Source organism: Pseudorca crassidens, chromosome 5 (genome assembly GCF_039906515.1).
Source record: "Pseudorca crassidens isolate mPseCra1 chromosome 5, mPseCra1.hap1, whole genome shotgun sequence".
Classification (NCBI taxonomy): Eukaryota; Metazoa; Chordata; class Mammalia; order Artiodactyla; family Delphinidae; genus Pseudorca; species Pseudorca crassidens.
This window is the reverse complement of record NC_090300.1, coordinates 125,978,627-127,132,059: the sequence shown is the minus strand read 5'-3', so window position 1 is coordinate 127,132,059 and position 1,153,433 is coordinate 125,978,627. Positions and strand designations below refer to the sequence as shown.

Here is a 1,153,433-nt window from a genome sequence, read left to right as displayed (position 1 = left end):
AGCTTCTCTTACAGTTTTTAAATCCCCATTATGTTCAATTGGAACAAAGAACAATTATGCCAGGAGGGATAAGGTACTCTCACCACGCTTACCAGAAAAAAAGGCCCCCACACTGCATGACACTTACCACTGGATTTACTGTCTGTCAGCAGATGCTCAGGGAAATGAAAATGTTCCCTGAATTCATGCAGTGCCTGTTTTCTCTACTCCCCAGTGCCTTTCCTCCTTGGGGGATTATAGGGATAGGAATCTATCTCCCTTATAACTAATGTTTCAGAGGTCACAGAACAATATGTCTTTTGCCCCTCTCCGGGGAGCCATTTATCTCCTCTGAAGCATACTTCTATTATTTTGTTTTAAAGAGCAAGGTTTGGGTACATGTGACCCATTCAGTTATCAGGGTCAGATGCAATTGTTTCTGTCTGCCAGGGTGCCTGTTTTCCCACATGGTGAACGGTTTATAAATGCTGCACTCTGTGATTTCTGGCTTTGCTACTATCTACTCACAGATAACCATTATTCATTCAAATGCATGGTGCATGCATTATAAAAATCCAGTGAAAATTATTCTTACTGACAATATCCCAATTAGATGAGCTAGAAAGAAAGAAACTACCTGAAGAAACAGGGTGTCACAGGAAAATTTTGTAAACCCTCCAGGCTCTTGCTGCTGAATTTTGTTCAGAACTTGGGTATTCAGTCTTTTGAATCTGTTATTCTGTTTCTCTCTGTCTCTCTCACCATTTTGTCTATTCCCTTTTCATTGACATATCTGTGGATTAAGGTGGATTGCAGAGTGGATTAAAAACTTGGAATTGTTTAAATACACCATTCCCACAGTAATATTAATAATACTTCTACTATTGTTATAATATAATATTATAATACTACTATTATAATAGTACTAATACTATTAGTAATAGTAGCACTACTACTGCTATCAACAACACAAAAATGCTTTATATATACACAAGCCTGTGAGGAAGACAGAAAGTATAGGTATTCTTATCTCCATTTCACAGAGGAGAAAAGCAAGGTTAAACTACTTAACCCAAGGTCACAGGGTGGGAAAGAAGCAGAGATCAGATTTGACTCATTTATTTGTAACTCAGGAAGATTTAAAGAAGTTTCCTCCTTAAAGCCACTTATACTGACCTGCATTCTAGAGTGGTCAGGAATGTATTCTTTGCCTTACATACTGAGGTTTGTCATGGCTCTTTTTTTGTACTCCTACTTCTATCACTAGGCTGAGATTCAGAGGAAAGGGTCATGTGCATATAACTCATGAAGCACAGTACCTAGGAGAAAGCATGATTCACGATGGGTTTTAAATGCATGCTTGCTGAATGAATTCATCAAAGGCATCAAGTTGCCAAATTCCTCTTGAACATATTCATAGAACACATAGAGACAGGAGACTTTCACACAACAGATTGTTGATTGAGGATGGTTGGCTAATTCAATGTTGGTAATCTCCAAAATATACACAGGTTGTGTTCAAAAAGAGAAGAAAATGAAAGAAAAGAAAACATCATGTATTAGGTTGTTTTTGTATTTCTCATAAATTTTTCCATAAATGTGTTCTAAATTGTAGTGAATTTACCGGGCTAGAAAAAAAATAACTTTAAATGTAAAGCACATATTGTGATATACACACTACTCTTACAACTCAGATGTGTGTCTAATTAGTGTACATTTACTGTGAGGATTTTGTGCATGTGTGTTTATCAGGTTATTTTACATTTTCTTTAAGGTAAGTCTCTATTCTAAAATGATTATTACCACATACGTTTCAAAGTTTGGTGTCTAGTTCAACTGTATAAAGGGGATGGGAGAGAGGTCCTTACTATATTTGGATTTACTGTGAATATCTGTTAGGGTTTAGAATACTCCTTCTACCTAGGATTATTCATAGATTGGGACAGTGAGCATTATTTCAGTACAAATGTCACCAGGATGTCCTGTTTCCTGGAGAATGAATAATATAATGATCTCTTTTGTTTATGTATCAGAGCATTTGGATTTTTTATTTTTCAAGAGAATTGCCACATTTTCATTCAGTAATGCTGACTTGATAACAATCAACTACCTCTTCAACCAAATACATACTTACTATTACAACATATGGTGCACCATGGTTAACAGCATTTTGCCACGGCCTTCATTACAATTCTTAAGGCAGAAAAAGATAATTATAACCACACTGAAGAGCTTATTCAGCACTTATGAAGGCATGAACATGTGTAGTACAGTTACAATTCTGACAGTTTTGATCGAACAAGGCTCTTCTCCATGCCTTGTGTTAGTTAGAATGGGAGACCTTTCTCAGCAAAGCCACCAATTTCTATTGATGTCCCTGTCACATTCACGTGTCTCTGTCGAATCAGTCATAATATGATTTTGTTTTAAATAGTCTTTGTTCTCAAAGCAATTTAAATTGTCAGAAAATCATACAGAGCCTAGGTAAAATTTGAGAAGAGCCACAAATGAGAATATGAAGGGCCATAAATAAATTTGGCTTTCAGTTGACTAAAACTATTAAAGAAAAAAATATATACTGAAACAATCTGCCATTTCTTCTTCTGTTCTAGAAATAATTCTTTAACCACCACACCCCCAGCCTGAGAGAAATTATTCTAGTATTGTGATGAACAAGGATTTAAAAACTGTCACCAGACTGTTACCAATGTGTAAAAAAACACCACTCCCATAATTGCTGTATCTTCCTTTGTCAGGGAATGCTTGGGGCAGAGGAATTAATAGACAGCTAGCTACACCAACAGAACTTAGGATCTGAAAAGAAAGTTAAAGATCACAGATGTGATCTCTTTGTTCTTTCTTTTTCTTGCCATGTCTCAGAAATCATTGCCAAAATGATAGAATTTTGTCAAACATGAAGCAGTTCTTCAAGACTACCTAAATGACGTGTAAATCTGTATGGATGTCTGTCACTAGCAGTTATGTTTGCAAATGCTTGTATTTTCAAACTCTTTAATATTCTAGCAATTTACCCTCTAAAAATGTAAAAGTATCTAGAATCAGAATCAGTCTTGTTCTTTACCTTAGCCTCATACTCTTTCACCTGCACTCTGTCTTAAATATCAATGTATTTTAAGTTTTAGTTTTTTAACCTATCTAAAATCTTTCTACCTCAATTTTGCTATAGATTTTAGTCGTATGTGTTCAGGTAAGAAATGACCCCCCCCACAAAGTCACTTCACACCATTTAGATAAGTAAATCTGTGCACGTGTGTGTGTATGTGTGCTGTAGGATAAATAAAAAATTAGTCTTAAACTTTGTAGACACAACCGAAGGCTTCAGTTTTCTCAGTGAATCTAAGTAAATTACTGATATCCAATGACGTTGGAAAGCAAAGCAGGAGGGAACCTTCTGCAAAGAATGAAAGGAAAAAAAAAAGAGTGTAATTAGGTGAATTATTTGAGATACTCAGAAAAGCTATGCAGCACTTTCTTGAATTAATGTTTTTTAAAAATACCTGCTGCTTCAGTTTTTGTTTTTTGTTTTTATCTGGCTTAATTTTAAAGAGGGAAGTATCAAAAAACTAAAGCATGCTATAAATACAATTTTATCCACTTTGTCTCTATTACAAAGTAAGAATTTTTAAAGTCATAAGTAAATTAAAAATAAATTATAAAATTTATTTACTTCCAAACTATCAATTGATGACTTAATTTATATTTGCATTAACTCCTTTTTTTCTATAAAAATATTTTAAAATTTGACTAAAACTTAACTTAGGTCCAAAGCTAGGACAAAGTTTCATTTTATTTTGTTTTGTTTTGTATTGTTTTGTTTCGTTTAATGACTTCAAGTGTTTAAGGTTGAATTCTTGCAGTGTCTTTGTAAGGGGCCTATGACCTTTACTATTTCATTTCATGGTTGCTCAATATTAATTCTTTATTGGTAGGTAACAGCCTGTTTATTGCCTGGAAATTATTAATTTTAGCCTTCAGAGGAAACTATTTTTTTTCTACAAAATCAACTTAATGCCCTTCTGTTCTACCTTAGAAAATGCATGAGAAAATTCTGGTAATTTTAAAATTTATTTCTTTCTTCTTTTCACTGATAACTTACATTGACTACTCTAAAAATCTGAAAGTTTACTGCATAGTTTTGCATAAGGAATGATGATTATTGTTGTGGAATATTGCTCTCTTATAATTTGGAATATTTAGAAAAGATTTAAATGTCTATTGTTCACATTGGTTATATTTGGAAATATTTAGGTTAAATTTTATAATAGGGGCTTCCCTGGTGGCGCAGTGGTTGGGAGTCCACCTACCGATGCCCTGGTCTGGGAAGATCCCATATGCCACAGAGCAGCTGGGCCCGTGAGCTATGGCCTCTGAGCCTGCGCGTCTGGAGCCTGTGCTCCACAACGGGAGAGACCACAACAGTGAGAGGTCAGCATACCGCAAAATAAATAAATAAATAAATAAAAATAATAGGTGTGTTGATGTATATATTTTTTACAGACTGCCCTAACTGGAAACATATTAGAAAGGGAATTCTTGGGAATGTCATTTAGCCTAACAAGCTAATACAGCACAAAGTCATCCCAACATGATACCAGCTCCCTTTTTTTTTTTTTTTTCTCCTGTAGCACTGTAGTTTTTTTAGTGTGTTCTCTCGCCTACCCTCATCCCACAGCAATTAGAATAAGCTTGTTTCCTTGTCTTCAAACCATTTTCTTTCTCCTTGGGAAGTTAGTCTGAAGACAAAAATAAAACACATTTTAAAAAATTATTTATACAGCAACCAAAATGTCCTTCAGTAGGTGAATGGATAAACTGTGCTACATCCAGGCAATGGAATATTAGTTGGTGCTAAAAAGAAATGAGCTATGAAGCCATGAAAAGACATGGAGAAACTTTAAATGCATATTACTAAGTGAAATAAAGCAATCTAAAAAGGTTCCATCCTGTATGATTCCAACTACTGTATATGACATTCTGGAAAAGATAAAAGTATGAAGACAATAAAAAGGTCAGTTTTTGCCAGGGGCTGGAGGACAGGTACAAATAAATAGTAGGCACACAGAGAATTTTTATGGCAATGAAACTACTTTGTATGATACCATAGTGATGGATATGTGCTCCAATACATTTTTCCAAACCCACAGAATGAACAACACCAGGAGTGAATCCTAATGTAACCTATGGACTTTGGGTGATAATGATGTGTCAATGTAGGTTCATCAATTACAACAAATGTACCACTCAGGTGGGAGATGTTGACAGTGGGGGAGGATATGCATGTGTGGAGGCAGAGGGCTGTATGGGAAAAGTCTGTACCTTCCTCTCAATTTTTCTGTAAACCTAAAACTGCTTTAAAAAATTAAGTCTTTTGAACAATACCACCAACAACCACAATAACCAAGTCATTTATACCAGAGATTCTCAAAGTATAGTACCAGACCATCAGCTTCAGTATCACCTAGGAACTTTTTAGAGAAGCAAATTCTCAGGCACCACTCCAGCCTTACTGGAGTAATTGCTGGAAATTCTGAGATTGCAGACCAGTAATCGCTGTTGAAGAAGGCTTCCTGAGCATTCTGCTGCATGCTAAAATCTGAAAAACACTGCTTTTCATGATGGAATTCTGTCTGCAGGACCTACTTTCAAGTCTGATTTCCAAATAATTCACCCCGTATGCTCTTGATATTCTATCCAGGGCTGGAGCTGTTACTTTTTCAGGAAAAGAAATATTGCTGTGTTTTTAAAAAAATAATCTTATATATAGTCTTCTAATTGCACTTTCTTCCCTTGCCAGAAGATTGAGTATTAGCTCCTGGTATCTTCTCTCAGCTTCATAAAAATTTCATTGTATCAGGTTGATATTTCAGAATGTGTGGGATGATGATGGGAACTTGTCTAGTTTTACTGTAGATGAAGTTTTCCTCTCTATTTTATTGTGATTTATATCACTTTTAATGTCTGTCAAACAATTTTGGAAATATGTACCAACTCTCCATCTCTCTTGGAAGTATTTCAGTATACTGCATATTTATTACATACTAACACCTAATGGAATGTAACTTCTTTGCTTTGAAATATAAACTTCCTGTCAATGTCGCAGTTTCAGGTACAACAGAGAGCTATTTCAGTGCATCATTATCTCCACTGAAATGGAAAAGGGATCTAGGGGTTATTTCTCTCTAACATGCTGGAAAGTAAAGTAGGTTGTCCCCAAGTACTGACCAAAAGGAAACTGGCATTTCAAAACAGCATAGTCCCACTGCATATTGGAAGCTCTGAAGAACCACATATGTTTTTACCATCTTGCTAAGAATTCGGGTCACATATTAGTTTTTCACTGGAGCTCTTAATAAGGCAAGATGTGCTAAGGAGAAACTGGAGAAAGAATCTACTTAGGTTAGATAAAAACAAATGCACATAAAACTACTAGCAGGAAAAACCTAAAGGGATAGCTACCTTGAATGCTGCACTTTAAGAAAAACATGAGCCATAGTGGTCAGCAGCCACCCACCCTCTTTCCTTTTCTCCCATTTTTGTTCTTTCCTAACAAGCTCTGCTTTTTCTCTTATGAGATGTGGCCCACTCTCATTGTCTTCTTTTTTTCTTTTTTGATTTTGTTGAAGTATAGTTGATTTACAATGTTGTGTTAGTTTCAGGTGTACAGCAAAATGATTCAGATAAATTGAGTTGTCCAAAAAGTTCCTTCAGTTTTTAAGTAAAAATAAAAGACACATTTTTCATTTTCACGAAGAACTTTACAGAATAACGTATTCACTGTTTTGTTCCACTACCTTCTGCCTTTTCTTCAGGCAACTTCTTAATTCCATCTTCCCAAAACTTTTTATCTTTTTGAGCAAAAAACTGTTCCAGGTGCCTTTTACAGTCTTCCAGGGAATTGAAGATTTTTCCATTAAGAGAATTTTGTAAAGACCGAAATAAATGGAAATTCGATGGTACAGTGATGTTTGGTGAATATGGCAGATGAATCAGAACTTCCCAGCCAAGCTGTAACAGTTTTTGCCTGGTCATCAAAGAAACATGCAGTCTTGCAGTATCCTGATGGAAGATTATATGTTTTCTGTTGACTAATTCTGGACGATTTTCTTCAAGTGCTGCTCTCAGTTGGTCTAGTTGGAAGCAGTACTTGTTGGAATTAATTATTTGGTTTTCTGGAAGGAGCTCATAATAGAGGACTCCCTTCCAATCCCACCATATACACATCATCACCTTCTTTGGATGAAGACTGGCCTTTGGTATGGTTGGTGGTGGTTCATTTCACTTGCCCCATGATCTCTTCTGTTCCACATTATTGTACAATATCAACTTTTCATTGCCCATCACAGTTTGTTTTAAAAATGGAACATTTCCGTTACGTTTCAGTAGAGAATTGCATACAGAAATATAGTCTAGAAGGTTTTTTTTCACTTAACTATTGTGGAACCCAAAAATCAAAGTGATTCACATAACCAAGCTGGTGCAAATGATTTTCAACTCTTGATTTGGATATTTTGACTATGTTGGCTATCTCCTGCATGATATAACGTTGATTGCTCTCAGTTAATGTCTCGATTTGATCATTATCAACTTCAACTGGTCTACCCGACCATGGAGCATCGTCCAGTGAGGAATCTCCAGCACGAAACTTTGCAAACCACTTTTGACATGTTCTATCAGTCACAACACCTCCTCCATACACTGCATCTTTTTATGCATTTCAGTTGTGTTTTTACCTTTCTTGAAATAGTAAAGCATAATATGCCAAAAATGTTGCCTTTTACTTCCATCTTCAATATTAAAATGGCTACACAAAAATTCACCAATTTTGATAAGTTTATTTTTTAATTGCATGTTGATATGACAGCTGTCACAATACAATCTAACAAAATTGTTTCAAATGAAGTTAGAGACAACTAAGCACTACTAGAGCCATCTTATGAAAAAAACAAATGAACTCTGGCCAACCCAATACATATACATATACTCATTCTTTTTTACATTGTTTTCTTTTATAGGTTATTACAGAATATTGAGTAGAGTTCCCTGTGCTATACAGTAGGTCCTTGTTGGTTATCTATCTTACATATAGTTGTGTGTGTATGTTCATCCCAAGCTCCTGATTTATCCCTCCCCACCATGTTGCCCCTTTGGTAATCAGAAGTTTGTTTTCAGTATCTTTAAATCTGTTTCTGTTTTGTGAATAAGTTCATTTGTATCATTGTTTAAATTAGACTCCACATATGAGTGATATCATATGATATTTGTCTTTCTCTGTCTGACTTACTTCACTTTGTATGATAATCTCTAGGTCCACCCATGTTGCTGCAAATGGCATCATTTCATCCTTTTTATGGCTGAGTAATATTTCATTGTATATATTACTCTCACTGTTCTTTATTCATCTCTATATTAAGTCCTTTATAGACCTTGTCAGGAAGTTCAATCAAATTCTTACTTTTCTCATCATAGTATATTGATGCTTTTACTAGAATATCAAATATGAAAAACTTCCCAACAATATTTGGTCTTTCTGCATTCACTAATGCCACTGACTATATAATCCAGCAGTGACCATGAGTAATATTTTTGATCCTTTGCTCCAAATCTGCATATACACTAGCCACCACCTTTATCCAAGAAACATTGCCCTTTATTTGAAAATAAGGAATGTCCGTTCAGAAAACACCATGTTGCTTGTGGAAAAAATACATTTCAGTGGCCAAGTTCACTTTAAAATTTGAGAGACAGAACACTAAAGGGTGAGGTGAAGCACCAGGATAAGAAAAGGTAGACCAAAAAATGAGTTTAATTTAAATGTGTTTGAGGAAATGAACTTATATATAAGTAACAATAATAATATTGAACATTTAGCCAATTGTATATATTATTTTACTATTTAAACAATTAATTAATATTACATAAATACATTAATATATTACGCTCTTTCTTGTTCCTGCCATTTGTTTTACATACACAAACGACCTCTAATATTGTTGATAATTCTTTTTTTTTTTTTTTTTTGTGGTACACGGGCCTCTCACTGCTGTGGCCTCTCCCATTGCGGAGCACAGGTTCCGGACACGCAGGCTCAGTGGCCATGGCTCACGGGCCCAGCCGCTCCACGGCATGTGGGATTTTCCTGGACAGGGGCACGAACCCGTGTGCCCTGCATCGGCAGGCGGACTCTCAACCACTGTGCACCAGGGAAGCCCCTGTTGATAATTCTTTACAAACTAAAAAAACATTTGATTACTCATAGAGAATACCACAATCTCATCTTTTATCATAGATCCATTTTTGATAATTCAGGATTTCAAATAATTTTAAATATAATAATAAATTTTTAAGAAATAATTTTAAAGACAAGATATTCCGATTACAAATGAAAACATTCTTTGTGTAAGTTAATTCCTAACACACAATGATCCAACTTCTCTCTTACAGTGAGCCAAACTGTTAACCAACACAGTATAAATAAAATTTACATACCTAGAAATTAATTAAATATAAAGGATAACATGAAAAATTTGAACATGAAAGCTTAATATAGCATCATTTAAATCTTGTGCTAATACCTAAAGATTGAAGAGGTGTTAAGAAAAACTTTTATAATTATTTTTATACATCATCAAATATATTTCATTTTGAGAGCTCCTTGCATTAAAATTTGATATACCATAATCCAGTGTAAAATTTTCATTTTAATAAGATGATATGGTAAGATGAATATGTCCTTGTAATCTGGCAGAAATGGTCATAAAGTTCAGCAGTGCAGTTTAGTTATGTGACTTCATGCAGTTATATTTCTGAGCTTCAGTATACTCATACAGATGTCAAATTCCAAGTGTATATGCATGCATGTGTGGGGGGGGTGTGTGTGTGTGTGTGAGAGAGAGAGAGAGAGAGAGAGAGAGAGAGAGAGAGAAGATTAAATTACATTTCTGAAAGCACATATAACAGTATTTTTCAGTGGGCTACATGTCTTTATTTATAAGTTCAAAGACTAAAATAATAAGTTGTATGATAACAAGAGTCTGTTTTCTTACCTTTTATTTACCCTCATTTCAAGTGAAATGGCACTGTTGTCCTGTACTATCCACATGAATCTCTCCAATTTCCATTATGATTTAGGTACATAGACATGGCTAATATAGAAATGCACTGTGGCCCTTATTTGTCATTTTTATATTGAAAACAAAGCAGCAAACTCATGAAATAATTGGTGTCATAAATAACAGATGCACTTTCCATACTTTTTCACTTGAATAGGTACATTTATTTTTCATCTGGTGTTAGATAGTGCTCTGCTTATATACCTTTGGGAAACAACAGAATTATCTCTTTATACCTAGAGAACAGCTAGAGTTTGATAAATGGAATGGGGCAGAGCTCATGTACCGTAGATTTCATATATCACTTTTTGCAAGAGGTTTTTCATTTTGGTTTTTTGTTTTTTGTTTTTTGGGTATATTTTGCATGTGATATCAACAAAATGTTTTGGTTTTTTTTTTACTTTTTATTATTTAGTGTCTTATTAAAGGTATGAGCTACTGAGTGCAAGTTTAGGAACAGGTTAATAATTTTTCAATAGAAAAAATTTTAGTTGCAGGAATTTTCTCAATTAAACAAAAAAATGATTTTACATGTTACAAACATGTGATGACCAAAATATACTAAACCAAAAAAATAAAAATCTTCATAATCCATGTATTATTATTGCAACCTTGTTTTCCACAAATGAGTTACAAGTGTGCACAAAAAGGTAAAAAGTCTGCAGAAATATTTATCCCCCCCAGGCACCTACTTAGTTAAACAAGACTTGAAATATTAGGCCAGCTGCTTCCAACATCAATGACTTATTCATTTTTTTTCAATATGTCATATAATTTTAGCATTTTCTATGCATGCCATGATATGAAATATTTGAGAAACACTTTCATGAAAGCAACTTTTTTTAAAAAAATAACTAAACTGTCAGAGAAAATAGTTTAAAATAATCTTTGAAATAAACTTTTTTTTTTTTTTAATGTAAGGTATTCTCTGAGGCTAATAATAAATTAAAAGGAGGATTCATGGAGGGTAAGGAAACCCCAAAGAGAATATTCTCCCTGGGGCTTTTGGCAAACCCTGGTGAAATTTAGCCTATGTAAAGCAAAAAAGAAAAGAGAACATTCAAGAATGACCGGGAAAAGCCCAAGTTAAGAATTCTAAAAAACAACCCATAAACATTAGGGCACCAAAGGAAAATACCTTCAGTTTATGTGAATATATCTATGAAACAGAAGAGAGCAGCAAAAAAATTTTTGACCATAATACTCAGCTGCAAGAAAGCAAAAATCTTCTCAGAAACTATGACAAGTTGACCCTAAACAGATTTTGGATTGAATTCATTTGACTTGCAGATCTGCAAATATTAAGTGAAAAACTAAAATGTTAATGGTTGATAATACCTCTGGCAACAGGCAGAAACACACATTCTATTTTAAGGGACACTATTTTAATTCAGACCTCAAGTAACTGCCAAGAGTAGGGTTTCAAGAAAAAAAAATAGTCAACATGAGTTTAAAAATTACCAAAGAAGAAGAATACCTTAATTATCAGAAGATGCAATAGACATCAGAATTAAACACATGATGTGTTTAGAATTCAGGCTTATTAGAAATAAAATGTAAAATAAACATTTAATCCATTATAAAGGATAATTATGAGGCCTGAACATATGAAGAAAGAACTATAATCTATAAGAAGTAATGGAACAATTTAAAAATAAATAACACAATAGAATTTTTGAAGGAATAACTAAGAAAATTAAAAAGCCAAGATGTAGTAGATTGATTAATCAGCATATTAAATATTACTGAAGAGGAAATTATTGACATGAAAGATAGATCTACAAATGCAAAAGTCCTCCAAAAAGATATGATCTATTTTGCTTATGGAAAAAAGATAAAATTAATTAAAAGGAAATTTGGGGACTAAATAAGTTTTAAAAACATGGATTGGGTCTTCCCTGGTGGCGCAGTGGTTGAGAGTCTGCCTGCCGATGCAGGGGACACAGGTTCGTGCCCCCGTCTGGGAAGATCCCACATGCCGCGGAGCAGCTGGGACCGTGAGCTATGGCCACTGGGAGGACAGTGACAGGAGAGGCCACAACAGTGAGAGTCCCGTGTACTGCAAAAAAAAAAAAAAAAAAAGGATTATTTGTTAAGGGGTTAATGAAACTGAAGAATAAATTTAGACTGTGTTAAGATAACTAGATATATTAAAATATAAGACAAATAAAACAGATGCAGAAGAGAAATACAATGTTAGAAATAAGCCCCAATAAATCAGTAATCCCGGTAAAAGTTAACATACTAAACTTTAAAAGTAAAAAATCAGAAATTACAATAAATAAACACAGTAGTCAAAGAAAAGATTTTCAGAATGTAAACAAAAAGAAAATTCAGCTAAGCTTGTGAGGGAAACATTCCAGAATCAAAGAATTTTAAACCAAGTTTTCAAGAATACAGCCACCTTCACTTCCAGAGACTGGGGAACATCAAACTTCATATTCTTGACATAAAAATTTCTGTTTCTTATTTATACATGAGAACAACTTAATACCCACCCCCAAAATTGTCCTTTAGGCAACAGTTGAGGAAGGATCTTATGATATTTAGGCAGGAAAAGTGAAAACTCTGGGAGCTCACAGTATTATCAGATCCTGTCTTTATTTAAAGTTTTGGTATTTCTTTCATCATGAATTTTTGTATTTTTTTTTATTTTTTAAAAAATATGACATTAAAATATTATTTTTCTAGTTAAATACTTTATCTAAATTTTTAGCATCTTAAAGTTTGCACCCAAGTTCGTGCCTCACTTGCTTCACACCACACTCTTCCCTGCAAGTTAGCCCACTCTTTCCTCTAGGCCAAAGCTACCACAGATGGTGGTGACATATGTGTGCTGTGCAAAGCTTCCACCGTCTCAGGTAGTATCAATTACGTGCTGAAGAGTCAAGCATGTTTTTTGGTGTTGGTGAATCTGATATGTCTGTGGTGAATGGTCCTTCCAACTCAAGCTCAGAGTGTAGGACAGACTGATAATAAAAGATGAGTATCCACGGTATTCCATTGCAACATACAGTCATGGGGATGCGTGAGACAATGTCAAAGGGCCTAGCCCACTTTTTGGCAAGGAACTTACTATATTTTGCTGGAATTCCTTTATATAGATTCAGTCCTCCAGCTGTATTAATTAACGTTAATGTGGAATCCAGTGTTAGCCTATCAAAGAGGCAATATACCAAAAGGATTTTGATACTTTGTGATTCCTTGACAATAAGATAGAAGGTGAAGTTGAAGTGGGTAAGGGGTGTCCAACTTCCGTTTAACTCTGTATGTTATTTGCACAGATTTCTTTATCTTACAAGTATTGTAACCGAAATTGAGGGTCTGGCTGCTCACTGCTCAAAAGCCAATAGAGAGGCAAGTTTGCTTTCTTTTGGATGCCAGCAACTGGCGGTGCGGGGGGAGAGGGCAGACTCCTGTCCCAAGGCTAAGCTCCCCCACCACGACTGACAATCAGTGGGTAAGGGCTCTTATAGACAGAGCAAGGGGGCTACATGCAGAAACAGCACAGTCAACTCTGACAGTCATCTTGAAATTAATCATGCAGTGGTCTGATCAGCATCATCTTGACTGTTTTAAGTATAGTTAATCTTCAGTCCCAGGGTCAGTTTGTTCCCATTTTTTTCAGGCCAGTTCTCAGAATGGTGGCAGCTTATGTCATGGCTAGAGTCTGGTCATTATGTAGTTAACTTCTTCCACCTGGTAGAGTTTTCAGTATCTTTAAGACAGCTCACAGGATATGGCTCAGAATATTATCTATAGCCCTTGAGAAGGAAGTAAAGGTCCTTGAATCTGCTTAATGACTAAACTACTATTGTTTTGTCCTGTTTGACTGTTTTCCTTTGTTTCTACATTTTCTCACTTCTCTGATTAAATTTATTCTTTGGCTAAAGTTTTGCCACAGGCAAAAGGCAAGCAGAGGACATGGGGTTTGGGTGGGGGAGGGGAAAGGACCATAGGGTCCTGCTCCATTTCAGTAGCACAAGCAAGGCAACATAAGCCATACGAATTTCTATTGACTATGAGAGCCACTATCTTCTCTACTGTATATTATATAAAAGAGCCTCATGAAACATGAAAATGAAGAAAAGTTAGACAAAAAAGATTAAAGATTTTAGCAAGCAACTACCAATGTAAAAGAAAAAAAAAGTCAAACATACTACCTTTCTCAAAGAGAGTCTTTAAATAATAATAAAATGTTATCAATCCCCAATAAAATAATAGAATGTATGTTTGTACCTTTTAAAGCTTAAAATGCTGTATTATTCCTCTTAAAAATATCTTTACATGACAAACAACACCCACACACACAACATCAAAGGCATTCAAAAATACACATATATTTAGGTCGTGCGTCTATAGGTCAGCTGTTTAAGCCTGGCTTGATTGTATAGTTTTTTCTAGTTCTCAAATAGGTTTGCTTGTATAACTCATCATCGACTAAATGCCAGTTGGTCTGGAGAGTCTTGCCAGAAATTCTCCAAAAGACTAGCCAGGGCATGATCTCAGCAGATGGCAAAAAAAAAGCACAATTGATGAAGTACTGTTCAAGTTCACGTCATGTTTCCTAAAACTCCATTGACCAAAAAAGACAAAGGCTAGAGTCAAGTGGGAGGACACTCTCAGGCACAATAAGGCATACAACAAAGAGTATGGACTCAGGGAGAGGTGAAGATTCAAGGTTACTAATGCATCCAATCTACTATAATTATATAAAGCAACTACAAGGGAAAATCAATAAGTTCTCCATTATGTGCAGATATTTTAAAATATTCCTCTAAGTACTTACTAGAGCCAACAGAAAAAAAAAAAAGAAAAGTGAAATATTTGAATACCACAGTTGTTTGGACATTTGTAGAACATAGAAGCTCTCACATTCTTGCTTAGCAAGCGTGAAACTTTTACCCAAATTCACACACGTGAGGCCCTGAAGCAAGCCTAGCCAGAGTTCAAGTAATTGTGTCTATGATAAATTTACAATAAAATTTTAAAATGTACAAAAATGTAATTAACTATACCAAATAGTTGAGTTTTTTTCTTTTTAACTGCCCTTCAACTCATTTATGGTTTAAAGAAAAAATTCACAAGGAAACTAGACATTGCTTAAAACTAGTATTTAAAAAGTACATCATGTCATAACATAGGAGATGGAGCCAATATGTACTTAGCAGAAAATTTTACTAAAAGATTTAATTTAGAGAGGAATGAATCAAAATTAATGAATCAAATAACTAAATTTAAAAGGTTAGAAAAGGATCAAAGTAAACACTCAAAAGAAGAAAGAAGAAAAGGAACAACAAACTAAAAACCTAAAAAAATGGGAAGGGAATATTAAGAGGGGAAACAAATGAGTTAAAAGAAAGAAAGGAAAAGTGTAAAACACTAAAATTTGATTATTTGAAAAACTGACAAAAAGACTAATCTCTAGATAAATTACTAAATAAGATGAAAATGGTACATATAAATAACTTAAAAGTAATATATGCAGCAGAGATTTAAAATATAATGGACATGATATAAATTTTTACAAATACATTTGACAACATAGGTGAAATACACAGATTCTTAGAAAATTAAAACTCACCAAAATCAGACTCGGTATGAAACAAGTAATGTAAACATTTCTGATAATTCAAAAGTACTAAATCTGTAATTTCAAATATTCCATTGAGGGGAAAAAAACCTACCACATTCAGATGTGTTTGCAATGAATTTTACTTAATATTCATAGAATTGATCATTCCAATCTTACACAAACACTAATTTAATCCAGAAATTAGATTAGAGGTTATCCCTAAAAACCTGGCATGAGCCTGGCATAAACTTAAGACTGAAGGGAAATTTGTATGTTTTCCTCAAAACACTAATTCAAAGAACATTATTCTCTAGGTTAATTGCACTCCCAGCTGGGTGATTTTACCTGCCTAGATCCTTCTTTTTTTCTAGTTCTTCAGGCAAGGACAGCCTGGCAAGGAGTCTGTCTGGGTTTGCTTTTTCTGAGTTTTCACCCTATTGTTGATTATTTTCTCACAGCCTAAGGGGAAAAAGCATGGGCATTAAGCTACAATACTTATACTTATTGACCCCTACATTTATTCTAGCAAGTTTTATATTGTACTATCAAAACATAATATTAAGACATGGGCATGTTATCTATGTTATAGTAAGCATTTTTGTATGTTTTAGTTTTTAAAGTATAATGACAAATTTGTTATTTTAAAATACTGTATTCGACTTACATATTTTAAACTTTATCTTATTTAAATGTGAACACATATTTATTTACAGTATTTTAAGTCTTTACAAATAATTCAGGTTGAGCAGTAATTTAATTTTATTCATTTCTACAGAAATGTCCCAGTATGAGTAGACCATGACATAGTAAATATTGCTATTTTAGACATTTTGTTGATTGCATAATTTTGATAATTTATGGTATAATTCTATTTAGATAATCAAAGAGATAATCTGAATTTTTAAACTGGCTATACTTTGCCTATTTGCAGATTATGACATACATCTTTTATCCATTTTAAATAAGTCAAGGTTGCCACTAAGATAACATTTACTCAATAGATAGAAAAGCAGAGATTCATAATTATTTGGTTAGTTGACAATCAATAGGAGATTACAAACACTATAGTGAACTGAGGGTTAAGGTGATGCTCAATTGTCTGTTTGGTTATGGGCATTGATCAAGTTAATAACATAACTGATGAATATCTAGTTCCTTCTCTAATATACGTTCAATTTTAAATGCTTTAGTTCATTTTCTTCTTCAAGAAACATACAAAGGCTTATGATGATCATTTTCTTTTCAAAAATGTCTGTTTATCTCTATTTGTTAAGAGAGGCAGCATAAGATTTTATTTGTGCACTTCCATTTTATATTTAGTTCATTAATTACTCATTGTCCAAGACTGCTCCATTTTCCCACTTTTTGATTTAGTAATTCCTTCCCTGTTTGGATTCCTTACCTTGTTTATCTTGATTTCTGTAGTCTTGTCCTCACCATTTTCCTATACCTGAGGTCTTCATTCCCAGGTAATTCCAGTTTGGTGGAATTTCATCACAAAGAAAGTGAAGGGGCATGGATATTTTGGCTACCACTAAGACGTGCCATATGATTTGAGTGTCAGTTAAAGGCAGAGCTAGCTATTTCTTTGAAAATGCTGGTCTCTTCACTTTTGCTATGTTCTTCTTCATTTGTAACATGAACAGTCAGAAATTCCCCAATACCTGATTAAAATGAAACTTAGTTTCCTAGTTAAAATAAAACTTCTATGTGACTCATGATTGAGTAACTTACTTAATACGAGTCCTGCTATATTATACTCTACATCTGCTCCATGACTGCAATTTTCAACTCTTTTATGACATTTGGTTATTTTGTTTTGTTTTGTTTTGTTTTTTAATTTTCCTTTCCTGCTTCCCAAACACCCAAGAACAGAGAAGCTTCAGATTTCCTCTGCTTTCTTCAGGTTTTATTAGAATGTTGATGAATATAAGGTTGGGGAAATAAAAGTACAGTAAATGGAAATGTCCCTTTGCATGTTTTGACTTCAAAGTTTTAACATTTAAATCAATCTTTCCTTTATTTCTATACCACCAGGTTGAATTCCAAATGTCTCATTTTCACCCACATGGAATTAGAGTTAAAGTGTTTTAAGAACCTTATAATCTATTTACAGATATTATGTCAAAACAAGGAAAGCGTGTTCTTTCACTTGGTTCATAAATAGGTTTATTCTTTTAAAACAAATTTTAAACATGTATGTTACAATAAAAATGACATGTCAGTTACAAAATTAAGAGAATGTGGTGAAAAAGTTTAGTTTCATAGAATAACATTCTCAATCATCTAATCTAACAGTGGTATATAGCTCTCTAACTCTGGGTGGTAGAGTATTCTATTCAAAATGACATATTAAAATAAACTTTGAGTCTTTAGATATTTTTTTTTGTCTTAAGGACTTAAAAAGATCTTTACACTATGGTAGAAAAAGCAATATATTGGAGCTTATCTGAACAAACCTTACAACTTAACAAGATATTATATTTTCCTTGAGAGAGAAAGCATTCAGTGTGCAGAACTGGAGCTTCTTAAGTTCATTTTTTTCCTTTATATCTCAGAAGATGTTATCTTTCTTGTGGATTCCATTATAATTCATACAAAATGTATGAGGTTCCCTAAATCCTTATCCACACCTCTGTTATGTACAATACAGATTCGCACTGCATAAAAATCAGAATTAAAAACTGTGTCTCTTGGTCTAATGAAAATCTTGATCATAGGCTATTAATACTTTGGCTAATATTGGCTTCCCCACTGCCATCTAACCTTAAAAGTGAATGTTTTTGTTACCTGCTCCTCAAATTTGTAGTTTCTGGTGACCAATGCTACTCCACCTCTCCAGTCGAATCAACTAACAACTGCTATGACTTCTTTCTACATATCTTTACCCATCTTTCCTCTTACATCACTACTAAGTAGAGTACAGACTAAGTAGAGTACATGAGTTCAAATCCCAGTTTTTACACTTCTTAGCTATGGTACCCTGAGAAGTTGACATTTCCTTGACTTCTCTCAGTTTTACAAGTTGGAATATTCCATAGGAAAAGAAGAAAACAACATGATGAAAAAGATTGAAATGTCCTAAATTTATTCTCCCATTTCTGCAAAGGTTTTACACATGGCCCCCAAAACTTACTTATCTGAAAGAATAGTCATGTTCATAGACAGCACCTTTTTAAAAATTTTTATTTTATATTGAGGTATATAGTTGATTAACAATGTTGTGTTAGTTTCAGATATACAGCAAAGTGACTCAGTTATACATATGCATGTATCTATTCCTTTTTCAAATTCTTTTCCCATTTAGGTTATTACAGGATATTGAGCAGAGTTCCCTGTGCTATACAGTCAGTCCTTGCTGCTTATCTATTTTAAATATAGCAGAGTGTATATTTCAATCCCAAACCCTTTTTTCTAATAAAACAAATACAACATCAGTGATCTCACATTTGGATTCCAATATTTTTCTTAAGAATTTTGGGACAAATGTCATACCACAATGAGTCACTATTCTTTGATCTAAGTACATTTTTACTGTACTATTGAATCTAGCCCTGGAAGCCTTCATTGATGAAGAAGATATTATAAACAGTAACAACTACCACAAAGTACAATGTTTTCCTGGCTTTCTGAAACTGTGACATTATGCAAGTTATTCCTTCTCTCTTAGCCTCAGATTCCACGTAAGTAAAAAAGATATAAAAATATTACCTATTGCAATAAGATCTTGTGAAGTTTAAATGTGATAACACCTGAAAAGTACTTGCTGGTGACTAGCAAAAATAAGGGTTTAAGAAAGGTTAGCTATTATTATTATATGAACTCTATTTTTATTATTTAAAAAATGTGGAATGATTAAATTTACAAAACCCCAGTGTTCTTCCTCTTGAAGAACTTTTGCTTGCCTGTCATAATTTTAAATTATACACTACAGAGAAGAGACTAGCTTCTTCCAAAAGTACTCCATGGATAACCAGCATCTTTGATTTTGAGGACTCATTGCTTCCAAGATAACTTTTGTCTTATCTAGATTTGTTTGTTAATGTGCAGTAAGATCACCTTAATATGTTATTATTGCCATCACACCATGAAAAAATGTACATATACATAATTTTTTCATCTCAGTGCAGTACTTTAAAATTCCTTGGGGGAAGGGAATAAACAAATCTCTAAAAAATATAAATCCCTGACCACCAGATATAAAGATATGCACCCAAGTTGATTTTCAGCTGATTGCTTGTAAAGAAATTTCCATCGTTTATTCTATTAGCAAGAGAAACTGAGTCATCCCTTCTCACCTTTCACTGTAACATAGAAGAATGTGTCAGATTCCCCTTTTCAAACTATCAGTGTTAGCAGATTCAGCAGCCCAATCATCTTCCAAATGGGAAAATCGACACTTGGAAATATGGCAATCTTTTTGAAATTTGAAAAAAAAAAATTCTAAACTTTATCTTCTGAAAACATAAGCTGAGCACTTTTAATCAGAGAGAACATATAATTTTGTATTTTGCTTTATTCTGCTTGAAGTTGTATTTAAACATTTTTCATATGATATAGTACTCAGTTATAATATTAAATGCTGCATAATATTCTATCAATTTACAAATAGTCATTTAACTAAAGCTATTTTTTCAATATTTTTGATACTGTAGTAATTAGCATCTTTGTCCACGTAATTTTTACTTTCTTAAAATTTCCTTAGGATAACATCTCAGGCCTATAATTATTAAGATAGTATCATTTTTACTACTCTTATTAAAAACCATTTTCCAAAGTTGATGGAAACTTACATCACATATTTTATTGTTTGACAACTTATTTTTAAAATGTTGCCAAGTCCTGAAATATACATACGTCTAGCATTTTATTTTATTCGACCCCTGAGAGATCCTTATGTTAGTCAATGTTATTTTAAATCATCATGTTTAATAGAATTTAGTTGTGACAAAGAGTATTTGGGAGGATCACACATAACCTATAGGAAGATTTCTTTATCTGACTTACAGGATAAAAAATTAAATTGAATTGAATTCCCATTGCACATTGAGTACTGTGCTAAGACTATGATACCGTTTCACCACTTATGCTACTATGACTATAGAAGACTCTCAACTTAGTTTAATTTAAATATTGTGTCAATTAACCAGCTTGTTTGATTTATAAGGGCATATTCTCCAGTGTGCAGTATGTACATTATTCCCTCTATACAGTATTGATTGACAGTACAGGACTAGGGGAGGGTAAGCTTTAGTTGCCTAGTAGCTCTAAAATAAAAGTTTTTAATTAAAGTAATAGTTTATTTATTTACCTGATATATATTTATTGAGTACCTATTATGTGCCCAATGATATTCTGCACACTAGATTTATTAACAAAAATGAAGTAAAAGACAGCTGGTAATGGTATTAAGAACCAATTAATAGTACAGTAGAGTAGATTGTAATGGGAGATATGTATATATATATATCTCAAATGGACTTGCTTAAATAGTGAATTTGACTTGAATCTTAAACATGGCATGCTATAATATCATTGAGAGTGTTGAAAGGGAAAAGGATAGAGGTGAAAGCAAGAACAAAGTCTCAGAAGTGGGGTTCAGGTTTATGGGTGGACAGTTCAACACAAAAATAAGTATGTTTGGGATTAAATTTTTATACATCCAGATGTACATATGCACAAGCTGGTAAATAATAATAATAGTAGACAACCTTTATGTATTAAGTGCATATTCTGAAACAAGTGCTACATTAAATATTTTACATGAATCATCTCATTTATTTTCACAAAAACCTTACACGTGTGATATTTTCAAGCCCATTTTACAGATGAAAACACCAAAGCTCAGATAGATGAACTAATTGTGCCTGAGATTATATTGTTGGCAAATGGCAGGGCTGTGCTTTGAACGCACTCCTAATACTAGAGCCCACAGTCTTAAGGCCATGACCTGGACATGACAAGCCTTCTCAAATCTGCTCCTGCTGGTGAGATTGACTTATCTGTGAATGTTGGAAGGAAGTCCATTCTGTTCAAGAGAGGAAACACTGAAGGCTAAGGATATGGAGACTCCCTTTATATCTTGGATGAAGTTTTTTGAATACATGTTTGTAGTATAATTGAAATTATTGTTGCTTTAAATATATAATAATATTACTAAATTGCTAAATTTCCAGCCTCTCCAAAAAATGTATCATTTTGTGTACCAGAAAGATTTGGAATCCTCATTGTGTTTGTTTATTTGCCATAATTTTGTGCAAAATAGAGTTAAATAAAAAAATCTAAGCAGGCTATGATAGTTTAGGCATGACCAAATTATAATTAAACACATTTATTTTGCTTTATGTTTCCCCTGAGGAGATAAGTCCTTTAGGGAAATTATTTAGTTCATAACTTTCTCCTTCCATTTAGAAGTAAGAAAATTAAGCCAATGCCACGTGCAATGGCAGAACTGTTATTCTTAGAAAGATTGAACAGTTGCCCAAAAAACCTGACCAAAGGTGACCCTCTGCTACTACTACAATGTAGAATCCTGTCATTTAATCCTCCACTGAGATAGGAAAGTCACAGTAATGCTTCTGTTATGTTCAACAAGGAAGGTTTTTATGGATCAAATAAGTCACAGAAATTAATAGGTACACTTGAACTTGTCTGGTAATTGACTAGCACTTTTTGATTTGGCTTTCAAAATTAATATTTAAAAAGTATTTTTAGGTTGTATAAGTGAAATATTTTATTATATAGCAAATACTGTGTGATTAAACTTGTGAAATGTAATTTTTTCTCTTAATACAAAATTGAAATATAAGATCATAAATTCCCTTAGTAGGGAATTCATGATGAATACCCTCAGACCACAGATTAAAACTATTTTCAGTGATCTCATCTCCTTGGTTGCAGATACATGAGACAAAACTTACCTTAAGTTTGGGAACTGTGCTTGAAATTGATGCAAAATTGTGTCAATTAATATTAATATTGCATCAATTAATATTAATATTACATCTATAATAGCCTATTAAAAAGCCTGGTTATTTCAATTGAAAGCAATCTTGAGAAAAGAAAATGGAGCTGGAAGAATCAGACTTACTGACTTCAGACTATACTACAAAGCTACAGTAATCAAGGTAGTATGGTACTGGCCCAAAAACAGAAATATAGATCAAAGGAACAGGATAGAAAGCCCAGAGATAAACTCACACACCAATGGTCAACTAATCTATGACAAAGGAGGCAAGGATATACAATGGAGAAAAGACAGTCTCTTCAGTAAGTGGTGCTGGGAAAACTGGACAGCTACATGTAAAAGAATGAAATTAGAACAATTCCTAACAACATACCCAAAAATAAACTCAATGGATTAAAGACCTAAATGTAAGACCAGACACTATAAAACTCTTAGAGGAAAACATAGGAAGAACACACTTTGACATAAATCACAGCAAGATTTTTTTTGCCCCACCTCCTAGAGTAATGGAAATAAAAACAAAAATAAACAAATGGGTCCTAATGAAACTTAGAAGGCTTTGCACAGCAAAGGAAACCATAAACAAGAAGAAAAGACAACCCTCAGAATGCGAGAAAATATTTGCAAATGAATCAATGGACAAAGGATTAATCTCCAAAATATATAAACAGCACATGCAGCTCAATAATAAAAAAACAAATAACCCAATCAAAAAATGGGCAGAAGACCTAAATAGACATTTCTCCAAAGAGGACATACAGATGGCCAAGAGGCACATGAATATATGCTCAACATCACTAATCATTAGAGAAATGCAAATCAATACTACAATGAGGTATCACCTCACACTGGTCAGAATGGCCATCATCAGAAAATCTACAAACAATAAATGATAGAGAGGGTGTGGAGGAAAGGGGACCCTCTTGCACTGTTGGTGGGAATGTAAATTGATACAGTCACTATAGAGAACAGTATGGAGGTTCCTTAAAAAACTAAAACTAGAATTACCATATGACCCAGCAATTCCACTACTGGGCATATACCCAGAGAAAACCATAATTCAAAAAGACACATGCACCCCCAATGTTCATTGCAGCACTATTTACAATAGCCAGGTCATGGAAGCAATCTAAATGCCCATCGACAGATCAATGGATAAAGAAGATGTGGTACATATATACAATTGATTATTACTCAGCCATAAAAAGGCACAAAGTTGGGTCATTTGTAGAGACATGGATGGGCCTGGACACTGTCATACAAAGTGAAGTTAGTTAGAAAGAGAAAAACAAATGTCATATATGAACGCATATATGTAGAATCTAGAAAAATAGTACAGATGAACCAGTTTGCAAGGCAGAAATAGAGACACAGATGTAGGAAACAAACATATGGACACCAAGAGGGGAAAGCGGGGCTGGGAGGGTGTTGTTGTGATGAAATGGGAGATTGGAATTGATATATATACACTAATATGTATAAAATAGATAACAAATAAGAATCTGCTGTGTAAAAATAAATTAATTAATTAAATTAAATTTAAAAAATAAAAGAAAGCCTGGTTATTTCATCAAGTGTATTTGCTATTGATACTTAAAATTTTTATATTAAAAAAAATCGGTAACTTGGAAAGTGTTATTCAGTGAGGTTATAAAAACCTAAAAGTGTGGAAGGTTCTATACCACAGGGAAAACTAGAGTGCTCCATATTATATAATTCAGTATAAAAGATTTTAATAGAATAATAAAGCTATAGTTTTACAAACCAACACTAATAGTTGTGGTAAAAAAGACATCTACATGACTCAGAAATACTGTAACTTTTACTTTATATTAAGCTACTGAATATCAATGAGGAAATGTAATCTCTTACCATTTACTAAAATATATTACATTTATAATTTGAAATAAATGATACATTTATTCTCTACTAGCATTAAACAAGATGTTTAGCCAAAAAAAAAAAAAATGGAAATTGGAGGAAATATGTGAATGACATACCACCAGTATTTTTGCACTGTATTATTTTTGATTTATAACATATTAGAAGAGCTATGAAATTTTTTTTATTATGTACTTTCACAGCTATCTTGACTTTATCAGGGGATATGACAACATCTAATGATTTTGATTTCTTCTACCTTAGAGTAGAAATATACAAGAAACAGTTTCATAATAGCCATTTTAAACTACTGTACTTATAAAAGAAACAGTTATTTTATAACCTAGTGCTAATAAATTTTCACTACAATTTCTTTAATTTCTATTGTATTTACTGAAAATTTAACTCTTAAAGAAAAAATAATGAACTAAACGATTTATTTAAACTTGCAGTCTACTTGTTTATTTGAGGTCGGTATGCTTTTTACTCATTTTTACATGCATAAGAAAACTCTCTTTTCTTTCCCTTAATAAAATTATTTTAGAATTTTCTTTTTTGTTATTTATTTATTTGTTTTTCTCCTGATGAGAGGTGATGCTATGTACAGGAAAGGGCATGGGACTTGGGAACAGGAAACTTGAATTAATAACCTCAAAGTTTATCACTAAGTAGCTGCATGGCTTTATGTAACTCTTGTAAACAAATAGGAAAACCCAGGATCTTTCTAAATATTAAATGAGACAATAGAGTAGTAGTTTATAAAATTCAAAGACGTTACAAATTTTTTTATTATTAAATTCAGGAAGAAATATGATTACTTGTTTTAGGGTTATGAAAAAAGCTAATTAAAATACCTTAATATTAACAATTAACTTAAATTCCCAACCATCTACACTAAGTACTGTCAGTACTTTGACATATTAGCCAATTAGGTTTTGGTCTTTTAGCACTACTCAACTAAGAACTCTGCCATATTTATGAAGGATGATTTTTGGTGTATATTTCTTATACTTGTAAAATTATTGCCATCCAGTGTCAGTGCTGAGACCAATAGACACAAATCTTTATATTAATTTGCAATCTAGTTGCAGAGGTTGGCAAACTTTCTGCTAAGGACCAGAGTAAATATCTTAGGCTGCAAAGAATGCTCATAATATATGCAAAGGTAGTAAATATCTTCACTCTCATATAGTTTCTGTCACATAGTCTTCTTAATATTTATGTGTTTACTTGCTTAGTTATTTTTTACAACTGTTTAAAATGTAATGAAACAAAACAACTTTAGTGCAAGGGCAGTCGAAAAGCATGTGAGCTGGGTTTGGTCCAGGGGTCATAGTTTGCCAATCCCTGGTCTGGTAGAGTGAATGCCATCTGAAGCTTCAGTACCTTAAATTCACAGGAGAGAAATTGCATTATACTTAAGCAAGGTTGACCTGCTTATCCAAGGGCAAACTATCATTTAAATGACCAGTCTAATCGATTTCTCTGGATGTACACTTATTTTAAAAAATTGTTCCTTACTTTTTTAACTTGAAAATTATGTTTGATATAAAACATTTCAAGAGCTAGTGAAGATGAAGTCAAATTAATGTTTATTGTTGAAGGCATATAATGATAGGTTTCATAAGGCAATGAGCTAAGATTTGTATAAGAATCAATTACCACCTCGGATATATACAAAAATGTTTTCTTATTTCAATTTCAAGTACTTTTATCAATATTGTCCTGACAGAAGGCAGGTATCCTATTTCTGCATGCACATGGAAAAGAACTAGAATGATACCATGCAGTTTCACCAAATAGAAAAATAGCAGAAGTTGGAGGAGAACACATTGTGAAATCCAGATTATATTTGAATTTAACTGGCCATAGATGCTAATTTTCAACTATATCCCAGATGGTGGTAAAATTAATAAAATCTTTCATGTGTATTTTAGAGCATCAGAGAAGCCATCTGGCTATCGACTGTCACCTTAATTTTTAGTGTCTCTATTGTGAATTTTACAGTCCAGTGTACCATTTTAATGCCAGGGAATGTTTTATCATCCATATTTAATTATTAAGTACTTAGAAGCATTGGCATTTTGAAACCAGATATGATAAGACTGATTAAGATTATGCCCATACATGCCAAATAGTGTGTTGGAAAATTATTTGCAATTCAAGCCAAAAGACTATTGACCTGAAATAGGCAGGTATCTTAGTTGGACATATTATGTATTTGCATATTTGCATTATATCTGAGTGTGACAATTCCCCAATTCACTGTGTGCATATAGACTCAGTTATAATATACTGTTATGTTGCTTTCATAAAAATTCATGAGCAATAATTGTTGTGTGGAAAGTATAATAGATATACTCAGGGCCAACAACTGAGAAAATTTCCTGACTTGAATACATGTTTGTTATTGGAGGGTAAATTAGAGATAATGAAGAATTCATCTGATGCTATTACTATGCTCAAAAAGTTAAGAATGCTATATGTTTTGGATACTTATGAAAATGTAAAGTGTGTCTTCCGCTGTAGCTTAGGATTCCTATTTTTATTCTAGAAGTGAAAATATTTAAAAAGAGCATCTGCCCCACATAAACACAAGGTAAAATGTATAATTCTTTAATCAATATCTAGAAAGAGAATCAGCAGTTTGGAATTTTATGGACCCATTTTTAATTTCCATTTTGTTTATATAAAAACAGTTCTTCTTGTGGTTTTTAGTGTTCGCAAAAAAACTGATGAATTTATTGATTTTTTATGTGAAGAAAGCATGTCAAAAAGATACTTGTTTAAAGTGGTAGATGCAAAAGAGCAATGTCTTTTTTACCATTTAGAGCCTAATAAAATCTACTTTTAGTCAGAGAAGGGCATGCTGTCAATGCTTTGTAGGATTTACAAGAGGGAAGCAGTACAGGATGAGATACTGATGATGAGTTGGAGCACAAAGCCAGGTCCTATTTTTGCTAATGTATACAAAATTCCTATAGTCTCTGTAAGGTCAACAATTGGTCTCTGTAGATTACCCAGTAGTAAAGGTGAGTGCTGGAGCAAGCTGGAATAGAAACAGTAGTGAAACCGTCAGTACTATTAAGTAGCACTTAAAATGATTTGCAATTTCCTTTCTTCAGCCCAGCCAAGTGAATAGTCCCTTAAGGTCTGGGGTGTTGTCTTATCTGTCCCTGTTTTCCCCACACTTAACACCATGCTGGGTACTGTTCTAAAAGCTTAATAATATTTGGTGAACTGAACCTACCTAAGAAGCTATAACCCACATGCAGCAGGAGTTGTGTACTATCAGAGAATCGAGGCCTTATCAAGAGATAGAACAAATGCAGAGGAAATAATCAGACCAGAGCTCCACCACAATTTATAGCAGAGTAAGGGAACAAAGACTCATAGTTGTGGTGTCAGATCTGGGGACAAAAGCAGCACTGTTGACATTAGGTGACCCAGAGATGTGGTAACAGCAAAGGGTGTGGAACTAGAACAAGATCCAGTAGAAGTGGTGGCATTTACAGCTGCCCCAGAAAAAAATAAGAAAATAAAATGACTACCAGAAGTGTCCACATCACAGTGGAGAATTAGACTGCGGTAGATAATAGGAAGGTTGACTCTAAAAATCCATTACTCAAGATGGGGTTGGAAGCTTCCCTAAAAGTTATAAACAGGAGGAAATGGAGCAGAACTGGAATAAAACTGCATCAGGATAAAAAATGGTTAGAACACTGTACAAAGACCCAAGATTACCTCACTTTAGCCCAATTAAATCAGTAGGCAAGGCAAAGAGAGAATAGCACAGAACATTTTCCCTCCCAAGAGAGAAAGCTGAATCCCAGAAAAGAATAGACATCCCCCGTTATTAAGGCCAGGAACTGGGAAAATTTTCTGACTCAAACTCATTTTATTACTTTGATGCTGAAATATAAATGTCAACATGAGACCTGGAAATCCAGAAATATAGTCAGAGATTAAACCAGAATATATAAAATTATTTTCTAGAAATATATATACACCCAGAATATGAGAATAAATGCAGAAATGTCATTGTATTTCTTCCTACATATTACAGATATTCAGTTTTCTCAGCTACATGATGCCAATTAGGCTTTCATAAAAAATACAGGTAATTACAAATTCAGTATTTTACTTTTCCTATGAATGATATTCAAATACTTTGTTTGTTCACATGTGACTTGACTGTGGTAAAAGTTAAATCAGAGACTATCCTTTCCCAGTCTCTCAATCCATGCCTCAGCCACTTACCTCTGCTACAAAGGTGGAGATTCAGGTAGTACAAGGTAACTTAATAATATCCCAAGAAAAATATAATTAGGACCATATAGCTGCTGTAGAAAAACAAATTTGCACTATGTTTTTCAAATTCAAATAAAAATTATTTTAAAAAATACTCATAAAACATCTAAAAGAACATTTATGTGACAGCACTGATTTAATTAAGTGATGGAAGATAACTTGAGTCTATTTCTCTATATTTATGACTTTGCCCACATTATTTTTGTTTCCTTAACATTTTTAAGAGCTAAAAACTGTATGTAACAATAATGTCAAAGTCAGTATTAACTTAAAGTTTTAATCAGTAAGCCGTAGTTTGTGTTGTGCATTTGTGTGCATACACACCATCTAAAAATCTAGCTGAAAAAGAGAATGATGCAAATGATTAGGAAGCAATGTTGTGAAGGAGTCATGTCAATCAGTTAATAATAGAGATTCAATAGGCATAGTATTTTGAGGCTAGAGTATGAATAAAATAAAAGTAAGTTTTCCTGTTTTCAAAGATGAAGTCTATTGTCTTCATCATTGGGAGTCTTGGTCCCCTCCTCCTCCCACGATTACTGCTACAACAGCTGCAGTTCATTAATGTCAGTTGCATTGGGTGCTTCCTATCAATATCATCCTGATTCTGTTCCCACCATGTTACAGAGCAAATTCTATACACCAGAGAATGTTTGCTAAAGCAGTTTGTGATTTTCTGTCTCAACCTTTTTTTATAATCGCTGGATCCCTTCGATACACCTTTTGTTGCTGGAGGAAGGAACTTTTTAAACTATCTGTACACAAATATACAACTAACGAATATTTTGAAAGCTGAAACTAACATTTCCATGTTGTGGTGGTAGCTGTTACATACCAAAATGAAGCATTTAAGAATGTGACAGAGTAGACAGCTGGCAGACCATTAAAGTTCTTAAGAGGTTAGTGCATATTACATGGGGCTTCACAGAGATGGTATAGATATTTATTTATAAGGAGATACTTACTGTGAATTGACTTTTAAGTGGGGGAATAAACTGATTAACTTGTATAAAGAGATCAACAAGTATTTCCATAGATAAAAGTTAATTTTCCCAATGCCTTCTCAGTTTGAGAACATCTCAAGTCCAGGAGTATAGTTTTTCCTCCTTTCATAGAGTTCTATTTTATATATAAACTATAACTTAAGACATATACAACTCAGTAAATAATTAAATTATATCTGTTTACAACCTCTTTCTTATATCCTGCTCCCCTAAAAAAAGTGTTCTGTGTTGATGAAGCAAAATGTTTGGATGGTTATTTTTTTCTTCTCCAGTGTAGACATACCTTAAGTCCCCAACATATTAAGATCCTTTGCCTAGACCATTAGATGAAGCATTAGGAGGTAAGCTGTAAGTCTAATATGGTCTGATAAATGTAATCAAAGGAAGAAAGATGTGGAAATGTGGTCTTAGAGGTTGAATATGTGTCACATTTCATCACAAGGAAGAATTTGCTGAGAGGTCAAAACTGTAATGAGTCAATGGTCTCATTCAGAGTATCCTTCAATATAACTGGAATGTCTATGTAATCTACATTTGTCCTTTTTGCTATTTTTATTTTTGCATATTAAAAGTATAGATCATATTGAAGATATTATTTACCAAATTCTCTGAAATTAAATATTTTTTAATTAAATAAAATTAAATATTGAGTGAGGAATCAGAAGTCTTAAATACAATGCCTTCAGTCATTTAACCCATACAAAATTTTATTGAATTACATTTCTGAAATTCACACACACACATTATCTTCATTTCTATATACCCTTACTAAACCTTGAACATTCCCATTTTTCTCTGGAGAGAGGAAAGATCTACTAAGTACAGTAGTAGAAGAATTGCTATAGGGACAAGATGAGAGAGAGACAAAGAATTGGCGTTCTTCATTTTCAATGTAGTATTAAGCTTAGGATAGAGGAAAGTGTTCAGCCTTTTAAAATACTTCCATACTTATATTGTTTGTGACCACTTCCTCCTCATAATCATCTCCTCTTATCTCAAGCCACTCTTCCAGTCCCCAACTCCAGTAACTGCCACACCATCATACATGCAGCAGTTTAGTAAATTCTTTACATAATTTCAAGACCTTTCATTGTGATTCTCATTGTCTCAACCTCAAGGTATTTTTCTAACAAAGGAAACAGTCTTTAGGGCCAGCAGATACAGTAACTATATCTGTACCCAGCTATATAAACATGAACAATTCTGAACCATTAACAAACATTTGGAGTTTTCTCTTCCAAGTAAATATGTCAAAAGGTCCCATGTTCATCAACCCATGCTGGGTTCAGTAATGTGCTGGTAGAATGGTGTTTGAAAAAAAGAATCAAAAACTCCCATTTGTAATATTTGCCAATTTCCCTCATGTCAGTAATCCCACCATGGCTAATTTATCAATGGACATCAAAGGGCTTGCAAAATTCTTAAAAATTGAATAATTAACTCTGGTGATCCAGTGCAAGCTAGAACCAGGACACCCATGGCTGGGTTAAGTTCAGAGAATACTGAGGGTTTGCTTATGAGGCAATTTCAGGAGGAAAAACAAATAGATTCCAATATCTTTTGTTCAAAGAATTTACAAATGATCCTAATTTATGCATAAAATTAAAGCAAGGACCTGAATTATTACTCTTTCACATCTTTGATAGAAAAATTCTAAGTATCAAGACCATAAAATGGCAGAAAGAGGGATATCAAGATGATAAACATTTTTGTCATGCCATGAAGCTTAGGCAAACAGTGACAAGCAATAGCTGCTGATCATTTAGAATGCACCAAATAAAAATCAACATTCCTACAATGTCTCCTTGTTCAATCCATTGTGGGGCCCCAGAAAAAATTACAAATATGAGAAAAAATGTGCCCTAGAATAGCTTATTCCACCCTCATTCTCTCTGGGTTGTTTTGTTTTGTTTGTTAACAAAGAAATCTACCATCCTGTGAAGCTCTCTGTTAGAATTTTTTTTTCCTTGTGATGAGTATACATTTGGGGAGGGAACCTAAGTAAACTTATTTTATTTACTACCTAAGAATAAATGCTCATTTCTTCTGTTATTTTTAAGAACAAAGTTGAAGGTGTCATGCTCCCTGATTTTAAACTATATTATAAATCTATAGTATTTAAAGCAATATGACATTGGCATAAAAACAAACATATAGATCAATGGAACATAATAGAGAGCCCAGAAATAAACCCATGCATATATATTCAATTAATTTATGGCAAACATGCCAAGAATATACAATGGGGAAAGGACAGTCTCTGCAATAAATGATGTTGGGAAAACTGAAGAGCCATATGCAAAAGAATGAAGCTCGACCACTATCTTACACTATACACAAAAATAAACTCAAAATGTATTAAAGACTTGAATGTAGACCTGAAACAATAAAACTCCTGGAAGAAAACACAGGCAGTAACCTCCTTGACATAGGTTTCAGTAACGATTTTTTGAATCTGACACCAAAAGCAAAAGGAACAAAAGCAAAAATAAGTAAGTGGGACTACATCATACTAAAAAGCTTTTTCATAGCAAAGGAAGTCATCAACAAACAAAACGGCAACCTAATGAATGGGAGAAAATATTTGCACATCATGTATCTGGTAAGGAGCTAATATCCAAAATATACAAAGAACTCAACAGCAAAATAATCCAATTAAAAAATGGGCAGAGATCAGAACAATCATTTTTCCAAAGAAGACATATAAATGGCCAACAGATACATGAAAAGATGCTCAACTTCATTAATCATCAGGGAAATGCAAATCAAAACCACAAGATAACACCTTACACCTGTGAGAATAACTATTATCAAAAAGATAAGAAATACACAAGTTATGGTGAGCATGCGGGGAAACCTTGTACACTGTTGGTGGGAATCTAAATTTGTGCAACTACTATAGAAAACAATATGGAGTTTCCAAAAAAATTTAAAATAGAACTACCATATGATCCAGCAATTCTACATTTGGGTATTTATTTAAAAAAAAAAAAAACAATAACTTGAAAAGATGTATGCAGTCCCATGTTCACTACAGCATTATTTACAATAGCCATGATATCAAAACAACCTAAGTATCCATTGAAGGATGAATAGATAAAGAAATTGTGTGTATATATATATATATTATATATATATATATAAAATATATATATATGCAATGGAATATTATTCAGCCATAAAAGAAGAATAAAATCTTGCCATTTGTGACAAGGATGGACCTCTAGGGCACTGTACTAAGAGAAATAAGTCAGACAGAGTAAGACAAATACCATACGATCTCTTTTATATGTGGAATCTAAAAAAAAAAAAATCTGAGTTCATAGATACGGAGAACAGATTGCTGATTACTGGGGCAGCAGGGGGAGAAATAAGTGAAAGCATATAAATTTATATTTTAAAAACAGGAAGGTGTGCAAGATGGCATATGTTGTATGTTACATCTTGTAAGAAAGAAGCAAAAATCAGACAATAAACGTATGTTACGCTATTGTGATATATAATAAGAAACATTTATATTTGGTTTTTGTCCCCTGTCCCCTACACAAGGCTCTTAAAACCCTTGTAAATTCTTAAACGATAGAGCACTAGGGGCATCTTCTGTTTCAATGAGGTGACTCTGGGTGGGCTCCTGGAAGACTTCTAGATGTGGGCTGGTCATAAGAAAGACCAAGCCATAATTAGAAGTATGGAATTTTCAACTCCCCTCCAACTTCTCTAGAGAGAAAAGAGGGGCTAGAAATGGAGTTAATAACTGGTCATAAAAAAAAAATAAATATATATGAGTGAATACATCTATGACTAACTGACTCATAAAATCATGCATGTGGATGAGGGACAGGTTCAGGGGAATCAGGAAAGAATCTTACATGTCTGAGCCCAGGGATCCTCAAAGAAATAATGGTTGGATCCCCATTTATTACAGTTCTTTCTTTGCACTCTCAAAAATAACACTTAGGTTTCATTCACTAGAGATTATTTGATAATCTTCTCCATTAAAAATCATACCAATTTCTAGATACTATTGCCCAGAGGTGAAAGAGACTGGCACATGCCTCTGAAGTGCATCCTCTTAGGGTATTTGGTAGAATTTTGAACTAAAAATAATTTCCAGTGGTAGCTTATTAAGTCAGGAATCATTTGAAGACCAGCATGTTTTCTAAGTCCTGGAATGTTAGAGGTAAAGAAGCTGTCATTCTTCCTTTTTTGCATCACTGAAAATCAGGGGTTATTTATTTATTTATTGCAATTAAAAAAATAAAGAATGAATTCTCTTTGTTTTTAAAACTTAGAGTGAAAAAAAGTTGCTTTCTTTGATAGCCCTATGTAGTATATGGGGAAATCTAAACATCAGTATGACATGAATTGCTGTAAGTTTTTGTCAGATATAACTTAAATAATATTTTATATATGTCATATGTCAAGTTATATATTCCAAAGTGATATTGAGGCTCTATAATAATCTCATGTGTAATTTAGTTTGGCCTTGTATGATTATTTACAATCATTGCTATGTTATTTCTAAAATAATTTGCAATATTTTAGATAAGAATAAGAATATCTTAACAGAGACTTCCAGGAAGTTGTTATTTGCGAAATGGAAAAGGAGTAAGTAAACATGATTTTCAAGTCTATAATTGTTTTCATTTGTTATGCATTTCTAAGGTAAACTGAATTATCACTGATTTGTCAGATGTATTATGTAATTTAGGAAGACAAAATACATATCATCAGTGAAATGTATTTATCACAATTAAATTAGACTGTCTCTCATTGTCTTAATAAAGCATTAACTAGAATCAACGATTGAAAATATCTATGGAAAATATCTATGGAAAATATGGAAAACAATGTACACAGAATTGTCTTTCAGTCAAATTACTATATTATGTTGTATTACTTTTTTTTTTAGCCAGTTTTGTGGTTTTCTTATTGTTATAGCTTTCTAGACAGGGAAATCGCATATTGTTAAGATTTATAAACACAGGGCAGAATTTCTGTGTTGTACAGTACAAGTATCATTTGTCATACCTTTTGGTGGTCCAAAAGGTTTAGACATGCTTCCTAGGTTAGTGAAACTAACCTTATTGAGAGTCTATCCATCTGCAAGGTAGAAACTCATCTAACAAGGCTTTCTATCAGGATGTATTTTACTATGTGACATGAGTCCCAACAATCAGAAATCTAGCTTGAGCCTTATATTCATTAAATTAGAGACACCAAGAAATGGCAGCTCCCACCCGTTCCTCTTCAGGATCAGTGGAAGCAGAGCTTCCAAAGACAACATGCTACATCTAGTGTCTCTGACAAAAACCAAGCTCCTCTGCCCAGCAGCAGCAAAAGTGATGCATTCGAAAAACAGCTCTGCCATATGGTTTGAGCATAAACTCTGGTTGTATAAACTCCAAAAATTATTCTACAGCTCTTTCTGAGATATCAGATATTATTCAATACATTTCTGTCCTCTCTAAACCAGGTTTTGGTTGTTGTTTATTTTTTTTAATTTACTGTAAGTGAAATAAAAGTGTTTAAATAGATTTACAACAGTGTTTTTCAAACTGATGGCTCATGATATCAGTTTATTAGGTCATGGCTAAGATTTATTTTTAATGAACTTGAACAGAAATACCAGAGTCAAACATATGTAATAATATTACAGCTTCATGAAACATTTGTTTCATGTATGCCTGTATATGTATAATATACATACATGTATGTATATGGATGCATGGGAATACATACATATATTAATATATGCATTTATGTGTGTATATATATACACACACAGATCCACTTTATATGTCCTGGATCTCAAGTAAAACATTTTTTACTGAACTTGAAGGGGAAAAATGGCCACAGGTTAAATGTATTTTGGATGAGTACTTTGAATTGTATGGAAACTTTTTAAAGAAATTTTGAAATGAAGTAGTATATAATTGGTATATACTAATTAATCACCAGATGAAGCCTTCATACATCCACTCCCCCACTCCCCAACCAATATCTTGCTATACCTAAATTATAGAACAAAACAAAGCATTCTCAGCAAATTCTTTAAAAGAAAATAAAACACCAACCCCCATATCCAAATAATTCAGTTCTGCCTGTTGTTCTAATGACTTTTCTCTTTCCCAGTAGTACCTAAAAATATGTAATTTTGCTCATTCTAGAAACACGGTTTCATACTCTGGCATGATCTTGGCTTTTACTTTATCTCAGAGATAGAAAGCTTTTAGAATTCTCTCTCACAATGATAAGAAACTATTGTGCACCATTATATAAAAATATCAAGAGATTCCTTCAGTGAAAAGGTCATATCCAGCTTGTTTGAATTATTTCACTTTATGAAATTCAATAGTTTATTTCCTTTGTTGGGTTTGTGATTTTTTTTCTGTTTGTTAAAAATCTCTTGACAACCATGAATACAAGACAATATTTCTGGGCAGACAAAGTGCCAGGGATTTTCATATCTAGAAAAGATGTCAGGTGGGATGTGAACACAAGTTAAGAGCATCAAAATAACAACAGCAACCACTGAAGAAAAAAAAAATACAGATTAAACCTCCAACTCATTCAGTCTGAACGGAACTTGTATGGTTGAAAATAATTACTTCTTACATGTTAATTTGGGTTTTAGACCAAGAGGTAATTATGAGATGGAACTGCATTTGCAATGAGGGAAATCAATATTGTCGATTTTGACTTCTTGGGGTGATTTTATTTACTGAAGGGAAGAAACAACTAGCTTAGAAAAATAAAATATTTGAAAATGAAATGTGTTTTATTTATTTCCTCCCCATTCCTGACATGCTTCACTGGGGGAGTATTTTCTCTGCCCTGTTGACTTTGGATTTGGTCAAATAACTTGATTTGCTCAATGGAATGTGGGCATACATGACGTAAGTCACATTCTAATTAGAGCTGTAAATGCACTTGAGTGGTTCAGGTCTGTTCCCCCTCCCCCGCCCCTTTCCCTTCAGGCTTCTGCCATCAATCAGAATAGTGTGCTCAGTGTAGAAGTGCTCCTTCATCCTGGGTCCTAGAAAGAGAAGACACAAAAATTTTGGCCCAGCCCTACACAGTCCAGCTGCAGATTAAGCATTTCTCCCACTAAATATGAGTAAGAATATAATGAAATCTACTGAGTGCCCAAGGTTGTTTATTGTTTGATCAAAAGCTTATTAATATAGAATGTAGAGCAGTGCAGGTGTTCTTAGATGTTTGTCTTGTCTGTAAAAGAAAATTTTAAAAATGCAGTTCACAAGAAAGAAATCAAAGAAAAAACACAAAAAAATTAAAACATCTTAGACAATTGGGAACAGCTGCTGAACTGGTGTTGTGGTGCATGTAAAATAAAATGTCTCTACATTTCTAGAAATGTAGAGGCACTTGTGATCCAGATAAAGAAAAATAGTAAAGAGAGAATCTGGAATGTGAATTTTGCTTTTAAGGGCTTTTTTTTTTCACCCACAAAAATGGCATGATTGCCCTAACTAGCACCTTGATTTTAACCATATATGCTGTCAATAAAGGACATAGGGTAAGCAGTTTAATCTGTTACCTGAAACAACTAAATAACTGTAAAAACTTAGAGTCTCCTCTTCCTAAACTGTTAAATTGGGGAAATACTATCGGTCTTTTAGAATTTCTTTTAGTCTAGGATCAAATAAGAAAACATACATGGAATAAGGTTGTATTAGAACATTTATGATCATGTTCTCTGATCTGGTTATAGTCCAGAGAAGTAATATTTGGTGGAGAGCATTTGAGGTGCTGAATATTCCCAGACTTGTAGACGCATATATCTAACACCTTACTTGACACCTGTAGATATACACACAATCAGAATCTCAAACAGCACATGTTCTCCACAGCTCCTACCCAGCTAGCCCACTACTGCAGTCTATAACATTTCAACTACTGTGAACTCCATTATTCCATTTGCTGAAGCCACAGACCTTGGTGTCATCCTTGACCCCCCTCTTTCTCACACGTGTCTAGTTTTCAGTGAATCAGGTTGACTTTACCTTCAAAATATTTCCCAGAATTAACAACTGCTCATCAATTCCATCATCACCATCCTGGTACAAGTCACATTACCTCTCACCAGGATTATGACAAGGGTCTGATAACTGGTCTCCCTATTCCAGCCCTTGCCCTCTTTAGAGTAGTCTCAACACAGCAATCATAGTCACCATATTAAAGCATAAACAGGATCATTTCCATCCTTTGCTCAAAACACTCCAGGAGCCTCCTGTCTCATTCAGGGTTAAAATCCCAAAGTCTTTCTTAGAGCCTACAAAGCCTACTACTGACATAGGTATGTCTCTGCCCTCACCACTTTACTTCTCTCTACCTTCTTAATCTACCACATTCCATTCCATTGACACTGGCTTCTATAAGATTCCTTGAACATCCAAGGATGTTCTCACTTCAGGGCACTTTGAATATGCTAATCATTCTGTCTGAAAGATCTTTTCCCATGCCACCCAGACTCATCCTCTCTCCTCGTTAGGTCAAAAGTGGTCACAAATACTCAAAACTAATGCTCTCAGGGTGGAGGCCTGCCCTGGACACCCTTATATAAAATTTCAACTCCACCCACCCATGCAAATATACTTCATATCATCTTTCCTGCTTATTTCCCTTCCTCAGCACTTATCATCATGTAGCACACACACACACTATATATATATATATATATATATATATATATATATTTTTTTTTTTTTTTTTTTTCTGCGGTACACGGGCCTCTCACTGTTGCAACCTCTCCCATTGCAGAGCACAGGCTCCGGACGCACAGGCTCAGCAGCCATGGCTCACGGGCCTAGCCGCTCCGCGACATGTGGGATCTTCCCGGACCAGACCACAAACCCGTGCCCCCTGCATCAGCAGGTGGACTCTCAACCACTGTGCCACCAGGGAAGCCCCACACTATATATTTAACTTTTAGTTTTGTCCTTTCTAGGCTCAAAGAGGGCAGAATTTGATTTCTCTTTTGTTTCCTGATATATTCCCAGTGCCCATAGTTATCAGGCACACAATAAAATGTGCCCATAGTTATCAGGCACACAATAAAACCTATGTAGCACTTGACAAAAAATGAGAAAAACTAGTGTTGTCACCCTTACACTATCATGACAGTAAAAATAAATAAGGAACAAAAGGCTTAAAGAGAGTGAAGGTGGCTTTGGGGGAGAGGCTCTATCAGTGGGTTGTATCAGAAAGAAACTTGGTAGAAAGGACATTGTAAACATCCAGCCTTTGGAAAAAAAATAGTTCCTTATCCAGAGGTTATTAGTTGGAATTTTGGGGGATGAGAGATCTAAGAAAGCCACAAAATGATCTACTAGAGAAAGAACCAGCGGTAATTACCCACCAAGCCAACCCCAGCTCCTATATAGCTTGCCATGTAAAAATGTATAATTTCTTCTTATGTTCATGAACTCAACACTCAGAGACCTGGGAACACTGATAAATGTGTGTGTGTGTGTGTGTGTGTTGTTTTTTTGGGGGGTGGTGGGGGAGGTCTAATATATCTAAGATGAAGGTCATTTACCTATCCCTAAGCCAAAGCAATAGCTAGAGGTGGGAAATGATCTAAAATCTCTGACTCACAGCAGGTGCTTAGTTCTATTTCTGGGAGAGTTGTTAATACCAGCAAGAGCATAGATTCTCTGCCAAAAGGAGAGGCACAAAAAAATATGTAATATAGTTGAGAAAAAACATATCAGCATTAGCTACCTAGAGTATGAGAGAGGTTTAATGGAGAAAGAGAGAATATTGTCACTATCGAGATAAACTAGACAGGAAGAGAGGAGTCTGGGTTTCAGGGGAGAGGAATGTGGATTAAGAGGACTGGATTGGTTTTGTAAAGAGTACAGGCACAGAAGGAAGAAAAATGTGTTTATGGTGGACTGAGAACTCTGATGCATTTGCTCTGAATTTCTGGCGACTATGTTCAAATGCCTCATAAATTGGAAACCTAAGTGCCTGTAGTTGTCATATGTGAAATTAAAAAAAAAAAGTAAATCAATGTTAAATTCTCAACTCCAACAATGTTAGTGGTGCTGGTAAAAATAGTCTAAGTAGATTTATAAGGTGATCTGTGTGCTGAGGCTGGCTAGCTGCTATATGCAACTCATGTCAGAATTTTGATATGTAAAAATTATGTTTAATCTCAATTTCATTATCAATAGCACTAAAATGTTTTTTTCTTAAATGACAGGGTTTATCTTAAATTTTTTTGCTTATAAAACTAGCCTCTGAATTGAAGCAATAAAAGGAGTCTCTGAATATCATTAGTCCATACTTAGAAACCAAAGTTAATGGTCATTTGTGATCATTCACAAAGTAATGTCACTGATCAAGAATGTTTTCTTTTTATGCTATTATGTAGCAATATATGCCAAAGTGTAACTAATCTCTGTAAGTTTACCCAGGAAACATGTACCGGTTTTCTATAAAGAGAAAGAATAATCTCTAGCTCAGTATATGAGAAAAATAAGTATGCTAATTAGAAATAAATTAAATCTCTTTGTTTCATATTTCCATTAAAAATCCTACAATACTATCCCATTTTAAAATGTTAATAATTGGAAAACCCATCTTGCAGAACAACAGAAATAAGAACTAGTTTCCTAACTTTATGAAGGTTGCCTTAAATAAATTATTAATGTACCTTGAAATAGGTTGGACACCTTTACAAGTTTATAGTAAAAAGCCCTTTTCTATTCTTACTTATCACTATGGGTTGTTAAGCACATATTGTACACAAATAATCTTGATAAAAATTTTAAGATAAACTTATATTGTGTGCTAGTCATTGAACAGAAAGGTGGCTACTTTAGTCATGTCCCATAATAATGATTTTATCTACATCAGGGAAGAAGCCTTGAAAGCCTAAGTTATTTTACCTGCAGAAAATTGCACTCATATCTATATATTAATAAAAAGTAGAAATTAAAATTTGAACGTGCAAATATAACTCCCAGAATTATAATAGAATTAAACACGAAGACATTATGTTCATGCATATTTAACATTAAGCTCTAGGTATGTCCTGTATCCTCAATTCTGCGGGCATATTTGCATACTAAATTCTTCTTAGAACTTGTTTACAAAGACATCACAGGATGTGATACAGGAGTTGCTGTATCACAACAAATCATATTACCATAGAACACCTTGACAGAGAGTATTACTGACATTCTAAATTTCTTTTGATTTGTATCTTTGGTTAGGACCTTGGTGGGTCTTATTCTTCAGCAACTAAGCCAGTTTGGTCCTCAATACAGACCATAGCATGCCATGATGGCAATTGTTCAGATCCTCTCTGCAGTTGTATCTTCAAGGAATACACATAAATTCTCATGATTACACTGAGGGCAGTGAGTTATTTTCTTTGCCCAACTCTTGTTGGTTTACATGACAGCAGGTAGGTGACGAAGCTCAGTTGTGAGTCCTGACTCCCAAGCAGAAAGCATATTTCTTTGGTGATTGCTGAATCTGACAAGTATTTTCATTAAAAAAACAAACAACAAAAAAAACCCAACACAATGGATTTCCTTCTACAGCTAGTTTTGGGAGCCAGTAGAGGCAATAACACAATCGCAATCTTTCTACATCCTCCGTAACACAACCATGCTTAAGTTGATCCATTCATGCTTATATAATGGAATTGTACATCCTTTGGGAATTGCATTATTGAACTCATTTCTAACAATCTAAATACTATCTTAAAATATTGAATGCCATTTATCTATTATAAAGATAGTGCACATTCAGGAATTTTTGAAGAGAATATGCTGACTTGATTAAGTTGGTTAAAAGTAAGTTTAACAAGTTTTCAGAAACTGCTGCTGCTGATACTAGTTATGTTTGAGTTTTAACGTATGAGACATATCTTTGGGACTGAAGAGAACTAAGTTTTTCAGAATTGCTTAGTTTTAAAATAAGATTTTGACGTTTTTGAAATAGTCTTCATGACAATATTAAGCCATAGAATTTTATTGAATGAAGAAGATGCAAACGTGCCCAGATTTTGATATACTAAAAAGTTTATTATGTATCTATCATGGCTTCTCAAAAAACTAATGACAGTTGGAAGCGATAGTCTTTCAATTTAAAAATCTTGGTAATCACCTTTAAATATGCTGATACAACATGTCTAGTGTACTGTCCAGGATTCTGAATTGATCACAGTTTAGAAACTCCAATGGGGATTATACTCCAGAACGTTCTGTATCACCCTTAATTTAATAGAAAATAGAAAACACATTTATTTTACATTAAAAATTTAAAAAAAAAACAGGAAATTATAATCCTACTAGGCATGCCCAGAATAGGCTTCAATTGGTATCTATTTGCTCACATGTTTTTAAAGAATATTTTTGGCTGCAAGTAACAGAAAACCCTACTTCTCTGGTTTAAAACATAAGAAATAAATTATCCTGCTGTAATAAAAGAGGCTGGAGACAGAAGGCTCCAGGTTTATAAATTTAGCTGCTAAGTTATTTCATTAAGGACCAACAGACCTTTAAAAATCTGTGCTTGGCTTCCCTGGTGGCGCAGTGGTTGAGGGTCTGCCTGCCGATGCAGGGGACACGGGTTTGTGCCCCAGTCCGGGAGGATCCCACATGCCGCAGAGCGGCTGGGCCCGTGAGCCACGGCCGCTGAGCCTGCGCGTCCGGAGACTCTGCTCCGCAACGGGAGAGGCCGCAACAGTGAGAGGCCCGCGTACCGCAAAAAAAAAAAAAAAAAATCTGTGCTGCCACCCTTACCATGTTGGCTTGTTTACAGTCTAGTTCTTTACCAGACAAAAGGAAACCTACAGCGGTTCCAATCAATACACCCAGAAACGAAAAAGGCCTGCAAATGTGAAGGGAAATTTTTTTTCTTTAAAGATGATAGAAACCTACCCTAGAGGTTTCTGGAAAACAGGCTTTTTAGAATCTAATTGGCTAGAATTGCTTCACAAGCCAATGCCTAAACCCATCGTTGGAAATAAGAATGGGGTCTGAATGTCTGGTTCAAACTGATCAAGTATGAAATCTGGAGCTGGAGAGGGGTGACTATTTTTGAGTTGGTAAGGGATGAACACAAAAATTTGATTCAGCCAGAAAAGAAGTAAATATCTATTGGTCAGGCAGCCACAAGTTTCCGCTACTGGTTATTAAACTTTTCTTCAAATATTTAAAAAAAATTATATCTTTTTTCACCTGGATCCTATGAAACATCAATAAATCAGCGGTCCATTTTGTTTTGCTTAGGGTTTTGAATGTCTAAGGCAAATATGCTTGCAGTGTGAGTAGAATTCTTGTATTCAATTGGAATATTTTTGTAATAGCATCATTTGCAAAGTCTAATTTGAGGGATTTTAGCACCCAGTCCTATAGAACACATGCTCAAAATTTCTTTAAATAACCCTTTTATCTGTCTTTTCTCCATCAACCTCATTCATATCCTTCATTTTTCAAGGGCAAACTCATTTCCTAGCTTTTTGTCTTTCTTTTCTTCAACCTTTTCTACAACAAATGGACAGACCTTTCAAAATTCTGGTACATTAGTCAGGATTCTCCAGAAAAAAACAGCTAATATTTTATTTGTATATAATATCATGCCATCTGCAAGCTGGAGACCCAGGAAAGCAAGTAGTGTGATTCCCCCAGAGTCTGAAGGCCTGAGAACCAGGGGAACAGATGGTATAAATTCCAGTCCAAGGGCAGGAGAAGATCAATGTTGCAGCCCAAGCAGGCAGACATGAAGCAAAAGGGGCAAGTTCCCTTCTCCTCTGCCTTTTGTTCCATTCGGGACCTCAACAGATTGTACAATGTCCACCCACACTGGAGAGGGCGATCTACATTACTGAGTCCACCAGTTCAAATGCTAATCTCATCCTCCAGAAACACCTTTACAGACATACCCCAAAATTTTTTAATCTGGGCACCTTAGCCCAGTCAAGATGATACATAAAATTAAACGTGACACCTTGTTACAATCACACTGGTTCCTTAAAGAGTCATTCAAGAATCACAGTACCAAATAAAGTAAAAACACCTCGAGATAGGTTTCTAACCTCTTAATAATATCATCCCAATTCACTTTGCCTGTCTTAATTTTTAACCTCGTATCATATAATATATTTCAAGTAACAGAAACTGACTACTTATTCACCAAAAAATCCCTTTCTCCTATAGCTGGACTAATACACTCTAATCTTCTCTCTTGGAAACAAGTTTCTAGCTATATCTGCTGACATTTTATTCTTCTTCTATTCAAATGAAACTTTCACCAAAATAATTTTTATTTTTCAGGTGGTTGGAATTATTTTTTAACTTTTTGGACCCTATTAGTAGTTAATATTTTACCCCTTTTGTGGCATTTAACTTAGTATCCCTATTATTCAAGTGATTAGATTTAGTTTTATACTCTCTTCTGAATTGTGTAGCTCAGAATACATAATTATTAATAATATTAATTAATAATAGGTCTCCTTATATATTAATTGCAGTATAGAAATAGGACTTATTTATTTGCCTACAAAAAGTATAGCCATTTCTGGATTGTGAATCAGGTCTCTGGCATGGTTCATAGGAGCCAGCTTCAATATCAGAGACCAATATTTATCTCAGACCATAAAAAGATTACCTCTGCTACAACGTGACGGTAGTCTACATCAGTACTATTCCAACCTTAGTGTCCATAAGAGTCATTTGGGAATTTAATTTAAAACCCAGATAGATTTTAATTCAGTGAGACTTTGATAGAGCCCAAGATTCTGCATTTTTTACAAGCTTCCCATCAATGATGATCCTGTGAACTCTCTAACCACCACTTTGAATAGCAAGGGCAATGAATAAAGAAACAGTTCAGAAGAAGGACATTTGAAAGATTGTGTGTGTGTGTGTGTGTGTGTGTGTGTGTGTGCGTGCGCATGCATGTGTAGGTGACTAAGTCTACGCGGATGAAAATGGTACATTAATAAAAATAGTATCTACTTTGTGCTGTTGGCACAGGTATTGAGTTAGATTATGATTAAGAAAGTGTTTTAGAAACATCATTGTGTTATTCCTTTAACAAATATCAATGGGAAAGTAAGTATATATTTTTCTTTAGAGAATTGAAATTACATATGTTTAAAATGTATACTTGGAAGTTGTTGATAAACCAAATACATCTTTAACTGTAATCATTTAAGAACAATATTCCACTGTTACTTTTTTTTTTTTTAACATCTCTATTGGAGTATAATTGCTTTACAATGTTGTGTTAGTTTCTGCTATATAACAAAGTGAATCAACTATATGTATACATATATCCCATGTCTCCTCCCTCTTGCATCTCCCTCCCACCCTCCCTATCCCACCCCTCTAGGTTGTCACAAAGCACTGAGCTGATCTCCTTGTGCCATGTGGCTGCTTCCCACTAGCTACCTATTTTACATTTGGTAGTGTATATATGTCCACTGTTACTTTTAAGACCTAAAGATCTTTCCACTTTGACATTTTGATTCCTTTTTTTTGCATCTGAAGTCCCTACAAAGGTATGATTGAATCAGTTTAGAACTGTAGACTCTAGACACTAAGTTCCTAAAACTATTATAAATTATTCTGCAAGTTTCTATTTTGATGAAGCTTTGGAAAAACTTGGAAAACTCACTCTCAATACAGAGTAAGATATTTGTAGCTAAAAGGAGGATTTCCATGTACATGGGAGCATTGTCAGTGTGTCAAACCAGCCAAGCCATTTAACAATTAGCTCCCATAGTTACAAAATGCCAACTAAATCCAGAAGCAGGCTCCTATCATCAAACAGTCCAATTGTTTCTACTGATTCATGGCTTAGTCATAGACCAGGTGTTCTGAGCTTTAAGTGTGAATTCATTTTCTGAAATTAAATCTGAAAACCTAATGAAAAAGCTGACTGTATTGCAAATGACACGTTACATCATGACAATTGCCAGTGCTAAATGTTTCGAACAGAAACTGAGTATTCCTCTAACTTGTTTGACATAGATAGTGAGAAGAATTTCCTTTAACTCAATTTATTTTTAGTACTTTACAGATGCATTTCACAGAAATATAGAGACCATTTCCATAACTAAAAGGCCAATAGCTTTTCTCTGTATAACACTCCATTGCACTGCTTAACCCCAGCATGGATAAGCATTTATCCTATTTAAAAATAAAAATTTCAAAAAACCTCTCCAACATGACAATGAAAACTGCAGCAATTGTTGGTAAAGATGATTTCTGTTTTGCTCTTTCATTTCACTAAATTAAATGTTTATTTGTAGCCCAGCATGGTGGCTTTTGTAAACTTTTCAAGGTAAAATGAGCAGTGTACTGTTTATTAGAGTGTTTCTTTTTTAAGATAAATGAATTTAATTGATTGAATTGTGGTAAGCAATTAATTCATCCAAATAAGTAAGAAGTTAATTTGTCCTGTTTTGCATCTCAAAGGATTTTATGCTTTAAAAATTATTCCTCTAAAATGTTTTATTTACATTTGTTTTAAATAAATGAAGTAATAATACAACATTGGCTTATTTAACTATGAAATGACATACTTATTGGTAACTTGATGAATGAGAAAAAATTATAACCTAGCTGTAAGTTTAAGTTGGTATGTTAATGTTTAGAAGAAGTCCAAAGTAAGGGTTTACAAAATGATTATCTATCTCTTCAATAAATGGTGCTGGGAAAACTGGACAGCTACATGTAGAAGAACGAAATTAGAACACTCACTAACAACATACACAAAAATAAACTCAATGGATTAAAGACCTAAATGTAAGACCAGACACTATAAAACTCTAAGAGGAAAACATAGGAAGAATGCTCTTTGGCATAAATCATAGCAAGATTTTTTTTTGATCCACCTCCTAGAGTAATGGAAATAAAAACAAAAATTAAAAAATGGGACCTAATGAAACTTCAAAGCTTTTGGACAGCAAAGGAAACCATAAACAAGACAAAAAGACAACCCTCAGAATGGGAGAAAGTATTTGCAAATGAATCAACGGACAAAGGATTAATCTCCAAAATATATAAACAGCTCATGCAGCTCAATATTAAAAAAAACAAACAACCCAATACAAAAATGGACAGAAGACCTAAATAGACATTTCTCCATAGAAAACATACAGATGGCCAAGAGGCACATGAAAAGAGGCTCAACATGACTGATTATTAGAGAAATGCAAATCAAAACTACAATGAGGTATCACCTCACACCGGTTAGAATGGGCATCATCAGAAAATCTACAAACAACGAATGCTGGAGAGGGTGCGGAGAAAAGGGAATCCTCTTGCACTGTTGGTGGGAATATAAATTGATGCAACCACTATGGAGAACAGTATGGAAGTTCCTTAAAAAACTAAAAATAGAATTACCATATGACCCAGCAATCCCATTACTGGGCATATACCCAGAGAAAACCATAATTCAAAAAGACACATGCACCCCAATGTTCATTGCAACACTATTACAATAGCTAGGTCATGGAAGCAATCTAAATGCCCATCGACAGATGAATGGGTAAAGAAGATGTGGTACATATATACAGTGGAGCATTACTCAGCCAGCCCTAGAAAGAAACAAAATTGAGTCATTTGTAGAGATGTGGATGGAGCTAGAGTCTGTCATATAGAGTGAAGTAAGTCAGAAAGAGAAAAGCAAATATTGTATATTAATGTATATATGTGGAATCTAGAAAAATGGTACAGATGAACCAGTTTGCAAGGCAGAAATAGAGACACAGATGTAGAGAACAAACATATGGACACCAAGGGGGGAAAGTTGGTGGGGCATGGTGGTGGTGGGATGAATTGGGAGATTAAGATTTACATATATGCAATAATATGTATAAAATAGATGATAAGAACCTGCTGTATAAAAAATAAATTAATTTTTAAAAATAAATAAAAACAGAAAAAAAAAGATTACATATTGTTCTTTTATCGTACTGTTGGCATTCTTAAGAATAATTCACTTATCTGAATTTTTCACACATAGACACATAGATATATATACATACTTGTTCAGTCATTCTTTTCTGAATTTACTAGATGGTTCAAGTAAAACTGCCAATTTACTTCTCCATGTAAATCCCAAAATGTATTAGTAAAAAAACAAGTGATTGATAAAATAAAATATTTTTGACCCTGAAAATTAAAAGTATATATTTTAAAGCAACCACATTGATTATAATTTAGCACTCTACAATCAGCAGATATGGTCCTAAAATATTTAACACTACATCTATAAGATCATTATTTAATCCCAAATTCTGTTATTACACAAGCCAAAGGATAGTCTGACAGCTAGGATAAAATACTTTTGTTACCTAATTTTATCATCAATATTCTGTAAGCTATGCTGAAAAAATGATTAACTCTGATTTGTTGTGATTATAAGATCTTAAAATCAAAGATTACACATTTTGTGTGTATTTGTTGTCATCTGAAACAGTAGGAGGGGTGCTTAAACCTTTCAGGAACTTGCCATTAATCTCATTGGCTCTATAGTCTGAGGGCAACAGTGGCTGCTAGTTCAGTGAAGCAATGAATTTAGAAAGTACAATTCAACTCTCTAAACGAGCCTTATTATTTTTAAATTTTTTTATTAGATCTTAGTTTTGGGATCTCAGCACCAGTTCACAGTCAAGAACAGTATATTATGAACATACATGTGAAAAAATAGGAAGATTGGTAATCATACAAAATATTATTATAAAAAGTAGCATTCATCATTCTACTTGTCTTTATTCCAATTACTATAAAATTAGTTTAATAAAGAGTAGGTAATTTTTTGAACTCTGAAAAATAATACTTAGCATATGTACACTTTGAGGTCAACTTACTCCAGGAATAACTGAAATTTTCTTAGGGAACCTGCAGGAAATGAGAATGATAATGGTGCAACAGTGACCCATGAGGACAGTAATTATATCAGCCTGCCTTGAGTAGAGCATTCAACTCCCACACTATCAATTTGAAAGTTTCCTGACATTGAAATTCACACTAATAAGAGAATGAGTTTCTATTAAAATTGTAATTCCCAGCAATGAAAATATTAGCATAGAGAATGACAGGAAAATTTATTCAATTGGAGATAGAATATTTTGAGAATGAAATAATGAAAACATTTCCAAGTTGCCAGATAAAGAATCATATAAGCAAATAACAAAATTTACAAAACACCTATTATGTGCTAGGAATCTTTATGTGATAGAAATAAGGACAAATGAGAGGTTACTGTGCTGTGAGAAGACCTAGGGCAAGAGATTCATTGAAAACATAATAACAATGAAGGAATTTTGAAGGATAAAGAAGATGAAATCTAATAGATCAAAAATTTTAATCAATTCCTGTCTAAGCTTGACCTCTTACAGCAGAATACCATATACTGGGTGGCTTAAGTATCATGTATTTATTTCTCACAGTTCCAGAGGCTGGAAAGTCCAAGATCAAGGTGCCAGAAGATTTGGTTCCTGGTGAGAGCCCTATTCCTGTCTTTCAAATGGCCACCTTCTTACTGTGTCCTCACAGAAAAAAACTGTAGTATCTTCCTGTTCCTATAAGGACACAAATCCCATCATGGGGGGAACACCCCTATGACTTCATCAAACCTAATTACCTCCCAAAGGGCCTACTCCACATACCATCATATTGGGGGTTAGTGCTTCAACATATGAATTTTGGCAGGGGGGCAGGGGGCATAAATATTCAGTCTATAACTGTTCCCTTCATTGTGAAGAGAAAAAAGTTTGTTGATTTCACACATATCCTAAATTATTGAACTTTGTTGTCTCTCTTAATCTCAATCACCTTTTGAGTAAGTGGAACTTCTTCTGTCCTGAACCTCAGAAGCTCAATCAGACTACATCTAAGGATAAAGAGCATGTGTTTTCAAGTCAGAAAAACCCAGTTTAGAATCCTGGTTCTACCTCCAACTAGTTGTATATATTTGGTAAGTTATTAACGGCTTTGAGACCAACTTTCTTCACTGGTAAAATGCATACAATAATACTTACTTAGGAGAGGTTTTTTGAGGATTAAACTGGAAGGTTCTTGGCCCAAGTTAAAGGCTCAAAAAATGTTGGTCAACAAACAAACAGAAAACAAAATTGACAAATATTTTTTTTTTAATTTAATGATAAGATGGAGAAGGACAGGTGTTTCTATGGAATGAAATGCTGGTCCTACTAGGATCAAACAGTATATATATATATATATATATATATATATATATATATATATATATATATATATATATATATATATATATATAAGCAGAAAACGAGTAATCCACTCCAGACCCCATTTCAGAATGCTGGACCTTGAAGAATCTAGTGAAATTTGTTGAACGTCTTTGAAGAGTATCCATATTCAAGAATGAGTTATTGAATGATTACTTTGTGGCAGACATAATTCTAAGTGATTTATATGGAGTTTAATTCCACTGTCTTCTTTCACCCTCAAAAAATCCCTATATTTTTCTTTTTTTGTCTTCATTTTAAAGATGAGGAGATTAAGTCACAGAAGGGTTAATTTACTTGACCAAATTCAAATATCCAGTAGCTAACAAAGTTAAACCTAAACCTTGACAATTTGACACTGGAGTTTGCATGCTAATACAGTTTTCAATACTTCTCAAAATTGAGTGAATATTAACAGTGTCATCTCCTATTTTGTTAGTTTGTGAATATTTCTAGAATATTTGGTTATCTTATACTATAAAGTTAAAATATTTCCATAAATTCAGTTTTATTTTTAAAGTTAATCATTTACTTCCTGTGTAGAGAAATAGGCATATTTTCAATTTTAAGCTTTAAAAATCACAATAACTCTCTAGAGCCATATACAATTTAAAGTTGAAAAAATAATAAGTTCATTTGTCTTTCTCTGTCTGACTTACTTCACTCAGTATGACAATCTCTTGGTCCATACATGTTGACACAAATGCCATTATTTTGTTCTTTTTTATGGCTGAGTAATACTCCATTGTATATATATACCATATCTTCTGTATCCATTCATCTGTCGATGGGCATTTAGGTTGTTTCCATGTCCTGACTATTGTAAATAGTGCTGCAATGAACACTGGGGCACATGTATATTTTTGAATTAGGTTTTCTCTAGGTATATACCCAAGAGTGGGATTGTTGGGTCATATTGTTTTCTATTTTTAGTTTTTTATGGAACCTCCATACTGTTCTCCATAGTGGTTGTATCAATTTATATTTCCACCAACAATGTAGGAGGGCTCACTTTTCTCCACACCCTCGCCAGCATTTATTTTTTGTACACTTTTTGACAATGACCATTCTGACTGATGGGAGGTGACAGATACTTCATTATAGTTTAGATTTGCATTTCTCTATAATTAGTGATGTTGAGCATCTTTTCATGTGCTTTATGACCATCTGTATGTCTTCTTTGGAGAGATGTCTATTTAGGTCTTTTGCCCATTTTTTGATTGGCTTTTATTGATATTGAGCTGCACAAGCTGTTTGTATATTTTGGAGATTAATCCCTTGTGGGTTGCTTCATTTGCAAATATTTTCTCTCATTCTGAGGGGTGTCTTTTTGTTTTATTTATGGTTTCCTTTGCTGTGCAAAATCTTTTACGTTTAATTAGATCCCATTTGTTTATTTTTGTTTTTATTTTCATTACTCTAGGAAGTGGATCAAAAATGATCTTGCTGTGATTTATGTCAAAGAGTGTTCTGGTTATGTTTTACTCTAAGAGTTTTATAGTGTCTGGCCTTACATTTAGGTCTTTAATCCATTTTGAGTTTATTTTTCTGTATGGTGTTAGGGAGTGTTCTAATTTCCTTCTTTTACATGTAGCTGTCCAGTTTATTTATAACTCATTCACTTTGCTGTACAACTGAAACTAGCACAACATTGTAAATCAACTATACTCCAACAAGAATTAAAAATAAAATGAAAAAATAGCATCTCCTTCTATAACAAAACATGCCTAACGTTTATTGTTAAATTTTCAAATACTTGTAATAAAAATGTAACTTAAAAGTGAATTTTCTTCTTTTCTGATTTGGATTCCTTTTATTTCCTTTTCTTCTCTGATTGCTGTGGCTAAACTTCCAAAACTCTGTTGAATAAAAGTGGTGAGAGTGGGCCACCTTGTCTTGTTCCTGATCTTAGTGGAAATGCTTTCAGTTTTTCACCATTGAGGATGAAGTTGGCTGTGAGTTTGTCATATATGTCCTTTATGATGTTGAGGAAAGTTCCCTCTATGCCTACTTTCTGTAGGGTTTTTATCATAAATGGGTGTTGAATTTTGTCGAAAGCTTTCTCTGCATCTATTGAGATGATCATATTTTTTTCTCCTTCAATTTGTTAATATGGTTTATCACATTGATTGATTTACATATATTGAAGAATCCTTGCATTCCTGGAATAAACACCATTTAATCATGCTGTATGATCCTTTTAATGTGCTGTTGGATTCTGTTTGCTAGTATTTTCTTGAGGATTTTTGCATCTATGTTCATCAGTGATATTGGCCTGTAGTTTTCTTTCTTTGTGACATCCTTGTCTGATTTTGGTATCAAGGTGATGGTGGCCTCGTAGAATGAGTCTGGGAGTGTTCCTCACTCTGCTATATTTTGGAAGAGTTTGAGCAGAATAGGTGTTAGCTCTTCTCTAAATGTTTGATAGAATTCACCTGTGAAGTCATCTGGTCCTGGGCTTTTATTTGTTGGAAGATTTTTAATCACAGTTTCAATTTCAGTGCTTGTGATTGGTCTGCTCATATTTTCTATTTCTTCCTGATTCAGTCTTGGCAGGTTGTGCATTTCTAAGAATTTGTCCATTTCTTCCAGGTTGTCCATTTTATTGGCATAGAGTTGCTTGTAGTAATCTCTCATGATCTTTTGTATTTCTGCACTGTCAGTTGTTACTTCTCCTTTTTCATTTCTAACTCTATTGATTTGAGTCTTCTCATTTTTTTTCTTGATGAGTCTGGCTAATGGTTTATCAATTTTGTTTATCTTCTCAAAGAACCAGCTTTTAGTTTTATTGATCTTTGCTATTGTTTCCTTCATTTCTTTTTCATTTATTTCTGATCTGATTTTTATGATTTATTTCCTTCTGCTAACTTTGGGTTTTTTTTGTTCTTCTTTCTCTAATTGCTTTAGGTGCAAGGTTAGGTTGTTTATTCGAGATGTTTCCTGTTTCTTAAGGTAGGATTGTATTGCTATAAACTTCCCTCTTAGAACTGCTTTTGCTGCATCCCATAGGTTTTGGGTCGTTGTGTTTTCATTGTCATTTGTTTCTAGGTATTTTTTTATTTCCTCTTTGATTTCTTCAGTGATCACTTCGTTATTAAGTAGTGTATTGTTTAGCCTCCACATGTTTGTATTTTTTACAGATATTTTCCTGTAATTGATATCTAGTCTCATAGTGTTGTGGTCAGAAAAGATACACTCTTGCACTGCTGGTGGGAATGTGAATTGGTACAGCCACTATAGAGAAGAGTATGGCAGTTCCTTATAAAACTACAAATAGAACTACCATATGACCCAGCAATCCCACTACTGGGCATATACCCTGAGAAAACCATAATTCAAAAAGAGCCATGTATCAAAATGTTTATTGCAGCTCTATTTACAATAGCCAGGACGTGGAAACAACCTAAGTGACCATCATCGGATGAATTGATAAAGATGTGGCACATATATACAATGGAATATTACTCTGCCATAAAAAGAAATGAAATTGAGCTATTTGTAATGACGTGGATAGACCTAGAGTCTGTCATACAGAGTGAAGTAAGTCAGAAAGAAAAAGACAAATACCATATGCTAACACATATATATGGAATTTAAGGGAAAAAAATGTCATGAAAAACCTAGGGGTAAGACAGGAATAAAGACACAGACCTACTTGAGAACGGACTTGAGGATATGGGGAGGGGGAAGGGTGAGCTGTGACAGGGCGAGAGAGAGTCATGGACATATACACACTAACAAACGTAAGGTAGATAGCTAGTGGGAAGCAGCCGCATAGCACAGAGAGATCAGCTCGGTCCTTTATGACCGGCTGGAGGGGTGGGATTGGGAAGGTGGGAGGCAGGGAGACGCAAGAGGGAAGAGATATGGGAACATATGTATATGTATAACTGATTCACTTTGTTATAAAGCAGAAACTAACACACCATTTTAAAGCAATTATACTCTAATAAAGATGTAAAAAAAAAAAGTGAATTTTATGATGATGATATACTAATTAAATAATGTGATATAAATTCTATTTTCTGCAATAGTTATAATCCCAAGTAGGTATTCTATGCATATTCCATTTTATATTCAGTATTAGAAAATAAATTCAGAAAATTTTTTTTTTGAAACATTCACCTCACCCTCATGTTGAAGATATCCCAAGATCTATAATACCACTAAAAATAGAAAAGTAAGAATAATGTCTGGGACACCATCAGATTTTCTTTAATCAAAAAACTTTCAGTTCTGTATAGCTTCAAGATCTCTTTCTGCATTGCAATAAATTGTAAATATGGGGTATTTAAGACTGACATACTAGTTTTATCAGGATTCGTCACTCCATGTATATGTTCCCTACCATGTCAGCATCCACTACAAAGTAAGTGTTAATATCTATATCAAGATAATATATAACAAGACCTTCATCATAATCTTAATTAGAATTTAGGGCTAGTGTTTATATTGGCAATGTGGAAACTAAAATAATATAACTATTTTAAGTCTTTTGTTTGTTAAAGTAATTTTATAAACATAATAGGCCCTGGAAATGTGATAGTAACACAATATATATTGCTATTTTTTATTTTTATAAATTAAAAATTTGTATTAAAAATACAAGTGTTATAAATTAAATATATAGTAATAATTTTGTTTCCTATTTGCATAACATTTTACTACTACCATGAACCTTAACAGCCAAATTACTAATTTTTTCTTCATTAACATAGTTAATGCAATTGCTCTTTAAGAAAGATTTTTCTGAGACATGCTTTTTTTCTTTATGTTTAAGAACAGATTTAATAAACTATCAATCACTTCCACAATCATGTAATGAATGCGATTTAAAATAATTTTTTTAAAATAATGGAATAATGGAAAAAGCACAGGGTTTTGAGAGATACATTATTTTCCTGTGTGTGTTCATCAACAGACTTTGTAACTTCTTTTAGTCTCAGTTCCATCATTTGTAAGACGAGAATTAAGACATACATAAAAATTTCAAATGGCTCTTTATCAAATAACTACTTGAGGTAAAGTACTTAGTATAGGTTTTAACACTAGTAGGCATCCAATTTATAACTTAATGGATTTGTTCATTCATTCAAAATACATTTATTAAGCACTTACCATGTGCCAGGCACTTTTCTGGGTGGAAGTAACATGCAATAAGAACAAAACAGACAATGCCTGTATTTCACAGTTGTATTTCACACATTACACATAATTGTATTTCACACATATACATATATGCACTGTAGATAGGAATATCATAAAAATAGAATATCATCTTAGAGGTTTATTTGGAGTATATCTCAATTTCCATTAGAATTTTGTGATGCAATAAATTAAAGTCATCCAAAAATACATGTCATGATATCCTTATATTTGTTTGAATTGAATGGAGATGGTTTATCCACAGCCATCACAAGAATGGAACATTCTTTATTACTTAATTCACAGTATTTGTAAAATGAAAACACACCAATTCTGAGGAGGAAATGTGAAGGACTAAGTTAAAATTTCCAAAGTGTGCATATTAATTTTATAAGCAATGCTTTTTAATTATTCCAGCAATAAACACAACAATGAATTTCACATGTGAATTCTTATGCTGTCCCTGAATATAAAGTGCATTTGAGTAAACATTATTCTAAAAAGATATTAGAATGATGAGTGCACAGTGCTCTGTGGCTAAAAATTGAAGACCTGTGGATCACAGTCCTCTTCAAACATGGTTTGACTTATTTAAAAAGTTTACAATTAACTTCCAAAGCTTGAATCTCTAGGGACACTAACTCAATATCTAGATGTCAAACTTAAAAACAAACAAACAAACAAACAAAAAACTGGAAGATATGATAGCACCTAACATTCATTTCTACCTAGCAACTAGATACTCCTTCCTGGAGTATCTGCTCTCTCTTTAAATGTCATAAATTCTCCAGTTTGCATTGCATACCATAGCCTTACATTCTGCCTGCTTTCCTGTTAGTATCTTGTAAAAACTGACAGTAAAGTTACTTTACTTTACCTATGGCAAAACTTTAGAACTGTAAGAGATAAGTTTGGCTTTATAGTTTTCAAAATTGCTCTTGTAAAGTTTTTTTTTTTAACTTTTCGGTAACATGAGGAAGCACAAATTTGGAGCTTATTCATTCAGTCAAAAAACTTATCCATATTATCAAATAATTCAGATGGATTAATAATCAGATGATCTCCATTTTGGGTTGTTATTCTTTGAAATTGGAAGACAGGTGGCTTAAGACAGACTGATTCATCTCATAAGGAAATATAATTGTGCTATGATCTGAATGTTTGTGTTACCCCAAAATTTATATATTAAAATAATAAAATCCAAAGATGATGGTAGTAGGAAGTGACGCTTTTGGGAGGTGCTTCAGTCATGAGGGTGGAGCCCTCATAAATGGCATTAGTGCCTTATAGAAGAGGCTCCAGAGATATTTCCAGCCAATTCCACCATATGAGGACACAGAAAGAAAAGAAAAGGTGCCAGCCATGCACTAAGAAGAGTGCTCTCACCAGAACATGACCTGTCTGGCATCTTGATCTTGGACTTCCCAGCCTCCAGACTGTGTGAAATTAATGTTTGTTGTTTATAAGTTACCTGGTCTTTGGTATTTTGTTGTAGCAGCCTGAACTGATAAAGAAACACCACATCAGGACATTAGTGTAGATATAAAAGATCAAAGAGTTTATGTCTTCATGTAGTTTACATTTTGGTGGTAAGACCAAAAATAAATCAGTAAAAAAGATTTACTTCTAATTTAAGATACCAAATATTATTTTAAAAATTAAAGGTAAGAACAGAAAACGATGGGACATGGGGGATATGTATTGTAAAAGGACAAATATAGAAAGTGTGCTCCGATGAACGGTGACATAGAGGAAGGCGAGGGATAAAGCTTGTTGCAGAAGGAAGGGTATCCCAGGCAGAGTTTTCAGGGCAACTTACGACTATGCAGGTAAACTCCCAATCATGCTACAAAAAATGTGTTATTACCTTCAGAACCTTCTACACAATGTGACAGAGCATATAACAAAAATCAATGCTGGAAATAGCATGTCTAAATCCTGCCTACTTCTCATGCAGAATATGTAGAGTTATTGTAATTATTCAAGGAAAGAACTGGCATAATATTTTAGTTGGACTATTCAGTACCTTAATACATAAGTTCATGATTTGGAAAATGTCACCCTTTAAAACTGGTTACATCACACTCTGGAATGGACAATAATTGATATTAACCAAACAGGATGGTGGATGGAAAACAGCAAACACTAAAGAGGATAATCCCAAATTATTTCACAATGATCAGATGATCTCCATTTTGAGTTGTTATTCTTTGAAATGGGAAGACAGGTGGCTTAAGACAGACTGATTCATCTCATAAGGAAATATGATGGTGCTATGATCTGAATGTTTGTGTTACACCAAAATGTATATATTAAAATCCTAAAATCCAAAGTCACAAATGGAAAGTCTAGATAGCAGGATCATATAGTATGAAATCAAGTCTCTATGTATTCATTGTTTCAATGGATATTAATTGAGTGAATTTCATGTGTAATGGCCCCAAATCTTGGAGGGGATGGAGAAAGAAATGATAGGGATAATGTCCAAGTTTCTGTCTTTGGTAACTTGGAAGTTCCAGCCAGGAAATTCAGGAGAAGGAACAGCTTTGGCAAGGTAGGAGGAAACACGGGGAAGGATATGTAAACATTACCAGGCTTTGCTGGATACACTTTTCTTGCTATTAACCTGGTGGAGGACAGAGACAGCATTCCATTAAGAGTTTACATGGACTTGAAGATATTTCAATTGGTGTTTTCTTAATGGTGGATTAAGGGAAGAGTATGTGAACTTCCAAAATATTTCGGACAGCTATTTGATTTAATATATCAATCAGGCAAACAGGATTCATCCTAGGAGAGGTAGGCCAGATGTGGAGGATGCAACATAATGGTCAGATAACATCTACAGTCCCTGATGTTGAAGCCTTCAAGTATTTCTTTAATCACCCAAGAGATTATGAGAATTAAAAATTGTATACATTTTTTTCACATTATTTCAAGTCCATTTCAAAGCTCAAAGAAAGTAACATTAAATTATAATAATTTCTTTGATGCATTCAGGATTCATGGCCTGAAACACAAATGTGCTATTAATAAATTATTATTTAATAATTTGTTGTGTATTTGTTATGTGATAAGAAGATGGAATACAAAACTACAAAACATGTAGTTTGCCTCCTTATTTTAAAATCAGCCCTGAGGAAATCTGCAGTCATTTATGGAGCATAATATTTCCATTTGCATCAGTAAAGTAATATAGGATTAGCTGTAGAATCTTTGTGTAAAACTGCGTAGTGGAGTGCCAAATGCAAAATTTGTTAATGTGTTAAAATAAAATAGCAGCTTATCTAATTATTCAATTTTTTTTTTTTCCAAATACAATGTTGAAACAGAGACAGAGAGAGAGAGAAAGAGAAAGAAACCAAAATATGATGTTTGGTCAACTGTAGTGTTATATACTTGTGGAAGATGTACACTTTTCTTCATGAAATTGTGCTGTACCTTTTATAAATAATGTGACATAGATTTAATCCTTGATTCAATACTAAGAGGAGAGACAAGAGTTAGCTGGGCATAACTTCTTAATATTTAATAACTCCACAATCATGAATTTTCAGTCACTGTCAACTTCAGCAAACTAAAAACTCAATTTTATAAAATTTTTATCATAGTTCTGTCATTTTTTAGATTTAAAAGAATTTGTAATTTTATTTTGTTTCTATGCTCCATTATAATCAAAGATGTTATTTGTTGAATTTTATTTCAATATTGTGACTTCAAATTAAGTCCACTATTTATCTGAGAAAATAGTCTAGCATATAATTATCTGTTTTTCATATATTTTCTGAGAGAACTATATGGCATAAAATTGAAAGCTGACTGTTTACATATATCAATCAATAACCTGTAATTACCTGATTTACCAACTTGTTTATTTCTTCCAATTACTTCTGTAGAAACTTAAAAATAATTGGTATTCTATAGTAATAAATAAAAAGCCCTATGTTAGTTCTAAATAGATTTAAATTATCCTGAATATTATAACTTATTATATAACCTTTTTTTATGAGTGTTTTATAGGGCTTCAATACTTTCTATGTATAGTATAATAATTTTTTTCAAAATTGATTTTTCTCTCTGACACATTCTAAACAGGCTATTATTTTTGCAAAGACTGTTAAATTACAGTACTCTGCCTTATTCAGCTTTTCTGAATCTCCTATCTGGGATAAAACCTAAGGTTAATGAATCTGTAACAACATAAAATAAACTAGAAAAAATATGCATCTACATGAGTCTCGATATGATATAGTTTCAAATAACACTTGATTGCTAATTGGTAACAGTTCTCAGAACTTCCCCTTTTGAATAATATCTATCCTCATCTTCTAAAAGTATGGTATACAAGTCTCGTAAATAAAGAAAGAAACGGATATAAATTTATCTGATTTCAAAATGATCTATCTAATCTTAGAAAGGTACCCGAGCTTAGAAGAATGTTATATTGCTATTGCAAATCTCTTTCCTAGGTTGTCTTCCTATTATTTTTCTTTTTTAAAACATTAACTGGTACCAAGTGAGATATGTCCTCCTTTATATAAATGAAAATATACTACATCTACATTTTTTTAACTATGCATGAAATGTTTATGTATTTTCTAAGTTAATTTTTATTGGAGTATAGTTGATTTAGTTTCTGTTAGTTAGTACAGCAAAGTGAATCAGTTATATGTATACATATATCCACTCTTTTTTAGATTGTTTACCCATACAGGCAATTACAGAGTACCGAGTAGAGTTCCCTGTGCTCTACAGCCAGTCCTTATTACGTATCTATTTTATATAAAGCAGTGTGTGTATGTCAGTCCCAATCTTCTAATTTATCCCTCCCACCTTACTCTCTGATAACCGTAAGTTTGTTTTCTACATCTGTAACTCTATTTCTGTTTTGTAGATAAGTTCATTTCTACCCTTTTTTTCATCCTATACAAATAATACTTTTTCAATTCTTAGTAATGTTTCATTTTAGAATAGTATTATATTTACAGAAAAGTTTCAAAGAGAGTATAGAGTTCCCCTATATCCTGCACCCCATTTATCTCATTGTTAACATCTAATAAGGTACATTAGTCACAACTGATAAACCAATATGAATACATTTTATTAACTAATTTTTATACTTTATTCTATTGTCTTATTTTTAATCTCATGTCCTTTTTCTGATCCAGGATCCTATACAGGATACCATGTTATTTTTAGTTGTCATATGTCTTTAGAGTCCTCTTGACTATTTCTCTTCCTTGTTTTTGATGACCTTGGCAGTTTTGAGGTGTCCTATGTGGTATTTTGTGGACTGTCCATTGATTTTGTTTTGTCTGATATTTTTCCTACATTATACTCGAGTTACATATTTGGGGGAGGAAGACCATAAAGGTAAACTGCCATTTTCATCACATAATTTCAAGTATTTATGGTACTAACATGACTTACCACTGATAATGTTAACAGAATTTATTTTCATAATAATTTATAGTTACACATTATAATAATTTGAAATGTATTTTTACCTGGCACATAGTGATTTAAAGGGTAATCTCAGCACACTAAGAAGAGATGCACATCTCAAGGAAAACTAATTTTTTCAAGTATGTAAGACTATAATAAAGCAACAGAGTCATTTTACTTACTTAAAATGAAGAGGAAAAGATTTGTAAGTACAAGTATATATGTATATGTGTCATTAACTGGTTCATTCCCTTTATACAGACTATGTGGGTAATCAGATTGCATTCAGTAGATTGTTGGTGACCATAAAAGGAAGAGTAAACAAATTAAATATTAAAGGAGAATGACGCTGGAGAGTTGGAGGTACCCTTCTCTGCATTAAGCAGACCCTTTCTAATGAAGCTGGAATAACTGAAGTCTCTTATTTCAAGTCTTCTGGGCAATGTTTGGATAGTTTTAATCCAATTGTGCTGTATTAATGCAACATTACAATCCAAGTTTCAGTAGCTTACAATTGCCATCATTTATTTCTCAATCACATACCTGTAGGTTGGCTGTGGTGGTTCAGACGTGAGTTGAATTTGGCTCTGATCCTCTTGTTTTTTCATTTCAAAACTCAGGATGTTGCAACAGTGACACTTGAACTATATTCTTCTTATGGTAGAGGGAAGAGGTTCAAGAGACCATGTCAAAGTATGCAAACGTTTTAAATAATTTACTTAGTTGTGGGGTGTGTTGTTCTCGTTTACATACCATTGGTCAAAGCAACTTACATTGCCAAGCTCAACATCTATGAGGTGAAAAGTACACTCTTTCCCCACAGGGCATGGGGGTAGTGAATATTTGGTGAAAAGTTATACAATCTACCAGAAATGAATATTCACATTCTTCTATGTTTCTTTTGTCTCTATCTTCAAAGGCTGCATAATCAAGCATATTATTTATTTAGTTTTACTTTCTTTTACTCCATGTTAGTGTATCCAACCAGGTCATATCTAATGTTATGCAGGTTTGGGAACTATTTTATTTCTTTAAAAGCATATTATATTCATTATGCATCATATAAGTTTATTTTCCTCAATTCAGGTTTTGGGGTTGAATGCCTAATTTTATCTCCCAAGAAATAAAAACCTATGGTCATGCCATTACACTTTTAAGATATATATTTACTTCCTCTGTCATATGAAAAGCAATTTCAAAGAGTCATATTCAAAAATTATTATGTGAATAAATAAAATATGAAATTTAAGGACCAAAATTCACATTGCATCACACATCTTAAATTATCTGTAAGAAAAATAGCTGATCTCATTAGCCAGCCTAACTTGTACAACAAAATATCCTAAATTTATGATTATTATAAAGTTGTGCCTATTTTATTGAAATAAGCAGAGAGAGCAATTTAAGAATAATATATAATTCATTGTGAAAAAATTAAGTCAGCTTAAAACTAGAATTTCTATAAAATAGAAAATATATGTACATATATTTATGTATATGTATATACATATATTTATATATTCTATATTAAAAATTCAGTGGGTTGGTTAAAATGCTCATTAAATGAAGCTGAACTGAAAATTAATGACTTGGAAGACCGAGCTACAATTACACAAAATGCTGCATAGATACCTAAAGACATGGGGAAAAAATAAAAATTAAGAAATGTATAATATTAAATGGGAATGTCTAAGATACATAAAGTTGGAGTTCCAGACGTATAACAGATTCAACCTGGTTGGATATGTGGCTGTATCTCCTTCTTTCAACCTCATTAAATGTCAGTTATATCCAACTCATAACAGCAACCAAAATATCCATTGCTACTTTTTTCCCAACCTCTGTTCAGAGTAAGGAACCCATCTCAGACCTTGATTTCAAGGAGTCAGTAAGGTCTCACATCACAGGTTCCCCTTTTCATTCCTATTATCCTGAAGAGTCTTCATTTTCTCTTTTCTCTGATTTTTCCCTGATTCTAAAGCTAGCAGTCCTGCACACTTAAACCCATAAGTCACTTTGTGTTTATAATCTGTTTTCAGAAAATATTTTAGAATAAATTGGGTGACAGATTTATTCCAAAATAAAATAATTTGTTTTAAAAAATAAGAAAAATAAAGTCTTTTTCTACTGCAGAAAAGCTGAAAAAAGTTATTATCAGTACATAGGCTATAAGAAATGTTAAAGAAAATTTGTCAGGCAGAAGGAAGTTGATACCAGATGGAAATATGGATTTACATCCAGGGAATGTAGAACACTGATATGGTAACTACAAGGATAAATATATGAGATTCATTTATTTTTGTTTAAGTCTCTTTAAAAGATAATTGGCTGCTTAAAATAATAATGTATTGTGAGATATGTAACATTCACACATACATACACACATATAAATACATAAACACATATAAAATAAAAATACACATCTAAAAATGCATGACAACATTTTTATAAAAACTAGGAAGGAAAAAATAAAGTATTCTATTATTTTGTGGTTCTTATATACTACGTCGAGTGGTATAATGTCCCTTGAAACTAGACTGTGATAACTTAAAGCAATTGCTAAAATAACAAAAAAAAGAGATAAAACTAAATAAGCTATTGAGGGGATAAAATGCATATATAACAATACTCAATCAAGAAAAATGCAGAGAAAGAGGAAAAAAGTGAATAAAGAAGCAAACAGAACATAAATAGTGTGATATAAGATATAAATCTTAATGTTTCAATAGCATATTATATTTAATTGTCTAAATATTTCAATTAAAAGGCAGAGATTTTCAGATTGGTTTAAAAACAAACTCTAATATATGCTGCTACTGAGAAAAAATACAACTATAAAATTATATTACAAGCAATAGGATTGAAAATGATAAACCACACAAACACTACTCAAAAGGAAAGTGGAGTTACTATATTAATATCAAACAACATTGAATTCAGATCAAAGAATATTACTAGGTATGAGGAAGGCCATCTCAAAATAATAAAAGGGTCAATTCTTCAAAAAGAGATAATAATCCTAAATATATATGCACCTAATAACAGACCTTTAAAGCTCATGTAGGTAAGCCAATGTAGTTCAAGGAGAAATAGAAGAATCCACAAATATAGTTAGAAATTTTAATTCCTCTCATCCAACAACTGAGAACAAATGAACAAAATCAATGAGGATATAAAAGACTTGAACAACATTACCAATGAACTTGACCTAACTTACAATTATAAAAGATTCCAACCAACAACAGGAGCCCACACATTGTTTTTAAGTATGCATGAAACATTTATCAAGTTGCACCATAAATCATCTCAATAAATTGAACAGAATTGTAATCACATGATGTATTATTTCTGACAAGAGTGGAATTAAGTTAAAAGCAAATAATATAAAGATTTATGGAAAATACCCAAAATATATGGGAGAAAAAGAACTCTAAATAACCCATGTGTCAAAGAAATCAGAAGTGTTATTGAAAAGTACTTTTGACAGGACGAAATAAAAGCATGTGTATCTGAATTAGTATGATGCGGTTAACACAATTCTAAACAGAAAATTCATGGCAATGAAGAAAAATAATCTTTAATCAGCACTTTCAGCTTTTGACTTCAAGATACTAGAATAAGAAGAATAAATGAAATCCCAAAAGAAAGCAATAAGAAGGAAATAATAACGATTATAAAATCAATCAATAAAATAGAAAACACAAACAATGAAGAAATATATATAAGACAAAACTGGTTCTATGAGAAAATAAATACAATCGATAAATCTCTAGTCAGACTGCTCAGGAAAAAAGAGAGAAGTCACAAATCATCATTATAAGGAATCAGAAAGGTAACAAAACTCTAGATACTAACAGATGATTAGGGAATATTATGAATAACTTTTCTAATACATTAAAATTCAGTTCAATATTTTAAATTCCTTGAATGACAAACAGAACCAAATTTCACTGAAGGAGAAATAGTTTTAAAAATAAAATAGACCTGAATAAAGTTGGTTTCATATATCCTGAATATTCTATATCATTTTATTTCCCAGAATATTGCAAAAGCAATACTGATCTAAACTAATTTTGAGTAAGAAAGATGAATTGTCTGGCTAAATCAAATGAAAAGTTATTGCATTATAACCTGAAATTAGTGATATCTGAGGAAAAACATTTTTGAATGATTTGGATGTGTATCCCAAACTTTAACCAGAGGAAATACAGATATTAAATCAATATCTTAATTTTTAAAAATCATAAATGTATTTTAAATACCTATGAAAATTATACTACAAAAACCGTAATTTTGAATGGGCCAAATGAGAATGAAAATGGAATGATTTCATGATATTAACATATTTAACACAAAATTTCAAGATTAACATATCTAAAGGGTGAGAAAAACAGAAGGACAGTTCATAAACAAGAAAAAAATACAAATGTCAGGAGTCCATAAATATAGCTGTGGAGGACCTAAAGTTTAAAATATAACTACTACTTGCAAAAAAGCAGAAGACAGGAACAGAATGTCTTGGCTATATTTGGAGGGAAAAAACAAGGAGAGAAGCCATAGGTCTGATGCTTAGAAAAAATGGTCCAGAAACAACTGAAACATAACAAGATAAAGTCCTCAAATGTTATTTTGAGTCCATTTTCTCTGTGATTTGGGTATGAAATTAAAACCGAATTGGTAAGAAAAACATCGATTAAGAAAATAAGTCAAAATATTGAGAAAAAATGTAATAGAGACCCTAGGTAACTAAATGAGTTTAAGATTCCTGGCTCAAATTACATCTTCATGCACTGAAGGAATGAGTTTAATGAGTTCATTAAATGAAAGCCAAATACATGTGAGAATGATAGGATGACAAGGAGTTGGTGAAGACGTAAAAATGTAGACTGAATGTTTCAGAGAGGAAGCAGATTAAGTCTAGACTTCAGACTAGATAGCAGAACTCAGCATCAGCTGTTTAATTTGGGGGCACTTAGAAAAAGAAATGACAAAAATCTTGAACGCGATAAAATAAGAAATGTTTGGAAAGGTCATGGATTCAGTTTAATAAATTACAGTGTATAGAGCAAGGGAGATAATACGTGTACTATTTTCAGTTTTGTTTATACTTCTTTGGAATATTGTGTTAAATTCTTCATGAAACATATTTAAGAAAAATGCTGACACATTAGAGCAGTTCATCTTGAGAAGTATAAGAATGATGTAGACTATTAAAACCATGAAATTTATGAAGTTGTGGGGTAATGAAAATGTTTCATAAGAAGAGACACTTAAGAGTGACAATTACAGGTACATATTTGAAGGGATGGCATTAGGTCAAGGACTTGGAGGTGTTCTACATAGTTTCATGGAAAACAAAACAAAACTCAGAACCAGAGCAAGAAAACACTTTCTAATAATCATCCCACAGTTCCTGATCACTGTGGTATAATTTGATTAGAAAATGTGGGCACTGAAGTTGGATGACAATTTATTGGACACCTTTTATGAAGGATGCTAGAAATATGGAAGCAGTAGAACTGCCGACCTTAAGACTTTCTTCCAAATCTGAAGTTATAAGTGCTGGATTGTATGCTGATAGCCACAACTATTGTGCTAATCTGTGCAACTTTGAGAGAGGAAAGTAAAATCTGCATATTTTTACGATTACTTGACATACCATTATAAATATTTTTAATGTTTTATTCTAGCTATGGAGCCATTTATGAACAACTATAGATTATGTCATTTAAAACTGGAAAAAATCCTTAAAAAATATATTGTAGAGAATACCCTGCATGTCAAGGTGTTGATCCATATGATCCAACAGGTTTTATCTACCTATGATTTCTTCAGCACTGTAGAAAAATACTTGGCACAAATAAAATATGTAGTGCATCACCCTTAATATCTATTATAGTCATTACATTGCCAAATGCAATACATATTCTCCCATTTAATATGTAAATCTCCATAATTAACATCTTATTCATTACAGAAGCTATGTCTCACATATCATCCTATCCACAGGATTAAGTAGCAAAGTCCCCAAGGGTAATTGCTTCATCTACCTATAAAAGAAAACAGAGCATTGCACATTTTCACTTGTAAAGCATTTTCTCTTAATAAGTAGAATAACATTTAATTTCATTATACATATGTATACATGAAGATGTATAAAATAATAATATTTTCACTTAGAAAATATTAGCCAAGAAATAATTAAATCAAGGATTACAGTTTGATTTCTACAGCCCTTCTGGCCTACTTTAAAGCACATAATGATATTAGAAAAACTATTAAAAAAAAAGAGAATATTTAAAGGCACAGTCTAAATTCAAAACAAATGTCTTTTAGAACCAAACATAAAGCAATGAGCGGGTTTAAATATGCAGGCCTGCTAATTTCAGAGCCAGGAAACAAACAGAGGAAGAAGGAAGCAAGGTCTCTTAGGGGGTAATAGGAATTAAAAGGGTTCCCTGCAATGCAAGACCTGGTAACACTTTGAAATAAAAATATTAGATTGGTTTCCTACTCTGAATGGAGATGGAAAAAATGTTATGACAAATCTTCTGTCTGGGATTATGACAGATAAAGTCAGCACTTAAGGAGGTAGAATTAATGAAGCAGGTACAGCCATGAAGTCAACCATATTTGATAACTTATATACAGCTATCACCATGGGTCAGGAACTCTGGAGCAACTATATAAGACTGTTCTGGTTCTTATTGGGAGAAATATAATTATGATACACAAAATTACATTATAAGAAAGGGTGAGTACACACACACAAAAAGAGAAAAACAAAACCAAAAATAAATGTAACCCCCACTCAATATGAACTTGCAAACAAAAATTTGGAAATTCAAATTGATGTTAAGAAAGATAGTGAACTGAATCAATTGGAAGATGTTTACACTAGATAAAATGAAAATAACAGAGGAAACTGAAAATGACTTTAACATACATATTTTAGATACCTTTAGGGATGAAAAATGGAAGAGCATCAATAAAAAGAAAATTATTAAAAACGTAGAAACTAAATAAAAATATGTGTTTGACAAATTAAGTTATTAGATATCCTGAAAATGAGAAAATAGGGTATTTAAATTAAAAAATGAGTGAATAGAATAAACTATTATCCACATATAATTAAAAATAATTAATGTATCAAAAAACAGTCTGAAACCAGCACAACACTGTAACTCACCCATAGTTCAATTAAAGAAAAAAAAAAAAAAAAAAAAAAGACAGTTCTGAAGAATCTGCCCAGAGAGCAAAACAATGAAAGAAACTGACCAAAAAATAAATAAATAAAAATAGGTAAGATGTAGAAACAACAACACATGTCAAATAGGCTTTCCAGATGGTAAAATTAGAAGAAATATCAAAGCAACAGTATGCAAAGACAAAAACAACCTAGAATTTCCTCTGATTTTAAATGTTGTGAAATCTCGGATTGAGAGTATATATTGAATACTGTGAATGATAAATACAAATAAAAACATACCAAGACACTTTGCAGTAAAATTGAAGACCATCAACAATAAAAAGAAAAGTCCTAAGAACTGATGGCAAAAAAAAGAAAAAAAAATCTCATGAAAGAAGTGATAATTAGATTGACAGTAAGCTTTTCAATATCAATATATGCCAGAAGTCAGTGGAGAAAAATCTTTAAATTTATGACAAATAAATAACTGCCAACAAAACATTCTCCATCCAGGGGCACTATCATCCATAACTGAGGGCAAAATAAAGACATTTTTCAAATGTATAACTATGAAGAATGCTCACATACACATAATATCACCTTAAAGTATACTAAAGGATATATTGTGTCAGATGTGAACCTATATGAAAGGAGTGAGATGCCAAAAGAGGTGAACACACACACGAAAGAAACCCAAAACATATTAATAATTTAACTATTATGTGCAAAAACAATAATCTTGAGCAATACTCATCATTAAAATATCAGAAATTAATTTCTAGACAGAAAGAGTAAGGGCAGTGTGAAAAAAATGCATGTTTTTCTCTTTAAAATTTGCTAAGGTCTTCCCCTTTTATAGCCAAAGGCTAGAGGCACTGATGATAAAAATATTTACTTAAATATGTACGCTACAGGTAACCTCTAAGAGAGTGCAAATGCAACATTTAAATTCCAAACCATAAGAGGAAAAAATGTTCTGAGTTTGGCATAATATGGTATGGTGGTAGAGGAACATACAACAGGATAAGAAGATAATGAAGAATTGAAAAATTTAATTAAAAATTTTAAAAATCAGCAAGATCGATCCCACCAAATCGGCACAATTAATGTGGGCCATAATCAAGCCTTGCTATGCAATTTGTTCATATTTATATTTATAATTTCAAACACTTAGCAATCTTCTCAACTCAGCCAGTGCATATATGTATTTTTATAATATATGTGGAATTCTGCGCTCTTGATCTAGGCTCATTTTCATCTTGGAAAAGTCAACTTTTACCATTTTAAAACAAGATTCTGTATGTAGTTTATTGTCTTAGTATTTACATGTAAGAATACAAAACACTGCTGAGAGTGGCTACCTCTAGAGCAGTGAACTAGAACAGCAGGCATGGGACAGAACATAGACATCTTCCATTTGAATTTCTTACCATGTGGATGTTTCACCTGCTATGTAGTGTATCTTACCTTTGTTACTTTCTATTCACAGGCGAGCCTTTTCTGCCTTGTCACCTGCCCCATAGGGCTGACCTCAGTTATGGACATCAGTGGGCTCCCTTGTGCTCTGGGGTTCTAATTGGTCTCAGTGAATGCAGTGCTCTGACAGGAAGTAGAGAGAGGTCAGGATATTCATGCCCCTGCTTCCATCGTCTGAAGTTGCTTTGAACTGGCTATGTATCTTAATTGAATGTCACTGCTTTTCTCAAAGGAGCCTCTATTGTACAATTCTCTTCTATCCAGTTATTTTCAGGGCTTTTTCTCTTTCTCTGCTTTAGGTTGTGAGTTGGTGATTGTTCAATTGCTACCAAGCCCAGGTCACTGTACACTCACTTATGCTTCATCTATATCTGGGTAAATAAACACAGCTCTCCTGATTTGACTGGTTCTTACAGAAACCCTGATAGGTACACTGTTCAATAAATGATCATAGTCTTCATATACTAAATGGAAATACTTTACCCTTTACTTTTAGGAAGATGGAAGCTTAAGGAAATTGTAGAAGTTAAGAAGTCATTGTTCTCATTTAAAACCTCTCTCTCTGTAGCTCTTTCAACATCTTAACTATAAAGGACTACTTACAACATAGTATAGTGACATACAGTGGCAGATACCTGTCTTCCTAGCAGCAATTTTTCTCCCCATTCTTTCCTCTTACCAAAAAAAAAACAAAAACAAATCTTCCATGAGAGGCTGAAGGTTGTCAAACTTTGTCTTCCCAAACTTTCTGCAGATAGTAGTGGTCAAGCAGCCCACTTCTCACCAATGAGCTGTGAGAAATGACTATTTAGGGAGAGAAGGATTTGGAGAAAGATTTTCACTTCAATAAATGTGGGTGTTAAAACAAGAAAAATTTGTCCTCCATTCCTCTCCTTCCTGCTTAGAATGCTGCCATGTTTTGATTTGATCCTTAGAGACACAACACTTGACGTTCAAGTATGAGGGAAGATACATGGGAGGCTGGAATACAAAAACTGAGTTCTAAATCAGGTGAAGAATAAGGTAAGAATGTTATAGTCAGTAAGCAAAGAACTTGAGGTAAGGGACACCTTGCTACTGCTTTGTAACACATAATAATCTTTAGAAAAGTGGTAGAAAATTAAAAAGAGCACCGACAACAAAAGCCCTCATAGATTTCTTAGGGAGCTGCTGTCAGGTATTTGCTTTGGGTTTCTCATTTGAAAAATGGAGATCATAACTGTATCGAATGTGTTAGTATGTGTAAAGCACTTTTGGCAATGCTTGCAAGTGAGCCTTCTATAAGTATTTATTAAATATATAAAAATGATGGGGCTTTCCTGGTGGCGCAGTGACTGAGAGTCCGCCTGCCGATGCAGGGGACATGGGTTTGTGCCCCGGTCCGGGAAGATCCCACATGCCGCGGAGCAGCTGGGCCCGTGAGCCATGGCCGCTGAGCCTGCGCGTCCAGAGCCTGTGCTCCGCAACGGGAGAGGCAACAACAGTGAGAGGCCCGCGTACCGCAAAAAAAAAAAAAAAAAAAAAAAATGATGGATGGGAGGTAGAAGAAAGAAGAAGGAAAGAGAGGAAAAGGGGGACAAATGGAAGGAGGGAGGAAGGGGGAGGAAAGATAGAGAAAAATAACCTTCTTATGCATTTGTTCAAGAGTTTCCAGTCTATGATAAATATCTAGAAACAGAATTAATGGGTCCTAGAATATGCATGTTTAACTCTGCAGATTATTGCCAAACTGCTTTCCAAAGGTTTTCTTTCATTATCTTCTTTATTTTTCTCAACTTATACTTAAATAAGTAGTTATGAGAGTTTTCATTGCACTATATTCTTGACAACATTTGTTATTATACTGCTTTTTATTTTGTTAGATATAAAATAATTTCTCATTGTGGTTTATATCTACATTTTTCTGCTAAGTATATTTTCATTGTTTTTATTCTGTGAAAGATCTTTTGATGTCTATCTGTTTGAGGGGGTTATCTGTGTGTGGGTCCCTCATAAATTTTATATTCTAGGATTTTTTTTCAATTTTTAACAAATTTATAACAGTTTGTGACCTTATTTTCAACCTTTTAATGTTGTCATGTAATTAACAGACATTTTAATTTTATTATATATTCTAAATTGTCAATTTTCTCAATTCTGTTTGTGATTTTTCTTGGCCTTCTTTTTTTTTTTTTTTTTTTTTTTGTGGTACGCGGGCCTCTCACTGTTGTGGTCTCTCCCATTGTGGAGCACAGGCTCCGGACGCACAGGCTCAGCGGCCACGGCTCACAGTCTTGGCCTTCTTCTAAAGTTACTTTCCTACGGGGAGGTCATGTCATTAATCACCTGTATGTTACTTATAGGTTTTGAGATATTGTCTTTCATGTTTATGTTACTTTCATCTGGAATGGATGTACATGAGACCCAATAAATTCTTTTTCATATTTATAATCAGTTCCATTGCCATTGACAGAAGTGTTTATTCCTTTCCCACTGAAATGACTCTCTCGTGTATGGTTTCAAATATACATGAGTCAGTTTCTGAGCTCTTTACTAATTTATTTATATTTCTGAAAAAAACCTATTCCATTACTTTAATTACTTAGGTATTATTTATTAATATCTAAATAAATTTTAGGCTAAATAAATCCATCATGTACCCCTCAACCTCAAAAATAAAATAGCCATTTGTCCTATGAGTACACCTACCTGCTTGGGATTATAAGAAATGTCATCTTTTTTAAATGGATGATAATATACACAAAATAAAAAAAAAAATCAAGTTTTGTTTTTCACTGTGAAAGAACAGAAAAGGGCAGTGGCTTTTTTTTTTTTTTTTGCTAATTTATTTCTGTGGTTATCCAAATAGCCATGCACTCACTTCTTATTCATAATTCAAACTCTTCCTCTCTCCATCAAGAAAGTCCTAAATTAAAATATTAACTAAGTATACATGAAAAATTGATAATGTTCAGCAAGTTCCATTTGTAAAATAGATAATTTATCCATATTTACATTCATTGTAACTTTTGATATATTAGAGTTCATATTCATCATCTTATTTGGGCCTTTTAATTTGCCCCATATTTATAATTTTCTTTATCATTTGAGGTACACACAGAGACAAGATACTTTATTTTGGAACTTACTTTTGTCTTTATTTAATTTCACCTGAGGGAAAGGAAAATCCAGAATAAGCTTGAAGTTAATTTCAGTAGAAAAATATATTTTTTAACACAAAGAGGAAAAAGAAATCTATATATGTGAAACTAGAGCAAGCATTAAAAAAAAAATCTAATTCTAGAGTATAATTTCAAATTACCTGACCAAAAGGCATGGAAGTAATTGTAAATTGCTGAGAAATAGTTTATGCTTGGGCATATGCCTTAATCATTTTTAAAAAGACAAACAGTTAATGTATCAAAATATTATTTACTTTTCAATTTGAAGGCAGGAATAAATTATAAAAATTGAATAAGTGGAACCTAGCAAAACCCTGCTGCCCACCCCCCTACCCCCCCACCCCCACCCCCACCAAGTACAAAATCAAGCAGTTAATGATTAGGACAATAGAGTCACAGACACAATGTCTGATGTGCATTCCTGAGTTGTTTTATAGATACTATAGCTGCCACCAGAAGGAAAAAGCTAACTGCATGATGACCAGGCTGTAGCCGTGACATAAGCTACTCCAACTTGAGCAGTACTGAATCTATGTCTAGCACAATTCCAAGAACTGGCCTCAAGAGAATGGGATTAACATTATTGCTCATAATAATCTATATCTTGGGGAGCATCAAAATAATTGTATCTTGCTTCACTCATATATGTAAACAGGCAACAAAAATTGTCAGCAAAGAGATACTACAGATCCATGTTGACATCTTCCACTCAGAATACGGCACCCTATGTCAACATGAAGAAGTTATAGAAGATAGATCTTCACCCCTAATCCCATAGAAATAGAATGATGTTTTGACAAGTGGGGATTTGTAAACCGCTCCTTGCAGGAAACTGCCCTCAACAGGAAGCCCCTTTCCTTGTCGCTTTAGCAAAGCTATATTGTAACTTTTAAACGAGGCACCCCCCCATGCTCTACTCATTTCCCGCCCAAGCACACCTTTCAAATCTTTTAATCACACAATACCTTGCCTAACTTGTCAGTTCTTTCCATAGATGGAAGAAGTAGAAATGAAGTTATTAACAGATGAACAGATCTCTTCCCTAGCTTCCCCTTCAGTAATCTCCCGAACAAACGGTGTGACCAAACTGTGTAAACAAGAAAACAACTAGAGGAAGATCATGAGGAATCAAAAAACCTGCACACAGTGTGGGGTGGTGATGACTCTGACCCCCTATCTCAGTGATTAACTGACATTACTCCTCTATTTTCCTTTAAAACTTTCATGTCCAAACAGTATCTTTGCAAGTGTTTTTTGGGCAATGCTGAGTCCCCTATCTCCCCAGATTGCCACCATTCTAGTGAAAGGCAACCTTTCTTTCTGTGGACAACTGTGAGTATTGACTGTGTAAACTGTGAGAAGAAAACCTGATTCATTTGGTAACATAAGTATTACTATAAGAGCAACTTCCATTTATGAAGTCCTTACTAGAGCAAAAACATATGTCAGAACATTACGTCCATCCCCTTCTTTACTCTTCCTCATAATCCTGGGGATATACACTGTTATCTCTATTTTATAGACAAGGACACTGAAGTCTCCATACATTCAATAAGTTGACAGCATCACAGAACGTACCCAAGTTATTCTGAAGCATATGGTTTAAATAGCAGAAAAATTGAAGCATATTGGAAGAGGATGAAGCTGAAACTATGTTCCTGGGGCAAAAATATAAAATGTTTTCAAGTATTGAATACTAATCTGCAGCATAATGCTCTATATCATATAGTACTGAAATAAAGATACAATAATTTTAAAAAGCATCTCAACTTTTAAAATTATCTGTAAAATTTCAGAAGATATTAGCTTTGTCGACTCATAAATACCCCACTCAATCTAGATTCTAGTTGTATTTTTCATATCTACTTATCTACCTATTTGCCAAAATTTACTCTGCTTCATCATGGAATCTTCATGTGTTATAATACAATAAATCGTATAATTGCATTGGAATGGGATACAAGTTTCTAACACCCTAGTATGGTTTATTTGAACACCACTGCCTCTACCTAACTTGAAGTCAAAGTGCTATAATATGATATTTTATTTGTAAAATATAAACAAATACTGACAAAAAAATGAAATAGGCATAATGTTTCAGAGCAAAGAGTAATGCATTTACTCAGAACTCTTTTGAGTTTTCCATTTATTTAGGACCCCTAAGCTTTTGATCTAGACTTTTAACATCTCAAGGCCTCATTTTTTTTTCCTACTATGAGCATGACACTGTCTCCACTTTCTTCACAGAATTTTTGCAAAGGTCAAATGAAATCAGGGTAAAATGCTGTAGAAATTGTCAAGTGCTTTACAAAAAAATAAAGTATTATTGTTAATAAAGTTACCATTTACAGGAATTTCCCATTTATATTCCCCTCTAATGTCTCTCTGATGGAATGTTTTGTCTTAGCCACTTAAATTATGTACACCATAGCCTCTATCATCTTGACATTTTCTGATGCCGAAACGATAAAACATCCCAGTTCACCTGTTAAAACGCGAGGAAAAATAACCCAATCCACTGATCCTGACTTTATTTCTCAGCTGGTTTCTGTATGAAGATATAGCACCTGCCACACTGTCTCCCCAACAGAATTCTTGCTAAAAAGTTTTGGGAATTTCAGCATTAATATTAAATATCCTTTCAGTTCTTTGAACCCCAGATGTTCTTTAATTGCTTCACCTCCGATGATTTCACCCTTCAGCCACTGTTCTGTGTTAATGTCCTTGTCTTATTATATCCAGCAGCTACACCCCTTCCTTAATATCCACTTCAACCATTCCATTCTCCAATCACTACTTCTTACCTTTTCAATCCCACTCTTTATTACTACAGTTCCCGCAATATTTTTTTCCCACCTGAACCTCCTTCACTCCACTGACCTACTACTGTTTTTCACCCTCATCTTTATTTCCCTCACTACTTGCATGGGTTGCTATGACCTAACATCACAGTCACTCCTTTGCATGAATTTACAATTCACTTCTCCCTCTCACTTTTCTTTCTACACTTTACTAATTTGGCAAATGTCCCAAACTTACTTAAGTCTAACTCTCTACCTGTTCTATGCTTGCATCTGAGCAACTCAAAGTGGCTGGAGGAAAGCACACCCCCGTAATGACTGATGTCACTATTTTTTTTTAATACAGCAGGTTCTTATTAATCATCAATTTTATATGCATCAGTGTATTCATGTCAATCCCAATATCTCAATTCATCACACCACCACCCCACCCCCTGCCGCTTCCCCCACTTGGTGTCCATACATTTGTTCTCTACATCTGCTGTGTCAATTTCTGCCCTGCAAACAGGTTCATCTGTACCATTTTTCTAGGTTCCATATATATGCATTAATATACGATATTTGTTTTTCTCTTTCTGACTTACTTCACTCTGTAAAACAGTCTCTAGATCCATCCACATCTCAACAAATGACCCAATTTCGTTCATTTTTATGGCTGAGTAATATTCCATTGTATATATGTACTATATCTTCTTTATCCATTCATCTGTTGATGGGCATTTAGGTTGTTTCCGTGACCTAGCTATTATAAATAGCGCTTCAATGAACATTGTGGTGCATGTGTCCTTTTGAATTATGGTTTTCTCTGGGTATATGCCCAGTAGTGGGATTGCTGGGTCATATGGTAATTCTAGTTTTAGCTTTTTTTAAGGAACCTCCATACTGTTCTCTATAGTGGCTGTATCAATTTACATTCCCACCAACAGTGCAAGAGGGTTCCCTTTTCTTCACACCCTCTCCAGCACTTTATTGTTTGTACATTTTCTGATGATGGCCATTCTGACTGGTGTGAGGTGATACTTTATTGGAGTTTTGATTTGCATTTCTCTAATAATTAGTGATGTTAAGCAGCTTTTTATGTGCTTCTTGGCCATCTGTATGTCTTCTTTGGAGAAATGTCTATTTAGGTCTTCTGCCCATTTTTGTATTGGGTTGTTTGTTGTTTTAATATTGAGCTGCATGAGCTGTTTATATATTTTGGAGATTAATCCTTTGTCCATTGATTTGTTTGCAAATATTTTCTCCCATTCTGAGAGTTGTCTTTTTGCTTTCTTTATGGTTACCTTTGCTGTGCAAAAGCTTTCAATTTTCATTAGGTCTCATTTGTTTATTTTTGTTTTTATTTCCATTACTCTAGGAGATAGATCAAAAAAGATCTTGATGTGATTTATGTCAAAGAGTGTTTTTCCTATGTTTTCCTCTAAGAGTTTTATAGTGTCCAGTCTTACATTTAGGTCTCTAATCCATTTTGAGTTTATTTTTGGGTATGGTGTGAGGAAGTGTTCTAATTTCATTCTTTTACATGTAGCTGTCCAGTTTTCCCAGCACCAGTTATTGAAGAGACAGTCTTTTCTCCATTGTATATCCTTGCCTCCCTTGTCATAGATTAGTTGACCATAGGTATGTCGGTTTATCTCTGGGCTTTCTATCTTGTTCCATTGATCTATGTTTCTGTTTTTGTGCCACTACAATGTTGTCTTGATTACTGTAGCTTTGTAGTATAGTCTGAAGTCATGGAGTCTGATTCCTCCAGCTCCGCTTTTTTTCCCTCAAGACTGCTTTGGCTATTGGGGGTCTTTTGTGTCTCCATACAGATGTTAAAATGTTTTGTTCTGGTTCCATAAAAAATGCCATTGGTAATTTGATAGGGATTGCATTGAATCTGTACATTGCTTTGGGTAGTATAGTCATTTTCACAATATTGATTCTTCCAATCCTAGAACATGGTATATTTCTTCATCTGTTGGTATCACCTTTAATTTCTTTGATCAGTGTCTTATAGTTTTCTGCATTCAGGTCTTTTGCCTCCCTAAGTAGGTTTATTCCTAGGTATTTTATTCTTTTTGTTGCAGTGGTAAATGGGAGTGTTTCCTTAATATCTCTTTCAGATTTTTCATCATTAGTGTATAAGAATGCAAGAGATTTCTGTGCATTAATTTTGTATCCTGAAACTTTACCAAATTCATTGATTAGCTGTAGCAGTTTTCTGGTGGCAGCTTTAGGATTCTCTCTGTATAGTATCATGTCATCTGCAAACAATGACAGTTTTACTTCTTTTCCAATTTGGATTCCTTTTATTTCTTTTCCTTCCCTGATTGCCGTGGCTAAGACTTCCAATACTATGTTGAATAACAGTGGTGAGAGTGGAAATCCTCGTCTTGTTCCTGATCTTAAAGGAAATGCTTTCAGTTTTTCACCATTGAGAATGATGTTTGCTATGGGTTTGTCATATATGGCCTTTATTAGGTTGAGGTAGGTTCCCTCTATGCCCACTTTCTGGAGAGTTTTCATCATAAATGGGTGTTGAATTTTGTCAAATGATTTTTCTGCATCTATTGAAATGAACATATGGTTTTTATTCTTCAATTTCTTAATATGGTGTATCACATTGATTGATTTGTGTATATTGAAGAATCCTTGCATCCCTGGGATAAATCCCACTTAGTCATGGTGTATGATCCTTTTAATGTGTTGTTGGATTCTGTTTGCTAGTATTATGTTGAAGAGTTTTGCATCTATATTCATCAGTGATATTGGTCTGTAATTTTCTTTTTTATAGTATCTTTGTGTGGTTTTGGTGTCAGGGTGATGGTGGCCTCATAGAATGAGTTTGGGAATGTTCCTTCCTCTACAATTTTTTGGAAGTGTTTGAGAAGGACGGGGTTAGCATTTCTCTAAAGGTTTGATAGAATTCACCTGTGAAGCCATCTGGTCCTGGACTTTTGTTTGTTGGAAGATTTTTAATCACAGTTTCAATTTCATTACTTGTGATTGGTCTGTTCATATTTTCTATTTCTTCCTGGTTCAGTCTTGGAAAGTTATACCTTTCCAAAAATTTGCATTTTTCTTCCAGGTAGTCCATTTTATTGGCATAGAGTTGCTTGTAGTAGTCTCTTAGGATGCTTTGTATTTCTGTGGTGTCTGTTGTAACTTCTCCTTTTTCATTTCTAATTTTATTGATTTGAGTCCTCTGCCTCTTTTTCTTGATGAATCTGGCTAATGGTTTATCAATTTTGTTTATCTTCTCAAAGAATCAGCTTTTAGTTTTATTGATCTTTGCTATTGTTTTCTTTGTTTCTATTTCATTTATTTCTGCACTGATCTTTATGATTTCTTTCCTTCTGCTAACTTTGGGTTTTGTTTGTTCTTCTTTCTCTAGCTCCTTTAGGAGTAAGGTTAGATTGCTTATTTGAGATTTTTCTTGTTTCTTGAGGGAGGCTTGTATAGCTATAAACTTCCCTCTTAGAACTGCTTTTTGCTACATCCTATAGGTTTTGGATCATCATATTTTCATTGTCATTTGTCTCTAGATATTTTTTGATTTCCTCTTTGATTTCTTCAGTGATTTCTTAATTAATTAGTAACATATTGTTTAGCCTCCATGTGTTTGTGTTTTTTGCATTTTTTCCCCTGTAATTCATTTCTAATTTCATAATGTTGTGGTCAGAAAAGATGCTTGATATGATTTCAATTTTCTTAAATTTACTGAGGCTTGATTTGTGACCCAAGATGTGATCTATCCTGGAGAATTTTCCATGCACATTTGAGAAGAACGTGTAATCTGCTGTTTTTGGATGGTATGTCCTATAAATATTAGCTAAATCTATCTGGTCTCTTGTGTCATTTAAAGCTTCTGTTTCCTTCTTTATTTTAATTTTGGATGATCTGTCCATTAGTGTAAGTGAGGTGTTAAAGTCCCCCACTATTTCTGTGTTACTGCTGATTTCCTCTTTTATAGCTGTTAGCAGTTGCCTCACGTATTGAGGTGCTCCTATGTTGGGTGCATATATATTTACATTTTTTATATCTTCTTCTTGGATTGATCCCTTGATCATTATGTAGTATCTTTCCTTGTCTCTTATGGCATTCTCTATTTTAAAGTCTATTTTATCTGATATGAGTATAGCTACTCCAGCTTTCTTTTGATTTCCATTTGCATGGAATATCTTTTTCCATCCCCTCACTTTCAGTCTGTATGTGTCCCTGGGTCTGAAGTGGGTCTCTTGTAGATAGCATATATATGGATCTTTTTTTTTTTTTGTATCCATTCAGCAAGCCTGTGTCTTTTGGTTGGAGCATTTAATCCATTCACGTTTAAGATAATTATCGATATGTATGTTCCTATGACCATTTTCTTAATTGTTTTAGGTTTGTTTTTTTTTTTTTTTTTTTGCAGTACGCAGGCCTTTCACTGTTGTGGCCTCTCCCGTTGTGAAGCACAGGCTCCGGACGCACAAGGCTCAGCGGCCATGGCTCACGGGCCTAGCCGCTCCGCGGTATGTGGGATCTTCCTGGACCGGGGCACGAACCCGTGTCCCCTGCATCGGCAGGCGGACTCTCAACCACTGCACCACCAGGGAAGCCCTTAGGTTTGTTTTTGTAGGGTCTTTTCTTCTCTTGTGTTTCCCACTTCGAGAAGTTCCTTTAGCATTTGTTTTAGAGCTGGTTTGGTGGTGCTGAATTCTCTTAGCTTTGGCTTGTCTGTAAAGCTTTTGATTTCTCCATCGAATCTGAATGAGATCCTTTCCGGGTAGAGTAATCTTGGTTGTAGGTTCTTCCCTTTCATCACCCACTCCCTTCTGGCTTGTAGAGTTTCTGCTGAGAAATCAGCTGTTAACCTTATGAGAGTTCCCTTGTATGTTATTTGTCATTTTTCCTTTGCTACTTTCAATAATTTTTCTTTGTCTTTAATTTTTGCCAATTTGATTACTACGTGTCTTGGAGTGTTTCTCCTTGGTTTTATCCTGTATGGGACTCTCTGCACTTCCTGTACTTGGTTGGCTATTTCCTTTCCCATGTTAGGGAAGTTTTCAACTATAATCTCTTCAAATATTTTCTTTGGCCCTTTCTCTCTCTCTTCTCCTTCTGGGACCCCTTTAGTGTGAATGTTGTAGCATTTAATGTTGTCCCAGAGGTCTCCTAAGCTGTCTTCACATTTTTTCATTCTTTTTTCTTTATTCTGTTCCACAGCAATGAATTCCACTATTCTGTCTTCCAGGTCACTTAACCGTTCTTTTGCCTCAGTTATTCTGCTATTGATTCCTTCTAGTGTATTTTTCATTCAGTTATTTATTTATTTTTTTAATTAATTAATTTATTTATTTTTGCTGTGTTGGGTCTTCATTTCTGTGCAAGGGCTTTCTCTAATTGTGGCCTGTGGGGGCCACTCTTCATCGCAGTGTGTGGGCCTTTCACTATTGAGGCCTCTCTTGTTGTGGAGCACAGGCTCCAGATGCGCAGGCTCAGTAGTTGTGGCTCACAGGCCTAGTTGCTCTGCGGCATGTGGGATCCTCCCAGACCAGGGCTTGAACCCATGTCCCCTGCATTAGCAGGCAGATTCTCAACCACTGCACCACCAGGGAAGCCCATTCAGTTATTTTATTGTTCATCTCTGTTTGTTTGTTCTTTAATTCTTTGTTAAACATTTGTTGCATGTTCTCGATCTTTACGTCCATTCTTTTTCTGAGGTCCTGGATCATCTTCACTATCATTATTCTGAATTCTTTTTCTGGAAGATTGCCTATCTCCACTTCATTTAGTTGTCTTTCTGGGGCTTTATCTTGTTCCTTCATCTGGTACATAGCCCTCTGCCTTTTCACCTTGTCTATCTTTCTTTGAATGTGGTTTTTGTTCCACAGGCTGCAGGATTGTAGCTCTTCTTGCTTCTGCTGTCTGCCCTCTGGTCACCACACTATACATCTTAAACACACGCAATGTTCATGTTGATTATATCTCAATAAACCTACTAGTGTTGGAGGGTCTCTGGCAGAGATGGGGGTGGCTGTGGCTCACTGTGAGGACAAGGACACTGGCAACAGAATTTCTGGCAAGTACTCCTTGGCTTGAGCCTGACGTCACTTTTAACTCATGGCCAGTAGCCTCAACTTCCTTCTTGTTCAGCAGTCCTACTCAATGTTCCTTGTCTGTTTACTCTCCAGCTCTAATCTCAAGGATTATATCACACTCTCTTCTTTCTTCTCAAACATCATTTTTTTTTTAAACAGGGAACGTATAATGTATCAAAGGTAAAGTATAACACATTTTTATGATCTATCTACCCATATACCTGCACTCATATTTACATTCTGATTTTCCTCCTGGTTTAAAGTTCTTATCTAATCAGTGCCAAAGGCCAAATCCTACATTTTTGCAATGAAATTATCCCCTTTCAAACTATTTTGTTGCATACTTTCTTTGTAAATTTTGTATTGTGTAAATTTATTACTAGTTAAAAAAAATTAAAGGCAGAATATATTTAGAAATGATTTGGCCACAACTTCCCTGTACTATCAACAACCACTTTGTTCTCCCCTCTTTACAGAACTCTTCCAGGACTTTTCTATAGTTTGTGTATCCAATTTATCTCCTCCTATTCTCTTTTAAACTCTGTCATGTCAGATAATTCAAGAATTACAGCTAAAGTCCCCAGTGAAATTTAGTTGTTAAAGTAACTGGACAATTATTTGCCTTCATCTTAATTATCAGAAGCAAATGGCACTGCTGATCATCCCTTTATAGATACAGATTCTTTACTTACTATCCAAGAACCAAGCCCTCCTAATTCTCCTCCCACCTCATCTTTCAGTCACTTTTGCTGATTCATTTTCTACATTTAGTAATGCACAGATCATTCTTCTTTTCCCCAGTTATATCACTCTTTCAGTGATTGCATCCAGTTTCATAGCTTTAACACTCATATAAGTGTTGAAAATTTATTTTTTTTTCCTTTGCCTGGATCTCTCATCTCAAATATACCTACTCAAAACATTAACTTTTGTGCTTCTGAGTCTTCACAACCATAGCATATCCAAATCTGAATTTTTATTTTCACTTTTCCCTGAACTTACTTCTCCTTTAGTTATTCCCATTTTAGTAAATCAAAATTCCATTTTTCCTGATGCTTATACCAAAACCTTGGACTCATCATGAACTCATTTTTTTTTCTCTTTTTAGTAATAAAAACTAATAATAATTACTATATGGTTATTCTCTCCTATCTGGTAAACACATATACACACACATATTAATGATGAACATTTACAATAACTAAGGTAGGTAATACATTCATTTATTTTTGTACAGATAAAGTTTCACAGTAAGTTTAAGTAGTACCTGGCTGTATAACATAAAACTAGCAGTTCTGATTTAAACCAAAGTAGTCTGACTCCAGTGTACATGCTCTTGTCTGATATGATTTCCAAATATAGCCTGACTCCAATTCAATCAGTTTTCAGGGCCTTCACAGTCACTGACTTGCTCTAAAACACTGCTGTCTCTTAACTCTAGTATTGCAGCCTCCTGTTAACTAATTTCCAGACTTTTACTCTTACCCTTTATAGTTCAAATTCAAAATGCTTTGTTTTTTAACATCCACATACTGTCATATGTCTCTTCTTAAATCCTTTCATTTCTTTCTTACATTTCTCTCTTTCTCAAAACAAACAAACAAAAATCCACAATCCTTAACCTACAGGCATTGCTAGGTTTGTCTGCCAGGACGCATTCTTTCCTGTGTGACTTCACACTCTCTCCAGCCTCCAGGCCTCCTTGCCAAGTTCACTCCTGCCTTGGTGTATTTGCATTTGCTGTTCTTGCAGATTGGAATACCCTTCCCCTAGATACCTGCTTGTCTTGCTCCCTCTCCTCTATCAGATCTGTTCAGATGTCACCTTAATTGAGATGCTGTCCCTGATCATCTTGTGAAAAATAACAGCAATCTCTCTTCTCATTGTTTGACCTTGTTTTCTTCATAGCTAAGTTCTCCCTTATGCCAGGGTGGATTTTAATCTGGGTTGTGTTTTCTCTTTTTTCCATGAGGAAAAAAAAATAATAATAATGTTTTATTCCTAGAAGAGTACCAGATATAAGTAGACACTCAACAAATATTTATTGAATAAATTAATAGTCCATGCATGTAGTGAAAATTTTCTAATTAGTCCAGATACCTTTGTAGTTAAGCTAAAGATTAAGCAAAATTCATGTTGTCCATATTCTTCTTTTAAATGAAAATTGACAACATTAACTGCTTATCTGAGTGATAAAATATTGTCATTCTTTACTGCATACTTTGATATGAAGTCTTCCAAAACTTGTTTGCCATATGCTATCCAAAGAGAAAGGCAGAACAGAATAACCAGTCCACATCCAAGTGTGGAATTAGACAACTTCCTAATTTTCAAAAGCTGATTTACTAGATTTACTGCTCAGACAGTTTGGAAGTCTCTGGACACCATTCCAAAAGCTTGAACTATACTCCTCCTTGGCTATGGTAAATTTGTTCTCTGCATTCCCCAAATTAGTTGTCTCCAAATCAAGGTATATGTATTACTACAGGAAGTGAGCCAGATAATCCTTTGGGATGCAAGACAAAAATATTATAATAAATAACATTTAAACATAAATAAATAAATTAATTCTACTAATATTTAAGATGTAGATGAATACTGATCTTCTCACTCTATCCCAACACCAGTTGGAGGATTGCCACATGTCATCTAAGATGTTCCTTCAGGAAAGGATGGAAGTTCAACTAGGAGAATGGATTTACAGTGACAAACTTTGTTTTCTCCCCTAACAGGATGTCATGGGTTTTAACGTACCTGTTTCAGGGTCAGTAAATTTCTGGATAGCATTATCTAGTTTTAACAAAACTAAGTCATAAAATGGACAAGGAGCTGAAAAATATCTCTGTAAGAAACTATGGATTGAAGATATTGATATAGTAGTTGATATTGATAGTAGTACAAGCACAAGCAAACTAAACATAGCAGAGTGTACATTTTCTTACTTAGCAAAGTACATACATAAGCTCTTCATCAACAACTGATAGAATAAAAACAATGCCAGTATAATAAAATTTAAAGGTAACATGACAAAAATTAAAAGTCAGAAAACAATTGGAAAAGTGCATTTAATTCTCATCTAAGTATGTGTTACCCCTGGAGATTATGGTTGATGACAGTATTAAGCCATCATCATTAGCTAAGCTGTTAAGAACTAAGTGCTGAGAAAAGTGTTGATTTTTACTGAGCCATAAATATCAATAATTATTTTGTTGAGAGTTTTCTATGTCAATAATAAATGATATCAAATATCAAATCATGCAGAATTATTGCATATTTATCATTATTCTGTCTTCTAAATATTTTTCTACTTTTTATTTTATACTTTGTGGAAATTTTATAACACACATATGAACATATCAGTATGGCAGTATAATTATATAAACTGTAAACAAATAATATTCATATATTGGGAGTAAATTCAAAAATTTTAATGACAGGTGCATGATTAAAATGGTTTGGTAATAACTGTCTTAGGATATGAATGGTCCATTGTCTACATATTGTATTCATACAAATCTAAAACCACTAATGGAATTTTTTTATTCAAGCAATTGGTTAATTTGATAAATATTTAAAATCCATTAAACAGACTGGCACCATGCAGAAAAAGAAAATGTTGCATTAATGCTAAAAGGCCTGTATTCAAAAATGAGAATTTTGATAAAATTTTAGCTATTTTTTCTTACAACATATAGTTAAATTAGGCTAATTCATCACATTACATGGACATGAGCATAGCGTTCTAAATACAATTTGAAGAAGAGTCTTCCAAAAAATAAGAAAATAAAAACAAACAATAAGAATAAAAGAGTGTAGTAGCAGTTAAACAAATTTAAAAGAAAATAACAATTCTGCATGTATAAATGAACTTATATGGACTTGCAACTCAAAAAGCTTGTTTTCTGTGTAATAAATTGATATATTTAACATAAACAGACTATATAGATGATACTATAATTATTAAATATTTTAAATAAAACTGCTTGCATCAATGTGAGTTACAATTGTTCCTGATTAATATAAAATACAAACATTTTTTATAGGAATGCAATTGTGTATCTAAATTATTAACAATATTGCTATTTGAATGTACAATATATATTAAACTTGTAATAAAAAAGTAATGTATATTTTAAAATTTCTGCTCATGCTAATGATTCATATTTAAGGCTTTCAAATATAAAATTAGTTTATAAACTCAAGAAAATCAGCTCAGTTTTGCATTATACTTGAAGTTAAATATTTAAAAGTAATTTAAAATGGGTTTTTGAGAAATAATTTATTCTTATATGTTTATTATTTAAAAATCAATGATATCTTTTAAAGAACCAAAGAAATAGCCTAAGGATTCTAAATCATACAGTCACATATTGTAAATTGTATTTACCCAAAAGACTCTTTAAATTCTCAATTAGAATTAATGTATTTTTTGTTATTTTTGATATATTTTTAAATGAAAAGAATAAAGTGGAGCTATTGTACTTTAGAAATATCAAACTTTTTAAAATGTCTTGGAAAAATTCTTATACCATGTTAAATATATAACATTTAAATTATGATTTTAATTCTTTATTTGGAAAACAGTGATTTATACTTTATTTGCAAACAGTGATTTTTTATTTTGATGTTTGGGGGATGTTGGGAAACTTTAGGGAAAGAAGAATCTTCTGAGCACTTGTGAAATTTTATTAAATCCAGTCTAATTTTCTCCTTTAATACAGAAACTAAAAGTAGACCAAAAAAAAAAAAAAAAGAAAAAAGAAAAGAAAAGAAAGAAGGTAACTGCCAATCTCAAAGAAAAATGTTTCAAACAGAGAGACATACACAATAGTTCTATTTCCAACTCCCCAGCTCAATTGGTATTTCAATTAAATATGAGGCAGTCAAGTAGGGTAGTCAAATAAATGTAAGATAATGAAAAGATGAAGTGCTCTTAATATAATCATCTTCAATTTAGTGTGCAGATAATAAAGTGAGCTAACTGATGACAAACCCGAATGCAAAGCAGTCCAGGCATTAATATTTATCATGTTCAAGGGAAGTTCAACAATTGAAATAACATATATGTAGGGTGAAATTTTTTAATACTTTAGAGACACAACTTACATTTCTGTAAAAATGTTTGCAGTATCTAATAATCAGGAGCAACTATAATTCACATGGTTGTAAACATTTGACTCTCAGAAGAAACTTGGCAATAAGGAGATGCTGTGCTTTGGGTATTAAGACATAATACTTCCCACATCCAATGTGCCATCTAAATGTGTCAATTTTACTTCCAAAGCATCTGTCTCCATATCCACCTTTCTTTCCCATCTACAGTATACTGTAGTTCCATTTAGGTGAGATGATAATATATTTCAACTTCTCTATTAAAATATATCCCTTATGCTTAATCTTGGGTTCACACCAGTCACCACTGACACAAACTAAATTTTATTCCTTAAAAACAAAGATGCTACTGACATTCTCTATTTAAAATAAGAAAAATCACCAAAAGCAAGCAAATCAGCATGCCCAAACAAACTTGTGTTAGCTACCTGTTGCCTACTAGATAGACTTATAATTCTGGCTACTTAACGTCTTTCAAAATGTACTACCCAATTTCCCCTGAACTAGCTGTTTAAAATTCATGACACTCGAAGCTCAATCTCCTCCCAGAGCATCCTATGATCCTGCTACTCTAAACTCTTTAATTGTCACTCCTGGTCATGTTTGACTTGGTCAATGCACTGAACCTTTACAGATTTAAAGGCTAAAGAAGCCTCTAAGAAACGTGTTATATATATATATACATATATATGTATACAATCTAAATGCATCTTCATCAAAATATATATTTCTCTTGCTATGGTGGATTTAACTGTGTCCTCACATTTGTTGATACTCCTCCTTCTAGGAGGTGGAGCTTAATTCTCTTCCCAATGACCTTTGATTATGTCTCCAGTTCGTGCACAGACAACTTTAGAAGCTTATAGACATTTACAGGAAGTTTAGGTATATTTGTAAAAAGACAAATTTAATCAGATCTTGAACTTCCTATAGTGTTCTAAAAATGTCTACCTTGATTTGAGTAAATTCAGCTTTTTCTATGTAATTTATAAAAGGCAAAATCATAAAGAGCTGTAAAATTACTAGAACATTTACTGAAAACTCTCTTAGTTAATAATATATTTTTAAGGACTGAATTTTGAATTTTTATTTGTAACAAGATAAAAAAGTAAAGCAATTAACATTTTTTTCTCCCAAATTTAAATCATACTTTGTAGAGAGGCTACTGACTTTAAAAAAGCATAGCGGAAGAAAGTTACATTATTTTACATTAATTTTCAGAGCAAAACAATGAAATTAAGTTAAGAAACTCTTGCAAATTTGTTTAAATCACAGACCCATGAGCACATCTAGTTTCCCTCCCTAACCTCATAAATAACCAGTCAGCACAGACAGATGCTCATCAATTCAAAAGACAGTCCTGTGGAAACTCTCGCAAACTAGTATGCAATATAGTAAGCTATATAATAGCTTATTTGTAGTAGATTTTAGAGTGTTTTTTTCCCATTTATATATGAAAATAAAATTACAACTGTATTAAAGTCCATTTCCTATTGTTCAGTCATCTGGGGACATGGAAAACTGCATCTCCCTCCTAATTACTCTACGTATGACTCATTTCTATAATCAGATCAACTTTGTCCTTTTCTCTAAGCTAAACAAATCTAATTCATTTAATGTCTGTTTGCCAAAGGTTAATTATCTTTGCTTCTCTTTTCTGACCATCTCCTGTTCTTCTACTCTTTTTTTTTTTACATTTTAAAGTTCAGTATCCAAAACTAGATACAATTATAGAAACCTGATTGATGTAGAACAGTGAAAGATTACATCTACTTCTTCCATGATTATTTTATTTAATATTTCTTAGTATTTATTTGATTATTTTTATCATGATATTTCACTGTAGATTTCACCAATGCCATAGATGCCATCTTCAGTAACACTTTTTTTCCCCTAAATCTTATAACATTTCCCCCAGAGGTTCTCTTCTTAATTCATTCATATATCAATAATTTTAAGGCTCTGACAGTGCCATCTACTTCTGTATGTATCCTCTCCAATCCATCTATCTTAAACCATTAGATTGGCCATCCTAAAGTAGTGTTGCTTCACTACATCTTATGGGAAACCACTTCCTGTTAGCTGTCCCATTAACCCTTCTGTCTACTTTGAAGATGTTCCTTATTACATCCCTGGACATGAAGTGAGCTGGATATTCCTGATAATTTCTCTTATAATACTCTCTTCCTCCTCTGTCATAGTACTTATAATACTCTTTTGTAATTTTCTATTTAAATCTTTGTCTTCCCTGTCCTAATCCAAATTCTTTGAGAACATTGACTATGTGATGCACTATTTATCTTGACAGCATAGCACTAAGACTGTCCATACATACTTGTTATCAGAATATGTAAATGAATTAACATGCAAATAATGTAAAAATATGAAATCAATGTATTTAAATACTTTCATAAAAAAAATTTCTCTGCAGCTCATTAGACAGGTCTGAATCTAAACTTTTTGTGTACCCTAGAAAAAGGACAAGGGTGCATGTTATCTTGGAGGGAGGAGAATAAGACAAAGCAGTAGCTCCTGGGTAAAGAAACTCTAGGTCTAGCAAGGGAGAAAGAGGGAGATGAAAAAAGTCAGACCTGAGGTTCCTGAATACTCATCTGGGTTATAACTTCATAGATAAGGGACCATGGAACTACAAAATGCCCCTGAATAAAGGAAACATTTAAGTCCAGTGGGGCTTTTGTTTATCTTCTCATTAGGGAATCTGGACCAGACCCCTATTACTTATACAATTTTAGGAGAAGAGAAATAGTGCTTGATTTATTTAGAGCCAGAGAGGTGTTTAAGAATATTCCTCCTACACCCAAGTCAATTCTTGGGTACTATGGAGGGCTAGTCGAGAGCTAGTAGGTCAATAGCTAGTATTGAGAGAGGATGATGATCCCATGGCAAAGGCTACAGTTAAAGAGCCTAGGACAAGTAGTCAGACATGTTGGAGGCCCCAGTGTTCAACAGTACCAGCAAAAGCAGTGGTGGGGATGGGTCCACAAGGAGGGTCCAGCAGGCTCTGACTGTGGCCAAGACACCGATGAGCTTTCGCAGCCATAGTTTGCACCATAAATGGCAGAAAGACACCCAATGCTAAAGAGTATCAATGTACAATCCAGTAAGGACCCAGAAGACAGGAGAAGGATCTCATACAAAGCTTAGGCTTAAGACCTTGTCATCATGTGGACACATAAGCAGTCTTCCACACATCAGGCATACTGAGGAGCAGAAGAATCCCTGGAAGACAGGGCATTTCCCTAAAGGAGACTGTTTCAAAAGTTTTTTTTTTTTTTTTTTTTTTTTAAAAGGCTTCTTTACTTTTAACTGTAATTTTCCAAAACTCCCTTGTCCTCAGCAGAAATGGAAACTTTGGAGCCTAATGAAAAGGCTCATAGGAAATAATCCTAATGCATTTTCTAGAATACCTAAGGGATGTTATGAAAAAATTCTACCCAGCAACAGATAAATTTCATTTTTATTTATAAACAGACCATTTGCCCCATCATCAGTGGGTTGGATTCATGGGAATTTCTTGCTCCTTCACAAACTCTGAGTAAACATTCTGAAGCTGCATACAGGGTCAGAGTGCAAAACCTGCCCACAAATTTAAGCTCTAATGTATTGGTACAAACCTATTATCCAGTTGGCCTTAATACCTATGCTTCCCATTATGGATTGAATTGTATCCTCCCAAAATTTATATATTGAGACCACACTCCCAATGTGACTGTATTTGGAGATTGGCTTTTAAGGAGGTAATTAAGGTTAAATAAGATCATAAGGGTGAGTCCTTAATCTGATAGTACTGATACCCTTATAAAAAGAGTAAGAGACACCAAAACTCTCTTTCCCCTTCTGTACAGAGAAAACATCATGTGAGGACACAGGGAGAAGGTGGTGATCTATAAATCAGGAAGAGAAGTCTCACCAGGAGCCAAATGTTCCAGCACCTTAATCTTGAACTTCTTGCCTCTAGAATGGTGAGAAAATTAGTTTCTGTTGTTTAAGCCACCCGGCCTGTGGTATTTTGTTACGGCAACCTGAACAGACTAATATACTACTCTAAATAAATTTTCTGTAGTCATATCTATTTCTTCACTGTGTTGCATAGTTTCCCATTTTCGTGTATTTATTCATGAATCACCTCACTTTTTATTTTTTTCTTCTATTCCCGCTACTACTGATCTTTAATAACTAAGTCAGCTTCTGCCTTCTAGGTCCTAGTACTCATTTTTCTCTCTCTATGCTAGGATCTCAGAGCTACACAATTTAGCGCTTAATTGAATCTATATTGCTCATGTTTATTTATTAGACTTTATTCAGCAATTTGACTTTGAATTTCTTGGGAAAGTTGGCAACATTTATACTTCTTGAATAAATCCTACTGGAGAACTTTATTCTAAATGAGAAAATTCCAGGAATAAAAAAAAAAAAATCCCATAACAAGAACATCTTATTTTCCCTCATTTCTCAATTATCTCTTTTACCCTTTTCTCTAGAAATTAAAGATGTTTAAAATTCAAAAAAAAAAAAATCCTACTACATCATACAGTATGTTTGACTATTGAGTACATTCTTTCAAGCTTATGGTCAACGTGGACCTTCCAGGTCTATTTTATTTCATTTGTAGTTTCATGAGGTTATTTTATTACCATACATTTTAATCCCATACTAATAATTAATTTCCTTTTAATGAATGTAATTTTCTTATTGATTTTGTACTACGTATAGTTGTTTAGACTAATCTATGTTTTGAGTTTAATTTTTTGCTTTTTCTTTTGTTTTTTAGCTTTAATTTTTATTCTGTGACCACTTATTCAAAATAGTCATATCTCTTATATCTGAATATTGTCATAACATGTCTAGAATATTGTAGAAAAATCGAAAGTCATGGAGTCAGAAGACCATTAAATAATGATCTCTTTTTTTCCTCTGAGCTTCTTAGCATTCTCTTAAAAATATGGAAAATCCAGTCTCTATTTAATTATAAAGAAGAACTAAAAAAAAAAAAAGGTACAATGTATAAAATAGATAACTAATGAGAACCTACTGTACAGCACAAGGAACTCTACTCAGTGCTCTGTGGTGACCTAAGTGGGAAGCAAATCCAAAAAAGAGGGCATATATGTATACATATAGCAGATTCACTTTGCTGTACAGTAGAAACTAATACAACATTGGAATGCAACTATACTCCAGTTAAAAATTAATTTTAAAAATATGAAAGTGTTTTTAAACCATGAATAATAATAAAAATATGCTATTCTTTGGAAAGATCAGAAATTTTAAAATTATTTAAGTTCCAACTAATTGAGAATACTTTATAAATAATTTAAAACAAAATGCTACATCATATTTTGCATACTATTGCAAATGTCAAATGTCAACAAATTCATTTATCATGTTATTATTTGGTTAAAATATAATTAAACTTTTAAATGCCTAAATTAACATGGCAATGATATTGATAGTTTTGATACAATTATTCTCAAGTAAATTTGCTATATGGGCCATAACCAGCTTATGGTACTTACATAGGTCTAAATATTCATCATGGTCATCTCTTTACTGTCACTAAATCTGTGAATTTAATTTTGCTGCTTGTCTGTCTTCTTTTGAAATAAAAAGACTGCACTAGGTTTAGAAAAAAGTAAAAGATTTAGACATTGGATAATGGCATTGAGACCAAAATCAAGGGGAAAGGGTAAGCTGGGACGAAACGAGAGAGTAGCATTGGCATATATACACTACCAAATGTAAAATAGATAGCTAGTGGGAAGCAGCTGCATCACACAGGGAGATCAGCTCAGTGCTTTGTGACCACCTAGAGGGGTAGGATAGGGAGAGTGGGAGGGAGACACAAGAGGGAGGGGATATGGGGATATATGTATACATATAACTGATTCACTTTGTTATACAGCAGAAACTAACACATTGTAAAGCAAGTATACTTCAATAAAGATGTTAAAAAATAATTTACATAACAATGTTGCTGTGTTCCAAGGGAAGTTACAGTGAATGGTACAAAAAGAAGTAGTGAGGATCCAAGAAAACTACCACTGACTCTGGTTGGGGCATGAAAGAATGTGTATACACAGATATACAAAAACATGAACAAGTACACACACATGTACATATTTAATAGTTTCTTTTTTTCCCTATGAATGGTATGTATTCTACTGTCCTCAAAGTGAGGGCTCTGGGAGATCATTTATTCTGCCACCACCTTATCCCAGCTTATAATTGGTACCAAAAAATTCTTACCCTAAAATATCTGGTATCTCAAGCTTGATTTACATATTTCCATTTCATAAGTATCCTCAGATAATCATATCTAAACAAGAGAAACTTTTATTATATAAGATTTATTATATTATGTTGCCTTTTCCTTTTTGTATTTTATCATCTCTAGAAAGTCTACTTTTCATAACATATTTTTAAGCAAAATAAGATATTGCTATGTTGTTCATAGAATACCCCCCCAAAAAAAACCCTCATTATTAAAGGCAATTACAAAGTGTAAGTATCATTTCTATCTGGCTATTAAGTCTCTGATCAATATGAAAGTAGCCAGGAAACATAGGAGGTAATCTATTCACTAATAAACTGTACATGAAACTTTGTGATTTATTATATTTTTAGAATTTAATGTGCACATAAATATTTCAATTTGCTCATTTCAAATATATTCAGAAACATACTAATAGATATTTGGATAACACCAAAGTCATGAAGTCTGAGGTTTTAAAATTGAATTATTATATTAAATAGAAATCACCAGTGATGAAAGGCTATTTTTCTTATAAAGTATCATACTCTCTAGTTTTAATCATCTTTTACTCATATAGATTTTCCCAACACTTTCCACTGTCCCAAATCCTACAAACAAGAATAAAGCATTATTTTGTAACTTTAATTTCTCATTGTACATTTTAATCTCTTTTCTGGCACACCACTGTCTGTCTGAATTATACTCATGTGCCCATATACCTATGTTCTGTATTAAAGTCTATAAAAAAGGTATTTGAGGATATAATATGTTTATTACAATTTATTTTTTATAGAATCTGGTACAGTTTCTTACACAAAAGACATATTCAATAATATCTCCTGACTCAGTAAATCTGTAACAGGTTGTTAAAGGAAAGTTTCCTAACTTACTTTTTTTATTTTTATTGGAATATAGTTGCTTTACAATGTGTTAGTTTCTACTGTACAGCAAAGTGAATCAGCTATACGTATACATATATCCCCTCTCGATGTTACATTCCAAAGTAGCTTGTAAGATATAACTCTAAGCAGACATTTTATGGTAGATGATTGAGAACTAGTTAGAAGATTCACCCATATCTAATATATAAAAGGGTCAGATTTGTCTGTAGAATTTTGTGAAGAAAGTATAATCGAAAAGACCTGCACTAAAATTTCAATCTCCAGCAAGGAGTAGAATGCAGGCCACTATCCCAAGTCCTCAGGATGCAGTACCACTTGAAAGCTTACTATGTGTCTCCTGCCATTGAGATCGAGGGAGCTGATGTCTGACAAAGATGAGGGTGAGGGTCTGGCTGGAGCAGGACTCTGTCTGGGAATGAACTGTACTTTTCTCTCAAGCCAGTCAAAGGGGTGTGAATTCCAGTGACCTCTTTAAAAGTTTTCCAGTTTCTGATGAATTCTGCCAGAGAGTGAGATGTCCTAGGAGTCTATCTTCAGATGCCAAAGTAGAAAGGGGTTCGGGAGCGTGCAGATGAAAGCTGGGCCTGGTCTACATTGAGAGAGTTGAAGCTGAAGGGGCCCTATATGGGACATGTGATCACAGACCACAAAAGCCCCAAAACACTTTAAGATGATACCTATTTGGTAAAGTCTTTTGATTTTTCTTTCCCTTCCTCTCTTCTCTCAGACCAGCTCTGAGAAGGATGAAAATCTTTTATTGAAAGTAAAATATCAGATAGAAGAGAGCAGACAGACCCCTAATCTACTTCTAAAACTGTAGGTTCTCACCTGCAACAAGCCTCAGCAGGAGGTGATGGAGACAATCTAATTGTCTTGTTTTTAAGAACTTTCTTGAGATATAATTGAGATAAAATAAACTACACAAATTGAAAGTGTAAAATTTAATAAGCTTGACAGATGCATGCTTCTGTAAGACCATAGCATAATCAAGATAGTCAACATATCATCACCTCCCAAAATGTCCTCATGCTACTTTGTAATCCTTTCCTCCTTCTTATCTTCACCCCACCTTGCCATCCCTAAATAACCACTAACCTATTATACTAGAGATTAGTTTGCATTTTCTTGAATTTTATATGAATGAAATCATATAGCATCTATTCTTTTGTGGGGAGGAGAGGTCCGGTATCTTTTATTCCACAGAATTATTTGGAGGTTCATCCATGGTATTCTTGTATCAATGGTTCGTATCAATGGTTCACTCATTTTTATTGCTAATATTTCATTTTTTAGGTATACCACAATTTATTCACCTGGTAGTAGACATTTAGATTAATTTTGTCTAGTACAAATATTTCTGCCATGAATAAATGTACATTTTTTTGTAGGGATATATATTTCCTTTTTTTCTCTTGGGTAAATGCCTAGGAGCAGAATGGATGTGTCATACGGTTGGTATATGCTTGACTTTTAAAAAAGAACAACCCAGCAAACATTTCCCAAAGTGGTTGTATAATTTTCTATTCAACCAGCAGTGATTGAAAGAGTTCAAATAGCTCTGCATCCTCTTCAGTGCTTGACATGAACAGCCTTTTTTAATATTAGCCATTTGAATGGGCATGTCATGGTATCGCATTGTGATTTTAATTTTCCTTTCATTAAAAATTAATGATGTTGAGCATATTTTAATGTGTATATTTGCAATTTACCTAAAACTGAACATTTCAAATTATAGAAATTAGACAGATTTTATGACTTTAAGTGACTCCAGGTCTGTCTGTTCCTTGATTAAACAACATTCCAGTCATAATTAAATGAACTTTTGTTCAGCTTATTATTTCAATAAACATCTCCTGGTTTAGTAACTCAGTAAACCTATAATATCTTGTTTAATTAGTTAAAAGTTGTATAGGTGTTAATGTGGCAGACTGTTAATCAAAGAAAGCTGCTTTTAGGAAATAATAGGGTAATTTTTGATTGTTATAGTACTAAGCAAGGCATTTGTGAGAAATTAAGCATATTACCAAAAATAAATGGTGAAACTGCAGGATGATGTGAGGTTCACTGGATGTCTTTTAAATGTCCCAAAACAGGTTTCAGACAACTGCTTCAGACTGGAGGCACCACACTGAACATCACCCAACTAAGAAATGAAAATTAAACATTAAAATCAATAAAATATGACTGCAAAGTTGATTTCAAATTCTTCAGTGTGTATTGAACACCAATGTTATATCTAGTAAGCTATGATAGAGTAGAGGCTTCAAATCCATCACATATGTGTTTTAAACAATCTTATATATGTTCGATTTTTAAATATGGGACAAGAAGGAACTTGTGTTACATAATCTTATATTTATTATATTTCATTCTATTAACCAATTATCCATACATTTTTTTTTCCCAAACTACTTGCTAACTTGACTCATAAAATCTCCTATAGTTACTCACTGATTCAATCCAAATTTTTTTCAGTAGTATTTTTAAAAAATGGGTTGGGGAGTTGATCCTGACAAGCAGCCACAAGATATTTCCAGTTTTATAAATGCAATTCCTTTGACATTACATTAGGTCTTTTGCATTATTGAACTAATGAGGAAGAGAAATATAAGAATGGTGATTTAATATTAACCCTCAAATTTAAGGTTTCAGCAGCATCCTTGCTGTCAGTCTATAAGGATGGTTGTAATAAATTGGAAAGAAACATCACTCTAAGAGCTCTCTTCATAAAAAAAGACAAAATAGTCACAAACTTGAAGTTTCTTTTTCCAATGTCCACATACTCTGAGAAAGCTTAATTCATTTTTTATATAATTTTTAATCAATTTTTATTTTGAGAAATGGAAATGCTAGAAAAGAAAAATGAATCCCAGTAGTTAGAACATTCTTAGAATGTTTTTTTTTCTGACCTAACATTGTTCCATAAATTTTATTAGCAAAATATTCAAAATTGAGTATGAGTTACTCTTTTCGTGTGGAAATCTGAGAATCATTGTCCTGTAATTAGCTATAACAAGCTGATACTTCCCCTTTCAATTCCACACTGGAAGATCTATTCTACTATCCCCCACCCCTTTCCATTACTGTTACTCCCTTTTTCAACAGTGAAATACCTTGCTGTAATTGTCCACAATGCATAATCTCATTTGTCAATCCCAGAATATGTAGAAAGCGGTTTCAAATTTACTAATCCATACCAATACAGAAATCTTGCTAACTAGATTTCAGAACCTTTTAAAAAATATTTTTGTCTTTATACTGAAGGCATTATAGGCAAAATACAATGGTAATATGTTTACAAGTTACTTGGGTTGTTTCTTTGTCCCACTCATCACTCTGGTTGTGCTATTCATTTGAAATACAGTTAGGTTAATTTGTTTTCCATTTTAACGTTTTTTTTCCCAGCATCATTTATTTTATTTTATTGACTATATAAAACCTTAATTTGTATCCAAATGTCAGAGCTATACCAAAAGAAGGGAGATCTGAGATGTTTTAGAACCATCATTCTTAGGTTTTGATTTTTAAAAGTAAAAACATATAAATTTCCTATTTCCCCTTCTTTCTTATGCAAATGGTAACATACAATATACAATCTGTTGCTGTTTTTTTTCTGACCTAATATTATTAAGTGAAATTATTTCACATTAGTTAATATAGAGCTTCTTCAGTTTTTCTAATAACTGTATAGACTCCAGTGTGCAATTGTACCATAGATTTTTCAGCCAATATCCTATGTTTGTGATTACATTTTCCTCCAGTATCTTGCACTTATAAATAATGCAGCAATAAATAATTTGGTGCATGTGTATTTTCATATAGTTTGAGATATTTTTTCATTATAAAAATTGAAATTCCTAAATCCATATATTGTTTTAACGTATATTAAAACATTATCTTTCTTAAGAGTTATAAAAGCTTATATTCCCAGCAGCAATGTTTGAATGCTTGTATTTCTGTGAGAGAAAGACAGAGACAGAGAGATTTGTTTCAGAGATTTGACCTTTGCAGTAATTTCAGTGGTTTGACCTTATCCAGAACTGGTTAAGCAGTATTTATAAATCTGTTTTCTTGTGTCTGATGCTGGATCTTGAGGTACACAGCGACAGGCAGCAAGGAGGGGAGGATAGATGTCATGTCAGGGTGAGAGCAAGAACCCAAAGCACGAGCTATATAGCCCATGAGGAGAAGCTGAAACCTGTGTCACTTGTCGTTGCCTCTGTCCTCAGTGGCTTAGGTGTTCTACAGAAGCTGGGCTTTGTCACAGAGCTAACACATACCCAACTTAGGAGTTAGTGAAGCCAAAAAAGGAACAAAGGAAAGGTGAAGCAACTGCAGGCCCAGCTACAGCCTTTTATAAAAAAGAGGAGTCAGGCCATCAGCAACAAGGTGTGAGGGCTACAAAATGGCTGTTGCTTCACAGTCATCCTCGAATCTCTCACAGAAGTCTCTCCTATAACCCACCCTAAACAGAAACATAGAGGAAAGGAAATCATAGTGAATGTATTTCAGCATAGCCATGTTGACACGTCACAAGACAACATAAGGATTCTATACCAGTGTTTTCTATTTTCAAACTGAGTTCTCAAGTTCTGTGCTATGCAGTTATGATCAGAAGATGATTAGAGACTTCTTTCCATGACTTTTGAGTGTAAGTATAGTAGAAGCTGCCATGTCCAGGCAATTGAGGAAAATGCATTTGCAAAGAAATGATGTCTAACCAGAATTAGTAATATCTAGCATGGTACTTAGCACAGTGGCAAAAAGTAAGCACTCAGTTAGTACAAATTAAATGAATGACTAGATTGGGGAAAGTGGAGAAAGGAGAAGAAACAGTCATAATGGATATGAAAGCAAGACAAATGGTGCCAGAAACTTGATGGTCCTGGGGAACCAGAAGAATAGCTGAAAACCAAATATCCTGAAGTCATAGCTAAAAGCCTAGTGAATCAAACCCTGGATTTTCACATGGTACTTGTATTCTGATAAATAGATGGTCTTTTTGTTTGTTCATTTTAAACTTCCTTTTATATCTTTATGTTAACAGGAATGTTTACAAAATATTTTGTGGATTTAGTGTTTTCTGAAATATGCACTGAAAAATTCTTGTCTGTTTTCTACATCACTCATTTGCACAGATTTATAAAATACTTGCATTAGTCAAGAAATTAACTTTCTTCTATTCAGTAAACATTATGATGCAAACAACTGTCCTTTAGATCTATTGCTTGAGTAGCAAAGAACAAATATTTTCTGGAGAATTTTGAGTAAATTCTTAAATTTATAATTTTCTTGGCTTATATTTTTTAGAAAGATTTTTTTAGAAATGACCCAAATACCATAGTTTGTCTAGGGAGACTTTGAGTACACATGAAAGCTGGTAATACTTAAAATTTTATTGTTAATATTAGATTACCACAATAGGATAGGAGATATGATCAGAGACCATGAATTGCTCTAACAGAAAATACTATGAGATATCATTTTGACCCGGATTCCTATTTTGATGAAGTGTGCAAACACCCTGTGTCAGAGCAAATTTATTTTAAAAGTCAATAGTGATAAGTGATGGATGAAAAGTGCAAATCTATCTTTGTGAGCAATAGAGTTTTAATAGAACTAATCTATATGGTCAAGAGAATAGCACGTGTCCCAGTAATGGTTCATGCAAGGTGAAAGATGGGAATTAGTTTTTCAAAAAGCATAAAGAAAAAAATGAAAAATTAGTCATATTTTATCTTAAATACCATAAAGTATTCTATGCATTAGCCTTTGAAGTTTCCTGTTTCTTCATTGATTATTCAGTGTAATTATAACCATGCATTAAATAAGGTCACTTAGGATATAACTGAATATAGTAAACTTGAAGTTAGCTTTGGAGCTTCACTCCAAAATGGAAATGAGTGTGGTTACTTAGAAAAAAAATTCTCAAACCAATTAACATATTCCCATTGTTTCCTTTATGACATCAATTGCCATTAAAGCACTGTGCAAAATTTTACTGCACACCACATAATGGAATAGAAAAGTTCTTGCCATCTAACTTTAAGATGTAGAAGGATTATCATTATAAGTATTTCCAGCATTCTGAATCGTACCTTAAACATTTCTCACCAAATGAAACACATAAGCCAGTTATAACTGCCAAGGCACCCTTTTATATCTTATATGTTGATTCCACGAGGTGAAATAGTAGCATGATTACTCAAAAACACCCAGAGAACACTTTTGATCAGCTTTTTGATCCTATATCTTCATTCGGTGAGAACTAAGATGCTTACTTACTTTCTCACTTCAATTGTCCTTATTCTGGAATACCAAACTCCATGTGGGCTGCCTGTCCAATATTGGGACTTTAATTGTATGTCAGTGATGAAAAGCCATTTCACTCCTTAACTCTTATTATCATGTGGAACGTTTCAGCCTTAAACATTTCAGTCCTGTGGGACTCATGGATGCGAAACTCATTGGCTTTCAGAGCTGGATGGTTTGGGCACCCATACCTCAGGTGAGAGCCTTAAAAGTTTGGGCTCTATGTGTGTTGCCCAAACTGTTTATTCTTCAGGGAGAAACTGGGAGTTTGGGGTTCTCTCCTAACTGTAAGACTCTGTGCCAGGAGTGGGATTTATGGCCAAACTATCTCAGCCTTTCCTACCTGCTTCCATGTGGGTGTTTTCTAGTCATCTGACATGTAGGAGTCTTTCAGTTATTTTCTGGATTTCTCTCAGAGAAGATTGATCAATGTGTAGTTGTATATTCAGCAGGTCTGTAGGAAGAGGGAAAATTAAGAGCCTCCTATCCTGCTACCTTGATACATGCCCAAAACAAAACAAAACAGCACAAAGCTTCCCCTCTCTTTTTTACATTTTCTTTGGTAGTGCCTTCCCACTCTGATGCTAGATTTGGCTGTGGGACTTGCTAATGCAATAATAACAAATGTGATACAAGTAGAGCTTTCCAATTAATTGCACTTGGCAACTCTGTCTTGTGACAATTGAAATCATTTTGACTAGTCTATCACATTCATCTAAACAAAATCAGACTAGCTTATTGGATGATGTGAAGCATGTGACCAGTATCCCCTGTTACCTTGGGCAATAGCCCACAAATCTCCAAACATGTGAGAAAGACCATTCAAGATAAGCCATCCCCCAGCCAACTCTCCAGCTGACTGCAAACACATGGGAAATTGCAGACCAAAAAAACAGCAGACAGACATATCATAGATTTGAGGGAAAAAAATATGGTTGTGGTTTTAATCCACTAAATTTGGGGGTGGTTTATGAAGCAAAAGCTAACAATTATAGCAGAGAGGCTTTCCCTTACCATCCTAGAATAGTATATCTGATACTCTCTAAAATGTCATCTTGTTTTAAATTATCTTCATAGCTTTTGTAACCATCTGATTTTTTGTTTGTTTCTTTTTTCTCTGCATTTTCTCCACTATATTGTAAGCTCTCAGAGAGCATGATTTGACTTGGCTTTTTCATTCATATCTCCCAGAACCTATAGCAGTTTTTGACAAATACTAAGAAGTCAATGAATATTTTTTGAAATAATAAAGAAATGAAAAGTGTATTTGTAATCATAACACACTGTCAATACCATTCTTTAATACATTTGCTCATTCTATATGAGTTTTCCCAGAAAAAATTTTGAATCTTTTCCAGATATAATTAAGGTGTTTAATAAGTATTATTACCTTATTCTTCTATAGATGAATTAATTTTTGTTTTGAAACCCAACTTTACCAAGTAGTGAACACTACAAATTTTTAAATTTGTGGCTCTTGAGCCTCTGCATTTTGAATAAGACTAAAGAAGACTAAATGAATTGGGGCAGTACAAAGTATTAAAAAGATATATTTACTACCTCTCTTTATCTTTCATTGTCCAAGCATCATCTGAGAAGTTCCTTTTTATATCTGATCTTCGGATACAAATCAGTGTCAGTCTCAGAAGCACCCTCAACTTCTACCATTAAATTCCCTCTCTTTCTCTCTTTTTCTCCCTTTCTACTTTCTCTCCTAGTTGTGAGGCACTCTAGAACTGCAGAAAATTCGAAAATTCAGCAGGGTTGTGTTGGTCTTTTTACCCTCCCCAGTTTTTTGGGATTTTTAAAAAATAATTTATTTATTTATTTATTATTTATTTATTTTGGGCTGTGTTGGGTCTTCGTTGCTGCTCATGGGCTTTCTCTAGTTGTGGTGAGTGGGGGTTACTCTTCGTTGCAGTGCGTGGGCTTCTCATTGCAGTGACTTGTTGCAGAGCATGGGCTCCAGGTGCACGGGTTTCAGTAGTTGTGGCACACGGTCTCAGTAGTTGTGGCTAAGGGGCTCTAGAGCACAAGCTCAGTAGTTGTGGCACACGGGCTTAGTTGCTCTGTGGCATGAGGGGTCTTCCCGGCCCGGTGCTCGAACCTGTGTCCCCTGCATTGGCAGGCAGACTCTCAACCACTACACCACCAGGGAAGCCCATACCCTCCCCAGTTTTACTTTGCTTTACATAGAAAATTATTTTATACCCTATGTAGTCATGCTGCTAGGATGTGCAGAAAATCTGTGAAGTTATCTAAGAACCCACTTTATGGAAACCCAGTAACAATGTCTATCCTCTTCCCTTGAGCCATGTTTATGTAAGTAAAATCTCTAGGACCATACCATTATTTGGGGCATAAGTCTGTCTTGAGATTCAGTTTCCTCTGAGTTTCCCAGTTTCAGTTATTCCCTTGCAGGCTTAGCCTAATGGATAAAGTTCTGCTTAGGGACAAGCTTCTTTGCCAACTCTTCCATTTTTCTTATAACTTTCCCCTTACTCACTTAGTCCAGAGGTAAGGCAGATTCTCTCCTTTTATCATTCCAATCTTTGTGAATACACATTAATTAGACCCAAATCACCAAATATTCTTATTTTTAATATATATGTATGTATCACAGATAAAAATCAAGATCAAGCTAAATAACTTTCCTCAACAGACTACTAAGTCTTCAATCAATTCAGCCACTCCAAATATCATGATAGGCTTATCTTAACAAATTATCCAATCTAACTAAGTCATTCTCAATACCAATGCATCCCAGAAACTTATATTTACCTTTATGTGTGTTGGAAATCACAGATACTATCAATGTTTCTCAGAGTACAATACCTGATTCACCTGTAATCATCTGGATGCTATTTCAGAATGCAAACTCCTGATTCACACCCCAGAAATACTTAGTGAGAATCACAAGGATGGAGGAAGAGGGATCTGATTCTTATACACTTTGAAAATGAATGCATTAAAAAATGTACAATGTACATAAAAGTAAGTCTTTTAAAAATGTTTAGATGATGCAATTAGCCCACTTACAATTACACATGTACTTGAAGTTGTTTACATGTGGTATAAAGAATTCAATTCTATTCTCTCCTTCAAGGTAGAGCAATGGCTTGCCCTAACAAAAATGTTATCCAAGTATTAAGAATGCAATAACCACAGAGTGCAGAGATGCAGTGGAGCCTTCCAGCCACTTGAACATAATATCATATTGCTACTGCTCTATGGAATTTGTAATTTCAGACACTACTAATTACATCTGAATAATTCAGTTTAGCTAGTATGGGAGTTCTTATTATTAGTGTACTTGACTTGATTAGTTTCAAGATCCTGACCTTGGCTTACTTCCCTGGACTTCATATTTTAGAAACAGATTTAATTTATAAACTTGTTCTAAACAAATCTGTGTTTGAAGTAACTCCTAAAATAGCTAAACAACTAATTCTTAAAGTAATTTGGTTAATTGATCTGTTGAGATTACCAAATGTTCAATATTTTCCAATGGATTTTTACATAAATTTTGGACAAGAATGGACTTTTTAAAGCATATTACACACTAAAGTTTTTTTTTTCAATTTGGTTAATTCATCTGTAATATTTTATGCTTGACTAGTAAAAAAATGTGTTAGAGTACACTACTAATACAATTATTTATGCTTTTTGTAATACTTAAAAACAATTACGTGCATGCAATAATTCAACTCCCTGAATGATTGACATTAAGCATCATTTTATTTCTGGAATTGTCATAAACACGTGAAATTCAGACAAAAGTCTTTGAATAAAGTAGACAGAGTAATTATGGAAATACTTGTTGAGCTTGCAATATTATTTATTTAGTCTCTATTTCAGTTTATAGTCTAAAGCCAGTCAACACAAGCCGTTAGGAAATGGGTTTTGGATTCACACTTCCTTGTTGCAGATTTCAGCCATGTCACAGTGTTAAACTTCTCTAATTGTCAATTCCTAATACAGATGGTGTGAGGACAGAGTGAGTTATTAGTGAAACGCATAGTTGATGCTCACTCAACGATAGCTATTACTAGGCCCTGGAGGTGTTTTCCTATAGTTATATTCTTTATATATTCCAAAGTAGCTAATATAAATATATTTTTTTAATATGGACACTTCTAGCTCTCCCATTGTGTGTCACACACATATCTGAGCTTTCATTGACTATGTTCTCCTCATTTGATGTAATAAGAAACAAAAATGATGAAGCTGTAAAGATTTTTCAAAGGACAGAAGAGAATCTTACATAAGCCCATGACATCGAGTTTTTTAAGGACACAATGACTATTATTGGAAGTATAAGTATCATTTATATTTATTCAGGTACTTTAAAACATCTCAAAAAAAAAACCACCTCTGTTTGCTTCAGTTTCCATTTTACAAACGAATGCCTTAACAAATAATCAGTATCTTTTATAAGCAGAGACTCTGATCATCACAGCTGTGGCCACAGAGCCAACAGACACAGTGGGCTACTCTATTACCATGTGATGTGCATATTCAGGTGTAAAAAATCCAAAAGGTGAAATTCATCTAGCTTCCACTCTGAAGTGATGGTGTGTTATAATAAAGAAGAACATGATAAAGAACTACAGAACCTCAACCATCTTATTAACTGCATTAAAGGGAGAGAATTGTAATATCAGGTAACAAGAGGAAAAATATGATATTCGTCAGTGAATTTGTATAAAATGTAGTAGTATGTATTATCATGTGAATGAGATAGGATTTTTTTTTTTAAACAAAGAACAGGGCTTCCCTGGTGGTGCAATGGTTAAAAATCCACCTGGCAATGCAGGGGACACGGGTTCGAACCCTGGTCTGGGAAGATCCCACATGCCAGAGCAACTAAGCCCGTGTGCCACAACTACTGAGCCTGTGTGCCACAACTACTGAAGACTGCATGCCTATAGCCCATGCTCCACAACAAGAGAAGCCAGCGCAGTGAGAAGCCTGTGCACCACAACAAAGAGCAGGTCCCACTCACCGCAACTAGAAGAAAGCCCGTGCAGCAGCAAAGACCCAACATAGCCAAAAATAAATAAATAAATAAATTTCTAAAAAAAAACTAAACAAAATAAAACAAAGAACAATGTAGACTTCTAATTTTGTAACCTGTGACTTAGAGTAAAAGAAATCACATTTTTCATTTTCCTCAGGCTATTCCAACTAACTTCTTCTAATTTACCGGCCAAATTGGTTTCCCAAATTCGAATGTCTGCCTATGCTAACAGAATGTATAGAGTAATGTAATTACTTAATCCATTCATTATATGGGATAAAGATAGTACAGTTAAAATGTCAAATAGAATCAAGGCTATCTGAATGAGAAATACTTTCAATTGTAATTTTTCCTTTCCCAAAAGAGACATGAAGGTATAATTTCCTGCATGCATGAAATGTTTTATATTAGCTTCTGAAAATAAAAGTATCAGGAACCATTTCAAAGTACAAAGTACTTCATATTCGTGACTTTGGACAAGTTCTGTAATCTTTCAGGGCCTCAGTTTCCTCATCTCCAAAGTGAGAATAATAAGCCACTGTCCTCTCACCATATTATTAATCAAAAGTTTTATGAGTCCAGAAAACAATCAGTTTTTTAAGTAAGAAAAGATGCAGTGAGATTTTTCAATTTAATGAGATTGAAGCAATTACAATATTAAATTGATTGACCTTGAAAGCTGCAATTTAATTAAAAAGTGTTTTATAGAAAAATGGTAAAAACCACAACTCAGTAAACATATTTTGCCCACATATGCTTGGAGCAACTCTGCTTTTGTCTCCTGCAGAAACTATGCATCTCTTGGAAAGCACGTGACCCAGCAGCAAGGAGGTGTCAAAAGGAAGACAACCTGTCCAGAGCCCATTATAATTATTCTGTGAAAGTTTTCAATAGCAATATATCCAGCCAGGATGGAGACTGGGAATGAGAAAGAAAAGTGAATCAACATTTTATCTGCAAAACACATACAAATATACACATACACACACAGAGTAGATGTGATTTTAGTAATCTCAGTAGGTCAAAAATAAAACAGTTTTCTGTAAAACCCATATAATATGGATAATTTGAAGACGAGAACCTAAATTTTAAGTGACACATAGTATTGATTCTTTCAACAGATACCTTTGAGTGTTTAATATATTAGACACTTGACATATATCTGTGAACAAAACACCAAAGATCCCAGCTCTTGTAAGGATGTACATTCTAGGAAAGGAGGTAGCTAAGAAATAAATAGTAATCACAGTATACAAATTATATATAATGTTGAAAGCAAATAAGTACTTGGAAAATAGTGGGAGAGAGGAGAGAGAGGAATGAGAGACAGGGAGAGAATGGGTAGATGAAGGGGATTGAAAATATACTTTCTGACCACAATCAGCTGCATGCAATATAGGCATGGAATAGTCAGGGAGGTAAATTTAATTAGGTTTTTCAAAATGTGTATGTGAAACCAGAAAGGGAAAGTGCTCTGGGGATGTAGGCAAAGGATGATTATCAAGACTGATCATAGGATTAAACTTAGTTAGCAAGACAGAGAAATCATCAAAGCAGCAAAGAACAGTTGAAAAAAAGTGTTGTGTAGAATCCATGAAATATATGTTTTGTAGATCAAGGAATATCGTAAATGAGGAAATAATAGGGAATATACTGCTTTAAACCTGAATCCTTACATAAAATGAAGTTTGCATATATTGGTAATGTATAACATAATAAAGATTCTTGTCTAAAAAGTAAAATTGTTTGTATTAATATAAAAATAATAAAACAATAATAAAATAAGATAGTACATTACTGAGTATTTTCATTAGGAAAAATAAAATTATTAAAATCATGCCAAATTGAACCCAATACATAAAATAAACATTTTAGTATTTTATTTGTAATTTGACATTGGTCACTGAGATGACATTGGAAGTTTGCATTTGTTTTTCTTACTTATATTGGCTGGCATTTTGCAGATATGGAAACAAAGGCATGGATAAAGAAATGGCTTGCTGATAGAGATTCCAGGACTTAGACTCAGAGATTGACCCTTGCTAGTGCTTTCGAGAAAAAAAAAACACAAGTCCTCCCTGATAGATATTTTCAACCTCATCTCTTTGTGTCACTGTGTGAGAAGAGCAACAGACATAAGAAAACTTAATTGTAGTGCCTAATGATAGGAGTTCTCCTATGCAGATGACTTAAACTATTATTCATGTTATTGTTTTATGTAACATTATAATTGTATGTAATATTTAAAGACATACCAAAAATAAATAATAGTTAAAAAAATTAACACCTTGAGGGAATAAAATTCTGAATATGCTATTGTTATTTTAGATGAGCAAAGAGGAACTCTCAAATACCTTGAAATTGACTTTTGATTAATTGCATTTTTGCCAATCTCCATAACAAAAAGTGCGATTTTTCTTATAGCAAAGATGTCAATGATTGTTTTCCTAACAGATGCAGTGGTCCAGCTTCATGCCATCCTGACACCCTCTCTGAATACAACACAATATATCATTTTTCAATTTTACTATAACAAGAATCCTTCAATGTAAGTTTTTCTTTTTGGAATGTGCTAAATAGAGGTGAAACTATTTTGTTTCCTAATCCACAGTGAGTTTGCATTTAAAAGAATAAAGATTAATATTAGACCTTCTGATTGAAATGCAGTTTAACCTTTGTGTCATATTTTGAAACATACTAAAATCTTCAGATAAAATTGATATAACTACATATTTTTATTCAGCCAAATAATTTTAAAAAGAAAAAAAGTAGTCTTTTTTAGTGCATTTCGAAAAAACTCTAAAATCATCAATGACAAGGTTAACATTTCAGGGCAGTCAATCTGTCTTCTGAATATGCATTGTCAGGCAAGCCCTAGATACCACCAAAATATGTTTCCCTAATAGTAAATCATCATCATGATTGCCATTATTGATCTGTAGAACCAGTAACTGAATCTATCCATGGGATTCAGCACCATCTATCTTGATATTATATAGTCCCATCCTCCTGCCTAAACCCATTAAACTGTCATCTGTGGGTTTACATCATTTTTATTTGAGGGGCCTAGTGAAACTTTACACTTTTCTTGTTTTCTAAAACACTTCTAAGACCAAACTGTCTCATCAGGAAAATTTCATTGTTTCCTGTTATTATCTGTTACCAAGATTGGAGGTCATAATAACTTTTAATGTAAGTATAACCATTAACACAACATAGCATGGTATATATAGTGTGCATGTTTATTTTCATGTCTATACATATACATATATGAGTGTATAATGTGATGCTAATTTAACCTATTGGAACATGGGAAATATTACGTATATATCGAATCAATTAAGAATTGGAGAATACTATTTAAACACTGTAAACTATCTCTCCAAAACCATTAAATAGTAATAAAGGAAAGATATTACAGATAAGTTATGTAGTTAATACATTTTTCTGGAGTTAAAATAAGATATCATGGAGTATGAAATCAGGATTTTTCCCTTCCTTCATTTCCAAAGACTTTCAGGGATTCATTAATGGATTTCAATGTGTGCATGGATATATCGACAATGCATGCGAAAGATATTATCTATGTGTATCTCTGCTAATTGGTGAGGAAAAAATCAATAGTTTTCAATATCTCAGGAGAGATCATGATCTATAAATTATTAAGAGATACAGGATAACTAAAACCATTTTTAATTTAAAGGATAATTATAAAAATCAATTTGCTGAAAATTAAAATGTAGCATATTTTACTTAGTTTACACTAAAAATATTGAAAGCAATGACTATTGGTTTAATATCAAAATGAAACATAAAACACTGCACAGCTGTAGCCTAAAGCTCACTGCGTGAAATGTGTTAGAAGTGTTCAGAGTAAAACAAATAGATATTGTAAGTAAAGAAAAAGAAATGTATCTATATCTCTATATCATCTATCTTTCCATCTATCTATCTACGCATCTATGTAAAAGTTAGTATAATATATAACCTTTGGCTTATGAGTAACTTTTTATGGTTTTGCCTATATTTTCTCCATTCCATGATTATAAATTACTTTTTATCCTTATAAAAGTATAAATATTGCCGCTACAATACAGTGCATTTGTCAATTATATTTCATAGGTGATGAAACTTTGAATTTTTATTTTATTTATTTATTATTTAATTCTTTAACATCTTTATTGGAGTATAATTGCTTTACAATGGTGTGTTAGTTTCTGCTTTATAGCAAAGTGAATCAGCTGTACATATACATATGTCCCCATATCTCTTCCCTCTTGCGTCTCCCTCCCACACTCTGTACCCGGCCACTCTACGTGGTAACAAAGCACCAAGCTGATCTCCCTGTGCTATGCAGCTGCTTCCCACTAGCTATCTATCTTACACTTGGTAGTATATATAAGTACATGCCACTCTCTCACATCATCCCAGCTTACCCTTCCCCCTCCCTGTGTCCTCAAGTCCATTCTCTATCTCTGCATCTTTATTCCTGTCCTGCCCCTAGGTTCTTCAGAATCATTTTTTTTTTTTTTAGATTCCAAATATATGTGTTAGCATATGGTATTTATTTTTCTCTTTCTGACTTACTTCACTCTGTATGACAGACTCTAGGTCCATCCACCTCCTTACAAATTACTCCATTTCGTTTCAATTTATGGTTGAATTAATATTCCATTGTGTATATGTGCCACATCTTCTTTATCCATTAATCTGTCGATGGACACTTAGGTTGCTTCCATGTCCTGGCTAATGTAAATAGCGCTGCAATGAAGATTGTGGTACATGTCTCTTTTTGAATTATGGTTTTCTCAGGGTATATTCCCAGTAGTGGGATGGCTGGGTCATATGATAGTTCTATTTTTAGTTTTTAAGGCACCTCCATACTGTTCTCCATAGTGGCTGTATCAATTTATATTCCCACCAACATTGCAAGAGGTTTCCCTTTTCTCCATACCCTTTCCAGCACTTATTCTTTGTAGATTTTTTGATGATGGCCATTCTGCCCCGTATGAGGTGATACCTCATTGAAGTTTTGATTTGCATTTCTCTAATGATTAGTGATATTGAGCATCCTTTCATGTGTTTGTTGGCAATCTGTATATCTTCTTAGGAGAAATGTCTATTTAGGTCTTCTGCCCATTTTTGGACTGGGCTGTTTGTTTTTTGATATTGAGCTGCATGAGCTGCTTGTAAATTTTGGAGATTAATCCTTTGTCAGTTGCTTTGTTTGCAAATCTTTTCTCCCATTCTGAGGGTTGCCTTTTGTCTTGTTTATGGATTCCTTTGTTGTGCAAAAGCTTTGAAGTTTCATTAGGTCCCATTTGTTTATTTTTGGTTTTATTCCCTTTTCTCTAGGAGGGGATTCAAAAAGGATCTTGCTCTGATTTATGTCATAGAGAGTTCTGCCTATGTTTTCCTCTAAGAGTTTTATAGTGTCTGGCCTTACATTTAGGTCTTTAATCCATTTTGAGTTTATTTTTGTGTATGGTGTTAGGGAGTGTTCTAATTTCATTCTTTTACATGTAGCTGTCCAGTTTTCCCAGGACAACTTATTGAAGAGGCTGTCTTTTCTCCACTGTATATTCTTGCCTCCTTTATCAAAAACAAGGTGACCGTATGTGGGTGGGTTTATCTCTGGGCTTTCTACCCTGTTCCATTGATCTATATTTCTGTTTTTGTGCCTGTACCATACTGTCTTGATTACTGTAACTTTGTAGTATACTCTGAAGTCAGGGAGCCTGAACCCTCCAGCTCCGTTTTTCTCAAGATTGCTTTGGTTATTGGAGGTCTTATGTGTTTCCATACAAATTGTGAATTTTTTTGTTCTAGTTCTGTGAAAAAATGTCATTGGTACTTTGATAGAGATTGCATTGAATCTGTAGATTGCTTTGGTTAGTATAGTCATTTTCAAAATGTTGATTCTTCCAATCCAAGAACATGGTATATCTCTCCATTTGTTTGTATCACCTTTAATTTCTTTCCTCAGTGTCTTATAGTTTTCTGCATACAAGTCTTTTGTCTCCTTAGGTAGTTTTATTCCTAGGTTTTTTTATTCTTTTTGTTGCAATGCTAAATGGGAATGTTTCCTTAATTTATCTTTCAGATTTTTCATCATCAGTGTAGAGGTATGCAAGAGATTTCTGTGCATTAATTTTGTATCTTGCTACTTTACCAAATTCACTGATTAGCTCTAGTAGTTTTCTGGTAGCACTTTTAGTATTCTCTATGTATAGTATCATGTCATTGGCAAACAGTGACAGCTTTACTTCTTTTTCTATTTGGATTCCTTTTATTTCTTTTTCTTGTCTGATTGCTGTGGCTAAAACTTCCAAAACTATGCTGAAAATACTGGTGAGAGTGGACAAACTTGTCTTGTTCCTGATCTTAGAGGAAATGTTTTAAATTTTTCACCATTGAGAATGATGTTGGCTGTGGGTTTGTCATATATGTTCTTTATTATGTTGAGGTATGTTCCCTCTATGCCTTCTTTCTGGAGCTTTTTATTGTAAATGGGTGTTGAATTTTGTCAAAAGCTTTTTCTACATCAGTTTAGATGATCATATGGTTTTTCAACTTCAATTTGTTAATATGGTGTATTACATTGATTGATTTGCATATATTGAAGAATCCTTGCATTCCTGAGATAAACCCCATTTGATCATGGTGTATGATCCTTTTAATGTGCTGTTGGATTCTGTTTGCTAGTATTTTGTTGAGGATTTTTGTGTCAATTTTCATCAGTGATATTGGTCTATAGTTTTCTTTCTTTGTGACATCTTTGCCTGGATTAGGTATCACAGTGATTGTGGCCTTGTAGAATGAGCTTGGGAGTGTTCCACCCTCTGCTATATTTTGGAAAAGTTTGAGAAGGATAGGTGTTATCTCTTCTCTAAATGTGTGATAGAATTCGCCTGTGAAGCCATCTGGTCCTGGGCTTTTGTTTGCTGGAAGATTTTAATCACAGTTTCAATTTCAGTGCTTGTGATAGGTCAGTTTATATTTTCTATTTCTTCCTGGCTCAGTCTTAGAAGGTTGTGCATTTCTAAGAATTTGTCCATTTCCTCCAGGTTGTCCATGTTATTGTCATATAGTTGCTTGTAGTACTCTCTCATGATCCTTTGTATTTCTGCAGTGTCAGTTGTTATTTCTCCTTTTTTATTTCTAATTCTACTGATTTGAGTCTTCTCCCTTTTTTTCTTGATGAGTCTGGCTCATGGTTTATCAATTTTGTTTATCTTCTCAAAGAACCAGCTTTTAGTTTTATTGATCTTTGTTATTGTTCCCTTCTTTTCTTCTTCATTTTTTTTCTGATCTGATATTTATAATTTCTTTCATTCTGTTCACTTTGAGGTTTTTTGTTCTTCTTTCTCTAATTGCTTTAGGTGTAAGGTTAGGTTGTTTATTTGAGATGTTTCATGTTTCTTGAAGTAGGATTGTGTTGCTGTAAACTTCCCTCTTAGAAATGCTTTTGCTGCATCCCATAGGTTTTGGGTCGTTGTGTTTTCATTGTCATTTGTTTCTAGGTATTTTTTGATTTCCTCTTTCATTTCTTCAGTGATCTCTTGTTTTTCAAGTAGTGTATTGTTTAGCCTCCATGTGCTTTTATTTTTTACAGTTTTTTTTTTTCCTGTTATTGATACGTAGTCTCATAGTGTTGTGGTTGGAAAAGATACTTGACATCAGTTCGATTTTCTTAAATTTACCAAGGATGGATTTGTGACCCAAGATATGATCTATGCTGGAGAATGTTCCATGAGCACTTGAGAAGAAAGTGTATTCTGTTGTTTTGGGATGGAATGTCCTATAAATATCAATTAAGTCCATATTGTTTAATGTATCATTTAAAGCTTGTGTTTCCTTATTTATTTTCATTTTGGATCATCTCTCCATTGGTAAAAGTGGGGTGTTAAAGTCCCCTACTATGATTGTATTACTGTTGATTTCCCCTTTTAAGGCTGTCAGTATTTGCGTTATGTATTGAGGTGCTCCTATGTTGGGTGCCTAAATATTTACAATTGTTATATCTTCTTCTTAGTTTGATCCCTTGATCATTATGTAGTGTCCTTCTCTGTCTCTTGTAATAGTCTTTATATTAAAGTCTATTTTGTCTGATATGAGAATTGCTACTCCAGCTTTCTTTTCTTTTCCTTTTCCATCCCCTCATTTTCAGTCTGTATGTGTCCCTAGGTCTGAAGTGGGTCTCTTGTAGACAACATATATATGGGTCTTGTGTTTGTATCCATTCTGCCAGTTTATGACTTTTGGTTGGAGAATTTAATACATTTTTATTTAAGGTAATTATCATTATGTATGTTTCTAATACCATTTTCTTAATTGTTTTGTGTTTGTTTTTGTACGTCTTTTCCTTCTCTTGTGTTTCCTGCCTAGAGAAATTCCTTTAGCATTTGTTGTAAAGCTGATTTGGTAGTGTTGAATTCACTTAGCTTTTGCTTGTCTGTAAAGGTTTTAATTTCTCCATCAAATCTGAATGAGATCCTTGCTGGGTAAAGTAATCTTGGTTGCAGATTTTTCTCCTCCATCACTTTAAATATGTCCTGCCACTCCCTTCTGGCTTGCAGAGTTTCTGTTGAAAGATCAGCTGTTAACCTTATGGGCCTTCCCTTGTATGTTATTTGTTGTTTTTCCCTGTTCCTTTTTTTTTTTTTTTTTGCGGTATGCGGGCCTCTCACTGTTGTGGCCTCTCCTGTTGCTGAGCACAGGCTCCAGATGCGCAGGCTCAGCGGCCATGGCTCATGGGCCCAGCCACTCCATGGCATGTGGGATATTCCCAGACCAAGGCACGAACCCGTGTCTCCTGCATCGACAGGTGGACTCTCAACCACTGCACCACCAGGGAAGCCTTCCCTTGTTGCTTTTAATATATTTTCTTTGTATTTAATTTTTGATAGTTTGATTAATATGTGTCTTGGTGTGTTTCTCCTTGGGTTTATCCTATATGGGTCTCTCTGCACTTTCTAGAGTTGATTAAATATTTCCTTTCCTGTATTATAGAAGTTTCCAACTATAATCTCTTCCAATATTTTATCAGTTCATTTTTTTTTCTTCGTCTCCTGGGACCCCTATAATTTTAATGTTGGTGTGTTTAATATTGTCCCAGAAGTCTCTGAGACTGTCCTCAATTCCTTTCATTCTTTTTTCTTTATTCTGCTTTGTGGTAGTTATTTCCACTATTTTATCTTCCATGTCACTTATCCATTCTTCTGCTTCAGTTATTCTGCTGTTGATTCCTTCTAGAGAATTTTTATTTTCATTTATTGTGTTGTTCATCATTGTTTGTTTGTTCTTTAGTTCTTCTAGATCTTTGTTAAACATCTCTTGCATTTTCTCCATTCTATTTCCAAGATTTTGGATCATCTTTACTATCATTACTCTGAATTCTTTTTCAGGTAGACTGCCTATTTCTGGTTCATTTGTTTGTTCGGTGGGTTTTTACCTTGCTCCTTCATCTACTGTGTATTTCTCCTTTTGCTTAACTTTCTGTGTTTGGGGTTTCCTTTTTGCAAGCTACAGGTTTGTAGTTCCCATTGTTTTTGGTGTCTATCCCCAGTGGCTATAGTCGGTTCAGTGGGTCATGTAGGCTTCCTGCTGGAGGGGACTACTGCCTGTGTTCTGGTGGATGAGCCTGGACCTTGTCTTTCTGGTGGGCAGGACCGCATCTGGTGGTGTGTTTTGGGGTGTCTGTGACCTTATTATGATTTTAGGCAGCCTCTCTGCTGATGGGTAGAGTTGTGTTTCTGTCTTTCTTGTTGCTTGGCACAGGATGTCCAGACTTCCTGGTCATTGAGTGGAGCTGGGTGTTTGTGTTGAGATGGAGATCTCTGGGAGAACTTTCTCCATTTGATATTATGTGGAGCTGGGAGGTCCCAGGTGAACAAATGTCCTGAACTCAGCTGTCCCACCTCAGAGGCACAGGCCTGACACACGGCCAGAGCACCAAGACCCTGTCAGCCACACGGCTCAGAAGAAAAGGGAGAAAAAAAGTAGGAAAGAAAGAAAAAATTAAATAAAATAGTTATTAAAATAAAAAGTAATTATTAAAAATAAAAAAGTTAAAGTAATTAAAACAAAAAGAAAGAAGAAAACAACCAATCCAAAATACAAATACACCAATGAAAACAAGCACTAAAATCTATACTAAAATAAATAAATAAATAAAAATAACAAAAAAAATGGACAGAAAGAACCCTAGGACAAATGGTAAAAGCAAAGCTATGCATACAATATCACACAAAGAAGCATAAACATACACACTTACAAAAAGAGAAAAAGGAAATATATATATATATATATATCTTTGTATATAAAAAAAGGAGGAAGAGAACAACCAAATCAATAAGCAAACCTACCAATCATAATAAACTCTAAATACTAAACTAAGATAAACATAAAACCAGAAACAAATTAGATGTAGAAAGCAAACCCCAAAGTTTACAGTTGCTCCCAATGTCCACTGCCTCAATTTTTGGATGATTTGTTGTCTATTCAGGTATTCCACAGATGCAGGGTACATCAAATTGATTGTGGAGATTTAGTCCACTGTTCCTGAAGCTGTTGGGAGAAATTTCCCTTTCTCTTCTTTGTTCGCACAGCTCCTGGGGTTCAGCTTTGGATTTGGCCCCGCCTCTGTGTGTAGGTTGCCTGAGAATGGGGTTAATGTAGCTGCTGATTGGGGGCTCTGGTTCGCTCAGGCCAGGGGGAAGGAGGCGTACAGAATGCAGGGCTACCCGGCAGTGACAGAGGCCAGCTTGACATTGCAACAGCCTGAGGCTTGCTGTGTCTTCTCCAGGGAAATTGTCCCTGGATCATGGGACCCTGGCATTGATGGGCTGCACAGCCTTCCGGGAGGGAAGGTGTGGATAGTGACCTGTGCTTGCACCCAGACTTCTTAGTGTCTACAGCAGCAGTCTTAATGTTTCATGCCCATCTCTGGTGTCCGTGCTGATAGCCATGGCTCACGCCCATCTCTAGAGCTCGTTTAGGTGGTGCTCTGAATCCCCTCTCCTTGCACACCCTGATACAATGGTCTCTTGCCTCTTAGGCAGTTCCAGACTTTTTCCCGGAGTCCCTCCAGCTAGCTGTGGTGCACTAGCTCCCTTCAGGCTGTGTTCACGCAGCCAACCTCAGTCTTCTCCCTGGGATCTGACCTCTGAAGCCCGAGCCTCAGCTCCCAGCCCTCACCCACCCCGGCGGGTGAGCAGACAAGCCTCTCAATCTGGTGAGTGCTGGTTGGAACCGATTCTCTGTATGGGAATCTCTCCGCTTTGCCCTCTGCACCCCTGTTGCTGTGCTTTCCTCTGTGGCTCCAAAGCTTCCCGACCCCCACCACCCTCTACCCCCATCTCTGCCAGTGAAGGGGCTTCCTAGTGTGTGGAAACTTTTCCACGTTCACAGCTCCCTCCCAGGGATGCAGGTCCCATCCCTATTATTTTGTTTCTGTTTTTTCTTTTATCTTTTGCCCTACCCAGGTATGTGGGGAGTTTCTTGCCTTTTGGGAGTCTGAGGTCTTCTGCCAGCATTCAGTAGGTGTTCTGTAGGAGTTGCTCCACATATAGATGTATTTCTGACGTATTTGTGGGGAGGAAGTTGATCTCCATGTCTTACTCCTCTGCCATCTTGAAGGTCTCCCCGAAACTTTGAATTTTTAAATTATAGAAGCTGTGTGCAATTGAACATACTCTTTATAACAACTATTATAATTGTAAGGTAAGAAAATAAACTACAGCTAACTGAAAATAATTATTCCCATTTTTGTTCCATGTTTTTTTCCCACATCAATGCCTCTGGAGAAACAGATAAACAATTTATTTTAACTTAATAGAAATGGCAATGTTTGGTCAGAAGGAAAACAAAACCTTTTCTGCTCATGGTCATCTTCATTGCTGTTTCTCAAATCCCTGAGAACCAAAGAGTAAAGTTTTAACTAATCTTTTTTTTTCAGTCTTTCTTTTGGCAAACACAATCCTTTACACTATGGTAAATTTTCCAGAATTTGTGAAAACGCTAAAAATAACAGTGATTAAAGAAATTTAAATATACACACACTGCACCTTCTCGAAGAAAATGCATGTGAAATAGTATATATATATATATAGTTATAAATGCATTCAACAATCATATAAGGAATATACAATGCACTGGATTCTAGGCATCAGAGAGGGAAGATGATAAGGCTATCTTTTATGTCTATCTTCAAGGAACTCACACTCTGGTGAGTTATATAATGATACTATAACACAATGAGTTCACTGCAGTGATGGAGAGGTTCCCTAGGCAGTATGAGAGCACATCAAGTGATACTTTTCCATACAAGACTAGCAGGATACTAGAAAAATTTTCCAGGAAAACTGATAGCAACACTACAATGTCAACAGTTGCATACTGACCTTCAGCACCACTGTCCTGTGAGCTCCTTGGTCACAGTTACATTGTCTTCCATAACTGAATTTAACACGTGATAAATATATAACATGGTGTATATCATATGGCATATAGTACTTGGCAATGTACATTGTATGCACTGGGTTCTGTATGAATACTTGACAGTGAATGTAGCTAAGGAATATACTAACCCACATTTTATCATTTTTCACTGTAATTAGGCCTAATTTGTTTTTTTAAAAAACTGGGTTACACATAAGCATGTTTTGAAGACAGAAATATAACATTAATGAAAACGTACACATCTCAATATTTTCAAGATTTCTAAGATATTGGTCATTGAATCAGTTCCAGCCATGATGAATTCTGCAGTCACAGGCACAATTTTGTGCACAATAGACACTTGCTCTCTTTCTCTCTCTCCCCACCCCAATCTCTCTCATTATTCATTTATATAATTATAAATATAGACATATAGAAAGTGATGAGGAAACCAGTAAAAAATATGTATAAATAATACAGTAAGATATAGAAAGTTGAAAGGGATCTCAAGTTAGTTGCTATAATCAGAATATAGCAAATAAACTTTTCACAATAGGTGAGTTTTATGGATTTAAAACATCTCTGAAGATGTAATTAAACATAGTTACTTGTTTTCATGTTTAAACTATCTATTTGAAAATTTTGTAACAAACATAAATGTGTTTTGCTCCAACAGAATCCCAGTTCATACTTTTTTTTTAACCAAAAGCATTTACTGAACATATGGTGTTCATATTCTTCACACCAGAGATTTGAAGAGGAATAAGACTGGCCCTAAAGCTGTAGACCCAGAAAAGTGCATTCTGTGTGATAGATGTCAGGAATATTCTCAGATGAATGGGTATTTTTTTCTGGGCCTTAAATTTTAAATATTTTATCCTAACTTCCTCACACAAAATTATTTTTCTAATTAAAAAAAAAAAAAGAGCAACGTGTGCAAGGGCTCATAGGTGTAACAGAACCTGGGACACATGGCTGACAGAGGGAGAGATTGTGAGGGTGGGGGAATGGGGATTTGGGTGGGGGGAGAGGGAACAGACAGGAAAGATTTTGCACCAGGAATTTAAGGCATTATTCTACAGGCAGGAGGAAACGATTGGAGGATTTGTGCACAGATTTGTTTTACAAATCTGGGTTCAGTGTCAGTGGTTGACTCAGCACACAAGAGACTGGAAACAACAGGAAATTTTGCAAGGGCTAATGAGAGAGATGCTGGCTGTCCTGATTCAACCTTTCAATTTCCCACAGTAAAAATGAGAGAAGGCTTGTGTGTCACCATTCAGTTGTATGCCAAGAGTGGGGTAATGAGAACAGTCTACTTTGGGTAAAGGCAATGTGGGTGTGTGTATATTGTAGAGAAAATGAAAACATAAAAACACCAACTGAAAGTCTGTCAGCTTTGTTTTCTCACCGTGATTTAACAATGCTAGACAATATCAGAAACTATCTTTTGTTAGCCTAAGTTCTAAACAATTACTGAGGTTAACATTTAGTTTCAGTAATATATCTGTAAGCTTCATCTTATTACATTTTTATTATTTGTCCTTTAATAAACATTAATACAAAGAATTTCTATGTGGAAGTTAATATGGAGAATTTCTAGTTACTCAGACATCCCCCAATGTTCCGAGACTTCGCTACACAAGCTCATCTTGAGAGTAAGTTTGTAAGAATTCACAATTATTTTACCTTCTTTCAGTGCATTTTGTCTCCAACCTCAAAAGTGTTATGCAATTCTTTTTGCAAGAACTGTATGCAATTTTTCTTTTATCAGTTACCTTTCCCCCCTAAGTGAAGCTTTAAATGAGGTTAATCAGAAGCAAAATATATTCACAAACAGCCAGAATCAGCCTTGAAAAATGTACAGTGAAACACTAAGCTTTGAAATCATTCTTTGAAAATCTGGGCATGGAAATGGCAGAGTTGGCCATTAATTATGTAACCACAAAAGTAAGGAAATGGAACCTTCCAAACAAAAGTAGATTCAAATTTCAAAGAAGAATGCCTGGAGAACTGACAAAAGATGCTCATCTTATACTGCCAAAGACTTCAAAAGAGAAATATTTTATTTCCTTGATTACTTTCATCAAACACTGGATGCTCATTATGAATTCATGAATCAACAATGTTAACGTTTAGCCATTTTTATTAATTTTTGTAGAGAAAAATAACTTTAGAATTTTTTAATAAATATAATTGAAATTTATGATGTATTTTTGTATTTTAAGATATTTTAATGGAAAATTTGTTACAGCAGGAAAAGAAAACACTATAATAGATTCCCAAGTAGGGGTTTTATGAATCTTTACACAACTTATATTTAAGACTTTTCTTAACGATTTGTATATGTTACATCATGTGAAAGAATAATTTGAAAATTAAAATGTTTTTTCAAAATTAAAATTAATAAGAAACACACTGACCAATAAAGAGAGAAAATAGATAGAGAAATCTACCTATAATAGCTATTGGACATGAAGAAGATTAATTTTAAAGAAGTCACTGACAAATTTGTATAAGTTAAATGTCAAAAACAAAAAAAAAATTGTAATGTTATTTATTAATGCAACAGAGTAATAGAAAGACATATGTTTTTCCTTCTTTACAAAAATTATACATAGTGCAATTGAAAGGTAAAAATCCATTATTTTTCTCTTTATTTTATATACGTTTTTATTTTTCTGCAATAATTTCATACATATGAAGTTTGATAAAATAAAACTATCCTTTTTCTGGCCATTATTGACACTTGTTTCATCTTATTATTATTCCTAAAAATAATTGTGTCATATAGATAAGGTGGACGTTAAAAAATGATTCACTCTGGCTGTCAAATAAGTCAGGCATGCCAATGCCTTCATTAGACCTCCAAAAATCTCATTTTAAGTCTAACCTTGTGCCAACCTCTGGGAAAATTTAAATAAAATCTATGAAGAATTCATTGTATAAATCAGATACTAATGATACTTAGGAATTTTGTTAGATATGATAATGGCATTGAGATTAAGAAAATGGTCTACTTTTTATAGTCACATGATGAGTGAAAAGCTATGAAGGACTGAGATTTGCTTAGAAATACTTCATCATAGAAAAAGAGAGAAAAAAAAGGAAGGAAGAAGGGAGAAATTGAAAAGAGATGAAACAAGTTTAGAAAAATGTTAATCATTTTTAACCTGAATGATATATATTTAGAGGTTTATTATTCTATTCTCTCTACCTGTCAAATTAACAGAATTCTTCATAATAAGAGAAAGTCAAAGAAAGAGCTCATTTTGATATATGGACTTGGATTGACACATTGTGTCACTATATTTTCTAAGAAAAGCTGACCTCCAGAATGACTGAGTAAAAATAAAAATGTTTTACCTTCTTGTACTTGCTTCAAAGACCCGAGGTCTACACCAAAACTGTGTAGCTACCCTTCCAGAAAAGAGATACAGAGATATTTATTTTGTCAGGAGATACAATATTTTGTTCAGTCTCTCTCTCTCTCTTTCTCTCTCATCAGTGTACCTTATTCTCCCTCTATTCAGAAATTTCACCTTGAATAATAAGCAGATCTGAAAGTTGAAAAAGTACTGTAAGGGTGGTCACAAAAAGTAAAAGATAGAGAGAGCTCTTGTTGTAATGCATAAAGAAAATTATGAATTAGTTTATTCACCAGGTCAGAGATTCAGTGAAATATTCAATGGAAGTAAGCATAGAATCCAACTCAATGTAGTAATATCCCACCAATGATATAACTAGCCTCAACTGATTACTTTTTATAGATCAAGATCTCTTCCAGCTAATTTGTGCCTTCCATTTCTATTTCTAGTTCATTAAGAAAATCCTCACTAATGTGAAGAGTGTAGACCAAAAAGAAAAAAAGTTAGGAAAATGTTTGCAACAAATAGGAAAACATTTGCAAAAATGAGGCTATGGATTTGGGAAAAGAAAGTGAAGCACTTCATCCATTACCATGGAAGCATCGTTCACCACAACAAACACAAAATAGATAATATGTGGAATTAAGGTTGATGAAGTAACTAGTTGTGTCACAAGGACAAGGGCCATATGAAAGCATGAAAACAAGGTGGTGATACCGAGCAGGGCCCTGTGGGGCTTCTGGGCATAGAGGTTTTTTTGTCCCCCATTTCTTGTAGGCAAGACTCCAACCTCCAAGAAATTCCCTGAGTTCCAAAAGGCAGGTTTGAACTGTTCCTAATCAAGGGAGGAGCAGCCACAAAACCACCTGAGGCAAAATTAAAGGGACCAGAAAAGCTCTTCAAGATTAGGAGACCATCTGAGACCCTTCACACACCCTAATCTTGTCAGCAACCCCATCCTTTTGAAACTTTGCAGAAGAAAGAAGAATGTAAAACTGTTACTGCCTTGATCCTTATCACATACCTCTGACCACTACCCGACTATGTAACCTCTCCCTATTCCTCAGTAAGAGGGGCACAGTTCTTGAGGCACTAGCTTACTGTGTTCCCTCTTTGCCTGGCAAAGAAATAAAGCCACTCTTTCTTTCTCCTCCATAACTCTGTATCCATATTTCTGTTCGGCATCGGTGCACAGAGAGCCAAGATTTTGGCAACAGTGGGAAAACTTATGTATATATGGTAATTCAGGAACTGATCTGTGACTGGAAATGTAGAAGGAATAAGAATAGACTAGTTCAGCAGAGGAGCAGGAAGTCTGGATTCATGAAGAGGCAGATTTCATGGCTGGCTCAGTTATGACCTGGCATGAGATAGATAGGAATTTAGACAATACAAGACTGTTTGCAACAATGCCAGCTTGGTCATACAAGATAGCCTTGTTGCACCACGAAGGTAGATTCAGCAAGGTTAGTGGATATAATCAGCTTTATTAGAATTGATCAAAAGTGAAGAATAAGATTATATGAATAATTAAAACTAGCAAAAGCCTGAGAGCAAATAACTAAGGGTAGAACCAAGATTTGAGGCAAAAACTAGGTAAGTTCCCAGGCAGTGTCAAGCAAAAATTGAAACTATAAAAGTTAAACGGATAATGAAGACTATTAAATACTATTGCAATAGGGAAGAGAAAACAAAGCAGTCTGAACTTACCTCCGTTCGGAAAAACTAAAAAAAGATTGATGAGTTTTTAAGATGTGGGGTGAAGGATAGTAGACTGTTCTGTTTTTTAATTGATGCTACCTATGGAAAAGTCAACTTTCTCCTATCTTCAAGGCAGGAAGGAATTTTACAACTTGGAATTAGACTGGAAGGCAGTAGCTCTTTCTTCCTTGATGATTACATTTCAAAAAGATGCCTCCCAGGTCCTTAAGAAAGGCAGTCCTTGGTTGCAAAACTGGAAAGATGATTCTTAAAAGATTTACATTTTCCTTTCAAAAGGAAAGAGAAAGAATTTTCAATTACAGGTTTTCTAAAGTAAATGTTCTAAGCAAAAGGAGGTCAAGGGCCTAAAGTCAGGAAGAAGCCTTCTAAGGTTTAGTCAAGCTAAGGGAAATGGGAAGGGTATTTTGGTCTGGAGGCTGTTGTTACAATGGCGAACTGAGGAATGAAATTATCTCAAGTTATTTCTAGATACTTTGGAATATTTTGGAAGTAGACCCTTCTGTACTTTAAAAGAGTCTCAGCTGTTGAGCTCTAATTACCAGAAAAGTAAGGCTTCCTTCATTTGATACGTTGTTTTTTTTTTTTAATCAAGGCACATTTCTCTTTTAAGATTTTGGCAGAGGTATCAAATGATCCTTTACCAAGGCCTTCAATAAATCTAGAAACCCAAGCGTAACTGAAAAGCATTAGAGTCCAGCTGTATCTTTTTTCAAACAAGGCATATGAAATTCAGACCAATGAAATGTCTTAAACAAAGTCACAGAGTTAATTAGTTATAAAATTAAAACCAGAACGTTTCCTCATCTATAGCCCTTTATTCTTTCCCATATATTACCTTTAGTATTTTTACTATTCTCTGAAGATTTCTAGAAACTGTAAAAAATTTCAACTCTAATGATTGAGTTATAGTTATAGGGAGAGGCAGGGGATGCTGCATCCTGTTCTGTAAGTTCTTTAAGCTGTTATTTTCTGTTGCTTCCACTGTAAAGATGCTTGGAAACCATGCTAATAAGCATACCTTTTATATGTTTGAGTATAGTTATTAAATCTGTCTAGGCCTTTCAGGCAAGATATTCCCAATTCTTCTACTCTTTACATATCATATTTTCCATCATTCTTGTATTTGCTCTCTTATGAAAACTCTCCAAGTCTTTTCCATGCATTTTTATGTTGGATAATCACAAATAGAAGATATGGTAAAAACTCTAGTAAAATATTCAATTCATGAAGCATTTTCTATTATTTATTCTCTACCTCTGTAGATATTTCACTTATGCAATTTCTTCGATCTCTCTAAGTTTGAAAAATCATACAAGTATTCATATAACTGAATGCAATACTCCAAAATGTTTTAACACAAGTTTTTGAGATTTTTATGAAATTTCATAGCAGTGCAGTGTAGTTTAAGAGAATAGGCTATGTAGTGTTTTTTAAACTGCTTTGAAAGCCTCTTTCCAACAATTAATTAAATGTGTAACATCGAGTATGTTTTTTTTAGTTTTATGAGTCAACAAATTATTCTTAAAATTATTCTTACTCTTAAAATGAAGATATTAATACAGAGACTAAAGATTTTTAAAAAACTAAATGTATTAATGAATTAGATATACTGGATTTAAATTTCCTGAAACTCTCTTGAAAACTGTACTTCCTCATTAAAACTTAGTGTATCATTTGAAATATATATTAGCATCTTTACTCAAGGTTATTCATTTATACTAAATGAAGGCAAAGCACTGGTGTTTAGATTCATTTTATCATTTGTATATATCCTACATTTTCTTTTCCCCTGAGTTTTTACAATGTTACTGTTGAACTGCACAAATAACCTACTTCAGTGTTTATCAGTCTTATTTAGCTGTGAAACTCCTGGTTCACAGGGAATCCTTGATGACCAAAAGGTAAAAAAAATAAAGTCAAACCTGCTATCATTTAATCATAGGTTGATAGTTCAGCGTTTCATCCTCTCATTTTACCTTCTCACCCAACTTCTATAACCTTCTAGAGAATTTATTTTAAAAAAGAGTTGTTGGGGATATACCTATTTATAGGAGGACTATATTTGAACTCTCTATATTTTCCTAAGTATAGATTTTATTTTCTACAATATTGTAATATTTTAAAGATATAAAGTGTGTTTGTTCTTGTGTGTTTGTGTGTGTGTGTGTGTGGTCAGAGGTGGTGGTGCTGTGTCCATCTTCAGCCCTAGCATACAGGAATGATAACATAGGTTCCTTCTAAAAAATTATTTTTAGTTCCCACAACTCCTTATTATCCCATTTACTTTGCCTAATAATTTACCTCTAAGGGATAAGTTTTTTAAAAGTTTGGAAAAGAGAAAGCAAAATGGTTTTCCACACCTGTACTATTGTAAATCCCTTCTCCCACTAGCCTGAGGAACACAGATGAAAGAGAACTAGGACAGTATTGTACAGTCAGTGCTTTATTAAAATAATATGTTCACATGTTCCAGGATCTCATTAGCTTGAAGCTCTTTGCTTATTCTATTTATGTATTTGCTTATTTTCACAAGTTAATTTAAAATATGTTTACTAGTATATTATGAAGAATCCCAATAAATAATTGAAACTACTACTATGGAAATAGATATATTTTGTAGTCTGAAATATGCATATTACATCTTTTTGCAGGAAATGAGAATACTATCTTTTTCTGGATAAAGAATAGTAGTCACATAAGTTAGTGCCTGAATTACAGTATAATATAGCACAAGGTATCATAATATGTCACAATAACAACACTGGGTACAATGTACCACTGTGCTATAAACTTTTAGTTGTTTTATTGATAGCCTGGCACTGTAAGCATGAGTATCTTATTATAATTTAACATGAACAATATTTCTGCAGGCATTTTAACAGTGGACAATTTTATTGTTAGTCAAATCTGGGCTTATCCAAGGCAGGTAAATATAAAACAAAAAAGACATGTTACTTCACAGTTTAGTGACCAATATATAAAAAACTTTTTTTTTTCCCAAATACAAATAGCTTCTGTATTTGTTATGCCCAAAGAGATATAAATATTTGTCAATATTGAATTTAATGAATGCTATGTGCTTTACATGTAGTTTTTTCACTATTCTGTAAGTACATTGATTTTAACAGATTTAACTCTTCATGCTTAAATATATATATATATATATATATATGCTATATATGTAGAAAGAGAGAGGAAAAAATATATATGTATTTTATTGAAATAATTCTGAATTAATAAAGAAAACATATCATGGCTCTTGGAGGCATAATGAGTTTAAGCATATTAGTACCTAGCAAGTGCCTGGTACTCAATAGAAACTTATTCAAAGAAGAAAAAACTTTCCTTTTTTATTAATTTTAAATTTATAATTTACTTTCTACAATCTTCAAAAATAATACTTTTATTTACTGTCAACCCACAAATTACCAGTGCAGGTCAAAATTCTCCCCCTTATCTTCAAAGTTAAAGCAATCCCTTATTCTTGGACAGTCTCTTTCACTTGTCATCTCTAAGAAAATAACTCACAAATTTTAAAGTATATCTTATTTTTCTTTCACTTCCCAATCTAGTCACAAACATATATTGTATACACATATCACTCTAAGTACTATGATGGATATGGAAAACACAGTGTCAACAAGAAAAATACATTTCCTGTCTTCATGGGCCTGATACTCTAATGGCAGAATACAGAATATAAACAAGTATATAAATAATATAATTTCAGAGATTACTATGTGTTTTGAAAAACCACAGCAGAATTATTAATAAGTGAACAACAAGAGGAAAAGCTACTTGGGTAGGATGATGAAGCAAGGACTCAGAGGGGTGGCAGTCCCGAAATCTTATCGATAAGCCACATGAAAATCTGGGGCTAAGACCATCCAGGCAAAGAAACAGCAAGCATAATGCCTTGAGACTAGAAACAAGTTTGATTCAGTAAAGGAAAAGAAATTCAGCCATCTTTGTTTACATTAGAGGAATAATTTCCTATTTCTATCCTTGCCATCCTATATTCAATTCTCCAAACGTCAGTGTTTGTTTAAAAATTTCATCACATACTCGACTTGTCTCGTTAAAGAACTCCAGTAACTTCTGTTCAAATGAAAAATAAATTCCATTCCAAATGTCTTACCTAACCTGCATAGCCATGTCAGTCTGAATTCTGATTGTCTGCCTGACATCTTTCATCAGTCTTCTCACTCAGCAATAAGCTCCAAGAATATTGACTTGATGGCAAAGGGTAGAACATTAACACATGCATCAAGGTACTGATTTGCAAGCAGATATTTTTAATCACTAAGATGTATTGATAAAGGTGACAAGAAATGGGTAGATTTGGGATCATTTTATCTGCTACTCTGTAGAGTTGTTGTAATAGAGAAAGAAAAATCAAGGATGTGCCCAAGATAAGAAACTAGATAAGAGGCTGAATGTAACAAAATGTAACCTGGCAAAACTGAATCTATTATTGGCTCCCAATCTGAAACTTTTTGTCCATTACCAGGAAAGTAATTCATTTGGAGTCTTTGCAGACTCTATTACCTACATACTTCATATTGGATCAATAATCATATTCAGTTGATTATAAGGTCTTAATATTTTTTGTGTCTGTTTTCCCTACCAGAGTCAGGCATTATCCAAGTTAATATTGCTAGCTATATGTACATTGAACTTCCAGCGTTTAGTCTTCCTCTCCTTGAAATTATATTTCTAAAACATTCTAAAACGCAAGTGCAGGCATGCCATGTCCTGCATTAAGTCTTTCATAACTTTTTTCTCACCTTCAATATCAAATCTAAACTTCATAGTGGGATATATATGTACCTCCATCTTAAGATTTCCGATCTTACCTCTGACCTATCTTTTACTATGTCCTTTCTAAGACTCCTGCTTCAGCTATTCTAAACTAGTTATAGACCTTTAAATCTGAATGTTTCATATTCTTTTCTATGCTATTTTTTTTCCTTTAATATCCTCATCCATCATTGGACACTTATTCACCTTTGAAGATTCATTTTGAGAGCATTATCATAATGAGATTCACCCACCCCTCATTTATAGATCACAGTCTCCTTTGTGAACCCATTCGCCATAGGATACTCTTGTTTCTCTTTAGCTTTTTTGATTGCAAGAAATTGTGGTTAATGGTGACAGAAATGAGTATTACAAGAATACAGATGGTGCAGTAAGGAAGAGGTAGTTTTCATGGGGATTTAAATACATGATTCACAGAGAGCCAGCCTTCATGGAGGTTAGCTCTATAGCAAGTTCTGGCTTCAAGGTACTGTGGTAAACTTAAGAATATGAATTGTTTTGGGGCTTCCCTGGTGGTGCAGTGGTTGAGAGTCCGCCTGCCGATGCAGGACACACAGGTTCGTGCCCCGGTTCGGGAAGATCCCACATGCCGCGGAGCGGCTAGGCCTGTGAGCCATGGCCGCTGAGCCTGTGCGTCCGGAGCCTGTGCTCCGCAATGGGAGAGGCCACAACAGTGAGAGGCCCGCGTACTGCAAAAAAAAAAAAAAAAAAAAAAATGAATTGTTTCTATTTATTCTCCCTGCTCTGTATGATGCATTCACATTCTAAAACTCTCTTACTGTCTTTCAATTTGCTCAAAATTTCTCTTTCTCTTCTTGGTAAATCCCCCATAAATTTAATATGCATAAAACTCAATATGTCCTGCTCCAGTTCCAATTGCTTTTTTGTGCAACCAGAAAATCATATTTTTAGTTCAAATCTGGAAAGCTAATCTGAATAATCCAGCTAATTTTGGTATGAACCATGTCACAAAATCTATATTATGGGTCCCAAAGAAGCTTCTGGATTTCTTTCTCTTCATTATTTCTTCTGGGTCTATAAGTACATGGAATAAACCAAGCCTGCCTAGATAAAATGAATCAAAAAATTTCCATGATAAGGAAGTATGGATGAAATGAGCTCCAATCCAAAATGTGTCATTCTCTAATTATTATTCATGTTTCTATTTACTTGACACTCATCAGTTATAAAGATGTTTGCTGAATGTGATCTAACCATCTTACATAACCACTGTAATCATCCTTATAACCACCTCACAAAAAGTCTGATCAGAAACATAACCTGTTACTAAATCGAGAGGTGAGGAAAAAAACTTATTTAAAGGCACTTTCCAGTTTTAGAATCCAGGATTTCCAAGCTGTGTTCATTAATTTCCTAGTTCAGTCATAACCCCATCCTAATGTTATTTCCTGTGAATCAAATGGAATAAATAGTAAATACAACCACAACTGACAAAACTTAAGTACAGTAATGGGATAATGGCAGAAAAACTGCAATAGCAATTCACATTTATAACAGGAATAAAAAAAGATCAAGGATAACACAATGTATTAGTTGCTAGTTATATCCATTGCTGCATAAAAACATCACAAAACTTTGTGGACTAAGAGAACAAAAATCATTTATTTTGTACATGTATCTGTAGTTTGGGCAGGGTTTGGGAAAGATTCAGAGGGAAGCTTGTCTTTATTTTAAGAGGTTCAGCTGAAGCAATTCAACTAGAGCTGGAGGATCTACTTTCAAAAGGTAAATTCACATAGATGTCGATTTAGCACTAGCTATCAGCTGGGACCTCATCTATACTGTCAGCAAATACCCATACACAGACCCTTTCCGTGGAGTCTCTGCTTTTTCAAGAGCGAGCATTGCAAATGACCATGGTAGATGGGCATGGCATGATTATGCAATATACTAAGACAGTCATAAAGAGCCATTCAGTTTCAAGGGGAGAAAATAAATTCTAAGTCACTATAGAAAGAACCTATGGAATGGAGATATTGTTGTGTTCATCATTAGAAAACTCAATCCCCAACAATGGTTTTGACTACATACCTCACACACCAAAATACATCACTGAAATTTCTGGCTCCCATTCTAAAGCAACCAAAAATTTGTGAGTGATAGTGGATTTATAAACTACTTAATCACATGGTAAATAATATTTTCCCTCATTTGGTTCCCCATTTATAGATAGTGTGTTTTATACTCATGCCTAGAAATGGCATGGTGGGAAGAGTCTCAGTTTACTCCTCGTATGAACCACACACAGAATAATGATCACCAAGCTTGGATTATTTTGGTATTCAACTTCATCCCAAAGTAAGTCACCAAGATTATAGGGTATTCCCCAGTGGTCCTGTGGTTAGGACTCAGCACTGTCACTGCCATGGCCTGGGTTCAATCCCTGGCCGTGGAACTAAGATCCTGCAAGCCGTGTGGCACGGTCAAAAAAAAATTAAATTAAATTAACAAATTAAAAAAACAAAGATGTTAAAGTCTTCCCAACCTTGTTTACTTGAATAATGGCACCACTGAGGATCCTCTTCCTTAACAGATTCCCAGGGCAACTAACCCCAGATCACCTGTCACAGTCCTCAAAATATCCAACATACCTCAGGTACTAATAGGAAGTATTGTTCTCTTCCAATGCAGGGAAACATGGCCCATAATACCTTGTCTAGCCTAATTCAATCTTACTACCTTTCAGAAACTTCACCACTCAAAGTCTTTACATGGTCTTAGTTCAAATTTCTTTGCAAGAAATTGTCCTAAGGTAGTATCATCTTTATAAGCCAATTTTGCATAGACTGTAGGTGATGTAAATTGAATGCTTTGGTGATGCATCAACATCCTGATGGAATCACTATGACCCTAAAGTGGAAGGTCTGGGTCATTTAGCATGAAGCTTGACCAATGAGGCATATGGAACTGAAAGGATGCAAGGTGGGGATGAGGCAGGAGTAGGCAGCTTCCATTGCAAAAGCATATGGAGAGCAGGCATAAAGATTAACATATCCAAAATGACATAATGGAACTTGCAATTGCAATATCAAGTTTCTTATTATATTGCATCTTTTTTGCATTCAGGGTACATGTCTGATTCATACTCTGTGCACTATGGCTGACACACAGTAATAATCTACTAATGTTATATACATTAATAAATGACAGAATGAAGGAACCAAGGGGTTATATTCTTTATTATGGCCACTATGACACTGGGATATTGTAAATAGAGTTTATGCCAACTCTTATTGAAAATAATATGAAACCATACTGCATATGGTGAAAAGTCAGACAATTTTCAAGCACTGAGTCAGGCACTTTTCTATACAGTGGAAAAGAAATGATCTATGAAGCAACTTGCTCATTTGTTTAGTTAATCATTTATTTAAGTCTATCCTATTATATATGTTATCAGGAGATATGTGTGCTCTAACCTGTCTACTAAAGAAAATATTTCAAGCTTAATACCTAATCATGAGCCAGACACAATACTTTTAAGTGCTTACTTATGAATGGATAACATGAATTCTCCTGTGTAAAACACTGAAAGACTAAGGTAGGAACTCAAAAAACTGGTGACAAATTTTAGAAATATTCTGTTCAACTCAGACACTCTAAACATTTTAATGCGTATTACCTGGCTATCTTAGTTATATATGAAGATGGGGGCACAGAAGAGTGAGAAAGCCATGGTGGGAAAAGATGATGGAGATAAAATGATATGGATAAGTTGGGAGCATTTGTTTTGTGTTGTTAGGACCTGAAAGAGGAAATAAAGAAGATCAGAATACAAAGAAACAATTTTTTTTTCTGACAACATGATGCACAAAATAGCACTGTTATTTTTCATTAAATAGGGTTCTCTTAGTGGAACAAAAAAAGGACCACTAAATACAAATTATAACAGAGAAATAATTTGCATCAATGTTTCATATAAAGATTGGAATTCTGTCCCAAATTAGGATTTACAGAACTGGATAGTGGACATGAGATGGAAATCCTGACCCACAGCATTATAACTGTAGAAACAACATAGAAGCTGTGCCTCTAGGAGAAGGTATGAACAGTTTCAGATTTTCGGTTATAGTTTTGCAGATATTGACGGTCCAATGAAAGTTCACTTTAGCAACACAATATTTCCTCTGAGGCAAAACGCTCATAAGTCTCAGAATCATCTAATTCTGGTCTTAACTACTCTCCATCCCGAAGTCTTGAAAGGGTGTTTATCATCTTCTGCAGTGCTTTTCTCGTTGTGCAGTGATACATTGTGTTGTAGGGACCACAGCACATGAACTGTTTGCTGCCAGGTGTGCCTGTGAATGTGAACATTCTACCGAATTTAAGTCATCCCTGGAAAGACTTGGAGAGATGGAAACGCCCTCCTACAGAGAATTTGAGAATGATCAAATTTACTGTAGCAAAAATGCAATGTGTGGGATCATTATATACCTTGTTTTGAATTTTCACATGTTTAATGCAAATCTGTGATAGTCAACAATTCAACATAGAAATATCTATTTACATACAAATAAGGTTTCCATCTCAGTGCTTTCAAGCATTGAAAATATATATATAAATATGCACACACATATATATATGTGTGTGTATATATTTTTGATACAGAAAATCCAGTTTCTCTGTAGCAGGATTTCCGATTTACAGAAACTGTGAGATACTAAATGTTGTTTTAAGACACTAAATTTGTGGTAATTTCTTACGCAGTGTAAGTAATTTCTTACGCACATGCATTCATGTGCCTGCAGCTTCAGTAGAATGCAGTAGTCTGCATCATATGAAACCAGCCATGATTTATTTTTTAAAACTTCCATATTTAGTAATTATTTAACATTTTAAGGAGAAATATTTAACAAGGAAATGATTTCATTTCTATTTTGTGCCCTGCATCCATTAAAATGAGCATAAAAGTAGACAGGAGAAAAAAAGCAATTCTCCCCCGACTTACAGTCCTTAAATGCTTTGGTTCTAAAGTAGTGTTGTAACTCAGAATCATCTGTGAAATTTATTAAAAGGCTACAAGAATAATTAAAACCAATTCTCAGCTCCTTAATATTTGGGCCGACTGAATAAGTATCTTCATGTTTTCTATCTTTAGAAAGAAGACACACACTGGCGAGGGATCAAGTAAGAGTTAGTATCTTTCTTCAAAGGGAAGTGGCCTTTTTTAAGGACTGTTAAGTTAAATCTGTTGTACACCCTTAAACAACAGCCACTACTTTAATGGGCTTTTGGTTCCTCCAAGACAGATATGGTCTGACAATCAAGGCTGTTCACAGTAGGAATCCAATTACCTTCCTAACAACATCCTGCCCTGAATTCCAGATACACTAAAATGTTCAGTTCTCCAAACAGGTGGTGAAATCTAATGTTATTTGGTCTATGATCTACCTGCAATGCCCTTTCTACTTTGTCCCTTAGCCAGTTTTTTCCACTCCTTCAAGCATGGCTACCTGGGCCTATGTCAGTGGACACTCCTTTCATGCTGCAATCGTGCTGCAGAATTCATACTTCTTTTAGCACCAAGAATGTTACACTGTGATGCTTTGCACATATATTTACCTTTTTCATTAGACAACAACTTTTTGAGCTCAGGGTCAGTGTGTCATTCATGTTTACATGGCCAATGCTATAAATATATATGCATAAAAACATATATGTGCATATATGTGTATATATATATTTTTATATATATATATAATGTTACATAGTAAATATCTATGTGGTAAGCACTCTATAATTATTGAATCAACAGATTTAATTTTAAAATGTCCTTAAAAAAATAATGAGTCCTTCAGATGAAGCTTTTATTCCATAATAATTTCCATAAATGGGATGGTTATCTTTATCTGTCAATTTGGGTGAGCCATAGTAACCAGTTTTTTAATCATACTCTAGTTTAGATTTTCTTTTCTTATAAAAGTAGTTGCAGATGCTATTAACATTTACACTCAGCTGACTTAAAGTAAAACAGATTACCCTCCATAATAGAGGAAGCAATTCTTCCTCAGTACTGCAACATACAAACCTTGTCTGAGTTTACAGACCACTGGTGTACCCACAGATTTTGTATTTAAGACTGAAACATCAACTGTTACCTGAATTTCTAAGCTGCTAGCTAATACTGCAAATTTCAGATATACCAGCCGCCACAATTGCTTGAGCCAATTGCTTAAAATGAATCTTTCTTTAGATAGGTATATAGATGAGAGATAAATAGATAGATATAGAGATAGAGATATATCTCTTAATGGTTCTGTTTCTCTGGAGAACTCTAACAGTAAATAAATTTTTATTGATGATGGCTTAATATTTACCCTGTCTTAAAAATGGTAAACTCAGCAGGAAGTGTACAGGAGTCTTCCTAATCACTTTATTTTGAATCTTAAATAAGATTTTGAATCATAAATAGGATTTGTCTTTTGAAATATTTTTAAAAAATTTCTCTTGTCGGTGAAAGTAAAGTAAAAATGTCAGATCTATAAAATTTGCCATGGTTAAAAGAGGAAAAGTATAAAGCCCAAGGTAAGTCTTACTTCTTAACTTTCCTTATGTGTCCATGTTAATGTGTAAATCTAAGCTTTGATTTAGATAGAGGGTTAAATGACTTAAAGATGTCATAATGAGATAAACTGCTTTTAAAAAGGTTTTTGATTGATAGATGAGCAGGAATTTTTTAATGCCTTTACAATGTGTTCTTCGGCAGAATATCTTTATGAAATGAAAAGACGAGAATTATTCCCTTTAGTAGACATATGTCCTGTGGAAATGCTCAGAACGATAGAGGTTGTGGCATGCAGAGTACTGCACCCCTACCCCCACCACTCCAAAAAATATTGTTTACATTCTAATCATGAGAATTTGTTTGTTACTCTCTATGGGAAAACAGATGTTGCAAATGTGATTAAGGTCCTCAAGATGCTTACATTAGCCTGGACCCAATTTAGTCACATGAATTCTTAAAAATGGAGAACTTTTCCCATCTGTGATCAAAGGGAGACATGACTAGGGGAGAAATGGTCAGAAAAATAAAGGCACTGGCTTTGAGGGTGAAGGAAGTTGGCTAGGAGCCAGGGAATGTAGGTGGCCTCTAGAAGCTGGAAAAGATGCGGAAACAGATTCTGTCCAGAGCCTCCAGAACAAAATGAAGTAGGCACTGACACCTTAATTCTAGGACAATGAGGCCCATGTCAGACTTCTACAGAAATGCAGGATAATAAATATGTGTTGTTTTAAGCCACCAAGTTTGTGGTAATTTATCACAGCACCATTAGAAAACTATACAGAGACTTTCAAAATAATTATGATATCGAGACATATCCATAAAGTTTAAACACGAAAGAAAGAAACACAAGGTTAATTTTGAAAGTATTTTTTTCCATATTCTGCAACATTGATAGCCCAAAGTGGGCAACTATTTGTTACACTGATAGTCTGTCTAGAACTTCCCTTTCTCTCCACAGTTCAAATAAGGCCATATGGCACTTAAGAAAGTGTTTGGTCACACTACTGATGGTTTACCACCAGCAGGCCATTGTGAGCGCACCTCAGATGGTTTAGTTGGTGACTGTGCACAGCTGCAACTTCCATATTATTTCCATGAAATAGACCTCAGTTCAGCTGTAGCCAATTTATTTGCGCTATGGGGAATTATTTGAGGAAAGATAGAAAATTTGGACTTCATAATACTGCCTTCCTTCCTAGCCTACCACGGGCTGAAATTCTTGTCTTTCATGTTTCTAAGAAGTAGCTTTGCAATGGCATTGTCTCCAAAGGGCCACAGATGTAATATCCAAGGTGAAATGCTAGCTTAAGGAGGCACAGTGAGTTCATCTAGATGGATAAGTAGCCTGTGGAACTCCAAGAATGATACTGGAGACAGCCAATTTTTCAAGTGTATTGGTTTTGTGAAAATAAGATAAAAAAGATTTCTTAACTGTAAGTGTTGAATTAATAAACTATGAGTTATTCACTGATGAACCGTTGTTCTAAGCTGCCCTGTTCCCTAAATAGAGGCAAATGAGTCAAGGAAAGGTAAAGATAAAATGGAGATAATGTCTGTTATCTCACAGGGTTATAACAAGGATAAAATTAGATAAAGGTAAATTTTTTAAAATATATATATGGAAAAATATGACTTTATTAAAAACAGCAAAGCTACTGAAGAGAAGCAGAGATGAAAGAAAAATCTTATGTTTTTCGTAATGCTAATTTATACAAATTTTAAAAGGATTCAATAATAAAAATAGGTTTAATGCATTTTCTTCTTTAAAAAACTTCTGGGGCTTCCCTGGTGGCACAGTGGTTGAGAGTCCGCCTGCCAATGCAGGGGACACGGGTTCGTGCCCCGGTCCAGGAAGACCCCACATGCCACGGAGCAGCTGGGCCCGTGAGCCATGGCCGCTGAGCCTGCATGTCTGGAGCCTATGCTTCGCAACGGGAGAGGCCACAACAGTGAGAGGCCCGCGTACCGCAAAAAAACAAAACAACAACAACAACAAAAAAAACAACAGAGAAAAAAACACTTCTGGTTCAATCTCAAAAAATTGAGAGTTCAAAAATAATTCATTGCCACCATGCTCTATGCATTGTTATTCTCTGATGTTCTCTAATGCCCAAGTGTTTTGAACCTAGTACTGTCCATTAAAACAAAATGGGAGACACATATTCAATTTTTAATTTCTAGTATCTGCATTAGAAACATTAAAAAAGGAAAAATTAATATAAATAATATATATAAGTTAATGCTGATATCATTTCAACATGGAATCAATACTAAAATTATTATCAATGTATTTTACCTTTTCTTTTTACTATGTCTATAAAATATGGTGTGCAGATCGTATTTTGAATGAGCCACATTTCAAGTACCTAATAACCACATGTGGTTAGTGGTTACTATATTAGAAAGAATAGTTATAAATGCAATGCTTTAACCATCCTCATATTAAAAAAAAAAAAAAAAAAAAAAAAAGCTGGCCGTCCAGTGCAAAGGTTTATCCATTTGATTTCTAAGAAAACAACTTGATATACTCTCATCTAGGGACCATCAATATGTGATGGAGGTATGGGCAGTTGTGGGCACTGACCTTCCTTCACAGCTGCACAGCTTCAACTAGAGTCATTCCAGTTTATTATAATTTGTTATTTTATGTTTCTATATCATTCTTTTTGAACAAACTTTCCTTGATTAAAAGAAAAAAAAACTCAAATAACAGTGCTTTTAGGCAGTGATCATAAAACAGAACCCATACTCAGAAAGAAACACATGGATATCATATACTTTGGGCCTGTACAATATTTTTATGATTATTTTTCACATCAACAGCTACATTTGTAGCTTTTTTTAAAAAAATGACACATTTTTTGCATGCCCGCTCCTCAGTCATCCATACACTCCTCTGCATTAATACCTTATATTAGCCCTCAAAACTTATTTGTGTCACCTATCAAGTTCCTGCAGAAAATGAAATTTTTAATTTGTGCTCTAATTAATTTAATTAGAGGTAGCTTCCAAGACCAGACAACCAGAATATCTGTTCATCTAAATAGAAAGTCTGCAATTAGTTTTTATCCAGGTACTTGAGCAACAGTAAACAGTACATCTGTTCAGGAAATCTCAAATTTTATCACAACCAAATACAAATCCCCTTCTTAAATAATTCTGATAGCTGTACCAAAGACAGTAATCCAGCTATATGTATCAGATTTTAAATGAACACTAAATAAAACAATGTTATTTACTATCTAGTATTGCTCGATAAACTGAATTGCTAAGATCCAAGAAAAATAATTGTTATACCAACGTCATTTCAAGGTAAAAAGGCCGCTATGTAACTGAAACATGGATTAGTAAGGGGAACTTTCACTTTTGACCAAGGGAGAGTAACAAAGAAAGGATTTCCTTTCATCTGAAAAAACTAAAAATCAGAATAAAATAAAAGAAAATGTGTTTTTAAAACCACTGGCCAGGGCTTCCCTGGTGGTGCAGTGGTTGAGAGTTCGCCTGCCGATGCAGGGAACACAGGTTCGTGCCCCGGTCCGGGAAAATCCCACATGCCGTGGAGCAGCTGGACCCGTGAGCCATGGTCGCTGAGCCTGTGCGTCCGGAGCCTGTGCTCCGCAACGGGAGAGGCCACAGCAGTGAGAGGCCCGCGTACCGCAAAAAAAAAAAATCACTGGTCATTGGACAATGAAGGATAACAAACCATGACATATGGAAACAACTAGAAGAGCACTGGTGTTGTCCTAAATCACTTCCTTGAGCAGGGCTGGCTTCACAGCCATGAAACAGGTGCTGCTGCACAGTCTGATACTTGGTGTAGCGCCTGCTGTCACTGTCTTGAAATTCTTCATAATATTTGAACAAGGGTTCTTGCACCTTCCTTTTGCAATGGACCTGCAAATTATGTAACGGGTTCAAGACTTAAGACTTTCTGTATCACAGCACAGAATGGGGGATCCCAGGTGGGAGTTTAATGGATTTCCCATTTTGAGAAGATGGAGCTGAGAGTGCAGGGAAGCAGGGGCACTAGAAGTGACAAAACAGGACACCAGAGAGGAGAGGTACGCACAGATAGAGAACTCCAGAAAATTGCAGATCACCTCATTTGACTATTCAGCAGACATATGAAAAAACTGCAAGAGGCTCAGGAAGAAAAACCTGAAAGAATCAGAGGAAATAGTGATTTGATCTCACACCTGTCTGAGAATATTGACAATTCCCACCCGTTGGAGTTGAAACCAACATAATTCATGAGCATTGAGTTGAAACCTCAGATAAATTCTGCTCTGGTCCAAGCTAACAATGTTGAAAAGCAAACCCAAAAACATCAGACTGTTTTCAAGTAACTTTAATGCATCTTAGAACAAAGCACAATATTATTTAAAGGAGTATGAAATAAAAATTCAGCTTCCAGGAAAGTAAACTTCACAGTGTCTGGTATTCAATTTAAAATGACCAGGCATACAAAGAGGTAGGAAAATTCTCTCCACAATGAAAAGAATGATCTATCAATCAAAACCTACACAGAATTGACACATATGCTATATTAGTAGACACGGACATTAGCAACAGTTATTATAATTTATTTCAGATATTCAAGAAACTAGAGGAAAGAATGAAAATTTTTAGAGAGACATGGAAGGTATTAGAAAAGGTGCCAATAAAGCTTTAAGCATGGAAAACCACAATGTTCAAGATGAAAAATATAGTGGATGGGGTTATCATCAGGTTAGACACTGCAAAAGAAAATATTAATGAATTTAAAGACATAGCAAAAGAAACATTCTAAAATAAAGCTCTGAGACACAATATAAATAGTAATATATGAAAAAGTGATGTTTTACAACTGCAAAGAATCAGATATGTATGTAGGTAGAGTTACCAAAGGAAAGGAGAAATAGGAAAAAAAAAAGTTCAATTGTGTTTCACAATGCAAATTAAAGTTCTTACAGGGAAGTGATATAAGTCAATTCTGCTGATAACTGTTGGCCAGAACTGATCACTTAGTCCTACAAGGGGATAATTTAGAGTGTTATGTTTCCTAAAGACTGTTAATATTTAGCAAACAAAACAATGACTACCACACTGGAAATTCTTTGTCATGATGTAGTTAAGTCCAAATTGTCTTAGTGCATCATTTAGGCAGATAGAGAAACACTAGTCACTATAATAAATAAATTCTACAATTTCAGTAACTTAACACGATCAGGGCTATTTTTCTATCCTGTAAATATCTGTAGCAGCTGTAACTTTCACTTAACTGTTTTCTTCCACTTGAAAGTTCAGGGATTTAGGCTATTTTCTTTTTGTATTTCTGCATTTTCAAAGGGCTTCAGAGTATTCTTCATCTAAGTTTAAAGAAAAAGAGAGGGTAGAAAAGGCATCCATGCTTCCTGGTTCATTTGGCCTGGAAAAAACCCACATCATTTCCAGTTATATTCTAGTGGACGTGGCCTCAAGTTACTGCAGGGGATTGGGAAGTGTAGTTTCCACATTACAGTTTTATAAGGTTTACACATTTTTGATAGCTATCTTTTTGAAAATACAAAATGAAAGGAATTATTTCTTGACATACACCAGGATACAACAGTATACTTCCAATTTAAGATTAGATAACCACAAAACAGGAAGTTCAGGAATGGAGCTGGAACATCTTAATAACTTTCCTCCCGATCTTGTCTTCTTTTTAGTGCTTTTCTTTTTTTGGCATTTCTTCAGCTTTGACTTCAGACCATCCATCCCACACGGTGAAGAAAGCAGTCTCACAGAATCCAAGTCTCACATTTGCTAGAACCTCAAACCAGAGAAAAAAATGACTCCTGGTTATTCTTATTTCAAATTACAAAAGCCTTGGGGAAGGGCTGTAACTAGTTTCAGTGGGGTCAGGTACTTAATTCTGGACATACAACTTGACCAAAAGAACAAGGCATATGAGAACATGAGCACACTATATTTTTTAATGTAATGCTTAAAAAAACAGAGGGGTTTCCAGAAGTAAGAAAAGAATTCATGGTTAAAGCAAATAACAGCAAATAGGCACTTTCCATTGGTGATCTTCTCTCCTTTTTAAATGATTTCTCTCACTTAGAAATTCCTAATTTCTACCAGCACCCCACTACCAATTATGCCCAGTTATACAGTTCAATAGCTGAGAATGTTTTCCTCAAGTTCTTTACTCCAATTTTCTCTTTCTCCTCTGTCATTGCAGGCAGCACAGCCACTCCTTAGCAGAGGGAATTGAGGCAATTGTGCATGAACATTCCAGCTCCCTGCTATTTCAGTGAGATTGTATTTATATCTAAATTGTTCATTACCTCCTTTCCTTTAGTTTCAAGAATTATATCTTTTTTAAATTTGAACTTTAGTGTCTCCACCTGCATTCTTCATCCTAAAATCTCCAGGTCATTCATTCCACTGTTATTTATTTTCTTATATTTTCAATTTATTTTTCTCTCTACATTCTTTTTTGGCACAGTCTTATCCACATTACATATCTGTTTCCTACCTAGGAAATGGCACAATTATCTATAATAATGGTGAATACCTAACTGGGCTGGACCTTGGGCTCATGTGGGAATTACAGCTGCTACCAAAGATTCTGGATTAATTGCAAGGGGTATGAACTGTGTACTGAAAGTCTTAATAGTTGTTCCCAGAAGATTCTAGTAAACAAAAGTTTGAGAACCACTGATTTGTATAATTTCTTAGCCAAAATCTGATTCATCCTTTATTTAGTCTCTAGCTACACTAGTCACATAGAATTAAAAAAAATAAAAACAAAAAAGTCCTGTTACTCTCTCTTGTTGACTACCTGTCAAATTTATTCCCTCTGTATATGCATATTGCCACCTCTTTACTTGAGGAACTCCTCATTTCTCAGGATTAGTTTATTAATAAAATTAATATTACTAACCTTGATCTGCTTCCTGGTCAGTAAACCCTGCAAACTATCAGACTATTCCTTGTAAATCACAAAGCAGATATTTCACACCTGATCAAAAAACATTTGGAAATTCACTATTGTGATCAGCATGAAGTCCAAATGTTTTGGTTGGATACATAAAACTATACTTAATCTTGGGCTTCCCTGGTGGCGCAGTGGTTGGGAGTCCGCCTGCCGATGCAGGGGACGCGGGTTCGTGCCCCGGTCCGGGAGGATCCCACATGCCGCGGAGCGGCTGGGCCCGTGAGCCATGGCCACTGAGCCTGCGCGTCCGGAGCCTGTGCTCCGCAACGGGAGAGACCACAGAAGTGAGAGGCCCGCGTACCGCAAAAATAAATAAATAAAAAACTATACTTAATCTGGTACCTGCCTAGCTATTCAGTCATCTACTATAACATGCGCCCTCCATCCCATGCTTTACCAACCTGATTCCTATGCTCTATCTGATTAGTATAAATTCTTGGATTTCAACATTTAGCTGAAACATCAGCTCCTCTATCCAATTATTCTACTTTTCAATGTTTCAACTTTCCACTGCATACTCCAACTCAGGTAGAATTATTATCCTCTGCTTTGATGCCATATATACTTGTTGTCTTTTTGCATAAGGTCTATAAGCTTTGTTGCATTATTTGCTTATAGATTTAGTTTCATTCTCTAGATTTTAAGACTCTTAAAGCCAAGGGTCATATATTATTCATCTTTGTATTACACTTTTGTCCACTGAAGTGATCATAACTGGATGAATAGATACTATATATCTTCCAAAATATTAATTCCACTTGAGAAAATATAATAGTGGAAAGTAATGATTTTCTAATGATGAAATTTCAGACAACAGAAAATATTTTGTCAATGATATCCTCAAATTAGGTGACAGTCTGTACTTATCTATGTATAAGTAGCACCTACATTTCATTCAGCAAGGCCACATTATAACTTCATGGGTTCCTTCACATATCTGATCTAGAACAGCTATTCTCAAAAGTGTGATCGCGGCACCAGCAGCATCATTGGCATCATATAGTCCTTCAGATATTTCTGATGTCCCAAAGTTTGAGAACTACTGTAGAGGTCAGGGAAAGAGCTCATGTTTGTTGCCTGACCTACTTTTTTCCCTTTATATCATGTATGGTGATTGGGAAAGCAAGCTCTAAATGTGAATTATAGCCAACATGCATCATCTGGGTAGTATAAGGAAGTGGCTTAATCTTTTGAAGCTAAATTCTCTAATTTATATGATGGGGTAAAACACTGCCTACCTCTAGAGTTGCTGTGAATATTAAATGAGTTAAACCCTAGAAAATGTCTACCGTGGTTCATGGAGAAAATGCTTAGCACAATGCTTGCTCAGAAATTTTAACTGTTTTCTTTTTTCCCCTTTTGATACTATTGCTACTATTTCCACTATTACTATTATTTCTACAGTACTATTTTTAATACCATTACTACTATTATGATTAGTTTTACAGTTCTTAAAAAACAGTTGTGGAGAGGGAAGCGTGGGGGCTGGTGGTGTGATGAATTGGGAGATTGGGATTGACATATATACACTGATGTGTATAAAATAGATAACTAATAAGAACCTGCTGTATAAAAAAATAAATTAAATTAAATTAAAAAAAATAGCTGTGAAGTGTTATATTTAGTCTCATATCAGAGAGGTGGAAACAGACTAGAAGAGGTAGATTAATAAGATCACACAACAATTACGAATTGAAACCAGGATTAAACAATGAGTCAGTATGATGAAACCAGAGAACATAATTTTCATAGTAAATGTTACTACTTAAATAATTTGCATTTCAAGTGACAATGAAATATTTTAAGAAATGTTTAGTACATAAGTGAGAAGGAAGTTTGGTCATTTGATAAAAACTTAAATAATGCCAGGTTAGTGTCTTTTCAAAGAATAGTAACTCAGCATGTCAAAGTGGAAGCACAGTTAAAATATGGCAAGAAATATACAAGCCTTAAAGGCCTATTGCTTGTTTTCTCTTTTGACATTTGTAGGTATGAATGTCAACACAAATTCAACTGTATAAAAGAAATAACATATTTTTTCCTGATGATTCAACTTGATTTCTATTTTGAATGCCCATAGCACTGAGGTTGAAAATTTTAACTCACTCAATCTAGGGTTTTTACCCAGTGCTGAGATTTTGCTGGGTTCACTTAATCCTTGATGTAATATCTCAATAGGGGAATTTTGAGATTTTCTTCATCCCATCTAGTCTTCAGTCATTCATTCATTACGTTATCATTGAAATATTCCTCTTTCTTATCTGCTGACTTTATTCAGATTCTATTGTTCTTGCTGCTATTTTCATACCAATCCTAAAGCCACAGGTACATTCTGTGGCTTCTTTGCCACCCTGGGGATGGAAATCCTGGGAAGGTTATTTGTGGCCCTTAATGCTGAAAACTTCCATTCCCAGTTATGGTGGACACAGAATAGCCTAAATGCTTTGAAATGACAGAGAGTGAACTACAGAGAGAACAAGGACAACAACAAAATCAACATTTATCACATGCAAAAGAAATTCAGCCACATTTTTACACACTGCTTATTTTCTGTACTATTGCAAGGTTTAAATCATGTCCTTAAATTCACCTTCAGTCTGCGAGCACCTAAGCTTTTTAGCTCTACTTCACAAAACAAGTGAATAGGTAACCATTCAGCTGATAAGCTAATTCAATTCACTGGAACATGAACTACACACAATTTTAATATCTGTAATGTGTTTGGCAACAATGGGAAAAATCTGTATGCCCTAGAACAGACGTTAGAATTTTACCCCAGAGAAAGACAAGGAGAAACATATGGTATTCACAAGGTTAGTGATTAGATTTCAAGAAGCAAAGAAAAGAAACATTAAACATTCCTGCAAAATGGAAATAAATAATATCAATAATGGTTCATACAGTCATGAAGAATTACATGGAAGAAACAGGTTTAAAAAGAAAATGTGAGTTAACATTGGCAAACATATCCCAAATGGCAGAAATAAGTTCAAAATGTCATTAAGTCCAAGTCTCAGCTGTTAGTTCTGAAGAATTGGCTGATAATACAATAATTGGCTTTGGTACCCTACACACACACCAAACATATCCACACATACACACAACCATGCACACATGCTTTATTTTTTGACAGATGATTGTAATAATCTTTAGGTCATAGTTTTAATTATGTAGGCTTATTTATTGCACCAAATAATTCATTCATTCATTTCAAATTTGTCTTAATAATAAAGTTGATATTTTCATCATTTATGTAAATGAAGTGGTAGTTTATCAGATTGAACAAGCTGACTTCATGATCTGAAACTCAAATAGCTAATTCCAGTGTTAAGCTAACTCATAAGACTGTTACTGACCCAGAAAGAAAACAGAAACTTTCACAGTATAGATGCTTAATGAATATTTATGTTTTAATGAATAAATTTTAAAATAATGAGGAAGGATAAAGGGAGAAAACAAGGAACAACAAAAATGAAGGTAGGGAGAGGAGGGAGGGGAAGGCAGGAAGGAAAGCTGGAAAGGAGGGAGGAAAGGAAATAGAGAAAGAAGCAATGAAAAAAAAGAATTTTTAGAATCTTCAGTGATAAATACATAAAACTACTCCTTGATACTGTTCTCACTATTACCATTAGTAAATTCTTCCTTCAACATAAACATAACTCTGTACTGCGGTATCAGTCAATTTTTCACAGTAGAAATGGAGAATCCTGTTTCTTTCCATATTACCATATTCTTCCATGTAGTTTAATCCCAGAAACTATTTTTAGAAATTCACTTTCCTTTGACACAAATATCAATAGCTCCATATGAACTATTAATATATTTTTCTAAAGCATCTATGATACTTTTAAATTTCTGCTTCTACCACCCTATTTAGATTTTTATCTCACCACATTTTTTTTGCGGTACGCGGGCCTCTCACTGCCGTGGCCTCTCCCGTTGCAGAGCACAGGCTCCGGATGTGCAGGCTCAGCGGCCACGGCTCACGGGCCCAGCCGCTCCGCGGCATGTGGGGTCTTCCCGGACCGGGGCACGAACCCGTGTCCCCTGCATCGGCAGGCGGACTCTCAACCACTGCGCCACCAGGCAAGCCCTATCTCACCACTTTAATAATTTCCAGGCATTAGACTCCCTCTGTAGACCAACCGAAAAGGCATTTAAAAGCTATCCCTGGTGGCTCAGTTTTATTTTTGTAAGAACATAAATCCTACTAATAAAATTATTAGAATTATGACTGATGAAATTAACGGAGAAAAGGTATTATAATAACAATAAACTCATATATAATTCTTACTGTGTGCTATCCACTTTCCTAAGTATTATGTATTTTAATACATTTAATCTACAGAACAGCCACATGAGATGTTACTATTCACACTTTTGAGATGAAGAAACTAAGGTACAAAAAGAATAAATACACTTCTCAAGGTCACAAAACTGATAACTAGCAAAGCCAGGATTCAAACTCATGAAGTTTGGATCCAGAGTTCTTGTTTTTAAGTCCAAAAAAATGTCCACATTTCAATTTTGTGTCTGGGAGGATTTCTATTAGTAGAAATGAGGAAGGCAGAAAAAGCAAATGCTGTTTCATATTTTTCCCTCAAGAAATGGGGGAGATGAGTAAAAGTTTTACATATGCTATGTTTGAGTTGTCGAAAGGTGTGCTATACAAGTGGAAATACATCTGAAATAAAAAGTAATATGTGGGACTAAATCCTAGCCCAGAAATCAGAATAGAAATTTGTAATTCAGCTACTGGAGGGTTATTTAAACCAAGAAAGTAGAAATAATAACATTATTATTAATAATAATTGTTATTACAATTATAATATGTACTATAATAATTCATTTTTATATTTAGGTTGTAGCTGGAGTTCTTGTCACATATATTATCTTATTTTTTTTTAACATCGTTATTCGAGTATAATTGCTTTACATTGTTGTGTTAGTTTCTGCTGTATAATAAAGTGAATCAGCTAATACGTATACATATATCCCCATACCCCCTCCCTCTTGCGTCTCCCTCCCACCCTCCCTATCCCACCCTCCCTATCCCACCCCATATTATCTTATTTAAACTCATATATTATTTAATTTAATGTCAGAGATTAAGCTCTATATAGCACAGAGAAGAATATCAAGACAACTCAGGAAGAAGAGTCAGTCAAGGAATAAGAAGTATCTGTAGAGATGAGAACTGATCCAAATATAAACCAAATTTCAAGAGTTTCAGTAGTGAGTGAATGATGAGCTAGCAAAAGCGACAAGATATTCTGTACTTTCAAGAGGTTTTCAGAGAAAGAAAAGAAAGAGTTTAAAGAGTTGGTCAGGATTAAATGAAAAAATAACTTTTAGCATAGGACAAGCTAGAACATATTTAGAGATGGGGGAAGAGAACAGATGGAGAAAAAGAATTAAAGCACAGAATTGGGGAAGGGATGGTGAATGAATTGTGTTCTCTGTGACATGAGCAAATGAGATCAGAAACCCCATCTTTTCATTAGAGATCACAGACAATCTAGTAGATGAGGAAGTTTCAGTAGGAATTATGGGATAAGGAGCTAAAACATTTTGAGCTGGATGGCTGCAGAAAGATAGTCAATAAATTAATATGCTGAGAATAAGGACTGGGAGCAGAGTATTGAGAAGAAAAAAATGGCATAGACATGTAAGGAAGTGTATTAAGGGGTCAGGAAGAGAAACATTTTCAATGAAGTCTATGGCATCTACTGGTCAGCTTTATGTCTCAAGCACTTTTAGGATGAATATAGTTCTTACCCACTTCAATCTTTTAAAGTTAAAATATAAGACTCATATTTCACTATCATAATACAATTATTTGACATTCATTTCATTGTGCTAAGTAGGCAGACAATGGTAAAATCTAAGACTGAATGAATTCTCAAATGGGCCAATAAAGGATTTTTGTCATCATAAAATGTTAAATGGAAAAGGATTTTTAATCGTAATTACCATAATCTACATTGGAGCTCAGAGAAGGCAGTAAAGTCTATCGTTAAATGATTTATCAGCAATGAATGTTTTAGTGTCCATAGGATTCTTATGATTTTTAAAAGTTAACTTTTAAAAATCTCATTTAATTTCTCTAACTATTTAAGTTCTATTTATTTTAATCTTTAATTTGTGAAGCCATTTTTTACGTGCTTGAGTGTCCAAAATATGCTACACAGCTCTTGAGGGAAAACAAAATAAGAAAATCATGAAAAAATGAATAAACAACAACTCTGCTCCTTGTAATATATAATTTCTTTATGAATTATGGATTCCATGAAAAGTACTAGAAAAATGTATGCTTGTGATTTTTAAAGTTTCTATGGAATGTAGACTTATTGTGGTGCTTTAGAAAAACACATGTTTCTGGAATCCCCCATGGAGTTCTAGAAACATCTAGACACAAATCTTGCACAAGAATCAAAGAGATGAGATGAAGAGGAATATCACCTAAATTCTTTGCATCAGAGTCACAGATGCATTGTCTGTGTGCAATAGCATTTATTTTGGTTATTTCTTCAATGTAGGATTATTCTATATACAGGATAGTTATCTTGAGTATGTATGAGAATTCTTTATCAAAATTCTACCTGAGTATTGTCTGAAAAATTATGGTAACAAACAAGAAAAACCCTTTAAAACCAAAATAAAAATTAATTCTTTAAATATAATATGGCCCTCAAGGACAAAGTTCACTGTGGTCAACTATTATACAGCATGCAGTTTTTATACAATTTCTTATGTCATGGTATAACAAATTACCACGAACTTCATGGCTTAATGCAATACAAATTTATTATCTTACAGTTCTAGAGGCCAGAAGTTTAAAGTCAGTTTCACTGGACTGAAACCAAGATGTCCACCTGGCCAAGCTCCCTTTGGAGGAACTAAGGGAGAATTTGTTTCCTCTCCTTTTCCAGCTTCTAGAGTTATATTTCTTGACTCATGGACTCTTCCTCCATCATCAAAGTCAGTGGCATAGCTCCTTTTCTCTCTGACTCTGCTTCCCTCTATTTCCTTCACATGGCTTTCTTCTTCTGTAGTCTGTGTCAAATATCTCTTATATAAGGGTACATGTGATAGCATTTAGATCTTGACTTTATAATACCTGCAAAGTTTTTTGCCATATGGTAACATTCACAGGTTCCATGGATTAGGGTATGGATATCTTCTGAGGATCCATTATTCAGCCTACCACAGCATATAAGGCATAAAATAATCTGTAACACAGTATCTAATGTGTTTTCCCTTTAATGTATGAAAAGGAAACTGTCAGGAAAACCATTAATAATTAAGAACTTACATACTTAAAGGAGCATATGGTGTCAAAAAATCATGCTTCTACAAATCCTTGGTAAACAAGGCTGAACTCAAACTCTAAAAGCAGTCACTTTCTTCACCCACAAATCTCCAAGAATGGATAACTGTGAGGACATATCCCAGCCACAGCACTTTTCTGTCAAAAACGCTACCTAGCAAGTGTTTGCCCATGGATGAAAGAGTAGGAATATAAGCAGGATATCATGAGATCAAATGAAAATCAAGAACCAGGTATATCCAAAATGAAGTGAGAATAATGTATATTTCTCTCTACAAATTGTCTAGGATTCTTTATATTTTTGTATATATGTATATGTATATATACATAAATATATATGTATATGTATGTGTATATATATATATATACAACTATATATATAAACTATAGATAGACAGATAAATAATTGATCATTTTATAAGTATGTGTGACATGACTGATTGGATCCACTCTACAATTGGTAGAAAACAATGGCAGAAAACATAAATACTGTTTAAAATATTTTGTTAAAATCACAGATTAGTAAGAGCAGGTGGCATATACTTAGCTTTAATTTCAAATGAGAAAGGAAAATTGTGCCTTAGCAAACAGAGACCTAGCCATATTTTGACATGGCTTATTGTAGCAAGACAACTGTGCCAATTCAGATCTTCACAAGTTCTTAATCAAGACATGAGTCTCAGTGTCTATGTGCCACTAATTGGGCTATTATGTGCTGTCATCTTTGTTAGTTAACTCTTTGTATGTTTATATAATATCTCTTCAACTAGAATTTTCACCCTTGATGGGATATAGCATATTTAGGCGTTAGACACAATCATGCATAGCAATACATATTCTAAGAAAAATATTGTCTCCTTTTTGACAATGGTAAACCCAGGAGTTCAAAATTCATTGTCATCTAAAGTCACTCAAGCAAAACTTTTTCACCTATTCTAATGGTTAGTATAGCACCTCAGACATAGCATGTAATCAGTAATAGTATATAGAATAGAACTCATTAATGTAATTTGTAAAAAAAAAAATCTGTACCCAGATAAATAATTTATTTTCGAGATGAGTACACACACACAAAAAAATGGTGCTTCAACATCAGGAAATGCTTAGTCAAATAAGGTGTTGTCACATTTTTCTGTGGAAAAATAATAAGACTCAGCTGTGATTTGAAGAATGTACCCTCCTTATTTTTCATCTATCCTTTATACTCAAGACTTGAATTCACAGACATTGCTGAGATGATTTGCCAAGGCTTAAGACAGCTTCTTATAATGAAGGAGGTAAGGTGGATGTTATAGAGACTGTTCTACCTGGGGACTGTTCTATCTTGGCACATGGCCAACCAAAATAAAAGTTATATTTGTAAGTCTAGTTTTCAGAGAGGTATAGTTTTGAAACTAAGTTCAGGACACTAAGATATAAGCATGCATAACCTTGGCAACTACTGAAATGAATAAGGAATGAGTCTAACCCATATCCTTTTTTTCCCTTCCTTTTTGCTGGTTGGAATGAGTACATAATGGTTATAGCTGGAGATGCCATGCTGGACCATGAGAAATCCTTGTGAATGGAGACTCTCACAAGTTGAGTCCCTAAAGCAGACACTGAAATAAAGTGTAACATGCAAGATATTTATTAATAGTGCCATTTGGGTCATCCACACTAGAAGTTAGGAGAAGGAAACAGGATTAGACAGAGGGAAAAGTTGAACTGAGATGGAGGTCCCACAATAACCTCCAGAAATCTTATGAGATCTTTGGAGCTAGACTTGCCCTTCAAAATAGTCCTATGGAGGGATAAAGTGGCCAGAGCTTTACATTCATGTATTGATCAATCACTGGCTGTGGGTAACGCTGGGAAAGCATAAGACCTTGAGTGAGGAACTTCTTTGCAGCTGAAGTAACCCCTCAGAGGTTGACAACTGTGTGTTCACAGCTCACCAACAACTGGGAAAACAGATCCTTCAGTGGTGGGCACCTGAAAGTACATCACGTTGTTCAACACAGTGGCCAAGTCCAGTGAGTAATAAGTAGGGAAGTATTGTGAGTTCTGGAACCCTGAGAGAACTTTCCAGACTTGTACTGCCAACCTCTGGACTTTGACATGAGAGAAAACATTCAAACACACTCACTGAACCATCTCCACTAGCATGGCTTTTATTACCATCTTTATGATCTTGTGTCCCAAAATTTACCTCTAATCTAGATCAAGTACCAGTATTATACAGTATATGAACTACTTGGCATTTCCATTTGAAACAATGACTGCATCTTTATTTCAACTTGAGCAAACTAAAATAAATCATCTCTTCACCAGACAAATTTTCTTTTTGTACTACCAATCTCAGTATATGACACAAAAATCCATGTAGATATTTTTATTTCAAGCCCAAATTTTTAGCTCAGGAAGCATTTTATAAGCTGAACTTTTTTATAGCATCTCATGATACCCCCGTCATTCATTCAAAAGTCCCTTTACAAAAAAATTCCCTTCTACAAAGGGGCTATTTTCTCTTAATTCTCTAATCCTTTGTCCACACCATTTTCTCTTTCTATACTTTTATACTCATCTCCCCTCCAATTAACTTTTGGTAATTCAATTGCATTTGTAATTATTTATCTCCAAACAAAGCATGATAATCTCTTTATATTACTGTGTCTCCAGCACCTACAAAATGCCTGGCTCACAGTAGGTCTGTCTTCATACTGAGCAGATGAATGAATGCAAGCGTGAATAAAAGAAACCCCTTGGTTCCATCTATCCCAGTTTTCTCCCCTTTCCATAGAAGCATGCCACAGTCCAATCTTCGCAAGTTATAACTGTAGTGAAATATAAACCTGAAAAATATATTGGGATCAAATAACAAACAATGACAAATATTAGAAAAAGTAAATTGGACTTAATTTGTTAAACAGTGTGGAGTCACAGAAAATTTTTAAGAAGAATTCAGGCAAGAACATGAGTGTTTAAATTCCAGGCTCTAGTTAATTAAAGATAACCAGAATGATCATTTCATTAACTGAATTCTTACTAGAAGTGTATGATCACTGTTAAACTGTGAATCACTTAATAGAAGGACCACTGAAATCAAGATGATAGAATATGGACTGTGCTCATTAACTCTTCAGATAACATTAAAGCGCAAGAGGGGGAAAGGAAGTGGCTTAAAACTAAAAGGCTATGATAACGATTTAACGTGACCTCCAAGAGTGTAAAGACACAGAACAAAATGCATTAAAGATGAGATGAGGGAAATAAAACTGGAGAGGAAAATAATTTTTAAAATGCAAAAATATAAGATGTGCAAGTGTGGCAGATACATAGCTAAGTGTCATAGTAGATAACAAACTAGCCATGATCAGTGAATCAGCTCCAGGGAAAGCAAATGTAGTGTTAAATTCTAAGTAGCAACAGTATACCCGGAGATAATGCAAATTCTCAAATTATATTCTCAGTGTTTTGTCTGTTTTCTTTCTTTTTTTACACTTCAATCAAGGAGCTTTGTGGAAAATGGGGCAGATACGCAGAAAGGAAATATAAATTGTTAATTAATAACTTCAATAAAGGAAGAGTAAATAAGAACCGACCATACTGAAAGATGACTAAGAGTTATGTTCTGCAAAGGGTAGTGTCCAAGCCACTTCCACCAAGCTTTATAGTTTGGAAGGGATTAAGAGCTAAGAGTAACATGACAGACTACATATGAGGGATGATTTCCAAATACTTGAAAAAATACCAACATAAGTTGCTATAAAGACAAAAATAAAAATTGATTACAACTTTCTTTGAATGATTTAAGTAAAATTCTACTGAACAGGAAATGATGCATTAAATCTTTTTGAGTTACCCTTATTCATTATAAACATTTTGATATTATCATTCTTAATATTGGTCGGACAAACTGATTAAAAAATATATTGCTCAGTGTATACATTTATAAATAGAGAAAATGACAGTGCTGTGGAGAAAGAGAGGAGCTAACACTGAGGCAAACATGACACAGTGGAATGAATGCCAGCCTCACAAGTGATCTTGCAAATGGTGATGATGGGTATTACCCGTGATTCACGGGTTCTCTGCTGGGAGCCATGCTGATCACATTCTGTGCTTAGTCACACTGAATTCTCTTAATGATTCTATGGATAGACACAATCATCAATCTCAGTTTTAAAAAGGATGAACAGGCTTAACAAAATTAAGCACACTCATGTGCTGGAATATGTACTCTATCTCATGTTCGCTGGACACTAAAATACATGTTCCTAACCATAAATAATATTGGAGTATCAGTCTCAAGTAAACAGGAGAGTCAAGCTGTTTTTGTTTTTTGTTTTCCTGCATCCCCAATCACATGGTATTTACTTAAATATTTGTTGAACTAATGTTAAAAATGGAAAATTTTGGAAAATAAATTGAGATAAAATGAAGATGCTAAAGAATCTACTGAGTATAACACACTCCTTCATTGTAAATGGATGGTATATGGACTGAATTGTGCTTCCCTAAAATCCATATGTTGAATCCCTAACCCTCAATGTGATTGCATTTGGTGACAGGCCCTTTAAGAGACAGCTAAGGTTAAATGAGGTCATAATGTTGAGGCCTGAATCCAATAGAACTAGTGTCCTTTAAAAGAGGCAGAGAGATCAGAGATCTTTCTCCACAAGCACACAGGAGGACTCAGCAGAGTCCTTTGTCACCTTTGTGAGCCAAGAAGAGAGTTTTCTGCAGAACCTGAACCTTGCCAGAACAGTGATCTTGGACTTCCCAGCGTCTACAACTGTGAGAAAATTAATTTCTATTAGTTAAATCACACGGTGGTATTTTGTTATGGCAATATGAACAGACTAAGACAATAGCTTTACTTTAAAAGGACTGCGCTAAGGGCTTCCCTTCCCTGGTGGCGCAGTGGTTGAGAGTCCGCCTGCCGATGCAGGGGACACGGGTTCATGCCCCAGTCTGGGAAGATCCCACATGCCGCGGAGCGGCTAGGCCCGTGAGCCATGGCCGCTGAGCCTGCGCATCCGGAGCCTGTGCTCCGCAACGGGAGAGGTCACAACAGTGAGAGGCCTGCATACCACAAAAAAAAAAGACTGCACTAAAAATCATATAGTTTATAATGTCAGGTTAATAGGCTAAGAGCTGAAGTACAGACCTTAGCACCATAAAGGATAAAGTCAGAGAACAAAGTGATGAGAATGCCAGCTGTTCCTAAGAAAGTATGACTTTAAAGACATTCATCACTTTGTTATGCACTAGTTAAGAGCCAGACAGGGAGAGTTGTTGTTGTTTCCACTATTTTTGAAGATGTTTGCTTGCTTAAATCTGGGATAGGCACACTTCTGAATTATCTCTTTGTGTTTTTATTTTTGATACATTGGCTTCTGCTGATATTAAACAGATCAGATTTTTCAATATTCATGTAATATTTACAATAATTACACATTGGCAGGGAAAAAAGTAGCATAGAATTAGGACCATGGAATACCTGTTGGGGTGGAAACACTAAGAAAATCTCCTTATAAAAGTGTTTTCAGTGTCATACTTTTAATATTCTCTTTCTTTTTTCATTTCTAATATCACTCAGTCAATGGCCTTAGTTGAGAACTAAGCTCAGAGTTTTAAGAGACTAACATGACATATTATTTCTCTTTAATTCAATGCGCAGAAAAGAAGTTGATTAATACAGAAATTTTTAAAAAGATGAATTGGTTTGTGTTTACTTAAAATTATACAATGACCTAAAAATGGGTAAATACAAATGCACCATAATGTCACTTCCTTGATTAGCCTTTTGAGTTGCTCACTTTCAGTTGCAAAAGGTTTAAATAAGAAAACTAAATAAACAAATCGTGTTGAATTTATTTTTAAAAAAGGCACTGAAAGGTTAGGAGTAATTACAGATTAAAAAAATGTGGTAGAGGGTTACATAGAGAAAGATTTCTCCAAAATATAAATTTGTTGATATTTAGTTTTCTATTCTAAACTATGATTTGATCTTCTATGTCCCTCATGTATGATTTATTTTCTGAGGAGAAAGATTTTTTATTAGGATGTGATATCTGATCCAATATATTTTTTTAAATGTTCTTCACCATTTCCTGTAAAAATAAGGTGAGAAAAGGCTGTTAAATCATCAAATTATCATTGGGAATATAGGCCTTAGAATTATATCTACAGCAAAAAGTATCTGATTGACTTTTAAAAATATAACTCTAGCTCCTCACAATATATCATTCTAGTTTAATTCTTAATTATTTAGCCATATTGGGAAATTTCACAGTTTTCTGCCTTTAAGTTTTAAGCTTCCCTGAACCTAATTTCCTTATCTATATTTTAAAAAGAAAATTTACAGTAATATGGCTGACAGAACTGACATGTGAAGTTCCCCTTCTGTTCAAACACATAAAAATCTTTATAACAAGAACATTTTAATTCATAACAAAGTTTTCAACACAAAGCAACACTCTATTTATAATTTTACTCCAGAGTAATAAAACATGTGCTGTTTAGTCTTCTATATAACATTAATTATTGTTTCAACTTATTTGGTTTAAAATATTTGTGTGTATTCAAAAAGTGAGTACTGGACATGTAAAGACTGAAACATAAATAAAAGTATATTCATTGAAAAACAAAATTCATATTATATTTTCAAAAATGGAGATAAAATGTAACAATTTCATTTTAGCAGGTATTATACAGAGATTCCATAGCTCATCACAAACATGTTAGGCACGTATAAAACCTGAAATATCATTTTTATAGCCCAAGTAAAGTATCTTAGTGTAAATAATTTTAAATAGCATGCTATGCTACACTCATGGGCTAAGCAAGACCGTCTTAATTTTTATTAGCTACGTAGCCTATGCATATTAAGGGCTATTTTGAAAATGTCATTTTCAAAGTGAAAATCTTTTTCACTTGTTTAAAACCACAACAGCCAAATTGTTACTTAGAAACATATTTGTAGCAAATTCCATTTTTGAAATGTGCATCTGCTAGAACCCCTGCAGTTGAGTTTCACTGAAGTTTTTAAACTCTTATGTTGCATTATTCGGGTCTCTGAATCTCAATAAGCTTTTACAGACACATTTTTTCTGTTTGAGTAGCACTCTCCGTCAATCTTAATGAATATTTTTACAACGACAACTTGTAAAGAACCATTCTGTCCATTAAATTACATGGGACTTTTAGCATCATCTTGAAAAAAAGATGCATCAGCTGTTTCCAACCACTTTAAAATACCAGATATATAACTTCTAGACTGCAAAATGAAGTTGGCAGAACTTATATAAAAATGCTCTTGATATTCTCATGCAGGCTTTTCTAAGACTGGTATCAACGGAGAGGTCCCAGGTTAAATAAAAAAGGAAATGTTTAAACATTTGAGGAAAAATAAGAAGTAACACTTAGTAAATATGTTTACAGCCAGAATGTGTGGAAAGCACTATTGAGCACATCTGTTTAAAGGCTAAAGAAAGTTTTAGCATATAAACAATGACATTGAGCAAAAATAGATTTAAAATATGTGCTAATACATAGCTTTGGTAAAGTTTTGTACTGCCTTTTCTTTCCAGGAACTTGAGGAATATGAAGAAGAGTTTTAAACATCACTAAATTTGAGAATTTTTCTTGCTGAATGGAGAGGGCTCTGGGAAAAACTTTATGTAACTGGAAGAAAAAAAATCTGTTAATAGTTCCTGTTGTGTAAGAAAATGCCACTTCTATGTATTTTTTATAAAAAAGAGAAAATTTTATTGGACGTTTTCACTGCTATAATATTAATAAAAATACTGTATTTGAAAAATAAAAATTGAAATGATTCAACATTTACCAAATTAAACTGATGGAAAAAATTAATAGAATAAATATTTTATCACGCTATGTTTTACAAGTCTACCTTCCAAATATTTAAATGTAATAGCAATATAGCCCAGAAAGTAAAAAATTGAACACATGTAATAGTCAGCTTCTTTCCCTCGATAAATCTAATGGCAAGTGAATTATGTTTTTGTGAAAGCAACTGAAGTTTCTCTGTTTCAGAAGCTTTCCATCAGAAGAGCGACGGCAAACAAGTGTCTCCCATACCATAAAATTATGGCAACATAAAATACATTGTGAATTCATCCTCTGGACATCAATAAAAAATATATCAAAATGTCTGTGTGTGTTTTATGTTCCTAATTCTGCCAGAAACACATTCTACTATAAACCAGCAAAATGTGAACAAGTTTCAATTAAGCATGTCTTATATTTTATGTACATTTCATTATTCAACTGGTGCTCAGATGCAAACTAGACATAGTCAATATATACTTCCCAACTCTGTCAATATTAAAAGTTAGATCAGACAAAAAGCTGAGAACTTAAGCTTTTGTATATGGTTAGTCCATTTTAGACTTGACAATTAAATCTCCAGTATTCTCAAAGTATTTTTATTCTAAAAACTAAATTGCTTTCTAATTCATCATAGCAGCCTGGTTTCACCAAATATCAAGACAGCTCATAATATTGGGCATTAATTTAAGGCCTTACTCCACAAAGCACATTTTAATTATTTTATTAGCTATTTTTAGATTAAGTGACTATGTATTTGCAGTAACTGAAATAAATAGATGATAAAATATTCATAATCTTTTACCTGTGATTATAAAATCCAAAAACCTCTGAAAGCTGAAAATATTTCCATAACTCAATGGGCAATAATATTTGACCTTCTTTGTATTCACTTAGTAAATTAATAGATTTGAGATTATTTATAGTTATCCCACTGGGCAGAGTATTGATATGTTTCTGTGAACATAACATTATGCTTGATTACAGACCCTGCCAGGAGTGTTATATACACAGTATATGTGCATAATAGCTCTCCAAAATATCTCCAAAATTTAAATTCTAAACATATCTGGTTTCATGATTTTCAGAAAGGAGGTTATAGACATGTATAAATATTTAAGGACACTGATTGATTTCCATATGTTGAAATAGCCTTGCATCCCAGGGATAAATCTCACTTGGTCATGGTGTATGATTCTTTTAATGTGCTGTTGAATTCAGTGTGCAAGTATCTTATTGAGGATTTTTACACCTGTGTTCATCAAGGATATTGGTAGTCTTATTTAAATGTAGTGTCTTCAACTGATGTTGGTATCAGGGTGATTCCAACCTCATAAAATGAGTTTGAAGGTTTCCCACTTCTATTTTTGGAATAGTTGAAGAAAAATTGGTATTAATTCTTCCTTGAATGTTGGGTAGAATTCACCAATGAAGCCATAAGCTCATGGACTTTTCTTTGTTGTGGTGTTAATTACTGACTTAACCTCTTTATTTGTTATTGGTGTCTTCAAGCATTCCATTTCTTCTTAATTCAGAAAAATAATACACACACACACACACACACACACACACCCCACCACCACCACACTGGAATATTATTAGCCTTACAAAAGAAGGAAATCCTACCTTTTGTAACAACATGAATCAACCTGGAATACATTATGCTAACTGAAATAAACCAGAGGCAGAAAGACAAATACTGCATGTCCTCACTTATATGTGGAATCTAAAATAGTCAAAGGTATAGAAGCAAAGAGTAGAATGGTAGTTTCTAGGAAACGGGGAGGGGAAAATGGGGAAATATTGGTCAAGGGATACAAAATTTCAGTTATGCAAATGAATAATTTCTAGAGATCAACACTGTGAGTATAGCTAACAATACTGTGTTACATACTTGAAATTTGTTAAGAGAGTAGATCCTAAGTTTTATTTCTACAAAAAAAAAAGAATAAATATAATATAATATGTGATGTGATATTATATTAATTAGCTTGATTGTGATGATTATTTCACAATGTGTATGCTTACCAAATCATCAAGGTGTACACTTTAAATATATACAGTTTTTAATTTTCAATTATACCTCAAAAAGAAGCAAAAGTATAAGGATACTTTTCTATAGTAAGTGAGTAAACGAGCCTAAAATTTTCTTCACAGTCCTCCATTCTGAGCTCTTTGTACTAAGATCAGAGCTAAGAAGGACCTTTCTGACCTTGGACCTACAACCCCTACTCTCCTTCCAGGAAGTCACATCTATTTGGATCTCATTGTACCCAGTACTTCACATGTTTGGCAGTCTCATTATCCATATTTGGACCCTGGGATTCCACCAGTGCCCTCTCATATGTAGTGGTAGAAATGTGCTTTTGTACTGTAATTTGTTGGAAGAATGTGTTGCTTTGCATCCATAGCCAGAACTCTCCATAAAATACAGCACCTAATCTGACCACCCTCTCCTGAGCTTGGGTGACTGCAGGAGACACCAGACTGGTCAGACTTTGTCAACTGTTGTGCCCATATGTTCTCTTTTTAATAGAGCAATTGATAAACGTCATACCATTCTTTTGCTTAGAATCTTGCAGTGGTTCTCATTTCCACCCAGAGTAAAAAACAAATTCCTTCTGATGACCCAAAGGTGCTTCCTGTCCTGACTCTCTCATTGCTTCTCAGACCTCTTGCCCTCAGACTCACTCTCTCATCCTGTCAGCTCCAGCAACATTGCCCTCTGAAGTGCTGTTCTTCTCACACAGCTTAAGGATTTTGTTGTGATTACTTCTTCTGCCTGAAGTATTGTTCTCTAGAATGTCCACTTGTGAACTTCCTCACCTCCTTCAATTATTTGCTAAAATGTCACCTTTTAAAATTTTATTTATTTTTTTTAAATTTATTTATTTTTGGCTGTGTTGGGTCTTTGTTGCTGCACGTGAGCTTTCTCTAGTTGCAGAACGCGGGGGCTACCCTTCATTGCAGTGTGCAGGCTTCTTATTGTGGTGACTTCTCTTGATGTGGAGCAGGGCTCTAGGCACTTGGGCTTCCGTAGTTGTAGCACGCAGGCTCAGTAGTTGTGCCTCACGGGCTCTAGAGCACAGGCTCAGTAGTTGTGGTGCACGGGTTTAGTAGCTTCCCGGCATGTGGGATCTTCCCGGACTAGGGTTCGAACCCGTGTCCCCTGCGTTGGCAGGCAGATTCTTATCCACTGCACCACCAGAGAAGCCCAAATGTCACCTTTTATATTAAAGCTGTTGACTACCCTTCCCAAATTTCAGCAGTCCCCAAACTCATTCTCTGTACTCTAGATCCCCCTTAATCTTTTCCATTTCTTTTTTCCATGGTATGTATAATAATTTGACACATAATATAATTTATTTATTTAATAGTCACATTGATAATAGAAAATTTTACCTGTATGCCAAGTTCATATAATAGTTTTTGTTATAAAATAGACATCAACTAAATATTTGTTTTATGAATAAATGAATGAATGATTAAAATATGGTATGGACATTATCTTAATTCAGCTCTAAGTTTAGTAAGTGTTGGATTATTGGAAAAAACATTGGATGAAGAATAAGAGATCTAGGGTTCTGTTTATTGTTCAGTTTGTAATTGACTAGCTTTGGACAAGTTACTTAACTTGGGCTTCAGTGATATAATCTATTACAACAACAGCATAAAAGAGGAGATAAGACTACTAAATTTCTTGTTTCCCTTCTCATTTTCCATCCTCTCGCTCTATGAGTGTTCCATAATTTGTCATAAAAAACCTAGAGAAAGGTACACAACAATCAGTTGTACACAACAGATACTTGCAATTCACGGCATATAGCAGGGACAGAATAAATAGCTGTTGAATAAATGAATGTATGTGTGGATGAAGATTGTTATGTGTATCATTTTAAATATTCAAATGTTAAGCTTATGAGTATGGAAAGTAATTCTGGGACTACATGGTGATTGGAGAGGCACTGCCAACTCTCCCACTGTATGAGCATAGAAAAGAGAGCAACAATATAAAAGTCATTGATGGCTCACATTCTACTAAGTGCAGTGAGCAATGATCCTTGTGGGACTGTAGAAAGGACACTTACAAAAGTGTGCCATGCCTGAGAAATTCTTTTTTAGTCTTGTTAGTCTTAAAAATGCATCTATAGTTGGAAATGGATAATGACCTTCAAGAAATAAAAGATGACCTAATCTTTCACAATCTTGCTCTGATGAGAGTAAGATACTAGTCCAAGTAGATATATTGCCAGCAATTAGCCCAAGTGCTATATTTCTGAAAATTTTGCAATTTCTATCTTTAAAATAGAATATGACATAGTGGTACATTCATTTGTACTTTCACTACCAAGCTAAAAAAATAATTGAATTCCGCATGCCAACAATTCATAACACCCTTGAAAAGTTAGGCAAATGTTACTTTAATCATATTGATAAATACTTTAAAAATTAATTGGCCTTGTCTAAGTATTATCATCAGAAATATCTCAATTCAGAATTAGTGGTTTTCTGCTAATATTAATAGCGTTGCTATAGGTAAAAACAATCACTAAAGGTAAATTCACTTAAATGTATTAAATCCATTCACACAGGTACAATATATTGCATTGAGAAAAATCAGAAAGAACTTTGAAAACTTCTTTTGTCCAAATGAGTAATGGATTATATCTGAGTATTGTCCAAAAGTTCACAGTAAACCAGAAAGGACCATAATCCACAACACACAGCATGGACATAACCAGATTAAGATGGTTCTGTGAACTTTGTCAAAGCAGGAAGAAGGGGAAAAAATCCAAAGTAGCTTGAGGCAACAAAAATGCAGTGGAAATTTGAAACAAAATTTGAGGAAAGCCAAGTCCATAATTTATGATTCAAAGTGCTTATTATATCAATGGGCTAGAGAATGGTAGGGGATAGAACAATGAAGTCAAAATATCTGAGTTCTAGAGACTCAGAAAGGGCAGCAAGGCAAGCGATTCAGAAATAGACATGGACGACCTAAGGATAAAATATAAGTGAAGTAGGCAACTCTTTAATAATTCTGTCATGTGCTATCATACACGGCAACCTACAAGACCCATGTAGGTTCACATCCTCCCACCACACAATGGGACAGAAAACCAGTCTAAGTAAAACATCTATCTTCCTTAAAATAATAATGAAAATGTATTCAAAGTTAGGAAACCTGTATTCTAGACTTAAATATGTCTCACATAAAAATACACCACCAAACAAGTAATTTAATAATTCAATCTCTTTTTCTAAAATTAAAAAAACCCTGAAATTAGCCTCTTAGATTAAATGTTATTGTAGCCATCAACAGTGCTTTTTATGCGTAAACAGTGATAGATCTGGCTGCCATGTGTTCCAAAACACAATAGACACAAACAGAAATATTTGAATCTCCTCTGTTGAAATAAGTGGTCAGTTAATGATAATTAACTTGCAATGTTATTTTCTCAGCCCTCCATACTTTCCAGCATCTCTGCTAAAAACCTTTTCTGTCCTGTGGTCCTTCTCAGGCTTTTGAAAAGCAGATTGATTCTTGCCTTTGTTCCTTCCACACCTAGAACAGTGCCAGACACCTAGTAGAAACTCAATAAATATGTGTGGGACTAAACTAAACTTTGACTACGACCCTCAGAATGTCCAACAATGTCAAAGTCAAAACTGCTTCTGCAAAATATCCTGCCACTCCCTTTATAAACACATCTACATGAGTATTTTTAACTGTGTTTCTTACTTTGGGTTCCCAAGAATAATGCTTTAAATAATGACTTGAGTGTAAGCAGGTGCTGGAGTAACAGTAGAGTAGCTGCGGAGGGCAGGCAGATAGAGATGGGAAAGGAGGAAAATGACAACAAAGGATGAATGATTAATATTGTTATTGCCATGAGCATCTGCGACTAGAATCCTCTAGAGACCCTCTGAAGAACTGTGTAGAATAGACTTTAGAATTGTCCTGCAGAATATAGGAAGTTGGGACATTTACCCATTGATTCCCATCCTTAATGGACAAAGTTGTTCCCAGTAGTCTTAAAGTCTTTGAACTTCTGTGAGGCATATTCAGAAGGGCTGAGTGGTCCAGTTCAGCTTTAGAAAGAGGCATCGGGCAGAAAGACAAAGGTCACACAGCACTTTTCAGGTGGATCAGTCAGCCTACAAGATGTTTCCACCAAGGCTGTGATGAAAATGGAGGTGTGCAGAGGTGACATGATATGGGGCATAAAAAGCGTATGCTGGGCTTCCCAGGTGGCGCAGTGGTTGGGAATCCACCTACCAATGCAGGGGACACGGGTTCGTGCCTCGGTCCGGGAAGATCCCACATGCTCCAGAACGGCTAGGCCCGTGAGCCATGGCCGCTGAGCCTGTGCGTCCGGAACCTGTGTTCCGCAACGACAGAGTCCACAACAGTGAGAGGCCCGCATACTACAAAAAAAAAAAAGCATATGCTGCCATAGGATAGCTCATAATATTATATTTTACAAATATTATAAATCATGTTAATGAAAACATAATCTTAGTAAATTAAATGCTCAATAATATATTATAAAAGGCAAATGGACCATTTCTTTAAATTATGGATTTTCAAGTGTGCTTCCTATGTTCTTTTACACAAAGTGTGTTTCATCAGGTATGTAGTACATTTGTTCATTAATGTATTCACTCATTCAACCTATATGTATTGAGGGATAACTATAGTCAGGCACTGTTCCAGGCAAAGAGGAAATATTTAGAAACAAGACAGATAAGGAACTGTCTTCCTTATCTAGGCTTTTATTTGATGGGAAAGGGCATCCCAGGTCTTATATTGTGCAAGAGCTAAGGAAAGTTGTGTTCTAACCATTAATATAATCTAGTGAATATTTGCAGACTGGCAAGGCTATGTGAAATCCTGGTTTCCTAAATAAAAGCTGATATATCTCATGTTAAATTCTTTTTATATTCACATAAATAAATCACAATTGACCAGATCACGAAATTATATTTCATAGGTTGCAACTCCATTTTATTTTTAACTCTCCTATACAGTATATCAAATTAAATGCTTACATGTAACACATCTTATGCCAATGGTTTGAAGGCATTTGAATGAGGGCCCCTTGAATTGCATTTGAATATTAATTGTCCTGGCAATAATAGCATCACCAACTGACTGACACTTGTTCAACAGACAGCTAGGATTAGAGAATTTGTACATTGAGAACTTTGAAAGAGGTTAGATGAAATGAGAGCAGAAAAAGTTCAAGTAATAATGAGATTTGAAATATGATCTGTGAAGCATAACTCCTTACTTGGATTGACATGTTATATCGCTCCCTATGTAGAGCTAAGTATGCTGTTGCCAGGAAATAATTTCATGTGCAAGGGACTTGGTACGGGAATTAGACATCATGGAATCTAGGGTGCAGAGGGTCTCTGTCCCTCCAGGTGGTGTAATTATGGGTGAGTCATTTGATATGCTCCAGTTGCTTCATTAAGCAAGCAAAATTTATGCACTCAAAACAATCTCAAAAGTTTCACAATTAAAACGTTCTCCTGAAATTCCCTCTTTCTATGAATAATTCTTGAAAAAAAAGACTGGTCAAATCGTGGTTTATACTGGTGGGTTTTTGTTGGAGTGTGCACAAGCTACAAAATCAGTTTTAGTTAGCAACAGATGATATACATTTCAACGCTAAAAATATCACTTTATCCTTTGCACAATGCTTATGGATCAAGATTTATATAGAGCTGATATTAGAAATCCTCCTGATATGCACGTCAGAACTGGTCAATCAATGTGGCTTCTAGTAAAATATGTACATTTTTTTTTCAGGATGAGCAACCATATATCATAACTTAAAAGAACTGGCAAATACAAAAATGATAAAAGCACACTTTTTAAATATTTCTAATGTCTTTTCTTTATAGTTGTGAAGGGAGAAAAAAACATATCTAAGTGCATGCATAGTTTATCTGACAAATAAAACATGTTTTGAAAAATGTAATGAACAGTTTCGTATCTTTTGAGGCTTTGATAATTCTTCTTCTTGGAAGAAATATTTTTACCTTTAATCTCAATAATGGAGTTTTGTGGTTCAATGTTTGAGTCACCAAAAGATGGTGCCATTCTTTCACCCACTGTCTTTTAACTCCAAATGTGGAACATTCTTCTATCCTTTGTTTTGTGATGTTGGAACTGCCTTTCAGCAAGTCCTTTCCTTTCTTTCTGACTTTCTAATAATTCTCTTAACAGAGGGAACCAGATGGAGATGGGAAGACAGGAAGGTCAAAAAAGAACATAATCTGTTTTATTTGCGGCTGTTTCGAACAGCTTCTCCCCACAAATTAATATTCTGCCTGGCAAGAGCAGAGCAGCTGTTGGTCCCAGTTCCAGCTTCTTTCAGTCTTCCCAGGGCTAACCTCATGTGCTCTCTCTCTCAGAGGTGCTAACAACAGCCAGACAACACCCTCTCTGGGGAGGTCTCAGCCCCATGGTCAAGGGGTCCCTCTCCACTTGTCTAGGTTTCCCTAACCTCAGGTTCCTCTAACCTGATATCTATGTTACCTGAGTCTTCCTGTTTTGCTTTTCCAACCATCTAGCAACCATATAACAAATTACCCTACATTAACTTAGCTCTGCTGAAATACCTACTGTGATATTTTTGTTTTCCTGACTGAGTCTTTACTGATACAAAATATTTTCAATAAAGTAATTTCCTGGAATATTTTGTCTACATCAGTGAGTTTGACAAACCTAAAGAATTTTCAAAAATTAAGATAAGAAGTCATGTATATTGTTGTGTTGATCCTAAATATTTCTTTAGTTTTACACAACTTAATATAAAAAATAACAGACTAAAAATATTATAAGAAATTATAACCAAAAATTTCCAAATATTTTGGTTGTTTTGATGTATGTCATCTCTGTGGTTGTTGATTGTCAGGTTATTTAAGAAGTTTATTGGTTAGCAGATTACTTATGAACAAGTATACACACACATACCTACATAGAGACATGCTTAAATATACTTATAAGAAGGTAATTTTTCTATTAGTTCAAAAAATGATTTGGTTATAATAATCAAAAGTATGAGTTTATAAGGCTGTTTAATAAAAATAATTCATCCAGTGGCAAGCATTTTATCAGTTAAATTTTAGTACTTTAATAGAAGAAAAATATTACTTAGTTTTCAGAAGGGTATAAATTTCAAGCTTCAAAAATAACACAGAAAGTGCTATTATAAAACAGGAGTTATTTTTCTTTAATGCACACTTAAGTATTTTTTAAGTAAGGCTAAGTAATTTTGAATTCCCAGGTGAAATCTGCAGAATAGTTCATGTTTTTCAACAACCATTAAAAGATATTCTATGGAGAAAATGAGGAATGTATGAATCTAGATTGTGCTTTTTACTTTCTAAAATAGGAGAAACTGTTAGCACTTCTGCTGATGGGTAGGGAAGGCAAAGAACTAAAAACAGAGGCCATGTCATATATTAATACTGAAATAGGATAGAAAAATGAGCTATTTTAATTTTTTTTGTGAAAACAAAACCAAACCAAATAAACTAGTACAATTTAATGCCATTGGACAACCTTTTATCAACCACTTCAGGCAAAAAATTGCAATAGAGATAATATGAATATTTTATAAGTAATTCCTACAGGAACTTCCCTTATGATATATGGAAATTGTGCTGTAATTATAACACATATTTGCAACCAAACAACTAGAAATAAATGTTATGGGAACAGGTACACATGACTGAATAATCTTAATACACTAACTTTTTCAAGTGTAATGTAAGGTATACACTGCATGGAAGAACTCTCTCCAACATTTCTTAAGAAGGCTTTAGTTGAGCAGAGTCTCTTTTTTTTTTTTTTCACATCTTTATTGGAGTATAATTGTTTTACAATGGTGTGTTAGTTTCTGCTTTATAACAAAGTGAATCAGTTATACATATACGTATGTTCCCATATCTCGTTCCACTTGTGTCTCCCTCCCTCCCACCTTCCCTCTCCCACCCCTTTAGGTGGTCACAAAGCACCGAGCTGATCTCCCTATGCTATACGGCTGCTTCTCACTAGCTATCTATTTTACGTTTGGTAGTGTATATATGTCCATGCCACTCTCTCGCTTTGTCACAGCTTACCCTTCCTCCTCCCCATATCCGGAAGTCCATTCTTTAGTAGGTCTGTGTCTTTATTCCTGTCTTACCCCTAGGTTCTTCATGATATTTTTTTTTCTTAAATTCCATATATATGTGTTAGCATACAGTATTTCTCTTTCTCTTTCTGACTTACTTCACTCTGTATGACACACTCTAGGCCCATCCACCTCATTACAAATAGCTCAATTTTGTTTCTTTTTATGGCTCAGTAATATTCCATTGTATATATGTGCCACGTCTTCTTTATCCATTCATCCGATGATGGACACTTAGGTTGTTTCCATCTCCGGGCTATTGTAAATAGAGCTGCAATGAACATTTTGGTACATGACTCTTTTTGAATTATGGTTTTCTCAGGGTATATGCCCAGTAGTGGGATGGCTGGGTCATATGGTAGTTCTATTTGTAGTTTTTTAAGGAATCTCCATACTGTTCTCCATTGTGGCTGAACCAATTCACATTCCCACCAGCAGTGCAAGAGTGTTTCCTTCTCTCTACACCCTCTCCAGCATTTATTTTTTCTAGATTTTTTGATGATGACCATTCTGACTGGTGTGAGATGATATCTCATAGTTTTGATTTGCATTTCTCTAATGATTAATGATGTTGAGCATTCTTTCATGTGTTTGTTGGCAGTCTGTATATCTTCTTTGGAGAAATGTCTATTTAGGTCTTCTACCCATTTTTGGATTGGGTTGTTTGTTTTTATGTTATTGAGCTGCATGAGCTGCTTATAAATTTTGGAGATTAATCCTTTGTCAGTTGCTTCATTTGCAAATATTTTCTCCCATTCTGACTGTTGTCTTTTGGTCTTGTTTATGGTTTCCTTTGCTGTGCAAAAGCTTTGAAGTTTCATTAGGTCCCATTTCTTTACTTTTGTTTTTATTTCCATTTCTCTACGAGGTGGGTCAGAAAGGATCTTGCTGTGATTTATGTCATAGAGTGTTCTGTCTATGTTTTCCTCTAAGTGTTTGATAGTTTCTGGCCTTACATTTAGGTCTTTAATCCATTTTAAGCTTATTTTTGTGTATGGTGTTAGGGAGTGATCTAATCTCATACTTTTACATGTACCTGCCCAGTTTTCCCAGCACCACTTATTGAAGAGGTTGTCCTTTCTCCACTGTACATTCCTGCCTCCTTTATCAAAGATAAGATGACCATATGTGCGTGGGATTATCTCTGGGCTTTCTATCCTGTTCCATTGGCCTATCTTTCTGTTTCTGTGCCAGTACCATACTGTCTTGATTACTGTAGCTTTGTAGTATAGTCTGAAGTCAGGGAGCCTGATTCCTCCAGCTCCGTTTTTCATTCTCAAGATTGCTTTGGCTATTCGGGGTCTCTTGTGTTTCCATACAAATTGTGAAATTTTTTGTTCTAGTTCTGTGAAAAACGCCAGTGGTAGTTTGATAGGCATTGCATTGAATCTGTAGATTGCTTTGGGTAGTAGACTCATTTTTACAATGTTGATTCTTCCAATCCAAGAACATGGTATATCTCTCCATCTATTTGTATCATCTTTAATTTATTTAATCAGTGTGTTATAATTTTCTGCATACAAGTCCTTTGTCTCATTACATAGGTTTATTCCTAGATATTTTATTATTTTTGTTGCAATGGTAAATGGGAGCATTTTCTTAATTTCACTTTCAGATTTTTCATCATTAGGGTATAGGAATGCCAGAGATTTCTGTGCATTGATTTTGTATCCTGCTACTTTACCAAATTAATTGATTAGCTCTAGTAGTTTTCTGGTAACATCTTTAGGATTCTCTATGTATAGTACCATGTCATCTGCAAACAGTGACAGTTTTACGTCTTCTTTTCCGATTTGGCTTCCTTTTATTTCCTTTTCTTCTCTGATTGCTGTGGCTAAAACTTCCAAAATTATGTTGAATAAGAGAGGTGAGAGTGGGTAACCTTGTCTTATTACTGATTTGTGGAAAAGCTTTCAGTTTTTCACCATGGAGGATGATGTTGGCTGTGGGTTTGTCATATATGGCCTTTATTTTATTGAGGAAAGTTCCCTCTATGCCTAATTTCTGCAGGTTATTTTTATCATAAATGGGTGTTGAATTTTGTTGAAAGCTTTCTCTGCATCTATTGAGATGATCATATGTTTTTTGCCCTTCAATTTGTTAATATGGTGTATCACGTTGATTGATTTGCGTATATTGAAAAATCACTGAATTCCTGGAATAAACCCCACTTGATCATGGTGTATGATCCCTTTAATGTGCTGTTGGATTCTGTGTGCTAGTATATTCTTGAGGATTTTTGCATCTGTGTTCACCAGTGATATTGGCCTGTAGTTTTCTTTCTTTGTGACATCCTTGTCTGGTTTTGGTAACAAGGTGATGGTGGCCTCATAGCATGTGTTTGGAAGTGTTCTTCCCTCTGCTATATTTTGGAAGAGTTTGAGAAGGATTGGTGTTAGCTCTTCTCTAAAAGTTTGATAGAATTCGCCTGTGAAGCCATCTGGTCCTGGGATTTTGTTTGTTGAAAGATTCTTAATCACAGTTTCAATTTCAGAGCTTGTGATTTGTCTGTTCATATTTTCTATTTCTTCCTGATTCAGTCTTCGCAGGTTGTGCATTTCTAAGAATTTGTCCATTTCTTCCAGGTTGTCCATTTTATTGGCATAGAGTTGCTTGTAGTAATCTCTCATGATCTTTTGTATTTCTGCACTGTCAGTTGTTACTTCTCCTTTTTCATTTCTAATTCTATTTATTTGAATCTTCTCCATTTTTTTTCTTGATGGGCCTGGTTAATGGTTTATCAATTTTTTTTTTTTTATCTTCTCAAAGAACCAGTTTTTAGTTTTATTGATCTTTGCTATCATTTCCTTCATTTCTTTTTCATTTATTTCTGATCTGATTTTTATGATTTCGTTCCTTCTGCTAACTTTGTGTTCTTTTATTCTTCTTTATCTAATTGCTTTAGGTGAAGGTTAGGTTGTTTATTTGAGATGTATCCTGTTTCTTAAGGTAAGATTGTATTGCTATAAACTTCCCTCTTAAAACTGCTTTTGCTGCATCCCATAGGTTTTGGGTCATCATGTCTCCATTGTCAGTTGTTTCTAGATTTTTTTTTATTTCCTCTTTGATTTCTTCAGTGATCACTTCGTTATTAAGTAGAGTATTATTTAGTCTCCATGTGTTTGTATTTTTTACAGATCTTTTCCTGTAATTGATATCTAGTCTCATAGCATTGTGGTCGGAAAAGATACTTGATACAATTTCAATTTTCTTAAATTTACCAAGGCTTGATTTGTGTCCCAAGATATGATCTATCCTGAAGAATATTCCATGAGCACTTGAGAAAAATGTGTATTCTTTTGTTTTTGGATGGAATGTCTTATAAATATCAGTTAAGTCCATCTTGTTTAATGTATCATTTAAAGCTTGTGTTTCCTTATTTATTTTCATTTTGGATGATCTCTCCATTGGTGAAAGTGGGGTGTTAAAGTCCCCTAATATGATTTTGTTACTGTTGATTTCCTCTTTTATTGCTGTCAGTATTTGCCTTATGTATTGAGGTGCTCCTATGTTAGGTGCATAAATATTTACAATTGTTACATCTTCTTGTTGGATCGATCACTTGATCATTATGTAGTGTCTTTCTTTGTCTCTTCTAATAGTCTTTATTTTAAAGTCTATTTTGTCTGGTATGAGGATTGCTATTCCAGCTTTATTTTGGTTTCTATTTGCATGGAATATCTTTTTCCATCCCCTTACTTTCAGTCTGTATATGTCTCTAGGTCTAAAGTGGGTCTCTTGTAGACAGCATATATGTGGGTCTTCTTTTTGTATCCATTCAGCCAATCTGTGTCTTTTGGTGGGAGCATTTAGTCCATTTACATTTAAGATAATTATCGATATGTATGTTCCTATTCCCATTTTCTTAATTATTTTGGGTTCATTATTGTGGGTCTTTTCCTTCTCTTGTGTTTCTTGCCTAGAGAAGTTCCTTTAGCATTTGTTGTAAAGCTGGTTTGGTGGTGCTGAACTCTCTCAGCTTTTGCTTGTCTGTAAAGATTTTAATTTCTCCATCAAATCTGAATGAGATCCTTGCTGGGTAGAGTAATCTTGGTTGTAGGTTTTTCTCCTTCATCACTTTAAATATGTTCTGCCAGTCCCTTCTGGCTTGCAGAGTTTCTGCTGAAAGATAGCTGTTAACCTTATGGGGATTCCCTTGTGTGTTGTTTGTTGTTTTTCCCTTGCTGCTTTTAATATGGTTTCTTTGTATTTAATTTTTGGCAGTTTGATTAATATGTGTCTTGCTGTATTTCTCCTTGGATTTATCCTGTATGGGACTCTCTGTGCTTCCTGTACTTGATTAACTATTTCCTTTCCCATATTAGGGAAGTTTTCCAACTATAATCTCTTCAAATATTTTCTCAGTCCCTTTCTTTTTCTCTTCTTCTTCTGGAACCCCTATAATTCGAATGTTGGTGTGTTTAATGTTGTCCCAGAGGTTTCTGAGACTGTCCTCAGTTTTTTTCATTCTTTTTTCTTTATTCTGCTCTGCAGTAGTTATTTCCACTATTTTATCTTCCAGGTCACTTACCCGTTCTTCTGCCGCAGTTATTCTGCTATTCATCCCTTCTAGAGTATTTTTAATTTCATTTGTTGTGTTGTTCATCATTGCTTATTTCATCTTTAGTTCTTCTAGGTCTTTGTTAAATGTTTCTTGCATTTTGTCTATTCTATTTCCAAGAGTTTGGAACATCTTTACTATCATTATTCTGAATTCTTTTTCAGGTAGACTGCCTATTTTCTCCTCCTTTGTTAGGTCTGATGGGTTTTTATCTTGCTCCTTCTTCTGCTGTGTGTTTTTCTGTCTTCTCATTTTGCTTATCTTACTGTGTTTGGGGTCTCCTTTTTGCAGGCTGCAGGCTCATAGTTCCTGTTGTGTAGGCTTCCTGGTGGAGGGGACTAGTGCCTGTGTTCTGGTGGATGAGGCTGGATCTTTTCTTTCTGGTGGGCAGGTCCACGTCTGGTGGTGTGTTTTCAGGTGTCTGTGGACTTATAATGATTTTAGGTAGCCTCTCTGCTGATTGGTGGGGTAGTGTTCCTGTCTTGCTAGTTGTTTGGCATAGGGTGTCCAGCACTGTAGCTTGCTGGTCTTTCAGTGAAGCTGGGTGCTGGTGTTGAGATGGAGATCTCTGGGAGATTTTTGCCATTTGATATTATGTGGAGCTGGCGGGGTCTCTTGTTGACCAGTGTCCTGAAGTTGGCTCTCCCTCCTCAGAGGCACAGGACTAACTCCTGGCTGCAGCACCAAGAGCCTTTCATCCACCCAGCTCAGAATAAAAGGGAGAAAAAAGGAAAGAAAGAAAGAAAGAAAGAAAGAAAGAAAGAAAGAAAGAAAGAAAGAAAGAAAGAAAGAAAGAAAGAAAGAAAGAAAGAAAGAAAGAAAGAAAGAAAGAAAGAAGAAAGAAAGAAAGAAAAAAAGAAAGAAAGGAAAGAATGAAGGGAGGGAGGGAGTGAGTAAGGAAGGAAGGAGGGAAGGAAAGAAAGAAAGAAAGAAAGAAAGAAAGAAAGAAAGAAAGAAAGAAAGAAAGAAAGAAAGAAAAGATAAAATAAAATAAGATAAAATAAAGTTATTAAAATAAAAAAATAATTATTAAGAAAAAATTTTAAGAAAAACAAAAAAAACCGACGGAGAGAACCCTAGGACAAATGGTGGAAGCAAAGCTATAGAGAGAAAATCTCACACAGAAGCATACACATACACACTCACAAAAAGAGAAAAAGGGAAAAAATCATAAATCTTGCTCTCAAAGTCCACCTCCTCAGTTTGGGATGATTTGTTGTCTACTCATGTATTCCACAGATGCAGGGTACATCAAGTTGATTGTGGAGCTTTAATCCACTGCTTCTGAGGCTGCTGGGAGGGATTTCCCTTTCTCTTCTTTGTTCTCACAGCTCCCTGGGCTCAGCTTTGGATTTGGCCCCGCCTCTGCGTGTAGGTCGCTGGAGGGCGTCTGTTCTTCGCTCAGCTCAGACAGGATGCGGCTAAAGGAGCAGCTGCGTTGGGGGCTCTAGCTCACTCAGGCCGGGGGAAGGGAGGGGTACGGAGTGTGGGGAGTGCCTGCGGCGGCAGACACCAGCATGACATTGCACCAGCCTGAGGCGCGCCATGTGTTCTCCCGGGGAAGTTGTCCCTTGATCATGGGACCCTGGCAGTGGCGGGCTGCACAGGCTCCTGGAAGTGGGGTGTGGATAGTGACCTGTGCTCACACACAGACTTCTTGGTGATGGTAGAAGCAGCCTTAGCGTCTCATGCCCATCTCTGCGGTCTGCGCTTTTAGCCGAGGCTCGCGCCCGTCTCTGGAGCTCCTTTCAGCAGCGCTCTTAATCCCCTCTCCTAGCGCATCAGGAAACAGGGAAGAAAAAGTTTCTTGCCTCTTAGGCAGGTCCAGACTTTTCCCCGGGACTCCCTCCCGGCTAGCCGTGGCGCACTAATCCCCTGCAGGCTGTGCTCACGCCACCAACCCCAGTCCTGTCCCTGCTCTCCGACCGAAGCCCAAGCCTCAGCTCCCAGCCCCGCCCGCCCCAGTGGGTGAGCAGACAAGCCTCTCAGGCTGGTGAGTGCCGGTCAGCACCGATCCTCTGTACAGGAATCTCCCCTCTTTGCCCTCCGCACCCCTGTGGCCGCGCTCTCCTCCATGGCACTGAAGCTTCCCGCCTCCGCCACCCGCAGTCTCCACCCGCAAAGGGGCTTCCTAGTTGTGGAAACCTTTCCTCCTTCACAGCTCCCTCCCACTGGTGTAGGTCCTGTCCCTATCCTTTTGTCTCTGTTTATTCTTTTTTCTTTTACCCTACCCAGGTACGTGGGGATTTTCTTGCCTTTTGGGAGGTGTGAGGTCTTCTGCCTGTGTTCAGTAGGTGTTCTGTAGGAGTTGTTCCACGTGTAGATGTATCTCTGGTATATCTGTGGGGAGGAAGGTGATCTCCGCATCTTACCCTTCCACCATCTTCCCCTATCTCCGGAGCAGAATGTTACTGCAAATACATGTGTGTATGTACTGTAGGATGGGCAGTGTATACAGAATACTGTAGTTTATGATCAGGGAACTCAGAATATGTGTATGAATAGAATGCAGTTGATACTATAAAAGTATATTAAGAGAGAATAAGATATTCAATTTAGCTTCCTCTTAAGTTTTCTGACCTCTGGTTTCAAAATGGAATTTGTCCCATAATGTTTTTTTCCATACATATTTAACTTGTTTTTGGTTTTGGAGAAGAATCCATATGCACTAATAACCTAATTCAAAGAACTACAAATATGTTTTAAAAGCAACACATTGATAACTAATGTTTGATTTAGATCAACCATGCCTTTTCCTTAAAAAAAATATATAAGTAAGATACTAACTGAGCACATTTCCTACCGTATGTCTACAAAATAGCTGGACATTTGGATTTTAAGAAGTGTAATTCACGAAAAAGTATCAATGACAACTTTTCACCGTATCTTGTTGATAACATTTTCAGTTCAATAATTAGGTAAATTTATTGTGTGTCATATTACAGGTGCTCAAAAATAAAAGATGTAAACTAAAAATCTGCCAGTGAATGCTGTTACGTTGTAAGAAAATGAGATAAATTAGAGATGTTGCCATTATTTTTCATCAAATATCAGAGGAGTTTTTTCCCCTAATCATAGAAAATAAGGAATGCTGGGAGATAGAGGAGGCACCACATGACAAAAAGGAGGAAAACAAGAGGAGGAGGGGGATGGGAGGAGAGGGAAGGGAAGGGAGGGAGGAAGTGGCGGAGGAAGGGGAGGAAGAAAAAGAGAAATCTGAATATCATTGCAACCTTTTGCTAACCAACTTTGCAAAGTGTCTCTTCCTTTCTACACTTTATGTTTTAAAAGGTGCAATATCACTTTATTTAACTTAATATTTGCATACTCTTTAAAAATGTTACGCCAGATAGTACGAAAAGCATTTCAATTTTATTATAACACTTTGGTCATAAATCTGGACCTTTAGACTTTTACCCTTTGAGACAGTCAGGTTGAAAGCAATGACTATTCCCAGTGTGAATCAAAGATGGAATTTGCATGTGCATTAGGAAAATTATAAACATGAAAATGTTCATGATTTCAATATTCATAGCACATTTCTAAGGCAATTTATGAAGCAAAGATTGAGAATGTTGGGTTTGTTTTAATTCCACATCAATGTTCATGGGTAAATCAGATCCACAGAATCTTCAGTAAAATTTATTCTTCTCAATGGAACTCATTCCACCAAATTTTCTCAACAGAATTACTTACATAGGGAATGAGGGCAACATTTAATTTTAAAATAATATTATATGCAATGTAAGAAAAATTTTGATTGCTTGAGGTATTATTTGAACACTGGATTTATATATTCTTTAAATAAATACTTATTAAATACCTATAATATGCAAGGCATTTTAACAGGTGCTATGAGGGAAAAACTTTTGAAAATGTATATATAATCCAATGCAAAAGTATTTTGCATAAATAAAGCCTGTTTATATTTACTGTTTTCCTTTTTCCATAAAGCTTTCTCTCCCTCCCTCCCTTCTTTCCTTCCTTCCTTCCTTCCTTCCTTTTCTTTCTTTCTTCATGTCTGTGCTTCAATATAATCCACATCAGCACCTGGAAAGTAAATGATTAGAGTAGCAGATCTAGTATCTAGTCTCAATTCTGAAAAGGCATTAGCATCCTTAGGGAAGAGAAAGTCAGGTGAACTGATCTATGCCTCCTAGTAAACATGGTAACTGTAGGCTTCCTGCAAAGCACATTACTGTAATGGCATTTACCAAGCATGGCTTTCTGGGAAATGTCATGTAAGCTTGTGACCATCTGAGGACAATGGAGATGGTTTATGACTGAGATTTTTTTTGTGGTATTATTTATGTGGCCACAGTCATTGCTTGGTAACTTCATATTTTAATTTGTGCCACAACATACTCAATGTCATAAAAAAAGCACTTGGTGATCTGTTTTTCTGTCCCTGATATCTCCGTGCATTGTTTGTACCTTGTGTTTGCTTGTATCCTTGTAATTATTAGAAAAAAAATAAATTTGAGTAAAATGTCTAATTTGTGTGAACCTGATTTCAAATCCAATGCTTTGGGTTATTGCATAAACTTTGTGTTAGGCAGGGTTCTCCAGAGAAACAGAACAAATGGGAGATATGTATTATTATAGGGAATTGGCTAATGCAGTTATGTATGGAAGCTGACAAGTTCCAAGATCTGCAGTCAGCAAGTTGGAGACCCAGGAGATCCAATGGTACTGTTCCAGTCAGAATGCCAGTGAGGCTCAAGACCCAGTATGAGTTATTGGTTCAGGAAAGAACCAATGTCCCAACTCAATGCAGTCAGGCAGGAGGAGTTCCCTCTTGCTTGTTGGAAGGTCAGACTTTTTGTTCTATTAAGCCCTTCAACATATTGGATAAGGCCCACACTCATTGGGGAGGGCTACTTTATTCCGTCTACCAATACAAGTGTTAATCTCATCCAGAAACATTCTCACGGACACATCATAGTAATGTTTGACCAAATATCTGGGCATATCAGGCCTCAGTCAAGTGGACATATAAAATTAACCATCACACTGAATATTCATTTTTCCTTTTGCTTTTAATCTTGAAAAAATATACAACTTTTTCTGCACTCTGCTTTTTTATCCAAAAATGACTTAAAGAACTCTCTCACTAAACTGAAAAAATGCAGATTTCTTTTTTTTTAATGGCTGTATAATTTTCCATGGCATGTATTTATTTCCATAGTATACATATGCTATATTTTATCTATTTTCTTATTGATGACAAAAACTCTATTTAGTTTTATTTTGATTTATATCTTTCTAGCTGATTTCTGTGTTGTTTATATTTTTTGTTCTGTGTTATAAGAAAAGTTACCAGAGCATTCAAACAGCTCAGCATATGACTGATTTTTAAAATCTTATCTCACATATATTTGACTTGAGGACTAGCCAGATAAGACATTCTTCTAACCAAATAGGAATATATATATATATATATATATATATATATATATATATATATAAAATATCTACATTTATACCATAAGGAATTTATATTAGGAAGAAATCTTTAAGATCGTCACACTTTTTAAAAACCTTGAAATTTTGGAAAACCTGAGGCATGTACTCATAGTATTTTAGGATATATTCTTAGTAAATGACATTAACGCTATAAATATTATTATTATATTCCTAAAAGAGGTAGCTTTAAGCAAAGTAAAACACCGTACATAAATTAGTATTTCTCTTTTTTTGCATCATTTTCTTCTTTGGTTTTCAAATTTCCTTTTCATGAAAACAATTCACAATGAAACAATTCACAATGAAACAATTCACAATTCTGTTTTCATTTATGAGGTTTTATACTGTTCAAGTTTTTATTTTCTTTATACTCAACACATGGACTCTGAAAATATATGGGAACATTACATTTTAAACAGAATAGAAGATATGGCATGGCCCACACAAATAATGATCTAAAATTGAATAAATTTTACCGTAAACATTTTGTATTCATTACCTGATAAAAATTCATATGTGCAGCATCTTAGATATTTGGTGTTATAAGAAAGCACATATTTTAGAAGGATTATATATATGTTATAATATTACCACTGATCCTTGAATATAAGCAAAAATGAACCAAGTGTTAGCATTCTGTGCAGTTGGGACCCTATATTATCCAGGGTTCTGAAGAGGAACAGAACCAAAGGATATATGTATGTGTATATATCCTTAGAGAGAGAGAGAGAGATCTATTATAAAAAATTGGCCCATATGATTATAGAGGCTGAGAAACCTGATAGTCTGCCTTCTGCAAGCTGGAGACCCAGGAATTCTGGTGGTCTAATTTTGAAAGCCTGAGATCCAGAGAGCTGATTGTACAGATTCCAGTCAAGGTCTGAAGGCCTGAGAGCCAAGAGCAGGGAGGGCAAGAGACTAATATCCAAGCTCACTCAGGAAGAGAGCAAATTCAACCTTCCTCCACCTTTTTATTTTATCCGGGCCCTCAGTGGATGGGATGATGCCTACCCACACTGGGGAGGGCAATCTGCTTTTTCAAATGCTAAACACTTGCACAGACACACCCAGAAATAATGTTTAACCAGATATGTGGGCATCTTGTGGCCCAGTCAACTTGACACACAAAATTGGCAGGATGAAAAATTAGAATTCTGTTAAGACAATGAGGAATATCCTGGACAAAATCATCTCAAGGGATAAAAAACTAGATAGAATGAAACAGCCCTAACTAAGCCATTGGAAGAAACAGTCATAGCTTCTGTCCTCGGATTCTTCTCTAAGCCCTGGAGCAAATTTAACTAAATTCAGAAAGAACTGTTTCTCTAAAACTATTCTAAGATATTGAGGCTGAAACAGCAATACATCAGTATATTTTAAGCCAGAATAAATTGTCTAGTCTGTCAAAGGCAGCTGAGATTTCTAGTATGATAAAGACTAAAAAGTACTTTTTGGATTTAGAGACAAGAGTTTATTTTTGACCCTAGCACAAGCCCCTTTAGAATAGAGTGAGTATATAGTGGAAGTGAATGGTGACAACACGTTCCTAAAATTTTGTGGAAAATACAGGAGACATAAGTAGGATTGTATTCTCATGGATGTTGAATGGGTACATTGAATACAGAGAAAGCTCTGCTTTGTTTTGTTGTATGTGTGCCTGCTTGTTTTAACAATGGGTGGAAAATGAGCCATGTTAAAGAACAGAGAATTAAATAATAGAAAGAAGGAGGTCGAAGATTTTGGAGAGAAGCAGTTAAGTGGCATGGGGAAGTGCCAAGAAGGAATGTAGGGAAAAAATCCATATCAGGTGTGGAAGGTTTAACCTTTGTCAAGAACAGATCCTTCTCCATGGGACAGGAGAGAAAAAGAAATGGATGAGCGCAGATGCAGAATATTTTATAGAATGGGTGGTCGAAATTTGAGGTTGCATCTACATTATGACTTCAATATTCTCTGTGAAGTAAGACATGAGAGAATTTAGAAGAGTTACAGTGTACGGATGAGGAAGGAAGCATCGGTAAGGCTTATAAATTTGAAAAAAATAGGGACTAGATTGCGGATAGTACTTTAAACAAAGACACAACAGGATCTCCTGTGTCACGTGCTCTTCAACACTGTGGCCTTATCACTCATCAAGAATTGAAGTCCTTGTCTCAACCTTCCTGAATCTAGTGACTGCTTTCACCAATAAAATGCAACCCAAATGATTCTGTACCAGTTCCAGATGTAGCCTTTAACTGGGCTTCAGCTTCTGATTCTTCTTGGAAGCCAGCTCCATAAAAGAATTGCAGCTCTCCTGAATCCATTATGTTAGCAGAAGGTAAAGTCATGAGGAGGGGCCATAGGAGATACCATGGAGAGACATAGGGAAAGAAACACCAGAATACAAAATCTGAGTAAGGCACCCACTTTGAATGCCCAGCACACTTAAGAATTCAGACGGCTCCTTCCTCAGACATTATCTGTCTACAACCAAAAGAGGCAACTACTTAGCTGAGAAGAGGCAATCCACAGAACTATGAGACTTATTAATGATAAATTATTGATTTAAACCACTAAGTTTTGGGGTGTTTTTTTACATAGGAATAGACAATTGGAAAATAATGTAGACTATGTTGTTTCAGCAGGTGCTAAAGTGAACTAACCAGAGAAAAATGATCGGATATATGAAGCAGTGTTGAATGCCTAAATAAGGCATAATAATAATATAATATAAAATAATATAATAATAATACAGAGAAATAGTAATTTATTTTGGTAAACTCGATGTGCAATTGAGTAACTCCAACCAGCAATAGTCAGGAACTAAGTATGAGCACTGAACATGAAGAAAAATACTTGTGATTGATCTTAAGGTTAACGCTTAGCCAGGACAGATACAAGAAAATGAAAATCAGTCAAGAGAGTAGAAGATCATGGAAAAGAATGATGTAAATTATTATTTCAACCTAAAATAAATATTTTGTCGTCTTTGATTGTTCGTACCATTTTTCCTCAAACTGTTCTGGTGTGCTCAGAGTCTCATCATCATCGTCATAATCATCGTCCTCCTCACCATCACCATCATCCCATCACACCCAAAGATGCTCATCCATTGAATCTGATCACCGTTTCTCTACGTAAAAATAGTGGGTGGAAAACACTAGGTTTTTCCTTTGGGCTGTTGTGTATAGTTTCTAATCTTTCTCAAATGATTGACATTAATTATAGATCATTATTCTTGGGAGGATATGTCCTTTTCAACAGTCGGATTTGGCACTGGAGTTTCTCTTTATTCCTCCTCAAATTGATGCTTATAATTTAAAATCTAGAAAATTATACTGAATCCTGAAATATCAGGCAGGTCCTCCTAAGCAACATTTTTCCCCTAAGTAAATTTCTCTTTTTATGTGTTTTTTTTTTTTTTAAAGAAACACATCTTGTATTATGTTACTTAGAATTATACCTGAAGACTTTATCAAAGATTAGAGAAACAATCAGAACAAGAAATGAAGTTCCTCTAAGCTTGCTTTTATTTTTGCGCAGTCTTGGGTACATGAAATTATTGACGGTCTTAAGCAAGCAACTTTACAATGATATGTCACACATATGTCACACCTACATTTTCACCACACTCCTGAACTGTAAATCACAGTTACAACTGCCAAGAAAAAAGAGCACTTTAAATTTTAATAACTGATTTTCCCTGTTTTCTGTTTTGCTGGCTGCCAGAGTCCTTTTTTATGCCAATGGAAACCAAAATAGAATGAGATTCCTTTACAGTGATTGTGCCAGAGGGGAATCATTGTGCCAGTGAGAAGTTGATATAAATGAAGTTGAAATGTTATTTCTAATTTTATTTACTCTTAGGAAAGAAATTTTCCTAAGAAAATACAAGAATCACACAACAGTAATCATTCTGCATTAACTTTTTTAAATGAATTAAAAATTAATTGTCCATATATTCATTCCCTGTGTTCTTCAGCAAAGCACAGGATAATTACTTGATGAAAAAAATTTAATACAATCATTAAAAGAAGTATGTAGAACCATAGGCTACTACCCATTGGACAAAATATTTGTGACCCCGCTTTTTCTATTTGGTCATGCAGCCTCTGCATAATTTTGCAGTTCAGCCATTCTATTAAGTAGTGCAGTTGTGTCCAAGAAAGAATAAAATGTAAGGGAAGCAATTTGTCTTCTGAGGTAGCTTAGTCACTAGACTTTATCCCCCCTCCATTTTATAACCCAGTGCCAACAGATATTCAGCTTTACTTTTATTTACATAAATCAGGATTAGGCAAGTCCACATTTATATTCCCTTTCCATTTACAAATACCCTATTAGGTCATCTGTTATTGTGTAACATTTTTCCATAAAACAAGGACCCCACACATCATTGCTTTGTGATTTCAGTACTACTGTCCATCCTATAAAGACTTTCATTCATAGATGGAAAACAAGAGGTCCACACTATCTGTGTTATAGTAAAACCAGAGATGCCTGATATTTCATTCTTTTCTGTCTTAGTAAACTAGCTTTGAAAAATTTTAGACAAAGAGATAGGCATACACACTGTATTGTTTACCTTCTTTTTTTCTATTTTTTTTTTTTTACTATTTTTTTAATAGATCTTTATTGGAGTATAATTTCTTCACACTACCATGTTAGTTTCTGTTGCACAACAAAGCAAATCAGCCATATGCATACACATGTCCACATATCCCCTCTCTCTTGAGCCTCCCTCCCATCCTCCCTATCACACCCCTCTAGGTCATCGCAAAGCTCAGAGCCCATCTCCCTGTGCTATGCTGCTGCTTCCCACTAGCCAACTATTTTACATTCGGTAGTATCATTTTAAAGGTTAACATCTCCTTGGCCAGAGTTTATTCATTAAGACTCTGGTTGTTGTCCATTGAGTGTTATTGATCTTCTATTTTAATAATAAACTCTGTCTCCTAGGTTTGGGGCATTGCTCAACTAGAGGTTCTCAGCCTCTAACAGTTGAGTACCGGTCTCACCTGCCACCAGTTCTCCATTCCATAATCCAGGCACAGGGCAAGGCTGATGGAGGCTGTCACTGTGATTCCTAAAGAGTTTTCCTCTTGCTGCTTAAATGATTTCACCATCACCTAATACAAAACAGCTATTTGAGGATTCTGTTCCCTTCCATTCTTCACAGGAAAGCATCTCCACTTTGTTGAGTAAGCACAGTTCACAAACAGGCAGAATTTTGTTACATGTCAGACTTTTTGTCGGTGATCTGTGCCTCCCACTGAAGTGCCAGATCCAGAGGTAACACTCCTGACACTTTGGGAAAAGTCAAGGTCTTAAAGTCTGAAAGTTGGTTCCAGGGTAGTACTGACAAAGATCTCAATTTTGTGTGGAATTTGATGTCACATTGGTAAAATAGTCTTTCAAATTCATATATTCCCACCAAACCACAACAGATATATGAGCCCAGTGTTTTATAGCTATCCCGAACCTGAGCCCAGAGGATCAGGGGACTTGCACAGAAGAGATAAATACTAGAATTGGGTGGGATTCAGGCTCAGTCAAGACATTTCCATGCACCTATGTGCACAGAGAAGTAGCAAGGGAGAAAAAGAGTATCAAAATGTAAGAGAAAGGAGTTAAAATTAATTTTTTAATGTAGATAGACACATAATAAATGATACAGGATTAAATATAAAGTGCTCAGTTTTAATAAATTCAAGGATTTGCTTTCATGTACGTTATTTGTGGTAACAGCTTTTAAAAATTCCTTTCTTTGAATAATAAAAGAAATTGATATGACCAAGGCATTTTTCTTTCTAAAATATTAAATATTTAAGCATAATCTTGTAGAATTAGGATATTATAATTGTCACAGTGATTCTCTAAAATATAAGAAAACTTTCCCAGTAAAAGTTTTAATTATGCATAATAACCATCAATCATTCAACATTTACAAAACTATTTTTATTGTTCTGAACCTAACCAATTAAATGACAACATTCAGGAAATTATGCTCAGAGAGTATTCTACTTTGAACTTTTGAATTTGTTTATTTTTTTCATTTCTCTGTAGTACATACTGCTAGCTGAATAAGTAATTTGTTGCTTGTTATTGTTTACTTTCTTGATAGCTTAGATACCTTAACCAGTTATAATCACCTGCATGTTTAAAATCAACCATATTTTTACATCAAAGCTAATTTTTAAAGGGCCCCTGGTAGTATCACTTAGTTTGTCTTCCTATATTATCTTGAACAGCACCATACAGTAGAAACATAATGTAGATGATGTATGTAATTTTTAATTTTCTAGTTGCTATATTAGAAAAAAATAAAAGAACAGGGAAAAATTATTCAGTTAGTTATTTTACATAAACCAGTATATTCAAAATATTATCATCTCAACATGTAATCAATATAAAATTACAAATGAGATATTTTATATTTTATACTGTATATGAAATTCATTGTATATTTACATCTCAATTTGAATTATCCACTTTTCAAGTGCTCAGTATTCACATATGACTAGTGGATTCCATACTGGACAGGAAACTCTAGAAAGCAAAGCAGTATCTTTAAATTGCTTCAAACAAATGCATAAAAAGGTCACTTAACAATAAAACTAAGTGCTCAAGCATTCTCACTTTCTCTAAATGTTAACACTGTTTTTAATTTTTATAGTGGAAAATCTTCCAACCAACTGAAAAGTAGATTTAATAGTATTATAGATCTTTGTGTTCATCACTCAGCTTCCAGAGTTATCATCTTATGTTTGTATTTCATCTCAATTCATGTTTCATCTTTATCTCCACCCACTCTCACCCTCTATTTTTATTATAAAATGAATTAGAGACATCAAAACATTTCATTCATATCGTTACGTATGTATCTCTAAAAAGTAAGCGTTTTAAAAACATAACCATAGTATAATCAATGCACCTAAACTATGTGTTGATATATTAATACTATTCAATATTGAGTGTCAGTGTTCAAATTCCAAACATAAGGGTCAAATTTTTAACAATGCTTTAAAATATTTAAATTGTTTTTATTTTTTTAAGTTTCTTTTCCTCTATGAGACTGTCATTCATTCTGTCTCTCCCCCTTTTCCCCTTTCTCTCCTTTTCATTCATTTGTGGAATAAACATTTTTCATATTTTGTGTTATTTCCATTTTATTTTATTTTTACAATTTTTCTTCCTGTAGCGTTTCTTCCTGTAGCGTTTCCCACATTCTGGAATTTACTTATAGTACTGCTGTGGAGTAATGAAACAGCTTTCTCTGTTCACTGTTTTCCCTGTATATTGGTAGATAAATCTAGATTCAGGTTTGATTTTTTCTTTTTTTTGACAAGATTATTTTATAGCATATCTGTATGCTGTCTGGTCTTTTCAACCGGAGATGCATATTTTCCATCAGGCAATGCATATCATCTGCTTGCCTTCTTTTTATGATATCAGCAGCTATTTTTGATTAATGCATAGCTCCGTTGCATCATTGAGGACAGCAAAAAAAATTCTAATCCAGATGTTCATTCTTCATGTATTACCTGGAAAATTTCTATAAAAAGAAATTGCCCATCATTTCCTGCTTGATTACCCAGTAGTACATACAATCCCTAAGGGAAAGACTTAAATACTTCTTTCTTCTGACTTTATCAGCTTTCAGCATAATTTTTCCTCAAACTTAAAAAATGAATGTTTAAAAAATTTAACTCATGGGTATAAATTGATGGATTTACTTTTTGTTATTCAAAAATATGCCATCTTTGGCTAGTGAAAGCTCTTTCTAAGAGGTTCCTGTGTCTTTTTACATGATCCTCGCACTGTTCAGAGCTTCCTTGCCATCTGATATTAGGATATTGCAGACTCATCTTGTGTATTATCTTGTCTATAGCTAGAATGAGACATTTTTCCTCTGTATCCAGGATCATTTTTGTGTAAGGCCTATATGGACTAGAGATGCTATTGCTAAGGGATAGCCCTTTGTTTTGAGGTCTTTTTAGTAGAAAGTGCTAGAAAAATTTTGTTGTCTGCTTGCTGGTTTTCAAAGTAAAGCACATAATGAGCTCACAGAAATATTTTTAATTTAAAATGCAGATTATGGGATGTTTACTTAACCTGCTTTACCTTATGTTTGCATCTCCTTTACCCCTGCTGAGAGACTCTTTTATCTAGAACATTGAGAATGAGAAAATTAAAACATTATACGATTACTCAGTTTTTATACCTTACAACAAATACAGCCATCTCCAAAATTAAAATATCACACCACTTCAAATGATATGACTTTTTAAAAAAATTGATATTTTGTAATATTTTTGTTCCACTATAAATTTATAGTCAAATTACTGTGTTTTAAATCCATTTGGCATAATTTTACCTGTGTGGATATAAACAACTGTGTGCATATTTATATTCACTCATTACATTTTACTTTTGATTGTATTATTTTGGATATTTTAGTGTAATTTTGTTTAATAATTATATGAACTATTTGCATGGCTCTAAAGTAAAATTTACAAGTAAAATCTAAACTAAAATTGATAAAACAAGGACGATTTAAAGGAACCTAGTTTTTAAGGTAAGATTATCCTCTATATCTTATTTCTTCCATTATAAGTAACCTTTATTTTTATTTCATTGAATATTCTTTCATGATTTGTTTATTATAAACAGATAATTTTGTGTTCTTTATCCTTCTTAGATAAACTGAACCACACTGTAGATCACTTTATAATAATATATAGACATGAAATGTATGATTTTTTAAATTCAGAAATATTTTAAGAAAAAAACAAAGTCTTTGTGTAAAATGAAGGAATCAGAGACTATCTTTCATATTTTGCTTTGCCTATTATAAACTTTCTGAAATAAGGACCTCACAGATATCCAAAAAGATAAAAACTTTACTGTCTCCTTATGAAGGGTAGCCTACACAGTTTTTAAAATAAATTGTAGGCTTTTAATTGGGATATGCATTTGAACTCAGAGTAGTCTTTCAGAGAAGGCGACAAAGATAAGTTACAGTTGGTTGTCACTTAGACGTGGGGAAAATGGCCATTGGGTCTGCTTCATTTTGGAAATTTGAGAATGGTTTCTCAAAACGTCTTATTTCCTCTGAGTTTAAGAATATACCTTTCCCAGTAGGTGGTAAGTACTATCTTCAGCAAGATGAAGCTATTTTCTCTAAGTATCTTGTATTCAATTAAGCTCTGCTTTTTAAAATAGTATTTATTAATATGTCTCATTGTATGGATGATAGATCCAAGTGAGAACATTTTGCTTTAAGTAATGTAAACCAGTTCAGAATCACTATTAAGTTGTGATTTTGAATTGCTCCAGTCATGGCTAATTACCAAAGAACTAGTTTTAAATTCCTTCCATTTGTTTTCTCTCTTAAATTTAGAAAAGAGAAAAGATTTGATCGCTGGGGTTGTGTGTGATTTGCTCCAATCAGAGAATTCTGTCAGGTGTTTATAACCCTCTGCAATGAAAGTTTACATGTCCAAAATGCCTGGAAACAATTTTTATATTGCCTTAAATACATATCTGGGCATTTTAAGTGTCTTTGCTTTAACCAAAATTAATACTAAAAAACCCCCAAAAACAAACACTGTTAGAATTCATGTAATAACTCATTTGACGTCAGATAGATTGATCTTTTGCATATATGCAATATATATGTTTCAAAATCAAACACCCTGCCAACTAGACCACACATTTTTAAAGTAAACACCTAGAAAATCAATTCTCTCTCAATTTTCTACTCTTTTATTTACATGTTAGTACTCAAAAATGTGAACAAGGACTTATCTTTTAAAGGAAAACTCTCATCAACAGCCTGGAGTGTTGCATGCTTGCGATAAGCAAAGGGCACTATAATGTGGGAGTGGAAAATCTTCTGAGAGAGAAATTCGGGACATACAAAGTGTAAATTTTCTTTAAATACAGATAATATTGATCTCTAGTGAGTCTTATATCTTCCAACTACAGAGATACACATTTCATTCAGTAAGCCACCTTCACAAAACATTAGCATGTTCAGACAGGGACCAAAAGATGGCACAGATGATGATGTTGATGATGAATCATGTTTCAGAAAATCCCATGAGCTTATAAGCTGCTTTTCCAACTACTTGATTTTTGGGGATCCAGTTAAAGGAGTGAGGTTAAAGGCAACTGAGAGTCAGGTACAAAACTTAAAGCAATGATTAGCTGAAAGTGCATGCACAGTATGGGCAATTGAACATTGGACAGAGTCTTTGTATTGGACTTTATTGCAAAAAAAAATATTTACTGATTCTCTCCATATTATAATTTTTAAACTATGTGTGACTATTTGCTACCATTTCTATAGATAATTCAGAGCTGAATCTAACTATTTTTTATATGCACCAGCAAATGATTAATTGAAGAGTTTATGATACTCAAGAAAAACATACCTCAGGGCTTAAAGATAATCATAACAAAGGAGATCCAGTGAAATTGAGGGAAAATGTATGCATCAAATAACTTATTCTTCCCCATTCCTTCTTGTACATTGCCCTTCTAGCAATTAAGTTCCTTTCCATTCAGTTCTTGCAGATATTGAATTCTAAATATTGAAGAAACCACATTTCATTGAAAAATGCAACACTTTCATTTTGGCATAAAAGATTTAGTTTATCAGAGATGAAACTTTAATCTGAATTTCCCTTTTAAGGGTATTGCATTTCATTATCTGGAAGCCCTACATATAAATGGGAAAAATAGATTATTTTTTCCAAACTCATGGTGTTTAGAGATCGCTTCAAAAATGTTAATTTACTTTTTAGATATGGAGATTTAGTTTTTGAATTGATGGACTGTTATTTTAGGGCTAAAAATTGTGTATCAGTCAACCTAATATTCCATTTACACATCTTCAAATGAGTCATCTCCTTTTTTCTCAACCATTATTTCCAGATGTGTGGTAAGTGGCCAAATTTCTTTTTATCAGAATTTTACGATGCTTCAACCAAGGAGCACAGGAACATTGACAATTGTCTTCACTGTTTCCGCTCCTAACCTTGTCTATTAAAGTAACTAAGAAATGCATGTAGTTCATTAGTGACCCAACCTGCCTTACCTACACTGTGTTAAAAGTTCCAAGATAAGTAGAAAATCTTATTTAATTTTAGTTAAATCACTCCATAAAACCTGTATCTGTATATCTCTGAATTAAGTGCTTACCTAAAATACAACCCTAATTTTTAATTTGCTATTAGTAGAGAAAGACAGATATTATTATTTTCACTTTACAAATAAGGAAACTCAAGTCCAAGAAGAGTCATTAAATAATGCTCAAAAAGAAATAATGCTTATCAGATAGAAAAAAGAATATAACTTACAATCTTCGGCTCCGTATCCTAGGTACTTTGAACCACAGTCTCCTTGTACAGCGTGTGAGAATCAGGCTTTGTAAAATGTGAATGCCTTGAAGGATACATGGACACTTAATTTCTCTTTCCATTTTTACCTCCTAGTATTGAGCACCCTGGGATTAACCCTTAGCTCATTTTTCATGCCTATATATATTCATTCCCTCAGGCACCCACCCCCATACCAGTGACATCAACAATGGACTTTAAACTTATGATAAACAAATCTACCATTTTGCCTACCCTCAGTCCTGCCTTCTTGTAAGTCTTTTTTTTAATCTCATGTGTCCCACTCTATCAGGTGTCTCCTTATAGATCTGCTAATGTCTGAAAAGTGTTTTAAATTTTCTTCCCAATTTCCCTACAATGCCCAGTAGTTCTGCTGTTGCCATTAAACCTTTATGATTGTCCTTTTCCCTGAACATCCCAGACATGCTAGTTTCTAGGGCTACAGGCATTGTTAATATCTTCCCACCATTGCCCTCCTATGCTAGCACTTGGGAAAGCATATGAAATAGAGACATTTACCACAGTGATAAAATACACATTAAACGTAACTTTGGAGTGAGCAAGCAGGGGAAACTGTTGTTTGTTCTCACTCCCCCCTGTTGCAGAAGGGGCCCCAATAAAGCCTTGACTGAATTTCTTGTCTGGCCTCTAGTCAATTTCTATTGATTGGGGAAGGTCAAGAACCCTGGTCAGTAACGTATTTTGTGGCGCCCAACGTGGGGAACTTGTCCTCATCTGGAGAGAGGATCTGGGCCCCTCCAGGACCACCGACTGCAGCTTCACTGTGGGTGACACGTGGCCACCTGAACCTCTTGTTTCAGCATCACCGAGTTTGCTAAGTCTGCCTTCCTGGCCCCTGGGGGCCTCAGTACGCTCATTCAGGCAACACTTTCCCCCTCGCCTTTGTCCTTTTTCCCTCACCAGTTTCCCTTTCTCCTTTGTCCCTTTCCCTCTCCTGAAATCTCTCTACTTCTCTCTCTGTCCTCTCCTCTCTCTGTCCTCTCTTATTTCTGTCCTATTCTTACAAGAGATAGACGTCGGGCAGCCTCAGCCTCACTCCTCTAAGCTTGTGAGACCATATGCTCCCTCTGGCTGGTAATGGCTCACCTTGATGGGTGACAAGCAGAGGTGGAAGAGGCTCACCTCACACCATGCAGACCGTGGTCCAGCAGGCTCTCCTGAGTGGACATTTATGAGAGTGATAGAGGTTCAAACCTCATATCGTGTAGTGGCTGGACGTCTGATCGTCCCAATATTCTCACCTATATTTTCCTGCTGCCAAGAGAAGTCTCACTGGGAATAGGCTGAAGCAGATTTCATTTTTTTTTTTTGCGGCAGATTTCTATACACTGGTGTATGCATGGGTGAGAGCCCCACCAGTGTGTTGCAGTCCCACAGGTGACGTACAACTGGCTGTTTTCTGGGCTTGATCACCCTGGTGGGCAGTGGATAGGGTGCTCCCCCCTTCATTGGCCCTTTCTGGAACCCCGCAGGTTGGTGCCTGAATAGACACCTGCAGGGGGCGGGTTGAAAAAGGCAATCTCTCTCTCTTTCTCTTTTTCAGTCTTTTCTGTCCGTCCTCCCTTTACCTGTCCCTTGTTCCTCACCCCTACACTCCCATTCCCTACATCCTTCTTGAAAATTTCTTGTGTGTCTTTAAGTTTTTCGACTGGTAACTGTTTGTGTTGTAGTTTTGTCTGTCCAACTACTTCTGCAAGTCTCTGCCGACATTGTGGGCACCGTGGAGCACTGACACCTTGAAGTACTCATAGCCCACATTGCCTGAGACTCCAGCCATAGGTTACTTAAGGGGATTTTAAAGAACAAAAAGAAAAGATGGGAGCTTGCATTTTTCCCTCCTCTGCTTTTACAATGTAACTCTTCTGCCTTGGCTCTCAGGAACTACCTGATTCATCTGTAGTCCCCCAGATTGAGGAAAAATAGGGGGGCCATTTTAAATTCAAGTGGGGAAACTATGAGGTCTCTTGTTTTGTCTTTTTTTTTTTTTTTTTTTTTTTTGCGGTACGCCGGCCTTTCACTGTTGTGGCCTCTCTCGTTGCAGAGCACAGGCTCCGGACGCGCAGGCTCAGCGGCCATGGCTCACGGGCCTCGCCGCTCCACGGCATATGGGATCTTCCCGGATCGGGGCACGAACCCTGCATCGGCAGGCAGACTCTCAACCACTGCGCCACCAGGAAAGCCCTCTGGTTCTGTCTTTATGTAGAAATTAACTTGTAAATGAACTGTATTTAATTGGCTTAAGGGAAATTGAGCACTTATACACTTATACACTTATACACTTATACATTTTCAGAAATATAAAGGAGGCTCAGCAGAATACATTTTGGGTTCATGTGATCTGGGAAATATTCAATAATTAATTAATATCTGGTATTAGAGCTAGCTTAAGCTTGTGGGTTTAATTAATACAGACCTGTCTGTATTAATGTATTAACATTGTATTAACATTGTATTAACATTACAATGTTACCAACATTAAGTATAATACTTTCATTGTACCTAGGGTTACTGGAAGTCAATAAGTACATATTGTTTCCGTTATAAATCTGTCAATAGGGAAGACAACCTGATATGATTAAATTTTTAAGTAAATGTAACTAGGATAAGAACCTTTTGGTAAACTCTAAAGGAATAATTATGTTTAGGAAACATCCATCTAAAACAGCCTCTCCAAATTTTGGTAAATTTGAAATAAAATTAAGTTCAATGATAGGAATTCACTGAATATCCAGGCCATTTCAAATAAGATAAAATATTGAGAATATTAATTGCTAAACATGTCTAAGTTTGCCTATTTTTGTCTTCTTGTGAGAGAGAAACTAAAGATATTTGGTGCCACCTTGAGATGTTCTTTACCAATCTATAGAATGCTAATGTAAAAGACAGTTCATGGTTGCTTAAGGAAAGTAGGATGAGTGTGTTCAGAAAAGAAGGTATGAGGAATGGAAATATATTTTGTTGCAAGGAAAAAAGTTGATTTTGTCCTAGAGCTGGTTATTTCTGAATGGAAAGGATAAGGGACAAAGTATGGTTACAGAAAGTTATGGAATGTTTGCAGAAGGGGAGCATTGAGAAAAGAATTTTGTATGTGGTCAGGGTCTTCTAAGGTTGGATTAAATTTAATTAAGTAAAAGGATTTTATTAAGAGTAGGCTGATGCAAGACTGGATTTGGTTTCTCTCTCTCACAAGAGAACAAAGTTTTCCTGAAATGCTGCTTTTGATAACAGATCGTGGGAGTTTCTGTGCCTTTAAGTGATCTGTATTTACTTTTGAAATCTTTTTTTCACCTTAGCTCAAGGAGTAATTGCTTCATAGCGACCTATGATTCTATCTGTCCAGGTGTTCTAAACTTTTTTGAAATTTTTGACAGACTTCCCAAATACATCATGGTTTTTCTGGCCCACTGTTGCACGCCACATAAAAAGGGACGTATACTGAGAAAGGCCAGGAAACATGCAGATGGCCTACTGGCCACCAATCACACCACCAAATTTATCAGGTGGGTGAGGATGCAATTCCAGAACATGACCCACACTGAAGATCGTGTAGGCCAGGCTAGGATGAGACATTATAATACTTGTCTATCAGAAGGAATGAAAAGGTGTATGGTGAAGCCTGTAAATTATGATAAAGTCTGAGAGGTTACACAGGAAAAAGGTGAAAAACAGCAGTCTTCCCGAGCCGGGTGACAGAGGCATTCAGCAGGTACACCAATACAGACCCCGAGTCCGCAAAAGGGAGCACACTATTGGCCATGAATTTTATCACCCAGGCTACTCCTGATATCCAGAGAAAATTATAAAATCTTGAGGCCAGGCCCCAACCCCATTGTCAACCTTGGTAGAGGAGGCCTTCAAGGTCTATAACAACCAAGACTTAACAGAGGAGGCCAATAGGATAAGAGGCTCATAAAGAAAACGCAGCTTTGGTCTGCTCTGATTCACCCACCACCTCGAGCGGACCCTGGAGAGCTGAGAAAGCTGGACAGACCACTGAGAAGCTTCCTGGGCTCGAACCAGTGTGCCTTTTGTCATAAAGGGGGGTGCTGGAAGGGGGAATGTCCTGAGCACCCTCCTGTGGGACGCCCGAGGGGCAACCCGAACTGGCCCCTGTTCCTTGTGAATCTCTCGGATGAGAGATTGCTGCACACTGACTGATTGGTCCGAGCGCCTGCCCGGTTCCAGATCCCACTCGATGCATCCTCATGACTCCAGCAGAGTCTCGGGTCACCCTCGATGTGGCAGGTAGGAGAACTGAATTTCTTGTAGACACTGGAGCCGCTTGCTCTCTTCTGACTTGGCCAACTGGCCCCCTCTCCAACCGTGATGGGAGTTGAAGGATGGCCAAAGGTAAGGCGACTTCCCTCTCCCCTTGCCTGTGGAATCGGGTCCATTATTATTACTCACTTCTTTTTGTATATGCCAGAATGCCCTGTCCCCCCTCCTCAGGAGAGATTTGCTAAATAACTTAGGAGCTACTATATTCTTAGGACAGGGTGAAGTCCAAGGAGGTAAAGAATCCGAACAGAGAATGCATCTATTAATAGCCTCAGATGACCCACCTGTTGGGCATCAAAATTTTCCCCAAGACATCCCCCAAGAAATTGCAGAACAGGTAGATCCTGCAGTTTCAGATACCTTGGTGCCAGGAAGGGCAAAATGTGTTCCCCCAATAAAAATAAGGTTAAGGCCTGGGGAGAAATACCCATGGAAGAGACAATATCTTTTAAAGCCTGAGGCCCTGGGGGCAATCCAACCGCTGCTCAGCAGATTCCTAAAACACGGACTCATTAGGCCCGGCCAATTCCCTTGCAATACCCAATTCTCCATGTTCAGAAGCCTAACAGGGAGTATCGGTTATTGCAAGACTTACAAGCAGTGAATAAGGCAGTCATCCCTGTTCACACATTGGTGCCAAACTCATACATCCTCCTTATCCAAGTGCCAGGGAATGCTCAGTATTTCTTTGTTTTGGACCTCAAAGATGCATTTTTCTGTATTCCACTACATCCAGACCCTCAATACCTCTTTGCCTTTGAATGGAGGGATGCTGACACCCTGGAGGCTACCCAATACACATGGACAATGCTTCCACAGGGATTCGGGACAGCCTCCATCTTTCTCGAAATGCTTTATCAAGGAAGTGAGGGAACTAAGCCTGGAGAAGGGAACTCTGCTACAATATGTTGATGATTTATTGATAAGTAGTGAGACCAAACAAGATTCAGATCAAAATAGTGTTAGAGTCCTAAATTTTCTGGCAAAAAGGGGATATAAAGTCTCTTCAAACAAGGCTCAGATCTCACAGCAATGGGTTCAGTATTTAGGGTTTGTTTTGACCCCAGAGGCATGAGCCCTGGCCATAGATCGAAAAACAGCAGTTAGTGCATTACCATCGCCAACCACAAAGAGACAACTCCTAGGCTTTCTCAGGATGGCTGAGTTCTGTCATATCTGGATTCCAAGTTATGGCTTTATAGCAAAACCCCTATATGAGGCTCTAAAGGGAGAAGAAAGGGAGCCCCTTCAATGGAATAGGGACCATCAGCAGGCCTTTGAGACTGTAAAGCCTGAATTGAGTAGGGTGTCAGTACTGGTTCTTCCAAATTTGGACAAGCCCTTTACCCTATACATTTACAAGAGTTCACGGATAGCACTAGGAGTCCTGACCCAAAAGCTGGGACCAGATCAGAGACCAGTGGCTTACATCTCAAAACAACTGGACTCAGTGGCCCTGGGATGACCAAGCTGCATGCAGGCAGTAGCAGCCACAGCCTTGTTGGTTAATGAGGCTTCCAAGCTCACAATGGGACAACACTTAGGTGTGTTAACCCCTCATCAAGTATAATCTGTGCTGGAAGTCAAAGAACAGCATTGATTGATGAGAGGGATTAACAAGATATCAGGCCCTTCTAATGGACACCCCTAACATAACCGTAATGGTGTGCCAAAACCTGAACCCAGAGACTCTGCTTCCAGCGGTCGAGAGTGGAGACTTAGCACATCAGTGTAGAGACCATATAACGAACTTGCTCCAACAGGCCTGATCTTCTAGATAAGCCTCTTAACAGCCCTGAGGTCGAATGGTTTACTGATGAGAGCAATTTTGTAGAAAAGGGAAACCTAAAGGCGGGTATGCCATAGTTGGTCTAGAGGGAGTCACAGAAGCCATTGCTCTGTCACCATAGACATCAGCCCAGAAGGCTAAACTAATTACATTAATGAGAGCTTTGCAATTAGGGAAGGATAAGAAATTAAATAGTTTTACTGACTCTAGATATGGGTTCCATGTACTGTATGCTCATGCTGCCATTTGGAAAGAAAGAGGAATGTTAACCGCTACAAATTTCCCCATAAAACATAGAGATTTGATTCTGGCTCTTTTAGAAGCAGTGCAGCTTCCAATCCATGTAGCAGTGATCCACTGTAGGGGCCATCAGAGGGATGGATCTTTTGTGAGCCAAGGGAACAGCAAAGCTGATCAAATTGCAAACTAGGCAGCTCGACTGCAAGAACCTGAACAAGTTATGGCTCTGGTAAGATGGCCTCCCTGAACTCCTTAGCCTTCTCCAGTATTCCCCACAGGAACAAGAAAATGCTGAGAAATGGGGCTATGAGAAGGGAAGCACAGGCTGGTATAAAAAGGAGGATAAGTTTCTAATCCCTGAGGCCCAACAATGGAAACTCACTAAGAGCTTACATGATGTCACCCACTATGCACTATGGGATGCACTATGGGACTTGATGCAAAAGGCTTTTTCAGGGAACAGGCTTAAAAGAACCATAAAACAAGTAACGCTTGCCTGTGATTTATGTGCCCATAATAACCCACAGACCCATCCAATCCCCCCCTTGTTACTCAGGCCAATTCAATACCAAAGTACATATCAGGGGAAGACTGGCAGTTAGATTTCACCCAAATGCCCCCATGGTCAGGATGTAAAAATCTTCTGGTATTTGTTGATACTTTCACAGGATGGGTTGAAGCCTTCCCCACCCAATCTGAAAAGTCTATGGATGTCTGTAAGTCCCTTTTAAAAGAAGTAGTTCCTTGGTTTGGACTCCCAAAATCCTTCCAGAGTGATAATGGGCCCTCTTTTATAGCCAAAGTCACACAGGGGCTCACAACAGCCCTAGGGATGGACTACAAGCTACACACCTCTTGGCACCCCCAGGCTTCAGGGACAGTAGAGAAAATGAACCATCTAAAGAAAACCTTAGTAAAGCTCTTCCAAGAAATGCGTGAACCCTGGACCAGCCTGCTCCCTATTTGTACTCCTCAGGATCTGGGTAGCCCCCAGGGGTGGTCTGAGACTTAGGCCATTTGAAATGACCTATGGGAGGCCTTTTCTCACTACTGATGTTCTACTGGATGAAAAAGTGAACCAGGCCCAGAGATATACTATTAATCTAGCACAAGTTCAGAAGGTAATCCAGGGCTATGCCCACAAGGCTCCCACTAAAACTACAGAGGAAAGAACTATTCCTTCACAAATAAACCCCAGGGACCAAGTTCTTCCTAAAATCTGAAAAAGGGATCCCCGCAAGACCAACAATTGCCAAGATGGAAGGACCCCTATAAAGCAATTTTAACCACACGCCCCGCTGTCAAACTACAAGGGATATGTAGTTGGGTACAATTGTCCAAACTAAAGCTTTTACCTCCAGAAACCCCTCAGGTCACAACAGAAAACAACACTTTTGCCCACAGAAAACTGTGTAGTATCCACAATTTTTAGCTTCAAGTTTTGACACCCAATGTGGATGTAAGGGGGAATGGGACTTATTCTGTGCCCTAAAGAAATTTGTACTCAAATAGTATTCTGGAAAAGTAAACAGGAAATTATAATTTGCTAAGTGTTACAATTAAAACTGATACTAGAAACTAGAAGAGCAACACCTATCCAAGCCTTGGAGATGCAGGGTAGAATCCTCCTAAAAATTTCTAGAAAACTAGGTATGGCATGACCATATTGTGTCATATGGGATTTTATGTGGTCGACAACTGCAATGTTTTCTGGCTTCTCAGTAATGAGGGAAAGGCCTCTCATCCACAATCAACAGAACCTTATGATATCTGTAACTAAATCATCAAAATATATCTTCAATATTTTTACTTCTTCATTGGCATATTTTGTTTTTTCTTCTTAAAAGTTACTGTGACTCACTTTGTTTTCAAACATGTATTTAAATCTCCCAGCTATATACTTTACCTTTATTGAACTTCTCCTTTTAAAAAAAAATATGAAAGTATTTTTTTCAGTAATTTTTCAGTAGATTTACTTTGTTGCTTCCTTTCTCCTTTCTTTCCAAAATGTATAGTTAAATCACTTTCCAAGTATACGCTATTATGCATTGGAATTTCCTTTACTTTTGTGTGCAAGGACTTTTCCTACAACTTCAAACCTCAAAATAATAATAGGAAATCTGGGACAATTTTGAATTGTCCTCATAACTTCGATGTGTTGTAACTGGTATCATAATCTTCTGCCTGGTGGTCAATACCCCTTAATTCTTCCCTCAGTAGATTTTCATTAAACAACACACTACATGCTTCATAACGTGTGCCCTCATTTCTTTAAGGTTTTATTTCTTTAAGCCCTGGCTATAATAGGGGAATTTTCAGCTTCCTAAATTCCATCAATTCAACATTGATCTCAAAAAAACTAAAGATATCAGCCTCTGTCAAGATTTAGATGTACAGCATTGGTTTGCCAATCAGATGAACCTACAAGAGACTTCAATTTGGAAAAAAGAATCACATGTTTAACTTTGAGAAGTGGTAGTGATTGTAAGATTGAGTCCTTTCCTGTATAAGCTTCTGTGACCATGGAAGCTTCCTCTAGAGCTTAAGGAGGCAGCAGAAGCTGGAGTGGCTTTTTAGCAGCCTGTTCTATATTTAAGGAGGCTTTGTTTCATGCCTGGCTCTCCAGTCCTATCAGCAGCTCCACAGACTATCAAAAGCAAAAACAAAAACCTCTCTTTCTGTTTAATCAGGAAGAGCTATATCTGTTACCAACAAATGTGATTATTATGGCCTCTGAATGGTTAAACCATAAAACCTCTATGACATAGCAAGCTTATCTCTTAAACCATCCTTGCCCTCAGAGGAGTGTAAGTTGAGAAGCACCAAGAAGTAACCACACAGAAAGAAGTTCTACCTGATATATTATCGGAACATGTGTATTAGTTACCACTGGCTGAATAACACATTGCCCCAACATTCTGCAGTTAACACAACACATGCTTATCATATTACAGTTTCTGTGGGTCAACAATCCAGGTATGGCACAGCTGGGCCCTCTGTTTCACAGTCTCCCAGGAGACTGTAATCATGGTGCAAGTCCAGGTTGTATGGTCTCACCAAAATTCTCAATTCAGGAAGAAACAATTTACAAGCTCACTCAGTGAACATTCAGTTCCTTTCTCGATGTTGGACTGAGGGCCTCAATTCTTTGTTGGCTCTTGGCCTGAGGCTGCTTGAAGTCCTTTCCCCGTAGGTCTCTCTCTCATGGCAGCTTGCTTTATCAATGCATGCAAGGTTAGAATGTAATTTGGAGACTGTACTAGCCATACCGAAGTCACAGTCTTTTGTAAATTAATTTGAAAAGGGACATCTCCTCAAATTTGCTGTGCTCTGTAGGTTAGATGCAATTGTCTCAAAAGGAGGATATTACTCAAGGCCCTGGGTATTAGGAACAGGGATCACTGGGACCCTCTTGGAATCTGCCTAACACAATTAGACTTTAATCAAATTACAGGTAATCTTTCTTATGCTCAGCCAAAAAATAGCTGAAAAAGAAAGTCCTTATGTTGACAGCCATGAAAGGTATTGACAGAAAGGTAAAGCAATTCCATTTGTTAAGGCAGTAACACAGCATTCATTTGGAAGAAAATTTAAATTTGTGTGGATTGTACAATTAGAAATTAAAACCTAAGATGCATAACATGAAATTGTAAAAAATTGAATCTATGTCATAGGAGAAGGGAAAAGATAGTTTATGAAGTGAAATTTGGAAACTTCAAAAGATATCCACAAACTCTCTTTAATGACTAAGATAAAAAGAAATTACTATTTAATTGTGAGATACCGTGAATAACATTTGGCTAAAAATAGTTGAGTTGTAAACATGAGACCAAAAGAAGAAATCTTAGAAAATAAAAGGGAAACCACTATAAACTGGTGAAGGATTTGATCATTACCAAGGAAAAATTTAAGACTGTATGTTATTTAACTTGCAAAGTTTTTTGTAACATTTATAGTAAGCCTGTAACATAGAAAGTATAAATTTTTGACTTCCCAAAATACCATCAAAATAGCCTGTTGATCAACCAAAGCTGAGTTTATTACCTGCTGTAATAAGGGAAATTGTCCTTCTGACAGAGTTATAGTACTGCTTGGGAAAAGGGAAAATAGGAACAAATACTAGTGTCATCAGTAACAGGACATATTTCTACCAAGGAAAAAAATGTGCAACTCTTACTAAATAATCAAAGGATTGCTAGCTAAAGTTTCTCATTCCTAGGAGAAAAAATAAACTCAGAATTTGAGAAATGGATGAGAGGAAATTAGAACTCAATTTAGTGAAAGTCTTAAATCACTGTTACATTTAGAGAGACTTCTGAGTGAAGTGTTAAGGGACCTCAGATGAGTAAGATATTTTTGAAATGGGAATATTGAACAGAAATAGAAAGGGATCTCAGTTCTGTCTTACTAGGATTTCTAGGACTGCTGGCTAGAGATCTTCAAAAGATCACTGGAGTTGATCATGCAAAATTAAGTTTATCATCCACTACTGCAAGGCATCCATTTGATAAAGTCTTAGTGGTGTTATTTGCTTTGGGGCAAATAACAATAGATTCTCAGTGTCTTGGGTGGGAGTTTAAGGTAGGCCCTTCAATGTGGGGATCTGATTGGAATGAGCAAATTTTATGAAACAGTATTTTAAGGATTAGGAAACATGAGAGTCTGGAAAAAAATGAATAAATAAAATGTTTCAAAATTGAATTTTTTTTAAATTTAATTTTACTTTTTTTTATACAGCAGGTTCTTATTGGTCATCAATTTTATACACATCAGTGTATATATGTCAATCCTAATAGCCCAATTCATCACATCACACCCCTCAGCCCCCCACAACTTTCCCCCCTTGGTGCCCATACGTTTGTTCTCTACATCTGTGTCTCAATTTCTGCCCTGCAAACTGGTTCATCTGTACCATTACTCTAAGTTCCACATATATGCATTAATATACGATTTTTGTTTTTCCCTTTCTGACTTACTTCACTCTCTATGACAGTCTCTAGATCTCTCTAGATCCATACACGTCTCTACAAATGACCTAATTTTGTTCCTTTTTATGGCTGAGTAATATTCCATTGTATATATGTACCACATCTTCTTTATCCATTTGTCTGTCTATGGGCATTTAGGTTGCTTCCATGACCTGACTATTGTAAATGGTGCTGCAGTGAACATTGTGGTACATGTGCTGTTTTGAATTATGGTTTTCTCAGGGTATATGCCCAGTAGTGGGATTGCTGGGTCAAATGGTAATTCTACTTTTAGTTTTTTAAGGAACCTCCATACTGTTCTCCATAGTGGCTGTATCGATTAACATTCCCACCAAGAGTGAAAGACGGTTTCCTTTTCTCCACACCCTCTCCAGCATTTGTTGTTTGTAGATTTTCTGATGATGCCCATTCTGACTGCTGTGAGGTGATACCTCACTGTAGTTTTTATTTGCATTTCTCTAATAATTACTGATGTTGAGCAGCTTTTCATGTGCCTCTTGACCATCTGTATGTCTTCTTTGGAGAAATGTCTATTTAGGTCTTCTGCCCATTTTTGGATTGGGTTGTTTGTTTTTTGGATATTGAGCTGCATGAGTTGCTTGTATATTTTTGGAGATTAATCCTTTGTCAGTTGCTTCGTTTGCAAATATTTTCTCCCATTCTGAGGGTTGTCTTTTTGTCTTGTTTATGGTTTCCTTTGCTGTGCAAAAGCTTTGAAGTTTCATTAGGTCCCATTTGTTTATTTCTGGTTTTATTTCCATTAACCTAGGAGGTGGATCAAAAAGGATCTTGCTGGGATTTATGTCAAAAAGTGTTCTTCCTATGTTTCCCTCTAAGAGTTTTATAGTGTCCAGTCTTACATTTAGTTCTCTAATCCATTTTGAGTTTATTTTTGTGTATGTGTTAGGGTTAGGGAGTGCTCTAATTTCATTCTTTTACATGTAGCTGTCCAGTTTTCCCAGCACAAATTATTGAAGATACTGTCTTTTCTCCATTGTATATCCTTGCTTTCTTTGTCATAGATTAGTTGACCATAGGTGCATTTGTTTATCTCTGGGCTTTCTATCTTGTTCCATTGATCTATGTTTCTGTTTTTGTACCAGTACCATATTGTCTTGATTACTGTAGCTTTGTAGTATAGTCTGAAGTCAGGGAGTCTCATTCCTCCAGCTCCATTTATTTCCCTCAAGACTGCTTTGGCTATTCGGGGTCTTTTGTGTCTCCATACAAATTTTAAGATTGTTTGCTCTAGTTCCTTAAAGAATGTCTTTGGTAATTTGATAGGGATTGCATTGAATTTGTAGATTGCTTTGGGTAGAATAGTCATTTTCACAATATTGATTCTTCCAATTTAAGAACATGGCATATCTCTCCATCTGTTGGTATCATCTTTAATTTCATCAGTGTCTTATAGTTTTCTGCATACAGGTCTTTTGTCTCCCTAGGTAGGTTTATTCCTAGGTATTTTATTATTTTTGTTGCAATAGTAAATGGGAGTGTTTCTTTAATTTCTCTTTCAGATTTTTCATCATTAGTGTATAGGAATGCAAGACATTTCTGTGCATTAATTTTGTCACCTGCAACTTTACCACATTCATTGATTAGCTGTAGTAGTTTTCTGGTGGCATCTTTAGGATTCTCTATGTATAGTATTATGTCATGTGCAAACCAAGACAGTTTTACTTCTTTTCCAATTTGTATTCCTTTTATTTCTTATTATTTTCTGTTTGCCATGGCTAGGACTTCCAAAACTATGTATGAATAATAATGGCGAGATTGGACATCCTTGTCTTGTTCCAGATCTTAGAGGAAAAACTATCAGTTTTTTACCATTGAAAATGATGTTTGCTGTGGGTTTGTCATATATTGCCTTTATTATGTTGAGGTAGGTTCCCTCTATGCCCACTTTCTGTAGAGTTTTTATCATAAATCAGTGTTGAATTTTGTCAAAAGCTTTTTCTGCATCTATTGAGAAAATCATATGGTATTTATTCTTCAGTTTTTTAATATGGTGTATCACATTGATTGATTTTCACATTTTGAAGAATCCTTGTATCCCTGGGATAAATCCCACTTGATCTTGGTGTATGATCCTTTTAATGTGCTGTTCGATTCTGTTTGCTAGTATTTTGTTGAGGATTTTTGCATCTATAATCATGTGATAATTGTCTGTAATTTTCTTTTTTTATAGTATCTTTGTCTGGTTTTGTATCAGGGTGATGGGGGCCTCATAGAATGAGTTTGGGAGTGTTCCTTCCTCCACAATTTTTTGGAAGAGTTTGAGAAGGATAGTTGTTAGCTCTTCTCTAAATATTTGATAGGATTAACCTGTGAAGCCATTTGGCCCTGGACTTTTGGTTGCTGGAAGATTTTTTTTTTTTGCAGTATGCAGGCCTCTCACTGTTGTGGCCTCTCCTGTTGCGGAGCACAGGCTCCGAATGCACAGGCTCAGTGGCCATGGGTCATGGGCCTAGCTACTCCACAGCATGTGGGATCTTCCTGGGCCGGGGCACGAACCCGTGTCCCCTGCATTGGCAGGTGGACTCTCAACCACTGCACCACCAGTGAAGTCCCTGTTGGTTTCAATTTCATTACTTGTCATTGGTGAGTTCATATTTTCTATTCTTTCCTAGTTCAGTCTTGGAAGGTTATACCTTTCTAAAAATTTGTCCATTTCTTCCAGGTTGTCCATTTTATTCGCATAGAGTTGCTTGCAGTAGTCTCATAGGGTGCTTTGTATTTCTGCCGTGTCTGTTGTAACATCCCTTTTTTCATTTCTAATTTTCTTTATTTGAGTCCTCTCCCTCTTTTTCTTGATGAGTCTGGCTAATGGTTTATCATTTTGTTTATCTTCTCAAAGAGGCAGCTTTTAGTTTTATTGTTCTTTGCTATTGTTTTCTTCGTTTCTATTTCATTTATTTCTGCTCTGATCTTTATGATTTCTTTCCTTCTGCTAACTTTGGGTTATGTTTGTTCTTCTTTCTCTAGTTCCTTTAGGTGTAAGGTTAGTTTGTTTATTTGAGATTTTTCTTATTTCTTGAGGGAGGCTTGTATAGCTATAAACTTCCCTCTTAGAACTGCTTTTGCTGCATCCCATAGGTTTTGGATCATCGTGTTTTCATTGTCATTTGTCTCTAGGCATTTTTTAATTTCCTCTTTGATTTCTTCAGTGATCTCTTAATTAATTAGTAATGTAATGTTTAGCCTCCATGTGTTTGTGTTTTTAAGGTTTTTTTTTCCTGTAATTCATTTCTAATCTCATAGCATTGTGGTCAGAAAAGATGCTTAATATGATTTCAATTTTCCTAAGTTTACTGATGCTTGATTTGTGACCAAAAGTGTGACCTATCCTGAAGAATGTTCTGTGTGCACTGGAGAAGAAAGTGTAATCTGCTGTATTTGGATGGAATGTCCTATAAATATCAATTAAAGGTATCTACTCTATTGTGTCATTTAAATCTTGTGTTTTCTTATTAATTTTCTGTCTGGATGATCTGTCCATTGGTGTAAATGAGGTGTTAAAGTCCCCCACTATTATTGTGTTACTGTCGATTTCCACTTTTATACCTGTTAGCAGTTGCCTTTTGTATTGAGGTGCTCCTATGTTGGGTGTATATATATTTATAATTGTTATAGCTTCTTCTTGGATTGATCCCTTGATCGTTACATAGTGTCTTCCTTGTCTCTTTAACATTCTTTATTTGAAAGTCTATTTTATCTGATATGAGTATTGTTACTCCAGCTTTCTTTTGATTTCCATTTTCATGGAATATCTTTTTCCATGCCCTCACTTTCAGTCTGTATGTGTCCATAGGTCTAAAGTGGGTCTCTTTTAAACAGAATATATATCAGTCTTGTTTTTGTATACATTCAGCAAGCTTGTGTCTTTTGGTTGGAGCATTTAATCCATTCACTTTTAAGGTAATTATCAATATGTATGTTCCTATGACCATTTTCTTAATTGTCTTGGGTTTGTTTTTGTAGGTCTTTTTCTTCTCTTGTGTTTCCCACTTAGAGAAGTTCCTTTAGCATTTGTTGTAGAGCTGGTTTGGTGGTGCTGAATTCTCTTAGATTTTGCTTGTGTGTAAAGCTTTTGATTTCTCCAACAAATCTGAATGAGATCCTTTCCAGAGAGAGTAATCTTGGCTGTACGTTCTTCCCTTTCATCAGTTTAAGTATATCATGCCACTCCCTTCTGGCTTGTAGAGTTTCTGCTGAGAAATCAGCTGTTAACCTTATGGGAGTTCCCTTGTATGTTATTTGTCATTTTTCCCTTGCTGCTTTCAATAATTTTTCTTTGTTTTTAATTTTTGCCAATTTGATAACTATGTGTCTTGGCATGTTTCTCCTTGTGTTTATCCTGTATGGGACTCGCTGCACTTCCTGTACTTGGTTGGCTATTTCCTTTCCCATGTTAGGGAAGTTTTCCACTATAATCTCTTCAAGTATTTTCTTAGGTCCTTTCTCTTTCTCTTCTCCTTCTGGGGCCCCTATAATGTGAATGTTGGTGCATTTAATGTTCCAGAGTTCTCTTATGCTGTCTTCATTTCTTTTAATTATATTTTTCTTAATTCTGTTCCACGACATTGAATTTCACCATTCTATCTTCCAGGTCACTTATCTGTTCTTCTTCCTCAGTTTTTCTGCTGTTGATTCCTTCTAGTGTATTTTTCATTTCAGTTATTGTACTGTTCATCTCTGTTTGTTCTTTATTTCTTCAAGGTGTTTGTTCTTTAATTCTTCTAGCTCTTTGTCAAACATTTCTTTCATCTTCCCAATCTTTGCCTCCATTCTTTTTCTGAGGTCCTAGATCATCTTCACTATCATTATTCTGAAATACTTTTCCGGAATGTTGTCTATCTCCCTTTCATTTAGTTGTTTATCTGTGGTTTTATCTTGTACCTTCATCTGGTACATAGCCCTCTGTCTCTTCATCTTGTCTATCTTTCTGTGAATGTGGCTTTTGTTTCACAGGCTGCAGGATTGTAATTCTTCCTGCTTCTGCTCGAGCTTTCATAGCATGTAAGACTCAGGTACTGTGGGGATCACCACTGCAGACTTCTGTATTTTACATGAAAACGGGTAGTCACTTGCCAGGAAAGGAGGCAGAAAGAATGAAAGTTTTATGTTTTGCCAATTTAAATTAGGGGACTTTTTGTCCTGAAATAGGGGCTTTTGGCTCAGATGGGTTTACTACTGTCCTGAGAAAGGCTTTACTTGAACAGTTTAGTCTTCAGATAAGTTAATATCTGGGAAGTTTCAGAAGTAAACAAAGAAATTATTTACTGATTTTACAGACTTGTCTTCCAGGGAAAGAATTTCCTGGAACAAATAATAAAAATGTAGGTAGCTTTAATTCTTAGCTCTAATAGTCATGCTCTATGTATGCAGGAAGTATTAGTTCTAATAGTCATGTTCTATGCCTGCAGGCAGTATTAGTTCTGAGTATTGTTATTCCCCACACTTTCAAACAAGAGAAACTTTTAAGAGGTTTAGTAAGTTTTTACCACTTATTCTAGAATAAGACCAAAGGAAAACAGGTAAGAAAAAAAGAAAGCTTTAATTATTGCTAGCAGACAGATTATTCTGAATGTAAGACAGAATTTGTTTTCTGGTCATGAGTAGACATTTTGTATATGACACACATCTACATTGGTCATGGGACAGAAAACTGAGAACTTGAGTTGGTGGGGGTTAATGGTACATAAGGCAAAATGAATGAACAATGCTCAGTTCTCAGAATCACATGCCCTAGGAGTAAATAAATCAGGAATAATTACAATCTGAGAATTGGGTTTATCAGCAAAATGGGTGGTTTTGTCCCTGTGCTTGCAACTTTTGCACCATAAGCTTTTCAGAAAATATCTTAATTATTTATATCACCCAAAGCTACACAATTAAAAAGTGACAGAATCTATATTAGAATCCAACACTATTTTATTTTAAAATCTATGTTTTTAAGCAGGGATCATGTTGTCTTATAAATTGTTATATCAAATACACATGCATAATAGATGCTTGATATATATATATTTAAAAGATAATTGGTGACTAAATAAATATGCTATGATGTATCCAGCTTCATACATTGATGACCCTTCACTATTTTTGTTGTTATCTATTATGTATATGTGCATACATGTGTGAAGGAGGTTACTATATGACAGCTTATTTTACGTGTTGTGATATTTAGAAGACAGTGTGATCATGGACACATATTCTGATGATATGGAATTATTTCCAATTCTTTTTTCTTAATAAGGAGAAATGAGAGAATTTATTTTCCTTAAAAAGTGTGTGTACTGAACATCTGTTCTAATTCCTCATTCAACTTTCTTTAAATGCTACTACTTATACATATCAATTGAAAAATTTTATAGCCATAAACAAGAATGAAGTACTATAGGGCAGTAGGAACTTACAGATATAATACGTTCATCTACTAATTTATTTTTTCAATGTATATTTATTAATGATTTCCATGTGCCAGATGTTGCTGAAAACAACATAATTTTGATTTCAAGAACCTTACATTGACTTAATACCAATGATATATAGTTAGATAAAATAAGTTGCATGACAATGATACATGCTATGATTTCAAATATATATGTATATATATAGATATTTACATTACATATGTAATGTATATGTACATACATATATAACCTGTTTTCCATTAATAAGTCTGGAAAATCCCCTTTACCTTTGATCACTAGCATTTAGAAAATGGGGAACTTATTTACCTTTTTATTTTTTCTTCATTGAGAATATTTGAATTATTTAAAATATTTTAAATTGTTTAAAATAATAAGTTGTCACAAATAACACTAAAATAATGTCAGTAGACCTAACTTTTTAAAAAATTTAATTTTATTTATTTTTTATACAGCAGGTTTTTATTAGTTATCTATTTTGTACATATTAGTGTATATATGTCAATCCCAATCTCCCAATTCATCCTATCACCACTCTCCGCAAGTCCCCGCTACCCCCACCCCACTTTCCATACGTTTATTCTCTACATCTGTGTCTCTATTTCTGCCTTGCAAACTGGTTACACTGTACCATTTTTCTAGATTCCACATATATGCGTTAATATAGGATACTTGTTTTTCTCTTTCTGACTTACTTCAGTCTCTATGACAGTGTCTAGGTCCATTCACGTCCCCAAAATGACCCAATCTCGTCCCTTTTTATGGCTGAGTAATATTCCTATATATATATATAGAGAGAGAGGAATATATATATATATATATATATATATAGGAATATATATATACCTCATGTCCTTTATCCATTCATTGGTCGATGAGCATTTAGGTTGTCTTCATGAACTGGATATAGTAAATAATACTGCAATGAACACTGAGGTGCATGTGTCTTTTTGAATTACAGTTTTCTCTGGGTATATGCCCAGTAGTGGGATTGCTGGGTCGTACGGTAGTTCTATATTTAGATTTTAAGTAACCTCCATACTGTTCTCCATAGTGGCTGTATCAATTTACATTCCCACCAAAAGTGCAAGAGGGTTCCCTTTTCTCCACACCCTCTCCAGCATTTAATGTTTGTAGATTTTATGATGATGGTCATTCTGACCAGTGTGAGGTGATACCTCATTGTAGTTTTGATTTGCATTTCTCTAATGATGAGTGATGCTGAGCATCCTTTCATGTGTTTGTTGGCAATCTATATATATTCTTTGGAGAAATGTCTATTTAGGTCTTCTGCCCATTTTTGGATTCGATTTTTTTTTCTTTTTGATTATTGAGATGCTTGTAAATTTTGGAGATTAATCCTTTGTCAGTTGCTTCGTTTGCAAATATTTTCTCCCATTCTGAGTGTTGTCTTTTCATCTTGTTTATGGTTTCCTTTGCTGTGCAAAAGCTTTTAAGTTTCATTAGGTCCCATTTGTTTATTTTTGGGTTTATTTCCATTACCCTAGGAGGTGAGCCAAAAAGGATCTTGCTGTGATTTATGTCATAGAGTGTTTTGCCTATGTTTTTCTCTAAGAGTTTTATAGTGTCTGGCCTTACATTTTGGTCTTTAATCGATTTTGAGTTTATTTTTGTGTAAAGTGTTTGAGAGTGTTCTAATTTCATTCTTTTACATGTACTGTCCAGTTTTTACAGCACCACATAATGAACAGGCTCTCTTTTCTCCATTGGATATCCTTGCCTCCTTTATCATAGATTAGTTGACCATAGGTGTGTGGGTTTATCTCTGGGCTTTCTATCCTGTTCCATTGATCTATATTTCTGTTTTTGTACCAGTACCATATTGTCTTGATTACTGTAGCTTCATAGTATAGTCTGAAGTCAGGGAGTCTGATTCCTCCAGCTCCATTTTTTTTCCCTCAAGACTGCTTTGGCTATTTGGGATCTTTTGTGTCTCCATACAAATTTTAAGAGTTTTTGTTCTAGTTCTGTAAAAAATACCATTGGTAATTTGATAGTGATTTCATTGAATCTGTAGATTGCTTTGGGTAGAATAGTTATTTTTGCAATATTGGTTATTCCAATTCAAGAGCATGGTATATCTCTCCATCTGTTTGTGTCATTTTTGATTTCTTTCATCAGTGTCTTATAGTTTTCTGAGTAAAGCTGTTTTACCTCCTTAGGTAGGTTTATTCTTGGTATTTTATTATTTTTGTTGCAATGATGAATGGTGTTGTTTCATTAATTTCTCTTTCTGATCTTTCATTGTTAGTGTATAGGAATGCATTAATTTTGTATCCTGAAACGTTACCAAATTCATTTGTTAGCTCTAGAAGTTTTCTGGTGACATCCTTAGGATTATCTACGTGGAGTATCATGTCATCTGCAAACAGTGACAGTTTTACTTCTTTTCCAATTTGTATTTCTTTTTCTTCTCTGATTGCCATGAGTAGGACTTCCAAAACTATGTTGAATAATAGTGGCGAGAGTGGACATCCTTGTCTGATCTTAGAGAAAATGTTTTCAGTTTTTCACCATTGAGAATGATGTTTGCTTTGGGTTTTTCATACATAGCCTTTATATGTTGAGGTAGGGTCCTTCTATGCCCCCTTTCTGGAGAGTTTTTACCATAAATGGGTGTTGATTTTTCTCAAAAGCTTTTTCTGCATCTATTGTGATGATCATATGGTTTTTATTCTTCAGTTTGTTAACAAGGTGTATCACATTGATTGATTTGCATATATTGAAGACTCCTTGTATCTCTGGGATAAATCCCACTTGATCACAGTGTATGATCCTTTTAATGTGTTGTTGGATTCTGTTTGCTAGTATTTTGTTGAGGATATTTGCATCTATATTCATCAGTGATACTGGTCTGTAATTTTCTTTTTTTGTAGTATCTTTGTCTGGTTTTGGTATCAGGTGATGGTGGCCTTGTAGAATAAGTTTGGGAGTGTTCCTTCCTTTGCAAATTTTTGGAAGAGTTGGAGAAGGATGGGTATTAGTTCTTCTCTAAATGTTTCATGGAATTCACCTGTGAAGCCAGCTGGTCCTGGACTTTTGTTTGTTGGAAGATTTTAAATCACAGTTTCAATTTCAGTGCTTGTGATTGGTCTGTTCATATTTTCTATTCCTTCTTGGTTCACTCTTGGAAGATTATACCTTTCTAAGAATTAGTCCATTTCTTCCAGGTTGTCCATCTTATTGGCATAGAGTTGCTTGTAGTAGTCTCTTAGGATGCTTTGTATTTCTGTGATGCCCATTGTAACTTCTTTTTCATTTCTATTTTTATTGATTTGAGTCCTCTCCCTCTTTTTCTTGATGAGTCTAAAGGTTTATCAATTTTGTTTATGTTCTCAAAGAAGCAGCTTTTAGTTTTATTGATCTTTGCTATTGTTTTCTTTGTTTTTATTTCATTTATTTCTGCTCTGATATTAGTGATTTCTTACCTTATACTAATTTTGGATTTTGTTTCTTCTTCTTTCTCTAGTTCCTTTTGGTGTAAGATTAGATTGTTTATTTGAGATTTTTCTTGTTTCTTGAGGTAGGATTGTATTGCTATAAACTTCCCTCTTAGAACTGCTTTTGCTGCATCCCATAGGTTTTGGATCATTTTGTTTTCACTGTCATTTGTCTATATGTATTTTTTGATTTCTTGTTTGATTTTATCAGTGATCTCTTGGTTATTTAGTAACATATTGTTTAGCCTCCATGTGTTTGTGTTTTGTTTTCTTTTTTTTTTTACTTTTTTTTCCCCGTAACTGATTTCCTATATCATAGCATTGTGATTAGAAAAGATGCTTGATGCAATTTGAATTTTCTTAAATTTTCCAAAGCTTGATTTGTGACCCAAATGTGATCTATCCTGGAGAATGTTCTGTGTGCACTTGAGAATAAAGTGTGTTCTGCTACTTTCTGGTGGAATGTTCTATATATATCAATTAAATCTATCTGGTCTATTGTGTCACTTAAAGCTTGTGTTTCCTTATTTATTTTCTGTTTGGATAATCTGTCCATTGGTGTAAGTAGGGTATTAAAGTTCCCCTACTATTATTATGTTACTGTTGATTTCCTCTGTCATCATGGTTTTTAGCATTTGCCTTATGTATTGAGGTGCTCCTATGTTGGGTGCATATATATTTATAATTGTTATATCTTCTTCTTGGTTTGATCCCTTGATCATTATGTAGTGCCCTTCCTTATCTCTTGTAACAGTCTTCATTTTAAACTCTATTTTGTCTGATATGAGAATTGCTACTGCACCTTCCTTTTGATTTCCATTTGCATGGAATATCTTTTTCCATCCCCTAACTTTCAGTCTGAATGTGTCCATAGGTCTGAAGTGGTTTCTTGTAGACAGAATATATATGGGTCTTGTTTTTGTATCCATTCAGCAAGCCTGTGTCTTTTGGTTGGAGCATTTAATACATTCACGTTTAAGGTATTTATCCATATGTACGTCCCTATTACCATTTTCTTAATAGTTGTGGGTTTGTTTTTTTAAGTCCTTTTCTTCTCTTGTGTTTTACACTTGGAGAAGTTCCTTTAGCATTTATTGTAGAGCTGTTTTGCTGGTGCTGGATTCTCTTAGATTTTGCTTGTCTGTAAAGCTTTTGATTTCTCCATCAAATCTGAATGAGATCCTTGACAGGTAGAGTAATCTTGGTTGTAGTTTCTTCCCTTTCATCACTTTAAATATATCATGCCCATCCTTTCTAGCTTGTAGAGTTTCTGCTGAGAAATCAGCTGTTAACCTTGTGGGAGTTTCCTTGTATGTTATTTGTCATTTTTCCCTTGTTGCTTTTAATAATTTTTCTTTGTCTTTAAATTTTTTCAGTTTGATTACTATGCATCTCAGCATGTTTCTCCTTGGGTTTATTCTGCCTGGAACTCTGTGCTTCCTGTACTTGGTTGGCTATTTTCTTTCCCATGTTTGGGAAATTTTCCACTATAATCTCTTTAAGTATTTTCTCAGGTCCTTTCTCTTTCTCTTCTTCTTCTGGGGCCCCTATAATGTGAATGTTGGTGCGTTTAATATCCCAGAGGTCTCTTAGGCTGTTTTCATTTCTTTTCATTATTTTTGTCTTTATTCTGTTCCACGATATTGAATTCCACCATTCTGTCTTCCAGGTCACTTATCTGTTCTTCTCCCTCAGTTTTTCTGCTGTTGATTCCTTCTAGTGTATTTTTCATTTCAGTTATTGTACTGTTCATCTCTGTTTGTTCTTTATTTCTTCAAGGTGTTTGTTCTTTAATTCTTCTAGGTCTTTGTCAAACATTTCTTTCATCTTCTCGATCTTTGCCTCCATTCTTTTTCTGAGGTCCTTGATCATCCTCACTATCATTATTCTAAATTATTTTTCTGGAAGATTGCTTATCTCTACTTCATTTAGTTGTTTATCTGGTGTTTTAGCTTGTTCCTTCATGTGGTACATAGTCCTCTGCCTTTTCATTTTGTCTCCCTTTCTATGAATGTGGTTTTTGTTCCACAGGTTGCAGAATTGTAGTTCTGGCTTCTACTGTCTGCCCTCTGGTGGATGAGGCTATCTAAGAGGCTTGTGCAAGTTTCCTGTTTAGAGGGACTGGTGGTGGGGAGAGATGGGTGTTGCTCTGTTGGGCAGAGCTCAGTTAAATTTTAATCCCTTTTCTGCTGATGGGTCATGCTGAGTTCCCTTCTGTTGGTTGTTTGGCCTGAGGTGACCCAGTACTGGAGCCTAGAGACCCTTTGGTCTGGCTAATTGTAGACTCTTGGAGGGTTCACACTAAGGAGTACTTCCCAGAACTTCTGCTGCCAGTGTCCTTGCCCCACAGTGAGGCACAGCTGCCCCCTGCCTCTACAGGAGATCTTCCAACACTAGCAGGTAGGTCTGGTTCAGTCTCCTTGGGGTCACTGCTCCTTATGCTTGGGTCCTGATGCACACACTACTTTGTGTGTGCCCTCCAAGAGTGGAGTCTTTGTTTCCCCCAGACTTGTCGAAGTCCTGCCATCAAACCCCACTAGCTTTCAAAATCTGATTATCTGGGAATTCTTCCTCCTGTTGCTGGATCCCCAGGTTGGGAAGTCTGACGTGGGGCTCAGAACCTTCACACCAGTGGGTAGCTTCTGTGGTATAATTGTTCTCCATTTGTGAGTCACCAACCCAGAAGTTATGGGATTTGATTTTATTGTGATTGTGCCCCTCCTACCATCTCATTGTAGCTTCTCCTCTGTCTTTGGATGTGGGATATCTTTTTTGGTGAGTTCCAGTGTCTTCCTGTCAATGATTGTTCAGCAGTTAGTTGTGATTCTTGTGCTCTCACAAGAGAGAGTAAGCACACATTCTTCTACTTTACCATCTTGAACCAATCTCCAGACCTAGGTTTAATACTAGAACAAGTAATATATATAACTCATTTTTTAATTAAATAGTCTTAAATAGGGCTTCCCTGGTGGCGCAGTGATTGAGAGTCTGCCTGCCGGTGCAGGGGACACGAGTTCATGCCCCAGTCTGGGAAGATCCCACATGCCGCAGAGCGGCTAGGCCCATGAGCCATGGCCGCTGAGCCTGTGTGTCCGGAGCCTGTGCTCTGCAACGGGAGAGGCCACAACAGTAATAGGCCTGTGTACCACAATAATAATAATCATCATCATCATCATCATCATCATCATCATCTTAAATAAGTCATTTCTTTTGAAGTAAAAAGCATGTCTTTTCCAGACAGGTTCTTCATGTGTAAAATGATGCAATTATCTCCTTCATTATAAATGTTCCTTCCAGTTCTAATGTCCTCTGATTCTAAACAATAACCAATCAGAGACCCATGAGAGAAAAATACAAAGAGTAGGGAAGATACAAAATAAATTGATAGCATTATGGTCACTAAGTAAAGTTTACATGCAAAAGCAAGGATCCTCAGATTTAAATGTATGCCTTCATTTTTCTCTATAATTATACAAGATGTATTGGCTATGTCTGCTGATTGCAAATCACATGATGGATAGGAAAAAGAGACAATCTTTCAGGTGAGGGATCCAACTTAAATTCTCACACATTTTTTCTTAAACTGAGATCTTTGGAAAACTAGAAGCAGAATAATTAGGGGTAGTTTATTAAGCATGCATATCCCTGGGCTGCACCCAAGATCTATTGAGTTAGAAACTTGTGGCAGATCCCAATAATTGTCACTTTTTGAAGTTGTCAGTTGCTCCAGTTATCCTTATAACTGATAACATCTGAGAACCACCTAGAATTAGAATTAGGGAAAATGGTAGCCCGTAATAAGTATGAAATTGAAGTAATGGGTTAATTGAAGAGTTCATTACATCACTATTAATTTGTTTTTTCATGAACCTGTCATGAGTCCTCTATTCTGCATCTGGATGACCACTGGTTCCAAGTAATAGGAATCTGAATTGATAACCTTAGAAAGAATGCAGCAGTAATATGATTGGAGTGAAGTTAATAAGAGATTTCCACAGTAATAGAGAATTAGATTTTAGGCAATGTTAGCACATCAATGGCAGAGCAGTGTTTCAAGTAGTTCAAAGGAACCACAAGTAAACTTCACAAGTTACAATAGTGAATGATTCAAAGCTCTCAAAGACAGTACAATTGTACTGATTTTCTGCCTACTGACTCTGAGGGAAACCATGGCTGCTCCACCACATTTTGAGAGAAAGTGTTAGAGGAAAGGAGGTATTTCCAACTGCTCTACAGTGCCCGATGAAGGTACGACTTACTATCCCCTTAAGCAGAAATGACACAAGTATAAATGCAAAACATAAAACTTATAACAGTTTTTGCTCAGCCACCATTCACCATTAAAGCAAACTGTTCCAAAGGATTTCATGTCAATAAAAACAGTCAACAATCTGAAGAGATACAGGTGAATTAGATAATGGTATTGGGGGTGGGGTGGGATTGAGAAGAACATTCCTATTACGCTATTTCATTGGAGCCATTTACAATTTGTTTTTGGTAAGGTCACTTATTTTTTTGCAAATGCTTCAAATGTCATTCGAAATAGTGACTGTAACCTTAACAAAATCAAAAACTTGAAAATATGATGAAAATGTTGGACTTCTCACAAGCAAAGTGCATATATACAGAAAATTTCCATGACTTCCAGAATCTCTTGGAATCTCATTCATGGATACTGAATTTTTACTTTAGAGGATGTTTCTGAAAAATTGGGTAATAAAATAACAAATATAAATTGATCTTATTAAAGATTTAGCTTTCCAAATTTGGAAAATTAAAAGGTGCTTTATGATTTTTTTAAGTTGTCAATCACAGCACAGCATTGGGTAGATTGTACTATATATTAGTCTTTTAATTTTATCTGTCAAAATGGAAAATATGTGGGTAGTCACTTGAAAGTTCAAGTAAATTTAAATGAATTAAAGGTTCAAATAAGTAATTACTGTCATTGGATAAAAGGTTACTTAGGACTAAACCTAACCACTCCGTCTATTTTATTGTCTCCAGTCAAAGTTCGCTGGCTATATATCATTGCCATTCTTTTAAAAAAGCTGGCACAGGCATTGGTATGCTGACATTGAAAATAATATTACAAGATATTTTGAATGAAACTAAGCATGAGACCTGAGGTCTAAAGATATCCTATTCCTCTTTAATTCTAAGGACAAATCTCTGACAGGTTAATGTTGTAAATCTCTTATAGATACTGTCATGAGTGCCTTCAAATGCCACTCAGTGTCCCCAAAATGCTGTCAAGAGAGAAAGATCAATTATGGGTAAACATAAAGGGAAAGTAGCAAGAAAATCAAAGTTTTCAAAGAATATGTAATAGTGATTTGAATTTTGTAAAATATTAGTCAAAATCCCTAAATACAGAATTACTGATAGTTGAGAAGGTCAATTATAAGCTCTAAACCTTTGACAGCAAAATATTAAAAATTAAAATAATAATATAAATTTAAGGAAAATAAAAAATAATTTATATTAAGCCTACATAATAACATTTAATTAATAAAAATAATAGTTTGTTGAGCATCTACTGTGTACTAAGTATATTTTATTCATCAAGTTTAATCATTCCCAAAATTGGACGAAGATGTGTTCCCATTTTTTCTCATGGTCAAACTAAGGTGCAGCAAAGTTGTCAGACTGAGGGTCACATAAGCAGAAGGTGTCATGGTCTAGATTCAAAGCCAGGTTTTGCCGGTTTCAAAACTTGTCTTTTCTAATTAAATGGAGTTTTAATAATTGTTCAGATTATGTTATCAATGTTGATAGTAAATTAACCTGTATGGCATTTATGTCAGTTAAGCTTTGCTACGTCACAGTGCTCACCCTCTCAAAAAATTAGTAACTCAAAACACTTTTTCCCCCTTGATTTTGTTGTTTGTCCAGGTGGTTTTCTTGGTCCAGGCTGATGGTCTAGGATAGCTTAACTCTCATGTCTGAGGAATCAACTGGGACTGGGTCACTCAGGCTCTGTCTTCATGTGGCCTCTATTCTCTAAAATACTAGCCTGGGCTTGTTCACACAGTGATCAAAGGGTTCGCAGGGAGAAGAGTGGGCAAGTCCCAATGGGCAAACACCTGGCAAGCCTTGGGTTAATTTACCTTTGCTTCCACTAGCCAAAGCAAGTCACATAGCCAAGCCCAGATACAAATGGTGAAGAAAAAGACTTCATCTCTTGATGAGAAGTGATGCAGATTATTATAGCCTTAAAAAAAATAATCCATATAAGAATTATCTAGTAACTTTTTTTACCTGCTTTTATAACCAGTAATATGGGAAGATAATCAACAAATCTTCAGCTCTCCCTTGGTCTAGATTCAAAATTTGTTTGTTTGAAATAGAGGAAATCACATATTTAACATAATGAATATCATATTTGGCATATGTTTGGGTTTCATGGTCTCTAACTAGCATTTAAATATTATTTGATACCATAATAATCATGTGGAAAGCAGGAATGATAGAACATTGAACAAAAGACCCATTAAACAAAAGAAAATCTAAGAAATATTGAGTTTTAATTAACTACTTAAAGTCACAGCAATTTTGTAGCCAGTGAGGGATTGTAATCAATGGTTGATTTTCCTTCCGGTCTGTGCCCAATACAATATTCTGAAAGAAACTGAATTAATCTTATGTCTATATTAAAAAATTCCTTTAAAAAGATCTGCTCAAAAGCAAAGCAAAACAAAACCAAAACAATTGTGCGTAACTACATATATAATTATTCCTCATCAACACTAAAGCTGTCTTATAATCAAAATGTTAAAAAAGAGTGTTACATTAAAACTCATTACATGCTCAAATTCAAATTTGTTATTAGAAAGGCTTTTTCATTTACCTGTGTTCTGTGACGGTTAATGTGAAAGAGTAACTAGAATTATGGCAATATTTCTGTAAAAATGAGTCAGCAATGAAGTTAACAGTTATTTACAAAATAAAAGTATGTAAAATCCAGAGAACTTTGTTCTTGTCATGCTTTTTGTTACCCACAAACATTCCAATTATTTTATTTCATTTACATTTTCAGTGAGTACATATTTTCCCTCCTGCGCTTGTTAAAAGTTGTACCAGTAGTTAGGCTGGGTTGAAAGATCACTTAAGTAATATTCCTCAGTGTTGCACTCAAAATCCACCATCAGCCTTTATAAGCAGCATCTACTCCAATTCACCCTGATGCTTTCTTCTGTGCTGGGAAGTGGGAGGAAGAGGGGGGAAATTCCTTCCAAATTCAATACACTGCTCAGGGTATTAAGAGAAAGTTCTTGTTGTCCTTGTCTTCCTGGGATTCTAGGCTTTAAGTGTTCAATGTCAGTCTCAACATGTGGAGTCATGTGTTTCCTATGAGTTTCATCAGCCTCTCAAACTAATTGATAATTTTAATTGACAAGACCTCTGTAGAAATGGCTGAAATCACAGAAGTTCTGCAAATTGGGCTTCTTCTGGAGCTCTCACCATGTAAGTTATCCATAGAAAATGTACTTTGGTCTATTTACTTAAATATTTTATTTAAAGACATATGTAATGTACATTTATTTATATAGTACACGTTATAAGAACAACTTAAAATACCTTTTAAAGACATGTGCTTCTGCTGAAGGCCAAAGGTGGGTGAGATGGCACTTGAATTGTGATATGCATCCAGATTTTGAATAACATTAGCAGAATAGCTAGTTAATTAAGTAAGTGACACCTTGGCACTACTGCACCTAAGTTCATAAGTCCAATTCTCACGTGGGTCAGTTAGCATCATTCTGTTCTGTCCTGTGATGGCAACACTAATGTCCACCAGAACTTTTATGAATATGTGTCCATTGCTCCTCAGAGGCTGGGCCAGATAATACAAATTATTTCATACCCACCACCCATCCTGCAGGGGAAAAAATTTCAAAACCTGTGATCCACCAGCAGAGGGTATTCTACCATATTTTTACATGTGACATTCATGCTAGAGATATTAGCTTAAATATACTGTAGATACAAAGAAGCATAATTGGTGTTCCACCAGTTAATGGAAGTTGAAAGAAGGGAAATATTATTATGACAAAAAGATTTTATCAAAATGTATCTTTTAATCTAAAATTTATATTAAATATTATATTGAGCTTGGGTGAACACACACTGACACACAAAAATGAGGAGTTTATTAAACCTAATTGGGAGGAATTCAGTATTCTGTGAGTTAGATGGATGGCCAAAATTGATCTCTAGTTTAGCAGTGGAATTAAGTCACAGTCTAGATTACCTGATTTAGTCCTTATTTAATATGAGAATAGGAAGGAAAATAAGTTATCTTGAAAGGTAAATGTCCTACAATTTGAAGAAACTGCCAACATAAATTAAACGAGATGAATGTATTAAAATCTGTATGTATGTCAATAATATTACAATCTCACCTCACCTTGGAAAATATGCTCACTATTCACATCACTGAGGAATGAACATCAGGCATTCACTGGGAAAATTAAAATGAATCTCACTCTGCTACATTTCCAAGGATAAAGTAGTTTTCTCTAACTATAGAAATGCCAAAAGTTAATCAAATTTGCAAAGCTGAAAATGGCAACACTATGGTAATATTATAGAGACGTTTTTTCCACAGCTAACAGTGGAAGCTTAATTTTCAAACTTATATAGTATGTATGAGTGTAAATCCTCACATTAGATTTGCAAGGAAACTAAAAACTCTGTTGAATGAACAAGGATTGGGGAGAAGGAAACAATAAATGTGTGAAACACAATACTGGTTAATACCTCAAAATACTGTCTTATAACACATGGTGTCTTTTGAGAAGTGATATACACTATGAATCATACTTTAAAATAGATTAACACATTCCACTAGTGATATAAACCAAAAGATAATATTTCACATTTAAAATGGTTGAAAATTCATACCTAGAATATACATTAAATACAGTTTAAAATTTTTTAAGTCACATGTTTCTGTACAAGGGAGAAAAGAAGGGGAGAGAATGAACATCACATCAGCACAGGTACTTGAATGATTGTGATTTAGGGTTTTTTACAGTGTGCTCACAAACATTCACATCCTTGAGCTAAAAGAATATGTGCCCCAGGATTGCGGACTATTTAAATGAACCATGTGACTTGGTAAAAACAGGCCAGTCATACTTAAAAGTCAGGTAAATAAATGAGATTCATGAGATTAAGATGAATTTATAATATTCTGGATGTACATGTGTGTTTGTGTATTTGCACATGATTCTGACACGAAAAGTCACGCAGTAACAAATCTGAGGTCATCAGTGAAAAAAAATAGAGAGCCTCATCCAACAATAAACATTCACTTCTTTTACTACTCATAAACCATTATTAGTCAACTTTTTAACTCAAGAAAAATTGGTCATATTTGGTGGTCTGTTGAGAGGCAGCACAGATTTATATTAAGGAGAAAACAGAGATTCCAAAAAGAGAGATGAAATACATAGCTTTGAAAGAGTCTTCATTTATTCAACATATATGTATCAAGGTTCCTTTCTACGGCCAGCACTGATTCTGTTGCCAAACCCAGGTCCAGCTGCTCGCCACTTGAAAGCCAGTTCCCTAGAGACAAGTGTTGGTAGGAAGGAAAGGTTGCTTTACATCGGAGGCGGGCAACCAGGGGAGAGGGCAGACTCCTGTCTGAGAACCAACTCCCGGTGGCTGCTCAGGGGACAGGGGCTTTGTGTGTGTGTGTGTGTGTGGTATGCGGGCCTCTCACTGTTGTGGCCTCTCCCGTTGCGGAGCACAGGCTCCGGACGCGCAGGCTCAGCGGCCATGGCTCATGGGCCCAGCCGATCCGCGGCATGCGGGATCCTCCCGGACTGGGGCACGAACCCGTGTCGCCTGCATCTGCAGGTGGACTCTCAACCACTGCGCCACCAGGGAAGCCCGGAACAGGGGCTTTTAAAGGGGAGTTTCAGGGTTGTAGGCTGAGGGAGGGAGCAGAACAGCATATTCAGCTTTGACAGTCATCTTGAAATCAGTAATGTGGTGGTCTGATCTGTGTCATCTTGGTTATTTTAAGTACAGTTAATCTTTAGTTCCAGGGTTTGTTCCCATTTCTTTGAGGCCAGTTCTTGGAATTCTGACAGCTTATGTCATAGCTTCAATCGGTCATCATGTAGTCATCCTCCTTCACCTGGTGGGGCCTTCAGTATCTGCAAAACAGCTCACAGGATATGGCTCAGAATATTATCAATAGCCCTTAAGGAGGAACTAAAGGTCCTTGACTCTGCTTAATGATTAAACTATTATTATTTGTTCTCCTTTGACTGTTTTCACTCATTTCTGCATTTTCTCACTTCTCTGATTAAACTTACTCTTTGGCTAAATTTTTCCACAGACAAAAGGCAGGCTGAGGACATGGCGGCGGGATGGGGTCAAGGACCATAGGGTTCTGCTCTGTTTCAATTCCAAATGATGAATATTATCAGATAATCTCTGCTGTCCTAAAGCTGACTTTCAAGTGGGATGGGGCAGACAATAAACACAAGCTAAATCAATAAAATGTTCGCTGGTGAGAGTTTTGTAGAGAATAAAAATAAAATAGCATAGGAGGAAAGGGAATAAAGGAATGGAGAAAGAATGTGCAGTAACTATTTGATATGGGTGTGAGAGAAAGCCTTTTTAATAAGGTAAAACTTGATCATGGAAAAGGCGTCAATATAGTGTGTGTGCAAGTTCATTCAAGGCAGAGTGGAAAGCGAGTGTAAAGATCCTGAGGTAGGAAAAAGTTTGGTCTGTTCGCAAAAAAGCAGAGGCCAGCAAGACAGATCAGAGTGCGTAATGGAAAGAGTCAGGGGAGATGGGGCAGGCTTGCATCTGATCTCACAGGACCAAAACAAAAATACAAATGCGGCTCAGGATTTCAGGTCTAAATATGTATATGTATAAATCAGTCTATCTAATTCCTAAATAAAATAGATGCTAACTTTCCATATTGACAAATATACTTTTCCAACAACCAAGAAGGCCATATGAATTTGGAATTCTTGGACTCCTTTGTGTTATCACAGAAATGCAGTGACACAGAGAGAGCCTGCTAGGGAGACTAGTTAGGGTCTACTACAATAATCCACTTGAGATAATGGAGTTATGGGCCTGGGTTTTACTGAAGAATAGTAAGATATGATAAGATTCTGGATGTGTTTCAAAGGTAGATTAGATAGGATTAGATAGGATTTGCTGGTGGACAAGATAACGTGACATGAGATAAAAGAGGGGCCTTAAATGGATGCAAGATTTATAACACAAGGAATTGGAAGAGTAAAGCCCCACCTTTTTTTTTTTTTTTTTTTTTTCCCCAGCAAGGCTGATAGAAGGCTTTTTTGGACACACTAATTTTTACATGCCTCTTAGACATCCAAGTAGATATTGTAAGTAGGTTTCCCGGTAAATTAGTCTGCAGTTCAGGGCTAGGATTAAGCACTTGGGAGTTAACAAGTGGTATTTAAAGCCGGTGTTCTTACCCTATGGGCAGGGGGGTGACCTTGGTAGTCAGAGCATGTGGAAGTTCTCTTCCGATCACTTAATTCTCTCAGTGAAATAGGAAGCAAGATCATTTTCTGTGAGTAAGGATGATGAAGAAGTTTGGGGAAGTTTAAGAAGAGGGTACAAAATATGAAATCATCCAGCAGCATAGAACAGAGAATGGAACAGGGAAATGTAGAATTCCCACATAGCATTAGGGGCTCATTTCTACAAATGCCTGTATCTCCCTGAGAACATAGGCTACCTGTTAACTCCCTTTGTGTACCCACAACATCGGTAGAGTGTCTGGCATATAACATTTACTAAGATTTTATTGAGTAAAATCAAATGAAAATGATTGCTGCACCATTATGACTTATACCTGACCTAATACATAAGATCTCAATCTCATGTATGCATTTATCACAGGTAAAAAATCTTTACATTTGATTCCTTGATTCATCACTAATTTTGGGACTTAAATTAAGAGCCCTAGTGTTTGAGGGACTTCCCTGGTGGTCCAGTGGTTAAGACTGTGCACTTCCAATGCAAGGGGCGTGAGTTCAATCCCTGGTCAGGGAACTAAACATGCTGTGTGGCGCAGCCAAACAAACAAAAAAGAGCTCTGGTGTTTGACAATGTTGCACCCCCTTGTACATGATTTTTGTTGTATTTGTTGCTACCCATTCTCAGAGAGGGATTTGCAAGCTTAGAGTAATGGAGGACTATCTTTGCTTTGGATCATCTCCATGGGAGTCAACTGAGGTGATTCTAGAAAAAGCTCAGCAATGTGTCAAGTGTTTTCTTTCAAAGGCTTCTTCCTGTGATTGCACGGCTGGTTTTAATCCCTCCAGCCCTTTCTATCACTCTACTTTCTCTTCGCTCTTTAAGATGTGCTTTCTTTCCAAATCTCCTTAATTGAAATGCCCCTCTTCTGCAGACTATTTCAGTTGAGAGACAGCAAAAAGAATAAAGAGAGGCTCCAAACTTTTTGTCTCCTTTTTTTCAGCTCTTCCCTCATTTCACCTCAAGTACTCATTTTATGGTACCAAGAACCTAACAGTAGCTTGCCTGGGGGGCAGGGTACAATAATTATCCTTTATTTGTACTCCTGTTATTTTGTTCTTTTTTTTCTGAGCACCCCTGGTGATGTTAGCCATGACCATTGAATCAAATTAAATGGTAATTTTAAATGTCGCACTGAACCTTATTTAATGTAGTAATTAAAATGACTTATAGCTCAATCATTTTTCACTGTTCAATTTAGACACCCTCCCTCAGTCTCCCTTTTACTGAATGATTCACACATGGTGGTGTGCTTAGCAGAGAGGAGGACAATATTGAGAAGTATCATATGAGGTTCTTTTCCTCAGGACATTTACAATGTTAATAGGGAGACAAGAAATGTAGGCTTAAGATTTTTTAAACCACTGTCAAATTTCTGTATAATAATAAAGTCCAGACAATTACATTTTTGGTGTAGATGAGTTTAGTTGAAACGGTGTCAGTTAAATGATGTCAAATGATGGAAATGCATTCAAATGGGAAAGTCCTGCAAACAGTTGAAAATGCAGGACTGATGCTCAGAGAATGGTGAAAATGAGAGATATAGATGAATTATTCTACTGCGTAGAAGTGGGTGGATTTTAAAGAAGCTCACCTATATAGAGGGAAAAAAACTAGTAGAGGATTGAGATGACTGAACATATTTGAGAACTTTGAGTCAAACCATGAGTTAGAACCTGGCTCTACATTATTTACCTGTGTGCTATGGTACAATTCACTTGCCTTCTCTGAGACTCCATTTCTTCATTAAGTGGTAAAATGAAACATATATACATTTGCAGTGTATAAAATAGGTGAATGTTGTCAAGCTATAATACAAGTATTGACTGCTGACACCATCAAAAGAGTGACAGAATATTCTGTTAATCAGGTAAAGATAAGTTTACTGTTCCTGTTACTATAAGAGAGTTTTAACAGAGTCTTTGCAGTGTCTCAGAAGGATATTCATAGGATTTTGGGATCTGCGATAAAGCGGATTATGTCAGGTCTTTCAAACAGGGAAATTAATTCAGTTTGGGCAAAGATTATGACATAATAATTTAAGACTAATAGACACAGTGAGATGAGGGTCCTGATAAGTAAAATGTTGTTTAATAAGCAAGGTGTTTGGCCTGGTTAGCAATCTATTGCCTGACTGGTGACTTGTTTGTCCAAAGGAGGTAACTGTTTGCTTGGGAAAAATAGCTTGTAAGAATTTCCCAAATAAAAGTAAAATTGTTTATTGCTTATTTTCATGGATAAAACATTTCTGGACCAAACAGATGCCATGCACCTTGTCTTTAGCTCAGTGAGACTGTTTGGACTTCTGACTTCCAGAAATGCAAGATAATATATTTGTTGTTGGAAGCCACTACGTTCCTGGAAACTTGTTAGAGTAGCCATAGGAATGTAAACAATTTCCAAGCTCTTCCTGAGTCAGAGCTGAAGCCAGAAGTCCCAGAGAGAGTTTTATTTCTCTCCATGTTGGGTACACTTGGCTCTTGTAGAGGAAGGAAAGTGTTTGGGACCAGGTAGGAGGATAGGAGGGATGCATTTCTACAAGTGTTTTTCAACTCTGACTGCACATTAGAATTACTCGGAGAACCTAAAACAAATGCAGTAGGCAGACAGAATTCTCAAATTATCCACACAAAATTCTAATCCCTTCGTCATTCAATCAAATACTAATCTAGGCACTGCTGTAAAAGGAGGTTAATAGATGAAAGTGAGGTTACTAATTAGCTCACCTTAAAGTAAGGAGATGGTCTTGGATTACCCAAGTGGGTCTTATATAATCACATGGGCCTTCTGATTCGAAGCGGGAAGAGGGAAGTCAGATGTATGTGGAGGTAGAGGCAAGAGAGATGAGGCAGAGGGCAAGTCAGAGAATTTGAGTATGAGAAGGATTTAATTCAGTGTTGTGAACTTTGACGATGAAGTAAATGGGTCACGACCAGGGTATGTGGATGGACTCTAGGATCTGGGAATAGTCCATAGTTTACAGCCTGCAAAGACACAAGGACCTCAGTCCTACATCTGCGAGGAATTGAATTCTGCCACAACCTGAATTAGCAAGGAATTTGCCCCCAAAACCTCCAGATAGGAACACTAACCTGCTGCCACCTTGCTTTTGGCCTTGTGAGATCTAACCAGAGGGACCAGTCAAGTAACACTGTATCCGCACTTCCAATGTATAGAACCCTGAGATAAGAGATTTTTTTTTATTGTTTTAAACAACTAAGTTTGTGGATTGGTCTTACATGATCTGAAAGAAAATCAACATTCAGTCTTAATACATATGTATGGAATATTTGCACAGTATAATATGAATGTATCTATCTTTTCTATTTTTGGCAAATGAACACGTTATAGTTTATGTTAAATATGAGTAGTGGGCTTCCCTGGTGGCGCAGTGGTTGAGAGTCCGCCTGCCGATGCAGGGGACGCAAATTCGTGCCCCGGTCCGGGAAGATCCCACATGCCGCGGAGCGGCTGGGCCCGTGAGCCATGGCCGCTGAGCCTGCGCGTCCGGAGCCTGTGCTCCGCATCGGGAGAGGCCACAACAGTGAGAGGCCCGCGTACCTCAAAATATATATATATATATGAGTAGTTATTCATTTGTACTCAATATGTCCTCTTTTCTATTGAACAACAACATATCATGAAAGCAACTATTTCCAGCTATCCATATCATGTGTTCCCCTCAATAATATCATTCTTTACATTTTCTATTAAAATTTTCTTGGTAGCCTATATTCAAAGAGGCAAAGAATTCCCTTAGCTTCATTGCAGATTTCTCAGGGGAAAAAAATACACACACACACACACACACACACAGATTGTAATGCAGAATTACCTAATATTGCTAAATGTATCCTTAGAATGAAAATGACAAATATATTGATTTAAAAGTTTACATGTTTATGTACTGAAATAAAATTCAGAGAAAAAAATCACAAATTGGAATAATTAATATGTGAAATTGCTAATGTTGACTGTATAATCTAAATAAAATAAATATTAAAAAGTAAGCATCATAAGAATGCACTGTTAGAATAATTCTTCCATTTAAAAGTGATAACAACTAAGAAAACATTAGAAAGTCAAGTTGTGTTGCTAAAGCCACCACATAAAACTTTGATCAGAGGAATTACAGTCACCAAAGTTAATACACCAAAGCTTCCTTTTTCTTTGAGCATACATTAACCAATCCTTGCTTTGTCATGTTTCAGCTAGATGTCAACAGTCAATAGTATTTTACATTAAAGTCCTTAAGACAGAATATACACACCCAAAATTGTTATACTTCTTATTAAATAGTAACTTTTTCAAATTTATGTTCTATTGGTATATTTTGTGCTTACTCTTTGAAAAAGTGAAACATGAGGTTAGGACTTATATTTGTCTTTGTGTCATATCCTTCTTCATGTATAAATAAATGATCATTTTGGCTAAATTGATTTTTAGCTCAGGGAAATATAAATATAGAATGGATATGAATATCCAGTATTATTTTTACCAAAATCTCCCTCTAGCCTCAATTTAGATTGATTAAATCTTGTCTTTTTAAAAACTACTTCCAAAAATACCTCAAATTTTCTTTTTCTTGAAAGACATTTTTATTATACACAAGTACTTTCTGAACAATTCAAGCATTTTTTTTTTTCCACCTTAGGGAGAATGATGTAAAGTTAATATCATCTGATCAAGGTGGTTCACACATCTAACCACTCTCTAAATTTAGTATTTTATATTAAGTTGGATTTCCCATGTGTGTTTCTACAATGACATGTTCAAATGACCTGAAAATATTTGATGTGTTCATTGTGATCAGCTTGGTCAAATTGCAAGACTGAATCTAATATGAATAAATTGGACTTTGTTAACTCTATCCACCAATTTGGTTATTTTAAAAACAGCGTTTGTGAGATTTGGAAACAAAGAATTATAGAGTCACTCACTGTGGTGTACATATACATAGGGACCCCTAGGTGTTATGCCCTTGAAAAATCCCCTCACCTTGAGTGTGGTGGAACCTCTGACTTGATTCTGCAAATATAATGCCAGTAGAAGGAAGAGATAGTCACTCCTTGACTGTGTAATGTTATATAAGACTCACCCCCTTAGCAGAGTAGAGCCAGACATCCCTAGTCTTGAAGAAGTAAACTGTCATGATGTCTGAGGTCTGTGAGAGGGCCACATGACAGGAAATGATATAGGTGGTCTCTGGGCATGAAAAGCAGCTCCCAGCTGACAGCCAGTGAGAAAATCAGGATCGTACTGGTATATAGTGAGGAGGTGAACTCGACCAATAATTACATAAGCTTAGAAGAGGATCCCAAGCTCCACATGGAAGACGGATCCCTACCTCCAGAAAGGAATTTAGCCTTATTGAAACCTTGATTTTGGGAGGTATCCTCAGCAGAGGATTCAGCTATGTCATGCTTACTGACACGCAGACACTGAAATAATACACCCACACCAACTGTTTGTTATTTTTCACATCTGTTATGTATATGTATAATATGGTGTCTCTATTTTAGTTTGCATTTCTCTATAAATAAGATTGGACATCTTTTGTGTACTTATAAGGCATTTTAATTGAACTTTGTACTGAGATAACTGTAGATTCAAATGCAATTATTGGACATTTGATGTCCAATATTTATTGTTTCAAGCTAAACATAATAAATATATGTTGCTATTTTTTGTTTTACATTTTATTAGTTAATATTAACAAAAGATATGCTTGTTTATTTGGAGAGCAAACACACTTGAAAAAAAAATAAAAACTGTAATCATATGATACTGAATATGTTATGTTGAGGTTTCTTTTCATAATCACCAGTATTTGGTGACTGTATTTCCTTGGTAAGTGTATATATATATATATATATATATATATATATATATATATATATATATATATATATATATATATATATGATTATATCAAGTTCTCTGGTGGTAAGCAACAGAAACCAAAGTAGGGTACATTAAGCAAACAAAGAGTCTGAAGTATATGGACTGGCTCTTAGAAGTCACAGAGAAACTAAAGAACCATGTCATGTTTAGAACAGAAACTGGGACTGTTCAGTTTTAGAACAGTCCAAGGACAAAGACCTAATGGAGACCAAAGGACAGTCAATTTTAGGTGCCCCTATTGGGATTAATCAGCTCTAACTTAAAAGTGTCCATGTTGGACTTCCCTGGTGGCGCAGTGGTTAAGAATCCGCCTGCCAATGCAGGGGACACGGGTTCGAGCCCTGGTCCTGGAAAATCCCACATGCCACGGAGCAACTAAGCCTGTGTGCCACAACTACTGAGCCTGCACTCCAGAGCCCGTATGCCACAACTACTGAAGCTCATGCGCCTAGAGCCCATGCTCCGCAACAAGAGAAGCCACAGCCTGCATACTGCAGTGAAGAGTAGCCCCCGCTCCCTGCAACTAGAGAAAGCCCAGCACAGCAACAAAGACCCAACACAGCCAAAAATAAAATAAAATAAATTAATTAATTAATTTAAAAAAAATGTGTCCATGTTGCTCCACTCAAGATCTAGAAGAGTGTAGGGTGCCTTGACACTTCCCTTGAGGACCCTGTTCATTTTGTGTTTGGTGACGAAGGGGGTGGTAGTTCACAAAAGCTAATTAGTATGACTATCCAGAAGGAAAAAGGTCAAATTGATGCGGTTCCAGCAGGTGCAACAGATGTCCACTACATCTGTAATATTATTTTAATGGCTTGTTAGTATTCCACTCAATAGATTACTTATCATTCACTTTCTTCTGGACATTAACTGCTTTCTATTAATTTCTGTTATTGTATAAACATTGTGATTATTATATTAGTAGCTAAGGTTTTCTAAGGCATCTCCAATGTGCTGGTCCAATAGAACGTAAATTTTGTTCAGCTAACTGTTTATCAGAAGGTTGATATCAATTTAAACTTCAACCACTAGTTCAAAGGACTATCTATTTTCTAAACATTTGAGACATTTGTTTTGTTGTTTTACTTCATCTCTATTATCTTTGAAGTTCTTGGATCACCAATTAGATTAAAAATTTGGATGTGATAATCATAATGAGTTTTTCTATTATGCATTATCTGGCCTAATCATAGCTCAATTTTTTCACTAGAAAGTTATCTTTTATTTATTGACTTATAAGAGGTCTTTAAATGTTTTGGTTGTTAACTCTTTGTATCTTATATACATTGCAATTATTTTTAAGAATTTGTTGTTTCCTGTTTACCATTTCTTATAGTATATTTCATTATACAGAGGTTTTACATTTATACATGGTCAAACTATTAAGCTTTGCTTTTGTAATTTCTGCCTTTTGTTGTTGTTGCTTAGTATGGTTTTGGATGAAATAAAGTTGGTCTCTGTTTTGTTTTTAATGATTAATTGGTGTACCTGTGTGATTAATTCACTCTAACATTATTTAGTTGAGATATTATATTCATCATGTTTCATTTTAATATATATACTTGGTGTTGGTAGTGAAAATTATCAGATAGCTGAAGAAATATAAGATCCAGAATATTCACCTTGGAATTCTCTCTTCTTCCTGAATTGTCAAAAAAAAGGCTTTCCCTTGGTATGTCTTTGTGTTCAGTTGCCCTCCCCTGCCATGTTTGCCACTCCTTTCTACCACCAGGTTGAGATGCAGGGGAAACCTGACCCTTTATCTCCTCCTTAGCTTCTTGCCTGAAATACACAGACATTGTCACGTGGTGATGTAATAGGTATTTCAAACTCAAATGTCCCAAATAGAACTCTTGGTTCGTTAACAACCTCTCTCTACAAAATCACTCCATTCATTCAAAAAATATTTATCAACGAACAATTTCCATACTTCTCTGGCCAGTTCTCAGAGCCAAAAGCTAAACCTGAAATGCTATTTCGAATCACCTCAAAGGCATTGTGATTTTCCTACAGTGATATTTTCATTTTCCAGACTTCCTATTCAAATGGGAGCTCAACATTATATAACATGTAATAATAATAAATTAATAGTGTCCACTGCAAATTCAGTCTAACTTATGTAACACCAAACTCTCTGTGTAACATTATTCTAGTATAAAATCTACTTCTCTTAATATTTAAAAGTATACATAAAATTGAATTTTTGTAGGCTAAACACTAAGTGACCAAAATTTTCTTTTTTTCTCTTGTTTTTTATCATATATTTAAAGGCAAAGTAAATCATAAATTTTAAATGACCATAACAGATATTATTTTGTAATGGTTTAGTATGATAGAACTGACTGTATTTTGGCACTTTATTCCCCTAAACTCTTATCTGAATATAGATGTGCTACAAGGAAGTTCTGCAAAATAACATATCTGTTACCTGCAGTTAAGATACTGTGTTCTTTTAGCAAGGCAAACTGCATTCTGGAACTGATTTACAAAGACTTAAAAGTACTTGAAGCACAACAGTCACGTCAAACCAACTTATGAACTCCTTTGAATGGTATTTACTTTAAAAAATATGGATGTAATAATTTTCATTTTTAAAATATAACAGATATTCTGACATTAAAATGTTAATGGAGAGTTCGAATGCAAAGTTTAGTCACAACAGGCAAGCCCTGGTATCACAAAATAAATATTTCAATTTTTATTTTTTTTCTTGATATTATAATGTAATAATAGGCAGTATTTTAAAAAAAATTACTCCTGAAAGATAAAATAGTAAAATTGGGAATTATTAACAAAATAATTTCAATATATTTTCACAAATAAGAAAAAGTGTTAGGTTACCAAAATTAATACAAACTATAATTTTCATACATGTTTTGTGTGAACACAAAGTTATAATGTTTAACTCATAAATCCACATTAATACCACATAACATTTTTTAAAGGTAAATACTGTCTTATTTCTTTCTCTGAACGAATCTGTTATCTACTTTGTCCTAAAGCTTGGGAAATTCATTATGTAGGTCAGGCTTTTCCTGTAGTTAATGGTTGGCTTTGCCTTTGTGATTTCCTATAGCTGTAACAGCAGTGATACTTTTTCCGGCTACACTCCAGAGTCTTGATAACAAGAATGGACTTTTTTTTTCAGTCCTTGAGCATTCTTTTCTTCTTTTACTCTCACATAACACAACAGCACTTGATTCAGAGTGAGAACTGTGACGCAGCAAGTGAATCAGTTTTGGAATCAGAAGGTCTTGATTTATGCCCCGGAACTTTTTACTAAAGAAGTGACCTCTGGTGAAAGGAGTATGGTACAGTGAATTGAGCACAGGCTTTAGAGGCAGCAAGAATGCATTCAAACCTCTGTCATCTCTTTATAGCTGCATAAACTTGGCAGGTTACTTAATCTCTTTGAAACTTGGTTATTTTTCTGCAAAACAATGATTGATGTTTTATGCACATCATTGCTCTACATCTTAACAAGGAAAATTTTCTAAAAGATGGAGACTCCCAAAAAAAGTTCTCAAAAAATATTAGGTGTTTGTCACTTCCCTCACTCCTGCACTTCAACTGCTCATTTATACATAACTTTCTCTATGTTTATGTCACTATGCCCAATTGCCCCACTGGCATCCCCTCAAGATTATAACTCATCTTGTTCCCTCTAGCGCAGGTGGTGCTTCTTGAATTCTCATTTCCTAAAAAGGAGACATTTGCAGTTCTGTCTGCTGTACCCCCTATCACCTTCCCCCAATTAGAGCTCTCATCCTCAGCTGGCTGTGCTCTCATTTCTGTCCCACCAAGCGTCATAAGGTTTATATTCCATACTAAAACCATAGTTATGTTTACTAGACTGTGTCCATGACATGAGTCTGAAAAACACATGCCAACAGAAAGTACTCGTTTTTCCTATGACTATGAATATTCCTCAGAGTTGATCAGATACTGAACAGCAATTTTGCTTGTTACATTTTATATCCAATGTCATAGCTCCTGTGTCACTCACGGAGAATGTTTATGACACCAAGTTTAATTTATAGTTCAGCTTTTTATACCCCACACATTTCTTTAACCAGTCCTCAAGATCTGCAGAGTACTCAGCCATGTATCACCTACATCAATGCCGCATTTTTACCAAGAAACCTCAGTTTACACAAATTGAGACATCCAAGGACTTTTCTGCTCTACTTTCCTGGATGTTTCCCTTTTTCTTGTATTAATTATTTCTATTTTCTTTATAAACTATTCAGTCCTCTCTTATGAACTTTTTCTGTCCTCATACTGAATCAATTATTTGGTGGGATATAGAAATGTAGGTAAAGTTATTTTTCCAGGGATCTTAAGAGGCTTTGTTCTGCTCTCTTCAAGCCTCTGGTGTTACTGATAAAGTACCTGACACCAGTATGATTATTGTCACGATATACAGGTCTTTGGTTTACTCTCTGGCTTCTGTAAGTTGTTTATCGGTCATTAGGTAGTTGGAAATTTCACACTGTTATGTATTGACTAGGTGCTTTTGTTGTTGTTTCAGTAATTATTTTGAACAATCAATAGGCCGTTTCCATCAGAGACATATATTCTTATTCAGCCGTGGGAAAAAAAATCTTCTAATAATGCTTGATATTTTTCTCTCCTCTACTAATTCTCTGTTTTGGGAAATCTCTTAAGTCTGACATTTAATCTCATTTGATCCCTTATGTCTCTGCTCTTTCATTGTCTATTTCTCATCACTCTCCCCCGTTTTTTTCTTTTCTGAATCTAGGAGTTTTTCCTTGGCTTTCTTTTCCAACCCGTTTGTTTATTGTTACTATTAATTTTAGTGAACTGAAAATGTTTTTTTCTGCTATTGTTCTTTACTTCATGTTGAACAGTGATGTTTTTGTTTCATGTATGCAATATCTTCTTCAGTCTTTCTAAGGATAGAATTAAGCTTTTTTTCCCCCTAGTTACACTTTGTTCCTCATTTTTTTCTGATAACACTGAGGTGAAATTTCCCTTCTTTATTCTTTCTATTTTTTCTTTTTCATGTTCTAAAATATTTATGCCTTTTGTTTACCACCTTATATGTTAAATAAGATTATAGAAGGTCTGTTGTTTGTGGCAGGTCATGTAGGTGGATAGAGAGCTTACTTAACGTGAGCGGCCACGTTAACACTTTAGAAACACTAGAGATTGCTTACACACTTGGAAACAACCAAAGCAGTGATTCTGAAAACCTGGACGGATGTTAAGCTGAAATGCTAAAACTGCATGAGAAGGAAATGGTGCTTCACACGTACCAGGCCATCAGCTGGGTCCCTGCTCCTTTGGCCAAGCCTGCAACGGACTTGGGTGCTGTTAACCCACCCACTGCAGCCCCCTCCCCTGTCAAAAAATAAAAATAAAAAAGAGGGAGAGGAGAGATCAGATGTATGGACAAGACAAGTATTTGACAAGTTTATCCTGAACTCTGAAACTTTGTTTTGATGCTTTCTTTGCTCACCTCGATCATAAGCCCTTTAAAAAAACCCTACTTTTTAAGGCCCATTTAATTCTCTTTTTTCTGTAGAGCCTCCCTCAATGATCTCAATATGCAAATATCTGTCCTCTGAACTCCTATAATTCTTATTAAGCTCTGAGTGTAACTTATGTATTTTTGTGTATGTGTCATATTTTTAGAATCATATATACTTACTCTTCCAAATGGAATGATAGAATTACTAAGGAGAGGACTTTTTCAATGTGTTTTTTGTAGTTAATATGTGTAATATGGAATGCTAAATACTGAAGACTCATGGATTCATCAAATCCAAGGCCTGCTTCTCTTCATATCCACAATAATAGTAGTTGCTTGATAGGCTGTAGTTATTATAAACATTGAGAATTCAACCTTAAAGCTTTTCTATTTGTTCTTCTGTAATTTTTTTCAATGTTCTGGTTATGTTTATATTCAATACTTTACTTCACAGAATGTCAAAAGCCCTGACTATATGGCCAGTTGAGATCAATTCAATGAAAAGTGAAAAAGAATGTGGGCTTTGGAAACTTGCACCAAGTAAGGGAATGCATGGTGACGCCCAAGTTAAGGTTCATCCTTGGCCTTCTGTTCATTTCTCTCCATGCCCAGTGCAGGCGAGAATGCAGACTTTTCCAGTCTTCAACTCCTTCACCATTTACACCCAATTCCATATTTGCATCACTGTTTCCTCCAAAACAATTCTATTTTCCCAGCTATTTCAAGTTTTTGTATAATTATTTCAGCATCATATAAATGTAAAATAAAATTCACTATCTCACACATTAATTCCCTAGCTTTTGTCTTTTTTTGTTTATTTATTTGAAACAGGGCCATAAAATTAAAACCAGAGACATAAAACTTGAATAATATTTTTTAATCCTTTAGTTTGTTTTTTTTTCAAAGAAGATTCTCCACATACTCTTTTGTGAAATATTTAAGCATACACCTAAATGGAAAGAACAACCGTAATTAATAGTACAATAAGCTCCCATTTTTGTCAATTTTTGTTTTTCACTTCTTCTCTCCTCCTGGTCTGTGGACTGTGTATAGTTTATGATTCTTAAATTCCAGCTCGGGCTATCACTAATCCCAGGGTGAGCTGCCACATCCATCAACATTCATAATTTATGCTTGCCTAATTTTCCTACTAATAAAAGCCTAGAGAGATTATCATAGCAGGCTCAGCTTTCCACTTTCCATATCCCATGCTGACAAAAGGGTTTGGTAATTTGCATATTACCAATCAAAACAAGAGAGTAGACAGACATACCATAAAGTAAACCAAGGAAAACTGAGCATGAAAGTAGAGCATATATTACTTGCCTTATACAGGCTGCTAATTTCCATCACTAGTCTTCCTGAACACTACTTTGATGATTATCCACTCTTGTCCATTCCACGTATTCACTGCCAACATGTTTCTACCAGAATATAAATGTTTTGGGATTCCAATCCCCACTTTATTATATTAACATTTTTGCTACCATCCAGTAAGCTTTAGTCAGGCTAGAACTTTTCCCAGACACATAAACACAGGAAATAGCAAGTAGATAGAGTGCTGGCTTTAAATATATCCTAGGTTCCTTAAGAAGGAACATTTCAATCCAGCTGTGCTGGCTATATCAGTAGCTACATCAATTGGACAAAAAATGGTAATTTTATAAATATGGTGATACTACCAAAAACCTTATACTTTAATACATCATCACTAAATAGACACTTAAACTTCTTAGACAGTTAGTAAGTGATTAATAATTCACATATGTTTACATTTTTTTCAGGGAAAAAATCACACCATCATTAATCTTAATTATATAAAGATTTAAGCACATCAATTTTAAAAAGTTCAAGTTAAGTCTTTTCAAATACAATTATAAACTCACAGCATTTCTCTCTTGCTGGAATGATCTGTAATTTCATAGCAGCCATGACTTTTCTCCTTTGAATCTCTCAAAGCAAAGTTGGTACAGCAGAAAGGATTTTGTTTACCTTTATGACCTTCTTCTCTCCTGCTTTGGGTCATGTTTAATTTCTTCACACCACTGTTTGAAAAATCAGCTTCTGACTTCAAGGGCAGAAGAACAACCCTGAAGGATTCTGTCTGTTTTACAGCTATGTAAGACATGTTTAATATTCAGATTCCTACAAGTTCAAGATGACAATAGGGTATAAAACCCAAGGATTTTTGGTCTTAATAAGAGTGTTGATTTCACAAAATCTTTGTTTTCCTTAATAACATGAAATAGTTGTTAAAATCAGATTTTAATTTTGGTATTAGCATTGTGTTTCAACAAGATAGAGTTTCCAGACCAAGTTTATCTTTTCATTTATTCTCTTTTCCCAGAGGCAGCTCCTGAAAACCTGCTCTGCACTTAGAAGTCAGCCGCATAATTGGAGACAAGTGGTGTAAGTAATTTGCCCTGCAAAAGTAAAACTAAAAGAGAGCATGTTAAATCTTTTTAGTTCCAATTACTAGCTAACACTGCTATTAAATTACAGAGCTCAAGATTTCTGAAATAAATTTAGAATTATACTTGGTATGCAATATCATTTTTGAAATGTGAAATCTAAATCATTATTCTGTCAAGATGTAGGTTTAGTGATTGAACACGTATATGATCAATTTCCTGCTCTGGGCGAACTTCAACTTTATGAGAACTATGGTATTGGCTCAGATTTCTCCTAGAAATATAGTGTATTTAGGCCAAAATTAATAATCACCCTAATTTTTCACTTATCCACAGAGGCATCCGTCTCATCTATGCATGAAACACCTTTTAACTTCAATGGATATCCAAAGATCAGAAAAGATATATGGGTGCACAAAAAAGGATTACAGGGGACTAATGGCATGCTGTGTTAATGCAGTGTTCTGCATTAAAATAACTTTTCTTTTTTCCTTTTCAATAGTACCTTGACAGCAGAAAAGAATGGGTTCTGAAGTCAAAGGATTGTGATTACTTGATTCATCAACATTAGCCTTTTATATAACTTCCTAAGCATCTTTTTTTTTTTAACATCTTTATTGGAGTATAATTGCTTTACAGTGCTGTGTTAGTTTCTGCTTTAAAACAAAGTGAATCAGCTATACATATACATATATCCCCATATCTCCTCCCTCTTGCGTCTCCCTCCTACCCTCCCTGTCCCACCCCTCTAGGTGGTCACAAAGCTCCGAGCTGAGGTGGATGGACCTAGAGTCTGTCATACAGAGTGAAGTAAGTCAGAAAGAGAAAAACAAACACCACATGCTACCACATATGTATGAAATCTGAAAAAGAAAAATAATGGTTCTGAAGAACCTAGGGGCAGGACAGGAATAAAGACGCAGACGTAGAGAATGGACCTAAGCATCTTTGATCTAAATTGTCAAGGGTAGAGTTAAAACGTAACTCACGTACATCCTGGACAACAGGGTAAGTTTTCAGTATAATTTATGTCTCATTCCTGCTAAACCCTCATTTGATGAATAACAATTGTCAGTTACCAATAAAGCAGTTAATGATTCATTCAAAAATCAGTTGCAGAGTCCTACTGAGTATATGCTTTTGAAGGACATATAAGTACACTCTGATCCTGGACACCAGCAGTCCCTACTGTGTGCCTGGTCTTAAATTAAATATGAACATGACTTGATCTTTGGCACAGAAGCTCACAGGAAAACAATTGTAACTATTTTGTGATCTAACCATCTCTGGAACAGCATAACAAGTGAACAGCAAGGTGTTCAAGGAAAAACAAACAAAACAACACACTGGCTATCTTTTCACTAGAAACCCTTATCTCACTACTTGTATTAAATATTGTTATGCAGAAAATTTTGTCTTAAAGACTTTGAAGGACTATAAAGTAGCAGTGTATAAAAAGATGTCTTCGTTAGTAAAGTAAGTAGATTATATGCGTCAGAGGGCAGAGGATTTGCTTATATATTCCCTGGCATGATACTCAGCAAATGTATGATTGACCATGCTGGTGCAAGAACCAAAATGGAGATGGATGCTTTTGATGAGAAAGGGGTTCTGTCATTGTTCTTTTCTGACTGTGTTTTTAATGTTAGTGAATTTCCACAGTGTCTGTCTCTGGTAGTCTTTTTCACTATCAGACACAATACCTGTATTAAAGGCTTGTAAACTCCTCTTTCCTGAGAAAGCAGAGCTTCTCACGCATGCACATAAAGTCCTGAACTTGCAGCCATCATGATTCTACTGACCCCCCAACTTTATGCCAACTTGGTAAGATTATGGCTTTTTGGGTATAAGAGAAGTACCCTGATCCTACCTCAACCAAGTAGATACATTTGACTAACTTTCAAGAAAAATATCTAAACCAATTGTCATTGCTTCAAATAAACAGAGCATTGGGGAACGGGAGGGCGGTTCTCAAGGAATAGATATGGTCATCAATTAGTCTCTATTGTTAGTTTTCTTTTCAAAGAAAATGCATTTTCATCATGGCTAATTTAAATCTTCAAAACTCTTAACATCCTATTGAATCACCACAACATTAAATTTGTGATGAAGGAACTGCTCCCCAGACCTCTTATCTTCTGCTACCAAAACCCCTCTGTCAAATGCCAAGAAAAAGCACATGCTTCATGGAGTTTGTGATGATTAAATAGTATAAATCAGGTAAAGTTCTTAGCCCAGAGCCCAGCATATACTAAATGCTAGGTAACTCCTACTTATTGTTAATTATTAGTTCACAGTATACTTGAAAACTTAAATTATTCAGATTGCCACTGACTTATGTGTTTTCTTTAACATGTGATATCATGGCCTGCATTTTTCATGATAAATATATCGCAATTTTAAGATAAATATATGATCGCTAAAGTTTCTCCTTTTCTTTCCAATAACAATAATAAAAATCACAATCCCTTAGATATTTAAAGCACAATGTATATGCAAAGCATCAGAATCTAGTCCCCCAAATCAGTAAGGAAGGCTTCTCTTAACTTTAATTTTAAGAGAAGGTCTTGGACAATGATAATTCACTTATTACCTGCCTCTTTTGAAAGATACCCATTTAAATGGAGACCTAATCTGCCTACAGGTGCAGTACAGGTCATGGGACACGGAATGTACCTCTTTATGTTAGAAATGGACCTTGGATCTCTACTTTCATCAGCTCTTTGAAACTATCACTTGGTGCTAAAAAACACAGCTGATGTTTAAAAATTACTCTAGATGGAAGACGTTAGGGTGGGCAAGGTGAAAATCATGAGCTTGTGAATACATTATAGGCTGAAAGAATTTTTGGAAAGTATCTCCAAGTATGTATAATGCACAATTTCTAAAATGAGTAAAAGTTTATAATAAGCTTTAGATGAGATGTTGAGAAGATGTAAGAAGTGTAGCTACTTTAATCTTAATCAATGCAACTTGTGATGAGGTAATGAAGAGCAGGCAATCAGTCAGAACCCAATCTACCCAAACAAAATCTCAAACAACAACAGAGGATATTTTTTTACTTTAGTTTGTGTTAAGAGAAATGGGCAATATAAGTGCTATGCAGATTTAATGTGCTAATGAAATCAATTCATCAAGTTTTAAATTATGTAGGCAATTAAAATAAGAAACTGTTCTGTACACAAAAGAGACTGTGTCCCCAAGAGAATAACCAGCCTTGGTAAAGAACAGCCCTAGCAAATTTTAGATAAGCTTTTTAAAAAATGTTATATATCAGCTGCATTTAAAGACTTTTTTTTTTTTTTAAGTTCCCCAGTGAATCTCCAGAATTTCTACTTAAAAAGGAGCCTAGGAATGGAAATCTGGAAGAAGCAGCCAAGAGATCCATTGAGACGCTGTTTACTAGCTTACTGTTCCTCAGATCAGTCACCTGGCACCTGGCTTTTGGGTGCTACTGAGTTACCTGGAGACATTCAAGTGTCTATGAGTACAGATAGTTTAAGGGAATTAATCTCCAAAGGAAAGAGTTACATCTTTTATATTGAATCTTTCAAGAGAGGCTTTTTTTTTTTTTTTTTTTTTTTTTTTTTTTTTTTTTTTTTGCAGTACACGGGCCTCTCACTGTTGTGGCCTCTCCCGTTGCAGAGCACAGGCCCCGGACGCGCAGGCTCAGCGGCCATGGCTCACGGGCCCAGCCGCTCCGCGGCATGTGGGATCCTCCCGGACCGGGGCACGAACCCGCGTCCCCTGCACTGGCAGGCAGACTCCCAACCACTGTGCCACCAGGGAAGCCCCTCAAGAGAGGCTTTGATGGAGCTTTGGGTCCTAATTTTCTACCACATATAATAAACTCCAACTTGTAAAAATAAAAAAATCTCTCACCCAGTGCTAAACTTACAGTGCTGATTGTTCCAGAATATCACAAATCTACAAGGCGTCATTAGAGGGATCAATCAAAATATATTATTGGTTTTGAGAAAATAAAAAATTCTAATGACAAGGTGAAAATAAATTTGAAAGACTAGTGGCTTTCAAATATCTGTTTTAAGCAAAATTGGACTACTTACTTGAATTTGCAAGCTGACAGGTCATTTAAAAAGGATACTTGTTGAAGGATTAGAACAAGACTTTTGCATACATCCTAACAAGAGTTCAAATAATTCAATGACATTGCTAGAATAACTTCTTATTCCCATCTACTTACTTGTGTGAGCAAGGTATTTCAATATCTATATGTATAAAGATGAACTAAAAAAAAATAAGAATAGAATTTATGATAAACTTTGTCTCATTATAACAGTAAATTATTTATAGATATTACATTCAATATTGTAAATTTTGTACATTTTAGTATGTTTCATAAAGAGATTTTTCTGTAATCACTTGAAGTTGTTTATGAAAATATGTACTAAATTTATATTATCTATATCAATAAGGTACTAATACTTACTATAATAATTTGTAGGTACTAATAATAACTATAATAATATCTTACTCCTGAAAGAATTTTTCAATGTTTAGAGAGACTTATGGCCACAAAATAAATTAAATCAATAAAAATATTAGCATAAAATATATCACATTATGAAAAAAGTTAAATTTAAGGAGTTGAATGGAGTTGGTTTGAGGAGAAAAAAGAAAAACATAAAATTTCTAACTCAAATATAAACAATGTTTATATGTATTTTTTAATGGATACTAATGGATGTCAAATTATTATAGTATTTTGATCCCACTGAAAATGTTTAGGGAGTGATGTAACAGCTTTATCTTAAAAGGCCAATATTTACTTTATGCTGAAAATTAAACTCTTCATAAATATTAAAACTTATGACAGATAATATAGCTGTCCATCTAGAAGTGTATATGGTGTATATCATTTATATAAATTCTTATGTAAATTATAGTTAGATTAAATATTGATTAGGGGTGGCTTAAGCATGCCTATGGAAATTTGAGGGCTAGGAAGGGATTCAACACTGGAAATGCCCATCTCACCTTTATGAAACAGATTTTCATTGGTTCAATATCCTTATTTACACTCTATCTTTCAGCAAGTATTTAAAGAAGTCAAAAATTTTATTCAGTTTTATAATATGCTACCTTTTAAAAAATTAATGAGTACCAGGTATTTTTAATGGATTATCACATTAAACTCTCAGTAGTTCAATGGCAACATTATACTCATTTCCGGTTTAGAGATCGAGAAACTAACATTTAGAATGGGGAAGGGATTTTTCCATGATCAAGTGGAGGAGTTGACATTCAAATCAAAGGACTGACTCTGTCACCATGAATTATGCTCTTATCCTTTAGTCTTTTATGTCTTGTAATTTCTCAATTTCTCAGACAGAGAAATAGAAAAAAATCTACCCTTCTTAATTGAAGTGATTTTCTTCTACTTACTAATAATAAATAATAAAATGATCATATAATTAAAAGGCAGAGTTGACAACACTTTCATTATGCTACAATAATTTTCCTATAGGTTTGAGAAAAACTATGATCTAGTTGAAAGTTATACTCAATTATTTTGTACCTTGGTATATTGGAAAATACTTATTTTCTAAATACAAATAACATAAATATGTTCTTTTATGATGAGTGCAGATTACATATATCTCTAGCAAGTAGAAACAATATAGAAAAAAGATGTAGGGTTAAAAAAAACAGTGAAACTATACATGTTGAATAACAACAAAAATCTATTCTCTTTTTCCACTTAAATTTCTCTTAACAAGAATATTTAAAATAATTATTGGAATTTAGAAATTTTATTAAATTCCTGTGAAATATTTATTACATTGCAAAGATCTTATTTTACAGAAAATTGTTTTCTGAAGACAAATGCCAATACCATGTGATATGTAACTTCAGTTGCTTAATTTTATCACTTACCCTGTCGATGAATGATGAAAATTTGAATAGAGTTCACATAGACAAGTTTGGAATATTACGAATTGTAACTGCAAAATACTGATATGTCCTCCCAAAATTCATCTTTTGAAATCCTGACCTCCACTGTGATTGTATTAGGAGTCAGGGTCTGGCAGAGGTAACTAGGTACAAATGGGATTAATACCCTTATAAAAGGGACTCCAGAGAGCTCTCTCTCACCCTCTTTCCATCATTTGAGGATACAACTGGAAGGTAATAGTCTGCAACTTGCAAGAAGGAGGGATCTCACCAGAACTTGACCATGCTGGCACTCTGATCTTGGGCCTCCAGAAATATAGGAAGTAAATGTCTGTTATTTATAAATCCACTCAGTCTACAGTGCTATGTTATAACAATCAGCCAGAACTAACAAGACAGTAACAATATAAAAAGAAAGATTACAAAAGGTTTGTGATTTTCAGTCTTTAGCTTAACAATTACGTTGTCATAGAACTACAGTTTGTTCTCACTTTGTTTTATTAATATGAGATATTCAAAAAATATTTTTTTTAAAATGTGTATGTTCAGAGTGCTAATTTGGACCAAATAACTTATTAAAAATGACTTGGCAATTTTTGAATCTAGAAATCAACTCGCAGTTTCTGACTTACCATTTGTAACTTCAGCTATCATCAGACACACACAAAAAAAGAGAAATTGATAAATTTTGGTTAGGTTTAACAGTTCCTGGTCTGTTAAAGAGAATTATTTCTAGATAATGATATGTTCAGAAATTGTTTCCAATTTGCCTAAAATCTGGGCTATGAAAACCTGTAAATGAGGCTTCTTAGGTCAATTTTATGAGAGGTTAATTCAAGGTGGCTTTGGAAAAAAACACAGGCATTTGAACATGTGAGTATGGATATTCAAAGAGAAGTCAGTGTTGGAAGTCAGGTGTAGAGGAAGAGGAGACAGTCAATATGGGAAAATTGCTTTGAAATAGTATTTAATTACTAAATTAAGCCAAGCTTTAATAAGAACATAAATAGTTGATGTCCACATAGAGATGAATGAGACTGGATAAGGGAAGGTGGAGAAGTGGCAGGGAAACCAGAAGAAATATGTTGTCATAAAAGCCAAGGGAAAAGAGCATTTCAAGGATTTCAGCAAGGATCAAAATGGGATCCTATCTCCAATGATTGCTAACAATGGTGCTGTAAGTATATATATATATATATATATATATATATACACACACACACACACTCTCTCAAGTGTGTTTGACTTTTAAAAAGTGAGAAGATAAAGAGGATGAGAAGGACCAGGGCATATATGAATATCAATTGTCAAGAGCTGGTTAGGATGAATAAGCTGCTGGAGACCTCATGATCACAACTGAAATAAAATAAGTAATTAACAAGCTTTTGGAAGCGTGTCAAATTTCACTTTCTCTATACTTTATTTCTTTCCAGTTCACCTTTTTATTTTAGTTGAAGTTTATAGAATACATCTGCATATCCTTAAAGTACGTAGAGCACCCTCAGCCTCCTGTTGTAAGAAGAAAAGGCAATTTAAAGAGTATTGGTGTGTAAATGCAGATACCCCAAAGCAAATATAATTCAGCAGAAACACAACGATTGGAAACATATTTGCTTCATTTTTGTGGAATTGTTGTCAAAGGAGGACTGCTCCAAACTTAACTATAATTCAATTTACTTTTTTTTTTTTAATTTTATGATGGTGCAAAAGGAATATGCATTCAGTAGGCACTATACTTCAAATTTTGGATTTTGATCTTTTCCCAGATTAGGATGCTGGACAGCTGCAGGGCCCACAGCGCACACTCAGCCTCGTGATCACGAGGGTACACAACCGATAGACTTATAACCATTCTGTACCCAGACAACCATTCTGTTTTTCACTTTCAGTCTAGTATTCAATAAATTATCAGACACTCAACACTTTATTACAAAATAGGCTTTGCGTTAGATAATGTTGCCCAATGTAGGCTAATGTAAGTGTTCTGAGCATGTTTAAGGTAAGCTAGGCTAAGCTATGATGTGGAGTACGTTAGGTGTATTAAGTGCATTTTCAACTAACTGATAATTTTAAATTAGGATGGGTTTATTGGGACTTACAGATCTTGAGGAAGATCTGTAGTGTTAACACAGGTAAATAACTGAGGTAATTTAAATAAATTCAGTTATCTATGTTAACCACCAGTTTTTATCCTTGGTCATTAATCACACACACACACACACACACACACACACACATACACACACACACACACGCCTGCCTGCTTTCCCAGCAATAAAATAGTAGAACAATGAAAGTGATACATAAGCACATTATGAACAGGTTTCAGTAATGTCTGACATTTATATTCAAACTTTCATTCTAAATGATTAGTATGTTCTTTACATAATGTATTCATAGCAGGTGTTTCAACCTCTAAAAAGGAAGCTCCACTGAGGTGGAAGTAAGTAATTTTTCTGCTTCAACTTCTAGGAATATTTTTATTTAAGGGGAGAAGAGTAAGTTTTGCCACCAAAATAGAAATGGGGAAGCAAGATATGGTCAGTCTTATCTTAATTATTGACAATGGACCTGAGAGGTTAGCTTTCCAAGATCTGGGTAGTTTGCAAGAGTCATTTAATCAATATTTGTCTGTAAAGTTGTTTTTTGCTTTTTTCTTTTTTTTTTTTTATAAAAAGAGACCCTGACTTGAATATGTTGAGGTACATAAATATTTAAAGTTAAATATAAAACATTCCCAATGGTTATCTGAATCACTGGCTTATGATCTACATATTAGCCTGCAGTTCTTTATGCTGCAGCTGTAATTCTTAGAAAAAAATCAGAGGTTGGCAAAACATTGTGAAACTTTAAGTTATAACCTTTTATTTTAACTGAAATGTTCATTTGGATATTGTAGATGACTTATGATAGATGCATTCAGGTTGGTGAAGGATTAGAATCAATTAATAATGTATTTTGCATTCAATATGGTATTCTATACACTTAAAACTAAGATTTTTGAATCTTTCAAGAAAAAGACAGAAATGTTACAAGGGTTCAATTGGTTTTACCAGGAAGGTAACTCAGAATCTTTCATTGAAGTAGATAAACAACATGGTATTTGGGGTTTAGGAATTTAAATATTGCTATATTTACAAGGACCATGGAAACAAGAGAGAGTTTTAAAGCTAATTAATAAAGATGATTTTAAGATTATATATACATTAATGCCATGAATAAGAATAAAATACAGCTTTACTTTAACAAAAAATCTTGAGTCATTCCTTGTTTTTTTACGGTCCATAAATGTGAACAAATATAAACGAAAATAAAACAATTAAGTTAGTTATTTTGAATCTTAGGATAATAAAAAATATTAGATGAAGGCAACCTATTTGTCCATCCTTGACTTGAAATGGTAAATCTGTACAATAGCTTTTACCCCAAGATTTTCAAATTAGAGTAAGCGTCCATGGGGTAATATGTAAATACAGACTATTCTCTTTATCCGTGGCAGTTAAGTTTTATGAGTTTACTATGAACACCAGTTTGGCAAATACTACACCTTTTTCCTAGGGAAAATATAGACTTTGGTTGCTGTGACACTCTGGTCACAACATTTTCATCAACCTTGTACACAACCTTATTTTATGCACGTTTCTGTTTAAAGACACTTTAACATATATATTCATGATATATATATTATATATAGAATATATATATAGAATATATTATTTAATATATATATGCATGATATATATATTATATATATATATAATGAATATATTTTATATATTCATTAACATTGGACTCAGGGCCAACAGCCATATATCTCATGCCTGAATAAAGCCTATCTAACACATGTATTTTCTCAAGAAGACACATCACAGTTTTCTTGCACTTAGGAAAATTAGCACTTTATCACTATGCTTGGAGCTGATTTGAAACAGAGAACTCAATGACACAAAAAACAAAAGATGCAGAAAATGTGGTACTAACTAGACCTCAAAATGGACACTTGTTCACAGCATGAGAAGTCAGCATGTGCCCTTGTTCCACATCAGCTGGGAAGGTGCATGCTGGACAACTCAGATTTTTCTTTTTACTGCCCTGGTCATGTCTGTGAATGACTCTGAAAGTGCTGGGAATATGGATTTGGAGGCTACATATGAATTTTAGCAAACATGAAAATTTTCAAATACAAAATTTATGGATAATGAGGATTGACTGTATCTCTCCCTCTATGCTGCCAGTCCCTGATAATAGAGTTCTAAATGTCACCAAACTTGAGTCTGGTCTCCCACTCAGCAGTAAAGCCAACCTACTGACATGAGGTTGTGGTGAAGAAAAGTGCAGTGTTTATTGCAAGGCCAAGCAAGGAGAATGGGCAGCTAGTGCTCAGAAGACCCAGAGCCCTAGATAGATTTCAGGGAAGGGTTTTTAAAGGCAAGGTAAAGGAGAAGGTCACAGGGTGTGTGATCAGCTTGAGCATGACTCTCTTCCTGGTTGATGGTGAGGTAACAGGATGATGTCATAGGGGTTAACAACACCAATCCTCAGGCTCCAGCTGGTCTGGGGGTTATGTGTACGTGGTCAGCATTTAGTTGCTTCTCCCATCTGATGGGGGTTTTAGTATCTGTAAAACAACTCTGGAATGTATTTCATACACATGCCTGTTATCTATGTCCTTCAGAAAGGATAAAAGAGTCTGTGATTCTACTATATGGCTGATCTATTGTTTAAATTTTTACCAGTTCTTCTGGCCCAAATGCTATCTTTTGTTACTACCTGTTCACATTCTTCCAATCATTTGTGACTCAGGGGAGGCCTGGGAGAGTAAAGCTTTTCTACAAACAAGAGGCAAGTGTAGGACATGACAGAGGATGAGGGTGGTGGTCTTTTCTGGGAAGGCCCCATGGGGTCCTGCTCAGTTACACAATGAACTTGGCCAGCTAGAATTTGTGTAAAAGCATTTGAATGACTTCAAAATTTTAGAAAGTGAAAAACATACATGTTAAGAGGAAATTATTGTGAGCTATATTATTAATAAAGAATAAAAAGCATTAGCAACTAAAACTAAGCTACACATCTATAAACTTTTCTCCTATTTAAATTAGATATGAGGGTTTTGTTGTTGTTTCTTTCTTTTGTTTTTGTTTTTGCTTTTATTAGGGGGAAGCAAATGGAAGGATTATGGAAAGATTGAGCTAAAACTTGCATTTCTGGCCCACAGCAGGTCTGTAGATGAAATCAATTATTATTGTATCAAATTGGGGCTGCCATCTCCACCTGACTGATAGTAAACCTATTTGGTAGAGACCATCAGGGAGACTGCAAAAATGTTTTCGAAGCCATTATTGCTGAAGTTTTCCTATTTCAAACTAGCAACAGCTAAAGTTATAATATGCTGCAGTCCTCTGGTGTGAATGTTTCCTAAGAGCAAGTGTCAATTAACTTATTAAGATACCTGTGTATATTTGTAGGCCACTGATTTTAAAGAGATTCTTAAAGTATAGGCATCATTCTATAATCAGTTTTCAAAGTGATTGATATACCCTTATTTGTGACTATAAAACAAATCAGGGGCATTACTAAAATCTGTTAGTAGAATCTTGGGGACTTGAAAATCATTTCTGAGTTATTTATAATCCTTAATAAAAATTTAGGAAATGCAGGACTCTGGGGATTGTAAGTGGTGAATTTAAGGGGCAAAAATGAGTCTATTTGGGGATAGTACTAAATACTAAGAAATGACTGTGTAAGAAAAAAGAAACTTTTTAAAAAATGTTTCAAAGAGTCTTTGGAAAAAAAAAATCTTTTCATATTACAAAGGGAATATGGAATATAAAATTCAGAGATACAGTGGCAGGAACAAAGGAGATGAAAGTGAAGGGGGGAATTTCCAGATAATCAAGGTAGCTTGACCACATGTCGTGATCTCCTCTCCTATTCAGTACTGAAATACAGAAAAGAAGTTTTCAAAAAGTGAAAGTCAATATATACAAATCCTAATGGGATTTCAACATGTTTTTTGGAAGTCAGCTGACTTAAAGAAACGGAAAGGACAACTTAAGCGTGAACTGATCCTATCAAAGCCCAAAAAGGTTCAACACTTGTGGGCATCAGGTAGCTTGAAAACAGGATGGAAGACAGGGAGCTTGAAGTTGAGATTGAAAAGAAAAGATGGAGGGCTCTAGAAGGATCAAGAAAGAAAATTGAAAAGTTATCTGATATATTTGAGCATTTGGAAAATAATATTCCTAAAAAGTGTTTGACAGATTCGATGGAACAGATAAGTGAAACCTATATGATTAGAAAAAATGAATCATAACTATAGGCCTATGTGACTCATTGGAGAATAACATTGACATAGTCTTAACAATTTACATAGTCCGAGGAAATACTGGCTCATAATTTGATACAAAATTGAAATTCTATCTGAATTTTGGATGAAGGTAAGTGGTAAGGAGCTATCCTCAAATAACTTGACAGGAGGACAACAGATATCAGAAACTGATAATTTAAGATGAGACACCAGAAACACATTATTCAGAAATGTGGACCTAATATCTGAAAAAAGAGCTGAAATATTTGAAAGTATCTTTTTTTTACTACTACTAGAAGCCTGGGGTAGAGAGAAGCAAAAACAGAACATACAGAAAAAAAAAAACATTTTTACTATAAGCCTAGTAACATTTATTTTTTTTTTAATGCATGTGAATGTGTTACTTTGCTAAAATAAGTATGAAACAAAAACAATAATGTCAGGAGGGGGATTTGGGCAATTGCCTATAAGTGGTTAATGATATCACTGGTACAATTTTATAGGTCCAGTGTCAGGACAAAAACCCCGTCTTCATATATATAATATGTATATATATATATATATATATATATATATATATATATATATATATCCTCCATTTTAGGCTTCTTTCATTAATTTCAGTTCTGTATTCCATTGTTTGACTGTGAGTCCCCCTAAAGCCATTTACCAACTGCCACCTCTGCTAAATCAAGTCCTTTCCTTTTGTAAAACTACATCTATTTTTCCTATATGAGGCCTCATATACACCAACTTGGACTTCAAACTTCCCACTATGGATTTTTGCCTTTGCATTTGCCATCTTGAATGTCCTTTTTAATCTTTTTCTCTCAATTACATCTTAAACAGCACTTGGGATTCTGTTCAAATCATTCCAAGAAACCCTCTTGGACTATTTCATTCCTCAAGTGACTATTCCTCCTGTGTGCATCAGTGCTCTTTGAGTGGCTTGTGTCATACATCCAATTCAAACAGCTTTAAGGGTAAAAGGGATTTATCAGCGGACATCCCTGGAGAAGTCCAGTAGTGAAAGAGACTCTAGGCATAGCTGGATGCAGGAATACCTCTCTCAACATTTCAACCCTGCTTTCTTTAGTCTTAACTTTATTCTCAGAAGGCTTTTCTTAACTGAGTAGAAACAGTGGGCACAAAGACCTCCCTAATTTCATCCTACCAGCCTATAACCCACACAAAAATAGTTCCATCTACATTGTTCCAGTAAATCAGGAAACAGATATTCATTGGTGCCTCTTGAGGTAGTGTGACTAAGGAGAAGGATATGGTACTTAACCAGGCAGGAGCCACATGTGCACCCTGGACTTGGGAGCTCTTTGTGCTCTTATTTAATCACTGGGTCTAAGGGAGAAAGAGGTACATTCCCAAAGGAAAACCGAGCTGAGAAAAACAGATTTCAACCATAGGTCCCTCCTCTAGCCTCCTGTATTTCTGGTCTATAACATCTGACATTTAGCATTTACCTTATATCACTATAACTACTCTGTATCCACCCACATATGTTTATGAATGCATATGTGTTTTCTCATCTAGAACAGTAGGCTATATTTTATAGTTATTTTTTATACCTAACAACAAGTCCAGTGATCTGTGCATAATTAGAGTTCAATAAACATTTGTGGGTAATGCAGAATTATAGGGAAGGATGTCTAGTAATTAATCAGCACATGTTATGCCAACTTGTGTGTGAAAGCATATGATGGGAAGATATTTAATACATATCACATCCCTCAGTATAAAGATCTGTTATGAAGAAATGTTAGATACAGAAAGTCTAACCTATTAGGCTGTGGTTCTATTCTCCTAAAGACCAAAAATTGATTTAGTTTGTCAAACTGCATATAAACAGGCAGAAAATAATTCTGACCTTATGCAACCACAGCGCATGGTATTTGTGAAACCAAAAGTTTTAAAGAAACACATCATCTAATAAACTGGAAATGGTGATGACATTTTATAGCTTAAATGTGAAATGAAAGGGCATTTCATCGACATTCATGATGTTCTAAAAACAAAGGAAATTACATTGTATAAACTACATTAAGTAGCCAACCCGTGTTTCTCCACATTGTTGATTATTCATGAAGCCCCTGGCTGGGTCTCAGCTGGCTCATACACTGCCCTGCCCTGCTCATCTCTACACCCTGCTCGGTGGTCTCCTCTCACTTGGTCACATGAAAGCAGCCAACCTCATCCTCCAGCTTGGCCTGAGCCACCTCTGTGGCTTCTGAAGCCTGCTCACAGCTCAGGGTTCTCCGACTCTGTCTTTAGCTGAGACCCGAGTGGCTCCTCATTTCAGGCTTTGCTGTAATTCAATTGAACTGGGAGTTTGGTGTGGGCTGAAAACTTTTAAATTCTATGGCCTGGTTTCTCCCATTTAAATCCAAGGGAGGATAGGCCTGCAGGAAACGTATCAAAGGACCTGGAGGAGACAGAGACGCAGAAGCTGTCTAGTGTGAGATTGATGATCAAGCTGAGAGATGACTGGGAGAAAGTGGGAAAGGGACAGCTAAAGAACAGGGAGACTGTGAGGCAGCAGAGTAGGACTGGGGCAACCATGCATGAAGTGACCTCATGGCACATGGTGCACTACAGATGTTCTCAAAGTGTGGTCTGGGGACCCCAATTGTTCCAAGACCCTTGCGTTTGCATCTAAGAGGTCAAGCCTATGTATTTTCATAATAATACTAAGATATTATTTGCCTTTTCCATTCTCAATCTCTCAGGAACATGCAATGTATTTTTCTTGAGACTCATGGCATGATGATGTCATCCATTTGAAGGCTAATGGATTGTGAGCTTACATGCCTTAGGTTTTAAAATTTTCTCCATTCAAACATCCAATACAGCAAACATCCAGAGATATAAGCTATATAAACAAAAGCTCTTTGGGTTCCTCAGTATGGGCATTTCTAGCTTGTACGGTTCTGATATTCATGAGTTTTCTATGCACACTGTACTGTTCAAACTGAGAGTTGCTTGTAATTTTTTAAAAAAAATTTATTGGAGTATAGTTGATTTATAATGATGTGTTAGTTTCAGGTGTACAGCAAAGTGGATCAGTTATACATATACATATATCCAGTCTTTTTAGATTCTTTTCCCACATAGGCCATTACGAGTATTGAGTAGAGTTCCCTGTGCTATACAGTAAGTCCTTATTAGACTTCTATTTTATATACTATAGTAGTGTGTATATGTCAATACCAAGTCTTCTATTTTATATACTATAGTAGTGTGTATATGTCAATCCCAATCTCCCAGTTTATCCCTCCCTCCCCTTTAACCCCTGGTAACCATAAGTTTGTTTTCTACATCTGTAACTCTACTTCTGTTTTGTAGATAAGTTCATTTGTAAACTTTTTTAGATTCCACATATAAGTGATATCATATGATTATTTGTTTGTAATTTTGAAAGTGTAAAGGTGTCCTTAGACAAAGTCTGTACAGAAAAATGGATTTTTGTTCTAGGAGACAGTTCTGACCCTATGATCCTACAGAATTTATTTACTGTCCCTTGTTTCCTGATGTAAAGAGGCCATAAGGATCTCTGTTCAGTCAACCTCATAGACTAATTGTGGATGTTTCTAATCATTAAGATCATAGAAATGAAAAAAAACAACTTAGTAACAGTAAATCTTAATGTTACAGTACTTCTAATAACAGCTAACGTATGGGTAATCCTTATATGACACGTATGGTTCTTAGCAAACGGTGCCTACTAACTTATTTAGCCTTACTTTATGAAATAAATATGATTATTACCCACATTTCCCACTTAATGAAAAGTTAAGTAACTTTTTAAAAATTAATAATTATTTTAGAGCAATTTTAGATTCACAGAAAAATTTGGCAGGAAATATAGACAGTTCCTATATACCCACAGTCGACCCCCAACACAACCTCCTTAACTATCAGCGTTTTCCATCCGAGTGGTATATTTTGTATAAAAAAAAAAAAACTTACATTGGCACATCATCACCCAGTGCCCATAGTTTACATTTGGGTTTACCTTTGGTGTTGTACATTCTAAGGTTTTTGACAGATGTATCAGGACATGTACACACCATTGAAGTATCATATAGAATAGTTTCACTACACTAAAAATCCTCTGTTCTGCCTATCCATCACCCCCTCTCCTCTAATCCCTATCAAACATTCATCTTTTTGCCTCCTCCATAGTTTTGCCTTTTTAGAGTGTCATATAATTGGAATCATATAGTATGTGGCCTTTTCAGACTGGTTCTTTCAGTTAGTAAAATTTATTTAAGTCTCCTCCAAGTCTTTTCATGGCTTGATAGCTCATTTCTTTTCATCACTGCATAAAATTCTGTTGTCTGAATGTACTACAGAGTATTGGTCCACCCACCTACTGAAGGACATCTTGGTTGCTTCCAAGTTTTGACAATTATGAATAAAGCTGCTATAAATATCCATGTTTAGGTTTTTATGTGGACATAAGTTTTCAATCCATTTGGGTAGGTAAATACCAAGGAGTCTGACTGCTGGATAATATGGTAAGAGTATACTTGGCCTTGTCAGAAATTGCCAAACCATCTTCCAAAGTAGCCTTACCATTTTGCATTCCCACTAACACTGAATGAAAGTTCTTGTTGTTAAATAACATTTTAAATTGTTCAATGGCAAAAGCTAATAAGTGGCTGATGCAGGATTTGAATCTAGTTTGTAGGTTGACTGACCTCAGAGTTTAAAGAAAAAAAAACAAACCAAGCAATTTGCTATATACACTTTTAGCTCCCACTCCGACCCCCACCCCCAATACACACACACACAGGCAAAACTGACTCAAACTCCAAGCTCACTGATAATTTCAGAAACTACTGCTTTGTCCAGTTGGAATAGATCAGAAAACTCTGTAACTGTATTCCAAGAACAAGATAAAAGATATTGCCTACAAAATGCCACTGAACCAATCCCTGCAGTTTCACATGCAATATATTCACAAATACCTAGGAAATAATATTACAGCTCCAAAACTTCTGCTAATTACATAGAATAGGATTCTTTTTTATGATTTTATTAGTAATTAAGGGGGAACTTGACATAAAGTAACTTAAAAAAAGAGCTTCAACAACCTAAAAGTCCTTTGACAGATGGACGGATTAAGAAGATGTGGTATGTATATACAATGGGATATTTACTCAGCCATAAAAAGGAAAGAAAAAGTAATGTCATTTTTAGTAACACGGATAGACCTAGAGATTATCATACTAAGTGAAGTAAGTCTGACAGAGAAAGGCAAATATCATATAATATCACTTATATGTGGAATCTAAAAAAAAATTATAGAAATGAACTTATTTTCGAAAGAGAAATAGACTCACAGACATAGAAAACAAACTTATGGTTACAAAAGGGGAAAGGGAAGGAGGGATAAATTAGGAATTTGGGATTAACAGATACACACTACTACATATAAGGTATATAAACAACAAGGACCTACTGTATAGCACAGGGAATTATATTCAATATATTGTAATAACCTATAATGGAAAAGAATCTGGAAAAGAATATATATATACATGTATATATATTCACATGTATAATCAAATCACTTTGCTGTATACCTGAAACATTGTAAATCAACTCTATTTCAATAAAGAAAAAATAAATAAATAGCTTCAAATGCCTAACAGTGATTCATAACTGAATGGAAACAGATTGGAAAGAATGAGAGTGAGTAGAAACACTCAGACTTCCTTTCTTTGGTCTATGAAGTAAGAATTATGCATTTTATGAAGATGTCACAAAGTATTTTTGAAGACATATACAATAAATAAGTGTTTTATAAAGCCTTTTCACTCACTTTCATTTTTTTCATTTTGTATTTTTATGCTTTTGACCTGTCAGTAATATATTTCATGATGGGAAAGAACTAAAAAAATGGTTCCTGTTTTCTCTCCTTTCTTCTCTTTCCCAGCATGGAAATATAGATAAATCTTCAAGAGAAAAAAAAAAAAGTGCATGTCTGTTATGAGGTTTGAGGAAATAGTAAATTGCAAAGGTAGCCTCATTGGTACCCACTCATCAATCACCCTCCACTCCAACACAGAAAAAACACTAGAATTTGAAGAACTCTTTGAAAGCTGACTTAATACAATATGGTTGTTGATGCCTAATGGCCTTTTCTAGCTTGTGCTGGATGATTGAGCTCTACGCCAGTTGCTCACTCTCTGCAAGAATTGGGAAGTAAAAGACAATGCCTCATTCCCAAGATTTCTTTCTCACCCTAGGAAGTTTGCCTGGGTCACATCTAGTTCACACCATTCCCCTCAGCATTTATCCTGAACTTTTCATCTTTTAATAAAGCAGTTTTATTAGTGGTTGCAAGGAGGTGTTGGTAGAACTTCACTTGTATTCCAATTCCTGCCAAAGTCTCCTTTAGTGATATGTGAGGTGCATGTACAGTGAATGGACAAAGCTAACTAGTGGTTGAATCTCATCATGACCAGCAATAACTTGTCATTCTTTTCCCAGAAGTTGGCAGTGGCAGGATACCTAAGACTTCCTTTTTAAGGTGGGGAGTTACAAAATTGCTTACAAACTGTCAAGAATAATTGCAGCAGACATATTTAAACAAGGAAGGAAGACTTTATTCAAGACTATTGCAGTAGGGGAGAGAGGCTGAACTCAACTCCACTGAAACAAAAGGCAGGAACGTTTCTAAGCACTGGCAAAATTAGTGGAAAAGTATTGGAGGGAATTAGGGAACAGGTGGCATCTGTGTTTGCTAACTGTCTCTTATTGGAAGTTAGGCTCCTACTCTCCCACAGAGACTGAGAGTTAGGGCAACCAATTAGTGAGGTCAGTAAGAAACATGACAAATTATAGCTTAGCTAAATGGGAAATAAGTGTGGGAAATAGAGGCTGGACAGTCCTGCCATAGAGCATATACAGAGTAATTCATATACTCTTGATACAAATGTTAATGTTTGATGAAAGTTTGATTTCTGAATTTCCATGTCTCAAGTTCAAGGTGAATTTGTAACTTGCACCAAATATCTGTTAACATTTTCCATTCACCATAGGCAAGTAATGAAATCATGGGCCATGAAACAACACCAACAAAACAAAAACAAAGACACAGGGGCTTCCCTGGTGGCACAGTGGTTGAGAGTCCGCCTGCCGATGCAGAGGACACGGATTCGTGCCCCGAATCCGTGGTCCGGGAAGATCCCACGTGCCGCAGAGCGGCTAGGCCCGTGAGCCATGGCTGCTGAGCTTGCGCGTCTGGAGCCTGTGCTCTGCAACTGGAGGGGCCACAACAGTGAGAGGCCTGCGTACCGCAAAAAAAAAAAATCTTAGTTCCTTAACTGCAATAAATATCCATGTTTCCCATCTCTAGAACTGTAAAAGAGAGTTGTAGCCCACTGGAGGTGATTTCTTTGTTAAAAGTAAGGTGAATTATAGACAGTCCTATCAGGAATAAAACCCCAGCTACTAAAATGAGTAGGATGGCCATTGCTTGTTCCAGAAGGATTACTCTATGTTTTGGAAGCAACTGTGTCAATAGGGACTTTAATTAAACTAAAGTCATTTCTACCCTAGATGTCCAACTAGAAAGATCATTGCCACAGGAAGATTCTGAATGTGCTTAATAACAGGGAAGGGTGTAAAAAAGCTTTACTTGTGTTTCTGGATAGGTGGTATTAAACACTTATTTTCTTTGTTTTCTTGTAACTAATATAGTAGTTGTAATAAACAAGAAATTATATATATGTACATATATATGGTCTTATACAATAAGTATAGTAGTGTTTCTTAACTGTTTTTTTTGTTGTTGTTGTTTTGTTTTTTGTTTTTTGTTTGCAGTACGTGGGCCTCTCACTGCTGTGGCCTCTCCCGTTGCGGAGCACAGGCTCCGGACGCACAGGCTCAGCAGCCATGGCTCACGGGCCCAGCCACTCTGCGGCATGTGGGATCCTCCCGGACTGGGGCACGAACCCATGTCCCTTGCATTGGCAGGCGGACTCTCAACCACTGCACCACCAAGAAAGCCCTCTTAACTGTTATTTTAAAACTAAATCAATGAATACCTGTATGGACTAATATCAAAGTATAGTTATAACTAAGCAGGGACTTTCCTGGCAGTCCAGTGGTTAAGACTCCATGCTTCCACTGCAGGGAGCATGGGTTCGATCCTTGGTCAGGGAACTAAGATCCTGCACATGGTACAGCCAAAAAATAATAATAATAATAACTAAGCAGAGTTCAAATCATGAAAAATTTTGACTCCCAGACCAGTTTCTATGAGCAGTAAATTAATATTGTGGAACATTGTATTCAATTAACTCACCAATTTTATGCAATTATTATGTTTAAGGCATTTTGATATTTCCAAGGAGATACAAAACTGCTAAAGTTATGATCTCTGAACTCGAGGAGCTAACACTTTATTGGGTGAGGAAGGGAATATTAGTGAATAAATGAGGTTTATATCAATGTATATAACTGTTATAATGCACTTTAATATTGGTACACGTAATAGCAACTATAGATACCATGTTATGGCAGAGAACATATGGAAGTGATAAAGAATTCATCATGAATAGAAGAATCCAGGTAAGTTTCACGATGAATTAGGTGTTGAAAAATAAGGAGAGTTTAGACATAGAAAAAGGAAAGCAAATTCTAAACAGAGAATAGCTGAGTAAAGGCACAGTTACAAAAGTGTTTGACACATATAGAAATTATACACACAGCTTCAAGGACCAAGGCAGTTTTGCTATAAGAATGTATGGGTTATCACTAGTTGTCTCCTGTTAATCCTTTCTTAATTTCTAACAACCATTGTATGATTCATTCTGTATTGAAAAGACATAAAGAAATCTATGGAGAAGGGAAAAACAATAATCAGTTCATAAAATGGCTGGCTCTGGGATGAGCATGTGAATTTCTAATGGAACTTATATAGTTTAAAGTTGAATCTTTCTTTATCAGGTGCCCAAGGGGTAAAGGTCATTTAACGTGGAGTAGTTAGCTACAATGACATTTTAAATTATTCATTAATCAAACCATTTAAGATGCTTTAAGATATGTTCTTTGGCCGTTATATGGTTTCATAAATGCTTTCACTCTTGTAAAGTCTTATTGTTTCCATATATTCATTCTCCAATGCCATTTTAAAACAATGTAATGGGACTCAGAAAGAATTACTTAAGAATTGGTTCCGGAATTTCAATGCCTCTGGGTAGATAGGGTTTTGTTTAATTTGTTTGTTTGTACTTAGTGATCCTAACATGTTGTATAAGAACTTATGGATAAAGGCTCTAAGATTTAAGATATTTGAAATGCCTAATAAAACTTTTGGACACTAACCAACTTCTAAGTATTCAAGTGTGAATTTTGGCTCAAATTTTACACATCCTTAGTAATATCTTCATGATTCAGCTTGTTTGTGCCTTAGAGAGTCAAAATAATTTTAATGCTTATATATGGTAAGTAAATCTTTTCTGTAAAGGGAATTATTACTTCTTTTTTTTTTTTGACTAGTAAAGCCAGTTATGAACAAAGTTCCCTGAGATGGAGGTTTGAGTTATAACAACACTGATTCAATGAGGGTGGGAAGAAAAGAGAAATTTAGGATTTTAGGTTGAGCAACTCATGAGGATATCTTTTTAAAAGAGATAAGGGAAACTGAAAGGAAAGCAAATTGAAAGTACAGAGAATGAGGTCACAATGTGACACATTGAATTTAAGCTTCTTGGGGACATCAAATTGGAAATACTAAAGAGATACAGTTGAAAAAGATGGTTGATGAACAGTTTTTAAATAAGTATGTGAAATGAACAAATGAGTAAATGAATAACTACAGTTTTAGATCTCAGGACAGATTTTACAAACTGCAGTATGAAGATCGTGGTTAAGACTGTGAGATTAGGTCATCAGGCAGATCATGAAAAGAGAGATGAGAAGACTAACAAAATTGAACCTGAAGAATATCAGCAAATTCTGGTGTGTAAGAGGAATAAAATTCAGCAACTGATCCTGAGAATGAATAGGCAGAAAGGAAGAAGGAGAATCAAAGTAAAAGATGGTTCAGAAACCAAGAGGCATCAAATAATACAAAATTACAAAAGCCACTGAGTTTAGCCCTTATAAGATGTATGATTGACCTCAGCCTTAAAATACTGGAAATTAAAAAAAAATTATTTTGAGGGATTTTTATTCATATTCATGTTGTGAAGTTAAAAAAGGATATATATGCTATGTCATATTGTTTAATTTAAGTTTTTTTATGTATTAGGTTTGTTTTAATCATCTCGTGCTCTATCCACATCTATCTTTTCCCAGCCAAACCTAACCCACTATTCCAGCTGCCTGTGGTCCAAGTCCTGGTCCAAATTTGAGAGCTGACTTATAGCTAAATATGAGCAGAGACTTGGGGAAGTGCTTAAATTTGAACACCTGTAGGCAACTAGAACTTAATTTTAAACTATCCACCACCAATATTTATGTTTCCATACTTATTAGAGGCCCAGGAAGACTAAGACAATTGTGTAATTAATGGTTATGGTCCTTAAATATATGCTATGGCTGCTGTCACGATATCTGCCAGGAAAGTTTTGACTAAACATTGAGTCTGTAAATTCAAACAGACAAATCCAATTAGAGGAGGCTCTGGAAAATGTGCTGACAAGGAGATATCTGTACACGTTATGGGTTCGAGTTTTCAGTACACCACTTAGGAGTGATGTAGGTCAATTTTGTTGCCAAGCCTAAATTCCCTTATATATGATAGCAAGGAAAATAGTACCTTACCCATCAACTTACAGAGTTGCTGAAAAGCAAAATGTATGATATTGGTTCAGTATACTGGGAACTTCTCTGGTGTGAAAACAGTCTGTTAAATTTTTATCTGTGTACCATGATTATCATAAAAATTTAATATGTTTTTCAAGTGCAAGGTAAATTATTTTCTGTATCACAATGTATCAAGTTTGCCATTTCTAAGCAAAAAAAAAAAAAAAGTTGAGACAACCCTGGTTAAAAGTTTCTCTTGCAGAGAAAAATGATGGAATATGAGGATTCCACAGAAACATAAAAAAAACAACTATAAACTAGTTATACTAACCTTACATGATCTCTGGAAAACAGTTAAAGGTCTACAGCAATTAAGCAAATGCTTAATCAAGAAAATATCTCCTTCAGAACAGTAAGAAATTTTATATCATTTTTACTCACCTGGCCTCGCAGATATTTGCACACCAATGTTCACAGGAGCATTATTCGCAATAGACAAAAAGTGGAAACAGCCTTAATGCCCACGAACAGATGAATAGACAAACCAATGTGGTGTGTACATACAATCAAATATTTAGCCTTAAAAACCAATACAATTCTGATCTATGCTACAACATGGATATACCTTGAAAATATTATACTAAGTGAATTAAGCCAGACACAAAATGACAAATATTGTATGATTCTACATATATGAGATACCAAGAATAGCAAATTCATAGACAACAAAAGTACAGTGAGGTTACCAGGGCCGGAGGCAGGACGGAATGAGGAGTTATTGTGCAATGGGAACAGAGTTTCAGTCTCGGATGATGAAAAATTTCTGGAAGAGGATAGCGGTGAGGTAAATGCCAAATGTAAACGCACTTAATGAGACTGAATTGTATACTTAAATTGTATAAATGGTAAGATTTATGTTATGTATATTTTATCACACAAAAGTCTTTCTAGTCTGCTTTTTCTTTTAAAGTGTTAGTGCTCTCTCATAAAATAATAGGGGTTAATCTTGTACACCTATTAATAACCAGAGAGAAAGAAGCCATCAATCATTTTTAATCCACTGAGTAAGTATTAGTTATTTCTCCTGAAAGGAAGTTCAACATTTCTCAATCTATTCTGTTAGAGAAAATAAAAGTGTGGAAGTGTATCAATGTTTTATTTTGTTTTTAACAAAAACGGCCCATGCGTATAGCTTTGGACATAGAAAATATTATTTAGATATTATCCTTTAGCTTTATAAATTAATATTCATGAAATATCCAAACACAAAAACTTAGTTTATTCTAAATATTTTTAAGTTCAACTTAGAAATAATACTCTATTTAGAAATTTGTCATGTTTTAACCTTTAGTGTATTTCCAAATCCTGTATACATTTTCTTAACAATGGAAATTCAATTCTTATTATGACTGCAAATAATAATTGTTTCAAACCAAAGCAAATTATGCTAATTGAAAACTGTTCAAATATTTTGATGTAATTTTTCAAGAGTACAACCATGGTCAAATAGGAACCATGGACCTCGTATGATTACATAAAATTAAATATACATAATTAAGTAGTAACCTGGGAAGTTATTAATGTTTTAAATTTTTTTATTACCCGGGTTGCTCAAAATTTATTTAAACATATTTTGATGATTAGAACATTCATTTTAACAAACTCGCTTTTGAAAAACTACTTAGAGTGGAAAGTATTATTTAAAATATCGTGAAAATATTGCCATAAAAGAGAGTAGACAAAATTGACTGAAAATACATTTAGTTTTTAAATGTTAAATTTGTATATATTAGAAAATGGCTTAAACTTATGACAAATTAAAGTACACCAATTTCCTCTGTCAATTAAAAAGTACCATTAAATAAAAGCCCACACACTGTGAGTATTCTATTTTGACCAATTCATCATTTCAATCCATTTGTTTTCAACCAAATTGTTTTCTACAAACTTAGTTTCCACCAATTCTCCTGGAGCTGGTAGGTGCAGAAGTGTCTAGATATTTTATCAACTAGTGGTGGTGGGATGGTTGGAGCTGAGCTATTTCATATCTCAGAGTTTTTCTTCTTAGTGAGGTAGTCTGTAAGATTATCTGCTGTGAGGGGCTAGCAGTGAGGAAAGCGGTTTTAAGGACTTAAAGATTGGAACCCACCTTCATGAAGTTAGGACAGAGCTAAAGGAAAGAAAAAAGATAGGATTTTTTCAGCTGGGGTTTGAAACCTTACACTTATGAGCAGCAGTACACTTAGGTAATATTGTGAATATTTTCACAATTCTTCTAACCTAAATCCATGACCCAAAGTAGTTGGGTTAATTCCTCCTTTCCTCCCTCTTTAGCTGATCTTAGGTATAAACAGGTACCTATTTTGTACCATATCGAAAGAACTGCATGGCTTTTCTGTTATTGAAATCCAGGTTTTGTTTCAAACTCAAGTTGGCTCTCTTCCCTCCCCTGCACTCCCCTCTCCTGTCCCTTCTTCTTCTTCTTCCTCCTTCTCCTTCTCCCTCCCCTCCTCCTTCTTCTTTTTCCTCTTCTTCTCCTTCTCCTCCTCCTCCTCCTCCTCCTCTTTCTTCTTCTTCTTCTCTTTCTTCTTCTCCTTCTTCTTCTTCTTCTTCTTCTTCTTCTTCTTCTTCTTCTTCTTCTTCTTCTTCTTCTTCTTCTTCTTCTTCTTCTTCTTCTTCTTCTTCTTCTTCTTCTCCTTCTTCTCCTTCTTCTCCTTCTTCTCCTTCTCCTCCTTCTCCTCCTTCTCCTCCTCCTCCTCCTCCTCCTCCTCCTCCTCCTCCTCCTCCTCCTCCTCCTCCTCCTCCTCCTCCTCCTCCTCCTCCTCCTCCTCCTCCTCCTCCTCCTCCTTCTTCTTCTTCTTCTTCTTCTTCTTCTTCTTCTTCTTCTTCTTCTTCTTCTTCTTCTTCCCCTTCTCCTTCCCCTCCCTTTCCTCCTCCTCCTTCTCTCTCTCTCACACACACATATGTATACATTCCTCTACCTGACCCTCCACCAAGTTTCCTGTCCAACCCAAGGATAAGCGAAGAGAGGGACACAAACTATTGATCTCTCTATTTCACTCTAGAAGTAAAGGATTTTATTTCCAATCACTATAGCTAAGTAGACTATGGGTAAGACACAAACTTGGGAAAGTTAGAGTCCAGAATTCTCAGAAGTTATATAGGTTAGGGAAGGGCTCAAGCATAGGCTGGTATAAATTACAGACTTTGTTCTGAGGTGGCAACTCATCTGTTGATTCTGGGCCATTCCCTTGAGAGTGATGTTTACTGTATATATATATATATATATATATTTTGCTTTTGCTTCTGTCCCCTCTATATTTAAACTGTCCCTTCTCTCTTCTGTCCATTCTCTATTTATACAGTTGAAATATTTGCCCCTCACATAAACTCCATTCATTCATCTTTCCATTTTTGATGGAACAACCGATATCTCTTTTTTTTTTTTTTTTTAATGGTACGTTTAGGCTTCCAATTCATGAGACTTAGGGCTGAAATAACCTCCTACTATTTCCAAAATACCTGTGAATAATGAGTGTCTGAGGAATTAAGGATATTCGCTTCTACATCTTGTACCCTCCCAGAACACTCAAATCTTTACTTCCCCAAATATTCAAGATGCAACTTGTGTCAAGAAACATATGCAGTCAATAAATGCTTAGTTTTTAAATGCATGCTTTTATTTTCTATTAATTCTAGCTACTGTTTCCTGTTATGATGTGTCTGCTGTCCTTTTGAGTTATTCATCAATTCTGGTTCTACTTAAATGTTGAAAGTGCAGATTGCTAAAATTTGCATTTTTAATTCCATTCTATTTGAGAATGTTTGCCTCCATTTAGGAATATTCCTAAAATCCTTTTAACTTTTTTGGAAGTATGTCTTTCTTAAAATTAAATTATCATTTAAATTTAAGGTATACAGAGTATCTTGAGGTAAAAGCAAAGTTGTGAACCAATATTTTGATTTTGTGCATTAAAATCTCTGTAGAGGGAAATTCTAGAATAATATCACAATTAGTTGGTTACTGAGTTTGGGGAATTAAGAAGCAAGAAGGTAGCCACACTGGAGTTATCAGATCAAGAAAACCTCAGACACAACCAGAGTCTCTTGGGAAAATCTTTCCAGGACACATAAATGGAAAAACTAAGATTACAAGATATCCTTTTACTGCAATTCTACACATTGTCTAATAGACCTTTAAGGGTTATCTGATTTTATGTGTGTTTTCACTTTTGATTTCCTTTCTATTCATTAGGTTATTTCACAACTCTGTACGGACAGAAGTTAAATTGTGGAAAATGGATAGAAATGAAAATACTTCTTATCCATAGGAAGGTGAATTATTTTTTTTTTCTTTTTAGTGGAGATACAATTGACTTTTTCTCAATTATTACATTTGTGTTTCATTTCCTTATAAGATATGAACCTATTTTACCTCTGTTAGCAAATTTGTTTTGGAGATATATATATATACATATATATATATATAATATATATATATATATAAATTTATATTTGTATTATATATGTATATATTCTTCCTGCTTTGTTCTTTTGTCCAGCTACAAACTTAACTTATTTTTTCCTTTTATTATAATCATTATCCTTTATTATTTTCTATTGAAAGATTAATCTTTGAATTTTAAAATTAAAATTGTCATTATTCAGTATTTGATATATTGAATAATTCATTTTCCCATACAGTTGGTTTCCTACAAACATCAAATCTTTTGTTACCCTTTTACAATAGAGTAAAAAGTATCTTTTGTCAAGTTCCATGTTCTTTTGAACTAGATTAGTTTTTAACAGATTCCTAGAATATATCCATCTCTTGGATATAATGACTTTCATAAAACAGTATTAGGATGGCTAACTGATTAAAGGTCTTCATATTGTGAAGGAAATTATCAGACATATTCTCAAATATTTTACTAAAAATAAACATTAGGGAAACTTTTTATTTATTAATAACTTTGGGGGAAATAGTAATATAGAAGATTAGCTAGTCTTATGAGAATCAACATGTAATGTTCACATTTTAATATAAAATGTATTTTGAGTGTTTTAATAATGAACATTGTACTTGATATCACATTTAGTTTGAATTCTAATATAGGCAAAACTCTGAATAGACATGACATTAAAAATAATGTACATAGATGAATAACTCCTAGAAATCCACTGTAAAGCATAATACCTATAGTTAGCAATATTATATTTTATATCTATAAATTTGCTAAAAGTGTAGATCTTTTTTTTTAATTTATTTTTATTTTCATTTTTTTGTCTTTTGGCAGTACTACACGGCTTGTGGGATCCTAATTCCCTGACCAGGGATCAAACCTAGGCCCAGGCAGTGAAAGCACTGAGTCCTAACCACTGAACTGCCAGAGAATTCCCTAAGAGGGTAGATCTTATGTTAAGTGTTTTTTAATAACAAAAAAATTACATAATAAAATAACATAAAGAGGGCAGGAGGAAACTTTTGTAAGAATATGTTTACAGCATTGACTGTGGTGATAGTTTCACAAGTGTATACTTATCCCCAAACTCATCAAGTTGTATACATTAAATATATATACGCTTTTGTTTGTCAATCATACCCCAATCAAGTATTTTTTAAAGAAAACTGTTGTACATATAAGTGAATTGTCAGAAAACATTATATTTAAGCCAAGCAAATATAGAAATGTACCAGAGTTTTAAATGTTCATACTAGTTTGCTGAAAATGAATGTAATAATAAACATGAACTAGGAACTGAAAAATTTTCTACTGGTTTCCATGGATATTTTAGTAATCCATAAACATTTTTCCAGTTTTATTGAGAAATAATCAACACACATCTCTGTATAAATTTAAGGCATAAAGCATTGATGGTTTGATTTACAAATCTTGTGAAATGATTACCACAATAGTTTCTGCTAACATCCATCTTCTCATATAGATGCAATAAAAAAAAAAATCCTCCTTGTGATGAAAACTCTTAGTACAATCTTTACTCTCTTAACAAATTCCCTATATATCATACAGTACTGTTTACTATGGCCATCAACCTGTATATTACTACTTTCTTAGTATTTATTAACCTTATAAGTGGAAATTTGTACTTTTTGACCACCTTTTTCCAAGTCCCCTTCCCCAATCCTCCATCCTTGCTAAGCGCAAGTCTGATATTTTTCCTATGAGTTTGTCTGTTTGTTTTAACTTTCACATATAAATGATATCATACACTGTGTGTCTTTTTCTCTCTGGCTTATTTCACATAGCATAATGCCTTCAAGGTCTATCTATGTTGTTGCAAATGATAGGATTTCCTCATTTCCTCATTTTTCTGTGGCTAAATAATATTCCATTGTATATATACCACAACTTCTTTACTCATTGATCCATCAGTGGACACTTAGGTTGTTTCCATGCCTTGGCTATTGCATATATTGCTGCTCTGAACATAGGGGTGCAGAAATCTTTTTGAGTTATTGTTATTGAGGGTTTTTTTCCTTTTAATAAATTCCTAGAAGTGTAATTGCTGGATAATATGGTAGTTCTATTTTTAATTTTTTGAGGAACCGTCATACTATTTTCATAGTGGCTGCACCAATTTACAATCCCATCAGTGGTGCACAAGGGTTCCCTTTTCTCCACATCCATGCCAGTATTTATCATCTTTTGTCTTTTTGCTGATGGCCATTCTAACAGGCATGAGGTGACATTTTGTTGTGGTTTTAATTTGCCTTTCACTAGTGATATTGAACATCTTCTCATACACCTGTTGGCTTTACCTCTATTTTCTTTGGGGAAATGTCTATTCAGGTTCTTTGCTCACTTTCTAATTGGGTTATTTTGTTTTTTTGATATTGAGTTGAATGAGTTCTTCATATATTTGGCTATTAACCCTGTGTCAGATATATTAATCACAAATATGTTTTCCCATTCTGTAGGTTGTATTTTCACTTTGTTGATGGTTTCTTTGCTGTGCAGAAGCTTTTTAGTTTGATTTGGTCTCACTTGTTTACTTTTGGTTTTGTTGCTTGTGCTTTAGGGTTCATATCCAAAAAATCATTGCTAAGGCCCATGTCAAGGAGCTTTATATCTATGTTTTCTTCTAGGAGTTTCATGAGGTCTTACATGTAAATCTTTAATTCATTTTGAGTTAATTTTCTTGAGTGGTGTAAGGTGTGGGTCCAGTTTCATTCTTTTACATGTGAATAGCCAATTATCTCAGCATAATTTTTTGAAGAGACTGTCTTTTCTTCATTGAGTATTCTTGGCTCCTTTGTCAAATATTAGTTGAACATATATGCTTGGCTTTATTTCTTAGCTCTCAATTCAGTTCCATTGGTCTATTTGTCTGTTTTTATGCTAGGGCCATACAGTTTTTATGACTATAGCTTTATAGTATAGCCTGAAAACAGGAAGTGTGTTGCCTCCTGTTTCATTCTTTCTTAGGATTTCCTTGTCTATTAGGGATATTTTGCAGTTCCATATATATTTTATGTTCTTTTTCTACTTCTGTAAAAAATGTAATTGGAATCTTGATAGAGATTGCATTGAATCTATAGATGACTTTTAGTAATATGGATATTTTGTCAACATTAATTCTTTTATTCCATGAACACTGATACCTTTCCATTTATCTGTGTCTCCAATTTCTTTCATCAATTTCTAATAGTTCTTAGAGTAGACATCTTTCATCTCCTTAGTTAATTTTATTACTGTTTTACTCTTTTTGATGTTATTTATAAATGGGATCAGTTTTTTTTTTTTTTACTTCTTTTCAGAAAATTCATTGTTAATGTATAAAAACACAATAGACTTTTGTGTGTTAATTTTGTATCCTGTAACTTTACTGAATTCATTGATTAGATCTAACAGTTTTTTTGGTTGGTATAAAACATGTCCTCTACAAATAGAGACAAGTTTATATTTCCCCTTCTAATTCAGATAACTTTTATTTCTTTTTCTTACCTAATGGCTCCAGCTAAGGCTCCTAATACTTTGTTGAATAGGAGTGGTGAAAGTGGGCACCCTTGTCTTTTTCCTCAATTTTTTCACCACTGAGTTTGATGTTAGCTGTGGGCTTCTTATTTATGGCCTTTATTTTGTTGAGAAAAAATCCTTCTATGCCTAATTTTTTATGAGTTTTTGTTGTGAAAGGATTTTAAATTTTGTGAAATGTTTTTTCTACATCTATTGATATAATCATATGATTCTTTTCTCTCATTCTATTAATATAATGTATCACATTGATTGATTTGCAGACATGGAACCATCTTTGCACCCCAGGGATAAATCCCACTTGATTATGATGAATGATTCTTTTAATGTACTGCTGAATTTAGTTTGCTTGTATTTTATTGACAATTTTTTTGAATTTATATTCATCAGGGATATTGGCCTGTAGTTTTCTTTTTAGTAGTTTCCTTTTCTGGTTTTAGTTTTAGGATGATGCTAGCCTCATAAAATGCATTTGAGAATATTCCGTTCCCTTTGACTTTTTAATCAGTTATTAGAGTTTTATTAGTTTCCTTTGGTGTTGTCACATTTATCTGATTTTTTGTGATCCTTGAATTCTTATATTGGTATCTGTATTTAAGTCTGCTCCACTTTCAGACTTTACAGGTTTGCTTTGGCAGCGATAGTTCTTCACCAGTAATCTCAGTTTGGATTTCCGGGTGTGTCTGCAGGTAATGCCCTTGGGCAGGTGAGGCCTACTATTATGTTCTATTTTAGGATGAGGCAAATATTTGAGCTCCGAATTTGAGGGTGAGGTTGTACCACTGGCTGAGAACAGTTGGACAGGACTGCTGGCTTTGTTCCTTACCCAGGTAAACCGCAAAGTTGGGTTCTGTGGTTGCCTGGATTCTCTGGTCAAGGTTATAGTCAGGACTGGGTACTCTATTGAGTAGTAGATAGAGCTATGAATTAACTTCCCTGCCCTGGTAGAGTAGCAGGATGGGACCCAGGGTATACCTCATTATTTGGGGACCCAGGTCAGGCAGAGTGTGCACTGAATTGCCTAGTCAGGTGAGATCAAAACTTTTGTCTACAGATGGGGAAAGCCACAGGTTATGCTCTCTGTTCAAGTGCCCACTGTTCATGGGTGTTGATTGAGATATGTAGCTTTCTGTGTGCTCTAGTAGGTTTCCTGGTTGGACAGGCCAAAGGCTGTATTCAGAGCTGGGCTATGAACTAGATTTCCTACCTGGGCACAGAAGGAGGAGCAGCTCTAAAGCTGGTAAAGCTCTTTGTTCATTGTCTTAACTTAAGCTGACCTGTACTTCAAGTTCCTGGACTGAACAGGGTCACTGACTTTGCTCTGAAAATTATCAGTTCTGCCTGCCCACCTCACAGCTTGAGCGTTGGGAGTTGCAGAGCTTCCAGGACTTGTCCCCAGCCCTTCTGATCAGATAGGGCTGAAAGACACCATAGCAGGGACCATATCTCAGCTCCCTTGACTGGGTGGGAAGAGGAAAGATTTCTCTGGGATCTTTTTATTTTCCCAAATAGGCTTTTCAGGTGGGAGAGGCCAGCTGATATCCTCAGTTCTTAATTAATCCTCCTCTCTGTGTGTAGTACAGGAACACTCCACGTCTGCACTGGCTTTGCGCCAGGGGGGATCAGCCCCTCATGCCTACCTCTTGGTTTGAGTGGTATTGGGTTACACAGCTTGTAACACAGATGAGGTTAGAAGACACTCTCTACAGCAAGTGAAGCTGTGAAACAGCTCCTTGCCTGGGCATTAGGACCAGCAAAACTTGTTTGACTATCTGAATCAGGCATATCTGCACTCCACAAAATCCTTTGGTCAGAATGTGCCCTTGACTTGGTTCTGAGGATGAACAAAGCCACTGGATGGGATTTGGGCACTGCAGGTATGAACTTTGTCTGCCAAGATCCCTGTGCTGGGTTTATGTTTTTTTTTTTTAACATCTTTATTGGACTATAATTGCTTCACAATGGTATGTTAATTTCTGCTTTATAACAAAGTGAATCAGTTATACATATACATATGTTCCCATATCTCGTCCCTCTTTTGTCTCCTTTCCTCCCAAACTTCCCTATCCCACCCTTTGAAGTGATCACAAAGCACCGAGCTGATCTCCCTATGCTATGCGGTTGCTTCCCACTAGCTATCTGTTTTACGTTTGGTAGTGTATATATGTCCATGCCACTCTCTCACTTTGTCCCAGCTTACCCTTCCATATCCCTGTATCCTAAAGTCCATTTTCTAATAGGTCTGTGCTTTTATTCCCATCTTGTCCCTAGTTCTTCATGACCTTTTTAATTTTATTTTTTTGGATTCCATATATATGTGTTAGCATGTGGTATTTGTTTTTCTCTTTCTGACTTACTTCACTCTGTATGACAGACTCTATGTCCATCCAACTCACTACAAATAACTCAGTTTCACTTCTTTTTATGGCTGAGTAATATCCATTGTATATATGGGCCACATCTTCTTTATCCATTCATCTGTTGATGGACACTTAGGTTGCTTCCATGTCCTGAGTATTGTAAATAGAGCTGCAATGAACACTTTGGTACATGACTCTATTTGAATTATGGTTTTCTTAGGGTATATGCCCAGGAATGGGATTGCTGGGTCGTATGGTAGCTCTATTTTTAGATTTTAAGTAACCTCCATACTGTTCTCCATAGTGGCTGTATCAATTTACATTCCCACTAACAATGCAAGAGGATTCCCTATTCTCGACACCCTCTCCAGCATTTATTGTTTGTAGATTCTTTGATGATGGTCATTCAGACTGGTGTGAGGTGACACCTCATTGTAGTTTTGACTTGAATTTCTCCAATGATTAGTGATGTTGAGCATCCTTTCATGTGTTTGCTGGCAACATGTACATCTTCTTTGGAGAAATGTCTATTTAGATCTTCCATCCATTTTTGGGTTGGATTGTCTGTTTTTGATGTTGAGCTGCATGAGCTGCCTGCATATTTTGAAGATAAATTCTTTGCCAGTTGCTTTGTTTACAAATATTTTCTCCCTTTCTGAGGGTTGTCTTTTCACGGTGTTTATCATTTCCTTTGCTGTGCAAAAGCTTTTAAGTTTCATTAGGTCCCATTTGTTTTTTGTTGTTGTTGTTGTTTTATTTCCATTTCTCTAGGAGGTGGGTCAAAAACAATATTGCTGTGATTTATGTCATTGCTATTATTCAACATAGTTTTGGAAGTTTTAGGTACATTAATCAAAGAAGAAAAAGAAATAAAAGGATTTCAAATCAGAAAAGAAGAAGTGAATCTGTCATTTTTTGCAGATCACATGATACTATGCATAGAGAATTCTAGAGGTTCTACCAGAAAACTACTAGATCTAATCAATGAATTTGGTAAAGTAGCAAGATACAAAATTAATGCACAGAAATCTCTTGCATTTCTACACACTAATGATGAAAAATCTGGAAGTGAAATTAAGAAAACACTCCCATTTACCACTGCAACAAAAAGAAAAAAATACGTAGGAATAAACCTACGTAAGGAGACAAAAGACCTGTATGCAGAAAACTACAAGACACTGATGAAAGAAATTAAAGATGATACAAACAGATGGAGAGGTATACCACTGTATGGTACTGGCACAAAAACAGAAATATAGATCAATGGAACATGATAGAAAGCGCAGAGATAAACCCACACACATATGATCACCTTATCTTTGATAAAGGAGGGAAGAATATATAATGGAGAATAGACGCCCTCTTCAATAAGTGGTGCTGGGAAAACTGGACAGCTACATATAAAAGAATGAAATTAGAACACTCCCTAACACCATACACAAAAATAAACTCAAAACGGATTAAAGACCTAAATGTAAGGCCAGACACTATCAAACTCTTAGAGGAAAACATTGCTGCATCCCATAGGTTCTGTGTCTTCGTGTTTTCATTGTCATTTGTATGTAGGTATTTTTTGATTTCCTCTTTGATTTCTTCAGTGATCTCTTAATTATGAAGTAGTGTTTGTTTAGCCTCCATGTGTTTGTATTTTTTACAGATTTTTTTCCTGTAATTGATATCTAGTCTCATAGCGTTTTGGTCGCTAAAGATATTTAATACCATTTCAATTTTCTTAAATTTACCAAGGTTTGATTTGTGACCCAAGATATGATCTATGCTGGAGAATGTTCCATGAGCACTTGAGAAGAATGTGTATTCTGTTGTTTTTGGATGGAATGTCCTATAAATATCAATTAAGTTCATCTTGTTTATTGTAACATTTAAAGCTTGTGTTTCCTTATTTATTTTCATTTTGGATGATCTGTCCATTTGTGAAAGTGGGGTGTTAAAGTCCTCTACTACGATTGTGTTACTGTCAATTTCCCCTTTTATGGCTGTTAGTATATACGTTATGTATTGAGTTGCTCCTATGTTGGGTGCATAAATATTTCAAATTGTTATATCTTCTTCTTGCATTTATCCCTTGATCATTATGCAATGTCTTTCTTTATCTCTTGTAATAGTCTTTGTTTTAGAGTCTATTTTGTCTGATATGAGAATGGTTACTCCAGCTGTCTTTTGACTTCCATTTTCATGGAATATCTTTTTCCATCCCGTCACTTTCAGTCTGTATGTGTCCCTAGGTCTGAAGTTGGTCTCTTGTAGACAGCATATATACGGGTCTTGTTTTTTATCCATTCAGGCAGTCTATGTATTTTGGTTGGAGCATTTAATCCATTTACATTTAAGGTAATTGTTGATATGTATGTTCCTATGACCATTTTCTTAATTGTTTTGGGTTTATTATTGTAGATCTATTACTTCTCTTGTGTTTTCTGCCTAGAGAAGTTCCTTTAGCATTTGTTTTGAAGCTGGTTTGGTCATGCAGAATTCTCTTAGCTTTTGCTTGTTTATTTTAATCTTATTTTTTAAGGTTTTAATTTCTCCATCAAATCTGAATGAGATCCTTGCTGGGTAGAGTAATCTTGGTTGCAGATTTTTCTCCATCATCACTTTAAATATATCCTGCCGCTCCTTACTGGCTTGCCGAGTTTCTGCTGAAAGATCAGCTGTTAACCTTATGGTGATTCCCTTGTGTGTTATTTGTTGCTTTTCCCTTGCTGCTTTTAATATTTTTTCTTTGTACTTAATTTTTGATAGATTGATTAATAAGTGTCTTGGCGTGTTTCTCCTTGGATTTATCCTGTATGGGACTCTGTGCTTCCTGGACTCGATTAACTATTTCCTTTCCCATATTAGGGAAGTTTTCAATGATAATGTCTTCAAATATTTTCTCAGTCCCTTTCTTTTTCTCTTCTTCTGGGACCCCTATAATTTGAATGTCGGTGTGTTTAATGTTGTCCCAGAGGTCTCTGAGACTGTCCTCAATTCTTGTCATTCTTTTTTCTTTATTCTGCTCTGTAGTAGTTACTTCCACTCTTTTATCTTCCAGGTCACTTATCCGTTCTTCTGCCTCAGTTATTCTGCTATTGATGCCTTCTAGAGAATTTTTAATTACATTTATTGTGTTGTTCATCACTGTTTGCTTACTGTTTAGTTCTTCTAGGTCCTTGTTAAATGTTTCTTGTATTTTCTCCATTCTATTTCCAAGATTTTGGATCACCTTTACTATCATTATTCTGAATTCTTTTTCAAGTAGACTGCCTATTTCCTCTTCATTTGTTAGGTCTGGTGGGTTTTGCCTTGCTCCTTCCTCTGCTGTGTGTTTCTCTGTCTTCTCAATTTGCTTAACTTACTGTGTTGGGGTCTCCTTTATGCTGGTTGAAGGTTTGTAGATCCTGTTTTTCTAGGGGTCTGTCCACAGTGGCTAAGGTTGGTTCAGTGGGTTGTGTGGGCTTCCTGGTGGAGGGAACTAGTACCTGTGTTCTGGTGGATGAGTCTGGATCTTGTTTTTCTGGTGGGCAGATCCATGTCTGGTGATGTGTTTTGAGATGTCTGTGGCTTTATTATGATTTTAGGCACCCTCTCTGCTAATAGATGGGGTTGTGTTCCTCTCTTGCTAGTTGTTTGGCATAGAGTGTCCATCATTGTAGCTTGCTGGTCATTGAATGGAGCTGGGTCTTGATGTTGTGATGGACATCTCTGGGAGCTTTTTGCTCTTTGATATTCCATAGAGCTGGGATGTCTCTTCTGGACCAGTGTCCGGAATTTGTCCCTCCACCTCAGAGGCACAGCTCTGACGCCTGGTGGGAGCACCAAGAGCCTCTCATCCACACGGCTCAGAATGATAGAGAGAAAAGAAAGAAAGAAAGGAAGAAGAATATAAAATAAAATAAAAAAGGGCTTCCCTGGTGGCGCAGTGGTTGAGAGTCCACCTGCCATTGTAGGGGACATGGGTTTGTGCCCCAGTCTGGGAAGATCCCACATGCCATGGAGTGGCTGGGCCCATGAGCCATGGCTGCTGAGCCTGTGTGCCTGGAGCCTGTGCTCTGCAACAAGAGAGGCCACAATAGTGAGAGGCCCACATACCACAAAAATAAATAAATAAAAAATAAATAAAATAAATAAATTTATTAAAATAAAGAGTAAAACATAATTATTAAAAAAATTTTTTACAGTAATAAAAAAAAAGGAAGAAGAGAGCAACCAAATCAAAAAAACAAATTCACCAATGATAACAAGTGCTAAAAATCATAGTTAAAAAAAAAAAAAAAGACAGAAAGAACCTTAGGACAAATGGTAAAAGCAAAGCTATACAGACAAAGTCACACACAGAAGCATACACGTACACACTCACAGAAAGAGAAAAAGGGGGAAAAAAGAAAAAATATATATATATAGTTGCTCCCAAAGTCCACCTCCTCAATTTGGGATGATTAATTGTCTATTCAGTATTCCATAGATGAAGCGTTCATCGATTTGATTATGGAGATTTAATCTGCTGCTCCTGAGGCTGCTGGGAAAAATTTCCCTCTCTCTTCTTTGTTCACACAGCTCCTTGGGTTCAGCTTTGGATTTGGACCCACCTCTGTGTGTAGGTAGCCTGAGGGTGTCTTTTCTTCACTCAGATAGGGTGGAGCAGCTGCTTCAGGGGCTCTGGCTCACTCAGGCCAGGGTGAGGGAGGGGTAAGAAGTGTGGGGCGAGCCTGTGGCTTCGGAAGTCGGCATGACGTTGCACCAGCTTGTGGCGTGCTGTGTGTTCTCCCGGGGAAGTTTCTCTGGAGCTCCTTTAAGCGGCACTCTTAATCCCCTCTCCTTGCACCAAGAAACAAAGAGGCAAGAAAAAGTCTCTTGCCTCTTTGGCAGCTCCAGACTTTTTCCTGGGCTCCCTGCCAGCTAGCTGTGATGCACTACCCCCTTCAGGCTGTGTTCATGTAGCCAACCCCAGTCCTCTCCCTGTGATTCAACCAAAGTCTAAGCCTCAGCTCCCAGCCCCCACCTGCCCCAGCAGGTGAGCAGACAAGCCTCTCAAGCTGGTGAGTGCTGGTCGGCACCTATCCTCTGTGGGAATCTCTCCGCTTTGCCCTCCGCACCCCTTTTGCTGTGCTCTCCTCCATGGCTCTGAAGCTTACCCGCTTCTGCCACCCACAGTCTCTGCCCGTGAAGGGCCTTCCTAGTGTGTGGAAACCTTTCCTCCTTCACATCTCCCTCCCACTGGTGCAGGTCCCGTCCCTATTCTTTCGTCTCTGTTTTTTCTTTTTTTTCTTTTTTTTTTTTTTGCCTCACCCAGGTACGTGGATAGTTTCTTGCCTTTAGGGAGGTCTGAGGTCTTCTGCCAGCATTCAGTAGGTGTTCTGTAGGAATTGTTCCACATGTAGATGTATTTCTGATGTATTTGTGAGGAGGAAGGTGATCTCCATGTCTTACTCTTCCGCCATCTTGAAGCTCCTCCAGCCCTGTGCTGGTTTTTGCAAGCCCCTTCCTCTTTCTCCATCACAGTCAGATTCCTAATGTTTGAGCCCCAAAGATTTCTCTGCAATTTCAGTGGTGTGAGATCAGAGTATGGACTCCGGTAAAGTGATCCACAATGCTGGGGAAGCTGGTTGTCACCCCTGGGTTCTATTTTCCCACTGGAGTTCAAGAGGTTTGGGGTGACCTCTCAATGTTTTCTGTTCTAGTCTGGGGGAAGGGTGATGTTATCAATATGTAGTCACTCCTCTTACCTTCTAATGCAGTCTGTCTTGGTCCCTGAGGTGTAGGGAGTACTTCAGCCTCACCCCGTGTCTTAGGATTCTCTCAGTGGTGTCTTGTTTTTGAAGAGTTTTTAATTGTTCTTCTTGTGAGGGGGAACAAAGTCAGGAACAACTTATGTCATCATCTTGGTTATGTCACTAATCTATAAAAATTTGACAGCCTAACCATATCAACAAAAATATTGAAGAGCAAAATATTAAGAACAGAAAAACCTGGGCTTTTATGTACATGCAGCTTCTTTAAATAATAAAGAAAGATTTTCAATTGCCCAATATAAGTAGGCGGTTAAAAAATATTGTTTATTCATTTATCTAGTCAACAAATGTTGTTATTAAACCAATAAATGAATAACAGTAAGGTAAGACATAATTTTCATGTCTGTTTATTTACTGAAAATTAGTTACCATTTATAACACCAAAACATTACTAAGATTATATGTTATCCCATTGAACGCCATTTCAAAATAATCCTATAGAATTTGTAAGTTCCTAATGACATTAATAATATTTTATTAATAATAGAAATGATAATGTATTTTATAAGAAGATGGGAATTAAATGTATTTTAAATATAATTTTAGAGACCATGAAATATGGACCCTGTAACTGGTTTTGAACCACTGTTTTTGACATACAAATCACCAGTGAAGATGTGAATTAAGCCTGTAACATGCTGTTAAATTATCAGACCTATTTGAAGTGGGCTGGAATAAGAGTTTTTAGTTAGAGCCCCTGTTTTCTGCCAGTTCTAGTTACATTTCTCTGGAGATAATGACAATTTTGTGTCTTTCATGAGCCAGAGACCACTTTAAAATGTGTTTTGAAAAGAGAGTCAGGGACTATAGCCATACAATTGAGTTTGGATTGGAATTACTCAAGCTGGCCTTTCACACTACCCTTCGTATTCCAATTTACACTCTGCTTAGGCTCTATGGACCTACTGTGTTATGTGCAGAGAAAAGGTGGTAAATTATCTTTTTCACATTTTTTTTTTAAATAATAATACTGGGCTTCCCTGGTGGTGCATTGGTTGAGAGTCTGCCTGCCGATGCAGGGGACACGGGTTCGTGCCCTGGTCTGGGAGGATCCCACATGCCGCAGAGCGGCTGGGCCTATGAGCCATGGCCGCTGAGCCTGCGCGTCCGGAGCCTGTGCTCCATAACGGGAGAGGCCACAATGGTTAGAGGGCCGTGTACTGTAAAGAAAATAATAATAATAATAATAATAATAATAAATAATAACAGATGTATAAATTAGGGTGGAGGGTAAGTTCCTAGGACAATTACTTATAGGAGAGGGATGGTATTCTTTCTTAACTATTTCTTGAAAAGCTTGATATTCTCCATAAACATAACTATTTCTGAGTTTTATTGTCTTAACCTTTGCTAGTCCAACAAGATTTCAGCCTTAACATCCAATTCAATGATTCTTCTAATATTTTATACTCTTGTGATTCTGCAGTGTTAACATTATAGAGCCTTAACCTGTATTTCTGAAATTCAGAAAATTTTAAAAATAAAATATTTTTAAGAACTCATTAAGAAGTCAAATGACCCAAACTGACATGAATTTTATAGTCTTAATATATTGTGCTTAATGTGAATATTTATTTGTTTTGTTTCAAAATAATATATTATCCTAGAACTTACTAGATCTATAAAATATTCCACTTATACATTCTAACAACTTCCTAAAGTCTGAAAAATTCTATATTTGACACATATCTGCTACTAAGAGTTTGGATAAAAGTTTATGGAATTCTAATGGTTATTCCCTTTTTACCTCCGTAATTGCTTAAGCTAAAAATTTATCTCTTTCTTCCTTTGTATCTTTTGTTTCCTTTCTTATTACACTTTCTCTGTGTTTCTAAGTGAAATCTTCTCTTGCATTAACTCTGCTTGTGATGTCTGCACCCCTTCCACTATATATGTTAGCTATTGCTGCCTAACTAACACAGAACTCAGGGGGGTAAAGCAGCAATCATTTATCACCATTCACATATCTGCAAGTTGGTTGGGGGCTCAGTAGATTTTACCTGGTCTCTGCTTCTTACTGAGTAGAATGAGAAGGCCCAGATTCTGCCTGCAGTGGATGAGACACCTCAGTTCCCAGGTCCTTTATCTTCCTCTGGGAACCAGCAGGTTAGTTTCCTCTGTTCTTTTTATGGTGATATAGAGGCGTAAAAGAGCAAAAAATTACGGATAAGCTAGGTGGATAGAGGAAATGGGTGTAGGAAGGAAACAAGAGTAGAAATGACAGGAGAAAATGACTGGGTCTGATAGAACTTTAAATACTAAATTTCTGCTTCTGTGTTCCTGCACATGTATCCTTGTATCTCTGAGTGTAGAGGAGCGCTTAATGGCTTAGATGGCTACCTGTTATGGAAATAAGAGTACTGAAAATTAGCACATAAATAAAAACTGAAGAATAAACTACCTTATTTCATTATAACCAATCCCCACTGTTGGAAATAAGGACATAATGAGATTTTCACCACTTAAATATAGTCTTCCTAACATGACCATTGTAAGGATTACTCAACTGAGCTCTGCCCACCAGAGCAACAGCCAGATCTACCCACCTCCAGCCCTTCCTATCAGGAAAATTCCACAAGTCTCTTAGATAGCCTCACCCCCCAGAGGGCAGACAGCAGAGGCAAGAACTACAATCCTGTAACTTGTGGAACAAAAATCACATTCACAGAAAGATAGACAAGATGAAAATGCAGAGGGCTATATACCAGATGAATGTACAAGATAAAACCCCAGAGAAACAACTAAATGAAGTGGAGATAGGCAACCTTCCAGAAAGAGAATTCAGAAAAATGATAGTGAAGATGATCCAGGCCCTTGGAAAAAGAATGGAGGCAAAGATCGAGAAGATGCAAGAAATGTTTAACAAAGACCTAGAAGTATTAAAGAACAAAGAAACAGAGATGAACAATACAATAAATGAAATGAGAAATACAGTAGAAGGAATCAATAACAGAATAACTGAGGCAGAAGAACAGATAAGTGACCTGGAAGACAGAATGGTAGAATTCACTGCTGTGGAACAGAATAAAGAAAAAAAGAATGAAAAGAAATGAAGACAGCCTAAGAGATTGCTGGAACAATGATAAACACAACAACATTCACATTATAGGGGTCCCAGAAGGAGAAGCGAGAGAGAAAGGACCCAAGAAAATATTTGAAGAGATTATAGTCAAAACCTCCTTGACAAGGGGAAAGAAATAGCCACCTAAGTCCAGGAACTGCAGAGAGTCACATACAGGACAAACCCAAGTAGAAACATGCCAAGACACATAGTAATTAAATTGGCAAAAATTAAAGACAAGGATAAATTATTGAAAACAGCGAGGGAAAAATGACATACAAGGGAACTCCCAATAGGTTAACAGTTGATTTCTCAGCAGAAACCCTACAAGAAAGAAGGGAGTGGCATGATATACTAAAAGAGATGAAACGAAAGAAACTACAACCAAGATTACTCTACCCGCCAAGAATCTCACTCAGATTCGATGGAGAAATCAAAATCTTTACAGACAAGCAAAAGCTAAGAGAATTCAGCACCACCAAACCAGCTCTACAACAAATGCTAAAGGAACTTCTCTAAGTGGGAAACACAAGAGAAGAAAAAGACCTACAAAAACAAACACAAAACAACTAAGAAAATGGTCATAGGAACATACATATTGATAATTACCTTAAACGTGAATGGATTAAATGCTCCAACCAAAAGACACAGGCTTGTTGAATGGATACAAAAACAAGACTGATATATATTCTGTCTAACAGAGACCCACATATATCTAAGGACACATACAGACTGAAAGTGAGAGGATGGAAAAAGATGCTCCATGCAAATGGAAATCAAAAGAAAGCTGGAGTAACAATACTCATATCAGATAAAATAGACTTTCAAATAAAGAATGTTACAAGAGACAAGGAAGGACACTATGTAATGATCAAGGGATCAATCCAAGAAGAAGATATAACAATTATAAATATATATGCACCCAACATAGGAGCACCTCAATACATAAGGCAACTGCTAACAGTTATAAAAGAGGAAATTGACAGTAACACAATAACAGTGGTGGACTTTAACACCTCACTTACACCAATGGATGGATCATCCAGACAGAAAATTAATAAGGAAAACAAGATTTAAATGACACAATAGAGAAGATATATTTAATTGATATTTACAGGACACTCCATCCAAAAACAGCAGATACACTTTCTTCTTAAGTGTGCATGGAACATTCTCTGGGCTAGATCACATCCTGGGTCACAAATCAAGCCTTAGTAAATTTAAGAAAATTGAAATCATATCAACCATCTTTTCTGAACACAACACTATGAGATTAGAAATTAATTACAGGGAAAGAAACGTAAAAAACACAAACATGGAGGCTAAAAATATGTTACTAAATAACCAAGAGATCACTGAAGAAATCAAAGAGGAAATAAAAAAATACCTAGAGACAAATGACAATGAAAACAAGACAATCCAAAACCTATGGGATGCAGCAAAAGCAGTTCTAAGAGGGAAGGTTATAGCTATACAAGCCTACCTCAAGAAAAAGAAAAATCTCGAATAAACAATCTAACCTTACACCTAAAGGAACTAGAGAAAGAAGAACAAACAAAACCCACAGTTAGCAGAAGGAAAGAAATCGTAAAGATCAGAGCAGAAATAAATGAAATAGAAAAAAGAAAACAATCGCAAGGATCAATAAAACTAAAAGCTGGTTCTTTGAGAAGATAAAGAAAATTGATAAACCATTAGCCAGAGTCATCAAGAAAAAGAGGGAGAGGACTCAAATCAATAAAATTAGAATGAAAAAGGAGAAGTTATAACAGAAAACAAAGAAATACAAAACATACTAGGAAACTACTACAAGCAACTCTATGCCAATAAAATGGACAACCTGGAAGAAATGGACAAATTCTCAGAAAGGTATAACCTTTCAATACTGAACAAGGAAGAAAGAGAAAATATGAACAGACCAATCACAAGTAATGAAATTAAAACTGTGATTAAAAATCTTCCAAGAAACAAAAGTCCAGGACCAAATGGCTTCACAGGTGAATTATCAAACATTTAGAGAAGAGCTAACAGCCATCCTTCTCAAACTCTTCCAAAAAATTGCAGAAGAAGGAACACTCCCAAACTCATTCTATGAGGTCACCATCACTCTGATACCAAAACCAGACAAAGGTACTACAAACAAAGAAAATTACAGACTGATATCACTGATGAATATAGATGCAAAAATCCACAACAAAATACTAGCAAACAGAATCCAACAACACATTAAAAGGATCATACACCATGATCAAGTGGGTTTTATTCCCTGGATGCAAGGATTATTCAATATACATAAATCAATCAGTGTGAAAAACCATATTAACAAATTGAAGAATAAAAGCCATATGATCATCTCAATAGATGCAGAAAAAGCTTTTGACAAAATTCAACAACATTTATAATGAAAACTCTCCAGAAAGTGGGCATGGAGAGAACCTACTTCAACATAATAAAGGCCATATATGACAAACCCACAGCCAACATCATTCTCAATAGTGAAAAACTGAAAGCATTTCCTTTAAGATCAGGAGCAAGACAAGGATTTCCACTCTCACCAGTATTATTCAACATAGTTTTGGAAGTCCTAGCCATGGCAATCAAAGAAGAAGAAGAAATAAAAGGAATACAAATTTGAAAAGAAGAAATAAAACTGTCACTGTTTGCAGATGACATGATACTATACATAGAGAATCCTAAAGATGCCACCAGAAAACTACTAGAGCTAATCAATGAATTTGGTAAAATTGCAGGTGACAAAACTAATGCACAGAAATTTCTTGCATTCCTATATACTAATGATGAAAAATCTGAAAGAGAAATTAAGGAAACACTCTCATTTACTATTGCAACAAAAAGAATAAAATACCTAGGAATAAACCTACCTAGGGAGACAAAAGACCTGTATATAGAAAACTGTAAGACACGGATGAAAGAAATTAAAGATGATACAAATAGATGGAGAGATATACCATGTTCTTGGATTGGAATAATCAATGTAGTGAAATAGACTATACCACCCAAAGCAATCTACACAATGCAATTCCTATCAAATTACCAATGGCATTTTTTTTACAGAACTAGAACAAGAAATCTTAAAATTTGTATGGAGACAAAAAAGTCCCCGAATAGCCAATGAAGTCTTGAGGGAAAAAAACGGAGGTGGAGGAATCAGACTCCCTGTCTTCAGACTATACTACAAAGCTACAGTAATCAAAACAATATGGTACTGGCACAACAACAGAAGTATAGAATCAATGGAACAGCATAGAAAGACCAGAGATAAACCCACACTCATATGGTCACCTTATTTTTGATAAAGGAGACAAGAATTTACAATGGAGAAAAGAAAACCTCTTTAATAAGTGGTGCTGGGAAACCTGGACAGCTATATGTAAAAGAATGAAATTAGAACACTCCCTAACACCATACACAAAAATAAACTTAAAATGGATTAAAGACCTAAATGTAAAGCCAGACACTATAAACGTCTTAGAGAAAAACATAGGCAGAACCCTCTATGACATAAATCACAGCCAGATCCTTTTTGACCTGCCTCCTAGAGAAATGGAAATAAAACCAGAAATAAACAAATGAGACCTAATGAAACTTGAAAGCTTTTGCACAGCAAAGGAAACCATAAACAAGACAATAAGACAACCCTCAGAATATGAGAAAATATTTTCAAACGAAGCAACTGACAAAGGATTAATCTCTAAAAATATACAAGTAGCTCATGCAGCTCAATATCAAAAAAACAAACAACCTAATCCAAAAATGGGCAGAAGACCTAAATAGACATGTCTCCAAAGAAGACATACATATGGTCAAGAGGCACATGAAAAGCTGCTCAACATCACTAATTATTAGAGAAATGCAAATCAAAACTACAATGAGGTATCACCTCACAGCAGTTAGTATAGGCATCATCAGAAAATCTACAAACAACAAATGCTGCAGAGGGTGTGGAGAAAAGGGAACCCTCTTTCACTGTTGGTGGGAATGTAAATTGATACAGCCACTATGGAGAACAGTATGGAGGTTCCTTAAAAAACTAAAACTAGAATTACCATATGACCCAGCAATCCCACTACTGCGCATAAACCCTGAGAAAACCATAATTCAAAAAGACACATGCACCGCAATGTTCATTGCAGCACTATTTACAATAGCCAGGTCACTGAAGCAACCTAAATGCCCATTGACAGATGAATGGATAAAGAAGAAGTGGTACTTATACAATGGAATATTACTCATCCATAAAAAGGAACGAATTTGGGTCATTTCTAGAGACATGGATGGACCTAGAGTCTGTCATACAGAATAAAGTAAGTCAGAAAGAGAAAAACAAATATCATATATTAATGCATTTACGTAGAACCTAGAAAATGGTACAGATGAACTGGTTTGCAGTTGAGGCACAGAAGTAGATAAAAAACGTATGGACACCAAGGGGGGAAAGCGGTAGGGGGGTTGGTGGTGATGTGATGAATTGGGAGATTGGGATTGACATATATACACTGATGTGTATAAAATGGATGACTAATAAGAACCTGCTGTATAAAAAAAATTAAAAAAAAAAGAAAGAGACTAATAGAGAACAGACTAGTGATTGCCAAGAGAGTGGGGGGTGGGAGAAGGAAGGGTTGGGAACTTGGGATTAGCAGATGAAAGTTAGTATATATAGGATGGATAAACAATAAGGTCCTACTGTATAGCACAGGGAACTATATTCAATATCCTGTGATAAACCAGATGGAAAAGAATATGTAAAAGAATATATATATATATATATATATATATATATATATATATATATAACTTAGTCACTTTGTTGTACAGCAGAAATTAACACAATATTGTAAATTGACTATATTTCAATAAATTTTTTTTTAAAAAAAGGATTACTCACAGTTTTACACACTGGAGGTTTGATTTTCATTAAAATACTTGCACATGGGAAACAAGTATTGATTGCATTCTAAGAGTCAACTTTATATATTATACACAATTTTGATGTAAGAACACAGTCATTGAACATATAGAAAAGATTCCTTTATTTTAAATGTACCATTGTTTCCCTCTATTTTAAATGTATTTCAAAACTTTATTTACTTAAATGCCACTCAAAAATTTGCAATTTTTTCACTGTCTATGAAATTCAATCTTTGTATTTGGAAGTGCAAAGTAATAAACACTTTTAATTAGAATTATTCAAAAACTGTAGGTAACAAAGTTATTTAGCATGGAAAAATCTCCCGTTGGTTTCAAGTGATTGAAGAATTACTTTTTAGGTATTGAAAAATAAAGTCTCATTTCAATTCACTGGGTTTCAAAATCTGTATTTCTTTAAACAAAATTCCAAAAACTATCAACTTGGAGCATTTGTTAAAAGTGGAGATAACCCAGTTTTTTCTCCACCCTACTGTAGAGGAAATTCTAATGATGGCAACTGGGATTCTTCACTTTCATGAGTACTAGTGACTCAACTGAATTAATGCTAGAGGGCTCTGGAAGCTCTATAATGCAGTGTTTTTGCTTAGTGCTACATATTTGCTGGCTGAAATAAATGCATCGTTGGTGCTTCAAATAAAACAAAGCCTGATTAAATCAAGGAAAGACTGAATAATGATTTTATCTTTATGAAAATTACCTTTCTCCAAATATATTTATAATTGTAGTAGGAATAAATGAGAATTAAGTATTCAGTTCTACCATCATAATACACTACAGCTGTGTCTATAAAAGTTGTCAGTCATTCAGAGGATTCAGAGGAGTTTTGCTTATTTGAGAGCAACTAGTCCAAGTTGGATTCAAAACATAAAGATGTTAAGAACTATGTAAGAAAAAAATACTCTTTTTATCTGAATGTTTTTTACTTTTTATAGATAAAACATCTCTACAGCAAAAAAAAAAAAAAAAAAAGGGAAAAATAAAACACTGATTTTCAGTACTTAAATTGGCACCTCTCATAATGTTCTGTGTAAAATTATAGTATTAATTTGGAAAAGGCATCAGATGTTCAACTCTCTGATTCAGAACAGTAGGTAAGATTTAAAATGTTAGTTAAGTAATTGTGCTTATACATTTTCCATTTAGGACACATGGAATAGTCATTTCTGCCATAATGGCAAAATGATTAAAAGCAATTGTATAAAGAAACTCTTAAGAAAATGGGTTTAACCTACAGTATAGCCTTAGGGACAACTATTTATAATGGTATCTGCTGTTCTGTTAATGACAGTGAAGCATGACCATCAATTTCTGTTTTCACCATCTTTTCCAAGGAAAATCAAAAGTAATCCTTCTCCATTGCCCTCCTCATTTTCTTTTCCACTTGAAACAGCAAAAACAAACAAGCAAAAAAAAAAAAAAACAAAAAAATTGTTTTCAGAAAATCTTTAATAATTGTCACATATGATATTAAAGTTTTATTATGAATTTTTTTTAGGTTTGCCAATGTTATTGCACTGTGCATCTTATGTGTTTGAATCATTTTCTATTAGAAACACCAACTACAATACATCTAAGTTAAAGAAAAAGAATATCCATATTAATCATTGTCAAATAATTTATATAAAATTAAAGGGGCTACTTTCTGGTATGAATTGTAACAGACCAATGGATATGTGATTGAGTATTTACTTATTTCTCTCCTCAGTAACTTCCTTTTTTCTTAACTGAAGTGCATCTCCCAAGCCCAAGTCTCCTGAAATTCTGGAACAAAATATGATTGCCAGGGAAATGTGGAAACAAAGGCAAAGGATGTCAAGGAATGTATTTAAGGTTACAGCTCTGATCCTTCAGAAAGGACGCAGTGACCTGGAAATTTTGTTTTACTTCTATTTTTGCTTGCTTTACAGAGGCTACAAGTGAGAGATAGTAAGTAAAGAGAATTTGAAATGTAACTAAAGAAGTTGATTAACTTCTCAAATATCTCTTTTCTTTTTTTCTATAATTTATTTTTTGAAAAGACACATTAGTCTTCATTGTAGTGGTTTCATATGGCTTGTAAGCTGTAAAACTGAACAAGGCACTGAAATTGAGCATTCTAGAGATTTTGCTACTATCTTGTATGTCAATGGGTATGTGTTAGGATGTGACAGAAGTGACTAATTTGAGATAAATGACACCTAAAATACACATCTTCACAAATGCACAGTGATGAGAGAGAAGGAGATACACATTGTGAAGCATGTGATGACTTCTGGTCTTGCTGGAGAAATTGGGCTGTGGTGGTGGCTGTGAGTGTCTTCATTGTAAAGAACAGTTTGGCACAGCATCTTCAAGAGATTCCAACTTATTTCTTTAGGAAATTAGCAAGCCCAGACCAGAAAGATGGCTTTAATAACTCTGCAAAATTTCATCATATTATTTATTTCATACTTTTACATAATGATTAACAGAAATATTCTCAACAAAATTAATCTGGAGACTTCCTTCCTTTAACAGCAAGCGGAAGTCTTGAGTCTAAAAGAAAACTAAAAATTAGGTAGCAGTCAAGGGGAAATGATAAACAACTGAGACTTGGGGGCCAGTGGCAAAGACAAAGCAAATGTACAAGCAGCAGGTTGAGCCCAAGACTGGCTCTAGCTGTGAGGAGAAGAAAATGTCCTATGAACATTCTCTGCCTCTCATGGCAGATGCATTTCACATCCTAGGACTCAAACCTTTCCTTTCTCTACCAAATAAGCAAATGATTGAAAGAGTTTTATAGTATAGAAAACTCTGGAAAGAAGGAAGGAAAGAAGGAAGAAGGAAGGAAGAAAGGAAGGGTAGAAGGAAAAACGGGAGGGAGCGAAGGGGGAAGGAAGGAAGGAAGGAAGGAAGGGAGGGAGGGAGGGAGGAAGAAAGGAAGGAAGGAAGGGAGGGAGGGAGGGAGAGAGGGAGGGAGGGAAGAAGGAAGGAAGGAAAGGAAGAAGGAAGGAAGGAAGGGAGGAAGAAAGGAAGGGAGGGAGGGAGGGAGGAAGGGAGGAAGGAAGGAAAGGAGGGAGGGGGGAAGGAAGGAAGGAAGGAAGGGAGGGAGGGAGAAAGGAAGGAAGGAAGGAAGGGAGGGAGGGAAGGAGGGAGGAAGGGAGGTAGGAGGGAGAAAGGAAGGAAGGAAGGAAAGCAAGAAGGAAGGAAGGAAGGAATGAAGGAAGAAAGGAAGGGAGGAAGAAAGGAAGGGAGGGAGGAAGGAAGGAAAGAAAGAAGGAAGGAAGGAAGGAGGAAAGGAAGGGAGGAAGGGAGGGAGGGAGGGAGGAAGAAAGGAAGGGAGGGAGGGAGGAAGGAAGGAAGGAAGGAAGGAGGAAAGGAAGGGAGGGAGGGAGGGAGGGAGGAAGAAAGGAAGGGAGGAAGAAAGGAAGGGAGGAAGGAAGGAAGGAAGGAAGGGAGGGAGGAAGGAAGGAAGGAAGGAAGGAAGGAGGAAAGGAAGGGAGGGAGGGAGGGAGGGAGGAAGAAAGGAAGGGAGGGAGGGAGAAAGGAAGGAAGGAAGGAAGAAAGGGAGGGAGGGAGGAAGGGAGGGAGGGAGGAAGGTAATAAGGAAGGAAGGAAGGAAGGAAGAAAGGGAGGGAGGGAGGGAGGAAGGAAGGAAGGAAGGGAGGGAGGGAGGGAGGAAGGAAGGAAGGAAGGAAAGGAAGAAGGAAGGAAGGAAGGAAGGAAGAAAGGAAGGGAGGGAGGGAGGGAGGAAGGGAGGAAGGAAGGAAGGAAGGAAGGAAGGAAGGGAGGGATGGAGGGAGGAAGGAAGGAAGGAAGGGAGGGAGGGAGGGAGGGAGGGAGGGAGGAAGGGAGGAAGGAAGGAAGGAAGGAAGGGAGGGAGGGAGGGAGGGAGGAGGGAGAAAGGAAGGAAGGGAGGAAGGAAGGGAGGAAGAAAGGAAGGGAGGGAGGGAGGAAGGAAGGAAGGAAGGAAAGAAAGAAGGAAGGAAGGGAGGAAGAAAGGAAGGGAGGGAGGGAGGGAGGGAGGAAGGGAGGGAGGGAGGGAGGGAGGAAGGAAGGAAGGAAGGAAAACCTGAAGGATTGACCTTAAACAAATAGACTACCAATTATTTCTCCAGTAAAAAAAACCGGGTTTACTTGGGATCAGCAAAGAATTGCAATTCAGAGTCTGCAACAATGTCACGCCACGTGCAATTCCCCAGTAAGATAAAGAGGAGTATGCATTTTTTTTTTTTTTTTTTTCGGTACGCGGGCCTCTCACCGCTGTGGCCTTTCCCGCTGCGGAGCACAGGCTCCGGACGTGCAGGCTGAGCGGCCATGACTCACGGGGCCCAGCCGCTCCGCAGCACGTGGGATCCTCCCGGACTGGGGCACAAACCGGCGTCCACTGCATCGGCAGGCAGGGGGAGTATGCTTTTAAAGAGGGGAAAAGGAAGTTGGGAGGGTATAATAAACAAAGAGTGCATCACACGAAATCGAGAGTTCGAGGTATAGTGGCTCTTCATTGGCTGAGTTGGGATAGTCTCATCAGCTGAGCTCTTGCCAGGAAAGAAGAGTCCTTCCTGTTGGGCTCTACTGTTGTCTTACGACATGAGAGCTCCCTCTTCTGGCCTCTCAACTCTATTTTAATTGACATTCTGTTTATTAATTTTTTACAAAAGGAAGGGAGAAAACACAAAAGAAGGGAAGGAAACACCGATGTCATAATTAGTCATAAATGTCCGGTGGCATAGTGTTGAGTTGGCACTCTGGAGTTGCAAACTCTTTGTCCTAAGGGTAAGCCACTTCATTTTTTGTAACTCAATTTTCTCTTTTTTAAATGAGGCGGACTAATTATCTCTACATTTTAAACATTTGAATATTCTCTATCATCCTTCAGTTCTAGTGCCAACACTGCCCCTACCTAGCTATATGGCCTCAGAGACAAGAGACTAACCCTCTTTAGTTGTTGGTTTCTTCTTCTATAGTAACGGGTTGAGTTACCAGTTATCAAGCTGGTTAGATCATCTGAATCACTTGAGGTACTGGTTAGAAATACTGATTCCTTGACCCAAGGCTACATTTGAAATAGTCTTTTGGAAGTGAGGAAAGCATGAGACTCAACTTTTTCTTTGGATACAAATTGTAGTCTCCCGTGGCAACATCAGAATCCTATCAGAAGAGATGCCCATTTTAACCATGTATGTGTGATATTCATCTCAGATCTATTCAATCCTGATCTCCTAAAGTGATATCAAAGGTTTATCTTTAACAAGTACTACAAGTAATTCCAAGGGGAATTAAGGAATAGAAATCACTGGGCTTGATGTCTTCCTAGTTATAATCATGGCAAAAAGATAGTTTCCAGAGTACTCAGTGCTGTGATATTCTGAAGTGGCATTTGTCTTTAGCAAGTAAGGGTGAAGCTCTCAGAGATTTTAAATGGCTGAACTGAGCCAATACCAGATGCTCATAACTTGATCTTTTTTCCCTTCTCCACAGTTTATAGAAGAGACAGTTAAGGTGGGGGAGAGGGAAAAAAAAAGAATGCTCAGAGTTACATGAGGCCAATTAGGTGGTCATTATTATGGTTTCAGATATTTCTGAGTATTCTTCTGGAACATAATAGGATCGCCTTTTTCTACATGACATTAGGTAAGGCCACATGATTTTCTTTAGATAATGTAATTAGAAATTGTGTGTGTGTGTTTTCTGTGCAGAGATTTGAGGAGTCAGTATTCTTCAGTATTCTTTTTCTTTTTGTTTTTTTTTTTTTTTGACCGCATCATGTGGCTTGCATGATCTTATTTTCTTATTTCCCCGACCAGGGATCGAACATGGGCTCCATGAGTTAAAGCATGGAGTCCTAATCACTGGACCACGAGGGAATTCCCAAGTATTCTTTTCAATTCTAATTGGAAACAAGGTGACAAGCCAAGGGTAATACTTCCTATTGTCATTACAGCATATTGTAACTGTGGGTTTCTCTAGAGAAAACACTTTTCTTATGCAAGTTCAAAATTCTTGGACCTCAGATATCTGGTACCACATCTGGCAATACCTTAGTGGATCTGAATCTCAAAAACATATTGACGTTTGGCAAAATTCACTGTATGAAGTCAGAAAAATACACAAACATACTCACAGAGAAAGTATTTACATAGAACCACCAAATATGCCTGCTTTTGTCCTCCATGAGAAATTTCCCTGAGTGAGCATGAGATAGAAATATAGGGATTTCTTCTTTTCTCAGTTATTTATTTATTCGTTGGTTCCAAAATTTTTAAGAAGTGCTGCATATTCCAGCTTCTTGAAATTATTGCTGAACCATATAAAGATTGTCTGTCTCTGGGAGCTTATGTTCTAGAGAAGGAGACAAATAATAAATGGTAACTCTAATAAATAAGTAAATTTTGAAGCATGTTGAAATTGACAAATGTTATTGAAAAGGGGAAAAGTGGAGCAGAATGATGGGGAAAGAGTAACATTGTCCTGTAGTTGGGGAGCAAGTTGCAGCACTAAAGTAGTGGTTTAGGTAGACTCCTTCGAGAAAGTGTGATCTGAGAAAAGACTGAAGGAGGTGATGGAATTAGGCAAGCACATGTCTTTGGAAATAGCGTTCCAAGCAGAAATGCCCTAAGGTATTCTCCTGTTTTTCTGGTCAGTAGATTAGTAAGAGATAAGATCAGAGAATTAACAGGGGGTCTTATGTCCCTTGTATGAAGTGTATTTGCTGCTCTGATTGAAATGGCAATTGACCGCAAACTTTTGAACAGAAAAATGATATATCTGACAAATATTTGAAGAGCCAATGGCAATTTTCAAAATAAAATAGACTATATTAGGGAAGGGTAGGAACAGGGAGATCATTTGTCATGCAACTGCAGTAACACAGACAAGAGATTATGGGGGCTCAGGCTAGCAGCTCAGACTAGCAAGGTAACAATGGAATGGAGTTAAGCATGGCTCACTTTCTTCTATGCCTTGGAAGAAAAAATGAAAGATCAGAAAATAAAATAGCAATCACCGATATGCAATCCATATTTTATTCGATCATAAAAATGTTTTTGATCTGGAAAGCTTTAGAGAAAAATAAAACACCTGCAAGTCCACCTGTGAGATAAACTATTCCAGAATTAAATGAAGTCTTGTGTACCCCTACCCAATGACTCCTCCCAGAATTTACCATTTTTGCTGTTTATGAATGCATCCATAAAACATACATGGGCTTGATACACCTATTTTTAGATTTTATATAAGTGATATACTTCTATATGGCAAGTAGGATATATAAATATAGATACCTTTTTTACAAACATTTTAATTTTTAAGAATTGTCCATGTTGATAACGTAGCTCTAGTTCCTTTGTTTTAATTACACTGTTTTATTCCATTGTAAGAATTATCTATTCTTATGATCATGGAATTTTAGGAAATGTCACTGGAATTCAGGGAAATGAACATTAAAACCCAAAACCCAAAATGAGTCCTCGGTATCACATTTTGTGAAATGTTTTCAAAATTAAAATGTCTAAACATTTAGCAATAATTAAAATCTAGCAACACTAAACAGAGTATTAAGCTATGGTAGTTATCATTCCCATTGGGTGGAAATATAAATTGGTACAACTACTTAAGACCAAATTTGGTGTAATTTGTAAAATTGAAGACTTAACATACTATAATTCTCTCTCTCTATATATACATATGTTTGGTTTTACGTGGTACCAACATTTTTAAACTCAAATTATCCCACTGTCCTCAAACTGTGACAAATTATACAACCAAAACAATTAGTGACAGTGCAGGTCAAAGGGTACTGACCTGAGGCACATTCTCTAAAACCAGCTTCTGGACAGGGCTCACAATGCTGTGGTGTTAGGATGTCCAGCGATCTTCTCTTAAAACCTAATGAGCTGGGGAAAAAGACTCTTGCTTGTGCAGGGGGTCCCCCCCAACCTTTCAATCCTGGCAAAAGTTCAACTCTAGAGCAAGAGACCTTGGCCAGGCCCAGTGCCAGCTCCTGTCCCCAAGGAGGTTGTTCACATGGGTTTCCCTGAAAGAAGAGAGAGATTTGCAGGAGTTGCTGTCCCAGTTCTTGCTGTCTCTCACCAGGACAAAACTCAGCTGGCAGTTCCCTGACAGAGGAGCACATGCAGAGAGTGTAAATGTGTCTGTGGTAGATGGCATACTCCCACCCGTGCCAGGCGGTTCCGATAAGCACAAGCAGACAGCAGAGGGGTAAAGGGGACAACCACCTCCACCAACGGGTGCAGGAAGACCTGCTGGGGGCCATCACATCTTCCACCAAGGCCTCCAGGAAGCCAGACAGGGCTAGGCAGTGGCAGAGCAATATAGTATGCATATATACATATATATATATATATATACATATATATATACATGTCTATTATATATATATATTCCCAATTAAACTCTTGCACGTATGTGCATGAAGACATATAAAAGATTATACACTGTAGTTTGTTTGTTACAGCAAACTGTTAGAACACTTCTCACCATCCATTGACAAGAGGATTCAATTTACAATGGCTTTAAAGATGGAACATTAAGATGGAAATACAGGCAAAACGTGTATATCACAGGGAGAAGAAACAGTGTCAGCAAACACATAAAACTAGGAAAATAAAGGAATGTGTTGGAAACAATCTACATCAGCTAGAATGTGAGATTTGTAAAGGGTATAATGTGTGCTATATCTGTAAAAGGCTGATTAACATCAAACCATGGAAGGCTTTGCATAGCATGGCAAGAAATACTTGCTTTTGTCTATGGAGAGTGGATAATAAAAACAGTGAGTCCAAAAACAATCACAGACAAGAAGACATATCTATTCATGTCTTAAAGCAAGAAGAGCCATAACAAATACTAGTGAACAAGTATTGACACATTTACAATGTAGTGTCACGTTAAGAACACTACTATAAAACCAAGAGGGAATTAGTATTAAGCAACAACTAAAATGATATACAAGTTTTATGCAGTGATCTACAAGGTAAAAGAAATGAAAACATTTTTAAAGGAGCACATGGCCAGCGCAGTAGATGAGCAGATGAGATCTCAGAAATAAATGGCTAAAATCCTGGGGCTTCTGACCTTGTGATGAGCACATTGTTCCTGGTGTGATGGACTTGTGTCTGTAGCTTGATCATCCCCCACTTAGAAAGAAGTAAAGAAGACATCTGCTGAAATCATGACTACCTTGTTTAACAAACTCAGTAACAGGAAAATCCTATTGTAGCTCAGCTGCTATTCTGCTGCCATAATTAGAAAATAATATCTGATTTCATGAGAAATCAAGAAAACAAGGGCAGCATGAAATACCAAAATGGAAAGCCTCAATAAAGAGAGATTTCAAGCACAATTGTTCTAGTCCTCTCTCTTATTCAAGTAAGTGACAAAAGGGTCATATTCAGAGAGGTTGATACAGTTTTTATTTTCTTAGGAACAAAGTAATTTAGATCTGAATGGAGATATTATGCCAACACTAAAGCTTCATCAAAAATAGTATTATACATTGGAAGACATCTGCTAACATATTTCCAATATGTTTTAAAACATTTTCTTTGACATTTAGCCAAATATGTCTTTCCCTGATTTGCTATTTTTTGCAAGCTAGATCAGAGCCAATATTCATATAATCAACAAATATGTTCCCATATGCTTTTCAAAGTGCTCTGTTTCTTTGGATGAATGTAATGTAAATTTAATAATATTAAAAATGACTTAAGAAAGTATAAATCACTATCATGACTACTGTTAAAAGACGTTTATTATGCTTCCATCCACATAGCCGCTCTCCTGTGCACTACATGAATTGGCAGTATACTCCTTTACCTTTAATAATTGAAGACTAATAACCGTAAAAAAAAAAACCAAAAAAGTGACAACTCTTTTTGGCAAAAAAGTGTATAAATGTGATGATACTAAAGGTTAATAAATCAATAAAAGTTAATTGAAAGTCTGTGACTTTATACAACAATTAAATTTAATTTTCACCAACTTCTAATGTGTTTGGTATCACTCTCCTTTTGTCAAGGTAGACACACTAGCTAATGCAGTAGAGGATTCAAATCTAGATAACTTTGACTTAAAACTTTGGCATTTCACATCAGTGTCAAAATATATCAATCTAGAGATGTTTGAAGCTGTCTGCACCTTTGAGTCTTTTTGTCTTGGAGACTAATCATGCAACTGTTCCCTCTTACATTTGAGAATTTGAACAAGCACCTTCCCAAATCTATTCCCTTTATTTACCCAACTTATATTCTTGGAATGTTGGTTCCACATGCAGATTGCTAAATAGAAAGACAATTTTTTTTATACAGTAGCTATAGAGTAGGATAAGTAATTTAACATGTTCAAGCACCAGCAGGTGACTCTAATGCAGAGTGGCCTATGAATCAAATTTGGAAAACTGTTGTTTTCTCAGAAGACTTCTTTGATCTCTCAAGCCTAGCAAAGTCATCCCTTTTGTGTTTTCACATACCACTCTCTCTGAGTATTTGTTATTATCCCCATCACACGATTACTGTGACTATCCATTGACTCATCAGTCCCCTTGACTAGGTTTCAATATTCTTGAGGCAAAGATTTATGTTATTAGTCTTTGCTCACCCGGTTGCCAATTCAGTTCTTGGGATATAGTAGATGATAGTGATGATATAGATGATATAGATGATATAGATAGATGATATAGTAGATGATGAATAAGTGTTTGGCAAATGAGTGAATGAATGAATGATAAATGCCATTTAAAAATGCCAATGATAAATGGTTTTCTGACTGACAGAATGAATGTTTCTAGCAATTCCACCAGTCAGGTTCTTTGTTGTAAACTATGGAATCAACTCACTGGTTGAAGGAGAAATATAATTAATCAAAAGTATGTTAGATGGCATACAGAATCATTATGAGGCCTGGCCAAACAGGATTGAGGCTCTGCATCTAGGAAAAATATGTGAAAGAAAAAGTTCTGTGAAAACATTGTTGACGTTGCTACTGTCACAACCTGTCACAGTCAAGGCAAGGAACTTGACTACTCTGCGTCCACAACTGCCCCACAAGAATGCTACTTCTGGGTCGAGAACTTGACCTTTAATACTGCCATCCCCCGAACCTCTACACTGCTTGCTCTAGCCAAAGGATGGCTTGATACAGATCTGTATTCTGTTTCTCACACAGGTACATCTGATTGGGGAAACTTAGGCTGCATGCCCACATCCTGGCTGTAAGGAAGGCTGGAACTTTGAATTATTTCTTTTCTATGTTGAATAACATAAGAGGTTAACCAAACATAAGAAGGCTAATCAAAAGATGATAAGCAGGTGGCATACATCAGCTGTATCAGTTAAGTATTTTTTCACACCTATTACGTATAAGACATTGCACCAGACTGGGAGTGGGTAAGAGGAATCATCTTTACATTCAGAAGCTCAGGGATCTACTCAGTTCAGTAATTGCAATGGCTTTAATGCAGTGTTTGTGGTGCTGAATTTTAGAAACCTATATATTAATGAACTGACACATTTAGATAATCATAAGATGAAATAAATCCTCCAAAACTTTTTGATGAACTTTAGGAAATAAATTTGAGTGGCAAGTTGGTATATAAAGGTAAAGCTCTTTCTTGTCTCCTGATAATATTCATAAAAAGATGAAAATAAAAACTTGGAAAGACTGACAATAAAATTTTATTGTTAGAATGAACTTATTGGTATGGAAATGAAAGTCACCCAAAAGTTATTTAAATTGAAGAAAAGTGGAATACCAGCTCTTCACAAGGATAAGAAAATGCCTAAAACATAACACACAGAGCGTGTGTAACATTCTCAGAGCATTTCTGAATAAAATTCAAAATGCAGCCACAGCAATGATGCACAATTCCTTACATTATATTTTAGTTGACATACATCAATATGTTATGCATTAAATTGATATGTAATACATTCCTAAATATCTATGCCAATATTCATGAAGGTAAGAAGACTCACTGTCTGTTGCTGAGTTCAATGTTTTTTTCTAACTTTTTACTGTAGTAAAATACATATAACATAACATTTACCATTTTAATCATTTTTAAATACAAAGTTTAATGGCAAAGTTTAAGTACATTCACATTGTCATGCAACTATCACACTATCCATCTCCAGAACTTTTTTATCCTACACAATTAAAACTCGTTAAACACTAACTCCCATTCCCTCCTCCCCCCAGTCACTGGCCACCACCATTCTACTTTCCTGTATATGAATTTGACTACTCTAGAGAAACTCATATAAATCAAATTATACAATAGTTGTCATTTTGTGACTGGCTTATTTCACTTTGTGTAATGTCTTCAAGATTAATCCCTGTTGTAGCATGTCTCCAGAGTTGAATTCTCCCTGAGAAAATCCATGCCAGTTTTCCTAGGAGCCATGGAAATATTCAAAATAAAAGGCAAGCTTCATTCTCAACAAAGCTGCAAGTCATGCTTGACATATATATGTTTTCTGTACTCCCACAGGCAATCAACAATCTTGCATCATTCTACCCCTCAGATAATTACAAACTATGTATAATAATAATAAGGGCATGCATTAAATTATTTCATTAAAAGAGTTAAAATTCTATGTAATAATTTTAAACTACATGTAATTAATAATAATAATTTAAAACAATCTCATCTTCATTGGTCCCACATTAGTACTAATCAACAAAATCTCTTGCTTCTGCTAGTATTATTACATTTTTACCTCATTTCTCCATTTCCAGTCTCCTCAACCATCTCCATATAGCAGCCATAGTAACCTTTTAAAAATAAATTGGATCATATCACAGCCACTATGGAAAACAGTATAGAGAGTGCTCAAAAAATTAAAAATAGAACTACCATATGATACAGCAATTTCACTTCTGGGTATTTATCCCAAGAAAATAAAAACATGAATTCAAAAAGTTATGTGCACACCAGTGTTCACTGTAGCACTATGTCCAATAGCCATGATATGGAAGCAAGCTGTGTCCACTGATAGATGAATGAGTAAAGAAGATATGATATGTATATGGATACATATGTCCATAAAAATTAATGAATTCTTGCTATTTGCAGCAACATGGATGGACCTAGAGGGTATTATGCTAAGTGAAATAAGTCAGAGAAAAGACAAATACCCTATGATCTCACCTATATGTGGAATTTAAAAAACTAAACAAACAAAACAAAACAATAACAGACTCATAGATATAGAGAAGAAACCGGTGGTTGCCAGAGGGGAGGATATGGGTGCTGGGGGAAATAGGTGAAGGGGATATAGAGGTACAAACTTCCAGTATAAAATAAAGAAGCTACAGAGATGTAAGGTACACCATAAGGAACATAGTCTATAATATTGTAATAACTTTGTATGGAGACAGATTGTTACTAGACTTACAGTGGTGATCATTTTATAATGTATGCAAATGTATGTAGCACACCTGAAACTAACATAATATTGTATGTCAGCTATATTTCAATTAAAAAGAAATACTGGATAATTTTACTCCTCAACTTAAAATGTGAGTGCTTCTCTATCCTCTTGGGATAAAACTGAGCTTCTTACTTTGGTCTTCAAGGCTACATATGCCCTATTTTCTTCTGCCCTCCCCAGAGTTATGTCTTGGCACTCTTTGGTTCACTCACTTCCCTCCAGCAGCCCCTCAGGGCTGCAAGCCATCACCCATCTCTCAGACTTTGCAATTCTATTTCCCTGGCATGCTCATCCTTAGATTCTACCTAAATCCATATCTCTCTTTGTTTCCTTACAGAGCACCTGGTTGTTCTTTTCCGCTAGAACATTTATTGCAATTTCACATTTCATACTTGTCTGTTTATTTGTTAAAAATATGTGCCAGGCACCATGTCGGTTTTGTTTACTACCATATAGCCAGGACTTAGCATGGCACCTGGAAGATAGCAGGCACTCTGTGAATATTGATTAAATGGATGAATGAGTGATGTCATTCTATGAAGTTGAATAATAATTTTTCTTTAACATATGTATTTGACAATGAGTAAGTAAAATCTCATGTAGTTATTGAAAATTCTGGTGTCATCTCAGGCTGCAAACCCCTTTAGCTTACTTATTTGAGAAGACAAGAGGTGTGTTTTCCTCATTATCCTTGCCTTAAAGTTGTTTACTGTCATGGGTAATGATATCCTTACTGTGCACAAAGTTGCTACCATTGGAAATCAGGTTAGGAATTTTCCATGACTCTCTTTTATGCCCTAAAGCAAAACTGTAATCGAAAGTGGGGTCTGGCTGCTCGCCACTCAAAAGTCAATACAGGGCTTCCCTGGTGGCGCAGTGGTTGAGAGTCCGCCTGCTGATGCAGGAGACACGGGTTCGTGCCCCGTTCCGCGAAGATCCCACATGCCGCAGAGCGGCTGGGCCCGTGAGCCATGGCCGCTGAGCCTGCGCGTCCGGAGCCTGTGCTCTGCAACGGGAGAGGCCACAACAGTGAGAGGCCCGCGTACCGCCAAAAAAAAAAAAAAAAAAGTCAATACAGAGGCAAGATTGGTGGAAAGGAAGGTTTGCTTTATTTTGGATGCTGGCAGCTCTGGGGAGGGTGGATTCCTGTCCAAAGGCCAACTCCCCCCACCACCTCCAGCAATCAGGGGGCAAGAGTTTTTATAGATGGAGGGAGGGGGCTCCATGCAGAAACAGCACAGGCAGCTCTGACAGTCATCTTGAAGTTGGTCATGTGGTGGTCTGACCAGCGTCATCTTGATTGTTTTAGGTACACTTAATCTTCAGTTCCAGGGTTAGTTTGTTCCCATTTCCTTGAAGCCAATTCTCAGAACTGTGGCAGGTTATGTCATGGCTACAGTCTGGTCATCATGTAGTTAACTTCCTCCACCTGGTGGAGGTTTCAGTATCTATAAGACAGCTCAAAGGATATGGCTCAGAATGCTATCTATAGCCCTTGAGAAGGAACTAAATGTCCTTGAATTTCCTTACTGACTAAACTATTATTGTTTCATCTGTTTGACAGTTTTTCTTTGCTTCTTCATTTTTCCACTTCTCTGATTAAACTTATTCTTTGGCTAAAGCTTTTCCACAGACAAAAGGCAGGTGGAGGACATGGCAGGGAAGGACCATAGGATCTGGCTCCGTTTCAAAACCATGAGACAAATAAGTAACCTGGTATTCAGTAGTAGAAGGAAGAAGAAAGGAGGAGATGATAAAAAAAATATTTATATTAAAAAAAATCATATAAAGTTGAATGTGTTTTGGTCAAGAAACAACATTGATTTTGAAGTAAGAATTTGGTTCCAATTCTGATTCTTAACTGCTTTGTAAAAGTTAGCACATTCATTCTTTGTGATTTTGCTGCCTCTATTATTAAATGAAATTGTAATTCTTGTTGGAGCTACCTCCCTGGATTGTTGATCATTAGAACAAAAACAGCACTTTACACACTTTACAGTGCTTTACAACTATATTATGATAATATATCTGAGTGAATGTGTTTAAGTGCTGAGTTCCTATGGGATGGTAACAATGGAATACACAGTATACTTAAATCATAATTGCTTAATGGCTAACATCTAGGAAATTTAAAGAAAAAGTGCATACATTTGGATTTTTAAAAGAGTAACACTGTCAAATAATATAATCCTTACAGGTTTGTTAAAGAGGTAAATAGGTCAATACATTGATTTTGCTATTGAATTATTTCAGAGATAGTAGCTGAAAGCAATGGCCACAGTGTTTTACATGCTCTATTTCACAATATAATTCCCAGTTTTCCACTTCGACTGAGAGTTATGAAGACTGTTTTTCATTAAAATCATGACATATTTTGATTTTCCACTTCAGTTTTCCAAGGAGAGCACAGCTCTGAGACCAGCCATTTGTGCTGCACTCCCCTTGAGAAGCACTACTATTAATTGGAACAAAAATGTTTGAATAGCAAATGTCACTGAATCTCTCAGGATGCTTTAAGCTTCTGCAGCTATGAGAAAACACAAAGCAAGTCATGGCTGCATTATCTGGAAGACCTAAAGAAATAAGAGGAATTTTAAATTTTGCCAATATGTTACAAATAGCCTGAGCACTTTGGTTACTTTTTTTTTTTTTTTTTTGCGGTACGCGGGCCTCTCACTGTTGTGGCCTCTTCCGTTGCGGAGCACAGGCTCCAGACGCACAGGCTTAGCGGCCATGGCTCACGGGCCCAGCCGCTCAGTGGCATGTGGGATCTTCCCGGACCGGGGCACGAACCCGTGTCCCCTGCATCGGCAGGCGGACTCTCAACCACTGTGCCACCAGGGAAGCCCTAGCCTGAGCACTTTGAATTCACCAGTTAATAGCATTTACTACATATCTTTTATGTGTCAGGCATTTAACCTAGTCAGAAGGTTACAAAGATGAACAAGAAATCCCTGTCCCTGTGGGAAATATGGTCCACAGAGAAGAAAGACAATATCAAGTTAAAGAATAATGGGATAAGTGGCAAACGAGGGAGTACAATGTGCTGTTCACCCACCAGAGGGAATAAATCTGCATTAAGGAATTAGGACATGTGGACTAGTTAGCTATTGCTGTAAAACGAATCACTTCAAAATTTATTGGCTTAAATCAACAAAGATTTATTTAACTCTCAAGTTTGCAAAACAGCTAGCAAGTGGCCTTGCTCACGTGTCTGTGGTGGGATATTACTATCTTGGCTAGGCTACTATCACATACTTGAGGCCTCAGCTGAGAAAATGAGCTAACTCAATTCTGTCTGGTCCATGTGGTGACTCACCCTTCAGATTGTTAGCCCAGCCTTGTTTACATGGCAGTCACACAGGGAGACAAAGAGAATGAGAAATATGAAGGGACTCTTGAAACCTAGACATGGAACTGGCATTGCGTCATGTCCACAACATCCTACTGGTCCAAGCACCTTTCAGGTCCAGCTCAGACCTGAAGGGGTAGGAAAATGGACTCTATCTCTTGATGGGAAGAGCCGCAGAGATCTGTTGCAAAGGAGCATGGATACAGGGAAGGCAATAATTGTTGCCATTTTTGCAAACAATCTGCTATAACAGATAATAAATAACAAGTGATTTTGACTTGTGTCTTGAATTTAGTCTATAAATTAGAGGAGGGAAAGATGTTCCTTGATATTATTAAGGAGAGGGATCATTCTAAGTTTAATATATTTTATAGATTCTTTCATTTCTTCATCACACCAACACTATTAAGACTGTACAGATAAAGAAACTGAAACTCAGAGAAAGTATAAGTTACTTAAGAGAAACAGTACAGGTAGGAAATGGTGAATAGTAAAATGACCCAAATTTTTTGACTCCAAAAGTGACACCATGTCGGTTTTACTGCAAGTTCTGTTTACAAACAATACAGGAAATCTCCCCCAATGTAATATGGTCCATATTGTTTGTTCTGAAACTTCTGAGCTTCTTTATTAATTACCTTCTTATTATGTATTTTTAGTTATTTATCCATTTGTTCATCATGTATTATTAGTTCATTTTACATATTTGTTTATTATTTATACATGGCATATATATTTGTTGTACAAGAAAATGTTGATAGCCAACCTAGACATTTTTTTTTTCCTTCCTGAAGGAAACTAATTGTTCATTTACTGATCTTATGCTCCATATGACTCAGGGCCTCCCTCTTTAGCTGCAGAGTTGTATCTTGTTTATTCTACGCCAATTAATGTATGATATTCTGCTAATGACTGTAGTCCAAGGGTGGTCACATGACCTAAATTGAACAAATCTGGCTGAAGGCATGAACTTTGGAACCTTATCTGTTGAGTAGAGCCAATACAACAGGTAGTTATGATTACAACAGCATTCATTTTGGACAAGAAAGGAAACCAGATATAGATTACTGCTCCCTTGTAGGATGGATAGAAGAATGAAAGTAATATGATCTTTTATGATCAGATTTCACAATTCCTTATGACTAAGCAATTGCTCTCACTTCCACTATACCTCTGAATTTCCAAAAATAAAATATAATTCTTTTATAAAATTTGTTTAGTCCAGTTTTGTTGCTTTTGTTGTTACTATCTGTTTGTTATTACTTACAGCCAAAGTAAAGATCTGCTGACCTGGGTCTTGCAGTGACTCTTGTATCATCTCCTATTTCCCACCCTACCACCACAAAACTCTTCTAAGTTCAAGTTCTTAAGGTATTCCTGTGCAAAAAACTTGACTTCTCCTGTTTATTCAATTACTGACCCAAATTCATTCAGTGTCATTGCTTTTTATTTATATTATTCAAGGCTTTGATAACCCACTCAATATCTTCCTAGAAATTCAACTTCTTACATAGGCTAGAGTTGATTTCTCAAGACACAATACAGAACTCAGTACTGCTAGTAATAGCATTAGAGGGATGGTAAGAAAGTTAGGATGGAGCACTGAAAGAGATTAGTAAAGTAAATTCAAGATAACTTGTAAAGGGCCTTGTTTAACATTTTAAGAAATTTTTACTTCTTTCTGAAAGAGAGTTTAACATCATTACCATTAATGTGAATACAAAGAGAAATGTGATCTGACAATGGAATAAAATTTACAATCTCTGGAAAATCAGAAGGGAAAAAAAAGGCAATATTATAGCATCAGAGAGCTGTCAGTTTGTTTTAAAAATATAACTAGAGATGTTGATGATATCCAATTCTGAGATAAGATGATCAGAAAGTAAAATATACCAGTGAAAATGAAAACAAGGGACGAGATTGGATAAGCGTTTGTTATTAGTTTCTTATAACATGAAGGAACTTCGTAAAACTGAAATAACACATATGTATGCCTTAGCTTAATTTACATATATCAAAAGCTGATATATCAAATCAAAACTTTCCAAATTATATTCCATTGGATATTTTTGGTCAAGTGTAAGCTGACAACAAAGCTTATATTCATGATTTACATCCTATACAAATTATTTATCATTACATAAATTGTCATTCAAATAAAATTTCTACCTGTTATGGCAAAATGGCCTCATTTACTTCCTATGACTTTGTATTTCACATATTTGTCTTCTACAATTGAGGATCAAACTAAACATCTAATTTCATTATAATGTATTAACAGAGATACAATTTAACATTATGAACTCTAAAAAAATTCTGATTAATCTGCCTACCAGATGTTACAATGTTACAATTAGTCAATTTAAATTTGATGAATGAATAAGAATAATTCTTATACTTTGAAACACAGCAGTCAATAAATGTTTTTATATACAAAACTTCAGAGATTGTATATAGCTTATAAATCAGGAGAATTTTTATACTAAAACAAATATGCATAAAATTTATTTTAATAGCACAAAAACAATATTTTTATAATAATTTATATTCATTAAATAGGTATAATATTATTATAATTATAATGGATAATATGATAATCACAAATTTTAAATTATATGTTTAAGATATCCTGGAGATCTATGATTGTTTTACTTTAATATTACTTCAAACTGGGTTTCAACGATAAATAAACTGACTAAAAAAAAAAAAAAGAATCCTTGGAACCAAGTATACCTGTGCAAAAATTTGTTTTTCAGTGGATTCAACTGTCATTGTGTTTTACAAATTTGTTTTGGAAAAAAAATTATCAGGAATTCTCTGCTTTAATTAAACTTGCATACATTGGTAGAGCATATTCAAGCATAATACATCATTTTCAGAAATAAGACTTTCACTTTGGGGCAAAGAAAGTAATTAAAAACTAGAATAATTGATTACAAATAGCTTTAAGAAAGTGAAATATATTTCAGTGGGAAGGGGACAAATTAAACAAGAAGTATGATTAGCATACATCAGTATTTGAATGTGTGAATATATGGAAAGAAGGTTAGTTAGGCTCAGTTAGAGAATGGAAAACTACCATCAGAAGGCACAGTCAACCAAGACAATGATTTGTTAAATAAATGTTTCTTGAACATCTATTATGTTGCAGCTCGTGACATATTTTCTAGTTGGAGAGGCAGATAGACTTTACTCTTCTAGATAATAAATGCTCTGAATAATAATTTTTTAAATGATGGAAAAGTATTGATAGTATTGAATAGGATCATGTCAAGGTAGCTCATATGTATATGAAGTATTTAAACATAAATTAGGAGTTAACCATAACTGAAACAAATGAAAACAATACAATAGCTTTGTTTTGCCAACATAAATAGTAATAGAATCAACTTATTGATTGAGAAAATTAATATGATTCCCTTTCAAGGACTTCTCTAGCTCAGCTAATACATAAATCCAGAAACTGTTTTTTCTATATAAATTTGGCATAATCTTTACACATATTTGTATTTGTTGAAAATATAACATTTAAAGAAGGAATTTTGGGATTTGATTTAAAAGCACATTTTAATAGCTTAATTGGACCATCTTTAAGGTTAAACTAATTAGTTACTGGAATTACTCTCAATGCCCATTGCACTCATAGAAAGCTCAAGCTTAAATGTTGGCCCATCTGTCTTCTCTACTGGGTATCACTTCAAGAAGAAGCTTCCTTAACTGTAAGTTGGCAGAAGGATTGTCATTCACCAATTGCCAGTAAATGCTTTTGAATATATTCACGAATGAATGAATACATAAATTATGACATCTGTCCTATATGGCCAGGAGAAGGAAAGCATCTAACTTCTTCAAACGGCACAGCATCAATATACCTATGCTTCACTGCAATGACATTCCCCTAGCTTTTAAAAAGTAAATTACATAAACCACCCCCGGAAGACAAATGCTCAGAGTGCCATATACATATATATATACATACAGTATACACACTTATATATGCTATACATATAGGCTTTTGCCAAAACGACAAAAATACCCTGCATGCAGGAAGAAGCAAGATAGCCATTAAATAACAGAAGGTCAGAAGGCAGGAGGTTACTTCACACCTTTTCTTAACACACCACTGTTACAGATCTTCATTTTACACATAGATAAAAACCAAGCTACCTTCAATCACTTCCTACTTTGTTGGGTAATTTTGAGATCCACAGAGAAGGAAGGCACTTTTACTCACAAATACACTAACTTAAAAGGGTTGGCTAATAATATACATTTAAAAAGTGATTGAAGTATATACAGTTTGATGACATGAGAAGCACCAGGAAATGAAGTCAAATACATATAGATTTTTCAAAGAAATTTAATATATATATTTTGAAAACAAGGAAGGTAGAATAAACAAGGTCAACTATGCATTTGAAAATGTATTGAAGGACATTCTTTGAAAACAAGTCAGTTAAATATTGTAAAACTTATATTTGTGAAAGAAAGAGATTCATATATATGTGAAAAAAGAGATCCACAGTATTTGTTCAAAGGAATAAACAAAAGTTTAACATTAAAGGAGAAAAACAGAGTATTTGTTAGTGGAAATTTATACTTTTAGAATCTGCAACATAAAATTCTACTGACTGTGGAAGGATGCAAATATTACTCATCATTCTTTCTTTTGTGCACATATAAATTCCACACATTTTATAGCACATTTTGATTAGGCTATAATAACATTGGATTTGAACTGAATTACATTGTCTTCCAACACTGCCTTTCAGGAACTCCAGCTTCAATTTTTTGGCCATTGTGAATAATGCTACTATAAACATTCATGTGCAAGTTTTTGTGTGGACATATTTTCATGTCTCTTGGGTTTACCTAGGAGTGGAATTGCTGGGTCAAATGGTAACTCTATGTTTAAGCATTTGGAGAACTATCAAAATGTTTTCTAAAACACTTTGCTTTCCAAAGCTTTTTTATTTATTTTTTATTTTTTATTTTTTTGTGGTACGCGGGCCTCTCACTGTTGTGGCCTCTCCTGTTTGTGGAGCACAGGCTCCGGACACGCAGGCTCAGCGGCCATGGCTCACGGGCCCAGCCGCTCCGCGGCATGTGGGATCTTCCCGGACCGGGGCACGAACTCATGTCCCCTGAATCGGCAGGCGGACTCTCAACCACTGTGCCACCGGGGAAGCCCTCCAAAGCTTTTTTTTTTTTACATTCTCACAGGACTGAAGGAAGATAACAATTTCTCCACATATTCACCAACATTTATTATCTGTATTTGATCATAAACATCTTAGAAAACATAAAATGCCATCTCAAAGAGGTTTTGATTTACATGTCATTGTTTACTAATAATGTGGAGTGAGTGTTGTGAGCTTATTGGCTATTTGTATTCCTTCTTTGGAGAAATTTCTATTCAGATCTTTTGTCCGGTTTTAATCGGATGATTTCTACTTCTATTATTGAGCTATAAGTGTTCTTTATATTCTGGATGCAAATCCCTTATCAAATATATGAATTTAAAATATTTACTCCTGTTTTGTGGGTTGCCTTGATAGTATCATCTGTAGCACAAAACTTTATAACTATGATGAAGTTCAATATTACCTTTTTTTCTTCTTTTGTCACTTTGTGTTTTGGTGTCACATCTAAGAAACCATTGCTTAACCCAAGGCCATGAACATTCACTCCTAAGATTTTTCTAAGATCTGTAATTTTAAGTTCTTACATTTAAGTCTAAAATACATTTTAGTTAATTTTGGAGACTGGTATTAAAAAAGACTTCAATATTATTATTTGCCGTGTGTATATCTGGTTGTCTCAACACCATTTCCTTATTAAAATATAAGTTTTGATACCTTTGTCAAGAATCAATTGACCATAAATATTAGGGCTTATTTCTGTACTCTCAATTCTATTTCATTGATCTACATGTGTATTCTTTGCTAATATCACACTATCTTGATTACTGTAGCTTTGTAGTAAGTTCTGAAATCTGGAAGAGTGAGTCCTCCAAATTTTTTCTTAAGGTAGTTTTGATTGTTCTATGTCCTTTTCTGTGTTAGTTTGCTAGGGTTGCTATAACAAAGTACCATGGATTGGGATAACTTAAACAACATAAATTTATTTTCTCACTATCCTGGATCCTAGAATCTGAGATCAAGATGTTAGCAGATTTAGTTTCTTCTGAGATCTTTCTCATTCACTTGTAGATGGCCATCTTCACCCTGTGTCTTCACATGGTCTTGTCTCGATGTCTGTTTGTATCCAAATTTTCTCGAATCAAAAATTGCCATTCATATTGCTTTAGGGTCCACCTTAATGACTTCATTTTAACTTAATTACCTCTTTAAAGACCCTACCTCTAAATATAGTCACATTCTTAGGTACTGAGGCTAAGACTTCAACAAATAAATTTAAGGGAAATACAATTTATTCCATGACACTTACATAAACATGTGAATTTTAGAATCAATTTGTCATAAAACAAAAAACACCTGGGATTTTGATGTGGATTGTGTTGCATCTGTACATAAATTTGGGGAATATTACCATCTCAATATTGTTTTCTGATCCAAAGCACAGGATGTGTTTCCATTTATTTAGATGATCCTATAATTTCTTTTAATAATGATTTGTTGTTTTCAGCATACAAGTCTTGAGCTTGTCTTGTTAAATATTTTTCTAAGTAATTTATTCCTCTTCATGCTATTGTAAATGATGCTGTTGTCTTAATTTTATTTTTAAATTTCTTATAGCAGTCTATAGGAATACAACTGATTTTGTATATTGATCTTGTATTCTGTAACTATACTGAGATTATTTATTAGTTCTAATTTGTGTGCATGTATGTATATATGTGCATGTGTGTATACAATATCATGTCACATAGAAGTAGAAATAGTTTTAATTCTTTCTTTCCAATTTGAATGCCTTTTATTTCATTATTGTCTAATTTCCTTGAAGAGAAGTAACAGTACAATGTTGAATAAAGTGCTGAGAGCAGACATCTTTGTTTTTTTTAATCTTAGGAGGAAACTAGTCTGTCTTGAAACCTTCATCTTAAGTGTGAGCTGTGTCAGGGTGATTAAAGTCCAACATCGTTGTCCTGCCCTATTGTTGTGGGCATTGTCGGGGGTGTGAGGCCTGGCTTTCTTAATTGCATTTGATAGAATAGAGCTTCTGCAACAGAGGTAGGTAGCATAAGAGTTTCTGGTTTACTGTCCCTCCCATGGTGACACTGCGGCTCTAAGACTAAGAGCTATGTGGAGAAGGAACACCATCTTCCCAGCTATACAAGCATGGTGTAGAGCTTCCATCGCACTAAGCTTTGGGTAGAGGGGACAGGTTGTGATCAAATGCTACAGACACTGTCTGTTTTTACTATGACATAGTAGATTTTCTTGAATAATTGTTTCTCCATTTGATGTATGCCTTTAGTGTCATTTCCAGAGACTTCAAATTGTTGTTTATGATTTTCACCTATTAAATGATTGTTTAGCTAAGAGTGTTGACTGAGCTCCTGACAAGGCCATTCTGCCAGATGACAAGGCCATCTGGAAGTTCTGACCCCTAAAAAAATACAAATTTAAATGCCTTTGATAAAATTTCACTATTCTAAAATCTTAGGATCATAACATTCTTAAAGATACTTAAAATTATATCCATTTGATTTCAGGATACCTTGTAGGTCTTTTTAATCGTCCAAGATGATAGTCAATAGGGTAATTTCAAATCAGTAGAGTTAGACAATGTTTTCTATTATATTTACTTTTACTAATTTTGTGTTCTTTCTTGGTACAATAAATTAGTCAGTGATAACAAAATAATTGATTAGCAAAACTCAGCAGAATGCATTCTATTATCTTCATTTTCATGAACATGTTAGCTATTAGTTTTGTAAGTGTGTTTCCTCATGGACTTATAAATTTTTCATAGTTACTGTAAGTTAGACAACTTCAAACAATATTCTTTTTATCTAAAATACTCTCCACTTGGCCAATATGATCATCTGTTAATCTCTGGGTCTTCAATATGAACAAGTTAAACTTGAGAGCTGTCTTGCTTTCTGACATAGAAATGCATTTTAAGCTTACTTTGTACCTTTAAACTCCAAACATGATGAATTCATTTCTCCAAAGGATCATGATTCCATTTAGTGGAAAGATAGTATTGAAGAACAAGAATCTGGATGTTGGGATAAATCATGGGGCTAAAATTGCTCCTGGAACTTTTCAATGGACATAATTAGTAAAAGATATTATTTTTAATTTTATTTTATTTTGTGATACAAAATTGACATTTACAATACAAATAAAATGCCATGATTCTACTTAAATTCTTGATTATTTAATTGTACTTCGCCTCAAAGTCAATTTTAAAATAGGTGAACTAAAGCAAGAGGAAGCTTTTGGTCTGGATCTACTTATTAAGCAAAATTATTTTTTCATGTTATAGAGGTTCACTATCCAATATTATTCCAGTGAAAATCACAGAAATAAAAGGCTGAAAAAATGAAAAAGGAGCTTAACCAGTTGCAGATTTACAAACGTGCCTAGCATGTATTTTTAAATAAATCCAATATAGTCCTTAAAGAATTTTTCCTAACAATGAGAATTATTAGACCACAGTATTTTTCTTCATGATGAATGTACAGTCTTTGTCCAATCTTTGTCTGAATTTTTGAAATCTTTCCTGAGAAAATATGACTAAAGACATTTACAAATATTAAAAAAGAAAAACTTGTTCAAAAGCAAAAGCATAGATAAAGTATTTGATAATGTTTATCGATTGTAAATATCTATTACTAGTATTTCACAGTTTAAATCAAGATAATTTATTTGGGAAAAGAACACTTTAAAAATCAAATAAAATTGTGGCTATTTACCCTGAATATTCATATAAAACATATATCACTAAAATGATGATTTGTAGTAGCACAGGAAATGATTATTAAGGTGATTTCTCTTTCTTCTACTTGTATTTTGTAATAAAAATTTGCTTCAGTTGTTGTCTGATGGTGGCTGCACCAGATGTGCTCCTGAAGGTTCTTAAAACATATGAGGTTCCTGGGGGTTAATTTCTGCTACCATGGGAACTACCCTGGTGTGACCCAATTTTAAATGACTTCCTGCAGGCTGACACCTGGAGGCACCTGCTCAAAGAAACATCTTTCTTAAGGCTGGAGCAACACACACAATGAGAAAAAAGTTTCATGTTTACCTTCCTCTGAATTAAATATACCAGTTAACGTTTTCAATTTTTAGGAAATGATTTATTTGGAATATACTTAGTTATGATTTTTTAAAGTTCATTTAGGTGTTTAATAGACTTGGTAGTTTATGAACATCTCTTCTAACATATAAGAAGTATATATGCCCACTGATAACATAATCACCAATGAGTCATTTGTTCACTAATTAATTTGTTTGGCAAGTGTTGATTTGATGTGCTTACAAGATAAGAAGTAATTAAGACATAAATGCTGACCCCAAGAATCTAGCAATCTACTTGGAAAACAGACCTACAGAAAAGAACCTTCTAAGACAATCTGGAAAGTTCTAAGTACTAAGTATACAGGGTAATTTGTGGATATGCGTCTTTAGAAAGTATACCTTTGTAAGCATAGAGAAAAACCAGTCATGGAGACCTCTTTAGAGCGTGTTAGGAGCCAAAGGAACAGTGAGAGAGCAAACAAGGGACAGGAAAGAGAAACATTCTGGTATCTGGATATATGTAGGATATGGCAAGTTATCTGAGATGGAAGAAATGGAAACTATAATGGAGGGGATTTAAATGGTGCCTGAAGATACGGATAAAGTGGGTGGTCACCTAGTCTTTATATAATGTCTTTTAGCCCATATTTTCTAGGTGAAGAGGACCCACTGAAAGCTTTACAGCAGAAAAGAAACATAAATTTGATTTTTAGATAGGCCTCTCTGGTGGCCTTGTCGCAAATGGCTCTGAGACAGGGAAGTCTAAGCATAGGGGATAGAGAGGGGGGTCTACTGTAGGGTTCTAGACCCGTAAACATGAAAGCCTAAAGTAACACAATGAATAGAGGAACATAGAGGAGAAAAGACTAAATATCTACCTGAAAAAAAAAAAATCAAAAGGACTTGGTAAAGGATCTATAGTATGGAGGAAGTATCACCTAACACCATGTGTTCTACTAGGTTACTGGTGATTCCAACGACTGAGAGACCAGTACTGTACTGGATATGATGAGTTTGAGATGCCTGTGGGTTACCCAGGTAGAGATGACCAGTAGGAAGTTCTGTATCTGAGTCTGACATGTAGAGATGCTACAGAGCTAGACAAACAGACTTGGGGCTTTCCCACCGATAGGCAGTTACTAAATTAAAGCAATGAGTACAGTCACCCAACATAAATGAGTAGACAAAAACAACAATGAGTAAGTATAGGATCCAGAGAATGTTGAAATAGCCATTCTGCTCCTCCTTATAGATGAAATCAGTACAAACAGGAGAGCCAGGTCTTAAACTTTTGGTGAAAAATATGGAATAATTGAGAGTTCAGTGGCAACAAGAGGGTTTGGGATTATCATAGTTTATAAATAATATATAGCATATAAATGAAAATTGTCTTTCTTCCTCCATTCTATCTTTAATCTCAATTCACAGAAGTAATTTATGTTAATGATATTGGTTTTTATTAACTCTGGTGGATAGTTTTATGACTATTCTTCCATTTCTTAAAGGTTAATATATAACCTTTAGTCAGGATGCACTAATATCCCCCAATAAAAGATGATTAAATTAGCACCTGAGTCTCTTTTTCTGTTTTTATATTTCCAATTTTTATACTTTATGCTCTCAGAGTATTTATATCTTGTTCTAAAACTATAATTAAATTTGTTCTTATCAATAGATTGTTTCTAACAGTAAACTTATCACTGGTATTACAAAACTGAGATTATGTAAATATTTATTACTTTAAAATCAAACTATTAAGATTAGATCCATAGGAATGGAAATGTAAACTTGGAACCTGTATCTATGTCACTTAGAGGAGAATACTCCAGATGTATTTAAACTAGATTTAGCTTCATTTTATGAGTTAGGGAAGGGTGACACAAATCAGAAGTGTCAATTCAATTTTTAATTCATTGCTTTTATTATTTTTCCACATCACACTCCTGCTTTTTAATATTTACTCTGAATTGACATGTTTTTTTAGTTTTGACTAGAAAAGAATTACTCTTTCTTTCAGTGTTCTATGCAACAGTTGATCTAACAATCTGGTCTCTTTTAATTCCCATTTTACTCAAAATTTCCAAATATCTGGGCCAGCATCCTGTGACAGACATGTAAGACTGGCTCACTGAAGCAGAGAAGACTACACTCTTCTACTGTGTCTTACTGGGCTGCAGAGGCTGGAAAGTTAAAAACAGAACAAAACCAACAAAAACCTAAATTTCCTAAATTCCTTTGAAATTTGGGTTCTACAAATCATATTTATATGTGAGTTGATTGGGCAAGATAGGCTGGGTTCTCAAGCCTTCATTTTGCTGTTGAGAGTTATAGTTATACTTGCTCTGAAGCCCTCGGTTCTGGGGGTGGTCTCGGAATCCTTGGATCATAGCAAGGGAGTGTATGCCTGAAGTCAATAGGCAACAGTTATTATGCTGAATTCCTTTGTAGTCTTGGAGTCCACTAGAGGCCCAACCTAAAGCCTGCTTTTCTAGACCTTCCAGAATTTTTCTGGTTACCAAATTACCTGTATTCAATACTTTCTGCTTAAGGTACATAATATAATTTTTGTCACCTGTAAATAACATTTGCCTGGAACACGTTCTGTATTTTTTCAGTAAAGTAAAAATACATAAATATATTTTATTTATATAAATATATTTAAAATGTATTTAGTATAAAATTTTTTTTGTCATCTCCATGAAACTTTAGAAATTTTGACATTTAATGAGATCTTGAGAAGGAAAGTAGAAGATATTTGTACTCAGTCGGATATCTCATCTATAAATATTCATGTTTTTTATGAATAATTATAAAACATGTAGAGTTAAAATTATACATATTACTATGGACAGTTATTCCTTACTTTTATGCATCATTTGTATAATATGAATTTCATATTTCTTTTTAAAAATATATGTCACATATATTTCTCACTATGAAATAAATGTTGAAGCTGTGATAGAATTTGACAGGGAAATAGTAACCTTATATACACACAGTCTAACACTAATGGTTTATACTCCACTCTAAATTTGACACTTCAGACTATGAAGAACCTATGTTCCCATTGTCACTTTATTCATCATTTAAATACAATATCTTGACCAATGTGGGAGGCACATGCAAGGTCCAGGACTGTCTTGGTTAAATGCTAGTGAGTAATTTGGTCTAGAAACTTATGTCAGAATAGACTGGTTTGAAAGGGACAACCTGCTAAAATATTTCATTGGATACTATCAATACCATTCTTACAAAATCATCATCTACTCTATGGTATATTTGTTTGTTTTTTCCTTGCTTTCATCAACATGAAATTTGGGTTTAGAGAGTATAGTTGAATAAGAAAATCTTATCACCTTGAAAATAAATACATGAAAAATTCCTTAAGTTGTACATAATTTCACACTTAGTATTAATTTTTAGGTAGACACAAAAACATATCCTAATAAGTTTCAGAAATCGTAGCAAGAGAATTAGAGACAAAAGATTTTATAAGAACTTGGAACAGAAGCTAATTCTTGTTAATGATTGTCTCTGGTGTGCAGTGTTTCAGTTTTAAGGTTTAGCATAACAAGGTGTTTAAATAGGGCAGATATGTTAATAAAACACATGTACACACACTCAAATACACAAAATAAAGAGGCATCTAGGAGGTTCAATTTTCTACCAAATAAAAATTAAGTCCTTTATGTTAATATTGTATTTACTAAGTTTAATGAATTCCCATTTTTAATTATATGCTGGGAAAATATTGCTTCAAAAAAGAATACTTATACTCAAAGGGATGTAAAACTTAGTAGATGAAGACATTGTAAAATCTGTGTCAAATAAGCACAGTCACATTTGACATTGTTAATGTTTATTTCTTTCTCCAGTTTGGATGTGGTAAAAGCTATTAAATGTGGAGTAGGAGACCTGGAGGTAGATAGCAGTTTATCGGGAAGGGGATTATTAAAGATGGAGTACTTCAATTAAAATCTGTCTGCATTAGACTTGCTTATTCTTTGCACTGTTTCAGCCTTAAACTGTTCATGGACAAAAGAACGGTGGCTGAAATCATGTGATAATAATGTAGGCCCTTTTGGAACACATCCATGTCCAAATCAGGATTGCAACTGCCGAGGTATCACATCAGAAAAATACATTAAATATATACATACAAAAAGGAGTAGAAGCAGGGGTGTGTGTGTGCGTGTGTGTGTGGGGGGGTAGGTGTGTGTAGACAGTGGGTGTGAAGCGAATTGGGAGAGCAGGCGGAAAGAGAGGAATATCCGGGTGACTCCACAATATGCTACAATATGCTACTGCACTCAAATATTCATCAGAATATTTCATTCCTCACCAAAATGGACTAAAAAACTCTTCTCAGCTCTCAGGATGCCTTAATGACACATAAGATTGGTGAAGGAGTCGTGGTCTTAAGAACTAAGGTGAGCTTCTCTTTCTAATGTAACCAGCTTGCAGTTGAACCATCATTAAAATGAAAGGCACTAATCAAGCAGCCTTATTGTATTGAATACTAGTTTCAACCTGATTATACACAATTAAATAAAACCACACATAGCATTTTCCTACCAAAATCATGAAAAGAATCCACTTCCAGAATAATGCACATTTAAAGGTCACATATCCTCTGAAAGAAGAATACATAATTTAAATCTGCCTGGGAGCAGCTGGAACTTGCCCTCTAGCCATATAAACATATTTTCTTTTTAATATTTACACAAGTATTCATTATACATAGTTAATCCCTCATTTAATCTTCCCTCCCTAAAATTACCCACACCATTTCTGAGTGATTCTATTTTGAAGAGCATTGGAGATTTATGAAAATTTTACTATTGAAAGAGAGTAGAGAGAAAAATTTATTTTACTAGGTGATTGAACTTTTGTAGTTTTCAATTTTCATATGTGTGTCTATATTAATTCAGTTAGCAAGTATGTACCATAAGTAAGTAATAAATGCTTTTAGTCAAAAGATATTCTAAGAGACTTATTATATTTCACTTTCTAAATTTTTTTTCAGTGAATAATCTTCCCATCCTTGTAGAAAAATTTGCAAACACAGCACCAAGTGAAACTGAAAGCGGATAATATTATTGTGCAGTCATTTAAACTGACAGTCAAAGGAGAAGGAGAAAAACTCAGCACCAAAAGTTAACAATGATCTAAAAAAGCTATGGAACTAACCTTTATTGAGCATTTACTATGAAGCAGATCCTATGCTATGCAGTTTCCATAAGATTATCCTATTTAATCCTGGCAGTACTTTTATCAGACCAGCTCTAATACCCCTGTTTTAAGGGGCTAAAGAAACTGGAACTTGGAGGGTCTAACTGATGTATCTGTGATCATGTTATTGAAAGTAGTGGGGGTAACATTTTGGATGCCGGCAGCAGGGTGGGGGGACTCCTCTCCAAAGGCCGACCTCCACCCCCCACTAACAATCAGTAGGCAAGAGCTTTCATAGACAGAGGGAAGAGGATACATGTAGAAACTGCACAGTCAGCTCTGACAGTCATCTTGAAATTAGTCATGCAGTGGTCTGATCAACTTCATCTTGATTGTTTTAAATACAGTTTATCTTCAATTCCAGGGTCAGTTTGTTCCCATTTCATTGAGGTTAATTCTCGGAATTGTGGCAGCTTATGTAATGGCTACAGTCTGGTCATCATGCAGTTAACTTCTTCCACCTGGTGAAGGTTTCAGTATCTGTAAGACAGCTCAAAGGATATGGCTCAGAATATTATTGATAGCCCTTGAGAAACAACTAAAGGTCCTTGACTTTGCTTAATGACTAAACTATCATTATTTGGTCTTGTTTGACTGTTTTCCTTTGTTTCTGCATTTTTTTCCACTTCTCTGATTAAATTTACTCATTGGCTAAAGTTTTTCTACAGACAAAAGGCAGGCTGAGGACATGGTAGGCAAGGACCATAGGGTCCTACCCTGTTTCAATCACACAGCTAAAGTACAGAGCAATAAGGACTACTTCTGCTCACCAAATCTGCTCTGTCTTCCTTCGGGTCCTGGGAAGAATCCCAAACTTTTCCAGAAATTCTTGGTACCATGTTACTATTTTGACTAATGGGAGGTGAGCCAAAGCAGCATGTGTCACTTCTAGTGGCAGTTATGAAACCTTGTGAATCATCCACATTTTCTCTCACCAGTACTGTAGCCATTGAGGCCATAAGATGACACGCCAGGGCTGTAAGACCGATGTGGCTCCAACCCTGAGGCATAACAGTCTGCTGTGAACATCTACCCAGCAGCACCAGACTTAGAATGAGAGACTGAACACTTGCTTTGTTAAGCCACTGGAGCTTCAGAGTATACTGGTTAATCAAACATCCTAGTCTGTCTGTCTTGATTAAAATATCTTGGTATTATTAAATAACAAAGAGAAAGGTCACCTTACAGAGCAAGTATATTTTAAATGCAATATCACATGCTGCACTGAATAATAGAGTAGCAACTAGCTTTCTGTAGCAATTTAAGCTTGAATTAATTAAAATTACAAAATTTAAATTTTACTTAGCCCTATGAGTCACATTACAAGTGTTCAACTAGTCATGCATGGCTACTGGTTCCTGTATTGGACAGAAGCAGAACATTCCCAATATCACTGACAATATAAAATAGTATGAGAGGCTGATTCCCTATTTACTCTATCATTGTAGATATAGGCAGTGAGCCCAATAATAAGTGGACATTGAAACAGATGGCTTCTGAAATTCTTTTGAGCCATGAATCCTTTGAAAAAGGACTATGTACAGTCACTAAAAATAAAGTGGTTTGGGGAGAAAATTAAAAAGAGAGCCATGGGTTCTCTTTCCAAACATTTCCTTCCCTTTTCAAAAATATAAATATAGGGGCTTCCCTGGTGGCACAGTGGTTGAGAGTCTGCCTGCCGATGCAGGGGACGTGGGTTCGTGCCCCGGTCTGGGAAGATCCCATATGCCGCGGAGCGGCTAGGCCCGTGAGCCATGGCTGCTGAGCCTGTGTGTCCGGAGCCTGTGCTCTGCAACGGGAGAGACCACAACAGTAAGAGGCCCGGGTACCGCATAAATAAATAAATAAAAATACTTAAAAACCTGAATATCCCTATATGATATCTAATAGATATCATATAGGAAATATTAGAATTTATAGATTCTCCCAAGAAATACAAAACTACTAAATAACTAGTTGTTGGTACACCTGCACTCAGATACACTAATTCTACTTCTCTGTCCACTGGCAACTCTGGTAATAGACTTTCATTGCAGGTAGAAAGAAAAGATGGCAAGCAGACATAGTTGTTTTTAATTAAAGTGAAATCTCAAAAGATTTGTTTCTTATTACTGTTCCTAAATCTAAGTGTGTGACTTTTTTTTCTCATGTGAAAGAAAAGGGGAAAACATTTGAACATGAGAAGGAATTAACAAAAATGGAGAACGAGAAACTTTTGAGCCAAAGCAAAACCAACTAAGGCACAAATACTTCTGTAACTTTGAGGCACTTTGAGAAGCTATCTCACCAACTATTCAAGCAGTTTTTTTGTCCTTTTCTTTTTTTCTCAACTCTCCATCTCACTAAGAAACTAAGAAATAAACTCTAGGAAATTACCATATTAAGAAACCACCTGGAAAAAATTTCTCAGTATTCCAGCTTCAAGTTTTACAAGTATCCAACTTTATCAAGAAAAATTGGACTATCATGAAATCCATTTAAGTAATACCTAGGGAAATACCAGCAGCTCTTTCCTCCTCAACCTATGAGAGTGTAAAGGAGAAAAAAATGAGCACCGGGCCCACTAGATCCCACTTTTATTCTATGATCAAATGCACTCCTGTACCACACGTGAGACGCTCCATTCTTGAACCCTGATCTGATATGACAAGGTAGAGAGACCATCCGAGCAATATCTATCCTGTCTCCAGAATATTTTATCACTGACAGTGTTTGGAATTGTCAGTATATAATGATGATAAAAAGTAGAACACATTTTAGTTTGCTTTCTTATTTTTTTTTTATTCTCCATGGAAAACTTTTCCCCTAATTGCCTGCACAATGGGCATATCACTCTCACTGACCCACCTACATCTTGGTAGCTTCTCCACCTTGTCACATGGACATACCAGTGACATACGTATGGAACTATATCTGTGGAGGATGCCAAATATTTACTTTTCCTGTAGCAAATTCACGATCCTATGAAAACAAAGCAGGATTCTTCTATTATAATGACTCCTTTTTTTCAACTTATAATTTGTGAAATAACTTCTTTCCATTTTTAAATTAACTTTCAATTTAATATCAAATATCCTATGAAATATTTTCATTTTTTTGTCTAATCAATACTTAATTATTCATTTTTTCCCTTTGGATTATCCTAATATTCTTTCCAGTATAGTTGGTATAAACTATGCCAGCCAAAGTAAGGACACATTATTTTACGAGTCAGTGCCAATACATTTTAAGGAATGAATTTTCTAAATTAAAAAAAAAATGGCTCACAGCAGACTGAGGGTGAAATAAAAATAAAACTAAACCAAAACCTTTGAAACCCTAACATTTACCCCGAGGCTATTTAAAAACACCATGTTGGATAATATAGGTAAAAAATAGTAATACTCCAAAAGGATATATACTGAAATTCAGAAAAGATGGAATTTTATTCAAGTCAATTATTTATTTTTAATGAGAAAAATAGATTAGAGTAAAATCTAATAATGGAAAATATATAACAGTAATTCAGTTTAAACTGAAAAGGTCAGAAGTAGGAATGTTCAATTACTTTCCATTAAATACAAGATATCAAATTGACTGCCATTGAGATCATGTACTATCTCATCATTTTTTTCCTGCTTTACTACAGTTTTCTCATTGCATCCACACCATTTCAGATTCACCATTATAGTTCTCATTCTAATAGTGCTAAGCACAGAGCAAAGTGCAATCAAAATAAAGGCATAGATGGAAGTACAGATTGACTGACTGACAAACTCATTGGATGAAAGAAAATAACTCATAGAATATCATGTTGTATTCTTTGAAAAGGGAAAAAAGGTGTGCAATGATTAGCCACAGGGTGCAATGATTATTTGACAGGTGAGTAATCAAAAGTTTGTGATAAGCAATCACCTTCTTCCCAATTTCATGCTTTCCTTCCCCTCTCTTTCTACTCTGCGGGAATTCATAGTCCTATTAATCATAGCACATCTATAAAGCATAGAGATTTCAATGAATTTTATTATTTATCTCAAGCCTTTCTTTGGGGTTCCACACAAAAAACATTGTAAACTAGAGCACTGTAGGCCAAAAAGAGAAGCAAATGACTGAGGTATATAGAATTGCTGAGTTAATATTTTTTGTTTTTTGAGATGTTACTGCAGATATAATCAGTGGCAGCTGGAAAGATTTAGATCATTTTTTATCTTAGGAATTTAATATAATATTTGCAAATGTTTGATAGTTGGTGCATAATGTGGAGCTGCATTTATTAAGTACTGAAATAAGCATTCCTGAGTATATATCAAAGTAGATAATTGGAGAAACTGATCAACAAACATAGTGATCCAGAGAAAAAAGGCCATGGTATCAGAAAGAACTGACTTCGAATCCTAGTTTTGCAGATTATTACTGTGTGATGCTGTAATATATTTAATTCTTCCAAATCTTTTTTCAGAATCTGTAATGTGAAGATATCATCATGTCTCATAGGATTTTACTGAGCATTTAACTTATTAGTGTACAAAAGGTGCTCCTTACATGTTTCTAAAAAGTTTTAGGAAGCTATACATTTCTAGCATATGTCAGTTATGATTTTTGAATTGTGTAGTAATATTAAAAAAAAAGTGTCAAAATATTCTTCATCAGAGAGATATAAACTTCATAAGAAAACATGACCTTGTGATTTTTGTATTTATTTGCTGCTGTGTAGCAGGTAAAAGCAAAATAACACTGTTTCACAGTTTAAGTAGATTTCACTGTGGTTTAAGTTCAGAAAAAAAAAGTGGAAAAGTTAAGAGATTTAAATCATCTGAAAGTGCAAACAAGTATAGGCATAATAACCGAAAACAAAACAAAACAAAAAATCTGAACAAATGAAAGCAATCTGCAAAACATTTACATTTCAAGTAGACTGTTACCTGACTGTTGTTCTTTTACTCACTAACTTGTAACTGTTCTTTAGAAGTAGTAAATAATGGACTTATCTGGCTGTCCAGTTGTTAAGACTCTACGCTTCCACTGCAGGAGGTGTGGGTTCGATCCCTGATCAGGGAACGAAGTACAGCCAAAAAAAAAAAAAAAAAATTGAAGTAGTAAATAATGTATAATCATTGCATTTGGTGAATGTATTGTCAAATTTATTGTTCCCTTAAAATATTGGGAATTGATTAAAAATAATCTAGTTAGTTGTTTTAAAGGATATATAATCATAACAATAATAGAGGTATCTCAAGTGGAAATATGTACTGAATAGCAAGGAAGAAAGTGAAATGCAAAAACTGCACTTCACTGCCAAACTCGTAACAATACAATTTCAATATATCAGTAGCATCCATTATATTAATATAATGTTACTGAGTCAAATTTTATTGAGGTTGCAATTTTGTTTGCAATTAGTGCATTTGTTTGGTCGTGTATGTGACTAAGAAACTTAAACCTTCAAGTTTTTATTCATTGTATTTTGTGGCTATGTAAATAACATTGTATAAAAATATTAACAATAATCTTCAAGATGTTTGGTATACAGACAAATCATTTTCTAATAATTGAAGCAACTACACAATATCATATTTTGTTTTTAGCACCTTGGAAAACTATGTAATGCAAGAATTTTAGGTGTTTATATTTGTTAGTTTTTGTTTAAGTTGGCAAGATTCATCTCTCTGTCAGTAATGTTTTTCTCACCCTGCATTTCTGGCATAAATTTCATTTCTGTGTCAAGTATTTCCAAACCCACAGGATAAAAAAACCTAGAGTCAAGTAAAATAAAAAAGGAAAAGGAACGATGTGTTCCCCTTTTAGGAATAAAAAATAATATTTATAACATTTATCTCACCTTTTGAATAATTTGGTAGTGGGACAAAGTGATATTGTATAACAATAAGATGTTTATTGCATATTCTGGTTGTAAAAAAAGAGGAAGGACAATGGCCTCCTTTACAATTGTAGTGTGAAATATACATACAATTTAGGAAAAGTGCACATTGACAAGAAGAAAAGAAGATTCTGAGGGAGATAAAAAAAAGATGTTGGAAACAGAAAGGACAGAGAGCAGAGGACCGATCAAGACTTGTTGGGTAAGAAGAAATTAGAGGAGAGAGAGAGGAATATGGGAAGAAGGAAGCAAGGAGGGAACAAAGGGAGGGAAAAGAATCCTCCATTTGTTTATTTTTTTACTGATTCACTCAGTCATGTAACATATGATACACTAGTTTACCAAGAACATATCGAGCTCTGTTTATGTGCCAGCCCTGAGGTAGACACTGGGTATGTACTAGGGAAAAAATTGAACACTTTGCTTAGTCTAGTAGAAGAGATAAACAAATGAACAAGCAAATTTTAATATATCATTAATTTTAATCTCTATCAAAGAAAACAAGGGCACATACTCTTGTACCTGCTGCTCACTAAACGTGTTTGAACCACCAGGTAAGAAAAGAAGGTATAGAAAACTAAGCCTTAGAATTTGTCTAACTTTACTCTGTAATCACACAAGTAGAGCAGTTTATTATTTTCTACACTTACGTCCTGAGTTTTTTGGTTTTGTTTTTTTAGTTCGTTTTCAGTTTGGGTCAGAAACAGATGGATTAATGATTTAACTGGAGATAAAATGTATTTCACATGCTGATATTCCTTTGCATTTTCCTCTGAATCATTCAGATTTCAGTACTGAGCATTATACAAAAGACATAGGATGGCTGCTTTTATTTTAAATGTTAAAGTTTATAGTTGAACTACAATTTTAGTTTTTTCTTTGAGAGTGCTAATTCATGCTAACATTTCTGAAAATCATATATGGGATTAGTAATATAATTTTATGGTCATTTTATTATCAAATTAAAGTATTACAATATAGTTTGATCTTTGTGGAAATGTTATCCAGTAAAAAACTTGAGACACACAACAATGTGAGTGTATTTAATGCCACAGAACCATTCATTTCAATGGTTAAAATGGTAAATTTAACCTTATGTATATTCTACCACAATATAAAAAAGAAAAAAAAGACATCCTAAGAAATATATGAAAATATAACAGAGAGGATTGCCCTACAGTTCCTTGATCTTCAGCTTTCCTTCCAAATCTCTTAGTGCTATGGTCCTCAGACTCTATTATTTTTTAAGACACGTTTAAGAATCTTTCTGATCAAACAATGTTTTCTTTGTGTACATGAGCAAACATGCACAATATTTTGAATAATTTCATAGGTTTCATAGACATCCTTTAGTGTATCTTTGAGCCTCAGGAAGGACTTTCCCCTTAGAATAATCTTGGAACCATTTTCAATTCATTGAATCATTAAAGAAACATATCTAATGGAAAACAAAACAGAACATATCATCAAACAAACAAAAAACTATGCCATTCAAAATGAACAACCCATCTTCTTACCCAGTTCAATTTTTTTGAGGAATCAGAACCAAATAAATAAAAGGCATGGATGGATTACTGTGGAAGTAGTGAGGAGGAATTGAGTCAAGACAGGAAGAGACAGAATCTAAAATACGAGCCAGACCATTGAGAATGGAAAGGAGCTTTACAGATAGAAAAGAGATGAAGAAGATTTTGACCACAGGCAAGGTTGTGAGAGGGTCTATGGGGTAGGCGATGAGAACAGGTATTCCCTCTTGAATGGAACATATAGAGATTTAGAGGTTAGGAGAATGGACACAGAAGAGACTGGGAGGGGATTAAACAGCTTTGTATGTATCAGCCTGTGGCATGTGGAACCAGTCATGGAGGCCACCACAAAAAGGGATGGAAATGGACAGGCTGAAAAATGAAGGTTATTGTTCTCAGCATGGAGTTGAATCTCTTACAAATGAGCTCACTGCTGGCAATAGAAATAATGTACTTGGTTTGCTACTGAGCACATCTGCAGGATCACCACTATGGGAAATGTGAATGTGATCCTTCAGTTCCTCTATGGAGTAAAAACTTGTCACTGAGCTTGTTGCTCTGGCTGTATGACATTATGAAGACATAAAATGTGAGAACACATCAGGTATTTGGTTTTATTGGTGACTTATCTAATAATCTACAAGCAATATCCATTTGAAAGCATGTAACTATAGAGCCAGAAATCAGCTATATGATAGTTTTTAAAACATCTTTTAGTTATTTTAGAATTGCAAATTTGGAAAGGCTAAGAATTTAACCAGCATAACTATCTTTTAAATGCTCAAATTTTGATATAATGTATGTTGAGGAATAAAATTTTATGGTTCATAATACAAGCATATTCTCCCTCAACCTCAATTGTATCTTAGGATGTCCTTTATTTAGAGTAAAAATTTTAATAGCAAAACCTTAATGACTCATTCCCATTCATGATCATTTATGGCCATTACAGCATAGGTCACTCACAGCTTCTGTTATTATCAGAACGTTAAAGACCGTTGGGGCTTCTCATTGTTATTTGCTTAACATCCGTTTATTATTTACCACTGAGAACACCACAGATGGCCTAATATCCTTCTGATCCCCTTAAAGAAGAATGATCATTATTTTTATAGGTCCTCCAGGGGTGCCCAATCTGTAAGTAAAGAGCTAGTGGAAAGAGAAATTATATTTGGAGAGAGATTAGCAATTGACCACACCTCACAAAGAAACCGGTGCAGTTAAACAGACTGTAACCATATTCTTTAAACTTTAATCTACCAGGGAAGATGTGGATAAAGATAATGAGTTAAATAAATGTGAAAGCACTCGCAATTGTTCATTATTTGGGAATTTTAGGATACAGATGACAAAAAAGACCTTACTCAAACTTGGTTTATGCCAAAGAATGTGTTGACTTCTATAATTGAAAATTCCAGAGAAAGTGATGGCTTCAAATAATGTAATTAAATTTGTTTTTTCTCCATCACTTGACTCTGTTTCACTGGGTTACTTCCCTTTCAGACAGAAAACTCCATGTGGTTGCAAGATTGCTGCCCAACTCTTGGGATTACATCCACATTTAATAGGAAAGAACACTTACCCTAACATTCCCTGACAAAGTCCAAGTACATCTCTTTGAGTAGGATAGTATCTCAGGCCCAGCCCTGAAGATAGAGCAGTTTTCTCAGTAGTGTGAAAACTGATTGTTCTACTTCTGGCTCAAATATTGCATATGTGCTAAAAGAAGAGAAAAAGGAAAAGAAGCTAGAGTTAGCTAAAGCAACAAATTACCACAACCATAATAAAATACAGTTAAAAAATAACCCTGATGTGATTGACATCAGTAGTGGATAAGGTCGTCAAAGTCAATTAAAGCTAATGCCTTTACAAATCATAAAAACCTATATTTTTTGAAAAAGTAAACCTTACACACAAATCAAAACTACAATGGGGTATCACCTCACACCAGTCAGAATGCCCATGATTAAAAAGTCTACAAATAATAAATACTGGAGAGGGTGTGGAGAAAAAGGAAACCTTCTACACTGTTGTTGGGAATGTAACTTGGTGCAGCCAATATGGAGAATAGTATGGAGGTTCCTTAAAAAAATAAAAATAGAGTTACCATATGATCCTGTTATCCCACTCTGGGCATATATTCAGAGAAAGTCTAATCCTAAAAGATACATACACTACAATGTTCACTGCAGCACTATTTATAATAGCCAAGACATTGAAGGAACTAAATGTCCATCAACAGATGAATAGACAAAAAATGGACTATTAGCCATAAAAAAGAATGAAATAATGCCTTTTGCAGCAACATGGATGGACCTAGAAATGATCATATTAAGTGAAGTAAGTCAGAGAAAGACAAATATCATATGATATCACTTATATGTGGAATCTAAGAAAAATGATACAAATGAACTTATTTACAAAACAAAAATAAACTCACATAGAAAACACAAACTTATGGTTACCAAAGGGGACAGTGGGGTAGGGGAAGGTAAATTAGGAGTTTGGGATTAACAAATATACACTACTATATATAAAATAGATAATCAACAAGGACCTATTGTATAACAAAGAGAATTATATGCAATATCTTATAATAACTTATAATGGAAAAGAATCTGAAAAAGTATATATGTGTGTATATACATACATACATATGTATAACTGAGTCACTTTGTTATACACCTGAAACTAACACAACATTTTAAATTAAGTATACTTCAATAAAAAAGATTAAATTAAAAAAATAAAACTTATAAAGGTATATATTTTTCACTATTATTTTGATCTAGTCCCAAGAGTGCTCTTAATTCATGGTGTTCTCAAGAGTATCTTTCTTTCCTAAAGCACACACACAATACATATTCTAATTTCAATTTCTGCTTTTTTAAAGTAAAGTAAATTTTTAAAGAAACTTGCAAAATAATCTGAAGGCACAATTATTGTTTTTAGCCAATATTTCCTTTAATTTTACAGTTGTCTCCCATACTTGTGTCAATACTGATTTATTTTTAGACACTCATAGAGCATGGTCGTCTTCTTTTTCTAAAGCACACCCAAAGTACATATTCTTAGGTTTCCATGTTTGCTTTCTTTAAAGTGCAGTGAAGGACTTCCAGCCCAGACAAGATGGTGTACTCCTGTTTCTCTCTGTTCTTTCCAGTTCCTCTCCACTAAGTACAACTGTAAACTCTGGAAACAACCCAAGACTCAACCCAAAAAGAGCTTGGACAGGTTTTCAATAGGTAAATGGGTTAGAGACCTGAGAAATATCCCAGAGACAGATAGCAGCATCCCCCACCCCCCACACAAGAAAGGCCACCAAGACTCATTATCTTCCAACCACCAGCTTAGCAACCGAAGGTGACCTGGGTGTGTTCATTCTCCCCCAGATCAAAAGAGAAGCTCTCTGACAACATCATGAGTAGGGGTGATCAATCAGTATCTCCACAGACAATAAGGGCCAGCAGGGGAATCATTCCTCTTTTCCATAAAATTTGAGACAACCCTCCTGGGAGTCTCTTTGTCTACATGGACCTGATTCCTCCTTTTTCCAGAGACTTTGGCCATCTTGTGGTAGGAGGGAATGGGAGTTACCACTGAGATCCTGTCATGCCTCTCCCCTACCCCTCCCAATCTGAGGAGCCCCCTTCTGCCCCTTTAGGCAGTATTACTGGGGAAAAGGAGAAGACCAGTTGCAACAGATAAACAAAATAGACAAAAACAGAACTTCAAAAACTCTGAAAGTCTACTAAAGTTGGCCAAGACCAGTGAGCTAAACCTAAAGAAGGTGACTGCTAAAATAATAAATAAAAATAATTTTAAAAGCCCAGAACCTTTTAACTGTGAGGAAACAAAACTTCCCTGGATTTTTCAGTATTCCTATAAATAGATCTTAGTTCCTAAGATTTTATACACCTTGAAAATTAGACCTGGAGCCATTTGTCTACTTGATTGTTCTGATCTGAAAGATAGTAAAAGTTCTCCTCTCTCTCTGGGGTCCGAATAGTTACACTCTTGCTATATTCCTAGATTAAGCCACCAAGGAGCCTGGAAGACTGAGGGTATCTTCTGCCATATTTACATTTTAAGAAAGAATGAGGACATGGACATTGGAAAGACCTCTTGTCTGTAGTATCTGAGACATTGTGCTATCTGGTGCCCATCAAACATTTTATTTATGTACAAAACTTTTAGGAAGGTGCAAGTGTCAGCCTCTTTCCCCTTTTTATAAGTAGAGAAAAAAATTTTCCTTTCTCACCTATAGCATATCTAGGTCTCATGTAGGAAAAATTCCCAACACTCTCATCTTGTCACCCTAGAAGTAAAATAAAGTTCCTTAGGGGGTCTGATCCTTTATTATGTATTATGATGTGTTTAATGAAAAAATCTGTCACTGACTCAGAACACCTTATGTATGAATTATTAGAATTATTTAAATGGATATTAAAGACACTCTACTAATATAATATTTAAAATGTTCAGGATTCAATTGAAAATCCCCCCACCACATAATAAATAAGAAAATTATAGCTTAAATAATAAAAGACAATTAACTGATCCTAATACTTAACTGAATCAGATGTTGGAGTAATCTTATGAGGATCTTAAAGCAGCTATCATAAAAATGCTTCAATGATCAATTGCAGATTCTCTTGAAATAATTTTTTTTAAAAGAAAATCTCAGAAAATAACTAAAAGTTATAAAAAGAATCAAATGGATACTATAGAACTAAAAATTAGAGTCAAATTGATATTATACAACTAAAAAATAGAGTAAAACAAATTTTTATAAACTTACTAGATGTACTCAATAGTAGAGATCATAGGGAACTGTAGAACAAGAATAAAAGATGCCACATGTGTTTCTTCAGAGTCCCAGAAGGAGATGAGAAAGAGAATGGAGCTAAAAGAGTGTGTGAATAAATAATGGCTGAACATTTTCCCAAACTGGAAAAATATACAAACCAACAGATCCAAGAAGCTGAGTGTATCTCTATAAGAATAAACCCCCTAAAAATCTAGAACACAGATATCATAATTAAATTTTGGAAAACTAAAGGTAAAGGAACCTAAATGAAAATGAGGTTTCCATACTTCACACCAAGTGGAAAAATGTTGATACCAGTAGATTGTTATACATCACTTATGCATTTTGTAATACCCAGAGCAACCACTAGAAAACTAGATGAAGAAATATATCCAAAAACACTGTAAATAAAGTGAGAACTTAAAGGTACTTTCAAAGCAATCTGATTAAAGTAATTTTTCTTAATTTTGGTACTCCCTCCTCCCATTTTTACCCTTGTCTCTTCCACACATGTATTGACATCAATTTTTTAAATCCCAAGTTCCCATTAAGGGAGCCTTAGAATCAGTGCTGAAAACCTACCTATCTCAGGGATAAGGTATTTGAGGCTCTAACAGTTTCTTTTCCTTTTCCTACCACACACTGCAGCTCCCAGTCAATGGTCTCCAAATCTTATTGTTTATCAGCATGACTTAAAGAGCTTTTAATTGGACGAACTAAGCCAGAATTTCCGGGGGTGATATTCGGGTGAGACTCAGACATTACTACAGTTAAATTTTTCCAAGAGATTCTAATGTGTAGCCAAGTTTGAGAACCAGTGATCTAAGTGGTTACTTACAACATTCAGTAACCTTTTGTTGAAGAAATTCTATGTGTTTATTTAGCATATGGACACTTGTAACTGGAGGAAGATATCTACATAAACATGTAAGAAAAAAATGACAGAAATGATCAATAAGGCAAGTCATCACTTATTTTAAGAATAGGCATTTCTAAAGTTTGGAGATTTAACCTTTGTTGTAATCATTTCCCAAACAACAGTTACCTCTCAGCCATCAGTGGTTTAATCTTGAATGTTAAGAGTCAAGTTAATCTGTAGCATTAAAATAAACCTTAAAAATAAAATTACCTAAAAAATCATAATAAATCAGAAACATATGTAATACTTTTGGACAATGACTGCCTGCTTTCCTTCAGTTTCTGCTTTGTGCTGTCATTTCTACTTATGTTTAAAAATAATTGAACATTTGATGAGAATCTGTTAAATTCTGCTTTTGATAAAACTTTTATTTGGTTAAGATCTTTCATTCTTTTATTTTCATTCAAAATTCTATATATATATATTTTTTTCCCTTTTATTGGGGTAAAATTTTTATACAGAGCAAGAAATACATAGCTTGTCGCTGTTAAACTGGGTGAGTATTGACAGGGGTAATATTATCCAAATAAAACATTTTGCATCATATAGAAAGTTTCCTTACTCGCCGTTTAGTCAATTCAATAAGCAACCTCTGTCTTCATTTCTACCAGCATGTATTTGTTTTGCCTGTTCTTGAACTTCACATACATAAAATCATACATTATGGACTCATTTGTGTCTATCTTTTTGGCTCAGCATAATATTATAGCTATGAGATTCATCCATTTTGCTGTGTATCTTAGAAGTTCATTCTTACGTATTGCTGAGTAGTAATCCATTATTTGAATGTAACCTAAATATTTTGTCCATTTTCATGCTCACATACATGTTACTTTTAGGTTTTGGCTCTTATCAGTAAAGCTGCTCTAAAGACTCTTGTACATGTGTTTGTAAGGACATATGTTTTCATTTTTCTCGGATGAGTTTTCTCCCAGGAGGGCAACTGTTATGTCACACTTTAAACGTTTAACTTTAAAAATGACTTTTTTAGAGTTAACTATACTGTTTTTAAATTCCAAGAAGTAATGCATGAGGATTCTAGTAGCTCTACTTCCTATCAACATTTGGTTTGGTCAGTTTTTCATTGAAACATTCTCATGGATGTGAAGTAGAAAGGTTTACTATTTTGCAGAATTTTTTTTCAAGTATGATGAAATTGTTTATCTTTGAGACAAGTAATTTAATTTTGAGCTTTATATTTAATATTTTTTAGGAAGAAATTTAGTTTTCTCAATTACAGGTATCTAATGGTAAAGAAAAGTCTGTTTTCTGAGTTTTTGAAAGGTAATAAACCCAATATAATCATGTTTTTCTTTCTCTGTAACTTATCTTTGCCTAGTTGAGATTTTACTTTTAAATTTTATTATTATTATTAACATCTTTATTGCAGTATAATGGCTTTACAATTGTGTGTTAGTTTCTGCTTTACAACACAGTGAATCAGTTATACATATACATATGTTCCCATATCTCTTCCCTCTTGTGTCTCCCTCCCTCCCACCCTCCCTATCCCACCCCTCTAGGTGGTCACAAACCACCTAGCTGATTTCCCTGTGCCATGCGGTTGCTTCCCACTAGCTATCCACCCTACGTTTGGTAGTGTATATATGTCTATGCCACTCTCTCACTTTGTCACAGCTTACCCTTCCCCCTCCCCATAGCCTCAAGTCCATTCTCTAGTAGGTCTGTGTCTTTATTCCCGTCCTACCCCTAGGCTTTTCATGACTTTTTTTTTTTCTCTTAGATTTCATATATATGTGTTAGCATACGGATTTTGTTTTTCTCCTTCTGACTTACTTCACTCTGTATGACAGACTCCAGGTCCATCCACTTCACTACAAATAACTAAATTTTGTTTCTTTTTATGGCTGAGTAATATTCCAATGTATACATGTGCCACATCTTCTTTATCCATTCATATGTTGATGCACACTTAGGTTGCTTCCATGTCCTGACTATTGTAAACAGAGCTGCAATGAACATTTTGGTACATGACTCTTTTTGAATTGTGGTTTTCTCAGGGTATATGCCCAGTAGTGGGATTCCTGGGTCGTATGGTAGTTCTATTTTTAGTTTGTTAAGGAACCTCCATACTGTTCTCCGTAGTAGCTGTATCAATTTACATTCCCACCAACAGTGCAAGAGTGTTCCCTTTTCACCACACCCTCTCCAGTGTTTATTGTTTCTAGATTTTATGAGGATGGCCATTCTGACCGGTGTAAGATGATATCTCATTGTAGTTTTGATTTCCATTTCTCTAATGATTAATGATGTTGAGTATTATTTCATGAGTTTGTTGGCAATCTGTATATCTTCTTTGGAGAAATGTCTGTTTAGGTCTTCTGCCCATTTTTGGATTGGGTTGTTTGATTTTTTGTTATTGAGCTGCATGAGCTGCTTGTGAATTTTAGAGATTAATCCTTTGTCAGTTGCTTCATTTGCAAATATTTTCTCCCATTCTGAGGGTCTTTTCGTCTTATTTATGGTTTCCTTTGCTGTGCAAAAGATTTTAAGTTTTATTAGGTCCTATTTGTTTATTTTTGGTTTTACTTCCATTTCTCTATGAGGTGGGTCAAAAAGGATCTTGCTGTGATTTATGTCATAGAGTGTTCTGCCTATGTTTTCCTCTAAGAGTTTGATAGTGTCTGGCCTTACATTTAGGTCTTTAATCCATTTTGAGTTTATTTTTTGTGTATGGTGTTAGGGAGTGTTATAATTTCATACTTTTACATGTACCTGTCCAATTTTCCCAGCACCACTTATTGAAGAGGCTGTCTTTTCTCCACTGTATATTCTTGTCTCCTTTATCAAAGATAAGGTGACCATATGTGTGTGAGTTTATCTGTGGGTTTTCTATCATGTTCCATTGATCTATATTTTTGTTTTTGTGCCAGTACCATACTATCTTGATTACTGTAGATTTGTAGTATAGTCTGAAGTCAGGGAGCTTGATTCCTCCATTTTTCTTTCTCAAAATTACTTTGATTATTCTGTGTCTTTTGTGTTTCTGTACAAATTTTGCAGTTTTTTGTTCTAGTTTTGAGAAAAATGCTATTGGTAGTTTGATAGGCATTGCATTGATTCTGTAGATTGCTTTGGGTAGGATAGTCATTTTCACAATGTTGATTCTTCCAATCCAAGAACATGGTATATCTCTCCATCTGTTTGTATCACCTTTAATTTCTTTCATCAGTGTCTTATAATTCTCTGCATACAGGTCTTTTTTCTCCTTAGGTAGCTTTACTCCTACATATTTTAGTCTTTTTGTTGCAATGCTAAATGGGAGTGTTTTCTTAATTTCACTTCCAGATTTTTCATCATTAGTGTACAGGAATGCAAGACATTTCTGTGCATTAATTTTGTATCCTGCTACTTTACCAAATTCATTGGTTAGCACTAGTAGTTTTCTGGTAACATCTTTAGGATACTCTAGGTATAGTATCATGTCATCTGCAAACAGTGACAGCTTTACTTCTTCTTTTCCAATTTGGATTCCTTTTATTTCTTTTTCTTCTCTTATTGCTGTGTCTAAAGCTTCCAAAACTATGTTGTATAAGAGTGGTGAGAGTGGGCAACCTTTCTTGATCCTGATCTTACTTGAAATGGTTTCAGTTTTTCACCATTGAGGACGATGTTGCCTGTGAGTTTGTCATATATGGCCTTTATTATGTTGAGGAAAGTTCCCTCTATGCCTACTTTCTGCAGGGTTTTTATCATAAATAGGTGTTGAATTTTGTTGAAAGATTTCTCTGCATCTATTGAGATGATCATATGGTTTTTCTCCTTCAAATTGTTAATATGGTGTATCAAGTTGATTGATTTGTGTATATTGAAGAATCCTTGCATTCCTGGAATAAACCCCACTTGATCATGGTGTGTGATCCTTTTAATGTGCTGTTGGATTCTGTTTGCTAGTATTTTGTTGAGGATTTTTGCATCTATGTTCATCAGTGATATTGTCCTGTAGTTATCTTTCTTTGTGGAATCTTTGTCTGGTTTTGGTATCAGAGTGATGGTGGCCTCATAGAATGAGTTTGGGAGTACTCCTCTCTCTGCTATATTTTGAAAGAGTTTGAGAAGGATAGGTGTTAGCTGTTCTCTAAATGTTTGATGGAATTCGCCTGTGAAACCATCTGATACTGGGCTTTTGTTTGTTGGAAGATGTTTAATCACAGTTTCAATTTCAGTGCTTGTGATTAGTCTGTTCATATTTTCTATTTCTTCCTGGTTCAGTCTCCGCAGTTTGTACATTTCTAAGAATTTGTCCATTTCTTCCAGGTTGTCCATTTTATTGGCAGAGTTTCTTGTAGTAATCTCTTATGATCTTTTGTATTTCTGCAGTGTCAGTTGTTACACCTCCTTTTTCATTTCTAATTCTGTTGACTTGAGTCTTCTCCCTTTCTTTCTTGATGAGTCTGGCTCATGGTTTATCAATTTTGTTTATCTTCTCAAAGAACCAGCTTCTAGTTTTATTGATCTTTGCTATCATTTCCTTCATTTCTTTTTCATTTATTTCTGATCTGATTTTTATGATATATTTCCTTCTGCTAACTTTGGGGTTTTTTTGTTCTTCTTTCTCTAATTGCTTTAGGTGCATGGTTAAGGTGTTTATTCGAGATGCTTCCTGTTTCTTAAGGTAGGATTGAATTGCTGTAAACTTCCCTCTTAGAACTACTTTTGCTGCATCCCATAGGTTTTGGGTCATCATGTCTCCATTGTCATTTGTTTTTAGGTATTTTTTTTACTTCTTCTTTGATTTCTTCAGTGATCACTTCGTTATTAAATAGTGTATTGTTTAGCCTCCATGTGTTTGTATTTTTTACAGATCTTTTCCTGTAATTGATATCTAGTGTCATAGCGTTGTGGTCGGAAAAGATACTTGATATGATTTCAATTTTCTTAAATTACCCAAGGCTAGATTTGTGACCCAAGATATGATCTGTCCTCGAGAATGTTCCATGAGCACTTGAGAAAAATGTGTATTCTGTTGTTTTCAGATGGAATGACCTATAAATATCAATTAAGTCCATCTTGTTTAATGTAAAATTTGAAGCTTGTGTTTCCTTATTTATTTTCATTTTGGGTGATCTGTCCATTAGTGAAAGTCGGGTGTTAAAGTCCCCTACTATGATTGTGTTACTGTTGATTTCCCATTTTATGGCTGTTAGTATTTGCCTTATATTGAGGTGCTCCTATGTTGGGTGCATAAATATTTACAATTGTTATATCTTCATCTTGGAATGAACCCTTGATCATTATGTAGTGTCCTTCATTGTCTCTTGTAATAGTCTTTGTTTTAAAGTCTATTTTGTCTGATATGACAATTGCTATTGCAGCTTTCTTCTGATTTCCATTTGCCTGGAATATATTTTTCCATCCCCTCACTTTCAGTCAGTATGTGTCCCTAGGTCTGATGTGGGTCTCTTGTAGACAGCATATATATGGGTCTTGTTTTTGTATCCATTCAGCCAGTCTGTGTCTTTTGGTGGGGGCATTTAGTCCATTTACATTTAAGGTAATTATCAATATGTATGTTCCTATTCCCATTTACTTAATTGTTTTGGGTTTGTTATTGTAGGTCTTTTCCTTCTCTTGTGTTTCTTGCCTAGAGAAGTTCCTTTAGCATTTGTTGTAAAGCTGGTTTGGTGGTGTTGAACTCTCTTACCTTTTGCTTGTCTGTAAAGGTTTAAATTTCTCCCATCAAATCTGAATGAGATCTTTGCTGGGTAGAGTAATCTTGGTTATAGACTTTTCTCTTTCATCACTTTAAATATGTCCTGCCACTCCTTTCTGGCTTGCAGAGTTTCTGCTGAAAGATCAACTGTTAACCTTATGGGGATTCCCTTGTGTGTTATTTGTTGTTTTTCCCTTGCTGCTTTTAATATGTTTTCTTTGTATTTAATTTTTGATAGTTTGATTAATATGTGTTTTGGCGTGTTTTTCCTTAGATTTATCCTGTATGGGACTCTCTGTGCTTCCTGGACTTGATTAACTATTTCCTTTCCCATATTAGGGAAGTTTTCAACTATAATTTCTTCAAATATCTTCTCAGTCACTTTCTTTTTCTCTTCTTCTTCTGGAACCCCTATAATTCGAATGTTGGTGTGTTTAATGTTGTCCCTGAGGGCTCTGAGACTGTCCTCAGTTCTTTTCATTCTTTTTTCCTTATTCTGCTCTGCAGTAGTTATTTCCACTATTTTATCTTCCAGGTCACTTATCCGTTCTTCTGCCTCAGTTATTCTGCTATTGATCCCATCTAGAGTATTTTTCATTTCATTTATTGTGTTGTTCATCGTTGCTTGTTTCATCTTTAGTTCTTCTAGGTCCTTGTTAAATGTTTCTTGCATATTGTCTATTCTATTTCCAAGATTTTGGATCATCTTTACTATCATTATTCTGAAGTATTTTTCAGGTAGACTGCCTATTTCCTTTTCATTTGTTAGGTCTGGTGGGTGTTTACCTCGCTCCTTCATCTGCTGTGTGTTTTTCTGTCTTTTCATTTTGCTTATCTTACTGTGTTTGGGGTCTCCTTTCCTCAGGCCGCTGGTGCATAGTTCCTGTTGTTTTTAGTGTCTGTCCCCAGTGGCTAAGGTTGGTTCAGTGAGTTGTTTATGTTTCCTGGTGGAGGGATCTAGTGCCTGTGTTCTGGTGGATGAGGCTAGATCTGTCTTTCTGGTGGGCAGGTCCACGTCTGGTGGTGTGTTTTGGGGTGTCTGTGGACTTATTATGATTTTAGGCAGCCTCTCTGCTAATGGATGGGGCTGTGTTCCTGTCTTGCTAGTTGTTTGGCATAGGGTGTCCAGCACTGTAACTTGCTGGTCGTTGAGTGAAGCTGGGTGTTGGTGTTGAGATGGAGATCTCTGGGAGATTTTCACCGTTTGATATTACAGGGAGCTGGGCGGTCTCTTGTGGACCAGTGTCCTGAAGTTGGCTCTCCCACCTCAGAGGCACAGCACTGACTCCTGGCTGGAGTACCAACAGCCTTTCATCCACATCGCTCAGAATAAAAGGGAGAAAAAATAGAAGGAAAGAAAGAAGATAAATAAAGTAGGATAAAATAAAATAAATTTATTAAAATAAAAAATAATTATTAAGAAAAAAATTATGAAGTAAAAGTAAATAAATAAAAGAAAAGCAGACTGTCAGAACCCTAGGACAAATGGTGAAAGCAAAGCTATAGAGACAAAATCTCACACAGAAGAATACACATACACTCACAAAAAGAGGAAAAGGGGGAAAAAATCATAAATCTTGCTCTCAAAGTCCACCTCCTCAATTTGGGATCGTTTGTTGTCTATTCCTGTATTCCACAGATGCCGGGTACATCAAGTTGATTGTGGAGCTTTAATCCGCTGCTTCTGAGGCTGCTGGGAGGGATTTCACTTTCTCTTCTTTGTTCTCATAGCTCCGGGGCTCAGCTTTGCATTTGGCCCCGCCTGTGCGTGTAGGTCGCTGGAGGGTGTCTGTTCTTCGCTCAGACAGGAGGCAGTTAAAGGAGCAGCTGCTTCGGGGGCTCTGGCTCACTCAGGCGGTGGGGGAGGGAGGGGTACGGAGTGCATAGCGAGCCTGGGGCGGCAGAGGCCGGCGTGACGTTGCACCAGCCTGTGGCGCACCGTGCGTTCTCCCGGGGAAGTTGTTCCTGGATCCCGGGAACATGGCAGTGGCGGGCTGCACAGGCTCCCGGGAGAGGAGGTGTGGAGAGTGACCTGTGCTCTCACACAGGCTTCTTGGTGGTGGCAGCAGCAGCCTTAGCGTCTCATGCCCGTCTCTGGGGTCCACGCTTTTAGTGGTGGCTCCCGCCCATCTCTGGAGCTCCTTTAAGCAGCGCTCTTAATCTCCTCTCCTGGCGCACCAGGAAACAAAGAGGGAAGAAAAAGTCTCTTGCCTCTTCAACAGGTCCAGACTTTTCCCCAGACTCCCTCCCAGCTAGCCGTGGTGCACTAACCCCCTGCAGGCTGTGTTCACGCCGCCAACCCCAGTCCTCTCCCTGTGATCAGACCAAAGCCCGAGCCTCAGCTCCCAGCCCCACGCACCCCGGCGGGTGAGCAGACAAGCCTCTCAGGCTGGTGAGTGCCGGACAGCCCTGATCCTCTGTACGGAAATCTGTCCACTTTGCCCTCCGCACCCCTGTTGCTGTGCTCTCCTCCGGGGTTCCGAAGCTTCCCGCTTCCGCCACCGCAGTCTCCACACGCGAAGGGGCTTCCTAGTGTGTGGAAACCTTTCCTCCTTCACAGCTCCCTCCCACTGGTGCAGGTCCCGTCCCTATTCATTTGTCTCTGTTTATTCTTTTTTCTTTTGCCCTACCCAGGTACGTGGGGAGTTTCTTTCCTTTTGGGAGGTCTGAGGTCTTCTGCCAGCATTCAGTAGGTGTTCTGTAGGAGTTGTTCCACGTGTAGATGTATTTCTGATGTTTCTGTGGGGAGGAAGGTGATCTCCGCGTCTTACTCCTCCACCATCTTCTCTCGAAAAATATTATTATTTTTTAATAAATGATGTCACAGAGCTTGGTCTTTTGTTTTTTGTTTTTTTTACTTAGTGAAATAATTTTGAGAATCATCTATATTGTTTGTGTCAAAAGTTCACTCTTCTTTTAAATTCAGATATAATTGATATATAATATCATGTAAGTATAAAGTGTACAGAGTGTTTATTTGACACATTTGTATATTGCAATATGATTACCACTATAGCATTAGCTAACACCTCCTTCAGGTTATATAATTATTATTTTATTTTGTGGTGAGAATATGTAAGATCTATTTTCTTAACAACTTTGTGGTGTATAATGTAATACTGTTGACCATAACCACAATGCTCTTCATTAGATCTCCAGAACTTATTTATCTTCTGATTGCAAGTTTGTATGCTTTGACGAACATATTCCCACTTTCCCCACTCCACAGCCCTTGATAACATCATTCTACTCTCTTGTTTCTAAACGTTCAGCTTTTGTAGATTCTATATATGTGATGTCATACAGTATTTGTCTTTCTCTGTCTGACTGATTTCATTTAGCATAATGCCCTTAAGTTTTATCCATGTTGTTGCAAATGGCAGAAAATACTTCTTTCTTATAGCTGAATAATATTTCATTATGTGTGTACACATCTGTGTGTACCCACATCTTTGTTATCCAATCATCCATTGACAGACACTTATGTTATTTCCAAATCTTGTTTATACAACTCAATGACAAAAGACAAAAATCTGATTAAAACACTGCACTAGAACTGAACAGACATTTCTCCAATGAAGACATACAAATGGCCAACAGGTACATGAAAAGATGCTCAACATCACTAACAATCAGGGAAATGCAAATCAAAACCAAAATGAGATATCATCTCTAACCTGTTAGAATGGCTATCATCAAGAAGAGGAGAGATAACAAGTATTGGCAAGAATGTGGATAACAAGGAAGCCTTGTGCACTTGCTATTAGTGGGAATGTAAATTGGTACAACCACTGTGGAAAATAGTGTACAGGTTCTTCAGAAAACTAAAAATAAAACTACCTTATGATCCAAAAATTTCACTTCTGGTTATATATCCAAAGGAAATGAGAATGGTATTGAAAAGATATCTGCACTCCCATGTTTATTGCAGCGCTATTCACAATTGTTCATTTCTTTTACCAGTAGCTAAACTAATGGTTGTCTTAAGACCAGACAAAGCAGATTTCAGAGCAGAGTTTTGTCAGGGTTTATCAGAGTTTCAACACTCCACAAAACTGCAGCAGCAAACACATTCTTTTAAAATTTAAAAGGAACATTTGCCAAATAGATCATATTCTGGGTCGTAAAGCAAGTTTCAATAAATTGAAAATTATTCAAGTTATACAAAATGCATTTTTAAAACATAATTTGTTCTTTCATTCACCTGTTCATATACAATTTAAAAATCACAAATATTTCTCAATTTATAAGGTATAGTATATTTAAAAATCTGGATAATTGATAAAAAAGCTAATGTGAAATCCCCAAGAAACATGGATTATTAAAAATGTGTCTTTAGATCAGTGACTTATGAATAACCTCTTTTAAATAGGAGGAGATAGAATAGAGATAATAAAAAAGTAGGCAATTCTCTCCTTTTAAAAGTTACTGATTTTCTATTTAAAAGTAACCAGGTTTTCATAGAATGAAGAATTAGACTTTGGTCCTTACCACTTCGGAGTGAAAGCAAGGTAGGTGATTATCCAAATCAATTTTACTTAAGGCTGATAAATTTTTGTCCAATTTTTAAATAACAGTGTTTTAATGTATGTTCTATAATGTTGTTCCTTATATTTATTATATATACATATTTTATTTCTTATACTTAAATATATCATAATCAAGTATATTTTTAAACCATGTAGTGATTCTAATAATGTTGTTTTATCACCAAGTCCAGTGTCTATATGGAGAGTATATTAAACCAGTTATATTCTGAGATTAATTTTAAACTTTATTAATCTATATTGTTTGTTTATAGGTGATGCTTAATGAAAAATAAATGAATAAGAGTTGACTGATCTAAATTAGAATCTGGTGTCTGCCACTTTCCAGATTTACAAACTGAGAAAATTCATTCATCCTTCTGCTTATCAGAATTTTAGTTCTAAATGTAATGGGAATGAATGATAAATTATATAGTATATATGTATATTACTATTATTATTTATTTTTTCTATTACATGATTTCCTAATTGTAGAACCTCTATCTATTGCAGTTTTAATATTTTGAGGCATTTCACCGCTCGGGTAGAATCTCTTCTATTTGTTGCTGCTAATAAATAATATCGTTTGGTGAAATTCTCTCTCACAGTGACAGGTGGTTACAAAATTTGGAAGCTGTTGTCATATTAACAAAAGTTATGTGAGCAAAGGCTTGATAAATAATTGCACATTGGAACCTGTGCTCCTGAAAAACTTCCTTTTGAAAGCCATTCACCATACTCTAAAGACCTTTGTATTTTACTACAGAATGACTTGAGGTCAAGTGATGAAAAACCCAGAGGATAAGAGGCCATTCACTGTCTGCATTCCAGTTTCTCCCAAGCTTCCAGCTGACTGCAACTGTCTAACTGATCTCCAGACATCAACAAGGCAAAGCAAAACAAAACAAAAAACGTCAAATTGAGCAAAGTCAACACACAAAATCATGATAAAATAAAGTGTGGCATTATATTTTGCAATAGTTTGTTACATAGACTGGTGGGCAGAATAATGGTCCCTAAAGTATGCCCAGGTTCTAATCTCTAACACCTACAAATATATTGACTTACATTAACAAAAAGACTTTGCAGACTTAATTAAGAAACATGAGAAAGGGAGATTATGTTGGTTTATTCACATGGACCCAATGAGGCAGAGAGTGTGAATCAGAGGAGGAAGTATGTTGACAGAAGCAAAGGTCCGAGTGATGCAATTACTGGCTTTGCAGATGGAAAGGGACAATAAGTCAAGGAATGTGGGCAGCCTTTGTGCTATGGACTGAACTTTTGTATCCCCCCAAAATTCATGTGTTAAAACCTAATCCCCAATGGTATCTGGAGGTGAGGTCTTTGGGAGATAATTAGAGTTAGATTAGATCATGAGGGTGGGACCATCATAATGAGATTAATGTCCTTTTAAAAAGAGGATGAGAAATAAGAACTAAATCTCTCCCTCTCTCTCTCTGATTCTTCACCAAGGAAAGATCATGTGAGGACATTACTAGGAAGAAGGTCCTTTCCAACCATGCTGACACCTTGTTCTCAGACTTCTGTTAGGGAACTGTTGACCAAAACCAGCCACCTTGGCCAGGACCATTTGCCTGAGTTGTCTCACAACAGGAGGTGCCAATAAGGAACATGGTGCTGACCCAAAAGCTAACCAGGAGAATTCAGGAGGGGCCAAAAGAAGGAGGAGATGGCCAACCTCCCAGAGTCCTTCTCGCTGGAATCCATCTTGGCAGAGAGATGTGCATGCCACTAGGAAGGACACTGAGTCATACTGGGTCAAGCAAGGTGATTGGCCAGAGAAAAGCCAGACACTAACCCCATTACCATAAAATCTGAGACTGCGAGCCATGTGGCAGAGAAGTTCTCTTGGGTTCCCTAACCCTGCTGCTCTCCGCCCGGGCACGCCTTTAGTGAGGTGGATGGACCTAGAGACTGTCATGCAGAGTGAAGTAAGTCAGAAAGAGAAAAATAAATACCGGATACTAACACATATATATGGAATCTAAAAAACTAAAAATATAGAAAATGGTTCTTAAGAACCTAGGGGCAGGACAGGGAAAAAGATGCAGATGTAGATAATGGACTTGAGGTCATGGGCTTTGGTAAGGGTAAGCTGGGATGAAGTGAGAGAGTGGCATGGACATATATACACTACCAAATGTAAAATAGCTAGTGGGAAGCAGCCACATAGTACAGGGAGATCAGCTCAAGGCTTTGTGTCCACCTAGAGGGGTGGGATAGGGAGGGTGGGAGGGAGATGTAAGAGGGAGGGGATATGGGGATATATGTATACGTATAGCTGATTCACTTTGTTATACAGCAGTAAGTAAGAACATTGTAAAGCAATTATACTCCAATAAAGATGTTAAAAACTAATACATAACATAAAGACAAACATCAAAGTCAGGGTATTACTAGTAAAACATAGTCTTGAGATGCAAAATCAAATCAAATGTGTCCTTTGTTCAGGCATCAGTAATTTAATGAAGTGCCTTGTAAAGTTTCTTAACTGGACAAATGAGCTTTAAAGAATCTTAAGGGAATTTACAATTCATCCCATTTTGTATCCCTATATAGAGAGGGAACTGTCTCAAAGAGATTTGAAAGTGTGAATTTTGTCTAATGTGGTGGATTACAATTTAACACATACAATTTAACACATACATTTGAAAGTGTGAATTTTGTCTAATGTGGTGGATTACAATTTAACACATACAATTTAACACATACAAACACATACAAAACTCACACTGTTTTTAAAGGACTTGTATCAGCTTGAACTCAATGGGCTTAGTTTAAATGAAAATAGATTTCTACGTACTAAATACATCTGGTCAGGAGGCAGGCCAAAAAATTTACTCATAACCACACATCATTTTCTACATAAAAGCAAAGATATCAAAAGTCACCCTAAGAGTTACTGAGAAGAATAATTTTAGTAACCACTTCCAGGGAGTAGAACCAGATCTAACTTGTGGAAAATCCCCTATAGTGAAGGAAGGGGGAACTACATTTCTTCCTGGACTTACCAAGTGGTTAGGTCCTAATAAACCCATTGTTAAGTATCATAAATTGAAAATGCATTTAATACACCTAACCTACAAAACATCATAGTTTAGCCTAGCCTACCTTAAATACACTCAGAATATTTACATGAGCCTACACTTGGGCAAAGTCATGTAACACAAACCCTATTTGATAATAAAGTGTTGAGTATTTTATGTAATTTATTGAATACTGTACTGAAAGTGAAAAACAGAACAGTTGTATGGGTACAGAATGATTGTAAGTGTATTCGTGTGTACCCTCATGATCCTGTGGCTGAGTGTGAGCTGTGGCTCCTGCAGCTGTCCAGCATCACCTGAGAGGATTGTATTGCATATTGCTAGCCGGGGCAAAGATAAAATTCAGAATTGGAAGTACAGTAGATACTGAATGCTTATCGCTTTTGAACCACCATACGGTCAAAAAATCCTAAGTCAAACGGTAGTAAGTTGGAGACTGTCAGTAGTAAGTCTTGATTGGCTGGACTTCAGATTTTCTACAGAGAAGAAATTGTCAAATGCCCTCATTTCCTCCCTCCTTAATTTTTGGATGGCAGCGTCTATTGGTCTATTGTTATTTCCCTGCCCCTGTCTCACAACTCTCTGTAGGGTTTTCTGGGAGCAGTTGTCTTTTTCTTGTCCAGGCTTCAGTATTAAAAAGGTGCTCTTTAGGTATATAGCTTGAGGAACCTTATCAGAAGCTGGAATTCATTTAGTTGAATAAATTCTGAAATTTAAACCTGACCCTGATAACATGATGAGATAAGGTTTTGGAATCTTGGGAAGGGGTGAGTGAATTTTGTATGTGGAAAAGACGTGAAGCATTAGGAAACAAAAGGAGGATAATTCCATACTATATAACAGCTGGTATTCAACAAATCATACTCTTGTTTACAACTCCTATGCTCACACTTTGATGATGTGTTTATTCACATGACTTTATTTAACCAGTTGGACATTGCAAGTGTGATGAAAAAAGTCTTGGTAAGTATGTACACATCGGAGCTTCCATTTATAAGATTCCCTCTTAGAAGCCAGTAGTCACATAAATGAGCTCCACTATGCCACATGGAACAAAATAATTGTCAAGCTAAGTCAAGGTAGCACACATAGTCATGACAAATATTACACTGTTGATGTTTTATGCCACTACATTTGGGTTTGATTTGTTATTCAGCAATAGATAACTGAAACAAAAATAGAAGTAATAAAATGGATAGCCATTCTTTCTACTTTTTCAGGCTCAAATTTAGCCTATTAAATAATTTATGAAGTTATATATTATGAAACCATTGACTTTACTTATGGTTTGTCTCTAAAGGATATGAAATAGCTGCCTAACACAGTGCTGAAATATGGCAGGTATAGAGATAATCATAGCTGCCATTCTTTTGGCATTTTGTGTGGTAGACACTGCCTAAAGAACTTCATAAACATTATCTCAATAAATCCTTACATAGGGGCTTCCCTGGTGGCGCAGTGGTTGAGAGTCTGCCTGCCGATGCAGGGGACACGGGTTCGTGCCCCGATCCGGGAAGATCCCACATGCCGCGGAGTGGCTGGACCCATGAGCCATGGCCGCTGAGCCTGCATGTCCGGAGCCTGTGCTCCGTGGCAGGAGAGGCCACAACAGTGAGAGGCCTGCATACCGCAAAAATAAATAAATAAATAAATAAAAATAAATCCTTACATCAACACTTGGAGATAAATATTACTCACTTTAGAATCATTATTTTATTGATGAGAAAGTCAAATTCTAAATTTGTTTATAAATTGCTCAAGTTCAGAGCTAGCAATAGGTAGTAGGAATTTGTATGTGAGACTGGGTGTATTCTAATTCGAATATCTAGGTTCTTACCTATTTCCTAGTATTACTTCAATGATCCCAGTTCTATTCCCACTGCAATTTTGTGGGCAATTCTTCCTTCATCTTTTTCTTTCTTTTTTTTTTTTTTTCTTTCCTGGTGAGTAAAAATGTGAATTTCTTGATTTCTGAGTTAGTGAAAGTTACATTTATGCTTTTAAGAGAGTGTTTTCATTTGAATTGGAAGGGGAGCTTCACATAATCAAACTTGATGATAACACTTCTGCAAACACCCTTGAGTGATCTTGAGTATATATTTTACGAAGTTTGGGTCCTTGCTTACAAATAAGATGATTGTTTTCTTCTCCCAGTCAATGCCTCCAAGTATAAAGAAAATTACAACTTCCATCTAAAACTCTCCATTTATAAACGACCCTTCCATGAGAATTTGTAATGACTTGATCTCCAGATGTGATAGTATACAAATGTTTTGGATTGATTTTGGTAATCATTTTTTCTTCTATATATTCTTTCTTCAATCTTGCCAGTCAGTTTCAGACATCGATCATGCTTGTGATAGGTGAAAGGAAAATTAAACTGATCCAGTAGGGAATGTGAAAATTGGAGATGGAAGAGGAGACGTTGATATGAACTGAATCATCAAGTTAATCTTTTTCCAAACACTAACATGCCTTAATACTAGCAACATCTGCCTTGATAGCCTGCTGGATTAATAAAAAGTCACAGTAAATTAAATTTTGATTAAATTTTATATTATTCTAGTACAGTTGTCTCTCCCAACTTAAGTTATCCAGGTAAGTTGTAATACTCAAATGTATATATTTTGTTTTGGAGAGCAAAGTTATGCCAAGGATAAGTACGTATACAAGACAGTGCACATAGAGAATATTATTTTTATTTTGAGAACATTCTAAGTTGTGTATTGAAAAATATCTTTCAAAAAAAAAGAAATTTAAAAACAAATTTAAAGTGCTGACTCCATGTATGACATGAATCTTAGGAGACATACATTCATTACTTGCACCACAAGTAAAGAGGATTTATGGAGGCAGTGGCTTGGGTTAGAAAGAAATAGAAGAAACTCTAAAATATTGATATTAACAGGATTAACTAGTCAATTCTCTTCATATATCAGCGATTTTGTTTTGGTCTAATTCTCATGACATATTTTGCATTTTATTACAGCTATTCTTTCATTAAATATAAGATACTAAGAGAAAAAACACAAAATATATCTGTCCCCATTTTTCACCGTTCAAAGCTTATTTAATGTTATTTTTATTCTATATGTATATGTACTTTGGGCAATTTGTAAACCTTATATTGAAAATCGCCCCCTTGTGAAAATTCAGCTTTTTTTTTTTCATTTTAAGAATGAGTTAAATTTACACTGGTTATAAAAATAAAAAGAAAGAAAACACTTTGTAAAAACTTGTGAGATGTTATTAGCTTCTCCTCTCTTTTAACTCACAAAATCCTAAAAGAAGATAATCTATATGAGAAATAAAATTCCAACATGAACTAGAAGTGAATACTGGTTTATCATTAAAAGTGTGTCTTAAAAAAAAATAATAAATACACATTAAGAAAAAAAGTGTGTCTTTTAGGGCTTCCCTGGTGGCGCAGTGGTTGAGAGTCCTCCTGCCGATGCAGGGGACACGGGTTTGTGTCCCGGTCTGGGAAGATCTCACATGCCTCGGAGCGGCTGGGCCCATGAGCCATGGCCGCTGAGCCTGCGCGTCCGGAGCCTGTGCTCCGTGGGGGGAGAGGCCGCAGCAGTGAGAGGCCCGCGTACCGCAAAAAAGCAAAAACAAAAAAAGTGTGTCTTTTAACCCAGTGCGTATCAAATTTTTGTGTACGTCAGAATTACCAGAAAGGTTTATTAAAAGACAGACCCTGGGCCCTTCTCCCAGATTATTTGGATTTACTAGGTCCATGGTTGGGTCCAGAAGCTGACATTTCTAACAAGTTCCCAGGTGGTGCTGACGCTGCTCATCTGGGGACCACGTTCTGAGAACCACTGCTCTTACCAACTGTTTATTCATTAAATTCTCTGACTGGGCACAATGTAGTGTAGAAGCCAAAAGACTGTGACTCAGGGTGAGGCAAGATGACATAAAGCATTCTCTTCTTTTGACTATATAGAGATAGGTTTGACTTTTTTTTTTAATAAAAAATATTTGCCAAGTCACAAGCTCTCACACTGCAGAGATATTATTCAAAATAAATATAAATGCAACACTTTATTAAAGTAAAAGTATTTTTACTATTAATATACAAATGGCAAAGAGTGACAATTTTGATATACTGTAAGCCATACTTTCAATGTCTCTCATAAATACAAAACTTCAACATTTGCAGTATAATTTTTACAGTTTAGACATATATATACAGCATTTCATAGGAACATACTCTATTGAAACAATAAGAAAACTTTGTGGTAGCTAACTTAAGAATATAGAATTTGAATGGCATATATAAGTTAAAGAAAATAAAAGCCAGCATGTTTTAATGCATACTGAACACAGCATAGAATTCACATACCAAAAAATAAGATTTTTTTTTAATCTTTATTTCTAAGTTCACAGATACCTAACAGAGTTTAGAGGCAAATGCTAAACCATGAACATTCCTTTAAGAATTGGAACAGATATGTTTCCTCTTAACAGTACCATTTATTTTACACAATGCTTGTTGTTCTGTAAAAAAAAAATAAAAATCCTACTTGCAAAACTGAATCATAGGTTCTATCTATGTTAACCCTCTCCTCTGGATTTCTCCTTTGGGTCAGTATAATTGGCCTTAATTTTTATCTACACAATCTTCCTTGTCCCTGCTCCAACACTTCTCATACTAAGATCCTTCTTACCTACTCCAAATGGTCTGCTTGCCTTTCTGGATTCTTTCAGTTATTTGCTCCTCTATTCTCCTATGCCTGGTTGTGATTTGAAATGCTCCAACAGTCATTGCTTTGCTTATTCTTTTCCAAGGAAGGCTAAAACCAGATGCTAAAAGATATACATTTTAATTTTGGAAAACAATTAAAATAAGTGGTAATATTAAATTTGTATGGGCAATCTTTATATTAATTATGAACATCATGTGATCAAAATCCTGAAAATATTATTAAAAAATTAAAGTGGTGGTACCAGTTAACGTAGTTAAGGTATTGATAAAATCCTATAGTGAATAATAAACTATTTTTCTAAGAATATTAAATATGTTATCAAACAAATATTAAGCATTGCATATAATATGAATCTATGAGGAGAAATTATTAGCACTCTGTATAATGTTGTTAAATAGCTGCATCGACATGGGAAAATGCAATTTTTAACAACGGAGAAGAGGGACTTGGAAGGAAATTATATTTGTTCAGCAACTACTACATCTAGGCTCAGTTACACGTGTAGTCATTGCATCTCAGAACATTATTAAGCCTGTGAGTAGATTTTTTGAGAGATTTTCATTTCAGGATTGAAGCACTTCATTTCTGTGACCTTCCACAGTTGAATTTTGGCATATGCTAACACATACATATGTGATTTCAGTGTGAAAGACAATGCAATAATGCTTCAAAGGTTAATAAGAAGATGCAAATCTTTTCTCTCTGAAGATAAGTAATGCAAACCATCTCATTTAAAAAATGTATTTTCATCTACTCATAAAGTCTGTTGAATAAGCACCTGGAGGGATTGAAGTTGAGCATTTACATTATTCTCTGTGAAAAAGAATATTGCAAATTTAATAAGTAATTGTAATATGCTATTCCACTATTTCCTAAAATTAAGAAATGGAGATTATTCTTCCTATTGTTTCAGTTGTAGATATTTTCATCAGTGTATCTTATCATCAACAATGAAGGATGATTTATGATCCCCAATCAAATACAGAACAGGAATAATGTAGACTCAAGTGACACCACAATAATTTACCCTATTTTAAAAAGTGTCTGTTGTCTTTTTCTTACAACTAGTAAAACTCAATTTCAACAATATCTAGAATGTATTTATTGTCTAGAACAAGAACAAATTAAGTATATTTTGTGTGTGCATTAAAAGAATTGCTTTGCCATAAGTGGAAATAAGTTACACAGTATAATTTGTTTCATTGAGATTTTGTATTGAAGGTGAAGTAGTCTGAACTGAGCTTATTCACTAACTGTAAATAAGAGAGTATCATACAAGTGTCATAGATATAAGCAAAATATATCAAGAAAGATTGCAGTATTTTTTTCTTTTAATAAAGCAGAATGTCATGCTAATCCAAAGGCACAAATACATCTTAAATATTTAAAATAAGAAGCATAAACTTAAGGTGTGAGTATAAAGTTCCAATTAATTGTTGGTACTCAAATAATTTGATTAATAAAAACTTTCTGTTTATATAAATGTTTCATTCAAAGATCAAGGGTCATGTAAACTTTGCTGGATCAAATAGTCTTTGAAAAAATGTTTTTATAGGTATTAATAGTAAAAACTGAAGTAAAACTCGAGAAACATTACATTAATGTTAGACATTAGTATCAATAGAATGGCCATAAATCAACCCATGAAAATAATAAATCAAAATTCTTACATTTCTTTGCAGATCATTGTAAAATATGTTGATACATTAATTTGTGCCAGTTTTAGAAACAAAATACTGCTAAAATGCTGATATTATTGTTCCCTCTTATATTTTATTGAATATAGATTGTCATTGCCTAATTGCACATAACCTATCAAGAAATACAAATATTTTCAGTGATATCTTTGCTTCTTTGTTTAAAGTAGCATAGTGTTCTGATTATTTAACATTACTTATATTCAGTTCAATATTTTGACATTTTATACTAATGTTTAAGTGTACTCTTAGACTGTAAAAATAGCATTTATACAGTTGTATGGATATGTTTAGTCTAGAATAACAATGAAAAATAAGAAACAGATCATTTTAGTTCTACTCATATTTTACAATTTACTACACGCCAGCTCTTATTTGGAAACTTTTATAAGTAGAGTCATTTGGAGCATTCCATTGAAATGTAAAAAGAAAAAAAAGATGTTTATCACAGTATTGCCTTGCTCCTGTGAGGCCTAGAGTTCAAGGACAAGAGATAAGGACCACTCAGACAATTGAAACAGTGCATTTGAAACAGTCTGTTTACAGTTAGTTCCAGATTATCTGTTAACTTCAGATCATTACTCCACATTAGTGGCAAGAAATTTAACAGCATACATATGTATATATATATGTGTGTGTGTGTGTGTATATATATATATATATATATATATATGAAATATTTAATTAAACTGCTTTACATAGAAAGTCCAAAGAAATGCGAGAAACAGAACTTTCACATTGAGGGAAAAACAATCTTTGCTTTTTATTATGATTTCTCTGTTTTGAAGTATAGTGTGGATATAACAATAGTAAACATGCTAAATTGCTTTCTCAGTTTTCCTAATTCTTTTACCATAATTACTTTAAAACCTCGTAGCCCTATCCAGGAAAAATTAGTGTCCATGCCTATTGCTTCATGGACACTTTGCTAAGCTTGGTTACTCTGCACAAACCAATTCAAGTATTTTGATTAGTTTTAACACATTCATACAAAAGAGAAAAAAACAGTAAAATAAAGCAAACAGATGATCGGACAAACATAACTTAAATGGCAACAGTCAAATCCATCAAAAGACCAGTTGGATAATTCCTATGCAAATTCCTAGGTAGGCACAGGACTTTTTTTTCTTCAGAATATTCCTGAAAATATAGCAAGGAGAGATTCCTTCATCATATAACCCTGTAAATTATGGCAAGGACACTGTAGAGATTTAGTGTCTGAACATGCAGATGGGCAGGTTCTGTCCTCTGATAACCATAGTTTTGGAGAATGAGTTAGTTGTCTCTCCTTGGTTGACAGTTTCAAGTACTTTGTAAATAAAAGTGTTCATGAGTGACATTAATATTACCTTTAATATTTGTCAAATAATCTCCATAGAGAGATACCCTAAATCAGGTCACTCTGCACTGTTAAGACTTTCCTCCAATGTTCTATTGGTCTGCATTCCATAACCAGTGCATGTTTGAGCTATGATAACACCTGAAACGAGAAGTTATGAATGTGATGGGGCCTAAAGAAACCTTTGGCTCTCTAGGGTAAGAAATAATCTAAAACCTGCTCCCAATTGGTATGTATATTTATAACCATAAATACATTTTTTTTTACCTTACATATAATTGAAAATCATGTTTCAGCCTTTTACCTCTGGGAGCTTGCATAGCTTGGAAGTTAATAAATATTTTATTCTGGTATATATTACTAATAAATGACATTAGAAAGTTTGTGTTGAATAGTTCAGGAATTTCTTCAACCCAAGTTGTTTATAAAAGTCTTAAAATGACTTCTAGCTACAACATCCAGAATAAAAACAGATAGTGGCAATTCAATTGTTTATCATTGACACTTTTATGGCAATGTCTAAATGTCAATTTCTCCATAATTTAAGCACTAAGGATTTTAATTCCCATTAGCCAGTTACATATAAGGATTGACCTATAACACTGGGAAAATGATTTTTTAAACAAAGATTATCTAAAACAATGGGCAAAAATGTATCTGAGGATATGATTCAAAGTATTTGAACATTAAAGACTCATTTATTGATAAAATTATTTTAAAGAGTAAAAGGTAATCACATATTTATAAGTATATCAAGACAACATTGATATTGTTCCCATTTCAATTTACTTTATTTGAAGCTGAGGGCAGAAATCAATATTATTTTCACTTGCAATACATTTTCTTTGTGTGTAATCCATTGTGAGTGAATATGGCATATATAAGAGATAGAGATTTATGGAATCTTTCTGATCTAATTTTACACACAACTAATATTCATTTAAATGGGTAATAATTTTGATCTGGCACTTCAGTCTATTAAAAATTCAACTTTGAAGTAGCATTGTAATTATAACTTAAAAAGAGTTTTCCAAAGTTTCTCTCAATATTTAACATCTGCTAAAGATAACTGGCTCCTTCAAGCCTAAGTTCCCTGAAATTCTCTGGATGAAAAGTGTAACTTTTATTAAGTATTTTCATTTTAACTGAAATCCCCTTTAATAATCTATTTGCCCAAGATTGGATTAAAAAACATGCAGGGCTTTCTTATATATTTAGCTCACAAAGATTTTGTTTTCTTTGTTTTTTCTTAAACCCCTACTTGTGGAGAGGTTGTGTTACGAAATATAGTTCTTAAGAAATAGAGCACTTTATCCATATAATAAATTGCAGTACTTCAATCATAGAGTCAAATTGATACCCAAGAGTTGGTGCCGGTCAGGTCTCTATATTGAAATTCATAACAAAAGAAACAACAACAGCAACAACACAACAACAAAAGGAAATGGACCATGGGCAGGAGTATTTGATCATATGTATATGTGTACAAGCTATTCCAAGCTAGAAGTTTCCCAAGAAATTAAGGTCAATGGAATAGTTTTGGTCATAGGGTCACTGCAATCTAAATGCTCTTTGTAGCATTCGTTGTTAAAGACTCTGTGATCTTGGTGTTATGCTTTGCTGTCATCTTCTTTTGATTGAATGATGTCATTAGAAACCTTAATTTCTATAGTTTCTGGATTTAGGACTTCTTTCCCATTTTCTTCTTTTAAAGGCAATTTTCTGAAAGAGAATAGAAAAATAATAAACAATTGGCTGAGGCACTTTAAGTGGTATCTCTTAACATTTAAGTTATTGTTTTGTAGAAGAAAATAGAGTACCATTATTAGAATGAAAAACATCAGATTTGTTAAATATCAAATTGACAGAAATATAATCTAAAAGATAATAATACAATATTGTCTACTGTGAAAATGTGATGTAATGAATAATAATGAATGAAACAATATATTTTTAGATTTGAATGCACCAAATTGTTCATTATAGGGTGGCTTTGGTTTAATAACCCTCTGATGTATTAAAAATATAATGAAGTGTTTTGGAATATGAAAAAGCCAAAATAATTTTATATGTTAACTAGCTGATTTACTAGTACTCCGTTTTTTTAAGTAAAAACAATCAACAGATGCTGCCATATCTGTTACATAAAATTCAAAAGCTGGGTGAATTAGCAATATTCTTTGGAACTTAATGCAAATAGATATATTTCAGGACTTTTCCACTTTTTTATATTTATTATATATGTTTCTTTAATTGGTCTCTTTTCACTATTATTTTTTCTTGATACTTTTGTAATATTTATAGCAATTTGTTGAGAGTTTCCAATTGTAACCTATGAAGCAATAACAACCTTTGTTTCTTAATATTAAGACAGCTTTACAAATCATACTATGATGACAATAAATCAAGATTTCGAGTTTTTTCTACCAGCCTAAACTCAATGCTTTATTATTACATCTTGTGCATATGGCTTTGAAGGCAGTATTTCCTCCTTTGACAAAATAATTTTTTCACATCAAAAAAATTAAGTTACAAATAGAATTCTAACTCACCTCTGTGAGTGCAGCCTCACCATTTTACGGAGTAGTGAATGCTACTATGCTAGGTCCTCTGGGGTTTATTTGTAATTTCTTTTATGTTTCTGAATGAGAAGAGAAAGCCATGTCTTCTGAAAGTCAAAGCTATTATGTGAAAACTAACCAATCGAAAGTAAGTTATTTCATTGCTGGAGTGAAGTAACATCTACTTTGTACCTACCAGGGCAGGCTTTCTTTTATGTTTATTATAAGTAGTGCATTCAGAGTTCTTTTCTCCCATTCCCAAATACTGAAAACATTGATAATAAAGGATTATAAAAACAATGGGTTATTTCTAGCAGCAAAGTATACAGAAATTTAGAGCTTGAATGGGAGGTTAGCATAATGCTTAATATATCTCTTACTCACAAAACTATGTATTAAATTTGTAATTAACCAGTGTTTTCAACTAATTCTTGGATGGTGTATTTTTGCATATATATTTATTCACTATATTTATGTTAAATTGTATTTTTAAAGATTACTGTTAATGCTATTATTTTTATGTTGAGTATTCTTTTCTTTAATTGAGAACCAGAGTAGTTATTCAATCATCTTGTTTTGGTTTGGTTTGGTTTCAAAATACGGCCCATTCTATGTAAGGGCATTTTCTTAACTAGTCTTCATACACACCATTATATCATAGTCAGTGTTAATTAATAGATGGGAATTTGTTTTGCTGTGTAATATTTGGCTTCATTGAAAAGACTTCTGATTTCCAAAGGGAAGTGTATAGATGTGTTTATTTCACACTATTTCTATTTTAGACTGTCATATTCATATTCAAATCAATAACTAATTTTCTGACACATTTTTATTTCTGTAAAAATCAATCACATTTTGCAAGTATCACTTTCTTAAACAATAAGATTAGTGTAGGAAAATCCAACTTTTTGACATGCTTGCATCATTTTGATATTTTTACATAAACTTATGAGTATATGTGTGAACAGGAGATTTTTCTCTGACGATACAAAATCTTCATGTGAAATATCGCAATAGAAAATGGATTTTAGATATTCACATGTACTTTCATTGAAGAAGAAACAACACTGTTTTTAAAATGATGTTATTTGTCAATATGTGCTACAAATAATGACAATGTGTTCATCATTTTACAAATACTTATCCAAGAATAATTAAGCATTTCAAGCTACATACTCAGGTTCTGTTAGTGGTGTGGTTTCATTTGGCTCATTTACTGGGCTCCCATCTTCATGATTAGTAATTCTTTCATCCTCTGTTCTCATCTCCACTATTGGTTCTTTTGATCCATCTTTCCTAGAAAAATAAAGAAAAAAAAAACACTTACCTATGAAATGTAAAAAAAGATGCATTATGGAACATGGTTAAAATCTCTACAAAATCTTGCTACCCATGGATTCTGATCCAGCTTGGTCAGAATAAGAATACCACTAAGAATATTTTTTCCATTTAAATTCATCTAGCCATATATTGTTCAGAAAAAATAGAAAGAAGAAATTCCATTTTGTCTAGAATTCTTTTCCTCATCAAAATTTTGTTAAATATTTCACAAAAGTAGTTCAAATTTTCAATTTGTTTATGCAGTTTCTTTTGGAAAATAAATGAAAATTATTTCATTAAATAAAAGTTATGATATGAAGTAGCTTCTTCCCCCTAATTAGCCATACACATACACATTTAAATATATATTTTTATTTTAAAAATAAAATGATGCTATTTTAAAAATAACATCAAATAAAAACATGTTTTATTTGAAAAATAACATTGCTTCTATATCAAAATTTGGAAGATAAAATTTATATAAGATACTTTATATATCTTTATATAAGATACTTTTAGTTTCAAATGTCTCTGAATTTATATGATTTTAACTATAATGTAACCATTGACATATTTAATATATTTATGTTTTTAAGAAAATAGTTTAAAAAGAATAATATTGTAACATGTATGCATTATTATTTTCACTTATAATTTCTTATCCATGTCATTTTGTTAGATGTCTAAAATCTAAAATTAAGTGTAATTTATAATTGTGAGTAGAAATTTTACTACAAGGTTTTGTAGCACAAAAAATAAACAAAAGAAAGAAAAACAAGGAAGCCATTTGCTGATGATAAAGAATGAAGTGAGATATAAGGGTTGAGAATGATGTACTCATCATACAGATTTCAAATATGGCACACGAAAAAAAATTAGGAAGGAATGGGTGTTCTCAACTACCCAGGAATATAGTCTTACCATACAATCCCACAGTTGTGCCCTATGTATTTACCCAAATGAGCTGAAAATTTATATCCACAAAAAAATCTGTGCATGAATCTGTACAGAAGTCCTATTCATAATTGCCAAAAATTGGAACAAACTGAGATGTCTTTCAACAGGTAAATGGATAAACAAACTGTGGTACATCCATATAGTTGAATATTACTCAGCAATAAAGAGAAGTGAACTATTAAGCCAAAGAAAGACATAGAAGAACTTTAAATGCATATTGCTAAGGTAAATAAGCCAGTCTGAAAAGGTTACATACTGTGTAATTCCAACTAAATGACATTCTGGAAAAAAACAAAACAAAACTATAGAGACAGTAGAAAGATCAGTGGTTGTCAGGAGTTCAGGATGAGGGAGTGAGGGCAGGACATAATGGTGAAGCACTGGTCATATTAGGGCAGTGAGCGTATCCTATTTGATACTGTAGTGGTTTCATCATCATATGATGATGGAATTAGTTCTTTAAAGTCAAGTAAACTAGGATTACATTTAAAATAATGCAAACAAAAAAAAAAAACCAACAATGACTCAAATATTTAACAGACCTCACAAATGCTGAAACCTGAAAAGAAAAATGTTAAGGCTAATAAAACACTTTGATCAGGTGGCAGGTTGTTGCTTTTGTTTGAGTATGTAGGTACCTCACATAAACACATAAAATTTTGAAGAAAATCTAGAAGTCAACGGTGAAGAACTCTTTTTACACCTTTAAAATTCAAATGTCTGTTGGAGTTGGTGGTTCAAACATATTTAACAACATCCTCTGTTTTGGGGCTCCAAGGAAGCAAGATCTGTATAATAGTAGAGATGATGAAGAAGCACTTCACCATTAGATTTTAGTTTTTTTTTTTTTTTTCTTGGTTGTTTGCTGTTGTTGTTATTCTTCAATTGATTCTTTTAAAACATTCTTCATGATACCAATGCTCTTGATGACAGAGTAGATGATACTGTTTGAAAAGCATGGCTACTGATGATTCAAAACATCATCAAGATGAGCAGAAAAGTGATTCAAAAAACAGATTATACTTTTAATTATTTTAATAACAGGTACAGATCTGTGATGAAATGAAACAGAATGCAAAGAAAAGATAGAAAAGATAGTGAATTTGGATTTTAATTGTATACTTTCTTACCAAAAATAAACGGATAAGCAAAGAACTTTAAACTAGAAAGGATAAAATAAACATTATCGAAAAGAAATGAAGGAGTAATATGAGAAAATTGTGAGTTGTCCTAAAATCTTTATTTTTGGTTTTAATGATCTTTTTTGATTTTTAGCTTGTTAGCATACAGTACAGAATAATACAAAAGGGTGGAGAGGGAAAAGTGACTCTCCCTTCCACTGTCTGTAGGATATTTAGTTATCTATCAGAGAGACAATTACTGTTGCAAATTTTTGCCTTGTTTCCAAGAGATACTGTAGGCATATGCCAGCATGTATGTGTGAAAGTGAATTATTTTAAAGAAAAGATAGCATACTAACTGTGTGTAATTTTGCCTTTTCAGTGTACACTAGGTATTAGCTGGAAGACATAAAAGAGCATTTAGAGCTGCCTCAATCTTTTTCATGGTGCATACTTTCCCCTTGTATATATTCACCATGATGTATTTGAAGTCTTTAACTGACAAACATTTAGGTTGTTTCCAACCTTTCCTATTACAATAAATACTATCTGAAGCACACATATAACCTACATGAGTCTAAATTCCTATTCTGTATAAATTACACTTAATTATTCTTCTAGTGATATCAGAATAATTACCAATATGGAATTATAGAGTGACAAAACAATATTTTGTTTAAATTGGCATAAAATATATGCTAAAATTTATAGAAAATTTTACAATTTATAAACTGGTAAACATAGAAATTCTGGCCAGATTTCTAGAACTGATTATTAAGCAGAAAATGATGACAAGTGTAGCAGAGCAGTTGAGAGGATGTGTCCTAGAACCAACCTGGCTGGCTCTCCCAACTCCCTGCATAAACATTTCTGGCTTGGTTAGTAAAACAGAGAAGATAAAGATACCAAACTAATTTCTGCTTTGTCCTTAGAATAGTGCCTTACATACATGCAGTACTCAATCATTGTTAACTGTCATCACCATCCTAGGAGGGCAAGGAGGATTTATGTTAGGAAATATACTACTAAAACTTGCAACTTGAACAAATTAAATAAGAGCAAAGTGAAAATATCTTGATGCAAACTGAGAAAGAATATTTTATACAGTTGATCAATTCTTAAATGAAAATGTAAAGTTCATATAAATAATGGCATCACTAGCATAATCCAAACTTTGGGATAGATTGGGGAAAATACTTGCAACAAATGCAACATCAAATGATTAAGGGTCACATTATATAATCAACAAGTGAAAGAAAAGTCAAACGACTCTATGAAAATATGTAAAAAATATGAACAGGAAATTCCAAGAAGAATAAAGTGACCAAAAGAAAATCATAAAACAAATAAGCTCAGACTCAACCCCGATTAGAAAAATGCAAATTTTAAATGATATTTTTCACTTATTGTATTGAAAAATAAACTGATAATAGTCAGTGTTTGAGAAGCACTGTAGGAAATATATGTTCTGTGATTATTTGGGATGAGAATTGGGAAATACATATTCATACATTTACAACAGAATTGATGTAAAAACGAAGTTCAAAACAGCATAATATACTTTAATATTATAAAGATATTGAAAGTCTTATCTAAACTTTAATAATAGAGAAGTGGAAAAATACACTATGATATATAATATTATGGAATACTGCTTATTTATTTTAAAAAAGAGTCAGAAATTCATGTACTGAAATGGGACATTTTGAAGCTGCATTGTTATATGAGAAAAATTGCACACACACACATACATATATACACATGTACATATAAAAAGCAGTGTGTGTATGTGTGAGGGGAGGTGTATGTTTGTGTGGTGTGTGAAGTCAGATGTAATTCTTACCTTTGCTTCTCTAGCATTTTTCATGATTTTTTCTTTATTTTTGAATTTCTGTAGTTTGAAAATTATATGCTTAAGTGTAGTTTTTTTTGCTTAATTTTGATTTTTATCCTTCTTGGTATCTTCTGAATTTCCTGGATCTGTGGTTTCATGTCTGATATTAATTTGGGGATGTTCTCTGTTATTATTGTTTCAAATATTTCTCCTGTTCCTTTCTTTCTTTCTTTCTTCTTCTGGTATTCCTATTGTGCATATGTTTAGCCTTTTGTAGTTGTCCTACAGAATTAGGTATTCTGTTTTCTTTTTTTTTTTCAGTCTTTTTTTTTGTTTGCTTTTTAGTTTTGACTTTTCTGTTAAGATCTTCTCAAGATTCTTTCCACAGCCATGTCTAGTCTTGCTAATAAGCTGATCAAAGGGATTTTTCATTTCTGTTATGGTGTTTTTGATCTCTAGCATTTATTTCAGATTCTTTCTTAGAATTTTCACCTCTGCTTACATTTCCCATCCCTTATTCCATGCTGTCTACTTTATCCATCAGAGTTCTTACCATAAAAAAAAAATATATTGGTCTGATGATTCCAACATCCCTGCCTTATCGAATCTGGTTCTGATGATTGCTCCATCTCTTCAAACTGATTTTTGCCTTCAGTATGCCTTGTAAGTTTTTTCTTGATAGTGGGACATGATGTACTGGCTAGAAGGAACTGCTAAATATAGGTCTTTAGTAATGAGGTGGTAAATTATGGTGTAAAGAGGATGCATTCCATAGTCCCATGATTCGGTCTCTGTCTTTTAGTGAGTCTGTGGCCCCAAACTGTGAACTTCATAATTTTTTCTCATTTTTTTCCCCTTTAAGTGGAACAGAATGGTTAGAGTGGACTTGAGTTGGGTATTTCCCTTCTCCCATGTGGCAGTAAAGGAGGCCAGAGCTATGTATCCCTCTTTCTGCATGCTGAAAAGCCATTTACAGACACACACACACACACACACACACACACTTGACTAGTTACTTCCTATTCTTTTTTATATTTTAGTTCTTTCACAACTTGCTCAGCTAAGTCTGATTAAGTAAATTCATTCTTTTTTGAAAAGTAGTATTTACAACAGAAATTTCTTATTAATTTATCTATTTGATTGTTTTTTAATCGAAATGTGTTTCCCATCACAGTAACTAGTTGATGGCAGGGACTAGTTTGCTTCCTCACAGTTGTATCTCTGGAGCTTAGATAGTGCCTGGTTATTGAGGTGTTCAATAAATATTTGCTATTGCAAATTAATGCTTGGGTAAATAAGAGTATACATAAAGTTTGGTAAAATAGTAATCTTTAACCATTTTATAACATAAACTATGAGAATTCAAGATAAATGCTAATTTACATTGAAAGCCAAATAATGGAATATTCTAGAACTTTACACAATGCCATCCTGTATGCCATTGACTTTAATTTCTCTTTTTTTCTGCAATATAACGTTCTTTAAATAAGAATGCTCTAAGTGTTTAGTTAATGTGTTGTGTAAGAAATCTACATAGTCTTATAACTTGTGATAACATGAAAGGACTAGTCTTAGAATGCTTGGGGTCATATTTAGAAGCTAGTATATATCCAATTAATCAAATCAATTATGCCCTATTTCTCATTGAGGTTTTATTTTATTTTTTCCAATTTGAATAATGAATTTTTGAAAAAGAGTTGAAAACTGTTTTCCTAAGGCAGAGGAAATTGTGATTTAAAAACCTATGATGAGCAACAAGCATGGAATGAACCATGTGTTTTCATCTTTCCAAGTCTTTAAGGTTAATTAAACTTGGCAGGAATTACAAACAAAAGTGTTGGTGGATAAATTACCAATTAATAAAGTCAAATAAAAACAAACAGCAGAACTTAGATGTACCTCATTATTTTGCACATGGTCATCAACATCCCTGTAATTAATTAAGACAAAAAAGTGAAGGTCCTTTTTGATTTCTCTCTTTCTTTCACCCCAAAGTTGAATCAGTCAGCAGTACTTGACTCTACCTCATCTATATTTGGGTGCTATACACTTTTATATGCCTATAGTACTACAGGCTTGGTACAGAAGACCATCATTTTCTACCTGGAATATTTCAAGATTTTCCTACCCAGTCTCCCTCATTCTAAATCTTTCCTTTTCACCTACCAACCCTCCAGTTATCCTTCTTCACAAGTAGCTAAATAAACCATTAAAAAAACTTTTAGTTGCTTTCTATTTTAAAAATATTTCCTTACTTTGACCAAGAAGATTTAACACTTTTGTACTCAGATAATTCTCCCACCTGATTGGTACCACTCTCTTTCCCTGTCTCATTCCACTCAGATCCATTTTGCCTTTAAGTAACAAGCTCATTCCTGACTTAATGGCTTTTGTATTTATTGTTACATTGCTTAGAACATTCCTCCCCTTGATCATTATATTTCTGACTCTTTATCACTCACTCTTCAGCCTAAGTTTCATCTCCCTGGAGAAGTCTTTAAGGACCCAACCTCTAGTAACAATTGTCATTCTGTTTTTCATTTTTCTTAGTGCTTATCACTACCAGACATTTTCAATTTTAGTGTTGATTATCTGTCTTCCTACATTGAAACACGAACTCCATGTGAACAAAATTCTTGTTTGTTTTATTCACCACTTTATCCCTAGATTGTATAGAAGTGCTTGTTACCTAGTATTTATTCCATTTAGTTAATAGCAAAGCAAAAATGAAGATATATAAAATTCAGTTTTGAGTCAATGTGTGCATATATATATCATATGTATATATGTATAATTATGTTATATAGTACATTGTTTTCTTGATATGTGAAAAAGTAACTAAAACTAAATTTGGTGATATGTTTATTTAGTTAACAAGACAATTTAAAAATACAGCAAGTTATTAGGAAGTACAATATGTTTCTATGAGGAAAGCAAGAGATATTGAATAGTGAATTGTTTCCACTATATTTACTATGTCATACATTAATATCTCTTTCAAGTATGAAGTAGAGCCTAATTTCTGTTTGTTCTTTGCTATGTGCTGTGTCCAACAAGTAAGCAGATGACATTTTGATTGTAATATTTAACGTAATTTTTTAATTGAAAATGTATACTATTTAAGTTATTATCCCATGAAGTGAAAATATTCCTTACAGAATATCCATGAAAAATGGCCATAGACAAATTGCCTAGAAAGACTGAAATGGGCTTTGGAGAAACAAAACAAAACAAAAAACAATATAAAAACAAAACAAAACAATGTGGCCATGCAAAATGGATTCTCCTATATCCCTAAGCCTAGAAAATAATGTATGAGACCATACATGCCTAAATGTATGTATCAAAAATGAATAGAAATGACTCAACAATAAAATGAAATGAATTGCTGACACATAGAATATCATGAATGAATTCTAAAACATTATGCTGAGTGAAAGAAGGCAGACACAAAAAATACACATTGTAGGAAACTATATCAAGCTTTATAAGAGCTAAAAATTATCTATGATAAAAGAAATCAGATTATTAGTTGCCTGGGGCAGGGGGAGTTGCCTGGAGTAGTGTGGGTTGTCTGCGTAGGAACATGAGAGAACTTTTGAAGATGATGTTAATATGGAAAGCTTTTTGCATTTCACTCTAAGTTTTGCATGAAGAAAACATAAATTTTGAGCTCTTTGTAGTGATATACAAAGAGTCTAACATTACTTTGATGCAGATGTCTGATACTCACAGATATGCAGCTTTTCCTTCTTCAAGTTCTTTACTTTTACCACTGGAGCCACTTTTCTTCCCGCACATTCTCCTGGTGATGCACATCAATAACCCACATTGTCGAATAAAGAAGCAGCTGACGTCTGTTACCACAAGAATTAACAAGAGTGCAGCGACTCCCAGACCAATGACCGCTCCAAGCCCAAGACCATTAAAAAGTGTGTCTTAAAAATAAAAGAAAATAATTTTATTAAACCCCAAATTAGAAAAGTTTATACAGTTATTTAAAAAAAGAAATCATCTTATCCAAGAAATATTCAACTTAAGAGACAGGAAAAAATATCTTCATTAGCATACTTCAATTTCATGATTGCTGGGAGCTATTTTCTGGTTTTCAAACAATGTTTTAAGCAACTGACATGTTAAGGATTTGAAATATTTCTTACAAACTTTCTTTAGAAAAAACACCCTAAGTAACTCTTCTTTCCAATATACTCCTTGATTATCTTTGGGGAAGATGATGAATATTTAATCATAACCCTAACTATACTCTACCAGAAAGTCAGAGCCATTAAATAGATCATCACTTTGTTAAAAGAAAAAATATAGTTAAAACTCCTGTAAGAGAAGTGTTAAATAAATGCTCTATATGGAATCATTTTAGTTTTAAGATTTGGGCTTGCAAATGATGCTGGAGCACTTTGCTTTGACAAAGAATGCTCTTTAAAATATCTGGCTAGAAATATTTTAGAAATCATCATTTCAGAATAAATGGTTTACTTGTATTTTTCCAGTTAATATTTTAACAAATTATATTAGACTAGAAGCAAACTTTTACAGAGTTGTGGTAATTATGACCTTTCTGAAGTCATATCGTGAAAAGGTAGGGGAAGATGGGAGCCACTTTTCTGTGACATATGGTTGCAGGAAATTCCAAGAGCCATGGAATTCATGAAACAGGTGATGGAGAATAGGGTGGAATAGGCTGACTGACAGAGTAAAAATGGCAAGAGTGGCTAGTACAGCAAAAATGAATCAAACTTTATATGCCTGTAGTTGAATATGAGGGTAGATTACACAGCTATAACAATGTAGATAGGAAAGTGAGCACAATGGAAAGACACAGGATTAAACTGGTGACTGGTGATACTGTGTTATCTAGAGGGAAAAAAGAGAATTATATGACAATTTTATAGAATTGTTCAAAATGATCAACATGATCATGTTAAAATTTGCTTATGTAACATTATAAAATTATAATTATCATTTTTAATCATAAAATATAATTTTCACTCAGCATCATAATCACATGCTCAGTCTGTGAGTGGTGTGCAATGCAAGTGACAGATACAGGGAGAGATGCAAATTTGAGTTTTGAGAAAACCACTTCTGAAAAAAATGTATATGTAAACCAAAGATTTTGTAAGTTGTATTTTTAAAGTTAGGTCCAATATATTTTAATCATGACTGAAGAAATTGTGATCCAAAGGAACTGATATAACTGTCCTTATGTTGAATCTTCCACTAACAAGCCAGTCTTGAATATGTCACAGCTGTCTGAATCCTAGTTTATTTTTCTGAGTCTAATGTCTAAACTTATTTTATTTTTTCCAGGAAATACATGTTATTTATATTTCTTAACACTCTCAGAGCTTGCAGATAGATTAATAAAAATCATTCTATTTGTTACATGGTGCCTGGTACTTACACAAGCGCTTTGTTCTTCACGTGTGCTAGAACACACATATTCTACAGTGTCCCCATGATGTTGCACATAAGAACTCTTTAAGCACTGAATCAAAAAACTTGGAACTCACATGCCCAAGAAAACTGTGATTTTGATTATAATTATTTTATTTCTGATAATGAGAAAACAGGTGATAAACACATGACAGTGGTGGAGGAAAAAAAATTTTCATGCCATTTTCAGAATCTCCTTCCCCTATCAAATTTTAACATGCTATTTAGATGCTTTCAGTGTAGAAAAATTGCCTAGCTCATATCCAGAGAAATTGTTAGCTTCCACACAACTGTTATCACATGAACCCATATTAAGGAAAAACTAGAGAAACAAAAATATTTTTCAACCATGGAATTTTAGTATCTTTTTTTATGCAAAGTTCCAATATACAAATGGACAATGAGATTCTAAATATTATTTAATAATTTTCAAAGTTGTATCTATATACATAATTTTTAAAAATCTAGTGCCTCATGCTATAAAAATAATATATCAAGCACACCAGGATTTCTTTTAGTGATTTAAGAAATCATTTTATGCATTTTCTTCCATTATCCTTTTTCAAATATAAATGATTCTCATTTGAATATACTATTATAATATAATGAAGACAACTCAGCTATGAAATATCTTTGCTTATATGTAAAGCAAAAATATGTTTTACAGTGTTCATAAGTAATTATTTTGGATGTACTTCACATGATTCAACAACCAAAGCTCAGACAAGAATAGTAGAAAAATACATCTCCATTTGAGCTTTAGTCCATCTGGATATATTGACTCAAACAACATTTGAACGTTAATCACTTCTTTCTTACTTCATTTAGGTTCCTCTCACATGCAGACATAGTTCTAGACAATAAATCCCACAACTCAGTTATGATATATCTGGCCCAATATATAAATCCCCATTTACCCTTTTAAAATGTGAAGACTCTTGCTTTGTATTTAAATGTACTGGATCTAGTGTCAGAAAATCCTGGCTCCATCACTTACTCCTATATGTCCTTGGTTGAGTCATTTAACTTTTCTCTAAGGCTGAGATGCCTCTTTATTGAAATGGGTACATTTAGGAAAACAACCACCACAAACTAAGTCATGAGGTTGTTGGAAAGATTTTTGTGAATATAATAACACCTCAAACACTTTTGCCCAACACTAAGTAAAAATTTAAAGAGTATTATTACTATATTATTATTATTATTATTATTATTACAAAATTCTAGTAAAATGAGATTTTGGTGAAAAAAATAGACCATCTAAAGTTAAATTAGTCCAGTAAATATGTTTCTTCATCAGCAACTTTCAGAATCTCTTGTTAAGCATTGACTATTCTCCTGAGAAAAAGATCATTTTTAAAAAAAATGACTTAGTTTTAGCTAGTTAGCTTTTAAATGATAAATATTTTATTCGTGACTTTTTAAGCATTAAACCAGTATATTGATCTTCTCCATTCCCAAGTTAGAAAAAGCTCTTAGAAACATTATATTTGTAAAGCACCTTATAGTAAGGGAATATTGATGCTAAAATAGCTATTACTTTTTTTCTAGAGAAACAATATTATACCTTCTTAACAATCTTAACAAGATTACAATCTTGGAAGATTACTAGAAGTTATTTTTTATGAAAAACCAAATATATTTTTGTCATTGCATAGAATAGGCACGGACGTCAAATAGATTTATGTTATAAATATTTAATTACATTTTCTTTTGAAAGATTTAAAAAAAATATTTCAGCTTAAGAATGTATTTAAATGCTCACACATTCTCATATCCCATGAAAGTAGGCTATAATATAAAAGCTAAATTTTCTGTTCTTTTTCTCTTTTGACACCAATTTAATCTATTGTGAAAGTTCACTTATTTGTCTTTGGACTTTTCACAAAGTCATAATCATCATGTGTAACATTACATCACTAGGATTTGGGGACTAGCAATAATTTATTTCCTCAATAACATACAAAAAATCTTTCTTTAAATTATGGTTTTAATAACTTAACAAATTGAAACTGAGCATAGCAATCATTTAAAGGATTTTATTTATTTAATTTATTTATTTTTAAAGGATTTTAAATTAATCTTTTCAGTTTCCCAGAATACTTACATGTGTGTTTTATGATATAATTTTTATTAAACTCCATTACCTAAACAAAAATATTTTTAGGTCTATCTTCTAGATAAGAAAAATGATATCCAGAGAGTACAGTGACCTAAGTCACAAGATAACCCTTAATACCCTTAATATTAGATCTGTACAAATGAAGAATATTTAGCTTCCGGTTTTATATAAATATACTGGCCTCACCACATGGCTTCTGGGATCTTAGTTCCCTAACCAGGAGTTGAACATGGACCGCAGGAGTGAAAGCACCAAGTCCTAACCACTAGACCACCAGGGAATTCCCCGGTTTTATACCTGTGTTCAAGTCAATATTTTGTACTGGATACTAAGCTTCAAATAATCAAAAGATAGAAATAAAATTAAGTGACTAAATTAAAATGTATAATTTGCTTGCATAAAAATGTCAATATCCATTTTTTCCCATACAACTAGTGGAAAAACAACTATTTAAATGAGGTATAATTATGCAACTAATTATTTCTTGCTTTTATGTACTTTTCTTGAATTCTTATTTTCAGCTTCTATTTTAGTGATCTTTTGCATTGCTCTTTTGAAAAGGGATTTCATATTAGAATTGAATAAGAATAAATAATTTAGGAATCAAAAATTTAAACATCTATTTTTAGGTACAGATGTTATTATAGAAAGCAAATATGAAAATCAGACTAAATGTGTTTTTACAATCTCCCTCCAAGCTGTACCTCCCACACCGTGAAATTTAAAAATTGGCTAACTAAACCAGTATGTATCCCCAGAGCTTTATGTACTTGCAATTTAACAGTCATCAAAATATAAAATCAAAGCAAGAAAATAAGAAAAAAAAAACTTCATTTCAAATCCGTCGTATGCATGTGTTTTCATGTTTCTGTTGTAGAAATTAACTCATTGCTAAAACACTACATTAATTTCCCATTAAATATACTATGCTTATATTAGTTTTTCAAAAACCACTACAATTTAAAAAGTAGCATTGCTTTCTGACTCCATAAGTAGTTCAGTTTTTTAGTTAACTCTTTTTCTATAGTTTGAGAATTACTTTTAGATGTGGAAAGTTGTGATAAAGATATGGAGAAAAAACTTTTTTCTTAATTTAAAGTGTCCTAAAATGGAGATTTGTTTGTTACTTCCAAAATAGTGGTAGTTATTTTCATAAGGGATATCGCTAAATACAGTGAGTTTAAGTGTATAAAAGATAAAAAGAAAAGCCCTTTTTGGTGTTCATCATGACATTAACTAGATACTATACCTTTCCACAATAGAGGTAGGTCTATTTGTCTCCTGTTTATATATTCTTCCTTCATTCTGCCTAGTGTAACATATTTTCAAATATCAAATGATTTCTGGAAAATCTAGGTATAAATCTATACACACGTATGGTTCATCCTATGTGGAAAGATGAAGCAGACGACTTGCTGCATTTGAGCTCCATCTAAGCAGTGATGGTCAGCCATTCAACTACTTTAAAATCAAACATTTGGGTTATCTAAAGACTTTTGTGTCTACACAGTTTCATTATTTTTTTTAAAGGACTATTTATTCACTTAGGCTTCACAAACATTTATTGAGTGCTACAAAATTAGTGCAGTATTAGAGGGGTTTCCTGATACGTACTAAAATAAGTTAAAAATTAACATACATCTTTGGGCTTATCATACAGCTATTTAAGTCCCATTTTACTTATGAAGCATAAATTCCCCAAATTAAATTTCATTCATTGGATTTCCCAAAACACAACAAAGGAATAAAAGGGTAAGATTTTTAGATTAAGAAGGGCCTAGATTTAATAGTAAGAGCTTCTAAAATTATGGTAATCTCCATGCACTATAAAAGATATGCTCTAGAGTAATACATACTTTTAAAAGAAAATGCATTGCACTAATTTAAAAACCAACTAAAGATTTCACAGTTTCTTGTTGTGTTATGTTAGACAGCTGTTTTCCAAAATCACTTGCCACTTACATACTTGGAAATTATCTTAAATTGATAAGTTAATGTTCTGTGATATTTTTCCTAGGAACCCCCAAATCAACAAAGAATAAGAAAATATAATAAAAAGAGCCAAAGTGTAAAAATGAGACTAGGGTCTAGACTATGTCAACATAAAAAAAAATTTTTTAAAGCTTTAAAATTTTGATAAACTTTAACAGCTTTAAAAACAGTGGGGATAGTGAAAATGAAATATAATCACAATATTCCCCCAACATAGATGAAGCTGCAGGCTTTACAATCCTTGACATAATCCACTTGTCAAGAAAGAAAATAATATTTTCCAACCCTGAGGAGCTGTGTAGAGAAAAGTCACATTTATAAGACTTTCTATTTCCTACGGGGAATACTTGACCTGCTAAACATTACCTAAATTAGGTATGATTTGCCTTTAGGATTGATAGACTTCTCTCAGTTATACTAAATGAGGAATCAGCTATATTCATAGAAGTGCCATATTTATGTATTTTAGGTTTTTAGAAAGATGATTCCAGGTATCTACTTTTATATATTTGAAACAACATGACTTTCAAATCACTTCTGCAGGTGTAATCACAAGTAGAAAAAACAAAGAAAACTTTGATTCAAGCATGTTATAAAATTCACTATTAAAGAGGGAAATGTTGAAAACTGCTGTTATAACAAACTGAGCACAATGTCCCACTCTTTCCATTTCTCCACGTACCACATTTTTCTTCTATGTCATGACCATGGATCTCCAGCATTTATAGTGACTGCTGTTAATCCCTGAATTGATGGATCCATTCCATTTTTTTAACATCTTTATTAGAGTATAATTGCTTTACATTGTTGTGTTATTTTCTGCCGTATAAAAAAGTGAATCAGCTATACGTATACTTATATCCCCATATCCCCTCCCTCTTGTGTCTCCCTCCCACCCTCCCTATCCTATCCCTCTAGGTGGTCAAAAAGCACCGAGCTGATCTCCCTGTGCTAAGATCCATTCAATTTTCATTCATATTTAACATGTTTGTTTGAAACAAATGTTTGAACTTCTGAGGTTTCCAATGTCTGATCAATACCCCTTTAATTGTATTAAATGGAAAGAAGGAGAAAATCATGGCAAACTGCATCAGCAAGGATGATTATATCATTTTCCATTAATCCAAAATGTTTAAAAAATTCAAACAACAAACTCAAGAGCAACTATGATTGGAGTTTATATTCTTCCTCCAATCCGAACTCCTTTTTTTTATTGCTTCCCCATGTACATCCAGAGAAAAATTGAGTCTCTCCTCCTATGATATGTGTTTTTCTTTTAAAAGTATTTTACAATGTATCAATCCTTTGAAAAAGATGCAATGTACAATTACAAAACATAAAAAAAATTAAAATGATATAAAATAAATATTGATTGAAATTCTAATATTTTTTATCTCTACCATGGTATTGCTCACTCATTTTGTGGCCTACACACTATAATCGGTTATATCGAAATCATAATTATAATTTTATTCCATTTCATTACTGATGAAATGTGGATAACAGTTCCCATGTATCCTAGCTAAAATATTCTTTGAGAATCATATATGAAGGGTACTTTGGGAATTCCAAGACACTGTACATATATTACTTTACGCTCACTTTGTTTATAGCTACCTCTCATTACTCATCATTTGTTTATAGTATTTTCTTTTAAAAAATTAGAACTTCTTTTACCCAAAACCTTCTTAGATTTTAGCAAGTATAAATATTTGAATATTGCTAGCATACATGAACTAGGATGCATAAAATAACTGTAAATACATGTTTATATTTTACAAGTATTTTTTCTTGTTTTTGATAAACACACTTCATTAAGGCCTAAGGTTTAAGTATATTTTCATTCTTCTAGTTTTAGATGTGCATTCCACTGTGACCAGAACTCAAGAAGATTTTAGTTTAATATCATTCTTTTTTTTTTTTTTTTTTTTTTTGCGGTACGCGGGCCTCTCACTGTTGTGGCCTCTCCCGTTGCGGAGCACAGGCTCCGGACGCGCAGGCCCAGCAGCCATGGCTCATGGGCCCAGCTGCTCCGTGGCATGTGGGATCTTCCCGGACCGGGGCACAAATCTGTGTCCCCTGCATCGGCAGGCGGACTCTCAACCACTGCGCCACCAGCGAAGCCCCATTCTTTTTTAATTTATTAATTATTCATATCGTAAATTATTTTTTGGTCCCTCCCTTACTTCTACATGTCAAATTAAAATCATTTTTTTTGAACTTTGAAAGACTGATGTTAAAATGAATGACAGAAAGATAATTATTCATAATGCTCTTATTGTCTCTGACAGGTGACATTGACTTTTGCTCAGTTCGGGGACAAGAATATCTATACATATATTTTGGTATTCTTTTCTTCTGTAATTCATTTTTTCCTCTTTAGCTCACCATTAATTTTTAGTTTTTTGGTTATCTTTATTGTTACTTTTATTGTGGTGGCTATTTTGCACAATATTTTAGGCACATTCAAGTTCATTTTAGTAAAAATTAAGATTAAAACTCTCAAAAGATTATTACAGAGTGAATCAGAGTCTCCTTCCTAAATTAAGACTGTACTTTCTTTGTGTTCAAGTCTTTTACTCTGAAATATCGGTTTCCTTTTGGACAATTCATAGTATTTATGAGATAAAGCATTTACATCATTCAGTTTTCTGACAAAATGCACTTATTAGCAAATTTTTAAGTGCATTTATGTTCATTTTATTCAGATATTTAATTGCTTACTGAACTAACTGTATGAAAACTGTGGGTACAATGTGTAATCTCACGTTTTTCAGTGAACAATTTAAAGAAAAAAGTACATAATGTGAGTAAATCTGTGATGGCTGTGAAGAGTATTGTCATCAGTGAAGAGAAAACTGCAGCATCTTTTATAAAGGATTGAATTTTGGGAAAAGAATATTGGAATTTTAAAATGAAAAAATATTTTATTTTATTTTTATTTATTTATTTTTTGGCTGTGTTGTGTCTTCATTGCTGTGAGCGGGCTTCTCATTGCGGTGGCTTCTCTTGTTGTGGAGCACGGGCTCTAGGCACGCGGGCTTCAGTAGTTGTGGCGCACGGGCTTAGTTGCTCCGCGGCATGTGGGATCTTCCCAGACACAGGCTCGAACCTGTGTCTTCTACATTGGCAGGCGGATTCTTAACCACTGTGCCACCAGGGAAGCCCTAAAATGAAAAATCTTAAAAAATATATTAAAAATCAAGACTGTTAGAACCTTGAGAAAAGTACATACTTATATGTAATTATACCAATTTATAAGTGCTTTGTGACCTGTCTGAGGGATTTTTAGTTTTTAGTATCACACAGAGGTAATTAGCTGTGTTTTAAATGAACATGTATTGCGTTCATTGGAGCTCTTTATATATCTCGAAACAAATTATAAAAGTCATGCTGGAGATTAATACTTATGTGGAAGTTCATTGTGATTTTCTAGCTTTCTTGTTCTTTGATAAAACTTTTTGTAGTATCCACACATTCACTTAGGAATTTAAAATTTTCAGATTTCAAAAGATATAAGTAAAATTCACCAATAATTTTTCAACATTACTCAAATATATCAATAAACCTTGTGCTATCGTTTAGATATGTTTAAAATCTTCAGGCTATTTTTGGTACATCTTCAAAAGGTGGTCATGTCTTTTCTGTGTGTACTCAGTTAAACAATATTGATGTAGACAGTTTATTGCTTACTTCCAATTTTCTTTTCATACAACCCTATTATTTGGGGATGGGGTGAAGATTGCATTTTACTTCACCTATTCCTTACTACTGTGTCTCTATTCTCTAGTCATTTTGATTTTTTTGTCAAAATGATTTTACATGTATAACTAATTTTTTAATATAAAAACAATGTGAATCCAAAATTTCCCTTCAAGTCACTTCTCCCTACTAAGAGGTATTCTTTAGAAGAAGATGGGGTCAGGAGGTAGCACTGATAAACCAGACTTTTTTTTAAACTAAATATCTGATTTGGGGGAAGAAAAAGTAGCTAAGTGTGGAAAATTGGTTTAGTAATGGAAAGGGAATCATAAACATGTTTATAATACAACTGACATTAATAATTGTAAAGCCGTATACTTTTTTCCTAAAAGTGTCTTTTTCTATAGATGTTTGTTTACAAAGGTGGAATTATAAGTTAAGTATCTTTTCAAAATATCATCTAGTCCTTTATATTACAAAAGTGATCTTTTTGACCAGGGATAAATTGGTCAAAGACATATAATCACCCTTCAATTTATCACAATGTAATTAAACAACTTTGTCAAGCAGTTGTGAGAATAAAATAAGAAAAAGGAAAAGGACTCTCTTCTCTGGGAGTTCTTAATGTATTGAGAAGGGTGAGTAAGACATGTACAGTCGAATGCTTTCCTAGTGGTGAAAAATAATATGACCTGAGCAAATAGGTGGAAGAAGCATATGAGTTGATAGTTAGTGGTCAAGGAAGGCATGATAGAGAAGATAAATTCTATGATGATGTTGAAGAATAAGAAGCTTTCTGTCTGATGATGAGTCCCTTTCAGCCAGAACATGATGTGAGCAAAGATGGAGATGTATGAGATAATACAGTATATTTTGAAATTAACAGATATTTATGGATATTAGAGATGATATTGGGGGTAACTGGTGGAGGATGTTGATTAAGTGATAAATTATTAGGTTAAAAAAATGGACTCTGTAATTGAATAAACAAATAAATAAATCAACAAAAACAAAATAAATAAACACCACTAAAAAAAAACCTAACTGTGATCTTTTCCTAAAAGACGGTATAGGGAGTTGCTAGAGATACATAGGGAAATAGAGCCTGTTTAAATGGTTAGGAGGGAGCTGGTAGAGGCCTGGGCTATGGCTGTAAAATATCTGTCCAGGGCTTCTCTGGTGGTGCAGTGGTTGAGAGTCGGCCTGCCGATGCAGGGGACTCGGGTTTGCGCCCCGGTCTGGGAAGATCCCACATGCTGTGGAGTGGCTGGGCCCGTGAGCCATGGCCGCTGAGCCTGCGTGTCCAGAGCCTGTGCTCCGCAACGGGAGAGGCCACAACAGTGAGAGGCCCGCGTACCGCAAAAAAAAAATAATAAAAAATAAATAAAAAAAAAAATATATATATATATCTGTCCAGCCTTCCCTGTCTCTGATTCCATACCCATTTCCATAATACATGTAGACATGTCAATCCCTGCTTGATGTTTAGATTTAAGAAACTAGGAAATAGACTCAGTCTCTTATATGTGATTTGTGACTGAATTAACATTAGATAATTTATGTCTATATATTTCAAAAATAGACACTGTATAATACTATAAATTTATATAAAATATATTCATAATTAGTATAATGATTCTATATACTTCTAAATGGAATAACATTTCAAGTGGTTCATAATTTTCACCGTTAGTTGTTTTTTTTTTAATATCCACCCAATCCCCCTTAAGGTTTTAGTATCTATCTTTTTAAAACAATTCCTTGTAAAAAGTGAATAATCTAGAATATGAAATTATTATTCTTCTATGGGAATATTGATGGGACCTTGTCAAATGTCAGTATGAGGTAAAGTAACATAGTTTAATGTAAGAAAGGAAATTAAAATAAACTGTGTTATTTAAAAAAAAAGTTGGCTAAAAAGAAATAGTATTGTCGATAACAGCACTTTTTTGATAAATGTTTCGAATAACTGAAAACTTAGAAATGAACGTTTTTAATAATTGTTACAAATCTGGTGCAACTATAAATTGTGGGAAATTGTGAAATATCTATAGTCCTTGTGCAGCAGAATATCTAGGCTTTTATCTACATTGACATTTCAAATTGCTAAGTATGTTGGAATGCAGAACACTTGTCACAAAACCCTGTCAAAAAAATGGGATAAAGAGATATAAAATACTTTTATATGTGATACTTATTCAAACTGATACATTTGAAGTTTATTCTCACCTCACTAACTGTATACTTTCTCCATATGCAGTTTAAATCTTATGGTATATGTTCAGTTTGCTATGGTGGAATTGATTCAGTTATTTCCCATAAGATAATGAAATTTTTACTGGTTAGTAGGAAAGGGAGCATCTTAGATTGAAGTGAATATGATCAAAACAGATATTGGCCAGTGTTAAAAAATTGAGTAGTTTAAATTTTATGTCCTTGTTTCAACCATTAACTGGCCAATTTCATTTTTTTCTGTTAATGTTAAAAGGCTATTCCATATAGTTAAAAAAAAGGAAATTAAACTTTCTCTGCACAAACAGAAAATACTTTTTTTCTTAAAGACTATATTACAAAATTGAATTACACCCATATAAGATTAAACTACAACTGATATTTTACAAATTACTTGTTGAAATTCCAAACTGTTAACCTATTTATAAAATTCTTAAATATATATACCTTTGAATTTTATAAATGTATAAGACAGTAAATGGAAAATGTGAACAAATATATGGATGGTATTATTTTCTAAGGAATTTATAACATATTAGGTTTACAAAATTTCTGTTTTTACACACTCACTTTATTGTGTCTTAGAAACTTCAATTTCTGCATTGGGATTTAATACAAAATTAAGTTACATTATTAAAACTAAACATTCTAAACATGTAGGGCCACTTATATATTATTACCCACTGCAACTGAATGAATATATTGTATACCATCAACCATAAAATAGAAATGTAGATTTTCACTTAAGAAAAATAGAGGCAAGATATTATTCATTTGGTGAATGGATAAAACATGAGACATCCGGGCAATGGAATATCATTCAATGCTAAAAAGAAATGAGCCATAACATCATGAGAAGACATGGAGGAACTTTAAAGGCATATTACTAAGTGAAACAAGCCAATCTGAAAAGACTACTTACTGTATGATTCCAACTATATGACACTGTGGAAAAAGCAAAATTATGAAGACAGTTATAAAGATCAGAGATTGCCAGAGATTAGGAGAGAGGGAGAGATAAAGAGGCAGGCAGAGCACAGAGGATTTTTAGGGCATTGGAACTATTTTGTATTACTCTATAATGGTGGATGAATGTCATTATACATTCATCAAAACCCACAGAATGTGCAACACCAAGAGTGAACCTTAATACAAATTATGAACTCTGGGTAAAAATTGTGTGTCAATGTAGATTCATTGATGGTAACAAATGTACCATTCTGCATGTTAATAATGGGGGAGGCTATGCATACATCAGGATTGGAAGTATATAAGAACTCTGTATATTCCTCTCAATTTTGGTGCACACTTGGAACTGCTCAAAAAAATAGAGCATATTTAAGAGCAGAAAAAAAAAACACACAAAGTTAGTATCTTTAAAATCTTCATGGGACTGGCTAACGTGCCTGAATCAACTGAGAGTGTCCATAAGTACAATATTCATAAGTACTAAAAAAAGATGACATATTAAGTTATGAATAACATACAGGCAAGTCAATTATTTTCAGCTACCTGTTTTTGTGTGAAGAAATCCACCAATGAACCATACTGGACCCTGCTGTAGAGAAATATTTCTATTTCCTTAAGTAAACCTTCCTTCATGTCTGAGCCATTTGATGGAACAGTAAGTCTCAGGATAGCATATGAAAATCCAATAAATTGTTTTCTGTTTTCCACCAATAAGCACCAAGAAGTAGAATATTTTTCCTGTCATTTTTCAAGAGCATCAGTGAGTTTTGCATTTAATCTTCCATGTAACATACATATCCAGTTTAGCTGTGGTGAAATTATATAGAAACAACAGCAAATTGAAGTTTGTCATTCAGAGATTCTTCAAAACAGAAATGCTAATTTGAAGAGATAATTTTTCGTTTTGTTTTAATCACATTTAAACAGAAGAAAAGGGTACATTTTAATATGACTTTTAAAATAATTTAATATTTCTCTTTGTAATAATAAATGAGAAATCAGTAGAGAAGCAAGCATATAGCCACTATGCAAATTATGTATTGAAGTTGTTTATTATGATTTCTTAAAATGAAATAGATGCTGAAATGGAAATATTTATTTTGTTTTTTATTAGATAGTAACTAAAAATATTATTTTATATTAATTAAATATCATTTATTTCTATAAAAATATAAATAAAGTCATTTTATAAAGTGTTTTCAGGCAATGTGTAAAAATAAGAAAATAGTAAAATTTAACTTGATATTCTTTTAAGGCTATAAACTCACTGTGAGTTTATTACACTGATCTTGGGAATGCAGCTATATGTACAAGTTGACCTGAGAACCATAATAGCTGCTTAAGAGAAGTATCATGACTACTCAAAGGAATGGTAGTTGGTGAATACACAGCCTTTCCTTTGCCACAAAGTTTTTTTTCTATTGTTCAATCAAGAAGAAATCAAAGAAACTAGGTTAAAGATATAAGACCATATAAGTGATAGACAAGAGATTTAGGTATGCCTTCTTTGATTTGGTGTAATTTGATAAAACAAACATATGAGGAAAACTGAGGGTGTAAGTTCCTTGACTGTGTCAATGACTAGTCATTTTTCTTCTCTAATCCTCAGATTGTTGATATAATAAAATAATGGTGTTTGATTAGAATATTAGAATACATTTTCTCAAATCTCTTTAGTTTCCTCACAGTGGCCCCAAACAACAAAGTAATATAAAGCTAACAAAGTAATATAATACTGTGACAGTCACCATAAAAATTTCCAACAATCCCCAGATAGTTCCCATTTGATACCATATCATTGTTAAGGAGCTTCAGGAAAAATAAATACAAGAACAACAGAAAAAATCAGCTTACCTTTCTCTCTCCCCCAATATATAAAACTTCTGTAACTAATGTATCAATTGAAAGAAGTTCAATATTATAACAACATATAGATATTATATGAAAATTTTCACTTTGAAATGTATGCAAACATTTTTAATGAGTGCTATACATATTAAGACATGCATTTGGGAGAGGGCTGTTCTGGAGTAAAAAAGATTAAGTGTGCCTTAAAATAATGCAAATCTTGAAAACGAATATTTTCCCTTTTGTAATTTCTACACTATTTAATTTTTAACTGGCAATGCAACACTTGACTGTGTTTGTAAAAGAGAAATATATATTCATGTCTAAACCACCAGTTTTATTTCACTTTATAAAAAATAACTGAATAATCTACTTATTAAAGAATTATCATTGGAGGGACGTCCCTGGCAGTCCAGTGGTTAAGACTTTACCTTCCACTGCAGGGGGTCCAGGTTCGATCCCTGGTCAGGGAGCTAAGATCCCATATGCCTCAGGGCGAAAAAAAACAAAACATAAAACAGAAGCAATATTGTAACAAATTAAATAAAGACTCTAAAAATGGTCCACATCAAAAAAATCTTAAGATAAAAAAGAATTATCATTTGAACCCAGGTTCAGCGCTAAAACAAACAAACACAAAGTAATATGATGTTTTATAGAGGGCACTGGAACTCCGTTCTGTGACTTCACTATGTAAATCCCTCAACCTCTTTAGGCCTCAGTTTTCTCATCTAAAATATGGGAGAAATGTTACTTCATAGTAAATGAAATATTGCACTTAAGGCATCCCATACAGTGTGTATCACAGTACATGTTAAGAAATAGAAGCTGCTCTGTTTTCATATTATTGTTATTATAAACTTCCAAAGCCATTTTTGTTTCATACTTTGGCTGTGGATGAACTGAGAACTTTAATGATCTTCTACAACTTTATTCTCATGGTGCTCAAACTGAATTATAGCAATATGTTAACCAAAGGAATTGGAGAAAATCACTTTAAGGATTTATGTCTGCTTTCATAAATTTTTGCTGGCAAACGAGACTACTCTCCAATTATTACATTATTTAAATGATTACACTAATGTGTTTTATTAAGATATCATCTGATTATTATGGTCTCCACTAGTAATAAAAGTTTCTAAGAAGACCTTAGAACTAGTTTACTACAAAAGTAACAGTATTTGGTATTGTTCCTAAATTATTTTTCCAGTATGAGCCGGCTGATGATTTATTATTTAAACCAAAAAAGAAATCACTCAATGATCATATGTTTATTACATTGAGATATTGAATCTGATCAAGTTAGAAATGAAAACACACAAGACAGAAAACGTTTATACCAGTAATAAAGAAAACACATATAACAAAGGTTTTCCTCAGTTTTCTTTATTACAACAATGAAGACACAGAAATACAGAAAATAAAATGACATTTAATATACTATGAAACTCATGCATAGGATTACACATAGTGCTGGATATTATGTCAGGGATTTTAAATAAGAGATGATACTGAGGACAATACATATATAACATACATTTTATTTCAAGAAAATAAGCTATGATGAAAACAAATGCAATTAAAATGATCAGCAATAGTCACTTTAAAACAGAAGTGTTACACATAAAATCAATGTAAGATGTGAGATAAAAATATTCTTGAAAAAAATTCATGAATTATGGATGTTCTTTAAAACAGTAATTTTTAATTGCTTGCTTTTAGGGGAAAAAAAGGATTTGCTGGAGATTTATTTTGTAGTCCCATTTAGTACATAGATAAAATAAAATAAATATGGTATAATTTAGAATTATACTACCTCTGAATATTATGCAATATTTGCAATGTAACTATATTTCTATTACTTAAAATGGAGTGATAAAGAATAACTGAATTTAATTTGAACATACACAAATTAAGAAACTTTGCAATATATCTAGGCTTAATACAACCAACATTAGATTCATTCACACAAAATTTAATTACACTTGAATGAGCATATCTTTAAAAAGTAGGTCAAATAATAGTCTACTAACAAAGACATGAGGACATCTTTTGCAGTTCAAATCACCTCAGATATACTAAAAGAGCTTCTGAACATATGTGCTTTCCTTGGATATTCTGTTTTTCAATTTTGCTAAATAGTAGCTAAAAATTGATGTTATAGAATAATCCACTCTTTCTGTAATATTTAGGGACAAGTATTTTAGGCTTCCAATTAGTTAATAGCCATGAAGGAAGGGAGGATGACTATAAGAGATGTTTATCTGGTTCATAATCTTAGGTAAGATAAAGAAACTAAAGGTATTTGGAAAACAAAGAATTGATATTATGCTCCCGTCTCTGCTTTATTTCAGAACAATTAAATTAGATTTCTACTTACTGAATCCATTCCCTTACATAAATATTGAGATGCTGCTTACTTTTATAATCTTTATGTATTATAACAAGTTTTTAAGCACCATGTAGTAAAGAGAGATACTACCACTTTTAAACATTAAAAATGTTAACTCTAGAAAAATACTCTAGTTTAGATGGTGATTTGGAAAATAATATGTTAATTAGATATTAGATTTTTTTCTTTAGTTAAGACCTAAAATTTACTCTGTTAATATTTTCTGAATTCTAAGATTAGCTATCGAGTGTTGATAGTGATTAAATAATACTCCTTTATAAAAATGACATAATCAGCCAATTTAGATATAGTTTTTACCAATTTCAATTTATATTGAAATTATTTCAGCGCTATTTGTAGGATATTCATATCACTAATCATTTGAAATATATAAATTTAAGCTACCCATTCAACGCATTAGCCTTGTGGAAGGATTTGTGACATATATACATATCACAAATTCTGAAATTTAACAATTTAACAGAGATTAACAGAAAAAGAAGAAATGCGTTGTATTTATTCATGACCAGAAATTGAGAGGGAGGAAGAGAGAGAGGAAGGATAGGGGGAATGAGAGTGGGAGGGAGAGAATATTAGGAAGAAACAATTGGAAGGAAGAATGAAAGGGTATAAAACCAAGTAAGAGAAAGCCTACTTAATTTGTACTTATTCAAAAGCGGTTTAAAGGATATTACATTGTGCCCCACAGATTTGAACCATAATAAAATACATAAAATGACACATTTAAGTATGAACTTCGTGATCCTGTATCTTTATTCATTGAGCGAAATCCTAATGCATAAGGGCTAAAAAATATATAAATGACAATATTTAATTTAGGTAGTGTCATAACAGCTTATTTATTTAAAGCTCTTAATGCTGCTAATATCATAAGCAAAAACAAATGGGTGGAGATTTTCAGATAATTTTACATGACTAGAGATATTTCTTAGTTAACTACTACTACTATAAACTGAAAATATTATATATAATATTAGCTATTTTTGAAAGCTAGGTCCAAACACACTTAACTATTGTATTGGTGATGTAAATATCCATCTTGAATTACTAAAATGATTTGTAATCTAAAATGATTTGTAATCTAAAAATTTTATTCCTTCATTCTTAGTGTAGGTATACCATATGAATAAATAAAATACTTTTCATGTATCTGAAAGTACTCATCCAGATCCAAAAGTACCTTGCCTAATTCTCCCTTGCATATTCTATTTTGTTCAATATAAATGAATAACCATAAATCCAACTGTCCAGACTTGAAAACATTGTGGAGTTTTCCTTATTTAAGTTTTAAGTTAAATATAATTAATGGGAATTCTTAAATAGAAAATGTTTGAGTTGTATAATGATTTCCAAATTAACCCAAATTGTATAACCTATGAACTACTATGCATAGTTTTAATTTTAATTATTAATTTTAAAAGAAATGCTGAATACTTAAAAAGTCAAAATTATCTGCAATAAAATTATTTGTGCAATTATGTTTTATGTAATTGACATATATAATGTTAATCAGATGTCTAAGATTTATTTATTTATTTAAAATTGTTAAACACTTGAGATATTTTAGGCTAAGGGAAAAAAAAGAAAAAAAATTTTAAGAAAAATGAAGCAAGTCTTTAAGTGTTTCAACCTTGTTCTTGTCTACCAGTAATTGATGCACATATGTACACTTGCATAATGGTTTGGGAAAGAGTATGGGTATAGAGTTTATAAAATCTACTTATTCCCAATGAATAATAGTATTAGGACAGAAAAATAAAAATGACAATTTAAAGTTCTTCCATGTAAGAAAAAATTTCATAGGAAAAAGATTTTACTACTACCTCCTAGTCTTAATCTGTAAGCATATCTAAAATGTGGTGTGATGGGCCTTATAGCTATATGATAAATAATTAGAGTTTGAATTGGGGTAGAGAGACATGTAAGGCTGAAGGATAAATGGAGAAAAGAAGATAGACTTCAAAAAACTGGGAGAAGAAAAAAGGAGATTTCAGGTTTACATAAAAAAATTAATCATGATACTTCACATGCAGATAATGGTGATTATGCATAAGCAAATCAACCTAACTTTACAACTGGTATAATATGGTCAAAACAAACTTTTAAAATGATTTTAACATTGGCTGATAAGATATACACATCAATAAACATAGGTACATATTTATGATTATACACAATGAATAACAAAACTCACCTTACACACAAGGTCATATTTATACATTTCAGACACAGAATTTTATTTAAAAATCCACTGAATGAAAATGAATTATTGGGTGATACTAGGGAGAATTTTTATGTCTTGCTTATCAGTCACATTTACTTAGACCTACAGCAGACATTAATTAGACAAAAATGTGCTGTCAGTTAGACTTTATGGTTGCATATAACAAGAGTAAAGCTCAAGTAATAAAAAAGATAATTCAGCAACACTTACATATTATTAAGATATAAAAAAAATCCAAGAAGGTAATTTACAATCTCTAAGGTTTCATTTTATGAAATGCAATAGCTGAATTGTTTATAGTTTTGTGCTTTCCTATTTCTTATAGACGTAAGACAAAGCACAGAGTCGATTATTTTATGTCTGAGAATTTTTTAAACTTTATGCATATCTTAGAACTGTAAAATAACTGTTAATCTAAGAATAAATGTTTAGCCAAAGGATAAATAGCTCATTAATTTTAGAATTAATATCTTGATCTGTACTTAGATGTTTAAAAAATCTAAATGAACCACTCATTAAGTGTAAATCATTCTGCTAAGATATGAGAATTTCAATTTTAGGTTCTTTTCTGAACTGTCCAAATGTCAGTCTAGGTATCATGCAAACCAGACTGAGTGTTCTTCTTATCACTGGTGACTTTGAGTTACAGAATATAAAATTTCAAATAAAAATCAACTTTGTTATCTTACTAAAGACATATTACATGTTCTTCACAAAAGCATTTTGTAATCATGAACTAAATCAAAATAATTTCTATGACTTTCTCACGGAAATATTTACAATTTATTGGAGAGATCCAGTCAGGTTATAATGAATGGGAAAAATTGTTCATGGAAGTGTTATTGGAACTCCTTTCTTTCCCAGCACTTGTTACATGTTAGTAATCAACATATCTACAAGTCTTATCCAAACTCATGGAATATGATATGCACTCATGGATGTAGTATGCAATTATAATTAGTTCTTCAATAAACAGAACATTGGCTCTTTTAATTTTAAAAATCAAACATTCCCAATAAATAGGTTAAGTCCCCACACTGCAAAAATTGGAATTGGGAAATCCTTTTGTCTCAGCAGGGGAGAAAGAAGTGTGTTTAATCTGTGGACGGGTCACTTCTGCATTCTACAGGTCTGTTGCTAGCTCAGAAGAAAAAAGTACAGCAGTGGACAGCAAAGAGTATGGAAAAGATAAATTACAGAAAACAGACTACCGAAGGCAGGTCTATCTTTAGACGTTACGTGATAGGCTCCTGTAGGTATTTTTTAAAGACAGAACATACTTTCATGCAACCAAACAAATTGATTTTGATGAATGAATCTCAAAGCCCAGAAACCAATAATTTGATTTACCATGTAAGCTACAGTCACTCTTGTTAATATATATAAATCTGATTGCCTGCTAATTGTCCTGAGTGAGTAGTAAGAATCACTTGCTAGCATGTGGCTGGGAGTAAAAAGCACAAAACACTCTTTTCTCATTTTGTGATGAATGAAAATGTGAAAACAAAAATCATTATTCATGTTACTCCCTCAAATCCAGAGGAATCTCCTCTGAGAGCTGGAATCTAGTAACACCTCCTTCTCATCTCAATTTCCTCTTCTTGAAAGTAGTAGCTAAAATATTTACTTCTCTCTCTGATCCTTGCAAAGAAATTGACTCAGGTGTCCAGGAAAAAGTAATAAATAAGTATACATATTGTTAGAACATGAATACTTGATGCCACTTCAAAACACAATTCCAATCTAGTGCACGGGGTGCAACTTTTTAAACATATTCAAACTTAATTTTTATTTATTTTGGGGCAACTTCAGAAGATATTTTCACTTAATGAAAAAAAAAGTTTGGATTTTTAAAAATTGGTTTTCAAATTGAAGAAAAAAAACTCCGTTTCACTTTTATTCCTTATGACATTTTAAGTCAATAAAAAGAAAATAAGGCAGCACAATAGGATACACATCTAATATAATAAAAGTTATCAGGTTTATATTTTATATAAATGGTAAACACAATGAAATATTATAAATGTTTATAAAGTTGGAAACTTACATTTAAAAGAATAACAATCCAAACCAATATAAAAGGTCCATAATTCTACATAACAAAATTTATACTTATACAATGTATGGCCATGGATATTGAGTTATATTTGTAAAATAATCAAATGAAAGATTATATATAGCAAACGCTTGAGTTCCAAATAAAAGTGACATGATATTTAATAAGCTCAACTTTAGAAATTAAAGAAAAAATTAGAATGAAACAAGTTACGCTGTGAGCTAATATTTGGAAGAAACAATCCTGGTTCAGTTTCCTTCTGTGATTTTCTGACAAATACTTTAAAGGTCAACAATTTGGGGAAGGGAGAAAAGGCTAACTATTCATGGGTAAGGATAGGTGCATAATTAGTTGGACCTTAGAAAATATTTTATTATAATTTTAGATTAGCCTTGTAAATTTGCAGGGAATAAAAGGAAATAGATGATATAGCAACATTAAAACATGCAAGACAAACTTATGGCTATAATGAAAGATAACCCAGCAGCATTCCACTGCCATGACTGGCTTCCATTTTCACCTTTATTCGCTTCACAGCATTTATCTGCATGATGAAAATTATTTTTGAAAGTAGAATAAGAATAAAATAATTAAGGAATAAAGAATAGAGTTACAAACATGAAAATAAAGGAAAAGAAAAAAGTGACAGTAAGAAAGAAAAAAAGAGAAAATAATTAATACAAGATGTACACAAAGCCATTACTAATTACTTACAAAAAATTATTTTGATACAAGACAAAGAATTTTAAAAATCTAGTATAAGACGCTTCTAAATAGTTGTCACATATTAAAAACATAACTCAGTTCTATCATTGATTACTTAAATGTGAACATCTTAAATATTTTTTAATGAAGATACAACTTATTAGAGAAAGGTCACCAGTCATTCCACTGTGCTACTGATAAATTCACACTGTTACTTAAATATGAGCTCATCATATTCTGCAATGTTTGCTGCTAGTTTTTTTCTGCTATCGTATTTTCCTGTAAAACATATTTAATAAAAGTAGTTATATTTTTAATAATGAATGAAGTACCAAGAAATATAATTGAAAATGATAAGTTCACACAGTGAAAATTTTCAAAAGAATAAAAGCAAGGAACATTAACTCAACTGGCCATAGGTATACTCTAGACATACGTTATCGTTGCTCATTTAAAATAATTTTGAGAAACAAAGATCATGAAAATAATTTACAGAAATTTACTTTCGCATTATGTACTAAACCAAATAAATATTGTTTTGCATGTATCATTAGTATTTAGATTTGACTGACATTTTCAGATAGTTAAAATGAAGTTTTTCCCAATTAACTGAACTTCAATTTCACCATTGTTTTAGAATTTCTTTAATTTAAATTCTAAAACAATCATAACCTTAAGAAAGCATTTTAGTATTTGCCATGCACTTGAATGTTTTGTTTTCCATTCATGTTGAGTTATTTGGAGATGAAAGGGTATACTAGTCTTGCCGGAACTAGACTTGAATGCTATCAAAATAATTTTACTCTACTGTTCATTATAAGTATAATCAAAAAAGTCCATTAAAATAAAAATTAACTGAAAAATCTTAGCAATATATTTATTGGTGGTGATCTATGTCACTTCTTGGTATGGATGAAATTATTTTCCATCAAATTATATTGAGAGTCTATGTTAAAATTAGGCATGTTTTCAATTCATAGTAACAAGAGAAGAAAAAGGAAGCAATTTATGAAGGGTTTTGTTTTGTTTTATTTTGTTTTGTTTTTGGTTAAAACAAACAATATTAAACATGTCCTAAAGCCAAAAGAAATGGTGAAATTATTTTTCAGAGTCATTTTATCTCCAAGAATTTTTTAAAGCATTAGATTATACTCATTCTACCAAGTTAGGAATATTTTTAGTCATTAAAATTACAGAACAAATCAATAAATATCATTTTGACAGCCTCTAGTTCCATAGATGGTTTTGTGATCAGTTTTACAAGAATTAATTTGTCATCACTACCCAATATTTTCATTGTTTATAAAATAAAATGAGATGGAATTATGCTGTATGAATATTCCAAAAGAGAATATAATTGTGATTTTGCACACTCTGTTTCTATGTGAATCAAGGAACACCACTTTCAAAATAAACACATTTAATAAGTGAAGAAAGGAAAATATTACTAATCATAAAATAGTTTTCACATCAGAATCATGAACTATGGAGAAATGCGGTATCCACTAAGATACGTACATAGAAAAGCCATTATTATTAATAGAATATATGACATATAAATGTAAGGTAAGCCTATTGTTAAAAAATAGTCCCTCAGTCCAACAAATAAGTGTACCCTAGATTTAGCTAGCTGCTTTACTCAAAGAGTTAAATATATCTGAATGCACATAAGTAATGGGTTTTTAAATTCAAAGTCCATAAACTTTATTTGGACAGTTTACAATGCATGCTATTTAAAACATAAATTAAAATGAAATTAACTTGTAAACTCCATATATTCTCCAAATTAAATAAGGCTTAAGAGTTGCTAGTTTATTACACATAACTAATTTAAAATATGTTTGAATTTATAATGTGTATTTTAAAATGGAATAAGAAATTATATAACTATAAGAGTAATTATAATGAAGGCATATGAAGATTATTTTGCCGATACATAATTTTAACTCTATAGTATTTTGTGGGTTTAAAGGCTCCCAAATTCACTGTCAACTATCACAGCTTCTAAAATTGTCCCAAGAATCTTCCCAGAGCTAAATCAAACAATTCTTGAACTAAAAGGGCACGTCTTTGATCTGGCTTTCCATGAGACCTTAGCAGTCTCTGGATTCAGTCACAGTAAATTAGACATTATTCTGTGACATTTTTATAGATAAAATAAATATTTTATCTTTCCTTTTTCCAGTAAGATGCTCTGGCTTTGTGTCATCTGTACAGTTTAGAGGGGATGAATTCTGTCTCCTACCTTCTCAGATAGCTTTGTCTGTACATCTGTATGTCTGACTTTTCCTTGACTGCTTGATCTGTTTCATCAGCTGTGAAACACGTGCTAGCCTTTTTCATCATAAAAGTCCTTCTAACACTGACTATTTTTCCCCCTCTGCTCACTTTCATACAGAGCTTCTTGAAAGCATAAATTAACATGGACTCTAAACCTGCTAACCTCCCATACAATCCTCAGCTCATTCCTACCTAATTTCTCTCCCAAGCACTTCAGCAGAGCTGTATGTAATAAGCACATTTCACATCTCTTTCAGTTGAGTTGTTGACCACTCAGCAGCGTCTGAAGGGGCAAATGTGATTGATACATTTCTTCTGGAAATATGACTGTCTTTTAACTTACAAGATACTACAGTCTTGTGTTTTTCCAGGAACTCTAGTCTCATTGGGGGAGGGAGGGGTTTCCTTGTCCTGTATAACATGGTTATACAGGACATGGTTCTTAACACTCTATTCTTCAGTAACTAAAGAAGCACCCCTTGAACATTAATGCTGTGCCAGTCACCCTTCTAAGTACTGGTATTGGGTACTGGGAAACATCTATGAGTATCACAGACATCAACTATTTCTCATAGAGCTTAGACATTACTCACTGTGTGGTTTTATCCCCATCCAGGCTTTAAATATCAATTATCTGTTAAGGCTGAAAATGTCATAATGTATATTTCCAAGCCCTGGCTGTCTTCTCATCTCCATACACACATATTTAACATCTATTTGACATTTCAAACCTAACAAATACCAAATCAATTTATGTTTGACCCTTACTCTCCAAATCCTGCTCTGTTTATAAGATTCTTTACCGTGAGAAAGTCATCAATATCTACTGAATCCATTCTGTTACACAGGCAGGTTAATCTACATCTACAATGTGTCTGGAATTTATTCATTGCTTTCTTTTTCTACTGTTATCACATTTTTCAAGCATTCTTGTTCATCCATCTCTTGCTTCTATCCCGATGAGCAAGATTAATCTGTCTGTAATGTCTATCGATTCATATAATTTCCCTGCTTCAAATGATTTCTTATGACTTTCAGGATCTGTTTTAAAATTATTTACATGGTTTTTAGAAGACCCTGGATTGGTTGGGTCACAGATCTCTCGGTATCCTTAGTTTTGTTCACACACCTCCAGGTTCTCTCCCAGCCATCTTTTTCCTGGTTCTTAAAGCAAATCAAATTCCTTCTTCTTTCAGAGACTTCTTCCATATAAGACACTTTCCCTGGAAGTCTTCTTCCTTACAAGTTTCTTTCAGAAGGTCACTTTCCAAGCCTCACCTACCCCTATAAGTTAGGTATACTTGCCAAAGGCTCTCATGGCAGCACACTGCACCAGCATATCTCTTAGTTGTAATTACTTTGTGGATATTCTAACTCTTGATTAATGTCTATCTTCCCTACTAGATTGTATAGTCTTTCAGTGCAAGAACCAGTTCTGTACTTTTCACAGATAATTCCTTTGCACTCATCACAGTACTTTCCACAAAGCAAGACCCCAGTGAATAACTGAAATGAATGAATGAATGAATCTTAATATTGCAGAACCAGAAGAAACTAGCTTAGGGATTAGGAAATCCAAGAGAAGTTAAATGACAAGAGCAAAGTTGAAACTATAAACCATTTTCCTTCTAAGCACTGTCCACAAACTAACTTTCCAAAACTGAAACAAAATATTTTTATAGTAAATGCATCATAGCATACTTTAGTTATTTTTGTGCATATATATATATATATATATATTCTTCATATATAGTCTATCTTTATTTATTTATCTTTCAGTTTATACTTACTATTGGTTTTATTAACAACAGTTTCTTATAAAAACAGCATAACAGGGACTCTGGGAGTATAATGTAAAGTAACATGCCTGAAATCTATTTTTTTTACAGTTTGCATTTTATCTATAAAATATAACTAAAATATTGCTTTCCATTTCAAAAAATATTCATTTTTATCTTGATAAAAATAATTATTCCCTCCAAGTGTATGAACTAAATTAAAGATGTAGGAGGATGTTGTAAATAGTGCTGCAATGAACATTGTGGTACATGTCTCTTCAGCAGCATAGCACGGGGAGATCAGCACGGTGCTCTGCGACGACCTAGAGGGGTGGGATAGGGAGGGTGGGAGGGAGGCTCAAGAGAGAGGGGATATGGGGATATATGTATGCATATGGTTGATTCACTCTGGTGTACAACAGAAACTAACATAACATTGTGAAGCAATTATACTCCAATAAAGATCTATTTTTAAAAAAAAAAAGATGTACGAGGATGAAGTTTGCTCTTGCAATCCTCCTTTGAAGATTCTGACTCAGATTAAAAATCATATTTATACCATGTTCCTGATATATGCAGAGAGGATATTAACTACAAACATAATGCGTTATAATTGTAGAAGCATTTATTGATGTTTAAAACTCACAGAAACAATGAACTTAATAGTTCATTCAACCGTTCTTTTTATTAGGTGTATCATCTTGTAAGGACATGGGATTTGTCATACGATTTAAAATAGCTCTGACCTTGAACAAATACTTTAGCCTCTCAAAACTGTATCTGTGAAATGAGGATAACTCTTTGTTGCTCAACTCAGATTCAAGAATAAAATGAGACAATAAGTGCAGAAGTACTTTGTAAATTATAAAAAGTGCCAGTACAATATGATACCCAGCTATCCATATTATTTCTAGATACTTCCAACTTCCTAATTTCAAATTATAATTGGAAGCACTTACTAATTAATACTAGCAATACAAAGCCATGATATAAATTACTTTTAAACCATAAAACCAATAGTAATTACTTTTTTATAGAAAGATTAATTGTATAAAGCTGCTTTCAATTAAAAGATGATGTATAACAAAGTCTTACTAATGAAATTAATATTAATTTGAAATTACAAGAGGATTAAATAGCATGACTGAACTGACAAATTTTTTTCCAGTCTCAAAAATATTACGTAATACTGATACTCTATTATAATATGACTTACATAAATCATGTTTATGAATATGCAGCTCTGATGTCTCTATCTATATAGAGAGAATATGTGTATATATACATGTATGTATAAATTTTAAATTTAAAAATTTTAAATATGTAAAGGAATGATGAATGTTAAAATATGACCAATATGACAACTCATTAACAGAGTTAATTGACTATGAATCAGGACAAATTCTTGCATCTTCACCTCTATAGCCTGTATCTGAAAAAATTTTAATATCCCTCCTGTAGACTTTGACAATATCACTAACATAAAATAAGGTAAGCACTATTCCCTAATAAAGGTAGCCACCAGTGCGCTGTGACCACCAATAATGAGTGTCCTGCAACTTTTTGAGCTTCTTTGAAACTCTATTCATAGTTCTTTCTGCAGGTGTATCTGTGGTTGTTACTGCCTCATTGTGTGAGAGATTTTATCTTTCCAAACTCAACTTGCTTAGTCAGGCATGAAGGGGCTCATTTTCCCAGAAGCGGAGGACCAGGCCCCATGTGTTTGGCAGAGAAGTTTTCTCCTTTGCAAAAGTTTTTTCTGGGCTCAACGAATATTTTTCATGTTGATTTTCAACAGTTTCTCTTATCCTCCATCCTCCCCCTCTGCTCATTCTCTCTCTACCACTTCAACCACTAAAGTTGTCAAAGTGCATTTACAAATGAACCAATCTTTTATGGCAAGAGCAACTGAGAAATCTTTATTAAGACATGTAAATAATCATGATTAGAACCTAGAATTTATACTTCCTTTATAAAATTATGTTTTCAATATTAAGAAAAAATCCAGAGGGGTTATAAAAGATACTGTCATATTTATTTTCAGCCTAAGAAAGCATATAGTTTTCTTACCTTTAATAATGTTGGGTTTTGGTGGCATGCTGAACTCATAGACTGTTGGTTCTGAATATCCCAATCTATTGGCAGCTGTAATTTGAACTTCATACCCCATTGTCCACTGTAGATGCTCTAAAATAATGTGGTCTTTATTTCCCTGCACTTTTTTCTCTAGCCACTGGTCTTCTTTATCTTTCTGTAAAGGCAATACAAATATATTTTGTAAATACCCATACACTAAAGTTGTGATCTTTAAAAAAAATAATTTATCTTGAAATGGAGCAAGTGGGTTTATTAAATCGAAAAAAGGCTATTTTCTCATCCACTGGGATAAATGAAGTTGTAGATAGATGAAGTTATTTATAAGATGTTTCCATAAAAAATGTAATTGTTTTTAAATTAGCTGAAGAGTGATAATTCATAATGAATCCTTGATGATTCAAATGATAATTCACCTCCATAAAGATTTTTTAAAATTTCACATATATCAGTTTGCTGTTTAGCCACTTTGTTGATTATTAATAATCATGTGAACAGGGAAAACAAAATATTATATATAGAAAAAGCTTAACATACCCATTAAAATAATTTCCAGAGACTATTGTTTAATGTTTGGGGCAGGGCAGGCAGTGGGTAGTAAAGTGTCTTACAAACAAAGTCTGGATTTTTAAAATAGATTTAAATTTCCATTATCATTTTTTATTACTATGATGTTTTGGACTTATAATGAAGCAACATACAAGAAAAAATATTACCTGTTAAACAAGTTATTAACATAAGAAAATAAAATATGTTACCCTATCCTGAACATTCTACACTTAAATCCAGATTCTTTTTCTAAAATAAATGTTTTGGACAACATGCTATTTGAATAACCCCTTTAAAAAAAATACTATGACTACAGTTACAAATAATTGAAATAATTTTATGGATTAAACTATCCTAAGCAATGTGAACATTCAGCTGAGCCATATTTTAACCATTTAAAGTTTAAATGGTAACCTCTGCCTGTGTCCCTCATCTCTATTACAGAAATGAGGATAGCAGCTGCCTCTGTTAGCTTTCATCAGGAAGCAAAGAGGAAAACTGAGTAAATTGTATATTCCAAGGCATTAAGAATCATAACCACTTAACAAATGACAGCTATTATTAAAAAGAAACTATTTCCATAATAACTATACAGAAATGAAATGATATTTTCTCTGAAATCACATATCTAATAATCCAATAATCCATCACTGCCATTGAAAACCTCAATTTCCCAGAGGTGTAATTATAAATAAATTGTAACCTGGAAATAGTGATAGACATATAGATATATAGATAGATCAATAGATCGATTAGTCAATCTTTTTTTAACCTCAGAGGTCAGCCTAATATTACGTTATGTTGAGCCAATATTTTACAATGTTTATTTGACTAGAAAGAATAATAATGTTTTCCACATTTATAGTGAAAAATGAGGATTTGTTATCTAAAATCAAATTGTGGAAGTTAAATTCATGATTGCATTAAATTGATGGTACTACAAATATTAAGTATCCTTCAAAAGGATATAAGACCACATTACAGTTCTGGTACCATACTGTGATTCTCTTTTCCGACTTAATTGGTTCCATAGAACTTTTATTACAGAGGAATTCGGCTGGCCTCTTTTGTTGCTTCATCTAAAACTGGAGATACTACCCCCCTCCAAGTGTTTCGGACAAGCACTTAAAATTATCATATAAACAAGAGGTAAATTCCCTTGCTTTCTGAAACTTATAAACTGACTAATTTATTAGACTGGGCTGGTGTCCAGTGTTATGAAGTGTACTGAAAAGCCTTGGAAAACAACAGTTTGGACCAGAAACCTTGTAATTTGTCTAAGTCATTAAATGACTAGTAAAGTTAAGAAAGGAATCTAGGTGTGTTTTTGAATTGCTTAGAATAGCTGTGTCATTAGCCAGGATTGTCCCAACATCCGCTTTCTTCATCAGTTCATTCATCAATTATTCAGTCTTTAGTGGATAGTGAGACTGTTCTAGAACTATGAACACAACAGTGAATAAAACATGTACAAATCCTTATTTTGGAGTTTACAAACCAACACAGAAGGAAGACATGAGTTCTTTGAAAAACAAGAGGGTGTTTTGGGAGCATATAATAGGGAGAACTAATAGAGTCCAGGAATCAGGAAGGTTTTCTCTGGGGAAGTAATGCCAACTTTGCTGAAAATAAGAAACTCCAGTACCATTTTTCTTTTCATTCATCCTCACCTAGTGAATGAAGATGTGATTCCTTCACAGAAGTTTCGATCCAAAAAAATAGGCAAAATGACTGAAAACCTCAGAAAGATGCACAATTACTGGGAGATGTAAAATCAGACACTGTATGTGTATTGTTTTAAGTACATATAAAAGCACTTCATAGGCATTGACCAAAAGAAATAAAAAGCTTACAAAAATCTCCACTGAAGGGCTTCCCTGGTGGCGCAGTGGTTGAAAGTCTGCCTGCTGATGTAGGGGACACGGGTTCGTACCCCGGTCCAGGAAGATCCCACATGCCGCGGAGTGGCTGGGCCCGTGAGCCATGGCCGCTGAGCCTGGGCGTCCGGAGCCTGTGCTCCGCAACGGGAGAGGCCACAACAGTGACAGGCCCGCGTACCACAAAAAAAAAAAAAAAAAAAAAATCTCCACTGAAAAGTAATTTTAGATCATATATGATATATGACATATATACACAAACATACATATAAACAGTAAAATACATATATAAATCGTTGATATATTGTAAATTGTATATAGACACATATACAGAAAGGAGGAGATAAGGAGTAGGAAGACTGAATGATCAGATAAGGACAAAGTTGCACAAAGAAGTAGAGAGTTGCCCCTGTGGATGTCCCCTTACCTCAATAATTAAGTATAAGTTCTAATTTATTATCAAATGCTTGGTGAAAGTGAATATTTGCGTGGAAATCCAGAGTTGAGTTTTGCTTTGGATCTGAGTGGAGATGTAGATGAAAGAGCCAGAAATAAGCCAACAGCTGATATCTGGGTTACCCTAGGATAGAGGGACGAAGAGACTTCACGTCCTTTAGGTTATTCTCCAAAAATACTATTTCTGAGAATTGAGCATTTGAAGTGAAACTTCCTGACAAGCCCAAGGCATGCAGATAGTCTCTTGTGAATATCCAGTCACTTAACTTTCAATTGTTGAAGCTCTTAGCCTGATAAATTAAAAGTCCCTCCATCATTTTAGATAGTTGGACTGATGGCATAAGGAACCAAAAGGAGTTCTAATAATTTCCCCAATTTGAATCAATTTCATTTTCCATTCACCATTAGACAAGGAGGCTTTTTAATCCCTTAATTGCTATTCCTAGGGAATAGGGGAAAAAAAAAGTGGGTGTTACCAAATACTTTCCTAGGCATCAAAATCTCATTTATGCATTTGTAGAGTGCCTAATTTACAGAACTTAAGTGCTGAGGGAACAATTTAAGATAATCAAGTTGCAAAAAGTTCCCTTAGGTAATTTAATGAGATGATTTGCTGAATATGGCTATTATTAATAAGCCAGTTAAATGTTGAAGGGCAGCTACTGCAAAAAATATGGTCATTTTGCTTTGATGTAGTTTCTTTTAAGCAATCCTTTTTGTCAAAACATAGATAGCAGGGCCATATGACCATTAAGGGGACTCCTTAAAAGTTATTCTAAAATCATAATATCAGCATATAGGGAAATATTTGCTATCAGCTGTATAGAGAGAAGAGTGGAGGAGAGGTGGAGAGGGTTTTGGTTTGCTTATATGTAGATGACTCCTTGACTGCTTTTATTCATAATAAGAAAATATCTACTAACTTTCTTTTCAAAGTCTCAGGATATATATGGTCAACATCATCTTAAGTAAAAACTGAATAATTATAAAAAGAGAGGACAATAGAGGAGGTGAGCTTGTATTAACCTGATTAATTTTAAAGTTCCTGTGATTGCACTGTGTTACGATTTAAGATTGTGTGTTCCCATGCAAGCTGCCTGGACTTCCAGTAGCCTGGTTCAGCTATTCACTACTTGTATGACCTTACAGAAGCCCCCAGAATTCTCTAAAGCTCTGTTTGCTACTCTGAATATGAGAGGTGATTTAGCAATCTGGATAATTTACACACACACACACACACACACACACACACACACACTCTGCTGTGATTGGGAAAAATGCAAGGTTTGGAGTTTTTAGGAGAGTTTCAAATTCTAATCTCTTTTTTAACGTTATTATAGTTGATTCAAACTGCCTTTGTTCCAGGTCCTGAAGCTTGGTAAAATTTTGTAAACTGGACCCTACTTTATCGATTCCTACTCTCCATCACTGAGGTACTTCTTTAGGGAAAAATAAGATCTAATTTTTCCTATTCATCACCTTCTGTGTTCTCACATCCCATGAAAATTCACACAGTGCAAGTGTTTTCCCTTGCATTTATTAATTCTTGTATTTATTAATCTAGATACAGGATCATTTATAATTGTACAATGTAGACTAACTCATTTATTGTCATCGATGCATTTATTCATTCAGATAACAATTAGTATATTTGATGCTAACAATACAAGGATGAATAAAAATCATCATTTTCACTAACAGCAAAGAAAAAAATACCAAAATGTTTAATACCCTTTAATGTCCATAGCTACTCAATGTTGGAAAATATTTCAAAACTTAAACTGATGGCTTTAAAGAAATGTCAATATACACACCTAGACATAATTAAATGAGAAAAAAGTTATTAATAAACTATTAATAATTTATTAGAAAATAAGTTCCCTCAACAACAAAACCTCAATTCTACTTATTATTTTAATACCCTTTTCAAAATATACTTTTCTTTTTCTATGGCCATTGAGATACAACTTTCCAGACTTTGAGTCAGGCTTAAGAAGGTCAATTATGACCTAGAAACACATGCTAGAGCAGTGTTTCTAGTCCCTATAGTATATTCCTCAAAATTGATGTTAGGTCACTAATTTTATTTAACCCTACTTAGCTGAGGAAATTTATTTAATGTACCAACACTAAGTGATAGTTATGATCCGATACCTATCATCAAATTTGAGAGAAAACAGTGAAAAACTAATGGAAGCATGTACAAAACTATTTATTAAATTATACAGAGTTCTTTTGACATTACAATATGAAGTAAGTAAAAATATTCTGTACATAGAATAACTCCTTTAATTTTTTCTATACATGTTATGAGATTAATGTTTATCTTTATTCTCCAAATACATTGTTTAATCTTGACTTATTAGAGATGTTAATTTTCACAATGGGTCCATGGAGGCATCTAATTCTGCTTTTATTACTCTGGTTCTGTTCTAATAGATTCTGTCTTCTTAATAGGCCACTGAACAAAGTTGTGTGCTCTATCTACTACAAGATAACAGAATAATGTGTTTCCTGATTCATAATCTATAGGAAGTTAAACATTCTCTATATTACAATATGATTAGTCTTCCTTTTCCAGTGGAATGCAGGTTTAAATATTCAGATTCAATGTCTGCTATAAATCAACACTCACATAAGGAATATATTATCTCAATTTTGTTTCCTAGCTTATAAAATGTACAGTCCTGTGCACAGGGGAGTTGAAAGGTAGGGTCAAAGAAGCAATCAACTAAAACTCATAAGAGTGTTCCTTACTTTCCAAATGTACCTATTTTATTTCCATAGAGGTTATCCAACTAAAAAATGCATTGCATATAGCTAAATAAAATTTTAAGTTGTTCAGCTGCACTTTACTCCACTGTGGAATTCATGCAGTTTGAGGAACTAATAGATGAAGTAGCTCGGAATCATACAAAGAACAGTAATAAGTTATTTTTGAAATAGTTATTATTTCAATTACAAATATCAAGGTAAATGCAGCTATAAACATTTAGCAACTGAATCTTGAACATGAAAGTTTTTAATGTGAAGAAGTAACCTGTTTAGAAAGAAAATGTGGAGAAAATTATTCCTCCCCAAGATGGGCTGTTGTTTGACCACATAAATATAACTTTATACTGAATCTTGGAATTTGCAAATTGGGCCTGCAGAGCATGATATTTGCAGGATGGAGGAGGTGATAAAGGGAGAGAAAGAAAAACATAGGAATATGGAGATGATTTTAGTGTATTGGAGTACAAGGCATACCACTAAATGATATGGTAAAAATGAACTGGATCAGAATGGTTGTATTTGGAGGCACAGGTCCTAGACGATTAAGACGGGACAGTGAATGAGGAGTCAATACAATCTCCACAGGCAAATTTCAATTCAGTCCTTACTGCTGCAAAAGCGTTTCTGCTATAAAGTCTCATGTTTTGTTCCCCATCCCCACAGGTGACCAAGTCACCCCAATTCTGTAAGGTTCAGTTTGTCCATTAAAAAATGGGAAAAAAATCACTTTATGTATGATTATATATTTTTTTCTTTTTTTTTCTTCCAAGAGTTAGCAATACCTTCCTTGAAATACAAAGGATATGAGGAATTACTTTTACAAATCTTACCGTAGAAGCCCAAAGTTCTACTAATAAAACAGTGTTCCCTGCTAAAATGCTAATAAGCTTTAGAGCAGTAACCCAGTAATTGATTATCCATCAATTATAGCTATGTTTGAATTATGCAACCCATCATTTTCATTACGATATTTAAAATGAGATTCACTAGTAATTTTTGTAGTTAGATAAAGCTGGCTCTTGGAAATTAAGAGGAGAGGGTTGGTAAGACAGAAATAAGATGGAATTGGGGAGAAACTAAAACTTTCTTTTATTGGTAGAGTAAACACAGATATTGAGTAAATAGGCAAAAGCAGGGCATTGCTAACATTAGGCTGGTTGGGGGCAGGGTGGGGGGAAGAAAGGCAAAATAATGGAAGCTAGAGATTTACTGAAAACAAAACTTTTTCTTTTTCAAGTTTTAATCTGAGGCGGAGTCACATTAGCTACATGTAAAGGTAAAATATATTGATGACCTATCTAAATTTGAATCACTCAAAATTTTCTAATCTTATAGTTAACACTTTACTTATCTGTAACACTTTACTATCTGTGTCCTTGTATGTTTCACACATAACTTCTCATAGAAGACTAATTCTAATACACATTAAGGAAACCAAAGTAAACTTGGTCAGCATTTTAAACAGCAATTTATGTTTTCAAATATATACATATATTTCCCCTTGAATGTCTATTTCCATTTCATGAATCTAATTGGCTCTAAACAGATGTAGTGATACTCCAGTGAACATTTTCGTTTCAACAATGACTGGGACCACTATTTGCAATGGAGTGAGTGCTGGTGGGAGAAGCTAAACATACTGTAATGGGTGGTTCTGGATGGACCACTGTTATGCCACCCAAAGTGCCAATAATGTGCCTTTTTAGATACATAGGATTCATGACAGGTGCACTGTTATGGACTAAATTGTGTACACCCTCACAAATTCATATGTTAAAGTTCTAATCTCCAATGTGATTCTATTAGGAGATGTAGCCTTTAAAGAGGTAATTATGGTTACATGAGGTCATTAGGATGGAGCCCTAATCCAACAGGACTTGTATTTTCATAAGACGAGGAAGAAATACCAGAGATGTGTGTGCACAGACAAAAGGCCATGTGAGGACACAGCAAGAAGGTAGCCATCCACAAGCCAAGGAGAGAGGCCTTGGGAAAAACTAAACCTGATGAAACTTTGATCTTGGTCTTCCAGACTCCAGAACTGTGAGAAAACACATTTGTGTTGTTAAAGCCACTTGGTCTGTGGCATTTTGTTATGGCAGCCCTAGCAGACTAAGACAGCCTTTATAATGATAAAGGTAATTACTTTAACGGTATGTTGAAGACTCCATTGTTTAGCTGACCCAACTCCCAACTATAACACCTTTATTTTAGTGGTGGTCATGAGACATATTCTATCTAATGAGACATAATTCTCATTCTGCTTGGTGGAGTTTTTGAAAAATGTGTATGGTATTGCTGGAAAAACAGACAAATTAAGCTTAAACAGCCTATTGCTCCTTTTGTTCTTTTTGCTCTCTTCACGTTCTAAAGGTAGATGTGAGGGCAACATCTTAGGAACACAAGATAATCTGTATGAAGACAAAAGCCAACATGCTAAGGATGAAAGAACATCAGGAAAAACAATTTGGACACCTGACTGTATAGCTGAACAAAGTCACAGCATTCCTACGTATGCAGGCTGTATTAATAAAACTCACTAATAGATGAAGAAAAGATACAATTTGAAAGAATAAATATTTGCCATCATCAATTGAAATGAGTGATTCTGGTTAAACTCAATATAACATTTGTGTTATTTCCAATATCAACTCTTCAAAAGGCCAAGACAAGCACAGCTTTTAGTTTTAGGTAGAAATTATACATATAGAGAGTATATTAAGCATATTTTTACAACTGGTCATTGAATCTCAGGGTTCACCATGGGATTTTATTGAGGTTACCTACAAATTCTTACCATTCATCTGGATTTAGTACCATACATTTTTCTGGGTGCAACTATAGGCCACAATCTGCATTCAAGTTGTTTTCTCCCAGTTTAATTCACACTAATTTGATTTAAGTGTGTGACCCTTGCAGAGAGACTCTTTCCCTTCCAAAGAGTTTCCAGATGGTCAAATAAGAATGGCCAAGAAACCTGGCTTGACTACTGAAACACCATCAGATTCATAGAGAGACGAGTGATCCTTTCAGAGTTGTTTTGGAAGGGAGGCATGAAGCCTCCATAGCAGATTAGCCATAAAACACACACAGCTGTTCATCATCCCCAGATTGAAACCTGCAACAAAGAGGGGTCCTGGGAAGGGGATATCAGTTGGAAATGTAAAAGACTGAACTGGTGTCTAAAATTAATTGTTGACGTGTGCTACTCAAAATTAGACTCCTTTTTACTATCCCTCAGAATTGAGATGTTTGGATACTACGTATAAAATAGACAACTGATGGAAACATACTGTACAGCACAGGGAACTCTACCTAATGCACTGTGGTAACCTAAATGGAAGAGAAGTCCAAAAGGGAGGGGATATCTGTATGTGTATGGCTGATTCATTTTATTGTGCAGTAAAGGCTAACACAACATTGTAAAGCAACCATACTCCAATAAAAATTATTTAAAAAAATGAAAATATTTAGATGTTTGAATTTAAAAGCAACAACATTATAATTTAGAAAATTGTGGATTTGTGGGAAAATAGTTAAAATTCATCTATGTACTATTAAGGAGCAATTACACTATTTTCTAAAATATAATAAACTTGGAAAGTATTAATAAGTGTTCAGTAAATATAAACATGAAATTGAGACATTATGCACCTAATCATAAACATTAGTAAAACAGAAGGTAAAAAAAATAAATTAAAAATAAAATGATCCCTAAATTTCCAAGGTTTGCCTGATGTGGAGAAAAAAAAATAAGGAATATTTTTCAATCTGTTTTGTGAGGCCACCATTACATTGACACTATAAAACAAACAAACACAAAAAAGTAATCATGCAAACTGGAAGCCAGAAAAATTTTAAAATTCGGTGTTACATTTCAAAAATTGCAAGAAATGAGTAGGTGTTGGAATACAAAAAGATGTATGTGAATTAAAAATGATAGCTGCACATAATTTTGTCATGGAAACAAATTTAAGGGAATTTATTAAATGTATTAAAGTGAATTTTGAAAGGATGGAAAAGGAAAAAAAATTAAAATAAATAGAATTGACACAGTATTATGGAGATAATCATAATCATTAGTAAATAAACTTTACAAAGTTTAATTAAAATTGTCTTTCACTTTTAACATATTCCATAGTAGACACAAATACTCAATGGTTCTTATGGCAAAGTTGTTAACAGAAATCACTTCTAGTGGACTTTGAAGTCATTTTCAGATGAAGGCAAAATCTATCAGGTGACTTTCTTCATCACTAGGCAACTAGAGGACATCCTTCATCCCCTGCATAGAAGACAAGTCCCAAGGCAGCTTTGAGCTGTCCAAAATCCCATATTAGTGCTAATTAAACTTGAAGAAATCTATTCCCTCTTTCTCAAGTTAAATGTGGCCATTCTTTTTAAAATGTTGATTAAGGTGATTTATTTTGTAAAATCCATATTAAATAATAAATGTATTTTGATTTAATAATAATTTAATAATTCATGAAAATGAATAATAAAGTAAATTTGAGATGTGATTTGTTCATCCTACCTACAGTAACTAAAGTTGAGAAGATAGCTTAGCTTGAAGTTACCAAAATCAAGCATAGTGGAAGGTGAAATATCCTGCTAACCTTGTCAGAAAACAGGGAAAGTGATATCTCATTGCTGAAATGTTGCTAAGTTTAGAAATCACAAGATGAAAACCATAGCATTATTTTGATTATCTATGCTTAGATTTTACAAAAAACAAACAAACAAGCAAACATTCTACAACATATAATGATGAATTTCAGCAATGGAAAATTAGCATTTGAATTCCTATGAAAACACTTTGTCATTGTTGTTACCTAATATGCATTCACTTCTGATATATCTATGAATTCAATGCAAATTTAATGCAACTTGAAAACACTATGCAAAGTGATAATAAACAGGGTACTTACACTTCTATATTTCACGATGTATTCCAAAATAGGGGCCCCTCCATCATCTTGTTTGGTGATACTGAGTTTAAAGCTCTTCCCACTGCTTGGCTGTCCATGTATCGACGGAGGACTTGGTTCACCTACATATGTAATACAATATTCTTGATATTTGCACAGACCTCATATATGTAGAGCAACTGAATTTTAATTAAAAAAACACTGTCATGTAATCAAAATGTATGATGTTATCCTGGGTTTATCACTTTCTATTTGCCCTTTATTGTGATATAAACTCTATCCTCTTTTTACCCATCCAAGAAATAGAAACATTCATAAATCTGGAAGTATCATGCCAAAATTGTGAAAACTCAGAACTAAACATAATGTTTATATTGCAAATGCTCTGAGAATAGAACTCATTACATTACACAAGTGTACAATTTTATTTCTTATATTAATAGTCTACTATCTTTTTTCTAATGTAAGTAGTTTGTAAACATTTTGTAAATATTTATGAATATAAACATATTGTCATCAAACTATATAAAATATATACCTACCAGGAACTACAATAGCTTAGCAATTAGTTACCTGCTTTAAAAAACAGATTTTAGCTAGATGCAGATTTTAATAAAGAAATTTTGTAGTATCCAATCCATAGGCGGGTTTCAAATCTGTCTTTTTTCTTTTTTTTTTAATTCTAGTTTCATGAAAATACTTCCTTTTAGTGTTATTATTCATATGGAGATGGTCTTATAATAAAGATATTTGTAATATTCTTAATATGAACAGGGATCTACTGAAGTGGAAGAATTTTCTATATGAAGGGTGTCATCACTGCTTGGCAACTTGGAATGGGAATTCTCTGTCCTGTGTCACGTATGTGATGTCCTTGGGCACGCACTGGCATCCTTTGCCTCTGTTTCCTCCAATTCCCTATGGATATGGATATGGATATGATAAGGTAACACTAAGAAACTTTTAGTGGACATGATCTAATTTGCAAGGTTCCAGAAAACTGTAGTACCTGGCCTACTCAGAGGAATGCCAAGACAGACAAACTAAACAGAATATAGTGAAGAGGACGGCATGCCTCCCAAACTAGAGAATCTGGGGTTTTTCTCAGCAGATTACCTTTATTTCCAATACAGTGTTGATAAACTTAAGCAAGTGAGTATTTTATTTGAGAAAAGGCAAATCATTAAAGAAATATGACAATTGAGAGTGCTGGCATGCAAGTAAATAGTAAAATAGCCTTGTATATATAGTACAACCATATAGAAGTAAGGTAAATGGAGAAATTATACAGTGATTGTTCATTAAAGTTAATTAAATTAGTGTGAAGGTATTATGACATGATTTACATGCAACATAATATATTTTCCATAAATGAATTAAAACTACTCCACAAAACAGTACAATAATGCCTTAAAATAATTCAATAAGAGAATATGAGAAAAACTATGAAGGGTGGTGCTGCTGAGGACTACAAGCAGAGAAGGGATAGGTCTCTATTTAAATAAGGCAAAGTTGTTCTAGAATCATTTTAGTCTGAAAGTAGGATTATAAGTCAAGATGTACTTGCAGTTGTCCTGGTGATAATAATAAAGAGGAACTGAAAAAGACACTGGCATCAGGAACGGAGACAAGAGAACACATCTGACATTTTACGATAACCAACAGAAAAGTACTGGTCACAAATTAGGATAAGATAATTATTGCTGTCAATTTGCCTGCCTTAATATAAGTATATGATAGACAGGGTTATGTATAGATTATATAATGGTGTTTGTTTAGTCACACTCAAGTTTTCTCACATTTTTAAACAATTTATTCAACATAAAGGAAATCTATACTGTTTTAAGTCTAACTTCATGTAAATGCAGTTGACTTCACTCCAAAAGAGGATAGTAACAAGGAGGCTGCAATAGTTATTCTTCTGCAGTCACCACTGCAATGGATTAATTTACTAGTACCTTTTTCTCACACTTAGGGTCTATGTAATTCATGAAATAAAGGCAATGGTCATGCTTCAGCAAAAGACTAGAACATTACACATGTTACATAGATACTTTTCTACTCTCTCACAGAATATAGTCTGAGCACTACAATTTAATTAATCAGACTGAATAAGTAGGACACCTTCCTGACTGGACAATTTCCTGAGAGCAATTTTACTGTATATATTGCAGTGCACTTTTCTTTTTCCTTTGCTCCAGCACAATGTTACTTTTTATAAATCTGAGATGCCACCATCTGCAGAAACCACTTCAACAAGGACATAATTCACTTCCTCAAAGTGTTGAAATGTCTCCCTGCATTTTAAAATTCCACTTAAATTTGCAAGTGAAGAGCATAGCAACAAAGAGCAAAACAGAGAAGATTACTTACGAACTGGTAATGTTTGGAAAATTTCTATTTTACTGTAGTCTCCTTGTCCTTTTCCATTTACAGCTGCAACTCTGATTTCGTAAGTTGTATTTGGTTCCAGGTTGCTCAAAACAACAATTGCTAAAAGAAAAAAAAATAGGCCTATGATTAATGCATTTTAATAAGTAAAACAAATCAAACTATTACAAAGCTGAGTGAACAATATCACTGTAAATCTTTCCATGAAATACCTGAAAAAAATAAGAAATACACAGAAGAAGAGAATGATTTGTGAACAATCCTCTTCTTCATCTCTATTTCAGCTTTCTACCCACATGCAGTAACTTTCAAAGATGAAAATTAGTAGCTCCTTTTGTGATACTTACAACTCACAAAGTAGAAAGTAAAATATTTTCTTTCATCTTTTTAATATTCAATTTTTGAAAAAGGATTTAAATAAAGCATCTTTACAGAATGCATTCTCAAATACTTTGCCTACTCAAAACAGATGATTTCTACAGAAGTTAATGGAGATATAGAATTCAATATCTAGAAGTCTGGCCTCCAGTATAAGGTGTTTGAGTCACATCAAAGATGTGTCACTAAGTTGACTACTATAATAGTGGATCATTTGTTCAATAATCTCAAATCAAATCAAATTATTTTTAACACTAGCTTGGAGCTTGTCATCTCTTGTATTTTCTTTCTGAATTTCTTCTCAATTATATACCATACCAAGCCTGGATTCAACATGACACAAAGGAGAAGAAAGAATCTGAAAAAGTACAGGGATATAAAAGTTTATTATAAACATCTCTTGGGAGTGTCAGCCCCTTTAATTTGCGAGAAAGTTTTAAATACAATTGCAGATTTCAAAATTTTGCATCTTTACAAATTCCTATGGTGGAGCTAAAAAAATTCCATAGTTGCTTCTATCCTTACTGTTTTTGCTAAAAAGGGCAAAAATTAACTAGTGGAAATGACAATGCCTTGATGAACAATCAAAAGGAAGTTATGTCTGGCTTACAAAATAACTTAAAGTCAGATGATCAATTCATAATAGAAGACATAATCAATCATAAAATAAAAGATTAAACCATAAGTAACCAGGATCACATTTGTAGGACTATTGATTAACATGAACAATGACTGAAGATGATACACAGTCAATAAAATTCCAATAGAATTTATTAACATGTTTCTGATAATTAATATATATTCACTAAATAACATTTTTCATTTTATGTTGAATGAATATACTTAATGAATTTGTTTTGATACTTCCTTGTGCTCCCTTCTTTTCCCTAATATTATCATGTATACCAGATAAATATTAATGGCCAAAATACGGTTCAGATATCAACCAGACCTTATTTAATCCAGTACAGATGTTTCAAAATCATTAGAAAGGATACATTTCCAATTAGTGAAATTTATGTTTGCATTTCTCAGTTTCTCTACCTTGTAAGAAAACTGAACTTGCTTTTGAGAGTGCATGGCCTTGTCAAGCCTCAGATGAAAACACATGGTGTCAAAGCTAAGGAGGCCAACTGGGGAAAACTGGATTGGCAGGGAAATACAACTGATTAGAAGCTGCAAGGTAAATCAGAAAATTAAGACTTGAATTCAATTAGTTCTGACAAGCTAACAACCTGGGAGCTTTTTCAGGAAATCCAAACCCAGTTGTCCTGGAGTCAGTGAAATACATAATATCAGCCCAAGAAAAAGAAGACGACTACAATGGAGAGACCGTTAGTGGACAGATGACACTGGTCATGAAGATTATGGAAAGGGAGAGGGAATCAAACTAAGAGTTAGGCAGCTAAAATGCTAAGAAGTTGGAATCCTATTGACCTTATGAGAGAAAGTTTCCACTCAAGGTCAGCATACAAAGGAATTCAAGAGTTAAAAATTCATCATATTTTATCATTTAATCAGTTAATAAATATAGCAAATTTAAAGCCAAAGTGAGCTAGAGCTGCAGAAATTAATGCCTTATAAAAGTGTGTTTATTCTTCAGGGCTTGTAACAAAAATGCTTGGACCATTGGACAATCAATACTGTCATGGAGTAGTTTGTATCTGATTATCCTCTTCTTTACCCTAATGAAGAATGACTTGATGTAGCATGGACATATGAGAGACTCCAGCAGGAAGTAACCAGACTGCAATAACCTTTGTAATAAGACATTTAGTGATGCAGACTTTAGACTCATGAAAGAAGTCGTGTGGCTCTGGGCCAGATTCCACCACTGACTGAGATTCAACCAGGTCTTAGGACTGAGGTGGTCTCTCAACTTCTAAAAAGACACTTTTATTAAATGTAATAGAAACAAAGTATAAAAATAAGTTTAAAGAAGGTATAGATAAAAAATTGTGATTCATGAAATAATCACCCCTGTATATCAATTATTTATGCAAGTGGGGATATTATCTACAGACTGTGAAATAATACAGAATAATGGATCATCTAAAATTTATTCATCTTTAACTTTCTGTTTAATGGAAAAATATTTTATGTTTACAGGCAAAATAGTCTTAGTGATATTTATAAATCTTAACATTTACACAGATAATCTATACAGAGAGTCTCTACAAGAATATATGAGAGTTTGCCATAGATGCTTTTACTGCTACAGATAACTTTGGTATGTGACATGCCTCTCCATATTCTATGATGTAAAGATGCAGCTGTTACCATCATTTTAATATTATGAGATAGACTGTAACTCAGCTGTGTGGAACTAGTAATGCTTAGATTCAATTGTTTGTCTTTATGTAATCAAACAAGAAAAGCAACAGAATTTAAAGCACACAATTTTAATTGTAAATAAAATTCTTCATTTCATCAGAAGTGTAGAGATCAGACTGTTCATTTTTTTAGGTTAAAATGCATAACAATAGAGCTATCAAAGTATCAGAGCAGATCAAATCAGGGAAAATTGAGGAAATTACTTGGATTAAACAATTAAAACAACACATACACACACAACACAAAGCAAAGCAACTCCATATTTTACTTGAATTATCTGAGTGATTCTAGACAAACCTCTTTCTGGCTTGGGTTGCCAGCATTCCTCTTTCTCTAACATTTCATAGGGATTGTGAGTTTTGGGTGTCCCTCTACCTCTGCCAAGGGGAAATCTATTTCTTTAATTGCGTTCTGATCAAGTCAGAGCTGATTTTCCCCATGTTTCCTCTTATTTTTCTGTTCTGTGTCAAGACTCTCCTCTTTACTGACTGAGTTTCACAGCAGGGCAGTTTGCCGAGGAGAGGAGAAAAGAGGGCAAAATGATGATGGAGCTGTTATTACAACATTGGGCTAAAACACTTAAGTGTAAAGTGGATGAGGGAGGCCTTATAGAGGACCTTCCAAATTATAGGGGAGAGGTTTGGAAATAAGCCTATTAATGCCAGTTTTACAAAATGATATACAAGAAATCAGTCTGTTTTTGAGTTCTGACTCTAAAGGTTTTGGTACAATAACCCTTGTTATGAGGCTTATTAACATTGTGTGAACATAAAGATTACTGTGTGAAATAGAAACAACTCCATAAATTGGGACTAATTTAAAGAGAGGGAAAAGAAAAGATTCAGGGGAGGCAAAGCCTACATCTGTAATTTGGCTTGTCTTTCTTTAATGAGAGGATGTATACTTGAAATCATCCATAATTTACTGGCATATTACCAAACATAGGGTTTCTGAATACACAAGGTAGGGCTTGAAAGCAAACCACCACTTGAAATTCAAATGCTGTGTACTCTATAATAGAGCACCTCAAATTATGAAGTTAGTTAATGAAAGATGTTCTTTCCCCAAGTGTGTCCATACAATAGAACAACAGAACCACAAACTAAGGTGTGGGAATGGGTTCTTTCTCTACAATTTATTAGAAATTCAAACTCAAAAATTAGGTGAAAGTAGTTCTAGATTACAAACCATTAAAAGTTCTTTAAGGACAAACGGCATACATTAAGGTCTTTCATAGTTATATTCAGTCAGCATGATTTGGAAACCATACTGCAATTCTGAAAATTATAAACAATCATGAATTTTTCTTTGACATGGCAACAGGGACAGGTTCTATAAAAAAGCTAATTTCCCTCACTAATATAATGTTTCTGCTTGACTTAAATATAATTGAGTTTCATAAATGGCCATTTTGTCACCTGGCTATAAATGTAAAAAGTACAGCAAAATACTGAAATGCATAAAAACAATGACATTTTAACTGGCAAATGAAAGGGAAATAGGAACTTTTTAAATATTATTTTTACAGGTATGGAAATGATATTACTAGAGAGAAAAATCTGAAGTTGTATTCTCTCTTTAAGAAGGGAATCAAACTTTATTAAAAGAAGTTGAACAAAATAAGTTTAGTTTGTTCAGATAATGAATTATAAATTCCTCCCTTTGGCTGTCAAGAGAAGCAGAGGCTACAGAATATTTACAACGCTTGGAGCAAAATAAATTACATATTTACAAACTAATTATGCTGAGCAAAGGTCTAAAGTGAGATTAAATTTAGCCATGTTTTCTTAACTCTCCTAAACCCCAGATGTCTCCATGCATTTTTCCTGTCAATCAATGTAGGGAGATAAGGACTCCCTTGATGTAGAACTGTTGTATCATCCACCCAAAATGGAACTGTTCAGGTTGTCAAGAACTGTGAAACATGTCAGATAGCTATGGGAAAACACAAAGCTTGGCTAGGATAGAACTGATCATTCGAAATTACACTTCTTGTTAATCTCCTTAGATAAATCTGAAAACATAATGAAATCCCTGAAGTTTCTCACCTGAGATTCAGCTTTTGTTCTCTAAACAATTAAAACAAGACAAAAAAAGCTTTCTTTTTGAGGGAGAGAATTCTGACTCCTTTCTGCAGAAGTTTGCAATAGGCTTGAAAAAAAATAAAAGTAATTTTTTACCTTTTTATCCCTAATGTAGAATTTTTTAGTACTTTGACTCCAGTTATTCTTTACATACATAAGAATGAATTCAGGGATAGTTTCATTATTAATGAAGTGTCTTTAAGTTTTCTTAAGCGGTTTATGTAAATAATCATCTCAGTTCAATTGTATTTTCATTTATTTTTGAAAATATAAATTTTTATTTTTGTACAAATTACACTATGTTTCAAGATTCCATTAGTTGCAAAAGAATATGATCTCACCTTTTTAAAAGTACCTTGGAGACTTTTATGGATCATAATATAGAACTTGTATAAATATATATTATAATATAAATAACATTTGTGGATATATTTTTATAATAAAAAATTCATATGAATATATACATTGATGAACAGGAGAAAGAAAAATTAACCACATGATTATGTGCTATTTGCGTGGGGCTTTTATTCAATGTATTGATGACACTATTTTAAAATCACAGCTCATCATTTCTGAATCTTCATAATTATTTCTTTACTATATTTCTCTTTATGTTCTTTTTCAACATGAGTATAAACTATGTATAAAAACAATATGGTCATTTAATAATTGAGTTTTAACTGATGCAAGATTTTACACAGAAGTACTTGTTGTTCCTTGAAATTAAATGGCTTCTTCTTGAAATATACTCTCTTTGTAAAAACCTTGATTTGAAAACAGAAAAGTTCCATCAAAATTATTTTCATAAACTAATCATACTTTTTAAATTTAAAATATAATATTTATTATCACATAGAAATTATTCATCTAAGGGGAGTTCAATTGATTTTTTTTAAGATCCACTTAGTATGGAAAATATGAGAGCTATATAATTACCAAAAATTTTCTTCTATAGTCTAAAACAATAGGTTTTTATAAAATACCCATGAAATCTCTTGATGATTAAAAGTAATCAGAATATTATTTTTCACTCACAAATATGCTAATTTCTCCAAATGTCTATACGAACAACATTCTTTTTTATGTTATAAGCTTTTTTGTTTTTTTTTGGCAGGGAGCATAAGTTAAGTTTTTGTGATTAAATACTCCTCTCTGTACCATGGCTATAAAAACTCTAAGCCTCATTTTAGTTATTTAACCTCTTAATAATATTTATAAATATTTTTTTCTGTTATTGATATGTCCCCTATTTTTGTATTTGAATGCTTCACTGTGAGAAGATTTTATTGTAAGAATCTTATGAGCAGAACATACATCATACATATCATACATATTATCTCCAATCCTCACAAAGCCTAGATATTTCAAATGCAGAATGAGAAGTCAATGAAGAGTTTTTGAATTGACATTTTTAAAAAATATGCTAAACAAAAGATCATTTAAAAAACTGATCGGGGGGGACCTTCAGTATGGCAGAGGAGTAAGACGTGGAGATCACCTTCCTCCCCAGAAATACATCTACATGTGGAACAACTCCTACAGAACACCTACTGAATGCTGGCAGAAGACCTGCAACTTCCCAAAAGGCAAGAAACTCCCCCAAGTACCTGGGTAGGGCAAAAGAAAAAAGAAAAAACAGAGACAAAAGAATAGGGACAGGACCTGCACCTCTGAGACGGAGCTGTGAAGGAGGAAACGTTTCCACACACTAGGAAGCCCCTTAACTGGTGGAGACGGGGGGTGGTGGTGGGGAAGCTTTGGAGCCACGGAGGAGAATGTAGCAACAGGGGTGCAGAGGGCAAAGCAGAGAGATTCCTAGACAGAGGATCAGAGCTGACCAGCACTCACCAGCCTGAGAGGCTTGTCAGCTCAGCCGCTGAGGTGGGTGGGTGCTGGGAGCTGAGGCTCAGGCTTCAGAGGTCAGATCCCAGGGAGAGGACAGGGGTTGCCTACGTGAAGACAGCCTGAGGGGGTGAGTGTGCCACATATAGCCTGCAGGCAGTCCAGGAAAAAGTCTGGACCTGCCTGAGAGTCAAGAGACCATGGTTTTGGGGTGCATGAGGAGAGGGAGTTCCTTCCCTGTCTGCCCACAGAAGGCAGAGCACCATCTGAAGGAGCTTCAGAGATGGACATAAGCTGCGGCTATCAGCCCAGACCACAGAGATGGGCATGTAACGCTAAGGCTGCTGCCACTGCCACCAAGAATCCTGTGTGCAAGCACTGGTCACTATCCATACACCCCCACCCCTGGGAGCCTGTGCAGCTCACCCCTGCCAGGGTCCTGTGATCCAGGGACAACTTCCCCAGGAGAACACACAGCATGCCTCAGGCTGTTGCAATGCCACACTGGCCTCTACCACATTGGCTCATGCCGCATTCAGTACCCCTCCCTACCCCTGGCCTGAGTGAGCCAGAGCCCCCTAATCAGCCACTGCTTTACGCCCTCCTGTCTGGGTGGACAACAGATGCATGAGGGCAGCCTACATGCAGAGGCAGGACCAAAGCCAAAGCTGAACACCAGTAGCTGTGCAAAGAAGAGAAATGGAAATTTCTCCTTGCAGCCTCAGGAGCAGTAGATTAAATCCCACAATCAACTTGCTGTACCCTGAATCTGTGGAATACCTGAATAGACAATGAATAGTCCCAAAATTGAGGCGGTGGACTTTGGGAGCAATGGTAGACTTGGAGTTTGCTGTCTGTGACTGATTTGTTTCTGATTTTTATGTATATCTTAGTTTAGTTTTTAGAGCTTGTTATTACTGGTGGATTTGTTTATTGGTTTGGTTGCTCTCTTCTTTTTTATTTTATTTTAATAGGAACATACATATTGATAATTACCTTAAATGTAAATGGATTAAACACTCCAACCAAAAGAAAGAGAGGGGCAGAATGGATACAAAAACAAGACCTGTACATATGCTGTCTACAAGAGACTCACTTCAGACCTAGGGACACATACAGACTGAAAATGAGAGGACGGAAAAAGATATTCCATGCAAATGGAAATCAAAAGAAAGCTGGAGTAGCAATTCTCATATCAGACAAAATAGACTTTAAAATAAAGACTGTTACAAGAGACAAAGAAGAACACTACATAATGATCAAGGGATCAATCCAAGAAGAAGATATAACAATTGTAAATATTTATGCACCCAACATAGGAGCACCTCAATACATAAGGCAAATGCTAACAGCCATAAAAGGGGAAATCAACAGTAACACAATCATACTAGGGGACTTTAACACCACACTTTCACCAATGGACAGATCATCCAAAATGAAAATAAACAAGAAAACACAAGCTTTAAATGACACATTAGACAAATGGACTTAATTGATATTTACAGAACATTCCATCCAAAAACAACAATACACTTTCTTCTCAAGTGCTCATGGAACATTCTCCAGGATAGATTATAGCTTGGGTGACAAATCAATCTGTGGTAAATTTAAGAAAATTGAAATCGTATCAAGTATCCTTTCCAACCACAATGCTGTAAGACTAGATATCAATTACAGGAAAAAAACTGTAAAAAATACAAACACATAGAGGCTAAACAATACAATACTGAAAAACCAAGAGCTCACTGATGAAATCAAAGAGGAAATCAAAAAATATTTAGAAACAAATGACAACAAAAACACGGCAACCCAAAACCTATGGGATGCAGCAAAAGCAGTTCTAAGAGGGAAGTTTAGAGCAATACAATCCTACCTCAAGAAACAGGAAACATCTGAAATAAACAATCTAATCTTACACCAAAAGCAATTAGAAAAAGAAGAACAAAAAAATCCCAAAGTTAGCAGAAGGAAAGAAAACATAAAGTTCACATCAGAAATAAATAAAAAAGAAATGAAGGAAACGATAGCAAAGATCAATAAAACTGAAAGTGGTTCTTGGAGAAGATAAACAAAATTGATAAACCATTAGCCAGACTCATCAAGAAAAAAAGGGAGAAGACTCAAATCAACAGAATTAGAAATGAAAAAGGAGAAGGAAAAACTGACACTGCAGAAATACAAAAGATCATGATAGATTACTACAAGCAACTATATGCCAATAAAATGGACAACCTAGAAAAAATGGACAAACTCTTAGAAAAGCACAACCTTCCGAAACTGGACCAGGAAGAAACAGAAAATATAAACAGACCAAACACAAGCACTGAAATTCAAACTGTGATGAAAAATCTTCCAACAACAAGAAGTCCAGGAACAGATGGCTTCAAAAGCGAATTCTATCAAACTTCTAGAGGAGAGCTAACACCTATACTTCTCAAACTCTTCCAAAATACAGAAGAGTTTTGAAGAGTTTGGTATCACCCTGATACCAAAACCATATAAAGATGTCACAAAAAAAGAAAACAATAGGCCAATATCACTGATGAACATAGATGTAAAAATCCTCAACAAAATACTAGCAGACAGAATCCAACAGCACATTAAAAGGATCATACACCATGATCAAGTGGGGTTTATCCTAGGAGCACAGGGATTCTTCAGTATATAAAAATCAATCAATGTGAAACACTATATTAAGAAAATGAAGGATAAAAAATAATATGATAATCTCAATAGATGCAGAAAAAGCTTTCAACAAAATTCAACACCCATTTATGATAAAATCTCTCCAGAAAGTAGGCATAGAGGGAACCTACCTCAACATAATTAAGGCCATGTATGACAAATCCACAGACAACATCATTCTCAGTGGGAAAAACTGAAACCATTTCCTCTAAGATCAGGAACAAGACAAGGTTGCCCACTCTCACCACTATTATTAAAATAGTTTTGGAAGTTTTAGCCACAGCAACCAGAGAAGAAAAAGAAATCAAAGGAATTCAAATTGGAAAAGAAGTATAACTGTCACTCTTTGCAGATAACATGGTACTATACACAGAGAATCCTAAGGATGCTACCAGAAAACCACTAGAGCTAATCAGTGAATTTGGTAAAGTAGCAAGATACAAAATTAATGCACAGAAATCTCTTGCATTCCTGTACATTAATGGCAAAAAATCTGAAAGAGAAATTAAGGAAACACTCCCATTTGCCATTGCAACAAAAACAATAAAATTCCTAGGAATAAACCTACCTAAGGAGACAAAAGACTTGTATGCAGAAAACTATATGACACTGATAAAAGAAATTAAAGACAATACAAACAGATGGAGAGATATACCATGTTCCTGGATTGGAAGAATCAACATTTTGAAAATGACTATACTACCCAAAGCAATCTATAGATTGAATGAAATCCCTATCAAACTACTAATGTCATTTTTCACAGAACTAAAACAAAGAATTTCACAATTTGTATGGAAACACAAAAGACCCCAAATAGCCAAAGCAATCTTGAGAAAGAAAAGTGGAGCTTGAGGAATCAGGCTCCCTGACTTCAGACTATACTACAAAGGTATAGTAATCAAGATTGTAGGCTACTGGCCAAAAAACAGAAATATAGATCAATGGAACAGGATAGAAAGCCCAGAGATAAACCCACACACATATGGTCACCTTATCTTTGATAAAGGAGGCAAGAATATACAGTGGAGAAAAGACAACCTCTTCAATAAATGGTGCTGGGAAAACTGGACAGGTACATGTAAAAAAATGAAATTAGAACACTTCCTAACACCATACAGAAAAAATAAACTCAAAATGGATTAAAGACCTAAATGTAAGGCCAGACACTATAAATCTCTTAGAGGAAAACATAGGCAGCACACTTTATGATGTAAATCACAGCAAGATCCTTTTTGACCCACCTCCTAGAGAAATGGAAATAAAAACAAAAATAAACAAATGGGACCTAATGACACTTAAAAGCCTTTGCATAGCAAAGGAAACCATAAATAAGACAAAAGACAACCCTCAGAGTGGGAGAAAATATTTGCAAATGAAGCAACTGACAAACGATTAATCTCCAAAAATATACAAGCAGCTCATGCAGCTAAATATCAAAAAAACAAACAACCCAATCCAAAAACGGGCAGAAGACCTAAATAGACATTTCTCCAAAGAAGATATACAGATTGCCAACAAACATGAAACGATGCTCAACATCACTAATCATTAGAGATATGCAAATCAATACTACAATGAGGTATCAACTCACACTGGTCAGAATGGCCATCATAAGAAAAATCTACCAATAATGAATGCTGAAGAGGGTGTGGAGAAAAAGGAACCCTCCTGCACTGTTGGTGGAAATGTAAATTGATACAGCCACTATGGAGAACAGTCTGGACGTTCCTTAAAAAATTAAAAATAGGACTACCCTATGACCCAGTAATACCAGTACTGGGCATATACCCTGAGAAAACCACAATTCAAAAAGTCATGTACCACATTGTTCATTGCAGCACTATTTACAATAGCCAGGACATGGAATCAACCTAAGTTTCCATCAACAGATGAATGGATAAAGAAGATGTGACACATATATACAGTGGAATATTACTCAGCCAAAAAATGAATGAAATTGGGTCATTTGTTGAGACGTGGATGGACCTAGAGTGTGTCATACAGAGTGAAGTAAGTCAGAAAGAGAAAAACAAATACCGTATGCTAACACATATATATGGAATCTAAAAAAATATATATGGTCCTGAAGAACCTAGTGGCAGGGCAGGAATAAAGATGCTGACGTAGAGTATGGACTTGAGGACACAGGGAGGGAAAGGGTAAGCTGGGACGAAGTAAGAGAGTAGCATTGACATTTATACACTACCAAATGTAAAATAGATAGCTAGTTGGACGCAGCTGCATAGCACAAGGAGATCAGCTCAGTTCTTTGTGCCCGCCTAGAGGGGTGGGATAGGGAGGGTGGGAGGGAGACACAAGAAGGAAGGGATATGGGGATATATGTATACACATAGCTGATTCACTTTGTTATACAGCAGAAACTAACTCAACATTGTAAAGCAATTATACTCCAATAAAAATGTTAAAAAGAAAGAAAAAAGTGATCCAATAAAGGACACTTGCTAAATCTACAGTTGTTATTCTTTATCATTAATTTATTGACTCTATTCTTGTGTTGCTGAATAATTAAAGCACATTTTACTTCTCCAAGTAAAACTTTTTGCCTGTGCAAAAAAATCCACCATTCAATTCCCATTTGATGGTGTGTCACTGAATACTTAGACTTGACCAGTTTGGGTGTACTCTACATATAGATAAATAAATGGAGGCTCAGAAGATCAACCAGCCAATAAATGCAAAGCTTGGATTCTATCTTAAAGTTAAAGCTTTGTATTGTCCCACATTTGTATCCCAGCCTGTAGAACCAGAGTACAGAAAATCACTTGTAAGCAAGCAATCTAAAAAGTCCTCATAAACCTGAACATGAGAAAAATGTATTCTCTCTTCTCAAAGACATTAATTACATATAAAAATAAAAACTATAATAAAAATGATAATTCTGTATATACTTTTCAAGATTTAACCTAAGCTTTTAGAGGGCACAACCTCTTTCTTAGAATATTTTACTTATTCCTGTATTCCTGGATTCTCATCAGAATGAACAATGTAAATCCATGTTGATGATCTTCATAAATTCTCGTCACTATAAGCTGGATACAACTCAGTGATTTTTTTCTTTATAATTCACAGGAGCACATTATATTTACAGCAAGATGCAATAATGAGAATTCAGAGCAAATCAGATTAAACAATCTGATTACTAAGAGTTCTGATTCTGGGCTTCCCTGGTGGCACAGTGGTTGAGAGTCCATCTGCCGATGTAGGGGACGCGGGTTCGTGCCCCGGTCCGGGAAGATCCCACATGCCGTGGAGCGGCTGGGCCCGTGAGCCATGGCTGCTGAGTCTGCATGTCCGGAGCCTGTGCTCCGCAACGGGAGAGGCCACAGCAGTGAGAGGCCCGCGTACTGCAAAAAAACCAAAACCAAAAACAAAAACAAAAAAACAACAACAAAAAAGAGTTCTGATTCTTAAGCCTTTCACTTTAGAAAAGAGACATTTACCAGTCACTTCTGCCTATTGTGCATTTTGGCCAATTTATGAAAAGACCTTAGGTTTACATCTTGGCACAGACCCAACCTACAACAATAATTTTTAAAAAATCAAAATAACCAATAACAATAAGAGTTAACCAGGGGGAAGAAGGAGGATCTGATTTCCAGAGTTACCACATTATTACATTCAAATGTCCGGTTTTCAACATAAAATCACAAGGCTTGCAAAGAAACAGGGAAACATGGTCCATTTAAAGGAAATCAGCAGAAATTGTCCCTGAAAAAGACCTCATGGCAGATATACTAGACAAAGACATTGAAACAACTGTGTTAGACATGCTTAAATAACTACAGGAAGATGTGGACAAAGTCAAGAAAACAATGTATGACCAAAGTGGAAATACCAATAAAGAGAGAAAACCTAAAAAGAAACCAAAACATAATTCTGAAGCTTAAAACTGCAGTAACTGAAATGAAAGATTCATCAGATGGATTCACACGCAGATATGAAAGAGCAGAAGAAAGAATCAATGAATTTAAAGATAAGACAATGGAAATCCTTGAATTAGAGGGAGAGAAATGAAAGATTGAAGACAAGTAAACAGAGCCCACTGTCCCAGGGACCAGTGGACATGGACACAACCAAGTGGACAAATAGCACACTGTAAGAGTTCCAGAAAGAAAATTGAGAGAAAGAGACAGAGAATACTGGAGAAATAACTCCTGAAAATTTCAGTCATGAATATTAACATTCAAGAAGCTCAATGAATTTCATGGCAGAGGAACTCAAAGAAGGCCACACCAAGACACATTATAATCAAATTTTCAAAACACAAAGAAAAAGAGAGAATCTTCAAAGCAGCAAAAAAGAAATGACTCATCACATATAGGGGATCCTCAATAACATCATCAGCATATTTCTCATCAGAAACTTTAGAGAACAAAAGGCAGTGGAATAAATTATTTAAAGCACTGAAAGGAAAAAAACTGTCCTGTATCTGGCAAACCTGTCTATCAAAAATGAGGGAGAAATTAAGACATTCCAGATAAACAAAAGTTGAGGAAGTTTGTTACCACTAGACTTGCCCTGAAAAAAATACTCAAGGGAGTCCTGCAAGATGAAATGAAAGGACACTAGACAGTAACTAAAGCCATATGAACAAATACAGTTCTCAATGAAGATAAATACATGGACAATTATAAAATAGTACTACTGTAGCAATAGTTTGTAACTGCACTGATTGTTTTTGACATTAAGAGACTATTACATTCAGAAATATTTTTCTAATAGCTAGTATTATTGTGACTTTTTTCTGTAACTCCAAATTTTGTTTTCTACACAATTTAACAGACTAATGTGTTTAAAATAATTATCCCAGTTCATGTTTGGGCACACAATGTATAAAGATGTAAAGTTGTGATATCAACAATCAAAAGAATGGGGATGGAGCTGTAAAGGAACTGTTTGTGCATTATTGAAGTTAAGCTGGTATGAATTCAAATTAGGCTGTTACAATTTTAGAATAAGTGAAATCCCATGGTAACCAAAAACTAAAATAGCTATAGGATAAACATAAAAGGAAATGCAAAAGGAATTTAAATATCTCGGTACAAAAAGAAATTGACTAAACACAAAAGAAGACAACAATGCAGAAAATGAGGACCAAAAAAAGCTATAAGGCATATAGAAAACAAATAGAAAAATGATAGAAGTAACTCCTTATTGGTAATTACTTTAAATGTAAATGGATCAAACTCTCCAATGAAATGACAGAGTAGGCAGAATGACTAAAATCATATTATCCAACTTTAAGCTGTCTCTAGGGAATCACTTTAGATTCAAAGACTAAACAGAGACTAGGATGACAGTGAGGGATGGAAAAAGATTATCAATGCAAATAATAACCAAAAGAGAGCAGGGATGGCTATATTAATATCAGACAAAATAGACTTTAAGTTCAAAAATGTTACAAGAGAAAAAGAATGACATTATGCACTAATAAAATTTACAATACAGCAAGAAGATGTAACTATTATAAACATTTACATACTACTGAAATATCATCATATGTGAAACAAAAACTGACAGAAATGAAGGGAAGAATAGTTTTAAAATAAGAGTTGGAGACTTCAATACACTACTCAATAATGGAATAATCAAACAGATGATAAGTAAGGAAATAGAGGACTTAAACAACAAAATAAACCAACTAGATCTAACAGACATATACAGAACACTACCTCAAAACAACAGCAAAACATTTTCAAGTGCAATGGGGCATGTTTCAAGATAGACCATATGTCAGGCCACAAATTAAGACTTAAGAAATTTAAAAAGACAAACAGCATGCAAAGTACCTTCTATGACCATAACAAGATGATGTTAGAAATTGGTAACAGAGAAAACCTCAAAAATTCACAAAATAGTGGAAATTAAACATCACATTCTGAAAACCAAGGAGTTAAAAAAGAAATCATAAGGGCAGCTAGAAAATACTTAGAGATGAATGTAAATGAAAACAACATATACCAAAAACATAGGGAAAGCAGAGCTAAGGGGGAAATTTATAGCTCTAAATGCTTACATTAAAAAAAAAAAAACAGGGAAGATGTCAAATCAACAACCTAGCTTTACAACAAAAGGAATAAGAAAAAGAACTGACTAAACTCAAAGCTAGCAGAATTAAGGAAATAAGATTAGAAGAGAGATAAATGAAACAGCGAATAGAAAAACAACAGAGAAAATTAATGATATCAAAATTGGTTCTTCAAAAAGATCAACAGGGCTTCCCTGGTGGTGCAGTGGTTGAGAGTCCGCCTGCCAATGCAGGGGACACGGGTTTGTGCCCCAGTCCAGGAGGGTCCCACATGCCGTGGAGCGGCTCGGCCCGTGGGCCATGGCCACTGAGCCTGCGCGTCCGGAGCCTGTGCTCCGCCATAGGAGGGGCCACAGCAGTGAGAGGCCCGCGTACCACAAAAAAAAAAAAAAGATCAACAAAGTTGAAAAACCTTTAGCTACATAGACTATGGCTAAAAATAGTTGAAAAATAAGATTAAAAATGAAAGTGGAGACATTACTACTGATTCTACAGAAATAAAACAGATTATAAGAGAGTACTATGAACAACTGTATGTCAACCAATTGGATAACCTAGATGAAATGGACAAATTCCTAGAAACACAAAATCTACCAAGGCTAAATCATGAAGTAATAGAATGAAAATACTTATAGCTAGTAAGAAAATTGAGTCCGAAATACAAAATATTTCATGGCAAAGGAAAAGCTGTGAACTCAATGGCTTCACTGATAAATTTATATTTAAAGAAGGGCTAATACCAATTTTTTGGTAAATTTTCTTTAAAAAGAGCAAGAAACACTTCATAACTAATTCTATGAGGCCAGCGTTAATCTAATATCAAAACCAGAGAGATATTGGGACTTCCCTGGTGGTCCAGTGGTTAAGACTCCATGTTTCCACTGCACGGGGCAAGGGTTCAATCCCTGGTTTGGGGAACAGATCCCACATGCAGCATGGCATGGCCAAAAAAAAAAAAAAAAACACCACAAACAGAAAATCAGACAGATACTATCAAAATAAAACTACAAATCACTATTCTTTATGAACATTGATGCAAAAATCCTCAACAAAATACTAACAAATCAAATTCAGCAGCATATTAAAAGGAATATATAAAATGACCCAGCAGAATTCATTCCTGGAATGCAAGCATGTTTCAACACACAAAAATTAATCAATGTAGTACACCATAATTATAGGATGAAGGAAAAGAAAACCCACCATGATCATCTCAATTGATGTAGAAAAATCATTTGACAAAATTCAACACTCTCTCATGATAAAAATACTCAAAAACTAGGAATGGAAAGAAACTACCTCAACATAATAAAAGCCATATGTTAAAAACCTACAGTGAATCATCCTCAATGATAAAAGATTGAAATATTTCCTCTAAGATCAGGAGGCATAAGGCAAGGATGCCTGCTTTCACCATGTCTGTTTAACACAGTTCTGGGAGTTCTATCTAGAGCAATTAGGCAAGAAAAGTTCTTTCTATGTGTTCCTGTGTCACAACAGGAACCAGCTGTGGAAATTAAGATCTCTGGCAAAATACTCCAGATTGAGGCAGCTTTATGGAATACATTCATTTTTCTGTCTTGTGAAAAATACGTTGTCCATTGACATGTCCAATTGCACAAGCATGATCTTTTACCTAAGGAGATCTCCTTTCTTCTTTAATGTTAGGTGAGCCAGTTGCAGCAGCACATGTCATAAGTGTTTGGATACTGCCTTTTGGTATGAAGAGTGGGCAGAAAATTAGGAATAATTATGACTGCTTTTTAGAGGAAGATAATTATCTCTATTTTCTCAATAGTCTACTTAAGTCTAAACTTAAAAATGCTACAATATGTATTTTAAAAATTTTAGTAGATGGTATGAAGGTTTATTAATATAAACAGAATTAGGTTTTATAAGACAGATAATTAGGTTATAATTACATAACATTAATTCCCAGAAAAGCTTGTGGAATCTCTGGAGACTCCAAAGAAAGAAGAAAACAACCAACTTGCTTAGGTGGTATTATTTAATTTAGCTTGGTTATGGTGATAATTCACAGATGTTTGGAAACAGTTAATAACATAATTTTATTTTAGTATAAGCAAAGTTCGTAATTAAGTGGTACATTAATTCATCTTAGATGATACAGAATATTCAAAGGTCTATACAATATGGTACACAGGTTCTCAGATGTGCAGTCAAGATGGAGAGATACGACTCATATCTTAATACTTATATTATGAGGTGATCACTGGAAAAGACTGATATAAGCAATATTTACTAAAGAGTTGCAAAATAATGTAAAATATTTCTACTAAAAGATAATCAAATAAATTGTTACAAAGAAGCTCAAATTTATATTGGGCCTTGAAGGATGGATAAAAAAGAGTAGAGGGAGTAACAGAAACTCAAGCATGGCCATAAGAAAGTAGAATGCACATTTGGCACAATGAGTGGACTGGTTTTGATGTGCCAAGTGTTTTTTTAAGGGAACATTTTGAGATAAAGAAGCAAAGACACATGAAGCACACACATACACACGAACACATAATACATATTTGCATATACATATATGTATACTTAGTATTGCCACTCATTTATTAAATGTGATTATTTGAATCATAATTTATACCATTCAATTGGAGAAAGAGAATTATTTTTCAGCTTACCTTTGTGCATATTAATGGCTGATCTTTTATATTTCTTGGAATATGAGAATCCTATTTTAAATATCACTGCTGTATACAATAGTGATTTTTAAAAAAGGACAGGAGCAAAAATCAAAGCACTACATTAGTAGTTTAAAATGTTTACCAGACCTTAATATGTAGAAAAAGGAGCACATGAGGTGGCAACAGTAGGAAAAAGTAAGAGCATTATCTCCATGGTACACACATGATAGTAAAGAGCTGAGAACCAGAGTGGTACCAGTCTCTGAAACCACTTCTGATCATGCCAGTCCACAGTGTTCATCCTCCCCTTGGAAGATGGTACTACTGAAGAAGGCATTAGAACATTTCCAATGAAAGAATCTTGAGCCATTTAGTCTATAAAGGAAAAGTTCTATACTCTCTTTAAACTCTGAGTATATTTATATACAATAATAGAGAAAACAGTGTTCATAATAAAAATTTTAATAATATAAAATAAAATAATTTTTAATATAGTTAAATATTGTTGGACATGATTTCAAAAATTTTAGGGGAACAAAATTTAAATATGTCTTCTAAAGATCCCTATCATTTAAATTCACTATACAAATAATCATGATGGTTAGCCCATAGGGATTTCTCACTGAAATTAAGAAGAATTTGTAAGCTATATTCTAGCAAAGATCTTATTTACACTAAACACTAAAGTGTCCAGAAGAGTATATTTTTCAGCAGTGAAATGGGTTCTAATGTTTTAAAGTGTCTAGGATCTATGAATACTTTCATCCACCTGTGGATTAAATTCCTATAAGGCACTCATGAAATATTCATGTTTCTTTTCTCACTCCTCACAAACATCTTCCCTATATAAATTAAGTTCATTTCTTCATAACCTTTATATCTGTGATTCATAAAATTATAACCACACAGAAAAGCTCATTTATTTTACTAAAAATGTTTTTTAAATTATTTGTATAAAAGCTCTGTCATTACAGCAGAGACAAGGCTGAGTACAGAATTTTGTATGAATTTGTGTCTTCATCTTGACATATGCGAGGAAGTTTCCAGCAGACAAGTAATTTTACTTAATACTGCTATTTCACACAATTTTCCCCTTAGTTTAGTTCCCTCTATACTTTTTTCTACATAATTTAAATTCATTAAGATTTCAATTATATATGTTTGTAATTTAGTTCGGGTTCTTTTTATGGGCACACTGGAAACAGTCCAAGACATTCTTGTTTTGAATTTTAACATATAGACCTCTTTCCCCTACATGCAAATTCTAACAGATTTCCTTTAACTTAAAATGTGAAATGACTGTGGATTACATTTTTCTTCCTTTTTTTGCAATTCATAAGAGTTTATTGCACTTGTATTTATCATAGATGATTTTTGCAGTCAATTTTTCTTTTGCCTTTCACCATGTGAAATATAGCCATTTAGAAATGATAGCCAATTTTATTTAGGCATATTTATGTTGGAAATAGTATAATCATAAAAAATATTTATTGTAAAGAATCTTAAAAAAGCATTGGAGCTTATTAAGTTTTAAAAATCTGTAGCAGCTTAGAGCTGACACTAAATAATGATTATTTTAAATTATTTCTAAAATTGTGAAACTGAATAGTATGACGTGTGGAGGGAAATCCAGTTTCACTCAGGCAACTATAAGTAACATGGATTCAAAGAAACATTGGAATAAAAATCTTAAAGTGTAATTTGAAATGATGTTAAAATATCTTTTAGCTATTGGGAAACTATAAGATTATTTTTAAAAACCCACAAAAAACAGAAAACAAGCAAGCAAACCAGAACACCCTTTTAGACCCATTTCATCACAAGTGGTAGGCAAAGAAGTTTGTTGAGAAATGATATATTACATGAAGTAGCTATCACAGATTCATGTCATTGGATCACATGAATTCTTTAATCATTGTTTATGAAAGACATCTGCTAATAAATAACAAAAGAAAATGTATAGCAATATATGTTTTGAGAACACACATAAAAGAAAAAACACAAAGATAAGAGAAAAAGAAAAAAAGAAAATTCATTTTTTATAGTTAAACCACTCTGTGTGTGTGGTTTGAAAGGAGGGGAGACAGAAAAGACCTAAAAGTATCATCATGTTATATGCAGTGATATCTTCTGAGGTGCATTTCCAAAAAAAATTAAAAAGGAAGTTTTTAAGTAACATAAAGACATATCGATTATTTCTTTATTTTTAGTGGCACCATAACACAACATAGAAAACTCCCCATAAATTTAGGAAAGTCACAACTTAGATAACATCATAATATGGCAAAATGCATGTGAAGAAATATTTGTGTGGGCTTACTCTAGTTAAAGTTTGATACTCATTCTCATTATTTTTACTCTATATTTTATTTTTATTTATTTATTTATTTTTTTGCGGTACACGGGCCTCTCTCTGTTGTGGCCTCTCCTGTTGCGGAGCACAGGCTCCGGACACGCAGGCTCAGCGGCCATGGCTCACGGGCCCAGCCGCTCCGCGGCATGTGGGATCTTCCCGGACCGGGTCACGAACCCGCGTCCCCTGCATCGGCAGGCGGACTCTCAACCACTGCGCCACCAGGGAAGCCCTACTCTATATTTTAAATAATCACTGGCTTTCTTTTTAAATACTAACAAAAGCAAAATGTTTCATACTCAACAATGATCAAGGAAGAAATTTTATAGGCAATAACTTTCACAAAATGTTTCCATTAACAATTACTTTCTTTTTGAGTTTTGTAATTCAGATTAAAAGAAGCCCAATCCTGTATATTTTCATTAAAAAATTAATTGACAATTAATAAAAATATGACCTCTTACATTATTATGTACTCCATTTAGAGATGTAGCACTGTACATATACAACATGTTCCTCAATTACCAATGAAGAATCCAGGAGCTATTGAATAACCTGAAATCTACTGCATAACTAGTGGGGTCTTAAACAATAAAATTTTAGGTGGATATCAAATAGCATGCTTCCCATTATAGAACTGGTTGGATCAAATTACTTTATGGTTTCTAATAGGTTCTTTTATGCATGCAGAAATATCTACCAATAAGCAGAGCTGCCATATTGAATAATATTGACCTCATAATAAATGTAAATAGCTCTTCTTGTAGTTGTATATGATACAATATATGCAACCTTACACTGTGTCCATAGCGAATGGCCTTTGTTATTCTGGTTCTTGTTGAGAAAAACTGTCAAGTTTTGAAGTTTAAGCTTATATTCAAAATTTCCTCTGAGTATGCATATGACACTAGCCAGTTTCCAAGATAACTGTGATATTTTTTCCTCACTAGCCACGCAATAAAGCAGGGAATTTAGCTTATTATAGGTACTAATCATTACTCAGTAAGAAACATTGATATGCTCATTTTTCTAAAGGGGAATTGTCAATATTATAACCATCAATATATTAATGAATTAATTTTAATATAATATTGTCTGTGCTTTAAAACTTGAAAAAGCCCAAATGTAAAAATTATTACACAAAAACAATAAATATCTGTATATAAAGATGAGATGGCAAGTGGAGGTAAACTGATTAGACCTACAGAACTCAGGAAAGTCTCAGAAATTTTAAGTCCAAAACATGGGAACAAAGAAATGGATGATCACCAAACATTTGAACAACTGTACTTTCACGTTCTTGTCTCAGATTTAAGGGAAGATGAATTCCTCTCTCTCAACAGAAGATGAAAGGTTTATTAACTAGATAAAATGAACCAAGGAAGCTTAGACTATGGGGTTATAAATATGAGGGAGTTTGGAGCTGATGAGCTGGCAAAAATTTGTGGGATACCATCTAACATAAACTGCTTTTCCACAAAGCTCCAGTAGTCAAATATGTAGATAATAACTAAAAATCCTCAAAAAAGATATCTACAAACAGCTGACATTTCACAGACCTTTGTTGATGGGGAATCATAAACCCATCTGATCACAAAGCTTGAGAAGCCCTGCCCTTGCAAACAGAGCCTAGTGGTGTTTTTTTCTCTTTGAGGTATACACATCCAGACAAGGATCACCAAATATTTGAGAAAAGTTTCCAATATGAATGACAGAGAATAAAATCAATAACAATAATAACAACAAAATAAGTCTAGGAAAAAAATTAGGGAACAGAAACAACTTTGAAAACAGACTATAATTACAATTAACAGAGAGAGAATATATAGTACTCATGAAATACGAAATGATCAGAGAATGAAAGATTTAGAAATTTTAAAATTGACAGAAAAATTGAAAAATATAAATGTTAAAATGAAAAAAATTATAGTAGAGTAGCACTAATCTTCAGCCTATTTCAATTTAAACTTCTATTTAAAACCAGTTTGCTGATCTATCAGACACAGGCATGTATTGTATAAATCCAAACACACACTTCGAAACAATCTTGGAAAAGATGCTTATTGAATACTACTTTTCAAAAAAAATGAAAATGGCTTTCTCTACCATATAAATTGATTTTTTTTCTTTCAAATTTTAATTAAACAGATCCTTTGCTAAAATTAAAGCCTGGATAAAAAGTTTGGAATTATATGTAATAATGAAGCATGCTCATAATTTTTTTTGTGTGTGTGTGGTACGCGGGCCTCTCACTGTTGTGGCCTCTCCCGTTGTGGAGCACAGGCTCCGGAGGCTCAGCGTCCATGGCTCAGCGTCCATGGCACGCAGGCTCAGCGTCCATGGCTCACGGGCCCAAGCCTCTCCGCGGCATGTGGGATCTTCCCAGACCGGGGCACGAACCCGTGTCCCCTGCATTGGCAGGCGGACTCCCAACCACTGCGCCACCAGGGAAGCCCGCATGCTCATAATTTTAACTATAGTGTTTACAAACTAAATACTATAATGTTAAAATTACATCTAAAATTTAAATATACACACTGAAATTGCATCCTGCAAAGCCACATTGAAGGTTCAGTGGAACTACACAATGACAGGACTAAAAAATCCAACTGTGTATTTATTTCCAAATTGTAATCAATAACTACATCCCTTTATTAGTGAAAATGGCAAGAATTTGGAAAAATAAAAGTTTCAATGGAATTTTATTTAGATAATGCTCTTATTTTCAAATAAAGGTTATCTCCCTTATTTTTAGGAACAAAGGGAAATTCTACTATAAGCTTAGACCCAAATAAAGCAGAGCATGTAATAATTTTGGTAGACATGGAAGGACTTCTATGTGTGATTCTAGCTGGCTAACCATTTCACAAATCAAAAGAAAGAGATTATGCTATTTGAGAGGACTGTTTTATGTTGTTAAAAAGAACTTGATATTTTAAAATATTAATTTTTCATTTTGAGTTTGAAGACGGAAAAATGAGTAGCTGTTTTGCAAGATTATGATTTTCTCTTCATTTGTGCCCAATGAGGTGTATAGAACACACTTACAAAATGTTAAATGATATGGTAATGAATGTCATGTAGCCCTCCCAGCCAAACAGTGCTACACCTGTAAAACATGATTTTCACTCAAAATTAAATGTCAGAATGACTCACATTCTATATTTGAATAGATTAAGTTTTTGATTTATTCACAATTATCTATGCTTTGAAAATTAGTTTTGTGTCACATTAGTGATTGGGATGGTCAGTAAGGCTTCAGCTAAATCTTAGAGAATATAGTAATAGGTCTAGGCTTCAACTGACCCCTAAGCCTAGGACCAGGTACAGAGTGAGCAAGTGTAATTCATAGTAAATTAATTAGTGAGTCATTTAGAATCAGAATCTACTAACAGGAAAATTATGATGCTAAAATTTTCCTGCTGAATGACATTACAATCAAGTGAGAACTGATATTTATTTCTATGTCACGATATCAGCAATTAGAAGCAGATACATGAACAGTATATAATGAATTACAGATATTTATGAACAAGGAAAAGTAACTAAACATCCACTAAACTAACGTAAATTAGAAAAACATAAAGCCACTCTGAGGGCAAAAAAAAAGTAGTAGCTGAAACGTTCATGACCATATGCACGTGTCTTTTCATAGATAAACCTAAATCTATCTTTTAACAAATGCCAAAAAGGCAATGAGTATAATTATGTTTTAAAAAGCTCTTAAAGTTTAAGATGAATGATTAGCACAAACTATAAAATGAATACACAAAATTAGCATTTTTTTTCACTATTTAAAAATATATGAGTGCCTTAAAATATATCTTCAGAGTTTCAGCATAGGGTTACTTACACAGCCAGAGAAACAAGTTTTCTAAATACAATTACAGATTATACATATCATTTTCAAAAGTCTGTGTAAATGTACATATTATCTCACAGAAAAGAAAGGCAAACTCTAAACTATCAAAATTGAAGTGGACGGGGAGATATGAAACTAGAGGAGTAGCCACGGAACTGCATTTCTATCAATTCTGCAGTCCTGTTGAAAACATCACTGGTATTCAGATAACTGAGAGCTTTCACACAGACTGATTTTGAATATCATCACTGGGGAAAGAAGATATGAGAGAGATTTGAGGATGGGACTCCTGCATGGAGCCAGGAACGTCTGAGTTCTTGGATGAAACTCAAAGTGTGAGCTAGAAAACACACACACACACACACAGAAGACTACTGGCAACTACAATTTGTCTGGCTTGGCCTTGAACCAAATCCTAGTTTGATTGGGCAGGGTGAGGTGGGTAGATAAATATTTGTTTGACAATCAGTAACTATAAACCTGCTCTCATAGTACTCTCATAGAATACCTCAAATCAAGAAATTAATTTAGGGTGCTCTGGTGCTTCCAGCTTTGTAATGCTCCAGGGTAATTTCCAGAGGCAAACAGATATCTTCTGTGGAAGAATACACCCAAACCTAAGGTCTTGCAGGATTCCCAGTAAAGAAGATAAGCAAAATAAGAGCCATAAAATATACTAGTAAATAAGCCACACTGAGTGAGAGTCTGCTGAAACAAGTCAATGAACTAATAGAAATTATGTAAATTAAAATGTGATCATTGAATTAAAAACTTAATAAGAGGTTGAATGGCAGATTAAACATAAGTGAACAAAGAATGAGTGAGCTAGTAGACAGAGCTGAATAGCATAATAAAAGAATGAAACATAATAAAATATATGTAAGGAGATATGGTATTCTAAGCTTTCAAATAACAAGTTTAGCATGTTACTTAGATTTTCAGAATAAAGGAATAGAGAGAATGGGAGAAGAGAATATTCAAGAAGGTAATGATATAATATTTTCCACAGCTGATGAAAGATAGGGATTTTCAGATTCAGAAATCAAACTGAACCCCAAGCAGAACAAATACAGAAATCCACATTAAGACATGTACTATTTATTAAAAAAATGACAACTAACAGCAGACTTCAAAACAGTAACAACGGAAGCCGGAAGAGAATAAAATATTCTCCTTAGATTACAAAAGGAAAGTAACTATCAAGTTTGATTGTATACTCAGCTGAACTGTAATTTGAAAACAAAGTTGAAATAAGAACATTTTTAATATACATCTTTTGAGAATGAATGAAAACTATGGATCTCCCCTCCAGAATATGTATATATGGACAATTACAAAGTTGAATACAATTTTTGAGATTCTCACTATCTCTGAAGCCTGTTCTCTGCTTCAGTTCATATAACTTTCACCCTTAAATCAAGCTACACCAGAGAGGGTGTACTTGGGCCACATTCTCTAGCTCTCTTATAATAATGTTTTTAGTAAATTACCCTGATTCTTATGTCTGTAATGCATTGAAGCACAAAGGAAATAAGCTACTATGTAATTATTTTTGTCTCAATTGATATCCTTTTGAAATCATCAATTACTACATCATATAGTCTCACAACTCACGCACACACAATATTTATCATATATTTTCTGGACTCTACTGTCATGCTGTAGTCTAGTCAACCATCCATATATGGGGTGGAATGAACAAACATGCTTAAAATGTCTGCCTTGTTTTTCCTCCCTTCCCTTCCCTTCAGCTTTATTCTTTTCTAATAATAAACTTTCAAATAACAGTGATATTTCACCTTTCTAATTCATATTTAACTCTGTCAGGCAAATTACCCCTTAAATTATCTATAAAACTACCTCCCATTAGCTATCGAAAACACATCGCAACAATCACACACACACACACACACACACACACACACACACACACACACATATATAACTCATATTCTACAAGGCAGTAATTTGTGTTCCACTTTCTCAACTCTTAACTGAATGAAAGATACAAAGTCCATAATAGTTAATAGTGTAGGCTTTGGAACCAGATTTCCTATCTGGGTTTGAATTTTAGTTTCAATATTATTCATCCATATGACGTTAGGGATAAGACACTACACGTTATAGTCTCAGTTTTCTCCTTTATATGGATTGCCCTCAGCTTTATTCTCTGTAAAACAGAATATATTGATACTACCAAATTCTTCAGTTTGTTGACTATTGACTTTATTTTCAGTTTTCACCACAATGATTGCAAAAGAGTGAATATTTGGGACTGAATTGTATTCCTTCCCCCCCAAATTTATATGTTGAAGCCCTAATGTGATCCTTTTGGAGGTGGGGCCTTTGGGAGGTAATTAGGTTTAGATGAGGTTATGAGGGTGGAGAAATTAGTGTTCTTATAACAAGAGGACTAGAAACCTGAGCATGCTGCACACTTTCTCTCTCTTTCTCTGTCTCCCTCTCTCTTCTCTGTCTGTACATGGTGAGAAGGCGGCCACCTGCAGGCCAGAGAGAGAGTCCTCCTAGGAATCAAACCATATGGCACCTTGATCTTGGACTTCCCAGTCTCCAGAACTGTGGGAAATAAGTATCTGTTGTTTAATCCACCTGATCTAAGACATTTTGTTACAGCAGCCTAAACTAAGACAGAAATGTTAGCTATCTTTAATGTTACATTAATTGCCTGATCACTGATATTTTGTCTCAGCAAGGAGGAACAACATGATCATTTTAGAAGACTATCTATATACAGTGTGAGGTGGAATTAATATATTTTCAGAGTAATTTCACTCAAAACATCATTGACAAATCTTCGTGTACTAAATGAGAATTTGCTCGCTTATTAACATAAACCAATTTTGTTTCTCAAGTCAGCTAATAGATGACTTGGAAATATCCTAGAAAACATTTTGAGGGCAAAGGAACCATATTTAAATGTTCTGATGATTTATTTGACAGAAATATTTTTCAATAGAAAAAAATTAGAAATAGTGCTAAATAAATGAAGATCATAAATTCTTAGTTTTATGTATACACATATTCATAACTATACATAGATACATGCATTGCAGAATTTATTATACCTCACAATTGAAACTTCAACAAGATTTTGATCTATGAAATTAGATCAGCTTTTGGGATTTTATTTAAAATAGATACATAATAAAGAGGATATTATAGGAAATATGGAGATGTCAGCTAAGATTCCCATTTGCTGCCTAGCTGGGGATAATTCAGGCTGCAGACGGTTAGGGTCTGTCTCAGGTGCAAAAAGCTGTCTCTAACACAGTTGTACTGTTCGCGGAGAAGCTTGCATCTGAGTAAAGAAAGAAGCAAGGGTATAAAGGACTGGCCATTTTAGCCTAAGGTGGACATTATACAGAATGTAATACTCCTCATTCCAGACTTCCTTGATGGGTGGGCTGAGGCATTATCATGCCTCCAGTACAGTCCAACTTCCCTCCTGCCTGATCAAAGCCCTAATTCCTTTTACAAGATACCCTGCAGTCCAAACTAGATCTCTGTGTCTGCTACTGGATAATAAAATATGGAACAGTTGATACCAAAAGTAGAGGTCTCTGATGAGGCAGGAGATTTGATAGGGTATTCATCAGTGAGTTTGATGCATTAGGCTTTTGAGATATACAGAGGAAAATGGAGCTTAGGCACTAAATGGTGCACAAGGCTGCCATGCCAGCATTGAACTGGGACTGCAGCAGAAAAGGGCACTGCAACAGGTCCAAGCAGTGGTTCAAGTTGCCCTGCCACTTGGGCCATATGACTGATGCAGTGAACCTAATGTTGTTTGATGTATTAGGGATGGGAAGAAATATTCTGTGGCATTTGTGGTCATTCCCAGGGGAGAATCACAATGAAGTCTCCAGGTTTCATGAGCAAGGTAATACCATATTCTGTGCAGAATTATATACCTTTTTAAAAAATTCCTGGCATGTAATTGAGCAAGAAGAAATGACCGGCTAAGGGATCACAATCAGACCACATGGCCATGTAACTGGAGCTGCCCATCAAGACCTGCCTACTGACCCACTACATCTTAAGGTCACGTTGCTCAATAACCATTTATTATAAGTGAAGTGGTCCATCCAAGATGGACAATGTTGCCTTGAGAGATCCTCATCCAGTTGATTGAGGTTTTGTGGAGCCTGCGTTGCAGTTCAATGACTCCATTTTCCCAGCTTTGTTTCTCCCCTCTTCTTTCAAAGATGTCTATCTCTAATAAACACCTTGCTGCTTCTGTAGACACAAATGTATTGAAAGGGGGATATATAACAGATTCACCTTACAGAGACTCAATAATAAGGTGCTATAAAATAACCCTTTCCCTTCTCCCACCTCTACCAAATTTCATCATTCCCTCTACCCTCTACTCTTGTATATTTTGGCACTTGAAATACTGAAATGAATGGGCATACTAGTTCCACTCATGGAATTTATAAGCTAGGAGACAAGATAAATCAGAGATTTGTAGTATAAGAAGTAGAATATGATATAATGTAATATATTAAAATATAAATATAATATAATGTAAGAAATATATTGTTGCTTGCTGGAGACTCATTCTGGGGGAAGAGAGAATTTTAGTGTGAAAGCACTTCCAAGAAGGACTGATTGTGAGAGCACATTGTAGGTTGGCCAGGGTAAAAGGGTAATTCTAGGCATTGTTAAAAGGACGTAAGCCTGTCTGGTTGGAAAAATGTGAGCAAGGTTGAAGTATCACTTTTAAAGGAAACCGTAGTGACTCAATGAAAATATGTGTGCTTAAGGTAGAAAGTTTAAATCTAAACTATGTTATATATTCTAACATTCAAATTATTGATGTAAATTTTACAGAAAACATGACTATGATTATGCATTCCATATTTCATATTTCTATCAGCATAAAGCATTTGCTATTCTGATCTTTACTATATCTCTTTATGTTATTCTATATCTTTACTATATCTTTACAAAAATGGTACATCTCTTAGCTAAAGGAAGAGCAAATGCCAGACACACATTTTCTAGATTGTTAGGATTGGTTCCAGTGGGATTGTCCAGCTTGTCCCTGGCTAACCTTTGCAGTTATGTTTTTCTCTTAGTTATATATTTACATTCCTGCCTGTTAACCAAATACTAGGGCTACAAGATGAAACACTTAAAGATTTGAGTTTTTATACATGAAATGAGATCACCTTCTCATTTGAGATATACAGTGTAAATTCAACATTAAATAAATCAGATTACTAAAGTGCACTTAATCTCAAGAAGAAAAAATGACACCAGTCCAGCAACAGGAAGTTGTGTGGAAATGCATGGGCCTGCTTCTGCTGTCTTGGAATTTTCAACTGCAATAATTCATAAAGAGAAGAAAGAGATGGAAAATACTAAGCAATTGAGAAAATGTTAGGCATCCCCTGCAGAGTTGAATAAGAGGCTGAACTGGCTCTGGAACCTCAGTCCCAACATTCCAACCCCCAAGCTCACTGCATCACACTCTGTATATCACTGCATCACACTCTGTATAAGCAGAAGGCGACACGGAGAAGAATTCCATTGGAATAGTGCACCTTCCTCCTAGGAGAGATCTCTCTTCCCTTCTGGCAGGTGAGGATAACGCAAATGGATGAACAGATCCATTGAATTTGTCAGCAAAAAGTGGAGGTGGAGGGACTTTGGCATTTCCATCCTCATTTGGAATTCTTGTTTTTACAGAACATTAATCTGTCTTCTGGAAGAGGAAACCTGTGAGGCAGTCTAGGTTCTTATATTTCAGCTTAATAAGGATGTGGAACTTTTCCCCAGGTCAAATGGATACTCCATAAAGTTGATGGACTACAGTTACACTCAGAGCAAAACCTACTGAGACAAGGGCGAGGAGGTCAAGCTGAGCAGTGTTCCATCTGAGGACACTCTCTCTCCAAAAAGTCTTCTGGTGTGCTTGCACCCCACACATGCATCCCCAGGAGACAGGTACTTAGATGTGGTCTCACAGAGAGCACAGGTGGCAGGCACAGCCCGAGGAGAATTACAGCACCAGAAAAATAAGAGGTATTTGACTCCTTTTTTCTCTCCGAGAGAAGATGTAGTTCATGCCACCTTCCCACTCTCAGCTCCCCAGGATAAGATCCAGCTGTATGGGGGCCAGAGAAAATATGAGTGCTAAACTGGACTTTATAAGTTTTAAGTTGTGCAGGATTTAACTGAATGTATTTGTACTTGAAGAGGACCATAAATCTATAGTGTCTGCTAAAGATGTTAAATAACAGAAAAGGAGATTTCCCCAAAAATGATGAAATGAGTAATTGGATTAAAAAATCGTGTTTGTACTACACTGAGTTGAGATCATGCAGTAGTTTGGTTACATGATTGTAACCTGGTTCAAGGAACTTATTAACATATCTTTGAAAGAAGAGTAAGCCGCAAAAAAGAAAAAAAAATGTATCAGTGCAGATATTTCCCTTATGTAAAGGGGAGAAAGCTCCAGCCATGGGACTTAAAGTATTTTGGTCTTATTGGCAAGCTTTAGGCTGTCTTAGTCTGAAACCATTAAATGCCATATTCATGTAACTTCGCTTCTGACATTAGAGACTCACCAAACACGCTTCGGACACATTTTCTTTCCTATGTAATATACACACGTACCCATTGTATAGACTCTGAATGCCTCATTTCTGGGATAGTGATTTCTCACAGTAAATCACCAAATGTTCTTTGCTATCATATACCACTGTTATAAGCATGGAAATTTGCTTCTGAGCGATGTATACATGGGGTACAAAATCAGGTTTTTGAACTTGAAAAACTTGGCCAGTCCAAAGCCATGATAAATTCTCCATGGTGTTGCAACTTTGTAAGAAGTCTTGGGAAAATCTATTCACCTCCTCCCTCTAACCCAGGGTCGAGGGGCAGGGTGTGGCAGTACTATTCTGCCGAGTGTAATTTCTATCGTGTTCAGACCTCACTTTCCGTTTCTTCATGTCTGTGATGGAGTGCTCACTATCAATATTCTCTACTGTCAGAAATATCTTCTCTTTCTGTCTCTCGCCTTTCACCCTCTCTTGTTTTCTCTTTCTTAAAAAAAATATGACTCCTACATCTAGGATAATCATTTCTTTTACTAGCATCCTTGAACTCACTCATGCATTCTTTTTGTGCATGATCTTTATGCATCTTCTCTCCTGAACCACATAGCATGTACACAAAGAACATTAACTATCCAGAATTTCTCATCATTAAAAGCAGTGGTAAGAGCTGACCTGTTTGGGGGCATTATTTGAAGAATGTGTAAATGATTCATGATTGATTGACAAAATTCCCAACACTTCTATCAAAAACCTATAGTTACTCTTAGTCAAAACTGAACAAGCAGGTGCCAACACAGGTGAGCCTCAAATGATTTTATCTGTTCTGTCTCCATTGTCCACTAGGACAATTCTTCCCAGGAGGGCTCATGCCTTTTATAGAACCTTCACACTACATGTTAGGGTCAAGGCAGAGCCAGCAAAGGAGGAACACTCTGCAGCAGTACTTTTCTCACTATTTTATACTGTCGTTTTGGACCACGTATTGCCTTTACTGTACAATATAAGCATTTTATTTCCATTCAAGGAAACAAGCTCATAAGTGTGTGTGCAATTAACAGAGTCTAACTCTGGTAATTTGGTATTATTCCCTAATTTAGTTTCTTCTAATAATGGAGAAAAAAATCACATATTCACATGACGAAATTCTACGTAAGTGAAAATAACTGTTGCAAAGTGTTGTAACTTCTCATAGCTAGCTAATTCTATTATTCAAAATCTTATGACACACAGTAAAAATCTGAGTTTTCAAAACATAATTTTGAAGGAGATTTTCTTACGCAAGGTCAATTTTTATAGATGGCTTCATGAGTATATATACAAGACATACATTTTACAGTATGACTTTCACACCTACTTATGAAAGAAATATTATTAATAAATAGAAAACACACACTTGATAATATTCAGCCATCAAATGTAACATGTCAGCAATTTGTTTTCAAACACCCAAATTTTAAATACTAACTTTTCCCCTGGAATTAAACTTTGGTGATTTTGCTAAACTTTTTTTTTTTTTTTAATTTTATTTTTGGCCGAGCCGAAAGGCTTATAGGATCTCAGTTCCCTGACCAGGGAGTGAACCCAGGCCCATGGCAGTGAAAGTGCCAAGTCCAAACCACTGGACTGCCAGGGAATTCCCAAAACTCTTTAATCTTTACTAAAGATGGAAACTTTTCTACTCTTTATTAAAGTATTCTTAAGAAGAATAAGACAGTGGGAACGTCTTTCCAATCCTATCTCATGAAAAGAAAGAAAAATAGCATGTTGAAGGAAACTAAAAAGCTAATCACACAGGTATGTTGGAGATCAGCTTGAATTAACCAACACACTTTGAAATCATTGACTCACTTTGAACTCCATGGGAGCGTACTATTTTCCAGGTTTCTGATGCCACTTCTTTAACATCCACTTGATAGTGATTAATAGGCACACCTCCATGGGAGTCCGGCTTGCTGAAAGAAACCTTGGCTGTGGTCTGTGACAGCTCTATAATCTTCACTCCATAGGGATTGGATGGCACATCTACAAAGGAATAAAAACAAAGGAAATATAACCCAGGTAATGTGGATGGCCATTATTAAGACTTATGGTGCTCTGAGCACTAGGAATAAAAGAAAATTGCTGCCTATATCACTTAATATATTTGAATCACAAAGCTTGCATAAACCGCTGAATGATCTCTTCAAATTGCAAGAAGGTATACATTAGTCAATCTTTATTACTATAGAAAATAAAGAGTAAAATATTCAATATCAAATTTCATTTATTGAGAGAATAATTTTACTTCTGCCTTTACTATACAATATAAGCATTTTATTTCCATTCAAGGAAACAATCTCATGAGTGTGCATGTGTGAGTGTGTGTGTGTGTTTGTGTGTGTGAGAGAGAAAATGCAGGCACAATTAAAACATAAGAATAGATTTTACTGAATCATTAGCATAAAGAATTATCTTTTGTGAAAATGTGAGATTTATTTCCATTTTGTTTATTAAAATTATATTAATAACTTGGTGGCAAGTGTTAAGTTTAGATAAATTGTCATTATGAACTAAATAAAACTGTAAACTATCTTTTAAAATTTTATTTAAGTATCAGTTAATTAAAATAAAGTTAGATATTTAAGTTTAATCCCTGTATTTAAAGGAGACAGCTACAAAATTCTTCTTCTATGTGTTTTTGTATTAATCCATTACTCACATTATTTCAAACTCAAGAAGATATCCTGGGTGAAATTTCATTTTATTTTCTAGTGCACAAAGCTTTATAAAGAATTATCTGAAAGGTCAAACAGGCAACAGGAGAAAATAAGAGGGAAAAAAGTCTTGATGAAGAAATCGATGAAACCTTTGCTCTGGAAACATGAGTAATTAGAGGCGTGTTAAACATTAAAGGAATTTCTCTCAGTCCTTTCTGTCTCTCAATCTCTCTCTCTTTTTTCAATATCACATTTAAAGAAAATCATAAAGATTGGAAATTTACACTTAGTTTATGTAAATTATATGCATGTGTTATATAAATATGTAAATAAAATATATAGTTCCATCTCTGGAATTAGCTCTACAAAAAGAAAAAAAAACACTTGATTGAAAATAATGCAGTAAACGTAAATTTTTGTTCTGATATAACCAAACATTCATATAAAAATCTCTAATGGCTGTCAAAAGTTAAATGTGCTTTATTTGCTAAAGTTAAAAGAGAGCACTGTAGGTCAAATAAAAATATATGCCTTATAAATGGTACTGGGCAAGAGCCAAGAAGGCAGGTTTATGGCCTTTTAGATATTAATATTGTAAAGAAATGCAACAGTGTACAGTTCATCTCTAATTAGTAACTGTAAATTATTTGGAGATCCTATGAAGTGCATTATGCTGTAACTCTAAGGTTCAGAAATAAATGTGCAGAATACTGATGCATCCCAAAGTCATATTGCTATTAAAATCTTATCTGGAAGTAAACATTTTAAATTATCTTAATAATTTATTAAAGTTGTCATAAACATGATCATAGTTTTAAAAGTTTCTTTAATCCCTGGGTTATAACTATAGGTTCTTTTCATCTGTAGGTTTGATCTAAAGTTTGAAGAGGAGGAAAAAACACACACACATTGATTGTTCTGAATAACACTACCAATTCCTCACCTCATGCTGAGTGACTCTCTAATGTCAACTAGGTCTAGGTTGGTCATCACAGCAATGATAACCTTTAGTTTGAGGATACACTTCAAAAGGAAAGGTTTTAAGTACTAGGGAAGGAGAAAGAAATGTGATTCTTCTGGGCTTTTACTTTTGACCATATGGCATGTACACGGTTCTGGGTTCTTACCCTCAGGGCAGAAGTATACACCATTTGCTAAGCTGTACACCCTGACATTGTACACCAACCAGGTTTTTATTCATAGCACAAAAGTACCATCACCAAAATATAAGCCAGTGGGCATCTTTTTCTAGCCATATAGTCTATTTTCAGACCTGTTGACTCTTACCTTGGTTTTTCATTTACATTTATTTTTTATTGGCCTCTTCTTTCTGTTACCTGACTAAAAAGCAAAGTGTGCTTATGATTTGCAACTCTAAAATCTTCCTAAATATTTGTTTCCATTCTGATTTTACATGTCCAACCACCCACTGACTACTAAATTATGAATTTCTTGTAGAAAAGGACAAAATATTTGATATACACAATTTATAAATGCATGCATACATATATACATACATGTATCATTGAAAATACTGATAGACTATACTCAGTCCTCAGGAAATACATGATGTATTAAATATTTCAGTAATTAAAAACAGTACACAAAGGTACAGAGTATGTCCAAGTGAATAGTGCCTGATGTAGAACCAACATCTCTAATTCTTCTCTCCACTTTCTCAATTGTTTTGTAATCACATTCATCCTTGATTCTACCTCTGATATACATCAAAATTAGTCACAAAGTTATTTTCATCTTTCCTGCATTATAATTCTTATATCCATCTTTTCCTTCCTGTTTCTACTGTTAACTCCCAAGCCCAGGCCCTATCTGCTTCTACCTGCAATGCCGTTATTGGCTCTCAGCTTCCTTTTCTATGGACAGCCCACCAAATTTCAACCCATATGGCAGGTAATGCAAAATCAATTTTTCTAAAGTACCATTCTGATCACGTCACTTCCCTGAGGAAGATATTCAGGAGCTTCCTCCTCTTTACAACAGCAAACTTAGACTTTTCAGTCTGGCTTTCAAGATCCTGAAATATCTAACCTCACTGGGTGTATGCAAGCATATTGTAAAAGATAATCAAACGCAGTCCAGTGTTTCAAATAGGGCTTGTTGATGTGAATTCCATATGCAGTGCTCCCATCATTGTTAGCATATTTTTCTAAATTACTTCGTAGCACCTTCCATCTTAATAATTAATGAATGCCACCTATCCCTGAATGAATAAATAGGACAATGATGCAAACACGTATTTATTTACTCTTCCTTTTCACCTTGACTGGTACCAATATAGGGTTCAATGAAGAGCCTGGATATATATAATCAGAATCTATGGATCCAAAGTCTGGTCTTGCTACTTTTGTCAACTTCAGCCTTGGACAAGTCTCTTAATCTTTTCAATCATCAGTATTTTTCTCCCTAAAATGGAAATTAGAATAATATCCACTGCTAGGATGCTATGAGTATTAAATAATGAAGAACACATAAAACAGAACTTGAAATATATTAAGCACTTAGTAAATATTAGTCATCATATCATTCTCTGGTAACTCTGGTAACTATCCTTCTCTGGTAACCATCCTCTTACTATCACTTTATTTTGTATTAATTGGCATCTATCAATATTTTAGTCAAATGGTGGGCAAAAGATACAATACTGAGGTTCAGCTTAGAAATATTTGCTGTGTATAATAGCAAAGACTGGGTGTCACGGTCTAAGAGTCAGATAGGAACAGTCTCTGGACTTGCTGTATGATTCTAAGCAAATTAAACTTATTGGGTACCAGTTTTCTTATAAGCAAAATGTTAATAATAATAACATTAAAGCTGCTGTTGTAAGGGTGAGTTGATGGATATACATCACAGGACATTTACAAATATTATTCTCAGTTACCCTTTCTTTAAAATGACTCTCAGGGTCTAAATAACATTGATAAGTATTTTGATATTTAAACATATGCCTAAGTCATAGTTTGATCAAAGTATAAATGAGAAAACTTATAAAAAGTCTGCCTTGGTAATTACTTTATCTTGTAACAGGTAAAGGAACAATAAGAGGAGTTGCTCCTCTGACTTTAATTCTGATAAAATAAACGAATACAATTAAATAAAAAAGAACTAATAAGTAAAGTAAAAGTACAAGAAACTTTATGAAAAAGGAAGGGGGCAATAAGCAGATATATGCATAGATGTTTGGAAATAAAGTGAAAATAATACATCAAATATTATGTTCCCCTGTCTAACAAAAAAAAGCATCCCAAAGTGAAGATGCCCCTATAAGGCAAAATTCTGAAAGCATATGCCCAAAGATATTCATGTAGAAGAAAAGAAAGAGAGTTGAAGAATATAATGCACCTGCAAAGGATATCATGGATGAGTAAATATTTTAAGTTGAAAAATTTCAAATTGAAGATGAATCATCGGATTACAAAACAGTATTTCCTCAGGATTCAGGATAAGGTGAGAGTCAAAAATGTTGAATACAACAGCAATATAAAAGATGATTTGTGGATGTGTATGCATGTGTGTGTATTTTAGATCTTTAAACTCTCTTCCTCAACTGTGTCCTCAATTATCAGAGAATAAATAGACCCTGATATCAAAAGTGAAAAACAGAAATCATCAAGTAAGTTCACTCAAATTGTATTCTATCACTTTTGGATTAATGGACGTATACTCTCCTCTTTCCCAAGGCCAAATCCTCCATCTCTGAATGGTGTTACTTTTACTTTTTTTCTTCTGCAGAACACTGCATCACCAGGTAGTTCTTCTCATCCCTTTTTCTTCTCTTTTGGAGTTTCAGTCTCTCTTTCTTCTCTGCCTTATTACCATGAACTATAAAAATCTCCCAAATGACAAACTTTCTTCTGTTCTACTCCATTCTCAGGCAACAAACTCGTCTTTTGTTTCCCTGTCACACTGCTTGAATAGATTGTTCCTAATTTCTGTCCCAACATCTTTACTTCTGGAACTTTGGTTTCCTAGAATGCTGGGAAGCTGGCAACTAAGGTAGGGTTCAGAGTCACTGATTCAACTCTTTCCCCACAGGTGAGGATGTGGTCTTGCTAAACTTAGATCAATAGGAACAGTTTGATATTTGTCAGCCTTTGTAAGTGAAAGTACTGAAGTGAATATTTTTCTAGAATGGTGTTTGAAACCTTATCTTAAATATTTTCTAATGATACTCCACATCCATTTCTATCATCTATGCTACTCCCCTTTATCATAAGAAATGGAAGGCTAAAATCTTTATTTCCCAGGTTCACTTGTTGCTAAGGTTGTTAGAACCATGGAGGCACTTAGGATGAGCTGCACATCTTAGTGGTTTAACATGCTGAAAGAGCGTGTGTGACATCCCTACTCTTCTGAGGAGGTGCCCGTGGACAAGGAGACCTACAGATGTGGATGATGGAAGCAGCTTGACTCCCTATTCCACAGTCTAATCACACAGTTCCTGGTGCTGGTGGCTGTGATATCAGAAGCAGGACAGCTTGGCTGCAGGGCTTTCTGACCTCTGATTAGCAGTTGCAGACTTGACCTTGCACCTCACTTGAGGTATATTATGACCTTGAAGCCAGAAGATTGGTGGCTATCTCGTGCCTTCCCTTTTCCCTGCTTCTCAAATGACTTTATAACCACACAATTCTCTATATTAAATTCTTTTCTCCTAGGTTTGTTCATCAGTCTCCACCCGATAAAAAGTCTCAAATATTAAGGGAATTATCATATAAAGAATTGAACTTCCTAGATTTAGCAAGACCCTAACATGCAGAGTGTAGCTATCAACTGCATGCACCTCAGGGATGATGCTGAGATGGGTTCCATCTGCTTCTGCTCGGAGCAGCCACCTTATTTCCAATAAATTTTATATATTTTTTCCTATTTCAATTGTGAGGTTAATCTAATGTTATAGCCAATCTGTAGCACATCTGAGACCCTGCAAATTCCTCACTTCATTACCCAAATGCCAAATCAAATCATTATCCTATTGATCTTTTAACAGAATTTGATCACATATGTTTAAAATTTTCTCCTCGCAGGTAGTTACACTAACTCTCTAAATAATTGTTTTCAATTTTATTTGTTCATATACTTAAAAATCCATCAATTAAACTGAGGTACTCCAGGGATCTGTCCTTGATTACATCATTTACCTCTTATATTCTCCATTTAATCCGAGGTATTAATTATTAATGATTTCCTCAATTATACTCAAGTCTTGACCGTTGTCAAAATTCATGGAGTCCCATGTCCCATTATTAATTGTGCATTTCAACTATGATTCATAGGCAAATCAAATGAAACACACTGAATCCTTTATACATTCAATAATTCATGTAAATCTACTGTAAGCCAGGCAATTTTCTATGTTCTGGGATAAAAATTGAGACAGCCATCACTTCTCTTATAGAGATTACATGCTAACTACATAAAAATAATTGTAATGTATAAATTATTTTGTACAAACACTGTGGTCAAAATTAAGCAGACAAGTGAGATAGTTTAGGTGGGGATGGGAGCAGAGTTGGAGTGTTGTAATTTTGAATTTTGTGGACAGAAATCTCTTTGTTTAAAAAGTAATATTTGATCAAGGACTTAAAGGATAAGAAAACAACTCATATGAAACTGCTACGAAGAGAAAATTGTAAGTACAAAGATGAAATGTGCCTTGAGGGTTTAAAGAAGGGGGGCAGTCTGTGGAGAGCAAGATGACCAAGGTGTGGGGAAAGGAGATGGAGTTCAGAGAAGGCCACTGGAGGTGGAGTGAAGAGAAACCTTGTGAAGCATGATAGGTCCTTATAATCACTATGGCTTCATCTCTGAACAAAATAGGAAGCCACTGGAATGCTTTCAGCAGAAGAGAATTATGCCTTAATTACTTAACTATTTGTTTAATAATAAGAAGCCCTTGAGATCTTTTATTTAGGCTGTACTCCGGGGGGGGGGGGGGCATAAGCCAAATGGGAAAGCCAGTTTAGGACTTTATGCAAAAATATACATTAAAAGCAAAACCAAACCAAACCAACAAAAACAACTAGAGTATAGAATATAGAAATTTCATGAGAATAGTAAGACCCTGTAAACACCTTGTTGGTAAAAGAGTCAATAAGACTTGCTAAAGTGTTGGGTGTATGGTCTGAGTAAACAAGTTGATCAACGATGACTGTGAGTCTCTTGACCTGAACAGCTGGAGACAGTTGCCACTTACTGAGATAGGAAAGAATGCCAAAGGAAGATATGTAGAGGTGAATACAGATTAGCTTTTGATATCTGGACATTTGGAGATCTGCATTGGCTCTAGAACATCTTTGTGGAGAGGTAATTAAGCTTGATATAAAAGTATAAAATTCCAGGAAAATATCCAAGCTGATGACATATTTTGGAGTTTTAGAGTATAGGTGGTATTTAAATCATAAAAATTAGAATAACAAAGGTGTGAGTGTAGATAAAATAAAAGAGACCCCCAAACTGAAGTACAGTGATTTTTAAAGTTCAGAGAAATATGGAACTACTAGGAATGAAGACCAAAAAGAGCCCGATGAGGAGAAGAAAAACCAGGAAAGCATGACTGCTATGTTGTGGGTTAGGGAGATGACTCAAGGAGAAAGACACACTCAACTGTGTAATTTGCTGCTAGATGAAGAAGTATGAGGATTGAGAATTGACCACTGGATAGAGCATAAGAAGGTCAGTGGATACCTTGATAATAGTAGGTTTTACAGAGCAGTGGAGGTAAAAACAAGACTGAAAGTGTTTGTGACAGAATGAGAGGAAAGTAATTAGGTGCAGCAAATATAGTCACTTATTTTGTGAACTTTATTAACAGAAATGATGCAGAAGTGGAGAAATGATGCAGTAGCCAGAAGGATTCATAAGGTCACAATAATTTTATTTAAGACAGAAGGAATTATTTTCCACTCTAGAATAAGAAAGAAAGAAAGGAAGGAAGGAAGGAAGGAAGGAAGGAAGGAAGGAAGAAAGGAAGGAAGGAAGGAAGAAAAGGACTTCCCTGGTGGTTCAGTGGTTAAGAATCTGCCTGCAAATGCAGGGGACATGGGTTTGAGTCCTGATCCGGGAAAATCCCACATGCTGCAGAGCAACTAAGCCTGTGTGCCACAACTACTGAGCCCATGCATCACAACTACTGAGTCCATGTACCTAGAGCCCATGCTCTATAACAAGAGAAAACACTGCAGTGGGAAGCCTTCGCACTGCAACAAAGAGTAGGCCCCGCTCGCTGTAACTAGAGAAATCCCACGAGCAGCTACGAAGACCCAACACAGTCAAAGATAGATAGGTAGATAGATAGATAGATAAGTAAATAAATAAATAAATAAATTTATTTAAAAAAAAGAAAGAAAGAAAGGGAGGGAGGGAGAAAAAAAGAAATAGGAAAACAAAAGAAAAGAAAGAAAAAAAGGCTTATTTTTTTATATTGACATTCACCAGAGCAAAAGAAAAGCAATCCAATTCCCTAATTATATATATATATATATATATATATATATATATATATACTCTCTCTCTCTCTCTATATATATATATATATATACACACATATACATTTATATATTAGGCTATTTAGAGAAAGATAGAAATAGAAACATAGAAATCAAGATAGTTGTTTCATGATAAGTGGATCGTGTTGCTTTATCACTAAAAACTCCAAACTTCCCTTGCTGTATATATGATGTAACAGAATGTAAACATGATGAATGTTTTTAAGGAGATCCATAATTTGTTTTCTTACTGACTTTCTATTCATATCACCACCACTGACCCACCCACAGGATATGCCATCCAGTACTCCATTAAATGCTCATGCCTTTTCCCATCTTGATTCTTTCCATCTTTCTACTACTTCTTCACTGGATCTGTTTCTACTCCTTCAGATTCAGTTCAAAAGTTGATACCTGTTTGAAGCTTTCCCCAAGAATTACAATCATTTTGTGTTCCTAAGCATTTGATTCACACTTCTATTGCAACTCATATCTTTTATACTATAGCTTACTTGTGAAAATCAGTTGCTAAGTATTATTCATCTTTGTATTCCCAAGATCTAAACCAGTGCTTAGCACCTACCAGAATCACACTTTATGTATGCTGAGTGAGTAGATTAACAAGTGATTCAGAATTGATACAAGCATGGATTCCTAAAAATAATATCTAGTTATATTAGTTTAATTTTTTTCGGAGGAGTATGGGAATGAGGAAATTAAAAGGATGTCATAAATAGTTTTTGAAGACAAATAAAAGCTTGCCTTACAATATAGGAAAAAAAGAGAAAGATGTAGATTTTCCAGGCTAGATCATAAAACTGATCATGTAGGAGAAATCTAGTTTTGTATTCAGTTGAAGAAAGTGTGTTTTCAAGTGAACTACTTTTAACCTGCTTTCAAGTTTTACAGAACAAGGGTCTGGATAAAACGCTGTCCAGGTACAAGGGCAAGTAGATTGACTATAATTCCATATCTACAGAATTCTGTTCAATTGATCCAGTTTAACCTATAAGATGGTCTCTATTCACAAAAATGACTTGTATAGGCTTACCTATGACCTAGGTGAAAATAAAGATGACTGCTTCATGATATTTTTGAATTAAATCAATCTGAGAAAGAGAACAAAAATATTGGATTTGACAGGGTCTCAGTAGGTTAAAATGATGAGCTCAAATAGGCACGATGAAATTTAATAGGGGTAAGTACAGAGTCCTGAACTGAGGTTAAAAAAAGAAATCAATTGTGAAACATAGCAGAGGAGACCTCATTTAATAGCAGTTTGTGTGAAAAAGATGTAGGAAAAAACACTGGAAGAAAAAATGTGGCAAAATCAAATTAAATTTTATATTACTTAATAAAATACAGTGTTCAGAATAAACAAGGTCATTATCCCATTATCAGATTTTACTGTGCATTCATCTGTGATGTCCAGATCTGGGTATTATATCTAAAGAGACCTCAACAATATGGATTATTGTTTATAGTTTATTTCTTATATCCATAAGAAAAGTGACAAATATAAACTATAATTTGGCTATAATAGTAAGTCACTAACACTTGTCGAACACACACTGTGTGCTAGTGCTTTGGCTGCATTTCCTCACTTAGTCCTCGCAATGGTCTTCTCAGGTAGATCTTGGAGAGGCTTCTGTGGCATGCTGAAACCCCCTTCAGATCCAAGGCTCCCTTTCCCCAGTGCTGGAAGTGTTAACTGCTGACAGCTTACAGCAGAGTCCCTCCCCTGAAACTGCCCAGGAGAAGGTAACTTGATCAGAAAAGGGTGTCAATTAATGAAGCAAAGGTGAGATCTCCATATTAAAGTTTACTATGAAAAGTTTACAGTTAAAAACTAAGTATAGCAATGATGAAATGAATTAAGAAAGTTAAGAAAATTATGCATAAAATCATTTGATGAGGTTGAAAAGATAAAGTCTTTCAGGAAAAGCTCTTTAAAATACACATGTACATATCCAGAATGGCTTGTCAGATTATGATCTCTTGGAAGTAGAAAACTATAAAGAAGAAATGATAATTGTTAACTATATGGTTGCAATTTCATTTATCCTTATGTGTTCTACATTTTTAATTTGCTCCAAGATAGGCATTTAAATTAAAAAAAAAAAAACAAAGTATGCTTCCTAGCTAGAAAGTCACCAGGAGGTACATTTTTTAAAATTTTATGATGAAATCCTTAAAAAAAATCTCTTTCTGTCTCAGTCTCTATCTAATTTTATTTTTATTTGGCATGTTGATAAAACATTAATCTAACAAAATTAGTTATCAGTCACATGTAAAAAAATGTTGTGTTTCCCATAAAATTATAGAAAAAAAGTATTTATTTCAGTTTTCTGAAGATGAGAACTAGACCAGAGAGGACTGGACCAATCTTTGCCCATGAATATGAAGTCAGAGTTTAATAGAAGGGTTTTTGTGATTTAATCAAAGCACAGTGAAATATCTCTTATTTAAAAAAAAAATCATTCTAGAAATGAACAATCATAGGTTCCTTGGTATTACTTTTGTGAAAATGTAAAAACAAAGATGGGGTTAAATAATAGGACTTGACCCATTAAGGTCATACGTAGGAAATGGTACCATAAAAAGGAATGCTGCCCTCTGGAGCACTTTGATCTAGCCAATATTTTAGTCTACTCATTATTTAAATTGTTATAATGATAGATATAAGAACAAATGTGTTTTTACATATTTTTTCCTAATTTGTGAATGCAACTTTCTTCTATAAAATAGGTATAAATATCACACGTAATTCATTGAACTACTATGACAGTTATGAAGATGAGTACTCATGATTCAATTTAGCTAATCATTTCTATCTCTTCTTACTATAACTTTATATAGCTGTTCTTTCCCAACAGAGATAATGGCAAAATAAGTAGGAGGCATGGAGGTGAAATATCCAGCTCATGAGTATGAGTGGCATCCATATGCCTATTTCTATACCCTGTTATATTTTCACTGTTACTGAAGACTGTATCTCCATTGTTAAGAACAATGCTATCATCACACTTATTAAGAGATTTAAAAGAAATGTCTAAATAAATTGCTATATTTTAGAGTGAAAATTATACCTGCATATTTTAAAACATTAGTAGTGTGTGAATAAATGATTATTTAATGTGAAAAATGCTCTTCTTAATATTTTGAAGCAACTTACAGGATCATATATCAAAGTATGTATGCACACATGCAAAAGATGTGGCTATTTATTAAGATAGTCACCTGTGTTCACAAGTTATGTTGCTTTTCTAAAGCGGCTCTATTTTATGCATATTTGTTTATTGGCCTTAGTTTCTTTCCTTTTTATTCTTTTTCCTTTTAAAATAAATGTATATTTATAAAAAAAATTGCAAGAATAGTACATGGAACTTTTCCTTTTAATCTGAACTATTTAAAGTTGACATGATGCTAGCTTTAGCATTTACTTTCTGCAACACATCCTCCTACATAAGATCTATGAAATAATTAAATTGCCATCTAATCCAAAGACCACAACCAAATTTTACCCTTATTCCAATAATGCCCTTTATAACAAAAGGATGTATGCATGGAATTTATTTGTTATGTGTCTTTTCCTTAATCATTCCTTGCTTTTCATGGCTTTGACACTTTGAAGGCTAGTTATTTTGTAGATGGTACCTCAATTTGGATTTGTCTTATATTTCCTTACACTATATTCTGATTATGCATTTTTGGCAAGAATATCACAGCTGTTATTCTGTGTTCTTCCCATTGCCTCTTTTTGATAGTATGAAAGTTTAATTTTCTCATTGCTAATGACATTAACTTTGATCACTTAATCAAAATGGGATCTGCTAGTTTTATCAACTGTAAAGTTACTATTTTTCCCTTTGTAATTAACTAATAATTTGGGAGTAGGTATTTTAAGACTATATTGATTTTTTTCTCATCTAACTCTCACAACCTCTTTACCAACCATTGATGTTCCTTAGCTGAATTAATGTATATTCTGATGTTTGTGAAAGTTGGATAATGGATGTTTTTAACATACAGCCATCCTTTTTAAAAAAAAAAAAATCCTTTCTTTATGGCTCAACACATTATTCCAGGCTTATCTTGTACTTCTCTGTCCCACTCCTAGAATCAGCCAATTTTACAAACAGCCCTGTTACTCCCAGTGAAGAAGGGTACTTAGAAACCAAGATCTATCTGCCAAGTGTGCTCTTTTGTTATTGGGATGTTGTAGCTCCCAAATCATCTCAGTGTGTAGAATTTGCTCAGGAATTGTTTTCTAAATCACATTCCTGGCAAAGGAAGCTCCTTGTAGAAGTGGCTGAACACACGCACACACACACACACACACACACACACACACACACACACACACACACCACCTTCACTTCTTTTCTCTATTCATCTATGTACATAAGACCAGAGTACCCCCAATAACCAATCATCAGCCCAGGGTCATTCTAATTTTTGCCTTTTCCTTATCTCTTCTCCAAAGGTGAAATAGCTATATTAGCCATGCTAACCCTACCAACTTTGCAGGAATGAATCATCCATCACTGCCCCCACTCCTTTATTTAAAACTGTCCTTACTCTGATCAGGTTCTAATACTCCTCTCTGGGTTGCTGTTTCTGTTTTAAAACAGGCACATCCTTTTCACACAGCCAGGGCTCCAACACTGAACCACTGAAGACCCCTTAACTCCATTTCACTCCCTTCAGGATCTAGCACCCTATGCCAGGCTGCTGTGCCCTACCCCATTCACATACAAATGCCTACCTTGCTCAGAGGTAGGACTTAATTATTCAGGAGGGAAAAAAGGAAGGAAAGAAGGAAGAAAGGAGGGAAGAAAAAAATATTTTTGATGCAAAATAATTTAAAATGTAGCTTTTCCTTTTTTCACTGAATATGTAGTACAAAATTTCATGCTAAATTTGGCCTGTTTTAATTTATTGCTCTTTGGGAACAAAGTAATATGTTACAGTGTAAAATAAAATAAGTCAAATAAGATTGACCTTTTACTAGGTCAAATAGGCCAATGACATATTGAATGGTGGTATTAACATATATTTTGAAATATTTAAATTTCTATATAATGTTTCTCATAATATTTCATTTAAAATCACATTATACTTTTAGTGTTTCAATTCTGTAGGAAAGATTTAATTTTATAAGCATTAAATAAAGTAGTCTGCTCAAAGGAATCATATTCATAAATAGTGATATTTAAAGGTATGTTTCCCACCTAAGATACAGTGTCTAATTCATTTTTATATCTTCATAACAATTTCAGTTGAATATATATTTTCTGAAACAAAATTTTAGCCTGTATTAGTCACAAAATTTTGGAATATGAGGATAATTGCAGTATTTGAGAAATATTTCCAATAACATAATAACTCTTATCTTGAATGAACATTTTCTGTTTTTTATTATGGTGGGAAAGAGGGAAACTCACTAACTTCATATCTTCATTAGAAAGATATGTATAAAATATATTTTTTAATGAAAAATACTACTGTAAGTAATGTGAGATATGAAGGTACACAGACATTAGTATTTCCTTGAATTTAATAAGATTGTTTAAATATCAACAGTATAATGCTCTATTTTTCATATTTTCTTAGAATTATGAACTCTCAAAAACTGAAAAAAAATATTTGGTCATTTATCAAGTTTTACCTTATAGAAAACTGGGTCATATACATTGCCTCATAAAAAAAAGGCAATATATAACAGTACATCAGTATTAATATAATTATACATAATATATATAGTAATATAATAATCATATGTTTAGTTATTATTTATAAAAAGTTCATACTAATTACAAGAACATTGCCTAATTTACTAAGGCTTGGAATTAATATGAGTAATGGATTCTTCTCACCATTACAGTTGATACTTCAATTTACTGTCAATGAATTTGATGTGATTTAACATGTTTCATTTTCCTAGAATTTAATTTGCTTGTATTATGGTTTATTCAGATGCCTAAATGTGTAGCATCTACTTCCAATGACTTTCACTGAGATTAGTTTTCTAATGACTTCCTGGCAGACAGTGCACAGTGGTTTATTTCCTTCCTTATTTCATCCCTCCGGCCTCCTTTCCCTTCTATCTTTACCTCTCATCTTAACTTTTTCCTTCTTGTTTCCTTCCCTAAAACCCTTTCACACAATCTTTCTCTCCCTTTTCCCCCAGTGTAGTAAAATAAAACTTGAATTGGAGTATAGCAGGTTTTCCAGTTACGTAATAATTTGATTATTATTAGCTTTGTAAACTTTTAAAGTTCCCTGTTGAACTTTACAACTAATGATTTATTTTGAGATATATTTACAAATCAAAAGAAATAAATATCATTCATAACAATATAAAAGAATAGCTACATATTTGAACTCTGAAAAAGTTTTAAAATATTTTCATGGAAGTTATTTATTCTATCAAAACATAAGATTACAGTAATTTTCTGATATTTCTTGACCTGGACTTAGAAGACAATAGATCACATTTTTGCATCATCTGAACTTTGCAAAGCATAAAAATGGATATTTCCAGATTCCTAATCAGTCTTGTAAAACATAATGGCAAATTCTATAACTATATGTGCTTGTATATATTCACATAAATATAAATAAAAACATATCAGGGTTTCTAGTTAAAGTAAATTTTAATCTACATGATATTATTTTTATATCTTTAAGTTTTAAGGGAAGAACTGGAATGCTTTTATATATACAAAATGAAATATTTCAGTAAGTTACATAACTCTAAATTTTCTATTTAGCTTAAAAATAAGGTTACTATTTGTTCTTTCAAATTTAGAATTTTAAAATAGATTAAGTTCATTTTCTCTAAAGATACCTTTTGTTTTTATTTTTTGACAAGATTCTTACTTTACATGAAATGTAATTTGATGTCTTAAGACATACGTTTCCTACTTCTTTCATAGATGTGTCATATATAAAGTTAGGGGAATTAGAATCAGGGTTAAAATTAATCTTGAAGTCCTCACTATATATCAGATACAACTGTTCTAAATTTTTAAGCAGCAGTTCTTTGTTTCTAATAATAACCTGTATCAGGATTATCAAAATGTAAACTCTATTTGCTTCCAGAAATATTTTATGAATTCTCAGAAATTACTGTGCTATACTTACCAGCCAAAGCAAGAATATATTCTTGAAATCTTGTTCCTATACGGTTAGTGGCTGTGCAATTATATCGTCCAAAGTCATTGTCAGATGTAGGTGCAATCTAAAATAATTATAATAATAAAAATTCACAATTTTAAAACAATATCACAGAAATTTTAAAATAGCCTCTAGCATGCCTTACCATCTTTACACGTATTCAATTATTCACAACTCCCTGCCGTAACTGTTTTTTCTGTCCTTTCAAGATGTAATCCATGGATCTGTACTACCCATAGGCCCAGGTAAATTATAGTCTACCAATTTATTAAGTAAATGCCAGTATTTTGTTACATATATTGAATAGAAAAATCATTAGATATATTTACCTATGAAAGTTCAGAAAGTAGTACACAGTTTGGAAAATATGTATTCTATACTTGCTACAGACCTGACTTTGAAAACAGGAATCTTGTACTAAAAGTATTGTTAACTCTTTGTTTTCTAGGTTGTAGCCTAAGATCAGGCAGATTTAAAGTTAAGAAAGGCTCGAAATATGTCAGCTTTCTCTTCCTTTTATGACTTTATTGAACATAAAATACTAACAAAAGACGAGGACCCATTGAAAAGAAAAATCTTTCCAGGAAGGCATTTTGCAAGGAAATACTGCCCTTGTGTAGCAATTCCTGTAGATAGGCACATTATCTTGATATCTAATAACAGTATCTTGCCTCCATTTCTGTTCAATTCCTATAATTCTCTTTCAGTTTAGGTGGAAAATAGCTGACCTCAGTCCTTACACATTTGAAATCCATAATTAAGTTAACATTCTGGGATTCTATTGCTGAATGGTGGGACCAACCCTGTAATTATAATGTACCGAAATTCTGAAGTATCAATTCAGAAAAGAGATTTGATGATAGTAAAGATATAATTTTCAATCCCAGTTACTATTATTAAGAGAGAATATGCTTACAACAAGAGTTGCTGTTAATTTCAAGTCTGTCCCCAAAGGGGGAAATGGTTTTGTGATAATGGGAGGCTATTAACTAAAAGTGCAATTTTGAGGTCCATTGAAGATGATAATTCTGAAAGAGTACAAAAAAGCTGTGTCATTCATCTTCTAGTCAGCTGTCCATCTAGGAATAGATCATACGTTTAAGGACTAGAGGCTTAAACAGCTCTTATATAAGTACTTCTAAGTGACTAAAATATTCATTTTTCATACATTCAGGTTTTAATAAATTAGGTTAATTTAACTCTAAAATAATTTTACTACTGAGAAATGAATTTGACCAAAAAAATGTCTTTATTCTACAGGCATAGGAGAAAGTCATTTGTATACCCCATAGGGAAGAATGTGTACTGAATCAATGCAACGCAAAGACAGGATGGCCGTGACAAAGAATCCTGACTATTGCACAGCTCCTCAAGATTAATGAAGTAACGTAAATATACCTATTTTAACTGGAATAAAACTTTAAAAAGCTCAATTCAGTTGTTTTTTCTGTTCCTGGGAGTTTGCCTATCAAAAGATAAAAGCTTTATAATTCTATCTGAAATAATTTCTTTATCGCGTTTTATGATTAACAAACACAGAAAATACCCCTAGTAGCACAGACTATTAAAAACACACAGATCTAGACACCTGGGCCAAATCATGTGCCCGGCAGTATATCTGGTGTATTCTAGGAAAGCAGTAAAGTCCAATAGTGGTTGTACACCCAATTCCAGCACAGTGAAATAATAGATCATTTTATCAAAATAATATACAACAAAGATACATAATATATATTTATTTTAAATATTTAAATGTTTAAAATATGCAAATTATTGTTGATATTTATCTAATAAGTGCTATAAACATCTACTTATGATACCACTTATTCATATTTTAATATGCAGTCAAAATAATTCAAGTTTACTTCAGATGTTGGGCTTTGATAGAATATAACAGAATAACAAATGTGGTTTTGAACACCAAAATATAAACTGAGAGTACAATGTTAATAAAGGAGTTTGCAAGTCTTTTTCCTAAACCTTCAAAAACTTGATTTCCTCTTTCTGTATATTCCATGGTGAGAAAATCATTTATTTAACAGTTAGCATCCTAACTCAGGGCAAGGAACAATATAGATGATCCAGAGCAGAATATTATTCCAATCAACCTATTAGAAACCTCCTGCATCAAATTTTGTTCATATATTGAAAGTTGTCCTCTTACCTCAGGGGAGTGCCTAGGCAAAACAAATGAACAAATTTGGATGTCCTTTAGAAATGCATTTATTGGCAATAACCCAAAGGATTTATAGACTGTTTTGTTACTTTCAAAAAATCGTAAATTAAAAAATGAGTATATGTATTTAATCAAAGAACCTCAGTTTTCTGCTATGGTTAAATACCTAAAATTTCAATTGAATCTGGCCAAAGTCTTTGTGAAATTGAGCTCCCTGTCAATTTGCCAATAGTTCTTCTAATACAGATACAAAAAAACAAACAAACCAAAAAAAAAAAAAAAACAATTTAAATTGAAATAGCTTTAGACAAAGTGGCTTAATTACCAAACAGTCAGCTATCCAAACATTTGGGGGAAGTGATAGCTAAATCATTCTATCAACTAAATGTTTCACTAAGTCCATTTATCGGGTGGAAGTGTTAATATGGCACCAATGTGAATACCTTTAAGTTAATGTGGTATGGATCTCAAATGTTATTTGAAAACATGCATCTTTAAAATTTATATATATTGAATTAGTAGAGAAAATGTAGCATCTTTTTAGCTAAAAAGGTTGTTTGAGGAAGATTCCTAATTGTTATGAAAGCATCATCAATTGGGAGGCTTGATGATCATTGTCATAGACTTATATAAACTTTGGAAATTGATATACACACACATAATCTGCAATTATTAAATTAAAGGTATTGTATTCAAACAGAATTTAAAGGCCAGGCACTTGGCAGTATAAAAACAATTATCTACAATCTTAATGTAAAATAATAAAATAAAATGAGGCAATGAACAAGTAAATCTGGTTTATTTAGGAACGTGTAAATATGTAGCCAGTAGATAGCATTTATATATACCAGTCTAAGGAGCAGGAAGGTGTAACCACAGACTCAGTGTCCAGTAGCAACACTGAAATTAAACATTTGCCACTCAATAACTGACAAATTACTCATTCTTTCTCCCTATATTTTTCCTGATATAATTGTGTTTTTTTTCCAAAAATAAATTCATGAAAAATAATGGCTTTTGCTATATACCCATATTACTATATAAGTAGTGAGACATTAACCATTAACGAACCATAATCCAAATGCATAAAATTTCCCTCGAGTAAGTAAACATGAAATATATACAATAGGGTATATGTATATTATAGGATAGAAATATATATTATATATTTAGATACTAAGATATTTAAACATGTTCTAAAATAGTAGATAACTGCTAAAGTAATACAATTTGTTGATATGTACATGAAGACTTACCTCTAATATTATTTTTCTCCCTGCACTATATGTCTTTAAATTAGTGGTGTTTTTAGCTGGCAAGACTAATTTCTCTCTTCTCCAATGGACTGATGCTGGTGGATTAGATTTCACATCACAGCTTATATTGATTGGATTTCCTTCCCAAGAGTAATAAATTGTTTGGTTTGATATGAACTTGGGAGCATCTGTAAAGCAATATAATATAACATTACAGACCTTTTATTTAAGAGAGTCATTTAATTAGTATAAACAATAGTAATCATTACTGACTACAAAAAGAAGCCACAGCAATTCTAATTTCATATATTTAATATGTGATATCAGAAATAATGAAAATATATCATTTGACTGTTTCATCAAATCATTTTAATATTAATATAAAAATATTCAGTCAGCCAATTATTAAAATATGAAATATTGACACTCAAAGTTGTTTGCTTTTAATAATCTGACAAAAATTTCCATGAAGTAAATTAATGGCTCTCTACATATGTGAAATATATTTCTGAAACAACTCATAAAGTGAGAGTTTAGGATAAAACAAAATTTGTGTTCTTGTGTCATTTTTTTAACTTTGTCCTAGTCATATAATTTCTTCTATAAAATATTTTAAGGCAGATATAAAATCTAAATTGAAATGGCAATATCACAACTAAACAACAAATATTTTCCTGAAATGTCATTTCCAGTTTTTAATAACCAGGTATGTTTAATTTAATTTGAATATTAATCAGTTTCTATAATGCTGTGTCAACTGTCAGGCCCCTACACCAGACCTCTGTAATGATAGGTAAGAGAAAATAGAAAATACATTATAAATGCATTATATCATTTTATTGAAGAAACCTAATTTTGAAGACACAGACACGGTTTTTAGTCGTGTTCCATTCAAGAACTATGACATACCCCAAATGCCAAGCAACCATAACTTCTCTGAGTCTCAATATCTTGACTGTATAATTGAGAGGATTCATTTTACAAATTTCTACATAACATACTCTTAAGTGGTAGCTAAAACATTGCTGGTATTTATACTGATTATTGTTGCTACTAATATTAACTATTTAAAACTTAATATCCCTCATAAGTTATCAATTTCAAACTGCCTAAATTAAACCTTTTGTTTTACTACTCAAATTACTTAAAGATGATCTTCTACCAATTTTGTTATATCAACAGATTATATATCAGATATGTAATATAAGAATTATAATCTCCAGTACAAATGCACAAATAATTATTTAAATATTATTGTCCTATACATGTTTTACTGTATGTTTTAAATGCCAATCTCACATAGAAGCATGAAATGTTTATTGAATGCTTTCTATATGACAATAAGCTTATACATTTTATTTCATTTCATCTTTTTCATGACTTTGTGAGGAAGGTGTTACTTTGTCATAAGCATGAGGGATCCGGAGTAAGAGCTATCAAGCTTATTCTAGTACAAAGTTGTAGGCGTGGTATGTGAATCTGGGGCAATTTTAACTAGGGTCCACTGAATTTCTATTCAACCCAGGAATATTATAATATTCACTGCTAGCAATGTGTTGGTGATGCGGACTTTATCATACATTATTGAGGAGAATATATTTGGGACAATTCCTCAGGAACACAAAAGCCTTAAAAAAACTTTGTAATCTTGATTCTGCAAACTAGTCTTAGATATCTCTCCAGAGAAATAAGTAGAAATATTATCAAATGTTAATATAAAGGACTTTTAGCACATTGTTATTTTAATAACAAAATCTCAAAACAACTTAATGTCCCACAAAAGAGGATCAGATAAATAGTGACACATACTGGCACTTAAGTGTGCTAATATTACACAGATGTATCTGCTTATGGTTTTCCCTTAGCTGCAATGTGTCTGTCCTTCCCTTTACCTGGCTGCGTTCAAAACTAAGCTCCACGCTAACTTAACACAGCCTTTCCACAACCTTCAATTGTGGGTTAGTTCCCTTACTTTGTGTTCCCACAGATCCTATGTTCTCCCTCAGCATGATCATAGAAATTTGAATGATCTATTGATATATGATTGTTTCTCCACCAAATATTCTGAATCTTACGGGTTTAACAGATAAAGAAGATATGGTATATTGGGGTGGGGTCCCTGTCAGTTCCAACGCCACCCTTGCCTCAAGTCGTTTAACCCAGCTGTTAGCAATCCCACTACTGGGCATATACCCTGAGAAAACCATAATTCAAAAAGAGTCATGTACCAAAATGTTCATTGCAGTTCTATTTACAATAGCCCGGAGATGGAAACAACCTAAGTGTCCATCATCAGATGAATGGATAAAGAAGATGTGGCACATATATACAATGGAATATTACTCAGCCATAAAAAGAAACAAAATTGAACTATTTGTAATGAGGTGGATAGACCTAGAGTCTGTCATACAGAGTGAATTAAGTCAGAAAGAGAAAGACAAATACCATATGCTAACACATATATATGGAATTTAAGAAAAAAAAAATGTCATGAAGAACCTAGGGGTAAGACAGGAATAAAGACACAGACCTACTAGAGAATGGACTTGAGGATATGGGGAGGGGGAAGGGTAAGCTGTGACAAAGCGAGAGAGAGGCATGGACATATATACACTACCAAACGTAAAATAGATAGCTAGTGGGAAGCAGCCACATAGCACAGGGAGATCAGCTGGGTGCTTTGTGACCGCCTGGAGGGGTGGGATAGGGAGGGTGGGAGGGAGGGAGACGCAAGAGGGAAGAGATATGGGAACATATGTATATGTATAACTGATTCACTTTGTTATAAAGCAGAAACTAACACACCATTGTAAAGCAATTATACTCCAAACAAAAATGTAAAAAATAGAGGTCCCTTCAGGAGTTCTGGCCGCTGACTAACGGCCCGACCCCAGCCGGGACCTCCTGGTAAGACTATAACTAGTGATGTTTGTACAACCAAAGACTCTATTTTGTGCTTTAAGGAGAATAAAATTGACTACGTTTAAAAAAAAAAAAAAAGAAGATATGGTATTGAGATATATATATATATATATATATATACATACACAAAATGAAATATAACTCAGCCATAAAAAAATGAAATCTTGCCATTTGTGACAACATGTATGAACCTAGAGGGTAGTATGCTAAGTGATGTAAGTCAGACAGTAAAAGACAATTACCATATGACTTCACTTACATGTGAAATCTGAGAAACAAAACAAATAAACAAACATAGCAAAACAGAAACAGACTCATAGATACAGAGAAAAAATTTTCAGTTGCCATGGGGAAGGAGATTAAGAGGAACAAACTTCAAGTTATAAAATGAATAAGTCTCAAGAATGTAATGTGTGTATGGATGGCCTGAGGAATATAGACAGTAGTAATAATCTAGTAGTAATTTTTATGGTGATAATTAGACTTATCCTGGTGATCTTCTCCTGATGTGTAAAAATATCAAATCACTGTGTTGTACAGCTGAAACTAATGAAATATTGTAAGTCAATTATACTTTAATAAAATAAGATTTGTCTTGGTCACAATTATATACCTGATGGCTTACACAATGTGAGATGCTTACTTGGTTCTCTAAAACTGTACATTAAATTTACTGGATATTAAACTGTCAGTTAATTTTTAATTCAGTGGTTCAGCTAAATTGAACAGAAGGTATTTTCAAGGAGAAAAGGAAAGAAAAAAACTTTTTCAAGACCTGGGAAGCTTAAGTGCAAAACCTAAGAATGTATAACTAATTAGGGTGCAACCGTAAGAGAAGCCAAACTTCCCGATATTCAAAGTCAAAAGTTAAGCTATATCTATATCCATTTCTAGCTGTAGCTCTATCTATAAGATATTTTATTATTGCTTAATCTATATGAACTATAACCTCTTTAGCATTATAATATGCTAGAGAGAGGTTTATAAATAATGTATTTGCATATAATATATATACCTCAATATGAAAATCACACACATTAATGTAACTATTAATACCTGACTCACAGTCTACTCTGTCCGCAATATAGCATCTGTGTGTATGATATTATTATAACTTAACCATAAACTTAGGGCATAATTTGGCTTTTCCGTAAAAACAAGCAATTGCCACTAATTGCTTGCCTGATGATCTCAGTGGGAATTTAATTTGGAATTACTGATGCTGCATGCAAACGTGCTACAGGCAAACATGCTATACTGAAAGCTACATTTAAAAATGTATTTGAGGTGTGAGGCAGGAAAGTACTGATAACTCCTCTCTACAATAAAACAGAAACTAAATTCCTGTACATTGTATGCTTTGTAAATATCAAACCAGTAGCAAGGCAGCCGTAGTCACTGCCACAAGGTTGGCATGTTAATGAAATCGAACAATTGATATTGGGTCACTTCTTGGAAAAGGATGTGCCTCTGGCAGAGGCAACACGTGAAGACTTCAGGCTAAACAAATGTAGCCGGATCTCGGGTTGGTAAAGCCAAAATTGTAATTTTCAGAAAATTAGGCCTTTTCAGAAGAGTAAGGCTTTCACATCATGAGAGGCTTGAAATGTTGTATGGAGGAAATACATTTTGGCAGTTAAAAAGAAAAACAAAAAGCCTAGAGGAAGGAAGAGGAATATGCCATGAGTAGAACTGTGCAAAGATCAGAATTGATGAGATATATATATATGCAGATAGGAAGATAGGCATAAACAAAGTTTCACCTTGAAGTTGCATTCTTTGCATTCTTTGTCTGGGTTTTGTGCCCTGTATTCTATGCATTGGGAAAATTAATTCCTGACTACATGAACTATAAAGTTATGGAAACATCTCTTAAGGTACTGTATGTCCCCTCAATCATATTAACTTCCAAATTAAAATATTTTACAAATTATAATGAATATAAATAACTTTATTGGAAGAACAAATTTTTTATCTGAGAAGAGTTGAGAAGAAAAATAAGAGAAACTTGAAAAGTAACAAATTCCAAATATGCCATTCAAGCTCCTTACTGTCTATGTCCATGGCCTGCAAGAATCCTATTAGGCCAGTTTAATAAGAATAACATTATCCTTGAAATTTAATCAAGTTCCTGTTAGTAATTTTCCATCCATTGACTCTTGTCATTCTGTTCATTGGCTATAAATCCCTACTTGTCCTTGTACTCAGAGTTGTGTTTAATCTTTCTGCTCCATTGCAGCAGTCTTGACCCCTACTGCAAGAGTTTTGAATAAAGTTTTGCTTGCCATTTTTAACAAGTGTCAGAATAATTTCTCTTTGACAAAAGAAAGGGTACTCCCAAGAAAGGTAATTAAAAACAAACAAAAATACTTGCTTCCCTCTCTTTAAGAGGAAATGACAAAGACAGATCTGAAGCAAATGTGACCCTGATAAGAACCATTGAGTTGTTTTCTGTAATTTTGTACACATGAAGTGTTTGTTAGAGTTAGAATTATTTTTTAAATGTATCACACACACAATAAAAAGTATACCCCAACCAGACTTTCAGACAGGAAAGATGGGAGATTTATACCCAACTGAGTGAATTCACCAAGTTCTCATTGCAAGAAGAAGAGATCTTTGTATTTATAGTATCTAAATGTGAACCAAGCTAAACTTGCAACACTTGTGCACACGGTCATTATAAGTTCTGCAGAACTGGACAGATCTCGTAAGATCTAATATCTGGAAAGGAACATGGGAATCTTTATTTTACATACGAGAAACTTTGTTCTGGGATACTTGGGAAGGCTGTGGCAGAACCAAGATCACAGTCTGGCTCTTTATATTCATTTCATGAAATCATACTGCTATGCCAGTTATTATATTACTAAGTATAAATATATTCTCAGGGACTAGTTTCTATAGATCATTAACAATGTTACTCAACATTGTAATTAATGTTTGAAGTGATTATAACAAGTAACCAAGGAAGCATTTTATTATGTTCTGTATACTATATTTAAGCAATAAAGTAAACATTTAATGCAGATTAGAATGATTTTAGTGAAAACACTGCACATTAGTACACCCACTTATGTCCAGGTGATGCCAAGAATGTGAGATAATTAAAATCATCAGTTTTCCAATTTCCATGCTGATGTACAAGAAGCTAAGATATAAAAAGAAATATATTCTGGGGAATGCCAGTCATTTTCCCCACCCTGGATTTTATGGCTAGAACCATGTTTTGGCAAAATATTCTTGAATAAACAGTGCTTAGATAAAAACTCAGGAAAATTAATCTTACATATGAAAAAATATAATCTAAAACTAGAGTAGGAGAAAGAGAAAGAGGGAGAGGGAGGGAGGATGGGAAGAAAGGAGGAGGAAAAGAAGAACCAGGACAAGAAGACAATAAAATATATTTTCACCTAGTTGTATAATTTACATTTTACAAATATTTCCTGATTTCATTCTATGTTCTCTTCTGGGTATTGGGAATCAAACATTGAACATGAAAGAGAAGTTTCCCTCACCATCTTGGAGTTTTACTCTATTATATATGTTCTCTCAAGATTATTTATTTTATAACTGAAGGTAACTTGAGATAATTCACAGGTATGTTTACATCAATCTCAGCAACAAGACACAAAAAACTGAAATAATAAACTATAAGTTTAAGATTGTGAGCAGAGAGATAACACATTGTTTCCATATCAGAAAGTCAAAGACAATCCCCTAGATTCCAGTTTGGTAACTTTAATATACCATCTATTTTGAATTAATAATAAATATAATCTAGTGTATAAAGTTAATTTGGTTACTGCTTATATACAATATTTGTATTTCAAAGGTAATTTTAAAATAGTGCTGTCTAGCTTTCTTGTGATTAAGAAATTATGAATACGCTAACTCATAGTACTTTTGCTCTTGATCATGACAAGTAAATTCTTGCACTAAAAAAAAACCAACAAAAAAAAACAATTGCCTAAAGTAAATGGAAGCTATCATCTGACAGCTCAATAAAAAATAAATTTCATCCCCAAGTGGGCATATTTACTAATATCTTAAAATATAATTGCCTTTTAAAACACTTAATTATATTTTTTATTTAAAAATGAATTTACTATATAATTTTTACATCAAGAAAATTCACAGGAATTTCCCAAGTAGAGCTCAATATTCAACTTATTAGGATATTGATTAATAAATTAGGTTATTATCTGTTTCCAAATCACTGTTGAAACATTAAGATGTGAAAATATATTACATTGTTTCCATCATTGTTAATTCCAACATGTGCTGGGCAATCGCCAATTTGAGTATGGTGTCTTCATATCTGAACCTGATAGTTACAGTTTATAGATATTTTGTTAAATTATATTTCACATGTATTTTACTTGAGTATATACTGCCCCTATTAAAAGAATGCTCTAGACTATAATGAAGACTAAGGGGATTTTGTTAATAAAAATACCATACATAGGATATAGCAAAAAATGCTAGATATAGCTGCAAAAATATCTTCCATATTCTAAAAATGTCAAACATAAATACTAGCATGTTTCTCATTCTGCACCTTTCTCAGCAGTGAAATTCTGATTCTTTCATATGTAAATGAATATATATGTATATTCGTATATTCATATATATATATGAATTCATTCTACAGTGAACACAAATATGCATTATTTCAGGGGAATTTTGAGTTACCTGTTTTATTTTTGGGGAGACATTAATTATTCAGAATTAAATTGTAAATGCTTTAATTTTCATGTTTTAAAAATTTAAGTCACTGCACATGAAGTAATATGCTTGAGAGAAAAAAAAACAGTATTATATTTTTTCTTATGTTTTCAAGAAAGCTAAATTCATCTTTAGTTCTGACAGTATAGTGGTATCATATATTGTACTCGATCCCTTAAACAATGGCCTTATTTTTATTTGAATTTCTAAATTAGATCCATGTTACCATGAAAAGGGTGATGCAATTCTGTTTTTTCTACATACCTTACTCTTACAATAACTGGTTTAAAATTTAAGTATTTTCTATAGGATATTGAGAGTAATTTGCATTTTGTTTATGTTTTGGTTGTATTTGGTTTGATATTTTAACTGTTTATTTTTCCATTTATTCCATCATCCATTTCAAACACTGCTATCGTAAGGTGTCTTGCAAAACAAAATAGTAAAAATTTTCTAAATATTAATGATTGAACTGATTACACATTTTTAATCAAAATAATATCAAAGTTTGTGTCTACTGACACTAAGCCCTTAGCAAATGCTGGATATAATTGTTTAGCTATAAAGGTTTTGTCACCCTGGCTTTTCCTCAACAGCGTACTTTGAGTTTATAGGGGAAAGAATCAGATGCCTAAGGCTTCCTCTTAAAGATTCTGAATGTGAACCTCTGGGAAGGGCAGCCACTGCACTAATTATCCAAAATTATTATTGTGTGTCTATTTTATACTAAGCACTGTTTAAGTGTGGGGAATTCATGCCAACAGGGAATCCTTTCTAGTGGATCAGGCAGATGCAAAAATAAATAATTATACCGCAAGGCAATGCATAGCACAATTGAAGTGGAATGCATAAGGTTCCTGTCTCAAAAGGCATTAGCATTGGCCCTAATTAGGATGTGCAGAGGAGGCACAGGGAAATCTTCCCGAAAGAGTATGAATTTTAACCTCTAACATTTGTGAGCACATGAAATGTGTTGAACATAGTGCTAAGTGCTTCCCATGGATTGTCACAAGTCTTACAATCAGAATCTGGACACACACACACACAATAGTGGATGAACTACACTGGAAAAGAGAATTTCGCAGTTGCTGCTTATAAGTAAAATACTGTATTAGAAATAGCTTCAGGCCTGCCATTGAATTTAAGTTCCACCTCTGCCAGATAACAATGAAGTTACCTTTGTTTTCTGTTTATTAATTTGGACTTTAGGTTTTCTTTTCTTTCTTTCTTTTTTATTATACAATTATTGAGTTGAACTGGTTTCCTTAATCTCTAAGAATCTACTAACATAGAAAACGTGAGTCTGGCACAAATTTTAAAAATGTAGAGAGAGTTATAATATTTACCAATATTATATTTACCACATATTGGTAATTATTATCTTTGGCAGTGAACCATATAAAAGGTGACATTTGCTTTTGGCTAGAATTATATAAATCTCTTGGGTAATGCTAATTGTTTCATGTTTTTTAGTCTCTGGTACATGTACTCATATGAATATATATATAGGTATTGAATATATTGAATATATATATGTATTCATGAATATATAATGAAAATGAAGAATAATCCCACTTTACTAAATATCATTTTAATAAGTTAATATCTTTAAAACCAGATAATTCACAAGAGAAAATAATACAAGAGGTCCTAGGTGGTGAAAATATTGGAAAGTAGATTATTTTTAGGCTTCCATATCTTCTACTTAATGGTTATATGATTAATAAAAATGTACATATTACTGCATAGATTGTAGAAGGAGATTTTGTAAAATTGGATGTAAAGTGAACACAGACTTTAAAAATCAAGGAACTGTGTTCTCTTTGCTATTAACACAATGGAAAGATCTAAGGAGACATTATTTAGATTTAATTAAATGGTAGCTGTATAGACTAGAGCATTTCAACATACTTCTATCCATGACCTTGACTAAATCTCTATTTAAAGTTGCCAGCCTAAGAAGAAACAGCAAAGCTTGTCAGGATCTGAATCTGTCACTTCCTCAAAGTTGGAACCAGGAAACTCATATTCCAGGCACATCAGGAGACGTTAAAGAAACTTTTAAGACTGCCTTCAGACTTGATGCTGAGTTACTCCTGCTTTGATAAATGCCCTATCTTATTTTATTCCTTTCCTTTCCTTTCCTTTCCTTTCCTTTCCTTTCCTTTCCTCTCTCTCTCTCTGTTTCTCTTTCTCTCCTTATTACTGAGACTTAGAGCTGACAGCAGTCATCACTGCATTCCTGTCACTATACAGGATTTGCTGACTTGATTACTTGCTTAATACAATCTTTTCACCTTCTCTTGTCATTTCCTCTGAGGCTCTGAAGTCTTTTTTTCTTTTTTCTTTTTTCCTGAAAACACAGGGTGGTTGGTACCTGTGACCTGTTTTAGCTCTTGCTGAGTGCTAGCTGGATTCCTGAATTCTGCTGGTGCGTGAGAAGGCTGGAGCAGATCACAAAACACAACACAAGCTGTGGGAACTGAAATATAAATATCTTTTACTTGAATTTTTACAGGTTCATAATTAATTAAATCAGGCAGCTCACTTTACAACCTCACTATCTACAGTACTATCCATTTTGTGAATAAAATTGAAAAGCATTATTAGGGTAAGCTTTACAATCAATGAAAAATAAATTTAAGTCTTTTAAAATCATATTGTTAACATAAATATGTATGGTCCTTGTAAAACAGTATTGGGATTACAGCAAATCTGTCTTGCATGCTCTCCAGAAAATTTACAGACTTCAGTGGAAACACTGTCCTCTCTTGTAGTCATCATACTTCATGGTATAAAATTTTCAAATTTTTCTTTAATATTAAAGTTTAAGAACTACAAATACTAGCAACAATACTTTTATTTTGTAATAGAATCTTCGATTTTAAAAGTTTTGACATTCATTCCTCACCATAAATCACAGTATATAAAGATACCATTTGCTTCTCTCCATGCTATTATATATCTGGTCAAAGCCATATTCATTACCTGGTCAATTTTAGAAACCCCATCCTTACTGGCTTACTGGCCTACTAGTTTCTATTTTAAGATAATGCTTAAACCTTTCCGAAAGATTCTTTTCACACCTCTTAAATCAAAAACATTTATGATCGTTTATAAAGTTCGACACTAGCTGGCCTATGCCTACTTCTGTGACCTTGTCTCCATCCAGATCCAAATTAACTTTGTTCCTTAAACCCTAACCATCCCTGACTCTTTCCTGCTTTCAGTCCTTTGTACCCCGTCTAATCACTTTTTTGTATATTTCATCTTAATGTGGTTGTGTGTGTTCCATCCCCCTAATTAAAACATAAGTTCCATGAGAATAAGGATGATGTTGCTTTTCTCACAGTCTGTACAGCACCTGAATTTATATTTGACACTCAGTAGATACTCAGTAAATTATAGTTAACTCAATGAATGAAAACCCAGGACAAGTATGTATTCTAGATACTATCACTCCATTTAACAGAGGAAGAAAAGTGTGCCAATGTTTGCTTGACTCTCCTAACATCACAGAACTTAGTACTTCAATCCTGTGTTAATCTACAGTAATACCTTGCTTTTCACAGACTCTTATTGCCTATTTTGTGAAGAAGCCAGCCCTTTAAATTAGCTAAGAATTAACTGCACATGTTTTTTCTTTCAAATGTCTAAAATACCTTGACACTTTTTTTTTACACTTTTTTCAGTCATTGAATTTTCTCATTTAATTTATGCAGAAGGAAACTACCAAGGGAATGAAAACTAATATATCCTTTGGCACATTTAGAGGATAATTCAATTAATAATTTAATAGATTCAGTTCTACTGTATGTTCACTCATATGCAGAATCAGCTATGGCAATTAACTGGGTTCAGTCCATGTGTCATGGGAATTCTAATGGTTACACGGAATACTAAATTAGATGTGTGCTTACTGCCAATTAACCATAGCACTGGGTGTGCATTTTCTGTACTAAATTTGAACAGCCAAGTTATGCATAAATCTCAGCATATTTTATAACTCTGGAGTCATAAGTGTCATTTATATTAAGATATACCTATATGTGACTTCTTAGCATATGCTGGGTTTCTCTTTAATTTGTTGTTAGTGATTTAAGTATTAAATCACTGTTTAACTTTTCTACTGATCATAAGAAAAGTTTGATCATAAGTAAGGTGAATTATTCCTCCTTCTACTATTACTGTTCTTTTCTCTTGTCCTAATCTCTTTCCTCCATAAAGCATACATGCAAATACTAATAAAAGTATTGTACTACTTATGGCTATTCTGTTCCCTATTGTTGCTTTATATAATTGAAATCTCCAGAAAAGGCTACAGTATTTTAAAGATTATATTATTATTATTATTATGCACAATTTCATGTGTAAATTTAGGATACAAAGCTTAAGTGAATCTCTTTCATAAAAAATTCTGAATTATCAAAAGAAGGATGATTGGTCATACAGATATACAGTGTTAAAGTCATTTTACAAATAACAATAATATTAGTTTCTTCAGAATCTGATTTAGCAGTAGCACATTCTGTAACTTATGTAATTTGTGCTTATTAATGTCAAACAAATTTAAAGTTGGTCACTATCATTAAAATTGAAAAGAAAACTATAAGTAAAATGTAAATTGTTTATCTAGTGATTTAATTTCATGTCTAGGTTGTTAATTTTATATGAGGTAAAAATAGTTCCACAGGGCTTCCCTGGTGGCGCAGTGGTTGAGAGTCCGACTGCCGATGCAGGGGACATGGGTTCGTGCCCCGGACCGGGAGGATCCCACATGCCGCGGAGCGGCTGGGCCCGTGAGCCATGACCGCTGAGCCTGCGCGTCCGGAGCCTGTGCTCCGCAACGGGAGAGGCCACAACAGTGAGAGGCCCGCGTACCGCAAAAAAATAAAATAAAATAAAATAAAATAGCTCCACAAATTTAATTCATTTCTTAAACTCCCCAAGTCTATCAAACCCTGATGACTTAAAAAAAAAAAATCAAAAGCAAATAAAAACACTTCCACTATTGTATCTTAAAGTCCTTGATTGTGCATTCTAGAATGTTGCTTATTTTATGCATAATGCAATGACTAGGTCACAACAGTAGAAAACAAGCAAGAAAAACTCAGTATTATTGTCTTCATCATCATCACATCATCAACATCAACATCATCATCATCATCATCATCATCATCCTAATAAAAACAAGACTGGAAATAATGATGATGATAATAGCTAACATGGTGCTTATGACTTAGTTATTATTTTAAGCATGTTATATAATTAGCAAATTTAATCACAATGAGATCACATTATTATTATTATTATCACCATTTAACCTTTAAATTTATCCCCTTTTAACTGAAAGACTGAAAAGTAAGGAATTATATAAACCTTTTCTACATCCCTTTAGGTCTCTTAATTGAAAATTGGTAACAAATTGGCACATATTTTTAACTTTCGAACAACCACAGTATTATTTAATAGGACTTAGATCACAACTTCTTTCTGCTTAACTATTGTTTATGTTGACAAATATTTTATATCTTTAATGCATACTTAATTAGAACACTATTTTACTTAAAGGGGTGATAAACTATCACCAAAATTTATTTTTTTACATAATCGAGCAAAATAATTTGTGCAGATGGAATAAATAAAGCAATTCAAGTTATGATTAGAAATGAATCATATGTGATACCTTTTCAGAGCACTGAATTATAGTAAACGAAACCAAAAAATGTACAGCCTCTCCTAAAATAGCAGTTTATTGATATGAGTTTCCTCTTTTAACAGCATTTTTTTTTTTAGCTAAAAAATGTGTACTCTTCTTTTTTTTTGGTTTCCCCACGATGAATATACTGCCAATAAATATAAAGCAGCTGGTCCTATACTATTATGTACAACATTTATATTACAAATAATTGATAGTTTTAAAAATCAGTTAAATTAAATTAGATTTAGAAGTCAGTTAAATTAAATTAAAAGTATATAGAAGCAAGAACCCATTGTAAACCATAGTGTGAATGAAAAACACCATAGATAACAAAAATTAATCAAGGAAGCATTTTCTTAACCTTTTTTATTTTAAAAAGTTTATTGACCGTTTAATTAAATAGGTAACCACATAGTCTCTCAGTCACCTACAATTTTAATTCACCAAGTGAACAAATCTGTGAAAGTGACTTTGATTTTGCTTTCCCAAAGTAGAACTCTAAACTTAGAAAAAAAAAACAAAGTAAACATTTTAGAATGTCTATTACATGCAAAAACATCTTTGGGATTTCCCCAAGAGCTTCCGAAAAATCACAAATATGTGTTTCTTTTTTCTTCAGAATAAAGAGAGATGTTAGAAAAAATTAGGTTTGTCTCTGTGGACATTACATTATAGTGGAAAAGTTTTTACTCGTTCTGGGAAAGAACATGTAGTTGTGTGAAATCAAAACATCTTTTAAATAAAATTTCAAAATAAATGTGCATATATTCAAATGAAATTTTTATCTTGGTTTATTAGCATACGAGCTGGAATTTTTACACATCTAATTCTTATTTTTGAGTAAAGACCTAATATAAAGATCTTTTTTAAATGAATAAAATAAGCAATCATATTGAGGAATATTGCTCAGGGCAAGAAAAATGTTTAAATCAATTGTTTTAGCACTGATGACTCAAGAGTACTGGAAACAAAAATTAGTCACATTATGAAGTCTGAGAAAATCACAGAAAAATATAAAAGTATCAAAAATAGGCTACCTTTTATGGTATTGAACTGACTGCATTGGTAATTGCTCTTATTACCTTAAAAGACTTTTTTAGGAGGTCCAAGAAAAATCAAAATTTCCTAAACAAACAGGATTGTCATGGAATTATTTGTATCTAACAAGAACTATTTGAAATTCTACTGCTTATGAAGCATTATGAGATACTAATAGTGATAAAAATAATTGTTTAAAGAGGTTAATTGCTCTTATCAAGGCTTCATCTTCATCACTGGGACAGAAACAGTTTATCTTGTCATCAATACTAAAGGAGAGAGGACATTTTACTCCAGATGACCATATAAATATGAAATAAAGGGATATATCTGAATAAACAGAGTATGTCAAATGAGCCATACAGGTTTTAAAATTGCATAGATACTGAATCAATATTATGGGATTTTCAGGTTCCACTTCTTTAAGATACTGTGGAAAATTTTACATTTCTAAGAGGATTTTTTTTCTTTATTGTATAAAAGAACTGCTTTTATATAACTGCTCAGTTGTATAATCTCTATGACACATATTTAATTATAGGTGCATTAAATTATATGTTGTCTTATACTTTCTAAGCTGTTCCATATAAGTAGATTCCAGCTTCCTAGATATATTGCATTATTTTATATCTTTCAAATATTTTGAATCTTTGTAAAGCACTATTAATACACTATTTCTAGTGTTATACAATAAATATTATGAAATCAAGTAATTATTATGAAGCTTCTTAGATGAAGATACAAAAGTGTCATTTACATCTTTAATGTCTTTAAAACAACTTCTTGAAAAGTATGTTGTTTTTTCTTATTCCATATGCGATGACTATACAAGCAAGTCTAAAGCAATTTAGAGAAACGTGCAAATATACGTATTTTTACAACCAAAATATTATTTTAAAATTAACTATCTGAAATTTCACTCATAGGCATGAACTTCAGATACGGCTTATTTTATTCAGTGAATATTCTCTCCAAAAGCCCTCCCAGTAGGACAGGAGTGCATTTCCCTGCTGGATTGATGTTAGGCTTAACCATGTGACTTTTTGAATGTGACACGAGCAAACGCTTGAAATGTCCTTTCATTATTCAGTTGTCCTCTTGTACTTCTGCCATCACCATGGTGTAGCCTTCTTCCATACAGTTGCTGCCTCTTCGGTCTGGTTTCAAGTGTTACTGGACCCATAACATGGAGTTAAGCACTGCTGCTTGAAGCAGAGCTCCCTATTCAAGGACCACCTGGGTCAGCCAGTTCCAGTTGAGTATGAGATTACTACTGTATGTCACTGAGTTTGGGAATGTTTATTATGTATATTTATTGTGACATTAGCTGATGATGTATCTCACTGCACTGCTTTATTTTCTTCTCCTTAGCCATTTTCACTGATTCTTATGTATGTTGCTATTTTGTCTGTTTTTCTTAATATAAATTTATTTATTTTATTTATTTTTGGCTGCGTTGGGTCTTTGTTGCTGCATGCGGGCTTTTTCTAGTTGCAGACTTTTCGTTAAGGTGCCCGTGCTTCTCATTGCAGTGGCTTCTCTTGTTGCGGAGCACGGACTGTAGGCACGTGGGCTTCAGTAGTTGTGGAGCCTGGGCTTCAGTAGTTGTGGCTCGTGGGCTCTAGAGTGCAGGCTCAGTAGTTGTGGCGCACAGGCTTAGTTGCTCCGTGGCATGTGGGATCTTCCCGGACCAGGGCTCGAACCCGTGTCCCCTGCATTGGCAGGTGGATTCTTAACCATTGCACCACCAGGGAAGTCCCTATTTTGTCTTTTTTATCATTGATTTTCCTTGCTAGAATGTGAGGTTCATAAAGTCAAGTGTTTTTGTTTGCTTTATTATAATTCTACATGCTCAACACCTGAAAAAGTGCTTGGTGTGTAATACATGCCTGATAAATACTGTTGAATGAAAAAAATATAATTAAGATCCTAACTTTAGTATGCTTAAATTCATAAAATAATAAGTTTAGATCCATCTTTTCCTCTTTACACATCAGGACACTAAAGTTTGGGTAATTTAAATGAGTTGACCAATGTCCTAGGATTAGACCCAGCAGATTCATTAAAATCTAAGAATAGCTCGTAATACTATGACATTTAACATTATTTTAGTAAAGCCCAATATATAAAAAACTAGTTTACATCATCACAAACTGTGAGCTGGCTTAAGTCCATGGATAGGTATCAACAACCCATGGACAGTATGAAGAAAAGCTGTCCTTGCCTTTGCTCCACTGAAGTTAGATAATGAAATTTAGAGGATTTAAGGATTTATGGCCACAGAGTTCTGGCTGATTGGATTCAAGTTATTGGACTGGTCTTTTTCAAGAATTAAGTACCTTAACTTTGGATGGTCATGCTATTCTGGACTATGGTGTCAGGTAATAAGTCCAGCAAGGTAAACCTACTGGCACCACATCCTAAGGAGGGGGAGGAAGGTGGGAGAGCCCTGTTATGGACTGAATGTTTGTGCCTCCACAAAATTCATATGTTGCAGTGTGATGGTATTAGGACTTGTGGTTTTGGAGAGGGGATCAGGATTAGATGAGGTCATAGGGAGGAGCTACCATGAATGGGATCAGTGCCCTTAGGACTCAGGAGAGAGCTTTTTCCTCTGCTCTACTCTCCATCATATGAGGATAGAAGTAGAAGACAGCAGTCTGTAACTGGAAAAGGTCCTCACCAGAACCCAAACATGCTGGTCCCCTGATCTCAGACTTCCAGTCTCCAGAACTGTGAGAAATTAATTTCTGTTTTTTTATAAGTCACCAGTCTATGGTATTTTATTATAGCAGCCCAAGCAGACTAAGACAGACTGTAAGCAGTCTGTCACAAGGTCTTAGCACAGTTTTCAGGATCTTCAAGAAGACACAACTGGGCTTCCCTGGTGGTGCCTTGGTTGAGAGTCCGCCTGCCGATGCAGGGGACATGGGTTCGTGCCCCAGTCCGGGAAGATCCCACATGTCGCGGAGCGACTAGGCCCATGAGCCATGGCCGCTAAGCCTGCGCGTCCGGAGCCTGTGCTCTGCAATGGGAGAAGCCACAACAGTGAGAGGCCCGCGTACCGCAAAAAAAAAAAAAAAAAAAAAAAAAAAAGACACAACTCAGTGATGTCAGTAAAGGCTTGATATGATGTGATCGCAATGTGCAGCCTCACCCTGTGAAGTTCTGCATTAGTTCCATCTGTGAGGTGGTCTTCTCTGTCCAATACAGAAAGCTCATTCCTATGAATGAATTTTTGTATCTCCTCCAAATTGATATGTTGATCCCTAATTCTCAATGTGATGGTATTTGGAGGTGGGGCCTTTGGAAGTAATTAATTTTAGATGAAGTCATGAGAGTAAAATCCCCATCATGGGATTAATGTCCTTAGTGAAAGAGGAAGAGAGAGGAGGTGTATCTCCTGCGAGCATGCACCAAGGAAAGGCCATGTGAAGACATACCAGCAAAAGAGCACTCACCAGGGACCTGACAATTCTGGCATCCTGATCTCAGCCTTCCAGCCTCCAGAACCATGAGAAATAAATGGTTCTGTGAAAGCCTCCCAGTCTAAGATATTTAGTTACAGCTGCCCAAGCTAGGACATTCACTGTACTAGTGGGAAGTGAGATCACTGCGAAAGGTCTTCATTCCAGAGGAAGGGCAGAAAGCTGTGGCAAATTGGATGTAGAGACTGATATTTCGGGACAATTAGGTTAAGCAGGTGCCAAGAGGTAGTGATAAATCCAGTAGTTAAACACAATGACTATTTCGTTTGTTTGTCTGATATTGGTTCATTTCTAAGATTTATCCTCTCAAGGGTTAGATATTTCCTAAAATTCCTTAACAACTTTCCATCATCATAATCTCTGAAGTACATTTTCACAAAATTTAATCTGAATCAGATTATATCTGTCAGAGACAGACAAAATGTGATAAAACTAGAGTAAGTTGGGCTTCCCTGGTGGCGCAGTGGTTTAGAGTCCGCCTGCTGATGCAGGGGACATGGGTTCCTGCCCGGGTCCAGGAAGACCCCACATGCCGCAGAGCGGTTGGGCCTGTGAGCCATGGCTGCTGAGCCTGCGCGTCCGGAGCCTGTGCTCTGCAACGGGAAAAGCCACAGCAGTGAGAGGCCCGTGTAATGCAAAAGAAAAAAAAAAAAAAAACTAGAGTAAGTTATAGTATCTGTACACATGAAGAATGTGATATTTCAAATTTCCCCAGGAGGTCCATGTAAAGTCTGGGTTAAAATAATACAGGTGAGCGGTAAAAGATTTTTTCACCTTTCTCTTTTAATGATCTATTCTTATCTTCTGGATGTAGACATAGACTTTATATTTCTTTCAGATGTTCCTTGAAATTATCATGAAGGGTATAAAATCTAAATAATTGCTGACATTAGAACCAATTTACTTCTGCAAATAAGCCATCTTCTTTAAAGTCTGAACAATTTAAATGTATTATGGTGAGTGTATAGGGTATGTTCATAAGACAAGATTTTAATCACAGATATAAAATGTTTGTCTGCTATGAACAAGGAGTTTTCCTAAGTGTTATTGAGATACTCTCTTTAAATGTTAAAACTATGGTCACATCTTACCTACCTCATCCTGTACATGTAGCAGAGCATGCTACTGGAATTAGTTATTTTGAAAGACTGCAAAACTTGAGGAAATAATTGTGCAATAAAACAAAGTTTTATTAATTATATGGAATACATGTTAAGTCTAGAAGTAACATGAATATGTGTTATAAGGTTAACTAATATCTCTATATCCTTAAGAGGTTTCTGATATTGCTAACAACTTTTACACAGGAGAAAATTCATTTGAATATTGCTATTATCTCTAACAAGAAATAAAAGCAGGTGCAGAGAGCTCAATGAGAAAAAAATGCAAATTAAAAATTCAATATTTCTTAGCAGGCATTTTTACCATGTAACTCTTAAATTAATCACATAAAATAATTAAGTCTAATTAATAGGTAATAAGTAATGAGTACCTACTCACAAAACTTGATTCTAATTGCCATCAAATGTACTATGTAATCGGTGCTTATTGCATTCAACTACATATCACATGCTTGTTATCTCCTTTGTTTTATAAATTGGAACTTTAGTTCAACTCATGCTTCTTAGAAAGGGTAATGCCTTTGGAATGTTGAAAATGAACTGGCAGGATGCCAAGGAGTCTGTTTAAACTGAAATACAAAAGAGGTTTTGAACAAAAAAAAAGAGATAATCTCCTAAGCACCTTAAGTTTAGTGGTACTATAATAAATGTGGTTGGTATCAAATTATAAATGGCTCAGTTCTTTTTCACTCATTCTTAACAATATTACACTGTAGTTTCTTGAATCACATAGTAAAGAATGGTAAATGTTTTGTGACATTGTATAATTTCTTTGTAATGCTCATAATTTCTGTACTGTTTTGAATCAAAGATGGAAAATAAAAACATTCTTACTATTTCTAACATACAAATATTTATTTACATCAATAACTTTTCAAGGTATTACATGCCATTGCATTAAATTATTACTACTATAAATTTGTCACTAAATAAAATATCCTATTTTATAACAACACAGGCTTTAATTATCAAGAAATAAGCTTATTTGATAAGCTAAGTATTTATCATGGTTGTTATGCTGCCCTATCCAACCAAAATTTCTACTAGTCTTCATATGAGAAGATAATAAGATATTTTACAAATAGTAGCACTGCAGGCATAAAAAAGTGTTCCAACCTTCATAATACAATGACACTAACAAGGAAGTTACTTGCAAGTGAAAGAGAAGAACAGGCTAAATTTTAAATTACAACCATGGTCACATGTTCCAAACGATTATTTAATTCCATACTCAAAAATAATAATAACTATAGACAAAAGATAACATAATGGCATTTACTCTGCTCCTACCACATGAATAAAATCTGAATCTTAGCTATTAATGATATTAAGATGAATAATTATTTTATTTTCTACTTAAGTATAAATTTATCTTTTACTAGAATATTTATATAACATAAATAAATTTGCATCATAATATTCATCCACTTTAAGCAGTTTTTACATGATTCAGTTTTAATAAATTATCGTTAAGTACCTAGAAGGTAATAATCTCATTACCTACAATAGAGTAGAGGTTGGGCACATATATGGGCAAACTTGTATCTTGCTAAATGTAGCATAAAGTTTGAAAAGTGAGCTGGGCTCCCAGCATTCTGGAATTCATCAGTAAATTTGATTGTGAAAAATGGAGCATTTTGAGTAAGGCATATGAAGCAATACTGTAAGAGTCTGGGTTAATCAAAGAGGAAGCTAGACTGTCAGAGATTTTCAAGTAATTTGTAACAGATATTTAAAAGAGATTCATCATGGGGAGAAAACAAGAGGCCATAGCTTAAATACAGGATTCATGTATAGGTTAAATCCACAAGAGAAACTCCTTTCATTTGAAGATTGAAAAAACAAAAAAGGAAGCATGTCAATAGAATGCACGAATAAAGTTTGATAGTGTGTTTATTAATCTTAAAATATAAAACATTTTCCTTTGCTTCACATGAAATTCAGCCTATATCAGGAGAATTATTCCCTTTATAGGTAAAGGATACTATTAAAATTCTGAACCTCTAAACTCTAAAACTCAGCTAAAGCCATCCTATCTCTCTATTTATTTATTTTAATTTATTATTATTAATTTTTTTTTGCCACGTTGCAGGGCTTGCAGGATCTCAGTTCCCTGACCAGGACTGAACCCAGGCAACGGGGAATCCTAACCACTAGACCTCTAGGGAAATCCCCTATCTCTCAATTTAAAATTTGAAATGATTCACATATGTAGAACTTACTATACTTTCTAGGTAGATTAAGTGTGGGTATAGATAAAAATGTCAAATTAAATAAAATTGACTACACAGAAGATTGATATACAGCAGGAGAAAAAAGAAGCTCAACAACTTACTTTTCAGGACTTTGCAATTGAACAATCTTTTGATCAGGGTAATGGTTTCTTTAAGGATGTATGGTTATGAAAAATAAATATAAAATTTGAAAAGAAAATGAAGGGAGGAAATAAATTAAAAATTGCTGAAAACTGAAACTAAGACATTCATACTCTTGTTTCCAGGAACTAGTGAAACCAAAAATTCTTATGACAAAGTTTTCTTAAAAGCAGAATATATATACCTTTCTGTTTCCATAATGGCAGGACAAGCCTGTGATAGCCCAACTCCCCTACTGGTAATAATTAAAAGGACTAGAAATAGCACGAATCAAGCAAAACAACAACAACAACACTCCCCTAAGGCTTCTGGAAAGTAAACAAAATCAGGGATTGTGGAGGGGAATGAAAACTAGTTTCTTTGTTTTGTTTTGTTTTTTTTCACCCTCATTGCTTTGTCTAGAGGGCAGGTACTAGACAAGGAGCGTCGAAGTGATTCTGGACCTAAAACACATCCAGAAATATAGAGGGTATGCTGGAAAGAAGCCAATACAGGTTGAATACTGTGGGGGTAATCCCAGACAGGAGTCAGAGAAGGAGACACCATAATTCTGTAAATAAAACCACAGAAATCTCAGCCTAAAGTCTGACCTTGGCATGCATAGAGCAGATACAAAAATGTATAGCAAAGGCATTAAGAAATCAACTGTGAGATGTGAATCCCTGATTACAGGGGGCAACACAGAACTTAGAGGTGATTATCTACTTAAAAATACATTTTTCCCATATGTTTTTCAAGACCCAGAGTCTGCACAACATAATATTTACAGTGTCCAGGACACGATGCAATATTTCTCAACATTCAACAAACCAGGAGAATATGACCAATTCTAAAGGGAAAAGACAATTAACATATGCACATCCCAAGATGATTCAGATGTTGAATCTACCAGATAGAGATTTTAGAGCAGCTAATTTAACTATGTTATATGAGGTAAAGAAAAAACACATATAGAATTAATGAATATATAAGAAATCTCAGCAGAGAAACAAAAAATATAAAACAGAACAAAATTAGAAATTTAGAGCTAAAAAAATAATATCTTAAATAAAACAGAAACCTCACTGGATGGACTCAGTAGCAGAAAAGAGATGATGCAGTAAAGAATCTGTCAACTTGAAAAGCAAACAACAGAAATCATCTAATCTGAAGAACAATGAGAAATAAGATACATAAAACTGAACAGTGTCTCAGAGATCTTTGAGCCAAAACGTCTAATGTGTGTAAGTAAAGTCCTAGAGATGAAAAAGAGATTAGGACAGGACAGATGTTTGAAGACATATGATAAAAAACTGCCAAATATATTGACAAATACAAAATTTACAGATTCAAGAAATTCAGTATACCTCAAACAGGATAAACCCAAAGAAAACCATACCTGGGCATATCCTAGTCAAAGCTATGAATAACAAAGATGAATAAAATAACTTGAAAGCAGCTTTAGAAAAATGACACATGGGCTTCCCTGGAAGCGCAGTGGTTAGGAATCCACCTGCCAGTGCAGGGGACATGGGTTCGAACCCTGGTCCTGGAAGATCCCACATGCCACGGAGCAGCTAAGCCCATGGACCACAACTGCTGAGCCTGTGCTCTAGAGCCTGCGAGCCACAACTACGGAGCCCGCGGGACACAACTACTGAAGCCCGTGTGCCTAGAGCCCACTCTCCGCAACAAGAGAAGCCACAACGAGAAGCCTGCGCACTGCAACGAAGAGTGGCCCCCGCTCGCCGCAGCTAGAGAAAGCCCGCACGCAGCAACGAAAACCCAACACAGCCAAAAATACATAAATTTAAAAAGAAAAATTAAAAAAAAGACACATGGCATACAAGGGATAAACAATTCAAATTACCACAGATTTATCATCAGAAACCAAGGGGGCTAGAAGACAGTGGAGCCATATCTTTAAAGAAATGACAACCCAGAATTCTTCCCAGGGGAAAAAAAAATCATCAAGAATAACAGAGAGGCCATTTTCAGATGAAAATTAAAAAAAAAAAAATAGACTCTATCCCTAACAAATATGACCTACAATAAATGGGGAAGAAATTTCTTCAGACTGGAGGACAATAATATCAGAGGAAAATCTGAATCTTTAAGGATGGAGGAAGAGTAAAAGGAAATGGTAAAGAGATGAGTAAATAACATTTTTTTTCCTCTTCAGTTCCTTAATATATCTATAACTCTTAAAACAAAAATCATCATAATTTCTGGTGAGATTCTCAATTAATATGAATGCAGATATAATACATATGATATTAATAATAAAAAAAGATCAGTGTGGAGCACTTGTAAAGGCACCTATATGGTTGTCAGGGTTCTACATTTAATGTAAAGTGTCAGATAATTAACTCTGAGAGAACATGAACAGCTATTAAACGTTAAAGTACATCGAGTCAGAGATTAGTGCAGAAAATGAATAATTCATGAGGAAGACATATGGAGAGAGAGAATGGGAGAGAGAATAATGATCCCCCAGTGATATTCATATCATAATCTCCAGACCTTTTGAGCATGTTACTTCACATGGGAAAAAAGAACTTTGCAACTGTGATGTAAAGGATGTTGAGTTGAGAGAATTATCCTGGATTACCCAATGTGGGTCCAATGTAATTGCAGGGAAGTCAAATATAGAGAAGATGTGAGGAAGGAAGCAGAGTCAAAGTGATACGATGCGAGAAAGACTCAATCTGCCAAAGCTGGCTTTGAAGTTGGAAGGAGACTGCAAGCCAAGGAAGGTGGGCAGATTCTAGAAATGGAAAAGACAAGAAAAGGGAATCTCCTGTAGGGCTTCCATAAAGAAACACAACCCTACAGACACTTGATTTTATCCCAGTGAGAATCATTTCCAACCTCTGACCTCAAGAGCTTAAAATAATATATTGTGTTGTTTACAGCAATAAAATTCTTGGTCATTAGTTATAGCGACAATAGGAAACTAAGAGAAGATAACTATAAATGTGTACTGTGTCACTGAGCCTCAAAATATATGATGCAAAAATCAACAGGATTACAGAGAGAGAAAAAATTCACAATCATGGTGGAGGATTTTAACAACCATCACTCTAATAGAACAAAACAAATTCAGTAAAGACACAGAAGATTAAAGAACACTAACACCCACCTTGATCTAATGTATATGTATAGAGCACAATATCTGCAGAATATATATGTTTTTCAAGTACACATTATGTATTCACTAGGTAGATCATAACGCTGGGACATAAAATAAACCTCAATAAATATGAAAACATCAAAATCATATAGAATGTATTTTCTAAGCACAACTGTATTAAATTAGAAATAAGTAACAGCAAAATATCTATGAAAACAATAAATATCTGGAAGCTAAACATATCTTCACAAATAACTATTGACCAGTGATGAAATCACCAAGAAATGTAGAAAATATTTTCAACTGAAAGTCAAGAGAAAGACAACATATCACTATTTGTGGCATGCAGTTAAAATGCTACTTAGAGAGAAATTCCAGAAAAAGCTGAATAAACCAATATGCAAGACTTTAACATCAACGGAGGAGTGCATCTGTGATCAAAAAACAACTTATAGTTTGTTAGCAATCAGCCCTTGAAAAATAGAGTATCCTAAGTACTGTATTTTAAATACTATACAATAACTTATGAGGATGTAAAATAATTCAACAAAACAACTTGAAATGAGAAATGAAATTCTCACTACATATGTGAAACACAGGACCATTAATATTAGGAATAAACAGATAAAAATCTAAGGTGATGTTGATCAATTACTTATAACTAATATAATTCAGTTTACATTGTGTTTTGGGTTAAACGCTGTGTAATAAAAGGACACAATTTTCAGGATAAGCAACATTAAGACCATTAAACATACAGCACTGTGAAATCTCCCATAACCGCCACTAGATGTCTCTAATAACTGACTTTGGCTGCATTCCTTCTAAAGTTATGCGTTACATACTACAAAATGAACTACTGTATTTTGATTTTCCCATGAAAATACATGTTTTTCAAAGCATAAAAGTTGTTTTAATAAACATACAAAATGAAAATAACTTACATTCAATATCAAGGTACATGCTTTTCTGGTGCCCTCCGATTCTACTTGCAGCTTCACAGTCATATCTCCCTGAATCTGACAACTTCACATCTTTAATATGCAGTGATGAGCTTCTGTGCTGCCCTCTGACTTCGATACGTCCATCTGGGCTCTGTTTACATTGATTCAGGAAAAATATAGATTTTATGCGTATTTTGTGTAAAATGATGATGAAACATATTGCATTTATCATAGACACAATAAATGAAAATAAACTCTTACCTGTATTCATTTTTTATTTCAAAAAAGCAGTGTTTATTTATACTTTACTATTTTTAGCTAATCCATTTTACCAGCCCACTTGCTTACAGGAACACTGACTTGTAAGTAGTAAAAACTTAAACATAAGTTTTATCAACCTCTTTTATTTATTATGCTTTTTGCTTTTTATAAAGCTAGTATGTTCTTCTCGGAAGGATTTTGTTGTCTTTCAATTGTGTTCTTTACAAACATAGCAAAATGACAATAATGCCTATTCAATTCTGGCTAAAGCCTACCAGTGAAAATGATATTCCTGCTGTATTTTAGTTTTCTATTTCACTAAATAAGGAGAATGTATCAAGATGTATGACAATTAAAGACTTTAAGAGGAATTTATAGTTTTCATTTTTGAATGAATGCAACAGCATTGCTCATAAGCATAATTGGTACCATATGCATCATAGATACACTATTAAAAACACAGCATTCTTAGGAAGTCATTGGAAACAATATGGAAATTATTAATCACTTAACTCCACAAATATGACTCAAATCAAGGAATTGCTTATAATCCAATAACATATAGATTATATTTCAAATAAGAATTATTGTGTGCAACATAATTATAGAATTTTCTTAAATCAAATACCTTTATAGCACACATATTTAAAACAAGAATAGTTTATTCATTGAATTTTACTCTGTACTATCAAGAAATATAGTGAACTTCTAGCACTTTATAACTCATTGGAAACATCTGCTCTACCATTATTGAATTGATTCTTTTTAATAGTTGAGGTTTTAGTGTTCAACAAAATATTGTATATCATACATTCAATTGAAATATGTATGTTATTATAAACAGTATAATGGTTGTTTAATTTTCTATATGACAGATTTGAACAAATTTCAATACATGTGTGTACTTTGCATTATTAAAATTATGTTTAACTATTTTCCTTTATTAATATTAAAAGACTATCTTAAAGCTCTTTTTCAAACATGTTGATTGGGGCACAATATGGTTACTTTTTTTTTGCTTTTTAATTTTATATAGGAATGCAATCATTATACAATCCTATCACTCACTCATAATTCACTATCTGGAAAATGGTCTTCAAAAACAAAGAAATAAACAAAAGCATATTAGGGATGTATTATGCAACTTAGATCAAGATTTCTATGTCAAAAATATGTTCCCCACCTCCCAAGTATTGCTAAAGAAATAGTAAAGTGAAGTTTTCAAGCAGAGGGCATTCTCTTCTGCCAATTTTGAAGAAGTTCAGTTGCCAAACCCATTTACTTAATTGAAAGAAAGCAAAATGTAAGAATCCACAGAAGTTAAAAATCAGAATGAATAAACCCAAAAGCAAAATGGACAATTGTTATACAAGGTAACTAACTGCTGTTCCATAACTAAATAGGTATTCTTTGGTCCTTATCTCACTGCAACTCTGTTCATCATTAAATCCTATTGAACTATATCCTTCCTTTCTTGTGTGCCGACTTCCCTTGGCTTTCAAGACACTCACATGATCCTGATTTTTCTCCCAGTTTTGGTTGTAGTTTCCTTGGGTTTGGTTTTGGTTACAGCCTCCTTTCTTCCTCGGGGCCTCTGTATTCTGTCCTGGACTCTAGTGTCTTTTCAGTCAATACAATCCACTTAGGCACTCTTATCCCTGCCCACATATACACTGATGATCTCTAGTCACTCTTTCTCCACCCAGGATCCTTCTTTCCCTGGAGCTACATAACTAGATATATCATATGCAGGGCAAGTCCATTTGATGTATATCTCAAACTAGCATGTGCAGATGAATACATCACGCCTTACCCAGCATCACCTGCCCTCTCCCAGTTGTCTTTCTATGAATGATACTAATTCTTTCCCATGTCCTATGCTATACCATGTCCTCAGTCTTGGATCAGTTACTGAACATTTATTCATCTATTTATATTCTGAATAATGATAAATCTCAGTTTATCATCTTGCTCGACATTATGATTTCCAATTTTCAGCAACTGTGTTTCCATAGACCTATCTGCTCTCTGCCTCTCCATTTACAGTTTTAGCTGTGCTGCTAAGTTGGAAGGATATTGACAGGCGTCTCTGGATTTCAGAGAGAACAATCACATTCAGGCTGAATGTGACCAAAAAAGACTCCCTGACTCTGCAAAAGCCTTCAACATTATGTTATTTCCTATGTTTCTCTTAGCAAAAAATCATTCCAGCTGCAGAAATTATTTCTTGTGTAACTAAGAATAAGTCTTTTTTTTTAAAGCAAACTTTTATTTCTCATAACAACTTTATGAAGGTTTCACATCCCTGGACCTCACACTCTATAATTACAAATAACATTGTATTGCCTCCCAAGTAAAACCCCAATCCATTAGCCTGATGTTTACGGACTTCCATATGGTATTACCTTTCTGTTTAAGCACAGTTTACAATTTGGATACTGTTAATTTGGATTCCATTTAATGTGAATTATTTGTATTGTCATGAATGTCCTGTGCTTTCTAAGCAGGCTTCACACACCTTTCTCAAATCTTTCCCCCTTATCTCTTCCATATTTACGTGGCAGTATTCTACCATCATTCTTTCAATTTCTTGGCCAGATATCAATTTATACTCAAAATAATCCCTGGTTGACTACTATACATACAGATATAATGTCCCTGTGCTTTTCTTGGGACACATTGCTTTTTCTAGTCTTACTGGAACTTCAGATTTTATCCTGCAGTTTGATATTATAGTTGTACAAATGCGAGAATATTTTTATGGTACTTTGTGTGAAAGTCACCCGGATTAGTACCTAGGACAGAATCATTACATTCTAAAATTTTTATAAAGCAAATTAAGATATAGTGAAATGTACATATAATTGAATAAAGGAAATGTAATCCTTCAGCTATACTTTACTATGGATTAAAAACGTGACATTTAATACATTAATTAGAATGTGGCAAGATACATTAATAATGATGCGAAGCAAATTGTTCCTTCTTTCATTAGGGAAAATATTGTTCTTTTGCACATTAAAAAGTAAATTTACCCACCTTAAAAATCAACAGGTACTTTTGTTATTATGATACGGTTTTTGACTTGTGGAAAACTATCCGTGTGTGTAAAGTTAGCATGCTATTAGTAAAAATGGTTTTATTTAAAAGTTTTTAATAATATATCTAAAATTAATAGAAATTCCGGAAGAATAGAATTTCTTCTGGAATGTGTGTGATTCATTGAGAAATTGTAAGTCATTTTCAGAGTTGGCATTGGCTTTGTAATAATGCACAATATGCATTGACTAGAAAACCAAAGTCATTTCTCCTCATTTCTGACATTCCAAAGCACATCTTTCTCTTTGTGCTACAAAAAGGCATTACACATATCTGAAAGAAAATTCATTATATCTTGGCTTTGATTCATTACTTACTGAAGATTCATTTAAGACATCTGATATTTGATTGAGACAGGTTAATGGGCATATTAGTTCTCCATCTAGTATTTTCAGTTTCTATCACTGCACTAACATGATTAGAAAGTGTCTGACTGTACATTATTATTCCAGTCCTTTACAGAAGGACTCTCTGAAATTTAACTTGATATTATATCTTTTGCCTTTCTGGAAGGTCAGCTTAAGAACTGCTTGAATAGTATTTCAATATTTTGATAAAATAATTATTTATAGAGTTTACTGTCCTTTCAATAATCCCTTAATCAAATATCTATGTGATAACTACCATCTTCAGTTTAGTTCAAACATAAATATTTTGTTGTAAATTTTAACTGTTGGACATTTGAATTTATATAATGTGTCCTGTTTATTTTTGTGGCTTTACCTGACTAGACATTTACTGTCAAATTTGGGATCCAATTGTAGTGCACAACACATCTGAGTTGGACAGTATTCCTTTCTTTCTTCTTCCTCACACTCTTGTCTTTGAACCTTTTTAGAGTCATTGACCCTTTGGCCTTTTGAGAAAATTGTGGATCATGTCACTTAGTTACTCAACACTTTTTTCTGTATATGTGCACTTGTTTCACAATAAGCACCCAGGCGCTGGGGATATAAACTGAGCAAAATACAATAATTTCCGCTCTTCATGGAATTTAAGTTTAACCAAGAAGACAGATATTACTTCTAAGATATAATACAAATAAACTCAAAAATACAATGTAGGATGGAACAGGATGGAAAGCCCAGAGATAAACCCACACACATATGGACACCTTATCTTTGATAAAGGTGGCAGGAATGTACAGTGGAGAAAGGACAGCCTCTTCAATAAGTGGTGCTGGGAAAACTGGACAGATACATGTAAAATTATGAGATTAGATCACTCCCTAACACCATACACAAAAATAAGCTCAAAATGGATTAAAGACCTAAATGTAAGGCCAGAAACTATCAAACACTTAGAGGAAAACATAGGCAGAACACTCTATGACATAAATCACAGCAAGATCCTTTCTGATCCACCTCCTAGAGAAATGGAAATAAAAACAAAAATAAACAGATGGGACCTAATGAAACTTCAAAGCTTTTACACAGCAAAGGAAAACATAAACAAGACGAAAAGACAACCCTCAGAATGGGAGAAAATATTTGCAAATGAAGCAACTGACAAAGGATTAATCTCCAAAATATACAAGCAGCTCATGCAGCTCAATAACAAAAAAACAAACAACCCAATCCAAAAATGGGCAGAAGACCTAAATAGACATTTCTCCAAAGAAGATATACAGATTGCCAACAAACACATGAAAGAATGCTCAACATCATTAATCATTAGAGAAATGCAAATCAAAACTACAATGAGATATCATCTCACACCAGTCAGAATGGTCATCATCAAAAAATCTAGAAACAATAAATGCTGGAGAGGGTGTGCAGAGAAGGGAACACTCTTGCACTGCTGGTGGGAATGTGAATTGGTTCAGCCACTATGAAGAACAGTATGGAGGTTCCTTAAAAAACTACAAATAGACCTACATATGACCCAGCAATCCCACTACTGGGCATATACCCTGAGAAAACCAAAATTCAAAAAGAGTCATGTACCAAAATGTTCATTGCAGCTCTATTTACAATAGCCCAGAGATGGAAACAACCTAAGTGTCCATCATCGGATGAATGGATAAAGAAGATGTGGCACATGTATACAATGGAATATTACTCAGCCATAAAAAGAAATGAAATTGAGCTATTTGTAATAAGGTGGATAGACCTAGAGTCTGTCATACAGAGTGAAGTAAGTCAGAAAGAAAAAGACAAACACTGTATGCTAACACATATATATGCAATAAAAAAAAATGTCATGAAGAACCTAGGGGTAAGACAGGAGTAAAGACACAGACCTACTGGAGAACGGACTTGAGGATATGGGGAGGGGGAAGGGTGAGCTGTGACAGGGCGAGAGAGAGTCATGAACATATATACACTAACAAACGTAAGGTAGATAGCTAGTGAGAAGCAGCCGCATGGCACAGGGAGATCAGCTCGGTGCTTTGTGACCGCCTGGAGGGGTGGGATAGGGAGGGTGGGAGGGAGGGAGACGCAAGAGGGAAGAGATATGGGAACATATGTATATGTATAACTGATTCACTTTGTTATAAAGCAGAAACTAACACACCATTGTAAAGCAATTATACCCCAATAAAAATGTTAAAAAAAATACAATGTAGGAACACCACAGTTTCATTTTGGGGGTGTTAATGGAGGGGTGGGTTAGAGTCAGAGGTATGTTCCTTGTTAAACCAAAGTGTGGATTGGGATCTGGAAATGGTGAAAGAGGGGTAGTGTTGTAGAGAGTATTCTGGGCATATGCCACCAGAAGGCTTATGAGAGAACTGAGAGACCCCAGTAGGTGCAGAGAAGAGACTGTGAGAACGTGGGCTCTCCTGACATTGGGCAGGCTGATAGAGAACACATGCAGGACCCAAGACACATGCAGACACACAACAAATTTTACCCTTTGACTAAATGTTATTTTTTTCTCATTGTATGATATGCAGTTTTGGGGGAGCGATTCTTTTTATTATATATTATGTTTGAATTATTTTCAATGGCATTAAATCTCTATTGAATGCAAATTAAACAGCTTCAAATACATAGCGGTAGCAGCAAGGCATAACTGCTAAATGTATAAAAAAAGAAAACAGACTCTTTCCAAACATTATTGGCATTAATTTACCCAAACTGACTTCTCAAAATCATGATAAAGTTTCATTACATTCACTAATTTCTGCAAAGAAATTTAAGCAGAAAGATTGTCTTGCTCTTATAAGATTTCTATATTTACTCTTAGTTTTAATGTCTTTTTCCTCTGGGCTTGATCCCACCTTCCTAAGTGTACTCCTATTTTGATGTCATGAAATAAACTTTTGTACAATTACCATTCCTCCTAGCAATGTAAATTGATGAAACAAAAAGTAATATGTCCAATAAAATTTCTTAACTTTTGTAGTTTCTTCACTGGCTCTAGGGCCCTTTTCTTCTCTTTGCACATACAGTCAGTAATTTATTCAACAAATAGGAATTGAATATAGGAATGAATAACTGCTAACACATACAATAGGTGATAGTTAGATACATACTAAATATTTTACATTTATTAGTTCATAATACTGCTATGATCCTCTTAATAGTGCTATGAGATTGGGACTAATATCATCCCCATTTTAAAGATGAGCAAAATGAGGCACAGAAACATTAGATAACTTGCCCAGGTCCCACACAGCTTATAAGTGATAACAGTGGGATGCCCAGGCTGTCTGGCCCTGGAGTTCATATTCTGAATTACTTTTGCCATATGGCTCACTACCTGGGCCATAACTATGTGGCTGAGTTACATACTGTACCATAGCTATGTGACCAGCACTATGCTGGGTTCTGAGGACAGAAAGATGGATAAGAAAGGCAAAGCCTTTAGCCTCAAAGGTTAAAAGGCTTAGAGGAAAATCATAAATTTCATCTGACATAGATGAAATTAAGGAAGAACACCTAGTACAGTCTACAGAGGTGAGGAACAATTACTTGCAGATATTTCTGCCTGAACAGGGTCCTGAAGGATAAGTAAGGCAGCAGATTGGCTGTGTAATTTGCAGGGCCCACTGAAAACTGAAATGTGAGGTCTTTTGTTCAAAAGTTACTATGAATTTTAAGACAACCACAGCAGCACTTTCAACCCAATGCAGGGCCCTGCTGAGTGTTGGGCTCTGTGCAACTGTACATGTCACATATCCATGAAGTCAGCCCTGGCCAAGCAAATAGGAGGAAAGTTAGGAAGGAAATGGGAACTACATAGGCCTGGACTAGAGGGGAAAATGACATGTTCAAAGAGTTGAAAGAAGCTCCCTAGAGCTGGCATATCCAATATAAGGTGGAGAGAGGTAAGATGTGAAGTGGCTGGAGAGACAGACAAGAATGCCCAAAACAGCCTCAAAAGTCAAAGGAACATTGACAAAAACATGAAAGGATGCTCAACATCCTTAGTCATCATGAAAATGCATACCAAAACTCCATACTACTTCATGCCCCCAGGGATGGCTATAAACAAAAAGACAGGTAATAACAAGCATTGGATAGGATCTGGAGAAAATGGAACTTTAGTGCACATGTGATGGGAATGTAGAACGGTGCAGGTGCTTTTGATAAAATGTCTGACAGGTACTCAAAATGTTAAACACAGAGTTACCGTATGAGTCAGCCATTACACTCCCAAGAGAATTAAAGATCTATGTCCACACAAAAGCATGTACTACATAAATGTCCATAAGAGCATTATTAATAAATCCAAAAAGTGAAAGCAACACAAATATCCATCTACTAATGCATGGATAAATAAAATGTACTATTTCTATATAATGAAATATTATTTGTCAATAAAAAATATGAAGAACTTACACAAGCCACAACATAGATGAACCTTGAAATCACTATGCTAAGTGAATAGAAGTTAGTAACGAAGTCCGCATTTTGAATGCTTCCATTTATACAGAATTTCCAGAACAGACAAATCTATAGATACAAAAGTGATTGCCTAAGGCTGGCAGGTGGTGGTAAGGTGACAGGGGAGTGACAGTCAAGTGGAGCGGGACTTGTTTTTTGAGGTGATGAAAATGTCCCCAAATTTATTGCGTTGATGATTGCACAACTCTGTAAATATACTAAAAGGCAATTTATTTAATTTGACCCTTTGATGGGTAAATTGCATGCTATGTGAATTATATGTTAGAAAATATTAAAAATTAAAGCCAAAAGAAAGAATGAGTGTTCTATAAAGAACTGGAAAGGACAGGCAAGGTTTCGGGCAAAGGAGTAGGGAGAATGCATTTGTTATTTGAGAGCATCATTCATGCCTCAGGGTAGAGAATAACTTTGAAAGGGGAAGAGAAAACACCAAGAAACATACTGCAATGATAGTGTTCTGGGAAAAGGTAGAGGTAGATGAGATGGAGAGAAGTGAGTGCATTCTAGAAACATACTGAGGAAGAATCCACAGCATTCAGTGAATGTTTAGATGGGAGCTGGTGATGAAAGAAAGGAGGAAAAGGATATTTTCAAGTTTCTGTCACAGATCCCTGGATGGGAAATCTGATTTATTATTAGTAGATTGTTGTAGGTATATAAAATTATACATATATATGCATATATTCACATTTGACCATAACAAATCATATTTTAATAACCAGCATACATTATATTCCATATTATATACCCAGTACTTTACTATTGGAAATTGAAATGCTATGATAATCAGGCCAAAAGCAGAATAAACTTTTCAGATATTTTAACTCAAAAAAATTAGAAAAGGTGAATTCCAACTGATAATTGTCAAAATGCTGGTTTTCAGAATATGACCTGAATCTTTTGTATTGGTGTCTGTGTGTGCTGCCTTCTTTACCTTAATAGTAGGTAAGACCAGAGACTACAGAACCAAATGGGAAACTCTACATCCTGTTTGCGCCATCTATAAGCTTTGTAACTTGGAGTCAACTACTTAATTTAGCTGTACCTCAGTTTCTCTCTCTGTATAATGGGTTTAAAAGTACAGCCTTTATAGTATTATGAGGGAGATTAATGATTTGAATATTTGAAAAGAGCTCAGCACCTGGCAAATAAATTGGCACAAAACATCTGGTATCCAGATCTAAAAGATAAATATGTGAGTTTACACAATATCCATTTCATTGTGAGGTCCAAAGGCATTCTGTCTCAAAGGGAAATGACACCTCTCCTATCTTCTTACTTAACAGTGCATTACTGTTGCTAGACTTTTCTCATGATTTCTTGAACCACATGCCAGTTATTTATTTATAATATTATAAAATATTTATAATATTTTATCAATGAAAATATATAAGATAGTAAAAAAAAAACAAAATTAAAATTAGGATGAAAAGCTACTATAGGACAGCCAAATTACTAAATAAATGATAAAACATTTCACATATAAATGATTAAATTGCCAAATAATGAGATTTATATTTTATTTCATCCATAATACTAATAACAAATCCCTAGATATTGAATTTATCTGTAATTGCCACTATGTTTGTGGATGGTTTGACTGTATCCTTGACCCTGCCCTTCATCAGAAGTACCTTCTCTGCTCAAATGCCATGACTTTGGTGTCAAAAGCCTTGTCTTGTAGGCTTTATACAGACATAGGCTCTGTGTCACTATTCAATGGTTTTAAATTTGTGGATTCTAATGACTATGTATTATTTCCAAAATGTATATATTAGTTAAAGCTGTATTAAGTATCCTGACCCCATGTCTATATCACTATTACTTATGGTCATTCACTGTGACTGGAGTTCTAAGCAAATAAATTAGGAGAGGAATGTGCTTGTAGTATGGCTGATCATTTTAATTTTGGCAACACCGTTGTTGACTCTGAATGACAAGATACTTATTTTTTTGTTGTTTCTTGACTGTATGTGCAATTTTAATCAAATATGAAGATAATAGAACAAAATATGAAGATAATAGAACAAAATATTTGAGTGTTGTTCAGAAAATTCAGGACATAGGAATTCAAGCCATAAGTATGGGGCTAGTGTAGAAAGCCAGTAGGCTTTCAATCCATTTAAAATGTCATTGCTTCCCCCAAGGTTAAGAAACCATGAAAAAGAGGTTGATCACTATTGTTTCTGAATTTCCAATTTTTCTGTATATCCTTCATAATGGAAAATAAGCAAAGAAAGAAAGCTCCTTATTAAAAAATCAATAAGGGATAAAGAAGCCAAGAAGAAACTTAAATCTAAAAGTTACCTCCTATTTTGAGTTAAAATTTAGTTTCATGGCACACAAAAATGAGAAGATAGAAAGGAAGTCTGAAAGAATGAGGCACATTATACACTGAAATTCTTCCTATTCAACATTTATTATAAGATGGTCAGGTGTATTGTGGTGATTTATGCACATAATTGAACTTACCTTGTGAATATTGATATCACATTATTACACCATACTGCTCTGGAACTAACATAATGACTAAAATATAGACTCCATTGTTTCAAAGCTTTGAAGAAGCCATAGGTTTGGTTCAATGTTTTTTTAATTCAGATTTTAAAATGTTTTTCTTTATAACAAACATAACCAATTGGAAAACAGATGAAGTGCAATACTAAAAATATTAGAATTGGAATGGCATAACATTGATAATGACTGAGGCTGTGATAGAACGTGGGGTTTCATTATACAATTCTCCAGCCTTTCTTTTAAATATACATCACACATTTTATCATGGGAATTTTTAAACAGCATAACCAAGATGGGATGTGTTCCTTCATCCGATTTTCTCAATTGTTAGAACATACAGAGCAGAGCAGAACCCAAATTAAAGTCTAGAGCATGCTGCTACAGCCTACTTACAAACCCATAGATTTTTGTATTGAAAGCCCTGAGGTTTTGCTGTCATTTTGCAGAGTTATCACAGTACAAGTTGCCTAATACACAGTACATAACTTTTGTTACTTTTCCCTAAGTCTGGTTAGAATTACTGAGGCTACTTGTGTAGCCTCAGTGCTAGATACATGATAAATGTTATTATAATCAGTGATGTAGTTAGTAACAAGTGTCTCAGCGGTATGGCAATCTTGTCCAAATTAGAGACAAATGAAAGATTTTTGCAAAGCAAAAAGCACAATATGCAACAGCAATTAGTACAATAATGTTAAATGAAATGTTTAAAAAATGCCTGACACATAGTATATATTCAATGTTAACAATAGTTATTATCCTTTTCCTATAGTATATCTTTATACAAATTCCTACAACATGTTCTGTAAGGGAAAAACTACAGTGTGAAGAAATACAAAATATTTTGGGAACATTCTTTCTTTGCTCTATCTAGTGGGACAAATAAGAGCCCTGTTCTGAGCCTTCTTTGGCCAACACTCACTCAAAGCATGAAGAAGACACAGGACTGCTCTAAGTATATGTATGTTTTCTTCCTGTCTATGTTTCATTTGGATAAATTGTATTTTTCTGTCTTTGATTTTACTAGAGTTTTCTTCTGCAGTATCTAATCTTCTGTTAATCCAATCCAATGTCTTTTTTACTTGACATTTTTTTGATCTCTAGAATTTTGATTTAGTCTTTTACTTTGTCATGTTTCTCTGTATTATGTTCATGCTTTCCTTTTACCTTGTAGTACATATGCAGTATATATATATAAAAAAAAGATGTTCCTATCTACTGTTATTTGTGTCAATGGATCTGTTTCTATTGATTGATTTGGTTTTTTCCCTATTATGGGGTATATTTTCATGTACCTTGGATACCTCATAATTCTTTATTGGATGCCAAACATTGTGAATTATATACTTTGAGTTACATGAAAACAGTTTTATTCTTTTGAGGCTTTTAAATTTTGTTAGGCGAGCTGGGAGCAATCTTTAGTTTAGGACTAATTCGACCACACTACTGAAGCAACATACTTCAGTATTCCAGTGGTTCTTTCTGTGGCCTTGCATAGTTTCCTCACACACACATACACTTATCCATACTCAGCTAAAGACTCTTGGGGAAAGTGCTGAAGATCTCTGGAGCTCTATCTGTGTGAATTTCTTCTCTACAGGGCTCTCCCTCTCTGGTACCCCATCCTGTGATTTCTAGCACCCTAAGTCATTCAAACTCAGAACACTGGCTCCTCAAATAAAAGAGTCAGACTCTTCATCCCTGTGCTACAGCCTGGAAACTCTCTACAAAGTACACTCTACCAATCATAGGGGTCACATCATTTGTTTCTCTCTTCTCATGGATCAATATGCTATCCATCATGACATAAATTTTGTCTGTTGTCATTATTTAAAGTCAGAGTATAAATCAAGCCCTTTTTTATCTAATATGCCTGGAAATATACGTTCTAACAAGTATTTTAAATTGTCACTAGTCCCACACTTAACATCAGAAAATGCAATGCATTTACCATCTAGTGATCAACTTTTGTCACATATATGAGAATTCTTATGGTATACAACACATCGCTATTAACAGCATCGCTTTTATCAGACTAATACCACAAAGTAGAATAGTACCTGGAAATGTATATGTATATTTTTCCTTCTTTTAAAAAATCACATCATTTCAAATACATATTAAAGTATATACAACGTAGGATATATAAGAAATGTTATGAAAATAATGTGTATAATTACTGTCATATGTACTGGCAGTGTTATAGCAAATATATGCTCCTTTTTTAACACAGAGCTATGCTGAGTGACTCATATACTTTACTTCAGTGCCTCATTTTAGGTGGGAGCCTCAAGAAGATAAAAAATATTTCTTATCTCTGCGTTTTGAACTCTTCTCAGGCTGTCTTACAGTCTGACAATTATGCAATTAACCTAATTATTTTAAATAAAAAGCACTTTATTTATTGGAAACGTTTTATATTATACATGCACATAAACACCAAAAACTAACAATACACAAAAACACAGTTTAATCAAATCATTTTGCTACATAGACAAAGAAACAAGCTACCTCTAAAAGATGGCTAAAAATTAAAACTGTGTATAATATACACGAACTCCAGTGAGCTGCTTTAGTTTGGTTTTGGTTTTGGATTTTGTTTGCTTTGTGGGAAAGTATCTATTCATAAAGAAAAGACAAATTAAAACAAATACTGCATATACAAACTAAACTTTTTATAGTTTAGAAGTCTTCAATTAAATGAGAAGTTACTCTCCAGAAAGGATCTAAGTTATCAAGATAATAAAATAATGCATAGGAGAAAGAAAGGTGGAAATGTTAACAAAATTTATTTTTTACCAAACTCCAAATGGTGTATTAAGACACTTTCAAAGTGTGGAATAAATGAATCAGTGATACAACTCTAAACCATAGAAAGGAAAAGATACAGTGTGGTCTTTGTCAAAACATTAAAAGAGAAGGTAAAGCCTATATTTCTATATTATATTCTTTTATAATAAAACAAAATTACGGCTCAGACAGGTCTGTGATGAATCTTTACATTGATATGTATCAATCATCAGGAGATAAAAATTTATAGACATTATCATTAAAGGGGGGCATGGTGTAAACAGAGAGCCAAGAAGCAGAGACGGTCTGGGAAGTTATATTACCTTTGCTACAACAATCAAAAATGATAAGAAACAGCCCTCAACAAGTTTCTAATTGTGTGTTGGGATATGCAGGTATGGGATGTGTAGTAAATAATTATACTACAGGGCAGCTTGTTGTAAATTATATGAGAAGGTGTTAGAATAGTATACTTCTTAGCACAATGTGCTATCTCAAGATGCTGATCAAAACAGCCAGCCAGGGTCTTCCCTGGTAGCACAGTGGTTGGGAGTCCACCTGCCGATGCAGGGGACGCGGGTTCGTGCCCCGGTCTGGGAGGATCCCACATGCCGCGGAGCGGCTGGGCCCGTGAGCCATGGCCGCTGAGCCTGCGCATCCGGAGCCTGTGCTCCGCAATGGGAGAGGCCACAACAGTGAGAGGCCGGCGTACCACAAAAAAATAAACAAAAAAAACAAAGAGCCAGCCAGGCATGTTTCTGTAATATAGGAAAAGGAGATCCAACATCTCTCTATGGTACACACAGGAAATGTGTGCAGTTCTATTGCTTGCTAACCTCCTGCTTCTATAAAATTTGTCTATGGAAACTCTTTAATTATCACCATTTCTCTCATTTGGTCTCAGAGGATATTTAATTTATGAATAAGCAAACTATTAATTTACTAAGCAATCAGAGGATATATAAATTTATTCAAATTATCACTGAGTATGCTACTATTTCTTTAGCATTATGTTTTTTTTCTTTTAAATTTTTGTCCCAGTAGCTTCACACCTCCTATGACTCAGATAGATGCAGTGTACTTCAAAACTGAATGCAAATATCCATATAGTAAGTCAACTCTAGTGTTCTGTACACAGTTTAAGTTCTTATCTGGTTTCATATTTTGTAATTAAAAGAATAGTGGTCTGCAATTTATACTTAGTTTACCTAAAGAATTCAACAATTAACCTAAACACACACATAGTTAAAAATCAATAGTCTTACTACATAGACTTCAGGTTGGCAATCAAGGACTCTCTCAGCAAACTCAAAAGTGCTGGAAACTGCAATTAGTACATCAAAGATTTGTGGTAGTTTTCACTACACTTATGACTCACAATGTACATTCAAAGTTGTAGATGGATAAAGTACATACACTATTGAAAATCTTCCAGCACCAAGGATTGATGGAGGAAATGTGAAATCTTATTTGATTGAAATTAATTGATCTTAATAGTAGGATTTGAGGAAAAAGTGAAGGTAATAGAGATTTGAAGAATGGCCTATCATATAGAGCAGTGTAGGTAATAAAAGGGATTTCCAAATGATATGAGAAGCTATTGGAGGCTTCTGAAAAAAAGAGTGATATTATCTGACTTATTTCAAATGGACCAATTTAGATATTTTAATGAGAATAACAGGGAGCAAAGGTGAATGCATTAAAACCTCTTAAAAGTTATTGCAATAGTCTAGGCAAGTCACTATGCTGGCTTGGACTAGAGCAGTAACAGCTGTGTTTTGAGAAATTATCAATTTTTTTAATGTATTTAAAATAAGGCTAACAGGATTTACAAAATTTGAATGTGTGTATAACAATCAATAAGTCAAAGATTACATAAAGAATTTTAGACTATATTACTGGAGGGAAGGAATCACCATTTAATGAAATTTGGATGACTGACGGAGAAGCAGAAGTAGAGATAATGTATAGAGTTGGACTGGATACTTTCAGTTTAAGATACTTATTTAATATCCAAATGGAGCTACCTGGTAGACCACTGGATACAGACAACTAGGATTTAGTGGAGAGGTTCATGTTTAAAATTTGGATTTTACTGAATCCAGCTGGTAATTAAAGCCATGATGAGACTAGATGAATAAGTCAAGGGAATAAACATAGTTAGAGAAAGGAATCCAAGAATAGACCCCAAACTAGGGCCCTTGATAATTTAGAGATCAATTAGAAGACAAAGACTGATAAGAGAAAAAACAGGAAAGTATACCATAAGCCAAAGACCATGCAACAAGCAGAAAAGATCATTTAATTGGATCAATGCTTCTCTTAAGCAGAAAAGTAAAATCAGGACTGCTAATTTGTGATAAAATTTAGAAAAGTGAATGTTATTAGTAACAAGCTTTCCAAAGAGTTTTAGTGGAGTCATGTGGTCAAAGCCTGACTGGAGTATATTCAAGAGATAATTCTAGGAAGAATTTAGAGAGAACAAGATTAAACAACATTTTCAAGGGATTTTGCTATGAATAGAGGATAGAAATCAGATGGGATTTGGAAGCCAAATGTAGTAGCTATCTACCTTTCTGATATTTGCACAGACAAAAATATATACTCATATATGAAGGATATGTGGGTATAACTATAATTAACCACAGTGTGCATTTCATATCCATGACTCATTTATTTTGGACTGGAAGCTTGTACCTCTTAATCTCCCTCACCTATTTATTTCCTCCCCCACCCAATTCCCCTCTGGCAACCACCTGTTTGTTCTCTGCATCTGTAAGTCTGTTTCTGCTTTGATATGTTTGTTCATTTGTTTTGATTTTTAGATTCCACATACAAGTGAAATAGTATTTTTGTCTTTCTCTGTCTGAATTATTTCTCTTAGCATAATACCCTCTAGGGCCATCCATGTTGGCAAGAGTTCATTCTTTCTTTATGACTAAGAAATATTGATATGTCATGTCTCCTTTATCCATTTATATATGGATGGGCACTTAGGTTGCTTCCATATCTTAGCTCTTGTAAATAAAGGTGCAATGAACATAGGGATGCATATATCTTTTCAAATTAGTGTTTACATTTTCTGTGGATAAATACCCAGGAGTGGAATTGCTGTATCATACAGTAGTTCTACTTTTAGTTCTTTGAGGACCCTCCATACTGCTTTTCATAGTGGCTGCACCAATTTACATTCCCACCAACAGTGCACAAGTGCTCCCTTTTCTACACATTTTCTCCAACACTTGGTATTTTCTGCCTTTTTTTTTTTTTTTTTTTTTTTTGCGGTACGCAGGCCTCTCACTGTTGTGGCCTCTCCCGTTGCAGAGCACAGGCTCCGGACGCACAGGCTCAGAGGCCATGGCTCATGGGCCCAGCCGCTCCGCGGCATGTGGGATTTTCCCAGACCGGGGCATGAACCCGTGTCCCCTGCATCCGCAGGCCGACTCTCAACCACTGAGCCACCAGGGAAGCTCTGCTGCCTTTTTGATAACAGCCATTCCAACCGGTGTGAGGTGATATCTCATTGTCGTTTTGATTTGCATTTCCCTGATGATTAGTGATGTTGAGAATGTTTTCATGTGCCTGTTGGTCATCTGTATGTCTTCTTTGGAAAAATGTCTATTCTGGTACTCTGTCCATTTTTAAAATTGGGTTGTTTGGGTTTTTTTGATGTTGAGATGTATGAGTTATTTGTATTAGATATTAACTTCTTATCGGATATATGGTTTGCAAATATCTTCTCCCATTAAGTAGGTGACCTTTTTGGGTTTTGATAGTTTCCATCTCTGTGCAAAAGTTTTTGAGTTTGATATAGTCCCATTTGTTTAGGTTTGCTTTTGTTTCCCTTGCCTGAAGAGACATATCCAAAGAAATATTACTAAGGTCAATGTCAAAGAGTTTACTGCCTACATTTTCTTCTAGAAGTTTTATGACTTCAGGTCTTACATTTAGTCTTTAATCCATTTTAAATTTATTTTTGGGCATGGCGTGAGAGAGTAGTCCAGTTTGATTCTTTTGCATGTACCTGTTCAGTTTTCCCAACACCATTTAGGCTATCTTTTCTGTATTGTATATTCTTGCCTACTGTGTCATTGATTAATTGACCATATAAGTGTGTGTTCCTGTTTAGGCTCTCTATTCTGTTCCATTGATCTATGTATCTGTTTTTGTGCTAATACCATATGGTTTTGATTACTGAAGCTTTGTAGGATTGAAATCAGGGAGCATTAAAACTCCAGCATTGTTATTCCTTCTCAAGATCATTTTGGCTACTTTAGGCCTTTTGTGTTTTCATACAAATTTTAGAATTATTTGTTCTAGTTCTGTGAAAAATGCCATTGATATTTTGATAGGAATAGAATTGAATCTGTAAATTGCCTTGGATAGAATGGTCATTTTAACAATATTAATTCTTCCAATCCAAAGATATACTGAACCCAGTATATCTTTCCATCCGTTTGCATCATCTTCAATTTATTTCATCAGTGTTTTATAGTTTTCTGAGTACAGATCTTTTATCTCCTTAGTTACATTATTCCTATGTATTTTATTATTTTTGATGCAATAGTGAATGAGATTGTTTTCTTAATTTCACTTCTTGATAGTTCATCGTTAGTGTACAGAAATGCAACAGATTTCTGTATTTAATCATGTGTCCTGTAATTTTACTGAATTCACTGATGAGTTCTAGTAGTTTTTAAGAGGCATCTTTAGGATTTTCTATGCATTGTATCATGTCATCTGCAAACAGTGACAGCTTAACTTCTTCCTTTCCAATTAGGGTTGATCTTATTTTTCTTTTCTGATTACTGTGTCTAGGACTTCCAATACTTTGGTTAATAAAAGTGATGAGAAGAAGCATCCTTGTTTTGTTTCTAATCTTAGAGAAAATGCTTTCAGCTTTTCTACTAGCTGTGGGCTTGCCATATATGGCCTTTGTTATGTTGAGGTATGTTCCCATGAAACCCACTATATTAAGAGTTTTTATCAAAAATGGATGTTGAGTTTTTTTCAAAACCTTTTCCAAATCTATTGAGAGAATATGATTTTTATTTTTCAGTTTGTTAATGTGGTGTATCACATTGATTTGCAGATATAGAACCATCCTTGCTCCCCTGGGATAAATACCACTTGATCATGGTGTATGATCCTTTTAATGTATTGTTAAATTCAGTTTGCTAATAGCTTGTTGAGTATTTTTTCATTTATGTTCATCAGTGATATTGGCCTGTAATTTTCTTTTTTGTGGTATCTTTGTCTGGTGTTTGTATCAGGCTGATTCTGCCCTTGTAGAATGAGTTCAAAAGCAATCCTTTCTCTGCAAATTTTTGGAATAGTTTGAGAAGGATAAAAGTTACCTCTTCTCTAAATGTTTAGTAGAATTCACCTGTAAAACCATCTGGTCCTGGACTTCTGTTTGTTGGGAGCTATTTTATTACTCACTTAATCTCATTGCTGATAACTGGTCTGTTCCTATTTTCTATTTCTTCTTGGTTCAGTCTTGGAAGATTATACATTTATATGAACTTGTCCAATTCATGTTGTATATTTTATTGGCATATTTAATTGTTCTTTATAATTTATTATTGTCCCTTGTATTTTGATGGTATTGGTTGTAAATTCTTTTTCATTTCCAATTTTATTTATTTGGGCCCTCGCTCTGTTTTTCTCGATGAGTCTGACTAAAGGTTTATCAACTTTATTTATCTTTTCAAAAATCCAGCTCTTAACTTCATTGATCTTTCCATTTTTTTATTCTCTATTTATTCATTTCTATTCTGATATTTTGACTTCTTTTCTTCTGCTAACTTTGGTTGTGCTTGCTCTTATTTTTCTACTTTCATTATAAGTAAGGTTAGGTTGTTTATTTGAGACTTTTCTTGTTTCCTGAGGTAGGCTTCTATTGCTATAAACTTCCCTCTTACACTACTTTTGCTCCATCCCATGGATTTTGGATTGTTATGTTTTTGTTTTCATTTTTCTCCAGGTATCTTTTGATTTCTTCTTTGATTTCTTCAGTGATCCATTAGTTATGTTATGTTATGTTATGTTATGTTTGGATTCCTGTTGCTTTTTGTGTATCTATTATAGATATTTTTGGTTTGTGGTTACCATGAGTTTTATATATAGCAATATATAAATATACAATATTTTAAGTTGATGATCTCTTAAGTTCAAATGCATTTTAACAACCTTGCATTTTTACACCCCACCCCACATGCTTACTGTTTTTAACATCATATTTTACATCTTTTTGTTTTGTGTATCTCTTAACTACTTATTGTGGATTTAGATGGTTTTATTACTTTTGTCTTTTAACCTTCTTAGTAGCTTTATACATGGTTGGTTTACTTACTTTACTGTATATATGTCTTTACCAATGAGATTTTTTTCCTTTTAGAATTATCATATTTCTAGTTGTGGACTTTTCTTTTTTGCTTAGAGAAGTCCCTTTAACATTTATTTTAAAACTGGTTTGATGGTGCTGAATCTTTTTAGCTTTTGCTTGTCTGAAAAACTTTTGATCTCTCCATCAAATCTGAAAGAAAGCCTTGCTAGGTAGAGCATTCCTGGTTGTAGGTGTTTCCTTTTCATCACTTTAAATATTATGCCACTCTTTTATGGGCTATGGAATTTCTGCTGAAACTCATGTCAGCTGATAGACTACATGAGTTCCCTTGCGTGTAACTTCTTACTTTTCCCTTGCTGCTTTTAATATTCTCTCTTCATCTTTAATTCGTGCCACTTTTATTGCAGTGTGTCTTGATGTGATCCTTTTTGGGTTTATCCTGTTTGAGACTCTTTGTGCTTCCTGGACCTAGATGTTTGTTTCCTTTCCCAAGACAGGGAAATTTTCAGCTATTATATCTTCAAATATATTCTATGCCCATTTCCCTCTCTCTTCTCCTTCTGGAATCCCTATGATGCAAATGTTAGTACACTTGATGCTATCCCAGAGGTCTCTTAAACTGTCCTCATTTCTTTTTATTCTTTATTCTTTTTTCTGTTTGCTTCAGTGATTTCCACTATTCTGTCTTCCAGCTCGCTTTTCTGTTCCTCTGTATCATCTAATCTACTGTTGATTCCTCTATTGTACTTTTCATTTCAATTATTATATTCTTCATCACTGTTTGGTTCTTCTTTATATTTTTTAACTCTTTGTTAAAAACTTCTAACTTCTCATTCTGTTCATCCAATCTTCTCCCAAGTTCTTTGAACACCTTTATAATCATTAATTTGAACTCTTTATAGGGTAGATTGCCTATCTCCACTTCATTTAATTCTTCTTCTGGGGTGTTATCTTGTTCATCTGTTTGGAACATATTACTCTGTCACCTCATTTTGTCTAATTTTCTATTTTTATTTCTATGTATGTGGTAGGTTGGTTACATTTCCTGACCTTGGAGAAGTGGCCTTTTGCAGGAGGCATATTATGTGTCCCAGCAGCACACTCCCCTCTATTCACCAGACCTATATGCTCTAGGGGTGCCCCCATGTGAGATGACTGGGTCCTTCTCTTATGGTAGGATGACTACTGTGAATGGTCTGGTAGGTGTGTCTGGCTTGGGTCTGGTTGGTTGCCAGGCTCTGCCTTGTGCAGAGAATGCTGGCCTCTGGGGCAGGATGGGTCACAAAGTGGCTGGCTACAGAGACCCAGTGGTTCCTGAGGGTAGTTCTGACCTACTGATTGGCAGACCTGGGTTCTAGGGTGAGTGGTTGTTGAGCCAGGGTCCTGGATCTCTATGTCAACTTGCTGATGTGTGGGGCCAGGGCCCAGGGTGTCCTGGGGCTAGTGCTTACCCATGAGTGGGTGGAGCCATGTCCTGGGATCTCTGGCTACAGGACCCTGGGGGCCCTAGTGCTGGTTTCAGTCCCCTGGTGCACTGGGTTGGTTCCTGCCATGGCTGGCTGCAGGGCCCAGGGTGTCCTAAAGTTGGTGTTGGCACACTGGTGGGTGGGGTCAGATCCATGGGTGCCTGTATAACTATGTAATATCTAAGTATGGGTGCAGACCATAACTAGACTTATTGTGGAGATAATTGTGAAATGTGTAGAACTGCTGAGTCACTATATTGTTTAACAGAACCTAACATAGTATTGAAAGTCAATTATATTTCAAAGACAAACAAATTCATAGAAAAAGAGTTCATATTTAGATTTGTGGTTACCAGAGGCAGGGGTGGATGAAGGCAGTCAAACGGCACAAACGTCCAGTTATAAGGTAAGTACTAAGGATGTAAGATACAACATGATAAATATAATTAACACTGCTGTATGTTATATATGAACATTAAGAGAGCAAATCCTGTGAGTTCTCATCACAAGGAAAATATTTTTTTCTATTTCTTTAATTTTGTATCTATATGAGAAGTTGGGTGTTCACTAAATTTATTGTAACAATCACTTCATGATGTATATAGGTCAAATAATTATGCTGTATACCTTAAACTTATACAGTGCTGTATGGGAATTATATCTCAATAAAACTGGAAGAAAAAATAAAATTAGAAATACAGGAAAAGGGACTTCTCTGGTGGCTCAGTGGTTAAGAATACATCTGCCAATGCAGGGGACACGGGTTCAAGCCCTGGTCCGGGAAGATCACACATGCTGTGGAGCAACTAAGCCCACGTGCCGCAACAACTGAGCCTGCACTCTAGAGCCCGCAAGCCACAACTACTGAGCCTGTGTGCCACGACTACTGAAGCCCACATGCCTAGAGCCCGTGCTCCGCAACAAGAGAGGCCACTGCAACGAGAAGCCTGTGCATGGCCAAGAAGAGTAGCCCCCCTCACTGCAACCAGAGAAAAGCCCTCATGCAGCAACGAAGACCCAATGCAGCCAAAACTAAAATAAATAAACTAAAATAAATAAATTTAAAAAATACATAAATGTACGTTGTGTATAAGTTACATATTATGTTAATTATATATTATATGCTATAATATATATAAAAGAAATAAAATATTTTTGAATGTTGATGGGAATAATAAATAAGGTGGAGAGTAAAAAAATGTTGGAAATAGAGAGAGAAATTATTGGATTAATGTCTATAATATGTTAGAGAGGATTGGAACTAGCATCCACATAAAAACTTGAATATTATCTTCATGGTAATATATAGGTTCAGCTATGTTTGATGTAGATGTAGTAATAGGAATTTGTTACAGTTTTCTTTTGATTGTTTTTATTTTCTTAGTAAAGAGGAACCAGTTCACCAGCTGAGCTTTTTTAGAACAGAGGAGGTTTATGAACTTGAGGATAGAGGAAATGTATCTAAAACTGGTGAAGAAAATGAGCCAGGAAAATGCGGCATGAGTACTGCAAAACACAAAGAGCATGCATTAAGCTATGGGTCACAATTTTAAAGGAAGATCATTCAGAATGATTGTAGTTTTCCTCCAGCTAACTTCAGCTGTCTTGCAACATGTGTGGAATAGGTATTGAGGTTAATTAAACCATGACTGACATTTTGCTAGAAACAGTTCACAAAGCAAAAAAAGATCCAGGAGTATATATGTGATAGTGATTATAATAGACAATGAAATTTAAGCTGGGGAATAAAAGAAGTGAACAAGGTGGGTGATTTGGGCAAGGGAAAAGATGGTAGGATCCACAGATATTAAAATTACATCATTTTTATATATTTGATAGAGTATAAATGTTTTTCTTATAAGTAGATACACTATTAAATATGCATCCAAAATAATCTGGCTTCCAAGAATGAAGAACTTAGAAAGTTGAATAAGAAATTTTGTGGATTACAAAACAACAGCAATGATGCTGCTCCAAGATATAGATCATGACAATACATAGTAGCCAAGGAAGAGCCTCACTAAGAAGGTTTTATCCCCTCAGTAAACACAACTACTCAATAGATGGCTGAACAGAGTTATTACTGAAGATATCTTTGTTTAATATATTTTATTTAAATGTATTATCTGTTAATCCATGAGTCAAAGCAATGAGGGCATTATAATAACTGTGTTAAAGTACCTTTCATGAAAATGTATCCAATTTTACAAATTAATTATTGTGTAACTAACATTTTTTTATGCACTTGTTTTTGCTTCATGCTTAAACTTGACAATGGAAGTCATCAAATGTATTATTTTTTTTGCAAGTTGTTTATTAGAATGTTTATTGAAATATTTTCAGATATACTGTGTCTACTTGTATAGCACTTCATTCAAATTTATTTCATTTTGTTTTTTGAATTTAGTTCCTGTTTTCCACTAAAATTTCACAAAAATAAATCAAAATTACATTTAGCAGAAAATTTGTTATTTTTGTTAAGTCGATTAATATTCATTGAAATCTACATTTTTTTTGTAGCTACATTACTTTATATTTTCTTCAGTGGTAAATTTCTTCATAAGATAAAGTAAGTACCACATGAAGTCTGTAACAGAATATGGCATTTACAAGAAAAAATAATATATTTCCTGCTACAAAGCCAAAGAAAAATCACTTTCAGTATGTAAATAATGTTTTTTTTCCCAGAACAATTATGGTAAAATTGTGAACTAATATCATATCATCCTACAAACAAGATGATGGTTTCTTTCAAGTGGATATACTTATATACATTTTAAAATAATGGTTCATTAATAACTGATGTTTTTTTAAAAGAACAATGAAATTTTTAGTTTTTAACTATTTCCCAGAATTTTGTCAAAAATGTTTTTTTTAAATTACATGTTGAACTTATGACTAGACTTCTTTGATAATTTTTATTTGAGGTGTGGGCTGGAAAAGAAATTTCTAAGAGTTGTAAATGATTGAAAACCCACCTCTGAGCAAGCTCAGAAGCATCCAGGAAGATTTCCAACATGCCTAATTATAATCTACGCCCTACGTATGTCAGATGAGGAATAGAAGTATCCATTTTGCCTATTGCCCAGCAGGGATCTATAATACTGCTCTCAGAACACTAGTAGGAAAAACTGCATTAGAAAGACCTTAAAAATGTCATTCAAATACAAAATCCTTCAGAAAAGCCCATTACCTCTGAAAAGAAAAGAAAAAAAAATACAGGCATTAAATTCTACAGGTGCCAGGAGTATGCTCTTTAGCATTCCTCTCTACAACCAGAAACTGACATTGTTTTTCCAATGTAAAGACATTGCCAAAGTAATCTTAGCTTTTCTTATAATTGTTATATGGAAAAGCTATATAGAAGAAGGAAATTGCAAACACACTGCCTCACTATATTAAGTTATTAGAAAATTATGAATTGAAAAATTAGTAAATACATGAATTTAAAAAGGGCTTAGCATGGAAATAAAAACTGTATCTTAAAATATGTGATTATCTACTGAATCAATAGAAAGATTTATAGAATAGGGAAATAGAGTTTGAAGGGGATTTATTTTATCAATGATGGAACTGAAAAATACAACTTCCCTGAAGTCACAGAGAAGGTAAATGGCAAATCCAGAAATTGAAACAAAGAATCAATGTTGCAACTACCACATAATTTCAATTCATTAAGCTCTGTTTTATACCAACTGGGAATACCAATGCTAACATGACTAGAAATCCATGAGTTAGACAAACTAATTCCTTTTATATATCTTATATATGTATTGGATATCAAGATCACATTAAGTTGACTGTGTGTATTTTTATGTGTGTGTGTCTGTGTGTGTGTGGGTTTGTGATGCAAGACACATAGTAATTTTAAAGGTAGTGGTTCTCTACAGGGTACAAACACAGGAGCAATTTCTGGGGCTTTTCAAAATATAACTCACTAATCCCTGCCAAAGATACTGGATAAGAATATCTAGGAGCCAGGTGCACTTAGAACTCTGGGAGAGAGGCTCAGACATTTCCCAGGGAGTAAGGCTCAGTCAGGTATATGTGTAATACAGCTCCTTATGTGATTCTGATGTACAACCTTGGTTCAGTACCACTCACCCCCTTCTCCGAATATTAACTCAAAGATTTAATTTCACACCAAGGCAGAATATCAGGGTAACAAAGATTATTTAAGATCTTCTAATACAATGTCACATCAAATGAAAGGATTTTTTTTTTTAGACATTGATGATCTTACAAATTGTGATAGAGAAGTTCATGGGACTGGACATTCTGTCATTTGGAATTTAATACATTCTATTATCTATAACCCCTGAGTCTTCGAAAGTTTCTGCATTTTTGTAACTTCCATCTACTATTTTATCATACTACTACCCACAGCAAGCAATCTGTCTAGTTCAACTGTACATGACTGTCTTTAAAATATTTGAACTGGAACTTTTATAATAATGTACAGATACCTGAAACACTACAGTCTCTCTTTCTTAACTCAGTAACTGTGGATTTGTTAGTCTCATTTTGTAATTTCTATTTAAAGAGAAAAAAGAAGTTGAAAATTTTAAGTTGTCTCCTGTAATACAAAGGTGTTGCCAATTACACCATTAAATATTTTTTAAAGTTTCTTTTTAAATCAGAGCCGAAGCAATTTTCAGCCTAGAGCAAATCGAAATGAGATATTCTAATGAGAGTAGATAGATATACTTTCCAAAATGCACCAATACAGAGGACTTTCAGATGAACAAGTTGAACTGGGTCTGTGATAGCACAGAAAACTATGCCACAGCTATATGTGTAGCCTTGTAGAAGTCTACTTATATACTTAAAATTGATATTTTGCATATGAGTTTTCATATATCAAAATTGCATATTCATAAATAAAATATTGCTAATTTTAAATATGCTTTGATTCATCTCCTCTCCTAAATTGTATGCACTATGATTCAGAAAACTTTTTTTACATTGCTATATTCTTTGTGCATAGTATAGCACATGTAAACACAAAAGCCCTCAATAAAATTTGTTGATGGTTGTTAAAAGAACTTGGGCAAGTGATAAAGGAAACATTAGTGACATAAATTCCTGTCACTGTAAAGATAATTTTACTGTTACATTTTATTAAATTTAATTTTCAGGAACTTGTATTTCCTTTAGAATGAAAAAGGGGGAAATACAGAAAGGCTAATGTAATTTTCACAGTTTATATATAAAAATATCTAAGAATTTTTAGTAGAGATTTTCATATAATGTGAAAAGTTTACTCCATTATCCTCTGCCCTCCATTAAAAGTGGTTTAAATAAATCATTTAAAAACATGAACTTTCCTTAGGTCCAAAGCTGTACCTATGCAATAAAAATAATATCCTAGAGCATAAAACAATATAATAATGAATGCAGTAATGTAATTATAAATATTTTTACACTAGGAATTTAATTTGTTATAAAATTTAAAACATATTTTATTCAGGTGCTTGTATCAAAGAACTGCCCATCTTTATTATTACTAGAAATTCCTTTTGTCTTGGTAGTTTATTCTGCAAGAACATTTGAAGTAAGTATTGTCCAGATAATAGTGCCTCAATTCATGGAGAAAAATGTTTACTACTTATATACAATTAAAATAGAAACACTCTGGTACAACTATGACTTATGTATGTAAGTGCAAAGCTAAATGTTAAAGTAGACTATAATTTGTATTTTTTTTATCTTAAATTTCAGTTTAAATACATCTATTTATTCAAAGGAACAGAAAGCAAAATGGACTTAAAGTACTAAAGTTAATGTTGAATCAGTAGGCTTGTTTTCTTTGACACAGAAAAACACATTTTTCAAATGAATGTAAAAGAACAGAAAGTCCTATTATTTTAATCACAAAGTTTGAGTTGATCTAAACTTAGACCATTACCAGCATTTCATATTTTACTTCAGCAAAATAGAAAAACATTGTTTTTGAAGTTAAATCACTATGCTTTAGTTATTGAGTTTATTGGCATCATTTTGAAAAGATCATTTGGTGTTAAGGATTGAAATTAAATGGGTTTTTGTTACTATGATTTGTGAACTTTCCTAAAAATGTAGCATATTTATTTACTGGAGGGAAGTGCTTGACCCCCCAAATAAAAGAAAGCATAACAGGGTCTGTCCTCAAAATTTTGTAGCTAAACTTTGTATCATGTTAATTCAAAGTATGTTTGAAATAAAAGCATTTTTTTAAAAGCATGGTGTGTGTACCAGGAAAGGTGCACATGCTAAGTTTAGGTATTATTTTTAAAACAAATTTTTTTTTTTTTTGCGGTACGCGGGCCTCTCACTGTTGTGGCCTCTCCCGTTGCGGAGCACAGGCTCAGGACGCGCAGGCTCAGCAGCCATGGCTCACGGGCCCAGCTGCTCCGCAGCATGTGGGATCTTCCCGGACTGGGGCACGAACCCGTGTCCCCTGCATCGGCAGGCGGACTCTCAACCACTGCGCCACCAGGGAAGCCCCTAGAACAAATTTTATTTTATAGTTTTATATTTACCTTGATGTGCACTTTAAAATGTAACTGATATTTTTGGTTAGAATTAGAATGAAGAAAAAGCTAATTTAATTTAAAGAAAAAAATTAAGTGTATAACAGTCCAGGATGCACATGAATATGGAAAAGAAATGAAACTGATGGTCAAATGACTGAAGTTTGAGAAATTCTGCTTTAAAACAGTTACAAATTATTGCTATACAGTTCAAAGACATCTTATTCAATGTAGAGTGAGATTAATTTCTAGTGGAGGTAGGACTAAAATTTACTCTGTAGGACAAATATACCAGAAATAAAATAATTATAGATTCTGTATCTTAAGAGTAGATACATGACTCATGTGAGATGTCATCCACCAAACAATATTATAAGCACTTTAGAATTATTACACAAAACAGTCTATTCACATAGATGAGATTGGTTACTGTTATGTTTACATTTTTGTAAGAATTTTAGAGATAAAAATCACTTCCTGTAGATCTTTTACTTCCATTTACTCCCAAAATGACAAGCAACAAAATTTCTAAAAAATGTTCAAAATTAACCAATTTTATCATATGAATATGAAATCATATCTTGAAAATTGATGAAGAACTGGCATTCTTAAGCAACCTGGCTTTGTGGGGCGTACAATTTCTTTTTCTTCCTATCTTAATGACTTGTTTAGGTACTTCTTAGAATGTGGAAGTGTCTCTTCCAAATCAATATTTATTGCTACATAATATCGGAGGTGAAATAGGGCCCAAAAGGAAGCAAAAAAATGACCTACTTCCTACAAAGGAAAATTCTGGGGAGAATGGGAGAAGATAGACCTGGGAGAGACGGAAAAAGAAGATGATGATGTAATAAATCTGTGGTATTTCTAGTCTGATATTGTCTCTCACCGAGTAAAGACCAGGCTTTACCTCTCAGAGTAATCTGAAAGTCTATCCTTATGCAGGATAGGAAGTTACAGCCCTCATCTGTAGTATTTCCCTGCAATGATAGAGATTGACACATACAGTGATTAAGATGACACTCAAATGCAGATTCCCAACATTGTCAACTTCCAAGAGGAATGCAATATATAGTTACAAGATTTGGAATTTAGTATGGTAAGACAAGTTCATTTATGAGTCATTGAAATGACATTGCTAGAGATTATATCATAGTAAACTTCTACATAAAGCTATGTCAAAGATGCAAAATCTACAACAACTGTAACAACATTCTATTGTTTTGTGGATGATATTATTCATACAATACATATGACTATGTTCATACTAGTTTTTATCTGGTTATTTTGGGGCAGCAGTCATTGTCACAGAATTAATATGATCATTGTCTCATTTCTAAAGTATCTAAAGACTAAATACCTCCAAGGAAAAGAGAAGATAACACTTTTAAGTTCAATCTGGGTCTAAAATATTGATCTGCATGCTCTCATTTCATCTTTAGAAACTTTTCCAGGGAGGTTTTATTATTACCCTAATATAGACGTGCAGAAACTGAAATCAGGCAGGAGAATTAACATGGTAAATGACACGTCAAAGTGACAAATTTGGAATTAAATTTTGACTTGAATGACACTTCATGCCTTCCCATACTAATTTAACAATACTCATAATTGTACATCTACTAATATTTATTGATCAATAAGAATGATAATAAGGGATCATTTAAGGAAAATGATTCAAAATAGATGACACAGGTTTATACCAGGGACTTCAAAACACCCTAGTCATACAATCTCACATAATCCTCAAATCAACCCTGTGAAAAAGCATGGTTTTATTTAGAAAATAAAGATTTTTAATGTAAAAAATTTAGATTGCTTAGTGTTTAAATTGCAAAACAATTTACAACTTTTGAGTCATAGCTGAATTAAACACATTCCATGATATTAGCTTTGGTTCTGTCTTAAACTTTATTGTGTGCATTTAACTATTATTACAGTTATGTATATAGCATCTATTAAATGAAGAGGTCAGGGCTTTCTAATTTTTATACACAAATGTATCTTAGGATGACTCCAAAAAAATAATGTGCTAAAATTGAGCTATCAATTTAATAAAATTTTTGATAACCCAAGTAAATTGATATTTTAATGAAAAATTACCAAGTTATCACTAAAATAAATTGCCCATATTTTTTCAATAAATGTATAATTAAAAGTTAGTGAGGTAAAACTGTAAATTTTTTTTAAAAGTAAAATGAACAAAATATCTTAAAATAACAATGGATATTACAAAAATATTTCTAAAGCAAGTGTATACTGTATTTTTCTTACATATTACATGTATTTTTTTAATTTTTCAGGAGAGTTTTTTAAATTACATATATTATTTTAAATGTAGGGAAGATGCATTAAAGTAGATTATAGAGAAAATAGTTATGAGTTTAAAAGAGTTCTGTTTTTAAGCACTATACTTTTTGTTGTTGTTTCTGAAGGATATATTATGCAAAGATACTTTACACTACACCATTAACATGCATAGTCCAATAGTGCTACAGAACTATAGCTGCAGAAAATATCTACATGTGACTACATTAATTGAGACCCCTTTCTTTGAAAATCTACAATGATGAACATATTTGCTAAATATATTTTCCTATTTTTGGATGGAGTTATTAGTTTGAAGTACATTATTGATGATATTTCACTATGACCTACACAATTATCATTTTCATTGATAGTAATGAAAAGTTTTGATTGTTTTATTCTGTGATTTCCAAGCCCCTATCAAGGTGCCAAGGTGCCAAGTAATTTGTCAAGAGTATTTTTCTGTTGAAAGGATAAGTTGTTCAATTTCATTTGACTTAGAGCTCGAGAACTGCTTTCCAATGTATGGATGACTTGGAGAGCATCCATATAACACCAACTGATGAGTTTATTAAAGTACTCCTAGGTCCTGTGCTTGACATACTAAATCAACCTCAGAAAGTGGGATTCTAGAGTCTGCATTTTAACAGGCTCTCCAAGTGATTCTTAAGGCAAATACAATCTCATGTTACTTTTCATGACAAGAGAGATATAATCACAATATACTCTATGGTAATGTTTAATCAGACTTTAGTTATCTGACTTTATGGAGTCTATTAACAATTTGAGTTTACTCAAAATAATAGAAACAAGATAAATTATGCTTCAATATTTATGCAATATGATAAAGAAACAAAGTTTATTGAATATTTACAATATCCTAAAGACTTCCATATGCATTTTACAATGTACTCTTCATCTAATACCAATAAGTGAAATAAGTATTGTTATCCATATTTTAAAGATGAAGAAACTCATATTAAAAAGACTTCATATAGTATTGCCAAAGCTGAAGCAACATAAATGGCTGAGCTGAGATTCAAAACTACATGTGACTTACTTCAAGGCTCAGCTCAACTCTTCCGTTTTTGAATTTCGGCTGTTGAAGAAACTAGGAATGTTAGGAGAAAGGAGGCTTACCATCCAGGAAATAAGGCAGTGTTCTTAAAATAATTTTGGAGAAAAGTCAGGATAGGAAGTGAGTAGTCTTAATTTGTATATCTACTGGATAATAGTTGTGTTTGGAAAAACAAAAGTGTATTAGGGCTTCTATAATGGTTTTGTGACAAAGCAAAAGAAAAACAAAAAGATGTGTGCTTTAATAGACATAGTCCTTAGCAAACAAAAACTAGGTGATTATTTTTTCACAACTGTTATCAAAGAAATTTCTGTATGTAGTTTTGGTGGCTTGGGGCATAGAATAAAATATCATGGTCTTCTGGTTACTTGATAACTTTTTATTGATAAAATAACTGAATATAATGTACCTCTCATTATTGGTATGAACATAAGGAAACATCTATTAAATGAAGAGTAAAAGCTATGTTTGAGAAGAGAACTGTCAGGAAATATATAGTACAAAAAAATAATGAAAGTATGAGTTAGGAATATGAACGTATAATTAATAAGGGTGCCTAAACATGAAAATCATTATTCTTGAGTGATTTTGTCCAAAGAAAAGTACTAAACTGACAATGAAAACAGTTATCTACAGTTATATATATATCTAATTTTTTTGGACAATTTTAAAGAAGTTTATGGAGATATAACTCCTTTCCAGATTTCAATGCACCGTAGTAGTTAAAAAAATATGAAAGCAAACTCTATGTCATTTCTCTGGGTTGCCAGAAGAATGCCAATGTCATTCACATTTTATAAATTTGATTTTCAACTTTCATATATAAAACAAGTATATCAAAATAGTGTAACTATTGCCAAAAGAAATATGCTCTTAAAAATGCCATCATAAGGAGGAAATGGGGCTAAGAAGGGTGATATACAGGAATACATTATTTCAAAAGATAAATAGTAAATGGCCAGGGAGAAGCCTCTTTTGTCAATTTATGGAGTTAGCATGTTGTTAAAATTACATGATGAGTTGGAGGGATAGAAAGCATATTTTGAATAAACTGATTTCAAATTTTTCTGCTATCAATGTTGGTAAGTCAAAGGTACTTATATTTTAGAAATCATTTTCTTCAACAGAAATTGATTTGAACAAATGAAAGAGGTTTTAAGAAGGTTGCTCTTTAACACTGAGAAAGAAAAGAGATCTATGTGTTTAATCTGATAATTTTTACATGTGTGAAAATGCCAATTCCATCATATTATTAATCCACTGCCTTTTTCTTTCTGTTTCAGTTTGGTTTATACTTGGGGCCTTATATAAATAGTTACAAAAAATAGCGATAATGAAAATCTATGGAGTGCAGTGAAATATATGATAATGTTTACTTGATTTCTTAGGAACTTGAATGCATTTGATAAAAAGTCACCAATTTACATGAGAGTGACATTTACCAAAATGCTGTATTTTGTTGTGTTTGTACTTATTGGTCTTTATCAGGTTATAGATTGTATAAAGGCAGAAACCTACTGTCCTACTGCATAAAGATAATACTAAAGAGTTAAGAGTTAAATGACAGCCAGAATTTTGTGAATTTAAATTATTTTCATTTTCACAGCACAAGGTGGAGGAATTAAAATTGCAATAAGATATTTTATAGATACAGTTTATACCAAAAGTTTGCATGTAGGCAAACTTAAGAAACAATATTAAAAACCTAAGATTTTTGGCTCAATGAAAAACAACTTTAAATATTACAATTTGACTTTTTTCTCCTCTGAATTTATTTTTAGGCTAACTGTGATAGAGTCACCTTTTTAAGAATTAAACCATTTATTGCATTCTTACAAATTACTTGATAACTTGGAGTCCAATGTGATATTTAATTATATGCAAAACACTGAAAATATTGGTTTCGCCCAAAAGTTCCTTAAGATGGTATGGAAAAACCTGAACAAACTTTTTGGCCAATCCAATACAATAGTTTTGAAAAACACTATATATTAAATTGCTGTTACCTTATCGCCTTCGGAAAAAGTGATGCCATCCACTGCTCTTTTCCACGTGATTTCTGGAATAGGCTCCCCTTCTGCTTCACATATTAGTGTGACTTGACCATTCTCATATGTAGTCTCATTTTTAAGCTGTATTATGTGAGGCTGTACTGTAAAAAATATATACATTACTCAATCTGTATTGGAGGAAAATATTACTATTCATGGTGACAATTTAAGTACCCTTTAGCATAGTATGGAATTATTAACTTTGAGCAGATCTAGTGTCATGCTTTGCTTTATAAGAGTGCCAGGAGAGTTGCAAATTGTAGGAGAAAAAACTAGAAAATAATGCTATTGATTATGATTACAAAAATAATTTTAAGTGGTTTAGAAACCAACATAAAAAAGTATAATTCCTTCCAAGATTTTGTCAATTAAAAGCCACTTTATTACTTTTTCCTCAAGCTAAAAAATAAAATTTTCCTTTTGTAAAGTCACGTGAGTACTTCTGTGTGTATGTCTGTGTATGACATCTGCTTATGTAGTGATTATCTCTTAAACTTTAAAAACAAAAACCAAAGAAGAAAAGTAATGATTGTATTCTGAATATATAGTAAGTGTAATTATGTGCAATGTTTAAAATATTTATCAAGTAAATATATATACATACTATTTACCTTTATTATTCTAGCTGATTTATTTTGACCTCAGACTACCTTAATATTATTCCATATTGTAGATAATTGTTTCTTTACAGTTATGACTTCTATAAAAACCAAAACATCATGTCTAGTAATTTTAATTATATTAATATTAAAAGTTACATCCCTCCACAAATTTACATATACCAAAGAGTTTTAAGTTTTTAAATTCTGTATTATTGGCATTTCTTAAGTTTTTATTTGTTTGAACCTAAAAGTGATAAAAGCCAGCACTTACTATTTCAGAACAAGTAACAGGTTTCTTTTTAATCACCAAATGCAATCAATTATGAAATATAAATAAATTGTTCTTAATCCTAGAAAATTAGATTCCTGATATCAGAAACATGGCATATATATTTTTACAATTCAGTGTTTACTCCATTGACTTTAATGGATTTAGTTTTATTTCCACTTTATATACATGCTTTTGTGTCAAACACAATACATATCTGTTCAGTGTTACTATACAAAGTGATTATACAGTGATATGGCATGTTATATTTCATTCATTATTTTCTATTTGAAAGGACAAAAATATTAGAAACTTTCTTTGTCTGTGTTCTTACTGCCAGATTAATTTTTAAAAGTAACTAAATATTTCATATGAGCTCATTGAGATAGATTGAGATTAGTTATCCTTTGGAATTATCTCAAACACTATCATTTCTAATTATTAATTTATTTTTATACTGAGTCATATTTAGCATTTACATTTTATAGAGAACATTTTCTTAAGTAGGAAATACTGATGCAACAAATTAGATGCTTTCTATAATTTTTAATAATTTAAAGTTTGTTTACTCTTCCCTCTATGTGAACAATTTTCTCCTGGCTCATAGCTTTGCTGATTTCTCATCATTAAAGATTTTTATGTAAACACATCTAAACATTACCCTTCTGAGTAACTTTCCAACACCATGATCTCCAAAATAACAGCTCTTTTTACCCAACACTACCTGATTAATCTAGTTTTACTTTCTTCTTAGAACATCTTATTCCAATTTTCTTTTTTAATATACTTTGGTATATTCTTTATTGTCTGTCTTATTTTGTTTGAATATAAGCTTTATGAAAATCTCCCTAGTATAGAAAAACATTTCTGTTACAGCTACTACAGGACCAGCTGTCAGAGGGTGTGTCCACACATGTATTACCATTTGTCTTTTGGTCTAAGTAATATGCCTGCTTCTGCCAACTGCAACCACTGGTCCTTCTTACTCTTTTTTTGTTGCTGTTATAACACATAACACAACTTTATTAGTAACCAATTACTCAGTGTTCAAATTTCCCTGGTTGTCTCATAAAACCTTACACAGTTGATTTGTTTGAATCAAGATCCAAATGAGGCCTATACTGTGATTGGTTGAGGTTCCTCTTATGTCTATTTTGACCCATATTTAGTTACTGCCCCCACCCAATTTATTTGTTAAAGAAATCCTGTAGTTGTTTGTTTGTCCTGTAGTTTCTTTTTTTTTTTAAGTTCAATACCAGATTCATGTATTATTTTATTCTTTTTTTAATTGGAATATAGTTGCTTTACAATGCCGTGTTAGTTTCTACTGTACAGCAAAGTGAATCAGCTATACATATATATATATCCCCTCTTATTTTTGGATTTCCTTCTCATTTAGGTCACCAAAGAGCATTTACTCTTATGGAGTACTCCCTCCTTCCTTCCCCTTTCTTTGTTGTGAAAGCTTTTTGATAACGATGTTTTTAAAAATGGAGAAAGCATACTAAATATTAGTAATGCCTATAATTTTTAGCGTTTGCTTTTTAAAGAGAACAATCACATTCTAAACATTTACCAGTAAACTTTTTTCCTCTTGCAAATATAATAGGGGATAAATCAATAATTAAAAATTAATTTACCGGTTTTCTACTCTTTGTAAGCTCCCCAAAGAAGGCAATATGGCTCTTGGTAAATATGGAAGATATTTATGTACATTTCCTTTTAATAAAATGAAAAGGGAGTATTTAATTATGGTTACAGGTCAATGTTTCCAAATTATAGCCTTATAGGTGAGCTCTTTTGAAGTATTAATATATTAAAAGTAAAACTGATTCCAACATATGTCATTTAAAGATTTATGAAGATTAACCCATATATAATGTAATAGATCCCAATATGTGTAATTTAAATGAATTTTCTTTCAGCCTCTGTTATTAGTCAGTAAATATTTTACAAAAATTTACATGCATAATCTCATATAATTCTTAAAATAATTCTGTTTGGTTGCGGCAATTTTAAAATATATTTTAGAGATGAGAAAACTGAGACTTAGGTTTGGAAATTTAAATAGCTCATATAAGTGACAGAGTAGAATTTGACTCAGACCCCCCTCTAGACATTACAGTTTTACCTACTATGCTATAATACTTACCAAAGACTTGGAGAAGTACCTGTTTTTCATCTTCTCCTGCCTTGTTTGCGGCCCTGCAGACATACGGGCCCCCATCACTATTGATTATGTTCCTGACAGTGAGTTCTTTATTGTTTCCTTTCAGTATGTACTTTTCATTTTCTTCAATAAACTTGCCATTCCTAAAGAAGAAAACAGAGGTTGATCTTCATAAACCTGACTTCATAACTTAAGAGCAGATCATACTCAACTTTTTGACCTGTAACTGTCAATATTTCATGGCTACTGTCATTGACAGATAAAGTTATATTCCAGTCAAACATACACTTTTACTAGCTCAATAGAATTTAATGCATAAATATTAAAATTATACTTGTAAGTTGTTTTGACTTTAGAGACAAAAATAACGTTTGAGCTGTGTTGAAATCTTGACACTCATCTTAGGCAAAAAACACTTTTATTCAATTTTCACTTTGATTATTAGCAAAAAAAAAAAAGTTTTATTTTCTGATTTAAATTCCAAACACACATTTCATGTTGGTGAGTCAACACATATTTATGAAATGTACTTCTTTACTAGGTTCCAGGGACATGTTTAATATAATTTCTACAGAAACACCCTTCAAAGACAAAGTAAATGCAATTTAAATAAATAATGAATTTATATTGCACATAGGTACTGCCAATAAAAGGGTAAGAGGAAAGAATTACATGAAAAAAGTTATAGAAATTATGCTGCGATAACAATTTAATTCATTAGTGAGGAGAAGAAATTTTTCTCAGATATAAGTATTTTTTAGTTTCCAAGGTGTTTCTGGACTGAAATAGTGTTCAATTTTTTTTTCAATTCTAGTTTTGTTGTTCATTAAAACAACATCTTTTGAACTTTACAATAACTTATAGTAAAAAAAAATATTTTACATGCATTTAAATCTGAAACAATTTCTACAATTCCCCTTAATATGTGTGAGGTCTTATATTGTACATTCTTTTTCATGTTATTTTATTTTCCTCATCTCCACTTCCTCCTTCTCCTTTTCTTTCTCCTTTTTTACTTGTCAACATGGTAAAATGGACAATTAATTGATTTTAAGACCCACTAATGTAAAAATTTAGGGGGATTTACTTGTCCATACAAGTGTAAATTAAAAAAGAGAAATATCTAAAAGGATTATTAAAAATCTTACCTAGAATGAAACAGAATATTTTTCTGATACTCTAAGTGATCTTTGTAGTGAATTCTAGTTCTTCTTTCTAGAAAGTACTGCCACATATCTTAACATAGTCCTTGTCTTTCTATGACTCAGTAACATCTATTTTTCCAGTTTTTATTGACATGTGTAAATACAACATGAAATGTGCAAAAATTCATGAGTGGTGAAAAATTAGGCCTTAATAAATACCAGTGACAAAAGTATATAGTGCTCTGTACTTTTCTGTTTTTTTTTCATATTTTCACTAATCAAATATTTAGAAGTATAAATAATGACAAGATTTCAGAATTTTGCCTAGAATTTTATGTATGGATAAGGCTTTCACCACAATTAGTGATACAATATATTTCTTAATGTAGTCAATAAAAAAGTATTAATTTGTCTCATTATCATCATTATCATCATCATCTAGAAGTTTCAGCAATTTGTGGCTTAGGAAACGTTTTCCCTATATTATTAACCTGGTTAAATACAATTAGCTCACAGATGTGCATTTTCCCTCTCCACCCTCATTCACAGATCAGATAACTAAATTTTAAGTATGATTTCCTCACCCGTCAATTCACAGATGAAGAGACTTAGGTTTAGTTTGTAATATAAGCAGCAGGTTAACTAAGTTCTAGTGTTCTTTATGATAAAGAGATTATTTCTGTACTTCATGTGAAATATTGTGCTAAAGGTCTGAAGTATAGCAAATGGGTGAGACAGGGTCACCTATCATGAAGAATTCATAGTCTGATTGATAGTAATAGAGGGTAATATAGATCCCATTAATGCATTTATTCATAACTTTGTGTGTGTGTTGGGAGGGGTGGGGTAGGGGATCTATTATAATAGAAGAGAATGGAAAAGATGATGGCTGGAATACTCTGGGAATTTTCGTGGGAAAATAATCCATGATCTGAGCTTTGAAGTGGATAGTTAGGTCTTGAAGAATTTAAAGGAAGTCAGGTTGTAAAGATTATGTTCCCTTAAAGAGCTCAATTTAAAAACATCATTAAAGAATAATAACTCAGGTAATAGGTCTTAATACTTCTCTCTCAACAAACCCATTATACAGAAAGTACTCATTGTTATTCATAGTACATTTCTGTGGAATGTCAATGTCTGAAAAAGACTCCCAATGGATTCTGATGAAATTCCACTGGGCCATCCTTTGAAATTCTAACCACTTCTCTAAATGCCACTTTTCCAGGCAAAAGAAAGTAAGGGTTAGGATTAGAGGATTCATGGAAATGGTAAAAAAGGGAGAACAATTCCACTCTTGACCATAGTGGAGTAACAAAACCATATTTACTCTCTCATTTTAAACAACACAAACACTGGACACAGAGATTAAATAACAGTTTTCAACCATTGGTCAACAGGTAGCACATGACAGTGACCTCTGAGGACCACCATAGTTTACTACCTGAAGGCAGTTTCCAGGCTGCCCTTTAGAGAGGAAGAACCCATACAGAGTCAGGCAGTGTATCTGAATTGGAAGACAGAATTCTCAGTTGATAGAAGTTAAAGGGGCTAGAATTTCCAGGTAAGAAAATGTGAGAAGAAGGCACAAGAAAGAGAACTACAGAGATCTGCAGAGGTTTCCAACCAATCTCTAACTGAGTACTAATCAGTGAGTGTACTCCAGTAAGATTTTCCAAGAGTAAGGCAAGGACCATTGGAAAAGATAAAGCACAACAATCCCAGGAGCTCATAAAAGACCAGGAATAATTTGCATCCTTATCATCCAGAGTAGAAAGACCTCCTAAAACACAAATTTAAACACATTAAATTGCCTCCTTACAAGAATACTGCTTCAGTAATGAAGCCAAGTTAATCTTAGACTGCAGCTTGTTCTATATCCTCCTAAAACAGCCTAAAAGCAACCTCAAGAAGATCAAACTTTCCCCATGTAACTTAACTCCATTCAAAGCTAAAGTAAAAGAACATGAAAATATCCAACACCTCAAAACATAAAATTCTCCTTGTCTGAAACCCAGTAAAAAGTTGACAGGATAGTAAATAGGTAGGAAAATATTACCTATAACAAGGAAAAAAAAATCAATCAATAAAAAAGATCCAGAAATGATACAGATGATAGAATTAGTAGACAAGACCATTAAAATAGCTATTAAAATATATTCTATATGTTAAAGGAATTAAAATATGGGCATGGTAAGAGAGAAATGGAAGAGGAAAAAAGGCCTCCATCAAACTTATAGACATAAAAAATAGAATGAAGAAAAATACTCTGGTGGGATTAAAATCAGATTAGACATTACAAGTGAGTTCATTCCAAGGAACTCAAGGTTGTTTTAGCATTTGAAAATCAATGGAATTCACCAATTTAAAGGGCTAACAATAAAAATCCATATGGTATTCTCAACAGAAGTAGAAGAAACATTTGAATGGAAATGAAGAAAGTGATATTAAGAGTTTCTGCTTTTACTCCCACTTTGGTTTCCTGGTTCTCTTTGTGAAAATTTCTTATTTTTCCTCAATGTTTGGTCTTCAACTACCTTCTTTACTGGTTTCACTCATACCTCTTGGAAATATTATCTCTATGCAATGGGTAGTGTCTGGATTTTTCTCTCTGCACTGCTGCCCTAATATTTTTTGGAATTTTTTTCACAAAGATAACATGTCTATATCTACAGATAAATATGTCACAATGAAAACTTCCCTCTGATACCAATTTTACCTCTGTTAAGAACACTATCACATACTCCCATTCTCGCATTATATATTATATATCCAGCTACTAGGATAATTATTATGTTATTCCATCCAAATGATGAGGCTAATGCCATGTGAAAAAATGGAGGTGCAAAATCATGAATTTAAATTATTCAATTATATTAGCCTCTGAATCTGATTTATTCTAGTCTGTATGATAATTATATTTCCACTTACATATGAGAATTTTAAACAAATGTTAAACTTTAAGAAAATAGTCTAAACTGAAAGTCAGTCTCTCCGGAAAGATAAAATGATGAGGATAAGACTCTAGACCAATATTTGTTCATTGTAATGAATGATCCAGGAGCTTTTCCTTGCTGTGATTAGATCTAATATTGACTGTTAAGGATACACACTAGAAACCAGAAGTCTCTGAGATACATGATAATTATCTGAGGTGAATGTGTTAATGCTTGATGTGTAATCCCTTTAAAAATAAAGGGATTTATTTTTAAATCCCTCAACAGTGAGTCAGAAAGGAATTATTGTCTGCAAAGAACTTCTAGAAACACCTGTCTGAAGAAATATCTTGTTTATTGCTACCTGCTATGTTAAAGCGATAAAGATTGGAAACTTGAAGATAGTATCAGTAGATGTTCAGAAAGTAATAAAACATAGTTGAATTTCAATTATTCTCCTTAAAATATTTTTTTTAAACCTAATCCTTATTATGGACACTTTTGCCAATTTGAATATAAATTTCTAATTGTTTTCTTGTGACTATTCTTATAGTATATGATTGTTGAAGTATAGAAGTGATTCTATAAATATTTACAGATTTACTTGAGTAGTAACCTCAATTAATAACTAATACATATTTAAAAACTGTCCATTTTTAAACTTTAATTGTCTCCCTTTTAACAGTGTGAGACACAACCTAAAAGAGTGGAATATTTTGTTATCTGTTTGATGTTAATAGAAATCAAATAGCATTTAAAATTCAAAAAAAAATATAAAAGTCAACTGTAAAACAATAGATTTAGAATAGAGAATTTATTCATTTGAACATTTTGTTACATAACATTAAATTTATTGAAATTTAACTCTACACAACTAGCTTTTTCTGTAATAATACAGTACACAAATAAAATATACAATTATATTTAATAAAATATAATTATGTACACATACAACAGTGGTGCCATTCATACTAGAATTCCCACTTGTGGGTACTCTCTAGTAGGAACAATAAAATGGATGAATTTGTCACAGGGCTCCTGGGCCCATTTTGGCCAGAAACATGCCTTTTAGATAAAATGACCAGGGCTATGAGCACAGCCTTTGACTTGTGTTAAATCATTCTGTTGCTCTCTTTAACAAGTTAATTTAACCAACTTAACTGAAAACAAAAATCATTTTCAACTGAAATTCAGAAACAATGTTTCCATTCTGGACAGAATGATAAGACTGTAAATATTTTTCTGGAAGCCTGACTATGGACACAAGCCAAAGGGATGTGGGTGCATAACCTACCTGTACCAGGAAATGGTGGGCTCAGGAGAGCCAGAGGCTCTGCAAGAAAATGTCATCTCCTCTCCTCTCTCTGCTGTGGCATTAAAGGATTTCTGAGGCATTGTGATTGCTGGTGGCACTGAAAAACAGATGAATGTAGATTAAATAGAGATGAAAAACATTTTACCAACACCACTGGGACATTTTTACTGTTGTTTTTTTTTCTTTTAAAGCTAAGCTTTACAACTTCTGCACTTATATCAAGAGGACTGACTTGGTTGCATAGTAAAATGACTAAAATCACTGATCTGCCTTCTAATGTACAATAATTAAATAATTCACTGTAATTCTGTTTTATTATTTTTAATCTATTAAACTAGACTAAAAATAAACTAGACATGTTAGCAAATATATATATATATATTTACATACACACACACTTTTATGAACTATTTCTTACATAAAGATAGACAATACCACCCTGACTTACATAAATACTGAGATCTACTTGGAGCATAAATGGATTTCCTGTATTTCGGTGTATGCACTTCTATAAGCAAGCATTCAAGACAGGGCTTTCAAATTAAGTGTAAAACCGTAATGTTCTTTCTGATGAACTACACTTAATTTCTTCAAACAACTATAGAACATTTTATGAAGAGAAATTGCTTAATCCATAGAGAGTATGAAATAGATTTTCATGAACAATTCAATTTTAAAATTAAGCTTCCCCAATTTCTAACTAATTACATTGCAAAAACTGTATATGTTGCACATTTTGAACACATTGAAACTGTTACTGAAATGCACTGTTTGCAATAAACAAATCAATGACATCCATAACAGAAGCTAAAATTTCAAAGTAAAGCATAAATTTTTATTTAATGTACACTTTTATGATTTTTTAATTGAATATGATGAAATGATATTCCTATAATTATTTAATATATTTGATTTTACATATCCTAAACAACATGACCAGACAGGCGTTTAGAAATGTGATTTTAATTAAATATCTCTACAATAGCATTCAGGTCAACACTGATGTTGATTATCACAATTGATGGTGGGGATAGGAACTGACATGTATCTTAGTAATTAAGCACAATTAATCAAGTTTCTGCCTTTATGAATTTAGATACAAGGTGCATGACATGTCATGCTGTCTGTAAAGTAACATAATAATTACTAGTATTACAGTAGGATGGACTTTTCTTTTTCAGATGTTAACTCTGTATTTTAAGTCATTGAAATTTGACTACAGTATTCTATAGTATTCATGTAGATAGAAACATTTTCAAACGGAGACCCATATGCTCCAGTTCTTGTCCTGTTATTGTTACTAACCTAAACAAGTTATTTATTCTTTATCATAATTTTCTTATCTATAAAGTGAACTGTATATGCTGGATAATCTCTAAGAATTAACAAATCTTAATCTCTGTGTTTTATGATATGTTAACTCTGCTAATGACATATGTGTTCTTACTTGTAGTGTAGATTAGTAGAAAAATATTAATATTACATGTTTAGATACTTTGAGGTACTTTGAAGAGTAATTCTAGAACTATTCTGAAGAAAAATAGCATCAAAATCTGCAGAGGTTTTCACTAGTTCAGATGTCAAGATGTTCAGGCAGTTTGCTAGCTACTGTTTTGACTGCACAGCATTTTTACATATATTACCTTATTGCTTCTGAACTCACTGTTGAGTTGGATTAAATAATTTCAAAAGAGGTAACAATTATATTTCATCTGATTATTTTTTTCTCACAAGACCAGCATCTACTCTATTTTATCTTTTTAAAAATACTTTTGGCATTTGACTATATCTGAAATGTCCAGTTTTAATAACTTTACCAAGATTTATGTTCTGTACCCGTTAAGTAGTCAATCCTTTGTAAATTTCTGTTTTTATATTTTAGCTTCAAGAAGCATGGGGATGCGTAGAAAAGTAGCTCCATAATTTACTTACATGGAAGCTTTGTCTAATGTAACTATCTTGAAACTGTGGAGTGTATTGAATGCTTACAACTTCCAGGCAAAGACATGGAAGATAAACTGTTGTTAATACTGGTCAGTTTCAGCTGTTAGTACACTGGCAGCTACCTATCCCCCTCCCCATCTGAGGCAGGAAGCTGTGCACGTGTTCCTAGAGTAGGTTGCACAAAGAAAGCCAGGATAGGCAAAAAGGACTTTGTCATTCAGATATCAAGGATCTGTGCACTGATCACTGACTGATGCTTTTGATCACAAAGGTGCAGATGAAGAGGTAGTGGCCATTGTTGTTATACCTCCCACTGGTGAGATCCAGGGGATTTAATGAACTCTCATTCTTTTAGTGCCCCCTTCATTTTTCTCTTTTTACCATTTTGGGAGGCAGACATTAAAGATTAGGACATTCAAAAACAACTGCATATAACGGACATATTAGAAAGTGACCATGCATGTCCGGGGAAAGGTGTAGGCTTATAAAATACCTGAGGATACCTTAAATTTACATCTCAGGCTGATCTTTGGCATAGAGACAGCCTTCAATAATAATAATAATAATAATAATAAATAACAGTAAACCCTGGGATTGAGAAAGAATCTGATTTCCATAGGAAGCACTTATTATGTTCAAATATCCAGTTTTCAGAAAAAATATCACAAGGCATACAAAGAAATAGGAAAGTATGGCCCATTCAAAAGAAAAATTAAATCAATAGAAACTGTCCCTGAAAAAGACCCGAGGGAAGATATGCTTGATAAAGACTTTCAAACAACTGTCTAAAAGATGCTCAAAGAACTCAAGAAAGAAGTGGAAAAACTCAAGGAAACAATATATGAAGAAAATGGAAATACCTATAAAGATATAGAAAACCTAAAAAAAAGCCAAAAAGAAATTCTGAATCTTAAAATTATAATCACTGAAATGAAAAATTCATTAGAGGGATTCACAAGCAAATCTGAGTAAGCAGAATAAAGAATCAGTGAATACAAAATAAGGCAATGAAAATTCTTGAATCTGAGAAACAGAAAAACAAAAGATTGAAGAAAAGTGAATACAGCCTAAAAGACCAGTGGGACATAATCACGTAGACCAACAGTCACACAGTGGGAGTCCCAGAAGGGAAGTGAGAGAGAAAGGGACAGAGTGAATATTTGAAGAAATAATGGCTGAAAAGTTTAGCTATGAATATAAACATCCAAGAAGCTCAACAAACTACAACTAAGATGAATTCAAAGAGGACCAGGCCAAGACATATTATAATGAAATTTTCAAAAGGCAAAGGCAAAGAGAAAATCTTGGAAAGCAGCAAGAGAAGAGCGACTCATCACATACAAGGGATCCTCAGTAATTATCAGCAGATTTTGCATCAAAAACTTTGGAGGACAGATGACATTGGGTGGATATATTGAAAGTGCTAAAAGGAAAAACAAAAAAACTGTCAACCAAGAAACCTATATCCTGGAAAACTGTCTTTCAACAGTGAGAGAGAAATTAAGACATTTCAGATAAGTAAAAGCTGGAGGAGTTTGTTACCACTAGACCTGCCCTGCAAGAAATGCTCAAGGGAGTCCTACAAGATGAAATAAAAGGACACTAGAGAGTAATTCAAAGCCATATAAAGAAATAAAGAGCTCAATAAAGGTAAATACATGGGCAATAAAAAAGCTAGTACTACTGTAACAACAGTTTGTAACTGCATTCTTTTCTGTGTGATTTGAGACTAATATATATTTTAAAAAGATATTAGTATGATTTTAACTATGTCTTATAATTCCAGATTTTGGTTTCTACATAATTTAAGAGACTAATGCAATTTAAAGAATTGTCAGTTCATGTTTTGAGACACAAAATGCATAAAGATGTAATTTTGTGATATCAACAACCGAAAGGAATGGAGTTAAGCTTTAAAGGAGCAGAGTTTTTTACATTTATTGAAGTTAAGTTAGTTTAAATTTAAAATAGAGTGTTATAATTTTAGGACATTAAATGCAATACCACCAATAACCACAAAGAAAATAAGTATAGAATATACACAAAAAGAAATGAGAAAAGAATTTTAAAGTTCCACTACAAAAAATGGACTAATCAAAAAGAAGATAGTAATATAGGAAATGGGAGACAAGAAAATCTATAAGACATTTAGAAAAACAGCAAAATGACAGAAGTAAGTCATTCCTTATCAATAATTACTTTAAATGGAAATAGATTAAATTTTTCAATAAACAAACAGAGATTGGCACAATGGCTAAAAACACATGACAAAATTATGTCCTACCTATAAGAGATTCACTGTCAATAATGAAGACACAAATAGATTGAAAGTGAAAAGATAAAGATATAATAACCAAAAAAGAGAAGGGGTGACTATACGAATAGACAAAATAGACTTTGAATCAAAAAGTTTATAAGAGGAAAAAAACATTGTATATTAACAAATGTTTCAATATAGCAAGAAAATATAACAATTGTAAATATTTATGCTCCTAATAGTAGACCATCAAAATACATGAAGCAAAAACTGACATAACTGAAGGAAGAAATAGTCCTACAATAATAGTTGGAGACTTCAACAGTACAGTCTTGATAATGCATTGAATGACCAGACAGAAGATAAGTAAGAAAATAGAGGACTTATACAACACAATATACCAACTAGTTCTCACGAATATACAGCATACTCTATCCAAAAAAAGAGAGTAAACACATTTTCTCAAGAGCATGTAGGACATTCCCCAGAAAGCCCATATGTTATGTCAAAAATTAATCTTAACATAAAGAACTAGAATAAAAGAATAAACACAACCCAAGGTAGCAGAAGAAAATTAATAATAAATATTAGAACAAATTTTTTTTTTAAATTGAGAATAGAAAATAATAGACAAAATTAATGAAACTATAAGTTGGTTTATTAAAATGATCAACAGAATTGACAAAACTTTAGCTAGATGGATTAAGATTTGAAAAGATAAAACTCAAATTATTAAAATCAGAAACAAAACAACGTTAACAATTCCAAAGGAATAGAAAAGGATTATAAGAGGACACTATACAAAAATTAACTCAGAAAGAATCAGACCTACAAACTATAAAACTCTTAGGAAAAAATATAAGGCAAGAGCTTCATGACACTGGATTTCACAATGTTTTCTTCAATATGATACCAAAGGTGTAGGCAACAACAAAAAAAGAGAGTAAAAAGGCAACATGCAGAATGGGGGAAATATTTAAAAATTGTATATCTGATAAGGGATTAACATCCAGAATAGATAATGAACTCCTAAAATTCAGCAACAAAAAAAATACATAACCCAATTCAAAAATGAGCAAGAGGACTTAAATAGACATTTATCCAAAGCAGATGCACAAGTGGCAGATAAGCACATGAAAAGATCCTCAACAGCACCCTTAGGGAACTGCAAGTCAAAGCTACAGTGAAATACCACCTCATATCTAATAGGAAGGCTATTATTAAAACAATAAAATACAATAGCAAGCGTTAGTGAGGATGTGGAGAAATTGGAACTTTTTGCATTATTGGTAAAATGGAAAACAGTATGGTTGTTCCTCAAAAAATTAAAAATACAATTGCCATGTGATCCAGCCATTTCATTTATGGGTATATACTCAAAAGGATTTTGAACAAGGCCTCAAAGAGATATTTGCTCATCCATGTTCATGGCAGCATTATCCATAATATTTAAAAAGTGGAAGCAATACAAATGTCCATAGATTAATAAATGGATAAACAAAATCTTGTATATGCATAAAATGGCATAGTATCCAGCCTCGAAAAAGAAAAGAAAATTCTAACTACTTGTTGTAGTGTATCTACAACATGAATGAACCTTGAGGACATTATGCTAAGTGAAATAAATCGGTCACATAGAGACAAATACTCTATAATTCCACTTATTGTGCACTTAGAGTAGTCAAAAACACAGATACAGGAAGTGGAATGGTGGTTGCTAGAGGCTGGAGGGAGAGGTGAATGGGAGTTACTGTTAAATGAGTATACAGTTTCAGTTTTGCAAGATGAAAAGAGTTATGAGGATGGATGGTAGTGACTGGTGCACAACCTTCAACAACAAGGGAACACTCCTGCACTGCTGGTGGGAATGTGAATTGGTACAGCCACTATGGAGAACAGTATGGAGGTTCCTTAAAAAACTACAAATAGAACTACCATATGACCCAGCAATCCCACTACTGGGCATATATCCTGAGAAAACCATAATTCAAAAAGAGTCATGTACCAAAATGTTCATTGCAGCTCTATTTACACTAGCCCAGAGATGGAAACAACCTAAGTGTCCATCATTGGATGAATGGATAAAGAAGATGTGGCACATATATACAATGGAATATTACTCAGCCATAAAAAGAAGTGAAATTGAGCTATTTGTAATGAGGTGGATAGACCTAGAGTGTGTCATACAGAGTGAAGTAAGTCAGAAAGAGAAAGAAAAATACCGTATGGTAACACATATATATGGAATTTAAGAAAAAACAATGTCATGAAGAACCTAGGGGTAAGACAGGAATAAAGACACAGACCTACTGGAGAACGGACTTGAGGATATGGGGAGGGGGAAGGGTGAGCTGTGACAAAGCAAGAGAAAGGCATGGACATATATACACTACCAAACGTAAGGTAGATAGCTAGTGGGAAGCAGCCGCATAGCACAGGGATATCAGCTCTGTGCTTTGTGACCGCCTGGAGGGGTGGGATAGGGAGGGTGGGAGGGAGGATGATGCAAGAGGGAAGAGATATGGGAACATATGTATATGTATAATTGATTCACTTTGTTATAAAGCAGAAACTAATACACCATTGTAAAGCAATTATACCCCAATAAAGATGTTAAAAAAAAAAAAAAACTAAAAAAAAAAAGAGCTGCTGTACACCATTCCTGTTAATGTCTTTAATAATTTTTTAGAGTTAAGAAATGAGGAAGAAACCCCGATCTCATACATGTCAATAAGATTAAAAATAATATTACAGAGTTCCAGTTCTGGGTAAATTGGAGAAACTCCTCTACATTTGTCTCTATCACTCAGTTTGTCTGTAACACTTAGACAACATGCATGGATAATCTGTTTGAGGATTCTGAAATATAAATGGTAGCAGGCATATTGCTAATTGAAAAATATTAGAATTTGAAATAGTAGGAGACAATCTATCAGAGAACTTTTTTTTTTTTTCTTCAGAATCCCTGGACTGAACTGAAGGCAGTCCAAAACTCAGAAGTGGCAATCAGCATGGCCTGAGAGAGGTCCAAGAGAAGCCTTCTAGTTCAGGTTCAACAAGCAGGAAAGAGGTCTCCTGGTAGTGACAGTGGCAGCAGGGAGGGAGCTTGTAAGTGTCTGTCTGAGACAGGACAATCCTCCTCTTTAATCAGAAGAGTTATGGTCCCAAGATGGCAAAGCAAATATATCTACTGCTTTTATCTTTCTCTTTCCTCTGGCTAACTGACCCTGAATGAGGGCACATTGGTCGTAGAGAGAGGATAAATAAACCCCAGTTTTCTGATTATAGGACTGAAAAATGAAGACTCAAAAATAGGTAAGAAGGTGAGAGATAAAAGAGTAGGAAGAGGGCTTCCCTGGTGGCGCAGTGGTTGAGAGTCCGCCTGCCAATGTAGGGGACACAGGTTCATGCCCCGATCTGGGAAGATCCCACATGCCACAGAGCGGCTAGGCCCGTGAGCCATGGCCACTGAGCCTGTGCTTCTGGAGCCTGTACTCTGCAACGGGAGAGGCCACAACAGTGAGAGGCCCACGTACTGCCAAAAAAAAAAAAAAAAAATAGTAGGAAGAGCTTGGAAAAGGAACCACATCAAGTTATTTATGAAATCTTGAGCTCAGCCCTGAGCTATCAATGTGCGGATATAATCTTAAACAGCACAAAGACATTGAGAACTGAACTAAGAGACATCCTACCCCACAGGTTCTGGAATGGCCATTGGTTCATATGTGAGACTGATCTGAAAATTAGTGCAAAAGTTTTGAAAATGAAACTGATTTTGAATGCACAAACCACAGAAGGCTGGTCACAGTAAGTGGTCTGAATTTAAATCAATTGATTGCCTGCGAAAATAAAAGTATCAACATTCTCCAAAGAACTGAAATAAAACCCAGAATCTCATAGTATTCAAAATCCCGTATATAATCTAAAAAATGTTGGCCTACGTAGAACTAGGAAAATCTCATATTAGTGTTAAATGCCAATGACATATTGAAACATGTTTTATTATCTAAAAACTACTTTAAAGTAACTATTTTAAACATCTTCCAAAGGGTAAGGGTGAACCACCTCAGAATAAATGGAAAGACAGTTCCCGTAAAGACACACAGTATATTAAGAATAAATGAATAAATATTAGAACCAAATTTATAATAACAAAGATATTCATGGGTGTGATAAATGGATATGACAGAGGGAAGAGTTTCTGAACTTGATGAATTACCAATAACAATTGTCCAATCTTCAAAACAGAAGGAGAAAATATTAAAGAAAGAAAAAAAAAAACAACAGAGCTTCAGGAACCTGTGAGACAACACCAAAATGTCATCAAATCTAAGAAGGAAAGGAGAAATAAACATCATAGAAAATGTATGCATCTACATTTGTATATGTATACCTATGTATATATATCTATAGAACTAATGTCTGAAAACTTCCCAAACTGGCAAGATTTTGAAAACACAGATTCAAAACCAGCTGTAACCTTGAAACCCAAACAGATAAGTCCAAAGACGTTCATGCTGCAGGCATGGCATAATCAAACTGCTAAAAACTAAAGATATACAAACACAAAAGTGTGTTATTTATAGTACAACAATAATTCAAATAACTGTGGATTTCTTATCAGAAACAAATGGAGGCCAAAAGAAGGTGAAACAATATATTTAAAGTGTCAAAAAAGACAGATCTGTCAAAATAAAGTTCTGTGTTCAGCAAAGATACCTTTCACAAATGAAGGTAAAGACATTATAGTTCTCAGATAAAAGGATGAGTAATACAATGTCTGCCAGTAAACCTGATCTGAAACAATTGCTAAAGGGACCTCTTCAGACAAAAGAGAAATTCATACAAAGAGAAATTCTATCAGAGGAAACATCAGACTTCAGGGATGAAGAAAGAGCAGGAGAGATGTTAAATATCTAGGTAAATATTATAGACTATTCTCCCCTTGAGTTCTTCAAAATACAGTTAATGATTGAAATAAAAATGCTTAACATTGCCTACAAGGTTTTCACTAAATTCGGATGTAATAATAGAAGACTACTAAGACATAAAGAAGAGAGGAGTATAAGGATCTGAATGGTGCTACAATTTTTACAATCCAATTATAGTGGTAAAACATTGGCTCTAAGTTAAAGAGGCACATCATATTCACAATAGCAGGCACAATCACAAAAAAACAGAAAAATGTATAGACAGAAACATAATAGACAAAATAAATTAGAATACTAAAAATATTCACAAAACCCAGGAGAAGGCGAGAAGGGGAAATAGAAGGATAGAAAACAGAAAGAATAAACTGAAAACAAATCAAAACAAAAATTACAGATCTAAGATAAATGTAAATGGTCTAATCTCATGAATTAAAAAATATATACTATCAGAATGAATAAAGTAATTAACTCAACTGTATGTTCTCTATAAGGAAGCTATTTAAAATATAATAATATAGGTAGATTAAAAGTAAAAGAATGGACAAATATATATCGTTCAAACACCAATCCAAAGAAAGTTGGAGGAGCTATGTTAATATCAAACAAAGTAGATTTCAGAGCAAATAAAATTACATGATATAAAGGGGAATACTTCATAATGATAAAAGAGCCAATTTTCCAAAGGAAGTAAAATGACAATCTTTACATGTGCATTCATCTCACAAAAAAGTATATGAAGCAAAAACTGACAGAACAGAAACAAGAATTAGATGAATTCACAATCACTCTTTGTGACTTCCAATCTAAGAAACTAGAAGAAGAGTACAATAAATCCATACCAAACAGAAGGAAAAAAGAATACTACAAATAAGAACAGATATCAGTAAAATAAAAAACAGAAAACAAACAAGGGAGAATTCAAAGAAACCAATGAAGATTCTTTCAAAGATCAGTACAATTAATAAACTCACCAGGATAAAAAGAGAGATAACACAAGACTCACCAGGATAAAAGGAGAGATAACACAGATTGCTAATATCAGGAATTGAAGGTATTTCACTACAGATACAACATACAGTAAAAGAATTTTAAAAAATGAACAATACAGACAAGCCTATGTACACAAATTCAACAATGCTGAAGAAATGGGACGTTTCCTTGAAAATCACAAACTAGTGAAACTAACTCAAGATGAAATAGGTAACTCAAATAGTTCTTTAACTACTAAAAGAATGTAATATGTGGCTAAAATCCTTCTGAAAAAAAATCTATAGAAGCAGATTGTTTATCCTCTGAACTTTATCAAAAAGTTAAAGAAATAATACAATTTCTACACAATCTCTTTTAAAAAACATGAGGAGGGAATATTTCTTGACTCATTTTATGAGGCCAGCATTATAAGGATAACTTAACCAAAGATAGTACAGGAAAAGAAAACTACACAAACCAATATCACTCATTTAGGTAAGCACAAATGTATTCAATGAAATTTTAGAAAACAAAATTCTGTAATACACATACAAAAAAATACATCACCGTCAAGTGGGGTTTATTCTGTGAATTGTAAAACTGGCATGATACTGAAAAATCAATTAATATAATTCAACTTATTAACAGTTTAAAGAAGAAAAATTATTCAATAATGTTAATTGATGCTGAAAAAGCATTTGACAAAATTCAACATCCATTCAAGATAAAAACCCTTCACAAGCCATGAATGGAAAAGACTTCTTTATCCTGATAAAAGATATCTTGCCAAAAATTTCCAGCTAACAGGCAACATTCAGGTAAAAGAATGAATACATTTTTTCTAAAATTGGGAACAAGTAAGGAAGTCCTCACTCAACCCTCCTATTTAACATCATACTGGAAGGCAAATGCAGTCCTAAGTAAGAGATAAAAATAAAAAGCATACAATTGGAAAAGAATAAATAACTTTAATACAAGTTGCAGATGCACTATTGATTTCATTGAAAATCCAAGAATCTACAAAAATATTCCTAGAACTAAAAAATGTATGCAGTACAGTCACAGAATATAAGAAAAATACACAAAAAATCATATTTCAATATACATACTTGCAAGAAACAACTGAAACCAATTCTTTTTTTAAAAAACATATCAATAGTTCCAAAAATATAATGCTTAGATACTAATCAAACAAAACTCATGTATGGGATCTGAATGCTGAAAACTACAAAAAGTCAAATGAAGAAGCAAAAGAACAAAATACATTAATAAATGGAGAGACATACCTTGTTCATGCACTTGTAGAATCAACAAAAAAAGTATAAAATTTTCCAAAACTGATATCGACTCTATAGAATTCTAATGAAAATCTCAGCAGTATATTGTTTCGTAGACAGACATGTTCTAAAGTTTAAATGGAAGGCAAAGAAACTAGATTTTGCAAAACGTTTTTGTAGAAGAGCAAAGTCATACAAATCATACTACTTGATTTTAAGGTATATGTAAACTTATGATAATTAGGTTAGTATGATAATGGTACATGGATAGAAACATAGATTAGTGGAATGGAAGAGTCCAGAAATAGATGCCTATAATCCAACTATGTTTTAAAAGTTTTATTTTACGAAGTGCAAAGGAATTCAATGGAGAAAGGATAGTCTTCTAACAATGGCTTTTCCACAATTGGATATCTATATGCAAATAGGTGAATTGAAGCACAGAACTCACTTCTTACATAAAAATGAGCCCCAATCATATATTAACACATATATGTGGAATCTAGGAAAATAGTACAGATGAACCAATTTGCAGGGCAGGAATAGAGACACAGACACAGAGAACGGACATGTGGACACAGGGAGGGGGGAACGGGGGGATGAAGTGGGAGATTGGGATTGACATATATACACTGCCAAGTGTACAACAGATAGCTAGTGGGAGCCTGCTACATAGCACAGGGAGCTCAGTTCAGTGCTCTGTGGTGACCTAGATTGGTGGGATGGGGGGGGAGAGGTGCCAGAGGGAGGGGATATATGTATACATATAGCTGATTCAGTTCGTTGTACAGCAGAAACTAACACAACATTGTAAAGCAACTATACACCAATTAAAAAATAATAATAATGCGTGAGACAAGAGTCCTGCTAAGTTTTCTACAAAGTGGCCCATTATATGCATGTGAGGAAGATAAGAAACTACCACTCTGGAAGACAAAAAAAGCCAAAAGGCTAATCTTAATTATTGAACTGCCCCGTATTGGGCTGAAGTTTTTTAGAGTGGATCGTGGAGGCAACATTTAGGGGGATTCTCAGTCTCACTGGCTGACTGTGTTTTATTAAAATCATTGAAGCATAAAAAAATGAACCCCAAATGGATCAAAGACCTAAATTTAAAACATAAAAGTATAAAAAGTTTAAAAGAAACTTGAGAAAAAAGTCTTTGTAACTTGGGGTTAGGTGTAGACATCTTAGACATGGTACCAAAAGAATGGTCCATAAAAGAAGAAGATTAATAATTGGACTTCAAAATTAAATTTTTTCTTGCTTTCTGAATGACACTAAGAGAATGAAAAGATAAGCCACAGTGTCGGGAAAAAGAACCTACAAATCACAAATCTGAGCAAGGAATTGTATTCAAATATATAAAATAATCTAAATTCAACAGTAAGAAAATGTGCAAAAGACAAACAGAAACATCACTAAAGAGGCTGTTTGGAAGGCAAAAATGCATTTATAGAATTTATAAAGGACTCTTGAACTATAATAGTGAAAAAATCCAGTTAGAACATGGGAAGGATATGAAGAGACATTTCACTCAAGAGGATATACAAGTGAGAAATAAGCATATGAAAAGATGCAGGAAACATGCAAAGAAGCAGGAAACATGAGACATGATGACGGAGGAAAAAATAGTCAACCAAAACTGACCCAGAAATGACACAGATGATAGAATTAGACAAAAACGTCAAATTATTATAACTGCATTCCATATGTTCAAGAATCTACAGAAAAATTGATCATGTCAGAGACTTAGAAGATAATTAAAAAATAAATTTGTACATATTAAAACTAGTGTCTGAAATCAAACGTACATGAGATAGGACTAACAGTAGATTAAACACTGCAGAAGAAAAGATTAATGAACTTGAACATATAGCAATAGAAACTATCCCAAAAGTAATACAGATAGAAAAAAACAAACAAACAAACTAAAAAAAAAAAAACCCCAAACAAAAAACAGAACATCTGGGAACTGTGGAATAAGTTCAAGTGGGCTCAAATACGTGAAATTGGAGTCTCACAGGAGTGTGGGACAAAAAAACAATATGTGAAGAACTAATGACCAAAACATTTCCAAATTTGGTAAAAAGTATAACTCAAGTTTGTCAAGAAAACCCAAGTACCAGAATGAAGAAAATTACACCACGGTATATTGTATCCAAATTGCTTAAAACAAGTTATAAAGAACATTCAAGAATCTGCAAGGGGCTTCCCTGGTGGCGCAGTGGTTGAGAGTCTGCCTGCCGATGCAGGGAACACGGGTTCGTGCCCCGGTCCGGGAAAATCCCACATGCCGCAGAGAGGCTGGGCCCGTGAGCCATGGCCGCCGAGCCTGCGCGTCCAGAGCCTGTGCTCCGCAATGGGAGAGGCCACAACAGTGAGAGGCCCGCGTACCGCCAAAAACAAAAACAAAAGAATCTGCAAGGACCAAGTGGGTGGTACACTTTATGTACAGAGCACAAAATAAGAATGAGAACAAACTTTTGATCTGAAATCACACAGGTCAATGATAATGGCTCAGAATTTTTAATTTACTGAAATTTAAAATATTGTTAATTTAGAATTCTATAGCCAGCAAACATTCATTTCAAATATGAAGGTGAAATAAACATTTTCTTAGACATTCAGTAGGTGAAGTTAATCATCTCCAGCAGACCTTCACTGTAAGAAATGCTAAAAGAAGTCATTCAGGCCTTTGGGAACAGACACCAGTTGGAAATCTTGATACGCATAAAGAAATAAAGCGCTGTGGAAATGGTAACTATGTAGATAGATGTAAAAGCCTTGTTTTATTTATTAATTAAGCCATGTTAAGAGCTAATTGATTTAAAGCAGAAAACAACAACAGCAACAACAAGAAACATATAGTATGAAGATATGGTAGGCAGAATAATGCCCCTTCCTCTGCAAAGATGTCAGTGCCCTAAGCTTAGCCATCTATGAATACATTAAGTTACAGGGCAAAGGGACTTTGCAGATATAATTAAGATCCTAGACGTTGAAATGGAAGAGTATCCTATATTATTCAATCAATGAGCCCTAAAACAAAGAGAACTCCAGCTGGAAGAGGAAGTCAGGAGATGCAGCAGAAGGGAAGTCAGAAATATTCCAAGTCTGAGAAGGCTTTTAAGGCACTGTTTTTGGCACTGGAGGAAGAACCCAGGGGAAATCCTCTGAAAGCTAAGCACAGCCCCTCCAGGTGACAGAGAGCAAGGAAAGAGAACCTCCATCCCACAGTGGAAAGAGGGTGAATTTTGCTGACAACCTAAATGATATTTAGAAGAGCTTCTTCCCAAGAGCCTGCAGCAAGGAACACAATCCTTCCACCACCTTAATTTTATAAAAATTGCAAAACTAATTATAGTATTATTATATTTTTTAATACCCTGAGCAGATCCCAGCTGAGTCTACTTGGATTTCTGACTTACAGAAACTGGAAAATAATAAAGTTGCATTGCTTCAAGCAACTGAATCTGTAGTAATTTGTTACCACAGAAATAGAAAACTAATACATGATTTGATATAAAAAAATCTGATGACAACAGCACAAGGGCTAGAAGAGGGTATTATTATTCAATATGTGAAATAGTATCATATCACTTGAAAAATGACTGTGAAAATCAACTGCTAAAATAACAGAACAATAAACTATAACTAATGAGCCAAAATAGAAAATTAATGATGGATTAAAAATACTCTGAAATCTAAATAAGGCAGAAATAGAAGAAAAAGGGAACAAAAAACAGATAAAAAAATAGAAGAAGAATAGCAAGACTTAAATCCAACTAAATCAATAAGATATTTAATATAAATTGTGTAAACATTCCAATACAAAGGCAGGGACTGTTAGAATTAATACAAAAAAAGAAATAGACCCAACTATATACTGTCCTTGAGAAACAATTAGGTTAAGGTTAAGATTAAAAGGAAGGAAAAATATATGCCATGGAAATGCTAATTAAAAGACAGGTGCTTAGTTTTACTGATATCAAAGTAGGTTTCAGAGCAAAGAATATTACCAAGGATAAACAGGATCACTTCTTATTAAAAAAGAAGTCAAGAGGATATAATTCTAAACTTCTATGCATATAATAACAGAGCTTCCAAACTCATGAAGCAGAAACTGCTATAATTACAAGGAAAAATAGACAAATCTATATACTTTCATTAGAGAGTAAACAGCCCCCTCTTAATAACTTATTGAGCAAGTAGACAAGAAGTTAAAAAAGGATAGAAAAGACTAGATCAACATTATCAATTGACCCTAACTACTGATGGTTACCAAAACTCCAACCAAGCCAGCAGATTACACTTTCTGTTCTACTGTACAACAAATACATTTGAAAAGATCTAAATCCAAAAAGTGTCTTTTCGATAACAATAGAACCAAATTAGAAATTATGACAGAATAGTATTTGAAAAATTCCCATGTATAATATTTGGAAACTAAATAACACAATTCTAAATAACCTATAGGACAAATAATAAAAGGGAAATTACAAATGTTTTGAACTGAATGGCAAAGTGTACACAACATGTTGAAAGTTGTGGAAGGAAATTAAAGCAGTATATACAGCGGATTCTTGAGCATCAAATGTATTCATTAGGAGAGAAGAAAGGATTCAAATCAGTGCCTTGAGGTTTAAATTTAAAAAAACATAAAAAGGAGATCAAGTTAAATCACAGATAAGATAAAACAATAAAGATCAGACTGGAAATTGATAAAATATAAACAAGTAAAATTAAAAAAAAACTAAATCTGTTTCTTTGAGAGACCAATATAGCTAATAAAACTCTGGCCATACTGATCAGAAAATAGGGAATAAAGGACAGTGAGAGTGTGGCCGACCAAAAGAGCAAGAAAACCATTCAAGACATTTGTTTTTCAAAATGGGCTGCACTAAAGGGTAACTAAAGTTACTAAAGTTACTCTTGACTTTATTATTTATTTGCATCATATCCTATGATTTTTGTAAAAGTATAAGTATCCAGAGCATGTCTCTCCAAAGTAATTTAGACATTAATTGTGCTGAAGGTCAATCATTTCCACAATGTCAGGTGGTAGGTTGGTAGTAACTTTTAGTTACTGTTTGATTCCATGGAATTTAAAAAATTTTCATTATTACAGTATCTCCTGGCCCTCTACAGATTTCTTGAAGTTTTGTTGTTGTCGTTGTTATTGTTGTTCAGAAAGTGTTGTTATTATTTTACAAATGATAGGATTCACTTCTGTATTTACTGACCAAATGTTAGAGAAAAAATAAAAAGGAACAATTCCTACATGACCAAGAGGTGCCATTCAGAAGATAGGTGAGTTCAGAGTAGGGTTCTGATTCAAACAATGAGAAAATTCTGCCTTCTCTTTTAATTGGGGATTAAAAATAATATGTTGTAAAATAAATACATACTTCTCTATAGGCTTTCAAATATGACATTGTTCCACTTTAAGTGTACTCAGGAAATTCTGGGCAGAAGAGAAATAAAGATAGAAGAAAAGGTAAGAAGCTATATTAACTATTCACACCAATTAATTGTTGGTGCTGAGGAGAAGACAAAGACGTACCTAGATATTTATAGGTTATCTATCAATCTACCTAATTTTCTATTATCTAAAAATTCTAAAATAATGATTGGATAAGTATTAAGGAGAAAAAAATATATTTTTTCTTTCCTTGTATTCCCAGATTGCTAATCTTTGAAATTAAGTGGGATAATTAGGAAGAAAAATGTTTTATCAAATTAGAAAATATTCTGGTTTTGATAAATGCTTACTTTTTGACCTCTCGGTGAATTATATATTATATAATATTGTTATAAATTACCAATCCTCTCATAACTTGCAGTCATTAAACTGACTTAAAATATCTCTCTGCATGTTTGAGTCAATTATATTACTGATATACAAGAGGTTGGTTTACTGTCTTTTATGTTTGTATATATGTTTTACATTATATAACATTGCATAAAAGTTAAAGAGAAAAAGTCTGACTTTTCATTTTTAATAAAAAGAAAAGCATTTTCTCCTAATTTTCTTAACTTTAAGAACTGGCTAGAAATAGGTAGGAATATAAAATACACTGCCTGAGGGAATAGAGGTACACATTCAGATACCTACTTGCAAAAATATCTCTGGCCATTGTCATCAACTGTTGATTTTAATGTTCGAAGGAAAACTAAAGACGCAACTGCTTTAAAATTATACTTCTAGGTGTTTTTCATCTATTCTCAATTGTCCCTGCTTCCATTATCCCAAGTCTGAGCCAGCAGTTAGTGGATCATTCTTCACAAATTTACAAAAGATTCAGAAAATAATGAATCATTATACTTTAAAAGAACATTTTACAAAAATAACACTCTAGGGCTTCCCTGGTGGCGCAGTGGTTGAGAGTCTGCCTGCCGATGCAGGGGACACGGGTTCATGTCCTGGTCCGGGAGGATCCCACATGCCGCGGAGCGGCTGGGCCCGTGAGCCATGGCCGCTGAGCCTGCGCGTCCGGAGCCTGTGCTCCGCAACGGGAGAGGCCACAACAGTGAGAGGTCCGCGTACCGCAAAAACAAAACAAAACAAAACAAGAAAAACACACTCTATTGGCTGTATTTTTTAATTTAAAAGTTATTTCCAGGTCTTTTCATCATTTTTTGAGTAGTTTGGGAGAGCATTTTAACTGAGGGCTAGGAATCTGATGCAGGATGGGCATGGGTTAAAGCAAGAGAAGTAATTTTGATCCTCTTTTTAAAAATTTACCCATGATTTGTGTATAAGTGTGTGCGTGTGTGTGTGTGTGTGTGTGTGTGTAGTCAATTATCTAGTAAAAAGAGTTCAGAAATGTATAGAAAAGATGGCCAGCAAATTCAGCAAGTTAATAAAAATGTAATAAGGTATAATAATAAAATCAAGGTAGCCAATGGGAAGTTAATGAAAAGAAAGGTTTTAGGCATTTGGAAAACTTACCTAAGATCCAGTAAAGAGCAGGTATGAACACATATACGTATGTTGAAAAATATTGGGAAAATACCAGTAGTACATCAATGTTTGGTAGATGAGTGAAGTCAGTGATTAGAAACAGAATACTGAAGTCATGGGGCAAGATTTCTCTCAAATTATCAACCAGACCTACCTGTAAATTAACCCACATTCTCACCTATTTTTGATTCATTTCCTCCAGGCTCAGCATAAAATATATCCTCTTTATGTTCAAGGTATATCTTCCTTACAAACGTCCTAACACTCCACTCACTTCCTCTGGTCCTCATTAAACGTTTTTTTGTTTGTTTGTTTGTTTGTTTTGCGGTACGTGGGCCTCTCACTGCTGTGGCCTCTTCCGCTGCGGAGCACAGGCTCCAGATGCGCAGGCTCAGCGGCCATGGCTCACGGGCCCAGCCGCTCCGCGGCATGTGGGATCCTCCCAGACCGGGGCGCGAACCCGTGTCCCCTGCATCGGCAGGCGGACTCTCAACCACTGCACCACCAGGGAAGCCCCTCATTCAACTTTTTAATGTTTCCCATTTAATAGCTGGTTCCAACAAGCTGAGGTAATAGGTGCTGTACCTTCAATACTTTTCTAATTCAGTTAATGTACATGCACATTTATTCTTTAAGTCATTGCAGTCTGAATGTTACCCATCCATGCAAATGATATTGTTCACCAGACTGTCTCTTGTAAACTCATAATTGCCAAATTCACCAGATATATTTCAGTTCACTACTTATTGATCACTTCTGCTTGCATTTACTACTTTGGAAGCCTAGAATCCACATTAGAAGTCTTGAAATTAAGCCTTTATTGCTCTTGCCTCTGTGACACACTTGTAAACACAACGACTTTGTTTCAAACACTATCGGATTATATACCTTCCTCTTCATTTCTTTGTCTTTCAGCACAGACCCTACTTACCTCTGACTGAACTCATTTCTTCTCCCTGCCTCCATCCTTCTCTCTCTCTCGGGTACCCTGCTCCTAAATGGCAGCTCATCTTTGTCTCTTAGAAGAAAGTCCATAGCCCCGCATTATCTGGCCCCTCCTGCTTTGCAGCTACATCTCCACCTAATCCCCAAACCAACTGGCTAACATCACCATCACTCCCTCCCTAAAACTTTCATATTCCTGTAACAGTTAAGGTATTAGATCTTTTCTCACATCCTACACTCTTTTTGCTTTTGCAGATGCTATTTTATCTGTCTACAATAATTTCCCCTCTTTGTTCTACAAAATAATACTTTTTCATCAATAGATTTATCCCAAATACCAAGTCTCTTCTTGTGCTACATTAGGTTCCCCTTCTTATTATAAAAGAGGCTGTAAATATCTATAAAAAATGCTCTTACTATATGCTTTTGTATTCAGCAGCACCATAATCAGGGACTTCAGGAAAGTTGATTATTTTAAGTGTTTGAGATAAAACTGTAAGTGCCTTGAGGGATACAATGCTCTATTAGATCTGTTAGTATTCTGAGCCTAACAAAGTATGAAAAATATAGCCAGCACTTCTCATTTACCTGCTGAATAAATATATAAATGCAATACAAAATAACATCAAAACTATAGTCAAAAATATTCATTCAGTTGAACTCCCAATATATTGATAAGGTAATTAAAAAATTTGTAAGACATGATCACCGTCAGGGGAAAGTGGGATTATAAGATGTCTGAGGCACACTCAGGGAAGTAATTTCAAATGTATTCCTAGGTCAGACAGCATTTAAACTCCTTAAGTAAGAAAAAGCCACTGGCATTGAATTTGTCTGCTTTTCTGTGATAACAAATAACTCTAAAATCTCAGGGCTTAAAAATGTGTTTTACTTCTTATTTATGTTATGTGTTTGCACCAGCAGATCAGCTGTGACTCTGCTCCACGTGTCTTCTCCATGATGCCCAAGGTAAAGGAGAAGTCTCTGTTAGGGTCATGCTAGTTTCATAGCAGAAGGAAAGTACAAGAGAAGTAATATGTGATTTTTTTGAAGCTTAATTTCAGCCATAGTGTATATCATGCTTGCTTACATGCCAATGGCCAGAGCAAGTCATATCATCAATTGGGTGGAGATGCAAAATCCTTCCACTGGAAGCACCACACTTCACATGGCAATGAGCAGTGATGTATAACCTCTTAAAGGGAGGGGGGATAAAGATTTGTGAAAAACTATACACAGGCATTGAGAAATATTGTAATAAATTCATAAAGGGAGTTAAGGGGAAAAAAAAGATCCTTAATATTTGGTATGGCTGGTACTATAAACTAGCAAGGATACCTTTTAACTAATTGTTGAAAAAATAGACTATGCCTTGGAAGAAAGGAAATGTGAGGGAAAAGTTGCAAAGAGCAAACAATGGAAAAAAGAAGAGCTTCTTCCAGAGGCAGGACTTGGCAAGAAAGCAGTGAATGTGAAGAAACATTTGACTGGAGTATTTGGTTGGGACTTCAATATACTTAGAGATGAAAGGAGTTGAAAAAGGTCCATGATAAAGTCCAAATTAGCAAGAATAAAAATTAGTATCAAATAAGAGAGAGGTATGCATTATAAACTGGGGAGAAAAGCATGTAATAAGTCAAATATTGTAACTGAAGAAAAATAAGATAATGTGGATAAAGTTGGTGCTTTTATTTTATTATTAATTTTTGCAACCTCAAAGTTTTCATTGAACGTCTGCAAGAGGTTTTGTAGGAGGTAAATAATAAAGGATACTTTTAGAGAGGGCTCAAGATTTAAAAGGAGTAGGTAAGCAGGGCAAGAGTCAATAAGACTGGAGAGAATGATTTTTCTGACTGAAGTAAAGGCAAAATGTGAGAGAAAAGCACAGCTGTCTGGTGGCATTAGTCAATGCACTCCCTTGACAGGGTCCAAATGCATCATCCAGAAAGGGGAATAAATCGAAGGTTGATTTTGTGAACACTGTTACTTTGAAGAAATTGGTTCCAGGGATTCTAAGATATGGGAGTTTGTGACCATAACAGGGAAATGTGACTAATAAGAAGAAATGGAGATAAAGCAGTGTTCTAGTAAAGAAGGTCAGATTAGGACATATAATTGATTCTGTTAGAGGAAAAGTGGGAGTGGAAGGAGGATGGTTTGCTTTGGAGGCCAGTGTGATGCAGGCACAACAGGATATTACATACATGATTGATGTGAGTTGCACAAAGAACACATTCCAGTGTTTATCTCCTTATGAACCCCAAAATAATAAGTATAGACATAGAAATAAATATTCCAGATTGAATGCAGATCATGATAGACTTGAAGATTCAAACTTTGTTAATTGAACCCACTCATACCCAAATAATCCTTCAAGAAAAATGTAATCACATTTAAACACTCACAGATAATCTAGTGTGGAGATAGATTAGAACATGTTATAACTATATTAAAGTAGAAATTACAATAGCAGAATGGATAATAAAGGCTAAATATGCTACACCTGCCAGATGACGTTCCCTTTTTCACATCAGACTCAAATTAATGTTTTAGTGTAAAAATATATGCATAATTTTACATATACATACATTATAACATACAGCATAGTACATATTTATATACTGCTTCCTATAAACTTAGTCCTTTCTAAAAAACTTTATATTATTAACTAATATTATAACCCACATTTTCATAAGAGCATACTGAGCACAAGGTCTTGCCCGTGACAAAATACACGTATATTTCCTACCTTAGATTCTTTCGGAAACAAAGGACAGTAGATGGTTAAGTCAATACTGAAGAAACTAAATAGCCACTGTAAGTTACCTTTGTTTATTGTACATAATAAAGAGGGAAAGATATTAGAAATACTTATAGATATAAAAATAGATATATAGATACAGTTACAAACATAGTACTTATCTCCATATTTAAACCTATTCTTCATGCACTGAAATCTTCCTCTTGGGCTGAAGGCCAAAACTTCCATCAACGATAGCACTCGATAAATACCAGATTCTGCACACCAAAAAAAGGCTCTCAAAGTCTTCTCTCAGAAGGCCTGGAACTTTGGACTCACCCATGAGCATGTGCAGTTTCTACCCACCTGCCTAATAACCATCTGGTCTATTCCATTATGTTATCCATACATCTCAATTAATTATAGACTTAGAGAAGGAGAGAAAAAAATTCTCAGTGATTTAATATTCTCTTTACCTTTCAGCATGAATTTTGTGGTTAAAATACCTTCACTCCAGGAAAGGAAAAGCAAATAACTCTTTTAGATCTATATGCTATTCCTGGTGGTGTTCTCCAGTCTCTTCAAGAAACTGGAGAGATAGATCATGGTGGGAGGTGCATAGGATATGGAAGAAGATACTGATTTATGTTTCCCCTTCCCAGCCCTAAGTGATAGAAAACTCATGGCTAACTCTTTAAATTCATATTTTGTCTATTCCAGAAAGAACAAATTACATTCTGCTTCTAGAATCCTGTGATTATGGTTATTTCTAATTTATTTTAAAATAGAAGAAAAAGTCAAAGTGCATTTGTGTAGTGTTACTACTAGTATTTCCATATGGCTGAAGCACGGGCTACCTATGAGCGGATGGTTAGAGAAGGTAGCTGATGATCATAAAAGACTTCCTATACCATGAAGAGTGGCTTTTATTTTGTCTTGAAGGTAATGGGAAACACTGACAATTTTAAGTGTTGAAAGGTTGATAGGACAGAAAGTTGGAATTGTGAAATTGAGAGTAGAGAAAACAAACAACTTACAGCCACACAAGAAAAATACAAAAAAGAATTGGAAAGGGCAGCACTCATGGAAGGCATGGTAGGGAAAATAGAGTATATTTGATAGATGTCAAAGAAATACAGTGCGCATCTTGGTGGCACATTAGATTACCAAAGTGGAGATAACTAGGATAACATTAATCTATCTTCTGCCTCACAGAATGTCATGTTAACCCAGCCATGCAATAGAGTAAAGTAGCCAAATTTGGAGAAAGAGATGTCATCTTGATGTCATAAACTTAGCTAATAACGTCCATTAATATTTCAAAGGGTAACTATGTATTCAATTATTTAATTTGGTAAAACTTGCAAATACTGTTAATTAGTTGAAGCAAGTAATTAATGTAATTTAAAAGTAAAATCTAGTATCATACTTTACTGTATTTCATTTGACATACTTCCAACAACTACAAAGACAGAAAAAGGCAACTACTCCCTTATAGACTCTTTGTAAAGGAGGATGACAATGTTAAATAAGTCACAGATCCTGCCCTTGAGGCTGTAATACAATGTAACAGATGCTACCCTAGAGCTGAGGAGATTTCCTCTAGGTATAGAAGAGGTTCATTAGGGAAGTCTTGAGTGCTGAGTTTACATGGTTGCCCTTTTAATAAACATATTGCTAAATGCAACACAAAGATACATACTAATTATTATCTGCTTACCATTAACAATAACGATGATATCACGGAAGTCAATTTCTCCCCTAGCCTCCACTCTTCCTTCACACCTGTATATACCTTCATCACTTTTATTGATGTTAAGAATCTGCAGATTACTGTTGGCTAAGATAGCAAACCGATCTGTAAGGTAAGCAAAGGGGAGGAAATGATATCAGTAATTGAAGGCAGAGTCCAGCATGCTTTAAATTGCTAAGTGTTAAAATATGGAACTTGTCTGACACTATCAAACTTTTCATCAACAAACAAATTCAAATTTGAAAGTAAAATATAATTTCATGACTTCAATTTTTCCACTCTACACTGCCTGGTTACACATTTTTTTCAAAAATACATTCAAGGCCTTCCCTGTGGCACAGTGGTTGAGAGTCCACCAGCCGATGCAGGGGACACGGGTTCGCGCCCCGGTCTGGGAGGATCCCACATGCCACAGAGCGGCTGGGCCCGTGAGCCATGGCCGCTGAGTCTGCGCGTCCGGAGCCTGTGCTCCACAATGGGAGAGGCCACAACAGTGAGAGCCCCGCGTACCGCAAAAAAAAAAAAAAAAATACATTAAAATACATTCAAGACTTTATTTCCACATAAAATGGTTAGGCTATTATTTTGCCTTTGGTACTTTGAACGCAGAAATGATACACAAAAGAACAAAGCCGAGAGATCAGATATAGCAGACACAAAGACGTTTTGACTGTAAATATGTAGCAACTTGGGTAAGGAAAAGGGTTAGAAAATTGATTGAATATCCTTCCTCACACAATAATTAAACTAATAATTGCACATACCCTGAGAAGGCAGCTAAAATATATAATAATATTCAAGTCATGTAGAGGGCATATAAAATCGTCATATCTCAGATTTATTTGAAAAATTTTTATTCTAAATGCAAGATAATCCATTTTAGGAAGGAACAGATTAGACTTCATTAATTTTACATAGATTCCATTTTATGTGTGAGTATATGCACATGCATAAATACAAAACTAAGCTGTTATAGGGCATGCATTAGCTGATTGTTGAAAATAACCTGGCTAGCCTAAGTAGCATCTCAGCCTGACAGTATTTTCCATAATGCCTGGCTCAGTTTTTAATCATCACAATTTTGTTGCAGTCTTTGCAGTCTTAACACCTTTCCCCTTCCTATCAAGTAAAGAATGTTCTCATATCCAGTTGTTTTCCTATATTTCATTAATCAACTCATCCATAGATATCATCGAACATCATCTGTTTGCTAGGTACTGTATTTGGATACATTGATGAATAAGAGAAAACATCCTTGACCCCTTTGGGACTTTTGGTAAGGTAGAAATGTCATTAATTTAAGGTACCCACCTCTGGATATCTACTCTTAAAGCTACTTTTGGGGACTGTTCCAGTATTTATTGCTCTTCCCCTATTTGCTGGCTTAATAGAGGTATTAGGGCAAACACAGAAGCCACATGAGAAAATGGTCCAGCCTCCCTCAACCTGGATCACTGAAAGGATGGAAGGGTAGAATCCTGCCTCTCCCCCTGCTGCCAATTGGACTTTGCGTGAGTGAGAAATAAATTGCTATGACATTAAGCCATCCGTATTTGGGGTTCATTTTTCACAGCAATTCCTTAAGTCAAAGTAGAAGTTTGGGTTTTAAATACAAATAAGGAAGTTATCAGACTATAGAAGGTCATTAAAATAGGTGAGCATGTGGTTATTGATTGTCTAAGAGATAGTTAATAAGGAATGGAAATGTGTAGATTCTGAGGCTACCTCAGAAAGAAAATACCAGTTACAAGTCTACAGATACACAATTTTCAGCCCAGGAAGTATAAACTTTCCCAAAATATTTATTTCACCTTTTGGGTGACCCTAAGAAGAGATACAAAAATGTTTATGCAGATGCTTTCCCCTGGTAAATTTTCTGACCAAAGAAGAGACTGGAGAGAAATAAAGGCAATCTGCAAGAAATATAACTTATAATAAGTCCTGGAATAACTCAGAACTCTTAAAAATGCATGATATTTCAAAGTAAATGTAAAAAAACTCTATTCAAGTGTGTTGCTGGAAATTAGAATGAGCAGCAATTACAGTTGACCCTTGAACAACACAGGTTTGAACTGTGCAGATCCACTTATATGGGAATCTTTTTCAATAGTAAATACAGTACTACACAATCCGAAGCTGACTGAATCTGAGGATGCAGAACTGAACCACAGATATGAAGGAATCTCAGATAAGGAGGACCAACTATAAATTATACTTGAATTTTTGACTGCATGTCAAGTTGGCACCCTAACCCCTGTGTTTTTCATGGGTCACCTGTATGAATTAAAAAGTTCAAATTTAGAGAGGGATGCAATGAGTCATAACTAAATCATTGTAATATTATATTTTCTAACTCACTAAAATATGTATCATCCTCAACTAAAAATTCTAAGTATATGTGTAAAGTCCATGGAATGATGTTAGCAAACTCTCAAACCAAAGAGCATTATTAATATGTATTTACAAAAAGCATTTGAAGAAAGCACTGCTTCAATCAATCACACATAACTTTGGATATTGGAACTATTTAACTATTAGAGATGATCTATTTATCTCAGTTTTACAGACATCCACATTTTCATTATTGCAGTAAGAAAATAAATGAAATCAAATAATACACAATAAGGTGTCTGCTTTATGTTTCTTTAAGCATTATGTTTCTTTAAGCAGGTTATTTTTTAAAAGTTCCCTCTTCTTCTCATTCCACAGCCACTGAATGGTTTGCTTCATCTACTCCTATGCTTTCAACCTATATTTTGATGATTCACAATTTTTCTTCAGACCAGATGATTCCTGTGATTCCAGAATTGTGCAAGAGTCAACCAGATGTACAAACTTAGAAGGGTTGTAAATACTTCAATCTCAGCATGTTTAAAATTTGGCTCACTAGCTCCACCTGAAATTTCTCATACGGTACTCTCCAGTTCTGTCTTCACAGGTCTTTACATTGAGCTAGTTGCCCAAGGCAAATTCCTTGAGTCATCTTTGACTTCTCCATCTCTCTTAGTGTGCATGTCCAATCAAACCCATATCCTATCACTTCTCCCTTTATCATTTCTTAGTCTAGAATCTACTTTTCCCTCAGCAGTTATTTCATTTGGATTTGAATTGTTCTCATTGCCTGGAGCTTGGCCTTGACTCTCATCCAATTCATTCTCCTCACTGAAGCACTGATATCCATCTCAATAAATATTAGGTCATGTCACTGCCCTAATTAAAACCCTTTAGTGATGTCACCTTTGGATAGATTCTAAACTTCTCAATAGAGACGTCAAGGCCATATTGACTTGGCTCAACCTTCTTTTCCAGTTTCCTTTCTTATTAGTCTTTATTTACAAATCCTAGTTATTGTAAGTATTCTAGTTGTACTTATTCATAAATTCTAGTTATAATGAACTTAATTCAGTTTCTGAAATGTGTCACTCATGCTTTCACCTCTGGGCCATTGCATATGGTGTCCTCTCCTCTTGAAAAGTCCCCACCATTCTCTAGCTGGCTAATCCCTTTTCGTCTTTAAGGGTTGCTTTTCTCTCTCAGCAGGCACCTTTGAACACTCTCCTCTGCCCTAACTAGTTCAGGTGCTCTTTCTTTATCATCTTCTATCACTGCACTTTCCTTATAATATACCTCAATATACGTTGCTTTCATTGATTGATTTTTTCCACTAGATTATTAATATGTTGAGGGTAGTGGACTTGTTCATCGTTCAAACCATGAATCGCCACCTTCTAGTACACTAGATGAAATATACTTACACTAGATGAAATATACTAAGTGTTCAATAACTGTTGAATGACTTTTTATACTGGAAGTAGATTCCATACAAATTTTATTGAACAAGATGATTTTACCCATAGTTTTTTGATGCCTAAAGGGTACTTCATTAGAAAATGCTCAAAACATTTAGGAAGTTTCAGAGATAGCTTTCAAAATGGCTGAGGTAGAATGGCAACTGCAATAGCATATCCTTCCATCAGGGTTGAGACTGAAAGTCAGGATATTCAACTTTTATAACAAAATGTCACCTTTACTCCCTAAATACTTGGATTCTTTAGCATATGGATTTCCTTTCAACAAACAACATGGTAAACCTCCACTTTGAGTAGTCTGTGGGAACATTAATAATGCATATTTGTCACACAGCTGCTACCAAAAGCATGGTTAATAAGATGGACATTTTCAAACCTTCACTGTTTCATATGGAGACTTTAAACTTTATTCCTATGCCACACTAAGGCTTCAGAAAGTTATCTGTACACACTGCATTATTCTAAATCCCCATATATGTTCCTTTCATGGCTGTAAACCTAATCTTATTTCATTAGTTTTAATAAAAGGATCACATAAAGTATAAAAATCTGAAGAATATTACTTCTTATAAATCTGTTATGAATGTAAAAAGTGTTTGATAATGAAGTATGTGGCAAGTTTCTCAAATATTAAAAGGTTAGAAAAGTTTGTTCATCTTCACAATTCCCCTACATCCTTTACATCCCAAAGTCAGAACAAATTTTACGTCCTTTTTAAAAAAATCGATTTTGCCTTCCCTGCAACTCAGCGTTAAGTTTCTATGTTTAACTGATTCCCAAGAATTAAAAGCTCAATGAGAAGGAACAAGAAAAATAAATGTTATTTATTGAGAATCTGATATAGAGTCAAATATTGTATTCATTCAGTTAACAAATATTTATAAGCCTATCTTACTTAAAACTCAAACCGTTGTTCAAAATCCATATAATAATTTACTGTTTACAGATGAAGAATCCGAATTAGGTACAGAGCAGTTAGAAAAGTTGTTTGAAGCTTTAGGGACAAGGAAAGAGTAGAGCCGTAATGGAATTCCAACTTCACAGCATTTCATCCTTGGGTACTGGGAAAAATGTGTGAGCTGTAGCCTAGAAGCATCACTCCTCCATCAGCACTGTACTTGACCATCAATCTTTGCTTTGAGGATTTAACTGTCTTTTTTTTTTTCAGACAATTAATCATTAGATTTTATTCCCAAATAAATTACAAAAAGTAGATATTATAGGGCAACCTCCATGGATGCCAATGAATGAACTGTCTTTAGGCTTGAATTCCATCTGGCTACTTAACTGGAGGGATCATCTGCTCAGGGAAGATGGAGATGCTGATTGGTGCCCTGGGCCCATTCAGTCAAGACCTTGCCAGTGCCTGCTGCACACACTCTCTGCCCAGAGGCCTACAGTCAGCATCGATTTAACTGTCTTTTAAAATAAAACTCATTTCAAAACCATCTTGTGATTATGGTTTACAGTAAACCAGATGTACGCTTGAAGCCTAAGATGTAGGTAGTCTGAAAATGTTTAGACATTGTCATTTAACTGCGATGAAAGAATTGCCTTTTCTTTATTATTGAGGGGAAGAAAGCAGAAAATATACTGTACAATTTATTCATGAAATTTATTAGCAAAACCTAAAGCAGTTTTCTGAAAATAAAGTAAGAGGAAATAAAGTATTATATCTCATTAACTTACTATAATAGAAAAAAGAGTTTTAGTAAATAACTGACAAGCAGTGAAAATGCCAAGTCCAGAAAACTTCTCTCAAAATTAAAAAAAAATTACTATCATCATCATGATACTTTCTCTGTACATATTCAAAAACAGAAACCCTCTGCCTTCTCTCCTTTATGTTGTAGAAGTTTCATCTCTTAGAAACACAAAACAAAATCATCCAAGATAGAAAGTATTTTAAAAGATTCAATTATTTTGTACCTCTCTGCAATGTAAGTGCAATGAAAAATATTCTAAATCGAAAATGCTCCCAATTCACAATGATAAAGTAGCATAATGTAAGCAAATCATGCATCAATTTCAGATGTCATTTTATTCTGGAATTTCAGCTCAGTCTGAATCAAAATCATGAAGACAATTGAAATGAATGTACTCTTCTTCCTATTATCCATATTCATCTTATCATAATATTTAGAATATGTAGGTATCTTTGAAAGAACAGTGACAGAAAAATAAATAGGATTCATATAGACATTATTATAAGTTTACACATAATAAGCCCATGGGATTGTTTGAATTATAATATGTAGAATTTCAATAGATCAGGATTGATTCCTTTATTTGTTTAGTATCCTTGAACTGTTTGTATATAATTTTTTCTTGATCTAGAGCAGGAGTCAGCAAACTTTTTCTGTAATCTTCAGAAAATAACTATTGTAGGCTTTGTAGGACAAACCATCTGTGTCACAGCTGTTCAGCTTTGTTCCCAAAGTAGCCATAGACAATATGTAACAATTGGGTTTGGCTGAATTTTCATAACACCTTAAAAAAACAGCAGAGGAGCTGAATTTAGCCTGAGGGCCATAGTTTGCCAACCTCTAGTTTAGAGCTCTGAGGTTCTCAAAAAACAGTTGTTTGAGGCTTAGGGTCAAACAATCTAATTGCTATATTTACTTAGGTAGATTCAGTCTTTTAAAAAATTGCAATATTTTTAGAACATATAACTTAGAGAGTTACCAAAATACTAACTGTCGGAAATAGCGGTGACTTCCTCATTATGATGCAACCAGCTGACAACAGGTGCAGGCGAACTGCTGACTCGGCAAACCACTTCTGCATTCTCTCCTTGTTTGAACTCTTGAGGAGACACCACTTCTCTGAAAGTGAGTTTTTCTGTATGAAGAAAGTAAAACAAACCATACAAGTATTATTGCTTATTTCTTCCAATAGCATATTTCAGAATCCGTGTTTATTGATGCTGTAATAAAATAATTAGGTAAATCTAGATCCTTTAAAACCTTAAACCAGATCATCTAATTCTCCTACTCAATAAATTCCAACTCACTGAGAATAAAATCCAAAGTCCTTACAATGCCACACTAAGTCCTGTATGAACTGGAGTCTGCCCCACAATTCTGATCCCAATTTTTCTTCTCTCCTCCTAGCTGCTGCTTTGGGCAGTTCCTTGAACACTCCGCATTTGTTCTCATTCTGGGGCATTTGCACTCTCTTAAATTCCTTCAAATTTCTGCTCAACCTCCACAAACAAAATAGCCATCTCCCTACGTTTCTAAACCACTTAATTTCTTTCCTATAGAATTCTATGGCATATATATCTAGCATTTAAGCATTAGTTTTTGCTTACTTTTTGTCTGTCTCTACCCATTAAAATGTTGGCACCAAGTGGCCAGTGATATTTTCTGTTTCAGTCACTAATGTCTTTAGGAATTAGAATATTGTCTGCCACGCAGTAGACATACAATAAGTGTATTGAATGAATGCATGAATATGGATATTTATGCTTGAGGAGACATTTTCACAAAAGTAATTCATTGTTCTTGCTAAGAAAAAACAATTTTTTTTTTACCTTCACAAATAAAGCACTAGGGATCTTCCTTTGTATCATTTCAAAGGACACTTCTTTCCAGACACTAGTCTATGAAATGATGATTTCAACTTAATTCTTTGTTATTTATGAAACTGGTACAGTAAATGGTCATATAAATAAGTAAAACATCTTTCCTTGAGGAGCTTAGAAACTAACAGGAGGGAAAAAGAAAAAAAAAAAGAGGTCAAATCAGGAAAAATGAGGGCAACAATACTCCAACAGATTGCCCCACTCATCTAAGAGGAAGCCTTGCTCTGGTGCTGCTTTGGCCTTTTTTCCCCGTATGCTATTTCTAGAATAACAAAAACAAAGCTATAAGGAAGAGATGTCTTATGAGCTAATATTCTAAAACTTTTTTATAATTTTTCACTGGTAGAAATGCTAACTACTACAAATTAATTGTAAGGCAAAGTTCTAAGCATGAGGTAATGTAGTCCTCAAAGCAACTCTATGTATGATGTGGGTACTACAATTATATCTATTTTATAGATGAGGAAATTGAAACAGAGAGTTTACACGATTGCTCAAGGCCACAGGTGTAAGTGATAGAGCCTGGTTTCAAATCCTGGGAGTCAATGAACTTCAGTGTTCCTAAACAGTTTAACAATTCCTAAAAGTGAGAAGTTGGAAAGGAATGTAGGAAGCAATCAATCTCAAGTCGTAAAATGAAGTGTAAGTGTAGAAAACCTTGCTACTAAAAAATGCCTGGAGTTGAAGAATCTGGTTAGATGTTATTCTTCATTAGATGAGTTTTCAGTTTTTACTCTGTCTAAAGCCTGTCTGCTGACCCTTCCCCAGTTCTCATTCTAGATTGGTCACTGTTATCACATAGGTAATTTTATTTGTTCTAGTCATGATCTTTCTTTTTTGAAAGTGAAAAAAAGCACTCCCAATAAATTTTATATCACTAAATAAAGTACTGGTTTCTATTTACCCAACAGATTCTTAATGGCATCAAAAAACTAAAACATTTTCATCTATATTATTTAACCAACAGAATTGGCTCCATCTATGTATTTATAATCCACTATAACCTATTATAGATTTTATTTTAGAGATGTACTGTGGTAAAATAGAAATAAGCTAATATCTGTAAAGGTCTTAGCACATTGTCCATCACATAGTTAGTTCTTAATGAGTGTTAGTTTCTATTGTTAAGTACATTTTATTTGTATTTTTTATAAGAACGTATAATTTCAATCAATAAAACTTATAAATACATGACTTACGGTAAATTTCCAAAACAACTGTGGCTTCTTGTGTCTGTCCTTTGGCATCTGTTGCTTGACAACGATATATCCCTGCATCTTCTATATTTGCGTTGTAGATGGTTAATCGTGATCTAATACCTTCCTTTTGCACTGATACCCTTTGTGTTGAAATTATCTTCTCTCCTTGAGGATTATACCAGTCTATACTCTCAGGTTCACCAACTGCTGCAAAGAGCCATGGAAAAGAAATTTTGAAAATATGTTCCAAGTGTTTGTTTTGACACTGGCATTTACTATCGTGTAACAACTTTAACAATTTAGAAAAAAATGTAAATGGAAGACTGGAAGTCTGAAAATCTTACAATATCGAAAGTAAACACAAATGCTAGCACACATGTTATCCTTATTTATCCAACATTGAGGTTTCAATCTCGTTTGAGTAACAAAACCCAGAGGAAACTTCCAGTATGGTATTTAAGCTATGAGAGTGTAAACTTTACCACGGAAATCTATGGATTATTACCACACAAGTACTGAAAGTGCCTTGGCAACTGAGTCCAACATCAATTCCACTTAATAGGCATAATCGAAACAGAAACATGATTACTAACGTGATTTCACCTGCTCAATTCTTTTTGCTAAGGTCAGGAAATAGCACTTTTTCCCCTGATACAGCAGAGCTCATAACAACGTAAATCATTTATGAAATAAACTTTGGCTTTTGTTAATACAGAATTTTGAATTAATCTCCCAAGTTGTTAAACTTGTATAGATAAGGCCAATGACTATTTTTTAAATGGAGTCCTAATCTTCTCTTTTCCCAACTGAGATGAGTAGTTTCACCATTTTAATCTAAAACTGTTAACTATTTAATCATATGATAATTAGAATGCATTGAAATGATACTTATAGTGCTAGGCAATTACAACCAAATCATTACAGGGTAAACATTTATTTAAGTTTTCCAACTCAGAATCTAGGTTATTATTCTCTTTGTAAAAGCTGAAGCTTCCTGTGTTTTCTTTTAGTCACCAAAAGGATGTATTTCACCTAATTACTTGAGAGATAATTTGTGGAAGCAGCATACACTATTAACTGAAAAGTATCAGGAGAAAATGCATAAAGTTATATAACATCTTCAGGACCTTTTATAAGAAAATTATTCCTTCTCATTTTTTTTTCCAAGATATGGCTTTAGAAACAAATTGTCTTCCTTCCTATATCAAATTAGACATGATGGAGAAAAAAGTATGAAAGAAGTTTAGTTAAATCTTAAATGAATCTTAGTTATGTTATCTTCAGTTTTTCTGAATAGAACCATAAAACCATAGTAGTTACAGGATAATTCATTTGGGGGAGGTATTTGTTTTAATTCCCTCCTCTATCGAGAAGTTACAAAAGAATAATTTAAATGTGCATTACTTTAAGTTTCAGCAATAGAAAACCTCACTTTATACAGTAAATTATGCAGGATATTCTGTGAAATATTTTGGACATTTTCATTCTTAATGATATGGAATAAAATTTCATGGAGAGTTTATTCTGTATTTTCATAGAGCAGTCATAATTCTCTTTTTTCTGGCAACTCAAATAATAATTTCCAATAAAACTTTGCATGTTATTTTACTGAAAAGACTGGGCTCTTGGATTAATTAATAAGTAGCATTAAACTTATTTTCTTGAAAATGTAATATAAAAATTCATTTGCTATACATGACACATTCTTATTTAGTTCTGTGAGGGTATGACTGAACTAGGCTGAGTTCTGGAACCTGGGACACTTTGCTGCAGAGCTTGCACCTGAACAAACCTCTCCTGGAGCAACAATATACAAAGAAACTATAAGGGACTAAAAATAACTGCAAGCATGTCCAGCTGGGACAAATTATGAACAAGATACAAAAAGGCCAAATCCCAATTGCTACATCTGAGGTGCTGGGAGCAAAAGCACGGTACTATGCCGAACTATGCGTGATTCCTGCACACAGCACCACCAAAGGGGTGGGCAGACCACCAAGGGGGTGGGCAGACCACTATACCTAAGCCAGCCCACCAGCCGGACCCACTGATCCACCATTACCCTCATCCCATTTAAGAGTTCAGCTCACTCCACCTCAGGGAGCGAGCAAGGGAACTTGTTACTTGTTTTCACTCCCTTGTGCTGCATCAAGAGTCCCTACAAAGCCCTGCCCGAATTCCCCCTCTGGCCTCTTACCAATTTCTATTGATTAAAGAGTCCAAGAACCCAGGTCAGTAACATGACTAACTTCTAGTTGAATTTTAAGACATATTTATTTTATTGAGTTTTAGATGTCTGTGTTCAAGAAACTTTAGAATCATATCAACATAGTCACCATTGTGATAGAAAAGTACATGCAAGCGTTTTGATTTGCATTGGTTTCCCACATCTTTATTTTTAGATTTTTGTTTTACTACTGTATTTAAGATAAATAAGGCCACTTACATGACAACAGTACAGCTCTTGATTATACGTCTTTATATAAAAGGAAAAAATGTTTAATTGTTCTGCCTTATGATTAAGGGCAAAACTCAGCACCACTGAATGACGTTAATTCGTACTTTTAAATTATGTCTTAATTTGACCTTATGAATTATATACATCATATAATTTATATCACAAAGATAATGCGAATCCAAGAAAATAATACAATTTTATTTTATTTTTCAATTCATTTTTAAACTATTTCATTATTCTGTGATCTTGTGATTTAATTGAGCTGTGTGTGTGCATTTGTGCATATAAAATATGCATAGGGTTTAGAAACAATGAACTATATTCTTATGCCAAAGCTGTACTGACATAGTAAATGATGTTGAACCAGTCTCTCCCCTACTCTCTACTTTTATATTTGCCAATATATAAAAACATGTGTCAACAAGACCTATCAATTCAGACCTTTATTAAGAAGGCAAATATGTGAAGAATCATGGCCTCAATTAGTTGTTCATATTATCTGATATTATTTTTAGATATGTTATTATAACTGCTTCTATTTTTTTTAATTATCATAATAATTTAAACAAGCCATGCCATTCTGAAGACAACTTTTATAATGCATTTTATGTCAGAAATGCCTATTTAATCCAGTTTTGAATTGCTAAGTATAATCAGGAATGGAAACAATTTTAAAATATACTAAAAAGCAATTTTGTCACTAAATGAATATTTTTAAAACTTTATATATGAAGGCTTATATGCATGAAAATGAATATGATGAATTTAAATTTTGGCACTAAATGAATATTTGAAAAACTTTATATATGAAGACTTGTATGATGAAAATGAATACGATGGATCTAAACAGCAGTAGAATGTGCTCATTTGTGAGTTTTACAATATGTTGAATAGGAATTTGTTGCTTAAGTAGTTAATATCTTCTAGAAGAATTCTACATGTGCATGATTAAACTAGATGAGGTCCATAATAATTTCCCATAGTCACTACGATATATAATACTTCTAATTAATAGTCACAAAAATCTTGCAAAACCTTTGCTGATTAAATATCTACTTTTTAAAGGTCACTTTTCATAAGGAAGGATGTGATATGCTTTGTCCTAAACTTTTCATTGAAGTGAAACTATAATGCAGGGTGCCATATCTAACTTATTCATAGCGTATTTACGAAAATGGTTAAATTATAACATTTACATTCATACTAAGGTTACTATTTAGATAGAAATAATATTTAAATTGATGTAAAAGTTATCATGCATACACTATATTTGATAAGTTATTTTCAAAATAAATAATCTAGTTTATTTAGTAGTCAAAATTAGTAACTTGAAAGCAACAAATAAAATTCAGTGTTTAATAGGTAAAATATGTTCATTAACACTTTTCCAATCATTGTGAGCCCAATGATAATATACAATTTTATTTCTAGAGAACTGACATTTAACTACTTAAATTTAGTCAATATATTATATTAATAAAGAATAAAACAAGTTATCTGAAAATATTTGTAGAAATACATACCTGTACATGTGAAGAATTTAGATTCTCCCACACTAAGCTCTACTTTGCTAAGTGAAATTGTCACTTGAAGAAGAGCTGAAAAAAATATTTGAGTAAAATTAATTATGGTTTTAAACATGGATACTAAGATTTTAATACATGGTGTCTATACCACATGATTGAAATAGCAATTATTTACCCTCTTATGCTTTTATTACCTGTAAAAAGAAATGAAAGTTTTGTAAAATACAATTTAACAAATTATATACATTATATTATTATGCACCTTACAAACAGACCAAATACAGGACTCATTCAAGCTATGTTGAAATTTTTAGTTAAGAAAATGATCAAATTCATAGACAGCTGTTCCATATTCACAGACTAGGCATTCTGTGTACTACCAGATTGGACAATAGCTACGTAAAATTTTTGCTCAAATTTTGTAAACTTGCTTAAAAAGAGTAAATCCTACACTGTTTTTACAACAATTAAAAATTTAAGTCAAATACTTTTTGACTACCTACTAAAATATTTCCATGAAAGGAGACAAGCAGGGCTTCCCGGGTGGCGCAGTGGTTGAGAGTCCGCCTGCCGATGCAGGGGACACGGGTTCGTGCCCCGGTCGGGGAAGATCCCACATGCTGCGGAGCGGCTGGGCCCATGAGCCACGGCCACTGAGCCTGCGCGTCCGGAGCCTGTGCTCCTCCGCAACGGGAGAGGCCACAACAGTGAGAGGCCCGCGTACCGCAAAAAAAAAAAAAGAGGAGAGAAACACAGGAAAGAGAGGGAGTACTACCACATAAGGAAAGCAGAATAAGCATTTTTTTTTTCCACATGATAAATAAGTTAAGTATCCAGGGCAATGGCAATAAAATAGAGGAGATGTTCAAAAAGTTTGTTGTCAAATTTGAAATAAAACAGCAGAATATCCTAAAACTTTAGAAGATAATTAAAATTATGTTTTAACATTAATTAAACTATTTATGTTTCTAATAATATGGTGGACAAGATAGTGTTACCACTCCCCAAAACCCTGTTCCACCATCCTTTTCCCCCCGAAATACATAGCTAACCTTTCAGGAAAGTAATGGTGCCTCAAGGAAAAAAAAAAAAAAAGAAGAAGAAAAATCTAAAAACTAGAGTACAAGCCTACACTGGGAATTTGTGGATCATAGTAACTGAAAGGCTCACAGATTGCAGAGAATGGATCCAAGCTTGGCTAGAAGAGGGGATGCTACAGAATACCACCAAACACTAGACCAGGATAAGATTCACCCTTAGTATAAGAAGGGTATAGAATAAATTAGCCTACTGACAAAAGGGAATGACAAGGAGAGCTGTCTTTTCTGGCTCGTGTAACGGACAAATGTTTCTTCTTAAATAGGTTAACCATGGTTCTGCCATATTCCAGGTTTGGGATTTTAAAATTGTAGATACATGTTCCTTGGGAAACCCCAAGCTGAAAATTAAATTAAAAAGCACTCTCACATGTAGGGCTCACAGCTAAGTGGCAGAAGCAAACATAAAAGCCCTTCAGAAAATTCAGAAGAGCTATCTAATAGGCCCAGACTCCCCAAGATTTTCATAAATGAACCTCTCTTTAACCTAAACTCACATTCTGACATTATAAAATCCATGGTGAAATAAGGCACTGTGAGCAAGAATTAGTTGAAATAACCTAGAGGAGAAATAGACCCATGAAATTTCAAAACAGGGAATTAGACTAAGAATGTAACATAGCTATGTTGACAATGTTTAAAGAAATAAAATGTGAAATCAAAAAATATGAGAACAGAAGAAAATATTTCTCAAGAAAAACTTGTCAAACATGCTATTTAAGCTCTTTAAAATATTTCCTTAAACGTCCCATACTTGATTGATGAATTCCTTCTTTTTCTGGAAACCTCCCTGAGAAACAGGATGGGCTGCATGGCTATCTTCTCTCATGTCGGTCTTGGTCCTATTTTTACTGATAATTTCATCAACACTCAGAGGGTACTTGGCACATTATAGGGGCTCAAAAAGTGTTCTAGTAAGTCTGATATTTCAGAGAAAAACATGTAAAGAAGAGCAAAGAATTCAGAAAGAATAAGGAGAAAACTAGAAGAAACAAGAGAGTGTCTACTATAAACAATGTCAATTCTAGTGCAAATTGACAGAAGAGGACTTTTTCTTTGAGAAGTAACTGAATCCCCTTGATGAATTTAGTTTAAGTGTAATGAGGACAATAGAAGGAAACTGCAGAAAAAGTCAAGGAATTTGAGATTGTCCTCTTAAGAAACTTGAATCTATAAAGATGTACAGGGTTTTGGGGATCCGCAATTCTGGGCATGTGGTCAGGGATTTTATAAATTGGGGAAAGTTTACTCATACTTATGGATAGAAGGGAAAGAGGCAGAAAAGAGGTTATATTGTTGAAAGAAAAAAGGGAATTGTGATTCAGTTTCTCATTCTCTTTTCACTCCTCTTACTTTCTCCTTTTAGACATCACCTTATTTCATGGCATCAACTTCCTTTTCTCTTTGGATCTTCAGTCTGTGCTTTCCCAAAGTCTAATCCTGCAATTTCTAATCCTCAACTAGCATTCAATTGGATAGCATATTTTAATTTCAAACTCTCCATGTGCAAACTAAACCCTTCCCCTTCCACCAAAAATTGCTCACTGTTCACTATTCCATTTTTGTTCATCACCAATCAATTGTAAAATCTTGGATATAACCTCTGAAACATTACTTGTATGCATTCTTGTTTATTTCCAATCACTGTTTCCCTAATACATGCACTCATTAATTTTAACCTGATATATTTATTTTACTCCGAGATAGTGATGTATCAAATTCTATATTTCTTTTTCTGACGTTTATCTCTTCAACGTTTCTTCCCATGGGAGCATTTTTTCAGGCTGCTGCAAGCATACGTTTCTAAAACTGTTCAATTTTACCTGCCTACTCAAAAATCTTCAAAGTGCATTTGCTTTGTCCAATTAATTATCAATATTATACACATTTTCAGAGAAAGAAAACTAACTTTTCCAAGTTTATTTCCAATTACTCCTTAATGCTTTTGTGGCTATAGACAGCTACAATTAATCATCCCCCGCTTCCCCACTGACGCACACTTCCTCACCAATGTGTGTTTGCTCAAAATATTTCCTTTCCCTTCATCTCCCTTTCTCTTATTTCCCCATCGCTGGCTACATTCTATCTTCAAAATAAAACTAAAATATCAATAAATTTACAAAACATTCTTGGATAGTTCCATCTGTAATATCAACAAATAAATATCTTTGATCCAGAGACATGCTCACTAAACAAATGAAATGTACATTGTTGTTAATGATATTCACTTCTCTACTATATTTAAATGTGAATTTTTAGAAGTGAAAGCTCATCACCCTCACTTCTGTTTCTCCTAAACTGATAATATATAAATGTATGGCAGAATAGTGAACAAACACTTACCAAGAGCTTATTGTACACTAGGTACAGAACACTGACAGTACTGACAATATAAAATTTTGGAATTACTTCATTGACTTAAATTGAATTTAAAGATATCAGAGGTTTTCAGAAATGTCTGCCAATTATTATATAAGTAATTCCCACCTTTGACCTTTGGAGCTTACAGAAAAGACGAAACTTGAAAGATGTAGGCATTTTAAAAGTCAAATACAGTTCTGAACAATTTTATGCAGATTTGCTGATGGGTATAATAAATAACTTATATTCATTGCAATACAATGAAATTAAGCTTGAAATTAATTAATTTATATTAAAATATTTGGCAATTTTTTTTATTCAGTACAAACTATCAATTCACCCATTAATCAAGACCATATTTTTATGGGCATTTTGGTGTCAGGGCACATGGCTATAAATCAGGGATTAAAAGTATATAATAAAAATAAAACATATTTCTCTAGTTTAATACATTTCCCAAAGGCTAGATTTGCTCTAATTGACCTCTACAGATACATTAAAACATGTGCATATTAGGAAAAACGTGAAGAACTAAAATTTAAGGTCATGCCTTAATCATTGCTCTAGTGATTTAACATCATTTCTTGTGATCATTCCTGACCTGTGGCCACCTCCAACAGACTCATTTTGGACCCAAATGTCAGAAGAAAATGAAATAATTTTCTAATGCCAAAAGTTGTATTCAGAGAAAGCTGGGCAGGACTGATATATTTATATCTATCCAGTTAATCTCTCATTCATTTCTGATGTTTCAATTTAGGCACAACAAATGAAAGTGGATGTGATGTGGGGCCTTTACGTCATTTAGAAAAAAAGATACTAAATATTTCTAATCAAAATTTCTATATAGGATTGGGTGGAATTCGAAAAATAGAATGGCATTCACTGATGCTGAAAAATCTGATTTTGATATTTTACTCTTCTTAGGTATTTGGAATAGATATAATAACTTTGAAGAAAATTGAGAAGGATATAATGTTATATAGATTGAATCACTTGATATTAGCAACATTATGGATTAAATGATGGCATTACTTAAAACCAATCAATAAATCATATTTTTGTATTAGAATTGGGATTGGATAGTCAGTATCTCCGCAAGAGATTCTCATTAAAGTAAGAAATCATTTTAAACTCATAGAATGAAAAGTTAGAGGCATGATAAATCTGTCTTTTTTGAACTATCCTCAAAGAAATATATATAATAATAACCTTAAATGTAGAGTTGGGTAAATTAAAAATTGTTTACCAAAATCAATAAGTATTTATTGAATATATAAATTTTTCAAATCACTCTTTTTAGATACTATGGTATACAAAAATAATAAGTTACAATTCCTAATGTCAAAGTATTTCTAATTTATTTGGTAAGGCAACAACACTACATAAAAAGAAGAATGATAAAACAAGATGATGTTTATCAATTATGACCATTATGAGCTTTATGATCAAGAATGCTGCATAGAGGGCAATAAAACTTGAAAAAAAAAGTTGGAATAGATGTTGTACTAAAAGGACAGAAAGAGGGTAGACATTCCAGGTAAGGCAAAAAAGTTCAAGGAATATTCAGGGAATAATTAGTAGATCAATATAGATGAAGTTGATCTCATGTAGAATATTGGTAATATAATTGGAGAAATAGTTTTGAAAATACATCGGAGGATCTCAAATGCCATGGTAAAATTTCTGGACTTAAATTTTTGTCCATTAATTATTTATAAATAGAAACCAACATGACAAAATTGGCATTTAGTAAAGATTAGTCAGAAGATAGGATGGCTGACAAATTGAATTTAGGGGAAAATTTAGGGTATGTTATGATAAGTATCTGAGTTGGCTGGTGGCAAAGAACATGGAAAGGTAGGAATGGATGTAACAAAAAAAGTAAAAATAGTAGTTATCTCTGGATCAATTAGAACATTACTGAAAAAGGGAAAAAAGTCAAAGATGTTAAGGTTTTCTGCTTCAGTGAAACAACCATCACCAACGTAAAGAATTTCAGGAATAGAGGAAAAAATATGGAGCCATAATTTATATCATAAATGAAAATTACTTCTCAAAATAGAACATAGACAACATTTTAACAAAGATAACTGCTATCATAACAAAGCTTAAATTAATATTTGTAATTTAAGTAAGCATGCAGATTAAATAGCAGATATTCAAAGGGGACTTTCTTAATTTACAGGAATATAAATAGAATGAAGTGTTTGGCATTTCTAAGTTCCATCAAGGGACCTAGAGAGCCCGCTGTAATTTGATACAATATTTAACAGTGGCATTTAAAGTGACCAGTTTATCACCTGCAGAAATTTTAAAACTGACAACTTAATTAGTCTACTACATTCCTGACACAAAGCAGAGTTGAATTCACTTAAAATTCTAACAGACATGCACAGATAACTTAAGGCACTGATTTATTTTTGTAGGATGACTTGTAACATTTATAAAGCAAGAATTTTTTTTTCCCTTGGCTTCCACATCAAGGGAGTTAAGAGAATTAAGATATCTAATAATTATAAAAACTCTCAAAGAGTCTTACTCATAAAAGGTTCTTATAAATTACTGATTATATCAAATGAATATGATTTCCTCATTTTTTCATTGAAAACTGTACCCACTTTTAAACTGTACCCACTTCAAGAAAATTATGTATGTAATTTATTAATTACTCACTTTTTTATTATTAAATTTTCATGTCCATATATTAAAACAGTCTATGTGTGATCTAGTTGATTTTTTTTTAATTGCTACAATGTTCAAGAAAATTCAGAATTTTTGGAACATTTAAGAGAGAAATACTCCATAATCAAACGTTTTAGGAACTCTGACGACTGTGAACATTTGATCAAAACTATTTTTTAGGGTCTTCCCTGGTGGTGCAGTGGTTAAGAATCTGCCTGCCAATGCAGGGACATGGGTTCCAGCCCTGGTCCGGGAAGATCCCAAATGCCCCAGAGCAACTAAGCCCGTGTGCCACAACTACTGAGCCTGCGTGCCTAGAGCCCATGCTCCTCCACAAGAGAAGCCACCGCAATGAGAAGCCCACGCACTGCAAAGAAGAGTAGCCCCTGCTCTCCGCAACTAGAGAAAGCCCACGCTCAACAACGAAGACCCAACGCAGCCAAAAAAATAAATAACTTTTTTTAAAAAACTACTTTTTAAATAAATTGCTTCACCTAAGTTTACCAAGACAAAGTTAAACATTTTAGTATAATTCCTTTTCATCATTGTACTTTTTTCGTATTTAAACTCAATTGTCTTCAATCTTCCTGTACGAAGTTAGGAAAACAAAGTCTCAGTTGCTAGATCACATGGGTCTTTTTAAGAGCAACTGGTCTACCTCCTTAATGCTTCTCTTTCTATTGACTCCTTCCTGTTAAGCTATAGACACTACAGCTTCCCATCCTAAAAAATATAATAATAATAAATGAAACAAATGAAAAAGAAAACAGAACAGCCAAATAATATAAAGAGAAAAAACATCTTTCTGCTTCTTGTCTCTCAAATTACTGTGGTATATTCTACCTATTATTATCTATTGAATCTATTTTGCCAGAAAACAAAAGAAATATCTAAAGTTCTCTCACTCTTGCCTCCAATAGAAAACTCATAAAGTTCAACTCATTCTTCCTTTAAATATCTCTCAAATCTGCCTTTGTTTTGCATCCTCATTGCTTTAGTTTTATTTCTCACCACTGTTAGCCTGGTATAGTGAGTGATCTGTAAAACTGAACAAGGTCAGGTATTGGGTTTATCAGAAAAATCTGAGGGGGTGTGTGTGTGTGTGTGTTTATGTATGCATGTGTTTTGTTTTTATTTGCTTCTGGCCCCATTCCTGAAAATCCTGATTCAATATATCTGATGTAGGGCCTAAGATTTTCTATTTTAAGTAGCTTCCAGGTGCTAAGCATTGCTATGTAGAATGTAGTTGCCAGTCCAAAACCATTGACCTCAATTAGGAACTTGTTTATAATATAGGATCTCAGGTTTTATTTCATACTGACTGAATCATAATCTATAACTTAATAAGACCCCCAACAGTTCCATGTGCACATTAAAATGTGGTCAACACTGGGTTGTGACAATCCAACATGTTTATCATTCGTAGTACAATATATTTCCCGTTGAGTAGGATAAAATCCAAACTTTCACACTTGACATGAAAGATATTTAACAAGCTGGATATGACTTAATTCAACTGTATTTCCTGCCACATTCCAAGTATGGGAGAAAAATCAAACAAAACAAAACACACACAATAGTTAAATATCAAGAAACTCTGCAAATAGGCTCTATTTTCCTATTTCTTTTTGAATTGTTTTTTCTTATTCAATAGAGCCCTTCTCCTTTTTCTCCTCTAAGGGCATGCTTATTACTTTCTATTAAAGACTTATATGAGTCCTCCTCCAGGCAGTAAACCACACACTTCAATGTCTTCTAAAATCCTGCAGTATTTTCTCTTAGAGCACTTAGAATATTACAGTGATGTATGTTAATAAGTATTTTATAATTTTTAATAAGCAGAAATTCTTCATATGCAATTATATAAATATATGCAATTTATAAAAACTTTATATTCCCTTGTTCAAGTCAACTTATTGCTATTTTATTTAAAATTAATGTAAAACTGAGGAAGGTTGTTTGTTCTGAGTTTCTGTACTATTTCCCAGTAGCAATTAACATATACTCAATTTTGTTCACATATCTGTTTCTCCACCGGACTATATATACCGGCAAAGCCCACAACAATTCCTGGGAAATAAAAATAGAATCTGTGCAATGAAGTCTAACCTTGTTTTCCTTTGTGCTTAGTCTAATTTCACCTGTTCATAGGGTACCCTGTGCAGAAGGCTTGCACCTGGCACTTCAGACCAGAATTCCCAGTGTGAAATTGCTGTACCTGACGCTTCAGTTGGCTGACCCTGTGCAGAAATGCTGCACCCAGCACTCTGATCTGGAGTGCCCTGAGCAACACAGCTGTGCCCAACCAGCAAGAATGCCATCCCCTCCCCTGCTGACAAGAATCCTATAAAGCATCCCCACCAACGGCCTTTTGCAAAGAGTTTGTACTCTAGAGCATGAACTCACGCCTCTACATTCTTTGATCAAAGAATAAAGCTTTCCTTTGTTTCTGAACCAAACTTGATCTCTTCTATTTGTACAAGCAACATCGAGAAGAAGGACTCTTATTGAGGATCAACTCATTGGAGGTTTGGGGGAGGGGATTGGTAACAAATTTTTGACAACCCAGATGGGACTGACTGTGGCCCTTCTGCCTGCACTCACCCACTAGACTACAGACATGCTCAAGCTTCAGCAGGACGATGGCTAAGGTTTGGGCGCTTGGATGCCTCCTTTTTTGGTCGCTGAGGCATCAATTAACAGTTTAATGCTGGCTCCAAATTTCCCAAACCAAAATCTATTTGGATCCAATTTTGTAGGATTTGCATGCCAACAAATCACTCCAACTGTCCCCTCAGTAGTTGGATCTCTAAATTATATCATCATTTTGCAATTGGACCTGCTATGCCAGAGACAAAAGTAATGGGATGAAATTCCCTATGTCTAGTTTTTTTATGGTCTTATATCAGAGCACAGGCCTTTAAAAGGGATGTGGGCTCTCCTCCACTGAGGTAATAGTAAAGGAGACTAAGCCTTCTATCAGTGCTTGACCTGCTCCCTGATGACCTTCTTGATCTCCTCCCTAGCACTCCTCCTACTGTTCCCTCCATACCCATTTGCTTCATATAGCCCGAGTTGGGTCACAGGCCCAAGAGGTCCCTTCCACACCAGTTCCCTCTCCCAGAACCTGTCCAGTAAGTATATGAAATGGGACCCATTACCAGCCAGTGTCCAACAACCTGCCAGGAAAATACTCCTTGTGAGGCAGGTGCCAGATGGAGAAGAAGGGCTCACACAGATACCTGTCATTTACCACTTCTGATCTGTATAACTAGAAGAGTCATAATAAAGGGTTGAGGGAAGATCCAAAGCGTTCCTGAATCTGATTAGGGGAAACTTTCAGACCGATGGCCCCACCTGGGCTGAAATCCAGAGCCTCCTCAATGTACTCCTAACAGGGGAAGAAAAGGCCATAATCCTTTTAAAAGCCCAAGAGGAAGCAGACAAAGAGAACAAAAGCAATGCAGGTCATGCTATTTTCAGACCACAGAATCAAGCAGTCCCAGATAACAACTGAGACAATGGAGAAAGGGGTGGAAAATAGAGGCTGCCCAATTATAAAAATATGATCCTAAAGGGAATCCAGGCAGCAGGAAAGAAACCTGTCAGTTGGAATAAGAAAAAGGCAATCAATCACAACAAGTGGAAAACCCTTCGGCATTCCTACAGAGCCTTAAGGAATGCTTCTGATTCTATACTAATGACCCTCAGTCATTGGAAGGGAATGCAATCCTGAGGTAGTATTTCATTTCCCAAACTGCCCTCAACATTAGGTGTAAACTTCAGAAACTGAAAATACAGCCAGATACCCCTACCTCCTGCCTGGTGGAGGTTGCCTACCACATGTTTTGTACGTGAGACGTAGAGGAGGAAAAGTCAGAGGATAAAAAGGCCCAGAGGCAAGCCTGCCTAACGGCTGTTGCCCTCCAATATCAACTGGTTGACACGGAAATCTGAACTAAACACCCACGGAGACTCTCGACTCCAGTGAGTGACCCCTGGATCACCGGGATAGCAAGCCAAGGAAATTAGGACCCAATCAGTGTGCCATATGTAAACAAGAGGGACACTGGAAGGAAGAATGCCCTCACTCCCTCGAAGGGGGATGGAAATGGCAGATCCTGGTTACTATTCTCAAGGGCAGATGGTCCAAATAGATGAAGAATGATGGGGCCAGGGGGCTCCTAAACTGGCACTCCAATTGACCCCCAAGGAGCCCAGCCTGACATTGGACATAGGAAAAAAGCCCATCAAATTCTTTTTTTATTATTATTATTTTTTTTTTTTTTTTTGCGTTACGCAGGCCTCTCACTGTTGTGGCCTCTCCCGTTGCGGAGCACAGGCTCTGGATGTGCAGACTCAGCAGCCATGGCGCACGGGCCCAGCTGCTTTGCAGCATGTGGGATCCTCCCAGATCGGGGCACGAACTCGTGTCCCCTGCATCAGCAGGCGGACTCTCAACCACTGCACCACCAGGGATGCCCACCCGTCAAATTCTTAGTCAACGCTGTTGCCACTTAACTGGTTCTGAACACCAGATCAGGCAAACTCAGTCACAAGAGTTGTAAAATTATGGGGGTATCAGGGAAGGCCTAAGAACAGGCATTCACAGAGCCATTAGGACGTAAATTGGATGAACATATTCTCACCCATTCCTTCCCACATGTTCCCTATGTCCTTATATAATTGGGAGCTACTATCCACCTAATGGGAGACAGACTGAAGACTGCTGTTCCCCTAGACAGGGAGCACAAGATAATAATGTTAATGGCTGAGGACAAACCTTCCAGGACAGAGCAGGTTGATCTCCCAGGAGTAAATCTCAAACTCAGCGCCTAGGGATGGGTGGAACAAGCTATGGGAGCCAGTCCTGTGACAGTCCATCTAAAACCTGGACATCCATGGCCCGACAGAAAACAGTACACTCTCCATTGAGAGGCCTTATTGGTCATTGTCCCTGTTATACAGGGCCTAATTGACCACCCTTACTGGACCATGCCAATCATCATGTAATACCCCTGTTCTCCCCATAAAGAAACCCAATGGAGAATACTGGATGGTAAGACCTCAGGGCAGTCAATGAAGCCACCAAAAATATACATTCAGTAGTTACCAATTCCTATACCCTGCTGGGATTCTACTGTCCACCAGGACCCAGTAATGTGTATTAAATTGAAAAGATGCCTTCCTCTGTATTCCATTAACAATACCACTGGACAGTCCTGCCCCGAGGATTCAAAAACACCCCCATTGTCTTTGTGGAAACTTTAGCTAAAGACGACCTAAAAAATCTACATCCTGGAGGAGGCTTCCCTCCTCCAGGATGTAGATGACATTCTGACTGCTAGCTTCACTAAGGAGACCTCTGATGAAAGTACTGTAACCACTCTGAACCACCTAGCTGGTAAGGGATATAAGGTGGCCAAGAAAAAGGCCCAAATATCACAAACTAGGGTGACCCACCTAGGCTTCATTCTCACAGAAGGTCACAGAAGCCTACCACAGGAAAAGAAGGAAGCCTTTTGCAGCCTTGCCTCTCCTAAAACTAGCAGACAGCTTACGGGGTTTCCTGCGGATGGCCAGGTTTTGCTATATCTGGATCCCTAACTAGCTAGGCCTCTACATGAAAAGGTGAAAGGAAAGATGATGATAATTTTGAATGGATTTCAGAATGTGAAAGGACCTTTCAAGTATTAAAAATGCCATTACTTCATGCCCCTTTCCTAACCCTCCCAGACTTAGCTAAATTCTTAAGACCTTTATATTCCTGAGAGAAGGGTAATTGTCCTTGGGGTATTAGCTCAAAAATGTGGACCCTTACTTGGGTGTTGCTTATTTCTCTAAACAATTAGATCAGAATGCGAAGAGATGGCCTCCTTGCCTACAGCAGTAGCAGCTACTACAACCCTGCTAAAAGAGGCTGAAAAGTTAATGTTTGGTCAGCCAATCACTGCATAGACTCCACACCAGGAGGCTTTACTGACTTATGAGGATGTAAGCTCTAAGGGAACAGAATGGCTCTCCCCCAGATGGCTGATTCAAGTTCCTGCTATGCTTTTAGACAGCGCAGTGGTTACCATAAAAAACTGTCACAGGCTAAATCTTGCCACCCTGCTACCCACAGAAATGGGACCCCTGGAGCATCACTGTGTAGAAACCACAGACATGATCTATTCCAACTGCCCTAACCTAGGAAGTGAGCCTCTCCAAAATGCTGAGGAGGAATTGTTCACAGACAGGAGAAGCTTTATGAGAGAGAGAAAAGGCTGGCAGGATATGTAGTAATCGCCTAAACCAAACTCATAGAGGCACAAAGCTTACCCCCAGGGACTTCTGCCCAAAAGGTGGAGCTTATAGCCCTCACCTGGCCTTAAAGCTCTGGACAGGGAAAATCTTAAATGTTCACACAGATTCGTGGTATGTGTATGCCATCCTACATGCACACAGGGGTATTTGGAAGGAAAGGGGTATGGTTACTGCAGAGAATAAGCAGGTGAAACGTGGCATAAACATACTAAAACTCCTAGAAGCAGTGCAGCTTCCAAAAAAAAAGTGTCAGTGATTCACTGTAGGGGTCATCAAAAAGGGAATGCAGAGGTAATAAAGGAAAACAACAAAGGGAACAGAACTGCCAAAAGGGTGGCCCAAAGTAACTTGGCAATTACCCCTCATACTAAGAGGCCAAATCCATCCAATTACTCCGTAGTCTCTACAAAGGAAGAATTAGACAAAGTCCAGAAATGGGGCTTCAGTAGAGATCTAGGAAGCCATGGGTGACTAATTAATGAACATGTGTAATACTTCTTTCTCCAAACTGCAGCTTGTCAAGCCATTAGGGAGGTTCATCAAGGAACTCACTATGGGAAGGAAGCCCAATATAATTGGTTAGTTGAGGTCACAGTAACTCCTGGGATGAAAAGCATAATCAGTCAGATAGTTGAAACATGCCCCATCTGCACAGAACCCCCCACCACCACCACCAGAGGCCCCTAGATAAGGCCCATTCAGATCTGAGAGGCATATCCTGGGGAAGACTGGCAGGTTGACTTCACTGTCATGCCAAGAACATCAGGCAGTCTTAGGTATCTCTTGGTGCTGGGGGAAACGGTTAGAAGCGTTTCCCACTAGAAGTGAAATGGCAGCCGAAGTAGCTAAAATATTACTAAAAGAAATAATCTCCAGATTTGGGCTCCCAGGATCCCTACAAAGTGATAACGGCCTAGCATTCCAGTCTCAAGTGACAAAAGGGATGGCAAGTTCCCCAGGCAAAAAATAGACCTTGCACTCAGCCTGGAGACCCCCAATCATCAGAGAAAGTAGAGCAATCCAATCAGACTTTAAAATGAACCTTAGCCAAGTTATGCCAGGAGACTCAAGAAAAGTGGGTTAACTTACTCCTTATTCCTCTGCTCTGCATGCAGTTAGCTCCAAGAGATAAGTTAAAGTTCAGTGCATTTGAACTAATGTATGGTAGACCCATTACCCAAGCCCAAGAGAAGGGACACCTGAGCCCCCTTGAAATGGAACAACTCAAGTGTGCCTTCCAGGTAGGAGAAACTCTCACGGAATACAGTAACCAGGTGCTGCCCACACCCACCAACCTGGCCCTCCATCCCTTGCGGCCAGAAGACTGGGTACACCTAAAAACCTGGGAAACTGGCAGCTGCAGGGTCAATTCACTCCTACATGGAACAGACCCCACCTGGTGAGTCTCACCGCCCATTCTGCCCTGATGTTGCAGGGATCACTCTGTGGGCACATCGCACTCGAGGGAAGAGGCCTCCAAGCCCCAAACTCCAAAGACACAACCTGGGACAATGGACTCCCTTGACTGCTTGTGTGAACCTCTCTCTGACCTGAAGCTTTCCTTCCAAAAAACAAGAGAAGTGTGACCAGGGAGATTCAGCCCCGCAGTGAGCCTCGACATCAGGGAACACTTCCCTGCAGGCAAAGGACCTAGATAACTTCATTTTTAGGAAAAAAAATTTGACATGTATTATTCTTGCTAATATTTGGGCCGCAATTCCTAAATCGTCTGGTGTCCTTTGTCTCCAAAAGGTTAGACAAGTGGTGGCCGCTCAGGGAGATGAAGAGTTAGGGCTGAGGTATGCAGACAACCAAACACTTCGAAGGGCAGCTGGGGAGAAGTTCTGCTGCTCTACCTGGGGTTATGACCAGGCCTAAAATCAGCAGGGAACAGACCTTTGCCCCTCAAGAATGAGGAACAGGATAAAAGACAGAGGGGAGATTTGTCACTGGCAAAGCCCATGAACAACTCCCAGGGAATAACAATAGGATCTAGGTAATAACGTCTAACCTTGTTTTTTTTTTCCTTGGTTGTTAGTCCAGTCTCACTTGCTCATACGGTGCTGCGTGCACAGACCTCACACCCGACCCTTCAGACCGGAGTTCCTCATGTGAACCGGCTACACCAATACCTTCCTCAGCTTGGAGACCACGCGCAGCAGCCGCGCACAACACTCAACGCAGCGCAGCCGCAGCGGCCCTGAGAGAACTCCGCCCCTTCCTCTCCCTGCCGAGGGGATCCTTATAAAGCAGCCCTGCCTACGGCCTGTTCAGCAGAGCGTGTGGTCTAGGGCCGGCTTGCTCCTCTGCATTCTCGGTCAGAGAATAAAGCTTTCCTTTGCTTCTGAGCCAAACTCCTTCTATTGGCACTGGCGCGAGCAACACCAAGCAGAAAGACCCTTGATGGGCCCATAACGTATCTAGACTTGGAAAAAGGAGCATAGCTTATCCATCTTAGGCTGTCCGCCCAGCAGACTGTCTTAAAGAGAGTCCATGCTAAAACATGTGTGCATAAATGAAGTGATACTATGGTAAACTGAAACAAATGAAAAATTTCTTATTCGTGTCACTCCATGAATGTTTCTGTTGGTTGAATCCAATAAAAAGCAGTTTAAATCAGTTTTATTCTCTGTAGACTATTCTATTTTTGAGAAGGTATATTTCCTAAATTTATAAAAGTTTGCGTAAATTAAATTAGTGACATATTAAGGGACATTTGAGTAAAAAGTTTTGCTGCCATGGATTGTTCAGTAATTGTGTGTGGGGGGGTGTGTTTTTCAAATTCAAACATGCATTTCACATGTGAACATAAAATATATAAAAATGTCATCCAAATGACCAGTGCTCAAAAACTAACTGATGTCTAAAAGAGGCCATGTGAATGAAAATAAAGGGCAAATAAGGACAAAAAGAAAGAAGGAACTAAAAGCGAAGGTGAAAAATTTTGTAAGGAAATGTCAAGAAACGATGAGCTTGGGAAGACCATAATGGTGGGGCAATATATTTTATGATCATTACACTCTCATCTGTCACTGAACCACAGCGTTGGGCAAAAATCAATCACTTACGTACTGAGAATTTCCCACACGTCAAGCACTTAAAAATCTGAGCTTATTAAGAAGTTAAAGTGAGTACATCGTAACAGAGAGGAAATATTTGTGAAGTGAATTTCATGCTGATTTAAATATAATTTTGTTTTGAAAACAGACAAAATAATATTTTTTCTTAAAATACATTGTTTAAAATAACATGCAATGAACTTAAGAAGGAAATATAGAACTTGAAACTCCAAACCTAATGTAAATAATTTTATTGCATAGAAATGCTCAGCAGTTTATTAATAAAAAGAGATAATTATATATGATACCTTAATATTTATAAAACAGGAAGGAATAAGACCATCTGCCTCGTATTGTAAAGTCAATCCTTTTTCTTAATTCACTTAAAGTAACTAAAAGTAGAAAATATTCCTTTATGTCAATCAGGTTGGATGTCCTCTGAGTGATGAGTGAAGCAGCTTGTGTTTACATGGTAGTAGGGCCTGCAGTCCATTATAAGACCACGAACAGCTCACTCATCGCTTATGTTCAGTGTGACACAATTAAAACTAAAATACTGTGAATTGGCAGCTAAGTTCTACATCCAATCCAAGTTTATTTCAACAGATACCACTTAGACATGTAAGTTATTAGCTGCCTGACGAAACCAGCATAACACATCATGTGAATTTTGAATCACTGCTAACATAATGCATTAATAAATTAAATTAAGGGACAGTGTTTTCATTGGAATTAGTTCCTAAGTCTCTGGATGCCTATAATGGGTTTTGTCTACACCAAGTGTACAGAGTTTCTCTCCAGATTAAGGCCAGCCTAAACCTTATTTATAAACCTGACAAATCAGAACTCAAACATCTGTTATACAACAGTTCAGCCAGAATGTTCTGCCTTCCTTCCTTTCCTGCATGGTACTATATAGCACTAGCTATGCAACCCTTACACTGCTTACCAGCATACCTTGATATACATTATCAGAAAATGTGAACCCCATCAGCCGATTGCAAATGTTACTATGAAATAGTGCGGAAATAAGAGAAACACATTTTCCACAGCTTTAGGAACAAAAATGTTTTAAAGTAGAAGCACTAAAGAACCAATGAAAGATGTTACCCTTAATTTGAGAGTATACAATTTCCTCTGCTCATTGCAAATCATAAAACTCCTGTAACATGAGCACATTATGTAATATAGTCCAAAATATTTCTATAGGAATACATTCCTTTAAAATAAACAATTTTGAAAGAATAGTACAAGGCATGAGCCATAATGCTTTTCTTTAAGATTTGCAGTAGCACTTTGTAACCATGATTACAAGAATAAAATTGACATTTGTAACACAAAGATATATGCAATGATTTATTCATTAATTGAGTTCTTCACTCAATAACCATGTATGGAATCACTGAGTAGATTTGCTTGAGCACATGTACAAAGTTTGCTGTTATGTAACTACAGGAAAAATATTTCACTAGGCTGAAAAATGCCCACTTTCTTGAAATAAGAGATTGACATGTTTTAAAAAGCCAACAGCCGTTCTTTTTCTGAGGCCTTCAAATCAATTGTAGAATAACTTTATATTATGGCCAGGGGCATTTATGTTTAATACTAAGTATTACAAAAAGAAAGCATATTTTACAAATGATTTTCTCAAATGTGTTCATAAAGATATGGAGAAATTTTAAAAGGGCAAATTAGTTCTGATGTTTAAATACACAGAACCTTTTTGTTCTCCCAGTTAAAGCATTTTAGGCATCTCAGGATTTTATATTATTATATCCTGAAGGTGCCTATAGGATTTCTAGTCCAGCAATCTGAGGTTACAGGTGAGAAGAGGGACCAGAAGGTTTATCTGTTTCTGAAGGCCTCAGGATAATCGAGAGGTGGATCTGTGCTTAGACTACTCATCCCAAGTCTGAACTAACTTTATTTTTTTAATTAATTTCTTTGTAGTATAGTTGATTTACAAGGTTGTGTTGGTTTCTGGTGTACAGCAAAGTAAATCCGTTCTACATATACATGCATCCACCCTTTTTTAGATTCTTTTTCCATATAGGTCATTACAGAGTACTGAGTAGAGTTCCCACATTACAAACTGAAGAATAAAAACCATATGATCATCTCAGTAGATGCAGAAAGAGCTTTTGACAAAATTCAGCACCCATTTATGATAAAAACTCTCCAGAAAGTGGGCATAGAGGGGACATACCTACCAAAATAAAGGCCATATATGACAAGCCAACAGCTGACATCATTCTCAATGGTGGAAAAACTGAAAGCATTTCCTCTAAGGTAAGGAACAAGACAAGGATCTCCACCCTTGCCACGTTTATTCAGCATAGCTTTGGAAGTTCTAGCCACGTCAATCAGAGAAGAAAAAGAAATAAAAAGAACCCAAATTGAACTAACTTTAGATCTCTAAAATTCTATTTTGCTGAAGAATTTGAGTGAAGGAGCAGATTAGGTACCTCTTCAGAATGGAGGAAAAGTTGACATGGGGAATCACAGAGAGGAAGAGAGTAGATAACCTACCCCTTCTCCCATGGAGCTGAGTGAATCAGAAGAGAGATGAGAATTATGGAGTTGCCAGGATGCGTAGCTATACAGCATGACTTCCCAGTTTGGGCTAAAATAATAGAGTGAGAGGTTCTCCAGGGTTGAGAGGAAGGCTGAAATCAGAGAAATTAGATCTCACAATTGTGTGTGCTCTCTGTGTGAACAGGGTAAGGGACTCTATAGATAGAAGTTAGGCATCAACCTAAGACAGCAAAGAAAAAATCAGTGTGGCACATTTAGTACAAAAGAGAACCGTAGTTAGTATTACCCTGCTGTCTCTGACTCCTGTGTGTGGTGGGAAGGTGTAATGCCCCAGAAATCCACACATGTCTCATGAAGCAGAAAGCAGCTTTGGCCATTAGGCTTGCTGTAGGGGCTCCCTTGATGAGAGGTCAATCCAGGAGTAGGACAGAAAATGTAGTTAACTCTGAGAAGTCATCAGCACCGGCAGTGATTGAGATGGAGCTGAGGCAACATGAGAGTCCCTTGTCCCTGATCAAGTCATGAGTACAAACCACATATTCACCAGCAGTTTATCTAAAGATACCAGCTCAAGAGGTCAGGAACCCAAAACAAAACAAAACAAAAAAACAAGAAAACAACTAAAAACCAAAACCCCCAAACAAAAAGTCTGTAGCTGAAGCAAGGACCCAAGGAGGAGCATGTATCTCAGAGCCCCAGCCCGCCCCCCACACCCCCAAATAGCGACAAGTTTACATAAGTAGGTTTCCTCCCCAGGAGACACACAGATGTGTCTGGAGAAGGTGATAATAAAGACCAAGAGCTTACCTGAAAGATTACTGAATTAACTGTATGTACTGGAAGAAACAAAGATTCGGTCTTTGGTACTTTCTTATATAGCATGTGGGTATAATAATAGCAGTTCCATTATATTTGTGAGGATTAAATGTAACGCATTTCTGTTACTTGAATGTCTGATACAAAGTAAATACACAGTAAATGTTAACCATTGTAATTGTAACCCCTCCTCTTAACTGGCTCTGCAGGTGCTCATAATGACAAATTTGGTATCTCCTTTTATTTGCTTGTTTTACATAAGAGAACTGCTCTATGTTGTGTACACAGCTGAGTTAAGATTGCCATTCAAAACTGCATCTATAGTTTTTCTTACCAAATAAACTGAAAAATTCTTTGCTCAATCCAAATTTAATTTGAATTTATTTAAGTAAACTTTGTTCACCTCTACCTCAGTCCATTTGGGCTGCTATAACAAAATACCATAAACTGGGTAGCTTATAAACTACAAACATTTATTTCTTAATTCTGGAGGCTGGAAGTCCAAGGTCATGATGCCAGCATGATCACGTTCCGGTGAAGGCCCTCTACCAGGTTGTAAACTGCCTACTTCGTGTTGTATCTTCATGTGGTGGAAAAAGAGCGAGGGAGCTCTTTGGGGTCCCTTTTATAAAGCACTAGTCCCATAATGAGGAACTCATCTTCATAAACTAATCACTTCCCAAAGGCTCTACTTTCTAACACCATCGTATTGGACATTAGGATTCCAACATGTGAATTTTGGGGGGACAGAAACATTCAGACCATAGCAGTCCCCACTCAATAATGTTGACTGACATGTTAAACTTTCCAGCCCTACCTGGGAAGGCTGTACAACAAACTTTAGACTTTGTTGACATATTCAAAAATAATACAATATGGTTCTCATTTCCATAATAATCTATTTCCCTTGTGAGGGGTAGGAAACTTAGTGCAAAATTTGAAGTTTTATTTTTATGAAAAAAGGCTACTGCCTCAGTCACTGCAGAAAATTGTGGACTAAAGCTTATCATAATGTAATAAATATACACTTGAAGTAAACAAATTTCTAAATCAATGCTAAGAAAACTTATAAGAGGATCAAAGTGATTCGTTTCTGTTGAACTAGTATGGTGATAAACACAAATTAAATTATGTCATGTGCTTCGAATTCTGTCACATGTAAGTATGACTCCTTCCCCAACTGGTGGCCCTGGAGAGTTGCTATTTATACACTAGAAATCGCAGACCTTGTTTCACACAGCCCTTCTTCTCCAACATGGCAAGCTGACAAGCCTCCTATTCCTATCCTTCTCTTTGATCTTCCATAATTAGGTTATTTTCCTTTTTTTCCCTTTCTTTGCATCTATGGCTCCTTTTTCTTTTTCTTTTTCTTTTTTTTAACATCTTTATTGGAGTATAATTGCTTTACAATGCTGTGTTAGTTTCTGCTTTACAACAAAGTGAATCAGCTATACATATACATATGTTCCCATATCTCCTCCCTCTGTGTCTCCCTCCCACCCTCCCTATCTCACCCCTCTAGGTGGTCACAAAGCACCGAGCTGATCTCCCTGTGCTATGCGGCTGCTTCCCACTAGCTATCTATTTTACGTTTGGTAGTGTATATATGTCCATGCCACTCTCTTACTTTGTCCCAGCTTACCCTTTCCCCTCCCCCTATCCTCAAGTTCATTCTCTAGTAGGTCTGTGTCTTTATTCCCATCCTACCCCTAGGTTCTTCATGACCTTTTTTTTTTTTTTTTTTTTGCGCATACCACTCTATCTAACGTACCGGGTAGGCAGGGTAATTACTTGTTTACATGGTCCTATTTCTAATTAGAATACAATTCGTGCCGAGAAAGAACAATTTCTTACTCAATTTATTACCCCCGTGGAATACTGCAGGCATCTATTACACTTCTTAAAGAATAAATGAATACATGAATTGAATGATTTTTTTAATCACCATATTTAAATCTAAATTTTCCAAATAAAAAAGATGCAAATCCATTCTTTACACCTGTCCCCAGACAGGAGAGAGTACTTATTTTACTTACATTTTTTAAACATTTCCTAGAATCAGACAATTTTATTTAAATATCAAGTAAATAATGAAAGAAACAAAACAAAACTGGTAGATCTCAAAACTAAAATAACACCCTCACCTATCTATTAATGTTTTTCATTCAAACCTACTACATCTCAAGCAACTGAGCTAGCTGTGTGGATGATAAAAATATTTCACTTTGATAGTAAGTGATATTCTGTTAAGGTACTAGCTTAGTACCTTAACAGAAGTAAAGATTATTAGTAGTACACATTGAATATATATATATATATATATATATATATACTTTAAAATAGAATGTTAACAGTGAGAAATACATATTCTATAACTCAAATAATGTTCAAGTTGCTTTTCAATATAATTAAATTATGTTAATATACATTATAATTGTGCTTTAAAACTTCATCAGTTTGTCCCTTTAAACATCAGTCCAAGGGGCAGGAAACTGACCAGAGCCCAAAACAATCAGCCAAACCAAGAGCAAGAGGATGACACATGCATCTATGGTTCCCCTCAATATCTGACAGCTTACATAGGTGAGTTCCTTCTCCCCACCGCACATGTGTGAGTGTAGCTGGCTCATAAAAATCAACAGTTACATGTTCTTTCTGTTACATCACTCATTCTTGGATTCTTGATTTTATCTTCTGTACCATACCATTCGGTCTGGTAAAGATTTATAAGACATTGTTAGATTTCTCGGGCCCTTACAGTCTCAGATGGCTAACAACCTGCTACAATTAGTGCACAAAGATTCCACAGCATATTCCCTGGCTTCAAAGCTTCCTGACATTTCTGTCTTCCACACAGAATGGGGAATAAAATCATATAAACTGTTTACCTCACTCTCCACTTCACTGGCAGAAGGGAGTGCTTGGCTGTCAGTTTTGTGATTACTCCAGTGACCAGCTTTTGTTGCTAACCTCCAGTGAGATTTGGTTGTATTCCAACTCAATCCATCACTTAATTTTACAAGCCAAAGTGTTTAAAGTTTAATTGCAATCCCAACCAAGTGGTTTCTTTTTTTCATAACTTGTTTATCTGAAAGACTGGAACAGTGCAAGGTTATCTTCTTACATACAGAAAGCTCGTAATAGTTACTCATTAAGGACTGGCCATCCTAAATCACTGCAGAGTTCCATTCTACTTTAGTAGCCTGATTAAAAAGATGAATGGTTGCAGGTTCAATTCAGAAAAGCCAAAGAAGGGAACGCACAATGACCTCTTCAAAGTTGGCCTTGGCAAAGAACAGAGGACCCTTCTAGTGTTAATGAGTACATACCACTCAAGATCACTACCCTTTCTGTAATGTTTCATGAAATTGGATTTCCAGGGTATTAGAATCTCCTCTGGATGATGATCTCGGGTATTTCTAACACACAGAAATGAGTTATTCTAAATGTTCTTTTACAGGTTAGTATTTAAATCTCTAAGCTGAGTAACTATATATACTTGAAATATACTGTAAACTTTGCTCTAGACTGGACTTGTATGAGCCTCTGGTCTCTGCATTTGGATCCATGGCACTCCTAAAGAAATGCACCTGATTGTACAGAGGTGGAACTTTATGTCATCAGCAAGTGAAGAAAGGATTCTATCTCAGTATCCTAATGTGGGAGACTTTCCAATAATCAAGGGTATCCAACAGTTCATTGTGTTTGCAGGAAGATCTCAGCAGTCCATGACCAACTTTATGCCATCCAGGTAAAATAATTTACCTCTATATGCAAGAAAAGGGACTAGTGTGGTCCCCAGTAACATCTATGGTATTCTAGTAGTTGAAAATATTATTTCTGCCCTCATACTGGTCTACCCTGCAGTGGACTGAATGTATGTGTCCCCCGCCCCTCCCCAAAATGTGTATGTTGAAATCCTGATTCCCAATATGATGGCAGTAGGAAGTGGGGCCTTTGGTAATCAGGTCATGAGAGTGGAGCCTTCACGATGGGATTAGTGATCTTATAAAAGGGAGCCCAAACAGCTCTCTTACTTTCTTTCCACCATATGAAGATGCAACATGAAGTAGGCAGCATGTAATCTGGAAGACGGCGCTCACCAGACCTGACCATACTGGCAGCCTCATCTTTGACTACAAGCCTCCAAAAACATGAGGAGTAAACATTTGTTGTTTAAGCCACCCACTGTATGGTAATTTGTTATAGCAGCCCAAACTGACATACCCTAATCCAGAGTACCCTACACTATTAAAAATTTGGTTTCAAACATGGTAGGGCTACATACTTATATTAAGGAAGCAGTTACCTCAGTGCTTCCTTAGCTACAGTGTCAGTCATAACCAGGGCCCACGTTTAAGGGCAAACTTTTCAATGAAATGGTATTCTTGGGGAAAGGCAATTGCTGAAGAAATATGATATCCTGGAACATTTAGGCTTCATTGCCACAGCCGGGAGTAGGGAGGGCATATCTCAGCCTATGCCAAATATAATGGGCACCACAAATATGTATGGGAACCAGCTACATGCCAAGTAGTTAGTAAGGTTACCTCTTTGAAGAAACTAAAGAGAGCTCACTGCCTTTGTGAAGTTTACAGTCTAGAAAGTGTGAAAAGCAGTCAAACTTGGAAAATAGATAAATTATGTATTAGAAAGTGATCAGGGCTATGGAAAAAAAGAGAGAGAGAGTATGAAACACTCTTCAAAATACTTGGACAGGGTGTTAAGAGTCAAATGCTTCCAAAGGCATCCTATCACATAAGCTGAAACACCATTGGCTGAAGGATACAATGTAAGGTTAGCAGCAGATTACTCTCTCCCAGCCATAGTGCTGAAGATGCAGAAGTAAATGGGGACAGCTTAGAAGGTTCATATCATAGTAAAGCCCTGCTTGAGTAAAACAGCCAGCTTTAGATCCCGGGAGGGAAAGTCTTTAACAAAGGGCAAAACCAGAAGCACTCTTCAGTGTCTTCAATAATTAGGGCACACTTCACAGGGAGGTCTGAGAACTACTGATAAGCTATGGCATGTTGCAATATAGAAATGCATCTGATACCAGTGCTAAGACTAACAGCATTTCCAAAAGGCATAACGAGATATTACAATCTCAACCTTAAAAGTGTTGGTAGGATACCACATACTTCTGCTGTGTCCCAGGCATGTTATCAATATCATTCTGATAGCTTGGAGTTTATACTATCCAATATTTCACCGAACTTTTGATGCAAGAACATTCTTGAAACTCCTAATATAATATATATGCTAACTACTACCAAGGGATAGATTGAGGGAACATATGTTGGGAATACCATTTTGTCTTTTCACAGCAGATATACAAAACCAACCTTGTCACAGGTGGAGACTCTATCACCCTGAATCAGGTGAAAGCAAGGAAGTGGTCCTCTCATTCTAACACCCTGCACACACTTCATGCATGTTTATCCTGCCTTAGAGGTATCTTGCTCTTAACTCCAAACTTAGACTGGACAACTGAACAGGTGAAGCTTATTGCATAGTAAAATAGGGCCAACTTCAGCAAATGGCATGGTAAGAAGGTTATGGTCCAGATGACTGGTTATGGTATAGTCGTTAAAACCAACCTCTTTCCAAAAGATCCTCCACAGAAAGGAACATGAGGAAAGGATATTGCAATTGGTCACGATGCCGTTTTCTGATCATCAACCTCCATGACCTAGCTGACAAATAAAAATCCAAGCGACAAATGACAGCTTCAATTACAATAGTCAATCGGCCTAGATTCTTGATGCAGAGTTACGAGTGATTGGGAGCTTAGTTAGGTTTTGGCATCAGACTTAAGCAAGATATCCTGGCTAACCATACAAATAAAACACAAGTAAAGAAAAAAGAAAAGAAAATTTGGGACTACTTTGGTTTTCAGACTCCCCAGTTGAACCCTTGTCTTGATTCTTGCTTCTGATCAATGCTTTTGGTGTGGCTAAACTTTGTATTCTTATCTTTTATTCTTGGACTTGGGCATCCAGCAAAGTTCTTGGATTTTATAATCCCTATGTGCTTTGAAATTTCTTATATCCTCAGATGTGAACCAACGTATCTCTTTGAAGTCTGATGTCAAAACTTGAGTCCATAATCACTAACAGCTATCTCAGAAATCTAAGCCAATGGCCTAGAACCGCATTATCTAAGCTGGTTCCCAGATATCTACAAGTTAAAAATGTGGTCATTTGGAGATGGAGCTGGAGAAGACTTTCAAGATGGCGGAGGAGTAAGACGTGGAGATCACCTTCCTCCCCACAAATACGTCACAAATACATCTACACGTGGAACAACTCCTACAGAACACCTACTGAACGCTGGCAGAAGACCTCAGACCTCCCAAAAGGCAAGAAAGCCCCCATGTACCTGGGTGGGGTAAAAGAAAAAAAGAATAAACAGAGACAAAAGAATAGGGACGGGACCTGCAGCAGTGGGAGGGAGCTGTAAAGGAGGAAAGGTTTCCACACACTAGGAAGCCCCTTCGCGGGAGGAGGCTGCGGGTGGCGGAGGGGGGGAGCTTCGGAGCCGCGGCGGAGAGCACAGCAACAGGGGTGCGGGGGGCAAAGCGGAGAGATTCCCGCACACAGGATCGGTGCCGACCGGCACTCACCAGCCCGAGAAGCTTGTCTGCTCACCCGCCGGGGCGGGCGGGGCTGCGAGCTGAGGCTCGGGCTTCGGTCGGAGCGCCAGGAGAGGACTGGGGTGGGCGGCGTGAACACAACCTGCAGGGGGTTAGTGCACCACGGCTAGCCAGGAGGGAGTCGGGGGAAAAGTCTTGACCGGCCGAAGAGGCAAGAGACTTTTTGTTGCCTCTTTGTTTCCTGGTGCGCGAGGAGAGGGGATTGAGAGCGCTGCTTAAAGGAGCTCCAGAGACGGGCGCGAGCCGCAGCTATCAGCGCGGACCCGAGACGGGCATGAGACGCTAAGGCTGCTGCTGCCGCCACCAAGAAACCTGTATGCAAGCACAGGTCACTGTCCTCAACTCCCCTCCCGCGAGCCTGTGCAGCCCGCCACTGCCAGGGTCCCGTGATCCAGGGGCAACTTCCCCGGGAGAACACACGGCGCACCTCAGGCTGGTGCAACGTCCCGCCGGCCTCTGCCGCCGCAGGCTCGCCCTGCATCCGTACCCCTCCCGCCCCAGGCCTGAGTGAGCCAGAGCCTCCGACGCAGCTGCTCCTTTAACCCAGTCCTGTTTGGGCGGGAACAGACGCCCTCAGGCGACCTACACGCAGAGGCGGGGCCAAATCCAAAGCTGAACCCCGGGAGTTGTGCTCAACATCATTAGAGAAATGCAAATCAAAACTACAGTGAGGTATCACCTCTCACCGATTAGAATGGCCATCATCAAAAAATCTAGAAACAATCAATGCTGGAGAGGGTGTGGAGAAAAGGGAACCTTCCTACACTGTTGGTAGGAATGCAAATTGGTGCAGCCACTATGGAGAACAGTATGGAGAGTCCTTAAAAAACTAAAAATAGAGCTACCATACGACCCAGCAATCCCACTACTGGGCATATACCCTGAGAAAAGCATTAACTCAAAAAGAGTTATGTACCACAATGTTCATTGCAGCACTATTTACAATAGCCAGGACATGGAAGCAACCTAAGTGTCCATCAACAGATGAATGGATAAAGATGTGGCACATACATACAATGGAATATTACTCAGCCATAAAAAGAAACGAAATTGAGTTATTTGTAGTGAGGTGGATGGACCTAGATTCTGTCATACAGAGTGAAGTAAGTCAGAAAGAGAAAAACAAATACCGGATGCTAACGCACATATATGGAATCTAAAAAAAAAAAAAAAAAAAAATAGGGGCAGGACAGGAATAAAGACGCAGATGTAGAGAATGGACTTGAGGACACGGGGAGGGGGAAGGGTAAGCTGGGACGAAGTGAGAGAGTGGCATGGACATATACACACTACCAAATATAAAACAGCTAGTGGGAAGCAGACGCATAGCACAGGGAGATCAGCTTGGTGCTTTGTGACCACCTAGAGGGATGGGATAGGCAGGGTGGGAGGGAGGCAGACGCAAGAGGGAAGAGATATGGGGATATATGTCTACATACAGCTGATTCACTTTGTTATAAAGCAGAAACTGACACACCTTTGTAAAGCAATTATACTCCAATAAAGATGTTAAAAAATAGTCATTTTAAGTTTTAGTAATTTTCTGATATTAAGACACAGCAGTTTTCTAAAGATTGGTTGATTTTAGGATGATGCTCTTAAATAGTATTTATTGAGGACTTACCATGTAAATAATAAATCGTTCTAGGCACTGCTAGATTACAAAACTTAAGCAGCTTGAGTTTGAATTAAGTAATTGACATTGGTTCATCGACCTCACCATTAATAAGTGAAGGATATATTATAAAATGAAATATTTACACTCCAATAGGAGACTTTGTAAGACAATGCCATGAACAGATTCTTTACTACTCAGTGTTTCTGGACATTTTCTTTAATAACAAATATAAGTTTTAAAAAGAGGGGAAAAAAATGATGAGATGATGCTTAATCTAATTTAGCTGAAGACATGAGACATACCTACCCATATTGATATTCAGTAAAGAATGTAAGAAAGGGAAGGGGCAACAGCAACAACAAAAAAAGAATGTAAGAAAAGTGCAGAATCAAAGTGTGATAGTAGTAAAAAAAGGTTCACATTAATACTGACAGTATTGTGGGATGACTTTGAAAGAAGCAGTGCAATAATCTAGTTATGCAGCAATCAGAATTAGAGAGAAAACAAAAACACCCCTAGATCATGGAAAGAATACAGTCAAGAATACAAGGAAGAGCGGAGGGAAAAGTCGGTTTTCCAGTGGTTTTTGGCACTGGGAGATTTGACAGTTTAGAATCAGGCTGTGACAAGGCTCTAATGCCATAAATAGGTTGAACATCAATATACACGACAGCGTTAAGGTGGAAGTCTCGGAGCAGGCCTACTGGCAGGAAAATGACATCTCTTCAGGGATAGGGGAAGGTAAAGAGTGAAGAGAGGAGTGGGAAGAAAGAAAAAGAAAAGTTTTGGAAGTTTGACAGAAGATGACTTCATTTTCACTTTAATTTTGGCTACTAGTTTTCCACTCTAAGTTCTGAACACAATTAGAGTGTATGGAAATGAGAATTTGTATTTGTTTAATTGCTTGATTATAAAATGCATGATACTTAAGCCTTTAAGCAATTCTATTCCTGTCACTCTTCTTTTGTTTTATTTCAATCTCTTTTCTGAAAGATTTTCCTGTGTAGCTCTTTTGTGTTTGTTGCATCTTCTATAATCTAAGTGTTTTGTTCTGGTTTTTATTTTTTTTTCTTTAAAGAACATAGTTGGAGAGCTAGTAAAGCAAAGATAGAGTCAGCAGTATATAAAATTATCTTGTTAAGAATACTTCTAGTTAATTTATGTTAGAGAGAGATAGCACTTAGCTTTTCTTTAATGACATATAATAAAAAGAAAAAATCACACTGCAGTAATTATTTTTTTCCCATGAGACAGCATAGTTGAGTTAGGTGTTAAAAAGAATCATGCACTTAGTTTAATCTAGTTCTGCACCTGTGGAGAACATATTATCTCGTAAACAATAAGCAATTATAATCATGTAATATTGATAACTGTAGAGAAAAATCTATGATCAATTTTTTATGTGAATGAAATAAAACCATACCAGAAAGGGAATTTATTAGTTACTCTTATATCATCTAAAATAATCCTTACAATTATACTGGGTGAAATTGAATATACTTAATAACATATTTACAAATTAAGTGAAAATTTAGAGTTGAAATTTTCTATCAGAGATTACAAACAGGTACTCTGTGGATATAGCATGGCTATTAGAAATGTTCAGTTTGGTCCACAACATTGCTTTAAAAAATGAATTTGAATGTCTTCTGAGAAGTCATTCACACTCAGGTTTGCAGGAGTCTCTATCCTTCTTCACTAATGTTGCCTGCCAGGGTCTGTATAGACATTAGATTTGCTGACACATGTATTTTATATCTTGATAATATGTTTGCTTATTTCTTTTTCTTTGTTGGAAAAAAAATGTGAGAAAGAAAAAGATTGATCACTACTTTTATATATTTTTAAATCATTCTTTCCATCAAATGAAAATTTTAAAAATATGTGGCATATGCCGTCACATTACATACAAACTTAAGTGGATTTTTTTTCCAGTTTGCTAATGAGCAATGACAATAAAACTCCAAGAAAAAGTAAGTGACTCCCTAGGCAGCAAGCAATGATCAGGATCAAAGTACTTGTAACAAATTTGCTGCAAATATAATTTTTCATAGCATCCATTTAGTTTTTTGGCAACTCCAAGTCTACCTTCTTCCTTATAAGCTTTGTCTTGCCCAATTAGCTTTCAATGGTGCTTGAAATTCCCACTGGAAATGCCTTATGTTGACCTGTCCATTTTAATCAAGTTAAATATTACCTGGGAAGAAGATATATTAGCTATCACTTAGGCACAAATTAGTCTATCTGAACCTATTACTGCACATTATCAACCAGGATAAAAGAGGGCCTTCGGGCTCTTGAAATCATTCAAATGCCAGACCATGGAGAGGCATGGTACACTTGGTGTAAAACAATACAATATAAATCCATTACTCTTATAACCAGTAAGTATATATTGTTGTGTTAAATCCTATGTAATTTTATTCTGTAGTCCAATGCCAGTAGGAGAAATCACAGATTTAAAGAATTTAATAGAAGAAAAAATTCAATTATGAACACTTCATCCAATTTAAATTTTAACAGTTGTTATATTTTACCTGCAGAAAAAATTCTTGTTTCCTGCAAAGGCACTATATTATAGTCCTTAAGAATGGGGGGGGGGGGGGAGTAAATCTGTAAGGGGGTATTGATGGGGTACTAAAGTACTCAATTTTATTGTCCCTACTAAAATATTTTTTGTACGACAGATCATCATCTTAGCAAAAATTAATCAGAAAACAAAGAAAATACTACTTTACTGAATGTACACATTGGCTCTAAGGTACATCTGAAATTCAGAAGTGTGAAAAAATGTTTATAATGTAACTGAAAATGGAGTTCTTAATGAGGAGTTCCAATTACTTGCCTTGGTTGGCCAAATAAGAAGGGAGGTGGGGCAGGCAGGTACTTTTTTAGTATCTGGGGAGTACAGCAGCTCTTCTGAACCACAGTTCTGTGGGAGAATTGAGCTCCAGTGCCCTAAGGGATTATATGCATTGTATTAACTTCTCTCTTATGCAACAAGAATGTGTTAGCTACATACCATGCTTGAGAGAATTACTCAAATAATTTTCTATAAAACTTAATTCTCTTGTGGAATATCAGTTGAAAAGGTTGGAATATTGGGTTATTGAAGAAAGGATTGGTTCCAGGTGCAGAAAACAAAATATACATTTAACAAAATGTACCTCCTGGGTAAAATTACTTTATCAGTTTGATTTATTATTATTCTTATTATTACTATTCTTTACCACATAATTGGGAAAGATAAGATAAAGGGAGTTAGAAGGTCATGGGGAAATAAAGGTTTTCTCAGAAATGACCATTATCCGAACTTGTAGATACTCTTCTATTCAGAGACTCAACCAACCCAGTAGATATATCGACATTTATTTTAGTATCTGAAAAGATTTTTTTTTCCAAATAGACTACATGCTATTATCTAAGATGAAGTACAAGTTTAATCAAAGTCTTAATTTCTAATTTGAGAACACAGCATTCTGGTAAACGGAGTAAGCCATAATCTCAGTGGGCTCTATACATTCATAAGAGAGCAGGGACTCTTAAGCATGACAATTTGTTCTGTGAATCAAGGAACATTTAGAAGAGCACTGAAAGATTATAAAGGGAAAAAGTAAAGTTACTCAAAGACAGTAATATTCTTTAAGTGATAAAAAGGTATCGACAACTAACCTTAAATGGATAGAAAGCAAAGAAAAGTGACTTAGAGATCATAATTTCAGTTACCATTACACGCTTCCTTAGTCTAAAGAAAGATTGCTATTTTATGAAAAGTTGAAGTCAAAGCATGGGGAAGAGCTAAGTATATGGACCAGAAAGTCAGACTCTCACCTCCTGAGGATTTATACCCTAAAATGGAAATAATATTGTCTTTCTTCACCTCAGGGAACTCCATACACACATGGGGAATGGTAATTTCTATTTAATTGCATGAACAAAACCTCCAAGATCTCTCTCTCTCTCTCTCATATACACAAACCTTTTCCTTCTCATTATCCCATTCTGTCAGCCCTCTGTCTATCCATTCCCCCTGCAACTGTAGGACTTTAAAGTCAGTTTAAACCCATATTTAAAAAAAAAAACAAAAAAAACGAGAGAGAGAGAGATGGAGAGAGAGAGAGAGAAGACTATTGTGCAGTAATGAGCATTAGCAGAAAAAAATTCTCCTCAAATTTAATCAGATTCACCTGGACAATCGAAGAAAAGCAGGTGTGAATAAGAATGAATTTGCATTTATCCTACTTTATACTTTAATACTGTAATTACACAGCAATATGAATCTACATAGAGCAAGCATTGGTTACAATAAACAATATGATTACATGGTTACTCATTTCATTCAACACAAAGTTGCTCAGGGGATAAAAAATAATTCATCATAAATTACAGGGTAGTTATATTTCACTTTCACAGTAATTATTTTAGGAATACTTAGGTAGATTTTCATTCATCAAAAGCACAGTTAGTGAAACACAGATGTTCCAGAATGAAATGGATTTTAACTTTTAAATTAAATTCAAAGATTCATTTTGAATTTTCTTCTTGTCTGTACCAGATTTCTCTAAAAGAGTCAAACAACCAAAATCTCTCTGTTTAATTAACATTCTTTAACATATTAAACTTTGCTATAGTGACAGAACAATGGAAAGTGGGCCCATTATTCAAAGACTAGACACATACTAGCTATTTGGTCTTAGAATTCTGAGTCTCCCCAGCCACGAATAAAGTTTGCATCCATTGTACTCCAAAAGATAAACTGAGGTCAAGATTTACATCTTTCAAGTCTATAAATTTTTAATGTACATGTTTAATGTCTAATCAATGGCATTAACAAAACTATAGCAAGTTTGCATGTAGTGCTGAAGATAAAATAGAGGGATCAGAAGATTCAGTCACAGAAATGGTAACATTAGGCAGGTAAGCTAAAGTGGCTCACATGGGTGATAACAATGATGTTGTCATTAAATGTACAAGCTATTAAAAGTAGTGGAGGGCTTCCCTGGTGGCGCAGTGGTTGAAAGTCCGCCTGCCAATGCAGGGGACACGGGTTCGTGCCCCGGTCCGGGAAGATCCCACATGCCGCGGAGCGGCTGGGCGCGTGAGCCATGGCCGCTGGACCTGCGCGTCCGGAAAAAAAAAAAAAAAACAAAGTAGTGGAAATATCAGTCAACATCAGTCATCTACCGAAAGTTTTTAAAAAAATATATTTTTGAAATTAAAGAATTGGAACCAAATACTGAATAAGGAAATTACACTGGACTAATAACTTTTTATTGATTCATTGTTTCTTGTAATTCAGTGTAATTATGGTGAATATCCAGAAAAGGTAGGAAATGTGAAATAGGTGAGAAAAAGAAAAATAGTGCAGATTTATGTGAAATTGGTTATTACCAAAAAATACACTTGTGCTACAACTAATTTATTTAAAAGTGCAGCCAGAGTTCTATCATTACATATATTTATAAATTTATAAACATAATTCTGTAATATATCTTTCTATTTACAAAGCTGTCTGTATCTTCCCATGTTTCCAACTCTCTCTTCTACCATCCACCTACTTATCTCTCATCTAGTATACTATTTATTGTTCCATATCAAATAATCCAAACAGAATAGCTTAAAACAACAAATATTTATCAAACAGTTTATGGGATCAAGAACTCAGGGGTGGCTTAACCAGGTCGTTTTGGCCAAGGTGTTTCTTGAAGTTGTAATCAGGATGTCACTTGGATAATTCACTTCCAAAATCGCTTACTCACATGGCTGGGGTCAGGAAACTTCAGTTACTGGTTACATGAGACCCTTCATAGGGTGCTTCTGTCCTCCTATTCTGTGGCAGCTAATGTACCCCAAAATGAGGATCTCAGAGAGAGCAGGTGAGGAGGAAGTCTCAGTGCCTTTTGTCCCCTAGTTTCCAAAATAGCACATTGTCTTTTCAGCTCTATTCTGTTTGCTAGAAGTGAGTCACTAAGTACAAGCCACTCTAAAAGGGAGAGAACTAGCCTCCATCACTTGAAAGGAGAACTATCAAAAAATGTAGGGGCATATTTTAAAGCCACCACATCTACCATCTCTCTACTCAAATCTCACATCCTACCCTCTACCTACTTACTGTCCTTCCTTTCTCCTTATGTCTCATAAACTAACCACCATTTACCTCTCTACCCATCTTCCCATCTTCCTATCTCTCATCTACCATCCCCCTAACTTCCTTTCTCTTTCTCTCTCTCTCTCTCTTTAAGAGAGAAAGGAATTATGCAACTGAGGGTTTCATAGGAAAAAATCTGAGAAATAAAAGTATAAAATAAACAAATATCTATGATCTCTGATATTTGCAACATAATTTTGGGAAAGTGGTGAAGTGAAACATTTAGGCACATGTTTAAAGAGGCAACTTCTGGTATTTTGGAACAAAGGAAAGGGAAAATGTGACCCATATTATCTTCATGTCTCTTTCCAATAATCTTACTAAAGAGATGGCATATCTAGCCACTGGAGCTTTATGCCATTTATACGTCTCTGGGTGATGAAGCAACTTCTCACGTACACCCAACAACAGGGAAAACATATACGATTATGTCAAAGGAGAAGGCCCATTCATGTTCTCAAATAACTTACAAAAAAATAGCAAAAACATGATGGTTCAGACACTTAACATATACGTCATCAATCTTACATAAACAAACGGTGTGATAAAACTGAGAAAGTTCATGGAAACACAAAGGAGTTAGTCAATTATCTTGTCCATGGAAGTGGAGAGCGATATACAGAGAAATGTTCATAAGGTTTTAATATTTGATCTCTGAATAAAGAATGAGTGATACAGGGAGGGAAAAGATATCCAAGCAGAGAGAGTAGCAGAAGCTTGGAGGAATGCATGTCCATGGAATGTTGTTGTGATGAATAATGTGGCTGGCAAATAGAAAAGTGGAGAAACATGCTAAGAAGTAGTCCAAGATGTTTCTCAACACTCTTTCAATCTCCACAACATTGTTCTTGCAAGTTGTACCTTCCTTGGATACTGGGTATTCTCAACTTATTTTAGATGGTGATTGAAGAATTTTGACGACTTCTGGCTCTGCCTGTTACCGAAGAGGCACATTACTTGTCATGGATTCAATACAAAAGAGAAGTTGGGGAAACAGTTAATCAATAAAGTTAACAGATACTGCAAAGAAATACTGTGATAGAGCATGTCCTCTTTTGTGGCATTTAAATATAATTTTGGAATTTCATATGGAGATTATATGTAAATTTAATTCAAAATAAAATTTTTAAAGGTGATATTTTTTCCCTGAAAAATTCACATAGTTCATAACAAAATCCCATCTTCTTCTAAAAAGAAAAACAGCAAAGTCCTTGAGAGTTTACAGTGGTGTATGACAATATGCACAGATCATGTATTTGTCTTACTTCAATTTGTCAAATGTAAACTAACCAAACATTTGCAATCACTATGGTTTTTGGTGTGTCTATTCCTTCCACTAAGTTTTATTTTTCTTTCCTTATAGGTAGAACTAAAAAATTTCCTTTCATATTGAAAGGAATTTAGTATTTTGGCTGGCTAGCTGAAGCCTTTTAAAAGTGCAGAAAATAAGATATTCTGTGCCCTTCTAGGACTTTCCACCAACTTTGATCTGGTCTCACATTAATATGGGCTGTCAGAAAAACACTTTTTATTCTAGACCCAAGTTATTAACTCTGGTTGCACATTAGATCACTCAGGAAGAATTTAAAATATACCAGTGCTTGGGTCCCATCCCAGATCAATTAAGACAGAATTGGGTGAAGGGATATAGACATTAAAAAGCATTTCCTATGTGGTTCACTCATGCATCTTGGAATTAGAACTGTTTCTCTCTCTCTTTCTTGATGCTGTTTTGTTTACATGTAAGATAGACTCTTACTTTCCTTGAATAGAAACCACCCCTTCTCTATCTTTCTGTTACCAGTCTCCCAAACACATGTGTGCTTTATTACCTAGGGAGCAAGCTGTGGCTTTTGCCAGCCATTTACATTTCCATCTTCTAATCAGCATCTGAGTGCTGGCAAATGGCCCTAGACTTCTTAAAAAAAAATATGGTCTCAGGTATTTCTCATTAGATGGTCATATGACTACACCACTGAGGCCACTAATGTCAGGACTAGGTGTCAGGACCAAAGCCAAAGCTAGCTAACCGTAATATGGAGTACAGCTTTGAAGACTTAATAAAATAAATTCTCATCAACTGGTTAGCTCAAGCATGTCTGTACTTCTTAAAACACCAAAAAGGGTAATACTGCACCAAACACATTTCAATCAGTAGTATTTGAAGCTCTTCTAAACGTTATGAGCTATAATATTTCCCCTACAAAGAATTAACAGTATTTTATAATTTTGTAAAAAGATGTAACTCTAATTTTCAGATGGTCTGGAACATATGTATGTGTTCGGAATTATTTCTTCCTGTGGTTCTAAGACTTTTGCTCTTTACTGATAGAAATATTGAACGTCCGGAATACTGAGTTTCATGCAACCATTGCCTGAGCTGACATTAGATTATTTTCTTTGGTTTTTAAAATCTTGGAAGCATTTGATTTACAGGTTTTCTGTATCTTTTTTAAGATTCTGTGCTTTATCTCAAAAATACTTCTGTGTATGAAGCATTAATTTAGGTATTTATGATGCCTTAGCTGATAGTTCATCTGGTATTATTCTCTTATTTATTTATTTAAATAAGAGAGTCTAAAATACACAGGGGAAATTATCTTTCTGTATATCTTGTCTTCAGTCATTTCTTCTGCTATTCTTATTTCTTATTCTTATTTCTTCCTATACACTTCTTTCCCTTGGTGATGATTCCAAAAGCCTTAGCTCTTAGTTACATATTAAAAACAAATGACCAGTAAGCATTTGTCAGTATACTTCTTACATACTGTCTTTGTATTCCTGTCACCCAATATAGTTCCAGAATTCAATGGGTACACAGCAATTGTAGTATAATGGCTGACTGAATGAAGGAATGAATTTCTACAGTCTTTTTCTGAGATCCATAATTTTAATAATTCCTGAATATTTATTTGATAATATTAACCTTCAAGCTCTCAACCTAGATTTCTAGATAGACCTTAGTTTTATAACTAGCAATATTTGTTCTTCCTTCTTGTACTATCAATTAATGTAGATGCTAACCAAGTAATGAACTCAGTTTCTGAACCCTCAGGACCAAATTTTATTGATCACAAATATAACACGTTTAAGCAGATATTGATTAACAGGATGCTCAATAATATGTAAATTTTTCTAGTAAAACATAGACTACGTTTGAAAAATTAAATCAGAGACTCTATTTCAGTTCCTTAAATTACCTGGAATAAACCCTTTACAACCTGGCACATGCTTCACATGAATGGAATTGGCAAGATTTCCCTGACAGCTTGTCATTAGAGCCCTATCCACCATCTGCCCTACTGCAGTGGGGTAAAGCACATGGGACTTGTACTGAATAAATCTGGGTTACAGCTTGAACTCCCTCACATATCCTCAGTGAACTTGGCCAAATTAATTAGCATATATGCATTTTAATTCCAAAAGTTATAAAATATGAAAAGCCACAGCTACATGCTATACATGTCATAGGAGAACTTAATCGTTTAAGTAAACAAGACCAACGTATATAAACTGTGAAAATACTACACAATGCTTTTATCATCATTTAGAATGTTGTAGTTAAGGTCTTTTCTCATAGAAAAATTATGAAGAACCTATGGCTATTTTATAAATTGTTTTATAAATAATTTCCAAAAGCACAAGATTTTTTTAAGATATTTTTTAAATGCCACTTTTTGTTGTAGTCATTGTTTTTCTGACATTTTAAAAGTCAGGTGAATTTTTTTCTTTTTTTTCTTTTTTTTTTTTTTTGACTTTTTTTTGACTTTTTTTTTTTGACTTTTTCTTTTTAACTGAAGTTGTTTGGGACACATGATAGCCCAAAATATATCTTGGATTTATTAATAATACTCAACAAATAGAGAATACTATGTGATGATGACATTTATAACAGCAATTATATTAATAATTGTGATACTTATTTGGTACTTATTTGTGTCAAGGACTGTTACAAAAATTTTATAAATATTAAGTCAACTAATCCTTACCACCCTGTGAAGTAAATATAATTATCTCCATCTTTTCAGATGAGAATTGAGACACAGAAGATAGATAACTTACCCCAGTTCACTATAAAACCTTAATAAGTCATGATATTTTACTGGGTCACAGTTGATATTAAGTGATACGGGGATTCCCTGATATCTCACAGGATTGATGTGGGGAAAATATGAGACAGTAGATATAAAGATATAAATTTATAAACTGTTATAAATAGCACAATTTTCCGGACGAATAAATTGTCAGGCAAATAATTTAGGGGGTTTCTCCAGAGACAATTTGGATAATTAGTGAGAGAACCAGAACCAGAATCCAGTTTAAGTACTTTCCACCAATCTGGCTCTCAGGAAAAGAAGTAGAAAAATAAAGTAGCCTTTCCAATGGCTGGATATGCAACAGTGTAGTACAAAAATCAAGTTTCTTTTTGGGAAGGGATTCGTGCAGAATGCAGGTTTTTGCTTTTTAGAAAATATTTTAGCAAATTAATCTGATATATTTTTGTATGTTAATATGATTTTAGTAGTTAAAACTTCCTAAACTTTTGGGAGATGACATTATGCTTTTGAACGTTACTTTTTAAGTATGTATGCCACCCCCAATGGGAATGGTTTACAATTCATAAATGGTTGATAGAAATCTGTTGGGTACTTGATATAGTCCCTTCTAAAACAGTTTTAATTTTCATCTTGCTTTTAACCCTTCTTCAGTAGAGGATTTTGCAACATTAAAAATATATATTTATATATATATATATATATATATATTTAGCTCAAACACAATATCTTCTAGAAGAAACAGAATGTAGGCGATGGCATTGTTTAGGTGATAGTGTCATTTTGTGTGTTTGTGTTTGTGTGGCATACAGAAAGAGAGGAAAACAGCTAAATTTTTTCTTAAGATAATTGCAGTTTGGAAGGGAAAAAAATGTAAACTTACCTAACATAATTAGCATATATATATGTGAGTTAAAAGTCTCTCTGACCTTCATCTTTAAAATGCTCTTCCATAAAATGTACCTAAATTTAATTTGATGGTCTGTGTGATACTAGCAAATTCAATGCTTAAAAACATGAAGGTTTACATTTTATAATACCACCCTAATGTTGAACGATCACAACACTGAGTCATTATAAGGAATATCTAATAATTTCTTCAAAGGAAGATAATTAATTTTTATGAACACTGGCTCGTTGCAAAGCATAATACCCTATGTGGATTATGAGTAACAGACTGTTTGCCTACTGTTTTCTCCCTCAACTACATTTTTTCTCTCTTAAAATTTTCTGCTCCAGATGTCTGCCTGGATGAGCATCGCCTGAGGATGGTTGCTGTGGCATGCACTGTCTCCTCTTCATACAGAAACATTTTAATTTTTTTGAAGTATGGGTTGCAAACGCCTCAGGGAAAAATTCCTCACCAGCCCTTTTAGCATTGGGTTTGCTCAACATCTGAATTTTCAGTTTGCTTAAATGTTTAAAGACTAAACATTCTAGAGGCAAAGCTAAAAGAGATGAGAAAGCTCTGTGTATCTCTCTCTTTTGTACAATGTCAACCCCGCAGATTATTGGTCAATAAATGCTGACATTAGGAAATATTCTCATATGGAGGAAATTGGGAAACTAATTTCATTTAGTCCAATTGTATCTAGAGATTACAAATGCTTCCATTATCTGCTGTCATGACCCACAAAGGGGATTTGCTCTGAGCAGATTATGCCATGAGATTGAAGCCTTTATCAGTATTATAATATGAGAAGCTGTCACTTTGTAACCCTAGGAAATTGAGGTAAACAACTCTCTGAACTTCCAGTTGATTATGTCAGGGGAAAATGGCCATCTTATTACAACTTTTTACAAGAAAGAATATCTTCCTAATGTTTGTAATAAAATGACTAAAGCTTCAAATTTTACATGTTTTACCCTCATGAAAAGTGCTTTGACGTAGGCATGAGTTAAGAAACGCTAATGTTAAGAGGAAAAACTATTCAAATGCCCCCATTTTATTCAATGAATAACAAAACTGTCCTTCTAAAATTAAATGTACAACTCAAAACCAAAGTGTTCATGATTATAAATGTTTCTATGATTTCACCTTGATCTGTTTTATTTTCATATATAATAATATATTTGGTCTTCTCTTCTAATGCTCTAAAATAAATTCTCCCCCATAATTAAAAAGTAATTTGTAAAATTTCTAATGTACAGCATCAGAAGAATACTTCTTGGCTAAGAAAAAATTCAAATTTAAGTATCATTTTGAAGAAAAAAAAATGATGTAAATCCAAATAGTTTTCTTATGCTTCATCCCAATGTTGAATGTTTATGGCTGACTTCTATACTAAACGAAGGCAACTGATATCCATTTTGTAAATTTATCATGGTGATGTGGCTTTTAGTTTTAAGGATTAAAATGCATTGAGTAAATATTTCAAACTGTTTTAAACAATTGGCAGGTCTTTCAAAAGCCCCGTTCTATTCTTTCAGTATCTGCAATTCAGCATTTAATAATGTCTAAAACTGCTAAATAACACTAAATACGAATACTGTTTAAAAAACCCCACTTAAACCATACCACATTGCATGATTTGATGAATAAAGTTGATTTTTTATTAATGCTCTTCATTAGGATAATATACCTGTACAGCAAAATGAATTTACATTTAATTCAAATTTCTCAAAAGGTAGGTCTCAAATTAATTTGGAGAACTGTAAACCTTGAACTGATTGCTGCCCAACAGAACATGTGCTTTGATAAGGAGAAAATAAAATGTATATTAAATAGATATTCTTAATCTGGGAGATAAACCCTCTATTCAAACTCAACCTTGAGGCTGTAAGTTAAGCTAAAATATCATTTAAATGGAGACTTACTCAGAGATTTGGAAGTTGGGGCTCTGATTTTAACAGGAATTGAAAATTCTACTTCTGAGTTGAAATGTAAGATAAAGAGTAGTCACAATGTTCACAATTATGCTATCATTTGCTCTGAAATATTTAAATATGCTGTGAGTTTTAAGTCCCACCTTACCTATAGCCACAGCTTGTTATAGAAAGTAGTTAGGTAGAACTTTTCATCATGAAGAACCTAGGGGTAAGACAGGAATAAAGACACAGACCTACTAGAGAATAGACTTGAGGATATGGGGAGGGGGAAGGGCAAGCTGTGACAAAGCGCGAGAGAGGCATGGACATATATACACTACCAAACCGTAAGGTAGATAGCTAGTGGGAAGCAGCCGCATAGCACAGGGAGATCAGCTCGGTGCTTTGGGACCATCTAGAAGGGTGGGATAGGGAGGGTGGGAGGGAGGGAGATGCAAGAAGGAGGAGATATGGGGATATATGTATATGTATAACTGATTCACTTTGTTATAAAGCAGAAGCTAACACACAATTGTAAAGCAATTATACTCCAATAAAGATGTTAAAAAACAAAAAAAACAAACAAAAAACAAAACAAAACAAAAACAAAAAATGATATGAAACCTTAAAAAATTTGAAACCACAGTGACAGTGTGACCTGATCCCTCAGGGCTCTCTGCAGGATTAAATCCTCTACTAAATGGGATGCCTGACTAATGAAAGGATTATGGAATTAGGTAGTCATGCCCATTACAGCTGTATTATTTCTGCTCATTCTCCTGAAAATACCAACCATGTGCCTCCAGAAATAGGATTAAATATCAATCAGCAATTAATGACTCAGAAAGCAGAGAAACCAGGGATAGAAACATAAATAATGAGCAGAATTCTCAGGTTAATGGGTTTGGCCCTAAGGAAAACAAAACAAAAAAGAATCATTAAAAAAGAACAAATATGATAGAGAAATTGTGTTAAAACAAGACTGTTTGCTTAACTCTAGCTTTCTATCCTAAACCAACTCTTCCAAAGTGCCTAGGGTAAAGATTCTGTTGTTGTTTTGATATTATGGGTTACAGGGAAAACATGAAGGCTCCAAACTTGATTTGTAAAATGCACACACTCACACACACACAGGACAAAATGATGTCTGTGGATATTACTTGAACTTGAGAGTTTGCTATTATGTATGTTTATTAGGTCATCAGCTATGCTGTGACCTAAACAATCCTGAATAAAGTGTGTTATAAATACTACACTGTCATAACTTAAATCCAAATTTCCCAAGTTTAATAGATTTTATTTTGAAAATGCCTACAAAAGTAGAAAACAGTTATCTTTCAACAGTTTGTATCGATAATTACTTTACCTGACCACTGTACTCAGATAAAATTGTACTTTAGTAGTTACAAAGAAATTACCAAGTTTCATAAGTGAAGATAAAACTAGTAAGTATAAATACAAAGATATAATATAAATTATCTTGAAAATAGTTTTCTCTCATTTATCAAAATTGACACTTTTATCTATTAATGGTGATAGATATTTTTGGATATCAAAAATCTCTGACAAAAAAAAATCTCTGACAAAACATATTTTTATAAAGGACCATTGTCAAAACATAGAGAATCATTTTCACTTTATATTTTATTTGGTTTAGATCTTTGTTTTTTAGATCTTATATATATCTACTGACTTTATGAGATTCTATCTTATGGAAAAGAGGACCCATGAAGTTGCCTAATATCTATATTCGTGTGAATACTAGGAATCATAAAAGGGAACTGAATTTATCTCATTTTATTTTACTTACAAATGGATGTGAGGAGACCATTATGTAATAAAAATCTATTTGTTGTTTTTAGAGGATAATTCTTTCATAGTGTTTAATTTGCAAGTATTTTACCATGATTTTGTATAATCAAGATACAAATCCCTTTCACATTTACAAGGAAACATTGATAGCTGTGAAAAATATCGAACATTCAAACTTTAAATAAGAGGAGCACATCTTTCATTTAATGTATTTATGAATTCAAACATATTTATTGATAACTGTGAATTTCTCACCGTGGAAAATTGAAAGATGACACAATTCATACTCTCCAAATTCAATGATTCAGTAGAGAGTATAACACATGTCCTCAAATATCTAGACTATATATGACTATGATCAATGCCAAAAGAAAGAGGTAATACCTCTCTAGGTTTAAAAGACAGAGGGTATTTTTTTTGTGTGTATGAGGGGTACCAATCAGGGAAGTTTCATGAGGGATGACAGGATTTCATCAGAGAAAGATGCAATGACAGACAGTGAACAAAGTCCAAGAGAAAGCAACATTCAGAGGATTGATGCTCATGGTGACTAGATACGTTAAGAATGATGATAGATGCTTGATTTCTTTTAAGCATTCATTAACTCCATAAGTGCAGATTACATGGCTATGATATCCCAGGCAAGAAAATAATTAATTATAAACCCTCATAATAAGTATATTGCTTTATTAATAAACACAATTAAAAAAAAACAATAAAGGCTGTTGTGAGGATATGTAACAAGGGGACTTGATCTAGTCCAGTAAAGATAGAGGTTGGTGATGGGTGGTCCTCAGAGATATGGACCTCTGAGCTGAGATCTGAATGTAGGGTAGAAATGAACTATGCAAACAAACAGTTGTGGGGAGATGGAGGGATGAATATTCCGCTCAAATCCAGAGATGAAGCTGCTGGATAAAGCTGTATCTATATACAATTATACCTCTATACTTTATAATTAAGTGAGTCAATTAATTCCTTTCATCATATAACCAGTGTTATTTGAATCTTCTGTTACATTCAGTATAAAGGTCCTAATTGATTTAGAAGTGTATTCAGCACTTGACTCCTTTTTAATTTATAATTTTAGATCTCTCTGGAGAGTTTAATAAGTAATGAATTTAATGTAGAATTTTTAGAAATAATAAAATAATAATTTTATAATTTAAATAAAATAAATAAAATAAAATAAAAAAATAAATAAAATAAAAAAATTTTAAATAAAATATATAAATAAAATATATTTAAATAAAATAATAATAAAAACTAGGTGCATCTACTGATGTCTTTTTTCAATACCTATCAATTTAATTTACATATAAAATAATAATTAATTTAAATATTATTCAATCAGAGAAGAAATAAATAAAACTATGGATTTAATTCCCTTGCAAACTTCTTGAATATTTCAATCCCAGGTACTTCTTACTTGTCAAAACTGAAAATATAAAATACAGAAACATTTATATTTCATTAAGTTCTAATGAAAATTTAAATTGGTAAAAAAAAATAAAGCTATGTTTATCTCTGCTACCAAAGCATTTCAATACTTCATCTCCTTTTTTTCCCCTGTATACCTGTCATAAGATTACATAAGACAAAAGATGTTTGAATAATTGGTGTCCTATTTTGATTTGATGTCCTATTTTGACTTACTAGGTGGATATGTGGAAATTATTTGAAAACTCTTTTGCTACAATGCTTTACTTTTAAAATTGTAATATACTATAGAGGATGTTATGTCTTTATAAACATAGATACTATAAAACTATAAAAGTAAAATATGGAACTAAAGTACCATTAGCTGCAATTTACTTATTACTGAATATCTATTTGAATTGGAAAATAATCTGCTGCGCAATTTATTTATCATTCATTTAAATTCTCAGCACAATAACAGCTATCAGGTCAGGCATTTCATATAAGGTAGTAATCTTATGGATCAAGGATTCTTAACTCTGCTTAAAAGCTCCTACTATTCCAGAGAACAAACGTATGGACACCAAGGGCGGGGGGCAAATGCAGAGAGGGGGGAATGAATTGGGAGATTGGGATTGACATATATACACCAATATGTATAAAATAGATAACTAATAAGAACCTGCTGTATAGCACAGGGAACTCCACTTTGCTGTAGTTTTGCTGTAGAGTAGAAACTAACACAATATTGTAAAACAACTATACCCCAATATATATATATATATTTTTTTTTTTTTAAACTCCTACTATTCCAGATACTCATTAAGTCTTAGGGAAACCCTGGGCTAAGAGGTCAGGGGAAAAAAAATAGTGCACATATAGTTCACACCGTGGATAATGTGCAAATAAGTAATGTCATCACTGAATAGAGTTATTATAAAATTGAAAATCAGCAACTTTGCAGAGTGTTTTAACAGAAAAAGGTCTCCTTGGGGGAAAAAAAAATCAATACTTCAAACACTTTCTAGGAAAAAAGTTTATTCAAATTGAAATTTAAATTTCTTTCATATGCGTATGCCCATTTAAACGATATGTCATTGCATATTATCTCTCTTACAGAGAGTTTTCCATGATCTTGCCTCCAAACTAAGTTTGATACTTACATTAGCTGCTCACATAGTGTCTGGTTCTTTTTCTTATCATTACACATTCTAGCCTTTTCTTGTTACTTGTTTTCCTTATTACACTGCAAATTTCATGAGAGCAGGACTCTTATCTTGTTCCTTCACTAATCATACTACCTACTGAGCAAGGTGTTTTTCTGACACATAGTATAATGTTAATAAATGCACAGATAATTACTGCAGGAAAGCCCAACAGACATTTTATTCAAGTGGCGATTGTTAATTTTTCCAATATTAATAAGGTTGCTTTAGGCTAATATTAGTGAAACCTCTATGACTACTTTATAGAACCACTCAATACTCCTCTTCTTCACTAAGGGCTGTATATCAATAGACCATTCATAATTAGCATGAAAATGTTATGAATTAATATGAAATAATGAATACATAATGCTCTAAAATATTAAACCTACACATAAATTTACTCAGAATTTCTAATTTATTTTTCAAGGTGTATGTGAAAATTATGAACCTACGTATGCTATTAAATACAGTGTGTACTTTCCAGTACTCTATATAGAAATTATACCTTATTTTAGAAGGCCGGGCATGTATATTGAAAATGATATTCAGTATGATCACTAGATTTAACTTCTATTACTGAACATCAAAAAAAAAAAGCAATTGTTATTTCTGGTTACTATTTCTACGTAGCAAAGAGAATATGTATCATGACTCAAGTTACTAATTTCAAGAAAAAAGTAAAACATATAATTTCTTGTGGAATACATTCTATTCTTGTCCATAGATGGTGATGTCAAACTTTATTTGCATGCAAAAAGTACACTGAAACAATTCCACTTTAAGTACACTTGATATCAGTGTCATGACAACAAGAAGAACCCTAATATTCTGATTTTATCTAAACAATATAAATACTTTGGTATTGATCATTTCAGGAATTAATTTGATTAAAATATCTATGTAGAAAGAAAATGGCATGTTAAATTAAAATGGCTTACACTGATTCCAAGGAGGTAAGAAAAAAATATTTTTGACTAATCAAAAATTTTGAAACCATATTCTGGGAACTTTGAATGATGTTAAACTTAAAAGGAATGTAAACTGGAACTTTATGGGAAACAGAAGAATGGTAGAACACCTTTTGTTATTGAAGCTATCAGCAGAAAGTTTCCATAGTAAGGAAAGTCAGCATTTTTCCTGACTGTGAGCAATACGTCATGGGGATTACACAGATGACAAGGCAGAGGGGATTAAAATCAAAACTAAGTCTAGAAGGAAGTGATGGACAAAACCAACAACTATTTCTCACACTTAACTGAGACCAGAAAAAAAGAATTCCCAGAAAAGAAAATCCGTTAATATTTTAGGATTAGCACCTAAATAGGTCTTTGTACCTAATTGGAAAAGTAGGTATATAAGAATTTTCAGAGAAATCCCAGGAATCCTCAGAGTATGGAAGTTTTCAGGTCTCCAAGAACGAACATATGTGACATAATTTTATCATCAAAGATACCAAAGACTTCTGGAGTGTTTTATGTCCAGGTTGAATACAGCACATTGGTTAGTTGACTGTTGGGTTAAGGATGAAAATAATCTTATGTAAAATTGAAACAATCACCAAGGAATGATTTTAAAAGCTAAAATCTCTTTTTAAATCTTTTAAAAATAATGTTTACACTTCATTTTTTAAAATGCAACCTATGGCATGGGGGTAAATATTTGCAAACCACATATCTGATAAAGGGTTAATATCCAAAATATAAAAAGAACTTATACAACTAAATAGCAAACACACACACACACACACACAAAAAAAAACTAGTAACACAATTAAAAAATGACCAAAAGACCTAAATAGGCATTTTTCCAAAGAAGACATACAAGTGGCCAACAAATGCATGAAAAAGTACTCAGCATCCCTAAGCACTAGGGAAATGCAAGTCAAAACCACCATGAAATATCACCTCACGTCTGTAAGGATGTCTGTTATCAAAAAGACAAGAGATAACAAATGTTGGCCAGGATGCGGAGAAAAGGGAACACTTGTACACTGTTGCTGGGAAAGTAAATTGATACAGTCACTATGTAAAATAGTCTAAAGGTTCCTCAAGAGATTAAAAATAAAACTACAACATAACCCAGCAATTCCATTTCTGGGCATATACCCAAAGGAAATAAAATATTTATTTCAAAGAGATATGTGCACTTCAATGTTCATAGCTGTATTATTCACAATGGCCAAGGTATGGAAACAACCTAAGTGCCCCTACATGAATGAATGGGAAAAGAAATATTTGAGATACATATATAGATATAAATAGATATATACTTGTGCATATATCTATAGATACACAATGGAATACTATTCAGCCTTTAAAAGGAAGGAAATCCACGGGGCTTCTCCGGTGGAGCAGTGGTTGAGAGTCCGCCTGCCGATGCAGGGAACATGGGTTCGTGCCCCGGTCTGGGAAGATCCCACAGGCCACAGAGCAGCTAGGCCCATGAGCCATGCCGCTGAGCCTGCGCGTCCGGAGCCTGTGCTCCGCAACGGGAGGGGCCACAGCAGTGAGAGGCCCGCGTACAGCAAAAAACAAAAAAAGAAAAAAAAGAAGGAAATCCTGTCATTTATGACAACATGGATGAACCTGCAGTGCATTATACTAAATGAAATAAGCCAGACAGAGAAAAACAAATATTAATATTATATGATCTCAATTATATGTGGAATCCTAAACAAACTAAACTCATAGAAACAGAGTAGAATGGTGGTTGCCTGGGGTTAGAGGTAGGAGAAATAGGGAGGCTGGCAAAAAGCTACAAACTTTCAATTGTAAGAAAATAAGATCTGAGGATCTAATGTATAACATGGTGGCTATAGTTGATGACCTTTTAAGTATAACTGAAATTTGTTAAGATAGTTGAACTTAAATATTCTCAAAAAAAAAAAGTTAACTGTGTGAGGTGATGAGTTAATTAACTCGATGGAGGGAATCCTTTCACAATGTAACGTTATATCAAATAACCACTTTGTATACTTTAAATATCTTACAATTTTGTCAATTATATACCTCAGTAAAGCCAGGGGAAAATATGCATGTAATATATACTTACATATATAGCAATAATTAGTCCTGTTAATGGATATTATTCTCCCCATAACAAGTTTAATTTGCCTAAGATCGAATATATATATATTTAACATCTTTACTGGAGTACAATTGCTCCACAATGGTGTGTCAGTTTCTCCTCCACAACAAAGCGAATCAGCCACACATACACATATGCTGCCATATCTCCTCCCCCCTGCGTCTCCCTCCCTCCCACCCTCCCCATCCCACCCCTCCAGGCAGTCACAAACCACCAAGCTGATCTCCCTGTGCCACGCGGCCACCCCCCACCAGCCATGAACCTCACGTTTGGTAGTGTATACCTGTCCATGCCACTCCCCCACTCCGTCACAGCCCACCCCTCCCCCTCCCCATATCCTCAAGTCCACGCCCTAGTAGGTCTGTGTCTCTATTCCTGTCCTACCCCCAGGCCCCCCATGACCTTTTTCTTTTTTTTTTTCCTTAGATTCCATATATACACGCTAGCATACGGTATTTGTTTTTCTCTTTCTGACTTACTTCACTCTGTTTGATAGACTTTAGGTCCATCCACCTCACTACAAATAACTCAATTTCGTTTCTTTTTATGGCTGAGTAATATTCCATTGTATACATGTGCCACATCTTCTTTAACCATTCATCTGTTGATGGACACTTAGGTTGCTTCCATGTCCTGGCTATTGTAAATAGAGCTGCAATGAACATGTTGGTACATGACTGTTTTTGAATTATGGTTTTCTCAGGGTATATGCCCAGTGGTGGGATTGCTGGTTCGTATGGTAGTTCTATTTTTATTTTTTTAAGGAACCTCCATACTGTTTTCCATAGTGGCTGTATCAATTTACATTCCTACCAACCGTGCAAGAGGGTTCCCTTTTCTCCACACCCTCTCCAGCATTTATTGTTTCTAGATTTTTTGATGATGGCCATTCTGACTGGTGTGAGATGATATCTCATTGTAGTTTTGATTTGCATTTCTCTAATGACTAATGATGTTGAGCATTCTTTCATGTGTTTGTTGGCAATCTGTATATCTTCTTTGGAGAAATGTCTATTTAGGTCTTCTGCCCATTTTTGGATTGGGTTGTTTGTTTTTTTGTTATTGAGCTGCACGAGCTGCTTGTAAATTTTGGAGATTAATCCTTTGTCAGTTGCTTCAATTGCAAATATTTGCAAACGACTATATTTTTAAAGCATCTAAACCCCACGCAACAGAAAAGAAGCAAATTGGCCTTCGGATACCAAACACATGACTGCCACCAAGTGGTAAGTCAAGTGGCAAACATTGCTGTAGAATTCATGCACAATAATTACTGACTGATTCTTCTAATAAGGGATATAAAAGTATTCCGTTCAGAGGCTTTATAACTAGATTGTTAACATTAATTTTAAAATTAATATATTTCTTGTTCTTAAGTCATTAATCTCAGTTTGTTTTCCAGTGATAAATATAAATGGGTGTCTGTATATATTTTCTTTTCAGTAATTATTTTCTCGCATTTATGTCAGGTAATTTGAGTGTAATAAAATTTTTAAATATGCACGACTAGCTTATATTTAAGTAATTCTAGTATTACTTAGATGACACGTATATAGTACCCTCAACCATCTGAAAACTTCTTATAAACCTCTCTTTGAATCAAGTAGCATCATAGAATTTAGTGCAAGATAAGTGGGGAGAAAAAGCGTAAAATTATCTTTAAAATTATGCATATAATAAGGATGAGGTAGATATGCAGAGTGGTATTCCTGAGTTAGAAGCTAAAAAAACTGAGAGCCCTGAGGGAAACAGAGGCAATTTTAGGTGAACAAATGAACAAAGCTGGTTTTCGTAATGACATAAGAACAGTCATTACTACATTCAGTGGATGCTGTTTGGTAGGCATAAAACATACAAATACATTTAAAGTGTTTATGAAAAAGGTAATAAATACCTCCCAATAAGGTTAGATACTTAAAGAGACACACATCAGGTTTTTGTTTTGTTTTGTGTTTCGTTTTGTTTCTTGATCTTTGATATATATATATATATATATATATATATATATATATATATTTTTTTTTTTTTGGTAAATCTTCACTCCCTAATAGATGGAAAAGAGCCATATAAAGATAAAGATATCACTTGGGTTAAAACCACATAATATCAATAAATAATATCCTTTCATGATTGTTCCTCAAATCAAACAAAATGATTCTATATGACATTTACTTCGGTGAGTAAATCTTTTCAAGTTTTCAGAAGCAAGGTATGTTAAACAAATGTTTTCCTAAATATTGCCCTTACAGTAATTTCTAACAACGGTTAAACCTGAAAACTATCCATAAAACACAGTGAAACAGAGAGTTGTTAATTATCAGTACTTTATAATAATATGTATTCATGCTATTGTATAACACTACAGTAAAAATAATCCAAGTCTTTTGCACTTATACTTAATTTTATAGTCTGCTACTTTCTCAAAAAGTGCATATCTCATACTGTTTTCCTAGGAAGTAGATGATAATTATACATATATTCCTGCAAGTTTTTTTCTGTCAGAATTTGCCCACTAAATTATAAAAGAGAGAACGGTCATAGGAATTCTAAAGTAGTTCAATTTATTAAGCAGTATTTTTGATGTTCCATGCACATCTCTTTTTTATGAAAAGTTCTGTTAAATTTACTGCCCCCTCATGTGCTAAATCAGCTCTCCAGAAGTTAGGCAACCAGGTACTTGTGGCATTGTACTTTTAAATTTTTCTTAGTGCAAATCAATATACCACTTCTAGGTTTTTAGCAATGATTAATTTCCAATCACTATTCTTGCCATCATTCTTAATTGTTTTGCAATTTTGTGAGTATGTCAAAATTTTAACATCCAGAACACACTGGAGTAATGTCTTCAAAAATATTTTATAATTGCACAAATTATTACTACACATCTCTCTCATTTCTCTTGCTGTAATGAAATATTTTCTATTCACCTACAGCTATGGACATAAAATGGGGGAACATGCCCTGTCCATGGTTCTGATCTTCATAGATCTTATCAGGAATGTTACTGAACCAACAGCTAAGCACATTATATGTACTATCAATACATAGGTTCTTAAATTATAACCCCCAAAACAAAACTTTCATTAAAGCTATGATTTTCCAGTTTTCTGGTTCTCACATAACCTGGGAACATTTTGGAGGATAACATAATTCAATTTTGACAAAATTCTTGAAGGTAGATTATGACATAGCATCTTACTAGCAACAAAAATTTTATAAGGATGGATAAGACGACGAACTTGGTAATTTTCAAGAGTGAGATGAGGGGAGAGTGGAAAAGAAAGGGATAGATGGAAAAGAAGAAATATCACAAAAAAATATTTGCAAATGAAGCAACTGACAAAGGATTAATCTCCAAAATTTACAAGCAGCTCATGCAACTCAATAATAGAAAAACAAACGACCCAATCCAAAAATGGGCAGAAGGCCTAAATAGACATTTCTCCAAAGAAGATATACAGATTGCCAACAAACACATGAAAGAATGCTCAACATCATTAATCATTAGAGAAATGCAAATCAAAACTACAATGAGATATCATCTCACACCAGTCAGAATGGCCATCATCAAAAAATCTATAGACAGTAAATGCTGGAGAGGGTGTAGAGAAAAGGGAACACTCTTGCACTGCTGGTGGGAATGTGAACTGATACAGCCACTGTGAAGAACAGTATGGAGGTTCCTTAAAAAACTACAAATAGAACTACCATATGACCCAGCAATCCCACTACTGAGCATATACCCTGAGAAAACCATAATTCAAAAAGGGTCATGTACCAAAATGTTCATTGCAGCTCTGTTTACAATAGCTCAGAGATGGAAACAACCTAAGTGTCCATCATCGGATGAATGGATAAAGAAGATGTGGCACATATATACAATGGAATATTACTCAGCCATAAAAAGAAATGAAATTGAGCTATTTGTAATGAGGTGGATAGACCTAGAGTCTATCATACAGAGTGAAGTAAGTCAGAAAGAGAAAAACAAATACTGTATGCTAACACATATATATAGAATTTAAGAAAAAAAAATGTCATGAAGAACCTAGGGGTAAGACAGGAATAAAGACACAGACCTACTAGAGAATGGACTTGAGGATATGCGGAGGGGGAAGGGTAAGCTGTGACAAAGTGAGAGAGTGGCATGGACATTTATACACTACCAAATGTAAGGTAGATAGCTAGTGGGAAGCAGCCACATAGCACAGGGAGATCAGCTCGGTGCTTTGGGACCGCCTGGAGGGGTGGGATAGGGAGGGTGGGAGGGAGGGAGACACAAGAGGGAAGAGATATGGGAACATATGTGTACGTAAAACTGATTCACTTTGTTATAAAGCAGAAACTAACACACCATTGTAAAGCAATTATACTCCAATAAAGATGTAAAAAAAAAAAAAGAAATATCACAGAATAATATTTCTACTTTTAGGATCAAAGCACATTGTAATTCAGTGGTGCTTAAATATTTATAGGCCTCAGGCTTGGATTTAATGATCTAGTAGAATCATATAGTGAAACAAATAACAGAGACAGAGAGAGGGAAAGAGAGAGAGAGAATTTTTTAAAACATCTTTGAAAGGTATATAGATGAAATAACCATAAAGGATGTTCTTTTAACTTATTAATTTTCATTATTTATTATTAATTATTATCTAGACAAATAATGGCGTTTGATGACTACAAATAGAGCCCAATCCAGTCACTCAAATCTGGCACTTCATGGCACTTAGACAAATTATCTAAAATCTCTGTGCTTCACATTATTCATTAGTGTATGGGGATAATAATAATTATATCATATTGTATGTATGTATGTTTTATATAAATCAATATATCTGAAGCTCTTAGAACAGTTCCCTTGCATATAATAAGTACTCAATATTAGATATATTACTTTTTGTTGTTGTTATACAGGATTTGGTATGATTTCCAAAAACTCAACCATGTGACTATTCAGGTAAGTATAAATACCTTGATTTGTAAACATGTTTGGGATATTTTATTTAATTTGGAGGGGCATTAAAAATCCTTATCACTTTCATATCCCCAGCCCAAGAATAATGACTGATACGAGAATGCATTCACTAAGTATTTACTGAGCTAGTTATGGAATAGATTCATATATAGTATGAACAAAAGGGATTCATATGCAGAGTAAATGTGATAATGAGATAAGAGCTTTTCTCTGGAGACAGACTTATCAGAGTGCTAATGCCAGATGTACCACTTCACAGCTACTCGCCCTTGAGCAAGTTACTTGACACTCTTGACTCTGTTTTCCCATCTGTAGGAGCTGTGGCATAGGGTTTTATAAGGATTAAATAAACTTATACATGCAAAGTACTTAGAAATGTCCATAGAACAGAAAATCTAATAAAAAGTATTTATTAGCATTATAATGCCTAAAATGTCAGTCAATCAACTTTTTGATAAAAATGATAGCTTCTGACAAATACTTTTATAGTTCATTGTCTATTACTAATGGTGTTTCAGGTATAATTTTGACATGAACAAAGTCACTAGATATATGCAACATGTTTCTATAAGTTTAAGTTATTAGAATCTATAGTAACCAACCTAGCTAACCAAACATAGGTTATTAAGATAGTAAAATAATAATACATTTGAGAATGCATTAGAGTATATTTTATAATTTTTAAATTAACTTGGTAATTTAAAATCCCCTCAAATACCAAACTAATTCCTCTAAGCAAGTCTAATATGTTTTGTGGGCAGCAATTGGTAAGAAAAGTGATAAAAGAAGCAAATATACACCATTATTATTAATCTAAACCATTTCGCAAGAACACACACAAATATGGCACACACACATATTCTGAAATACACAAAAGTATAATTTAAATTATATCTAATATTTAGAATATACAAAATAATTTAAAATATATTTTAACTTATGATGAAAACTTACTTAAGTTTAAAAAAAATGAATGGAATGCTTCAAACATAAAGTACAGAGTAAAAATATAACACATAATTCTGACCCAGTACTATGATACAATGTTTTGCTATATATTATCCATATTGTTCTTTTTTTAAAAAACAAACAAATAAAGTACTAGAATTGCAGCAGATACAGTCTTCAATCCCTGTCGGTTCTTCTTTCTTCCTTCTTGGGATCAAATATTATCCTGAAGGTACGGTTCCTGTGTACAATTTTGTCTTTAGGCTACATATAAAATTTAAACATGCACCATATACTATTCTGTGTGTTTTAAAACTTTACATGGATAATCCTATTTTAAATACAGTTTTGACATTTTAGCATTTCACTCAATATTAGATTTTGAAATCTTTACATCATGATTCATGAAGATGTGCTACAGTCATTTTTACTGGTGTATATTATTGCCTTGTGGGAATAAATCAGTTATTTATCCATTCCCTTACCTGAAAGATACTTAGTTTGATTCCACTTTTTTGTTATTACAAGCAGTGCAATTACAGACAATAAAAATGTACATATCCATGAGTTTCTGCAGAGTAGACACCAACTAGGAAAATGTTGATGTGTTGGAAATGTGACTCTTCAATTTTCTTTCTAGGTTTAATACATTATAGGGATTTTTACTCCCATTAGCCATGCATAACAAGTTCTGCTTTCTGAAAACCCTCCAGCATTTGATGCTATTAGCTGCACATATTTTTGCCAGTCTCCTTGGTGTAAAATACTACCATTGTCAAAATGTGCATTTGTCTGATTATTGTTGATACATAATTGTTCATTTACCTTTCTTTTTCTATGAGTTTGAACTTATTTGGCAATTTTATATTAGATTTTTGCCTTTTTATTATTAATCTGTGGCTTTTATATGTTCTTTATCAGTCCTTTATCAGTAACATGTTGTGTGTATCCTCTCCTTGTCTATGATTCATACTTACCCTTACCTTTTATAGTTTCTTTAATCTCATGTAAGTTTTTACATTTATGAAATCAAAGTTAGTAAGTCATTGGTTGTATTGTTTTAACTTGTTTATCTTTTACCTAAATATCAAAAGAAAAATCTATATTTGTCTAAGTTTTAAAGTTTTGTTATCCATATTAATTCTTTAATTCGTTGGGGAATATTTTTCTTTTTAATGTATAGATAGGGCAAGAATACACCATTTTCTTCCATTCTGATAGCCAATCTTCTTGGAACTATTAACTGAATTATTTCCCCCATATTTAGAATGACTTACCAAATTAATACAGCTTTTAATTAGTCTTAATATCTGCTAGGACCTTCTTTTCTTCTCTAAAATAACCTTTGCCATGTTTGGAGGTTTACATTTTCAAATTAATTTCAGGTTCAGAACTTCATATTCATTGAAAAATCTTTTTGAAATATTGTTTGGAGGTGTATTAGATTGATAAATTATTTTATGAAATTATTTATCATTGTGTTACAGTGTCTTTCTATCAATGAATGCAACTTTCTACTATTTAAATCTTTGGGAATTTAATTATGTTTTATACATCTTTATAAAGCACTTGCACATTTATGTTTCTGAATTCCTTATCATATTTGCCATTTTAAATGCTATCTTTTGATTTGAAATTAATATTCTTTTTTTTGGCTCTATAGTAACTATGCTTTCTGTATGAGAAATATACTTTAAGAGATCTAACTGAACTCTTTCACCAACGTTAATAGTTTGCCCTATAGACTCAGAGCCAGCTGCCATGTTGTGAGTGCTACACGGAGAAGTCCATGTGACAAGGAGGTGTGGGAGGCCTCTGACCAGCAGCCAACAGGATCAGAGGATCTCAGCCCTGTAGCTCACAAGGAACTGAATCTTACCAGCATATACGTGAGTGAGCTCAGAAGCAGATCCCCTCCCCCGCCAGCTGAGTCTTGAGATGGACAACAGATGTAGCTATGACCTTGACTGCAGTCTTGTGAAAGACCCTGAACCAGAGGACTGAGCCATGCCCAGATCCATTCCTCAGAAACTGAGATAATTAAATGTGTATTGTCTTATATAGCTACATTTTGAGGTTATGTGTTATATAGCAATAAATAATGCAATTCCACTGTACAAATAAAACAATTTTGACTCACTTGTTGATAAATATCAGGGTCATTTGTTTTTTGGGTTTTTGTTTTGTTTTGGGGGGGTTTTTTTGGCTATTACAAACTATTATATGATACACATTCTTGTTCCTGTCTCCTTAAGAGCATGAACAATAGAATCTGTACTATTTATATCCAGGGGAAGATTTGCTGGGTTAAAGTAAATGAGCAACTTTACTAGGTATTATCAAATTTTTTATCAAACTGTTTTTGCTTTTTTGCATTCCCATGCAAATCATGTGAGAATGATTCCTTCTTCATATACTTACCGATATTGGTATAAACATATTTTTTTTTGCCAAATTGATGGGCTTGAAATGGTGTCTCGTTGTTTTAATCTACATTTCCCTGATCATGATGAGGCTGATTATCTTTTAATATATTTATTAACTAATGGCCAGTCTATGTCATGGTAAGTATCTAGTACTTCCTTCATCTTGTGTTTCCTTTCATCTTTATAATAAACTCGTAGAGCTGGACAAATGGACAGCACAAATTTGGTGGATTAGGAGTATATGGAATGATGAAATATGTATTGGTCCCTTAAGGAGTGGGGAAACTGCTGGGCAAATACGGTTTGATAATTTTCATGATCCTTATTCCTCTATTTCTTTCACAACAGACATGTAACAAATCGGAAAATCCTAGTGAGTTTACCTTGAAATGATATTTAGAATCTGATCACCCCACACCATTTCCACTGCTACCATACTCTTATAAGCCAATTCTCTCTCACCTCTGGCTATCTGCCATAATGTCTTAATTGGTTTTTCTCTTTGAATCTTTGATTCCATTATCAATAGAGTAGCAAGTTAGGTCATTTAAAAACAGAAGTTTAATCAACATAGCAGCAAAATTATCTATATATTTGATAATTGATCACTCCAAGATATGTTAGATCTCATATATCTGATCAAAAGTTATCAATGGCTCCAATTGTAACTCAGAGTGAAAATCAAAGCCCTATTCTCAGTCCAGCAGCAAGACTAATCATTGCCATATCTTCTTTGGTGTTTGTTCAAATATCTATCCTGACCCTCACTCTGGCATACTCCATCTTGCTTAATTTTCTATTTTCATTTCAATAACCCTTACTTATCAGCTTTCAGCTTATTGTACAACTTACTTGTTTTTCTTTATTAACTCTCTGGACTCAATGCAATAGATGCTCCATAAGTACAAGTATTTTATCTGTTTCTTCACCAAGATATATCCAGAGTAATATGCTCTAAATGAATAGCTGTTGAATGAATGAAGGATCATAAATAATTTTATTAAGTAGTAGTCTTCTGATTTTTTGGTCAGACAGTGTATATGATGAGAGGATAACCAGAGAGCATCTCCTAGTTGTATTGACCAACTACTTATACCCCAAAAATGTCATTATGTAGATTGTACAGCTCCTGGAGCACTTTGCAAATATTGCTGAGTGACCAGTATCCAGAGACAGCAGCTATCACTCAAGGTTTACAAATTTTAAATAGGTGCAACTCCTTGGAAGAGAAATTACAAAGAGTTGCCCAATCCTACTAGTTGATGTGGCCCTGACCCAGGTCCTAAGTTTGGGGAGCACAGCAAGATCTGGATTTGACCTCCTGCTGACTTTCCCTGGCCAAGATGACTTGTGAAGGATAAGACTTGTATAACTGGCAGCCACGCAGAGAGTTCTTTCAGACACTGGCTGGCTAGTGTGGCAGTGTTATTACTTGGAAGTTTTCTAAAGTTTCAGGGATAGAAGATAAAGATGCCATGGATAGATTATTATGGATGGAAAGTGTAAAGATATTTTTAAGAATTATCATTGAGATGGCTAAAGGATGTTCTGGGATCTGTGAATTCAGATGAAAATGTCCAAGCCTATCTGACAAAAAAGTATAGTTCAGATACTGAATTATAAGACTGCCATTTCTAACGTGATTGAGCTACATTTTGCAGAGTTCCAAATGCTCTATGGTTTATTATTTTCAGATATAAAGTTTAAAGTTTATTTTGTCTTTAAGCAGGCTTTTATTTCTGAATTACAATTGCAAATATAGATATCTCCAGATGGTCCTATGTGAATTCACAGTCAGTTCACTGGGGCATTTCCTTCTTCCTATTCTCAAGGTTAGATGGAGCTTTATATATCCTTATTTCTGGAATATGTACAGTAAACCTCATAACATTTAGTCCAGCAAAACTTCCTGTCCTAAAATTTTCCTGTTCTTATCTTTTGAACTTTGCAGTTAGAATTTCTAAGGAATTCTTAGGAACACTTAGGAATTTCTAAGTGTTATTCTGAATTGTACTTACTCAGAATTGTCTTAGGCAATGTATATTAACATATCTTATGGACACCTGTTTCTCAGTTTCTCTTTGTGTTGCTTATTCTAAAATCCTACACTAAAATGTATTTTAAATGTCACTGTGGATGATAGTAGATATGTATCCCTATAAATCATTAAGTGTTTTGACCTTATTAGAAATCAACATTGGAATATTATTATTGGAAACTAAAAATATTGGAGATTTTATTCAATTTTGATTTGCTGTATATTTTATAATTTTAATTTTAAATGAATCTAAGGGTAAAGATTAAAAAATTAAACCGAATGTCTTGTGAAAAGGGATTTTAAAGAAAATAAATGGACTTATGGCTAGTATTAGTGTTATAATATGCAGACGTATTCTCACACCTGTGTTAGATTGTTTAAAATTACTTAAATTAACTAATACATTAAGGTAAAAAAGGGCAACTATGACTTTAACAATGTGAACTTGAGTGAGTTTATAAACATTCTTATATATGAATTTCATCACCTTCAAAATAAGTAATATGGGCTCCCCTGGTGGCGCAGTGGTTGAGAGTCCGCCTGCCAATGCAGGGGACACGGGTTCGTGCCCCAGTCCGGGAGGATCCCACATGCCGCGGAGCGGCTGGGCCCGTGAGCCATGGCCGCTGAGCCTGTGCGTCCGGAGCCTGTGCTCCGCAGCGGGAGAGGCCACAACAGTGAGAGGCCCGCATACCGCAAAAAAAAAAAAAAAAAAAAAAATAAGTAATACATTCTAGACTACTCTAAGTACTTTCCAGAATTTTTAAATGATTTGCCCTGCTGTGTAAAGGATCTGGCCTTTCATAGATGCCACTATAATATATAATGAATCAGAGTTCTTCTTATATTTCTATTGTAGTTGGTAAGGTTTTATTATTTTAATTTAAAGATAATGTGCAAGGAACTTTTTCTATTTCATCATCAGCATTAATCACTTTAAATATCTTTAAGAGAAATGATATTATTGACAATGTTTTCATATATAAGATTAAAATCTATTAATTTTCCAAGAGGTTTCCCAAGATAAGGGCATCTTTCCAGGTTCAGTTTTTGCCTACTAATCATATATTAAATATAGGATTTTTCTAAATGGTGTTTCTGTATAAATGCTAACCTCCTTTTTATTTTTCTTTTGGATTTAATTAAAATTTAAAATATAAAATGAGGACTGTTAAGTAAATCTTATGGGTGACATTACATATTACTTCTAAAACATATTTATGTGTGTTTCTTCAAATATTACAAGTATTTGTACAATAAATTAATTATTTAAAATAGTTCCTGTTAAAGGGCATCTGTTTGAAAAATATAAGCAATAGATAAAATAACAATATCTAAACATTTGTTTACAGTCTGCCCAGATTATCTTTAAATATCCTACCTACTACAGTTACAACTAAGCTATCTTAATCACAGGGGAAATACAGTAAAACCTGAAGTAGAAATGAGTCACAATGAGTAGGATTACTTCTCTTTTGGAGAAATTCATTTTCTATTCACAGTTGAATACAAATGTGAAAACCCCTTAAATCTTTAAAGGTTTCGCAGTATTTGACAACACCCATGGAGGGAAATCTTGTCTTTGACTTTCTGCGCTGACTCTCAAATTGCTGCACATTTGTGTGACTGGATTGAAAACTCAGTGTCAGTGGCTTCATAAGAAAAGCACTTACAGAGCTACTATGATAAATGTTCTAGGGAGCTCTGAACTTCCTTCTCCTCCAGCCCTGTCATGCACCGTGTTCAGTGATTTCTTTCTCACTCTTATGGATTATATTTCAGATCCCTCCAATTGTGTTTGAAATGTGATGATTGCAAATGCTTTTTCTGCCTTATTTTCATTTTTAGATTATGTTTTATTCTCCTTAAGCTTGTCACTTTATTTACATTGTATTTAGTTTGGCAGTGTTGTGAGATAAAGCATTGGTTTCTGAATCTTATTAATAAAATCATTTTCTCTTTCAAACATAATGCCTCACTCAAACTGTAGCCTGAAAGAAACTTTCAAAGCAATGTTGTTTCCAAGGTACTGACAAAATTTGCTATATATCATATAACATTGCATGGCACATTAATTCAATCTTCATGTTCTCCTGTTTTATAAATTCTTTAGAGACACTGCATGGCTCACAAAAATCTAATACCAGTACTCTCTAGGCTGGCTATTACTGATCTGAAGACATGTATACTTGGCTTGAGAAAGAGAAGGGCAATATTTTCCACTCCAGTTCTTAACCATTTCCTTTATATATCTAAAAATTGTGAGCTTTGTTGTAAGAGAAGAAAATAAGTATATCCTTTTAGGGAATATAACTTGATGATCATGATTTAAAAGTGAAATATTGATATATCTAATGGTTTTCATTGATCTAAGATTAAAAATCAGAACAATAAGAGAATTTTTAAATTAGTAAATTTTATTGAATCTGTCTTTATTGCTTGGGTATTTTTATGATTCTAGAAATTTGCTAACTAATTTTCCACATCATTTGTATAATAATCAAAAACCATGTATGAAGTTTTAAAAAGGTGATTAAACACAAGTAAGGTCTCATCAAGGCAGTTTAGTGAATAGTGTGGGAGCTAAGAGTGCACATGTATGTACATATGTATGTTGTGAAAAACGAGAAGGAAACTAAGATAAGTTCTAGGAAAGTTACCAACAGAGTATGTAATAAGTAAAATGTATGATGGAAGACAGAATCTCTCTAGAAGGATCTCTAATAACTTTAATTATGGGGAAGAATTTGATTTAGAGTTTGAAGAATGAGTTTGATTTCAAGAAGAACAGGCAAAATAGACAATGTTTACTAGGAAGACAAGTTTCAGAAGGATTCTCAAATAAATTTAACAATTGCTATATAAATTGTAGTGTTTTATATAGCAAGTGATAGTCACTGACCATTTTGGAAATTGTTTTAGGTAAGGTGTATGCATTAAGAAGAATATTTTGAGAACACAGTCTGAGAAACTGAGGAGAGACTAATGCAACAATCAAGTAGCAGTGAGGAAGGGAGAGGAGTACCTAGAGAATAATGAGTGTGGATGAAATGCAGAACAGAAATAAAATGTAGAAGGAGAATAGGGTTCAATGGCAAACTTCAGAAAACCCCTACATCCGTGGTCACAATCTCAAAAAATAGATTATTAAGGTAATACATCTGAATTTTGAAGCGTGATATGATACATCAGGTACTTTAAAAATGGTATCCATTTAATCTTCATGATGGTCCTGCAAGATAGGTCCCATTATTATCCACTGAAGAGAAAATGTGATTCAGAATCAGGTGACTTGCACAATATTACAGGATTTTTTTTTAATTGGGGTATAGTTACTCTACAACGTTATGTTAGTTTCTGCTGTACAGTGAAGTGAATCAGCTGTGCATATACATATATCCCCTCCCTCTCGGACCTTCTAATTCAGGTCTATGTCTATAGTCCATTCTACCACAACATGCTACAAGTTAATGAGACTGCCATTGAGAGAGGGGGAAAACCAAGTGGATGTAGACTAGCAGAACATTTACAAAGCAGAAGGGCTTCCAGGGTGTCAATGGTTTTGTGACACAAAATAAAATTTAAAAAATATTGAATTTTGTGATCTTTCAGGTATTGGCAATATTTGAATGAACAATATCAGTGGCAGAGTAGAAGTAAATGTCATGTTGAAAAGAAGACAGCTATCATATGAAAAAAGAAAGTATTGTTGGATGCTGCAATGCAGGCATTATATTCAGACAGTCTAGCATGTGAATTCTGACTACAATTTAAAGGGATTAGAGCTGTTTAGCATTTTTGAATATCAGTTAATTTATCCACAATGAGGAGAATAATCACTACCTCATTGAGGTTGTTATGTGAATTGAGATAATTTTATAAAGCACTAAGCACAGGTGATTATATGATAGATAATTTTATATATCAGCATTTAAGGAAAATTCTTAAAAATAATAATATGAGAGAGACTTGTATGTATATATGACTATATTTTTAAATGAATGTATGGGCTTATACTACATCAACAATATAATACAAACACATCATTTATATATCTACTAGTATTGGCACTAATGACTATTTACTATACAAAAAACAATTACACAGTCATTGTCTTTAATCACTGCCATATGGAAAATATACTGTTTTCCCTATTTTATAGATTAGCCTTTTTGAAGTCTGAGAGATTAAGTCATAGTCAGTGACCATCAGAAGGACTTAAATTTATATTCACCAGGCTCTTTTCTTCTTTGCTAGCCTAATTGGTATTGCAGCAATGACATCACAAATTAATCAATGAAAAAGAACTTATTGCTAAATGCCAAGAGTTTTCAGTCAGAAAGAATAGGGAACACTAGGCATAGAGGGAACTTTCCTCAACATAATAAAGGCCATATATGACAAACCCACAGCCAACATCGTCCCCAATGGTGAAAAACTGAAACCATTTCTACTAAGATCAGGAACAAGACAAGGTTGCCCACTCTCACCACTATTATTCAACATAGTTTTCAAAGTTTTAGCCACAGGAATCACAGAAGAAAAAGAAATAAAAGGAAACCAAATCGGAAAAGAAGAAGTAAAGCTGTCACTGTTTGCAGATGACATGATACTATACATAGAGAATCCTAAAGATGCTACCAGAAAACTACTAGAGCTAATCAATAAATTTGGTAAAGTAGCAGAATACAAAATTAATGCACAGAAATCTCTTGCATTCTATACACTAATGATGAAAAATCTGAAAGTGAAATTAAGAAAACACTCCCAGGGGCCTCCCTGGTGGCGCAGTGGTTGAGAATCCACCTGCCGATGCAGGGGACACGGGTTCGTGCCCTGGCCCGGGAAGATCCCACATGCCGCAGAGCGGCTAGGCCGTGAGCCATGGCCACTGAGCCTGCGCGTCCAGAGTCTGTGCTCCACAACAGGAGAGGTCACAACAGTGAGAGGCCCGCATACCACAAAAAAGCAAAAAGAAAGAAAGAAAACAGTCCCATTTACCATTGCAACAAAAAGAATAAAATATCTAGGAATAAACCTACCTAAGGAGACAAAAGACCTGTATGCAGAAAATTAAAAGACACTGATGAAAGAAATTAAAGATGATGCAAATAGATGGAAAGATATATCATGTTCTTTGATTGGAAGAATCAACATTGTGAAAATGACTCTACTACCCAAAGCAAAGTACAGATTCAATGCAATCCCTATCAAACTACCACTGGCATTTTTCACAGAACTAGAACAAAAAATCTCACAATTTGTATGGAAACACAAAAGACCCCAAATAGCCAAAAAAATTTTGAGAAAGAAAAATGGAGCTGGAGGAATCAGGCTCCCTGAATTTAGTCTATTTTACAAAGCTACAGTAATCAAGACAGTATGGTACTGGCACAAAACCAGAAATATGGATCAATGGAACAAGATAGAAAGCCCAGAGATAAACCCACGCACATATGGTCACCTTATCTTTGATAAAGGAGGCAAGAATATACAGTGGAGAAAAGACAGTCTCTTCAGTAAGTGGTGCTGGGAAAACTGGACAGCTACATGTAAAAGAATGAAATTAGAACACTCCCTAACACCATACACAAAAATAAACTCCAAATGGATTAAAGACCTAAATGTAAGGCCAGACACTATCAAACTCTTAGAGGAAAACGTAGGCAGAACACTCTATGACATAAATCACAGCAAGATTCTTTTTGACCCACCTCCTAGAGAAATGGAAATAAAAACAAAAATAAACAAATGGGACCTGATTAAACTTAAAAATTTTTGCACAGCAAAGGAAACCATAAATAATACCAAAAGACAACACTCAGAATGGGAGAAAATACTTGCAAACAAAGCAACTGCCAAAGGATTAATCTCCAAACTTTACAAGCAGCTCATGCGTTTCAATATCAAAAAAACAAACAACCCAATCCAAAGATGGGCAGAAGACCTAAACAGATATTTCTCCAAAGAAGATATACAGATTGCCAACAAACACATGAAAGAATGCTCAACATCATTAATCATCAGAGAAATGCAAATCAAAACTACAATGAGATATCATCTCACACCTGTCAGAATGGCCATCATCAAAAAATCTAGAAACAATAAATGCTGGAGAGGGTATGGAGAAAAGGGAACCCTCTTGCACTCTTGGTGGGAATGAAAATTGATACAGCCACTATGGAGAAGAGTATGGAGTTTCCTTAAAAATTAAAAATAGAACTAACATAGGACCCAGCAATCCCACTACTGGGCATATACCCTGAGAAAACCATAATTCAAGAAGAGTCACGTACCACAATGTTCATTGCAGCTCTATTTATATGTATATGTATAACTGATTCACTTTTTTATAAAGCAGAAAATAACACACCATTGTAAAGCAATTATACTCCAATAATGATGTTTAAAAAAAGAAAAAAAGGAAAGAATAGGGAACAGATATTTAGAGTGTCCAGAAATTTAAAAATATGACACTTTTTCTCCTAGTTTTTTTGATATGAAAATGCATAGGATTCTGGCTGAATGTGTACGATACGAAGTTTTGCTTTAACCATTTTTGAAGCTTTTCCATTTAAAAATCTTTTAGCCTCATTTTGCTAATGATTTGCATACCAATTAGCTCATTATATTTTCCTTCCACGGTATTCACTCAATTAGTTTTTGTGCATTTGGCATTAATGAAAAGGATTTTATGATGTATTCTAATAGGCATTGCCAGGATACACAGAAATTTAACGTGTTAGTGGTTAAAATTATAAAACTATTCAAATCTCTGTATTAACTTATTCACTCTTACAAAATCAAACTTCAGTAAAGTCAAAGGGTTAAAAATATGAATGATGCTAAGAAAAATAAGCCAAAATGAGTAGCAACACCCACATATAACAAGGGAACAATACGAAGTTGAAAATCAAATACACTAAATACATTAATAGGAGACCAAATATACGAAGAGCCAATTGACAACTTATTATAGTAAGATTATGTAAAAAATAAACACATTGGGGCTTCCCTGGTGGCGCAGTGGTTGAGAGTCCGCCTGCCGATGCAGGGGGCACGGGTTCGTGCCCCGGTCCGGGAAGATCCCACATGCCGTGGAGCGGCTGGGCCCGTGAGCCATGGCCGCTGAGCCTGCACGTCCGGAGCCTGTGCTCCGCAACGGGAGAGGCCACAACAGTGAGAGGCCCGCGTACCGCAAAAAAAACAAAAAACAACATATTATAGCTATTTCGTAGTCCAATGAACACTACATAATAGAATCATAATGTTTAAGTGAGGAGACAAGGACTTTTAGATTTGCTTAGTGAGCTGAAATCATGCTATGTGTTTTTCCCCCAAGTTGATAGAGTTTCTCTCACTGGATTGCACTTTCTTTCTGTACCTATGGATATTCTAAAGTGACATCTTCTTTACTACTTGTCTTTATTCTATACTTCCTAACTGATAAATTACCAAAAACATGTGATTTTTACCAACAATTCTGCAGTAATATTAACTTTGTAATACATTCATTTACAACAGTATAGGTTAATTTACCAAAATATATGTTAAGTATAATTGAGTTTAATTTTATTCTCATACAAGCTCAATGATTTAGAGGATGGGAGAATAGAATTACGTATCCTCCATCTAGGTTTGGTATTTCTGTGATTTCTGAACCCCTCTGGCTCCTCAATGACTTGATATATCTCTGTTTCTTTCTCTCTCTCTCTCTTAGTGTGCATGTTTATATATGTATATATATACATATATATAAGATTAGATATCTTTATTGTGTAAGACTTTTAATCACTTCAGAATATAGTCACTCTATTATAAACCCATCATAGTAAATCAAGACATATATATATATATATATATATATATAAAATTTTATGTGTCTGCTTGGCTAGCCTTTGGTGCTAGTTGCTTGATCAAACACCAGTCTAGATGTTGCTGTGAAGGTATTTTGCAGATGTAATTAACATTTACGTCAGTTGATGTAAGTAAAGGTGATTACTCTCCATAATGTGGGTGGGCCTTATCCAATCAGCTGAAGGTTTAAGAGCAAAAACTGAGGTTCTCCAAAAAGAAATAATTCTGCCTCAAGACTATAACACAGAAGCCCTGCCTGAGCTTCCCGCCTGAGAGCCTGTCATACAGATTTCAGACTTGCAGTCCCTACAATCATGTGAGCTAATTCCTTAAAATAAATCTCTTTCATTTACATACACACATATATCCTGTCGATTCTGTGTCTGTGGAAGCATGACTCATACAATATGTGTGTATGTGTGCGTGTATGTACTTGTGTACCTAAGATGTCCACAATTTTGGTATTTAGTAGAAATATATATATATATTTAAAAAAACTTCCAATATTTCATGTATCAGTTGAAAAATAATTACTTTTCTGAAAGAGAAGAGTAGCAGTAAAAAATACAGAGAAAAATACAGAGACTAACAGCCAGGCTTCACATGGATCAATAAAGCTTCATATCCCAAAAGAAAGAGTGTAGAAAAAGAGTGAGAAAGCAGAATTAAAGTGTATAATATTTTCCTTGGATTTTCTCATGAAGTGAAAGGGGACTGACTGAGGGGAAAATTCCTTCCAGTAGAGGATGAATAACACAATTTGTCTAGCTCACCTGATAAAATATAGTCTTAAAAGTTTATATTCTTCCAAACCACTACAAATATGAATGGAGTTAAGAATAGAGAAGAAACTGAAAGCCAGATAAAAAGAATGTCCAAAACACATGTAGTTACTGTATAAATAATCCCTGATTACCATATTCCTCCTGAAGACATGAAGCTATAATTATTTTCCAAAATAAAGGTGGTCATATTTTTCCAATTTTATTTCACCAGTACTTAATAAAGAGTGTTTCTTCAGTGCAAAAATTTCTCTGCAGGATATTGCTGTATATCATACTCAGATGGTGAAACTCTAACGACCATAACCAATGAAATAAACAATGATCTCATTATTTTTGGAGCTCACATATTACTTTAGGAAAAGAAACAAGAGGAGTTTGTCACAGCTGACTTGCTTTACTCAATGTCTAGTAAAATAACAGGAAGATGGTTTTAGCATCTAGCATGTTGAAATGCATTAAAAGGAAAAGTGAAGTAACAGCAGAAGAGAGGAGTGCTCTGTGAGTTTAACAAATTAGAGTATAAGACTTTCTATACCAGCATGAATAGTAACATTAGGCAAGTCACATAAGCATGAGCCACGTAAATAATTTTGAAATTTCTAGTAGGTACATTAATAAAAGTTTAAAAAGGAGATACCAATTTTAACATATTTTATTTGACCCAATATATCCAAATTGTCATCATTTCAACATGTAATCAATATACAATTACTAAGGAGATATTTTACATTTGTTTTCACATTAAGCCTTCAAAACTTGGTGTTTTTTTGCATTTTCGGAACATCTCAATTCAAACTACGCACGTGTCAAGTGCTCAAAATTCACATGTGGCTAGTGGTTATTGTACTGGACAGTGCAGTTCCAGACCAATGAACCTCGATCCTGACATGACAGACTGCTAAAATCACCTGGGGAACTTAAAAAAAATACTAATACTTTAAGCCTAACACCAAAGATTCCTCTCTAGTTGGTCTGGGAGGAGGCTTAACTCTGGTTTTTTAAAACACCCCTTGATGTTTAGAAACCATGATGTGATTTACACTGGTCTATTTAGATTGTCTCTTGGAATTACTGGGAAGTTACTGCTTCTTTCACCACCATCTAACTATATCTCTCCTTGGAAATAAGACTATGTGTGAATGCTGACTTTGAAAGGGAAGTGGTGATCTTTGCACTTAGTCATAATAGCAAATGCATTCAGTTGTTTTTTTGTAATCTTTACTAAATTCTGGAGAGCACATCAACTAAAGACGTACAATGCAAGAGAAATTTCATGTTCCAGTACATATCTCTAAAGACCAATCACTAATTATCAAAAGGATTTATTTAATAAACAATTCAGAAAAGTGCCCAAACTTTTTTTTTTTTTCCCCTAGTACTGTGGGTACTATGTAGCACAATGCTTTGGAGATTCTCCTGAGCTACCTAGACCTGACAATGTTACTTAACCACTCATAATACATTTCTTTTCTCAATAGGGAAGTTAGAGTTTATAGCTTAAATAAGAATTTTCCAAATATGAGCCTTTGCTTCATATATATATTAACCTGTTCTTTACAAAATATATAGAGAGAATTGTGTAAGACTCAACTGGCAGGTTGAAGGTAGTTCACCTGTGGCAAACTTACTGACTCAGAGTAGCAAAGTATGATGGACCAGCATCTTATTACAATTGCAAATGCAGAATCCAAGGCTTCATTCCAGACTATGTGTATCAGAACCTACATTTTAACATGATAAGATGGCAACTCATGTGCACATTATATTTTGAGATACACAGGAGAGTTATTTCAAGGTTCATTGAATGGAAACGGATTTAGGAGGTAGAGTAGCACAGAATCAAAGAAAGGGTAAACTGATATGATAGGAAGTAAAGTTGTTTGAAGGGACTGGGACAAGTAAATATTTTAAATTGAGTAGAACCAAATTAATAACATGAGACTATTCACTTTTATATTAGATTTTTATTTGCTGCCATAGGAAATTATCACAAATTGGTGGGTTTTGGGGTTTTTTTTTTGCAGTACATGGGTCTTTCACTGTTGTGGCCTCTCCCGTTGCGATGTGCAGGCTCAGCGGCCATGGTTCACAGGCCCAGCCGCTCCGCGGCATATGGGATCTTCCCAGACCGGGGCACGAACCCGTGTCCCCTGCATCGGCAGGCGGACTCCCAACCACTGTGCCACCAGGGAAGCCCCAAACTGGTGGTTTTAAACAAGACAAATTTACTGTCTGTAAGTCAGATTTCTGACACAGGTCTTACTGGGCTAAAATTAAGGTGACAACAGGAATATTTTTCTTTCTGAAGGTTCTAGGGGTGAATCCATTTTTTTGCCTTACACACTTTCTAGAGGTCTCCTTCCCTCATTTTCAAAGCCAGCAAAAATGAGCATCTTCCTGCCTTTCTTCTGTGGTCACATCTCTTTCTCACTATTTTAAGGATCCTAGTGATTATATTAGGCCCTCCCAATTATCATTTAGGATAATCTTTCTATTTTAAGGTCAGATGATTAGCAACCTTAATTCCGTCTTCAACTTTATTACCCCTTTGCCATGTAACATAACACATTCACAGGTTCCAGGGACAGAGACATCTCGGGGGGAGAGGGGAAGGTGGTCATTATTCTGCCCATTATAACCATTAACTTAACCAGTCACTTTCTAGTGAATCAAACAGCTGCCATCTGCTACCTCTTAGAGGAGAAAGAAAAGTGGAAGATCTTGTATCCTCTAAAGGAGCCGTTCCTCTTGACTTCCAGCAAACACAGTTACAGAATTAAAATCTACAGATATTTGTTAATGGGTCTTCCATTTAGAAGCTACTATGTAAAAATTCTCATTTTATCACAGCTGCTATTTGCAAATAGGCATGTTTTTGCTTATGAGACATCCTCATAAATGTTGATATTCTCTTTTTTAAGATAGTATGTAGCCCAATTTAGTGGCTATTATTGTGGCAAAAACATCAAAAAAGAACTGTCATGATGCTGATTTTGTACAAACTACTTATAATCTTTGTGCTTCAGTGGTTCAACTATAACCGGTGGTTTATAACAGAAACTTTGAAGGTCTCCACAACCCCACTCTTTAAAAGCTTATGGCATGTGGTATCAAACACAGTGGTTTCCTATAAAGATCTCATTTTCTTTACATATCAATGAATCTAACACTTCCAAATTTTGTCCATAATCTGAAATACTGACAGGCTGGTGTATGTCTGGGAAGGGCAAGCAAATTATAACTTGGTTCACAGAAACGAGACATACCATGATTCTTATTGTCATCCACCGCGTTTTGAGTTTTCCCTTGTTAAACCTCTGGAAATATCTTTACTTTCAAATCTATACTAGATATTTTAGCTAGTATTAAGATAGCTTCGTGCCCTTCTTCTAAATGCAAATTAAGTGATGCAGTGAGTGTGGCAACACAGCTGAGCATCCAACCTGCACACTAGGATTGGGCCGCATATTTGGTTGATTTCCACCTAGCCCCTGAATATCCTTCCAAAGTGCAAATCCACAGTCTGAAAATCTAGACAGCAATGAACTGGAACCACAAGAGGGCTTTCTGAATGTGAAATTCATTGCAAACCTCTAAAGTAAGAAATAATTCTCTTATTATTACTCTTTCAGTTTCTGTGCATGGACTACTCTTGGTTCAGTATACTTGTCATGCTTGTAAGCACACATAGGTCCCACCTAAGAGAATATTCTAAATGTATCTGTACAATATATTAAGTTTCTATTGCTGCTGTAATAAATGACCACAAACTTAGGGGCTTAAATAACACCCATTTACTATTTCACAGTGCCTGTATTTCAGAAGTATTAGCAAAACACAAAAGAGCTGGGTTTTGGCATGAGTCCAAAGTGAAGGTACTACCAGGCCTGTGCTCCCTTCTGGAGGTTTTAGGGTTGTTTACAGAATTCAGTTCTATGTGGTTGTAGACTGAGTTCTCCATTTTCTTTCTGGCTTTCTTCCTGGGGCTGTTGTCATCCTCTGGAGGCACCCTGCATTCCTTGGCTTTGGTTCCTTTCTTCCATCTTCCATGCCAGCAACTGAGGTTGAATCTCCTCAAGCTTGAATCTCTGACCTCTCCCTTTGCAAAACTCTTCTCTGCCTCTCTTTTCTGTTGCATCTTTCTCACCAACACTTCTATCTTCCTCTGCTTCTTTTAAAGGTCCATGTGATTACACTGGATCCAGGATAATCTCATTTAAAGTCAGTTGATATGTATTCTTAATTCCATCTGCAAAATCCTTTCCCAGCAGTACACACTGACTCATGTTTGATTGAATAACCACAAGATGGGAATCTTGGGGGATCATTTTCAGACCTCCTCCTACCACATGTAGAAACTAGATATAAGATTTTATTTTCATTTTTACAGTGCCTCACAAACTCACTTTTGCAACAGAAACAGGATAAAATAAATCAGAGAAATAAAAATGTACACCTAAATACTGATTTGTTATTGGTAGCATATACTCAGTTGGGAACTTTTATTTCTATGCTCCAGGGCGAGATGGTTACTTTCCACATTCCCATGTCTACAATTTGTGCTCTAGGGTTTGTGCACAGATTTAGACCACTGTACATAATTTAACTCAGCATTGATTTTCCCCAATTGTTGCTAGTAGTAAGCTATCAATGTCCTGCTGGCGGGTTACATTATCATTATTGTCACTGGTTGTCAGATATATTCTTCTCCACTTCTTTAACTCTTGCCTGTCTGTATTTACACCTCCTGACAGCAGATGCTGTATTTTCTACCCAGAAGAAAGCCACTGGGCATCCTCAGCATTTCCCCTGGTCTGTGGACACCCTCTACACCCACAATCGTCACACTGATGGTCCTTCTAACTTTAAAATAACAGTTTTATTTCTTTGGGGAATTTCTGCTTGTAAAGATTATCATTTGTCTTGTGTTCACAGATTAAACTTCAGGCAATGTTTTGAGTGAATTACCTTTCCCACCAACAGACCATTGCTGAACACCTTTGGACTTATTTCTTTTCGAATTTGGCTCTTGTAGCTCTGGCCTATGTTATCAGGTTTTTCATATATGTACCCAATAGAGGGATGCTTGAAGCAAACCTTGTTCCAGAGGAAGGGAACTCCCATTCCAGTTCTCAGCAAAGTCATGTATTGAAAAGGCCAGTCTAAATTTCTTCTCAGCCCCCTTACACACTGCAACCCAGAAAGGACAGGTGTGATAAAATTGATCAGCTAGTGACTGGGCAAGTGTGGCTCAACATCTAGCTGGGAAGGATAGTGCATTCTGTTTTGTTCTCCAGTCCTACAGAAATCCTACTGGTGCAAACCTGTAGCTCGGGATAGACAAGTTCATCACAGAGAACAAATATTAGGAAGCCAGATTGTGATCACATATATAGGTCATGTCCTCCAAACCAGTTTCAGCAGATAATAAAGCTAAAGTTTTGTTCTCCATCTGCCCAACTCCATGTCTATTTTCAGTTGGTTTGTAACTCACAAGGGAAGAAAAACAATGATAAATTATGACCCCTCAAAACCCAGCAGTATCTTACATATGCTCTGATTTTCTTTCTTTTAACATCTTTATTGGAGTATAATTGCTTTATAATGGTGTGTTAGTTTCTGCTTTATAACAAAGTGAATCAGCTATACATATACATATGTCCCCTTATCCCCTCCCTCTTGCGTCTCCCTCCCTCCCACCCTCCCTATCCCACCCTTCTAGGTGGTCACAAAGCACCGAGCTGATCTCCCTGTGCCATGTGTCTGCTTCCCACTAGCTATCTATTTTACATTTGGTAGTATATATAAGTCCATGTCACTCTCGCACTTCGTCCAGGCTTACCCGTCCCCCTCCCCGTATCCACAAGTCCATTCTCTATGTCTGCGTCTTTATTCTTGTCCTGCCCCTAAGTTCTTCAGAACCTTTTTTTTTTTTCCTTAGATTCCATATATATGTGTTAGCATATGGTATTGTTTTTCTCTTTCTGACTTATTTCACTCTGTATGACAGACTCTAGGTCCATCCACCTCACTACAAATAACTCAATTTCGCATCTTTTTATGGCTGAATAATATTCCATTGTATATATGTGCCACATCTTCTTTACCCATTCATCTGTTGATGGACACTTAGGTTGCTTCCATGTCCTGGCTATTGTAAACAGAGCTGCAATGAACATTGTGGTACATGACTCTTTTTGAATTATGGTTTTCTCAAGGTATATGCCCAGGAATGGGATTGCTGTGTTGTATGGTAGTTCTATTTTTAGTTTTTTAAGGAACCTCCATACTGTTTTCCATAGTGGCTGTATCAATTTACATTCCCACCAAGAGTGCACCCTCTCCAGCATTTATTGTTTCTAGATTTTTTGATGATGGCTATTCTGACTGGTGTGAGGTGATATCTTGTAGTTCTGATTTGCATTTCTCTAATGATTAGTGATATTGAGCATTCTTTCATGTGTTTGTTGCCAATCTGTATATCTTCTTTGGGGAAATGTCTGTTTAGGTCTTCTGCCCATTTTTGGATTGGGTTGTTTGTTTTTTTGATATTGAGCTGCATGAGCCGCTTGTAAATTTTAGAGATTAATCCCTAAATGTAAGGCCAGACACTGTAAAACTCTTACAGGAAAACATAGGCAGAACACTCTATGACATAAATCACAGCAAGATCCTTTTTGACGTACCTTCTGGAGAAATGGAAATAAAAACAAAAATAAACATATGGGACCTAATGAAACTTCAAAGCTTTTGCACAGCAAAGGAAACCATAAACAAGATGAAAAGACAACCCTCAGAATGGGAGAAAATATTTGCAAATGAAGCAACTGACCAAGGATTAATCTCCCAAATTTACAAGCAGCTCATGCAGCTCTGATTTTTATTCACCTCCTTCCCCACATAGTCCATTTGTTCAGTTCGTGCTTCTGTTATTTATTTATTTTTTTTCATTCCCAGATGTTATAAACTTCTAGCACCTGACAATTAAGTGTCTGGCTCTTTGATCACCTGATATTTTCCTGATGCCTAGCACAGTACCTAGTACACAGTCAAAATCCACTAAATATTTTTTGACTACCTCTGTTAAAATTGCAAGTCAAAGTTGTCTTGACTATAGCAGGCCTGAGACCTAGAGGCCTGGGAAATTGACAGTGACTGTTTATGTTATCAAATGAATTATTTTATTAGCCTTCTCCCTCAGCTTAGTTTGAATTTTAGCTCTTTTCTTGCAAAACTATTTTAATTTCTTCCCATCCAAGTGAATAAGTGAAAAGAGGCAGGAATCCTTATACATATCCTTTTTAAGAGACTGAACAAATGTATGAACGCTCTTTCATTTATTTATTAGAGCAACATTTAAGAAACACTAACCTTGTTAATGAGCTGTCTGCATTAAAAAGTAATGCTTACACGTGTTCTTCAAACACCTCCTTGCACATATATACAATGGAATATTACTCAGCCATAAAAAGAAATGAAATTGAGTTATTTGTAGTGAGGTGGATGGACCTAGAGTCTGTCATACAGAGTGAAGTAAGTCAGAAAGAGAAAAACAAATATCGTATGCTAATGCATATATATGGAATCTAAGAAAAAAAAATGTCATGAAGTACCTAGGGGTAAGATGGGAAAAAAGACACAGACCTACTAGAGAATGGACTTGAGGATATGGGGAGGCAGAAGGGTAAGCTGTGACAAAGTGAGAGAGTGGCATGGACATATATGCACTACCAAACGTAAAATAGATAGCTAGTGGGAAGCAGCCTCATAGCACAGGGAGATCAGCTCGGTGCTTTGTGATCACTTCAAAGGGTGGGATAGGGAGGTTGGGAGGAAAGGAGACAAAAGAGGGAAGAGATATGGGGACATATGTATATGTATAACTGATTCATTTTGTAATAAAGCAGAAACTAACATACCATTGTGAAGCAATTATACTCCAATAAAGATGTAAAAAATACATAAATAAAATAAAATAAAAGCAAAAGTTTCTGGCAACAGTTAAATAAACAAACAACAACAAACAAACAAACAAAAAACACCTCCTTACAGTGCTGTTGCTTTAATGTCAGTACACCCCTATGGCTCTTTTCCATATGGCATTGCCCACATCATTTTATCCTGGAAGTTCTTGATACAGCATTACTCTTTGTAAGAAAATGAACACATATACACATAAAGAATATTAAGCATGTAACTTCACTAGATTCATGAAGTTTCTCTTAGTATATCCTTCACGTCTGAGGCTGGTTCTATTCTATACCAATTCAGCAATCTACTACCTTTCCCTCATCACAACTTTTATTTATTTTTTTTTTAAGGCTTTGATCATCACATGTATAATGATCAGTAAAACTTCACTAGTAGCTTTTCACCTTCATTGTTTCTTATGCTTAAATGTATTCAAAAGACTTCTGAAATCAGCATGTTTCCAGAATTACATCATTCCTCTTGCCAAGAGTTTCTTTTAGTGCTACTTCAAGCTAAAATTAATTACATCAGAGTTTAAGTCCCTCCAATAAGCCAATCCTAATTTCATCTTTCCTTGTCTTTACAAATTTGCTTGCTTTATTTGAGGCAGTCATGACTTTGTTGATCTCCCTTTCATGCACATATCTAAATATATTTCAAGGTCTAAAAACTGATGGCAAGTATTCCTCCTTCCTCAGAATGACTTGTGCCAATAGCATATCTTATTTTCTCAAGAAATAACACTCCCTGGGAATTTCTCAGGAGTTAAAGATAATAATTTGGATTGGAGAGAAGAAACTCAAATCTTAAAGCATTATAGTTAAATAGCCAATCATCCTGGTATTCATATTAAATATGTGACTTTACTCATATTAACTTTACTCAAATTAACTTTTCACAAAGCGTTGCATAATTTAATAAGTACTTCACAGAAATGAGCTATTGTGGAGAGAAAGTTGGAGCTGGATATTTAGAAATACTGACATTACTAAAAATGCAAAGTATGGGTAATTAACATACATATTTCAACAATCTGGACCCCACAAACATTTTTCATGAAATGCTTTACTTGGAAAGACTGTAATTCTCAAAAATTGAAAAGTTATATAAAAATAAGTGGAAAGCACAAAAATAGCACCCACATAACACCATGATCTTCACTTCCTACACATCTTTAGTGTAAGTAAAATTCATTCACAGAAGCAAGGAAAATAAAACAAATACTTACAATTCAGTTTTGGTATATCTTAGCAGGCTGAGCTTAAAGTAGAAATTCACTTTTCAGATATTGTCCTCAAAAAGAATCATAAAGATTTCAGGGTCATGTGTGTATTTAGTGGTAGCTGTCAACATTTAGTTGTCAGTTACTCAATTCTGTTGATCTGAATTGATCAAGAGGTTTATTTGTAGAATATCTGAAATGTCCTTCAAACATTCACCCCTAATATAGTGTGTAGGCTTACATTAGGTAGTATTTTTTTCTTAAATAAAAGATATCAAAGAGTAGGATATGGACTCTTTGATTGCACTTGGAATTCAACTAGTTATTTTATGTTGTCAGTTTATGTTATATATGTACATTGATGGGACAATGTAATGTCATAAGCAGCCATGCTCATATGAAACCTGAAGCTTTACAGGATGTTTTTCAAATGGGAATGAGTCTATGGAGAACCCTGGGCAGAGAAGAAGACTCTTCTTAGGTAAAAGGTGTAAAAATGCCATAATATGAGCAACACCTCAAGATGTTCCTAATAGCATTGCCTCAATGCTTTTATCTTAAAAGTTCTTTATAAGGTATAAGACGCTCAGAGTTTGAGCAATATGGCTTCCTAGTATATTTCATAAGAGATCATGAACTATATATCATATTTTAAATGATGAGATGAGTATTAAAATAGTATTTATTAATCAGTTGAAGACTGAGAAGGATTTACCAAAACTTGTGACTTTAGCTCTAAAGTACTTAAAACTCTAGCTTAACCTTTGGTCAGTAATTGGCAACTTAAACTTAGCACTAAAGTTACCTGTTAGATATACGAAATCCATATCATTGAGATTAAAATAATGCTTGCCTTTCTATTTGCTGTATCTACAATGAAAGTATCTAGGAAGTCTAAAAGTTATGAATAAGCAAGTTAAAAAGAAGACAAGACAAAAAAAAAAAAAAAGAAGGCAAGACATAGTCATTATAGAGTCACATACAGCTAGAAACTGTTAAGTAATTTATTCATTTATTCATTCATGGGACTATTCATTTAGTTATCTACACTTTTAAGTTGAGATTTTAAATGAGATTCACATGAATGTGTAAGGAATAATACAGAGATGTCCCATGTACACATTGCCTGATTTTCCCCAATGGTACCATTTTTAAAAACTATAATATAATATCACAACCGGGGTATTATTTTTGATAGGTACCAGCTGTCTTATTCAGATTTCCTCAATTTAGCTTGTACTCATTTGTGTATGTGTGTGTGTAGGTGTGTTTATTAAGCTCTCTACAATTTTATCATCTGTATGATTGTACACATCCACCACCACGGCCATGATAACAATACTGAGTGCTTCTACCACAGGAATCTGTCCTCTTGCCTTTTATATTCATACATACTTTCCTCTCACCTGTCCCCAACAGCATCCCTAATGCTGACAACCAATAATGTTTTCCACTTCCAAATGTTGCCATTTCAAAAATTTTAGATAAATGGAACCAAACAGCATACAACTTTTTAATATTTTTTTCATTCTGCACAATTCCTTCAAATCCATCCATCTTGTTGCATGTTTAGTCATTCTTTTTTATTACTGAGTAATATTCCATAACATGTATGTTCCACAGCTTATTTAACTGTTCACCTATTGAACGATAGCTGAGCTGATTCTAGTTTTTGGCTATTACAAATAAAGCTGCTCTGGACGTGACTGTGAAGGTTTTATGTGAATATCAGTTTTCATTTCTCTGGAATACATGCCGAAGAGTGCAATTGTTGATCTGATTTGGGTTATATGAGTAACTGCATGTTTAGCTTTATAAGAAACTACAAAACTAATTTTGAGAGTGGCTGTATCATTTTAAATTCTCACCAACAATGAACAATTGTTCTAGTTTCCCTGCATCTTCACCAGTATTTTGTGTAAAGAATTGAGACTCACAGGTGAAGAGGACTTAACAAGGCTCTATCCTCAGTGGCTTGTAATCTGTCCAGACCAGCAATCTTTCAGGTTGCATTTCTACTCTGTGGACTATGGAGGAAAGAAGTCCATTTTCAGGGAGAGAAGACAATGAAAGGGGCATAAGAAGAGAAGCAATGACTGCAGTAGAGAGGAAATTAACAACACTTCAGTCTTGGACTGAAGAACTCTTCCTGAAGACATATGCCTTGTCCTTTCTGTAACATGGACTCTATGAGATATTTCAGTATATTTTCCCCCTTTACCTACATAGCTAAAAATAAAACAAAGCAAATATCCCTTCCTAATACATTAGGTGGTAAAGACTGTAAATGGGTTATGGTACTTAAATTAAAGCTATTTCCTGAAATACACTGAAAATGCCAAAGAGCCCAAGGACTCTAGTTCAGACAGATTTGAACTGGACTCAAATCCTGTTACATCTTTAACATATGTAAGTCACCTATGGTTGCAATAACAATTAAATAAAGTTTGTTCCTAAAGGATTTGTAACAATTCCTGCTGAGTATAACAGTATATGATTTCTATTAGTAAAAGTACTTTTCAAGAAATCAGATGTGCTATTGTTAAGCAAGAAGTTTTCATGCATTTTGGATGAAATTGCCCATCAGCTGCTAAGCCTAAATTTGGGGAAAAGATGGTGTTGGACTTGGAGGTTAACCCCAAAAAGGTATCATTTTAAAAATAGTTTTTAATATTTAAGTTTACTTAGTGAAAAATTTAAGGTTATAAAGATTTATTTAGTGATTAAGAAGGGATGATGGGAAAGAATTGCTAGTAGCAATTCCTGATGTTACTAACGCACTGTATGCATGATTGCGTGTGTGTGTGTGTGTGTGTGTGTGTGTGTGTGTGTACAGAGTAATAAAGAAACCTTGTACCTTTCCTACAGAGAGGGCCCCTTAGTGTCCATTTTGGTGGCTTCTCCCCACTCACCCTCCATCTCACTCTCCCCCTCCTCTCACTTACCCCAACATTACTAGTAACTTATCAAAGGATCCCCTTCAACTATAAAACATGTTCTCCCTCTAGGGCGATTCTGGTAAATAAGATGTTCTCCAACTCATTGCCTTTCAACGCCATTCTGAGAGTCCTTATAGATTACAGTGCTGGACAGCTGTCCAGCTGACATGTCCTATAATCTCTCTGGTTGCTCTTTTCAAGATAGAACACTTCATTCTGTCTCCAGCCAACAAAGAGACCCTGCCTGTTGATTAATACAGGTAAACTTTTCCCCACAAATCAAAGTTCCCCATTCATGGTACTCTTGAAATAACTCTGGAAAGAGAAGACAGTCTTCTTTCTCTTATCCTTGTATTCTCCTTGAGCTTTTAAGAAGTCATATTTCATGAAGAATTTTTACAGTAAATAAGTCATGACCTGGTACTCTTAAGTATCTCACTGTTTGAAAAGTGTTAAAGAAATTAACCCTCAGCTTTTAGAGCTTAGGTGATTAAAGCTTCAAGTTATGACCACCAAGTGATATGACAGCTTAGAATTACCACAAATTGTAAATAAACACTGCATTTTTTAACATCTTTATTGAAGTATAATTGCTTTACAATGTTGTGTTAGTTTCTGCTTTATAACAAAGTGAATCAGCTATACATATACATATATCCCCATATCTCCTCCCTCTTGCATCTCCCTCCCTCCCTCCCTATTCCACCCCTCTAGGTGGTCACAACGCTCTGAGCTGATCTCCCTGTGATATGCGGCTGCTTCCCACTAGCTATCTATTTTACATTTAGTAGTGTATATATAAGTCCATGTCACTCTCTCACTTCGTCCCAGCTTACCCTTCCCCCTCCCCGTGTCCTCAAGTCCATTCTCTACGTCTGCGTCTTTATTCCTGTCCTGCCCTTAGGTTCTTCAGAACCATTTTTTTTCTTTTTTTTTTTTTTAGATTCCATATATATGTGTTAGCATACAGTATTTGTTTTTCTTTCTGACTTACTTCACTCTGTATGACACCTTATAATCAATAATCATCACAGTGTCTATACTTTTTATCAGTTTTCTTAAGACAGTTGCAAAATTCTGAAGATATTCATTGATATGATTTTGGCTTGTTAGATAGAGATAAATAAATATCTTGTATATTCTGTTCCCTCATAATTTTAATAAGATATTACTTAATATCTATAATAAACCTGAGTTAACTGTAAATGTTAGAGATACAAAACCAAGCAGTACTCTATATATTATTTCAATGGGTTCCAGTGTTTTTATCCTCTTATTTAATAATCATTTCAAAATAATTACATTATCCCCAATTTTCATGCTGAGAAACTAAGATATACATTTTAAATAATCTGGATTTCAAATTGTGAAAAAAATCAAAAAAGCTATTAAGCATGATATTTATGTTGCAGAAGCTTGTAACAGTACGTATAACATGAAGTTATTTATAAAATCAGTATTTTAGAAATGGATTCTTAAAAATATTTTTTGTGTCCTAAGAGATTACTGAAGATAGAATTTCTGATGCCATTAAATGTTCAAACTTAGTAGGCCTATGTGACATTTTGCCATGCTTAAAGGGTCTGTCTGTAAGGTTATAGCAGCACTGTGGAGCATAATTAGCATAGAATAATGAGGTGAATCAACTATAAAGGGGGCCGACTTTTATATTGTTTCATATATAACTGAAATTTAAATAGTTGTTGAAGAGTTTAGTAATAATAGAAGTTTCCAAGATCTCCTATTCAACTTTATATTGTGAAAACCTATCCTATCAAAATGTAAAATTGAGTTTATTAACATGTAAGAATTTACAGCTATGATATGGAATTATATGCATTAATATTTAAAACAGAAAATATAAGATAACCATTATTCTATAATGTCTCTTCTAAACACTCATCATTCATTCAATCAACAGTTGTTAAACATCTACTATGTCTAAGAAAACATAGTAAGTATTTCAGGTGACACTGTTAGAGCAGGCAGTTAGCAGAGAAAATGGGGCAGAGGGGCATGGGCCAGGTGGCAGGAAACCATACATCTTGTGGTGACAGGGGTCCTAGAGATAGACAAAGGGAGGTGGGAAAATGTGGGAATCTCCAGTGTCCCAATGTAAACTTTTGCTGATTATATCTTTATTACAGTAAAATTAGCCTTGCAAATAAAAAGTACCCATCGTTCACCAATGCCATGACACTTCCGATCAAGACTGAATAAGGACAAAAATCTCTCCTCCCCTCGGGAAGGTGGAGCTGGGATGAAAATCAGGAAATCTGACTCAAAACCCCTCTCTGCTTAATGGATATTCAGCCCAATCATTTTCACACCCCATATAACCAGCTGGCCAAAGAAACTCAGGGCAGGTTCTCAATGAACCTGCCTGCTCTTCCCCTCCAGAGTGTAGGGTTGCTTAATAAATCCTCACTTTGCTTTCTTCACCTCCGTGTCTCATCTCTGAATTCTTTCTGAGATGAGACAAGAAGCTACTCTCCAGTAACAACACAAAATTGGATAAATGGCTAGAAGTACTCTTAAAGTTTCATAAAACTTTAAACTTTCTTTAAAAACTAAGGATCCTGGAAATTCCTTTTGAGTAGCCAAAATGTAAATATAGGTAATATATAGCGTTGATTGCATTTCATTTTTTTCTACTTTAAATGAAAAAAGGGTAGACTTTATAACATCATTACTTATTCAAAATTCTCTAAACTTTAAACAAGATTTCTTGAAAAATATTATTTACATAAAAGCAGTAGGTCTCAAGGAACTTCATGCACTTCAGAATAACCTGAGAACCTTAAAAGAAATTATATATTCCAGCATATTCTGATTCAATTGGTCTGCAATGTGGTCCAGGCAATAATATAAATTAAAATATAATTTTAAATGTCCATAGTTAATTCTGACATGCTGAGTATTTACAATGCTAAGTTGTAAACCCCTGAACACAGTTTTATAAGAAAATTATGGTTTAAAAGTCTGAAAGTCTATACAGAAACTAATGTTCAGTTTTAATATTAAAATATATTTGTTGTATCAGCATGTGAAATATTATAAAATTCACATCACTAATGGTAGTTTATGTGAACAAGAAATAGATGTTTTCCCATCAGAATTTTTAGTGTGTGTGTGCATATACCATCCATATATATATAAATTCATGAATGTACATACATTTATATATATACAGATAAAAATATAATTTTTGTAGAAACTTCCATCGAATATCTCACATGTCTTACAAAGAATGATACATGTGCCTATAAAAAGGAAGGTCAGAATTAAACAAAGGGGATAAAAGAAAGATGAAATGTGGGGGTAACTATTAACAGAGGATAAGTTCCATATTAATGTAGAAATTGTAGTCAAGAGAGCTATAGCAGTGCCTTGCTGTGCATGACACCCAACAAAGCAACTAAGAAAAATATTTGCCAGATGGCTGTACGCAATGATATGAGTAAATTGGCAACAAGCCAATTTTTCTAAAATCTTTTCCTATATGTTAGAGAGCAGAAGTATCACCCATTTGATAAAGGTTATTTCAAATAAAGTGGCCAGTTTCATTTCAGTCTATGCAAATATTCACGGCAGAACCTAAGGGTCCATTTTAACCTCACTGTTAAGATTAGATGATTTTTTTTTTATCAGAGTATTGGCTAGAATCTAGGTCTGTTTGCCAGTGTGGCTTTCTTTCCAGCCTTTAAAATTATCCTAGGTTGACGTCATTTTAGAAAAAAAAAAAAAAAGAGCAAAACTAGCTTCTACCCAATCAAAAAATGGGCAGAAGACCTAAATAGATGTTTCTCGAAAGAAGAGATACAGATGGCCATGGGCATATGAAAAGCTGCTCAACGTAACTAATTATCAGAGAAATGCAAATCAAAACTACAATGAGGTTCACCTCACACTGGTTAGAATGGGTATCATCAGAAAATCTACAAACAACAAATGCTGGAGAGGGTGTGGAGAAAAGGGAACCCTTTTGCACCGTTGGTGGGAATATAAATTAATACAGCTACTATGGAGAACAGTATGGAGGTTCCTTAAAAAACTAAAAATAGAATTACCATATGACCCAGCAATCCCTCTACTGGGCATATACCCAGAGAAAACCATAATTCAAAAAGCCACATGCACCCCAATGTTCATTGCAGCACTATTTACAATAGCCAGGTCATGGAAGCAACCTAAGTGTCCATCAACAGACGAATGGATAAAGAAGATGTGGTACATATATACAATGGAATGTTACTCAGCCATAAAAAGGAATGAAATTGGGTCGTTTGTAGAGATGTAGATGGACCCAGAGACTGTCATACACAGTGAAGTAAGTCAGAAAGAGAAAAACAAATATTGTATATTAACACATATATGTGGAATCTAGAAAAATGGTTCAGATGAACCGGTTTACAAGGTAGAAAGAGAGCCACAGATGTAGAAAACAAACATATGAACACCAAGGGGGGAAAGCGGGGGTGGGGGTGGGGTTGGTGGTTGTGGGGTGAATTGTGAGATTGGGATTGACATGTATACCCCAATATGTATAAAATTGATAACTAATAAGAACCTGCTGTATAAAAAATAAATAAAATAAAATTCAAATATAAAAAGAAAAGTAGCTTCCAAAGAAATTCCTTTGTCTTAATTGATTTATATAAATTAGATAGCACAAGGTTATAGAGAATATGTTTATTATCAGATATAACAAAATGATTGGAAATCTCAAAGATAAAATATGCCCATAAAAATAATTTCTGCAGCAACTATTCGGGGCACCAAAAATATCCACTTTATATTTTCATTATGTAGGCTTGGCTCACTATAAATAACTGTCATGCTTAGATCTTATGTAGATAGATGTCAAGGTCAGAGCTTAAAACTACAATTGTAAGAACTAAGGCAGACCACAGTAGAATCACTTTTAGATGATAGCTGTGACCCAGTAAGTACACACATTTCAAAATTTAAGATGGAGAATATGTAGTAACCAGAAGTCAAAGTAGCCAAGTTTATCAGGAGATATTATTGATATTCAATAAACACTTAATTGAACGAATGAATGACATTCAGTGTTAAACAAAGCATGGAAAATATTTTGTGATGTTATCAAAATCTTTTGTTGATTAATAAGAAGAGACACAAACAATATTAATTAGTATAAGTAAACTGAATTTAAATTGGTATGGTCCAAAGGACCATTCATATAAAATAAATGCTTAATGAACTTAATTTCTAAACAAGCCTCTACATTTATAATATAATATATATAACAATAAATATATAATATAAATTGACCAACTGTAAATCACAATGATAGAACAATAATCAATTTCTTGAGATCAACATATTTTCTGAAGTAATCAAAAAAACCCTTAAATTTTATTTATTTTAAGTACTGAGAATTATGCCAAGCAATAGTCAGATGTAAACTTTTCACACTGTTTCCTAGCCTAGGCCTTCTACAGCAAAACAGCATCACTTCAAGTTTTTTATTCCTTCATTCATCATATATCAATTGAGCAACTACCACGTGTTGGGAAATGCTCTAGACCTGGGGATTCAAGAATGAATGATAGAAAATTTGTACCCTATAGGAAATTGCATTACTGGGGGCACTTTACTCACAATTTGCAACTTAACTTACTCTGAGATCAGTACTATATATATGAAATGATACCCTGAAAGAACTTAAGGCAGGCAAAATAAGTGTCATTAAATCCATGTGTGAAAGTATGTGCAGTTGACTCATGAATTTTCATAAAATTTTTCTAGAGTATAGAGGCCAATTTTTCAGATTTCCTAGGTGAAATGTGCAAGAACAAGTAAAGAAACAAATAAGCAGATCTAGAGCTAGTTATTAATGAGAGACAAGAAAACAAAGACAAGACAAAAACAAGAAAACATAGACCATATCTATAAGGAGCCAATTATATAAAAATCAAATTGCCTTTATATAGGAGTTTTTTAGTCTTTTTTTATTTTGAATTTTTTTTGTTAATGACTCACTTGAGCGTCTGATAACTCTGTCTCAAAATTATATTTTAAATAAACTATAAATATGAACTAAATATATAATATGTATAATACAATAATACATTATACAACTATGTATTTATATATAAATAAGTATAAAAGAGTTAAATGAATATAATATTAAATATAAAATAAAATAGAGTCCAAAAATGCCAATTATATTTAAATAGAGTTCAATTCATAAAATCACTGGTGTTCTTGGACCCTGTTCACTCTGTTCAAGTTTGCACAGTTCAGTAGCCTCTGTAAATGGAGACAAACAACTGGTATTCATAAGGATGATCAAAGAAGCAAACAATTAAATCTAACCTACTCGGATAAAAGATGTGGGAAAACATACATGTTAGAAAGTTATCTTTCTCAAACTGATGGAGAGCTGCTGCCCTCAACCAGTGGAAACAGACAATCTGAGGGTGGGTGTATCTCAAGGCATTAAAATGTATACCCAGCGTTGGGGACAACTTCTTTATACTAACTACTTCACAGCAATTGTTGGGAGGATTTTAAAAATGCATATTAGAAACAACTGGGGATGAACTACACCGTATATGCAGTTTAAGGATCGCAGCTATCCATTTAGTGGCTATTTAAACTGCCTGAGTCTTATAGCTTGTTTTTTCTGGATAATGTTTTTCTTTCCATTAATTGACTATACAAAGATATCACTGTTGACCTTTTTCTGTCAGAAAAAGGTCTGTGGTCATTTGTTGTTACTGAGCTCTATTTAGATTATACCTGAACTAGGATTCTTAGTTTGTGAACTTGCTGTTCTATAATGCTAGACTTCACCCACTAATCATAGGAGATGGCCTCTCTCTCCTTAAGAGGTATTCCTTGCTAAAAGGGAATGGGAGCATCATAATTCAAGATCATGGTCTTGGGGACTTGTCTTGTCTTTAGGTACTGATCAACAATTTCAATCAGCCCAGAAAACAAGTTCCTTGGGACTAGAGGCAATAATCACATTTACAGCCTCGCTTCTCACATCTCTTAATATCAACTCATAAAATAAACTGTAAATATGCATAGTAAAGAAATGGAATGAAAATGGGAAAATTGTTTTACTATGGAGATGGGGTTAATTATCTGCACCTATGGTATCAGCAAATATCTAATAAGGTCTCTCTCATTATATTCCATATTCATTACGTTATTCCAAAAAACTGCTTAGAAGGTAAAATACACATTAAAATTATAAATCTGTATACTTGAATTATTTACTTATTACTATTATTTACTCGTTTCTCTGATACAGATGGAGAAAGAAACCTGTAGACACATTATCACCGCTCCCAGGATTTATAGTCTAAAGTTAGAAGAGTGTAAGATAAGAACACATAGGCACACACATTTAAAAGACTGATTTTATTCCTCAAAGATGGAACCAAAATGTTGTTGAGAGGATTGAGGTTCAAAGAAGTAAAGGACCACGTTAATTAGAAGATTTTTTTAGAACAATCACATTCTGAGTCTTGTCACTAATTTATCTAATCATAACCTAATAAGTAGAGATAGCATTATAACTTAAACAGCAAATATAATTTTTAAAGATGTAGTCTGCATTTTCTGTGTATGTGAGTCCCTGTTCCATAGTAACCAGAAAGTGCTAAGGCTTTACAAATTATATCTGACAGGTTTATCTGGCCGCTAATTGTTTTCTTTTTTATCTCTTAGGACTGGAAAACATAATAGCCAGAAAAATTACTAATGGAAGACAATGACGATTTCAACGTTCTTATTGGTATGGTGTTGTCTTATATGGAATTCTCAGAATCCACTCTTGAGGGTTGATTGACTACATAAGTCATGTCACTTCTGAGAAGCATCATGCAGTGTTTCCGGGTATGAAGTAAGTGTTGACTTCAATATAAGTTCATTTCATTGTTATCCAAAGAAAAGCACCCCTTTTCAAAGTACATTTTCTATTTATCTTTTCATGGTACTGTTACTAGGGGTCAAGCCAGGATTTCATGGGGATAGTGGATCTGTCAACTAAGTTAGTCCAGTCTCAACTTTGCCTTAGTTTGTAATTCTCTTTCCTCTTTTTAGATCTGCCTCCTTGAAAAAAAAAAAATTGAGACATTTTCTAATTAGAAACCCCTCAAACTTTGGGGGAAGTCTTGATATAGTGGCAAAGAAATAATATTAATATGTATACCAATAAGATTATGAAAAATTGAATTATCTTAGTGTCATTTTCTCTTTCAATAGTCATTTATTAGAGTGTATAAGTCACTGTACAAATGCTATGCAGTATTCAAAGTTAGAGCTTCCAGGCTCTAACTTAAGGTGTTTTGTTTAACAGGAGACACAAGATATGACATAAACAGCTCATATATATAAGCATTTTATAGGAATTTTAGACAATTATATAACAATTTAGACAATTATATAACAGGAATTTTAGACAATTATATAATTTTAGACAATTATATAATTGTTATAAAATCTATAACAATTTTAGACAATTATATAAATAAAGCCTTATTTTATTTATAAAAAATAAGGCTTGTATGATAAAGCTTTTACATACAATCTGACATATACTTTATCCTATTACACTGAAAACAATCTCCATGCAGTAGTATATGTGCATTTCTTGTATAGATAATTTTTATTTTATTATTGATATTATCTTGTGTTCTATTGAGGTCATGAAGTAAGCTCATCCACAGTTGGTTAAGTCCATCTTTTAAATGAGGTCACTACGATCAAGGTTAGTGGAATGTTAATTTTCTATTTATGTTTGCATTCCTTTTGTTCTATCGCTGAGATGACAGAAAAAAACAGTTTTTTAATGTTCCATTCTGGTCTCTGACATTTACATTCATTAAGAAATTATGTATCAAGAATCTGTTATGTGCCAAGCTCTGGGCCTGTTGATTTGGGGTACATCATATATTAATATACAGAGAAGCACAGGCAACTTTATAGCCACATTGGGCAGGAGCCTTGATGAACATGATGCCTTTTTCTGCTCCCATATCCTTAGACCAGTAGTTATTATTAACAGAACTTGAGAAGAAAGTTAATCTTGAGGACAAGAGTCAGAGTGGTAAAAATCATTTTTCCTCCATTGCTAGCCTTGGATGACCAATATTTCATTTTATTAAGTGAATCAGCAGGTTTCCTTACAACTTCCAAAGCATTTTAATTCTATAAGGTCATTCCCTCTTCATGGTATGAAAGTGCTAATTCAATGCATTTCTGATATAGTTTTCTTCCCAGTAAAATACATTCTGGCCAATGTGAAAGAAAATATCATTTTTGTTGTTGTTGTATTCTTCATGGTTATTCTAAATCAAAGTAAATGTAAAAGATAAACTTACACTAACTTTAATTGCATTAAAATGCAAATAGAATAAACAATATTATTTTTTTAAAAAACAGACTTACCAAGGAAAATATATATTTAAAAAATTAAGTGGATTCTTTTTGGGTAGATGGGAAGCAGCTGAAAAAAGGTCTAAATAATTCATATATATATATATATATATATATATAAAATTAAGTGTTTTCTTATATATTACTTCCCATAGTCCTCACAAGAGTGATATAAACAAGGTAAAGTGGGTGGTATTAATATTAACATAATTTAACAGAGGAAGAAAACCAGGCATGGAAAGTATCAGTTATATCCCTAGTCATAGTAATGTGGAGACAAATTTCAGACCCAATATTTTGTCACAGATGGTGCAATGCTTTCCATTTCACCATGCCTACTGATATTTCAGTTCCATGTTAACTGAGTCCAAGACAGCTTTTAATTTTCCCTCAGCATTTCCCTGGCAAATTCCTCAGCTAAATCTGCTTTGAATTTCCTACTGACCTCAGTCATTTCTATACTGACAACTGTTTACCATGGAGTTGGAAGGAACTTGGCAAAGTGTATCCCTACTATGAAAAAGTACAGAAAAAAATTTGCACTAGACCTTGTACAGTCATATTTTAGTTAGAAAATATAATATCTTAATCAGAGTTTGAGCTTTGAAATCCCTGAATATTGCTTTAATTCTAGTCTCCTTCCTCTGCCCCCCATGACTTTATTCCTTGAAGATTTAGCAACAATGAGTCTTTCCTTTTGGCTCTAAAACATATTTAGTTTGTCTCACCACATTTTATTTTGAATGAATTTGGGTTATTTTTTAGAGGAGAACCGTGCTGTCCAGTTTCTGGTCTCCGAAGTACCACTGCCACGCCCAGTATTATTTGATACATAGACTAATTCACACAATAAGATACCCACTTGGCTCTACTATAGGCTGAATGTTTGTGTCCGTGTAAAATGCACATACTGAAATTCTAGTGCCCAATGTGATGATGTTTGATGGTGAGGCCTTTGGGAGGTGATTAGGTCATGAGGCTGGAGCCCTCATGAATGAAATTATACTCCATAAAAGAGACCCTGCAGAGCTCCCTGCCCTTCTGCCATGTGAGAATATAAGGAGAAGTCTGCTCACCCCACCATGCTGGCACCCTGATCTTAGACCTCCAGCTTTCAGAACTGTGAGCAATGAATTTCTGCTGTGTGTAAGCCATCCAGTCTGTGATATTTTGTTATAGCAGCCTAAACAGACTAAAACAGCTCCTATAGAATTTGATCTTATGACCCTAAGGTCTAGATAGTAAATTTGTAGAGCTCCATACTTCTGATATCATAACTTGATTCTCTGTGAAGACGATTCCAAGAGATATTTAGTGCTCAGGAGTCATCTCCTTTGGAAGGGAACTGAGGAATGCAGGATTGGGTAGGGGTAAAAATTCAACTGCAAGACAGGAAGAAGGCCCAGTGGGTTCAGCAATCCTTAAAGGGAGCTATGGAAGTAAAATGCCCCAACAGAGTTAGCTTGTAGTGGGCTGAAAAGCTCAGGTCTTTTTATTCCCACCTCACTCAGTCATTAGATGCAGGCTGCCCCTTGGGTGAGGTGAGACTCTGCAGTTAAAGCAATCCCTACGTGGACTAACAGCTGAAGTCTGTCTCCTGACAAAACCCCCAGAAGCACGAGCAGCAAATCCTTTCTTGAGGGGGATCTGAGTGATGCTTCTCCACGTTCATTACCTGACATAGCCTGACTCAAGCCACAGTGTGTTTGGTTAGAATTTAGATCAACTAGGTTCACAAAATCTTCACACTTTGATCCAGCTTAAGATGATTGGGAATGTGAGTTATATATTTTAGAATTCAGATTATCTTAATAACTCGAAATCCGATATTAACCCTATCAAAACTTTAAAGTCTCTCCATCCCCACCACAAGTACAAAAGGTCAATTCAGCTCACACAGCTTTATTTCACATTCAGCCAATTCCTTCATAGGTTTGGCATATCTGAAGGTATAAAATTGAGACAATATTACTGGAGTCTGACTAATATTTCATCTTCACACTTGCAACTGTTTATTACAGTTACAGCAATGATATCTGCAACACTGCACATACTCTCAAAATGCATGTTGAAGAGCGAGTTGATCAAACACACATCAGAATAATTTTTACTCACTATACTTTTTATCATTTTATATGAAACAAAGTGTCTTCCAGGTTCTAGACCTGGTCTTTTTACATTGTCTATAAAAATCTAGTTCTGGTTAATGATGTTGTATTAATGTTAAATTTTAGAATTCCATGCCTTTGAGATGATTTACTACAGAGTCCCATGCCACAAAAATATAGTTATTTTGAAAAGAAAATACACACAGTCAGCTAATTATTCAACTTTTCCCCTTTGACTCTAATTTTTAACTGAATATGTTAGGTTCTTATGCAGGTGCTTCTGTATAGATTTTTAAGTATAAAATAAATACCTGAAATATTTTCTGTAGAACAATTTTGCTTAAAGGCATAAACATGGAATACTTTTTAATTCAGATTTATTCTTTTTTTCTTTTATTCTATACTTTAGGACATGAAGTGGTATAGTTCCTACATAACACTTATATACTTTCTGCATAGAGTTTCCTTGTGTTTTTATTTGTTTCCTTACTGAAATATGGCAATAAAATGCAGGATGTTTGCTAATGTTCTTCACTTCTTCATTGTCTCAGTGGTTGCTGTAAAACTTATTCCCTCACACTAAACTTACAGTAACATTTCTTCCTCTCTTATTATCATCAAGCACACCTTGAGTCTCAGTTTTCTTGTGGTTCAGCTCTAGTTAATTATTTACATTCTAGAATACTGAAATCTATTGCATATAAAATTGTATTTCTTATTTTAATCTTGTAAATTCTCAATGTCATAACTACCAGTAAGATTTACTACTGCTATTGGGCTCTGGAGACACACACGATCATATAATAGAGTAGTTAGGATGATACTGGGTTTGCCACTCACTATCTAAATTACTTTGGATGAGTTAATTAAACTCTTTGTCTCTCTATCTTAGTTTTCTCACCTCTAGAATGGGAGATAAACCTAGTGATTATGAAAATTAATAAGTTAATAGATGTAAAGAGTTTAAGTCAAGTCCTAGTGTATATTATCAGAACTCAACGATTCTGATTTTAAATGGTGCCATATGTATATATGCCACACACACATATACATACATCAAAGCCACTCTAGCCTGGAATGCTTTTCTAATAAATTAAAGAAACAACAAACCATATGGTATGTATAAGAAAACCATATTCTAATTAAAATTATGGTTTTAATAAAAAATAAATTAGAGTTATTCGCTAAGATTAGAATTAGTACTATTACAGGCCACTTTTATACAATGGTAAACTATCTCAAATGATACAATTAAATGTGGGTTGTTTTTATTATCATATATTGTTTTTTCTCTCTTTTTATAAATTTGTTTTTGTAATATTGTGATCTTCTCACATGAAAGAGAAACCTGTATCTCATGTAACATAGTTTATTACAAAATTATCACTAGGAAAAGATAAAGACATTTTAAGTTCAATACCAATATTTAATTGTGACAACTATATTGCTCTTTAAATTTTAAATTATACCTCAAGAATTTCAGTATACTGAAAACTTCTAAATAGAACTGTGATATTAACTGTCATGAAAATAAAAGGAGTATATCCATCTTTTCCACTTATTTTAAGCTGTTCTTTGAAGTTTCTCAGCTTTGTTTTCCTTTTCATGGCCACATTTATCCCCAGGACAGACTGTACTTCACTTAACTTTTCTGCCAGTGATGGATAAAAAAAAGCTTTATCTTTTCTTCTTCTTAACATGGCTCAAACAGGTCATATTTTACAAGAAATGTTATTATAAATAAAAAAGAAAGAAAAACTAAACAAAATATCAATATTATACACCTAAAATCCATTCATTTATCTAATAGAAACTTAAGTATTCATTATGGACACAGACAGGCCTGGACATAAGTGATACAGAGACATTTCTGTTAGTAGGGCCTAGGATGAAAGAGAGACATGAGGATAGAATTAACATTTTAGTTAGTCTGCATAATCAAGAAAAGGAGCTTAACTTTAAGGTCAATATCTATTTACTACAAAACTAAATATTTTAAATAGACAAACTCCTCTGAAGAAGAAACAGATATAGCCCATTATATGTATTTATAAATACGTAAAACATTTCTTGCATATTCCTTTAAGCTGTGTACCTTGGTCTAGTCCATTACTTTACTCCGCTAGACCCACAACATTAAGATATACAGATAAAACTTTAAGTTTTATCCTTAAAGTCTATCTAAAACATTTGGTCCTATCCAAAATGTCCATAAGACATTTGGTCCATGCCTAAACATCCTTGATATATTTTTTTTAATTTTAGAATTTTATTTAATTTTTTATACAGCACGTTCTTATTAGTTATCCATTTTATACATATTAGTGTATATATGTCAATCCCAACCTCCCAATTCATAAACATCCTTGATACTTACAGGACCATTTGGTTCTGTCCAAAACGCCCATGGAGACATTTGGTCTATGCCAAAAGGCCCTTGATATTTAGTCCTTTCCAAAATCATTTGGCATAGACCAAATATGCTCATGGATGTTTTGGATAGGACCAAATTTCAAGAACCTTTTGGCGTGGATAAAATGTCTTATGGACCAAATGTCTTATGCACCAAATATATCATGGATGTTTTAGACAGGACCAAATGTCCTACAGGACCTTGACGTTGATGTTCTAGCCCTTGAAATCTCTTTCCTTTCAAGTCTCCTCATTAGATTTTTATTGTTGATATCAACCTGCAATTTCATTATGTGCTCCTTCCATGCTAGAATTATCTCTTGTTCATTCTGGGGTTTCTCACCTTCACCATAATTTTAGCCCTCCATGGGTCATTCTGTGATGCTCTAATACCTTCTGTCTTCAAAACTCTCCTGTGAGCCCACACCCCGCTTCAGCAAACATCCCAATTCTATGCATCCCATTCAGATAAACTTCTGTAAAGAATGTTTATGTGTACTGTCTCCACTTCTTTCTCTCTCTCTCTCCCCTTTTGTTTTTTGAATGGAAGTATAGTTACAATATTGTGTTAGTTTCAGGTGTACAGCAAAGTGATTGAGTTATATATTGTTTTCAGGTTATTTCCCATTCTAAGTTATTACTAGATATTTATTACAGTTCCCTGTGCTATACAGTTAATCCTTATTACTTACCCAATTTATGCATAGTAGTTTGTATCTGCTCATCCTATACTCCTAATTTATCCTCCCCCCCACCTCCCTTTCCCTGAAAAACAACCTATGAATGAGAGAAAATATTTGCAAATGATGGAACTGAGGGGTTAATATTCAAAATATACAAACAGCTCATTCAACTCGATATCAAAAAATAAAGAACCCAATCAAAAACTGGGCAGAAGACCTAAATAGACATTTCTCCAAAGAAGCCAACATGAAACAGATGACCAACATGAAAAAATGCTCAACATCACTATTAGAAAAATGCAAATCAAAACCACAATGAGGTATCACCTCACACCAGTCAGAATGGCCATCATTAAAAAGTCAACAAATAATAAATGCTGGAGAGGGTGTGGAGAAAAGGAAACCCTCCTACGCTGTTGGTGGGAATGTAAATTGGTACAGCCACTGTGGAAAACAGTATGTAGGTTCTTTAAAACACTAAAAATAGAGCTACCATATGATTCCACTCCTGGGAATACCTCCGGAAAAGATGAAAACTCTAATTCGAAAAGGTACATGCACACAATATTCATAGCAGCACTATTTACAATAGCTGAGACATAGAAACAACCCAAGTGCCTATCAACAGACAATTGGTTTAAGAATATATATATATATATATGAATATTACTCAGTCATAAAAAAGAATGAACTATTGCCATTTGCAGCAACATGGATGGACCTAAAGAATATTATACTAAGTGAAGTAAGTCAGATAGTGAAAGACAAATCTCATATATCACTTATAGGTGGCATATAAAAAATAGTACAAATGAATCTACATATAAAACAGAAATAGACTCACAGACCTAGAAAACAAACTTATGGTTTCCACTTCTCTTTTTTTGATTCATTCTTAAATCCCATGCAGTTTGGATTCGGCGTCCTCCACTGCCATGAACAGACTGTCAAGTTTTTCAATAACCTCCATGTTTCTTCATCAAACATGACATATCAGTGACATTTTATGGCCTTCAGCACCACCTCTTTTTGGAAACAGTCTCTGCTGCTCCGTTTTAGAGCACTCTCATTATTTCCATCCCAACTCACTTGTTTCTCTTTCTCAGTCTCATTGGCTGCTTCTCTTCTCCTCAGCTTTTAAAATCAGTCATCTATTCAACTTTCCCCAGGTGAACTAGTCCATGCCTGCTATATGCCCATAAATCTCAAGTGTAAGATTGTGGACGGTCTGTTTCCACACTAGGTTGTAAGCGTCATGAGGACAGTGTTGACCTGCTTGTTCATGTTTGTATCTCCCAAGCCTGGTTTTATGCCTGCTGCACAGCCATAACACAATAAATACTGAGAGTTATTAATAAAAATAATTTTAAAATAATGAAAATGAATGACAATATATTTTATATGGATGCATCTAAAGTATCTCTGACTCAGAGCTTCTAAATCTTACCAAAAACAAGAGAAATTAGGTCATTCTTAAAACTGCTTTCATCACACATTTGTTTAAATAGATAAAGTTCATATTATGGGGATTAAGGCCCACAAAACGACTGATCCAAATTAAAACATATAAGCTTATTCTAAGAAAATAAATATATATTTAAATACATAATTATAAAACTTTTAGTTGTTTTTGAAAACACTTCTACATGCTTGAATATGAAAAGGTCTTAACATGATTGAAGAACATTAAGGAAATCCATCATCGATCTTATAGCCTGTAATCAGTACATCATTACAAGCCAAATGAGCATAATTTGTCACTTTGAAAATTCTCAGGTTGAGAATCGGGTCATTTCAATTACCAATTTTCACAGGGCAAACAGGTCATACTGTCCACCTGTTCTGTATATTTCTCCCAAATAACTTTCAAAACGGCTGACTCTGTAAACTATCATTCATTGCTAAAAGGGACTTCCTGACATTTCACTTCACACAGCCTCCATTTATATGTAGCTTTTTCTTTTAAATCTAGAGAGACAGTTATCTGTAAATGGCTTTTAGAGCATAGTTTGACAGTTTCTAATACATTTGTAAATATGCATGACCTTTGATCTAACATTGTAAGTAATAAGATATCCAGCTCACCGGAACTCTCCTTTATAACAATATTAGCAACAATAAATAATTTTATGGAACTTTACATGTACTGAGAATTGTTCAATTCATTCATTCCTTAAAAGGGCCCCATCATGTAGGTACTATTATTATACATATTTTACAGATAAGCAAACTAAGTCACCAAGAAGTTAAATAAGTCACCAGAGAGTCACACCTTTAGTAAATGGTAGAGCTAGAACTTGATCCCAGCCAGTCTTGATCTAGAGTCTTGTCTCCTAACTTCCTGCATTAGGCTGTCCCAAGACAGACACGAGTGCACACACACACACACACACACACACATTGAATTCAGACAGTGGAAGAAAATCGTGAAGCTTTATAATCTTAACTAGGAATGTGGACTTAATCCTGCTCCCAAGTATATTATTAGTATCAATAGTAAATTCTTAATCAATAACCAGAATAATTAAGAAGCAGGATTCAGGGTCTAATCATCAGAGAAAATTTATATTTCTCCCATTGCCTCATTTCAAATTTGTTTACTGGGGAAATTTCTTCGCTTGTCCCTAGATAAAGCCTTGGGGGTTGGAGATGGGTGGGTAGATAAGAGCAGTAAACCATCCTCTCATTTTTGATTAGTAATGCCTGAAGATGGACCTGTGCTTTCTGGAACTGGGAGATATTTCAAACTAATTCAATTGTTCACAGTACACTTGTGCAGTTATTTGGAGACCCATCCTCAGTTTCAGTAAATTTTCCAGCTGTTGCTCGCTCACTTCTTAATACTAAGGAATCCAAGGGTCTCTTTCTACCTTCTGTCTGGTGAATTTGCATTGCTCAATTGAATAGAGTCTAAATCAATCCTTTTTCCCAGTGCATCTCTTCTGCATGACCCAAATCTGGTCAGTATTAACACATAAGCATTCTTCTCTTGGATAATTCTGGAAATTGAGAATGACTGAATTTTAGCAGCAGCTTCATTTGTTCTATCACCAAAACAAGCAACTTTCCCGTCTCTCTTCCTATAAACTAGTCAGGAACTAGGCAGACACTACTTTACTGGTGTTCCTCTGACTGCAGGGAACGCATCTCTAAGTGGTTCGGTAAAAGGCTGATCAGAGAAGATGCGAACATCAACCCACATCCTCGCTTTGGCTCAGAAAGGAGTAAATTCCCAGGAGTTTTCTCCAAAGAAATTTACTTTGAAATACCTTTCCACCACAACACTGAACAATTCATTTTTATATCCATCCAGTGGGTGAGGGTTCAAGAGTAATCGAAAAGTAACCAGTTTTAGAATAACTGTCTTGAAAATGTGAATCTTTTAAGATTCTATTAAGGTTAATTCTATTAACCTTCGTTTATGACACCTCTTTAAATCTTAAGCCTTCAGTCAAATCTGGAAACTTTAACATCCGATTACTCATCCTTGACACCTGCATTTCTACAAATTTTGAGTCTTATCTAGAAGTAAGGGAGTTTTATATTTTCTGCCATTATTAACTTGAAAGCCAGTCCTTAAGAGATTACCAATTTTTAGTCTTTTTATTTTTATCACATATTTAAAACTCGTCTTAAAAATATTTGCTACTCAAATAGGGACCAATTGAACAAACCTTTAAGAACCGAGTGGTTTTAATACCCTTTATTTGCTTTCAGAAGACATAGTCTGACTACTTCCTGTGGGATTAAAGGCAAACCCCCAAACCTGCTGAACTTTAATATCTCATTTATATAATACAGGAGTGGGACTAGTTAAATGCTAAAGTTTTATTGGGTCCAACGCTGTATAATTTAAAATGCACATATATTCTGCTGAATTCTTGGGATCCCTGGTGATTTAACGTAAGTTTCTGGGCTGGCGTCCAAGACACCTGCCCCATTTTAATCAGCCTTCTTTTTTATACTTTATATACCAGGGGACCCTACATAAAATTGAACTTGACAAAAAGTTTCTGTAGTTTGAAGCGTTTTTATTTTTCTTTTAACTATTGCTCGAGGGACATTGAATGTATCAAGCTCTTTACATGCTGCTTTTCAAGTGAAGAAAACCATACACTGTTGGATGGAATCTTTCATCTGTTGTCATGTGCCTCTTGTGATCCACAGGACCCATATAACATGACATCATCAGTTCTATCCTTTCCTGAAATTCACTGGATTTATTTACTTTTGCCATTGGCTGAGTATGTAAATGTGGGTACTGCTTCATGACTGGAAAATTCAAAGGTCTTTAGGAAATTATTTATCAGACACTTGTTTTAATCCAGAGCTTTGCTTGATTATTAATGGAGCATCTTTGATCAGAATTATAGCTTTCTTTCTTTTTTTTAAATAAGAGCTTCTTTTAGAGAGAAATATAATTAAATGAGAATAGTGGGCTGCCTTTTTGATAAAATATAGCCAGTTATAGAAAATTTTTAATCTTATGTAAAATATGAAATACCCCATTTTATATTTTAATATATATTTGTTAAAGAACTTGAATGGGTAGTAACTATACCTTTATACCATCATTAAACATGAAAAATAATGATATCCAAACTTTTTTCTGATTTCTATACACTACTGAAATTTGCTAAAACCCACAACTATTTATTGTCTATTAACAGCTGTACTAGCCAATGTTTGCAGAGATATTTTCTTCATTTTTTGCTTTTTTTTATTATTCTAACTTTAGTGCTAACTTCCCAGTACCTTATTTGTGCTTCCTTATGGGGTATTTGCTTGTATTACTTCAAACATATGATATGAAAATTTGAAAAAAAAGAAAAGAGGGGAAAGCTACTTAAATCACTTGTAACCAAACTGTGTAAGGTTATAATCACTTCATTTTAACCCAGTAAAGCACTTAAAACTAGTTAATTAATTGAATATATTACATTTTTGCAAAAGTATTTATTCTTAACAACACAGTGAAAATTACATATATCACATATATTTAAAGTTATGATGAACTTGTCTAGAAATATATTTTTATAAAGTTTGAAGTCTAGAAGTTCAGAAATATTATCTATTTGACCTTGCTGACACAGTCTTCCCTATAGATTTCAAGTCTCATGACAATCTGATGTTGTCATCTCACTAATGTGCTCATTCACCAGAGAGTCAGATTTAATGAATACCCAAGACACAACAATTGTACGAACTCATATGGTGTAATCCCAAGGAAAGAATAAAGTTTTAATAACTAGAACCACTTGTGTCAAGACCTTCTATTTGCTTGGTTTATGTCATATATTAGTAATATTTGGCTCAAAATAATTTATTTAACCCTTTGTTTAACATGACATCATTTTTCAAAAAGAGAGAAAAGAGACTGTAACGGTGATGTTCCCTTTCAAAGCCCTGTATAACCCATAGCCTACATATTACTGGGGATGGATGTTTACAAAACGCAATTGATAAAGATTTTATTTTATTTTATTTTTTTCTTTTTGGTCAGATGAGTACAATATGGGTTAGAAATGTTGTCTCATCAGGACAATAAATGTTATAAAGATACAGCATGGCTACTTAAATAAATATAATTTTAAAATGCTGTTGCCCAGTAAAATGAAATAGTGTTCTCTGTTAATCAATTCTGGCTACACAGATTCGTAGGTATATACATTCATACAAGTAAAAAAGAATTCCATTTCCCTTTCTGGATTTTATTTTTTATCATTTCTTAAACCAAAAAGAATCCATTTGTATGTTTAGGATTAAAATATCCATTACACCTGCATTTCTGATTCTGAGCAGGTGTTTTACAGAAAATTATATTTCTGTCCTTTTTTTTAACCTATTTCAGAAAGATTCACTAGGTCATAAGCCTTATTCCTAACCATTACATTGATAATGCTTTATATATGAAGGAGTGAAAAACAGGAAATTTTAAGTATAGCATCTATTCAGATAAATCAAGATTTATGTCCAAGTAATAATCCTTTTCACATTACACCCTTATTCTAGAAATGAAGGCATATTCAAAATTCTTACAATATAATTGTTTAAAGTTCACATATATTGGTTTTTGTATGGATGGAGTACAGGATGAAATGAATTATCGCCACTAATTAAATAGTTTCTTATATATTATCAGTGTTAGATATCATGGTCTTATATACTATTATTTATTTTTTTTTTTTTGGTGGTACGCGGGCCTCTCACTGCTGTGGCTCTCCCTTCGTGGAGCACAGGCTCCGGACGCGCAGGCTCAGCGGCCATGGCTCAGGGGCCCAGCCACTCCGCGGCATGTGGGATCCTCCCGGACTGGGACACGAACCCGCCTCCTCTGCATCGGCAGGAGGACTCTCAACCACTGTGCCACCAGGGAAGCCCTTATATACTTTTTAACGTATAAATTTCAAGTTATTCCTGAAATTGTGAAATAATGTGTCATAGAATTCAGCAATTTTTAATTTTTTCTTTTACTTTGTTGAATTGGACTAATTTCAAATACAATCTTGAAATGTTTAATAGCCATCATGTTCTATAAACTCCTGGCCAATCTGGGCACAAGTTTCAAGTTAATTAGAGCAGGAGAGACAAAAAAAATTAGAAGACCCAGATTCCCGTCTTTACTTAAATGACTATTACGCTTGTGACCATTGGAAAGTCACTTATTCCGTTTGGGTTTTAATACACTTCCATTTATAATGGGACTAGTAATAATTTGTTTTGCATACTCCTTAAATTTTCTCTAAAAACAGTATATTTGTGGATAATAAGAGAAAAAAATGGTGAACACATAGAAAACTGTATATTACTAAACCCGTGGAACACATTATAAACTGTTTCATATAGCTGTCCTTAAAGAAGACAGCATTTGAAGACTTTTACAAATATTTAATCACAGTGTTAACACTCTCACAAACACACACTATACGATAACTAAAGTTTAACCATGTCTAATACCATTTCCTCGTTTTCAGGTCAATTAATAAGAAACTATGCCCCTCCCACCCGCATCATGCCTAGTTACCGAACCAAATCTGTTCCACAATGAAGGGACTTAATATTGAAGAAATCATATTCAAATATTGTCCATGTAGCTTTGCTTATAAAAAACAATGCTGCCAGTACATTAAAAACATTAAATGTCTGCCAACTTTTCTTAAAGTTACTATAGTAACTTTAAGTTACTTCTAGAGTTCTTAAAATAGATATTTGTTGGAGATGACTTTTAGGAGTAAGAGTTAGAACAAATTTATTATTTCACAATAAGTATTCGATACAAAATATAAGGACCCCTTGCAAATCAGGCAAACCGAAACAGAATGAGCAAAAATAAGATAAGGCAACATGAGAGAAGGAATTGATTGAGCTCAACTGTCTTTTCATCATGATGACTTGAAACACAATTATCAAAAAAGTCATAAAGATTTCAAGTAAATTACATGTATCTTAAATGTAAGTATCTTAAAACTGTCATTTAACTTAGTAAGTCACACACACATACACACGCACTTTCTTGAGAATGTTATGCTCCTAAATCCTGAAAATATATTGTGATAAATTATAATACAAGAACTATTGTATATTTGAGACAATAGAAATAGTTGAATTTCCAGGAAAGGCTTTGAAACCAGAAGTTTCTAATCATAATATTATTTCTGTGCATAATTATCACACTTAAGAATCTCTTCAATTGACATTTGTTCTTTAAAAATGACATTTAAATGGCACTATGTCTTTGTAAGGCTGTCACATGTCTCTTTAAAGAGACAATATGTTTTGCTAGGATTAGCTGTTTCTGGGAAGTTCTGCAGACAAGATATATAAATAATAAATAGGCAATTTTATGATGCATGAAAAGCAAGTAATAACTCTACTACTTGAATTAATTAGCATGATTTACCCTTTTAAAGGACAGCGATAATAAGACTACATTTAAAAATCAGGAACACATTTATTTCCTCATACTAATGGTTTTAAAATTGTAATAATCTTAATTTCCATTTACTATTTTGTATAATTTCTTGATTATGTAATGTAAAAACTACCTGAATTAGTTTCTATGACACTGAAACTGAAATAAAAATAAGCACTAGAATTCAAAGAAAACTTATTTTCCATAATTCATAATCAATTCCAAAAAGTCAGTATTCTTATTTGCTCACCACCTAAATTCTCACTTTTGAACCTTTTAAAAAGTACTGATAGATAAATATATAGATAGGTACATAAGATACATAAGTTCAAAAGTTTAAGAAACCTATTAGAAGGAAAAAGCAGGATAATTGCAGACCTAGAATAAATCCTATGTCTCCTCCTGGGACAGGTAAATGGCTGAAACTCCCATTAACCATTATAGTATTAGTTCAAATATCACAAAAAAAAAAAAGAGTAAGGGAGTAGTTGATTTTCAACTTATGAAAATATTGATGTTTTAAAGCATCCAGAAATATGTTTTGCCCTTTGCAGTCATTACAAATTCCATCTTTTCATGTGTACTCTCAATTATTTTTAAGAAAACGCAAAATGAAGAAAAAAAGTTATCCTTTATCTTCCGTATTTTTAGAGTTGCAGCTTGAGTTCTGGCAGGATTTTGGATCTCTCTTTTAACATTTTACTAAAGTATAATAGGCATGGAGAAAAACATGTGCATTTTATAGCTACCTCTCTGAATTTTCAAATGAAAGTAACTAGAGTCTAGGTCAAGAAAGACAGCAGTGTCTGTGCCCCAGAAACACCCCTTGTGTTGTCTTGTAGTCGCTACCATTGCAAACTGCCAAGACCACCACTAGCTTGTCTTCTAAAATAATATATTAGTTTTGGTTGTATTTTCATTGTATATTAATGTAGTCATATATTATGTAATTTTATTTTGTCTCATTCCTTTTTCTCAACACGATATATGGAAAATTCACCCATATTATGCATGTGACTCTAGATCTTTATATCTCATTACTGTAATTATTGTGTGAATATACCACAATGCTTTCTTTTTTTCCATTTTAATATTAATTGGTGACAACATAGTTTCCAATTTGGAACTAATTGGAACAGTGTTACTATGAACGTAACTTTTCCATTTATATTGTCAATATATATAAGAATAGAAATATTGGATAATAGAACAACACAAGTAAAACTTTGGAAGATAAGGCCAAACAACTTTCCAAAGTGACTATATGGCAAACTTTTAAAGAGAAAAGAAAATGATAAATGTTGACAATTACATACTCGTAAAGAGTTAGTGAATATAAAGGAAAAGGTAATTTTTCTACAAGTAAAATAGAAAAATTCTAGAAAGAAGATACCTGTTTTAAGAGTCAAAAGGATATGCCTGAAATTGAATATAAGGAGCAAGTTAGTCAAGGATGAGTTTACTGAGTGAATATCTGAATAGAAAATGATTCATGAGCAAGTGGCACTCCAACATGAATCTTCGCTACCTCCATCTGTTCTCAAAAGTAAAAGCGTAGAACAAAACCACATCTAGGGCACATTAGATGAATTTGATTTTTAGACAGGTATTCTTACTGATTTATATGCATAAATCTAAAACCAAAACAGTAATGGTGAATACTGGTATACATGAGTGTGCTAAGTGTTAGACTTCACAACTGTAGATTAAGCTATCATTTTAACTTGCTCCATGGTACTATCGCATTTCTGGAAAATGCATCATTCTTTTGCATATGCATATTACTATCCTTGTACTGAGAATATGGTGTCATTTGTCCACAATGACTAAATTAGTGCTGACTCCTTTATCACCTCTGACAAATACATCTGTAAGTGTCGTCTATTTACAGTTATCCCTCTCGCTCTAAATCATAAGCTCCTTTTGTAAAAATAGGCTACCAAAGTGCTAAAATGAGTGTATTTAGTAAAGTTTCCAGAGAATACATTCTATTTGCTCTTCCTAGAAACAGCCAGCCTAGGCTTCTCAATATTGATTCATTTTATTAGAAGTACCTTGGGTACAAGGAACAATTTCTTTAAATATCAACACTCTAGGCTATTTACTAGAATGAAAAATTGGCAAGAAATTGGGACATGACATAGGGACACTGTTATTTGATTTTAACTCTTCCCAACACATAATTACCCCAAATTTATGTTGATATAGAGCCCTGGATTTTTTATTCTCAACAATGACTGCATATTAGAATCACCTGGGAGCTTTAAAAAATACATGCCTGCCCAGGTCTGCATCCAGGACCGATTAAATCTTAATCTTAAGGAGGAGCCCAGGCATCAGTTTTTTAACCATTTCTGCAGTGATTCTTAGAAGCAGCTCATTTTGAGAACCACTGTATGATGCCATCACACTTTCAAGTGCCAAAATTTACCCTACAGTAAAAGCAGAGAATGTTCAAGTACTCTTTCAGGTTAGTGTAAGAGACATTTTCTTTGTTTTCCTTTTGTTTCTTTATTTTTTTTCCCCACAAATCCCAATTTTAAAGCATTCCTTTGGCATATGAAGTCATTAGCATTTCCCATATCTCATAGAAACTGAATTCTAGTTTTTATTCTTTTCTCCCTAATTCTTAATCTTGACCGTGTTTTTGTCAGCAGTATGGCCCCAATAAACTAAATTACCTTTCTTACCTCTCTTAAAATTATTTTAAATAAAACAGACAAAAATTGTCCAATAATAGTAAAACCCCTCCAGAGCATTGAAAAAAATAATACAGAACCACCTTCTCTTTGTAATATTTTATGGGTGTATAAGTGTTTGACAGTGAATATTTTTCTCCTTCCTCATATTTTAATATCTTAGCTAATTAATATTCTGGTAAATTCCTATTATGATTATAAACTTTAAAATTTAGTGATCAACATTTACTTTTATATCTCTATTAAACTGCTGCATTGTTAACATGAAAATGTGAGATTATAGAGTTGGTGGGATTTACTTCAGTTTTCATTTACTTTTTTGTTGCTTTTCTAATTTAGTCTCATTACAGTAAACTGGACTTTAACACCTAAGTTTTCTTGGTAAGTAAAGAGTTAGATACAATAGATTAAGAATATGACATGGCCTAGAACAAGGACTCTCAGCTCATCTACATTTGATCCATATGAAATTCTCAAAAGAGACTCCCCCAGATCCCACACTTTGAAGTTTTCAGATTTTGCTTAGACATCACATCTGTTTAGTGCCTTCTGAAAAGTCTTGCCATGTACAGGTTAGGGAATATAACAGTGAAAAGACAAACAAGGGCTCTATTCTCAGCACGTTTCCTGGACCCATTTCTCACCACCCAAAGCTCCTTTAGCTGGCTGCTACAATGTGTGCTCACCTCACAGCATCCTCCATTTACCCTTCCCATAAAATTTGCTGCATCGTAAAGATAGATCTGTTTGTTTCTCTCTCTCATAGACAATAACTTCAGTGGCTCTGTTATTCACAGTTACATGGGAGGCAACATAGCACTGGGATTAAGAGTCTGGCTTCATAAGTCAAACCACGAGCATTTTCATCCTGGCTTCATAATTTATCAGTTGTATGACCCAGGTAAATTATTTAACCTCGGTGTCCCTGCAATTGGAAATTACAAATTAATGCCTATCTCCTAAGGCTGAAGTACAGGAGGCATAAAAAAATTTATATGAAGTAATTGCACCATGCCTAGGATCTAGTAACTGCTTGAGAACTGTTACCTATCATTCCTATTGTTAGCACCAAGGGTACCATGGAAATATGTACAGTTGATGCTGGTTGGAAGAGTTACCTATATTTCACCATTTAACATAAATATTATAAAATTACATTTAAAATTTTTGAGTTTCAAGATTATAAAAGTTATCTACTTTATTTGGACTATTTCCTTTATTTCATTGAAGAGCAAATGTTCTGTAAAACACTTTTGAGTAAGTGACTAAAGTGATTTGGACAAGGCATACATACATCTTAATAGGAATGATTCTGCCCAGACTGTCAAGTTGTCAAGTGCCAATCTCTATCAAAATCATAACTAAAATATACTTTTACAAAGATATTGGCTTTCCAGTACATTAGGAGTATGATAGCAATTGTGTGTGAAGTAAGAGTCTAAATTGAATAGCTAAAATAAAATTGGGTTGGTGAAGATCGCTAATATAAATTTTATCAAAGCCAATTCAACTAGAGCAAAGTACTAATGAATATTTTAAAAAGACACATGACAAAATTTATAGATGTTATTCAAGATCATGAAACACATTAATGACTGGTATAACGGGGATGAATATCAAAGTTGAAGCTACTGTCTTTACAATCTAAGACCAGAGTACAACTATAGGGATTCATGTCATCTGAAAATATGTATTCTGGGCTTACAATGAAAACAGCTATCACACTAAATCTTAATCAAATGCTAAAACATATTTATATCACTCAAAGACTTCATGTTAAAGATACTTGTTTCTTACATTTATTGAGATGTGAAGTCCAAACTAATATGTATTTCATATTGCTGTTGGGAACTTCAATTTGTCATAAAGTTACTAAATTATCCTCTAAAAGAATCAACATGGGAAAGTATATACTAACTCCAGTTAAGATGTGTTTGTTAAATAAATAGTCATTAATATTAATGCTGAGTTGTCATTGCCTCAATAATGCTCCATTCATTCATTCAAAAAGATTTCTAAGTGACTACTATGAATCAGTAGCTATTCTAGATGCTGGGGATACAATTATGAAGATTATTAAAATAAAAAATATTCCCTGTAGTCACAATGATTACCTCTAATGGGGTAGGGAGACAGCAGACTGTTAGCTTAATACAATATATAATCTGTCTGATGGTGATAAGTATTTTGTAAAAACATTAGGAAAGGAGGTAAGAAATACTGAAAGACTGAGAGGGTTGTCACAGAGAAGGTAACATTTCAGTAAAGATCGAGGGAGGGATGAAGAAGCCAAGTTATGACAATATCTGGAGAAAAACATTCCAGTAGAAATCTTAGGAAGTGCAAAGGCCCTAACATAGGAATGGATTTAACTGATGAACAGTTGTCCTAGAAAAGGTGTGTGGTCATTGCAGTCATCAGCAAACTCATAAAATGTATTTTTTAAAGTACTTTATTTGTATTCATTGCAATGCACAAAGCAATAAGGTCTGATAAGGTATAGATGAGTATGAATACAACATTAGCTTTATAAATTATATATTTTTGCATCAACATTGCTTATTCCATTTCTCCTACTTAAAAAAAAAAAAATCTCATGAGAATGGAATTTTTTTTCCGGAATGGGTTTTTACTTGCATGAAACACTCAGATTATGTGCTACAAGTGGGTAATTCTGTGAAGTGATATATTGAACTGCTACCTATTTACAGAGGAACCTATATAGTGTGTCCCATAAAAAACGTTGTGAAGTTAGAAATCAGATTAGATGAATTTTCCTTATATCAGCATATTTCCTATTACATTGAAATTCAGCACTAGGGAGTATCTAAGAAAAGCATGCAGAACTGAGTTTGCATCTTTATAAAATGTAACTCAATTACATTTTTGAGTTTTTTCAAAATCAGTCATTTTCTAATGTGGAAATGTATAGTTGTATCAGTGAGTTGCGTTTGAGGTTATAGCTTGTTTTCAACAAAGCTGAAGCTGAAGTAACCATGAACAGAGGAGGACATGTAAAAGAAAAATGTTGCTTTCACATACTTGAAATGATTGCATATCACAACATTCTTTTAAAACACACATGTGCATGTACCCACATTCTAAGAAAGATAACACTTCTAAGAAAGATAACCTTAATAGCTTTATAATAAGAGAATGTTCCTTATTATAAGCTTTGCTACAGCTTGAGACCTGTGACACGTATGAATTTCTCTATGTGAACTTCTTCCTGCTTCCCAGGATGGTGGCTTCCTATTTTCTGTTGCTCTGTTTGTGATAATGTTTTGGAAGGTTTTATCACAAGCCACAATAAATGTTAATCTTTTATGAGACAAGGAAAGAATTAATGAGTAAATGAATGAGCAAAAATGCATATTTGAGCACTCAACATCTAAAAGATTTTCAAAATAGCAAGCAATTAATTGACCTTTCTTCAATAAATAAATTGTATTTATTCATAGTCAAGAGGAGGCAAATCTATTTTACTTCCCTTTCTATGATTTCATTCCAAAAACTCTTTTGAAACATTAAATGTGACAGGAGTGACACTGTGTAACTTTGAGGTCTCAGTCTTAAGAGATGCACAGCTTTTGTCATGTCCTTGGAATACTCCTTGCTAGAACCTAGCCATCATACTGTGACAAAGCCCAAGTAGTGATGAGGGAAAGCCAATATGGAGAACAAAAAAGTCCCTACCCAAAGCTCCAGCTGATCTTCCAGCAGTGGCACCAACAGTCAAGCATTTAAGTGATGCCATTTTGGACCTTGTAGGTATCCCAATACCCCAATGGACAATGAAAAAGAATTCCCAATAAACCAACAGAATTATGAGGAATAATAAATTTTTTTCCTTATCAGCTATGAAGCTTGGTCTTTTTTTTTTAATACATGAATAGATAACTGAAAAATCAGATGAGTGGTCCCTCTGTGGTAAATCCTGTGTTGCTTCCTGGGGTTAGGTCTGACACTGAAGTTTACACTGGAGTTAGTCCATAATGTCCTACACCAGCATAAGCAAAACTGATTATAAAGCATCACATATGCCTCATGAAAATGACACATATAATAACCAGAGTTATTTATTTCTATAGTGAAGTAAATATACTTTCTTATTTTAATAAAATAGTCCAGAAACACCATAATAAGCTGAAACCATAAAAATGGCTTTTTGACAAATGCCATACATAAAAGAAGACAACTGCTGTTGGGATTCATTATAGTTAATACCCATAGCATGTGGGGAGAATGTCATTTTTGAATTAACTGAAATTTCTCATTAGTATTTTCATACTAAAAAAAATTCTTAAGGCAAAGGAGTTCATGAGGAGAGGAAAAGAGGAATTTACATGACAAATTCAGTCTGTCTCAGGTATACATGATTTTGCACTGCTTTTAAATTACAGTCTGAGAAATATCAAGTCAACTATCAGAAAACATTAATTTAGTAGTGCAATCAGCAACTGTAGCTAGCACACTTCCCAAGTAGCCATGCAGATAGCAAGTTAAAGCTGTTAACAATTGCTTCTATTTAAGACACAAAAGCTCTTAAGTTTACTGAAAGAAAAGACATTTCAAACTTTACTTTCATGGAAATATTACATAAGAATTCAGAAGCAGCCTGGAAAGCACTTATCGAGCAGCAAGTGAGGCCCTCAAGACTGAGCAATGTTCAGGTATTGTGGTCCCTCACCTCTGAATCTGCACTCACCAATTCTAAGCCTACTAGTAAATATTTAAGAAGTACACAGTATCTTGGTGACAAATTCTCACCCTGTTTTATGCAGATATCTGACAGTGACCCTCAGCCAAAATGCCTGGCTTCTTCAAGCCTGGGCTCTAAGCATAAGAGGGCCATTTCATAGGTAGTGACAACAGTTAATCCTTTTAAAAGAAAATTTAAAATATTAAAAAATATATGATTTGAAATGATGTAACTAAAATACTATTCTTTTTAAGTGATGTCTACCACTATCAAAGAATTATATAAAACCAGATTAAGAATTTAGACTGAGAAATTACATGATAAAATGCAGGCGAAGGTAGATTATAAACCATAACACACTTTAAAAATACACATTGGAAAATCCTAGAGTATGAAGTCAGCAAACATGTCCAATTCATCTTTTTAAGCCCCAGTGATTGTCTTAAACTATGTACTCTCTATATAATATTATCTTGTCTTAAAGTTCTTTCATAGAAAATGTCTCTCCAACAAAAAAAATCAAAAAATTAAAGTTTTGCTAAACTTATAAGACTTATAAACTTATATTAGAATTGAAATTGTATAGGGAATAATGGAGCGATCAGAAATTAACTGAATAAATGTAATCTTTCAATTAAAATGAAAAGAAAACAATGTTTACTATATTTGATACTTGCCATAAACTGAACTAGCCCCCCTGTACCACCTCCCTCCATATCCCTGTCCATCACTTTCTCGAAATTCAGGGGTACTAACCAAATTCAGGGTTATAATTGCTTCACCAGAAATTAAAATAAAGATGGAATCATTCATCCAGACTAGTTGCTTTGCAAAGAAAACTTTATGTGAATCATTTGTCCTCATAAAAAGAAAGCAACAATAATAAGCAGCCTTTTCATATGTAATTTACTTGCTATTATCCTTATGTTCAAATTAATAAGGTACAAAAGATTGATTTTCAACTTAAATTATTAACTTCAAAACAATGACATTAAAATTGTTGGAGCTCAATTCCTTATCTATCAAAATAAAATATAAACACATATAAAATTCTTTCCTAAAATATATGCCAGGCATTATCAAGGAAAATTCCTCTTTTTAAATTATAAACTTACCTATCAGTAATATTATCCCATGGCAAGAGCAGTGATGATCAATATGACAAGGAAGATGAAGTACAATTCATTTCATTGAGGGGAAAATGTCCCATTCATTGTTGGAAGGAAGGAAGGAAGGGTGGGGGGGAGGGAGGGAGAAAGGTAAGGTGGGTAGGCAAGAGAGAGATAGAGAAAGAGATAAAGAGAGATAGAGAAAGAAAAAGTAAGGAGTACATATGTTATATTAATATGCTATGCTAATATACATTATACAAAATAAGTTCTTCATAAAAAAGTAATATATGGTTTCCTTTCACTTTGTTTTAAACATATATGTAATATGTATGACAGATAACTGTTATAGAAAAATAATGTGAAATTTAAAATGTTCCATAATTCACTATCATTGCTATTATTATTTGTTGCTCATGTGAAACACTAAGCATTTCAAAGGTATTCAGTAATCCTAATTAATAAATATTTGTAAAACTGTCTACAATAATCCTACTAAGGATGTAATAGTAAGTTTTTAGATATTCTATAAAGTTATTTTAAAATGTCATGGATAAATATAGATTTTGAGTCAGAGCTATATGATAGGTGAAACCTTTAGGCAAACATAACTGATATTTAGAAAGAAGTTACAGGAATACAAAAAGAATAAATAAATAGGGCTTAGTGTTTTATAAAGCTAAACATTTTAAAAAAGGAAAAGAAAAAGAAAAGTTGTTTGGGAGATAACTTTCATTATAGGTCCTGTAATATGTATGCATTCTCTCTCTCTCTCTCTGTGGTTGGCATTGTCTTACCAGAGTACATTACAGCTGTGCCAATAAAACAATGGGAAATATTCTAAGTAAATAGGCATTGATACAATACAGGTTACCTATAATATATCTATTTAGATGCACTTTTTGGTTGTAATAGATGATGATGTTAGGAAGATTTTAATTTCCTAGGCTTGTTATGGTTTCTTTGTTTATTTGCTTTGCTTTTTTATTGCTCCATCAACAAACCCCTCTGTAATCCTGACCCATAAATCGCTAGTAAGTACAGCAATTATCTAGTACAGATAAATGTCAATTATGTAAAGAAAAATATATAATGGTAATCTGCTTGTTTTAACAAAACCATGGTTTACTATAATTTCATGATTTTATGAAACCTAGAAACTAAATTATACATTTTCATTTAGCAAAGAATTATCACAAAGTTCATAAATATATATTTAATATAAAAAATGTCAAACATTCCTCATGGTAAGTGAAATTCTGAAAAATGACACTTTAAAATATTTTTAAATTTCAAAAACATTTTAAACAAAACTCTTAAATATGTTATTATTTTCCACCTCTAAACATGGCTGCTTATATGCTGATCATTTAAAAAATTTCTATTGTTAAAAAAAAAAGACAACAGGCCCCAAATTGTCACTTATGCTATGTCCTATGTCTCCAAAGACATAAATTAATTGCAGTTTTGGGTCTCCCAGAAATGGAATCTTAAACCAGAAATCACTTGATCAACAGTAGTTAGGTAATTGGCCTGATAGATTCCCTCCAACCCCTAAAATAACCTTGGAATAACCAACACACTTTTTTCCTTAGAACAACTTCCTTATTCTTGCTGTTTTCTTCACATGACAGTTTTTCACTTTGTATAGCTCCTCAGCTATATATCTGATAGATTGGCTGCTTTATATCTGCTAGATTGGCTGCTGCCCAATTCAATGGATTTTTGCTCAAATTCTTAAATTGTTAATATGCTTCAGTTTACCTTTTAATACTATGTTACATTATCAAAATGTATCAAGTGCCCATTTACATTTTCATATAAAAATTCTAGATTTGATGTTTCTAAAGACCAGATTAATATTACTCATGAATTTATTAGAAAACCAAATTAGCAAATGAAAGACAGATGGTTAATAATGAAATTCAATTATGATTATCCATCACCATTAGAAGAGTATTTCAGCTATATATAGATGTTTGAAATGACTCTCATTTCTCAATATTTATGGCTACAGAACTTTCTCTGAATTATTCTGATGATAACTTTTAGTCAAATAAACTGGAAATGGCACTGGAGTTATCAATACAGACTTATAAAGTATGATTAATTTGATCTAAGAGTTCTAGTCAAATTATTCAGGAAAAGGTCACAGACTAATACAAATAGCCCAGTTCTTCAAAATCAAATAATTCACAGGTATTATTTCTTAACTGAGAAAACTGGGCTTTTCAGAATGATTTCATAGTTGCCTCAATGCTCTTTGTTTTTAGAATACCATCTATTGCCTAAACATGCTGCATATTTCTGAAATTTAAGGGAAAGTTAACTTAGTTATTTCTGATTTAAACCAAACCTTCTATAAGAAATTAGTCTTCTAGAAGGTAAGGGAAAAAACCAAAAAGTTAAGCAAGTAAAATGGATTATTTGGACTGTCAGATGGAAATGTTGGGCTACTCCATTGTGGGAATCAATCAAAAATAATTAAGATGCCTACCACAGCCCCATAGCACTTCAAAAACCCCTTCTTCCCACAACCTTCCTTCTCTGAGTAAGTGCATTGTTACTATTCCTAGTCAGAGTACAAATGTAAGCAGCTCCTTTGCCCCTTTCCTCTTTGCCTATTTCTGTTCCCTTTAAACCTTAATTATAAAAGTGAGATCACTAGGTGACATTTAACCTACCTCCTGACTTATGCTCTACTAAATGAACACAATACCTTGTCTAACCTGTTGATTCTTTTCCTATATTAAAAGAAATAGGAATGAAGAATTAAGTAGTTAAACAATGACTAGCTCTCTACCCCAGCAGCCCCATTTAGCAATCCTGCAGACAGACCATCTGGGCAAGATAACATCTGAAGAAAGATCATGAGGAGTCAGCCAGCCTGCATGCAATGGAAAATGATGCAGTACCTAAGCTGCTGCCTCAATGATTCACTGAGATTACTTCCCCATTTTCCCTTTAAAAACTGTCATGGCTGAACAGAATCTTCAGAGTTGGTTTTGGCACACAAGTTCACCTTCTCCCAAATTGCTGGCCTTCTGATTAAAACAACTTTCCTTTCTACCAACACTTGCCTCTCGAGTATTGGCTTCTGAGCAGTGAGCAGCAGAAACTGAGTTTGGTAACACTGACTCATCCATTCTCATTTTCTGTTAGTCCCAACAACTAAGCCCTTAGCAGGTCTTGCATGCTTTCATCACTACTTCCAAAGCAAACTTTAAATTTCTTTATTCCTTGCCATCTTTATTGCTACCACTCTGGTTTTTCAAATCTGCCATCACCTCCCCCAAACCCCTGCACCTTGATTACTACATCTGCACCTTACCATGTCTCCCTGTTTCTATTCTTGCCTCTCCCATTTATTCTCCCTATGTTAATCAAACACATCCATAAATGTAAATCACATGTTATTTTTCTGCTTTAAGAGATCCAACAGCTTTTGAAATGGGGGAAAAAGAAACAGAAAGGAAAAAAACTAAGCAAAACAAAATGAAATGAAAAGAAAAATCCCAATTCTTACTATGTCTTGCAAGAATCTACTTAATTTTTCTATAAAACTTTTCACTATGTTCCAGAAATAAATGTCCTTTACATTCCATGTTGTCTTTTCTTGATTTAGGGCATTATTATGTATAAATTCCCACTCCCTAGTATTTTTTATATCAAGTTTTGGTATAACTAATTCAGGTCACTCTTAATCTTTAGGTCTCAGTTTAACGTCTGCTTCCTCAGCTAGACTTTCCGTGGCCACTCTATTTAAAGACAGCCCTCCTTTCTCTTGCATTACTGTTTTATTTATTTTATAACGTCTTTCTCCATGATGAGAAAGATGTTAAGAAACAAATTATAATTATTTTATTGATATATTTTGTTTATCATCTCTCTCTTACCTAAACTGTTCTCTCCCTAAATGAACTGATCTATTATTTCACTGCCAGTAATCTTATAGAATTCCCTACATCCAGGAGACACTTGGTAAATAATTGAATAAATTGAATTAAAAACTGAAATTATACTTGTTGCCTTCCAGAAATATAGTCTTGTAGGAATTTTATTTTCCACCAGACAGTACTGGTCATGTAGCAGAAATGATGACCATCCTTGCCTGACATTATATAAGTTTGCCAGATTAAACATAGAACACCCAGTTAACTTGAATTTTAGATAAAAACTGATTTTTTAAAATAATAAATATGTCCTAAATATTGCAGAGGAGATACCTGTACTAAGAAAGTATTCCCTGTTTATCTGAAATTCAAATTTAATTAGTCATCCAGTGTTTTTATTTGCTAAATCTGGCAATCCATTGACAAAACATAATGTATACTGAATGCAAGGGGTAAATGACTGACTCTTTAAGGAAAAGCTTTGTTGTAACCTCTGATTTTCACAATTGTATGTCGACCTTAGGTCTGATGACTTTTAAAGCATACAGATATGTTACTTATCCACCACATGTATCCTTATGATCTAGGCTTGTTAAAGAACATGACTGTGAACAGACATCTGCTTAATTTTCATCAGAAGTCTAATTGATAAAAATAAAATTTATGACAAATAGTTTAAAGGTATCTGGGATATTTATTTATCTAAGCATACTAATGATTATTCTAAGGATGCAGAAAGATGCTGAATTTAATATACAAAGATATTAGTGTATTTGTGTCAAATTGCCTTGACCTCTTACAAAAGAAGTTTCATGGCATTGCCTTTGGTATTATATTCTTAATTTACTCTAAAGAAACCTAAAGAAACAATTAAATAAAGCCAAACTTAGCACATTTCATAGTAATGTTCTTCAGGTCATCCTCTACTGAATCTCTCAATATTCACTAAATGAAGGTCCATACAATGAATTACTTCTGACCTCACTGCCATGGTACACATCTAACTGAACACCAGGCTCACTGCCATTGACAACGTTGGGAATTGAAAGGAAAAAATGTATATTAATATGCCTCTAAGCAAGTTTGTTTTACTCTGATATGTTGCTACTCTGAAACATAGTACTATATAACTCTTCATTACATTGTCATATTTAATTCATTGAATTTTGTCCACTTTCTTTCCATTGAATGGCAACGAATTAGCACCCAAGTACAAACAGTTCCCCTCTGAAATGCATTTCTATATCAATAGAGAAATTTTCCTGTATGTTAACAAATGCAAAATACAAAATGCCATCATTTTTATAATTCATTTGTATAACTTTTGAATACCCTCTCTGCTCCAGGCATTGTGTTACATTAATTATTTGCATTACTCTGCTCTCTGCTCTCTGCTCTCAAATCCCCACACAAGAAAGCAAAGTGAAGATACACTTCACAGTGTAGCAGTTAGTCAAGTGCACTACTATTGAGTCTCATAAATAATATTACAGGGAAAAATCGAAGGCAGCAGGGATCAAATAGAAGAAGTGAATTAAACAAATATATTTCATTTTTACTGTTTATTTATTTTTTATAAAATATGCATTCGGAAAATAATCCAAGTTATGAGATATATATGAAAAGAGACTTCAAATGACTGTAAATTTTAAGAAAAATCTCAGCCAATAGCATGTTTGATACAGTTTATGTCTTCAGTTTTGTTAGATAAATATTTTAAATGTTATATATTCATCTGATAAAGTATTAACAAATTGCCTTCAGCTCTAGATGAAATTGATGGTGTCATTTAGTTAGTGAGAGGAAACACTTTACCCACTTAAATGTTGAAATACTTTTAAACCAGTATACTTGCTTCTCCTATATAATTATGCCAAACTTTATAAATGGCAATCAACTGATTATATATTTATATATGACTACAATTGTTCAATCTGCAATGGACAGGCAAAGTATACACTACGAAGAAATGGTTTTATTTGTATCTTTTTATGGGAGAATTTTCCATGCTTACAGATAAAGTATTACTAAAACTAAAATGTTGGAAAAAAATTCTTATTTTAAAATTCTCCTAAATATTAAATTAAGTTGGATCAAAATGACATAAATGTATTTAATAATAAAATTATTTTATTATTGGGTGATTTGTAAGATGTCACAAGCTATTAAATAAAGGTGTTTTGGTGTCTAAATAATTTTTTTTTTAATTTTAGCCTGAGGCTCCAGCATGTGGAAATCTGTTATTTTTTTTCCTCTTAATTTACCAAACTGATGACTTTGTCACTATTCTGTCAAAAAACAGTTGGGAACAAATGCAAGCTTGCTAAAAAGTTTAAATAGGGCACTATGCTAGAAAAAAAAATCATCTATATTTGGTGAACCAAAAATAAATAAATAAATAAAAATGTGGAAAACCCAAATTCCGTGTTTGCTATGCTGATTTATTAAGGTTACTGTGGAATAAAAGACATAAATTTGATTCATTTGCTTACAATGATTCGACTTTTAAAAAATATGAGAAGTTCTTGAAATATAGAAATGTAGTGTATAAACCTCTTAGTACACTAATTAGGCCAATTCCATTTATTCTTCACCTACCAAAATAATATTCTTCTGATTAATTTTGAACTTTCTGTTCACCCACATTAGCATACTTAGGTAAAATAGTTTATCCCATGTTTTAATTCGATCAACTGTACACAACCTTTAAGCTGTAGAAAATATTTCTGAGATATTCCTTGTTTTGTTTTGTTTCCCTTTACCTATCAATCTTCTCAGATGGCTTCTGACCTAGAATATGGTAGAATTAAATATTTTCTTTAAGACTTAAGAAGTGAGGCAAGTAAAAGTCAAGAGTGATCACGAGAGGCAATAGAAGCAGGTGGGAAACAATATGGCACCATTCTGGAGGCAAGACCACTGACACCCAAATCCATCATTTTCTGTGTGACTGAGCAATTTACTTTACCTCTGAGTACTTCACAATCTCCTCAATACCAAAATAGGACAAAATGTACCTTACCAAACAGGGATATTTGAAGATAAAATAAGATTATTCATGTGATGTCTCTTGCTACCAGTGTCTGCAGTGCTCATTACAGTTTAGTTTTTATTACTATTTTACTATTACTAATGCCTCACTATTTAGTAGGTATTGCAGTACAGGGGTTTGTAATTTTAAACAGTTCCCTTAAGGAACAAACTACAATTCTTTGTCTTCCTCCAGTTTAAAAACATTTTCAAGTAGTAATAATCCCATAATCATTACTAAGTGTGGTTTCTCAGCCAATGTTTAATTCATGGTAATTAATCACACCAGAGGCTGAAAAGTGTCACATTATAAATGTATTACCACACCCTTACCTAATTGACCATGTAATCTATTACAATATCAAAGATTAAAGCTGAAATATGTGTCAAAGAACCCTTAAATTAAAAGGAAGGTGGTTAAAACTGATCTCATAAGTTTTTTTTTTAAATACATAAACATTATTCTAGAGCATGTTTAGGTTCACAGCAAAAATGAGTGGAAAGTACAGAGAGTTCCCATCCACCCCTTTTCTGACACACACACACAACCTCCCCCAGTGTCAACACCCTCCACCACAGTGGTATATTGTATCAATGATCCTACACTGACACACCATCATCCAAACTTCACAGTTTACATTAGAGTTCACGCTTGGTATTTGACAAATATGTAATAACATGTATCCACTGTAGTACTATATGGAATAATTTCACTGCCCTAAAAATTCTCGTGGTCTGCCTTTTTGTCCTTCTCTCCCCTAAGCCCTGGAAACCACTGATCTTACAGTGTTCATAGTTTTTCTTCCAGAATATCATATAATTGGAATAATTACAGTATGTAGCCTTTTCACACTGTTTTCTTTCACTTGGTAATATTCATTTAAAGTTTTCTCCATGTCTCTCCATGGCTTAATAGTTCACTTGTTTTTAGCACTGAATGATACTCCATTGCCTGGATGTACCACAATTACTTATCCATTCACCTACTGAAAGACAGTGGTTGCTTCTAATGGGCAATTATGAAAAAAAGCTGCTATAAAAATCCATGTGCAAGTTTTTGTGTGGACATAAATTTTCAGTTCCTTTGGTAAGCAACAAGGTGTGTGATTGCTTGATCATATGGCAAAACTATGTTTAGTTTTGCAAAAAGTTGCCAAACTGACTTCCAAAGTACCTGTACCATTTTGTATTCCCACCAGCAATGAATGAGAATTCCAGTTTTTTTTTTAATTGGAGTACTGTTGCTTTACAATATTGTGTTAGTTTATACTGTACAGCAAAATGAATCAGCTATACGCATACATATATCCCCATTTTTGGATTTCCTTCTCATTTAGGTCACCACAGAGCATTGAGTAGATTTCCCTGTGCTATACAGTAGGTTCTCATTAGTTATCTATTTTATACATAGTATCAATAGTGTATATATGTCAATCCCAATCTCCCAATTCATCCCACCACCACCCCTTCCCCATTGGTATCCATAGTTTGTTCTCTATGCCTGTGTCTCTATTTCTGCTTTGTAAGTAAGATCGTCTATACCATTTTTTTTCAGATTCCACATATATGCGTTAATATACGATACTTGCTTTTTGCTTTCTGACTTCACTCTGTATGACAGTTTCTAGGTCCATCCATGTCTCTACAAATGACCCAATCCCATTCCTTTTCATGGCTGAGTAATATTCCACTGTATATATGTACCACATCTTCTTTATCCATTCCTCTGTTGATAGACATTTTGGTTGCTTCCAAGTCCTGGCTATTGTAAATAGTGCTGCAATGAACTTTGGGGTTCATGTCTTTTGGAATTATGGTTTTCTCTGGGTATATGCCCAGAAGTGAGATTGCTGGGTCATATGGTAGTTCTATTTTTAGTTTTTTAAGGAATCTCCATACTGTTCTTCATATCCTCATCAGCATTTGGTGTTGTCAGTACTTTGGATTTTGACCACTCTAAAAGATGTGTAGTAGTATCTCATTTTAATTCACAACTCCTTAGTGATGTGTGAGGTTGAATGTATTTTCATACACTTATTTTGCATCTATATATCTTCTTCGGTGAGGTGTCTGTTCATGTCTTCTGTCTGTTGTTTTAATCAGGTTAATCATTTTCTTATTGTTGAGTTTTAAGAGTTCTTTGTGTATTTTGCATGACAGTCCTTTGCCAATTGTGTCTTTTGCAAATATATCTCCAGTCTGTGGCTTATATTCTCATTTTCTTGATGGTGTCTTTCATAGAGCAAAACTTCTTAAAATTTTAATGAAGTTTAGTTTATTAATTCTTTCCTTCAAGGATTGTGCCTTGGGTGTTGAGTCTAAAAAATAATTGTCATACCCAAAGTCATATAGGCTTTCTTCTATTTTATCTTCTAGGAGTTTTATAGTTTTACATTTTCCATTATATATTAATGTCTGTGATCCCTTTTGAGTTAATCTTTTGAAGGGTATAAAGTCTGTATCTAGAGTCATTGTGTGTGTGTGTGTGTGTGTGTGTGTGTGCATGCTGATATCTGGTTGTTGTTCCAACATTTGTGGAAAAAGCTCTGTTTGCTCAATTGCACTGCCTTTGCTCCTGTGTCAAAGAACAGTTGACTCTATTCATGGTCTCTCTATTCTGTTCCACTGATCTATTTATCCTTCCACCAATACCGCACTGTCATGATTACTGTAGCTTTACGGTAAGTCTTGGAAGTTGGGTTGTGTCAGTCCTCCAATTTTGTTCTTTTCCTTCAATTGAGTTGGCTATTCCAGATCATTTTGGGAAGAAGTGATATCTTGATAAAATTGAATCTTACCATCCATGAACATAGAATATCTCCATTTGATTAGTTCTTTAATATCTTCAACTTGATAAAGAACATCCACAGAAAACCTACAGCTAACACCATACTAAATGGTGAGAAATGTGAAACTTTCCCACCAAGGTTTTCTGTAGCTATTTTTTATCAAGTGGAAGAAGTTCCTCTCTATTACTAATTTTCTGAGTTTTTAATCATGAGTGGGTGTTGAATTTTGTCAAATACTTTCTGTGTCTATTAATGTGATCATGTGATTTTTTTCTTTAGCCAGTGATGTGGTAAATTGCATTATTTTTAAATGTTGAACCAGCTTTAAATATCGAGGATAAGTTCCACCTGGTCATGGTATATAATTCTGTTTATACATTGTTGGATTCAATTTGATAGTATTTTATTGAGAATTTTTTACATCTACGTTAATGAAAGATATTGGTCTATAGTTTTCTTTTCTTATAATGACTATGTTTGGCTTTAGTAATGTAAAACTAATAGTATGAGGTAGGAGGCACTACCTCTGATTCTATAACCTGGAAGAGATTGTTGAGAAGTGGTATATTTGCTTCCTTAAATGTTTGGTAGAATTCACCAGTGAACCTATCTGGGCTTGTTGCTTTCTGTTTTGGAACTTTATTAAATATTGATTCAATTTATTTAATATATACATGCCTATTCTGTTTGTCTACTTCTTCTTGTGTGAGTTTGGGCAGACTGTGTCTTTCAAGGAGTTTGTCCATTTCATCTTTCAAATTTGTGATTATAGAACTGTTCATAGTATTCTTTTATTATCCTTTTTATGCTTATGGGATCCATAGTGAATCACTCATTTCTGATATTGATAATTTGTGTCTTGTCTTTTTTTCTCACCTTGACTAGAGGTTTATCAATTTTTTTTATCTTTAAAAAACAGCTTTTGGTTTTGCTCATCTCTATTGATTTCCTATTTTCAATCACTTCGATTTCTGCTCTAATTTTTATTATTTTTCTTCTGCTTACTTTGGATTAATCTGTTCTTCTTTTTCCAGTTTTCAAAAGTGGAAGCTCATAAGATTTTTCAGTATAATATATGGAAAATATGGTACCTTTCTTTTAAAATTACTCAACTAAAAACAAAGACTCACTTGTCATGTGAAATTAAATCCTATGTCCTTTGGTATATGTCTTTTCTCTGTTTCAAAATTTATATCTAATCATAATTAAAGTTTGTTGATAATCTGATTGTAAAGCATAACAGATTTCAAGAGGAGAGTAAGAGAGAGAATACCATTGTTGTCTTAAATAAAATCGGCAGGCCTCTCTGGAAACTAGACAAGAATATTCACTTTAATTCCCACTCACCCATCCACATAACCCCTTTCCCCCATTATCCCACTCCCCCACCCAAAAAATGAAAACCATTTCTGTAGATATTAGTTGGATATGGAGAAAAGAAAGAGAAAAAAATAGAACAGTAAAACTAAGAACATCACTGAGAGATAAAACAACAATTAGAGCAGAGTACTTCACAGGTTATGACAAAGGATATAAATATTTTTTACACAGGTATCAATACAATTTGATGAGATAGAACTCAAGTCTGAATACTGTAAATAACCAAAAATATTCTATTTCTTTTAGAAATAGAAACTTTTAGAAAGAGATGCAGTGTGGTGAAGGATAAACAACTGCTTGGAAATAATGAAGCACTGAGGGAAAGCAACAAAATATAATTTTGTTGTTTGTATTATGACACCTAAAAACCAAACTAGGTGGGGAATATTGAAACATATCACAAAAAGAAGAAAATTAATGTTAAAATAAGAAGATCAAGTTTTCTGGCTCCAATGTTATATTTTTGATGAGACCACACTGACGACTCAGGTTAATGTAGTACATCTTTATTATCCTCAACTCCTAATCTCTCTTACCCTTCTATATTTTTCTACATTACTTACATCTATAATATATAATTTTCTTCTTTGTTATATTTATTGTCAGTCTCTCTCAAACAGATTATAAGATCTGTAATGACAGAACTTTATATGCTAGATTTTTCACTGATGTATCTCAAGCATCTTCATGTGTTCTGAATTTTACCTCCAAAATTTAAGTCAAAGTCATGTCTTGCTGCATTGGTAACTATCATCCTACCTAGAGTACTGCAACCTATTCCATGCATTGTCTCTTCTTTCCAAACATAATCTAACACTTAGAAAGTGTTAGATTCTTTTTGAAGAGTAAATATCATATCATTCTACAACTTCTAACTCTTACAGAAATATGTAAAGCGGTGCAAAATCTGGCCCTATCCATTTCTTAAATTTCATCTCCTGCCTCACTCAACCTTGACTACGTTACTTCCTCATTTAACTTTCCATAATGTCATGAATATTCAGGGCTTTCCTCTGTCTCACACTGATTACTCCCTCATCTGGAGTGCCTTCTATTCTATTCTTTTTATGGTTAGTGCCCTTTTATTCTTTAGGCTTTATTTAAATGTCACTCACTCAGAGCCTTCTTTGACCAACCTTTTTAAAGTTGAGTCATTGAACTTTGAGTAGGTTATTAACCTAATGTCCAAGTTTCTTCAACTGTTAATTGAAGATACAAATAGTAGTTACCTGGGCAGTAATAGGTTAACTCTGCAGGCCTGGGTTGTTCAAACTCTGCATATTCCAAAGAAAGTCCTCTTAGCACAATTATACTAAATCCTCAAAATGTGAAGCCATATGTTTGCCAAGACAACCTCTACTTTTAGAACCTGACAAGTTCAAATGAAAACCTATAACCACAAGTTGCATCATTCTGGAACACATTTTGTTCATGTGATATGATGATGATCTGGACCAATGGTTGATGACTAAGTGGAATTCTAGTAATATACCAGTATCTTTTGGCTCTTGGTTTTCTGGTTACATCTACTACAAAAGATACCATTTGAGAAGCAACTTCTAGAAACTAATAACCACTATGCCAGACTGAGGTGGTATACAATTCTTGATAGACTAATCACCATGTAATTATAAATCTTGATGGCCAAATGCTTAGAGAGGTCCCTGGTTGCATGGACAAAATAGTTAACCTCATACCTACAGTGTGCCTTGCACAAATACACATCATCTTTTTCCTGTGGATGAAAAACTATTAAGCAGAATTGAAAAAGGCAATGAGTTTTGCATGGCAGTAGGCAGTGCAGCGTAGATCCTAAATGCCCTAGGGACTGTTCCTATCTTAAGACAAGGAAGGTTATGGGAGATCATTTGGCATACTTAAACTAAATTATATCAGGATGTGATTACCCCCAACCAGTGTCAGTATAAGCCTATGACCAAGACAGAGTGACTGGTTTTGTTCCCCAACTGGCTTGCAACCCAGAAATAACTGAATCATGGCCAAGATGCTTGTCCTTAATATATATGGTATATGTGCAAGGGCTGATTCTGTTGGGAAGGCATAGCAAATATGTTCTGTAATTAGTACTGATCTCTTGTGTAAAGGAAATATAAATACTATACAAAATGCCGATGCTCAAAAAACTGTAAGAGAGTTTTACTGTAAGAGAGCCTAGGCCAGGGCCAGGCAGGTGGTTTGAGATGCAAAAGTCTAACTCAGCAAGGCTGGGTTGTTCTAACTCTTCACATTCCAGAGAAAGAGCTTGTCTGATTCTTGAAAGAGAAGCTTCTATCTACCTTTTGGAATCATATGCCTGAAAAGAGGATTTTTGTATGCCTGAGGCCTTTGGCTACAGGGTACCAGTTTGGATAAGCTGTGTGATTTATGCTGAATGCCTGTGTTTGCTCTGGGAAGGGGTCAGCATCTGAGTAGCTGAGGTCAGTCATGAGGGTGCTGCATGCCTACGGGAATGACCCCAGTGAAATTCCTGGACACCAAGGCTTGGATGAACTTCCCACATTAATACCACTTTGCATGTGTTGCCACACATCCTTGGTGGAAGAATTGTTTATCCATGTGACCAATGAGAGGAGACACTTTGAAGCTTATACCTGGCTTCTCCTGGACTTCATCCAATGCACCATTCCATTTGCCAACTTCGATCTATATCCTTTCACTATAATGAACTGTAACACAAATATAAGAGATTTTCTGAGTCCCCTGAGTCCTTTTAGTGAATTATCAGGCCTGAGGGTAGTCAAAAGGAAACACAAAACACCAGCTAACAAGGTTGTTATAAGAATGAAATAACATAGTGCATAAAGAGTCCTTAAAATAGTTCCTGGCACATGATAAAGACTCAGTGATTTTACTTTGTTACTATCTCAAATTGTTATTATATTCAGAGAATTTAATATAATCTACAATCACAATGTTTATTTATCTGGGAACAGTCTGTTCCTCCCATTGCAATGGAGGGACACAATGGCAGAGTTTTGTCTGACTCAACATTTGATCCCTCAGGTCCCACAGAGTGCCAGGCACGGAGTCATCTCCCAATTAATATTTCTCAAAAGATGAATTAATAAATATAAGCATGAATAAGAATCAAGGGAATTGTGATATATTAGCTTAGGAAATAGATCTAAAAGTGTATATGTTTTATTTAACTATCTGGAGAAAAATTAGATTGGAACGGCCTCATTTGATTTTATAATACCCTCCAAGTTAGTATTAGAAACAGTTAAAAAAAAGTTATAAAAATATAGATTTTGGATTAATTTTTAAAAAGTAATTTCTGTCATTTGACAAAGATGAACAGATAGTCTCTGGGGATTGTGTTTCTCATTAAAGATGTTCGGGCAATATTTCTACTTTTTTTTTTTTATAGAGTTATTGTAAGGGGAATATAGTTTTTAAACTTCCTTGAAACTCCCAGCTTCTGTTTCAAAAAGCCAAGTATTAGTTTTCCCTACAATTCTGTAGTCATTCATAAAATGTCAATATTCTCTTTTCAGGATTTTTTTAAAAAATTAAATCAAAATATAGAATACGCCACCATAACATATGTGGAACTCAAAAAAATCTCAGTACTGTAAACTAGAGAATTGCAAAAATGATAAGGCTGAACTTGCCTAGGGGACGCTCAGGGACGCTGAGTCCATTTATCCATTTCTGATTGTATTTGGTGCCACCTGGTGGCAACTGTCCACTCTAGCTTAAATGTAAGTAGAGACTTTTCTGGGTACTGGGGTGTTGGCTGACACTTCCAGTATGCCTGCAGTGATTCCAGGAATCAAGTTTGAGTTTATTCATTGCATTAGTCCAATTCAAGGAGATTGGGCCAGGAGAAAACTGGGATCATCAGGACCCCATCTGGTCCCACTGCAATAATTAAGAGCTAGATCACAAAATGCTGGGAGCAGAATGTCAGGTTCATATCTCAGTCTTACCACTCACTAGATGTGAAATCTTTTATTTACCTAAATTTGTTTGCCCTCAGTTTATCTGTAAAACAGGAGTGATAGCATTCATTTCTCCACAGCGTTTTTGTTATTATTAAACAAATAATCCAGAGTAAGTCATTATAAGCATTCCTGACACTTAGCAAACCAAAGAAAGTTATTATCATGTCATGTCAGTAACTCTATAGATACTCAAAAAAATTCTAAATCTATTGATACTTAATACATGTATATTATATAAGATGACACATGTATTGACAACAAAATTAGAGCATAACAATGAAATGTTTTGAATAAGAATAAGTAATATTTTGAGCAAAGAAAAAATAAACCAAACTAACAATATGTGAGGGTGTTGGGTTTGTGGAATGTCTGTGTGTGTGTGTGTGTGTGTGTTATGTTTTTGAGAATTGTGTGTGTATGCAAGAAAGCAATTAATACCTTAAAATATCACTTTTCAAGACAAAATGTCTTAAGAAAAAAGAGTGCTTATTAACCCAAAACATTCAGCATAGTAAAGAGAGCCAGACAGACGGGCTGCATTCTTAGCAATGCAGAAGCTTTCTTCTCCTTTCTACCCTCCTACAGCCCTCTCCACTCTCCACTCTTCAGTAAACTGCCTTTGAAGTACTTCAATCATTTCTTTCGTACAGGTAATCACTGACCTCGATTTTGGCTGTCCCTACTGAAAATAATGCATTTATTTTTATTTGTACTGGAGTGTAAGCTTCTTCAGGGGAATTGCTGAGTTTATTTCTTAGTCTGTATTCCTGACATCATTAATTCAATGCCATACATAAAGGACAGAAAAATATGGTTATATAAATGTCTCTTTTTGCTTCAACATTACTATTTAGGAAAGGGGATGAAAGATATGCTAATTGGACCCTTCATTATTTTAAGCACAAGGACTGAGTAAGCAACTGGGACTTCCCTTTTTTATCTATTCATAATTAATCTCCTCACAGGAACTGCCAAATTTCTTCCAAGTGGAAAAACTTAAACTACTTATTCATGATACATTTTGACAGATTAAACATCAACCTGGTTTCTTCACAAATAAAGGATATATTTCAGATCAGTGTTGATGCTGGTAACATGTAGGAATAACGTACTTGTTTACTAGGGTTTTGGGTTACCTGACAGGATTTTCACAGGCTTTTGTCTATATCTTGGTACATGCCAATCATTACCAAGAAATTTTTTTCTTCTTTTTATGCCTGTAATCATTTAAGTACATATGTCAAATGTAAGATTGGGATGGAGTAATGCAAAATTGGGCTATTTTCACTAAATCTGAAGAGTGATAATTGTATGAACTTGAGAGGACCTTTCTTTTCCACACAGAGTTTCTGCTGATCTAAATATACCCCAATTCCCTTAACAGCCTGTAGTCATATGAAAATTGTGATATTTTATGCTAGTAATTTGCTAAACTGGTATTTAAACAAAGTTTTAAGCACAACTGCTCATGAAAATTTACAATCTGGTGAATCAGCAAACATTTATCTCTATGTTTTATGTATATTTTTAAGATACATGACCCATTTAATTTTTCTATTTCACAGGAAGAATATTTTTTCTTAATTTACGTGTAGTGTTGTCATTCATTATATGTAATGGTACTGAAATCATGTCCTAGAATTGTATTTTATGAAAATATGATTACATTTCAAATGTGTTACTGATGAATATCTGTGTGAAATAAATCATCTTCTGAATTTGCTTCTGAATTGGATGTGGGGTAATAGAGTTTTCTTAAAGTGGTATAAGGTGCATCTGAAGAAGCAAATATGAATAGTGTAATAAGTATCTCTAAATATATTATCATAAGTTCAGTGAGACATACAATGAGATTCTAGTCATAGAATTCCTCCTGCCAAAAGACCCATCATTTTTTTTTTTTTTTTTTTACGCGGGCCTCTCATTGCTGTGGCCTCTCCCGTTGCGGAGCACAGGCTCCGGACGCGCAGCCTCAGCGGCCACGGCTCACGGGCCCAGTCGCTCCGCGGCATGTGGGATCTTCCCGGACCTCGTGCGCGAACCCGCGTCCCCTGCATCGTGGGATCTTCCCGGACCTGGTGCGCGAACCCGCGTCCCCTGCATCGGCAGGCGGACTCTCAACCACTGCGCCACCAGGGAAGCCCCCCCATCATTTTTTTTTTAACATCTTTAATGGAGTATAATTGCTTTACAATGGTGTGTTAGTTTCTGCTGTATAAAAAAGTGAATCAGCTATACGTATACAGATATCCCTATATCCCCTCCCTCTTGCGTCTCCCTCCCACCCTCCCTATCCCACCCCTATAGGTGGACACAAAGCACCGAGCTGATCTCCCTGTGCTATGCGGCTGCTTCTCACTAGCTATTTTACATGTGGTAGTGTATATATGTCCATGCCACTCTCTCACTTCATCCCAGTTTCCCCTTCCCCTTCCCTGTATCCTCAAGTCCATTCTCTACGTCTGCATCTTTATTCCTGTCCTGCCCCTAGGTCCTTCAGAACCATTTTTTTTCTAGATTCCATATATATGTGTTAGCATCCGGTATTTGTTTTTCTCTTTCTGACTTACTTAACTCTGTATGACAGACTCTAGGTCCATCCACCTCACTACAAATAACTCAGTTTCATTTCTTTTTATGACTGAGTAATATTCCATTGTATATATGTGCCACATCTTCTTTATCTATTCATCTGTCGATGGACACTTCCATGTCCTGGCTATTGTAAATAGAGCTGCAATGAACATTGTAGTACATGACTCTTTTTGAGTTATGGTTTTCTCAGGGTATATGCCCAGTAGTACCCATCATTTTTGCAAGATATAATGCAGAGTGTGAATAAGAAACAAATAAGAAATGAAATATTTTGAACTTGTTATAGTCCATAATGATATCTCATGAACAAAATTATTCCAAAATTGTCTAAACTGTACCCAAGTACTACATACTTCTAATCCTCATACATATGGCTTCAAATTCAAAGATGATACAAGTGGTGGCTGTTGTATAATAAAAATTTGACTAGCCTTCATCCGTGGTTACTGGGAGGGAGATTCTAACTCCTTGCAATTTCACAAGTAATAGGAGTGTCTTTATTACTCATGAGTTCCATAAATCACATCTGATAGTTTATGCTAATAAACTCATTCATGATAAGCCCCTAAAACTGCAGGATGCCGGGGCTGATCATGCCCAAAACATCATGGTTAGTGTCAGAATTAAATTGCAGTACACAAATTGGGGTGGAAACAGAAGAGTGGACAATAATTTAAAACCATATATCTTAAATATATATTTCATACAGTAAATGTGAAGTTTTCTAAATATATATATACACACATATATATATGTGTGTGTGTGTATATATATATATATATATATATATATATATATATATACACTAATCCTAAAGGCAAAAAGATTCCCATTGCATCCAAAGTTGACTAACTTGATAGAAACTCGTCAAACAGATATTAACTAATTATAAGATCCAAGCCAATTTAAAAATATTATTTAAAGTACAAACCTAATAAAATTAAACACAGTACACAGTATTGGGACAAATGCTTTTGTATTTGTCATATAGACCTAGAATGTTGTTTGATTTGTGCTACTGCAATATCTCTGTTCGTTGATCTTCCCTTGGCCTGAATGCATCAATTATCAATCATTCACTGGGTGCACCTCTAGCTCTCTTGCTCTTCTAATTAGATTAGGGCCTGCATGTTTATATTTACCCCTTACAGTAATACATAGATAGATAAATAGATACAGAGATAGCTACAGATACTGGTATAGAGATAGACAGTTGATAGATAGATAGATATGCACTGCAATCACTCAGATCACTCGATACTACCCAATTATGAGACTGTCATAAATCTACATAGTGGTCTAACATATGAAATAAACTTTTATTGATCATCTGGTTGTGAATGTAATAAAAACAACTGTAACTCACAATAAATTATTCTAAAATTTGGACATCATAAGTGCTTAATTTATATTTGTTGAACAAAATGAAATTTATATAAATAAAAAATGCAGCAAATACCTTATAGGCACTTTATTCCTAACTTAGTCCTCTTTTCTGTGTTAAGGTTATTGATCTCTTTTTCCCCTATCTAATCAGTTGCATAGTCACATATTATAACGTTGTTTTCAATGATCTAGACTTTTCTTATATAATGTAATTCACAGGAAAAATTCTTTCTATATTTTGTGAGGTAGGTGTGCTATAGCAATAGAAAAATCCATCCCTGTATAGGCTGATAGTGCAGAGTTCTCAACCAGTATTTCAGAGACTTTTTTGTTATAGCATGAAGTGATGCTACACATTTGTAGCTGAAATCTTTTTACTCAATAAACCAAACTGAATCAAAAATCTTTCCAATATTTTTCAGTGCTTCAGTGCTCATTCAATATGCTACATACCAAGAGTAAACAATTAAATGAATAATTGAAGCAAAATGTCATTCCAAATACAATAGTAAAAAATAATGATGTTGGAGCCTTGTTCTCATACTTCACAGTGTATGTGGACTGCAGACATCTTATATAATAAAGTCCTCCTGTCATTTTACCTTCAAATTTTCTAGGAAGTCCCAGAAATTTTACCTTATCCAATATTCCTTTAAATACACAACACTCTAATATGGAGCTAAAGTTTAAAAAAGTAAATAGTAAGGAATTAAGAAATGTTTGCATAGATGAGATTTATTCAGTCTTACTGATAATGAGAATACAGTATATTCCCTATATCTTTTCACTTTTAACTTTTTGTTCAATTAATTGTCACACTCTTTTGAACTTAAAGATTTCTGAAAATATTGTAATATTTTAGAATCTTGTATGGGAAATAAATTATTTCTCTTTACTAATAGACATCATTAAATTTGCTTCAGCTGTTCTGTAACACAAATATTCACTAGAAACTAAATTTTGTAAAATTCTTGCCTCTGATAACCATTGATTTAAAAATTCTTTGCCACTAGGAAATGATATTTTTTTTTTTTAATTTTTTTAACATCTTTATTGGGGTATAATTACTTTACAATGGTGTGTTAGTTTCTGCTTTATAACAAAGTGAATCAGTTATACATATACATATGTTCCCATATCTCTTCCCTCAGGAAATGATATTTATATCAAATTTTATATCATGGAAGTAGATGGATCAGTGATATTACTAAGTAAAAGCTATTGTTTCTCTAGGCTTATTTTAAGCTTTCACACATTGTCCTTTTTTTCCTTTCTTTCACATGATGACCTTAAATATTCACATTGTAAACATTAAATAAAATATGATAAGAATTTAATCTGATAAAAATTTACTCTATGCATATAGTTAAGGGACTTATCAAGAAATGGTGAGGCAAACTCTCAGTAGTATAATTAGGGTACATGAAAGCACAATATATTTGGGTACAGGATAAACATAAACTGACTTTTCTCAGTTGATCCTTACTTCAATAATAATAAATGCCTGCCTTTTCAAAGCTCTTTCTTCTTCTATATTTGTATCACTCATCCAATTATCCAGTCTGACCCCAATGTTAGAATTCAATTGTATGATATATTTTTACTTTATGACAAAATATTTGCATTGTAAAAATTAAGTAGAATATCATAACACATGTACACAAAATACACACACAATATATACACATATTCATCTCTATGTGTGTATGTAAAATGATGTGAATGGGTTTTAAAATATAATTACTTTTTGATTAACATAGAAGAGAAGATTATCTAAATTATATTCAGCACACACTGTATTCCATATATTTTCTCCATTCTTTTAAATGCATTATTATATTTAATTCTCAAGCTGAGAAGGTAGGCCTGTCTGTAGTTTATACTTATGCCTAGACAATTTCAGTAGTGTTTTTGTTTTTTTGAGCAAACAAATATGAGAAATCACTGAGGTTAAATTTCCAAAGATTAAATGACCAATAAGTTTAGAGGTGAGACTCAAATCTAGATCAAGCTGAGTCCAGAGTCCAGAACTTTGTCCTAAATGGTCCCCTTCTATTAAATACAAGTATCTTATGTCAGAGAGAATGAGGAACACAGCAAGGTTCTATATTTCTGCAACTGGAGAAAGAAGTTGCTATAAAGGATGTTCAATTTAGCTGGAAATCAAACACGAACAACAACAAAACTTCAGAGACTTCACAATTTTGCCTAGAGTGGGTCCTTCTAAACTTCACCTGGCCTGGTACAAATAGAAACTATGTACTGAAATATTTCTGTCTCGCAGCTGCAAGTACAGGCAGCTGTTCTTTGCATGTTTTATGAAGATCCTTTTTAAAAACGCAGATGATTCCGTATAAAGGAAGTTCTCACTCTAGAAATTTTATAACAGGACACACATTACAAAGTGTAATGCACTTAATTCTCTCCCTTCATTTACTTAACAATGTCCAAATATGATGATAATACAAATATGGTGAAATATGAATACTTTCTAAAATTTTAAACATATAATCGCTGTACAATCTTATACCTACATGGCATCCTAAAGACTACCAACTCTCCTGTGTCCAAAATAATTTGTGAAGGTAACAAAAGCAGCATTTTCACCAATTCTTAAAGTTACTGCAATCAGTAACATTGTGTGTAAAATGTAGTTAAGACTAAAACCCACCCTGTGGCAGCCAGGGAAAAATGTTCAATGGTATTGCATAGACACAACAAGGTGCTCATATCTCCTAGCAATGTGGAAGCTAATTTTAGCTGATTCAAGCAGTGAATTACTCTTCCTGCCAAAATTCAGGGCAGGATATAATTCCTTTCTATTAATGCAGCAGTGAGTAACACATCAATTGAGTGAAAGATACAGCCATGAGTCCACCGATGAATAGAGAGGCCATTCCATGGGAATAAAGAATATATGGCAGGCATGTTACAGAGTCTATTAGAGACAAGTTTAAAAAAAAAAACAAAAACCTGTAGGAATACAGCTGCTCCTCTCTGGTGAATTCAACAACCGTGGGTACAGAAACTTGGAATACTGGTAATAATTTGGATGTTGATACAAAGAAGAGATATTAGGTCACCATGAGTGAAGAGAGAGGTGGAATTTAGACAATGAATGAAGAGATACTAAGTCTTTATTAGAACATATGCAATTTTCTTAGCCAATCTTGCATCATATTTTCTCCAGTGTCTTTGTTAGGAAATAAATTACAACTGCATCATATTCGTAGTTTTGTATACAGTTATGATTGTGGCTTCTGTAAGAAACTTTTCATTCCCTTGTAAAAGTTCAGTTATTCTCAATTCATTTTCTTACTTTCTGGAAAATGTCACTAAAAGAATACCATCTAGATAATATGAAATGTATCTATAACCATAGCCATATCGACACATGCCTAAATCTATCAAACTACAGCTGATTTCCATAGTTATGACTTGGTGTTTATTATAAGCAAAGACTCCATCACTAAATGACCTGGGATCACTTTCACAAGATTATTAAGCAATTCTTGACTAGCTTTATTAAACTTGTATTAACATACATATCCAAACCAAATATGGAGGCAAACATTTGTTATAAAATACTTTAATGTTAAACTACTGTTGTTCTTGATTGATACATTCCTTTCTAGTCAAAGTTGCTTGTGTGTGTCCAGAATAAATTAACTCCTATGGAATTCAAACACTACTAATTTGGAATTTACCTTATTTTGGTTTGTTTTGTTAAACAAAAGAAAAGTGCTTCACAAGAGACAGAAATGATTCAGAACCAGTGTACCATAATAGCAAGCCCATTTTTATTTCAATATTCTTGTGTATGTGTGCCTGAGAAGACTGAAGGAGACTGAACATGGGTTGGAGTAGCCTCTGAACATTTTCCAAGTATTGAGTCAAGAGCAGGAAGCAGAGTGTACTGATTACTACAAGCTCAAGCAAGAAGGACCTTCTTTACAGATAGAAATGAAGGTTTAAGGTGGTGGCTCCACATACCAAAGTAAACTAGACTAATTATTTAATATTTTAAAGAGTGTTTATCAAGGTTTTCTTGATAGTTCATGCATCTTCACTTGGGGTTAAAATCATATGAATAAAAGGTCCCCATGGTTGTAGAAGATAGAATCAATTCCTGATTTAATTTGGGAAGAATATAATCAAATTATCTATAAATTATGTTGCAGTTATAAGTCTTATGTTTAATTTATCTGAAATTGCTCAGCATATTTTGTATATTACAATAATTTCTACTAAAATTTTATTGATTTAAAGATCTTATTTCAAAAAAGAGCTCATACCAGGTATTAAAGCCAAACCAAACTTCCAGATTTCATCATATCATTAATAAATCATTTATTTAATCAGGAGTTATAAATAAAGAGGGGGGAGACACAAGAGGAAAGAGATATGGGAACATATGTATATGTATAACTGATTAACTTTGTTATAAAGCAGAAACTAACACACCATTGTAAAGCAATTATACCCCAATAAAGATGTTAAAAAATAAATAAATAGGGTAAAATGCAGTATGAAAGTCATAGTGAAGTGATGAATAATGTAGGTTGACTAACACAAGGCCAGACTGTCCTGTACTAATTTTTTTTTAAAGGGAGAGGAAAGATCCACACGACATAGACAAACATATAAATAATTTTAACATTTTAATGAGTTGCTATTAAAATGTCAAAATTTAAATGAATATGATTTTTAACTATGTTCAAGTCAAAACATTTCAATAGTGGCATTAAACAGACTCAAAAATCAGAATGTGTGGAAGAGATAATGGGATGTCATTCACTGTTGTGAGGGCTCAAATGGCAAACAAATTCTGAAGTGCCTTTTCTTTAATGTACTATTTTACAATTAGATCACATCCATCATACCCTCCTAAGACTGCATTCATTCTCTGTTTACTATTTTGGTTGATGACATCACTATAGTAAAAAATGAAACCTTGGTTTCAAGTTGAGTTTGTTCCCCTCACTTGACTCCAGACTTGAAGCAGTTGCCAACTCTATGGATTTTACCAAGACAGTGGTGCGTCTTTCCTTTCCTTATAATTTTTATTTTTATTATCATAGTGAAAGTCCCTCCACCACACCACCATACTTTTCCATACGTCTGTATGGCTTCTGTATCTAATCTTTTTCCGGCTACCTAAATTACTGTTAGCTCCAAGATACCTGTTTTGGATCTTCTTATTCTATATTCTATTCTACAGCAATTTTATATAATTTATAACTAAAAGTATCATATACATACATATATATGCATACATATATATACACATATGTGTATAATATATGTGTGTATATTTCTCCAAAATCTATATTTTTAATCAGTAACTTTCTTTTAAATGGCACACTTCAATTTTTTATATCATAGAAATCGTTAAACATATACAAAGATAGAAAATGTGGCTTCAAGAATGACCAATATTCTTCCAATTCTGCTGTATCTCCTTCCCATATTGACCTTGCTATAGTATTTTAAAGCAAATCCAGATATTATACCATTTGATCTATAGATTAATTATGCATCACTTACTAACACAGACCTCTTTTCTGATGAAACCAGTAGACCTCTTTGTACCTAATAAAGTTAAAATACTTCTCTAATATCATATACTATGCCATCCATGTTCAATTTCCCTGAAAAATATCTTTTAGAGTTGGTTTGTGCAAATCATCATCAAATAACAGTCATATATAGCATTGTTGTCAAAGTACATAAAATTATATTCAATAACAATTTTATATATACATATATATATAATAGATATGCTAGGTAAAATGAGTAAATTTATTTATTCAATTCCCCACATTAAATTGACCAATTGCTTCTTTACAGTGTTATCTACCTTATTATTGTATGCCCTATACTGTTCACTATCTGGAAAACCCAAATCTAATTGCCTATTAGACATATCTACATGAATTTGAAGCAGGCATCTCCAACCTTACATGCTAAAAATTATATAACTTCTTCCTCCAACTTTTGATGCATTGTGTAGTCTATATCTTGGTTAGAAGCATAACCAGATATTCAGGCAAGAAAAATTAAAACTGAGAATACACTTTGAACATTCCACTTCCCTCACTCCCACACATCCATTTGAACATTATATCTTGACCTCACTACTGTAACAGCTTCCGATTAAGTTTGCCTACTCTACCTTTACACTATGACCTGAAATATATGAACCTGTCAGTCTCTTGCTGATAAACTTTCAGTGAGTTGAATACAATTTTTTCAATCATCATAGTATCATTCAATATCCTTCAGATTTTGCCCCAAATTATATTTATATTCACTTCTATGTTTTCAAACTTTCGAATTTCTGCCTTTATTTCTGCCTTTATTCATATGGTCCATTATGCCTATAATGTGGTCCCTCTCATTCTACACTGTTCATGTGCAGTCATGTCTTATAAAGGTCATGATGTTTTCTTCCCAACTTGAAATTGATTTCTTTCTCCTCCAAACTTGAATTTAATTATTCACATTTATGGAACTAAATATTTCATACTTTTCCATTACAATACTTTAAACATACACTCCAGTTATGCATATAAACAAGTCAATGGCAAATAAACATGTTAGTATAGTAAACGCACAGGTGGACAAAGCACAGAAAACTGTGGCAGCAAATAAAAAGGATATGTTGTCATGCAGATCCCAGGGAACTTCCTGGGGCAAAAAAGTTAAAATGATATCTAAACTAAGATCTGAAGGAGTCACACAAAATGAGAAGGGAATTTTTTTCCAGATTGAAAGAATAACATTTTGTAAAAGATTCCAATAAGAAATATGTTATTAAAAAGAGAAAAAAAGATAGTAGACTTTCCATTGCTGGCCATGATGGTGTAATTTGTTCCAGAAAAGTCTCATCTAACAACTTAAAAACAGAAAAACATATTTTTAAAATATATTTTTATAGTTGGCAACAGGTGATACAGAACATTGATCCTTAAGAAATGTGAAATAATCAAATGAGGTTTAAGATCACCCTAAGTTTCTTCCTGAAAGCATATATTAGGCACCAGTACAGGGTGTGGCCCAAGTACAATGGTTTCTATGATCTGCAGAGACAAAATCAAGCTCAGAGGACTTCGGCCGCTAATTCGAGTCAGAGCATTAGTGAAGAGGGGGATACAGATAAGGAACACTAGAGATCTACATAAGTCCCTTTGAGTCTTTTGTCAAATACTAAGCTAATTTTTCAGGGGAAAAGAACAACCACTGGGGAATGATAAGCCTAAAAATCACAACTCACAAGGGTGAGAGATTTCCAAGTTCGAATGAGGCAGAATAAATGGGACATTTGGGAGGGACTTCAAAAAGGCCAAGACTTTGAAGTTGAGCTGTGCTAGTTCTAAAGTCTTGCCTCATCAAAGATCCCCCCTAAAATTCTTTAAAATGGGGCTTAAGCAGATCAATGTAATCCTCAAATAAATCACTTGTCATCACAGCAACATATAATCTTCTTTAGAGGGAAACGTCAACATCCAGAAATTCAACAATGTGATACTCACAATGACCAGTGAAAATATAACAAAAAATAGTAGACCAATGAAAATATATCAATAAAAATAGATATAAATGACAAACAAAATGGAATTAGCAGACAGGTTCAAGGATTTAAAGGAAAATACAAATTATAACAAATAGATAAATGGAATCATAAAAAAAATCAAAGAATCAAATGGAACTTTACAGCTGTAAGTAGAATATCTAAAATTAAATATTTACTAGGTGGGCTTAATTAAGCTGATTAGAAACTACAGAAAGAAAAGATTAATGAACTTGAAGACATGGCAATAAAGATTATCCAAATTGAATCACACAGAGAAAATAAATAAATAAATAAATGAGCAAAGTATCAGTGGTCTGTGAGTTAACATCAAGAAGTCCAACATACATGAAGTTAGAATTCCAGAAAATCTGGTACAGCATATTTGAAATAGTACATTTTTTTCAAATTTTATGAGAAAATACAAATCCACTAACTCAAAAAGTTCACCAAACTCTAATTAGGATAAACATTCAAAAATCACACTGAGGTACATCATAACAATATTGCTAAAAATCAATGATAAAGATAAGACCATAAGAACAGCTAAAGAAAAAGTCACTTTATACACAAAAGAATAAATATAAAAGAATCACTGATACTGCATCAGAAAAAAATGCAACTAAGAAAACAGTGGAAACAGACATTTAAAAATATGTGTAAAGGCAGGGGAAATATCCCCCTCCCACTTGCATTCCTTTGGCTGGCCTATTAATTAAATTAACCCAAGACACATTGAGAGGAGAAAAAACAATTTAATACATGGAGGTCTCATAGAAATGGGACCCCCGGAGTAACCAAAGCAGACTGTTTATATATCATTTTTAGACAAAGAAACAATTATTTGTGAAGACTTAACCAAAAATAATGGGATTTGTGTTTGGGGTAGCAGACTAATGAAGAAGTAACAAAGTTTGTTTACAGAGCTTTCTTAACCTTGAATTCCCTAACTTGTGATAAAGATGCTTTCTATCCTCCTGGTATGGGCAGGATACCTTCACATGGGAAATTCATTTTTCACTTTCAAGGGGAAAGAAGCAAGGGTGGGAGGGGTGCAGAATGTTATTTTTTTAAATATAATTTTTTTCCATCAGCTTTTTCTCAAGTAACTTTAATTAAAATAATAAATATGCCATTGTGGTATATCTTGGGGCACCTGCTCTGAGCCCCAACATAAGCATGGAAAAAAAATAATGCAAACATTAATCATAAGATGGCATTAGTCTCAGGTAAAACCAAGTTTATTATAATATGACCAGATATAAAGAGGGTTGTTTCAATATAATAAAAGGATAATTTCACAGGAAAGATACACAAATCCTTTCTGTGTATGCCACTAATAACAGAGCTTCAATAAAAATGCAGAACTAAAAGGAAATACTTGAGAGAACTGAAAGGAGCAAATCAACAATTAACATTAGAGATTCCAACACTCCTCTTTGAGTAATTTAAACAAGGAGACCAAAATAGGAAAAGATTTGGAAGATGTGAATGGCACTATTAACAAAGTTGATGCAATAAAGATTAATAGTACTCTATAACCAATTATTGTTGAATAGATATTCTTTTCAGGTACACATTGAATATTCTCCAAGCTAGATGATATTCTAAGCCATAAAATAAACCTTAATAAGTTTAATGTAACTAAATCATCAGAAGTATATTCTCTAAACATAAAGTAATCAAATTAGTAAGAAATAATAAGTTATTTGGCATATTCAAAATATTTTGAAATTAAATAACCACTTGTAAATAAACCATATCAGAAAAAAATTGGAAAATATTTTTAGTTAATGAAACATATCAAAATTTTTCAGATGCAGAAGTATTGTTTTTCAATTGGTTTAAGTGATAATATTAGAAAAGAAAGATGTAATCTTAATTATCCTAGTCTCTTTTAAAGATAAAACCTACCAAAACTGGCACAAGAATAATATCAATTAAATAAACATGTAACTACTAAAGAAATAAAAATATTTTAAAAATCTTTCCACATTTACAAGGATATATTGTACAGCACAGGGAATATAGCCAATATTAAAAAACATAATCTTCCCACAAAGCAAAATCCAGATCAAGATGACTTTGCTGATGAATTTTATCAACTATTTAAGAAAGAAATAAAATCAAACTCATATAAACTCTTTTGGGAAACAAACACAGAGAGAACACTTTCCAAGTGATTTATAAAGACAGTGTTTCTCTTATACCAAATGCTGAAAAAGATATTAGTAGAAAAGAATAGTACAGTCATGAACAGGGACATGACGATTGAAAATAAAACATTGGCAAGTCAAATCCAATAATATATTAATACAGATAATATAACATGACCAAGTAGAATTTATCCCAGGAATGGAAATCAAACAATATAAGTTGTCACATTCATAAAATAAAAAAGAAAAATTATATGATCATTTGTATAGATGCCAAAAAAGCATTTGACAAAATTCAACATCCATTATGATAAAATATCTCACCAAACAAGAATAGAAGCATATCTCCACAATCTAATAAAGAACATTTACACCATATCTACATTGAACATTATATGGAGAAAGTCTGAACATTATAGGAAAGTCATGAACATTATATGGAGAAAGTCTGAATGCTTTCTCCATAAAATCAGAGTCAAAACAAGGATGTCTGTTCTCATCACTTCTATTCAACATTGCCCTCGAGTTCCCAAGCAGTGGAATAAGTAAGAATATAAATAAAGAGAAAATTTTAAAGATTGGTAAGAAGTAAAACTATCGAATTCACAGATGACTTGTAACCAATTTATAGAAACTGCATAAAGAAACTATGAAAATTAATAGGTAAATATGTTTACAGAGTATAGGTTAATATACACAAAATAATTGTCTTTTCATATATTAATTATGAAGTAGACCTTTGCTACAAAAGCAATACCTTTTACAGTAAAGTAAGAACATGAAATACTTATGGAGAAGTTTAACAAAATATATGTGTAAAAAATTAATAAACAGATACCTCAATTAAATAGAGTTGGGACACCAGAAGGAGGAGCTCTCAAGAATTCACTGGATTCCTTGCAGGGACTCAACGAGTAAAAAGCCATGTACTTTTATTTTTTTTTTTGGATTCCATATATATGTGTTAGAAGAACCTAGGAGCAAGACGGGAATAAAGATGCAGACCTACCAGAGAATGGACTTGAGGATATGGGGATGTGGAAGGGTAAACTGGGACAAAGTGAGAGTGGCATGGACATATATACACTACCAAACGTAAAATAGCTAGCTAGTGGGAAGCAGCTGCATAGCACAGGGAGATCAGCTCTGTGCTTTGTGACCACCTAGAGGGATGGGATAGGGAGGGTAGGAGGGAGATGCAAGAGGGAAGAGATGTGGAGACATATGTATATGTATAACTGATTCACTTTGTTATAAAGCAGAAACTGACACACCACTGTAAAGCAATTATACTCCAATAAAGATGTTTAAAAAAAAAAAAGCCATGTACTCTTTGTTGTTTTTATAGTGCTCCCAACTTCCTTTTCTTCTCTATAAAATTGTTCCCTTTCATTTGCCATGCAGGGACTCTCATTAGGCTTGCCATGGTAGCAGACCTCAAACTGCAATTCTCCGATAATCCTGAATAATCCCAACTTTGCTGAAGACATATCTGGCAGTGTATTTGTTTCATGTCAACATATGTGAGACCTGAACATTGAAAAGTAGGAAAGTTTTCTGAGGTGAATTAAAGAAGATCTAAATAAATTGAGAAAACCTATCTATAGATTCAATGCAATCCTCCCCTGATTCCCTGCAGACATTTTTTTGAGGAAACTGCCAAGTAATTTCTAAATTTATATGAGAAAGGAAGACATAGAATAGCCAAAACAACTTTGAAAATAGAACAAAGACAATGTGTATTACCTAATTTCAATAACTTATATAAACCTATAGAAATCAAAACAGTTTGGTGTGGGAATGATAATAGAAATGTAGATTAACCTATAGAGTCCAGAAATAGACCCCTGTATACACGGTCAGTTGAGTTCCACAAAGGGTCTGTGATATTAAATCTGGAAAGACAGATTTTCAATAAATGTTGCTGAAAGAACTAGATACCTATTTGAGAAAAACAAAGGTAGCTAGCTATGTATCCATTACTAGTAAAATAAACAAATATAGTAAATATTGTATGAGATATATAACTTTAGAATCACAGTTCTTTTATTTCTGTTCTAATAACTATTCACAGATTAGTAAATAAATTCAAGCCAACTTGTATGCAAAGATTCAAACATCAACTGAATATACTGGAAGTCTAAGGAAAATTCTCAGAACTATTAATAACTATGACAACTTAAGCACATGTGACTACTTCTCACTGCAGTTACTAAAAAAGCTCCCCACAAAGAAAACTGCAGGCCAGAATTCTTATTTACTTTTAAAGATTCTGAAGAAAAAAATGAAGGTTTTACATATTAAATGTCATATATTTGCCTTATTTTAGGTTTGTTTAAAACTCTCCATTTTTTTCTCCTTTACAGGAGAAATGAATTTTTCCAGAGAAGCTATCTGATTAGAAAGCAATCAAAGAAAAGAGAAGCATCTCCCAGTGAAAGCTATTCGGTAGTCTGCTTTCTTGCCAAACTATGATGTACATCATTTCTGTACCACAATATTTAAAATAGAGAGAGTCTTTTTTTTTGTGGTCCTAATATTATTTAAGTACAAACTCTTCAAGAAATTTCAGTCCATATAGGATATTTAAGATCACCACAGAAGATTTAAAAAACTGCATAAAAGAATCAGATCATATTCCTGTTAGAGATTCAACTCGCTCTTTAGAACATTCAGTAGTCAGTGCAAAAAGAAAAAAATACAAAAAAACAAAAACAACAACCGCCTTGAGTATAAAGTAAACACAAAGTAAGGCTGTGATATTACCTGCAGAAATAGCTTATCTTTCTAAAATATATTTATGTGAAAAAGAATACTTAAAACAATTTTATTCAGTAAAAGTATTATGACTATTTTAAATAACCACAGTATTATGACTATTTTAAATAACCACATATTCTAATTCTTACATTTTTAAATAATTTTCTAACAGCATATAGTGATAGAAATTATTCAAATCATATTTTTACTTTATCCATTATTACTTTTGAAAACTGTAGAAAAAAAAAACTGTAGAAAAACTGCAAACTTTTCCAGGCTGAACTGCTATTTAAAGATATTGCCATCTCTTTTGTCTTATATAAGCCAGCTTCTCTGTGTTCTATGATATTAAATCTGGAAAGAAAGATTTTCAATAAATGTTGCTGAAAGAACTAGATACCTATTTGAGAAAAACAAAGGTAGCTAGCTATGTATCCATTACTAGTAAAATAAATAAATATAGTAAATATTGTATGAGATATATAACTTTAGAATCACAGTTCTTTTATTTCTTCTTAAGAGCCAGCCTTACTGCGTCTCCTGCTTCCCTCAGGCAAATTTAATCCCAGTCTTCACTACTTTACCAAACTCCTTAAGTACACTGCTATTGTTAAATGCATAACACTCCTCCTGAGTCATTGCCTACCTTTCCTACTAAACGGTGAAATCCTTAGGTTAAAAAAAAAGCATGTGTTAAGCATTTGTTGGGCATTTGGAAGCAGAGGTGTTTTATCTAACCTGGGGAGCACTTTTCTTGTGTTGTATGATGATAGGACAAAAGAAATTCAAAGATGTATCACAAATCAAAATCCTAAATTTAAAACAAAATGTATGTATGAAAATTGGGATTTAATTAGATGTATAGGTCAATTTTGGAAGAAATACTACCTTGATACAATTGAATCTTCCAAATGATCATGGTGTGTGTCTCCATGTGTTTGGGTCATTCTTGATTTCTCTCAGCAATGTTCTTTGGTTTGCTGTACATATCTTGAACTCATTTATTAATATATCATCTTTAAATGTTATTTTAAATGTCTTTTAAAATTTTTTGATTTTGATTTTATTTTGCTTTTCAATTGTATAATGCCAGTATACAAAAAACAATTTTACTTTGAAATATTGAAAAAATGATCATAGAAAGGAGATATAGAGAACTAGAAAATGAACACCATATCCTTGGGTAGGAAGACTCCACATCATAAAGAGATGTCACTTCTCTATGAGCTCATCTAAGCACTTATGGAAATGCCAGTAAAATCACAATTCTTTTTATTGTCTGAAGCATGAGAATATGATTAAAATGTTTATTTGAAAAAACAAACAAGTACAAATACTTATTAGCCACAAAACTTGAAGAAAAACAAAATGAGCCAAAAGGAGAAAAGGATTCTATGACAGCAAACATTTTAAACACAACTCTAAAATGTGTTTTGGGTGAAAGGATAGATGGAGAAACCAAGGGGACAAAGAAAAATGGCATATCAGAAAAGTGAGGAAAAATGTATTTTTAAATGAGTGATTAGGATAACTGGAGACCACATGGAAAAGAGATAAAATTGTTATCTGTTCATCACATCATACATGAGGATGAATTAATTCCAAAATGGCTAGAGATTTAAAAATAAAGAGATAAAACAATATGCATAACAGAAGAAAACTTGGTTGCCTTTTCTAGAAGTGAGGGAGGAAAATCTTTTTAATCTACAATTAAAAATCCAGAAGCAATACGAAAAAATTTAGATAAATTAGATTACATTTAAAAAAAAAACTTTCATGACAAGAGAAACAACCAATAAAGTAAACAGACAAATGTCAAACTGAAAAAATATTTGCAACTTAAAATATCAAAGCCTTAATGTGCTAAATGAAGCCACCCATTGAAAATTAGAGAACATTTTCAACAACCCTAAAAAATAAAAAAGTTGAACATACACGTCACAGAAAAAGAAATGGAAGCAATCCAAAAACTGAAATACCATTTTCTCACCTCTCACATTGGTAAAAAAACAAATTTAGCAACATATTTAGCTAACTGTGGGGCAACTAAATATTAACCTTCATACTTTGCTGGTGGGATGAAAAAATGAAAAAATCATCATGAATAGTAATTTTGCGGTATATGACAAACTTTGTTAATGATTCACCCTTTGACCCAGCAATATAGCACCTAGGGATATATCTAAAATATACCCTGGCAAAAATATTATTAAAAAGAATATTTTTGAAAACTAAGCAAATGATTGGAGCACTTTATGTGATGAAGTGAGACCCAGAAGAAAAACAAACAAATTGAAAAGTGAGCAAAATCCAAATTTCTGCCAATGAAGATCTGGTTGGATAAAGTGTGCTACATCCATGAAATCACAGTTCTACAAAAGAATAATGATGATTTTGTATATAATTACGATTTGATACCCATGTGTCATAAATGAAAAAGATGGAGAAAAGTGTGTATGTTATAGATGTATGTGTGTACATACACACACTACACATATATCTATATTATACACACTTTTCTCTACTTGGCTTTTTGACTGGAAACCCATACAAAATACTTTACATTGCTATCTGAGACTGTTTCATGTGCATGGTGAATAAAGCAAATGTTAATCTAATTCAGTGATTTCCACTGCTGAAAATCAGAAGAAAGACAGAAAGATGAGCAGATTATACAAAAACCCTTAACAGCTGGATTTGAATTAGAAAACTCAGAACAACTCTTGACTTACTTCGTCTATCTATGTATCCAGCTATCTAGCTATCATCTATCTATTTTTCTGGTTCTGTTCTCTGAAATGCATAGAAACTAGGTTCAGTGCAGTAGTAGTGAGCATAAGCAGCACCCAGATTATGCCATGCAGATACAGTTTCCCACTAAAAGTAATTGGTTAACTTTGGAGAAATGATTGATTTCTGGTCTGTGGCAGGAGAAAGACAACATAAGCCTGGAATACTAATACTCCAGATAGCATGGAAGCTACCAAGGACTACTGGGGCTGTGCCGAAAGGACTTAGCTAAACTGAAGAGGCTCCTATGAGTAAAAGATGAAAAAAATTGATCAAGAACAACTTGAGTTTGTTGAAATCCATCAAATTCATTTATATCTGAGTTAATAATGGTATTTATAAAAAACAATTGTTCATTGATGAAGATTCTAGGGAAGCAAAATCTTTTTTTTGAAAACTAGTAATTGATGAGAAAGAATCAGGCATTTATCCTGCCTTTCTGATACCACTGGTAACCACAGAATTGATGAGGGGATGTTTTTACTCATAAAAATATCTGCTAATAAGTGAGGAAAGAGTGATGGAATTAAAATAGCACCAGTTTAACTGCTGGTGAATTAATATATCTAGACAAAGATAACCAATATCTGCTAACATCATAAAAGGAGACACCAGAACACCTGTGCCCCCAATGGAAGAACAATTTACAGGAAATAGAGGAGTGTGTTAAATTGTGTCACATCATGTTTATGTATACACACTTGTAGCCACTCTACAAATCTGACAATAAAACCTGAAAAATATTTTTATGTAAGTATCGAAATTATGAAATGTTATGTCCTCCAATTTTATCAGGGTCAAAACGTCAAAGTTACAAAAGTTTGTAAATATGGGAAGATACTTCCTGTTTAAGACACTATCTCTTCTGTCTCCCTCTCTCTCCCTCTCTCTCTAGGCAATCTGCTGCCTCTGGGACTATAGATAAATAGCTCATTTTGATAGTTATAGAGGTCCTCAGGGAAGGCTACATGTCAAAGCAGGGTTAAATTAAGAAATCCGTTTCCCTCCATTCTTGCTATTCAATATAAACATTCCCAGAACACCCTCTTCCCCCCAGCTGCCTAGCAATATGCAGAGACTATTAGTAACAAATTAATTTGACTCCTTAAAATTGCATTAGGGATCATTCTTGAAAATAATCTGTGGATTTAGAATTGTAACATGTTAAAAATAATGAAAAATAAAGTGATTTTTCAAGATTTTCTACACTGTGGTTTGAACAAAAGTGAGAAGGAGAAAAAAAAAAAAAAAGGAATGCTAGAGAATAATGGAAGCTCTTACTGAGCACCTCTGAATAAAATAACAGCTGTAAATTAAGAATACGGGATTCTGGACCCTGGAGATCCTACTAAGAAAAAGTAGTTGATGAGACTTAGACTGAAGAATAATCTGTCAACCTCATGTGATTTTTATTCTATAGTCTCAAAAGTATAATACAGGGCTTCCCTGGTGGCGCAGTGGTTGAGAGTCCGCCTGCCGATGCAGGGGACACGGGTTCGTGCCCCGGTCCGGGAGGATCCCACGTGCCGTGGAGTGGCTGGGCCGGTGAGCCACGGCCGCTGAGCCTGCGCATCCGGAGCCTGTGCTCCGCAAGGGGAGACGCCACGACAGTGAGAGGCCCGCGTACCGCAAAAAAAAAAAAAAAAGGATAATACACTTTGCTTCTGAACATCAGTAGGATAATTTACTGAAGCCCCAAAGGAAAACAGCACTAATGGTGGAATGAATATTGTATTTTTATTAACAGTTTTATTTTCACTAAGAATCATTTACAGAAGGTATGGCTTACTGAATGTATTTGCTGTGCCCAGAGGTCCCAATGGGAGTTTTCAGATGCTCTAGCCAACATGAGCAATAATTTGTCTTTATATACCACAAAACTATGTTTAAATTTTCAGCAACATCTATTTTTTAAGACGCTGTTCCTTATATTTATTAGTCTATGACTTCTGAAATTAATGCAAAACAATAACATTATACCAATTCTAATGATTTAAAAGTGGATTTTAATATACTCTCACTTTCTTAATAACAACCTGATGACTTATTATAGCCATAGGGAAATACCAAAGATAGAAACTCTAGATAAATCTTAGAAACCATCATTACTGTTTCATGTCCTAAATTCTTAGAGACACCAACTTCTTCAGTGAGTAAATTGTTCATGGTACATACTTTCTCATAATGGAAGTTACCAGTATATTTCCAACAAAGCAAATCTTTATAACATATGAATTGCAAGTACTTTTAGATTTATTTATGCTAGGTAACTAAATTTTAATAATTAACAATCTTAGCAAACTGAGTTAAACAAACAAGGGTATCTAGTATTTTTCACACATAGAACCAAATAGTCACAAATATATTAGCATTTTAAATATTTTGATATACAAATATAGGCATATATATGTCATTGGCAACTCTTTGTAAATTTATATTGTAGACTCCTTTTCTGTACATATATTTTCAAACAATCTTATTTTCTCTAGCATCTTGAAATTCTAAAAATAAGAATTAAAAAAAAAGATGTAGTTGATTATTTATCCTACATCAAATGTAAACAGAAAATGAAACAAAAACATCTATAGATTGTTGCAACTATGTATATTATGTGTATATACATATTTATTTACCTGTGTATTTGTATATTAATTTCCTTCTTGTATTCTACAGACAAAACTAAATGGGTCAAGGATGTTTATGAAAAATCATTCTAAATCTGCAGGAACAGGTGCCAAGAACTAGAAACATTAACAAATCTGTATTAGCTCCCTGAGGCTGCCAAAATAAATGACCACAAACTTGGTGGCTTAAAACAACAGAAATGTATTCTCTCACAGTTCTTGAGCTAGAATTCTGAACTTTGGGAGGGCTATACTCCCTCTAAGGCTCTAGGGGATAATTTGTTTCTTGCTTCTTCCAACTTCTGGTGGCTCTTTACAATCCTTGATTTATGGGTACATCATTACAATCTCTGCCTCTATGGTCTACTGCCTCTTTCTTTTCTGTGGGTCTCAATCCCCCTCTATCTTTTTCTCAGAAGGACACTTGTCATTGGATTTAGGACCCATGCAGGTAATCTTCATATCAAGATCCTTAATTCAATTGTATCTATTGTTATGGGCAGGATTGTGTCCCTACAGAATTTATATGTTGAAGGCCTAATCCCTAGTACCTTAGAATGTGACTGTATTTGGAAATAGGGTCTTTAAAAAGGTAATTAAGGTAAAATGAGGCCATATGATTGGGCCCTAACACAACCTGACTGATATCCTTGTAAGAAACAGAAATCTGTACACACAAAGAGACATCACGGATGTACATGCACAAAGGAAATACCTTATCAGAGAAGGTGGTCATCTGCAAGTCAAGAAGAATGGCCTCAGAAAAGATCAAATCTGCTGATACCTTGATCTTGGACTTCTAGGCTGCAGAACTGTGAGAAGATATACTTGGGTAGTTGGAGTCATCCAATCTGCTGTATTTTGTTATGACAGCTTTGGCAGACTAATAAATCTGCAAAGAACTTTTTGCCAAAGAAGGTAATTTTTGAAGATTCTGGGAGAGGCCACAATCCAGCTCATTACATTATATAAGTATTCTTTATTGTGAAAATATCTTAGCATGTACAAAGTAATGAATAAGTAAGACAAAAAATTACTATGACTGCATTAGAAATGCCAAGGTATTTAATGGCACTTAAGTCAACGACCACAATGTCAAATCAATGGCCAGTCAAATACTGAAACATGAGACATCTTTTTGGCATTAAAATGTTTAGTTATAAAATTGTGCTTTAATTATTGGAAACATTTTTCAACATTATCAAAATGTTGTAACAAAAACATTATCTAAAATATACCAATTTTTAAAAATATGTCTATGCCCCTGCTAAAGCAATTATCTGTTGGAGTCTAATGGTAGTACATACAGGTCTCCTTCTCTTTATAACATTACTGAAGATTTGGGTGGTGATAATCTGAAAAAGATGCAATGCTTATTCTCATGTAATTAACAAAATGGTGGAGAAGACAGCCAGCCAATTGATATAAACAGGTTTTCTTAATTGATTCCTACTATTTTGTAGACAAATAAACACACTAAACAGAAAAAATAGCTTAAGATTTTGGAACTATCATTATCCTCTTCAATTTACAGATAATGCAAATGATATGTAGAAAAGACAAGTCAAACACATCTGGCATGTGCTAATGCCCCTGTGGTTTGGGTTTTGTTTTGTTTTGTTTTTGTTTGTTTTTGATTTGTTTTGTTTTGTGTTCTACTATCACAACAAGGTTTGAAAAGTGCTATAATGCCAGTTTACAGAGTGGATTTGGAGAGAATTGGAATGCCTGGTCAAAGCACACCAGTGGGGAAAATTTTGCTTCTATGTTTCGGGCCAACAGTTAATGGAGTCTTTGGTTGCTCACACTTAGGGATTACGAAATGCAGCTGTTCCCAAGATAAGGCTTTAGGATGTGGTAGGATGTGCTTTTTAAAAAGGTCTTGATCACTTGGAAGTGAGACAAAATATGTGTTTTTCTGTTTTAGGGAGATGGGCCCTAGACGAGATGGCAATAAGCTGGTGTCTGGAGTGAGCTGAGTTCAAGAAAACACTGTTATATAAAGGCAAAAATTATTGCAAACAGTCTTTGTTCTCAAATTCCATAATTGTCTATGTATAAAATCCAAAATAAAACAAACAAAAAACGCTACTGGAACTAACAAGCAATAATAACAAGGTTGTAGGACACAAGGTTAGCATACAAACGTCGCTTGTTTTCCTAAATGCCATCAATGAGCAAGTGGAATTTGAAATTAAAAATACAATACCAGGGACTTCCCTGGTGGTGCAGTGGTTAAGAATCCACCTGCCAGTGCAGGGGGCACGGGTTCGAGCCCTGGTCTGGGAAAATCCCATGTGCCACTGAGCGACTAGGCTTGTGCACCACAACTACTGAGCCCGCGTGCCAAGAGTCTGTACTCCGCAACAAGAGAAGCCACTGCAATGAGAAGCCTACACACCACAACAAAGAGTAGCCCCTGCTTGTCACAACTAGCGAAAGCCCGCGCACAGCAATGAAGACCCAATGCAGCCAAATAAATAAAATAAATAAGTTTATTAAAAAATACAATACCGTTTTATCAGCATGCCCCAAAATTACTTATAATTTATAAGTCAAAAAAAATTATATAAGTCAAAAAACGTATAATTCAAAAAAAGTATAAGTCAAAAAAAATTGTACAAGATCTATGTAAGAAAGCTACAAAACTATGATGAATTAAATCAAAGGATAACTAAATAATTGGAGAAATATTCCATGTTCATGGATAGGAAGACTCAATATTGTTAAAATATCAGTTCTTCCCATTTGATCTACAGTTTCAATGCAATCCCAATCAATCCCCCAGCAAGTTATTATGTGGCTAATGACAAACCAATTCTGCAGTTTGTATGGAAAGGTAAGAGACCCAGAATAGCCAACATGATTTTGAAGGAGAAGAACAAAGTTAGAGGATTGATGCTATTCTACTTTAAGAGTTACTATAAAGCCACAATTATCAACTCAGTGTGGAATTGGCAAAAGAGGAAACAAATGGATCATTGGAACAGTATAGAGTGCCTAGAAAAACAGATCCATATAAATAGAGACAACTATTTTCTGACACAGGAGCAAAGGTAATATCATGGAGCAAAGTCTTTTTGACAAATGGCGCTGAAACAACTAGATATACACTTGCACAAAAAGAACCTAAATACATACCTCACACCCTTTACAAAGCTAACTTGAAATGGATCATAGACCTAAATGTAAAATGCAAAACTATAAAATGCCAAGAAGATAACATAGAAGAAAACTGAGATAAAGGTATGGTGGTGCCTTTTTAGATACAACATCAGTGACATGATCTATGAAAGGAAGAACTGATAAGCTGGACTTCATTAAAATATTAAAATTAAAAACAACCACACTGTCAAAAAGAAACTGTCAAAAGAATGAGAAGACAAGCCACATACTGGGAGAAAATATTTGCAAAGAAACAATTAACATAGGACTGATCTGAAACATAGAAAGAACTCTTAAAACTCAACAGTAAGTAAACAACCCAAATAAAAAATGGGCCAAAGACCTTAAGAGACACCTCACCAAAGAAGATACACAGATGGCAAATAAGCATCTGAAAAGATGCTCCTCAACATATGTCATCAGGGAAATTCAAGTTAAAACAATCATAAGATATCACTACACACCTATTAGAATGGCGAAAATCAAGAACACTGACAACATCAAATGCTGGCAAGGATATGGATCAATGAGAATTCTCATACATTACTGGTGAGAATGAAAAGTGGTAGCCACTCTGAAAGAAAGTTTGGTGGTTTCTTATAAAACCAAACATACTATTATCAAATGATCCAGCAATCGTGCTCCTTGATATTTACCCAAAAGAGTTGACCCCTTACATCCACACAGAAATGTGTACGTTGATACTTACAGCAGCTTTATTCATAATTGCCGTAATTTGGAATCAACTAAGATATCCTTCAGTAGGTGAATGGATAAATAATGTTACATTCAGAAATCAGAATACTGTTGAACATTAAAAAGAAATAAGCTCTCAACCTATGAAAAAGACATGGAGGAACCTAAAATACATACTACTAAGTGAAAGAAGGCAATCTGAAAAGGTCGTATACTGTATGATTCTATTAACTATATGACATTCTGTTAAAGGAAGAAATATGGAGAGAATAAAAGATCAGTGATGTTCAGGAGTGGGATTAGGGATGGGGAGTGGAAGAAGGAATGAATAGACAGCACAGAGGACAGTAAAACTATTCTGTATGCTATTATAATATTAATACATGTCACTATATATTTGTCCAAACTCACAGAATGTACATTCAGAGAGAACCTTAAAATTAACTACATGTTATCGGTGAAAATGATGTGTCAATGTGGGTTCATCTATTGTAACAACTGTACCACTCTGATAAGTGATGTTGATAATAAGGAAGGCTATGTATGTGTGGAGTTAGTGGGCATGTGAGAAATCTGTCCTTTCTACTTAATTTTTCCTCTCAATTTTGCTGTGAATCGAAAACTGCTCTAAGAAAATAAAGCCTTTAAAAACACACATTTTCAAATGGTCTTGATTTAATAAGTTAATATTTTTAAAAATACCATAACAATTTGGAAATTCCCATACAAGCAAAGTTACAGCACAGAGTAAGCAAATAAAATTAAATAATTTCCTCAGATATGATGATATTCAATTGCAATGATGTTTTAAAATGTCAAATTAATATGCCATATTAATACATTTCTACTGATTGTTCCCTACAGATAAATAAACAATTGGGATTAGTCATAATTATACATATATTTATATATATGTCTTTCTTATACGTTATGTTGATGCTTTTATATTAATAAAAAAGGTATAACAAAGATAATTACACAGCCAAATAAGAGTTTGGGGTATTGAAGCACATAAACCTATACTATAACATTTTAGAGGGCTGCTAATATTGACTAAAAATCATTTAAAATAAGAGGCATTCCACTAGATATCTTATTAAGCATCTTTAATAATATCCTGTTGAAAATGTTTATTTCCCCAGATGAACAGGATAACTTTTGCATGATTTCCAATAGTACAAAAAACCCTGAGTTACAAAGTGCCAGATAATGGCAAATTATAATGTTAGCATTGTGCAAAAGAGCATAAAATTATAAGAAAAAATCCAAAGGATATTTCATGCACAATTTTCTTGTTTAAATATATTTGGACCATAATAACCATCTTAAGTATTTTTTACTTTATATATTTCTTTATTTTCTGATTCTTCCTTATTTAACGCTTTTGAAAGTGTGCACATATAACAGCATAATCAAGAACAAGAAGAGAAGTCCATATCGAGCATGACACTTTCTTTCTTCTAAGGACATTAGTTTCATGTTCCTAATTAAATGAAATGATGCTTCTTCAAGTAACATTTTAGGCAAAGACTCCTTTATTCTTGGGCAATGATTGCATTATCTAAATCAAAATCCTTGTATGTCCCAACATCACTACCACTAGAAGCTGCATGGTGGATTCTTCTAAAAATATGCATATTCATCACATAATGAATTTATCAAATTTAAGATCATTTCTTATATTGAACTTTCTACCACCTGCAGATTTATAAGCAGCTTAAAATTAGGATGGACTGGTTAAATCATTATTTCAACCTTCTTCTTCACTCAAATTAATATGGTGTTTGGTGAGGGAATATCTATATAGTAACTAAGCTAATTTATTTTCAGTCTACTAATTCTAAAAGACTATTAAAATTGTGATGTTATAAATATTTGCATGATAATAAATTTGTCTTAAATATGTATATGTAAATTAATATATGTTAAAATTTGTTTAATTACAAAATTGATGATTGTTATTCAATAAGCAGTTTAAACTATTTTAAAATTTAATATTTGTTACTTGTTTGTGGCATTTATTGCATTTGTTTTAGAATCATCCCTACGAATTATTCTGTCTTTGGTTATCTTTACCTTGGTCTTGCACGTGTATTGATAAAATCTATTAAAATGTCTTTAATCCTTCTAAATTTTTTTAAATTTCTTGTATTGTTTCTGATACAATTCTGATTTGATTTTGTAAAGCAATAATTATGTTCTTTACCACCTTAAAAGTAGATTTAATTTAGCTATTGATCTCTTGTTTCCTTATTATCTTATGTCAAACCACTTTTTATCTTGAAATATGCTTTTTTTTTTTTTTTTTTTGCAGTACGCGGGCCCCTCACTGTTGCGGCCTCTCCCGTTGCGGAGCACAGGCCCCGGACGCGCAGGCCCAGCGGCCACGGCTCACAGGCCCAGCCGCTCCACGGCATGCGGGATCCTCCCGGACCGGGACACGAACCCGTGTCCCCTGCATCGGCAGGTGGACTCTCAACCACTGTGCCACCAGGGAAGCCCTTGAAATATGCTGTTCAATTCATTATTTTTATTTCTTGCCTTACAAAGTCCAAATATTTTATATATAAATTTTATTTTATATTTAATTCAGAATCAGCTTAAATGATGTTTACAAAGGATATATAAATCATTATCATACACTACTTTTGCTGTTTCTACAAGATCTTATAAATTCCAACTTTGGTATATAGTAGCATATAGAATGCTCAATTTTGATTTTCCCTCATTCTTTATTTTTCATTTGTCTTAATAAACTCTTAATTAAGAAGGGATCTTGATCTTTTCAGTACATGTCCTATGAAAAGTTCAATACATAAATTACTGTGTCTCCATTTGTATGCTGATGAAGTTCCCCATCAGATGCTAAGTTGAAAGTCAAGGTGATACTTGCAACACTTCAGTAAATTTCGTGTTAATACCAGGCACACATGTATTTTAATTCTGAACTAAAAAGAGACTTTTTTTCTTACTTTTGTGGTCTTGTTCTTGAACTATTAAAAAAAAAAAATCCTGAACAAATCTGATTCACTCTGTATTTCTTATTTGACCAGCACACAAGCAACCACAAACAAGTAACCCAGTATTAACCATAGTCAACCATTCACAGTATATTTTCTCTCTGATTTCACTCTCTTTGAAGCTCACGTCCCAGATGCAATATGTAGTGTGGTCACCCTACTTCCCTCCTGGCTCTTGTTTTTGATTGAAGAGAAGATGATAAGTAGTAAAATGGAGTGGCAAATATACCACACTTGCCAACACAAAATACCTGTCCCATTAGTGAGCTGGATGCCATACAAATCTCCAGGTGTTAATGTCATTGTGTGTTCTCCACTGGAGACTGGACAGCTTAGCACATAAAATATGTTTAGATAGGCTAGATATCAATATATTTCTATTTAAATATGTTTAAATAAAAATATAATCGATTACTTGACTATTCTTGCAAATGTTTCATTCCAGCCTCTATCTTCTATTTGAAGATATGTTTCCTGATATTTATTTCTAAATATATATCTTAAAGTATACATTTATACCTGTGCTAAATTTATTGTTTAAATAATAATTTACTTAAGGGTCATCTGAAAGCTACTTATGAATAAAAATCATGTAAAAATTATAAAGTTGATATATTTATATAATGGTGACCAGTTCTTATTACTTTTTAATAATGGAAAAATATATAATGAAATAACAGAGTAAAGATGTATATGTATCATTTATTTTTTGAAAGTTCTTATGGTAAAAATACTTGAAAGAGTAAAACTTACATGCAGTTTTTTAATACATATTTATTTTTTATTTCTAGAAGGCAAAAGTACTATGCTGAGGAGTTTATGTATTTATCTTTAAAATGTTTATTTTAACTAACAAACAATGGTAACGGTCTTTTAAAATACATATATAGGCCAGTTAAAAAAGTAAAGTTAGGAATGAAAAAAATATATTTTTGTTTTTTTCAATATTACTGCTAAACAAATTGTTACTTTATTTAATTGCTAATATTTCTATCATGAGGTCATTAATTTTTATTAGGCTTATAATATTTACATTGCTTTGTGTGTTAAGAAGAGCTCCTCCTTCCACAGAAAATGCCACTGAAATTTCACTTTCATTGCAAGACTGCATTATTTGAGCTTCAACAAATATACCAAATATATGATTTTCCATAAATTATACACATATAAAACTACAACACACACAACTACACACAAACACAGGAGCATGCATATGGATTGATATTGAATATATTTACAAATATGTTGATATTTTGGTTATTATATTACTGTGACAGGAATATAAACATATAAATCAAAGAATAGAAAAAAAGTCTCATCCATTCTATTTAAAGTACGTTTATATATGTGTGTGCATATGTGTGTACGTATGTTTAGCCCTAATGAGTAAACAAATCTATTTGAATGTATTTTACATTTTACACACTCTGAGAAGGGTACTATACTAATTCATTAGGTTATATTAATTCAGAGAAAATTTTTCTCTATAAATATTTTTACTGGGCATGAAACCACCAGAAATGGAATTCAAATATTGCCTCATTTCTTCATAGCACTTATTCCACTCAAAATTCCCTCACTAAACTCTGTCGAAAGCAATTATTTCATTATCTTTTGCTAAGCAAAACGCTGTTCATAAATGAAACTAATAGAATATTCTTATTGGGAAACATAACTGGATGTAGCCAATTTTAAAAAGCATGTTAAATAAATATTACAACATTAGGAGAAGCTTAGGGATTCTCTGGCATAAACAGAATAAATGCTAAAGTGAAAGTTTTGCACAGCTTATTTGTTGGGTATATTTTATATACTGGTGAAGAAAAGAGTGAGGTATTTAGTTAAGTCCCCTTCCATCATTTCTTTCCATCAAATCTGAAAATGAATCAACTATGAAGCTTATTTAAGACTTTTGTGACATCCCACAACAGCATTGCAGGCTAAATTTAGTAACCAGATCATGGAGTACAGGATTTAGAACAAAACAAGGTACAATATAAGAAGAAGATACAATCAAATATGTGATAAAGGAGAAAAAATATAGACAGTATTTACTGTTTATTTTTCAAATAGAAATGTTTTAGAGCAGTTTTAGATTCACAGCAATAGTGGGCAGAATATAGATATCCTATATACTCCCAACCCCAACACACACAAAAATTCTCCCATTATGGATGTCCACAACCAGAGTGTTACATTTGTTTCAAATGATGAATCTACATTGATACATCATCACCATTCAAAGGAAGCAAAAGACTCCTATGCAGAAAACTATAAGATACTGATGGAAGAAATCAAAGACAACACAAACATACAGAGAGATATACCATGTTCTTGGATTGGAAGAATCATCAATATTGTGAAAATGACTATACTACCCAAAGCAATATACAGATTCAATGCAACCTCTGTCAAATTACCAATGGCATTTTTCACAGGACTAGAACAAAAATACTTACAATTTCTATGGAAACACAAAAGACCCCGAATAGCCAAAGCAATCTTGAGAAAGAAAAATGGAGCTGAAGGAATCAGACTCCCTGACTTCAGACTATACTACAAAGCTACAGTAATCAAGACAGTATGGTACTGGCACAAAAACAGAAATATATATCAATGGAACAGGAAAGAAAGCCCAGAGATAAACCCACGCCACTATGGTCAACTAATCTATGACAAAGGAGGCAAAGATTTACAATGGAGAAAAGACAGTCTCTTCAATAAGTAGTGCTGGGAAAACTGGACAGCTACATGTATGTAAAAGAATGAAATTAGAACACTCCCTAACACCATACACAAAAATAAACTCAAAATGGATTAAAGATCTAAATGTAAGACCGGACACTATAAAACTCTCAGAGGAAAACATAGGAAGAACACACTTGAACATAAATCACAGCAAGATCTTTTTTGACCCACCTCCTAGAGTAATGGAAATAAAATCAAAAATAAACAAATGGGACCTAGTGAAACTTAAAACTTTTGCACAGCAAAGGAAACCACAAACAAGACGAAAAGACAACGCTCAGAATGGGAGAAAATATTTGCAAATGAAGCAACTGGCAAAGGATTGATCTCCAAAATATACAAGCAGCACATGTGGCTCAATATCAAAAAAACAAACAACCCAATCAAAAAATGGGTGGAAGACCTAAATAGACATTCCCCCAAAGAAGATATACAGATTGCCAACAAATACATGAAAGGATGCTCAACATCACTAATTATTAGAGAAATGCAAATCAAAACTACAATGAAGTATCACCTCACACCGGTCCAAATGACTATCATCAAAAAATATACAAACAATAAATGCTGGAGAAGGTGTGGAAAAACGGAACCTTCATGCACTATTGTTGGGAATGTAAATTGATACAGCCACTATGGAGAACGGTATGGAGGGTCCTTAAAAAACTAAAAGTAGGGGCTTCCCTCGTGGCAGTGGCTGAGAGTCCACCTGCCGATGCAGGGGACACGGGTTCATGCCCCGGTCCGGGAAGATTCCACATGCCGTGGAGCGGCCGGGCCCGTGAGCCATGGCCACTGAGCCTGTGCATCCAGAGCCTGTGCTCTGCAATGGGAGAGGCCACAACAGTGAGGGGCCCATGTACAGCAAAAAAAAAAAGAAAAAAAAAAGAAACTAAAAGTAGAATTACCATATGGCCCAGCAATCCCACTACTGGGCATATACCCTGAGGAAACCATAATTCAAAAACACACATGCACCCCAATGTTCATTGCAGCACTATTTACAATAGCTAGGACATGGGATCAACCTAAATGTCCATCAACAGAGGAATGGATAAAGAAGTTGCGGTACATATATACAATGGAATATTATGCAGCCATAAAAATGAATGAAATTGGGTCATTTGTAGAGACATGGATGGACTTAGAGACTGTCATACAGAGTGAAGTAAGTCCAAAAGAGAAAAACAAATATTGTATATTAATGCATATATGTGGAATCTAGAAAAATGGTATAGATGATCTTATTTGCAAACAGAAATAGAGACAGAGACATACGGATACCAAGGGGGAAAGGAGAGGAGGTGTGAGGAATTGGGAGATTGGCATTGACACATATACACTATTGATATTATATATAAAATAGACAACTAATGAGAACATAATGTACAGTACAGGGAACTCTACTTAATGCACTGTGGTGACCTAAATGGGACGGAAAGCCAAAAAAGAGGGGATATATGTATATGTATACCTGATTCATTTTGATGTACAGTAGAAACTAATACAACATTGTAAAGCAACTATACTCCAATAAAAATTAATTTTTAAAAAATCTGTTGTTTATTCAGGGTTCACTCTTCCTACCATACATTCTGAGATTGAACAAATGTATAATGACATATCTCCACCATTATATTATCACACAGAATAGTTTCAGTGCCCTAAAATTCCTCTGTGTTCCACCTATTCGTCCTTCCTTTTCTCCTAATATCTGTCAACCACTGATCTTTACTGTATTAAAAATTTTGCACTTTCCTTAATGTCATATATTTGGAATCATACAGTATGCAGCCTTTTTAGATTGCCTTCTTTCAGTTATACATTTAAGGATCCTCTATGACTTTCCATGGCCTGATAGTGCACTTCTTTTAAGTGCTAAATAATATTCCATTGTCTGGATGTACCATAGTTTATTTATCCATTTACTCACTGAAGGACATTGTAGTTGCTTTCAAGTAATGGCAATTATGAATAAAACCATTATAAACATGCGTGTGCAGGTTTTTGTGTGGGCATAAATTTTCAGCTCCTTTGCATAAAGACCCGGCCAGCTTCCAGTCAACCTACCAACTGACTGCAGATACCTGGGCGAGCCCAGCCCAGATTAGCTACTGGGGGCTCAGACCAGAAGAACCACTGACCCAAGACACAAAATTGTGAGAAATAATAGTTGATACTTTTCACCAGTAATTATTGGGATAGTTTTTGCATAACATTATTGTGTAAATTCACAATGAATACCAGGAGGAATGATGAATTGTGGGAAAAAGTATTCAACATTATTTTTATTCTGCCTGTTTCTAAAGTTAGGGTCCTAGATTGCATATCTCAGGAAACTCAGGCTTTATATAGTATGTAGAGTACCTGGGTCCGCTTTTGCATATGGAACTATGTGTCATTCCATGCTATCATCTTATTAGATTATGTTAAGAAGTTAAATTAATTAACAATAAAATGTATCATCATGCATTAAGTTATTATTCAATTATGCATGGACAATTACAGGATGAAATTCCTCTGGATAAAATGTTGACTCCAGTTTCTTTTCCTAGCCTAATGGTGTTTGCTGATTCTGGTATATAACTTCATAGCTTCTAAGCATTACCAGATTTCCACTAATAATATTAATTGATTTTAGTTCCTTCTAAAACCCAAGCAGGCCAAATCCGCATCAGAATGTACTGCTTATTCTTTCTTTGCAGCCCATATTCTTACATTTCATAGTTGTTCTTGGAAAAAGGTAGAAGTAACATTTTTGGATCCAGCTCAGTGAATTGTCCTTTTCCCTTCAACCTGGCTCATCACTTCTTCTGAAGCAATGTGGATCAGCAGCCTGAAGCTGTGGTGTTAGCTTCCTAATTTATCATATACCCCCGTCATGACTGAGGCAGCAGACCCAGCGGTGGGTCACTTGAACAGCATGATTCTGGCAGGAATTCCTGAAGGCTCAGACTATATATAGCCTTTTCCATCAGCCCTCCAAACACTTCAGTGAGCAAGCTATAATCCATGATAAATCTTTTTTTTCTGTTTAAGTTGGATGGAGTGGATTCTCTTTTCTTTAACTAAGAGCTCTGAACTTAAAAGAAGGATCATAATTGCTTTGTATCCTTGATCATATCTGGATTCATTTTTATTAATTAATTTATTTATTTATTTATTTTTGCCGTACGCGGGCCTCTCACTGTTGTGGCCTCTCCCGTTGCGGAGCACAGGCTCCGGACACGCAGGCTCAGCGGCCATGGCTCACGGGCCCAGCCGCTCCACGGCATGTGGGATCTTCCCGGACCGGGGCACGAAACCTTGTCCCCTGCATCGGCAGGCGGACTCTCAACCACTGTGCCACCAGGGAAGCCCTGGATTCATTTTAATTGCTTAATTAATATAGCAGAATAAATTCTCATAACCTTAATATTCAAAATTAGAGCCTAACTCTAAGGTATTCAAATTTTTAGCTATGATATACAACTAAATGTAAAATTATGACACACAAAATATTCTTCTATTATTCAGTGTTTATATCAAAGAGCAATACCAAGTAGGACTACTAATTTCATCCAATCTCTCCTCAACATCAGTTAATGTATTCAGAAGATTATAGCACTGTCTTAAATAAAATTTAAAGAATAATTCTTAATAAATAGCTTAAAGACAAAAAGGGTGAAAATCAGAGAATAAGAGGAAGAACCTGTGATGTTCATTGCACTACTCATGAGCTGTTGAACTTAACCTTGTCAGAGTGTAATCATTCATCCTTTTATGAAAAGAAACTTCCATATCTCATAGAAATTTCTGAAATAAGAAAAACAATATTATAAATAATGATCATATGAAATATCAGTGAACTACAGAGAAATCCAACAGGCACATAAAGAAAAATATAAGCTCAATAAAGTCCTTCATAATACACAAAAAACATCAATTTCTTTTAAAACTTTCACTGCCTTTAAAAATGCCATTATGTTTTCTCTCCATGTTAGATCAAGCTGAACTTTTCCCTATCCTGTAGAACTCAGCTGCTTTTGTTGCTGAATAAGGAGCCTCCACTGCTTGTAAATACACACCCTCACCTGCCACCTACCCTCACCTCATCCTTCCAATATCATCTTAAAGCCATGTCTTAGGGAGATACACACACACACACACACACACACACACACACACACACACACACATAATGCTGCCACAGAAATTCATTTTCTATCCCCAAATTAATATTATTTTCTTCTTCATTGAAAATCTTTGAATGTTTAATCAATATAATATACAATGACTGCCAGCAATCAAGTGACATAATTTTCCTTCCCAACTTCTCATTTTAAATAAAATTCTGGGAACTCTTGAATTTATCCTTGCAAATTATTGATAAAGCTGTTAATATCAACAAAATGCATATCTTTAGAAAATGCTTTACTACCCTCCCTCATAAAATAATGAAACCTAAGAAAGTATCTCCCATTCTCTATAACCCACAAGGAACAAATATAAGAGGGAAAACCTAACTAAACAAGGCAGCATATTAAAGCAATTATAACAACGATGGAGCTTCAATATAATCATCACTACTAACTGGGCAACAAATCAAACACTGAGGTAATAGAGAAAAATCAGTGCTTAGGGACCAAAGCAGGTTAAGGTCACAATGGGATTTTGCAAAAAGTTAAGTCAAAGTAAGAAGATTGTTCTTGAACACAAACAATACCATTTCTTTTAATAACCAGCTTAATATTAATGTTTTGAGATTCAAAATTTTCAATGAAATAAATACAAACATTGTGATTTATATATCCATAAGCCACATTTGGAATTATTTATTTTTTCTAAAAGTTTAGATATAGCGTTAATAAGATGTCTCCAGGGAACGTCTTTTTCTTTTATTCATGGATATTATTATCAAAGAAAAAACTTTAGTTCATAAACAAATCTTCTTAAGCCTTCTCAGAAACTTGCATTATTTTCTATATTGGCTTATTAAATAGTACAATAAAATAAAACAGTTATTTTAAAACACGTCTGATTAGTTTTTGTGCATTTTCTGCCATTTTATAATCTATGAATGATTCTAGCAATAACAAAAATATATTAGCTGCAGAGCAATTATAGCTTAATATGCAACTTAAGGTCATTGAAACAATATCACAGTTCTTTTAAAATCAAATACCTAAAAGGAGAGCAGAAAATCCTTCATTAAAACACTAATTTCTTCTTATTGATGGGGACATGAAATAGCTGTATGACTATCATAACCACCAGAAATCTGAGCTTATAGTCAGCTAATTTAAGAAACAAGATATGAAATTAATACGCTGGGGCTGAAAACAAGCACTTAGAATTGAGACGTGACATTAATTAAAGTAAGGAAAGAACTATAATATTACCGTGAAGTAATAATTATGCTAAGGAGAACATATAAAAAAGAATTAGAACTGAAGGATAATGCCCAATTATCTTGCTCTGAATGAAGTTCAAATGCAATATCATAATATTCCAAATGAAAAATTACAGTTGAACTTTTGAAAAGTAATCCACAGTATGCTCAAAATGAAATTAAAAATAAGGAAAGAAACACAGAAACCATAAAATAAAACAGAATACAAAACAAAGTGAGATGAGAATGACTACAGGTAAACGAACATTAGTGCTCACTAGTCCAAAAAGCTAGGACTTCATAATAAACATTATTGTTTCTTGCCAGTACTGACTTATAGAAGCACCGAGGAGGGGTACTTATCTTTTTATATTAGAAGTTAGGGACTGTGGGGCGGGGGGGAGTGCACCTGAGCTATCTGGAACATCCTAAATCCACTGGTGCAGAAAAGAGTGTGTGTTGGGGGTGTAGATGGAGGGGATATGAATCAGCTAAAATGCTGGGAGAGGGAAGAGAAGGATGAGATGGAAGAAGAAAAAGAGAAGAAAAAAGATGAAGGAAGAAGGAAGGAGGGAATTAATAAAGGAAAGAAGGGAAAGGTAAAGAAAGGAAAGGAACAAATAAAGCAAAGGCCTTTGTTTCAGCCTTTACACTAATTAGCATGGCTGCTGAGCCATTCAGATTGCACACAGTAATGGAATCGGGAGTAGTCTTCCTTACGGATTTTGTTCCACCTATAATGCCCCTCACCCCTTCCTCTTAGCTTGTCTGAATTGGCTAAACCTTCAAGATTTCAGTTCAGATCACTCAGCTTGCAGGAAGATAGGATGACCTCTCCCATTCCTGGACTATTAGGTCACTTGTTTTTCAATCTACTGTGAGATTGAATCATATTTTGCCTCCTTTGTGTCTTGGTGGTTGTTTGTAACGAATAATGTGTGAGAACAGATAGTTAGACATAGGCAATGATGACTTCAACTCCTTTCCTGCAGATGAGGTGATCCATTTAACCCATCAAGGGTACTGAGCAAGTGAAAGGAAGGTGATGGATCCTCATTTTGAAGAACATCCCCAAATATCAAATAGCATCAAGAAATTCATTGTTTATTTGTTGTTTAAAGTCTTGGTAGTCACTTTAACAGGTAAGCACTTTAACAAAGGAAAATTGGGGATTTTTTTTTTCCAATTTAGAATTTCTGAGAGATTTTTTCCATTAAGATTTGAAAAGTTATTCCTAAAAAATGCACAGTTGTTTCTAGTTCTATCAATAAAATGAAGTCATGGATACCATACAACTTAACTTCGTTCATCTCTTCATTAGTCCAATCATTAAACAGAATTAGGTTAAGTTTTTGTATGTGCCTAACACTGAACCATGTCCTTATTTTAACTGTCAATTAAATAGAACATAGGCTTTATCTTCTTAGAACTTGAAATCAAGTGAGGAAAGCCACCATTAATCAAGGAAATACAGACATAAATGTGGACTCACAAACTTACTACTCTCACAATGTGCTCATAAAGTGTGATACATTCTTTGAAGTTTAAGGACCAGTTCTATTAATCCTCAATAAGTCTTCACAGACTGAATCAAATGATGATAGAGCAGAGTCTGTACAAATAATAGCGTAGGTGGTTTTCTCCTTTTCTTTAAAGACAACTGCCTTGCAATTTTAATTATTTCTCTGATTCATTCATTTACTTGAGTATGTGTTGAATCAATCAGTGAACAACTATTTCTTGATCACTCACTATGCTAAATGGGCCATACAGGTACTAAAGATAGTGAACAAAATTGACACGGCTTTAAACAAAATTTATAGTCCAATAAATGTGAAAGGCATCAAATCAGTGATTACCCAATTGGTGCTTAAATGATAGAAAAACAAATCAAGAGGGAACTGAAGCAGTTAGGAAGATTCTTCAAGATTCCTTGAAGAAGTGATCTGAAAAAACTAGTGAAGGATAAGGTTGAATAGACAAATAATGGAAGTGTCTCAGATAAGTAGGCTAAGCATATTAAAGGTCTTAATGTTAAAAGAAATTGAATGAAGGCCAATATGTATGAACAACTTTACCAGCCCCACCTAGTGATCATGTATTTGATATGTATGTGTATGAATATATCATATGATACACATATATAATTTTATAATGTAATTAGGGTAGATTTTCATTATTGTATATTTTCTCCCACACAATCTAATAATGTGCGAGGAAACAATCATTTTCCCCTTTAACATTGTACTAGTCAGAGTAGATGGTTTCCTCACATGATTCATCCATCCAAGCAGTCATAATAATCTGTTGTTACAGAGCATGTGACTCACTCTGACCAATAAGATGTCTGTTGGGAGCATGGAAAATTAATTAATTGATTCTCAGATAAGAAAGGCAAGAACTACAGTCTCCTCTTTTGGACATTATTATGTCTGTATATGATGCCTGGAATTGTTACACCCAAACTGGAAATAGTCTAACTGAGGAAAAACCCAACCCATGAGAAAGGACAAAGAGAATCTCAGAGAAATAGAGCCAGAACCCTGAACTTCAGCCCTATTCATGAACTTCTTATCTCAGAAAATATATTTCAGCATTAGGAGCCAATTTGAATTGATTTTATTCCTCTCCATAGAAGACACTGCAAATAACACACACACACTTTCCATCATTCTGGACGTATAATTAAACATTATCCAGGAAAATAATATATAATTGTTGAGAAGCAGAGTTTTAGACCCATAAGCACCCCAAATAATGAAGGAACTTAAAGCAGAATATGGAAGTATATAAGATACTGATCTGGGAAAGGTCATGTTAGGGAAGATTTTCTTTTTTTTTTTTTTTTTTTTGCGGCACGCGGGCCTCTCACTGTTGTGGCCTCTCCTGTTGTGGAGCACAGGCTCCGAACGTGCAGGCCGGATCGGGGCACGAACCCCTGTCCCCTGCAACAGCAGGCGGACTCTCAACCACTGCGCCACCAGGCAAGCCCAGGGAAGATTTTCTTAAAAGACAGTATAACCAGGAAAAGAATTATTTAATTCAGGGATGTTACATGAACCTAACCAAAGAAGCTGGTAACAGGTCTTAGTTATCTGTGAGAATAGCAGTTTTAAACACCGACCTGTCCATTAGGATCAGAATGGACCTAATATTCTCACTGCCAAGACAGATGTAGTAAAAAATTAAATGGTGAGAGGAATTGAAAATAAATTTGAAGTTTCTAATGTTTTCATTTAACTGAACTAAGTCCTACAGAATCTGTACCCTGAATCTCTATTTCATGGTAAATAAACAGCAAGGATGGTAAATAAACAACAAGGATGGTAAAGGGTGACTGAGCATGCAGGGCTGGGGCAGACACTGAAGAGCACTGCCACAAGGATAGCATAGACAAAGTTCCCGTAACATGTCCTTTTTACCTGCTAGTTCATAGCTGTGGTCATATTCCCAAGCAAATGTAAAACTGACCTGGAGGAGTCATTAATTCAGATTTACTTACATCTTTTTCTCACATTTTTCCTGCAGAAAAATGTTGTCTTCAAATGAAAGCAATACACAAAATAAGTAAATCAGGTTGTTGGGGGAAAAAAAGCAGAGGTGCTCTGGTTGAAGGTGAGGAGGCCCTGGGAAGCCTTTAGCTCTGTTTGGTCTGCTATTCACTGTCCCAGACTCACCCCAAGAAGTCACTGCTCAGCGGCTCATTGGGTCCGTTTTTTTTGTTTGTTTGTTTGTTTTTTGCGGTACAGGGGCCTCTCACTGCTGTGGCCTCTCCCATTGTGGAGCACAGGCTCCGGACGCATAGGCTCAGCGGCCATGGCTTATGGGCCCAGCCACTCCGCAGCATGTAGGATCCTCCCGGACCGGGGCACGAACCCGTGTCCCCTGCATCGGCAGGCGGACTCTCAACCACTGCGCCACCAGGGACGCCCGGGACAGCCCTTGATAAACTACTTTTCAATTCTCTTAGCATCATTAAGGCAGGCTAAGCTGCATCTTCTGCCATGCTCTTTAGATTTAAGAATCAGCTTTTGGCACACATGACACCTCTGTTGTTTTTTATTAACCTGTTCCTACAACAGAGCATTAACACTGACTCTTGTAAACTAAGGGTTATATCCCAGGAGATCCATTAGTACACGATTACACTTGTAGTCCCAAACAATTTTAGAAATACAGTCTTGCAAAACCAATTGCAATTAACACATGATATTTTTAAACATACCATATAGAAAAATGATATGTTGCTTATAATGGCCAACTTTCTGTTTAAAGAATGAGGTTTTATACCGGATAAAGGACATTTAAAGAATACTATCAGAAGAGGAATAAGAGATCAGAAGTTTTATGTTACTTTCAAGTTTATATATGTCTGGAGATTCTCAAGGGAAGCTGGCCACACTATTCTCCTAAAACCTGGGTGGAGAATCAGGATCTTGGGGAATTAGGTGTAATCTAAAAGACATACTTAAAGGGTTTATTATTTTTACATAAATATTATGGAATATAAACTGGGAGGTGTTTTGGTTCATACATATTCATGCACTGCATAGTTAGAATATATTATGGAAGCACAGATTAAAAGAAGGAGAGGAATGAGGGCGAAACATGACATGGTAAACTTAGCTCACTTACACGCATGACTATAACTCAATGGTAAAGTCAGAGGACAATGTGGTACCCTTATACTCTCTCAACCCCAAAATAAAGCAATTAGTATGAAGTTGAGGTGATATAAATTGAAATGAAGGTGAACAATATTATCCATAGTAAAAATTAATAATGATTTTCCAGAAGGTCAATCAAAGCAAAAGAGGCATTAATTTAAGTCCCCAAATCTTAGATAAATCATGGGAGAAAAATATTCTACATCAAATATTCATAATGCAGTAAAATTCTCATTATTTAGGATCAATTGATTAAAAGCACAAATGACATAAATTACAAATACTGTCAGTAGTAACTGTCAATAGTTTCCTTGAAGTGACAGGTTCACCTTGTACTTTTTGGGAAAAAAAAAGTCTACTAAATACTCAAATCAAAAAACAATATTTTATCAGTCATTTTCCAAGTAAGAATAATGTTCCATATTAAAAAACAAAAAAGTTAATTTAGCTCACAACTCAAATAAGCTACCCCTGCTTCTTCCTCAAGATAATTATTATAACTGCAGCAGAAATGCTTTGTATGTAGTTTCAACTTTGTCACACTGAATATTGAAAAGATGTGTAGTCAAGTGTTGAAATGCAAAACAATACTGTATTTCACTGCTTCTTGAAGGACATTCTTAAATGAAATTGGCTTTCTTCTCCCTGAGATTGTGTGATAGTGAAGAATCAAGTGACCACTAGAACAATTTCACGCCACTGCTGGATTCTGGCTGAGGGGCGCCAGTTTTGCCCACCACTGCTTTGCACCCACTATTGCAAAAATCAACACATTGAAAATGTCCAAATACTGTTTTAGCATTTTTATGAATACAGCTTCTCTAACTCACACATCTCCTGAGAATTTTAGTCCACGGATCTAGAGGATATTGTCACTTTGAGAACCACTAATATAGGTCTTCAATTCTAAAAGTCCCAGTACCTTATGCTAACTCTTAGCAAAGAAATTTTGTGGAAGAATGGTCATGTGCAGGAAAGCAACAAAATACACTGCATTCTTTCTAATCCTGTGAAGCCAATTCTAAACATAAGTAGTTGAAGGAGGCCTAATAATATGTTTTTACTAATACCTGTTATTGATTCCAGAGTATAAAGATGAATCCAGGGAAACTTGTTCAATCTTTCTGGACAAATCTCCTCTAATAAAACGGCTTTGGGGCATTCTTTGCGATCTGCACGATTCTTTTAGCTTGGCCACTTGCTTGTGGGTGATAAGGCCTGATGGTGACAGACTGATAAATTTTTCTCTTCCTACATTTATGGAGTTATCAAGACCCATATCATCTGGCAATCAGTGTCACAATATAACTGCCAGGGAGCAGTGACCACAGCCCTTGAAGTATGAGAAGGAACTGAGACACTTCAATTCACTTTGAAGTGTATTTAAAGTACATCCTGGCTGCCTGTTATGGTTCAATTTTATTTCAAATTGGAAACCAACATTGTTGATAGAAGTTGTAATAGAAACAGGTAAATAAGAGAAAAAAATCAGAAGAATGTGTCAGGACTTTAGAAAAATAGTCACTTTTCTTCAAGCTGCCTCTTTGTTCTCCACGGGCAAAAAAAAAAAAAAAAAAAAAATTTCTAAATACAATATTTCAGAATTCAGAAGAGAGTATAAGGAAAAAAGCAAAATATATTGTAGGTAAGAAAGAGGAAAATAGAGATAGTGAGGGAGAAAATAGTGGCAAGGTAAAAATAAAACACAATGAATTATTACAAAATATTATGCCTTTAAAAAAGGTAAAAGAAACTCCAAATGTTAAAAATACAGTATTTTGTTTTAACAGAGAAGGTAAAAAGAAAATTAAATTTTTGTATGACATGGAATTATGGTAAATAAAATGATAATGAAATGTCTATACTAAATTAAAATTGTTCAACTATTTAAAATATTAACAAAGCAGGCTTGAAGCAACTATTATGTGATTCATTAAATTAATGGTACAATAATTCACACAATAAACATTAATCTACTAAGCCAGAAAACATCTATCGCATTTTATATTCAATGATAACAGGGCTCAGTTTTTGCTTTGGAAAATGCACAGGCCAATGAGAGGACAGAAAACCTCCTTAGTCAACTTGAGATCCGAGTCTTCTAGTGGAGAAGAATTCTCCATGCCTCCCTTAATTTCCTCAAACCTCAAACAATCCTTCCCACCTCTTTACAATCGTCAGAAGAATGGGCCTCTAATGTTGCAAAAAGAAATAGTAAAATCAGAAGAAAATTTTTACCTTCATCATCCACCCAATCTACCAAGCATCTGGTTTCTGTAATCACCTACTTGGCTTTCTTCTTGCTCCAGTGCGTGGATTATCCCTGCTTTGTATCTGATCTGCCCTGATCTGTAATATAATCCACAGTCAATTTCTCCCTCCTTGAATCACTTTTTGCACTTGGCTTTTGAAGCAATCTTCTCTTGCTTCTCTATTTCAATCTTCATTCTTCTTGTGAAATTATCCTCATCTTCCAGACCTCCAAGTACTGGAATGTATTGATGCTTAGCTTGGGATCTCTTCTGCCATTCCTTTTCCCTCTCACATTCAGGTCCATAGCTTTAAACAACATCTCTGTGTTTTTAATTCTCAACGCACAATTCTAGCCCTGATCTCTCTATTGAAATATGGATTTATATTTTAAAAGAGCAGTAGTGTATGAATAGTAAAATAAAATCAAACAATCAACACTTGCAAAAACATAGTTACTGCCATTTTTATTTAATTTAGGTTTGAATTTTTTCAAAATGTAGAAAGATTCACAAGAAAAAACATGATGCATATTATAGTTTCCTTTTTCAGATGAAAGTAAGCATACTCTCTTGTTTGGGGAATATTTTTTTTCCTGAAACTGCATTCTATGAAGAATTAACTTTGCTGATTAATTAACAAAGTACACAAAAAGTATTTCCTGAAATAATTAATATTTGCATGTGATTTCCCTTTTTGTACAGTACTTTGATAGATCCCTTTATTCAACTGTTGTTATTAAACACACACTATACCCAGACAGTTTTTCTTCTAACTTTTGATAATCTCCTCAATTCTGTGATTACTGGAGTATCTGTAATATTTACTCCACAGCTGAGGCTACTAGGTTAAGGGATTAAGTTTGCTCTACCCATAAGTACTAGAGTCAGTATTCAGTAACATTCTTTCCCTTCCCCTCAAGGACAGTGTTCAATGGTAGTTTGTAGTAGAAAAGCATATCATCTCCAAATAAATGTTTTAATAAAATCTTAATGTTTTCAAAAGATAACTCATAGAAGGCATTCTCTGATACTTTCATGAAAAGTCCAGATTCATAATAATTTGGTGTGATAACGTGATATATCATAATTTATAAAACATATAGGAAATTATTTTTTCATTACATACTTGAATTTAAAGAATGACTGTGTGTGTGATATTTCACACTTAAATTGAATTTTAGACAGGAAATTTCTCCTTTACCTAACCTGACTGACATTTTGTGTTTAAGATTGTTCTCTTTGAATATTAAGTCAGATGTTATATGCCAAATATTGTGTTAACAGCTGGGGAATAAAGAGGTGAATTCCTGTCCTCAAAAGGTTAATAAAAATGGAATATAAAATAATGCTAGGATTGAATCAACAGACTGACTATATATTTATCAGAAAGTTCAAGCTTAACAAATAAGCTTTTAGACGTTCAACAAGTCGTTGAAGTCTTACACCTAGGTAAAAAATGAGATGAGAGGGCTTCCCTGGTGGTGCAGTGGTTGGGAGTCCGCCTGCCGATGCAGGGGACACGGGTCGTGCCCCAGTCCGGGAGGATCCCACATGCTGCGGAGCGGCTGGGCCCGTGAGCCATGGCCGCTGAGCCTGCGTGTACGGAGCCTATGCTCCGCAACGGGAGAGGCCACAGCAATGAGAGGCCTGTGTACCGCAAAAAGAAAAAATGAGATGAGAGAAATAATTCAGTGGAAGAAGTATCTTCACTTAAATTTAACAACCATTTTATTTCAATTAACACTAAAATAAACTAAGATGACAAAGAACAGAATGTTAGGAATAGTGATAGAAAATAGAATTACTGTAATTTGCCTCTGTGCAGGAAAAAGTTCACTTTTATCCTTTGAAAAGTAATTCATTAATTTAGAAAACTTTTATATAAAAAATATATGTGATATATATATACATATATATGTATACATATCTATACATAAAACAACACGTCAAATATTTGAATTGTCTTTTTATAGTAGCAGTGAGCCTAGCAAGTAAACAACCTTTGCATATATGTTATCTTATTTTCACAATTATTTAGTCACCAAATATAGATACTAAAAATTAAACTAGAAAACATTACCATAACCATAGCCAAAGACAATCAAATCTTACCCCAAACACAACTTTTGGTGATATCTGAGAGTTAGTAGTCAGGCTGATGTATCCTGTATTTTCTGATGTGTAATTTATTTAGACAACACAAGAGTATAATTTTTGAGTTTGATTGCAAATTTCTGAAATTCAATATTTTATGTACTAGATACTCCTCCAAATCCAACTGAAAACAAGGAGAAGTTTCAAGAGCTCTGCCAGTAAAGAATCTTAGATCCTGGTAGAAATGTCCTTATTCCAAATTCTGTGCCATCTTTACAACAAATTAGAAACTGGAAAATCCATCTACTGTATGACTTTCAAATTTTGGCCCACTCTTACAACTTGATAATTCAATCCACCTTAAAATCCTTTTTTATAGAGTTCTTATATCTGCTTGATAAAAACTGCAACACTTAATTTCATAGCCAGAGCTTCTCAATTAGCATACTCATTTTTGACAACCATTTGGATGGTAGTGTGACAGCTTCTGTATAACTTCAAAATTAAAAGTGCCATCGATGGCCAAATGTATTCTAGATTGCTGTTTTTCAAGCTTTACAAGAGAAAATTGAACTGTGAAAGTAATTCAGTTGTCTGAAAATATGGCCTCACTTTGCAGAATTCCTGAGTGAGACTTAGAGCTTGCACACAGCACATTTTAATGTGTCCATTGAAAATAATCAAGAATTTATGAGCCAAATTACATTTTAAAAATATTTGATTATGAATGATTTGACCAAGTTGGCTTTTCAAACATAAAGATGTTTTTTTGTGACATAATACCTCCCAAAAACAATGAACAAAATAAGTAAACAGGATTGAAATAAACCACATCATTATTCATAGACTGCAGGTGCTTTACTTAGCAAACATATATTTCCAGTCACTATGTGCAATTTAGATATTCTAAATTCCTATGATATATACTGAGAGCATTCAAATGTTTGTTAAAAATGTGAATGAACAGTAGAACAATACTAGATAATACCTAAGTGGTATGTTATGAATAAGCTTCTGAAGTGACAGGATTAAAGAAAAGAAATATAGAATTCTTACTGCAATATAAATATTTAAATCTTAACAATGACACCAAGGTTGAAGCAAAGTCAGTTCTTATCATATCCACCAGGTAGTGCTGAAGAGATAAGACCCAAAATGTCAATAATGAATGTGCTTAAGAGTTTTCCTATCTTTCTGCTCAGCGTTTTCTCTAATATGTCTTATATCCCTAATCATCTCTGTAAGCTCCTTTAGGACTACAACCCTGCCTTAAACGCTTACTTGAAGCAAATACAATGTATTTGGACTTTTATAAAGTTATTTTCACACTGAATTAATAAAATGAGTGTACTCAAAACAAAAATTAAATAGAAAATATGGCAACCGAGAGAGTTATTATGAAGGGAGAAAAAGGTAGCTTGAGAACCTGTGGTGAAAAGCCCCTTTTCAGACAGAATGTTCTGTCCCTATTCAATAGTAAAACCAAATGGGACATTTGGAAGTGGTGTGAATAAGTATACAAGCCTTCGATGGAAAAAAAATCTGATACACTTTTTGGAGACATTATTTCATTGTGTGTTCTGGATTTATTTTCTTGCTCCACTACTCACTAGATTTTAATGCTGGACAAGTTATTCAACCCTTCTGAGCCTCAGCTGTCTTATTTTTCAAATGGAAAGCATTAATCAAAGCTACCCCACATTGTGGTAAGGGTAAAATGAAACACTGAATGTGAATGAAACACTGATAAGACTAGTAACAACAAAAGTGATACACTTTTACATGGCTGTTATTGCCAGATATTTTAAGACCTCCAATAACCCCTAAAGATGATAGATTACTATAAAATAAACATGGAAAGCAGAAGTGTCTTACTGATTTTAGATTTTATCCTATTCTAAGCAAAAATGATAAAGTACTATTTCAATGGATAAGATTTTCTTATTATTATCAATATTACCTCAGAGTTTGAATACACTAAGATTCAATGTGAGAATAATTTTTGAGAAATAGCTTTTATCCAACCAAATTGTTTTGCAAAGATTGACTCAGAACAAAAACATCATTTTAGCAATTGCTATGGAACATTTGTGAATAGTCCATGATTTACTTGAAAACCAGAGAATTTGATATCTATAATAAATCTGTAATGGATATTTACCTTATTTATTTATTTTTTTTTACTACATGTCCTGATGTTTTATTTTCTCCTCAATGATCAATACTGTTTTACTTTTTTCTTATTATCTTATGACATCTTCTTCTGCTCTAATTAAAAGCAATAAAAGGAAAGAAAGTTTTCTAAAGGCCTAAAAAAGTAAATAGAAATAGAGTACTAAGTATCCAAAATTATCACTATAAGGAAAATACTTGGAGAAAATGACTAGTGTGATAGCATTACTTCGTTGTTATTTGTTACAATAGAAAATGATGATATAGGTAATATTTTAAAATATTATTCTCCTCAGGTTTTTTTTCTTTTTACATTTTTGTGAATCATTGTGGATTATTTTTATTTGTAAAAATAATATGTCAGATCAAAGGCATAATCCATCAAAGAAAGAAATGATCAAGTGGACTTCATTAAAATTAAAACTTCTGTTCTGCCAAAGACAGCATCAAGAGAATGAGAAGAAAAAGCCACAGACCAAGGAGAAAAAATTTACAAAAGACACATATGATAAAGGACTGTTATCCAAACTATGCAAAGAACTCCTAAAACTCAACAATAAGAAATGAATAACCCAACTAAAACATGAACCAAACACCTTAACAGATACTTCACCAAATACACAGATGGAAAATAAGCATATGAAAAGTTCTGCATCTTCTAGGTCACCAGGGAAATGCAAATTAAAACAATAATGAGATACCACTATATGCTTATTAGAATGGTCAAAATCCAGAACACTGACAACATCAATGCTGGAGAGGATGAATTAGGAGTGACAGAACCTACATTCATTGCTTGTGGCAATGCAAAAGGGTATAGCCACTCTGGAAGACATTTTGGAATTTTTTAAAGAACTAAACATACTCTTAGGATTTGGCCCAGCAATTCAATCCCTTGGTATCTATACAAAGGAGTTGAAAAAGTTGCACAGGAATGTTTATAACAGCTTTACTTATAATTACCAAAACTTGGAAGTGAATGGATGAACTGCGGCACATCCAGCAAATGGAATATATTTCAGTGATAAAAAGAAGTCAGCTATCAAGTCATGAAAAGTCATAGAGGAAACTTTAATACATACTATTAAGTGAAAGAGGACAATCTGAAAAGGCTACATACTATATGATTCCAACTATATGACATTCTGGAAAAGGAAACATATGGAAAGTGGTTGCCAGTGGTTAGTGGGGAGGGAGGGATGAGGGGGTACAGCACGGAGGATTTTCAGAGCAGTGAAAATATTCTGCATTATATTGTAATGATGGATACATGCCCTTACACATTTTTCCAAATCCATAGAACACCAAATGTGAACTCCTAAGGTCTGGGTTCGACTTTGGGTGATAATGATCTCTCAATGTATCAATAGTAGGTTCATCAATTGTAACAAGTGTACCATTCTGTTGAGGGATATTGATAATGGAGGAGGGTGTGTGTGTGGGGGGGGGGGGGGGGACCGGGGATACTATATGTGCTTCTGCTCAATTTTGTTGTGAACCTAAAACTTCTCTAAAAAATAACTATTAAAAAAAAAAATCTTAAATAACATGCTGGCAAAAAGCACCTTTTAATAGAGAAAAATCTAAAGAAAGTAAAAACCATCATCCACTATTCAGAACTATTCATAATTGCTAAACATTCTTCCAAATAGTTCCCTCTCTCTCCCCCCACACACACCTCTTTCTCTCTCTCTCTCTCTCTCTCTCTCTCTCACACACACACACACACACACACACACACGGGAATATGGCATGGATGTATGGTTTTACATACATGGATTCATGATAAACACACCATGTTGAAACCTTTATTTTACTCAACATTATACCGTAAGCATGATTCACTACACATAACATGAAGATTCTATAAATTCCAAATTTCCACCAATATAAATAACCTTGCAGTGAACAATGAGTTTTCATTAACATTGCAAATATTTCTTCAAGGTAAATTCCTAGGAGTGGAATCCCTGGAACTAAGTGTATGTACCTCACAGACTAGCTTCAGAGAGTTGATGTCAATTTAGACTCACATTTACAATAAATGAGAGTGAATAGTTTTCCAGTCTTGTCAAGGAAGAGTTTTATCATTATTTTTAAATCTGCAGGATGAAAACTGTCATTATTATTGATTTTTTTGCCAATAATAATGAGACTGAGCATCTTTTTATTTTTTATTTATTTATTTTTTTGCAGTATGCGGGCCTCTCACTGTCGTGGCCTCTCCTGTTGCGGAGCCCAGCCTCCGGACGCGCAGGCTCAGCGGCCATGGCTCACGGGCCCAGCCACTCCGCGGCATGGGGGATCTTCCCAGACACGGGTTTGTGCCCCCTGCATCGGCAGGCGGACTCTCAACCACTGTGCCACCAGGGAAGCCCTGAGCATCTTTTTAGATAGACTTTTGTCATTTGTTTATTCTTCTCATTGATTTTAAGCAAGCATTCATGTATATTGAGGATATCGATGTATATCCCCATCTTTAGCATTTCTTGCCAGTTCTATCTCCATCTTTAGCCCAGACAGCTCTACTTGTCTCTGCCTTTTCTGTTCTACTCTAATCAATGTCTCAAGCACATCTGGATTACTCCTATTAACTCAACATCCTGCTTAATTCTTACGACCCTCAAAACTACTATGTCCTAACAGTCAATTCGTTTTTATTTATAGCGAAGTCAAATCATGTAAATGTTTCATAATTTCAAATTCCTAAATAAAATAATTTAAACTCTACCAAGGTCTGTGAAGTCTTACATTACATCACTTCATTTCTAACCACTCTACTTTCGTTCACTCATTGTTTATTGCTACACAAAAAGTATCCCTAAATATGGGCTCTTAAGATAATAAGCAGTTATTATTTCACCCTATTTCTGAAGGTCAAGGATCCAGGAGGATCATAGCTAAGGAGCTCTGGCCCAGGGTCTTTAAAAAGTTTCAGTCAGGGCTTCCCTGGCGGCGCAGTGGTTGAGAGTCCGCCTGCCGATGCAGGGGACACGGGTTCGTGCCCCGGTCCGGGAAGATCCCACATGCAGCGGAGTGGCTGGGCCCGTGAGCCATGGCCGCTGAGCCTGCGCGTCCAGAGCCTGTGCTCTGCAACGGGAGAGGCTACAAAAGTGAGAGGCCCGCGTACCGCAAAAAAAAAGAAAAAAAAAATTCAGTCAAGCTGTTGGCTAGGGTTGCAATCTCAGAAGATGCGTTTGGGGGTAGAGGACCCACTCAAAGCTCCCTCACGTGCATGTTGGCAGGAGTCTTTCGTTCCTCTCCACGTGAACATCTCCACTGGGCTACGTACAACATGGTTACCCCCAGAGCAAAGGATCCAAGAGAAAGAAAGGACAGTGACTGAGAAGGAAGTGACAGTGTCTTTTACAACTTAATTTCACTAGTAACATACATTAATACTACCATATTCTCTTGGTCATAGAAACCAATCACTGAACAATAGGGGAACAGATGATACAAGCATGGATCATCAAGATGCCACTGGTGGCTTGTTAGCACCCCTTGCTAACTATAGTCCAGTCACAGGACCTTCTTTCGATTCCTTACGTAATCCAAGCTCATTCTGTCCTTAGGAACTTTGCATTAGCTGCTTTTTTGCCTGGAACAATTTTCCCCAGGTCATAGCATGGTTGATTTTAATGTATCATTCAGTTTTTAGTTCAGATGCAACCTCCTTGGAAAATATTTTGACCATTCTAATTTTGATTACCCATTAGCTTTCTAATTACCTCTCCTTCACTAGGACTTATGTTTTAGGAGAGCACTAATGCCTAAAAGAAATGGTTGGCAAAAAGTAAGGATTTCTAGAAAAGCATCTATCTATCTATCTATCTAGAGAGATATATACATATATATAAAAGAGAAAAAATAGACAACAGGAAACCTTTTCATGTAACACCTAAGGCAGATAGTTGCCTTGCTTTTATTTTTCTATCTTACATATTTTGCATTTCAGGTGCAGATATACACAATATACTAACTCCCTCATATATATGTGTATACATACCAAATTATAATTACTGCTTGAAAAGAACTTTCTTAACGGGGAGAATGGATGATAACATTTATTGAAAACTTAAGGTACTATCTCCTTAAAAACAAAAACCACTTTTCTAAATCCTTTTGCAGTTTATAGTATCTGTATTTTTCACATAAAGAGATTGAGTCTCTGAGAAGTTAATTAACTTTCCCAGAGTCCCAGAAATAACACTGAAAATGATTTTTGACTTAGGTTTGCTGGATGTCAAAGACATTCCTCTTTGTTGTTTTCCTGCACTGTGGCAAGCACAGGGCAACATGCTGAAAATTCCACAAGCATGTTTATTTCCTCAGTTGTTATTCCTCTTTTCAGGGAAATGGTTCTAAAATTTAACTTTTCATTCGTAAACCTAGTTTGTTTCTCATCAAGATCCATTAATAATGAAGGAGTGATTAACACAGAAAAATAAAATGACTAACATTGGGCAGTGTTCACCTAATTACAAAAACTTAATTTTCCCAGGAAAGCAAAATGCATGACCATCTTCCACAGCAGCATGGCAACGTAAGACACAGGTACACATTTCTAGAAGCAATATTCCATTGTCCTGCTCTTAGCATCCAGAGGAGAACATAACCAACAAACTAAGCATGCTACACACACAAGTGTAAAAATCATAGAATGTTTTTCTCTTGATAGCAATTTTGAAGCTCATTTAGCTCAAGCTCTTAATTTCATGGAGTGAAGTTGACTATTTCATGTACTATTAATTTTTATATTTTATATTTTGAAATACATATTTCTCTGGGATGTATATGTATTTATCTTAATTAATTGCCGTTATACTGCCTCATTAATTATTCTGTTTGTGTTTACTGGATTTGTATTTTTTTCTAGTGTTTGTTTGATGACCATTCCCTTCAAATAATCAGCCTTTTGTTAAGTTTCCTGAGTTTATTTGCAGTTCCATACAGATCAAGGGAAGGAAAGTGTCCAAATCTCGGTTTTGTTGCTCATTTTTTTAATTTGTGCAGCAAATGACTAACCATATATACTGTGTAAGTATTTCTTACACTATATTTAAAAATAAGGTGAGATTGCAGGGAATGCTTCCTTGGAAGATTTTACCCCCAATAATAGCTGTTTTGTAAAACTTGGACTCTCTACAGCTGCTGAATTTTTGAGTTTCCTAGGAGACTGTAAGCCAGCGTCACTTTCTTAAAAACGATGAAAGCTCTCTTTAGTCTGGGTCTATGCCTTGTTGGTTCACAAGAATGAATCCTTTGATAAAAAGACTAGACAAGAATGCATGCATTAGATGATGGGACTTAAAATTATTTATGACAGAAATTATATAGAGTGGTGAAAATCACAAAGGACATTCGGATAAATATGTAATTATACACAAGATTTAAAAAACATTTTCCTTAATCAATATCTTTCAGGAAAATAACAGCATAGAGAGGATGGTGTCTTCCTTTCCCTTTCTCTTTCCCTCTTTCTCTTTCTCTCTTTCTTTCTTTCTTTTTCTCATTTTAAATAAATCCTCAAACCAAAGACAGGTTGATTCACAGAAAGGCCTTTTCAAATTGTTTCACAATACATTAATAACAGTTTCTATTGGACTTCTTATAACTCAGCATCATTAAGTTAGAAAATCATCATATATGAGTATCTCATTTCAAGTATTTTCATTTAAACTTTTCCTTCAGAAATTTATCACAGTGCTTCACACACACTCAGCACTTGACAAATGTTCCTGAATTTCATCAATTTTTATTGTAATTGTCTTGATTCATATCCATAAGTTATTAGCTAAGTGCCAAAGAATCTTATTAAATACACAGTGAACATGCTGCTCTGTTTAAAGCTTACTGTACTGCACGGTTCATACACGGGAAGCATACGAACTACCACCTAAGAATTACTATATTTTGAGGAATTAAAAAATTTAATTACATTAAATTGTCAAGTTCTCACCATCTTTCAAATTGAGAATTACAGGTAAATAGTGCTCCTAATGAAAAGTTTTCTATTCTATTAAACATTTTTAAATTTTAAAAGTAAAAATAAATGTAAACAATGATTCAAAATCTAAATAAAAATTGTGACAGTCAGGATAGTTTAAGCAAGTTGTAGTTACCTACAACCTCTAAGTGATTTGCTCTTGCTTTATCTTCAGTGAAGGTCAGCAGGGGGCACTCTCATCATGATGGAATGATGGAACCTTCCCCTTAACCCAAAATCAGAGCAGAACAAGTAAAAAAAAATAGTGCAATTGTCACTCCTCACACTTCATTGGCCAAAACTTGTCACATGTCAGGCCTAACTTCAGAGGCAGGCAAATACAATCCTAATACATACCCAAAAAAGAGGACAGCTGGAAATGTTTGGTTAATACCATGGATAATTTTCAAAGCTATGGTATCAGGTAGCAGCTTTGTGTAAACTCAAAAATAAATGTGTGATCACGAAACTAAAGATCTTAAATTAATTTTCTTTCTTTTGTTCACTCGATTGTGCAAGAATCTAAATCTATTCTTCATTTCCTGTTCCTTTTGTTCTTCTGGTTACATCAAAAGTCAGAAAACACTCCTCTGACTTTTGTGAAATGATTACATTGAAATATATTACATGTCAATATTAACTAGTGAGTCATAGATAAATTTTACCTGTCCAAAAATATTGCCGTGTTTTACTCTAAGTCAGAATTATAGATTGGAAGTAAAAGAACTTTTTTAAATTTTGAGTATCTATATCAAGAATAATTGTAAAAAAAAAACCAAACAATTATTTAGTGCTTAGTAGCGGCTTCACTTTACCCTGTTTATAAATCCTCACAACACTATAAATAATATACTGCTATCATCATTTTTCAGATTAGGAAACTGAAGCATGGAGAGCTTAAGTAACTTTCCCAGAGTCAAAAGGCTGGTAAACAGTGAAGATGGCATTCATACATGGGCAGTCTGATGACTTCAGAGTTAGAAAACCAGGAATTATATTGAGTCCATCTAGATTCTTTGAGAACATGCATGTTTCAATAGAAGTGGGGTAGTGTGCATTGTTTATGCTTCCATAAATAAAAAGTGGTATCTAAGCAATCATAATCATAGAATGAAAAACACAATGGAAATAAAACATAGTTTCCATTTTATAATTAGCTATGATTATGTGTTCATTATATTTTTCATACATATTTTCCCATGTTCAATCAACATAAACTCATTGTCTATTATCTGTACAGCTTATGAGTATGTTTCCCCTGAATATAACATTTTAAGGAAAATTAACTCATGTTACTTATCTGCATAATTCTAAGGTTAAAATGAGAGGTTTGTTAAATTATTTTTTTAAAGTAAATACTATACACTCAGATAACTATCATTATTCTCTTTGTTATTTCTCAGAAAAATGATGGGATGGTACATCACACACAGAGTGTGTCCTCACGTACCACCATGGTATTTAGATTTCATTGAGGGTTACTGTTCGGAATATTTAGGGCATAGTCAGTAAGTCACTGTCACAGATCAAACTCATTAGAATCTAAAAGACCAGCAAATTGGACCCTAGGGAAGTGTGTCTGATACATTAAGACAGATGAAGTGGTAAAGAGATTCCTGAAAGAAATGTGCTCCCACGAAAATGGATATGTATCCGTGTGTCTAGACTTGGCCTAGGTGAGGAGAAAGACAAAGGCAGAGTTACTGGAGAAGTCACAGGCCAGAGAAATTAACAAAGAAAGGGGAGGGCTTCCCTGGTGGCGCAGTGGTTGAGAGTCCGCCTGCCGATGCAGGGGACATGGGTTCGTGCCCCGGTCCGGGAAGATCCCACATGCAGTGTTGCGGCTGGGCCCTTGAGCCATGGCCGCTGAACCTGCGTGTCCGGAGCCTGTCCTCCGCAACGGGAGAAAAAGAAAAAGAAAAAGAAGGAAAAAAAGGGCAGTCTAAGCAGAATGAGAGGTCATGCATATCAAAAGTCCATATGTGGGGGAACTAGACTAAAGTCTGAGAAGTGGAAAAATAATTTCTATTACCAAATTTATTCTCTTTTGTTAGATTCCATTCTGCCTAATAACAGCAAACAATGTAGGTAAACACAGGTTAACCCAGTCACTTCCAGATTCCTGTGTTCGTATCAGAAATGTCCCTCCTCCCTGTTTTTACATGGCATCATGGTTTGGGGAGTAAACACTTGCTTCTGGATTTGTCATTCAGTGCTGGCATCCACTGAGACATGCCTTATGTTGGCTTTTGGAGGCTCACGGACATCTATTCTTGCTGTTTCTACTGACACATGTACAGCTCCATTGTGTTTTTTCATTCAGCAAACTCCTGATCTCTCTTTATGTTATCTCATTAACTCAATACGGTCTCTGCCATGAATTTAAAAATCCTATTTTACACTTGAAAGTTAACAGTTTAATATTTTGTTCTTTTTAGCTGGCTGTGAAGGCCCTATCCTGAGGCAAAAACCATTGATCAGTTTTGATGTGAGAAAGGGTAAAAGAGTAAAATGAAGGAACAACAACAACAAAAAAAATATATGTTAAGAGGAAAAGAAGGAAGGAAAAAAATTAAAAATATAATAATAAAACATTGCTTCATTCCTTAATCTGTGCTGGTCAGCAGAAGACATAGGATGCTAGAAATCATGGCAGTCACAGCCACAGCAAAAAGATCAAACTGGAATACAGGTGGCTAGAGACTAGAGAGATTTTTTTGAAAGAAAGAAAAACAAAGAGAGAAAGGAAGGAAGAAAGGAAGAAAGAAAGAGTGAGAAGGAGGAAAGGGAAGGGAGGGAGGGGTTGGGGAGGAGGGAAGAAAGAAGGGAAAAAAGGTAGCAAAATAAGCAAGTGTCATGGCTAAGGTACAGTTATGTACAAGTAAATATGGTATATATAGCAGGGTGGGTGGGTGAATTTGGATAGCTATTGCAAATTTTAGTTCATGGAAAGAAAGGAAAAGGAGGAATACTGCCAACATTGTTTCTGGCACTTGAAAACAATCTAAAGCTAGCAACCTTCATGCTTTTCTTAGGCCCATCTCATTACCACTACTTTATATCTTTAATGTAGCTTGGCTGAGTCAGGTTACCCTCAAACTGATGATCAATAAAGGCAAAATATATACTTTACCACCACTCAAGGCATCATCCAGGATCTGCCTTCTATGCTCTGGGATTCTGACTCCTGATCCTCTGGTTTGACTTTCCTTTTCACTCACTTTGTTTCATTCCCCACCCCACTGCGCCCTGTGGTCCTCAGGATAACTTCTAACACACTGCCTGAAAGACAGCAGCTCACTATTACATAGCTATTGACACAGGAGTGAACAGATGAATCCATGCGTGGTCCCACCTCCTGGGCTTGGGTTCCCATTAGAGTCTTACAGTTCCTTTTACCAAAGTACTTCCAAGAAACCTCATCTAGCTTTTCCTATGGCTAAACATTTCAGGCAGGAAATTATCCCTTCATCGGTTTGTTTTAATTGTTTGCTTAAAATGAGTGCCCTAGATGAGTCCACTTTAGGCCTCTGAGCAACACTGAATTTAAAAAAAGTTTCAATATTGATGTGAACATCAGAGGTGCTTCTTTTTGTCAATCTTTACATCCTAGTCAAGTATAGTTAATGAACATTCAGAGAATGTAGTACATTTCCTTTACATTTCAGTGCATATCACAGAAAATACTTTGGCTTTGGAATTAAATGGAACTATTTCCTCAGTCCAATCCATTGAGTCTCAGTTCTCAGTTTACTTGTCCATAAAATAGGGATAATAATAACTCACCGATAGAGCTAATGTGAGCAATGAATGTATTAACGGATTTAAAGCATTTAGCACAACACCTAACATACGGTAACTCAGTAGAAAATGGAGTGTGCCTCTTTTGTTCTGGAATACATTTGAGTATTTTAAATAAAATATTATATAAGTAAGAAAAATAACACTAGTTCTATAAAGATACAGAAAGAAATGCATCATATTACAAAATAAGTCTATTATGGAGCTAGATATAGGAAAAAAAGCTAATAAGCCCTAATAGTTTAAAAATACAGTGTTATTATTGACATTATGACACGGTATATCTTCGAACTTGACTTCTATAATAATCATATCATTGTACATCTTTTAAAATATTAGGTCTAAAAATTGATTTCAATTCTACAAAAGCCAAAGAAACTACAAAAACCAAAAAATCAAAATGAAAATATTTAGTAAAATTTTTATTCATATAAAACTAACAAATTAAAGATAGTTTATAACTATGTGATGCAATATATACTTTCAATTTTATAAATTTAAACTTTAAAGGTTTATATCATAGAAATCAAGCCGTTTTTGGTAAAGTCATAATCACTCAGATCTGTATATCTGAAAGATATTATACTAATTGAGTTCAATCTTTTCATTGCACTTTGCCATAGTAAGAAGGAAATCTCAAGTAGTTCACTTAATATTTACTTGATCTTTGTCATTTGAACATATCAGATTTAAAATACAATTCCAATAAAGATAAAATAATGAGTATAAATTTATATAAATTATAATGTAATCATTACCATCTGGATTTTGTGTGGTGTATGTTTATGTGAGGCCAATAACATAGGCAAAAAGATTGATGATCGCCTTAGGAAGAAAGAACACAGTTGTGATTCCAATAAAGAGAACGGTATTCCATTGTTATTTATTAAAAATATCTACTGAGGGCTTCCCTGGTGGCGCAGTGGTTGAGAGTCCGCCTGCCGATGCAGGGGACATGGGTTCGTTCCCCGGTCCGGGAAGATCTCACATGCCACGGAGCGAGCCATGGCCGCTGAGCCTGTGCGCCCGGAGCCTGTGCTCTGCAGTGGGAGAGGCCACAGCAGTGAGAGGCCCACGTACCGCAAAAAAAAAAAAAAAAAAAAAAAATCTACTGAGTAATGTTTAATATTGTGTATTTGATATTGTGTGTACTTATTGCCTCCTGCAAATATATATGCAAAATAAAGAAAAATTGCAGATTTCACAACTGTCAGAGAAATAAAGGAATGTTTTGATATTATAAATATAATTTTTCATCAAGAATTTCTCATTAGCCTATATTTAAAGTATAATATTTAATTAGATAATAAATACCTTATTAATGAAATATTTATGAAATGAGATAAAAATGATAAGAATTCTCCTTTTATAAATAAACCGGGTGTCAGAAATATTTTGTAGGCTTTCAAAAAATTTTAAGACCATGTTTTGCATTTATTCTATCCTCTGCACTTGCACAAAAATAACAGTTTAAAACAGTCAAAATATTTTGCATACAATTTAAAATTACCAAGAAAAGGGGATACCATTCTCTGTGCTCTTAACTGTTTCTATGTTGCAAAGCCAAATAAAAATAACCTATAATAATATTAAAGATTGATTGCATATGTCATAGTGCCATCTGTCTAGAAGATTATAAACACCTTAAATTATTTTCTTTACTTTTAGAATTAGGCATGTTTTAAAATTTGCTTTAATTGTGATAATTTCCCATTACTTACAGATCCCAATGCATAGTTCAGTGGTTAAATATCTTCTTCCTGGAACTGATTATGATATCTCTCTATTTGGATAAATGTTACTACAGAGACTCTCATTTCTTTTGTACACATGATTAAAAACAAACAGAAAGCTGAAAAATTGTAAAATGGCTTTGTAAGACTTGAAATAAACTATTTTTTATAAGCATTTCTCACATACTTATTGATTATAATAATTTAGAGTTTAGTGATATAGATTAAATTATTTTAGGAATTCGAGTTATAATAACTAGCAAGTTCAGCTGGAATAAGTAATCTATTCTACTATTGAATGAGTATTATTAATTAATTAAATGGATATTTAAAGGACAGAATGTACTATAAGATGAACAACAGAAGATGAATCAATAGTGACAAAGGTTAATATCTGCTGTAGAATTATACTCATGGAAATGTATTTAGGAAGCATGGCAAATGCACACCTGGTAAAGCATAATTTGATTAATTATAGCCAACATGAATTCAGGCAGGAGAGCTCATGCTTAACAAACCTATTACAATATTCTGAAGATATTACTGCCACAATACAGCTCAAATTCAATTCATAAAGTATAGTTAGACTTTAAGAAAGCTGTAGATGAAGTGTATCATCTGATATAAAATAGATAAATTAAATAACCATAGAATGGGAAGTAGAATGAGTTAGGATAAGAAGATATCTTTACAAGAGAAAGCAATGACACCAAGATGTAAATATATCAAATTGAAAAAAAAAAAAATCACAGCTGAGACAAAAACTCTATCAAAGCCTCATGTTCTCATTGACAGTGATGAAAGATAAATATAGTTAACTATAAATAATATATTGTTATGACTATATAATAAGCCCAGATATTGGGAAAAATAAAAGGACATAGAAACACTAGAGTCATGTAATTGGAAGACCTTATTTTGAGGAACAGTTATTTTGGATTATGATTAATCCAGTTGTAGGAGTATTGCTCATTAAATAAAGCACAGACATGAAAATTGATACATGGTCCATCACTTATCATGAAGAAATATAAAATTTCATTACATATATCTAAAATAATTGTTTTCTCTAGATATCTGAACATTAGAGAAGTACTAACATAAAGCAGAAATGAATGCAATTTATCCTTTTTTCATTCACAGAAGTCTAGTTAATCCAGCTACATTTAGAAATCATTTCCATACAAAAAGTATTTTTCAAAAAATATAATTAAAAGTTGAATTTATCAGTCAATAGACCTATAATCTTATAACCTATAAACCCCTCTGCTTTATAGAATACCTGTAGTTATTTGACACTGTAATAGGAAACACAGAACCACATAATTGTATTAAACATTAACTGTTATACATAAAATTCCATGTAATATTTATATATTATAATTTACTTTTATATTAAATATAAATTGTATATTATTTTTGATAATAAATAATAAAATGTTTTAATCATTTCTTTGTTAAGAAAATGGCTCCCATTATTTGGCAACAATGTGAGAAAAAAAAACTACCATAGGTAAAGAAAGTAAAAATAATTAAAATACACACACACACACACACACACACACACACAATGGATACAATTAGCCATTTATAGAAGTAAGCTAAAAAGATACAGTGTGTAAATATGTTCGTGATGAAATATAAACATATTGGTGATGAAAATGGCCTTGATTCAACTCTCTGTCAACAGTCCTGGGTGTGCTCCTAGGAAAACATGCCTTGATTTGGCTGATGTAAAGAAAGTGTAATCTAACCCAATTATACAGCAATATGTCTGGAAAGAGTAAATGATACGGATAGTAAGAAAACAAAACTGAAAGAGTTCAAGTGATAGAATATGTTTAATACATTATCTATGTCCATTAACACAACAATAATAACTAAGGTAAAGCGCTTAACTAAATGTCAGGCAAATATCTAAGTGCTAATACTTACTACCTTATTTACATGGAGTTTTATGCTTATTTCTAGAACTGTTACTTTCTTTATTTGACAGATAAGGAAGCTGAGGAACAAAGGTTTTAAGTGCCAAGTGCAATGTCACCCAAGTATAATACATTGTGAAGATGGGATTTGAGCCTAGGCGTTATGGCTCTGGGCAGTGCTGCCTTAATAACATTATGTGAGTCACAAGACACAATCCTAAGTTTTCTGTAGCCACACTGAAAAAAGTAAAAAGAAACAGGTGAAATATCTTTTAATAATATACTTTATTTAAATGAATATATCCAAATAATATCATTCCAACATATGAGCAATACCCAAATTACTAATGAGATTTTTACATTATACTTCATAGTAGTATTCAAACTTCAGCATGCGTTTTACTCTTACAACCCATCCAAGTTTGGACTAACCACACTTCAAGTGCTCAATAGCCATATGTGGTTAATGGCTACCCTATTGGGATGCACTGCTAGAATATGTGCTTTTAGGTATTAGGCATAGTGCCTGTCAAGAGCCCTAGTCAATGGTAACATGTACTCACTTTCTCTCTGAAGGTAGAGCCCTCTAATTCTAGTTCTTGGTCCAAGCCCACCAAATTATCAACTGCAAGTAGGGCTGAGATTCCTATCTGAGAAAGAGTGTATTATTATATAAACCCGCTGTGACAACTGTCATTCAATTCATGGTTATATTCATGATTATCAATTCAAACATTGTATTTGGATTATTAAGTGCTTTTGTGCTCTTTTGGTTAGAATGAGTCAACCCAAGAGGTGTGGTAAACAATGAGGGTTCTGGTATAACAGGGTTTCTGGACTTACAAAGCTTCAGACTCCTTGCAGACACTGGTCTTGGCTGGCTTGCAAGACCTAATAGGCTTTTTCTGTTTACTCAACTGATAGCTATTATGTGTCCAAGTTAGTGCAATATAAATAGGACCATCTATTGAAAACAGTAACCATTCAAGAGGTTACAAGTAACATCTCACTGTTAAAAAAATGGATAATTTTACATGTCCACACATAAATAAAGTAATAAATATTCATCGCAAATAATAAAAGTCCAAGTAGTCCCTACTTTACACAGTTTGAAGGTGCATGAATTTTGGTTACCAGAGTTTAGTTAAATTATATCAACCCCCATAACACGGTTCAGGGTATGTTGTTGCTATGATATATTGACTGGTTGCATAAAGTGCATACATACTCGGGTGTTAGTCTGCAGGTACATAAGTTACTTTGTAAATAGCAGATGCATATCACGACCACTGGCCAGTAATGTCACTTCTTTCATAGTCTGTTAGTGATTGGTCACTGTCAATCTATTCAGTTTATGCAGCAAGAGCAACGCCAATGACTGTACTGCCTCTTTGTCTCCCAGTGATAAAATCACATGAAATTTAATAAAAATGGATAACAAAAAGGAAAGTTTAACGAAGAAATTTAAAATGATAATGCTGGAGGCTTCCCTGGTGGCGCAGTGGTTGAGAGTCCGCCTGCCGATGCAGGGGACACGGGTTCGTGCCCCGGTCCGGGAAGATCCCACATGCCGTGGAGCGGCTGGGCCCGTGAGCCATGGCCGCTGAGCCTGCGCGTCCGGAGCCTGTGCTCCGCAACAGGAGAGGCCACAACAGTGAGAGGACCGCTTACCGCAAAAAAAGCAAAAAAAAAAAAAAAAAAAAATGATAATGCTGGAAGTGAAATTAAAGTCAAAGTTAAATGGAGTTATAGAAGAAATAACTGACTTGGGGATGTTGACATTACCACCCTTTAAGAGGCTCTAGATTCAAAGCTGAAGGAAGTTAGTTAAGGCAAAAATCAGCACAAGTGAAGAAAGTGATTGTGACAAAAATAATGAAGATGTTCCAGAGGAAGAGATGCCAATGAAAACTTCACATCAAAAACAAAACAAAACAAACTCTTGGAGATATTTTACAATATTGAAAGAGCAAAGAATAAAATGCCAAGAGCTGATCCAAACTTTGAAAGAAATATGACAATCTGCCAAGGCATAGAAAAAAGTGATTGCTTATGATATTAACCATAAATTATACAACAATAAGGCAAGCACTGCTCAACCAACTCTGGATAAGTATTTTACCAAAAGAGGAAATCACTTTAATTCTCAATATGCCTAAAGTTTTAAACTACAGCGTACTGCATAAATATTAGTTTTACTATTTTTCATGTCTTTATGCATTTATGATCAAGAGATGTTTAATGTTTTGACCAAAAATTTTAAATGATTCAGAACAACCCTAATTTTCCAACTGACTTGTTTGCATAGTTTCAGTTGGTGCTCTCGCTTTTTTGATCCTGCACTACCCTGAAAAATGAGGACTGCCCATATGCGCTTTAAGAGATCATTAATATTGGATTCAGTGAAAATGTAAAAACAAATCCACACTAAGTACTTGCAAACTTAAAAATAAGTGAATTAAAACATTTAAACTCAACATCTTATCTATTCTAAGATAAGGAAAACATTTAAACTCAACATCTTATCTATTCTAAGATAAGGAACTTGGCAAGCACCCTTGCTGATAAGAATTTGTGGTATTGTTATCTAATGTCTTAAATAAAATTAACAGTAATAGGTAAGGAGTTTTTGGTAAGACAAAAACAAAGTGCAGGGGGAAATGAAGAATCTCCATGGATATCCCTAATGGATAATTACAGGTTTTTCTGTTTGTCATAAACAGATGTTCTGCTCGTATTGCTTTGATACATATCTGCCTCATTAGTTTGTTGTCTCTTGTCTCTCACTTCCATTTACTTTAAAAAGTACATCTGTTTTAAAGCAGAAACTAACACAACATTGTGAAGCAATTATACTCCAATAAAGATGTTAAAAAACAAAAAAATAAAAAGTCCATCTGTGAATTTCTGATGGGAAATTGTAATATTCAACAGTCAACCCTTAATGAGTTCCACTATTTGTCAGATACTGGGCTAGATTAAAGTAAAATAAATCACACCACTCTGAAAGATACTATGGGAAAGCTGATACCTGTGTAAAATCTGAAACAGAGAATAAAAACTAACATTATGATTTTCTTTAATACTCAAGTATTTAATATTTTCTTATTTACTGATATTTTTCTTTATAACACTTTGCTTTTATTAATATTTTCACAGGCACACAATATATTCATTCTTTGTAGAAACAGGCATATTTGAATTGTTTCTCATCAGCCTTTCTTCTTAAAAACTGACTTTTTTAAAAAGCTGTTTTTAATTCCATGTTTAGTTTTCGGATACAGACTTCTTATCTACATATTCCACAATTTCTTCCTCTTCTTATCTTTCTTAAATGACAAAGTTAGCTGTGTAGATAGATATGTGACTGAAAAATATTTAGAATATTTTATATACTTAACATAATCAATCATGAGTTACACCAGTGTTTCAATTTTGTCAACAGTCTATGCATACATGTGTTCATTCACTTTTTTCCTGTGACTAATGGGCCACTCATGTGATTTGTACCAAAAACGCATCCCCTCCAAATGAAAAATTAAACTGGAACACACATGCTTTTTAAAGGAATCTATCTATTGATTTATAATTATTAACAATTAAGTTGCACTTTCATTCTAGAACTGATATACATTTTACTTTTTAAAACACAGACATAACCTGAATTGACTTTATAATTCTCAAGACGTGCAAGACAACAGTACTACGTCAGGAAAATGATCACATTTAACTAATCAACTTTTAATTAATAAATGTATAGAGAGAAAGCTAACGAACTAATTAATTTTTAATACTGAATATCAATGCTCAGAGAAACTTAAAACTCTTTTAAAAGTCAACAATTATGCCTCTATTATGCACCAATATTCTTCATTATTCACTGATTAAGATTAATGTCCCTGTGGCAATTTTGCCAATTAGAAGTGTTTAATTTGAATTTTCTTAAATCTTTAGAGTTAATCCACCCTTTGAGAATTGTCTTTAAACATGTTCGCTTACACCTATACATAAGCCTTTATTTATTTATTTATTTATTTATTTATTTATTTATTGTGGTACACGGGCCTCTCACTGCTGTGGCCTCTCCCGTTGCGGAGCCCAGGCTCCGTACGCGCAGGCTCAGCTGCCATGGCTCACGGGCCCAGCCGCTCCGCAGCATGTGGGACCCTCCCGGACCGGGGCACAAACCCGTGTCCCCTGCATCAGCAGGCGAACTCTCAACCACTGTGCCACTAGGGAAGCCCTATACATAAGCCTTTAAATAACGCTGTACCTAATATCTTTGCAGAAAGCTACCTTGTAATATACATGATTTTTAAAGTTCCAAACAAAACACTATATTCATTCATTCTGAGAACAGACTTAGAAACCCTGAAATAAGTGAAATCCATAAAACCACTTTAAATGTTATTTCATTCATACAAATCTCAAATTTTTGAAATACACTTGAAATTTTAAATAGTAGTTTATTTAGAAGAGTTATACTTAATGTCAGAGCATATTCCTTATCTTTCAGGTAACAAAAAATGCCCAAAGTTTAGAATTATCTTTATATTACCCTTCCTGAAGGCTTTTTTAGGGCATACTGTTTCCATCTTCTCCCTGAGTACATTTTCTTTTTCAACAATCTTGTTAATGATTTCTTTGTTGTTTGTATGCTTTCAAAGCAATTCAATTTCTCTATAAATTACCTTCAAATGTATATTTGTCTATAAGTTTGACAATGAACGTTTGAATTTCATTGTTATCTATTAATAAATTTCAATTTTCAAGTTTTGACTTTTTTCAATATTCACCCTATATAGCCAGTCACAAATCTAGGGATCATTTATATATATTCTGTGGCAAAATGAGGCACAGGATCTCTTCTCACAGAGTTGATAGACATAGGGGGGAACAGAAACATATCTCTGAAAACAGAGATACAAAGGAAAAGTATAGAATGGAATGAGAGCTTAGAGAGGCATGCGACCCACTTAGAGAAACTTCCTTGAGAGAAAGGTCTCAAGGAAGTTGAGTATATTTATAGTGTAATTTCCTTGAGGAAATTACACTATAAATGAAATGTAGAAGTAAAGAAGGAAGGTAAGAACATTCAAGGCAATGAAAGAGCAATGGTGGAATTACAAAGAACTGAAATAAGTATAGTAATCGGGAGCCTAACATCAGTCACAGAGAAAGACACAGCTGGAGGAAGAGATGGTAAAGATGAGGTCATGCAGAAGCAGACCATAATAAGGGAATTATCACTACCATAGTGTTTATACTTCACCCCCAAATTAATAAGTCACTAAATTAATTTTAAGCATCAAAAAGGTGGTATAAACATACCGCCAATTTTAAAAGGATGCTCTTTCTAGAAGAGGGACTAGAATGGATGTGAACAATCATGATGTGATTACAACATGATGGCTTAGTTCATGATGGAGGTTGTGAAGACAGAAACTAGTGGATGATATCCAAGATAATTTTATTTAAGCGGCCAAATCTGCATGATTTGTCAATGGATTATGTTTAGGTAGGGGAATGAATAGGAAATGATTTAAAGATCTCTGTTTGGGCAATGGGCAAATTTCAGTGCTATCCATGGACATAAAATATTAGAAGGTAGGAGGTTTGTGGATGAGAGTATAATGAGCTCGGACTCTGAGGAAGCCATCTGATTAACAACCATGAATAGAGTCAAAAAATAGGGACAAACAAGCCAAGCACACCTCCCTCAGGCTAGTGAAGTGGGGCCCCTAACAAAGTCCTGAACCCCAGAGGGCCCTATGATTTCTGATGCCTTCTTGGAAATTTTCTAAGTTCTTCATCATTGCCTAAGACTGGACAGAGTCAGGAGTGCTCTTTGGATGAGATCCCCTGAGCTAAGAACCGGACCCATATAAGTCTCATTCCCACATTTCTCTGTGTCATGATGCTCTCTTCCAACCTGTTTAAGGGATCAGTCTTATGCCCTGAATATCTCTGAAACTTGTGTCTCTGGGATCTTCTAGAGATGCAGGGGTACGGTAGGTTTCAGGAGGATGGCTTGATGAGCACCTCACTCTCACTGGCCAGTGTGGAAATTCTTTTGTGAAACTGTGCGAGATTGGTTCACCAGAATTGTCCTGACATGCTGATTTTGGATGACTCAAATTATTCATACAGACAAGGGCACTGCAAAATATTTGCCTGGGTCTCCCTTTACTCTCATACCCACACAGTCCTAGGGGTGGTCCTATAGCCAAGACCATTGGGACAGTTTCTGATTCAGAGAAAGGTCCATAAGTGCAACCCAGTCCAAAACCAAAGGGGAAAGAATATTAAGAGAGTTTGACTGTGAGGTTGGAAGGAAAGAGACAGATATTGAACCAAAACATGAAACAACCACTTCCTGAATCATGGTTAGAAGCTAAGCTAGATCTGTTCAAGAAATAAGAATAGCAGACCTTGATGGATTAAGACCTAGGTAGAGGACAAATCTCAATCACGCATTTCTCCTTTTTATTTGGCTCCTGGCTCCTACTAGACCAAAAGAGAGTACTGAAAGGAGCAACTTTCTATGAAAGGTTGTGGGATTCCAGATCTAAGACTCAATATGATGTGCATTAATTGAATGAGCTGTGATATCATTTATTGAAAATAAACTATTGTGGGCATTTTTGTTTCATTGTCCATAATAGTGGATACTGAACTTGATGCTTTCTAACATCCTTTCAGGTGTACATTTCAATATTACGTTTGTTTCCTATTTCCTCAGTACCTTAAACTATGGGTTCAGTAGAGCCCATCCTAATATATAATGCAGCCTCAATCAGCATTTGTAAGAGGTGTTCTGACCACAGAAGATGCGTTAGTCAGAACTCTGGCTGAGAATTAAAGAATAAACCCAGTTTCAGTCTAAGCAAGAATTACTGGCTCATGTAACATCATCATGGGAAAGGCAGGGTGAAACTGAGAAGTAATGGAGCAGAGACCTGCATTCTATCAGGAATTTTATTATTCTTTTCGTTTGCTTTCCTTGAAGGCTCATCTACAGAGCCTTTCACGTTCACATCCTATTAGCCCATGATCCAAAGAGGAACAGGCTCTTCCCTGCCACCTCCACTTTGAAATACCTTTAACAGTGACTGGATGGGTTTACAGCACATGTCCATTTCTGGACTGGTGACAATGTCCACAAGTATCTGTCACTTGGATCCCCAAGTAGGCAAGGTGGAGAGGCAGTTCCCAAAATAAAGGTATGCTATTCCAGAGGAGGAGAGAGTGAAGAGGCAAAATCATGTCAGGAGGCATTTGGCAGAATCTTAGCCTACTTATCCTTTGTACCTTATTCCTGAACTCAAACAACACTTCATTTAAACCTTCACCAAATTCATTATCTCTATCGATTGATTTTTTTGGACATGACAAATTGTCTTCCCAATTTTCCTCTAATCCTTGTATTTCCTGATACCTCTGGACTTGATAAAGTTATGGAAAGTTATTAAAAAGTTATGAAAGCTACGTGATCTCAATTCATTGATATTCTACTCATTACTACAAAAATTCTGTGGAAGAGTTGTAATTGACGTTATTTTTGTTTTAATATTTTGTATAAACATTAAATAAAACCACATATTTACAAAGGGTTATAAATAAAGCATTATTCTGTATTATATACTAATTGAGTTATGTATCAGTTCAACAACTTTGAAGCATGTCAACAATATGTAATTATAAGTTACACATACATAGCTTAGGTGAGAATCAAGGAACTCAAGTTCTTATCCCAGATTTTCCCATTTATATCATTCCTATGCCTTCATATTTTTCACTTTAAAATAGAAACATTATGTTAACCAATTGATGTTCATTTAACCTAATATCTCTATTAGTATTCTGAGAAATACTACTCATTTATGTCTTCTACTAGTATCAAACCAGATGCAGACTATGAGATGCCATTATTTGTAAAATGAAAATAACCATAATGCTAATTGATATTCCTACTAAAATTGAAAGGTAAAATTAATTAAATTACCAGTGCAGTAAATTCTTCTAGCCTAGTCATATATTTTATAGTATATAAAGATAAAATCAATATTTAAAATTATGTTTAATATTTAAATTTAAATTCAATTCAAAAGAAGTTATTACTAAAAAAAAAATCTATGAAGTTTCCTAAGTCATTGAAGTAGATTCAATGATAATTTGGAATTTTTCTCACTTTAATTTTTTTGGTATAATAAATGGAAATATTTAACAATGCTGCAGGGAGTACATTTTAATTAACTCTTAGTCAAGAGACCCACTACCAAATACCTATTCCATTTTTTATAGAGCATCAACAACCTTTCTCATCACAGACAAGTTCCTCACCTATCACTGAGAACTCAGTGAAAGAACTTACCCATCCTATATACACAAATATGTCTAAGATAAATTCATTTTTTAGTTGATTCATTTGTTAATCATCAAATATTTATTGAGCACCTAATTTATTAGGCTCTCTTTTATGTAATAAAAAGAAGTATCTAAAACCAATTCCCTAATTAATGGAGAGTACATAAATGAATATTAACTTTCTCAATGTTCCTGTGTACATATTCACAACATTTTGTGATAAGAAAAAAAAATTTAAAGGGGCTTTTTAACAAAAAATCACTGTTCGAACTTTAAGACTTAATTATAGTAATGAATTACATTCTCTATTTTAAGATATTCTATTGAGAGTAATCTTTTTCAGTGCCAGATAATTGTGAGGCTAAATAGTGCACTTGAGGAAAGAAACATACAGCTTCAAATCTCTTTCTTAGAATGATAACTGAGTAATACTTGAAATCATATTTATTATTCTCAGTAAAATGTTTCAAGAAGCAGTTATATAAGATCATTTGCATTGCCATGTTGATTTAGGAAAGAAAACTCCTAAGGATAACTGGATTTTTTCATCATACTGTGGGAGATTTTCTACTTTATTTTAATTGCATTTTGTTCAAACCAAATAATAAAGTACAGCTCAATTAGTTAATTTAGAATAGAGTTGATAATTAATGATTAGCACTCACAATTTAAAAGAATTTTATCAAAGAAGATGTTATGTGCCCTTGATTAAAGATATTATGTTACAGACACATTTAGAAGTAAGGTAATATAGTTGTAAAATTTCCAGGATGGCAGAGGAGTAAATAACCTCCAGATATATGGTGTATCTGAAAACCTGCAGATATATGGTGTATCTGAAAACCTATAAAATAATAATAGTTATAGCTTATATTATATACACTTATAAAACAAAATCACCCTCAACTGTGTACCATTACCAAACAAACCAAAAACTTACAGATAAGTAAGTAGTGTCACAAAATTTTTAAGCGAGGATGTAATCCATTCAACCATACCTACTATTAAGAACCTATTGGGGATACAGCATGAACAAAAGACCAAAAGTCCCTTCCTTCACAGAACTAACATTCAAGTGGTGAGAGACAGGGAATAAACAAATAAAATAACCTACAGAAGTACGACGATGGCAAATGCTCTGGAGGAAAAGTATAAAAGAGGGGAGTGTTGGGGTGAGGATTGGGAGCTACTGATTTCTGGTTTTCATCAGAGAAGGCCTCATGGTAAAAACAACATTTGGGGGGCTTCCCTGGGGGCGCAGTGGTTGAGAGTCCGCCTGCCGATGCAGGGGACGCGGGTTCGTGTCCCGGTCTGGGGGGAATCCCACATGCCGCGGAGCGGCTGGGCCCGTGAGCCATGGACGCTGAGCCTGCGCGTCCGGAGCCTGTGCTCCGCAACGGGAGAGGCCACAACAGTGAAAGGCCCGCGTACTGCAAAAAATAAAATAAAATAAAATAAAAAACAACATTTGGGACAGCGCTGGGGTAGGGGAAGGGCAAGCCATGCACATATCTGGGTAGAGAACATTAAGACTTTTTCTAGGTGGTTGAAGTAATAGCAAGTGTGCCAGGGTAACAGGACATAAATTTTAAAGAGAGCAACTGGAGTGAGAGCCTTTCAAAAAGGTTGCAAGGTGCTGGCTTTTATTCTTGAGTAACATAGAAACCTTTGAAGGAACTGATAGTTTTGACTTTGGTTCTGAAAGGGTCTCTGCAGCTCCTCTACAAATATAATACACTGGGGTGGCGAAAGCAGACCGCATTAAAGGTAAAATGAACTCATGGCACTTATTTAAAACTAAATCAAGCTTGGCATGTCTACTGATGGCAATACCTGATTTTTTTTTATCATGAGTAGTTTTATTGAGATAGTTAGACATCACTGTTTCCTGAAAATACAAGATTAAGGCTGCCACATTTACTGGCTGCATATTTTAGAACACTTTGCAAACTGGTAGCCTCCCAGACCTAACGATACTTTCAGTTTATATTCTTGGTCCAGAAATTTTTTAAAAAAATGATAACAAAAACTGAACTGGATAATTTTTTTTAATTAAGAACTATCACATTAAAAATCCACATATCTTAAATATAAAAAAAAATCAGGTGATCGGAGGATAGGAAGACAAAAATTAAAAAGAGAGAGAAAAGCAGTGCTTCTGAACCTTTAATGTGTATGTACATCACGTGTGAAATTGTGAATGGCAAATTCTAACTGATTAGGTCTGGAGTATGACCTGAGACTCTGTATTTCGGACAAACTTCCAGTGGCTGCTGAAGCTACCAGAGCTCAGATCATATCTGGAGCAGAAAGGTTCTGGGGGCCAGGAACAGTTTACACCCTCTCCTACAATCCTCACATCCCTACCCTTTCACTGTTGTTGCTGACGTTGTTGGTGTTACTGCATTGGCGCTTACTGGCTTTTTTTTCTCTGTTTCAGAAGATCGTCTCCGGGTTAAAATATGTAAATAGGATGGCCATTTTTAAACTAGGACTTGCAATTTAATGCACACAGGAGATACAATTACAAATTCAAAAAGAAGAAGTATTATCATGTTTTACCATACAAATATAATCAGTGGACTTTCAGAAACACATGGACAGACAGCTTAAATACACTATGCAATGAAAAGCAGTGACAGGTCTCAGTGGAGGATGGATGGGATAGGGGCACAGTAACTAAAAGACATAAAGGTAGAGAAGAAAGATGAGAAAGCAGAGAACAGGTGTTTTAGATGTCATGGACACCCATGCTCAAACCCCAGTTTCAAACAAATTCTTTCTGGAACAGACATCTAGCTTCAGTTAGAAATTGATGTTCACAGAAATATTCAGCCTTGCTACATTAATATCTGTACTGAGAGCATCTCAGGGACTAACAGAAAAGAAAGTGGTGGTTTTTAACGTGATTCTTTACTGTGGGTTTGATTGTCACTAATAGCCAGCAGATGGGATAGATACTTTAGGGAGAGAAAAAAGCTAATAGAAGTTTTCTGGCCAAAATAAGCCGTTATACTCTAAATTGCATTGTACCTTTGAGAATAGCAAAATTCTATTGGGGAAAGTTTTTTAGAAAAAAAAATTATTATAAAAGGTAGGTTTCTTTATTAACAGTAATTGTTCCCAAATACTTCTATCGGGTAATTTTTTAAATTATATTTTCAAGTTTTTTAGAAAACAAAATTATTATAAAAGGTAGGTTTCTTTATTAACAGTAATTGTTCCCAAATACTTCTATTTGGGTAATTTTTTAAATTGTATTTTTAAATAAAGATTATATTTTCTGGCGAAGCATACTTTCTCTAGTTCTAAAATCCTTGTATTGAGTGAAAAGTTTCCAATGGCTAGTTTTTGTTGAAAAGCAAGAAACTCAAAAAAGATTATCATAATATGGCTAGCTACCCAATTATAAACCTATGATCACTGAAGCCTAGAAACCACTACCTATGAACGTCTCTGGCTGTGAATGGATGTGCTCAGTAAACAGTTTTGTCAAACACTGATTGTTAAAATCATAAGTAAGTCCTGGAGATCGAATGCACAGCATCGTGATTAAAGTCAACAATACTGTATTATAAACTTCAGCGTTTCCAAGAGATTAGACCTTAACTGTTCTCACCACAAAAAAAGAAATTCTGCAACATGCTAGAGGTATTAGCAACAGGACAGTTATAATCACATTGCAATTTATAAATGTATCAAATAAACATGTTGTACACCTTAAACTCACACAGTGTTGTACATCAATTAACTCTCAGATAAAATCTCCCCAGAGCTGACACTGAAGAAAAATTCATCAGAAAATAAACCTCTGGTATATAAGACTACCAAAATTTGTCTGTATGCAACATGACTGATCATAGGGGTTGTTGTGTTTGATTCAAGAGTTTTCTTCTCATATGAAAGTTTGAGGTAACAACACTGACATTCTGTTTTTAATTTATTCTCAAAATGTGAAGAATTCTGACACAATTTTTTTTCTTTTTCTTTACAAAAAGTAAGTCTGTATTCAAAGAATAATCTTTGAAGAGTATTTCATTGAATATCATGGATAACAATAGCTTAAACAATTCAATATGAAACATAATTTTGGCATAATCTAATATCTATTATTTTGCTTTAAATTATTTAAAATTGTATTGACAGTTGCTAGGCTTGAAAAGGATGTAAAGCTCTTTCTAAAATGATCTGGGTAATGCACTTTCTTAATATTTGTATTGATTGCTAATCCGGATCATATTTAACTATTGAAAGCTATTAATTTCATACACAATTTAAAAGCACTTTATTGTTATTTAATATAGTGTCATATTCTTGCTATAATACAATTACAGTTCCACATCAGTTTACAGAATTATAACATACAAAACAAAGGAGATATTTATTTCAAGATAAATTTAGAGAGATTACATAAATTTGAAAGGTGATATTCAGATAGTAAGAATAAATTCAATGACATGACTAATTCCTGATATAATAATCTTAGTTAGATTGAATCCTATGTGATCATACAATTATTAATCACACACAAGATCAGATTTGCCAAAAATGGTGCCAAAGCAGACCTTCATCATTTTGACCCTCCAAAACAACAAAAACCAAAGCTAAATGGAAGACTCTCCTCTGAATGCTAAGGCCAGAATCCAAATGGGATGCATTCTTAGTACTTATGCAATAATCTCACCATTTCCTGTCTCACTAGATTCCCAGTCCTTTCCGCACGATGCAGAATCTGTAACTCCCCATGGTCCCCACAGGATACAGATGGTATACTCAAATTAAGATAACACCTTATTTACAAAGAGACTAATTACAAAGTTGTGGGTGAGGTATAGGGGGACCATAAAGGAGAGTTCAGGGACCAGCACAAGCAACAGAGTAACTGTTTGCATCAGCTGGAATGAGGGACCAATGGAAGGAGAGGTTACGGGGTGCAGTTAGGGAAACAGTGTCATTAGGGCAGGACATAGTCTTAAGGAGGAAGTCAGGGCAATGAATAATCAGATCTCCCTCTCTTCAGTCTCTTGACAGTTTCTCGCTGGCCCATCCCAACTGACTAAAATACATGTCAGTTTCTGGGACAAAGACAGAGTACAGAGGAGGGTAAAGGGGATCTGAAACGGCAAATGAAATCTATCCAACATACCTCAACGGAATACGGAAAGTATGCTTTGATTCTTTTCAAACCTGCAATTTCCCTTCTAATGTGAGCAATCATCATCAAAAGATTTATGGAGAAAAACAACAACAATGAATAACCTAAATCTTAGAGACACCTAAATTCTCATGTAATTCCTGTCATCTTTCAGGGAAGATAGTTATAGTGTCAGGTATGTCCACAAAATGATAAATGTCATTATTAAAAGGATGGATTGACTTTAGTATTTGAAAACAATTAATTTAATTTGAAAAAAACCATAAGACATAACACTGAATTCAATTGTAAGTATTAAATATAGGAAGAAAATGATATACACTCATGTACACATTTGAACAGGGAAAATGTTGAAGAATAAACTGTAAAGTTTTAAAACTTTAAAACTGCTCTGTTCACATATTCTAGTTAAATTTATTGTCCATTTTATTGAAGACTCACATGTAAGCACCGCCACAATCACTGCTACACATCTTATTATTGAAAATCTTTCAAAAGGTCTAATTTTGTGGTCCCTGAGGTAATGACATTTTGCTATACTGAAGCACCCTCATTGCTCTTTGATGGTCCCGATCCTTAAAGCATCTCAAAATCAACATTATGTACCCATGCCTGGTATTACACACAAATGAAATTGGTGCAGGAAGATGAGATAAACCTGCTCTGACCTTATAAGCTATAGCATATATTTTCAACAGCTGTCTACTCTGTGCATGCAATTCTGCCAACTACACATTTTCTTACAAGTAGAATGTAAAGTGGGTAATTGTATTTATCTCCTGGTTTATAAATAGACCTTCATATCTGCAAAATGAGTTTTTGAATCCAAAGAGAAAACATACTTTGGCAATTTTTTCTTTCTTTTGTTTTTCCTGTGTATCACCAAAGTCCTCTTCTATTCTGTTTTGAGATTCTCTTTCACATGCCATGGTCATGGAAAAGCATTCTCTGATATTTCAATATCAGTAATACTAGGTGTCATTTCAATGTCCATACCTTTGCTCACTTTTTATCTCATTTACAGTAAATGTGTTGATTGATTTCAAACAACATTCTATCTCATTTAAAGAATGTGTCCTCACATTTTTATCTTTGGGTCATATAAGAAAGGCTTCAAAGTACTCCTATAAGAAGGTCATCCTGTAAATGAATATTAAAACCCACTTAATATTTTCCTTTAAATAAATCTAGGTACATTAAATTAAATCTGAAGGATTCATTTTATATAGTTTTCATAAACTGTATGATGAATTAATTTCCTTCTATGAATTTCTAAAATAAACTGTATATATTGAATAACAGATCTGCCAACAGATTTATAGCAATGAGCTGATACTAACCTACAAGAAAATGGCAATAAAAACTAGAAACTAACCTTTATTCATTGTACCAGGGGTCCTCAGAACTGCCTTCAGGTGCCTACAATCCTATCTTCAGAAAAGTATCTTCATCCATACCCTAGCAGAAAATGCAAACCTGTGTTCTTCATCACAGAACGCCAACTCTCCCGCCATGACAGCTAAACTAGTGGTGAAAATTTGATGAGAAAGAGCCCATCTAGTGATTGGCCAGCAGCCTGAGGCTTATAAGCCCAGCTGCAAGTGGGGGAAATCAAGCAAAATGGACATGAGATAGAGTCTGGGCCGGAACTGGCACACGAGAGGTCAATGTAAGCTGAGGAATCCAGCCAGTGGAGAGAGAACCAGAGCAGATGTGCAAAGGGAGAAATTCCATGACCGAGAGGGTGGAGAGGAGAGAGTGCCCAGTCCTGAAAGTGTCCAGATAGTAAGCTCTCCTACCCAGGCTGCTGACCACGTGCCTTCTTTCAAGAAACCCCTTTTTGCATGAAGTTAATTTAAGAGACTCTCCATTCCTTGTAAATAAAAGACCTCCAGCTAGAACAGGCATAATGATTAATAACAAAAAATAAAATAAAACAAAATAATAACAATAATATTGCATGTATTTTATAGGTTTTAACAAAATAAATATATTTTTAATAAAGAAATTCAATTTTAGCCTTTCAGAACCTATTATAATGGAAGAACTTTAACCATTGATAGAAGACAGTAGCTGAGAAGTGGAAGTGGAAATATGAAGGGTGCATAGATTTATCTAGTACCTGTAAAAATCATACCAGCACAATGACCAACTATTGTAACTCAATATAAAAATATTTCATTTACATGAGTGATGATTATCAAACAGGAAAAGGTACTATTTTCACTATAAGCCCAGAGCGTAGAGCTCTTTAATTTTAAATACAAAGAGTAATTTATTTATTCATTTAGACAAATATTATTGAGTGCCAACTATATGTGGGTGGGCACCACCCAATCCTTTGAGAGGCTGATAGAAGAGGACAAAGAAAGGTTGGATTCACTCTCTGCCCTACTGTTTCAGCTGGGACATCAATCTCCTTCTGCCTTCAGGGTTCCTGGGCTTAGGCCTTCAACTTGGACTAGAATCTACACCATCTGCTCCCCAGCTCTCGGGGTTTCAAACAATACAACCTGTTCTCCTGTGTCTCCAGTTGGCAGTACCCAGATCATGGAACTTAGCCTCATAACCATGTGAGCCAATACCTTACAATAAATCTCTTCCTAGATATATCTATCTGTATCTATCTATCTATCTATCTATCTATCTATCTATCTATCTATCTATCTATCCAGCCATACATCTTCTATTGGTTTTGTTTCTCTGGAAAACCCTCACTAATATAACATGCGAATCTACAATTATTTCAACTAAAATTTCAACTAAATAAATGGAAGATGGATTTTAGTGTTCACTGGGATCTAGATTACAAGCTCAGCTTAAATGTCTGTGAAGAAATACTTTATCTGAACCTCAGTTTTCTCTTCTATTAAATGGAGAGAATAATTACCACAAAGGTACTATTTCATTCATTCATTCATTCACTCATTTATCCATTCAAATATCAGGCATGCATTGAGTTCCAACTGCTATACTAATAAGTTGGGAATACAAATGCTACTACAGTTAGTACTGCTACTCTCACTACTACTAGTTATAATGGAGATTCTTGACCTCAACGATTGAACAAGCCATAAGAGTGACAAATTAGCAGATATTTTGTTTTGATCAATGGCTTGGTAGAAGGAAAACACTTCTAAAGCAGCAAAAGGTAGCCCTCCAACTCGGATTTTCAGAAGAGGCTAGGGAGATTTCTACATTATGTTTAGATATTTCTCTTCAATCCTGAAACTAGATAGAAGTCCAGAAAAAGTGGAAGGGGTTTTCAGGAAGTGGCAGCAGAGGTGCAAAAGCTCAAAGACCTTTGAAGAAACATGGTGAATTTGTGAAAATCTAAGGCATCTAGTACAACTGAAACATAGAGGAGAGAGGAAAAACTGAAGGTCTATTACAATGACACATGTGACATAAAGATGACCATAACAAATCAGTCCAGTAAAGCCTTCAGTTGACACCAAAGCCTCAGATAAGATCCAAAAGTACTCTCTGCAGTGCATGGCAAATATAAAGCACTTTAGCTATTATTAGTTGTAGTATCATTAGGTGTAATAGCAGTGGTAATAACAGCAAGAGTGGTAATGATATTTAATATCACTTTTAACAAAGCCTTTAATAAAACCTAATTTTTAGTGAGCTAGCTACTTTTCAAATTAAATTTAATTACCATCAAGGTACCGAGATGAAATATTCTGTGAAACACGACACTTAAGTGCCCATGTCAATGGTCCAATGATGATCCACATTTTATTTTTGAAAGTCAGAAATTGTGATCTATTTTTCAATACAAAGTAGGCTGAATCCATATAGCACTATATTCCTTATTACCAACAACAAGCCTTTTTTTGATCTCCAACAGGTGTAAAACATGGGGAATTCTTAAAAAATAATACACCTTACAAATGAAGAGGAAATAGGCAGTCAACCTGAAAAAGAATTCAGAGTAATGATAGTAAAGATGATCCAAAATCTTGGAAATAGAATAGAGAAAATGCAAGAAACATTTAACAAGGACCTAGAAGAACTAAAGAGGAAACAAGCAATGATGAACAACACAATAAATGAAATTAAATATACTCTAGAAGGGATCAATAGCAGAATAACTGAGGCAGAAGAACGGATAAGTGACCTGGAAGATAAAATAGTGGAAATAAGTACTGCAGAGCAGAATAGAGAAAAAAAGAATGAAAAGAACTGAGGACAGTCTCAGAGACCTCTGGGACAACATTAAATGCACCAATATTCAAATTATAGGGGTTCCAGAAGAAGAAGAGAAAAAGAAAGGGACTGAGAAAATATTTGAAGAGATTATAGTTGAAAACTTCCCTAATATGCGAAAGGAAATAGTTAATCAAGTCCAGGAAGCACATAGAGTCCCATACAGGATAAACCTAAGTAGAAACACACCAAGACACATATTAATCAAACTGTTAAAAATTAAATACAAAGAAAACATATTAAAAGCAGCAAGTGAAAAACAATAAATAACACACAAGGGAATCCGCATAAGGTTAACAGCTGATCTTTCAGCAGAAACTCTGCAAGCCAGAAGGGACTGGCAGGACATATTTAAAGTGATGAAGGAGAAAAAGTTACAACCAAGATTACTCTACCCAGCAAGGATCTCATTGAGATTTGATGGAGAAATTAAAACCTTTACAGACAAGCAAAAGCTGAGAGAGTTCAGCACCACCAAACCAGCTTTACAACAAATGCTAAAGGATCTTCTCTAGGCAAGAAACACAAGAGAAGGAAAAGACCGACAATAACAAACCCAAAACAATTAAGAAAATGGGAATAGGAACATACATATCGATAATTACCTTAAATGTAAATGATCTGAATGCTACCACCAAAAGACACAGATGGGCTGAATGGATATAAAAACAAGATCCATATATACACTGTCTACAAAAGACCCACTTCAGACCTAGGGACACATACAGACTGAAAGTGAGGGGATGGAAAAAGATATTCCCTGCAAATGGAAATCAAAAGAAAGCTGGAGTAGCAATTCTCATACCTGACAAAATCAACTTTAAAATAAAGACTATTAGAAGAGACAAAGAAGGACACTACATACTGATCAAGGGATCGATCCAAGAAGATATAACAATTGTAAATATTTATGCACCCAACATAGGAGAACCTCAATACATATGGCAGATACTAACAGCCATAAAAGGGGAAATTAACAGTAACACAATCATAGTAGGGGACTTTAACACCCCACTTTCACCCATGGACAGATCATCCAAAATGAAAATAAATAAGGAAACACAAGCTTTAAATGATACATTAAACAAGATGGACTTAATTGATATTTATAGGACATTCCATCCAAAAACAACAGAATACACATTTTTCTCAAGTGCTCGTGGACCATTCTCCAGGATAGATCATATCTTGGGTCACAAATCAAGCCTTGGTTAATTTAAGAAAATTGAAATTGTATCAAGTATCTTTTCTGACCACAACGCTATGACACTAGATATCAGTTACAGGAAAAGATCTGTAAAAAATATAAACACATGGAGGCTAAACAATACACTACTTAATAACGAAGTGATGACTGAAGAAATCAAAGAGGAAATCAAAAAATACCTAGAAACAAGTGACAATGGAGACACAACGACCCAAAACCTATGGGATGCAGCAAAAGCAGTTCTAACAGGGAAGTTTATAGCAATACAATCCTACCTTAAGAAACAGGAAACATCTCGAATAAACAACCTAACCTTGCACCTAAAGCAATTAGAGAAAGAAGAACAAAAAAAACCCCAAAGTTAGCAGAAGGAAAGAAATCATAAAGATCAGATCACAAGTAAATGAAAAAGAAATGAAGGAAACGATAGCAAAGATCAATAAAACTAAAAGCTGGTTCTTTGAGAAGATAAACAAAATTGAAAAACCATTAGCCAGACTCATCAAGAAAAAAAGGGAGAAGACTCAAATCAATAGAATTAGAAATGAAAAAGGAGAAGTAACAAATGACACTGCAGAAATACAAAAGATCATGAGAGATTACAACAAGCAACTCTATGCCAATAAAATGGACAACCTGGAAGAAATGGACAATTCTTAGAAATGCACAACCTGCCAAGACTGAATCAGGAAGAAAAAAATATATGAACAGATCAATCACACGCACTGTGATTGAAACTGTGATTAAAAATCTTCCAACAAACTAAAGCCCAGGACCAGATTGCTTCACAGGCGATTTCTATCAAATATTTAGAGAAGAGCTAACACCTACCCTTCTCAAACTCTTCCAGACTATAGCAGAGGGAGGAACAATTCCAAACTCATTCTATGAGGCCAACATCACCCTGATACCAAAACCAGACAAGGATGTCACAAAGAAAGAAAACTACAGGCCAATATCACTGATGAACATAGATGCAAAAATCCTCAACAAAATACTAGCAAACAGGGCTTCCCTGGTGGCGCAGTGGTTGAGAGTCCGCCTGCCGATGCAGGGGACACGGGTTCGTGCCCCGGTCCGGGAAGATCCCACATGCCGTGGAGCGGCTGGGCCCGTGAGCCATGGCCGCTGAGCCTGCGCGTCCGGAGCCTGTGCACCCCAACGGGAGAGGCCACAACAGTGAGAGGCCCGCATAACGCAAAAAAAAAAAAAAATACTAGCAAACAGAATCCAACAGCACATTAAGAGGATCATAAACCATGATCAAATGGGGTTTATTCCAGGAATGCAAAGATTCCTCAATATACGCAAATCAATCAATGTGATACGCCATATTCACAAATTGAAGGAGAAAAACCATATGGTCATCTCAATAGATGCAGAGAAAGCTTTTGACAAAATTCAACACCCATTTATGATAAAAAAAACCCTCCAGAAAGTAGGCATAAGGGGAACTATCCTCAACATAATAAAGGTCATATATGACAAACCCACAGCCACATCATCCTCAATGGTGAAAAACTGAAACCATTTCCACTAAGATCAGGAACAAGACAAGGTTGCCCACTCTCACCACTCTTATTCAACATAGTTTTGGAAGTTTCAGCCACAGCAATCAGAGAAGAAAAGGAAATAAAAAGAATCCAAATCGGAAAAGAAGAAGTAAAGCTGTCACTGTTTGCAGATGACATGATAGTATACCTAGAGAATCCTAAATATGCTACCAGAAAACTACTAGAGCTAATGAATGAATCTGGTAAAGTAGCAGGACACAAAATTAATGCACAGAATTATCTGACAATCCTAAACTCTAATGATGAAAAATCTGAAACTGAAATCAAGAAAACACTCCCATTTACCATTGCGACATAAAGAATAAAATATCTAGGAATAAACCTACCTAAGGAGACAAAAGAACTGTATGCAGAGAATTATAAGACACTGATGAAAGAAATTAAAGATGATAGAAATAGATGGAGAGATATACCATGTTCTTGGATTGGAAGAATCAACATTGTGAAAATGACTTTACTACCCAAAGCAATCTATAGATTCAATGCAATCTCTATCAAACTACCACTGGCATTTTTCACAGAACTAGAACAAAATATCTCGCAATTTGTATGGAAACACAAAAGACCCTGAATAGCCAAAGCAATCTTGAGAACGAAAAATGGAGCTGGAGGAATCAGGCTCCCTGACTTCAGACTACACTAGAAAGCTACAGTAATCAAGACAGTATGGTACTGTCACTAAAACAGAAATATAGATTAATGGAACAGGATAGAAAGCCCAGAGATAAACCCATGCACATATGGTCACCTTATCTTTGATAAAGGAGGTAGGAATGTACAGTGGAGAAAGGACAGCCTCTTCAATAAGTGGTGCTGGGAAAACTGGACAGGTACATGTAAAAGTATGAGATTAGGGCTTCCCTGGTGGCGCAGTGGTTGAGAGTCCGCCTGCCGGTGCAGGGGACACAGGTTCGTGCCCTGGTCTGGGAAGATCCCACATGCCGCAGAGCGGCTGGGCCCGTGAGCCATGGCCGCTGAGCCTGTGCATCCGGAGCCTGTGCTCCGCTACGGGAGAGGCCACAACAGTGAGAGGCCCACATACCGCAAAAAAAAAAAAAAAAAAAAAAGTATGAGATTACTCCCTAACACCATACACAAAAATAAGCTCAAAATGGATTAGAGACCTAAATGTAAGGCCGGAAACTATCAAACTCTTAGAGGAAAACATAGGCAGAACACTCTATGACATAAATTACAGAAAGGTCCTTTTTGACCCACCTCCTAGAGAAATGGAAATAAAAACAAAAATAAACAAATGGGACCTAATGAAACTTCAAAGCTTTTGCACAGCAAAGGAAACCATAAACAAGACGAAAAGACAGCCCACAGAATGGGATAAAATATTTGCAAATGAAGCAACTGACAAAGGATTAATCTCCAAAATTTACAAGCAGCTCATGCAGCTCAATAATAAAAAGCAAACAACACAGTCCAAAAATGGGCAGAAGACCTAAATAGACATTTCTCCAAAGAAGATATACAGACTGCCAACATACACATGAAAGAATGCTCAACATCATTAATCATTAGAGAAATGCAAATCAAAACTACAATGAGATATCATCTCACACCAGTCAGAATGGCCATCATCAAAAAATCTAAAAACAATAAATACTGGAGAGGGTGTGGAGAAAAGGGAACACTCTTGCACTGCTGGTGGGAATGTGAATTGGTACAGCCACTATGGAGAACAGTATGGAGGTTCCTTAGAAAACTACAAATAGGACTGCCATATGACCCAGCAATCCCACTATTGGGCATATACCCTGAGAAAACCATAATTCAAAAAGAGTCATGTACCAAAATGTTTATTGCAGCTCCATTTACAATAGCCAGGACATGGAAACAACCTAAGTGTCCATTATCAAATGAATGGATAAAGAAGATGTGGCACATATATACAATGGAATATTACTCAGCCATAAAAAGAAACGAAATTGAGCTATTTGTAATAAGGTGGATGGACCTAGAGTCTGTCATACAGAGTGAAGTAAGTCAGAAAGAGAAAGTCAAATACTGTATGCTAACACGTATATATGGAATTTAAGAAAAAAAATGTCATGAAGAATCTAGGCATAAGACAGGAATAAAGACACAGACCTACTAGAGAATGGACTTGAGGATATGGGGAGGGGGAAGGGTAAGCTGTGACAAAGTGAGAGAGTGGCATGGATATATATACACTACCAAATGTAATGTAGATAGCTAGTGGGAAGCAGCCGCATAGCACAGGGAGATCAGCTCGGTGCTTTGTGACCACCTAGAGGGGTGGGATAGGGAGGGTGGGAGGGAGGGAGATGCAAGAGGGAAGAGGTATGGGAACATATGTATATGTATAACTGATTGACTTTGTTATAAAGCAGAAACTAACACATCATTGTAAAGCAATTATACTCCAATGAAGCTGTAATAAAAAAATAGTAATAATATACTTTGCATTCCAGGAGCTCACAAATAGTGATAAGGATAGAAAGTTACCTAAATGACTCCAAAATAATTCAAAAAGTAATAATTGTGAAGAATATGAATCAATATTTTATAGTGATGTTATCAATTCTGGCTTAGGAAGTGTGAGGTGAAATTTTAGTGCCATCTTTAGAGATAAGCATTATTTTTCCAGGCAGGGGCAGTAAGGGCAGGGTATCCTACACATAAGGAAGAGAAAGTGGATGAAGTTAGAAACTGGATGTCTTATTTGCGGAACAGTGAATAGCACTGAATGTTTGAAAAATGTGACACAGTGTGCCCAGATGGTGAAGGAACACCTGTGGAAAGTCAAGGAGCATAGTCTTCATGTCAAAGAGGTGGGGAGCCATCAATATTTTTGAGCACATGAGTCCTTAAGAAAATATTCCACTGAGAGTGTAGGAGATAGACTACATCAACAGGGGATAGAAATAAAGGTTATGTAAAGGTAACTGTAATAAGAGTTACCTGTTAATAAAGGATGATGATGGCCTGGATGAGAAAAGAGTGCAGTGAATAGAGAACTCATAGGGCAAAAGATCAAAGCAAACCAAAGCAAAATTGATAAGATAGTCATTTTCTCACCAGTCATTGCAGTATTTTGTTTATTCTCTTAAAAATGCTCATCATAAGCAATCCTGATAGCATCAGTTTTTTATAGTCTTATTTCCCCTCTTAATATAAATTTCTTGAGGTCAAAGATGTATTTCTATCTGTAAAACATCCATAAGTACTGTCACAATTTGTCACTCATGTTAGTGGCTTGCTAAAAGTCTAATGAATAAATGAAATTTTCTGTTAACAAAGAGGAAAGTGAAAATTACCTCTAAAATGAAACAAGAAGTCAGAGTAATGAGTTATTTGCAGTTTGATCCAAAAGAAGTACCATTTTTACGTCTTGATATAACAGCTTTGTTTCACTCTACAATCAAAGAAAAATCACTAATGATCAGTGAGTTTTTTGTTAATTTCAGACTCTTCCTCTCCCTTGTCCATATTTAGAAAAAAACAGGGTGACAAAATAATTAATATAATGAACTTCATTTAACCATTGTAGCTATTACAGGATAAAAATACCTATATAACCAAGCTTCAAATTCACACACAAGCACTCAAATATATATTTTTCCGTAGTGAGAAAGTTGGGTCTAACCTAGAGGTAATAATTCTAAATGCTTCTATTTTGTTATCTGTTAACATGGAACAAAAGCAAATCCACTCTCCTTAAATATGAAATAACATATTTTACTTAAAATTAAGCCATATTTATAGTGTGTTATGAGTTTGAATTGTTCAATTTTACTAAATTATGAGATAATTCTGCTACCATTCCTGTTAACTTAAAACCAAAATTTGATTACGGGATTCTGTAAATGAAGTTACCTTCAAAATTCACTTTCATGATTCATCAATACCTTCTTTTAAAGGGTTAGGTACAACTTGGCCCATGAAAGTCATATGTCAACTTTCTCCCTAAATCACATAAATGAGTAAAATGGTGTGCCAGTAAATGAACAGAACTGTGCCATAAAATATTTACCTATAGTCTGTTTATTAAAAACTACTTAAAATACACCTGAAACTCTTTTGCAATGGTATCAGTAAAAATTCATCTCAAATTCATCTTAACATTTCGAGTTACTGCTTCTTTTATGTGTTCAAACTATTTTATTTCCTCTTATAGGAGAAATAGAATTTTTATTCCGTACTTCTCTTTAGTTTTTACTTATAAAAGTTGCATTTTAAATATGAAGGTAAAGGTGCTGGGTTACTTTTTAGGGTATTGATTACATGTAGGCATGATCATTTATACCTAGAGCCTCATTAACATGAAATTGAGAAAGGAGCTCGGGAAACAGGAATTTATTGTTTTTATTGTTGTACAATGACCTATGGATGATTCTTTCTCAATTCCTTCATTTATCTTTCAAAGGTAATTGAGGATCTATCCCATTAAAGAGAAAAGCAATTCAAACCTAAAATCTACAAAAGAAAGAAGAATGTTTTCTTTTTTTTTTTAGGTTTAAGTCATCTATTGTGGAGATATTGGGATGAAGTAAAACATTAAGTCAACTCTGATGTTACATGTAATCTACCTTAAATAATTATCACTTGGGTTGCAAATGATGGAATCACTTATCAATGACTAGCACTTCATCTAAAATATCTTGTCATAAGTTGTCTTCAGAAATAAGTGTTATCCCCCTTTTTCCTAAATAAAAATCTGAAACTAAGAGAATTTGAGTAACTTTCTCCAAATCACAGACCTTATATAATGTGGAAAATGATTCAACATCTTATTTTTCTGATCTCTACTCAACATACTGCCTCCTTTTCTCTGATACACGATCTCTGATAATGGAAAGAAATCAGCTTCAGCAATTTGACCAAGGTTGCAGTCACCTCACATTCTATGTCAATGTACTCACTCTGCAAAAAAAGACTCCTCCTTCAATTCTCTGACCGGCCCTGGCCAGATGAAGGAGGAAAGCTCAGAAAGGGTTTGTGCCTTACGGGACTCTCCTCATTTTGCTCCAAGAAAAAGGGCTAGTTTGAGCAGAATTATGTTGTTTTTCACTGGGCAAAAAAAAAAAAAAATAACCAAGCAGAAACCTATACAGTTTTTCATACACATATACTTTGCTGTGAGGACTCTGCAAACTGTATTTGTGAATCATATGTAAGATTGAACGTCAGGGAGCTTCTTTCTTTTGGAACCAATAACCTTCCTTCAGAAAGGAAGGAAATGAAATCAAAGTAGACTGACCCAGTTTTAAAACAAATGATAGTTAGGGATGAAACAAAGGAAGGAAGAGAGAATGACAAGTCTCAAACTTAACTGACAGAGCTATAAAGATCTTTAAAAGCAAAAACTAGACAAAGCAAAATGTGCACAAAGGAAAACAGTAAAAAAAACTTAAACTACTCTAATTTTCTAACAATTTTTTGTAAGTATAAGCCTGAAATAATTACTTAGCAAAGCATTCAAAGAGATCAGAACAGACACCAAAGACATTCTTTTTGTTTAAGTTAATTTTTTTTAGTAAATTATAAGGGTCCACATTTCATTATATGCTGCATTAAATGCATAGTCAGCTTTTAAAAACTTCCATAGAAGCACTAGAGAAGAATGTTTTCAGTTCATTTCCCCTCGTAATACAAATTATACTTTTATCGAACTTCTTTTGAAAATGCTGATCTTCATGATCATATTCTTAAACTACACCATCATAAACAATAAAGTTTTTCACTTTTTCAAAAAAAAGTTTCTCAGTTTCTCTTTACAGAGGGTTTTCACATTTTTAAAACTAAGTTTCTCTCATTTTATATTTCTGTATTGAGTCATGTTCAAATGGGCTTTAAAGGTTTACTACTTCAATAAAAGACATGAGCAATTACACCAGGTATTGTGACTTTGGGACAAAGTAGAGGCTTACTTGAACAGAATGCTGAAGATTCAAGGAACTGCCATGAATATCTACTAAAACCTCTCTACCCTGCAGCAAAGCCAGGCTTATCTGTAAGTCCCTGATTTCATCTAGGCATTAAGAAACACAGGTAGATACAAAAGTACCACACTCTGAACTGATTATGAATTAACAGTGCTGTCTTTGAATAAGTTCTTGCTTTTATCACTTTCTTGTCATCACAGGTAATACCAAATGGGTGTGTCTCCGAGGCTTTAAACCTATCCATGTAATCCTGTGGAGTATCCACTTATGTTAACTGGATACTACATATCAGCTACTGTGTCCACCAGTACATACTGGTTTTATCCATCTCAACAAACATTTCTGAAATTGACCTCTTAGTTACATATGAGTCCATCTCAGCATCCGATGAATCTGTATCCAGTGCAGGCACCAAGGCCTGGCTCAGGTAAGAGAATATGGCTCTGTTAGCAATTGTTAAAAAGCAAACTGAGTCTCACACATGTAATAGCCACACATAAAAAATCATGACCATCAACACAGGCATGACTCACAGGCATGACTCAACACAGGCATGACCATCAACACAGGCATGACTCTTTAGTCGTTTCCCTGAATCACTTCTGTCACAGAAATCTCTTTAATCTGATTTTATTAAAATCAAAATGGACAGGGAAAACAGAGTGAGGAAGCAAAAATTAACAAGCTTTAGCTGAACTACATCTAGTCTTAGACGTGGTTCAGGTTTCCCAGAAGCAAACTCATGCTTTACACCTTCTCTGCCTACAGATCCTGTCCCACTGATGAATTCCAGCTCCTGACCCACTGGAACAGTCCAGTCAACTGACCTGGATTCTAAGATTAAATCATGTTAACCTTAAGGCAGATTAAATCAGCATTCTACCTGATACTGAATATTAAAGCACATCTTCAGAGTATCTCTGAATTTATCATTTATTATATAAATCCATTTAACTAAGTTTATTTCAAATACATCAGAATATCTTAAATTATATATTTCATATTTTTGTAATATCATCACATTGATGATAATTAATTACATTTCTTTACATATCATACTTTGGACAGGAATATGCCATACTTGGACATTTTTCTAAGCAGATAAGGTATTAAATGGGGTTTTAATAGGGACAATCTCGGCACACAATTATGGAACTATAATTATATCAAACCAAGGCTAAGGAAACAAATTTGTAGTAAAAATAATACATTAGAAACTACAAAGAACACTGTATTATAGAAAGGGCTAGGGCTAGAGAATCAGGATATCTTAGTTCTATTCCTTGCTCTGACAAAAGTATTTGACCCTCAGCAAGTCACTTAACTCCTCAGTTTCAAGTCCCTCTTCTACAAAATAAGAGAGATGAACATGCTTGACATACACTGTGATCACAGAGACCAGAAATATAGGCACATATTTGACTCACTGATCATATTAAGTGACCTATAAATGCCTGCACTTGACAAGCTAGGGGAAGGTTATCTGTAGTGGTTCCAACAAATTGGTGCACTACTCCATTATGCCAGAGCAGTGAGGGAATTTTTGAATTATAATTTCCAGAACTCGGCTGGACAAGGTGGTTGTATAGAGTGAGTTTCAAGCTCCCAAATATGAACCCCTTAATTACTTCATCTTGGGTACACTACAGGTGCAGTAAAAATCAGAGACCCAACTTTTCTGTGGTGCATGAGATAACATGGGTAGGGTCTTATGGAAATGCTGGGTCATTGCAGAACATTTACCACAATTTTGCATGATATATTGCATTATAATTGAGGGACAATACACTGAACATAACATGTTGTAATGCAATGTCAATAAACTTTAAAATTTTATAGTCACCCTATGACTTTACAAATGACCATCTCCAAGTAATATGCAAAAGAAAAAAAATACTTGATTAAATATTGCCATCTCTAAGTATTTTCAATTCTCTTTTAGTTATGGATTTAGAATAGTATATTATCAACTATAAAATGTAATGACTTGAAAATGTTCACAGAGTGTTTACAGTGCTAGAAATGAAAACCTTATAGAATTTAAAAGGGAAAGCTTGATGAATAAAATTTTAAAACATGTCCATCAACAGATGAGTGTATAGACAAAATATGCATATACATACAATGAAATATTACTCAGTCTCTTAAAAATGAAGGGAATTCTGATACATGCTACAGCATGAATGAAACTTGAAGACATTACACTAGGTGAAATAAGCCAGTAAGAAAGGACAAATATTGTATCATTCCACTTAAATGAGGTATATACAATAGTCAAATTTATAAAGATAGAAAATACAATGGTGGTTGCCAGGGGCTGGGGGAAGGAGGGAATTGGGAGTTACTTCTTGACATGTACAGAATTTCAGTTTGGGAAGATGAAAAAAGTTCTGGAGATGAATGATGATGATGATTGCACAATAATATGAATAAGTATGCTGAACTGTACACATAAAAATGGTTAAAATGGTAAATTTTATATTATGTATATTTACCACAATAAAATGTCATAAATAAATCTAAAAAGCACCTTTAAAATATTTTTACATTTATTAAAATGAAATAAACTCAGCATATTAAAGTAAATGTGATACCAATAAGTTTTATGCAACTTAAATTAGTAATAATGAATGTTCAACAGGTTTAAAATATTTAATGGCTTCTTTATGCACATCTTGAAGACCATATTTATCATCACAAGACTTTAGACCAAAGTATTTTGCCTATTTCTCCATTCAGTCTTTAGCTACTCACTACATAATTACTCACATTTTCTCACTCTTTTGCCCCACTTTACCAGTCTCAATCCCACTGACTTCTCCCCACCCCTATATCACTGTTGACTACTACTCTTTCCGTAGTTACTGTCTGTAATATTTACTTATCCATTCAATGTCATAGCACTTTGACAGTTCTTGAAAGAGTTTTTGCATTGTTATTTCACATTATATTTGTTTATATCTCCTATCCTCACCAGGATTATCTATAACTTTATTATATACATATATATATATATATATAATCTCTATACTCTCATAGCTCTTAGTACAGGACATTTTATTGCTCAATATTATTATTGATATGAATTGCCAATAGGGTGCCTATTTTTAAAGCCAATTGAAACTCAGGATTTGGGGAAATGGTACTGAAATTAACAGAGACTAAAAAGATTAAAAATGTAACTACAATCTAATACATAAAAAGAGGTAAAATAATTCTATTTTAGCTTGGATAAGTATCTCATAAATCAATAGGTGCTCTTCCTAGCTTCTGGTTTTACTTTCACTTAGAAGAACACATATAAAGTAACTTTTGGTATTTTTCTTCCACAAATATTTATAACCATGTTTTTCTTTTTCTCTCTCATTGTTTTATATTTGATATTTGAATGTGTTTGGGATTTGATTTTTTTAAGTTTTCCCAGGTTCCATGAAATTTAATGTCACCATATTTTCCTGTACCAGGAAAATAACTCTACTGTTCACTTTGCCAGTTGTGATTTTGCGATATTTTTAGCATCCAAAAGAGCCTATTTATGTCCCTTAATACACACACACACAAGCACACCACCCATGTACCTCCGCAACACATACACAGCTGCCAGAGTTTACAGTGTATGTGAAGAAGGTAACTGCAGGACAATGTGTTTTCACAGCAACATTAGAAAGACAAGAACGGTACAGGACACCATAAAAAAGAGAATGGTCCTTAGGTCCTTCCTTAGGTCATCAGAGAAGGTCCCTACAGAAGGTGTCACTGGACCCTTTAAAGATCAGAAAACTCTTCAGGTAGACACAGAGAGGGGCTGGAAATAAGAAAAATTTCAATCTGACTTTTCTTCTTTTTTACCTCTTACCTCTACTCCTGGAGGGTTTATTTTATCACCTATCATTTCCCTTCCCTCAACAGTAGCAGCAACATGGAATTTATTCAGTTCCATATTTTGTTTCTTATATTCCATTTCTAGGATTCCTTAAAACACTGTTGAAAAGAAGTATATGCAGAGGAGTGTTTGAGTGGGTACATAAGTACAGAATTATCACCAGATATTAGATCTTACCTGTGGCAAAGAGGTACCATTATATTATAGCTAGGCTAAGAAAGGAATCATCCTCTTGGCATTGGGGAAGAGAAGAAAACCTCTTTGGGATTTGTAATTATTACTATGGGTAAATGTTTAAATTAAGAAAGGAGATAATGTTGATAGCTAAAGGATCTTTAACCTTAAGTGTTTTTCTATAATTGTCAAGGTTGAATACATATTATATTCATATGTAATGTATATTCTCTTTGCTCCCAGAAAGTGATCTGACACAGCCCACAATAAAAGACCCATCAGTATTAAGTAGTAATAAATCACCCAAATTTATTTTTAGAGATGAATTAGTGAATTCAATTAGCTTCAGGTGACATCAGTACATAGGGCATATCACTCAGAGCATGAAAAACTCTCCTGAGTTTCAATGAGTTTCTGAATATTCTCCATAGTAAATATGATTACAACTGTATTTTAATCATATGCAATTTATTTAAAGTATGTCTTCTGATGATATCAGTTTTTTTAAAAGTCAGATAAAAGTGCATTCCTTTTGAAATTACAAAGTATATATTTAGTGGAGTGATTTGCAATGGCTTTTGACCATGGAAATATGATAGTACTTTAACCTTTTTATGAGCTACCTGTTTAAACTAGTAGTGAAAACAATGAGTGGTGTGAAAATGAATATGTTTTATAAATACATAAAACAAAGTTACTTTACAAAATAAAATATTAACAACTTTAATAATTTTTGTAGCACCCATTATCCAGATAATGATACAAAATGGAGTGCGAAAAAATAAGTCACTGGTTCGCTGCATAAAAAAATGCAATACCACGAATATTACAAGACAGACTTCAGTTATTATTTTGGAACGAAATAATGATTTAATCTTTATTTGGTCATGCATTCTTTTTTTCTGGTTTATGAATCTTTATGATGCGAACCATGACCTATTCCCCTTTGCATCGTAACATTGAAGCATGATGCACTGCACCTTGATCGCTGAGCAGAAAAAGTAACAAATCAATATCCATTACATCAAAGTGAAATATCTCAAATATGCAAAATATTTTCTAAGGTTGAGCTTTAAGTTATAACTAAACCATTCAATCCCTTTTTCCTTTCCCAACACCTTTATCTTTAGGACAAGTTCAACCCATATGCATATCTATGTTAGTATTAAAAAATTTGGTACCCAATACCTATTACAATATTTTTAATCTTAAATTTTTATAGCATAGGTTCTACTTCTAGTTGAAATAGCTGAAAGGAAATTAGCAATTATGGATGAAGTACTTTAAACTGATAAGTGAAAATAAACAAATAATTAGATCCCATGTATTTATGTGGATGTTTCTCACACATCTACTCTAGCTTGGTATCACGTGGTATCAATGATTCTTTCATTCAGTAAAACTCTAAAGTACATATTATGTCACACAAATAATTTAGGACTCTGGAGTGGGATGTGTTTACGCGCTTTTGTGAAACACTCTGTTTTGATTAACTCCTTTCATTGAATAGCAGAAAGCAGTCATCTTGATTACCTTCATAAAGAGTCAATTTTAAATATATTTTTAAAAATTAAAGTAATCAATTATTTTCTCTCATTTTTTGAGAAGGAAGTACTTTGGAACAAGCAGTCACAAACTCAAATTCTTACCTCCTGAGATTATTTTATCTTATAAATTCTAAACTTCTCCTTTCATGCCCTCTCTACCTACTTTTCTCAAAAACATTAAGGTTCTTGGTCCAAAGCAAGTCTGTGATGATTTATAATTGTTAGTGTTTTCTAATAAAAATATCCCTATAAATAAAAACATTAAATTTTCTAATATTCAGAACACACCATAAACATGATTTAACTAAAGGCCAAATAAAAAAAAATATATTTCTTGAAATATATCAACAAAATCTGTTATACATTATCTTCAGCATTACTTAAAGTGAATAACAATGTGACAAAGCGAATCAGTACTTATCTAAGTGTTTATATAGGTACCATTATAATTAATAGATATCTCTTTCTTCAATTACTAATCCATATTATGGAAAATAAAGTTAATTTTACCAACACAACAGTCCATGTTACTAAGATAGGTTGTAGAATTTACTCACACTGACCTTAAAATTCAGATAGTTGTTGACCTCTTAGGAAGGTAATTATAGATAAACTTATACTTGAACAAAGGGAAACAAAATAATGACTTTTGGGGAGGTCTTTACATACTGATACTATGTAAACTCCTGATGAGAAATGCTTACCCCATTTTAATCTTCTTGAAAGTCAAGCATAGTATGTGGATAATGGAAATACATATTTTCATCTTGCTATAATTTAATGAAGACACATATTGGGAATCTTTTTTTTTTTTAAACCAGGATGATGGGGGAGGTCTGAATATATGTAGACATATTATGTAGAAACTTATTGTATCCTGGAATGTTAAAGGAAGATGATATATATATGAAAACCAAGTTCTTCAGTTAGAAGATTTTTTTTTTTTTTGAGAAAGTGAGCTTTACAAATACAGCTAGACTTCGAAGACAAGAAATTAATTTGTCCCCTTACATATCCCTAACACAACTCCACAGCCTCTGCCCCAATATACATGATCCTAGCACCTTACTATAGCTAATATTAACAAGTTGATGTGCTACATAGTCCAAATTCCTATTATCATACAAACATAAACAAAACAAATACATATACTGATTGTGTTTATCAAAATAGAATTATTTTACATATATATTATTTCACTCAATTATGTCTCTTCTATATCATGATCATATTTTCAAATAATCTACAGAAGTCCATTTTTTCTTGTTTCCAAGTAATTTAAGATATTTTATATAATTAATGTAAATGGGAAAATTCTGTTAGATTTACACAAGGAAGGGTTTACCGGTGTTTGAAAAGTGGCCTGCAGAAAGGTATTATGATACAAAGGAGTATACAGAATGTTTTGGATTTTAATTTATGAGTAAGATCAGGGTTTGGGTCTTCCTAAAGTTTTTTGTACATACTGAGAAGAACTGAGTGAAATGTTATTGGAAAATGCTCATTCTTAAGATAATCCCCATCATTCCAAAGTCCATAGATGTCACAAACATAATGTAAAATTTATACTCATAATATTCATTTACTTAGTTCTCATATTTTATATGTAAATATGGTACACAGTTCCCTTTTGATATAAGTTTATAAACAGTTTATTTTTTTCTATAAGAAGAGCATGCTTCAGTAATGCATTTTTAATTGAAGTACTATTCTCCCTCCCATGCTAGCTTTAAAGATAATTACATCTGATAAAGTTTTACATTTATGCATATTGTCTAGTAAAATACATACTGCTTAGTAAGTTTTCATGTTTAAATAATTTTTGATTTAATAAATATAAAAATGTACTAATAACTTTTATATGCAGATAACTTGTTTCTTGATAATTTATATTCGAGATGTGTATAAACCTACTTAACTGGATGCACATATTTTTAAAGATTTCCAATAGCAAGGAAACATTTAGACAACATTAAAATAACAGCCTCAATAGACAAGGTATCTATAACATATGCTACACTTATGTTGTGTTTCTCTCAAAGTGCTAAGATCAAATAAGCACTTTCAATCAATAATGGAGTATGGAATTTCCATAGAAGCATTAAGAACACCCAAAAATGCTGTGAGTACATTAAACAGTTAGCATCAAATTTTAGTTTCCTTTTCATACATTTGTTATAGCTTTCAACTGAATATACATATAACATGTTTAAAATGTAACTGATTCTAAAATCATGCTAATTTCCTAAGTATTTTTAAGTAAAAGACTCAGAATAACAGGAAAGCCAACAACCTAAAATACACCATTAGAAAATTAATTTTACAATGTTACCTTATATCTATATTGAATTTTCCTGTACATAGAGGCACCATGAGTAGCATGACAAAAGGTCAAACAATGGCTTAGCAGTTATGTTATTTCTTAGCTGACAGAAAACTATACCACCAATAATGATAGCAGAAACAATAACAGTATCAAAAAACAAATAATTGTTTGACTGAGACACCTTAAAAACATATACATGTTATGGGAAAACAATGCATTCCAAGTCATGAGTACTACATATGGAATAATTCAAATCAGGAGTCATTTTAAAGTGTGCTAATATTTACAAACATGAACTTAAAAACTAACCCCACTGCCAACAAAGTATATCCTAATGAAAAAAATATACTCAGATTGAAATTTGATTATAAAATCAAACATTTATTGACTTATAAAGAAAATGATAAATTCATCAGCAAAAGATGAATCTTGTTTAACATTCTGAATTTTGTCAAACTGCACAGAAAACGTCTCATGAGGAAGTATAGTCCTTGTGTCTCTAATTTGAAATTCATCCACTCTTCATAGAGACACTAAAACAAGCACACTCCCTGGTCAGTAAATCTGGAGGCAGGTCATAGAGGCATCTGTTGTCCATATACCTATTTAATGAGGTCATTTGGTACACATGCCATGCATTGGGGAGCGCTTAATTTTTATTAGTAGGATTAATCTAGCTAAGAGTTACTGAATTAAAATTATCTTTGAAATGAAATAGAACACTCTTGTGTCTAATTTGCTCAAATTTACTGTCATATAACTCTTATCTATAAACCACTTTGGGAATGGCTAAGAATAAATATATTAGTCTTCATACACATTCCCATCAAAATAACCAAGCACTTTCGTGACTCTGAACAATAATTAGAACGCAACAGATTTTAAAGTATGAATATTGAATTGCCTAGTAATAGCCATCCTCGATGATTTGGGAATCTGGAAACTCTGCTGTATATTGAATAAGGAATAACCTTTCAAGCCATCATTTTTTTTTTTTTTTTGCGTTAGGCGGGCCTCTTACTGTTGTGGCCTCTCCCGTTGCGGAGCACAGGCTCCAGACGCGCAGGCTCAGCAGCCATGGCTCACGGGCCTAGCCCCTCGGCGGCATGTGGGATCTTCCCGGACCAGGGCACGAACCCGTGTCCCCTGCATCGACAGGCAGACTCTCAACCACTGCGCCACCAGGGAAGCCCCAAGCCATCATTTTTAATAACAAAGGGTATTTACATGAGTAGAAACACTGTAAAGCAGAGTCAACTATTCAAAAATGAAGAGAATTAAAAGTGTTCATGCAATGCCATCATGCTTATAATTTATGATGTTTTGACTTGTAGACGTTGTTTAAAGTATTTGTTGTTTTGGTGGTTGTTATTTTAGTGGGATTTTGTGATCCACAGATCAGATATAAATAGAAACAACAAAGCTTGAGTTCTTTAAGCCTGGGGTTCATTTAATTAAAATGAAAAAAACGAAGCCCATAGGACTTGGGGTTTTCAAGCTAATATTTCCACTAAACAGAACTCAAGGAACAGAAGTACTGTTGGGATATAATTTCTATAATTTTCTATTATTTGGAAGTGAGACTTGACCTTAGAAAAGACGTGACGGTAGAGTAATCAAGCATTCCACTGACCAAGTTCTTATCTGATATGATGTCTAGGTTAACATATGGGAAAATATAGTAAGAGTCCCACCACTATACAAAATTCCAATAAGTTAAAAACCATGTCTGGAGACCTGAGATTAATAATATTTCTCAGGAACATGATGCGTGATTTTTAGTACCAGAAACTGTTGGTATGAATTTCTAGTAAACAAGCAATCAAAGTGACAGAAAAACTACACATCTCAGAGGGTTCGGAACCTATAGTAATTCCTAGAATGACTAGCATGGCTGGTGACCACTTGTGCATAGGTGGCAGGGTACTTCAGTTGGAGAAAAAGGAAATAAATGACAAGAAACCATAACAGGGCAGGGGGCTCCATCAATATATCAATAGAAGGAAATAAGTGCACTTCTTAATGAGTGCTGTGATTGAGAAACTTTTGAGAAAAGATATCTAAGAAGCTTTCTGCATAGCACATTCCATAAAAGTCCTAGGCACATCTTCTCAGAATACCCAGCATAAAGATTAACATTGTTCTTCAAGACAGCTGGACTGGATCTCCTTTTATTACACTGATGCTTAGACTGAGAATTCAAGGCTGATTAAAGTTATGTACATGGATTAATGTCACAATTCTTAACATGTCCTTCAGGGGCTAGTACAGTCTTATCCCTGTCTGGATCTCCAGCCTCATAGTCTCCACGTTCACTACGCTGTAGCCCCACTGTCTTTATTTTATTTCTAGCAGGTACTGAAATTTCACAACTCAGGGCCTTCATCAGTACTATTCCTTCTACTGAGACTTTTGTCCCCCCAAATTCTTTGCCAGGAATCTCCTAGCATCCTTCAGGTCTCAGGTAACATATCACTTCCTGGAGGTCCACACCCTTGTTATTATCTTTCTATATGTCATTTAATTTTGCTTTATTCCTGGCTGATACAAAAACATAATTATTTGGGCAAATATCCCATACCTATATCCAAACCAAGGCACTCCTTGGCTTCCGCTACTTCCCCAGATCTAAGCCTTCATCTTCACATGGCTTTCTCCTTGTATGCTAGTCTGTCTCTAAATTTCCCCTTTTTATAGGGACACCATTCATATTGGATTGGGGCCCATCCTAATGACCTCATTTTAACCTGATCATCTCTGTAAACACCTTATCTCCACATCAGGTCACATCCTGAGGCACTGGTGGTTAGGACTTCAATATAAGAAATTTGCGGAGATACAAATCAATCTATAGTAGTGTTGGGATAGGCCATCAATTGGAATGTGCAGAACAAATAACCAAGAAAATGTTCCAAATAACTTAATTAACAACAAATGTTATAGATATTGCAAGTTAATATTACACAAAAGTTAAACAGATCATTGTCAAAGAACTTTGGAAGAAAAATTTTCTCAATTGGTAGACCTGTTTAATGCTCATAAAAATAAATGTCACTTTAGTGGGTAAAATATGTTGAAACATAAATATATTTAATTACTATGAAAGCTTTAAAACGGTACTGGCTATGGAACCAGAAAGGAAACAGTTTTGAATTCCAGCTCTACTTTTTACTAGCCTAACTACCTAGGTAGAGCTAACTTCTCCCTCTGAGTCTCAGTTTCCTCATAAAAAAAATAAGATAAATAAATATAAATAATAAATATATTTATATTTATTTATTTATTATATATTTATTTATATATAAATTTATATATTTTATAAATATCTATTATATATAAATATACTTATTAATTTAATATATATTAACATATGATTAAATATATAATAAATATATCTTTATTTAATATATATATTTATATATAAAATAAATTTATAAATTTAAATATAAAATAAAATAAATAAAAATAATAAAATTTCTGCTCCTACTCATCACAATGTTCTACTCATTTAGGTATTTATTCATCTCCCTTAGCTTCCTCTCTAGTTTTTGAATCCTGAAAGAACAAGCATGCTATTCCCAACTGCCTAAGACATGGTACTTAGTAGATGCTGACTCTTTGTTGGGTGTATACTGTAGTGGGATAATGAAAGTGTGTTTAAGTTGTGATTTACCATTCAAATGTTCTTTTTTCTGATTTCATTACTGTGGTTAAAATATATGTTTATGACAATGATGTTATGGATGGAGCTGACCATTTCTGTATATGTAGGAAAAAATAACAAAAAAATAAAATAAAATACTTTGAGATGCTGCCATTAGTCAGCTTTTTGCAGATGGAAGTAATTCTATGTCTCCCCAACCACTTTCCTTCATCTTTGCTGACACTTATCTGTACAGATAGCTAAAAAATAAAACAAAAACTCTCTCTCCTTCAAGACAGTTTCCTCACTTAAAACTCATCTTCTTCCAAATTAAATGCTGTAACTTTACATGTGCACTTCTGAGGCCCAAGTAATCATATGAGTGATACTTTATCATTTAAGTGAGGAGAGCTGGACTGTTATCTGGATTAAAGGTGCCTAGACAAGCTGTATTTTGTAAAGTTGGTTCCACCCTATCCTCTCTATTGTGCCTGCTCTCCAATATAGAATACAGAATGTATACCATCATCACACTAAATTACTAGTCATATTTCTGTGATATTATAGAAATATAACATCAGAACACTTTAAATAATGATTATTTTTTAAATTCCTCATGAATATTTAATAGATTAATTAATGTAATTCAATAATAGCAGTCCAGACCCTGTAAATAGGTGACCTTCAAGGGATAACCACATGTCCAACCAAATTTATATTTTAAACATCTAGTGAATCCCAATAACTATATAATTTATATTATTTTGCCCTAGTACATATTTCAAAATAAATAGGTTACAAAAAATAGATTTGTGATTCAAGGATAAGCAGTAACATCTGTCTAAACTCCAACTCATCACTGAATGAATTAATTAAATGTTTCCATTCAGATTATCTATTGAGAGTTTCATTTTTTAAATGTAGAAAGCTCTCTCTCCTTCAGTTCAGGTAGGAAAGGGATCATGAATGCTTATCCAGTTTAGTAGTATAAAATGCATCTAAATCTAAATGGTCTTGTTCTTTATCTTAAAAACAGGAAAAAATAAAACACACCTTACAATAGAAAAAATAATGTGTTCAGTATCTATAGCTGTGGTTGTTAAAATCAGCCAACTAATAATCAACTCAAGCCTCAGCAATAACTTGAAACGACATCTAGACTATACTTTTGAGAATACTTTGAAAGAGACTGTTTAATATTTAATATGGCCTTTAACTCTCTTTTAGAATAGAAATATCAAAGTGCCTGCAGATTATGTAGATTGGTACCATTCAGGTGAATTCTGCAGCCTTCTAGCTAATGTCTACAGCTGGCTTCTTTTCTCTGAATAGCTACTCTGAATCTTCACATCTTTTCAAACCTGATACTATTCTTACCCCCTTTCCATTCAGCATCTTTTTACCTTAGAGAGAAGAGAAAAATGTCAGCTGACAGGATCCCATACATACAAACTTAATTTAGGGCCCATCTTCACTTGGATTCTTACCTTTCCCCCAGCACTTCTAGTTGCATGTATATTGCACATATAAGAAAATCTCTTTATTAGGGCCCTGGATAACTTGGCTTCCAACCATGGGCATTCTCCTTCAGCTCCTATTCATTTTATAGCTCCCACTTCTTCCTCTCTACTTGCTCTAATGCTCCAGTTTGTCACATTAAAATATGCCAGAAAACAGGCAAAAAACCTTCTTACCCTTCCCAATAAGAATATATATCTGTGTGTATATATATATATATATATATACACTACTTTTCCCCCAATTAAGCTATGATTATTGAAAAAGAGACATATTTCAGTATCCCAATTTTATCATTTTCTACCATTGCTTAATATTGTGTGATAGATTTATACCTTGTCATGACAGACAATTTTAATTGGTATTTAATATTATTACTGCTCTTATATGCCTTAAAATTCTTGTTTTCTGATAATCTTTCGATGCCTAAAATTGTCTGCTTAAGAATATATTTAAAATATCTGTATAGAAAATTAAAAGGGACAAACAATACAACATATACGAACTGACATTTTTTCCTTCAAATAAAATAATTTTTTAAAGAAAATGTTCCAAAATCTAGAGGATTTAGACTAAGAAAATAGAGATATGCATACACAGATATGATTATGCATTTATAACATAATACATTTACATATCCTTGAATGCTAGAATGGATATTAAAATGGTTTGACTATTGGTGATTATTTTCACTGATGGTATGATCATTTTATTGCTTTTCAGTAATGTGGTAAGTTGAAATATATCAAAATATCACTATTTTAAGAAATTATATTAAATTTCATAGCAGTGGAATAAATATACTGCTATTAGCATATACACAATAGTCATTCATTTACAAATATATGTCAAGCATGTACAAACACAACCCTCACCCTATAATTGGATTAATTCAGACATGTGAATGGCATATTTCACATAATTAATTATAATTATGCAGAATCCATAAAGTTGGGCATTTTCATATCTGAACAAGCATATTGATAAAAATAATTGCTCAGACATTATGACCTTTTAACTTCCAGAGCAGAATCTCTCAACTTTGGCCCTATTAACAGTTTTTTTGTTTTTTATATTGGAGTATAGCTGATTAACAATGTTGTGTTAGTTTCAGGTGTACAGCCAGGTGTTTCAGTTATACATATACATGTATCTATTCTTTTTCAAATTATTTTCCCATTTAGGTTATAAAAGAATATTGAACAGAGTTCTCTGTGCTATACAGTATGTCCTTGTTGGTTATCTGTTTTAAATATAGCAGTGTGTATATGTCAATCCCAAACTCCTAATCTATCACTCCCCTCATCCTTCCTCCACTGCTAATCATAAATTTGTTCTCTGAGTCTGTGAATCTGTTGTCAGTTTGCACTGGATAAGTCTTTGTTGAGGGTGGTGGTGCTGTGCGGGTAGGAAGGTTAGTAGCATCCTTCGACTCTACCCACCAGATACTAGCAGCACCCCGACACTCATGCACAGTTGAAAACCAAAAATATTTCCAGACACTGCCAAACATCTTCTGGGGGAAAAACATCCCCATTGAGAACCACTATTTTACAGATTGAGAATGTGTATTAATGTAAAATCAAAGAAGATACTGTGCAAAAACATTTTTAACTTGTCAATAAAATGTGGCTTGTAAGAGAAATGCTATGTAAAAGATAAAGACTACATTAATACACACAACAGGCTTTTGTATTCTAAATATAAAAAGGGTCTTAGGTTAACATGGTCCCAAAATAGTGTGATCATTTAGACATTGTTCCTATTTATCAAACACTTGTCATATACAACTTAGACACAAAGTCTAAAATGAAATATTAATTTCATTGCAATAAGCTTTTTAAAATTTTCATTTTATCGATTTAAGAACATTTCACATGAGATCTACCCTCTTAACAAATGTTTAAGCCTGCAATACAGTATTGTTTACTATAGGTACAGTGTTGTATAGCAGATCTCTAGAACTTAACTCATCAGGGTGAACTAAAACCTTATGGTCCTTGATTAGTAACTCCCCATGTCCTTCCACCCCCATCCCAGCTTCTGGAACCACCATTCCTTTATTTTTGATTCTATGTATTTGGCTATTATAGACACCTCACATAAGTGGAGTCGCACGGTATTTGTCTTTGTGCGACTGGCTTATTTCATTTAGCATAAAGTCCTCAAAGTTAATCCGTGTTGTCACATACTGCTTCTTTTTTAATGGTGAATAATATTCCATTGTGACACAGTAGATGAAATAGCTAATGAAAACTAAAGTTCTTTTTTAATGGTGAATAATATTCCATTGTGACACAGTAGATGAAATAGCTAATGAAAACTAAAGTTGCTTTAAAAGGATTAATGTCCATGCCACAGGAAGAGACAGAGATACTCTCACCCACAAATATTAAACTCAGTTTTGAGTATCATATTTTAACAACTATTGGAAACTGATGACCATGGATGGTCTTTCAAACAGGGCACTAGAAAGTCTGAAAACAGTGCAATGCAAATGAATGTGGAGACAAGTGGTTGTCTGCGGTAAGAAAAAACTTATTTTTCCTTTGTCTAGACTCATGGAAAAACATGACCTAATGGGTCATTTTATGCGTGAAATGAAAAAAAATTCTGTGTGAATTTTAAACATAAGGCTATTTCCACAGATTCTGAATGTATAACTGACAGAACAAAAGTATTTCAAAATCCATGTAAATCTTATCCTTGACATAACAACTTCTGACTCTTCAGCAATTCACTGTATGTTCTTTTTATTTTGCTTTGAGTGTATCAGCAAATGTTTGGTGATGCCTTTAATATAAATTGAAGTTAAAACATTGGTCGATTTATTACAAAGTAGATGTGTATTTAAGGTGATCCCAACATAATAAATGTGAAAACTGCTCTTAGGTATCCATGAGTACAATGAAATAATATCACACAACACAACACACACACACACACCACACACACTCAGCAACTGGGTCCCAGTAATTTTGAAAAACTTCTCTAAGTGGAAAACCCCCTGCTATTTAGCCTTTGCTTTTTTTTTTTTTCTTTTTCTTTTTCCTTTTGTTCCTAGTCTAAAAGCTTTTTTTTTTTTTTTTTTTTTTTTTTTTTTTTTTTTTTTAGGAAGATATTTGGGAGCCACTTTTGTACAATCTTTTTGTTAAGCATATGTAATCAATCCACCAGAATTCCTGGTCATTACTGATCACTGGTACAGATGGTTTTTGATGAAGTATTAAGCAGTACGTCCAATTACATAGAAGTCGTTTTGATTATAGGAGCAGGGCATTTTTTTGCAGGAATATCATGTTCTTCTCTTCCCAGTGGCTGAAGTCTGAAGAAGAGAGGAGTTGGAATTTCTGATCATGGGTAGGTAAGGCTAACATCTAAGAGGTATCCAATAAAGAAGGTGAGGGTCTGAGGAAAGAAATGGCTGTTAAAGGACTCCCAGGGAAAGTGAGAGGCCTGAAGCCTCTAAGAGTAGAGGCGACCGATAGCCACTTTTAGCTAATCAATGTTGGCATTGCATTATTTTATCTGCAACCCTTAGAAAGAGTCTTTTTAAAATGACAATTTTAAAAATGCTTTGGTTAAATGTAAGAGTGTCAATTACATGGAGAAGTTCCCAGGAAGACCAGTTATGATTGGAGGAGAAATTATGAGAAAGACCAGGTGAGAGATGACAAGCCACAGTCAGGAACAGGATGGATTTGTAGAATGTGTAAGAAGTTTGACCTGATGGGGATCACTTATACTTGTAGAATGTAAGTCTTCAGACATTGGGCAATAAAAGTAGGGGTTACTCCTCTGAAGTCTGGAAACCTTGAGAATAATAGGGTTACATACATGATGTCTTAAAAAAGGAATTCCCTTATATGGTTAAATAATCTCAAGCCGTGAAAGCAGAATATATAGCTGGTTCACTCACTGACAAATAATTGCATCTCTTTATTACATCTCAATAGTTTCACTGTACTTGTTGCAATCACTCTCTCTCCTTCCCAGCAATCTTTCAAAATTCATAGTAACTGCTGCTGTGAATTCTTTATAATATTTTCATCAATATTTAAAAGGTGAAATATATAGTGGTTACAAAGAAAGCATTTTAACTCCTTCTAGAAGTGTGCTTTTAAACCTGGATTTAGACACTTGGATCTTTCTTTCAATATCATAAGTTTATTATAAGTTTAATATTATAAGTTTTGCTCTTTGAGGTTGTTTTCCTTAAAAGGGTATTTTACAAAGCAGTAGGATTATGTATAATAAAACAAAAATATTCATTCCAGTATGTTATTAAAGAGGTAATATAGTGCCCAAAAAGTAGATGGGGGAGAAAGAAGTACAAAGAGTCAAGAGTTTTATTTCTTTCCTATTACATGATTCCAGCTCTAGCTATTGAAGGGTATCCTTCCCAAATCTGCAGGTTCCCCTTGACCTTTTCATCATGATATCCTTATCTATCTCTGTTAATTCTCAATTTTAAAACATTTAAATCAAAACTACACTCCAACTTTCAGTAGCAGCAGCAATTCAGTGAGTTAAGTAACCTTGAACAGAACTGACCCTTCCTTGCGCTTTAGATAAGTTTTTTCTTTAGCAGAAGTAACAAAAGGTCTTTTGTGACTAAAACAACACATCTCTTTGTCACTTGGCCCTCCGCTGGCAATTATCCATTTATTTTAGAATGTCACTTGAGGAATTTTTCAACTTGATGAATGAGCTAGAAGAATGGGAAACATAATCCTAAATATATAAAATAAAATTATGCCATAGGAAAAAAAAAGTCAAATAAAATAGAATTCCTTATTAATTTCAATTGGAATTCCACAATGTTCTTACCACTTTTGCTCAAAATTAAATTCAACACAGGTTGTTAATCAAGGTGTATACTACTGGAAAGTTTCATGAATAAATATGACAATCTGACTCCACGTTTAGATCTTAAAATGAATCCTGTCAATACTCTGTATCACTTCCAATATATAAATACCCCCTGGCTTTTGTTCTCTAATTACTTTTTACTATGCGTATAGACAGTGGTTGATTCAGTGCAAATAAAAATGCTTAAGCCAGAATTTCTATCCCCAGAGAGAAAACAGTTTATTGGATATCAAGCTATTGCTAAAATGGGGTACTTTAAGAACAGGTGAACTATTTTATCTTTTATTCATTTGAATGGATTTCTATTCCCATAGAAATGTATACTATACATTTAGGGATGTGTAAGTGTAATAACACTGGTGATATGAGCTAATAATTACTGAGCCTGGGAGGTACCAGGCATTTTATTTTCATGGATTTTCTTTTTCAATTCTTACATCAAGTCTGTGAATTAGTCCCTATTATTGTTATGATTTTACACATGAAGAAATTAAAGCTGAGGAAGTGTAAATAACATCTACAGAGTGATGAGGTTATTAGTCTAATCCCACCTGTGGCGCTCCTGGGCCTTGTCCTAACCATTAACCTCTACCAGCACTTCCCCTAGTGCTTTCCATTTTGTTTTGAGATGCGACATGCTTTTGTACTTATAGATTACTAAGGAACTCTTCATGCTTCTGAGAGTTCATCACATCTCAAATTAATGAGCACAGACTAAGAAGACAGTGGTCAAATAGGACTGCTCTCAAAGTAATTCAGATTCCCCATGATTATCCTCTACCTAAAAATTATCTTATTAATACATTAAACCTATCATTATTTTTAGCAAAGGAAATCATCAATGTGGTTTCCTGTTTATGACTTACTGGATACTATCTTGCTGGATCAAGAGAGATGATAAAGTTATTATTATTTTTTTTTTTTTGCTGTACGCGGGCCTCTCACTGTTGTGGCCTCTCCCGTTGTGGAGCACAGGCTCCGGACGTGCAGGCTCAGCGGCCATGGCTCACGGGCCCAGCCGCTCCGCGGCACGTGGGATCTTCCCAGACCGGGGCACGAACCCGCGTACCCTGCATCGTCAGGCGGACTCTCAACCACTGCGCCACCAGGGAAGCCCGATAAAGTTATTTTTAAACTATCCTTCCAAGTAGTTCAGTGGGTATAATCTCTCTCTCTCTCTCTCTCTCTCTCTCTGTCACTCACACACACACACACACACACACACACACACACACACACACAAATCATCTGAAAGGTTTCACAGGATGATCACATCACCAATGTGTAAGTGTTTTGGAGATCATTTAACTGATATAGCAGCTTCTATGTTTTAATCTCCTTTCTCAGTTTATCCAGCAATATCAAGTATATACTAATACTTAACAGGTCTGGTTGTCCAAAAATTAAGAGAGGTCAGATAAAGAAATACCATACATGTATTTCATTCCAGTAGATAATAGCATTATGTTTCATTTTCTGTTAAGGTATTTGTGATACACATTTTTCCTGTCAATCTCAAAATAAAAGAAAATGGTCCCAACTTAGGAGCTTAAGCAATAACTTCTTCATTTCTGCATTTAAGAAATTTCATTCTAAGAAAGTGTTTAACTGAAAAGATTTATGAGGCAGAAACAATACCATGGATTATTTCCTCAGGGCTACCAGAGATGTACCTTAAAAAGTTAAAGTTAGTTTCAAGTAAGTAGTACACCTCTCAGGTTCTGTCATGCTTTTCTCACACTCACAGTTCTCTACAGGGCAAATGTTCAGAATCTAAACTTAACAGGCCGATTTGTATTAATTTTTACAAAAATATAGTAAGCCAAAATTTCAACTCATTTTCTCTCCTAACAATTTAGAGTGAGCTTAATGTGACTTCTTTTGGAACCAATTTATTTGCTTTTTAAATGACTACCATAGTGTCACTAGTTATAAACTAACCTCATATTTTGAAACTGAGCATTGGTATTTATTAGGTATTTATTTCTACTTATGCACATACTTGCAGGTAGAACTGCAACATATATTTTTTTCTATACGTATGTGTGTAATACTAATATTTAGGTGATTACTCTTTGGCAGTATGTCCTAATAGATTTGATTAAAAATCATGCCTCTAAATTTTTTTATAACCACCATGAGCTAGTATATGAGTAGTGTATCTTCATGTATTGAATCAAAGTTATAACCTTAACATTTTAATCTACAAAGTTAGACCAGAAGAATAAATTAGTAGTAAGATTTTCAAATTAAAATGAAAACGTTAAAGTACATTTTAAAAAGCAAATCATCTTGTACAGCATGGCAATGTTGACCAAAATATATTCAACAATGGATTTATATTTATGCCTAGACTCCTAATATGTAATATTATCAAAAATATTTGTAATTCGGATTATGCAATAGCACAAAATGATAAAAAATGTTCTGCAATGACATTTGTCCAGGTAGGAATAATCTGTGGTTTATAGTGCTTATTTTATCAAAATTAGAGTTTCTAATTCTTTAGTCAAACCACTTAAAATATCAAGTTTCATTCCAGATGTTGGGTTGGGCTGAGTAATTGGTGTTTCTAGGAATCATCGTTTAAACCTACATAGAAATAAAAACTAAGAATTCAAATTATACAATAATGCAGAGGTTAAAAAAAGGAGTAGTTCAGGGGTTCCCTGGTGACACAGTGGTTGAGAGTCCACCTGCCGATGCAGGGGACGCGGGTTCCTGCTCTGGTCCGGGAAGATCCCACATGCCAAGAAGCGGCTAGGCCTGTGAGCCATGGCCGCTGAGCCTGCGCGTCCGGAGCCTGTGCTCCGCAACGGGAGAGGCCACAACAGTGAGAGTCCCGCGTACCAAAAAAAAAAAACAAAAAAAAGGAATAGTTCAAACCCATGGGAATAGATACAGTTGTACTCAGAGGAATTTTCAAAATAGTAAACGTTTTATAATTAAAAAGGAATATATACATTATATATATACATACACACATACATGTGTAAATGTATAAGAAGAAGAAAGTGAGAAACAAAATAAATTTAGGAGAGCAATATGAAAAATATTAAGTTAATGAAACAGAAAACAAAAGCACAAAAAGATAGAAAGGGGATAAATATAGCCATTACTTTATAATACCTTTAAATGGTGTATAATCTATAAAAGTACTGAATCACTCTGTCGTATACCTGAAACTTGTATAATACTGTAAATCAACTATACTTCAATTAAAATTTTTAAATAATAAAAGCTAGATTTTTAAAAATAATATATTTGTGACAAAGAAAACAGAAAAATGTACAGCATAGGAATGATATAAGGGAACATAAATATGTATATGGAAATTAGCAATTCTTATAAACTAATTTAACATTCAAATAAATAGCAAAAAATTAAATTTAGAGAAAACAATAGATTTTTTAAAAATAAAATGTAGTCTACAGGGTTGACCTCCAGAATTCAGAAAACCTAGATAGGTAAAAATACATAAAAATAAATTAAAATTAATAAAAGTTAACTATTTAAAATGGCATCTGGTCCATATGCTTCACAGATGAATTTCATCAGAATTTATAATAAAAACAACTATTTTTAATATAAATAAGTACAAAACAACATACCATATTCATGTAAGAATGGATATGGAAATTTTCAAAATAATATATTATTGGAAATAAAGAAAATAAGAAAGTATGATTAAAAGTTATCAACCATACTCTGATGCCCACCTCCAACTTTTAAACTAAAAACTAATTTTCCCTTTCAACATTTAAATGTATAGCCATCATATAAGTACTCAGAAGCAATTTTTTAAACTAAATAGAGCCTATTAATACAATTTTGTTAATTCTATAGAATTAAAACAACTAGTTCTCAATGTCTTCACAACGGAACACACAAACAAGATAACATATTTTGCTCTTATTCACGAAACAGTAGTCTGCTCTTAGTAAAAGAAAGTATATACATAAATCCTTAAAGGATGAGAAATGGTAATGACAACAGTGAAGCATAGCAAAATACAAAAAAATACACACATACAAAACCTTAGAACTGACTATGTCCAGGTTTAATGAACTCTTTATTGTCTTTAAATTCCCTTAAAAGGCCAAGAGTTCTGTGCTAAATTGTCTAATATTATCTACTTTTATTTTCACTCTTGAGGAAAAGAGTAAGCAGGATACTACACAATCATTTACTTTTTAATCATAATGGAAACCCAGCCAGAGCCTAAATTGTGTTCATTATAAGGTTTCTAACCTGTCTGAACTTGTCTGGTCGGCAGGATTACAGTGTGGGCCACTGGAGATCTATTTGCCTAACAGACTGAAAGCCTTCTGGAGAAAGAATTCATTCTAAGGAAGAGGGAGTTTCAGGATTTAAGGGAAGGGATGATTTTCAGTGCTAATGTTTGGACCATGCCTTAGATTCTTGTCCATCATAGGCCCCATAGAATCTTTAATGTGCTAGAGAAAAACATGCTACAAACAAGTCACACCTAAAACAGAACTTGGAATAAAATCTTTGGAATGCACTGAAGAAAAAGGCATCATGCCTTTGAGTCCCCAGTTACAGAGTTTACTAAGATCATGGTTAAAAGAGTCTCTCCTTCAATTGGAGAATCTAGCTTGAAATCAACAATAACAGTGGTGGAGAAATCAACTACTTTGAAGCTGATTTGTTGAGCTGCTGTTTCTGTTACATCAGAGACCTTAGCCACGGAAAGCGGCAAAACAAGACTTTAGTTAGTAAGCATCTTCCAGTAACAGAGATAAGGACATTCTCACACTTTTGTGAGAATCCATAAAGTTGACTTGGAAGAAGAAAAGGGAGAAACAGAAGTTGTGAAATAGCAAATGTTACAAAATTACAGAAACATTCTGCCTGTTCTTTCACACAACAGTATTTGCCTCCATGCCAAAGATACAGTGTTGAGCCAAAACACCTATTATGACTAACTTTATCCCCAGCCTAACACAGACAGCCTAGGAAACCTGACTTGCAAATAATTTGGATTCTGAAATGGAGTTCTTCAGCTCAATTTGATATCTATTTATCAAACATCAACTATGTGAAAAGCTACAGTGCTATGTGAGTCTCTCAGGCTGGGTTTCCTAGAAACAGCCTCAGGTGGTTTAGCCTGTAGGATATTTATTAAGTAGTGCCCTTGGGATCCCACCACCTATGAAAGGGGAGAGATAGATGCAGGATTGGGAAGATAGAGAAGTCAAACTGCAAGAGATCCAGCGACAGCATCAGCCAATCCATGGGGAGCTCAAGAGTTGGAAGGCTGCTTTAGAATTTTTCTGAGATGTACACTGAGGGCCAGGCCTTGATAACCTACCTCTACTGGCCATTGGCTGTGCATAAACCCTGGGAAAAAGTGTGACCCTAGGCATGAGACCATCCAGAGCTGAAGCAATTCCTAAAGAGACTGAAATGTGCTATTGACAGCCCTCCCTGCAGCCTGGACAGACACATCTTTCATCAGAACCATACATCACAATGAACACCAAGTAACCCTGGACCCAGACTCCACGGTCTGAAGAGAAGCAAATTTAACTATCTTCCTGAAAAGAAATGAAGATTGTCAAACTGTTACCAAATAAATATTTAACAATTTCCATAATGAAGTTAATGTTTTATACTGCTATCAAGTTTCCTACAACCTCAAGAATGCTAATGTTAACTAACAATAGCTTACACTCTTAGTGCGTATGAGTGCCAAGCACCACAGGCATTAACTCATTTAACTCTAATAGTCACACAGGGATTTAGGCACTGAATTCATTTTCATTTCTCAGATCAAGAGAGTAAGTCACCAAGAAGGTAATACCCTCAATACAAAAACTTTAGGACCTTTGGTAGACTAGTGACAGGACCTGTGGGGAATCCAAAAATGAATAAGACACAGCCTCTGACTTTGATGGTTTTCATTCTAATAGGACAAACAAAAATGTTACATATCCAAAGTTGAGGAATAATACTAAGTGGAGTTGACATAACATAGAACTGGGAAAAAATAAGGAACCAAAAGGGGTCAATGTAGAAAACAGCAAGCAATATGAATCAGTGCATCTTTTTATTTTGGCCAAAATTGTGGTATTGAGACACTAGAGTTCTCTTAACACTCATAATGTCCCCACCCCCCAAGCAGAAAAACAATGTATGAGTGGCACATAATCTCAGACTTAACTCCACTTAAAAGCAGGTTTTGAAATAAAGTAACTGGATTCTAAAATGCTTATTTCTTCAGTGTATCCTTAAGGAAATTTATACCTTTCACTTTTTTTATCTCTGTTATAAATTGGGAGAGTTTGTGAAACACAAATTAAGGAGTAGATCATATTAAAATGGATTCATGAAGGATAAAAACATTTTTGCATATTACAGTACTTAATGTGAATCAGATAAACGTCCAAATTTTGCAAGTTCTAGTTAGTCAATGTGAGTAGTCATTAGATTGGTCACTTTATCTAAGACAGAGTGTAGGATTAGTGTGTATCTAATAATCTAGCGTAATGAATCAGGTTGTCTTCAAATGTTCCTACCCCAATGATACTATCTCTGCTTGCATACTACGTACATTTTCAAAAGCCCATGTATATGCTAACCTTATGTAATATTAACAATATTAAATGAAAACTTTAGCATATAACCTCCTTATGGTAATCTGCAGAGAAAGAACTGGCTATGACAGTCAGTGGCTGATTCCAGTTCTCATGCTCTTCTTTTATTTTGCGGTACGCGGGCCTCTCACTGTTGTGGCCTCTCCCGTTGCAGAGCACAGGCTCCGGACGCGCAGGCTCAGCGGCCATGGCTCACGGGCCCAGCCGCTCCACGGCATGTGGGATCTTCCCAGACCAGGGCGCGAACCCGTGTCTCCTGCACTGGCAAGCAGACTCCCAACCACTGCACCACCAGGGAAGCCCCTGATGCTCTTCTTATTAGGCAATTCAGAAGGGTTTTGCCATGAATTAGGAATCCATTAAAAAGAATCAAGCATGTAATTAGAAGCCTAATGTAGCAGTATTTTATGGACATGAAAAATTACATCCAATTTGATCACTATAGGGTATTTAATCTGTACAGTTTAGTTGCAATAGCATATAAATAAAAACTAAAGGAAACAAAATATAAACATAACACTGTACAATTTCCTCAATGACTATAAAGATAAATTAAGGAATAAATTATGATTAATTCAATTCCATTACTCCCAAAATGTGTTCCATATTTAGATGTGGTGGGGAGGGTTTAAAGTAAAAGAATTTGATTTCACAAGCAGACATGAGGTAAAATTCAAAGAAAAGCTGTGATTTTTACTTTGGTGAGAGTTGCAAAGAAATGAAGTAAAATTAAAACACATAATTTTTAAAATGTAATGCTTAAGGGCCCATACAAGGAAAATATTTGCACAAATGGAACAGTGAAGAATTTTATTAAGGTAGAGCCCAAACAACTTGCTTCTTTGAAAATTTTCACTTAGGAGATCAAAATTTAAGAAACCTGTATATGAAAATTATTTTTAAACAATAGGCCAAAAAGAAGAAAGTGAAGAAATAGTACTTTCAAATGGAAAAGGCATTTGAAAATTGCCATTCCCCCTCTTCATATAATACAAACTCATTCAAAATATTTTCCCAAATGTTTCACTATTAAAGATGTATATAAATTGTCTAACACTTTTTTAGTTCTATGTGATTATCTTATGAGAGATACATTGCATATAAGACTCATGTCAGTAAAACTGAACCCAAGATGGAAGAATCCATGAATATATAGAATTTGTAAACCAAAACAAACAAAAAGCCACAGAATTTCCTAACCCAGTAAATAAGCAGTAAAACAGCTATTAGCAAGGTAATGAGATACAAAAGAGGATTAAAAAAATTGCTTAACCTATTAAATATGAGTTGACACTTGTTTCAATAATTATTGCTGTTATCTGTGTATCACTGATTTTAAAATTTTATTAATATTTGTTTCTAAAATTTTAATGCAAGTTTCCTCACCATATCAATTCTATTATTATAACATATTTCCATTAAGTCCCATCAAATTAGATACTTTTTTTTTCATCAACCATATCTATACCTCAGTCAGTATGAAATAAACAAGCATAAAAACCTGTCTATTCATTTTCATTGCTCATTAAACATCTGCTCATTAGCCACCTCCTGGTTAATGAATACTTAGGATCAAATGGCAACCCATTAGCAAAACTAGTTCTGTTTTCAAGCATATTTTTCTATTTTTCAAACAGTTGTTACTTCAAAAAAATATGTATTTAACCAAAATTCACTTAATCCTATCAAAGAAATCACTGAAGAATTACAAGCATCGTCTTAAATACCCCAGCAAAAATTAGTGCATTTTTAACTATATAATCATTATCATTTAAAGCAAACCCAACTGAACTATTTAGTTATTAATGGCATAGGTTCTCTAACTTACACAAACCAAGTGATATCACAAATGGCATTTCTGAGAAAGGGTTCTGTTTCATAAAGCAGTTGTATAAACTTAGCCACATTCTCTTTCTTCAAATGGTATTTAGGCAGTTGTAATATGTGGTAGCAGCATATGCTAACTTTATTCTTTTAGAGAGTAGTTTAATAAAATAAAGCCGATTCATAAATTAGGAAGAAGAATACCATTAAATCATTAAATAAATACCATTTAAAGAAAAAGTTCTCATTCCGACAAAGTATTAATTTTTCTCAGATGTTATTATTGTTTGGTTTTTGCTTATAGTTTTCCCTCATATTTTTTCTTTGCAAAACAGCATAACTAGAGTTTAGTATCTTTGCTTATGCCCTCATAGACATTACCTCTAATCAAACTGAAAAATAAAAATCAATAAGAATAAAGTTTCCCTCAACTGCAGTGTCAATGCAGACACGCAACTGAGAAATGAGCTACAAGCACCTCTGAGTGCTGGAAAGAAAATCTAAACCAAGACATGAAGCAGAAATAGTTGCCAAGAAAAATCTATACAATATCAGATGGGTGTGTGCTAATAAGGTTTCAAGGGAAGAAGAAGTAAAGAAGTTATTTGAAAAGCTGTTTTAGGAGAAAAAAAATTTATATATATTCCCCACATAATCACCTATGTCTAATTAATATATATTATTATATGTACATATTTATATATGCAATCATATATATGATTTCTCACATATAATCAATGTGTATGTAATATAAAATTAGTTACATGTAATTCCCTTGAGAAATTTGAGATTTAGTGTTTGGATTTGTGAAAAGAGAATCCAATAGCATCTAACAGGGCATCTAAATTCAAGGGCTTGCTTTTAAAATTACGTATAACAACCACTGAAATATTAATCCTCTGCCATTTGCTTGACACTGGGATAGTGTTAGAATATAGAAAGATATGTAGCGTTTTCCTTACCATCGGGGAGCTCACAGTCTCCTACAGAAGACAGACACATTAAATAGAATGATGAGACCTTACTATATACTGTAGAAAACAAACGGTAACATCTACCAAGATCTGAGTTATTCTGAACCGTTTACATGTTACATTTAATCCTCATGCTCATCCTAGGAGTAAAGAACCATTAGAATTATCCTCCTTTTCTAGGCAAAGAACTGAGCCAAAGAGAGTTTAAATAACTTGCTCTAATTCAGACAACTAGTAAGTGATGCTACCACAATTTAAATCCCTACAGTGTGGATTCAGCAGGTTTAAAACCTATATATCTGATATAAATCTTCTATGCATCTTGTATACCAGATAGGTCAGAGAGAATGGTTGTGAAAAAAGGCAATGCTTCTGCAGGCAAATAAAAAAGAGGGGAACATGGCTGACATCATGTGATATATGTTACCATGTTAAACTGAAAGGAGTTGAGGGCTCCAATTATGATTTCCTTCACATAGGCCTACTTCAATTTTCAAAAACAAGTATATCTGATGACAAAAACACTGATTAATTCATTGCCAATAACATTTAGTTTTTACATACTATGAGGCAGGTCTTGCATACTGACTTTGATTTACATTAAATCAGTTAATATCCATAAGGCAAGTATCACTACATTCATTTTACAGAAAAGGGAACACTCATCTTAAGGTAGTTCTACTATTTCACCCTTGACTGTGTTTTAGAGGAATACAACTTTTAACAGGAGATTGAAGGGGCACCCACAGTGGAATGGAGTGGGCTTGCATTTCCTCATTATGATCATATGAAGTTTACATATACTAAATTTAATACTAAAATATCAATACGCCAGCAGAGTAATAGGGACCATCTGTTATAAATCCTGCTCTTTTGTTTCTATTCAGGATATCCACAACCTTGACAAGGAAGATCAACTCCTTCTAGCATAAATCTGCAAGAAGATTATATTTTTAAAGATTGTAGTAGCTATGAAATGTACCCTTAGGACATTGACTAAAATTCATATTTTTGGTAGGTAAAATGTACTGATAGGTTTTGTAGTAAGATATCGTATTAATAAGGATATTCTTTCTTTTTTTTTTCTTTCTCTATCTGCCCCTCTCACACACACATACACACATACACACATATACAGTCTTTAAATATTTGAAAAAGATACTCCTTCTATGGCTTAAAATAGTCAAAATATCAATTATCCAAAATACTTGATTAGTGTGTTCCAGCAAAGTCTGTTGTAAGTTCCGTAACCTTTATGTTTTGGATCGTTTTCATCTTCTCAAAGATTCATATATATTTTATCTTTTAAATTAAAACATAATTTGACTGCATCAACTAATAAAAAGTCGAATTACTAACATTGTATTTATACAATATTGTTTCTTCACAAATACTTTTTTCCTCTAAAACAAAAGCTACTTAGTAAGTGCCAGATATGGTACCATCCAATTTATCTATATTATCTTATTTAATTCTCAAAATAAACCCATGGGATAAATATTATCCAAGATGATTAAATTATTCATCCTACATTCTTCCTGATGTTACTAGAATTCTATATTAGCTATACTGTCCAGTGCCCTGGTTCTTAACCACTGAACTATAACCACTGAACTTATTTCCTATTAAGACCCAATTACAATTTGTGATATTGGCATGGACTTAAACATAGCCCTTTGCAGAGGGCATGGAACAGAGAAAGGAATAATTTAAGTTCCCTTACAGCCGACGGTGCCTTCGTATACAAATGTTTACATGGATATAATACACATTCGTAAATTACTTAAAATTTGACATGTTTTTAATTGTTAATGTAATTAAACAAGGAGACCAGTAGACTGAGGTAGCTCTAATGCCTTAGTAACGTGCTCAGCAAACCAAAACCAAAGCCAGAATCAAGGAATCCAAATCCCAGAAAATGAAATGTAACAAAAACCAATCACAGACAGCCAGTGAAGCTTTCCCAGAAGAAGGTAACTGCTTAAGCTGTGGCCCATCAAATAATTTCCTTGCTTTGCTTCTGCATCTTCTCTACAAAAACCCCTCCCCAAGCTCCTGTTAGTGGCATATTCTTAACCACTTTTGGTTTGGCCACTGTCCTATCTACATCAATGTATACTCAAACTTTTGCAAATTTTCATATGCCTCAACTTATCTTTTAAGAAAAAGAATGCTTCTCATTTCTTAGTCAAATGATTTAATAAGCATAAATGATGGGTAAATTATGTTGATGGTACATTACAATAAAATTCAATATGGATATTGATATTTGGATTTCAGGGATTGTATTTTGTTTCTCTGGGCTTCTTATAACACTTTCAAAGAGATAAAGTGTAATAATGTGTTCTTTAAGAAAAGTGTTTGTTGTTATCTAAACCTACTGATCAAGGAACAGCTCTTGCAGAAAATAAGATTTATATAAAGCTTGTATTTCATTTACCTAGTCAACTCTATTCTTCATTATTTTAGAACTGATAATCCATTTCAGGTGCCTAACATCAACCCTGTATAACAGTTGCTATGGGAAATGAAGGGCCTGAAAACAGTAATTCACACTTCATTTTTTAGTTGGCACATTCCTCATTTATAGATGGAAAATTCAAGCTCAAAGAATTTAAAATACATGAAAAGAAGAATCCCTGATATTTTTGCATATTAACACCAATTTCTAAATTTAGGAAGATGAATCTTACTTCCCTGTTAAATTCATTCCTAGAAATATAAAATACTTGCCCCAGAAAGCGAGGAGAAATGTTTGTCTATTAATCCCACACCACAGTCTATTTATGTAGTCAAGTTGAACAATCTCTAGACATCTTCCAAATTTTAGATTCTTAATTCTGTGTAAATAGCATAATCTTTGTCTTTGTGCATGTGCTATTATTTAAGGAAAATGTACAAATATGTTAAAAATTGTTCCACCGTGCTTAAAAGTAATGAAAGTTGACACACCCCTTAACCTGTTACAAATCAATAAAATGTCCTTACCTAGGTTCAGGTATCACTCTGTGATATAATCTACTGAGATAAGGAAGATGAAAATCACTTAGAAGAGGGAATTGTTTTCCTAAAGATTCCTCACCTAACTCTACCTTCAGTGTTCCTGAACTATCTCCTTTGAAATTTATTCTCAAAGAATTGAAAAAGAATTGTATATCCACCTTCTGACATCAGCTAACCATACAGTTGTTTTGTTTAAGTATTTTTATTTAAATATTCATTGGGTAAAGACTTACCCAATTATTGAGTAATAGCATCTTTTCACATCACATAAAGCCTTCCCCAAGTTATTTTTTATTGTTGTCAACATTTTCCAAAAGCCTCATCTTATTCTCGGCTGTAATAGTTTTACAATATTCTGATCGAAAAGAACGTTACTTTGTGGTCTTCATCGGTCCTGTGTTACTCTTATGGCCCTTTGTAAAGTAAGCCTATCAAAAAACCCTTTTCAATTGATACCTCTTTCTTAACTTTATGTTTTTTTTTTATCTGCAAAAAATACATTAATTTTGTGATATACTGACTATAGAATATTGCACTACTTCTACAGTAGATGTTTCCATTGGTTTGCAATGTATTGCAAAACAGTACATTGAGACTGAAAAAACAATTTTTTTCTGTAGGTAACAGTGCATCGAGATAGAGAGAGGCAGAGAAACAGGGAGAATGAAAGAACAGGATGCTAGAACAAGACAAACCGGTTTTATAATTCTAAATAAGCAAGTTAAACACCTTCTCTGGACCAAAGCATCGTCAATGCCCAATAATGAAAAGGCATCATTATCTTCAACAGGAAAATGAAGATTCAGATAAGATATCCTGTACAGCCCCCCCTTACCCTTTCTAAAATTGTATAACTCTATAAAAAGGCACTTGTCTGGCAGCTGTTAGCTTGGTAAAGGGAGTAAATAACTCTGGTTGTGACAAGAATTAGAATGGAGGACTGCAGAGAGAATTACGACGTGCTCACTAAGGTTGCCCTTAATGGCAATAACTGGCAATGCGTCGCCTACTCAGCGGTGTGAAGTCACAGCTACCCATCACAGAGCCCCCTCTCTGGGAAGCTGTCAGAATAAAAAAACACTCCTAACTGTTTTGAAATACAATAACTCTAGTTAATATGCTTCCCTGATCTGACAAGCACTGATTTATGATGTTAACTGAGGATTAGATATCAACAAGCAACCCTAACATTTAGTGCTGCACTAGAGAGAGAATCACATAAGTGACCCTCTGGCAACTTCAGTGATTTGCATATGCCCAAGGCAGCAGGTTATAGGATTGCTGAGAAAATGGTCTCATTTTAATTTTTAATGTTTTCACACATTGAGAATCAAAATAATTATTAAAATATTAATTTAAAATATGCATATATTTGAATATAACCCTGCTTTTTTTCCTGAAGTATCATGATTTTTTGAAAAGGTTTGCTGTTCCTTCTGAAAAAGATAGCCCTTATTAATCCACTATTGTCAAAGAACAAATTTATATTAATGCACCTGTTACATCTACTTTCTTAATTAACTGAAGAGTCAGAAACTCTAAAGGGTAAGTGAAGGAAGCATATTTGTCTATAGAGACAGTTAATGGAATAAACAAACTTCATAGTTATAGGTCTTAGTTTCCCTGACCATGAAATGCCTCCCTTGGTGGTCTGGTTCGAAAGGTGAATGGTCCCATTAATATTCCAAGATGATATATATTGAAAGAATGTTTTCTGGAAGAAGAAAGAGTTTCTGCCTTGTTAGAGTTTTCGCTATGCAGAGCCATCCTAATTGAAACCTGCAGAGCATGGAGACTGCCTGAGCATTCAGACTACAGACAAAATGGGATTAAGTAAATCAGTAAATTACAGGAGTGACAGCAGAAAATCAGAATTTGGGTTTTCTTAGCAAAGAGCAATTTATAGTTTTTATTTCTTTTGGAGAATAAAACCATTTAAAATATCTAATGAACCTATGGGTTTTCTTTTGTATACAAAATTTCAGCTAAAACAATATTTCTATAGATCTATTTATATTCTTTTTGGTGGCGGAAATGGTTAAACCATTCTTAGCAGGCCTATCAATCTGTTTCTTAATCTCTGTATTCTCAATAAAAATCAGTATTGTCTGCCATTAAAACATATTCAGATTTTGATCATGTTAATTGGTAATGTAAAAGTAGCAGCAAGAATTCTTAAGACAATTATAAACAGAAGCAACTCAAAGTAAACTATAAACAAAGGCTAGAAAAGAGAACATCTTTAATATATTTTTCTGCCATTTTTTATAATCTCATGAGCAGATTAAGCAGAAGAATTAATCTAATAAGTTATTCCAAAACAAATGATATTATTTGCATTAATATGTCATTAAAATGGGCATTCTGCCTGTGAAACAGAGAACTCTCTGGTATCACACTATCAAAATTATCAGAAAATTGAATCATTCTACTCTGTGGTTTCCAGTTTTAATACAGTAAGAATAAAATATCAACTTTAAATATATGGTCTATAAAGAAACTATGTGTCAAAATGAACCAGTCCATTCAAGCCAAAGTTATTATTCTCCACCCAACCCACTTTTAGGTTTGAATATTTAGTTGACAAAATCTGAATTTTGCTTTCATTTATGGTAAACACAGAACCTTAAACAATTAGTCTTAGGCTGGAAATTAGCAAATTAATGCTTATCTGTAATCTCTTATTGAACATGTTGTCTAAGATAGAACCTATAAATATGATAAATGCTTTACATTCCTAACTAAGAATTATATTGAACAGAAACAACTTTAAGTTAATAATCAATTATTAATCATTCAGTCTCTCTCATTTTGAAGAATTTAAATATCACCCATAAAATCATTTGTCTTCTTGGAAATCCTTAACTGGATTAGTAGCTTTTAGGAGAATAACAACCTAAAAATGATAGGAAAAAGTGGACCACCACTGAAAATTATGTTTTATAATCAATATCATTCCCTATCTAAGAAAGATACAAACATTTTTTCTGACACCATAATCTCAGTGACAGTCACTTAACACTTTATCACTCCACATACCTGAACACAATGTGGTAACATTATAAATTTTGTGTAAAAACAAGAAACCATGTGCCCTTAGGAATTAGAGTTAACTACCAGAAACAAAACCAAACAGCATTTTGCCAAGCTGTGTGCATAAATTTCTAAATACATTTTATGAAAAGAGATTCAGGTCACACAAAAGTACTGATGAGTTTGTTCCTAGTTACCGATAACCATTAATTTACCTTACGACAAAAGGTAGTAATTGTTTCTGACTAGTCTATTGTTTGAATAAATTTGTACTTGAACACTTCAGCGAAACGAATTTGTTATAGATTCATAATGCACTGTAATTATTTTCCTTTAAAAAAGCAGTAAGAGCTAATCCATATTTTAGAACTAAGGCAAAATGAAGAATGTAGTGGGAAACACAGAGGTTTATTTTGATTTGCTGTAGTCAACACATATTATTCTTTTCAAACTGAGCTAAAGTAGACATTAGAATGATTTGTTGATGGTGTTTCAAGAAATTACAATAACATTTTCTGGTGTTAATGTACAGCCACCCTGTAATTTATAGACTAATGTCAGTGTTTTTTTTGGAAAAAGGAATCATAAAGACTGATAAGTCCACATGACAAGGAAAATCTCATGGAAAACTTTAAAATTTTAAAATAGCTATATATTATGCTTAAGTAAACATAACTTGTGATTTAATTTCTTTACTAAGTAATAAATAAAAATATGTTAACTGTCATAGCTTTATTTCCTTTTCTATAATCACTGGCTATAGTGTGCCGCCACTATGTGGAAATCACTTCCTCAGGAAAATGATCTATGGAGTTATTCAGAACAGAACTGATTTTTTTTAAGAAATTAATTTAAAAGGGTCAAAGCAGATAGGTATTTTTTCTAACTTAGTATGTTCACTATCACATTGATATCACATCAAAGACAGTGAGAGACAATCTTTGCTAATTTTAGATATCTAATCAATATTTAAATCTATCAAACCACATTTGCATTGGTGTTCCTCTACTATAAAGCATCCTCTATGTTAATATCTCTGTAAAAATCTACCTGAACCATACAAAGAATATATGACCACATTCAACTTGTTCTTTTACAAATAAAGATAGTGAAATTGTGTGGGCATATGAGTGCTTGTGTAAGAGAAAGAGAGAGACGGAGGGAGGGAGACAGAATATTTACAAATGTTCATAAATATTAAGGTAAAAGTATTCATTTAACTTACCAAAGGCTTATTTCAGAACGTTAAATATGGCTCTAGTTTGCTTGCTAATTACAATGACCACCCCTGACTGCTTGCATATTGAAGACCTACTTTAATAAGCGTTTTATAGGATATATATTTCCTCAGCCAAAATCAAGATGATCGAGATCATCACCAATGTGATACCAATGTGTCACACCAATACATCACACCAATGTACTTACTGCCAATTACATATGACACAAATAAACCTGCAAGGTAGCAAAATCAAAAGGCCAAGGGCTCATTAATTTCTGTCTTAGATTTGGGAGGTAGTGACCCAGACGTAATCACTTTAGAGTGGGTGTCCAGTGAACAAGGAAGCAGGCCAGGCTCTGTTACCAATTAGTTGTGTGACTCTGGGGAATTTACTAAAACTTTCCACATCTCGTGGATGACATTCTGTTTATTAGGATTAATACACTTTCTAATCTCTAAATATTATTTCAGCAGGTTATAAAACAACTCAATATAAAATGGCAAATTCAAAATTAGAAGTGGCAGAAAAAATAAATAGTAAAACCAATGATACATGGTAGTTACCAGGCCTTAAAAGAGGTAACATATTTATAAAGCACTTTTGAAAACATCAGTTTTATTACCTCCAAGATTAACGGGGAATCAAACGGGAATAGAGATTGAAAAAAATTTTTACAAAGAATAAAGTGCTATGCAATTAAAATATTTCTTAATGTAGGTTTTTTCATTCCACAGAAAATGAAACATTGAAAATGAAAAAAACTTTCTGTATTTACCTTAATCCTTGTCACTATCTTTTTAGACTGTTAAATTCATAAATGTATTAACATCAATTAAAAATATTGTGATGAGTTCCTTGTCATACAATTTATACAACTTTCAAAGTCCACTACATCAATTTATTTCTGCATTATTTAACTTTTAAACCATGTTAGCTGCTGAACTTAAATGTGCTACCATTTGTCTGACTAATCAATTAATAATGAATCATCCCTTCTGAGCTCTTCACAGAGGAGAGTACTACATTCTCTAACTTATCTCCCTCAACACCACACATGCTAAAAGAAAACGCATTGCCAGCAGTCAGAGGTAGACTTGTGATAGAAAGAATGACCCCCTGTGAAAATGTCCACATCCTATTCCCAGAACCTTGGAATATTCCCTTACATGGCAAAAGAGACTTTGCAGAAATGATTAAAAACCTTGAGATAGGGAGAGTACTAAGTGGGTTCATTATAATGGCAAGGGCCCTTATAAAGGAAAAGCAAGGCAAGTGATTCAGAGGGAGATGTGATAGAAGAGACAGAGAGAGAGAGAGATTTAAAGATTCTACACTGCTGGCTTTGAGAATGGAGGAAGGGGTCATGAGACAAGGAATTACAGATGACCTTTAGGAGGGAGAAAAGGAAAGAGACAATGATTCTCAGTTACAGCCTCAAGAAAGAACACAGCACTGACGACATCCTGATTTTAGCCCAGTGAGACTCCTGACCTCTAGAACAGTGAGATAATAAATTTGTATTGTTTACGTTACTTATTTTGTGGTAATTTGTTACAGCAGCAATAGGATATTAACGTAGTAGTGGTCAAAGATATTCTCTTTGAAGTTAGGCCACCTTGTCTTGAAATTTAGAAAAGTCACACAAAGTTTCTGAGCATTGATTTCATCATCTGTAACATGGCTTAATAACAGTATTTACCTTATAAGGTTATGCTTAGGCTCAAGTGAGATAATATACTCTAATGCTTTTCACAGTGTCTGGGATAGTAAATGCACTTGATTATATTTTCATGGACTTTTCCCCATATATTCAAAATCACTCACTCCCCTCCCCTCCATCATCATGAGAGTGGTAGGAAATGGGAGTTTAAGTTGTAGCCATAGGTACACAGAGTCTGCAGTCATATGCATAAGAATTCTGAAAGTAGACAATCATGATTTCTGAATTCCAGGTTCTTCACTCATCAATTGGACAATCCTGGTCAAAGTGATTCATCTTCTCTGAGACTTAGTTTTTTAATCGGTGATTTATATAAACTGAACATCCCTCACAGATTTGCTACTAGATTCAAAGTGTCTAACGTAACTGGTGGTTGTAGGACAGAGTTGGTGGTACTCACTAAATGCAAATTTTCTTACTTTCAGTTCCTACTCAGCCTTATTCATATGAATACCCCGAAGCACATAACCAAGGTATAGTACATTTACATAGATGAAGATACGGAAGCCCAGAAAAATGAAGTCAATGCTTGATTTTAATTCTGTTTGCAAGCCGAGGGTTGTTTTTTCACTAAGTCACATTTGGCTAGAATAGTAACTAATCATCCAAAGAATTAAGGCAAATCAGTTAACAAGTGCTCTTGAATGTTGCTGATTTTTACCTCCTGCTAAAAACTGGGGAAATTTAGATATTGTAATGCCATGAATAATTATGTAACACAACTTCTAACAGATTTTTTTAAAATACCATCAGTTTTACATGAACTTTATTGAAGATTTCAATTAAAAACATAGGATAGTTTAAAATACCAACGTTTTAATCTAGGAAGATAATTATGTGTTTTCTAATTCTGAAAACTAGCACTATTGTTAAATATGCATAAAACACAAGTCCACTGTCCTAAGTTCTCCTGCCCCTACATTTGTTTTGGGCTGACAACTTCAAAAGTTAATCACAGACATAGATTTGGCAGGCATCCCAGCACAGAAAAAAGGATGTATGGATTAAAACTACTTTGCATGCTGGTCACAAACAGCACACTAGCAACATGACAACTAAGAATTTTACATCAGAAAGAATCTATTGTTCTCTGAATTGCATTAAATGCTTGTGATTAAGTCAAAGTACACCTTGATCACCGTCTCAATTTCATCTGAAAAATATAACCATTAAAGTTTGGGCAATGTAGGAAGTCAGACAGAATAAAAATGAAAACTGGAAATATTTCTGTAAAAGCACATCTTTGTTAATGAAAAATTATGTTTTTTAAAATCAAAGAGTATGGATTTGTATTTGTGGATTATGACATAACCTTTACACAGAAGCTACATTTTACTTATTTCACTGTAGTTCTAAATCCACACGTCAAGATAACCAAAAAACAACTATATTTTCATTCAAATGAATACACCCAGAAATTCATTTCATGCTTACTAAAACTAATTTTAAACTCTCATTTGTATGAAAAATATGGATTATATACCTCTGATGATAGACTACATAATTTAAAAAATTTTATTATAATATTAAACATCACACACACACACAAACACACACACACTCACTGTTTTGTTTCCCTAAACTCCAATAGAATATTAAGTACCATCAGGTAGACTTATACTAAAACACTGACATATATAACAGGATTACTATAGATATGTCATATATATGTTATGTGTTTGTATTGCAAAATATAGAACACTATTTGGGCATTTTGTGTAAAGCTGAGGATGCTCGTCTGGCATAGGTCTGCATATTGCATTGCACCGTCTCATTTTCATTCAGTTAAGGTAGTCTATGCTGCAGTTGTCTCCCCCTGATTACATGCAGGCTGCACACCAAAGTTTTCTGGCAATAACGATGAGATGCTGGGAAGATTAAGTACAATGGCAACAGCAAAGTGACCTCAAATATGACTCAAAATCATTTAGATTGAAGGCCTGTTTGGGAAATGTGAGTCACTGTGCTTGGTTTTCACTCAAAAGAGCTGGTCAGGCCTCATGAAAGAATCTGATAAGTAAATATGTTTCATACAACATAAATTTTTGAATTGAATTATTTTAACGTTATTTGTTCAATAACAAGATGACTGGAATTGGGAGACTTGCGTCATTTCTAATGAGATCCAGAACAACAAATTCAGCACATGTGAAAATGGCAAAATCGTAAAGCAATCAACAAGCCAATGAGCATAAGAAATATTTTAGCAAAGACCTGTTCATTCTAAAATCTTAAGAAATAAATACAATTAAGAGAAAAGGCCATCATAAGGAAATTACATATTACATATTTAGAACTCATTTTAATGTATTAAAAATTATTGAAATAACTAGAGAAGTAATGTATATAACACAAGATTTCTTCTCTGATTAATTAAAAGGAAGTGTAGAGGACTCAAACAATGTGTCCATTTGTAACGTGACACATTTGACACATCTGTAATGTGAACTCACTATATGTGTTAAACTGGAGAAAGTATTTTTATTCATAGTTCTTCCTTTGTGATAAAGCAAACTTGAGATAAATCTGTGTTCTCATTTCCACAACTGAAGAAATAATTTAAAAATTGACAGCAGGCTAAATCAAATACTATGATGAAATCATGTTTCAGTATTATTTCATGTTTACAAATTATTTCCATATATGACAGTTTAGCTACATAACTAGACATTTTATTGGAACAGTCTGCTTAAGTGTTTTCTCCAAAGAAGACTTAAAGTTCCTTGAGGGAAAAGACAAAGTTTTATTCACCTCTATGAGCCTGACTTATGCCATAGTGCTTATCAAAATAACTGGTAAACAGTTGATTCTCCAAAGATGTCTTAAAATAAGTAAATACATAATTGAACTCACCTTATCTAGCAATGGGAAATGTAAACTAATACTTGCCCCAGATTGCCTGTGGTCAATTAAAAATTAGAACTCATTAAGAAAATAAGAAAGTTGTCATGGTTAAACACTGCTATAGAATGAATGTTTGTGCCCCACCCCTTAAATTCATGTGTTGAAATCTAACCCCAAAATGTGATACTATTAGGAGGTGAGGCCTTTGGGGAGTGATTAGATCATGAGGATGGAGCCTTCATTAAGGGGATTAGTGCCCTTATAAAAGAGGATTCCGTGATCTTCCTAGCCCCTTCTAACAATGAGGACACAGCAAGAAGACACCTGTCTATGATCCAGGAAGCAAGCTCTCATCAGACACTAAATCTGATGGCACCTTGATCTTGGATTTCCTGAGATTTCAAGAGAATTTTCCATTCTGAGCATTTAATCTCAAATTTTAAAATGCTTTTACACCTTCTTCTCTCACCTCTTCCTTTTCTCAAACAAATCCTAGCTATGTTCAGATAACTATTCTTCCATTTGCCTTTAACACATTGTTAGAAAATAATCAATCTGAACCTTTCTTACTTCCAAGTATCATGTTAGTCCCTCTCTTCCCCACCCTCACCATGCTTCTGGGATAAGTCCAATGTTACACCAACACTTTCCAAGTTCTCAGTACTCTCATCAAACTGATTTCTGGGCTTTAACCTTTCTACCTATCTTCTGTTATCATCCACAAATTAATAAAAAATATTGACTGTCCTTGAACTTAAATTTATCTTCACATAATTTGCCATAAGGCATTATCAACTTGCTCAACACTCTTTGGCCAAGACTTTGCCTATACCTGTGGATATACTTTGCAACTCAGCTCCCCTGGACCCACTCTTCCACCCTGATTAACAACAGCTCATACCTCCAATATACCTAGTTCATTAGTTCCATCTTATCAACACTGCATCCTTTGCCCTGGAAGTGTTGTAGCGTTTCTGTTATTTCTGCTTTTAAAATGTCCCCACTATGTGGGAAAATAAACATTCACACTGTAGAACAAATTTCTGCAGAATAAAATATACTAGTTTGATTCGAAGTAAAATGCACACATTTACTTCAGATGCAGTGAAGACTCTCATCTTTAATAACAGTGATTTCAGTATTTAAAAAGATAGAAATTGAATTCCTTCAATTAATCATAAACTATTAAGGAAACAGTGGCACACTCAGTATCTTGGAAATGTACTTTCTGATATAAAGGTATTGTCACTCCTGGAGAGATAAATCATATTAATGCACTTCCACTTGTAAAATTTTAAATCCTTTCCCTGCGGAATAAAAGACTATAATGGATATTTGGATAAAATATTGGAAAGAATAATGTGGTGCATTTAAAATAATTTTTCAAAGCACATGTAATTCTGACCTAACACAAAACTTTCTTCCCCTAATATGAACTATTTCAGATTTTTCTAGTTAAGTCAAAATGTTGATTTAGATCAAGCCAAGCTACTTGCTAGCTGTGAAAAACTGACAAGTCACTTATCCCTTTAAGGGATTCTTTTCCTTTTCACTTGTAAAATCAGGATGTTGATTAAAAGAATTTGCAAGTCCTTCTCTTAAAAAGAAACATTTCAAGTTCCTCGGGGTTTTTTTACAGAAATTCTCTGGAAAACACAAAACCTAACCATCTTCTTTGCTCCAGGGGAGAAATGTATGAGGAAAAGCAAGGTGTCTGACCCCACCAGTCATGGTATCATAAAGGAACTAATATGTTGTAGTAGGTGGCAGAACAAAACTGGTTGATTTTCTAGCTCATCCTGAGTCAGAAACTCATTTTCACTGTGTTGTTTCAATCGAATTCTCAGCACTTCGTGCACACCCATATAATCAAATTGCATTCACAGGCTGATATCACATTTTGTCACTTATATGGAAATATCACATATTCTTTGTATTATCGCTTTGGGAATAAGCGTATTATTGCTGATGCTAGATGGTAAATCCCATGAGAAAAAGATCCCAGGCTTATATATCTTTCTATTACCCATAGAGTTCAATGGTTGCACAAAGCAAGGATTTGACAAATAGGAATGGGAATGAGTGAATGAAACAGAAGTCCAAATTGTCAAGGATACATTTGTGAATTTTTATTTTTCATTCATCACTTAGAATTATGTTTTAACACCTTGTTTTAATGTAAAATATTTAACTATGTAAAAGACATAAACTAAATCATAAACACTAAACAAAACTTATCTCTTTGATGTATATTTATATATGTATATATGTAAATGATATTACAGAGTAATAACAATATGCTATGCACTAGGCTCTTTCCAAGGATGGCTATAAGAAATGGCACTATTAAAGGTTTCTGGATCTTTTCTAAAACTAGTAAGAAAGCCATCATCTATTAAGCTGTTTAAAATTATCTGACTTGAAAAGCCACATAATAAATTAATTTTAATCTTTTTGATTAATAGTATTGTTTCCACATTTGATAATAAAAATTATATATCCCATCTTCCATTTTTTCCCCTTACCCAGTAAACTCTGAATTAAATGTAACTTCAAAGGGAGCAATATTGCTAGTTTAGATTTTTATGTCATTATCTTTCCTGTCTTCCATACACTTATTTAGATTTTTTTTTTTTTTTTTTTTTTTTTTTTTTTGCGGTACGCGGGCCTCTCACTGTGTGGCCTCTCCCGTTGCAGAGCACAGGCTCCGGACGTGCAGGCTCAGCGGCCATGGCTCACGGGCCCAGACGCTCCGTGGCATGTGGGATCCTCCCAGACTGGGGCACGAACCCGTGTCCCCTGCATCGGCAGGCGGACTCTCAACCACCGTGTCACCAGGGAAGCCCCACTTATTTAGATTTTTAAGAGTACTATTGAACATGCATATCTTTCACAGCATGACCACAAATAAATTTTCACATTTGCAGACAAAAATCTTAATCCATTCTAAAGCAAATTAAATATTTAGGAATATTTTATTTTAAATTATAAATATTTTTATGATGGTTGACTTCTATTTTAACTCATATGCTTCTGTTATTCCTATTTTTGTTATTTAATTTTTGTAAGGCATATATTCATGTACAAATCACTTCTGACTTTCTGACCTTTTCTCTGTTAAAATTAAACCGACAAATGATGAGTTGTAACACTTGTTTCATCAGGTGAAACATTAAAATTAATCAACAATAGATTACTCAGAAAATATTAATACTTTATAATATTACATGAACATACATGAGCTATTTAAAAGAAATGATGCTGAATTTTGCGATTATATCAAAATATACATATTATAGACTGTTCTCTAGACACAAAATTTTCAGAATAAATTAACTGGGGATAAATATTAACTAATATAATAGTTTGGTAACAAAATAATTCAAATAACATTTTTCTGGATAGTGCTATTTGAAAAGTCATTCCATATTTTTTATAACTGAAATTGATTTTACTACAGAGCATTCAGAGCCAGGAAAAAAACTGAACTTATTTAGGTAGGCTGGACATGCATGTAACTAACTAAACTGTATATGCAAAGATCAGCCTCTGGGTTTTTGACTATTATATTTACTTGCTATCTTCTCTGAAAATTTATAAGAAAGATTACTAACAAGGTGAAATGTAAATATCTGTTATTAAGTTGCGAATGAACTACTGAGTTAATGTAAATAAAGAAGGAAAAGCACACAATATTAACTAATTTTTAAGTATATATTGTCAAAGAACTTAGAGGCAAATTTGATTATTTAATTTATATTTCCACCAAAACTGTTGTAATCACATAAAAGTGTATGTTCATCTTTAAGGATTTTAAAAGAGTAAATATTCTATAACTTTTATAATTATAATTTGCTTATTTATAATAGCTCCCTCAGTCAGATATTTATCTATTTTTTTAACTCAAATTTTTTGTTAGTTTTGAATTCTGATTCTACTCTAAATATAAATAGCAACATGAGAGCATCATTTTTTTTTCAATAATTATTTCTGAGCATCCACTATGAGCACCACATAACATAAAACTTTTGTCTCTAAACTAGAATCTCATTTAAAAGACAAGATTAATGAAATTAAAACACTTAAAATAACCCAGGACTGTATGAGATTACATGTCGAAATGGGCAGTACTAATCCAAATTCTAGTGGTTTATAACAGACAAAGAAAGGTGGTTTGGGGCAATTAAGAAAGGTTTCAAATAATAGTATATGGCAAAATATCTCAGTAAAGCTGGGGAAAAAAAGAGAAAGGTTTCAAAAATGAAGCAGGGTTTGAGCTTCATTTTATATGATAAACTGAGGTAAGAGGAGAGAATTTAGAAATGCCAGCTTGCGAAGGATCTAAAAAGCTACCTCTAAGAATTATTCTGGAATTTCAAGTGGGGGATCAAATCAATCCTTCTACTTTTTGTAAACAGAGTAATCACTATTTACTCAGTTTTCTCTCCTCGTATGCATTTCCATTATTTCTTTCTTACATGTCTACATATTTAGTCTTTATCACCTTTCTGATCTCTAAACCCTGCTTGCTGCCTGTCACCTTCCACCCAGTGAGTTGAGCGAGTTATCCAACACTTGCCTGGAGGGCAAGAGTTGAGAATCAAAAAGTCATTATCAGCTTTGATTTTCAAATACTACTTTTAACTAGACCATGGCAAAATGGATTGCCTTGAATGCAAAAATTTTAGAGTCAAAATTCAGTCTCCTTGAAAAAAAGGAGAGTTTTCATAAAAGTATCCCTTTAAATATCAATAACTAATGACTCAGAACAAAGACTTTATAAGAAATGATTCCTGGGGGAAGAAAAAGAATGAATCTGTTTTAAGAATAGTTTCTCATTCCCTAAAAAGGCAAGAAGCAACCAGTTGTTGGAAAGGATAAAAACCGGAGAGTCTCAAGAATCTCTTAGAGGATTCCCTTTTCCTTCCTTATGATGTAATTCTTGGCAGGACCCAGAAGGCAATTGGGCAGCTCACCCTATCATCCTTATCATCCCTACAATCATAATCTCTACTCCCACCATCACTGACAGATTTGAGAGCATATTGGTAAGCCTGGAAGGAGCACCAGAATGACTGACTCTAGCAGGGAACACAGACAGAGAAGTCTAGTTGACCACAGAGGGCCCAAGTTGTACCCCTCCCCCAAGTCTTCACTGACTACTGCAATATGCAAATGCTTTAACATGTGTTTCTACAATTCCTTAATCATGATGCAGATATTAGAGGAGAATAAACTGTCACTGAACCACCTCGGTTGAGGGAAGATCCCTAAAGCTTAAACCAGGAAACCGAGTAGCATAAGTTATAGGTCAGGAACATAACTAGCCAACTCATGAGAAAGGAACTGCTAATCCTCTGAGCTTAACCAGAGCCAGTGGGAGAGAAGGCGAAGGCTTATTCAGTAGTGTGGGAACCACAGTGCATCAAACATACAGACCATGTGGAATGCCAATAGTACAGACACTGCTCAAAGTCCAGGTGGAAACAGGAGCTTCACTTGAGTTAAGAATGGAGATGAGTAGGGGCCTCCCTGGTGGCGCAGTGGTTGAAAGTCCACCTGCCGATGCAGGGGACACGGGTTCATGCCCCGATCCGGTAAGATCCCACATGCCGTGGAGCAGCTGGGCCCGTGAGCCATGGCCGCTGAGCCTGTGCGTCCAGAGCCTGTGCTCTGCAACGGAAGAGGCCACAGCAGTGAGAGGCCCGAGTATCGCAAAAAAAAAAATTAAAAAAAAAAAAAAAATAGAATGGAGATGAGTAGAGAAAAAAACCAGGACATAAGCTTACACCTAAACCTAGACAGGAATCTGAGTGGAGCTGGGGGATGAAGGGGGAAGTCCTTGAGAGTGGAGGACAGCCCTGAGAGGGAGACCCAACTTTGCACTGGATTCAGGATTTAGACAGTTCTGTGTTGGTCAAGTAATAAACTCTTAATTATTCAATCTGCCTCAGCTGTGAAGCCTGCACCATGATGGTAACCAGCTAACAAAGAAGAACACAAATCCTAGATACCATTAAAACCCCAAATGCCAAACTTACCAACTGCCATTTGCTCTTAGCAAACTGTGGGAAAACTAAACAGAATGCAATCAATGGCAAGGTGATAATGTAGCTTTCCAAAAGTAATACCTGCCTCAAAAATGAACACTCTGACATCTTACCAGAGCATTGTTTTTCATAGAGCTAATATTCCTTTTGGAAACCTTTTAGAGAAGCTTGGTTAATAAAAACAAAACATATCAAATAAAATCAATTACATATCAAAAATATGTAATTAAACTTGGCTCTGTAGCAATATTAATGATGATAGCTAATAATAATGGAACAGTTACTATATGAGCAGCACTATTATTCCCATTTTACAGATGAGAATATTAAAGAATAGAGAAGTGAATCCCTTGTTGAAGATCTAGATGAGCATTGGCTCAACAAACAAGTGGGTGAGCAGGACTTGAATTCAAATCTGCCAGGTTTCAGACTCTGTGCTCTTAACCATTACACAGCCTCTGGTATGGAAGCCTATCTTAAAGGCTCAAAGTGTTTGCATGCCCACAAGCCAAAATAGCAATTTGTGAAAATAAAATTATCAAAGATTTTGCTTTGAAGGTAAAGGGGATGTAAAGATATTTAGACATTAATTATAAGTAGAGATCTGGGCTTCACTGAGTGTGGAACAGAGATGGAAATAAAACGCAGATGTTGAGTTATTCCTTGAAAACACCATTTGGGTCACAGGATCCAAATTTATTCACAGGAAACCACTACTAAATTTTGCAGGGGAAAGAGTTTCCCCCCAGCACTAAGCAGCCACTGGCCTCAGTGCCTGGAACTGCCATGTGCTGGCATGAATCCATTTAGTACCCAACCATTCGGCCAGAATGCTTCAACAACCAGCCACGTGATGTGAATTCTGAACACTCTAGAAACAATTTTGACTGGTGTCAAACCGAACCATAAGGAGTAAAAGAATATCAGAGAGATCTTTAAAAATGAGACCATTCAGTGTCATTTATAGAAAAAGGAAAGCTCCTCTCAAAATACTTCTTATTTCCATAAAACTGCAAACCAGTCAATGATAAAGATAAGAGAAACTATCTAATTTGAACACTATGATTTTACTGCAAATAAGGGAGCTCAGTTGTCTTGAATACCTGCAAATATGGATATGCTTTATATGAAAAACATTATCAACATATCTCACAAAAGCTTTTTACACAAATGAATTTGTTCTCTGTCATCAGAAATAGAAGCAGATTATCTACTTAGTAATCCTCAAAAGGGACATGGCAATCAACTGCTGAGAAACAAGAGAATCTATATCTACAACTTCATGATCCAGTCCTTACTGTGATATTACAAGTAGGTTAGGCAATTTTTTCAGCAGCTGTGGAACATGAAATGTTTTAACTCAGTTGTGCAATGCTATGTAAAGGAGGGTATAACACTGTTAGAAACTTGGCAGCCTTCCTCTCCTCAATTACAAATTGGGGAAAATGGAAATGAAGGATTCAAGCCTGTGCATGCATTTCAATTACAGTCCCTAAGCTGGAACCACAGCTCCAAATGCCGATTTTATCTATATTCAGGGAATATGTTTTGATGAAAAACATCATAAACTATGAATACTTGTATGCTGGGAGTTTGTTTTAAAAAACTAAGGTGAGGGAGCTCTTTAGCTGTTCATTTTGTGAAACAGAAAGACAACAGATATTGTTTTGTAGTCTTGAGAAATTAAACACTGGCTAATTAGTCTTCAGTTACACAAAGTGTGAATAATAACTCCAATGTTTTATCATAGAGTACATTTTCTTCTTTGAGGAAATGCAAATCTAAACTACAATGAGATACCATCTCACACTGGTCAGAATGGCCATCATCAAAATATCTACAAACAATAAATGCTGGAGAGGATGTGGAGAAAAGAGAACCCTCTTGCACTCTTGGTGGGAATGTAAATTGATACAGCCACTATGGAGAAGAGTATGGAGGTTCCTTAAAAATTAAAAATAGAACTAACATAGGACCCAGCAATCCCACTACTGGGCATATACCCTGAGAAAACCATAATTCAAAAAGAGTCATGTACCACAATGTTCATTGCAGCTCTGTTTACAATAGCCAGGACATGGAAGCAACCTAAGTGTCCATCAACAGATGAATGGATAAAGAAGATGTGGCACATACATACAATGGAATATTACTCAGCCATAAAAAGAAACGAAATTGAGTTATTTGTAGTGAGGTGGATGGACCTAGAGTCTATCATACAGAGCGAAGTAAGTCAGAAAGAGAAAAACAAATACTGTATGCTAACACATATATCTGGAATCTAAAAAACAAACAAACAAAAATGGTCATGAAGAACCTAAGGGCAAGATGGGAATAAAGATACAGACCTACTAGAGAATGGACTTGAGGATACAGGGAGGGGGAAGGGTAAGCTGGGACAAAGTGAGAGAGTGGCATGGACATATATACACTACCAAATGTAAAATAGACAGCTAGTGAGAAGCAGATGCGTAGCCCAGGGAGATCAGCTCAGTGCTTTGTGACCACCTAGAGGGGTGGGATAGGGAGGGTGGGAGGGAAGGAGATGCAAGAGGGAAGAGATATGGGGATATATGTATATGTATAAGTGATTCACTTTGTTATAAAGCAGAAACTAACACACCATTGTAAAGCAATTATACTCCAATAAAGATGTTAAAAAAAAATAAGTGAAGAAAAAATCATTTAAGATATTTGTGAATTTCAGCAATAATGAAAGTAATGAAAGAAATATAGCAACCATTTTAAAGTAGCATGGAATAATGAGATGGTTTCCCAAAATTTTTATATTCATATGTATATGTGTGTGTGTACACACACACACACAAACACACACACTCTTACACACATAAATATATATAACTTTACATATTTGACCATTCAGAACAAACGCAGTGTTGGTGAGACTACCTGGTATGGGAAAAAAATGGCTAAGAAACAGTAATTATAGAGCAGGCACACAGTTTTATACCCTAAGCACCTCAATCTCTATTCCGCAGTTTAATTCACTGTGTAGCACCTCAATCTCTATCCTGCCTTTTAATTCACTGTGTAGTCTCAGGAAGAAACCATCTAGAGGTCAGGAACTGATGTAGTTCACATCTTACTCTAGGTATGTACTAGATTAGTACCCTGATTAGTGAGTCTACATAATGACACACATTTCAATATTTAACCTGTCTCAGTAGTCAGTTTCAAATCAATATTCCTCTTTCACAGTTTTAACTTCTCCCTATAAAGAGAGGGAGAAATGGTCCCCATTTCTATTTTTCATCTAACTCTTCCAGAAATCAAATGAATATCTTTCCTTGGCCTCCTTAAACTTAAGAATGCCCTTCTCCTGTCTAGTTTGGAAAAACATAAGAGAATTAAATATATATTCCTTTAAAAAAAAGTTTATTTTATACTATAAATTTCTGAAGGGCTAGCCAGGTTTATGCAACTTGTTTTATTCCAAATGTATTACCCTACCCCTCCCATAATACAAGTATAAACCTTAACCATTGTATAGTGGCAGGCGCTCAGGCCTTCAAATTCAAAGTAAGCCTTCCTTCAAATACCCCTCTGGCCCCTTCACAGCCATGTGACTGCAGGTAAATTGCTTTATCACTCTATCTCTTAATTACCTTACTTGCAAAATTTTAAAATGACAGTAAAAGATGTGTAAATACAGATATTAAATAAGAGCGAGTATAATAGTTTTCTTAGCAGATTAACCTAGCCTGTTCACAAAGGAAGTCAGTAGTATCCTTACCCACCATTCTTAAACTTAACAATAGTAAAATGACGAACAATATTAACACTTTCACGGTGACCTGATACGGAAAGATGACTCTGTTGCCAGCCAGACTGGGTTCCAACCCCAGGTTTGCCACTGAGCAGCTTTGTGGGTTTGACAAGTCATTTAAACTCTTCAAAATCTATGCACATCCCCTTCTATAAAAAATTAACCTCATAGGGAAGTTTGACGAATTAAATTAGATCACACATACAAAGCACAGAAAAATGGTACACTGTAAGTGCTTAGTAAATATTGATTCTTTGTCAGAAAGGACCCTTTCAACATCCTGGTGGCAGACACATTTGACTACATACAACACTCTATGCCCCCCCATTCTTTATTTTCTATTTTATTTATTTTTATTTTTTTAAATTTTTTAACATCTTTATTGGAATATAATTGCTTTACAATGGTGTGTTAGTTTCTGCTGTATAACAAAGTGAATCACCTAGACATATACATATATCCCGATATCTCCTCCCTCTTGCGTCTCCCTCCCACCCTCCATACCCCACCCTTCTAGGTGGTCGGAAAGCACCAAGCTGATCTCCCTATGCTATGCTGCTGCTGCCCACTAGCTATCTATTTTACATTTGGTAGTATATATAAGTCCATGCCACTCTCTCACTTCGTCCCAGCTTACCCTTCCCCCTCCCTGTGTCCTCAAGTCCATTCTCTAGGTCTGCGTCTTTATTCCTGTCCTGTCCGTAGGTTCTTTGGAAACTTTTTTTTTTTTTTTTGATTCCAATATATGTGCTAGCATATGGTATTTATTTTTCTCTTTCTGACTTACTTGACTCTGTATGACAGTCTCTAGGTCCATCCACCTCGCTACAGATAACTCAATTTCATTTCTTTTTGTGGCTGAGTAATCTTCCATTGTATATATGTGCCACATCTTCTTTACCATTCATCTGTCGATGGACACTTAGGTGGCTTTCATGTCCTGGCTATTGTAAATAGAGCTGCAATGAACATTGTGGTACATGACTCTTTTTGAATTATGGTTTTCTCAGGGTATATACCCAGTAGTGGGATTGCTGGGTAGTATGGTAATTCTATTTATAGTTTTTTTAGGAACCTCCATTCTGTGCTCCATAGTGGCTGTACCAGTTTACATTCCTACCAAGAGTGCAAGAGGGTTCCCTTTTCTCCACATCCTCTCCAGCATTTATTGTTTGTAGATTTTTTGATGATGGCAATTCTGACTGGTGTGAGGTGATACCTCATTGTAGTTTTGATTTGCATTTCTCTAATGATTAGTGATGTTGAGCATGCTTTCATGTGTTTGTTGGCAATCTGCTTATCTTCTTTGGAGAAAAGCCTTTTAGCTCTTCTGCCCATTTTTGGATTGGGTTGTTTTTTTTTTTTTGATATTGAAATGCATGAGCTGCTTGTAAATTTTGGAGATTAATCCCTTGTCAGTTACTTCATTTGCAAATATTTTCTGCCATTCTGAGGGTTGTCTTTTCGTCTTTCCTTTGCTGGTTTCCTTTGCTGTGCAAAAGCTTTTGTTTCATTAGGTCACATTTGTTTATTTTTGTTTGTATTTCCATTTCTCTAGGAGGTGGGTGAAAAAGGATCTTGCTTTGGTTTATGTCATAGAGTGTTCTACCTATGTTTTCCTCTAAGAGTTTGATAGTGTCTGGCCTTACATTTAGGTCTTTAATCCATTTTGAGTTTATTTTTGTGTAAGGCGTTAGGGAGTATTCTAATTTCATTTTTTACATGTAGCTGTCCAGTTTTCCCAGCACCACTTATGGACGAGGCTGTCTTTTCTCCATTGTATATGCTTTCCTCCTTTATCAAAAATAAGGTGACAATATGTGCATGGGTTTATCTCTGGGCTTTCTATCCTGTTCCAATGATCTATATTTCTGTGTTTGTGCCAATACCATACTTTCTTGATTACTGTAGCTTTGTAGTATAGTCTGAAGTCCAGGAGCCTGATTCCTCCAGCTCCATTTTTCTTTCTCAAGATTGCTTTGGCTATTAGGGGTCTTTTGTGTTTCCATACAAATTGTGAATCTTTTTGTTCCAGTTCTGTGAAAAATGCCATTCATAGTTTGATAGGGATTGCATTGAATCTGTAGATTGCTTTGAGTAGTATAGTCATTTTCACATGCTGACTCTTCCAATCCAAGAACATAGTATATCTCCTGATCTGTTTGTATTATCTTTAATTTCTTTCATCAGTGTCTTATAGTTTTCTGTATACAGGTCTTTTGGCTCCTTAGGTAGGTTTATTTCTAGGTATTTTATTCTTTTTGTTGCAATAGTAAATGGGAGTATTTCCTGAATTTCTCTTTCAGATTTTTCATCATTAGTGTGTAGGAATGCAAGAGATTTCTGTGCATAATTTGTATCCTGCTAGTTTACCAAATTCATTGATTAGCTGTAGTAGTTTTCTGGTAGCATCTTTAGGCTTCGCTATGGGTAGTATCATGTCATCTGCAAACAGTGACAATTTACTTTTTCTTTTATGATTTGGATTCCTTTTATTTCTTTTTCTTCTCTTATTTCTGTGGCTAAAAATTCCAAAACTATGTTGAATAATAGTGGTGAGAGTGGACACCCTTGTCTTATTCCTGATCTTAGAGGAAATGGTTTCAGTTTTTCACCATTGAGAATGAAGTTGGCTGTGGGTTTGTCATATATGGTCTTTATTATGTTGAGGTAAGTTCCCTCTATGCCTACTTTCTGGAGGGTTTTTATCATAAATGGGTGTTGAATTTTGTCAAAAGCTTGTTCTGCATCTGTTGAGATGATCATATGGTTTTTCTTCTTCAACTTGTTAATATGGTGTATCACATTGATTGATTTCATATATTAAAGAGTCCTTGCATTCCTGGGATAAACCCCACTTGATCATGGTGTATGATCCTTTTAATGTGCTGTTGAATTCTGTTTGATAATATTTTGCTGGGGATTTTTGCATCTATGTTCAACAGTGATATTGGCTTGTAATTTTCTTTCTTTGTGACATCTTTGTCTGGTTTTGGTTTCAGGGTGATGGTGGCCTCACAGAATGAGTTTGGGAGTGTTCCTCCCTCTGCTATATTTTGGAAGAGTTTGAGAAGGATAGGTGTTAGCTCTTCTCTAAATGTTTGATAGAATTCTCCTGTGAAGCCATCTGGTCCTGGGTTTTTGTTTGCTGGAAGATTTTTAATAACAGTCTCAATTTTGGTGCTTGATTTGTCTGTTTATAGTTTCTATTTCTTCCTGGTTCAGTCTGGGAAGGTTCTGCTTTCCTAAGAATTTGTCTATTTCTTCCAGGTTGTCCATTTTATTGGCATAGAGTTGCTTGTAGCAATCTCTCATGATCCTTTGTATTTCTTCAGTGTCAGTTGTTACTTCTCCTTTTTCATTTCTAATTCTATTGATTTAAGTCTTCTCCCTTTTCTTCTTGATGAGTCTGGCTAATGGTTTATCAATTTCTTCTCAAAGAACCAGCTTTTAGTTTTATAGATCTTTGTTATCGTTTCCTTCATTCCTTTTTCATTTATTTCTGATCTGATGATTTCTTTCCTTCTGCTGACTTGGGGATTTTTTTGTCCTTTCTCTAATTGCTTTAGGTGTAAGGTTAGGTTGTTTATTTGAGATGTTTCTTGTTTCTTGAGGTATGGTTGTGTTGCTATAAACTTCCCTCTTAGAACTGCTTTTGCTGCATCCCATAGGTTTTGCGCCATCCTGTTTTCATTGTCATTTGTTTCTAGATATTTTTTTTGATTTCCTCTTTGATTTCTTCAGTGATGACTTCGTTATTAAGTAGTGTATTGTTTAGTCTCCATGTGTATGTATTTCTTACGAATTTTTTCTTGTAAATGATATCTAGTCTCATTACATTGTGGTCTGAAAAGGTACTTGATACAATTTTAATTTTCTTAAATTTACTGAGGCTTGATTTGTGACCCAAAATATGATCTATCCTAGAGAATGTTCCATGAGCACTTGAGAAGAAAGTGTATTCTGTTGTTTTTGGATGGAATATCGTATAAATATCAATTAAGTCCATCTTGTTTAATGTATCATTTAAAACTTGTGTTTCCTTATTTATTTTCATTTTGGATGATCTGTCCATTGGTGAATGTGGGGTGTTAAAGTCCCCTACCATGATTGTATTACTGTCGATAACCCCTTTTACGGTTGTTAGCATTTGCCTTATGTACAGAGGTGCTCCTGTGTTGGGTGCATAAATATTTCCAATTGTTATATCTTCTTCTTGGATTGATCCCTTGATCATTACGTAGTATCCTTCTTTGTCTCTTGTAATAGTCTTTAAGTCTATTTTGTCTGATATGAAAATTGCTACTCCAGCTTTCTTTTGATTTCTATTTGCAAAGAATATATTTTTCCAACCCCTCACTTTCAGTCTGTATATGTCACTAGGTCTGAAGTGGTCTCTTGTAGACAGCATATAAGGGTCTTGTTTTTGAATCCATTCAGCCCATCTATGTCTTTTTGTGGGAGCATTTAGTCCATTTACATTTAAGGTAATTATCGATATGTATATTCCTATTACCATTTTCTTTGTTGCTTTGGGTTTGTTCTGTAGGTCTTTTCCTTCTCTTGTGTTTTCTGCCTAGGAAAGTTCCTTTAGCATTTGTTGTAAAGCTGGTTTGGTGGTGCTGAATTCTCTTAGTATTTGTTTGTCTGTAAAGGTTTTATTTTCTCTGCCGAATCTGAATGAGATCCTTGCTGGGTAATCTTTGTTGTATGTTTTTCCTTTTCATCACTTTAAATATATCCTGCCCTCCCTTCTGGCTTACAGAGTTTCTGCTGAAAGATCACCTGTTAACCTTATGGGGATTCCTTTGTATGTGATTTGTTGTTTTTCCCTTGCTGCTTTTAGTATTTTTTCTTTGTATTTAATTTTTGATAGTTTGATTAATATATATCTTGGCATGTTTCTACTTGGATTTATCCTGTATGGTACTCTCTGTTCTTCCTGGACTTGATTGACTATTTCCTTTCTCATATTAGGGAAGTTTTCAACTATAATCTCTTAAGATATTTTCTCAGTCCCTTTCTTTTTCTCTTCTTCTTCTGGGACCCCTATAATTCGAATATTGGTGCATTTAATGTTGTCCCAGAGGTCTCTAAGACTGTCCTCAATTCTTTTTTTCTTTATTCTTTTTTTTTCTTTATTCTGCTCTACAGTAGTTACTTTTTTCTTTATTCTGCTCTACAGTAGTTACTTTCACTATTTTATCTTCCAGGCCACTTATCCATTCTTCTGCCTCAGTTATTCTGCTATTGATTCCTTCTAGAGAATTTTTAATTTCATTTATTGTGTTGTTCATCATTGTTTGTCAGCTCTTTAGTTCTTCTAGTTCATTTTTAAACATTTCTTGTATTTTCTCCATTCTATTTCCAAGATTTTGGATCATTTTTACTATTATTACTCTGAATTCTTTTTCAGGTAGACTGCCTATTTCCTCTTCATTTGTTTGGTCTGGTGGGTTTTTACCTTGCTCCTTCATCTGCTGTGTGTTTCTCTGTCTTATCATTTTGCTTAACTCACTGTGTTTGGGGTCTCCTTTTCATAGGCTGCAGGTTCGTAGTTCCCGTTGTTTTTGGTGTTTGCCCCCAGTGGCTAAGGTTGGTTCAGCGGGTTGTGTAGGCTTCCTGGTGGAGAGAACTAGTTCCTGTGTTCTGGTGGATGAGGCTGGATCTTGTCTTTCTGGTGGGCAGGACCACATCAGGTGGTATGTTTTGGGGTGTTTGTGACCTTATTATGATTTTAGGCAGCCACTCTGTTTTGGGGTGGGTTTGTGTTCCTATCTTGCTAGTTGTTTTGCATAGGGTGTCCAGCACTGTAGCTTGCTGGTCATTGAGTGGAGCGGGGGGTCTTACCGTTGAGAGGGAGATCTCTGGGAGAGGTTTCACTGTTTGATATTACATGGAGCCGGAAGGTCTCTGGTGGATCAATGTCCTGAACTTGGCTCTCCCACTTCAGAGACACAGGCCTGACACCCAGCCAGACCACCAAGACCCTGTTAGCCACACAGCTCAGACGAAAAGGGAGAAAAAAGAAAGAAAGAACAAAATAAAATAAAATAAAATAAGTTATTAAAATAAAACAAAATTAAATTATTAAAAATAAAAAATTAAAAAGTTATTTAAAAAAAGTAAAAAAAAGAAGAGAGCAACCAGACCAAAAAACAAATCCACCAATGAAAACAAATGCTAAAAACTATACTAAAAAAAAAAAAAAAAAGAGACAGAACCCTAGGACAAATGGTAAAAGCAAACCTACACAACAGACAAAATCACACAAAGAAGCATACACATATAAACTCACAAAAAGAGAAAAATGAAAAAATATATATATCTATATACTTAAAAAAAAAGGAAGAGAGCAACCAAATCAATAAACAAATCTACCAATGATCATAAACTCTAAATACTAAACTAAGATAAACATAAAACCAGTCACCAGTCAGTTGCATACAGCAAACCCCAAGTCTACAGTTGCTCCCAAAGTCTGCTGCCTCAATTTTGGGTTGATTTCTTGTCTATTCAGGTATTCCACAGATGCAGGGTACATCAAATTAATTGTGGAGGTTTAATCCACTGTTCCTGAGGCTGCTGGGAGAAATTTCCCTTTCTCTACTTTGTTCACACAGCTCGCAGGGTTCAGCTTTGGATTTGGACCCGCCTCTGTGTGCAGGTCGCCTGAGGGCATCTGTTCTTCTTTCAGACAGGACGGGGTTAAAGGAGCAGCTGATTCGGGGGCTCTGGCTCACTCAGGCCGGGGGAAGGGAGGGGTTCGAATGCGGGGCAAGCCTGCGGCGGCAGAGGCCAGCGTGATGTTGCACCAGCCTGAGGCGCGCCGTGCGTTCTCCCGGGGAAGTTGTCCCTGGATCACGGGACCCTGGCAGTGGCGGGCTGCACAGGCTCCCAGGAGGGGAGGTATGGAGAGTGACCTGTGCTTGCACACAGGCTTTCTGGTGGCGGCAGCAGCAGCCTTAGCATCTCATGCCCGTCTCTGGGGTCCGCGCTGATAGCCGCGACTAGCACCCGTGTCTGGAGGTCACTTAAGTGGTGCTCTGAATCCCCTCTCCTCAGGCATCCTGAGACAACCCGCTCCGGTGGGTGAGCAGACAAGCCTCTCGGGTTGGTGAGTGCTAGTCAGCACGGATCCTCTGTGCGGGAATCTCTCTGCTTTGCCCTCTGCACCCCTGTTGCTGCACTCTCCTCTGTGGCTCTAAAGCTTCCCGTCCCCCATCTACTTTCCCCGCCAGTGAAGGGGCTTCTTAGTGTGTGGAAACTTTTCCTCCTATACAGTTCCCTCCCAGAGGTGCAGGTCCCATCCCTATTCTTTTGTTTCTCTTTTTTCTTTTGCCCTACCCAGGTATGTGGGGGAATTTCTTGCCTTTTGGGAGGTCTGAGGTCTTCAGCCAGCGTTCAGTAGGTGTTCTGTAGGAGTTGTTCCACATGTAGATGTATTCCTGATGTATTTGTGGGGAGGAAGTTGATCTCCATGTCTTACTCCTCCGCCATCTTGAAGGTCTCCCTGCCCCCTCCCTCATTCTTCAGATCTCCCCTTCAGCAACAGAAAGGAGATGATTAGTCAAGGGAAACTATGGTTATGTCATTCTCCTTCCTACTGATTGGTTTAGGGGAGTTCATTTAAAACAATTCTAGCCAATGAGAATTGAGGGAAGTCTGCTGAATGACACATGGGGGTTTTTCCTTTACTAGTAAAATGAGGCTACTCAAATAAGCATTTATTTTTCTTTCCTAGTTTCAGAGTTCACTGGCTAAGAATGTGACATATAAAACTGGTGCAGCCATGTTTCTTCTAGGAAGTCAGGGAAAAACAGCCAAAACTGAGGAGAAACATGAAATCTAAACCTACCTCCAAATAGCTCCTGACATGCTTTAATAGATGTTTATTTTTAAGATACTTTGAATGTGTTCTTCTCTTCTTTGCCTCTAAAAGCATCCTAAACTCATGTATTTTCATTATGAAAGTATTCAATAAGTCAACCACAAATTGATGACTTACTCAATTATTAATAATTATAGGGTTTCACAATAAGAGAAGCCTTTTAAAAATATAGCTGATATTTAAATATTAATGTCATATAGCCCTTAATGAATTATACTAACTAGAACTGCCCCACCTTGCAACCACCCAGACCCCAATATCTCTAAATCCTGTTGGTTCTCCACGCTCATTAATCTTTTAGGTCAGTAAAAGATTTACTTGTTTACTAATTGGTCGTTCCTCACCTAGAGTTTAGCCATTCAAAAGAAATGGCCGGAAAGAATGGTAAAAACCTGAAACTAGAGCTACTCCTAGTGCTTTCTTTCTCCCTTTAGCAATTCCTTGCTGCTTCAAAAAAACCATGTTTCAGTCAGTAGAATGAGTAAAGTTTTAGAATCAAATATTAACTGAATTTGAATTTGAATCCTGTACTTATTAGATGCTACTTTGCTTTTATGAAATTCAATTCCCTCTTTCAGAACTCCTAGATATGTTTTGAATATAAAAATGTGGTCACTCATATGAAAGTACCCTGCAGGGTGACTAACAGACCTTCTTCTGAGATTCTCTCCTTGACCAAACTCTAGCCAGGCTCCACTAAGACCTCTGCTCAATTAGGCTTCACCTTGGCCTATAAAGACTGTAACAAAAGGCTAACACAATTTTGAACAACTCAAGGCCACATCCCAAGGATGTCTCTCATCGCCCTTAAAGTGCCCACCTTAGCAAACTCAAGCCTACCAAAAGAATTTACTGTTTGTCCCAGCCATCACCTGAAGACAGGACTCCTGTCTCTTAACCTCTGTAGGAAGGTGGGAGCCTAAATTTGATAAGAACCAGTTAACAAATAGGGACCACCCTCCCTCTTTCTGGGTGTTTGCAATTTTTCACTTCCCTGCCTCTATGGAGCCCCCCCCACTCACTCCCCTCCCTACTCTTTCTCTTATTCCTCATTCTCCCTTTAAAACTCCCAGTTACCACTATACAAATCAAAGTTGAGTTTAGTTCACACTGGGCTCTTTATCCTTTTGAGTATAGTAATACACTCTTCCCAATATAGTATATTACTGATTAAAATCTGTCCTTACCACATTAACTAGAGTCTGGATTTGGTTATCTTTGACACTTCCTTCATCCAATTAATTCATCAAATACTTACAAATAGACACTGTTGAGGAAATAAGCTGGCCTGTAATCCTTTTGTTGGGTATCTCCTTCTCCCATTGTATGCATATAACTATGTCAGACTTTATCCCAGCTCTTCAAATTCTCACCTCACCACCCACTTCTCCATTCCCTTTTAGCTGATGAATTATCCTCCTTGAAACAAAACAGTGACTGATCTGTACTATTAGTATTTACTTCCCTTCTTAGTCAAAGCTCCCTGCATTAATTTTTGCTCAGTGGTTAGAATATATTCTGGAACCACAATCAGTAAAAGGCACTTCTTAGGACAACTTCACTTATCCCATCACACATCCACATTCATGTAAATAACCTAAGATACTGAGACTTTTAAGTGAGGTATGGGAGTGAGAGGCAGCCAAACAGGAAGAGACAAGTGAAAGTTAACTGCTAGATAATTCCTCTTCTCCACCGCAGCCTGTAAGTTTAACCTTTTGATTTTCCTAGCAAGAAGGAAATACATTCTGCTTAAAGAAGTCACCATTCATCAAACAAACTGTGTGTTAATGCCAGTGGAGGAAGGAGGGTATTTTTAACAAACTGTTTCATTACAATAGAAATAGACCAAGGACTTGAAAGAGAAAATACATTAGCAAATTAGGGTATTTCATAATTGTTCAGAATTCTGTACTAAGAAGCATTATGTTAATATCATGAGACTACTAAAGTTGAATATTTCATATCCATTTTGGATGTGGCTAAGCACGTTTTCACAAAAGCATTGAGGAGGGCATAATATCATTTAATAACAAATGTTGAGTTTTCTTTCTAAATTGCAGACCACATGCAATCTCCACAAAGGTAAAATGCAACAGCATGGGGCTTACGGGGGGGCTTTGAAATAAAATGACTCATGGAGTTAACCGATTAAAGTGATTATAAATCATGTGAAATTTGAGGGAGAAAGAAAAGTAAAAATAAGTGAATTATAAGCAATAGTAATATCTTTAACTGCAAACTGTTTCAAGTTAGAGGCATACACAATAATGGTAACATTAGTGGGTAAATGGTAGGCAGACAAATAAGTAGGTGATAAAGATATTCTGGAGTATTTGAAAATGTATTCTGTCCCATCAATTTAAATGTTTTTATTTATCACTGAGGTCAGACCTAGAGAACATCATAAAATCATTACAAAACATGGCTACGAGACAAGAGAAAACTGTTTGAGGTTAAACTGGAGTTCATTTAAAAAAGATAAAAAAAATCCAAGTGCTTATGAAACAATAAGGTAAAAATAACTTTTCTCTTACTTGTCTTCCTACACATACAGTTTAGAATCGGCTTCCAATAATCATTGATTGAATAATCAACTTTTAATGAACCCCAGGGGATTATCTTGATTTTTCAGGACTTTAAATACTTGCTCTACTGACATATCAGACATTTACTATTGACAATATCTATTCTGTTTAATTATATCATTATCAACATATTGTATCTCCCTCATTTATTTCTATATACTGAAGACTTTAAAACTCCAACTAGATAACCATGTCCTATCCCTCAGATGAGGCTTCAGAAGAACAAATCTTATAGCAAGATTTAAAAGTCTGCTTTATTATTTATGGAGATAAGATCAGGGATAGGGCAGCTCATCTTTGCCATTCCTCCTGAATTAAATAATCACTATGACCTGATTATTGATATTCATGTATTTACTGAAAGCCTATCAAGTGCATGGCAGTGATATAAACAAATGTTTGAAGTAAATACTGGAACAACATTAATACTTCCCAACAAACCAAACCATTATCCAAAGTCAAGGGTAAATCTATCTTTCTATCTAACTATATATATATAGATATAGATAATATATATGTATTTTTTAAGTCAGCCATTTTAGTTTAATTCTGCTGGGTAACACTTAAATATTAATTCAGCACATATTTGCTAAGCATCTACTATGTTCCAGGAATACACATGAATTTACAGTAAACTCTCTAATCCAGTACATTGCGTTTAATGGGAGGCCAACATGGAAAGGCATTCTTGCTCTTATGAAGTTCACATGCAAGGTCACAGTAGAGTTCAGCGAAGTTTGGCATGCAGAAATCAGATATATCACCACCTTCTTTGGATCTAGAGTGCCTTGCATATTGACTAGTATGTAGTAGGCAATTAATGTATATTTGCTGAAAGAAAGATGTCTTCAGTGATGAGATGCTTGAGCTGAGTCAATGGTAATCATCCACACAAAGACAGATAGGAAATGTGTAAAACACATGGGCTGAGTACACACAGGGACCAAATTGGGAGTTCCAGGAATGGTGTAAGAGCAGTGTGCACAGTAACAAGCAATGAGGCTGAAAGGACAGGACTGTGCAAATGAATAAAAGGCAAAAGTCTTAACACTTCTAAGTCAGGAACTCCCAAATAATTCAACTGAAAGGTAGACCTCTAACTAAAATTAACAGCATGTGTCCCATAAACACAGCCCCAAAGTAACTTTAAAGAGCATAGTGTCATAAAATATGTACTGCACTAAAATTATTTTGGGGAATTGCTTCATAGATATCAGTAAAACATACTCAGACAAAAACAGAATTTATAACAGAAAAATGTGTTGTATCTAGAGTAAAATATTTATATCAAGTCCTGGTCTTACCATGTTTTAAGTCTTTCCTCCTGGGCAAGTGATTTTACCTCTTTGAGGTTCATTCACCTCTTTTCTAAATCAGGAATAGTATCTACATTTCAGCATAATTGTGGGACTTCAAATAGGTAAGTTAAAGTTGACTACAAAAGATTTTGTCAACTGCTGTTTCTCAGTGTATCCTAATATACAGTTTCAAATGTTAAATTTTATAATGTAACTCTCTTTGATAATTAAAAAGTTTAATCTGGTATGAAGCATTATTATACAATCTGTAGAATAGGTAGGGTGAAGCCAGTTATTCTACGATAAAGATTATGATAAAGAAGTGAACAAGATTTAAAATGTGTTTAGCTTCAGTTGGTTTTAGAAAGCTGTAAGTGGTTTATCTGGGACTTCCCTGGTGGTCCAGTGGTTAAGATTCCGTGCTTCCCCTGCAGGGGGCGCGGGTTGGATCCCTGGTCAGCGAACTAAGATTCCACATGCAGTGTGGCGTGGTCAAAAATAGAAAAAGGTGTAAGTGGTTTACCTAAGTAAATAAAGTTAAAAAAACCAGAAACATGTAAATATCATAGATCAGTACTTTGATAAAGTGTGTGGCACATACCTTATGTTATATATTTTAACCTTTCCATAATCTGTGTATAGCTTTTCTCTCATGAGTGACCAAAGTTATTGCTATAATATAAAAGTGCAACTTCTCTGTTCAGGCAATATTGAACATTTGTGATTGGTAGAAAATAATAATCAGAGAGAAATTAACTTGGACAATAAATATAATAAATATAAATATATATAAATTTAAATATAATCAGAAAGCCTCATATTATAAACCAGAAAACTGGTTAGGAATGGACAAGTTACAATAATAGAAAACCTGTCCAGAAGCCCCCTCATTAGTAATTAGAACAAAGTACAATGTGCTTATTTTCTTAAATTGGGACATATTCTATTCTACTGTAATATAGGTCTTAGCCATATTACATTGATTTCTTTTACAAGCAGTGACATCCGTTTCTGCTGTAACACCATATTTGCATCCTTGAAAAATGCTGGTGTCTGCAAAATTGTGCAGTAAAAAATATCAGGGCTTATAGAAAAAGACAGGATCGGAGGTCAGAACATTTGAAACCTACAGAAATTTAAAACCAAGTGCTAACAACCACCATAACAATCTTTATTAAAATACCAGCACAGTTAAATCTCTACTAGTATTTGCACCTAGCTTTTGGATCTTCTTTCAAGTAGCAAGCCAGAAGTGCATTCACTTTAAAATGAAAACTATGATCCAGGGTATAGCCTTTTAAAAATAAGACAACAAACAAGTAAACAAACACATCATTTTAACACAGGGGGAAATGATTTCCTATTTTCTCCAAATGCACTCTCAATGTTGCCAGTTATATAATGTAGTAGAAATCAAGATGGTTCTTAAAGTCACTAAACAGACTAATACTTGCACTACAGAAAGGCACTTGAGTTGATTTTTCACATTTTTCTTAACATCATCAGAGATTGCTAAGGTTTTTCTCTTCAAATGTGAGAAAGTGTGCTCTTGGTCACTTAAAAATTAATGACTTGAAGAAATAATATATGGATCAACACAATCCGTACATTATCCTCCTATTTATCAATTGTGTATAAGTTAACATGCATCAAAGAAACACACACTGAAGCAGAAAAGACTACCTTTTACCTTAAATGCATTTGATGCTCTTGGCTATAAATTTGGGCATCAGCAGACAGAACATACATAGTAGCGCTAGGCAAATCAGACACTTTCAATCTCAAAACATCATCTATCAAATGTGGTTTTATCAGGATTAAATGGGATAATGAGTGAAAATGACCAGCACAGCTCCCTGGCATAGAGTAGACATTCTATTTGTTCCCTTGGGTACTAGTAGAAAAATATTCAACTCTATATATTCAATACCAAATTTCTCTTTTGTTTTTTGTTTTAGTTTAGTTCTTTGACTTGCTTTTTTGTTTTTTTTTCTTATTTTATCATGTTTTATTTTGTGTTGTTTCTCCAGAATAATAATAATAAAAACTATGGATAAAGCAGAGAAAATAAAGAATACATAAGAAAGACAAATTTGACCCACATGCTTCTGAGATTTTATCCAAAATTCCAGACATGCTAAATAAGGCTAGAGTATAAACAGTGATGGAAGAGATAAAGACAGAAGTTAAATGAAAAGGGAGAAAAATTCTAAAGAGATGATAATAAAAATTATCTTTATCAGCAGTTTATATTTCCCAATTTAATACTGCCATTTCTATCTAGATATTCCATGGATTCCTCAACTTAACATATAATTTTTTAAAATTACAAAGAAGCAAAACAAATCTCTTGCCTAATATCAGCAGTTTTCTTTACTTACTTTCCTATTTTTGTTAAGATATAACCATTCTTTCTGGCAAATAGGCTTAAAACTTCAGGTGCCACCTTCCTCCCAATTTTCCAAATCTAATGTGTTACTAAGATCCATTCATTCATCCACAGAAACATGTGTCTTGTCCATTCATTCCTTTTTCATTTTCCTCTGGTCCATCCCACACATGGCCAGTAGACTTAAAGACAAAATAAAACTTTACTCCTGTTATCTTCCTGCCCAAACAATTGGTCCCAAATATCCACAGGGAAGAGTCAACCTCAGTTTGGCCTCAAGGCCTGACTGCCTCCTGGTTCCATCAACATTCCCATACTGAGGCCAACAACTCACCCTTCCAAACCCTTAATTTAATTAAACTGGATTATTTCTGTCCTCTGAACATTTGCCTCTTTCCCTAAAATTTATTGTCCCACATTTTTTTCTCCTTGTATTATTTTCTCCAAGTACTCTCACCATGTTGATGCCTCCTCTGCTTCAGTGAGTGACAAGGTGATGTCCTGGTAAAGAGGCAAATCTTTGCACATGTCCTGAGTTCAAATCTTTGTGTCCTAGCCGTGCAATCTTAGTTCCTTAAACTTCTACGCCTCACAGCCCTCAAGCATAAAAGGGGAATATAATATGGTAATAATTAAGGATTGTTGTATATATGAAGCTAGTTAGTACATATGAAGTGCATGAAATTGAGCCCGGCAGTTAATAAACACTGGACAAGTTTTAGCTCTTTCTAGGTGCTGAATTCCTAAGGACTCATTTAGATCATTTAATTTTTACTTAATTATATACTTGGTCATTTCACAACATTTAGTTGAACAGTTTATTCATCTCTCATATGCTGATTTGGCTTTTTAAATTCATATTTTTGTCTTCTCATCTATAAACCTTGAATCCTATGCACCACCACTCCTCCACACAAACACAAATTTTCAAACAAATGCATTCAATACATTAAAAAATAGGCATTGAACTAGAAGTGAGAAAATCTAATCCTAATTTCAAGTAACTACTAATGATAATTGATATAGGAAAATAAGATAATTCCTCTCAATTTTTTCATCCATAAAATATAATACTTTCTTGGATTCTTGATGATCTTTAGTTACAAGGTAGTTGAAAGCACTTTGAACAAGTGTTCTTTTACTGCCATAAGATGCTGAGGTTATACTCATTGTATAGCCTCAACAAGTATTTGATATTTGAATAACTGACAAAATGGCACAGAATTTAATTATCATCATTACTCTGAGCTGAAGAAACATTAGATTAATTTTTTTAATCTATGCAAGTTTGGTGTTCAGAGAACTGAATTGAGAATTTAGATACCAGAACTCCAGTTATTAACCCTTTTACTTTTCTATTTGACCTTCAGTAAGTCACTTATCCTAACTGTGTGCCATTCTAAGACTCTGTGACTAATTCCAGCCTAGTGTTGGCCCATAGAATGGATTCATGATACAAAAAAGAAACTCATTCCTCAAGACAATTTACTGCCCTCTGCTGGAAAACTGTGAAAATAAATATGTATTCTAACACTATGACTACGAGTAGCACCCCCTAGAGGTGTTCATCACATAACCTATATAATCATTCCTAGGAATGCTGCCTAATAAGATGTCTGAGACACCACAGGCATGTAATGAATAGTTTGATGAATAAGCCACTCTCATCAATGAATTAGATTATCTCAGCCCCTTCAATATTTTTCTCTAATCACAGAGCAGCTTATGATAACTTTTTAAATTAATAAATGAGATGTTTTTAAGCCATAGGCAGATTTATATGTATGCATATTATACCAAAAATATAAATAAAGTCTGGTATAGTAGGATTGACATTTTACAAGATGCCTACACATATGTGTTATCACAACTGCTCCACATTACAGTACAGCAAGGTCAACCAGCCAGATATTTTTATATCAGATTTTCAAGTAAACAAATAATGGCTCTGAGAGACTAAGTTGCTTCTTCAAAAAATCAAGAGGCCCTTAGTGTTCTAGGTCTTCTGATTCCAAATCCAGTGTTTTTCTCCTTCTCTGCTTGTTTTAAAAAGCAAATTGCAGCCAAGACAATTTTCATTAATTGACCTGAAATTCTTCGAAGACTCATCTGTTGATTGTTATGCTTATAAATACTCTCAAAATTCCCCATCTGCCTCTTAACTATTTAAATTCAGGCAAGTTTTTTTCATTACATCTTTCTAAAATATCTTGTAATGTTTGATGAACTGTTAGTGGCACAAGTGAAATTAGGAAGTGTGTTGATAGCTATTTGAGATGAGCACTATTATTATAATTGTAAACAGTTAAAAGTTATTAAAATATTCAAAAGAGTGCCATACAGAAGCACTTTTACTTGCTGAACAATTAAAGATAGCTTGGCTCTATGAAGCTCAGGAATATTACATTTAATGAAAGCATAAAAGCACTGCTTGCATCTTAAAGTGTTCTCATATCATATAATTTGGAAAATTAAAACTAATTTATAATCTGTTAAATAGGCCTATCTTCAGTATAACTGGGATAGAATAAAGGGCACAAGGAATTTAGAATCTAGGTCAATAAAACTTGAAAAACAATGCTGTTCACTTTATAAGAATATACAATTATTAAATTAATTTTGCATACACCAGCTCCTAGAGGATTATCTTTATTTTGGACCAAAAAAGCAAAAGCAATTCAGACTAGCTCTACCACTTATGAAGTACTTTCTTCATGCTCTCAAAAATTCACTGCTGTGAGACATGACCTCAAAAACAGAAGAATTAAAATCATTTCACAAATGTCAAAAGCCAGAGGAAGCAGCAGGAATAGTTCCAGGGTCTTCAGATTGACAACCCTGTTTCCATTCTCACTGCTCCTTCCCAAGGAAACAAGCAAAAACAAATTATACTGTTCAGCTTGGTTACTAGCCTCAATCTCTGTAGCTCATTTCTCAGTCTCATTACAAACTAGTCCTATGTTTGAAAACAAGCAATTTTATTTACTAGATTATATGAAGTGTGACTTTCTTTTGGACTGTATGAGGTTCTTTTGTTCCATTAATTGCTTCTCTAAGAAGGCATTACCTCTGGGGGACCATTAGCCCCCTGTGTCACTGAAAAGACTCCATGAACACTCAGGACCCACCAACCTCTCTTCTTGTTCTATGAGCTCCAATTCAACATTAGACACTAAAGTGGACACCAAAGTTTGGACACTAAAGTGACAAAACACTCCGCTTAACTCCTTTGACATAAAGCAGGGAAGGAAATCCTCTGGGTTATTTATTGATCACACGATATTAATTGACATAGCCTATGTTCTCTAAGTGCAGATGAATATGGAGTTGATTCAATAGAAACCTTACAAAGAGAGGCTGACATTGAAGGATTAGATCAGGGTAGATAAAAGAGGTTGTGTGTGTTTAACAGCCCAAACAAAAGATAGGTTTGTGGAGACCTTCCTCAAGACCTGAAACTGGTAGACACACATATACCTGTGCTTTATTTTTAGAAGGGACACTTTTCTAACAAACAATGACTTACTAGCACTTCACCAGAAAGAGTAATTTTAAGCAGATGCCTGTAAGCTTAAGTAACTGGGTAATTCACCCCCTTCTCCCCATGATTTTGACTTAGGTGAGTATTCTATGTATGTAACTTGTACTGGATTGAAAGAGAGATGAATAGCTCTGTTCTTGCTTTATAATTTCATACAACAATGCTTCTAATTTATGTATGTGAACATTCAGTAATAGATGTGTATTAATCACATTTGGGTAATTTTTAAAAGAAGAAGAAAATTATTTTAAAAATTAAAAAAGGTTTAGGAAAGCAATCCATACATACTACAGTTTGGTAATCTGAATTTACATAGATCCAAACAGCACATGCCCTGTGAATCACAGACTTAAGTTATCACTTGAGATGTATGATGACCGAAGCTGTGACCAAGTTTTAAATACAAAAGAAAAATAATCGCAAAAGTTATAGAGTTATGGAATCTCCATTCCATTGACAATGCAATGCAGACTTGACAATTAAATCCCAACCTCACTTCATTAGATATGAATCTTGCAGTGAGAATGAGAGGCTTTTAAAGGAGCATTTCTGCTACAATAAAAAAAAGCCTCTCACTGCAGTAGAACAATAACGTTGTGTTGAAATTTAGAACTGTTAGGCCTTGTTAGCTAATTATGGTATTGGCATCCACTTAAGTTAGTCAGTTTTTCACTTCTGTCATTTTCTTCTATTCGACTGCTGCAGTTCAAAACGTTTTGACTACTTAAAAGGGAATACATCATCGTTGCCTTGCCCCAGTCTAACTGCACACCACTTTCCAAAGCAATAGCTTCAATCATGCTTCATAAAATCCCCTGCAAGGATATTGTTGGAAACATAAATCAGCAAGCTGGGATTTTAGTATTTCTAAGGCAAGCTCAGGGATCACTGACTGGCGGCTTTTCCATGGCCCCATTTATAAAAGAATAAACAAAATTATGAGTTACACTAGATGCATTTTTTCAAACTGCTCCCAGTGGTATTTCTGATACTTGCTGTTGCATCCTTAATTGGAGAACAAAACACTAGCATAGAGGGATTGGACTCCAGGATCAGGATTGCTGTTTCCAAGCATCTCTGACTTCATTGGGACACACGGCACAGAAGTACCACATGTTCTGTTTCACAAAAGCTAGGGCTCTCTGCTATGCATGCATCTATGCCTCTGTGAGTGCCATGCATTTTTAAATTGTGCTAGATAGATCTTCAGAACGATGCTCCCCTCCTTCCCTGTTTCATTAAAGTGAATATGGGCTCCCCTTCAGGCATGCTTCGGTCTTAGAGCCTCGCTTTATAATCACCCTGCGTTCTGAATTATAAATTAGGTGAATTGCAATTTCAGATGTGTTACATATAAAGACCCAAATTATATGTGTCTGTGTGTACTATTTAAACGTTCCTGGATTTCTTTTTTATCCCCCAAATTCCAACACACTTAATGTCTACGATGGCAAATTCACAGACTCCACAACTGAGACATTTTTCTTCTCCAAACCAGTCACAGTGTAATCCTGGCTGCATAAACTTGCTTCCTATTATGCCCCATCTTGCTCCACACTATCTACTCTTGGTTAACTGAAGTGGGATTTCAACTGCAATTTTCAGAGACTGCTTCTCAGTATTCAGAAATACCTGTCTATATTATAAATGAACAGTTAAACCAACAGCAGCTGTCCAAAAATTAAAGCAGTATATCTGTAGGACATAAAAGTGTATGTTGATCTTTGTGGTAATAATGATTCACCTAACTGATTGGGCTAATATTAGCTTCAGATAGACATATCTGCAATTTTGCTATGACTGAAATTTTGCATACTCTATTTTATTAAGAGAAAAGGAGGAGCATCTTAGCAAGACACTTTGCAAACTACAGCCACGTACAGTTTGCTTTCTGATTTCTGAACATAAAATCTGCATCCAATCGTGTTTCATCAGCCACTAACACTACAGCTTTAGGGAGGAGAAGGGCAGAGAAAGGAAGCCTTCATATCCAAAATGTCAAGCCCTGCTGAAGAATGATAGAAGGACCTAGTGAGTGTGGAAGGACCGAACCACCATTTCTGGGCTTACAATGGAGTTCTACCACCCCCTGCTGGACTAAATGAGAAACACAGAAGAGGCTAAAAGGCTGAGAATTGAATACAATGGAGATATTTTAACTTGTGCTGTAATTTATTTTTTCTCAAAAAAACAATTTCATGCTACACTAATAATATAACATTCTCTGCGATTATTACACATCACGAAATTACTTCTATATTCTTTTACGTTGAAGACTTCCACCAATGTATGTTTTAGCATTTTGTGTCTCCAATTAAATGTCCAAACTTGTCTGGACAGTTGTAAATGTCTCCATTTATTATAAATATATTTTATGTGAATGTAAATTAAACAAAGCAAGATAAATTTACATCTATCTCTATAAACATAAACAGAGGTAGCTTCCCCAAATTCTCTCTCAGGTTATTCTAGTAAGCTATTCTTTTTTTTTTTTTTTTTCTTAATAGATAAAAACCCCACCAGTTCCCCACAAACTAAAACATCCCTTACAGGTGTAATTACAACCTGATGGTACAAAAATTTTCAACCTTCCTGTATTAACGAAGGGGTGGGGGAGACGCTGAAAATGAATGACTGCAACACATCCCTAGTTTTACCCATTTGCTTTCTTACACACAATATCCATGGCCCCTCTCTTAGTTCTCAACAGAAATAAACCAACATCGTTCACTTCCGTCAGGAACTGGGGTCTTGGGAAAGAGAAGAAAAAAAAAAGTCTCTAAGAATTGAATTTCCTGCACACAACAGAGGTATTCCACAACGAGTTTAATGCTGATAGTTTTTGCTGCTTCTTAAAAACATCATCGCTCCCTTTCTTTTCGCAACCTCAGATATTTAACTGTGAACACACACCAACACACCCATCCAATTTTTGATAATGACGATCGGAGAAAGCCAAGATCCCAGAAAAAGATGCAGTTTGCCTCAATCTCCTGCTCACTAATGCCTATCTCCCATTCTGTATTTTCTCTTATTTAAGGGTCTCCACAGAACAGATACAATTTTTAGCCGCTGCTAAAAAAAGAGGGAAAATAACAACAACTATAACTTTAGTTCCGTCATTTAATTCTTCTTGTGCCTCCTTCTGCCTCTCTTGGTTGGGTAGAAGGGGGAGGGAAAGTAAATGCAATAAAGCACCACACTCCTACCTTGCCCGCTACTGACAAGCAACCCGAGCAGGTAGAAGGAGAGGAGGAGGCTCATGTTCAGGACGTGACACTGGTGGACAGTTCCAAAGTTATTCAGTCCAGTCCCGGAGAGAGAACCTTCTGCTGTCACGGCCGCCTCTGCTAGAGCCGTCGCCGCTCCCGGGGCGCCCCAGCCGTCCGCAGCCCGCGCGCTCCTCCTTGCAAAGTGATTGCGAGCTCCGCTCCTTGCCGCACTATATCCAGGCAGCAGCGGCGGCGGCGGCGGCGGCGGCGGCGGCGGCAGCAGCAGCACCAGCAGCGGCCGCCGCGGCGGCAGCAGAGCCGGGCTGGGAGGGAGGCGGGGGCGGGGGCGCGGGGAGAGGAGGGGAGGGGAGGGGAAGCGCTGCCGAGGCGTATCCCTCCGCGCCTCACGGCGACCGCTTGCCGGGAGACGCGCCGCTCCAGGGTTCGTCCGCAGTCGAGCTCGGAGGCGCGAGTTCGGTTTTCTGTGCCTCTAGCTACAGAGGTCGCCGCGATCCAACTGGCACGAGCACGTCCACGAGTGGCGGCCGCACGCTCAGCCTGACGGCGATCCGCACGTTGACGGACGGCCCTGGGCCGAGGAGGGCGGGCGGCCTGGAGCTCCTGCACAGCTGAGGGCCAGTTCGCGAAAGCGGACTGCTGGAATTGGTGTTGATGGTGCAGGCGGTCGCCCGGCCCCGCGCTCCAAGCGCGCCCGGGCTTAGCTGGAGCGGGCCATCTGGGGGCAGACGGTCTATTCCGCAGCTCTCATTCCTCCAAGGGCGTGGGGCGGGGGGTTCTCCCTCTTCCAGGCCCTCCCTCTCGCTCAAACCTTCAGCAAGCGGCCCGCTTCTCACGCTTTCCACTCTGCCCTGGCAGAGGGAAAGCAGACGCCCTCTGGTGTCTACACCGCCTGCCTCCTCGTGCTCTAGAGAGTAGGCGGAAAGATGTGCACGGTGTTTCTTATCCACGTCGACCCACTGCTGCTGACAGCAGATACCTTAAGGGAGAGAGATTGGGGAGGGGATGAGATATTAGGGGGACTGCGTTCAACTCGGCTGTCAGCGTTTACTGCGTCCTAGCAGACGTCCAATGTCTCTCCCAGACACACTCGGCGGGCTCTGCCCTGGGCGCCCAGCTCACAGCGCTGGCATTGTCCCCGCGAGGGTTGAGTGGCGGGAGGTTTTGGAAACATACAAAGATGAGTTGAGCGGGAGTCCTGCTCACCTCCTACCCATACGCACACCTGCGTGTGCCCGCCTGTAAATTGAAGGGATGGAGCCGTGGCAAGCGTCCACAGCTAACTCTCCTCTTCTGAACTTTGGGATATATCCGGTTTTCCCCTGGAAAGGTAGGAAAAGGTGTGTCAGTTTGATGTCAGACCTGGGGCGAGAGTGTGCGAGAGGCAGAATACTTGGCCCCAGGGCCCTTGTCGGTCGGCCTGGGCCAGAGCAACCGGCTGGAATGGATCCTTTCGTCTGTACATTACGTTGCTCAGTTGCCTCGCCCCTGACCCAGCGAGGCCCTTGGCTGTTTCTTTATCAGCGAGGACACAGAAGTAGAAGGGGTTAGGAATATTGTAGAGCTCAGAATCCAGACCCCAACCTCTACCCTCACGATGCTGAAATGGAGGTGACATTGCTTCCGGAAAGGCAAGGGGTAAGAGTGGAAACAAGCTAACATAGATAGGAGAGATCTTGTTTGCCATCGGTTTTCCCCAGGCAGAACACTATAACACCATCTTCACACGGAAGATTCACTTACTTGGCATCCTAGGATTGGGGTTACTGCGAAGGGTGGAGGAGGGTCAAAGACTCCTCTCCACAACAGACCGAGGCTGACTCTAACCCATGGCCCTCTCAACATCTCACAGCTTGAGAACCTCTTCTTTGTTAGTGGTATATTTAGGACAATATATTTAGGAAGTTATTTTGCCCAGGCTCCCTCCTCAGACTTTTTCCTCATTCTGGGAAGCGCCAACTGTACTTGAGGAAGCTCACAGTCAATTCTTTGCAGAAAAGGGCGGAAACAGCACATTTATAGGTGTGAAAGACAGATGACTCCTTTATTTCACCAGTTCTTGATTTCCCTAGGGAATGAAAAAAGTGCTACACACACAAACACACACACACACACACACACAGAGTCTGGTACTCTTTGCAATTGGATTTTCCTCTTTGTCAAATTATTTTTATCTCAGGCAATGGGTTGAACTATGCCAGAGGAGAATTTGACTGGTACCCTCTAAGGTAATTTTGACATTAAGTCCTCTTAGGGTGGAATGGAGGGAGGAATAAGGGTAGCAATAGCATAAGACTGTGTACAAACTCTGTGTGTGTGTGTGTGTGTGTGTGTGCAACAAAGAAAGAGAGAGAGAAATATCTTTCGTGTATGGAAACAATGAAGGAACACAGCATTGGCACTCAGGAGGATACAAAGGTAATAGAGCTACAGATGCTGCCCTCAAATTGCTAATAGTATTATTGAAGAGATCAGGCATAGAGCTTCCCCTGGTGGCGCAGTGGTTGAGAGTCCCCCTGCCGATGCAAGGGACGCAGGTTCGTGCCCCGGTCCGGGAGGATCCCACATGCTGCGGAGCGGCTGGGACCGTGCTCCATGGCCGCTGAGCCTGCGCGTCCGGAGCCTGTGCTCCGCAGCGGGAGAGGCCACAACAGTGAGAGGCCCGTGTACCGCACAAAAAAAAAAAAAAAAAAAAAAAAAAAAAGATCAGGCATAAACACATTTGATGATATAAATCAGGCTGTAAAAATGTCAGAAGAAAAGTGAAAACCAACAGCTACTGTGCCACAAAAAGAAGGGATCATTTCTGAATAGGGGATTAAGAACGGCTTCAGGAAGCTTTAAAGAAAGTGGAGAAATTAGATAGGTAGAGACATGGGCAAAACAGAGAGGAACTTAAGCAAAGCCTGGGGGCGTGAAAGCACACAGCTTGTGTGGAGAATAGAGAGAATTCTAATTTGAAAAAAGTACAGAGTGTAAAATACAGAGGTTGGATGGAGTTGGAAAAGGTGTCTAGGACCATATTTTGGCAAAAACCCCCCCACAAAACTATTATTTACCACCTCTCACAACATAACTCCATGTGTACATGATCAAGAAGAGCCAGAATGGCTGTCCGCATCCCCCAGGGTTAGGGACTGATTGTGGATTGTAACCCACAGGAAGTTTATCAACAGAGGCTCTCCAGGGGTTACTCCATAGTTAGCCTGAGTTTATGTTGCTGTGAGGTTTCAATAGCAGGGTGACACATATTCAGAGAAAGCCTTCCCCAACTTGCCTAAACTCCTTCTTAGCAGGGAGACGTGCCTCTTCAGGGCTCCAAAAGAAGCCCATTCATTTCACAGTGCAATGATGAAGTGATCTCCGCCTGACATTTGCCTTGGTCAATTCCACTTCATAGCAGATTGATGATTTGAGGATAACACGTAGACAAATCGCCTTTGCCCATGGTTCCCCTCCGCACTCCAAAGTCATGCTTCCCTCCCATTGTGCAGATGTTGAGTACTATCAACAAAGGTGCCAAATCTCTGAACATAACTAAGCTATGTGCACTGGGTAGGATGTAAAAGGTATAGAAATACATCCTCCCTCATGTCTGTGATTCATAATTTACATTTAAGACAAATTATCATAGTTTCCATCTACCTGGGGAAGTGTTTCAAGAGGCCTAGTTGGAGCTTTAGTTTTTTTTCATTTATAAAAATAAGAGAAAGTTGAATAGAACTCAGGAATCTACAAAAAGCTGAGTAGTAGGAAATACCAACAGGACTGGATGCATGATTAAATGAAAGCAGATAAATTTGTTTGAAAAGAATAAAATGAACACAAAGGAGTAGCAGAGAGAGAGAAAATGATAAGGAGCATTATGTGTGGAAATTATCTTCTCAGAGAGGTTTTGCCTCCTTCATCTGCAATTAGCTCTTGTAAAAAGCATGCAGGTATACAATCCACACATAGATCCTAAGGATCAATGGTGTGTTGTGGACAGGATTTAATCATTATTTTTATTTTTTGTGTTTCTGATGTTATTTGTTTTCAGTCTCTCTGTTGACAGAATTCATGTGTGTTAAGATCATACTATTAGGAAATGGGACAGTCTGTGTGTTCATTTATATTTTTAAAATGTCACAAATCATTATACCTATTCATTTACTTGTCTAGAAAATTGCCTGTTTTGACTTTTTTATCACCACAAAGGAAGAAAAATATCCACTGTATATATAGGCAGAGAGCCTGAAACCTCTATAAATAGGTGATCCTGCTACTGCCTTCCCTTATCCATTAATGCCATTTGTTCTAATGATCATGTCTTTGAAAATAATTTCAACTTTCTTGGTACAACACTTTAGATGTTTTACCAGGCTGTTTGTGAGCATCTGACAGTAGCTGCTTTAGTGGCGGAATTTAGATTTTAAAACCTTCCTTCGTAAATGCTTTACTTGCTTAGCCATTTTCTTTGAAATTAAGAAACAGAACAGAGAGATTTATGGTGCTGAGGCAACCTAATTGTCACAGATTCTTACTTTTTAATTTCTTTCAAGATACATGGGGTCATTTTCCTTCATGGCTACTTCATGTTCCCTCTGGGCAAATAACTGCTCACTTCTCTCTGAAATTATGCAATAACTGCCTATAATTTGCCACTTGCCTGAATAATATTTTCTTAACTGTAAGGGATATTATATTTTTCTTCACCGAGACATCTCTGGCAAATATCATGATGGCCAGAGCAGACAATGTAATGAACATGTAACACATTGACTAAACAGTGATTAACACAACTTCAAGAATATATTCTGGACAGTATGAGATCAGAAAAAGGAGTTAAACAGTGGCTAGCAATGAACTTATTTGATATGACAAGGATTGTGATGTGAAGTGCAGGTTGCCCAAATATTGATCACATCACTCAGAAATCATATTTCTGTCCATGGATAGTATTGACCAAGGTGATGTCCAGCACAAATCCTATCATACGGAGGGCAGTTATTACATACTAGATAACAAATCCTTCATATCTAGCAAGTGATCCCATACAAGTATAGGTTTGGGAGAAAACGTTAGCGGAATACATTTTTGCAGGGCAATACAATAGGTAATTAAATTTGAAAATCTCTTATTGCATAGGATCAATTTGTTCTTTTCTCTATGGAGTTATGTTACTATTAATTTTCAAATTAGATAAGCAATTCTATTAGTAATAGGCAAGCTGTTGGTAGCAATGGGCTTCCCTCATATATCCACAAACCATTAATATTTGCCTAATAATCAACCACTGCACATTATTTGAATACACACATTTATTTACTGTAATGTACATTACTTAGGCTAAAAAAAACTTACGTTTTAAAATTACATGAGATGATCCTCACTCACTTAAAGGTAAATAACACATTTTCCCTGCCACCTTTTAAAATCATTAGTCCTCATATTTAAATAAATATGTATTTAAGAACTGTTACTGGATTTGATGACCTTCCTAAAACCAAGGAACTTAACATCTATGGAAAACATTGACCTAAAAATAAATAAATAGCTGGGATATGTCAAAAGTATCAGAACAGAGAAATGAAACTAAATATCTGTACATATTTTATGATAAATTAATATATACAATTCTCAAATTCCTACAGTCTAGTAATAAAATAATTTAGAAATGTCTATCAACCAGACAGAGACTATCCCTTGAACATTTTGGCATTATTTTCCCCAGTATTTCACATATAATTTTTTCTTAGTGTGACTTGAGATAGTGCTACTTAGTATATTTTACCTTGTCTTATTTAGGAAATTAATATTTTACATCATCATTAAGTTTTGCAAATATAAAGTTAATAACTTTATTTGACTACATGGATTGCACCTTAATACACTTAACAATTTTCCTACACTAAGACATTAAGTGTTTCTCTGTGATTTATTTATTTATTTATTTTTTCGGTATGCGGGCCTCTCACTGTTGTGGCCTCTCCCGTTGCGGAGCACAGGCTCCGGACGCGCAGGCTCAGCGGCCATGGCTCACGGGCCCAGCCGCTCCGCGGCATGTGGGATCTTCCCGGACCGGGGCACGAGCCCGTTTCCCCTGCATCGGCAGGCGGACTCTCAACCACTGCGCCACCTGGGAAGCCCTGTGATTTTTATTATTGTGAATAACACTGCAATGTAAAGGTCTTTGTCTATAGAGCTTTGTGCACTCTTAGGCTACTAGAAGTTAAATACCTGGTTTAAAAATACAACCATGTGTAGGTACTGAATTCATAAATTGTTCATAAATCGTTTTCCAAAGTGTATAATTTATCCTCTAATCAGGAAGACATAAAAACACTTCACTCACATTAGCATTGACTGTTTATTTTATTTTTATTTTATATTTCGTGTGTTAATTTCCTGAAAGTTTCTGTTCTGTGATTTCTTCCTTTAATTCATCTTCAATTGAAGTATCAGACTCTAGAAAATGTGTGCATTCATATTTGTGAAATTTAAGGTGTACTGAAAGATGTCTGCTTCTTAGTATCTTATGTCCTTTTAACCCTATTCTTCTGCTCTGGGATCCAGAAATTGTCATTATACTTATTAAGAAGTTGAAAAATTATAGTTGTAAGTGACCAAATGTTCTCAATTTCTCTGGTTTACTAGCATCAAACTTTTCTTTTTATTTCCACACAATATCCACACAAGTCAACAGTAGTCTAAGTATCCCAGTGCATTTGCTACTAGGGATATCTGAGGATGCCTGAGGAATCCTGGCATGTTTCACACCACATCATAAGAACTAGTATGTGTTTGTCATTCCAACCTCATCTCTGCTCTACTCCTTGGAGGTTAACTTTTGCCATCTTATAAATGGCTACCCAAGGGTATACCTTGTTGTTGTATCATTTCACTTGAAGCTTAAATCAAAGCCACCTATCTTAATCTCTCAGTGCTTAAGCGCAGATGTTTAATGAAGCATATTGAAAGCTTGAGAGTAACAGAGACACACAAAACACAAAAGAGAAATCCAACCTTGAATAATAGATAATAGATATAGCCACTGTAGAAGACAGTTGGGTGGTTTCTCACAAAACTAAATATACTCTTACTATACTTTACAGTATAAGAGCTTACAGCATAAGCTCTTTGATGTTTATCCAAAGGAGTTGAAATTTTATGTCCACACAAAAATCCACAAACATATGTTTATAGAAGCTTTATAATTGCCAAAGCTGGAAGGAAACAAGATGTTCTTCAGTAGGTGAATGGATAAACTGTGGTGCATTCACACAATGGAATTTTATTCAGCGCTAAAAGAAAATGAGCTATAAAACCATGAAAAGACATGGGGGAACTTTGTGTGCAACTAAGTGAAAAAAAAAAAAGCCAATTCGATTAGGCTATATACTGTTTGATTACAATGATATGACATTCTGGAAAAAAGTAAAACTACTGAGATGATAAAAAGATCAGTAGTTGCCAGGGGGAGTTGGGGAGAGATGAATAGGTGAAGTACAGAGAAGTTTTAGGGCAGTGAAAAGTGTTATATTATATTATAATGATGGAGATATGTCGGTATATATTTGTCCAAACCTATTGAATATACAATATCAGGAGTGAATACTCAGGACTTTGGGTGATTATAATGTGTCAGTGCAGGATCACCCTTCCTAAAACATGTACCATTCTGGTGAGTAATATTTATAATGGGCCAGGCTCTGCATGTTTGGGGACAGGGGTGTATAGCAAATCTCTTTACCTTCCTTTCAATTTTGTTGTCAGTCTAAAACTGTTCTAAAAAGATTAAGTCTCTAAAAAAATGTGTACCAGTTCTCTTGTAGACTGTTGGCCACTTCTCCCTCTCCCCAACGTAGAGGCCTCTTAATGGATTCTCTTTCTTAGTGCCATGAATTTCTTAGGTATCAAATACCTTCCCAAGAAGAATTTCTCTAACGCAGTCCTTCACTACTGAGAACTAATTTGTCCCCCCCAGGAAACATTTGACCCTGTCTGGAAACACTTTTTGGTTGTCATGACAGGGAGGATGGTGCTACTGGCATCCAGTGGGGAGAGGCCAGGGATGCTACTAAGCTTCCTACTTTGCATAGCCTGCTCTCCACAATAAATAATTATTCAGAATGTCAGGTCGAGGAATTCTGCTCTAAATTATTTTTCTCCATCTGACTCTGGGAACAACTCCCTGCGTCCCTAGAAAAGGAGCAGTTTGTTTGCTTCTCAAAACCAAAGCCTGCCCCATTTTTCTCAGAAGTATTTTTAATTGTACTCATATTCCAGAACAAAATTTGACACTACAAAGTGTATAGTGTGATCTCTTGTAGTCCTGAAAAGGGAATAATTATAATGGAAAAGTAATTTTCCGGTTTTTTTTTTTCTCAATTTAAATGATAACATGTGAAATGAAAAATGCAAGCTCAATGGGGCTCCATATCCTTTTCGTAATATATATTTATTTAAGTATAAGCCTATAGGGCTTCCCTGGTGGCGCAGTGGTTGAGAGTCCGCCTGCCGATGCAGGGAACACGAGTTCATGCCCCGGTCCGGGAAGATCCCACATGCCGCGGAGCGGCTGGGCCTGTGAGCCATGGCCGCTGAGCCTGCGCGTCCGGAACCTGTGCTCTGCCGCAACGGGAGAGGCCACAACAGTGAGAGGCCCACGTACCGCAAAAAAAAAAAAAAAAAAATAAGTATAAGCCTATAAGTAGGCCCAAAGTAGACCCACCTACGAGAAGACCAGGCTCCCCAGTCCTATTGACCTGACAAACTATCACTTATCTCCTTGTAAATAAATGTTTGGGAATGGCATGTTTTGGGGGCAGAGATAGGGAAGCCAAGAACCAGCTGTTGTTTTAAAGCCAGTACAGTCTATCTTCATTAAAATAAAAAAAAAGATAAATATTATCTTTCTAGAAAGGCCTAGTCTTGCTAATCATACACTCAATTATGCTTCGAATTGGTGTCTTTAGCATTTAATGTGGAAACAGCCACGCATAGATGACTTCATTAGGTCAGAGATAACTTAGAAAAGTGGGTGAATACATGCTTTATAGCTCCATATTGAAATGGACTTCAGTGGAATCCCTCCAAGAAAAAAAACATGTCTGACTCAAGCTCAAAAATGCAAAAGTTGCTAACAGTCTCCTGAAATGGCTGCTTATAAAACATTAAGACCCATTCAGCAAACTGCTACGTGTCTAGAGTGCTAAATTAATTCCATCAGTGGATTTTACCGCAACCAGTAAATTGTTGAGCAAAAAGTTCATAGATAAAAAAAAGAATCAAGGAAGCATTAAAACCTGGGTTGGTTTCCAGAAGGACTAATAAGAGACGTATCTGTGGATAAAAAGCATGAAGAAATAGTTTATTTTCTTCACTGATATATGTCCAGTGCCTACAACAGCTCCTGGAGGATGATAAGGATTCAATAAATATCTGTTGAATGAATGTGTAAAAGTAAAAACAATGGAGCAGGGCTGATTACTTAAGGGAAGGAGAATGAGGATAAGCATTGCTTATATTATTTATTGCCTTTTTATTGAAATCCACATCCAAGATCAAGCCAGAATTAAATGTTCATTTAAATCATCTTTTGGAGAAATTTTACAAGAATTGCTACTTAAATAGTATTTTACAGTTAAGTGATATGAGCCTTGTTTCAATGTACTTAATACTCTGCTGCATATTAAATAAAACAAAAGATAATGTCACTTAAACTGACTTACAGTCAGTCATCTAGGCATCTTGTCCTTGTTAAAAATGTACCCAGGTAAGCCAGGATGAGGGCATGTATGGGGCCCTCTGATCCATCTATGGAATTTCTCCAGACTCATCTAAAACCTCAGTGCCTTACTTGTTATTGCTGTCTTCCTTGGTTTCTCTGCTCCATTTTTGGCTTTATATCCTGCTTACCCATCTCCTTTCAGCATGTTGGATTTGCAGTCCAGTTTTGTACTGTCTTTACCAGCTTTGATATTGACCCCATCCCTTTCTTACTACTTCAGAGCATGTCTTCTGATATTTCGCAATGACCTCATGCCTACTACCGTAACTGCCCCCTGCCTGGATCCTGTACCGGTTTTCTCTTCCTTGTTCTCATAACTGTTTCCACAATAACACTAATAAAAGACTATTGAGACCAGACCCAGAATTGTGAACCTAGTAATGCTCCTAAATGTATCACTTATACTGAAGGGCTGAGGTAATTCTAAAATGAATTGTAGTGCTATTTAATTCATCAGAGCTCAAACAGCATTGTCTTAAAACCCTTGAGGATTTTTTTAAATTGAAGTATAATTGGTTTACAATGTTGTGTTAGTTTCAGGTATACAGCAAAGTGATTAATTTATATATATATATTATTTTTCAGGTTCTTTTCCCCTATAGGCTATTATGAAATATTGAAGAGTTCCCTGTGCTATACAGTAGGTCCTTGTTGCTTATCTATTTTATATATAGTAGTGTATGTATGTTAATCCAAATTATGAGGATCTGTTTTTACCTTATCCCTGAAATAGATCATCCATATTTAAGAATCTAGTGGTATTGAGAAACCAGTACTAATACAGGTTGCAGAGGGAGGAGGGGAAATGCTGTAAGGAGGAACCAGGACTATGGCAACTTCCATGAAGACTGCTACTTGAATACACTCTTTACTGCTGCCGTTATTAAAAGAATAATTATACCCAATGCATCTTGAAAGTAGCAGATGGAAATATTAAGGACTGGGTATAAAACATAACCTCAAAATTCATTGTTCATACAAGAAATAAAATCAATCTTCAGAAAATTTAACCTTTAAGTATATCATCTTCAAATTACAGGTGGTGTCTCAAGAAAGTATCACAGTAACCCTTAAGTATAGTAAATTAGGTTCACTTAATATTAGAAAGACCAAAGTGTTGTCTAATTCACTGTTTCTCTCTTAACTCTGTTTATTTGAATACATTATTTGGTAGATTTGCAGGAAGACGTTTTTCTTCTTTGAAATCAAAAGTCCTAATAATCATAATTATTTATAAGGCTTTTATTCATGGGTCTCCTTTTACTTACAAACAAATATACAGTAGTAAACTAAACATTTTGTTCTCCATACAATCATCATGTATATTCCATAGTCACTAATCAAAGGGATGAGAGATTTTAGACATAACATATGAGTCTGACTCTCTAAAATTACAAATGAAAAAAAAAATTGATGCTGAGAAAGATTAAATGACCTGCCCAAATTCACTGAGCTTAAAGAGCAAAATTATCACTTGAATCCAGAGTAATAATTTTTGTGCTATAGAAAGCTTAAAAATGGAAAACTGCAAGATCCATTTCCTAATCATTACATAATATAATTCTGTAATTTATTTTCTAAATGAAGTGTGAGAGTATTGCCTGTTAAGATATTCTTTAAAAGTTAAATTCTAGTCTAGTGATTTCAGAGGAGCAGTTTTATTTATTGGTGACTCTAATGCCATTATTATATATGAATAGATTCCTATCTTCTTAATTCAGCTTTCATCTCTAATTACCAAAATAACTATAGCTACCAATGCCAAAAACTGAATTAAAAGTGCAAAACCGAGGCAAATCATCACGGGCTGAAAATTTATTGGCTAAAATTCAAAAACAAAAGAGGTTTTATACATTTTTCTAAATGTGTCTGATCAACAAAATACTCAATAAATAAAAAGAAATTGGCTCTAATCAACTCTTTATTTCTTTTGTTTGCTTTTTTTTTTTTTTTTTTTTTTTTTTTGCGGTACGTGTGTGCCTCTCACTGTTGTGGCCTCTCCCGTTGCAGAGCATAGGCTCAGGACGCGCAGGCTCAGTGACCATGGCTCACGGGCCCAGCTGCTCCATGGCATGTGGGATCTTCCCGGACCGGGGCACGAACCCGTGTCCCGTGCATTGGCAGGCGGACTCTCAACCACAGCACCACCAGGGAAGCCCTAACTCTATTTCTTTTTATACATCTTTATTGGAGTATAGTTGCTTTACAAAGGTGTATTAGTTTCTACTGTATAGAAAAGTGAATCAACTATAGGTATACATATATCCCCATATCCCCTCTGTCTTGCATCTCCCTCCCACACTCCCTATCCCATACCTCTAGGTGGTCACAAAGGACCGAATTGACCTCCCTGTGCTATGCAACTGCTTCTAACTAGCTATCTATTTTACATTTAGTAGTGTATATATGTACATGCCACTCTCTAACTTCGTCCCAGCTTACCCTTCCCCCTCCCTGTGTCCTCAAGTCCATTCTGTATGTCTGTGTCTTTATTCCTGTCCTGCCCCTAAGTTCTTCAGAACCTTTTTTTTTTTGGATTCCATATATATGTGTTAGCATATGGTGTTTGTTTTTCTCTTTTGGACTTACTTCACTGTATGAAAGACTCTAGGTCAATCCACCTCACTACAAATAGCACAATTTTATTTCTTTTTATGGTTGAGTAATATTTCATTGTATATATGGGCCACATCTTCTTTATCCATTCATCTGTCGATGGACACTTAGGTTGATTCCATGTCATGGCTATTATAAATAGTGCTGCAATGAACATTGTGGTATATGACTCTTTTTGAATTATGGTTTTCTCAGGGTATATGCCCAGTAGTGGTCCCAGTAGTGGGACCCAGTAGTGGGTCATATGGTAGTTCTATTTTTAGTTTTTTAATGAACCTCCATACTATTCTCCATAGTGGCTGTATCAATTTACATTCCCACCAACAGTGCAAGAGGGTTTCCTCTTGCTTTGATGATGACCGTTCTGACCGGTGTGAGGTGATACCTCACTGTGGTTTTGATTTGCATTTCTCTAATGGTTAGTGATGTTGAGCATCCTTTCATGTGTTTGTTAGCAATCTGTATATCTTCTTTGGAGAAATGTCTATTTAGGTCTTCTGCCCATTTTTGGATTGGGTGTTTTTTGTTTATATATATATATAGAGAGAGAGAGAGAGCTGCATGAGGTGCTTGTGTATTTTGGAGATAAATCGTTTGAAGATAAATCGATTTTTAATCATTGTTTCAATTTCAGTGCTTCTGATTGATCTGTTTATATTCTTTATTTCTTCCTGGTTCAGTCTCAGATGGTTGTACCTTACTAAGAATTTGTCCATTTCTTCCAGGTTGTCCATTTTATTGACATATAGTTGCTTGTAGTAATCGCTCATGATCCTTTGTATTTTTGCAGTGTCAGTTGTTACTTTTTTTCATTTCTAATTCTGTTAATTTGAGTCTTCACCCTTTTTTTCTTGATGAATCTGGCTAATGGTTTATCAATTTTGTTTGTCTTCTCAAAGAACCAGCTTTTAGTTTTATGGATCTTTGCTACTGTTTCCTTGATTTTTTTTCATTTATTTCTGATCTGATCTTTAGATTTCTTTCCTTCTGGTAACTCTGGGGTATTTTTTGTCTTCTTTGTCTAATTGCTTTAGGTGTAAACTTAGGTTGTTTTTCTGAGATTTTTTCTTGTTTCTTGAGGTAGGATTGTATTGCTATTAATTTCCCTCTTAGAACTGTTTTTGCTGCATCCCATAGGTTTTGGGTCGTCGTGTTTTCATTGTCACTTGTTTCTAGGTATTTTTTGATTTCCTCTTTGATTTATTCAGTGACCTCTTGGTTATTAAGTAGTGTATTATTTAGCCTCCATGTGTTTGCATTTTTTACAGTTTTTTTTTTTTTTTTTCCTGTAGTTGATATCTATTCTTATAGTGTTGTGGTCGGAAATGATACTTGATACAATTTCAATTTTCTTAAATTTACCAAGACTTGATTTGTGACCCAAGATATGATTTATCCTGGAGAATGTTCTCTGAGCACTTGAGAAGACAGTGTATTCTGTTGTTTTTAGATGGAATGTCGTATAAATATCAATTAAGTCCAACTTGTTTAATGTATCATTTAAAGCTTGTGTTTCCTTATTTATTTTCATTTTGGATGATATGTCCATTGGTGAAAGTGGGGTGTTAAAGTCCCCTACTATGATTGTGTTACTGTCAATTTCCCCTTTTATGGCTGTTAGCATTTGCCATATGTATGAGGTGCTCCTATATTGGGTGCATAAATATTTACAATTGTTATATCTTCTCCTTGGATTGATCACTTGATCATTATGTAGTGTCCTTCTTTGTCTCTTGTAATAGTCTTTATTTTACAGTCTATTTTGTCTGATATGAGAATTGCTTATCCAGCTTTCTTTTGGTTTCCAATTGCATGGAATATATTTTTCTATCCCCTCACTTTCAGTCTGTATGTGTCCCTAGTTCTGAAGTCATTCTCTTGTAGACAGCATGTATGTGGGTGTTGTTTTTGTATCCATTCAGCCAGTCTATGTCTTTTGGTTGGAGTATTAATCTATTTACATTTAAGGTAATTATTGATATGTATGCTCCTATTCCCATTTTCTTAATTGTTTTAAGTTTGTTATTGTAGGTCTTTTCCTTCTCTTGTGTTTCCTGCCTAGAGGAGTTCCTTTACAATTTGTTTTAAACCTTGTTTGGTGGTGTTGAATTCTCTCAGCTTCTGCTTGTCTGTAAAGGTTTTAATTTCTCCATCAAATCTGAATGAGATCCTTGCTGGGTAGAGTAATCTTGGTTGTAGGTTTTTCCCTTTTATCACTTTTAATGTCCTGCCACTCCCTTCTGGCTTGCAGAGTTTCTGCGGAAAGTTCAGTTGTTAATCTTATGGGGATTCCCTTGTATGTTATTTTTCCCTTGCTGCTTGTAATATTTTTTCTTTGTATATAATTTTTGATAATTTGATTAATATGCGTCTTGTCGTGTTTCTCCTTGGATTTATCCTGTATGGGATTCTCTGTGCTTCCTGGACTTGATTGACTATTTCCTTTCCCACATTAGGAAAGTTTTCAACTATAATCCCTTCAAATATTTTCTCAGTCTCTTTTTCTCTTCTTCTTCTAGGACCCCTATAATTCAAATGTTGCATTTAATGTTGTCCGAGAAGTCTCCGAGACTGTCCTCAATTCTTTTCATTCTTTTTTCTTTATTCTGCTCTGCAGTAGCTACTTTCACTATTTTATCTTCCAGTTCACTTATCCGTTCTGCCTCAGTTATTCTTCTATTGATTCCTTCTAGAGAATTTTTAATTTCATTTATTTTGTTGTTCATCATTGTTTGTTTGCTCTTTAGTTCTTCTAGGTCCTTGTTAAATGTTTCCTATATTTTCTCCATTCTATTTCCAAGATTTTGCATCATCTTTACTGTCATTACTCTGAATTCTTTTTCAGGTAGACTGCCGATTTCCTCTTCATTTGTTTGGTCTGGTGGGTTTTTACCTTGCTCCTCCATCTGCTGCATATTTCTCTCTTCTCATTTTGCTTAACTTACTGTGTTTGGGATGTCCTTTTCACAGGTTGCAAGTTCGTAGTTCCCATTGTTTTTGGTGTCTTCCCCCAGTCAGTAAGTTCGGATCAGTGGGTTTTATAGGCTTCCTGGTGGAGGGGACTGGTGCCTGTGTTCCGACGGATGAGGCTGGATCTTGTCTTTTTGGTGGTGAGGACCGTGTCCAGTGGTGTGTTAGGGGGCATCTAGGAACTTATTATGAATTTAGGCAGCCTCTCTGCTAAGGGGTGTGGTTGTGTTCCTGTCTTGCTAGTTGTTCGGCATGGGGTGTCCAGCACTGGAACTTGCTGGTCGTTGAGTGGAGCTGGGTCTTAGCGTTGAGATGGAGATCTCTTGGAGAGCTCTTGCCAATTGCTATCACGAGGGGCCAGGAGGTCTCTGATGGACCGATGTCCTGAACTCGGATCTCCCACCTCAGAGGCTCAGGCCTGACACCCGGCCAGTGCACCAAGACCCTGTCAGCCACACAGCTCAGAAGAAAAGGGAGAAAAGAAAAAAAAGGAAAATAAATAAATAAAGAAAAATAAGTTAAATAAAGTTATTAAAATAAAAATATTATTAAAATAAAAATATAGAAAAGTAATTAAAAAAAAAGAAGAGGGCAACCAAACCAATAAACCAATCCACCAATGATAACAATCACTAAAAACTATACTAAAAAAAATGGACAGACTGAACCCTAGGACAAATGGGAAAAGCTAAGCTGTACAGACAAAATCACACAGACACATATACATACATACTCACAAAAAGAGAAAAAGGAAAAAAATATATATATATTTAAAAAAAGGAAGAGAGCAACCAAATCAATAAACAAATCTACCAATGATAAGAAGCTCTAAATACTAAACTAAGATAAACTTAAAACTAGAAAAAAATTAGATGCAGAAAGCAAACCCCAAGTCTACCTTTGCTCCCAAAGTCCACTGCCTCAGTTTTGGGATGATTCATTGTCTATTCAGGTATTCCACAGGTTGATTGTGGAGATTTAATCCACTGCTCCTGAGGCTGCTGGGAGAGATTTCCCTTTCTCTTCTTTGTTCTCTCAGCTCCTGGGGTTCAGCTTTGGATTTGGCCCCGCCTCTGCGTGTATGTTACCCTCTGGCATATGTTCTTCACCCAGACAGGAGGGGGTTAAAGGAGCGGCTGATTCAGGGCCTCTGGCTCACTCAGGCTGGGGGAGAGAGGGGTACGGTAGTTATAACTGCAATGTGGGACAAGGCTGCTGCGGCAGAGGCCAGCGTGACGTTGCAACAGCTTGAGACATGTCGTGTGTTCTTCCGGGGAAGTTGTCCCTGGATCACGGGACCCTGGCAATGGCACGCTGCACAGGCTCCCGGGAGGGGAGGTGTTGATAGTGACCTGTGCTTGCACACAGGCTTCTTGGTGGCTGCAGGAGCAGCCTTAGCTTTCATGCCAGGCTCTGGTGTCTGTACTGATAGCCACGTCTGAAGCTAGTTTAGGCAGTTCTCTGAATCCCCTCTCCTCACGCACCTCAAAGCAATAGTCTCTTGCCTCTTAGGAAGGTCCAGACTTTTTCTTGGACTCCCTCCTGGCGAGCTGTGGTGCAGGCTGTGTTCACGCAGCCAGCCCCATTCCTCTCCCTGGAATCTGACCTCCGAAGCCCGAGTCTCAGCTCCCAGCCCCCGCCCAGTCCGGCAGGTGAGCAGACAAGCCTCTAGGGCTGGTGAGTGCTGGTTGGCACCGATCCTTTGTGCAGGAATCTCTCTGCTTTGCCCTCTGCACCCCTGTTGCTGCGCTCTCTTCCATGGCTCCAAAGCTTCCCCACCCCCCGCCCAGCCCCCATCTCCGCCAGTGAAGGGGCTTCCTAGTGTGTGGGAACTTTTCCTCCTTCACAGTTCCCTCCCAGAGGTGCAGGTCCCGTCGCTATTCTTTGTCTCGGTGTATTCTTTTTTCTTTTGCCCTACCCAGGTACGTGGGGAGTTTCTTGCCTTTTGGGAGGTCTGAGGTCTTCTGCCAGCGTTCAGTAGGTGTTCTGTAGGAGTTGTTCCACGTGTAGATGTATTTCTGATGTATCTTTGGGGAGGAAGTTGATCTCCACGTCTTACTCCTCCGCCATCTTGAAGGCCCTCCTCTCCAATTCTTTAAGCATAAGGCAAAGAGAGAAAATAGGAGTTAGATTCAGATTTAATACAGTTAGGTAGTTCAGAAAGCATTATATTAACAGTGCTTTATAATAGACTTGTTTTTGGTAACATATAGAATTACTTGCTTTATTATAGGTGCTAACTAGATTTCGATTATAAAGGAAAATTAAATTTGGATAGTCTATAATTAAAATGACTATGCTCTTACCACGATGGCTATAATATAATGAATAAAAACAGCATGGGGTAAAAAATAATTATAGTATAATATAGAGTATGTGCCATATCTAAAGCTAGAGAACATACTCATATTCACTTTTGTTGGTTTGAAAAGTTGGGAGCTTCCTGGGTGAAAGGAGAGAAAGTAGTCTGAAGAAAGTGGCAGACCACTCCAGATTGGTAAATGTCAGGTTTAATAAGCAAGGAAACTTACATATAAGGCTTGTCTTGGGTGACCTGCAAGATGAGTAGATCTTTGCACCAGCTCGCCAGAATATTAAAAGTTTATATAGAGGCCATATCTGAGTTCAGTCATGTATACAGTACAGATGGTCTCAACAATACCTTGTTATCTCAAGGCTGCATCCTTGAAAATGGCTCCCCTGTGTGAAAGGTGGACGAATGTACATTCCAAGGACTGGGAGAGGTGAGCGCCTTCTGATTGCCTGAGTTCAGCTCCAGGGTCAGCCCAGCGGTATTGTCTTCTTGATAACCTCCTCCAACAACGTTCATTAACAACTTGGTAAATATCCTACAGTTAACACACGCTGAGTTGAGTCCTTTATACACATCATCCAATTTATTTCTCAAGGAAATTTTATGAGACCTGTTTTTATTCCCATGTCATAGATGAGAAACCTGAGGACAAAGAGCTCTAGCAGCTGGACAAGATCACAGAGTCATGAGCTGCGGTTTGGACCCAGACATCCTTGACCACAAAAAGCGGTATGTCAGTCAGTTTACATCTCCTTGACATATAATGCACTCACAAGCCACTTACTAAAGGCTCTTAAGAAAACAAAGAAGTTTTAAAAAGGAAAACGGAGAAAATTTTGAGGAACGTCCCCACAGATTACAGTTTTGATATACTTAGTTGACCTAAATGAGAAAACCATAAATTAAATTAACAAAAATTCTAGATAGATAACTTAATATTAAAAAGGTTCACAATGTTAGTCTGTTGATCTCTGATAGTTATCAAGTTTTGAAACATTAATTATGACACAGACAATATATATCTTTATATAAAATTTATAATTTTAGAAAGTATTATTTTACTGGTTGGCCACAATTCGAAATAATGTACAAATAAATAATAATACCCGATGTGCTGTTAAATAAATATTAATGATGGTATATCTTTATATATAGAGAGATGACATTTAATACTTTTATTTTGTGCATGCTGGATTTATTTATTACTTATAAGTATCTTAGCATGTATTTAATTGCCCCAATTCATGATGTTTAAAATTTTTTTAGTGTATGGCATAATAAATTGTAGTACACATAATAAAAGGAAAATAACTGGCTCCCTTGTTACCAAAAAAAAAGGCTTTCTTATGAACAACTTAAAAGCACAAAAATGCTTGGAAGAGTTTCTTAAAATATTCTGGTGGAAGGAGGATGAAAGAAGCACTTATTTATACTCTGTGGGTCTGAGTGTTTGTAGGAAATTCTCTTCTTGCAACATTTTGAGTAATTTTCTGAAGTGTTCGTGAGCCAAATTACTGATCTTCATGAAGATGAGTAATTATCCAAACAGAATGCTTCCTTGTGAATACCGCAAACACAATTAAAGAGGCACTAACATAAATTATGCTCCAGTATACCACCATGTTCCTTTTCTTTTCAGTTGGTAAAGAAATTTTGAACACGGTCACAGAATGTATTACTGGTACTATTTTAGTTCTAACATCTTTAAAAAGCAGTTGCATTCAAGATAAATTTGGTCTGATAATAAAGTAGCAGAAGCCATGTTGCTACATAGTATCACCTTAAGGCTTCAATCACGCTGAGATGACCACTGCATTTGGGAAAGCTGTCAGGGTTTGTGTTGGTTTGATTTACCTGTCTAATGTAGATCGCAATTATGCCCACGGGGTGGGAAATGTGACGAACTTTGTGTTCTGACAGCACCTGGTGTACTGTTGGATTTTCACTAAGTGTTGAATAGTAATCTACAGAAATCAATTTAATAATAGCAAAATAGGCCTTTATGCAGTGAAATTATTATTATTTTTTTATCTCTAGGAAGTACTGGAAAAAATTCTAGCTTAGCAAATAATGGGTTATACTTAGCATGATTCTGTCCTACAGGAGAATGCCACGTGTCTCCAGAGTTCATTTTCTGCCTGTAATAGATAAGAACAAAGCAGTGAACTCTGAAATGAATTAAGTGCAAATAGAAGAGGGAAAAAGCATGGTCCACATGCCATTCTGTTTTGGTATGTTCTCTGAAAAGGCTGGCATGGATGTTCAGGAAGCAGATGCAGCCCTTTAGGCAATCTGTGTGCCATGAGCTGGCCTCTTATAGCTTGTAGCCAATGAGAGTATGTAAAGAGCCTGCCCCAGGATCATAAGACTCTATAGCTCCAGGGCCTTTCAGCAGAACTGATCCAAGCCCTTAAGCTTAAAACTGCGGTGATATTAAGGGGCATGCTCAGAGTCATGCATATGTTAAGTTGGGCCTTTTTCACTATGCTACCCTCTCCCAACCTAACGAACAAACATATATTTCTGTCACCAGCATAAAAAGAAAGCTCTGTGCTTAAAATGATACTTTACACACCACTCTTTTATCTCTGTCTGTATTTATATTTAGTTAGATAGATGATAGGTCAAACACATACTGTTACACCACTGTTAAGTGTGGAAATTAATGTAATGGTATTATTGGTCACTAGATCCCATTCCATTATTTGTTAGAAAATCTGGTATTTTGCTGTGACTTCCATGCACTTGTTTGTTTCCCCTTTGCTATTTTGAACACTTGTTTGAAGCAGTTTCTATCCTGCCTTCTTCCCAGTGAAGTTTTGATTGTTCATCCAAGGCTCAGAATTGATTTGGTTCTCCAGACCCATTACTCTGATATATGAAATATCAGAACGATAGTAGCATTGGATGCATTAACAATTGCATTTCAACACATCTATCTTTGGGTAATGGATTCAGAGCAAAGTACTTTGATCTATACTATAATAATATGATGACCAATGGGTCTTTTTTTTTTTTCAAGAAAACCATGATGTAAATGAAATAATATAATTTTAAAACCTTGATGGTCATACACATTGAAAGCCTTTCCTTGTGTGTTATTTGCTATGTATGAAAAAGTCCTCTACAACTTGTGCTGATTGGTAGATTATAGGTAACACTTTAGAACAATCAATTGAGCATGGTGTTATAGTTTGGGATCACATACAAGTATGACATTTAGGATTGCATGGAGAAGAGGGTTTATCTACTTGGAAATAAAAATGCATTGTGGTTTACCACTCATTTGCCTTATACAACTTGCTGGACCTTTTCTTATGCCATCTTGAAATAAACATAATCAGAATAATTAGTGTTGCATATATTATTGCCTCTATACTGTATCCATGTGGAGTTATGCATATGCCATCACTTTATTAATACCTGCAGGTTTATTAAACTTAAAAAAATTATTTTACCTTTATTTTGAACTTTTTTCTTGAACTTAGAGAAAATGCATTGACAGAGTTTATATAAATATTCTTACTTCTACCTTGAAATGTGTTTAAGTCTGATGAAAAGCAGTTAGTTTTTGGCTAAATAGAATTACAAAATACAAAAAATTAAACTAGAAATACAAGGCAATATTATAATGACAGGCCAAATTACTAAATATAATACAACTAAACATAGTGCATTTTAAATTTATAATTTGTTTTTTTCAGAAAAGCAAAAAATAAGTGCCACATTTATGTCAACATCTAGGTGGACTAGAGCATGATAAGGACCTTTGCTTTCTGCCCAAATGGTGGTTTCTTGCTGATAGCCAGGGAAACCTATTTCTGTATTCCTGTTCCTGTCTCTCATACCTGGACATGGAAGAAGTATTGTTAAGTTGATATCTTTTACTCTTGTCTCTCCTTTGGTGATTCAGCATGGCAACCTAGAAGAAAAGTAGAAATTATTTGTGGTCCATGAAAGATGAATAAACTACTTTTCCTTCCCTGAGAACCCAATGCCCTATATAACTTCTCTAGTCTAAAAACATGCAAAAATTGAGTCCAGGTACATAATGTTGTTTACTGCAGTGTCAGACTTCAAATGAAGAAAAGAACATGTGGGAATTAGAAATTTAAGTTTGCAGCTCTAACAAGAAGTTTCTTTTACCATAACGTGGTAAAGCTTTTAGAGCTGGGCTTTTAAAAAGATTGCTTCACCAACTAGGCTTTCCAAAGTTCTCTTTTCAAATCTCTCAGTATAATCTCCCTGTCAACTAGAGTACCTCAGACTTCCTCCAGATGCTAAAAAGAGCTCCTCTTTGTTCAATATGTGCTGCTATTCCTAGAGAGAGATGGTGGCTGAAGTCTTAGGAAGAGGAAGCACCAAAGTAGACATTCAACTCAAGTTTATTCTTCCCACTAGGATATCTGGAGATGATTTTCTCTCTGGCTGACCTAAGAAGCAAACTTTTTATTGAGAAAACTTGTATTTTTTCATAGCTAATTACATATTCTTGAAGGAAGAAAAAACATATGTCTTGTTTTTGTTTGTTTGTTTTATTTTGTTTTGTTTTGTTTAAGCAGGGTGTCTTAAAGGCAACAAAGAACTACAGTAATGGCATTATTTTACTAAGGAACTTCAGATTTCTGTCTTGGCCAGGGATATTTTACAGGAGTTGACAAAAATTCATATTCTAATATTTTTTTGAATTTTTTAAAAATTTTAAATTTCACCTAACCTTGATTAGAAGACTTGTGAATTATTTTTATTATATGAAATAGTTTTTGCATATTTTTAACCCTTTTAATATGGCAGTCAAGGAAGTTATCCAGCATCATGTGATATAATTACAAAATATTAGCGGAAGATATGTGCTTATCTATGGAGCACATGTCTTTATTAAGGTCCATGTGGCGAGTGCTTTGGGCTTCCCAGGCTAAGATGGATTGGTCAATTCAAACCAAACTGAATTTGGATCAGTTTGGATCCAAATTTTGTTGGACCATAACTGATCCAACAACATTAATATAACAAAGTCCAATAGATTTAAAAGTACTTGTTCACAACACAAAGTTTAATGAAATAATCAAGGTAAAATATCAGGACATAGAGTGAGTGTCTTCCATCTAATTATAAGCTGTCACCTCTTCTCTTTGTTACCTTCCTTAAATCACATAACAGCCTTTTACAAAGTTTATAAAACTTGTAAAACTAATAAAACTTTTTAGTTTCCTGAAATTTTCTTAATACTTAAATGAAGGATTTTTTGGGGGGGGAGGCACAAATATGGTTAAACATAATGTGGGTTTTTTGTACAAATAGTTTTGACTTAATATATTTGATACTGATACTAATAAGCTCACCTATTAAATGCAAATTTTAGCGCTGACTCTTTTAATGATAAACAACCAGTTTTTACAGAGCTTAGGGATCTGAATGGCAAAATTTCTAAGGACCATTCCAAAATTACATTTGCCTTATGATCTCATTTCCAGCAAACAACAGTCTCTGGATATTAAATGTCTATCATAAGAATGCTCATTTCTTTGTTTCAAATTAATTTAAAAGTCGTGCTCACTTCTTATGGAAGGCTATATAAAAATACAAGTTATTCTTGCTATTTTATGATAGTTTTTATTATAGAAGTTGATATTTTAAAACAGATTTTTTTTTTTCCTGTCCCTTTTAGCTACTGCAAAAGGGACTTAGGCAGACACCAGAGGGAGCCCAAGTTACCTAACCCTTTTCTCAGGAGCTAAAGTACATCATTTGTTATCCTATTTAGCAGCAGCAGATTTAATATTCAGAGTCAACTCAACACAGCTAAGAGTAAAAGAAAACACAAATAGCTTAACTTATTGAGGTTTATATATAAAAAATAAACTGCAACAAAGCTATTCACCATTTAACACTAATAGTTTTTTTTTTTATTACTTTGTTTCTAGAATGCAAAAAAGCATGAGCAATTTTTAAACAACTTGGAATCTAGAGCAAGAGAATGAAACGTGAGGTCAGGGATAATGTAGAATCCCTTAGGATTTGAAGTTCACTGTGGTTGAGATGCCTGGTCTGTCTCTCAGTCCAGTTGTAAGACCATTCAAGTATGTAGTATATACAGTGTAGCATTTTGCTTTATTATTTTGTAGGTGATGAAACTGCTCTCTAAGCTTCTTTTCCACTTCTGCCTCCTCACTCTTCAGACTTTATTTTTTCCCTAAAAAGAGTGCATGTAAAAAAAACAATACCTAGCACTAAGGCAATTCACTTTTTATTGAGGCCTTCAGCGATAACAAAATAGAGATTGCAACATTTCACCATACTCATAATTTAGTGGTACAGAGGCTCTTTGAAACAAGCACACCAGGCAAAAGACAGGGAGAGCGTGTGTTTGGGTTGATGTTTGCCGGCTACAGTTCAGATATCTGGAGCTTCAGCCTCTGAACAACAAAAAGTACTTCTAAATTCCCTCTTATAGCTTCCCAAAACTGGTTATTGAATTCATGTGTTTAAAATAATTCTAATGCCACATCATATGAAAATAATATTCTATTTGTCATGAATGTTTAATCCTCTCTGTTTTTGTTTTTTATCTTTTTTGCTTTGCTTTTTTGGTATATTCTGTCAGAACAAATGGACAGTGTGTTTCATAGTGATGGAGAAAAAAGAAAAGAAAAAAATTCCCTCTGGCTTATTTACAATTAATCCAGATATGAGAGTCTCAGAATCTTTTTTGGAAAACATTATTCTAAATTCCTAAGTTTTAATTACTATTGTTAAATCCTCATTTAAAAATTATTTTGCAAGTGATTTCTAAACTTAATAAATTATTTGAATAGACCTTTCAAAATCAATATTATAATACTTATAATTCATATATCTGATTCTTTTCATTAATCCATTTTCCATTCTGGCCTTTCTATCCCTGATAAAATTTATCTTAATTACTGAAAGCCTCCTTTTACTGCCACTATTTTCCCCTTGTAATGTGGTGAGTTTCTTTCTAACTTTTCGTCCTTAGCATCACTAGTCTTCCCTTCTTTCTCCTAAAATAACCTCTGTAAGAAGAGGAATATATATCAGTTATTGCACTAAATAGCACATTAAATCCGTGTGTTTACAATCTAGGGCATATTTTCATTTCTCTAATGGCCACATTTTAAAACTGATTAAGGCATTATCAAATAGGAAGAGGAGATTTTTATAGGTGAAGATGTTACTTCTTGACTGTACATAACATTTTATTGTGGGCAAATATTTGTCCATCTGGAAGGAGCAATACTTTATTAACAAAATTTGTACATTCACTGTCAATATGACTAGTATATAAAAATAATCTGTATGCTCCTCTCAGAATTAGTCATTCGGGAAATATTTACATGGGTATTTTCAAAAAATATCAGCCTAGCCCTTCCTTTTTTTTTTTGCTAACAAAATATGACAATATACAAATATTTTGAAGTTTTATTAGGCTCGTGACAAGTGGAATGGCATTTGTAAAAAAAATAGAGATCATCATATATCCGGGCACCTCTCACTCTTAACCATGTGATCTCGATCCCATTTCTTAGATCCTCTTATTCTCAGTTTCCTTGTTTGTAAAGTTCTAAAAATGTTATCTATCTCATTAAAATACTGTGAGAATGTAATCCATGTGAAATACCTAGTATACTATATTTATTAGTAGCCCCTGAATAATTATGAGGTACCTTTAAACTTTTTTCCAAATTAATACTGTAATTATATTGGAAGTAAGTTTTCACCTTTATAAGTTTTTCCTTTAGCATATGGTATTGAACTTTTACCAAGATAGATGATAGATAGATAGATAATAGATTGATAGATAGTTACCAGGTAGATAGATAGAAGTATTGTATTGAAATCAGCAATATACAAAAGAAGATATTACAATCAGTCAGAAACGTGTTTTACATGCCTCTTCCCCCCCAAAAGATCTCTTGCATATTTTTGTTTTTCCTTGGTAGTCAGGGAATAGGGAACAGATGTCTTTGTAGGTTAGTAGAGATGTTAAATCCATTTATACTCAGCGACGTACATTTAGTGCTAACTTAAGTCCTGTGTTTCTATTTAGTGTCTGTAACTACAGTCCACTTATCCTATCCCACCCTGCCCCATCTTCGCTCCTCACGTGGCTCTGTCTTACATACAACAGTCTTCCCTGCATTCTGGAGTTTCTTTCTGTGCTATACTGAAGCCTTTTTTTAAAAGCAAAAACAAAAACCAGAAGTGCCTCAAAAGTGCTTCGCTCTGTACTCCACTCCCTTTGAGTAGGAAAGAAAAGCCCTCACATGGGACTTCAGACCCAGAAGCCACAGAGAAGTACTTGCTCCTAGCCTTACTTTGAGCTTACACAGGTACCACATGGCCAGTTTGGCATCTGAGCGTTCCTTCTCAGCTCAGAGCACTTTTCCCTGGAATATCCAGTCTAAATTCATAAGCATTTCTCTGATAACTTGTTTGGGATTTAAAACTGCATCCATAAAAATATTCAGCAGAATGCTCAAAAACTTATGTCACAGAACTGATAAAGAGGATTACTCATTTCTGTTGGCAGCATACATCTTAGTTTAATTTAAATACATGATGAATAAATATGTCTCTTGAGTATCCAGAGTGTTGAATATATAACCTAAATGAGAAACATGGTCATCTTTTTAAATATTAGCTGGAAGAAAATCCTAGGCACATAGTGGGTAGGCAATAAATACAGAAAAATCACTGATATTAGTTGAAATACGTTGAAAAATCATACTTATTCACCATAACTTAGATACAAGAAAGTGGGAACAAAAAGTATATCTTTAATTTAAAAAATCTTTTTAGCTTCCTCTTGCATTAACCATGTACATACTTAGGAAAAGTTTCAATGATTCTGAGTTGCTTACATCAAGCTAGCAGTTAGTGTCTCCATAATTTGAACATGATTTTTATAATACTCTATTTTTAAAATCCTGTGGAAAAATTATTTGTACATTCCAACCGTTTTTCAGAAAGTATGGCAAACTCCTAGCGAAGAGGCATTTCTCTGTCTTTGTAACATTCAGATGGTGCATTTGCTACATACTGATTTAGAGACAGGGCATTCAATTACAGTGAAGGGAGCTGTATATCCAATTCCCTCTGCATGGGTTGTGCTTGGGAGTTTCCTCTGCTCCTGTTCTCTGGATCATTCAGACAGAACAGGTGGTTTCCATGGGCAGCAAAACATTAGGGGCAGCAAGATCGTTCAGTGACTGCTGATTGTATGAGCCATAGCAGTCCTTGAGGACCTGAGTTTCTGTGTTTCTTCAGAATGAAAATTCTAGAACTATTTATACCTGAACTGGACAAGGCCTGCTTTCCAAAAGATTCTTTTTTAAAATTTATTTTTCCACCTTGGAAAAGTTTAGCCAGCTTCTTCTGTGTCAGTGAAAAAAAACAACTCGTTTGGAAACTTGTCATTAACACTGAATTAACTGATACATTAACACTGTGAAGTCATGATATAGAAACTAAATGGAGTTTTTCTTTCTCTTTAAGTTCTTCTGTGGGTTTTACTATGTTTTCCAATATACCTACATGGAATCGTTTGTCAAAAAATAGCTAATTTATTTCTCCATGTAAAAGTTTACATTTCTTTTCAATTATTTTGACTGATGAACACTCCAAAAGTCAGTATTCAGTAAAATCTTGTTTATCCGAAGGAATGGAGCGCAGCCAGAACATAGATAATCCAAAGTGATGAATAATATAAAAATCTTTATTTCCAATTAAATTTAGCTTTGCATTTACAATTTGAAGAAATAACCTAACATAATTTAACTTTATTTATACATTATACAGTGAAGCAATTTTTAATAACTGTTTTAAATTTTCTAAACATTATGAAATTTTATACCACATTTAATATTTTAGACACATATGAATACACATACACACAGTTACTTGCATCTTCCTGAAACATTTTCTAACAACATGACAGTCTTCTTCAATCACTTTTTGTCTCTCCTACCCCAGTAATAAAGCCTCACACAATAATATTTTTAAAATACTCTCTATGCCTCACTATGCAGCAACTCTAGTAGAAAAAAAATACATACATATAGAAACAAAACTAAAAGAGGATGATGAAGGTATAGCAAATACAGCCTGGAGCAATGATTAGTATTTGGTTTATATATTACATATATATTATTACTATATATTATATAATGTATTATATATTATATATGTTATATAATATTCTATATAGGATATGTATTAGTAGTACATTGATTATTTAGTTGTTTAGTGGCTTTGATGGAAATTTGAAACCATATCAAATATTCACCTCCTGGTACTCTCAGCCATAGACATATTTATAATTATTAGCTAATATTAAAGTCTCAAATCTTCCAATGCTAGTGATTGAATCTAATATGTTTCCTATTGAAGTGATTCTCACTTTGAAATGATGGGCCCGAACATAAATATGTGACATCTCTGGGGTTTCTTTTGAGGCTTTTCATCCTACAACCCAGTGATTGAAGCTGATGATGAGTGAGCATTTGACATATCTGAAAAAATGCATATCTGAAAAAAATACATATGTCACCAGAACATCAAAAAGCATGATAAAATACATAAAGAATTAAAGAGTTTAATTAACAAAATTTGAGTTTACCTCATTATCTTTATAAATTAAATTCTGTACCAACGGAGCAATCTAAGCTTTAAATCTAAAACGGAGTTTATATATTTCTTGATATAATTTCTCTATCTTTTCATGATTATAGCCTGCATACTGAGAGCTTTAACTTCCTTGGTTTACAAACAAACATGGAGATAATTATACATGTTTCTTAAATGTCTCCTTCTCATGGAAATAAGAAAAATTTAGTTTATTTTTAAGCTGCACAGATTTTAGAAGGAAAAAATTGTGGAGCAGATTTAAGTGTATGAGGTCATAATCCTTTATGATATGTTTGGATTAAGGGATAAATTAATAGCAAAACTAAGAATATAAAAATTAAACTTTATCAAAAACACATGGCGAATCCTAGGACAAAAATGAAGAGAATTTGCTGAAAAGAGAAAAGAGCATGTGGATTGTAAAAACAATGTAAAAATGAAAACATTTTATTAAGAACTAAGTATGTGGTATGAGTTATGACTGCCATAAGAAACAGACTATATTTGAAAAGCAGCAGCATATAAGTAAACACAGGGCAAAAATTTTAAATGACTCAGACTATTATAAGAACAGTTGAGATTCATTAAAATATAAAAATTGAAAACGCAAAAGAAAATGCATAGAATAATGAAAATTTTAATGGCAGAAATGAAAACATTTGCAATAAAAGTCAACCAAGATGAAGGATTATGCAAAAGTATATTTCTCCCCTGTGTGAGAGTTTCTGTGTGAGGTTCAGATGAAAAACAGGATTACAAATTTAAAGACTGTTAGGTTTTGTGATGTTAAAGTCTACTTTCTAAAAATGTGCACCCAGATCTTATGGGAAACGTGACATATACTGAATTATATTTGTCAAGGATGCAGTATTACACTGGATATCAAATCTTATTTACTGTGACGGGTGTCTCTGTAGACCCTGGAGTTGTCCTCTGGTCATTAACTTTGTGTAGATCTCAGAGGTCCCATGCCTGTGGGATCTCTAGGACATATTACACTTTCATTCAGGTCATCACAGAGCTCAGAAATGCCATTAAAAGTTAATCAGTGGTGAAACCAAGCACTTAATCATTTATTTGGAAAATGATTTCACACTGGGTAACACGGTGTAACCTGCTTCTCTATTCTAGCCTTTGGCCAAGAGCTTGGGGATCCTTCAATGCATCAAAGGGAGATGCTAAGGCAGGTGCCCTTCTGAAAATGTTCTCTGTGTGACACTCAAGCAGGTCCTTATTCACCTTGTAAAAGAATGGAGGATGAGAATCGGCCTGGGTGATTTAGAGGGTTCACCTTTCCGTCATTGTTTTGGCATGAAGAATTTATGCGTTAAGACCTCATTTTGAAAAGACTAGAAGTGAAGGGACTTCAGAAATTTGTCAATTCCCTGTTCATAAAGGCTTAGTAGCAATAGGAATTGATTACTCCCTCAGTCATTTGCTTTTTATTTATAAGCAACATTTTGGCACTTTATTCCAGAATGTCTTTTATAACCATAGTGAGAGCACTGCATATCTATGATTGTCAAATAAGTGGCCAAAGATTTTTGAATCTTAATTTTGTCAGAATGAACATCGACTATTCATATATGTAAAACATGGTGCTATCAAGAGAGAGATTAAGCACAGTGCCCTTTTATAAGAGTGTTTAAAATGCCAGCTTCTCCTTAAAATGCCTGAAGCTGGCTAGATTTAGGAAATAAAGAATTGAAATGATACTAATTTATACAGAAAAAGGTTTTTTTAAACTTAATTTTATGGCAGTTTTGTGCTTTGTGTGGATTACTCACTCAATTGTCATAACAAATCTTTAAAGCAAGTACTGTTTTAATTCCCATTTTACATATGAGGAATCTAAGTCTTACAAATATTAAATGTTTTGCTTGGAGTCACACAGACATTAAATTGTGGAAGCAAGATTCTATGGACGATATTCTTCACTACAATTCCATAGTGTATAATAGTAAAATTAATAGATGATTTTCATGACAGGTGAATGTCCATATTGTACCCTCAGGCCAAGAATAAGATCCAATAGCTTCATGTTAAATGAACATCAATTAGTGAACTGACTTAATCCCTATTGATAAGAAACTTTATTCGAACAATCTAAAAAAGTTGAAGTTACACTTACACAATCTATAGCTTTTCCTTTTCTCTTATATACCAAGGACCTTAAACTTTTTTTTTTTAATATCTTTATTGGAGTATAATTTCTTTACAATGGTGTGTTAGTTTCTGCTTTATAGCAAAGTGAATCAGCTATACATATACATATGTTCCCATACCTCTTCCCTCTTGCGTCTCCCTCCCTCCCACCCTCCCTATCCCACCCCTCTAAGTGGCCACAAAGCACCAAGCTGATCTCCCTGCTGCTTCCAACTAGCTGCTTCCAACTAGCTATCTATTTTACGTTTGGTAGTGTATATATGTCCATGCCACTCTCTTGCTTTGTCACAGCTTACCCTTCCCCCTCCTCATATCCTCAAGTCCATTCTCTAGTAGGTCTGTGTCTTTATTCCTGTCTTACCATGAGGTTCTTCATGACATTTTTTTTTCTTAAATTCCATATATATGTGTTAGCATACGGTATTTGTCTTTCTCTTTCTGACTTACTTCACTCTGTATGACACACTCTAGGTCCATCCACCTCATTATAAATGGCTCAATTTCGTTTCTTTTTATGGCTGGGTAATATTCCATTGTATATATGTGCCACATCTTCTTTATCCATTCATCTGATGATGGACACTTAGGTTGTTTCCATCTCCGGGCTATTGTAAATAGAGCTGCAATGAACATTTTGGTGCATGACTCTTTTTGAATTATGGTTTTCTCAGGGTATATGCCCAGTAGTGGGATTGCTGGGTCATATGGTAGTTCTATTTGTAGTTTTTTACTACAAAGCTACAGTAATCAAGACAGTATGGTACTGGCACAGAAACAGAAATATAGATCAATGGAACAGGATAGAAAGCCCAGAGACAAACCCACACACATATGGTCACCTTATCTTTGATAAAGGAGACAGGAATGTACAGTGGAGAAAGGACAGCCTCTTCAATAAGTGGTGCTGGGAAAACTGGACAGGTACATGTAAAAGTAGGAGATTAGATCACTCCCTAACACCATACACAAAAATAAGCTCAAAATGGATTAAAGACCTAAATGTAAGGCCAGAAACTATCAAACTCTTAGAGGAAAACATAGACAGAACACTCTATGACATAAATCACAGCAAGATCCTTTTTGACCCACCTCCTAGAGAAATGGAAATAAAAACAAAAATAAACAAATAGGACCTAATGAAACTTCAAAGCTTTTGCACAGCAAAGGAAACCATAAACAAGACCAAAAGACAACCCTCAGAATGGGAGAAAATATTTGCAAATGAAGCAACTGACAAAGGATTAATCTCCAAAATTTACAAGCAGCTCATGCAGCTCAATAACAAAAATAAACAACCCAATCCAAAAATGGGCAGAAGACCTAAACAGACATTTCTCCAAAGAAGATATACAGATTGCCAACAAACACATGAAAGAATGCTCAACATCATTAATCATTAGAGAAATGCAAATCAAAACTACAATGAGATATCATCTCACACCAGTCAGAATGGCCATCATCAAAAAATCTAGAAACAATAAATGCTGGAGAGGGTGTGGAGAAAAGTGAACACTCTTACACTGCTAGTGGGAATGTGAATTGGTACTGCCACTATGGAGAACAGTATGGAGGTTCCTTAAAAGGACGTTAAACTTTTTATGATAATGTGAATTGTTTTCAAGTCAAATCAAACTTTTACAAGTCAAGAATTTAAAATTCACAAAGAACAATATGCACATTGTATTAAAGAAATTATCATGAGGTTGAATTGTATACCACCTAAAAAATGTAATAGTTGCAGATAAAGTATTATAAACGTGAAGGCACAGATTTGAGGTCACCATTGGCTTTATCCCTACTGTCTTCCCACCTCATCTTCAACTCTTAACTCTCTGCACCTTCAGTTGCAGGCTGTGAACTTGGGTACCTGAACCCTAAAATGTCCCCAAAACTCCAAAAACCTCTTGTTTGTAAAGGATAAAGTCAAGTGTTGCAACTGTCTGCCTAAAGAGATGCCAGGGTTATAAATTGGGAGATTGGGATTGACTTATACACCCTACTATGTATAAAATAGATAACTAATAAGAACTTACTGTATAGCACAGGAGATTCTACTCAATACTCTATAATGGCCTATATGGAAAAGAATCTAAAGAAAAAGAGTGGATATATGTATGTATACAGTAAGTACCCTACATAGGAGCCTTCAAGTTGCGAACATTCAAAGATGAGAACATGAACTGGCATGTCCAATCACATAAGTTAGTTTTCATGTCTGGCATACATTGTCATGTGCGTGCATCCTCTACAAGTGGTTGTGCTTTTGTGCACTTTACTGTACAGTACTGTATAGAGTACAGTAGTATAGTATCTTTATTTCAAGCCCAGTATGTCTGGAAGCAAGCATAAAAGTGGCAGTGTGGAGCTGGTACTACTGTAGTTTACAAGGTACTGTACTGTAAGATTAAAAATGTTTTCTTTATTTTTTGTGTTTGTTTTTTATGTATTATTTGTGTGAAAACTATTATCAACCTATTATAGTATCATACTATACCGCCGATTGTGTTAGTTGGATACCTAGCCTAACTTTGTTGGACTTACAGACAAATTGTACTTACTCTTGGAATGGAACTCGTTCGTATGTAGGGGACTTACTGTACAACTGATTCACTTTGCTGTACACCTGAAACTAACACAACTGTGTAAATCAACTATACTCCAATAAAAATTTTAAAAAAAGAGATGCCGGGATTGAACGTGCTCTTAGCCACAGCTACACATAACATCAAGCTTTGGATTTTCCTACAGTTCATATTGTCTTCAGGGACTGGTGGAGTGTGACCTCAGATCTTGCTCTTTCGGGACCATATTTTAAGACTCAAATGAGACTGCTTGTGACTAGCATGGATGAGCCCATTATCCCTGGCTGCACCAGGCTCCACCAGGATGCCCTGTAAGGTAAGAGAATAAATTCCTCATGGCTCACCTCTTACTCAGTTGGGTCACATCAGGATGCCATAGCGTATCATTTAGAAAGCTCTTCCCTTGAGCATTTTCTGGAGTCCCATTGTTAATCTGACTTTTCTTAATGAAAAAATGAAATACAATAAAAATACTGGCTAATTAAGATCTGACTTGGACATAAAACAGGATAAAATTTAGTTTATTTAATATATTAGCAGTTGTTTTGACTAACACATATGTGTGCTCAGTTGGGACTTACTACTATTATCAAGTATCACTATTTAATTTATGAAAACTATAGAAGAAATTTTTGTACTACAGTTGAAAATTATGTACTGGCTACACTTCTGAGTTACTTGATTCTAGTCTTTTACTATCTTTGAGCTATTTTAATAACTGTAATTTGTAGGTCACTGATTAACATGCAAATTCCAGCCTACGTAGTAAAAGTTCAATTGACTTTTCTCTCCCACCCTGTGGAAAAACCCAACTTTGCCTCCCTGTACATATTTATTTGAATATTCCTGATCTATAAATGTGTCTAATTTTGTATTCTCTTTTGAACCAAACATAACAGTTGCCTGGCCCTTCATTAAATAAAATTCTTAACAATTGTTCATTTTTCCATATTTTTTCCTGAAATTATTCTTCCTTTTTCTGAAATATCTTTTAACAAAACTGACTGAAGCCCTCCTTTACTACTATCTTGTAACCCATATAAAACGTGTAAATTTAGGGCTTCCCTGGTGGCACAGCGGTTGAGAGTCCGCCTGCCGATGCAGGGGACACGGGTTCATGCCCCAGTCCGGGAAGATTCCACATGAGGTGGAGCGGCTGGGCCCAGGAGCCATGGCTGCTGAGCCTGTGCATCCGGAGCCTGTGCTCCGCAACGGGAGAGGCCACAACAGTGAGAGGCCTGCGTACCGCAAAAAAAAAAAAAAAAAAAGTGTAAATTTAAATGAGATAATGTGTGTGAAAATACTTTGCCAGTGCTGAAACCCTTTAAAAACATAACATAGAGTTATTACAATAGCAAATTAAAGAGATATAAGAAATATATTATTGGAGAAAAATCTAGTATTTTCACTAGAAAGGAAATGAAAGGTTTTTTTTTGTTTTTTGTTTTTTTTCTGTCAGAATAAATTCAGATACACTGAAAAAAAATAGGAAATACTTATCAGAGCTGAGAAAACAGGGCATTCAGAGAGTGATGAATTGTTTAAAGAAAATCAGCCTGGATCACAGTAAGACAACCACAACTAACAAACCTGACAGTATTTGGCTTGATAAAATAATACAGTTGTCAGAGAAGATTAGGGACATGATTTTCCTACAGTACAAATCGTTCCCTAAATGACCAGATAGAAAACTAAATCTACAAGGTCAACTGTTATGGAGAGACATGGAAGACAGCTACTTGGATAAAGAACTGTCTTGAAGAATGAAGACAAATGATAACAAGAGAAGAAAAACCTCAGAATGGATAGAAGTGACAACTGTGATGTATCAAAGACCCACATTAGTTCCAAGTGTAGAAAGTTGGACACCAGTGATGTGAAAGGCAGAATACTCAGCAAGGTAAACAGTGTTCATTTGGAAAAATCTCTGAGTCTAAAGTCAGGAATTTATTCCAGGATTAAGTTCACCAACCTTTAAAGTTTTGGCAAGACTATGTCGGACAACATCAATGTAGTGACTTAAATGTTATTCATTGTAATAAGACTAGGACAACTGAGCCACTGACAAGGAAGGGAAAGATAATTTCAAATTCTTCAAGGTTATAACATATTAAAAATAAAAGGAAAAATCGCTTGTGTGTGTAGTGTGTGTGTGTGTATGTGTGTGTGTTGAGTGCTTCTTTGATCACACATACTCACGAACACATGCAAGGAAATAATCTTTATTCCTTTTCTAGTGTCCTTTACCTTTTCACCTAAACCAGAAAAGCTGAAAGGTGTTATCTCAAATCTCAAGAAAAAGTTGCCTATTCATTTTAGCATATCAAACATATGAATAAAAAATAGTGCTGAAACCTTCATGAATGAGGCAATGAACAGCCAAACTGAAATTGCTGTGCAAGCTCAGTGTCTGGGGCTTTGAACAGAGAATTTCTGAGTATGAAAATGGCTTTAGTTAGCTGATTATCATGCTACTTCAACCAGTTCGATAATTCAACAGTTGTAGAGATATGCTAAAATGAATAAAGAAAAATCCCTATTCTTCTATTCCATAAGGAGGAGGAGGTCGTGAGGGAAAAATATGTAGGGAGGATATTACACAATCCTTTCAAATTAACTTACATTATTTTGCTTTTCCAAGTCTAAGTTTAATATATGAATATTATGAAAATATAGTGGCACATAGATGAAAAGACTTTTAAAGAATGGATATTTGATATTTAACTAGCCATATATGTAATGTCAGTTTCATGAGTTTTTGTTGTTGTTGTTTGTTTTCTTTAAAATTAAAGAAAAGAAAATATTTATTGAGTGACAGCATTGTATTAATCACTTCTCTAGGCATTTATTTTTTACATAAACGATCTCAGTTTTTAGAAGATGCTATTGGTGACCCAGATGTAAAATATATACTTTATTTCATGCACATAGAGAAGAATGGAACCTATGATTTTTATATGTAATAATATAAATATGTCCCACTTTTAACATTTTTTTTCTAGCACAAAGCACAATGTGTAGTATCAATAAATGAGTAGAAATTTAAATGATTAAGTTTTTAAAACTAAGACTGTATGACAATATTACAGTTTTATCACCTGATAACTGGATGGAAATGATGTATATTGTGTGTTCATTTACCTCTTTTTTTCTAACCAGACCAGCACTTCCTATGAGAACTCCCTGCAGTGATAGAAATGTTCTGTAATTGGTGCTATCCAACACCGTAGCCACTAGCCACATGTAGTTATTAAGTACTTGAAACATAGCCAGTGCAGCTGAGGAACTGACTTTTCCATTTCATTTACTTTTGAAATTTTTAAATTTAAATAACCACATGTAACTAGTGGCTACTACATTGGACAATGCATATCTAGACAATTGTATTTTTCCCCAAGTTAAGGATATATATTATTTGTGTTTTGATAAAGCTATACACGTGGAGATGAGATAAGCACCCATGGATACTTTTATGACACCCAGGAAGTGGTCAGATCCTTAATATCTGGGTTCTGAAAAACAATTCCACTCCCTATATACAAATTGTCACACTTGTCCTCATGTTAATTTCTTTAAAATGACAAAGCATTTATAACTATTTATTAGTTTCTTTGATGAGATCTGTACAAATGGAAACAAAAATAGCTGACTTGAGCTTAAGTGAATGTAGAAAATATCAGAAAGGAAAGATCAAGTCACTAAAATTGCTAATATCACACTGTTTGCAAAGCTTGTTGTATGTTTTCCTACCACAGCTTAGTCCAACTTAAATTCATTGAGTATATTCTAATGGATATAATCGTGCTTGGTTCTAGGTAGAGATGCAATATTAATAGGAGATACTTCCTTTCTAGTGTGTGTGTCCTGTGAAATGTACTTTAACCTTTCTTCTTGTTTTACTTCTAACTCATTTTTGTTGGTATTTTCAATAACCCTTCAGATTCTGGTGATGAAATATGGAATATGTGTTACTCTACTTTTTAATTTTTTTTTTTTTTTTTGCGGTACGCGGGCCTCTCACTGTTGTGGCCTCTCGCGTAGCGGAGCACAGGCTCCAGACGCGCAGGCTCAGCGGCCATGGCTCCCGGGCCCAGCCGCTCCGCGGCATGTGGGATCTTCCCGGACCGGGGCACGAACCCGTGTCCCTTGCATCGGCAGGCGGACTCTCAACCACTGCGCCACCAGGGAAGCCCTAGAGTAATATTTTTTGACTCTAAGAAAAAACTTAGAACTTCACTCAAGATATTTACAAGGCGCAGATGGGTCACGTAAATACATAACAATAACTTAAGTTTGTAGAATATTTTTGGATTTAGAAGAAACGTTTACATATTTGGCCTGTTTTGAAAATCATAACTTAGTGAGTCAGGTAAAGCCCTCACCAGTGAGAAAACTGGGACTCCAAGTAATTAACTGATGATTGACTAAGCAAGGACTTGAACTCCCTTGTCAAAATACCATAACACCAAAAATACAGTTAATCCAGAAGTGATAGCATTGTCTCTACACTAGAGGGCCTAAATATGAATGATGTTGAATTATTACACAGTGATCTCAGAGACACTTGAAAATATTGAGATAAACCGTGCCACATGAAAATAAACTCTAAATATTAATAGTTCAGATGGAAAATACATTTTACCGCGGGCCTCTCACTGCCGTGGCCTCTCCCGTTACGGGGCACAGGCTCCAGATGCGCAGGCTCAGCAACCATGGCTCACAGGCCCAGCCGCTCCGCGGCATGTGGGATCTTCCTGGACCAGGGCACGAACCCGTGTTCCCTGCATCGGCAGGCGGACTCTCAACCACTGTGCCACCAGGGAAGCCCGGAAAATACATTTTTAAAGTTAATGAAGATTAGCTTTATGGGCTGACCTTGGAGGTTCTACACATTTGCAAGTCCCCATGGACTTGCTTTAAAATGTTGTCTCTAAATACAACATATAAATCACCATACATGTGCTTTCAGGTTGACTTGTTAAATGATTTCAAGATGGTGTATCTTGTTCATAATAAATCACATGAATATATGCAATAAAAGTATTTGAGTAAATAAAATTAAAAGTCTAGGGGCCCTAAGTCTCCTATTTATGGGTTCAAGGAAAACTCCAGATGTGTTAAGGAAATCATTACCAGGATCAGAAGTCAGAGAGTTGGTAACTTTCTCTGAATCTGAGCTCTTGTTTCACTAGCAAAAATCATAAGGAATTTGCATAGAGAAGCACTTCTCAAAGTATATTTTATAATACAATAATGCCTAGGCTATTAATTATTTTTTACATTAAAACAAAAAAATAAGTTCATTATAATAACCAAGGGGTTGTACCAATTTGCATGGTATTATTTACTTCAGGATATCTCTGATCCCTTAAAATACTAATTCAATCAATGGAGAGGAATTTCAAAGAAAACCACAGGATATGTGTTAATGACGAAAAAGCAGATATTACTCCGAAAAACTACTGCAATAGGGGAAAAGAGACCTCAGCATTGAAATGGGATCCAGTACCAATACAGCATGGTCAAGTGGGAATTTATAGTCAAGAATCAGGGTATGGGCCAGTGGATGGAAAACTTACTAAGAGGAAACTTCAAGGGTAAGGAGTCATTCTGGCTGTATTGACTTAATAGAAATCTTGCTGAAGACAGGCCAGATTAATCAGATATCAAGGGTGAAGTGTGAGAAATCTGATCAGATATTGAGATTCTTGTTAAATTGATTTAGCAGGATTCTTGCTAGAACTGGAATCTCTAAGGAAGGACATTGAAGCCCAAGGTGGAGTGTAGTCTAAAAAAGATCTCTGAAGAGCCTGACCAAAATTTAGCCAAGGAGACAATCTTGTCAAGGATAACTTCCGTTTTCTGAACCTTTTAGATGCCAGAGATGTTGTCATTGTTGTTTTCTATTAAACCTCTCGTAGAATCTGCTGTCACTTGGAACATACTTTGAGAAATGATTGATGTAGCATCATTTTGGTCTATATTTCTTAGACTTGGGTTCTCTAGTTTTACCACAAGGGCAATAATTGGATGGCTTAGTGGCTTTTACTGTTAGTGTCATGATGCAGTAGGAAAGAAAAAGGACAACAATTAAGAGAATTGAGTTATAGATCTAACAATGATACTATCTACTATCATTACCCTGTGCAAACAATTTAAACACCTTAATCATCAGTATATTCATCTGTAAAATTCAGGACGGAAGTTGCTAATAGCAAATTTATTTCCACCAGGGCCTCATATTTGACTTTCTTTGCTCACTTTTAAAATTTTTATTTGACTCAGGCATTTCCCTGATGTGATTTTGAAAGCTATTTCTATTAACTTTCCTTACTTCTTATTCTTTATCTGTCTAGTCTTTCATTCAATGGTCTACACCCTACCAGGATAGAATAAAAGTAACTGAATCCTTTGAATTCTTCTTATATCACTGTTTCCATCTTTTTCAAAGTCATATTCTAGCAACAATCTGATCTTTAATTTCCAAGTGCTGTTCTAAAGGGTTAAAGAATATCTCACAGCTAAGAGGCTTAAATTGCTTCTCATGAAATTAACTGAAAACTCAGTCAGTCATTCCAGAACAATCCTAGGAGCTAAGTCTCTGAGTGTAAAAACTTTACCACAGAACAAGTGTCCAAAATTTAAAAAAATATCTGTCATTAACATATTTTGTATTTCCTTACAGTTTTCACACCATGTAACGTATGAAGGAGATATAACTATATTTACATAGTTGAAATATAAAACAGGGAGGTAAAGGATGAATATACCATTTGTTAAGAATTGCTCATTTTTAGGCAACATGCTAGTGACGGTGTACTGAAGAGTCTTGACATCTCGCCCTCAAAACAATCTTACAGGTCATATCTGTATCTTATGTTTACTGATGAAAAAACAAAGGTTCAGATCTTATTCAAGAACACTTATCTAGTAACTTGGAGAAACAGGATTCAAACAAGTCTTCCCAGTGTCCACACACTTTAAATGCAGAATTGAAAAATAAGAACAAGCAGAGATAAATTTAAAAACAAGAGTGGTGGCGGGGGGGAATGAGAGAGAGAGAGAGAAGATTTTAATGAATTTTACTAATCAGAAAAATAAATTCAGGTCTGTAACTGACTAACACACATATGTGGGTGGGTCCCTCCAGGAATGAAATCAGAAATACATTTCTATTCCAGCGATTTCTTTGTGGAATAAGCCATCTCAGAAGGGAGGTAAATGACAACCCTAGGTTGGAGAATCTGAGGCCCAGTCCCCAGATTAAATCCTGACCTTCTATCACTTCAAAATAAAAGCAGGAGCTTAATGTGTGTTCTCATGTCATGGTTATACAAATTATATTTCTCTAAGTCAAGATAATAAAAAGCCCTGAATTATAAAATATACAGGACGATACCCATCCTTCCTTGATTATTCCCTTGCAAAACAAACAAACGAAAAAAAGGATGGTAATATGATTAGGAAAATGCTACAATTCTAGACTCGTAAAGATCTTTACAAAATAACAAGTGTGGGATTCCCTGGTGGCGCAGTGGTTGGTAGTTCACGTGCCGATGCAGGGGACACGGGTTCGTGCCCCGGTCCGGGAGGATTCCACATGCCGCGGAGCGGCTGGGCCCGTGAGCCATGGCCGCTGGGCCTGCGCATCCAGAGGCTGTGCTCCACAATGGGAGAGGCCAGAGCAGTGAGAGGCCCGCGTACCGCAAAAAAAAAAAAAAAGAAAAGAAAAAAAGAAAAGTGTAATACCCTCTATAATTATATTCTATTCCTTTCTTCTTATCTCTATCGTATTAAGATAAAGATAGGAAGATAGAAAATGCATATGTTTTCTTGGAAGGCTTTTCATTCTAGAACATAAGTGAAACCTAACTTTGTTGTAAACTGCAAATTTATAGGGGAAACATCCTAAGTCTTCATTTATTATTAAACACATAGTGTCCTTGTGATAAATTTAAATGTCTCTAAAGGCTTCAGTAAAGGAAAATCCTTTGTGCCAAAAGATGCTAACTCACATATTTTGTTGTTTGTAAAAGTTTAAGCAATTGGGTTTTTTGTTTGCTTCTTCAAAATAATAAAACATAAGTAATCTTATAGATTATGAAAAAGGCAAACTTCTAGAAATGGATGCAAATCCTACTTTGAAATTCCAATCAGAGATTCCTTGAAACTGAGAAAATAAGACCTATACTGTGAGAGACAATTCTGTTATTTTTCAACATTTCATTTTTCTAGAGAGGATAAACATTTCCTGTCCCAAGCTGATTGAAATTTAGAACAAATTAGGAGAATTGATCTAGGTAAAAAAATTAAGACAATTAGTGAAATGGGGCCTGGAGGTGCAAGTTAGTATAAAGCTACAGAATTTTCTAACATTTATTAGCAGTGTTTATGTCATTGATTCATGTGATGGGAATAATATCTCTTGCTAATATACGAGCTGACCAAATGTCTTTTCCATGGAATAAATAACAAAAAAATCTATCTGGGTGGTTTTACCTAAAGCATTAAAACAGAAACTTTTTCTTGTCTTTTATGACATCTGTTAACTTTCACTTGCCATTCATTATATTGTGCACATACAGAAGAATAGTGTAGTAGGAAAAAATGAAAAAAAGGAGTGGTGTGTAAAAATAAATCTTTGCGAGGATGTTATCCTAGTTATTTTATTTTTTAAAAAAAATCAGTGTAAGTTTTTGGTCACACAAAATCAATTCTGTCACATCAGTGATATGCTATGAATCGTAATTGCCATTTTGACTAATAATTAATGCTTTTGTCTTGGAGGAGTTATAAAAAAAACTTGAGGCAATTCCTGCAGAGAGGAAATAAATTGAATTTTTGAAGCGTTATAATGTTTTAAAGTTGAGAGAAACTGAGGCTTTACATGTAAATGTGTAGGGAAAATTTTCATCATCTTTATAGTCTTTGTGGCCTTTTCGAATTTAACATAATAAGTGAATAAATGTCACTTGAAAGCAAATTGGATTCTCTTTCACGGTCAGTGTAACCTTCAATTCTTTCGTTATAAGATATTGTTTATCACTTTGTCATGGGAAGCCATTTATAATTTGTAAAGGAATGAGGAAATGACTTTAACTAACCTGCTTGTAATTCCAATAACATATACATGATCATACTTTCACCTTAACTTACTAAAGATTCAAAGTGCAAACTTATTTTTTAAAGAAAAGTTTTAAGGAGTATTATATTATCTGAATATTTTAGGCAATTTTTTGATATATTCATAATAAGAACAAGAGAGATAATTGTCACAGTCAAGGACCAGAATGAGAGATAAAATTAGAACCTGACACAAATCCAAATATACTCAAGTGTTAAGGTAAAAAAGAATTTAGAATATTGAATCATTTTTATCTCAACTTGTTGGAAAAGTCAGCTTGAAACCTTACTGTAGCTGATATTGTGAGATCCTAAAATTATTAGTAATGAGTGTGTGGTCTCTAGCTACATTTTTATTTTTAAAAAAGCCCTTTAGATTTTTAAAAATACAAGATAGATAGAACTTCAAAATACAAGTAGTCAGTTTTTCAATATTAAATTATGGAAAACAAACATCTACCTTCACCACAACTATTAGAGAGAGTACCTTCTTTGCTACTCTTGTATTGCACAATTTTGGAATGTACATCACAGATAAGTTGAGGCTGATAACTCAAGTAATTTAAGCACAATAAGCTATACTGCTGATCAATAAGATATGCACTTAAAAATTTACAATATTTGGTTGAAGTACATACTGTATATGAATTAATTATTTTAAAGGAATAGGGACATGGTTACTATTGAAAACACTATTGGCTAAATCAGTGGAAATGGCAAAGACTTTATTAAACAAGTAGTATTCAATCCTTGATGGATGTTAAGAAAGATAACTTGAATGAAGAAAAGTAAGAACCTGTTTTGGGGAGCTCAGAATTTATAAGAATACAAATAATGGACATAGAATTTTAAAATATTTCTTATTTATCTGTCTAGATCTTCTTTGCTTAGCTGATCTTAAACTTGAGAATCTAATTAGCATTACTATATTTGGGTTTCAAAATAAATGCATTTCTTCGGCCTTATTTTTTGTCCCTCTTTGCTTCTTTCCCTGCCTTTTGTCAACTACCATTTTCTAGCAAAATAGTTATTTCTCTTCCAAGCTTCTGGAAGAGGGAAATTTGATCTGTGGTCCTGGGTGATCATTGATTTTGGACAGTAGTCATTAAATCTTAAAGCACTTGTGAAGTGAAAAAAATGTTCTGGAAAACAAAATTGTATTAAAAGCAGAAATGATGAATTAACGTAATAAGGTGATTGGTTAATTTTCAGAAGAAAATTACTTGTAGAAATAATAATAAATCAAAAATGCATGTTGTAATCATTAGCTTCACCATTAAAATTTTAACTATCTCTATAACTAGCTAGTTTGTAAAAAAAATGAAAAAAATACTTTATTAGTGCAAAAGAATGAAGAATAATAAGAAAAATACAACAGAGATGAGTTCAAAAAATAGAAAAGAAGACATAAATGTCAAATAGGTAATTAATTAATTATCTACATTTGAAATGCTCAGAATAAAGGTCCAAAATGATCAGACTTGATTAAAAATAAATATACCTATATGCTTACAAGAGCTGCATATCAAGTGAAGGACATAGAAAGATTTAAATAAAAGGGTGGAAAAGATATATTATACTCTAATCCAAAAAAATGTATCTGGGGCTTCCCTGGTGGCGCAGTGGTTGAGAGTCCGCCTGCCGATGCAGGGGACACGGTTCGTGCCCCGGTCCGGGAAGATCCCGCATGCTGAGGAGCGGCTGGGCCCGTGAGCCATGGCCGCTGAGCCTGCGCGTCCGGAGGCTGTGTTCCACAACGGGAGAGGCCACAGCAGTGAGAGGCCCGTGTACCGCAAAAAAACAAAAAAAAACCCCAAAACGTATCTCTATGTCAACAGGATACTATAAAGACCAAATGGGGCTTATTTCAGTTACAAACAACAACAACATAAAAACAGTTTAACATCTAAAGATCAACCCTCTCTCATTAGCACAATGGTAGAAAAAATTATAACATCTCAATAGTTACAGAAAATCTATGACAAAGTTCAACACACATTTATGATACAAATTCCCAGTAAACTGGGGATAGAAGGAACCTCCCTTAATTTGTTAAGGAGTACACTCACACACACACACACACACACACACACACACTCACACACACAATTAGAAAAAATAATATATAATTAATGAAAGGTTATGGCAAGTATTCCTTGAAAATTAGGAATATGACAAAAAGTACCCGCTATCAATGCTTCTTTTCAAGATTTTGCTAGTATTCACCCTATAAAACATTAACAATAAATAAAAAGCAAATAATTAGAAAGAATAAATTAGCATAGCAATTATTGCATATCAAACAATTTTGTTCATAGAAAATTCAGATTTTACAAACAAAAATTTAGAATTAATAAGAGTTTACAAAGATCAATAGGTACCAGGAAATTTACACAAATTAAATGAATTAATTGTATTTCCATCTGCTGGCAGCAAAAACACTATATAATTTTAAAACGTGATTTTCACTTACTGTGTCATCAAAAAACATCAGATGTCAAGAGGTGGCCAAAATGACCGGGTAAGAAGACCCTGAATTCACCTCCTCCCAGGGACACACCAAAATTACAACTCCTTACAGAGAAGCTATCCATGAGAAGGACCTGAAAACTAGCAGAAAAGATTTTCCACAACTAAAGACATATGAAGAAACCACAATGAGATGGGTAAGAGGGGCAATAATGTGGTATAGTCAGGACCTCCATCCCCAACATGTTTATTAGCAACCCATAAACAGAAGGAGTATCACAATTGTAGAGGTCCTCCCTAAGGAGTGAGGGGTCCAAGTCTCACATTGCTCTCCCCAGCCCAGGTCCTGCACTAGGCAGATGAGCCCCCAGAATGTCTATCTTTGAAAACCAGTATGGCTTACATTCAGGAGACCTGGAGGGCTACAGCCAACAGAAAATCCACTGTTAAAGGGCGTACACAAAACCTCACATATTCCAAGTCCCAGCACAGAGGCAGTAGTTTGAGAGGAACCTGGGTCAGACCCACTTGCTGATCTTGGAGAGAATCCTGGAGAGGCAGGAGGTAACTAAGGATATTCCTGGAGACAGAGACACTGGTGGCAGCCATTTGGGGGAGCTAATTTTTCCACTATAATACTGGTACTGATGTGAAGTTTTTGAATCCTCCTTCTAGCCTGTTAGCACTGGGAGCCTGGCCCCATCAACCAGCAAGTTGGCAACATCATCAAAAAGACAAGAGATAACAAATAGGACATGGATGTGGAGAAAAGGGAAACCTTGTGCACTGTTGGTGGGAATGTAAATTGGTACAACCACTATGGAAAAAAGTATGGAGGTTCTCAAAAATTTTTAAATTGAACTGTCACATGATCCAGTAATTTTACTTCTCGCTATTTACCCTAAGAAAACACAAACACTAATTTGGAAAGATATATGAATACTAATGTTCATTGGAACATTATTTCCAATAGCCAAGATATGGAATCAAACTAAGTGTCCATTGATAGATGAATGGATAAAGGTGTGATATATATACATGATGGAATATTACTCAGCTTTAAAAAAAGAGAAATCTATCCATTTGTAACACCATGGATGGATCTAGAGGGTATTATGCTAAGTGAAATGAGACAGAAAAAAACAAATATATGAGCTCACTAATGCGTGGAATCTAAAAAACAAAGCAAACAAACGAAACCAAAGGAAAATAGATGAGAAGACACAAAGAACAAATGGGTGGTTGCCAAATGGGGTTGGGAATGTTTGGGTAAAATAGGTGAAAGGTATTAAGAGGTACAAAGCTCCAGTTATAACAAAAATAAGCCATGATGATATATTATATCTCATAAAGAATATGATCAATAATATTGTGGTAACTTTTAATGGGGACAGATGGTTATTAGACTTACCGTGGTCATCATTTCACAATGTATGCAAATGCCAAATCACTATGTAGTGTACTTGTAACTAACATAATATTGTACATCAACTCTATTTCTATAAAGAAGCAAAAGAAAAACAAAAAACTGCAAATGTCCAGGAATAATGAAAGATGTGTAGGACATATACAATAAAAACAACCAAATACCATTTGAGTAAAATCAAAATAATAAAATGGAGGCAGAGAGAGAGATGAATAGAGGAAGCACAGAGGATTTTTACCACAGTGAAACTACTCTGTGTGATACTATAATGATGGATATAGATCACATTTGCCCATATCCATAGAATATACAACATCATGAGTGAACCATAAGATAAAGGATGAACTTTGTGATTATGATGTGTCAATGCAGGTTCATCAGTTTTAACAAATGGACCATCTGATGGGGATATTGATGATGGGGGAGACTATGCATGTGTGGGAGCAAGGGGAATATGAAAAATCTCAGTACCCTTTGTCTCAATTTTACTGTGAATCTAAAAGTGTTCTAAAAATATCTCTAAATTTAAAAAAAATAATAAATAAATAATAAAAGAGGGATCAGAAAGCTCAATAATGTAAACATGTTCTTTTTTCATACGTTGATAGATTCAATGATAGCTCGATTAATTTCCAGACAGTTTTGTATTGTCTGTTTGTATGTGTGTATCCATAAGCAAGTTGGATCTAAATGTACATGGGTCTGTTAGGGCCAAGGAAAGACAAGACAATCTTGAAGAAGAAATAAACAGAGAAATTACTTATTATAAAATTCTAGTTATTGAAACAGCATGGTAGATGCGATGGTAGAATGGACTAAGTGAACGAGAGTACAACACAGGAGCAGAGCCCTAAGCAGCCATCTGACACTGACAGTGGTGACACTGTCGTGTAGTAGGTCAGGTGTGCCGTCTCAGTAATGATGGGAATGATATCTTGGATGGGAAAATGATATCTTGGATATCTTGGATATTTGATATCTTGGATATCAAGATATCCAAAATGATATCTTGGATATTTACACAGAAAATAATTTTTTTTTCTGAGCTCTACTTCCCACTATACTATTTCCTTTTTCCTAAAAATACTTGGTGGATTTTAGATCCAAACGTAAACAAAATTTTTAAGAATGTAGAAAAATCTTGTATGAGAATATTTTTTCTGACATTCAATAGGCAGAGGACATTTAAATAAGACACAAAAAGTGCTAAATTTGAAAGAAACAGGGAAAGTGCTTGCATTAAAATTAAGAATTTTTATTTCTCAAAAGTCAACTTTAAAAGAGTGAAAATGAAAGCCACTTTGTGAGAGAAAGTATTTACAGTAAACATATACAATAAAGGGTGCATATCCAAAATGTATAAAATTTTGGACAATTCAATGAGATAAATTCAATGAGATAAAATTCAATGAGATAATTCAATAAGATAAAATTCAATGAGATAAAAATGCTTTAAGAATATAAATTGGTATTCCCTTTCAGAAAATTGTTTGCCATCACCTACTAAAGCTACATAAAAATGTGTAAATTTTCTGATCCAGCAGTTTCACTCCTAGATATACACCAGAAATGCACACATGTTCACAAAAAAGACATGCAAAATAATGTTATTGCCTAACAACCCTATATTGGAGAGAACCAGAAATTCTCCTCAATTGTCAAATGGATAAACTGTGGTGTAGTCATAAAATGAAATACCATAAAGCAGTGAGAATGCATGAACTTTTGCCACGTGGAAATGAATGAGTTTCCTCAACATAACGTTGAGTGAAAGAAGCTTAACATAAAAAGTATACAGTGAATGACTGTGATCGTATAAAGTTTGCAAATATGCAAAATTCCTGTCTAGTATTAGTCAGGATAATTATCGTGCTGTGTCAGGGTGTAGTGGCTGGATGGGGACATGGAGGGGGTTATTGTAATGCTGGAACGGTTGAGTTGTTTGATGTGACAGATTGTTACACGGGTGTTGGATTAGTCTTCTCTTTCTGTGTAATCAGTTCCCACAAACTTACTGGTTTAGAACAAGATAGATTTGTTAACACAGTATCTGTGGGTCAGGAGTCCAGGCATGGCTTAGCACGGTGAACAGTCAAGGTCTCACAAGGCTACAGACTAAGTGCTGGAGAGGATGTGCTCCTTTCTGGAGCTCGGGGTCCCCTTCACAGGTAAGGTAGATGTTGGTGAGAAATGTAACCTAAAAAGAGTTCATTCAGTTCCTTGGAGGAAGAACACTGAGTCTGTCTTCTTGTTGGCTGTTAGCTGGGGGTTCCTCTTAGCTCCTAGAGGCTGCCCACAGATCCCCCATAGGCCCTGTCACAAGGGGATTATTTGACTTTTAAAGCAGTAGGAAAATCTCTCTGACTTCAAGTCTCTCCCTTCAGGGAAGGTCTGGACCCTCTTTAAAGGGTCACTTGTTTAGGTAATCCTACCCAGATAATCTTTTGGATGAACTCAAAGTCAACTTACTTTGGTTTTAGTAATGTCAGCTCTGCCACATTATGGTGACTTAATCAAAGGAGTGGATCCCATCAAATTCACAAGTCTTGTTCACACTCATACAAGACCTGTTCACTAGAGGGGGGGGATCTTGGGAGCCAACTTACATTCTGTCTGCCATGGGTTTGTTCACTGAAAATTCATTAAGCTGTATGTTTATGATATATGCATGATATATGCACATTTCTTTCTAAATGTTTTACCTTAAGAAGGCAAAAATAAGATAAAATGGGAAATAAGCTAGTCCAGCAAGGCAGAAGATGAAGATAAAGAATATAGCAGATGCCATAAGATAACTGTGATTATATATTCATAAGAGATACTACATAGTAGAGATACTAGAATGTAGGGAATATGGGGAAAGGGATAATTAGGAAAGAAGTAGTTCTAAGGTGACAAAATTTTGAGGCAATATTTTATTACAGTCAGAATTATATTGTTTGCTTCCTTTTATAATAGAGAAGGAGCCTCAGAGTTTAAGAGGTAAAAAAAGGTACATGATTGCATATACATATACTTAAATGAGCTATGCATACTTAGATCAAATATTAACCACTGACTATTCTCAAAGAAACCAAAAGGGTAGGAAGATTCAAAAAGGAGAATTGGACTTCTCTGGTGGCCCAGTGGTTGAGAGTCCGCCTGCCGATGCAGGGGACACAGGTTCGTGCCCCGGTCCGGGAGGATCCCACATGCCGCGGAGCGGCTGGGCCCGTGAGCCATGGCCACTGGGCCTGCGCGTCCAGAGCCTGTACTCCGCAGTGGGGGAGGCCACAGCAGTGAGAGGTCCACGTACAGCAAAAAGAAAAGGAGAAAAAAAAAAAGGAGAATTGAGTGGAAACACTTCTACAGAGAAGCCAGTTAAATTGGGGTTTCAAAAAAAGACATTTAATTTGTCTGAAATAATTCATTGGTAATCTTTGCAATGACAGATTAAATGAAATGTTGAAAAAAAAATAAACTGATTTAAAAGAACTTTTATAGATAATGTTTGGAAAGGCAAATGAAGGTTCAGACAGTAGTTCATAATTCTACTATTTTAAAATGCGAAAGTTAAAAAAAAAAAGGAAAAAACCTCCAACAACTGAAAAGTGATAGCTTAAACTATGGTACACCTGTAGAATGAAATATTATATAGTAAATTTTAGAAATATTATTTTTGCAGTCATATATTATCATTGAAACAGAGATAGTGGATATCCAAAGATTTAAGAATTTTAATCATGAAGAAATTGCATAAAACATAAGGGAAATATTTTTATTTTGTATTTTTGTTATTTTAAAAATGTTTTAAAATCATCAGTGAGTGTCATTTAAGGGAGAAGTAAATAACTGTATAAAACATAAAGCTTCAGGCATCAGAGGATAAATTATACAATCCTTAGAAATTGAGAGAAGATTCACAACAAAAAGCAAATCAGAGAACAGGCTGAACACAAATTGTCAATACCCAACAAGGGCATTTCTCAGGTCTTCAGAAAAGAAAAGGGGAAGAATAGGTCTCCAACTCCATCATTTAGTTATTGAGAATATGTCTGTTAACATTTGGAAATAGTTAGATGTCGAGTAAGAAAATTTCCTTCAATTTCTATCTATTTTTGAATTTGAAAGTGCTTCCTTCACAAACATCTGAACTCTGTCCCTCAATAGCACTAAAAATGCGAAAAGTGAAGCAGCCTTTTGAGCACCTCACGTTTTTAGATGACATTTTCCAAATTACATAAATTAAGAAAAACATAAAAAACTTCAACGTGGCTTTAAGCCATTTTATACTGCACATGTTTCCTGCCTTGTAACAATTTAGACCATATTTCTATTTCTTTTTTTTTCTTTTCCTTTTTTTTTTTTTTTTTTTTTTTGCGGTACACGGGCCTCTCACTGTTGTGGCCTCTCCCGTTGCGGAGCACAGGCTCCGGACTCGCAGGCTCAGCGACCATGGCTCACGGGCCCAGCCGCTCTGCGGCATGTGGGATCCTCCCGGCCCGGGGCACGAACCTGTGTCCCCTAACATCGGCAGGCGGACTCTCAACCACTGAGCCACCAGGGAAGCCCCATATCTCTATTTCTTGAAAGTGATCTTGTCTTTAATATTTTTAATAGAAGAATGGACAATTGTTGCCCTAATTTTCAACTTTGATCTTTCTTGCTAATATTAGGGTCACATTCCACACATTCTGTTATCTCAGTAACCTGCACATATGATGAATCCACTGTTCACAAAGGGATTTCTCACAATGTGTAAAGGATGGCTTAACAATTCCTTTGAAGAATAATGCAGTCATGGATTATTTTTCACTCTTACTGAGCTTTATTTTATTCTCCTTCCTCTTGCTATGAAGTATTGAGGATGAACTGAATCTGCATATGAAAAATATGTCAGATTCAGAATTTTGTTTAAATTAGTAGTGATATCTTGGACTGAGGGAGAAGTGTGGTACTCAGTATATGGATAAAAGTGATTAATTAGCTAATCAAGGAATATATTAAAGACTGCATGGGCTTAAATCTGCCTAAGGAATTGCTGTAGCTTTGGATGCTTTTGCACACATAAGTATTAAAAATAAGGAACTTTCATCAAATGCCTATCATTTAATAGGCATCAGGAAATAGAAATCTGAATAAAGACCCATCAGGAAATAGAATTCAAACTCAAAGTAAAACAGCTTAAGTCAGCATAATCATCAATATTTTCTTAATTTGCTAAAAATAATAATGATTTTAATTGAGCCAATTATTTATGCAGGAAGAAACAGTTCAAAGAGAAAACTAGGTTTTCTTTATTTTGTAGCTCAGATCAACTCAGGAATTAAGTAGGGATTGACAAAAAACCAAAAGCATGCTTCTTTTCTCAAACCAGAATCACTTGATTGATTAAGGACATGCAATGTGTTATAAAATCTTTCATCTCTATGTCACTATTCCAAGCACCATCAAGACTAGTCATGACTAAAAGTTGTTATAATGTGATGGATATTAAGTGACTCATGAGAACTTGCTGGTGGTCTGATTTCAAGTCTTGGAAGGCAGACTGCCATATCTCAAACTCGTGCACAGGACAGTTATTAATTTAATGCATCAGACTTTACTAAATAGTTCTTTGGAGTGAACTGTCTGCCCTCAATAAGGTAAATCCTACAAAAATTATATTAAGAATTTATGCCCCTACACATCTTCTTGCATGAATAAACACATTATGATTTGCCTTCATTTGAATAGTATATTTAAAAAGTTTTTTTTGTTTAAAAAACCAATCAAATAAAATGGAGTCGATGCATTATTAAAAGCAATAGATGAATGTTTCCATTAACTTTTTTTTCCATGCTAGGGTTATAAAATAGCCTAGTGGGAAGTTTGCCACCATTATTCTTCAGCTAAAAGTATCAGGGCAGGCTAAGCATCCTGACATATCCATTTAACCCCTGCTTTGTAACTAAAAGCTGAACATTTATCAACCTCCACATCCTTGGCTCTTTGAATTGCTTAGAATGAGCATCTGTATTCAAACATATGCTGTGGGTAACTACCAAGATATTTTAGTCAGTTTCGCTTAGTAGCTGTTCTGTAAAAGTGAGATGAGTAATTTAATAAGCAGCTTTCCTTGACTCTAATACTCTTCCCTCAGTGTATGTCAACCTCAGCCAGAAATGCAACCTAAAAAGCATTCACTGCTTGTGAGACATGAAAACGGAATCATGATTTATGCAGAGGACCATCTTCCAGGCGCTGACAAGTGCCCACTGTCCCACACAAGTCATCACTGCCACTCTAAAGAGAACAGATGGCTTTGCACAAACCACTAACAAAGAAGGAATTCTGCACAGATAGCATGAAACTTTGCCACTTTTATGAACACATCTTGTTATAACAAAGTAATAAAAAGAACTTGCCAAAATGCAACAAATATGAACTTTGGTCTCGCTCCTTAGAAAACGAAACTGAGGTTAAAAAATCTTTTAAGAAATGGGTGAGGGTAAACTACATCGTTTGTTATTTCCTGTATTAAAACAAATAGATATTCTCACAATATGAAACCAAAGCAAATGCCTTGATGTATTTGAAAATTCAGACTGTGAAGCTATCAATACAAGAAAAAATTCTGGGTTAAATAATACTATGCCCAATATTTGTTCATAGAACTATTTCAAACGCTTCAGAATTTTAAATTCAGTTAAAAATGAATGCTAGTTATGTATTTTAGAAAATATTTTTTTAAGGAGAGCACAATAGACAACATCCTGGTTAGTAGTATCTTTTTGATGTTTCATGTAAAGATTCCATGTAATGATTATTCAAGGCACGTATTCCCTAACAGTCCCCCAACAGATGGTACTTTTGTTATGATGTATCAATCAATTTCCTTTATATTATTACCATACAGCATATTCAGTATTTTGGATTTATAACACATTCCAAAATTTATAGGTGGACATTTTTATTCCAAAAGCATATTCATTCACCATTGAATCCTAGAAAAATGAGTGCAGATAACATAATCGTGGACCTATCTGGTAAAGCATCTTAAACCTCCTTTGGAAAAACAGCAACAAAAAATTTGCAAAAAAAAAATAGAAAATTTTCTATTGCAATGTTTCTTTTTTACATGGTTCAAAAGAAGATTGGACATTATAGTCATGGTTAAAACTGTGACATTTTGCTGAGTTTGCGGTCTTGGCTGCCGTATCTTCTGGACCATCTACACAGCATGCAGTACATGCAACATCAGCATCGGCATCCTCTAGGAATTTTGTAGAAATACATACTTTCAGGGTCAACCTGTACCTACAAAATCAGAATCTGCATTTTAGCAAGCTATCCAGGTGATTTACATGTGCATTATACTTTTGGAGGCACTGCTCTAGCCTTATGGTTCTCAAACTTAACTCCACACTAGAAAAATCTGAGGAGCTTTGAAAAATTAGCCATAACTGGGAAGCATGCCCAGATCAATTACATCAATCTGTGAAATAAGTGTGAACAATACAGTTCAGGGCCCTGATCTTTTTGAGAATACGTTCTAGTATTTTTCCCTCTAGGTGCACATAAGTCCATATGCAGAGCATAGCCAAAAAAATATAATCATTGAACAATACCAATAAATGTAGTTAATGCTAACGTTTCAAAAGCCAAACGGCTTTGTTGAAAATATGAGGCATTGTTTGATTTGGGTCATGATCTCTTTTTATTGAACAAAGCACTCTCAAAATCTCTCTATTCTCTAAGTTCATAACAATAAAAAGAAACCCAATTTCAGATTTCTGAGGCACAAATTGATCTGCATGGCATTGTTTCTCCAGTCTGTATCTTTATCAATATATGAAAACATGCTTTTTCTTCTCTTTTTGCCATTGCTCAGCTGTAGGTCACTATAGAGTAAACACAGAGGAGGCTTCATGAAACTAGATAAGAAAGCCAACCAGAAACTTAGAACAAAACAAAGACAAAACCTAATAAACAGCAAGGGAACTGAAGAGGAGTCCTGAAATGGATTTGACAAAATCTGAAATAACTTGATTTTTAACTCGAGATACATTGTACAGATTCATGGCAGTATGAACTGGGGTGCTTAATAAAATGAAAATGCCATCTGCTATGAAAACATGTCTTCTATTTGAAATCCAACAACAATTGTTCATGTAGAATTAGGTAAATTATAGATCAATTTTGTGGTATTCTGGGATGTTGGTGCAGGTAACATTTAAAATATGGGAGTAGCTGCATATGAATCCATATATATGTGTAAATATATATATGCACATATATGTGTGTGTGTGTGTGTATATATATATATATATATGTATATGAATATATACAACAACAAAGCAGGAGCAACATTTTACCTGTAACCTGAAACAGAAATTATGTAATGGAAGCAATTGTCTATACATTAGCCCTTAATCTTTTCTCACTTCAATCACTGGCATTTATAACCTAAAAGCCATTTTAGACAGCTGTTTATGCTAGTTGGAACTCTTTCTATGAAAAAAAACAAACTGATCGTAAGCATCTCCTGTGCTGCTGGAATCTTCCAGAGCACGGCTTATTTTCAATCCTGACAACTTAAAGAGTCCTGACATCACCTCTTCAAGGTAGTAATAGAGCGCCTCGTCACCTGGAGCCTTCACTGACCTGCTTTTCATTTTAGACCACACCACTAGTCCACGAATGCCATTTCTCCTTTCCTGGGTCCTAGGCAATATGTGGTGATTTAATTTCTGGTTGTAAATATAACCCTACCTGGTATGAATGTTCCCTTCTTGTAGATAAACTGAGGAAGTATAGTCACATTGGAGTGGGCTAGGTCAGACAAATTGCTGACAAGACTCTCCTAGACCCTGCTACAGCACAAGTTGGGTAGGAGCTGACAAAGCTTTCCAACCCCAGAATTTACTTATTCCCTTGTCAGGAAATGTTGATTTAACACAGGGCCAGACTTTCTCATGTATCGTTAAATAGGTTTGAGTCACAAGATGGAACGATGATGGACACTGAACTCTCAGCACCAGGTTTGGATGATGTATTTGTGACAGAAAAGGCCCTTGGTGTTTAGCATCAAGTAACTTTTAAGTGGTTAGACAAAAATATAGTGATCAAGTTCAAAGGCCTAGAAAGGACATGTGATTTACTGTCTCTCCCACATTAAAAAGAGAAGACTAGTTGACTTTGGATTATTTTAAAATCTGATATTGTGAATGATAGTACTTGTCAAAATAATGAATGTCTGTGTGACTAATGCTGAATTGCCAACTCAACGGACATACGATGATGGTTGTGGTCTTTGACTATACAGTTAAATTTATTACGTTAGAGAAAATTTGTGGCAAGATGCCAAACTCCTCAAAGCCATCTCTTTCTAGGTCACCCTACATCTAGATCCTAGCATTGTTTCTGGAGCAAAATGGGCACTCACTGAATATTTATTGAATAATCTTTTCCCAGGTGTTACTATTATGGATTCTATATCAGCTTCGGACAGGCCCTTCGAATAAAATTATAATGTTTATTATCTCCCAGACTTTAAGAGAACAGAGGGAATGAAAATCTTTGGACTTCTGTAACAGCTGCAGAGTTCAGCTGTGCAGACTTTGTCAATATCATACTTGGTTTCATAAACAATGCTAGTTCTCAGTTTACCCACCAAAAGGAGAACAAGGTGCCTGAGTTCACAAACAACATTTAATCTACTGCCAGCCTGGCAGGCTGTCCTTGGCAACTTGGATTTTAATATTCAATGTTCTTTCAGACAAATGCAAGCCTTTTATATGGGTAACCATAGATAAATCCCAACACTTTCACAAAGGACTGGCCCACAAAGAAAAGAAAGGACAAACTGGTGGTAAATTATGGAAGCTAAAACCACACAGAAGAAATTAGTAAAATGAGAAGACAAAACAAGAGAGCATACAGTATTTAGAAACATTTTTTGGTTGTTTACTCTACTGTTAAAAGTATAGCTGCAAAGAATACATATTATTTTAACTCATAATATTTGTTATTCTGCATACACATTGTTACAAAATATAGCTCTTGGCAAAAACGTTTAAGATCTGTTAGAATCAATTTTTTTCAATCCCAGTTATGTCTGTGGTGAATAAAATAGGGTAACAGTAGCCCAAGAAAAAATCATATTTTTCCTTGAAAGTTCATTGCACATTCTTTGAAGAAGTGGTACTATTAGAATCTTGGGTGAAATCTAAGTCCTTATACCAATCTGAAAAGAGCAATAAATAATATGTTACACTTGGCTTCATACTTGCAAATTCAAGTTTCTTGGTTTAATATTGTGATTAACAGAATACAAATGTTCTAGCTTTCAGGGCAATCACTTTGAAAAATCTGGATGCCTCAATTCCTAAAGGCCACGTGGGTTGTGTGTGTGTGCATGTGTGTGTGTGTGTGTGTGTAAAACAAACACTTTGTAATTGCACTCTGATGTGTGTGAGTGGTTACTTAGCATACCCCTAGCGATCCAGTTAATGAAGTGTGCACTGTACTAAATTGTAAGATGTCCCTTTGTTATGTTGATTGTTACTTCAGTGCTCCATGAAGAAAACTGCTATGTGCTGTTAGTCTAGAGAGAGTCACCCTGTCACACACACTGTGGAATGAAGGGGCAAGCTTTCATGTCACTTTCTGCTAAAGGTTTTATTGCCTCTTACTTGAGATCCTTTCTGAGGAATTTGATGAGTAGAAGAAATGTCAGAAGAAGATGAGTTAAGGTCTGCTACAATGCCCCCTTCAATATCATATCTCAGATGTGAAAGCCATCAGTGTGATAATGTATTTTCTCTAAAGGTCACTTTTACTAGAAAATAAATAAGGGTTTTGATGATAGGTTAATCAGTGTACATGTTTTTGGAAAACAATTACTTAACATCATCATCAGTTATGCTTCTGAACACCATACTTTCACAGTTTCCTTGAACTCAATTCTATATTCTTTCATATCACAACATGATATTATTTTTACAGGTGTTTTTTGCTTGTTCATATATTTTTTTGAGATTTCATATATTTCTGAGATGATTTATAAATTTTTCATCACTACTACCACTTCTAAGAATATTTTCTACTTTATCTTTGGTAAGTTCTAGCAATGGAAATAATTTGACATCTCTGTGTAGGAATGTCTGTTGTTAAGTAAGCACCTTTCCCATCCTCTTCTACACTTTTCCCTGGGGACCCAGGGTAATCCCTTTAGGAAGATTCTAGGTTAGATTTTACAGATGAAAAGCATTGAAAATCCATTGTTCTTCGGTGGGTTCTGCAAACTGGCACATGGAAATGTGCACACTTTAGATGTGAGGTTTTGCTATCTGTCTTCAGATGAGCAGATTATTCATTTTAGTTCTACATAAAGTTGAGATAATAAGTAAGAGTGCTTTTTCAGATCTTGGGATCCCCAGCTTTTCTAAAATGTTATGTAGATTAAACATTTCCTGCATTATATTTCCTCCTGTTAAATATAGCCAAAGTATGCCTTCTTCACTGACCTACACGGTTTTAATATTACATATGATATTGAGATCTATTATCTAATAATCCTTAACATTAATATGAATATGTTTGCCACCTGCTTTTCTGATTTAGCACCCAAGTTTCTAAGGCTGGCTGTGGTATTTTTACAAATGGGAAAATTATCACATGCTGGTAATACAGTGCTTAAATTCAATCCTTCCAGCCTGAGTTTTAACTGAGGAGCCAGTATCTGTTATGAGACTACAAAAATGAGTAAATCAACATGCACAGTTTTAAAGAAAATGTCTAAAAACTTATTTCATGACTCTTGGACACCCCTTTCTCATTCAAGTAATATTTTAAAAATCAGGGGGTTAAGTGTTTTGAGGAGAATTTTTGCAGTTAGTTTGCTGTTAGTTAGTTGGCTGTTAGTTTATTTGCCATTAGTACTGTTCCGTCTTTCCTCAAAGAGAAGTGAATCTACTCCTTTTTTCAGCTCAAGTTTAAAGGGCAGAGGGCTTTTCCCAGGACTCTAGCTGTTCTACCTGTATGGGGGTCACTCTGGCCCATGGGCTTCTGCAGGGCAGAACCAAGAGAGTACTAAAACCCTAGGACTGACCTGATAGTCCAGAGTATTGGAGCAAAGGATATGTGTTTCCCATGATTCAGATATGTGCCATGTTGGAAAGAACATTCTGGTGAGCAACTTCTTTGTGTCATGTCCAAGAATGCTGTCCAGATGGGTGGGGAAATCTCAGCTAAAGGAAGCTGCAGTTAACTACCAGATGCCTAGAGAGAAAGAACTGTTGCAAGCAAGCAACCACCTTTATTAAAGATGTGGAAATGTCTCCATCCAAAATGAGATACCTATATAAAAATCTGGCATGAGATAGTTTATTTCTGTTAAACAAAGTTTGTTTGTTGTTGTAGTTTATTTCTGTTAAAGTTTCTTTGTTGTTTTTGTTTTAATTAGGGAGTTGTGTCATATTAGTATTTCTAAACAATAGGTGCACATTAGAATCACTGGCAAAGCTTAAAACAAAACAAAACACGACAAAACAAACACCAAAACAACAAAACACTGAAGTCAAGGCCCCAGCTCCATGAAAACGAACAAACAAAAAAGACAACAACAAACAATAAGAAACCTGCAAAACAGAGGGTCCAAAGGAGGAAACTTTTAAAAAACTTTTGCCAGATCCAGAGAAAGTGAACTCAATGACAGGTGAACTAGCCAGTTCGTTTCTGTGAAGGAGGAAGCAGAGAGGAAGATCAATGCAAAGAAGCTGAATGTAAAATGGTGTCAAATCTGCCGACGTCACTCAGCAGTCTCCCTCCATCAATCGAGTTCTAGTCTCAAAGCGAGAAAGATTTTATACTAAATCAAGTTCATAGTATTGATTATTATCTTGCAGTGAACATTCCATTTCCTGAACTAAGATGTGCTAAGGCAATGAGAAGCCACATGTTTATCTATTATGAAAGAACAGAAAAGCCATGGAATCTATAGGAATTTCCATGCAGGAGCGAGTCAGATTATACCCATTGAATACTGCTGAAAGAAATGATGGGAGACAAGGTTGAGTTAGTCACTATGCATGTCTCATGGAGGTACAACTTTGTTACATATTGTATATCCATGATGACAAAGAGCAGCATATTGACAAAAGATTGGATAAGTAAGAAAAAAAAATCCAGACAATTATCATAATTCTCTGTTGCATCTTAATTTAATCCATTTGATTTTTTTTCATAAGATGAGAATTTAACCAGTTATATTTAAGGGGAGCCACTTCCTCAAAGCATATTGGACAATTTCTCTCAATGTCATCCTGTAAGGAACAGCTCCCTGGACAGCGGTCTTATAAAATGAAATCTTTTTTTTTTTGTGGTACTCGGGCCTCTCACAGTTGTGGCCTCTCCCGTTGTGGAGCACAGGCTCCGGACGCGCAGGCTCAGCGGCCATGGCTCACGGGCCCAGCCGCTCCGCGGCATGTGGGATCCTCCCGGACCAGGGCACGAACCCATGTCCCCTGCATCGGCAGGCGGACTCTCAACCGCTGTGCCACCAGGGAAGCCCGAAACCTCAGTTTTTAAATAGAGAAAAATAAACTGGTAGCTTTGGAATCAGCCAGACAGCTCTGAGTAATGACTGATTCAATAATTAACGTCTTAGAGTTTCACTTTCCTGAACTTAAACTAATACGGGGAGGGGAGAGAGACAGAGAGAGAGAGAGACAGAGAGAGAATACCAATATCTATCTCGTAGGGCATTATTAGTGTTAAATTAGATAACATCTGTAAAATTCTTAAAATCAAGATAAATTTTAAGTTCTGTCTTTATCCTACCTTCACATAGAAGACGACTGACAATGAAGTTTTGTCCTATTTGAATTGAACAGTTCACCTTCTGGTGCAAATTAACATTTAGATAGGAATAGACCCCCATCCACTCCTAATGCAAGGAAAATATGACACTTTAAATAACTGGATGGTGAATTCACCGGATGAGAACTGAGCTACAGATCATTTCATATTTTGTAAAAAGAATGGCAATATTAAAAATGAAGTTATCCTCAAAACTAAATTGAACATAAATTAATAATTTTAAAGTGTCAAAAAATTTAATTCCTGATCTTAAAGTCATAATTCCCCATATCCAGGTCATATTGATATACCTACTAGGTTTAATAAAAATAGCAATTCTTTCCACTGTCCCCTAATTACTGAGGATGCATCCCTCTTCTTTTTCCCTAAACAAATAGAGCTGGAAATTATTTTTTATTAAGTAATAATTAATATACAGTATCATGTTAGCTTCAGATACACAGCATAGCAATTTGATAGCTTCTTACATTATGAAATGATCACTGCAATAAGACCCATTGTCACCCATCACCATACAGGTTTGTTGAAATATTATTGACTATATTCGCTATGTGTACGTTATATCCCCACGACTTATTTATTTTATACCTGGAAGGATGAAATAGGTGAAGGAGATTAAGAAGTATAAACATCTTACTTTTCCCCCGCCAATTATCAGCAAAAGAAGCCCGTAGATGCCAAAAGCCTTAAAAGGCTGCATTTAAAATATAATGTATACTTACAAACCCCAATCACCTTTCTTGAAACTTTGATGGGGAAAAAAATCCTTCTTAGAGCTCAGCTGAATGACTTACACCTCCTTAGAAAGCTATTGATTAACTCACACAATACAGTATTCTTTTAATCTTGAAGGTTCCACTGAGATCACCGTTTCTCTTTGTCTGGCTGAGCAGAATTTTGAGAGTGGGTGGGTGTGAACATTGAATTTTGAAACTGGCAGCTGAGGTCAGCTTTTAATTGTTCTTGCTTTGATCTTTTACTATTAGAATATAATCCATAGCCTCAAGGGGTTGGGTTTGATTAAGGGGGTTTGCAGAGACAAGATACATCTTCTAAAGTACATAGCACTGGCTTATTTTATCAGTGAGTTGGGGGTTCCTCCAGTATGAATGTACAACAGGTTCATAAGAGTGCATTTGGTTTTCAGTTTCCTCAATTTAGTAGAAATAGGTTATTCATTTAGTCATTATAGGGTATATATTTGGCTATTATTTATTGGAGGTGCAAACATAAAGCAAAGTGAGAGCCCCAGGAGAGATATACAACTAAAATACCATGGAAGTTCCCCAGCTGGAGATCTCAGTGCTAGTGGCACACAGGATGAGTTTAGAATCAGAAAATATGGAAGAAATTCTTGCTTATTTAGCTCTTCATTTATTTAGCCCTTCAAAGAATACCTTCTAGGTATTTACTGTTTAACAGAAACAGAGGAAAGACTTGAGGCCACCTTGAGGAATAAAGGAAAGCTCCTTCCATGATGGGCTCAGAATAGTGGCCTCTTGGTTCTGTTTCCTAATCTGTAAACTGGGGGTAATCATCAGAGTTCTCATTTCTTAGGTTCATTGAGAGGATTCAATCAGATTATTCCTATTGTTAGAGAAATGCAAATCAAAACTACAATGAGGCACCATCTCGCACTGCTTAGAATGGGCATCATCAGAAAATCTACAAACAACAAGTGCTGGAGCGGGTGTGGAGAAAAGGGAACCCTCTTGCATTGTTGGTGGGAATGTAAATTGATACAGCCAGTATGGAGAACAGTATGTAGGTTCCTTAAAAAACTAAAAATATAATTACCATATGACCCAGCAATCCCACTACTGGGCACATACCCAGAGAAAACCATAATTCAAAAAGACACATGCACCCCAATATTCATTGCAACACTATTTACAATAGCCAGGTCATGGAAGCAACCTAAATGCCCATCGACAGACAAATGGATAAAGAAGATGTGGTACGTATATACAATGGAATATTACTCAGCCATAAAAAGGAACAAAATCAGGTCATTTGTAGATATGTGGATGGACCTAGAGACTGTCATACAGAGTGAAGTAAGTCAGAAAGAGAAAAACAAATATCGTATATTAACACATATATGTGGAATCTAGAAAAATGGTATGGATGAACCATTTTGCAGTTGCAGAAATAGAGACACAGATATAGAGAACAAACGTATGGACACCAAAGGAGGAAAGTGGGGGTGGGGAGGTGGTGGGTTGAATTGAGAGATTGGGATCGACATATATACACTAATATGTATAAAATAGATAACTAATAAAAAAATCAGATGATTCCTGTAAAATGCTCTATGTACTGGCAAGCATTCTAAATATTAGGTGTCTATTCTGCTAATGTTGCAGGAGACCTGAAACTGTTCTCCGAATGATCAGTGTGTGAGAGGCTTGCCAAGTCTCACCCTCCACATATCAAGCTCTATATACTTTATGTGGGCATTAATATCTGAAAATAATATCTGGTCCATTAGACTTAACATTTTCATAATTTGGCACTAAGATAAAATCTTGACGAAAGGGTGAAGCAGCTTGTATCCAATCAGAGTCATCATTATGAACATCAGTGAGCATTGATTACATGGGGCTATGGATATAGACAGTGAGAAAGCGGAGCCAAATCTGTGTTGAATTCAACTTCCTTTTAAAAATAAATCACAGTTGGGATTTGTTGCTTGTAATGCATGTCTTTCTTATAAAATGAACTGCAAAATGGGAGGGAAAATCCATTTATTCAGTGTTTCACCATCAATGGGAAATGTATATAACTTGACTCACTTTTACACACACACACACACACACACACACACCCTCGTACTCTCATACCACTTGTTTCCAGATTACATAGAGTTTCAAACAGAAAACTCTATTTGTCAGATGGATGAGCTGATATAACAAACAGTCCCAAATGTCAATGCATTAACATAATTTAGGTTTATTTTTCAGTCCAGTATGGATGTTTTTGGTCACACAACTCTCTTGGGCCACTCTCCTCCAAGGGGTAAATTAGGGAAGAAAATTCCTTTCATTTTCTTGGTTTTATGGCCACTAAGGCACTTGCCATCCTGCCATTGAAAATAAAGGGATAAATTGGAAGCATATGTTTTAGGGCCAGGTGTGAAAGTGTACTACAGCACTTCTGCCCATATTCCACTGTCTGTAACTTGCCACTTTGTCCCACCTAGTTGATAGAGGACTGGTGAAATGGAGTCCTTCCATGTACTCAGGAGAAAATTAAAATGGTCCAATCAAGTTATAGCATTGTCTTTATCATGGAAGCCCACTACAGTGACTATATAGGGAATTTTAGAAAAGTACACCCTCTTTATCATTATAAAGAACTGAGATGTTCTCTAAATGAACAACTCACATTTGCTTACTATGCACTTATAAAAGTAAGGGAAGGGATAACTAGAATTTGTGATTATGAGATTCCTTTGCCAGATGTTAATCTTAGACTTTAACAAGAAGTGGGCAGTTTGGATTACTAAAGATAAATTGTTACATTTCCTTTTATTCACTATTTTTGGTAGAGTCCACAAGGTAATGATATCCTCTAAATAACTTTCCACCTACACTTAATCTTAAAAACAAGACTTGTATACCAGAACTCAGGTGTTTTCACATAACTAATATAATCTCATTTGTTTTTACTGAAATTGAAAAAATACAACTGCATAGAAAACCTCTTTCCTTTCCTTTTCAGTCATAACAAATTTGAATGAACATAACATTCAAACTGTTCAGTGTTGATTCTTCTCCTGATGTGGTGAATAAAATACGTTTTATTGTGATCTGAATAAAATTTCATGGGGTGAAGCTTATTATACAATAAAACACACACACTTAAATTTTGTTGAGTCTTTTTAAAGTTGTTATAGATTCCTATACCTGAGACAGTCCATAAAACGGCAGTATGACAAATCACTTATAATTTCACATTTATCTTAAAGTTGATTACTGATGAACTGCTGGACATGTGAGGAAGGGTTATATATATTTACCATAAAAGATGATTTTAAGTTTGTGTTAGATAATCTCTCTCATCTCAACATCAAAATTAAAACAAGACACTATGTAGCATCAGGTTATCTGTCTCAGACTCTACTTCACATGTAATATAGTAATATCTATACTTTTGAAAAGACTGTTTCCATGATAGATAATTATTTGGCTGATGATGTTTGAATATTTAATCAAGTATGTGTCATGTGTAATAGACATACATCTGAAAGCATCGTGATAGCAATGTGATGGCAAATTCATTTCTGCCAAGGACTGTTTAATGAAATACTCTTTCCTTTGGATTGTCGGCTTTGTGCTAATCACAGAAAAATTCTCCTTTTCCCCAGCTAGTATGTCTGTTAATCTAGTCAAGAAATTAGAAACTTACTTTATGTTAGAACTGAAGTATGCATAATAAAGGATTGACGTATAAATAACAGTCAGTCCCTAATCATTACCATAAATTTATTTTAATAATATATCCTCCAAGAAGCTAGGAGTCATTTTATATATTGGTAGCTGTATCAGTGCAATATTTTTCTCTTTGTTTTTATGTAATTTCGTACTTAATAAAACACTGCAGGGACAGTGCAAAGCTTTAGTCCCCGAAATCCTTTACTGAGATAGAAGTTCACCAACTGTCCCAATAATCTAATCTTCAATCATTCCTTTCATTGATCACCATGTTTCTTTAGTCTTCTTCCTTCTGAAATAATTCCTTAGGCTTATTTGATCTTCCTGGTCTTAAATTTTTGATGACTAGAGGCCAGTCTTTTTGAAAAATATTCCTCAATTTGAGTTTGTCTGATGTTTCCTCATGATCAGATTACGGTATGTATTTTTGGCAAGAATATCACAGAAGGGATGCTGTGTCCTCATTGCATGTCAATCTATAACTTTCCTGGGGATACTGACTTTGATCACTTAGTTAAGGGTGTGTGCTAGCTTTATCTAGTGTAACATTTCCCCCTCTATAATTAATACAAATTCTGCTGGGAAGTACTTTGAGGCTATGCAAATATTACATCACTCATCTAACTTTTACATACTAGTTTTAGTGTTCACTTATGTTTAAAAAATGGAGATTTACTATTTCAATCACTTCTCTACACTTATTAGTTACCATTCGATTTTGAGGAAGAACTTTCCTCTCTCTCCATTTATAATTAACTTGTCTATTTACTTTGGTGTAGACTCATGGATTCCTATTTTATTCAAAAAGATGTAATTTATTGCTATCAATTTGTTTATTACTATGAATATGTGGATACATAACCTCTGAGGGTGAGTAGGATGGGGAATTGCTCACAAATGGTGAATTCAGGGGTAGTTCAATACAGATTATACCGAATTTTAGGAAGACAATATCTCCCTGAATGAATAACACCTGAAAAATAATTTTGAAAAGTCTTTTAACAGTATCGTACTTCCTATTTTACACTACTAAATAATTTATTTTGATAATCCCAGGGTTATCTTATTCTAACCTTTCAAAAATACTCAAGAATGAGATCCCAAAGATCAAAATTTCTGAAGTTCTTAAGGCAAAACTGCCATATACTTCTACTGTGTGGAATACGTCAGTAAAATGTGTTAAAATACACCTGATAATCTGTGGAGGTTCATTAAAAGCGTAATATTCATAAACCTGTCCCCATGACCAGATAATAAGTCCCCCTATACTCTGCTCATACCACTGCATATTGCATAGAATTTCACATGTAAGTTTTTACTCATTTGTTTTTACTGAAATTTAATCATTTACAAAACTTTAGCCAGTTTATAAAACTTGAAACAGTTTTCCATAAACATATGACACAAATGGCTTACAATCACCATACTGCAAGAATGCTACTTTTTGACTTAGTCAAATTCTCCATAAATGAAGCACTCTGTAGAACCAATCTGAATTTCCACTTTAATGAATTGAGATAATTACCAATAAATGACTACACCACAATGAATTGCTGAGGATCCACAAAATGATGTATAAAATGTAGCTATGCAGAAGTAACTAAAATTAATCATTAGATGTGCATTTAAGCTCTTTATTTTGCAGTCTTATTCATTTTGGCCATTGAATTTACTAAATCTCTTTAAAGAGATTTTCATACATACTCTTAAATACTTTCAAACTAAAATTTAATACTTGGCATCTTTGAATCGCAGAGATCTCAGAGGATATTTTAGGTAAAAAATGAACTGTCTATTAAGAGAACTGGAAAACTAAAGTTTATTTCTAAATCATATAGCATTGTACTTCAAAGTGGACGCCAAGTTGTTATATTGTTAATATATTTTATAATCAAAACTAGGGTTGAGTTAGAAATGTTTATTTCACTATGGTTCACTTTATTATAATAATTAAACAGATTAGAAATATTTGTTTTAAAGAAATTTTCTTTTTGGATAGATTCTTTAGAAGAGAAAGGAAAATTTATGTTGCAAATGTGGCCATGGACATTCCATCAGTTGCTTACCATAAAGAACATCTCACAATAAAAGCAACTAGCATCTTAGGAGAAGTAAAGACAATTTTGAAAAGGTTGTAGAATTTGAGAGTGAAAATAGCATGCAGTGATAACCCTGACCTTGTACCAGAAGAAGGTTAGTATCAGAACAATTTCATTTTTAATCTCTATCCTCAAAATTAGTTTTGAAAATAACTCAGTGGTTATTAAAGTGTGAATTTAATGTGGTGACTTATATAAAGATTCAGAAATGTAAATTGGGTTGTTTTTAATTCCACATGTGGAGATATCAGTTATACACTCTTTGATTGGAGAATATTCTTCATTGATTATAATCACAGAAGGAAACCTTCCAAGAGCTTAATCTGAAGGAATATCTTCTACTCAAATTTATATCAAGATAATTTCTATCTGTATTTTAGGAAATGGAATCTTTATAAACTTACTGTGTTATATTATTGTGTTATGATATGTGAATTAGACAAAATATTTGTTAATATTAATTGTTGATGGATACAGAGGAAAGTTTATTACACACACACAATGCACATATACACAGTATACAAGTGTTTTAATTTTCTATATATTTTCATTATATAAAATGTTTTGTAAATATTCAACATGTACATTTTTATTATTTTTATGTATTATTCCTTTTTTGTTTTCTGATACTAAGATTAATTTACTTAAAATGTGTTCTATTATTAAGTTTAACTTATATTGTGCTGAAGCAATTGGTTGATATTTTACATCATAATCTTCTTTTAGGCATACTTGGTTCAGTCTGTGGGGAACCCCGTCCTTCCATGCTAAAAATCTGTGTATGTCGTTAATAGCTTACTAAACATTTTACTGTTAAATCTGCACATATATTAAAACTGCCATTGTATGGAACCCCTTCAGGAATACTGAAATTTACCCAGTGCTCCTCTCTAGTCTGAGCTATTCTTTTTTTTTTTTTTTTCTTTCTTTTGCGGTACGCAGGCCTCTCACTGTTGTGGCCTCTCCCGCTGCGGAGCACAGGCTCCGGACGCGCAGGCCCAGCGGCCATGGCTCACGGGCCCAGCCGTTCTGCGGCATGTGAGATCTTCCCGCACCGGGGCACGAACCCGTGTCCCCTGCATCGGCAGGCGGACTCTCAACCACTGTGCCACCACGGAAGCCCTAATCTGAGCTATTTTTAAATTATATCTAAAAGAAATGCATTACCTCCTACAATGTTTCCCATAATCAGTGCTTAATATTTCAGTCCAACCTGCTTTTGCTGCCTATGTTTTCAACAATTACCACACTTACTACTTCCAATTTGCCCTTTCTTTCCAATATATCTTTTCTGGAGTGATTGTAATTCAACTAATCCTCAAACCTCTCCAATACTTTACCTTGAATTTTAATTGCTTAAATGTTTAATTGCTTAAACATCTCTTGGATGTTTAATGCTACAGAAGTGTACTCATGAATATAAGGCCCTGAGAAAGAACTTTATACATTCAAGCTTAAATACAAAAGAAGTCCATATGTTAAAAACAAGTCCCTGTTTTCTGAGAAAAGGATGCATTATATATGCTAAGAAGCTTAGAACTCAATTTATAAAATGAATCAGAGAAGTAAATCTTAGGGAAGTTACCTCTGTTATTTTCAAGCATGCCCTTGAAACAATGTATTTATGAAGTATGTTTTGTTTTTAGCTTTAATCACATCCAGTTGATTCCCATCTGATACGGATTTTGAGTTCCTTTTTACCTTTACTCTACAAATAAATCAGTCATGTGAGGAGAACTTGATCATAGGAGGAAAATATTTTCACAGCTGCCTGCCTTTCAGTAATTAATGTTTGCTTCTCAGGATACAAAATACTGGGCTTACACATGCGCATGTTTATAAAATATTTCTTAGGTGAATAATAAATATAATTTTCCTAACACATAACATCCCAGATTAGTATACTTCATATTAATTCACATGTTGTGGAAAGCAAAGAATGCATCTCCCAAAACAACTACAGATCTTCCCTGACTTACAATGAGGTTATGTCCCAATAAAAACCATTATAAGTTGAAAAGATCCTAAGTCGAAAATGCATTTAATACACCTAATCTACCAAACATCCAACCTTAGCCTAGCCTGCCTTAAATGTGCTCAGAACACGTACATTAGCCTACAGGTAGGCTAAATCATCTAATCCTCTAACACAAAGCCTATTTTATAATAAAGTGTTGAATATCTCAGGTAATTTATTGAATACTGTACTGAAGGTAAAAAAAAATAGAATAGTTATATGTGTACAAGATGGTTGTACGCGTATATATAGGTTGTTTACCCTTGAGATCCTGTGACTGACTGGGAGCTATGGCTCCCTGACCCCACCCAGCATCAAGAGAGTATCTTACTACAGATTGCTAGCCTGGGAAAAGATCAAAATTCAAAATATAGTTTCTACTGAATGTGTATAGCTTTCACATATGGCAAAGTTGAAAAATCAGTAAGTCCAACTATCTTAAGTTGGCAACCTATTGCTTACTGTAAAATAATATATTTACATCAAGAATGAAAAATAAATGGTAAAAAATAATACATACATTGAGAGGAAAGTCATTTGATGTAAGGAAGATTTAGTGATTTTTCTTTCATTTGAGTGTTAAAGAATAATATCAATTTATGGAAATAATTGCTAAACTCTTTATATCATATTTTACCTTGAAATAGCAAGATGTAAAGTCTTTGGCACTCAAGTGTTTGCTCAAAGGATGAATGAATGGTCACTCACTACAAAAAATATTCTAAGAATATAGCTTCTACACCTGATTATTACTGTCTGTCAGTTGCTGGAGAATTTCAGATTTTTTTTTTCCAACTCTAGCTCTAATTTCTTATGCTTAAACTTCCACTGCCTAAAGAATTCCTGAGCTTTCAGGTTCAGCTCTTCTCTACCTCTTGTCTCAGGGTCTCTGACTATGAAACTCACTGGGTTACAGGTCAGCAGGCTTGGTTGCACACTCAGTGTAGTGAATCAGCTCTGACATCTGGAGGTCAGCATGCTTACCCTCCATCTCCCATGTCCCAAAGAGATTCTGGATCTCCTTAAGTCAATCCAACATCTGCAGTTGCTCTTTTTTCCTGTGTTCCAATTGCATATTAATTTCTAGGGATAGAGCAAGTGAAATGGTAGGAACATAGTTTTTGCTAAAATTAAATACATAACATATCATTAAATGATAATCTTTAATGGAGGTCATCTGTATTACATTTAATGAGCAATCGATTTAGAAAAAAAGGAAATGGTCGATAAAATCTTTTGACAACTTTTCTTAGTCCCTTTTCCTCATGTTAATGAGGAAACACGGTAAAATTCAAAAGTTCAAAAAAGATATATTATGACAACACTTCCTCCCACCTCAATGACCAGTGATTTGAAGTTCCCACCTCAGACCCTAACCACTCAGTTTTTCCACACTACCAAACTAAATCCTATCATCCTTGCGTGTTTTTTTTTTTTTTAGAAATATTTTATGTGCATGCAAGGGAGCTAACTAGCTAGCTAGATATTTATATTTTTGTATAAAATGATTACTATACAGAATAGTCTTCATTTTAACATTTTCCTCTAGCAATATTTTTGGAGACAATTTCTTCCAATTTTCTCTTCATTTCCCTCTGTCTTTTCTGGGGCTGTATGCATTCTATGTGTAAATCCATTCTATATAATTTGTCTTGACTTTTCTTGAGGTGTTCACGTGTCACTTCAAAATTTGTGCATGTACTTGAACTAAACACACCACAATGGGGTTTTACTGATTTAAAAGATAATTGTTATTCTAAGAGATACACTATTTGAGAAGATAAAATATCTGCCCACCATGCATTTTGCCCACAGTGCACTTTGCAATCCCACCAGCAGTAAATGGCAGCTACTCTTATTCCCCATCTTGCTGACATAATGTCATCCGACACTGGCATCTTTGCCCATCTGATAGGGGGAAAATCATACCTCAGTGATTTTTTTTTTCATTTATTTATTTGTTATCAGAAGGCCTAACGTCTTTTCTTATGTTTAAAAGCTACTTGTATCTGCTTTTCCATGAACTCTTTATTTACCCTTTTGCTTATTTTTTTCTATCGTGCCGTTTATTTTCTTTGAAATAGCTTTTTATAATTATATAGTTGTCTCAGTTAAGTGCTGCAAATATTTTCCCTTGTTTAATAAAATGTCTTTCTAATGGTGGTTTGTTTTCTTATCTAGAGGATTTTTTTAAAATTTTGTGGGGTCAAAAATTTGCATGTAAGCAAATATGTCTTTTTCAGTTTCATATAATTTGGTCATAGTTAGGAAGGTCTCACCCACTAAATGTTGGTAAAGCAATCTTCACATTGTTTCTTCTGTCACTTTCATGAATCTAGTTTCTATCTTTAAAGTTGTTTTCCATTTGGAGTGAATACGTATTCAAGTTTATTTTTTTCATCAGATAACTGTCATTGATTTATCGAATCTACTTCCTGACTTCTACAGTATACTAAAATTTTATAACATTTAGGTGCATTTCTGGACATTCCATTTGTTTTACATTTACCTGTCTGCCTTCTCACTATCATATTTTTTCTAATAATTTTTATTATGGAAATATTTATCTATTCATATTTTATTAATGATTTGATGTCATTATAAATGGATGTTATCTATTTAATATCTATAATTATATTATGGTATATATTATATATAAGTGGTATATATTACTCTATATAATATATATTCTTCACAAAATATCAAAAGATTTTGCATTCCTGAGGATGGAAAAATTATTCCTTGCCATTTTTTATTATTATTTTAATATGTTTCTAGTTTATGTTAGCTAATAGTTGATATTTTTGCTTGTACATTAATCAGTTAGATGAGTTTATTGTATTTCTTTTTTTGCATCATCTTTGAAGAATTAGAGCATTATGATATGTAAACTTTTAAAAAAATCTTTCTTTTTATTTTCTGTAACAATTTTAATATGTGTAGAAACTTCTGTTCCTTAAAATTTAAATTCCCCATTATACTATCTGGACTTTGGAGTTTTTGGACAAATTTCTCTCTTTTTTTCAATGAGCTGTTTGCTCATTTAGTGCTTTTATATGCACTATGAGTATTTACTGTATGTATGTTCATACTAAATTGTCTACTTCATTCAGGACCTCAAATTTTTTTTTTTTTTTTTCCAGTACGCGGACCTCTTACTGTTGTGGCCTCTCTCGCTGCGGAGCACAGGCTCCGGATGCGCAGGCCCAGCGGCCATGGCTCACGGGCCCAGATGCTCTGCAGCACGTGAGATCTTCCCGGATCGGGACACGAACCCGTGTCCTCTGCATCGGCAGGCAGACTCTCAACCACTGCGCCACCAGGGAAGCCCCAGGACCTCAAATTTATCTTTGTAGTTTTGAGCAAAGTTGACCTCAAATTCATTTTTATAGTTTTGAGCAAAGTTATTCCTAAGTTTCTTTAAACACCCAATATGCCAATGGTTATTTTCCCATTATAATTGTGTATGTATGTTGTATATTCTTCCTTATTTCTGATTACTACAGCTGCTTTTTTTATTTTATTTTTTCCCCATTTTACTGAGGCATAGTTGACATACAGCACTGTATACGTTTTATTTTTTTCTTCTCATTTTATTGAGCTATAGTTGACATACAGCACTGTATTGAGGTATAGTTGACATACAGCATAACGTGCATCATGAAATGATTACCACAGTAATTTTAGTGAATATACATCATCTCATATAGATACAAAAAAAGCAGAAAATATATTTTCTTGTCCTTATAATAAGAACTTGTGATTTATTTTAATATTTTATTCAGAGAATTGGCTTTAGGATTCAATAACCAAGTGTTATACTATTTTACTGCTAATCGATTAATTTTTGTTAATTTTTATTCCATCTTCTTTCCTTATTGTGTGCTCTTTCCCTAACTTTTTGAGTCATATGTTGAAAATGTTAATTTTTATTTTTAATTTAATATGAAAATTTAGAATTATAAGTTAGGCTTATGATAATTACTCTAGTTGTATCCCAGGTGAAAATGCAGTTTGAATTCCTTTTGACCCAAGAGTTGTTTGAAGAAGAGTTTTATTGATGTTGTCTTGTTTTTTCATTTTCATCTGCAGTGTTTTTTTTTTTTTATTTCTGATTTATTGTCTATCTCTAGTTTTATTCCATTGAGATTATAGAATATTTTTTGTACTATTTCTTCTTTTTGGAATTTATTGAAGCCTTTTTTGTGGGGAAGTAGATAATCATTGTTCGAATGTTCCATGTGCAAGATAATCATTATTTAAATGCTCCATGTACAAAAGAATGTCAAATCCCTGCTTTCAAAAAATATTGTACAACACATTGGAATTAGATTTATGTGGTGTTAAGTGTCTGTATATTCTCCCCTATCTCACTTGGTTTGACTTAAAATGATAGGAGTATATTAAAGTGTTTCTTCTTATGCTCTATCTCCAACTACTTTTCTTTGTTGTCCCTTGTGGTGGATGTTATGGATGCAGATGCTATGATATTTTGATGCTTAACTTAGGCATTTGTATGATACCTTGATATAAATTTTAAGTGTTTGAGTAAAACTTTATTTTTAAAAACTGTGTTGATTTTCAGTCATTCGGAAGAGTTCCCAGAACCACCCCCATCATCTCCACCAAATGTAGAAGGTATTGTTCTTTTCATTTTTTGGTACTAAGCTGGATGCATCGTGATATATCATTGTGAATTCAGTTTTCATTTCCTTGACCAGTAAGATTAACACACCATTTGACATTATAAGTTGAGTGGTCATTTGGTTTTCCTATTTGTGATTATTTTTCATACATTATTTTTCTGTTTATATGCTGGCTTGGGTTTAATTTTGTAATCAAGTTGCACTTTTTTTTTTCATAGTAGAAATAGTAATCTTTTATTTGATATCCAAGTTTCAAACATTCTTTCTATTTATTTTTGTATCCTAACTTTTATCCAAACCTTTTTCTTTTGTCTTACAAAAGTTTTAAATTTTATATAGCCAAATATGATTTCTTTTTCTTTTATAGCTTCTAGGTTTCCTGTGTTGATTGGAAGAGTGAAACCCTACATGACATGTAGGATTTCCTAATTTGTCTAAGAAATTGGATCTCTATTTCCATGATAAACCAAAAAATTTAACACTAAACTAACCATTTTATGTTTGCTCCTTTAAGATTACTTGGTCTATTTATGGACTTTTGTCATTGTTGTTGTTGTTGTTCCATATAAATTTTAAAATTATCAAGTACTATGGTGAACCATGTGTGACCTCTATTAAATTTGATTTTTATAATTCTTAAGAATGTGCTATATTTTGTTATTGACTTAGGTTCCCTTTTTAATTTTTTTTTAATTGGAGTAAAATTGCTTTACAATTTTGTGTTAGTTTCTGCTGTACAATGAAATAAATCAGCTATATGTATACCTATATCCCCTCCTTCTTGGGCCTCCCTCCTATCCCTCCCCACCCCAACCATCTAGGTCATCACAGGGCACCGAGCTGAGCTCCCTGTGCTATGCAGCAGGTTCCCACTAGCTATCTATTTTACACATGGCAGTGTATTTATGGCAAACCTAATCTCCTAATTTGTTCCACCCTCCCCTTCCACCCCTGTGTCCACATGTCAGTTCTCTATGTCAATGCCTCTATTCCTGCCCTACAAATAATATGTATGTACTTCGTATGTTTTGTTTCTATTCTAAATTGTCTCTTAAAACTGTTAAAGTATAACCTTGAACATGGCCTCTTAAAAAAATAAGTTTCTAACGTTGTTTGAGAAGAATATGAACACAAATTGTTGGGTATAATATTCTACATATATTCATGAGAGAATTTCTAATTGTTTTCTAATTGTGTTGGTCTTATTACACAAACCTTTATTAGTTCATTTTTTGATCTGTTTAATCAGAAAAAAACTGTTAAATTTTTTTCCATTTTCAAATTTATGTCAAATTTTCATTTTTGTATTTTGGAGTTATGTGATCATTTGCATTAGAAATTTTGTATTCATTAATCACCATTAATTGAATATACTCATTATTTTTTATACTACTCTACACTTACAATATCTTTTCCCAGCAAAGTTAATTGTTTTGTGATATTAATTAAGTCAAAGTATATTTCCTTTTTATTATTTTTCTGGCATGCATTTTCTATCCTTTGTGTTTCAATATTTACTTCCTAATAATGTAGGGACTTCTTTATACATAGCATATAGCTGGATTTTGTATCTTTATGCAGCCTCATTATATTAATCTTTTAGTTACATATTAATCTATGTAATATATTGTGAATTCTGACCTATATTGATTACTTCTAACATCTAATTAGATGTTTTCTCTTTGTCCGACTCTTTCAGTCTCATTTTTGCTCACTTTCTCTTTTCATGATTTCTTTTGCATTGACTGAGTTTTATTGTCTCCAACATTTCCTTCCCCCTTTGCTTTTCTGCTGGATTGCTGGTTCCCTGCTTACTTTATAAGATATTATTAACAGTTATAAAATTACTTTACATAATTACATCTCAAGCAATACAAGGACCTTGTCGCTCTCTTCCAATGTAGATACTTAATTTTGCCAGGATTCTTATTGGGTATGTTGTTTCTTTTGCCTTCACGGTAAGGCTTAGAACAAGCTGGTGGGGAGATCACAGTTTGTTGGGAGGCACAGCAATTTGTTATAATTGGTTTAGCAGGCAGCTGCATTTTCAGGATCTCTTCCCCAACCTATTTGCACAACTGCAAGTGTTGGCAAAAGCTCCAGTTCTCCAGCAGGTGAGGCAGCGAGGAATCAACTATCCCTAATTCCCTCATTCCTCTAAGATACATACACTTATGCCTATGCTACAGATCTTTGCAGGTCATGACCTCTCTATAATCTACTGCTTTAAATTCACCCTCCTTTAGATTTCTTCCCTAATTCTCTCCCCCTGCTTTTTCAGAAATACCTAAATATTTCTTTAATTCTAATGGTAAAAGAAGAGATAAAGCATATATAAGGGGGTTGGGGATGACTGCAAGATTTTAGATCAAAATCTCTCCAGAAACTTTTCTATTTTCATGGATATCTTTAAATAATTTACATTAGATTTGTATGTTATAGACATTATAATTTATTTATTAAGAGCATTGCTCAAGTAGAGCTAGCTTAAATGCTACCTCCACTATTTACTTTCTGTTTGACCTTGGCATTTCCTTCCTATCTCTAAGTCTTAGTTCCTTCTGTAAAATGGAGCTAAGTGTCAGCCTTATAGGACTGTTATGCAGTAAGATATTCAGAACACTGAGCAGGAAGTGTGACACCAAGGAGAGTTCAAGAACTTAAAGATACTATCATTCTTCAGTTTTTCTGGTTGCAACTTAATTAATTTATGCATTTTAAAAATTACATCCTGACAATTGCTCCTCTACTAATGAATTTATTATTTGTTTTACTTTCTTGAAATAAGTGCCTACATTATATCTTTTTAAATTATTTTTAATGATGAAATACTTTAAGGATAAGAGTTTTCCTTTTGACACAGATTCGGTTACACCTCTAATTTTTGATTGGTAATATTTTCACTTTTGCTAATTTTTTAAAATAGATCTTTAGAGCACTTTTAGATTCATAGCAAAATTGAGCAGAAGGTACAGATTTTCCATATAACCCCTGCCTCTACATATGCATAGTCTCTCAGTATCATCTCGCATCAGGACACATCATTACTACCCACAGTCCATAGTTTACATTACAGTTCACTCTTTGTGCTGTACATTCTATTCTTTTCAGTTATCTTTAATTGTGATTTTTGCACCATGTTACAGGAAGATTAGTTAGCATTATATATATATGTAAAAAATATTCATGTTTACCAATTCCACTTTAAAGTTGTAATCACAAATGTAGTTAAGAATTTAGGTCTCAGATTCATAGTAGCTTTATTTATTGTGATATAAGCTGGAACACCAACTAAATCTCCAGTCTTTCTGGATTGGTTTGAAAAAGATCACTTAAAATATCAATTAAAATAGTAGTGACATGTTATTCATTAATTTGAAATTACATTGTAATATATTCAAACCTTTATTAGTGTTGTAATATTTTTCATATTAATTTTTATGCAAAACAAAATATTTGTATATTTGAGTACATATATGCACGTGTGTGTGGGCTTATAATATTGAAATGGAGCCAACTGAAAGCTGGGAATGGAGAATGCAGAGCTAAACATTTCATTTTCCACAAGCATTCTAAATTTGCCCTCCGGCACCTCTGAAAGATTATTGAAGTATGTGGAAGTGGAAAATCACTATTTTACTAAGTATTTGAAAAAAAAATGATACATATTCATGATATATTGTCCCAATTTAAAACAGTAGGTAGAAATAAGAAAAAAAACTGTATTTAAAAGATACAGCAATAATTGTTTTTAAGGGATTATACATTACTATATTCACAGTTTTTAGAAATTTTTGTAAGTGAATATGCCCAACTGATAGAGTCCTCTCTTCAACCCAAACTGTGGAGGAATATTGATTTGAACTCTGAGTTCTGTGTACCTTTTGTGAAAGACCATAGGCTGTAATAAAGCCCTGACAATGCTCCTCCATATACATGTTTACATATGTTGTTAATATTTGGCTCAAGATGCAGAAAATCCTAGAATATAATATATACCTATTTGAAGCAAAAATTGTGTGGGAAGTATTTCTACGTTAAGAAGAGCATTTTTAGCTAAACTTATTCTTTAAGTCATAATGTACATAATAACACACATACAATATAAGCACAGTGTATAGCACATCATAATGGAAATATTGTATAAGAGTAAAATTTACATGGGTGTCTGCAACTAATGGAAATTTATCTATAGCTTTCTTTTGAAAAAATAAACTGTTGCTGTTTTTTTCAAAGTAAACATCTAACTTGCTAACTGTCAAATGGAGTCCATAAGAAAATCTTTGTTCTTTTTCTGGCAAAAAGAATAGATTATTAGGAATTACAATATTAATGGACATAGACTTCTTGAAGTTATGTCTTATGAGAAAATTGGAAAGCATAAAAAATGACAAATAACTATCTTGTATTGAATATTCCTTCTGCCATAAATTGAACTTAATTTGACTCTTTCTGGTATACTAATCAAATGCTATTTGTTGCTACATGGCAGTTTAATATAAAACGCATGTGAGACATTACAAAAAGTTTCAGTTCATTTTTCCTATTATTTATTGTGTGCTTAGCACCATATCTGACACACAATTAAGCAACTAAATAAGTGAATAAATGTGCTAATGAATGAATGAATGAACAAAAGAAAAATATTTAATATGTCCATAATATATACTACAATCATTTGCTACAGCATTATTTCTCAAATTCCATGGAAGGTATACAAAGGCTTATTAATTTATCTTCTCTCTCTCTCTTTCTTTCTCTCATATACACGTGCGTGCAAACCCACTCACCTCCATACACAATCTTATACAATCCTCAATAAACCAAATATTGCTTTGATTGCAGAACTTCAAGAACAATTGTCACATCCAAATGCCTCCCTCCCTCAGACTGAAGCATTTCTTGGAGACCCTGGGGGAGCTAACTGGGAGGACTGGAAGAACTAGTGTTATTTTAATTTCCAAATATCTAAAATCTCCTAGAGTTCATTGCTCATATCACTCATTTGACTCTTCAAATATATACAGCTTCATGCTGGTATGAATTGTTTTATTTCTATGAGCCGTATATCCTTCCCTAAAAGGGAAAATTAACCTAATTGCAAGGGATGTACCACCATCTTTCACTCGGTACATAATTTGATTGTTCAGAAATCTTGCAAATGAAACAAAAGCTATTATACTTCCTAAATCAAAGGCAGGACCAAGTCAGCCCAAATTTCATATATAGAATTCTGTAATTCTCATCATATCTCCCATATCTATGTACCTGTTCCTGACATGTGTGTGGCGCTCAAAGATCTTCAAGAGCTCTCTAGTCTGTGTGAAAAGGTGTCTTGAGCTATTTAGTGCAGTGCAGAGATGTCTCCAGATCAGGTCTAAACTTTTATCTTCTGCTCTGAAATCCAAAAACATTGCAATTGGAATTTTTTAAAATAACTCCTTTGAATGACAAAATATGGTTGCAACGATCATGATACTATTTAGGTTTCACTGTTGTGGCCTCTCCCGCTGCGGAGAACAGGCTCCGGACGCGCAGGCCCAGCGGCCATGGCTCACGGGCCCAGCCGCTCCGCGGCATGTGGGATCCTCCCGGACCGGGGCACGAACCCGGGTCCACCGCATCGGCAGGCGGGCTCTCAACCACTGTGCCACCAGGGAAGCCCTGTTGTTACTTTTTTCAGTTGTAATTAATGTGTGTGTGTTTCATCCATTTTATTTCAACAATATTACTGTGTACTGCCAAGACCATACTGAAGTGTTAAGTGATACACCATACATGTGCCAATCTATCTTTCTAAAATATGAATTCTGAAACACATCTGGCCCCAAAGATTTCAAGTAAGGGACTGAAAATGTGTAATATTTATTGAGTGCATACCCTGTGCCATGCTTTCTCAAAACAGTACATATGCAAGCAATTGATAAAAAAATAAAGCAAATAAAAATCTGCAATAAATTGAACTGAAATAATTCCTGCATGGCAGCTTTGAACTTCTTCTATAGAAACTAGAAAAGAATTTTTCAGATTCAATAGTTTAATAAGAATTCTAACAATAAAAGCATTCTTCTAAATAATTCAGATTATCTAAAGTATGTTTCTGTAGAGCAGAGAAAATATACAGGGAGAAAAATAATCCATATAGTATCTTCTACATCTTGTATGTGTTCTCATATCGGTAATTCATTTTGAGGATTGGCACAGTGTGTTAATATTTAGTGTACCTATCTCAGTGCTTTGCACATTGACTTGAAAGTACATGTTTGAGAAGTGAATTTAAACGACAGTTTAAATTAAAACCAAATTAGAAAACATTTTAAAAGTTACACACAATAAAAATAATTTTATAAAGCCTATTAAATAGAGAATATTTAAAAGATTCTTTTTTCCATAGCTAAAATATAAATGTTTAGATTCATATGGCTCAATCCAATGACGTTTAAATCCACTGCATTTTTAGTTTACCGGGATTTTTGTCAGTATATCCAAACCTTCAATATTTATTGTCTCAGTATTTCTACCCTTTTCATTCTTTGCAATGCACATGCCATCCTTGAGAAAGGGGGCCAAGGTGGAGAGAGATAACTATCACTCTCTTAATGAACTATCATGCTCTTTACATTTGATATAAAATTGAATTATATGATTGACTTCACAAAGTCAATGAAAAGACTTTGGTGTGAATACAGAGGCAATTTGTATCTGATTCTTCCTGTTTCTCCTCCTTTAAACCATACAGAATAATTTGAAGAAACAGAAAACCAAAGCCTTATAAACTGAGCTGCATTTTCAGCAAAACTAGAAAACAGAGATTATCCTCATAATAAACATTACGTGTAAGTCATGACACAGCAGCTCAGAGTAGCAGAGCCCTGTTAAAAGACAGAAGTAGTGACCAAAGCAGAAAGGAAGAAGAAGAGGTTCAGGAACCTTCACAGTGGCATATTTCAGAAAGAGCCAGCAAAAACATATTCCCAGAAGGAAAGTGCCTCACCCAAAGGGGGAACTGCTGTGAATAGGGCCAAGATCAACCAGAGTAAGAATATTGGTAAAGGTAGAGAGAAAAGGCTCATAAAGTACTCAGGTGCCCTGAAGGAGGAAAATCCCAGAATATACTAGCTAATCTATCCATCCTTAAAGATAGGCATGGTCCATGCTTTGGAGTCAGTACCCAGTGAGGTCATGGGTAACTCAGGGCTAGACTTAGAAGCCATCCTTAACCAAATGAGGTGTGGAGAGAGAGAGGAAGTGGGACTACACAGAGTTATCTTAATTTATTGAAACTGTAGAACAGAGTAGCAACAGAGAGGGAAGCATTAATTTGCAAATCTTGAAGTCTACCTAGTCCCTTCTAACTCCATTTTTCCAAACATCCTACAAATAAGAGGACAAGTAAAATCCAACCAATTGAAACATGAATGTTTGAAAAGGAATTGTCACATCATCCATATAAAGGTACTACAAGAAGTTTGAGGGTGTAGAACAGCCAAATATTCCCACAAGTGAAACAACAATAACAGCAAAATCAAAAACAGGAGGGAAGGTAGAGGATTTGGCCTTAGGTAGAGGTGAATTTGAAAATACTGAAGTAGAACTTGGTAGAGATATGGAACTTTCACTTGAAGAGTAGGCATTTGAATGAACAAGAGCAAATAAAATGGGATTGCTGGGTGATAGGAAAGGCCCACTTAAGTTTTATGACTATTAACTGGAAATGAGATCAGTAAGCCTGGCTTGTGCTAAAGTACATTTTTCTCAAGTCCAGTGATTGAGTCAAACAATTGCATAATATTTCCTGTAAAAGAAATCATGTTTTAACTATAAAATGAAACAAAGCCTAAATTTTTAGACCATTTGATAATTATCATTTATAGTTAGATAAAGAACAGAAAAATAAAAACTATTACTTTCGAGACAATTTTATTATTAAGCCTTCAAAACTTAAAGACACCTTCATCCTGAAAAATAAATAGTAATTAGGACAAATTATATTTTTAGTATAAACCGTAGCATGAGACAACATAAAACAGAACAAAAATAAGTTAAAATTATAGTAGACTAAAAGAAAATTTACTACTGTGATAAAAATACAAAGAAAATTCTCTTTGTAATAAAATAGTAACAATCCTTTAAGAAATGTTTCATTGCTATAAATATAAAATATTAAGATAATATTACCAAAAAGAAAAATGTCTCACTGTTTCTTCTAACTAGTGAAAAATCTGAAGTTGTTCTTTACTGATCAGCATAAAGAATTGCTTGAATGGAAATTATTTTATGCTTTAAATTGTTGAGGAAAAGAAGATATGTAATAAATGTAAACTCACGTCTAGTATCATACTTTTGATAACATGTTCACTGCCTTATAATTGCTCTCTGTCTATGAAGATTTCTTCTTTGTCAAATACTAAATACATTTTTTGTACATTGGCTATTTTGGAAATCAATAACACTTCCTTGCAAAATATATCTCACATCCTACTGGCAGGGTATCTAGCCCTTGAAGATACGGGAGGTGGGAAAAGTAATGATTAAGCCCTAGAAATTAGGGCTTTCGGGAAAAAGCAACAACAAATACATTTGCCAATAGGTAGGGTAAAGAGACTTACAAGAAAACACTATGTCCAGAGTTGAGACTAGTTTTCCAGATGATCTAAGATAATTCAAGGTAGATGTATTGGCGGGACAACATGTTGCCCGTGGGTGTGAACCCAGGAATTGAGTGCCTTCTGGTTATGTCTTGTGAGAACCTCAGACTCACTGTAGAAGAATAACTTCTACAAGCTAATGCCAATAATTTGAAGATTACTTCCTGTCCTTCTCTAACTCTCCAAGGCATTACAATAAAGTAAGCCTTCTAACGCTTTGAAAGTGAAACTAAACCCATTTACCGAATGTATAGGCATAAAGAACATGTCGTAAATTGCTCCTTCTCTCAGGCTGCACTTTGGCACTCTGTCCCAGGGTAAGAGGCTCTCTCCTAGTTGTATGAGGCTTACAGGTAATGTGACCAATTTTCCCTTTTTGTCAGTACAGTATTGTTTAAATCTGTTTTCCCAGCATAATTATTAATAGCATCCATTTAAACTCCAAGAGTGGTTTGTTTTGGATAATAAATTGTGGTGAAACTGACCTCCATGCAGAGGCTGTTAGGGGCCTGCTGTGTACCTTGGCTTTTTTCCTGCCTGGGAATGGGAAGAGGAACAGAGGGTCTCATTGTATCATTCTAAGACAATACTTCACGACTGACAGCAAATTTGCTTCTCAAAGGACATTTGGCAATTTCTGGAGATTTTTTTCTTTAATTGTCAAAAATTGGGAATGAGGAGGAAGATGCTGTTACTTGCACCAAGTGGGAAAAGACAAGGAATGTATCTAAAAATCCTACAGTGCTCAGAAGAGCCCCATCAGCAAGGAATTATATGACCTAAATTGTCAATCGTGCTGACGTCAAGAAAGCTGTTTTAATGGAACGGATGTTACACTAACTACGGCAACCCCTCTCTGCCACAAGGGCTCAGACATCTCCTTAAGGAGGCTTCTCTGTTGATGTCGGTCCCTTAGAGCAAAGCCAGATTTCACTGGTTCTTTTCTCCCAAACATGCCCTCCAGGACTGGATACATAAATTGGCAAGGCCGATGGAAAGTGAAAATGCAGGGCCCATTGTTCAAAAATCAGTACGAATTTCAAGATAGCAATAGCAGAGTATAAACCAAGCTCAGAATCCCATCTGACTGCCTCAGTTGCACACCCATAAATTGGGCCCTGATGCCCCATCAGCAGTAGAAGGTTAAATTGTAATGAGTTAATTTTATGAAGACCCAATCAGATGGTTGAATACCTAATTTTCTTTGATTCATGGTAGTGTTTTTTAGAGAGACAACTTTGTAAATTTAAAGCATTCTGCTCATTGGGTCAACTTGACCAGTTATATACTCTTTTTTGATTTAAAAAAGGGCTGAAACATTTTGAAAACTAAAAGCATTACTGTGAGCTTTCCTTCTACTTTTGAGGAGAGGAAAACTCATAAAAAATATTTAGCCTAAAAAATACCTAATAAACAAACAGATGCTTGTTTCACTCTTTTATCTGGTCCATCAAGGTTAGAGCATCTCCAACAGATCATTAAGGACATCCTTTGGTATCATTTACAATAGTGCTCTGCTGAGGTGTTTTTAGAATACTGAGAGTTAGAAATAACTGATGTATTCATTCTCCCTCACATCCCAAAACATATTTATATTAGCTAGTCACTTCAACCCTTTTTACTGTCTATAACATTAAGGCTTAAGATGTTGGATTATGGCACCATCAGCTTTTTTTTTTTTTTTTAATCTTCACAGTATTTCCAACCAGAGCATGCTTGCCATCACTATCATCTATTTCAAAATTTTAAGGATGTATCTCTCAAATGTATTGTTTTATCTACTTTTGTTCCTTCTCCCACTTACCCAAGCCAACCTTATCTAATCATAAACAGTGGCCTCTTTAAAATTACTTTATGTTTGGCTTACAGCAATATTTCAGAATTTTTCAACCTTACCACTAAATCATAATTTGGTCACAGAGTCATATAATCATTTGTTTTCTCAGCACAGATCCATAGAGATTTGAGATAGAGATACAGTTTTGATTTAAAAATTATTTAGATATCTGATCCCAGTGAAAACAAGGTTTTTGAGAGGAGACAAGTTTTCATATTCTATTCAGCAACTTTTCTTTCTGAAAAGGTAGGAAGCATCTTCATTTTTCATTCCTTTAAACAGGGTTTCTCAACCTCTCAGGTTGAGTAATTATGGGAAGACTGTTCTGTGCACTGAAGGATGTTGATCAGCATCCCTGGCTGCTATTCATTAAATGACAGTAACACTTTTCCAGTTGTGAAAACTGAAAAAAATTTCCAGACAGGGAAAAATGTCCCCTGGAGGAAAAAAATCAGCCCTGGTGGAAAACTACTGCTTTAAAACAAATATAACATATTTTCACATTGAATTTCCCTTTATATTTCCCAAAGGAATTCTGTGAGTTTTCATGCAATGATCTAGAAAGCTACCCAAAGCAAGGTAGAAAAAACAAATAGAGATTCTTTTTTATTGATATAATAACAAACCTCCCTGATACAATCAATGTGTTGATTTTTTATGTTAAATTTAAAAATAAAATGATGTGACCTTGAGTTGTGCCTTGGCATATTAAACTCGAATATTACTTCCATTGTCATTGTACTAATATCACGAATTGTACTGAGGTCAAAATGTGCTCTTCTTATTCACCAAAACAGGGGAACAAAGGCAGCATTGTCTTTGGAGTCGAATATTTGTTCACTTCTCAAACATATTAAAATCATCATGTTGGGCTTCCCTGGTGGTGCAGTGGTTGAGAGTCCGCCTGCCGATGCAGGGGACATGGGTTCGTGCCCCAGTCCGGGAAGATCCCACATGCCAAGGAGCGGCTGGGCCCGTGAGCCATGGCCACTGGGCCTGCGCGTCCAGAGCCTGTGCTCCGCAACGGGAGAGGCCACAACACTGAGAGGCCCGCGCACCGCAAAAAAAAAAAAAAAAAAAAAAAAACATCATGTCATTTTAGGCTGTCTCTACTTAACAATACAACCATCTGAACCAAGAAAAAAATCAAAGAGCTGCATAAAAGGTGAACCATAACTATTTTCACTGATTGTTTTTTACTCTCTACTTGTACAGATCCCCTGGTTCTTTTATAGTTATGATTGTCCTTACCTTCAAAGGGTGAAGCAATTACACTGGTGTACTTAAGTTGTAAATAAAGGATGAATTAACTGCTCATTTGGATGGATTCCATTCAATTGTTAAACTTAGAAAATGTGGTTAGACATATTTCAGTGATGGTTGAATTACATACATCTACAAAGAGAGTTATGTTTTTATTTTCTTAAAAAAAATCTTTATTATTAGACTTTATTTAAAATCTCCCTATTTTCTGTCATTCCAGATAAATTCATCTAAAAACTGAATTCCAAAATACTCAAAAACACATATATCCACACTGGAAAATGTGGACTAGAGCAGGACAGATGATTATGGATTTAACAATATTTCTATACATTGCCCATTAATGGAAACTGAGAAAATGATTAAGAAAGAATAGTTGCTTCAACAGGAGACTAGTAAGCTTAACTTACTGAACTAGTAAAATTAGATTATAGAAGACTTAAGGTTAGGCTTTTTATTTGAGACTTTTCTTGTTTCTTGAGGTAGGATTGTATTCCTATAAAAATTCCTTCTTAGAACTGCTTTGGCTGCATCCCATAGGTTTTGGGTTGTTGTGTTTTCATTGTCATTTGTTTCTAGGTATGTTTTGGTTTCCTCTTTGGTTTATTCAGTGATCTCTTGGTTATTTAGTACCATATTGTTTAGCTTCCATGTGCTTCAGACTATACTACAAAGCTACAGTAATGAGGACAGTATGGTACTGGCATAAAAACGGAAATATAGATCAATGAACCAAAATAGAAAGCTCAGAGTTAAATCCACGCACATATGGTCACCTTATTTTTGACAAAGGAGGCAAGAGTATACAATGGAGAAAAGACAGCCTCTTCAATAAGTGATGCTGGGAAAACTGAACAGCTACATGGAAAAGAATGAAATTAGAACACTTCCTAACAGCATACACAAAAATAAACTCAAAATGGATTAAAGACCTAAAGGTAAGGCCAGACACTATAAAACTCTTAGAGGAAAACATAGGCAGAACACTCTATGACATAAATCACAGCAACATCCTTTTTGACCCACCTCCTAGAGAAATGGAAATAAAAACAAAAATAAACAAATGGGACCTAATGAAACTTAAAAGCTTTTGCACAGCAAAGGAAACCATAAACAAGACGAAAAGACAACTCCCAGAATGGGAGAAAATATTTGCAAACAAAGCAACTGACAAAGGGTTAATCTCCAAAATATACAAGCAGCTCATGCAACTCAATATCAAAAAACAAACAACCCAATCCAAAAATGGGCACAAGACCTAAATAGACATTTCTTCAAAGAAGATATACAGATTGCCAACAAACACATGAAAGGATGCTCAACATCACTAATCATTAGAGAAATGCAAATCAAAACTATAATGAGGTATCACCTCCCACCAGTCAGAATGGCCATCATCAAAAAGTCTACAAACAATAAATGCTGGAGAGGGTGTGGAGAAAAGGGAACCCTCTTGCACTGTTGGTGGGAATGTAAATTGATACAGCCACTATGGAGAACAGTATGGAAGTTCCTTAAAAAACTAAAAATAGAACTACCATATGACACAGCAATCCCATTACTGGACATATACCATGAGAAAACCATAATTCAAAAAGAATCATGTACCACAGTGTTCATTGCAGCACTGTTTACAATAACCAGGGCATGGAAGCAACCTAAATGTCCATCGACATATGAATGGATAAAGATGATGTGGCACATATATACAATGGAATATTACTCAACCATAAAAAGGAATGAAACTGAGTTCTTTGTAATGAGGTGGATGGTCCTAGAGTCTGTCATACAGAGTGAAGTAAGTCAGAAAGAGAAAAACATGCCCTATGCTAACGCATATATATGGAATCTGAAAAAAAATAAATGGCTCTGAAGAACCTAGGGGCAGGACAGGAATAAAGATGTAGGTGTAGAGAATGGCCTTGAGGGCACAGGGGCTTGGGGAGAGGGGAAGCCCAGACGAGTGAGAGAGTAGCTTTGACATATATACACTACCAAATGTAAAATAGATAGCTAGTGGGAAGCAGTCACATAGCACAGGAAGATCAGCTCGGTGCTTTGTGACCACCTAGAGGGGTGGGATAGGGAGGGTGGGAGGGAGGCTCAAGAGGAAGGGAGTATGGGGATATATGGATACATATAACTGATTCACTTCGTTATACAGCAGAAACTAACACAACAATGTAAAGCAATTATACTCCAATAAAGATGTTAAAAAAATTATTGAAGATTTAAAGTTTATTTTTAAAGAATCAATTACTTTAAAAATTATTGTACTTATATTCTTAGGTTGATTGCTTTATTGGTTTTCCCCATAAATTAAAAATAAGTGAGACATGTTTAAACTATCAATGAAAATATTGTTGCTCTATCTTGACTTTAATTGCATGATTATTTATTTGCATCAGACAGTAATTAAAATTTGAGGGGAGGTAGCAATAATTTACTAAGCATGATTCATAGTTTACTAAGCACGACCTTTGCTTTTAAATGATGTTTATATTTCAGGGAATGTCTGGAGTAAGATTTAGTAAAAGGGTTGGTTTTCTGGTATTACTGAAAGAAGATCATGAATTTCTTTTGAAAAACAGACTTGCTTAAAGTCTTATAATCATATAGCAACTAGAAATGCCTTCCCTTTGCAATCTGAAATGAAAAAGGATTAGAGTATGCAAATATGAAAAACCTCGAGCATGTAGATTTCTGAGTCACTCTTGGTATTATTGTTTTACCACTTAAAAGTGAATTATTTCAGAAAAATATCGCAATCAAGATATAATATATAATAAATATGCAGAATGCCAGCAAAACATCATATAAACTGCATTTTTCCTTGTTAAACTCTTCTGTGAGCCATGAATTATGCAAAACAACCGAGAGATCCTATTAAAAAGGTGATATATCTTCAGCATCCTAAGACATGAAAGACCATTTGAGCTTTGCTCTCAAGGTTATTACAGAGTTATCAGAAATCCTCTGAGTTTGAAAGTTTTAAATAGTAGCAGGATAGTGAGGATATATTGCAAATTATATGCTAGTAGTAGAAAAATGCTACGGAAAATAGCAATTTTTGATGAAGTAATCAAAATCATTTACTTAGTAGGTCACTTATTTGTTCAAAACCACAATTTACAAAGTAATAAACTGACTACAGCAGTGATGTCACTGGTTCGAGCATGTACTTTGAAGACATTTTCATTAATACGTAAAACATATCACCCATAAGAGTTTATATTTACTTGTTTGACAGAATTCATTGTATTTCCTAGATGTCTCACTTAATGCTTTAAAATCAAATTATTGGATTTATTAGTAATATACCTACCACTCAAGCATGAATAGAAGAATCTGATTAATTGTGAGAAATCACAGAAGAGTAGGTTCAGATGGTCTGTTATGGGCAAGATTGTGGATTTAACACTTAAAACTGGTGCCCTGTTGGCATGTGACCCAAACTCTTGGAGCAGATGTGGAAAAGCTGGGTATCAGCTAGTTGCTTTCTTCACATAACCTTCACCAATTTATTAGTTTTTTCCTTAATAGCCAATTATTCTGGCAAAACTAAGGCTGATGAATTTCAGTCAGATATGTCTACAGAATCAAGAGAGTTGATAATCTGGTTAGCTAATGAAAGGAACGACAAAACATTTTTTGGCACATTTAAAGAAGATAACTTTTACCCCACAGGATGTCTAATTTCAATAATCTATTATGTGCTGCTGTTAAACACGCAAATACAAAGCAGTTTCAATTTGTATAAATGCATAGTAGTAACCATAGCACTTACAAAATGTAGGATTAGAAAGAAACAAAGCACAATGTTACATGTGATCATGCTGTTGGAAACACTTGGAAACACTTGACTTAATTGAATCAGTTTGGAACTATAGTCCGTTGGTATCTGCAAGGTATTGCTTCCAGGACCCCAGAGGGTACCAAAACTGATGCTCAAGTGTCTTAAATAAAATGGTGTAGTATTTGCATATAACCTATGATTCTCCCACATACTTTAAATCATCTCTGGATTACTTATAATACATAACATGATGTAAAAGCTATGTTATAAATAATTGCAGGTGTGCAGCAAATTCAAGTTTTGTTTTTTGGAACTTTCTGGAATTTCTTTTCTGGGATATTTTAGATCTGAGGTTGGTTGAATCTATGAATATGGAACCCACGGGTACAGAGGACCAACTGCACATACATTCTGGAGGGTTCACGTCACCCCCCAACAGTCCCCCGAAACCACGATGCTCTATGTTAACATTATTGTCCTGCGATTACCATATTCCTTGTCATAGCCCAAGTTTTCACTGAAAATAGTTAAAGGGGTAGCAAAGGAAGGTTGTTACTCCACCAACTTTCAGAAATCCTAGCGCTTTGAAACCAAGAGTCTGCATAGTTGTTGTTTAAGGCAGGGACTTTGGAGCCATAACTAGCTGTGACCTCACATGAGCAGCTCAGCTTATCTGAGCCTCCTAGTTGTCTTCTCTTTACAATAGGGATAAGAAGATAGCATGGCAGGTAGGGTTGTCATGACACCTGCTGCTCCTGTGCTTTCAGTTGTTCTGTTTTTTTTTTTTTTTTTTCCGGTACGCGGGCCTCTCACTGCTGCGGCCTCTCCCGTTGCGGAGCACAGGCTCCGGACACGCAGGCTCAGTGGCCATGGCTCACGGGCCCAGCCACTCCGCGGCATGTGGGATCCTCCCGGACCGGGGCACAAACCCGCGTCCCCTGCACCGGCAGGCGGACTCCCAACCACTGCGCCACCAGGGAAGCCCAGTTGTTCTGTTTTATATCACATGGGCTGTACTCCTGCAGGCTACACTCAACAGTCTCCAAGTCAATGACAGTATTCGTCAGTGGGGGGCGAAGATGGGGGCTTTTGGGGCTGGAGGAAAGGAGAAGCCAGAGTATATCCCTAGCCTCTCTGTAGTAGTTTGCTCAAGCTGCCATAACAAAATACCACAAGAGTGTCTGGCTTAAACAACAGAATTTTGTTTTCTCACGGTTCTGCATGTTAGAAGTCCAAGATCTAGGTGTCAACAGGTTAATTTTCTCTGAGGTCTTTCTCCCCAGCTTGCACTTGACTGCCTTCCTACTGTTTTCTCAAAAGACCTTTCCTCTGTGTGCATGCATCTTTGGTGTTTATTTTGTGTGTCCAAATTTCCTCTTCTTATAAGGACACCAGTCAAATTGGATTAGGGCCCACGCATATAACCTCATAATCACCCTTTTCAAGGCCCTGTCTCCAAATGCAGTCACATTGGGGTATACTGGGGAACAGGGCTCTGACATATGAATTTTGGTGGGGGACACAGTTCAGCCTGTAACGCTCTCTCTCTGATGAGATGATGGCTTCATCTTCCCCTGGAATGTGTCTGCAGTTCCCCAGGGACAGGATCTCTAGCTACTACTGGATAGATCCTTTGTTGCTCCAGCTTTTGCTGTGGGTCACTTGGGCAAGCCCTGTTCCTCTCTTTTTTGTCTCCATTGGGAAATGGGAACAGGTTTCTTTTATTGCTAACTGGGATGCAGTTAGCATCCCCCCCTTTTTTTTTTGGTGGGGGGGAAATGTTTTATTTATTTTTTATTATTTTTATTTTATTTTTTTAACATCTTTATTGGAGTATAATTGCTTGACAACGGTGTGTTAGTTTCTGCTTTATAAGAAAGTGAATCAGCTCTACATATACATTATCCCCCACAACTCCTCCCTCTTGCCTCTCCCTCCCACCCTCCCTATCCCACCCCTCTAGGTGGTCACAAAGCTCTGAGCTGATCTCCCTGTGCTATGGGGCTGCTTCCCACTAGCTATCTACCTTCTTTTGTTTAGTTGCTGAGCTCTTCATCTGTAACCAGTTCCCTGGATTAAATTATCTTTGTTTTAAGTACAAGGTTTAATCTCTTCCCTTGTAAAAGGAAGAATAAATACAGAATAGAAAGAGTAAATGAATCAATGCTTGAAAAGTCAGGAGAACAGAGATCATTGTGTAGTAAGCACCCTACATGGGTTTAAATAAGTGAACAATATTTCTTTATTCTGTGAATGTTCTCTGAACAACTTCTTTGCCTCACAGGAAATTACTTTATAAACAGCTTCAAAGATGCTCTACTCAAACTCTTTGCTCTTACTCTTTCAATAAATTGTTGTTCCTGAAAAGGGAAGGTTTGGAGTAGAACTTAGGAGTTTTGATAAATATGTAAAATTTTATTTTATTTCTCAAAGTGCAAAGAAAGAATGAACAGAACAGGTTTTTCTGGACTAAGTTATAGTCTTAGTTCTCAACCCATGATCCCAAACATGAATTCAGAAGCAAAGCAGCATCAAACCAGCAAAACATACTATGGCAAATATACCTTAATATTTTTGTCCCTATTGAGTAAGTATACTCATTCTCTCCCAGCATAACAAACAAATCAACAAACAAGCAATCAAAGAACATGCACACACACACACACACACACACACACACACACACACACACAAAATCAGCCCTTATATTTTTGCTTCTATGATTCTGGATTTTAACCGGCTGTCACCAAAAGTATCTTTTGCTTAATTATCAAGCTTTTTGGGGAAGTGGTCTATTTTCATTCTTCCTTTTCTCTTATCAATTAGACCAATGCCATGAATTCAGGTTTCTTCCCTTGATATTTTATTCTAACTATGCTTGCCAAAGTTTCCAATGAGTTAAGGATTATCCCCACGAATATTTTGTCAATATTGCCTGCTTTGACCTCTCTATATAACCTTTATTTAGGGTTCTCAGCCACTTAACTAGTGCTTTTTCTTATATTTTTGTCCCCACATATTTGGTCTCATCTTCTCAGTTTTTTTGGAGGCTTCTTTTTACTAGATTGAAAAGCTGCTTTTCTAGAAAATCTTATCTCCTGGTTTGCTCATTACAGCTTGATATGTAAGACCTTACCTACAGCCATGGCATTATTTACCTCTTCTACTTAAAGACTCATAAATACCTGTGTCTGAAGCTGATCTTTCCCTGAGGCACCACTTGTTGTCCATATAATTAACGGTATGTGAAATATTTCCCAATGAAAGACCTTCAGGCAGGTCATATAATTAAAGATGTGGAGGTGAACCCATCACATTCTTGCCAAACCTGTCCCCATAGCTATGAATAGTTCCACAATCCAAAAAAAAAATTTCTGAACCTAAAATCATCAATACTGTCTCCATCTAACTATAGTTACATAATTATAGCCCTTAAATACATAAACTCTCTTCTCTCCATTAACACTGCTATAAACTTTCCTCCTATTCTCATTACTTTTTATTTAGTGATTTGCAAACTCCCCTCTCATCTCCCTGCCCCTTGAATTGCCCACCTTCTGCCTGGAGCAGCTACTCCAACCCCAAACCATATTTCATGCAGTGGCAGAGTCTTCCACAAATGCAAATATTGTTAGTTTTTCCTCTGCTTAAAATAATCCCCATAGCTCTCTAATGACTACAGGATGAAATGCATAATGCTCATTATGAGTTGGTTTCTTCTCAGAATTCCAAGCTTATTTCATCATTTCATGTTTCATATTTTGCTCTCTAGACATACAAACAGAGCTAGCTTGGAAATAAATAAGTATAACCATAAGCTTTCCATTCAGTGACTTAACTCCTGCTTTTCTCTCTGTCTGGTGTCCCCTGTGGCTTTTTCTTTGCCCTGTTAACTCCAGTCAGGGTTTTTGTTTGTTTGTTCATGTGTTTTTAAAAATTAAGTTTGTATGCATCCACCGTTAGGAGGCCTCTTTTGATTATCCAATCAGTATAAATTTTAAAGATGAAAAGAAAATAGAAGGGCATCATCTACTACAGTTGGTTGCTGTACTCAATCCTTATAGCTAGCTATGTCTTGCCTCCTGTGTTACAGAGTCTGGGAAGCTAAATCTCCTTTCCCAGCCTCCTTTGTGACTGAGGTTATGGACATTTTGAGATTCTGTCAATCAGACACAATCTCAAAAAAATCTGAATTTGAAGCCCGTTTATGATAATAGAGAATATTACCACTTCGTACTACATGAGCCATCTATTTGCAATGAATGATCCAGCAGAAAGGGTGTGTTTCTAGAATGAGATATGGAAGCAGTGGGTTCCTGATCCATGGGCAGAAGAGGTAATGGTGTATTTATGGAAAAACAGCTGCAGCAATGGCTAATTGATTCCCCAACTTCCTGACTGTGGTACAGAGAAGCAGGTTTCTGGAAGTCTTAACTGGATCTTAGAACATGCTGCTCTGGGGTTACCAGTGACTATGCAAGCACCATTCTGTATCTTAAACCCCATTCTGCTTAAAATAGCTGAACATCTTCACAACAGTTCTATCAGGTAAATAACAATTGTTTCCATTATGTAGATGAAGAAACTGAGGTACAGAAAGTAAATTTTCTAAGGTTACACAGAGATTAAGCAGTTAATCCAAGAAATGAAGGCAGGCATTCCCTCCCAAATTTTGCCTGAATCTCTACCATTAAGAATCTCTCCTATGTTGTCAAATTTGTCATAGTCGTCAGTCTGACCAGCACTGGGACTTGATTTCTTTAGAACATTTTGGACCCATTCATTTATATTAAATGAGTTCACCTTAGAAAGTTCATTTCTTAACAAAAAAGAGGTGTAATTTCCACAGAGATGGAAATGTTTATCTAGGTCTAACTAGCACCACTTTTTTACCCTGTAGGAGACCTATTAGGGAAACCACATAATAATTAAAATGTATTTGGTCAGCCTGAAATAGTAATGAAAAAAATTAAAGGAATAAAATGTTTAATGGCTTCCATATCCCTAAAGGGTGTGGTCTTGAATACCAGAGTGGATTCTTGGCAGTTATTTGCCTTTAACTCCTTGCATAACTCTTAATGATATAATTAAATTTAGTAGCAGAACTAGAATAATCAAAACAATTTGGCTAAGATCCCCACTCTCACGGATTGCTTTTTGATTAAAACTGTGTACATTTGATCCTATGATTCCCTTGTATCTTACTTTTTTCCATTGGCTGACCTCTCTTCCAAGTAGCCCCTTTCTTCCTTAGATCTGATGCTTAAATTCAGTAAATTGTCACTTATATCTTCAGGCTCTGGGACCATTGTTTCTTTGTGAATTCATTTATCACTCAAAAGGTAATGTTGTTTACCTTACCTTAAATTTTTTTAAGGAAACCTCAGTGTTAACTCTCTTAGCCCAATACAAGCAGTGTACTGCCCTTAATTCTAATCATCCCTTACACATCCTTCCAGTTAGAGTGAAAGCCCCAGGGAAGTAGAGACTGTGCCACATTCAGCTTTGTAACCTTAGTTTGTAGCACAGCACGGGGCAAGATTGAAAAATACCCAACATATTATTCTGAATGAAATAATAATATGTTTGAAGGGAATTTGCCAATTGTAAAATGCATACTGACTTAAGATATTAATATTATGAAGTTTGCTGGTCAAAATATACTTTCAGAATTTAAAGATAATTTAAACTTTGTTTGCCAAAGAGCAAATCATTAGAAAAACTTTTATGTTCTTTATTTTGTATGCATTTCCATAGCACTAGCTCCCAAGAACTCAATATGGTGAATTATCATTTTGAGCTCTGAGATAAGAGGAAAAAGATAAATGCATATTATTTCAGCACTTCACACTTCAAAATTGCTCCTAAAATGCATTCTGTAAAACGTGAATACTCAATTGCCTTATTTGGCCTAACTAAGGATGAACAAACTAAAGAAAATATAAGATTGATTTGAAATATCTCTACTGGGGTAATAACTTATTTCCACTATTATATCATAAATATGCCATGGCAATCTTATTAACTGATTCAACCTAATTAGTGTCAAAGGCAAGGTGCTTGTCCTGAATGAAAGATTGCTTTCAACAGCTATTAGAGCCAGGATATACGTAATGAGATACATTTTTCAAAATACATTTTTCCAAGGAATGCTTTCATTGTGAGAACTTCTGAAAACAATTTATGGGTCTCCTGCTCAGTTTAATCCAACCGATATTTCCCGAGAATCTATCATGTACACAATGCACTAAGTTCTAGTCAAGCACAAGTGAATTAAAAACAAGCTCATCAAAAGTCTACAGTAGGAAAATTAGATTTTCAAAAAGTAAATTCTAATTACATGTGATAAGTGCAATGATAAAATTTTCAAAGCCTTTATGGAAGAAAAGAGCAGGATAGTTAACCCTGCTTTGAGGACTGGAGTTGGGATAATGACAAGAAATATGGAGGCTCCCTAGTTATGGTGATATCTGAGCTAAATGCTAAAGAATGACTCCAAGAGAATGAGAAGGGAAACATCTTTTTTTCAGACCAAGAGACTGGCGAAGCTACAGAGACGTGAAATAAATTTGTGGATCTGGGAATCAAAAGTAGAACATCAGAACTGGAGAATAAACTGTGATATAGGGACTAGTGGAAGATTACAGCCTTTTTCAGTGATAGAAAGCATCCATGTCATGGAATCTGTTGTCTGCAAGGATTAAGAGTAGCTGGTGGAAGCTGTCCAAAGTATCACAACGGATACAGTGTTTTGTACAAAGGAGATGTTCTATGCATGCTGTTGCCTTACTGTAAGTCATGAAAGCATTTAGTAATAGAGACATAAAGATACAGTTAGAACGCATTTAACTTGCTTTTAATTAGTTATCTAATGTGAACTCACTTTAATTTTTAAATTATATTGAATTTAGTAAAGTATGGTAGACAATAATTGAACCTGAACACTATAGATAGAATCAGCGGAACTTTCTGCATCTGTCATTAGGCAGGCTTTCACTGGTGGGCTACATTTGCATCCTATTATTTTATAAAATGTGCCCTTCTGAACCTGATCAAAACTGTAACTGGTCTAGCATCCAGCCTATCAGGCAGCCTGAAGACTAAAGCTAGAAAAGTAAGGTTACAAGCTAATATGGTAAAGTTGAAAGATCTTTCTCACACACCTAGTTGAAATAAATCTCACACAAAATATTGCAATTGCCTCCTTAATTTGCTTTCTACTTTTGTACACTTTTCCACAGAAGATTTTTTTTCCAAACTGCAGCCAAAGTATTCTCTTTAAAATATTAGTTTTATATTCTACTGTACCTCATTTTAGAACCCTTTAATAGATTTAAGACTGCATTTAAGATTAAAAATTAACTCTTAAACATGGCCTATCAGGTCCTGCATGTTCTGTTTCCTTTAAGAATCTGTAGCCTTACATTTTGCTCCCAAGAACCCCTTGCTCCCTAAAAATCAGTTCCATTGTCCTGTTTTCGTTTGTTGCATCACTAACCCATTGTATGAGAAGTTCTCTCCTCCAAGTTGTTTTTTCTAACTCTCCCCGAATTCCATCCTTCTTTCATGAAGTTCATTTGTAATCAACTTTCAGATCTCAACTAAATGGTCACTTACCCAGAGAAACCTCCACCAACCTCTTTACTGGTCCAACCATATTTAAAATATGCCTCAAAGCAACATTTAACTCCCCTTACAAGCACTTACCATGGTTGTATTTTCACACTTTATTATTATTATTGTTACCATTTGAAAAATGTGTAACTATCTTTCCAGATATTATGCTCCATGAGGACAGGAGCCATAGCTCTTTTTGTTCACTATTGCATCTCCATGGCAATGCCTAATATATAACAGCTATAATCAAAAGTTAAACTCAGACTTTCAGCTAAGTGTTGAAAGTACAAAATTTGTTGTATCTCAAAAGATTTGCTGGTCCATATGGAGTTTTAAAACCGATGACTGGTAAGTGGTTCTCTTACTCATGTCTGTGATGTAAAATGTTTGAGGGGGGTGGATACTGAAGGAATAAATTTGAGCCATATTTTTAGGAAGTATTTTGAGTCTTAACCCATTCACCACCAAAAGAAGTAGTGACATGAAGATGGGGTTCTTCCTCTAACCTCATGTTTAGTTAGCTTTCTAGGTCATTCCTAGAGCTTATTGTTTATTTTATGTAGTTGGAAGGACAGAGAAAATGAGATTCTGACTCATATTTAAGAAAAGTAGTGATGATTGGCAACAGGAAGGAGGGCTAAAACTTGGAAGTAACTACCAACTAACAGAGGGCCAGAGATGCATGCTTCCTGGAACCAGATGAGGTAACCTTCACAAGGAAGCTAGCTCAAGAGACAATCTGCCAGTGTCACAGGACCCAATAGTTGGAGGCTGTGGTCTGTTCCACAGGGAGGATATGCTGCAAATCTAGAATGGCTGATCAAAAGAAAATCCAAGTCCATATCAGGACAATAGAGGGACCCAGCAGAGGACTCGCAAAACTATCCGTGAAAGAATGAGCTTTAAACATATACTTCTCAAGAGCATGAAAAGCCATAGTACCAGTCAGTTAACTCTTTCTAGTTTCCTCGCCTCTTATCTCTCTAACCTCTTTGTTCGGAAAAGATGTAAAATAGCAGAAAAATAAAGGGAATTGGTGAGTGACAACTAGAAGTCGAAGGGCCATAACTCTACCTCAAGGCAGCTTACAAGCCATTACAGCTGGCTGTAGCTGGGAAAAAAGTCATCTTATAACTGAATGATCATTGCTGTGTTAGTTAGCATACAGGATGTTCTTAATCACTGAATTGACGCTGTATTTTCGTTATAAAGTGAATGTTGAATTTTCTACTATTTAATAGTGATAAAATGTCATGGAGTCACTGCAACTTTTCAAGCAGGATTAAGTGGAGGACTATCCTCTGTTTTTAAAAATAGAGGAAAATATACAGTTAATTTTATGATTACACCTGGTGAGTACTACCAATTTAATATACCTGTTGCATAGTACTTATGGCACATTCGCTGAATGAATGAGCTGCATTTTCATCTTACCTTTTACTAATAAGCTGTATGACCTCAGGAAATGTTTGATAAAATTGGCCTCAAGTGTAAAAGTAAAAAATTCTGCTGGAGCTCATACTCCATTTCCAGTCCTGAGTAACTACTATCCTTCTGTGACCATAATTGCCTGGAAATCACTTTCTAGAAAGTTTAGAATACTTAAATGCTCCCAAATAGTAACTATTTTGCATTTTTAATATAGAGATACTAAATGAATAGATAGATACCTCACAATCGCGGAGCTGAACATTTAGCTGAATAGACAAAAAAAGAGACAAATGCAATATATTTTATAAATGTAATGATAGAGCATGGAATCTAAGGATATCATATGAGACATATTTAGCCTCATTAAAAGATAGATGAAGGCTCTTTGTATGCATAAGCTTAAAACCAGAATTATACTCAGGATATCAAAAACTTCAGTCAGCCTAAATTTGAAAACAAATAAATATCTTAGTCTATTTAAAACTAAGAAGGTCCTGATTTAGCAACGAGTTTTATAAAGTAGATTTGTTTGTTAGGTTTCATGAATTGCTTTGTTTGTGTGGACAATTGTAGCTTAATAACATGTTTTTCCTAACGTCTTTGAATGCTTGACCAATTTAATCTTCAAGAATATGGATTCAATGCACAAAGGAAGAGCATGGTGTGAAATGCATAATTAGTTGTACATGGTAGTGTTTTATGAGTACATAGGGAATGATATAAATTTCTTATCTTGCATTTGCTTCTGAGAAAATACAAACATTTTGTATCTTTCTTGTTGCTTCCAGTCACATAATTTGAATAGGTTTATTTTAGGGTCATTCTTATCACATTTTAATTAATCTTATAGGTGTATAAGATTGACATTATAAAATGTTAACTATGAGAATAGAGGTAAAGTGTTAAGCAGTTTTATATCGGTAAATTTTATTAAAAAATATTTGTGACAAAAAACTCCAACAGGATTAAACTTTGAAAAATGCAATATAGTCGCTATCTTGGGAAAATAATATGAGAACAGATTTTCAGTGGGAGGGAACAACCTGGAATATTATAGTGCCAGAAGATACCTAATAGTCACAGATAGTGAATTAGACTTTAGGCATAATGTGAAAGTTAAAAAAAAATAAAGTCTTAAACACTCATGTTTTGAATTTTCTATTCACATTTATTTTGAAGCATGTAAAATTTGAAGTTCAACTCCATGAATTTGTTTAGAGCTAAGAAAGGTAAGTCACAAATATCTTATTTTAAAAACTAGTCATTCATATAGGCCTTTGACTCAAATGAAGATACCCCTTCAAATTGAGAAAAAAAGGACACACAAAGTTCAAATTAACTGTTTTATTTTAACATGGCTTGAAATATTTTTTATTTGAAACAGAACTGTATTTTTAACAGTAGTAAAATTAAGGACATTCAATTAGCATCAAAAATGTTTAGAAGATTTCAGAACATTTACTCTCAAGCACTTTAGACATAAGAGTAGCTTTGTGAATAATATGTACCATATTTGACATACTTTCGGGTACAAATTTAAAGTTTGATTAACTATGTAGAGCACTATTCTTATTAAAATTTCAGAATGACAGTAACAAATCAAAATTTTAAGAAGTTTGGCAACTGAGAATCAAAACGAAATACCTAAGAGTTTTTTGTAACAGACTCAGTTGGTACTGGGTAGAGTAGGAAAAATTAAGCCTAAGTATTTAAAACAGTATGTAAAAGAGATCAAAATGGCAGATAATATCGGTAAGATAAAGGGTTGGCCAAAACGAATGCTTCTCTACCCAACATATTCTTTCTTCAGAGAGTCCCTCTATATATTGAGAAAAAAAAATATTTCTATAATATACCATACATTACACAGTGCACTTTAAGGTCTCTCTTCAACATGTTTTATAAGAGTCTATGTAATTCTTTGGACATTGATCAAAGTGTAAATACAAGATGGATGCCAGCTAATAAACGGGCATATATTTAGGCTCCACTAGAGCTTACAATTCCTTTAATGAAAACGTCTGGTAGGTTTAAAATTAGTAAATAATAACACGAGCGCTCATTGTGGGTGAGAAAGTCTTGGGTTTCTGTCAGTTTGCTATATAACCTGCCAGCATCCAAAAAGTGCAGCAGGAATATATCACCAATTCCATTTCTATATGGGTTAAACTAACTCCATTGGACATTCTTTGGATGAGAAGAGATGTTCCTGATGAGGAAAATAATTAATACTATAATTAATACATACTACTACTATGCTTGAATTGTCAAATCTTTCAAAATATGTCTAATTTGACTACCACAACTGGGTCTCAGATAATATCACAAAACTATACACTTTCTTTTATTTATTATTTGGCCTGCCCAGTCATTTCCTTTGTCAATTAATAAAAATGCTTTACAGGTATTAAAAAGGCCTTAAAGAGCTACACTTTCCTTACAAGAAGATAAGATTCATGAGACTTTATTACTGCTGTGGTAACCCACCTTCACGAATGCCCCCCAGGATTCTCACCTTATGGTGTCCAAACCCTGATAAGGTCCTTTCCAAAACGGCATCAAGCTGACTCGCATAACCAATAGGATACTGGCTGAAATTACAGAATGTGGCTTTAAGGCTAGATCATAAAATACATGTGACATCTATTGGATGACTCTCTTTGAAAGAATCCAGCTGCTATGCTATAAATCGTCTCCAACACCCCTAAGGATAGGTCCACGTAGTGAAAATCTGAGGACTCCTGCCGACAGCCAGATCAGTTTGCCAGTTTTGGGAGTAAGCTCAGTGTGAAAACAGTTTCTCCAGCCATTGCCAAGCCTTCAGATGACTGCAGGCGCAGCTGTAATCTAAACAGCAACTGCGTGAAAAACTCAGATAGAGAACCATTCAGCTAAGCTTCTCCATGATTCCTCAACCACAGAAACTAAGTGAGTTAATGTTTATTATTTTATACTGTTAAGTTTTTGGATAACTTATTGTACAGCTAGATAACTAATACAACGGCTAATCATATTGGCAATTGAGTACTAAAAATTTTTCCAAACTGTATATATCTGTATATTCTATTCTCCATGGCCGCATTTCCACTGTTCTCCAGATACTTAAGAAAAAAAAATGTTTAATTCACAGATGTTTAAATAAAAAAAAAAAAACACTACTCACTCCACACAATGGATAATTTCCTCAAGAGAAAAAATAGTGAAAGTCAGTAATGTTTTTTCCAAATCCCTGATATTCATTCCCTCAGAAATATTTTTGAGAGTTTATCATGTGCAGACAGAGGAAATAACATATGCAATCCCTTCCCTCGTGTAGATTACATTCCAGAGTGGAGAAATAGAAAATAAACAATGAAGTAAGTCAGACTATGGTAAGTGTTATGGAGAATAATACATCTTCTGGCAGGAGGAGAAAGCTTGGGAGAGACACGACTGATTTGTTTTAGTAAAATCCCAAGGCTGACAACAGCAATAGGTACAGTTCAGGCAGCTTGCACTGCTGACTCAACTACAATGGATGATGCAAGATACAACCATGGTGTCTAGAAATTCAGCATGGTACCAGATTTTTTCATATCGACATTTTCAGTTGAAAACGTCGGCAAGTGTAACCAACTGTTGGATTCAGTCATGTGACTATCTTCTAGCTAATAAGATGTTAAGTCTAAAATTGTGAAGATTCCTTACTTTTACTCTACTTGCAAACAAACAAGTTAGTCTGCCATAGAAAGTCAAGACCAAGCTGCCATGATGAGTCCATTCTGTTGAGTGTTGAGACAGTAGCTCCTATGTTGAACGCATACCTTCCAAGGCTAGTAAAAGACATATGCCTCCTTGGTCATAGATGAAGACTTTTATCACTCTTGTATTGGTTTCCTATACATCAATTCTCACAAGGCAACACAGTGGGAACTAGAAGTTATCTGCGCATGCAGTGGGGTACATTACAGGAGAGAAAGCTCAAAATTAAGAACCTCTGATCTTATGTAGTGTTGCTCATAACCTGTCTATCCTTTCCTCCAGACAGCAAGAATGTTATCTTTACTCTGAAATGTAAGCAAATAGCTCTGTGGGTGAAAGGGAAGCCATCTCTATGTTTATTACACTTGGATATAAACAGATCCCCTCCAAGAAAGGATTAAAAAAAAAAAACAAAACACTTAAATATCCTGAAATGTCTCCATACACAAAAACTGGCTGCAAATGCTTTTGCTCAAGGATTCCAGCTGTGCAGGAATGCAAAAAATCCATAGAAAAATGTCTCTCACCACAAGGAAGGCTAGAAAAGAGAATATGAGGCTTTTCAGATTTGGTAGTGAGTTTCAGTCTCTTCTTCAAAATGTAGAAGATTCTGCAAACATATAAGATGGGCAAGAGAAATGCTAAATGACTGCTAACATCGCCCTCAACGGTGGCAAATTCATTGGCCGAACAATGTGGACAGATACTTGATTTCTTCTCAGGTCTTCATTCTTCCATCTTTGGTTGATTTCAACTTTCAGCTGTTAAAAATATAGCAAGAATAGTCCCAGGAATCATATAAAAAATTAACATCAACAAAGACCACAACAGCAACCACAATAATAAATATTTGTTTTGAAACAGAAGAGCCACTATGTTTTCCTGTGTCTCTATTTTGTGAATGAGGAACCCTGTATTAGAAGCCTTTCATCAGAATTTGCTTTTGGCTCTACTGTCTAGAATTGGATCACATGCCTTTTTCTGAAACTGTCACTAGTGTAAAGAGTATGAATTGACCAGAATTGGCTTAGTCAACTTAGGTGGATATGGAAATGACCACCAGAGGGTGCAGCGGGAATGGGAACTGACCTGGATTGGAAGATGAGACACTGATCCAGAAATAACCAGGTTAAGTAGGAACTAAATAGTTGGTGGGAATGAAAGAAAGTTTTCTGGGTAGAAAACATAGCATAGGCAAAAGGTGGGGCAGGTAGAGAGTTTTTCCAAGAACATAAGGGAGTTCAATTTAAATGGAATTTTGATTTCAAGAATATAGTTACAAGTAATAAGACCAAAGAGGGAAATAAGGTTTAATCATGAAGAGTCAAGTATTAAGAATGTTTACATTTTCCTTAAGGCTATGTTTGTATAAATTTTACGCAACAATTCCAGTACAATTGATACCATAATTCCATGCAACACATATCCTGCACTAACATTAATTTGAAGATTTGGAACTACTTTCATAAAATTGATTCATACTTATTTTTTGAAGTCAGTCTTCTGTCGCCTTAACTGAGAATAAGTTGTTATTTTTACATACTATCTTACAAGAGACTAAAATTCAAGATGAGACTGATGTTTGCAGGTAATGAGGGAATGGTATATATTAATCACAATAAAGCAGAAATGTTGGAAGTGATAATAACTTAGTAGTTCTTCAATAAATTTGTAGCCTGATGGTTTTATCACCTCTATAGAATATTGCATATTTCTTCCTCTTTCAAATACTTCTAAGACTCTTAACGAGAAATTTTGTTTTTTATTTACCAAGCAATTATTTTGAGTTTCTGATCTTTTTTTAACCCCATTTTTAGTCCCATTGCATGGATACAACAGGCAGGACAGCCCAGAAGGATTTTAAGAATAAAAAGTTGTGACCCTGATTATATTTTCAAGATGGTTTTAGTAGACAACTCAAAAATTGAGGTTTTGATATATATTCTCGTAAGTAATAAACATATGAAATATTTGGTCCAGATTATAAGACATTTTGTTCTTCCTTCATTTTTATCCCATTACAATGCAGTAAGACATTATGTTCCGTGAGAGAATGGATCTCAATGATAATATCAAAGTGGGAAACATTTTTCAGAAGAAATCTCCTGAATCAAAATAAGTGAATAATACCTTAAAATACATACAGCTAAATTAAAAGTTACTTTTATTATAATCTGATACACAATAGGAAGTGGAAAAATTATTTTACAATACCACACATACACAGGCATTCTTTACATTCTAAAGTAAGACACACTTGTAATTGAACACACTAGACAATGAGAATGTTTTATGATATGGAGCTTCTTGAAAGGAGTTGTTACCTTATCTGATTATAAGAGATTTTGGCTGTTTCATGTTTCCCCTTTACTGGGGGTCATAAGGGCATAAATATCATATTAAGCAGGAATAAATGGAGAAACGTAAGAAACTTTCACAGGATAGTCAAAAAGCCTAAACTATGACATGATAGGCATATATCTTAGAAACAGGCAGTTACTGTTGGGAACCAAAACACCTTACTGTGGTTAGAAGGAAAAGCAGATTTCCTTTTGCAAGTTGTTTGCCCTTCTGCGTTTGGGGGGAATGTCACAAAACTGCAGATAGTGGACTTTGAGAGAGAAAAACATTTTTTTTTTTTTCCAAAAGAAAGTCAGTCCTATGGATTTTGGAGAATTTTTTATCTTGAAAAAGTCTGCTTAGTGGGCACTTTAGTATTAGGTGATTTGATTAGCTCCCGAGGAGGAGAAAGATCATTTTAATTTCTTAGGCTTAAGGAAGTAACATTAATGTGCCATCCTGATTTTTTACCCTCAGTTGGCCTGTCCTGCTCACCTTTTAGGGTTATGGAAGTTAAGTATTCATAACAGAAGCTCCAAGTAAGAATAAAAATTATGGTTTTGAATTAGATCATTCAGAACCCAAGTGTAGGAAAATTAGAAAGTACAGTGTATAGGAGACACAGGAACTGAAAATATGCTGCTATCACAGTGTCATCGCCTCTTCCTGTTTCATTTGGCATCAGTAATGAGTGTTGGGGACTACTGAAGAGAGAGAGAGCAGAGACAGAGCCCAGGAAATTGTTCTAAGGCATTAAAATGAAACGAAGTTAAACCAGAAAGTAACGAGAACATTTTACTAACATAATTCACCAAAATTGAAGGGGCTTTTTTTCCCATTCAAAATGAGCATCAGACATGAAAAATGATAACTAGATTATTATGTGTATTTTTGGAAGTAAAAATAAGCAGTTCTGTTATTTTATTTTATGGCTTTTATTCCTTTGATGACTTCATTATATTACTATCACCACTTCCACAATTTTTTCTCCTATAGTACATTTACCTCTGAAACTGAACTTTTGAAGTGGAGAGTGGCACATGGATGGGAAGGCAAAACTAGATAAGGAGGTAGGGAGCGTATTCATGGCTGGTAAGGGAAATAATTCATTTTTCTTTCCTGTCCATATCCAACTCTTACTCTCAATTTCTCATAGAAAGATGCTGAAAATAGCATCTATACTTAAGTGTTTATAGCATATCAACTTCTCGTGTCCCAGAAGAAAGTATATAAAGTTTGTTTAGCAATGTCCAGCTTGTTCCAATATATGCAAAATGGAATAATTCATAGATGCATAGAACCACTGAGAAAAAGTGTCATGAGAAGTTTGAATGCCTTGTGTATTTTCTTATCTCTAATTTCCCTCACTTGAAAAGTTCCTTTCAATTACCCATTCCTTTATTCTTAGCACATATGTTCTCAATTTGCACTGTATCGGTTTGCATTTATTTGTAGATTGCTGTTGGTCAGACATTTCTTAATGTTGTGTGAATGTACATTTATTTTTCTGTCTCCACAACTGGATTGAAATTTCATGCAGGACAAGCACTTAATTGACTCTCTCTGCCCCTAAGTAAGGACAAGTGCTCAATAAAAAATTATTGAAAAACAAAACTCTTGCTTCAAAACAACTCTTTGCCACCAAATACAGAAACCATAAAAGAAAAGATTGACTGATTGGACCTTATAAACATTTTAATTTCTGGGCATTAAATACTGATGAATAGGCAGAATTGAAAAGTAAGTAAAAATTGGGGAAACATAGGCAACATTTATGACATACAAAGCTTTAATCTTTAATAAATAGTTAATTAAATCAATAGCAAAAAGTGATTACTCAGATATATAAATGGAAAAGGGTTGTGATCATGCAATTGGCAATGGAATTGATAGATTGATGGATAGATATGTACATACATACATATGTACATGGATAGATGCATAGAATACGATAAATACATTGACACCATTACTAGTCTCAGAAAATATGATTTAAACTAATGTAAAACATGTGTTTACTTCTTAAATTGGCATAGAATCTAGGGATAATAATGCCGAATATCAGTATGTTTATGGAGGAACCAGGAACTCTTTCAGACCTGTAGAAGGGGTGCTATATGCTATATACTTTCTGGAGGGGGTTTTCACCATCTGAATCATATATTTAAATATACATTCAAATGTTGGCCCATAATTCCACATAATTCTACATAAATTCTATGAAGAATTTATCATAAGAAAACAGAGTGTATTTAATAATATTAAGTTGGAAATAATTACATTTATTATCTTAAAATGGTAGAGTTTTCAGAAAATTAGTGATAAGCCTAAAAAGACAGTATTTATCAGCAGATTGCTGGCTGGCACATTGTGTAAGCATTGCATATGATAGTCTTGGATTTCATTTAAAAAGTGAAATATATATTCTACCAAAATGACTAATTTTCATACTTTAAATATTGATTCAAATAATTACTTCACAATATATTTTACCAGTAACTTAGACCTTGCTAACTTTACACCTTAGACCTGGTATGCTAACAAACAATTATTATCCAAAGGCAATCTAAATGAGATAGTCAATAATTAATCCTCTAATAAAATTAGAGTGTATAAAATTGTTCATATTTGTGGCTATTTCTACCTTTTTTTCCCAGAAATCTATGTTCAGAATTATTTTAGTCTCAACTAATTTCAGAAATTAGGTGATATCAAATGCAATATACATATTTTTTTCTTGAGAGAATAAGTGATAATAATGTTTAGAGTAACTGAATTCCAAATTACACATTATTCCATATTAGCTGGGAGTAGCACAGAAAGTCGGTCTTTGATATAAAACTGGTGCTTTATGGGTCTTCAGCACAACAGAGAGAAGCAGTTTTTCTAGGTGGTAAGTAATCAGTCAGCAACTGCCCTAGGAATATAGGAGTAGAATAAACAGGTCCCTTTTGGAATAATCGCCCTTAGTGGATTAGAGAAAATGGTGCTAACTGTATGTTGTGTTTTAAGAAAAATATTATGGCTGATCGTAATACTTAACTTACATATTTAGGAAAAGGATGAATGTGAAAGCAAATCTAAAGCCTGATTTGTTTACATGCAGTGGCTCTTATCCCTAACCCTAACGCTGGCTCTTGGTTATGATTTTTCCATCTATAATTTTGAGTAGTTTTATGGCTATATAGTTTTTTGTTTTTTTCAATTTTTGTTCTCCTTGGGGCAAGCTGCTCATGTTTTCAACTGCAGTTGAAGTATTTCTTTTTTTAAAATTTTAATTTAATTAAATAATTTTTTATACAGCAGGTTCTTATTAGTTATCTATTTTATACATATTAATATATATATGTCAATCCCAATCTTAATTGAAGTATCTCTTGAAGGTAAGTATGAACAATTGAATAGTTGTGAATTTACTGGAGGTAAAAGAAAGGTTCTCCGACCAGTTGTAGTTGTCTACAATGGTTCATACCAAGACTCCAAAGGCTAAGCCTGAGGGGCTAACTTTACAGCCCATGATAAATTGCAGCACTCCTGAAATCTCTGAGCTTCTGTGATAGGATTCACAGAAGTTAAAAAAGGGGGGATAGGCTTTAGCTACACAACATTCTGGAAAAAGCAAAACTATAGAGGCAGTACAAAGATTAGATGTGGACAAGTGTTCTGGGGATGGGGTAGGAGAGAGAAGGAAGGGATGAATAGATAGAGCAGAGAGGATTTTTAGGGCACTGAAACTTTGGTATGATACTGTAATGGTGGATACATGTCATTATACATTTGTCAAAACCCATAAAATGTACAACATAAAGAATATACATTTGTCAAAACTCATTGAATATACACTACAACATATAATGTGAACTATGGGCTTTATTTAACAGTGTGTCAATATTGCTTCTCCCATTGTAATAAATGTACCACACTAATGGAAGGGTGTTGACAGCGTCTGTACAAGTTCATCCCTTGTACTTTTCACATCCACTTGTGTCTCGCAATAAATTTTCTCTGTGCTGACAATGCTTCTTCATGATGGTGGCAAGGAATAATTTCTGAAGAAAAAAAAAAAGGAACTGTAGTGGAATAATCTATATTAGCCACTGCTGCAATTCATACTGAGACTACAAATTATAATCATATTCCTCCTCTACCATTTGGTCAGGTCTAGGTCGCTCCCCCTTACGGGCTAACCTAGACCTTCATCATAAGAGACTGGGACTCTTGTTACCATGCTCTTTTCAAACTATGGTTACTTATGATTATTACCCAACATACATGTGCCAAGAAGTGACCCAAACTATCAACTCGGGTCCAGTCATTCTCTTTCCTGTTCCTATTGTGTAGCAATTACCCACACTTTCCTGTTCCTATTGTGTAGCAATTACCCACATGAAAATCAGAGTCAATTAGCCCTGTAAGGATGATGCTTGCTAGTTTACTGTCAGGTGGAGGCCAAAAGTCCAAACAGCAACATTAGAGTTAGTGAAACCCTAAAAACGTTTCAGTTAACCTAAGATCAGCTTGTTCAGGAGATTCTGCTTCGTCAGTCTCTGAAGTTGGAAGTTAGGTTCAGGTGTTCTTTTAATACGTTCATGCTGGAATCCAACCTAAAGAGACAATGCCTAATATACTATAAGGGCAAAGGAAGTGAGCCAAAACATGCAAGCACATTAAAGATCTCCACTCCCATCAAGTATTCTTATATTTTGTAAGCAAATAGGCCAAAGTAAGTAAGTCTCAAGTCCCAACCCAGCCTCAACTGGGCAGAGTAATAAACTCACCCACAATGGGTGTAGGAGGAAATGCATATTTGCTGGGCAAAATCAATCCAAATTATCTCAGAGCCTTTAGGGTTATTAGATGATTAAATTAATTAATGTTTTAATCACTTAGGGCAGCTCCTGGCCCCAAACATATACCATGTAAAAAATTGCTAAATAAAAATACAGAAATAATCAAGCAAGTAATCACTTGAGAAATCAAATAATTTATCCAGTAATATATATTCCTAGTATTAAAATAGAGTGAATCTACTGCTGTAACTCTTTCTTCAAACCATCAGAAATAACTAACCAGAAGATAACTTGATAGAACTAGAAAAGAGAAAACGTATCTGCATGTGAAATGAATATTACACCCTGGTAGGAAGGAACTCTTTCAAGAGCATTGAATGTTTAAATTTATTTTTCTTAAATAAAAATTCTTAAGGCTACAAGAGTCTTCAAGTTCAGTTCAGCTTCCCTAACAGAAATAAGTTCATTATAGAAAAATATTATTGAGCCCAAAGGTTCTAATGCAGCAAGGTGAATATCCCAATTAAAATAGCAATTGTTTATTTGAGAGAGAGAGTTCACAAAGAATCCAGGTTAGAGGTCTGTACCACTATTACTAACACTGAGAGATACTATATCAAAAGCATCATTTATGTTTTAAGATAATATTTAGAGTTTATCTTTGGAATTCAAAGTTAGTATGTGAAACAATAAGAAATAGAAGTAAGGTAATTCTCCAAATCTTGTACTCTTCCTGAGATGACAACCTTTAATTATAAAGTGTATTCTTTAAATACTAATGTATATGATAGAATGTTTTTTCTTTTTAATCATTTCTATAGAACCCGTTACTCCATCCATGTACAGCTATGTTTCATATTTATAAACAAAACAGCTATCTCACTGAGACAAGGGTCATAGTAATTTTCTAATGTGCAATCACCCACAGGCTGGTTGCTACATGTGACAAAAGCAATGAGACTAACAGAAACCCAGAATGGAAGGATCTCATTTTTATCTAGGTTTGAAATTAAACTAGAACTATTAAAGCAATCTGCATCTAAGCCCTTTTGACTGTCTACTGTTTCTCCCCACATTATCCAACCCTCTCACTAAAAGCCACACACTGGAATGGCATTTAGAACATACAAAACAGCAGAAATACAACCAACAGAAAGTTAGTGGTGGGCTTTGTACCCAGTAGGTGCTGCCCTTGAACAATGTGAATAAGAAACATCTTCCAAAAGCAAAGTAACAGATTGGCACTTTGATTTTTATGGATCATGAGGTCAGAAAATAGGTCTAGAATTTAGCCTAAGATTTTAGTAACTGAGATTTCCATGATATATTAGTACATTTTATCCTATTGCAACAAATCTCATGGCAACACACATGTTATTTACAATACTTTCCACAGGGGCTTCCCTGGTGGCGCAGTGGTTGAGAGTCCGCCTGCCGATGCAAGGGACACGGGTTGTTCGTGCCCCGGTCCGGGAAGATCCCACATGCCGTGGAGCAGCTGGGCCCGTGAGCCATGGCCACTGAGCCTGCGCGGCCGGAGCTTGTGCTCCGCAATGGGGGAAGCCACAACAGTGAGAGGCCCGCGTACAGCAAAAAAAAAAAAAACAAAAAACAAAAACACAAACACTTTACACAGATTTATTAGACAAATGTATTATTCTTCTTTAAAAAAGAAGACACAGGTATAGAGAACAAACTAGTGGTTACCGGTGGGGAGAGGGGGAGGGGCAATATAGGGTTAGGGGAGTAAGAGGTACAAACTATCAGACATAAAATAAGCTACAAGGATATATTGTATAACACTGGGAAATAGCCAATATTTTATAATAACTATGAAAAGAGTATAACCTTTAAATATTTTGAATCACTATATAGTAAATCTGTAACTTATATAATATCATACAGCAACTATACTGCAATAAAAAAAAATAGGTTTTGATGCTCCATTTTGCTCTGTTTTCTCATGTGCACCAAGGTAAAAAAGAAAGGTCTTAACTGAATACCTAATTCTTCTATAATGTTAACTGAGAAAAATATGCAAGGTGATGACCTCTTTTCTAATATTACTTTCTAAATAAGGAAAACAAGAAAATCACTTTAACTGGAAAATATATGGATTCAGTCACATTCATGTATGACTATTTTCTCTCAACCTCAGAGTCATTGAAAGGATATTTGTGTTTCTCTTGGACATTATTATATCTATAAATATATTCCTAGACATTATGTCATTTCAGTACTCCAGCATTGTTATGATACTGGGTTTCTCTTTTTGCTCCATTTTAAAATCTGCTACAAGATTGAAAGAGGCATGAGGTCTTGTGATATCATTGTGCATGAAATTAAGTCATGTAAACCAATTTTAAAAAATAAGTTGATCAGGTAAAATACTATCTGCTGAATAGCTGCTTTAAATTAGTAACCAATGGCTTTTGGCAAAGCAGAAGAAAAATTTATGGAGACTAGAAATTTTACTATCATGCCCACACATAAACATGTTCATATGTAAAACACGTGTCATGTGTTTTATATATATATATATATGTACATATATTTGGATATATATGCATTTAAGATTGATATATATGTATTAAATGTATGACACATTCTGTATAATATTATGAATGGCATAGTATGTATCTATAACCATGAGTAGAGAACACAAAACTTTCTATTATGGGCTGAATTGTGTCCCACTTTCAAAAACATGTTAAAGTCCGTACCCCTAGTACCTCAAAATGTGACCTTATTTGAAAATAGGGTCTTTACGGAGGTAATTAAGTTAAAATGATGTCTTTTGTGTGCGTCCCAGTCCAGTATGTCTAGTACCCTTATAAAAAAGAGTAATTTGGACATGGAGATAGACACATGCAAATGGAAGACAAAATGAAGCAATGCAGGGAGAAGATGACCATGTGACTAGAGTGATGTATCTATGAGACAAAAAAGAGCAAGAATTGCCTCTAGAACTATAAGACAATGTCTGTTGTTTTAAGCTATTCCGTTTTTGGTGTTTTGGTAAGGCAGTCCTGGAAAACTAATATACCTTTCTGGGCATTATAAAAAACAAAACAAAACAAAACAAACAACTCTACTAATGAAAATGCTTATATGGATCAAATTTAGCCCTTGTGACTTTGTTTTGCATCCTTAAGCAAGATGCATTTTTATGGTACACACAAATGAAATTGCTACTTAACATCACAGATGCCATCTTTAAGATTTAGAATTACCTCAATACCCTGGAAACATGGGTTGAAACCAAGAGCTATCATCTTAATGGGGATACATGAAGTGTGAAAATGCACAAACTCCAATTGATGTCAAAAAATTGTGGAGTGTTTGCTAGTCACAAGTATGAGGCAACAAGGACATACATTGCTAAAAAAAAAAAATGACTCAATTTTAGAAGACTACATTAAAAATATTTCAATAACAAGAACTATTATTATACCAGGCTGCATGGAAATCACATCTAATTAGAAACGTCACAATTTAACAGGGATTATGCAGACTCCAGTTATCAGGCTGTGTGGTGTAATAGCAACAAGCCCTGACTTAACTGACCTACATTTTAACATAAACCTGGCTACAAACTATATATAATTTAAAACAATTCACACATCCTCTTGAGCTCAGTATCATATATCAAATAAGGAGTTTATGTGATGTGCTTGTTCCCTAGGATCATTTGGAGCTATAGGATGCATCTATTTATTCATTCATATAACAGGTGTTTATTGAATAACTACTATGTGCCAAAATCTTTCTGAAAATGAAAAATAAAAATGTAATGTCATGAGTTCCCTGATGGTAATTTGACAAGATATTATATCAAAATTCCAGCACTGAGAATGGTACCTTCCATTTCTAACATTTAGTATGATTTCCAATACTATATTAATAAATAATATTGGTCCATAAATTTGAATGATACACTAATCACTCTGAAAAAACTGTGAGAAAGGATACCAAACCAATAGAGGTTTTCATTTCACTTTTACAGTCTAATAGAGTAGCATAATTACTCTACCTAAAGGTGTTGGGGGTGTGTGTGTGGTATGCTTCCCTTAAGGCTATATTTAGTTGTTCAGTCAAATTTTTGTGCATAGATAATTAAGAAATGAGTGGGAAGTGAATTGGAGAACTAATGTATCAACTATTTTAGAATGAAGGTGTTATGAACAGAGGATTTGGGAATGGAGTGTACCAGAAAGATAGGCAAGAAGAGTGCCCAGTCTATTAGTTTTATGCTGAAAGTAGGCTCTCTTTCTTCTGTCTCCTTGCTGCTCTGGGACTGTAATGCATTCTCCCTCCAGAAATGTCAGGTTCAGAAGTTTAAGGATTTGATGAGAGACTGTGGAGAAGAAAATCCAGGTAATAACATATCTGCTACATCCTAATTTTAGGCTTACCTGAAATATGGGTTCAACATAACTCCAAAGACTAACTCGAAATATGTGATTCAAAATCTTCAAAACATTTGTTTCTCACACTAAATTTTGAAATTACTTGATGTCACCATGTCGTATTTTTAACCAATATTGCTGAGTTTTATTGTTGATTCTATGCCTGCATGCCTGGGAGACCATTTCTTATAGTCTCATCAGCTCAGTAATCCATTTACAAATGGATGCAATATTCAAAATAGACTCAAAGGGCCATGTTAAACTTAATACATTTTTGCATGATACACTAAAATTTTTGCTTACTGCCTCATTTAAGAAAAAAATAATCTCAGCCCAGGATTATCTTAATGATATAATGGAATTATTCAAGAAAATTTAAGTGCCAGCTCTGTCTCAGTAAGTTTTCAGAACTAAATAGATATCTGCATTTGGGCCGGACATTTTAATCCAAGAATGTCCAGTATTCTTTGATGAGTTATAATTCAAAGAGACAAGCAGTTGTTTACAAACAGTGTGGTGTAGCTGATCTGAGCTGCAGTATGTTCTTGGTTTCTTGAGAAAAGCCAGAATATACACAACATTTTAAAAAAGAGTTTACTACACTTTATAGTTTGGTGGGAAAGCAGTGAAATACATAGGATAGCGGCTGACCCATGGCCATAGCAAACGAGGTGGATCTGTAAGTGAAATGAACCTATCACAGTGATGCAGCGGAGAGTTATGGAGACAATAATTATATTACAGACTGAAAGACTGCAATTATGGGAATTCATAATAGTATTGGGCTTCATAGTAGGATTAGAATTTTCTTTCCCTTTTTGCGTATTTCCCTGGAAAATCTGTTTAAATAAAGGAGGGATATTCCACATTTTTCCAATTTCATTTAAACAAAGGGAAAAGAAGAGTGATTATCCCCAAGATAGTGACATAGGAGTCTCCTGAATTTCCCTCCTCCAGTGAAGGCACAAAATATAGAGCTATATGTGGAGCAATTCCCTCTGAGAAAAATCCAGAAACTGTATTTGATTGACTCCTCCACATTGAACAACTGAGAAAATACTCACATGGAAACAAGTAGGAAAGGCGGAGACACGCTCTCCCTATGACGCCCACCCCAGGCACAGTGTCTCATGATGAGAAGGGAAACCCCAACACCCAGCTCCTCCCTGAGAAGCAAGGATTTGGACCACACATATAGCACCCCAATTTCAAAGGCTGCCACCCAGATGGGTCCGCACATCACCTAGCTCTGATAGCCAATGGGTCTTGCATTCATGTGTCCCACAGGACCATAGAAAACAAAGCAGCAGTTGTTGAGCACATCAACACTCCCTACGTTATTCCCCCCAGGCTCAGTGCAGAGGGAGCAGACAAAAACTACCCATCTCCCAGTTTTTCCCTGGAAGGGTTAACTATGTACTTACCAGCTAATGCTGAGAATCCAGCTTCTAATTAGCCTGTGTCTAGGTGCTTATTGGGATCCTCCCTGGAGCCCAAAAGAGCCAAAAGGTACTACCCCACATCCTCCCTCTATCTTGCTCCAACAGTAAAACCAAATGTCCAGCTTCACCCTAGAAGGAACTTGTCCATACCTCTAACGCCTCAACATTTACAGCTGTCACCTGCAGGATGGTCACCCAAACTACCCATCTCTGACAGGCAATGGGGCTTGCATTCACAAGTCACACAGAATAATAGCAAACAAAGAAGTAGTTTTTAAATAAGTGCAGGAACAATCCCTGCAGCTACACACCTGAGCTCAGTATAGAGGGCACAGGCAAAACTGCCCACTGCCCAGTTTCTCTCTGGAAAGAAGTTGACTGCATACTTTCCCAGCTGCTGCTAGAAGTTCCAGTTTCTAATCAGCCTGAATGGGAAACTTAAATGGGACCTTTCAGGGAACTGGAAGAAGCTGATGGGCCTGTTCTTTGCTGTCTCCCCCCTGATTTTCCTGACAGTAAAACCAAGTCTCCAGCTTCTTTCCGGAAGGAGCTTGTCCACATATGTAGTATCCCTACTTTTGTGGCTGCCACCAGAGGCACTAGCTCTCTAATCACCTAGCCCTTGGTACTGATGGGCTTGGTAATCACTAGTCCCCAAGTATCACACAAAATAAAGAGCTGATTATATTAGGTCCCACACACATTTCCAGCAACAATTCCCCCTGGCTCAGCACAGACTGAGTAAGCAAACACCCAGTTCCATTTTCTCCCTGATGGGGCCTAAACTGGATATCTAATGTCCTGACTTTCCCAGCTGCTGCCTAAGGTTGGACTTCCAGTTGACCTGCATTTGGAAGCTGAAGGAGCAGGCATTTAGTAGTCCGTGCTTTCGGGACACTAATGTGTCTTGGCACACCCTGAACTAAAAACAAAGATGGTGGCTTGGACAACTACAGAGGTTTGAGTGGCAACCAGGCCAACTGATTAATAAGATCTGTCTCCTGCACAAGGCCAACTGATTAATAAGATCTGTCTCCTGCACAAGGCCAACTGATTAATAAGATCTGTCTCCTGCACAAGGCCACTCTGTCAGTACTACAAGAGGTGGCTCTTTTTGTTATTTATTATTATTATTATTTTTGCGGTACGCAGGCCTCTCACTGTTGTGGCCTCTCCCGTTGAGGAGCACAGGCTCCGGACACACAGGCTCAGCGGCCATGGCTCACGGGCCCAGCCGCTCCACGGCACGTGGGCCGGGCCGGTTGGGGGCACGAACCCATGTCCCCTGCATCAGCAGGCAGACTCTCAACCACTGCGCCACCAGGGAAGCCCCTCTTTTTTTTTTTTTTTAAATGGCCACACCGTATGACATATGTGGGATCTTATTTCCCCTACCAGGGATCGAACCCATACCCCCTGCATTGGAAGCGCAGAGTCCTAACTGCTGGACTGCCAGGGAAGTCCAAGAGGTGACTGTTTCATCTAATGCACAGAAACCAACACAAAGAGTCAAGGAGAATAAACAAGGGGATATGTTCCAAACAAAAGAACAAGGTAACTATCTAGAAACCTACCCTAATGAAATGGAGATAAGTGATTTACTCAATAAAGAGTTCAAAATAAAAGTCATAAAGATGCCCACTGAGGCCAGGAGAGCAATGTGTGAACAACTGAGGATTTCAACAAAGAGACAGAAAATACAAAAAGGCATCAGACAAAAAATCATAGAGCTGAAGAATACAAGAACTGAACTGAAGAAGTCAATGAGGAGTTCAACAGCAGACTAGAGTAAGCAGAAGAAAGGATCAGTTAATTCAAATACAAGGCAGTGGAAACCATGTTATCCTATTGTTAATATGACGGAAGAGTAGGAGTTCCGTTTTTTTTTTTTTCTTTTTTTCTTCTATCGGCAACCAAAATATGTTGATCAAATAAAACAAATCAATTTTAAACAGCTCTAATAACTGTTATCTATATCTTGCTCCTTTATCATCTTCCCATTAGCACACTTAGACTTCTATATCATTTTAAAGGAATATGCAAAACTTCTTCAAGCAATAGCATGTGTACCCAAGCAATTCCCTCTGATTGGAATATCCTTTTCTCAATGTGTTTCTAATGGTCTTCATGAACAAGTACAAATTCTTTTTAATGGGCCATAGAAGACTATTTATTTTCTTGCTTCCAACATCCACCAGAGTATGTTCTCTTACTCCTCTCCATGTATGTTGCATCCTCTAGTCATTCCTGTACATTATTAGGTGTTTCTAGAATTCTCTTTACTTCCCACCTCCATGCTTTCATATATGATGTTCCAGCTGCCTGGAATGCCCTACATGCCACCTCCCACCCTGCCCCCAACACTTTAACATTGGCACATGTGTATGTGTGTGCCTGTGTGTGCCTGTGCGTGCACACACAGGCGCACACACACACACACACACACACACACACACACTAATTTAAGCTAGATTTTCCCAAAGGCAAACCCTGAGAAAAAGATTTGAGTATGAGTAGTTTACATGTGTTCCCAACAGGTAACACAATGCCTGTGATATAGTAGATGCTGTATCCCATGCATTTATGAACTGAAGAATGATAGCCTATGATAAAAAATAATAAATTATTAATGTTTGCTTAGTCTGCTTACATTACTAACGTGTTTTCATATTTACCAGCTGGACTCAATTTTCACCTTTTTACTAAAAAATATAAACGACAAGCAAAATAGTAGAGTTAACATTTTGCAAATTTCTAGCTCTGCTGTTCTTTTTTTTTTTGCGGTACGCGGGCCTCTCACTGTTGCGGCCTCTCCGGTTGCGGAGCACAAGCTCCGGACGCGCAGGCTCAGCGGCCATGGCTCACGGGCCCAGCTGCTCCACGGTATGTGGGATCTTTCCAGACTAGGGCACGAACCTGTGTCCCCTGCATCGGCAAGCAGACTCAACCACTGCGCCACCAAGGAAGCCCTCTGCAGTTCTTTTCAAGAAACCTGGAGTTGCTTGGCAAGCTTGTAAAAGAAGAACCTATTTAACATTAGTCTTTGTACTCTACAAGATTGATGTTACAAAACCAGCTGGCTCCCATCTCTACATAGTCCCCAGTCATCTAATAGAGGAAATTAACTCCGTAAAATTCTGCAGTGTCTGTTCTCAAATTCCATTTAAACCATTGATACTGTATCTTCTAAGCAGTAGTTGAGTTGTGATTTTCTCAAAAATTCACTCTCTGGCATTCTCACTCTCCATCTTGACTCCTACTCATTATGTGTATAGCTAAACCCCAAGTGATAGAATGTAATGGCTGAAAGGGACTTGGGAGACTATACAGTTCAAATGTCTTGTTTCACTACTGAAACTGAGAGAGGATTAGTTTGCTCAAAGTCACTCAGCAGAGGAGGGGTGATATTAAAAATATTTAACAACTTGTACAGCTGGGTATCAACCAATCAAAGTAAGACATGAATCAATCAGAATAGGCACTGGTCACTGAGCACAGCCAAGCTAGTGCATGGAGAATAAATACGGATCCTTCCGCAGAAACCGTACCACATCTCAGTAGCTCACGATGCTGTAGATTATGCACCAGCAAAGCTAGTCCTCTTACTACCCCTCTTGTAGATACTTGTATAATAAACTAAAACTGGTGTCTTTAACATGGGGCATTCCCTATTTTATGCTTTTCTTCTTTTTTAAAAAATTATTTTAATGAAGTATAGTTGATTTACAGTGTTCTGTTAATTTCTGCTGTACAGCAAAGTGATTCAGTTATACATATGTATAAATTCAGTTATATATATGTGTAAATATATATATATATATGTATATATAAACACACACATTCTTTTCTATATTTACACATTCTTTTCTGTATTCTTTTTCATTATGTTTTATCACAGGATATTGAATAGAGTTACCTCTGCTATACATTAGGGCCTTGTTGTTTATCCATTCTATATGTAGTAGTTTGCATCTGCTAGTCCCAAACTCCCAATTCATCCTTCCCCCACCCCTCTTCTCCCTTGACAACCAGAAATCTGTTCTCTATGTCTATGAGTCTATTTCTTTTTCATAGATAAGTTCATTTGTGTCATACTTTAGATTCCACATATAAGTGATATCATATGGTATTTGTCTTTCTCTTTCTGACTTCCTTCACTTAGTATGATAATCTCTAGGTCCATCAATGTTGCTGCAAATGACATTATTTCATTCTTTTTTTATGGCTGAGTAGTATCCCATTGTATATATGTACCACATCTTCTTTATCCATTCATCTGTTGATGAATATTTAGCTTGTTTCCATGTCTTGGCTATTATGAATAGTGCTTCTATGAACGTAGGGGTGCATTTTACTTTTCTTCTTAGTGAGAGAATAATCTAATGGTAAGAACCACCTGAACAGAAGTTTGTGTATACAAGTTGAAAGTGATGTAGTGAGGAGTGTGGAAAGATACCTCTTCTTCAGTGCTTGTATCTTTCTGGGCTCATTTCTAAACTGCAAAGAACATTCCTAACAGAATCTAATAAGTCTTTAAAGTAGAAATAAAAGAAAAAGAAGAAAAGAATGAAACAATGGTGTCTAAGTCAAAGAAAAGTAAGTTACTAACATTTTGTGCTCTTAACCAAATAAAGCAACCAACGGCATTTTTGGTTTTATCTTGTCTGTTTTCCACTTGTATATTCTTGTTGATTTGTTGTGCCCATTGATAGAGACTGCCATTTTCTAAATGTTTTTTTCAATAAAAGGAAAGAAGACGTAAAAAAAAAAAAAAGGTATAATCAAACAGTACATAACGACATGGAAGTGCAAATCAAATAAGATGTATAAAATAATGAATAGCAGTGAAAATGGTTACCTTCTATCAATAATGGGAATTAAATACTATTTCTGAAATTCTTTGAAATAATAACAAAATAAAAAAATAAAACTTTGTTTTATTTGTTTGAAATACCTCTGAAAATTTCTGAGAAATGAGCCTCACTGTGATCTTAATCTTGGTATAGATTAATTTCTCTAAACATCTTCCAACAGTTTAAAAAGTGTTTTAAAAAATAAAGTAGATACATCACAGCCTATTTTTGCATTAATGCTATAGAGTTTTAACTTGAAACTTAATGTGTAATTCTTTATTTTAATGCACCAATATTATCTTTAGAGGAGATCATTTTTGGAGCTCTCAGTGGAACATTAATTTTCATAGAGTTCTATATTATCATTTGTTAGCAGGAAATTCAGCCCAATGCAGCTTAGAAATAGTGATTACTTTCTGACTGGAAATAAGGTTTGTTGTATTTAGAAATGATTCTTTCCCAATAGCGATTCTTTATCTTAGCAACGCTAATTTCAGACTCTAAATGCTGGTGCCTTGTTTTCTCTAAGAAAGTTATACAGAAATTTTAAACTTTGATATTGAGTTTGATTGAGTTCTCATTTTTCACTTTGGCTAATATAGCTCCATGTATTGATTCTATTAAAATTAATAAAAGTAATTATTTTTAAGTTTGTATAAAATTTTCTACACATACACACACATATCATGTATATGCATTTTTTGGCATATAAAAGTGAAATGATTAGCTAGGAGGCCAGTAAAATATTTAAGACATCATAATGAGAGAAGCCTTGAATTGGGAGACACCCTTTTTGTTTGTAATCAATATCTCTAGTTAGATAATAGGCTTTTTGAGGTTAGAGAGCTCTGAAATGGTTTTCTATCACTTGGTTTCTCCTGCACCTGGCACAGTGGCTTGAATATTGACAGATTTTCAACAATAGTAGCATGATTGAAATTACTGAGGTTGTTTAGCAAACAGGACTCTTCTGTGAAAATTAGAGATGGCACGTGCTAAATGTTCACACAGTGATGGGATTTATAGTAGTCTATTATTATTAATAATAATGTGATGCATTCTGTATTACAGAAATCTTGTTACTATTCAAACATATGTAAAAAGCCTGAGACTACTCCACAGAGAAATTCTAAATACATTGTGTGATAGAGAATTATATTTGAAATAGATCAATTTTTTTCATGGAATAGTGGATATAGTGTATGAATTTTGTGCAAAATGTATCTTAGCATTTTCAGAAGAATGGTGTGTATCATTGAAAGATTCTTAGCATATTTATTTTGCATTGCTATGCATATTAAAGTGTAACTATGTAGAAAAATAATCAATAGTATGGTGGCATCCATATTTTTAATTCATGCCAGGATGCCTGGAAATGTTTTTTATTTAATATTGTACAGAAGTTAATAATGTATTATATGCATAAGTATGCTCATCTGGAAATTATATTTAGCTTGAATTTCAACATAATCAAGAAGTTTAGCTTTGCAAAACACATGACTTCTCTAAAAATGTTGCATAGAAAAATGTCTCACTCTTCTCAGACACCATCTTGTAGGGGCTGGAACATAAGACAAACATGAAAGTATCCAGGAAAAACTGCTTAGCATGGTGATCTTCCTTTTTCTTATTTGCCCATATCAATTTTTTATCACAAAGGTTACATTTTTTATGTCCCAGTCATTTCTTGTGTTTTTAATCAGCAAAATAAAGAACAATAATTAAAAGTAGAGACATGAAAATGAATTTGGGATTAAGAAAAAGTCCTTTAATGAATTACACATAAGCATGGCTGCTGGAATGGGTCCATCTGGGATCTCTTAAAGGTCTATCAGCTTTTGGGGATGATTAGCACGTTGTCTGCACCTTTGAAATATTGAACAGCACTGACAATTTAATGTTTAAACTCAAAAACATCCTCCAGAGTTAGTGCAAAAGTGCGAGAAAAGTAAGATAAATGGAAAACTTGATAAAGCATGACTATAAACTATGTAAGATGAATTTATGTAAATGAGCTTAATTTTTAAGAGAAATGATGTCACACACACACACACACACACATACACACACACACACACAAGGCTCTGGTAAAAAACAAAAAACTGGAATCGGTAGCTCATAGACAAATGGATGACTACTGATTAATTGAGTAAACTCCCTGAAGTTTTCACTTTTGAAATGTAACTTTTGAAAACTATATGTTAAAGCTAATCCTTTTTCTTCATTTTTTAGAATATGTATATACACATACACACACAGAGAAATACATATATATATAGGTAGATACACACAGGTATATACACAGAGAGTGTGTACATTTTTATCCAAGATATCCCACTTAGATACTAAGATATCTTAGCCTTCAGCTGTGCCCTAAATTTCATCCTTGAGCCAATGGCTGAGCATGAAAGACTGGCCTTTATAATAGGGAACCTGACAGAACTTTAATTACCTTGGTGTTATTTGAGTGCTACTATAGTTAATTTTCTCATATAACGATAAAAGCCATGACGACATGCAACCTGCAGCTAACACGTTTTTATTAACTCCTTCTACAATTTTGATATTTCATTACAGATTTTGACACCTTATTTTGCCTGACCCTCTCTCTGTAATCAATCTTGATTTATTTCCATACACTGAGAAGAAATATATTCTATTTAATTTATATATTCCCTCTTCCCGTCTTTCCCCATAGAAACATTGCATTTTTAGTTGACTCAGTGCATTCTGTTTTTACTTGGTGAGTGAGGTCTTCAGATAGGATCCTCAAATCAATCCAGTCGGTTGTGTTTATGACATTTTCCAACTTGGAAGCTTGTGAGATAACCAGCTATCTCTGACATTTCCCCATAATAGTATCATTTCTAACATTTTTAATAGTGAATCCTTAAACTAATCAAAGTACTAACTAAATACCAAAAGTTGACTAGAATTCTATTAAAAATCTCTTTCAAAGTAGTTTTAAACTTATAAATTTCAAGTACATGCTATGTTTGTACCACAATTTGAATCATAGATTGTACCCTAATTGATAAGGACAGAGTTATGTCATATTTTAGTAATCATGGACCTAGTACAAATTCGATTTGTTAAAAGTAGTAGCGAGAGTCTATGTGAATTTACACAAAGATTTAGAAAGCGGGGTTTGATGGGGACCACAAGTAATTATTTTTGTTTAGCTATAGAAGTTACACATATAAAAATGTTCACATATATGCATATCTAAAGGTCCCTACCTTGCTCGCTATTCATATATTGTTAACTCATTATCCCCCTGCAACTCTAACCTACGATTTTATCATTTAACCTTTTTTCCTTTTACTTTCCGGTTAGTGTCTGCATTTCCAAGCCTTAATAAAATGTTTAGAGTCTACGATCTGGCCCTTCCTCCCTTTCTGGTTCATTTCCAAATGTCTGTCCCAGCCAAACTCATCCAAAAGTCATGTTTGAATCTCTTTCCTTAGCTAACTGGGTTTAATGTACTTGGTGAGGAAAAGCATAAAGTAACACATTTATAAAAATCCAACAGTGCAAAACTCAAAGGCCACCTATTCCAAGACACCTTCCTTACCTCATTAAAGAAAGTGGACTTTTCCTGCTCTGTTGTTCATTTCACTGGGATGACCTAGTAAATCTGTACTGCAGGAATTTGAATCATGCCTTCATCAGGTAGCAGCTGTGGAAACCTGAACAGGTTTCTTTACTCACTTTGTCTCAACTTCTTCCTCATAAATTCGGACTGTGACCATATTGCAGGTTTATAACCCCTTACCCAATTCTGAAATCCAAAACTCTTTAAAAAAATAAGAGTTTAAAGGAAAAAAAAAACAAGTTAAAAAAAGGATAACTCAGATGGGTGCAAATTCAAGGTGATCTAAGCTCTTTCAGAAGCAAAAGCTGACCTGAAATGACCTTATAATCTTTATCATACTTAGTGAGAATATGCATGTTTTACTGCAGAAGTCCTAGTGTATTTTATTGCAGGTTGCTTTTCCAGGTCCTCCTGGACATGTTAAAACATCCTTTTTTGTATCCTCAATAGTGACATGTAAATAAAATCTTTAGAAACCAGTGAACTGCAGCCCTTAACAATTAGGCAGTGACAGTCCCAGCCCAGCCTAATTGTGTATATCCAGCATAGGCCTTCCGCCCACTCCTGACCTGAATTTTGCAGAACTTGTATACTAAATTTAAAATGAATGCCTCTATTAGGTAGTTACTATCTTGGTAAATGTGCCTTAATAACAATCTTGAGGAAAAGCAAGTCTAATAGAGCCGTAAGAGAATTTAACCTGAGGTTCTCTATTTAAGGATAAATACAGCATATGGGAAGTGATGTTCTCCATCAAAAAAGCTTTTCAAGTTAGGAGAAAAAAGTGAGTAGGAATAAGAACATTAGAACAAATATTAAGAAGTTCCAAGCTGAGGTTAATTTTGAAAATCATCCTTTTCTCAAATTTAGAGCATGAATTTCACTACAATTCTGACTAAACACTTCTCTTTTAAGCTCTCCTTCAATATTCTTTCATCTCATATTAAAAGCTTCTCTGTTTTTTCTTGTACAAGCTGGATGGCATTTATATTGAGCCCATCCAAGTTACCACACATCAGTCAACACATAAGTGGGGTGTAGGGGAACTCTACTAAAATGGGTCACAATTATCCAAGGATATACACATAGCATATGGCATTTTAAAAGCTTGGGGACTGTGGGGGTAGTTGTACATTAAGACTCTTCATCCAAAGAGTTGAGGGCTTAGTTCCATAATTAGGGAAGTCCTAAATGCAGAGGTAGATGGAGTGGAAAAAAATAGAAAATCAGAGCCCATGTTCCCCTTAAGCACCCACAATTGAAAGCACCCAGCATCAGAGGTAAGCTCCCATATCCTTACAAAAGAAAAATATATATAACAGGTATATTCATCTGCTCAGGCTGCCATAAGAAAATGCTACATACTGGGTGGCCTAAACAACACAAAGTTACTTTCTTATGGTTCTGGAGGGTGGAAGTTTAAGATCAAGATGGCTTCAGGGTTAGTTTCTGGTGGGAGTTCTTCGCCTGGTTTGTAGACAGCCACCTTCTCATTGCATCCTCACATAGCTTATTCTCTGTGTGCACAGAAAGAGAGGGATTTCTGTTGTCTCTTCCTTTTCTTATTACACCAGTCTTATTGCATTAAGGTCCCTTCCTCATGACCTCACTTAACTACCATTACCTCCAAGTCACATTGAGGGTTAGAGCGCCCACATATCAATTTAGAGGGGAAACAATTCAGCCCACCACATCAGGAAAAGATCCCTTGAAGGACATTGGTGATTTCTTACAGATATCCATTTTCTTTACCTTTCATAAAGAACCTTATTTCATTCAGAAATTCCCCCATTGTTCATCATGCACATATGCTCCAACAAAAGCTGATCCCATTCTAAATTTCAAGATTTGACCAGATTGACTTTGGATAGAATAGAAATACAATTTATTATTCCAACTGTGACAATTTTAAGATTGAAAGGGGGCACTATCTAATTGTGACAGAATAACAGCTAACAACACTTTGGGGAAAACTGAGATGTAAGGTCACCGTTTGTCATGCTTGGTTCAGGAACTGACCTATGGTCCAATTTGTGATGGGGTGTTTGTAAAGGTATTTGCTGGGTGTTTTAGGAAGATCCTTCCTCATTATCCACCTTTGCACAGTCTTCTGTCATGTAAAACTTTTAGCAGGTGCTATTATTTTGTTATCAAGGAAAGGGATGTCCTTAGGGTACTCACCAAAAAAACAGGAGGACCGATATCAACCCATAGGGTGTTATAGCCAGCAACTGGATACTGTGGCACAGGGATACCCCCCTTGACTTAGAGCCATTGCAGCCACTGCCCTTTTAATCAAGACCACTGAGAAAACCATTATGGGATCCCCTTTAACCATTTTTATACCTCATGCAATAGAAGTTCTCCTGAATTTTCATCACACTCAACATTTCTCAGCCAGTAGCCTCACCTCATACAAATTTCTTTTGTTAACTTCTCCTCCTATAACTCTTTTTTTTAAATTTTTTTAAAATTTATTTTTTCATTTATTTTTATTTTTGGCTGCATTGGGTCTTCGTTGGTGCGTGCGGGCTTTTCTTTAGTTGTGGCGAGTGGGGGTCACTTCTCATTGTAGTGTGTGGGTTTCTCATTGCTGTGGCTTCTCCCATTGCAGAGCATGGGCTCCAGGTGCACGGGCCTCAGCAGTTGTGGCACACAGGCTCAGTAGTTGTGGCCTGTGGGCTCTAGAGCACAGGCTCAGTAGTTGTGGCGCACGGGCTTAGTTGCTCCACGGCATGTGGGATCTTCCTGGACCAGGGCTCAAACATGTGTCCCCTGCACTGGCAGGCAGATTCTTAACCACTGTGCCACCAGGGAAGCCCTCCCATAACTCTTTTACATTCTACTTTTCTCCCCTACTTTCTCCCCTCCATCACCCACAAAGTCCCTTGTGACTGCTTAATATCTGACTCCTTGTGATGATCTACAGAAAATTCCATTCGGTAAGGTGATCTCTCAAGGTTCACTGATGGTTCATATTTAAAAGGTGATGGTGGTAAATATGGTGCAGGGTTTGCTATTATGACTCCCTTTTGATGTTGTCGAGGTCATACCATCACCTATGGTGACTTCAGCCCAAGAGCTGAATTATACAATTTTACAGGGGTTTGTACTTTAGCCAAGTACTGCCAATTTGATACTGATAGTAGATATGCTTTCAGAGCAGCTCATGATTTTGGAATGTTAGGGAAACAATGTGGCTTCCTTACTTCTGGCTGAAATAAAATTTAAAATGGCCCCTCTATTCAGGAATTATTGGAGGCAGCCTGTTGCTTTAGCTACATTAAGACTCTGAGGTATTCTGAACTTGACTCTGGATGCTAAGGGAAATCGTCTTGATGATATTTTTGCAAGGAATACTGCCCTTAGAGGAACCAACAGCAGTCAAACCTTTGTCATAGTCAAAAGGGACATTTCTCCAAACAATAACTTAGGAAATTTGGCTAAAGAACTCCAACAATTGGCCTCAGAAAAGGAAAATTGAGATTGGAAATTCATCAGTTATTGGTTTGATGAAAAAAAATGAGCTCTGGTTTGAACAAAATAGCATTTAGTGTCCTACTGGAGACTCTAAAATTCCGACTCCTTACCACTGTACGTGCATTAAACCATTGGTCTACTGACAAAATGATTGCCTTCATTAATCAATATTGGTGGGGAAACATTAACAGGGCCACAAAAAAGTGCCTACCTCACTTGTCCCACTTGTCCAAATACAACCCAGGAAGTCTGTTTGTAATGCTCCTGGACATTTTAAACTGCTTAATGGACCTTTCAAGTTCAGGCAATTGGATTTCACATAATTTCTTCTGTCTAATGGATATAAATATATTTTAGTTATGGTCTGTATGCTTTCACACTGGACAAAAGCCTTTCCTGGAAGACAAGCTATTGCCTCTTCTGTGACAAAAGTCCTTTAGGAAAAGATTATCCCTACCTGGGGAAGCCCTCGTGAACATCACAGTGATTGAGGAACCCATTTTAACGGCCAGGTGCTTTAAGTTTGTGCCATTTGGCTGGTTTTATAACACTTTCACTGTACTTACCACCCTCAATTCTCTGGTTTAGTCAAACGCACTAAGGACATTTTTAAGACTCAATTGGCAAAATTTGTAGAAGCCTTCCAAATACCTAGGCCAAAAGCAGTGTCACTGATCCTTCTAAATCTCAGAACCATCCCTTTCGGAACTCATAAACTCACTCTTCAAGATAGTTGCTGGATGCCCAGTGCACTTGGCTCCTGCGTTTTTTGATCCACAGCTAATAAAGGGAGAAGTGTTCCAATATTGCAAAGGCCTAATTGCTTCTATTAAAAATAACTGCTTTGGTAGAGCAATCTTTTCACCATGAGCTCTCGGGAGACAATGATCTTAAGCATCACACCTTGTAATCTGGATATTTCGTCTACTGGAAAAAACAGAAAGACTCCAGAAAGACTCCAGAAAGACTCTCTTAAACTTCACGGAAAAGGCCCCATTCAAGTACTGCTTGAATTCAAATACTGCTAACCAACCCTTGCTCTGCCAAGTTCCAAGAAATAAACTCTTGGGTTCATGCAACACACCTAAGGAAAGTGTGGAACCCTGACTGGACCTACGTAACATCCGGTGACCTGAAAATAAAGATTTTCTGGAATTAAGGCAGATGACATCTGATGAGACAGCTTTCTTAAGATATCCAGACCAGGCCTGTTGGAATTTTGTCATTAAACCTTTGATGATGACATAATGCTTCAGATGATCTCCAGTGTCTATGATCTTGATAACATATGGACTTCAGACAAAACGTGCCTGAGAGCTCTTCTTCCTACCCCTCCTTGTTTTCTGGAATGTGACCTTAACAAGTTTCCAATTTGTGCGTTTTCCCTCCAACATGGGACATTACACCCAACAAAGTTCCTTCCTGGAATTGAGGGATAAAAAGCCACTGAAACTAGAAAACCTGACTCTTGATCAGAGATGCTTTCAGAGAAAGATCTTGATCAAAAGAAGGAAATATAAAATTAATAAACAGAAATCTCAATTAAATAGATTTCGAAGACCAGAAGGGGGACCTCCTATGCCCTGTCACAACAGCAGAAACCAGCAGGAAGAAGAAAGACTCCTCTTATTTCCTGTCAAATACTCAGCCAATGAAAAGCCTTGGACTCTTTGTTTACTGTAGCCTTTCCATGTTTTTTTGTTTGTTTGTTTGTTTGTTTGTTTTGCCATTCTGTAAAAATGTTTTCCTTCCTTTGCTGTGTGGGAACTTGCCCATGGCTCACCATCGTTGTTGACTCTGAACTGCAGTTCTCAACTGATCCTGAATAAACCCATCTTTCCTGAAGAAATATCTGGCAACCCATTTATTTCAGGTCAACAATAGGAAGTACAAGATCATTTTAGAAAATATGCCTAACATTGTAATTGGTAACTCTTACAAAGACAATTAACTGTGGCTGCTCTCTAAGATTTAATTCACAAAAGACAACATAAGCATAGTTGGAAGCATAGTGTTTTAGACTACTGACTATAGCACAAGCAAATGATAAGACTTTGAATTCAACTTATAGTAATATTCTTTACTCTCTTCTAAGTAATTCTGAGTGGGAACAGACTAAAAATTAAAAAAAAAAATTCGGAGAATTTTAAAGCTTTTGCCAGACATCAGAGAGACAGATACACCTACCTATCTCTCGGCATCCATTCTCTATTTCTTCCTTTTAATTGATGAGTCTCCCACCAGTTTAAACTCAGCACATAGCCAGAGCCTGCATTTCACAATTTTCCTTGCAGTTATGAGCAGTCACATAAATGAATTCAGGCCAACTGGGAGTGGACAGAAATGACATGTTCACTTCCAGGTCTTGGCATTAAAATATCATGTATGAGTATGATACTGTGATTTATAATAAGAAATATGTATTTGGTCTCCGTCCCCTTTCCTGGCACAGAGCTCCTAAAGCCCTTAGAATTTCCTAAGTGATGAGAGCAATAAAAGTGTCTCTTGTTATGTTAATGAGATGACTTTTGAGCCCACCCAGGGATGGGGGCTGGTTGCCAGGAGAACAAACCAAGGGCTCAGAGAGTTGGAACTTTTAGCCCCATCCTCCTGAACCTCTAGCTAAAAGAGAGAGGCTGGAGGTTGGATCAATGACCAGTGGCCAATGATTTAATCAGTCGTGCCTATGCAATGAAGTCTCCATAAAACCCCAAAAGAATGAGGTTTGGAGAGGTATTGGGTTGATGAACAGGTGGAGGTGCTGGGAGAGTGGCCTACTTGGAGACACCATGGAAGCTCATCCTTTCTTTTGCCCTATACATCTCTTCCATGTGGCTGTTCTGAGTTATATCCTTTTATAATAAACCAATAATGTAGTAAGTGAAAAGTTTCTCTGAGTTCTGTGAGCGCTCTAGCAAATTAATCAAACCCATGGAGGGGCTTGTAGAAATCGGCAGTCTATAGCCAACTGGTCAGAAGCACAAGTGACATCCTGGATTTGTGATTGTTTCTGAGGGGGTGGGGACAGTCCTGTGGGATCTGATGCTATGGCCAGGTAGACAGTAGGAGGAGGATTGAGTTGAATTGTGAGACACTCAGCTGGTGTCTGAGAATTGCTTGATTATGTAGGGGAAACAAACCCTCACATTGAAAATGGGCACAGAATATTAATTAGGTAGCCCATTCTCTCTTTTTCCTTGCTGTTGGCTGGCATGAGAACATGACCGGATTCATTCTCAGTGATGCAGAAGGGGATAATGACCTATGTGATGAAGAAACAACAAGCCGAACCCTTGATTGAATTTGTGGAGCGATGCTGAAATACCAACCCATTTTTATCAGCAACCAGATTTTTTTTTTTTTTGACACCAGGTTAGCCTTCAGTCTACCTTATATACTCAGTAATATTCATTGCCATTTTAGTGCAAATATCCAAATGTTTACATATAGTAAACTAATCATGCCTTTACCCTTATGCTTTAATTTTGTGTCCAACAGTCTTTAGAAAGACTGAAATGCAGTCTTTTCTAAAATATTAATCCCAAAAATGAGGCCCAAGGAGACACACATATACACACACATAAACACGCGCACACACACACACACACACACACACACACGAAAAGAATACAACAAATAAACCTTAACTATTTTCTTTCGCATAGGAAAATCTTCACTAAATATATCTAATAATAATTTTCTCCTCTGAGTCTACCTGTGAGACAACTTTAATTTCCACAACCATGAGGCACAGGGCTTTAACAGAGATCTCCTTTACCATGGGGTTTATGAAGATCTGATTTACACATTTATTTCCAGAATAGGCTTTCTGTAATCCAAATTGTAATGAAGTTTTGGAAAACATTTAACCTTCATGAGGCATCTGAAAATAATTGCTCGTGAGAATGATAAGCTTGGACCCTCCGGAGGTACTGTATCAACGCTCATATTCATTCTTTCCATTTTCATGTTCACATGAAATTTGTAGGGAACAAAATTTTCAATTTCTGGTAGGCAACAGTGATGTAAGCACGCTGAAACTTGACTGGGCGAACTGTACTTGAAAACTTGAATCTCAATATCTACATTGAGTTAAAAAAATCTTCAGATTGCAAAGGGAAATTTTTTCTGTTTCATTAATTTTATAGTGAATGGTAATTTCTCACATATTTCACCCTCCTGAATATATCTGTTCATTAGCACAAAAATGATAATTCATATAATGCTCATCTAGGTGAGTACTCAATTTTTATGTGCAGTCATGGTGCATTTAAAAATTTTATTTAACACTTTAAAAATGAGTTTCAACCATATCATTGATTTCTTCTGTCACCTGGAAGCCATACAAAGACCAAGGATACGCTAGGTAACCTGATTTAACAAGAACAAGTAAATATTCAAGTTGGAAGAAATATATTCACATATGATTTTATACACAACCACATATGCATGCATATACATGTATGTGAATGCAACTATATATGGATATGTGTTTATATATATTACCTATGCAATTGATAATATACAACAAGTTTCTATCTATACACATACCTATTTGTATATTATCAAATGCATGGGACATGTAACAACATTCATGGCAGAAAAAAAATGTTATTATTAATCCTAAACTTCTAATCTTCTTCAAAATGTCAACTATTGTGACAGGCTAATAGTGTTTCTGATATAAAATAAATAATCTTCAACTTCAAAGAGTTTTTTTTTAATTTTAGAAGGCATTTAATTTTAATTCAGAACATTAAAAATGTTTATAACTCAGTGTAATAACAGCTATCATACTGGCCATTACAAAATTTCCAGTAAGAGGCACTTAACCAGGTCTCATGTGGGAGAAAGTGGAAGGGGTAAGATTTTTAAAGTGGATAATTTTGAGATTGTCTTGAATTGCAAAGAGGAGATAGAGAAATACACACCTCAGCTGTTTCAACATATTAAAGGAATGTCTGTGCAGAAGACAGAGCAAAGAGTGGGTTGCATGTAGATTGACACATGTGGAGAATACTGTGTAAATGAGGTCATGGCCATTTTGAGGACCAGGTGTTCCTATTCGACCCCCAGGATCTCTCAGTTTCCATCCTCACAACATGTTTTGATCATACAAATAGCCATCATAATTAAGAGGATTATTTTGTATTTTTTTAAAAAGTGAACCAAAAACTACTTTGATGGGGGACAGGGGTGGGCAGAATGGGATAAAGTTTTTAACAGGAAGTATTATTCTCCTTAAAAATATTTTACTTGTTCAATGTATCATAATTATGATAGTGCCAGTATAAAGAGATAAATACGTCTTTTACTTTGAAGAGGATATGCCAGACTCAAAGAACGTTTGTTAGTAAAATTATGCATTTAAAAATTTCCTGTGATTTTTAGTTTATTTGCTTCTTCACATCCTAGTGTGTAAAACATAGCGACATGACTCCTAAATGTTTACGTAAATTTTTATATAAATGCAAAAGTTTATGCTGGGAGTATTTGAAATTCACTGAAGTCCACTGCAAATTATAAATACAATTTCCATTTTAAATTACAAAGTATTTTTCTTAAGTAATGATTTTCCACAAGTCTGTTTTCCCATTCATAGATTTTGCTTTTAATTGCATTCCAGGGAATTGCCCCTTTACCCTAAAAATTTGTTTTATATTTATAGATTGAATGTCATATGGCAGAGCAATATAACAAAAATAAGCAGTTTTCAATTTAATTGCTCATATTTGTAAATATTTGTCGTGCAATTCAACCCTCATATAGCAAATTGCCTTTTAATGGTCTACCTTATAAACAGGTGAAGTGTGCAGAGTTACAGGGATTTTTTTTTTTTTTTTTTTTGGCGGTGCGTGGGCCTCTCACTGGTGTGGCCTCTCCTATTGCGGAGCAGAGGCTCCGGACGCGCAGGCTCAGCGGCCATGGCTCACGGGCCCAGCAGCTCCGCGGCACGTGGGATCTTCCCAGACCAGGGCACGAACCCGTGTCCCCTGCATCGGCAGGCGGACTCTCAACCACTGCGCCACCAGGGAAGCCCCGACAGGGATTTTTAATAGCTTTGCCTGTGGCATCTTTTTGCAAAGAATGAATTGTGCAGCTGCCTATTTTTTTTTTTTAAAGTTAGATATTGCAGGTACCTAGATTTTCTATACGACTAAAGTAATTAAAAATAAGAGTCATAACAGTAACTTATTATTACCTCCATTAAAGCAAAAACAACCAATGCTATGCCTAAAAATAAAATGATTTTGAGCCGAATATCAAAATAAGGTCACATGCAGGGCGTAATCTTTGGGTAAGTTAAGTGCCCAGGTTGTTTGGCTACACCTAGGCACATTCTACCACTTTTCTCTTACCCTTTTTGAATTTTACTTCTGTCATGAGCAATGCTTGAACATCAGTTGATTACTTTGGATTATAAGGAGAGGCAGTAACATAGTTGTCCCAAAAGTCTCAGTGCAGGTTTAAGCTTTAATAACTTTAGAAGTATAAACACTATAACCTGAAAAAAAGAAAAGTTGATATTTAAGTTTCTTGAATACTCATTTTCTTTAGTAAATTTTAATAATAAAATTCTATTTGTATTATCATTATTTGTTTGTGGGTCTAAGATTTGAAGATAGTGACACTGACTAAAATATACAAAATATTATAAAACACTTCTATTTCAAAATCTAAAACTTTCTGTTCTTATCTTTCACAACCTATAGACCTAGATTTGGATCTTAATTCTGCTACTATCTGTAGAAATTTGGAGAAAATACCATTTTCTCAGAAGAAAAAAATAAACTAGTAATACTGCCTTGCAGGGTTCCTGTGAAAATTCATAAAAATATATATGCAGTTTCTACAATAGGACCTGCAACTTGGTCAATGCTACTTAACTCTGGGTATTATAATTACTTTTGCAAATTATTCATTTGGTTTTCTTTTATTTAAAACACGATACATGAATAAGACCAACTAAGAAGATAGTAACATGTAAGTGGAGCCCACAATGAAAGATATTATTCAATTAATATGACATTTCTAATTATCGACCACACTACGTTTTTTTAAGCACAGCCCACCTTTTGATAAGCAAAATACTACTAAGGCAATCAATTTAACTTCCACTCTACTCCCTATCACAACTGAATATGGTACAGAAAGGTGATTAGAATTCCTGTTTGAGGATTAGACAAAATTAAATTGCATTCTTTGATCTAACAATAACTGTGTGTCTATGGGCAAATTTCTTAATCCACAATCACCAAATCTCAATTTCTTCATCTGTAGTATCTGGGCAGTTCAAAGCTAACCCAAAGCATTTATGCAATCTAGACCTTTGTAATATGGAAGAAATTGTCTCAATCAGCCTAATCCATATTCAGTGTGAAGTCCAAGGCCCTTCCCAGGGTTTTCACATATTCCCAGACTCTGAAGTGACTCCTATCTTCTGTTCCAAAAAAATCTGTCTTTTGCCACAAGAACATTAACACTCAAAAAGCATGGGCTTTTTCTGTTCTGTTGGCTGTTATTATTTCCAGTGTCCCAAACTCTGTAAATCGATAATACAATTTTTGTTGCATGATGTAATTAACACATGTACTCTTCTTATTTAAACTATCTGCTGTTCAAAATAAAAATAATCATTACGGAGTTTCTCAACTTTTAACAGTATAGCTGGCAAAGGACGTCTTCTCCTGTCCTTCTATCACCAGAAAGTCAGCAGCTCAGAGATTTATTTTCTCACGGTTATGGTTTGTCCTCCCACCTCTTAGAAGGCAAGAGAATGTGTAGTCCTTTTTAGAATAAAAAAAACACTTTGTCTTCCTTTAGATTTGTTGTTTAAAAAAAGTGTGTGAGTTGGGGGGAGACTATATAAAATGTTAAACACATTGCTTGGGTGCATAGTAAGTTCTCAATAAAAATAGTTTCCCCATGAAATGGAGTTCCATACACACATCAGTCTCTTTTGTCATGTAGAGATAGAAGAATCTGTGTGATACTAGAGTTCATGAAATTGGCACTCATTTTATAGATGAGGGAACTGAGGATTGGGGAGATTAATTAATTTGCCCATGGACACACAGCTTGTAAGGTATAGATAGAACCAAGACTGAAAATCAAGATGAACTATTCTGTCAATGACCAATGGCTATAAAAGTTGGTAAATGCTCACTCAATCTGATGCTAATCATAACAGAGACCAGAAACCATTTACTCAATGCCAGTGAACCACGATTTGAGAAGCATGGATTGTTCAAGAATTTCTTAGAGTTCTTTTTGCTTTTGGGGGGGACCATGAATATTGGATTACTCTTTACAAAATGTGTTGAAAATACTGATGTAGAAGTTTTACTATCTCCCAGCCTTAAACATGTAGAAACTTTCTCAACCTTTATTTTCCCTGTTTTGTTCCTTTAAAGTCAAAGCCAACTGCAGTTATTGATGTGAAGAAACATAATTGAACAGAGGAAGACTGGATTTAGCTTAAAAGAAAGTGAGATACCATCTCCTCACATCCTTTTGGAACAGGTTTCTTTTGGGTTGGGTAATTATTTGTTGTCAGGGTGCTGTTCGACACATTGTAGGATGTTTAGTGATACCCCTGGCCTCCACCCACTGGATGTCGGTAGCACCTCCTCATTTGTTACAACAGAAAATGTCTCCAAAAATGTTGGCAAATGTCTTTGGGGAAAGAAAATGGTGAACTAATGCTTTTAGATTATGAATCAAGACATAATCTTAAACTGATGTTCATAATTAGGTGTGTATCAGAATAATCAGAAAAAACTTGTTCAAACATCCCTAGCTGGGCTCCACATTGGGAGATTCTGATCGCACAGGTCTGCTGTGGGTCAGGCAGTCACTTTTATACTAAATCCCCAGGTGATTTGAGCACACATGAAAGATCTAGAAACACTACCATGGAGAACAGGGAACATGCAGCTCTGCTATTACAGGGACAGAAAAATAGACTCTCTGTAGTAAAAACATCACAAGAAGTCTGGCTTGGTTACTCCATATTATCAAGGACACCTGAGTTTGGGAGATATTTGAGTCACCAAAGGAGTCTGGGGACTATTGATGTACACATTAATGAGGATGGAGAGAAAATTTAAGCTAACTTATCTATTCTCAGAGAGTCCATTTCAAGTTGGACCTAGTATTGTGACATAGAATCCCTGTCTAGGAATGAGGTTACAATGAATCAGCCTAGGATTTACATTCAGGGCTTTATTCCCCTTCAGTTAGCTTACAGGCAGAATGGCAAAGTGGCCAAGAGTTTGAGACTTAACTATATTTGATTTCAGGCTGTACCATTTCCCTAGCTGAATAAACTTACATAAGTTGCTTGATCTCTTTCTAAACCTGTTTTCTCATTTATTTATAAAATGAGGAGAATTATACTTCTCTGTGGTTGACAGAATAATGTTCCACCAAATATGTTGACGTCTTAATTCCCAGAGCCTCTGAATATGTTACTTAAATAGTAAAAGAGACTTTGTAGATGTGATTAAGAACCCTGAAATGGGAGATTGTACTGGATTATTTGAGTAGGTCCAATGCAATCGTAAGCACTCTTATAAGAGGGAAATATGACTACAGAAGAGGAAAAGGTGATGTGACAATGGAGTCAGATATTAGGGTGATGTGGGTAGAAGCCAAGGAATGCCAGTGCCCTCTAGAAGTTGGGAGACACAAGGAAGCGATTCTCTCCTGGAGCCTCCAGAAGGAGCTGGCCTTGCTAAAATCTTGATTTTAACCTCATATGACTCACTTAAAGTTTCTCACCTCTAGTACTACAAGAGAATAAATTTATGTGGTTTTTAGGCCATTAAGGTCATGGTAATTTGTTAGAGCAGCAACAGGAAACTAATACATTATCTCTCAGGGTTTCTATGAAGATTGAGTTAATACGTGTAAAGCATTTAGAAGATTCTGTCACACAAAGAGTCAATGTGTTCACTCTTATTATCTATTATATACTGTATGTCTCTAAATCACAACTTTGTTTTAAATAAGCTCTTATTATTAATATATTCCATAACGGTTTCTCAATAAACATGTCAATGATTTCATGGAGGAACAGATACTGTTCTACAAGTTCCAGTACCCCTAGAGCTTCTAAGATTGGAAAAACTTTGATCCAAATTGTATTATGCCCACATTTCATCTGAATGGAGATAGTTTCACTCTGAGATAGTAGGATGCCATTATTAAGAGTTGTAGGGCCACACATGACCAAAAGTCTAAATTTATTGATGAAACCCATAACTTATATTCTTGGGTTCCTAATTCCAAACTATAAGAATAAGTTCTATGTGTAGATTCTTATTATTTTGCTTAAAAATATAGCTGGTTAGAAATTATATTGAAAACTTTTTTCTTTCTTAAAATTTATACCATGTTTTGGCTTTCAAAAGCAAAGATAGCCATGTAAACAAATCACACACATATAAGTAGAAGACAAGATAGCTACCTACCCTCCTGTCTATACAATGAAGACCACTTGATTTGTGATCTTTGAAATTCTAGACCTTTCTAGGTTCATAAAATAGTTCCACTAACACCTTTATAATATGCTCAATTAAAAAAAAACTTTTGCCTATAGCATTTTATTTGCATCGTTATCTATGAGTTAGGTAAGGAATGTACTTACTATTGTCCCATTTTATACATAAAAACATTGAGGCAAAGGGGATTTACTGATATGCCTCATGCTACCTCCTTATGCAATAGTAGAAGAAAAGGCTATACATTCAATCTTCAGACTGCTAATTTAGCATTTTAAACATTTTTGGTATAATTGGTTAGATTTTTCAGGGTCAAGAGGACTAGGCACATTAGTATAACTTCTATGGATTTAGTGCAAGGAAACAGAGATGGAATGTAGAAGATGCATGGCTCTACTGGTACCATCAACACAGTTCCCAGTCTCAAAGTACAGAACGAGAAGAGACTTCACAAAGCTCCAGGGAATCTCTTTAGCACTGTGTTCACTGAGAGACCACACCATCTCGCCTTACCTATGTTCTTCACACAAAGAATTTCCAATGATCGTTTTCTGGTGCTCTTTATTATGAGCTCCATATTCTCCCAGCAACAACCTGAGAGAACACTGATATGATGGTGCTTAGGCCATAGCTTATCACCTCTGGCTTGTGCCTGTCCTCAGGACAATCAACTGTGGCTTTGGCAGTCGAGAGCCTTATTTTCAAGATTCTAGTTCTATTAGACCTCTAATGAAGGCCACTATCCAAGGGTGACATCATATGTGTCTATTGTGCCCATTACATAGCAGGCACCAAGGATGAAAGCATACTTATTTCACTCTGCTCAGATCTTTACTGCTTTACACTGTGCCATTGATTTACGGTATGTAAATATTCTCATACTTAGATCAACGGAAAATGAGAAAGATTCTATTCTGTTGTAGAACATGCATTATTGTCATTTAAAATATGATTAAGCAGTGTATTTTTAAAACTTTTTATACAAGATAAAATGAACTTTAAAAATAAGGTGAAAATACTCTTAGTATTCCATAAGGATGTCAGATTCAATGCATAACCTTTCTGACTTTTTAATAACTGTGTCATGTCTACTGCTGGTAATTATCAAATAAAGTGAAGAACTTAACCTTCTTAGTATAATTATGGAAACAAAGTGACACCTATGTCAGCAGATCTATTATTTGATAGCTCACACCCTCAAATTCTTTAAAGCAACCATAAAAGGGAAATTTGATATTTCTTTTTTTGTTGGTTCTTACTTTTTGGTTTAATCATAACAATGTACATCAGAAGGAATTTGCATTTTTTAAGAGAAATACTAAATATTCATTGAGAGGATTTTCTTCATTTATAAAGGATTACTCAATACACTGTCATGACAATTTCACAGAATGAAAGACATCGCTTTAACTAATCAAACATAGTCACCCACATCAAATGCCCACAGTTCAGAATCGCCCCCTTTAACTCACCATTTCTCACTTTCTTCTCTCCTTCCCTGGTGTCAGTCCTTTAAAAACATAATCCAGAAGCCTGCGTTCTGGATGTTAATGCGTGCTCTGGGAAATTCTGCCACCAATTATTCTTTTCATCTCTTATATTTTGAATCCCTCATTCCACTGCCTTCCTACTCTAAACTGAAGAACAAAATTACTCTTTGGATCTCTGTTTCTCAAGGGACACAACGACAGCACCATTTGTAGGAGTCAGAGTTAAGTCTTCAGCCATGGGGTAAACACTGGACCATTATGAATATCACTTATCCGGACTCATTCTTACATTTAATTTAAAATTTGGTTCATTTTAAACTTTACCTGAAAAAAGAAAAGAGAACATATACTTGATTATTTTTTCTGGTTTAGATGATCCTTAGCATGCCTGCCATATTTTCTGAGCTTTTGAGTTTTCTATCATAAAATGAATTATCTTTCACCTAATACATATTTAGTTTTTATAAAATCAGCCATGATCAAACGAAACTTTGCTATTGAGTTATACATGCAGAAAATTTTGAAGCTTCATTTCTTCCGTGGATGCATCAGAGGCAGTGCCTCACAGTGGTTAGCTAAGAGCTTGGATTCTGGGGAAAGATGGCTGTGTTTATATTCTTCCTTAGATGCTGTACTAGCTGCATGACCTCAAGCAAGTTGCTTAAGATTTCAGAGGTCACATTTGTATCTCAGAGATAATGTCTACAGTTTAATTCAGCAAATATTACACTTTAAAACAGAAGCACAATATAATACTAATGGAGTATCAGTTTAAGTAAGGTTGGCTTAAGGATTGTTGCTTAAGTGAGAGCTGTAGGTCTATGAAGTTTGGGTATAAAACAACAAGTTTGCATTTCCTGTGAGACTTTTCAATGTTTTAAGAGTCCAAATTAACATGAAATATTTTGAATTATAAATGTCGTAAATTATATACAGAAATCAGCATTTGTTCTTCATTTCCATACCAGTCTATACAATTAACATTTAGCATCTGTTTCATATTAGATACATCTTTACATTCAGGCATTTTTCAAGGAACTAGAAGTACTTACCTGCTTAAATTATCCCACTATCATTTTTTCAGCTAAAAGTGGTTTCCAAACATTTAATGAGTTTTTTGACAATAAGCACCTGAAACATAAATCAAACAAATATTATTTAGACTTTATGGTATTCACTATTGTTGCAAAAGATATTAGTACCTTGAGGTGTATTCTGTCTTTTCTTTTTACTAATGAATTCTTGGGGGGCTCCCATGTTTGCCTGAATGTGCGTGTAAGTTAACCGAGAACCTGCAGTATTAAAGATAAATTTAAATGTTTTTTTGGTTTTATTTTATTTTTAACACTAACATGCATTTCTGTAAGAAAAGAGAGTTAACAGTTTTCTTCACTCCAAGTAATGAGTCAATATCTACACAAGTTTTGCTACAAGTAGTTCTTGAAATTATAGATTTCTTGAATTGGAGGAAATTTTGCTAATTAACTCTTACTCCTTAGTTCTATAGATTGAAATATTAAAGCTTAAAGAATTAGACAGGGGCTTCCCTGGTGGTGCAGTGGTTGAAAGTCCGCCTGCCGATGCAGGGGACACGGGTTCGTGCCTCGGTCCGGGAAGATCCCACATGCCGCGGAGCGGCTGGGCCCGTGAGCCATGGCCGCTGAGCCTGCGCGTCCAGAGGCTGTGCTCCGCAACGAGAAAGGCCACAACAATGAGAAGCCCACGTACCGCAAAAAAAAAAAAAAAAAAAAAATTAGAATTTCCGAGAATCAAAATCTATCCTAGACTCAGTCTGTGATCTGAATGTATCATCATTTTCTGTCTGTCTCTCTCTCTCTCCCCACCCCTCCTCTTTTTTTTAAACTAATTTTGCTCCAATATTTTTACATGTTCTTCTAACCTAAATAATTTATTTCCTCTAGAGAATAATATTTACTTTCTGCTGTTTGAGTACATTTCAAGTTATCCATTGTGTAAATGGATTTAAGAAAACTCCATTTTCATCAAAAGTTACTTAATGAATGCAGTCTTCCGGTCCCTTTAATGCTAGCAGTCTAAAACTGACATCAACCAGATTTACTGTTACTCAGAAAGAAAGCATGGAAAGACTTCTAAAATTTAAAGTACTGCTCTTGTAGATTTTAAAAATACTGTCTCTGCTGCCAAGAAGTTTTATATTTCAGATGATTTACCTTTGAGAATGTCTGAGGATCAATAAGAGGGTTGAAGGAGAAGAAAATTAGTAAAATAGGAAAGAAAAAAAAAACCTGAATGAAACATTATAGAAAAACAGAAAGATGTGTGGTATGAGAAGAAAATAAACCATGGACTGATAAAAGAGAGAGCCTTTAAATACCAAAGGTGAGAGACCTGTTCTTTTGAATTAAAAAAATTAGACAAACATGACTTGAGGGAACAACTCACCTATTTTCTTCATCATAAAAAAAAAGCAAGTCATGACATTTTCAGTCAGGTTATGAAGTGAACACATCTCCCAAATGATAACATAAGCATATTTGCAGTCCTGATAGCGGAACCAGTAAAGAAATAAACCGTTGTTTCCAGGGAATGGTAGGCTGTTCCCTACACTCCAGCATTGCATCTTTTCTAGCCACATTCCTAACAACTTTCTCAGAAGAACCATTTCAAAAGTAGCTATTTTTTAAAAAAATAAAGTCCCAAAGGTGGGCATATCTTCATCTTTCATAATGTGTACATTCTAATATCTTCTTCAGAAACCTTTCCAGACCAGTAGTACTTGATGTTCTGCTTCTAGGATTTAGTTTCCCTACCCTTACTTTATATTATATTAGCCTCTATTGAATCAAAGCTAATAATATAATGGTTCAATGTGTAATTTTACAAGTTGGAGCAATGTTGAGGTTCAGTTGTCTGCTCAGTCATGTTGGAAATATTTTAAAATATAACTGTCAGTGTCTCGTGAGTGTAGAGAATGAGCACTCATAAACTGCTGGCGGATAAATCAGTACGCTTTTCTGAAGGACATTTTTTATTTATTATATGTTAATTTCATTAAAATACATCAAATTTGTGTGTAGACAGCAAAGTAAGCTCATGCTTTGGACCTATATAATGGTGCTATAAATGGACAGATTGACAGAAAACATTAAAATGAGAATATAAAAGACATCCTTATTGGACTTCAAAACAATAGATATGTCCAGAGTTTAGGGACAGGACCAAAATGTAGAACTATGAGTGGAGCTAGAACTGCACACCTGCTCGAGTTTGAATTTGAAAGTAGGCACTGGCAGTCAGGAATGGGATGTAAAAGAGATTGCCATGGGAGTAGACAAAAAGAAGTTTAGGTTCAGGAAATGCTATGAAGAGAACAACTTGCAACAACTGCCTCTCTTTTTTCCTGTTTTCCTACAGGCATCTTTAACTAGGTTCATTTCACAGATTAAGTGTAACACATGTTAAAGTGAAAGCAGTAAAACTGCCTCTCTTTTTTCTTTTTCTGGGAAATGAGGGTGGGGACACTATTTACATTAGCTAAAAACTGCCTAACTTTTATTTTAGTCGACAATCAAATTTAAATTTGGAGTGACATGTTGAGAGAGCTTTTGCTGTTATTTTTTTATTTTTATTTATTTTATTTATTTATTTTTGCGATACGCAGGCCTCTCCCTCTCCCTGTTGTGGCCTCTCCCGTTGCGGAACACAGGCTCCAGACGCGCAGGCTCAGCGGCCATGGCTCACGGGCCCAGCCGCTCCACGGCATGTGAGATCTTCCCGGACCGGGACACAAACCCGCGTCCCCTACATCGGCAGGCGGACTCTCCATCACTGCGCCACCAGGGAAGCCCTGTTGTTATTTTGTAAAGGAAAGTAAAATAGATGAAATACAGCATCAGATATTATCTTACCAAGTTCAGCACTTATGTCCCTAATGTTTATATTATCACCTCTGGTAATTGTCTCCCCCCAAAAAATAAAAAATTAAAATACATATTTTAAACTAGATTCTACTAATTTGTAACAGACAACATAAAAACTATAAGACATGAATAGCAATAGGTTAGAGACAATGTCTAAGTAGAACACTAGATCAGTGATTTCAGAGATTCACTAAATGGTGTGCCGGTGTATCTACCATGCCCATTAATCTGCCACAGAATTATTCTTTACTAACTTGTATAATGGGGATGAAAACACATTAAATTTAACTCTTAAGGAATCTTTATGGTTCCAGTTTATGAAATACCATCCACATTTGATTCAAACTAAAGCACTTAAGAAATGCAATCCTTATTGAAAAGAATACCCCTTGAAGACAGCATGTTTTTTATCGAGAAGTTAGAGTTCACTAATAATAAAATGAAGGACATGTTTGTTACAAAAAGTAAAACTCTTTTAAAGGTGAATACGTTATAGGGAGGAATAGGTAAAGAGGTATTTTCCTATCATTACAGGTAACATTTTAAGGAACCTAATGTTCTGGCTGAATGATGGCCAAGCTGTATTTGAATTGCAAAGATGTGTTTAGACTATATCGCAAAAGTGTTCCTATACCACACATTGTATTTTTCTCTTATGATTTTATATGCTCTTTCAAGTTAGTTCATCAGCATAATCACTTTCAGTTCTCCAACTGCTGCTATATAATTTATGAAAAATGTGAAACAAACTAAAAGGTGGTTTGGATAATGTATTTCAAATTTAACCCACTGAAATAGTGACATTAATATTTTTAAACTGTCTTTAACTGCAGTTATGTATGCATACAATTTAAAGAGAAAAATAATTCCATGAGATTTCTTATGAAAAAGAGCGGTTTCTACCACCCACTCCCTATTTTTCTCTCTTCTAAAGTTTTCTTTCAGTTAGCTCACTATTTTTTAATTTACCTCTTTAAGGCTAAATTATGTGATTATATTTTGACTTTTTAGGGTTAAACATTACTGATTTCCAAACATAGAAGATGAAGAATTAACTGTCTTTGTTTCCCTTCTCATCACCTACTTAAATGCTCTCATCATCCCAATTCAGTTACATGGTAATTTTGGTTAGATCTATGAAAATAATGCAAAAGTGATGCATACCTAACTATGAGGTAAACTGTTAAATTACTTTTAATTAAATTACTTTTAATTTTTACTAATTTTTTTCTTCTTAGTCCTGTAATTCCTAGTTGCTTTTTTTTATTGCTGGTGTTGGTTTATTTGCTGAGTTTTCAATGTACACTTTCTATTATACTCATTCATGTCTAAATCTCCTCTAAAACATGGAGGTCCATCAGGTATTGCATCAGTTTCATCTTTCCAAAGATGTCTCCTAGAATTGGGGTCACCTGGTCTGGACTGGTTGCCCTCTTTGTTAGTTGCAGTTGTCATCTTGAGATTTCTATCAACAATTTCCTGGGGATTCCCACCAGATCTCTAGTTTATGTATCCTAAGGTATGTATCCTTCCCTCTTTAGCTCCTTTGTTTTAGTAAAGAACATTTGCCAGAACCATCTACAAAATGGCAAATGAAGAAAAATGTCTCAGAATATTAAATAAAAATTATTTATTGTTTCCTGACTCTTGACTGAGTGTTTAGTTTTGAATAATATTCAAGGTTGAAAATAATTTTGATTAACATTTTGAAGGTATTGCCCCATTGCTTTTGGCTTCCAATGTTAACATTGTGAAATCTGAAGTCACTGTGTTTCCTTATTTTTATATGACTAATATTTTTTCCCTCAAATTTTATTGAATGTTTTCTTTGTCCACAATGCTCTGGAATTTCATGTGACTTGATGTGGTCCTACTTCTAAACATTGTGCTAGGCAGGTCAAATTATGTTCTTGTATAATATTGGGGGACATTTTGTTTTATTTTGTGTATCATATTACACTGTTTTCTCTATTCTCTTTTTCAGATGTTAGGTTTCCTGAAACAGACCTCTGATTATCATATCATCTCTTTATTTTTCTTATTTTTGTCATTTTGCTCTCTTTCAAGGAGATTTCTACAATTTTATATTCCAATATACCTATTGCATTTTTAATTTTGCCATCCTTGCCTTAATTTCCTATAGGGCAATTACCAGAGTGTCTTTTTATCTTTTATATAACTTTTGTTTCATGGTTGCAATATAATATCTTTTAACTCCCTCATATTATTAGTGCTAGTTTTTTTAAGCTTTTCTACTCTTTACATAATTTTTACTTCATTCAAATTGGGTTTTCCTTGATTTATTCTCTTCCTATTAGAGGTTTCCCTCAGATGTCTGGTAATCCTTTATTGTCTGCTTGTATTTAAAGTGGAGACTGAAAAGCTAACTTTAAACTTTGGGGTCTTGGCTGTAACTTGTCTCCTGCAATGTGGTTGGCCTATTTATTTGGGGAAACTTAGCTATTAAGATTTTTGTGCCTTTTGAGCTCATTAGATATCCCCATGGAGAATCTGGCAATTTCCTATCTGTAGAGAAAAGATATGTTTCCTAGCAATTGCAGAATCGTGTAGAACTCTGGATAGCTCAGAAAATAAAATACTTAATTAGATACTTCATCCTGCTGTGTCAATAAGAGTCTAATTAATTAGGAGACAGAAATCACATAGTAATTTGAACAGAGAATGTGATATACAAAGAATTATTAACTGTAAAGGGTAAAGAAAATTCTAAAGAATATCCTCTGGCAGAGAGAGAATCCCAAAGAAAGGAACATCCATGGAAGGGAGGCCCCATTGTCAAGACTGAAGTTCAGATCTCATTGGAGAAGATGTGCTTGCAACCCTACAGGATAATGGTGTATTTGGTTTGGTCTAGGCCAAAGCTAGTTCACAGTTGCTGGGCAAACAGAAAACACACCTCTTGGATGTAGGTGCTGAGGCTGGTGGGCAAGGGAACCACAGTCAGGACTGGTATGTTAGTTTACATCTCTTCTGGGTACAGATGAGCAAGAAACTGAGGCCTGGGGAGTCAAAGAGGAAACACCCCTTTAAGGTACAGAAGGGTGAAGTAGTGAAAATGACCTCTGGGCACCACTACAATGAACTCAGTTGGAATCCACCTGAGGAGACACTGCTGAAACTTACTGGAAAGCTATTCACAGTGGTGCTGCTGAAACTTGATTAGCTATGAGCATCACTCGGTGTCTGCCTGATGAGAGCCGCTGACAATTGTAAGAGAAAAAATGAAGCAAATGGAAGCATATCAGGACCAAAAAATAAGTCCTATCTCCTCCAGTGTCCCTGCAATGCCCTCCTACTGATAAGTCTAAAATTGTGCCTGCGGCAAAGGGTAAATATTAATAGAGTTCAGCTCCATTATCACAGATCATGAGGTGTGGATTCAGCACTGAAGACAATGAATTATAAAGTGGCACAAACTTTCATTTTTGATACTTTTAACTTCTATCTACCATCTTGCTAATTTTCTTAGTCCAGAGACCTTCTGTTTCCTTACTCTCCAGAAAATAAAACTACAGTCATTTGCTAGGTTAGGAAGGAGTATCTACTGGAATGGCTGTCTGCATTGAGCACGAGATAGGTCTGGCTGCTTCTTTAACAGATTTCCTACATATTTCATTATTTTAGAACTCCCCAAACCACCAACCTTTTAGCTCTGTTGATCCTAATACCTCAGCCACTTGAGGGTTTGCTACATAACTTTATTTGGTTCATGTTTTCCCATACTTTTGGCTTACAATTCAATTATCTTAGATTTGCCAAATCATGTGCTCAAGTCCAGTTTCACAGTTTTCAGGTCACAATACAAAATGAAGTGGGAATCCTTGTTTGAAAATCATTAAAAATGTCAAGATAGTGACAGCAGCCCATTAAACTGACTGCAGGACATATCTATGTGTGGGGACTTTTGTGACTGCACTGGTTGTCCACTCACAAAGCCGGCCCTGCATTTACTAACCTTCCCTCTGTTTTCTAAGTTCAAATCCTCTTGGGTTTTATTTTTTTTTCTCTTTCAAATGTTTCATGTCCTTGTAATGTTATGCCTTAAAAAATGTAGATCCCTATATACTCTTTTTTCTTGGCATCCCAAAGAATTTGAGAACAGATATATTTGTCTACTCTGCCATCTTTTCCTGAAACTTTGTTGTTTACATGTCTAATGTAATGAAGGGTTTGCTGCTTCTCACTTCAACTGAAACTCTCAAGTTCTGATATCATAAATAGAGCATGAAAATATAAATTTTGTATTAAAAATGTATTTAATAAATTAAGGGATAAATCCCTTAATTAATTATCTTCCTATATAGGTGTCTGATAAATCACAATAAAAAGAATGGAAGAGAAATATGAAGCCCTATTTTTCCTCAATTTCACCATAATTTTTCTTCCTTCTTCCCCTTTCTTCCTTCCTACTTTCTCTCCTTCCTTCCTACATTCTTTTCTCTTTCTTTCCTTTCTTTGCTTCATTCTTAGATATTGACCACAGAGGAAAACTCTCAATAGTAAGGTAGTACATGCTCTAGAAAATGGAATTCAATAAATTTGTATACTTAAACTCCTATGTGCAATAAATAACACTTTATTTTATTTCTAAAACTCAACTTCCATTTTGAGAGTCACCTATTTTCCAGGCTGATGGAAAATGTAATCTTAGTAATAACTGAAGTTTTTCTCCTTTCTTAGGTGTTTTCCAAGTCCTCTTCCTAAGTATTTTAATTTAGATTAAACTCACTGTCTTAATGTATAAATTGCAAAACTGCAGTGGTTCAATGTAAACTTTTGCTTATGGAAAGTTCAAAATGAATGCTCTTCATTAGTAGGCAGGTCGACTCTAAGTGGTGATTAAAGACTTGAGTTCCTTCTGTGTTTTTGGATCCACCATCTTTAAACCCTGGCTCCCAAGGTCATGATGGAAGGGGTGGGGGACATGGATGGGAGTCTGTGGGAAGTTTATTGCTGTGCATCACTTCCCATCTCATTGGCCAGAACTTAACCATATTATTCCTGCTAACTGCAAGAGAATGAAGAGAAAATGTGTTTTATGGTTAGCAAGCAATCTACCATACCAGGATTTTATAAAAGTTCTTTGATCTTATTTGATATCAAACTTATTGCCTACAACTGCTCAATTTTAAATAATATATGATGAATCTGTAGTATTTCTTGATTCAAGTTTATGAAGTGTTATCTAGAAATAAGGAAATCTTATTATTTTTCTTCTCAAATATACAGTTCACATCAAAAAGAATTATTACATTATCAATAGAACTTTGACTCTGAATACACATACAGTGTTATGATAAACTCAATTTTATATTAAACACTATCTCTCAATACTGTGACACATACTTTAAGGGAAATCACTGGGTTGAATGAGAAAAATAAACTGCAAATCTTGTTCCATTGCTTCTCAGCCACTTCGTTACCAACCCCATTAGTTTTCCCACAAAGAGAAAATTGATGTTGAGTATCCAGTTGCTACAGGTCTGATGAATTGATTTATTTCCATGAGCATTCATCAATGCTCATGTGGCATAAAGCTTTGAATGGCTAATATTACTGGCAAACCAAAGAGAGAGGAGTGTTGTTGAAAGGAGCAGAGGCACTAGTGCCTAGGAACCCATCAAATAAAAATGAGAATTAATGAGACTGCAAATTGAGAATCCCTGGAAATCACAGCTCCATGATTTTGTATTAAGGCAAGAGGAGTTAGTGTCAGTCACAGCTTCCTTAGTAAAGAAAAGGGAACCTGTTCATTTAGCTATTTCTAACCAATGTGGTTGAGTTTCTGCTTCTCATTAGAGAGAGAGAGCACTGTGGTTTCCCTTAATGTTCTAGGTGACTGAATATTTCATCTTTTAAAGAAAAAGAGGTTACTAAAATTGTCCTAAAATCTCACTGCAGATCGGATGTTGTAGAGACAAAATTAGATTGGAAAATCATACTTCTCAAAATTTGCATTGTAAAGTTTTGTAAAAAAATTCTTCATCCGTAAAAACAAACCAGCATAAAGGTACGAAATCTAAGTTTGGGTATTAAATTTTAACAAGTTTCTTTCACTTAAAATTAAATATGGAATAATCAGAGGCTGAAATATATATTTAGTACTTTCTCTTCTATAAGTATACCATTAGAGTAACCCTTGCTTTTTATTGGAAAATATAATTATACAGTGATAATCTAAAGATGTGATCTTTTTTGATGGCTCTAAGACTTGGTCTCAATAGGAATCCATCTTATTGTTTTGTATGTTTATTTTGACGCCACTTGAACCTTAATGGTGCCTTCAAGCAGAAAGAATCATTACATTGTCACACTTTATTGATATTGTCTGGGGTCTCTGTTTCTTTTTCACTCTCTTTCAATGCAAATTACATACATAATTTTGGAAATATCTCTTTAATCACCTTTCTCATTGCTGATCCAAGAATCCCCAATGACCTCCTCTTGCTTAAAACATTAATATATTCAATGTCATCAGAATTCAATGTTATTCATCAATATATTTAACAGATGTCAGACTTGTCTCCTCATTGATCCACAATCTCAACATATTTATCCCTACAGTCATGGTTTTGTTTATCCATTTCTAGAACCAGAAATTCCCTAATTACTTTTACCTGACAATTTAAGTGTATTCCTCCCAAGTTAAGGTTACATTTTTACAGGTTTCACAGGGACTTCTAAGGTTTCTGCAGGTCACAACCCTCTATTCATCCTATTTGCTTCTGTTGCATTGAATTGTTCTCCAATGATCTTTATGCTTTATTCCTACTCTTAGGTACTTTATTATAATAGTACACTGTTAAATTGCCAAATATTTTTTTAAAGGAATTCCTTTATTTTTATTATTTATTTATTTATTTTTGGCTGTGTTGGGTCTTCGTTTCTGTGCAAGGGCTTTCTCTAGTTGCAGCAAGTGGGGGCCACTCTACATCGCGGTGCGCGGGCCTCTCACTATCGCGGCCTCTCTTGTTGCGGAGCACAGGCTCCAGACGCGCAGGCTCAGTAATTGTGGCTCACGGGCCCAGGTGCTCCGCGGCATGTGGGATCTTCCCAGACCAGGGCTCGAACCCGTGTCCCCTGCATTGGCAGGCAGATTCTCAACCACTGCGCCACCAGGGAAGCCCGCCAAATATTTTTAATAATAAAAGTTAGGGCATGGAAAATATTGTGGTATATTAAAAAATGCATGCAAGTTTTTGGAGATAATTTAAATTGATAAGACTTTCTACAGTGCAAATTTTGACAGCTTCTATCCTGAGCTTAATAATATCCATGAACCAATCATCCTGAAAACCCATCCAACTTTTCTGCATATGATAAAATATATGAAAGTCAAAATACTTAAATGAATCTCATTAAGTATAATTCCTCTTATATAGCAAATACTTTATTTCTTCAATATGTGATGAGATTGTAAAAATTAATAAAGAACAGACCAACAATGTGATTTTTACAATTGGCAAGTATGTGAACAGATAGTTCATAGAAAAGCAAGTAAAATGACTCAGACTCAGACTTCTTTTAAAAAAATAGCTTAACCTCAATCTTAATGGAATTATTAAAAAACAAAACTGAAGTAAAACAACATTTTTTTCAGTTATTAGATTAGCAAATATCATGGCTTTTACTAAAATCCCATAGGTGGGAAAACGTGTGTGAAAGAAGCACACAATGCCGGTGTCATTTGCAAAATGAAAAATTATACAAGACGGCAACAACTGAAACTAAAACAGGAACTATGTTGGATCAAGTTAAAAACTTTTCCATTGAAGAAGTTAATATAGCATATGCTATCTGTATATTTTAAGAGTCAATCCAAAATATTAAGAGGAAACAGTATGTGATGAGTGCCACAAATGCACAATCCATAGGGTCACTGAAGATATTCTAGTCTAACTGAATTATGCTTGCTCTTTAGATGCAATTTTCAATCTAGAATATTTATTGAGTGCCACTTTGTTAGGTGCCACAAATTAAAAGCCATTAAAAACTATTATTAAAATAAAAAGAATAGATCATTCATTAAGTGTGAAAACATAAGAATCCTAAATATGTGTATGTGTGAGTTGTTGTGATGTGTCTGTGTGTGCGAGTGAATGTATTAATCAGGATCCTCCAGATAGGATAGGATATTTTCTATTTATGTATTTATTTATATTGAGTATAGTTGATATACAATGTTTCAGGTGTACAGCAAGGTGACTTGATATATATATTCTTTTTCAGATTCTTTTCCAATATATGTTATTAGAAGATATTGAATATAGTTCCCTGTGCTATACAGTAGGTCCTTGTTGTTTAAAGCTATTTTATGTATAGTAGTGCGTATCTAGGACAGGATATTTTCTGTGTATAAAAAGTCAGTGATAGGGGCTTCCCTGGTGGCGCAGTGGTTGGGAGACTGTCTGCCAATGCAGGGGACGCGGGTTCTTGCCCTGTCCGGGATGATCCCACATGCCGCAGAGCGGCTGGGCATCTGAGCCAGGGCCGCTGAGCCTGCGCGTCCAGAGGCTGTGCTCCGCAACGGGAGAGTCCACAACAGTGAGAGGCCCGCGTACTGCAAAAAAAATAAAAAATAACAAAATAACAAACAACAAAATCTACTAAATGCCTTTGTCATGATGTTACAACTGTGACTTTGGGCAAATTACATATCTTTTCTCCATTTTATCATATGTATACTTCATAAAGTTTTACTAAGGATTAAACAAAAATTAAGTTAAAGGTTTTAGGTAAAGTGTTTAGAAAAAGGCCCAATAGACAGTAAGCTTTCAACAAACATTAGCTATTACTATTTCCACAATTATTAGTCTTGATGTTACTATTGTTGTTATCACTAAAATGTAAATAGACCTCAACAAAATAGTTAAGAGTCAGTCCAGTTTTATATTTTCATTATAGTATTTATTTATTGAAATTTTAAAAACATTTTTTATATTTTTAACATCTTTATTGGAGTATAATTGTTTTACAATGGTGTGTTAGTTTCTGCTTTATAACAAAGTGTATCAGCTATACATATATATATATGTTCCCATATCTCTTTCCTCTTGCATCTCCCTCCCTCCCACCCTCCTTATTACACCCCTCTAGGTGGTCACAAAGCCCCAAGGTGATCTCCCTGTGCTATGTGGCTGCTTCCTACTAGCTATCAGTTTTACATTTGGTAGTGTATACATGTCCATGCTACTCTCTCACTTTGTCCCAGCTTACCCTTCCCCCTCCCCGTGTCCTCAAGTCCATTCTGCACTAGGTCTGTGTCTTTATTCCCATCCTGCCCCTAGTTTCTTCATGATCTTTGTTTTTTTTTTAGATTCCATTTATATGTGTTAGCATACAGTATTTGTTTTTCTCTTTCTGAATTACTTCACTATGTATGATAGCCTCTAGGTCCATCCACCTTACTACAAATAACTCAATTTCAATTCTTTATATGGCTGAGTAATATTCCAATGTATATATGTACCACATCTTCTTTATCCATTCATCTGTCGATGGACACTTAGGTTGCTTCCACGTCCTGGCTATTGTAAATAGAGCTGCAATGAACACTGTGGTACATGACTCTTTCTGAATTATGTTATTTTCAGGGTATATGCCCAGTAGTGGGATTGCTGGGTCATATCGTAGTGCTATAGTTAGTTTTTTTAGGAACCTCCATACTGTTCTCCATAGTGGCTCTATCAGTTTACATTCCTGCCCACAGTGCAAGAGGGTTCCCTTTCTCCACACCCTCTCCAGCATTTATTGTTTCTAGATTTTTGGATGATGGCCATTCTGACTGGTGTGAGGTGATACCTCATTACAGTTTTGATTTGCATTTCTCTAATGATTAATGATGTTGAGCATTCTTTCATGTGTTTGCTGGCAATCTGTATATCTTCTTTGGAGAAAGGTCTATTTAGTTCTTGTGCCCATTTTTGGATTGGGTTGTTTGTTTTTATGATATTGAACTACATGAGCTGCTTGTAAATTTTGAAGATTAATCCTTTGTCAGTTGCTTCATTTGCAAATATTTTCTCTCATTCTGGGAGTTGTCTTTTTGTCTTGTTTAGAGTTTCCTTTGCTGTGCAAAAGCTTTTAAGCTTCATTAGGTCCCACTTGTTTATTTTTGTTTTTATTTCCCTTTCTCTAGGAGGTAGGTCAAAAAGGATCTTGCTGTGATTTATGTCATAGAGTGGTCTGCCTATGTTTTCCTCTAAGAGTTTTATAGTGTCTGGCCTTACATTTAGGTCTTTAATTCATTTTGAGTTTATTTTTGTGTATGGTGTTAGGGAGTGTTCTAATTTCATTCTTTTGCAAGTAGCTGTCCAATTTTCCCAGCACCACATATTGAAGAGCCTATCTTTTCTCCATTGTATATTCTTGCCTCCTTTAACAAAATTAAGGTGACCAGGCTTCCCTCGTGGCCCAGTGGTTAAAAGTCCACCTGCTGATGGAGGGGACACGGGTTCTAGCCCCGGTCCGGGAAGATCCCACATGCCACAGAGCGGCTGGACCCGTGAGCCATGGCTGCTGAGCCTGTGTGTCCAAAGCCTGTGTTCTGCAACAGGAGAGGCCACAACAGTGAGAGGCCCGCATACAGCAAAGAAAATAAAATAATAAAAAAAATAAGGTGACCATATGTCTGTGGGTTTATGTCTGAGCTTTCTTTCCTGTTCCACTGAGCTATATTTCTGTTTTTGTGCCAGTATCATACTGACTTGATTACTGTAGCTTTGTAGTATAGTCTGAAGTCAGGGAGCCTGATTACTCCAGCTCCATTTTTTTTCTCAAGATTGTTTTGGCTCTTCGGGGTCTTTTGTGTTTCCATACAAATTGTGAAATTTTTTGTTGTAGTTCTGTTAAAATGCCAGTGGTAGTTTGACAGGGATTGCATTGAATCTGTAGATTGCTTTGGGTAGTATAGTCATTTTCACAATGTTGATTCTTCCAATCCAAGAACATGGTATATCTCTACATCTGTTTGTATCATCTTTAACTTCTTTCATCAGTGTCTTATCATTTTCTGCATACAAGTCTTTTGTATCCATAGGTAGTTTTATTCCTACGTATTTTATTCTTTTTGTTGCAATGGTAAGTGCGAGTGTTTCCTTAATTTCTCTTTCAGATTTTTCATCATTAGTGTGTAGGAATGCAAGAGATTTCTGTGCATTAATTAGTAGTATCCTGCTACTTTACCAGATTCATTGATTAGCTCTAGTAGTTTTCTGGTAGCATCTTTAGGATTCTCTAGGTATAGTATCATGTCATCTGCAAACAGTGACAGCTTTACTTCTGTTCCAATTTGGATTCCTTTTATTTCTTTTTCTTCTCTGGTTGCTGTGGCTAAAAGTTCCAAAACTATGTGGAGAGAGTGGGCAACCTTGTCTTGTTCCTGATCTTAGTGAAAATGGTTTCAATTTTTCACCATTGAGAATGATGTTGGCTGTAGTTTTGTCATAAATGGCCTTAATTATGCTGAGGTAAGTTCCCTCTATGCCTACTTTCTGGAGGGTTTTTAACATAAATAGGTGTTGAATTTTGTCAAAAGCTTTTTCTGCATCTATTGAGATGATCTTATGGTTTTTGTTCTTCAATTTGTTATTATGGTGTATCACATTGATTGATTTGCATATATTGAAGAATCCTTGCCTTCCTTAGATAAACCCCACTTGATCATGGTGTATGATCCTTTTAATGTCCTGTTGTATTCTGTTTACTAGTATTTTGTTGAGGATTTTTGCATCTATGTTCATCAGTGATATTGGCCTGTAGGTTTCTTTCTTTGTGACATCTTTGTATGGTTTTGGTATCAGGGTGATGGTGGCCTTGTAGAATGAGTTTGGGAGTGTTCCTCCCTCTGCTATATTTTGGAAGAGTTTGAGAAGGATGGGTTTTAACTCTTCTCTAAATGTTTGAAAGAATTCACCTGTGAAGCCATCTGGCCTTGGAATTTTGTTTGTTGGAAGATTTTTAATCACAGTTTCAATTTCAGTGCTTGTGATTGGGAATCACAGCCAATGTTTGGGTGGGGGCTTTGGAGCTGTGATGTTTAAGGTGTAGATATACCCATCTGCCTTCCTTGAATCAGGGAGGAAAATAAGAAGGGGAATGATGGTACCAACTGTCCATGGGATATTTATTGGGTTAAAACTTCCTTCCCTAAGCTACTGATCCAATAAAAAAGAAAGGTAACAAACTACAAAATAGGGCAAAAAGCATTAGAAAGTATCTATACTATTTGAGAAGCTGGAGCATTTCATTCTTTGAAAGGTGATACCAGCTGGCATCAGTTATGGATAAAATAGTTGCCTTAAAAATTTACAATGAAGCTTTAAGAAATCACCAGGATTACGACATTGAATTCAAATGGATTCAGTTTTCGGACAACAGTCTGAACTGTAAGACACTATTATTCTTAGACTAATTTCATCACTAAGAACACAAACAGGCAGTAGATAATGCAGCTTTTGTTATAATTTAAGAGTCAGGTAGATGATGAAGAAGGGCACTGGCACCTTTCAAATACACTAGCAGACCTCTTTTAGTTTCACAAGTTCTAGAAAACATTTACTTACATTTGATAGCAGTAAAACTACCAACAGTAAAATCAGGAGGGGTTATGAGCACTGAAGTTGTTTTGTTTTGTTTTGTTTTGCTTTTGGTTTTCTGCCAGTCTTGCAAGGTTTCACAGCTGGGGTTACCCTGCATTAATCAACCGCAAAGAAAGCTGAAAATATGAATATTGACAGAAGTGTCCTTTAACACAAAGTTTTCATTTTACAAATGTACTCTACTTGCCAGTGTGATTGTGAAAAAAGATATTAAGATATTAATTTTGTGTATGTAAGTCATTAACATGTGTTTCTAAATTAAAGTAATGTTTTGAAGTTGGAAACAATTTGGGTTCGCTTGTATTTCTGATCCAGGTTTCAATCTGATGAGTTCTGAATTTAAGTTTGAACATTTCTTTAAATACACAATTTAATTGATTCAAAGATTACTCTTCTAGAGCTTACAATACAAAAAGGCATTAGAAAATGATCACCTTGCTGATGCACAGCAGGGGACTTAAAGCTTGGAGAGAAGCAGATTGATTGTAACAGTGTTGTACACAATACCAATAGAAAATCAGTGGTGGTCTTTGCTGTTGTGTTTATACATTTTAGATACATTTATATTTACGGAATGTAAGAAAGTTTTGCTTAGAAATTCTTGAAAGATCATGGCTTCTACATTTCAATGTGCTTTTTAACTTTTTTTAATTAACAGCTAAAATAAAAATATATGCTTTAACAGTCCTCTCTCATTATGGCATCTAGTAAGTAAGCATGTGTTAATTTGTGTAACCTATTATCCTTAGCATCTTTTGTTTTTGGTTCCCACTTTCAGAAGAATTGGCATTAATTATAACAGTAGAAGGAATTTTAAAATGTCAGTTCAAAATTTTACAGCTTGAAACAGCTCATCCTTCAATAACTAAGTCAATAAAACTAACAATTTAATTTAAACAACAATGCTGTTTTTTAGGCCTTGTGGAGTCATCACAATTAGTAAATCATAATTAGTATTTTATTGATATCCATGCACCAGGTTGCTGAGCATCATCAGGAAACTATGATGACTGGTGGTAATTTGATAAACATTCAGAACCATGGCATTAATTATATGCCTTCTAATTACATCTGAAGTTAATGAATATATGTGAATATTGTGGAGATGAATTTCAAGGACAGCTCATTCTTAATTATAAGACAGTTTTTTTCCCTAATATTCTAATTATAACTTTCCTAGTTACCAGCTTTTAGATGAAACTAGGCCTATCTAAAATATTAAATTTGAATACTGTTCACACATAACAATCTGTTTTCTAAAATGGTAGCGATTGATTCAAAAGAGCAGTCAATGTAATTTCTGCACAATATGATGAAGAAAAAAGCTATAAAGTATCTTTTAGATGGAGATAAGAAGAGAAAAATATCCATAAATATGATGACTAGAAAAACCTTAAATTTAAATGATTTCACTAATTTTGCCTCTATGTTTGATATAGAACCTTTATAGAAGTTATGCCAAATGTAGCTTTATATATTTATTTAACATATAAATTAAAAGAATTACAATAGGAAAAATATATATTTTCATAGGTTTAAAAATTCCTTATCAGTCCAGTTTGTAAATATCTTTTTCTTTATTGATGGGGCTGGAGAAGGAGGAAAGGGTCATCCTTAGTCGGCGCCATTTAAACTTAATTAGCAGAGTGTATATTTGAATAGCCATTTTAATAACATATTAGCTAGAAAGTAAATATATACGTATTTTCAATTTGAATGACAATAGAAATCTGTGGTAATGTCTACAGAATTCAGATGTTGTATCTCTTCAGAGTACTATCTATAGGGCTCCAAAATCATGAAGGTTAGTTAAGGCTTTCAGCTCACTGGTCACCATCCAATCGGCAGCTGATACCCTTGCCTTTGAAGGCTTCCTGCTGTTTCCTTCTTCTGCCCAGATCCCTGAGATTGAAGGGCTACTGATCAGGCAAATTAATATCATAGTCTTAATAGTCTTGATAATATGGGAAATACTGTGCCCACAATGTAGGGAGAAAAAGCTAAAATGAGAAAGAGAAAGAGGGCAAGAGAGAGAAAGAAGGAAAAACAACATAACACTAAAAACAAAACTCCCAGGGAACTTATTTTTCCAGAAGTAGGAAAAAAAATGTTTTTTCTAGTGTACAAATAGAACCAGAGTCTTCAGTGACTAACTAAACTTTATTAATTCTCCAAGTTTATTTTAATTGATGGTGAGATTATGGACCTGGAGATTGGGGGAAATGATTCTTAACCAGATACTACAAACACCTACTATAAACAGGCCATTGAATTTCTCCAAAATTAGGGGTCTGGTGTAGAGAAGCTATGAAGTTCCTTACTAACTACAAAATTCAATGCCTATGAAAATGTAACTAGCACCAAATACTGTGATTTATGTTTAGAATAACCTGTTATTCTTGCACTTATGAATCTTAATTAAGGAATATACTCCAAATGGTCAGTGTTAAAAAAGAAAACAAACAAAAAAGGAAACTTTACTAATTATTGAGTCATGGATTTCGTTGAGCACTCTGAGCAGTTGTATTTTTAAAATTAATAAATTAATTAACTATTTTTAATATTTAAATTTGTTTATATTTAAATAAGTTCTTAGATTTTTTTTTTTTTTTTTTACCAGTACGCGGGCCCCTCACTGTTGTGGCCTCTCCCGTTGTGGAGCACAGGCTCCGGACGCACAGGCTCAGCGGTCATGGCTCACTGGCCCTCCGCTCTGTGGCATGTGGGATCTTCCCGGACCGGGGCACGAACCCATGTTCCCTGCATCAGCAGGCAGATTCTCAACCACTGCGCCATCAGGGAAGCCCAGATTTGTTATTTTTAAAGTAAACCTTGCTTACATACTGTATTACTGTCCTAGGGCTGCCCATAACAAACTACCACAAACGGGGTGACCTAAAACAAAAGGAATTCATTCATTCTCTCACAATTCATGAGACCAGAGATCTGAAAGCAAGGTATTGGCAAGGTTGGTTCATATCAGCATTTACTCCACAAGGTTGTTATAAGAATCAAATAGAAATATAGTAATAAAGTGTTTAGAACTATGCCCAGAAATACTACACAAGTGTTTGTTAAAATAAAAAGAAAATGAATGAATTTGTTATTCATTAAACAGCTATACACTAAGAGCCTAGTACACGTCAGGTGGTGTTCTAGTGTGCTGGGCATACAGCAGTTGATAAAAGACTATAGACTGTAAAACCACCTTCATATTTGTTGATAATATGGACAATATAACTAGATGTACCATGAAGAAATTATCTCAACAGACCTTTAATTGCATCACATTTGGCAATTTGTATCTTCATACAGTTTGATTTCAAACAGATTTATATAAATGGAAAAGAACCTTTTTTAAAGGTTGTTTAAATACTTTAAGATTACTATTTAGTTTCTTTAAATACTTTTTAAAATAAAAAGTATTTTTATTTCAGTATTTCTACCATTTTGTGATTAATGTGTACAGTATATGCATATACTTATGTGTATATGTATAAAACCTTTAATTACAACAGTCGCACAAAAGTTTGCCTAATCTAAAAGCATTCAGATCAGGTGCATTGGAAGCCTGCAAGGTAAGACAAGGTAATCACAAAGGAGAAGACCCAGATATCAGATCTAAATTTTAAGCTAAAATTCCAGGCAAAGTTTTAGTCTTCATGGTTCCTCCCTTTATTGTCATATCATGCTCTTAGCTAGCTCACTCCAATCACTACCAGCCACTGAGTACTTAACAATTTAGAGTCTGATGTTCACTCTGAGTGAACTTACTATGAGACATTAAGAATATTAGAATATTAAGATTTTCTTATATTTATTGAATAAATGGCTTCATCTTCTTGTGGAAAACTTCTTCAGTTTGGTTGTGGTGATGATAATGATGATTTTGGTAATGGTAATACAGATGGAAAAGGGAATTTTTAAATTGTTATTTTTATTATTGCTATGATAGTATTATTGTTATTATTATTATTATTACCACAGCACATGGCAGCCACAAATTCTATCTAAGCATCAACTAAACCCCAATTATGTCACATTTAAGTCAGCTTCAATACCCCAAAATATGTAAATTATTATTATTTTAACCTTTTTATATTTTGTATTATCATCAAAAATACCCATCCATTCATCCTAGAGCATAAGTGGTTTCTTCATTTCCACATATAATTTTACTATAATTACTGTTTCTTTAAGGTTCTCTGTTTTAACAGGGTTTTGAAATGGCGCTCTGGTTTTTCAAATGGAAATTCCTTAATATAGCAAATGTTTCTATGTCATGTGAATAATAGGCAGTCCACTCATCCCTTCATAAAGAATTCTTGCATTTGTTGCAGAGAAGCCCCAGTACCTTCCATAGCCACTGGGGACTTTCTATCACGCTGGAAAATCCAACCAATGAATCCATAAGAAGGAGCTTTGAAAAGACTTGTGTAAAGAGGACTGTGCCTCTATCATGCCATCATGAGGAGACTGACTGTATGCTGTAATTCTAGGTTATATATTCAATCCTGTATCAAAGATATAATGAGTTTGTAGGCAGCAGGTTCATGTGACAACAAAGTCACAGAAACCATTCTGTTAGTGATTTAGGCTTGTGCAAAAGATTTTAATGCTACAGACAGACTGAAAAAGGTTTAAATGAAAACATTTACCATAACATCCATAAAAGGTTACATTATTGAGATGTTTTGCTAATAACGTATTTGGAAGTAGCTGTTTAAAAGCAATACCTATATTTGTGTAATCCAAAATTATGAATACAATGCAACATCTAGAAAATCCTATTACCCTAATTGTTATTTGTGAGGTACATTAAGTGTTTAAGAGCAGTATTCTATTATGTTTTTTCTATTTTATTAAACTAAAAACAAAATTTTAAGCTTTTCTTTCAATTTTAAATTCTTGGGATACAGATTTGTTTCTTCTATGGCTGTTATATTCTCTGTAGGAAAACCTATAATAAAAGTAATAATTTAGCACTAAAACAATTATATCATTTTGTAGGACTCAGAGTGTTTGTAAAGTATCCAGAACAGAAATTTAAATGACATTTAAAGAAATACCTCAAAATATACCCTAAGATTATAAGTTGGACAAAAGCCTGAGAAAAATATGAATGCCTTATGTGCAAGTGGGCCACAATCTCTCAAGTTGCTAAATTGCAGTCTGACATAATGGGTGCAGGGAGTTTCCTCCCATGAGTTGGCCCCTGGAAGAAGGCTGATTATTCAACCCAATGATGAAAGTGATTGTGTCATCCCTGATACCAGGGAAAGAGGCTTCCCACACAGAGTGGGAGCTTTAAAGTCTTAGTATTTCAGTCCTCAAGTTTCCATGTGTCAGTTCCGAACACAAAATGTAGAAAAAAGACAGCTGCACGAGAATCTCCAGGAATAGCCTGAGTCAGTAGCAATGAACAGGCATTCTGTTGGACATATTGATTCAGTTTGTAATTTTCCTGTTGCTTGTTAAAAAAAAAAACAGAATGTACTCAGATCCTTCGTCTCTGTACAGCATAATATGCCATTGATCTTTTCATGAAAAAGTGTTTGTTCAGAATATCTGTCCACTCGAGCTTTTGAATGGAACATTGTTGGTTCCAAAAGCAAAGCTTAATTGAGATTTAGGCATTTTATTGAATGGACCCATAAATGAAGGGAAGGCAATGAATAGGAACTTATTCCTACCAGATTTCCAGGGTTATGGAATGCAAATGTGAATCTGACCAAGGTGAGTTGGGAATTGCTACTTGTAAATCCAGCCCTGTTCCATGAGGGTAATGTACTCCTTTCATTCCACTGCTTCTGAAACTTTCACGTTAATGGTTAGTACTCTTGCTATAAAGATCCCTACTTCCTTTGTGTTGCTTAAATATGGCCTTTATCAGAAAGAAAAGTAAATATAGTAAAGTAATAAGAGGAAGTAAAAGAAAAATTCAGAAAATAAATAATATATAGGAACTGTCATTTTAATTCATAAATGAGAAAAAAAACAATTATTTACTGAGTGACTACTATGTGCACTATATGTTTGGGTTTGGTGGGAATGAGGATGGGGAGTACAAAGATGGGGAAAGTATTTCCAGTGTTGCAAAAATTTAAACAACACATTTAAGCAAATATTAAAAATTCAAACTGGAGATTTAAATTGGAAAATAGTATAAGGAATGCAACAAGGATGTGTGAGGTTACAATTATAATCATAGTTAAGAGAATTGTTAGGCCATATAAGCATAAAAGTATTCAGAAAAGGCCTGTGAGGGCTTCCCTGGTGGTGCAGTGGTTGAGAGTCCCCTGCCGATGCAGGGGACACGGGTTCGTGCCCTGGTCCGGGAAGATCCCACATGCCGCGGAGCAGCTGGGCCCGTGAGCCATGGCCGCTGAGCGTGCGCGTGCTCCGCAACGGGAGAGGCCACGACAGTGAGAGGCCCGCGTACCGCAAAAAAAAAAAAAAAAAAAAAAAAGCCTGTGAGGGAGGACACAGACACTAAATAGAAAATGAAGGGATGGAAGGAAGGCAGGGGTTTTGAGAGAGATAGTATTTCAGGCAGAGGAAATATTGTAAACAAGAATATGGAAGAATAAAATGAATAGAAATGTTTGGGAAGCCTTTGATATACTACCTTGACTAGAAAGAAGCATTTAAGAAGTATTTGGGAAAATCAGTAGTTGCACAGTAATATAACTGTGATATGTGAGATCTCTGTGATTGAGAGAGAGGATAAAATTTCAAGGCAATACTCTTTGCAGATATGCTGGGCCTTTGCCCAAAATAATGTCCTGTGATTACCTGAACTATCTCTCTCTCTTTTTTTTTTTAATAAGAAAAAATTTCATGAGTCTTCCTTATTTTGGCAAAAAACTCATTGTAGAGTTTAGTAAAAATTATTATTTCTGATGAACTGAAAACTGTACCTTTATTTGTGCTTCTTCAGTTCTTAATTTTGAACCTCAGAAAAAAAAAAAAGAAAAAGGATATTTTTGCCAGGATCAGTGTGTTCAAACACGCTGAACATTATCCAATCAAAGCCTCTTGGATTTCTACCACCCAGGGAGAGATACAGGAGAGAGAACATGGTTGCTGTCTTTTTCTGTAAATTTTCAAAAATTAGTTCTCAAGTAAGGCATAATTTTAGCATTTTAACATTAAATTAACTGCTGTTCTTACATTTGATGTTAATTTTCAATAAATTTATATATTTAAGTAGTTAGATTTAGAATTCTTATTAAAGGAAAGGCCTAGAAATGGTGTAAGTTTGAACTGAAGTATTATAAATTTCTCATAGCTGTCCAGGGAGTATTTTTTTAAAGATTAGGCAAATCCATGCAATTTCAGTTTTTGCTATAATTCATGTTAGCTATTAGCTGTACATCCAGTGTCTAAAATATCTAGACATTTTAAGAAATGATCTTATTGTTAAAGGAATATGAATTGTTAAAGCTGTATTTAACTGAAATAAAATATTTTTCTATGTTCAATGTGTCATTTAAAAATCTGAAAAGTATGAGACTGTGAGTTTTCACTGAACTAACATTCGTGCAGTATGGTGTTTAAAGCTATTTCTGATGGGGTACATTGACTACACATCTCAGTCGCCAAAATTTCTAACTCTCTGGATTGGAAGGAAAAATATAACCAAAAAAACCTTAAATATCCTTATAAAAGGATAAGGTATATATTAAGAGATATTAAATACAAAATTAAGTGAAAAAAATCCAAGTGAGATATCGTAGGTTTTGGTGGGTTTTGTCTTTTTTTTTTTTTGGCGGTACGCGGGCCTCTTACTGCTGTGGCCCTTCCCGTTGCGGAGCACAGGCTCCGGACGCGCAGGCTCAGTGGCCACGGCTCACAGGCCCAGCCGCTCCGTGGCATGTGGGATCTTCCCAGACCGGGCCACGAACCCGTGTCCCCTGCATTGGCAGGCAGACTCTCAACCACTGCGCCATCAGGGAAGCCCTGTTTTGGGTTTTTTTTTGGTGTGTAAACTGAATCCACATAAAATGTGCAGATATGTGCTACAGATTTGGTCAGTCTAATTTTTAATAGCCAGTCTCCATGGCTCTTTAGGCAGCAAGAAATGTAAATAATCGAAAACTGCTGCTGCTGAAGCAGTGTTAGACATTGTAAATGGACCAAACTTTAGATGTAATTCATCTCATAATTAGGACAGTAACTAATTCAACATTTGTAAGTTCCCCACATGATATTTCCTCCATCTACCCCACCATGTAGACTGCTGAGATTGAGGAAGAACTCAATGTGGCGGAGATGTTGGTACATCTGGGATGGTGTTATGTATGAAGTTGTCCTTGTGTATGTAAGAGAATCAGGACATTCAGAGTACCAGGAAACAGCCAGGCTTCAGGAGAGACCCTTCCTCCTGGAACCTGTCTGTCTTTCCCAGGTGGTCGAACTATGTTGTAAGCATATCTGGGTGATCATTATGTCCAGCATGGATAGTATCTCTGAGCTGTGAGTCTCTCCAGAAAGGTCCTTCTACCCAGACTTTGAGTGAGAATAGAGTACTCAAAAAATAGATGTTGTTCAGAGGGTGAAGAAATCTTTATATTTTCCCTGCACTTTCTACTAGGACTGGAAACAAGCTCCTTGTTTTGCCTTGAATTTGACCATGAGTTGAAAGTGTAAAAAGAGTAACTGATAGGAAATTTAAGAGAGCCTCTCAAGTCCCATAGAGGGGGAATCTGCTCTTATCCCAGAACTGCCAAAGACAAATATCTACCTTCTCCTCAGTAAGGATGCTCCACAGTCAGGGAGTGGGGATGGTGGTGAGAAACAGCCTTCATGGATGAAGACAAGGTTCAGCTTAGGCTCTAGATGGCATGGGTTCTATCTCTCTAAACCCTTCTCCCAGCCTTTCACTCACAATCCCTCTTTATGTCTTATTGTCTCCAAAGTCCCTGTCTTCTCTCCCAGGACCTTTGCATAGTAAGGGCTGATGTGATGAAAATAGCTAATTGATTTAGCTAATTGATTGTATGGCTTGAGTTTCCTGTCATACCTTAGTGTCTATGTGAATTGGGGTAATTTAATTACCCAAACTAGCTGTATTTCCTCATGAGTAAAAAAGAGTTAATAAGCGAATGAGTCTATATCATAGTTTCTATAAAAAATTAAATAAGACAAATCTATGTAACAAAGTGCCTGTCACACCATTAGAGCTATCGATAAAATTAGCTCTTGTGTTCTTAACCAAAATATGCTTAGGCGTGTTTCCCAAACTTTAACAGACGTGGCTTTCAAGTGATCCTTGGATGTTTGGCTGTTGATTTAATGGTGTTATGTGAACGTCCCCTCTGGACTTTGGGAATCAGTGAAACCAAAGCCATACAGAACCTGGGGAAACGGAGCTACAGTTTTCTCAGGGAGATTTATTGAGCAGTGTCAACCACTGGTCTAGGGTGTCAGGAAAATATCAGTGTGCCAAAGTGTTAATGGTTTAGCTTTCATGGAGATTACTATCCAGGAGGAGAGACAGACAATGGACAAATAGGCAAACACATAAATGTAAAATTTTGACTTGCCCTAGTGCAATAGATGAAAAGTCCATAGCACCATGAGGGCATGTAACCTGGGAATCTGACCAGGACTAGGGCATCAAGAGACTTCCATGAGGAAATGTCCTTTGGACAGTATAGCATAACCACTGCAATTGTGGAATCAGGGGCCAGGCTGCCTGGGTGCAAATCATGACTTTGCTACATATGGGCAAAGTGACCTGGGTAGTTGCTTAATCTCATTGATCCTCAGGTCTCTCATTCATCAATGCAGAGAATGATAGTGTTGGCCAATGTGTTATAGTAAGAATCAAAGGAGTCAGTATTTGTAAATTGCTTAGGATTGGCATGCAGTAGACACTATAAGCACTACTATTACTAATAATCTCAGTGCTATAATTATTAGTTGTTGTGATTTGTAGATTATTATGGGTTAAGTAATAAAAAGAAGGACTTGGGTAGGAGAGAGCATAGGAGAGAGGAGACAGTATCCTAGGGAATGGACAGCAGGGGAAGTGTTATAAAAGGAGAGATGAAAAGGGAGAGAACATAGAGGGCATCCCAGGCCAGCATTAAGGATTCTTAACATGATTACTCTGCAGAGAAGCTATTGCAGAGGGCAAGAGTTGAGGTCTGACTCTGAAAACAGGGGTTGAAACAGGTGCGGAACTAATTTTCTTGTGTTGGCCTCACATGAAATAGGAGTGGAGAATGGAATATGAAGTGTGATGCTTTCAGTCTAGATCACAAAACCTCTCTCACCCAATCCTTAGTCTCACTACAAATTAAACAGCTTAGATGGAAAGAAATTCAAGGACTCTAAGAAGAGGGAAAAAACACACAAGATGGAAGAATCCTGAGTTCCTCAATTACTACATGGAACAGAGTTGTTCCATCACCCTGTTGATGTGAAATGGTATCTGAGGTCAAAAAAGAGTGAGAGAGGGTGGCATCCTCACCTACCCTGAGTCTCCAAGCAGTTGGATCCCACTCTCCTTGTCCCACTTGCCCCACCCCCATAACACAAGTCTACCTGTTAGAGTGTCTTTGCTTTGGAAACAATTAATGTAATTGAGTTCCCAATTGCTCTTAGAACACCAGACTCTCTACCTTATAAATAAATTATATTTATTTATTTTTAGCTGTTGCCTGTGGCTTAGCAGTAAGATCAAACTTAAATCAAATACTTTTTTGAAAATTAAGTATGCATTAATGTTAATACAGCAGGTTGAAAATTACCTGTTTACCCCTCACCTTGACTCAACTATTAACATTTTATTATTCTCTCTCCTTGATAAAGAGAGAGGAATATAGATACAGATTTATATATGTAATATATGGGATGTAGTCATCACTATACTTCCTCCCTAAATACTTCAGTATAATTTTCCCAAGTACCAGGATAGTTTCTTTTTAGAACAGAATAGTAGTATCACACTTAAAAAGTAGAATCACACAGAGTCCATGTCTAATTTCCCTCAATTTTCTTCGAAATATTTTTCCTACCCTTTCTGTTTTTCCTACCCTGTCCTTCTAAGAATCCAATCCAGGTTCATGCACTAGATGTGTCTGTTGTCTATTTCATGTCTCCCAGTCCAGAGCAGTTTTCCCACCTGCCTCTATTCTCTGTGACATGGAATTCGTAAATAAGTTTCAGCTGACTCCCTTGATCGAGTCAGGTTATAGGACAGTGTTGACTAGAGCTTCAGGGATAATAGAGACCTGGATTCTGAACTATACCAGTTCTTGGCTGTATGGCATTTGTCCATTCGTTTAATCTCTCTAAGTCACTACTGTCTTCCCTGTTAAATGAGAATAATAGTAATAGTAATAATAATAATGTCTAATTCATAGGGTAGTAATAAAGATTAAACTGCATAACAAATGAAACAAATTACTCTATCACTGAATTAAAGAAACTCAAGATATGATAATAACGATGAAGATGAAGATGTAATGATGATACTATGGCTAGTGTAACTGTTATTTTTAGCATGACTGCTGAGGCCCTGATGTTTTGCTCATCGGATAGGGTGCCAGTTTGCACAGACAGTTGTTTTATTCTTCTTATCTCAGCATATAGCACAGCTTTACTCTCAAAAGTGTCCTAGCTGGAATGATGAATTGTATGATCATGCTCTCTATGGGGCAAAAGTTCCCTCAATAATTGGCTAACTATCTCTCTCTGCTAAAAAGGAACTCCTGCTTGATTTGCACATGCCTTGCTCTCTTGCTCAAGATACTGACAGGTCACATCACCCATATAGCTGACTTGACAATGTCCCTGCACTTCCCCACCCACACATTTTTTTTTTCTTTCTCCCCAGTAAGACAATTCTCTGGAGGGAGAGTCCATCTTCTTTTTTTAATGTTTATTGCTTTATTTATTCATTTTATTATTATTTGCCATTGTTGTAGTTGTTGCATCACAGGTCACTTCATATAATAACTTCAAACACTTTTATTTGTATTATCAGATCCTTATAAATTCTTGTAGACATGTTTCTAACCACCTCTCCAGCTAACTCTATTCCCACTCCTCTGTAAACACTCTACTTTCTACTTACATTCTCCTTCTGCTTTCTTGTTCTCCAGACCTTCACAGTCAAGAGAGGAGAACATTATGTAGACCAAAAAAAAAAAACAAACAAACAAACAAACAAAAGCTTAACAGTAGGAACAATAAAAGGCCGTTCACCACCACAGTGACTAAGGAAGCACACTGAACTTGGTCCAACTCAGGCTTAACTAGACCCCATCTCCGTGAGACTACGCAGGGCCTCTGGCAGCTTGATTCAGAGCTCCCAGTCAAATCTTGTTTTAAACTACGTATCTTTCCTCTCAGAGCTAACCCTCAAGTGCTTTCTAGAGCAAAATTGGCAATTCCTGTTTGTTTAATTACCTTGTTCCAGGAAATTGAGAGCACCCATATGATGCTCTAGTTTCCCATAAGCTTTAAGGATTTGTTTTGTTTTCACTTCTCTGTCTTCTCCTTACGTGCATAGATGGTGGTGCTAAAATTAGGAGTAGGGACCAGGGCCAAATGAGAAGTAACAATAGTAACATAAAATGCTTATTCTTAGCTCCCAGTTGTTATAAGGAAAGACCTTCTTTTCTTCGTGTCAGGAAAAGCCATAATCAATTTGTGGCATTCTTAATAATTATTCTTAGTGATTTGATAACCTACACATCCAAGTTTAGAAGCTGCATTTATTTCCACTCTTCCTCAGGGTACATTGAAGTCAGCGGGCTGGGTAATGCTGTGGGGGGTAGATGTGGCTGGAATGCAGCCATGGTTCCCACAGTCATGGTTCCTTTCCTCACTCATAAACCTCCCTGTGTTCTATCCCTAGAGACAAAAATTTCCTATCCCTAATCCAAATATACCTACCTAGTACCTATTATTTTAGGAATGAGACAAGAATGACATGGTCATTATAGTTAGGTAAATAATCTTGGGGAACTGGGAATGTCATTCTTTTTCCATTAATACCAAGAATGTTCATTTTTATCAGAAAATGATAAATTAATCCATATTTTAATCAACATATATCTTTATGCACCATCTATGAACATATTCAGTAAAATAATTGGATTTATTGTGTCAGCACAGAAGTATTGAACATTTAGTTTATTGCCTTATTTGAATTGCACCTAAATTTAAGTGGGTAAATCACATATCAGGATTTTAATTTGTTTTTTCCGGAAACTGAGACTCTTGGACTTAGAAACTTCCTTCTGACTTAGCTTTACTAGGAGGTAAACCTAAGCAGCCACATACATTAACTTAATCTTTTTATTTATTTGCAACAGATTGTGTCGATTTTAATCAAGAAAAAATTAGAAAATCTTATTATTTTAGAACATCAACATAAAGTTGGAGACAAAGTTTTTGCCTGCATAGTAAGTTAATTACACATTTAAACTTACCTTAAATATACACAGTCTTATATTTGTTATTGCCTAATAATTATCTGATATAAAAGTGTGATGCAACGTTAATATAAAATTATTGCAGCTATTTAATTTGATATTAGTTTTCAACAGGAAGGATAATTAACGAAGGGCAGAAACTCTCCTAATATCTTATCATATGTTCTGAACTTATCTGTTCATTTTCATTCAAGGTAATATCATTAAATCAAATCTCAAGGAGCTTAACATTGATATTTTCTTCTATTCAACTATGTTCAATATATGTGTAGTTCAACTAAAGGGTTAAAAATAAGGCTAAGGCAAAAGTTAATAGTGATTTTTTAAAGAGCAAATAACAGGTTTGACAAAGTGAAAGATAGAAAAAGGAATCTCTTTACAGGAGAGGTTGTTAAATATCTGAACAAGTTACTAAAGGACTTTATAGAACTGGAGAACTTTAGAAATAGGAAATACATTCCTATCTATAATACAGGTGACAGTTTGGGTGAGATTATGACTAAAGAAAAAAATAATAGACCTGATGAATGCAAATGGAATTTGTTAGCCCTGTAGGTTTGAGATTTATTTTGGAGGCTATGATAAAATCAGATTTAAAAGTCACACCTCATTATAAAATCCACCTAGAGAAAAAATTTGATTTTGAGATATGTTTGAACAAGGAAAATGAAAGGAAATTATTGTCTACTCCACGTTAATACAGTCTCTACCATACACAGAACAACAGTTCTATGTTCTTATAATACTTATGAAATATTGTGAGGAAAGTTCAACTTTATGTAGCTGGGAGATATAAATAGGAACTGATGAGAGATTCCTCTTATGGATAAAGACAGTCTTTGTTAAGTAAAATATCTTGTTGGTCCACTTTAATTGTTGAAAGTTAACACACAGAATGTTCCCTGATGGGCCAGGGACCAGGAAAGTATACAGATTGCCAGAAAGAAATTTGTGGAGTAGACTGAAAATGAGCAAAAATAAGGGAGGGGTGGAGGAGAAAAGTACGATTTACAGACCCAGGACCAGGACACATGGGTGCTCTGCCCCAGCCCTGTCCTCAGCCTTGCCCCTTCCTTGAAATGGTGTAACCTCTCCCCAACCTCCCGCCAGTGCTCAAGACCTGCCAGGGTGTGCAGTTGTCTCCACACAGCATCATGAGCCCTGAGAGGTCTCTCTATAGGTATAGAGTCCTTTTCTTCCCTTAATAGCCTTTCTGACACTTTCCCAACTTCCTCAGTGGGGTCAACCAGATGCCCAGAGGAGCTCCAGGGCTGAGCTCTATGAGATCACGTGGAGTCTTGTGCATGGCTAGGTTCCAGGAGGGTGGCACAGTTTGTCAATCACTCACTAATCAGAACTGTATTTTTCCACAGGATCACTAGAGATTAGGTTACCCAGAATGGGTGACTCTAACCGTGTAGGTGACTCTCAGAATGCAGGGTTCTGGACCACTGACTTTCAACTCCTGATTTGGCTTGAGCTGAGAGTGAGGGAGTGTGGGCCCATGTTCACCTCAACACTGTCCCTGGTCTACAGCACTGGAGAGTTGCAGGGATAGTAGCAGGCATACCTTGCCCTGTGTGCCACCCTCCACGGGCACCTAGGCAGTCACCCGCTATAGCTGCAAGCTCTGGGCCACATATCCACAAGTCTTCCAGGGGTGGCTGCATCTATGTCCTCTAAGTTTTTGAGACCATTGCTCCAATGCAAAGGGGATCTATAATGTGATAGATGTGGATAAGGGTCAGACAACCTTTCCTGTCCTGTCCTCCCCACTGGTGGTAGCAGGTAGAAGACAGATATGTGGTGAATATTGAGAGATCAAATTCAAGAAATACATTGATTACAGCCTAAAGGGTTCAAGAGGAGATACAGATGAAAAATGTGCTGTTTAGCTTCACTGCTATAAAATCCAGAATGGAATATGTAACATGACCCTGAAATAAACTATCATTTGCATTTTCCTATGCAATATCAGTAAGACTTCTCTTTGTGGTCATCCTCAAAGCCTGTAACAACTTTTGAAGGAGTCACTCGGAGCCAGTGTGCATGCATGGCACAACAGGTGATGCAGTGTCATGTGTAATGATGAAGCCAACATTAAGTCAATGGTTTTAGGGAACCGCAGGTATAAGAAGATCTCTATTGCTTCAATACAAATCCCTCTAAAGAGTCACAGGAATGTGGGTAGTAGTAGTGCTGTCACATTTTCTCACTACCTTTTTCTAGTTGTGGTGGATATTAAGTTAGGCAGTGTGGTAGGTAGGATTCACTTGCCCTTGTATCATCCCTTTCCTTTTGAGTGTGGTTTGAACCTTGGAAAATAAGGAGATATCAATTCTGTGATGATGTTACATTATACAGAAAAAGGTAATTGTCCTGGGAAGGCTTGATACAACAGGTGAGACCTTTAAAAGCTGCATGTTTTATCTGGCTGGTTGAAGAAGAGAACGTCAGAAAGCAATGCTTTGGCTGCCCAGGAAGAAAGCAAACATCTATTTTGTAAGTTGTATATGGAAGCCATATGGCAATGAACTCCATCCAGGTGGTCTCCAAGGGCTAAGAGCAGTTTGTAGCCAAAAGTTGGCAGGAAAGCAGGGATCTCAGTCGTACAACCACAAAGAAATGATTCTGCCATCATCATCCAGTGAGCTTGGAAGAGGACCTGGGTCCAGATGAGAGCCACAGTTCCTGCCCACACCTTTATTTCAGCCCATCCAGACCTTCAGCAGAGAATCCAGTCATACTGTGTCTTGATCTCTGACCTTTGGAGACTGAGAATAAATTTGAGTGGCTTCAAGTTGCTAAGTTTGTGGCAATTTTGCAGCAATAGAAAACTAACACATTCAGGAACAGCACAAATGACAATAAAGTCCATGAAGGAATGGTCCCTGGCCTTGCACAGGAAGAGATAGTGCCTGGTTACTAAAACAAATCTTCAAGTGCTCTCTTTAGACAATGAACAAATATCTATGTCCCTCATCTCTACTCTTAGTATAAACAGTCATCAATAAATCACTATACATCACCTTGGCCATGATATTTTAACATATTTTAAAAAAATCAAATTGTTCATATTGACAGGGTCCCTGCCAAAAGTATTTGCCCATGACCACGCATACCCTATGGGTTTCACTGCACCATGAACATGTGTTTCTTGTTCTGATGATACACCTTTTCATTAAGACACAATTTAAGTTGAGTTTTATGTTACTTGCAGTTGAAAGTATATTAAATGATAAACCAATATTATTTAAATTAAGGTATCATAGATGATTTAAGATAAACCAATATTATTTAAATTAAGGTATCATGAATGATTTAACTCTCAGTTTTGCTGACATGAATATTCAATCAGTGATCAACTATATTTTTGTTTTGATTTCTTTTTTCTCTATAGCTGAGGATATAATGATTTTACCATGGTGACTGAATTATTTGTGATGCCAACTAGGCACTTGCAGGGATTGTGGGTCTATTTATATATCATCTGAGACATTTGAAAAAAAATCCTCTTATTTTGCCAAGGCATTACATCTTTATTTCTTAAAATCACCTCCTAGTATCTTGGAATCAATACCATATAATTCAGATAGTATACTTCTGTTAACTCCTAAGGACAATGGGACCCAACAGAGTTAGGTCATCATTGTCAAAGACAAGTGAGTGAAAGAAAAGGTCAAATTATTAAAAATTCTTCCCATTCAATTGTATCTCTAAATGTTAGATTTTTCCTTAAGATATATAGGTTAGAAATAATGAAACTGCTTCTTTCAAGATCTCACTTATCATGGTTTAGCTCCTTGTATTGTTGCCATTTTAAAAAATGCAATTGGAAAAAATGTGTTAATGGGGTCCCTGAACTTTCTGTGGAAATCCTCAAGATTCTGGGGTAAGCAAGCACGTCAGACTGAGTCAAAATTGGAGTAAAATGACATGCAAGGAGTTGTTTTCTTCAGATTTGTTTATCTAGTTATATAAAAAAGTATACTGTAGATATTAAATTATCTTATAGACTAAGATAAAATACGTTAAACATATTTTCAGAATATGGATGATTAATAAAAAATTTTGTAGTTCACTGTGTGTTTATACATGTATGTATATACTATTATATACTCATGTACATATAAAAGAGAACAAAATAAAAAGTAAAAGGACCAGTTCCCGATGACTGTACTTGCTTCAAAATATTTGACTTTATTAATGTGATAAAATCAGCTTGTTATTCTAAATATGTTACTAACTTATTAATTAATTTGACAATTAATGAATGGATGATAATCTGTTTTTCTGAGAACAATATATTTAAGTATGCTTTATAACCAGTAGTTTTTAGAAAGCTGGTTTAAGAAATTGGAATGCAGAGAGTAAAAAAACATGTTATTTGGGTACTTTGTCTGAAGGGCTGTAATAGTTTAAACTGCTGGCTGCCCATGGTAAAGCAAGACATTTATTTTTTAACCATGAAAAGTTGAATAAAGGTTTTAGTTGTAATTTAACTATGAAATTTTCATCTTTCTTAATGTCCAGCTATTCTTAATAGCTAATAGTATCAATTATTTTACTATTTCATATTCATATTTCACATCTGTAGTTTTGTATATTTTATAAGTACATGCAAAACACATTGGAACTCTTAAGACACTAGAATTTTCAGCAGACTATAAAATATGATTTTCAAATGTTTACATAAAAGAGAAATTTAATAAGTGATACATTACCACACACATCATTTTCAATAATGAAATACATATAATGAAAAAATTTCAAATTCTACTTTCAAAATAACCTCTCTATAGCATAAAGCTCTGAGATATTCTTCACTTATGTTTAAAGCATTATTTATATATTGAAGAAAACATTTTAAAATAAAATTGCTGCTTATACTTGTGAGAGCCCTTTGTCATCATAGTAAGAGTCAGCATATATGAAAAAAAAATTACTTTTTCCAAAAAAAAGTGTTACTCATACTTACATCTGACACATCTCATAAATGCTTCCTCATCAACAGCCCCAGATTCCAGGCTCAAAACTGCATTCTTTCAGTCAAGTGACTACCAGTATTTTTTCCAACCTTTATTCTATTGATTGATACTTGTTTATCAGCATTTTATTAGCTTGTTTATTTATAAATTGACTTGGCCAGGCATTTACCATCTCACCTGTGAGATATCTGGAGAATTTTTATATAGTTTTTAATTATTAAGGAACTTACAGTTAATCTAAAATATACTTTGTGTTGTGTCACCTCTTCTAATTTATATTTCTTTTCTGAAAATTAGATCTAAATTATATATCACTAAAATGTCTTCAGTGACCCAACTAGAGCTTATTTCGATCATAAATATGCATGATATGATTAATTTATTTGGAAAACTTCAAATTGGTCCTCCATTATTGCTATTATATGCTGAGTACCATGCTATGCGAAGGATTTTATAACACAAGGACCTAATCCTTCTCTGAGGTCAGAATCTAGGAAGGAGCACAATAGATTTAGGTACAGAAAAAAAGAACAGTGATGCAAGTCAGCAGTATAGGATCTCCTTAGGAAATATCTGATTATGAGTTCCAGTCACATTTTAGAAAATAAGTGCTGTGAGTTTATAATGAATGAGCACACAGAAATCATCAGAAATGTTCTCTGACAATGACTGGAAGTGGTCTTTAAACATGGAAGGAGTATGGGGAAGTGCAGAGGAGGAGAGGAGACATTCCAAGTGAACAGACTGTCATGGTGAGGGACCAGGCATGGAAATGCAGATGGGAGATTGTGAGACAGTCAATAGACCACTGAAAAGTGTGACAATGCTGGTGTCAGAGGTTGAAGCTGGGCCCAAAGTTTTGACTTGTAGGATCTATAATGAGGGTCTTCTTTAGAGAGGAATTCTTTCAAAACCTTGAAATGCTGAAGATTTCCTGCCACAGAGGTGCCTTATGGGATATGGCAGCAACAAAATAATGTCCAGGGAGATTTTACTGTAGAACCAAATTAACACTAATGAAACAAAGATGTGGTCAATATCAGATTTAATTATTTCAAAATTTAACTGAACTCATGACTCAGCTTTCAACATTATCAAAATGTCTTCCCATTGAGTATTACATATGTGCTTTGTTTGTTTTCAAAGCGGAGACTTGGGTTAAGCAGACTTGTTTACTCTTACAATACCTGGAATAACTCGATGTGTAACCAACATGCTAACTTGCTGTATGTTCCCAAGTTCAAATTGCTTGTGTCACCTTTTCCTTTATTATTTAGGTAAAATTGGCTTAAATCAACTAGCTATGTATGGTGGGGGTGGGGGAAAATACTTCATTTCCAATGTCCCTAGAGATTCCTGAGGATTTGAAGGAAGGGTTGCCTACACTTTTCTCCTAAGGATCTCAAGCTCTAAATTCCTACTTCTGCTTTTCTCTCTCTCTTCTGGATTTTTTCCTCCTGTACCTACAGTCTGTTTTCTACATGATGTCACTCTGCAGAAGTCACTTCTCTCCATATTATATCATTTTCCAGAAGTCATCTCCTTCCAGGGACCATGGACTCAAGGTTGTGTATATGCCAGACTTTACTGTATATGCAGAGCAGTTGAAGAATTTCACAAGAGTTTAGCAAAGCAACAATCTAATGTTAAATATTTAAGAATGTGTTCTTAAATTCCCTCAAACATTTCTGCCTCCAAGAAATTTTCCCTCATCATCTTTTTAATTCAAGCCACAACCTCTCATGAGTACTACTATTACAACTACTACTACTAGTAGTCAATATTTATGGAGCACTAGACTAGTAGTAATAATAATAAAAAAAATTACTAGGCATTCTATATGGGTAATTAGCATTCACACCATACTAGTGATGTAATTACTCTTATATCTCCATTTGGAAGAGAGGAAAAAGAAGTAAAAAGACATTACTCTTTTTCAAAATCTTATAGCAATGGACCATGGAGTAGAAATTAGAAAGCAGATTTCAGATTATTTAATTGTATTGACCACACTTCACAGTTAGCATATTTCTGGGCAGGGCTTACCCAAGAGTATGTGGAGCTGTAAGCAAATATCTTTGGTGGGGACCCTATGTACATACAAGGAATTGGATTTTTAAAAAAATATGTTAAAAGTGCATGGACCCATGTGGGGTAGAGTGATTTATTAATGTAAATTTAAAATAATGGGTAGGAAGAGTCTTTGTAGTGTACTAAACTATCTTTTCTTATTCAGGCCCAGGGACCCTCTATTCTTTTTCTTAATCATCAAATGTGCCATTTCTTGCTAATTTTATTATTCCCATCATGAGAAAAAAAGGTAGCTATATTGCTTTTGCACATAGTGACATGGCTTTCCTCAGCCTGTCTGAATTGAAACAATGTGGGCCTTTTTGGCTTTATGGTTCCTTAATACCATTTATTTAATGCTGCATCACCCATTGTGCCATAATGGATACTGACTTCAAATTACTCTCTCAAAAGTTGTGATGCAATTTTATTCAGAGTATGTAGGAAAATTTGAATGATAAATAGTTTTCTGGTCATGTTATATTTACCATTGAGAGTACATAGTGTAAATGTATTAACTATTCTTTTGGACACTTTAGGCAAAAGCCACATTTGTAAACTATAACCTCTTTCAATGTTGACATTGCACAACACTTGTCTGCAAATCATGGAGGAGGGGATGAAGACCAGAAGAGGGGCCTAGATGACTAGAAAAATGGTCCCGTTCATCCAAGTAATGTCCATCCCTTCTCTGGCTCAGCTTGTGACTTACCTGGGAAAGCATGACATCATATTGATCAGAGGCAAGATAGATGACATTGTTTGGAAGAGCCCATTGTTGTTGCAGAGTGACAAGGACTGCTTGACAGGGGTCAGAGAGCCTGTGGTGGGAATGGCTGAACTGTCCTCAGCGACAGTGTTGGGAATGCACAGGGTAAAGGCTGTCTGCTGCCTCCTTAGCCACCCTTGGGTGCTCTAGTCATAGGCAGCATTTTAGTTGGAACATGAATGAGCAAAAATGTCACCTAAACTTACACATGCAACTCAAGCCGCAGGGTCAGTGGTGGATAATCAGTAACCCAGAGCCCTGCATTCTTTCTGTGAGTGACAGTCACTCAAAATCAGCAACATCCTCCATTCAAGAAAGAGGCATTGTGTTAGGAAATGCAGCTCCCAACAACGTTCCCAAAGGAGACTTAAAGATTATTCTTTTGTACCCTCAGAGTTTTGCTATCATCTGAATATATTATTGTTAAAGATAAATAAATAATAAAAAGAAAAATCTGAGCTGCAAAAAAATAATACCTCAGAATTAGATTAAACATATTCCATCATAAAAATGTATTAAAATAATTGCCTAATTACAATTAATAAATAAATTGATAAAAGATGAGTAGGAAATAAATGAATGAATATAGGCACCAGGATTCAAAACAGTTTTCTAATTTCTACTCCAAGTCTCTTTGAAGTAATCTGCATTGCACACATCTATGATTCCTCTAATGCTCACTGACAAAAGGCAGTATGTAATTCAGTCTTTCTCCTAATTCTAATGGAAACCCATTTAGCCTCAACTGTCTACCACATTCCCTAATTTCAGTCACGCTGTAAGCGATTATTCTATGCCATGTCAGTATCCTTGTTATTTTTATTTACCAAAATAAAATGTCACTTCTTCATATAAATTGAGGTTTGCATTAATGAATGCTCTTGCCCTTATACCTATCATCATTATATTCCATTGTGGGTGGAGTAAATGGGGGAGGAAACTAACTAGGATCCCTGAGGGTGTTTTTGTTGTTAACAAAGATAAACACTTGGGTAGTATCAGGGTTTTTATTTGTAACTGTTCCACTTACAAGTTACTTCTGCTGGCAAGGAGACAATATCCTTGAATTCTACTTAAACAGAACATAGGTATTCTAAATTCATATCTCATTTCTTTTTTAGGTAATGCATAGCTTGTGGATTCTGCTCAAAACAATTTGCGTGTTCTCTTTATCAATCATTTTTTCCCTAGGTATTGAGAGCAATAGCCAAAAAATGCTTCAAGAAGACCCCTCTCATTAATAAATAATAATCATCTTCATTAAATAAATATATATCTTCTACTGAAATAAATATTAAAATGGCTAAGGAATTTGGGAAGGAAGTATATCTTAGTCATCTTCTAGCTAATATATTAGCTTGGCACATGGTAAGCACATGGCACTGGGTCATGGGTGCTGAATGACTAGGTAAATAAAATGTTCACATGGTTTCTGTAATACTTTGAACTTTTTGTTTTAAATATCATTTTTCTTAGCAAAAATTAAAATTCCCGCAGTTATATATTTTTTCTTTTCTTCCTTTTTCTCTCTCTTCCTCTCTTTTTTCCCTTCCTTCCTTCCTTCCTGCCTGCCTGCCTTCTGTTGCAGGAAAAAATGGGGCACCAGAGTAGAGTCATGTCCGAGGTCTCAGGTGAGTCCCTGGGATGGGCCGCCAAGTGAGCGTCCTTGGCTTCGTGCAGGAAAGAATTCAAGAGCGAGCCATAGTAAGGATAAAACAGGTTAACTGAGAGAGATACACACTCCGTAGGCACATTATGGGTCATCTCAGAGGGGGAGAGAGGCCACAGGGCATGGGTTCCTCCAGGAAAATGAGAGCAACCCTGGGAGATACACATTCCATACACAGAATGCAGACAGTCTCAAAAGGCAGGACTAGGACCGGAGGTGTGGGGATGGTTAGTTTTTATGGGCTGGCTAATTTCATAGGCTAACAAGGGGGAGGAATATTCTGTCTTGGAGAAGGGGTGGGAATTTCTAGGAGTTGGGGCACCATCTACGCTTTGGCCTTTTATGGATGGCCTCTGAACTTCCATGGCACTTGTGGGTGTGTCATTTAGCATGCTAATATATTACAATGAGCATATAATGAGGCTTAAGTTCTCCTGGAAGTCAAATCTTCTGCCATCTTGGGCCTAGTAGGTTCTAACCAGTTTTTGTGGTATCCTGTTTTTCTTAATGGGTGTGCTATTCTTTTAATGGTTGTGCCCTGCCCCCTTCCTTTCTGACTCACTTCCTCCCTCCCTCTGTCTTTGTTTCTTTCTCCCTTTCTCCCCTCCTTCTTTTCTTTCTTTCTTTCTTTCTTTCTTTCTTTCTTTCTTTCTTTCTTTCTTTCTTTCTTTCTTTCTTTCTTTCTTTCTTTCTTTTTCTTTCTTTCTTTCTTTTTCTTTCTTTCTTTCTTTCTTTCTTTCTTTCTTTCTTTCTTTCTTTCTTTCTTTCTTTCTTTCTTTCTTTCTCTTTCTCTCTTTCTTTCTCATTTATTAAAGTTTTTCCTTTAAGACCATACATTATTGTGAAAAGTTGATAGGAAAATAACATTAATGTGCTTAATTAAGGAAAGCTAGAAATTGGTCTCCATAACCTATAAACCTGCAACTCAGTAAAAAATTGAGCATTTTTTTCTAATTTTTTTGGAAACACTCAAATATAAATTTTAGGCAATTCCAAACCAAGTGCTTATAGAAAATTAGCATTAGAACCATGGATTCATTTCAAAAGGCATGTTGTTCTGTTACAATAAACATAATCAATTGTTCTCATGCTTATCATTCTATGAAAATTAAAATAACTTCCTAACTCAATACAATGTAAGTATGCAACCAACTCTTTTAATAATTTTCCCAGCAAAAAGGTTGTCATCTTACTATTCTTTGATTCAGCCAGTATTGTACATGCCATGGTATTCTAAGTATTAGAATGCACTGCCTGCAGGTGTGCAGCCCTCTTGTATCCATGAGGTATTCCAGAAATACACAAAGAATAACAGAGCAGAAAGAGGAAATGGACTCAGGTCTTTTTTGTTTGTTTGTTTGTTTTTTTGCTTTTTTGTTTTTTTTGCGATACGCGGGCCTCTCACTGTTGTGGCCTCTCCCGCTGCGGAGCACAGGCTCCGGACGCGCAGGCTCAGCGGCCATGGCTCACAGGCCTAGCCACTCCGTGACATGTGGGATCTTCCCGGACCGGGGCACGAACCCGTGTCCCCTGCATCGGCAGACGGACTCTCAACCACTGCGCCACCAGGGAAGCCCTCAGGTCTTTAATGATATCATTGATCCAGTAAATTAACCAATAGAAAAGCCGCCCTTTCCTGGACTATTCTAGCTACTTGAAATAATAAATATTTTTACTTTTTTATCCAATTTTTTGTTGTTGTTCTTCTTCTTTTTTGGTAACTTATACCTGAAATCATCTTCACCGATAAAAACATACCTATTGAGAAAACTTATTATTCTCATTGCTGAAATCTTATATGAATGGCTTATTAATAATTAACTAATTGATGAATCAAATTATAGACAGGGTAAAACAGAGCAATTAAGACTGATTTATCCCTTATATGTTCATATAAAATCCATTAACTGGACTTCCCTCATGGTCCAGTTGTTAAGACTCCATGCTCCCAAAGTAGGGGGCATGGGTTCAATCCCTGGTCAGGGAAGTTCCACATTCCATGGGGCACAGCCAAAAAAAAAAAAAATTTAAAAATCCATTAAATGTGTATTATGTGTTACACATTATTTGAAATACTGTAAATCACAAAAGGTTACAAAAGAAATAATCTCTACCCAAAAGCATGATTAAGTGAGGTTGTAAAATTACAACCAAGGTGTGTTTGAGCCATGTGTGAACTTGCAAAGAACTTGTACACTTATTTTCTGCAAATGGATTCTTTTCAAGCTTTGTCTATATTCAGTTATTTGACGGAATTGAATAGTCAGTCAAATTATTTTTCAGATAGCATCTTATTTCCTCACTTGTAGTTTGGGAAATCTATAAGCAGTTTTTGGAGAATAACAAACAATAAACATTTGAAAGTGAAAAATCTATCAAAGACTATGTTGAAAAATAAATGTATAAAGAAAAATGAGAGAGAAACCAGATTGAATACACTCAGTTGTCCAGGAGATTACCAATTATATATAAAATTTAATATTGGAGATATTATTACTTATAACTCCAGGGATCTGGGTTAGTCCTGAAATAGCTGTGTGGTTTTTATCAAATAACCACTTCTCCAGGTAGTCTTAATTTTACTCAAATCAAATCAGACAATTAGAGTGCTGATAAGTGATTTGGTCCCTTGGAAATCTGTCTTTCATTGAGGAAAGTAATAAAAAGAGGTAATTAGATGTCACTAGGGTATTTTGAGGACCTACGTCTCTACATCATAAGAAACTCCTTAGAGGCATTACATTCAGATATTAGTATCAAAAAAACAAACAAGCATGCAAATAAATGAATTTTACTCCCCCTATACAAGTGGTTTCTTTTTAGCTTAAACAATTAAGAATCTCAATATAAAACATATTTTCTCTTTTGATTTTGCCACCAAGAACTTACTGAGATAAACTTGAAACCTCTATCCCGTTAGCTTGCTCTCACCACCCTGTCAGCTTTATTAAGATATAATTGACATATAACATTGTATAAGTAAGGCATACAAGGTGACGATTTGATACACTTATATATTGCAAAATGTTTACTACAATGAGGTTAATTAACAGGTTCTTCACCACACATAATTACCATTTTGTTGTTGTTGTTGTTACAATGGAACATTAAAGGTCTACTGTCACAGCAACTTTTGAGCATAGAATACAGTATTATTAACTATAGTCACCATGCTATATCTTATTCACCTCATAACTGAAAGTTTGTATTCTTTAACCATCATCCCCCTGTTTCTACCGCCCCTCAGCCCTGGCAACCACCATTCTAACTTCTGTTTGACTAAAGTGAGTTGATAAGTATTCCCGGCTTTATATTACCCCTGACATTCAACGTTTTCTTTCTTCTACGCCTCAGCTCCCTCATCTGTGTATTCTAAACTCATGAACTGTATCTATTTTTGTTAGTTTTTGTCAGTTGAGAGCAGATAAATGTCTGAGTTTTCTTAACTATAAGTCGAGAAAATGCGCATAGATGAGCTGTGTGACATCTTTGAATTTTTAATGTTGCATTTATCTATTTCTTCTTTCATTTAATTTGTTGTTAATAAGTGGTGACATTATTTATTGACTTTGATATTTCAAAGGAAGCCACTTCAGTCTTAAAAAAAACATGAATCAAAAAAAATCATTTGAAGTAAAAAGATTAGTTGTACTAATCCAAACTTGTCATTAATAAAGGTAATTAAGAAAATAGTTAAAAAAATTGTAAGCATATATTTTATTAGCATTAGCTTTACTTTCTTGTCTGTGAAACTAATGGCTATTGCACCACAGTATATTTATTTTTCTAAATATAGTGATATTTTATAAAAGTTAATAATTACAACTTGTCATGCTCTGATTTTTCTAACGGCACACTTTTAAAGAATTATTTAGGCATGGGCAATTTCATTTCCTTAATCACGTTCATATATCAATGAGGCATGCAATACTATGTATCTCTTACAGTATTAAAGAAGAATATTGTTTTAAAATGTGTTCCACACGGACAAAATATAATGTCACTTTGCAACTAAAACACAGACAAAACTAGATTCTGGAAGTCCTTCAATATAAAATTAAGCTGCAGAAGTCTATTTGGGAGATTTTCTTTTCTTTTTTTTTTTTGGTACGCGGGCCTCTCACTGTTGTGGTGCAGAGCACAGGCTCTGGACACACAGGCTCAGCGGCCATGGCTCACGGGCCCAGCCGCTCTGCGGCACGTGGGATCTTCCCGGACGTGGGCATAAACCCGTGTCCCCTGCATTGGCAGGCGGACTCTCAACCACTGCGCCACCAGGGAAGCCCTGGGAGATTTTCTTCCACATCTTTATCCTCTTCAATACCCCTTGGAGTCCATTTCAAATGAGGATATCAAGTCCCATAAAATGGAGAAATGCATTGGTCTAATTGTATAAAATAAAATTTAACTGTAAAAATTCAAATGGCATATTTCTAATCTCTTCTGACTTTTGGTGATAGGACTAAGAATAAGAATTAGAAAGAACTGGTATTTTATGTAACACAAATCCTAATGCTTTCAAATGAAAATTTTTTTTTTTTTTTCTCATAGACCAAAGCAACAGCAGTGATTAGTTTAGGTTCAGGGAAATTGGAACATCTGGCATGACATTCCTATTACACAGCTATTCCCCGTTGTCTGCAGCTGAAACGCTTAGGCAAACTTTGGCATGGGAGTCTATTACATTTGCTGTACCAGACTGTTCCCTTCCTCATTTACCAAATAGTCTATTGTCTAAATTTCCACTTAATCCTTATGAAAATAATATTTTGCAACTTGTAGAATATTTCTATAAGCTCTCCACAGTGTCCTCATTTTGAAATATTTTAAGATTTTTATTATTCTGATTTAAAATAATTTTGTGTAATTTTAAAAAGTTACTTAATACTCACAAATTATCGTTGTTATCTTGATTTTTGTCCACTATTAATACATCCATATAATAGAAATGATTGAAATGCACCTTAATTTCCCTTTTACATCATATTCTGAATCACGAGGATATTATCCAGAACATGTAGGGTAGTTGACTGCTTTAGCAAGGCAGTAGGTTTGAAATCCAGGTTTAGATGAAAAAAGAGATATTTCACATTCCTAAGGAGCCAGTCTGAAGGATTCAGAGCAGAGAATTCCAACGTGGAGTGAAGCCTACACCAGCCCATTTGGCTAAGTGATGTTTGTTCTTCAGTAACGGAGTACGCGACATGGCAAAAACAATGCCTTTCCCTTTTAGTGTGAATTAAGAGAAGAAAAAATTGAAGAAAATAGAAGGAAAGTAAGTGACCAAAATTGTTATTTCTGTCCTTCCATCTCTTGGTTTGGTGTTAGTAAGTTGAGCTGGGGATGAAAGCACAGGGACTGTGGCTATACGGTACAACTGTGTACATGGATGTGATACTATTCACAGCAGTCCTGCAGGGAGGCTCAGTATCATAGCCTGAGGCGCAGAGCTGGATGCAGCGTGCAGCAGAGAGTCAGGAGTTCATGGGCAGGAACAGCAAAGTAAGGTCTAGAGCCCTGCTGCTTGTTTTTATAAGAGAAAGGTTTATTGCAACACAGACATGTCCGTCATTTTATATATTGTCTAAGGCTGTTTTTGAGCTTCAATAGATGAGTTGAGTTTGTTGCAATAGAGACCAAATGCCCACAAGTCTAAAAATATTTATAGTCTGTCCCTTTAAGAAAAAGTTTGCCAACCCCTGTTCTAGAGCTTCAAACAGACACAGGTGAGACCTAATATATGGGTCCTGAGCAAGCATAGAGAGAACAGAACTTGTTACACCAGCATGCAAAGAATAGACGCTCTAGGAACCATGTCCACAGAACCATGCCTCAGAAAAAATGGAGTATGAAACAGGCTCCTACCACTTCCTAGGACCAATTATTCACAGCTCTTTCTGATACATTGGTAGTTTGAAAAGCGGTCATTGGAGTATTTATACCATGGAAATTGACAAGTGCTACAAATCAGTGCAGGCATGCATTCATTCATTCATTTATTTTTCACGGAGTTTATTTTTAAACATTTACCAGCATACTACTGCTTAGAAAATGAAGAGTCAGAATTCACTGCCAGTATTTAAGGTGATACAGGCTCTCCCACATACCCCAAAACCCATCACATAGATGTGCTGAAAAGAATGACAGAAATCCAAGTGGCTAATTGTTTTTACTTGAAAATAATAAGAATTACCTATGCTTTTAATTATTACCCTAGCCTAGTTTTAAAACAGGTATGCTTAAAATCTCTTGATTTATTTAATTATTCATTCTCTTATTTATTTTTTGTTTATTTATTCATTCATTCATTCATTTATTCATTCCTGTATTTCTGTGTTTCCGTTACCTGGCAGGTCAGCTCCTTAACAAAACCAAATGAGTTAACAAATTTGTTTCTACAAATTAGATTTTAGTGTAAGAAAATTTCCAAATACACAATGTTTATATATGCATATATACATTAAATTGTATTAAATGGGAAACATTAAATACACAGGTTTTACATTGTTTTTAAAGCTTAAATACCACGAACATTTCTCATAGCATTAAATACTCTTAAAAACATCATTTTAAAAAACAAGCCCATAAATTTTCTTTTACTTTCTCTTTTTATATGATTAAATATGATTTTTATTTTTTATTTAAAATACTCATGAGGAAGAAATTAGGGGTCTTCATCACCACCTAGAAACTGAGAGGCTGTCTCCTGGGCTCAGTAAGTTACCTGAATAAAACATAACTTGCAACTTTTAGGTTGTTTGCACATAAAACATCAATTGATAAGTTTCTTTCGTCTTTGATTCCATATTGCTGGAGAAAGTTTGACCAAGTTTCATGCTAATTTATCCTTAGCTGCAAGTATTACAGACAACTTCATACTTTGCCTAATGAAAGGATAACTCTTTTTCAATACAATCAGAACTCAACAGTGATTCAGAAGCAATACCTTACCCTTAATACCATCAGCTTCAAGCCATCAACATGAAAATCCTTGATAAGTTTGAGAAGATGTCGCTAGGAGTCAATTAATTGATGTGCCTAGTGCCTAAGAGTTTCAAAATTCGACTTCACTTTAGTTCCTTGCACCACTGATTGATTTTTGAAAATCCATGTTTATTTTTCCTCTGTCCAAAGTGTTTTATGGAATGACACTGACTATTCAAGACTGTTATGTAGAGTCTTCTTTTTTCACCTTGAAGGATACTCACCCATTCCCTCCCCACCTTTCTGCCTTAAATTCTTAAAAAGCATTGCTTTGTCACAGATTCATACGCAGGTGCTCTTGTTGTTTGGAGATCATGGGAAGAGCTTGATTTTGTATGGCCAGGAGTGTGGAGCTCAGAATGGAAATGGCGCTGAAGTTTCCCCAGTCATGGTCACATCCACCTGGTCTATTCCTGACACTTGTTTCCACCATATATGGCACAGGTGTCTGAAGATTTGCCATGCTGGCTGAAGCAACTCTTCCCTGGAAATGTCCAGGAGAAAATTTGACCTGGCTGACAGGTGTTCATGGGCTGCCAATACATCTTCAAGTTGCCCAGAGTTTTGGTTCAAAGGAAAATTTTCTTTCACGTTTTCAAGTACAGATGGAGTCACATATGCAGAACCCAAAAAGACCTGGTTGGCAATTTTGCTGAGAGCTGAGTCATCTGAGCTGTCAACAGGTAGATAGATGTTTGATGTGTAAACTTCAAATCAAACAGACTCACATCCTCTTTAGGTTGCAAAAGAGGTTTAAAGAGGGGGCTCTCCCTTCCCAGTTAGCAGTTCTTCCAAGTTAATATATCTGAAGAATGGATGAGCTGGAACTTCTCCAATGTCCCCAGGACCAGCTCCAAGATGAGAAGCAGCATTTCTTTTCAGCAGCTTTTTAAGCAGATCGCTGGCTTCTTCTGTGAGGTAGGGAGGCAAATTGAGTTTACACTTGAGGATTTCATCAATTGTTTTCTTTCTCTTCTCCCCAATGAAGAGGGTACTCCAGTCAACATGTCCTGTATCAAAGCTCCCCAGCTACACTAATCCCCAGCACTACTGTGGCCACTTTTCATCAAGATTTCAGGGTCCATGTATTCTATTGTTTCACAAAATATGTGTGTGACTGTTGCATCATGAATAGATTCTTTGAATAGTCCAAAATCTGTTAGTTTCCATGAACTTGGTGATTAAGCATGACTTTCTGCGACATCAGGTATATGTAGATAATCCCCCTTTGATGTAAATGTCCCAAAGCCATGGAGATTTCTGCCAGTAAAAGCAGGTTGTGTCTTCCATAAATATTTCCTCTCTTTCTAACTGCATAAGTAATTCTCCTCTGCTGAGATACTCAAGGATGAAGTAGAATTTTCCATCGGTCTGAAAAGCATAAATTAAATCCACAAGGAAAGATACTTTACTTTCTCCAGAATATTCCATCCTACTTTTTATATGAGTTGTGTCTTTAGCACTTTTTACTATCATTGTCTTTTTAAGCACCTTCATGGCAAATATTTTCTGAGTTTTTGCTCCTGTTACTTTTCTTACTTGTAAAATCTCTCCACAGACCCCTTTACCAAGTACCCAAAGTAGCTTGAAACATTCTAGCCTGACTTTTTCTGGCCCTCTGTTCACAGTAGTTTCTGAGATTTCAAGTTTCTCACAATGCTCCATGCCAAGGGCATAAGGTCCAACTCCCCCTGGGTCCATGCTTTCATTTAACCGACTGCTCTCCTCCAGCTCATCCTCAGAGCCTGTATCCTCTGGCTGGTCCAGACTATTTCAAACACTCCTGCTATGTCCTCAGCTTCCCTGTCTCAGAAATCTGGTGCTGGATAAAAGCCATCTTGCCTCCTCTATCGCCTCAAGGGCCTGGACCCTCCATTGCTACAGCCATCTCCAGCTGCTTGGGCTATCTATCTATCTATCATCTATCTATCTATCTATCTATCTATCTATCTATCTATCTATCTATCTATCTATCATCTATCTGTTGTCTAAGAGGAGGTTAAGTTAATGCAGAGACTAGGCAGCAAAACAGGCTCAGTCCATGATCCCTATCTGAAATGACTAAATGGCAACATACTTTCTGAATAGAAAACAACACAGAAATAGAAGTTTGCAGTTGAATATTTTGTCTCTCTAGGGGAGATAGGAGGAAGGTGAAAAGTAAGACATTCAGCAAGCAATCCTACAATTTGAACACTCAATGCTACCTGAAGCTTACTTCCTCTGCCCCAGAAATCCATGCTTCTCTAGATTCTCTAGATAGATGTCAAGAATTTGTCAAACTGTTGTTCAAATTAAAAACAAACAAAAAATGACTACAGATCAGACATTTTCAGAGCACGCATTTTGTCATTTACCTAAAATCTCTAAAGTAAAGAATATGAGTGTGTTTAATCGCAAAAAATAAGCAGAAGCAAAAAATAATCACTGCCAATTTTAAGAAATGTAAACTTTTTAAGCAAAATTCTCCTGTTTGGATACTTACTTCATATGAAAGTTTTAACTACTTTAAAAATTCTTTATGCAAATATCTTTAACATACATCTTTATAATTCCTCTATTTCTTTAAGTAAGATTATTTAAAGTAGAGAAGCAAGGTAACATGATATTTATGTGTGTGACCTGTTGAGACAGACACCATAGTTTTGAAATCTGGTCCCAAGACTTATCAGCTGTGTCCCTGAGTTTATCTCACCCCACAGTGCTGCAGTTTTCTTATCTGTAAAAGAGATTAAAAATGATTCGTACTCCATAGGCGTGACGCAGGTTACTATATATAAAATATATGTAGTACTTTCACCATAGTATTACTCAATATCTATGGACTATAATACTAAGTAAAAAACACATTTTAATATTTTGATATATATTACCAAATCATCTTCTAGAAGTGAGGCATGTTATCATTCTTGGCTTCATCGACTGAGATGTGAAAGACCAATTTTCCAACATTCTTAACATCTCTTATATACTAATTTTTATTCTTCTTTGACTTATGGTATGAAATGTTATTGTGCTCAAATATGCAATTCTTGATTCGTAGTAAGTTTCTTTTCATAATATTTTCTTTATATTTTTTCTTTTTCTGCTTTTTATCCATTTAGGGGTCATTTATACGTGTTTTAAGAATCATTCTGCAAAAGCTTTTTAAATTAGTAGTCATATATAAGCATTCATAAAGTAAATGACAAATATTTTAAAAGCATTTTCTTCTACAATTTTTTTTCTGATGCTTTATTTTGGTCGTGTAGCTTATACTATATATTTTTTTCTTTGTGATCTCTCTTTTCCTCTGTGATATCACTTTTATGCTTTGATATAATCTGATCTCAAAATCAAAAATATATACTCATGTCTAGTTTATAGCTTCATTTTTTGCAATTAATTACTTTAATCTTCTGGTATTTACGCTATAATATAACGTGAGACTCGAGTATACTTTGATTGTTTTCTAAGTTGTTAACCTATTATCACAAGCCCTCTGACATTTTATGTAATCATTATCATTTGTTTCTATCTTATCTTGACTGTACCATTAAGTTGTCTATCAATTCAATCTGTCAGTTGTCGAGGCAAAATAGATTTTTTTTTTCATTTTTGAAGCTTTATATAATATAAATTGATAACTATAGGGGAATAATTTTTCCTTTCCACTTACTTTCGTATTCCCTCCCTTGCAACAAGAGTGTGAGGTTGTGTCCTAATCTTGTCCACTCTCTGATCTAAAGTAAAGTCTTCTGGAGGATTTCTGGAAAGGTATGCCTTCCTTATTAAAAAGAAAGAAAAAAAGTGATGAGCAGACAGAAAGCCACCTTTTTATATCCCGGATTGGACCTGGTCACATAAGTATGTGATGCTGGATCTATAGGACCACCTTCTTGTGAATAAGAGAACAGTATGAAGATGACCTAGAATCCAGGCATGGTTGAAAAGCTGAGTTATATAACTCTTGAACCACTTGCTCCAGACATCTTTTAATACTGAATAATTAAAATCAATAATAATATATCCTGCTTCTAAAACATTCTAGCTGATATATTTTCTCTAGCCCTATCACTGAATCAACATGTCTTTATTAAATCAGTTGTCGATTTGATTTTCTTTCCCCAGTTCCTATCAAGTAAAAACCAAAGTCCTAAGGGTCAACACTCAAAATTCCTTAGAATCTCTCCTCTATTTTTCTTTCGGCCTCATCTCTGGCTATTTATCTGTGGAGCTACATATTCAGATTCCCTTCCTTTCCTCAAGATTACAGCCTCATATGCTGTTGAATCAATCCTAGCTAGAACATCTTTCCTACTCATGCCTTTTTACTGAAATTCTTTCTTGTCTTCAAAGACAGTCATGAATTCCAATGGAGTTATGAACATGCTTTCTCTTATCACAACTGAAATATGAAGCCTCTTTACCCTGAACACCAAAAACTGTTGGCTTATATCATTTGAAAATTGGCAATTTTCCACATGAGAATTGAAACCACTTACAGACCCACAGCTTGTTGTGTACACTAACACAAATTTAATATTCTATAGCCTGCAATTAACATGAATTTAATACTCCAGAAAATTTTTACCCAGGGAGATGAAGTTATAATAACTTCATTCATTGTTTTAGGAACTTACCGAATACCTGGTTATCTGAACAATAGAGTAGTCTACTTACTCATAGCTCCTTCTCAGAATAATAAAGCTCGATTTAGCTGAACAAACAAATCTTTACTCTTCAAGACTCACTTCAAACCCTTCTCTCACTGTGCCCACCAGTCCTAAACTATTACAGCACAAACTTTGTCCAGTCCCAAACAGGTCCCCTGTGATGGAAATTTGGGGAAATAGAATCAAAAACAAAGTCTCCCAACCGAGAAATTCTTTCCACAAAGGTAGTAGAGAAAGAGAACACTTTCATTATTGAATAAACATTAATTAAACCAGAGTGTGACGTGCATTACAAGCAATCTGCTAAGATATTTCAAAAACAAAAATAAATCTCACTCTTTTACACAGTCATGCAGATACGACCCGTTACATGTTTTCGAGGTAAGTGATAACTAGTCGTCAAGTCAGAGGACTTAACAGCACCATTTATCACACATAGTTCATCTTAACTTTACCTTATTATGGGGCTGTCGGTCTGTGTGAGTTAATTGGCATTATCCAGAGGAAAAACAAACTTCACGTATCTTTATGATAATAGGAAGTAGTTTTGCACCTTGGAGCAAAGTGCCCACAGAAATAGGCTCCTACCCTCCCACAGAGACTGGGAGTAAGGGGTGCTATCTCTCTTGATGATTACATTTCAAAGAAATAGTCTCTAAGTCCTTGAGAAAGACATTCCTAGGTCATAAACTAATAAAATACCAATCTAGCTTTCAAAGGATTTATATACATTTCAAAGAGAGGAGAAAGTACTTAAAATTGCAAATTTTCTAAAGTAAATGCTCAAAGAAAAAGGAGAAAACTGATATCTCCAAATCTTTCTGAATATATTGCCATTGATGTCTCCCTTCTGAGACCCTACTAAGACTCAACACAGGGGCTCCCCCTACTGAAGTAATAAACTTGGCTTTACTTTATCCACAAGTTAGCATGGTGATGGCATTTTCGGGGACCTGGCAAGTGACACCCACTATCTTATACTAATTTTTTTTTTTTTTTTTTTTTTTGCGGTACGCGGACCTCTCACTGTCGTGGTCTCTCCCGTTGCGGAGCCTGTGCTCCGGACGCGCAGGCTCAGTGGCCATGGCTCTCGGGCCCAGCCACTCCGCGGCATGTGGGATCTTCCCGGACCGGGGCACGAACCCGTGTCCCCTGCATCAGCAGGCAGACTCTCAACCACTGCTCCACCAGGGAAGCCCTTATACTAATATTTGAATCTTCTGCATATCTTCTACTAGACTGTAAGCTACCAGAAAGTAAAAAATATTTCCTATGTAAGTTAATATTTTCTTTTTCTTTTCTCTGTGGCTAGTATAAGGCCCTATAGTCATTTGAATATTCAATGAAAGAGCAGATTTTCTTTCATGGTCTCTACAATATCTTGTCCATGTTTTGTGATGTAAGTAGGACAAAATTAACTGGTTCTTCCCTGCAGACAATTTATATAATTCCCTCTTACTCTGAACACAATTTTATCACAAATACAAATGTAAGAATAACATCTGTCCTCTAACGTAAACAGAAAAATGACTGAAACAATCAATTACAAAATGCCTGCTATAAAAAATTAGCATTATTTTATCATATCAATGGTAAAATATATGCAAATAGCACTATTTAACCAGACAGAAATTACTAGGTTTCCTAATGGATTTTTACAATTACTTCTTATTCATTGACGTATCCCTTCTAGTTCTGATCCTCATGATTTTTCTCTGGTTATCCATTTTTTTTTAAAAGAATATGCTTTTTAAAAAGCACTTCAGAGATGCATAAATGAGATGCTTTCTGAAAATGACCTCCCCAAAGAGATCTGCTTTGAGAGAAATTTTAAGCCCTTTCATTTCTAATTAACCCCCTACCCAGGGATTGTACAGTTTCTCAATCATCATAAAAGCCACAGATTTATTTCCTTTAAACATTCTATAGAGCAATGGCTCCTGCTGTGACTAGACAAAGGCAAAATGCCAATACAATGTTAGCTATGACCTTTTTTTCTCTACCAGAGTCATTAGGCAGTAGCTACTTCAGGATCACAGATGAAACAGCAACACTCAAAATGGTAATAAAAAAGTTCTGTTCTAATTAGGGAGAAAAAAACTGATACTGCAGTTTCTTACTTGATACTTTCATTTAACTTACAGGAAGCCTGCTGAAAATGCTGAAAAACATACTGAGGATTTTATTTGACCTATACATTGCAATTACCAAATATCTGCCTAGATAGGCAAATAAAGTGAGCTAATAAAGAGCTTGCATTCAATGAAAATACCATCCTCAAGTGGAGTAAGACATTTACATAATTCTAAAACACTTGGGAGAGTTAATCACATTTCTTTTCTACACGTTTCTTTTCTTTTCTGAGTCATGTCAGTTTTTGTAATTCTAGAATTTAGCTTTCTTTTCCTTTCAACCATAGACACCTTTTCTCCAACTTAGATAACTACTCTCAGAGGAATTAATTATGGATGCTATTCTTCCCAGATTTAAATAAATAAGAAGGAATTGGTAAACATAATATGCTATCCCATATTATAGTCTGAAAGATAAATGCATAAATTAAGATTCAAATATAAATATTTGAAAGGAACATACACTCTTTTTGAGCTAGTATGTAACAGGGGCATCTAAGCTCGTCTGAAACTTCAGAGAAGGTCTCATAGAAAAAATGATTTAAGTCTTGAGAAATTACATAGAAAAAATGATTTAAGTCTTGAGAAATTAAGATTCAGGTGACATTTCTGGGCAAAGAGGGGTGGAGGAATAGTGTTCCAGCACTTGGGAGCTCTGTGATGTGTAAAAAGTTCAAGGAACCAAAATAAGATCAGAGGGAATGGATGTAGATTTGTGGTGTGGATTTCATCTGGAGAGTGATCCAAGAAAACATTTAAAAGAACTTTGAGGTTATATGGAGCCTATAATATATCCTACAACCAAGGATAAACTTTAAAGGGTCTAAAAATAGCACTTGAAAAGTATGGAAGTATCTGACATATGTTTTAATGAGGTTATAACTTAAAAATTTACAAGTATCCAGACACTAAATAGAAATAATAATACTTGGAGTTCCATATACTTCCTTCCAGGCCAAAGGGAAGAGGAGCAAACAGGTGTTAGGGAGATGCAGAGAGGAATTCTCTTAGTCACATGGCTAATTTTCCAGAAACATATCTGTTTTGAGCCAGGGGCAGGCATCTGTAGGAGGTCTTCTGAAAACTTTAATGTCATTTTGTCTGTTGGGCTATTATGGAATGCAAATCTTAAATTATAGTACTAAGTCAATTAACCAATTAGGTTATATTTTCAACTTTCAATGTCTAGATAAACATTCTAAAAATTACTTGTAATGAATAATTATGTAAATATGATATTTAATGTTCAAGTAGTAAGATTGGTTTTCAAATGTGGCTTGTTAATAAGCTGATCTCATTTACAGTGTACAGAGAAATAAAATATGAATGGCTTATTTTTTTGTAAAGTAACATCTTAAAGGAACTGATGCCACTCGGGACTAAAATATAAAATAACTAAATCGAATCAATAAGTCACTGGATTACTGGATTGAACCACATTGTCAAATCCTTTAGTATCTGCTAATGTTAAAACTCTTCTTTATGACGATAAATAAAATTCCACTTTTTTGGAAGATGAGTTCAATCACCTAGTAACACAGGGAGTTCATAGGTTAAATAAAAACAGACATATATTTCACTATTGCAGACCACCTACCATCCATCAAAGATTTTTAAAAAATGAATTAAACTGAAAATCATCATTTTTCAGAAAGGGAACAAGAAAAATTGCTACAAGACTCACCTGTCATTTTGAAATAAACTCATGTCTCCTAAACGTTGCCTCTGATGACATTAAGATTGAAAGAAATGTTGCTGAAAGCTCTCCCCTCTGAACCACAGGGCATTAGATCACATAGTTCAGATAACCTTTCTCAGTAACTGACAGTGTTATTCTCTTACTGAGTAAGATACTATTACTACTATTGTTATACATAAATTACATGTGTTTGGCAGTAAAAATCCAGTTAAACAATAGAGATAACTGACATGATGCATTGTGCCATTTTATTACTTTTTTCTACATTCAGATTAATATTGTGATCAGTTCCTAAGGATTTGAAATCAGAGTCAATGAAAGCTTAAAAGATTTTACGTTAACAAATTAAGATTTAAATATCTTCCAACAAATCATAATATGAAATTGAGAACCTGGAAAATATACTTGCTTTTCTAGATCCTATCTTGTGCAATTAGGAGCACTCTGAGAGGAAAACATTCTAAACATATACACAAGCCATAAGACAACAGAAGCTAGAAACATGTGACCATAACATAGGCTGTCTGTGTTAATTCACTGTGCCATTCATAAAGCCCCAGAGATAGTGAATCTTAACAATTTGCTCAGAGTTTTAGTCCATTTCTTACTATTCCTCATCATGCAGTTTTTATGTAATCAGAATTACCTCTTTATTCTTTCTCAAACAAGCCAACTTTATTCTTGTTTCCCCACCTTTGCAATTGCACTTACCTTTACTTCAAAAATATTTTGCTTCATCCTTTCGTTATCCAGATGCCAAATCTCCACAATATGGCAAAATCCCACCTGTAAATATAAAGATTTTCCTGATTACTTTTCTTTATTGCAATAGGAAACATTCATTTTTACTACAGAAAAATTAACTCTATGGGTTGGCAGAATGTAGGTTATAGGTCAGTTTTGGGTTAATTGAGCTCTGCTGAGTTTGGCTGGACTTGACTGGACTCAGATTAGCTCCATGCATCATCTAGTTCCAGAACACACTGTGAAGGATTAACCAACATCTGGGATATGTTGTTCTTAAGGAAGAGTTTGAAATAAATTACATAGATGTACCTAAAGATTCGGTGTGAACTGTTGTCTTGTGTAATGTCTACTCTCATTTCGTTGTCTAAAACAAATCACTTACACATGCCTTACATTGGAGGAGGAAATTATACTCCACTTTCTGGGAGATAGGACTATGTAATACCCTTAGAAGGGAGAGAGCAGATATTCAAACAATAACATCAATTATTCCAGTCTGCACTCTTGATGGCATATAACTGGCTTTCCTCCTGCGTGAAAAAATGCACTCAACACTTCCCTTAGGAATAAAGCAAATGCATTTAATTAAGGCATAAAATGCAAAGTCCTACATCCCATGATCTCAATCAAGTCCAAATGCAGTTCCTTTTGATCTGGAAACAAATGAACAAATAATACAAGCATATTCTTCATCCACACCCAATATTTTATGGTGAAACAGGGATACTCTAACCAAATAAACATACTCATTCAGATAGAGAAAAAGAAGAGACCCTCAGAGTCACTGCTGCATGGCAATTAATCCCTGTGTCACAGTAGTAAAGGTCTGCCATCACAGAATTTAGGGAATATTCCCTGATTAATCCCCAATTTAACCCACTCCTGTGTTGGTTACTGATCACCAATCCTTGTTTCTTGTAACTTAGACTTTGCTCTCCTAGAGGCTCTTCTTTCTTCGTCACTCTCCTCAGTCACATCGAAAAGGCACATGGGAGAATCTGAGCACCGCAGAAGCTGAGTAACTTCCTGTTTCTGCCATTAGAAAATTGAGAGCCTAAGGCTTGTTTTGTATTTTAGTCTCAAACCAAGCTGGTGGCACTTTTGGAGGTACAACTTTCAAAAACTTGTTGGCATTTAGCTCTTTGACTTCAGTCAGCCCCTTGTGCCAGCAGTCACACCCACAATTCTTTTTGAGATGTATCTCTTGTGTAGATGTCTTGATAGCTATTTTGATCTTACCAGGCTTTTTGGGGACCACACATTTGGTCTCTTTTCTCTGCTCATAAGTCAGTGAGAGGTCTTAACAAAGAGTTTGATGATCACCTCTCCCTCTGTGTCTTGATTTGGTGTTTTCCTTAAGACTTTGTCTTCATTGGCTTTTGTGGCTCAGGCCTTTTCTAAAGTTTATATTTGACTACTGTAGTTGAGTGCATCTTTCAAACCTGCAAGTCCTGAATCTTGGGAATTCTTTGTTTCATCTCTGATTGCCAACAGCCTAATTTTTTCTTAAACTCATCTCTTTTCTGTGGTATCATGCAAAACACAGCTAATAGCCAGTGTAGTGGGCACAAATTCATTAAGTATACTACCTAATTTTAAAATAGGCAATAGTTTTACCAAACAATCTGACAGAAATAACATTGGATTGTCATTTATCTAAACTTTATTAATGATGTCCACACTGCCTGACACTTGGCTCAAAGTCCGTAGCACCCTATTTTAGTTTTATAAATACTACAGCAGCACTCTGACTCTAGTATTAATTTCTTTATAAGTCCTGGAATAACAACAGTGTCAAAATATCAGTTCTTTACAACATTTATGTTTTGCTCATGTTACAATAAGGACAAGTTGGCAGTTGCCCTGCTCTGCTCTCCTCCACATGTTTTCTCAGTCTGGGACTGAATAAAGCAACCTCTGTCTGGGGCATGGTATTCTTTCCTGGAACAAATAGCACCGAAATAAAAGAGAGACTGAGTCAGACCATGCAATCATATTAAAGTTTTGGTTTTGACATAATAAATATCACATTTACTCACATTCCATTGGTCAAAGCGTACTTCATGGTCAAGTTCAAAATGAAGTAAGGACATAATTTCTATCAACGGAGCTCCTGAGTAACTCCTGATAATGAATGGGGATCTATAAAGCGGTTATGAGGGAGAATAAATAGTTGGACAACAATCTATTCTGTTACTGATCCCTTTAATTTTATTTCTTTATACCCTGAAATTTTATATTCTTTTTTAATATAAACTTTTGTTTCAGGTTAGTAAATACTGACTTTCCAAATAGATTATAACCAATTTGATGCTATTTTTTTATCTTCCACAACTTTTAGTATATTTCTGAGGATATGATATTGATTGATTGATTATGAGGCCATATCAGCCCATCCATGTTTATGGATGAGTTTAATCCCCCTGCAGGATTTCTACTTATATGTGGGGCAGACAACTCTTTCTCAAATGTTTTGATTCTTACTGTACTACAATCACTTGTATACTTATCAGTTCCATAGGGATAGAGGTTAAATAAAAGCTAATTCATCCTTTTCATAAGCCCTATATGTATATTTTAAAAAGAAAAATTACAACTAAAAGTAGTCTATTTTTGTTTTAAGGAATGTAAACTATATTCAGTAAATTGCTTGAAAGATGTAAATAGCAAGGAAAATATCTGTGACAATTCAGGTAAAGAAAACATAAAATATTTCCTGTATCCCCCTGAAAATTTTACCCTTGATGTCAACTGTATGCATTTCTATTACAAGAGAACATTAGTTAGGAATTACAGAAAAGCCTTGAGCTGGGGAAAAGTCTATTAGAGAGATTATGAGTCCTAGAAGATTCTCTGAGCACTTCTACTGCTCTTGGGAATCTTCTAGGGCTCCTGAAGTTTCAGAGTTTGGGGAGTTTTGCAGATTTTTTCAATGACATATCATATTCCAACTCCTATGTATGTGAATTTGTCACACATGATTTGTTATTATTAGTAAACATTTCCTTATTTATTCAATAAATTATTATTTACATAATTTATGCAGGAAATATTTTGATCATATATGGATAAAAGGAATACTTACCTTTCATGGTCTAATTATCTAGAAAAGGAGCTTTATAACACAAAATATAAATGTTAAGATAGTTTGTTAAATGTGGAACTGAAGTATTACAAATAATATGTAGGACCCAGGAGATCTATCCTAAAGTTACCTGCCTGAGGCAACAAGAGAAAATTTACTTGAGGAATTTATTTTTAAGGTGTATTTTGAAAGATGAGTAAAAGTTCTGTAGCAGAAACAGAATAGGTATTCCAAGGAAGAGGAAATTTTATAACATAAAGGAAAAGGAGTGTAAAATATCATAATAGACTCTGGGAACTATAAGCAATTTTAATTACTAGAAAATAAAGAATAAAGTGTCATATAAAATAAGTAAGTTTGGAAAACAAGGAAAGAGGTAGACTGTGATGGGCTTGGAATGCCGTGTTTTGGAACTAAAAATCAACCACGTGGGAAGCAGTGTTAAATACATATAGTCTTTATTCTTCAAAATGCAGATCCTTTTAGCGATGATATGTGATGATATAGTTTTAGGCCTGATCCTAATTATTGTTAGAATTTTTTGTTGTTGTTAAGCCAATGAGAATAAAGATATTTGTGTAATCTTTATTCAAGAATCTGAGTATGTAAAAATTTGAGGAATTTTAAGTCAGTAAAGTATGTCTGACATATTTATATGATGAATGGTCAATCAGAGCCAAAGGACCCAAAATTTGACTACAGTTGTTTACGAAATTTTCCAGATAAATTCTTGAATTCATAAACTTGCCCCCCAAACCTTAAGGATACACCATCAGTTATGAGGCAAAATTTTAACCAGCTGAACTTGAATCTGATGCACACTTATAAGAGAGAAACTTCATAATTCACACATATCCCAAGGAGCTTTTCTCATCTAAATCAGCCACTCACTTTGAAATTGTGACATTATTATCAACAAATTGCTCAGCAATGCTTGAAACCATGATTTTACTGAGTTGAAGGCATTTTAGCCGTGGAGAATTAGTACAGTCTGAACCTATCTACAGCATAATCAAGTCTAGGGTTAAAGACAGCTAATCTCTTAAACAAGCTCAGCAAAGGAGTTTTTCCTCTGCAGTTACAAGTTCATTGAGTTCATAGCTCTTGTCCCAGAAGAAAGAAATTGCAACCATGTCAACCACAGCTGAAGAGTGTAATTTATTAACTAACAAATTCATCTGAAATACCACCTCAGTTATATTTTCCACACCTATATTAAAATAAATAAAATTTCCATAATCATCTTTAAATTTTCCCTAAAATGATTTTTAAGAGCATGGATGTCAAAATATCTCTCACTTTTAAAATTCCTTCCACATGTCTAGTAGTGAATCTGATTTACAAACACAGAACACAGACTTCCATAATATAGCATATAGTGGAAGCTGGTACACAGACCCTTTTGACTATATGAGTTGTTTATGAATGGAGGCCCCAAATTGTATATTATTTACTTGAAGGTGGTTAAGACCTACCTTACAAGAAAAACTAGTTCATCAGGCAAAACACACCTCTTAAAAACAGGAAACAAGTAGAACATAGGGATAACACAGATTAGATTTCTTTAAGGAATGTCTGTTAAATAACCTCATCTTGGCCTTGGAAGTACAAAAGAGGTTGCCCAGTGATCCCTTATTGCCAAGTGAAACCTCACTGTGATTTTTAGAGGTAAATAGAAAGTAACTTGAAAGTAAGTTATCTATAAAGCCAGGATGATTGTTATTCAGTGTTTCGTTCTTTTACTATTAGTTTTAGAAATACTTCCTTGAGGTTTACTTCTGCATATTAATAAAATATATCCCTTTTATATTATTTATAGAGGAAGTTTTAAACTTTAATTTTAAGATAATGCACTATTTCTTTTACAAGGCTACCACAAAATGTTGAGTTTTTTTTTTTTTAATAAGTTGCTTAATTCAAAACCTTTTATTTCTAAATTAGACATTTTTTAGTGGTCATATGAAATGTACAATAGATATGTTTATTGTATAAACCTCTTCTAATTCAAATTTAGAGAAAGCATTCAGGTCATCTAATCGGTAGGGAGTTCATGACAAGTAAAGATGGGGTCAATGATGCTTTTAAATTACAGGAAACTAAAAAACACATGTGCTAAATTAAGTGATATAAAAATTTTATTTCCTCAAGTTACCATTTACTGGGTCAGAAACCAATTGTATCACTATCTTCTTTAATAGCTTTTCATCCTAATACCTTAGTTGAATAGATCTATATTTTATTTATTTTTTATTTTAATTTTTTAGATCTATTTTTTAAAGTAATTACCTACTCAACAATTCAGCTAGATAAAACACAAAGGCAAAAACCTCATCACTATAACAAATCTTTAGCAATGGAATCATATGCAAAATTCCAGCAATGTCTGTAGTCCAACATCTAATCATGTACATAACCATTACTTATTTCCCAGAAGTGAGTGTCAAGTTAATTAGGACTTTTATTAAGTTCTTCATCCATACAGCAAATGAACTCTGGTCAGATTTTGGAGTAAACTGAAAGACTACTCTACATGGGACACTAAATGCATTCCAAGATTTTATTATTTGAATGTGTTGCTACTGTAGTGCAAATCTTTTAAACAATTATCAATACTATCCTACAACTCCATGTACTCTTTTTACTTAAACACTCACAATGGTAAAAAATGGTACAGATTAGATGGAGCCAATGAGTTCTCTGTGCTCTGGGCAAGTCTCTTTCTTCTCTCTCTCCACAATGTCACCACTGCAATAAGCCTTGGAGAGCATGGACACAAATTTCATTTTGCCCTTTGTCTTTGTGCATCATTAATCATAAGATACCCAGAAAGCCTAAGTCATGCATCATTCCTTGAAAATACATCTTTATATGGACCTGTATATTGTTTAATCTGACCCCATCTGCCATTGTCCCCAACTTCTGAAATCCTTCCATTGTGTCCTCTAAAATCACGATTCATTCTAAGTAAAAAAGGAAAAAAAAATAACCCCAAACTCACCTCTCATCATTTATTTTTATTTTATTTTTTTCTACCTTTTTGCTTCAAATGATACTTGGCTTTCACCTGAAATCGCTGTTTTACGTGCAGCTCTCATAAAACCAAACCTGACGGAGGACGATTACCTGTCTTGCTCCTCATTTCCTCAGGCTAAACCCACCCCCTCATTTCTGCTTTGAAACACTTCTTATCTGATTTTACTACCTGTTCTTCATTTTTTTTTTCACTTATTTAAAGAGTTCGTGATCATCCACCCTTCATTTCTTTAAGATTTTACCTCTTCACTCATTGAATCTCACTCCTACATTGACCCTATCACGTTTTCTTGATATCAGTGTATATATAGATGATTCTTTCACTTGTGTGTGGCATCAGTGCTGTTACCAAATACTCTGGTTGTCTTCTGTTCAGGTAGGACTGCACTTTCTAGTCCCCTTGTTGTTAGGTGTGGCCATTTGCCCAGCTCAATGAGTTCTGAGAAGTGATTTAATTGGCCCTTGAAGCTGAAGCATTTAGTCAAATGGAGATTCTCCAGAGCCTGATACAACCAACAACCTTCCACTGCTGCTGATGTGATGGAGCTGTAACATGAGCAAGACATAAACTTGGATTGTTTTAAGCTGCTGAGTATTATTTATCTTATTTTCTGCAACAAAACCTAGGTTATTTTAACTGATACACCTGGTCTCTCCATTCTTTGCACTCTTATAGCAAAAGGCCTATCTTGGTTAAATTTTATTATCTATTATAACTAAAATCATGAAGCTGAATATGGCTGAAAAAGAATAATCTGTTTTGCTAACTGGCCTGACTTTAAACTCATGCCTGCTAACCACATGTGACCCCTTAATGCTACCCTGCAATCCTGCCACATTTTCTTAGTCCATTTAACTTCCTACTCGAAAGCAACTATTATATACCTTTTCCTCTGTCCTCAAACATCTACTATAGTTTATAAATTATCACAGTACTAGAAAATATAGTGTTAGTGCCTTGAAAGTAGATATTAACCATAGTCCACAATCACTGTTTCCACAATGACTTAATAAATATGTTTGGGATACCTAAATGTGAAAGTTAAAACACATACTCCTCAGTTTCTTCCTTTATTTTCTGATTTGATTTATGCATTGTATTTTTTTCAAATTTAAAATAACTATTATTCGTTAAGTGTCTGCTGAGGGCTAAGCAATGCATTACATTCTTTACAAGTGATATCTCATTTAACTTTCAAAATAATGCTATAATGTACTACAATTATTCCCTTTTTCAGATAAGAAAATGAAAGCAAAGATATTAAATACTTTATCTCAAATTACAAGTCAGTCAGTATTAGATGTGGGATTTGTAGAGGGGTTGATAGTGGATTCCAGAGAACATGAGTCTAACCACTACATAGCTTGCCCCCCACAACATATTGGAGAGAGTCTGAACAGTTTGGCAAAGAAGCAGGAGGAATAAGGAAGGTTATATTGTTCCCTGAGATTCCAAAATTAAGAGCTCTTATGTTGACTTTCATCTAGGAAAGAACACTCTCAGACTTGAGTTCATTTGATAGTGTTTGTTCAGATACTGGGGCTACAAAGGAAAAAGGATTGTTGCACTGGATTATTCCTAGTAGTTAATCAATGGTTATGATAACTCTAATGACATTTTGAATAATGATATACCCATTTGGGGGTTTAGATACACTTCGTTTTTCTCCAGCTTTGTCACTTCTTATTTGACTTCAATTTATCCTGATTTCTATTATTACAGTTTATAAAATAGTAATTCTAAACAACATCACTGAGTTATAGTGAGAATTGGGTAGATGATACATGTGTGAGGGGTTGTGTCATATGTTGCCCTTTCTGAGCCTTAGTTGAGTTTGGGACATGCTGGCTAGGCTGGCCTCTGTGATTAGACTGCCTCCTGAAGATTACCAAATGGATTTCTGGGCAAACATAACTCTGATAATATTAATCATTATCAAATGCTTACTATTTTTCTAAGCTTGTATCTAACTATTTCCCCAGATTTACAGTCACAGATCCCCATGGGATATAGAAGAGAGAGACTCAAACCCATCTGACAGAATGATGGTGGGAATAGAATGCCATAAAACATAGATTACAGAAAAAGATAATAAGATACTTTAGAGAAAAATATGTGTATTAATGAGAAAAGACACTGGTCTGGGGGCTCAGACTGAGCAGGACCTACATGGTACAGTGGACCAGCCATTTTGTATGGCTCTTAATTAACCTCTCAGCATTCTCATCTTGGGGATATTGGAAAGGAGAAGACTACAATAGCAGGACTGAATCACTGGGGGCTCAAACAATTCTGCTTTGTAATTTTTTTTACAAGAGTCGGGCATGCAAAAGGGAATATATTTTCCTATCTTCCTAAGAGAGAAGTAAAAACTACAGAAGCAGTCGGAGATGATGATGAACTCAGAGTAGTGACTACAAAGGGAATAATTTCCCCAAGGTTGTCAGAGGTCAAATAACACTGCTCAAGGAAAGCACTGTTCACATAGCAGACCATGGCAGGTGGATTGATGCAGAATACAAGGGATGCAGACAAAAGGCAAAGACATGGTAAGGGAAAACTAGGTCAGAGACCTATAGGCCACCAGGCAGTAATTTAGATTTTTGTGAGACACTTCTACTTTGGGGATTCCTAGAGTCACAAGCAGAATAAGAGCTTAAGGCTTTTATTTTTGGTGGGTGATGTCTTGTGATCCAAAAAATTGGAGACAAACTGCTAAAATTCCTTTCCTATGATCCTTCAGCTAATACATTTTAGGTCACATTTGTTTACATCAAGTAAAATCTCTGGTAAATATCATTATCATCAAGTATTGGTCTCTTCCCTGACAATTCTATAACTCATTCAGGAAAAGTAGGAAAATGGTTTTAGAGTATCAATTTTTATTAAAACAGGAGTTTTTACATTTTAGAGAGCCATATTTTTGGGTGAGAAGCAGAAATGAATTTTGGCTGCTTAATGTAACCTCTATTTTGTCTTCCACTAAAAGCCAGAGTTGCATTCAACTAACCAAACTAAGTTTCCACAGTGTTTTGGTAAAGCCCTGTTTGCTTATGTTTAGTCCAAATGTGCTAAAAATTGCCAGTCTTCTACCTTCTTTTGTTGCAAGTAAGCTTGCCCTAGCAAGTGAATTTAGGGATTATTATACTTTTTCCAATACAAACTGTTTGTGTAAACCTTTCTACATTGTCAAAATAAAGACTTTGTTGAAGGAAAGTGAAATAGAATAGGACTAAAATAATAAAGTTGATGGATTACCTCAGTATTTCCCAGAAGAAATTTTTATTCTCTTATGTTTGGTAGTTTCTTATCTCAGTGGACTATACCTCTACTTTTTATCAATTACCTGAGGGGCACTTCTGTGCAAATACTTTCAATTCTATAGAGTCTTCTAGCAGACCTCCCTGTTACCTTTTGCTCTTTATCTCTGGATTCTATCAGATGCTTTCAAGAGAACTATTCTGCAGCCGACTCTCCAAACCTGAACACTAGATTGTTTCAGATCTTTTCTTCTGTGAAATAGCTAAGGATCCCAAGATACCTATTTGAAAAGCAAGCGCCATTTTGTAAAGGCAGGAAACTCTCTTTGATTCACTCACAATAAGAAATCTTTCTATAACGTTTTATTTTTATTAATTTGTATTCTTTTGCAAAATTTCTATGGGGTGAGATATACGTGTGTGTGTATATATATATAGAGAGAGAGAGAGAGAAAGAGACAGAGACAGAGACAGAGAGTCAGAGACAGAGACATAGAGTCAGGTTATCTATTCATTGTTGATGACTAAACTTTTAAATACAACATTCTCTACTGTTAAAAATGAGTAGCATTTAAAATATATATATTTCTGTGAAGCAGAGGTTTTTAAATTGGTGTCTTCAGTCATTCCAGAGCTTCATGGGCATAAGAAATCCATGAACTGAGATAGAAAAAAACAGTACATATTTGTCCCCTACTGATATTTAGGCTTTATTTATTTATTTATTTTTCAATTAGAAATGTGGATAATAAATCACTGCAGTATTTGCGGTACTTTGTTACCCATAGAAACAGTACATGTTTTCCTTTTCCTATCCCATTAGAGATACTGTACTGTATATAGATTTTACATTCATCACCACTTTGTAATCATAATTATTATATTCTTTCCTGCTAAAACCTACTAATGTATTTAATAATGATGCACTCATATTACTATACCATACAATTTTTTAAATTATTTTATAACTTTATTTCAACATATTTGTGTTTCTTTTTTTCTAATATTTTACTTTAAGGATTTTAAAAGGCCCTATGAAAGAAGCTAAAGGTGTCATACAACCGCCAGAAGAGTCCACAAATAAATAAATAATAAATAAATAAATGTAAACATCCAGTGCAAAATTTCAGAAGTCTAAGAAATCTTACATTATTGATATTCTTAAGAAAAGTAAAATGATAATAAAAATTCTTCATATGGTGATTCCAGTTAGTAAAGACTTTTCATTTCTCTGCTATTTGACTGTTATTGTTCCAGTGGCTAGAAAAAAATATGGTGAAGAAAATAGGCACAGATAGACTACATTTAACTTTGCAATCATGAATTTTATATTTTAGTATGAGACAAAAATAGGTAAAGTTTTAAATTACTATAATAAAATGTGTTAGACTGTGTATTCTTGTCCCTCAGTGCTATCTTCAGTAGTGTTGTTGTGTTTCTTCCTGCTCCCCCGCCCCCCAGCCCCAGCAGCATTTCCATTTCACCTTTTCTGCCTCTGTTGAAATTCCCCATCTATTTTTCACACTCCACTAGGCAGTTTACCATATTAATTACTGTTGTTACAAGTTAGCTCTTTGTGCATTCCTACATAGGGGTCATCTCTGAGTACAGTCCTGTTGATTGCTTTGTCTTTTGGTAATACAATTTTTCCCCTTATTTCTTTCAAGAGTTTTATATTTTGTGATTGAATCTTTGAACTTTGAATGTTGAACAGTCAAGCTGAGTGTCAGGTTCAAGGACAGCTTTAATTTTGTAGTTTATCTGGATTTTTTTTTTAACATCTTAAATGGAGTATAATTGCTTTACATTGTTGTGTTAGTTTCTGCTGTATAACAAAGTGAATCAGCTATACGTATACTTATATCCCCATATCCCATCCCTCTTAAATCTCCCTCCATCCCTCCCTATCCCACCCCTCTAGGTGGTCACAAAGCACCAAGCTGACCTCCCTGTGCTATGTGGCTGCTTCACACTAGCTATCTATTTTACATTTGGTAGTGTATATATGTCAATGCCACTCTCTCACTTCATCTCAGCTTCCCCTTCCCCTTCCCCATGTCCTCAAGTCCATTCTCTACATCTGTGTCTTTATTCCTGTCCTGATCCTAGGTTCTCCAAAACCATTATTATTTTTTTTTACATTTCATATATATGTGTTAGCATACAGTATTTGTTTTTCTCTTTCTGACTTACTTCACTCTGTATGACAGACTCTAAGTCCATCCACTTCACTACAAATAACTCAATTTCTTTTCTTTTTATGGCTAAGTAATATTCCATTGTATATATGTGCCACATCTTCTTTATCCATTCATCTGTCAGTGGACACTTAGGTTGCTTCCATGTCCTGGCTATTGTAAATAGTGCTGCAATGAATATTGTGGTACATGACTCTTTTTGAGTTATGGTTTTCTCAGGGTGTATGTCCAGTAGTGGGATTGCTGGGTCATATGGTAGTTCTATTTTTAGTTTTTTAAGGAACCTCCATACTGTTCTCCATAGTGGCTGTATCAATTTACATTCCCACCAACAGTGCAAGAGAGTTACCTTTTCTCCACACCATCTCCAGCATTTACTGTTTGTAGATTTTTTGATGATGGCCATTCTGACCAGTGTGAAGTGTTACCTCATCGTAGTTTTGATTTGCATTTCTCTAATGATTAGTGATGCTGAGCATCCTTTCATGTGTTTGTTGGCCATCTGTATGTCTTCTTTGGAGAAATGTCTATTTAGGTCTTCTGCCCATTTTTGGATTGGGTTGTTTGTTTTTTAATATTGAGCTGCCTGAGCTGCTTATATATTTTGGAGATTAATCCTTTGTCAGTTGCTTCATTTGCAAATATTTTCTCCCATTCTGAGGGTTGTGTTTTTGTCTTGTTTATGGTTTCTTTTGCTGTTCAAAAGCTTTTAAGTTTCATTAGGTCCCACTTGTTTATTTTTCTTTTTATTTCCATTTCTCTAGGAGGTCAGTGAAAAAGGATCTTGCTGTGATTTATGTCATAGAGTGTTCTGTCTATGTTTTCCTCTAAGAGTTTTATAGTGTCTGGCTTTATATTTAGGTCTTTAATCCACATGCAAATCAATCAACATGATACACCATATTAACAAATTGTAGGATAAAAACCATATGATATCAATAGATGAAGGAAAAGCTTTCGATAAAATTCAACACCCATTTATGTTAAAAACTCTCCAGAAAGTAGGCATAGAGGGAACTTACCTCAACATGATAAAGGCCATATATGACAAACACACAGCCAACAATGTTCTCAATGGTGAAAAACTGAAACCATTTCCACTAAGATCAGGAACAAGAGAAGGTGCCCACTTTCACCACTATTATTCAACATAGTTTTGGAAGTTTTAGCCACAGCAATCAGAGAAGAAAGAGAAATAAAAGGAATTCCAATCTGAAAAGAAGTAAAGTTGTCACTGAAGTGAGAGAGTGGCATTGACATATATACACTACCAAATGTAAAATAGATAGCTAGTGTGAAGCAGCCGCATGGCACAGGGAGGTCAGCTTGGTGCTTTGTGACAACATAGAGGGGTGGGATAGGGAGGGATGGAGGGAGATATGATACTATACATAGAGAATTCTAAAGATGCTACCAGAAAACTACTAGAGCTAATCAACGAAATTGGTAAAGTAGCAGGATGCAAAATTAATGCATAGAAATCTCTTACATTCCTATACACTAATGACGAAAAGTCTGAAAGAGTAATTAAGGAAACAATCCCATTTACCATTGCAACAAAAAGAATAAAATACCTAGGAATAAACCTACCCAAGGAGACAAAAGACCTGTATGCAGGAAACTATAAGACAATGATGAAAGAAATTAATGATGATACAAACAGATGTAGAGGTATACCATGTTCTTGGATTGGAAGAATCAACATTGTGAAAATGACTCTACTACCCAAAGCAATCTACAGATCCAATGCAATCCCTATCAAACTATCAATGGCATTTTTCACAGAACTAGAACAAAAAGTTGCACAATTTGTATGGAAACACAAAAGACCCTTAATACCCAAAGCAATCTGGAGAAAGAAAAATGGAGCTGGAGGAATCAGGCTCCCTGACCTCGGACGCTACTACAAAGCTACAGTAATCAAGACAGTATGGTATAAGGTGCAAAAACAGAAATATAGATCAATGGAACAGGATAGAAAGCCCAGAGATAAACCGACGCACATATGGTCACCTTATCTTTCATAAAGGAGGCAAGAATATACAATGGAGAAAAGACAGCCACTTCAATAAGCGGTGCTGAGGAAACTGGACAACTACATGTAAAATAAAGAAATTAGAACACTCCTTAACACCGTATCTAGATTTTATTGTTGTGTGAGTGGGGGTGGTGCTCTTTCCAAAAGTCCATATGTTGAACCAGAAATTTTTTTGAACATAGTAGTGACAGGTTTTGATTTATCTTTGTTAAAAGATAACTCTTGTTTCTTTATGGAGACTGTCAAGCAGAAACTGAAGAAATAAGTCAGCAGGATACTGCAATAGTTCAAAGAATGGTTAAGTATGTGAAAAGTTGTCAAATTCATGTTATAATTTAAAGAACTAAGAGGATTTTCTCATGGATTAATGTTGGTTGTATGAGAGTGGAGTAAAGAAAATTTCCAGGCAAATGTCCTGACTAATTAGATGGACTGTGGTGACATTTACTGAGATAGAACATAATGGGTAAGGAGCAAATATTTCCCAGGAGCAGGGATAGAGGAAGAGTGAATCATCCATTCACTTATTCACTGAATAAGTGTTACAATTTTATTTTATTTGACGTGTTAAATAGGGGCCACCTAGGTGAATCAGAAATATGGTCTTTATCCTCAAAGCATGAATGTTATAGGATTATAAGCATTAAACCACAATTAAGTGTGAAAAATTATAAGGCAGATCTAAATCAGTATATTATGCAGACACACAGTAGGAACACTGATCTTGTTAGAGTCTAAATGTTGTTCCTCAAGGTATAAGGAATGAAACTACAGACACGAAATTAAAAATGTTCATTCAAGTACTTAAAATTTAAAATATGAAATTAAAATTAAGGATGACAATTCTCTACTTCAGTTTTTCAGTACTTCCTGATTATCAAAGATTTAAATATCTTACTGTTAACACACATCTTTTCCTTACCTGACCTCATTTTACATTTATACTTCAAAACTGCAAAACTTTACTCCTCTCTCTCTTCTGCACTTTGTCATATGATATATTCTGTAGCAGAAGTGGCTCCTCCTCTTCCATCCCCAATTCCAGGTACCATCTGGTAAAATAAGCCTTAACCTAAAATAATCAACTCAAATTTTGACCTCATAGAAGCTTTCTTGAAACACTACAGAAAGGATTAGCGTACCCTCCTCTCTGTCTTTTAATTTCTTATACTGATTTTCTAACTCTTTTTCATTGTATGTTATCACTTCCTCATTCTTATAAATGAATTACCTAGATAACTTAGAATTTAAAGGAAGTATTGACTTTGACATGCTTGGTACAATCAACATTGCTCTAGAGGCAACCTACAATGTCACTTGGATGAGTGTGCACACATTACCAGGAAAGGGAGTAAAAGTGTTGGCAAGTAGGGGAAATATGTTTGTAATGGAATGACAGGAAAACAGGGAACATGAAAATAAGATGGAATTTCTTGAGGTAAAAAATAAATGTGTTGATGATTTTTCTATTCCCAGAATCTGACACAGGAAATGATTCTCTCAGAAGGTTACAGTTGACTTTCACGTCTCTTAGTACTGTTAAGCCAAAATATTATCTCTCCACCACCTATCAACTTATAATTTTAAGTTTTTATTTTATATTATTTATACATCACTAGAATTAGAAGTTATGTAGAGAACTACAAGACACTTTTATAGCAATAATTCACTTAACTATTTGCATGTCACAGATGGCATGACTTTATTAGTTGGTTGAATGTGGGAAATGTGTTGCCATCTTCTCTTACTATCGAGACCACAGTATTCAAGTAGAATTTTTTAAAAGAAAATCTAACACCATTTTATTATCTGAAAATTATGACACAAATTCCTTAAGCGAGATTCCACAGGAAACTTATAAACATATATACATATGTGTATATATATATATATATATATATATATAAAATCAAGGATAAATATTTGAACAGTGAAGAGATTTGAAGGTCAACTATAATTTCCTAAAATATTTCCAAAGGTACTTCTGGAGATTCAAATAATTATCTAATCGAATTAAGTCTAAGAGAGGCAGAAAGCCTGCCCGGACTTTTCTTTAGTCATCTTTCTGGTAGTTCTGGAGCTGAAGAGAGAGATGTTACCATCAATTACTGGGAAACTGTAGTGTTATATCCTCCTAAAGCATATTGACTTTTCTTTTGAAAACTGACGCTTTGAGCTGATCTTTTAATCCGTGTCTTGAAAACTAATTATACACTACCAAATGTAAAATAGCTAGTGGGAAGCAGCAGCATAGCACAGGGAGATTAGCTGGGTGCTTTACAATGACCTAGAGATGTGGGATAAGGAGGGTGGGAGGGAGGCTCAAGAGGGAGGAGATATGGGGATATATGTATGCGTATGGATGATTTCACTTTGTTGTACAACAGAAACTAACACAGTATTGTGAAGCAATTATATTCGAATAAAGATCTATTAAAAAATAAGAATTGAAGAATATCACATTAATTACTTTTTAGATTGTAATTTTGTATATATGTGAATTTAAACTTGCGGGTTAGCTATACCACATGAACACCTTCATGAAACAAACAAAAATAGAAACTTTACAGATCTTTATTGAATAAGTTATTCTGTTGTCCTAGGGTTTCTCTATAAGATTTTCTGTCAATATTTGTTACTTTCTGTGCTACAAAACAATGAGGTCTTGGAAATTTCAGTAATTAGCTTTGATTACTTGTGGAAAAAAATTCTGTGTGTGTGTGTGTGTGTGTGTGTGTATTTGTGTGTGTGTGTGAGAGAGAGAGAGAGAGACAAGAGACAGAGACAGAGACTGAGAGAATGAGTGTGATACCCTGGGCTCGGTTCAAGGATTCATTTATAGTGGACATACTTTTTTTATTTATTACACATTTTCAGTTCAATTAGGCTTCCACATTTCAGAAACTTCTGACTATATCAAATTCTTCATAATCATAACAACTCATAACTTGATAGCAGGGGACAGATTTTTGTATTCTCTCTCACTTTCTGTGTGTGTTGGCTAAAATGAGACCGTTTTCCTTGGTTACAATGAAAGAAAAAAAATGATAATTTGCTGTGTAATTCAGGTAAGTATATTACAATTTTCTGTTTTTTCAGAATTGTCATTACCTTTGAATTTAGGAATGGATAAGGGAAATTTAAAAATTAACAAGCATTTATTCCTTCAATACAATAAAATTAAATCAGATGCACATTATTTAAAAGGAGTTGCTGATCCACTCCCACTCAGCTGTGTTTGTGTGTTTTTGTTTGTTTGTTTATGGGTGTCTTGTGCATTATTTTTGCTGTAGCTAAAGGCTTTTCTTCACATGATATAGACAAATCTTAACAGTATTTTGATACCCATCTGACAGAAAAGTATGTGTAATAGGAGGATTATGTATGCATTATTTTTTTTAAATCATCATCAACAACAACAAATCTTCAGGGAAATGTAGTTTCCACAGGGCATTAACCTTGCTCACAGTGTCATATTGCATGGTAAATTTTTTCCCTTTGCTGAACTGAATTGCTATTGAGATACCATTTTCATGATTCTCAGTTTTTCAAATTTATGCAGGTGTTGTACTGCATGAGAAAACCTGAATTTAGTATGTGAACTGGAATTGCCAAAGGAGGATTGCTGCTCTCCTGCTAACTTTAAATAAGTCATGTCACAAATCGCATGTAAGCCTTGTAAAATACTAACACCGGGAGACATTGAAAAAAATCAGGATTACTGTGAACCTGGGAAAAGATCTTCCAAATATATATGCAAACTAAATAAAACAAAAACTGAAAAAAGTTTTAGTTTTAAAACCAGATTTATGAAATATTTTCCTGAAGTTTGTATGATAATTAGGAAGGTGACTCAAACAGTAGAGAAAAGCAGGAAGCTTGTGTGTTTTCCAGGAACTTCTCCTATACTTTACTTCCCTCTAACAAGAGACTGACAAATGTTGACATGAAAGTGCTCCTAAATTAAAAAATGGAATGGTGTAGATAACACATAAACTTTTATTTCAGGCTTCCTTCTTCCTTTCTCTTTTTTTGAGTATTAAAGCTTATTTTCAAACATATTAATTAATGGGACCTACACAAAAACTCTTGTATTTATGATAGTGTAGCTGTGTTTTTGAAGAAGGTGCTAGCTATAGTTTAAGAAATATTAGTTTAGGGAAGAAAACATACAGTGGAAATTAGTTGTTTTTATTTTTGTTTGTTTATTTTCTATAATAAAAAAGATAAATTGTCAAGAAAATATGGATAAAACTGTAACTCAGTATTTAGACCTCATCTTTTCCCTTTGTTAATTAGTAGAAAAAGGGGGAAAAGAGTGAAGATATAGGAAATTCTGTTCTATTGACTAAACCTGATATGCAGGAGAGAGAGAGAAAGAGAGACTGTAAGTGTCAGCCTTATAATTTAAACTATATTTAAGCTAGCTTATTAACAGTCTAGGTTTTGTAAAAATAGGTACATAGATGATAGATAAGTAGATACATACACAGATAAACAGGTGTAGATAGATAGAATGAGTGAGCAATAAAAACCCCTGTTATCTAAAATAGATTTATTGATAACCTACTATATTATTATATATTATATATTACTATATATTACTATAATATATACTAGATAATATAATATAAAAGTAACATATAGTCTCTGCCTTCAAGGAAAATATAGTCCTGTTGGGGACATAAGCCATATCTATAAGTAGTAAATTGGGTAGACAGACTATGCGAGAATGTCAAAAGTTAGGCCTAGAATTTTGAACTTGATTCTTAGTGCAAAGGAGAGCCACCAACTCTTATGAACAGGATTTGGCTACTGAAATGATGTGTTTTCAAAAAAAGGAATCTATAAACATTGATTTCCAAATGTGAGGACAATTTTGCCTTCATATTTTACTGAAATATTATAATACAATTGATATTATCAGTCATTTTCTCTTTGAAATGCTCTTATCTCTTAATTTTGGTACCCAGGGTTCTACTTTCTCCTCAAATTTTTTCACCAATTTTTTTTTTTTTTTTTTTTCCTGTGGTACGCGGGCCTCTCACTGTTGTGGCTTCTCCCGTTGCGGAGCACAGGCTCTGGACGCGCAGGCTTAGTAGCCATGACTCACGGGCCCAGCCGCTCCGCGGCATGTGGAATCTTCCCGGACCAGGGCACGAACCCGTGTCCCCTGCATCGGAAGGTGGACTCTCAACCACTGCGCCACCAGGGAAGCCCTCACCAATATTTCTTATTCACCTTTATGGGCTCTTCTTTTTCTTTGAAATGTTGATATTTTGTTGCAATATTTCTTTCCCATGTTAGTATTTCATAGCATTCTTCCCTCAGTTAAAGGTTCCTGTTCATTCTGTTCTCCATGGGTGACCAAATAAAATTACCTGAACTCAAATACTAAGTTTTGATGCCTCTCAACTAAGTCTCTGACTTCTCTCATTTAAGCTTCAGATTCACTTATTAAACTGCATGTACATCTTCACTTGGATATCATAAAAATTTTACTATGCTCAGTACTGAACTTATCTTTTCTCAGACGGTGGACATTCATTGTATCTTGACTACCCAACATCAATTTTCCCTTCTTGACAGCATAACAGTTTTATTTTGGAGAAATACCTCATTCTCATTTGAGTGAGTTCTTGTCAGTCCAGGGATTCTGATCTCTCACTACAGAAGTCAAAGGAATTTTTGGAGAATATAAAAGGCTCTCTGTTAGATCCTTTCTTTTACTATCCTGTGTGGTCTAAGTGTGAGCACATGGCCAAAATAATAGACAACTGGATTCTCTCTCTTTGATTTTGAAAGTTGTGATACTGGGACTGAAAACCCAGGGTCTGTTTATGTAAATGGTGTCATCTTTCTGCATGATTGAGTAGTTCTTTTAGCCCCAGTTCTTTCCCCGGTTTCTATCCAATTTGCACGTCTTCTATTCCAAATAATACTCTTGGGGATTGGGCGGTCATAGTCATCATCAGGCTCAACTAGGACAGGTAAATCCAGATCATGTATGTGGCGGTTGATAGACCTCAGAATATCTGTTTCCAAGCTTGCTCCATAGGAGTCTCCACAGGGTTTTCTCATAACATGGCAATTAGTTTTCACCCGGGAGAAACTGATCATCATCCAAGAGGGAGCAAGATAGAGTATCTAGGGTGGAAGCCACAGTCTTTACAGTCTAATTGCTGAGATGACCTTTCACCATTTCTGCCTTATTCTATTTATTACAAGTGAATCAACAAATCCAGCCCACACTCAAGGGGAGGAGATTATGTAAAGGTGTTAACCACAGGGGAAAGAGATCATCTCATGGGGGCATCTTAGACACTATCTACCACACCTTTCAATACATTTCCTTCTGCATAAGATAACCAGGATTGCCTCCTGTTGCTTATAGCGCTGTGTCTCTCACTGGAAAACTACATCAGTATTACCCTTCTCTTGTATTTCTATACCCTCTGGTACTTCTATGAGCCACCAAGGGATCCAATGGGCAAATCTTGTGTTAATGTTTGCCACTTCACTCTCCCATATTCCTATATTCCTAGATCCCATTTCATGCCCTTCCTTCAGTTTCCCAAACAACTTTAGTTGAGAGGAATCTCCATGACCTGGACTTTTTCTCTTTTATTATCTTAATCTTCTGCCTCTAGAATTTATTCTTCTACTTCTACTTTTGATTCATTGAACACCCTACACTGTGCTAGCTTTCCTTTTTGTTCATGTGGCTTTCCCCATTTTCCCAGCTCAACACTAGATTATCCTCCCTGTTTCTGCATTTAGACCCTTGCTTGTTGGGCACCTTACCTAGAAAACCACTTCTTATTTCCCAAGTCTGAGTAAAGTATTTTCACTGTGAACCCACAATGATATGTGAATATCTCTATTATTGTACTTTTCACATGTTATTCAAAGGATCTGACAAGTGTTTGTCTTCCCCAGAAGACTGTGAATAGTAACTCTAGTTTTATGTTAATTTTGGAATCTTCATGTCTTGCACATGTCTCTCTTACATGAGTCTCAAAAGATGATAAATTATATAAACAAATTCTACATCAACCTTCTAGATGATTCAGTAAAGATAGTTACATTGAACCATAACTAAAATTAAGTAAAGTGAGTATCCGTGGAGAATAAATCATTGAAAATGTCACCACTCTATGTTAGGTTTAGAGCACACATTGAACTGACAATTTATGAATTCAGAAGTCCACCAGGAAATAAAAATGGAGAATTAGAGCAATTACGGATATTTTTGCCATATTTGGAAACTTTTCCCATTATTACCTATGCAACTTATTAATGAAGTAGTTTTATATGACTTACCATAAGTGTTTAGGGCTAATGAAGATATAAATATTAGCAGAGGCTCACAAGTAGTTGCGAGTTTTGATGATTAGAGATTGTTGACATTTGATGTGTAAAACCCAATAGGAATGTTTTATATTGACACAACACAGACACAAAGCAGAGACATATAAGTTTGTGACATAAAAAGTGATATGTGATTATACTCCAATAAAAAAGTTTAAAAAAACTTTTGAAAAAGTGATATGTGTCATGACTAGGGATTATGTGATACGTAGAGTATGATTTCTGAATGACGCAGTGGCCATGAGACTTGACTTTGCCTTTTCTTTTTCACTTAAAATACTGACCTTTCTCTATCCACTTTTGTTGATTTCTACCAAGAAACGATGTTAATCTCAACTGAAGTATAAGACACTGGGATATCATACTTCAGTGGTAACGCTTCTGTAAGGGCTAGCTTTCTGTCAACTTTTTGAGAATTGATTTTTATGTTTTGTAGTCCTTGCCTCAACATGTCTTCCTCCTAAGTAAAAAAGTTTTTTATATTAAAATCTGAAACTCAAATGTATTTAATCATAGTAGGAGATTTTATCAATATACATATTTAGATTAATTCACCTTTCTTGAAATACTTATCTGCAAATTAAAATTTCTTATCTTTTACCTAATCCTTAATGAGCCCTGATCATTTTCCTGCCAATAGACTGTTTTTAGCATCCTTTCTGGAAGTAACATTGAAGCCCGCAAGATATTTTTTAGCTTAATATTTTAAATAGTTATACAATGTTTATTTAATTAGGAATGAAAGCAGCTTTCTAAAAAGTCCACAAATGGCAATAGACTTTTCTCATCTGAGAACATGTATTATTAAAATGAATCACATTTATGCTTAGTCTATTCAGATTTCAAAATTTGAGTCATTAAGGAGATTCCATTTCATGTTTATACATATTTCTCCATTTTCTTTGAATATGTATTCTTGGTTTTGAAAATGTAATATAGTTTATTTACGGAATAAAGTTGGACTTCCCAGCCTCTACTTATTGTCATTACTTGAAACACTGGCTATTTTTACTGGAGTTTGCAGCATAAAAATGTACAACACTTTTATTCTTAGAATTTCCTATTTTACCTTTGAAACTGATAATTTTATTCAACCATACATCCAGATTTTTATACTATTTGGCATATTCTTTCAAGAGCTATAAAAATCTGCTTTTTACATAATGAGACTTCCTTTAATATCCATTTAAAAACCCATGTAGATCATATTCTTTTGATAGGTGAGTAACTCAGGGTAGTTTACAGCTTCAGGAACACCCAGTACACTTACATATGTGTGTGTGTGTGTGTGTGTGTGTGTGTGTGTGTGTAACTGATTTCCAGCAGTGTAACATCAGCTGCTGTTGTTAAGCCATTGTTAATATATTCCTGAATAGGTATTTGTTTCACTGGTCTAGTTTTCAAGAGTTTCCCACAGAGCTGTAAAATAAACTGCACTCAACACCTTTATTCAGATTCTGGTGCTAACATTTAAATATATATATATATATATATATATATATATATATATATATATATATATATCATATTAAGAATGTTTTCTGTGTAAAGTAACATTTTCTAAAAAATAAGAAAAAAATATTTTTACATATTTTATACCCTTTATGCATATGAAGCTCATTGGATTCTCTGGATAAAGACAAAGAACTTGATTTTGGTAGAATTTGTTTAAATAAAAATATTTTAAGATATTTATTGTGAAAATTTCTATATGTCATCTGTGTATGTTTTAATCAAGCAAATTTAAAACATAGATATTCTTTAAAATTTTTAATATTCATGTAAGACACTTCCTTATCTGTTTCCCAGTCTCCTTTCTCTCTTCACCTTCTTCCGTCTTTCTTTATTCCTTACATTCCAAAATTCTGAGCATTTAGTGTTGTTCAACATGCAATGTCCATTAATGTCTCTGCATATTTTACTATACTGATTCCTGTGACTCGAATGCTCTATTTCCAGTTGGCCTCTCCTCTCTGATAATTCAACTTTTAATAATTATGAAATGTAATCTTGAAGGTACCTTTTACAGTTGCCTTAGATTTGGCAACTAGAATTCAATGATAGAAAAAGAGACATTAAATACTCCATCTTCCAAGGAAAGGGCCATGAAATCATTATAACAATTAGTCATAAATATTTCTAAGAAGATATTGAAAGATGATCATACTAGGTCTGTTACTCCAAAAATCATCCCAGCTTCCCACTCATCTTTCTTTGTCTACATAGACTGCAGGAAAGAAGAAATGGAGAATCATGCTATGTAAGGATTTCTGAGATAGTTCCTTTCCCACATCCCATCCAAATCTTGAGATAATCATCCCTTCATACTGAGGTGTCTACAAACAGGCAAGTAAAACCTTGATCCCTGACAAGAAGTTTGATAAACTGGGGAGTAAGCAGTTTAACCAAGCTGGAGAGAGTATGGAGAGAGTGTCCATAGGAGAGCTTGATATGTATCACCTGTTTTGGACATGACTATGACCACAGAGCCTGGTGCCTGCATTTTGCTGGAGACATTCGTGCATGAAATGTTGGTTTAAGCAACCCAAACCATCAGTATGAGAAGGGATCATCATCAAACTTTGAGTTGTTAACAGTCTATAAGAGGAAGGAGTAGAGGATCTTGGGAAGTCTCTGTGAATTTTCTTATTTAAGAAAATACTCAGGAATATTTTCCTTGTGGATGTATTGTTATTCATAAACATTTTCTTATAGAAAATATGCAAGTATATTTCAAAGTATTTTTGTGAATGTATTCTTCACATACATCTTTTCGTGACCTTATTAAAAATTATTTGGTTAATATATTCTAAGTATATTGTCAACAAATACAGTCAAAATATATTCCTATATTCCAATAATGCATTTATTAAATATACTTGTTGAATTTTTATTGAATAATATATTTTTTGAGTTTTATACCTATGATGGATATATTATCTGTATATATTCTTTTTCTCTGGATGAAGAAGCAGATATCTAGGATAGAGACTAATTAACAATACTTAAAATGCTATTATTAAAAAAGAGAGAAAACTGGATATTAGAAATTAAGAGAGGAGAGGTTTTCCTAGAATCAAATCCTGCCCCTATCTCCCATTCAAAGAATTTGGAGTTACACGCCTGGTAAAAATCTGACTACATTTTCTTATCCACTCCACACTCCAAGTACAAGCATGCATAGCCCTGTGGGGAGGGCAGGAGATGGAATATGAGTCAAGGTTGAGATTGGTATTTTCATCCAGGCTTTAATCACCACCTTGGGAAGAGGGACAAGGGGGAAACTTGGTCTCATCTAGTGAAGGGCCTGAGCTTCAGAAAGTGAAAAAACTCAATACTTATCTTTTCCCTAATTCTGTGACTTAGTCATATTATTTTCTTTCTTAGAGTTTTAGTTATGTAAGAAAATTGTATCATTAATTCTATACTAGCTAGACACATTTGACACATGGTTGGTGCTCAAATTCTTTTTTTTTTTTTTTTTTTTTGGCGGTACGCGGGCCTCTCACTACTGTGGCCTCTCCCGTTGCGGAGCACAGGCTCCGGACGCACAGGCTCAGTGGCCATGGCTCACGGGCCCAGCCGCTCCGCAGCATGTGGGATCCTCCCAGACCAGGGCACGAACCCGTGTCCCCTGCATCGGCAGGTGGACTCTCAACCACTGTGCCACCAGGGAAGCCCCAAATTCTTTTTTTTTAATCTCTTTTTTGGTACAGATTTTCTTGACATACTTCCTTTCTGTCAATTAATTTTTTGTCTTTATGAACCTCCATTTCTCTTTGCTTATTATCACAACTTGCATCATTATCGTATTGTAGTCTAATAATTACTAATTACAAAATTTTTGCTCTCACAATGTTATCTATTTGACTGAAGTTACAGCACCTTTGTTATCTTGGTCTCCCCACCTCCCAGCACAGTTGCCGGCATATATTAATTCAATTCAAATCCCCAAATAATATTGTCTGCTTACTGTGTTCTAGGCTCTTGGTGATACAGAAGTCAAAAGGGAAAGTGTCTCTTACAAAGCAGAGTGAAGAAGACAAGCAAATGTATAGAAAACTTTCATAGATAGACATGTGCTTAAGGAATATGGTTGTTCAGAAGAAAGCTTTGCTCAGACTAGTGGCAATAACCCAATTTCAACACAAAACATGCACATTTCTCATATTTCTTATAAAACTAATACACATCTGAATCTTGAATATAAGTAGGGATTATACAGTTGAAAAAGTAAAAGGATATTTTAGGTCAAGGATTGGTCAAAATTTTCTATAAAGGAAGGGACGGATAGTAAATATCTTAGAATCTGAAGGTCACACAGCCTCTATTGCAGCCACTCAACTCTGCCATAGTAGTGCAAAAGCAGACATAGATGATACATAGGGAATGTGTTTGTCTATGTTCCAATAAAACTGTAAAAACGGATAAAACTCTGAGTCCTGTTTTAGGCAAAGATACTACTATATATGAATAGATAAATATGGTTTGCAGAGGGATCTAAAAATAGTTGGCTATTAATGGTAATTATTGTGGAAGTTTAAGAAGTAATGAGACTTGAGTTTTACAGAGAAGGAAGAACAGGATAAGTTTTAATTGTTGTGTTACTTCAAGCAGTTTGGACTTTTGCCAATCAATCAGAGTGAGGAAGGATAGGTACAAAGTAAGTGATGATGTTTGAAGCAGAATCACGTAGGAGAATTTTGAAATAAATAATTTTTAATACTATTCCATATAATAATGGGAAAAGTAATGGGGTAGACTGAGAGGACAATTGCTAAGATTTTTCTCTTGCTAAGCTTTTCCATTTGAGAACCACCACAATGTGTGCCAGGCACATTGAGAGTGAAGAGTTTAATTCAGGGTTATTATGGCATAGCCACACTTTCTTTTAGGTGTATCATTCTTGAGATCTTATGGAAATTTATTTAAGGGGGTCACATGGAGAAAGAAAAATTATGAGATGGTCCAAGAGAAGGATGATGAGAAATTTTATAGGATACTGATGGTGATGAAGGTGAGGACAAGCAAAAATTAATGTTTTGGAGACAAATTTTGCTGAATGGGTAATTCATAATCAGCAGGGAAGATTGAAACAACACTGCAAGGTCTCTGTATTTTAACTGGACCTAATTATTAGATATTCAAGAGGTAAAAAAATCAGGAATAAAGAAATTGGGTATATAGGTGTGCAGGAAACTCACTTCACTGTTGAAAACGTTGATTATTTTCATATCATTGTTGAAAATGTTGATTTTTTCATTTTTAGACAAGTTAAAAATAAATATATAACCATAAAATTAATGCCCCTCAATAGGAAAAATGTGGGGGTTTTTTCACCATTTTCTGGAGGAATTTCATGCTTGATTTTTCTGTGAACTCTTGATCTTTGAAGTAAGAATTAAGGCTGGTGATATACTGTGCTTACATGAAATTTGTATTTTTTTGAAGAAATTATAGACTTCACTTGGGGCAATGTCAGTGTTGAATTATAAGTTGCTTCCCATGCAAAGACAAATGTTGCATCGCGTCTAAATTCTGACATGTTTTTTCCTGCAGGAGAGAGAGTGAGGGAGAGAGAGAGGGGAGAGAGAGAGAGAGAAGAGAGAAGAGAGAGCACTATGGGGTAATGAGTCAAAGGGGTTTGAAGAATGACTTTAGCTATATTTGCATGTGGCTAATAGTATGTTTTCAGGGGCAGAAACTTGACGATAACTTAAATAAATCTTGTGATTTTGTACATAACTATTTTGACATATGCCTCTAGGTCGATGCCACTAAAACATTTGGTTTCTTCCCTCCTTGGCAGCACACAGCTCTTCAGTGCTAAGTATGAAAAGAGTGATTGGTAGGGGGTCTTTCAAAGGATTTAGAGCCATTATTGAGGGAAGAGAAGGACATGCCATTTATGAGATCCAAAGAACAAAATCCCCATTAGGAATTGAGAATTGAACATCATTTTATCAGTATCTCCCCTCTAGTCTCGTATATCACTTGAAATTTATTGAGACTTCAAGCACAAAGTGGGATAGGGTGAGATTAAGGGTCTAACAACCTTATGTATCCTTTCTAGGAAGTTTCCAGGGAGGATAACTAAGATCCCGATTCATCTTGATTTTTCTCTGTAGTTATTATTCTGGGAGCATGCAAATCATACAAGTATTTACATTGTACTTATTATTTACATTATAAATGTAAATTATATTTACATTTTACAAAGTTGCTTAAAAGCATGATCTATACTGGGAATGTCTCAAAAGTCACAGGATAGTGTCAGAGACCAGTATGTGTAAACTTTTCTATCTCAGTCTATACATCACCAGTCATTGAAAGCAGAAGAAAAGTTGGGTACTCTCTGCACACTGTATTATCATTGTTTTTGCATTTTTCACTTCCTTTTTTTCCTTTAATGTGTTTATCTTGAAGATTTAAAACAGTTTTATCCATATCTACAGTAGTGAGGTCACTTGAATTATAAGTCTGTTTCTATTCATTTTACATATTTATTAACACTCTAATTTAGAAGTAACATAAAATTACACACCATTTTAAAAACTTCTCTTTTTGTAATTTAATATCATAGTAACTGAAAATTCAGTGAATTAGTTTAATATAGATTTAAATCTATAAATCTAGGGATACATGATCAGTTATAAGAAAAGTAAAGTATATAAAGGTAAAGCATATGATTAATTTACCTGGGATGTCAGGGTTCAAATACCTGGTATTCCAAGCACAGACCCTGAGTAAGCTATAAACTCAAGTAAGTTATTTTACCTCTCTCTGCCCTGGGTTACTCATTTATATAATTAGCTACTTCTCATTAATGTAATGTAGATTTAATGAGTTATTAAATATAAATCACTTAGAAAACTATACAGTACATATTAAGTAATGAATAAATGTTAAGTATTTTCAACTATTACCTATTAATATCTTTTTCTCATAAAAAGTAATTTTGAGACAAACCCATTTTTTATATTTCTTCTATCATTTTCCATGGCATATAAATGTAATAGAGCTTATAAAAGTGACTAGGGTATGCACAGGTATTAATGCTCTAATATAGAAAACATTCTGTTTCAGAAAGAAATTAATCTACACTGTTTTCATGCAAACTTTCATACAATGATTAATGTTGCTATTCAAAATGAAGAGTTGACATATTTTCTTGGCTTACAGAGCCTCAAGTCTACACTGGATGTGAGATCTTTATATTGCCTCTAGTTTTCGTTCTTGCTAGAGGTTATCTAGATTTATAGTAATAATTATGTTTTAAAAAATAGAAATATCTATTAAATATCCAGCCAGATAAGTATTTAGGCACATAGATATCTGTACTCATGTACATGCACATTCCCTCTGTCTCTCTCTCTCTATATATACATATATATGTATATATACACACATATACATATAAAACTATATATATAAAGCTAAGTACATATATTTGTAAACCTAAGTGTATGTATCTCTATATACTTTATATATGTATATATACTCTATATGTATTCAATAGATCGCTATCCTAACTATGCCTCAGTATTCAGGGATAATACAACAGAAAATTGCTGAAAATATCTTTTATTTTTAAGACCAAGAAATAATCTATAAGTTCCGAAATTGAAATGAGAGTATCTGTTTGTTTATTTGTTGTTTTGTTTTAACAATGAAGTAACAATGGCTTTGGTGTTATTCTTGTTACATTCTAAATTTTATAGATAAGTTGACATCAATGTAGTTTATTGCATTCTTTTCTATGTTGACTTTATTTCTTTGATTCTTTGCAGTGTGGCTGGACATATCTCCTAGAATATAAACAGCCTAAACAGAACTCTCAACAGGTAAGGCTTAATAATGATAAGAGTTGGAGCCATAATTCTGTACAGATTGGGGAATCAGCTCTACCTGTGGATGCGAATGAAGGGCATTACTTTGATATTAAATTATTTTTAAATTTCTCTCAGACTTACCAACCTCCCCAGAAGAAGCTCTCATCTTTCTCGCTCAACCAGAAGATTGACATATAACTCTTCTCTCAATGACTTTGCATTGCCATCACTACCCAGGTAATATGAGTGGTAGGGACACAGATATTGAAATGTACAGTGTGACCCTTCCTGTAGTTCATTTAAATAGGCCCCTCTCTGAAATATTTCCCATCTTATTAGATATACTCAGAGAGAAAGTTTTCCATGGCTTTTTTAATCTTTTTTTTTTTAGGGATGAAAAGAACCTGGTCCAACAAGGACCTACACCAGGTGAAGTCTTCTGTACCAGTGTACAATTTAGGAAAGTTCCTGAGAAAGGGATTAGACTAGACATCTAGAAAGTTAGGATGACAGATTTATAATAGAATAACAGGCAATATTTTTGGTTTCTCTTCAGTAAAGATCACAAAAAATATTGTTAAATCATTAAAACACCTTTGCAATAACTTAAGTGCTTATAGCTTTATACCAGTGTAACTCAGTTACTACTCTGGTGGAAAAGCATTTCTCTCATGTAGAAAATTGGATTACTGTGGTGTTATAGGAGATTTGAAATTATTAATATTTATGCCATAATAGTTTGATAGTGAATCTATTAATATACATATGGAAAGAAAATGCATACAGACAGATGTGTAAAATTGGAAAATAAACATATAACAAAAGATACATATATTGAACAGACAGTACATACATGCACGTCAAACAAGCAACAGTTTTAGTGACCGTAATATTTATTTCTCATCTTAAACTTGGCAACATTAGTGACAACTGAAAATGGCAATGAACAATGTAGCTAATAGGCAAACAGTTTCAATAAAAGTCTAAAAATAAAGACTATGTACAAAGTGTGTTTCTTTCTGCTTTTAATCTTAAATGGCAGAAATTAACACACTTAAGTAACCATCTGTTTTCTTCAAGTAGAAATCATTCTAATTTCTCACTTTTCTTATTCTGCGAACAGCTGTCAGCCAGGAGGGCAGAGCTGAAATTTATTGCTCACATCACATGACGCATGAAACAAACTCCACTACTCCATAAGACTCAAAACTTTGCCTCTTACAAAGTGGCCTTTGTTTCATCTGGTTCATCATCACCCCTTTCCTTTCCTCTCTGCTGTGCTTTTTCTTTTTTCATTTATTTTGTTTCTTTGCTGATAATCATCAAATCTGTGAATGACTATGTTCTGTCTTAGTTATGATAATTCTCTCAAGAAATATTTCAATGTTAAGTCATTGACTTTTAAAAAAATTCTTGCAGGTCATTTTTAATATTTTATTGATATATTTACACATAGATATGTTATACATATAATATGCACAGCTCAATTAACTTTCATAAATTGAACATACCTACAGAACCAGAATCCATATCAAGACTACAAATATTCCCAGCATTCCAGAAGTTTCTATCATGTTCCATTTAGGTCACCATCTGCCTGTTTGAAATGTAACCATTATTTTGAACTTTAAAAGCATAGGTTTCATTTTCATGCTAGTGTTTTGCGGCATTTTTGGTTTTGCTGATTTTGGTTTTGGGGTTTCTTTGTTATCCGTGATTTAGTTTTTTTCTTAGCCCTGGATAATATATTTTTTAAATTGAGTTAAAACCTACACACAGTTGAATGTACAGATGTGCATATATTTAGTGTACAATTTGATAAGTTTTAACAAGTGTAATAAATAGAGATAGAATCATCTAAGGAAATTTTTTGTGCCCTCTTCCAGTCCACACACACCACAAACAAAAGCTGCTCTGGTTTCTGTCACTTTAAATTTATTTTGCCTGGCATTAGCATTTCCTATAAATGGGATGATACAGTATACATGTAGTTCTTTTTTGTCTGGCTTCTTTCTCAATCAACATATCATAATTAAAATTCATCCACGTGGCTTCATAAGTCATAGGTGCCAGCCAGTTAGCTGATTGAGTAAGATGGTTTGTAGAGCACCAGCCTTAGCAAAATAAGCCTGAATATAGAAAGCAAAGTGTGAAGCAGAGACACAGTAGCTTAATTAATAGCACAAGAAAAGAGGTGACTATGAAGGCTGCTGTATTAATTGATAGTGCATGATCAAGAATGGAGAGAATGGAAGAGAAAATCAAGTATGGATTAAACTATACAGAGTAATTTATGATTTCAAAATAGTTAGACTCAGACCAGAAGCTAGCTGAAAATAAATAAGTAAACAAGTGAATGAATGAATGAAATGAGATAAAACAAAATACAAAATCAGCAGAGTGAAACCCTGAGATAATTGGTACTAAGGTTTGGAAGTATTTCCACTAACTACAGGGATAATTGAACCTGATTGAGAAAGGTGATTATGGACTGACTTACACTTTACTCAAGAAATTGAGCTTACTCATGAATAGAAACAGACACTTCATTTATTTCTAACTTTAAAATATGACCCAGAGACCCATGTCTCTACTAACTGGAAAACTGGATAGTTACCATTATGTTTGACAGTTGATACATTCTGAAGTGGTTTTTGTACTCTTACCCACAGTTTTATAGTCATTTGGGAATTGCAATTCTAGGAAATCAATGCAGCAGGGAGTCAGAAATACGGAAAGGGGTATAGAAGCACACAGCATTGCAACCTAGAAGCATTTTCATCCTAAATAAAGCACTTTCAGCAGGGTGAATATGAGAATATTCTTGGAAATAATGCATTCTCAGCATTCTGTTGTCCTTTATTTTAGATTATCAGAAAACCAAGCAATGGTCTTATTTGGAGCTCAGTATAGGAAACCTGTGTTCTATGAATGTAGTTGGCTTATAGGAATAGGACAGAACACTGCATTCTATAAACCAACTTTCAAGTCTAGATATGAAGAGGAGATATAGCCAATGCTTATGCAAAATGTGTGCCCAGGTAAGGGACATTCCCACACTTTGATTAATGAAAAATAATGAGTCTGAATAAATTTTTCTTGCTTAATCTGTAATAAAAAAATTGAAGAAAAAAGCAAAACTTCTTATGAAATTTTATAGAAAGTGAAGTAAAGGCAGTATTACCACAAAAATGCAAGAGGAAAGCAAATGTCTGAAAATTATCGACTGCAGAAACCCAAAGAAAATTATGAATATCTTTTTCATAGACAAAAGTAGCCTTTATGAAAAAAGAACATAACTGAGTAAGCAGATAGAGCTTACTGTACGATGGAGCCATGTATTCTTTATATTGGGACATGAAGCCATGTAAAGGTCTTTGATTCCATATGTATACTGCCTCCTGGGGGATGACATTCCACTTTCAAGGAATGTTACATCCAGACTGATGACTCAGGTATGCATTAGCCATTGCTTCAATGGTACATCAGGTCATCAGATCCTGAGTGACATACTGTGTGATCTGACCAGTGGATCCCATGGTCATGGGCCTACTTATATGCTGGAAATTGGATCCCTTGGTCCCAGGTGACATTCAGTGGGATTCAGGCCATTGGAATAAACAATCTTCAAACATTCAAATAGTGGTGCTTGTTGAGGGTCTGAGGTCAAGAAAGACAAACTCATATCCAGAATATGCACCTGTTTTTGTGAGATCAAACTGCTGACCATTCCAATATGGAAAGAGATTAATGCAGAAATTTTGCCAGTGAGTGGCTGGATTGTCTCCTAGAGGAATAGTGCCATACTGGGACCTCAGCATTATTCTTTATTTCTAGGAGGCTGGACATTTCACAATAACAGTAGCTGTGAAGGTCCATTCTCTTGGGTCCATGCATAGTCTCTACCATTTCCATAGTGAACAGTACTTTTCTGTGCCTATTGTACTGGTGCTGGGGTGGTCAATGGCAGAGGCTGGTAGATGTCATCCTACCCAGTAATTTTGTTCTCTTGGTTGTGTAATTCAGCATCTGTGATGGAATGTCCTTTGGTGGTTGCTAACATGTGATAGAAAGATCCTCCCTTTGTGCCACTCCAGTATGTCCATCCTCCTGCCTCTCCCTCTGAATTCCTTGATTCTTCCACTAATTTTCTTTCTAGGCCAGGACCAACTGGCCAGGCCATTTGCAACTGCCTATAAGACCATATATTTGATATCGCTGGGCTCCGTTTTTTCCACATAAGGTAGATAATTTTCCTGAAACTCTGACCATTGAGAGCATTTTTACTAAGCTCTATCTTTCAAGATCACCCCTGAAAGAAGCATAATGCAGCCACTATCCATTTTTCACCTAGCAAGCCAGGCCATCTATAAACCAAATGGGCATTGTTTTTCTTTTCTTAAAGTGGTTCAATGAGAATGACCTATTTCTGGGCAGAAGTTGAAGAAAGAACACTAGTGCAACAACTTTGGAAACCATGGAATTGTGGTCTACCTGCTTGTATATCTTGCTTCTGCTAAATTCCAAATGTACTATTTCCTTGTTTAAAAATGGATGGAGGGGGGGCTTACCTGGTGGCGCAGTGGTTGAGAGTCTGCCTGTCGATGCAGGGGACACGGGTTCGTGCCCCGGTCCAGGAAGATCCCACATGCCGCGGAGCAGCTGGGCCCGAGAGCCCTGGCTGCTGAGCCTGCGCGTCCGGAGCCTGTGCTCCGCAACAGGAGAGGCCGCGACAGTGAGAGGCCCGCGTACCAGAAAAAAAAAAATAATAATAAAGGATGGGTATGTATCCACCTGGCTTTATGACTTGGTGAATCTTATAGGACCTGTTTAATAATGGGCTGCTCTGGTCTCATGGTAACATGGTATTCCATGGTATTCTTTCTTTACCTGAGTCTAGTACAAGACTAGGATTTGTTTTTCACAAGATTTATAATGTCTGCTTCTGATAACATTATTTTTCTTCCAGAATTCTTCGAACCTGCATTATGATTTCCTCACTGAATCTTAACACAAACTCCACATTTCCATGGATATCCCCTAAATTATAGGATTTGTTGGATCATATGGGCCACATGGCAGTGCTGCTTCCTCTGAAGCTAGATAAGCTGCAGACCCTTTTCCCTCTCTGAACCCCACTTAAAGTTGGCAACCTTTCACATCAAAAGTATATGAACCATAAAAATATTCACAGGTGTGGAATGTGTTGCCTTTAGTACCCAAAAGGACTAACAGACATTATACTTCCTTCTTGATGGTACGAATTACAAGATGTAATTATTTATCTTTTACACTAGAGGGGATGCCCTTGACCACTATACTTTTAAAAGTTTTACTGACATGGTAGGTCGCTGAATATTCACATATGTCCTACCAAGCCCACCAGTGTATTAGCTCACTCAGCCCAATAAGCATGATCTTATCAATATAATGGATCAATGTGATATTCTGCAAGACTTTCAAACGGTCTAGGTTTCCTCAGACAATATTATGACAGAGGTGACAGGGGTGTGAAAGTTAATATAACCCTGGAGCCAAACTCTAAATGTATATTGTTTGTGTGGCAGGATGATTCTTCTGGATTACACACACTGATATACAATTTAGAGTGCAAGATATTCATTAGGGATCAGTATTTTTGAAAGGAAAGGAGATGAAGCAGAATTGTGAAAAGGGATAAATTGAACAGAAATGCAGGTTCACCAAAGCTTTGGCAAATTTTGGAGCAAGTATTGTTCATGAAATTTGCCTGTCTTTGGGCTGATCTGGGCAGGCATTTACACTCCAGCTACACTCTGTCACCAGAGGTGGCTTGTCCCAGAAAAATCATGACCTGAAACAAGACAGTTGAGGTTGACCCTGGTGTTGACAGCTGGATGCTGAATGATAACTCTCTTCCCTGAAGGTGAACAGTATGTCTTTCTTGCAGTATGATCTAATCGGTGTCTACCACAGAGGCCTATCATTTTAGGAAAGAAGGTATTTGAAAATTGGGCAGGTACCTAAAAATGTATTTGAAACAGGAGTAAAGCAAAATTCAGACAAGATAAAAAGGAAGATGGGTAAAATAAGATAGGATGGCAAAAACTTTCTAAGTAAATCCATTTAAAAAGAGAAGTGGGGGGCTTCCCTGGTGGTGCAGTGGTTGAGAGTCAGCCTGCCGATGCAGGGGATGCAGGTTCGTGCCCCGGTCCGGGAGGATCCCACATGCTGCGGAGTGACTGGGCCCGTGGGCTGTGGCTGCTGAGCCTGCACGTCCGGAGCCTGTGCTCCACAACGGGAGAGGCCACAGCAGTGAGAGGCTTGCGTACCGCTAAAAAAAAAAAAGAAGAAGAAGAATTGGCCAAGAACATTAAATTATAGGACACACTGATACACTCTGACCAAACTTAAGGGAAGTCAAAGACATGAAGGAAAGATAGACATTCATAAATATTAAGTCAAAGAAAAGCCCAGAGAGCCAAAGTAAGAATTATAGCTATTTTAGTTAGAAAAAAGAAAAATTAGAACAAAGTAATAATTCAAGAAATACTGTACTTAAAATATCCTATATTTCTACATGTTAATGTTTTTAAAATAAGGAAGAGGCTTACAGCAAATCTCACAGCTTAATTGACAGGACTTTTACTTTCATAGTAAAATATAAAATAATGGTATGTTGCACCCCTGAAGGGGATATCGAATTGATAAAACTGGTTAAGTGAAGAAAAAAGTATATAAAAAAAGGAAAGAAGTAAAATCAAAAAGACTCTATTTTTAATCTGGAGACAGAGTGAAAGGAATCTTCACAGTGAGAAAAGACCAGGGCCTAGAATTTAAGCTCCATGAAGCCAGTGACTTTGTTTACTGCAGTATTCACAGCTCCAAGAACATTGCCAGGCACTTAGTAGATACAAATTAAAATTTTCAATTAATTGAATAAATCCTGATACAGGTTAAATTATAAAAATAAAGAAAAATTACATATGCTGCCAAGCAGTTTAACTTATCGGTTGAAAGTACTCTGGAGCTAGACTGTCTGGGCTTGAAATGCTGTTCTGCCATTGTGGAAGACACTTGTGAAGACAACTTACAACTAATGATAATTAATTATCATCCCCTCCAGATCACGTGACAGGATTATCTCCTATCACCATATTTGCAGTTAGACAGGGCCTTGTGACTGGTTCTGACATATAAGTCTGGCCAGTGTATGTCACTTTGAGTCATTTAATTGCCAGTGAAGACTGTTCTGTGCTTTCTTCCTCAACAGTTTTGGGTATAGAATCACAAGTTGGGCCATCAGATCAAGCAGCTGAATTCTGAGCCAACGCAAGGAGCACAGCTGCCTTGAAAAGTTGCCTGATTCTGCACCAGACTTCTATTAAAAAATAGCCTTTTGTGGATTCCTGGAGTTGTTAACTGCAACATAATGTAGCCATCTTGAATAATAAGGCACTTAAATGCTGAGTGACATTATGTAAGAAAGTTATTCTGCTATGACGTAGATTTTTTTAATCTTAAAAATGGCTAATGATTTCACACACTTCTGGATTTTTGCAAGGATTAAATATGCTCATGTAAAGTAGCTCTGAAAGAGTTTAAGATAAAAGAAAATTAAAAAGTAAAGGAAAGCTTACACATGGGAGAAAAATTATATTGACCATATAATTTTTCAGAATATGATGAAGTAATGTATTCAGAATTAAGAAGGAAATGATCTGCTCCCTTGATAATTTTATAACTAGTGAAATTGTCTTTCATATGTGAAGGATACAAAATCATTCTCATATATAAGAATACAGAAATTACAGACACTTTGAAAAATTACTTGAAGATATATCTTAGACGAAAGCAAAGAGATAATCAACATTAGTAATTCAAGATTGAGAGAATTATGATAAAAAAAAGTCTTATCTAGACTTCTCTTACCTGATTTGAATCCCAGTCTAGTAAACCTGGTTAGATGGAATCTTGTAAGTATGGTAGCTGGACTCCACATCTGGGGTAAACCTAGGCCCTACCTGACTTTGCATACAATTTCTTGTTCTTCTTCTCTTCCTGTTTCTCCTCCTCCTTCTTCAAGAAATTAATAGTATGAAGAGAGTAAAGAAATATTTTTGAGTGGGTATCAGTACTAAGTGAAACTTTTTTTGACTAGAAAGAGCTTAGGAAGCTAAAAATGTTTTCTATGTGTGGTAAGTTGAATAATGGCTTCCTGAGATGTCCAGGTCCTAACCCCCAGAATCTGTCACCGTTACCTTAAGTAGGAAAAGAGACTTTTCAGATGTGATCAGGTTGAAGATTCTGAGATGGGAAAATTATCCTGGATTATATAAGTGGTCCCACTGTAATCACAATGGTCCATATAGAAGGGACATGGAAGGAGTTCGAGTCTGATAGAAGGCAATACAACTACTGAAGCAGAGGGGCAGAAAATGAGATTTGCAGATGCTACAATTCCAGCTTTGAAATAGGGGGAAGAGGGCCATGAACCAAAGACTGTAGGTGGCCTCTGGAAGCTGGAAAGGGCAAGGAAATGGAATCTCCCCTAGAACTTCAGAGAACACAATCCTGCTGACCCTTTTTAGACTTGTAACTTCCAGAATGAATATGTGTTGTTTAAAGCACTAAATTTATGGTAATTTGTTACAGTGGAAATAAGATACAAACACATATTATTCTGAAATATGATTTTTGCAGAATCATTGAGTTTGTTTTAAACAATTGTTTTTTGAGCTTGTTATCAATGTCTTGTGTCATTGAAATATTTTTGAATATTCAATTGTCAGTAATATAAGTCGTGTGATATTTTTTGCCTTTTTTACTCTAAGCATAAAATGTAGAATAACCTAATGATTTGCGTAAAAGAGGAATATATTATCCCTTTTGTTCTTAAGTTTATTTGTTTTCTCATCTGCATGAGCAAAAATAATTACACACAGTTAACATATTTATATTTCTTTAAATTATATATGCATGTGTGACTATATAACTTATATTCATGTAGTGCTAATAAACAAACATAATTAAAAGATCCAAAATGAAAATAAGGTGAAAGAGATAGAATAAGTGTGAATGGAATGTCAAACACCTTCCTTGAGCACCTCATTGGACCAAATTGTAGACCCCCTCCTATCTTGCTCCCCACATTAGAAACTGCTGTATTAGACAAACAAGACAGATCACCTCCCACTGTTAAATGATTCTCTTCTTTTTCTACTGTGGGCTGTTAATGCCAAATATAGTACAGATTTAGTTAGATGCTATGGAGTATGATACTGAATAAGCAATGTGACTAATCTTCATTGTGTATTCCCAAGCTGACTCTTAGTACTCTATTTTCACGTCTCTTGAGCACCATTGCTTATTAAAACTGTCTATTTTTGCAATGTTTCAGCAAAAGGTATTATGATGCAATGTATCTTCTTTCTCAGCTTGCAAAGGTGATGAACTAAAATTATATGATCATTTGGCTAATGACATTCATTTATCTGTGTGAATATATATATTTTAAAAAAATCACATGCTGTTATGGCAGGAAATAAGATTATGCTTCTCACATTTTGAAAAATCAGATAATATACATGTCACAACTAAAAAAGACATTTTGTTGAATGAGTCTATTTTAATCTCAGTATGATGGTGCCAATCTCATATTTTTTTTCATATTAGAGTGAAATGGAGAAGAGAGCTTTCCATTTTTAAAATATCCTGGGTTTCTTTCAAAGTTTCTGGCCTCCAGACATCTAAAGTGACCTAAACCATCATTACAATGGCCATAATTTACATGAAAGAGGGAAAACAACTCATAGATACGCCATTAGTGAGATGGCTCCAACTATCTGCCCACATTGAATAATTTAAGTGCAAAATGACTTAAAAAGCACTGTGGTGTTTTGAAATTTAAAACATCTGCTAGAACTTGTTTTTCACAAAGGACCCGGGTAACCTCTCACAGAATGACCAAATTCCTTTCAGGAACGTTTAAGGTCAGTAAGATCAAAGACAGAAATAACAGACCATCCCCATTAATGCATCTCTGTCTTCAACCTTAAACTTAATTGTTTTTTTTTCCTTAAAATCAGTTATTTTACTACTCTGGGATCAAATTATGTCTACAGAATATACAAGTTCCATCCTGCAATCAAACTGTTACCCAGAAATCATTCCTCTTGCATAAGAATCAGACGGATGTTGATTATCCCAAAGTACTATATCTGTTAGAAAAAGTAGGATTTTCTGAAAATGACCCTGAATCTTTACCATGGGCCACATAGACAATGATCCAAGGGCATCTGGAGGAGAACGGTGCTACCACGGTGCCCTGACAACGTTATATGTATCCCATAGGCCATGGGGGCAAAGATTGAAACACTGTTGTTTGACTCTTAGAAGATAGTTTCGTGATCCCCTCTGAACAAGAGATGACGTGAGTCTTATGAGACACTACCTCAGGGGCATCGCTCACTCTCCTGTGGAACTGAGAGAGATTCAATGTCAAAGATATCTCTATTTTAAGAAAACTCTTGAAAGCAGCCAGAAGCCAATCCAAGCAGCCTGGCACACAAATCTGTAACTTGTGTGTGTTTCCCCATGGATCAGATTGCTTACTCTAAGAAGGTCCCTTTACTGGATGACAAACCCATCTTGTGTGCCCAAAACTCTCCCTCACATGTCTTCTGAGGGATGATAAGTTGAGCGAAGCATACCTTTTCTTCCTTTGCTGAATCTTGGCTTCTAAAATTCTCCTTTTTCTGAGTCCATTCCATCGAAGTTAGGGAAACTTTGCTGACAACTAACACATGAGAGGTAGCAACCCTGATGAGATGGACATTTTAGAACACTAATATTTAAGGAAACATGCTGTTATGGGCTGAATCACATCCTTCGGAAAGTCAAAAGCCCTATCCTTAAGTACCTCAGGATATGACGGTATTTGGAGATAAGGGCTTCAAAGAGGTAATTAAGGTGAAATGAAGTCATGTAGGTGGGCCCTAATCCAATCTGACTAGGGTTCATCTAAGAAGAGGAAATTTGGGCACAGAAGGACATGCCAAAGGGGCGTGTGAACAGAGGACTAATATTTGAAGAGACAGCAAGAGGGAAGCCATCTGCAAACCAAAGAGAGAGGGCTCAGAAGAAATTAAACCTGGAGGCACCTTGATCTTGAATTTCTAGCCTTTAGAACTGTGGGAAAGTAAATTTCTGTTGTTTAAGCCATCCAGTCTGTGGTATTGTGTTACAGGGCCCTAGCAAATTAATATGCATGCTAAATAGGAAAGAATATGATGGAGGCTGAAATTATGAATGTACTAGAATGAGAGAAGTCAAGTTCATAGGAGTTCTTTATGTAATAGCTGCCAGCCTCCATTTGCCTTTATACTTAGAATACCCAACTCACATAGTGTAGGAGACCCCAGGAGCTAGAAATGTCATGCATTACTGCTGTTGACACTTTTTTAGGTTAGAGGGCTGCAGCTCTAGTCCAATCTGCTGACTCTGCCATACCAACTCAGCCCTTGAAAATAATATGTGTCATGTTTTCAGTCTCTGGACCATTTGAAATCTGATAATGGTAAGCTTTTGTCACAAAAACCACTTAACAATAAATGATTTTCAAGATATTCAATAGATCTTCCATACTCTTTACCATTTACAGACAACTGGTATGCTTGCATATTAGAAACGTCTCTTCCAAAATTGATGTAAAATGTTTTCTGACTACCACCTTAGCTCCTTTTGTTCACATGTCTTAGTAAGGAAGTTTTGTCACTGAATGAGACTGTAACCAGAATGGGATAATCTACTCTCAATTGCTTCCTGGGTAATGATCAGGGTGAACAAGTTGGGGATATATGCACCCGTTTTCAGTTTCCTGTCCTTACCATTCTTGTGTATGATGCTTCATTCTTTCCTCTAAAGGCAACCTCAGGTCAGCCTCTGGTATATACTCTGAGGGACAGCCTGGACAAAAGGGAGCGTAGGGAATTCACACTTATTTCCAGGTAAATTACTTGGATTTTCACGTTAAATCAGCATAATCCTAGATCATAAAAGATAATGACCACTTGGTTGAATATACTACCATGGACCACTCAGGCCAGAGTGGGGAACACTGTAGATTTTTGCAAGTTCAATAAAAATGACCTTGTCTTTCATGTACTAACCCAATTATTCAGACTCAACTAGGGACTTCTGACTATAGTTCTTGAGTGGAAACCAGGTATTAACCTGCCTCCTTTTCAAAAACATTGTGATGTGCTCATTAGATATGGTTATAAGTGACCTTCAAGTGTTTAAGAAAATACTCCTCTGGCCCTGGAAGACTTTCAGGTCATCCTCAACTCACTGGTCTGTTTTGAATTTAGATATGCCCTAGAATTCTTTTTTGCATGGAGTCTGTAATAGGTAATAAATCCTGGGGTACTGGATCCATGTCTCAGGACACGTGGAATGGCAAACTTAGAAACCTAAGAATAGCACATGGCTTTCTAACGTAGACACTGATGGTTTATAGGATTTGTTCAGCCAGTTGAGACCAGGACGACAGGGCATCTTTGAAATCCACAGGCAGGCCTCGTCCTGCTGCTTGGAGTCATGTTGATAACAGCTTAAGTTAAATGGAGAAGGAGAAAAATGGAACAGATTTTGTCCCAGCCACTGATTGTCAAGTTAGCCATTTAGTCAATGGAGAGGTATTCTTATGAGAAAATTTCTCAGAAGTCAAGATTGTAAAAAATGAAGGGCAGGTATTTTTGGGAGACAATCCTCTATGGATCTCTTATTTTCCTGTATATCTTGGATATGATTACTTTCAATGATGTTCACACAGCAAAGAGCCTTGAAAGATAGAAATAATATCTCCCTTCAACACAAACAGCAGATTTGTTAATTGTCCAATGCAGTAAAATAGTGTCTATGTCTAGAACAAAGAGAAATCATGCTTAATATCTATGATAAAAGATTAGGTTTCCTAAGCTCAGAGTTTCTCTCCTATTAAAAAAATTCACTCATGTGCAGGCTTCACCTGGCCATCTTTGCCATGCCCTGTGGGAACTGCAGCTTGAGGAACTTGCTCAAGAAAAATGCTGATGGGCTTCCCTGGTTGCGCAGCGGTTGAGAGTCCGCCTCCTGATGCAGGGGACACGGGTTCATGCCCCGGTCAGGGAAGATCCCACATGCCGCGGAGCGGCTGGGCCCGTGAGCCATGGCCGCTGAGCCTGCGCGTCCGGAGCCTGTGCTCCGCAACGGGAGAGGCCACAACAGTGAGAGGCCCGCGTACCACAAAAAAAAAAAAAAAAAAGAAAAAGAAAAAAAAAGAAAAGAAAAAAAAAATGCTGATATTCTGGCCACTGGAATTGTTGTGATTAATAAAATTATTTGACCCAGGATTGTCATGCCTTCTGCTAGCATCCATAAAACAGCGGCAGGCTCACATGTTCGCTTGCAAGGAGGATAAAATCTAAGACTCCTCACTGTACTTGACACTCTGAGACATGCTGTGAGTACAGATATTCCAGCTCTTATTCTTAAAAATGGAAGAAAAAAAAAAGAAATTATTAAGCCAAAATAGATGATATCTAGTCTAATGATTAACCCAAGTAGAAAATTAAAAGAAACTTGCTTAAAGCTCCCTATGAATAAGTCTGTCTTTGGGGGGTTTTTGTTAGTAATCTTTCTTTGACACTTTTATATAAAAGAACCATTTAATTAATTTAGTGCAAGGCATGGAGAAAGGAATATCCCCTGTTCTTTGGGAAATAAGCCTGTGAGAAACTGAGTAAAAGCATTATTGAATAATACAATAGAAAGAGTAGAAATTCTATTCATATAAAGGACTTTGGTCACTAGTGCAAAGGGAAAAGGCTCCCGAACATCTGCCTCTAATACAGATTGTTCTCCTAATCTGCAAGTCCCCATATCCAGGATTGATATTCATCCTGGTTCACTGCAGACATGTGAAATACACTATATGAGCTAGTTAAAGCCACTGTCCCATACCCTTAATTATCATTTGTTTGGACTGGGGATCCTTGCTCCAACCTTGGTATAATAGATCTTACCATCCACAGTTAAGCCCCTTTTTCCTTCCTCAGTGTCCAGCATGTCAGGGAGCCTCTAGGACCCTACTCCAGGGAATTCGCCAACATCTACCCTGATTAACCATAGCCTTTGCTGTATTGGTTATTAAATATTTTGAATATTACAACTGATTAATTATCAATTTAGGGAATCATACTGAGATCTAAATTAATTTATCTAAAACCAGTATCCTTATCTTCCATCCAAAATGTAGTTCTCCTTTGTATTCTGTTTCAGAGAGATTCAGCTTAAACCCAATGAGCTTATCTGCACAAGAAATCTTTTATATTTCTCTTTCTTCTCCACATCCAAATCCTTTCTATTCTACTTGTTATCCCTATAATATACTTCTTACTTCCTCCTGATCCCCTTTAGCACTGCCTCATTTCTCTCTACCTGTTGTATCTCCCTCCTCAATTCATCCATGCTTATGACAGCTGCTGGAATAATTTTTCTAAAATACAATCTTGGGAATTCCTTGGCGGCCCAGTGGTTATGGCTCTGCGCTTGCACTGATGGGGGGCAATGGGTTCGATCCCTGGTCAGGGACTAAGATCCTGCATGCCACGTGTTGCAGCCAAAAAACAAACAAAAAACCAAAACACTCTTATTTGGTTACTCTCATTTAAATTATTCAATAGCTTCTGTATACAGTTTTCACCTGGTGTTTCGAGATCTGGTCTCAGATGACCTGGTTAACCCATATCTCAGCAATCCACCACCCACACCCTTGCTCCAGCCATAGCAGTTGATTTGGTATTATCTAAGGTTGCTCCATCCTCCTACTGCCTCTGTATCTTTATCTCCAGGAACAGTCCCTCCACCTCTTTCCTATGTTAATTTCTGCTCAACTGTAAAAAATGAGGTGAATGAATACTACTTCTTACCTGTATCATACCAACTGTATATTTAATTTTTGTATTTGTTGTTTCATTACTTTTCTAGCTCTTCCAGTTCTTTTTACCATTGTTCATGACACATTATAAGATCTCAGTAAATGTTGGTTGAATGAATACATTTATTCCTACTAAAATGTCTTAAAAGTCAACTGTGAGCATATGTAGATTTTCAAAGCTATACATGATAAAGCATTAAGTACCAAAAAATCTTGAAATGTTGATTAAAAGAGCAACCATCAAATTTCATCATGCCAAGGGACAATAATGTGAATATGATACAAATAGAATGTTGATTAAAGACTAGAAGGGAAGACGCTATGGGAAACTCCAGAAAAATATTAAAATAAGGCACCCTTGCACTATTGTAGACATATTCCCCCAGGCTCCACATCCTTTTCCCAAAATGTTCATATGTCAAAGGCCCATAAAAATTAATGAAAACTTCTCATATAAAAGTGAAGCTGTATGCCAATAAATTATTTTCCTTAGAGTTAGGTTAGAGGAATACTTACTCATTTTGCAATTGCCTTTAGTATTTGTATTCCTTCAGTATTTGTCTTCCTGTTTTTAGTTTTGTTTAACAATAACAAAACTAAAAACAGGAAGACCTAAAGAATAATTGTCCTAGAATGAGAATGTGCTTGAGTATGACAGTAGAAACTGTTTGATGAGTTCTCTTAAATGCTTAAAATTATGTCATTTGCCTTTATTTGGTATTAGTTTTAAAATTCTGTCTATATTGAATTTAATGGGCTCTAAATAAAGCTATAAAGTAGACCTTGGATAACTAGCCATCCTAGGCTTCAACCAGAACTATTTCTTTTTCTAGATGGGGGGGATTCCAATTATATATTTAAGTTTCCAGGCCATCTGTGTATGTTTTCATAGTATTTCTTCACAGGGAATAATTTGGAAGTTCAAGGTAGGTAAAGAATAAGATGCAGTCATCTGTGGAAACCTTCAATAGTTTACCCAGAGAATCTTTGGGTGAGCAAATACAGTCCTGGTAAATCATAAAAACTTTTCCTATGTATATATATATTGGTGAATTATATGAAATCAAGATGGAAGAAACTATGTATTCCAGTGAATTTTTAAGCTACATCAGTACTGTTATCCAAAGATCACTATAGTGTTGTTCAAAAGTTGTGGTACTAGGCAATTTTTATTCTTTTCTTTCCTGGCAGATAAATTTAATCACATTGGTTTAGGAAAGATATTTACCCATAAGGTCCAAAAAAAGAAACCCTCTTCTGTGTTTCAGCTTTCTGTTTAGTTATCTAAACTTTACACTCTTTTCAATTGTTTCTTTCCATCTTATATTTAAACCATGACTTGGTCTCTTAGTGGAAGAGAGAGCTGCTGGTATTTAAAATATTGCTACTCGATTTTGTTCAGTCAAAGCATATCCCAGAATGTACATGGATTTAGAGAAATCAGGCAACTAATTTTCTTTCAGTTTTAGTATACATTCAAATTCAATTGTCCTGGATGTGTCTCTGTACCTAAAGAAGCAAATAGCTTCCACAGTGAATTATTTCTCACCTTAAAAATGGATGTCAATAGCTATTTAATCTGCCACAGCTGCTGGGAAGCTTAACCCCTTCCTCTCTGAAAATACATCCCTATCTTAAACAGTTGGATTAACAATATTTCCAGGCAGAGTGATGTCATAACCTCTGATTTCACATGGTTTAGAAACTTATGGTCGAGTCAGTTTTCCTTCAGGTTCCCTCTAAACTAATATTCTGATTCCAGAAAATGGCACTTAATTTTATGATTGTCATTATTCCAAAAACTACCATTAAGTTCTGTTAACATTAAATGGTGTAATGTGGCATAGACACATACAAATTTTGAGCACTGAACTTCCTGGTCACTGCAGGTAACTCACGTAACATGTACATATATTGCTCATTGTGGGGAATTCTCTCTTGTTCCTCTGCTTCAAAGATCTGGAGATTGGCGACAAGAGGAAAACTCCTTAAAGGCAATAATTAGATCCCAGTCTCTCTGTCTAGGTTTGTTGTCCATTGCTACTACTATTTCTGATGCCATGTCACCACTACTAGGTGTGTGTTATTCATCTGTATTTAATATTTTTTTAATTAAAAACTCTCAGATACAATTTTAGCCTAATTAAAATTTCAGTAAACAACTTTGTTAGAATAATCTCCAAGCATATGATTTTACACATTTGATGCATATTCCTTTGCATATTATTTGCCAGTTGCTCCCCACAACTTCTATTATATTGGATTGGCCAAAATGTTCATTCGGGTTTCCCCATAAGATGTTATGAAAACCTGAACGAACTTTTTGGCCAACCCCATAAATTGACCTACAATATTCTCCACCCGGTCAGCACCCCAAACACACTCCAGTTGACAAGATATGGACTGAATGATGATTATTAGGATGCTTAAGATCACAGAACTTTATTTATGGCAGGACTAACAAATATCTCTCTACATTTTCCAGGAAGGAAACTTAAGTGGGTGAGGCTACTAGGATAAAGATGCTTGTTCCAAAACTGGAGGCTGTAGGGTGCTGAGAAAATTATGGCATTGATTTAGTCAAATTTCTAAAATTTCAAAAGAATTAACATTACCATTTTTATATAACATCTCTCAATTTAAAAATATTGACTTTTTAAAAAATTCCATGGATCAAACAAAAAATGTCTAAGGGCTAAATTTTGCCCTTAGGCTACCAGATTCCCCTGTCTAATTTAAGGATTACATTTTTTTAAAAAAATTTGTTCTCTCTTTTTTTGACGAGTTGCTAACCCCAAATATAATCTAAAAATATTTGGTTAGGAAAATAACTAAAAATAAGAAAATCATCCTGTGATTCATAGGATAACTAGCAAGAAAGAATATTTAAAGAGTTTTTTCAAAATATTGAAATATAAAGATAGATCTTATCAAAATATCATACTCCCTTACCACTTAAGCATATACAGCTACAAAATGCTATAGTGTTAGATTAAAAAATAATATTTATCTATGAAAGAAACGTGTTTTCACTTGATTGCATTTATTGGAAACATTTTATTATTAAAAAAAAAAAGAGTTAATGGAATATTCTGGAAAGCTGCCCAATATGTGTGTTTAGTATAAACTTATGCTATAAATGGATTACTGTCATCCATTCAAGGATTACTTCAATGACCAAAACATAGATCACTCAACTGAATCTTCCCAAAGATGGATACAATTTAGAATAATGTGAAACAACATTAAAAATTAATTTAAATGAAATCCATCTGGAAAATTTTGGCTTCCATTATCTAGAGTATCTTTTCACAATTGATAGAAAATCATTCAAAAATAAAGAAAGACAAAAAAGTTTCTGAACATCACAATTAACACATGAACTAACTGACATATGTAGAACCCTCACCCAACAACAATAGAATTTATTTTCTTCTCAAGTGCATACGTAAGGTTCATCAAAATCAACCACATGGTGAACTATAACAAAGCTTCAAAAAAATTCAAAATACTGAAATATGTTGAAATTTTTAAATATTTGAAATAATTCAAAGTATGTTCCCTAATTATGGGATTAAGATGGAAATCAGCAATAAAACTATACTAGAAAAAGGTGTACTACTTGAAAATTAAATAATACATTCCTAAACAACTCATGGATCAAGGAATGAATCAGCATAGAAATCAGAAAATTATTGAATTGAATTAAAATAAAATGTAACAGATCAAAACTTGTGAGACATAAAATAATATTTAAAGAAAAACTTATAGCCTAACATGCATATATGAGAAAGAAAAATGGGTGAAAATCAACAATTTAACTTTGTATCTCCAGAAGGAGGAGCATGGAGAAAAGAAAGGAATAATAAAAATGAAAACAGAAATGAAGGAAATTTGAAAAATACTGTAGAATAGAAAAAATAAAGTGAAAAGTTAGAACTTTGAAAAGATTGAACATATTAATCAATTTGTTAATCCTTAACAAGATTGATCAAGGCAAAAAAGAGAAAAATAAACCAGAATAACAAAAATAAAGATGGAAAAGATGGCATAAATATAGATCTATAGTATAAATAACAAAAGAACACTATAAACAACTTCTAGCAAAAGAATTTAGTTAAAATGAATAAATGCCTCCACAAATTACAATTTACTGAAGTTAAGAGGTGAAATATAAAATCTTAGTAGTGAAGCACCTGTTAAAGAAATTAAATTTGTTATTTTAAAAAGTTCCCACAGGAAACTCTAGAACCAGATGGCTTTAATAGTAAAATTTTCCAAATATTTAAAAAATAAATAACCCTAATCTTGCACAAAATCTCTGAAAAACAGAAAAAAATTGAAGGTGACCTTTCTTATCTACTTTTCTGAGACTGACCAAACCATGAATTCTATATCCTGTCAAGAACAGTCGAGAAAGAAAAAAAAAAAAAAATATATATATATATATATATCAACAGAAGTCAAAAAGAAGCATTTGACTAAAATTCAACACTCTTTCATGAAAAATCTTTTCGTAAACTAGGACAAAAAGTGAAATTTTTTAAATGACAAGAAATATCTACAGAAAACATAGAGGGTATATATATTCAGTGATCTCTTTTAAAAAGTTGAAAACTTGTAGAGGGGGAAGAGGAAAAGAACACTCACTATTTCTACTTTTATATTTTAATAGAGAGTCTGAACATAAGCAAGGAAAAAAGAGAGAGGCATACGATGATAAAATTGAAAGTATAAAGTATAGCAGAGGGAGATCAGCTCAGTGCTTTGTGATCGCCTGGAGGGGTGGGATAGGGACGGTGGGAGGGAGGGAGATGAAAGAGGGAAGAGATATGGGAACATATGTATATGTATAACTGATTCACTTTGTTATAAAGCAGAAACTAACACACTATTGTAAAGCAATTATACTCCAATAAAGATGTAAAAAAACAAACAAAAAAAAAAACTGAAAGTAAAGAAATAAAACTTTTTTCTTGACGATAACATGACAACTAAAAACTCTAAAATATTCTATGAATTGTTTCACTAAATTAATGAATGTGCTATTGTATCCAAGATCAATATAAAAAAATCATATTTCTACAGAAAAAGAACAACACAATTGGAAATTTAAGAAGTGATATCACTTACAAGGCAACAAAAAAATCACAAATCTAAGAATAAATCAAACAAAAGTTTGTAAGGACTTCATACTAAAATATTTTAAAAATTACTGATGCCTAAAATAAACATGTTTGTTTATGAAGACTCAATATTGTAAATATGTCAAATTTATTTATATATTGGCAATACCAATCAAAATATTCATAGGGTTTTTCTCAGAAGTTAGTAAACAGATTATAAATTCATATGGATATGTAAAGTGCCAAAAAAGGCAAAGTAATCTTCTAGTAGAAGAAAAAACCTAGGGATATTATAGTAGCAAATGTAATTCTACAATAAGCTATAAAGCTATACTTAACACATTGTGTTCAGATGAAAGAATAAAAGAAAAACCAATATGGATAGGATATAGGTTCTGGGAGTACAACAAAACATATGATGTCTCCTAATTTATAACAGTGGTGATACTTCAGTGAAGTGTGAAAATGACTGTGATCTCAATACATGTCGACAACTTTTTGATCTTGGAGCAGACAATAATTTTTTAAAAAGGATGTAAAACTTGCAGAAAAGACAAATCAAGCTACTTTAAAATGAAGAACTCTGGTGTATCAAAAGGCACCAATAAGAGTGAAAATTAAACTAAAATGTAGAAAATGATATTCATAGAGCTAGTAAAGATCTCATTGCCAAAATAAATAAATAATTTCTGCAAATCACAGAAGACTACATAACCAAATTATTTTAATGGGCAAAAGACTTAAACCCTTTACAAAAGAGAAGATTCAAAAGGCCAATGAACATTAGAAATATGGTTCAAACTTATTAGTCATCAGGGAAGTATACATTTAAGTCACAAGTTGATACTACTATTCAACTAAATGGCTAAATTGAAAAATATAGATAGTATCAAGTATCAGTGAGGATGTGAAGTAACAAGAGCTCAAATACAATACTAATAGGGAGTATATTTTAGATAACTTTATGGCAACATGATTATCATCTGTATCTATCTATTCATCTATATATCTATCTATCATCTATCTAACATATATGTTTTACATGTTCCACATAGTTATGATATATGTATGGAGCCCAGATCCCACAGGCTAAGGGCTCAGTCCTAAAAGACTGCCCCCACTTCAGCCACCAGGTGTAAATGGGTGTCCCAGGAGACTCATACTACTATCTGACCAACTATAGATTTGAGGTTTTCCATGACCTATTCCTCAGGTTTGACAATTCTCTAAAACAATTTACAGAACTCAGGAAGGTGCTCTATTTACAATTATTGGTTTAATATAAAGGATACAACTCGGGAACAGCCAAATGGAAGAGTTCCATAGGACAAAGTATGGAGTATGGGGGGGTGCAGAGCTTTCACCTAGTAATAGACCTTCCCAGCACATTGATGTGTTCACCAACTCAGAATCTCTCCAAATCTCATTGGTCAAAAGTTTTTATAATGCAGTATCTAGTCCCCCTATACTTTCCAGAGGTCAGAGGGTGGGGCTGCAAGTTTCAATCCTCCAATCATGTGATCAGACTTCCTGGTGACCAGCCCAATTCCTGGAGTTATCTAGGGGTCCCACCGTGAGTTAATCCATACGGCATAAACTCAGGTGTTGTAAAGGTCTCTTTATCAGTAACATTAGATGCTCCTATCACTCAGGGAATTCCGAGGGTTTTTGGAGCTCTGTATCAGGAACCAAGGAGAAAGACCAAGTACGTAGGTTTTTATACCATGGTGCCCTAGAAGGAACATTCTCTAGGTATGAAAGGCTGCAAAACTCTCCTGAGATTTGCATTTTTTAAAATGTCCTCTGCAGCTTATGTGTTCCCTAAATCAGATTTCAGTATTAATCCTTTGTTTGGAATGCATTAGAATAGAGAATCCAATACTAGAACACATCTTTTTTCTCCACTGTCCACAGTCTTCATTCACAGCCTTCATCATGAAATATCCCTGAGACTAGAGTTCCCTGCCTTAGGGCATTGTACTAATTTAATGAATCTGTTAATTCATGAAAATTATGCCATTCCAAGACCAGGGTGATCAGAATATAAAAGTTTATAAGGAATGGAATTTTTCTTGCCTGTCTTTTTTATGTTGCAACTTTCAACCTCCTCACTGAGTTCTGGGCCAATATTCCACATGCATCTGTGATGATTGTAGAAGGTGAAGTTAGCAGTGTTCCAATTTCTACTTGCTTTAATGTGGCCACCAACATAACAATCTGCTTTGCTCTGTGGCTGTCTGTTTTACCCAGTTTAATGTGACACCACCCTAAACTCATGCTACAAACAGGTGTGTGTGTGTGTGTGTGTGTGTGTGTGTGTAGGTAGGTAGGTAGGGTAGGTGTTTGTGTGTTAAGACTTTCTCCTTTTCCACCTGAATTATTCTAGCAATGATGGAGAATCTTGGTTGGAGGGAAGCTGTCAGGCTCCTTGAAAGCCCTGGGTTGAGGCTAAAATAACCCAGATTTATTCACCAAGTAAGGTGAGTCCCAACTACATGTCCTTGTTTATTGCCTGGCTTTCTGAGTCTCCTTCCCTCTGCACTGACTTTTGAAAATAATATTTTCATATTATTACAAAACTAAAATTCTTTTCAACTTCTTATGCCAGATGGTCTCACACTCCACATATGTCTCATTGGCAATTTCTCTCCTGTCAAACTCTTCATCGAATGCCAGTTACCAGTCAAGTTCTAGTAATGTTTCAGTCTTGGCTTTCACCCCAGGCATCTTCTCAAGGGTAGCCCCCAAAAGCCTACATTAACTGTCAGTGTTTCTCAAGCTCTCAGAAATTTGATGCTGCAATGTTTCTTTCTTATATTCAGTGCCCCATTCAAAGCTTCATCTTTCAAAATTTACTTTTCTTCCTCTGTAGAATTCCTTAGTTTTCTCTACCTGGTGCAACCCAGATTGGGCTACATGCAGAAAAGAGTTAACATAGCAGGCCTGCGACTGCTATACTTCAAAATGCCCATTTGCTAGATCAGCCCTTGGCTGGCATCTGAGTTTTAGGGTGGGTTCCTACCATTCTCAAAACTAAATAGAATGGCTTAGTATGACTAGACTATTCGTACAGACAATATGGTTTATACTGAACACCTGCTTTTCTTCTGGGAATCTGGAATTTTGGAAAATGCAAGGCAGAGGGTGCCTACAGGACCAGCTTCCGTAAAATCCTGGATACTGAGACCCTAATGAGTTTCTCTAGTAGGCAGCATTTTACACATGTTGTCACAGCTCATTGCTGGAGGAAATAAGCACATACTATGTGACTCAATTGGAAGAGGACTCTTTGAAGCTTGTACCTAGTTTCCTCTGAAAAGGCATTTCATTGGTTAGCTTGTGCTGCCATGACAAAGTACCATAGACAGCGTAGCTTAAACAACAGAAAATTACTACAGTTCTGGAGGTTGGAAGTCTCAGGGATGGGTGCCAGCATCGTTGGGTTCTGGTGAGAACTCTCTTCCTGACTTGTAGTTGGCCACCTTCTCATTATACCCTCACATGGGGGAGAGATATATAAATATAGAGAGAGATAGAGATGGAGAGAGATATATAGATATATAGATATAGATAGATATAGATACAGATAGATATAGACATAGAGAGCTGTCTGGTATTTCTTCTTGTAAGGGCACGAATTCCATCAGACCAGGATTCTACTCTCATGACCTCATCTAATCTTAATCATCTCCCAAAACCCCTAATTCCAGACACCATCACATTGAGAGTTAGGGCATCAACATATGAATTTGGGAAGAATACAAATATTCAGTTTATAGCACGTCCCATACACTTTTCCTTTGCTAATTTTGCTTTATCCTTTCACTATAATAAATTATAGCCTTGAGTATGACTATATGCTGAGTCTTTCTAGTAAATAACAACCAAACCTGGGGTGTTTATATATATATATAAACACTATTCATGACTGATACCAAAACATTATATGTATATTCGACCCTTGAACAACCTGGGTTTGAACTGCACAGGTCCACTTGTACATTTTTTTTTCAATACATACACAGTTGGCCTTCCATATCAATGAGTTCCACATCCACAAATTCAACCAACTGTGGATCATGTACTATTTTTAGGATCTGTGGTTGGTTAAATCTGTGGATGCAGAGTCTGTACATATGAAAGGCCAACTATGGGACTTGAGCATCTGTTGATTTTGGTATTGGTCCTGGAAAACCAATCCTTCCCACACACAGATGGACTGATGACTCTCTCTCTCTCTCTCTCTCTCTCTCTCTCTTCTCTCTCTCTCTCTCTCTCTCTCTCTCTCTCTCTCTCTCTATATATATATATATATATACCTAACAGGTATATTATAGGTATATTTATAATATAAAACATCCCATATGTATGAACGATATGAGGTAAATGAGTCTTATCTGTAGACTCTGTACTCACTTCAGTCATAATCCTTACTTTAGGGGTTCACTAAGAATTTTATACAAAAATCAATGAAAAGATTGGTTTGTTTCCTTCGACTTATGGTGCCTGCTTTCCTCTGCTAGTTTTAATTTATAATGTCTTTGATGGAAAAGATTGTACCTAACCTCTCTGTTTTTCCTGAATTGTGAGGTATAAATCTTTCTGGATAGGTTCATTTGCAAATCTCCTAATATGTTTTCTAAAACTAATTCCTTTTTAAAGAGTTTTAGTTCTTCTCTAAAGCAAAACAAAATGCCAAACTTTTAATAACAGTGCAAAATATTGGCTGAAGCCCCAAAGTAAGGGAGTGTCCGTGACATTCTAAAGGGAGATTCTAAAAGCATATTAGCAGTACTCGCTCAGCAATGATCAACAACGGGTTCTCTGATTCTTATCCAGCAACCACATTTAGCCAATATATGCGAGCAGAAAAGAGATTTGTGAGAGGGGGACTATTTCTTTAAAGATAGTACTAGCCATTGCTGTGCATTTATCCTTTCTGTAACTTCAAGCCACAAGTGTATAGTGGGACTGAATTATGAGACTTGTGAAGTATTAGTGTATCTCAGGGAAAAGGATGCCGGATATTCATTGACAAGTGTAGGTCTAGTGTTTCTATGGAACAAGAGGAGACCATAATAAGAATTTGGCGAGTGGACAACTTGAACACTTGGAACGGAGCCTGACTCCTGGATAAATCTAAAGATGAGAGGCAGCTTGAAGCTGTATGTGATGATAGTAAAATCTCTTTTCTAGGCTGCAGTGAGAACCACCCTTCTTTCCAAAGTTTGATTCAGCCAAAATGAGCACTTTTCTGAGTGAAGTGGCCATGGTAGAACTAATCTAGACATATTCTGACCTTTTCCAAGTAGACTAGTCGTCAAAGTGAGGGGACCTCAACAGAAAAAAAAAAAAATGCTTGTATATAGTTAACTTTTGTTATGGGAAATCTCAAGATAGTCTGGTGTGTGTATTACACTGAAGTCTATGATGATCCTTTGGGCAGGAGGGAGAGGCATGAGAAGAACACACGAGAGACAGAGATTTCTGACTCAGAGGGACACCAATGGTGTTATCAGTGGTTTCAGTGAAGCAAGATCTTTTGTTCAATACCAGTACCTTTCCCCATCCAAATTTGTCTAGTATATTTAAAATTACTAGATGTTAAGTGCACTGAAATTTAGTCTAATCCCTTTTGCTTTTCCCATGGAATCTAACATGGTCAACGTGGGTACTTTTTTCCTTATACTCACGAATATTTTTGTTCCAGATAATATATTCTATCCTGATTCTAGACAAACCCATTACCACAGTAAATATGAATAAATTCTGTTCTATGAAAATAATTAGTTGTGAGAAAAGTTTTATTTGTTCAAACAATGTTTAACTCTCATTTTACTGATTTGGCTGTTTGTATTACTTCTACAATGCCTTAAATGAAAAAAAAATTACTTTAAATATAAAAAAAGGAATAAACAAGAGCTATTAAAATCCCTTAGAATTAATTAATGTCATTGAATTCTTAGTCCAATGTGATTCTATTATGTATGACACGTGAGGATAAAAAGGTAGCAATGTTTAGAATATCTTCTTTGGAGGTAAAATTCTTGGACTGAAACACAGTAGTTCAGGAAAGAGTAAGAGTAGTATTAAGCTGCTGTATATGCTTTTCTCCCCCTGTTTCATCTTGTGTAATTGCCTGAAATGATTGTTTGTTTGTTTGTTTTTTCTGTAAAAATAAGCACAAGGCAGTTAGTGTTTTTAACTGAGGCTTTATTTGAAAGCAAATGATGCCATTTATTTTTCTTTTCCTCCCTCATTTTCACCACCACCGTATCTCTTGGTGTTGTCTGAAGGAGCAACTAGACTCTCATTTAGGCCAATAGGAGAATAACCTGAGGAGATTAAACAAGGGCAGCTTCTCTCCAGAACAAGAGAGGTCACTCAGCTGTTACAGGAGTGTTGAGAAATCTCAGTTTATCAAACAGAAAGCAAATTTCCCTTGGGTCAGGATGTACAGCCCCACCATCATAGTGAATTACCAGTGATGATTTGCAGTCAGGGAAGTTAGCCTCTCACATAACAAAGTCAGCAAAGGTGAGGCAACCTTAATATCCATCAGTGGCTGGCAAAATATGAATGCTAGAACTTTCATTGATTGTGGCTCTTCTCAAATAAAATTGTATAAAAATGAATCCACAGACAAGTCAACTTTCTCATTTTTATGTTATTTTTCTGACTTAGAAATTCTGAGTAATGACAGTGCAATCTTACATTAGTAGCTTCCTCTCTCATACCAGCGATAAAGCAGCTGTCTGTTCATTTATGAATTCTCAGAGGGAGGACATAGTGTGATCACTTGTAGACTTAGCTGTATGCTCCAAGGCCAAACCATTCACCACATTTGGCTGTCGGGAAATGGGAGGCAGCCTGGTATATAAAGAAGGAATTGACAGCAGCTCTACAGCCAGAGCAGAGACCTGTGGTGTACGATGGAATGTAAGTGCCTTTCCTTTCGACTACCAAGGTGCTCCCTGGACCTGGGCAAGGCAGTGACCCTGGAGAAAGAATGGGATCTAAATTTTGATTCTGTTGTTTACTTGTAGGTAACCCTGGGAATTCTTGCAATGACACCTGTCTTAATTTGTTTTACCTTAAAACTAGGCTAATTAAATTTAACTTTTGTTGTACTTCTGACCAATAGAAATACTGTTCCCAGAACATAGAAAACATAGTCGTAGTCATACATATGATAGTTTACAAAGGCCTAATTATCATGATGGGTATTAAAAAGGTAATCTTACCAAGTGAAAAGGCCAAGGTAATAGTAGAATTATGATATTAAAAAGTGATAAAGTTACTGAATGTACTTGGTGAGTACCTAAATGTGGAAATTGAGACCCTGGAGGATGACTGATTCCTCTCCATTAAGATTTTTTAAAAAGTATAAGCAATCTGGTATGTCTTTCTTCTTTTTTTTTTTTTTTTTGCGGTATGCGGGCCTCTCACTGTTGTGGCCTCTCCCGTTGCGGAGCACAGGCTCCGGACGCGCAGGCTCAACGGCCATGGCTCACGGGCCCAGCCGCTCCGCGGCACGTGGGATTTTCCCGGACCGGGGCACGAACCCGTGTTCCCTGCATTGGCAGGCGGACTCTCAACCACTGTGCCACCAGGGAAGCAGCCCTGTCTTTCTTCTTAAACATTCTACATACTTCTCCCAGAGACTCTGAGTTGGACAATATTTTTCCTATAAATAGTTAATAGTACCTAGTGAAAAAGCCTTTTCAAAACTATTCAGATGCCACCTTTGAATTTCTAAGACATTTTTAATGTTCTTAAATAATATATAGTTATATAATATATAAAATAGTTATATATATAGTTATAGTTATATAATAGTTATATAGTTATATATATAACTATATATATAACTATATAACTATAGTTATAACTATAGTTATATAATATATAATATCTAATATAATATATAGTTATCTAAAATAATTAGAAACTGTAGACCATCGATAAAATTGAAAGTCACCTGTAATCCCTCTACTCATAGATAACCAGTTATATTTTCCTTTTTTTTGTAATTAGACAATACAAAATGCTTACAAAGATCAATTACATATTAAAATTAAAATAACAATGAAAACTTTATGGTGAACTTAAGAATATAAAAATATGGTATCATTAATATATTTATATATATTTATATAAAGATAAAGTTTTATCTTTATATTCAGTTATAGTTCTCTGTTCTTTCTACTTTGGGTAATATTCTTCGTTTCAGAAATTAGGATATAATATAGAAAACATGATGTCTATAACAGAAAACAGCAAGGCAGTAAAATGTATACATTTACATAATCAAGTTATTATTATAGTAATGGTAATAATGATACAACTTTGAATTTATATTTTTAAATAAAGGAAGCATCTTTTTGGGTGGAAATGGTGGCATACATTTTTATAAACAGAATTAGTAAAATATATTTATCAATGAGTCCTTAAATAACCCAATGAAAAATAAGAGAACGCTCTGAGATTTGAAGTAGAAATTTTTCAAAAACAGCTGGAAGTTCTGCTTAAGTTAAAATAATTATTTCAGGTTAATTAAGCCTGTGTTATAGAGGATCTAGGGAAACAAAAGAAATTGGTAGCTTAAAGAGAAATGAGGAGTTATGCTAGTGTTTATAATACTGGTTAGAAGGTGAGAGACATAATGCTTAGTGCAAATTGCATCTGAGTCACTCACTCTGTGCCTGGATGTTTATCTGATTATTTAGTTAGGGCTCAGAAGAGTTTGCAAAGTATTGTGCTGTGCAAAGTAGGTTTCTTCTGGGTCTCTAACCTTTCCTCTATGGAGATTCTGCAGAATTCAACAAAGTCCTATTTGCAAGGACAGGTCAGCAAGCGAAGAGAAAGCTGAGGTTCCTCCGCAGAGAGAATTTTATCAGGGCCTGGGTGCTTGGGCATACAGGGTGTTTATGTTCTAGTGCAGGGACACTGACTTCCCTTATTCTTCATTATTTGGAGCAAGCGTGAGAAAATAGCTTGTGAACTGGGAGAACAAAGGGAGCTTGGTCTCATGCAGTCTGGAATTTTGATGCCAGCTACTGACAGAAGTGGTCTGGGAATACCAGCTGCTCAGCACCTGGAGAGCTTGGTGCCCATGGGATGTTACATCCTCTCTTGTGAAGGAATAGCAACAACTTGTGCCATCGGGAGCTGAAATTGGGCATAACCCCATCTGGCAAGAGAAGGTGGGGCTGGGATGGTGGAACTCCCAACTATCTCAACTGGTTCATTGACCAGGAAATTCAGAGTGAACGTCCATGGATATTTTTGGACAATTCTATTCATATCACCACAAAATGACTGGAAGGAGGCATTTAAACAAAGCCAAAGTTTTCAGTGAAAAAATTCACAATAGGATAGCCTCCTTCCTTGGAAGTTTATTCAGAACAACTAGAGTAAGCTGGTCCTTTAAAGACATGACTCTTTCCTTGGGAAGTTATGGACCGAGATGAAATTTTAAGCTCTTATGTTGCTTCTATGGTTTGAAAACTCAGAGGCAATGGATATCCAATAAACAAACAGAAGGATTAGGGCGAATATTTTGAATATTCAAAATATTTGAATTGAAGCAAATGTGAAACAATGTCAGAGATAAATAGTCAAAAGGCTGTTAAAAGTAGACAAAAATAGCAAGGGCTTAGTTCTGACCAAGTCTGGCAAGCCATGGCTGCACACTGCAGATTACTTCAAATGGACCACAATGAGAGAGGGAACATATAATGCAGTTTATTTACCTCTGGGTGAGTGAAATGTGTGAAACAGCTTTGGCCATCTTTGGTTTGAGGAATCAGATTAATAGGGATACATGTAGCCTTCTTACACCACAGCTGGCTACCAGAAGTAAGTAAATGACCTCACTTATGACTTGCTCTTCTTAAAGGTAATGATGGAAATGATGTAAAGGAAGACCATAAAGTTGAATTCTTGAACTTGTCAGTTATGGTTTAACTTGAGTCCTGGTTTCTTATTTGTAATACCATTATAACTTTCGTCCTAACTTAAAGAATCAAGTGAAAATCCATGGTGGGATAACATATGTTAATGTACACTGAAAAGCATACATTTCTCTTGTTTTAATTATTGTTAGACAGAATTTTTATCTGTTGTCAGACCTTGAAAAAAATAATTGTACAGTCTTACAATACCTCTAGAAAAACTTTTGTGTTATTTTTTTTTTTGGTAAAACTTTTAGAAGTGTTAATTGATTTGGGTAAGACCAATATATTGGGAATCACCATTTTTCTGTAGTTCATCTACATGATCTGTTATATGCTCTACAATATCCTTGAATGACATACTCTTTTATGTCTTTAGAAATCTTTTTTTGCTCTCATTTCTATTAGGTAGTCATTCACACTTCACCATCATTTTCATCCTCACCAATCTACTAAAACTGAGATAGCCCTTTCTGTCCTATGAGAAAATATTCTTTAGTAAAAATAAAAGTGACAATTGATTTCCAATTTTACTCTGGTTTAACTGGATCAGCAGGAATTATTCATTGAAAAGCATACGTTTTCAATGTGCTTTCAGTATGACTTCTCAGGAGGGGTTGTTCCGTCTAGAATAAATATTTCATATTTTATTCAAGATAAGTGAACATAAAATCCAATCACTTATTCATGCATTCCATAAGTATTGTGCACCTACAATGTATAATTCTTTTTTTCTGGCTTATAGGATGAAATAATCTTGGAAACCATGGCTTGAAGATTTCTTCCATCAACTTGTGACCCCTGAAGACTTACCTAAACTCTCAACCAAAATTGGTATATACAACTCTTTTTGAAACAATTTTATTTTGGGGGCTTATTTGTTACAGTAGCAAACAATACCCTAACTAATACATTTGTGCACAAAGAAAGAATTTGTGGACTGAAGAATAGATGAGTAATTTGACACAGCTGGAATAGTTAGGCACTGTATAGCTAAAGGTAATAGGATAGCAGTTTTAGAGAAGTACATCAGAAATTAATCTGGGAAATTAAGTAGATTACAGCAATTTTATTTGAAATTTCCATTTTCCATCCACAATATTTAATATGCAAATGCATATGTGAAATAGGTCTAATTAAAAGTCTTTAACAGTGTGGGTTCTTGTGTTTAAAGGCCTTTATTTGAATCCTGGCTTGACCATTTACTAGCTGTGTAGCTTTGGGCATGATATGCGTTTGCAGTGAGTTTAACATCTTTGCTATCACTATGCATCTTATAATTGACATTGTCTTAAAATTGATGATAGCTGGAGAATAGTCATGGTATAATTGTCACTGCCTGTAAAAAATATCCAACTTGAAAATTTGTAGAATGGATGGCAGCGGCATGGATGATAATCTGAATGACACCCTTGGGACGTTCTTTATATCCCCAGGATTGACTTAGTCTGGGGCAGGGAGTTGGTGAATCAAACATGTAGAGCAATAATCTCAGGGTGGTGTTTTTATAAAGTTAGCTTAACAGCACACTGACAGTGGCTTCTGGATAGTATATAAATTTTTCAAAGAAATGTTGCAAATTCTTACTGACACAAAGGATAATATTATCAATGATAAATCTGGGTGAAAAAGTGATTAATAATTGGATTCTCAATATTAATTCATCTTAGGAATACCTGAACTAATTAATTTAACTTATATTTTTACGTACATATGTGCAGTGGTAATGGATGATTAATAAGATCCGTGTCTAATTTGTCTAAACAGCTCTAAGTGATAAGAAGGAATTGTGTCAGATGAATCAGCATTTTCTCTTTTTTTCTTAGTATCTTATTTTTTCATGAAAAATAGTAATAATACATACCCAAGAAAGAGTAAATTAATTAATCCATGAAAAATGGTCTAACAGAGTTTCCTGAAGTATGTTGTTATTTAGTGTCAATAGAAAACTATGGACATAGACCATACATAATATTCTGATGCTATACATTATTCTAAAGTATTCCTTGTTTTATCCAGTGCTTAGGCTTAAAGAAAGTTTAGGATTTCTTGCTGTGTCACGCAGCATTTGGGATCATAGGTCCCTGACCAGGGATCGAACCCATGCCCTCTACCATGGAAGCACACAGTCTTAACCACTGAACCGCCAGGGAAGTCCCAACTTTAGGGTTTTTAAAAAAACTGTCAATGACCCAAATTGCAAGTGCTCTACTCTGAGGGAGCACTTGGAAAAATTAAAGGTATGACTAAAGCAATGTGAAGGAAGAAAATGATGCAGTCTTGATTATCTGAAGGAAAAGAAAGATCAACATGGTCTAGAGTAAGTTTATTTATTCTACCTGCTGAAAAAGTTTTGATTTTTTTTTAACATATCTCCTGGACTAGTCATGAGTGGTAATAACCTCCAGCTGCAACGTTCTTCCCCTGAGATCCTATTAGTTCTTTTGTGCTTGACCTTCCCTGATCTTTCAGTTTTATTGCCCAGTTCTTCTGGGAAACTTGGTGTATTTTTGAAGCAGAAGGTATCTTCAAGTCCCACAACTATTTTGTTCAAAGACAGTGCTTTGAAGCCACAGTACTACCCATTAGCCATTATCCATCATGGGTTTGTGAGAACAAGTCATACGCAGCTCCAGTTCAATTTATAAGTGCAGGCTGATCTCTATAGAAATGAGATGAGGAAGGAGAGGCAGGGAAGGCTTGTCACATCCCTCTAGGACTCCTATTTAAATTTTAGTTTTGAATGACCAAGATAAGTCTCACAAACACCACTATTTTCAGTTTACTACATTTTTCTTCCCATTAGATAAGAGTGCCTATTGTTTTAAGACCAATCAATTTTATTCTATTTACAGGCTTACATAATAAATCAAATAATCTTACAGACTGAGGAAATATGGATACTACTAAATATTCATCAGGAGTGAATGCAGCAGTATGTCTCTGTTAATGTGGTCTTCTGGGTTTAGTTTTGTAACTTATTTAGCTAAATTCAATTGAACCTAATTGATTTAGCAAAGCCAGGCATAAACTATAGAGAAATGGAGTGCCTATGAGAGAACAAGGCAGTTATGAATTTATAAGTAGAGGCAGATATAAAAAATATAAATAAGATCTAGGAGGATGTAGAACATAAAACTTAAGGAGAAAAACATGGAAGAGTTTATGACAGTTTTGCCTCAATCAATCTATTCTCATTTCTCTAAAGATATTTAAGTTGTGCATCTCAGCAGCAGATTAATTTTCACCGCTTCTCCCATACTCTGCCCTTAATTGCATTGTTTTTCTTCTAAAAGCAGAGCTAATGTTTCATGATGCTTATCTGGAGGCACAGGCTTCCTTAGTATCATTCAAATATTGATTTTATTCCCAGGAGCAGAATTCTTTAATTTATTCATTCATTCAAAAATATATTTTGCATTTCTACTACCTGCTAGATACAGATTGCATCTGACCAAATGTAGCAAAAGGGAGAAAAAGGAAACAAGCATAGTATCAGGAATTCTGGCTTGAATAATTGACCCTACTACCTGAGATAAGAAACAAAAGTGTAAAGCAAGTTTGAGGCAGAGGTGACAGATTATGATTTGTTTTAAATATGATGAGTTTGAATCACTTGAACATATCAGTGAAAATAACAATTATGTAATTGGATACATGGGTGAGAGTCTCAAAAATACCAACTGACCTGGAGATAAATTTTGAAAGCCTGCAGATTTGAAAAAGCATATCTTACCTGGACAGCATGTGAGCACAAAACAGAGACCTATGTTTTTTTGCAGGTGATATTAATTATTCCTTAGTACTTATTTTTAGTCAACTTTATTGAGGCACAATTTATATACAATAAGATTTACTCCTTTTAGGTATATAGTTCTGTTAATTTTGAAAAATGTATATAGTTGTGTAACTACCACTGTAGTCAATGTATAGAGGATTTCCATCACTTCAGAAAGATTCTTTGTGTTTCTTTGTGGTTGGTTTTCTCCCCACAACTCCATTCTCTGACAACCTCTAAACTTTTTCCTGTTTCTTGAATTTTATCTTTTACAGATGTTAAATAAATAGAATCACGGACTATATAAAAAAAAGCACATTGAGTGCTTTCTTTTACTCAGTGTAATGCACTGATTCATTAATGTGTGTATCAATCATTCACTCCTTCTTAGTGCTGAGTAAGACTGTGTAGATGAACAATATTTTGTTTACTCATTCAAAATTTGGCGGACATTGGTGCTGTTTTCAGTGTTGGGTGATCATGAATACAACTGCTGTGAACATTCAACTATAGATTTTTGTGTGGATATGTGTATTTGGTTCTCTTGAATGAATACCTAAGAATGGGATTGTTGGGTCATATAGTTAGTATATGTTTTAACCATTTAAGAAACTGCCAATGTTTTCCAAACTGGATGTGCCATTTTGCATTCCTATCAGTAATGTATGAGCATTCTAGCTGTTGTGAATTCTTGTCAGCACTTGATGCTGTCAGTACTTTTAAAATTAATTGTAATAGTTCTGTAGTGGTATCCTATTGGGACTTTAATTTGCATCTCACTAATTACATTGTACATTTAATCATGTGTTTACTTGCCATAAGGATATTTCTTTACTAAAATATATTCCATAGCTCTCAGTGTATAAGTCTTACAATTTTGATTACATTTACTCTTAAGTATTTTATGTTCTTTGATGGTATTGTAAATGGAATTGTTCTCTTAATTTCATTTTCACATTGTTCATTGCTAGGGTATAGAAACATAACTGATTCTGTATGTTGACACTGTATTCTTCAATTTTTCTGAAATCATTTATTAGCTCTAATAGTTCTGTGTGTGTGTGTGTCATGTCAACTGCAAAGAGAAATAGTTTTGCTTCTTCCTATTCCAATCTCTTTTTAATTTCATTTTCTTACCTAATTGCCCTGGCTAGAATCTCTAGTACAATACTGAACAGAAGTGGCAAATGCAGACATCTTTATCTTGTTCCTGATCTTAAGTGGAAAGCCTTCAATATTTCACCATTAGCTAAAATGTCAGCTATGTGTTTTTTGCAGATGCCCTTCTTCAGACTGAAGAAGTTTTCCACTAATCCTTGTTTGTTGAGTGTTTTTATCATGAATACATGTTGAATTTTGTCAAATACTTTTTCTACATCAAAATGATTATTTTCTCTTTATTCTATTAATATGTTGTATTACATGGATTGATTTTCGTATATTGAAACACCTTGCATTCCTGCCATAAATCCAATATGGCTACAGTATGTAATCCCTCTGTGTGCTCCCTGTTTTGGTTTGCCAGATGAATGAGCAATATTAATATTATTAGTCAAACTTAGGAAGTTTTTGACCATTTCTTCAAATATTCCTTCAGAATTCCCTTTTCTCTGTCTCCTTTCCTTCTGGGACTCTTATTATGCATATGTTGATATGCTCCATAGTGTCTCACAGGTCTCAGGCTCTGTTCATTTTTCTTCATTATATTTTCTAAGACTGGATAATCTCGTATCTCCAGTTGCTGATTCTTTCTGCTCAAATCTGCTATTGAAACCCTTACTGAATTTTTCATTTCAATTATTATACTTGTCAACTTCAAAATTTCAATTTGGTTCCATTTATAATTTCTGTATCTTTATTGATATTCTGTACTTGGTGAAATATCATTCTCATACTCTAGTTTTTCAGACATGTTATTCATTCCTTGTTGAAAATACTTAGAATAGCTGACTTTAAAGTATCTCTCTAGAAATTCATATGTTTGTGCTTCTTCAAGTACAGTTTTTATTAATGGCATATTTTTCTTGTGTATGGGTCATATGTTTTTGTTACTTTGCACTCCTCATTTTTTTTTTTGTTGAAAACTGGACATTTTACATATTATATTGTGACAGCTTTGGAAACTGGATACACTTCTTTGTCATGTTGTTTTGTTGCTGCTTTCAATGTAGTTTTGGGTTTTTTTGTTTTTGGGGTTTTTTTTGGTTTATTTAATGACTTTTGTAAACTAATTCTGTAAAGTCTGTATTTTTTGTTGTGTTTGGCTATTGGCATCTCTGTTCCATTAGCTTAGTAGTCAGCTAATGATTGGAGAGAATTTCCTTAAATATCTGGAACCAAAAAACCCTTCCAGTGTTTTCTGAGTGGCTCTGTGTATATTTGGGTGCCCCTTCAGCCCTCAGTCAGGCAGTTTACAACTTTGCCTTGGCCTTCACTTCCTGCTTCCACATGGGCTTAAGGTTAGACAGTTGAGCACTGAGGACCTGTTCAGGTCATTCCTGAGCACATGCACAGCTCTGGGCATGAGTGTGGACTTCTGGCTTCCCAGGAATATGTTGGAGCTTTTCAAAGCCCTTATGAAGATTTCATTGACCATTCAGTTCTCCCATGTCTTTTAGCTAGTCGTTTGTTTGCCCCAGTTGTTATCTATCACCACTGGCAGCTGTGTCTAAAACACTGTCTTGTAAATGTTTTTGACAAACGACCCGTGGAAGCAGATTTAGCTCTGGGTCAGTTCTGAGTCAGGTGAAATAAAGGTAAAACTTTTGAGCTGGTCTTCCAGGGAATGACTGGGTAGATTTTAAAAAGTAATTAGTACAATAATTTGCAAATGCAGTCTGTAGTGTCCACTTCAGTACTGGGAATGCAAGCTGTTATTTTCAGGGACTATGGCTAAACTAGAGAAGGAGGATCAAACTGGTATAAGTTAAAATACCAAACAGCTTACTGTGTTTACTGGCAATGTAGCTGCTTTCTTGAATAAGCACTTTCTGCTTTGCTGAAAGTCTTTAGTTAATATCTGTACTTCAAAGAAATTGATTCTGATCCCTTTTGTCCCGTTTTTCATTGCTTTTATAGAGGGGTGGAGTGTTGAGTTTATTTTTCTATTTCAGGGCATGCTGCCCCCTGTACTCTAATGTGGGTTTTTTTAATACGTGGCATATATTTGGGGTATGCTTTTTAATCCAGTGTGGCTAATACTGCTTTTTAAATGGAAGGTTAAACCATTACACTTAATGTGATTGTTAATACTATAGTATTTAAATTTATTGTATTTTCGTTGTTTACTTATAGTCTTATTTGTTCCCTTTCTCTTCTTTTTAGCAGTGCTGTCAGAACTTCTGTATCTTTACTAATTTTCTGTCCAATTGTTCTATCAATAATTCTCTTCTCCTTTTTGGACTCTAATTACATTATGCTAGACTGTTTGATACTGTCCCATAGATTTTTAAAATAATTTTTCCAATATTTTTTTGCTTTGTGTTTCAGTTTAGATAATTTCCACTGACATATTTTCCAGCCTACTTTAGAGATGGCTGAAGAAATTCTTTACTGCTGCTATCAAGATTTTATGTCTAAAATTTCAATTTGATCCTTTCTTATAAATTTCCCTTTTTGCTTAAATATTAATCTCTTATATATGTTATCTACCTTTTCTAGTAAGTCTTTTAATGTATTAATCATGGTAAATTAATCTCCCAGACAGGTTTTCCTTGACCATGTGACTTTATTGAATCATCTAGTTGGTTATTTCAGAGTCTTTATTTATTTTGTTTATTTATCTAATTTTGTTTATTATACTAACTAGACAATTTCCTTCAGGGTAATGCCTCTATTTTACTCAAAACACTGTTTACACTATACCTTTCACCTTGCTGGCACCAAATATAATTCATTAATGAAAAAATACATATATATATATATTTAAATAATGACTAAATCCATTAACAATGACTTTTCTATACTCCCTCAAAATGTGTTCAGTTGCTTTCAAAGTGTGACAACCTTCTCTGATCAGACCTTTGTGAGATTCCATAGTATAAGGAAGTATCACATAATAAGGGCCTCACAAAACACAGCTCATTCTTTTGAAATGGTTTGGTGGATTGAAGGGGGCAGTGTTAAGACTGAGATATCTATATTTACCTCAAGATTTCTCTTTAAGCAGAGCATGGTTTTGTATTTCAACCTTCTCTCTGATATTCTATCACAATTCCAGGAAGATCCTAAAGATTCCAGCCATTATGTAGCTTAGAAGTAGATAGCAAAAATTTAGAAGTTTTGAGAAGTTTTTCTCTTCTGTTTGGAAGAAATTTTCTGCCTATTTAGTGGGAGACAGAATAAAACATAGACAAGGACATCTGATGACTGCTCAATTAATGGCTTCACAAACTGTATGACGTTGAGCAGATTATTTAATCTCGCTAATATATCACTTATAAAATGAAAGAACTAATAATACATACCTCACTGAATTCAATAAGAGATGATCTACGTTATGCATAATACATGAAACATTCTTAAAATGGTTGCAGTTGTTGCTGTGGCTAACATTAGTGTAAATATTATTCTTCTTAGAATTTTGGTTTACTTGCTAAAAATCCTCCCCAAGGGTTAATTACAGGACCTCTTGAAATCTGCATCAAAAAAGTATCACTTTTTTTTTTTTTTTTGCAAAGGAAATTTGGCCATGAATTAGTTCTGTTAATTGGTCTTTTCCTGTAGAATTTATTGGTCTGTGATCTTTCCATAAGTATTCTTGTAATACTTATTCAATCCTTGTTTATGTTTATACAGCAGTTTTTTATATATATAGGAAGTTCTATTAAATATGTCTTGAATAACTAGAAATTGGATTTTCCAATAAGGTACTTGTTTTGAAATGTAATTTGGAAAGAGAAAAATAAATATATTTTTTCCACCTATGCATTAGAGCTGTCAGATTTTAGTATGCATAACAGTCAATGAGGAGTTTTCAAAAAGGAGATTCCTGGGCTCCATCTGAAACCAGCCGAGCCTGAACCTCTTGAATGGATCCTGATCCACAGAGCAAGTGGCTCCAAATCTGCTCTTTTATGAATACTGCACCAGATTGTTATCTTGCTAACTTTCAATCAAGCACAAGGAGGAGAATGAGGCACATTCTAACTTAAGAGAAAGCACAGACAAGTCATTTCATTAATCTCTTTTCATAAGCTTAACAACAGCATGAGTAGGAAGCCATGTAATGATTGAATCTGGAAGAAAAACATATGTACCTAATGACACAATAGTAATTGAAATACGTGCTTAATTTTTTTTAGTTAAAGATGCAGCCTTAAATTTACTTATAAGGAAGTCTAAAGAATGATCTATAATGATCCTCAAAGGTTAGAAAAATCTATTCTTAGTGGAAGTAGCATATAATTTGCATCTGAAAATATGTTTACAAGTACCCTGTGTCTTTTTTGAGTATTTTAGATGCATTAATTCAGAAATTTAAAAAGTAATTTTAACCACACACTGAAATGGACTAAAAGGGGAGACATTTATACTTAACTTGTGATCTGCATATGTATTGATCTTGATGCAAATTATAAACATGTATAAGTCAGTCTTATAATTGAGTATTGTTCCTTTTTATACTGAATCTCAACTATTACTTTTAGGACAAATAAATGATTTAAAAGCAGATAATACAATTCAATTAATAATAAAGAAAAATATAACTGTTCACACTACCAAAGTAGTTTTCTAGTAACAAATAATAGGCTTTTATTTCTTTACATTTCTAGTAATTACAGTTTTGATAACACATTTCTTCATATTTAAAATTTTTTCAAAGCCCCATACTGTTAAAACTATTACTTCTTTATTCACTGCTCAAATTGGAAAATTATCTCTTTCTTTCACACACACACACACACACACACACACACATTTCAAAACAACCAGCCCTAGTAACAAAAGCACTGTTTTTGTACTCCTTGGAAAAGATTAATTTACTATTTATGTTTCAGTAAACTAATCTTGCTTCTCCCAGGCTAAAAACATTCCATTAGTCAAATAAAATTTCAATAAACAATAACATAGCTAGATCAAGAAACAGATTATTTATATAACTTATCATGTCTTATAGTTTGAAAAATTGAAGGCTGCAGAACTTTTGATGAAAGTCCTAAAGTCACACTTATCTGATTGGTGGAAGAAGGGCTCAAATCCATGGCTCCTTCTTAGTTTAGTGTTTGTTTTGAGAGAATCTTTTTCCTCTATCAAGGATTCTGGCAGCTAAAGAAGTGATTGATAGGGCCCTGGAAACATATTTGTCCTTCTGTTTTTTTTTCTTTTTTCCTTTAATTAATGGACTTTGTTTCTTAAAGTAATTTAAGTTTACAGAAAAATGGAACAACAAGTTCAGAGGGCTCCCATGTACTCTCTCTCCCTAAGCCTACAGTTTCTTCCATTATTAAGATCTTTCATTGGTGTGGTACACTTGTTACAACTGATGAACCAATATTGATACATTATTATTAACTAAAGCCCATAGTTTATATAAGGGTTCACTGTTTTATATAGTTCTATGGTTTTTAACAAATGCATGTCATGTATTCACCATAACAGTATCATACATAATTTCACTTCCCTAAAAATACCCTCTGCTCCACCTTTTCATCCTTCCCCCACCTCTGAACCCTGGTAACCACTGATCTTTTCTCTGTCTTCATAGTTTTGCCAGAATTTCAGTTTATGACCATAGTTTAGTTTATGTAAATAAAATCACACATTAAGGTCCCTTTTCTTACTGGCTTTTTCACGCATTATGTTTGTGGGACTCCTTCATTGTCTATAGTTTGTTCATTTCGTTGCTGTAATGCAATCCATTGTGTGATACTATTTATACCACTGCTTATAAATTTTGCTATTGATGGAAATGAATCTGCACAATTTGGCTATTATGAGTTATGCTGCTATTAGTATTTAAGCTCATGATTTTGTACACATTTCTGTTGGGCATACTCCTAGGAATAATATTACTATATGATCTGGTGTATCTGTGTTCAGGTTTTGCAGTTAATGTCAAGGAGGTTTCCAAAGTGTTTGTACTGATGTGTGATCCTGCCGGCAGGTATGAGAGTTTCAATTGCTGTTCATCTTCAGCAACATTAAGTATTAATCAGGTTTTTAAATTTTCAGATATGCAGGTAAGTATGTAGTGCTATCTCATAGTTTTAATTTGATTTTCTCAAGAAACTAGTAAGATTTTGGACTTGTTCATCCATTTACGGGATATGTGAATATCCTCTTTGGTCAAATGCTTTTGTCCCTTTTTAAGTTTGACTCGTATATTTTTATTATTTATGGAATAATTCTATATATTCCGCGATTAGATCTTTGATGATTAAATAGGCAGACAATGTATCCTAACTCTATGTTCTGCACTTCACATGTTAATGTGAACTACTGATTAATACGATTTCCTAATTTAAATATTGTATAATTTCTTCATGGTTAGAACTTTTTACCCTGTTCAAGAAACCGTACTTTATTCCAAGGTCATGAAAATTTTCCATTAAATTATCCGCTAAGAGCTTTATGGTTTTCTCTTGTGGAGTTAAATCCCCCACCTCCTTCCTCCACATGGATTGATTTTAATGTAAGAGCACAGCTCTTCCCAGTTGGAAATGTACTGGATAAAGCTACACAGCAGGATTATATGCACTGGGAATTTATTAGATGAGCCATTAATACTGTTGGTCAATCTATCTGTTTCTTTTAAAATTTGCTTGCTTTCTTTTCAAGGCAGTTTTTAAACTATTTTCACCTTCTTACAGTATACTACTAACATGCCCCTTGTAGTTTATAAATGACTTAATATCTACTAATCTAGTAATTGGAAATCAACAGTCTCGTGTTCTTAAATATACTAAGACCTTCTTCTTGTTCATTTGTTTATTTTATTTTATTTTTTTGGATTAACTTAGCTTTTCCTCTTAATCTTATGACTCAACTCTTCCCCTCTCCTGCTCTGGGGGACATTGTTCTGTCTTTACTATCTTTATATCTTATACCTTTAAAATTAGGTATTGCCTTTTTCTTTCTTTCACTACCAAACTTCAGCCAAAAGCATTCTCCTCTTGTCTCTAGCTGTTTTTGTTAAAATCCACATATAACTCATTGAAACCAATTACTTATTTCTTATGCTATCCCATCTGAATGCTTGAACATTTGATATTGAAAAAAAATATTTTTGAGTTCCACATTCACATTTTGAAATATTTACCTGATATCCCTCTATGAATGGTCAAAAGTCACACTAAAGTGGTAAAATATAAAACTGAACTTATTTTCTCTCATCCAGAAATTATTCATCACTTTACTGTCCCTATATTTCCAACTGGTGTAGTCACTCAAATATCGAAACTAAAAAGCTTAAGGTTGACATTGCTACTCCTTATCTGTCGTTCTCCATAACATTTTCTGTGATTCTGCACCTGAACTACTGTTGAGAGCAACTGTCTATTTTCTATTCCCAAAGCAACTAATCTCTTCAGATTATACATATCTCTCAGTTTTTAAAGTAATTATTATTAATATTATATCTCAAATTTTATTTTATATGCTTCAAAGTATAAGTCTGTTGTGTACTTGGTTTCAATTATTTGGCCATAAAACATTGGATGATTTTTATTTTATTGACAGACACCTAACATATTCTTCTTTAGTACTTCCTTTCCTCTAAGAAAATCAAAAATAGAATCATAATAATATCTCTATGAAGTCACTTGAAAGAAGCAATCATATACCATTTTGTAATTAAATTATCTAATATAATTTTAGAAATGAACCATAAAAATGGGATATTCCTGGAAACATAGTTTTTAATCACAAGAAAGATAATAAAATGCAAGCTAAAAATTACATGTCACCATAAATGTTGCATGTTTACGATTCTCCAAGAGAAATGGAATAGAAAGCTCATATGAATATAAAAATCACCCTGCCATTTAAAGACATTAAAATACTAAAAAATGTGTAGCATATTTAGTTACACATTTCTCTTAGAAAAAGAAAAGCTCTAAAGAACCATTGCTTTATTGCTTCTAAGTGCACCAATAAGTTTAAGCAACATAGTTTATATTTATATAGTCAAATTTCAGTAACTGGTGCCTTCTATACCTTGACTACATCAAATATGTAAAAGTTCCTCCTATAAAATCCAAACAATGTTCAATTAAAGTACCTATGGAGAAAAAACTCTTGATTTTAATATATTGCAGTAATATGCCTGATTGAATTGTCATAGAAATTATTGCATTGCTTTCTATAATCAATGATTAGAAAATTTTGTTCAAGAAGTATAAACTTGCTTTAGCACGTCGTATTGCAACTATAAGCAGATAGAATTTCTTACGAGATATGCAAGGTATATAAGGCTTTTGAAGTTCAACTTGTTCTTTTAGCTACCTGTATTTAATCGTATCCTGTGCTAGTTAAGTCACAGAAGTTTTTGATAATTAAATAAGAATATTGTCTTTTGAAATTTAGTGCATAGTTACTTTACTCAAATATTCTTGATAAGGGAATTTCAAAGTAAGAAGAGTCAGAAAGTAGGAGTAATGAATATAAAAGCTGAAATGTTTTAGACAGGGGTATTTCTTTCTCATTCTCTTTGAATTACATTACTTAGAATATAGTATTGTGATTATGAGCAGAGAAAACTGGAATAAGGCATCAGTTCAAGTCCTTGCTCATTTATTTATTGTCTGATATATTATTAAATTCTCTAAAGCTCAGCTTTTCTTCCAGCTGTAAAATGAGGAAAAATGGTAGAGCCAACCTCATAGTGGTGCTGTGAATATTAAAATAAATAATAAATATAAATTACCTATCATTATAAAAGGGCTCAATAAATGTTAGTCATCATACTATTATTAGATGTTATCATTACATATACTATGGAATCTCTGTCTCAGATATTTTGAGGACTGAATATCTCAAAGAGCTAGGGGCATACCTTAATCAAAATATTATGAATATTTAAAGTACCACAATCTTATTTTAGATGTTCAATTCAGCCTTTCTTAGAGGAGGTATCAAGAAATACCTAAATTCACTTCCATTGTCCTTCCTTCCCACCTTTGAGTTATATTCTTTTCCCAAATACAGATGCAGAGACATGCATTCATCTGCATGACCTGTATTCATTTCATCATCCTAAGAGGATGGAAGGAAAACGTGTGCAGCCTTAGTGTCTAAGGGCCAGATAAAGGCCTGGATAGTGACATTGAAGTCCCCAGGATAAGGCCTAGATATTGGTAGGTCCAGCCAGCAAAGAGTTTGATCATAAGAGACATTTGAAGGTAGGGAAGTTGTATTAGAGTAATCCAATGAAACAGAACCAATAGGATATAAGGATATATTAACAAACAAACAAACATATACACATAAGTATACTTATTATACTTATACTTGATATACTTATTATAAGGAATTAACTCACATAATTGATTATGTATGCTCAGAAATCCCGAGATCGGCTGTTGAAAGCTGGAGAATGGCATAAGTTCAGTTTGAGCCTGAACACAGAAGACAAGTGTCCCAGCTAAAAGATAATTAGGCAGAGAAAAGAAATTCTCCCTTATTCTACCTTTTGTTCTACTCAAGCTGTCAAGTGATTGCATGAGGTCCACCCTAATTGGAGAGGGCTATTTGCTTTACTCAGCTTGCTGATTTGAATGTTAATCTCATTCAGAAACATCCTCACAGACACAGCCAGAATAATGTTTAATCAGATGTCTGGGCAACTCACTGCTCAGTCAAAGTGATATAAACTTAACTATCACAGTGTTATTTCCTCTCCTGTAAGAAGTCGCTGAAGACTTTTCTACTTACACAGGAAGATCTGGAAATAGAAACATAGTGAGTAAGGCTCCTTCTTTTATATTCCTCTTCAAGGAGCAGAATGACCTGTTTTCCTGTTCTACCATGGTTATGGAGTTGAAAACAGGACCACCACCTAGCTGTGTGTGAAGTTGAAGGCAATCCATTGACAAGACATGAACCTAGTGGCCATATATATATATATATGTATATATATATATACATATATATATATATGTATATAAGTTGACTACCCATCTCAGAGGACCTTGTATTAGAGACAGTTCAACCTGCAGAAACAAATAATATACACAGCAAAATGGAGCTGCTTAGATAAAGTGGATCATGATATGAACAAAATAGCAAAGCAGTTACTCAATTGCAACATTAAATGACTTGATGAAAAATAACTTGCCTATACAGAAAAACTTATGAAAAAGGAGAAAAAAAATTTCAGGGAACAGAATTCACATTTACTTCATTGGAAGCTAGAAATCAGTGGGAATATCTTCTAAAGAATACTAAGTGAAAAGGCCTATAGTCCAAGGTCTGTATGCCCACCAAACTAGCAGTTAACTATCAGAGCTAACTCATGAGTTAAGTCAAGATATTTGAAGTTAAGCAAGGATTTAAACAGCATAGCTTCTGTAATCTATGTCAAAAAACACATGAAAAATTATTCAACTACTCCACCAAAGAGCAAGAACACACAAAATTAGGAAAAATGAAGAATCAGTGGTGAGAAGTACACTAAATGAATATTAACTTAAGTGTTAAATGTCTAGAGTCTTGAAACCAAAAGGACATTCTTTGAGTAATTCTAATAATAATTACAAATAAAAACATTAAATGACTTCAACAAAACTCAGAAAATAAGGGTTGGGTTGGAGATGGGGAGTGAGAGTAAATAAAGCTCTTTTTTTTTCTTTTTACATCTTTATTGGAGTATAATTGCTTTACAGTGGTGTGTTAGTTTCTGCTTTATAACAGAATGAATCAGTTTTACATATACATATATCCCCATATCTCCTCCCTCTTGCGTCTCCCTCCCTCCCACCCTCCCTATCCCACCCCTGTAGGTGGACACAAAGCACCGAGCTGATCTCCCTGTGCCATGCGGCTGCTTCCAACTAGCTATCTATTTTATGTTTGGTAGTGTGTATATGTCCATGCCACTCTCTCACTTCGTCCCAGCTTACCCTTCCCCCTCCCCATGTCCTCAAGTCCATTCTCTACATCTGCATCTTTATTCTTGTCCAAGTTCTCATAGTGGTATGAGGGAAGAGCAATGGAATGAAAATATAAGGAAGAATAAGGCAAAATATGCATTTTAAATTTTGGATTGAAGTTTATGTAAGGAGGAATTAGGGGAATTAGGTTGGGAAAATATTTATTGGGTTATCTTATTTATTTTACTTTTTTTATTTTCTTTTCATATAAAAAAAAGAAATCTCTGAAGAGGAGAGCAGGGTAAGGAAAAGTAGTAACTATTAGTAAAATAAAAACTCAACACATTTTTTTAATGATCAAAGGGAAATAACAGTGTTTTTTTCTTAAACCAGAAAACACATGAGCTAAACAAAAAAAGAAGAGGAGCAATGTGAAATAACTCCTAGCTTATGACAAGAATCAGGTATATTAATTACAAATGATTGAAAATGGAATAAATTATATTTTTAAAAGACAGAGGTTTAATATACAAGTTTAAAAATAAAAATGTTACATTTTTTCAATAAATACACTTAAAATATCTAAAAAATGATAGAATAGAGATAGTAAAAGAGATGTTAGGTTAATGCAAGTTAAAAAGAAAAAAACAATGGCAGTATTAATATGTCAAAGTGGAATTTAAAGTAAAACTTACTAATCAAAATAAAATGAAACATTTTATATAAAAAAGACACACTTTGTGGAAAGATATGATCATCATAAATGCATAAAATAATAAGAAATCAGCTAAATACTTAATGTAATTATTAAAAATCCAAGAAGAACTTGACAAAATCAATTCGATTATGAGATTCTAATAAACCACTCTCAAAATTAGGCAATGCTAACATTAAAAAAAGAAGTTAATTAATCTTAATGATGATTTAATGAATATCTATAAAAAGTACATCTTTCAAAAATCTCTCTATGTCCTTGAAACTTTTGTATTTACCACACAAAAAGCTTCATAAATTCAGAAAGGTATAAGTTTTATAGGTAATAATCTTTGAATATAATCCAATAAAGTTAAAAATAAATTTTAAAAGGTCACAAAACTATCTTAACCACTTGGAAATTAAGACTGAGGTAAGAGTGAATTAAAAATAAGACCTGAAATTGAGGAAATGGAAAAAATTTTTGAATAAAGATAAAAAATAAAATCTAGTTCTGGGGAAAAGTAAATTCAAAAAGTCGGTCATAAGCTTACTGAAAAACATGTGTGTGTATGTATGGTGGGGGGATAGGAAATATACAAGATAATAAATAAGACAGGAGATTTTATCAGAAACAGAGGGAATATTGCACATATTTGCATATCCCAAATAGCACATGCATCTCTGCTGCAATGGATTTGAAAACCAATAAAAAATGGAAAGCTTTCTAACAAATTATAAAGTTTACATCTTGATAATTAGAATAAATAAATCAAAACAACAGAGTAGGATAGATTGACATATTTTTTCTACTTTTCATATAACCTATTATTTCAAGTTCATTTATAGTATTTTTATGCCATGGGATAAAATAGCAAAAAATCCCATTTATTTCACAAAACCCAAAACTTTTAAAATCACAGTCTGAAAAACCTTCATTTAAAACTGTAATTCTAAGTCAATATGATATATGAATACAGTTGCAAGTATTTAACATGCATTTCCTATTTCAGACAGAGTGCTCAGTGAATGTCCTGTGTTTTGATAAACTATCTATTCAGGTTTTGTGCCTTCAGGGTTTCATACATGCCTAATGTGCTCTTTGCTCAACTAGAGGGTCAGCTAACTACTTCCCATGGTCCAAGAGTATGCCATTTTACTGGAAAGCAGGTGTGCTCATTTGGTTATTGTGTATTGTCTGTGATTGCATTCCTTCTGCAAAGGCAGACTTAAGCAATTGCAAGGGGGACCATATGGCCTGCAAAGCTGAAAATATTTACTATATGGCTCTTTACAGAAAAGTGTGCCCTTGGCCTAGATTGGTTTACCTCCAATTTTCTTAGCAAACTCTTATATTCTTTAGGCATCACCTTTTATGTCACTTCTTCAGTTAGACTTTATATTGCTAACTAATTATGGTCTCTTTCCATATCAAATGTGTAGTTCTTTATGGATTTGTGTAATGTGTTCTCTTCTAATTTACTGTATACTTTGTAAGGGTTAGGAATATTGTTCATTGCAATATAATATTTAGTTTCTGACATAGCCCTTAAAATATAAGTTATTCAATAAACATTTATTGAATTAATCAATGAGTAAAAGAATGTGTGAATTAATAAACTAAAGCAGAAAATTCTCTATCTTTTCTTTGACAGTTTAATCCAATTATTTGTTTTTAATAAATACAAATGCAGACAAACTGAAAACAAGCAAATAAACTCATTCACGTCCCTTTAATCAGAATTAATCAGTTACCATATGTATAGCTATAAAGATATCAAAAACAAAGATGATATCATACTCTACAATATTGTAGTGAATTTTGTTATTTTCTTACTGCCTTTAAACTCACTTTCTACTGTAGCAGTATTTCTACTGTGTGAGTCTCCTTGAGAGTATGGGTCTTGCCTTCCTACTATACAATCCCAAAGGGCCAGGCAATGCCCAGATGACTTGGGAGTATGGCCAAGAATCTATATATTGGATGTTCATATCAGAGGTGGGAGCACCAGGAGGTCATTGATGGTAAAACCAGTTGATCTACAGCTACATCATATAACATCTCAGCCAGTTGTTTCCATGATGTGTCCTTAGATTTGCTTCTTACTGCTGAGTGCTGAGTCACTCTCCCCATTAGCTTTCACCTCTTAGTTTCACTAAGATTTCCATCCATTCTGTGATCTTTCTATTATCTTTCCAATGATTTTGCTTTCTACTTAAGTTAGCTGGAGTCAATTAATCTTACTTGCAGCAAAATATTTTGACTGATTATAGCATTTATTCATTCATTTATTTATCTATCCATTCATATATCCATTATTTTTAAAGAGCATGAGCTGTGTGCCACACACTGTAGCACATCCCTGATAACTGTTCTCTGTAATTATATAAAACATTAATGAATTTGATTTTGCTCCATTTGCTTGAGGAAGATTTCAGTTTGTGAATGTGTTTCCACCAGTCAGAAGAACTATTTCTGAGAGTGACACAGAAAATTTCATTGTAGATTTCTGGATGCTTGACATTTCTGTGACACTACCTGATTTCATTATTGCTAATTTTACAAAATAGCTAGGTTTTTAAGCCAAATTTTCATTCATTATCCGAGTTTCATCTTTGGCATATTTAAAGAAAGCAAGAGTAACATGTTTTAAGGAAGGAGGTTTGCTCCTGTCATGGTTGGTATTTTTGAGGAAAAATGTGCTTGAATTGAAAGCTAATGGTTACTGAAAGTAATTAGGGGACAAAATTAATAATCAAGATTTCTTAGAAATAATAAAAAGTACCAAATAGCTTCATTGCTACATGTCACCTGCATTACCACTCCTTAAAAACATCAAGTTGTCAACAGCCACTTGGTCTAGAAGGTTTATGCCGTAGGAATAGATTGTATCAAAAGACAGCACCAATATCAGGAGATAAAGAATTATCTTCTAAGGCCTTAAAATATTGTTTTATAACAGAGAACTTTTTGATTTGCTGATCATGTTTAGTTGTCAATGATTAGTACACTGCTTTAAAATTGAGATGGTTAGAAATACAGTCTAAATTGCTCAAATTAAAAGAGCAGTGTCAAAATGCACACTTCTTAGCATTCCTAGTGGTACCCTTACATGTATTCATGTTAGAATTCTGACCTTGCTAAAAGACACTATTCCAGTACCTCTTTCATTGGGAATCTTCCATCTCTTACTGGGCATCTTCTTTGGACAACAGGCCAAGCATGTGAACAACCTGCATCTGGTATTATCCGCTAAACAGCATGGTCTCCACCACTGCTCTGCTGCTGTCTGCTGACGTATCACTTATAAAGCTACAGAATTCCAGTGTATCCTATTTTTTTTTGGAAAGAGGTGAATGAATGCTCAAGCCCTGCAAATCTGGGTCTTGGCAGTTTGTGCTGAAACTAATATCTCTGTAGGGTCTATCACTCACACTTTGGGCTTGGTGTTGGGTAGATTCATCAAATCTTCCCCATTTTCATGCCTCTGTACTGCCCCTTCACCTGCTAAAAACAAAATTAAACAGCCACTTGCAAATCAGCTTCCCTTCATGCTACCCTACCAGGATTTCAAATGTACCCAGGTATAATAAAACCCGATCAGGGACACAGTCCAGCAGGGCACTGCTGTTACCTGCCTTAATGTAAGTAAAGCACAGAAAGATACAGTGACTTGTTGAAAGTCCAGGGCTAATATGAATTGTAGCTGGATTTCAAACAATTATATCCAATCCAAAGGCTAAGCTCTACATATTCCCAGATGGTTATCTTGACTTTTATTAGTAGAAGCACTTTTTTACAGGTAAGTTGGGTCTTAAGAACTCTGTTTTGGAGGAGAGGTATGTGCTTTGGTTTAGGGATAGACTAATGTGATTCAGCATAGGGGGAAATAAAAGTAATTTTTATCTGTTCATTCCAAGAGGGGAATATAGTCCTTTTCTTGTGTTCCAAGAAATGTGTACTTGCAAACTACAAAATGTAGACAGAACGTGAACTATAAATGTATTTCCACTTTCCTAGTCTCTTTATTGGCACCAGAGTCTCATAGAGGAAGGAATTAGAGACTAGTTGGGAGTAGAGGTCAGGGATATCTGCTGAAATTGTGTTGGCATAACTATCCCACTGCCTTTATGCTTTTGTGACATTTATATTTTTTTCCTCAGTTGCACAGAACTGAATTAATCGTAACTTAGTTTCATAGCATTCTCAATCAGTTGTCCATGTTTTATCTACTTTAGCTTTTAGTTTTTTAAAAAAAATTAGTTATTAAAAAAGCAATGTATAAGTTAAATCTGAATCAACCATCCCAACAAAATTGACATCACTGTATATGGTCCCCACTGCCCCTCTCCACAAATTCTCTCCTTGCCTCCCTCTCAGGCCAAGGAAACTCTTTTTTTCAATTATGGTGAATGTAACCATAAAAATGGCAAGTTTTTCAGTATTTTCACTTAAATCTAATTGTATTAGTTTCTAATAGCCTCTAAAATCTTTCCAAAATTTAAACCAGTCTTGAAAATGTAGTATCTTTCAAAATGTTCCTATAAAATAGTTGGCATATAAATATATATATATATATGTATTTATATATATATGTATATTTAAAATTAGAGGTGGTTTTACTGGCAGAGTTAAAGACTGTGGGAGACTAATGTCACCACACATGACTAAGCTACCCCTTGGTAGCAACCCAGTACCCTCAGTGCTTAAACAGCATTTATACTGTCCCACCACTACCACCCAGTGCTGCTATAAAACTTACCCACTTCTCTTTCTAAGACTGCTTTCTGATTTAAATTTCCCACTTGTTGGGATAAAGGGTTTGGACATAACAGAATCTCACTAGTGTATTTTTGTGTTTGAAGTAGTGTTTTTACAAAATTGAATTAATCATCTAATTTTAAAATAGGGAGAATTCACATTGAAATTGGAATTTCTAGCTTTAGAAGAATTTCAGATCTTGAAATCCCATTAGGGTATCAGCCCAGCATTTGATCTTGGGAGCAGCTGACCCCTTTAGAAGGGCAAGCACCCTTCAACTCCTCACTCAATCAACCCAACACAAGTTTCTGCTGGTGATACTTGTTTGACCCCTGTTGGAAGCGGCATTTTCAAACTATGAAGCCCATAATATTAACAAATATCTCTATAATCAGACTGCCTGGCTATCCAGCCTGAGACTGGTGGCTTTAGCATTGCTACTCTATTTTTTTAAGAGGAGTAGGTTTGGAAATGACTTTGCAGAGGAGATATGTGACTTTGTACCTTCCTCTTAATACTATTTTTTGCATTATGATTATTTAATAAAGACAGTTTCCCCTTCTTTTTATAGGGAATTACTGAGATAATATTTTGGAAAAAAATGTTTTGTAAACATCAAAAGACAACACCAAGTTGTTATAAGAATAAAAATGTAGCATGGCTTCAGGTGCCTCTCTTCCATCACTTTTAACTTAAGGCATTTGTAAGCTTGGACTCAAGTTCTGAAGCCAGCTTGTGTCCTGATGTCAGGAATGACACAGTTGAGTAAGGGTGTTCTGTGGGACCATCCTCACATCCCCAGGATCTCCTCTCCACTGTCTGGGCTGCGCATTGGTTGGACTTTTGCCTGCTTCATACCAATAATGCTGTCAAGCGCAGGTCAAATCTAAATCAAGTTCCTTTGAGTGTTTCTGGGGTTAGACCTCCTTGGCTTTGCAATCATGTGGTATTGCATTATCTTCTAAGAGCATTGCTTTTGTGGCCAGCATCAGTCCAGGAAGTGCAGAGCACCTGGCTGAAAGTGAGTCCTGGAGTGTTTCCAGTTCTTCTAAAAGAGCAGTTGATACTTTAGTCATAGTTGGCGGTTCAAGCTTTGCAATACAAGGTGAAAATATCAACCTTTTGAAAACAGGGGTCATAATAAGAGCTAACACTTCTAAGCACATTCTATGTGCCAAACACCATTATAAAGTCTTTCTAAGTCATACCTATTTAGTTAATTCATACTGCAACCCTTTGAGGTAGGTACTTTTAATTGTTGCAACTCTAGAAATTCACTTACCCTCTTCGAATCTTGGTATACTAATCTGAAAAATGACAATGTTGAAATTTTATTGTTGAGGACATAGAAATGCCATCATTCAAGAGGAAAAAAAATCCACTTTGTGTATTTGCAAGTTTTAAGCACTTGACATTGACTTTATGAACTACAACAATAATTTAATGCTATGGATCTGATAAATGTATTTAGGCTTAACCTTTAAGGGTTTGGATTTCATTCTTTCATTGTTCTAATCCACAAAGCAGATTATAAACAAACCTCCTATGGACACTTTAAGTGGTGACGGATGGGTAGGTATCCGTTGTCTATACAAGTGTCAACTTTAATAATATAATAGCCCACTAGTTTATGCAGGAATAGCCAAAGGAATTGCAATTTGGGAGATGCAAGCTATGGCAGAACAAAGGCAAATCCAGAGAACAAGAAGGGGGAACCTTCTTTTATAGGGTAAAGTGGGGAGTTGAGAGGGGCTGTGATAAACAGAGTTCATTCGAGGAAGGTGCGAGTCCAAAAATATGGAGACTTCTCATTGGTTGGGCTGCTAGTATCTAACTGGGCTGTCATGGGGTGGAAAGAAGTTTCTTTCTCTCTGCTTGGTGGTAGAGGCACCTTCTTGTCAGAGATGCAGGCTTAAGTCTCTTCCTATTTGGAGCAACTGACGATGCATGGTGGGGTGTGAGAGCTCCCCCTACAGGCCTGTTCCCACTCCACTTTCAGCTGAGGTTTCTTTAGTTCATTTTAGGCACATGGTAGAGAAAAATGACGTTGGGGAAACTAATTCTCGTGCATTTTCTTTTACTTTTGTTTTTTTTTTTTTTAATGCCCTCATCCCCTAATTGGTAGACCAGGTAGAAAATGACACAATAGCCAAAACAGCAGATATCAAGGGCTGTAGATCACAAGTTTGTTGCTTTGCCATATACAATGTTAACAGAGATTTTCGTCTGTTGGACTTTATGGCTTTTGTCCAGGGTTAAATACAGGGTGAGCTGAGGTTCCACAGTGGATACTGTGTTAAAATGTTTGCCCACATGATTGGGTTGATTTTTCGCTGCGTGTTGGCAACTACTGCTGATTCTTTCCTTAGCAGCAGCTGCTTCACTTTGTTCTTAGAGCCCTCAGATAATTGCGGACAGCTCTTGAATAGTCCCATTTTCTCTTGCTGTTATTGCCCAATTTACTTTTTAACAGACTCATATCATTGCTGCCAAAAAAGATGTGCTATACTCTAGTAGTGAAATCTCCCTGACAGAAACATACATACAAGGAAGGAGTAAGCCATCGAAACTTTCTTGTTAATTGCTCTTAAAGAATTACATGTTTGCCCCATTGCTCCCTGACACTCTTATTAAACAGTGTAATAATATTATCAAGGATGCTCATAAAGACAAAAAATTCCCGAGCATTGAATCATAGCACCTCTTACACAATTATTACTTTCAAAGATTCCTCTAGATTTTTCTTCCAGGCTCAGTTACAAAAAAATTCAACATTTTCTGGATAATGCTACAGAAAGAGATCATGAATAGTACATATAAAGATATATTAAAATTACATGGCAGGAAATAAAGGTAAGTAAATATGACATTTAAAGTCCTTGTTATTATGGCTTTTAGAAACTCAATTATTTATGAACATTCATTTCCAGTTCTCAGAGGAATAATGGCCCAGTTATTATTATGCTAGTTGAAGAAACTCTAGGGGCATGACAAGAAAATGATTTGCTTTTAACACTGCATGTATCTGTCATACTTTTTAGTTCTAATAGAACAAATATTTCATAAAGTTTAAAAAATATGAGGATGGAATGCCTTTGGATTTTATTCTAGGAAAAAAATTATAAGAGTAAGGAACAGGGTTGAGTAGGTGAGTAGATTCAAGAATTGTAGCATCTTTTCTTGATCAACTGCCAGTTCTTATTTAGGTATCATGTATTGATTATTCATATTATCAGAATTCATTCATAAAGGAATTTATTAATTCAAAAATTCCCCCCCCCCTTTTTTTTTTTTTTTGCTGTTTTGTTTTACCGGGACTTTAATCCACATGCAATGAATGGATTTTACATTTCCATTCTCATTTAATTTAGTGGGCATTGGTGTAATCAATTTACAGATGTAGAAAATAAGGCACAAAGGACTTAACAACTTACCAAGGTGACAAAACTAATGACAAAATTATTGATTCTGCAACAAACTGCAGAATCAGCATTGGAAGGCTGGCCACTCTCAAAATATATAGTTTAGAGCTTTGGAAATTTTCTTATAGAATAATATTCTATAGTCTACATAATATTCTATATTCTACAGTTATTTTAAGAGTTATATTTTATATGTAACTTTGGAGTAATTATCTACTCATTGGCTACATTTTGAGTGAGAAAATAGAAGCCCTGGCTGCTTATTCTAGGTTTTTCTGTGTTGACAAAACTCATATCATATGTAATCCATAAAAACACTACCAGTTTTAGAGATAGAAGTATTACAGTTTTCAGGTGTTTAAATACTAACAGATGCCGTTCTTATTTTGTTGTATGTATAAATATGCCACTTAGAACAAACAATAAATGTAACAGCCAGATTCAGGCTTTTATTCAAAGGAGAACCTCTAAATATTTGACTTCTAACCTCACAGGATGACTGTAAGTGATTTTATAGAATTGTGCTTTGAAATTTCAAGACATAGTTTGAGCATCTCTGATGCCTATCTAAAATGTTCTTTATGATGATAATATTGAATTTTACCTGAGCCCTGTGATTCTGAAAAACAACAAAGGTTAAGAAACCCCCACCCTTTTGTATTCCATGAAAAGGTCTGCTCTGATCACCCGCCCTTCCCAACATGACTTAGATAAGAATCATGGATGTTCCCCTTGTTTTCCTATAACAAAACCAGATACACACCTTCCAAATTCTCATTCTTTGCTTCATAAATTAGAAGCTGAACTGTTTGTCCCCACTGATCAATCAGAACGAAATGCTTGTTAAAACAAAACAAAACAACTTTGGTTAAGCTTCTCACCTTCCCCAGGTCCCTATCTTTGGGCAGCATGCAACTTTTCTTTAACAGCCCTTCCTGAGAATAGGCTGGCCTCAGAGTAAAACATTCTCTGATCTCCTATCCGATCAGGCCACCTTTTCATCTCACTCCCTGTCAGGCATTTCCTTTTAACCTTGTTCATTTCTCTCTATAAAAGAAAACTCTTTTTGCCTAGCCCTTGAGATGCTCGAAAACTTTATGATCAGAGTGTTCTCCCTATTATAATACTTCCCGTCCCCTATTACAATAGTCCTTTTCACCCTTGCAATAATCCTTCCAAATACAATTTCTCCTTAGTAAATTCAGATTTGTTTTGGTTTGACAATGATGAAGAAAAAAATGAAAATGCATCACCTTCTTTCCATTTAGCATGTAACCTCTATGATAAAGTGTATGAAGAGGGGTATTATGTTAGTGCTAAAAAAGAAAATGAATAAAATGAGATGATTTTATTCAGATCAAAATTAGCAGATGTTATCTAAGCCTGGCTGTAACGGTGGGTGCCAGAACTAGGCAGGATTCTTCTTTCTTCTGTGAATATAGCTAACAATCTTTACAAACCTGAAGAGAGGACAAAGCTGGTAATAAAAGGTCATTTTAGTAAGATTTTCTTTACCTGCTCAAAGACAGAATTGTGGTTCCTGCCCCACAATAGCAATATAACTAGCTTGTGTCATTGGTGATGAGCAGTTGACAGGTGGTAATTATTTTTCTAAATAACCACTTTGAAGAAACATGCATACCTTTCTTAGTAAAATGGATTTGTTTTGATAGCACCTTTTCAAGGGACTTTACATCCAGATGTAGAAATAAAAGGTATGGAACAATGTATCTTGTGGTAACAGGCAACATGGATGTTGTTAGGAAAACATTATTAAGATTAACTAAGATCACTTCACCAAACTACTCAGAAAAAAATCTTTAACTGGATAAGGATTCCATCAAACAATTTAGATAAAGTTTCCAGACAAGTGATCTGCCATCAGTCTACTTTGTACACTCATAGGAGAGAGAATTCTAGACAATGGAAGAACTTATACATGCCAGGATATATAGGCTTTTATACCCCAAAATTTTCTGGTCACTCAGACATGGAGAGCGTCCCAATACTCATGGCCTCAAGGAAATGTTGAAGAAGAGACTTCTGTCCTGGATTGGACCATCTTTGACACAAGATATTGCACCTTGCATAAGTAAGGGACATTTTCTAGAATTGTCAGAGACTATGATTTCAGGGGCATCTCAGCAGTTCAACTTTTTTTTTTTTTTTTTTTGCTTTTACAAATAGCAAAACTTTGCTTGGTGAAGCATAAATGTTTTGTTTTTTTTTAAAACACCTTTATTGGAGTATAATTGATTTATAATGTTGTGCTGGTTTCTGCTGTATAACAAAGTGAATTGGCTATATGTATACATATATCCCCATATCCCCTCCCTCTTGTATCTCCCTCCTATACTCCCTATCCCACCTTCTAGGTGGTCACAAACCACTGACCTGATCTCCCTGTGCTATGCAGCTACTTCCCACAAACTATCTATTTTACATTTGGTAGTGTATATATGTCAATGCTACTCTCTCACTTTGTCCCAGCTTACCCTTCCCTGTCTGCATGTCCTCAAGTCCATTCTCTATGTCTGCATCTTTATTCCTATCCTGCTGCTAGGCTCATCAAAACCTTTTTGTTTTCTCAGATTCCATATATATGTGTTATCATATGGCATTTGTTTTTCTCTTTCTGATTTACTTCACTCTGTATGACAGACTCTAGGTCCATCCACCTCACTACAAATAACTCAGTTTCGTTTCTTTTTATGGCTGAGTAATATTCCATTGTATATATGTGCCACATTTTCTTTATCCATTGATCTGTCAATGGACACTTAGGTTGCTTCCATGTCCTGGCTATTGTAAATAGTGCTGCAATGAACATTGTGGTACATGATCCTTTCTGAATTATGGTTTTCTCAGGGTATATGTCCAGTAGTGGGTTTGCTGGGTTGTATGGTAGTTCTATTTTTAGTTTTTTAAGGAACCTCCATACTGTTCTCCATAGTGGCTGTATCAATTTACATTCCCACCAACATTGCAAGAGGGATTCCTTTTCTTCACACTCTCTCCAGCATTTATTGTTTGTAGATATTTTGATGATGGCCATTCTGACCTGTTTAAGGTGATACCTCACTGTGGTTTTGACTTGCATTTCTCTAATGATTAGTGGTGTTGAGCATCCTTTCATATGTTTATTGGCAATCGGTATATCTTCTTTGGAGAAAAGTCTATTTAGATTTTTGGCCCATTTTTGGATTAGATTGTTTTGCTGCTATTTAGCTGAATGTGTTGCTTGTATATTTTGGAGATTAATCCTTTGTCAGTTGCTTTGTTTGTAAATATTTTCTCCCATTTGTGAGGATTGTCCTTTTGTATTGTTTATGGTTTCCTTTGCTGTGCAAAAGCTTTTAAGTTTCACTAGGTCACATTTGTTTATTTTTGTTTTTATTTCAATTTCTCTAGGAGGTGGGACAAAAAGGATCTTGCTGTGATTTATGTCATAGAGTGTTTTGTCTACATTTTCCTCTACGAGATTTATAGTGTCTGGCCTTACATTTACATTTTAAATCCATTTTGAATTTATTTTTGTGTATGGTGTTAGGAAGTGTTCTAATTTCATTCTTTTAAATGTAGCTGTCCAGTTTTCCCAGCACCAATTATTGAAGAGGCTGTCTTTTCTCCATTGTATATTCTTGCCTCCTTTATCAAAGATAAGGTGACCATATGTGCATGGGTTTATCTCTGGGCTTTCTATCCTGTTCCATTGATCTATATTTCTGTTTTTGTGCCAGTACCATAGTGTCTTCACTATGCAGTATAGTCTGAAGTCAGGGAGCCTGACTTTTCCAGCTCCGTTTTTTTTTTCCCCAAAATTGCTTTGGCTATTTGGGATCTTTTGTGTTTCCATACAAATTGTGAAATTTTTTGTTCTATTTCTGTGAAAAATGCCATTGGTAGTTTGATAGGTATTGCATTGAATCTGTAGATTGCTTTGGGTAGTAGAGTCATTTTCACAAGGTTGATTCCTCTAATCCAAGAAAATGGTATATCTCTCCAATTGTTTGTATCATCTTTAATTTCTTTCATCAGTTTCTTATAGTTTTCTGCATACAGGTCTTTTGTCTCCTTAGGTAGGTTTATTCCTAGGTATTTTATTCTTTTTCTTGCAATGGTAAATGGGAGTGTTTCCTTAATTTCTCTTTCAGATTTTTCATCGTTGTTGTATAGGAATGCCAGAGATTTCTGTGCATTAATTTTGTATTCTGCTACTTTACCAAATTCATTGATTATCTCTAGTAGTTTTCTGGTAGCATATTTAGGATTCTCTATGTATAGTATCATGTCATCTGCAAACAGTGACAGTTTTACTTCTTCTTTTCTGATTTAGACTCCTTTTATTTCTTTTTCTTCTCTAATTGCTATGGCTAAAACTTCCAAAACTATGTTGAATAATAGTGGTGAGAGTGGGCAAGCTTGTCTTATTCCTGATCTTAGAGGAAATGGTTTCAGTTTTTCACCATTGAAACCTGTAGCTGTGGGTTTGTCATATATGGTCTTTATTATGTTGAGGTATGTTTCCTCTATGCCTACTTTCTAGAGAGATTTTATCATAAATGGGTGTTAAATTTTGTCCAAAGCTTTTTCTGCATCTGATATTATCATAGGGTTTTTATCCTTCTGTTTGTTAATATGGTGTATCACATTGATTGATTTGCATATATTGAAGAATCCTTGCATTCCTGGAATAAATCCCACTTGATCATGGTGTATGATCCTTTTAATGTGTTGTTGGATTCTGTTTGCTAGTATTTTGTTGAGGATTTTTGCATCTATGTTCATCAGTGATATCGGCCTGTAGTTTTCTTTCTTTGTGACATCTTTGTCTGGTTTTCATATCAGGGTGATGGTGGCCTCGTAGAATGAGTTTGGGAGTGTTCCTCCCTCTGCTGTATTTTGGAAGACTTTGAGAAGTGTAGGTGTTAGCTCTTCTCCAAATGTTTGATAGATGTCTCCTGTGAAGCCATCTGGTCCTGGCTTTTGTTTGTTGGAAGACTTTTAATCACAGTTTCAATTTCAGTGCTTGTAGTTGGTCTGTTTATATTTTGTATTTGTTCCTGGTTCAGTCTCAGAAGGTTGTGCTTTTCTAAGAATTTGTTCCTTTCTTCTAGGTTGTATATTTTATTGGCATATAGTTGCTTGTAGTAATCTCTCATGATCCTTTGTATTTCTGAAGTTTCAGTTGTTACTTCTCTTTTTTCATTTCTAATTCTGTTGATTTTAATTTTCTACCTTTTTTTTGATGATTCTGGCTAATGGTTTATCATTTTTGTTTATCTTCTAAAAGAACCAGGTTTTGATTTTACGGATGTTTGCTATTGTTTCCTTCATTTCGTTTTCATTTATTTCTGATCTGATCTTTATGATTTCTTTTCTTCTGCTAACTTTGGGGTTTTTTTGTTCTTCTTTCTCTAATTGCTTTAGGTGCAAGGTTAGGTTGTTTATTTGAGATGTTTCTTGTTTCTTGAGGTAGGATTGTATTGCTAAATACTTCCCTCTTAGAACTGCTTTTGCTGCATCCCATAGGTTTTGGGTTGTCGTGTTTTCATTGCCATTTTTTTCTAGGTATGTTTTGATTTCCTCTTTGATTTCTTCAGCAATCTCTTGGTTATTTAGGAGTTTATTGTTTAGCCTCCATGTGTTTGTATTTTTTACAGTATTTTTCCTGTAGTTGATATCTAGTCTCATAGCATTGTGGTCAGAAAAGTTACTTGATATGATTTCAATTTTAATAAATTTACCAAGGCTTGATTTGTGACACAAGATATAATCTATCCTGGAGAATGTTACATGAGCACTTGAGAAGAAAGTTTATTCTGCTGTTTTTGGATGGAATGTCCTATAATTATCAATTAAGTCCATCTTGTTTAATGTATCATTTAAAGCTTGTGTTTCCTTATTTATTTTCATTTTGGATGATCTGTCCATTGGTGAAAGTGAGGTGTTAAAGTCCCCTACTATGATTGTGTTACTGTCAATTTCCCCTTTTATGGCTGTTAGCATTTGCTGTATGTATTGAGTTGCTGTGTTGGGTGCATAAATATTTACTATTGTTACATCTTCTTCTTGGATTGATCCTTATGTAGTGTCCTTCATTGTCTCTTGTAACAGTCTTTATTTTAAAGTCTATTGTGTCTGACATGAGAATTGCTACTCCAGCTTTCTTTTGATTTCCATTTGCATGGAATATCTTTTTCCATCCCCTCACTTTCAGTCTGTATGTGTCCCTAGGTCTGAAGTGGGTCTCTTGTAAATAACATGTGTATGGGTCTTGTTTTTTTATCCATTCAGCCAGTCTATGTCTTTTGGATGGAATATTTAATCCATTTACATTTAAGGTAATTATTGATATGTTTGTTCTATTACCATTTTCTTAATTATTTTGAGTTTGTTATTGGAGGTCTTTTCCTTGTCTTGTGTTTCTTACCTAGAGAAGTTCCTTTAGCATTTGTTGTAAAGCTGGTTTGGTGGTGCTGAATTCTCTTAGCTTTTGTCTAAGCCTTTTTGCCTGTAAAGGTTTTAATTTCTCTGTCGAATTTGAATGAGATCCTTGCTGGGTAGAGTAATCTTGATTGTAGGTTTTTCCCATTCATCACTTTGAATATGTCCTGCCAGTCCTTTCTGGCTTGCAGAGTTTCTGCTGAAAGCTCAGCTGTTAACCTTATGGGGATTCCCTTGTATGTTATTTTTTTGCTTTTCCCTTGCTGCTTTTAATATTTTTTCTTTGTATTTAATTTTTGATAGTTTGATTAATATATGTCTTGGTGTGTTTCTCCTTGAAGTTATCCTGTATGGAACTCTGATCTTCCTGGACTTTATTGTTTGTTTCCTTTCCCACATTAGGGATTTTTCAAATATAATCTCTTCAAATATTTTCTCAGACCCTTTCTTTTTCTCTTCTTCTTCTGGAACCCCTATAATTTGAATATTGGTGCATTTAATGTTGTCCCAGAGGTCTCTGAGACCATCTCAATCCTATTTATTCTTTTTTTCTTTAATCTACTCTTCAGTAGTTATTTCCAATAGTTTACCTTCCAGGTCATGTATTCATTCTTCTGCCTCAATTATTCTGCTATTGATCACTTCTAGAGATTTTTTTTTTTATTGTGTTGTTCATCATTGTTTGTTTGGTCTTTAGGTCTTCTTGGTCCTTATTAAATGTTTCTTGTGTTTTCTCCATTCTATTTCCAAGATTTTGGATCATTTTTACTATCATTACTCTAAATTATTTTTCAGATAGACTGCCTCTCTCCTCTTCATTTGTTTGGTCTGGTGGGCTTTTACCTTGCTCCTTCATCTGCTGCATATTTCTCTGTTTTCTCATTTTGTTTAACTTACTGCGTTTCGGGTCTCCTTTTCACAGGCTACACGTTCATAGTTCCCGTTGTTTTTGGTGTCTGCCCCCAGTGTCTGAGGTAGATTCAGTAGCTTGTGTAGGCTTCCTGGTGGAGGGGACTGGTGCCTGTGTTTTGGTAGATGGGGCTGGGTCTTGTCTTTCTGGTTGGCAGGGCCGCATCTGGTGGTGTGTTTTGGGGTGTCTGTGAACTTATTATGATTTTAGGCAGCCTCTCTGCTAATGGGTGGGGTTGTGTTCTTGTCTTGCTAGTTGTTTGGCTTGGGGCATCCAGCACTCATGCTTGCTGGCCGTTGGGTGGAGCTGGGTCTCAACATTGAGCCAGAGATCTCTGGGAGACTTCTCACCAATTGATATTACCTGGTGCCGGGAGGTCTTTGGTAGTCCAATGTCCTGAACTTTGCTCTCCCACCTGGGAGGCTCAGGCCTGACACCAGGCTGAAGCACTAAGACCCTGTCAGCCACACAGCTCAGAAGAGAAGGGAGAAAATAATTTTTTTTAATAAAATAAAATTATTAAAATATAAAAATTAACTTAAGAAAAGGAAGAGAGCAACCAAACCAATAAACAAATCCACCAAAGATAACAAGTGCTAAAAACTAAATTAAGATAATCATAAAAATTAGAAACAAATCAGTCACAGACAGCGAACCCCAAGCCTACTGTTGCTCCCAAAATCCACCACCTGAATTTTGGGATGACTTGTTGTCTATTCAAGTATTCTACAGGTGCAGGGTACTTCAAGTTGATTGTGAGGATTTAATCCACTGCTCCTGAGGCTACATGGTGAAATTTCTCTTTCTCTTCTTTGTTCACACAGCTCTTGGTGTTCAGCTTTGGTTTTGGTCCCACCCCAGTGTGTAGGTCACCTTCAGGCATCTGTTCCCTGCCCAGACAGGTGGGGGTTAAAGCAGCAGCTGATTAAGGCACCCTTGCTCACTCAGGCCGGGGTGAAGGAAGGATACAGTAGTCAAAATTGGGATGGGGCAAGCCTGCATTGGCAGAGGCCGCTGTGATGTTGCAACAAGCTGAGGCACGCAGTGTGTTCTCCCGGGGAAGTTGTCCCTGGATCTTGGGAGTCTGGCAGTGTCGGGCTGCACAGGCTCTCAGGTTAGGGGTGGATAGTGACCTGTGCTTGCACACAGGATTCTTGGTGGCAGCAGCAGCAGCATTAGCATTTCATTCCTGTCTCTGTGGTTTGAGCTGATAGCAGTGGCTTGCGCCCATCTCTGGAGCTGGCTTAGGTGGTGCTCTGCCATCTATGGGCAGATGGGGAAGGAATCCCTTCTCCTCACGCACCCTGAAACAATGGTCTCCTGCCCCTTAGATAGGTCCAGACATTTTCCCAGACTCCCTCCTGGCTAGCTGTTGTGCACTAACCCCCTCAGCCTGTCTTCACACAGCCAACCCCAGTCTTCTCCCTGGGATCTGACTCTGAAGCCCAAGCCTCACCTCCAAGCCTCCACCTGCCCTGGTGGGTGAGCAGACAAGCATCTCAGGCTGGTGAGTCCTGGTCAGCATGGACCCTCTGTGTGGGAATCTTTCTACCTTGCCCTCTGCACCCCGTTGCTGCGCTCTCCTCCATGGCTCTGAAGCTTCCCCCCACCCATCCCCAGTCTCCGCCAGTGAAGGGGCTTCCTACTATGTGGAAACTTTTCCTCCTTCACAGCTCCCTCCCAGAGGTGCAGGTCCCATCCCTTCTCTTTTGTCTTGTTTTTTCTTTTTTTCTTTTGCCCTACCCAGGTACGTGGGGACTTTCTTCCCTTTTGGGAAGTTTGAGTTCTTCCACCAGCATTCAGTAGGTGTTCTGTAGAAGTTGTTCCACATGTAGATGTATTTTTGGTGTATTTATGGGGAAGAAGGTGATCTCCATGTCTTACTCTTCCACCATCTTGAATGTCCCCCCATAAATGTTTTTTATTAGAGGTTAAAACAAAATAGTTGGTTAGGATAAAAATGTATAATTAAGTCGGTTTTAAAACATCCTCAGGTGAACCCCATTTTTAAATTTTTATTTGTATTTTATTTGAAATATGTTAGAAGTATAGCATTGTATACAATTAAGGTGTACAATAGTTTGATTTGACACACTTATAGGTCGTAATATGATAGCCATTGTACCAATACTTAGCATCCCTATCACATCACATAATCTTCATTTCTTTTTTGAGGAGTGCATAATTAAGATCTAGTCTTATCAAGTTTGATGATTTTAATACAATATCGTTGTCTATATTCACCATACTGAGCATTAGAAACTGATTTTTGAATCATTGATTCCTCAGTATTCTCTTGGTTTTCTTTTTCTGGCATTCCAGCTTTTTGGATGTTGGAACTTAATATGATTTTCCCAAGTCTCTTACAGCTTTTTTCATACTTCACAATCCCTTTTCCCTTTGGAAGCAATCCTCACTTGAATACATCTACTTGTTAGTTTACTTTTCAGCCATATCCATCTTGCTATTTAGCCTACATACTGAAGTTTCTTTTAGTTTCAAAATATTCTATTTTGCTCCACGGCATGTGGGATCCTCCCGGACCGGGGCACGAACCCGTGTCCCTGCATCAGCAGTCAGACTCTCAACCACTGCGCCACCAGGGAAGCCCCCAAAAACTCTATTTTTATTCTCTGGTGTTACTCTTTTTGTATGTGTATGTTTAAAGTCATACTTCCTTTAAGATACAATCATATCATTTTGTTTTTCTTTGTGCTTAAATGTTTCTCTTCATTGAGCCTGCTATTTCTCTGTTCTGGAGTCTGCTTTCCTGTCTTGTTTCATCAGTCTTCATATTGTTTTGTGGAAATTCCCTGTTGAGAGCTGAGATTCCATTGCACAGTTTACTGTCTACTTAAACATGCCTTTACTCCTCCACTGACTTCATCAAATTCACATTAGTATCACAGACAACTCTTTTTTTTTTTTTTTTTTTTTTTTTGTGGTACACGGGCCTCTCACTGTTGTGGCCTCTCCCGTCGCGGAGCACAGGCTCCGGACGCGCAGCCTCAGTGGCCATGGCTCACGGGCCCAGCTGCTCCACGGCATGTGGGGTCTTCCCAGACCGAGGCACGAACCCGTGTCCCCTGCATTGGCAGGCGGACTCTCAACCACTGCACCACCAGGGAAGCCCCACTGACAACTCTCGCCCAACTTCACATTAGTATCACAGACAACCCTTGAGCAAGAAGATAAAATTACAAATAATTTTATTTTGCATTCCAGTAACTTACTGAAAGGTACATGTCAAGACCCTTTGTCCTACTTGCCTCAAAATTCTATCCTTACTGTGTCCACAATCCTAAACAATTTTATTATGTTTCTTACCCAATCCTAACCAAGGTTTCACATTAAAGGAGTCACCTTAAACCAGGCTTTAAAATCTCAATGAATATCTCTTTCCCCTCTGCTGAGGTAGTGTTCTCTGTTACCATGGCAAGAAATGAATTCAGGTTTATCTCATCAACTTGTTTTGGTAATACATAGCAAATCAACATTCAGTATTGCTCATGATTGAACAAAATCTTGGGGAACAAGGAAATATTGAATACATTCTGCTATTTTCATTGAAAGTATAGTCAAGTGAGCCCTGCTGCTGGGTGAGATGTCCGGTCATTGGGAAATCTCCATTCTTTGAGATACCAGCCCAAGGGCTTGGTTTCCTCTCTCCTCTCTGATACCCCATTCTCACCGCTTTCCAATGGAAGTAAGGTAGCATTGTAAAGGCTCACTCTCTAATTAGACAACCACCCATAAACCAGAAATATTAAAGCTATGTTAGTTTATACCTAATTGTGACTCAATTCTAATTGAGTTTAGACTATTTTTTTAAAGTGCAAATAATTGAATATCAGATCATTCTTTGACTTATAGACTGGGAACTGTGAGGAAGTAGAAAAGCCCCAGACAATAATTGCTAACAGAAAAGTAAATGATTCTGTCAGAAGATAAGCCTCAAGGAAGTTATAACCTTGATTAAGATGGTCCCAATTTATTTTAACCTCTTTGGGGAAAAAGGTTCTGGAGCCTCTCCATAAAACAAATTACTCATATTGCTGTTTTCATTATGAAGCTTCTTTCTATGCTTGAATAAAATACTTTGGTTTTAAAAGGATCTGTTCTTTGAGGATTCATCGTATTTTATACATTGATTTTTTTTCTGACTGAAACATTTTCTATAAATATTATATACTATATTTTATAAAATACTTGAGGTTTCACTTTGGAATATGCATTGTAAAAAAGCAAAACAAAACCAAAAACATTTTTTTCTTTCCCTTTTCCATTCTAAAATTTTGAGTTTGCAATTATTTATTTCATTTATTGATTTACTGATAACTTCCATGTCCTGAAGATTTAAGGTGACTTATACAACTTTCTTTAACAGAGCAGGAAGATTTGTGTTTAGTCTTAATTTTCCGAATCATCATTCTTTCTTAAGATAAAACCATTAGTGTATGCTTAGCTTAATACAGGTAATATTCTGCATGTCCACCTCCATATAACTCAGTTAAATCTTGAAAAGTGACAATTTTATATGGTGTCTCCAAAGCTGAAAGACTTCTTTGTTTAGATCTAATTCTAAGAAGGTCAGAACAACCTAAAACCATCAGTCTTCATCATAGGTAATTCTTATACTTGAAAGCAGTATTTAATCTTGAACTTGTACTCTATGACTAAATTTTATTCCATATAATAGCATCATTTAAATACATTTAGAATGCCTTAATGGAAATGAGGAGACTTTTAAAAAAACTGCCATTCACCCACTTTTACAACTTCCTTCCCAACATATTCCAATAATTTTCTTATTCTATTTTTTCATATTGATGGTCATTTTAATATTTGAAACAATGATTAAATGGATGAAAGATATAGAATGGCGCCTTAAGTTTTCAAATAACTGATGGAGCTAACAAGTAGCTCATATTCCTCTACAGTTTCTTAAGTAACTTCAAAATAGTATGGCTTCTTTTTTTTTTTTTTTTTTCCGGTATGCAGGCCTCTCACTGTTGTGGCCTCTCCCGCTGTGGAGCACAGGCTCCGGACGTGCAGGCTCAGAGGCCATGGCTCACGGGCCCAATAGTATGGCTTCTTTTTATTGAGTAGAATCAGTGGTGTTATTCCCACTTTTCAGATGAGTAAATTAAGGTTGAAAAGATTATGTGATTTTTTTAAGGTCAAATGTCTAGTTGTTAAAGTTGTAAATGAATTTAGATGTTACCATTTATCTTAAAATTGTTCAATTATTACCATAATACACACACACAGACACACACACACACACACACACACACATATATATATATGTATGGATATGTGTGTGTGTGTGTGAGTGTAAAATGTATGTCTTTACTCTTGATGTTCTGAAAGTGAAGATTGCTTTACTTTTCCTACTCAGATTTCACTGTACTATTTCAATGTGAGAACACATTTTCTATATTTCTAGATAAAAATTTCTATATTTCTAGATAAAAATGAAATCACATTCTACTTAAATATAGATTCCCTTCCCTATCACTTTTCTTCACCTTCTGGTGTTCCTTTAGACATATATCCAGGTTCTTATTTTGTCTGTTTAGTTCAATCATCATCTTTTTCTTCTTTTTCTCTCAATCATCATCTTTAAACTCACTGTGATGTGTCCTTAGTGTTTTCCTAAGATCTGTTGGCCAAATAATTAACTAATAACAATAATGAGTAACTAATTAACTCTCTATCACTTTTAAATTTAAATGCAGATATGATTTATTTCTGGGATTTATATATTAAAAATGTTCTAGGCCCATTATGAACTTTATTTCTTCTTTTGTCTCTTTGAATAATTTAACTATGTTTATTGTAAAATAAGTTTTCAGATCATTTTAAATCTATAGATTCTGGATCTGAATTTTCACTTTAATTCTGCAAATTCAACTTCAAAGAAAAAGATTCATGTAAATGCTTTTCAGTTGTCTGTGTGAGCCTTTCTCCAAAGACATTGTCTTCAGAAGGAGTGTCAGGTGTTCTCTGGGCTGTAGAAGTCTTCATGGGGGATGGGAGTGCATTCATCTCTGTGGGGCCTATGCTGGATTGTCCAATGTCAATTTAGCATCCACCTCATCCCCCTTTTCTGCTTTTCTCTGCATGGTAGAGGAGAAGCAGGGAACTTCCTTTACAGAACCCCATTTCCTCTAAAACTCTGGGCTACAGTTTACCAGTAAGAGAACTCATGCAATATTTAAAAGGTATTTTCTTCCTTACTCGTGGTCAAACTGAAGAATCACTGTAGCTTCTCAGCCAGCAAGTGAAAAGAACCATTTCCCTGCTGCTGACTGAAGCATTTGATAGGAGCTTCCAATCATTCAGTCCAGCCCATGAGAACCACCCAATCTAATGCTTAAGATGAAGACTTTGAGGTTTGTTTCTCTTACCTCCCACGAGCAATTGTTTTATATTTGGTGACAATTCCTTGAACTGTAGCTGCTCCAGCTCTCCCACAATCATCTAATCTCAATGCATTTATTAAACCAATTATTTCATTAAAATGACTTTGTTTTCATGATGGAATCAAGACTGAAATGTCGCTCTAGAAACTCCTTATGTCTGAATGATTTTTATGTTAGTTCTTTAAATAGAGGATTTATCACCAGAAATTTTGGGGTTCAGACTTAGGCATCTGTTTAGCCACAGGTGACACTCTTTTTAACTCACCATATTTCACTTCAGTTGGCTTCCTGGTCAGAGTTGTCAGTGTCTTTGCCCACTTATGGTTAGGATCATTTTGGTTTTGTCATGGTCTGCGACCTTGTATCCATCATCACTTTATGGGTATTGAAACAAACCCAGCATGTTTGTATTCCACAACCCTATATGTGTAGTGACAATGTAACTTTGCACCCAAACCAGAAAACATCTGAGAGTATAAGGGGGTGATATTATTTAATCCAGATGATAAGGATATACTGGAATATCCCAGGCAAACTAGGTTACCTTAGACACAAGCCAAACAGCTTCCACATCATCTGCTGCTAAGGCATCTGAAAATTTCCCTTTGTTAACTTCAAACTTGATTCTCTCCCTCTCTCTCTTATAAATTGTATATATATATATATATATATATATATATATATATATATATATATACACATATATATATTGCAAATTATATAAGTACATATTTATATATATTTACACTTTATACATATTTTTACATATTATATTCAGCATTTGTATATCTCAGTAGCAGAAACATAACATTCTATCATCTTAGCCAGATATCTGCTCCATGCTTTCTTTATTAATGTATATTGCTTTCTTCAGCGTAATTCTGGTAATCAACAAAAGAGATTTCCTTATACAATTGCTAATAAAATGAATATTTTAAATAGTCTGCCACATGATTTATACTGATGGCTTATTTTAGTAGAAAACCCTGATGTATAATAATCATAAAGAAAGCTCTAAACTGGAGACCCAGAAGCCTAGGTCTCAACTCTTACTCTGCTTCTAATGAGCTGTGTAGCTGAAACAAACTCCTACAATGCTCAGTATTTTCCTCATTTGCAAAGTATAAGTTTAATAGTCACTAATATTGAATATCTCTTCCGCTTTAAAGATTTGAGTCTATAATTCAAATAAGTATATTATTTTTTGTATGTACTGGAGAAATATATTTCAGAGATGGTCTTGAGACTAGAGGAAATAATATTTGTCCTTTGATTATTAAAATATGATCTCCAAAGGGCTCTTGTTTTTTGCAGCATCAAATTCTTTCATGAGGCTGGAATATTTGCCTTTGACAGCTCTGTCAGTTTGTGAGCTAGACTACAAAGCCTAATCAGGGTTCAAAAACTGCAAGAATGATAGCTCAGAGTTAGCTAAACTCTCTGTCCCTTCAGTTTACCGCTGTCCTGGTAAATAAAGAATATAATGCAAAGGATGCACAAGATGAGGATGCACGTGGGGCATATAGCTCCTGGTGCTCATAAGTGCCCTCCTGAAGGAGACTGAGGTAAAGTTCATTGTTGAATAAATCCCATGTAGAATGATAAATTGAACAGGTTAGAAAAAAATAAACAATGGGCTTGCTGTTCTTTGTTACTTTCAGCTAACATAGGGATTCTATCTCTACTAAAAAAGCAAGTCTTAGCTTTCATACTTCAGTGGAATGTTTCCTTCTGGTCCATTTGGTACTAATGTGGCCTTGATTATGGCCTACCACAGTATTTTTGATAGTCAGACATCAGTTTGAAAATTTATTACATTCAATTTTATAAACAACTAAAGGAAATATACACTTTAAATTTTACAAGCTATGGCATGATTAGCTTTGAGTCTGACTGAGTGAGACCTACATAGTAATTGTATTTTAAATTGGATTTTCTTTTGATTTGATTAAAGCAAAAGGGATATATTAAGTATGTATTAAAGTATTAAGTAAGTATTAAACCTGACTACAAATTCTTTGATATTTTTCCACCCAGAGGTGGAGTTGATATGCTTTCTACTTGAATATGGGAGACTTCTATGACTACTTTTTTTTTTTTTTTTTTTTTTGCGGTACGCGGGCCTCTCACTGCTGTGGCCTCTCCCATTGCAGAGCACAGGCTCTGGACGCACAGGCTCAGCGGCCATGGCTCACGGGCCCAGCCGCTCCGCGGCACGTGGGATCTTCCCGGACCGGGACACGAACCCGGATCTTCCCGGACCGGGGCACGAACCCGTGTCCCCTGCATCGGCAGGCGGACTCTCAACGACTGCGCCACCAGGGAAGCCCTATGACTACTTTGACAGACAGTACAGAAATAATGCTGTGACAGGTTCTAGGCTCAGGCCTTAGAAAAGTGGCAATTCCCACTTCTTGTCTTTTGCAATAATCTTTCTTAAAACCCAGCTATATCCTAAGAAGAGCCCCAGATAGCTTCAAGGAGATGCCCATTAGGAAAGAAGAAAAGATCCATGGCTGGCAGCTCTGGCTCAGCTCACAGCCATATGACCAAATCATCCTGGAAATAGATTCTCCAGCCACAGTTTAGCCACATCAGTGACACTCTGTGGCGTAAAGAGGAGCCAGCCCACCCCAGCACTGCCAGAATTGCAGGTCTGTGATCAAAGTAACTAATGATGTTTTAAGCCATTAAATTTTGAGGTAGTTGTATAAACAGCAATAGATAACCAGAACACTAATGTTTACAACATTTGACATTATTTTATGTATGATTAGTGCAATTCAGTGACATAGAGCATTCCTTTCGTTAACTAATTAATTAATCTAATTCCTTAGATTTTTTTTCAGTCTCTGCTTGTGACTGAGGTCTAGCCCAGAATTTTTTAAACAAATTTTTAAATATATAATGTATGTCCATTTAGTGTTTGTCTATTATTTAATATAAGGATGCTGAACATTTGCAGGGGTATGTAAGATTCTTCACTCTGAAATGTAGGCAATTTGAATATAGTTAAGATTTCTCTAGGAAGGAATTGGCAATATATATCACATGATATCAAATATCCACTTTAGGTACAGTGAATTACGTAGGAGAGTCAAGAGAACAGACAACAAAGTTCATACCATTTTTTGTTAATTTTGCCTAATCCTTATTATGCACTCTTATGGTAAAGGTAGGAGGCTGAACTTGGGAGAAATAGGAACTTTAAAAAAATTTATTTTCAAATGAAATGTATTCATTTCATCAAAGTTTCATTATTATATGCTGTTGAAATATCTTGAGGAAGATAAAATTTCCTAAAGGACTACAGAGCAGACACTTTGCAACTACACAAATTACTCTGGGAGACCGACTCAAGAGGTTTCAACTAAGTGATAGGGATAGAAATGTTACAGTTATAAACATAAAGACAGAGACAGAGCTAGATATAGACAGGCTGTGCCAGTGATAGAACTGATTTCCTAGCTACAGAAAAGACTTTATCTAAAAAATGATCGTGAACAATGGAGTTTTTGTGTGCATTATTTTCTAAACTTCACATCTGTATTCAGGCACATCTCTCTGTCTCTGGCTGTTTTGTACACACACATATCTATGCTGAATCCTTCCAGATTGGCTTTTAGCCTAAAGAATCTGTAAAACTGGTTTTCTACTGAGAAACATATAGGAATTTGGAACCGAAGACATTCTGACCAGAAACTCCTCATAAAAATACCTGATGACTTAAGTTACTGTAAAGAGTTACTTTTATTTTAAACCCACCTTTTTTAGAGATTAATATTAAAGCTGATAATTACCCATGGCTTTAATCAAATACTAATTCATATATATTTGAGGTACTACAAATTTCCTACCTTACTTTCAGATTTTTATACTCTTTGGAAGTAAACAGAGCACAGTATTTTCCCTCAGAACACATTATCTCCCATAGAATTTTGGAGGAAATTGGGGCTTCTGAATATTGCTTTTGGAGGACATTTCTTTTGAAGAACACATTTTAAGAAGCTTGCAAATATTGTGAGTTTTACCATTTTCATCATTCTTTTCATTTAAATGTATCTGTTTTTCCTTTCTCTTTCCAGCCCTTTCTATCTTTCATCACTCAATTGTAGAATGAGCCAATATACTGGTTCAATTTTTTGTTTTTCATTTGCTTCTTAAGCTTATTTTCAAAAAAACTAAAAACAATAGAAAATAAATGAAAGCACCGTTTTCATTTACAGCTGGGATTTTGCACAGCATGTAATACTAACTGCATCTGTGCAGAAAGTCCACCATATGGGTGGGAGGGGAATCATTTAATTTAGTTCATATGCATGAAGCAAGTGAAAAGTTGACTACATTTTAGATCTTGCCAAAGTCAAGCAACAGCAGAGCTAGGAACAGAATCCAAAAAGTTTCATAATCAATCTTATGTTCTTCTTGCTAAACTACTCCATCTTTTAAGGCTGTTCACTTGTACACTCAAGTGATCTATTCTCTTACTCTGAAAATGTATTTTTAAATCTATTTTTATGCGTATTAAACTGTATAAAAGTAGATTTTATTAACAATTTTTTTTTTATTTTTGAAGTTATATTTGAATTTCTTTATAAAATGTCTTAAATATGCAATTTAGAGGAAATTAAAAATGTAAATAATACTTGAAAATGACTTAATCATTTCTGGAAAACAATCAGTGTGAATTGGATGAATAAAGGCACAATTTTAATCTAACCCTAGCAAATGTAAATTAGCTAATTTTAATGTTGCAGAGATTAAAGGAAGCTCAGGAGAGTTGGTGCCAATAAATGGCACATTATAAGGACATTTGCCATTCAGAGATAAAGGGTAGAGAGGATTGAATGTGGGAAAGAACATCTGAAGAGTAGAGGACCTAAAAAGGAAATTTAATTTCATTATTTTCAACAGAGTTACTCAAAATATGCACTCACTTTATAAGAATAATCTTTCTGCAAGTTATTTCAGAGATTTTTTGAGTAAATAAGCCTTCAAGTTTCTCATCTATTTATAGAGATAATGGCTACTAGGTGGCATATTAAATGAAAGTATAAATAAATGTTCTATATCTTCTTGAAGAAAAAACTTTCAGGCAAGTTTTTCATTATTTTTAAAACATTTTATTTACTACTATGGAAAAATGTCTCCTCTCTGAAGCCTTATTTTACTATGGGAGAACCATCACAACCATGAACTCAGAGTTCATTATATAAAAATAAAGCTGTGTGACTCACATCCATTAAAAATATAAAAGGAAAGGAAACTACTTCTTGTGTAGAGATAAATATTATATTAATATGTTTCCAATGTAGATGTTATACATGGTAATATCTATTTGCTGTCAAAGGTTCTCAACCAGGCTACATTAAAGTAATTAGGATTAATCAACAATTTCCATTGCCATATTGTTGTAATTGATAATTTAATTTAAATGAATAATTCAATAAAATAATAGAGTGCTTCTGAAGAGTCATTTATTCTATTTAAATTAAAATAAGTGGTTATGGCTGGACTCCTATGGCTCAAGTCCTGACAACTCCCAAGAAACCCATGTGTGCCTTGCCTACCCTGCAGTGTGGCTCCACAAGACAAGGTCAGCAGAGGGTGGGAGGACTCATCAATTGACTATGAAGCACTAGGAGACTTGTACTCAAAGGGAGCTGCCATAGCTGGTGCTCACACAGGTGGTATATCAGAGGCAGCCTGGACAACTGTCTGTAGCCAGCTCGCCACAGCCTGTGTGATGTCATGAGCTGAGACCCTACACAAGACCAACTTGTTCCAGTGCCATTCCCCTCTGGGGTGGGATTCCTGGTGCTGAGAGAAGATAAGCACACACTTGAAGGGAAAAGAGCCAGTTCAAACTTAACACTCAGGGCTTCTGCTCCATCAACTTGGGATCTGTACCAGCACTCCATAGGGCAGTGATGGTAACTAAGCACAGGGGAAGCCCTGCCTCACACCTGGCTCCTGTCCTAGCCCTACCGTCTCCAGCCCCACCCCCTACAGAGGTGATAGCTGCCAGCATAAGCTGAGTAAAGATGTGACTTCTGCTCACATCAAATCCAGGTCTCCCACCAAAGGTACTGACCACACACAGACTATATAGGGATGACCCCATACAAGGACACCCCCTCAAGACAGCAGTAGGTAACTGTTTCACCTAAATTCATGTAGACAGAGAATGTTAAGCAAAATGAAAAGACAGAGAAGCTAGTCTCTATTGAAAGATCAAGAGAAAAACCCTGAAAAAAAATAATAAAACAGCAATAAACAATTTACCAGATAAAGAATTCAAACCATTAGTAGTAAGAATGCTAACTGAATTAGGGAGAAGAATAGATGAACAATGAGAATTTTAACAAGGAACTAGAAAATATTAAAAAAAAAAAAGAAAAAGAAAACCATTCAGAACTAAAGAATACAATAACTGAAAAAAAAAAAAAAAAACACACTAGAAGGAATGAAGAGCTGACCATGTGATAGGGAAGAACACATAAGTGATTTGGAAGACAGAATAATAGAAATCACTTAATCAGAACAGTAAAAAGAAAAACAAATTTAAAAAATGAGAACAGTTAAAGAGATCTCTGGGATGACATCAAACATACCAACACTTGTATTATAGGGCTACAAGAAGGATAAGAGAAAGAGAATGGGGTCAAAAATGTATTTGATGAAATTATGGCTGAAAACGTCTTAAATCTGAAGAAAGAAAGAAAGAAATATTCAAGTACAGGAAGCTCAGAAGGTCCTAAGCAAGATGAACCCCCCAAAACTAATATCATATCATAATTAAAATGGCAAAAGTTAAAGAGAGGATTCCAAGAGAAAAACAGGCATATAAAAGGGAACCCCCATAAGACTATAAGTTGATTTTTCTGCACAAATTTTGCAGGCCAGATGGAGTGGAATGATCTATTCAAAGTGCTAAAAGGGAAAAACTTGCAACCTAGGGTATTCTACCTAGCAAGATAATAATTTAGAATAGAAGGAGAGATAAAGAATTTCTCCTACAAGCAAAAATTAAGGGTTCATCAATACTAACCTTAAATGTTAAACATTCTTATCTAAGTGGAAAAGAAAAGGCTATCACAAGAATTAAGAATCTATAGGAAAGGAAAAAAAATCACACTAGGAAAGGCAAATATACAGTAAAAGCTGACAATCAACTTAAATAAGATAGTACTCAGAACAAAAGACAAAAAAATTGTAAAAGCAACTATAACCATAATAAGCAGTGAAGGAATAAACATGAAAATGTAAGATGTGACATCAAAAAGACAAAATGTAGAAGAGAGGAGTAAAAAAGTGTTTCTTTCTTTTAGAAAGTGTTTTAACTTAAATGACTACCAGTTTAAAACAGTTATAGCTATAGGTCAACATATGAGCCCTATGGTAACCACAAATCAAAAACATACAATAGACACACAAAAACTAGAAAGAACGGAACACAAGCATACTTCTAAGGAAAATCATCAAGCCACCAGTGAAGAAACAAAGAGAAGAAGAAATGAACAGGGAAAAATTACAAAAACAACCAGGAAACAATTAATAAAATGGCAGTAAGTGAATAACTATCAATAATTACTTTATATGTCAATGGACTAAATGCTCCTATCAAAAGATCAAAAGACATAGTGTGGCTGATTGGATTAAAAAACAAACAAAAATACAAACAAGACCCATCTATGTCCTGCTTACAAATGACTCACTTCAGAGCTAAAGACTCACAGAGACTGAAAATGAGCAAATGAAAAAAGATATTTCATGTAAATGGAAATGACAAGAAAATGGGGGTAGCAACACTCATCAGACAAAATAGGCTTTAAAATAAAGTCTATAACAGAAAGACAAAAAGGACATATATAATGATAAAGGAATGAATATAAGCTCATTTACATATATGCACCCAACAGAGGAGCACCTAAATAATTAAAGGAAATATTAGCAGAACTTACAGGAGAAACTGACAATGATACAATAATACAAGGGGATTTTAACACCCCACTTACATCAATGGACATATCATTCAGACAGAAAGTCAATGAGGCAACAGTGGGCTTAACTGACATAATAAACCAGTTGGATTTAACATATAACATATATAACATATATCTCTAGGACATTTCTTCCCCAAATAGCAGAATACACATTCTTTTCAAGTGCACATGGAACATTCTCCAGGATAGATCATATGCTAGGCCACAAAACAAGTCTTAACAAAATTAAGAGGATAGAAATTATATCAAGAATGTTTTCTGACCACAATGGTATGAAACTAGAAATCAATTACAGAAAGAAAAATGGGAAAAGTAAAAACATGTGGAGATTAAAAACGAGCTACTGAAAAAACAGTGGGTCAATGAAGAAATCAGAAAATGACTCAAGAAAAATGAAAATGGATACACAACTCTCCAAAATCTATGGGAATCAGCAAAAGCAGTTCTAAGAGGGAATAGCAATACAGGTCTAGCTCAAGAAATAAGAAAAATAACAAAGAAACAACCTAACCTACCATCTAAAGGAATTAGAAAAATAAAACAAGTAAAGCCCAAAGTCAGCAGAGGGAAGAAATAATAAAGATCAGAGAGGAAATAATGAAAATAGAGACCAAAAAGACAATAGAAAAGATCAATGAAACCAAGAGCTGGCCTTTTGAAAAGATAAACAAAATTGAGCCAGGCTCATCCAGAAGATAAGAGTGAGGACCCAAATACACAAAATAAAAAATGAAAAGGAAGAAATAACAACTGATATCACAGAGACACAAAAATCATAAGAATACTCTGAGCAGTTATATGCCAACAAATTGGACATCCTAGAAGAAATGGACAAATTTCTAGAAACATGCAACCTGTCAAGATTGAATCAGGAAAAAACTGATAATCTGAACAAACAAATCACTAGTACTAAAATTGAATGTAATAAAATAAACTCCCAGTAAACAGAAGTCCAGGACCAGATGGCTCACAGGGGAATTCTACCAAATATATAAAGAAAAGATAACACCTATCCTTCTCAAACTATTCCAGAAAATTGAAGAGGATGGAAAACTCCCAAATTTATTCTAGGAGGCCACTATTCCCCTGATACTAAAACCAGAGACACCACAAAAAAAGAAAATTAGAGGTCAATACCTTTGATGAATATAGATGTGAAAATCCTCAACAAAATATTAGCAAAGCAAATCCAACAATACGTAAAAAGGATCATACACCATGATCAAGTGGGGTTTATTCCAGGGATGCAAGTATGGTTCAATATTTGTAAGTCAGTCAATGTGATAAACCATATTAATGGAAGGAAAGATAAAAATCACATGATCATCTCAATAGACACAGAAAAGGCATTTGACAAAATTCAACATCCATCCTTGAAAAAAACTCTCATCAAAGTAGGCATACAGGGAACATATCTCAACATAATAAAGGCCATTTATGTTAAACCCATAGCTAACATCATACTCAATGGTGAAAAAGCTTTCAGCTTTTCCTCTAATTTCAGGAGTATGACAAGGATGCCTACTCTCACCACTTCAATTTAACATAGTATTTGATGTTGTAGCCACAGCAATCAGACAAAAAGAAAAGAACATCCAAACTAAAAGGGAAGAAGTAAAACTGTCACTATTTGAAGATGGCATAATACTGTATATAGAAAACCGTAAAGTCTCCACCAAAAAGCTATTAGAACTAATAAATGAATTCTGTAAAGTTTCAGGATACAGATTAATATACAGAAATCTGTTGCCTTTCTATATAATAATGAACAATCAAAAAGAAAAAGCAAAATATCAATCCCATTCAAAATAGCATCAAAGAGAATAAAATACCTAGGAATAAACTTAACCAAGAAGGTCAAAGGCCTATACTCTGAAAACTATAAAACTTTGATAAAGGAAATTGAAGATGATACAAAGAAATGGAAACTATCCTGTGTTCATGAATTGGAAGAATAAATATTGCTAAAAGGACCATACTACCCAAAGCAATCTATAGATTTAATGTAATCACTATCAAAATACCCATGATATTTTTTGCAGAACTAGAACAAATAATCCTAGAATTTATATGTAACCACAAAAGACTCTGAATTGCCACAGCAGTCATGAGAGAAAAAAAGGAAAAAGGCTGGAGGTATCACCCTCCCAGACTTCAGACTATACTACAAAGCTACAGTATCAAAAAATATGGTACTGGCACTAATACAGATGCAGATCAATGGAAAAGAATAGATAGCCCAGAAATAAACACACACACCTACGGCCAATTAATGTATGACAAAGAAGTCAAAAATTTACAGTGGAGAAAAAACAGCCTCTTCAATAAGTGGTGCTAGAAATACTGGACAGCTACTTGTAAAAGAATGAGATTAGAACATTTCCTTACATCACTTACAAAATTAAACTCAAAATGGATAAAGACCTAAATGTGAGATCTGAAACCATAAAACTCCTAGAAGCCCTTGTTTCACAAAGTATTTATATCACTACTGGGAGATATGTTCTGGATTTTTGGTTAAGTTGTATATATTAGGAGGTAAAGCCATATTGTATCATTATGCGTTTCATTATACTCATCCTAATAAATAGTTGAGAACAAAGAGAGAAGATAACATGGAAGTGTCTCACAGAAGGAGGCAACATAAATCTAGATTTTTTAAAATAAGAGTCCCTGTTCCTATTGTACAATTGGTTTTCCCTAATCCAGTATGTAGAATATCTGTAATTCAATATTTGTTTACTTCATGGATTTGGGAAGGGTAGATAAATAAAGTCATTAGTAAGTTTCCTAGTAACAGTACCATAGTATTCAAGTATACAGATGAAATGTACTAAAGTATTGCATTATTAAGATCCTTGAACCCATTGTCTCATTAACTTCCCAAATTCCTATGAAGTCAGTCATATTATGATAATTTTAGAGATGCATCGTTATTGACAGGCAATACAAAAAGTGCACAGTGAGAAAATAAGACATTTTTAAAACAATCATTTCCGAATTAGTGTGTAACTGTATAGTGGCGGGCTTATTAATCATTTTGTTGGGAGGCAGTTAAAAATGAGTAGAGGTTGTGAAATAGTGCATTGAGAAAAGTGCTTTTTATTTTATAAGTTTTAATCAGAAAATCTCAGTTTGAGCTGGGTGGGAGAAGTCCATGTCCTAGATCACATGATGTGACAAACATTATAGCATCAATAAATTGCCTAAGATTCTGAGAGCCAGAACAAACTTACATAGGAGAGACTATCTCGAATCCAAGATTCTATTGCTATAATGATCTTGGTAGCTATATCACCTCCTAGTGATTTGGAGGAAACTCATCACAAGATGCAGTTTTTTTATTATATTTTTTTTTCTTTGATGAGAAGAGAAGTAATTGCCAGGGCATACTGTGTGCTAGGTACCATGTTAGGGCTTGCATGTGTAATTTCACTTGCTCTTCAAAACCACTTTGTGAGACAGAGATTACTAAACCCACTGTAAAGATAAATTTCCTGAGATTCAGAAAGTTTTCATGAGGTCACACTGTTGGGAAGCAGTAGAGGCAGAATATGTGCACGAACGTGCAGTGACCCTATGCTCTTATTGGTTTAAAATGTCTATAATTCTTTTGTGATTGGAGTAAGGAAAGGGAGTGATTCTCCATCTTCTCCCTCTCCAACTATGAAATAAGGACATTTAAGGAACTCAGCTGAGAGCAATTTGAAAGCCACATATTTGATTATAGGATATACCCAACTCACTCATAACCAATTTATCATTACTCATCTTTTTCATCTATTATATGTCAGTCACTTGGAATGTGCTGGGGATACAGAGCCCATGGAGCCATTGCTTTCAAGATCCTATAGTCTAGCAGAGTGAAATAGATATTAAAGCAATGAAATACAATGCATCACAGGTGTTCTGCAAGAAATAGACACATGGGGCTTCCCTGGTGACGCAGTGGTTGAGAGTCTGCCTGCCGATGCGGGGGACACGGTTTCCTGTCCTGGTCCGGGAAGATCCCACATGCCGTGGAGCGGCTGGGCCTGTGAGCCATGGCCGCTGAGCCTGCGCATTGGGAGCCTGTGCTCCGCAACGGGAGAGGCCGCGACAGTGAGAGGCCCGCGTACCGCAAAAAAAAAAAAAAAAAAAGAAATAGACACATGTACCCTGGATGGACAAAGGAAAAAAACTGTCAGTTTATTCAGGAAGCTTGAAAGAGTCATCATAATGTGGGGGTCACTTCCCAGATACTCTAAAAGAAGAAGCCTTGTGGGATTTTCAACAGTTTTGCATAGAGGGAAATAATATTTTCTGTGGCTTTCTTATAAATAAATTCCACTCTGTTCCAATGACCTAAACTTAATCAGAAGAAAATAGTTCATTTATACACTAAGTTCTTTGACAAAAATGTCAAAATTACTTCAGGTAGAGTTGGGGAATTTGGGGAGAAGCTTTATTTTCTGAAATATAGCAGAAGTGTTAATAATCAGTTGGTTTAATGTCATATCTTGTGCACAATTCATCTCAGTCATTTATTGAGTAACAATCCATTTCTCTAGTTGCTGGAACATTCTGGTATAATTAACAAAAGCTACCAGAACAGAGAAGGTAAAATACCAAATGTTTCAAAGTTAAAAAAAAAAAAAAAAGATGTACTCTGATTACCTATATAATTGACATTTCACCAAGAAAGAAACTGGAGCTTAATGAGATAAATGACTTGCCCAAGATCAAGCAATTAAACAATGATAGATTTGAAACTGACTTCTGGTCTTCTCTTTCTGGTCTCAATGTTTCTACCACTGAAGAGGACCAGAGATTTTTCTCAGATTTTCATAACCTGAGAGCTTGGATTGGATTCATAAACTAGAGCTTGGATTGCTATTTTTTCCAAGATTAACCTTCTTCTGAAAACATTGCATAACACTAATGGTTAAATGCTTCTCTTTTTTTTTAACTTTTAGGAAACATATTCTTTGATCTATGAGCCTTGATTTTACAAGTTGGGCCTTCCAGAGGCCGATTTTGAGATGGAGCCTGCCTAATATTTAACAAGGATCCACACTTGTGAAAAGAAGGAGTCAGAATCTGGATTTGGCAGGGGAAGGAATCAAATTGCATTCACAGGCCTGAAAAGCCTGAGCCAATCCCACAGGAAGCTCTGGGGTGAAGACTGCTGGTCAGAAAGCCCGCATGGAGATGATATTTCCAATCCTTTATACTGCCTGCCTTAAAAACCACTGAATGCAGGCTTCTTGGAAGGATGTGGCCCTTGGAAATGTAACTGAGGTGGAGATAAGGTCCTAAAGGAGCTGACAGCTGGAGTCTGTCTAGTGACTGACTTCCTAGAGTTGACAGCAAGTCCTTCCTTAAAGGGGCATCTGGGCCCTGCATCTCTGTGTCTACATCATCTTGTATCCTGGGCAATAACCTTGATTCTTCTCTATTTCTTTGGAATCTTATAAATTTAAAACATCTGAGCTTTTGTTAGAGTTATTTCTTCCATCATATTCTGTAACCACTCAGTCTCTCTAATGACTCAGTAAAGATCAAGAGGTTCTCCTTTTCCTCAAATCCTTCCCCAGCAGAAGGCTCAAGATGTGTTTACAGCGCATACACTTAATGAGGGCCCCCAAGCAGGAAGGTCAACGTGACCTACAGATGGCAGGTCCTGGAACAGTGTCTTTGCTTTCTGTAACTTCACAATCCCAAAGTGACCTAACAGTACCTTTCCCAACACATTACTTAAAGTTCTGCTTGTCCATTAACTCTATGAATCCAAGTTCTTAGTAACACAGGTTCTCAGAGGAATTGAGCCTTTAAGCTCCCCTGATGGTGCCCCATATTGTCGTTTTTAACCTCAACTGAGCTCCCATGCCCTGGTGCTTACTCAGCTACAATTTAGCCAAGACTAAAAATTCAAAAAACCCAGAGACCTTTGGCTGGCATTCTAAAATCTCTTAGTTTATATTACACATTTTTTTCTCTGAAAACTGAATTCAGTTTCATAGAAAAAAAAAATGCTACTTCATCAAATACATAATCTACAACGTGCTTTGCCTCATTTATCCAGGAGGGGTGCTGCAGTGAATAAGCAAGCACTTGGTGTTAGTTATATTACAAGTTATATATCTTTTGCAAATTATTTATCTCTTTTAATTTTTTGCTGCTCTTGTTCAGTTGAAAAAGGAGTTAATAATACCTGTACTAGAATACAATGTGAATATTAAGTATGATACTATATTTAAACTTTTTGACGTGTGTAGACTCTCACTTTGATTACCTTTGCTTAACATTCAATTTCATTTTATTTTACTTTCTTCTAATTCAAGTATTCCCACTGTCACATCTCCTTATATACAGTCTTACTGTAATTTTAAAAAGTACTATTAATCTTAGGGAAACACTGGTTGAAAAAGTAGAAAATAGATTAAAATATCCCACTTTATTCTACTCTTTTTAAATTTGGTCCTTTAATACACACCTTTGTCATATATCTTTAGAGAATATTCCCTAGAAAAAAAACTATCATAATTTTCCTTTTTTTACCTCTCCAAAGTAGATCTCTCTCTGAATCTTAGCCCTCCTACAGCACACAGTATATCCACTTAAGATTTTGACATTTATCATTAATTGAACTTTACAAGCATTACAATAATGATGACTATTACAGTGAAAATGTCATTTTCTAGATACAAACTTCTGCCTACTTTTTAAATTTAACTTACAATCTTTAAGCAACATGGACACCTAGAAAGATAAGAAGAATGTTGTAATTCAATTTTATTTGGAGGCAGAAAGGATTACTTTCCATTTTTAAAAAAGATTGATCTCTTCAGCTTTTAACTGCCTTTTATTCAGATGTATAAATAGTAGGTAGGGCTTCCCTGGTGGCGCAGTGGTTGAGAGTCCGCCTGCCGATGCAGGGGACACGGGTTTGTGCCCCAGTCCGGGAAGATCCCACGTGCCGCGGAGCGCCTGGGCCCGTGAGCCATGGCCGCTGAGCCTGTGCGTCTGGAGCCTGTGCTCCGCAACGGGAGAGGCCACAACAGTGAGAGGCCCGTGTACCGCCCCCCCCCAAAAAAAAAGAAAAGAAAAAAAAAATAGTAGGTAAAAAAATAGATGTCTCTTTCATGCTATTTGATAAAGATAACTTTGGATTAAATTTTGGAGAAATACACACACACATGCATAACCTCACACGTAAATACATACAGACACAAAAAATAGTGCTTATAAATTATAATGTACTTTTGGAGTGTGTCACATTTAATATATTGTCAAACATCTCCCCTGTTTAATTCAATGCTTTCATGAGGTAGAAAAAACAAAACTAAATATCATTTACTACTCTTATTTATCGTTGATTTGATAAGTTCTTAGTTTAATTTTGTTTACATCAAATTAATCCTTTAGTATATACATAACCTGTGGTTCTGTTATTTTTTTTTTTATTTTATTTTATTTTTTGCGGTACACGGGCTTCTCACTGTTGTGGCCTCTCCCGTTGCGGAGCACAGGCTCTGGACGTGCAGGCTCAGCGGCCATGGCTCACGGGCCCAGCCGCTCCGCAGCATGTGGGATCTCCCTGGACCAGGGCACGAACCCATGTCCGCTGCATGTACAGGCGGACTCTCAACCACTGCGCCACCAGGGAAGCCCTGTGGCTGTGCTTTGAAAAATTCTACTTGGAGTTATGTCTGGCTGTACTGCATGGTTGAAATCTAATTCTGGTCAGAGAAACATATGAGCGTTTTGAAGTGAAACTTGTATGAGTGGTAGAACATGAGAAAAATTCCAAAGAGCTAGTTTATTACTTTTACACTTAGGTGTGAATCATCTAAACTTTTACTGGAAAAGTCTTTAAAATTAACTTTACAGAATTATTTGAATATGCTAATTATTTACTTTTAGAAATAAACAAACAAGTTAGATGGTAGTGCTGTGTTTTTTTCCTTTTCAAGTGTGGTTAAAAAAAAAAAAAAAAAGACAATGCAGTTCCAGTCCCACAAAGGTCTTTTTGAAACGCTTTTTTTGGATAAAAGCTCTGAGAAGGATAAACTTACAATGTTTGCAACAAAAGCTACAAACTAATGATTTCAGAGCCTTCATATAATACTAATGTGTTAGAAAGTCCATTTATTGCTTCATCTAATAAGATTTTTTAAATTAGTTAACTAATTAATTTTTGTGGTAAAATATGCATAACATAAAATTTGCCATTTTAGCCATTATTAAGTGTACAGTTCAGTAGTATCTAAGTACATTCACATTTTGTGCTACCATCACCACCATCAACCTCCAGAAATTTTTTTTTCATCTTCCCAGACTGAAACTTCATGCCCTTTAAATAACAACTCTTTATTCCTCAATTCTCCCAGCTCCAGGAAACCACCATTTTACTTCTTTCTCCATGAATTTGACAAGTCTATGTATCTCACATGAATAGAGTCATACAGTGTTTGTCCTTTTGTGACCTGCTTATTTCACTTAGCATAATGTCTTAAAGATTCATCCATGCTTTAGCATATGTCAAAATCTCCTTCCTTTTAAAGGCTGAATAATAGTCTATTGTGTGTATATATATCACATTTTGTTTATCCATTTATCCACTGATGGATACTTAGGTTGCTTCCACCTCTTGGCTAGTGTGAATAATGTTGCTATGAACACAGTTGTAAAATAATCTATTTATCTCCCTATGTCCCCACTTTCAGTTCTGTTGGGTACATACCCAGAAGTAGAATTGCTGGATCAAAATGTAATTTAAATATTGTGTTGCTCAAAAACTGATGTTAAAACATTAACTTAAAAGCTACAATATTTAGTGTGATTATGATTTACAACGCTACTGCTTTAGGTACAGAAAGGTTAGGCACTGCTTTAGTTAGAGTAGCAATACTTTCAGCTTCCTGAAATAGTGGAACTAGAGTCAAGGAGATTATCCTTCAGGGAGAGAAGTAAATAAGGAGAAGTAAATAAGGAAGAGAGAAATCATGAATAATAGTCACAAGAATACTTCCACATGAAAACCTGAAGTCATGGAAATGGAGATCCCTCTTTTTATCTCCAACATTTTCCTCTTTTAATACACTGGGTTTAACCAACAAGTCCATGACCCATCCATCAGGATGTGATAATCTCCCACTTGTGGGCAGCTTAGTACTTCCCCTAAAAAGGCCCTAAAAAGGCTAGAAGACCACATTAATTAAACTGGCTTCAGGGCTCACAGTTACCCTAGCTCCATGGAGAGGGAGCTTCAGTAACTTTGCATGGGTCCTTTCCTAAAGCCTGGTCACTCCTGTTTTTTTGGATTTTTGAATCACTGAGTATATATTCTCCTATGACAGCAATGTCTATCTGAAATTAAGGGACATGCTCTTATCTCCATTCTCTTCTTACTCTCCTAATCATTCTAGAAGAGTTTGATTAAGATTTTAGATTCTTAACTGCTTCTCAGTTATCTGTCTATGGAAAACTGGCACAATTTACTGGATATTGGTATTCTTTCCTTCTACTTTATCTTTGTTTTCTGACAAGATTTTTTTTTTCATAACACAATCTAGCAATTGTTGTCTTGTGATGATGGACTGGTGAAGTGCACAAACTCTCCCACCTCCTAGTTGTGTGAACTTTCTATGCCCATGCTTCCTTCAGTAAAATGGGGGTAGGGGTGTGGAGTTGCTGTAATGCATATAAGTTAATATGCATATAACCATGTAGCACAGTATCTGATACACAGAAACTGTGTTGTGTTTCCATTTTTTTTTTTTTTTTTTTTTTGCGGTACGCTGGCCTCTCACTGTTGTGGCCTCTCCCATTGTGGAGCACAGACTCCGGACGCGCAGGCTCATTGGCTGTGGCTCACGGGCCCAGCTGCTCCGTGGCATGTGGGATCTTCCTGGACCAGGGCACGAACCTGAGTCCCCAGCATAGGCAGGCAGACTCTCAACCACTGCGCCACCAGGGAAGCCTTCCCTTTATTTTGTAATCAAATATTGTTCCCTCTATCTAGAACACTGCTCACTTATTATTTAATCTTCAAACTTCTGTCTGGTTAATTTGAACTTTTTCCTTTTTTTTTTGTTTCTTTTATTTATATGTTTGCCAAACCCCTTTTGTCTTTTGCATAAAACTGGACTGATCAAAATCTTTATTACATATTAACTTCATTGCTACAGACAATGGACCTTTACTATTAATTATTTTCTAAAAAATGACTTTTTGTTTGTTATGGGAGGTTATTGGTGTTTTTTTTTTTTTTTTTTACTAACATCTTTATTGGAGTATAATTTCTTAACAATGGTGTGTTAGTTTCTGCTCTATAACAAAGTGAATCAGCTATATGTATACATATATCCTCATATACCCTCCCTCCTGCATCTCCCTCCCACCCTCCCTAACCCACCCCTCTAGGTGGACACAAAACACAGACCTGATCTCCCTGTGCTATGCAGCTGCTTCCAGCTAGCTATCTATTTTACATTTGGTAGCATATATATGTCCATGCCACTATCTCACTTCGTCCCAGCTTCTCCCTTCCCCCTCCCCGTATCCTCAAGCCCATTTTCTACATCTGCTTCTTTATTCTTGCCCTGCCTCTAGGTTCTTCAGAACAATTTTTTTTTTTTAGATTCCATATATATGTATTATCATATGGCATTTATCATATGGCATTTGTTTTTCTCTTTCTGACTTACTCCACTCTGAATGACAGACTCTAGCTCCATCCACCTCACTACAAATAACTCAATTTCATTTCTTTTTATGGCTGAGTAATATTCCATTGTATATATGTGCCATGTCTTCTTCATCTATTCAATCTGTAGATAGACACTTAGGTTAATTCCATATCCTGGCTATTGTAAATAGTGCTGCAATGAATATTGTGGTACATGAATCTTTTTGAATTATGGTTTTCTAAGGGTATATGCCCAGTAGTGGGATTGCTGGGTCATATGGTAATTCTATTTTTAGTTTTTTAAGGAACCTCCATATTGTTCCCCATAGTGGCTGTATCAATTTACATTCCCACCAACAGTGCGAGAGGGTTCCCTTTTCTCCACACCCTCTCCAGCATTTGTTGTTTGTATGTTTTTTGATGATGGCCATTCTGACAGGTGTGAGGTGATAACTCATTGTAGTTTTGATTGCATTTCTCTAATGATTAGTGATATTGAGCATTCTTTCATGTGTTTCTTGGCAATCTGTGTATCTTCTTTGGAGAAATATCTATTTAGGTCCTCTGCCCATTTTTGGATTGGGTTGTTTGTTTTTTTGATATTGAGCTGCATGAGCTGCTTGTATATTTGGGAGATTAATCCTTTGTCAGTTGCTTCATTTGCAAATATTTTCTCCCATTCTGAGGATAGTCTTTTCATTTTGTTTCTGGTTTCCTTTGCTGTGCAAAAGCTTTTAAGTTTCATTAGATCCCATTTGTTTATTTTCATTTTTATTTCCCTTTCTCTAGGAGGTGGGTCAAAAAGGATCTTGCTGTGATTTATGTCACAGAGGTTTCTGCCTATGTTTTCCTCTAAGAGTTTTACAGTGTCTGGCCTTACATTTAGGTCTTTAATCCATTATGAGTTTATTTTTGTATATGGTGTTAGGGAGTGTTCTAATCTCATTCTTTTACATGTAGCCATCCAGTTTCCTCAGCACCAGTTATTGAAGAGGCTGTCTTTGCTCCATTGTATATTCCTGACTCCTTTATCAAAAATAAGGTGACAATATGTGTGTGGGTTTATCTCTGGGCTTTCTATCCTGTTCCATTGATCTATATTTCTGGGCTTTTTGCCAGTACCATACTGTCTTGATTACTGTAGCTTTGTAGTATAGTCTGAAGTCAGGGAGCCTGATTCCTCCAGCTCCATTTTTAGTTCTCAAGATTGCTTTGGCTATTCGGAGTCTTTTGTGTTTCCATACAAATTGCGAAATTTTTTGTTCTAGTTCTGTGAAAAATGCCATTGGTAGTTTGATAGGGATTGCATTGAATCTGTAGATTGCTTTGGGTAGTAGAGTCATTTTCACAATGTTGATTCTTCCAATCCAAGAACATGGCATATCTCTCCATCTATTTGTATCATCTTTAATTACTTTCATTAGTGTCTTATAATTTTCTGCATACAGGTCTTTTGTCTCCTTAGGTAGGTTTATTCCTAGATATTTTATTCTTTATGTTGCAATGGTAAATGGGAGTGTTTTCTTAATTTCACTTTCAGATTTTTCATCATTAGTGTATAAGAATGCCAGAGATTTCTGTGCATTAATTTTGTATCCTGCTACTTTACAAAATTCATTGATTAGCTCTAGCAGTTTTCTGGTAGCATCTTTAGGATTCTCTATGTATAGTATCATGTCATCTGCAAACAGTGACAGTTTTACTTCTTCTTTTCTGCTTTGGATTCATTTTACTTCTTCTTCTTCTCTTATTACTGTGGCTAAAATCCAAAACTATGTTGAAAAATAGTGGTGAGAGTGGGCAACCTTGTCTTGTTCCTGATCTTAGTGGAAATGATTTCAGGATTTTGCCATTGAGAAAATGTTGTCTGTGGGTTTGTCATATGTGGCTCTTATTATGTTGAGGTAAGTTCCTCTATGCCTACTTTCTGGTGGGTTTTTATCATAAATAGGTGTTGAATTTTGTCAAAAGCTTTTTCTGCATCTATTGAGATGATCATATGGTTTTTATCCTTCAATTTGTTAATATGGTGTATCACATTGATTGATTTGTGTATCTTGAAGAATCCTTGCACTCCTGGGATAAACCAAATTTGACCATGGTGTATGATCCTTTTAATGTGCTGTTGGATTCTGTTGCCTAGTATTTTGTTGAGGATTTTTGCATCTATGTTCATCAGTGATATTAGCCTGTAGTTTTCTTTTTTTGTGACAGTTTTGTCTGGTTTTGGTATCAGGGTGATGGTGGCCTTGGAGAATGAGTTTGGGAGTGTTCCTCCCTCTGCTATATATTGGAAGACTTTGAGAAGAATATGTGTTACCTCTTCTCTAAATGTTTGATAGAATTCACCTGTGAAGCTATCTGGTCCTGGACTTCTGTTTGTTGGAAGATTTTTAATCACAGTTTCAATTTCATTGCTTGTGATTGGTCTGTTCATATTTTGTATTTCTTCCTGGTCCATTCTCGGAAGGTGGTGCTTTTCTAAGAATTTGTCAATTTCTTCCAGGTTGTCCATTTTATTGGCATCTAGTTGCTTGTAGTAATCTCTCATGATCCTTTGTATTTCTGCAGTGTCAGTTGTTCCTTCTCCTTTTTTCATTTCTAATTCTATTGATTTGGTTTTTCTCCCTTTTTTATTTGATGATTCTGGCAAATGGTTTATCAATTTTGTTTATCTTCTCAAAGAACCAGCTTTTATGTTTATTGATCTTTGCTATCATTTCCTTCATTTCTGATCTGATCTTTATGATTTCTTTCCTTCTAGCTTTAGGGTTTTTTTTGTTGTTCTTCTTCTTCTTCTTTCTCTAATTCCTTTAGATGTAAGGTTAGGTTGTTTATTTGAGATTTTTCTTGTTTCTTGAGGTAGGAATGTACTGTTATAAACTTCTCTCTTAGAACTGCTTTTGCTGAATTCCATAGGTTTTGGGTTGTTGTGTTTTCACTGTCATTCGTTCTAAGTATTTTTTGATTTCCTTTTTGATTTCTTCAGTTATCTCTTGGTTATTTAGTAGTGTATTGTTTAGCCTCCATGTGTTTTTTATTTTTTACAGTTTTTTTTCTTGTAATTGATATCTAGTCTCATAGCATTGTGGTCAGAAAAGATACTTCATACCATCTCAATTTTCTTAAATTTATCAAGGCTTGATTTGTGACCCAAGATATGATCTATCCTGGAGAATGTTCCATGAGCACTTAAGAAGAAAGTGTGTTCTGTTGTCTTGGTTGCAATGTCTTATAAATATCAAGTCCATCTTATTCAATACGTTATTCAAAGCTTTTGTTTCCTTATTTATTTTCATTTTGTATGATCTGTCCATTGGTGAAAGTGGGGTGTTAAAGTCCCCTACTATCATTGTGTTACTGTCAATTTCTCTTTTTATGGCTTTAGCATTTGCCTTATGTATTGATGTGCTCCTTTGTTGGGTGTATAAATATTTACCATTATTATATATTTTTCTTGGATTGATCCTTTGATCATTATATAGTGTCCTTCTTTGTCTCTTGTAATAGTCTGTATTTTAAAGTCTGTTTTTTCTGATACGAGAATTGCTACTCCAGTTTTCTTTTGATTTCCATTTGTATTGAATATCTTTTTCCATCCCCTCACTTTCATTCTGTATGTTTCCCTAGGTCTGAAGTGGGTCTCTTATAGACAGCATATATATTAGTCTTGTTTTTTTATCCATTCAACCAGTCTATGTCTTTTGGTTGGAGCATTTAATCCATTTACATTTAAGGTAATTATCAATATGTATGTTCCTATTACCATTTTCTTAATTGTTTTGGGTTTGCTATTGTAGGTCTTTTCCTTCTCTTGTGTTTCCTGCCTAGAGAAATTCCTTTAGCATTTGTTGTAAAGCTGGTTTGGTGGTGCTGAATTCTCTTAGCTTTTGCTTGTCTGTAAAGGTTTTAATTTCTCTGTTGAATCTGAATGAGGTGCTTGCTGGGTAGAGTAATCTTGGTTGTAGGGTTTTCCCTTTCATCACTTTAAGTATATTCTGCCACTCCCTTCTGGCTTGCAGAGTTTCTGCTGAAAGATCAGCTGTTAACCTTATGGGGATTCCCTTGTATAGTATCTGTTGCTTTCCCTTGCTGCTTTTAATTTTTTTCTTTGTATTTAATTTTTAATAGTTTGATTAATATATATCTTGGTGTGTTTCTTCTTGAATTTATCCTGTATGAGATTCTCTGCACTTCCTGGACTTTATTGACTATTTCCTTTCCCATATTAGGGAAGTTTTCAACTATAATCTCTTCAAATATTTTCTCAGTCCCTTTCTTTTTCTCTTTTCTTCTGGGACCCCTATAATTCCAATGTTGGTGATTTAATGTTGTCCCAGAATTCTCTGAGACTCTCTTCAATTCTTTTCCTTCTTTTTTCTTTATTCTGCTCTGCAGTAGTTATTTCCACTATTTTATCTTCAGAGTCACTTATCTGTTCTTCTGCCTTAGTTATTCTGCTATTGATTACTTCTAGAGAATTTTTAATTTCATTTATTGTGTTGTTCATCATTGCTGTTTGGTCTTTAGTTCTTCTAGGTCCTTGTTAATTGTTTCTTGTATTTTCTCCATTCTATTTCCAAGATTTAGTATCATTTTTACTATCATTACTCTGAATTCTTTTTCAGGTAGACTACCTATTTCCTATTCATTTTTTTGTTCTGGTGGGTTTTTAGCTTACTCCTTCATCTGCTGTGTGTTTCTCTGTCTTCTCATTCTGCTTAACTTACTGTGTTTGGAGTCTCCTTTTCTCAGGCTGCAGGTTTGTGGTTCCTGTTGTTTTTGGTGTCTGCTCTTAGTGGGTAGGGCTGATTCAGTGGTTTGTGTAGGCTTTCTGGTGGAGTGGACTGGTGCCTCTTTTCTGGTGAATGAGGCTGGATCTTGTGTTTCTTGTGGGCAGGATTGCATCCAGTGGTGTGTTTTGGCATGTCTGTGAACTTATGATTTTAGGCAGCCTCTCTGCTAATGGGTGGGGTTTTGTTCCTGTGTTGCTTGTTGTTTGGCATAGGGTGTCCAGCACTGGAGCTTGCTGGTTGTTGAGTGGAGCTAGGTCTTAGCATTGAGACAGAGATCTTTGGGAGAGCTCTCACTGATTGATATTACATGGTACCGGGAGGTCTCTGCTGGACCAATGTCCTGAACTCGGCTCTCCCACCTCAGAGGCTCAGGCCTGACACCCGGCCAGAGCACCAAGACCCTGTCAGCCACATGGCTCTATAACTCTGTCTAGTGCAGTTTTTGCTTTGATAATTCCTATCCATGTGGAAAATGAATTATGTCCTACAGGACTCCACTGGAAGTGCCACTAGCATAAAGCCCAGGTCCTAAGTGATGCACTTTGGCAGGAATATCACACAAGTGATGCTGTGTTCTTCTTATTGCATCCTATCAGGGGTGTGCACAATTTCAATTTGTTTCATTCCTTGTGATGTTAACTTTGTTTGCTTGAGTCACTTGATGAAGATGGTCTCTGCCAGATTTCTTGGCACTCAGAATCTAAGATCCAGGTGCTAAGTGGGCTCCTTGCTTTGGGATGTTTCCACCCTCAGTCCCTCTCAATGGATAAACCTGAGATGATGGTGGCTTGGACGAGGGTGTCAGAGGTGATAAGAAGTGGGGTATTCTGGGGAATTCCCTGACAGTCCAGTGGTTAAGACTCTGAGCTTTCAGTCCCGAGGGTGCAGGTTTGATCCGCGGTCGGGCAACTGGAAGCTCTTGAGAAGAACCTGCTTCTAAACTCATTCAGATTGTTGGCAGAATCCAGTTTCTTGTGGCTACGGCTCCGAGGTCCTGTTTCCCGACTGGCTGGGAGCTGGGAACTGCTCTTTCCACAATGTTTTATGTCATTTATATCTCAATAAAGATGATTATGGCGGCTGAGAAGTCTCAAGGTCTGCAGTCAACAAGCTGAATGGAGACCCAGCAGAGCAGATGGTACAGTTGTAGTTTAAGTCTGAAGGTTGTGAGAACCAGAAGAGCGGATGGTATAAGTTCTACTCCAAAAGCT

The 1,153,433-nt window shown here is 34.8% G+C and overlaps 1 protein-coding gene and 1 pseudogene across 2 annotated transcripts; both read right to left on the bottom strand.

Moving 5' to 3' along the window:
- Window positions 1-342,964: 342,964 nt before the first annotated feature.
- NCAM2 (neural cell adhesion molecule 2) lies at window positions 342,965-838,200 on the bottom strand. 2 transcript variants are annotated; one of them, XM_067739240.1, is made up of 18 exons: window positions 837,349-838,194; window positions 554,498-554,572; window positions 550,517-550,723; window positions 548,429-548,572; window positions 541,890-542,027; window positions 518,119-518,236; window positions 512,729-512,889; window positions 509,662-509,807; window positions 476,421-476,571; window positions 450,992-451,179; window positions 447,527-447,623; window positions 432,025-432,198; window positions 399,331-399,450; window positions 396,958-397,079; window positions 386,349-386,529; window positions 358,237-358,441; window positions 350,448-350,567; window positions 342,965-348,432 (listed from the first exon to the last, which is right to left on the bottom strand). In XM_067739240.1, exons 1-18 carry the CDS (start codon window positions 837,401-837,403, stop codon window positions 348,321-348,323), a joined length of 2,514 nt encoding a protein of 837 aa, XP_067595341.1. In that variant the 5' UTR covers window positions 837,404-838,194; the 3' UTR covers window positions 342,965-348,320. The 2 variants fall into 2 exon arrangements, with proteins under 2 accessions (XP_067595341.1, XP_067595342.1); XM_067739241.1 differs by lacking the exons at window positions 342,965-348,432; window positions 350,448-350,567; window positions 358,237-358,441 and adding an exon at window positions 374,181-380,059 and having other exon boundaries at window positions 837,349-838,200.
- Window positions 838,201-1,022,461: 184,261 nt separating this feature from the next.
- LOC137224560 (ribosomal protein S6 kinase beta-1 pseudogene) lies at window positions 1,022,462-1,023,973 on the bottom strand (annotated as a pseudogene).
- Between the last annotated feature and the right edge of the window lie 129,460 nt (window positions 1,023,974-1,153,433).

Excerpts from the sequence above, each read along its gene's own strand:
- NCAM2 (XM_067739240.1), bottom strand. The coding sequence starts at position 837,403 with ATGAGCCTCCTCCTCTCCTTCTACCTGCTCGGGTTGCTTGTCAGTAGC. Across the intron at positions 518,237-541,889 it reads TATCATCGTTATTGTTAATG|TGCCACCAGCAATCACAATG; the intron begins GTAAGCAGATAA and ends TCTGTTTTTCAG. Across the intron at positions 509,808-512,728 it reads GGTACTTCTCCAAGTCTTTG|TACAGCCTCACATAATACAG; the intron begins GTAAGTATTATA and ends TATTTTTTACAG.